At 42.4% G+C, this 1,105,256-nt stretch overlaps 5 protein-coding genes and 2 pseudogenes across 18 annotated transcripts; 4 read left to right on the top strand and 3 right to left on the bottom strand.

Annotated features, from left to right (window-relative positions):
- Positions 1-127,103: 127,103 nt before the first annotated feature.
- Positions 127,104-142,638, top strand: POMP (proteasome maturation protein). Its single transcript, XM_036917339.2, has 6 exons — positions 127,104-127,239; positions 129,843-129,940; positions 131,953-132,013; positions 135,439-135,540; positions 138,629-138,722; positions 142,478-142,638. The coding sequence occupies exons 1-6, from the start codon at positions 127,237-127,239 to the stop codon at positions 142,543-142,545; spliced, it is 426 nt and encodes a 141-aa protein (XP_036773234.1). The 5' UTR covers positions 127,104-127,236; the 3' UTR covers positions 142,546-142,638.
- An 11,559-nt stretch (positions 142,639-154,197) lies between these two features.
- SLC46A3 (solute carrier family 46 member 3) lies at positions 154,198-180,636 on the bottom strand. Of its 3 annotated transcripts, none has more exons than XM_036917335.2 (6): positions 180,215-180,636; positions 179,611-179,823; positions 172,379-173,249; positions 170,836-170,919; positions 165,391-165,547; positions 154,198-154,976 (listed from the first exon to the last, which is right to left on the bottom strand). In XM_036917335.2, the coding sequence occupies exons 2-6, from the start codon at positions 179,797-179,799 to the stop codon at positions 154,892-154,894; spliced, it is 1,386 nt and encodes a 461-aa protein (XP_036773230.2). In that variant the 5' UTR covers positions 179,800-179,823; positions 180,215-180,636; the 3' UTR covers positions 154,198-154,891. The 3 variants fall into 3 exon arrangements, with proteins under 3 accessions (XP_036773230.2, XP_036773232.2, XP_036773233.2); XM_036917337.2 differs by having other exon boundaries at positions 180,479-180,635; XM_036917338.2 differs by lacking the exon at positions 180,215-180,636 and adding an exon at positions 180,018-180,053.
- Positions 180,637-247,783: 67,147 nt separating this feature from the next.
- MTUS2 (microtubule associated scaffold protein 2) lies at positions 247,784-755,043 on the top strand. Of its 9 annotated transcripts, XM_057489950.1 has the most exons (17): positions 247,989-248,259; positions 263,027-263,099; positions 323,163-323,221; positions 411,774-414,224; positions 420,309-420,549; positions 462,648-462,845; positions 597,049-597,210; positions 621,633-621,731; positions 635,169-635,380; positions 706,729-706,795; positions 728,843-729,057; positions 736,380-736,485; positions 738,411-738,484; positions 741,992-742,090; positions 743,030-743,149; positions 744,728-744,825; positions 754,284-755,043. In XM_057489950.1, the coding sequence occupies exons 4-17, from the start codon at positions 412,017-412,019 to the stop codon at positions 754,495-754,497; spliced, it is 4,113 nt and encodes a 1,370-aa protein (XP_057345933.1). In that variant the 5' UTR covers positions 247,989-248,259; positions 263,027-263,099; positions 323,163-323,221; positions 411,774-412,016; the 3' UTR covers positions 754,498-755,043. The 9 variants fall into 9 exon arrangements, with proteins under 9 accessions (XP_057345934.1, XP_057345935.1, XP_057345954.1 ...); XM_057489952.1 differs by lacking the exons at positions 247,989-248,259; positions 323,163-323,221 and adding an exon at positions 247,946-247,962; XM_057489945.1 differs by lacking the exon at positions 323,163-323,221.
- On the top strand, positions 351,953-372,375 carry LOC118928337 (coilin-like; annotated as a pseudogene).
- On the top strand, positions 552,242-553,312 carry LOC118928279 (60S acidic ribosomal protein P0-like; annotated as a pseudogene).
- Positions 755,044-760,626: 5,583 nt separating the features above from the next.
- On the bottom strand, positions 760,627-834,774 carry SLC7A1 (solute carrier family 7 member 1). 4 transcript variants are annotated; one of them, XM_036917325.2, is made up of 13 exons: positions 834,563-834,774; positions 800,211-800,307; positions 785,230-785,616; positions 781,975-782,133; positions 779,994-780,153; positions 774,411-774,532; positions 773,595-773,817; positions 772,696-772,835; positions 770,190-770,292; positions 768,272-768,489; positions 767,872-768,038; positions 767,087-767,195; positions 760,627-765,507 (listed from the first exon to the last, which is right to left on the bottom strand). In XM_036917325.2, the coding sequence occupies exons 3-13, from the start codon at positions 785,597-785,599 to the stop codon at positions 765,404-765,406; spliced, it is 1,875 nt and encodes a 624-aa protein (XP_036773220.1). In that variant the 5' UTR covers positions 785,600-785,616; positions 800,211-800,307; positions 834,563-834,774; the 3' UTR covers positions 760,627-765,403. The 4 variants fall into 4 exon arrangements, with proteins under 4 accessions (XP_036773220.1, XP_036773221.1, XP_036773228.1 ...); XM_036917326.2 differs by having other exon boundaries at positions 785,230-785,613; XM_036917333.2 differs by lacking the exon at positions 800,211-800,307.
- Positions 834,775-939,004: 104,230 nt separating this feature from the next.
- Positions 939,005-995,074, bottom strand: UBL3 (ubiquitin like 3). The gene is made up of 5 exons (XM_036917324.2): positions 994,020-995,074; positions 954,442-954,550; positions 950,310-950,396; positions 942,239-942,316; positions 939,005-941,945 (listed from the first exon to the last, which is right to left on the bottom strand). Exons 1-5 carry the CDS (start codon positions 994,044-994,046, stop codon positions 941,893-941,895), a joined length of 354 nt encoding a protein of 117 aa, XP_036773219.1. The 5' UTR covers positions 994,047-995,074; the 3' UTR covers positions 939,005-941,892.
- Between the last annotated feature and the right edge of the window lie 110,182 nt (positions 995,075-1,105,256).

Below are 1,105,256 nucleotides of genomic sequence, written 5' to 3'. Positions count from 1 at the left end.
TCACATACAAAAGAGCATTTCATCTCCTGCAAAACCAGACACTCTCTCATGTTATCAGCTACAAACATTCTCTTGAGGATTCTTTCTAGTCCCTATTCAGAGACACATTGTTGGTAAAACCAACAGCTTTCATATTGAAGACTGGATAATAGTGGGGGGCATCAGGAGGAGACAGGAGGGTCCAGGGCCTCTACTTCCTTCAGTAGACTAAGCTGGAACCGCTCAGCTGGTTGTCACTGGGGCTCAATCAGGAATTTTGTTCCCAAATGGGTTAGGTAGCTTTAGATCAAAGACAGAATAGACTCCATGGTTGCATACTGTGTAGCATAAATATGTATGATTGGCTATAAGAACCATATAATCTTATGAAACTCTTGTTTTATATTTAAAAAAAAAAACCTCACAATATATATCCACTTGACAGCTAGGGGTCCCTGGTCTAAGAAGCCCCAGCTCACAAACCTTGTATAGCAAGCCCTACTGAGTTCACCAGGCAGACACACTTGTGCTTTGATTTGGTAGATGTCGATAAGTTCTTATGGCGTTCCCCAGGGACCACTGGCCAGGAGCATCCTGACTCCTCCCCTTTCTGCTCCCTGTGCCGCAATCTGTTCCTGACTACCTGCTCCTCACATAGGGGGGCACTGCTGCTACTTATCTAATTTGATTTAATTGGGGTTTCAGCTGCTTTTTGAATCTGTGTGTCCAGCTCTGGATTCCTAGTTAGCCCCCCACCTCTTTCTACTCCCCAGGGGCTCTAACATAGATACTATACTTCTGTTCCTGCAACCTAAGATCAAAGGAGCCTTTTCTGTTGGCTACTTCATATCCTGAACTCTTACGGAACTTGCTCTTGGTTAAAAACCCTGAGACTTTTTCACAAGAGCTGCGATCTGGCTATACTTGCATAGCCATGGCTCTTGACAACTGAAATCACACACCCTTATACACATTCTTATTAAACATTGTGTTTCATTTAGTCCATCTTTCTGGCCTGCTGAAATATTTCTGGTGTCCATTCCTACCATTCAGTGTATTTTCTGTATCTCCTGTTTCAAATTATCCACCAATATAAGTGGATATGCCTCTGGATAATCATCAAAATTATTGAATGACATAAACAAAAGCTGAATGAATGAATGAATGGAGAGACCTGCAGAGGCTGAGTAAATCAAAGTATTACTTTGTGTCTTTTTCTCTAGATGCATGTTTACCAAGGGAGGCTGCATGTTCACTTGCTGGCATTTAACATATTCCATTATTTAGGAATAATTGGTGGCCCTAGCAAGAGGTAATATGACAAGTAAGTTTTATTCAAGGTATTCTAGGAAAATTAAAAAAAAAAAAAGTCCAGATTGAGATCATCAGAGAAGATCAGGGCAGGAGAAAAGACTAAACAAAATAATACCTAAAATAAGAGTAATCTGTATAATGGGCATCTTATCATTATAATTAACAATTTTGCTAAAGGTTAATTTAATCTCAGCATATAACTGTCAGCTACTGCCTTTTTCTCTTCTTTAAAAATACTACTTTTGATGCACTCTTTTAATTATAAAGCATTTTAGACAGATGAAAAGATGGGAAAGGGCATCACTTTTATGTTTGTCTTTTTCATAAAGCACAGAGTGCTTTTGTTTTTCCATGCTTCTAGTCTTCAAATTATATTTAATAGCTACAAAATATTGTCCTACTGCTAGACATGTACATTTCATCATTAAATAATTCCAAAATAAATTTATTTTGACACTGAGATTTTTTTTTTTCAGTCAGGCACACACATATACACACACTGAGTACCCATTCCTCTCCATTCTCCCAGCCCCTTACATACACACACACCCAACACGTCAATATTCTTGCTTCACTGGAAAGCTGCACCAACTTAGGGTGATAATGACCTGGCTAGGCAATTCATGTCATGGCGCATAATCTAGAAAACTTATTCTTTCATTCATCAAGTTTTTTTTGCACACATACCCCATACATGATCCTGTGCCAGTCTTCTTGAACACAGTAGCACAGAAGACGTAATTATTGCCCTAGAACGCCTTACAGTTTATTTGAGAAGGCCAGACTTATATGAAACATTAGGAAAATATTATCCTGCAATTAAAATCAAGAACAAGATACACTTGTGCATACTAAGAGGAATAATTAATTTTTAAATTGGGAAGTTATTAAATAGAAACAGATTTGTATCATCAGAAAGGAGAGGGCATTCGGAGCAGAACTCCGGGCATTCTGAAAGCAGCCAGCTACGGGGAAGGTGTGTGGAGGTCAGGTTCCCGAGGATGGAGGGGCCAAGAAATCGGGAAGTCACTTTCAGGAAGGTTGAGCGGAGGGAACTTGACTGCTTGGGAGATAAATGTAAATGCGTTTAATCCTGCCGGCACTAGGAAGCGATGGGTTCTGATGGTTAGAGGATCATAGAGGGGATTAAAGCTGAATGAGACTTAATGGAAGGGATAAACATCATTTAAGAAATAATCGTGTGGAGAAACAAACCATCAAGAGGCCACAGGATGGGACTGGATCAGTTAGTGGCTCTGATTAGTAATTCAGAGAAGGGACGGAGAGAGAAGTGAACTTTGGGGTCAAGGTGAGAGAGAGGCAGGAGCCCAGGTAACCCCGGGAGGACTCTAAGGTAGCTGAACTTTGCCAGGGCAGGGGCTCTGGGGAGGTTGCTGGAGGGGAGATGAGAGAGGTCCTGGGGTCTCAGCCCGGTTGAGGTGAGTGGGTAACTGAAAGCAACCGCCTTTATTATCCTGCTTGAGACAAGGCAGGTTTGAAGTGATCGTCTGGCTCAGGTCCAGCGTTGTACGGAAGCAGAAATTCATCATCTGATTGCTGTACCCTAATGTTGGACAAAAATCGTATAGATATTGTAAATATATATAATAATAAGGTTTTATTATATTATTACTATATGTAATAATAAGCTATTATTATATATATATATGATTTATCTGTATAAAATGTCTGAGTTTTGTGTCATGGCTGCCCTATGACTAGAAAGTTCATTAAAAGCCACGGGTTTAAATTCCACCTCTGAGTCAGTAGGGGTGACCAGCAGAGTTCTCTGTCTTCGGCCGTCCTTCTTCAAAAGTTCTCCTAACTCCAGACACATCCTCAGGGCAGGTCTGCTGGCGGCCTCAGTGGAAGACCCTCCCTTTCCTTCCGGCCTCTCTTCCAGGCTCCCCCAGGCGTACTTGCCCTGCATATCAGCTGCCCAAGTCACGGCGATGCACAGCCACTTTCTGCCCTCAACCACAGGCCCATCTGAAGTCAGCCAGGGTACATAACACGGCCCTGTAACTTTCAAAACCACCATCAGATGCAAAATCTGGAAAATATGTCATTTGTAAAAAACAGCTAGACTCCCAAGCTCACCTAACCCACTGAGGAGGGAAAACTTGGATATAGTAAATGGCTTTAGTTTTTTTTTCTGTTGAAAAAATAATATTCCACAAAATCAATTTCTAGCTAAACTGAGAATATTGCTTCCAATGATTACCTGAGCGACACAGTGTCGCGAGCTGCTTTCCACTAATTTTTAGACTGTTAAGTAACTTTGTATTATCTCAGAATAAGAATTTCCTCAGAACACCTAAATAAAATATCAGAGTCTCTGTTTCTATATTTTGGAGCACAACTTCTGTTCATCCATACAAGAGAGAAAAAACGAATGTAAAGATTTGACAAACAGATCTTGGTGTTAGACATAAAATGTATCAGTGTCTGGAGCATCAAGTCAACTATTAGTGTGGTTTTTTCTTGCTATAATTAAAATCCAGCCAAGTCATGGTTTATTATTTAAATAAAATTCCCTTTTGTCACATACTGAAGTAATCACAAATGGAGTGATAAAATGTCTAAGATTTGCTTCAAGATTATCCAAGAAAAGTGAAAATGAAACAAGATAAGCCATATGTTTATAATATCAAAGCTGGGTCGTGGTTATATAATTTATATATATTTCTTTCTTTTTTTTGCCTATGTTTAAAATGTTTTCTTAACAAAGCACATTTTTTGTCCTACTCTGAAATTGAAAATGCAAGCTACCAGCTTAGCATAAATTTCAGGGTCTGAGCCTAGGAAAGAAGTAAAGTTTGAGGGAAGACAGTGAATATTACATGGTGACCAGACCTGTGGTTTCACTGATGATCACACAGACCTGTCCTTCCCATGAGTTGTCAGCAAATCCAGTTCATTGATGATGAAGTAAAAACAGGTGTAAAACCATCATATGGCTTTAAAAATCCACTTGATTTGGAAAGTCCTGATCTGCTAAGGAGTAACACAGGTAACTAGCAACAAGATCAAGAATGAAAAAGAAAACTCTTTAAAAGGAGAATCAATGAAAATACTAACCACATGATCGAACAGAGGAGAATGCACAAGCTTTCAGAACTCTTCGTCTCCATCATATTTATGTACAAACTGTAGATGGTGATCACTGAGAAAAGAAAATGAAACTTAGAGGGAAAGAAAGAAGGCTGGGATCAATCACTTCATGCTATTACTAAAAAGGACTTTTAAAAATATGTTTAAAAAAAAAAGATTTGTTGGCAATCATCCTAAGAGGTTTTAAGTACAGGAAGACAATGTTGTAAGACAATTGGCCATTTTTTCTAGAACATGGGAAGAAGAGAAGTTCCAATGGTCAGAAAAAGAGATTCTAGAAGACTGATTGGTGCAGACAAAACATAGGATAATAGAATATTAGCATACAAATGAACCTCATAGATGCTCTAGCCTAGCCACGTGATGTGACTTACTGTAAGGAAACAGGCAGAGGTGATGTGATTCACCCCAGTGAACCTGGGTCTGCATGGCCTCCTTGAGCTCATAGCCTAGAATCGCCCTCTGGTCTCTTACTACCATGCCTGCTAGACAGAAGGAGTGAGCTGGTTCCTAGAGACCCAGTGCTTCCTCCACTGGGTCAGTGTGGTATGATCCGCTAACTCAGGAGAAAGAAGGACTTGCCTACGGGTCAGCTCAGATCTCAGTCAGGTGAAGATCACCACCTTTGGGCAGAATGTCACCCACATTCAGAAAGCAACAAAGTAGAGAGCAGAGAGCTTCTCCCAAGATAGAGGGTGTGTGAACAGCTTCTTAGGGCTGCCTGCGAGGGGTTCTCTGCCTCTTGCTGGATATACGACCTTGAGCAAAACCCTGAACCTCTCTGGGCCCCTGTCTCTTACTCTGCATAGCAAGGATGATGACATAATAATTGTTGGGAAGCTTGAAAGAGGAATTCAGAAATGCATTCATAATATTGCCTGGACAGAAATAAACGCTGAGCAAGTGTTAGCTATTATTACATCAGTAATGTCTGTTTGGCATGTTCCTCTACACCCTCCCTAACTAATCCCCCTGTACCTATCCCCATGGGGGTTGGCTGCCCTTTTGCTCTCAAATTCCAGGTGTCCCATGAGATTGGGCTCAAGATGGCCCAACGCTAAGTTGTCTGTGCTTACTAGCCTTGTCCCTAAGCCACAGACCCTCTTTTCCATGTCCTAAGGCATCATTTGAGACCCTGCCTCCTATGTGACTGCAAGTGTCCACTGATGCTTAGATTCTCCAGTGGCTGGCCCCATGCTCTGGACTGGAAGCCCTCAGATGTCTGTCTGCTGGACCCTGACCCTGAGCAACTGTTGCATTTCATGGCCATCCTGCAGGGACCAGCTCATATTGTCATGTTTCCTGGCTCCCTATCCTCTCCATCCTGCTCCAGCCCAGCCGCCCATGTGTCTCTCCATGGGCTTCTGTGACTGACTTCCAGCTTAACACCCTGAGCTTTATGTAGGAAACCCCACCAGCTCCCTTAAGAAGCAAAACCCTTGATTAGCAGTGGAGGGAGAATCTCATCTGGAGAAGGCCTCCCCAGCCCCCTCTTGTCCTAAGATCTCCTTCCCTTGAGTTTCCTACTGATCGATCACCACTGCCACCACGGGGGGCACAGTGCCGACCTGTGAATTCCACAGGTGTGCATAAAAGCTTCCATTAATGTCCATCAGTGGAGCCCAAACTGGCTGCAACCATTATCAGAACCTATGAAAGCCTCAGACAGAACAGAGTGGTGTGTCCTGCCCCTCCAGAGCCCACGGACCGTATTTCCTCCTGTCCCTGTTCACTCATTCCCTGGGGTCCAGCTGAGCTCTGGGACCAGGAAGAATCCACAGGCAAAGGGCTAGAGGGGGGCAGGAGCTGGCAGGCTGCTGGCCTGCCTGGACCTCCTGTGGCCACGATTCCTCCTCCTTAGCTTGGCGAGCTGCAGCTTGCTTTTGCCTTTGCTTTTGTGGTTCTCTGTACTTATAATGCTCTCCCACTTTAAAAATGGAGACAGAGGAGGAGAAAGTAGGAATCCTGTGATTTCCGTATCCAGAAAGAATAGCGGTTATAATTAACAATTAGTTAAAATAAGATTTCTGTTTAGAAAATCCCCAATGACTCATTCTTTATAAATGAAGACAATGAAACCCCACAGTATTAGGTGATATATTCAACCAAGGCAACATAACTAAGTTACTGGTATGCTAGTACGAGAGACCAGGTTTTCTTCTACAGTCACAGTGTCAGGCTTCGCAAAGGAATAGCTACTTAAGCACATGGTTTTGGTTTTGTCATCTGTGGCATTTGTCATTATTAATAGTGTTAAGTGATCTGGGGAATCTGACCACACCTAGAAATTGGAAAATTTGCAACAGGCCCCCAAGGAGCACCATTGGCTTAAGAGAATCTTCTCAGGCCATGAAGGAAATTTCCAGACTGTTGGTCTGGTCCCATGACACCAAAATTAAGGCTCTGACCACAAAGGAAGGAGAGAAAGATCTCAGCCTCACGAGAAAAGTGTATTAAGACAGGGACACACCCAGCGAAGAGCAAAGGCAACACAGCAGAGCCGAGAGTGGGAGTAAAAGAGGAAGACGGTTAATGTGCTGCTCTGCTGAGGGGCTTCCTGTCTCAGGAGTGGCTGGATTGTTGACCACCCTCAGGGAGTGCTGGGAGACTGAAAGAGCAAGGCTTTCTGTGGGATCCATGGTACTCATAACACTCGGTCAGGAGTTCAAATGCAGGCTGGAATCCAGGCTTCTAAGTCATCCTCTGCCCGTGCGGAACCCTTCCTCCTGCATGTGACGTGCCCTGACAATTTCTGTGTGCCTGTCAGCTCTCACTCACAGCACAAGTCCTGGCCCAAGTGGCATGGGTGCCACCAAAATTCTCCCAAGCACTCTGGCCAACCAGACACCTCTCTCCCCTGCACTGCTCTAGAATAAGCAGTTCTGAATTTGTAACTTGTATTTTCCTGTTTGGAAACCATAGGCAGCTGTAAGGGGATATTTTTAGGCATTTATATGTTGGTTTAAAAAGCAAATACAATGAATATATCAGTTAGGCATGCTTTTGGTTGCAAGTAACAGTATCCCTGAGTAGAAATAACAAGCAATAAAGACACTTGCTTGTCTCGTGCAGTAAGGAATCTGGGGAAGGCAGTTCCGGGTTGCATGTGGCAATTCCACAGTGCTACAGAGTACCCAGGCAGACGGTCTCTATCTTTCTGCTCTGCCATCTCTGCTGGTCACAAGGCAACTTGTGCAACTATATGCAAGGCAGGGAGTGGGGCAAAGAGGTCTTCTCCTTGCTGGGTCCTATCTATTTATTCGTAAGAAAATCTCTCCCTGGAGCTACCCCGCAGAATTCCCTCTGTGCATCATTGGCCAAAACTGGGTTACATGTCAACCCTTAGACTAATCACTGGCAAGGGGAATGATGTCAACACAACTGGCTCGGGCCACTCAGGATTAATTACGTTCCCTCCTGCCCCAACACACACCCACAGACACTGGGCAGGACTCCTAGAACAAAGGTAGTCCTTTCCTGTTCCACCAACCTAAGCAAGATTAGGGGTCTGTTAGCAACAAAGAGGACAAAAATTATCTTCTGTATGAACAAAATCAGTGTCAGCCACAGCGAGTGTATTGATAATCATTGATGAATGACATGAAGAAGCTATAAAAATTGACCTTCCTAAAATGTGACTGCATTAATGTCACTTCCCAAGTAAAAAGTGCAGAGTATCCATTCTTCCAATTAGAGTCGGAAGAGCAGTGACCTTAACTTGGTGCCAGAACTGAATTGCAGTCCTGGATAGCATGGCTTATTAGCTAGGTGGGTAAATTAATTCACTTCCTTGAGCCTCAGTATCCTCATTTGTATAAAGTGAATGAACTGGATTTGCTTCATCCCTTTTTGATCTAACACCCTTTGAGTTCCATTTGGCTTTGAACAGCTACTCAAATCTGACCAGGCATAGATATTTAACCACATTTTCTGCTTAATTATTCCAATCAAGATTCTTATTTCCTTTTTGCTCCTTCCTCGTCCCAGAACACACCATGTCATTCATTCATTGATTCCACAGGCACTCACTGAATGCCTACCAAGTTCTAGGCATCGGATGAGAGCCCTTCTTTAGAAAATGGCAAAGCAACAGCCAAGAGGGACTTGGATCTGTGCATGGCATAGAAGAAGCCCTGTATCGCCGACTTCTTCTCAATTGTTACATGAGAAAAAAAAAATACTTTTTAGCTATTATATTTTTTAATCTCTTAGCCTATATCTTAATTACCATAAATGCGTCTCTTAATTACTTGTTTTGGGCTGAATTGTGTCTCCCACAAAGTCCATGTGGTGAAGTCTAACTTCCAGTGTCACAGAATGTGATTGTATTTCGAGATAGGGTCTTTAAGGAGGTAATTAAAGTTAAAAGAGTTCGTTAGGGTGGGCCCCAATCCAATAGGACTGATGCTGTTATAAGAGGACATCTGGACACAGACAGGTACAGAGGGAAAGCCGTGGGAAGACACATGAGAAGCTGGCCATCGGGAAGCCAATCAGAGAGGAAGAAACCAACTCCTTCCGGGAACTTGATCTTGGACTTCCAGCTTCCAGACCTTCGAGAAAATTAATTTCTGTTCTTTTAGCCCCACCAGTCTGTGGTACTTTGTTAGGGTGACCCTAGCAAGCGAATAAACTACTCCTGCCTGATTGCTTTCTTAATTCTTAAAACTACAATTTTCTCTTCTAATCAATAACATACACTTCACACCTTAATTTTCTAATGTTCAGAACTTTGTTAAAAGTTCACTGAGGGTAGGGACCATGACTTAACCTTTTGTAGGATTTCTGTGTTATTGTGATTTTGAAACCACAATCTAAACAGTCCTTTAGAAGGACTGATAAGGAAAAAAAAGGGAAGGCAAAAAAAAAAAATTAGAAAAAATATTACAAAACTGGGCTGAAGAGATGTCTCGGTTGAAATGATTGATGGGATTTATATCAAAGAATATCTGTCCCTTAATACCCAAAGACAGAAAGCCATGAGAAGCAACCCCAAAACATGCATTAACAGCAAACAGGCAGGGATAGAATTACAACTTAATGAAATGCACTTTAAATATTAGTAGCCAAGGAGAGACTGGACCTTCTGGAGCAGAGGTGAGAAGCCCAGCAAGACTAGACTTCAAATCCCACCTCTCCACCCAAACCATACCAGTGTGTAGAGAAATCCTAAGAATTCTTACTAATGCTCCCCGCAGTCTGCAATGGAGAGGAGTATCTTCATCTTTTCTCCTCTGCCTGATAAATGGCAGCACCAAGAAGCAAGTGGGTGTAAGAGGAAACAGTTCCAAACCTGAGAATGTTCTCTCTGTGGGCAGGGCATTGGGAATCCTGGTGCTGGCATTTAACAAAATCTCAGAAGAGAGGAAAGGATCACATAGCCTACCAAAAACTACTTAGCACCACAGATAAACTCTGCCCTTTCCACCAGCCCCTCATTCCTACTTTAAAAATATAATATGAAATTCTCAACCCTCAAGCTATAACTTGGAGGAGAAAAAGTGTTTTTAAACAGAGCGGATAGAGTAAGAATGTCACCCACAACGTATCAGAGAAAGCAGAAGGTCTGGACAGAGATGCTTACAATGAGAAAAAAAACATGAAACTGTGCAAAGCTACTAAAAGAGAGGAGATGGAAGAAGAAAAGAAAGACGAAGAAATACACAAGTACAAAGATGGGCAAAGAAGCGAACTTGGAAAGATACTTAAAGAAATATAGAAAACACTTCCCAATCTCGTGATACTAGAGAATTATTCTTTTAAACCCATACATTCAATCAAACAAGAGCTCCAGGATGATGTGGCAAATGTGGCAGAGCTAATGCTTTGTGTACACCAAATCCTGTGCCCCTTTCTTCTTCTGGGCACGCAGGCACTGTGCCTTTATTTCTTTCTTGCTGTCCGTACTACCATCTGACTAGTTCTGGGCAAAAAAAAAAAAAAATGTACGTTCTGGCAGGAAATGTAAATGGTGTGTGACAATTCCCAGCCAGGTCCATGTCAGCAGGTATGAGTTCTTTAGGCTGTCACTTCTCCTGCCATGGCAACTTGGAAGCCTGGAGCATAGCTTCAAGATACAAGTATCTTGGGCTCTGAGTCATCTCGTGGAAAGGAACTACCCTGGGAAGCTGTCAGCCTTCAGCTGACTTTGCAGAAAGAAATCAACCTCCTATGATAAGTCACTGAGAAGGTGTGGTTAATTCATTACCGTAGCATAACCTAGCCCATCCTAATATTTTGAAATGATAAAATGAGATTTGAAGAGTTTGCAGGCACCAGTAAATCAATTAAATACCCTAAACAACATCATTACATAATATGTATATAAATTAGGAACAGAAAAAGCAGACAGACACCACTGAGAATCTAATTAACAAAGGAAGGTCTTGAGATATTTGAAACAATACATACAAAAACAACAAAGATTTTAAAGCAACTAATGAGACAGAAAAAGGGAAAAAAAGCTTGTTTTCCCAGCTTAACTGATGTCCCTGAAGTAAAGACTCTTTAAAAAAAAATGCTAGGAATTAAAAAAAACTTTAAAATAAACTAAGGAGAATATTTATTCAAAATAGGTAAGGAAACTTGCATAAAATAAAGAATTGCCCCTGCAGAATAAAAGAGCAAATCGTATTTCAGAAAATGTTAATGCAGTAAAACACCAAAGAGATGTGTTCTAATTAAACTACTGAACTTTAAGGACGAAGAAAGAATTTATCAGGCATTCAGGAAGAGAAGCAACTCTCTTACAAGGGAGAGAGATTAGACTGGCCACACACTCTCCATCACGACTTTCCGGGACAGAGACAACCAGGCACTTCCTTCCAAGCTCTAAGCAACAGGATGTAAGGCAAGGCCAGGATGCCATTCAAGTGGGAAGGCAGGGGTAGATTTTCTCAAAATTGATGGAATCAAGGAGTACAATGCCATGACTTTTCATGGAGAAGCTACATGACTTGACAACAAAATCCAAGCCAATTAAAAAACTTAACTAAGGATGATTACTCAGGAATGAGGAAACCATGCTAAAGCATTTAAGGTGAACACTAAATCTATGTGAAGACATACATACATACGTACATACATACGTACTAACCAACCTACTAACCGAGTGTGGATGTTGTAAATTGGGGCAAATATCAGTAGGGGAGGAATAGTGGGAGGAAGTAAAATACTATTGCCCTCTGCTTTTGGGGCAGGGAGTTAAATAACTGTATAAAATTTAAAAAAAGGTAATTAAAAAAACCCAATGGATCTAATTCTCTAATTTTTCAAAAATTTTCTTCTTCACCTTAGAGAAATCTTGAATTTATCTCATTTATCTGCAATCCAATTTCACTTTCATTTCTTTCTTCTTTGAATGGATTCAATTAAAACTGACAGTATTTATCAACATTCCTGTCTATCTGTCTAAAAATAGCATTTATAGATTTTCAACCATCCATCATCCATCCATCCTATCTGTATCCTATTTGTATGAATGCATTGAAAATTGTCTGGAATAAAGGTTGAGCTAGTTAATGATGGTTATTTCTGTATAGTGAGATTCAGAGTAACTTAAAAAAGAACTTTCATCTTTATACTTTCTGCATGTATCATCTTGACAAAAATTAATATGGTGATTTTTTTCTCAAAAAAATTTGAGCATATACATCAAAATACTAAAAATAGTAGTACAAATATGAATCACTGTCATTTCTTTCCAATTCACTTTTAAATAAGAAATTTAAGCTACTAAAATTTTTAACTCCAGAGAAATTAGGAATCTCAAATAAATCAATAACCATGAGGGAGAATGAGTAATGCTCCCCAAAATCATCTTCCCACTCACTGCCAAAATGTGCATTATTATATAGATTTCCAGGTTTTAATAATTCTTAAAGAACTAGATCATCTCTATCTCATAAAACTATCTAGAGAAACGAAGTAAAAGCTATCAGCTTGTTTTATAAGGTTACCATAACCTTGCTTCCAAAACCAAATAAGGAAAGTGTAAGAATTAAAGCTATAAATTAATTTCACTTATGGATATTTGGTGAAGAAATTATGAATGAAATATTAGCAAATCTAAGAAAAGTCATACATTTTGATATTGCATTTATATTGATTGATTGATGCTCTACTGTTCAAGCTTTGTGGTATATCTGAATATTTTATTTAATTTTGGTATCTGTAATTTTAAAGGATATGGATTATCAGAGATAATTTAGAGAATATTCTACTGCAAAATGATTAAGAGCATAGAAAAATACATACTCTGATTTACAAAAAAAAAGAAATATAGGCCTCAGAAAGGCAAAATACCAGAAGATACATTTGAATTAAAAAAAAAGACAACATAGAAAGTATGGGTTTATCATTGTAAAAACAACAAGAATTTTTTTACACAAAATATGATCATCAATAATTCTGCTGATAAGCCCCCCAAAAGGCACAGGCATCGCAGTAAAGTCCATAGGAGCAGGGCCAGCTTCATGGACATGCAACCATATGCAGCTGCGCTCTCAGAAGGGCCCCATTTGGTTTAATATCTTCTGTCACCATCTCAGAATTCCTAATACTTTTTGAAGAAGGGGCTCCACATTTTCATCTTGCATTGGCCTTGCAAATTACATGGCCAGCCCTGCAAAGAAGGGTAACTAAAAGGGACAAGCAGCTAGCTCCCTCGGCCCGTGAAGGTGTGCTCAGGCAATGGGGATTCCTCAGGCCAGAAAAAAGAGGATATGGATGTGATTCAAATCCACAAAGCCATGATCAGGGCAGTCGGTCTACACATGGACTTTTCCCCATTATGTCTCCATATGGGAAACTTAAATGTGGGAATTTTATGACCAAGGCTAGTCTGGCAGGGTAGAGGTTGGTGAGCTATTTCTCTCTGAATATATGCTGGTGAGCAACTCAAACTGTTCTTCTTATCAACATTTTAATCCCAGATCAAGCTATAAAAACTGTGAAGCATTATCTTGAAGGGGAACATAAGTTATATAAATGGGCCTTGTCATTGGGGAGGTGGGTACAAGGCTCACCCAAACCAGCAGTGTGTGTCCCCATGACCCTAATTCTCCCACCCCAAACTCTTCAGAGCTTAGCCCCCAGTGATGGGGGGAGAAGCAGGTGGACCCAAAGTCAGTCCCGTCCACTCCATGGCTAGCTGTGTCAGTTAAATAAAGCATCAGTACTCTGTATTGATGGTAAATATATGGGACACCTGGCTCTGAAAGGTTGTCTAGGTTTATTTTCAAAGATATTTTGATATCAAAGGACACCAGGGATAACAATGAGGACAACCATTTATGTGCTTGACACCAAACAAGAACTCTGTAGGCACAATTTACAGATAAAGAAAACCAAATCTATCATTTTTCTCCTCTTTCTTTCCTTCCTTTTTTTTTATGTCTTTTATCTTTCCAAGCAAATGAATACTTACATTAACATGGTACTTTTTTTTTTTAATGCATGGCAAGGTTTGGACTTGTCAAATCTGCTACTCAAATGAACTTATAGCTGGACAAACTTCTGAGCCTTGAAGATAGCTAGTCCCTGTCCAGTTTCGAGTCCAAAGCAGGCAGTACTCACTTTCTTTCCCCAGGCCCTCAAGGGCCTTTGCAAATACCTCTTTCATTTTATGCCTGAAACCCCCTGAAATGCATCAGAGTGTTATTATATTAACTTGTACAGAATACCAAGATCTCACCTCCTTTATTAGGTTCCATGTCAAATAAAGCTGAGTTAGGTTGTCCAAACAAAGCAACCAGACAGGTTATACGAAATAGTATGCCACATGAAATTAATATTTGAACAAAATTATGGTTCTCCTCCTTTGGTCTCACACAGAAATTAAAAGTCCCAAAATACAGACAATGCTACACTCAAAAAATTAAAAATGAAACTACCATATGATGTAGAAATTCTGCTTCAGGGTATTTATCTGAAGAAAATGAAAACACTAACTTGAAAAGATATATACACTCCCATGTTCACTACAGCATTATTTACAATAGACAAGATCCGGCAACCACTTAGGTGTCCATTGACAGGTGAATGAATAAAGATGTGGGATATCTACAATAGAATATTATTAAACCACAAAAAAAGAAGGAAATCTTGCCATTTGTGACACTGTGGGTGAACCCTGAGGACATTATGTTACATGAACAAATTTCCAAATAGAAGCTAAATAGTCATGGGCTTCAATGTGCAACATGGTGACTGTAGTTAATAATCCTGTATTGTATATTTGAAAGTTACAAAGAGTAAATCATAAAAATTTTCATCACAAGAAAAAGTGTTGTGGTGATGGATATTAACTAGATTTATTGTGATCATTTCACACACTCTATACAAATATCACATCATTACATTGCACACAGGAAACTAATACTGTTATATGTCACTTACATTTCAATTAAAAACAGAGGGTAAAAATAATAAAATGAGCATCTACATGCACAGTTTTCACTTAAGAAACCTTTCCACTTCTATTTCCTTCTTTTTTTTGTATCATCCCTCCTCCCATGACACTCTTGTTTGAATTTCATGTTCCATTTCAATGTTTTAAAATGTGCAAATTACTGTGTATTTTAGCGTTATATGCTTACATAAAAAATGCAATTTAGGGAATTTAATTTCGATAAATTTTCAGTATATAGTATATATAGTAATATATATAAAATATATAGTAATGTGGATATCAAAACAAAAGTAAGAAGTATTTTCTCTTGAATAGTTTAGGTCAAAAGTTTATTAACTCAATTTTTGTAAAACCCTGGTGCTCAGCAATTGTGCAGAAAATACTAACTTAATGGGATCTTCTCTTCATTTAAAGTTTTACATCAACTTTTTTCATAACTTTGATACTTCTCTCCACCCATTTACACAATAGGCTGGTCTGAGATGGCATCACATTTTAGCATAAAATTATGTGCTCACCTGATCTTTGGTGCCAGGCTGCCTGGACTCAATCTGGCTCTCTCATTTCCTGTTTGAGTGGTCTTGGGCCAGAGGCTAATTACATGGGAAGCTTAAGATTCTGAATCCCTCACCTATGGCTCTGTCCCAGCTTGTCTGTCCAAATTTCTACTCCTTTTCCTAAAGGCAGGCCTTGAAAGTTGCATATGCATCTGGCCCACAAAATAGGATGTGCCTCTGCTCTGTGCAAATGACTTCACCTCTCTGTATGTCAGTTTACTCCTTGGTGAAATGGGGATAGTCATAGCAGAGCAGTATTACCTCACTGTGAGAATGACAGGAGATAACCTGCAAACTGGGTAGCACAGTGAGGGGCACACAGTAGGTGCTCAACAAATGTTTATTGTTATGACCACCATCATTCTTATCGAACTTACTGCTTTAATTCTGACGTGTTATTCAAGGTACTCCCCGCTACTCAGTTAGGAGTGTCACTATCTGTACAAGCCTGAGAAACCCTGTCTGGAGGGTCCAGCTCCTTGGAGAGGGAGGCCTGGACCCCTTGGCAGCTTTATGATACTGAATCATGAAGCTTTAAGATAACTGGGAGTGATGGCCACTAGGTATCATGCTGGAGAATTACTTTGACTCTTTAAGACCAAGACCTCAGAAAATAAAAATTTTATAGTGGTTTTCCTTTGGATATAATAGCATTAATGAAACACTTTCTAACTAAATGGATCTAAAGAGTATAGGCAATATTTCTCAACACAGGCTCTATTTGCATGCTAGGTAGAACTATTTTTACAACATATTTAGCATTCTCAAAAGGCAGTAAGTCTGCTATACCCTGGCCCCCCATACATTGCAAATGCCCCTAGTGGGTCCATGTCACCTTGGTTGGTAAGTGGAGCAAGAGTGTGTTTTGATTATGAGTGTCCCATTGTACTTTATTAAAGATAGCAAACTGCACTATTCAATGCTCTTGAGATAATGACACTAACAGTCAGATGGGTATGTGTGTCTAGCCATCAGAGGGCAGAAGAAAGCAATCAAAACAAGCTTTAGAGGCAAAAAGCAGGAGCTTAATAGGAACAGACTCCTGTGCTGGCTTAAAAAAATCAACTTTTACTATGTGAAAGAAGTCTGACAAGGCCACATGCTATAGGTTTCCATCTGTATGACCCGGAATAGAGAACTTTGGAGACAGTAAAAAGATCAGTGGTTGCAGCTGGAGGGATGGATAAACAGAGTACAGAGGATTCACAGAGGTCAGTGAAACTATTCTGACACTATAATGGTGGATACACGTCACTATCCATTTGTCTAAACCCATGGAAGGTACAACAGCAAGCGTGCAGCCATTGTAAACTACGGACTTTGGGCGATTATGATGTGTCCCTGTAGATTCATCAATTGTCATCATGTGCTGCCTGGTGGGAGATGTTGATAGTAAGAGAGGCTATGTGTAGTGGGGGGAGGGTCCTGTGGGGACTCTATAATTTCCACTCACTTTTGCTGTCAACTTAAAACTGCTCTACAGTGTCTAATCTAAAAAAATTTTAGCATATTTTTAAAAAGTGAAGCTTCATCTTGATTCACTAATGTGTGGGTATTGCAAACTTGACTCTGTTATTTGCAGCATTTGTAGACGTCTGAGGCCTATTTTTGTTCAGTATTTCCCAATGTCTGTCAAGGAGGCACAGCTAGATATACCACCATAATTTAAAAAGTTATAAAATGTTATTAGGTGTTTAAAAAAAATCAGAGAGCATATGTGGGAAGTCACATAGGAGGAAAAGACCCTATAAGTGGTCATTAGCAACTTAAAGAAAACAAATATGCCGTAGGGACAGACAGGCTCACTGTCTTGCACACCGCATGGACTGTAACACAGAAGTAATCCTAACTCCTCATCTTCTTCGTATCAGTTCCACTGTGTTAGCCACAGTTACCCACCTTCTCATTCATCTCACGGATTTTCTCTACTGAGCCTCCTTCATTGCAGAAGCTCCGTTCCTAAATTTGCTGAATGTTTCCATCTATAAAGTTCAGAGAATGTAAAATAATTTTTAGCTCCTGAGACAACTGGAGACTAAAACAGCTTGGTCAGGTGAAAAAAAGAAAAAACAAGTGGCAGAGGAAGTGGGGGTGTTCGGGATTTAGATCTCGTGGGATCCAAGAAAAGCTGAACAGCTGGCTGCAGAAAACGGAGCCTCATCGTCCCTCTCCTGCCCACCAGAAGCAAGGAGGCCTTGGATTCCGCTTCTGATCTGACCAGCTGGGTGATACTGGCATATGACATAACTGCTTGGAGCCTCAGTTTCCTCATTTGTGAAACAAGGATAAAAACAGTGCATGCATCATAGGGCAACGGTTAGGAAAGGCGTGCAGGTGCTGGACACCACACGCAGCCCATTAGAAGGGCTCAGCAGGTCTTCGGCATAAAATGACACACATGTCCATCTTCTCTGCCTCTGTCTGTTAATGATTGGAATTTTCAAGAGACTGAGTCTTGTTGGTTCAGCCAAGGATGTGGATTGGTTTGCCCCGGGCTGTAGCATGATGGGCGAGCATGCATGTGCGCACACTGTGCATGTATGAACGTGAGTGTGAGTGCACATGCGTGGAGTAGTGTGGTGCGCCATCAGGACATGAACGCTATTCAAATGCTAACTAGACTGGTTAGGAAAGGTGGCCAAAATACACATTCTTCTGCTTAGAAAGAAGATAGCCATCGTGCTCCTGTGGCTGGCCTGCATGTCCCATTACATCATCTCACCTTCATCCAGAGCCCTTGAGAGGAGGGCAGGAGAGGGGCACAGGAGGTATTTTTATAAGAAAGGCTCCACCCACGTTGGTGAAGGACAGCCTTTCTGTCCTTACGATGAACCCAGAGTTAATTCAGGAAAGAGGCTGGTGGTGGGCGAGGTGGGTGTAGGGCCAAAAGGTTTGAGCTGAGTTGAAAAGGTGTTTTCAACTTAAAATATATACATAGGACCAGGGACTAAACACAGCTGACAACTGGTGACAAAGTCATGGGGTTTTACTAATTACTCTCTCTTATTCAGATATTTCAATTGGATCATGCTTTAAATAATAAGTTTAAATTTACTTACAGACCCTAAATGACTTAGGACATGCTATAACCACTTAGGAATTAAAGCTTAAAGTATTATAAGCCATTGCCAACAGGAGGTCGACGTGTTGCTCTTCAATACTTACGTTTAAGATTTTTAAGGAACATTTACTAAGAGCTTCTATATCAAAGACTTCTTGTATGTTTAATTCATTAAAGGCATGTGGCTTTTCAAGGCTAAGTCGCTCCTGGATTCAGTGAATCATGATTGCGGGAGAATCTAGCTATTTGAAAATCTAAGGCTCCACTGGTTAGTTCAAGTCTTGTTGTGATTCACGTTTCTATTTTTTCGGGTGCCATAACTATGACCCTCTATTGATTTAAAAAAAAAATTTAAGTCTACCTCCTTTCAGAAAGGTTTTGAGCTGTCATTCGGTCCAGTGGGGAAATGGTCATATATTTGTCATAAGCTGAAGCAAAGAAGAAAAGCAAGGCCCCAGGAAGGAGCGGACAGAGGCTGGGAGAATCGACGCTGCTATGCATGTTCATGTCACAGGGGTGTCCACAGATTATTATAATCTTTAGTTCAAGAAATTGATCGGTGATGGGGAAAGGAAGCTAAGATCAAGTAAAAGGACACCTGAAAAAGGTGGGCAGAAGACCACAGGAGGAAATCTTGGGCGGACAAATTTCACAGGAAGGTCATAGGCAAGGACTGTCTGATAAGGCTCCCGGCCAAGACTCAGCCTCAGCACCAAAGTTCTAGAAAAGGTACCTGGCAACAGTCCCAAAAGGAAAAGATTACTAGGCAGGAAACCAGGGCAGGGACTTGGAGGGGAGGGGGCGGGAACGGGCCAGATCAGAAGCCCAAAATAGAGCAGGAATGGAGGGCAGAGTCCGGGATGCCTCAAGCAGGAAGAGAGGGCTCGCTATTAACTCCCTAAACGAATTCCTTTCAGGTAGATTTCTATTTGATAGATAGCTAAGGAATATGGTTCAGCAATCCGTGAAGAAAATGAAAGATTCACCTACACGAGTGAAGCCACCACGAATAGTCCATTGAAGTCAAGCTGAATCACAACCTTTCTCCTTTCTGCATTTGTCAGCTGCTAAGGAGTGTTGAAAACCTCCTCCCTGAGGGTCATCAATGCAACTACACAACTCAGTAAGCCTTTGCATTGCTTAAAGTCAGGCTAATCCTTCTCTGAGGGGACTGTGGGGGAACAACTTGCTTCTCTGCTGGCAGCACTAAAGTGAGCTGGAAACCCCGACAGGAGATGGGGACAGACAGACAGAGCCTTAGGAATCTGGAGCTGTGGGGATGAATAACTACTATTGAAGAGGACAGAGGATTAAAAACGTCCATCACTTCCGCCTAGCTCTGAGCATTTCTTTTCTGAAAACTTTCCTTTTCCTTCTAGTTCATAGCATATAAAGCACGTTCAGAAAGATTTCTTTTAAGGGTTAACGATGGGGATGGTTCAAACCTAAATATTTCTCTCCGTGGATAGGTATAGGATGGGAGTCTGCCTTGCCTGTTGCTGTCATTCTTCTGAGATAAATGTTTGCAAAATGTCCTGAGTAGCAGAACCTCAAATATAAGGATCCCTCTACAAGAGTGTTCTTCACTGGTCCCTAGAAGCACACGCAGGGAATGCCTTTGGAAAACTGCCGCTGGAGGGCATTAGACATCATTTAATTTGCTACATGATGACTTTTGACCTCTGTATTATTTCACAGGGGTCACTGGCCTATTCCCATGATAATGGAATCAGACATTTATTGATACATTGCCAGGTGCAGGAAAAAGGGATAGGCCTGCAGGCTCAAGGGGATCCTCTGTGGGGCTCACAGTCTAGCTGGAACACATATGTGGAAAGATAAATAACAAATACAACAGGTTCAAATCAGAGTTGCCCGCTCTTCCCAAAAGCTGCAGCAAGATGAGAGCCACAAAGCTCTCAGGGCAGTAAATATTTTGCAAAAGCAACAAGAGCCCTCCTAAGAAGCAAATTCACAGAACCACAGGGCTTTGCACACTCTGTCACCGTAAGTCTCATCTCGTCTTGGCCATCCATAGGAGTGAGCCAGTTATCACTATTAAAAAGTGTTTCTTGGGCAATTAAGATGCACCCAGTGTATACCTCCCTAGGGGTTTCTCCCTAAATTTATTCTTTTAGACCACAAACTATAATCTCTTTTCCAAGCTTATAAATAAAAAACAGGTAAACAAGCAAGCAAAAAGAGTATGATCAATCCTTCATTCATTCAAGAAGCGTTATGCACCCTTGGCTTTCTTGGGCAGAGGATATTAAGGACTGGAACAGCGACCTGCGAGGCAATTAGAGGATGATTTTCACATTACAAAGAGTCCCAAGTGTTCCTTTCAGTGCTTCCCTGAAGGATTTACATATTTAGGTATTGTTTTACAGACTATTAACTTTTGCAACTGAAGGAGGAGGAAGGAATGGACATGGGTGGTCAGAAAAAAAACGGATTTAAATCTAAAAGTGTTAGAAGCCAGTGCCAACAATAGATCAATAATTCCAGTAACTCTTACTCATATCTACCCATACAGAATAGAAAACCCTCAAAGTGCTCTCTCAACATTGTTCCGATCTTAACGTCAATTAGGCGTGACGATAAACTCAAAAACTGAGGGTGTAGAGGGATGAAGAGATGGAACACAGAGATTTTTAGGGCTCTTGAAACACCTCTGTATGGCTCTGCAACGGCGGAAATACGCCTTCATCCATTTATCCAAACCCATAGAACGGACGCCACCACGGGTGAAGCCTAATAGGAACTGCGGGCTTCGGGTGATTACGATGTGTCAGTAATCGGGTCGCGACAAATGTGCCACTCTAAGTGGGGGATGGTGATAGTGGGGGAGGCTCTGCATGTGTTGGGGGAGGCGCAATGGGAAATCTCTGTACCTTCTGCTCAGTTTTGCCATGAACTTAAAACTGCTCTAAAAAAATGAAGTCCATTACAAAATCGAATGTTTAAAATTTGATGGGAAGAAAAAGTAAATTTACATAAAATTCTGAAGAGTTTGTTACAGAAGATTACTGAGAAGGAGAGGTACCCCTGTGATAGATCCGAAACGGAGTTTCTCATTTTCTTCTCTCTAGTTCATCATCAAAGCAGGGTGGAGGAGAGAGGGATGGGAGTGGTTTGCAGTTCCTGAGCACATACCCTAGTATATTTGTTGTATGAGTGTGTGTACACTCAGGTGTATAAAATGCCATGCAAATTATATATATTTAAATGAATCATCTAATATAAAATATTAATACTTTATAATGATATATGAATGACATGGATATTTTAGATTAATAATGCATTAAGAATCCCCATATCAGTATCTTAGTAATAATATTAATATATTATATATAATATGAATTCTATAGGTACTTTCAGCAGCCAGCTGCTAGTATTCCCAGCCTAAAACGTGAACAACAGAAGCTGGTGGTGGGGGTAGCCAGGGCAGGCACAAATGTCTGCATATTTAGTGACCATTTATAATGATCAATCCCTCCTTGCCTCAAGCATTTTGCAGTCTAGTGTTATTCCCAGAGAGGAGGTATACTGTATAATTCAGGGCAAAGTGAGATGAATACCAAAATAGAAGCACTAATGCATGATAATGTTTTCTAGGAGTTTTGTGGGCTTATGAATTGTTCAGATTTGTGCGCTATGGATTTCCTAACCAACTCGTCGTCCCACGGCCCAACCTTGGACAGCTTGGGGCCGACCGCGGCAGGGGCGGGGGTCCCTGGGCAGCCGGGAACGCCCCCTGCCAAGTTCCCCTTCCCAACAGAACCGGCCGCAGGAGGGCTGCGCGGCTTGGCACGGGCGGTCCTGACAGCCCCAGCGGGAGGGTCACTGTTCAGACACCGGCCCCATCTCATTGTTCAGCGCCGGGAGTTTCCTCCTTTGGCAGAGCCCTGGAGCCGCGAGCTGAGCGGGAAGGGGACGGCCGGGGCAGGACTCTGGGATGTCTATTGCTGCCGCTCCTTCCCCTCTCCGGGAGCTCGGGTTTCCCGGGGTGTGTGCGGATCCTCAATAAAAAGGGAAAAGCACGATCCAAGTTAATTTTCCAGCGCCGAGAGGAAATGCTGTTTCCTGCATCGTACAAAACTGGTGCCAACAAGACTGACACAGGAGCCCATTGTCCCGCTAACAATGTGGTGATGGGGGAGGGCGCCTGAGAAAGCAGACCCTCGGCCGCCGTGAGCGTTTGATGTGCCCCGTAAGTGTGTGAGTGTGCGTGCGTGCGCGCGGCGAGGCCCGGCCGGGGCCGGCAGGCACTGCCCCTTCCGTCCTGCCTGCGCTCCCCGGGCGCGCTCCGAGGGGTGGCCGGAGACCCAGCGCCCAAAGAAGGGCAAAAGAGAAGGAGAAGGGATAAGACCGGCCCGGGCTCACCCCAAATCTCTCTGCGGGCCGACTTCAAACCACCCTCCACCTCCTTGGGTCGGAGGCGGGATCGGAAGTCCCCACCCGCGTGCCAAGCCCGCTCCTCCAGGGAGCCCCGGCCGAGGGTGATTCACGCGTGCCAGCGCCCCGGACTCTGCTGAGAGCGAACCCCGCGGCACCGGGGGTGGCGGGCGGAGGGCCAGCCCCGCACGTAGGATTCCCCTCGGGCTGACCGGCTGCTGCCCCACACTACAAGCGCCCAGGGCGCCCTGATCCACCCCATGCGCCCCGGCCGCGGTGGCGCAGGAGGTCCCGGGGGACCGGCTGGGAGGGGTTGTGCCTCTGGGTCGTCCCCCCCACCCCGGCCCCGCCCCCGCGGGGACACTGCCGGAGCTGGTGGCTGTCGGCGGTGAGTTTCGCACGTGCTGTCCGGTGCATTTCACCTGGGCGCACGGGGTCAGAGGCTGGGCCTGAGGACACGTTGCTGCGGGCTCCAGAGGCCGCGGGTTCATCGCAGCGCCCACGTGCAACCTCCCCGCCCTTCGCTCGCTCACGTAGTCTGGGTTTCGGGACGTGAAGTGCTGGCGAGGAGGCTGCTCGGCCACGGCATGAGCTGGGTGATAAACAACCTCACAGGATACACAACACCCTGGGCTGTCACAAGTCCCTCGCAGGAAAAGATAAATAACATCTGAGGAGCCGAGGCGCAGCTTCCCCGGGCTGAACAAAAACTCTGAGAGAAGTAAGTAAACAACAGAACTGGAAAGGGTTCACCGAGCCTTGGTCGCAGAGCAAATCAGATGTAGTCAATGCCTTCCCCTCCGCCCTCGTGCGCGGGGTGGGGTGGGGGCTCTGCCGGTGGAAAGGAGGAAAAACAAAGCAAACCCACCCAAGGTCCGACCTGTGTCCTTGAAACCCACCGGCAGTTGCCACATTCTGGGTAAGTAAGTGTGTTTCCTGGGCACTGTAGGAAATTTTTTTGGAGCAGGGTTTGAGACGAGGCAGAGTTTTCTACAAGGAGAGGCCAAAGAAGAATTTCCTGAGGAAACAGCTTTTTCCAAAGGCTTGCTCCTTGGGATCAGAGCTGTGAGCCACCCTCACATCTGTGGGTCCATCCTGAGTCGTCAATGTAAAGGAAATCACCATCATCTATGGAAACACTTGGCCAGAAAAAGCAGGGAGGGGAGTGGGAACAAAATCAAACCAGAAAGCTCCAAGTGATCTACGTGTACAGTGAAGTGTTGCTAAAACTCACATGTAAAGGGGTTTACCTTTCTCCCACCTGTGCTTTGAGACTTTTGCCTCCTGTGAGGGAGCCAGGCCCAGGCCACTGGGAATTGGTGCTTAAGGTACTTTCTAGGCCTTTTTTCTACTCTCCTTCTGCCAAAACTCAGCTGGTACCTAGAGTTTCCACTGGCCAAGCAGGATCTCTCTGTGCTCCAGCTCCAGGCCCCTATTTCCAACAGCCTTTTAGATGCTGCCCAAATTGCACTACCAGAGATTTATTGCTTTGAAATAAGGCACATTTCCCCAAGTACAATTTCCCCTGTATAAGACATTAATTCAATACATACGCACCTGCTGTTTACCTGTTCACATAAGCTGGGCTCCTCCAAGAGCTCACTGTCTACTTCCTACTATTTTATCTCTTCCATGAGCTTTTCATCCATGGGAATAAGTGCATGCAGTGTTTTACCATTAGGGTGAGTGGGGTGACGACAGTGGGGAGGTGTGCTGGTCACTTACTGAATATACTTTATAACAGAGTGTCGTGGTCATTCCTCTGGCTGACCCCTAGCTCAGCAGTGACATGCAGACTGAGCATATCTAGATTTCTGGATGTTCAAGCTTTCTCATGCCAGCCGTTTGGGCAGACTGGAGACATCTGGGTTAGATGCTGGTGCAAGTAGATGGGGTAGTGGCTGGCCAGAAGACAGAACCCCTGGTGTTCTGGTGGTTACACTGATGGAACCCTCTGGGAAGCTCTGTGGAGTGCACCACCCAGCTGTCTACTGTGGGCTGTGGGCTCCTCTAGCGAGTGGCTCCATTTGATTCATCTGTGTATCTCCAGTGCCTGGCCTAGTACACAGGACATAGTTGGTGCTCAACCAATATTCACTGCTGAGCAAAGATACCATAGATTTGCTTATCACACCTGGAGCTGACACAAAGTTGAGATACTAGACATAACTGATTACAAAGTCAGGGTCACCCAAAGTCTTAACAAATTGGAGCAGTAGATGAATCTATGGGAACATTTAAAATGCTTCTCCTGAGTTTCCCAAAAGTTGACCCTGCAAATACAGATTGGGGAAGATATGCTAAGCAGCCAGCCGCACAGATTATAGCTGGTGCTAAAATCAGTGTGGGGCACTGGAGACCTCTTAAAAAATGTGAATGTGATCTCAGACTGCACTAAAAGTAGGGCTCTGAGTTAGAATCAACTCCATGTGTGCTTGATCTCTAGTTCTAGGCTCAGTACTGAAACCCCCAGTTTGGGAAGAAATTGGATACAGCTGCATCTACGAAGAGGATAGGGACAGGGTGAAGGAACTCAAAATCATGTTGTGTGGGGACGGTCAGTGGAACTAGAGATGTTTAGTCTGGAAGAAGAGAGCTATTTTAAGAGACATGAGAGCTGCTTTCAAATATTGGAAGAAATGTCAGATAACGATAGGGATTGGGATTATGTCAGCTCCCTACAGCAAACAAAGACCGATGAGCTGAAGAAAAGAGAGTTCACAGCTGACATAATTCCTGGTGACCATATCTTTTGGTAACAGACATTTCCTGATTCATCAACTGCCTCAGGAGGAGGTGAGATCCCCCAAAGAGAATTGATTGCAGCAAAATTTGGATGACCCCTTGCCAGGAAGGTAGTAAGATGGCATTCAAGCATCCCTTAGGGGGTGGGACAGAGAGAAGGCTTTTGAGATCCCTTTACCATTAAGCGTGTACCATTCGGTTATCTGTCCATTTCTGTTTTGCTAAGGGATAAAGCTACCTTGCTTCAATTTCTTAAACCTAATAAGATCATTAAGAGTCTACTTCTATATTATTGTTGTATGAAGAAAAATATACATCATGGAAACAACCAAGCAGTGCATATTTCTGAGCCCCAGCTTATATATAGAGTGAGAGGTAGCCATACATTGCTGATATAATGATCACAATTGCTACAGGTCTGAAATAAATAATTGAAATAAAGATATTGGTATCTGTGGAAAGCTTTGTCTGGCTGGCAAGGATGCAGAACACCTGGAAGTCGTATGTATAGCTGGTAGGAATGCAAAAGGGCACAGTCATTTTAGAAAACAGTTGAGCAGTTTCTTATTAATTTAAATATATACTCTCCAAATGACCCAGAAATCCAACTCCTAGGTCATAATCTAAGAGAAAGAGACAAAGACACATATGCAAATGTTTGTTGCAGCTTCATTCATAATGCTGAAAACTGGAAACAATCCAGATGTTCATCAACTAGTAAATCAATAAATAAATTGTCATGTATCCATGTGGTGGAATACTACTCAGGAATGAAAAGGAGTGACTTAATGATACATGCAATAACATAGATAAATGTCAAAAGCATTATGCTAAGTGAAAGAAACCAGACAACAGCTACAGAGTGAATGATTTCATTTGACATTTGAAAAAGACAGAACTTTAGGGACAAAATCAGATTAGTGGTTGGCAGGGGCTGGGGATGAGGGGTGGGCTTGACTGCAAAGAAGCGCAAGGGAACTTTTTGGGATGATGGAGATATTCTATAACTTAGTGGTGGTGGTGGTTATACGATACACGTTTGTCAGCTCGTAGAACTGTGCACTAAAAAGTGTCAGTTATACTGTATGTAAATTATACCTCAATACAATAGTTATTTTCTGGTGACTTGCATAAAGCTGGTGTTCAATGAATATTTGTTGAATAAATAAATCTGTGTGGGACTTTTGCTTTCATTGAAGTCAGATTATACAGAAGTGAAACTAGAAAAGGGTAAGTGTTCTGGTTCTCTGGAAGGTTCTCTGCTCTGCCTGAGGAACCAGCCCCTCCACAATCCCTCATGATGTGGAGGCGGCGTGGGAAGATTGTGCCTGTGCCAGGAAGACTTTCTTAGGAAGTCTTATTCATCTGCAACTGGGAACTTCATACAGGAAACACCCAGGAGTGAACCCGATACTGAAACATGCAGATGTCCGGAGAGTCTGCATGGGCATGAGTTGGCTGGGAACACCACCTGCGGGAGAGATGCCCCCTCTTAGGGCAGCAAAGGATTGTACAAATTAACGTACCACCCCAAAGGCTCCATATTGCCTTCTAAATTGCTTATCTAGTCATCATCTTTTAAAATTGATTATAGAACAAATAGAACATAAAACACCCCCAATTTTAAATAATATGCTACTACTAATTACTATAAGAATATAGCTGGCTTTAGGAAGATATGCCAATTTGTATTCAAAGGCCAGTTACTTTTGTCAAATAGCTTTTTTTCTCTATGAATATCATAGGCTTTTATTTTTTTAATCACTTAAACCATTTTAAGTGTACAGTTCAGTAGTATTAAGTATATTCACATTGTTTTGCAATCAACCTCCAGACATCTGTTCATCTTATAAAACTGAAACTCTATTCCCATTAAGCAATCCTTATTCCTGCTTTGTTCCAGCCCCTGGTAACTACCATTCCACTTCCCATCTCTATGAATTTGACTACTCTAGGGACCTTACGTAAGTGGAAGCATTCAATATTTGTCCTTTTGTGGCTGGTTTATTTCACTAAGCATAAAGTCCCCAAGTTTCATCCATATTATGGCATTGTGTCAGAATTTCCTTCCTTCATAAGGGTCAAGATCCATAAATGGATAAAGAATACCACATTTTCTTTATCCATTTATCCATTGATGGACCCTTGGGTTGCTTCCACCTTTTGGCTGTTGTAAAGACCTTTCTTCTAATTCTTTTGGAGACTATATATATATGTATTCCAGAAGTAGAATTGCTAGATCATATAGTAATTCTATTTCTGGTTGTTTGAAGAACCACCATACTGTTTTCCATAGTGGCTGCACCATGTTACATTCCCACCGATAGTGCACAGGGTTCCGATTTATCCACATCCTTGCCAACACTTGTTATTTTCTATTTTTTTATAATAGCCGTCCTGATGGGTGTGAGGTGGTATCTTCTGGTTGTTTTGATTTGCATTTCCCTAATGATTGGTTATGTTGTGCATCCTTTCACGTGTTTATTGACCATTTGTATATTTTTGGAGAAATGTCTATTCAAGTCCTTCAGGTTGTTTATTTTTTGTTGTTGTTGAGTTGTAGAAGTTCTTTATATATTCTGGATACTAACCATTTATCAGATATATGATTTGAAAATATTTTGTCCCATTCTGTGGACTGTACTGTGGGATTCTTCTAAGCAACAGTATCCTCTGTGTGGGAGCCTATACTTTAACAGGCTTCCTAGGTCATTTTGATATCCTGTATGGTTTATGCATCCCACACAATGACATGGAATTTTCATTAACATATTTATGTAATAAATATTAGTGGATTTGAGTAGAACCTTAGAATGTTAGCATAGAAAAGGGTACTAGGAAGTCATTTCATCTAAGCACTCATTTTTTAAAATGAACAGACCAGATTCTGGAAATTCAAAGGACTCACCAGGAGGGGTGTGTAGCAAGAGCTTAGGCACAAAGGTCCCACTCCCAAATCTCTATTGCTTCCACTGTGTTGAAGACTCTGGAATCTCTTTATGGAGGAGCCTTGTTTTCTATGTAGGCAGTCTGTGTGGTATGTATACCATTTACTTTATAAAATATGTTCATTAAAACTTAGATATTTTGTTATTCTGAAATGGGTCTGCCTAATATGAAACAAACACAGGCAAACATTTTGCCTACATGCTGCCTTTACTTGACTGTGATTAGAGATAATTCACGAAACCTTAGCATCCTTGCTGCAGAGTGGAGCCCAGTGACAGGAGAAGGGACTGTATCTTTTTATTTTAGAACAATAGTTTCTCCGACCTGTCTCCATGATTTATGGCTTCACTCTCCCCTGGCTTTCCTCTTGCCTCCCTGGCTGAACCTCCTTTGTTCCTTTTGGGACCATCTCATATGCCCAATACCCACAAAATGTGAAGGTTCCTGTGGTTCTGACCTCAGTCCTCATCTTTTCTCACCACGTACCTTCTTCCTAGACAACTGCAGTTGTGCCCTTGACTTCGCTGGGTGACTCCTGGATTGAGCAGCCCAGCCCTAAGTGTATCTGTGCCTTCCACAGGTGTCCTTTGAGAAGCCCCAGCAAACTCAGTGTGTCCATATTTTACTGGCCCTTCCCTCCTCCACATTTCCTTTCCTCGCACCCTTTTTTCCTTTGCATTTGCCAAAGCCAGAAACTTGGTCACCAGCCTCTCCCTGAACCCCCACCTTCATTCGGTCATCTATTTGATAAATAGTGATCAGATCCATTGATCCTGCTTTTCATCCTGGCTCGACCCAGCCTGAATTTAACAAGTCATATTCAGGGAAGCTTAGTCTCCCTACTACACACAAGCGCCCACACACACTTACACACAATGGGATGTGTGTATGTAGGACGCTACACTCTCAGTGAATAAGCAGTGCAGCGGTTGTGACTCCCTCCAAGGATGGGCTCAGAACACCACAGAAGAGTGGGATGGGTGGGAGCAGGAAGAGGGCAGTTTTGTATCCCAGGGGACATTTGGCAATGCCTAGAGACTGGGGTGGGCTGGTGGTATGCCACTGGCATCTAGTGGGTAGAGGCCAGAGATGCTGATAAGCATACTAAATGAACAGGACAGTGCCCCCCACAACAGAGAATTATCTAGCCCCAAATGTGAATAGTACTGAGTCTGAGAAATCCTGCCCTAAGCTGATCCTGAGCTTCGGGCTCCCCACCCAGGGCTCTTTTACCTGATGGATGCACCAGACTGCTGAGTGTTGGCTGCTATCAGCCCCCAACTGCCCCCTGCACAGTCAGGAGCCACCTCAACGTCTGTGGGGTTACTTGGTCCCCACACCGATGAGGTGCCCTCTGCCAATGACTGACTGATACAGAGACACAAAGCCCAGGCCCCCACTTCAAAGAGGGACAGCTCTGGGGTGCCATTCATGACCCAGAGCACCTGTGGGATCAGGCTCAGGCTAGGCTTCAGCTGAGGCTGCATCTTTTCTCAGCTGCTCCCCTTCCCTTCCCTGCTTCCCTCACCTCCCTACAGATTCCTCCTGAGGGCACACTCCCAATATACCACCTGTGCTGGCATCCCTGCCTCAGCTTCTAGGGAACCTGACCCGAGACAAGGGGCATGACTGATGTTTGTCGATGGGAGGAAGCAGAGCCTAGGAAGACCAGCCTAACGCTTCCAAGTCCCCGGCAGCTGAAAGAATGTGGGCCGGCTCCCCAGAGCTTCCCTGCCGATGACCAGTGCTCCCTGGGTGCGCGTCCGTCGAGGAATTGACAAATAGACAACAAATGCAAGGAAGTGTTACTTTACCAACCAGATAGCAAATTGAAGCTATTGATTTACTTTAACGAGAAGAGATTTGCTGTTTGCCTAGTCTGCCCGTGTTGCAGGCTACTAGCCTCTGCCTACTGGGCTTTCCTAGGAAGGGGTATTTGAGATAAACCCCGAAAGATGAGATAAAGTGGGAGGGAAAGTGTCTCAGAACAGAGGGAAGAGCTTGTGCAAAGGCCCTGAGGCAAAACCAAAAATCTCCAGCCCCTCTACCACCATCACTAATCAATGGAGCAGAGACTGGGCTAGGATGGCGGTATGCTGTTTTCAGTTTTTACTTCCTGGAGGAAGCCAGTGTACCTGATGCTTGTTGAGTCAGAGGAAAAGGAGCAGAGACAAAGCTGAGAGAAAGGTAAGGGCCAGGCTGTGCAGAGCCTTGTAGGAAATGCACGTGGATCTTGTCTGAGTTGTAATGGGAAGGTTTTAGGCAGCGTGATAGAACAATCTGTTTTCCATTTTTAAAAGATCATCTGACTCTGTGTCTTTTGTGCTAATAGGGAAACTTCCGCAAGTTCAAAAGAAAAATTTCAAGGGTCAGAGAATTGCTTCTCCATGTGTCCTTGACATTGTTCAAAGCCATTTAAATTTCCAAGCTAGTACAGGAAGGGTTAAGGAGAGTAGCTGATTTGTTTTAAAAAGTAAATTGACTGAAGTCCTTAGGTATATGAAACCTTTGTAAGGTTTAAATTTTCTTTTTATACCATAGCAAAGGATGAAAAGTAGTTGAGCAAGTTTTATTTGAATACATAATTTCAGGCAGATCTTATATTCAGGAGCATTATTTTGATAACTTATGTGCAAAAGACTTTGGTGATAATTTGCCAGGATATTGTTAATCTTTGAACTTTAAAATTCTGCTTGTAAGTATTGTTATTTCTAAAATGATAGCTACTATTTCAAAGCCTAAACTAATGTAATGGAAATAATTTCTTTAAACCAAAGGGGATAAAATTTATAGAATCTATAAATTTAAAAGATGAATAATTCCCATCAGGTTCTTCTGTTATACTTTTCCTCTTAAAATCTTAAATAAACATGTTCATTTCTAAGCAATTAAAAATTGTTTTATTGGTAGTTTTTTGGATACACTTTTGCAATTGTCAATTTCAACAGTAGAATAATTACTTTTCCAGTATCCTTTCCATCGTTCAAAAGCCATTTCAACTTCCAGGATTTTCTTTCTTGAGTTTACTCTGGCTGTTCCATGGAGAATGTATGAAGCAGGGGCAGCAGTGAAAATAAGACAGGTAAGGAGGTCAGTGGAGAATAAAGGTGGGACATGAGGGTGGCTCAGAAGATTGTGTGGTTTTGGGTCTGGAGAGTGGCAGGCGGAACTGAGATGTGTGTATATCTGGGAGGCAGAAACAACAGCCTTGCTGATGCCTCGGATGTGGGGATGAGGATGAGTGAGGAGGCCTGACGGTGGCCGCTTGTCCAGCTTGAGCAAATGGCTGGACGGTGTCACCAGCTACTGAGATGTGGAAACAGGGGAGAGGCACTGGTTTGTACAGGGGGTCAAGGAATCAAGGGTTCCACCTGGGACTTGTTACTTTTAAAGCAAAACATGCATCCGAATACAGCTGTCAAATAGGCAGTTAGATGGAGGAGTTGGGAAATTGGAGAGGTCTGAAGTATCTTTCTAGGAATCCTGAGCCCTGCAAGGTCATGAGAGGGTGTGAGGTCACCTGGGCGAAAGGGCAGAGGAGAGCAGAGAGCCTAGAACGCAGCCTGGGGACCCGACGCTTAGAGCTTGTGTATGTGTCTGAGGGAGGCAGAGAAAAGCCCACAACAGATTCTGGAAAAGAACAGCAGGAGAGACAGGAGAAAAAGCAGGAAAAGCATAGCACCAGAGGCGTCAGAAGAAGAATGCGTTGTACAATGAGGAAGTGAGCAAGTTGACTGCAAAGGTCAAGTAAGATAAACAGAGGAAAGTGTTCTTTGGCTTTGTAATATGGAGGTGGTGGTGGCTGTGACAAGGACAGAAGCTGGATGGGGGTAGGTTTGAAGAGGCACTGGGTGAGGGCCGTCCACACAGCTCATGAGCAGTTTGCCTGAAACCGGGCAGATGTGGGGTGGGGTGGGGGGTGGAATAGCAGCAAGAGAAGGGATAAGGCAGGGACGTTCTGGGACACATTTCACAAAAGCCTTCATTTGTAGGGGCATAAGTACCCTCAGCAGGGCCAATTTCTAGCTACTGACATAACATCAAACAAGGTGGAAAATCCCTGAAAATATAACAACCGGCTCTTGGGAGCCAGGGCGCCTGAGCCCCTGCATACTGCCGTCAAAGGAAAGTGCTTTCTCCGAGTGGCACATCCGAACACTCACTGGTGAGCCGCTGGAAACCTGAGGAGGAGGAGAGAATTGTTTCAGGGCAGCAAAAGTGTAAACCAGGAACGTGAGACCTATTTTCCCACTGGACTAGGAGACAAGGCCATCAGCAGAGACTGGGTGGTCTGTGACTATGGCGTTGACAGAGTTGAACGATGGTGTGGTGGAGGGATTTGAGCTGAAGCAGGGGAAGGATAGGAAGGTGCGGTGGGTGCGAGGCGTGTTGGGAGTAGAGGCTGGGGGAACCTGGTGACCTCATCCGGGCTGTGACCTGTGCATAGGTGGCAGCTCTCAGGACTGTGGCGGAGACAGTCTGAGAGGCCTGTGGGGTGGGTGTGTGGTCTCCACGAACAGGTGCTGTCAGAGCTGGGGTGGAAAGGAAGACAGGCAGGGGGCTACAGCCTTCAGTATGAGGAGTGTGCCTATGCCGTGGGGTTCTGGGAGTCTGTCTAGGATGGCTCTCAGGAAGAGGAGGAGAAGGTGGCATGTGAGCGGTGTCAGTCTCAAAAAAAGAGGGTTTGTGCAGCAAGCAGGGAGAGACATGGTGTGCATGTGGGTACGGCGACCCAGGAAAACACAGTGTTTGCTTCTGTTCCTGAGGTCCCAGAGGCGTCGGAGAGACAAACAGCCCTGAGTGCTTGGGCTGCAGTGTGAGCTGGGGGCTGGGGAGGAATCGGGGCACAGCTGGAGGGGTTTGCTCATTGCTGAGTGTAGGGTCCACCTGGAGGGACCATGGAAGGGTGCAGGAGAGGTCAGGCTCTGGCGCTGGTCCAACTGGGGCAAGCAGTGCAATATGAGCTGCGACGAGCAGAAAGCTTGAATTTCTGGCCGTGAATGCAGTAAAGAATGGATCAGTGGCATGTAACCTTGTATAGATATGACACATTCCACACCAATGTGCCTCCAACATTATTAACAAGATGTCAGACTTGAGATCCTATGAGACATTACCTGATTTAACCTCTAAGCAGACAGAAATTCTTTCAAGCATCATTTGGTATCCTTCAATCACCGAACCCTTAAGTCCTACAAATGAGGACCTGCTGGTTTCTTGTTCAGATTTCTGGCCTCCAGTTTGGCCTCTGACATCCCTGTCTTGGGAGTTTCCTCCCTGAAATTTAACTGCAAAAAATATCTTTTGTATGTCCTCTTTGTTTTCTTCTCCTAAAGCTGTCAGTCTGTGATCTAGAAAGCTCTCTTTCATAGGATCCTTTTCCTCTTAGTTGTCAGGTTAGTCAGGTTAACTTGAAACATATGATGGCCAAGGCAGTTTTTGTGACTACTCAGCACTGTGATGCCCGCACAAAAGGGAAGTTCGAAACATTAGCCACAGACCAATCCAATCTCCTCGATTCACATAGTAGTTATTAGCAGGACTATATCTAGTCCTGGTCTCGCTCCTTCTAAAGTTCTTTGAAAGAGTACTGGAGGGAATACGTCTACCACAAATATTTTTCTGCAGAACTTAGAAGAGTCTTAGTAGTCAACCAAATATGGCAAGGCAGTCTGTTTGTTGCAGTAATAGAACTGGTCATTTAACAGCTGCCAACTCCCATTTTGGAGAAAAAAATACTGCATTATGCCAAAGACACAGAATTTCAACTGCTTACTTTTATAACTTGGAATTTTCCATCTTTAGAACCTGGCCTCTGGAAACAAGAGAAATGCTCTCTTGGTTTTCTGTGTTTTGGGCTGGTGGCATTCAGTGGAGTAAGAGTACAAATGAGAAATTCAACAAGGTTGCAGGAACTGCTGATAGGAAATATGAGTCAATTTGGTGTGGGTGTTGTTAGTGTTAACTTTAAGTTCTATTTTTTTTAAACAAAGTGAGTCCTCTGATGAAATTCTCCATGGACCTTGTAACTTAAAAGAAAAAACACCAGGTCCACCAACCATTCTGTAAAAGGTGTCAAATAATTGGAGAATCATCATTTTAAATAACATGTCCATTGGCATGGCTACTGTCTGACCCCACTTACTGTAATTCAGAAATTCTAAGAGCCTAAAAGATAAGGTATTTCTGGCTGTAGTGGATAAAGTCTCCCTTGTTTTGGTATCGTTTGGGGTTCACAATCTAAGCCTGTTCTGATGATCCATTTTTCTATTCATATTTATTGAGTGTCTACAAGGCATGGTGAAGGTTTTTGGGAAAGCATTTATCCATGTAAATAAGTAGTTCTCACGCAAAGCATATGGGATAAAAGCCATAAGGAAGCCCCAAACATGCTCAGAGTTTAAAGAAAGTAGCATTAGTTCTTGCTAGGGAAGGAGAGAAGGAATCTCATAGCAAGTGGAATTTGAGTGGAGCAGTAAGTTTGGAGCAGAAGCAAGAGGCAGTGGGAAGAGCAGCCACGTAAGAGGGATTAGTGAGCAGGGTTGTGTTGCATGTTTGGGAAATGCCAAATGACTTTGTAATGTCATATCTTTGTATGGTGACAGATGGTAACTACACTTGTCACGGCAAGCACTTAGCAGTGTTACCATTGTCAAATCATCATGTTTTACACCTGAAACCAATATAATACTGTGTATCAACTATATTTCAATTAAAAAAAGAGAGAGAGAAAAAAAGAAAACAGTATGATTCCCTCTCCACGAAGAGGACTGGGAAATGGTTTGGGGAGAGCACAGGACACAAAAAGAATAGACAACTAATTTACGTCCAGATCTCATGTGGATCCCAGGCTAAGGAATATGGTCTCTACAGGAAAGGCAATGGGGAGCTATTGACGAGTTGAGAACATGTGCTCCTGGAAGTTGAACCTCCCACACGTGGAGGATGACGGAGAAGACTGGTGACAAGCTGTCAGCCGAGACACTGTATGCATCCCATGTTGAAGATCTTCCGCTGTTAGTATTTCACTATTATTATTTTATCTTTCACATCCATTTATTAGATGTCTATCATGTGCCAGGCACTAGTCAAGCCTTGAGGATTTACAAGTAGCCAAGACAAAATATAATGGTGTTTGACATCTCACTGAAGTTGCCAAATAATAAGCAAGAGTAGGAGAACATTTCAGGATAACAAATTCTGTTATGAAATATAATCAATAATACTGTAATATCTTTGTAACCACAGTTATCCTGGTGAGCATTTAGTAACATCTGTAATTGCCAATTGACTATGTTGTAAGTTGTAAGCCTGAAACCAGTATTATATTGTGTATCAACCATATACTAAAAAAAGAGAAAAAAAGACAACAGAGTATCTTTTCCTTTCCAGAACAAGTTTGAGTAAGTTATATGGAACAGCCCTCCCACTGAAAACAACTAAAAATGTTGGGTAAAATACATTTAAAAATATAAACCTTCTCTCAGATAGGATAGTAAGGAATTTACTAGGTTGAAATCTGTAGGAAACAGGAGCACTGAGAGTTAAGGGAGTCTTTATTCTGCTTTTGCCCCAGGAGTACTTGACTTTGGGATGTGACGGCCTTGAAGAGTAGGAGGGGAAAAAATTCCTAGCTTCTGTCCTCACACTGAGTGCTGACATCTTCATCCCATGAGTCTGTTATGTGTAAGGCTCAACCGGAAGTAAGCCTTCCCACCCCCCTCACCTGGGCTCTCCTCTCTGTCAAAACCCTGGAAGACTTAGTTCCTTTTCAACAGACAGTTACCTTTTTCTAGAAAGTCTTAGTGATCTTCGTGATTCAGAAGAACTATCTGAAGTTATCTACCAAAGTTTTAGTTTTTCAAATGCTCGTATTTATTCAGAGTTGCTTTAAGGATAGGCAGAAGAAAAATCCCTGGGAGACTTGGTTTCTGGTCCAGCATGTAAGGAGCTTAGAAGCCGAGACTCCATCCTAACAAGTAAAGAAACCGAACAACTGAAACCACCAACTCTCCTTAAACCTGTAAGTGAGGACGCAGGGAAAACCTCTGTCCCCAACCGTAGAGATACACAGGCACAGAGAATTACAGCTTCCCAGAGCAAAACGTCCCGGCGGACACTGGCTCAGGAAAGTGCAGGGGAAGGAAAACCTGAGCTGTAATTGACAAGCTGGAGGCTCCCTGTGGACAAGTCTGAGAGACAAATATCCAGGGCACCCAATCATCGGGGGCCCCCACACCTTTGGAAGCTTTAGCACCTGGAGCTCTGCAGTCCTTAGAGTGAATGTCCAGGAAAAACCCCTCCAGGGGGAAAAGAACCATTTTGAAAAGCACCTGTTCTTCTTAACAAGGCCCGCCTCAGGGAGAATGAGCCGGCCAGAGCCTCACCCGCTGAGGTTTCATTCAAGCCTAACTCCAGCCCCCTCCAGCCACCCTCTCCCACCTAAAGGGGGGTGGGAGCAGGACTGAGAAGCATGGGTGAAGATCACCGCCTCAGAGGCACAAGCTCACTAAAAGTCAACTGGGAAATGCATCTTCCTTGGCAGGAAGAAAATGAAGAACACCCCTTAGGTCCCCCGCCTTAAAGTCTGCATCCATCTGGGAATTAGGTCATTGGGAGATGAGCATTTAGATATTTACATGCTACAACATCAAAGCCAGAAAGGGGACTGCAGCCACAGCCCCCTGTATGGAATGGGTGTATGTGGTGTGAGATAAACAAAGGACACTGTCCTGACCCAGTGGGAGCGACTGCCTTCCAGGGGGAGTCCCTGCTAGGTGGTGGGCCAGCGCAGCAACCTGAGCAGTGGCCGGACTGGAGGGGGGGGCCTTCCTCTGGACACTCGGCACGAATGCCTCCCCGCATTCGTTCATGGCAGTATGTTATTCCAGCCTAAGCACAGGGACAAAGATTCAAGGTTTCTGTCAGATACTTTTCCACTACCTGTCTATTAATTACTTAATAAAGCAGGGAAGAAAAGAGTAGACCTATTTCCTGAGGAACTTATTTAGTGCATTAACTTATTGGCAGCCCACAGAACTACATCACAAATATTTACACTATTTTCTTAATTTAGCCTTTCCAATTTGTGAATAGGTAAAAGGATTAAAAAAAAAAACCTACCTGGCTCTTTAATAATAGTACAAATGATTGGCATGTGCTAGCTACCTTACGCTGACTGAGCCCTTCCCTGGGCGCCCTCGACATCCTGTACTGCGATCACTGGTTTAAGGTCCATCTCCCCTCCAGGCTGTGAGCTCTGAGTTCAGGGCACACAGCTGTACATGCAGGACCAAGCAAGGCATATGTCAGGTGCTCAGTGAGCCCTGGTTGAAGGAAAGAAGGAATGGAAAGTTGAATGAAGAAAAGGAAATCGAGTCCAAGGAAACGAGTTTGTCCAGGGTAGAGATAGTTTGGCAAAGCCCTTATTTAGGGGGGTAAATGTCCTGGTACAATCCTTACATTTCTTAAATTAGCATCTTTAGGAGTCGTAATTGGTTGATGATGGAGGCGTAGCTGAAGGGACCTAAGTGCAGCTGGTCACACTAATTCACAAGTTCATGGAACAAAGTTCGCTTTAAGATTGAAGACTTCCGGTGGCCCCCCCTTTCTCTTCCGGTCCCACGCACTTCAGACTTGGACTTCGGCACACACACGGCCAAGTCCAAGAACCATGCCACGCACCACCAGTCCCCCAAAATAGCACAGAAACAGCATCAGGAAGCCCCGATGACAAAGATAGGAATCTCTTAAGGGGGTGGACCCCAAGTTCCTGAGGAACACGCACCCTGCCAAGAAGCCCAAGAAGGGCCTGGAGGAGATGCAGCCCCCCCAAAGGGTGTCGGCCACAAGCCCAATTGCCCTGCTTATACTGTCCAGCCCGAGCTCAGGAAGTGGGCCCGTATCGCCACGAGGCTCGGGCTGTTGGCAGCGCCCAAGAGCAAGGCTCAAACCAGGGCCCGGGGCTTCAGCTGCCGCCCAGCCGCAGCGCAGGTCCCCCAGGGGCGCCCCCAAGCCCCGTGCCTGCTCCAGCGCACAGGCGCCCGTGCGCCGCCGTGAGGACGGAAGGACCGGGGCGAGCTCTGGGCTGCCTGCCGCACGGGGCCGGCGTCCTCAGGTGCGTGTGGACACAAAAACTTGAGGCAGGACCTGCCAAAAAAAGGAGAGAGGTTGCAGACCTCCTCCCGGGAGGTAACAGGGACGTGTTGTGATTGTTTTCATCAGCGTCACGCCCACTCACATCTGGTAAAGTGCCCTGCCGTGCAGTGTTCTATGTTTTAAATAACCCATGTTTACATATTTAGGGTTATTGTTGTTTTTCTGTTGTTTTCCCCCTAGAGAAAGAGAGCTAATGTTTTCTGGTTCGTCCCCGACTCCTACCTCCTGCCAGCTCATCAAATCTAAAAAGGGAAAGAGGCTTTCACTCACTTATAGGGCGATTGGAGTCCCAAATGAGCATATAAGGCCAAACTCATTTACAGTCAGATCCATACTAGAAAACCTTTTACGTGGCCCATAAGTTACCACGGTGTGTCCTCCCTCTGGCATTGGAAGGGATCACCAGCGCTTCAGCTGAGACCAAAAGTAGTTCGCTGCCTTGTGTTTGGGGTCCATGATGAAGGATCACACCAAGAGAAACGCCTACACGGTCCGAGGGTCTCAGCAAAGCAGAATCAGCACTGCCGCCTTTCTCATCTGTCCCCCAGGGGGTGGAGCAGGGAGAGCCAGGATCGGCAGGAGTCCTTTCAACACCGGAGACGCCCATGAAGAAAGGAAAAAGACCATTCCAGGTGATCTTTCCCAGACCCGCCTCCCTGTGAAGCCTCCTCTGGATAGAGTAGCAGGGCCGCTGAAGTCAGCCTCAGTCTCCCATCCCTTCGCCTGGTCGCATCCCCTTGGCAGCAACCTTGGTTGAGGTAAAAAACGTAGCAGTGGGCTTGACCTTCAAAAACACAGGAAGCCTTTATTTCTTTTTTTCCTAACTTAGCTGGATACCCTTTGTGCCCAGACCCCAGCAACTGCGCCCTTGAAAAGGTGCCAACACTGTCTCATGTTCGGTACAGTTCAAGATCCGGGAACTTCATCTAGGCTAATATGTGATCTCCAACCAGTCGTGATTTGGCGAGATCCCAGGAGGAAAAGAAATTTGTATTCTAAGTTAAGGCTAATTGTTCCCGTATTATTTTGCACTTCCCTAGTACATGAGCAGTAAGCATGCTTGAGGCAAGATGCAGCATGAGTTAAAGTGAGTGTTAAAATAAAGCAGGCTTACTCCATTTACAACAAAGGTGGAAGCCACAGTTTGACGAAGAGAAGGGGGTAATCAACTAGCAAGCGATTTTCTAATTCTAAGGATGTTACAGAGAACTCTGCAGAAGTAACCCTTCACTTGTCTAATTTGCACAGTTGAGCCTTATGACAGGCCTATGTATGTAAACAATTTTCTGCTAGAGGCAAATTCATAAACTCCCAGGAAAAATATGTGAGAATGTCAAATCTTTGGGAAATAGAAAGAGCCAAAATGCCACCCCCTCCTAATCTTTCCAAAAGAAGGAAGAGATTTCAAAGTAAAGTGTTCAAAACATCTGGTTCTTATTTGAAATATAATTAGAAATGTATCTTAATATATAAAGAATTTTAAAAGCCAAGAGGAAGTACATTTCTGGGTGACCAAATGTTTTTGGATGATGTCAGAATCATGGCATGAAGAGGAATACCAAAGACTCCTTAGCAATATTTCGAGAGATTTTCTCCTCGTTGTTTTATTTTTTTTATGAAAAGATATTCACAAATGAAATGAGAAGGAGAATGAGACTTTATCACACATAGTTAGGAACCAAGGGATTCTTCAATCTACATGGTATAAACAGAAAAGGTGGTTGATAAGATATGGTTTCAAAATGCTAATCAGTTATAAAACAAATGTCTTGGTCCTTCTTTCCGTTCTCTGCCCTTTTCCCACTCCTATTTGTTTTTATTTCATTCATTTTCCACTCTGGGAATAATAAAGAAAAAGGAGCCTGTATTTGATTAGAGAACTAAAAAAAGGAAGTCAGTGGCCACTGTCTGGCCTCTGTCCTAGCTTACGCATATGTCTCTCCTCAGCCAACTTTTAAAGTCCTGACACACAAACCTGTTTCGTTAGAATTCCTGGGGATCGGATCCAGGCATCAATTTTTTTAAAACTCTCCTGTGATGCTAACGTACAGCCAAGGTTGAGAACCACTGTCTTCAACTCTACAGCATCGTGCGAGGGACTCCACGAGAGATCTCCATGCCAGCAAATAAGTGTTTCCTGGGGTTTTGCATTCAAAGACCAGGAACATTTCAAAAAAGCACTTGGGAAGCAATCTATTTTGTTTTGTCAAGATAGTAAAAGCAACAATTATCATTTACTATCATGGTCATTTCATGAAATAAAGACATTTATTAGCAGAAAGGACAATCTCAGTGTTAAAAATCTGATGACATTTGTGTGTATACATATACATACCTATGTATATACACATATATGTATACATGTATATTTTGACATACTTCTTTTTCTTTCAAAAAGTTCTCCTTAGGCTGCCTGGCTTTGGGAATGACTTTAATCCTATCTGCAGCGAGCATTCCAAGAAGCCAATACTAATTGAGCATTTACTATATGCCAAGTGCTTATCTAATCAGTTTATATTTATTAAATCATTTTATTCTCACAATGCTAAAAATAGTACTTTTATTCATTTTGCAGATGAAGAAATAAATCGTAGGGAGCAGTTCACTCCTGGTCACACAGTAAGTGACAGAACCTGACTTTGAACCTAGGCAATCCGATATCAGAACCCCACGCTCATAACCACATTACTGCCCAAGCAGCTGTGTGCTCATGTATTATATTATTCAACAAACATTTCTTAAGCAGCTACTATGTGCTAGGCACTGGGATGAGCCCCAGGGATACAGAGATTAAGGGGGGTAACTCTAGGCCCTCAGTCCCTAAGCAATGTGGGGAGCACACTCATTTCCTACTCCTCATGGTTTCACAGAAGGGAGGGACTTCACACTCCACTTCCCAGGCAAGAAATGAAGGAGGAGCCCATCTAGCTTCTCTGTTCCCTTACTCACTAGTAGGAGTGGATTATGATGGTTTACCAGATGACTGGTGATTTGGAAGAAGAAAGCTGGTAGGCCAAGCAGTCAGTTTCTGGGACATGTTCTCCTGGGGATGGCGTGGTTTGCAGTGGCCTGAGGCTGCCAGCAATCATGGGTAAGTCTGGCTAATTCACTGCTATTCTGGAAGCTCACTTAGTTACTGAGGGGCCTGGCCAAAAGCCTGGTGTCTGCCACAACTGGGCTTGTCACTGGCAACAGCACAGTAAAGGGTTTGTGTCCTTATGAAAAATGGTCATCAGGTGGAACTTAGTTGGTATAGGGGTTGGAAGGGAGCAGGATCTGCCCTGAAAAACACATGACTTGGGAAAAGCTGGGCAGCTGTGCTAATATTCTAGTATCCACAAAAGCTGCCAAAGGCCCAGGTCTTGTGTATAAGGCGCAAGCACCCACCAAGGGTAAATGAGGAGGCTAGCGTTCCCAGCCCTGACTAGGGGACAGGGTATGTGAACTGAGTCCTGGAAGATCACAGGCATTTTAGGCTTTGCAGAGTGGTGTGGAGGAGGTAAAACACACCAGGCAGGGGTGAGAGCAAACGCAGCCTTGAGCGAGGACATGGCATGCATTTAGCATCTGCAGCAGAGGTCAGAAGTGAGGCTGGTGGGATAGACAGGGGTGACATTGTCCAAAGCCTTGAACGCCATCCCAAAGCCATTTGAATTTCACCCTGTGAGGGTTTCTGAAGAATTTTAAGCAGTAAGGGACATGGTCATTTTTACGTTTTGGCAAGATTTCTCCAGCAATAGTGTGGAGAACTGGGGAGAAGAGGACCTGCTGAGAAGCTGGGACTGAGGCCAGGCAAAAGACAGTGAGGTCTGGAGTAAGGAAGTGGCAGTCGGGATGTAGAGGAGAGAGATCAGCGGATCTTAGCGACTGGTCAGCTTTGCGAATCAGGGGAAAAGTCTGATTTCTGGCGTAGTGACAAAGTATACGTTGGTGCTATTCTCAAGTGTGGGGTACATGCAAGTTCTCAATCAGAATTCCAGCCTGGCCTTGATAGTGATACGCATATAAGGGCCTGTTTGCACGTCAGTGTTATGTTTACCAGGCAGAGCTGCTGGTCCCCCAGGGGATTGCTGATCCTGGGTGAGGGGCCGAGGGCAGCAGCCATTATCTCCGCCCCTCCATTCCTGGTATTTAATTGGTCAGGCACCTGCCAGTCACTAGGGACCCGCCCACAGGGTTTCTCCCGGTGGTGGGTGGGGAAGGTGAAGCGCGGTGGTAGATAGAGGCTGGAGAGCGGAGCTTGGAAGCTTGGCCTTGGGCGAGGGGGTAAGAGCTCCACGGTGGGGAGAGAGGCTGGGCCCTGAGAAATAAACCTTTAATTCCCAACCTACCCTTTCCTTTCAGTCTTAGCGGATTCAGAGAGAATTTGCCCTGGGCGGGTAACTGCCTTCCTCCCAGAGCTGCACCAGGTTAGGGACTATAAGCAGACCAGGAAGAGGGTGACAGCCCAGTTGTGACCAGGGTCATTGGGAGGTGCCCACGGTGGAGCCCTTACCATGCTCTCTGGTTGCTCCGTCCCGCGGTTCGTTGAGCCGGACGCCGATTCTTCCAGCCTGCCGCCCTCCTGCAAGTTGCCAGCCCGTGATAGGGTGTGCGGTCCAGTTTGTGTTCTGTCACTTGCTCCGGGCTGAGGCTCTAAGGCGGGGTGCTGGCTCCCTTCCCCTGGGAATCACCAGGCCCCTCCTGCCCCTCCTTCCTCCCAAATCACTCCTGCCATACTCTGCAGAAACCAGTTCCACCAGTTTTTCTAAGCGTTCTTCTCTCTTCCTCTCCAGCTGGAGATGGAATTGAATCACCTCACCTCTAGGCAATTACATTCTTCACCTTCCTCCTGCAGGGTACCCCCTTCTAGCCGGGAATCCACCATCCCGCTATCTTAAACCGGACTCCCTGAGGCTTTACCTGGGTCCTGTGGACCCATTTGCAGCCAGTTCTGCCTGGGGCTGGCAGATTTAGACTAAACAGCCCAGTGGGTCTGCTAGATTCTGACGTCTGCTCTGAGGAAGGCATGCTCTAGTTTTTTAACAGGAATTTAAGACAATTAGGGTCACCCTAGGGTCAGCAGAAGGGCTTGGGGCCACACCAGCATGGAGCTAGAGGAACTCCAAGAATCTCCCCAGGGCCCTGGCTCAAGCCCAAGTGTGACCAAGAAAGACCACTTGCTGGATTGCCCATCTCCCCTGTCCACCCTCTGAGACTAGGCTGCCCTTGTGAGAGGATGCCTGCCTTCTGGGCCCATCTGCAGATCATAGAAGCAGCTAATTTTAGTAGATAATCATAGAAGTTACGTTTAGGACTAAATTAGATCTCCTATTTCCTCTGGACCCTGCAACTTAGAGGATCTGCCTGCCAGACGTGGTTGATTGGTGTTGGCCAGGGCCAGTGTGGGGGAGGCTGGCAGCTCTAGAACTGTCCTCTGGGAGTCTGACTGCCCAGTTCAATCATCTATAACTTCATACTTTTCCATCCAGGAGGCTTCATTTTGATGTGATTTGAACTTGAAATGTGGCTCAGTTATAGACTGACCTCTGCTAATGAAATGGCATTGTAAAGGGAAAGCTGTTATAAAAAAAACCCAGACAAATGCAAGTGGCCCTATTGCCAAAACACAGAAATATCACTCTCTTAACACTGCTGCTCTGATGAGGCAGGCCAGCCCAGCCAAGCAAATCGCCCCAGTGAAATCACTTTCAACTCCGACCTCTGTTCTTCTGCCCCTCTCCAGTTCTGTGATGTCATGGGAAAAGTTCTTGACTGGGAGCCAGGAAATTTGTGTCCCTGTTTTTATACTGCCCTTTACCAGCAGGGCCACTTGGGCAGGTTGCTTAACTTCTTTAGGCTTTAGTATTCTCATCTAAAAATATCAGATTAAAAGAGATTAAAGGAGATTAAATGAGAAAACATATGTGGAAACTCTTGCATTCAGTACAGAGCAGGAAAACTAGAATTTTCTCTAAAGGTTGCTTCAAAGCACTACTGACCTTTTTTTCCTATTATTATTATTAAGGTATCATTGATACACAATCTTAAGAAGGTTTCACACAAGCAACATTGTGGTTACTGCACTCACCCATATTATCAAGTCCCTCCCACACCCCATCACAGTCACTGTCCATCAGCACTACTGACCTTTTTGCTGCAGGAACCTGGGAACCACGAACAAGGAGTCGGGATACCGAGACCTTTGGCGAGAAGCAGCATTTATTCGTGCCGGCACTGGCTCAGCGGATTCCTATCCAAAGCTGAGCCCCAAGTGCGGCAGGGCCGTGCCTTTATACATTTACTACAGGGTTAGGGGGGAGTCAGCACCCAGGAACTGTTGCACTGGGAGCTATTAGGTCACTATAGGTATATTCAGGATGCTAGTTATATTTTAATCTATCTCTGTAAAGGTTACCCGGATACTGTATTATAAACTAACAGGCTTCCATGACTATCAGCAAGCTGTTCCATTCCCCTGAGTCCTGGTGGGGGGAAATACATTGTTACATTGTTTCAATCTCAAGCACCCAAGCACCTTGTGATTCCTCTGCATTCCTGAAGCCTCAACAGAAACGTTGTCTCCTTGGCTTCCTACCACATTCTATATACTGGTTTAAATGTTCCTTTTTGATGAGCATTCACTGCATATACATCAGCAAGCAGTTATCAACATCATCACAGTGTGGAGGTGTCATCTTGTTCAATAGATTTGTCTGTGTTTTTCTCTCTCTGGTATTTTCTGTGACCCTCCAATCCAGTCAGACAACAGTCGGAATCTTTGTTTTCATTCTCCTCCCCATTGAGAGGCTAGAGTAGAAAGAGAACAAATAAAGCCACACTCAGCTTTTGGATTTCAAAATAGACTTTGAGTCTCATAGCAGAGATAAGATACAAGGAAAATTTTGAGTCTTAAAAAACAAAGGCTTGAAAGACTTAGGGCATTGAGTTTGTGCCATAAACAACATAATTAGGAGAATGAATGATCAGAGGTAAATAGCTTCTTGCACTCCATAGGAGTCATCCAGAGCACATGGGATGGGCAGGGGAGAAGATACCAGGGGGAGGCAGGAAATGAAAGAACCCCTAGGTTGGTCAGGGGATTGTAGAGGACAACTCTCTTCCAGTTTGGGGGAGCCTGATTTGGTGGTAAAGCTTTCTTGTGCTGGGGGTACAGAGCAGCAGTAAGGTAAAAAAAAAAAAAAAGTGCTGATTTTGGCCAGCAGTCTGGCCAGTCTATCTGGGGAAGTTCTGTGACAGTCATACCAAGTTGCCTCCGTCCCCAGTGTGAAGCATCCAAAAAGTTGCCGTCTCTCCTTATTGAAGACAGGCAAGAAGATAACTGAGAGACGGTCAGTAAACCTGCAGAGGAAGGCTGAAGCATGACCTCCAGGGACCCTTTAACAGGAAACGCAAGAAGCACATGATCCCCTCAGCCAAGGCCCATGTTGGGGAACGACAAGACCAGGGGCCTGTTGGAAGACGGAGCATCTTGGCAGATGGCAGAACAGGTAGAGATGATGACAACCGCGGATCTGGCCCCTTAAAGGTGTGGCATGTTAGCACTCTAGAACTCAGACCTGTCCTCAGGTACGTGGGCAGTGGGGGGAAAACTCTGATTCAACCAAGAAAATCCTGACTAGGTTTACTCTGAAGTGATTAAGTTTTTCCCATTAACAGAACGGGGGTTCAAGAAACAAAATTAAATCCACTTTAAAAAACTAAAGTTATGCACTTGTTGCATCTCTTGAGTTTTGTGGATAGAGATTTTGGGACCATTAAAATACATTGTCTTCTCACCTACTGATGGTTCAAAGCACTTTCACACATCATTTAACTCAGGGCCGATATTCGCTGGCATGCAGAGGCACAGCCATACCAACATCTGTTCCGGTTGGCTGATGGAATTACCATACCGGTTACTAAATATCTGCCTGAAACTGAATGCCTACTAATGTGCATAGCTCCTGTGTTTGGGGTCATTGTATCCACTTAGATTATAAATATCTTCATCCATTTATTCATTCAATAAACATTTAAATTCTTTCCGCATGCCAAGAACTATGCTAGCAACTTAAGAGTATGCTCACCTTTCCCCTTGCTTCTCCTAGAAACTTCTTAATGGGTCAGCCACACGATGAGGATTTAGTCAGCGACTACATAAAGTTATTTCTCTTGATAGAAATTTCTGGGCGTCTGCTACATGCAAGTAAGGCTGGTTATGGGTACACACCGGGTCAGTGGACGGCTCTTGCTTCTGCCTACACACCCAAGTTTCCCTTCTGTGAACAGCTCTGTGCTTGTCCCTTAGGGAACTACATTCTGCCACTCTTACTCCATCTGAGAATGAGTGGGGTCAAGTCCCTCTCACCCCCGCTCCCTCCTGCCCCCAGCTCCAGGGCTGAGTATGATTGCTCGGGCTGATGAACCCTTTCCGTCCCATCATGACTGGCTGAGGGGTGGCGCAAGAGTCAGGTTGGTCCACTGAGCCTCATTCCCAGCTCTTCCTTTGAGACAATGTGGAGGGGAGGCCCCTTTTTCCTGGGAGTGCACTGGGAGGCCACTGTGAAGAGAAGGTCTTCCTGAGAGTGAAGCCGGTGCATGGGGGACCAGATATGAGAGTGACAGGGAGAGTGCTGACCATCAAGGTCCAGTGTCATCATTTGGAGCCTGAGCTTTGGTTCTTGGGGGCCAGGTGCTTAGTAGTGATCCAGATAACTTGAGCTGGCCTTCCTACTGGCCACGAGCCCCCATCAGGCCTTGACAGCACACAGTCATCCTTTTTTGATTTCTGTTGTGCGGTCTCCATCCAGCAGCTGAGCCTCACTCATACTCGCTCCAGGCTTCACCTTACTTTTGCAGAGTCCAAACTAGAGCATTGTTTCAGATCCCCAGCACGGAGGAAGCTAAGTCCTTCCTGCTTTGTTCTTGCTCAGTTTGACCTGCGCGACTTTGTGCCTTCAACTAGCTGCCATCTTTTTTGAGCAAAAGTCAAGCCCAAGAGGTATTTCTCGGCTCTCTCCAGCTGGAGTTGTTTTACAGAAACCGAGTTATGGGCCACTTCAGGACCCTTCAGCCCTGGTTTTTATTCTCAAGTTCTCAAGCCGTAATCTTTTCTTTCAAAGCTAATGCCTCATTTATTAAGGGGTTACCTCAAACAAATTGGTGTTTTTATTTCCTCATAACTTAGTAGCTATTTGAAAAAAAAAAGAACATGAGATGAAAGAAAATATACTTTTTTGTTATTCTTGAGCGTTAATTACTCACAGTACACATATACTTGTCAAGCATTAACAACTTCTCAAACTTGGAATCAGATTTCCTATTCCACAATGATTTTTGTGCATTCTCAAGCCATCAGCTTTATTCCACTTGGTTCTCTCCCCTTCCCTGTACAGTTGCTGGCTGGCCCCCATGGGCTGATGTTCTCCCATCCCAGCTCTTCATTTGCCTTCTTCTGCACCTGCTTCTCCTTTCCACCTTTCGTCATCTGAAATTCCTCCACATTCTGGGCTCCGACTTTACTCATATTTTAGGCCCTGGTGCCTGCCTTTAAGATATCTCCCCACTATTGTTATTGTGACTCTCAAACTCATGTTCCAGGTACATGCCCTCCCCTTTTGGTTTACAACAGGGCAAACCGTATGTACCACCGAAAATGGGGATAAACGCTTTTAAAGATGGGAGGCAGGAAGACAGACTGTCTGCCACCCTTCCACATTACAGGTAACAAAATTGGAGACCACAGAGGTTGTCCAAAGCGCACACATCTTTGCTTGACAATTGATTAATTGCCCAGAAGGATGTGGGGAAAGCATCACCTAGTTCTTCTTGTTGTTTGGTGTCACTGAAATATTGAAACCTATGGTGCCAGTTTGTGAAAACAATAACCAAAAGAGAAATGCTTACACCCTGTCTGTTGACTGCTGTCTTGAGTTAGCTGAGGGGAGATGCAGTGACTAATTTAGGCTTGGTAAAGAAGAGAGCTAGAGTGGTGGAAACCTTGAGTATTTGAGATTCAGTTGAAAGAGTAATGCGATCCCATAAAGGAGCAGAAACTCTTATTTGTTGCTGAATATATCTGAGTGAGGCATTTCTGCTGTCTGCACATAACTTCCTTGATCTAGTTGAAACTCCCATTCAATGATTTTTTGATGTCCTGGGACTACTGACAACTTGGAGGAAACAGCATCTTAAATGAGCCCTGAGGCTAATGTCGAAGCACCCACTGGGATGACTGTACTGGGAGGTTCCTTGGCCATGCCACAGCTAATTAGGGTTCAGCTTTCCAAAGTATCCCCCTCCCCCAGATCCCCACTCCCACTCCCACCCTCCATGCACTTTGAAATGATGCTCCCAATCATCCCCTTCTTTGTACATCTCTGCTACGATCCCTTTGATTTTTTGTTGCATTCCTCAGTTGTCCCCTTTTCCAACCTCATATCATTTCTCCTGCTCTCATTCTTCCAACCTGCTTGGAGCAGGTTCCAGTTCTACTTGGGGCCCTTGGACCCACAATGAGATGGGGAACTCTAAGACGAAGATGCAGCAATGGGCCCGGGAGCAAATGGTCAACCGCAGCATCATGCATACCAGGGCCGTGAACTTCCTCTAGCACATGTTGTAAAGGAAGAGGAAATGTTTGACACATCTCTCAGATTGCCTTTGTGGAAACTGCTTTTAGATGGTTCTTGTCTCGCAGCATAACGAGATGACTCATAAAAGAGTCTTCATTCGTTGACCCTTTCTTCAGAGGACTCAATGAAATGACTCACACCTCTATTTACTAGATTTTATTGGGAATGTTAGATGAAACCCTTTCCCCTGGGAACAGGAAGTTTTCAGTGTGTTTCCTATACAGATTAAACACCACTGGGGGCATGATACCATACACACTGTTGATGGGCTGACTTTCTTCCAAGCAGGTCAGCAGGGCAACTATTCCGGGAGAGGTCATATCAGTTTTAAAAAAGCGTATCTGACATTAGTATGGTTTCAATAATCCAAATCCACAGAAAGTAAGCTGAGACAAAATGTTTCCTGTCTTGAATATTTAGAAGAGAGACTGAGAGCAAGAAAGGTTGTGGGGAGCATTAACAAAAGACTTAATAACTGAGTCTTGGGACCTGTAGCTATTGATTTTTCCTATGGAGAACATCGAGGTATCTGCAGTTAATAAAGGGAAGGTGGCATCCCTTGGGGACACCTCTGTGATCACTGCCCAGGGCAAAGGGCAGACCGTGGATTCACTAGCCACAGTCTTCAGATTCAGGGGAAGAGGGCAAGCCACAACTGGACGGAAGAGGGACTTTATTCCAAAGGCTAGAGGAAGCCACAGAAGATACACCCTCGTAGCAGAAGTTCAGGGGAATTTACTTCCCCCACTACCACACACATCTTCTCCCCAAGCATCACAGATCATCTTGGGGAATGTAGCAGGTGGGAGGGAAGGCTATCTGAGACCCTGAGCAGTTATACAAGAGAAACAAAACACTCTCTAAAGAAACAACTTAAATTATGCGATGGACTAAGCTTTAAACAAAATCAGACATTAAAAATTTTTTCAGCAGCCGTTCAATGGGAGCAGAAGAAAATGATACTATTTATAGACAAAGTCCTTACACTTTTTTGTCTACACATCAAAAGCTACTGTGTATGATTTAGCAATTCTGCTACACAGTTGATGGTTTAATACCTACTATATTGCCAGATACTGCTTGATGTGGGGGGACACAATCTAGTTTAAGGAAGAAGCAGGTAGTTAAGCAATCATTATATAGTGCCATTCAGGTAGTTACGCAATCATTGTATAGCACCATTGGTAAGCGCTATGCCAGAGGGATGTCTCAGTGACGTAGGGCCCAGTCAGGAGCATTTAATTCAAAAAAAGGACCCAAAGAAGGCTCCTGGGTTGTTGAGGCTTGAGTTGAATTTGGAAGGAGAAGTAGTGGCTATCTAGAATTTAAGTTATAGATGAAGAAATAAGGGAGACACTTTCCAAGTCAGGAGAATAGTGATATAGGGACACAGGGGTGGGAAAGTGCATGATGAAGTCAGAGGAGGAAGATGCCGTGTTGTTGGAGTGTGGGGAATAGTCAAGAGATGATGCTAAAGAGACAAGGAAGTCCATTCTAGAAGGGGCTTGTATGCTGAGCTAAGGCAGTTGAATTTTGTCTTGAAAGCTATAAAAAAAAAATCACTGAGAGATTCTAACCAAGGGTAGAGGACAGAGTCAGATCCTCATCAGAAAAAAAATAATAATCCAGGTGGCAGGGTGGAGGACAAGCAAAGGAGTTCAGGGAAAGGAGGAACGGAGACCAGTGAAGTGACAGGTGCAGTAACCTGGTGAGAAGCGAGGAGAGACTGGGCCAAGATGATGGCTCCATGAATGAAGAAGAGATTCAGCTGCAGACGTGGGACACCGGGAAGATGGAAGCTATAGGCTTTTATTACATGTGGGAGGTGAATGAGGGAATTGCAGCGTTCTAACTGGATTGTACTGCCCAGGGGGAACGGGAATACAAGACAACAGTGCATTTAAGGAGGCGGGTGGTGAGTTCGGTTTACGACGTGGTGGATGCATTTGCTGTGGCACCAAACACCCAGTGCATCTGTCCAGTGTCGGTCTGAGTGGGCAGCAACAACCAGGGCCTTTGGGAAGTTAAACAAGGACTTGGGCTTGTTGTTGGGCTTGTTGATTTGGCAGTTACGGGGACACGTTCAGTCAGGTGGTTGAATTAAAAGCCAGTTTGCTGTGAATTGAGGTGTGGCCAATAAGAAAGTGAGGTTAGTAGTCTTCCCCAGCTAAACTCATTTCTCCTGCTGTACCTTGACTTAGTGAAGAGCCCCGCCCAAACTGGGTGGTCTTCATCACTAACTGCTGGCTCTTGGTCAATTACTGGGTCCTATGGATTTATTCCCCTAGGATCTCTTGATTCCCCCCATGTTCTCCACACCACCTCCCACCTTAATCCAGTCTTCTAAGATTGCTGCCTTGACTTCCAAACCAAACTGAGGAATCTTTAACAACACAAATCTAATCATGTGACTCAGCTTAACATCACTAGGTGGCTCTGACAACATTCTGGATAGTCTGGACTCCTTGGTGTGACATATAAAATCCTTCATGACTGTGTCTCTGAACTCTCCTGCATCCAGCCCCACCCCCAGATCCCCTGTGCTCCGCCACATTGAAATCATGCAGCCCGTCTTTCATGCCCGCTCACATATAACCCATGCTCATCTCTAGCACAGCACCTATGCCACTGTAATTGCTGTCACCTGCTAGGTACCTTTCTCTCCATTCCACCCCAGCTCCTTGGAAGTAGAGACCACACCTTAATCACCTTCTTTATCCACAGCAGCTGGCAGAGTAGCTGGCATAATGTACAAACTCAATCAATGAAAGTCAAATAAATAAGTGAACAACATATTGATTCTCCAGGAAGTCTTTATGATGATCGAAAGCAGTGTCCTCTTTTTTTTTTAAGATGGGAGAAAATGGAAGCTTAGATGCTGAGAGAAATGAGCCGATTGAGAGAGATGTGGAAATAGGAGTGGAGCAATGTCCCTGAGGATGAAGGGATAGGATGAGTCGGGGCAGGGAGCTGGAAGGCACTGGGGGCACCAGACCCAGGGGTGGGGAGGTGATACTTCCACTGAGAGAGCAGGTGGGCTTGGAAATAGGAGTGTTCCTTGGTGACTGAAAACCAAGTTGAGGGAGTTTGCCCCAGTGGCCTCCATTTTCTCCATGATGCAGGGGGCAAGCTTTGAGAGTGAATGCGGAAGGGCTAGCAAATGGCTGGGGAGTGAGAGGAGAGGGGAAGGTCTGGAAGAACCACTAAGATTAACCACTAGGTTATGCTGCGGCAGTAAACATCCCCACATTTCAGTGGCATGCCACAGCACATGTGGATTTCTTGCTCTGTGCTTAAAAATCCAAAGCAAGTATGCATCCAGGATCCGCTCATCATAGTTATCAGGGACCCAGGCTGCCTGAGGCTCCCTCTCAACACGTGCACCTATGGTTGGAGAGGCAGGGAGAGCAGCATGATGGCTATTTGCATACAGGCTCTTAAAGGCTTCCCTCTGGAAGTGACACATAACTCCCCCTTTACACCTTGCTGCTTGGAGCATGCCACATTGTCACACCTGCCCCTGAAGTGGGCCAGAAAATGCTGTCTCTGTGTGCCCAGAAGAAAGAAAAACCAGGTACTGAAGACTACCTCCCTTCACTGTTGATGAGAAGGAGAGAAGGAGCTGATGGCCGTGGAGAACGTTTGCCGGCCTGAGATCAGCGAAGCTGAAGGTGTGACGCTGAGGTCTGCAGTGAGATTTCCATTTCGCAATGCTCAGCAGCCAAGTGAAGAGAGCACAGTGGGCACTGCACAGCCCCAGCTCTGCAGTGGCCGGTTGGCTTGGAGACCAGAGTAGGTGGAGCAGAGAGTCAATTTGAGTCATTTAATGTCATGAGTGAGAGGGATTGAAATGCCATGAGAGATGCACCATATGGTCTAGGCTGTCGAGAAGAGGAGATTGAAAGGAGCCCATGCTTTGGAGCAAATGGAGTGAAACAGGGCAGAGGTTGTGGTTTGGTCAAGCAGAGGTGAGTGGGAATGAGCGAGTGAGGAGGCCTGGGAGATTAGGCGGCTGGGGAGGGACGCGTGAGCCCAGCGGTAAGGGTTCCTCGGGGCAGGGGGAGCAGGTTACAGGTGTCACAGGCGAAGTACAGCCGTCATGAAGGTGCTTGGAGTTATGAAAAGTCCAGACATTGCAGGGCTGGAGTGTTGACTGGATCGTCCACAAGAACACAGAGGGTGGGGGGCGTGCTGTGATGCTCAGAACCCAAACTCTCCACGAAGGTGAAAGCTAAAGAATAAGAGATGACGGCGGGGAGGGTGACGGTCCACCTGAAGGGAAGGTGGAGGAACTGCCAAATCGGGAAAGGCGCACGCATTTCCCTCTTCTTCCGGTAGAAGGAGGGTTGTGGCATTGAGTTGTCTCCATCTCCTCGGTAAAACAGCAACCTGGAGAGAGCCTCTTGTCAAGGTGTTGTACCTAATTCTCCAGCTTCCGCTGCATGCGGACAGTGCCCAAGTCTAGGCTTCCTCGCAGACCTCGCTTCTGACAGTCACACGCCAAATGGCAGCTGGCCATCTCTGTCTGCATAGACACCTCCAACGCTTGTGTCCAAAATGGAATCCGCGCCTTCCGCAGCCCGTCTCCTCCCCCACACTCACATTCTTTTTACGTTGCCCTCCTTGTGGTGGTGAGTTGCTGCACGACCCCCTGGCTGCCCAGAAGGCTGAGGACATCTGACTCCGTCCTCTCCAAATCTTCCACTGGCTCTGCAGCCCCATCCAGCCCTCCTCCCCACATCTGGCATGGCCCTCTGAGTGCGGTCGCTTGCTCACACCCCTGCAGCAGCGTCTGAGTTCCCTTCCTGCTCTAGTCTCACCCCCACCGCCACTGACACACTCACTGCTGACATAGTAGCTGGTTTCATCTTTACAAAATCAAAAGCTCTTGTCAGGACCAGGGAAATGCAGGGCTCCTGCTTGGGGCTGGAAAGTTAATTCCTGTTCGCACAGGCTGTCCAGACCCGTGGCCAATGGTGACCCCCACGGGGTTGCAGCCTCTGCACTGGGATGTGCTTGGCACCCAGGTCAGGGGTGGGTAAGAGTCCCTGTCGGGGCTGCCTACTGAGTGTGCCACGGGGCTGCCAGCTTGGGGTGGGAATGGCGCCTGCCTTGCTCTGCCCTGAGATGCCGCTAGGCTGTATCCGACCTTCCCCATGTGAGCACCTGTCCTCCGCCAGGGGTTGGGGGTGAGGGCAGACCATGGGCCTCCTGTCTTCATCTCCCTGGGTGGAGGGCAGGAGCCGCACTGGAGAAAGGCTGGGGAGGAGGTTCCAGGCAGGACCAGGGCACCAGGAAACAAGGAGCAGGCGGCCAAGAACACATCCCGGGAGGCAGGGAAGTATCAGAAGGCTGGACCACATGTGAGCAGAGGCTCCAGGCCCTGACATGCCCCGCGGTCCCATTCAACTCCACTTACAGAATGTGAATTCAAAAATAAAAATTCTTAAGAATTTCAAGACAAGTTCGGAGCATTAAAGCCCATCCTTCCCAGTGCACATCCCGAGCAACTGCTCTGGCCACCCGCATCCGTGATGCCAGGCAGCCTCTTCTCTCCCTTTCTTAAAAATCCTTCCACGGCTCACATCCTTTTTGAAAATGTTTTAGGAAAAAAAATCCAAATGTTTTAACCTGGCTTTTGCCATTTGGCCTTGTGACACACTGTGCTTCTGCCTGGAACACAGTTATGCCCTCCCCACGTCCCTTGGCCTAACTAAGTCTTGTTTGAACATTGCTGAAGTCTTGGTTTCAACACCACTTTCTCCAGGAAACTTTCCATGATGCCCTTGTTTGAGTGCCTCATTTATTTGACCCCACAGCCCCACAATCACAGAAGGAACTTCACGTGGAGAGGCCAGTCACACCCATCACAAAACAAGGACTGAAGGAAGCGCACAACTTGGTAACTGGACTTCACTCAAAAAGTGGGGCTGTTCCTCAGACTGGGTAGTGCCCCGGGGGAAGCCTTCAGTGACTCTGAGACCACACCCCACGACAGGTGTAATTGCCTGTGGGCCCCCTGTCTCTGTTACTTTCCTCGTGTCCCCTCTGTGGAGGGTGGAATTTTAATTCTCATCACAATGCTTGCCACATGATAAGTGCTCAGGAAATAATTGCTGGCTAACTCGGTGAACGAAAGAATTGCAGATGTATGCTCAGGTTGTCATAGCATCCAAAGACCATGGAGTTTCTCCAAATAATACAAACAGCCTCCCAAGTAGAGAATCTTAACTGGAGATACCTAGGGACTCCTAGAGAATCCATGAACTGGCTTGGGGTGGAAGGACTATAGATCCTGAAGACTGAATGCAAAATTTTATGGGTACATGGGGTTTAGGGAAAGACATGGTCACTTGTTTTCACTGGAAACTCAGAGGTATCTTGACTCCTCAAAGTTTTAACAAATATTTGCTCTGAAATAGTGGTTCTTAAAGTCTGGTCCCTAGAAGAGCATCGTCAGCATCATTTAGAGACTACTGAAATGCAAATTCTCAGACCCTACTTCAGGCTAATTCAGATAACCTGGGTGAGGAGTCCAGCGATCTTTGTCAGCAAGTCTTCCAGGAGATTCTGGCTCACACTTGGGTCTGGGAATCACTAAAGAGTTAGAAATAGAGGGCTGTATTTCTAGATTTGTAGAGGTAAAACATGGGGATAAAAACTAAAAGGCAGACACCGCCCAGAAACAAACCATCACATGTATGGTCTAGAGATTTTTGACAAAGGTGTCCAGACCATTCAATAGCGAAAGGATAATCTCTTCAACAAGTGGCGCTTTCAGGAAAACTGGATACCCACGTGCCAAGAGTGAAGCTGGATCCTTATCCATACCGTATACAAAAATTAACTCAAAATGGATCTAAGATCTTAAACTCGTAGGAGAAAATACAGGACAGAAGCTTCACTACGTTGCATTTGACACCAAAGGCCCGGGAAACGGAAGTGGTTAAGTGGCCAACCTCCAGCAAAAACCCTGGACACCAAGACTCAAGTAAGCGTTCCTGGTGTTCCTGGCAACTCCCCCTGCCCGTGTCACACACTGTTGCTGGGAGAATGGAGCACGGCCTGCACAGATCTTTTGGGAGGAGAGAGCTGGAAACCTGGGCTCAGTCTCCTGGACTCTTCCTATATATGCGTCTAACCACTGCTCATTTTAATCTGCATCCTCTCTGTAACAACTGTAAGTGAGTAGAGCAGCTTTTCTTAGTAAATAAATAAAAAAACAAATAAATACATACATACCTACCTAAAATAAAAAGCAGAAAGAGAGATAGAGAAAGCATGACAAATAGAAAACAAAATAAGGGGGTAGAAATAAGTCCAAATATATCAGTAATAAGAATATATATGAATATACCAAGGTCACCAATTAAATGATACAGAGGCCCGGTGGATTGGTTAAAAACAACAATGGCTAGATCTAGAAAGGAAAACTTGTTCGCATTTACATGAGTTCTTACTCCATCATGTGTAGGTCCCAGAGGTTTACAGTTCTGTGAGATTCCAGACTGGTCCAAAGACTTAGGGTAACGAGGAGCAGAGAGGGGGAGCCCTGCGCTCTCCTTCCCACCATGCTGCCAGCAGGGTTGGGGTGCCACGACCTCCCCACCTTCCCTCCCCCCTCCTCAGGGCCCTGTCCACCATGCAACATGGTTTGGATGTTTGTGCATGATTCTGATGTTATCCCCTGGCCAGCATGTTAGCACTTACATGGTAAATTTGTTTCCCTTTTTTATGTACGATTACCCATCAAAGGCATTTGGTTACCTCTGGCAGATTTTTAAGTGGCTTTGAATAAGTAAGTCTCTCTCTTTTTTTTTTGATAGTTTCAGTCTCATGAAGCAAGAGAATTGGAGAAAGGTCAGAGGCCACTTGTTAAAGAGCAGAAGATAAGCAGCAGGATATGCAAACTGAGACTCCCAGGGAGCCTGGGAAATACAGGATGTCAGCCCAGGTGCCCCTTCTGTGGTCAGCAAGGACTGGAAGAACAGACTCATGGTAGAGGCTGCTTGACAATAGAAAGAAAGTACTGGACCTAAGGGCAGAGGAGGTAACACGCCCAAAGGACTCTGAGTTCTGCCTCTTCCCTGAGCCACAGTGAGCTGGGATTCCAACAGCATCGCCAGGGATGTGCAGACAGGGCAGATCTGACCCACAGGGAGGGCCTCACCGCGAAAAGTGAAGCTGGCCGCCTCTCTGAAGCCCGAAGTACCAGACACCCCATGCCAGCAGGGCTGGGTCACTGTTTAATTTCTCTGAGATGAAGTTTGCTTGTCTGTAACATGAGGATGACAAAGCCACCTCACTGCGTTGTTAGGACAGTGACAGAAAGTGGGAGAGAAGTCTGTGGCCGAGGAGGAACTCCATAAACAATATTTCCTCTTCTCCCAGTGTGGACTGATATGAATTCAAATGTGTTTGATCTTCCTGGATTTCCAGCAAATGTATTTCGTACAGCACTAACTACTCGGTTTTGCTAGAAAAGAAAACCTCTCCTTGCGCAGTGGCTGTCAGGAGACTCTGCTTCTATGCTCTAAATCTAAACATTCAGAAATGTTTAGATGTACGCTTCCTCCTCTGTCCCATCCTGGGATGTCCTGACTTTTGTTTTCTTACCCACTTTCCCTTTAGTGGTTCAGATGGTCTCTCAATATTTGTGTTTGCAAAGTTCTATCCCAAGGCCTGAATTTTCTCCAAAGTTCTAGTGGCAGCCTGCATGCATGGGCCCTTAGAGGGCTTGCCCTTACCTCACCAAACACCCCATGTTTGTTTTGCTAACAAATATGCATGGAATGCTGCAAAGTGCCAAATCCTATGTGAGGATCCGAGGTTCAAAGCTAAATTGGAAACAGTTCAACCCTCAAGGAGCCCCCATCCAGGGAGAAAGCCGCCTTAGGCAATGATAGTAGTGGCGGCAGTGCAGTGTTCCAGGTGCCTGGGAGATGGCGGCAGGCCAGGCTCTGCTGAGAACAGGAGGAAAAGCAATCCTGGACAGAACGCTCCATCCGAGGGCCCGCCTGGGAGCGAGTCCACCAGAACTCCTGGAGGGCGCTGTCTGCTTTGCAGGCAGAAAGGGAAGCAGTTGCAACCTGACACAGCCTGGAGGGCAGACAGACGAGAACCTTCCACCAGGGCAGAGCTGGGAGGCACATGCAGAATCCAGGGTGCCTTGGGGCCTCACACACTTGCTTGGGAAAAGAATGAAAGGGGGTTAGGGGTGGGTTTTGTGGCCTGACATTCCCCGGGGGTTCTCAGCGGGCACAGGACGGGCTGGTATCCAGCACTCGCAGTTGAGTAAACATGGTCAGGCCTCGGGGCAGGAGAGCTGTCCGGTGTGCCTGCCAGTATTCTGGAGGACCGAGACCCGGCGGCCCAGCAACATCACAGCAACCAAATCACCGAGGGGAATTCACCGACGCCCGGGCAGACGAGACGTGTGAACAAACAGATATTACACCGCGGCGGTGCCCTGAAGCCAATTCCTTTTTTCCACGTTGCCTCAGAAATCACCATTCTCCCCGTCACTGGGCAACACGATGTAGTACAGAAAACATGGCCTTGGGGTCAGAGAGGCTGGTGACATCCCAGTTCTGACTTGCAGCAGCCAGGTGACTTGGGCCTCAGTGTCCTAATCTGTAAACTGGGGTTGGGGGCAGGGAGGAGGATTTCCTTAGAATTAATGTATGAAAGAGAAGTGGCTGATACATAAGACACATATGTTCCACAGATGGTCCTTGTGGTTATTGTCATTAAGAGCTGAGCCGGGTGAGTTTTACCCTCTTCTTGTTCTGCACCTGGTCACTAGGCAAGTCCTTGATGATGTCTCCCCTCCATGTCCCTCTCCCTCCCCTTCACTCTCAGGCCCTTCCCCCAGCGGGCCTCATAGCTGCAGTGGGCAGGGGCCGCTCTGCGCCTCCCCATCTGCATCCCCAAAGCCGGCCCTCCCCACACCAGCTGGAGGGGGCCCCTGCCACCCTGGCTCCTACCACACTTCTGGTGTCTCCTGCCACTCTGCCTGGTGTTGTGGTGACTGAGCACCAGTCATTGACTCTGCACTGAATCAGCCACCCTGGGTGTAGATTCCAGGCCTTTTGGACTGGTTCCCATTCAGCACCTAGCAGACAGCCCTGTGTCTGCAAATGCGCACCACGTAGTGAATATAACTGCAAAAAGCCAGCAGCACTTACTGAAAATGTGAGCAAATGAATGAAAGCCCTTTTACCTTACCCTACCCGGTTCCTTATCCCAACAGGTAGGTGAAGAAAGATCTTCTAAGCCAACTTTCCATGGACCATGTCCTCAAAGGACATGCATTTAGCTCCTAAGTGCCCCTGTCATCCCTTGAAGCAGGCCATCAATATCATATACTGTGGTCTTTAGGTTTCTGGAATTTACAACATAAAATAGAAATGGATGCCACATTCTAGGGCTATTAGAAGTCAAACCCCAATACTACAAATTCTAAGAGATCATAAAACACATCATAACAAAGATTTCTTCCAAGAAGAGAGCCTGTTGGCTAGGGTTTTAAAATCTCTTGGTGTGTCAAATAGACACTCTGTCATAATTTAATTCCACTTGCGGCATTACTGGTAAACTTTATAAATACCAAGGATGTTGTTGGCAGGGGCAATGAATGGAATTGTTGAAAGTGCCCTAGGGTGGAAAACATGCCAGAGATTAAAGGAAAATGTCCAAAGGAAATGAGGAAAGGAGAGGCCACATGGGGAACTGGCCACATGGAGGTTTTGGTGGGACGGGGCTCCATCTGTGCTTGAGGTCCTCCTTCCTGCCGGTGTCTTTCTTTACCCAGGCCTAGACAGACTCTAATGATGGCAAGACAGTGATCTGAGCAGTCAGGGAAGCAGAACAGGCAGGCTGGGGAAATATCTGTGGGCTGCCCTCTTATGAGGTTATTCCTGTTCTAAAAAACTGGAAAAAAGTACGACCTGCTTCTCTAAGGAAAGAGTAACATCAGAAAAGCGTTTTTCTTTCCTGACAGTTTCTACTAATCTCAGTCTGTACTAAATGGGATTCCTCTGAGTCTCAGCGGATGGTTGGCCCAGAGTAATTTCTCGATGAAATAGTTTTGAACTGATGAAAGTCATGTCTAATTGCTTTTGGCTTGGGTTCCAGTTCTTGCCACATTAACGTGGGTTTTGTACAGTTGAGAGTAAGATTAGCTGTACTTTCAAAATTGTGACATGATATGAGGGCTGGCTCTGTGGGATCTGCATGGCTTTATGATGGAGGAGTTCCAGCAGGTAATTGCGTGTGTCTTCCCGAGGTCCTGCCTCGTGTCTGCTGGAAGAGAAATGTGAGCAGACACAACATTGCTCCATTTTATCTTAAAAAATATAAAAGTCCTCCATGCCCCAGGGCACAAGTGACAATAAAATAGCAAATAGTAGTGATCTTTTTGATTGGGTTTTTGCTGGGGCACAGGTGGAAGCACATTTACACCTGATAAATGGTGGCTAATAGGCTGGATTCTACAGGAAATGGCAAGTAAGAGGAGGGAAGGGAACATGGATGGCGAATAACACGTGCTTTTTAAATAACTCTCGGGACTGAGGGATGATAGATTAATGATGAAGTCTAGCTTTCTGAAGGTCTGTCAAAGCTTACCGGAAAAATATTTGCAATGTGTAACAAAGATTAATTGCTTTAATATAAAAAGAGCTCCTGCAAATCAATAAAAAATGGATACTATAATAGAAAATCAACATCAACAACTAAAAAGATTTAGCAAAAAAATGAAGAGACAAATCCTACAAGAAGCCTAACAGAATAAGATTCACCAGGTATGTGAACAGATAGTAAGGGTTGGGGGGTTTATGTAGCAATATTTGGCACATATGATACTTCTTTGAAAATACACATTCTTTTTTATTTATTTATCTATTTATTTATTCATTTAGATATCATTAATCTACAATTACACGAAGGACATTATGTTTACTAGGCTCCCCCCTTCACCAAGTCCCACCCACATACCCCTTCACAGTCACTGTCCATCAGAATACACATTCTTTTTTAAATGTTCATATCAAGTATTTATGTCCCACCATATTTATGAAGCTCTTTGATAGTTCTTTTCACACACTTTATGAAATAATCCATCTTTAGCACAAGATACTGCTCTGGAGATGTTTTCATCTGGCTGGAAAATGCCATGGTCCCTCACCACACTAGATGCCATAGTGCTGAGGCCACCACGTCTTCTTGCCATAGAAAAGCCGTGCCAAGCATCCAGGGAGTCCCCAGACGTCAGGCAGGCCCTCAGGGAGCAGGAGAAAATTGGAATGCGACGCAGTGGAATAACCACTCTTGGGGCCTTAGCTGTTTGTTCTCTCACATTCCTCCTGACCCCCCACCTTATGACGCATCTTCTTCCCCCTTCCCTGACACCTTTGACACAAAGCAGAAGGAGCAGAAATGAATAGAAGGTTCCAATGAAAAACAGTCTGAAGAAAGGCTTGGGAAATAAGCCCTCAGCTAGGCAGAAAGGCGCAAACAGACCCAAGCGACCATCTTCCTGAAGTTACTGACAAAAGATTGGCAACAGGTTGACACTGAGAACAGCCTCACCTGTCTGAGGACATCCACTGACATATTCATTTAAAAAACATTTGGAGATAGAAGGTAATATGACATACTCCCCTCCCCATTTATACACACACAAAGACATTTGCACGCAATGAATATTCCTCACTGGGAACCTCTTTCCACAGGTCTGGCTACTATTGTACATTGCCTTCTGAGAAGACAGAGGAAGACTATTTTATGGAAAAAAAATAAATAAAATTTTTTAAAAAATTTTTTTAAATTTATAATGCCTGTAAAATTATAATTTTACTCTTATAGCTTCATTCCTTTGCATATTTAAAGTTCCTATTTAAAATGTAAACACCCTTGTGTCAGAAATGGAGGGTACCTCTGTAAGCCCATCAGTAAATAAAAAGTAATTTGTTGCTTTATAGGTTGTTATGGGAATCTTTAGCTCTAAATTATTTTGTCATCCCAGATACCCTGACTTGGACTTGTGTGGTCCAGGGTCCCAGGCCTGCTGTGCTGGGACCTAGATTTCAGTGAGGTGGCTCTCCCTTCTGGCTGGCTTATGTTCCAGGACATAAGCCTGGCAAGAGATTTATATGGCCTCAGATCCAAAAACAAAAGTAAAAGCAAAGCAGCAAAGTAGAAAAATATTTGCAATGTGTAACAAAGATTAATTGCTTTAATATAAAAAGAGCTCTTACAAATCAATAAAAAATGGATACTGCAATAGAAAATCAGCATCAACAACTAAAAAGATTCGGCAAAAAAATGAAGAGATGATTTGTAAGGGAAGAACTATAACATTTAAAAAGCAAAGAAAAATAGTTCAAGCTCACAAGTTATTAAAGAAATGCAAAATAAAGTAACAATGAGATATTTTTCACTTATTAAGTTAGCAAAAATTTTGTTTTATTAATGGTAAAATTCAGTATTGACAGGGGCTCAGGAAAATGGATCTCCTTTATACTGTTGGTAAGACTATAAATTGGCACAGCCTTTCTGGAGGGAAATTTTAGATATTTATCAGTGGCCCTTTAACCTCAGTATGTGCACTGCAGGGAACTGGTGAAATAAACTATGGTACATCCACAGGTCACCATAAATTTGATATTGTAGAAGAAACATTCAATGTCATGATAAAAAGTAGATAAAATAGCATTTTCAACACAAATGTAACTTTTGATTTAAAAAAATACATATAGGCCTGAAGAACCAGATTCTTTGTGTAATAAAATTATCAAGTTTGAGAAACTTATTTTGCTTCCAGAATGTGGTTATTTAAAAATCTAACCTAAAGAATTTCCCTAGCAGTAATTAATTTGTTCTACAGATATTAAATAAACTCCTCCTATGAGCCAAGCACTGTTCCAGGTTGGAGATACAGAAGTGATTAAGACGAAATTCCATTTGGTATGTCCCTTTGGGTATAAAACATAGACAATTAAGTAAAACACGCATAACTAAGAGAGTGACCATTTCATAAAGAAAATAAAATAGGTTACTGTGACAGAGACTTAACAGATGGGGAGACAACATTAAATATCATGAACAATCTGGTGAATCACATTTGAGCCGAGGCCAGAGGGGGGAGAAAGATTGAGCCATGTGGAAGCATTAGACGCAGGAGGGTGAGCAAGTGCCTGGCCCTGTGGTGGGAACAATATGGGAATGCTTAAGGGACAGAAATCGGTTCGGTGTGGTGAGGAGCTTTGTATAAAAGAGAGTAAGAGGGTGATAGGAAATGAGGTCAGAGAGTTAGGCAAGGGCCAGATCACACAGAGTCTTGGGCCAGGTAAAGAAGCTGAAGTTTACTCTCAGGGCAAGGGGAAGCCATTGGGGGAGTCTACGATGATTTGAAAAAATAATGTATTTTTTAAGGAGAAAAAATAAAATGTAAACTTCTGGTAATATACAGTTAAGGAATGAACTCGTCATATATCAGTTCATTAATAAAACAATTCTTGAGGAAGGTATTATTTATTCTCATTATAGATCTGCCACAGAGTCTCAGAGAAGTTGAGTGACTTGGCCATGGTCATACAGCTAGTAGGTGGCATGACTGGGGTGAGAGCCCAGGACTTCTGCAACCCAGATAAATCACTGGGAATAAAAATAGAAAATAGCTTGCAACAGTGACTTCTAGTCAACTGGTATGGTGGCTAAAAATTCATACATTACCATTACCATATGAGTAAAATTAAATGAACAAATAACTTCTCCTGCCACCACCGCCCCCTAATACAGTAACGAAGGAACTCAGTCTGTGTCACCCGTGTTACTGCACCAGGATCGGGAAATCTGAGACTTTGGCTGCAGCATTTGGCGCTTTCATTACAGATGATCTTCAGACGTTCTGGAAGATTAGCCCGAGTCACCTGGATGTAGCCTCGCTTCTCTCAGAGCCGCGCGGCCCCACCTCCCCGGGTGCGCAGCTGTAGGAGGACTGAGCGCTTATTCCAGGACGGAGAGGCGGCCTTGGGCTGTGCCAGCAGGCCCCGGCAACGTCCTGCCTCTACAGGATGGGTCCAAACACTTGTTTGGGACTCCAACCTGCTTTTTCCCATTCAGTCCGTTTGAAAGCGTAGACTGATTAAGCTGAGCTGAACCTTTCCCAGCTTCCACCGAGGCCACCCTGCATCTCTCTGCTCCCTCCTGGTGCCATGCAGCTACTCCTCTCTGCGTGGGCCTTTGGGATCTGACTCCTCCCCCAGCCTGTCCTCGACTTTCCCTTGGGTCCCTGCTTGGGCAGCAGCAAGCTGCAAAGCATCCCCTTCACTCAGTGGGCTCTACTTCAGGTCCGGGTCCCCAAAATGCTGCTCTTGGTTAGCTGGGTGTTCTCTAGTCTGGGCCTTGGCAGCCTGGGCTGACTTTTGCCTTGTGCAGAACAGATGAGTCTTCCAGAGGGTCCTTCACGCATGCAGCTCTCTGGGATCTGAGTTCAGGTCACAGCGAGAAGATCTCTGGAGTGGTCAGACTCATAGAAAGAGGCAGTGGGTGGCCGGTTGTCAGGGGCTGAGGGGTGGGGAGGGAGGGCTGTTGTTGAATAGGGACAGAGTTTTAGTTTTGCAAGAAGAAAAAGCTCTGGATACCCATTGCACAACAGTGTGGATATACCTAACACTACTGACCCACAAGCTTAAACATGATTAAGATGGTCAATTTTATACTATGCATTTTTTTTTTTTAACCACAGTTTTTAAGAGGCAAGCAGATATATGGTGAGCGTGGTGTGCCCTCACTTCCTCCTGCAGGCTGTCCACTCACACGTGGAGCTCTGCTTCCTTGTGTGGAGGCCTGGCCTTTGGGAAGGAGACTCCTGGGCCTCTCATTCGGTGGCATAGGTTTACTGAGAACTCCCTACTTTGCAGTCTCTAAGACGACTCCACCCATCTGCTCAACCCCCTCCACTGCTGCCTCAGACCCCACCAAGCCTCAGCAACCCTTCTTGTCAAAGTCACAGTGACTTCCACTTGGCCACATCCAAGGGCCACTTTTTGTCTTTCTCCCTCTCAACCTGTCTCTTGGACACAAATGAACCCCTTCTTTGACATACACTCTTCTCTTGGTTTCAAGACTGCCTTAATACCCTGTTTCCTCCTAATTCACTAAACATTTAGATCCCTTTGCTGGCTCAAACTCTTCTCAATGAGTAATGTTAGTGAACCCTAGGACTCTGTCTTGGCTTAGCATTTTCTCCCTGAATCATCTCACCTGTCCTTTAGATTTACACACAGTCTAAATCTAACTCCCAGATTTGTACCTTCAGTTCAGACCTTCCCACAAAGCTCTCAAATTATGCCTCCACCTGCCTCTTCAATCTCTCCACTTGGATTTTACCAGGTTACTAATTTTCAATTCATTGGAAGTTTGAACATGAAACTATTTCATGTTTTCCCATGGCTGCCCACTTATGCTGTTCTGGATAGTTGAGAATCTTGGGATAGTTCAGTCCAATTGCACAACGCTCAGATTATTAAAACAGTCTCTTCTAGATTTAAAATTTCACTGTTCATATTTAGACATTATCTCCATGGCCAGTTCTCTGTGTGGGGCAGGAGATGTGTAAGAGAGGTCTAAAACATCTTAGAATACCATAAAGCAAGGAATCAGTTAAAGAATTCAGGCCATACCAAAACAATTCAGGAGCTAATTTTAAGAGTCTCCCTGTGTCTAAAGATGGAAACATTTGGACAACAAAAATAACTGCGGTGGATTGGACACATCAAAATGATTAATCTGTTAGTTCATCATGAGAGTGGGAAAAAAAGATCTCAATTTATTTGTCATTTTCTGGGGATGCTGGAGAACCAGTGCTTTATTTTGACAAGTTGTAAATAGAGACAAAGAATAGGTTTTCCATGTTTAAAATGAGCCCTGGGGTAACAATAACTGATAAGGGGAAATTTATATTCAAAGAAATATTCTAGCTAATAAATGAAGAAGGACTGATTGGAATATTGGAACCTCAGGTGAAATAATTGTTCTTGGTAACGATCATCAGTGGTGATTAAAAGAGGGGCAACTGTTGAAGAAAATGTAGGGGGAGTGTCACGATGCTAGATTTGTCAGGGGGTTCTCAGATAAGACAAAATGCACAGGCAAAAAAGGTAAAAATAAACAAACGGGACTACATCAAAATTAAAAGCATCTGTGCATCAAAGGACACAGTAAACAGAGTGAAAAGACAACCTGTGGAATGGAAGAAAATATTTGCCAATCATGTATCTTGAATAGACACCCAAAGGTGATAAACAGATGGCCACCAAGCACATGAAAAGATGCTCAGCATAATTAATCCTGAGATGCAAATCAAAGCCACAATGAGGTATCAGGATGGCTACTCTCAGAAAACAAAACAAAACAAAACAAAACAAAAGGCACCAGAAAACAGCAAATGTTGGCAAGGATGTGGAGAAAATAGAACCCTTGTGCACTGTTGGTGGGAATGTAAAATGGGGCAGCCACTAGGGAAAACAGTATGGCAATGTCTAAAAAATAAAAAATAGAACTCCCATATGACCCAACAATTCCACGTCTGGATATATACCCAGAATAATTGAAAGCAGTCTCAAAGAGGTATTGGCATACCCAGCAGCGTTATTCACAATAGTCAAAAAGTGGAAGCTACTTAAATATCCATTGACAGAAGAACACATAAACAAAAGGTGGTTTGTCCACACAATGGAATATTATTTAGCCTAAAAAAGGAAGTAAATTCTGACACATGCTACAACCCAGATGAACCTTGAAGACATTAGGCTAAGGGAAATAAGCCAGTCACAAGAAGACACATAGTGTATGAATCCAATTATATGGGGTTCATTGAGTAGTCAAATCCACAAAGACAGAAAGTAGAAGGGTGGTTGGTTGCCAAGGACTGAGGGGAGAGGAAATGGGGAACTGTTTAATGGGTATAGAGTTTCAGTTTTGCAAGATGTAAAAGCTTTGGAGATTGGCTACGCAACAACGTGGATGTACTTAACACTACTGACCTGTACACTTGAAACTGGTTAAGATGGTAAATTGTACTTTGCCATAATTAAAAAAAGAGAGTGAATTGGATATTACATTCCTCCTGAGGAAGAATATGCCATCACCTATGAAATAGGTCAAATCAACTTAAATCTTACCAAGCCTGTGGATCTACCAATTTATAGAAAACAGAGACAGAGAAACACAGTTAAAAAGCATCTCCTGGAAGCCATCAGCAAAATCCAGACTGTGGGAAGTGCTACGGGAAAAAATAATTGAGTCTCTTCAATAAATAAATTGGAAAAAAAAAAAGTAATAGTAGTTGGAAAGCAAGATTAAGTCTTAAAGGATATAAAACCAATTGCATGTATGGAATTATTTGAATCCTGATTCAAGGAAATCATTTTTAAAAAGTATGACAGAATCAGGGAGTATTTGATAACATTCAGGAATCTAATGGTTATTTTGAAGTCCTTATCTTCTGGAGATTTACATTAAAATATTTATGGATGAAAGAAGCCTAATATCTGGGACTTTCTTCAAAATAATCTGGGGCGGGACAGTTGGAGGGCACAGACGAAACAAGATTGGCTGCGAGCTCATAACTATTGAAGCTAATTGGTACGAGCTGCTACATTTAATCTTTTTATCCTTATGCCTGACACTTCCCATAAGCGAAAGTTTTCTTTTAAAAATATTAACCTTGTGTTGCACTCAGAGTTTTTCTTCTCTTCCCCAGCACTTTCGTGTAGGGGCCAGGAGCATGGTCTACAAACTCTTCCCCTCTCCCTCTTCCCTGCACCTGGCCTCCTGCGTCAGGACAGGGGTTTGGAGCAAGGGCAGGGCCATCCCCTTGCTGGGTTGCCCCAGGGTGGGAGGCAGTCTCCTCTCTCTGAGGTGCTTAGCCTCTTCTGACCGTATGTGCGGCGGGATCCACGTGCCAAGTCTCTCCTGGAACACCTCTGTGGTTTGTCCAGCTGAGCGTTTCGATGGCCTTCTCTGCTGCACAGTTCCCTGGCATGGAGGTCTGACTCAGGCTTGGATTTGAGCTCTCCTCACCTACTGTCCCCACCGCAGCTCCAAGGGCTTGCCCCTGCCTGGAGGTCAGCATCTTTGGGTGGGGTACCTGAAGATAGCTTAAGTCCAGCCATCTACAAAACCCACAGGAAACCCACATGGCCTCTCTGTGTCAAATGGAGGAAATGTGAGCCACCCCTTTCTCTATATCCAGGTGGCACCAGACAACGTCAGGACAACTTGTGTGCAGAAGACAGAAATGAGGTGAGTATTGGGGTTGGTTTGGGCACATCCACTCTTTACAATTGATTATCTTGGGGTCTCTCTCCTTCATTTATTGAATGAATGAATAAATGGTAATGAGCTTCATATAAAATATGGCCAGACCGAGCCTGCAATCTATAGACCAAATATTCCAAACTGGAAAGGTCTGGATTTCACGTCATATGTAGAATTGACAAATGAAACAAGCTTGCTTATTTTTTCCCAATGTCTCCCAAAGTGTTTTATGCAAGGCTCTCTAATACTTAAATATTCAACTTCTTTTTGTGTTTATTTTATAGATAGAGCTGTAATCATGCCTAGGAGTATAAAGTTAATGCTAGACCATCAGTGCAATACTTGAATAAATTTCTCACTATGAAACATCTTCCCTAGCATAAAACAAATACATGGAAAGATCAAGATGCAGCACAGCCCAATAAAGATAATGGTGGAGACCACTGATCGGCACAATGTGAGCTGTTCAACTAGCACAATTACTATGCCAAGTAATTTATATGTTACCTCATATAATCTGCACAATGATCCCATAGTGTGCTTCACTATGTCCACTGAGAGATAAGGCAACCAAAGCTCAGAGAATTTAATTTAGTAAATGATGGAGCTAGGATTCAACTCCAGCTTCACTTGACTGTAAAAGTTGAGTTCTTAATCTCCATGTACTATAGATAACAAAACACTAAAAATGTTTTACCTGGTTAAGATATATATATATATATATATATATACATGAATGATAAAGATAGTTATGGATTACATATATTGAATATTCAAGTTAAATTTATTTAACTTCTAAGATAAAAGCCTCGTGAAAATCTTAGTCTCTATAATTATTGAATCCTTACATATTTAACATTTTTTTCTAATTTATCATAGGAACCGCTTTCCAAAAAATGTTTATTAACTGGGTTGAAATAGTATATGGCAAATGAGAGAATGTTGTTTGAATTAGTGTACTACATTATCAGCCTACTGGAGATCCCTTGTAGAATTTAAAACAAAAGAACAAACCACAACAGCTATTGAGGTATGTTCAGATCCTAAAAAGCAAAAGACAAAAAAATTCAGCGAACATTATAAATAGTCACAAGCTTTTTGACAACTATTTCATTTTCTTAACAATTCACCAGATGAAGCACCAAGAAAACCTGATACATTGCTGTGGTTACCAAGGGGCAGGGGTTGGGGCGGGTGCAGGGGGAGGGAGAGGGGATAAAAGGGCACAATAATTAGCAATCACAGTTTAAGTAGATCAGGGGGACTGTGGAACCACTGTGATGCACATTTGAAACCAACATAAGATTGTATATCAATGATATTTTAATAAAAAGACCAAAAGAATGAAAACCTGATATATTCTCTAAGACAAAGAACAGAAGCGTATTTCTGCCCTAAGAGTCGCTGCTAAGTTATTTATTGAATATTTAAGTAGATGTACCTGGAATAAAATGAAACTCATGGCAGCACTGTTACACAAGGAAAGGAAGAAGAAAGGCTAGGTGAAGAGGGAAGAATATATATATCAGGGTCAAAAAGTAGAATACAGAAACAAGCAAGGAGAGCGCCCTTAAAAGGAACAGACCCAGGACCACATCTTAGGGCCCCAGAGCGGAAATTGCAGGACTTCAAAAGGCATCTTCAAAGAAAAAAAGTAATGGAAAATGGGAAAGCAGTGGTGAACTATCAGCTTATCCATTCAGAACAGGAAAAGAGGAAGAAAATAACTCTGAAGATACAGAGAGCCTAGCTCCCGGGTAAAGGAAAGGAAGATCGGTCAGAAAAACAACATTTAAAAAGAAGCTTCAGGAGTGCCCAAAGAAAACAAAGGTGTGACAATTTAAGCTTAGGATCGGGTAAACAAACCTACATTTCCACCATTACAGAGCCACCAATGTCTGATCTGGATCTTCAGTTTCTCAAGATTTAGAAGTCTCTGCTTAAGAAGAAAAAGGATACTAGAGATATAAAAGATGGATCCTTTTTAAAAGCAAAAAGGAAGCATAAGAAAAAACAGAAAAAGAGACATAAATGGGAAGAGTGAGGTTATATCATTAAAAGTACTATCAAAATAAATCTAGGGCATAAAATCTATTGCTGGCAATTAACATATGCTCCAAGGTTAGGCTGTGTGTTAATAGCTATGCCTGTATTTGAAAAGAAGAGTTAAAGTGAATTATACCTTGTTGTAGGCAAAGAGGATGAAACAACATGGTTTCGGATATTTGAACGTCTAAATTTTTATTTTGGTATCATTAATCTACAATTACATGAAGAACATTATGTTTACTAGGCTCCCTCCTTCACCAAGTCCCCCCCACAAACCCCATTACAGTCACTGTCCATCAGCGTAGTAAGATGCTGCCGGATCCCCACTGGCCTTCTCTGTGTTGCACATCCCTCCCCGTGCCCCCCACCCCACTACACATGCTAATCATAATGCCCCCTTTCTTTTTTCCCCGTGGAACGTCTAAATTTTTAATGTATGGGCAGATGTAAAAATTCTGAAGACCATTTGCATTTGTATAGGCATTTCCTGACATAGAAGAAGGTGGAGAGAGAGGTAGAAGGGACAACGCAACACGGTATTGCCTAAATCTCGAATGACTCAACGCTATTTACTGGGAGCACATCACGTGCCAAGCAGTAAAGTAGGATTTAGGGGAATTCCCAAGGGAATCTCTACACGCCATTTTTATATCTGGGATTTGTTGGAAGAAAACTTACAAGTCTCCATGGACATACTGTTCGGATAAATTCCTTAGCTCACTAGATTTAAAAATACATCTCTTTTTCGTAAAAACCCAAGTAAAGGGTTTTTGCTTTCATTTGTTAGAGGGTACTATACATTTCATGATGCTGGAGATGTTTGGCCCAAGATGTCAAATTTAGCCTTTCATTCATTTTTAAAAAATTTAAAATATTCTTTATATAAAAGGCAAATTATATTTCATCATCAGGGTAAAATTTTAGGTTTGACATGCTGTCAAGATAATGCCTGAAGTTATTCACACTGTGTGTAAAACTTAATGGTAGCTTAAGAGTTTTACGTCATTTTCAGTTAAAAATAAAAAGCAGATCTTTAAAAATTTGAAAATCCGAAAATGAAATTATCACGAGCCAGTCAAGAGTTGCTACTCCCTGTCCATGACTGTCTACTCCTCACCTCTCCACACCCCCAGCCCCAATCCACCCCCAGCTCCCCACCCCCACCCACAGTGGTTGAGAGGGAAGTGGGTCTGAGAGGAAAAGACATAGACATAGGGGTGCATATGTCTTTTCGAATCAGGGATCTTGTTTTCATTGGGTAAATTCCTAGGAGTGGAATTACTGAGTCAAATGGTATTTCTACTTTTAGTTTTTTGAGGAACTTCCATATTGCATTCCACAACAGTTGAACCAATTTACATTCCCACCAGCAGTGTAGGAGCGGTCCCCTTTCTCTGCAGCCTCACCAGCATTTGTTGTTCCTTGTCTTTTGGATGTTGGCCATCCTAACTGGTGTGAGGTGCAGAGCAATCCCTTCTTATCATCATGTTGGAAAGAATGGGTCCCAAATGTATTATCTATATGGTTTGTCTCTATGAAAATACTTAGAACCATTATGGGGAGATGAGATGTCTATATACATTCCATTGCACTTGTCTTTCTTGTGCTTAAATGAAACTACTTACCCATTCTCTGTAGCGTATATATATTGAATCAGTTTTCTAGTAGAAGATACGGATTTTAACTGCCATCGTTCCTCTCTTGAAATCAACATATGCATTTAGAGAAAGCTCGGAGGCTCTCTATTCTAAACAAGTATGGTGAATAATAATATCTGCCATGCATGTGGAGGGGGTCACAAGGAACAAAGAAATTCAGACAGACATGGATTTGCATATGGTTCCAGAAGTTATGGTTTGAATTTAGGTGCACTGCTTAGCCTTTCTGAGCCTTATACGGAAAATGAGGACAATGATACTTTCCTTATTAAGTTCAGTTAAGAATCCCAAAGGTGCAGCGAACACAGGGCAGAGCATGTGATAAAGGGTCTTCATAGATATCTGTGTCCCTCAGCTTTCCTCTCCCTTCCTTTATTTAAATATGTACCATGGGAGCTAAAGCCATCACTTCAGTTCTGATGTGTTGTGTGGCCGTGGGCCAGAACCCGAATCAAGTATCTTTGATCTGAAAGCAGAACATTATATCAGTAGCTGTAATCAAAGTTGACAAGATCCCTTCTTCTAGAAATTTACAGTGTTAGATGGAACTCACTGATTCCAACTAACAGCTGTGACTGGACAAACCAGCCTGAGACAAATAACAAACGTGTTAATTAGTGAAATGCAATGAATAAAGGAATGGAGCAAGTGCGTTCCTGGTGCGGTGGTGTGAACAGCAAGTTCAGACAAGATGAGTGCTGGTGAGGGCTGGAGGTGGGGCAGGAGATCACCCTCTTGGGTCCAGCTGATTGGGAAAGTCTTTGCAAGAGAAGTCTGATTTCAGACTCATTTGAATGTTGGTAGGAGGGGGGTTTTGAGCTAGGCGTGGCGGGTGTTCCAGGCACAGGGTGTGGCCTGGGAGAGGTCAGAGGACAGGCAGGAGCGGATCTTGCTGTAGAGGAGAGAAGAACCAACTACAACCAACAGTATTCAAAATCAGCCGGGAGGGAGTGAATCACTGACCCATAACGAGAGACAGATGGGGTCCGTGGATGAAAAGTGGGCAGCAAAGTATGTCAGAAATGCACAGAAATGTTTCTGTGGGTATTGGCTCAGTGTAGGGCCCAGACATAAGAGTGAGGGGCAGGAGCCATTTCAGAAGGGACTAGAACCCGCTGAGAAAAACCCAAGGGATTGGGATTAGTTAACCCGGGCAGCAGGTAGTTCAAGAGAAACTTAAATTCTCTTCATTATTTTAAAGACTCATTGAGGAAGCGGGTGGCTGCCTCTTCTCAGCTCCCATTCATGGCAAAGTAGAAGAAAGGTTTTTACTTTCAGCAGAAAAATATAGTAGAGACAAGGAGAAGTTAGTAATTCATGAGATTATGAGACTGAAGACCAGTTTGATCAGAGGGTTATAAATTTAGTTCCCAGGAGTTCTTTCTGAAGAAACGAAAACTCCTTTGTCTTCATGCTGCTTTTGTCATGATCCCTCAGTTTATGACTTGCAATAAGAGAAGACTTGCTGGCTGCAAATTCATAGAGCAGAATGTAACCTTAGCATCCCCAATACCCAAGGATATGCCACATATAGGTTTCAGATCCCCTTCGGCTCCTGTTTCAGGAAATCAGTGACCTCGCTTCTGAATTTGCATTTGCAAATTTGCAAGTTGCAAGTTGCATCTTGAAAGACACTTGGGCATTTCAGCTTCTCTTTCTCTCAGACCTTTGCCTTTCTTCAAACCAGTGACTTCCTTCCACACTGGCTCACAAACAGTGTGAGCCACCAGGGAGAAGAGATGTTCCCCTGTCCCAAAATGTGGGGAAAGGAGGTTGGAAGTGGAGGGGTTTGTGCAGGAGTCAGCAGTAAACACACACACACACACACACACACACAATTCTTAAAACAGAGAGTAAGGCAGAGACTACTGTGTGTTTACCAAATTCTGTCTCCATTTCCTCCCAGTCAACAATAAGTCCAATTTCCCAGTTTTTCTGGCAGCCATTTGGGATGATGTGATGGAGTTTTGGGGAATGGAAAGTGGGCAGCTGTGACGTGTGCCATTTCCAGGCCTGGCCCTTAAAAATTCCTGCAAACTGCTTCAATCTGGGAAAGGATTATGAGGTCCTGGAGGGGACAGAGCCACTAGGTGGAAAGGGCCTGTGTCCTGACTGACCAACTCACATTGGACTGTGATGAGAGAGAGAAGGAAACCTTTACTGTTAGGAGGTTGTCGGTTACAGTGTGTGGTCTATCCTAACTCATACATGTGGAGATTAGGGAGTGGCTTCTCCCTGTGTTATAGATATTCCAGTGTGTATGTTAAGAATGGATCATCTATGGAGGGCTTAGCCAGGGAGTCTGAGCTATGGGGCCAGAAACAAGGAAAGAAAATAAATGCATGTTTGAAGAAATTAGGGTAGCGTCAGGTGAAAATGTAAGATAATATCTAAAAATCTATTCCACCCAAAGATAATTAAATACAGAAAGAATACTCTTCAACAAATGATGTTGAGACAAGTAGATATTCACATGCAAAAGAATGAAGCTGGACCCCTTCCTTATACTGCACACAAAAATTAACTCCAAATGTATCATAGATCTAAATATAAGAGCTAAACTAAAAATCTCTTAGAAGAAAACATGGGAGTAAGTCTTAATAGACTTGGGTTAGGCAAAAACCTTAGATATGACATCAAAAGCACAATCACAAAAGGAAAAACAGATAAATTGGATTTCATCAAAATTAAAAACTTCTGTGATTCAAAGGACAACATTAAGAAAGAGAAAAGATAATCCACACAATGGTAGAAAATATTTTCAAATCATATATCTCATATGGATTTACATCCATAACTCACAGCTCAGTAATAAAAAGACAACTCAATTTAAAATTTGCAAAGAATCTGAATAGAAAATTTTCCAAAGAAGATATACAAATAGCAGACATAATGTAGGGGTGGGGCATGGGGAGGGTTGTACAATACAAAGAAGACAGGTAAACGATTCTATAGCATCTTACTTTGCTGATGGACAGTGACTGTAATGGGGTTTGTGGTGGGGACTTGATGATGGGGGGAATCTAGTAACCATAATGTTGCTCATGTAATTGTAGATTAATGATACCAAAGGAAAAAAGAAAAAGAAAAAAAAATGGCTAATGCGCAATGAGAAGATGCTTAAAATCATTAGTCATTAGGGAAATGCAAATTGAAACCACTGTAAGATGCCATTTTGTACCCCTTAGGATAGCGATAATAAAAAAGACAGATTCTAACATGTCCTCAGGGATGCGGAGAAAGTGGAACTCTCCACATTGCCAGTGGGGTAGTAAAATGGTGCAGCTGCTTTGGAAAACAGTTTGGCAGTTACTCAAATTGTTAAACCTAGAATTACAACATGACTCAGAAAATCCACTCCCATGTTTGCGTGTACCCAAGAGAAATGAAAACTTATGCCCACAAAAACTCTCGTATAGGAATGTTCATAGCAAACATTGCACATAGTAGCCAAAAAGTGGAAACACCCCAAATATCCATCAGTTGATGGAAGGCTAGAAAAACATAGTATATCCACATAATGGAATATTATTCAGTGATGAAAAGGAATGATGTGCTGATACTTTGTACAACATGGATAAACCTTGAAAACATTATGTTATGTGGAAGGAGCCAGTCCCAAAAGCCCACCTGTTGTATGGTGCCGTTTATAGGAAATGTCCAGGTGAACAACTCTATAGGCAGAAAGGAAATTGATGGTTGTTGCTGAGGGCTTGGAGGGGAAAGAGAAGACTGAGGGGATATGGGGACTGATTTCTGATGGTCACAGGGTTTCTTTTGGGGGTGATGAGCATGTTCTCATATTGATGGTGCTGTTGGTTGGCCAACTCTGTGACGATACTAAAAAAAAAAATCATTGAACTGTACACTTGAAATGGGTGAGTTGTATGGTACATGAATTATATTTTAATAATGTGTTAAAATTAATTCTGAATTATATTCTATTTGATTAAATAATTATATCTTTCCAAGAACAATATTATGCCCCAGTACAGAATGTTTGGGCTGCAAGTGATCCACCCAGTATTATGGTCCAGCAAACATTATTCAGGAAACCTGTCTCATCCTCAGAGATCACTAAGCTAGAGACTGCTCACAGCTCCAAGGGCCTGTGGACACCTAAGCAAGTCTATTCCTAGGAAACCTCAAGGGTCCCTTCTAGTGGTGTGCTAGTTATTATTTAACAGCTGACCCTCCGGTGGGAAAAAAGAAAGCCCTGATTTGTAGCACTTGTCAATTTCCCTGGTATAAACACTCTGATCATGAACAATTTCAAGCTACCAATACAATATCCCTGAATGCAGAGCTGGAGAAGAGACAGGTGGAAATAAGCCATCATATAGCATTTCTACCGTACAGACACAACAGATGTAAATAACCTCAAAAGCATAACATATTGGAAAATGTGTAGTAAAATAATTAGGAAGTTATGAGTTCTGAGCATTTAATACCTTCATCTTTAATATAATGAATTCAATTGTAAGTGTGTACAATTAATTTTAATAATGGATGTGCTTATGACTGATTGGCAAGATTCCCGAAAATTTAACAATTGGTCTTGAGAGCTGCCTCTCAGCAATGAGATCCTTGGTTTATTTCAGTCTGTGGCTGGTCAGAGGAAGAGAAGAGACAAATAGACAAAGTTTCTTTCTCCTCTTACCATTCCTATCTCAACAGAATGTCCGCCGTTCCCCCAAATCCAGAATCAGGCAATCCTGGAAGACTGCAGATTGACTGGAAGTTTTCTTTTTCTTCCTATTTAAATAAAATGTCTGGCTTTATGGTTGCGTTCACCACATTCACCTACATCCCTTAATATTCTGCTGCATTCCTGAGTCTGTGCCCAAGGGAAAAGAACAAGGGACCAAGAAGGGGACAGGCAGGAAAAACATCAGCTGGTTTCCTGCCTTCTCCACACCCTTCAGAGAGGTGATGCTTAGGTCCCTTCAGTCCACACTGAGTGACTGGTGAGCTTCTAAGAACTGCAGCTTGAATCTACCCCCACCAACCCAGGGTCAAAGGAAACATGTCAAAGAACGGAATTTACATGGAAAAAGTCTACAGACATTTTCAGGCTGTTAGCCCTGACAGCTTGGGAGAATATGTTGGGAATAGACTCTAGGCTTGTTTTGTTTGCCTCTTTTGTTTATTAGTCAAAATAAATAGAAGCTTTGAAGATGGAGCATAGGCTGCTCATGTGCTCCTAGGAAACGGGGTGAGGGTGCTCTTCTTCTTTCTCCTGGTGAGCTGGGATTCATCCTGGGCCCCCAGGCAGGATTAATCAGCACCTCCTTTGTGCTTCCATGGCATTTTGTTTCTTTTTCAATTACTGCACCCAGTCAGCAAACATGTATCGAGCACCAGTATGTCCTAGGCAGCTGGAGATGAGTTATGAAACGCCCAACTCAGTCTGTCCTTGGGGACCTTAGAAGAACTCATCCCCTGTGCAGTGGCTCCTAATGCACGTGTCTATGTCTGCTGCACAGTGAAACTGCGTAGCACTCCAAAACAGGTTTCCATGACTGTAGATGCTCAATAAAGTTCACTGGATGAATGGAACAGCTCAGGAGAGGCAGCCTGTTCCATGGGTCTTTGAATGCTCCTCATGGAAATCAACCCTAAAGAAACCTGAAACTTCAACTTCTCAGAAGTGGGACACAGATCTCCCAACTGCCATCCTCCCCATGACTTACGCATGTATCTTTCGGACCTGGATTGACGTCATAGCCATAAATGAGTAAATGAATACATGGATCAGTAATTTAAGAGCAGCTTAACTTTCTGGGTCAGATGTACCCCGAAGAGAAAGCAAAATGCTTGTTCAAAAGATGTGTTAAGATTCTTGGAGGTTGCAGTTTATGACTGCTGTGAGGGAGTCTATTTTTAACCAGCCGCTGCATAGGAATTTAAGAAATGTTTCTTAAAAACTGAATGAAGAACAACAGGGGAACGAAGAAACAGATGGGAGTTTTCCAAACCCTTTCAGCCATGCCCATGTGTCACTGGCATTGCTGTAAATATGCAGGATGCAAAAACAAACACCCACGAAGAGATGTGAAAACATCTGGTGTCAGGCACGCTCTCACACGTGTGCACAGCCACCAACGACCAGGACGACTGGTGTCCTTTGAGTTTAACGCATGAGCTCTTGAAAAGAGAAAAGTACTTCATAAGATATACCAAATTGTGATTCCAGAGACATAATAAGTACAAACCCATGGGGCTTTTGTTTTTTTAGGTGCATCTGCCCGCAAGATTGAAAATGATCTCCTTGACATCTGATTTCACCCAGATCGAATGAGGCCTCCCTCTGTTGGAACACAGTGTGTCTAATGCAGTGGATACTTCTACTTCTTGCAGCCATAGAGAAATAATGTGGAGAAGTCAGATGTTGACTTTTGATTGATCCAAATTGCACTAAATCCAAACAGGAAAAACAATTAGGAAACACCCGTACAAATCCATCCACCCAGCTCATTGCACAATTCAATGAATGGCTGCCCGCCAGTGGACAGACATTCTGCAGTAGTAGAGACGGCTTCACCTGTAAGAAGTGAAATCTTCATAGTCACTCAAATATTGTGGGTTTAGATTTTGCAGCCTGGGGTCCGTGGGGTCACAGAATGAGCTGAAGGGATCTCACAGACTTCTATCATCCTGCAGATGGGGAGATTGAGGCCTGCAAAGGCTGTGACACTAATGCGAGGCCCCCCAACACCTCTAGTTAAACCAGATGGGTTGCTTGCTTTCTCCACCTGCCTTCCTCTCCTTGTGTCTGGGCTGCAGCCCGAAATGGCTAGCAGCACTAACGTCCCCTTGGACCGTGGTGTTAAAAATGCCAGTTTGCAACTTCTGCCTTAGGTCCACCGAATCAGAAACTTTGGGGTGGTGCCCAACAGTCTGTTTTCCTAAGCTTTCCAGGCTGGTGCTCATTAAAGTTAGGCAGACGCTGGATAATGTTGGACGGGGTCCTTGACCTCTTACCTTCCACTTGGGCCTTAGCCAGTGGGGAACCCTGGCGGGAGATCCCAGACCGAGGGAGGGTGAGTGGAGGGTCTAGGTTTTCTCCCAGTCTCCCCCCCCTGCGGGATTGTCTAGGAGCGGCTGCATCTGCACACCAAAGGTCATTGCCCCTCTCGGGAGGGGCCTCGGAGCCGTGGGACTCATTCTTTCTTGACCCCATCACTTCCCCCTACAGGCGGAGGGATGCAAATGCCCTCATTACTGCCCGGAATACTGCTCTCTGCTTTGTGACTCCCCCCACCCTTCACAAAGCGTCCCTTTATTCAGCCCTCCTCTGATTTACCTTACCTTACATGCGCCTTGGGATCCTCACTGATACAGGCAGAGAGATGCTCCTGGGTGATGGGGGGAGGATCTAACTGCCTCTCTTCAACTTCAACCGCAGGAGTGACTCCAGGATAGTTCCAGAAACCATCGTGATGGCAAAAGAGCATGACGTCATATCAAACATAGCCGATGATGATGGCATGATTTTAAGACAAAGCTGATTTCTCCCCATAGATTCCCCCTAAGCTTGAATTTCTTCTTTTCCTCCTCTCCCCTCTCCTTATCGCACGCAACACCTAGCAGAAGATTTGGCTTGGCCTGGCTGCAGACCTGGTCTGCCTTTATCTGCTGATTCACCTCCTAAGCACTCAGCTCACAGATTCTGCTTTTCTTTTAAATCCACTCCATCCCTTCTTGTTTTTAGTTTTTTGGGGCTTTTAATTTTCTTGTAGCAAAATGCACGTAGCATAAAACTTACCATCTTTTAACCATTTTTAAGCACACAGTTCAGTGGCAATGAGTACATTCACATCTTGTTCAAGTACAAAACGGAAACTCTGTCCCCATTAAACATTACGTCCACATCCCTGTCCTGCGGCCCCTGGCAACCAGCACTCTCCTTCACGTATCTGTGCATCTGACTGTTCTAAGTACCTCATGTAAAGGGGATCATTCAGAACCTGTGACTGGCTTATTTCACTTGGCAGAATATTCTCACCACATATCCCGGTTGTAGCATGTGTCAGCATCTCCTTCCTTTTCCAGAATGAATAAATTTTCACTGTGTGGCTAGACCACATTTTGTTTATCCATTCACCCGTCAGTGGACACTTGGGTCGCCTCTACCTTTTAGCTGTTATGAATAATGCTGCTCTTAATAAGGAGGTGCAAGTATTTACTGAGTACCTGCTTTCAATTCTTCCAGGCATATACTCAAAAGGGGAATTGCTGGATCACACCGTAAATTGAGTTTTAATTTTTTGAGGAATTACTGCCCTGTTTTTCAAAGCAGCGGTACCATTCTGCCTTCCTACCCAGACTGCACAAGGGTTCCAATGTCTCCACATCCTCACCAACACTTCTTATTTTGGGGCTTCTTTTGATAGTAGCCATCCTAATACATGTGAGGTGGTATTGCATTGTGATTTTTTTTTAAATGCTATTTCCTCCACGTAGAATACCCTCTCTCTATGCCTATTAAGTACTTTGCCTAGTTGAAATTAATCTCCTCCTTCATGTTATCTTAACATTTTGTACTTTATTTGAGGATCTTTGTCCCCTTATGCTCAGATTTTTTCTGCCTGTATCCTCATTTTGGAAGCAAGTTCCTTGAGGGCAGATGCCTCGGATTATTCATCTCTCTGTCTCCCACTGCATTTGGCCCAAGACACTGCACGTTTCAGGCTGTAAATCCTGAATGACTTGAAATGCTAGAGGTCATCCAGTGGGTGGCAAAACCCAAGCCAGCCTCAAGTTTCCTAACTTTCAGGCGAAGACTCTGCTGCTGAGGAATAGCTGAACCACATTAAAAAAAAAAAGTTGTGTTGTGCTTGGAAACGAGATCTGGCTTCCTGATGTTAACTGCTGCCTCTCAATTTCTTAACGTGCTCACACAGCCCCAAAACACCAAACACCAACATTGTGCTCTCAAATATGCAGATTTCACGCTGTGGTTCCTGAGGCCCAGTGAAGGGCTTTTCTAACTTGTGGTGCCACGCGTTGCACCAACCACATTGCGCGGGGACCAGAGAGAGGCAGACGCTGTCACTTTCCCCACTAGAGCTCACCCCCCTGTGCTCTGCTTTACCCCTGGAGTGTTTTAATGGGCTCCCTCTCCTCTGAGGGATTAAAGCTCATGTATCTCTCTTTCCTGGTAAAGATGTCAATGTTCTGTGAGACATTGAAGGGCAGAAGGCATATCTAATCCGGCGTTCTGAAGTCTTTTGCGACGCTGTGAGGGACCAAGTGTTTTCCTCCAGTCTGGATGATGGACTTGTCATTGTTTTGCCTTCATATCGACTGTTCACAGTTCTAGCCACAGGAGACTCCCAGAGATTACGAATTAAGTCCCTGATCAAGCCACCAATGTCCTGCTGACAAGTCGGCCATGAGCCCTGATGACCACCGCGACCTTCAAGAAAGCAGCCCCTTCCTATCACTTCACGGAAGGGCCTCCCTCTGGGCACTGAAGCGTCGTGTGGGATATAATGAGATCACAGGATAAAGGCCACTTCCTGTCTTCAGCCTCTTTGATTTCTTTACAGAATCTCAAGAAGGAAGCAGATAGAGACAGCAAAGCCCACATTGCTCCTTGTAAAGGTCTCAGGGAACTTGTGACTCTTAGCTTGTGTCATCATAACGGGATTCCTACAGCCTTTGGATGGGACTGTGACAGCGTTTACGGTGACTTAGAGCAAAGAACTCCCATTCCACCATTTCCTTCCTGATTCACGTCGTAGGACCTTAGGGAAGCCATGCATTTACAGCCAAAACACCCGCGTGGTGTCCTTTACATTGGAAGCGAATGAATGACGAGCTGCTGTTTTTGGAGGCATACCTTGATCTGCATAGTGGACGCTGCTGTCGTCCCTGCCACCAGAACGCCCGTCAGTCCTCGTTCCAGTGGGAGCACCACACATCCATCTGTGTCTTAGAGAGACAGAGCTGGACAGGGGCTTTCCAGGACTGTGCTGCCATATTTCATGAAAAATTCCAGATGCTCCCTTGTGAGGAGCAACTGTCTTTTATCACCAGGCCTCCTCCTGGTCAGGCATGCTGTCCTCAGTCAATTTCAAGCCTCCTGGGACGTGGATTCCCAGCCGACTTCCCTCTCACTGTAATTGCCTCTTGCACTCATTTCTACAGGCTTAACTCCAATCCAGAAAGCAAAACAAAACAAAATAAAATATGGGGCTGTTGCTGTCTTTGATTTGAAAATACGCTGATTTGGGGTCACATCGAACTCAAACCTGAGGTCCAGTTTCTGTGTCTTGATGCAGCGGAAAGCATAAACCGTAATAATACCGTCCCACTGTGACAGAACGGGAGGAAACGGGAGGCATTAATAGGGCGGGGTTAAGAGGGAAGCCTTCAGAATCCTCCTGCCTGGGTTCATTGCTTGTCTCTGCTTTAATTTTGTGACCCTTGGGCAAGTTACTTGACTTTACTAAATATCAGTTTGTTCGTCTGTTAACATGGAGGTGTCTCTCATCTAATCTCTGTGAAGCGAAGCTAATCAATATAAAATATTTAGTGCAGTAACGAAGAGGGTCGGTAGGAGAGAATGCTGGGTTTTTCTGGTAATGAAGTCAGTAGCGACTTAAAGAGCACAGCTTGAACAGTGTGCCATGGTTGTAAGAAGTCATTTCTAGAGCCCTCTCCCTTAGTCAGTTCTGATCACTGGAGCATCAGTAGGACCACTCAGATTTATTCTCAACCCCTCAACCCTTTGCTGTTCTTGTTTGATTTACCAGTTCCTCTATTGCCCAGACCCACCCTGGTCCAAATGCTGGGTGTCTTCCTCTCTGTGCATCCCATTCAGCACCTGATGGGCGAGACTAGATAAAGGGGAAGCTAGGTGTGAGTTCATTCAGGACCTTTAGAGCATGTGGCAGCCCCAGGACTAGATACTGGCTGTACAACCTTATGCTAGATTAGCGTCTACTTATGCGTCCTAACCTTAGCGTCCACTATGCGTCTAACCTTAGCGTCCACTATGCAGATCAAGGACATGGTCTCTAATCTCATGGAGATTACAGCTGGGAGTAGAGGGTGACATAGTCGCTCTGTTTAGCCACACTGGCTTCTGCTTCCTCAATGTCCTGAATATGTCATGCACAGTCTTGCCTCAGAGCCTTGGCACAGTCTGTTTTTGACACTTGGAATATATGTTCCCAGACATGTTAATGAATTGTTCCCTCAATTCCTTTGAGCTGATGACAAAACTTATTAGGATGGCTTTCCTGACCACTTTGTCTAAAACAGCCTTCCACCCCCTATTCCCCTCTATCTGCCTTCCCTATTTCATTTTTTCTTTATTGTACTTATTTACGCATGACACATTATATAGCTGTGTCTCTATGTGTTGCTTATCTCGTTCCACTAAAATGTAAGCTCCAGAGGGCAAGGATTTTTGCCTTAGAATAGTTCACTAGTGAATCCCCAGAACCTAGAGCAGAGCCTAAGACATCATGGATATTCAATAAATAGTTATTGTTGAGTGAGTAAAGAAAACAAATATTTAAACATGCAATTACAGGGTAATGAGCTAAGTGTGAGGTTGGAGATAAACAGAATTGCTATAGGAGCCCATGTGAAGGGTGCATAACTCAGGTGTTGGGGGATCAAAAACAGGGACAGGAAGGAAGACAGAAAGAAGAGACGTGCAAAGACCCAGGGGCAAAAAAGAGCATAGTGCGCTCAATAGCCTGAGAGGTCTTCAGGTTCGTTGGACCATGTTACAAAGAGGCCAGAGGTGAAGACAGAAGGACCAGGTCGTTTAGGGCTGGAGAGGCAGGCTGTTGAGGCCTGGAGCCCTCCCTGCCTTATCCCACTCTCTCGGCAGTTGAAACAGTAATGACCTGAAGTGCTAAGATTAGAGTAGAAGCCATGGATCTAGGCTGGAACTGAGTGAAAGAACAGAAAACAGGAGAAGTGCTTTATTCTTGTGTCAAACTAAGTTAATAAATTCTAATTATTCATTTATCCTTTATTCTTTTAATTCATCAAATACATATTCAATACTTACTACATGCCAGGTACTGTGTAGTCACAGGGGTGATTAACCCAGACAAAAGTCCTTCTCCTCAACCTCGTCCAGCTTACTGTCTGGGAAGTAAAAGAAGGAAAAACAAGCAAACCAAACAAACAGACAAAGAAACAAGACTGAGGGCACCTACCTGTAGCATGAATCCAGCAGGGAGCCAACTTAATTAGAGATGACGAGGTGTTGTGAGGGGTGCTGCTGGTGGTGGGTTGGGGTTGGGGGTCCATCTGTGCTTCCATCTTCATCCCTGGTGCTGACAATTACCCAAAAACGCTTCAGGGAGGACCTGACCAGAGACTCATCATCGGTGGGTTCTTCTGGGGACATGCATTTTATTCTAAAACCTTTCCTCCTTCCCATCTAATCACTGGCCGTTTCCCCTTCCAAGTGGTGCCGGGATCCTCCCCTTCTCTCTCCAGGCCCCTCCCCTGGCAGCTCTAGGCTGCCTCAAGGGTCCCAGCCTACTTTTCAATGTCAGCTCTCTGTTCCTCTGCCTTCGATTCATGTAGGACAATAGATACATGCCATCTTCACAGACTGTGCGATGCAGGGTTGAGGACCCTCCAGAATGGGGGTCTTCCCTCTCCTGGAGTTGGACGTATGCAGTCAGTGTGTGTCTGGTGAGGGCCTGCCATCTCTGACACTGTTCTGGACTCATCCTACGATGCCCCCAGGGTTCTCTTTACAATGATTGAAGGGCAAGGGGCCCCTTCCTGAGGCTGTCATGGGAGCCCAGCATAAAGAGCCCCTTTGTGCGTGGGTTTGCAGTGGCCAAGTCCCTTCTCAGGCTGCACCTGGGTCTGGAATGTGCTTCCTCCCCCCGATTGTACAAACATCTCTTCTGCCATTGAAACAACCCCTGAAATCTCCCTTCCTTTCCTGGAATCTCTTCTGTAAGGAAGGTTCTTTCCCTCTCGCTCCACCCTGTCTAAGTATGTGCTACCCACGATGTGCTCCCTCAAATACACCTGTCTTGCGGCTGACATGGAGCAAGTGGTCTGCTGGTCATCCTTGGGTTCCTCCACATACCTGGGGGTGGATTCATCAGTAAGCTTCCAGAGGTCAAGAACTATCTGTTATTTGCACAATTATTATTACAAGGCAAATGTGTGTGAAGAAAGCAAATGAGGAAACATAGAAACACACCCAGCCTAGCACCTGTCCCAGAAAAGGGACTAGAAAGTTGTCAGTATCACAGAATAGTGGTTCCAAGCTGTGTATTTATTTTTTTGGAGGGAAGAAATATGTGACCGTGGTATGAAAAGGAGTAGGGTGAATCCTCTTCCTGGCCACACGGGTCCCCTCTGCGGGCGGCCACTGCGCCTGTTGCTTGTGTTTTCCTGCAGAGGTTTTGTGCAGAGTGGCTTTGTAAGCGAGGCTTCCACTATGGAGAGCAAGTCTACTACAACCTGGCTTCACGGGTTGAATGTATGAACTGTCTTTCCTTCCCTCCTGATTCCAGCCAGTCCTTGTCATCACCCGGACATCCCCAGTGAGTCATTCCGATCTGAAAGAGAAAATGTATGAAAGCAACAGAAAGGGTTTGAACAAATGTAGATTCCCCACTGTGGGCAATGTTATTAAGGCGTTATGCGCAGCCCAGAGGCGGCAGCCGCTCTACCAGCTGCCAAACTTTGAGCCTGAAGCCGATTTCCCTATAATGCAATTGTTCACCACAATGGTTACTAATGAAAGGAGTACAGAATTACAACATTTGATATGATAATTATATATGTTCAAGCCTAGTGGTATAAAAATCAATACACAATGCTAGTATGCCACCAGAAATGTATATGTGTATAAAGGTGGGGGGAGTATTAGTGAATTTTCTTTCTTTTTAAAAATTTTCTAAGTATTCTTTAGTGTGCTTTTTTTTTTAACCTCTTCCTTTTCCTCCTCCTCCTGTTACTTTTTTTTTTACTAAGGTATTCTTGATATACACTCTTAAGAAGGTTTCACATGAAAAACAATGTGGTTACTACATTCACCCATATAATCGAGCCCCCCCCATACCCTATGACAGTCACTGTCCATCAGTGTAGTAAGATGCTGCAGAGTCACTATTTGCCTTCTCTGTGGCTACACTGCCTTCCCCATGACCCCGCGACACCATGTGTGCCAATCATAATACCCCTCAATCCCCTTCTCCTTCCCTCTCCACCCACCCTCCCTCACCCCTCCCCTTTGGTAACCTCTAGCCCCTTCTTGGAGTCTGTGAGTCTGCTGCTGTTTTGTTCCTTCAGTTTCGCTTCATTGTTACACTCCACATGTGAGTGAAATCATTTGGTACTTGTCCTTCTCTGCCTGGCTTATTTCACTGAGCATAATACCCTTTAGCTCCATCCATGTTGTTGCAAATGGTAGGATTTGTTTCCTTTTTATGGTGAATAATATTCCATTGTGTATATGTACCACTTCTTCTTTATCCATTCATCTACTGATGGACACTTAGGTTGCTTTCATATCTTGGCTATTATAATTAGTACTGCAATAAACATAGGGGTGCATATGTCTTTTTGAATCTGAGAACTTGTGTTCTTTGGGTAAATTCCTAGGAGTGGAATTCCCAGGTCAAATGGTATTTCTATTTTTAGTTTTTTGAGGAACCTCCTTATTGTTTTCCACAATGGTTGAACTAGCTTACATTCCCACCAGCAGTGTAGGAGGGTTCCCCTTTCTCTGCATCCTCACCAGCATTTGTTGTTCTTAGTCTTTTTGATGCTGGCCATCCTTACTGGTGTGAGGTGATATCTCATTGTGGTTTAATTTGCATTTCCCTGATAATTAGCGATGTGGAGCATCTTTTCATGTGCCTGTTGGCCATATGAATTTCTTCTTTGGAGAATTGTCTGTTCATATCCTCCACCCATTTTTTTAATTGGGTTATTTGCTTTTTGGTTGTTGAGGTATGTGAGTTCTTTATATATTTTGGGTGTTAACCCCTTGTCAGATATGTCATTTACAAATATATTCTCCCATACTGTAGGATGCTTTTTAGCTCTGCTGATGGTGTCCTTTGAGTGTGCATTTATAGTAAAAAAAATGTATATATATATATACTTTAAAATTGATAATACTTTATTGTATTTAATTTTATTTGCCTGTCATTCAGTCCGCATGTATACTTAAATATTAATTATACTACATTAAAAGAGAAAGGTAATAAATTCTTCCATTGGTATAAATACATTGAGAAAATGAAATCCAATTCCGTTTTGTCTATATGTTTATTTCTTCAGAACACACGGCGCATCATATAAGTGATGATTCTCTGCCTTGCCGTGAATGCTGGGATCATCTGGGGTTCTCTAGGGGAAAAAAACTGGTGTTTAGGTCTCAGCTGCAGAGATTCTGATGTAGTTGGGCTGTGGTGTGGCCTGGTTTGGGCATTTTACAAGCTTCCCAAGTAATTCTAATGTATATTGAAGGTTAAAAACCACCAGTTTAAAAAAAGCAGGAATGAACCCTGTTGGGAGTTTATCAAAATAAAGCATCTAAGACAGTTTCTGTATAAATTGCAATCAAGCTTGTTCAAATCCAGAGAAAAATATAGTATTTCTGCGGTTCAAGAATGAAAAATACCCTAGACTTCAGTTTATTAGAAAGAATAGTGATCTGCACTACTTAGCATGTGCCTGGCATTTTAGATACATCACCTCTGATCTTCATAAGAGCTCTGAAAGATAAATAGTATGATGCCCATTTTATAGATGAGACTCAAACAAGTTAGGGAATTTTCCCCCAAATGCACAGCCAGTAATAGGACAGGCTGAGGGCTTAAACCCAGCTCTGAGGCCGAAGGCTGCACTGATGATCTATGACCCTACTTTACTTCCATTTAAAAATAAAGATGTGACTGTTACACAGAGCAGTGTGCGGCGGGCACTCTAACTTTGGTTAAAGCAAACACCAGCCCCGGTGCCTGCCTGGGAAAGGCCCGAGAGGGTGGTCATCCAGCTCCTTGCCCCCTTCTGAGGAGGTGGGCTTCTCACTTTTGGCTTTGAGTACTTTAAATATTTTAAATAAAAACATTTGCTTTTTTTTTTTTTTTTACCATAAACATGAATTGTATTTGTATTTTATAATTTTTATCAAATCCAATACTGAGTAACCATAACCAGCAGGGCGGTGATTAAGTGCAAACCTGTGATGGGGCTGAGGGGGCAGAGTTCCCGTTCACCCTCTGACTTCACCCCCCTTTGTCCCCTTCTCTGTAGGCCCAGTAATAATCATACCTAGCTCGGGGTTTTTTGAGGATTCTCACCAAAGGGATTTTATATATACTGTGCCTATGTGACATTACCTGTAATCGTTATAATAACGATCATCTAAATCGTTCTTTGTCCTGAAATATCTTTAAATTTCTTTGTTATTTAAACCTGGCAGCCAGCATAGGGTAACTAGTCTTTGTGGTTGGGGAACCAGGGGCCAAATCACGCAGTACTTCGACGGCCACTCAGTACGGCTTTGAAGGTTCCACATCCCAGATCTCCGTTCCTTGAACCAGGCCCACTGCGACTCTGGCTGGCTGGAGGCTTGTGATTTCCCAGGAAGTAACACTGGACGAAGATGAGGTCATTTTAAAACTTTTTTTTTCCTTTTAACCATTGGGCATTAAAAAAAAATCAAAATTAGTCAAAACAAAAACAGCAACCATATGTGGCCAGTGATGTTCTCTGGAGCAGCTGAAGATGAACAGGCGGGGTCCTGCATGACCTACCAGCAGTTCGCCTCAGCCCACTCTTTACAAGCTGCAGGGGTGCCTAGCTTCAGGTTTTATCAATTCCCCCTTCCCAAATCCTCCTCATCTACCCCTTGGTTCTAGCAGAGCTCACTGCAGGGGGCCCATAATAGCTCATCTTGTGGTTTCTGAATGTCAGGACAGGCCTCGGTCAAAACAGTTTACATGTTTTTATTTTTAGCATGAGAGAGAGGACAAATATGCTTTTCAGACGGCTCTGTCTTCATTGCTATGGATGAGGGGGAAAATTGCAAACCACAGAGACACGTTTTAAATTAACAGGATCTATGTGAGCCAGACATAGTCACATGGGCAGGACTGAAGGAAAAGTGCCTGCTTCTGAACACTTGTTAAGCCCTTTAACTTCTCAAAGTAAAAACCCAGCATTCAACTAGGACTTCTGACAGGTAATAAAGAGCATGGGCTTCCTGGCGGAAGCTGCCAGTGAGGGAAGAGAAAGGAGATTGATCTTCTCTGGGCAGGAAGCAGGGAGACCCGCGGTGCCTCAGCAGCCCTTTCATTTGAACACGTAGCTGTGGAAGACAGGGCTGAGTCCCAGTTAATTAGCAGTGTCTGTGTAGGAGAAAGTTCCCGAGCAGGATGCCGAGGTGGAAGGAGAGGCCGCCAGAGAGCACGTAGGGGCTGAACCGCCCTGCTGGGCTGCTGCAGACAGACGGCGTGCAGGGGTCTAGATTACAAAGTGGTCCTGGCATTTCAGAGGGAAAAACAGACACGTCCGAGAAATCACACGTACTTTCCCTGTCACACGCACAGAGGATGGGAACAAAAAACAAACAGTCCCTCCATATAGACCCAAGGTATTCACGATGGGAAGTGTAGTGAAAAAGATCTGTGTCCTGGCGAGGGCAAGATCCGGGAAAGCGGAACCTCTAGCAGTCTGGTTACATACAGAGAAGTCTCTCGGGGCAGCCATGGAATTAGGGGCCGCTCGGTCTTCTTTTAAAGAGAGAAAAATGACTGGTTGGGGGACAGTGTGTCCCCAAGCTAAGGACGGTGATATTTTCATGAACATCAGAGGTTGTTTATCAGCATCTGTGAGAGTGTGTGAGGATAGGGGTGTTCGTGAACCAAAGTGCTCATCAAAGAAAGAGGTCAAGGCCTCAGAGCAGGTTCCTGGCATTAAAAAGAGGGAAGTGAGAATTAGAATTGGGGAAGCAGAATGACAGAGGGAGGGTGTGGGACAGCGACTGACATTTAGGGAGCAGCTCGTGTGGACCAGGAGGTGTCCTGGGCCTATCAGCTCTATTACCTCTCTTCTCTCCATACGCTCTGGGGTCCCCCCTACAGATGAGGAAGCCTTAGGCTTGGAAAGGTTAAGTAACATGATCCACTTGCCCAGCCACTCAAGGAGGTAGACATGGGATTTCAGCTCAGTTCTGTGCTCCATCCCTTGCATTACGCTATTACTCAAGCTAGGAGAGGACCATAGAATACCTTATAAAAACAAGCTAAAAATGTTGAGAGCAATATTCAAGTACTGAATCAGTCTGCTCGACCCTCTCAAGGGCCCTGACATCTTAAGAGGGACTGGCTTGTGCCGGGCCATGTGTGTTCTATGTGACATAGAGCCTGAGTAGGATATTTTAATATTTTGGCACATTGTCTTTCTGGGTGTGGTGCACTATTATTACAGGCTGCACACCCAGATGACATTGTATGAGGGTTACTGCTTACCTGAAACTCTGGGCACCAGGATTTTAACTGCAAGAGTCGGAAGGGTCCATCCTGGGCAGGTGTCTTGCTGTGATAATATCTGGCAGCTGTCTGCAACCTAGGACTTTATGGAGATAACAAAAGAAGTATCAAGAGGGCTTGGAGCTACGCTATGAAATAAGGCCAATCCAGTTACTTTCAGTTAGCTTATAATTCAATACAACAAGCTGTACATGATACAGAAAGGCATTTTGGTAAAAGTTCCCAAATTCTTCTCACTAAGAAACAAGAAAAACTCAGCCAGGGGTGGCAAGAGAACGTTCCAGTCTGGTGTGAATTCTTCTGCATACTGGCTTTCCAAGTTGTGGTGATTCTCCTAAGCATACTCCATGTCGATCTTGTCATATACCTCCAGTAAGGCCAGTGTTTCTACACTGGGTCTCATTCAAATTTCACTTTATGCCCTAAGTATTTAGTAATAATATTCCCAAGGAGGTTTTTTCTCTCCCTACTGCTCTTCCAAGTGCTTGCTGCTCATGACCTCTACTTCTCTGTGTTCTCAAGTCCCCACAAGTCTGAAAACCCAAGTGTTCTGCCCAGTTGTATTTGAATTCTGTCCAGTTTGTGTGGTCAGAAGATGATATTCACCTTCCTTCGATGGGAAGAGTGACCTTTTTATTTGGGACCCTCCTCCCACCAAATGCAGATATGCTGGGACACTTCTTGTGCAGTCCGATTTCAGATCCTTTGCGTATAGCAGCTCAGGGGTGTTCTTATCAACTATTTCATCCCCAGGGTTGTGTGGGCTGTAGATGTAATATGCTGCTAAAGGCCCAGTAGTTCTAGGTCCTTAGAAAAAAACCACTCTGGTTTTGATCATGGGGGAACTAAATGTAGTGTATCTAATTCAGTGCAAATACTTGTCATGTGCTAGGTGGTATGTTAGAAGCTTCACGTACATGCTTTCATTACATCTTCAGAATATCTCTATGAGATGGGTATTCTGTGTTCTTACAGATGAGGAAACTGAGGCCCCAAGAAATTAGTTGACTTGTTCAAGGTTAAGGTCACATAGCCACTAGGACCCAAGCCAAGATTTTTTTTTTGATGCTGCTAAAAAACATGTAACATAAAATTTACCTTCTGAACCATTTTTAAGAGTATAGTACTGTAGTGTTAACTATATGCACATATTGTACAGCAGAGCTCTAGACGTTTTTCATCTTGCAAACCCAGAACTCTATAAGCCCTGAGAACCAGCTCCCCATGTCCTCTCCCCCCGGCCCTGCCGGCCGCCCTTCTACCTTTGGTTTTCATGAGTTTGACAACTTTGGATGTCTGACGTGAGGGTCACGGTACAGTACTATCCCTCTGTGACTAGTTTATTTCACTCAGCAGAATGTTCTCGGTGCAACTGTGGGGTCACCTGTGCCTGAATTCCTTTCTATTTTAAGGTTCCATAATATTCCATTGTATGGGGGCAGACCACTTTTTCTTTCAGACCGGATTGGAATCCAAGTCTGGGAGGCTCTAAATCCCATGCTCTTTTCTTGTGAGTAAACCACGCTACCTTGTCAGAGCTTTACATGAAGCAGAATGACCCACGTCACATCCTGCCCGTAAGGAAAGTGAAGAGCAGCTGCCCTGCCCTGGCCGCCCTTAGCACAGGGGTGGGGGGGGAGGGCGCTGAGTCCCCCGCACCCCCCACCCACCACGCCTGCCCATCGCTGCTCTCACTGCCCTCCCACCCCCACCCCCAGTGCGCACCCTGGCCCTTCCTCTTCTCCAAGTCACGTTCCAAGGCTCCTGGACATGTCCAGCTGCACACAGGGCCCCGAGACCTCCAACTCCCCACCCTTCCTCACCCAGCCTGCCCTGCTGCCCAGCTGCCCCACCCCCCTGGGCTGTGCCAGGGTCCTGCTGCTTCAGCCAGTCTGAGGCCTTGTAGGCTGTGCCACCTCTCTCGTTCCATCACTCACCGTCGGCAGCCACGGGCAGCACCTTCCTTCCCTACAGCCGGTCTCCCATCTGCTCGTAAGTTCGCCTTTGCCAGAATCCCACCCAGCTCCCCTGAGCAGGCCCTGATGGCTGGCAACTGCAGCCCTGTTCTTATCCTGCCGGCACACCCCCACTCTCCCCGCCCCTGACTCCTCCCCAGAGTGGTCCTGAACCATCTATACTGTAATTCTCCAGGGCCGGGCTCCTCCAGAGCCATCGAATCAAATCAGACCCGCACTGTCTGTCCAGATCTTTCCCCCCAGGGCTGATCTACTTCCTCTTCCCCCCCTGCACCCTCCTTGGTCAGCTTTGTTCTGACCCGGTATTTGGGGCCCCCACCCCTCCCAGGCACAGCCTGCACCCCTTCACCTAAACCACCTCCGGACCTGGGTGCCTTCTCTTCTTCCCACCCGTTTGCTCTGCGATGTGGGTTCCAGATGAATCCCACCCATTGTCTCCTTTGTCATTTCTGACCTTTCTCGGATTTCAATATAACTAATCTGTTTCTTTATAATTATTTCTGTAAACTACATATGGATTTATCTTCCTTTTCATGCAAGTCCCTTTAAGAATGAACTAGTCCTGTTCCTCATGTTCCCAATGGTTCCCTCACCCTGGTGGCATAACTTTACCAGAAATAAATTGGGGGTGGGGGGATCTTATTATGTTAATAAGAGCCATCTTTCCAGCCAAGGTGAGTTTAATGGGGTCAAGGCTGGGGAAGAGGAGGGTTGGAGGAAACAGGGCCTGAGGAGCTCCTGAGAGGGGCACAGTGTCTGGTAGCCACACACGCCTTTCGGGGGCACCTATCTGTCCTGCCTGCACTCAGGTTTGGCACCCGAGCTGATAGCTCCCTGCACAAGGGTCCTGCACATGCTGGTGGGGCCTGCGCTCCCGCACAAGGCCAGGAGAGCTCTCCAGTCCTGGCCCCCTGCGCCCCCAGTGCAGGGTGGGTAGAAGGGCCGAAGGCAGGGAGGCCTTGGGCGGGATGCCACAACCAGGGAAGCCAGGCCATCAGCAGGGACCAGGGCCGCACTCAGACACACCTGCTCTCGCCCCAGTCCCTGTCAGACGCGTAACAAAACGTAAATAAGCCTTCCTTAGTCCAGATCCTATCCTGACAGAAGGATCGGAAAATAGAGAAAAGGGAGGAGTCTGAACTGGGTAGGGGTGACATCAAAGCAGTGGAGTTTAACCTGGAAGTGGCTAAATTACTCAGATTGGCAGGATCCATGCTCGACCAGCAGGAAGAAATGGGCTGACAGCTGAGCTGGCTTCATGACAGGGCCTGTGGGGTTCCTCCCCACCATACAAATCATGCACCCAGCCAACAGCCACAGAAATGTACGACTTGTGAAGTAGGCCTCTGGGGTTGGCAGGGGCTCTGGAGGTGCCTAGGCGGAGCCTGTCACAGTAGGGACAAGGAGCCAGGCCCCAAGGAAGAGCAGGGGGCCAGCCAGCCGGTAGGGAAGCAGCCCTGGTGCCCCCCATCCTGCCTCTGGGGCCAGCACTTTCCACCACGGCCTGCCTGGCGCTGTTCTCTGAATGCAGGAGATGCCACATGGCTGGTAACAAGACAGGACAAACCAAGTTTAACAGGACAGCAGAGGTTTAAGCGAAGAGACTCAGTAATTCCAAATATCTTATTGCCCGTGTGCATTAGCAGTGTGAAAACAATGCAGGGATATGGACAGCAGTGAGAATCTCCTTCTTTTTTTATATATATTAAAGTATCATTGACATACAATCTTATGTTGGTTTCAAATGTACAGCACAGTGGTTCAACAGTTACCCATACTATTAAATCCTCACCCCCTCTAGTGCGGTCACTGTCTATCCAAGTAGTAAGATGTGACAGAGTCATTAACTGTATGAGAATCTTTTTCTTTTTTAACATCAAAATTGAGGAGGGACAGAGTGGGGTTTGAGGAGCAGGAAGGCAGAGGCAGCTTCCTCCTGTCTTTGTCAGGCCCCGGCCTTGGGGACATGGGGTTGGCAGTGCGCTACCTGGAGCCACCCTCCTGACAGGCATGAATTGGCAGGTCCCTTGCTGGGCATTTCTGCAGCTGCATGTTTAAACTCCAGTCATCCCTCACTCGGCAAACATTTGCTTTGCCTTCTATGGGAAGAGCGCTTTCCAAAAATTTTTGACTTCCACGATTCTCTAACGCTTTTTCAGTTACAGAGAGGAAGCAAACCGACTTGCTGTTCTTAATTTGTTTGAAAGTACAATCCTGTCCCAACGCCCTCTCAGCTCATAAGCCAAGAGATTATCTTAGTTTGAATTAAGGAATCATGGATCATCATTGTGTGCTGATTAAGGATTCATTTGCCAAATACTGATGTTCATTTCCTCCCACAGAATCAACTCCGTGTAGCACAGAAGCAGAGAAATATATTTCAAAGCTTACCATGAGTAATCTCATAAACTTATTATGAGTACATTTATTCCAAGTGATTAGTGAAAGCAAATACCTCTTTATACAGTGTCTCGATAAGCATCCTGATGTTTAAGAAGCACTTGGTGAATGAAAGGTGTCTCTGTGATTTTTGCCAAACGTCTCCATCAATTTCATCGGATGGAATAAGTCGAAGCTTATTATGTTAATCACATGCGTGATTCATATTCAGTGTATTACTGTTCTAACATTATAAAGCAACAGTTTTCAAATTTGTGAACTCAGTTCACCCAAATTATCTCTTGCTGGCCTTTTAGGGGTGGCAGTGGGGTTGGGGAGAGAGGAAAGAAGGGGGATGGAGACCGTTGGGGCCTTTGGCTGTGGGTGATCATGTGCCTGTGCTTATGTCCACAATAAATAGCCAAAAATGAATCCAGGCCTTGGGAGCTAGGAAGGGTTCCGTGCTCAGTGGAGCTGTGGACTCAAGTATGAGGCTGAGGACGAGGGAGCCCAGGTCGAGGCCTATGAATTCCCCCCAAGTGATGTGACATTTATGCAGAGGAGGGTACCTAGCACCATTTCCTTGTACTGAATGTTAAAGAATAGCTAATTATTGTCTAATGTTAAAGAATAGCTACTTATTGTCTAAGATTGTTTTGTTGGAGAGTCAGAGGTAATGGTAATGATTATGACCTTGTGAATGTTGTGCTTAGCACTTCACACACTATTTATTTCGCTGCTCAGAAAAACCATAAGAGGGTGGTGTGAAAGACCCTGCTACAGACTGGTGCTTGTGTCTGCCCACCCCCAAATCCTGCCTTGAAACTTAATCCCCAAGGTGATGTATTAGGAGGTAGAACCTTGGCGAGGTGACTAAGTCATGAGGGTGGGGCCCTCATAAAGGGGATCAGTGTCTTTTAAAGAGAGGCCCCCCTGAGAGCTCCCAACCCCCCTCCCACTAGGTGAGGACATGGTGGAAAGGTGCGGACTGTGAAACAGGAAAAGGGTGCCCACCAGACCTTGCATCTGTTGTGCCTTGATCTTAGACTTCTTAGCTTCCAGGCCTGTGAGAACTAAGTTTTTGTTGTTTATAAGCCATCTCATCTATGGTAATTTGTTATAGCAGCCTGAACAGATACGACAACCCCCTTTTACAGATAAGAGTGTGTGATGTCTAAAAATGGAGGTGGGAAGCTGAACTCTTAAGTATGTCCACTTGCTCTGTTTTATTTATAATACTGACATAATGCTATGTACCCAGCATTCTGCTAAATGCTTGATTTGAGCTAACTTGTTTATTCCTCATAATAAGCTGAAGCTAGCTGGTCACTTGCCCAGAGAGGTGGAGCTGGGACTGTGGACCTTCGGGGGTGAGCTCCCGTGCTGGGTGGTGCTGTTTCTCTGTGGACCAGCAGTGCCAGTCACACCTGGCACCATGCTCCCCTCCTTCCCAGCCTTAACCACCTTGGTACTGCATAATTATGCATTTACTCCATCACCCTGTGCGCTCCACAACGCACAGACTAGATCTGCTGTACCCAGCGGTCTCCAGGACCCGGTACAATACCTGGCACATTGAGGGCCCTCAAAACCCAATGTTTGAACAGTCTGTTCTATTCATCTGTGGTAATCATGTAGAACTGAGCTGACAGCATGAAGTGTTATGATTCGTCTTACTTGATTAATTTTTTATTGAATTTGATACATGCTACATATATGAGATATTTCTAAAGACTGAAATAGTCTAAGAAGTATGATTTTGCAAAATAGCAATTTGAGATATCATCTGTTAAAAACGTGATAGTTTCTAGGCAGTATGTTGAGCACTTTCTTATTTAATTATTACAACAACTCTCTGAAGTAGGTACTATTTTGTTCATTTCCTTTTTTTCCAGCTTCAAAGGCACTAGCATAACTGTGGGTTAATCATAATCCTTGGTTCTGGGCACAGGGTCATTGCTCCAAGCATGGCCCTCTTTTACTCATCTTTTATTCATTTATTCACATTTAAACAATACAACAAAAATACAAATGAACTCAACCACCCAACCCAAGAATTAGAACGTTAACAATAACTTACATCTGTTTTCTTGTTCTCCCACATACAATCACTACCCAGAATTTGGTACTTTTTTGGATTTTTTTCTCACTTGCCTAAATGCTTTATTACTTAGTTTTAACTATTTTCGGACTTTATGAAAAGGGTAGCACACTTTTGTCCACTGAGTGTCATATCCTTAGATTTATCCATGTTTTCATAAGCAGCTGCATTTTATTCATTTTTCTCTGCTCTGCAGGTTTTCCATACATTCTGTTATTGGGCATTTTGGTTGCTTTTCATTTCTGTTACCACAGAGAGCTGTTTCTCTTGGGTATCATGCCGGTGTTGTAGAGGAAGAAACTGAGTCACAGAGAGTTAAAACTCACCCAAGATCTCCCAGCCATTCAATCAATTGGTCAATGCTGGCTGAACCAGGACTTGAACCAAGATATCTCTTGCTCTGAAACATTCGGTCTTTCACAACAATATTATATAGCCTCCATCAGTCTTTCTATAAGACAAAGATAAGAGGCAGTAAAGAGCACATTTTCCTTCCTTATTTTTACTGGGAGAAGAAGTTACCCCACCCTTTCTTTGTCTAGAGAAGGAAAACTTGTAAGTTGAGTTAATTAGCCTTTCAAATAAAATCACTTATTGTCTTGGATGCAGTAACTGTCCACTCCTCCCCATTTCAAAAAGTGGCATCGTTGGGTACAATACTTACCTCAGAGACCATGAGTTCAAGTAGTTTGGCTTTACTTATGTAGCCTGTTTAGCTCTTGGTTTTGAGCCTAGATTCCCTTTGTAATAGAATCGTGTGTGTGTGTGTGTGTGTATTCGATCAAAAGTTCTGAAGAAGAAAATGATAGAAAAATTAAGTAATATGGTAGTTCCTACAACTTGCTATAATGTTCCTAGAAGCAAGGCAACTAAACTCATCTCTTCAAATTAAAAGTAGGTTTCACATGGCAAAGAGCTCCATAAAATAACAGAAGCACTGATCAGATAAACTGTAGGTCACAGTTTTTAAAACAGAAATGTTTTCACTCATCTGTGAAAGAATTTTCAAAGAAAATGCTTAGTTATTTGAAATTTAGAAAAAAAACAGGAACGAATGCAGTATGTGTTTGTGTTTAGTTTGCTCTTTGAAAAGTACTACTTCGGGGTACTGAACATTGTAAACTTGGAATTTATGCAGATGTTAGATGTGGACTCGATTGAGGTCTGGTTTCTACAAGGTTATGTCCTTTCACCCCTTACTGGCTCCAGAAACCTCATTGACCCTATTCTCTTACCTGTTTTCTTCATAACATACTGTTCTGAGGGCAACCCATTTCTTCAACAACTATTTCTCACTTCTCTTTCCAGCCTTCAGTGCATGTAGATTTGGGGCATACAGACGTTTTTATTGTTTAAAAATATAAAACAAAAAAATTTAAAAACACATATAACAGCTTTACGGAAAGCTTAGAAAATAAAGGGAAAAAAAATCTAACATACTCCCAGTATCCTCATTCAACTCTTGCAGTTCTTGTGTACTTCCTTTTCATCCTGACCTCTGTGTATCCACATTATTTATAGTGGCAAAACAGGGGTATGTCTACCATTGTCCCTCTTGCACGTCTTAGCTTGGATTTTCCCAGGAGCAGATGCTGAGAAAAGGTAGTGAATTTGAGAAGTGCAGGCAACACTGTTGGGGTATTGGGAAGCAAAAAAAGGAAGGGAAAACAGCCAATGAAAAGTGAACGTATTATGTGATAGAAGCTTAATCCCCAAGGAAATCTGGGGACATAGTGCAAAACACACACCTCAAAATTCTCTTTATCTGGGTTTGATTGAGCTGGGTGGGCTATTTATACATCAACTCCCCACAGTCATTGTTTGAGGACTGCTGGGGAGTGGAGAAGGGGAGCTAATTCCCTAGTGTGTTGTCCACAGTTGGGGGTTGCTGGGAAAGAGGTTCAGAGATGCTCGGTCTGGCAGCTAGGACTTAGCCGGAACTGAGAATCCTAAGTGACATGGGTGGACCCGGAGTATCTGCTATACTGCTTTGTTTGCTTAACATCAGTTACAGTACCAACGCTTCTTGTTGCTATGCAATCTGTACGTTTACGAGGTTTATTTCTGCACACGATATTTCATAATGGAACCATAATTTAACTATCCCTCTAATAGTGGATATTTACATGGCTTCAAAATGGAAAGAATGAGTTGGCCACAAATAGCTAACTCCTTTCTGCCCAAACTCTAAAATACCCGGGAATGGGAATGCTATGTTCTTAAAGATTCTGGGCAGTTTCTAGTTAAACGAACCAAGCAGAGCAGCTCAGATGAAGGTACCCTGAGCGTCATGACCAAGCCCAGGGAACACCTGCTCTGAACCGCACACACTGATGTTTAGGGTGACAATTTAATTGCTGGTATGCGTTCAAACTAGAGCTGTACTTTGCTCTTCAGAGTGCCTAGGGTCTATAAATTTTGTGTATCAAAACTGTGCGAGGGCCATGGTAGTTAGGAAGGACTTAGCTATTAAATCTTTTTGTACCAAGAAGTAATGATAAAAGAAGAGAAGGGGATTCTGCTATGGTCAGCTGGTCATCTTCGGGAGGCTTCACGCATCTCTGTGCTTCGCCTGAACTTCGACACAGTCTGCAGTTTCTCTGACAGCTCCTGCCGCCCTCCCCTCCCCCTTCTTCCTTGTTGACACAACGCTGATTTTATGTAGATGCCATGTGCGGAGTCCCTGTTCTTAGGGAAATCAGTCCTCTACCATCCCCAGGGAACAGTTATGATTGGTTCGAGTCACTTGCAGCAAAGCAAGTCCTTTTTCCTTGCCACATACTCGCTTTCCCAGCTTCCTTTGCTGTTCTGGAAGGCCAGGTTAAAATAACGGTCATTAGACAGCATGACATTCTCCATGTGTTACTCCTTAAGTACTTTATGCATGCATTAACTCATTTAATTCTCTCAACAACCCTATGAGCTGAGTATAGTATTATCATCCTCTTCTACCAAGGAGCAAACTGCAACAGAGAAGTTAAGTGAATATCCCAAGGCCACACAGCTATGTTAGGGTAGTGGGGTAAGAACTCCTGTGCAGCTTGATTGTCTTGATTGTCTCCAGGATCCATGCTCCTTTATCATACGCAGAGTGTCCAGGCTTGACTTTATGTAACCAGGAGTATATCCGAGCATTATGCCTGAATCAGCGGGCATTGGCCTTGGGAGATATTAGCTTTCTATACAGCCTTACTCATCACCACTGATTTCCGCACTAGTTACCTCCTGGCTTTGGATTATCTAAATTTGTAGTTTCCTCTTAAGGGCCTCATAATTGATTATAACATTAGTCAAAATCACATAACTAAAAGGTAGTAGGTAAAAATGCTTGATTTCCTCTTTTTCATAAGCTTTCAAGGTTAGGATGTTAAGTTACAGTGCTTGCAAAATTGCCTTCCCTCCAGTTCTTCTCTTTGTCACACACACGTGCACACACACACACACACACACACACACACTGTGCACCCACATATATGATGCTTCGGGACAGGCTCTCCTATGAGCTGATTCCTTGACTTGCTATTTGAAGAAATCTTTCCTCAAACCTCGTCCCAACCTGCTCTCAAGTCTTTAGGTCGCTGATTTGTAATTTTTCTCCGATTTTTCTATTGCCTCTCCTAAGGCACACTGTAATCTTTCATGCTGAAAGAAGAACCGGTTCTTTTCACCGAGAGTCCTTATTTTCTGAGTTAACAACTAGCTAACACCTCTCCCAGTGTCACAGAGCTTTTGCGTCCCACCTAGCTTGACCCCAGCCCTCCAAGTAGCAACTTCAATGGGGGCTTCGGACGCCAGGCGACAGCGTCCTAACACTGGGTTGTCAGCAGCACGGTGCCCTCCAGCCAAGTGTGGCTCAGCCTCCACTCTAGGTCCCAGTGTTGTAACTACAGTTCTGGGAAAAAATAACTTGACGTTTTGCCTGAAGAACCACTGTCCATTCTTCTTGAGAAACATATAGAATGATAGTTCCTGGAACGCTGCTTAGAGGAAAACAGTGCCCCAGTTTTCAAATGGGAGAAGGTTGTACTATGCAAGCTGCCACCTTCAGCTTCATCCATCCAGGGCACGGCCAGGAGTGCTCGGGAAAGAAGAACCCCGGGAGGCAACAGGAGTTCAGAGAACAAATCAAGCCAGGCTGACCTTGTCTTCACTTCCGAGAGGGCTGGTGAATCAGAGAAGCAAATGCTAACCTCAGGGGAAGGGGGTGGAGTCATAACTTGCCCTGTAGGAACTACACATACATTCAGTCTATATTCATCGGCTGCAACCTCTTACAGCCTCAAAGAGAAAACTTCAAACTAAGCAATTGTTACATTTCAATTCTTAGAGAGCTGTTGTATAGAAGGATTAGATTTCAGAGGGCAGAACCTGCTAAGTGCATGCAAATCGCAGGGAGGCAGTGCTGTGCTCCATAGAGGGAAACACTATCTAACACTTAGAACAGCCTTAAGCCTGAGTCATGTATGGACCCTGTGATTGGGAAAACACATTCTTAAAAATCCCTGGGATTTCTAAATTTTTTTCTGTAATGTTTCTTATTTATGCATATACAACTGGGTATAAAGTCCTTATGCCTACAGATGTACACATTTACAGATTAAATTTGCAAATGTCTAAATTAAATGCAAACAAAGCTACAGTGTCAACAGTATATAAATATCCTTATTTTATAATGTGAGAGATGCTATTTTGCTGAAACAAAATCACCTTCCAGAACAGGAATATGGCTCCAGTGGAGTTTGTCCTGGGCAGGTGTAGACCACTGCATAAATTGTGATAACTCCAGTCAAACACATTTCTTTCTCTGAACCACAGAGAAACCCTCTTTTACCAGGCATGCTATAATGTCACTTTCCTTCACTAGAATTGACCCCATTTGTTGCCTATCTAGTCTAATGCTGTTCATTTCTTATTCGTCCCAAACAGAGTAGAGTAGGACATAGTGAGTGGACCCTAGTGTAAAATATGGACTTTAGTTAATAGCAATGTATTGGCTCATCATTGGTAACAAATGTACCACACCAATGTAAGGTGTTAATAATAAAGGAATTTGGAGGTGGAGGAGTAAGGGGCTGTATGGGAATCTATACGGTTTCCTCAATTTTTCTGCAAATCTAAAACTGCTCAAAAACAGAAAGTCTACTAATTTTTTAAAAAGTGGTCATTATAACATGCTTCCATATTAGTTCTTTTTAGCTCATTGCCCAAATGAAAAGACAAAAATTTACAGTTCTTGCATAGAACTCTTAGCTCTCCAAGAATATTTCTGTGTATTTCAGGTTCCTCACCATAGGTTTAGACCTGCTGGAATCAGGGGTTCAGGAGTGGAATGTGGTATTCTGAAAAGCTGTTAGAGCTCTTTCATCCAAGTCTTCCAGAAAATGTCTGGAAGGCCATCTTTCAAAGATGTTCTTCTGGGGATGTTTGCTCTTGGAGAGAGGTCAGAACACACCATCTCTAATTTCAAGATTACATAATTCCAGCTTTTATGAAGATTTAACCCTGAAATAATTCGCTTTTAGCTCTACTTTTCACAGACTGGACAGTGGCCCTATGACAGAACAATAATGTGCTTAAACTTGTAGCCTTGTAAGTCTTTTTCCTAATTCCCACAACCCTGTCCAAATAGCAACAATTTCATTTAGGCCAACCAATCATCGATTTTTTGTCCTGGGAAAGAATAACTAATAAACCCCACTTCATTCCAGTGAACCCAGATCACATTCCTTTCCGATGGCCCATCACATTCCACTGTAAGCTAAGGACCACGGCTACAGCTCCATTTCACGTCTTTGGGTAATCCATTCCCTAACTGTTCTCTTAGAGAAGCCCTAGAAAGCCTTTCTGTTTCATTATTCCCTATGGAAAATATTTCCTTCCAGGAATCTGAGGCTAGGACAGAATCTGTAAAAGGACTTTTGTAACTCTAAACTTTTTTTTAAAAACCACTTTTTATACTTCACTGAAATCACAGGTGTACATCTGTGTTTACTTTTAGCAAATGACACCGGCATCTCCGAAGTTGTAACATCATTGGCATTGAGTATGTGAAATCCTTCTGCAATGTGTCATTTGGGACTAAATATTTTATTTCAGTTAGGGTGTAATTCCTAAATTGGGGTAGAAGTGTTGTCCATATGACAGTAAGGAAGGTGGGTCCTAGTCACAGAAATGTGGGTATCTAGGGGAGGAGCAGAAGCCATGTTGTCTGGTTCCAGGGTGTCTGTCTCTCCTAGGCAGCCTTCTCTCCCTTATCTCATTATATCAGAATTCTCACACTTCTCGGGACTTCCAGAGAGAGGGCTGGCTGAGGGATACGGCTTTTCAACTCCACCTACCGTCTGCTCCAAGGATTGCATGAGTATTTCGGACAAACCAATCCCAAATCCACCAGGGGAGACGCTCTCAAAACCACAGGAAGAGGAAGTTCATCCGAATAGAAAGGACAAAATGGAATAGCAAGCTAACGTTCAACGGTTCTGGGGAATAAGGCTGCAATATGTATTAGAGAGAAATCTGTTTCTATCTCTATTTTGATATTTACAAAGGGAAACCCTGTTTATAAAAGATTACAACCAAAGTCCAATAGGCGGAAGTAAAACGATGTTTTCAATGTCATAATAAAATCTACTGATTGTTCTCAAGTTGCATGAAAAAGAAGTCATTAGATAGTATTTCTGTTGAGAAAGGGAAATGTATTTGTTGTTATAATTGCTGTCCCAGTGTGTTTCTTGTTTGAAAGCTATTAGGAGGTCAGCATCCATGTACTTTTGAACGGAGTAACAATCTAAAAAAAGACAAAACGGGTCTCCTGATGCGTTGAAATTTTCTTTTTTCACTTCAGTGTTAAGTTTTTCTTCACACTGTCGCCAGTTTCAGGAAAGGGTGGGTTAGAGTCAGGGGCTTCCTGAAGCTTTTCAGAAGAATTCTAATGAACCAGCGTGTTTAGAGGGGCCCCTTGAGAATCATGTTCTGGAACACGCCGACCCCACGTGGTATTATCTTTGCCACATTTTGCAGTTTTATGTGAAATTTATTTTTAATCTTTAACAAAGCATGCCCATGTTTATCTTACATTATGAAAAAGTGTAATCGTTTAAAACAAGACTTTTAAAAATAATTAAATATACAATGAATGCTGAAACATAAAAGTCCCACAGAATGTTACCTTAACAAGAAAGAGCTTCCTAAAGATCAAAGAATTGTTGTTTGTTTTATTTGCTAAAGACCAATAACAAGTACTTTCACTTTAAGGGATTCTGATGGCTACTGAAAGGAGCTAGTCGTTTGATTCCCCGCCCCCACCAAGATGAAGGCTTCCTACCCCTCATATTCAGAGAGCTGGAAAATTTACTTTTGACACTGAAGATACACTTTGTGTTAGGATGGAATCCTGAGATTTGATTGGAGACAGCATGCATCAAGCCCATGGCATCTCAATCTTAAAATTATGGGGGGAAGAGACAATACCTTGGGCTTTATCTCATTTTGTGCACGGGCAGTAAATGATCAACGCAGCTCCGGGTAGGAACTAGTTACATGGGTTGTTCGATCTGTCACTGAATGCTTCTGAGTCTCAACTACTTTTCATGTGGAGCTGATTTTAATGCTCCCTTTGAGAAAGAAGGGAAGTGATGGGCTTTTAGAGAATGGAAACCTTTTTTCCCTAAGTACCTGTAGATTTGGGTTTTCTTTAAGTCAAGACATAAGTCAAGTCAGTGATGGACTGACATATCAGACTAGGACAAGACGGAAACATATCCTCAGTTCAATTTGTGGTGGCCTGTAAGAGATGGGCTTGTATAACGGTGGTCCTTTTCTTTGTGGAACCATTGTAATCAGCCAAAGCAATTTTGGATGGTGTCATAACTGGTCGTCTCCAACCTGCAGCTGCCATATGGGCTCTGTCAAGTCCAAAAAAATACTACGCAAAGAGAAACATTTCTTTTTATCTATGTTGTGTGTGTCCCATCCAAACAGTTTCAAAATATGTTTGGTATTTCTTATGAAAGCTTTCAACAAATGTTTATTTTGTGTGTGGCTAGATTTTGATTTCTGGTGCTTTTTTTTCTTTGTGGTTTTTGTTTTTTTTGCATTATGGTTATCCAGGGAATAGAGTAAAAGGCTAAGAGCTTGAGCTGTAGAATTTGACAAGCTGATTCTGTCACTGATTTGAGAGACCGAGGCAAGACCATGAAGATGTCAAAGACTTAATTTGCTCATTTGCAAAATGACAAATATTAATAATTTTATCTTGAAAGGTTGTGAGGATTGAACCCATGTAAAGAGCTCAGGACTGGGCCTGATATTAAATGATAGTGGTTATTATGAATAAGGATATGTGTCCAAGACCTTAAATCAGCTACATAGAACCTAAAGAGGTTAAGTAGTAGTTGAGGGAAATATAACCCTCCCTGTCTTTTAACTGGGTTCCTTTCTGTTATAGTCTCATGGAACAACACAGAAGTTCTTAGGAGGATGAGGCAGCCTACAGGTGCACACTGTGGAAGTAGGAAGAAGGTCATGAAGCAAAGAGAGTGACCCTGATAAACACAGACATGATAGAATATTCAGAATATTCTCGCGGAAGAGGGTCTTGGTGAGCCAATGAACTCTACACGGGACTGAGCTTAATTGCAGAGTGTGATGTATGATATCCTATGACTTCAGGAAATCTTCCAGAAAAAAACAACCAAACAAAACCCTCTTGTGGCTGGGAGAGCTATAATGCACATATGCTGAACACCAGATACTCTCTGAATCATGGCTTTGGAATGCACTGAATCAGCAAATTACTTTGTTTTGCTTAATTTACTTTAACAGGAGGCAGTATGGTGGAGCGGTGGATTGTGGTAGCTTACTTGCTAATTATTGTTTTAAAAAGCATTTCATAGTATTGTTATCAATAATTGTGAATTGACTGACATTGTTATACTAACATACCCATTTGCACAGTTCATATGTATTAGATAACAAAAATTTTACGAGTGTAGAAGACAGTGTAGAAGACTACTTTTATAAGGGAGGATTCAGGAAATAGGACTAATTGTTTAGGATAGACTAATTCTGTTATCTCAGGCTTCTAAGACAGTTGTTTTGGTTTACAGAAGACTTGAGCTTGGATCATATCTATTCAATTATGTCATATATATATATATATATAAGTTTTTATTTCGTTTCCAAGTGACTGAATAAGCGATTTTTAAAAACCCTTCATTTCATCCACAGCACGATTAACATTAGCATTTGGACTGAATCGCAATGCTTTTGTCAGTGTTAATTTTGTAATTCCTTCACGGTTCTGGCTGCAGAGAAGCTCTGACTTGAGTGAGGCTGATTCTGAGTGAGGCTCAACTGCATGCTGACGGTCCTACCATATCTCTATTGGGAAATTCTTCACAGTCACATCCTGACCTGCAAAATTGCTAGTGAGTGGACAGCTGTAGCCCCAATCCCATAACTCCACCACAAAAATAGGATTTATGGTTCTTTTAATATGAGCATCATCTAGATAGAACTATATCTAGGTCTTCTCTGACAAGTTATGTGATTCAGTGCTTTGTTACTATAAACTGAAGTTAGAGACTCAGAGTGACTCACTTTTCTGTTTTGTATGCATCTAAGTGTACAAGGAAGTCAGACTGCTCCTGGCGTTGCTTTCTTTAAAAGAAAAAAAAAAAAGACACACTTCTTCAATAGTGTCCTTTTTAGGTCAGCAATTTTGAAGTGCAAGACTTATTGGTATCGGAGCGGAAAGGGCTGAAGCTCTGATTTATCACGATTCCCTGTGAGTGGAGTTCTTCCATGGCTGGAGAAAGGAAAACATTTGTTGTACTAATACTGAATGTGCTTCCTGTGTAAAATAACCTTTAGCTCTGTGGAGATCCCCCATTTTCATGACCTTGGACTTAGTGGAAATAGAAGGAAATGCAGACTCCCCCCCGGCAGCCGTTCTCCTGACCAGCAGGTCAAGTTGCACCCCTCCTCGCGTCAGTGATGGCTGCTAGGGAGAAGTTCAGCCAGCCTCCTCTTTCTCCTCTTTTAAGATACGACTACTTTAATTGTTTAAAAATGTGTGTGGCATTTTGACCCATTAAGAAGGCTGGGCTGCCTCCACCAGGCATCCTGAGGTAGATGGGCCAGGGGCATTCTCTTGACCACATGTCTGTCAAGGGGACTGTGGGGAACCTGGTCCACTGTACAATCAGCTCTCATATCCCAAGCCTCAGTGAAAGTTCCTGCATCTCCATGTCTCCATTATAGAAACACTATGGGGTCTGCAGTCACTGCCCTGGCCGTTGGAACATCTCTTTCTGTTCAGAGTGTGGACTGGGATTCCCTAAGCTGCTGGGGAAAACCCAGGCATGGTTTTTTTTTCAAAAGACAGGTCTAGTTTTTAAAAGACAGCTGAGCTGATTAGGAGAGAGAAGGGAAAGAGTAACAGGGACTAGCTGTTGTAACCTCCTTCCTATTCTGTCCTCTCTTTCTGCACCACTCTCTCCTTCCTTCTCCTCCCCACTTACGTCTGCAACTCCCTCAAGCCAGATTCTCCAATTAATCTTGATTTTCATCTGTTTTATCTCCTCCTCCCTAAGAATCAATGGCTTGTCTCAGTGAGTCCAGACCAAACCTAGTAACACAAGAGTCGTGTGTTTCACCTGCTAAGACTGCATTACTGGGTCCTAAAACTCCTGCAAAGTCTGACATGGGTGTGGTGTAGTGCAAGGAATACTACTTTGTATCTTAGTAGGTATTTGATAAGTATTTATCAACTCTTCTTTGATATTTGACATTTGTTGGTGTGTTGAACACTGGTTAAGACTCATGAGAGCAAGGCTCTGTCAACGCTCTGCTACTAATTTGATATGCTGTATCTTTCACAATTCTCAGCTTCTCTGGGATTTTAAAAGGGAATTGTACTTTCATGATTCTTGAAATGGGGGTTTCCTCTGTTCCCTTAGATAGAAGGGTTCAGGATTGTATAAGAGGATGTACATAGGCAGAAGAGAAATAAAGTGTCATGTTTTGATTAAGATTATTTTTGGACCCAACAGAATGCCTGACTAAAGAATATACATTAAGCAAAACAGTTATTTTTACCCTAGAGAATGAAGTCTAGAGGTAGGCTATCCAATGTTCAGTGAGGTTATCAAGGACATTCTTTCCTGTGTCTTTATTCTTTGTCACTCATCATTTCAAGATGATTCTCACAGCTCCAGATCTTATAATTGCATTTCAAAGGAGGTGGCTGTGGAGAGGAAAAGGACAGGAATGGTGTGACAATAAAGTGTGACATTTTTAGAGTGGTTCTCCTATTTTACCATGGAAGTTTCTGTAGGCCCTTCAAATTTAAGGCAGAATAAATAAAAAGGCATTCACACCAAGAAAAACTGTGGTCAAGCGCAGATGAAGAGAAAATCTTAAAGCAATCAGAGAGAAAAAACAGATTGCCCACAGGGAAAACAGACTTTTTCATGCTTATGAACAGCAACAATGGATGCCAGAAGGCAGTACGATAATATCATCAAATGCAGAGAGAAAATAACTGACAACCTCAATGTCTATACCCAGCAAGACTATACCTTAAGAATGACGGCAAAATAAAACATTTTCCAACAAACACAAAATGAGAGCTTATTATCACTCACTAGAGGAACTTTGACAGGATATAATTCAGGATTTAGAAAATTTATCCCAGAAAGGTCTGAGATCCAAAACAGATAGCAAAGAAAATGATAAACACATTTAGATTAAATCTAAATAATCACTGACTGTGTTAAATAACAATCATAACATCTTAACTATAAGGTGAAAAATAATATAAAACTAAAATTTTGGTAGAAATGGCATATAAGTTGGAAGGAGGTAATCGGGAATAGGTCATTCAAAGGTCTGTACTTTGTTCAGTAGGGTAAAAAACAGTAACTCTAGACATTAAATTATATATTTGATTAGGTATACACTATTAAATTACACATACACATATGTAAAAAATTCTAGGACATCCCATAAAATACTTTTTTAAATGTATAAGCTCTAAATTAATAAAGGGAAAAAATAGGTTAAGAGAAAAATAAAACATGAAACTTAATCCCCCAAAAAGTCAAGAAGATAAAAAAGAATACAGAAAAGCCAGAGCAATAGAATGCATAAAATAAGACAGTAGAAATGGAATCCACATATATTATTAAGATAACAATAAGAGTAAGTGGGTTAAACTTTTAAGCAGACTAGATAAAAAGTAAAATCTTGGTACATGTTTACAATACACAAGTGTAAAATAAGTAAGTTCAAGAGTTGAAAATAAAAAGATAGAAAAATATTTAATAAATATTAACCAAAAGAAAGCTTGTGTGAGTATATTATCATACTATAAATAAAAATACTCTCAAGCAAAAAGCCTTACTACAGATAGAAGTTCATTACCTATAGAGGAAGGCCCAATTCATTAGGAAGATGTAAACAATTCTACTCTCTCATACTTCTAAAAACATAGCTTCAAAAAATATCAAGGAAAAAAAATGACAAAACAAGAAAAAGGAATTCACAAATACACCGTTATCTGAGGTAGACTTACCAAAGCCTTGTCAGAAACTGACAAGATAAAAATATCAGGAAGTATATGAATGATTTGACCATCACAATAAACAAACCAGGCCTGATGTACATATATAGATGCCTGTACCCAATAACTGTAGAATACACTTTCTGTTTACAGGAACAATTATAAAAACTGATACTGTACTAGACCACAGAGCAAGTTTCAACAAACCTCAAGGAATCACTATAATGTAAACTACATTCTATTAATAACAAATGCAATTAAGGACATAATACAATTAACACCAAAAAATATGAAATTTAAAAGTGTAGTTCTAAATTATACATGTATCAAAAAAGAAAGCAAAGGGAAATTTAAAAATACTTAGAACCAACAATAACGATTACATGGAAAGCTTGTGAGATACAGCTCAAGTGGTAGAGGGAGGGAATAAGTAGCCTTATAATACTTAAATTAATAAACAAGGAAAATTCAAATTATAGCAAGAACAAAAAACCTAAAAAGAATAAAGGGAACAATTTTAAAAAGAGCAAAATTTATTGAAGCAGAAAACAATATTCAGTGGAAAAGATCAACAAAGTGAAATGTTGGTTCATTGAAAAAAATTAATAAAACTGACAAACATTTAGCAAACTGATGAAGAGAGCAGATACTATTTTTTTCTTTTTTTTAATTGAAGGGTAGTTGACACACAGTATTACATTACATTAGTTTCAGGTGTACAACACAGTGATTCAACATTTATATACGTGATAATTCTAGATACCAGCCATCACCATACCAAGTTGTTACAATATTTTGACTATATTCCTTATGCTATACATTACATCCCGGTTACTTATTTATTTTACAATTGGAAGTGTGTTTATATATATATATATATATATTTTGTGAGGGCATCTCTCGTATTTATTGATCAAATAGTTGTTAACAACAATAAATTTCTGTATAGGGGGGTCAATACTCAATGCACAATCATTAATCCCCCCCAAGCCTAATTTTCGTCAGTCTCCAATCTTCTGATGCATAATGAACAAGTTCTTAATGGAGTACAAATTCTTACATAGTGAATAAGTTACATGGTGAACAGTGCAAGGGCAGTCATCACAGAAGCTTTCGGTTTTGTTCATGCATTATGAACTATACAGTTCAAATATGAATATTCATTTGATTTTTAAACTTGATTTATATGTGGAAACCACATTTCTCTATTATTATTATTTTTAATAAAATGCTGAAGTGGTAGGTAGATACGAGATAAAGGTAGAAAACAGAGTTTAGTGTTGTAAGAGAGCAAATGTAGATGATCAGGTGTGTGCCTGTAGACTATGTGTTAATCCAAGCTAGACAAGGGCAATAAAACATCCACATATGCAGAAGATTTCTCTCAGAACGGGGGGGTGAGGTTCTAAGCCTCACCTCTGCTGCTCCCCATTTTCTCACCAGATGGCCCCCGAGCAGATACTATTTTAAGAATGAAAAGGAAATTATAACTACAACAGCAATTACATAGGTAAAATATTATAAGTAATTTGTCAATAAATTTAGAACAAGTAAAATGGACAAAATCCTGAAAAGATAAATTGATAAACCAGACATAAGAGAAATTTAAAATCTGAAAGTTAAAATATTAGGGCTGATATTTAACTTGCATGACGGTATTGTTTGCTTAGGCTAGGGTCAGTTCTGGCTGATGAGTGCAACCATTCTGATTGATTGTTAAATAATTTACCACCCAACCTATAATCATTAATAAAATTTTATCAAAATTTTTCCAACAAAGAAAACACAGGCAGTTTTATAGGCAAGCTTACCAAGATTCAAGGATCAGATAATTCCAATCTTAAACTCCTTCAGGGAGTATATTAAGGAGGAATATCCCCTAATTTTATGAGGCTAGTATAACTTTATACAAAAACCAGACAAGACGAGTATCATAACTCCTCCAAGTGGTAAAGATACCTCAAGACAAATGCTGGGCATAGAAGCCACAGGGCATAAATATGCAAAGAAATAAAAAGCTAACCATTTCAAACAATAAGGCTTCTCTCTCACTTACCAACTTAACATTTCCCTGTATGGCCCCGGAAGATGACTGGTTAGCCAGAGACGGGTAAGATTCCTCAAGGGAGGAACAACCTAAGACAGGCACAGTCGCAGGGGGGTCATCAGGTGAGAAATTGGGGATCAACAGAGGTGAGGCTTAGAACCTCACCCTCCCTGTTCTGAGAGAAATCTTCTGCATATGTGGATGTTTTATTGCCCTTGTCTAGCTTGGATTAACACATAGTCTACAGGCACACACCTGATCATCTACATTTGCTCTCTTACAACACTAAACTCTGTTTTCTACCTTTATGTTGTATCTACCTACCACTTCAGCATTTTATTAAAAATAATAAAGAGAGAAATGTGGTATCCACATATAAATCAAGTATAAAAATCAAATGTGTATTCATATTTGAACTGTTTATAGTTCATAATGCATGAGCAAAACCGAAAGTTTCTGTGATGACTGCCCTTGTACTGTTCACCATGTAACTTATTCACTATGTAAGAATTTGTTCTCCATGTAAGAACTTGTTCGTTATGCTTCAGAAGATTGGAGACTGACGAAAATTAGGCTTGGGGTGTATTAATGATTGTGCATTGAGCATTGACTCCCCTATACAGAATTTTATTGTTGTTAACAACCATTTGATCAATAAATATGAGAGATGCCCTAACAACAACAACCAAAAAAAAGTACACACTTCCAATTGTAAAATAAATAAGTAACCGGGATGTAATGTATAGCATAAGGAATATAGTCAAAATATTGTAACAACTTGGTATGGTGATAGCTGGTACCTAGAATTATCATGTATATAAATGTTGAATCACTGTGTTGTACACCTGAAACTAATGTAATGTAATACTGTGTGTCAACTACCCTTCAATAAAAAATAATTATCTAAAAAAAAAAAAAAACCAGACAAGAAAAAAAAATTACAGTCCAGTTTCACTCTCAATTATGGATGCAAAAATCTTACACAAAATATTAGCAACTATATCATAAATATATACACACAATGGTCAATTGGATTTATTCCAGGAATGAAAGGTTGTGACACCATTAGAGAAGTTATTAATGTAATTTACTACATTAACAGATTAAAGGAGAAAAACCATATAGTCATTTCAAAAGAGCTAGAAAAAGTATTCAAAAGAATTTCATAAGCCATTTATAATAAAACAAAAACCTCACAGTCAGAAAGGAATGGAAAAAAACATCCTTAGCCTACCTAATAAAGGGTATCTGCAAAAAACAACTCCAGCAAATATAATACTCCATAATCAGTGGTTAAAGGCATTTCCTCAAAAAATATTGACTGAGACAAGGAGATAAAATATTACCATTGTTAAAAACTTTGTGCTGTAGTTCTAGCCATTGCAGAATATCAAGAAAAATAACAATAACAAAGGAGTAAATGGATTGGAGAGGAAGAAACTAAGTTGTCCTTATTTGCAAATTAAATGATTGTCTACAATAAAACTCAAGGAATTGACCATAAATTATAAGAAATAAGAATATTTATCAAGATTGCTAGCTGGATGACCAATAGGCAAAAGTTAACTGCATTTCTATATACAAGCAAAAAAGAGCAGCAAATTTTAATTTTAAAAGGATACCATTTACAATAGCACAAAAAATCAGGTATCTAGGAATAAACCTAACAAACATATTTAAGAAACTCCACATAGGATACTATGAATATTTACTGAAATACATGTAAAAACACCCAAGTAAATGAAGAAATACACCATGTGAGTGGAGAAGGTCCGTTTTAAACTTGTCAGTTTTTCCTAAATGCTACAGAGTCAATAAAAATCCAAATAACCTCTCTAACTAATCCAAATTTATATGCAAGAGCCAAGTGTGAAAGACAGCCAAGGTACTTCTAAAGAAAGAAGTAGAAAGTCTTGTCCTACCAGATATCAAAAGATATTACAAAGTGACAGTTATTAAGACCATACAGAATTTGCACAGAGATAGACAAGTTGACCAATGGAACAGAAAAGAGCCTAGAAACAGAAATTTGGCAAATCTGGCATTGCAGATGAGTGAAGAAAATGCTGGGTTTTTCAGTATGAAACAGTTGTAATCATTCAGCTGGGGAAAATAAAAGGAATTGGATCCTTACCTCACCCAATATGTGTGTATATATTCATGTATGTATGTGTATAGTTATAGTTACAGCAGGACACAAATGTAAAAGGTAAATCTTTGAAAATTCCTGAAGAAAAATATTGATGTTTGATTAAATTTAAGAACATTTCTTTATCAAAAACCTGTAACTGACCTACAGATCAATAAAGACAAGCTAATAGACAAATGAGCAGAAGACACAAACAAGCATTTTCCAGAAGAGAAATGTGAATTAGCCAATAAAAATAATACTCAATTTCAAGAGTAGATATAAAAATGAATATTAAAACCACAATGAAATATAATTTTGTACAAACAGAGGAAAATGTAAATGTTGATTAAGACCAAGGATTGTCAAGGATATGGTGAAACAGGAAATTTATTAGTTGGAGTCTTAAGTTGCTTCAACCAATTTAGTTAACATTTTGAAATGATCTGGTAGCCGTAATTACACTCTACAGTGCAGCAATTTCACTCCTGGCAGAGAAACTTTTGCATCAGCAGACATGTACAGAAATATTTATATTACCCCTATTTCTATTAGCAAAAACTGGAAACAATCCAATGAATCCTGTAAAATGGATTTTTTAAAATGATAGTGTGTTTATACTCTGGAATATTTGAACAGTAAAAATGAATTGGCCTCCTATCAACATGGATTGCATTGCAAGAACACTGCCGAAGAAAAATCAGAAGTCACAGATGAATATACTTTATGATTTTGTTTAAGAACAGGCAAAACTAAATAATATTTAACTTTCAGAGAAATTGAGTACAACTGTAAATAAAAGCAAGAGGATGATTTAAAATTCCTTTTCATACATCAGGACCAAATAATTCAATGTTTTAGAAATTATCCCATGTTCAACATCACCAATTGTTGTGGAAATGTAAATCAAAATCATAATGAGATATCACCTCACACCCGTTAGAATGGCTAGTATCAACAAGATAAAAAATAAAACATGTTGGTGAGGATGTGGAGAAAAGGGAACCTTCACACATTGTTGGTGGAAATAGAAACTGGTGCAGCTCCTATGGAAAGCATTATGGAGGTTTCTCAAAAAATTAAAAATAGAAATACCATATGATCCAGCAATTCCACTTCTGCGAATTTACCTGAAGAAAACAAATTACTAATTATGAAAAGATACACGAACTCCTATGTTTATCACAGCATTATTTACAACAGCCAACATAATGGAAACAACTTAAATGTCCACTGATAGATGAATGGATAAAGAAGAGGTGGTACATATATACAATGAAATATTACTCAGCCATAAAGAAACAATGAACTCTTGCTATTTGCAAATATATGGATGGCCCTAGAGGGTATTGTGCTAAGCAAGTAAGTCAGACAGAGAAAGGCAAATACCATAAGATTTTATTTATATATGAAATCTAAAGAACAAAACACACAAATAAGCAAAACTGATATAGACTCATAAACCCAGACAGCAGACTGGTGGTTGTCATGGGAGAAGGGGCTGGGAGGATGGGCGAAATAGGTGTAATGTTAAGGAGAATGTTTGATATCTTGATCTGGGCAATGGTTACATGAGTGTATACATAAGTCAAAATTCATCAAGCTGTATAATAGGATTTGTGCATTTTATTGTATATGCTTCAATATAATTATTTTTTAAATATGGAAAGAAAAACCTCCACCCAGTACGATTCTAATTATGTCACAATGAATGTATAAATGCAGGCAGTGTTCACAGCGGTTCCCCTAAATGGTGGGATTATGAGTGAAGCACACATTTGCTTTTTCTTATTTTTTTCACATTTTCTATAATAAACAGTTTTTTTTTAGTATTAAAAAATTATTTCAAACCACAGGGGAAAAAACCCTGAAAACTACACATTTAATTGTGTAAAGACAGCAAGCAAAATCTTAATCTGAATATCTGATTTTAATAAACAGTAGGAAAAAATGAAGGAAAACATAGAATGACCTAATTTAAGATTATCAGTGCAAAAATTCTGAATACAATTTTAGAAAACAGATTACTGTAGAATAATAACAGAAAAATTTACTACAACCAAGTAGATTATTCCAGGAATATAGCAATGACTCAATGTTAAGAAACCTGTTGACATAATTTGTAACAGGAAATAAATGGACAAAAGTAATGATTATGTAAGTAGATGGTAGAAAGGCATCCTTGAAAGGTGAGCAGTCATCCCAAATGAAAACTCAGTATAAAATCTGATTAGAACATATATAAGCGTAGACCAGCTCATATTACAAATAGTCCCAAGCCTCAGTGGCATCGCACAATAAATGATCTCTAATCACATCATAATCCAATGTGGGTCACCAAGGAGCTCCCCTACAAACAGTTATTCAAAGATCCAGGCTCTTTTCGTGAGAAGCTCTGGCATCTTCTAGGACCTCAGAATTCTCCACTCAGTACTTGCATCTGACCGGCAGAGAAGGGAAGACAGCGTGCAGAATCATGCAGGAGGACTGGAAGTGGTAAATCTTTTCCACCGACATTCTTTTGACCAAAAATCAGCTAGATTGGGCTTACTTAACCACAAGTCAAATTCAGTTAGATCAGGTTTACTCAGTCACAAGTGGAACTGGAAAATGCAGTTTAGCCATGTGCCCAGGAGAAGAGAAAAAGGGCAAGTATCTAGCCAGTCTCTGCCACAGAAAGAAACTGCCTAAAATACTGGAGATCTTTACCAAAAGCTAATAGCAGACATTATCCTGAAGAGTGAAACACTATATATATGTTCACTGAAATCAAGAAAAAGACAGGAATACCCACCATCACCATTATTTATTTAACAAAACTTTAGAGGTTGTGGCAAGTGCAGTAAGATAAGAAAGGGAAGTGGTTAATATAAATTTGGGAAAGAAGAGATTAAGTCATCTTTTTGTTGATAATGTTTACATATTTAGAAATCCCGAGATAGGCTCTTAAAAAGAACTTACTAGTGATGTTGAGCAGCTTTTCATGTGTCTGTTGGCCATTTGTATGTCCTCTTCAGAGAAATGTCTATTCAGGTCCTCTGCCCATTTATTAATTGCATTGTTTATTTATTTTTATATTGAGTTCTGTGAGTTCTTTAATATATTTTGGATATGAGCCCCTAACTGGTTATATCACTTGCAGATATCACTAATCATCAGGGTAAAGCAAATCAAAACCATAATGAGATATCATCTCACACCTCACAGCTATCAGAATGGCTAGTATCAAAAAGACAAGAAATAACGAGTGACGGTGAGGAGTGGAGAAAAGGGAACCCTGCTGGTGGGAATGGAAACTGGTGCAGACACAATGGAAAACAGTAGGGAGGTCCCTAAAAAAATTAAAAAATACAACTATCGTACAATCCACAGTTCCACTTTTTGGTATTTATCTGAAGAAAATGCAAATACGAATTCAAAATGATATATGCACCTATATGTTAATAACAGCATTATTTACAGTAGCCAAATATGGGAACAACCTGTGTCCATTGATAGATGAACTGACAACAACGTGGCATATATATATATTACACACATACACACACACACACACTAGAATATTATTCACCCATAAAAAGAATGAAATCTTGCCATTTGTGACAACACAGATGGACCCAGAGTGTATTATGCTTAGTGTGAAATAACTGAGACAGAGAAAGACACATACCGTATGATTTCACTTATATGTAGAATCTAAGAAACAAAACAAGAAAAAAATAGAAAGACTCATGGACACAAAGAACAGTATGGTGGTTGCCAAAGGGGAGGGGAGTAAGGGAATTGGCAAAATAGGCAAAGAGGATGAAAAGATACAAACTTTCCAGTTATAAAATAAAAAAGAAATTGGGACGCAAAGGACAGCACAGGGAATATACCTAACAATATGCAACAACTTTGTGTGGTGACAGATGGCAGCTAGATTTATCATCACTTTGTAATGCATATAATATTTTATATTATACAACATAACATAAAATATTTAAACTAATATTGTATGTCAACTACATTCCAAATAAAAAATATTGAAAACTATGTATTAATGAAATTAGTATAATATATAAGCTAATATAATATTGTATGCCAACTACATTTCAATTAAAAAGAAGAGCCTAATAGAATTATTAAGATAATTAACATGGCTTGACACAAGTTAAATATAACACAGAGAGATACATACATACATATACATGTAACTGTATGTGTGTATGCACGCAAATTGTTCCCTATATGGTAGAAGCTCTCTTAATTTATTTCTATCTAAAGGACTCTTGAGAGTTACACAATCTCTCAATTTCACCTGTAAAACTTACAGACTATTCCCTAAGGCAGCACAAATGCTCTCACCTAGGGAGATAACCATGCATTTCCTCCACTTTTACCAGTTGAGTTGTACTTGCTCCTAAACATTTCTATGACAGTTGTAGTGTTGTTAGAACCCAGCAATTTAAATAAATACTACCAAATCCAATAAGCAATAATGTGAAAGAATGAATTGTTTTTATGAAAACTAAGTTGTCTGCTTTAGAAAGATTCAATAAAGGCATGTTACAATAAATGCTGTTGGTTTGGGTGTGAGAGTCATAGAAGATGAGGGAGGTGTAAGACTCTGTATTTATATTTTTGTCCAAGTGTTTTTTAAGTTCTTGATCCATGATAGAGAAATATCAACTGGAAATTGTATAGGATGCATTACGAACTTGGTTTGTGCCAGAAAGTATCATGGCATGCCAAATCAGTGGACCCATACTTAAAGGACTTTGTTCTGCATAAGAACATGGAAAAATGAATATATACATACACACATCTTTTTGTAAAAATATTTAAAATATGTATGCTGTATTAGCCAAGATAGGCTAGGTTATGCTGTAGAAAAAAAAGCAACCAAACAAAAAACATTAAATCTCAGTGACCTAGGCCCACAGAGCCTCCTCCCCTGGGCAGCACCCAGGGCAGCTGTCTTCAATGTGATGGGCCAGCATTCTAGCTCCTTTGGCTTTTTGGTACGTCCACATCAACACGGACCTTGGTAAACAGTACGGCAGCAAGACAGGGAGAATCATGCTCCATCTCTCAATGCTTCTGTGCAGGAGTGAAAAATATATTTTCTATTCATATTTTCATTGGCCAGGATTAGTCACATGGCTATGTCTAATTTTAAGAAACAAGAAAATATAGTATTCTTGCATACTTGGAAGTAGAAAGGAACTGGATATTGTTGAACAGTAATAAATGTCTACCACACCCATATCATTTTCTAGGATTTTTCAATTTTGCCAACTTAAAGACAAAACACTGTGATAGACTGTATTACTGATTAAAATATTTGCTGTCCTTCACGTTGGAATATTACTTATCTCCATCCCATTGACGCCAGGCATTGTGACTTGAAGGGCCCTTCCCTGTGGCAGGATGACGTATCCCTGACTTTGATGTCAGATATGGGCAACGTCTTGCTTTGGCTTATAAAATGTGAGGGTGGTGGGGGGTGATGTGGGACGCTGCTTTGTAGAGCTTTATGAACTAGAAGATTCTGTACTTGGTTCCTTTCTTTCTACTACAAGGCTGCACTGTGCCTGATAGTTGTTGCTCCAGTAGCCTGGGTTCCAGAGGGAAGATGGAGCAAAGCTGAGGTGCATGCTGGCATGATGGTCATGCAGCATGAGCAGGAAATCATTTGTTGTAAACCACTCAGAACTTCAGGTTGACCTACAATGTTGCTGCCAGGATTAAAACGGCGAAAATAGTCAAAGTGCTTAGGAGAGCATTTGGCATAAAATGCACACAAAAAAATGTTAGCTAGTTTTGTTATTTGGAAGAACAATTAGATCATTAGAATAGGGAGTCTCAAAATACAGCTTAGTATAAATCTTATTTTCATATAGTCTCTTTTTTATATAGGGATTTTAGTATAACCTCTAGAGCAAAATTAATTAGATTCCTATTTTAATCCATTCAAAATAAATTCCACATGAATTAAAAAGAATTTGAGAATAGATTGATACACTAGGGCTTAGGGAAATATTTTCAACTGTAAGTGTGCCAGGAAGTTGTAACAGAAAAGAGACATTCATTAAAAATGTGTAGGACAAAGATACCATAAACAAAAGAAAAAAATTACAACAGATTGTGGGAAATATTTGTAATGTGCAAGACAAAGGTTAACACCTATAGTAACAATGAGTGTCTACAAATTTATAGGAAGATGAAAAACGCCAAAGAAACATGAGCAATGGATGTGTGAATAGGCATTTCCAGAAAAGCAAATTTAAATGATAAATATGAAAAAAATGTTTAATCTTACTAGCAATCAGGAAGACATAACCTGAGCTAACAATAAGCCATTACTTCTCACCCATCAGATCAACAAAATGCGAATTTACTCATTCTGAATCACTTTGTTACATTTGTTTAAGAAAAGGATGTCTCAAAACAATCCTTTAATAAATAGAGTTGTAAAGGAAGAAATTACTTTGTATTGCCATTAATCATATACAAACTACACTATTTGGAAATTTTAGATCCTCATGGGATATATTTTAACAAGACTCTGTAAGTTCCTCTCAGCTCCAAAGAATTTTGCAACTACCTATGGTGACTGGACCCTGGGTTTTTGATTTTATCATCACTTCAACCCAGGACCCCAATAGAGCCCCAGTACACCCCTGGGTACCTATCCTTACAAGTTCTGGCAGCCCTGGTTAAACTCTGGCCAACTATATCTTTTTGGATCTGTGACTTGTATGGCTGTCCACACCAGATTCTTCACCTAGTTTCCCACAACCCCTACTTTTTCTACTGAACTCCTCACCCTTTCCCCACTCCCCACCTTTCTCTGGAATCTCTCAGCAGGGGGTTGGGGTCAAGGTCATCTTGATGTTTACTGTAGAAAATAAATTAGACCCAGTGATAACTGTGCCTGGGAGTTAATTTCACCCTGTCGCTACACCAGACCTTTGAAACAGAGCCAATATTTACTCTAGAGGAGGTAGGTGTGGAGAATGATTCAGAAGCACATGAGTGTGAATAGAGGCCAGTAGGCTAGCTGAAAGGCTGTTAACAATGTTCCTAATGAAAGATGAGAGCTAGAAAAGGACAAAATCAAAACCAAAAAAGATGGTGAATGGTGTGCATTCAAGGAGGGACCCACGTGAAAACAAGAAGTGCAAAGATGCATCATGGATGCTGTGATTCAATTATGCACATGTGGGTAGGCAGCAGGTGCACAGAGGGTCTAGTCTCCCTGTAAGGAGGAGAGACAGGGCAGTGGAGCAAGTCAGGGAGGGCTCACAGAGGAAGTGATGCTTGACCTGAGACAGTGCAGTAGAGCATTCCAGAAAGAGGGGAGAACAGGAATAAGCCAAAGCAGGGGCATGAAACCAATGACATTTTCAGAGAATTCCAAGTAATTTAATATGACCAGAGAAAAGGATTAAGAATGAAGTTGGCAGTCTGATCACAGGAGGCCTGTTGGCCATTCTAAGGAGTCTGGAATTAATCCTGTAGGGCAGGCAAAGAGGAGGGTTTTAAGACGGGAAGTAACAGATTTGAATTTTAGGGGCACTCTTCAACAGCGGTGTGGAAGATGGCCTAAAATAAGGCGAGGAGATCTTCTTGCCCAGGAGTCGGGGGATTAATTCTGTCAACCCCAATACCCCTATTTCTCAGTTAGGTGATTTCTCGGAGGTATTTCAGAAATTATACTTTCCTTTCTTACTGATATAAAGACACCTAACTAGAATGATAAACAAACAAGGTCTTTTTGCCCCTCTATACTCTATTGTGTAAACTTAGCTGTACTCTTGATTTAATAAATAGAGTGAGGCTGAATAGCCTTTGGCATCAATCCCAGGTACTAAAACAGAAAACAACAAAACATGGAACATAATCCCTATCTATAAATCCAATTGTATGGTTAGGGTCATGGAGCATTGTAAGAGTTATGATTTCCCTGGCAAAGTATCAAAAAAACATACCTTCAAAAATTATTCAGAACAACCATTTGGCACCCAACCATACTGACAGAATGAAAAATGTGGAGTAAAGAGCCTACGTGTACTTCACCATTCTTGAAGAAGGATGTTTTCTAAGGCTTCAGAATGACATATTTTTTTCCATGAAAAAAGCTTAGAGGACCCTTCCCAGCTCACTTGGAAAATGCAGTCAATCTGTCTTTTTAAAGATAAATAAATTCCATCACATAGAATGCCTGTGAGCCGACACATTCAGAGTGGTTATCTCTGCCCTCAAATCCCTTCTTTTTGCCTGTTGATATTTACTGATTTTCTATAATGAGCACGCATTGCTTTTAGAAGGAAACACAAAAAATGTCCAGTAGGCCAATATACAACCAGAATGACTTAGGCTGTCTTTGAATCAGCTTTCTGATTCTGAAGCAGATTAATGTGACCTGCTTCAGAGGCAACCTAGTGTGCTTTGAATACAGGCAAATTCTCTCTCCTCCAGTCTTTGTCTTCAGGGCAACATCTTTGAATTTTCACAAATCCAAACCCTTTCCTTTCAATCATTCATGCCCAGTGGAGGGGAATACTGATGCTAGTATTTAAATACAGTACCTCAGTCGAAAACATCAGGCATACGTATACATTGTATTAGGCTCTGCAAGACACTGGACAATGTTTTTGCCAGATACTTCTGAATTAAATTTTTCTTTAGACAATATTAAAATGACTCTATCTACGCTCCTACATGCAAGTTGGCAAATGAAGGGGAAAAGAAACAGGTCTAGAATTTAAAATTTGTTGCGTATACTCTACAAACTGTATGCACCACATGCAGATGAATAAAGACTCTCTATGCTGAAAATAGAAACCACTTTTTAAAAACACACACGCCTGAAATAGGGCTATGAAAGCATGGAAAACGGAATGCTAACTTCTGCTGTGTCTGATGCAATGCAGATGTAAAATAGTAAAACAAAACACCTGGATTCGAAAGATTCCGCTTTAGTACTTACTCCTGAAACCCAGCTTTTCATAATCAGAGGACACCCTTTTAAAAGCAGCTTCATCTGAAATCATAGTCAGCAAAGGATTTCAGAAGAAATATGAAACATTCATCTCAGGGTTAAAGAAAATGGTTTGTCAAATAAACTTGATGTGAAGTATTTTTCCACCCTTTTAACGCTTATGGACTTGCCAAGATGTGTAAATAAGATTTATATTAAATTAAGCACGTTGAACCTTTCCCAACACAAGAATTTAGATCATTTAAAGAAGAGTTGGATGTATGATTTATAATTTATAGATTTTTTGCAGGTCTTCTGAAACAGCGGCCTTATTAGTTGAGATTTGTACAAGCTCTTCACATGGACTCCCTCCTGCAACCTTATAGGGGAGTACAATTTCTGAAGCTTACATTGCCACATAACATTCTAATTATTAGGTACTTTGGAGAGGATGTTTTACAAACATTTTACACTAATTATTTTTCCCTTCCATCTCACTCAGACAATGGAACCCTCATGCTTTTCCTATAGTAAACTCTGAGGGAAAACTATAGCCACCAACCCTTGTCGACAGACCATCTCCAAATTCCCACATTCTGCTTTCAAAGCTCAAAAGAATCCATCTGGCTGAGGACTGTCCTGAGACAGGGCGGAAAAAAAAGACCACACGGGTCTGGCCAGAATTTGTAGCTGGAAGTGGGTGGGGAAGGCTGTGCACATCACACACACACACACACACACACACACATCTGTGGCTCTTGATGTTGGTGGATGTCAAAACTGTAGACTTTTTGGTGGGATGCCAGTTTTTGTTGAGTCTAGCCCTGGAAGAAAGGGGATAATTGGAACCAGACAAGGATTTAGGGCCTTGGCTTGCAGTGCTGAGCTTTAGGGTTGGGTTCCAGGCCCAGGAGAGTACTTCTGGAAACATCACCAAATAAGTTACCCTGGATCGCCCGTATCTACCTATTTCCCAACCATATTAGTCAGTCTTGCCTACTAGGCGCAAGTATCCATTCATCTATTATTTGCCACACTTTTCATTCAGTAAACATTAATTGGGTGCTTTCCACATGCCAGATGGACACAATAATGTGTAAAGTATAGCCCGTGACTGCAGGAACTTGTGGGAAAGAAGAAATAGATATAAGTGGAAATCGGTCAATGCAACCAAGTGTTAAAAGTTATGGTAAAGTGTCTGCAGGTTATTGGGGAATAATGCAGAGGACTTTGACCTCTTTACCACATTATCTCCTCAGCCCCTGAACCTGCTTCTCACTTGTCTTCTGTTCACAACCCCTGCCATTATGTCCCTTGGAACATGAAATTAAATTTTCTTAGTCTATTGTGACTAGACTTCCCAGTATTTTTACCGCCACATATTCTCTTCCCACATTTTAGCCCTAACTGAAATCCAGCTTTCTCATAACTGATGCCACTTTCTCCAAAAGCTTGTCCAGTGAGCTTTCTTCCACTTACCCTGAATCACAGGGCAAGAAAAATGTCAACACCACCTCTTACTCCCCACTATTACTGCTTGATCATTAACATGACTAGTCAACAATATTTTCTTTGAAGTGCATGCATGTGCTTTATACCACCCTTTCTCTACTCTTGGAGGGATGAGGATTCAACTGAAGCTATGGGAATTTTTCAACTCAGCAAGCTTTTGTATTTCCTAATAACCAACCTCAGCTTTTGCCTGGCTGTATTCATTCAACTGCTGATAATTTCATTACCCGCCTGCACTCCAGATGGGGAATTTCTTCTGTGTTCAACAAGGTGCATTCAATAGATATTTGTGCCCGATATGGTTAAGAGTAAGGTCAAGAAAGACAACAAAAAGTAAATAGGGTACTTGTTCTCATTCGGTGCATGTTAACAAGCCTGTTTCTAATGTAGAATGTGGATAAGAGCAGTGACTACCTCAGAGTAATTGAGGATTAACAACATCGTAAAGAACTAAGAACAGGACCTGACACATAGCAGATGTTAACTATTATTACTTTCTACTCTTCAAATTACAAAACATAGAGCTTAAGCAAACATATTAAACTATTTCAGTATCAAATCTAATTTTTAAGCTACTTTAGTGTCGTCAACACTACCTTGTATTTAGTTAATGCTGTATTTTAAAAGGATAAAAATATGAGTGTGTACTACTCAAGGTAAGGCGATTTTTCTCCTTACTGCACCATTGAAATTGCTTTCCCATTGGTCACCAAAGGCCCATGTTCATGATTTGATGATCATTTAAAAGCCACTTGAGAATGACTTCCCAACCTCTCTTCTGAACTACTTTTCAATCTCTCATCCCTTGCTTCCCCTTTGAATTCTCAGATAGCACTTTGATTTGGTTTTCCTTTTGCCTCTCTGACCATTTTTCTTTTTTGTCTCCCTGACAGACTCCATGCTTCCTCTGGCTGTTTCTTCAATATTATTTTTTTCTTAAGTTCATCCGTACTTTTCACTGCTTCTCAAAGTCTTGCCAGTACCCTGTCCTGCCTTAATTCATGCCTTTATCATCTCTGCCTCGGACTGTTGCAGTTCTAAATGGTATCCTGGTTCCTCACCTCTCCCAATTATCCCTCATGCTGCCTCCAGAACTTTTATTTTAAGTGTCAAGTGCTTGTGAGAGGACCTCTATCATCTCGTTTCCTACAGGTCTGAACCCCCAGCACACTGTACAAGGGCCCTTCATTTAATCCCCAGCACATCCCTCCAATCTCTTCTCACATATCTCCGCCTACTCACCCAGCACTCCAACCACAAGAACATATTCTTCATTGTTCAGATTACAACATGCCCTTTTGCAAGTCCGTCTTCCACAAATGCCGTTTTCCCATGCCCACACTTCCTGATCCATCTCCTTTCTCTAGTAAGCACTTACCACATGTTTAAATATCTGTTTACATGTCCATTCTCCCAGAAAAAATAAAAGCATTTCAAGTACCAAGAAATGACTTTTTCTTCTCTTTAGCTCCAGAACCTACTACCATGCAAATGCTCAATGAGTGAACTGTAAGCAATGAACAAACATTAAAATGATTTTTCTAAAAAAGACTTGTACTCTCAAAATTTTTCCTTCGGGGCAACTGAAAGGAAAAAAGATGCGTATGAAACACTCAAGCTCAAATTTCAAGGGAAACGTGGGCAGTCTGAAGAGCCAGAAGAGGAAGCATAAGTGGTAGGATACTCAAAATCTGGATTATCTCAGAACTTCAAGGTTGTGGGATCATGGCAGTGGATATATATAATTTATACAACCTTATCACCTCCCTCCTTAAAAGCCTTCAGTGACTTTTAAATAAAGACACACAAGGGCCTCCATAATGAACTTGCCTCCAGCTACCTACAGCCTCATCTCACACTACTCTCTACCTTACCCTCTGCACTTTAGCCACACAGGCCTTCTTTCCCACCTCGTCTTGCAAATCATTATGCTCTTTCACATCACATACTCATCTTCCTCAAACTAGTTCTGACTTACCCTTGAGCTATGAGCCCAAGGATTCCTTAAGTTATCTCCATTATATGATGACAGAGCATGAGTTCATTACATTACATTTGGAAGGCAATACAGTAGGATCACGGTCCTCCTTGGGCATATTTATTTATCATACTTAATCAGTTGGCACCCTCCCCACCCCTAACAGTTTACAACAGCTTGGTTCATTTCTGTATTCTTAGCCCCAGCACGGGGTCCTGACCATAGCAGGCCTTCCATGTACGATTTTAAAAAATTAAAATCAACTGACAAAAAAGCCTGGTGTTCCACTTTTGCCTTGCAGGCAAATCACTCATCCCACCCATGTCTCAGTTTACCCTTACGAAAAAGATATCTACTTCAAAGAAGTTTTGTATTAAATAAGGCGATGGATTTACCAAAGCCCATTGCACATCTTCCAAGGTAGGACCGATAGATGTTTATTACTAATAAAGCGGCCTCCGCGTCTTCCCTCCCCTTCGGCACATCTCGTCCCGACCCCGCCCTCCTCCCAGCCCACACCCTTACTGCGCCCTTGGCCCCGCGTCCCTCGGGACTTCAGGCGTGGGAGCTTCGGCCCCGCGCTGCTCCCTCCCGGTGCCCCGCGCCCTACTTCCTTCCTCGCCCGGACGGACGCACTTCCGGCGGATGTGGGGGGGGCAACCCCGGAAACGGAAGTGAGCGGCGCGGTCCTCTGACGGTAACGGGTTGAGAGGCTGTTCGCAAAGCGAGTTGAAGATGGTGAGTGAGCCCCCGGGGGCCCCTTGTTCCCGGCGTGCGCGGCACTGGCTTGGCGGAGCAGCCCGCAGCCTCGCAGCCAGGCCGCTGGTGGCGGCGCCGGCGGCGGGAGGATGAGGCCGGCCTCGGGCGCCATAATCTGTCGAGTCACGGGGCCGGGGGGTTTCGTGGCTGTCGCCGGGGCCGGGCTCCGGCGCTGAGCCTGCGAGCAGCGTTTCGGCTGCATCTTCCACCGCCTCCTGTGCCCTCCGCGTCCGCAAGACCCCTGCAAGCGCCGGCCGCTTCGCCGTAGTTGGCGCGGAGCTGGGAGGGACAAATCCCAAACAGCAAGTTCGCTGGTGTGGCGCTGCCCGCTTTCCTTGCCTTGAGGGGAGAATTTTTGGAGCCCAGAGTCCTCAGCCACCCCGACCCTCTGAACTGCCTTGGTTAATGCACAGCTGTAGGTCGCGGTTTTATCACTCAGCTTCATCCTTTCCTTTGGGAGATTGTAGTGTGCCAGAAACGGGAGTGGTGGTGGGGAATCGGGCATTTGTTACCCCCCGTTTGTCGGTATTGTTAGTGCATCTCTTCCGCACCCTCGCTCCTTTTTCTTTCTTTTTAATTTAAAAGTGGTGATATGTGGGAAAGATTCCTGAATTGCCATTGCCCCTGACTCTGATACTGCTGCTAGGCCATCAAAATCCTGAAAGCCTCTGTTGGTAAATACTGCTGATCATTGCAAAAAGGTTTCATAAACAGTCTTAATTAGTGATAATTAACTTACCATAGATTTGTTTTCCTCTGCTATTTTATTAGAAGCATCAAGTACTAATCCTGATATTTTACAAAAGGAAATTGGGAAAATGGTAACAGTAGAATCCAGAGATCAGAATTCTCCTTTTACTTGTGCTCAGAAGAAACTTTTCTTATGTTCCTTTGTAAGAGAACAATCTGGGAGGAAGAGAATATTCAATATAAGAAAGTAAGTAAAGTAGGACATACATTTGGAAAGGTACAGTCATGCAACTCTAGTTCTGGAAAAAGTTCAGGTGCCTGAAAAGAACAATAAAGAGGGCCAGAGGGGTTCTGTGCCTTGATCACAGTCACACAGGGGGTGAGTGACAGTCCACACTAGATTCGAGAATCTTTTCCTCATTAACCATGAGACTTTTGTGTATGGGAGTTGAAACCTGTTGTGCAAGGTCTTGAGTTCCAGGCTAATGACCTTGGACTTGACTTTATTCTTAAGACAAGGCATTATTGAATCAGTGAACAGTTTTTTTTTAGCAGCTTTGGTGGGGGAGAGTATATGTTTTAGGAAAATATATGCAGAATTGGAAAATGGAAGAGTCCAGAGGCAGCAAGACCCAGTAGAGTGTTATTAAAGTTACTCAGGTGTGAGTGTCTGGACTGGGGTGGTAGATGGAAGAAATGCTGCATATGGTAAAGTACCTAGCCAAATAAAACACACAACTGAATGAAGAAATCAATTTAAAAAGTTGATTCTTTATTAAATTAGTTTAAAAATTAACAGTTGCATTTTTTACATAAACATTTAACAATAACAATAAACATTACATAAATAATTGATAATAAATAATTAATCAAAATAGTTTTTGTAGAATAGTGTAAGACTAAATATCAGACTACCTGTAGCTGTTTTACATTTTTCAACAGAATTGCAGGGACATTGTACTTGACAAAAAGTGACTTAAAATCAGCGTCTTGTGTTTGATCTCTTCTAACATTTACTACATTTTATTTGCTTGTTCATTCTATCTTCATTAGACTAAAGCCTGTGTGTAGACATGTATCTTTAGCATCCAACAGAGTACCTGCCACACAGTAGACGCTTAGTACATATTGGTGATTAAATATTCTAGTATAAATGTAAAGGTGTAGGTATACCAGTACCAAATGCACTGAGAGTCTTTGTTTTCTTTTACATTATCCTGATTAGATATATTTATTTTTCATAGGTAGCACCTTATTATGGAAACCAAACACTTCATGAAATTTCCTTTCTTAGCTTCTCTGACCACTCTTTTCTAGCTCCTCTGTTGTTCCTAATCCCATTTCCTTGTTCTTAAGGAATGTTATTCCCGAGGATTCTGCTCTCAACTTTTTTCTTTCTGTGCTAATTATTCCAACCAAAGGAGAAGCGTCTTTCCAATTAAAGTAAATATGATCATGTCATAACTCTTAAGAGGCTCTCTCAATTTCAGAATAAAACACAAATTTCTTTCATGTTTAAGACTTTTCCTGTTTTCATTTTGCCAGCCTTTACTCCCGCCCTACTCAGACATATAGCCGGTCATCTCAGACTACTTGTAGGTTGTTCATTTATACCTTTACCTCTGTTCTTTTTTTGGAGTGTCTCGCAATCTGACAGCATTCAGAGATCAACTCAGGAAACCTTCCTACCTCCAAATTTGGTATTCACTATACCATGTATATCCCTCTACCATAACGCTAAGACTTACTGTAATTGTCTAGACTTAGTGGGCTCTTTGAGGGCAGAGAACTTATCTTTTCTTTCTAGTGCTTATATAGTGTTTTTTGCATAGATACCCAGTGTGAATTTTTTTGAATTTTTTGTATTCAGTAGTTTTTTATTTGTGTTGTAGAATGCCAGAGGACTTGGATCTCAGCTAAAGGACAGTATTCCAGTTACTGAACTTACAGCAAGTGGACCTTTTGAAAGTCGTGATCTTCTTCGAAAAGGGTATGCAGGGGAGTTATGAGTTTGGCTGTCATAATAAAATGTTCCTGTGAATTACTTTTTACAATTTTAAAATATTTTGATAGGCCATAAATATATATTTAATTTGGGACATAGCAGTTAATAATAACTTAGACTGGGGGAGGAGGGGAGCGGAGGCTTAGATGTTTCCTGTAGAAGCATCTAATCAAAGTTGTCGTTCCCCAGGATAGAGTGTCCTCCTAGGAAATGTTACCCAGTAGCATGATTTGGTAGGATTATTATTATTATTATTTTTTTACAGATAACATAGCAGTTAAGAGCATGGACTCTGTGCTCAGGCTGCCTGGGTTTTGATCCTGGCTGTGCTGTTCATTAGATGTATGCCTTTGGGTGGGTTACTTAATTGTTCTGTGTCTCAGTATCCTCATCTCTGGGAGAGGGCTGTTTATATTTAGAGGAATAAATGAGTTTAATACATGAAAAATACTTAGAATGGTACCTGACATTACTGGTAAGCGCTCAGTGTGTTAGCTGCTGCTGTTTTTCTTTTCTAGCTTCAGCACACAATTATATCCCTTACCTCAATTTTCTCTATGGTTCTAAATGTTTAGGTCTCAATTTCTGGCTTACTTCTTTTTCTTGGCAAGTTGCTTTTCTTCTTAAATAAGGATAATCCATGCATCCACACACCTCCACCGTCCCTGGAAATTTTGTGTTTTGAATTTTATATCTAATTTTAAAGTAGTTCTTCCTATAAAAAGGATGCCATTCAAATGCTAGTGTTTAGGGACAGAAGTAATGCTTCATTATTGTCTGCACTTTGTAGTGAAAGATGCAATTCATACAGCCTTTGGAATTGGAGATGTAATTTGATTTATAGTACAGTGGACCCTTGAACAACATGGCTTTGAACTGCAAGGGTTCACTTATAGGTGAATTTTTTTCAGTAAATATACAGTATCTGTAGTTGGATATAAGGGACCAGATTCCACAGTGATGTGGTGGATAGAAATGGAAAAGGAAAAACATACGTAGTGACCTGTACAGAGATGGAACCTGTGAGCTTGGCATCATTAGCACTACACTCTAACCAGCTGAACTAACCCACTGCTGTCTGGACCAGAGAGAAACACTGGGATCTGAGAGGAACAAAGGAGCCCAGCAAGGCCTGGGTAGGCCAGCCCGGAGGATGGAGGCAGGAAACCTTTGTTCCTTCAAAGTATGCCCCTCCCAGCCCAGGTCGGCCCACCCCATGTTGTTCAAGGGTTGACTGTATAATCAAATCTGTAAGTTAGTCAGCAAGTCCTGATGATTTGTTATTTATTTTTTTCACGAAATGCTCCTTTTCTTCCTGGTTCGACTGTTAAGATTGCCATAAACAGAACCATTTTGAAATTCCATTTCTAGGATAATGATCTCTACAAAGACAATATTCAATAAACTATTGTTGTAGGATTTCTAAGGTCAAATCATGTTTTAGACAATAAGGTAGTCAACTTTATATAACTAGAGTGATAAAGACCAGTGGTCTGGTTCTAGCTGTTTATCACCTAACAAAGTACTTTGTACATAGTAGGTATTCAGTGAATGTTAAACGTACTGTTCAACATGTATTTATTAAAGATAAATTAAGTACTGAATATGCATTAGCCCTGAAGAGGCTTAGGTATTTTATATAATACAAGAAGCATGTCATCAGAGTGATAGTCATGAACATACTTCATTAAATTTCCTCTAGGTATGGGATGCCATTTAACAACATTTTTCGGAGATGTTCTCTTGAGTAAATTGAAATCTTGACCACCATGTATCTGTAATAGATGCATTTTAAAACAAATGTCATACAGTAAATTTGACATTCCCTTCTGATGTATAGTTATATGAATTCTAATACACTCCTGTAACCACAGTCGAGATACAGAAGTTTGTCATCATTCCAGAAAAACTCCCTCATGCTATTCCATTATAGTTACATCATTGATATAATTTTGAGCCTTAGTAATGTATAATCTCTTTTAAATGTTTATTTTCAGTGTCTCTTGTGTGAAAAATGAACTTCTGCCCAGTCATCCACTTGAATTATCAGAAAAAAATGTAAGTATGTTACCTGTGTCATTATTTTTATACTCTAGTAGAAAATTACTTTTAGTAATACTGTTATATTTTTATTTATTAGTCAATTCTGATATTGAGCATTTGACCATGAAGAATTATAAGGCCTTACTTTTAATATTCTTATAGAATAGGCTTTGAATTATCATTATACTGCTTCACCAAAATTCCCTTTCTATACATTTTTCTCTTTTTTATGGACATTGCTAAAGGTGGGTCCCCTTCTCTATCTTCTCACAATACTTCCTCATTAGATGATCCTGTTTTCTGTTTTTCCCCTGCTGTTCTTGCTGTTGACCTTTGAGTCCCTATCTCTAGCCTTGACCTCTTTCTCAAGCCCTGCATCTCTTAAGTAACTGAGGGAGATGTCTACTTGCTATGCATAGTAGGTACACAGGTATGACATAATCCCCATGCTTTAGGGGCTACAAATTTAGTGGGAGGACAAGTAGTGGATGGGGGTTCATGAAATGTCGTAAAGGACCAAAGATAGAGCAACCTCGTGTGCTTAGAGCCTGTGTAAGGCTTTGTAGAGAGGGGATGGTCACTCCTGAAGGGGGAAATAGCCTGTGCAGATGTCCTCAAGACAACCTGAAAGGTATTTTTAAATTTTTAAATAGTATTTTATTAGAGTAATGTTTAAAATACATTAGAAAATAAAATATACAGAGTATTACTTAATGGTCATTTTGAGAAAACTGTTATCAACTTCGGATATGTATTTCATTTCCAATAATAAAGTGATAAACAAAACCAAAAACCATGTTGTGGGGTGGGGGGCAGGGTGGGGGAATCCAAAAATGAATATAAACACTAAGAAATGAACTTAACTGTATTACAAATGACTAACATAGAAAGGTTTCTAAATATACATCCAAAACAAGAGTTACCTTACTACTTGGGGAAGATGGTACTGTGTTACCCAGTTAACTGAAAACTGACCTATTCCTTTTTAGCCAAGGGGAAGGGAGCTTTCTGTAAGAAAGAGTAGAATTAATTATGTGATGGTGAAATTGAAGTTCAAATTAGATGAGAAAATAAAAGGGCTTCTAAGTTGCTGAAGTGCATTCTGGTTTCATGCTCAGAAGGTGACTTGGGAAGGTTGTGTTTTTTACAGACTTAATGTTAACCATAGAAAGTGTGTAAATCAGGTTTATGGAAAAAAAGCTGACAAGGATAACTTATTTTGATGAGTAAGTGAATAACATCACAGGTGTTATTCATCAAAAAGTCACATGGAGGTGAATGGGAAGTTCTGCATTCAGGTTCAAAAAATGAATTACATACATTTAGATGGATAAACCTGACTTGTTACATAAAACAATTGACCATTTAGATTGTATGTTCGGTATAAGCCAACAGATTACATTAGACTGAAAACAGTTAATGTAAATCTTGGACTTCATTAGTAATAAGATAGGGCTTAAATCAAGGGAAATAATAGTCTCATTTTCCTGTTAATTAGTCTGACTTAGATTTGAAATACTCTGTTCTGGGCAATGCGTGTTAAGAGAAACTAACAAATTTGAGCGAGACTGGACAAAATGGTGATGAGTCTAAAAATGTCATAGATCTTTTGAGACTCTGCTTACATCTACTGCCTCTATATAGTTTCCTTTAATTGCTTAAACAGTTAATGATAGTCTCTTTCTTGAAATTCTGTGGCTCTTACCTATCATAAGTCTTCTGGCATGGCTTCTGTAATTGAACATAGATTTAAACTCATAGTGTCATACTTATTAGCTAAGTAAACTTGAGCAAGTTGCTTAATCTCTCTGTAAGTCTTAGTTTCCTCATCTGTAAAATGGAGTTAGTAAGAGACCATCCCTTGGCATATGCTGGCTTTATCATAGCTCTCCATGATTGGGAGGTGCAGTGGTGATAGTGATAGAAGATGACCATTAGCATTTTATACCGGTAGTTCTCAGCTCCAGGTGATTCTGCCAATGCGCCCCTCACCCCTCCAGATATTTGGAAATGTCTGTTTGTCATAGGTAGTATTTGGGAGAAGGGTCTTTAGTATTGGCTGCTGTTGGGTAAGAGCCACTCAACGTGCTGTAGTGTGCAGGACAGTCCCCACTCACCACAGTACTGCCAAGGGTTCAGAAGCCCTGTTCTGTGTGTAATGTCTTTCCAACTAGATTTTAAAATCTTCTCCAGGGTAGACTGTTTCTACTGTTCTGTCATATGTCACCACAGAGCGTAATACTAATTTTCATGTGGTTGATAATAATTAAGTATATATATGTTGATTGATAATTGTAGTTGACATCACATTATAAGATATGTGCATTCATCAGTCTATAAAATTGAATTTTTCTATGTAAAATTGTATTTACTTACCATGAGGATAACTCAGTATTTAAGGGGAACCTTTCAATTGGAACTTAAGACCATAGACCTGTAATAAAATATTGCATATTTTCCCTAAGGACCATCTGTCAGAATTTTGATGTCAAGTATATTAAACCACATAAAATTAAATTGCTAGATGTCTTACCTTCAGACTTATATATATATGTAATATATATATGGTCCCCAGGTCCCTAGTGAGCACTAATCTCTGAAAAGATATTGATCAAAATTACCTTTTTTTAAAATAACTTAAAAAAATCTTATCAAGAGATTGTAGTGTAATAAAAAAATAATCACAGAGGTCACTTTACCTTACTATAATTACCTGAGGTCAGACAGATCTTTGGAGTAGACTGCATATAATCCACTGTCCTTAGGAACCGTTTTGGGAAACTATGTTTTAGAATCCATGAGTCAAGTTGATTGATTATGCCTAAAGTACATTAAGTTGCAGTAAGTTTTTAAAAAGTAATTATCAGTGTTTAGTTAAAGTATGACTCCAGAAGAAAGTGGCTTATTAGTACCCAATGTAAATTAGATGGACTTTTCGGAGTTTTGGCTCCCCCTGCCCCAGAATCAGTTACCCTAAAAAGAGGAGCTTAAACATTGTAATTTAATTAACAGGGTGGTATAATGGGTCTGATTATTTCTTTCACGCAGGCCTTTGAAATACACACTTTCGTGCTTAGAAAGTCAGTATTAATTTTTGTTACTATGTACAACTGTGTCTGGATCTGTCCTTTGCACTATTAGTTTTGCAGTAATTCTAATCAGAAGCACTAGAATGTGATTGTGCTTTGTAAATACACTTGTAATGTGGAAGACATTTCTTAGTTTCGTAAATCCACTTTTTAGGTGGTAATTGAACACTGGTGAAGTACATCTGCATGCTGGATAAAATAAAGACACATATATTCTAATATATATTGAAGAAATTGGTAAAATCTTTTTATCTCAGTTATAAATACTGAAATCCCTTAAGTATTATGGTCATATGCATAAATGCTGTTTTGAAAGTGCAGCATTTAAAATTACATTGTTGTCTTTTGTAGTTCCAGCTCAACCAAGACAAAATGAATTTTTCGACACTGAGAAACATCCAGGGTCTGTTTGCTCCACTAAAATTACAAATGGAATTCAAGGCAGTGCAACAGGTGAGTTTATGGATGTCAGTCATGTATGTATCTCACATGTGTATTGATACCGACTAGAAGGACTTCTGATTTAATAATAGCTATACAAACCTTACTTTCTTTTCTCCCCTACAACCTATCTGCTTTACCTCTTTTTATGATATGACCTCAATTCCTACTTCATAGGAAAAAAAGAAGACATTAAGATGGAAAACTTCAAATTATGGACTCTGTGTCTGAAAACTCCCCTGCATCCACTTTCATGTTTTTCTCCTTCTGGGGAGTTACACTGAAGGTTGAGACATACCTCGGAATATCCAAGTGGAGATAATCTAGTAGGTGGCTTGTGTGTGGCTGAGTATACTTGTTCAGGAATAAGATCTTCAGAAATGTGCTTCCAAGTAGTTATGAACTGTCTCCCTATCTGTGCTCTGGATTCTGTTAACACGTCACACTACTGCAGGGAATTCCCTTTTCACGGATCCTTTCTATAGCAAATAAATTCAACCACTCTCTCCACTTGGTCCGACTCAGCAGCAACATTTACATATATTCCAACCTCTTTAGGCCTTTAAAAAATGAAACAAAAATTGTGCTAATCCCAAATAACCTTTATAGCAACTTTTTGCTCATGAAGTGTGCTTTTGCGAGTTGAGCTTCTTAAAAGAGTTGCCTACATTTGCTGTGTACATTCCTTTACATCTTATTCACACCACCTACTATTTTCTGGCTCCCATCACACCAGCAAAACTGCTCCGAAACAGTGTGGACATTCTCATGCCGTCACTTCGCTTGGTCTCCCTGTGGTGTGTGGCACTAATGGCGCCTTCCTTCTCTTGGCTTTTTGGACACCACACTTGCCTGATGTCCCCATCCTTTCTGAAACCTTGTTCTCAGGTGTCTGTATGTAGGTTCCTTTTGTGTTTTTCTGTTCCCTGATAGTACCAGTTTTGCTAGTGTCCACCTCCAGTCCTCTCTTTATTCATTCCTGTGGCTTTTGTTACCACGTATGTGTTGGTGACTCCCAAGTTAGAATTTTTATGAGCTGTAAGCCTGTACATTTCTCCAGTTGGAAGTCCCACAGACACTTCAAAAAGTTACAGGTACAGAGTAACTCCTTATGCCTCTCATGCTCTTTATCACCTATGAACAGGTAAGGAACTGGAGCATTAGCCTTGGTTGTCTTGCCCAGCCCCTCCTTGCCACCTCCCACGCCCACCATCCAGTCCATCACCCGTTCTTCTCATCATACCGCTGCATCGGCTCCGACCGCTCCCGTGCTTCGTCTGCTGCCCCCCAACCCAGTGTTCACACTCTAGCCTAATACTACACACTTCCTACTGCTGCAGATTCCCTTTTCACACCTGGCAGAAGTTGTGTCTTTTTCAATAAATTCTGTCAGTACCATCAGTTGTATTGGTTAAGTCACCTTAGAAGCTGTTTAGAACTTGTTTCCAAGGATAAAGCTCTAAAAGAGCATGCATAGCTTTAAGTCAGACTTTGAATATAAATCTTGGCTTCATCATCTACTAGTTTGAAGAACTTAAATAGACCTTCTGAGCCTCAGATCATTTGTTTTTATTGTGAAATGGAGTTAGCAGTAAGAACAATGTAGCATTATTAGGGATATTCTGAAGGTCAAGTGAAGTAATGTGTATGGCAGAGAATTGTTGCCTTTGTTTTATGTTCCTGCTGCTTAGATTCCAGCTACATACTGCTCCTGTTGTGGGCCTGTTTGATTCCATTTACCCCAAAGATCTTTGTCTGGAATTCTGGCTCCTTTTCTGGTCCGTGTACTGTTGCAGCTCTTACTCATCAGGGGATGTGTAACTGTCCACTCACTCCTGCTTTGGATGTTTTCTCAGTCCAGTATCTGATCAAACTGTAACTCCCAGCCCCCCTTAATGTCTGGCTTAACATAAGGGCTCACTTGTTTATTCTTCTATCCTCTCCATTTCCTTTTTTTGTTTGTTTTTTGTTTTTACTTCCACTTTTGAAGAACCTAGAGAAATTTTTCCATATGGTAAAAGAAATTAAATAATTGCACAGGCCATTAGTAATTAAAAATAATTTTAGGCTGGGTACATTTTCTTGCAGGGGAAAAAAATCCTACTTCCCCCCTTAGATTCTGAAGTTGTGATGATTACTTTAAGCTGCTAGTATCATTTAGTCATTGGCTACATACTCCACTTTTGGTATTCTTCTGAAAATATTCAAAATTTGATGGTTATCTTCATTGATTCTAGTTATAGTCTCTGGACAACGAACAGAGAACAGAAAACCGAATGTTTGGGTTGTCTGTACTGTATCCCTATTTTGCACTACACTGTTCTGTAAGTTTGAGAGGAAAGTGGTGGATCCTATTTCACAGGTGAGGAAACTGAGGGTGAGACGTATCAGGTGACTTATGCAGAGCCATAGGATTTGCATAAGATAAGAAGTAAAAACAGAATTTGGATCTAGATCTCTGCCTTCACAGCCTATGCTTTCTCCACTATATTTTAGGTACCAGTCTTTACTATGTGTATTTAATATTTGGAAAAAGTAGATTATACTAGTTCAAAATGGTACTGCTTTTTAAAGGCCCCACAAATGACTTTGATCTTCATTTCTGGATACCACTACTGTTTTGAAGGGTTATAACTTAACTTGTACTATGAGCAATACCAAACAGCATACAAAATGTAACCAGTTTATTAAGTAGACTAGTGCTTTCACTGACTTGGAATTTCTTCAGGAATTTGATCGTCCCACATTTATTAAGTAGACATGGTGTCAGGTTCAGGGATTTTGCGTTTCATAACAAAGTATCTGCTGGGTTTTCCTAGATAGAAGCAATGCCCCAAAATAAGGGCATACCTGATGGGATTATTAAGTGCTAAGAAAAGCTACAACTTCAGTGTCTTTACATATTTTGAGTAAAGTTTGAGGAATAATTTTTAAACTTGGTTTAAGTCTAAAATATGACCTGGTACTTTTTTTCCCCTAGTAGGTAAATTGATACTTTTGTGAATTCGACAAATAAAAAATGAAGAACATAAAATTGTATTCCATATATATTTCTTTCTCTTTGGCTTTTCTGATTTTGCTCTTTCATGCTTTTCTGAAGGTTCAACGTCTTCCATTTCTTCCAAGCTCAAACCTTTCACTGGATATTTTGAGGGGTAATGATGAGACAATCGGGTTTGAAGATATTCTTAATGGTAAGTGTCACTCAGCACCTCTTTATGGAGCCCCGGTAATGCGCAAGGCAGCAGCAGACAGAGCTGACAGCATGTCGTCATCACGGAGCTTACAGCTGATCGGAGGCCCCTCGTGTTTATGCCCTGCAATAAGAAAATGTAATGGCACGAACAGTTCTTTAACTGGTTCTTAAAGTGAAAATTATTTATGGAGTTCTGAGGTTGTAGTCATTTCAGTCAATTAGTGGTAGCCATTCATGTCCTGAGGATAAAGTGTGACATAATACAGCGTTCCTGGGTGGCTTAAACAACGATTGATTCAGTATTCAAAATGTTTATGGGATATGACTAGTTTTTTAAATGATACGAAGAAAGTAAGAGAAAGTTTTCTTTAAAAATTGCCCACCCCAAGAAAGTAAATCTTGTGCTTCTATAAATGGTGAGGAGGAAAGAAAAATCTGTTATTTTCAACAAAATTCCCTGATTAATTGTATTATGTATGAGATAAATGAGTTTTAAGTAAGAACAATACATGCAGCATCCTGTTTTTTCTGGTTCTGAGGAAGATAAACAAATAGAATTCTGTCCAGTATTGCCCCAGTTCATTATGCCCCAGCAGTTAAGTAGAAGCGGAGAAACCCAACGGGATTAAATTGTATTAGTTTTGCTTGGCTGCTGATGTGTCCCGGTAAGGAAATGCTGTGGACACAACAGAAGTCTGGTGAGCCTCCTCTTTGAGGGAATTTTCTGAATGCCGGAAAACCTGGTATTCTTAGGCTTTTACGTTGAATTTAGACCTCATTTAAAATTCATAAGGCAATAGGTCATGTCTATACATAGTTACTTTTAAATTTGTTATAAAAAAAGGCATTCATCTAAAAATAAACTTCTGTAATTCTGTGTAAAGAAAGGGAGAGGGACTTACTGAGTATTCAGTCAGTCAATTATATGTCAGGCACTGGGCTAGGCTGTAAATATACAACAGGGATAAAACAAACATCTGTGTGTTCTGGTGTGGGACGTAAACATTAAACAGATGAAACACAAACATATAATTACAAATTGTGATAAGTTCTAGGAATAAAAAGGACAGGATATGCTTTGTTGTTGGGTGGGAGATGTAGTCACCTCTGGGAATGTGGCACTTTCGTTGATTCCTGAAGGATATATGAATTAGTTGATCTAAAAGTAGAGAGTACTTCAGGCAGAAGCAGCAGTTTATTCAGGGTCTCTAACCTGAGGATAGCTGAAGAACTCGGGAGGGTGGACAATCCTGTCCTGCTTGTGAGCTAACAGGTTAGCTTGCCATGGTTTTGTGGATGCCGGCAGAAGACAAGGCTGCAAGAGACTAAGGACAGTTTGTTTCTCCCAGCAATTGCAGTAGCCAGAGTATCAGCTTTTCTGTTGGTTCTCTGAGCCCCCATTCCCACAGGCAGCAAAAAGAGTGTCAGGTGACATCTGCACATACTGTGTGTTTTCTTACAGGAAGAGGAACCCAGGGTCAGGGCACCGGAATCTTTTATAATGGGTGGTCAGCCTGCTTGTTCATACTCCAGGGGAGACACGGCAGGATGTCTGTCTTCTGAGGCTGTTCACTGTAGAAACTGCCTCGGCAAGAGTCCAGAACATAGGCAGGCAGTGCATCTGCTTCCAGGACTTGCAGAATCTTGAGAGACCCATAGAGACCTTGTCTCCCAACACACAGTGAGAGTGTGTGAAGAGGGCCCGTATAGCTGGAGTGTTCAGTGAGTGGCGAGTGGAGTAAGGTAGGGTTGAGAAGCTAGGCCGGTGCGGAGGAGCCAGAGCCTTGCTGACCATGAAACAGAGCTTTTGCCGAAGGCCGTGGAGAGCTGTGCGATGGTTTTTAGCAGCGATGTGATGTGATAGCATTTCATATTTAAAAATATTGCTAGCTATTTGTGGAAATCTTTTTATATTCATTCCTTGCATATCTAAGGTAGATATAAGCTGGAAAGATCCCCTGGTGAGGTAGGTCCTGGGTTTTGTCAGGATGAGACCACCGCACTGTGTCTGGGTATTTCTTTTTGTGGGACCTCTGCGTAGTATATGGGCTGTTTATGGCTTTACTGAAGGGCCTTGCCTTAGCTGTTCCTTCTGCTAGAATATTTTTCCCAGTTTAAATGTCACTCCTTTGGAGAGGACTTCTTGACCATTCAGTCTCAAGTAGTCTCTGACCCTGTCACCTCACTTTCTTTCCATCACACTTATCTGGTGTTTTTCTTGTTTCTTACATGTCTTCCTCAAAACATAAGCTTCATGAGAGCTGGGGACTTTGTTTGGTTAATTCTGTGTCCTCAGCTCCTGGAAAGGTGCTTGATCCATAGTAAGTGTTGAAAGCCCTTGCTCAGCACGTTCCCATCACCTTTGACTCAGAAGGAATGTTTGAGGCTATCATGAGGTGTTCACCTGAACTCTGTGGGGACCGAAGAACCATGACGAGAATCTGTGTTTCTTCAATTTACATTTGTTCAAGTGTTGGAGGTGGTGCGGCGTGCTCATCAGGGAAGTGCTTGGCCAAGAAGAATCCGCACATTTTCCAAGGAAGGGAATACGAGGAGGGTAACAGTAAAGTCAAAACTAGTGGCCTTCCATTTCCTCCAGTCCCTCACCTTAAGATGAGCAGACATACCGACTGAGGGGCCCTGTCTGCCCTCATGGTCTCACAGCGGGCTGGCAGCAGAGCAGGCGCTAGAACCCCAGGCCAGGTCCTTGCCTGCGTGGTGTGCTGTGCTCTGGTGTGAGTGGTTTATTTAATAAGTACATTACTGAAGTCAACAGCTTAAAAAAAGCAGAGTTTAAAAGAAAGTTGTCATTATATAAATGAATTTATTCTTTGTTTATAAATTTTAAACATTGCAGCTGAAACCCAGGCCCTGCATGATTACCCCCAAGCCCATTTCTCTCCCTCATTCCCTAGTTACCTGCTGTTTTCAGTGTGTACCGTTCCAGACTTTTCTGTGTCTTCATACACAAGTATTTATAGTCAGAAAATATTGGGCATTGCCTAGTGCTTTTTTTTAAAAAAACACAGTTGGTATCATGCTGTAACTAAGAGTATGTGTGATAAGTGAATACATTTATTGATGGGGGCTTTCTTTTTTCTTATTCATTAACAGGAAACACTGCTGCAGTAAACATTTTTGCCTGTTCTTTGTGCTCACGTGTAGACATTTTTTTTAGGTTTAGATGTTGAATATCTATTACATACATAGCAGTTTATTAATAATTGTAGCACGTTTTCTTGCTCTAGAATTCTAGCTTATGTTTGTGCATATGTGTGTGTAATAGAGCACAAAACAACAGAGATAAAACATTTTTGCAAATTAGATTAAGAGATTGCTTAGTCTCTTAGAGATTGTTCCTATACTCATCAGGGAAGCCACTGAAAAATGTAAACACTTTGAAAAAGGAGAACTTTTGCAATCTGTGTTTTCTTTTAAAATCGTCTGTGTTGAAGTATAATTGACATACAATACAATGCACCCATTTTAATCATATGGTTCTGTGAATTTTAACAAATGTGTACAGCTGTGTAACTGTCCCCCAAAGCAAGTTGTAAATGTTTTATCACTCTAAGTTTCCTAGTTACTGCAGTCAGCACCCTCTATGTGCCACTCCCCCACCCCAAGCAACTGGGGGTCTGTTTTCTGTCTGGGTTAGATCAGTTTTGTGTGTTGTACTTTTTCGTGTGAGTGGACGTTGGCGTTATCTTTTTTTTTTAAGGATCTTTAATGTTTCTTTCTGTTTGTTTTCAGACCCGTCACAAAGTGAACTAATGGGAGAACCACACTTGATGGTGGAATATAAACTCGGTTTACTGTAATGCAGCATGCTGGTCATGAAATTAGGGAGCTGCATCTTGTTTATACTTGTATTTTTACTCTAATTTGATGTGCACAACATTAAAAGTACTGACTTATGAGAATTTTTGCATAAATAGTATCTGTGATCATTTGAAATTATTTGGGTCTTTGGTTTATGGCCATGTGACAGTTGAAAGCACTAAAGCTGATTTTGAAACTCCTAGTTTATAGAAAACAGTAGCCTTCTGTGTCTTTAAAACATTGTTGCTAGTGAATATTATAAAACTATCCACAGATTCCAGTTCAGCCTGTTTTCTTGGTATACCATAAATTAAATTTTGAATAGTCATTGTCAGTATTTGAGTTTGCAACCTTCATAGTAGCATCTTTCTGAGTAAACATTTATAATTGGTTTCAGTGGCAATACTTCAAATTAAGTACAAAATACGGTATTTATATTTTAGGTTTCTGTAGAGTCCATTAATACTCGTAAGAATAATATGTGCTTTATTGATGTTAAGTTAGAAATAATGGCTCTTCTTGGATCCTTTCAGGTTGAAATGTGTAAGTTCAGAGGTTTTGATTTTGGTCTTGACTTTAAAGTGAAAAACAAAACAACCTGCAGATGTTGATTAAACTACTGTACTGCATAGATTTATGTATCACAAGATGCTTAAATTTAAAGTAGAACATTCATGTACACCCACACTATGTATCCATGAACAGTACCCATGAACAAATCTGTAATTATTTAAAAGAAAATCTCCACCATGGTTGTTCTTTGCTATAAGGTGTTCTTTATGAACCTGGCATACCAAAATTACAGATTTTTAGATGTAGTGAATGGGTCACCTTTCACTAATGAAAAAATACATTTTGATTATCATTTTTTCAGGAGCATCTTTATTGGATAAGTCACTGATTTGCAGCTGAAGACAGTATTGCCCCTTCCCTCTAGGGGCAGGAGGACATTGGACAGTGTCTAGAGATGTTTTTGGTTGTCACAGCTTTGTGGGCTGGGGAACCTCCTACTGACATGTAGGGGTGGAGGCCAGGGATGCTGCTAAGCACCCTACAGCAGACAGAACAGTAAGATTTCTGGTTGTGTAATGGATTAAAAGTACTAGAGGATGATATTTCCAAAAACTCATTTATATTGAAACACGAACCTCTATGTCTTAGAAGTTACTGCTGCATATTGTAAAACTGGCTACATCCATGCAACCAAGAATCTTTTGATTCACAGTGTCAGTAGTGTGAAGGTCAACAAACCTTGAGGTAAACCAAATGACACCTTTTTAAAAAATTGTTCCTGACTTTTGAGAATAAAACCATCTTTGCCAACCCAGTTTACACTTAAATTATAAGAAAATACAGAAAGAATGAAAGTTCACTAATAGTTTCTAGGTAGATTCTCTTTCAACTATTAAAGTTGGAGATTTCTTCTGTCCTGTAGTTAGAGGAATAATAGATACCCTTCCTTACCAGTAGAGGGTACTGTGAAATTGATGAGCATGGTTAAAATGGAAAAGGTGATGCTTTAAACACAGAAATTGATGATTATGATTACTTTCTGAAGGTCTTTTTGCTTCCTCTCTTTCTCCTTTCTGTCTTTTTTGTATTTTTCAGTGATTCTCATCCCTGGATGCACATGAAATTAGCTGAGAATCTTGGGAAGAAATTTTGGTGTTAGGATCTGACTCTAAGAAACAGACCCCAGGAAATATCTTTTGTAAAGCTCTCCAGGGTTGAGAACCTTTGGTTCTTTCTTTTTTTTTTTTAATTAAGGTATTATTGATAAACACTCTTACAAAGGTTTCACAAGAAAAACAATGTGGTTACTACATTCACCCATATTATTGAGTTCCCCCTGTACCCCACTGCAGTCATTGTCCATCAGTGTAGTAAGATGCCACAGAGTCACTATTTGCCTTCTCTGCTGTACTGTCTTCCCCATGATCCCCACACACACCATGTGTGCCACTCATAATACCCCTCAATCCCCTTCTCCCTCCCCACCCCTCCCCTTTGGTAACTACTAGTCTCTTCTTGGAGTCTGTGAGTCTGCTGCTATTTTGAGAACCTTTGGTTCTTATGCTTTCTTTCCTTTAATTGCTTTTGCATTTATATTAGCAAGTCAGTTAATTCTGCTCTACCTCAGTGCTGAAAAGTTTGATGTTTATGACTACAATCTTCTACAGTGCTTGCTTGGAGTTGAGTTATTTACACTCCTTCAGAAGAGTCAGCTGCAGATCTCTCTTGAGTTACTTAGGTGCCAAACTCTTGGATTAGGCATTTTTTCTTTCAGATACTATGATTTTATGTAAGAATTTGTATTTTCCTTGTCTGTTTTGCTTGTGAAATAATAATCTTTGGATTCAAAAGGAACTTCATAAGTTGGTGGCTGATGAAAATTCATTTTATTAACCCTAAAATGATAAAACACAATAATTAAGAGATAGAAATGTACCTAATAAGGATGCAACCTAATTCTCTATTAAGGCTTTTAATATACATGTGAGTAAAGAAAGAAATTTGTGGGTGTGTCTGGATGTGTTGGGGGTTTGGCCAAAACTGCAGTATTTGGCACACATGGGATGGCTCACTAAACACACCTCTTCTCTCCTGCCCCCTGTAAAAATTAGAGCTGTTAGCCTTACCATTTTTCACTAATTTTGCCTTTGCAGTGGGTGTTACCGTTGTTGAGGCGTACACATAGGTGTAACCCAGTGCTCTCTTGCACTTCGTTAAGCCTTTGAATGCAGACATCCAAGAATGTAAAAGATGATCTGAGCCAGTAGGTGGCTTTTGAAATACGGAAAGACTATGTAATGTATAATCCACTGGAATCTACAATTGGTTAAATTTGTTTTTTCCCCAAATACATGGGAGCTAAGGTATGTATCAACTAGATTTTGATTTGTTCTTTCAATAAAGCAAACCAAAATGCTGTGACATTTCACTGGACTGACTTAGCTCATGATTTCAAAATTGAAGTTCAAGTTCCTCCATATACACTAAATACTTAATTGTACTTTTGGTTTGTTTTATTATAGAGCCCTCAATCGTACTAGGGGAGGAGGATATACTGTTAGTTTTTTTATAGAATTTCAGCAGGGTTTTTTTTTTTTTAATCCATTTGAAAAACAATAAGAGACTTTAAAATGTTTTTCTCTTTTAAAAAATCAAGTTTTGAAAATTTTGTTTGCTTCCAGATCTTGAATTTATTTCTGGAGCCAGTAGATGTGCTGTGTCAGCTGTACTTTTTTTTCCCCTTCTTTTCAGTGTCTTGACCTATAGGAGCAGGAAAAAGGCTATTTTGTTCATCTCTCTGATGAAATAGAGCTTGCGCAGAGGATACGGCTTTGGGTCGGTGAAGGACCAGGTGAAATTGTGCTTTGACTCTGGCCAGGCTTATTTACTTTTTGGGAGATGGACTGATTTTAACTCAAGACTTAAACTGCCTTTCTTGTTTACTGTGTTACATAGAAATCTCATAAAACATAACCCAAATTATATTTTCACCAACTTTTTATTCTCAAAAATTTCAAACAAGGGAAAACTGACAGTATAATACAAAGAACACCCAATATAACCTTCATGTAGATTGACCAAGTGTCAACAGATTGTCTTATTTCCTTCCGAGTAGACTCAGGTCAAACTTTTTTGGGCAAGAAGTCTACAGAGGTGATTAGTGCTTCTTACTGCACCGCAGCAGGAGCCGCACAATGTAGGGCTGTCTAGTGGTGGTTAAGTGTGGCCACTTGGTTGGTGGGCGGTGCCTCCAGAGCTCTCCATTGCAAAAGTGCAGGTTTCCTTTTGTAATTAGTAAATACTCTATAAGGTAATAATTTGAGACCTTTTGTATGTCCTGTTGCTCAGTCACCATTGACCTGGAGGTTTTAACATTCATGAAGAATCTGCCCCAGTCATTTATAACATGGTCACTTGGGACAGAGGAGGGCTGAAGATTTCTGATACTCTATTTCTTCTACATTTATTGGCTGACACATTTTTGTAGAGTTAGGTGTCCCCCATCTCTCAGTAGCCTATGGACTCAGATTCTTACTGTTTTATAATCCATTTCCATCATAAGTCCTTTCAATGCCCTAAGCCTAATTGCGTTAATGAATACACAGACCTTCAATTTGAAAAGAAAATTACACTGGGGTTAAAGTGTTAAATTAATGTTTCACCTTCCTAATTAATGTCACTTCATGGAATAGTGAGTATACATGTGATATTTTAGTTACTGTGGTTATCATAATCATGGTCATCATATAAGTTATGACCAAAGAAATACTATGTTAGCCAAAGGGAAAACGTGGCTTGCAAGTGGGCACTATATTTTGACAGTTTAAGAGAAGAAAAATGAGGCACAAGAAATGGTACATTGTTCTTATTTTTAAACATTTTAGTATAGAAAATACAATATAATCTCATGTCCCTGTCATCTGGCTTCCATAATATACTCAGCCATCTTATTCCATCTACATTTTTTTCCCCTCAGTAGTTGAAAAAAATTCCAGACCTGGTTTCTCTGTAAATATCATTATGTATAAAGCCAACAGAACCACAATGTTATCATACCCAAGTTAACAATAATTCCTTGTAATTAATATCCAGTCAGTACTCAGATTTCTGTTGGTCCAGTACATGTCACACTTTTTTTTTTTGCAGCTGTTTTATATGAATCAGGATCCAAATAACTTTCATTGTGATTGGTTTCTGTGCCAATTGTCTTTTAATTTATGGGTTCTGCTTCTGTCCCTTTTTTCTTGCTGTTTGTTGAGAAAACCAAGTTGGTTGTTCTGTAGTTTCCAAGAGTCTAGATTTTGCTGTTTGTCTCTGTGATGCAGATGAACATGTTCTTGCCTCTGCATTTCCTCCTCTAAATTGCTAACTGGATCTATAGACTTGATGAGGTTAAGATTCATTGTTTTTTGGCAAGATCACTTTATAGGTGGTATGTCCTTCCATAAAAAGACACCTAATGCCTATTTTGTGATATTGGTGGCCATTGATGGACGATATATAGATTCATTAATTTTTTCGGTGTTGCAAAATGGTGGTTCTAAGTCTCATTCCCTCTTCATTTTTTTGGCCAGAATACTTCCTTAGAAGGAAACTTACTGTGACCTACCATTTGGTTACACAGGGTTAGAGTTGATACAGGAAGACAGGGAAAGCATGTTTTCTTCTTTCGTTTTTAGCCATTTTCAGTATAACAAGTTTTTTAAAAAAATAAGTCCCGTAATGGTGATCAGTTCATCAGTATCATAATGAAGGTGCATATTGTTTCGTCAGTGTTTTTGTTTTGCTTGTTTACTTTTTTTATAGCATAAACTGATCACAGACCAAATTACCATTTTAAGTACTAGGCCTGGCTTTAAGAGGCTCTCCTTTAATAAAATAGACTAAGTGCCTCTCGAGTTTGGCTTTGCGGGAGAGAGAGGCAAGTTCAGCTTTATTCCCGATTCCGTCACCCTTTATTTCAGCTTCCACTTTGTGTCACTCGTTTGTGTGATTTCGTGTGTCTGGTATCCACTCTCACTTCCTGGACACTTGGAATTCTCTAAGGGAGTTGCCCTTCCTCCACTGTGTGTTCTCTTGCGGGGCGATAGTGCTCGCCTCTCCGCTCCTGGTGCCTCCTGGGGGGCAGGCATGTGGCCTGGGTCAGCCAAACTTCTCTCCTGGACTTGGACTCCGGAGCAAGGATGTGAGGAGGAGGGTGAGGTGACTCAGCGCTGGCAGAAGCAGTGCTCTTTGTGCTGCATGATCCTTGCTGTGTCACTGCTGCTTTACTTCTGGAGTGCCCTTGACTCCTGATTGTTTCCTTAGCTTGTTGCTCGCTAGGCTTTTTGCCCAATGTGTGAGCCTTTACTGTCATTCCAGAAAATCCAGTGTGCTTAATATAAAAAAGTACATTTTGTGGCCTACAACCAGGATCTCAAGATGATATAGTAATTGGCATCAGATGGTGTTACAGAGAACATATCTGCAGAGAATTGTGGGTGTTAAGGATTAGTTACCTGACAGATAGGTTAGGCAGTGAATCTAGGTAGGAAATCTAGCTGTCTTTGGCGGGCAGTTGTAAAATAGCTATCATACTTGGTCACATGAAATTGCATGCCTAATTCATAGAAGGGTTCTGGGCAAGCAGAATGTGGAAAAGCCAGGATGATGGGGTGGTTGTTTCTGACAACATTGGAAAGCTTAAAGCATGTAAATAACAAGTTAAATTGCCAGACCAATTTATAGAAGCCCAAAGAATGTAGTATCTTGCAGGTACTGTGCTCAGCAAAAACCAAATCTGAGTCTCCAGAATTAGTACAGCTGTTGAAGTCACTGCCCTACCAGACCTAATGTATGAAATTTGGAGTATTGAAGTTGGATTCTCAGGACCCTGACAAATGAATTAAGTGGAAATAAGATTGAGGAAGGAAACAGTGTCTTCACTTAGAAGGAAGATGTTTCTCCCTTAAGACCCCTTTCACCTGAGGGGTGCAGTTTACCCGAGAAGGCCAGTTCCCCTCTTGCCACTGTACTTTTAATTTCCAAACGCATAGCCAGTGTTCAGAGCCCAGCATGTCCCTGGAGGCCAAATCCAAAGAAATCTAACAGGTAGAGGGAATGTGGGGACTTTGCCAATATACGTATCCAAGAATTTCAGAAACGTGAAGGAATAGATTTTGAATGTGCTTTTAGATTATCAGTATGATGCCCTTGCCCAGGATGATTCTGTATTCACTTGACTCCAGGAGCTGTGTGTGGTTTTAATATTTTGCAAAATTGTGTTACACACAGGCCCACTCTAAATGAAGCTAAGATGCCAGCAGTCCTTTGCATAGTGTAGAGCAGTAGTAGTTCTCATGCGTTTTCGTGCCTCAGAAATATGGAGGGCTCTTAAAAAACACAAATTGCAGAGTCATGCTCCTAGAGTTTGTGATTCGGGATGTTTTTCTGAAGCCTGAGAATTTTCCATCTCTAACAGGTTCCCAGGTGGTCAGTGATGCTGCTGATCCAGGGACCACACTGAGAGCTGCTGGGCTTGAGGAGGAAATCAGGCACTTTGAGAGACAGAAACTTTGGATTTTTTTGGTTTTCCTTTGTAAACCCTTATTTCACTGGCCACGTAACTGTCCTTCCCAAGCTAAGCTAGACAACTGTACCTTTACCAAAGACATCAGACATGTCAGTGCTGGCTTAAAGCACTGATAGCATCTTAGTTAGTGTTATTGTGGTATAATATTCAGGAAATCAATGAACATCCTTACCTTATTCCCAATCTTAGGGGAAAAGCATCCAGTCTTTTTCCACCATTAAGTGTCCTGTTAACTGTACGGTTTTTTTGTTTTTTGGGGTTTTGTTTTTTGATAATGCCTTTTATCAGCTTTATCCTGGTTTCTTGGGAAGTTTGATCATGAATGGATGTTGAATTTTGTTAAATGCTTTTTCTGGTAATAGTTATGTGGGTTTTTATCTTTAGTCTCTCAGTATGGTCTGTTACCTAACGTGGTTTTCAAATGTTGAGACAGCCTTGCATTCTCTGGATAAACCCTACTTGGTCAGATGTATTTTATATATTCTTCTATTTGTTAATATGTTTTTGTGAGTTTCGTATTTATGTTCATGAGGGATATTAGTCTGTCATGTTGAAATAGTTTTCTAGGCCCAAGATGGAGCTGCCCGTGCCTGGGGTGCCACATCAGAGACTGATGTCCCTGTAAATGCTCCCCTTAACCAGAAACAGGGCATATCCAGCCAACCAGTCCCCAAACGCCAAGCCACCCTGGCTCTGTACGTACTTCCTTGTTCCTTATTCTGTATCTTACTGAAGCTTCCTGCCTTCTGCCACATTTTGCAGTTCTTTGAATGGAGACATTCCAGTTCATGACATGTTAAATAAAGTTTATATCACCTAACTTGTCTTCTTTATTTTTTAATAGTAGTTTAAAGAAATAAACTGCTATTTATTTCTTAATTGTTATTACCTAACAGTAATAGGTCCCTGACTTGAGATTGGTTAACTTACGATTTTTTTGACTTCAGGATGGTCAAAAGCAATATGCGCTCAGTGTAGTGTGAACTTTGAATTTTGTATTTGGATCTTTTCCTGGGCTGGTGCTGTGCGGTCTGATCCTCTCTTGTGCTGAGCAGGGCAGTGAGCCCACCTGCCTGTCAGTCAGCCACGTGATCATGAGGGTCAACAACCGAAAAACCAACAACCATTCTGCACCCATAAACCATGCTGCTTTTCACTTTCATTACAGTGTTCAGTAAATTACATGAGATACTCAATACTTCATAATAAATAGGCTTTGTGTTAGATGATTCTGGCCAAGCTATAGGCTAATGTGTTTTGAACACATTTAAGGTAGGCTCAGCTAAGCTCTGATGTTTGGTATGTTAAGTGTACTAAATACATTTTCAGTTTTCCATATTTTCAACTTACAGTGGGTTTATCGGGATGTAACCCCTTTGTAAGTTGAGGACGATCTGTAATTCCTTTGCCTGACTTTGCCTCAGGATAATGCTGACCTCATGAGTGAGGAAGCATTCCTCCTACTTTCTGGAAACACTTGTGTAGAATTGATATGTTTGTTTTGGGCTAGATCCCATCATTATTGTATTCTGTTACTTACCATCCCCGAGAAAGCAGGCCCTAAGTAATGGTTTGAGGCTATTGTAGGTCCAGAAACTTACTTCTGTCATTGCAGCCAGAATTACTGGCTTAAGGGACTGTCTGGAGCTAATCAGATGAGACTGATTTTTCAAGCTCCCACTGTACAGTATTTACAATGAGAGACATACCTCTCCAGTAGCCAGAACATACGTGTCCTCTGGAGCAGGAGTTCAAACTACTGTCCATGTGCCAAATTCAGCCTGTTGCTTGGTTTGCTTATCGGAGCCCCGCCGTGCACACTCATGTACATATGGACTGTGGTTGCTTTGCACTACAATGGCAGGGAAGTAGTTATGTCTGTACAACCCACAAAACCTAAATATTTACTCCCTGGCCATTTACAGAAAAGGTTTGCTGACGCCTCAGAGCAGTGATTCTCAACATTGGACACATACTGGAATCACCTGAGGAACATTTGAGAAAACTCCACTTCCAGAGATTTTGATTTAGTTGGCCTGGCCATCGGCAGTGTTACAGCTCCCCAGGTGGCATTGCCTGGCAGCTGAGACTGAGAATCAGGCTCCGTATTTGCCTTTATGTTACTGCTTCCTGCTGATTATGCTAATGTGCATTTAGGGCTGAGAACTAGTCATCTAGGGCAGTAGTTTCTGATTGGAATGTGTATCAGTCACCAGGGGAGGTTGTTAAAATGGAGTCCAAGACCCTACTTCAAACCCACTGAATCACAATCTTCAGGGATTTTAAAGAATTCCTCAGGTGGTTCTGATGTACTGTCATATCCTTAAAAGAAGGCTGAACCTAGGGCCACCCTATTCTTATTAGCAGGAGTTTTGGATATTGAATGAGCGTCTTGCCTGAGGGTTTTAGCCCTGGAAAAGTTCACTATGGATTCAGTGAGACCAAGAAATGACAATGGAATGATCTTAGGGTAAAAGGGTTTATACCTGGCTTTTTTCTCCTGGCGCTAGGTCAAGTACTAGAATCACATCTGCATCCAACAGCCTGCAGGTCTGTAATCCTCCTCCGTCTCTGCCTCCAACCCAGAGCAGTGGGCAGAGCTCTTTATATGGTGACTCAGTCAATAACAGCTCATTGCCTACAGGTGTGGAAGCAGTAGCCTAGCAGCAGGCCAGTTACATCATCAAGTAGTTCAGGTTCAGGTGAGGATCCTGGCCCTAGAACTTCCATTTTCCCACAGTGTGTAACCTAGGATTATTTAGTGAGCATAGGAGTGGAGAAGCAAAGGGATTTTTTGAGGCTGTGCAGTGCAGGCTATGGATAACCCTATTGAGCAGTCCAACCCACAGAAATACATCCTCTCTAGTGGCAAAAAATACTCATTTCCATTAGAGGTGGTATGTCTAGTCTCTCTTGTAGTGCTTGATAAAAAGGAACATGATTTTCCTCTTTGGTCCCTTTTTTATGGACTCCATAGAGACAAGTCATTTCATTAATATTCTTCAGATAATCAGGTCACTATAGGAGATTAGATAATAGCTTTTTTTTTTTCATTTCAGTATTGACTGTATAGCCCCATAAACTTGTGTGTTTCTCTAGTCTTCAGCATCTTATTTACTGATTATCTCTTAGGATAAACATGAGATAGCTAAACTCATTTGTGCTATGGTTTTGCCCTGGACCATCTCAATCCAGCCCCCCTATATACTTCCTACATCTCCGGTAGTTTTTGCTTGACTAAGAAACCACCTGTTAATCCTGCAGCTGCATTAAGCAATACTGGCTGTGCTCTCTTCAGTCAGATGAAATGTGCAAAATCATGGGAGGTTGAGCTGCAAAGGACTTACTGGACCATCATGTCTAACCTCAAATGCAGTATTGTAGGCAGTTGGGTACAGATAATGTTAACCTGTTTTAGGGGGGCACTTCATACAATTCTTGATATTGGATTTATAATCTATCACATGTACTGCCTAACCATGAAGACCCTCAGTAGTGCCAAGTCCATCCTTATGTAATGCTTTTGCTTAGTGGTATAACCATGGTCAGGTCTGAGACTTATCGTCTTTGTCTATAAAATGAGGAAAATGAAGATCTACTTTGCAGGGTTATTAAGATATTAAAATACATAGAAAGCACTTTGTAAACCCTGTAGTACTTTCTCTTTAGGTTTGGAAAGAGCATTGAACTGGAATGAAAAGAAAAATCAGTCAATCAGAGAATCACACGTGAGCTCCCAGCCTAGAAAATGTTGGCTAAACCTAAAAGGAATGGTCTTGGAAATTAGAATTTCTAGTATTTTAAATGATAACTGCTATTTGTGAGTCAAGCAATCATTGATTAACCTACAGGAAAAAGCAGTAAGCAATGCTATCAAATGAAGACTTCACCTGCCTTCAGGAGCTTACAAAGAAGCTAATCATCCAGTTGAACTTCAAGGCATTTGTGTTATTACATATGGTAATCTATAAAATGGGAGATATTGAAGGACCTGTGAAAATACTATAGACTAATTTAAAAATGGTGTGGGCTGGCATATTTTCAGTTTATTTGCAGGGCTGGCTTACTGACTGTGGCGTGTATCAGTGGTAATGCATTAAATATACAGCTTTACATTATCTTTACAAGTAAAAGCAAAATTTTGTATTTGGTTCAACAGACATTTATTGAGGCTATAACAAAGGATCAAAGATTGTCCCTGCCCTCACGGTTCTCACTGTCAAGCAGGGGCAACAAGTATTACAAGATGAAGGGAAACGCTAGAAGGATACAAAGTGCTAGGGGCGCCCTGCAGGCATGGCAGGGTTGGGGGAGATGTAGGAGTATGGAATAAATGTCAAGAAAGGTACACAAAGGAAGCGATGTTTTGGCTGAGTTTCAGCATCATAAGGGAGGAAGAGCCAGTGGAATAGTGTGTAAAAGGACGGGAGACGAGAGAATGTGGTGCTTTTTCTGGGACCAGGGTGGATCCCAGGATGAGTGAAAGGCAGTAAGAAACGGATATCCTTTGACAGAAGAAATAAGAAATAAATATTGGCTCAATTTCACTTCATGAATGTTTACTCAGTTTTAACATTTCTTTACAGATAGTTTTATTTATAATCTTTTTACAGTTGTCCCTGTGTTACATGTAGAAATATGATAATGCCATCACTGATGAAACATTAGGGAAAGTGAAGATAAGTATTCTTCAAAGTGCTTCTGTTTTAAGGATTTTGCATCTATTGAAAGTTTTCACTATCAATAGCAACCTGATAGGCTCTGAAGGACAAAGGATGACCAAAGTAGAGGTAAAATTACGAATATTTGAAACTTCCATCATTTTCTTAAGTGAATGATTTATAATTTTCAAGTTATACCTTCAAAATCCTTGAGAGATCAGAAACCCATTTTGCAGAAGAAACTGAGGTAAAGAGTTGGTCTCCACATAAGACTGGAGTATGTCAGGGAGATTATTGCTTTTGAGCATATCAAGTTTCTTAATCCTTCTTTATGCTGTTTAGTTTCAGTTTCTTTTGTACATCCTCAAGTGGGAAGTATTTTGAGATTTGTTCTAGGTACTGGAAATACATCACATAATATTCATAAAGTGCTCAAAGTGCATAGTACTGTAAGAAGCCAGAACTAGAAGCTATTTCTCTCACTGTCAGTTGAGAAAGAAGGACATAGACCATTGATTATCTATAAAGTATTGATTATGGAGCTTGTTCACATTCCTTAGAAGTCAGAGTATATGATTTGTTTTTTTTTTTTAACCACAGTCATCTGTTTGAAGTATCTTCCCTGGATTCTTCTTGAATCAGAAGTACATAGCTCCCCTCTTTCCATCCTATGCATCTGACGACACTGCCAAAGCAAATGAGACATTTTAAAATTGTGATTGAGCAGCACACATGCAAATAATCTGTATTCCATCATTTCCCTGGATACATGTCTTCTAATAAATTATTCAAATTATGCATAGAAGGAACATACTGGTGTTTGAATCCAACTCATTATGCATAGCATCCTGAAAATAATAAAAAGTCTCCATGAGTTCTTTCTCAGATCCCCCAAATGTCCATCTGTCCCATTGTCTACTCTGTGTAGCTCACAAAAAAATAGTTAAAACTAAAGCTATTACTGAAGTTCATGTTCTAATAGCTACAGTTGAAGGTAGGACAGGAAGACATCTGAAAATAATTAAAATAGCATGTAATTTTAATTTTAAAAATATTGGACAGTAGAGGTTTAAAAACCTCAAGACCATCTATATTTACATTATTAGAAGCATTATTAAAAGGATAACTACCTTTTATCCAGCTGCACCAAATTTTTCAAATTATGAAAGTATCGTGTTCACAACAATATAAATATATGAAGAATAAAATTAAAATGGGGATGAAAAGTACAGTGCAGGGAATAGAGTCAATAGTATTGTAATATTTTTGTTGACATATGGTAACTACACTTAACATGGTGAGCATTTTGTAATGTATATAATTGTTGAATCACTGTGTTGTACACCTGAAACTTATGTCAACCATAAATGTTAATAAAATTTTTTTCTTTAAAGTTACCCATTATTCTACTCCCCTCATATGCAATTCTTTTTAGAGCTATTTTTCATGATTTGGATAACACCATCATTCATCTAACCATTCTACTATTGGACATTGTGGTCATTTAGAAATATTTTTGCCATAACAGACTTTTTTATACATAAATTTCTGATATTACTAATCATGTCCTTAGACTAGGCTTCTAAAAGGAATCACTGCGTCAAACACTATGAACTTTTAAGAAAAAATTTTCTGTGTTTATGAATTGCTTTCCCAACCAGATAGTGCTAAATAACACTTAATCCCAGCAATGTATAAGATTGTCTCACTATGTGCTCACTAGCACAGCCCCTGTATTTTTAATTTTGCCAATAATGAATAGTCTCTCTTCAGAAAAGATGCCTAGTAAAAATTACTTTTAATCAAAATTATAGAAGAATTATAAATACTATATAGTACTCATACACAGATCGAGGAATCAGAATTCAATTGAGACAGTATGTATTGAAGTCCTACTATGAGTAAGACATGTAGGTCCCAGACTTGGTAAAATGCCGAAAGCCTGTCCACAGTCCTTTTCGTGGCCGTTGGCCACGTGGACTGGGCAGGGGCACACTCAGCTCACTGCTTTGGCCCCGCAGAGTGTCAAACGCATTTGCTTGGGCGTTTTATAGCAAGCACTTACCTAGTTAGTTTATATTTTTGTTAATTGAAAGGCAAAGGGAGAAATAAATATTTCTCATGTGTACACCTCTATCTTTTCATTCTATGTAGTGTTCATAATTAGAATTTTGTACTTGGAATTTGTATATTTACCTTTCCATTAAATAAGCCAACTCTCTGGAAAGAGAATTCCTAATACTCAGTGCATGCTATCTGCTCTTGCCATTTATCCAAGAATCCATATTAAAATACATCTTCTTATAGCAGTCTTTGCCCATCAGGGAATATTATACTCTAGAAAATCAAGTTTGAAAAAAATACATATATGCGACGGGGGCGGAAGATGGCGGCGTGAGTAGAGCAGCGGAAATCTCCTCCCAAAACAACATATATCTATGAAAATATAACAAAGACAACCCTTCCTAGAATAAAGACCAGAGGACACAGGACAATATCCAGACCACATCCACACCTGAGAGAACCCAGCGCCTCGCGAAGGGGGTAAGATACAAGCCCCGGCCCCGCGGGAGCCGAGCGCCCCTCCCCCCAGCTCCCGGCGGGAGAAGAGCAGGCAGAGCGGGAGGGAGACGGAGCCCAGGGCTGCCGAACACCCAGCCCCAGCCATCCGGGCCAGAGTGTAGGGCCCTCGATACTGGGAAAACAGGGCAGTAAGAACAGTGAGCAGGCACTGGAGGCTGGGAGACAGAGGACATAAGAAAAGCGCGCGACCAATTTTTTTTTTTTGGCTTTTTTGTTGCTTTGTTTTGGCGAGCGCTGTTTGGAAGCCTTAAAGGGACAGGGACCCCAATATTAGGGAAACAGGGCAGAAAGACCGGTGAGCAGAGGCCTGAGGCTGGCACCGGAGAATAAAGAAAAACGAACGACCACCTTTTTTTTTTTTTAAATAAAAATTTTTTTTTTTTTTTTTAATTAAAAAAAATTTTTTTTTTTTCTTGTTTTTTTTTCTGTGGTCGTTGTTTTGTTTTGGCGGGTGCTTTTTGGAAGTCTTAAAGGGGCAGGGCAGGCCACTTAATCCAGAGGTAGGGAATCCGGGACCTCTGGGCACCCTAACCCCTGGGCTGCAGGGAGCAGGGAGGCCCCTTACGGAGATAAATAGCCTCCCAGCAGCTCCTGCTCCAACGCGACTCCACCATTTTGGAGTAGCTGCCCGAGCCAGGCCACGCCCACAGCAACAGCGGAGATTAACTCCATAGCAGCCGGGCAGGAAGCAGAAACCCTGTCTGCGCGCAGCTGCGCAGCACAAGCCACTAGAGGCCGCTGTTCTCCCAGGAGAGGAGGGCTACAAACCAACAAGAAAGGAAGTCCTTCCAGCCGTCACTCGTCCCAGTTCTGCAGACTATTCCTATCACCATGAAAAGGCAAAGCTACAGGCAGACAAAGATCACAGAGACAACACCAGAGAAGGAGACAGACCTAACCAGTCTTCCTGACAAAGAATTCAAAATAAGAATCATAAACATGCTGACAGAGATGCAGAGAAATACGCAAGAAAAATGGGATGAAGTCCGGAAAGAGATCACAGATGCCAGAAAGGAGATCGCAGAAATGAAACAAACTCTGGAAGGGTTTATAAGCAGAATGGATAGAATGCAAGAGGCCATTGATGGAATTGAAATCAGAGAACAGGAACGCATGGAAGCTGACATAGAGAGAGACAAAAGGATCTCCAGGAATGAAACAATATTAAGAGAACTGTGTGACCAATCTAAAAGGAGCAATATCCGTATTATAGGGGTCCCAGAAGAAGAAGAGAGAGGCAAAGAGATGGAAAGTATCTTAGAAGAAATAATTGCTGAAAACTTCCCCACACTGGGGGAGGAAGTAATCAAACAGACCACGGAAATACACAGAACCCCCAACAGAAAGGATCCAAGAAGGGCAACACCAAGACACATAATAATTAAAATGGCAAAGATCAAGGACAAGGAAAGAGTGTTAAAGGCAGCTAGAGAGAAAAAGGTCACCTATAAAGGGAAACCCATCAGGCTAACGTCAGATTTCTCAACAGAAACCCTACAGGCCAGAAGAGAATGGCATGATATATTTAATACAATGAAACAGAAGGGCCTTGAACCAAGGATACTGTATCCAGCACGACTATCATTCAAATATGACGGTGGGATTAAACAATTCCCAGACAAACAAAAGCTGAGGGAATTTGCTTTCCACAAACCACCTCTACAGAACATCTTACAGGGACTGCTCTAGATGGGAGCACTCCTAGAAAGAGCATAGCACAAAACACCCAACATATGAAGAATCGAGGAGGAGGAACAAGAAGGGAGAGAAGAAAAGAATCTCCAGACAGTGTATATAACAGCTCAATAAGCGAGCTAAGTTAGGCAGTAAGATACTAAAGAGGCTAACCTTGAACCTTTGGTAACCACGAATTTAAAGCCTGCAATGGCAATAAGTACATATCTTTCAATAGTCACCCTAAATGTTAATGGGTTGAATGCACCAATCAAAAGACACAGAGTAACAGAATGGATAAAAAAGCAAGACCCATCTATATGCTGCTTACAAGAAACTCACCTCAAACCCAAAGACATGTACAGACTAAAAGTCAAGGGATGGAAAAACATACTTCAAGCAAACAACAGTGAGAAGAAAGCAGGGGTTGCAGTACTAATATCAGACAAAATAGACTTCAAAACAAAGAAAGTAACAAGAGATAAAGAAGGACACTACATAATGATAAAGGGCTCAGTCAAACAAGAGGATATAACCATTCTAAATATATATGCACCCAACACAGGAGCACCAGCATATGTGAAACAAATACTAACAGAACTAAAGGGGGATATAGACTGCAATGCATTCATTCTAGGAGACTTCAACACACCACTCACCCCAAAGGATAGATCCACTGGGCAGAAAATAAGTAAGGACACGGAAGCACTGAACAACACAGTAGAGCAGATGGACCTAATAGACATCTATAGAACTCTACATCCAAAAGCAGCGGGATATACATTCTTCTCAAGTGCACATGGAACATTCTCCAGAATAGACCACATACTAGGCCACAAAAAGAGCCTCAGAAAATTCCAAAAGATTGAAATCCTACCAACCAACTTTTCAGACCACAAAGGCATAAAACTAGAAATAAACTGTACAAAGAAAGCAAAGAGGCTCACGAACACATGGAGGCTTAACAACACGCTCCTAAATAATCAATGGATCAATGACCAAATCAAAATGGAGATCCAGCAATATATGGAAACAAATGACAACAACAACACTAAGCCCCAACTTCTGTGGGACACAGCAAAAGCAGTCTTAAGAGGAAAGTATATAGCAATCCAAGCATATTTAAAAAAGGAAGAGCAATCCCAAATGAATGGTCTAATGTCACAATTATCAAAATTGGAAAAAGAAGAACAGATGAGGCCTAAGGTCAGCAGAAGGAGGGACATAATAAAGATCAGAGAAGAAATAAATAAAATTGAGAAGAATAAAACAATTGCAAAAATCAATGAAACCAAGAGCTGGTTCTTCGAGAAAATAAACAAAATAGATAAGCCTCTAGCCAGACTTATTAAGAAGAAAAGAGAGTCAACACAAATCAACAGTATCAGAAACGAGAAAGGAAAAATCACGACGGACCCCACGGAAATGCAAAGAATTATTGGAGAATACTATGAAAACCTATATGCTAACAAGCTGGGAAACCTAGGAGAAATGGACAACTTCCTAGAAAAATATAACCTTCCAAGATTGACCCAGGAAGAAACAGAAAATCTAAACAGACCAATTACCAGCAACGAAATTGAAGAGGTAATCAAAAAACTACCAAAGAACAAAACCCCCGGGCCAGATGGATTTACCTCGGAATTTTATCAGACATACAGGGAAGACATAATACCCATTCTCCTTAAAGTCTTCCAAAAAATAGAGGAGGAGGGGATACTCCCAAACTCATTCTATGAAGCTAACATCACCCTAATACCAAAACCAGGCAAAGACCCCACCAAAAAAGAAAACTACAGACCAATATCCCTGATGAACGTAGATGCAAAAATACTCAACAAAATATTAGCAAACCGAATTCAAAAATACATCAAAAGGATCATACACCATGACCAAGTGGGATTCATCCCAGGGATGCAAGGATGGTACAACATTCGAAAGTCCATCAACATCATCCACCACATCAACAAAAAGAAAGACAAAAACCACATGATCATCTCAATAGATGCTGAAAAAGCATTTGATAAAGTTCAACATCCATTCATGTTAAAAACTCTCAGCAAAATGGGAATAGAGGGCAAGTACCTCAACATAATAAAGGCCATCTATGATAAACCCACAGCCAACATTATATTGAACAGCGAGAAGCTGAAAGCATTTCCTCTGAGATCGGGAACTAGACAGGGATGCCCACTCTCTCCACTGTTATTTAACATAGTACTGGAGGTCCTAGCCACGGCAATCAGACAAAATAAAGAAATACAAGGAATCCAGATTGGTAAAGAAGAAGTTAAACTGTCACTATTTGCAGATGACATGATACTGTACATAAAAAACCCTAAAGACTCCACCCCAAAACTACTAGAACTGATATCGGAATACAGCAAAGTTGCAGGATACAAAATCAACACACAGAAATCTGTGGCTTTCCTATATACTAACAATGAACCAACAGAGAGAGAAATCAGGAAAACAACTCCATTCACAATTGCATCAAAAAAAATAAAATACCTAGGAATAAACCTAACCAAAGAAGTGAAAGACTTATACTCTGAAAACTACAAGTCACTCTTAAGAGAAATTAAAGGGGACACTAACAGATGGAAACTCATCCCATGCTCGTGGCTAGGAAGAATTAATATCGTTAAAATGGCCATCCTGCCCAAAGCAATATACAGATTTGATGCAATCCCTATGAAACTACCAGCAACATTCTTCAATGAACTGGAACAAATAATTCAAAAATTCATATGGAAACACCAAAGACCCCGAATAGCCAAAGCAATCCTGAGAAAGAAGAATAAAGTAGGGGGGATCTCACTCCCCAACTTCAAGCTCTACTATAAAGCCATAGTAATCAAGACAATTTGGTACTGGCACAAGAGCAGAGCCACAGACCAATGGAACAGACTAGAGAATCCAGACATTAACCCAGACATATATGGTCAATTAATATTTGATAAAGGAGCCATGGACATACAATGGCGAAATGACAGTCTCTTCAACAGGTGGTGCTGGCAAAACTGGACAGCTACATGTAGGAGAATGAAACTGGACCATTGTCTAACCCCATATACAAAAGTAAACTCAAAATGGATCAAAGACCTGAATGTAAGCCATGAAACCATTAAACTCTTGGAAGAAAACATAGGCGAAAACCTCTTAGACATAAACATGAGTGACCTCTTCTTGAACATATCTCCCCGGGCAAGGAAAACAACAGCAAAAATGAGTAAGTGGGACTATATTAAGCTGAAAAGCTTCTGTACAGCAAAAGACACCATCAATAGAACAAGAAGGATCCCTACAGTATGGGAGAATATATTTGAAAATGACACATCCGATAAAGGCTTGACGTCCAGAATATATAAGGAGCTCTCACGCCTCAACAAACAAAAAACAAATAACCCAATTAAAAAATGGGCAGAGGAACTGAACAGACAGTTCTCCAAAAAAGAAATACAGATGGCCAACAGACACATGAAAAGATGCTCCACATCGCTAATTATCAGAGAAATGCAAATTAAAACTACAATGAGGTATCACCTCACACCAGTAAGGATGGCTGCCATCCAAAAGACAAACAACAACAAATGTTGGCGAGGCTGTGGAGAAAGGGGAACCCTCCTACACTGCTGGTGGGAATGTAAGTTAGTTCAACCATTGTGGAAAGCAGTATGGAGGTACATCAAAATGCTCAAAACAGACTTACCATTTGACCCAGGAATTCCACTCCTAGGAATTTACCCTAAGAATGCAGCAATCAAGTTTGAGAAAGACAGATGCACCCCTATGTTTATTGCAGCACTATTTACAATAGCCAAGAATTGGAAGCAACCTAAATGTCCATCAATAGATGAATGGATAAAGAAGATGTGGTACATATACACAATGGAATACTACTCAGCTATAAGAAAAGGGCAAATCCAATCATTTGCAGCAACATGGATGGAGCTGGAGGGTATTATGCTCAGTGAAACAAGCCAAGCGGAGAAAGAGAAATACCAAATGATTTCACTTATCTGTGGAATATAAGAACAAAGGAAAAACTGAAGGAACAAAACAGCAGCAGAATCACAGAACTCAAGAATGGACTAACAGGTACCAAAGGGAAAGGGACTGGGGAGGATGGGTGGGTAGGGAGGGATAAGGGTGGGAGAAGTAGGGGGTTATTAAGATTAACATGCATGGGGGGGTAGGAGAAAAGGGAGGGCTGTACAACACAGAGAAGGCAAGTAGTGATTCTACAACTTTTTGCTATGCTGATGGACAGTGACTGTAAAGGGGTTTATAGGGGAGACCTGGTATAGAGGAGAGCCTAGTAAACATAATATTCGTCATGTAAGTGTAGATTAGTGATAGCAAAAAAAAAAAAAAAAAAAAAAAAAAAAAAAAAAAAAGGGCAGTTCCTGTGTGGTAACCTCCAACGAGTTCTACACAAGGGTATAAAGGGCATATAAAAGTGTAGGCAAAGGGTCTGTTTGTGTTTATACAGAGGATCAAAGCCTAATTGGGCTACCCCGAAAATGAACTAAGATACGATATGAAAAAGAACTTCCAACATCTGCACCCTCTGGAAGACTCATGCCAGAAGATGATCATCAAAAAACCCCAACAAAGATCCACGCACTGCTACAGCTGTAGATGCACTCATCCCACCAGTTCCTGGACCTGCCATGGGAATGAGGAAGGAGATATCTAAGCTGGCCTGTGCATACAGTAAAACAACAAAATTGGACTGGATCTATACTGTTGGAACTCAACCAAGAATTTGGAGAAGTGCAAATTGTAGCGCTCCAAAGTCTTACAACTACAAACTATTTATTGTTAAAAGAACATATGGCATGTGAACAGTCCCCAGGAATGGGTTGTTTTAATTTGTCTGATTTCTCTCAGACTGTTCAAGTTCATTTGGACAATATCCACCATATCATAGATAAGTTTTCACAAATGCCTAAGGTGCCTAACTGGTTTTCTTGGTTTCACTGCAGATGGCTGGTAATTACAGATATGCTTTGGTTATGTAACTATACTCCTATTATGTTAATGTGTGTGTGCAATTTAAGTAGTAGCTTAAAACCTATACATGCTGAAGTTACTCTACAAGAAGATATATCAAAGAAATAATCAATCTTCCCATGTTTTCTTCCGCCTGCTACTTCTATAGCTTTTCTTCTTCCTTCCTAATTACAACCCTTAAATAGAATTCGTGCCTCATATCAAATTTACCGAGTATCATAATTCTTCCAAGTGGTAAAGATACCTCAAGACAAATGCTGGGCATAGAAGCCACAGGGCATTAATATGCAAAGAAGTAAAAAGCTAACCTTTTCAAACAATAAGGCTTCTCTCTCACTTACCAACTTCACATTTCCCTGTATGGCCCCGGAAGATGACTGGTTAGCCAGAGACGGGTAAGATTCCTCAAGGGAGGAACAACCTAAGACAGGCACAGTCGCAGGGGGGCCATCAGGTGAGAAATTGGGGATCAACAGAGGTGAGGCTTAGAACCTCACCCCCCCGTTCTGAGAGAAATCTTCTGCATACGTGGATGTTTTATTGCCCTGGTCTAGCTTGGATTAACACATAGTCTACAGGCACACACCTGATCATCTACATGTGCTCTCTTACAACACTAAACTATGTTTTCTACCTTTATCTTGTATCTACCTACCACTTCAGCATTTTATTAAAAATAATAATAATAAAGAGAGAAATGTGGTATCCACATATAAATCAAGTATAAAAACCAAATGAGTATTCATATTTGAACTGACTGTTTATAGTTCATAATGCATGAGCAAAACCGAAAGTTTATGTGATGACTGCCCTTGTACTGTTCACTATGTAACTTATTCATTATGTAAGAATTTGTTCTACATGTAAAAACTTGTTTGTTATGCTTCAGAAGATTGGAGACTGACAAAAATTAGGCTTGGGGTGGAATAATGATTGTGCATTGAGCATTGACTCCCCCATACAGAATTTTATTGTCGTTAACAACCATTTGATCAATAAATATGAGAGATGCCCTCACAAAAAAAAAAAAAAAAAAAAAAAAAAAAAAAAAAAAGGACAGACTTCCAATGGTAAAATAAATTAGTAACCGGGATGTAATGTATAGCATAAGGAATATAGTCAAGATATTGTAACAGCCTGGTAGGGTGATAGCTGGAACCTAGAATTATGTATATAAATGTTCTACCACTGTGTTGTACACTTGAAACTCATGTAATGTAATACTGTGTGTCAACTACCCTTCAATAAAAAATAATTATTAAAAAAAAAAAAAAAAAAAAAAAAAAAAAAAAGATTGCAAGTGTCTGGCAAGGAGGTATGCAACATCATTTTGGTCCTACAGTCGTTACTGCTAAGTTGCCAGCAGTTTTACCCACCATTGCTTTTGCATCATCAGTGTAAATGTCAACACGATTAAAAAGGCAAATAACCTATCAAAAAAAAAAAAAAAAAAAAAAAAAAAATACATATATGCATATAACATATATATAATATGTATATCATGTATTTGTTAATATATATTTTTTGTATATATATATTCTTAGATGCTACTTAAATCAATTATTCCTATTTCAAGAGAGAGGGTGAACCTCTAGGAGTGTCCATCTAACCCAGTCTTTCTCCTACTTCTGGTCAGCCTTGTCATTGTCTCTTTCTTCCTAAGTCTCCAAAATAGTTGACATATGTCTTCATGTCTAAAAGTTTTTGTGAGAAGTACCTCCTGAGGCAAAACTTCAAGGGATCTATGTAATTTTACTGGTGAGGTTAGGGAATTCTTTTAATCCAGCTATCCTTTGATAAAATGATTAAAGGTAATTACATACCATAGACTGATCACTGGAATTAGTAACAGGCCGGCCGACAGCAGGAAGGTGAAGCCTGGGTACCAGGCAACAGTGGCTGCATAAATTCCATTAAATGTAGAAACTGCGGTGACTCCACCAAGTGTTTCTAAGAAAGCAATGCAAGCAAACAGGGTACCTGTATGGGGTTGGGGGTGGAGGGGGAAAGAGAAAAGGCTGAGCGACAAAGCAGTGAGCAAAACCTAACGGAGAAACATGGTACTCATGGAAAAGAGCAAACATAGGGCACAGACTACGTGGCAAATGAAAGCTGTCCCCTCGAATCCCTGAGCAGTAACCCATTTTGCAGGTGAAGAGACTGAGGCGGAGAGTTCTTGATGTGAGAGAAGTTGAAAACACTATCGTTCAAGGTTAACTGGACAAAGCTAAAAGGCAACAGCAGCTGCCCCATCTGAAACCTGCAGTGCCTCCCAGCCCCAGATACCCCTGACGTTCAGTAGGTTGTCTCCCACAATCTGTCTCCAAGCGAGGACACCTGTTAAACACCCTGGCTGGGCAGGATGGATCCCAGCAGCAAAGATCCCCTGCAGGGGCCTTTTGAAAAGTAAAGTTATTCTTTTCATCGCCTTCTCAGATCTAGCTAGAGTGACAGCTGCAGGCAGAGAGAGATCTTATCCCACACTGTGCAATTTGATGCCTCCCTCCAGAGTGACATTCAGTCATCAAAAGAAGCCTCCAATTTGACTCCTCAAGTAACTCTGCTCAGTGAAGGTTACGGCACGTTAAGTAAGTTTTTAAAACATATTTACCAGCTTGGAACTGCCTCCAGCCCTCTTGGCTCACAGGATTAGGAAGGCTAGGAGTTCTGCTGCCCCTGCGCCCTGCTGCACACCCGTTTGGAAAGGGGCCAGCGGTGGGGCATTGTTTCAGGGTTGGGAGGTGGCAGCGTGGCCAGCCCAAGTTCAAAATCAGAATTGTCATTATTCTGCCAATTTTTACTTGTGTCTGGAATCCAAAACTGGAGTTCAATCTCTAAAAGACAGGCTTGTCATCTTGCTGTACTTCTTTTCCTCTTTGCCCAGCTGTGCATGACCACATAACAGATTTTTTGATTGTCTTCGGCTGTGATATCCTGGCCAAGTCCCTATGTAGTTTCTGCAGACCCCATCATTAAGCCATTGTGCTTGTGAAGAAACTACTTCTCCAACTTTACTTTCCCATGGCATTTGTAATGTTTTTCTTAAAAACAGTGCAGATCATGTAATTAATTGTGTTGGATTGGACTGAGAGGAAGGAAAAAAGGCACGCTTGAGGGTCATCTTTCATAACTGGATTATGGCTGACATGCCTGTGTTCTGGTTTTCCCCATGGTCTTTGTCTTTTAGACCATGTACAGATCTTTATCTATTTAAACTTTTCACTCTGATATACATGTTCTCATATGTTGCTTCAAATTCTTTATTGAATGAAAGGACACAAAGTGTAAATATCTCTGCAGAATACTGTATGTTCAGAATATGGTGTTTTCATGTACAATACTGTGTTTCATGTATGTGTCTTTTGACTAAAATAAAAGCTCTGTCAATGCTACGTGCACATCTACTATGTTTACTGCTGTCTCCAGGACCTCGGTGTCCTGGCACATGGTAGACATTTAGTATATAGTTGTCATGTGAATGAGTAAGAGCTCATGTGATGTGTCCTGTTATCAGTCATCAAGCAGCAGACATACTTACTGCCTCCGTGGTTTATGACAGTGCATTAAATCAGTTTAGATAGGAGGAAATGCTCCTACTTGCCTAACTGTGTTACTATTGTCTTATATTTCTGATCCCTTGCTACAGGAATAGTGCTGTAGAGGACAGACTGCATACTCCTAGTCCTCTTATGCATCCATTCTGGATGGAAAATTGGTCAGGTGGTACCATGTCTGTTCTGACACAAACAACCATACTATTCCGAAGTAGGTTTAGCTGGTTGCTGAACTTCCTCAAGCAATTCAACTCGATTAATAGTTGCCAGAGATAAACTGGATTATATAATAAATACAATTTAGTTTTTCTAAATTTTTTTCCCCAAGTCCAGTAGACCTCTAAAGTGAAGTGTGTTTTTACTGTGCTCCAATTTATAATGAGAAGAACACAAGTGATAACAAAGTAAGAGGTAGTTTAGGATGAGTTTTCACAGTGGTGTGGAATGTGAAGGCTTCAGAATAATTACTACAATCCAGTTTTCTCCCCTTTCTCATTTAAGGTAATAGTGATATGAAAAGCATCTGAAAACCTTGGCAACGTTTCCCTTCTCTGATTAAAGTATGTAATACTTTCACAAAAATATCCCATTTTTAATAGATAATGAAAGATGGGAATATATTCAGTTATGGAAACTTTGACACCATCCAAAGGATGTCTTAGTTTGCAGTTAAGAGCAAAGTAACTATGTTATCCTAGGATAGTGGAATCACCATTCATCAGTTATCACAATTCAGAATATGAAATGCCAAAATTTAAACTAAACATTTTTTAATGTTACTATATTTATGTATGAAATGACTTTTTTAAAGCCTTTATAAATAAAAACTAAACAAAAATAAACTATACATTCTGATAAGTCTATTTTTGCTCTGAGTCAAATATGGTGGATTTTTCTTTTTCCTACAAACAGCTTTATTAAGATATAATTCACATACCGTGAAACTCACCCCTTTAAACTGCACAATTCAGTAGTTCTTGGGTATGTTCAAAGAGTTGCGCCACCATTACTCCTAATATTAGAACATTTTCATCACCCTGAAAAGAAATGCTGCACCCATTCGCCATCATTTGCTTCCTTCCCAGCACCTGGAAAGCACTAATTTGTCTCTATGGATTTGCCCTTTCTGGACATTCCATATAAATGGAATCATATTTACATGACAGTATGTGGCCTTTTGTGAATGGCTTCTTTTAGCAAAATGATTTCAAGGTTGATCAGTGTTGTAGCATGTACAGTAGTGTTTTTTTAGACCAAAAAGTATTCTATTGGGCAGATATACCACGTTTTATTTATCCATCAGTTCATGGACATTTGCATTGCTTCTTTTTGGCTGTTATAAAGTATGCTGCTGTGAACATTTGTGCACAAGATTTTGTGTGGACATGTTTTCATTTCTCTTGGGAATCTACCTAGGAATGGAACTGCTGAGTCATGGGTGTCTCTATTTAACGTTCTGAGGAGCTACCAAACTGTTTTGCAAAGTGGCTGCATCATGTTACTTTCCCACCTGCACTGTAGGAGGGCTTCAGTTTCCCCACAGCCTTACGCTCAGCTTTATGGTCGGTCTTCATTTTAGCCATCCGAATAGGTCTCATTTTGGTTTTGGTTTGCTTTTCCCAGTTGGCTAATGATGTTGAGAATTTTTTTCTTGTGCCATTTGTACAGTCTTCTTTGGAGAGGTGTCTATTCAGACCTTTTGCCCATTTTTAACTGGGTTGTCTTTTTTTTGCAGTTGAGTTTTATGAGTTCTTATATATTCTGGGTAAGTTCCTTACCAGACGTGATTTGCAAATACTCTCCTGTTTGAGAGTTGTCTTTTCACTTTCTTGATGGTGTCCTTTGAAGCACAAAAGTTTGCAGTTTGGGTAAAGTCTAATTTATCTATTATTTTCTTTTGTTGTCATGCTTTTGGTGTCCTATCTAAGAAACCACTGTATCCAAGGAAGTAGGTAGATTTTTGCATACTATGGTCATAAATTTTTATATTCCTAAGTGGTTTTCCTGTTACTCTATCATTATATAATCCAGAAATAGCTTTGTGAATACACAGCTACATCTTATGAATGGAAAAGAATCAAGAAATATATTTCTTAATTTATTGCATTATGCAGTCTCCCCCAGTGTTAACTAAATCGCCATAAATACAATAGCATAAGATGAATTATTCATAAGCAATTAATACGAACATTTTTTCCAGGCTAAGACATGAAATGAAGGAAAGCTCCAAAGTGTAATAATATTCATACAATACAGAAGGTGAGGAGGACAACCCCATATGCCTAACATCTAGTTAGTAACTAATTATAAGTAGAAATGTAATTTTTTTCCATCTGTACTGGTTATTCTCTGCCCTCCTCTTCAACTGTTTCATCTCCTGTGCCATGCTCTATGCTCGGGAGGCTGACCCCACAGATTATATGACTTGGACTTCCTTGCTGGCCCTACTTGCTGTGCACTTGATCAGTGGGATGAAGGAGAGAAAGGCTGTGGTGTTTCCTCCCTTCTCCCTCCCAATTTGGGCCATCTTCTTTGGGGGCTGCGGGGATATTGGAAGTTCCTGTGGCCAGGATCCTCACCTGACCCTACACTACTTGATGATGTAATTGGCTTACTGCTAGGCTACTGCTTCCACACCTGTAGGCAGTGAGCTGTTACTGACTGAGTCACTGTATGCAGAGCTTTGCCGGGTGCTCTGGGTGGAGGTAGAGATGGAGGTGGATGACGGACCTGCAGACTGCTGGGTGTAGATGTGATCCTAGTGCTTGACTGACTGCCATTAGAATAAAACTGGGTGTAGACCCTTTTACCCCAAGATCATTCGACGTGGTCTCACCAAGTCCACAGTGAACTTGCCTGGGGCTTGAAGCCTCAAGCAGGACAGGGGCCTCTGCTCTGCACACTGCCCTACATCAGAGTCCCTTTACTGAACCAACTGAGTGGGGTCCAGCATAAGAATACAATTAGAGGCCTACATATTATTTGCTCAGTTTTTAAAAGTTCTGATAAAACTGCTAATTAAGACATGTTCTATCTCCCGACTCTGAGAAATACACCTTTATAATAATTTGGAAGGTCAGCTATAAACTCAGATTTTGTAGCCTTTTTAGAGTTCCATGTAGGAATCTGACCACACTGGAAGAGCGGGCCCCCCACCCTCAGTTCCCACTGCAGGTTACAGCCCACCCACTGTGATCTACCTCTTGTTCCATCCTGCCCAGGAAGGGTCATTTACAGATGGCTGTGGACTGCCTCCTCTGTGGTTCCAAAGTCAGGCCAGATCTCCTATAAAGATCGATGGCCTGGTCCCCCCTTTGGTCTAGAGGTGAGCACACTGGAGTCAAAGTTACTCTCAAGAGAAAGGGTCTAAAGAAGAGGAGCATCCAGGCACTCACTGGACATGACCCCAGAGCTGTTTGTGGGGGAGTTACAGGGTGTCATCTGCAGCTGGGGAGGAGTTGTGGGCTCCCAGTGGGCATATCCCCCTGGCCCTGGAGTCTCCTCTGCTCTTGGGGTGGGGAAGCCTTCGAAAGCCTGAGGCTCTCCTGCCTTAATATAAGCCTCTTCCTAATGTAGAGCTTGCCACTAATTTAAAAAGAGTTCTGTGCAGAGAAAGGGTTGTAGAATATTCTGAAGAATCAAACATGATTGTGCATAGATTTGAGTGGGTACAGACTGTAGAGCCATTATATTCCTTAAGCAAGTCAAACTCACCTTGTTCAGTAGAATCAACCACTTTTGACATCATGGAGCGTAGAACTGAGAGTGGCACGACGGTGAAAAGGAACGGCAGCCTCACTGCGAGAGAGGGTGGAAATCACTGGCTATGCCAGAAAACCAGGGGTTGATTTTAAATGTGAAACACCTTCTCTCTAAATCATTTCTACAAGCATCCTAATTCACTGCTTCTAAAGACTGAATTAATCATTGTAGAATTGTTTCATGAATTAAGATAGGCCAGTGTAAGGTTAGTTTGCTGTCAAATTCTTATTCCAGCACGAAGAACAAGAGTTCATGAAAGTTTTAGGTCCAGATATGTATATATATAATCTGCCAACTGTTGTTGATCTGCTATTTCCCTCATTATTGTAGTAACCTCTTATTTAGCAAGTTGTACCTTAGTTTTGTTTTCTGTTTCTGTTTTTTCAGAGTTGGCATTCTCAGTGTTACCATTGTGTTATTATGTTGATTCACTTTTTGATAAATTGGTTATCTTCTTGTTTGTTCATCTTTGTGGCTGAATAATTTCATGAACATAAATTGCCTCTGCACTTAAAGTATGTCCCTTAATAATAGCATTTTTAATTATATGATAAAGTAGTAATATATTTCATTTTCTGATCATGTTAAAATTTTCACTGTTTTCACCTATGCTAACTTACTGGCCTAGGCAACGCCAAGGGAGACAGGAGGAATTGGCATTTCCTGAATAGTAGGCATTGTGCTAAGGGCTTCACAGTTCTATCTTCTAAGACTCATTACAACTCTCTGAATTAGGTACTGCTATGCTCATTTTCCAGATGAAAAAGCTGAGGGCTCAGAGTAGTTAAATAACTTGCCCAAGATCACCTAGTGCTCTATATGGCAATGAAGCCCATTTCTGTTTGGTCACCCTGCTTGCTGCAAGATAGCAAGAGATTAACTGCCCGCTTAGACAAAGACTAAATAGGGCCTTTCCCAAGGTCCCACTGTATGGATCCCTTAGCCCTCTCAAATGCAGTGTCTCCTCAAGCCCCACAAAACCCACTTCGGAGTTCGGTAGTTAAGGAGGCAGTCCAATTTGCCAAAAAGTGATTCATCAAATGCCAATTCATGAATTGACTGATTTGCTGAAAGATCAATTTGCAGTCTTGTCTTGCATGATTTTCTTCTTGAATATCTTCAGTGAATATGGATTTTCCTTATGTCTTTTGAGTATATTTAATTTGAAATTTTTTATGGAAAGTAGCCTTCTTAGCAGTATTTTAAGAAATACTCAAGTTGGTGAACACTATATTGAAGAACTACTGGTTCACAAGAAGAATGTTCCTCAAAATAATTTTTTTGGGGGGAAATATGCAAATTTGAAAAATTGTGGTTATTCAGTGAATTACTTTTTTAAAAGCAAATTGGCTTTCAGAATTCTGGCAAGCTTGCTTTTAACAAATTACTAATTGAAATAGAAGGCATTAGAGCATTTTATATTAAAGTTTCTCCCCCAGTGGACTTAAAAGAAAAAAAAATCAAATACAGTTTTAAGACTACATTTGTAACTTACCTAAAAACATCATCAGTGTTGTTTTGGCAAAAGCAGTCAAAGCCATCCCTGCCATGGTGGTCAAAATTCCAATGAAGGCCATATGAATATCTTCTATACAGTAAGAAAAAAACCATATTCCTAGGAAACTACTCAAAAAAGAGATACTACCCAAAGCTGATCCATAACCTATAAAAACTTCATTCCAGCAGAGGGGTGAATCCAATTCATAAAGGATAAAAATGGGGGAAATGCCAATTATCACAAAAAAGTAAGTGATCATTGTAAAAAGTAACAAACAGAGCAAAGACCGTCTATTACCAGAAGCATTTTTAAAAAGCATGTAAGTCTGGTAAAATAGGTTTTTAAAACCTTCACTACATGACATGGAAACATTCTGAGATGAAGACTCTTTCACTGAATCATCAAGAAAAAATAAAATATACATCAAATTAACAGTAAGAACCATAGTAATAATTAAAAAAGACCACACAAAACCTAATTCTCTAATAAAATAGCCAGAAGACAGTCCTGTTAATCCGGTCACAAGTCCAAGTAGGAAGTCAATTATGGCTATTCGAATTGTTCTTTGTTTCTGTTCTTTACACTGATCAACAATATAGGCAAAACTGGCTCCCAAAAATGTGGTGGAATTGCCACAAAGTGCAAAAATGAAGGTGGATGCAATTAAAAGCTGGAATGGAAAGTTAAAGTAGGACAGCAAACAGAGCCAAACACTGCTTGCAAGAGCACCAACAGAAGACAAAATCAAAGGGAATTTTCGTCCTTGACGATCACTGTAAGACAGAAGTATGAACGTAGACACTAGACCAGGAATTAAGCCACTTATGTCCATCTGCATACTAAAAAGAGACACTTTTTTCTGAACTTCCTGCAAAGAAATGAAAAGAAGACAGTAACATTTACAGACATTTATACAATGTGCATAAAAATATCATGGTGTATACTTTTCTTGACATTGTCTGTAGGTCACGGGTGGGAAATCTCTGATGCCCGGGTTTGATACAGTTTGAATCTTCATCTGATTCACAAATCAAATATCCAGAGGTGATACAGCCATCAAAACTCAGCCATAATATTCAAGTGCCACGGTGGGAACATTAACCCATAAAGAGAAAATTGTGTGTATTGGTGTGTGTTTGTCTCATATACAAGATCTGTAGACCCAAGGCCTCTGGGACTGGCCATACAATGATTTTCCTTTCTTCTATGAACAGTGAGCCCGAAGAAATCATGATCATTGTTTTAAAGCAAGAACAATACTCTTTCCCACGATGTATCTTTCTATCTAAAGGAGAATGAATTGCAGATAAACGCCATATTTCATAGACCTTTACTTAGGAAGACCTAGGCTGCTTTTTACATGTGTCTGCACAAATAGATTAGTGAGAAACTTATTTCTGTATTTACTAAAAAATAAGATAAAACCCAAAGAAGAGCTTTGCACTGACTAAAGATGGCAATGTGCTGTGAAGTGCGGAGGGAATACACTCGACCCCTGAGGATCAAAACAGCTACACACACACCTGAGTGTGGAAGACTTAACAATCGTTATACTAGTTATCCAACGGGAAGAATTTTGGGTGATTTAAAAGCATTTTCTGCTTGCCACTTCTCTATATTTTCCAAATTTTGTCTAGTGTATGCCATTTTTATAATGGGGATTACTAAATGCATTTTTAAAAAAATGATTTATTCATGTAATATTCAGAAACTACCCTAATAAACTGATGACTCACAAAAATATCAAATAATTGAGTTCATGATTTTTTTTAAGAGTGAGCCCGTTTTTATGTTTATATATTCACGTAATTCAAGCAATTTCCTGTTATCAGGAAATGTCCTAGTCACTCAGACTCCAAAGTTCAGTTGTCTTGGCTTCTGGCCTTTCCCTTCACCCACGCCCATAGACACAGCCTGTCCTGCCCATTGGTGTTTGTCGCGCCCTTGCCCTCTGTTTAGTCCCAGAGTTGCCACTGGACTGAAAGCCCATCACTTCTCACCGGGACCATTCTGGCTCCCGCCTGGTCGCTTTGGTCAATTCAGTGTGTTGCCCCAGAATGCCGCCAGCACACTGCCAATGCACATGGTGTGCCCGCCTTTCCCCTGCTCAGCCTGTGGCCTGCTGGTGGAGGCACGTGCTCTGTGCTCCGTCATTTAAGGCACGACTGTGTGCCACAACCTCACTTTTTGGCATTATCCCCACTCCCCAAATAGCCCATAGGTCCAGCTTGGATTCCCCTGAAATTCCCAAGCAGACACATCCTCTCCTTCTGAACCTCCTCCTCTGACAGTTATCATCCCCAGTTGTACTTTCTTCCATCATGAATAAGAGCTCTGGAGTCAGATGCCTCTGGGTTCAAGTCCAGTCAGCCCTTTACATGGCAAGTAGAATGACCTTTAAAAGCACACGCCAGTTCCTGTTACTCCTCTGCCCAGGATACCCTGTTGGCTCACCCTCCACAGAAATAAATCCAAATGCCTGCCGGCGGGGGCGGGGTGGTGGCAGGTGGCAGATGCCACGACGTCTCCCACTTCATCTCCACGTCTTCACTGCTCTCAGCCCACGTGCCCAGCCCCAAGCCCTCCGTGCTGATTCACCTTCGTACCTGCTCTTCCCTCCACCTGACTGTCCTGCAGCTCACTGCCTCAATGCAGGGGTCCCCTCCTCCGAGGGGCCTTCTGTGGCTCATCGCTCAACCAAAGCAGCCCCACTAACCCCACCCAGAGATCCCCCCTTATCCTGCTCTGTTTTCCTTTAGAGACATGCCATCCCTTAGCAGGATGGGCCGTTTTAATGGCACCCTCCCGTGTGCCTTTCACTACAGCCTAAGCCCCAGGAGGGCTGGCATCTTGTCCTCTTCGCCGGGGCGGCACCAGCTCGGCACCAGCTCGGCAGCCGTGCTCTACAGCGGAGGGACTCAGTGGATATGGATCCAGTGAACGAATGACCAAGTAACGGGGCCTCTGCAGGTTACTGTGTGTGACCCTGACCCAGCTGTTTCCCCCTATACCTTCATCTGCGAGAGGGCACAGCAGTCCCCATCTTTCAGGCTGCTGAGAGAGTTAAACTTAAAATAAATAGAAGGCTCCACCCGGACCCCAGTACAAAGTGCTTAATCAACTTCAGCTGTTTCATCTTCTTCGTCAGACTTACCGAGCCTATCTTTGTATCCCCTACAGTACAGAAGCTGTGAAGTAAATGTTTACTGAATAAATAAATGAAGCAGTCACCTTCTAACCAACTTCTCACAGGCTGTCCCGGTTTAGGGCTCCCCCTCCCATCCCACCCATCCCAGTCCCGGCTTCTCCGTCCCATCTACTGTCATTCCTAACCCAGTCTTTTACACGGAGCCCTTCCCCCGTCTGTAATTTAGGTTTTAAAATACAGATTTTAACAATGATAAGCTCAAAGTATATTTCAATCATAAAGCCAAGTTGAGACATAAACAAATTTTTGTTGTGTATACTCTTAAACTCTGGAGAATTATATATTGTATGTGGGTAGATGGGAGAAATCAGAGTTTAAAAAAATACGATTTCCTATACAAGAAGGAACAGAATGACAGTGTATTGAGACAAGGATGAATTAAGGAAAGTCATATCAGTTTTAAAGAAGTCACAATTTCATAGGCTAACATGTATATATTAATTCCAATTGAGTAGAAAATATTCCCTTTCTGATGGTAACAAGGGATTGTGTTAATTATGAAAAAGTTTATAGATAAATTCCTGAGCAAGAAAAAGTTCAGGATCTGTTGGGAAACCTTTATTATCCCCTCCAATAGCTGAGCCCCTATCTTGAAAGGGCCTGAAGAGAACAGACCACACTGGCCAGTTCAACACTTCAAACAAGTCATTTAACAAGGGAAGGAGGGCGTGATAAGGGTCTTAACATTTCCTTCCCCACGAAAGTCCACAAACATGGCTAGGAACTCCCACCAGTCTGCCTTTGGCCAAGAATTTCCTTCACACAGCCTCACCACTTTGTTAAGAGGTCCTTTAGAGATTAATCTCATTACCCAGGAGAAGTATGTGGATAAAATGAAGGTTCCTGCGGCCAGGATTCTCACCTGGCCCTGGTTGGCTAGCTCACTACACACGTGTGGGCAATACGTTGCTATTGACTCTATATAAAGAGCTCCACCCAGTGCTCTGGGCGACATGGTGGCAGGGCTGCCAGGCTGCAGGAGAGCAGAGCAGAGGCTGGAGTGGTGGCAGTGCTGAGGACAGAGGCCCAGAGGCTGAGACCGGCTTGCTGCATGCAGACTTGCTCTGAGTGGATGGGATTCTAGTGACTGACCTGCCACCATGGGAATAAGTTTACCCCAAGAACATTCTACTGTCGTTTCTTTGGTCGCCTTGAATCCATAGTGAACTTGCCCAGGGCTGAAACTCATTGGCAACACAAGTATGTAGGTGTACCTTATAGTCATAGAGCTCAGAAAACTTGAAGATTTGAAAAACAGGTTAGATCAATATTTATTTATGAATATATATATATATATATCTTAACCCCTAATGGGTTGAAAAATAACTTTCATCCATATAGACTTTCAAAATGTTAAATGTAAGTGAAATAGCTCAGTTTACTATATCTGTACCCTGAAATTCATAATATATCTTGGATTCCAGTATATATGTACTTATGTATTTGTTATATAGGAAGGATAACTAAGTGTAACAGAAATTCAACACATGATCATATTATGCATTCTTATTACACAGTTGACCTTCTGAGGAGTGGCAAGAAGAATCTGAACTGAAAAAAAAAATCATTTTTTATTTTATTAGGGACTGACCCTGTGCTATGACATCTCTAAGTTTTAGATTACAAGAACAGTCCACAAACCCCTAAACTTTCAGTGAGCAAATGGCCAGAACCCACCCAGCAGAGCTTCCAATGAGATGGAAGCTCAGAAACAGGAAACATTTGTTCCTGGATTTAAAGGGAACAGAATATTATCTGAGAAGCTAAGCAGGGACAGGATCCAGAAGGTGGAAGAAGGTGCTGAAGGTGGGGGCGGTGCGTCAGGAAGCAAACCTGTTTCTCTCTCTGAAGGACCAAAAGGTAAGCAGGCCACAGATCCCTGTCCCAGATGTGGTGAAGGGAGGGGGTTCTAGTTACCCAACCTGAGGAGAAGCGCCTGCAGCCCTGGAGCACCAAGCTGCAGGCAAGGGATCTAGGGCAGTGCATTGTCTTGGACATTAACCCAATAAAAAGCAGTAAGTGAAACAATAGTTAATCGATTAAAACATTTGGCAAAAATCAGGCGGAGAAAGACAAGTACCAAATGATTTCACTCATATGTGGAGTATAAGAACAAAAGAAAACTGAAGGAACAAAACAGCAGCAGAAGCACAGAACCCAAGAATGGACTAATAGTTACCAAAGGGAAAGGGACTGGGGAGGACGGGTGGGAAGGGAGGGATAAGGGGGGGAAAAAAAGAAAGGGGGCATTAGGATTAGCATGTATAGTGTGGGGGGCATGGGGAGGGCTGTGCAACACAGAGAAGACAAGTAGTGATTTTACAGCATCTTACTACGCAGATGGACAGTGACTGTGAACGGGGATATGAGGGGGCTTGGTGAAGGGGGGAGACTAGTAAACATAATGTCCTTCATGTAATTGTAGATTAATGATACCAAAATAAAATTAAAAAAAAACATTTGGCAAAAATCTCCAAAATGAGACCATTGCTCTGGGCAGTGGGGGACTTCTCAGCAGCTGGGTCTGGCTGGAAGTGAGGACAGCACTCTCCATCTGCGCAGTCACAGAGGTCACCAAGGTAGCTGGACCAAGGCTACCTACTCCCCTCACTCTGGGAGGGCAAGGGCAGCCGACTTTTCCAGAAATTCAAACCCTCTCCTGCCCTGTGCCTCCTGCACTCCCAGGGGTCTGGTGAAGGAGGCACAGAATCAGATACAGAAACTGATGAGCTGGTGAACCTTCTCATCCCCTGGGAATGATCGACATATAACAGGACCGTTCTCTAAGGGCGATAAACCACAAGGTGAGACCGTTGGCTCTCCTATTTTTATGACAGAACTCTAGGCCAGAATCTTGATGTCTGCATGGCTCCCAGACATAATCAGTTCCAAGAAGACTTCTCCCATGAGAAAATGAGTAACAGCAGGGGTTTGCACTCAACAGCCAAGCCCCACCCCAGCAAGGTGATGCCTGACACCTGGGGTACACGGCTAGAAGTGCTGGAGCCTTCCATCCACCTGGGGCCCTAGGCCTCAGACTCATCTTCCAGCCACACCTGAATCCTCTTCAGAGGAGAGAATCTTGGAGCCAGCCTACAGGTGGCTGGGACCCTCTTACACTCTTCTTGTCCTTTGGTGCGCAGGAATCCCCACTCCTTTGCTCTCACAAAACACCCCCTATGGGAAGAGTTCAAGGGTTATAAGTGTGGTCTGTTTTTGAGGTATTGTGGGGGGAAAAAAATTCCAAATATGGATGCTCTCTTCTTTGCATCTGAATTTTGGTAGATTTAATTAAAAATGCTTAAGGGAAAAGGAGAATCGTGGAGTACCTCCTGTTTTAAACAGATACAAAATTGGGGAAGGTGGCCGGAGAAGGAAAGGATGTATAACATCTGGCTGAACACTTTCCGAGTCCTCTGGGCAGAAGAGAGTGTGCTCCGCCCAGATACCCTCCCTCACCCAGCTGCTCCTCCGCACTTGGCAGGCGAAGCTGCTTTGATAACAGCAAATGATGAAGGGCAAATGCTGGCCCCGCCCCCCACCCCATGGCACACTGGCCCCAGGGCCCACAGTCTTCAGTGGTGGGGCACTTTCTTTGGTCCCTGACAACCAGGTCATGCACAAGCGGTGGCAGGGATGGAAGGAGGGGCAAGAGAAAGGCAAGAAGGCCAAGGTCAAGCCCACCCCTGTCCACCCAGGACCAGTGGCCTCGGTCCAACTTTAAGGCTTGTGCAGGAAGAGGAAGGAGACAACCACAGAGATGAGACTGAGCTGAACATTTCTTAGAGAAAAGAGAAGATCGAGTGTCACAGAAGAAGAGGGGTTTAAGTTGAAGGAGAAGATTGAAGGTGTCAGGAAAATTCAAACAGGCGAGAACTGAATAAAGGGGCTCTTTGGGATTTAGGAGTTTTAAGGTGACCCTTGAAAGGTCAATGTGTCAGGAGGGCAATGTCCTCTTACGCTTAAAACCCCGTTACAGATTCCCTTTTCATTTCATTTTAGGGATATTTAAATTTCTTACCTCTTGGGATAAAAAAATTGGGCTGCTTTTGTTTTTTTCACACTCGGAAGCATTGCTACCAGATGCCATACTGTAGTTGCTTGTCGCTTCCCATATTCTTCTGTACACGTATTGTGTGGTCAGCGGTGAGGTCAGAGTCAGAGCGAATGCACTAAGGCAAATGGCAGGTTCTACAAATAACAGCTTCATAGTGCTGGGGTCTGTAGCCGAATTCTATTAAAAAGAAAGGGGAAGTCAGAGGAATGCTGTGGAGTAAGCAAGCCAACTAGGGAACCGAAAGCACAGAGCCCTTCTTAAGAGGTTAAATCTTATTTTGGAATAGGGTACGCGGTAATCCCGAGGTGGTCATACTTCCCGTTTTGAAGAATAGGACCTTTCAGGGCTCAAATGGCCCTTAAGATGATCACCTTAAGTTGTCACCCATTTTGGTGATCACGCCACAGTGCCTACATTGTATGCTGCCAACTGGTTCTCATACGGTAAACAATGAGCAAGGCAGTTGCGCAACTGTTTGTGCTCCTGGTTTGGCTGCCTGTTAATAGCGGACAGGAAGGGGCCTTTTAAAAGGCAGCTCGCAAGCCTAAAGGGATTGCTTTACACTCACCCCACGGTTAGTCCTGCCGCCACGCGAGGCGCAGGTCTGACCCCTTTCGGCCGGAGCCCGGGGTCTCCTCTGGGGGATGCCCTGCGCTCCGGGGGCGCCTCGCGGGCAGCTAGCGCTCCCGGAGGCTCGGACGGCCTGGGACGCGCAGGGAACAGGGAGCGCCGCCGAGCCGCGGTGGGGAGGCCAATTTCTGTCGAGTTCAACCAAATGCACCTGACGGGGAAACTCAAGCTCTTATTTTAAAGCAAACCGAGGAAAGCGCACTTTCGCGTCCACAGTGACAGCGGCGACGGTTCCCTGCGCGGCCCTAGCTCGGCTCCTCGGTGGCGGGCAGGCTCGGCCTCGGCGGGCTTGGGGACGCGCCGGAGCCCAGGGCAGCTGCCTCCTGCGCGCTCGGCAGCCGTTCTGCGGGTCGGGGCTGCGTTCCGCGATGACTCAGCCCCTGCGCGTGGAGCATCGCCCCCAAGCCGAGGAGGCGGGGCCCCTGGGGTGCGGGTTCGCCGCCGCCCAGTTGTCGCGGTCCCGCTGGCTCCCATGCGATTGGGCCCGGCGGCTGCCCCTCCCTCGGGGATTGGTCTGTTCCGGCGTCACTCCCGTGAGCCCGCCCCCTGAGGCCCCCGGCAGATCCCGCGGCGCTGCAGGCTGGCTCCGGGGTTCCGAAGCTGCAGACCCTGCCTGAGTCCGAATATCGTTTTCCACAGAAGTACGCTGGAGATCTGCTGCAAAAGGGACATGTTTGAGATGCAGATCCCAGGAGCATCCCGGTCGGCAGGGCCTGTTGCCCCAAGAAACGCATTAGAGAGGGTTGGGGGAGGCGACGCTGTGGAGGGTGCGGGAGGGAGCGCCCCTGGCAGAGTTAGCCGTGGTCTGGAATGCGGTCACCGGCTCTCTCCGGAAGTGTGACCTTGGGCAAATTGTTTCATCTCTGTGAACCTCCATTTCTTTACCTGTCAAGGGGTCCTACCAGTCTTCCAGGGTCGTGATGAAGCCTGTGACATATATATGTATATACAGCATAGCCCTAGAGCAAGGGAGGGGACTGAATGCCCTCCAGCAAGCCCGGGGAACATGGCTGGTCATTCTTGTAGTTTAGGCAATGTGCCTGTTCGGTCTGTGTTCAACACAGAATTATGGAGTATCTTGTTTTTGTCTTGATTATGGTCACGGAAGGGCCTTGTCTGATGTTGGTGTTCTGTGAAACTGTGTCTGTTCTGCTTAACACCCTGGTCCAGACCAGCTCATAGCAATACCAAGGCCAGCACCTAGATGTCAGAGCTGTTTCCCTCCCTGCACTTGGTAAATAATAGTTACATCACTGGAATGTTGTGTCAAAAATGTTAGATTTGATTCCTCGTTGCTGTGTGTGACCTTGGCCTCGCCACCTAACTTACCTCTCAGCTCTTTCTATGAGCATTTATGAAGCACTTATTATGAGTCTGAAACAGTGGAAAGAAGGTGTAAATAAATGAACAAGGCAGTTTCCTAAAAAGACATAATCTTTTTAAATCGCAGGGCTTTGTGCTGTGCTAAGACATATTAAAAGTGGGATGGGACAGTGACGGCAGCTGACTGTGTGGCCAGTCGGAGTTGGTTGGGAGAGGGGACAGTTAGAGATCCAACTACCCCCACCAGAATACCAGAAAGAATAAATGAAATCATCTCTGCAAAAACGCTTTTGAGAATTGTAAAGTGCTGTACAGTTCTGTTATTACTAAAACGACATTTATTTTTATGCCAGCTGAATCCACTTTCTAAATGCTGTGGCTGGCTTAGGCCTTCTTGTGAACTGTTTTAACAAGGAGTAAAATGTCAGGGGTAAAATGACCACGTTAGGTTCTTGGCTCCTGTAAAATGAAGGTCAAGGTCACGCTCCAAATCTCAGTATAACAGCAAAGGTTTATGGATCACTTGAGCTCCCTGTCTCTTTCGGGTCATCGGAGAGCTTCACTTCCTCTCACTGTTGCTCACAGACACAGACTGATAGAGCCCTCATCTGAATGTTACTGCTGGCATTAAGGCAGAGAGAAGAGAATACGTGAATCTGAAACCGGTTTTTAAAGGTTCCCTGCTAGAAATGTCACTTCTGCCCACATTTATTTGGCTAAAACAAGTCACAGGACCACGTAGAGAATGGAGAAATACAGTCCTCTTGTGTGCTCAGAAATAGGAGGACATGGCAGTAAATAGCGTTATGACCTTTTTGTCCCCAGGCTATGATTTCTCTTGAAAATCAATAGAAAGGAAAGGGCATTTAGAAGATGTTCTTTCTTATGGGCAGGAGGAATTAGTATTCAATGTACTTCCATGCTTTGCTGTCCCCACTCTTCTATATGAGGAAGAAAGCCAGACCTTCCTAATTATTGCCCTGCGTATCTCTATGATAACAATCATTATGCAAGGGTTTTTCTTTTTTATCCACATAATAGTAAGTGCTTCAGTGGGTATTAAGCCTTAACCAACTGTCAATTGGAATCTGTCACTGTTAGGTATTAGGAATGAAACAAAAGTTGACACACTGTGGTTCATTAAAAAAGAAGTTCCCACTTCTTTGGTAAGAAAAGATGGAAATATATGAAAGGAGTAAAAATGATTCTAAAAAACCCAGTCTGTGGAAATCACAGACCAGTAACTTCCATTCACCTACCACAACTGTAGCTCCTCATAGGCTCCCCCTCAAGCCTTCTTCCCTCAAAGACTCTGAAATCAAAAATAAAGTCTAGGCCAGAAAAGAGGAGTATCCATTCATTGGGTATAATCTCTCTGGCAGTGTTTCTGAAACACAGGTCCACAGGTGTATTCTCCAGCACCAGGGTCTCCAGGGATATTTTGATATTTTATGTTTTCACTTCAATGACCTAGAAATATTATTTCTGAAACATATTCTGAATTGTCTAATAACCAAGGACTGACACTTGGTATCACTTGTCTTTGCATTTTTGCTTAGATCACACTGGCTCCAGCAAAAGTACTTTAATAATGTCAGACTAAGCAGCTAAGAACTGTACTAAATTTATAAATGATATGCCCAAGCTAAATGAAGAACAAATGATGTCATATCATGTTCAAAATATTTTCATAGTATTCCAGGAAAAAGTGTGAGAGAATTGAGTCATCACCTGACTCATGAATAGACATACTGAACCCCAAAAACCCATGCTGTGTGGGGCAGTGTCATAGTCAAGTGGCAAAGCCACAAGAGAGCATAGTAGCTACTGGATTTTATTAAACAGCGGGCCCAAAATGGAGTCACTTTTGCTAAGCTCCGCCAAAATTTGAGACCTAACCTATTTGCAGTTTCAGCCTCTTCCACGAGTGGAATTTTAGACTAATCAGTCTGGAATTTCCTGGTAAGCATTAGTGAGGTATCCTGCCTGAGAAGACCCTTTGCTTCCCCTAAGGAAGGTGACCTTGCCTGAAATAATCCACTTCTTTAACTTCGTTCTCCCAACCTACTTCTGCCTGGAAAATCGTTCCATTTCATGTAGCAACTTTGAGCTTCTTAATTGCTCCATGGAATGCTATCTGGTTTATGAATTGTTGAATAAAACCAATTAGATCTTTAAATTTACTCAGAAATCATCTTCCTTGTAAATCTAGTTCTCTCCAGAAATCCCTGTTTCAGTCAATGGAATCACGTCTCCAGTCACCAAAGCCAAAGGTCTGGGAATCAGAACTGGCTTTTTGCTCACCAAATGCTATAGTCTTTACCATCATGAATATAACTGTATTATCTATGCCATTTTTTTTCTGGGGTGGGTGTTTAAAATTGACATTCTCTTACATAATTCCAAGATAATTATCAAAATCATAAAATTAACATTGATTCAATACCATTGTTTAATCTACAAACCTTGTTCAAATTTTGCCTATTGTCCAACTAATGTCTTTATGGGAATACTTTTAAAATCGAATCCAGATTCCAGGCTCTTATTTATTTATGTTTATTTTTTATATTTATTTACATACAATCTTAGTGTACAGCTTGATGAATTTTGACATGTATATACACTCATGTAACCATTGGCCAGATCAAGACAGGAAACATTCTCACTGGTTTTTTTCCCCTTCACCTATTTCACCTCCCTTATGGGAACCACCAGTCTGTTCTCTGCGTTTATGAGTCAATGTCAGTTTTGTTTGTTTGTTCATTTGTTTTGTTTTTTAGATTCTACATATAAATGAAATCATATGGTATTTGTTTTTCTCTGTCTGACTTACTTCACTTAGCATAATACCCTTTAGGTCCAACCATGTTTTTACAAATGGCAAGATTTCATTATTTTTTATGGCTCAGCAATATTTCATTGTTATATGTACTACATCTTCTTTATCCATTCATCTATTGGTGGACATTTAGGTTGTTTCCATATTTTGGCTATTGTAAATAATTCTGTGATAAACATAGGAATTCATGTATCTTTTCATCAGATTAGTGATTTTGTTTTCTTTGGATAAATTCCCAGAAGTGGAATGCTGGGTCCTGTGGTATTTCTATTTTCAATTTTTTAGAAACCTCCATACTGCTTTCCATAGTGGCTTCACCAATTTCCACTCCCTCCAACAGTGAACCAATGTTCCCTTTTCTCCACATCAATGCCAACACCTATTATTTCTTGTATTTCGGATAGTAGCCATTCTGACTGGTGTGAGGTGATATGTCTCATTGTGGTTTTGATTGGCATTTCCCGGATGACTGGGGATGGTAAGCATCTTTTCATGTGCCTGTTGGCCATCTGTGTCTTCTTTGGAAAACTGTCTATTCAGGTTCCCCAATTTTTGGTGTTAAATTGTGTGAGTTCTCTATATAGTTTTAATATTAGCCCCTTATCAGATACATCATTTGCAAATATCTTCTCCCATTCTATCTATACCTCTCTTTAGGCTATTAGGCAAGTGAGCCCCTGGATTCAGTGCAGCTGAGCTGACAGAAGGGACCAAGGATTTCCTAGGTAAATCAGAAATCCTGACTCTTTCCCTCTGGGGTTTCAAATTATGACATTTCTGAAGTGTTGGGCTGGTCCTAAGTAATCTGAGTGGTCAGAAATGTGCAATAACGGCTCTCAGGAAGAAATCCACCGTGATGGTGGTCTTGATGGTGGTGGAGTAAAAGGACCGCCTCATCAGCCAGGTGCAACACCAGGGACTATCTTGTCTTAGGGGAAGTTTCATCAGGAACAGAGTAATGATGGTGTACCCTGACCCCCGACCTTGGGCCTTGAGGTTCCTTCAGAGAAATAGTTGATTGTCTGTAAATGAAAATATCTGTCGCTGGAGTTGTGCCTGGGGGCCCAGTCTCATCCAGTGTGGTGTGACCATTGCTAAGCGGGGCTCTCCCCCTCCCTCCAGTCTGGGCAGCACATTTACAGGGGGTGGACCTTCACCCCTTAGACCTGAGAGCTAGACTTCCTGTTTCCATGCCAGCCTTACCTGGAACCTCAGACAGTTAGATTAATTTCTTTTCTGCACAACAGAAGTAAATAGGACTGACTCATTTAGATGAAGTAAGCACCTTGAGGGATCGTATTTCTCAAGAAGGATGAATGAATGGACTTCACACAATCTTGATGGAAGCTCAAATTTGGTTAGTCTGTGTAATAGTTACGTAGGGCTTTATTTTCTACCACAGCAGGTAAAATGGGATATATGCGAAAGCTCCTAGAACAGAGTCTGACAGTTGGTGGGTATTTAATAATGTTTGGATTTGAATCTAAATCTTGCTTAATTGGATATATGTACTCCTGGGTTTGACAAGTTATAGAGAAGAACCCAGCCACTGCTGCAAATTGGCATTTCCTCTTTTGACCCCACAGAAGAATTATCACTTTCCTCTTTTAAGAGGAGTCAGTCTCATTTTTAATGGGGTTGGGTATGGGACTGGGGAAGGTTTAAAGTCAGCAGAGTAAGTTGAATTCATGCACACATAGCTCCACAGTCCAGACTATGTTTAGAGGATTAGTCCTCTTCCCCCACCTTCAGCTCCTTGCCCCAGGCCACCATCGGCAACCCTGCAGCAGTTTCTTACCGAGGCACTCCACCTCTCCTCTTTAAACTGTCCTCCACACAGCAGCAACGCGTGATCGTTTTTACATAGATGTAGGATCATATCATTCTCTAGCTTGAAACTCTTCAGTGGCTTCCTCCTGAATTCCAAATAAAACTCATCCTCCTTGCCCTGGCCTGAAAGGCCCTGAAGATCTGGTACCTGTCCTCCTCTGCACCCCTGAACTACATCCCACCACCAGAGTGTTAGTTCAGCTTTCGGTGTTAGTTTCCTCTGGACATTAACTGGAATGTCACCTTGGAGAACTCCTCTCTGAACAGCCTTCTCAAGCTAGGAAAGTAGTTCTCTTCTGTTGTTCTCCAGCTCGACAGCTTCTTGTTTGATTTCTTTTAACACTTCACATTCTATGTTCTTTTGTTTATTTGTCTATTTACCTTTTCTGGCCATCTATTCCCTGCACTAGAACTGTGTGCCCCATGACACAGGACAATGGCTGACCCATTCAAGGCCGTGCTCACATCTACAGCAGTGACTGGAAAGCAGTAAATCTCTGTCAAGTGAGTGAAATGGGGTAGTTCTGTTTAGAGCTCCCAAGTTATGGACTTGTACACTACTAAATCTGCCCTTGGGAACTGCAGAGAATAATTATGTGACATACTTATTTTTCTAGGAGACTGAGTTTGTGACTACGTGCTCTGTCTTGTTGAATTGCTTGAAAGAAATACGTACTAGAATATTCAGCAAACTATGGTTACAAACAATACTCAAATGCAATATATAATAATGACAGAAATTCAAGTTTTTACTCATAAAACCAGTCTGAAGTGTGTAACTCCCAAACTAATGGTAATTCTATCTGAAATGTTTCTTACAAGAAAAAGAGGACAAAATCGGTCAGTCTCACTGGCAATCAAACTCACATTAGGATAGTGATTAAGGTATCATTTTCCACACTCAGAATGGGCAAAGATTTTGTTTTTAAGATAAAATTCATTTGGCCAGCTTGACATAAAACAAACAAACTGTCATACACTACTGGAAAAAAGTCACTTGGTAAAACTTTTTTCACAGGTCGGACTTGGTAAAACTAATTTCACAATATGCATGAAAATCATTAATATTTTGGATACACCTTGTTTACCCAGCAAATCCTACTGATGACATAGTAATGAATTGATACAGAATTCTAGCTAATTGGATTTTTACATGATCATTTATAATTTGAGTACTAAATATATAACATCCTGTTACTATTACTGTAATTATATATATATGTATAAAATAACAGAGGAATAGTGCATATATATAATGTGTTTAAAAAGGCCATTATACTATATTTTCACAGAACATTTAATTACATGGAAATTTTTCATGCTATGAAATTAAGTGAAAAAAGGAAATAAAAAGTATATAGTATATCCTACTTTTGTTTAAAATGTATAAGTATACATATGATGCATAGAAAAGAGCCCATAAACTAATACATCAAAAGTTAATAGCAGTTATCTCTGAGTAGTAGGATTATTGACAATTTTTATTTGTGTAGTAAATACCATAGTATAATTTTCTGTATTCTCCACATTTTCAATAATGAGCATGCATTAATTTATAATAAAATGAGTTCATGTAGTTAAAAAGGAATGAGAGAAAAAAATGATAAAACAATTATGCAGAATCATTCGTATTTGTTACAAAGCTGTAGGGGGAAAGACCTCTCAGAAGTTCTCAAAGGTTAATTCTTTTTAAATGGTTCTCCAAGCTTTCAAGTTGAATCAGCAGCAACCATATGGCAAACGGACATTCTTGGACTGTCACAGGAGGCGCGAGATAAGATAGGAAGAAAGCCAAGTACTGACAGGCAATTGAGAGTCCTTTATCTAGAAAAGTGACTTAAGAATGTTTGGAAACGAAGGGAGGAGCAGAGGGTACTTGGGGGGCTGTCTGGACTAACCAGACGCCGAGAACACAGAACTCCCCCAGTTCAGCCTCCTAACTTTACCCGCGAGAGGCTGGAAGCCAAAGTAAGTATGTTATTCCTCATGGAACAAATTTGCCATTTTATAGTCCTGGCTGGCGGAGACATGGAAAAGGTCCCCCTGGGAATCCAGGCCCTGCTGCCGCCCATCTTTCCTTCTTTATTTTCCTAACAGAAAATGATCAGAGTGTTTAAGGAAGGGAGGTCCGGGCACATGCGCCCAGGAAGGTAAAATGTACTCTTATCTTGCCGCAAGTACAGTCGCTCCCGTCATTACTCAGCGTTTACTGCCGTGTCCTCCCGGAGATGCGCTCCCGGAGGCTGGGAAAACCACGCAGTCATGCGACCTTGGGTGTGACCCTGACTGGGAAGCTGCACCCATGGGTGTCTTTACATGGAAGGAGATATGACTTGTGTTTTCAGTGTTCAAGCCGATCCTGACCAACCGGATCATGGGTTCCTTTATTTCTATCCCCCTGCAACTCTGATAATAAATAGATTCGTAATATGCAGGAAAACTTCACATAAACAGAACACAATCTGCAAGTATTCAAAAAAATATCTAAGAAGAACTCTCTGAGACCCATCTGGGAATGAGGTCACAGGGCACAGCTACACCCCGTGATCGGGAGAGACGGGCAAATGCGGCGAGTCACAGCCAAGATCGCCCGACCTGTGAAGAAGGCTCTAGAGCCACGTGCTGGCAGGAACCTTACACAGCAATTTGTCAAAGGCAAAGTGTGGACTAGCCTGAGAGTAAGAACCTCCTGGGGTCTGCTGTCTAAGGGGGCTGCTCCACACTTTTTTCGGCTTTATCTCCAGGAACCCTGCCAGGTCCTCACGATGAAGACCCCGCAATGATTTCCTTACAGCTCTGGCAGAGAGAGGGGAATATTTACTCTTTAGAAACATACCTAGCCTACTCTCTAAGGGAAAAGACATTCTCACTGAAGGAAGGGCATTTGCCTGACTCCAGCTCTCTATAGCCTTCCTCTTCACCTATGGGAGGAAAAGAAAAAGCTAATAAATAATACTTGTGAAGGTCACAGCCCAGATACACAGGTCCACTAAAAGACTGATATTTAATTATACGATTCTAGCACTAACAGAGCTCCAGAGAAACACAGTGCATTATAGCTAAAACTGCTGCAAGGCACAGAATATTTACTTCGAAGTCTCTGGTATCTGCAACTACATCAAAGATTAAACACAGCCTGAAATTCTAGCTAGATTAACATAAAAGCTCACACTAAAGGCCTCAGTTCCTATTGCCTGACATGTTATGTCTAGTTTGCTATAAAAAATTGCAAAACATGCTAAAAGGCAAGCAAAAATAACAGTCTAAAGAGCATCTGAACCACACACAGATGTGGCAGAGATTGTAGGATTATTGGACAGACAATTAAAAATAGCTATGATTAACATTTTAAGTGCTCTTTTGGGAAAAATAGCCAATTTGCAAGAACAGATAGGTAATGTAAGAGGCAAGAGGGAAACACTAAGAAGGCATCAAAAGGAAATGCTAGAAATCAAAAACAGTAACAGAAATGAAGACTGCCTTTAACGGGCTCAGCTGTAGATCGGACACGGCCAAGAAAAGAACCCAGTGCTCTTGAAGACAGGTCACAATGTACTGAATGCCTCTGTGTGCCAGCCACTGTGTCTGGTCTCCCTTACTGCCAGGCAGAGGGTTCAGTATACAGCCATTCCTCTCGAACTGTCTCTGTCTTGTCCTTACCTACATCGCCGTCTACCACTGTCCTGGCCCTGGCCTTTGCCTTTATTTTTTGTATTAAGGTATCATTGATATACTGTCTTCTGAAGGTTTCACATGAAAAAAATTGTGGTTACTACATTCACCTATATTATCAAGTCTCCCCCATACCCCATTGCAGTCACTGCCCATCAGGGTAGTAAGATGCCACAGAGTCACTACTTGTCTTCTCTGTGCTACACTGTCTTCCCTGTGATCCCCCACACCGTGTGTACTAATCCTAATACCCCTCAATCCCCTTATTCCTCCCTTCCCACCCTTTCTCTCCCACCCCTCCCCGTTGGTAACCTCTAGTCCCTTCTTGGAGCCTCTGAGTCTGCTGCTGTTTTGTTCCTTCAGTTTTGCTTCGTTGTTATACTCCACAGATAAGGGAAATCATTTGGTACTTGTCTTTCTCCACCTGGCTTATTTCACTGAGCATAATACCCTCTAGGTCCATCCATGTTGTTGCAAATGGTAAGATTTGTTTATTTCTTATGGCTGAATAATATTTCATTGTGTATATGTACCACATCTTCTTTATCCATTCATCTACTGATGGACACTTAGGTTGCTTCCTTATCTTGGCTATTGTAAATAGTACCACAATAAACATAGGGGTGCATATGTCTTTTTGAATATGTGATCATCTTTCCATATTTTGGGAAAAATTCCAGAAAGTGGAATTTCTGGATCAAATGGTATTTCTATTTTTAGTTTTTTGAGGAACCTCCATATTGCTTTCCACAATGGTTAAATGAGTTTACATTCCCACCAGCAGTGTGGGAGGGTTCCCCTTTCTCCACATCCTCGCCAGCATTTGTTGTTCCTAGTCTTTTGGATGTTGGCCATCCTAACTGGTGTGAGGGATATCTCATTGTGGTTTTAATTTGCATTTCCATGATAATTAGCAATGTGGAGCATCTTTCCATGTACTTGTTGGCCATCTGAATTTCTTCTTTGGAGAATTGTCTGTTCATATCTTCTGCCCATTTTTTAATAGAGTTATTTGCTTTTTGGGTGTTGAGGCATATAAGTTCTTTATATATTTTCGATGTTAGCCCCTTGTCAGACATGTCATTTACAAATATATTCTCCCATACTGTAGGATGCCTTTTTGTTCTCCTGATGATGTCCTTTGGTGTACAGAAGTTTTTTAGTTTGATGTAGTCCCATTTATTCATTTTTGCTTTTGTTTCCCTTGCCCGAGGATATTCGTTTAGGAAAAAGTTGCTCATGTTTATTATATTCAAGAGATTTTTGCCTATGTTTTCTTCTAAGAGTTTTATGGTTTCATGACTTACATTCAGGCCTTTGATCCATTTTGAATTTACTTTTGTGTATGGGGTTAGACAATAATCCAGTTTCATTCTCTTGCATGTAGCTGTCCAGTTTTGCCAACACCATCTGTTGAAGAGGCTGTCATTTCCCCATTGTATATCCATGGCTCCTTTATTGTATATTAACTGACCACATATGCTTGGGTTTATATCAGGGCTCTCTATTTTATTCCATTGGTCTATGGGTCTGTTCTTGTTCCAGTACCAAATTGTCTTGATTACTGTGACTTTGTAGTAGAGACTGAAGTCGGGGAGCATAATCCCTCCAGCTTTGCCTTTTTGAAGTCTCCTCAATCACTCACACTTTCATATCTGGTCTTACCTTTCCATACCCTGTCATCCCAACTAATTCTTTCACTGCTGTCAGAAAAATCAACCTCAAGTATAAAATCGGCAGCTTTCTCTCTACTGTAGTGGTTACATGCTGCCATTGGGAAAAGTTCAGATCCCTAAGCTAGGCATGCAGCATCGACCTCCACCTGCTTCTATGGCTTCGGCTTTTGCCTCTTCCTGCCTAGAATTTCCCTACATACATGCTGGGTCAGTGACTTGACATTCTGCTAAGTTCCCTCTTCTGAGTGGGGCATCCCTTCTCTTCCCTTGCCTGCCTTACTTAGCCATCCAATTTATACTTTAAGACAATTCAAGGATCAGTGGCCTCAGGAAGATTTCCTTCCTCCCCATCCTACCTGTTAGATGCCTTCTCTGTCTATCATAGTACTTATCACTCTGTATCATAATCATCTGTTTTCTTGACTATTCTGCCTTGGAAAGGCTCTGGGTTCTCTTAAGGGTAGGGATCATGTCTTAATAGACCATGTATCTCAAGCATCTAGTACTTATCTGGTATATAAAGAGAATCAGTAAATGTTTGATGAATGAATGCAGAGGCTTACAGGAGGAAAGAAATAGGTAAATACAAGAAGCCAAACTAAAACAGGCATTTGGGTCAGAAATCAATTTATAGGGTGTATTAGTGTTCTTGATTACAAATAACAGAAATGGATTCTAGTTCACTTAAATAGAGAAGGAATTTTCTGGAAGGTGTTAGGTAGCCTACAGAATCAACAGGAAGACTAGAGAGTTATAGAAAAGACATAGCCAAGGACTTGCCACAAGAGTGGCCCAAGGACAGGCACGCTGGCACATTTGCTGTGGTGATTCCCAACAGCCATGGCCCCTGCCGACAACCTTAAACTGATGACTCAGTTCCTCATTCAAGATTCAAAGTCTCAGAGGGAGACTCTGACTTCCCACACTTGGCTGACGTGTCTGTGCTGTAGTTTCTGGGGATTGGAAAAGGAAATAGCTTGTCTTTAGCTTCCCAAATAGGAACGGTGTTCACATGCTAAGTAGCCAAGATGGTAAACCATGACAATGCAGATTTTCTGGAAGACCTATGCATCAGTTTCCTAGGTCTGCTACACAAAGTGCTACAAACTGAGGGACTTAAAGCAATGGAAATCAGTTTTTTCATAGTTCTAGAAGCTGGAAGTCTGAAATCAAGGTCTTAGCAGGGTTGGCTTCTTCTGGAGAGTGCCTTTTAGCTGCTGGCATTCACTGGCAGTGCTGGGCATCCATTGGCTTGTAGCCACATCTCTGCAATCTCTGCCTCCACCATCAAGTCATGGTCCCCCTGTGCAAAAATCCATGTTTCTGTGTCTCCTCTTCTTATAAGGACATGAGTCATATTGGCTTAAGGGCCACCTACTCCAATAACTAGGAGTTAGGACTTCAACATATCTTTCTGGGGATCCCATTCAGCTCATAACACCACACATCTTCTACGTCAATGTTTTCCTTCTATTCCATGGTATACCAAGGGCAGGGAAGGGAGAAAGTTCAGCCCCAAGTGCAGACAACAAGGGATACGTTGTGAAGGATGTAAAGACATAATAAAAACGACTAAATGATGCTTGCTTTGTATCATCAACTTGGGCCGGCAGTTTTAAATAATGTCAGTGGTAAAATACTTCTCCTCCCCAAATCTGTGTATTGGTTCTAAATAATTGCTGTGTGTGGCAAAAATAGGTCTACAAATTCTTCTTACACCACCCTTCAACCAGTGGAGCCTAATTCCCCTTTCTTGAATGTGGCTGGACTTTATGATTTTGTATGGTTTAAGTGCAAATGTTAATTCATACATGATATATTTATAGATTTGAATTCTATCTTTAAATGGAATTGTATTTTTTATTAGTTGTTTAAACGAATACAGGAATCAAGCAAAAAATATAAAGTATAGAAACAAAACTATTTTTGGTAATCACGGAAAGATAATTTTGTTTACAGTTAAGGAAACATGAAAAAAATGATTTGTCATAGTCATCAAACATGCTACTTGTTACGCCATTGCTTTTATGACATTTAAACTTGAGACGGAGCTATGAGGCAGTATAAGGAAGTGTGTAAGGAATGCATAAAGAAGACTAAATTTTCTTCATTCTGGCTCTGTCTGATGCCAGAGAGTTAGATCATACAAAGAGTGAAGACATATTCCTGCTTAAGCTGATGAAAAATTTGTCAAACAAATTTAACAAAGGTTTCTTGCAAAAACACGGTGTGCTTGGAATATATCTGTCAAAAAACAAAGACTCTCGCCTTGCGAGCACACCTGCTAATGGAGGGAGACAACAGACATGGGAAGTATATTTTAGGTAAGAAGTGCTTTGTGGGGAAAAACAGAGCAGACAGGAGTGGGGCAGGTGGTAGGGTCACACAGGTGCAGCAGGGCAGGCCTTATTGAGAAGAGAGGCTGAGCAAAGACTTGGAGGAAGTGGGGGAGGGGGGCTTGCTATGCAGGCAGCTGGAGAAGAGCATTTCCACAAAGGGATGGGTTAAGGCAAGCCCTGCTCAGATGTGTATGTAGTCTGTTAGAGGAGATGAAGGGGTGACCTGAGCAGTAAAGAGAGAGGAGAGGTGCCTCCAGGGAGGGGTGGACCCTTGGTGAGGCAGCTCTCTTCCCAGGGAGAAAGCTTGAAGGGCAACTCAGCTGAGATCTTCCAATTGTCAACACTGCCAGCAGCTGGGGAATGAGGGCTTCAGCCCTGAAGAAGGTCGAGCAGGACTCCCAGCAGCCCCCACAGAGTGGGACTTACAGGCCTTCCGTCATTACATTTGAACAGAGAATTAAGGGGAGTCCTGGAAGGTTGGCAAAGTGGGCTCTATTCAAGTATTCCCCAAGGCAGTAGGTGACTCACAGACACAGAATGCAAAGACACAAAACTTGTATAAAACAGTTTTGCATCAATTGGACTAAGATAAGGACTAAAGATGATTTTAAAAAAGATGAAAGTCATGCAGCAAGGGAACTACAAAAAGTCAAAAACATTTCCTGGCTACTTTCTTTTCCCTATTTCTGAGATCCATAATTGGATAGTAACATTTTAGTAAGAAAGTAGTTCCTAGCCATAGCAATCAGACAAGAAAAAAAAAAGACATCCAAACTGGCAAGGAAGAAGTAAAACTGTTACTATTTGCAGATGACATGATACTATATATAGAAAACCTTAAAGACTCCACAAAAAACTATTAGAACTAATGAATGGATTCAGCAAAGTCATAGGATACAAAATCAACATGGAGAAATCTGTTGCATTCCTAAATACTAATAACAAACTGGCAGAAAAGGAAGTCAGGGAAACAATTCTATTTACAGTTGCATCAAAAAGAATAAAATACCCAGGAATGAACCTAACAAAGGAGGTGAAAGACCTGTACTCTGAAAACTGTAAGACGCCAATGAAAGAAATTAAAGAAGACACAAATAAATGGAAATTTATCCCATGCTGATGGATAATCCAGGAAGAATTAATGTCAAAATCACCATCCTGCCCAAAGCAATTTATAAATTCAGTGCAATTCCTATCAAAATACTAATGGCATTTCTCAATGAATTAGAGCAAATAATCCTAAAATTCATAGCCAAAGAAATCTTGAGAAAGAAGAACAAAGCTTGGAGTATCATGCTTCCTGACTTCAGGCTATACTATAAAGCTACAGGGATCAAAACAGTATGGTACTGGCTCAAAAACAGACACATAGATCAATGGAACAGAATAGAGAGCCCAGAAATAAACACACACATATGTGGTCAATTAATCTATGTCAAGGAAGACAAGACAAGACTATGCAATGGAGAAAAGATAGTCTCTTCTATAAATGGTGTTGGGAAAATGGACAGCAACATGCAAGAGAATGAACTAGACCACTTTCTTATATCATATAGAAAAGTAAACTCAAAATGAGTTAAAGACCTAAATATAAGACATGAAACCATATCTTAGAAGAAAGCACAGGCAAAAATCTTTTGAACATAGCATGAGTAATGTTTCTCTGGATACATCTCCCTGGGCAAGGGAAACAAAAGCAAAAAAATTAACAAGTGAGACTACCCCAAACTAAAAAGCTTCTATACAACAAAGGAAACTATCAGCAAAATGAAAAGGCAACCTATGGTATGGGAGAATATATTCGTAATGATATATCTGATAAGGGGCTAACATCCAAAATATATAAAGAACTATATGTCTTAACACCAAAAAATAAGTAAATAAATAAATTGGGTAGAGGACCTGAGTAGACATTTTTCCAAAGAAGATGTACAGATGGCTAACAGGCATATGAAAAGTTGCTCCACATCACTAATCAGCAAGGAAATGAACATCAAGACCACAGTGAGATATCACCTCACACCAGTCAGAATGGCTGCTATCAAAATACAAGAAGGAACAGGTTTTGGCATGGATGTGAAGAAAAATGTGCATTGGTGCACTGTTGGTGGGAATGGAAATTGGTGAAACCACTATAGAAAGCAGTATGGAGATTTCTCAAAAAATTGGAAATAGAAGTACCATAGGACTCAGCAATACTGCTTCTGGGAATTTATCCAAGGAAAACAAAATCACTGATTTATTAAAAGATACATGAACTATGTTTATCACAGAATTATTTACAATAGCCAAAATATGGAAACAACCTAAATGTTTGCCAGTAGATGAATGGATAAAGAAGATGTGATATATATATATATACACAACAGAATATTACTCAGCCATAAAAAGAATGAAATCTTGCCATTTGCAAAAACATGGATGGACCTGAAGTGTACTATGCTAAGTGAAATAAGTGAGATAGAGAAAAACAAATACCATATGATTTCACTTACAGATGAAATCTAAAACCAAATACCATATGATTTCACTTACAGATGAAATCTAAAACCAAAACAAAACAAAATGAACAAAAGCAATAGACTTATATGTTTTGTTTTTAGACAAGAGACTGGTGGTTACCACAGGGGAGGGCTTGGGATGGGTGGACGAAATAGGTGGAGGGGATAAAGAGGCACAAAATCTCAATCATAATATAAATTAGTCATGGAAAGTACAGCGTAGAGAATATAGTCAACGGTTCTGTAATATCTTTCTATGTTGACAGATAATAGCTACCCTAGTTGGGATGAGAATCTAATAATGCACATAACAGTCGACTCACTGTGTTGTATACTTGAAACTAATATAATATTGTATATCAGCTAAAATTTCAAAAATTATAAATAAGTAAATAAAGTAAAGGAAATAAAACTTCAGTTTACAAATTGACATTTATTTGTGAGATAAAAGTATTTGTTTTAAAAAGTGTTTTGTAATTTGCTTACTTATGTTCTTCAATTTATAAAATGAACTTTCATAAAGAACTTCAGAATACATGGAAAATAAAGCATTGCTAAGGGATAGTATTAAGAAAAAGAAAGAAGCAGATCTTACACTTCTTTTGTGTTGTTATTCTGCTCAGGTGGCCATAACAAAGTGCCTCGGACTGGGGGGCTTAAACAACAGACACTTATTCTGCACAGTTCTGGAGGCTGGAAGTCCAAGATCAAGGTGTTAGTCGGGCTGGTTTCTGCTGAGGCCTGTCTCCTCGGCTTGCAGACACCATCTTCTCCCTGTGTCCTTGCATGGCCTTTCCTCTGAGTGGCAATCCTGGTGGCTCTTCCACTTCTTATAAGGGCACCAGCATTTGGATTAGGGCCCCACCCTTATGCTCTCCTTAACTTTAACTGGACCTTAAGGCCCTATCCCCAAATTCAGTCATGATGGGGGTCAGGGCTGCAATGTATGAATTTTGGGGGGACACCATTCATCCATAACTGTATCATATTACCTTTTGTCATTGAAGGCCCTTAAATGCCATAAAGCTTTGGATCTGGATGGGTTATTACAAGTATTTAAATTTAGAGCCCCTGGTAAATGGCCGTGAATTCACTGGAGGATTAAACTTTTCTAGTTGGCAAGTCTGATAGACAGGATTAATAATATGTACCAGGTAAAAGGAAAGAGAGGGGTGTGGAGGGGTGGCTGTTTAGGCAAGAATATTGAATTCCAAAGCAAAATTGCTCCATCATAATAAAGAAGTCTAAAGGAGGAAGCAATGATATTAAAGTAGAAATGATAACATTAAATGCAGGTCCCAGAAAGGTAAGTGGTGCCCTGAGTTCAGGGCAAAGCTGCCAGGGGCTGTTCTCAGTCCATACCCAAATCCAGGACTTCCCCAGGGAGGCGCCCACCCCCACCCCCAGGGAGGGTGTGGGATAATTCCACAGCTGAGATGTGGATAAGGAGTACCATGTGCAAGTGGAGTTCTAGGATGTGGAAGATGTATTGATCCTGAAGAGAAGGACCCTACAGTTTCTCTTCCCAACACGAGTACTTCTTACAGCAAAAGGGGCACTATTAGTAATTGTGCCAAGAGAGCAGGCGCACACCAGGAAACCGGGGCATACAGCGCCCTGATGTTACAGGGCTGTTGTCAGGGAAGGCTCAGTGGATAAGCATGGGGGGGGGCATTAGGACTGTGTGACCTCCCTGACCTCTGAGAACTGGCTTTCTACATGGAATGCTACAACCCTCCGTCAAGCTGGGGCCAGGGCAGGGACAGCTAATGCAATACGCCTTTGAAACGTCAGTCTATATTGTTCTGGCGACCCCGGAGAAGCAGCCACTACCGGCACTCCTCCTCTAAGTTCCATCTACTGATGTAATGCTCTTCTTCTCCAGGCTTTCAGATGTACATTTTAACCATTCAATAATCAAAATTCAGTACTTGACAATACATTCTTGTTATTGGCTCATGCAGAATTGAAACGCCCCAGATTTTATGCCTTAGTAGTAGATTATGCCAAGTGGCGTTTCCTCATGAGACATAACATAGAATCTGAAAAACACAACTAGTAGATATCACCTTAAACATGAATAATCAGCCCAGGGATGACAGAAGCCGTGCACTGACCCAACATGTGCCCAAATATCCTTCTCGGCAGGGGAGAACAGAGCAACTATGGGGAGCAATTGTCAGATGACAGGAAGCCAGAAAGGCAGAAGTCATAGTCATATTATCAGCAAACCACATTTTGAAAATCTGGGGGAGGGAGGCTGCTGCAAATGGGTTCCTCTGTCTGCCCCTCCTTCCCACTACATATGCATTTCTTTAACCTTGCTATTAGACTTTGAGTCTTGCTATTTATCCTTCTCCACAAGCCCTAGGGTAGGTCTGCCATCCTTAGTCCCAGAGAAGGAATCATTATTGATCTAGTGCCACCATTTCCCTTCCCTGTGATTACTTTAGCCACGGGTATGTGATGTTATCCTGGCCCTTGAAGGGTCCAAAGGGTGCTGGGATGCTTCACTGTGAAAACGGGCTACACAGAAACACACCCTCCCTTTTTGGCCTCTCGTAGTTCTATGGCTGTGAAACCAGGAGCTGCTGTAGCCACCTTGTGACCATGAGGACAGGTAATAGAAAACAATCTGTTGAGGAAGGAGGCAAGGAGGAAAGGTGGGAAGAATTAAGATCCCTGAATGAACTTTTGAGTTGCTGAACTGTGCTACAGTGTAGCAACCTTTCCTCTGGACTTTCTGTTTATTTCTTGAAACAGCAGTGGGGTTTGGGTTTACAATTTGTATCTAGTAAGTTTTTGAAAGTTTGTTTAGGTCTCTATCTGCTGTTTCTTGTTTCTACAGGCTTTTTCTCATGGAGCCATATTTCCTGATCCACCGTTTATCTTTGTGCAGAGGCCATTGCCCTAGGAAAATGAAATCTGGGGCTTCCCCGAGGCCTGGGATGGAAATGCTTCCTCCATAGAGGCTTTGCATTTGCTTCTTTCTGCCAGGTGCCAGGGACACTACTAGTGAAGGACACCTCAAACCCAATAGCTGGCTTGAGCTTCCAGAAGGGAACCTGGGTTGCAAATCTGCCCAAGGCCATAAGGGTCCAAAGCTGAAATCAAAACCCCTACAGGACAGGATTTTTTCTCTTCTTTTTTCTTCTAGCTGTAGCCAGCAGCCTGCAATCTTCCTTGAGGTATCCCAGGATCATGGGGAAAAAGAAGGTTTATTTCTGATTCACACTTACCCTGTGTGTTCCTTTATCTCTATGGATTCGGACTTGCCCTCAGTTTTGACCTGAGCAGTTGCTACCAATATATCAGTTCTTTGGTTTTTAAGGCAATTCTCTCCATATTTCATCTAGCAAAATGCTTTTCTCATTGAGAGCATTACTCTCCTTCTGGAGTTATTTCAATGTGAGAAGACACATTCATCACTGCTTTAAGTCACTTGGGTCAGGGTTTTCTGCTATCAGCCAACTGGGTCTGCTCTTGACATCCTATCACATTCAGGAAGAATTTTTGTCAGGATGCCTGGAAGTTGGCCTAAGTTTCTAATATTGGGATTTGGGATGCACTGATTCAGTAAGGGTTTCTTAGTTTTTTCTGGGCAAATCTCTATGAAAGAAAAAAAATATTTATAAAAGAGATGTTATGCAAATATTACAACAAAAAAGAACATTTATTGAGGGCTGGCATCTATTTTGGCACTTCAGGTTTATTATCTCTGGAGACTGAAACTCTGGTCCCTTAGACTAAACAAGGAACTTTTGTTACTTAAGACTTCCAGATAACACGTTAGAACAGAGAGGGAGACGAAGGGAATAGGAGAGAGAGACAAGAGAGACAGAGATCTGTTCCATCCTGCTCCCAGCTGGAACAAATTCACAAAAATTAGTTCACTCTGTTTTCTGCTGTTTTGGGTCAGTCAGTGTGTTGTTTAAAGAGCACGGAGGTCTGGTGGATTCTCCTCAGTGGCTCAGAGTCATAGCTTGTAAACAGAACTGCCAAGTTTACAGACAGTTCAATGTGCATGTGGCTTTGTTTACAAATTGGGACCTTTAAAAATTGTACTTAGAGCCACTGTAGTTGTGGTGGCTATAAAATTAGTTTTAGTTAGACAAGATATCTTGGGGAGGGCACCGGGCAGCCAGGGGCCCCGGGTCTGGCTTGGTTTTCAAGTTGCCTCTAGATGTGGGGGAACAGCAACTTCTCTGAGCCTCTTTACATCCAGCTTTTAAATAACGGGTTTGCCGAGATGATCTTTAAGAATCCTTCAGATTCTAAAGTGCTGCTTTATGAATGCAAATTTACTCGAGATTTTAAAGGCTTAATTTGATGGCAAATCATTGAGATACTTCCTGTAGAACTGTCCTCATTCCTGAAGCATTTTCTTCATCATCTCTGCATTCCTTCAGGGGCTCATTGCACTGTGGTGGGCTGTGCTGTGGAGGCTGTTGCAGGGTACGGCCCAGACCCTGCCGGACTCCTCATTGGCTGCTGGGCTGCTGGCTCCGACCCTGCCTGGGAAATCAATGCCTCAGGTGAAGGGAGCTGCCTCACTCTATAGGATGGCCCTTCTGCAGGGACAACTCATATCCAAGCACTGGCCAAGGTGATGTGTATGAGTCTGCTTGGTACGTAACAAAATACCACAGACTGAGTGGCTTAAACATCAGACATTTATTTTCTTATGATTTGAAGACTTGAAGTCCAAGATCAAGGTGCCAGCCGGGTTGTTTTCTTCCGAGACCTATCTGCTGGGCTTGTAGATGGCCGCCCGCCTTCTGCTGTGTCTTCACATGGTCTTTGCTCTAATTGTCCATCTCTGGTGTCTCTTCTTCTTCGTCTTCTTCTTCTCTTTCTCTTTTAAAAGTATTTATTGAATCCTTACTATGTGCTGGGCACTATGCAAGGCCTTAGGGATGCAGTAGTGTGGAAGATGGACCAACAAGGTCAATGCTCTTTTGGAACTTCTGTTCTAGTTTTGTTTTTAAGGATTTAAAATACATATTAAAAAAAAATTTTTTTTTTTCCCCACTCTTCCCCACCCCTCCCCTTTGGTAACCACTAGTCTCTTCTTGGAGTCTGTGAGTCTGCTGCTGTTTTGTTCCTTCAGTTTTGCTTCATTGTTATACTCCACAAATGAGGGAAATCATCTGGTACTTGTCTTTCTCTGCCTGGCTTATTTTACTGAGAATAATACCCTCTAGCTCCATCCATGTTGATGCAAATAGTAGGATTTGTTTGTTTCTTATGGCTGAATAATATTCCATTGTATATATGTACCACATCTTCTTTATCCATTCATCTATTGATGGACACTTACGTTGCTTCCTTATCTTGGCTATTGTAAATAGTGCTGCAATAAACATAGGGGTGCATATGTCTTTTTGAATCTGAGAAATTATATTCTTTGGGTAAATCCATAAGAGTGGAATTCCTGGGTCAAATCGTGTTTCTATTTTTAGTTTTTTGAGGAACCTCCATATTGCTTTCCACAATGGTTGAACTAGCTTACATTTCCACCAGCAGTGTAGGAGGGTTCCCCTTTCTCCACATCCTCGCCAGCATTTGTTGTTCCTAGTCTTTTCAATGTTGGCCATCCTATCTGGTGTGAGGTGATATCTCATTGTGGTTTTAATTTGCATTTCCCTGATAATTAGCGATGAAGAGCATCTTTTCATGTGCCTGTTGGCCATCTGAATTTCTTCTTTGGAGAAGTGTCTGTTCATATACAGGAACAAATTGGGGAAGTTTTCAGCAATTACCTCCTCAAAGACACTTTCTATCCCTTTTTCTCTCTCTTCTTCTTCTGGTACCCCTATAATGTGAATATTGTTCCATTTGGATTGATCACACAGTTCTCTCAATATTCTTTCATTCCTAGAGATCCTTTTTTCTCTCTGTGCCTCAGCTTCTTTGTATTCCTCTTCTCTAATTTCTATTTCATTTACCATCTCCTCTACTTCATCGAATCTGCTTTTAAATCCGTCCATTTTATGTTTCATTTTGGATACTGTATTTTTCAAAGTTTGTATCTCATTCTTGAAGTCATCCATGAGATCTTGAATATTTTTCTGTGGCTCCATGAGCATGTTTATGATTTTTATTTTGAAATCTCTTTCAGGAAGATTGGTGAGTTCAGTTTCATTTGGAAAGAGTTCTGGTGTTTGTGGGGTTTTGGTTTGAACCAGGTTCTTTTGGCATTTCATATTTGTATGTGGCACCCTCTAGTGCCCAGAAGTTCTACTTTTTGGAGCTGCTCATCCCCTGGAGCTATGGCAGGGGTCTCAGGCGAGTGGCGTTGGTGCCTGCAGGGAGGAAAGAGCTCTTTCCTGCTTCCCAGCTGCAGTGGCTGCCTCCACTGCCAGGGCCAGTGGGCTGAGTGCAGGGAGGAGCCTCTGTGCTATGCACTTGTAGCTGCCGTAGGTGGGGCCACCCTCTGGCTGGCCAGGCGCAATGGCAGGGGCAGCCGGTTTGCAAGCAGGTACTGGCAGGGAGGAAGGAGCGGTAGGCTGCATATTGCGGTGGGAGGCTTTGTAGCTGTGTTGACAGCCAGGGGGATGGAACGCCTGAAGCTCCTGAAAGTTCTAAACCTGCACTGGGACAGTTTGGTCCACCGGTCCTTTCTCCTGAGCAGCAAACTCTGTGCAATCCTTGCCCTTTTAGCAGCACTCTCACTGTTAGGAAGTCTCTCAGAATGCCCACCTTTCTTTTGTCCAGAGCAGCTGCTTGTCAGTACCTGTCCTCCGCAAGTGGCTGGAATCTCAGTCTTTCCAAGTATTCTGACTATCTTAGCTTTCCAATCCCCCTAATCTCCAGAGCACCATGTGATGTAGGTTCTTGCTCCCAGAGCAGATCTTCAGGGCTGGGTGTTCAGCAGTCCTAGGCCTCCACCCCTCCCTGCTTTATTTCTCTTCCTCCTGCCAGTGAGCTGGGGTGGGGGAAGGGCTTGGGTCCTGCAGGATTCCCACCTTTGGCACTTTACCCTTTTCTGTGAGGTCTGCTCTGTTCCCCAGGTGTAGGCAGTCTGCTGCAGCCTTCTTTCCTGTTGCTCTTTCAGGATTAGTTGTATTTGCTATATTTTCATATTATATACAGTTTTGGGAGGAGGTTTCTGTCTCACCTCTCATGCCACCATCTTTAAGCCCCTATTTTTAAATATTTAAAAAAAATTTTTGAGTTTTATTTGAAATATAGTTGGCATGAAATATTATATGAGTTTTAGGTGTGCAACAGAGTGATTTGACAATGATATACATTACCAAATGCTCATGGTAAGTGTAATTACCATCTGTTACTATGTCCAGTTATTACAATATTATTGATCATATTCCCTATGCTGTACTATTCATCCATGTGACTTATTTTATGATTGGAATTTTGTGCCTCTTTATCCCTTTCACTTATTTTACATATCCACCTACCCTCTCCCCTTTGTCAACCACCAGTTTCTTTGTATCTATGAGTCTATGTTTTTTTATTTGTTTGTTTGTTAGATTTTTGTTTAATTGATGGTTTCCTTTACAGTCCAAAGGCTTTTCAGTTTGATGCAATCCCATTTGTTTACTTTAGCTTTTGTTGTCCTTTAGTGAGGGAACTGGTACAAAAACTGTTGCTACGACTGATATAAAAGAGTGTACTTCCTATGTTTTCTTCCAAGAATTTTATTACTGTACTGTTTTGATTACTATAGTTTTATAATATAATTTAGAACTAGAGAGCTTTGTTCTTTCTCAAGACTGCTTTAAGTATTCAGAGCCTTCTGTGGTTCCAAAGAAATTTTAGGATTATTTGTTCCAGTTCTGTGAAAAATGTCATTGGTATTTTGACAGGGATTTCATTGAGTCTGTAGATTGTTTGGGGGTAATATGGACATTTTAACAATATTTATTCTTCTAATCCATGAGCACAGTTTATCTTTCCATTTATGTGGTCTTCAATTTCTTTCATCAATGTCTCATGATTTTCAGAGTACATGTCTTTCATCTCTATTGTTAGGCTTATTCCTAGGTATCTTATTCTTTTTTATACAGTTATAAATGGAATTGTTTCCTTGACTACTATTTCTGCTAGTTTGTTGTTAGTATATAGGAATGCAACAGATTTCTATATATTGATTTTGTAGACTAACTTTCTCATCCATTTATTTATTGAAATAGTTTTTTTTGGTGGAGTCTTTAGGGTTTCCTATATATAGTATCATGTCATCTAAAAATAGTGACAGTTTTATTTCTTTCTTACCAATTTGATGCCTTTTATTTATTTACTTTTTTCTTGTCTGATTGCCATAGCTAGAACTTCCAGGACTATGCTGAATAAAAGTGGTAGGAGTGGGCCCCTTGTCTTGTTCCTGATTTTTGAATAAAAGGTTTCAGCTTTTCACCATTGAGTATGATTTTTGCTGTGAGTTTGTGATAAATGGGTTTGTTATGATATGGTCTTTATTATGTTGAGATATGTTTGTTTCCTCTATACCCACATTATTGAGAGTTTTTATCATGAATTGGTATTGAATTTTGTCAAATGTTTTCTCTACATCTATTGAAATGCTCTTATGATTTTCATCCTTTTCTTGTGGTAAATCATGTTGATTGATTTGTAGATATTGAACCATCCTTGCATCCTGGAATAAATCCCACTTGATTGTAGTGTATGATTCTTTTAGTATATTGTTCAATTAGGTTTGCTAATATTTTGTTGAAGATTTTTACATCTATGTTCATCGGGGATATTGGCATATAATATTCTGTTTTTGTGGTGTATTTCTGGTTTTTGTGTCAGGGTAATGCTGGCCTCATCAAATGACTTTGAAAGTGGTCCTTCCTCTTCAATTTTTTTTGTAATAATTTGAGAAAGATATGTACTAACTCTTTAAATGTTCAGTAGAATTCATCTGTGAATTCATCTGGCCCTGGATTTTCATTTTTTGAGAATTTTAAAATTGTCAATTCAATTTCATTATTTGTAATCAGTCTATTCAGTCATGCTTTAGTTTTGGAAGGTTGTGTTTTCTATGAATTTATCGAGTTCTTCTAGATATTCCAGTTTGTTGGCAATAATGTTCACAGTAGTTTCTTATGATATTTTATATTTCTATGGTGTCAGTTGTAACTTCTCTTTCCTTTCTGATCTTATTTATTTGGGCTTTCTTTTTCTCTTGATGAGTCTAGCTAGAGGTTTTTCAATTTTGCTTATCTTTTCAAAGAACCAGCTTTTAGTTTTCTCATCTTTTTTATTATGTTTTTAGTTTCTATTTCATTTGTTTCTGCTCTGATCTTTATTATTCCTTTCCTTCTGCTAACTTTGAGCTTAGTTTGTTCTTCTTTTACTAGTTCCTTTAGGTATAAAGTTAGATTGTTTGGGATTTTTCTTGTTTTTTGAGGAAGGCCTGTATTACTACGAACTTCCCCAGGTTAGGCAAGTTTTCAGCCATTTTTTCTTCAAGTTATTTTTCTGCCCCTTTCTCTCTCTCTTTTACTTCTGGGGCCCCTATCATGTGAATGTTAGTATGTTTGATGTTGTCCTACAGGTGCCTTACCCTATTATTATATTTTTTTAATTTCCTTTTTCTTTTTGTTGTTCTGACTGGGTGATTTCCACTATTCTGTCTCCCAGATCACTGATATTTCTTCTATATTATCTACATCTGGTGTTGATGCTCTCCAGTGTATTCTTCATTTCAGTTATTGTATTTTTTAGCTCTTATTGGTTCTTATATTTTCAAATTGTTTGTTGAAGTTCTCAGTGCATTCCTCCATTCTTCTCCTGAGTTAATTATGACCATTACTTTGGACTTTTTATTAGGTTAATTACTTATCTCAATTTCATTGTTTTTTTTTTTTGAAGGGGGTATTTATCTTGTTCTTTTCTTGGAATAGTTCCTCTCTCTCCTCATTTTGTTTGACTTTCCATATTTATTTTATGAGTTCAGCAGTATGGCTGCCTCCCCCAGTGATAAAGGAGTTCCCTTGTGCAGAGCATCCCTATTGGTTGCTTTGGAAAGTCAGCTGGAGCAGGTGTGGGCTGGGAGAGTCTGGGAGGTGCTATGCCGAGGCTGCCTCAACTGGAGGACTGGAGCTGGAGGGTCATGGGCTCAGGGTCCCCAGCTGCAGCACACCAGCGCTAGCTGGTGGCACAGCTGGAGCTGGCACGGGCCAGGGGTGCAGTGGCCTTGGAGTGGCCCTAACAAGCCAGCTAGAGAGCCTGGATCCTCCTCCCATCTGTGCTATCAAGGTGGAGGGGAAATGTACAAAATGACACTTGCCAGCACCTCAGACCCTGCAGAAAGTTCTAGCAGTTTCCTGCCCATCTGGTGGACACTGTAGGGTTAGTAAATGGATTTTCTTCACTTGTAGTCTAATTGTCCTTCAAACCACTGTGTTTTGCTATATCCCAGGCAGGTGAGTCTGTACCAGGCCCCCTCAGTCATATCCCTCCCTGATGCAGCTTGCTGTGTTGGGGGTGGGGTTCCCAGTGTTACCATGTCTTCGTTTCTCATACCCTTCTCTATGTGGTCCCTCTCTTTTTCATTGTGCAGAAGCTGTTTAATCAGTCCTCAGTTCTTCAGGAGGAATTGCTCCATAGGTAGGTACAGATTCAGTGTCTGTGATGGACATGCATTCAGGGTGTTCCTACCTCTTTAAAGGTCCTATTTCTAAATACAGTTATATTCTAAGGTTCTAGGGCTTCAACACATGAGTTTCAGGGGGACACAATTCAATCCACAACAGGATGTAACATCTTAGACACCATGGCTCAACACAGAACAACCCTAGTTGTTAAAGGGCCATCCAAACCCTAGTTCCCTGGAAACCAGACAAGGCCTTTGTTGCTACTGCCCCACTCGCTATCTGGTGTCCATCCCAGAACATTCCCTAATAAACTTCCTGCACCCAAATCTCTATCACAGAGTGTTTCCTGGGGAGCCCGAACCACCACATGTGGCTTATACCTTTCCTTTATTTCTCTCTTGGGGAAGACCGCTTTGGCAGTGTATCAGGAAGGCTATCCTTATAAGTAAAGGTTCCTCAAAATGCATAGCTTCCTACAATAAGGAGTGAGTACCCCTGGAAGGGGTTCATGGGAGGTAAGAGGTCTGACCAGGTGGTCTCTAAGTTCCCTTTTATGGACTTGTCCTAACTTCTTGTCACCTGATAGCTCTTCCTTAAATAATCAAAGGGTGCAGAGGTGTGAATAAAAGTGAAAGTTAACAAATCTTGTGCCTGACTCTTAGGCCAAACTTAGCTCCCTTACCCAAGCTCCCAGCAACCCACAACAGTTTCACTTTCTCCCTACCTACCCATCTTGAACAAACTAAGAAAGGATTTCAGGTCATCAAAATTGCAGAAATAAAATACAGTGGAGTGAATTTAATGAAGAATTTACTCTTTAGTAAGCATCTATTCTGTGGAGGACACTCTTAAATTTGGGAATAGGAAAGAAGTAGGAGAACTTTGTGCTAAAGTCATTACAAAGCAGATAGAGAGGTGAATTATTCGGACTGGAATTTGTCATTGCCATGGGAGATGTGCCCAGAAAAGAAGACATTGGCCACTTCAGGGAGGACCTGATGATGGAGGCCTTGCTTCTGGAATCAAAGTGAAATATAGGTCCTGTGACCAAGGGTAACCCCAGCCATGGGAACTCTTTGTCTCTCTTTATCTTGGTCATTAAATGCAAACATGGCCTTCAAGAGACACCAAGAAAGATCTATGATAATTTGTCCTAGTTTTTTCAAGACAGTGACCCTGAGGGAAGGTATAGAAGAAGACTGAATCTCCAGCTGTCTTGGACCAAAGTTTCCCACACCAGTCTTGGTGCAGCCAGTGGAATGAAAACCTCCTATAAATTATCTGAAAAGACTTTTTTTTTTTACCTCCTGGGGAACAGATATGGAGTAAACATAAAGATTATGTTTATAAAATATTAATACAAAAAAAGTAACACATTTCTCAGTTTTTCTTTTCATACTGGTAGCTGCTATTGTTCATGGAAAATACAGCCTCAACAAACAGTTAGTATATTTATGTCTGTCCTATTTCCTCTAGGAGTTCTATATATGTCTCTAAGAAAAAAATCCCGGTGCGCCAAATATGTAACCACCTATGTAATGAGTACAGGAAACTCTCAAAGATTTAGAAGAAAACCTTTTTGAAATCAAGGGGAAAGTGGGAGGATCTAGCTATTAAATGCATCTCCTGCCTACTGTCGCCTCACAGTGGAGCCACTGCAGAGCAGTGTGCATGTATCTTGTCATGGGAGAATTGAGCATCTTGCAGAGCTTGGTACTAAGCCCAAAGAAAGACCACAGGGAGACTTGGCATGAATTCGGAGACAGCTCTGAAGCCAAAACTCTGGACCTCTCACTGGGCAAGGCCTGGCTCCCTGCACCCACTACCGTCTTCTCTGGGTCGTGGCAGGGTTCAAGGCTTTGGGGTGTGGGAGTTACTAAGTCCACTGCAGGCTTCTTACGGAGGCCAGGGGAAATACTTGGGCTGCATTGGGCTCTATGCTCTGAAGTTAGTTTAAGCCTTAAAAAGATTCTACAGAAAGTATACATTTCCCTCTCTCCAGGATTCCCTAGGGCAACTCTAGTCCTGGTCTGGGACTCAAAGTCTGAACTGCTTTTGTCCTGTAAATCCGAGACTGGCAGATTGGTCAAGTAGGAGCTGGTTCAGAACTCTCCTTGGTCATGGGGGGACCCTTCTAGATCTTTCTGATCCACATGTACTACTTTAGAACATTCCCTAGGTGGTCATTAGGTAGCATTTAGATCTTTGCTTAGAATGTACTTACCGCAGATCTTGGATAGTTGAATTCTGTTAAATATAATGTCAAAATACATTCAGTTTTTTTTTTTATGGCTTACATTTGTCCCTGTGTCCTCTGTTATAAGGATTTATTTTCTTTATTTCCTTCTTTTATTTGGAAAGTGGGCCCCTTTCAACCTTTAGGGGAAAGTGGACTTTTCCCCTGCTTTTTGCAGTAAGTTCTGTGAGGAGGAGTGAATGCACTCCATTCACCCAATGATGTATAATGAAAATGCTTGTGTTCATATGTCAGAATTTCCTTCCGCAGACCACTCACAACCATTATCTCTTTGATTTTATAGACATAAATAAATATGCATATAGAGACACATAGGAAACCATATTAACATGCATATATACAGGTGTAAATATTAAAGATGTGAGTTTATATATATGAAAAAAGTATTTTAACATTGCGTATGAAGGGATATACATATATATGTAAGTACATTGGTGGGTATATATAAGGGTGTATATGCATATGTTTGTGTATATGTGTGGTATATGTAATTGTAAAACTTAAGCAAAGTATAGCATAGGGACATGAATATTAATTTTGTCCAGGATGAAAACCAATGTGTTTGTGATAGGATATGGAAATTTTTTAATGATGAATTAAAAATGATCAGCTTTCTTAACTGCTATTTTAAGCTGCCTTTGAGGAAATGGACCATTATTTGTGTGAGCTCCTTCAGACAAACTCTCCTCTGAGGTTCCCTTCTCCCCCTGGACCTTGGGATCACTTGTAACCGTCCCAAAATATGGATCTATAGCCTGTTTGAGAGGAGAAGCTATTTCGCACTTCCCAAAGTGTTGTACATTCTGCTCTGAGAGTTACAGGGGAGAGACGACTGAGACAATCCAGACATACCAGGGGCTGATGCCTGGGAACCCTGACAGCCTCCTTGCTGGGAATCTCTTCAAATTGATTGGAGGAGCAGAGGGGGAAGGGGTGGAGCCTGGTGGTGGTCCTCTGCTGGGTGGGGCTGTCGGGAGGCAGGGAGGACGGTGTTCTGGTCTACCTTGGCAGTGCAGCCTTGTGCCTGGAGTATTTGAAACCAAGAATGCTATCCTCCACACGTTAAAATTATTTCCACGACTGATCAGTAATCAGTTGTAATCATCACTCTCTCTAGTATCAAGAATACATTTTAATGTTAAAGAAATTTTTCAAGTTTAATAAAATGTTTCAGGTGCGAACTAAAATTTGCATGTATCAGACAAAAATATTGCCCTTCACTGTTGGCCCTGTTTCACTCTTTTACATTTTAAACACAAACTAAAATTCCACTGGTCTTAAAGTAACACCAGTTCTGTTTCTTCATCTTTATAATCACTGTGTTACCATCGTTTACTTCGAATCTGCTGTTGAAGCACAGTAATATGTCAAACCACAGGGGTGGAGACAGGAAATGGCTCCAAAGTGAACTTGAGCGAGTTCACTCTGCAATTGACTGCATGTAGATGAGCCCCTGCAGGTCAGAATCACTGGGGATTCTCCAAATGAGATCCAGAGAGAATAGATTTTGAAGGATAAGTAATTCAATTGTGGTAATTTGAAGCTTACATGTATGTTAATGAAACCCAACGATAACTGCAGCAATTGTTTGGAACCTAGACCACAAAGATATTTTTCAAGGAGGCATACTTTGTTCAGAATCGCTGGTGCATGTTGCTATAAAAAAGCTGACAGACTTTTAGTTGGTTTTATTTACTAACTTTTTGTACCTACCAGTGGTGCATCTCCTTATTGCCTGCACGGGGCTGTCACTCTCTACCCCACTTCGCATGGAAAGAAAAGGGAATCTAATGTAGAGGATTTGGAGTGAAGTGTTGATGTATGACCTTGAGACCTTGACCAATGATCTGGCCCATTTTATCTATATAATGAAAATAGCAACACTTCTTCACTCACCTCAAATAGTTGTTACGGAGGTTCCATACACGTGGAGCTTGTGATATCTGTACAAATATTAATTTGTATGACTAGCTCCTGAGCTTGGCGGCTTGCTGGGGAGGAGCCTGGCGGGAGGCTGCATCCTGGGCTGCCACCATGCTCCTCCTGGTCCTTTTCTCTCCCTGGAAGCAACCTTGTCAGCTTCCTAAACATAGTTTGGGCATTTCCCCAGGTTCTGACCTCAACGCTTGGCTTCTCACCCTCTCCATTTCTGCCTTTTGCCCCTTCCTTCTCTCTGCTGAGCTCATTTACTTTCTGCTTCCACTTTACTAATTAGCCTGACAACGGTTTCCACATCCACCCTCTCTGCAGAGGCAGGCCGGCATTGCCAACAGCCTGGTGTCTTCTGTCTGCTCAGAACCAACGAATCTACAATTAAACCCTTTGTCTTTCTCCACTCTCTTCCCAGTACCATCCTCCTCTCTATTTCCCACTTTGTCAACCTGCCCCGTCTTTCAGTAACACAAACACGAGGCGTCAGAGGCACCGTGACTACTGATCTCCCCCCACACCCAAGCAGAAATGAGGCAGCTGGGGCAGAGGGGATGAGCACGGAGACTGTGGGGGGCGCTGACTCGGGCTTCTGGTCCCAGCTGTACTAATTGTCTGACCTTGAGCATGTTTCTTGACCTTCTATGAATACTGGATCCCTTACGTGAGTTTTCACTCCTGTTCTTCCATCTCCTACCTGAAATACAAATGCACAGAGCCAGTAATTTATTATTTGTGTAATGTCCCTTCTTTTCCAGGGGTATTGAATATTTTAATATTAATTTTTAATCACGGTAAAATATACAGCATGATGTTTATCATCTTAACCATTTTGAAGTGTACAGTTAGTTCACTGGCATTAAGTACCTTCACACACACACACACACACACACACACACACACTCTCTCTCTCTCTCTCTCTCTCTCTCTCTCTCTCTATATATATATATATATATACATACACCATATTTTGTTTACCCATTTGTCAATGGACACTAGGGCTGTTCCCACCTCTGGCTGTTGTGAATAATGCAGCTATGAGCCTGGGTGTACAGATAACCTTTGAGACCCTGCTTACAATTCTTTGGATGTACACCCGTAACTGGGATTGTTGGCTCATGTAGTAATTTGATCTTTAACTTTATGTTTAACTATGTTAACACCATACTGTTTTCAATAGAAGCTGCACTGTTTCACATTCCCACCAGCGGTGAACAAGGGTTCTAAGTTCTCCACATTATCGCCAACACTTGTTATTTTGTTTTTCCATATAAATTTTTAAAACTAAAGACCGCCTCCTTCAAATCGTCTGGCTCGCTTTTACAAATGCAGACTCCAGCTCCCCCTTCAGACCAAGCGGGGCCTCTGAGTGTGAGCTCTTCAGCAAACGCATGTGGGCACAGCCACCTCCACTCCCAGGAATGCCTTCTACAGGTGGGACTGAAGGCCTGCTGACAAGCCTGTGGGAAGAGAAAGAACCTTCCAGTCCCCTACACACCAGGTAGGAGAATTCAAGCCATACTCACCAAGATAATCTCCTGTGGATTCACATGACAGCACAAATGAAAACATTACAGTCATTCAATCATTTTTCAAGTTTTCAGGCATTTCAAACGTGATCTGCTAAAAAAAATACAATCAAGATCTGGAAGCATGGTATTTTTAGCTAAGGAAATGCTCTTGATCAAAAACGAGATTTTTACTGGTGATCCTCGAATGATATACCCTATTATCAGCTTCCCACAGATCCGCTCAGAGCCATTGTCAGGCATTAGGGAAGCAATCTTCACGAGGGCCACTTCCCTGGCTGTAAAGCCTACTGTGATATGAGTCATGCCTTTTGTTAAGTGCCTGGAATTTGGGGATGTTTATGAAAAGTTGTTGTAAATACGAGTCATAATTCCTCTTTTCACAAGATTCTTTATTTCAGAAAAATGAGTATCTCATCACGTACAAACGTCACATCACTTCCAGCCCCATTGTCACCTGGAAATCTTCTCTCTACTGTTTTACTAGGGATTATTTAAAGGCTTTTGAGAATAGTGTGTCATAGAAATCCTCTGGAGAACATACGTTCTGGTTTGCCACTGATAATGTTAAAATACACGTTCGTATCAACTGTACCAGTTTCATCTTTTGAGGGCAGAAAATGCAGTGTTGTGTTAATAACCAAATGTTAATGTAAAGCAAAAATCTTTTTAAATGCAGGCTCTGTGAGTTTGAGTACATCTATTTACCTGCTTCATTTAAATTCCCAAAGAAGGTGGAGATGTAATTAATATCATTGTCTTGCCAATGGCTTTCAGCCCCGGGCAAGTTCACTATAGATTCAGTGAGATGAGGAATGACAATGGAACGTTCTTGGGGTGAAAGGGTTTATTACTTGGCTTGTTCTCCTGGTGATCGGTCAAGCACTAGAAGGCATTCAACAGCCTGCAGGTCTGTAATACTCCTTCATCTCTGCCTCCACCCAGAGCACTGGGCAGAGCTCTTTATACAGTGATTCAGTCAATAATAGCTTATTGCCTAGCGTGCGGAAGTATTAGCCTAGCAGCAGGCCAGTTACATCATCAAGTAGTTTAGGTTCAGGTGAGGATCCTGGCCACAGGAACCTTCACTGTATCCAAAGTCATGGTGACATTTTCCTTAGCACAATAAGGACCTTGTTTTCAAATTAAGCTGCTCTGACATTGAGTATTCATATTTTACAGGGAAGTGTGGCAGTTCATCACTTTTTAAAAACAGTGAATTGGTCACTTGAGTTTTCTTCCCTAGGGCATCCCTCAGCATTCTGCTGAAGCCCTCAGACACAGACATCAGACGAGACCAGATGAATGTAATAAAGCAGGACCTAGTCCAGATTGCCTGCTAGCCTCAAAAAAGCAAAACAATAAAATATAACATTCCACTGAATCCCTATAAACAGATACATGTTGTGTAAACTGTCACTAACTGTTGGTACTGGGCAAGTGTTGATGGAAGGAGAGAAGAAAGTTAGAAATAAGACAGTCAAATGTGATACTTAATCAACAGTCTGGGAGAAATAAGTACACTGTTTATGGAAGCAAGTATTTAAAACCGATTTTTTAAGAAAAAATTATATTTTTAGTTTCTACAGGGACATATGAAATGAATTGTCCATAGTAGGTGTGGCTTCATTCATGCAAATACGAGCTATTTTTTAAAGGCTCTGAGGCAGGAGAATTATTAACAGGGCATTTGGTGTTAATTTGTCTGTTTGACAAGATGGGGAGAAAGGCAGGCTGGGAAAAGTTGGCCTCTACTCTTTCTCGTGTCCAACAGAGGACAAGAGCAGAGGCTTCTTCCACAGGTGGTTTAAAACTGGAGAACAGAGCTTCCCAAACTTCAAAGAACAGGTATATCACCTGAGGACGTTGTGAAGCTGCAGACGGGTTTAACAGGCCTGGGGTCGGCCTGGGATGCTGCCCGTTGAAGATTCTCCCAGGTGATGCTGATGCTGAAGGTGGGAGGAGCCTCTGAGCAGTCAGCAATCACAGCTCTTTGTTAGGCTCTTGGTTGGCCGTCAGGGGGCACGGTGAATTTGTACCTCTTTAAAACGAGAAGCACACGGGTGCTTTGCACTCTGTCATAGCTGCAGAGCAGAAAGCCCTGGACAGCAGGAAGAGGACGCAAGCTAATAACCTTAGCTCTCTCACCTTCAACCGGTTTGCCTCTAGTGTCAAACTTGAGTCTGTGCTTTGACGTTTGGAAGTGTACTTTACGCTGTCTCGTGGGGTTATAAAGTGTAGGTGAGATTGGCATGGATGGTGGATGATTCAACAGCTTCATTTGAGACAGTATGGTTCCCATTTCACAAAGAATCCAGGCCCTACAGATAACATCCTCCTTTGGGGAGAAGCCCTGGGGTGGGTGGATGGTGCCACGAGCATTTCCCACTCATGATGAGCTCTCGTATTTTCCCCCATATTCCTGGTCCTGCCTGTTGTTCAATTTCACAAAAAGTCTTAGTTAAATTTTATCAGGAATGAAAGGTCATTTTGTCCCAGTGTTCTGGCATAGAGAACGCCAGGGATTTTGGAAATTCAGTGAGTCAAAGATCAAGGCCAAAGTTGTGACGTCCTGTGTGAGAGGCTGCGGTTGAATCCCAAAGTCTGGCAGGGCTGAGTCTCTGTCGTTTACATGGTTGCTTTTATTAAGAATTATATTTCACAAAGAGTCACAGGGTTGTGGGCAAAGTAGTTCCAAATTTCTCCCCTCCCCAAAATCCCTGCATGCCCCTCCCTCTGAGCCCTCAGGGGTCAGCAGTGGTTCCTGGAACTGATCACTGTGTGGGAGGTTTTTGTCGTCCTTGTCTCTGTGGTCACTGGCCACGACCAGCTCCATCCAGCCTGTGCCTTGTGTGGACACCAACCTACGGAAACATTACCTATCATCAGTCTTGAATAACTCTTCACACAGGTCTTTAGTTTGAGATCCACGGTGTTAAAGAGGGTCTTTTTTGATGGTCACAAGTTCCTGATTCTGATGCCAGAGTTCCTTTACTCAAGGTTGTAGTCATTAGAGCTGTACCTAAATTAATAGTCCAATCTTCCTCCTCTCTGGGCACATGCTAAGTTTGTATTTGGTCGTGTCTTCTAAAGTTAAGCATGTTGTGTGACTCGTGTTGGCCGAGGAAATGTGGGTGGGAGTTCTATGTTACCTCTGTGAGGCAGCATAAAGAGCTTGTGCACAATTCTGGTCCCATTCCTCCAGTATCATGGAAGCATTTTCCTAGAGGGGCCCTCCAGCAGCCCAGCAGCCTAGACCCCTGGGTGTTACAATGAGAAGAGCACCCCTCCCCAGATCCTGTAGCCCACAATGCACGTGTAGTATGAGCTACAAACCGTTGTTGTCTTAAGCCACTGAGATGTGTATGTGTGTGTGTGTGTGTGTTGGAAGGCGGTAATAGCTACAGCAGCCTAACCTGTTCTGTCCTGAGAGACCCCCTGGCAATCAGCTGGTGGTGTAACCCGTCGTCCCCAAGCACAGAACTGCCAGGAAACGGCCTTTTGGTATAGTCTTCATCTTCTGTTGTAGGATGGGGCATGGGAAGTAGGGGCAAGTTCTTTCAAGTTGAAGGAAAGAGTCATCATAACTATCATGAGGAATCACTTCCTCATCTTCCCAAACAGCTGGCTGATAGTTCAGCCAAGACCTGAAATTTGTTCTTGTACATTGTAAGGACTTCATTAATATCTGTTTTTCTTTAAAGCAAACTTTTAGCATCTACAATGCATTCCTGTTCTTTCTTCTAACATCTCTCTCAAGGGCACATCTACATTGCATGTAGATATATAGTTTTCATTGAAAGCTGTTAAAAGATGGACATGAGTGGTAAACCACAGACTCAGACAACACTTTTCTCTAGAAGAATTAACTCAAATGCCCTGAGGTACATTCTTGGTGTTTTGGTGGGAGGAATTAGGTACTACAACAACTTATTTTGTTGTTCCTGTTCCATTCAGTCATTCATTTTGGAGACCTGGTCAGTGGGCCTGCTTTGCTTCTTTCCTGTCCTGGCTGCTGCTGCTTTGACTCCACGACCAGCACCCCCATCCGAATCTCCCACTCACATCTCACTTCTGCTGACATTACCCGTATCTGATAATGAAAAACCAAGTCATCTTGTAGGTATCTGCTGCCATATTTTCTTCACTCCTGAAGTTAATGTGAATTAAGAAAATATTCATTCTCTGTGTTGTTTTAAATTGTTGATTTATTTGTGTAGGGTGCAATTCAGAAACCATGTATGTGAGACTGAATTTCTTTTTCTGCACAAGAGGTAGTACTAGGCAGTGATTAGGATTTTGGCTTCTGAGCTCAGAAGGCCTAGGTCTGACTCCCAGTGCAGCACTTTCTGGCTGTGTGGTCTTGGGCAGCTAACTCAGCCTCTCTGTGCCCTAGTGCCCTCATCTGTAAATGGGGCTATAATAGTGTATCTCCCACTGAATAATCACGAACATTAAGTGAACTAACACCTTTAAAGTACCTGCATGAGTGCTTGGGAAACAGAGTGCTTAGGAAGTGTCAGAAGCCTGAATAGGTGAGAAAGGAGGTGAGATGGCCCAGCTGAGACGACAGGCCCGTGGTGTCTGACTGCCTCTGTGGCCTTTGGCAAGTGGATGACATCTCTATGCTCCATTTCCTTGACTGTCAAGTAGGGCTAATAATTGTGTCTACCTCACAGGAGTTTTCTGAGGCTAAAATGAGATAATACATATAAAGGTCTTAGCAAATGGCCCTGGGACATAACAAATGCTCAATGAATACCAGTTATTTTACTATTACTATTATTATTATTTAAAATTTCTTTTTAATGCTCAGTTTTTAAAAACATCTGCCACCTCCTATCCAAACCCCTCTGCTTTCCCCTGCTTTTGGCAGTTTGAAGGATTGAATTCCTGGTGTTGTCTCGTTTCTTTGATGGGGCAGTTTCTTTGATCCATGGGGATGCGGTGTTTATGTTGGCTGTCAATAGGGCAACACCCAGGAATTGTTTTTTAAAACCATCTAATGTAGTTTCTCAGAAATGTTCCAAAAAACAAACATTTTTAGGAGCAAAATAAATCTGAGGCTTCCATTAACACACCTTATAGCCCATCTCTCAGATGCTAACATTTTCCTGCACCTCTTGACCCTATGCCAGATACTGCACAGCTCCAACATCTAAGATGAGAATTGTTTGGGTTAACTCAGTACATTCTTTTTGGTCTGAGGTACATTTTATACTGGAAGTTTAAAAGAATTACCTTGTATCTTATATTTAGACTACAGTCACTTGTTTTTCTATGCAATATATTTATTCAGGTTTGTTTCCTGCCTTATTTTACAATTATCAAAAGAGCATTACAAGGCTTTTGTGTGTGAAATCTCCAAATGTTTCAGAATGAGGCAAACATTAACTGTTACTTCACCCTCTGAGAATCTCCACATTCATCTCAGTCCCTGTTCTGAGGTCTCTGAAAATATCTATAGGTATGGGAATTAATTTGTTATGGGGAAAACAGCTTCTCTTTTTAAAAAATTATTACAGACATATAATCAAATCTCTGGCTTCAAAGCAAGTACTGATTTTACCTCTCTCAAAATGCTAGCACCACATTCATCCAGGAACAATGCTGAATCTCACATATGTTCAGTAACAGACGTCCCTGGATGAGAAAGCGTTCGGTCTGGTGCTCTGGTCCCGGCCTCTCCTCTTTGAGGGAAGCGCAGAGCCACCCGCCGGGCCGCGCTCACCTGCCTGCCCTTTAGACGAGAGCCACGCGCTGGCAGAAGACCAGCGGGCACTGGTGGCCATTCACACCCTGACCTGTGACCGGTCAGGGCTCCTCTGCAGTACCTGCCACATCTCGTTTGCTTGAAAGAGCTTTTCAAAGCTTTTGACAAATGCAAAAATCCCTAAGAAGGCTGGGAGAGTTCCCCACACCACGCTGCCTCTGTCCCCGGCCTGGCAGATTCTTCAGGGGGGTCCTTCCTTTGCTCCCAGCCCCTGGAGAAAGAAGTACCAGGGCAGCTGGGCTCATTCCCATCAGAATAGAAGAGGCATGGGGACCAAGCGGGCAGGTGAGGTAGGGGAGGTGTGTCTCAGGCGCATGAGGGGCAAATGTGAAAGAGGACTGGCACCTGAGTGACCTGCAGCAGGGAAGGGTGGAGCCGCCGAAGGGCAGTGGCAGGTCCGCCTTATTTGGCGGGGAGGGGCGGGAAACAGTCGTCTCCCAAGGAGGAGCTGCAGCCGGCGTATTCTAGCTCAAGCCGTTGGGCATTTAGGAAGATGGAGGCATGTGGGGTGCAAAGGGCGCCGCAGCTCTTTGCCACCGCAGCCCAGGTGTTCGCCCCTCGGCCTCGCGTCACTGCCCGGGGCGCGGCTCCAGCGCACCTCCACCTGGGGACGTGCGGTCCCCGCAGTCCGGCCACGTAGCGTGGGGTTTCCGGGGCAGCATGTGCTACGTGGAATTATCAGAGAATTGGCGGCATTGCCAGGGCTCAGCTCCCCAGAGCGCAGGGTGTTAACGGACGGCCTCCCCAGGGAGCCACCTGCCGTGTCTGCAGCGCCCGTTGGGTTGGGCTCCTCCCGGCGAGGGGGGGCGGCCCCGGGCACACTTGCCAGTGAACGCCCGCAGCTCCCGGCCCGCCGCGCGGGTGGCTTCAGTCTCCACGTGGCTGCCTGCGCTCCAGCCGCCTCCTCGGGTCCCTCTGCCCTCCCCGCGGCCTGCCTGCAAAGGCCCCTGCCTTCCTTGGTGCTGCGAACACCCAGTGGGTCAAGCTCAGTGGCAGCTCTGTGCTGGCCACCCGATCCTCTACGCAGTGACAGGGATAGGTTATTTACTTTTTCTCAGGAAACCTCAACATCTAGGTGGGAAAGGACTGGTTTCCTGGAAGAGGCTTCTAGAAAGGCCGCCCCCTAGGAAATGAAACAAACTTTTTATCTAGATACTTCCTGTTTCCTCAGTTTAAAGTACACCCTCGGCTGGTCGTCCCCTCGTAAAAGAACTTCAAAGGCTCCAGCCTCCCAGGTTTAGGCTCATAGGTTTTTTTTTTTTTTAACTTTTTATGGTTTTCTATAATTGGGCATTGAGTTATCCTATAGAATGGTCTGCGGCTGTTAGAGGAACAGGATTATTAAATTTTACTCAAGTAATTTCTGCTAATACACTCGTGTGTATCCAATCTGAACATACCTATTATATTATTCTTGTGGTTTGGGACTTCAAAAGATGGGTTCCTGCCTTGTCATTCTGATGTAAAAAGCACACAGTGGAGGATACTGTCACTTCTAAATGTAAATATTTAGATTTATTTATTAAAATTTACAAAAGTGTCTACCCATTATACCTTCCCTTGCAAAACCGTGATAATAATTTATATTTCTCCCAGGCCCAGCTTCTGTTTTACATGTAGTTGTTCTCCTGGACAGGCACAGACAGTAATGACGTATAAGAGTCACATGATTAGGGAGTCATATTTTTTAGAAACAAACGTGGCTTTTAAAAATATTCCCTTTTGTGAAGCTGATAGTTCTTGGAAGGAGCATGTGAAGGAGCTATCCATCATTTAAACCTCCTTATAAATTCGTCTGTTAGAGACTGGAAAGATGTTATGGAAAGGACACACAAGAAAGTTGATCTCTGTGAACTTGAGCAAATTATCCTCACTCAATTTCATTTTCCTTGTGCAAAGTAGGAATAAAAATCTATTTGGCAGATTCAAATCCAAAGAAAATGATAAATGACAAAATGCTTCATAAAACTAAAATGTACTGAACAAACGTCAAGGACTCTCATGGTTTTGATGAAGGCAGGTGGAAGGAAGCCGCAGGAGAGAATGAAGATGTGTAGAGAGACAGGGTGGATACCTGGACGGTTGAGCACCCACAGTGTCAAGAAAGGGGGGAGAGGAAGTGAGGAGGTCCTGAGAAACTTGCTTATTTCACAGTGAGCCACCATCTGGTCTTGAGTCAATGTGATTTTTTGGTTATGTAATGAAATGTATCTACATTTAAAAGATCTTTATTGCTAGTGAACCAAAATTTTCCAACTGCCCAATGCATGAAGTTATAAAATCATGACTGAGTAAAAGTGTCATTTAAAGTGCAAGATAGTCCAATTAATTTTAATGTAACAATATGAAAATTTCATTGATATGGTTTGAAATTACATTGCATCTAGTGGTTTGTCCTACTTTAATGTAGTACCAAAGATAACACCAACAATATCTGAAGAGATTATTAAAATATTCATCCTCTTACAACTCTATAATTGTGTAAGGCCAGATGTTCTTCATATACTTCAACCCAAACTACATATAACAACAGATTTTTTTTTTTGTAGGTAATTATTTTTTATTGAAGGGTAGTTGACACACAGTATTACATTAGGTTCAGGTGTACAACACAGTGATTCAACATTTATATACATGATAATTCTAAGTACCAGCTATCACCATACCAAGTTGTTACAATATTTTGACTATATTCCTTATGCTATACATTACATCCCGGTTACTTATTTATTTTACAATTGGAAGTGTGTACTTTTTTTTGGTTGTTGCTGTTAGGGCATCTCTCATATTTATTGATCAAATGGTTGTTAACAACAATAAAATTCTGTATAGGGGAGTCAATGCTCAATGCACAATCATTAATCCACCCCAAGCCTAATTTTCGTCTCGTCAGTCTCCAATCTTCTGAAGCATAACGAACAAGTTCTTACATGGAGAACAAATTCTTACATAGTGAATAAGTTACATGGTGAACAGTACAAGGGCAGCCATCACAGAAGCTTTTGGTTTTGCTCATGCATTATGAAGTATAAACAGTCAGTTCAAATATGAATATTCATTTGATATTTATACTTGATTTATATGTGGATACCACATTTCTCTCTTTATTATTATTATTTTTAATAAAATGCTGAAGTGGTAGGTAGATACAAGATAAAGGTTGAAAACATAGTTTAGTGTTGTAAGCGAGCAAATGTAGATGATCAGGTGTGTGCCTGTAGACTATGTGTTAATCCAAGCTAGACACGGGCAATAAAACATCCACGTATGCAGAAGATTTCTCTCAGAACAGGGGGGTGAGGTTCTAAGCCTCACCTCTGTTGATCCCCAGTTTCTCACCTGATGGCCCCCCTGCGACTGTGCCTGTCTTAGGTTGTTCCTCCCTTGAGGAATCTTACCCGTCTCTGGCTAACCAGTCATCTTCCGGGGCCATACAGGGAAATGTAAAGTTGGTAAGTGAGAGAGAAGCCATATTGTTTGAAAAGGTTAGCTTTTTACTTCTTTGCATCTTTATGCCCTGTGGCTTCTATGCCCAGCATTTGTCTTGAGGTATCTTTACCACTTGGAAGAATTATGATACTCAGTAAATTCGATATGAGGCACGAATTCTATTTAAGGGTTGTAATTAGGAAGGAAGAAGAAAAGCTATAGAAGTAGCAGGCGGAAGAAAACCTGGGAAGATTGATTATTTCTTTGACATATCTTCTTGTAGAGTAACTTCAGCATGTATAGGTTTTAAACTACTAATTAAATTGTGCACACACATTAACATAATAGGAGTACAGTTACATAACCAAAGCATATCTGTAATTACCAGCCATCTCCAGTGAAACCAAGAAAACCAGTTAGGCACCTTAGGCATTTGTGAAAACTTATCTATGATATGGTGGATATTGTCCAACTGAACTTGAACAGTCTGAGAAAAATCAGACAAATTAAAACAACCCATTCCTGGGGACTGTTCACATCCCATATGTTTTTTTAACAGTAAATAGTCTGTAGTTGTAAGATTTTGGAGCGCTACAATTTGCACTTCTCCTAATTCTTGGTTGAGTTCCAGCAGTATAGATCCAGTCAAATTTGTTGTTTTACTGTATGTACAGGCCAGCTTAGATATCTCCTTCCTCATTCCCATGGCAAGTCCAGGAGCTGGTGGGAATAGTGCATCTACAGCTGTAGCAGTGCGTGGATCTTTGTTGGGGTTTTTTGATGATCATCTTCTGGCATGAGTCTTCCAGAGAGTGCTGATGTTGGAAGTTCTTTTTCATATCGTATCTTAGTTCATTTTCGGGGTAGCCCAATTAGGCTTTGATCCTCTGTATAAACACAAACAGACCCTTTGCCTACACTTTTATATGCCCTTTATACCATTCTGTAGAAATCATTGGAGGTCACCACACAGGAACTGCTTTTTTTTTTTGTTGTTATCATTAATCTACACTTACATGATGAATATTATGTTTACTAGGCTCTCCCCTATACCAGGTCCCCCCTATAAACCCCTTTACAGTCACTGTCCATCAGCATAGCAAAATGTTGTAGAATCACTACTTGTCTTCTCTGTGTTGTACAGCCCTCCCCTTTCTCCCACCCCCCCATGCATGCTAATCTTAATATCCCCCTTCTTCTCCCCCCCCTTATCCCTCCCTACCCACCCATCCTCCCAAGTCCCTTTCCCTTTGGTACCTGTTAGTCCATTCTTGAACTCTGTGATTCTGCTGCTGTTTTGTTCCTTCAGTTTTTCCTTTGTTCTTATACTCCACAGATGAGTGAAATCATTTGGTATTTCTCTTTCTCTGCTTGGCTTGTTTCACTGAGCATAATACCCTCCAGCTCCATCCATGTTGCTGCAAATGGTTGGATTTGCCCTTTTCTTATGGCTGAGTAGTATTCCATTGTGTACATGTACCACATCTTCTTTATCCATTCATCTATCGATGGACATTTAGGTTGCTTCCAATTCTTGGCTATTGTAAATAGTGCTGCGATAAACATAGGGGTGCATTGGTCTTTCTCAAACTTGATTGCTGCATTCTTAGGGTAAATTCCTAGGAGTGCAATTCCTGGGTCAAGTGGTAAGTCTGTTTTGAGCATTTTGATGTACCTCCATACTGCTTTCCACAATGGTTGAACTAATTTACATTCCCACCAGCAGTGTAGGAGGGTTCCCCTTTCTCCACAGCCTCGCCAACATTTGTTGTTGTTTGTCTTTTGGATGGCAGCCATCCTTACTGGTGTGAGGTGATACCTCATTGTAGTTTTAATTTGCATTTCTCTGATAATTAGCGATGTGGAGCATCTTTTCATGTGTCTGTTGGCCATCTGTATTTCTTTTTTGGAGAACTGTTCAGTTCCTCTGCCCATTTTTTAATTGGGTTATTTGTTTTTTGTTGTTGAGGCATGTGAGCTCCTTATATATTCTGGACGTCAAGCCTTTATCGGATGTGTCATTTTCAAATATATTCTCCCATACTGTAGGGTTCCTTTTTGTTCTATTGATGGTGTCTTTTGCTGTACAAGAGCTTTTCAGCTTAATATAGTCCCACTTGTTCATTTTTGCTGTTGTTTTCCTTGCCCGGGGAGATATGTTCAAGAAGAGGTCACTCATGTTTATGTCTAAGAGGTTTTCACCTATGTTTTCTTCCAAGAGTTTAATGGTTTCATGACTTACATTCAGGTCTTTGATCCATTTTGAGTTTACTTTTGTATATGGGGTTAGACAGTGGTCCAGTTTCATTCTCCTACATGTAGCTGTCCAGTTTTGCCAGCACCGTCTGTTGAAGAGACTGTCATTTCCCCATTGTATGTCCATGGCTCCTTTATCAAATATTAATTGACCATATATGTCTGGGTTAATGTCTGGATTCTCTAGTCTGTTCCATTGGTCTGTGGCTCTGCTCTTGTGCCAGTACCAAATTGTCTTGATTACTATGGCTTTATAGTAGAGCTTGAAGTTGGGGAGTGAGATCCCCCCTACTTTATTCTTCTTTCTCAGGATTGCTTTGGCTATTCGGGGTTTTTGGTGTTTCCATATGAATTTTTGAATTATTTGTTCCAGTTCATTGAAGAATGTTGCTGGTAGTTTCATGGTAATTGCATCAAATCTGTATATTGCTTTGGGCAGGATGGCCATTTTGATGATATTAATTCTTCCTAGCGACGAGCATGGGATGAGTTTCCATCTGTTAGTGTCCCCTTTAATTTCTCTTAAGAGTGACTTGTAGTTTTCAGAGTATAAGTCTTTCACTTCTTTGGTTAGGTTTATTCCTAGGTATTTTATTTTTTTTGATGCAATTGTGAATGGAGTTGTTTTCTTGATTTCTCTTTCTGTTGGTTCATTGTTAGTGTATAGGAAAGCCACAGATTTCTGTGTGTTGATTTTGTATCCTGCAACTTTGCTATATTCCGATATCAGTTCTGGTAGTTTTGGGGTGGAGTCTTTAGGGTTTTTTATGTACAGTATCATGTCAAACAACAGATTTTGACAATAAAAATTTGTGATGAAGCTCTTTCTGGGGCTGGTCTAAATGACCTCTAAAATGTCTTTCATTCCAATCCTTAGATTCTAAGACCTCAACTTTTTTAAAGTAAAAATTTTAAAGCTCTTGCCTAAAAAAAAGTTACCAAATAGAAATGAACAATTTATTCTACTCTTTCTGTAAAGCAGCATGGCTATATACAGTTTTCTGGCAATCTTATTACTGGGAATATGGTCTACAGACATAGCGGTTAAGGAATTCTAAAAGACAAAAAAGGCAATTTATGCAAATATGCTTATCATAGAAAAATTCATGGTGGTGCAAAATTGTAGGAGTCCAAGTAACCAGTGCATAGCATATATTCAGCAAGCAATAGTATATCAGTATAATAAACTCTACATAACCTCTCATGTGGTGAATATATAGTTCTGTTCAACAAAAAAGAGCATCCTCAGTAGTTTAGAATATAAAACATTGATTATTAACTCTAAAAATTCAAGTTCCAATGTCAACCAGAATTAGAAAACATTTTAGTTGAGTGCATATTTTTTTTCTGGAAGTGGCTATGTGCTCATCAACATTTTATGTGCTCATCAACATTTATTAACATTAATATACTCAATCACTGCAGGGGTATTCAGTTCTGGCTACCAGAAGGCCCGTTCTGGATACAAGGAGGCCAGGATGAGCCATTTTAGTGTTAGTGGAGACCTCTTTGTGTGCTCCCATTCCCTCTCCGGCTGCTCCTCAGATCTGGTCAGAGGAATAGGGAGGGAGGGAGGGCAGGGCAGCTGTGGGGATGGGGCAGAAGTCCATGAGGACCAGCAGAAGTTGGAACACCACCCGGGGATGCTTGATTGACTCTGCAGTGTGTCATACCTCGTTTAGTGTCCCTGGGCATTCCGGGATTGGCAGGGCCTAGAGTTTGGCAATCTAACCCGCCTAGATTTACCTCACTTTTGTTGAGTGCCTATGGTGTGCCAGGACTTCTCTAGGTCTTGTGGGGCTAAAGGGTGAATAAGCCATGGGCCCTGCCCCTAAACAGCTCTTAGTCTGTAAGAACATAACCAGGCTCCAGGCAGTCTCCACTAAGTATGAAAGGGATGGACAGTGATATTTTAAATATTTGAGGATAAAAACATACTGATAACCCTTACTGATTAATAAATAAGCTTCCTGACTTTGGAGCAGTCATTGACTAGAACTTCTCAGCGGTGGCCTGACAGCCACGTTTCAGTGATTCATTCTGCTCCAGAGTACCTTGGGTTGAAGGGTTGGTGAGGCTCAGAAGGGAAGAAAAGAAACCAAAAGAAAACAAAAATAGCAACAACAACACAAACAGGCTAACTTAGTCATAAATTGGATGACTTTTTGGAGGGAGATAAGAATGAAAATAATTCTCCTTCTGAAGGCAAATGTGTTGGATGTCTCAAAATTGTTGTTTCTTCCTATAATGAAAAAATTAAGTCAGGGCCCAGTGAAACTATGCTCAAGGTCATTTTCATGAGCCTAAGAGTAGAAGTAAAGCAGTGGAAGCCCATGGGACAGAAGAGAGGTCTGGATTTGAGGCTCTTTTCCACTTGCTTAGGCTTTTATTTATTTAATGAATTTTATCAAATGTGTGTTGCAGCGGTTCAACAGTCCCCCTCCCTCTCTACCCCTCCCACTGCTACCCACTCCCTTCCCCCTTGGGAACCACTAGTCACTTCTTAGGGTCTATGAGTCTAATGCTATTTTTTGTTACTTCTGTTTTGCTTTGTTTTTATATTCCACAAATAAGGGAAATAAGATGGTATTTGTCTTTCTCCACCTGGCTTATTTCACTGAGCATAATACCCTCTAAATCTATCCATGTTGTTGCAAATGGCAGGATTTCTTTCCTTCTTATGGCTGAATAATATTCCATTGTGTATATGTACCGCATCTTCTTTATTCAGTCATCTATTGATGGACACTTAGGTTGCTTCCAGATCTTGACTATTGCAAACAGTGCTCCATGAAGGCCTCGCTGATCACCCAAGCCTGCACCTGCTCCCCTCCCAGGACCTTCCCCACAGTATCTTGTGTCTCCCTTGCTCTACCATTTATCACACTGTTTTTTGTTTTTGTCTTGGTGTGTCTGATATTCCATTATGTTACGGACTAAATGTGTTCGTCCAGATTCAAATGTGGAAGTCCTAACCCCCAGAACCTTAGAATGTGATTGTATTTGGAGACAGGGCCTTCAAAAGAGTAATTAAGAGTAAGTGAAGTCATGTGGGTAGACCCTAATCCAATATAAGAAGGGAAAATTTGGACACTTACCCTGATTGGGGTCCAGGCATATCCAGGACATGTGCGAGCAGGGCTCAGGCTTCCATCATCTGTGGGGTTCATGGTGCTCAGTTTACAAAGTATTGAGCACTCCAGAGACCTTTTATTTGTGTGGTTTCTATCTATCAATATTTACTGTATCAGAAATTAAAACAAGAGATATTTAAAATCCCTATTAATTCATTTAAAATAATAAGCTCCTTACCCATTAACCTAAGTAACATATTTTTGTGTAAAACGAATATATTTTCTGAAACAAAAAATATTAATGAGAAGAGTGATGTTGTTTTACAATGATTTTTGTCAATCACTTTCATATCTGGCTCAAGAGAGGACAGGGTCTCATGTTCGCCTCTGCAGTCCACCTGCTGTGACTGCACACAGTAGGGAGCCCCTGGAGAGTGCTGGGCACACTGAGAGAAAGGAAGTGAAAAAGGTGAATAACATCATATAATTATGAAATTTGTTTTGACCTCCTGGATCCATGAAAAGATCTTGGGGACCCCAGGAGGACAGCATTTGAGACCCTCTCTTTAGAAGACCCAGCTCTTCCCTCTTGTCCTCAAAACTGACGGCACCTCCAAAGACCTGGTCTCTCTTCTCTAGGTCAAGAGTGAATTCAGGTTTCTAAGACCCAAAGGCATGACTGCTTTCTGCAAGTAGAGTGAGAAAAACACTTGTCATTATTTTTTAGTGAGACACCACAGAAGTCACGACAGCAAGTTTCTCTGTCGGATGAATCTGCTACAACAGGATGGCTGGTGTTTGCTGAGGGTAAACAGGACCCTCTACCCTGTGGTTTGGCAGGAACAGGACAGAGTGGAAATGCATGGGAAATGAGCAGCTGCCCCTGGGAGGGTTCAGGACACACCCAGGTCCCCATTAAAGCTGGCAGTTTGAATGCTGTGCAATTCCACTCTGGTTCTCATCTTGCCTAACCTTTTCCTGAAATTTCTCCTTCACACCCATGTGGGCTGATACACGGATCTCACCAGCCTGTCTCACTTCCCTCTCTCCACACTTGCATTTCTTGCTGTCCAGTTGAAATCTTGCTCACTGTATGGCCTTGAGCGAGTTGCTTAGCCTCTCTAACCCACCCTTTCCTAAGCTGGGAAGTGGAAGGTGGTGGTAGTATCTACCGTAGAAGGCTGTGCAGTCACGTGAGGAAATGTTTGCAAATCACTTAGCCCAGCCAGCATCTGGCCCCCAACTGACAGGCGCTGCACAGTAGCCAGTATCAACGAGCATGTGGTAAGGCCTTTGTGAGGGGTGAGAGCCCTGATGCCTCGGTAATGTAGGGCTTCTACCCTGTATCCTCTCTATAGATGTTTTTTTGGTATCATTAATCTACAATTACATGAGGAACATTATGTTTACTAGACTCCCCCCATCACCAAGTTCCCCCACATACCCCATTGCAGTCACTGTCCATCAGCGTAGTAAGATGCTGTAGAGTCACTACCTGTCCTCTCCATGCTGTACAGCCTTCCCCGTGCCCCCCCCACATTATACATGCTAATTGTAATGCCCCCTTCCCCCCCTTTATCCCTCCCTTCCCACCCATCCTCTCCAGTCCCTTTCCCTTTGGTACCTGTTAGTCCATTCTTGGGTTCTGTGAGTCTGCTGCTGTTTTGCTCCTTCAGTTTTTTCTTTGTTCTTATACTCCACAGATGAGTGAAATCTGATACTTGTCTTTCTCCGCCTGGCTTATTTCACTGAGCATAATACCCTCTAGCTCCATCCATGTTGTTGCAAATGGTGATTTGTTTTCTTCTTATGGCTGAATAATAGTCCATTGTGTATATGTACCACATCTTCCTTATCCATTCATCTACTGATGGACACTTAGGTTGCTTCCATTTCTTGGCTATTGTAAATAGTGCTGCGCTAAATATAGGGGTGCATCTGTCTTCTTCAGACTGGGATGCTGCATTCTTAGGGTGAATTCTTGGCTCTCTATAGATTTTTAAAGGCCTCCAATGCACTGATAATTCAGACTTGGTTTATATCATATTTGGGCTGGGAAGTCTGTGAGCATCTTCTTACTGTGCCCATCATGTCTTCAGTATTTAATTATCTTTGTCCACAAACAACGGCCACAATAATCCTATCGGCACGATTCTTCCCTGCTTACTGTTCCTCCCATTCTTTTAAAACCAAAATTAGTTTCGGGCCCCCATTAAATTCACCATGGATTACATCGCGGGTCTGGAAATGCAGAGCCATTTCTGTAGAGGTCATTGCCACTGACTTTCTCTTCTCCGGATTGTTGGGCTGCGGGGAAAGTGGGGCAGGGATTGCACAACAGCTGCGGTGCCTCCCCAGGGCTCAGCAACTCCCAGGAAGAATGAGTCGGACCATCCACTCTGTCACAGGGTCCACCCTCTGTCCAGGTGCTCAATTCTGAGGCTGATTTGGCAGGAAACAGGACTTGCATTTAGTTAGGAGGATCAGGTCTTAAATACTCTCTTAGAGGCATTCTTTTCCTTTCCTTATGAGGTCATATTTATAAAGGAATAGACTTAAAAAATCCCATTTATTCAGCTGTCAACCCAAGGTATTCGGATTTAATGACCAGGTTATTTTGGGAATTGTCTATCAGTCATTCATCCAACATGTATTTCTTGAGCGCATCCTATGTTAAAGACACAATTCTTGGTTGTGAAGATCTAGCATTGAATAGGCAGATAAGTCCCTTCTCTGCTAAGAAGATGAGGGGCAGAAAACACACAAGGAAACAAATCAACCATAAAATAGCCTGGAGGCCAGGGATGCCAGATGGAGATTTTGTTTACTTCTATGTAAAATGAATTTGAGCCCGATGACCTTTCGAGTCTCCTGTAGTTTTAAAATTCTGTGTTACACGAATACCATCTTTACCAATCTGAGGCAGCTATGTTGTAAATAATATTATTACTAACATGGTACCTTTGCTTGCTGGACTTTGTGCTACAATATTTTTTGTTTTTTCCAGGAGTGTCAAATTGGTCCTTGTGATCTTCCATTAAGAATAGATAAGGCAGGTGTCATTTCTTCCATTTTAAAGGTTAGGAAACAAAACACATAGTGGTACATAGACAAGGTTATAATACATTTCATTTTGTCTAGTTAATATGAAGTGTATTATTCTTGTCCCTTTTGTAATGATTAGATTTGAGACACTATTAGGTAACAATTTAGTGAGGATTATGTCAAGCAGGAAATTTAGTATTGATCCAGGATTATCTATAGGGTGAGGTCTGCTTAGTTATGTAGTCGTGCCAAGGTTTTAAAAATAATTAAGATAAAATGTAAGCATAGAAACTCAATGAAATCTAAGATCTTCCTTTTCAAGATTAAAAAGCAATTGCAATTTGCAATTTAATCAGGAACACACAATTAAAGGAATAAAGAGTGTCTCTTCTCCGGCAAAATATTTAAGTTTACCACAAAGAAAACCCTCCTGTGAAATGTAGTTGTGGTTAATTAGCTATAGTATATGGGGCTGGAACAAGTGCTTTGCTCAGGGCTTGACAGGGAATTCCTCAGGGACAAGGGATCAATGGTCATTTAGGAAGCAAATGCTTAGAATCACATGACTTAGAATATGCCTGTTTTTTGCAGTATTTCACAGCACATGACTCCTCTCCATTTTCTCTTGGCCTTTAATGTGCAATTGCTCAGAAACATCATATGCTTGGGTTTATTAATAAAGCTCTATATTATCTTTATGGGCTCTGTATCAGTAACATATGGACACAGGCCTGAATCCAAGGCCAAGCTGATTGGTTGGCGCAAGCAAGTTGAGTAAATTCCCAACGTGCTGGGCCACTAGGCAGAATTGTTAGGGGCAGTTGGTCTAACCTCTGACCCAAGGGGAGAATCAAACACTCAGGCTGTAGACCACATGTTCAGAACAGCATAATCTGGGAAAAGAGCACAGGATGAAAGAGCTGGGGTTCTCATCTTCTAGATTTGGCTTTGCCACTGCGAATTGTGTGACTTAAAGTAAGATTCTTCTCTGGGCCTTATTTATTTCCCCTCTAACAGTCACTCTCCAGGGGTGGGTGCTGTGCGGGGTACAGATTTGGCAATGGAAATCCATAAAGGGGCCCTGCAAAGTGGGCAAATGCACATGCAGGTAAAGGGTCATCTTCCGCAGGCCATGCGCGGATCTGACAGGTGCGCCCCGCAGGCCCTGCCCTGGCTGGGCTTTGGTCCTTACTTTTGTCTCAGCAGAAGCAGGCCCTGCTGCCATCAGGAGGTTGTCCAGACATTTATTCTCATTTCAACATTTGAGTGTTTACATGTGCTAGGCTCTGTTCTAGAAGCTGGAGATACAGTCGTGCCCCCCAAACGCCACAGAAATGCGGCTCCCATGGAGGTTCTAGACAGTGCAGGTCCACCCAAAACAGGCAAGTCAATACACAATAGATGGGGTGCTGGTGATACCCTCTGAGGAAAAAGAAAGCTGGTTACAGGGTCAGGCCCCAGCTGGGGTTGCTGTTTTAGCTGGAGATGGCCTCCCTCATAGGGGGATATCTGAGCAGAGTTCTGAAGGAAAGAAGGCAGGGGGCCCCACATTCTCTGGGCAGGAGCGGTCCAGGGTGGCAGACAGTTAGGGTGCAGGTCCCCAGGGAAGAGCAGGCCTGGGGTGTTGCAGAAACACCAAGGAGACCCATGTGGCTGGAGTAAGTTGGGAAGGAGGAGACAGGGCAGCGGTGGCGGTTTCTGATCTGACAGCAGAAGGACCATGGGGAATTGGTGCCCTTTCTCTTCCTGAAGCTGGACGCATGCAGGTGACAGCAGTCTGGATTTAGGGGTACCTAGTCTGTTAGCAGTGCTCTGGACAGGTATGCGGCCAGTGCGGCCCCCAGGCCCTGCTGAGAAGTGGACCCCCAGCTTCAGGGTTCTACAGTGGTCATTTTGAAATTCGTCATTTTATCTTGGCCTCTGTGGTCTGTACGTGAATTCCGATGGGCCGGTGGAGCCTGTGCCGGGGCCTGGAACCTGTTCAGGGGCAGTCCTGCCTCCCACTGCCTCCTCCCTGCGCGGGGTTGGGTTCTGGGTCACTAGCTCCCGGCCCCGCGCAGGACTGCTGTGCTCTTGCCCCGATGGACCTGGGCACGGGGACCTGCGGGCTGGTAGGAGCCGTCTGCACCCCCAGTGAACACAGGCCAACACCAGAGGGGCTGCACCCACCCTGCCTGAGGTTGCTGACATTAAATAGCAAGTAACACTTACAGGTCAAGAGAGAGACTACAGAAGAAATAGAAAGCGTTTTTCTCACTTGGACAAAGGACCCATCTTTTCATTTTGCACTGGCCCCTGGTGCTCTTTCTGGGCCGGGGGTAGGGTGGGATCTCCCTGGGCCGCGTTGCGGAGGCCTTACCTGCGGAGCCTGTTGTAAAGCCGTCACACTCTTAGTGTTTTCCCCTGGGTCCTGCTGCCCTCTACCGGGAAGACGAGGCATTAACTCCACCTCCAAATCGGTGAAGACAATGAATGCTCCCAAAGCAAGAATTTTAAAACGCAATTTGAGACAATAGTTTAATCACCGATGTTCTAACCCTCTCGGCTTTTGAAGGCTGTTGCGGGTTTGAATGGCCAGTTTCACAGTGAATTGCCTTGTAGGTAGGGGAGTTTTGTTTCAAAACAAGCAATCACAACACCTTAGTATCGGGATCTAAAATGTAAAGTACAGCAGAACGTAACATTTTGAACAGTTGGAGATATTGTTTTATTGTATAATATTGATTACTGTGTACAAAATATTCTTTACAATTAAAAAAAATTACTGGAATGGACCTACACATTAATGGTACCTTTGTTCAGGATTTAAGGAACAGAGTCATTCCTATTAACAAGTTCTACATATCTGGCAATGTTACATTTCATTGGACAAAGGGAGATTACCTAGGGAATATTTGTTTAATGATTGTAAGACATCAGTAATTTAATATTTAACCATTTAAATCACTGCCTCTAAGATAACTTTTTTTTTGGTAGTGATGGTACCAAAACCATTGGAAAAAATTGGAAAAAAATGCTGTTAAGATCAGTGGACTTCTTTTGTCTTTACCTATTCACTGTGTGTGTGTGTGTGTGTGTGTGTGTGTGTGTGTGTAGCATAAAAGAAAGGTTAGCTCTCTCTGGGTATAAAGACAGGAGTGTGATTAACACAACTAAAGTCACTGTCTAGACTCTGTTCTGTGCTAAGTGCGAGCGTCAGCTACCTTATCTCATTTAAACTTCATAGCAACTTTGCCAGAGAGGTATTGTACATCCCACAAAAACCTGAGCGTCACTGAAGTTCAATAACTTGCCCAGTGCTGTTAATCTAGTAACTGGAGATTTGGATCCAGTGCCAGATCTGCCTGACCACAAACGACGGGTCCTCTGCTACTCAGTGCACTGCTTAATGAAGGACTTAAATCTTGATTCGTTTTGTAGAGAATGAAAATCGTAAAGACTTAACAGATTGTGTAATGCAGTGGCACATTGAAGTTTCTAGATGGAGAAATCACAGCCTTGGGGAATGAAGTGACCTGACCCATGTTGGGTATGAAGGAGAAGATCTGGACTTAGACCCCAGACCCTTATTCCCAGTTTAGGGCTCTTTCCAGTAGATCATGTTGCTGGAAAACCTAGGTTTTAGCAACTGGGGATAATCTTTTTCATTCTCACTTTCTTATCTCCTTTGTCATGTTTGGGTCCTCCAATAACTACCTGGACTAAGAGAGAGAAAAGAGTGACCTCGTCCAAGAGTTTAAATGAATTATATATCGGTCGTGGTCTAACTGAGAAAGGAGAGAGAAAGAAGGCTCACCAAAGTCCACTGTCACTTTAATATTACCCGGGGCAAACTTTCAATCAGGTGACCAATCAATCAACATTTACTGAGCATCTTCTATGAGGTAAGTACCAAGACAGGTGCTGGACAGCTAGAAATGAGTAACTGTCAATGGGGACTCACAGTCAAATGGGATGGACAAACATGTAACCAAAAGTATATTGCAATGCAAGTCCTAGACACACCCTGCTATGGGATTAGAGAAGGGAGAGCTATAATTTCCACCTGGGAGAATCAGGGAAGGCTCCACTGAGGGGCAGACTATCACGCCAGAACACCTTCAGAATGGTGATGCTATCCACGCAACATATTTCTAGTCCCTCTAACAATGAAATAGGCATCCTCTGTTCCAACTTGTACAGACAAGAGGATCATAAGATAATCCAGAATCTGGAAATAGTAAAAATGTTTTGGAAGCAATTAAATTATTTGGGTTAGTAAGGAACAGAGATGTGGATTCGTACAAGATTGTGGTGAATTTAAACTCTGTAGAGGAATGGACAGCACAGGAAAGCTAAATTTCAGCCTGACTAAACACAAAGTAATTGGAATGGTTAAATTGGTATGCTAATTCAATTAAAAATTTAAAGCTAAAACAAACATGTTAGCTAAAAGAGTGACTATTTTATAATCTTTATGAGTTTTCAGTTTAAATATTTTTCCAATTAGAAATAGGATTAGCTTTAAGAATCTCAGATATATTACACTAAACTCAGGAAAAAAATAAGAGGATCTAGGATTATTAATATACCTCTTTTATTCCAGATAGATTATGTATTTTTAAAGTTTTGGAAGTCAGAGAGGAGAATTGATTATTTATTAAATCTCAGGGTTGGGAAAGACCTTTGAATTTAGGTTCAAAAGTAGTGTAAGATTAACAGAGGAAAAATGTACAAATTTAACTAAAAATGAGTTTTGTTTCCCTATGTAAAATTGAGGAACACCAACAAAATACAAGACAAACTCTAGCATGGGGGGAATAGTTACAACAGTAAGCTAATAATTATGTAAAATTAATTACTTATTAGTTATAATGATAAAAGTTAATTACAAACATTGGTAAGAAATTCTCTTACAAACTGATAGATGAATAGATGTTGTTAGTTACTGCTACAATAATAGTGCATAAGAACCCCTTTAAAACTCAAGGCTCATAACAGCCTTTATTTTCACACTCTGATTTGTCTGAACTGGGAGATTCTGCTACAGTTTGCAAGTTTGCTGAACTTGGGTCTAGAGTGCAGGTTGGGTACAGGCCTATTCCAAGTGTCCCTCATCACTCTGAGATCAATGATTACCCAGGGCTGGTTCTCATGAGGATGGCAAAAGAGCAAGAGATAAGCCAAGCTGAGCAAGCACAGTTAGTTTGCTTGTGTCATGTCTGCTAACACCCTGTCGGTCACAGCAAGTCGTGTGGCTAAGGCCAACATCATTCCATCCCCAGTGGGAGAGCAAAATCAATGTAAATGACCACAGTGGGCAAAGGAAATAGACATAGCAGGCCACAAAATAGGAAACTCACAATTAACAGACACATATGGAAAGATGATTGACCCCTTTAGTAAAACAGAAAATGGAGATTAAAAGTGCATTGAGATAGCACTTATTAACAGAGAAGTGTTAAAGGAATCCAATCACTCAAGAGTAAAAAGTTTTCTCGACAAGAATAACATGAGATCCAGATGGTTTCACAAATGAGTTCAACTATGTTTTCTAGAAACACACCATTCCATCTTATGTAAATTCTTCCAGAGGACTGAATGAGTGGAAATATTCTTCATGCATTTTAAAGCATTAAAACAAGAACGGGACATTTGAATGAAAGAAAACCACAGTTCCTTCTCACTGTAAAAATCCTAAATAGAATGTTACTAAGCAGAATCTAACAGTATCTAGAAAAGACAGCACAACCACACAAATACCTGAAAATAACAGGGCTTAAAACTGGAAAAGTTTTCAACATAGGCTGGTGGGACAGCTCTGCTTCAACAGGTCATCGACATCTGGGTTCCTTCCACTTTACTGGTAGGTCATTCCCAGAGCACTGTACTCATCTGAATGATCGAAGCTGTGTTACTCTCACATCAGTGTTGTGGTTAACACCAGCTGAGGTAAAGCTCAGTCCAGACACAGCAGTGTTCCTTTAAGTAGGAGCTATCTAGAAGCCATACCATCACTCCTGGGGTGAACAGAATCTCTCAGTGGGTGTCTGTGTGCCCAGGAAGAGGAGAACACCGTTAACCTGCCAGACTAGACGTAACTCTAACAGAAGATGGACGAGATCTTAACCCATAAGATCTTATTGGAGGACATTAAAGAACACCTTAGAAAATGGAATGATATTCATGGTTTTGGAGAGGAAAATTCAATGATCATGAGGTTGTGTACTCTCTCCAAATTCCAAATAAAAGCTGAATGGGAATTTCATTGAAATGGATGGGTTGGTTCTAAAATTTACATGGAAGAAGGAATAAAAAATAGTCAAGAAAGGGTGAAGGGAAAAGATGGTGGTGAGCGATGTGAGGCAAAAACCTCCTCCCCAAACCACATGGAACACCAAAGTACAGCAAATACAACAAATCCTGAAAGAGTGACTGTAAAGAAGACTGAAAAAGATGACTTACATCTGGGGAAAAGAGAAGACCTCATGGAAGAGGGTAAAGTAGCAAAGCCACAATCCAGCAGGATCCAAGACCTCCCCCAGCCCCAGCTCACTGGTGGGAGGAAGAGAAATGGAGTGAATATCCACCTCTGGAGATCTACTCTGGGAGCATGAACTCACATTACACGGTGCTCTGGAGATTAGAGGGCTTGGAAAGCAAAGACAGGCAGAATACTCAGAGAGACTGAGATTCCAGCTGCTTGTGGAGAACAGGTACCCACAGTTGGTTGCTCTGGGACAAAAGAAAGGTGGGTGTTTTGAAAAACTTCCCAACAGTGAGAGGGCTGCTAAAGGGGCACAGATTTTGCACAGAGCTTGCTGCTCAGGAGAAAGGACAGGTGGACAAAATTGTCCCAGCACACTCAGCCCAGCAGTTTGGGAACTATGAGGAGTTTCAGGTGCTCTATCTCCCAGGCTGGCAATGCATCACTGAGGCTCCCCACTGTGATACGCAGCCTGCCACTCCTTCCTCCCACCCAGCACTAGCTCACAAACCTGCTTCCCCTGCCATTGCATCAGGTCAGCTGGAGGGCAGCCCCGCCTATGGCAGCTAGAGAGGCCTAATGCAGAGTCTCCTTCCTGCTCACTCAGCCCACTGGCCCTGGCATTGGAGGCAGGCACTGCAGCCAGGACACAAGAAAGAGCTCTTTCCTCCCAGCAGGCACTGGTGCTGCTCACCTGTGACCCCTGCCATCACTCCAGGGGCTAGGCAGCTTCAGAGGGTAGAAAGTCTGGGCACTATAGGGTGCTGCCTATACAAAGTTATTATTCTATATTATTCATTAGGAATATGAAGCAGCAAAAGAACCTTGTTCAAACCAAAATCCCTCAAACACTAGAAAGAAGGCTCAGTGAAACTGAAATCACCAATCTTCTCTATAAATATTTCAATAAAAATCATTAACATGCTCACAGAGCTACTGAAAAATATTCAAGACCTCATGGATGACTTCAAGAAAGAGACAGAAACTTGAAAAACACAGTATCTGAAATGAAACATACAGGGGAGGGATGTAAAAGCAGACTAGAAGAGGTAGAGGAGATGGTAAATGAAATAGAAATTAGAGAATAGGAATACAAAGAAGGTGAGGCACAGAGAGAGGAAAGGACCTCTAGGAATGAAAGAATAATAAGAGAACAGTGTGACAAACCCAAAAGTAACAATATTCGCATTTTAAGGGTACCAGAAGGAGAAAGAGAAAAAGGGATAGAAAGTGTCTTTGAGGAAATAATTGTGGAAAACTTCCACAATCTGGGTAAGGAAATAGTTTCTCAGGCCAAGGAGGTGCACAGATCTCCCAACACAAGGGACCCAAGGAAGACAACACCAAGACATATAATAATTAAAATGTCAAAGATCAAGGACAAGGACAGAGTATTAAAAGCAGCCAGAGAGAGAAAAAAGATGACACACAAAGGAAAACCCATCAGACTTCTGAGCAGAAACCTTATAGGCCAGAAGGGAGTGGCAGGATGTATCTACTGCAATGAAACAGAAGGGCCTTGAACCAAGAATACTCTACTCAGCAGGATTATCATTTACATTTTGAAGTAGGGATTAAATACTTTACAGATATGTAAAAACTGAGGGAATTTACCTGCTACAAACCATCTCTACAGTGTATTTTAAAGGGACTGTTCTAGATGGAACTGCCTCTGAGGTTAAATAGCTGGTGCCAGAGAAAATAAAACCACAGTAAAGGAAGTGGACCAATTAATTACTAAGCAAATGCAAAACTAAATCGGCTACCCACAGAGTCAGTCAAGGGATACACAAGGAGTACAGAATATGATACCTAACATATAAAGACTGGAGGAGGAAGAAAAAGAAGGGAGAAAAGAAAAAAGAAGAACCTTTAGATTGTGTTTGTAATAACACAATAAGCAAGTTAAGTTAGACTGTTAGATAATAAATAAGTTGCTCTTGAATCTTTGGTAAGCACAAATCTAAATCCTTCAATGGCAATAAGTACAAATCTATCAATAATCACCCTAAATGTAAATGGTCTGAATGCACCAATCAAAAGACATAGAGTTACAGAATGGATAAAAAAGCAAGACCCATCTATATGTTGCCTGCAAGAGACTCACTTCAAACCCAAAGACATACACAGACTAAAAGTGAAGGGATGGAAAAAGATATTTCATGCAACTAACAGGGAGGAAAAAGCAGAAGTTGCAGTACTTGTATCAGACAAAATAAACTTTGAAACAAAGAAAGTAACAAAAGACAAAGAAGGACACTACATAATGATAAAGGGGCCAGTCCAACAAGAGGATATAACCATTATAAATATCTGTGCACCCAACATAGGAGCACCCAAATATGTGAAACAAATACTAACAGAATTAAAGGGAGAAATAGAATGCAATGCATTCATTTTAGGAGACTTCAACAAACCACTCACTCCAAAGGACAAATCAACCAGAGACAAAATAAGTAAGAGGACAAAGGCACTGAGCAACATGTTAGAACAGATGGACCTAACAGACATCTACAGAACACTCCACTCAAAAGCAACAGGATACATATTTGTCTCAAGTGCATATGGAGTATTTTCCAGAATAGATCACATACTAGGCCACAAAAAGAGCCTCAGTAAATTCAGAAGGATTGAAATTGTACCAACCAACTTCCCAGACCATAAAGGTATGAAACTAGAAATAAACTGTGCAAAGAAAACAAAAAAGCCCACAAACACATGGAGGCTTAATAACATGCTCCTAAATAATCAATGGATCAATGAACAAATAAAAGCAGAGATCAAGCAATATATGGAGAAAAATGAAAACAACAACCTCAACTTCTGTGGGACACAGTGAAGGCAGTTCTAAGAGGGAAATATATAGCAATGTATGCTTATCTCAAGAAAGAAGAACAATCTGAAATGAACAGTCTAAACTCACAATTAATGAAACTAGAAAAAGAAGAACAAATGAGGCCCAGAGTCAGTAGAAGGAGGGAAATGATAAAGATTAGAGCAGGAATAAATAAAATTGAGAAGAATAAAACAGTAGAAAGAATTAATGAAACCAAGAGCTGGTTCTTTGAGAAAATAAACAAAATAGATAAACCCCTAGCCAGACTTATCAAGAAATAAAGAGAATGTACACACATAAACGAATCCGAAATGAGAAAGGAAACATCACTATGGACACCACTGAAATACAAAGAATTATTAGAGAATGCTATGAAAAATTATATGCTAACAAATTGGGTAATCTAGAAGAAATGGGCAACTTTCTACGAAAAATACAACCCTCCAAGTCTGACCCAGGAAGAAACAGAAAATGTGAACAGATCAATTTTCAGCAATGAAATTGAATTGGTAATCAAAAAACTACCCAAGAACAAAATTCCCAGAGCACATGGCTTCACCACTGAATTTTATCAGACATTTAAAGAAGACCTAATACCCATTGTCCTTAAAGTTTTCCAAAGAGTAGAAGAGGAGGGAATTCTTTCAAACTCATTTTATGAAGTCACCATCACTCTAATACCAAAACCAGGCAAAGACACCCCAAAAGAGAAAAATACAGACCAATATCCCTGATGAACATAGATGCAAAAATAATAAAATATTAGCAAACCAAATTCAAAAATATATCAAAAAGATCATACATCATCATCAAGTGGGATTTATTCCAGGGATGCAAGGATGGTACAATATTTGAAAATCTGTCAACACTATCCATTACATCAACAAAAAGGACAAAAACCACATGATCATCTCCAGAGATGCTGAAAAAGCACTTGACAAAATTCAACACCCATTCATGATAAAAACTCTAAACAAAATGTGTATAGAGGGCAAATACCTCAACATAATAAAAGCCATATATGACAAACCCACAGCCAACACCGTACTTAATAGTGGAAAGCTGAAAGATTTTCCTCTAAGACTGGGAACAAGACAAGGATGCCCACTGTCCCCACTTTTATTCAACATAGTACTGGAGGTCCTAGCCATGGCAGTCAGACAATGCAGAGAAATAAAAGGCACCTAGATTGGTAAAGAAGAAGTTAAACTGTCACTGTTTGCAGATCATGACACTGTATATGAAAAACTATACAGGGTCCACTTCGAAACTACTAGAACTAATGGCTGAATTCAGCAAAGTTGCAGGATACAACATTAATGCAGAGAAACCTGTTGAATTCCTGCATACTAATGATGAACTAGCAGAAAGAGAAATCAGGAAAAGAACCCCATTTACAATTGCATCAAAAAGAATAAAATACCTAGGAATTAACAGAACTAAGGAAGTGAAAGACCTATACCCTGAAAACTACAAGACACTCATGAGAGACATTAAAGGAGACAGCAAGAAATGGAAACACATCCCATGCTCATGGAGAGGAAGAATTAATATTGTCAAAATGGCCATCCTGCCTAAAGCAATCTACAAATTCAATGCAATTTCTATCAAAATACCAACAGCATTCTTCAACGGACTAGAAAAAATAGTTCTAAAATTCATATGGAATCACAAAATATCCCTAATAGCCAAAGCAATCCTGAGATGGAAGAATAAAGCTGGGGCTATTATGCTCCCCAATTTCAAGCTTTACTACAAAGCCACAGTAATCAAGACAATTTGGTACTGGCACAAGAACAGACCCATAGACCAATGGAACAGACTAGAGAGCCCAGATAGAAACCCATGTATATATGGTCAATTAATATATGATAAAGGAGCCATGGACATACAATGGGGAAATGACAGCCTCTTCAACAACTGGTGTTGGCAAAATTGGACAGCTACATGCAAGAGAATGAAATTGGATTACTGTCTAACTCCATACACAAAATAAACTCAAAATGGATCAAAGACCTGAATGTAAGTCATGAAACCATAAAACTTTTAGAAGTCAACATGGCAAAAATCTCTTGAATATAAACATGAGCAACTTTTTCCTGAACACATCTACTAGGGAAGGGAAACAAAAGCAAAAATGAACAAATGGGACTATATCAAACTAAAAATCTTCTGTACAGCAAAGGATACTATCAGTAGAACAAAAAGGCATCCTACAGTATGGGAGATTATATTCATAAATGACATATCTGACAAGAGGTTAATATCTAAAATATATAAGGAACTCACATGCCTCAACACCCACAAAACAAATAACCTGATTAAACAATGGGCAGAGGATTTGAACAGACACTTCTCCAAAGAAGAAATTCATATGGCCAATAGGCACTTGAAAAGATTCTCCACATCGCTAATCATCAGGGAAATACAAATTAAAACCACAGTGAGTTATCACCTCACAATATTAGGGTGGCCAACATCCAAAAGACAAACAACAAATGCTGGTGAGGATGTGGAGAAAGGGGAACCCTCCTAGACTGCTGGTGGGAATGTAAATTAGTTCAACCTTTGTGGAAAGCAATATGGAGGTTCATCAAAAAACTAAAAATAGAAATACCATTTGACCCAAGAATTCCACTCCTAGGAATTTACCCAAAGAAAACAAGTTCCCTGATTCGAAAAGACATATCTACCCCTATGTTTATCACAGCACTATTCATATATGTGTATCACAGCCAAGACATGGAAGCAACCTAAGTGTCCATCAATAGGTGAATGGATAAAGAAGATGTGGTACATATACACAATGGAATATTATTCAGCCATAAGAAGAAAACAAATCCTACCATTTGTGATGACATAGATGGAGCTAGAGGGTATTATGCTCTGTGAAATAAGCCAGGTGGAGAAAGACAAATACCAAATGATTTCACTCATTTGTGGAATATAACAGCAAAGCAAAACTGAAGTAACAAAACAGCAGCAGACTCACAGACTCCAAGAAGGAACTACTGTTTACCAAAGGAAAAGGGTTGGGGAGGGAGGGAGAAGGGAATTGAGAGGTATTATGATTAGCATGTATAATGTAGGGGGGGCAAGATGAAAGGAGTATAGCACAGAGAATGCAAGTAGGGACTCATAGCATCTTACTACGCTGATGGACAGTGACTGCAATGGGGTGTGTGGGACAAACTTGATAATATGGGTAAACGTAGTAACCACAAAGTTGCTCATGTGAAATCTTCATAAGATTGTATATCAATGATACCTTAATAAAAAAATAGCCATGAAGCTTAAGGTAGATGGTGTTGCTTTAGCTGATATAAAGACTTATAATGAATCTGTAGCATTTATTATTGGATGTTGACATAGGGGTGTACAAAGTGATCAGTAGAATGAAATAAGGAGTTCAGAAAGAAGCCCATGTACTTACAGAACTTTGATAAGCAACAGAAGCAGTCTTGCAGATAATTGGGGGGGGGGGAAATAAATTGTTTAACAAATGGTTCTGAAACATTTGAGAATCCACATGGACAAAATTGAAATTGGATTCCCATCTCACACAAAATATAAGAGCCAATTCCAGTTGATTCAGTACTTAATATGTGAAAGGCAGAACTTTAATAGTTTTAGGACAAAATGTAGGAAATTATCTTTCTAATCTCAGAATTTATTAAACAAGACACAGAAAGTCATGAAAGAAAGCGTTTATAAATTTGACTGCTTTAAAATGAAGATTTCTTCTTCCAAAAATACCATAAGGCAAATGAAAATCAGGTCATTCACTGGAGAATGTATTTGCAAAGTATATAATCCACAAAGGATCAGTATTCAGAATATGCAAGGATTTCTACAAATCTGTAAGATAGAGGACTAAACACAATTGAAAAATGGCAAACATGTGAACTTGTATTTCACAAAAGAGAAAATGTGTATGTCACATAACCATAAGAAGAGATGCTTTGTTTCATTAGTAATCAGGGGAATACTAAGTATGACCATAGTTAAATTTTATTATTTACTCATTAGCTTATCAACAATGAAGAAGACTGACCATGTTGGACAGAATGAGGATAAATGCGACACCTTATATATTGCTGGTGGAAATGTACATTGGGATAGCCAGTGTTTCTATTAGTACATTAGAAAAATATTTGGCATTATCTTAAATACTTTTTGATATACAAGGTGATTTTTGTGAGATGTTCATATGGATTTATGATAACAAAAGCTGAAAACAATCCAAGAAGAAAATGGTGGAATATTATAGAGCAGTGAGAATGACCTTCAATTACCTGCCATATATGGATGACTCTTAGAAACAATGTTGAGTGACAACAGCAAGTTACAGAGTCCCGTTAACTACAATACCCGTGAAGCATGATAAAGCTCAAAAAACCAGACAGATGAATACACATCATTCTGTTCTATATATGTATGTGATAAAATGAGTTTCAGAGAAAGACAAGAGAATAATGGGCATAAAATTCAGGTACAGGTTACCTTGGGGGTGATGGAGTGAGGTGGAGGGAAGGGGACAGTTGTTGTTCATTTATAGATGCCAGTTACTGGGTGGGGGATGGTTTCACATGTGTTAATTTGTTTTATAACATGTATACATGTTACACATTTTCGTAAGTTCATATAATTTAATCTTTAGTCATGGCTGTGTTTAACAGCCATCTCACAAAATTCCTAAAAACCGAACAACTGGCCCTTGGGAGTTGGTTCAAGCAGGCTCCAGAACACCATTCCGTACGTGCTCCAGAGCTCCTGCGGGTTTGGCTGAGGCCTTGCTGGGCTTGAATCACGGTTTAATTATTCCCTTCCTTGCACACTGACCTCTAATAATATTCTGATGTGTGGGAAAGTGGTTGCTATGGTCTGGATGTTTGTGTCCCTCAGAATTCATGTATTGAGATCTAACCCAACATGGTGGTATTAGGAAGTGGGGCCTGTGGGAGGTGATTAGGTCAGGAGAAGGGAGGCCTCGTGGTTGGGATTAGTGCCCTTATGAATGAGATGCCGGAGGGCTCCCTCCCTGCCTCTGCCTTGGGAGGGCGCAGTGAGAAGGTGGGCGCTGCGAGCCAGGAAGGGGCTCTCAATAGACATTGAATCTATTAGCACCTTGATCCTGGACTTCCTAAGCCCCGGAACTGTGGGCAATAAATATCTGTGGTTTATAAGCTACCCAGTATATGGTAGTTTTAACTGAATGGGGTAGGACACGGGTCTCCTGCCAAGCGTCGCCCATAGATCGCAAACCCTGTCCTACCATTTCTTCCTCCTTTTCCACTTGTGCTTCAGCCCTTGGGGATTGTGCAAGGTGGGTGCCCCTTGCCTATCTACATGCCCGTCGGTCTGTTGAAGCAGTGGGGGAACACTCCCGGGCCCTGATTTAGCAGACACCTTTGGGGCATGTACCACATCTCCTGGCTAGCCTTGAACCACAGCTCCGAAGGATGTACCTTGTGAGCTGGGACTCAAGTTGACAGGGTTCCACCTCAAGGATGCTGCCATGAGTCACTCTGTGTTACTGCCTTGGGATCTTTTCCAAAGCCCTGGGTACCCGGAAGTGGGAGTTAAAGTCCCAAAGGCAATTTCAGTCCACAGAGGATAGGGGCTAGAAGGTAACTGCCCAGCCCCATGTATTTGAAATGACAATTCTGGGAGGACTACTGTAGGCTTCTGGGAGATCTCATCGGTACTGGGGGCTTGTGGCCCTCAACTGGTATAGCAGGGACCTTGATAACGCATCTTGATATTGACCTGTCATACTTCCTTGTCTCAATATTTCAGTTCATCATTCCTGCTTCCTGCAATCACTTGGTGAAATAATCTCTCTGCATCCAAGTCCTTCTATCAGGTTCTGCTTTGCGGGGAGGGAGGCTATACTAAGATACCTGCTGATCATTTTTTTCCCTCGAAAGAACATTTTCCTCTTCTTTTCACAGCTTCTGAATACAAGTACAAGCAATATTAAAGAGGGACTTGTCTTGGGATAACTGCTGGGAATAAGAGGGGACTGTGCCAGTTTGGGTTCCTGAGAGGCAGATGCCAGGACAGAACAAGACATGCAAAAGACATGTTGAGAAAACACCTGTATGGGGAGTGCAGGAGAGAGGAGGAAGTTGGTATGTGAGGAGGGCCTTCAGACCACAGTGCAGGGCTGACACCTGTGAAAGGAGAAGGGCAGGAGGGAGACTGGGTAGGGGGAGCTGCAGCTGCAGCCCAGGCCTGAGACAGGGCAGCAGGATGGTGGGGAGTCCCGGAACCAGGGCTGCCCATGAGATGCGTCCTCCATCACATGGAAATCGTCCAGCTCTAGTGCTCCCACCGTGCTCATCCATGGGCTGGGAACAGCTGTATGTGTGAGCACCGTGGTGGCTCCAAGGTGTGACAGCTGGAGGCTGTCAGGCAGTTATGCTTGACATTTGAGTGACACACCTCCATGGCTGCCACAGAGAGAGGTGTCTTCATGTTTTAAATAGAGGATTTGGCCCATCTCTGTAGGATTTGCTGAGTAAGCATTCTGCTGTCATTAGCCCAGATTTAAAGAAAGAGGGGAGTGATTGAGGGAGAAGGTTGTAGTAAAATGCATAGGGTGATGTGAGTTGGGGGGACTTCCAACCATTTTATACAAAGAAAGGTGTGCTTCTAGAGAACTGCTTAGAGAGCTTGGCATGGAGCCTGGGGACATGCATGAACCCAGAGATGGCTGCTTGACTCCTACATTAGCAGCTTCAAGGAGAGAGGCCGGTCAGAGCTGCCTGTAACCAGGGAAAGAGGCCGGTGTACCGCAGTGGCTTCCAGATCTGGGTGGGCAGGAATGCGAGCATTCTCTGTGGGTCAGCACGGGTCTGATGGAAGGTAGCTGGGTCTGCCTGCCTGGGCGTGGCGACCCCAGAGGGTCCCACCAGATGAGAAGCTGTCCTGGAAGCTAGGACCAGGGCCACCCTGGAGGAAGCAGTTTTTACAGAGCTGGCTGGGAGGAGGTGGCAGAAAGAAGGAATAGAAAGCTTCCTTCCCCACAGGCTTCCGGGTTTGAGTCAGGCTGGGAGCTGGGGGTGGTGGGAGGGGAGTGGGGAAGGCTTAAGTGAAGAGACCCTGAAATTTTTATTTGGATGGGGCTGGACTTTTTAATACCAGAGAATCAGACTGTTTATTAACACCTGAAAGTGACAGGAAAAGCTATGAAATCTGCCCCAGATTTTTCCAGAGAAGGGAGACCTGATAGAATGATTTTAAAAGACAGCAGTGTGGGGGAAAAAAGGTGCTATTTCACGATTTCCTTTCACCAAGTAGTTCAGCTTGTTTAAAAAATTAACTGGTATAAATACAGCTTAGCATGGTAGTTCGAAAAAAGATTCCCCCTTAAAAAAATGACACCTTAACCAGACTAAGGACCAGCATCCACCATGTCATTTCATAACGGTAAATGGTAAATTCCATTGCCGTTTGAACCCGCTGAAGCACAAGTTCTCCTGATCTCTCTTGCTTTTCAAACCTAGGTGCACTGCCTAGGGGAGCCCAGAGCATTTCGGGTAGGTTGGGAGGGTCTCTGAGAAGTCCTAAATGAATTCATAGGAGAGGTCAAGGGTCTCTAGTACCCCTCGAGCAGTTTTAGGCACATTTGGCGTTTATTAAACAGAAATAAATCTAATTCTAGGGAGAAACGCCTGCCTGTTTTGCAAACAGTTCCAGGGATCAACTTTGGGCTCCCTGTGAATCACCCTGCAAGTTCTTCCCAATGCCGATCCCTACTTCCTCCCCCTCATGCAAAGCTGCTCCCTCTTCTGTCCTAAGAGGCAAAGAGCAGATCCCAGTCCTCGAAGCCCCCTGCCCTGGGGTCGCAGAGACGCGAGGGGACCCCGGCGGCGCAGCGAGGCCGCCACCTGCACGCCAAGGCCCGCCTGGGGCCGGAGTCCGCGTCGGCCGGCGAGCGCAGGGAGGGCCCGCGGCCGGCAGAGGGCGCTGCGGCGCGCCGGCGGCGGGGCCGCGGTCCGCGGGGCCGGGAGGAGGCGCCCGGGGCCCGGCGTGTGCGTCTCGGGGCGGCCGGGGGAGACGCCCGCCGCTCGCCCGCCCGCCGCCCGGTGCTGTCGCGGCGGACCGCACCTCGGAGCCAGGCGCGCGGGCTGCGCGGCGCGCCCCGAACTTCGGGCTTCGCCGCCGCCCGCCCCGAGGCTCGTCTTTGTCCGGGCGAGGCGGCGGGGCCGCGGCGGCCGCCCGGCCGGGCCAGGGGGCGCCTCGGCGTGCTGTCGGCGGCGCTCGGCCGCGTGCACCGGCCGCCCCCGCGCGCTCGGAGCGGCGGCGGCGGCGGCGGCCTGGGCGGTGCCTGCGCGAGGTGAGTGCGGGCGGCGTGGGCGGGCGTGGGCGGCGGCGCCTGCGGGCGGGCGCAGGGTGCCCGGGCGGCCCCGGCTCGCCCACCCGCGCCGCCTCGGTCCGCTTCTGCGGGCAAGTTTGCCGGGTCCCCGGCTGGCGGGCATCCTCGGCCGGCCCGCAGAGCCCAGACCCGTCGGTACACAGAAAACTCGAGCTGAAGGAGGAGGAGGGGAAGCGTGCCCGAGCTGGTCCGGGATGACAGTCTCGCTAAGGGCAGCGGTGGCCTCTTGGACACCTTTCTTGGCCCTTTCCCAGCCAGGTGAGCGAACCCTCCAATGCAGAGCCCAGCCGAGCCGGCCTGGGCGCCCCGCCTGCCTTCCGGAGCCCGCCGGGAGGCAGGTGCACGGAGTTAGGGGGAGATTGCAGCGGGGACTCGGGGCAGCGCAGGGCTTGGCTTCCTGTCATCGCCGCGCTTACTTTCCTCCCACATCACCTGCGTGCGCGGAGGTATTGCAGCCCACTTGGCACCTTCAGGGGCTGCCAGGTTAAACATCCTCTCTTTTACAGGGGATGATGGTAGGTTAGTTAAACCGCGTCATCCCCTTCCCCCATCTGCCACCCCCCCCCACCGGCTTTGATTTGTTCTGTGTCTTCGTCTTAATTTAGTGTGAATGTGTGATTTCCTTTGAGCTTTATAATGGTTAAGCAGTGAAGCGGCTTGCTACATCCATTTTTTTTTTCATTCTGAGACTGTGCACAGAAGGAATTTCAGGCACACAAATGATGTTACTACCATTCTATTTTAAATACAAACTCGGAAAGAAGTACTCTTGGCAGGATACCAAAGGCGCCTGTACTCTCTGTTATGTAAGTGGCTTTAAAAAATATTTGCTCATCGGTGAAGTTATAAAAGTGATTACCAGAGCATCTAAGAAGAGAGGTTGAAGATGAGTCAGGACCGTAATTTCCACTTTCATCCAAAACTTTCCTGGGAGATAAGCATGGTCTTAGCTTGAAATGCCCTTAAGATAATACCGGGCCCTGTTTTTTGCACTCATTAGGTAGAATCACAAAACATGGGCAAATAGGTTTTGTAAAGGGGGAACTTGGTAAAAATTCTTCGACTATTGGTAGTAATAAAAAAGGCCCCGCAGATATCCTTTATGGCTTTCAAATTATTGAATGATTTTATTTTTATATCTGATGGAAATTTAATAATTATGAGCTGCCAGTTTATTAAAGATCTGCCCCCCCATCTGCCCCCCCATCCCCCCATAAAACGCCTGTCCATATTTATGTTTTCTTTTTCCTGGTGAGAAGATGACAAAAGTAGAAAGCATTAGAAATATTGATGTCTAGGCACCCCCTTTTGTGCCTCCCACCCCAGTATTCTAATTGGTTTTGGGTGATGCTGTGGCATTTGTAATGTAGAAGCTCCCTAGGTGATTCCAGTGTGCAGCTAGGAGTGAGACTCACTGCATAGCACTGTTTCTTTTAATTTGTTACTTTGTAGCTCAAGGTGTGGCTGCAGTGGTTTAAGGTGAGTAAAAAAAATATGTGGTTAGAAATATGGGGAGAGAAAAATGGTATTGGAAAGGAGATGTGTTGAAGAATTATAGCATGCACACTTATGCATTTTGTCTAAAACATCTCTCTTGATTTTTTTGAATCTGCAAAGAACAGTTGATACTTGTCAGGGACCCGTAATTCCGTGTAGCATCTGTAGAGGCATCCCAAGTGGGACATTTCTTTTAGGTAACAGGGAAGCTAAGTAGTAGCGTCAGGATATTCTTTTATGTTTGCAGGGAAAGGTAATCAAGTCTCGTGAAGGATAATTTGCTCCATCAAATTAAAAACTTATGTTAATATAAACTAGTAAATAAAGTGCAAAGAGCTTTTATTGTTTTTAAGGTCAGAAATAAACCTGGCTGCTGGATCAGTATCTTCTGTCTACTTTACGTAATTTCAAATATCCAAATCTGGGAGCAGATCTTTTGGGTGGTTTATGAAGGCTTATGTAAGAACTACCACTATGCTTTTCGTTCTCCATTTAACTCCCTGTTTTGGCTATTACATAATTGACACAGTACTAGATTGTTAACGCCAAAATAGGGGAAGGATGCATAAGCCCGGCCCACCACATGCACTCTGATAATGAATTGCTGCTGCCAAATTAGAGGGAACAGCAGGGATGGAGGTTTGTGAAAGAGAGATAAGAATAGCATCTAGAGGATTGATGTAATAATGTACGACTGTTATGCTTAGTGGTTTTCTAGAGATTTTAATGCTGCGGTATAAACCTTTCAAGTCTTTTATATTCCCCAGCAGAGGTGCATTGACTGGAAAGCTAATGACTCTTAAGCTGCATGGCCCCTCGCTCAGGCTTCTTCCAAGCCCCTGGGAAGGCCATGAGCTACGTGTTCACATGGTCATACCTAAGTTTGTATTTGTAATTTTGGATTCTTTTTCAATAAGGAGGACACTCTCTCCATCCCTCTTACCTTCCATATATACACATAAAGCTGCACAAACCCTGATTCTGCCCTCTCTCCAAATTATATTCAAACGCCAACTTGTAAAAATGCATTTTCTTATTTTAATGTCTGTAGTCTTATGAAAAGATAAAAAAAAAATCTGGGCAATATAGTAGCTGACCTGCTGAGAAATGCAAATTGCTGTAACCGAGGGCTGTGTGGAGCTAATGAAATCAGGAGGTTACCTGCAGAACCAACTCTCTGCCTTGTGATTTCGCATGAACAGGACTTTTTTGGTTCTGCATGTGAGCTGGAGGCGGAGAAAAACTGAGCCGGGGGCGGAAAGGTAGGAAAGTGGGTTAATGCTTTTCCACATTTCAGAGGCAGGCTGCCAAGGGGAAAGGAAGAAAACATTAACTACCAAAAGGCTCTTCATTAGTAAAAAGTTAACAGGAACGGAGTGTCAGCTCCATAGGGGATCTTTTTGTAAACTTCTTAGGATCTGTGTCCAATACGGATTTTAGACAGCAAATGCAGGCCTGGAAGATAACCTGCAGGAACACATGCAGGTTGGGAAAGACTAGGATGGACCATCGACTTGTTCCTATTAGCCATTTTGAGGAGTTATTGGGAGTCTTATTATGTCCACCGCAGGAATGTTTGGAAGGAGCGGAGGGTTTTCCCTTTTTCTCTGAATTGGCTTTTACATCATATCTGAATGTGGCTGTCTTCAGATTTTATTAACTTCACCTTTTTCCCACGGGGCTCATACCCCCTCCACCCACCCACCCACAGAGACGCTCTCCTTGACTAAAGTAGTCCGGCTCGCCTCTTCTTCCTGACTGGGCTTCAACCTTGGCCTAAAAGAGCTGCAGCTTTCAGCTGCCCCCCGCCTCCTGCACTAAGGGACTTGAGAACTCTCCCCTGGCTTCTGGCCGCCTAAGGCCATGTCCCCTGGATGACCCAGGGCCCCTTGAGTTCCTGTTTGGAAAAGCTTAAGGCTGCTAACAACTGATGATAGGACCCTGACTTCCCTTTTATTAAACATTTATTAGAAAAACTTACAATTAAAATCCTTTTTCTGCCCTTAGAGGTGTGCCCTGTATTTCCTACCACCTAGGAGTGTCTCTGTCAAGGGCCTGAAAGCCATTCGTTTGAGATGCCATCCTTAGGAAGGATAAGGCCTCTGCCTCCCAGTCTCTGCAGGAGGGTAGGAGCGTGACTTTGACAAGTACCAGTTAGCAGACGGATGGCCTGATCACACTGACATTGGCCAACCACCCTGCCCGCTTTCAGTTTTCCACTTCCTTGACTGTGCGTGAGCTCTTCTTGTTCCCTTCTTTATTCCCTCATTCTTCCTTTAAAATGCCATCCCCTCTGCACGGGTTGAAGTTGAGCTCAGTCCTCTGCTGAAGCCTCTTTCCCTTGTAGTATATACTGAATAAAATCTATCTTTACTGTCTTCAAATAGTGTCCAAGTTTTTCTTTAGCAACATCCAGTACATGCTTTTGAGCGTCTGTATGTACCAGGTGCTGTTTGTAGGCACTAGGTATCCACAGGGCAGTCAAAAAATGAGACAAGAATGGTGCCTCGGAGGAACCTACAATGTAGTGGATAAATGTAAGGAAAATGTTTACTAAATCAACTAGGGATGGTGCCGTGGAGAAAAGTAAATCAGAGGAGTGCGCGGCGAATACTTGCTGTGTCAAGTAGGATGGTCAGGGAAGGACTCCCTGAAGGGTGATGTTGAGCAGAGGCCTAAAGGAGATGGAAGCATGAGGCACGTGGACATCCAGGGAAGAGCACTTTGCTCACTGGGGGGCGGCCCGTTCACGGCCCTCAGACCCCAGCTCCACTCGCTCTCAGGCGGGGCTCTAGGAGGGAGGTCTGTTGTGCAGGTAGTTGTGGGGCATTCTCATGCTGCTGGCCAGTGCCCCCCACAACAGCAGCCCCCCTCTATAATTCTTTTGCAGCGGCTTCTTGTGTCCCCCCTTGGGCCTTCCTCTCCAGTGACTTGAGGCTGTGTCCACAGATGGTGGTGGCGCTTTTGCGACCTTAGGTGGTGTGGTGACTTGGGGACAACTGAGCCCTCTCAGGGCATGTGGAATCCAGTTGAGGCCAATACATAGACTAGGAGTCAGGAGGGAGGTCGTGTGTCTTCATTGATGGTTCCCATTGGCTTGTTGGGGGCCTGGGGCCAGCAGGAAAGTTCCATTTCAGCCTGGATTCCCTGTGGTCCTCCAGGAACAAATAGAACTGCAGTGATTAAAGGGTGTTGTCAGTGGGAAGCACGCTGCGCTTTCTTGCAGAATATTGAAATGTCAAGAACCTGGGGCAACTTCTGAGGGGAAACTGAGCCAGAGAGGAACCTATGGCCTAGAGGCATTTGAGTTTAGTTAGGATTTGAGGAGGGAAATTGCTCATTGGCTGACAGGGCTCCTGGATGCCCAGATGGCTGGCTGGTTACATCCAATAACCAGAAGACACATGTGTGGACCTGGCAGCAGGCTGTCCGGGGTCCCTCAGTGGAAAAGGTGGAGAAGTCATTGGGGAGCAGCAGCCAGGAATTGCCTGTTGGTAGAAAGGCCTAGCTTTCCAGGATGCAGGGGGGACAGGGGTGTGGGACAAGGAGGGATAGCTCTTTACTTTTCAAGCTGTAAGCCAATAGCCATTTTTATCCCTCACACTACCAAAGAAGAAATGTTCCATCTAGATGAGGTTCTTTGGATTGTTTGCTGGCTGATAGGAGCACAGTAGGAGCCCCAATGGGCATGTAAGCAGGTGGCATCAGGAAGGTGGCATATGCGGTCTCTCTCTTTGCAGGCTTCTCTCACTTGCCCTCCATGATTGGGAAATGGGGGACCTAAGATTATTCCTATCTAGGAATATGCTTTAATACTCTAGCATTTGCAAATGGGCCCTCTTCTAAGTAGTTATTGCTATGTAGTTAATTGGCTATATATGTTATACATGTTGGTTGTATTATACTATCTTAAGTGCACTTGGGCTGCTATAACAAAATACTACAGGCTGGGTGGCCTATAAGCAACAGAAATCTATTTTGCACTGTTCTGCAGGCTGAAAATCTAGGATCATGGCACCAGCAGATTCAGGGTTTGGTAAGGGCCTGCTTTCTGGTTCCTGGATGGCGCTTTCTTACTGTGTCAGTTGGTGGAAGGTACAAGCAAGCTCTCACAGGCCTCTTTTATAAAGGTGTTGATCCCATTCATGAGGATTTGGCTCTGATGACTTAATCACCTCCCAAAGGCCCCACCTCCTGTTACCATCCCCCTTGGGCATTAGGTTTTCAACATCTGAATTTTGGGGGGACACAAACATTCAAACTATAGCAAGTATACAACTAGTAACTGATATATAGAAAGCTGCTGATTATAAGATAGAATTGTATAACCAGGCACTTTTCAAGTTCTTATCAATTCTAACCTTTTTTTTTGGTTATTTCCCTCGAATTTATTAGGTGGACAATCATACTACCTGCAGATAATAACTTTTTAGGTTTCTTTTCTGTTTCACATCTTATTAGACTAGGTAGGAGAAGAGACTCTTTGCTCAATCTGTTGAGTAATATTTAAAATAAGACTATTGTCTTTAAGACAGAGGTACTTCCTTTGTCCCAGAAAGGATAGGCTGTATGACCCCTGAAGACCTGCCCGTGTGCCTTGCTGCCCTTTCTGCACCTACAGACACATCGATCCAATAGGTTGAGTTCTCTTAAAAAAACAAAACACACACACAGTCATCAATGGTAAGTCAGCGGTATATGTTATTAGGGCTAAGCCCATATTAATGACAGGTTGACATTGATTTTGGGAATTTTGACTCACCTGCAGAAATGAAAAGTCAACAGTAGCTTCTGTAAAGACTAATAAGGCAAAAAACAATTTTGTTCAAAAATAGGCTAATATTGATACAGTGATTTTAAGTGATTTTCAAAAGCATAGTGGAAAAAGCATGAGGTATGGAGCCATGGATTACAAGAAATGGCAATAAAATAACAGAAGCAACTAATGAACACTTAATAGGGAAGTTAAATTTCCACACTTCACCAGACTTTTACTGCAAAGTACTAATCTAAAAATGTAATATGAACACTATCTCTGTTAAATGACAATATAGGAGAAGTAATCTCAAATCATCCAGAATTAATTGTCTTTGTACTAAGTTATTTGAAATTACTCACTCAAAATAGCTTCTCAAGGCAGGCAGTCTTTCTCTGCACACAAATAATTGTCTTCTCAGGTTGAAAATGTTGCTATGTATTAAGCCAAACACATCTTTGTCTCAAATTCTTACATTTCTATCAGTTTATTTTCCAGGGCAGACAATTTGAAATGTGAAATAATGCAACAGAATAAATTTTGGTTAAATTGATATTTCTAAGTCTGATACATTTTCTGTTTATTAGTGTGGCATAATATCTTAGGCAGTTTGTATGGCACATATGCCAAACATTGCATTTAAATCCTATGAACTCTAACAAGCATTTCTTTAAAAAAATATCCACATTGTATTAGTGTAACTGCTGATTAGTAATGAGTTTTATACTGAGTTAATATGCCTCTACTAGTAGATTTAAGAAGTTAGTTTAATATGTTTACTTTATTTTCTACCCCCAAACTTCATACTGAAATTTTTTTCTGCTGGATTTTAGGATTATTATTTTGATACCAGCCTAAGATATTTTAATGGAATATAAATGTGAGTTAGAACTCATATCTAAGTTTAGAGAATTTTTAAAAAGCAGAGATGTGGTCTGAAAGTTACCCTTGTCTAGGATTGGTACTAGAGTGAGGCTAGTCAGGTACTTGCCTCAGATGCAAAATTTAAAGGGTACCAAAAAACTGGGCAATAAAAATAATCGATATTTTAATGTAGTCTAAAAAATAAAAGTGCAAAAAATCCATGATGAACAAAGTATCAACATTTTAAAAAACACAGGATCAGTATTGTTGTTTTTTCCTTTTTGTGTCAGGCTCCAGTATGGCTTGGCACAGCACTGTTACTGATCATGTCTTTAATTTAAAATTTTGATATTTTGTTCATCATGAATTTTTTTTGTATGAATTTAACAAAGTCATTTATCTTAGAACTACATCTGGAATGCTATAGTAAGGATATTCTGTAAATCCTTTCCTCCAAAATAGCAGTGAGACCAAAATTTCACTGAGTGAGGCAAAAATTGTCAAAATAAACTATTTTAGAACTCTGGAATTGAATCAAAGACTTGCAACAATCCAAGGAGCAATTCAAGAAAAAAGACTGAATCTCAGCAAGAGTAGTGAACTTTGTGGGTTTTAAGCTTATTCTTATTACCCCTTCCTAGCAACACGGTAGCCTTGAAAACTAAAAGCTAGTGGAGGGAGCACAGTAGGTTCTGAGCTTTCCAAAAGCCCATTTCTCCAAAAATTGCCACTAAATGACCTGTCTCGCAGCTCCCTGAAGAGCTCCATTCTCTGAGCTTGGTTTTATTTTACCTGACTTAGAACTCATTCTGTATGAACAGCCTTATGGCATTTGTTGAAAATAATCAGTGGCAATTGTTTGATATCACAGCTGCCTGAGGTGCCACACCAGTTGAGGTTAACAAGAGGTTGGCCAAAAAAAGAGAGGAATACTTAGGTAAAAAGATATCTGTGAAGGATTTTTTGAAAAACTTTGAAATGTTCCTTGGAATCTAGAAGTCCCATGTGTATGTGCAAGCCTGAGAAAAACTTGAGAAGGCCTTAATCTGTCACCTCTGGCTGCCATTAAGGATCTATACAAGCAGGAAGAAAAGGCTAGAGTAGAGTTGTGAACTGCCCATCAGTGCATAGAAAGCATTGTGTCAATGCACACACAGAGGCCCTTAGCAAAGGTTGTGAGACATAGGTTCACAGCACTGAAAGAAATTTCTGTTTTATCATTAGCTGATCACTAAAACAAACTGAGCAGAGACTTAGGAAGCTGCAGAACTAGTTTAAGAAGTGGAGAAACAGGTTTAGGATTAACAAAACCAACAGCAAAACAAGAAACTTTTGGGGGCAAGTGGAATCTGATTTCCAGAATTGCCATATTATTTCAAATTGTTTTCAATGTACAATTACACAAACAGAGAGGTATGGCCCATACATAGGGGGAGAAAAACAATAAAAAGTGTCCCTGAGAAAGGTATACAGATATTAGACTTATTAAACAAACATTTTAAATCAGTGATTATAAATGTGTCCAAAGTATGAAAGGAACTTGTGTGTAAAGAATTAGAAAGTATGAGAATGATTTCTCACAAAATAGAGACTATAAATAAAGAGAGAAATTACTAAGAAAAAAAAGGAAAAAGTAGAAATCCTGGAGTTGTGAAGTACAATGACTGAAATGAAAAAAAAAAGAAGTCTCAACAGCAGACTTGAACTGGCAGAAGAACAAAATCAGTGAGCTTGAAAGTAGATTAATTGAAAATACACAATTTGATGAACATAATTCCATAAAAATAAAGAAAAATGAGCAAAACCTCAGACCATTCATCATGAGTACCAACACATACATAATGGAAGTCCAAATGGAGAGGGGAAAGAGAAAGGGGAAGAAGGAATCCTTGAAGAAACAATGGCTATAAACTTGCTAAAATTTCATTTAAAATATTAACATGCACATTCAAGAAAGTCAGTGCATTCCAAGAGAATACTGAGATTTACATGCAGAGACATAACAGTGAAGCTGTTAAAAGCCAAAACAAAACAGCAACAGATAAGGGACTCATCATGCAAAGGGACCCTCAATAAGATTAACCACTAACTTATCAGAAAGCATAGAGACCAGTGTGGGAGGATGATGTATGGTGTAGCCAAAGTGCTGAAAGACTATCCAGTCAAGAATTCTATATCCAGCAAAACTATCCTTCAAATGAAGAAAATTAAGATATCTCATAAAAAACAGATAATTTGTCACTAGCAGACCTGCCCTACAAAAAATATTAAAGGGAATCTTTCAGGTTGTAATAAAAGGACACTGGACATAATTCAAATCCACAGAAGGAATAAAGAGCACTAGTAAAGGTAATTATGTAGGTAAATGTAAGAGTATAAGCTACTAAGAAAATAACTAGAACATACACACACACACACAGATATATACATACATATCTATCATATATGTGATAAATCAGGGAATTAAAATATCTACTTAAATAAATCTTCTGCATCCATGGATGTTTTGTAGCCCTTATTTAGCTTGGATTAATACTTAGTCTACAGGCACACACCTGATCATCTACATTTGCCCTCTTACAGCACTAAACTATGTTTTCTACCTTTATCTTACATCTACCTACCACTTCAGCATTTTATTAAAAAAAAACAATAATAAGGGAGAAATGTGGGATTCACATATAAATCAAGTATAAAAATCAAACGAACAATCACATCTGACCTGATTGTTTATAGTTCATGATGCGTGATCAAAACCGAAAGTTTCTGTGATGACTGCCCTTGCACTGTTCACCATGTAAGAACTTATTCACTATGTAAGAACTTGTTCACCATGTAAGAACTTGTTCGTTATGCTTCAGAAGATTGGAGACTGTTGAGAATTAGGCTTGGGGTTGATTAATGATTGTGCATTGAGTCCCCTATACAGAATTTTATTGTTGTTAACAACCACATATGAGAGATGCCCTCTCAAAAAAAAAAATCTACTTAACACAAAAGTATGGTGGAATAGAGGAACAGACATAAGATATATAGAAAAGAGTAAAATGGCAGATGCAAATTTTATCAGTAATTACATTACTCTAAGTGGACTAAACACTCCAATAAAAAGGCAGAGATTGACAGAATGAATTAACCAACTATAAGCTCACTGCAGCAGATCTATTCAAACACAAATAGTTTGAAAGGAAAAGGATAGAATGATATACCATGCAAATAGTAAATTAAAGACAATTGAGTGGCTATACTAACATTAGATACATAGATTTTAAGTACAAAAGTATTAGGAGAGATAAAGGTCATTATGTATTGATGAAAGGGTCATTACCTCAGAAATACAGTGCATTTACAAAAATGAGCAACAGATCACAAAATATAGGAAGCAAAACCTGACAATTGAAGGGAGAAATAGAAAATTCAACAATAATAGTTGGAGATTTCAGTATCCTATTTTGAGGAATAGATTGAAACTAGGCAGAAGATCAATAGGAATAGAAGACTTGAACAATACTACAAACAGGCTAGAACTAATAGATATCTAAGGAGCACAACCACAGCAGAATGCACATTATTCTCAATTGCATATAAAATATTATTCAGAATAGAATATATTAGACCATAGAATTTATATTAGGTCACAGAACAAATTTCAATGAATTTAAAAGGATGGAAATCATACAAAGTATGTTTTCTGACCACAGTGGAGAAATAGTAGAAATCAATAGCAGAAGGAAATTCAGAGATTGACAAAATGTGGAAATTAACATACTCCTAAATGGATCACAAGGGAAATTAGAAAATACTTTTAGGTGAATGAAAACAAAAACATAACATATTAAAACTTACGGAATTCCAGTAAATCAGTGCTTGCTGAGAAGGAATTTACAGCTGTGAATGCTGCAATAAACAATTTGAAAATGAAGATTCCATTTACAATAGCATCAAAAACAATCAAATACTTAGGAATAAATTTAACAAGACAATCACACTTGTATTCTGAAAACCATAAAACATCATTGAATGAAGTTAAAAATAACCTATGTAATTGGAAAGACATCCCTGTTTATAGATTGGAAGGGATTATTAATAATTAGAATGATTAATATTAATATAACAATGCTCCCCAAATTGAGCTACAGATTCAATGCAATCCTTTGCAAAATTCCAGCTGCCTTTTGGCAGGAATTGACAAGCTGATCCTAAAGTGCATATGGAAATGTAAGGGACTCAGAATAGCCAAAGCAATCCTGAAAAAGCAAAATAAAGTTGATGGACTTGGACTTCATGATTTGAAAACTTACTACAAAGCTACAATGATAAAAAGATGTGGTATTGGCATAAATATAGTCTTACAGAGCAGTGGCATAGAATTTAGTCTAGAAATAAACCCTTACAGTAATGATCATTGATTTTCAACAAAGGTGACAAGACAATTCAGTGGAAAAAGACAGCCTTAACAAACGATGCTATAATAACTGGATATTCATATGCAAAAGAATGAAGTTGGTCCCTACTTCACACTATATACAAAAATTAGTGCAAAATGGATCATTGTCCTAAATGTAAGAGCTAAAACAAAACCCTCTTAGAAGAAAACACAGGAGTAAATCTTCATGATCTTGGATTATTCAACGGTTTCTTAGATATGACACCAAAAGAACAAGTGACAAAAGAAAATACAAACTGAGCTTGATAAAAATAAAAAACGTGTGTTATAGAATATCATCAAGAAAAGACCAATGGAAGAACATTTTTGGAAATCATATATCTAATAAAGGACTTTATTCAAAATACATAAAGAATGGTAACAACTCAGTAATATAAAGACACATAACTTGATTAAAAATTGGGCAAAAAATTCAAGTTGACATTTCTCCAAAGAAGTTATACTAACAGCCAATAAGCATATGAAAAAGTCAACATAGTGAGTTATTAGGAATATACAAATCAAAACCACAGTCAGCTATCACTGCACACCCATAAACAGGGCTCACATAAAAAATACAGACAATAACAAGTATTGGTGAAGATGTGGAGACATTGGTGGTGGACTGTGAAATGGTGCAGCCGTAGCCACCGCAGAACAGTTGCTAATTGGTCAAGTTACAAACAAAAGAGTTATGATATGACCCAGAAATTCAGTCCTAAGTATATCCCAAGGGAATTGAAAACTTATATCCACCACAAACACTTGTATACCAATGTGTCTATAATAGCCAAAAACTGGAAAGAATTCCAGTGTCCATTAACTGATGAATGGTTGCACAAAATATGGCATATTTACACAACATCCATAAAAAGGAATGAAATAATGATTCTTCATACAACACAGGTGAGCTTTGAACAAATTTAAGTGAACAAAGCCAGATACAAAAGGCTGCATCTTGTGTGACTTCATTTATATCAAATATCCATAAAGGGGAAATTCATAGAGATAAAATAGATCGGTTGTTGTCCCCATCTGGGCCTAGAGAGGATGGTGGAATATCTACCTATGGAGATGGGGTTTCCTTGGGGAGTAATGAGAATGTTCTGGAATGTGATAGTCGCAATGATTAAAATATCTCATAAATGTGTTAAAATGACCGTGTATGCCTTAAAATGGTGAATTTTTTGGAATGTGAATTAAATAGCATCAAGCTGTTATTTATAAAATTATTCATCTTGATTATGAGTTTTTGGTTCTCCTTAAATTTTGGGCCAAAGCAAGTGATTTTGCCTCACCCTAATCCTGGCCCTGCTTTTCCCTATCTCAATTCATCAGATAACCGTATTGGAAGATTAGAAATCTTAGGAGTTACATGTGGAGAACCAACAGTTGACAGTAGAAAAGGAGAAATCCAGTGAGTCGATAGAATTATGAAAGCAATATTCAGAGAGCTTTTAATGTAGGAGCAAACTCTCTATGTCCTCCAGGGCAATGCATTCTTTGATAGCCACGACTCCATAATCACTGGGAAAAGTCAGCATCATCTTCACAGATTTATTAAAAGGAAGAGAAAGGTTATGCTTTACAGAGTAATGCTGCCCAATAAAAATATAGTGTGAGCCACATATGTATTTTAAATTTCTAGTAGCCATATTCAAAAGAAAAAAATCCCATTTTATTTAACTGAATATATCCAAAATATTATTAGGTTAAAATATTGAAATATTTTACATTTTTTTAAACTCAATCTTCAAAATCTATTCTTTTGGATTTTAGTTCCAGTAACATTGTGCCTGCCTCACATTCCACCGATAGTGGTGGTGGGGGGTGGTTGTGCCAGTGTTTACAGCAGTGGTGGGATGGTGTGGGAGTGGTGAATGTGGTAGGTCCTAAGGTAGATGGGTTACTAGATACATTAGTAGAAGGAAAGATTTCCTTCATTGCATATGGACTTGCACCTGTTTAATTTCCTCTGTGCGGTGTGAAGCTCCCCTACTATGTACGTACTCAGTGAGTGAGCAGTCTGTGCTTTCTCCCCCTGGCATCTTATTTCTGCATATGTACTGCCTGCATCTTGTGCCTCACTTCCTTTGCCATGATGTCCCTTTAGCCTTCCCATCTTAGAGATGTGCATGCTTACTCTCACTTTTGCCATTCAGCCCTCAGTTTTTCTCTCTGCCACGCTTATGCTCTTGGAAAAGACTTTTAATGTTGCAAAGAGGAAGCTGAGAGGGAGGTGGCAGTAAATAGAGGCTGGGTTAGAGGAAAGAATTGAAGAGATATACTCAAGTCTTTCCAAGTGCTGGAGGCAAAATTCATTTATTACCTTTCAGGTGTCATGAGGTTATGTTGGGTTGGAATGGAAATAGTTAATGCCCAATCCATTGACACTACTCAGAAAAATGACATGTACTTAGCAACAGCTAGTTTTCAAGATATGTTTTATAATCACAAGGTTTTCTAATCCTGTCTATTTTCTTTCTGGGGAAAATGATGAAATGATTATTTTTGTAGGTAAACAATGGTTGGCTATCTGCAGTTTTATATGACTCAACCTAATAATAGCAGGCATTCTGTGATATCTACTGCAGTAGCATTTGGGAGGAAAATTTGTGTTTTTTCTTTACCACCTAAAACTGATCTTCCTGGACAATTTAGAGAGGAAAGTAATGTTTTTTCTTTGATAAAAATTTCTTTTTTTTAAATTTACGTGTAGTTGGTATACAATCTTACATTGGTTTCAAGTATACACCAGTAGTTCAGCAGTTCCCCATAATATTAAATCCTCACCCCCACTAGTGCAGTTACTATCTGTTGACGTAAAAAGATGCTACAGAGTCATCTGCTGTATTCTCCATGCTGTACTGCCATCCCTGTGACCAGCTTATGTTATGATTGAGAATGAGAGGAAAGTAATTTTTGATTTCTTTTTGAACTACAGTTCTATGAAAAGATTTAATTAGTATTGTTATTCTTGTAGGACTCAAATGTTCCTCTGGTTTTTAATTTCTTCTGAATAATTAAAAAAAAGCAAAAATAACAGAGTATACATTTGGCACAATTTAAGAAAATGAAGATCTACAACTTGGGTGTGATTATTCATCTATCAGAGGTGTTCTTTCCCTGACAAAAGCCAAGTCTTAAGTCCTTAAGATACTTGGTTTATATGGTGAATTTAAGAATCCGTTTTCAGATGATTAACTCCTTGAGAGATTAAAATAGAAAATTGAAGTCTTGTAATTCATGGAGGATTCATCTGAAAATAAGTATCTCTAAAATCCTAGTGACAGCCCATGGTCAAATGGCGAGCTGATGAAACAACTTCAGTTATGAAGAGCTTGAGTTGCGATCACTGCATAGATTCCAGAATCCTGAACTCACTTTATATTTCAGGGAGAAGTATTACAATGAAGTTGCTTACTGTTTATACTTTTCTGAGTGTTTCTCCTTTTCTTAAATTTTCCTATGTCCTTTTTAAGGTTTCTACACTTGGACTGGCAACTAGGGCAAATCGTCACCAATGGCAGTAAAACTTGTTTTCTGGGGGTCCAGGTAAGTTTCTATCAATTTCCAGTGGATTCATTATTCCATTTGACTTGCCGCTGTAATTACCTTTTATATGTTGTGGAACACTTGTCAGTACTCAGAGGAAATAGCTGATGGTAATTCTTTGGTAAATATTATTAATGAGACAAGTCACTTAAAATGAATTCTCATAAAGCTTACTTTAAATTTTTTTAATGTGAGGGATATGTTCAGACATTGACTAAAACACGTCTTGCTAATAATACATGTTTTGCTAGTGATAAATTTGTGGAATGTGTCTATAATGGGCATCTCCTTCCTAGTAGTAATTAATCTTCTACTGTGACAAAAGGTTATTGTGTCACTGTTAACATATGTTTAGTAATATCCACTGACAGAAATAGGACAAGAGGATGTAGCAGTGTTTACGGGCTTGCTGTGAGTAGACGATGTGCTTGAGAACTAAAGTTATTGAGGGGAAAAGACCAGATTGGGGTGGGGGAAGTTAATGCTGTGCAAGCAGTTGTTAAACTAAGAGCAGAAGCTTTAGTGAACAGCCAAGACCACAGAAAGTTTAAAATGTTTGAGAGAAGCTCTTCTGAGCGTTGCCACTAGCCCATATGGCATTTTGTGCAAATGAGACAGACACCTCTTCCACAGACATTTTACTTCCATCTGATGGAAAATTGTCCAACTCTACTGATTTTTAGGACCAAACACTTCCTGCCTTTTGCTGGAAAACTGTAAAATAAATAATCGAATTACCCATCTTCAAACCATCAAAGTTGTAATAACATTATAAACAATTTTTGAAACGGTGGAGATGCTAATGACGTGATTGGCGCCCCCTTAAATGTGGTGGCCTTGCATAGGGCACAACAACTGCCCAGCGCTGGCTTTGCTTTGTTGGGATTCAACTCCGGACAGATGCTAAGGAAGGGTGGCTTTTCATTAAGTTCTGGGTAAAGGGTAGAAGCAAAGGACAGAAGCAGGAGTTTGGGGGGTGGCTTTGATTGGACACTGATGTTGCAGGAATGAAACTTATCAGCGGGAGAGTAGCTTCTGTAGGCTGGAAGCTGGAAGGAGGTATCTTGAACTTTCTAGGGGTAAAACTAGGAGGGGAAAACCTAAACCATGTTTTAAACTAAATTTGTGACTGCCTGCCTGCAATTTAGTGATACAGAGTGTGTACTTTCAAATTCCCAGCACCACTAATATAGGTTTTATTCTGTAGATCCCCACCTTTGTGATGTTCCTGTTCTCAAAGACTATTTAAACTTGAGGCTCTTTTTCCCCTAGTAAAAAGGAGTTGCTTTCAAAATGTTGAGTGTGTTTGAAGTGGATGGCTCTTCCCTACTTGGGAATTTTTTAAATCAGTCTACTGATGAAAAAAAAAGCTGTTATGTTGATGTTAATGGATAGATATTGATTGGTAAATAAAGGTAAGGGGGATGAAGCAAGATTGTGTGGCCAGAAACAGGGCTGTAGGTGGAGAATGTGACTGATGACTGATGAACGATGTGTTATTAAGAAGAAAAAGAACAAATATGGGAAAAAACTTAATGCAGTGCAGATAGGTGGTGGTGGTGATGGTACATGGGGTTCTGGGTGGAGGTGGTGGTGGTCTTGTAGCTGGAATCCTAGGTGGAGGTGGTGGTGGTCTTGTAGCTGGGGTCCTGGGTGGAGGTGGTGGTGGTCACGTAGCTGGGGTCCTGGGTGGTGGTGGTGGTCTTGTAGCTGGGGTCCTGGGTGGTGGTGGTGGTGGTCACGTAGCTGGGGTCCTGGGTGGAGGTGGGGGTGGTCACGTAGCTGGGGTCCTAGGTGGAGGTGGTGGTGGTCTTGTAGCTGGGGTCCTGGGTGGTGGTGGTGGTGGTCACGTAGCTGGGGTCCTGGGTGGAGGTGGTGGTGGTCACATAGCTGGGGTCCTGGGTGGTGGTGGTGGTCTTGTAGCTGGGGTCCTGGGTGGTGGTGGTGGTGGTCACGTAGCTGGGGTCCTGGGTGGTGGTGGTGGTGGTCACGTAGCTGGGGTCCCGGGTGGAGGTGGTGGTCATGTAGTTGGGGTCCCAGGTGGAGGTGGTCGTCTTGTAGCTGGGGATCTGGGTGGAGGTGGTGGTGGCAGTAGGGGTGGTCAAGATGGTGGTGGCAGCTGGGTTACTGTCATGGAGGGTGACATATGAAGGGAGGAAACGGGAGATGTAAGGCCATAGACACAGAATATATGCCTTTGCTTCCTTGAGTGCTGACAACGGAATGGATCTGAGGAAAATTCAAGGGACTCCCCTGTGGAACGTAAACTAGCTTTCTTATTGTATCCTTTATCCATCCCTTAATTCCTGAAGGACACCGCCTCATTTTAAGATTAACAATAAATAGGCCTTAGAGAAGAGAGTAGTTTAAATTCCGGGGAATGTTGGTGTTTATTTCCTGTAATCCTGATCACAGCCCGTATTTCTTCCCTGTGTGTGTGTGTTGGGGGTAGGGTAGGGGGTCTGATACTCAGAGTGATTTAGGGGAAAAGACCCTGGTGCTATTTACATCTGAAGCCTCTCTCCCCAGCCACTGCCATACATACGTGATCTATGTTTTGAAGAAAGAAATGATGTGGATTTTCTTTTTAATGGGTGGAGGGGGCAGAAGGAAGGGGGGAGAGACGATGAAGGAGGCTTACATGAATCATTTTCATCCCTGGATAACTGCTTAGCTGCCTGTTTCATTTTGTGGATATTATGTCAGAGTTTTATCTCTTTGCGTTTGGAAAACCAAGGGAAGAGTGAGAATCTGTGACATTTTGGGTCTGTATTTGGCACCTAATATGATACTGATTTTAGTAATTTTGTGGTCCATTTTTCCTTACCTAGAAGTAGGGAGAATGCTATTGGCTGTTAGAAAATGCCCAAGAAATATTTGTAAAAACACTAGCTTAATGAATGGTAAAATGAAACAGAGTGATATATTTAATGACCTAGCATTCTCATTGTCATTAATCTTCATCATTTTTGAATTTAAGTTTTTTATCCCTACAGGATCCAAATAATTGTCTTGAGTATTTTTAATGAGACCCTTTAGGTTAGTTACGTAAAGATGTACGTACCCTGCATCAAGAGAGATTTAGATGTAGAGTAGCCTTGTAAAAAGGGGAGTTAGTGGCTTATCGTATGATGGAGGTTGTGAAGTCACAGTGTCATGTACTTACTGGAAAGGAATGACTCTTATGGTGTTTGAATGCCGACACCATCTACCATATTGTGAGTGCTGGGCTGGGATAAGCTCCTTTGCTCCTGGAGCGCCTTTGAGGTAGGTACTGCCCTCCCCCTCATTTTATGGCTCTCAAATGGGGAGGGTGCAGGGTGGCACAGGGGCTTGTAGCCAGCCATGCCCCTGACCACTAGGCTTCACTGTCTCCTTGGACACTGGACTCAGTCCAAACCTAAAGTCTTTCTCATTTCTCAAATTCTGTGTATTTCCAACTAGCCTGTGTCATCCCGGCGACTATGACACTTGATAGCTTCATAGACAGGACTGCTTTAAAACTGAGTAGGTAATTCTGTCATTAGGGGGCACCAACTGAACAAGGCCAGAGGAATCCCAGAAATAAATTTGCACCGCATAATGAGATGTGAGGCAACTGTCGGTCACAATTTGTTTCCCAGAGACTTGAGAGATTTTTAAAGACCACGTCTTCTTCCACCAAAGAAGGTCCTGTGATTCTGAAATACCTAAATGTCAAATAAGACCGAAATAGCCTCAGATTCTGAATGTGTGAAGATGCTCAGCAGTGTGTGAACCTTATTTTTCTGCTTTAAAATGATCCTCAGGGATTGATTAGAAGCACCAGGGTCTCAGAGTCCATTGTTTCAAGGAAGGTGAGGTTAATCTTTTCCCAAATTCACCTTTTTCTTAGACGGAAAACAGGAGAAGGGGCCAAATACATTTTAATATTTAAATCCATAGATCCAGAACCCAGAAATTTTGGAAATTTTAGTTGTTGGGGGCTGAGGGAGGGAGAGGAAACGAATGTCACAGAGGTGATTCCGTTAAGATGATAGAAGCCACGTAAGCTTCTTTGTTGTCTGTTTTTAAATGGCGCGTAAGATTGTGCAGTTTTCCGTGCACTGTCCTCATACTGTTGGATACATACTGTTATCTAGCCTCTCTAGCTAGGAGTTAAGCCTGTGTTCTGTTGGATGTGAGGTGAGATTTGATTAAACTAGGTTGTTGGGGTGCACACACAGGAGGGAGCCTGCATCACACGGGCACCGTGTCCCCCTTGGTAATTACATGGGTACGCTCGCCAGTAGGCAAACGAAATGGTTTCACTCCTCCTATTAGAAGCAGGTAGCAGGGAACTGCACTATTTGAACAGGCGTCCAGTTAATGATGAATTACAACGGGACTCGTGGAAGTTCCTGTGATACTCATATTATGTCAAATGAGTTCATTGTGTTTAAAATTATCGCAGAAATTACCGAGGAATTAAAAATGAATGGGTTGTTTCAAGTGTTTTATGAGTTATTGCTTTGACTTGCACATTTTTAATACAATGTGGATTGTTTCCCCCGAACTCCCGCCTCCTTTTGGAAACACTGAGGACCTGAGCTGACGTCAGCCATTTGGAAGTGACTTCCTGGGGCAGAAGATTGGGACTTTGTGTAGAGAGATCAGTTGGAGATCCATTTCTAGTTCTTCTCTCAAAGGTTTAGTTTCGTTCTGCCTGATGATAGGAGAATGAATTACATGGCTTTTTAAAAATGGCTTTAAGATTTGCTTTTGCCTGAAAAAGATTTTGTATTTAGTTTTTCATCATAGTTTTATAGTTATGATTCATTGTACTTAGCATCCTGATTTTTAAAAAAATGCTGTGTGTGTGTGTGTTTCTGTGTTCACTGTTCAGCAGCTGAGATGGGGCTACTCCCGTCTGATGCCAGGATGGCTGAATGGCCTTTTCCAGAAGTAGTTGTTGGCCATATGGATTGGGGATCCACCTTGGCATGTGAGGTAGAAGGCAGGGGTCTGCAGCATTTTCTGATCTCTCTGCTCTAAGTCCAGCTTGTCACCAGAACGTAAGTTCCATGAAGGGTGGCATTTGTCTGGAGATTTGCTGCTGTTTTCAGCCACTGAATGCCTGACGCATGTTGGACGCTCAGTGAATGTTTATAGAATGAACGAGACACTTAGAAGCTTGTGGCTCTGGAAAGGAGAATTTTTTTTTCCTTCATCTCAGTTGGAGGAAAACAGGAAGATTCACATAGTCCTTCTCTTATTCTTTCTGCAGCAGAGACATATTGAGAGATCAAGGCAAGACTTAACATTTCATTTAAGAAACTGGAGAGAAAACAATCTTATATTCATGCCCTATAACTTAGTGGAAGTGCTGGCCTTGCAGCAGGGTCCCTGAGAAGTTGGGTTCTTTTTTATGCTCTTTTATAAAGACAGCTTGTTAACTCTGTCACTAAGGACCAGATGGGTCATCCACAAGCCCTGATGAAGGATGGTGTGGAATTCGGTGACACTCAGCTCATATCTGGGCTCTGGTCTATTGCAGTGTGTGACCTGGCTTGCCTTACAGTTTCCTCCCTTAAAATGGGCTAACACCTGCAGTTCTAAGGATCCCATGAGATGAGGAGAGCACCCACTACTGTCAGAGCGCCTGACACAAAGGAAATACTGCTTTTCCCTTCCAAATAAGCCATTTTAAAAAGTCTCCTTTAAGAAGTTGACATTTCTAGAGTTGCTAAACTTTCTTTTTGAAGAACACATATGCATTTTTTTTTTTTTAAGAAAGTTCTATATGGCAGTGGAGTTGCTGGAGTTATGACTTGGCACTGAGGGGCATGTTTAGGCCCTTATGTAACTGTGCTGATCTGAACTAGTTTGTTAATGGACCAACATTCTTAAATGTAGAAGACACGTGAGAGACCATGGGGGCATCTAAACTAAGTGTTTGAGGTCTGCTAATCCAGGGCAGCTTTCTCTTCTGAGTTTAATTTAGAGGAATAATGATTCTCTGTAATAACTAAAATGCATGAAAGAATTAGGTTGGAAACACTTGGCTAACTGTAAATTCTAGGATACATTTCAGTTAATTCAGGTGTTTTAAAATCAACCGGAGTGTACAGATACCCTTGTGAGTCCATCAAGTCAGAAGCTGTATGTGTCCTCTAAATATTTCAGTTGTTTCCTTTTTTACTCTTTAGAAGAAATTAAATTATCTGGGCAGGTTAATCTTCTCAGACTATTATAAATGTGCAAATAATATGCTATTTACAGTGGTTTTTTAATAGAGGGCTGGTCAGAAGAACTTATATGTTTTCTTCTGCTTTGTGCAGAAGCAATTATGCACTCAGAAAACAAAGCAGTCTTTCGTTTATTAAGAAAATGCATGCTTAACAAAACCAATGAATTTTTTTTTTTTACCAAAGATCCTTCGATTCATTTTATTTTTATTTTTATTTTTTTTTGAGAGGGCATCTCTCATATTTATTGATCATATAGTTGTTAACAACAATAAAATTCTGTGTAGGGGACTCAATGCACAATCATTAATCAACCCCAAGCCTAATTCTCAACAGTCTCCAATCTTCTGAAGCATAACAAACAAGTTCTTACATGGTGAACAAGTTCTTACATAGTGAATAAGTTCTTACATGGTGAACAGTGCAAGGGCAGTCATCACAGAAACTTTCGCAAAACCAATGAATTTTAAAAGGAGAAGAGTATTAGGATTCATCGTCTTCTTGAAATGCAGACACAGTAACGGTGGAATCCTGGAAGCTCTGGCTCTGGAGCACTTCATCAGTGCCTTGTGGGCTCTGCTTCCTTCTCCCGTCTACTAGAATTATTTACAAACTCATGCCGATCCCTGACTGCACACTGGGCTTCGTCAGTGGTATGATCCATGTCTCATTCACTCTCAACGTTATTTGAGAAAATGCTGTATGCATAGTGGGGCTCAATAAATGTTTGCTGGAATGAAAACATTGAGCAAAGCATGAAGGGCTGGGTTCCTTTGGGTTCTCTTCGTTTAAGATGGGCATTTGTGGGAGACTTCATTGCCTTGGATCCTGGCCGAATCATTGCATAGGACTTCATTTAGGATGGGAGAGAAGCCTGCCCGAAAATCACCTAAGGCAACTTTCTTTGTAAGGTGGGAATCTGTTGAAATAGGCATGAACAGTTTAGAATTTCTGTAAGTAAAGCCAATGCCACTTGAATCTTTTGGTGGTGTTTTGGTTTTCCTTATTGGCTCTAGTGCCAAGGAGAAATGGGAATGAGGGTGGGGTCTGTGGTGTTGCCTTCCTGAGGGAAGGGACGCGGGGCCATAGGAGAGGGTGGTCCGAGAGGAGAGGCAAGTGATCCGCTGCCGTGAAGGAGTCAAGAGAGGACCTCTGTGGGCGCCAGGCCTAGGCGAGATTCTAGAAGACACTGAAGATGACTTTGAAGACTTCTTCAGATGTTGTCACTCTCCTCCTTGTTTATTATTTGCGCTGTGTTTTCGGCCTCGTCATTGCTATGGCAAATGTTAGGGAATTGAGAAGGGGCGGGTAGGCACGCCTTGTTTCCTTCCCTACCTGGCCTGATTCCTCCATCCGCACTGTCTGGGAAAACCAGGCAGCAGCCCTGAAGACGGATGGCGCATTGGGATTCTGCTTTCTGATACCTGCTGGGTCTCATTCTAGCTCCAGCATCCAGGCGTCCACTGTCTACAGAGCTTGGCCTCGGGAGGAGAGCAGCACAGAGGAGGCTCTGCCTTTACCAGGCTTAGCGCTCGTGTTATCTGACTACCCCTGTATTTCCCTACAGGATAGCCCCCAGATTCCTTACCAGAAATAAAGGGCCCTTCACACCCTCCACGTTTTATCCACATTTCCTGCTACATACTCATTTTGTAGTTCAGGTAGGTAAGTATTTACCGAACGCCTGCGTTGTGATATTTACTATGCTAGATGCTAAGAACATAAAAAGGAAAAAAGATTTGGTTTTTGTCTTCTAAGAATTTACAGTCTAATGGGATAGCCCACTATGTAAACCATGGTTTAAAGGAAGATCCTGGGGAAGCACGGACATGGTGTCCACAGGCCTCCTCTTCTCCATCTTCCCCAAGCCACTCAGTGGGTGTGTTTGGGGACCAGTCAGCACTGGTGTGATATTGGTGTTTTATATCTGTAGTATTGTATGACAGTTGCTCTACTGAAAAATAATTTTAGTTACTTTAAGGACCATAAGAGTCAAAAGAAGTTATACTCAGTTTATGGTATCTAGTCTGGCAGGACAAGAGACTAGTATTTTGGAAATATTTTTAATAACGGGGATGTGATTGTTGAATTTAAAAGAAAACTAGAAGTCTTCCAGCTTTCCTATTACAATTTTACCATATTTTAGCCCTTCCATTCACAGTCTCTCTTTATTGATGGAAGAGTATTTTTGGGCTGGATTATCTAGATCTCTTTGGGGGTGAATTTGCTGTCTTTCCTAGTGGACATTCGGAAGTGTCCAGAGACCTTTTTGGTTGTCATAACTTGGGAGGTGCTATTGGCATCTACTGGGTAGAGTCCAGGGTGCTGGTATTCTATAATGCTCAGGATGGTCCCCCACAAAGACTCTTCTGACCCAGAATGTTGGTTGTGCCACAGTTGAGAAATTCTGATCTGGATGAATAGCATACAATGCTCACCTTCACTAGAAGATTTTACAAGCTCCAAAGTCAAATGTTCCCATGAAGATACTAAAGAAGATAATTTTAGACAAAGGGGGGTTGGAGAACTAGATGGGAGTTCGGATGATTAGTAGTGATTTTTCATGGTTGACCTTTCATGGCTTTCACTGTTTTGTTTTTAAATAACAAACTTGATTTTAGAAATTGAGGTATAATTGACATGCAATATTATATTCATTTCAACTAATATTGTATAACATAGTATAGAACATATGTGATGGTGTACAACATAGTGATTTGGCATTTGTATACATTGTGAAATCGCCACAATAAGCCTACTTACCATCTGTTACCCTGAAAAATTCATACAATATTGTTGATTATATTCCCCATGCTGTACCTTAATCCCCAACACCTTTCATTTTATAACTGGAAGTTTGTACTTCTTGATTCCCTTCACCCATTTTGCTCTCCCCTCAACCCTCCTCTCCTTTGACAACCACCAATCTATTCTTTGTATCTATGAGTCTGGGTTTTGTTTTAAGGATTCCACATATAAGTGAAATCATACAGTATTTGTCTTTGTGTGACTTACTTCACTTAACATAATGCCTTCAAGATCCATTTATGTTTTGCAGATGGCAAGGTAACATTTTTTAAATGGCTAAATAGTATTCCAATTCATATATATGTATATACCACACCATCTTTTTATATTCATCCATTCACACTTAGGTTGTTTCCATATCATGGCTATTATAAATAATGCTGCAGTGAACATGGAAGTGCATATAGCTTTTTGATTAGTATTTTATCTTCTTTGGTTAGGTACCCAGTATCTGTTGCTAGATCATATCATAGTTCTATTTTTAATTATTTGAGGAACCTCCTTACTCTTTTCCATAGTGACTGCACCAATTTACATTCCCAGCAGTAATGCACAAGTGTTCCCTTTTCTGAACATCCTCACCAACACTTGTTATTTCTTGTCTTTTTGGAAATAGCCATTCTGACAGATGTAAGGTGATATCTCATTGTGGTTTTGATTGGTTTGTCTGTGATGATTAGTTATGTTGAGCATCTTTCTGTGTGCCTGTTGGTCATCTGTATGTCTTCTTTAGAAAACTGTCTATTCAGGTCCTCTGCCCACTTTTTAAGTGGATTGTTTGTTTTTGTTATTAGTTGTATGAGTTCTTTATATATTTTCGATATGAATCCCTTATTGGATATAGGATTTGCAAATCTTTTCCCGTTCAGTAGGGTGCCTTTTCCTTTTCTTGATGTTTTTTTTTTCACTGTACAGAAGCTTTTTAGTTTCATGTAGCCCCATTGTTTAGTTTTGCTTTTGTTTACCTTGCCTTAAGAGTCAGATCAAAAAAAAAAATCACTAAAACTGATGTTGAGGATCTTACTGCCTGTATTTTCTTCTAGGAGTTTTATGGTCTCACATTCAAATTTTAATCCATTTTGAATTTATTTTTGTATATGGGGTAAGATAGTGGACCACTTTCATTCTCCCACATGTAACTGTTCAGTTTTCCAATAAACACCATTTATTGAAGAGACTGTCCTTTCTCTATTGTGTATTCTTACTTCCTTTGTTGACTATTAGTTGACCATGCATACATAGGTTTATTTTCTGGGTGATCTATTCCATTCCATTGATCTATGTATCTGTTTTAGGCCAGTGCCATACTGTTTTGATTACTATAGCTGTGTAGTATAATTTGGAACAAAGGAACATGCTGCTTCTGGCTTTGTTCTTCTTTTTCATGATTGCTTTGGTTTTTCAGGGCCTTTTGTGGTTTCATACAAATTTTAGAATTATTCTAGTTCTGTGAAAAATGCCATTGGTATTTTGAAAGGCACTGTATTGAATCTGTGGATTGTTTTTGGTAATGTGGACATTTTACTATATTATTCTAATGCATGAACACAGTATATTTTTATTTGTGACTTCTTCAGTTTCTTTCATCAATGTCTTATACATTCAGTATACAGGTTTTCCACCTCCTTGGTTAAATTTATTCCCTGGTATTTTATTCTATTTGATGGGATTGTAAATGGGATTGTTTTCTTGATTTCTCTTTCTGATATAGTGTATATCAGTGTATGTTATATAGAAATACAATAGATTATTGTGTATTGACTTTGTGTCCTGCAACTTTTCTGAATTCATTTATTTTAATAGTTTTTTGGTGAAGTCTTTAGGATTTTTTTATATAGTATCATGTCATCTGAAAAGAGTGTTTTAGTTCTTCCTTTCCAATTCATATTGCTTTTATCCTTTTATTTATTTTTTGTCTGATTGCTGTAGCTAAGATTTCCAATAATATGTTGAATGAAAGTGGTGAGAATGGGCATCCTTGTACTGTTCCTGATCTTAGAGGAAACATTTGTAACTTTTCACCATTGAATATGATATTAGCTGTAGGTTTGTCATATATGTGACCTTTATTTTGAGGTATATTCCCTCCATACCCACTTTGTTGAGAGTTTTTTCATAAATGGATGTTGAATTCTGTCAGGTGCTTTTCTGCATCTATTGAGATGATCATATCATTTTTATCCTTCAATTTGTCAATGTTGTGTGTCACATTGATTGATTTGTGGATATTGACCATCTTTGCATCCCTGGAGTAAATCCCATTTGATGATGGTGTGTCATCTTTTTAATGTCTTGTTGAAGTTGGTCTGCTAATACTTTGTGGAGTATTTTTGCATTTGTATTCATCAGGGATTTGGCACTGTAATTTTCTTTTTTGTGCTGTCCTTGTCTGGTTTTGATATCAGGATAATGTTGACCTTGTAAAATGCATTTGGAATAATACCCTCCTCTTGAATTTTTTGGAAGCCATATAGTCATGACTTTTGTTTTTTGGGAGGTTTTTGATTAGTGATTCAGTGTCCTTACTAGTAATTGGTTTATTCAGACTTAGTTCTTCATGATTCAGTCTTGGAAGATTGTGTTTCTAGGAATTTATCCATTTCTTCTGTTGCTACATACTTGTTTTTAGTAGTCTCTGGTGGTCCTTTGTATTCTTGTGGTATCAGTTGTAACTTCTCTTGAATATCTGATTTTATTTATCTGAGCCCCTTCTCTCTCTTTTTTTTTTTTTCTTGGTGAGTCTGGCTAAACATTTGTGGACTTCGTTTAGGTTTTTGAAGAACCAGCTCTTAGTTTCATTGATATTTTCTATTGTCTTTTCAGAGCCTCTTTCTTTTATTTCCATGTTGACTTTTAATATTCACTCTCTTCTACTAACCTTGGGCTTTGTTTTTTCTTCTTTTTCTATCTCCTTTAGATGTAAAGTTAAACTGTGTATTTGAGATTTCTTTTGTTTCTTGAAGTAGGTCTGTATCACTATAAACTTCCCTTTTAGAACAGCTTTTGCTGCATCTCGTAAAGTTTGGTATGTCATATTGCTGTTTTCATTTGCCTGGAGGTATTTTTTGATTTCTCCTTTGATTTTTTTCCTAAGACCCAGTCATTCAGGAACATGTTGCTTAATCTCCATGTATTTGTAGTTTTTCCATTTTTCTCCTTGTAATTGATTTCTAGGTTCTTACAATTGTGGTTGGAAAAGATGTGATTTCAGTTTCTTGAATTTATTGGGACTTGTTTTATAGCTTCACATGTGATCTCTCCTGGAGAATGTTCCATGTGCACTTGAGAGGAATACATACTCTGTTGTGTTTGGATGGAATATTCCATATGTATCTAATTAAGTTCATTTGGCCTAATGTGTCATTTGGGCCTTAACAGTATGTTTTCATTAATCAATCTGTAAGACATACTGTTATATTTTATTATTTCTAAGCATGTTTTAGAGAACGTTACCAGTGTGTCTCAGTGTTTAGCACAGACCCTATAACACAGCACACAGTTAATATGCATTTGTTGGATGAATGCTTAAATGCATATATTCCTGGTGATAATGACATTTTTGTTTTCCAAGTACTCCTTTTGTGCTCTCACAGTCAGCTAAATGGAAAATGTATTGCCAAAGTTTATGAAAGTCATTTCAAAGATTCAGAGAGGGTGTTAGGTCAGTAAAAATATCCCCTGGCTCCAAATGGGAGATGCTAGGAAGTTACTGACTCTAATACCAGCTTGTTTGGAAAGCTGAACAGGCATAAGCACAGCAACAGCTTCCAGAAGCCCACCTGGTTTAGAGCCACAGAGGAGGAAGGTGCAAGCAAGCAGCTGTACCAAAAAGCAAACTCAACACGAGCCTGTAGTCAGAAAGCAAGTAGGCATAACAGAGTCCCCAGAGGAAAGAGAAGCTCAGCTGAGCAGGAGCACTGCCGTGGGCCAGGGGCACAGACTGAGAGGGAGAGGGCGGGCTCAGGAAGGCCCCCGCCCTGCCTCTTGGACACCGTCTGTGGTAGTTCTGTTGGAAAGGGCTCTTCTAATTTCTCTCCCTGTTTTCCTGTGTGAATCCTTTCCCCCGCCCAGAGTCCCTCCTGATTCTCTTTACATGCTTTGTGCTGCCTCTCTCTGTTTTTGCTCACCATGTTCTTCTGTCGAAGAATGTCATTTTCTTTCTCTTCTCTACCTTTGAATTTTTTTCTTTTTAAAGACCCAGCTCAAGTTCTGTGCCCGTTGTGAAACCCTTCCTAAGTTTCTTCTACCTCACAAATCTCCAACTATCTGAGTTAAAGTGGGTCTTTCCTCCCCGCGCTCCTCTAAAGTTGGGGAACAACGTGCAGTCGTGGTTTATCTGCAGGGCTTCCAGGGGACATCCAATGGCACGTTGCAGCCGGAATGTGAGTCCCAGGGTGGGGAGAGGGTAGAGATAAGGAGGGCACCGGGACGGCTCTACGATAGAAACCTCAGAGTTTCAAAATGTTAACTGGGGAGAATTCCATCTTTTTATGGTCTTTGAAACAGGTACTAAGAACAGGAGAGTATCCCCATTTTGTCCAGCAGGGGCCCATTGGATGAGTGCCTGCCAGGCAAGGGATTTTTGACTAGAGTGCATGCATAGTACCCTGTTCACTGGCTTAAGACCCGAGTGAAGGTTCTGACAGTCCCTATCTGGACGAGAAGGGGTGTGATGGAACGCTTTAACTTGTCTGCAAACTCCAGACCCTTCTGCTCCCCTGTGGACAGGACTCGATCCCAGTTTAGGATGCAGGTAGAGTACAGCCAGTCTTGTTTCCTCAGGGTCCAAGTGCAACAGGAAAGGTGTGTTTGTGTCTTGCTATGTCCGGGTCTTAGTAGCAAGCTCAAGTAGAGAGGTCACGCTTTGCTAATTGGCCAGAGCCAACCCCTCAGGGCTAGGCATTCTTGTCAGTCTCTCTGGGGACCCTCTCCCCAGATTCAACCTGGAACTTAGCAATATTATGTAGAATTCCAAACAGCACTGGGTTTTGATCAGCTGTTCTTAGAAAAGCATTATTAAAAACATAAATTGCCCAGAGGGCGTGCTTAACATTAAAGTGTTAAACAGTGGAGGGGAGAAGAGAGTTATAAAAACAAAGTTTAATTTTGCTACAGAGAACTTTCATTCTTTCTCAGTGTTTCTTAAGGATGTCTTTAAACCTTCCCGGAGGGTGGTCTTTAGACAGTTGATTGATTTTGCAGCAAAAACTCAGACAGATCCATCAAAATTAAAACCTCATGTTGGGTGTCAAATTTCATTATCAAACCTGTCCTTATTACAAGCACTTGTTTTCTATTCATGTGAGACTATTGGGTAGGGAATATTTACCTTGATTTTTGTATTCAGAATATTCAGTTGCCCCTTGGTTTTGTGTATTTCTGGATGAAAATTTCCCCTTTTTGTGTGCAGCTGTGGGTATCTCTCAGTTGCCAAAAGGAGAGGAATATTGCTATTAAATGCAGATGATCATTTATTTGCAAGTTAAAATATATTCTGAAAAGGATGAGAGCTTATTCTTGCCCGAAGCTTGTGTGTTCTGTGAGAGCTGTGTGGTCCGTCTGGGGGTTGTGTCTCTGCTGTGCTTTTTCCCTGTGTCTCAGCAGTAAGTTCCGTTCCTGTTCCAGCAGTACCTCTGTTGGCATAAGAAGTAAAGAAAAGTGACAAGCTGTATCGGGAGTGGACCTGTGCGAAATAAGAAACCCATTATATTTGCACAATTTGCATGCAGGGCTGGTGAGTCTGAAAGATTCTAAATTGTATTTCTAAATGCCATCAGGGAATCACATTGCATTTGGTTACTGACATTGATGGGATGCATCTTAAATGACCAAGGGTACCTGAAGTCTTGGAGGTGCTGATCTACAAGGAAAGGAAATCAGACATTATTACACACACGTATGTGTGTGTGTATAAGGTAATACAGAAGAGTTTTATTGCATTACATATTGGGTACTTTGTAGATGTCATGCGTGCAAAGGTAAATACAGTATGGTGCTTGTCCTCCAGGAACTAGAGTCTAGGAGGAAATGCTGACAAGTGAAACAGCAGTCAAGGTACAGGGGAGAGGGCTCTGCTCAAGGGCCTGAGGCATATACAATTGTGGGGGCCCTTCTTTAAAATTGTACAATACTACAAAAAAGAATTTGGTAGAAAATGTATGTTTATTTTAGAAATCACTTTTGCAGGCCAGGAGCCCTGAAGTGTCAGCTCTCATGCCAGCCTGTGTGAAGTGCACCGAGGGATAGGAGCCCCTGGGAAGGCCCACCCCTGGGTCTTGGGAAGTGCTTCCTGGAGGAGGCAACACTCTGGGGGGACGTTGCTGCCTCTCTTGCTCCCCCAGATGTGTTCTCCACGCAGCAGCCAGAATGAGCCTTTGAAACTTGATTCTGGTAACACCCATTCTGCTCAAGCTCTCCACGTGTCCCATCACACCCACCAGTAGGTTCCTCCTAGTGTGCAACCCCTGGCCTCTCTGCTGCTCTCTGAGTGCATCTGCTGTCTTCCCGTTCCCTCTGCTTGCAGGATTTGTCCCCATGGAGGGCATAGGGCTTGCTCCTTTCCTGCTTCCCTGTGTATTTCTGGGCAGCCCTCGCCACCTGTAGCACCTCTGCGTTCTCTGCCTTCTTCGTTCCGACTTCCTTTCTTCAGGGTGTTGTCACTCCGTCACACACTCACTTCGCTGTCTGTCTCCCTGACTGCAGTGTGAGCTCCGGCAGGACGTCTTGCTCTCTGGTGTATTACCAGCACCTAGAGTGGGATCTGGCATGCAGGAGACCCTCATTAAATTCATCTGTGGTTTGGGGACAGTAGTGGGGAGGTTTGTCCTCAATGGCTTATGAAAAGGGAAGTTAACAGTCTTCTAAATAATTAAAAAAGCATACACATACTTGTTTCTGAGCAACATAAATTTTCATGAATTTCTAAATTCTTTGGAGAAAATTTCCCGGCTAGGTACCTGTGGACAGTCACCATCAGATGCTCTGAAACAGGCCTGATATTGTGCTGTAATTCGTACCTTTATTAGCTGTTTTGTTGAGTCAACTACTTCATTTGGATTTGGTTGGAAACAATTTTAAGCTTGAAAAGTGGAAAAAGGAGGGAAAAGTTTAAGTGTGTGTGTGTGTGTGTGTGTGTGAAGTGTAATTTTAAAGGAGTGAAAAAAATCCCATATAAAGTATTTTCTTCTACTAATTATGTGTGGTTAAACTATTCAAAAAATGCGCTTGATCATGCAGGCAGCAGCATATTGCCCATGAGGGTGATCTCTTGTTCTTTATTTTCTTATAGGATGCACAGTGACTACTGTTCCCTAAGACCCACTTTCCAAAAGGGGTACCCTAGGGAGGCTCAAAAATTTCCTTTTTGGGTGCGGGAGAAGACAGAACATACGTTCTTTTATATTTTGCTGTAAGGATGGGCACAGACAGCTTCACTTGCTCATTTGTCACCTTCTGAACTGAGGTGTCTCTAGGGAACAGTGGAAGGTCACGTCTGCAGGGTAAAGAGGGACACCTTCACACATCTGGCCCTTTTGCAGTGTATGTTTGCAGGGTTAAGTACATTTACAAATTACATTATCCAGTTTTAACTAAATTGACCTTCACAAAATAGATAAGTGGCTTTAAAAACAAATTGATTATTGTACTAACAAGCGAAAATGCAAATGAACATCAAGAAAATGGCAGAACTAATATTGTTTCTGCTACTCACTGTATGGGTTCTTTAAACAAGTAAAAAACAATGATAACGTAATCCTGTTGGTCAAAAATTGAAAATCACCAAGAAGATTATTTGAAATGTGGGTTTATAGCTGTTATGGTAACAATAGATCTTGTACTAACTGGCTAGTATGTCTTATTATGTTAATTACTGGTCAGAATACATGTATATAAGTGTGTACACATGTTGAGGGATGTTGAGGGATCATATGGTAGTTCATTTTGTGAGGAACCCCCATACTGTTTTCCATAGGGGCTGCACCAATTTCCGTTCCCACCAACAGTGCACAGGGTTCCCTTTCTCCACATCCTTGCAAACACCCTTTGTCTCCTGTCTTTTTGATGACAGCCGTTCTGACAGGTGTAAAGTGATGTCCCCTTGTGGTTTCAATCTACATTGTCCTGATGACCAGTGATGTTGGGCACCACAAATGTGGTTCTGAATCTTTGTTCTGTTGTTTACAAACTGCACATTAGGCCCCTTACTGAGCCTCTGAGACCCTGTGTCCACGTCTGTGTCTGTGACACGGGGGTAACACCACCTGCCTCCTGGATGTGTGTAAGGGTTGTGTGGACGTGAAGCACACAGAGGGCAGCTGGGTGACTGCCGGTCAGGCCCCCCTCTCTCCTCGCTGCCTCCCTAGTCGGTCTGTGCGGCCACTGAGGGGGAAGGCTTGCCTTTACGTGCTCCACCACGGAGGTCTTTCAACTTTTTGCTCAGGTATCTCCTAAAAGAATTTTGAAAAATCATATATACCCTCACATTTTTTAAAGTTAACATACATTAGTTTCATAAATTTGCAACTTTGCAAAATAATCCCTAGGTTATTATACATATTGATATTTTAGAATAAAGCTAGTGACACCTTTTCAATCTAGCCAATGAAATACAATTACCAGGTGATCTGATAGACCCTCAGCGGGGTTGGTGAGTGGGAAAAGCCTAGAGTTCATCTCCCACCTGCCCTCTGCCTCTGCCTCTGCCCCTCTCCCAGTCTTCCCCCCACACCACCCCAGGCCTCGGTGATCCCCCCAGCAGCAGAGTGCCCGGTACCTCCAGTCCCACTGGGTGGGCTCACAGCGGGTCTGGCTTTCTCCGGGCCTCTGGTCCCGGGGCTGTGCTCACACCACCCGTCTCGTTTCTTCAGCTCAGGGCTGGTCGTGACTTCCAGGAATCGCTTCTCTCTGTCTCGTCCCACAGTTCCCTGTTGGTTTATGGGCTCTTCTATTTGTGTGACCAGTTTGTTCCCCTGCATCCATTCTCTCTGTGGCATATACCAAAAGTGGCTTCTCTTTCCCCAGTGAGACTCTGACCGATACTCCAGTCTTTATTTATATGCCAATACTTGGAATGGTCCTATTTTCACTGGAAGATTTGAAAGTGATGGAAAGATTCAGGAAACGTGAGAGATGTGCTTTTGTTTAAAAAACAGAACAAGGGCAGTTGTGAGGAGGAAAGATGTTCTCATGCAGAACAATTTGGGGAATAAGCACAAATAGAAAATAAGGCTATATAACCTAATTCCCTTTAAATGAGTACCTGTGAAATTTCGTTGTGTGCCCCAGCATGGCAATTGCTGCCTGGCAAGGTGAAGCAGATTGCATACAGCAGGCATATGATATGTTGACTAAATGGATGACCACATACATACCAAAGTCCAGAAGGTCTTCTGCAGTATGTGTGGGGTCCAAAGTCAGCCCGCCAAGGGCCGTGTGTGCCATGCCTGGCACATTCTGTGGCTGCAGCTCATAGATGGCTGGACGGGGCGTCTGCAAGGTCCGCTGCCTGGCTGAGCAGATAGAGCCCCCGGAAGGGCAGGCAGCAGGTAGGAAGCCGGAGGAGTGACAGCCATCAGCTGGAATCGGGCTGCTCTTCCCCCTGCCAGTACCAACAGCGGTGGCGCTGATGTCGGCAGCCGTGCGCACCTGCCGCCTGGCTTTGGAATGCTGCCACTCAGCTGGGGAAATCTCTCCCATAAATTTATTTACAGAATACCAAATTGTGCCTGTATCGGCTAGCCAACCAGTCTGAAAATAGCCTGAGGAGGATTCATAAAAGGACTACTATCATTGGTCATAGAACAGAGTCCTTTCCCAAAAAGAGTACTATTTAGTATCTTCCTTTGCTTTTTGCTGATTTTGTTAAGTTGCAAAGGTATCCTGAACTTCAGTCTGTATTCAAGAGGGATGAGAGTGGAGCTTAAAATACCAAAAATCGAAAAACAAGCCCCCCCCACCCGCTGCCCCAGGCAGGTGCTTGTGGAGAAAGAGACGCTTGTCATTTGTCGAGTGCTGGCTTGGCCCTGTGGCCAGGGCTCCTGGTCTCTGATGGACCTGTTCTCACTGTGAGCTTATTGGGTAGATATTGTTATCAAGCCCATTTTGTTGATGGGAAAACTGAGACTTTTGTAAAGGTTGCTCAGAGCCACACAACTCATAGGCATGGCTGAAGGGTCGGTGATCTAGCCATTCTGGCTTCAAAACAATTTTTTAGCCACTAAATCAAACTGTCTGAGAAGCTGAGTACATTAGCCTCTGACACTTTAAGGGGTATTAGTGTTTCCCCAGGAGGCTGGTTTCCTGTTTGCCTGTCTTACCTGGGAGAGAAGGACCTTGGTGTTCAGAATCTTGAGAAAAAATTAAATTAAATTTATAGCGGTTAATACTGTTTCAGAGAGCCACCCTGGGTACCGAATTGGTGGTTTCTTAAAGGGAGGTTGTACCAGCTGAGAAAATTTGGGAAGATGAGAGCTCTGAAAGACAAAGGGAAGCCTTGTAAATTTAGAAATTTGACCTTCTAACTGATGTTTCTTTTAAAAAATATGTAAGACTCAAGTCATATGGTCTGCAGACTTTCAGGAGGGATTGAATATTAGAGAGGAGTGTTTTAGGAAGATGACACATGAAAGATGGAGTAGTGCCCCAGAGAAGAGCAACGTTAGCTCTTTAAAAAAAAGCTAGAGACCTCAAACCTGCAGAGCAGCGTGACCAGGAAGCAAGAGGGCTTTACACGAATACCTGGAGGCATCAGGTGCCAGGGAACAGGCTGCCTTTTGCGGCCCGGGGGAAATAGAAAATACTTTTGAAAGTCAAACTACAGAGATGCCCTTTTCATCTTTTTTAATACATAAGGAATGAAAGTATGTTTTATGGTAATGTGGAAGCAGCAAGCAAAGAGTCTGTTAATGGAGCTTTGATGATCATAATGTAAGAAACTATTTAGGGAATGAGAGAAGATAAACAGTCAGTGTGAGGGGAGATGCCTGCTTAAGTTCACATTTGCTTCTGCACAGAGTCTAAGCTTAGCCTTTCACTTTAGTATTTCCAGCGGTAGAAGTCATCATCCACCCATCTGCCCTTGAGCCCCTGCTGTGCGCCGGGTCCTGGGTTGGGCACCCAGGACACAGTGGAGAACAAAGCCACCCGGGGCCCCTGCTGTGTTAATCCCATTAGCAGGATGCGGTCACAGCTGCTCTCGGAACTGTGTGGGGGGAGCTCTGTGGTGCTCTGGGTGCGTGATAGAGGATCGTCCTAACCAGAGGAAGAGGAGAAAGAAGCCGCTTACGAGGTGTGCCGTATCCTCATTTGTTTGTGAGAGTCAGGGTGTGTATATCTTCCCTAAGGTTGGGATTTTTGTACAGGAAGGATTCTTCAGTGACAGTATTCAGGGATCTTTCTACCTTGCACTATTTTTTACATTTATATCAGGTCAATTAGACTAGGGTTGTGGCTGAAGGCAGGAACACTGAAGTGTAAATTTGTCTTTTTCGCTGATTGCTGTGCAAAGTAACATTGAGCCTAATGTTTACATATTGGCCGAGTACTTTCTTGTAGGTCGTTATTTAAATTTGTATCTCTGTTCTGTCTCCCACCTTCCTTCCTCCCTCCCCTCATCCATCTACCTCCCAGGTAGGTAGGACAGGCAGGGCGTTCTTAGCTTTTCCGCCTGCATCATGAAAGGCTTGCTGCCCTGGAGAGTGTGACCAAGATTGGGTGCTCCCCACCTCCCTCCCCACCCCCCAAACTCAGCATCTAGACAGAGGGGCAGATACTGACCATGTTAATTTCTCTTGAGGCGTGCACAAGAGATATCAGAGCATGAGGCAGGAACCCCTAATTCAGAATGTGTGTGGGGGGTAGAGGTTAGGGGAGAGGAAGCTTTCTGCCAAAGTTTGAAGAATGGGTAAGATTGAGCTAGAAAAGGAAAGGCACGTTCAGACAGGCTGAGCCTGGTCGCCGCTGAGGTGGGAAAGCTAGCGCTGAAGGCAGATCTTCCGACTCCATCTGCAGTGCTCACTCCCTGAACTAAGCTGCCCTCAGGTGGGCGAGGTGGAGGAGGTGAAGCCTGGGGAGACCAGGATGTCAGAGGGCTTTACTGATAGCAGGAGGAGGCAAGTATGAGGGATCAGGCTGCCTTTTGGGGAAGGGGGAAAACAGCTAATTATATGTGATTTTTAGAAATTGAAGTATGGTGGACATATAACATTATATTCATTTCAGGTATAGAACATAGTGATCTAACAATTAGATACATTATGAAATGTTTACCACAATGTGTAGTTACCATACAAAGTGATTTCAATATTACTGACTATATTCCCAATGCTGTTCTTTCATCCCCATGACTTACTCATTTCATAATTAGATGTTTGTGCCTCTTTAACCCCCTCACCTAGTTCACCCGTCCCCCATCCCTTCCCCTATGGCAATTACCAGGCTGTTTCAGTATTTATGAGTCTATTTCTATTTTTTTTTGATTTATTTGTTTTCATTATTTTACATGCCACATATAAGTGAAATCATGTGGTATTTGTCTTTGTCTGCCTGACTTATTTCACCTAGCATAATACCCTCTAGTTCTGCCCATGTTGTTAGGAATGGCAAGATATCATTCTTTTTTATGGTTGAATAATATTCCATTGTGTATGTGTACCACAACTTCTCTATCCATTCATCTATCTATGGGCACTTATGTTGCCTCCATATTTTGGCTATTGTACATAATGTGGCAATTGAATTAATGTGCTTTTCTTTCTTGTTACTGCCTTGTTAGATGTTTTGTAATGTACTATTTTAATTCCTCGTTTCCTTTTCATGCATGTACTTCTCTAAGGTGTCACTTACGGAGCCTTTATCACCCCAGGTACACAGTGAAGCCCTGTGCAATCATCACATTTGCGCTTTACACCAGTGCCCTGAATTAGGTGTCACTGCCTCCATTTACAGAGGGAGAAGCTGTGGCCCAGTGGGGTCAGCACCCGGGGTGGCCTTTGCCCTGCATTGCCCTGACTCAGCTGTCGGTCCCGTAAGGGTTGAGTGTGGCCCGTGAGGACTGTCATCTGCTGGTGGCATTGTTGCAAGTTGCTGGTCCGGCCTGGCTGGCTGCTTCAAAGACATAATGAACAAAAGGACTTTGGGGACTGCTTGGGGACCTCATCCCTCTACCATAGTGTTTTCTATGGAAAAATATGTTTATAGACTCATCTGTAAGCTGGGCCCGTCTGGGTAACGCTTTGCTTTCAAAGACTTGGAGTTCCTTCGGCATATGCTGGCTTCCGTGGGCCCTGTGCCTGTGGACGTCTGCCGGCTGTCTAAACCATAGTAATTAGAGCTTTTATGAGTGAGCAGCATCAATGTGATGGGGAGTACAAGTAGCTACTATTAAACTTAACTACTGAGGTAAAACTTTACTTTCATATTGTGAAAGGCATGGGATAAGTCATCCTGTATGTGATTTAAGAGAGACTGTGTTTATTTAAGCAGTTTCACAGAGAAACATCAGACAGAGAGAAAAGATACAGTATGGGATATGTGTTACGTTGCTTCAAGAAAAATGTTTCCATGGGACTGTCAGGATCCAAGGAGAAGAGCCTGCAGATCAGACGGGGTGAGTGGGGGGCACAAGCCTGCCTTCTAATGGAAACTCCCCCCTGGTAACAGGTTGTGGGTTTTTATTGCAGAATCAGTTTTGCTGATCAATAAGCTTCGTTCTGCCTACTTTTGTTGCAAAACCCTGAGCCTCGGAGGAAGAGGAGTCAGGGAAGGATTTAAACTGCTTTTAGTTGTGACCATTTAGACAGTGTCGTAGATGTGTTTGACCAGATGGATTTGGAATTTGTTTGATTGCTATTTGCTGTGAAGTTCTGCCATCTGTAAGAAAAACTTCTGTTTGGAGGTATAATCAAAAGAGTATTTCATGATTTTATTGAGGGTCCTGTTACCTTAAGCAAATGCTGTTGTTTCGTCTTTCCAGGTATCTGTTTTCTTTTCTGTGAGAACAAGCAGACAACTGGTTTCTTAGAGAAATGAGTTAGCATTCCTTGTTGTCACCTGTCTGCTGGCTTTTTGCAGGAATCAGGAAATTTGATTTTCTTCCTCCTGAAAGGATAGCGCCTGAAGAGCCATAAGCAGGGAGCCCCTGAGGATTCATGTACCATCACTTGAACTGAGGGGGGAGGAGTGATTTGGAACAGGGACTCAGGTCTTGACATTTTCAGATGCTGTATGTGAAGCCCCTGGAGAAACCCATTTGGGAGTGTGGAAATCGGGTCGTGGATGGTATCTTGCCTTCAGTCCATAGGAGAAAGCAAGCTGTGGTCTGCCTCCCAGGAAAACATTACCGTGCACCCCACTTCAGCATAGGATGGGGTGTGTGCCAGGCGTGTCCCTGTAGCTCTGACTGGATGTTTGGAGACTGCTGGCTGCCCCCTCCTCTCTCGGTTCTGTGCTGGATTCTGGGAGAACCAGCACAAGTCATTCTTGCACTGCTTTAAGAGAAACCTACTACCTGTGTATGGGAAACCTCATCCTGCTCACACTTAATCTCTGCAAACATTGTCATTGCGGTGGGGGAGATGTGACAGTGATTCAATGCGTGCATCTCACGTTTTGTGTTGTGCCCATTATAGCTCTCTGCAGGGTGGCGGTAGCTTGGCTTGGTCCTGGGAATCCTCACTGGTGGCAGGCAGACGGTCTCCCTTGCTAGTTCCACGAGTAACAGATGATGTTCTTATTGGGTAATTGATCTTTCAGGGAATCTGGTCAGCCTCAGAGAGCCAGCGGCTCGGGCTGGTTGAACCTCTGCCCTCTGCGCCTTGCTGGAGAGTCCCTGTCAGCCTTACAGGGGAAGTTTTCCCAGAGCCGTGGCAGAGACTGAGAAAGAAGTCCCCTGGAGTTAGGATGGCATATAAAATGGGAAGCGATATGCAGGGTAGTGGAGTGCATTTGGACTTTTAAAATGTGTGTGTGAGATTATGTAGATCAAATGCTCATTGAAGAACTGATTGCCAGAACTGTGTTAGAAAATTAATTGCAGGCAGCCTTCACATCCACAGAAAGCCCTACAAAACTGCTCTACACGTAGCTGGGAGGCTGGGAGGCCAGACGGTTCTGTGCAGGGATGGTTCTGTCGCTTACTAGCTTTGTGTAGGCATTTTGCTTTTCTGATCCTGCTCCATTTACTCTAAAATAGTGACAGCAACCAGCCCAAGGGTTGTTTTGAAGATTAAATGAGATGATAGTGTGTGTGAGTAAATTTTAAAATGCCTGGCACTTAGTGGGCAATCAGTAAGCAATAGCTTGCTATCAAGGCCAAAATATGATCTTTGGGAATACTCTTCATAGATCAGGAGCCTTGAATCTTTTTCTGTGTTGTTTCCTCTGGGCCTAGAGCTTTGCCTTGCACAAAGTAGGCCCTCAGTCAGTACTTCCTGGTGTATGGAACAATCGGGGGAAGGTTAGGAGGCAAATATTCTCCATGTTCAGTGACCTGAGGAAGGCATATGTGAAATGGAATAGCGCTGGTGGTTTGAACAGAAGTGTGTGAGCACTTGGAACACTTGAGCTGGGAAAGTCAGGCTGTGCCTGGTTTTCCCAGACCCTATTCCCGCAGGTGCCAGAGAATTCCCTGTAGGTTCTCCGCCACTGCATATATGCTACAGCCTTTCTTCCCATACTCAGACAGCTCCAAAAATTATGTGGGAAAGAAAACCCTTCTTATTTGTGTCCTCAACAGGAGACAAAGGCTAACATTTACAAAAAACCTTCATCAGAAATACACCCTAATACACACACACACACAGTTCCTCACCCCACATACGATTTTAATGTGCTGTATGACAAGTGATATAACACAAATCATTCAGAATGGGATTATTCAACAATATTGGTGACATACCTGGCTCGAAATTTGGAAAACATTTATTTAGGGTGACACCTGAGAGGCTATCCCAAATTCCATGCAGTTAAATAGTAAAGAACAGTGACACACTCAAACATTAGAAAAACTAGAAGAAAATAGAATATAGTATTTCTGAAACCTCCAGAGGACAGATGACTTTCAAGGACGAGAAGTGATCAAGGAATTTGACTATAAAAGTAAAATAATCTGATAGGAAAACAAAATGTAGCCAGAGTGGGAAACACATTTGCTGCAAATAGGAGCAAGTATTAATATGTTTGTTTTACAAACAGTAGCTTATCCAGGTTGATAAATAGTAGATAAATGCTAAAAAAAAAAAAGAAACCGTGAATAGACAATTTGGACGAAGTGGAGCTGATAAATATATGGAAATAGGTCATTCTTAGTAGAATCAGATAAATGCAAATGGAGCTACCATTTTTATCTGCTTGAGTGGGTATGTTTCCCTACACACACACACACACACACACACACACACACACACACACACACACACACACACACACACACACACACATGTATATATATAAAACAGTATTATACACAGCAGTAACTCCATTCGGGTTCCTGGACCCAATTCCAATGTGTGTAAGTATGTGGGAGGGGGTTTTCCCACACCTACTGACACCAAGAAATTCTCCCAACACCAGCCGGGTGTCCGGGAACTCAACTCCGTTGTGATGCTGTCTGCCTGGAGACGGCACCAGATCCCCAGGTGAAGGGCTCTATCCGACAAGACCACCCTCCACCCTCTACTCCAGACGCTTGTCCCAAGCCCCAGGCAGCTACTGTGCTTCTGACCTACCGGCTACAGATGGGAGGTTCCCACAACCTCCCCTTTAGGTTCCATTAATTTGCTAGAGTGGCTCACAGGACTCAGGAAAACAGTTATGTTTACCAGGTTAATAAAAGATACCACAAAGGATACAAGCTAACAGCCAGATGAAGAGGTACAGAGGGCAAGGGCCCAAGTAAAGGAGCGTCTGTCTTCCCGGAGCTTGGGTTGGGGCTGGTGTCCTGTGCAGGCATCCTGGTGCCTCCAGCTTGGAAGTTCCCTCTGACAGAGAAGCAGGATCCAACGAGAGGAGCAGAGAGCGATAGATAAGCTCTCCTCAGGGGTTCTTTTTGGGGGCTTTATTGCATAGTCATGATTGACTAAAGTACTGGCCATTGCCTGATTCAACCTCCCGCCCCTGCCCTTGGGTGGGGGTCCAAAGTCTCTCACTAACATGGCAAAACACTCATTTCACCTTTAAGACTCTGCAGTGTTTCCAGAACTGTGGCTGAAGACCAAATATACCTGGGAAATATGTATTTGGTCTTATGAATGATCTCAAATCCATAAATGTGTGAATATTAGCGATTCAGTGTCCCACTTCTGGGAATTTATCCTAAGGAGCTAATATAAAAAAAGAAAAGTGTTTATACACAGGATGTTTACTGTGCTTTTTCTGTATTAGTGGGAAATTGGAAACATCTTAAGAGCCAAGGAATGGGATCCATTTTCTGGATGAATTTTGATGTCATTAAAAGTGATTTTGAAGATTATTGTAACATGGAAAAGTTCAATGTAATATTAACTGAAAAACAGGAATAAACTTTTTATATCCAAAATGACTTCAGCCAAACCCTTATGAATAAAGAAGAAATGCATAATAGATATTTCCTATGACACTCATGGGACTACCTTTTGTTATTTGTTTTATGATTTCAAACAGTATATATTAAAGTAATTACCATTACCAAAGGGTGATCAAAAAGAAAAATTATGGAAAATACAAACATGTAAAATTCATTCACATGCTATCTCGTTTTCTGTTCCTAAGCATTCCAGGACTGTGGAGGAGAGAGCTTTGATAATACTACTTTATTTCTACCCAAGATAGTGAAAACAGAGCCCCACACTCATCGAATTCAGCTCCTGTTCTAGTTTCCCCCCTCCTGCCAGCTTCCTGTCAGCTCCAAGCAGTTGTCTTCTGTGACTCTCAGGAACTGCTCTGCAAGCTCCTTTGCCCTGCAGACAATAGATGATTCCTTATTAAAAGTCACTCCCTTTTCTGATTCACAAGTTTCAGGTCATCTATAAGCTCCCGCTGAGTTACAGTTGGATGGTCTGAGGGACACAGCTAGCCCACTGGAGAACCGTGAGACTGACACAAACCGCCCTGTAGCCCCGCTCAGATCGGGGTCTCTCGCTGAGCCGCATGCAGAGCTCCACAGTGTCACCATTCCGCACCCAGCCTGGCAAGCATTCTAACAGAGCCTGAGGCTGAGGGGCTTGGACCGAAGTCAGCCGAGGTTCATATTAGCAGACGGCCATCTCTGCTCCTGGGCTGTGCACCTGTCTCCACATTTGCCTGGAACAGGCTTTCCAGGGAGGAGAAGGGAAACTTTCGCAGAAGAAGGTTTCACAGGCGCCACAAGCATTTTAGGTTCTGCTGAAAGCAGATGAGTTTTCACCTGCAGTTGATTTTCAGCCCCCATACAGTTCCTTCTCTGGAGTTCAGAAGTCATGGGTTAGGATTCACTGTGTCCTTGTGACTCTGATTTTCTTCTTCTGCCACTTTACCCATTTTTGAGAATGTCTGAAGATTCGCTTAGGTGAGTTTCTAGCCATCCTCACTTACCCCATGACATATCCACAAATGCAGCGCGCTCTCCTGTAAACATTCTATGCACTCTCCTATAGTTTACAGTATAGCAATCAGGAACTACATAATAACCATAGCAGGTATACTGTACGGATCCATGTGAACTTAAAGGGAAGAGGGGTTGTTTCCAACACTATTTTATGGGGAAGGCAAGGTTAACGTGATGTGGGGTTATCAGATTAACCCACACAGATCAAAATGTGACCACATTAAAGACCCTGAGCTCTGCTCCCAGCAGGTACCCTTGACCCCAGCTAGCTGTCTCCGTAGTGAAACTGTTAGCCACCAAGAGGCCCAGGTTAGATAGTAGATGGCTTTGTTCAGTGAATCACTGTCTCGGGGAAGCACATTTGAAATTTCTGTTGCCTTTTTTTTGGTCAAGGCAGGGCAGCCACTTGATTTAGTATTCCATTACAGAATAGTGTAGTGGAACGAGGGCTTTATGTTCTGTTAGGTTCAGTTCTATAAGAATTTACCCTCTGGGTGATTAAAAGCCAACCTGCCTGGAGGATTCCATGAAAACACAAAAAAGGAATAAGCACTCCTTTGTTGTGTCTTTGGAGCTAAACAGAACTTAAGTGTCAACCACCAACACAGCAGAGGCCTTCAGTGTGGAAGAGGACAGAGTGAGAGGTGTTCACTTCTCTTTAAAATAGCTTCTAAAAATAATTTCCTACAATGCTGTGTGTGGGAGGACAGGAATTGGAGGGAATAGAATGTTTCTAGGGGTTCAGTAATACATTTTTGAGCCAAAATAAACCTGAGGCCTCTGGGCATTATTTGAGCTCTCAGTATTTGAAGTGACAATATTTTATAATGACCTTACGTAAAATGCTTCAGTCCCTTTTTGGGAAGGAGGTACATAGAGATGAATAAATATTGAAGGCAGTAATTCCAGGGTGTAAATGTGTCAAAATGAGCACACCCTGCCCTGTAGATTCCTGGGAGGAGTTTGGGGTGACAGGAAGAAGGGTGAGAAAGTTTTGTGGGGGCTCAGCCAATGTTTTAGGATGTCCAGCATGGAATCCTGAATCCAGTTCCTTACACTAAAGCTGAGACTCTTCTATAATTTGCAAGCCAGAGTTTTGGTTACCTACAAAGAATCAGGGCACTTTTGTTCTAGTCTTATGTGAAAAGCATAACAGGCCGTGGAGCAAAAAAAATTCCCCAAACATTTAGAAAGACTTTGCTGGTGTTTTTTCTACCATTTAATACAATTCCAACAGGTTGTAATTGTTAAAACATTACATTAGTAGCTACAGACCATGACTTTAAAGACCCTGTGATGGTAGGTACACCGGCCAAACTGAATTTCAAGAAGAATTAGAAGGTGTGGTTCTGAAATTGTGCTTGATCAAGAAGTTGTAGGGTTTTAAACTCACTAAACAAAAATACCTCGTTCATATTATTCACACCTATAATAGCAGCCAGTTTCTTTAGTACTATAGGGAATTTTCACCTCTATCCTCCCCTGGGGAAAAACTGTAATTCTCTAGAGAGGGAGAAGTGTAAGTTGGTGATGAACAGATAGGAACCATGGTTATAAGCCTATGCTCAGCAGTTTGTTTTCATTGTACTGTCCTTACATTTAAAAAATTTGTTTTTGGCCCATAGTTGACAGCTGCTAGTAGTTGAGTTTTTTGGTTAGTATGGACATAGCGACTCTTAACAGAATGTGAAATCATGATCTCTTGACCTAAAGTGCTCTTGACCTGAGGTTTGAAATAAGATATAGAATTCTTTCAAGTGAATACAACTGCAAAAGCGCAGAAGTATGTGTGCGTGTGTGTGTGTGTCTATGTGCTTGTCTGTGTGTGTCTGTTCGCGTCTATTCAGGCGCTTAGCCTGTCTGAAGCAGTTGGTAGCTCATGGAGCACATTTTAATGTGCATAAGTATTACAAGTACAGGTCCAAGATCTGTCCCCTGGGACTGGTTGCGTAGCTCTGGGTTGGGGTTCAGGAATCTGCATTTCTAATAGGTACTGGTAAAGACTGGGCAGAAAAGTGACACAGAGCCCCATGATCTAAAGAACCATTGCTTTGAAGGCGTGAACATGGAGCTCGGAGTCTCTTTCATCTTTATTCTCGTTCTCATTCTTTCCCCAGTCTTCTGGGTCAAACCCTCGCTCATGTGTCAGTGTCAAATTAAAGTGATGAAACTCCCAGAGAATATGAAATCGTCATCGTCAGTTGGCAAACTGCCATGGCGTTCTCAGCTATCTGTGCTTTCATGCATGACTTTATGATTCCTCTTTAAGTGTTTGATAATGAGAGGCTGAGCTTAGTTATGCAAATTGTTTTAGCACCAAGTATCCACCGCGGGCTGCACATTTTAAATGGGGAGAAAAATATAACCTGTGCAGTGTAACATTCAGAGTTTTGGCTGATGGTTGAATCTCCTCTATCCTGAGATGGATTATGGTATTTCTAGGATATTCCACATAAAATTAGCCCATTGATTAGGCTGGTGCAGAAAGAGCCGTGCCACGGGGAACAGACCATCAGGTTTTCCCCACGGTGACATTCTAGGGAGGATGGAGTACACTAGAGGGATGCTGTCTTGGAAGCCCAGCTGCTGCAGCCCTTTGTAATTACTCTCCTCTCCTGATTTCCTTGACGAATGAGCCAAATTGTTTTCTTGAAAACAAAACTGGAAACAAACTATCTGAAGCTTTTAGAGAACTTTGCTTAGAGTTTGTATTCCTACTTTTCTTCATTCCCAAGGCTAATAAAATGTTTTTCAGGGGTACTTAAAACTGTAAAGGCTGGAGCGGGGGCTTCTGCTGATGGTGTGTTTAATTTTTCATGAAGAGTGCATTTCAGTGCTTCCCCAGCTAGGTGGTTCTGATGCTAATTGGCAAGAAGATGTTTGCTATCTGCATGGGAGCACATGTGTGCACAGCATTTTCCGCCTGTATATGAGGCGGTGGCTGATGTTATTGGTGCTGTTTACTGCACTGTCTCATTGTTTCAATACCGTTTCAATTTAATGTTAATTTAACCCTAGATGGACTTAAGCTTAAGCCTTGTGACTTTTTTTTTTCCTTCTGGTGAAATGCAGAGGATGGGAGCATCATTCCTGAACTTCAGATAGTTGGTAAGCACAAATGATTGTAGACATGTGCAGGTAAGTGTGTGATAGGAACAAAGAGTTGTGGGCTGTCCTGCTTCTGGGCACATGGCCTTTTATGGTTTTTATTATTGATCCTTATGGCATCTGAGCTTCTTGACTGCTGAAAACTGTGGGTTAGAAATCGTCTGCAGTAAAATACTGTAATGACTGATGTTTGGTTTTCAGCTAGGTTTAAAATTTAATTTTAAATGGTTTCAAGTAAATACTTAGATTTATTATAAACTCTCTTCATGTAATTCTTATTTTAAAGATAGTTTTGAGTAAGATTTAGAGAAGGGTTGCCAGAGTGGTTTTTAGACATACTATGTAATTTTCACTTTAACTTGTAGTTTTAAGTAAGCTTTTATTTTTGGTTGAGAACTAGACAGGTTTCTAGGTCTTGCATTATTTGATGCAAGGCTAGATAGAAGGATTATTGGATGTCCTTCTGTATATGACTTCCATGCCTGTATTTTAAAATTGCTGAATCCTTCTTTTAAAAATGTATTTAACAACCAGGGGTTGACTGAAATTGTAAAATGAATCTTAAAATGCAGTTAAAGTTTTTTGGGTAGTAATAGAATCATGATGAGTCCAAATGCAACATCTTACGTCTGCTACATGAGCAAATTGTTCAAGTTACGTAAATAATCCTTAAATTCCTGCAAGCTTATAAAAACACAGGGAAAGGCCTTTAGTCATACCTACTGTATTCACTGGAAAATGTAGGAGGGCAGAATGATGGTGCAAGAATCTGTTGGTTTAGTCTTGTACAAGGCAGTTAGTTACCAAGAATGGCAAAATTTTTAGCTTCTAAAAGACCTTTGCTCTTTATATTAAGCAGATTCTCCTATTTTTGTTATTACCAAATTAAACTTGCTGATGGCTCCAAGCCTTTGGGATATGTAACCTAAGCTCTCTTCCTCTTTGTCCTACTTTCCCCTTCATATGCAACTTGATATAGATTTAAATATTTAAGAAAAAATTATATGAAAAAATATGGAGGGTTCCCTGTGTTGACCAACAATGCAAAATGAAAGTTCTCAACTTGCTAAGTGTGCAGGTGCTTCTGGAGAAGGAGGAATATTCAGAACTTCAGTAACTCTCTTTTGCCGAGTTTTGCTAGTGATTTTCCTATCTTTTCCTGTCAAACAAACATCACTTTGGATTGCCTAAAAAATATCCTGTGGGAGGAAAGTTTAAAGCTTATCACATTAGAAAACTCTTGCTGTGTCTAAATTTTATTGTATTTAAGTTTTAGTGTAATGTTCATCAGTGTAGGGGTTTCTGTCAGCAGTAAGATGAAGCATATTGGAAGTTACAATATCAAGCAGAATGTGTGGAATTTTCTGGTAAGCTGACTGAGTGCCCGCAGTGCTATTCTGTTGAGCCGTCATACGCTGCAGGCAGCTTTGCACCTGCATCCCAGGCTCTTTGCTTTGCCACGGTGACCGACTGGTGCAACTTCCTTTTCCTGGAACACTGGTACACGCGCCCAGCGGGGCAATTCCCAGTGCTGAGCCCTTTCTGCACAGCTGCCATTGCCAAGATTTGTATTGTTTGCTTAGATTTCCTGGCTGATGGATTGACGTCCTGGGACCGTATGATCCATTGAAGCAAGTCCCTAAAAGATCAACACAAATAATTAAATGACTGCTCAATTTTTATACCTACTTCTAAGAAATTCACTTTCTTCTCCTTTATCCTGTGTCTTTATCTGCCTGTAACAGAGATGAAGGGGTCACACAGGTCTGCAGGAAGGGAAAAAACAGGCGGCAATGGATGTCAGAACACCAGTCTCTCTCTCCCAGACCAAGAACCTAGTCAGTTTTGGATGTGCGCTTTAGCTCACACAGCAGTATAATAATGTGGAATGTGTTACCTTATCATTGTGTCATCCTGTGTGACAAATATCTGTGTTTCTTGCCTTGGAACCTGTATTTCTGTGGTGGTTTAACCTTCACCAGAGTCATCAGAAGGTACCATCATCAGTGACACACTCATGGCTTTCTGTTCATTTATGCCAGAGTTCTGGTTAGCCTTTCTCTCATCCTTCTGGCCTGGGCTTGTAGGGAAGGAGGAGGGTGACTTACACACAGCGTTACACCGCGGGGCTTGGGCTCGCTCTGCCCAGAGTATCCTTCCATTCAGTTCACTACTGCTTATATTTTTTCTCTTGTTAGGCTTTCAACCATTAGCAGGACTCAAGGCTTATAAAGGGAAGATCTGGAATCGATCAGTGCATCCTTAGTTCTTTTGAATTTAAAGAACTAGATAGTCCCGGGAAAAATATTCCAAATCTTTATTTTGCCAGTCAAATAAGTTAAAAAGCACTCTTGAGCCATCACCTACTCCCATCACTGTCATTCTCTTGCTTTCAGTGCCCATAGAGGGTTCATAGAAGAAAGGACATTTTAACTCCAGAGAAGTAAGAAAGCTGTAATCTCAAACTGTCAGTCCTTTTGAGCTGGAATAAATTCAGTCTTATAAGAGTCCACTATATGTCATTTTTCAAAAAATGTCACTAGAGGCTGATTGATAAAAACTTTATTTCAGACCAGAGTTTGAGGAGCACTGGGCTGGCTGATCTCGAGGACACCTGTCAGTGTCCCTATTCCATGACTAATGTGGGTGCAGGATCTCGTGGTTTCCCAATGGCTCTTGGGTTCAAGCAGAAAGGAGAGGGTTGGTGAACATAACTGCAATACAGGACAATGGCCAGAAACTTCTCTTTCAAAACTACCCAGCTGTAATGTTTAAAACAGGGTTGATTTGATTTTCTACAAACCAGCTGCAAATCCTTCTCAAAGGGAATAATCATTTAGCGCCATTGAAGAGCTCTTTAGAGTCTTGACCTCTGGCTTCAGCGCCTCCTCTAGTTGGAACTGACTCTCTTAACTTGCTCTGGGTTTCTGAGTCCTCAAAGCTAAGTACTTAAGGGCAACTCTCCCAGCATCCAGCGAGTTCAACTGGATAGTTCATCGTTGAGATGACTTCACAGTGGCGTTAATTAATCAAAGAGCTCTTTCAAAGCTATTAAGTTCTAGTTCATTTTAACTGGTCCTTAAAGTAATTTCGCAATGGCTGGACTTTCATTGGTCCATTTATAATTCAGTTATCATTGTGAACAAAGACTTTTTCCTCTCAGTAGTATTCATAGGGTTTTTCAAAAACTAAGGGAGCAGACCCCTGTATTTTTTGTGTGTGTTTTCTGAAATACAGAAACCATTTTGGTTCTCATTAGGTGTTTGAATTACTTTAAAATGTCTAGTGTTGGGCTGATGCAGACTGATCTCTTTATACACATTAGTGAAAAGTTATATGGAATAGTATTAAATAGAAATTTTTACTTTTAAAAAGAACTTAGATCTTAAAGAGAAATCAAAATGAAACACTTCTTATTACTTGAGTAGTAAAAACGGAGACAATCTGAATATTTCCGCTACCCAAATGACTAGACAACTGGCCTCACCTGGAGAAGCACAGAGATGCCAGAATGCGGGAGGAGAAGGCAGACCCGCAGAACTGGGAGTTCCCACCACAGCCTCTCCCACTGCTTCTTCAGTGACGTTCTCTGCTGGGCTGTTCACCATTTCCTTGCGTTAGCTGTCCATGAGAATGGGTGTCCATGCGTCTGTAGTGACTAAGCTTGTTTAGTTGGGTTTTATCAAGTTCTGTTCAATTTGTAATTGGTGAAGGATAGTGGCTAGAAAGACAGGAGTCTGTAAGGAGCAGCACATGGGAGAGAGAGTAGGGTGACAAGACGCTGGAGATTTCCAGGAAGGGAAGGAGGCGTGGCCTGATTCATGCTTTGGAAAGACGACTGGTTAGGTGTGGATGGTAGACTGCAGAACGCTCAGTCGGGAGGCTCCTGCACAGGGATTGTGTTTACCAGATGAGTGGTGTGGATGCTGGTGAATGGTGGGCAGCTGAAGAAGAGGGGGTACGTTTAGAATATGTTCTGAAAGATGTATTGATGGGATTGAGGGGTATCAAGAAAAGAGGAATTGAGGAGCCCTCTTAGGTGTTTGTCCTAAGCAGTTGGGTAATGTGATGCTCGTGATTGGGGGAGGCTTGGAGAACAGTGATTTGGGGGAGAAAACCAAGAGTTTTGTTTTGGATATGTTAAGTTTGAGATCCATGAGAGGCATCCAAGGGGAGATCTGAGGGGCATAAGAAATGTTTAAAGAATTAATGGCTGTGAATTTTCTAAATGTGATGAAAGACATCATAAATTCAGGAAACTCCATGTCAACTATAATACAAACAAACAAACAAACAAATGAATAAATAAATAAACCTCTTATTATTACAAAGGTAAAAAAAAGGAAAGATACTCCACAAACCCTAAATACACAACCCCTCCAGTGGAGTAACAATAAAACTGACAACTGACTTTTTGATAGCATCAATGAAAGCCAGAAGACGATGCAATGATGTGCTAAAAAAGGAAAGGAAAATCACTGCCAACCTGAAATTCTATATGTAGTGAATATATCCTTCAAAACAAAATAAAGGCAGTTTTGGACAAATGAAAACTTAAAAAAAAATATTGCCAGCAAACCAAAATGGAAGTACAGGAATATAAAATAGAGTAATACATACGTATCTCAATGACACATCTTTGAGATTCTTGAACATGCCATGAGGGAACGTTTACTCCCTCCAAAGAGTCTTGAATGCACATCCTGTTTCTTCCGCCTGATGTTTTCTCATGTCTCCGTTAAGCTGACCCACTCTGATCATTTAGATAGGACCGCAGTATATGGTCCTATCTAGTTCAGAACTATGTCAGGTTCTTCTTGTAAAGGGTGTTGTAAGTATCCACATATTCTTAGAGTGTTCTACAGTATTGAATAGGAAAGTTCTTATCATAATAACATAAAAATATTTGCAAACTGATGACCTTTAAATTAGTTCCCACTCAGTCAAATCTGTTGTCTTAACACTAGCATTTATCCCATTCATCCTGTCAGTATCTTGTATTAATCTCTAGTTGATAGTTGGATGTTTACAACAATGTGGTAAAAATTGGTTCCAAAGTAGTATTACACATATCACCAGCTACCTAGAATTTCATGAATTTGATACTGAGGTTGAGCTCCCAGAACCATAGCAATGGTAATCCCTAGTAAAGATCAAGTAGACTTATACGAGTTCATAATTGAAGAAGATATAATAGATAGTACCCTTCAATAGACAGTAATTTGGAAATCAAAGAACTACAGAAGACCCCCAGAAATTTGGTTATTTTTACAAAGATCATTCTATTATCATCCTGTAAAAGTCCAGAGTGAAAATAAACATTTTGTATTAGGCTGTTATATAGTACTGTGGGGGAATTATTCTCTCTCTCTTAATCAATACTTGATTCATAGTTTTGTTTTAAGAATGATCTTGAATATTCTTAAACATCATATGAAATAAACTTTTCATTTTTCCTTATCATTGTCAAGATTAGTCATTCAATTTCCACTGTGTAAGAAATCATGCAGCACTCTGGTTTAAAACAAAGGCACTTGCCATCTCTTCTGATTTCTGTTAGGCATTCAGGAAGGGCGTGGCGAGGGGTTTCCTCTGGTCTTTCAGATGGCCGCAGTCATCTACGGGTATAACTTGCTTTATTGTGCTTCCCTTTATTGCACTTACTCGTTTTTCACAAATTGTAGGTTTGTGGCAACCCTGTGTCCAGCAACTCTATGGGTGCCATTTTCCCAAGAGCCTTGGCTTACTTTGTATCTTTTTGTCACATTTAATAATTCTCACAATACTTACATTTTTTTATTATTGTTATAGTCATTACAGTGATCTGTGATCAGCAATTACGACTCACTGAAAGCTCAGACAATGGTTAGCATTTTCTAGCACTAAAGTATTTTTAAATTAAGGTATGCACATTTCTTAAAAGCATAATGCTGTTGCACACTTAATGGACTACAGTATAGTGTAAGCATAACTTTTATATGTCTCAGAAAACTAGAAAATTCATTTGCCTGCTTTATTGTGATATTTGCTGAATTGTGGTGGTCTGGAACCAAACACACGCACTATCTCAGAGGTCTGCCTGTATTAGCTGGGGCTGCAGGCATCTATAGGCGTGGACTAGGCTGGAATCGCTCATTCATATGCCTGGCTTTTGGCCAGGGGCCAGAGTTGTTCCCCAAGTGGTCTATGGGAGTACTTGTGTGTCCTCATGGTACGGTGCCTAAATCCCTCAAGAGCAGGTGTTTCAAGGCGCTAAGATAGAAGCCATAATGCCTTATATGACCTATGTCAGAAGTCATATACTGTCCCTTCCACCAGCTGTTAGTCACACGGGGCCCAGCCCTGGTACACTGGGATGGAACCACAGGGACAAGCATACCAGTAGTCATGGATCATTGTAGGCAATTTTGAGGGTTGGCTACATAAATTATCCTCTCTTTTAATAATTTCCTATGAAAACTTTGTTTTGATTTAAGTGAATTCACTGTGAGGGGCCTTGCTTTGTTATCAGTTGCCATGAGGTCAGTAGGGTGTCACAGACCGTTCTCACCATAATTGTAATTTCATGTATTTGTGAGGTTATTTTGTTCCCTCCCTCCTCCAGACAATGTTTTGTGAAGGAAAGATCCAATATACACCCACCTACTAGGACAATACTTGGCACAGAAGAGGTGCTCAGTAAAGATGTGTTAAATAAATGAATTCACCAGAAGTTATTTGTTCTTGTTAGAGAAACTCCAAACTTAAATAGATTTGGATTTTGTTCTGTTTTTATTATCCAGGGTATGCCCTTATATTGCTCCTTTATGAAGCCCATGTGTTATGTGTTTTGTAATCATGTTAGCATTTAATTTATGAATGACTAACCTAATTTGTGCTATTGTGGAAGGAAAAAAATACCCTGTGGGTAAATAAATGCTGCTGGATCGATATGGATTTGGCATCTTGTAAGGGAGAAAATCTTTGCGCTGAATTCTGTAATGGATCATTTGGTGTCATGCAAGAATATTGATAACCATTTGAACAACTTGGGGTTAGTAAAACAGATAAAATTGTATCTTTAAATTAAAAAAATCAGTTTCTTTTCATTGTGTTAATGTATCAGTAAGAAATATTGAGAGGGTTATGACCATTTTTAAGTGATTATTTTGTAGGTTTCCTATTTATAATGCCCTAGAATTTGTTTAATTCATCTCTTGTTTTGCCTACTAAGACCTGTTTAAAATGATTTTTCAATTTAAAAATTGAGGAGACTTGGATAGGTGGCAGAATGCCAGGAGGACCAAATTTCTACAGCCGCCTGCACACTATCATTCTGAGATTCTGTTACTGAAATGGTTTAGCTAACAGCTGAAACATGGTGCTCTCTGAAGAGGATTTTAGGGCTTCTAATCTTTGCCCCATCTATGCCTTCCTTCAGAACTAAGGAGCCTGATTTTGTTTATTGGATTAGTGTCTGTATTTCTCCCTCGATTATAAATTCTGAAGTAAAATGGCTATGTCTGTCCTTCAAAAGTTGTCCTGCACCGAACTTCTAGTTAAGATTAGTTAAATGATCAGATTTATTAACACACAGAAATATGGAAGGGGAAGGTAGGGCAGGATTCAGCATGATGTCATGTAGAGGGTCCAGCTGCACTTCCATGTGAGTGTCTTTGCCCTACCCTCCTCCATATTGTCAAGCCATCCTAAAGATGGCCGGTTCCAAGCCTCTCATCTCAGCATACTGCACAGAGGAAGAGAGATGACTTCCTTGAGGTCCTGCTAGATCGAGGAAAGTCTTCTCCAGACGTCCTCAGGGCAGCACTTGCTGTGGGCCTTTGGCCTTGGTTGAGTCACTGCCATTCCTGGACCCATCTTTGGTGATGAGGGTGCGATTACCCTTGGATCCCTGAGGCCCACCCATAGAGCTGGGAGTGGGGCCAGCTTCTCCTCGGGGGAGGCATTGGAGGACAGGTGAATACCTGAAAGGCATCAGGGTTTATTAGGAAGGAGGGAAGAATACATGTTGGGTGGATGATCAAAACAATATCCCTTACACTCCCTATTACATCCCCAGTACCTAGAACAATCTCTGGCACATAATAGGTTGTCAATAAATATTTATTAAATTAATTTACATTTTTATCTTCTTGTTTCATTTTTCAAATTCTTTTATTTGCATATTACTTTTTCCCCCCTGGGAGATAAACATTTGTACATTGTCTTTTTATTGTCTTACTTTTAAATGCTATTAAAAAAAACACTTATTTAAATAGCCTGTTGCTATTTCACAATTAATAGAATTATTAAAAATAATTTATAATTAAAAGAACTTGATAGGTGTGTGTTTAGACAACTTTGCTGGCATATCCCAGTCCCAGGGCTCATTTCTAGTAAAACTAAGAAAGGAAGTCTGATCCATTATTTATAATTTGTAAGCCAGAGGAAGTATAACAGAGAATGTCGTATTATAATGATGGCATATGGTAGGAACCATAAAATCTCACATTACTTGTCGACACTTGTGCAGCTGAAAGAATTTGCTGTGAGATTACTATAAATCCTGTAACTAAAGTAGTGATGATGTTGCTTTAGTAAATAAATCTGTAAGAAGATACTCAGAATCTTCCCCACTGGCTCATATAAAATGGCTATGTGGGTATTTTTTCTTTAAGCTGATTCTTACATTGTTGAGGTCATTGTTGGTTTGCTTAAGCTATATTTAGCATCTGGAAAATGGATTCTTTGGCTGATTCTCTGTCTGGTGCTTGCTGTCCTATAGGTGGCACAGACTTCAGAGTGGCTGGCTTCTCTGTTTCACCACATCCCAAAATACATTCCTTTGCATTCGGAAATGAAGCTACTGACCTGTTGGATATAGACCACGGTCTGTGTGTTTTCTCTAGATATGCTGCATGGTTTACACTTGATCATTTGAATAATGGCTGGTGGAGGAGGGTGCATGCTTTGTGGCTCTGGAAGATTTTAATACATATGAGAATCAAGCCTATGTTTTGGTAGACTTTAGTCTACTGACCCAGAAGACTTGAGCTTTGTGGCTTAAATAATATAACATTTTCTTTAAGTGCCTGGTGGTGGATAAGAAAACTTAGGGGAGAATGCACTTTCCCCAGATCGTTTCTGGAACCCATGAGGAATAAAGTTTGATTACTATTTAAGACCTTCTTTTCTTCCCCCCACCTGCATGTTCCTCTGTATTGTTAATCCCAACAAACAAATTTGAATTCTAGAACATGAATGTCAGGTCTAGTGTTGAGAGTAGAATGTATATTTCATTGGTTGCTGTGAATCTTCTCCTGGCCCATTATTCATGAAACCTTGATGTTGAGAACTTGATTTGGGGGTCTCTCCTTGTTTGAGTACATTCCTGGAACATCGCTGCTGCAAATTTAAGAGAGTGAATATCTCCTGGACAGGGTATATTGTTCTGTGTGCTTCAGGATAGAGTTTTAAATGACCTTCATTGAATAACACAGCCCCTTGATGATGTAGTAGATGTTGAAAGTTGATGGGAGTAGTGAGAACTCTCTGAAGTGAGGTGAGAGAATGTCCTTCAAGTGTTGAGTGCCCAAATGACATTGACAGGAGGGATGTGTCCAAGAACACTGGTATGTTTATGTGGTTTTAAGGGTTGAGGCTTAACAACTCCTGAGAGGGGAACAGAGGAGGTAGAGTTGGATGAATTGATCCAGGTCCAGGAGATGAGAGGGCAAGAAGTTGAAGATGCTTGTGCTCACTGTACCTGAAGTGATAGATCATGGGGTGGAGGCAAAGAAATGAAGCTAGGAAGGATATGACATATTCACAGAAAAGATTCATCTACTGAAAGACACTATTTACTATTAAACATTTAGGCAACTTTTGCTGAAACTTAATTTCACCAGCATTTGGTTGTTAGATTTCTGTTAAACATGTTTTGGTTAATAATATGATTTAAGGAAGAAATTGGTATTCATTGTGCTCAACTTGCACCAACTCTGAAAAATATGGAAAAAGCATTTACTGTTGGTGAAATTGAAATCTCATTTCCCTCCTGTACGCTTGTTATTGTTTCCTATTTGCATATTACTCCAGGCTAGTGAGAAAATAGAAAATATATTTTATCAAGATCAGAATAAATTGAGCAAGGTCGCCACCTGGATATTTATGAAACATAGCAGTAAATGAATAAAGTAAAGTATTAATGAAGTTTATTGTTTTATCTTAAATTTTTTGAAATGGAAAAGTGTAATCCAGAGATTATGATAAACACTCTGACATATCCATGCTAACAACTTAAATGGTAACAGTGTATTTATCCACCAAAAAGCAAAGTTTAAAAGAAAAGGAAAATTAAATAATAAATATCAATGTATTTTATCATAGGAAACAAACTTTAATGAGATAGGTACATATTTTGGAAAATTTGGGGAAATAAAAAAACGAAAGGAAAACTAGTTGCCATTAATCATAACTGCTTAACAATAAGCACAGATTATGTTTTGAGGTTCTACTTCAAATTTGGTTTTTCTGTGCATAGATCTTTTTTCTTTTATTATGGTTGATGTTTTAGTAAGTTTCATGTGTTTATACTTACAAAGCTTGGGAGGACAGCTGAAGGAGAGAAAGATGACAGTTTCACTTATGGTTAACAGCACAGTATAGCCTGTTATTGAGAGACAACTCATACAAGCTAGAGTTCTAGGATAGACAAATAGTTACATATTTGTTTTTGGAATTAAATACTTTTGGTAGAAATAAGTCTACAAAAATGCAACTAGACTAGTCAAGACAATTTTGAAAATGAATATGGTTAGAGAATTCATACTCTCAAATTTAGTATTGGCCCAAAGACGGATATAAAGATCAACAAAACAGAATAAAAAGCCTAGAAATAAATCCACACATTTATGGTCAATTGATACTTGATGGGGGTGCTAATATGTTTCAATGAAGGAAGGAGCACCTTTTTAACAAATGTTGCTGAAACCATTGGATACTCATATACGAAAGAGGGAACTTAAACTCTTATACCAAACACAAATTATCTCAAAGGGAATCATAGGCCTAAATGTAAGAGCTAAAACTGTAAAGCTCCTAGAAGTTTGATTTTTGGTGTTACTTTGCATCAGGAAAGGTTTGTTAGATATGACACCAAAAGTGAGACCCATAAGAGAAAACAGTAAATTAGATTTTGCTAAAATTAAAAACTTCTGCATTTCAAAAGACAACATAAGAAAATGAAAAGCCAAGCCACAGTTAAAAAACTTTTGCTCTGCAGAGGATCTTCTTAAGAGGATGAGAACACAAGCTTCAGACTCAGAGTAAAGATTTCTAAACCACATATCCTCACAGGGACACTATCTGGAATATATAAAGAACTCTCAAAACTCAATAATGAACAAATAGTCCAATTTGAAAATGGGCAAAGGACAAAGACAAGAGTAGACTTCACAGACATTTCATTGAAGAAGATATACAGATGGCAAATCAAAGAAGTTCAAATCATTATAGCCATCAGGGAAATGTATATTAAGACCACAGTATAGATACATAGATAGGTATATACCTATCAATATGAATAAAATAAAAATAGTGACAATACCAAATGCTGCTGAGATTGTAGAAAAACTGGATCACTGATACATTGCTGGTGGGAATGTAAAATAGTGGATCCACTCTAGAATCCAGTTTGACAGTTTCTTATAAAACTAAACGTGATGCAGCAATTGGACTATTGGGTATTTGTCCCAGAGAAATGAAAACTTACGCTTCATTTACCGCATATAAATCTGTACACAGAAGTTCATATCAGGTTTATTCAGAATAGTGAAAGAGTAAAAACTATCCAGGGAGGTATGGAACTATTATGGGATAATGGTTAGACAGCTATGGTATAAGACTTCCATGGAATACTATGCAGCAATGAAAAGGAACAGATCATCAGTCTCTAAAAGAACTTAGATGGATCTCTAAGGAATTATGTCAAGTGAGAAAAACAATTTTAAAAAGTTAATTATTCTATTAAAAACATTCTTTTTTTAAATTATTGAGGTATCACTGACATAATCTTATATTGGTTTCAAATGTATACCACAGTGGTTCAACATAATAAAATATTCTTAAAATAATAAAAGCATGGAGTGGAAAACAGATTTGTGGTTGCCAGGGGTTTGGAATGGGGGAGAATGTGGCTATTAAGGGGTAGCACTGGGGCCCTGTGGCGATGGAACAGTTCTGTATCTTGATTGTGATATTGGTTCCATGAATCTAAACATGTTATTTATAATTGCATTGAAGAGATGGTTACCATTATTAATCATTAGGTAAATGCTAATCAAAAGTGCCCATAGGACTTGATACCCTTTAGGACGGCTATTAAAAAAAAAAACAGTAACAGGACGTAAGTGTTGGCCAGCATATAGAGGGATCAGAACTGTTGTGCATTGCTGGTGGGAATGTGAATTGGGTCAGCTGTATGGAAAAGAGTATGGAGGTTCCTCAAAAACTTAAAATGACCATATGATCATTAAAATATCATATGACCCAGTAATTCCACTTTTGAGTGTATATCTAAAAGAATTGAAGGCAGGGACTGAAATAGATGTTTGTACACCCATGTTCACAGCAGCAATATTCACAGTAGGCAAAAGGTAGAAACTATGCAAATGTCCAGTGATAGATGCATGGAAAAACAAAGTGGTATGTCCACACAATGGAATATTATTCAACCTTAAAAAGGCAAGACATTCTGACACATGCAACAACATGGATGAACCTTGAACACATTAAAGTGAAATAAGCCAGTCACAAAAGGACAAATACTGTATGATTCCAACCTCATATAAATGAGGTTCCTAGAGTAGTCAAATTCGTAGAGACAGAAAGTAGAAGGGTGGCTGCCAAGTACTGGGGGGTAGAAGGAAAGGGGAGTTATTGCCTAATGGGTACAGAGTTTTAGTTTAGGAAGATGAAAAGTTTTGGAGGATGGTGATGTTTGCACACGGTGGGAATCTCATTTATGTCACTTAAAAATGGTTAAGATGGTAAATTTTCTGTTTCATACATTTTACATGCTAAAAAATGCATAGAGCTACACACACACACAGATATGAATACATTTAAAACTGGTTAAATCTGAATAAAGTCTATAGCTTGTACCAATGTAAATTTTTTTGGTTTGATATTTTACTGTAGTTAACAAGAGGATCCCATTTGGGGAAACTAGGTGAAGAATACATGGGCTCTCTCATTTTTTTTTTTTTGCTACTTCCTGTGAATCTTTAACTTTTCAAAATAAAAAATTCTTTTATTTTTTAAAGACAAGCACAGATTTTCCTGATATATGTGACAAATAGACAAAACTAACTGTAATTATTGAGAAAGTTTGCCGCTTTGTTAGATTTTTCATCCACGTATAGAGGAATGAAGATTCTAAGATCTAGTGGAATTTTCGGTTTGCAGTTTTTGCTTTTTTAAGGTAAGAATCCATTCAGAATAACTGTACCGAGGTTTATTATCAAGGATTGATTTTGACTTCAGGTCATTATATTTTCTGAATGAATGAATGAATAAGTAGATGAATTACCATATAGCAGGCTTTATCTTAATAGTTTTGGCTTGGCTGTTTTGTTTTCATATTTTGCTTTTTATCTTTTTCTTTTTTTTGCAGTGATTTTTTTAAAAATACAATATCTGGTAAACATTAGTGAGAAATTTTGGTGAGAACATGGACTTCTGTGTTTCACTAGACTGAAAAATGTTCTTGGCAACTGGAAGATAGATACCAGACCAGCAAGGAGGAGAGAGAGTAGTAATGGTGCTTACCTCTGTGGAGACTGGGGAGGAAGGGGAGCTGGCATTGATTGTCAACATTTATTGAAGTCTGTGCTCCACCTACCATGCTGGATACTTTTATGCATGCCCTGTTTTAGGGGGAAGAAGTGCCATCCAGAAGAGAATACTGAAGCCCAGAACATTCAGTGCCTTTCCCAAGGTTAGGCGGAGGATGAGTACCTGTACTAAGATTCAGACTTGTTTGGGGGAGGCAGCAAAGGGTGAACCATGACCAGGATTTGGGTCAAGTTCAGGAGCATGCCAATCTTAACCATCTTTACTCACCTCTGGCTCTGGAGGGCCCTGGTTTATAAGCAGGAAGTGTTTATAGCACATACTTGCATGGATTGATCTTAAAGATGAATATTAAATACTGTAATTCGGAGAGTAGGTAAATATCTGTAGATTGAGTAGATATTTATTGAGTTCTTTATTGGTTCTAGGCAACATTTTGGGCACTGGGGATATAGCAGTGGACAAACCAGACCAAAATCAAGGAAAATAAGCAAAATATGTGTATGCTGGAGAGTGGTAAGGGTTATGAAAACATAAGGGGAAGGGTGGTGCAGTGTGTTGGGACAGGTTGATTATTTGGAATAAGGTCATTAGGGAGAGCTTCATAGGGTCACCTGCAGGTGGTGCCCAAAGATCTTATGGAACAGCATTCCAGACAGGAATGGCAAGTCTAAGAGCCCGTGGTCTTGGGAGTGGGTCTCCGTGCCCAAGGAATAGCAGGGCAGCCAGTGCATCTGAAGCACAGACTGGGTGGAAGCTCGGGGTGGTCAGCAATGAGCTCAGAGGAATCTAGGGGCCCCACTGCGAAGGGTCTTGTAGACGATCGCTCAGAATTTTTGCTTTACTCTGTGAGATTGGAGGAAGTTGGAGAGCTTTGAGCAGAGGGGAGTTATTATTTGCCTTAATTTTGAAAGGATCACTCTGGTTTTGTAGAGAAGAGGCTGAAGCAGGGAGAGGAGTAGGAAGGCTATTGCAGTGTGCGGGCAGGGGGTCACTGAGGCATGGGTCAGGGTGGTAGGGGTGGAGGGAATCAGGGGTTGGATTCCAGTTTTATTTTTCAGGTTGGGCCCACAGGACTTACTGATGGATCAGATGTGAGGTATGAGAGAAAGGGGGCATCAAAAAGACCCCAAGATCATTGGCTGTGACGGGGCAGAACGTGAGGGGTGCCGATGAGGAGCTCTGTTTTGGATTAAGTCTGAGAGTTCCGAAGGGAAGTCAGTTGTTACCTGGGAGCCAATCATCACTGTAGCATTTCTGAGCAGACAGGGTAAGTGTAAGATGTAGTTCTTGTTTTCAAGGAACTTGCTGATAGATTTGGGGAGATAAAGTGTGCACGAATGTAAAACGTGTGTGAAGGTTCTGAGTGATGGGGACCCAAAGTGCTTTAGGACTTCAGATGGTCACCGTGGGTAGCACACCTTAGGGTTAGGTTGACTTTGGTGAGGAAATAGCATTTCCCCAGGCTTTGAGGTATGCGTAGGGCTTGCCAGGTTAGAGAGCTGGGGAAACCATCTGTCTGGAGTGGCCCGAGGTACAGAAGTCAAGAGAGTCCAGCGATGGGGAGCAAGCCATGTTGGCCAGCGTGAATTGGAGGTCCGCGGGGGTTAAGGCTGAGGAAGGCCTGTGTGCTGGCTATGGAGTTTGACCTTCGTTTTGTAGCTAAGAAGCCATGATGCATGGAGTTGAGCTGATTGAAGCCCTGCCTTAGGGAGGGTGCTATTTCCCATGCGGTTTGTTAGGCATGGGCTTCTTGGGGTTTTAATTGTGCTTGTTCTCCGGGCAGCTTTCTCATTATTGCCTGCCTGCTTCCTGATACGCTGGACCCTGTCGGCGCCCTGCGCCCTCCTAATTTCCGATTCACGTCCAGTCTCTCTGACCACAGCGCCTTCCGTATTTGCTAAGCAAATGCTCATTGCGAGCCTGCTCTGTGGCGCGCTCTGTGCTGGATATGCAGGACCAAGCAGGTGGGTCTGGCGGGGAACAGACATTCCGTAAAGGATTACACATACCGCTGTGTGATTTCGATTTTGCTATATCCTATGAAAGAAAAACACAGGGCTCTAGAGAAGGGGGTTCAGGGACAGGCCCCCCGAGGAAGAGGCTTTGAAGCTGAGGTCGAGGCCTGAGTAATGTTGGACCACAGGAAGGCGGGGGGCGTTCCAGACCAAGGGGGCACGTGCCGAGGGCCTGATGGGAATGAGCATCGGGCACTCAGGAGAGACAGCAAAGGTTGCCACGGCTGCAGCGTCGTGAATGTCCTCCCAGGTCTGCGCCTGGTCCTTTTCTGTCACCAGCCCTGCTCAGGACTGTCATCTCCCCCTCTGGCCCCAGCTATCACCTGCTCAGTTACTTTCATCTCTTACCTCCCTCATGACATCAGGCTTCCTCCAGGTGTCCTAAGGCCTGATGAAGGAGCGGGTCCCAAGCTCTCGGAAATATCATCTCCCATTGTCACATCTCAAATACAATGTATATCCTTGGAGCTCTATTTTTCTTCATGCTTTTCTCCTTGTCCCAAACACCTTCCCTGTCTTTCTATCAAAACACAGCTCAAATTGTTACTATTCTGCAGAACATTTCCTACCCATTTGTCTCTACCCCTGTCTTCTGTGGCAGGATTAATCCTGTGACCCTGTAAAGCACTGTCCATTCCTCTGTTAGCATTACTGGTTTGTCCTACAGAGCACTGTGTATCTGTGTTCTTAATGCACTGAATCCTCTGAGACCTTATTTCCCTGGCATCTTGCATGATATTTGGGACTTAAGAGTTTTGCTAAATTACTTTATGAGCAGAATAAAAATAGATATTGAAGCACGATGACAATGCCTTAAATAGGGCAGTGAGAGTAGAGAGAAAGCACAGAGTCATGCCTAGCACAGAATGAGAGTGTCTCAAGTGAGGAAAACCCATTTGATTTTCCCTTTGGCATCTTAATCAGGGGATGCTGTTGGTTATGATTCTGGTGGGAGGTCCTGCACAGGTCTTGTGAAATCTGAAAAGGAAGAGACACTTCAAGAAAGAACTGGTCCCGTGAGATATTACAGTCAACCATAGGGTCTCATCCTTGACACTGAAACTTGTGAAAAGGGGAAGGATAACCCACCTGACTTGGAGCGACTAATTGAAGGAAAATAAATAAAACTGTATGCAAAGTTGACTCCCCACCCCCCAAAAAATGTAATGATGAAGTCTGATAACAAAGAATCTACTCAGAAGTAATTGGTGTTTACCGAGGGTGGTTTATATAGTCCATTTACTTAAATTTCTTTTTAATTCTCTGTGATGATGGAGGTGACAAGCTCATTGCCCACTTGTTCCCAGGATGGGTAGCTGTTCATGTGCTTCCCATTCCGTGTGATAGGCTTCAGGGAAAAAAAAGAAGAATGGATCTCATGTGGGTGGCATTCTATTCAAGGGCTAAAAGAGTCAGAGGCATTTAGGGGTTCACTTGTTTTGCAAAGATGATTGAATTAAGACATGCATTACCTATGCCAGAATACTTCTCATTTACACAGTTGCATTTTCTCTTCCATGCCAGCAGCAGGCTTGCAGGTACATGCTCATTATTTCTGACTTTCTAATTATAGCAAAATCGTCACAGACTTTGGTGAGCTGCCTAGTTATTAGACAATTACTCTCTCTCTGTTGTGGGGCACCTGAAGTTGTAATGAAGCCGAAGTGCGTGCTGAGCCCAGGGATGCCTTGTTTTCCAGGCTTCCATATTTTCTCTCAGTTTATATATGTATTGCAAACGTGTGTTAAACGCAGAGTGGTATTGCAAAGCTGCATGCTGGGATTTGCATTTCCAAAGAAAGGAGGAGGGTTTTTTTTTTATCTCTTGGAGAGAGGGCTAGCCATGCCTGTGGAGACATGGGAAAAACATTATTCTCTAAGATGCTCTAATTTGTGATTCTTCGTGTTTCCACAAAGAACAGCCAGAGGCAACAAGGATAAGAGCCCCAAAGAGTAGCAAATAGGAACTGGCATGACTTTGTTAAAGATCCCCTTTTAGTGTGTGTGTCTCCTGTTCTTTTAGTGTGTGTGTCTTTCAGTGTGAGAAGGCATATACCACTGTAGTGGGGTGGGGGATGCGGGATGCTCCGTGGATGGTTAACTGAGGTCTTGACTCAAATTACCCACACTTGCACCCCAGTGTTATTTTGGAGGACTTAGCAGGAAATCTTCTGTGCAACATAGCAACTTTTTATTAGACTGTAAAGCTTAGTATTGTGCCTGCAACATCCTTTATTTGGTCCATGCAGCTTTACTTTTAATGATCTGTTCTGTATAACCATAAAATGGCCTCAATTATAGGAGATCTGAGTTGCTCTTTTATAATGCTAGAAAATGGATTAAAAGTGATCTTACTGAAACATTGACAAGTATGTTTCAAACATCAGAGATTCAAGCACGATAATATATGACTTTTGCCATATCTGACGACTATTTATTTGCAGTATTGGTTATTTTTCTCTGAATTATATCCTGTATTTGACTTACCTTCATCCTAAGCATAGTATCTGGATTTGATGATGCTGTGCTTTGGGCTTTGGAGCCACATTGCATGGGTTCAAATCCTGGCTCTACTCTTACTGAACTGGTGACCTAGAGCAAGTCTCTCCATTTCTCTGTGTCTCTGTTTCCCAAGTACACAATGGGGATGATAATAGTATCTGTCTCGTTGGGTTTTTGTGAAGATTAAATGAAAAACCAAAACCAAAAACCAAAATGTAGAACATCTACCGTCGTATCTTGTACATAGTAAGTGCTCACAAAATGCTAGTGCTGTTATTATTATATGTTTCTCTAGCAAACCCCAAAATATTTTACCATTACAAAATTCACTTTAATGCCGGCAAAAATTAGATCACTTTGCATCAGTGGGATCGGTGTATTGCTTAGAGAAGGACTGGTCTGGCCATCCAGTTTCATGCTGTTTTGGTGCTTGATTCTTTCCTACATTCCCCTGGACAAAGGCCGCCAGGATCCCACCACATCTTGGCCAGCTGAGATGGCTGCAGCAGTGCCCCTGCACGGGCCCTGGAGCTTCCTGCCACGGGTTCAGTCCACCCTTTACATCGCAGAAGCCAACTCTGATCTCTCTTCTCCATTAGAGTCCTTGACATAATTGAAGAAGCCGGCATGTCTCCTGCAGTCCTCTTCTTCACCCCTACAAAGTGTCAGGTTTTCCTCTGAACCAGCTCCGCCCGCCTGGCTGTTTAATGTTATTCCTTTACATGGAAAGGAGCTGTCCAGGAGAGACTCGTCCAGGACACCTGGGATATATGCTTTGCTGGTACTGATCAGAGCTCGTGAGCCCTGTGGGCACCTGGAGGCTGGAAGCCTGCAGTGCCTGTTCAGATGTAAAAGCGGCGGGTGGAGAGTGGATATAGCCAGTATTTCCATTCAGAGCCAGACGTGTGAGTTTAAAGGAATCTTGGATAACCGGGACCTGCAGTTGCTTCCATGAAAGGGCCCTGGGAGGCAGGTGAACCTTTTTAGTGTTTACTCTTTTATCTTTCAAATCTTATACCATACAATGTATTGCCTAATAAGAAAACTTCACATGCATGTACGAGGAATGCAGAATCATGGATTACTGGAACTGGAAGGTATCTTTAAAAAATAATATGACAGAGTTTTGTTAAGGGTAAGTTCTTGACTAAGGGAACAGAGATAACAGCTGCAGTGCTTTGAAAGAAGAGGGCAAAGTAACGGATAGTAACACCACCACCTCCCTCCAGCCTCTACTCGCCCCCCTTTACCTGCCCCATTTGGTGACGCTGATTTCTACTTCTCCTGTAACATCCAGTGTTATTTATCCCTGGGAAGCCTTGCTTAACTCCCTGATCTTCCCCACCAGGCTGAGACCGGGGTCTCCCTTCATGTTTCCTGAGCATCCTGTGCAGACCCCCAGATTCTCAGGATTCTGTTTACCACACGACCTCCTCTAATCTCTGCACTCCTCAACCTCCTTGAGGGAGGGGCTGTCTCATTAATGTTTATATTCCCAGTATGTATTAATACTTCTACTCTGCACAGTGCCTGGTGGAGAAAATGCTTGGAAAATATATTTCCTGTGTGAGCAAACTCCTTGGGGTGGAGACTACGGCTCTGGTGTGAGGCGCTGTGAAGGCTTCGTGGGGCAGCCGGTGCTTGAGCCGTCCTGGGGTCTTACTAAACATCGCCGCTGTGAGAGGGCAGGGACAGCCTTCCAGGCGGAGGAAGCCTCACATTCAAGGGCACAGAGGCATGGCTGAGGTTATCTTTAGAACAACAGCCCATTCTAAAAAAATTAATATTTTAATGCAAAACATATGTAATATTTTGTAGCAAAACATATCTAATGTTTACCTAAACTAGTAGAAAGGCTTGTGCTTTTTCATCTTTATTTCGGAATGAAGGTTACTTTGAGTTCATGCTTTAGTTCATTTATTTGAGATTATATTTGGAATCATCTGATGTGGTAGATGAGAGATTCACAGGGCTGGGCATTTTCTGCTTTCTGATCCACCTCTCCTTTCTCTTTTACTTCTCTTTCCATTTCTGTAAGAATCTACTGTGAAAAAGGCATTGTCCAGACATCCCGAGGGATGTTTAGTGAGGAGCTTATGGTCTTGAGATGAACCTTATGTACAGGACTGAAATACAAGGCAGAGAGTGACCTAAGCCGCAGCAGACTACTTGCTGGGTTATAGGAGAATTTGCTAAAAGGGGCGCTCCCACTTAGGAAATAGCAGAGAAGCCCTCCTGGGGATATCACAGTTATCCAGCATGTGGAATTCAGGCGGGTGGACACTTGGCTGAGGATGTGAATTAGGTGGGCGAGAATGGTGGGCACGCCGGGGGAGCAAACAGCATAAGCAAATGTTTGAAGGCGGCAGAGCCTGGAGTGTACTTGGGGAGCAGGGGCATTCCACGTGGCTGGAGAGGAGAACGCGTAGCAAGAAACAGCCCTGGAGGGTTAAGCAGTGGGTTGTAAAAGAGGGTCTTAAATGCCAGCTGAGATGGACTGTCTTCTTTAAGCAGTGGGGAAACACTGAAGACATTTAGCTGGTAAATCAGAGTTGTAGTCAGAGTCAAGTATCCTAAGTAGACAGAATGAGCTAGTTTGTAAAGTGACTTACGAAATCAGCCAGGCAAGAGGTACTTGTGTAGGGAGAAAGGACCAACAGAAGCAGGAAGGAAATCATTGCTGGCCACAAGGTGCTTTGAGGCAATCTTCAGGATTCTTCCAGTGCCCAGTTTAATACAGACAGTATTGAAGATTGGAAATGGCCAAGGAAATCATAAGAATGGTAGCCTCTTTCTGAGAGCCCAAGGCAAAAACATTGGCCAACTAATTTGATCTGTGGTTAGAGTTGTGGGCTGAATTATGAGCTCATTATACCCATTTCCGTTAGCTGTGACACCTGGTATTTTTTTCTGCAGTTTGGTAATGAGTAATTCTGAAACTCTTCCCGAAATATAGGGACTGAAGTGCCCCATGAAGCATGGGGGTTCCCAACTCATGTTTTGCTGGCTCTCTGGAGGAGCTTGGATTTCAGAAACATCAGACTAGATGAGTATTGAGATGCCCTCCAAATGGTTTTTAAAGCCACAGCTGGCTAAATGAGAAGACAGGTTAAACAGACTTTTCCATATGAATAGAACATGATTATAATTATTTATATCCTTGGGTTGCAGGCTTAGTTTTTGCCATGTGCAGATTTGCAAATTTTATGACTCAGATATATCATAAAGCTGGGATACAGAGAGACTATTTTGCCTTTGCTAAAGACTTTTGCACTTAACAGGAAGCAAGTCACACTTTGTTGTTTAGTGATGGACAAAGGGCAAAGTGAATGTTGTTGAGAGCTTTCAGAAATGTATGGTTTGTTTCTTTGGGGCTGCTCTTCACTATTGAACTCCCCTTTCATCACTGTTCCTTCTGTGAACTTAATTGTGTCCCCGACACACAGTTCATATGTTGAAGCCCTGACCTTCAGTGTGCTTGTATTTGGACGTGGGGCTTTGGATTAATCAGGTTTAGGTGAGGTCACAGGGGTGGGGCCCTCACGATGGGATTAGTGCCCTTAGAAGAGGCATCAGAGAGCATGCTCTTGGTCTGTATGCCCTGCGAGGGCACTGTGAGAGGGAGGCCATCAGAATGAGAGTTCTTACCAGACACCAAATCATGGATTTGGCACTGGCACATGGATCTTGGACTTCGCAGCCTCCAGAACTGTGAGTAAATACATTTCTGGTGTTTAAGCATCCTCACTGCCCCCGAGACTGCTAATTTGCTATGGCAGCCTGAGAGGACTAAACGGTCCCACCACAGCAAGACTTGTAGAAGTACAGCTGTGGGTTCAAGATCATGTGTTTACGTCACAGAAATTCTGTGCCCTTTGTTTTGAAGAATGTTATGTAGTGCATTTTTGGTGTATGAATGTCTGACAGACACAGGCTGAGGTGAAAACTGGGGCCTGTTGTGTGACAATTTCTAGGAAAGAGGAGGGCATATTTTTCTTAAGAATCAAACAATCCTTGGAGCCTGGGAAACTGTATGCTTTTACGTATTTAGCTTAATGTTTAAATACAAAATTTTTGAAATATACAAGGTTAACAAAATCAGTTAATTTATGAATAATGTCCATTTTGGAGGCCAGAATCCTATAGCAATAAAAATACCCAAGACAAGGCAGTTTGAAACAGAGAAAAGGTCAAGAAGAGTATGAAAGCATTTCAGAGACCCCAAAATCCATCTGTCAGCTTCAGCTCTCCTAACAATCATCTGCTCACAGTGTCACAGGCCTGCCTCATGTGTGCCAAGTTATGTTTAGACAATCAAAGGGGAAGGAGAAAGAAGCTCACATCCACATGAGGAGGTGGTCCCAGCTATGTTTTTGTATCTCCCAGCCCTGAAATGCAGGAGGCTCCGCTGGTATGTGGGTTCGTGGCTCTCCGAGGCTGGGTCTCTGTCAGCAGAGAAGAGCATACACAGCTTTTTACCATACTAGGCTCATACAGCACTAGGCAATATGTCCCAGGTTTTTTTTGACTTGTTTTTCTCTGATTTGTGCGGTAATGAGCTGTGTTCCTGCTGGAGTTTTAGAGTATAAAGAGAGACTTTGAGGAATTTTGTAATCAGAAAATTATAGGTATCAGCAGTGTGGAAGTGCCTACCTCCCCATTATTAATTCAGGCGGTTAGAGAGTTACATTCATTCTTTTAGATTAAGTAATATTAATAGATAGTGTATATCAATCAGGAATTGTTTAAGCAGTAGGGAGATTTCGTATAAAACCTGTTAAAAACTGATTTCCTTAAAGAAATTGGTTGACCTTCTATAGGTCTAGGAGTGTTAAGTTCTTGAGGAATCAAATCAGAACAGCCTGAGTGGGTCATTGTGTACACACCTCGGCACCAGGTCTTACAGAAATTGCAGGGAAGCATTAAATCTGTGCTGTCCAAGACACTAGCCAAAAATACATGTGTAAATCTAAATTTAAATGAATTAAAGATAAATACAATAACAAATTCAGTTCCTCAGTGGCAAATTTCAAGTGTCATTATCTTCAGTAGCCAGTGGCTACTGTATGAGATGGCATGGGTGTAGAACATCTTTCACCATGGCAGTTAAGTTGTGCCAGGCAGTGTGCTATGAGAACATTTTCTTGGCCTTCACTGAATTTTTAACATATTTGAAATCCAGGACAAAAAGATGTGTATGAGGAGATGATAAAAGAAAACGTGATTAACATTTTATCAGCAGTGTCTCAGTGCAGTGTGTGATTGATTCTCGAGTAATTTCATAGGTGATAAATGATACAAGACGTCAGACTGAGATAGCCGGCGAGGAGCTGTGTTGTGATTGGACGTTAAGGGGACCAGTAGGACCCTGACAGGCAGTGGTGAAGCAGAGGCATTCCACGGAAGTGGACTGAAAGTTTTCTTGGGAAGTGGGGTGAGAAGATAGTATCAGATATATTTGAAGCAGGAATGGCTGTTAGTAAGTGGCAGAGCCCAGGGAAAGGTGACAATGTGGGGGTCTTTTGTTGACAATTAAGAATTTCCAATCTTGACAGTGGAGCATTAAGCTGAGAATGGGGCCTTTGCATAGGCTGCACGCCTGTGAGGCTGGTCCTCGTCTGAGGGAGAGTGAATAAGCCAAAGTGACTAGTTCTAGCAAGCTCCGAAGTAGGAAATAGGACCAGAAGAACTACCAGTACTTAGAACTTTTGTCTCTGCTTCGCCATCCAAGGTGTGGTATATTCATCATGAGTTGCTGTTTGGGGCCATTGCCCGGCTCTACACCTGTGACTTGTCTTCCCGTTCTGAGCAGGACGCTGACTATAGTGTGATTTTACTGGGCACACTGAAAAACATGGTCTGTAGCCAATTCCTTCATTCGTACTGATGCAAACACAATCTCTTCAGGGAAAATGAATGATGAGTGTAGAAAGTACCAGCCAATTGCCTTGTTGGCTGGGGGCATGGCATTCATTAGAAGGTAGTTACAATTACGCTAAAACTTCCCTCTGGTTTAAATGCTTCAAAGGGATTTACCACTCACTCCAAATAAAAAAGCAAAATAGAAATCACTGTGGAGACATTATATTTTTGTTTTAGACATACTTAAAATGGATACCATTTGATAGACAAGCAGTTCTAGGCAGTTGAGCTCAGACTTCGCATGAGCTATGATGTGCTGTGCCATCTTTGGGTAAATGTCTCATCTATCAGTTAAACAGTCTTTGTCTCTCTGAAGTAGTGATTAGTTAGAGTATTTGCCTACTGTGTGGGTGGTTAATGAGAACAGTACAGGATGGATGAAGATGTACGACTTTATCTAGCAAAGAATTCAAATTCTCTTGATTCCTAGTTCTTCAATCCCTGCCACAACTGCTCTGACCCCACAAGGGTGATGGCTCAGTTTTACTTCTCCAGGCAGTGAAAGCATTACCCCTTGGCATTATTTAGCTTTTTATTTTGAGATAATTGTAGATTCATGGGCAGTTATAAGAAGTAACAGAGACCTTGTGTACCCTTTGCCTGGTTTTCCTCAATAATAACATCTTGCAAACCTATAGTATAATGTCATAACCAAGGTAATGTCTTCTTCACATTTCTCCTTGATCTTAGGGGGAAAGCATACATACTTTCACCATTAAGTATTATGTTTGTTGTAGTTTTTCTAAGTACTCATTATCAGGTTGAAGAAGTTCCCTTTTATTCCTAACTTGCTGACAGTTTTTGTCATGCATGAGTGTTGGATTTTGTCAGTTTTTTTTCTTTTACATCAATTAATATAATTTTTCTTCTTTAGCCTGGATGTGTGTGTGTGTGTGTGTGTGTGTGTGTGTATAAGATCACACTGATTTTTTGAAATGTTGAAACAACTTTGTTTACCTGGAATAAGTCCAACTTGGTCATAGTGTATAATTCTTTTTATACGCTGTCAGATTCAATTTGCTAATATTTTGCTGAGGATTTTTGTGACTCAATTCATGGGAGATATTGGTCTGTGGTATTTATTTTTTTCATTTTTGTACTGTCCTTTTCTGTTTTGGTATCAGTGTAATACTGGCCTCTTTAAATGAGTTGGGAAGTGTTCCCTTGCTTCTATTTTCTGGAAGAGATTGTGTAAAATTGGTGTTAGTTTTTTTAAACATTTGGTAGAATTCTCCAGTGAAACCATCTGGACCTGTTGATTCCTTTTCTGGGAAATCTTTACATCATGAGTTAAATTAATTAATAGTTAAAGGGCTCTTCAAATGATCTTTTCATTTTGGGTGAGTCATGGTAGTTGTGGCTTTTGAGGAAATGGTCCATTGCATCTAAGATTCCTTCTTTTATGACTTTATGACTTATATTTGAAGAACTTCCTTTAGCCATTCTTTAAGGGTAGGTCTTTTAGCAACAAATTGTTTTGGTTTTACTTCATGTGAGAATGTCTTTATCCTTCATTCCTGAAGGATAGTTTAGCTGGGTAATGAATTTACAGTTGACAGTTCTTTGCTTTAAGTGCTTAAAAAACATTGTGCCAATTCCTTCTGGCCTCCATAGTTTCATATGAGTAACCCAAACTGGCGTTTCTCTGTAGGTAATCTATTGTTTCTGTCTGGCTGTTTTTAAGATTTTTGTTTTGTTTTGTTTTTAGTTTTGAGAAGTTTATTATGAGTTTTGATATGGATTTTTTTGGGTTTACCCTGTTTATGATTCATTAGCTTCTTAATTCTGTAGATTTATGTCTTTCACCAAATTAGGGATATTTTCTGCCGTATTTTGAAAGATACTCTTTCAGCCTGCTCTCTCCTTTCTTTCTGGAACTCCAAAAGATAATTGTTGGACCTTTTCTCATTGTCCTATAGGTGCTGGAGGCTCTGTTAATTTCTTTTCCAGTCTATTTTCTCTCTGTTGTGAAGATTGGGTAAATGTCATTGTTTTGTTCTCTTCTCTGTTATTCTCCACACTATTACTCAGCCCATTCATTGAGTTTTTTTATTTCTATATTGCATTTTATCAGTTCTGTTTTTTTCATTTGATTTAAGGAAATTCATAATTTGTTCAAATTTTTATCATGGCTGCTTTAAAATCCTTGTCAGATAATTTCAACATCTTATATCTCATTGTTGGTGCCAGTTGGTTGTTTTTCTCATTCAAGCTGTAATTTTCTTGGTTCTCAAAATAATAAGTGATTTTTTGCTTTTATTCAGGACACTTTGCCTATTGTGTTAGGAGTCTATGAATCCCATTTAAATATTCTATTTTGGAAAGCAGTCATACTGTTTAGGTTTAGTACACAAATGCTGGCCTACTTTTGTGGACTGTACTTACAATAGTAATTTAATTTGGAACCTGTGCAGTGTGTCTGGTGCCACTGGGGCTCCCACTGGACCCTGCTGGTGCTGCCTGAGGGGACAGAAGTTGTTTGCACAGGCCAGGCCACTCTGCACCTCTAGATGGGAGATGAGTGTGTCTGCCTCTAGAGAACAATGATGCTCCCTGGGCTGGTTTGGTTGTTGTGTTGAGGTCCTCTTGCTGTTGCTTCCTAGATGCCCAGTGTCTCTTGATGGGGGAGGAAGTCTCTAGCCCATGGGGACAAAGCAGCTTCCAATGCCAGACAGCTTGTTGTGGTGGGATTCACTGCCCTCGGGGATGTAGAGCACATCCGGGGCTTGGTATTGCTGTAGGGGGAGTCCCTCTTGCTGTGCTGGCAGGCCCCCTGGTGCCTCTAGGTAAGTGGGGAATCGTAGGACCTCAGGGACAAAGAAGTTTCCCACATACTTTTTGAGGTGGAATTCCTCTTGCTGGTGCCACCTCTCCCTTGCCCCCATGCTTCTCAGTGGAGGTAGTATTCTTGCCTGACCCTGAGGAGAATGCTTCCACTGGCCACTTTTTGTCAGCTGGGGTCCCCATCAGTCCCTCTTGCTTGGCTCTCATGGTGTGCAGGACTCCCTTCTGATTCAGGGAAGAAATAAACCTACCTGGGCTGCCTTCTGTTATTAGGCTGGGAATCAGGAAATGTCAGGCCTGGGTTGCCTTCTGCTTTGGGGTGGGAGATCCTCAGGCAACCCGCTGTTCTGTTGTTCCTACAGACCTAAGGCCTCTAATCATCTGCCTTCTCCTGCATACCTTTCAGAAATTTTCTTTGATTAACTCTTGCTTTGTTTCCGGAGCTTATAGTTGTATTTAGTGGGGGAAGGACAGGTAGAATTGAGTCTGTGCCATCTCGTCCAGATGGCAAATAATATTTTTTATTCACTTTTCATTGTCTTCTGGTTTTGTTTTTCCCTCCTTTTGCTTGAAAAGCTTTGTGGATGATCCTGCAGTCAAGCAGTATCTTCTTGCTCTTGGAAAAAGATATATGGACCCCTGGGGCATCTGACCAAGGTGGAAACTCCTGCAGATTGAATTTATTTTGCTGGTGTGGAGTCATTTCATTCTAAAAATATAGAAACCGAAGTTTAAGTCCGAGTGCATAGGGAATAAAGGAGAGGGAGCTGCTGCCCCTCTGTGGGGATGGGGCTAGGTTGGCGCTGCCCCGTCCTTTCTGGCATCGTGCTTGAGCTGAATGCATCCTGGCTGAAGGAGAGGGTCGTGGCCATCTGGCCTCCCAGTTTCAATCACTTGAAGTAGTGCCCAGTAGCCCTCAGTCAGGGGACTGTCTCTGGATTATCTCAAGGTAATTCTTGTACTTTGGGCACTGAAAAGAAATGGAAAAGTGTGGAAAACACTTTAAGATTAGGGGGAATTAATAGAGAATCAGATTAGATCTCTACCTGATGGCTATTATTTCCTGTAAAAAAAGGGCATGTACACCGTCTTCTACTAGGAAAGATAACCAGCATCGGATTTGTCTTGTGAGGAAAGATGTGTTTCATTAGTAAGACAGATTCCATTATATACCGTATTGCAAAGGAAATAATTTCATTCCTGCTCCTTATTGTAGATTTTTTTTTCTAATTCTAAGAGGACAATAAGATGAAAGATGCCTTGATTGCCTTCGGGCCTTAGAATGGTTTAGGTCAAGCAAGGCAGTTTGGATGTATTTTGCATTTTACCCATAATTGGAATGTTGTGCTTAATTATTCTGACACAAGAAGCTGTTGACCTTTCCTAAGTTTGCTGAAGTCAATGGAATTGAAGCTTCCTTAAGGACAGAATTTGAAATACAGTAGTTCTGGCTTTATCACTTAATGGTTTAAACCCTCAATGTATTCCTGGTTAAGTTCATGTGCTTTCTGTTTTAGATAATATTTTCATTGAATAAAGGAAAATAAGTTTGATACTAACATGTGTGTGAAGATATAATAAATTAAAATATTTTAGAAACTAACATTTGATTGTCCTTTCTGAGGAAATACTAAATCAGAGGGTACTTTAAAGGTATTTCAACATTGATAAAATATTCCTTACTATGTTTTTAAAATCTTAATGCCTTGTGGGTGACTCCCTGGGGCTCACATTTCTCCACTGGGTGTGTCCTTCCCACACTGAGGACCTTTCATAATGATGAGCGAAGCTGTACCTTCTCATTAAGGACCCTGATCTGTGTCCCTGGTATTTGAACCCTGGTTCCATTGTTTACAAATTTTGGGCCATGAGTAAGGTACCTACCTCTGCTTCCTCCGTTTCCTCATATACACACTGGGGAAATACAGTACTACTATATAGAGGTATATTGTGAATACTAAATAGAAATCTATGCAGAACACTTAGAACAGTATCTTGCTTACAGCAAACACATAATCGGTGAGTGGTTATTATTATGAAACCAAAGAAAGTAGGTGTGATTGTGGGGATTAAAATCAACAGTTAAACCATCTTGGCATTGTTATTCATCACCAGGGTCTTTATTCTCTGGATGAGTAGTTAAAATGCTGCGTATTAATATTGAGCTTGATGCTGGGTTACTGGGTCTGAGGCTGTGGTGCTTTTCTTTGACTGCTGTCTTCCACCACGTCCATGGCTGCTGTCTTCCACCACGTCTAATGCCCCTTCCTATATTCTCCCAAGGGTGGGCACTCTCAGATTCTCATTATTACTTTCTTCATTAGAGTGAAGTTGGAGACCAGCTGTTGAAGACACAAATCCCCATCTAATCTGTTTCTGAAAGGTATGGCTTTAAAAACAGTGGGAATTTATGATGGTTAATTTTGTTGTACTTTGTTATTAAGAGAAGATGGTGTTAATACCAAATGAGTAATAAAAAAAATCAGTTAAATTCATTTAGGGAAATTAAAGTCCTGACAAGTTCATAATGGCTTTTCTGGTTGTTAAATGAGATTGACATGGATTCACAATTGGTGGTAGACAGAAATTTGCTCAATTTACTGAAGTATATTTCCATGGAAATGACAGCTGGGCATAAGAGCCATCACTAGGGCATTTAGTTATGGGGCCCGTGAGTGTGAAGGAGAGAGCTAATCAAATAAGACAACTTGTACTTGATTTTAATTAGGTAAATTCCCCTTCACGTTTTAATCACATAAACTCAGTCATGGAGGGTGTAGAAGCAAATGGCCAGCCATCTTACTGTCTAACTCCGATTTCTTTTTTCTAAGTTATTTTTAAAAATTAACTCAGGTATAGAATCAACTCAGGTACTCGATTATGCATTCTGAATTACCTCTTTAATAAAAAGTTTGTCTCAGCCATCTTTTCAGTATTTGAAATTTTGTAAGTCCCCACAAATCATCTTTACAAAAATGTACTGAAAATCACATAGCCCAATTTGCAATGCAAAATGAAATCTGATGTTAGGGATCAATGAAGTTATATAGTTGCTGAAATAACAACAGTGTATTGTAGCATATGACTTCTGTAGAACATTGAACCTTTTTGGTTTTGTGAGTACTTTTTTCATTTTCATTTTTTTTTTATTGCAGTGTGGATGTAAATGGGATTCTGATCTTTGTTAGTTTGTTATAGTCTTGTTTTACTAGGATATTGGAGGCAGAATGATACCAGATAATCAAGATTTTGTTATACTTGGATATAAGTAGGTGTTATAGTCACAATATAAGTAGGTTTATAGTTACATCATTTTCTTCTCTTTAAATGTACAGCATGTATAGTATACCATTATATTTTGATTGATGTAACTGGAAGCAGAATTTATGAATTTTTGTGGCAGACTCTGCGATTTAATAAACATTTTAAAATGTATTACTGTCTGCAAATGCTGTGCTAAAGCACAGGGAAGATACAAAGGTGTGTTTTTCTTTTTTAAAGGCCCTGCTTTTAAGTTTTCTAGAATGGAAGAGACAAATAAACAGTAGTACAAAGAACTAGGAAGCTAGTTCTAGACAGATAAAACAGTTTCAGTGGAAAAATCTGAGAAGTCCTGAAACTTGACACTTGAGTGTGGCCTGAAATAAGGATTTCAGTGGCTGGGACCTGGGTGGGAATGTCTTTCCAAGCCGAGAGGCCAGGGGGAGCAAATGTGGGGAGAGGAGAGTCCATCCTGCATTTTGGGAGTGGTCGACCTTTGGTACAATACAGGGTGCATGAGGGAGAGCTTTATTCTTGGGAAATAAGTCTGGAGAAATGTGTTGTTTAGTCACTCAACAAACCCAGGTTTATTCACTCAAATAATTCTCAGCCCTGCCCGGGGGCCAGGTATGTGCTGGCTGCTTGGACTGGTGGCAGGAGTGGGATGAAGCCGAGTCTGAGAAACACAGGGTCTGGGTGATGAGGGAGGCAATAGCCCTGCCATGGAGCATATCCCGTGATGGAGCTGTCCTGTGTTTTTGAGGGTGAGTGGCACATGATCTGATAAGGGTTTTATGGAGAAAAGCCAGTGAGGGGAAGGCTGGCTGGAGGAGGCGGGAGCAGAGGCAATGAGGACAGAGCAGAAGCCTGAGGAGATGAGGGGCAGGGCAGGGAGCAGAGGCAGAGAGTGTAACCCCAGACCGCAGGCTTCAGAGGTCTAACTCAGTCTCTTTTTTATATGAAAACCTTTTCAGGGAAAAAAATGTTCGTCGGCTGTTGCCTTTAATTTTATTTTCTTCAGAATAACCTCTTTAGCTTGATGTAATAAAAGTAGGTGTGTTTGTAACAAATAATCTGTTAAACTGGTATTGTGTTATGCTCTCTAAAATGTGGCCATCTAGGCCTACTGACCAGCAGCAGCAAAGAGGCAGTCTTCTTATTTATCCTGAAGGGGACTGAGGACCTTCCCTGGAAGCTGGTGGTGGGATCCAGGGGCAGCTCATCCCTGGGAGCGTGGGGAATACTGTGTGGTGAGGTGGAGCCCCACCCGCCTTGCTCCCTTCCTTTGGGGCTGGGCGGGGGGCCAAGTGTGATCTTCCAGAGCACTTCTGTCTCTTTACTGGGAAGATTTAGAATTTGGGGGTCCCTCTGTTTTGGTACAAAGCAAAGGTAGAGTGGAAGTGTTAGAAGAACTCAGGGCACAGGGAAATGGCTGGTGACTTCACTAAGAAGAATATATCTAAGTTCTCTTTACCTTTTGAGGTTTTGATAAGATCAGTGACTTTTAGTTTAGGTCAATCACTGTTTTGTGAGTGGGTGCCTTGTTGCCCTAGAATTCCACCTGGAACGTCAGACATAGTAGAGTAGAATCTAGAATATTTGTAATTGGTCAGATACAGGCAGTGGTGGTTGGTGTTAGCTCCTGCACATTGAGGGTTGGCACTCCTGTGAGTAACGGTAAGGTGCCTGTGGGACTGGGGGCTGGGAGGTGGCTGATGGGCCACAGTGGCTGGAAAAAGTATACAGGTAAGTGCAGTAACTCCTGTGGTGGGGCTGAGCGTCACTGCCTTTGTTAGCTGTTTGTTTTAGGAGAATTAGAACAATCAAGCCGACCTGGAGTCCGGCAGACCTGGGTCCTGGTTTTAACTGGCTGCTCTGTGACTTTGGACAAGGTACTTGGGGTAGATTGAGTAATCGATCCCCCTTTCTACCTGCTTTGATAGCATGATAGTCCACACCTAGGCCGTGGCCACATGGTGGTGGGAGCGTACTCCTCAAGCTGTGCTCTGAGCAGGGCCATGGGACTTGCCTAGTGAAATATTAGCAGATGGGACGCAGGCAGAGGCTTGGGTTTGTGAGCAGGTGATTTGCGCTGAGAACACGTCCTGAAGTTGCCACCCCTTTGGTCCCTCCCCAGAGTGAGTCACACCTCAACCTGGAGCCCAGTGGGGCCACCACGGGTGTACGCGTAGACCACGTGCAAGAGAACCAGTGTGGTTTTAAGCCGCTGAGACTTGGGGGTTTGTTCTGTGGTATCATCATGGCAGCAGAGAACTAACATTCTGCATATGTCCTCACCTGTGAAACAGGAAAGTTACTGCCTTCTTTCCATGCTGGTGTTCTGCATTGAACATAAAACAGTCCTGTTGGTACAGTGCTCGACCCCTAGTAAGCAGGCAATAAATACACGGTGCTATTTTTAATAATTAAAGTATGAGACATACACACAGAATAAGGGCATGCATTCTGCACAGTGGGGATTTAGCCAAGTGGAAAGGAAGAGAGGGAAGGCTCTAGTATTGGGATGTGTTTTTATTATAAACGACTTGGTGTTGGGTGTTTGATAGGTACTAACTTAGCGTGTGTATTGTCAGGGTTCTCCAGAGGAACTGCCGACAGGACATACATGTATCCTCTTTCTTAGGATTGCTTGATTGAGTCCTTTGTTTTATGGAATTGGCTCAGGATGGTGGGGAGGGCCAGTCTGTTACCTGCAGGGCAGGTGGGAAACAGGCAGGGTTTCTGTGGCAGTCCTGAGACAGAATTCCTTCCTTGTGGGGAAAACTCAGATTTTGCCTTTCAGGCGTTCAAGTGATCAGATGAAGCCCACATGCATCACAGGTAAGCTGCTTTACTTAGAGTCAGTGATTGTGAATGTTAATCACACTAAGGAATTCCTTCACACACTATCGAGACCGAACACACAGGAATTCCTTCACACACTATCGAGACTGAACATCCCAGCATGCATTTATGGGATTTCTGCTGTGTGACTGGGCTGAGCACACAGAGGAGAAACAAAATAGACTTAGTACCTGTTCGCATGGGGCTTAGAGTCCAATGACTGTTACCTTGTTTTATTTTTACAGTAACACTGTAAAGATGTGCCATTTCCCACCAGTCTAGCAAATGGGGAGACCAAAGTTCAGGGTAATAGGTCATTTGAGGCCACATAGTTGTCCGAACCTGAGACCTTACTATTCCCATTCCCTGTGCGGCCCCTCCAGGGAGATATTTCCCAGATGATAATGATGTTCTGTGAGATGCCGCTTATACCAGATTCTCTGGCAGAAATTAGCTCATGATTCCTTGACTTCATGCCTGGCTGTTAGTCAGCTGGACTACTGCCATGGGAATTTATAGATATAAATTTTAAAAGCAACAAGTGCTGAAGGCTTTGATGTGTGTACAACTTTTATTATGAGATAACATTTCCCAGGAGTGCAGTTAACAGAACTAGACCTCATTCTTCTGCCAAATACCATAATTAAGGTTCTGCCAGGAAATAAAATAAATCTATCACACGTGCTTGTAGACAATAGATTGTGCGCTGTAACACAGAAGTCAGCCTAATGTGCATAATGGAGAGATTGACTGTTTATTTCATGGATCCTACCACCACATATCCTACCTCTTGTGTACTTATTAGATGTTTCATATGTCAACAGACATTCTTGTCTGTTTTCCCATTAATGCTCCTAGAGACAGGACCCTTTTGTATTCAGTCACCTTTGTGTTATAAGGATACACGTATTGTTTAATGCTGATGGTAGCAGGCCATCTTCATGGTGGGTGTGTTGTGTGAGTTGCTATTTTTAAAGTTTACTTTTGTATTGAGTTATAGGGTACGTGCTCTTATCAGTTTGGCTTCTTTTTGCTCCACATCCTGTCTGCAGCAAATGGCATTCACAGTTTATTTTCTTCATTGCCGTGAAGTATTCTCTTGTTTGAATAGTCCGCACTTTATCCATTCTGCTGTTGAGGGGCATTTGGTTTGTTTCCAGATTTGGGGCTATTAGGCATGCTACTGTTATAAACGTTTCTGTCTGTATATTTTGGTGCATGTAAGTACTAATTTCTCTTTGTGTATACTCAGGAGTTCAATTGCTGGGTCTCAGGATATACAGATGTTTAGTTTCAGGAGATACTGCCAAACAGGTTTTGAAAAGGGCTGCACCGACTTAGCCCCCATCAGCAGTACGTGGTAGGTCCAGTTGCTCTGCATCCTCCCCAACACTTGGTTTGATTTGGCTTAAAACATACAGTGGACAAGTTCTCTCGAAGACATTTACGGAGTTGTAAAAGTCACTCTACTGACAGCGATAGTGACGACATGCTGTCCCCCTATGAGTAGGTTCTCGAATTGTATGCTGTTACTGGCAAGCCCTTTCCTTAAATTTCCACATATTCTCTGACCTTCTCTTGTAGCGTTCCGAATGTTTGGATGCTGAGGCTGTGTGAATGTGCTTTTAATTACATTTGCTTCCCTTCTGGGCAGTGCCTCACCACCAGACATGAATTTTGAGGCCAGATTTCGTGTTAGGGAAACAGAGTTACTCTGACTTGATAGTACTTCTCGCTGGGTTCCTTCGCAGCCCCCCAGGGAGGCTTTGTCAGATGCTGTGGTGGCCACATGACTCTGATGTTCCTGGAACGCAGGTGAAGGATGCTGCACTCTGGCCCCTCTTTCAGCTCCAGCCCCTCCAACAAGCCTGAAAGTTATCTTGATTTGGAACGTTTTTTTTTTTCTCCTTTTGCAATTTTAACATGGGTTTCCCTTGGCTACGTGTTTTACTTAGAGGATAAAGTGATTTCTCTGACTTTGTCCTGACCTAGATTCTGCCTCCATTTGTACTTGTTCTCTCTGGGGGTCTTTAGGGATGTCTGTGGCCCATAGCAAAGAAAGTGGTGCTGCAACCTTCCCCCATCTTCACATATCTGTGCCTTTGGGTGAGCTCATTTGCTGGAGGCCTAGAGTGTTCAGCCTGTGGGAAGAGTGCAGGGCGCCTTCCTCAGGAACCAGGGTATCTGCTCATTCCTGGCTTCCTCTTTGACTCTCTCTGCCTTGTCTTGGAGTGCTGGTGAAAGGTGGGTGTAGGTGTGATAAGCTAGTCTTTTCCCCATCAGGCATTCTTCTGAAGGCCAAGAATTAGCTGGGTCATCTCTGCTCTCCTGTGAGATGTTGATCCTGCGGAGATTGGTGCAGACTGCCGGCTGCCTGAGTGGGCCCCTGTGTCAGTGGTACTGTGGGTCAAGGAAAGGGGCAGCCCACCTGTTACTATTTCAGAGTGTTCCGTGACTTCACCTTCTTGGCAGTTCCAGTTTGTTCCTTTGTGCTATAAGGATATGACATGACTTTCTATATATGCTGCATTTTTAGGGTAGTGGAGGGGAGGAAGGTATAGTTTGAGTTGAAGGAGAAATGAAAGCAGTAGGTTCTTGTGGTTTTAGGCCAGAAAAACAAAGTCGGAACCCAGGAGGAGGAAGGCAAATCAAGCCAACTGGTGGACCCCCTAGCTCTCCACTGCCGACCTCATCATGGCACCAAGCCCAAGTTCCCGCTGACTGGGGCGGTGAGGATAGACTGTGGAATGCCCTGGAGCACAGTTTGGAGTGAGCCTGCATGTGGGAGGCTGATGCCTGCTCTGTGGCTGCAGGATGTGGTTTCTGATTGGCGGCAGTGGAGGCTCCCATGGTCTGTGAGGCCAGTATTTGGGTCTGCTAATCCCTAGGGCTGAAGGCAGGGACTTGGGATGTGTTTTGGGGAGAAGACACCAAATTGGGATGGACCAGAGGCCTTAGGCACCTTACTCCTTTGAAGGAAGAGCAACTTTTGTAGATTGCTAACCACTAACCCAGACCTTCCTGTTTATCCAATGGTTCTATATTCTTCCATATATATGGATGCTTCCCAAATCCAACCCCCTGTAAAAACAGGGCACTGAGAATATGAAAATTAAAGTTTAATTTATTGTTAAACATGGCTGACTTCATTAAAAATGTATTTGTGTATTCCTAAAGGATTTAGTAAAAGAAGGGCGTCTCTATCCTTCTGGTTATGGTGCTATTAGAATGATAAGAATGTTTTCTTGCCCTCTTTAAAACCAGTAGTTGGTATATCACAAAGAAGGTTAGAGTGTTGAGGGGGTATAGTCTGGAGGAAACAGCATCATTTAAATTTTAATTAAAAGTAATTTTGCCTCAGTTCCCTTTTTTACTACCATATGTAGTACACAACAATGATATTCTCCCAGACATCTTGTATGGGGTCTTTAGCTCCAAAAAAGAAAGGAATTTTTTATTGGAGAAACTGAGGCACAAAAAAGGCCAGGTGTTTTGCTTACACATGCCTGTCATCTTCCTCACTAGACTAAGCCAGCCGTGGGCTCAGTGCTGTGGGCTACTAAAGCTCATCTTAAGATACCGAAAGGCATCTGAGATCATTTTATATCCTTTAAAATGGGACTCCATAAAAGTGAGCATAGTTTAGTGCTGCACCTTCCAATGAACTCTGCACTTATTTTAATAGTACCCATGTGTAGTAAATAGAGATTAACTGTGAAATCAGGTTTCTACACTTGCAAGTTTTTCATTCTACTTCACATTTCTAGACTTTTGAGGAACTGACCCCAGTAGTCTGGTACAGCCCTATGACTGTCTGTCTTGTCTTTGTTGGGCAGATCTATTTTTATATTTATTCATCTTCCTCTCAGACTTTATAATGTTTCATACTGTACATTTAGCTTTCATCATCCTTAAGGTTAAACTTCTCAGTTGAGCTGAGAGTCTGGGTTGCTGATGCCCAGCTGCTATTCTGTGTATTAACACATTTCTTTTCTGTCTAATAGTACTTTTTAAAGTCAGTGTTCTTGGAGTCACTTAGTACTTTTTAGTGTGGGAGCAAGAGCTGAAAACTAGGCATTTTTTACTTGAGAAATAAAAGGAGAAATACTCAATATCTGTTTTTATTTTTTCATGTGTAAAAGAATTTTCATATTTTAATTTGTGTAGCATATGTTTTTGGGGCTGAGCTGCTTTTTATACTACTAATTGTTTCTGTATTTAGACCCAAGGACAGTTGAGATCTTAAAAAATACATCAACAAAGCAGTTTCCAAATGTTTATCAAATGATTTAAAATTGAGTATTTGTCTTATACTCCAAAGAATGTCTTCCTATTAATAACTAGTTGAGGATCAATTTTTTTGATATTATAATTTTTCAAAATAAAATTTAAATTTGAGTTCTACCCTGGCAATGAACCGGTTTGGTACAAACCAGTTTACCTGCTGAGAATTAGAAAATCTAAATAAAAAAACAAAATAAAAGTCCAAACTAAACAAAACAGAAACCTTTGTTCGTACTTGCATGCCCATAGTAGTGCTATTAATAGCCAAAAGGTGAAAACAATCCATATGTCCATCAATGGATGAATGGATAAGCGAATTGCGCTATATGTACATACAATGCAATATTACTCAGCTGTAAAAAGGAATGAAGTACTGATAGATGCTACCATGTAGATGAACCTCAAAAACACTGTGCTAAGTGAAAAAGCCAGGAGTAAAAGGTCACATATTGTATGATGCCATTTATATAAAATATCCAGAATAGGTAAATCCATAGAGGCAGCACATTGGTGTTTTCCAGGGGCTGGGGAAAATGGCAACAGGAATAACTGTCTTAGTGGGTCTGAGATTTCCTTTTGCAATGATGGAAATGTTTTGGAACTAGATAGAGGTAGTGCATTTACAAGATTGTGAATGCCAACTAAGTGCCACTAAAGTGCTTCACTTTATTTTATATGAACCTCACCACAATAATTAGAAAAAAAACCCCAACTTTTTGAAGTGCAAACAAAGCCCAAACAAAACAAAACAGAGAGCTGCCAATACAATAAGAGCTGGGGAGTCAAGATCCCAGAGGAGTAAGCTTGACTTCTGGTACCACATTTCCTCTTGAGACATATGACTGTTCAAACCAAATAAAGCTTCTAGAAGGCTTATGGGTGGCATAGAATAAAATTACAATTCAAAGCCCACCAACAATGAGAGGTTCTAATAAATACATCATGCTTTTATTTGGGGCATCTAAAGATGATAATCTTAGTAATATGGCTGGCCAGCCCTTGCAAAAACAGGCCTAGAACAATCTCTTATTCAATTAAGCAATCTTTCCTACCCTACCTACCTGTCAGGAGCAAAACCAAAATCCCTTATGGAGAAAGATAATATTCTTCAGAGTCTCAAATTATCTTTAATAGTTATTTGCACAATTTCTAGCATTCATTTTAAAAAGCATGGCAAAAGACAAGAATTAACAGAAAACCAAGAGACAAAATAAAAGAAACAGACCCTGTTTTGGGGTTACCCTATTATTGGAATTGTCAAACCCAGGCTTTAAAATGATTATGATTACTATATTCAGACAAAAAAGATGAAGAATTGGACTGGAACTAAAACTATAAGAGAATAAAGCTGGGAATTATAAGAAAGTATAAAAATTGTGATCTAAAAAAACTAACTGAAATTAAGAACTCAACAATGGGTTTAAGCGACAGATTAGATACAGCTGAAGAGAGAAATGGTGATTTGGAAAATAGATTAAAATGATGTCCAGGCAGAAACTTGGAGATGAAAAAGTATTAGGGGTAAAAAAAAAGCACCACACAGAAAGGAGCATGAGAGACATATGCTTTTTGCCACATAGAAAGGTCTCATTTAAGTGTATTTATGATCCTAGAAATGAGAGGGAGAGGAGAGGGAGACCCACAGAGAGAGAGGTGCAGTACTTGAACAATAATGGCTGACACCGTATACTGTGAAAACATTAACCACAAGAACGCTAGTGTTACTATATTACTATTATGTAAGTAGACTTTGAGACAAGGATCATTACTAGAAATGAAGGAAGAATGATTTCTAATTTAAATGTACAGCCAACTACTAGATAACTGTGAAAAAAACTGAAAGAAATCAACAAACCTATAATAACAGCTGAAGAGTTTAACATCTCTCAGTAATTAATAGAACAGCTACCAGCAGTTGTCCAACCTTCTGGCCTTGTGTCCCCTCTACAATCTTAAGTGTTATCAAGGACTCTAAAGAGCTTTTGTTTATGGTTATATTTGTGAATATTTACTGTATTGTATAGTAATGTACACAGACATGTACTACAGAAATTAAAATGGAAATTTAAAGGTATTTATGAATATATAATATATACCTAAGAATAAACCCAACACATGTTCATGTAAATAACACATTTTTAATGGAAAATATATTTTCCAAAGAAAAAATTTAATGAAGAGAATATTATTTTATATATTAGCAAAATTTTAAATGTCCAGCCTCATAAAGACATACAAGGATAGAAGATACAGTAACAGAAGACAGAATTATCTGTTTTGGTATCCTGCTTTGGTTGAAGTATATGAGGAATATCCAACTTCACAAAGCTTTATAGTTGGAAAATGGAGGAATATTTTAGTAGCTTTTTCCTTAATTGTGAATTGACAAGTGGTAAATTCTGAAAGTTTAGCTGAAAAATAAAATCTGAAACCATTTCAATGAACTTTTCATAATATATTACACTCAAATTTATTGGTCTTGTACTTTGACCTTTTATTCATGTATGATTTTATAACATGATACATTGGTCATTTGGAAAATGACCATTGAAGTATGCAGATCTTTCAAATATTGACACTTTTCATTGTATGATATAAAATAATCATCACTGATCTCATCAGAAAATATTGGACTACATTAAAATGAGGAAATTCTGTTTATCAGGAAAAGGTTATTGAGTTTGAAATGGCAAGCCACAGAGTGAGAGGAAGGTACTTGTAATACTTGCAGCTGACAAAGATCTAATATCTAGAATATTTAAATAAGTCCTTAAAACAATGGTAGTAACTCAACAGAAATGTAAGCAAGAGACTCAACATGCACTTCACAAAACAGAATACCCGAATGGCCAATAAAGAAAAGGTACTCAACCTCATTAGTCATAAGGAGAATGTAACAAAACCACATTACATGCTAATAAATACTCCAGAATTACTAGAACTAAAGAGATGACAATGTTAACATTGACAACATTGGAGAATATTAGAAATCTCACCCTGTGTTGGTGGGAGTGTAAGTTGGTACACCAATATATAAAACTGTTAGTCAAAAACTAAACATCTGTGTGCTCTGTAGTCCAGCAATTCCATTCTTATGAATATAATAAACAGAAGCGTGGCATATACAGTAGTCCCCCTTTGGATATACTCTAAGATGCCCTGAGACTATGGATAGAACTGAACCCGATATATACTGTGTTTTTCCTATACATACATACCTGTGATAAAATTTGATCTATAAATTTGGCACTGAAGAGATGAACAACTAATAACAAAATAGAACCATTATAACAATAGACAGTAATAAAAGTTATGTGAATGTGGTTGCTCTCTCAAAATATCTTATTGTACTGTACTCACCCTTCTTCTTGTGATGACGGGAGAGGATAAAGTGCCTGTGTGATGATATTAATGACATAGGCGTTGGGATGTAGCGATAGGTTGCTATCCACCTTCTGACAGCACCTCAGGAGGAGGACCATCTGCTTCTGGACTGTGGTTCACTGTGGGTGACTGAAACTGGGGAAAGCAAAACCGTGGGTGAGGGGGGACAACGGCATACGCATCAGAAGACGTACAAAAATGTTCATGACACCATTCTTCCTAACAGCCCCAAACTGGAAACAACCCAAATGTACCTCAGTAAGAGAGTAAATCTACAATCCATGGTATATTCCTACACTGGAAGATTGTGCAGTTATCTAGAACTATTGCTAGACACAAGGACATGGACAGATCGCTCTCACAGTGCTGAGTGAATGAAGTCAGACACCCGAGAGCACATAGTATACGATTCTTTTTATCAGAGTCAGAAATAGGCAAAACCAGTAGGGTGTGGAAACAGTCAGAAGAGTGGGTGCCTGTGGGAAGGATGGTGGGTGGGGAGGAGAGTGGGGAGGCACCCAGTGAGACTTCTGGAGTGCTGGTAATGTCCTGTTTTCTGGTTTGGGTGGTGGTTTCATTGGGATGTTCACTTTGTGTTGATTCACTTAGCTATATAATCAAGGTGTCCTGGTGGAGGTGAGGCAGGTGAGCTGTCTGAAAGACGGATTTTCTGGTGAAGGATGGGGAGATGACCCCTCCTTAGAGTAAAAGCACAGAGACACAGGGCTTTGAGAGTGCTGACTTGCCCAGAGATCATACATTTTTGTATGTCCAGTCATATACCGGGTGCTCTCGGGTGTCTGACTTCATTCACTCAGCGCTGTGAGATCGTTGTATCCATGTCCTTGTGTCTAGCAATAGTTCTGGAATAGTGTGCAGTCTTCCATTGTAAGGATATACCACAGATTATAGATGTATTCTCTTACTGAAGTATATTTGGGGTGTTTCCAGGTTGGGGGTGTTAGGAAGAATGGCAGGAACACAGAATGCAAGGGCTGGAAGCAGGTCCTGGGTTCTGAAGGGAGGATCGGATCCCTAGTTAAGGAGCTTTTCTACAGGATGTCCAGGAGTGCTTATTATCTATTACTTGCTTACCTCGTGAAGGTTAACACTTCTTTTATCAATTTACCTAATCAAAATAAAATCATCTGTCATACTTAATAAAAATGTTTTTCTGAATCTGTGAATGCTTTTTAAAAACAACGTGGTGGTTGGTAAAATTTTATGTGGACAAGTCTGTGCTTATTTCCCTTTGTAGTTTCTAAGCAGGGGAAGTGTCACCTCTGGAGGCTGAGATATTTTCAATTGTGTTTTATTTTTGTATTTGTAAATATATAATGGTGTCAAATTAATTTTTGTATGTCCAGAATGAGGTGCCTAAATTGTGTGTGTGTGTGTGTGTGTGTGTGTGTGTGTGTGTAAAACACTGCTGGCTAGCACTCCCCAAACCATTTACCAAACAATGTTTCCCTTCCTGGTGATAGGTTTTTTGTTATGTATTATACTTTTATATATAATGAGGTTTGTTTATGTGTTATTAGTTCTGTTCAATTACTTTCTTTTCTTATGGCAATGTAACATTGTTTATTCATGCCTCAGCATTTATTACCTTTTTGTGTTTGTAAATTTAAACTTCTCTTTCTATGTTTGAAAATTGAAACTCATGGGTATATTGGCCTATCGAATGGTTCTGAGCAGGATACAGCTCATCACTCAAGTCCAGGCTGGCATGGTATTTACTGTACATGGCATTCCTTTATGATAAATTATTCCTTTAATAATTGTGTGGGTTGGTCTTTTAGGACTTTGAAAGCCAGCTCACCTCATGGCTGGTGATCATTCAGTAGTTCATTTTGTACCCAGCCCCAGATAGTAGTAAGTATCTTCTGTAGCAGTGTTTTTATCTTTTGAGATTCAAGTTTGTGGAGCTTAATATTGCCATGTTAATCCCTAGGTATCAGGTATATGGAGAAAGGTTTGTTATTGATATGTTGTTAATTAGAAGACTCAGAAAGTTAAAAATAACCAGGTGGAGGATTAACTAGCTTAGTTGGAATTTCCAGTGACACTTTTACTTTTCTGGGTATTTCTCTGTGTGTGTGTGTGTATGTACATGCATGTGCACCAAGCACACACTAAGGAATGGGGTTGAGGGATGCAGGGGAGTAAGTCTCTTGTAAGCTGTGGTAATTCATAAATGTAACTCTTCAGTAGATGGTAAGAATGGGGTCATAGCACATATCCGGAAGGAGGTGGCCTAATGAGCAGGTAAGTGTTCTTCAGATGCCGACAGCACAGGAGGCATGTGTGTCACGTGTCCATGGTTTGCCTTTTGGCAGATCGTTTATATAACCAGAAAAGGTTTCAGTGTTTTGGAGGTTTGCTGCAAAGAACAATTAGTCATTTTCTCAAACAATTTGAAATTCAGATATTATCACTTATCTTAAATGGAATAGTATTTACAGAAGTTAGTGAACGGTTTTAAATTGTTGCCCTTCATTCATTTGGTGTGAACTGTTCCCCTGTGGAAATGCCTCTCATTTTTAGAGAGCTTTTGCATTCCCTGAGTACCTTTCTCAGCTGTTCTCCCATTGGATGCTTACAACATACCTGTGAGGTAGGTATTAATATTAACTACCTTTTTCAAATGAAGAAACCCAGGTTTATAGACAGGAGGAAGCATTCCTAACAAAGGAAATTCCCTTTCCCTACCACATGTTTGAGATTTGTCAGAGTTCTCCTAGACCTATTCCTCAGGGTTTTCTATAAAATGAAAACAAACAGAATCACTGTAATTATAGTGGCCATCCATCTGTCCATGATAATTCATGTTTACCAAGCTTGGAGATACAATTATATTTAAAATTGCTCCACTGATGAACATGTTTATTTTAAGTGTTAGTTATTATGAATGCATTACTAACACACAACTATAGTGAAGACTGCTTGGGTCATTTTATTCATATAGATAATCTTTTGCCTTTAAGTTCCATCCTGAGGCCAGACTACAGGTTTTGTCATCTATATTTTCCTATTGCTGTCTGCCCGTGGGTTAGGTGGTTTATTGCGGGAAGCAATGGAAAATGAATCCCATGCCCATTTGAATCGGCTCCGCTAAAGGAAACACATGCTTCCATAGATCAGGCTGCACGATGTCCCTTTGTTAAAAAATTCCAGGCTATTATCACTTACATTACCACCTCTCACAGAATTTCTCCTCTTCATTGAGGACTGCATTCACCATGTGCCCGGCATGGCTGACTGCTCCCCATTGTTCCTGAATATTCACTTTGATACTCATGTACTGAGTAATTATGGAATTTGCAAAGTGGCTCTTGAGATGAATTAAGGTATCCCAAAGCCCATGAATATAGTCATGTTTCTTTCACATCTTTGGTGAATATTGACCCACATGGCTTAGATAATGCTTAAAGTTAACTAAAAACACACACGCACACATCAGCTATGAAGGAAAACACAATTCAAGGGAAAAGATAATAAAAAACATGGTGAAATCTCACTTAGAAGATCTTCCTTTTCTTACCAGCGCTTTCTGGTCGACATAAGGTAATTTAGTCTAACTGTGGCAAATAATGAACAAAACAGGCCTAACAAATAGGCAGTAAGTGCCCCTGCTGGGTGGCAGCATGGCTGCATGTGTGGCTGTGGGGGACAGGTGTACCCCGGTTAAGTAGACCTCTCTCTCCGTGCAAGTCCTCTAGCTATCCAACCGGTCCTTTTCCCTTAGCCTTCACTGAGCTTTCTTTTTTTCAATTGGAGACCTAGGAAATACTTCTTCCCTTCCAAATAATGGCTCCTTAAGTAGCACCAGCTGGAATAAATAATTCAACTTCTGTGATCCTTACGTCTTTAATTTTTGCTTTCTGTGCCTTATTGATGTTTCATTCCATCACTGTGCTGTGAGATAATGAAAAGCCTTCATGAAATCAATGCTCATGAAAGTGGCTGGAGTTCTCACACCTGATGTTTGTGCCTTTCCACCCACTGTGCCCTCATGGATGATTGGGTTGGGTTGGGGGTGATACATAGCATTAGGGTAAGTCAAATTTTCAGGAAGGATTTGTGGAACAAGATAATCTCTGAAAGAAAATGGATCAAAGATTCACCTATCTGTGTTTTCACTTAAAGGCTGTGGCATGATCTTACTGAGTTTGGTGTCCTCTTTCAAGTAAGAAGAAATTCCTGAGTGGAGTGTGGGCCCTGTGAACTTACATTCCCTTTGGGTTTGCAGCTGATGGTGAGGTGGCTTATCCAGGGAGCACATCTTTGGAACCTCTGAACTGGACAACCTGTGGAGGCTCTTAGACTCCCAATGTCAATAGCGTCAAATGGGCACTTCAAGGAAGTTTTGTAGAAAGTTGGAGATGAACTGTTAGACATGGGTGCCTGATAACTGTGCTAGTGCTGCTATTGCATCTGTAACAGCTTGTGACATTATTTTTACGACATATAAATCATTTCAGAAAAGTTGCAAGTAACTATTATGGCTCTCTGCTGGGGACTACTAGTTCTCAGTGAAATAGAAGGTAAGATATTCCTGCCTTCAAGGAGCTTATAATCTAGTAAACAAATAAATCATACAAATAGAGCCTAGAATATGATAATCTGGATCATAGGAACACAGAGAGTAACGAGGTGTTAATTTTGGCTGGAGGATTGAATGCTTCACGGAAGAACTGTGTTTGTGCCAGACACGAAGGCAAGAGTAGGGTCTGGACCCATGGAGAGACCTGTGCCCATGCTCAGACCGAGGATTGGTTAAAGCGTGCATTTAGTTGGAGCACAGGTGATAGAGATAAGGCGAGAAAGAAAGGCTGCCCTCAGATCCCTTGGATTCTTTCAGTTGCTCGTTCATTCTTTTCGTTTTTGAATTGAGAAAATTCCTTTCATTTTTCTCCCTCAAACATTTTTAAGTTTCGAAATGCTCACAAGTGCTACTGTACTTTCTCACCAGGATCTCACTTTATTTCCTTAGTGTTATTGGTATACCCTCCTCAAAAAGATTGTTCTCACAAATTATAGAATGTCTTAAATACTACTCTTTTGTTGAGAGGCAGATTTGCTTTACTGGTCTGATTTGTATTGATCCTGCAGATGATCTTAAGGACTCAGGTGTGCTCCCCACCCCCCAAAAAAAGAGGTCAGTGGGAAATCCTCTCATGGGCTAAAGGAGGGGTTGGTGAACTAGGTTCCACAGGCCAGTTTGACTCACCACTTGTCTTTGTATGGCCTGTTAGCTAAGAATGGTTTTATATTTTTAAGTGATTGACTCCCAATGTCAATAGCGATAAAAAAAATCAGAAGAAGAGGAATGTTTCATGACCCATGAAAGTTATATGGAATTCAAAGTCCAGTGTCCATAAGTAACATTTTATTGGAACACAGCCAAGCTCATTCGTTCACATAATGTCTGTGGCAGCTTTCAGGGCTACAACTGCGTCATTCAGTCCTTGCGGCAGCGACTGTACACATGGCTCACAGAGCCTCACGGCTTTCTGGTCCTTCACAGCAAAAGTTTGTCAGCCACTCATTGAAAGCAGCGGTTCTCAACCATGTCCTAGTAGGTCACAGTCACCTGGAGGGCTTGATAAAACACGATCGCCGGGCTCCAGCCCCAGAGGGTTTAATTCACAGGGTGAGGCTCAAGAATTTGCCGTTCTAACAGTTCCCAGATGCTGCTGCTCCTGGGCCTGGGACCACCGTTTGTGACCTGCTGGTCTGAAGCAGTGCCGCTCAGACCTTAATAGGCTTGGGCATCACCTGGAGATCTCGTTAAAATGCAGGTTCTCATCCATCAGGTCTGAGATGGAGCCTGAGAGCCTGCATTTCCAACAGGCTTGTGAATGTAGCCCTGTATCGAGCGTCCGACTCCGATACCCTTGGGCAAGTGTGGCTCGCTGGGTCCTTGCTGCCAGGGATGATGATGCAGACAAAGGAGGAGACTTCTTTTGAGGTGGAGCAAAATTTACGTAACTTGTGAGCAAACCATGTGGGGAAATGAAGTTAATTGGAGGCTGCAGGATGGTAAGCAAAGAAATACTCTGGGACTGCTTACAGTTAATTTTCAGTTTATGGGGATATTTAATTGCCTTGAATGCCACTCATAGACATCTCTGAATAAACAATAATTAAAATATTTTTGCTTAACTAAATATGTTTATTGTGATTGCATTCACTCTCATTACTGTGGCTGACATATGGTTATATACTACTTTATATGAACATCCTGATTTGAGCTTTGAATTTGTTAATTAAAATTTCACTGGAATTTAATGTTTTGGGTACAGAGGAGGGTGGTTGAAAGGAGCACCTGTTTATGGAAAGCAGGGGGTGCTTCCAGCGGCCGGTGCCGCGCTGGGAGTTGCTTGGTGATGGTTGTGCCGCCTGGAACTGAGTTAAAGGTCGGGGTGGACAGTTGCTTTGGAATGCGTTTGCTGGTGGTGATTTTATAAAAAGACACTGTTGAGAAAAATAATTTGTAGACATAATTTTAAAATCTGGTTTTGATGAGGTACCAGAAAAGTTAATATCCAACATGTTTGTGAGTGATGTGTTCCTTTAGAAAAGCAGTCTTCAAAGAATCTATCAAAGTCACATGAGCTTTTTTGGTTTTTGGGAAAAAAATGTTTGTGACTATTAGTGGAAACAACTGGTGTTATTGTGGGTCCAAAGCAACCTCTTCACTGAAGACCTTTTTGTTAAGTACACATTTAAGAATCTAGCACCATAGTAGTTGATCACCAACACCGCTCAAGTCTGGCCAGTACTGGTTAACTGACATTTACAGCTTTATATTGAAGGAAAAGATGTGAAGGCAATTCAGAAATTTTAGATTTTTTACTTTTTATCAGAGAAAGGAGAATAATGTGAAGATAATTCAAACATATTATTTTCTTACCTTTTATCAGAGAAAGGAGAATAATAATTGTATGTATGCCACTCTTTGAGAAAGGATTTGAAGGGACTTTTAGAAATAAAACCCATTACATTTTCATTATTTAAAATGGGATATATTGGCTAAATTTTTACCAGGACTTACAGACAGCTTTCTAGTATTAATTTGTTGAGATAATGGAAGAAAGGAATGATTTATTATTCTTGGCAACTATAAATTTCAGTGGGTTGGTTGAGAGTATAATTAGTTTTAAGTATATTGTTTACGCCTTGAGGGAGATTTTTGTAGAAATTCAAACAGAATTTACAGGCCGTCTTTCTCTTGTTCAAACATGACAGTTCATTTTCACAGTTAGCATGTTGATGCAATCAGAATTATTGAGCGTGGTGTTAACTATTTTTCACTAGCAAAATAATTTTAGTGTTACCCTGACCTCCGGAACCAAAGCTGCTGTAGAGGGTGCCCAAGTCCCAAGGAAAAGGCTGTTTACTGACTTGTCTAACTTACTCACAGCTCCAAACAAGTACTATGTCATGTCATGATAGATAGGAGTGTTTTCAAATAATCCTCAATCACCTAAATAATTCTCAGTAATCTTTGTATCTTAGAAAGCTCAGGCTAAGAAGTAGAAGTTACAGGGAGGCAGTTTGGGTTTTGTATAAAAAACTTAGAGCTTTTCAGAAATAGAATGGGCTGTCTTGTTAAGGTAGTGGCATTCTCTACAATTAGAAGCATTCAAGCAGATGGTAGGCACCTACCTACCAGAGATTCTGTGGGTGGGATTCCTCTGATAGGTAGGAAATTAGTTGTGTTGGCTTCTAAGGTGTTTTTTCTATCATTTCAGTTTTCCTTATTTCTATAATCTCATAAAATTGCTGCTTGTAATCTGTTGAAATGTCAGAGGAGGCTTTATAACTTTGTTGGCAATGTATTTTAGAGCACCGTGGTGGACATGTGACCTAACTTTCATTATGATCATGTCAGCCATTGTTCGTTTCCCAGGTGTGGGGGGAAGGAAAGGGACCCATCTTTTCTGGGGCCCCATAGGGCTCTCCATATTATACACCTGTCCACTCCCCTCTGCCCTCGCTGTGGCTCTTATGTCCTGAAGCCCAGGGGAGATCCCAGCAAAGCAGTGGGGCTCCTTCCTGCTACTCTGTTGAGCTGCGAACTTGCAAATCTTGGAAGTTGCGTAACATCTTTGAGCTTCATTTTCCAGTACCTTCTAGAGTATATATTAATTCTATAGGATATAAAAGAGAATAGGATAAGTAGTGGGATATGTATGTTCAAATTAGAGGAAGATTAAGAAAGCATGTTTTTCAATCTTTGCTGCATAGGAAGGGACTCTCTTGCCCATTTTATGGGAAGGCTGACCCTCCCCAGGATGGACCATTAACATCTCATCTCCCATGCATTGAGTGTAGCCAAGCTTTGACTTTGAGTAGCTGGAATCAGTTTTTTCTGTTTCTTATGATTTGGGTACCAGTTTGATGGGCAGCTGGGTTATTCCAAATGAGAACTACTCTCCTGCCTTGGGGCCCTGATTTTTGTGTTTTTGGGTTTTCTCACTTTTCTCAGCCTCTCTCTGTTTCCAGCTTAACTTCTTACTACTACCTTACTCACTTTATTATCTTTTAACTGCAATATCCCATTCTTTTAGTGTTTTTAAATTTTTTAATTATGGTAAAATACAAATAACATGAAATTTACCATCATAACCATTTTTAAATGTGAAGTTCAGTAGTGTTAAATATGTTCACATTGTTGTGCAATCAATCTCGAGAACTCTTCATCTTGCAAAACCAGAACTCTACCCATTTAAAAACTAACTCCCCAGGCCCCTCCCTCCCCCAGCCCCTGACAGCCACCATTCTATTTTGTCTCTATGAATTTGACTACTCTAGGTATCTCATAGGTGGAATCATACAGTATTTGTCTTTCAGTGACAACCTTATTTCACTTAGTATAATGTCCTCGAGGTTCATCCACGTTTTGGTTTTTGTGAATAATACTGCTATGATGGTTGTACAAATATCTCTTTGAGACCTTGTTTCCAGTTCTTTTAGATGCATACCCAGCAGTGGAATTGCTGGATATGGTAATTCTATTTTTAACTTCTTGAGGAAATGCTATACTGTTTTCTATAGCAACTGCACCATTTTACCTTCCCACCAAAATACGTAGGGTTCCATCCTCAGCAACACTTAATTTCTGCTTTTATTAGTAGCCATTCTAATGAGTGTGAGGTGATAACTCATTTTGGTTTGATGTGCTTTTCCTTAATGATTAGTGATGTTGATGTTGAAGATCTTTTCACATGTGCTTTGGCCATTTGCATATCTTCTTTGATGAAATATCTATTGAAGTCCTTTGCCTATTTTTAAAATTGTTTTTTTTTTTCTGTTGAGTTGTAGGAGTTCTTTATATATTCTGGATTTTAAATATTTGCAGGTATATCACCTGCAAATATTTCCTCCCATTCCGTAGGTTGCCTTTTTACTCTTTTGATTATGTCCTTTGATGCACAGAAGTTTTCATTTTAATGTAGTCCAATTTATCTACTTTACTTTTGTTGCTTTGCTTTTGGTGTCATGTCCAAGAAATTCTTGCTGAGTACAATATCATAAAGCTTTCCCCCTTTGTTTTTTCTAAGTTCTATAAATTTAGGTCTTATATTTCTGTCCTTTATCTATTTCAAAGTAATTTTTGTATATGGTTTGAGATAGGGTCCAATTTCATTCTTTTGCATGTGATTATCCAGTTTACCCAACACCATTTGCTGAAGAGATGGTCCTTTCCACTATTGAATGGTGTTGGTACCCTTGCTAAAAATCATTTGACCATATATTTGACCATATATGCAAGAGCTTATTTGTGGGCTCTCTCTTCTGTTTCATTGGTCCATGTGGTGTTTATGCCAGAGCCACACTGTTTTGATCAATGTAGCTTTGTAATACATTTTGAAATCAGAAAGTGTGAGACGTCTAGCTTTGCTCTTCTTTTTGAAGATTGTTTGGGATATTTGGCATCACATGAGATTCCGTAAGAATTTTAGGATGGATTTTTCTTTTTCTGCAAAATGCCATTGGAATTTTGACAGCAATTGTTTAAGTCTGTAGATTGCTTTGGGTAGTATTGGTATCTTAATGTTAACTCTTCCAATCTGTGGGCATGGGATGTCTTCCCATTTATTTGTATCTTTAATTTCTTTCAGCATTTATAGTTTTCAGTGCACAAGTCTTTGGCCTCCTTGGTTAATAAGTTAATTCACAAGTGTTTTATTCTTTTTGATGCTATTGTAAATGCAATTTTAAAAATTCCTTTTCTGATTGTTCATTGTTATGGAAGTACATGTTCATGTGTTTAGAAACACACTGATTTTAAAAAAATCATCATGTTCTGATCATTAATTATTGTAGAAGTACATTGTTTACATATATACAGGAGTACAACTTATTTTTGTGTGTTGATTTTGTATCCTGCAACTTTGCTGAATTTGTTGTTCATTCTAAGAGTGTTTTTTGGGGGGATGGGTATGTGTAATCTTTAGGGTTTTCTGCATGTAAGATAATTTCACCTGAAAACAGATAATTATACTTATTCCTTTTCACTGGATGCCCTTTATTTCTTTTTCTTGCCTAATTATTTTATCCAGGACTTAAAGTACTATGTTGCATAGAATTGGCAAAAAGAGGCATCTTCTTACTATTTCTGATCTTACCCAGAAACTTTCAGTCTTTCCCCACTGAGTAGGATGTGCACTGTGGCCTTGTCATTGGGGGCCTTTATTGCATTGGTTTTCTATTCCTAGTTTGTTGAGTGCTTTCTCTTAATTTTTAAAAATTAAACCTTGCATTTCTCCAAGCACTATGATTAGGGAACCAAGATGAAGGCTCTGATATGGAAATAATAGTTGCAAGCAGTTGAAGATAATTGATAGAGCTTCTGCTATTGGCGAGGGTGGAGTGGTGTTTATCGAAGGGCATGACATAGCAATGTAATGTTTATATGTAGCATGGCCACATAGTGACCCTTCCATGTGGGAGTGTACCAGTGGTTAATGCTAGCATGAATGTTTGACAAAAAATTCCATGAAACATTTCTTTTTCTCCTTCACTATTATGCTTTTTTCTTTTCTAGCAAATGAAATTCCTATATTTGATATGTTTATAGAAATAATATATACTTGCTTTAATAGCTGAAGTAATTCTGTACAAAGGTTATACATAGCAAAGTTATTGATCTGCTCTTTCCCAACCAAGTCATCCTCCCTGAGATAATGAGTGTTAAGGTGGCCTTGCATGTAGCTTTCCATACCTTTCTCCTTGCTCCCACAAATATATAAGCTTATTTATAAATATACTGATGTTTTGTCTTTATATAAACAATTTCTTTAACACATTATGCAATTTGTTTTCTCAATTTAACAGTAGTTCATGTACATTCTGCAAACTGCTAGATACAGGTCTAATCCTATGTCTTTTTTTGTGTGTGTGTGTTCTAGAATATTTTTATTGTGGTAAAAATGCATATAACATAAAACTCATTTTAACAATTTGTAAGTGTACAGTTCAGTAGCATTACATTCACTTTGTTATGCAACCATCACCACCATCCATCTCCAAAACTTTGCCATCTTCCCAAACTTAAACTCTGTATCCACTGGACAATAACTCTTATTCTCCCCCTTTCTCCAGTATTCTTAAGAGTCTCCAAAATTGTATAAGCTTAGGCCCCACATAACCTGGGCCCGGACCTAATTGACAATCAGCTTGTCACTCCTGAGCAAGCTTTGAAATGATACCTGATGTTGCCAATATGACTTTAGCCCCAAATCAAAGAACAGTCAACATAGTTAAGGGATACTGTCACCGAAGTGCTCATCACCAGTTGTGCAAAATAGGAACAACTGTGGTGGCATCAATGTCACTGAATGCACAGGGAAACAAAAGCAAACGTTTCTCATATTATTGGAAGTTGTATTTCCTATGTCTTTTTTTGTAGTTTCCGTACACACACACACACACACACACACACATACACACGCACACACAATCATATACACACAATTATATACATATTGGGTGTTCTTTGGGACCCTTTTCTATTTTTCTCTGTTTTCAGTTTCTTTCCATCACCCTAGGTAACCCATGTTAATTACCTGGTATGCATCCTCCTATGCTTTCCTCTCTTGTCTGCTTTGTTAACTGGTATTCTTCTGTGTATCTTAGTTTTCTTGATAAAACTTCATAGAAGTACCTCCAATTAACTGGGATAGCTTTAATTCATTCTTTTATGGCTATATAATAGTCCATGGTATGGAGCCATCATTACTTACTCAATTGTTACCCTATAACGTTCAATTTTTTCCTTTTTTTTGCCATTAGGAATAGTGGTACAGTAAATGTGTTTGTACATCTATTCTTTTGCACTGTTTCTTTTTAATTTAAGAAAATGTTATAGTAGTTGGAATCTCATCGAAGTATATTTTTAGCAGTAGATGTTGCCAGATTGCTTCCAGAATCTCTGTAACAGTTTACACTGCCACCCACAATTTATGAGAGTGTCCTTTCTTGACATCTCTGTTAGCAATAGGTGTTAATTTTCTTTATAATTTTTACTAGTCTGGATAGAAAGAGTGAGTTTAAGTAGTTTTTTATATATTTGGTCTTTTGATCTTGGCTTTTCTGCAAATTGTCCATTCATAGATTTTTGCACATTCTTCTACTGAATCATTTTTTTGTATAAATTTCTAAGAGGGCTGTATGTATCATTGATATTAACATTTTACTTAAAATTTTATTGCAAATATTTTTCCTGAATTTCCTGTTTGTATCTAAATCTTGGTTATGATAGCTTATGCTCTACGCATTTTACATTTTTCACATAACAAAATATACTTTGTGTTTTCTGGGATAAGAAGGCTCCATGCATTTTTAGGTTATACACATAATCCCCTAGTTTTTCTCTTAAGAGTTTATTAGTCTATTTTTGGCACTACCCTTTGCTTTATCTGTAATTTATTTTTATATGTAATATAAGAAATTAATTTTGTTCCAAACAGACAGTTGAAAGTGCCAACACCATTTATTAAAGACCAAAAAAAAAAATTTGAAGGGAGGGTCTAGACAGACTTCCCTTATCAGACATTAAAACATACTGTAAAAACTATTATAATAAAATCAACATGATAAACAAATGTATCAGTGGGACAGAATGGAGACTCAAGAAACATCCCAGCATGAATAACATTTTACTATATGACAGTGATATTTAAATTCTACTGGCAGGTAGTGGTATATTTAGGTTGTACTTATTTTCTTAAAATTTCAGGGGAAAAACGTTAGAATTTTCAGAGTGCATTTTTGCCAATAATGCCACTATATTTTTATGTCATTTGGTAATAAGTTCCATAGACAAATTCAGAATCTTTACTCAAGAAGTTCTCTGTGGCTTGTCTTGAGTGTATTTCTATGAAAGTGACAGTGGAAGTCACTTCCTGGCTTCACACTGTGAGTGCTGACAAGTCTGAGTTACAATCCCAGAATGTGACTTCTTAGTTTTCCAAGCACTGCAGATGACACAAACTGCTCACGTTTTCTGTCCTAGAAACGAAACAAAACTGTTGGCTTCCACCAGTTTCTCCACCCATTATTGCATGCACCCGGAGCCTTTGGCCGCATGGTCTAAAGGAACACTGGACTGAATTAGGACAGAGGATATATTCATTTATTCATCAGTGCATTCGTAGCAACCAATATGAGGTTGTGGTCAGTTGTGAGGGGTTCTGGGTGGGAAACAATTGTGGTGGGACTCTCCCTGAAGACTGAAGGTCGCAGACTGGGGCTATGAAGCATGGGTATGTTTTGGGCAGGTACATATTTGGGGCATGGGGAAGGGTGGCCTTCCGAGGACATGAGCGGCACAGGCTGCTGTGGTTGTTGGGTGGGTTGGGTATGTGAGTAGTGGGGGAGTGACCGTGTCAGGAAGAAGTAATCAGAGTTGGGGTCTCCGCACGGGGACTCGCTGTTTGTTTCTGAAAGTTCACCCCGAGGGTGATAGGAGTGGGGTATATCCAGAAGTCTCTGACTCATCCTGACTTCGTTTATCATGTGCTCCATTGACTGTCCCTAAAACGGCTACCATTTACTGAGCAATGCTAGGTGTCAAAATTAATTTGCATATTATATACATAAACACTACAAAGCCAGTGTATAGGTCCTGGTTTTACGGGTAAGAAAACTGAGGTTTGAGGGACTGACTTTCCTAATGTGATGTTCATTTGCAGATTCATACTCTGTGTGCCTGGGTCCAAAGGCTGTGCCCTGTGTGGCCCCCGACACTGTCCCCTGCCCACGTGTCATATCCACATGCTGGCCATCTACCTGGCATTGAAGTTTTCCATAATGTAGGTCACCTTATGGATAATGCATCTCATGAATAATAAAATTGACTTTAAAAAATAAAATATAAATACAAACTAAAGGCAGATTTATAAGAATTTAGAAAAGGCTTTTGGGTAGCACAGCATTCAAGGAAAGCCTTCAGCTTATCGTTAGCCTTCCACTACGCCAACCAGAGCCAGCCAGATAGGAATGCGGTGGCCCACTTAGACTATCTTTAATTGCTTGCTATAAATAGTTTAATGATGCTGCCATAAAAAGACTCTGATGATATAAGTGAGGAGCTAAGTGTGACCCACATATATGATGTTTTTTCAGGTGTCTGGGTCTGGGAAATTGATGCTCATGTATGAGAGGGTTGTCACTGCTGGAATGAAGGCTTAATTTCCAAGCCAATCATGTCTTACCCCCGCCTTTGGATCCTGTCACCTTCACCATTCCCTCTGCCCTCGTCTGTGGTGAGGTCGTGGCTGACACTCTGTCACTCTCTGTTCCAGCCACAATTCCACCACCCACTCAATCTGGCAGTGGGAGAGAAGTGCCTGCCAGAGCTCAGCCCGGAGCCACGAGAGGACCATGCTGGCTTCTAGGGCATGCTCCCTTTCTGCTCTGACACCATGGGAACTGTGGCGCCTTGCTGCCCTCTAGACAGTCATGAATTTTCTAGATCCAGTTCCTAGATCATCTCTGTCTCACCTCTCGCCAGCCGTGGCCAGCCCCCACTCTCGCCCCCAGGCAGGCCCTTCCTTTGAGGCTGTCCCCCTCAACAGCTACAGATGACTGAGCATGAGTTCAGCCGTCGCTCCTCTTCATTCTCACTCTACCTCACCCCTGACTGTGTTGGTTTTCCACCTTGTACGGGGTTCCCACCCAGACTTGGAGGTCTTCTCGCCAAAGTCCTTCTTTTCAAAGGCAATGGAATCTGGCAGAATTGGAGACTTTGAAACGTCCAGAGGATTGCACTGCAAGGGGTGGGACTGGTGTGTAGAGAACATACAGAATAAACACTCAAACTCTAGGGGAGTGTGCGTGACTAGGAAAAAGACACCACCAGCAGACCAGACTCCATAATTTGGAAGAGCAAAGGAGAGAGAGGGAATGAGTGAGGGAGTTGGGGAGACAGTCCAGGGGACAATGGACAAGTGAGCTGTCCTAGAATTGTGCTAGAATTGTCCGCTTTGGTTCTGCTCTAATAGAAATAAAGGAAAAGCTTTAAAGTGCTTATTAGGTATCTATATTTAATTTGTTCCTCCTGCTTGATTAGCATAGTAGTTTGGAATCCTCAGTGTCCAGTTAGTCTGTGATCTCAGGCCTCCCCTCTGGGGCAGTGAATTTTAGAAGCACCAGAAGAACATTTTCCCAGCAGTCTGCAGTTGGCGTGAGTCTCCTGTTCTCCCGTGGGTCTACTGCTTGCTTGATCTTGAAGAAGGTAAAATGAATCTATCAACACAGTAGCACTTCATATTATTTAAGATCATCCGTTGTCCAACTTCAACTAACCGTATTATGATGATGGGACTGTACATAAGCCAGAGGACATCAGAGTGGCCCAAATAGATGCTGGAAAATTTCTGTATAAAGTGGAGAGTCTGTTATGCTTAGTCTGTTTACTATTGTTTAAAAATATCTCTGAAGGGTCTGACTGTCTGGCTTCTCAGCCTGCACACTGTCAGAAGGAGCAGATTGAAAGGTGTGGGGATTCTCTGGAGACAGTCACACTGATGAGAGTGAGAAATAGAAAAAGGAACAGGCAATCACGGGAACTTCCAAAATTGGGTCAACAGGTCCCATTTAAGGTGATGGAAGAGTGCTTATCACATAGTAAACTTGAGGCAAATCTGGTGGAGTAAATACATTTATGGCCATGGATGTTCATAGCAAGCTTTGTCAAAAAAGTTTAATGAATTATAGTGGCCTGTGTTTCAGAAAGATAAGGAAATGCATAGTTTACTTTAAAGCTATTTGCATGTTTAAGATTTAACCAAAAAAGTTTTTTTTTATTTTAAAAATTTGTGTTTAAAAAGGCAAGCTGCAAGTTTAAAAAGACTTTTCTGCCTCTGGGAAGATGGGATACCCAATCTTTTCCCAATTCTTCCCAAATACAACTAAAAATAAACCTGAGAAGGGTCTCAGAGGTAGAGAGAGGGCAGCCCAGCGAGGGACCTCTAGGAATGACACTGGTGTGAGTTCCCTGGGTTTTTCTTATTGCCTCATGTGTATCAGACTTGCAGCAGAAGAATCCAGCAACCCAGAACAGCAAACGGGTACGTATTAAAGGGCTCCAGCAAAAGCCTGTTTTCTCTAGCCAAAGTGCCAGGAAAGGAACAGATTAGTAAGACAGAAGACTTTTGAGACAATAACCATTATATTCCAGTCAAATAACCACAGAAAAAATATTGTGGCCTCACTCCCACCCATGCCAACAAAGACCTGGTGGGGAGCCTAGATTTTCACCCTTGGGAAGCTATAGTGAGGTGACCCAACACCTATACCAGGGTGGTGACAGAGAAGACCAAGGACCCTGGACTCTCCCCCCCACCTGGCAGAAACAGCCCTCTTCACCCCCTGCCTCCCTCTGTGGTGATGTCAGAGGCGGCCTAGTGGGGAGTCAGGACTTTCACCACTCCCCCCCAATGGTAATGAGGCTACACACATACCCTCTCCATGGTTCATGGTGGCTAAACGGTGAACCTGGACTTCTAGCCCTACTTGTCAGCATCCTCACACTCCTCTGCCAGAAGAAAGTCAGAAGGTTTAAATAAGAGGTTCTCATAATACTCAAAATGTCCAGTTTTCAATAAAAAAGCATTTATCCTAGCAAAGACCAGGAAGATCTCAAACGGAAAGAAAAAAGACAACCAATAGATGCCAGTACTGAACTGACAGATGTTAGAATTATCTGAAAAAGATTTTAAAGCAGCCATCATAAAAGTAGATCAACAACACACAAGAAGAAGTTCACTGTCATTAGGGAAATGTACATCCAAACAGTGCTAGCTGCCACTTCACACCCCCTGGGATGGCCATCGTAAAAAACCAGACAATAAGAACTATTGGGGAGGAGGTGGAGAAATTGGACCCCTCATACATCGTTGGTAGGAATATAAAATGCTATGGCCACTTTGGAAAGCAGTATGGCTGTTCCCCCCAAAATTTATAATTACAGAGTTACCTACATCCCAGTCATTCTGCTTGTAGGTATGTACCCAAGAGAACTGAGAATACAAGTCCACACAGCAACTTGTACCTGGATGTTTGTAGCAGCATTACTCACAATTGCAAAAAAATGGAAATAATGTGAGTGGATAAATAGAATGTCATATATCCATATAAGGTGATACAATTCAGCCATAGAAAAAAATGAAGTAGTATTCATACTACAACATGGATGAACTTTGGAAACTTTATGTTAAATGAAAGAAACCAATCAAAAAAGCTACATAATATTTGATTCCATTTACATGGAATGTATAGAATAGGCAAATCTATAGAGACAGAAATGTTTTATGGGAACTAGATAGAAAGGGGAATGAGGAATATTTGCTAATGGGTGCAGAGTTTCATTCTGTAGTGACAAATATTCTGGAATTAGGTAGGGGTGTGGTTGCACAACTATGAATATTCTAAAACTACTGATTTTTACACTTTAAAGGAGTAAATGTTATGGTATGCAAATTATATCTCCATAAATATACGCAATGTTTCAAACAGTTACAAACACACTTAAAATTATTGAAAAAAAACACACAGAAAGTCTCCACAAAGAAATAGAAAATATAAAGAACCAAATGGAAATTTTAGTACCGAAAACACACTCATGTAAAAAACTCAGTGGATGGGCTCAACAGAAGAATGGAGGTGAGGAAGATAGAATAATACAAATTGTTCAGCCTAACAGTGGAGAGAAAATAGATAAGTTAGCAGAGTCTTAAGCCTTAAGCCTGTGGGACTCTTAAGAAAAGATCTAACATTTATGTCATCAGAATCCCAGAAAGAGAGAAGAAAAAAGATAGGATGGGCTGAAAAAGTACTCAAGGAAATAATGGCTAAAAACTTCCTAAATTTGACAAAAGACATATATTCACAGATTCAAGAATCTAAGTGAATTCTAAATAGGATAAACCTAAATAAATCCACACCAAGATATAGCCTAGTCAGAACTTCTGAAAACAACAGATAAGGAAAAAATTTTTGAGGTAGCCTTAGAGAAATGACAGAAAAACAATCAGAAATGACCCTGGATTGCTCATCAGAAACTATGGAGGACAGAAGGAAGTAGATATTAGAGACTTTCTATTTTACTCCATTGTATTTCTACTCATTTCCCTCTCCTACCGTTCTGCTAAAGTTAAAAGTTTAAATTATAAAACCTCTGATTATAAAAATGTTCATTGTCAATAAATTGGGAAAAACAGATTAACCCAGAGAAAATGCAGATCGTCCATAATCTCACCACCTGGAAAATCACTTGTTAACTTTTTGATGCGTTTGTTTCCAGTCTTTTTTACTCTGTACCTTACAAAATCGAAATCAACTAAGATAACAGTTTTGTGGCATACCTTTTTATTTAACTTTGTGTTGTGAGAGTTTTCTCACTTTGTTAAGCAGCCTTTAAGAATGGGAGTTTTGAGTGAGCGAGGCGGCAGCCTCCAGGACGGTCAGGCTACGGCTTCAGTCTGGTTACCCACCGCCGGCCACTCCGCCCTGCACGGCCTTCTGGCTTCCAGTCGACTTGAACAGGTGCCGAGTAGTCACGGATCTCATCAGTCTCATCGGTCAGCGTTTCGGCTTCAGTTCTGGGGCCCTCTTGGGCCTCTGTTTGGAGGGAGGGCTCTTGCCCCCCACCGAGAGCACGTACCCGGTACGAGACAGCGACTGCCTCACAGTTAAATCAGAAGAGCAAAGAGATGCTGGGAATCCCATGATAATCAGTAATGGTGACAGTACTCACTTATTACCTAGAAAAGCAAAGAAGTGGGCATTTGAGTTGGAGGAAGATGAAGAGACCGAATCAGGTTATAGAAACTCAAAGAAGCATTGAGAGAGTCAAGAGAAGAACAATGAGACGATGTTGGATCTAGAACCAAAATCTACCACACATCCGAGTGTGAGGAAAAAAAGAGGAAAAAAACAAAGCTGCATGTAATGTAGGAGATGGTGATGAAGAAGCGACCAAAAGGAAATCACCCAAGAAAAAGGAGAAATGTGAAAATAAAAAATGGACCAAGAATCCAAAGTCTTCTAAAGCACAGGCAATGAAACAATGGACTGTCCAGAACTGGAGTCCCTCAAAAGGTTCTCCTGCTAGAAGCAGCCTTGTTAAGGGCAGAGGGAAAGTTGGTATGTGTGGGGGGGTCCATGCAAAAGATAGTCCCAGTTCCTCCTCAGAGGAGGATCTGAGTCCGATCACGAACCCACCAGTGATGGGCTCGGCAGTGTCATTGTGGAGCTTAGAAATTCCTCAGAGAAAGTTTCAACAGAGTTATCGAAGAAGGACTCTACAGGAAACACAACTGCAAACAAAGTGGCTACGAAAATTGGCTTTGACGCTACACCCATCAAGAGCAAGGTAACCAGAGCATCATCTTCTAGTTCAGACTCTAGTTGCAAGTCAGTGACCAACGTGTGATGTTAAAGAGCGCCCCGGAGCCTGCTGCAGGTTTCCAGAAGGCAGTAGGCCTCTTCACAGGCTTCCCAGGCCCAGGCCCAGGCCCATCATCTCAGCCTCCAAACACTGCTGCACCAAAGTAGTCTGAGTCAGAGGGTGGCAGACAGGCTCCTGGCCCTCCTGTGTGATGCTCCCCAGCAGTTTGGGAAGAAGTTGGGGGTAGAGGAGAGGACCTTCTTTCTTGGAACGGAGCTAGGGGTTGGGGCATGCGGGGGAGAGGTCAAGGACAAGCACGTGCTCTTTCCTCGATTTTAAATAGAAATGCTGAATTTCAGAAGCAGCAGCAGTTAAATGAAGTGGTAACATACACATTTGTTACTCAGAATCCAGGTGAGACAAACGGGAAGGATTACAGTCTTTTACCTCTGTTAGTAGCTGTTCCTCAAGTTGGAGAAAAGATTGCATTTAAGCTTTTGGAACTAACATCTGATTATTCTCCTGATGTCTCTGACTACAAGGAAGGAAAAATATTAAGCCACAATCCAGAGACCCAGCAAGTAGCTATAGAAATTCTTTCACCCTTACCTGCTGTGAAAGAACCTGGGACATTTGATTTGGTTTATCACAATGAAAACGGCACTGAGGTAGTGGAGTTTCACATTTTTCCTGCTGTGATGCAGGAAAAAAGGATCACTGATATACACTCTCATGAAGGTTTTACAAGAAAAACAATGTGGTTATTACATTCACCCTTATTATCAAGTCCCCCCCACACCTCATTGCAGTCACTGTCCATCAGTGTAGTACGATGCCACAGAGTCCCTGTTTGTCTTCTCTGAGCTACACTGTCTTCCCTGTGATCCCACATACACCATGTGCACCAATCATGATACCCCACAATGCCCTTGAGGATCACTGATTTTTGGAGATAGTTGATTGATCCAAGACTGACTGTTGACTCTCCGAATAACCCACCAAGTTCAGAGTTGCCTTAGTTTGACCTCTCCACCTCATAGTTTATAAATGTCTTGTTTGTGAAAGTGACTATAACCCAAACTTTTTTAAAGAAAGATTTGAAAGATGCATGCATTCTTTGTTATCTTCACTTTACTGCATAGGAAAAAAATCTACCTCATGATTTAAAATAACATGGGTGTTGTTTTTGTAGACCTTTCTCTTCCCCCTCCCAGGTTTAATTTCAGTAACAAAATTTAAAACATGACATTCCCTGCAAGCATTGCTATAAACCAGTATATATGAATTCTTCCCTTGTTTTATTTTTTTGACTATCAGGGAGCCATCGTCAGTAGGAGTTTATAATACTAAGTGCAAGAAAGTGCTGCATATCTTGTCTCAGTCTTATTAAGTAACATTTTAAACATGAAAGCATGTTTACTTGACCTAATTTTTTAACATTTGAGTTGATCTATTAAATATGGAACACCTTAGAAATTTCAAGTGTTTTATACTTGGAATTATCAGGAATTAACAAGTAGTTGAGTTTGTTGCAGGCAGTGAGTTAAGGAATCCTTTCACATTTTTCCCAACTTTAAAATTAAGGCTTCTCAGGGCCTGTGTAGATCAGTTGAGAGTAAGACCTTGTGTGTGTGCCTAGGGAGGAACGGGTGTCCCACTGGGTGAGAGGATCCACTATGAGTCAGACCAAGGAATGTGTTACCTTGCTTCAAGATGCCAAGCACCTGATTGAGTATGCTGGAGTGAGGATTTCAAGCAGAAACTTCCTTTTCTGTTATTAATAAACACAAAGCTGAAGTGGTTAAATATATACTATGAAAATCACCTTAACAAAAAGATCATGTTCCTCCTTCAGCTTTGCAGATTTTTAAATAAACTCATACTGAACAACAACAACAACAAAAAGAATGTGATTTTCAATGGTTGTATAACCTTCTGTACTATAAAGGTAAAACGATTTATGTTCAGTCATTTTGGTTTATAATTTTTTGTTATTTAAAATAACACTCCCATTCACATCATTGAGTATGTATTTTGGCTGCACCTCTGATTGTTTTCTTAAGGTTAAGGCTTTAGGAGTAGAATTCTTGCCTTAATGAGAATAAATATTTTTAAATCTCTTGACATATTTGGGCAAATTGCTGTCAAGAAAGACTGTACTAGTTTATACAGTGCTAAAATATGTTTGTTCTTATAAAAATATCAAATGCAGCCTTCTACCAATCAAGTCAAGAATCTTGATAAGCTCTCACCTCTCTTCTGTCCCCACATCCCACACTGTTCTGACCCCAACCCCTTGATATTTCCCATATTATAGTTTACTATGATATTAGTTTTAGAGTGTCCTTAACATTTTAAAAATAATAAAGCCACTTAGACTTAAATACACATTTTTCTGGCTCTTTATTTCTTGAATTTGAAGTCTTCCTCTTGCGACCATTTCTTATTTTATATATCCTCCAGTTATACCTTTAACATAGATGTGTGGATGTCAGGACACCAGAGAGTTAGGGAAATGCTACTATTTCTTTGAAAGGAAAGAAAGAAAAAAGACCCCAGGTACTTTTCCGTTTCTAGCCAGTGTTTCTGTGCCATTGTTCACCGTAGCTCTTGAATCTCTCATTTGTTTGCTGATATTTCTTGGTCTCCTTTGGCCTCAGTCTTACATTTATTACGATTTTGTAGAATATACCCCAAATGGCTGATTTTAGTGAACCAACATTTTGGGATCAGGGTTCAAGGAAAGTTCAAGCTGACCCAAACTCATCCTGTCCTCCACAGGTATGCTGAGAGCCATGTGAGAACTCCTGGTCTCATGGACACAGGGTCTCTGCACACTGCCTCTTGACCCCTGTGGTCAGTGTCTCAGGGAAGGGGGCTCTGGCTTATAGGTGAACGTCCTGAGAAACTGCTGGGGTCTTTGTGAGTTCTCCCTTTCTACGTTATCATTCCTGAGAACACACAGACATGCTGTAATATGTCCTTTAAAAAACCAAAACAAACCTGCTTTCTTGGTCCCCTTTTCCTTCCATCCATTTTGCAGTTCCCCTTTGCAGGGGGACTTTCTGAGAGCATCTGCAGACATTGTCCTTACCTTCTCAGCCCCCTTCTCTCCGGGCCCCGGTGGGGCCAGCCCCCAGGCTCATCCCTCCATGGTTACTGTTCTTGCCCAGTTCACCAGCACCTTCCATTTGGCACCTGCAAGGGCCACTTCTGTTGTCATCTTGTTCTTTCAGGAGCATGTACACCACAGCCCACTCCCTCCCCGTTAACGAACTGTACCTTGCCTTTTTGGTCACCTTTGGTTTTACTGCTTCATGGCTACATCCGAGTCTCCACAGCTCGGCTTCTGAATGTTGGGGTGTGCGCAGGCTCAACTGTGGCCTCTTTGGCCTTCATTTCCACTGTCCCATGTGACCTGGCCCTGGTCGTCATCATAAAAGTCACGCCATCTCTGCGGTCTTAATCTCTAGCCTCCAGCCAGTCCACTGAGCTCCACACTTACCTGGCTAGTGGTTTACTTGATGCCTATACTTGGCTGTCTGATATCTCAAAATTAGTATTTGCAAAGTAGTGTTCTCAGTTCTTCTCTCCCAAACAATGGTTCCTCCTCATTCATCCCATTCTAGTACATGTCTACAGTGTCCACTTCACTGCCTAAACCAACAGTCCACGTCTTATTACCTTTACTTTAAAAATACAACTCCTCTTTCCTTCCTACTGTCACTCTAATCCAAGGTAGTCTCCAAACCTGTTCCTATAAGTGGGGCTTTGCAGCAATTAAGAGAGCTTTTGAACATGTATAGAATTTTATCATTCCTCATACTACTTAAGATAAAATCCGGCCCATCAGCACAGCCAACATTGTAGCTTTATGTTTCTTTTCCTTTTTCTTACAGAGCTAAGGACATTTAACACAAGCTCAACCTTCTTACCAAATGTTTGAGCGTATGATCCAGCATTGTGAACTACCAGCACTATGGTGTCCAGTAGAGCTCCAGTACTTACTCATCCTGCATCCCCGAAGCTTGGTTCATATTGCTTTCAGCTTTTGAAATTACTGATTTAAATGTTAAATTCAGAGATTCTTTCCTTAGCTGTATCCAGGCTACTAATGAGCCCATCAAAGCCACTCTTCATTTCTGTTACAGTGTTTTTGATCTCAGGCGTTTCTTTTCAGTTCTTTCTTAGGATTGCATCTCTCTGCTAACGCTGTGCATCTGTTCTCATATGCTGTGCACTTTAATCTTAGTTGTTCCAAATTCCTGGTTCGATAATTCCAGCGTCGTTGCCCTGTCTGGTTCTGCTTGCTCTTGTGTCTTTGCACTGTGTTTTTGCCTTTTTGTAGGCCTTGTAATTTTTTCTTGGTAGTCAGACATGATGTACCTGGTAAAATTGGGCTTTAGTGATGCGGTGTAGTGAAGGGAGGAGAAGCGTGCTATCGCTTATGATTAGGTCGCAGTGGTTTTGCGAGCCTGTGTCTCTGGATTGTGAGCTTCACGAGGATGTTCCCCCTCCCTCAGGTTGGACAGGAGGCTAGAGTGAGATAGGGTTCTGTATTTCCATTCTCCCATGTGGAAGGCTAGAGGGGGCTGGAGTTGGTTGTTTCCTTCCCAGGTCAGGCTCCGATACCCCAGTTGGGTTTAGTAGTTTCCCCTGAAGGAAGACCTTGTTAAGAATAGAGGGGCTCTGGCTTATTTCAAAATGTTCTTTTTCCCCTCCCTTGCAGGGAAACACAAGAGAATTTTTCTCTAATATTTTCTGTGGGGACCTGGCTGAGTTCCTGAAGGTAAATCTCACAGCATTTTTTTTTGCAGGCCCCCAAGACTTGGTCTCCCGTGGCCTTTAACTCTCAGAGTTGTCTGCACCGAGCCTGTGGCAATTCATGAATCATGGTTCATGTGTCCCTACCTGGCGTCGGCTCCTGTTGTGGTCTCTGCTCAGGAGTCTCTGCTGGCAGGAGCGGTGTTGGCCTGGCTGTCTTTCCAGTCTTTGGGGGGGCGGCCAAGATTGGCCCTGTATCCTCCCCTCTTTATGGATCCAAGAAGAGCTGTTGATTTTTCAGCCTGCCAGGCTTTTACTTGTTAGGACAGAGCAGCAACTTCCAAGCTCCTTGAATGTGGAACTAGAACCGGAAAGTCCCTAACCGAGGCAATACCTGCTGATGAGTAGCTCCCCGTTCCCCATGCCCACAGCCCCTGGCCACCACCGTTCTACTCTCTGCTCTGGAGTTTGACTCTTCAGGGAACTGATGTACACAGAACCACACTGTATTTGTCTTCTCTGACGGGCTTATTTCACTTGGCATAACATCCTTACGGTTCATCCATATCGTCCATATTGCAGGACTTTGCTCCATTTAAAGGCAGAATAACATTCCATTATATGTATATACTGCATTTTCTGTGTCCATTCACCAGCTGAGGGGACGTCATGGCTTTTGTGAACAGTGCTGCAGTGAACATGTGGGTGCACATTCTGTGGGTATCTGCTCTCAGTTCTTTTGAATAAATATCCAGAAGTGTGATTGCTGGATCATATGGCGGGTCTGTTTTTAATCTTTTGAGGACTCTTTCTACTGTCTTCCATAGAGGCTGTACCATTTTACAATCCTACCGATTGTGTACAGGGTTCCAGTTTCTCTCCATCCTTGCCAGTAGATTTTCTTTGATGATCGCCATCCTAACAAGTGTGGAATGGTATCTCATTGCGGTTTTGACTTGCCTCTCATGATGATTCGTAATGCTGAGCATCTCTTCATGTGCCGGTTGGCCTTTGTATGCCTTTGGAGAAATGTTTCTCAAACCTGCCAGTCTTGGCTTTGTCACTACGGAGGTCATAATGCCTAAGCAGTTCCCAGCATCTAGGAGGTAGGTGCTTTTTGAATGAGTGACAAAGGACAGTGACTGTAGGTATGTCTACAGAGTTACAACTGATCCTTAAGGTAAACAGTCCTGTTGCCACTTTCTGTGCATTGCTTGTGTCTCAGATGAAGGGAGGCAGGTTCCAGTCTGGGCTTTAGTTGCATACAGGAGTTTTCCGTGTTTTTAACACCTGGTTTTGGGTTAGAAGGACACAAATATCCCCAGTCCCAAATCTCGTCGTTGTGGCTGGCCTCTCTTGCGTGTACATTTCTGAATAGACTCTCTCTGTCCCTGAGCTCAGACTGCCTTCATCTTGGCAGGGTCTTGTGCTGTGCATGTCTATCCGAGAGCCCCATATGTTCTCCCAGCTTTGATGTGGCGCCCATTTTAGAAACACGCAGTCAGTGTGTGATTGCTCCCTTGAGCTGAGGAGCAGCATAGTAATCGCAGTCACCCCGTGGCATATGTGTGTCACTTTCCGTTTTAGTAACAAAGTGGCAAGTCTCTTGTTATAAAGCGCATCATTGTAATGAGGTTCAAGCAGGTGGTTGTGATTTATTACCTGAGCCCTTCCAGCCCTTCCTGTCAATGTTCCACTTCCTTAGAGCTTACAGAGTTCTCTCAGTCCGCCTGACCGTGCTTAGAGCCTGCACAGGTAGGCAGGAGTGGTAGCAGGTGCCTCCTCACTGTTCAGGGAAGCTGCAGTGTGGCTGTTGCATCATTTGCTCAGGTGCCTACGTTTGTAATCAGTGGGCTGAGGTCATGAGTCTCTGTGTTTGGATTTTAAAGTGGCCTTTCTGGCATGTTTTCCCTTCATGACCACCTGTCTTAGGTGTGCAGTGATGCCTGTCTGAGGTGCATAATGGGTCATAATGTTGGTTGCAAGGAAGCACGCTCGGAAGCCTCTGCATTGAATTCCTACAGTTCTGAACTGCGTGCCCGTGTGCTTGGCCGTGTTAGGGGAAACAGAACCAATGGGATGTGTGTGCATACAAATGTATATGTGTGCATATGTGTATGTATATTTATGTGTCCGTATATGTATATGTATGCATACACACACACACACAAACACAGAGGGAGAGAGATTTTTCCGGAATTGGCTGATGGGACTATGGAGGCTGACAAGTCTGAAATCTGCAGGGCAGGCTGACAGTTGGAGATCCAGACAAGCTGACGTTGTAGCTTGAATCTGGAGGCAGATTGGAGGCACAGTTCTGTCTTCCTCAGCCTTAGTCTGTTCTCTTAAGGCCTCAAGTGACCAGATAAGAGTACACTGTACAGAGGGTAATCTGCTTTACTCCAAGTCTGCTGATCTAAATGTTAATCTCATCTAAAAAATATCTTTATAGCAATAGCTAGTCTGTGACCAAAACTTGGACATCATAGCCCAGCCAAGTTGATATGCAAAATTAACCATCTCATTGGCTAACTAGTGCTTTAAAACTGGTGTATTTACAAAGGAAATCCTAGTATGTTTGGTAAAAGCCAAATGTTTATACTTCCCCTACCATTGCTAACCAAATAATAATGTGAAAAAAAGTAACAAGTAAATGCGGGAGCCTTCAATCACATAGTTATTTTTATGATGCCCTGTAAATAGTGCTTAGTAAATTAAAGGAATGACCTTACCCTTTTTTGTATCGACACCAAAATAGCAAAAAGTTATTAATTCCTAGAAAGTGCTATAGCTGCTTAGAGGAGTGGAGTCCAGTAGTCACAGTTTTTTTATTTTAGAGATTTACTTGAAGATGTTTAGTTTACTTGCACATCTTTTGATTCAGAAATTATTACATTTTTTAAAAAACGTTAAATAATTTGCTTTTGGTGTTTGAATTAACTTTTAGTTCAGGAATTGGTTATCCTCTTTTGAACATTTCTTGAATTCAAAAGTTGTTTAAGGCTTGGCATCACAAACCATTATGTCCTGTGGAAATAATATTCATTCTGAAATATTTAGGAAGTTTACAAATTATGCAGTGTTTCTTGATTTGGGGGATAATCTTTCTCAGAAGAAATCTATTCAAGGTGGATTTAGTGAGAATAGTAGCAAAATTCCCCTTGATGAGGTTTGGTAAATGTGAGTAAATCCTGAACACTAGTACCATGGTCTGGCAGCATAGTATTACAGTTGTAATTCTGTATTCTAGACATCACTGTCACGAAATTCCCTCCAAATACACCAGGCACTGTACAGGCATACCTCATTATATTGCACTTGACTTTGTTGTGTTGCACAGATACTATGCTTTTCATAGATGGAAGGTTTGTGGGCAACCCTGCATCAGGCATGTTTACGGGCACCATTGTTCAAACACCATTTGCTCACTTCGTGCCTCTGTGTCAACATATTGGTAATTCTCACACTATTTCAAACTTTTTCATTATTATTTTTGCTGTCATGATCTGTGATCAGTGATCTTTGATGTTACTATGGTATTGTTTTGAGGCTCCACCAAGCATGCCCATAGAAGACGGGGAACTTAATCCATAAATGTTGTGTGTACTCTGATCGCTCCACCAACCAACCACTCCCCCCATCCTCTCCCAGTCCTTGGGCCTCCCTTTTCCCTGCGACACAACAATACTGTAATCAGGCCAACTTGTAACCCTCCAGTGACTTCTAATTGTCCAAAGGAAAGGACGGGTTGCATATCTCTCACTTTAAATAAAAAACTAGAAATGATTAAGCTTAGTAAGGAAGGACTACTGAAAGCTGAGTTAGGCCAAAAGTTAACCAAATTGTGAATGAAAAGGAAACATTCTTGAAGGAAATTGAAAGTGCTACTCTAGTGAGCAAATGAATGATAAGAGAGCGAAAGTCTTACTGCTGATATGGAGAAAGTTTGAGTGGTCTGGATAGAAGATCAAACCAGCCACAACCTTCCTTTAAACCAAGACTTAAAGCAGAGCAAGGCCCTAACTCTCTTCAGTTCTATGAAGGCAGAGAGAGAGATGAGGAAGCTTCAGAAGAGATATTTGAAGAAACAGCAGAGGTTGGTTCCTGAGGTTTAAGGAAAGAAGACATCTCCGTAACATCTAAGTGCAAGGTGAAGCAGCAAATGCTGATGGAGAAGCTGCAGCAATTTATACAGAAGATGTAGCTAAGATCATTCATGAAGGTGACTGAACTGAACAACAGGCTTTCAATGTAGATGAAACAACCTTCTATTGGAAGAAGTTGCCATGTAGGACTTTCATAGCTGCAGAGTAGAAGTCGATGCCTGCCTTCAAAGCTTCAAAGGACAGGCTGATTCTCTTATTATTAATGTAGCTGGTGACCAAGTTGAAAACAGTGTTCACTGACCATTCCACTAATCCAGGGGCCCTTCAGAATTATGATGAGTCTACTCTGCCTGTGCTCTGTCCATGCAACAAGGAAACTTATCAACGGAACAACAAACAGATGACAACACATCTGTTTACAACATGGTTTAGTGACTATTTGAAGCCCACTGTTGAGGTGTACTGCTCAGAAAGAAAGATTCCTTTCAAAATATTACTGCTCATGATAATGCACCTGGTCACCCAAGAGCTCTGAGGGAGGGGTACAACAAGATGAGTGTTGTTTTCAGGCCTCCTAATACAACATCCATTCTGCAGCACATGGATCAAGGAGTTATTTGCATTTTCAAGTCTTGCTATCTAAGAAATGCATTTTGTAAGGCTATAGCTGCCATATATGGTGATTGATCTGGGCAAAGTACATTGAAAACCTTCTGGAAAGAATTCACCATTCTAGGTGCCATTAAGAACATTTATGATACATGGGAAGAGGTCAAAATGTCAACATTAACAGGAATTTGGCAGATGTTGATTCCAACCCTCCTGGATGACTTTGAGGGGTTCAACACTTAAGGAAGTTTCTGCAGATGTGGCTGAAATAGCACAAGAACTAGAATTAGAAGTGGAGCTTGAGGATGGGACTGAATTGCTGCATCTCATGATCAAACTTGAATGGATGATGAGTCGCTTCTTATGGATGAGCAGAGACTCTTGACTCTGTTGGTGAAGATGCTGTGAAGATTTTTGAAATGAAAACAAAGGATTTAGAATATGACATAAACTAAGCCGATAATGCAACAGCAGGATTTGAGAGGATTGCCTCCAATTTTGAAAGAAGTTCTGTGGGTTAAATGTTACCAAACAGCATAAAATACTACAGAGAAATTGTTCATGAAAGGAACAATCAGTGCAGCAAACTTCACTGTTGTCCTATCTTAAGAAAAGGCTGCAGCCACCCCGACCTTCACAACCACCGACCTGATATTTCAGCAGCCATCTACACAGAGGCAGGACCCTCTGTGTAGCAAAAAGATTACAAGTTGCTGAAAGCTGAGATGATAGCTAGCATTTTTTAGTAAAGTGTGTTTTAATTAAGGTATGTCTGTTTGTTATTTTTTTAGACATAATGGTATTGTACACTTAATAGACTATAGTATAGCATAAACATAACTTTTATAGGCACTGGGAAACCAAAATGTTCATATTTGACTGGCTTTATTGTGACATTCACTTGATTGCAATGGTCTGGAACTGAACCCAGGGTATCTCTGAAGAAGTATGCCAGTAGTTACAGTGTGTGAATAATGTAATTCAAGTAAGTTGTTATCACCTTAATCCCATTATGGACAGGAGTCAGTAGCCTCATAGGTCATGAAGGTGAGGATTATTACAAACAAAATTTAACTTCTTTTGCTTTCAACATGTAGCACACACCGAGCCTGGCTGCCATATTCATATCATGTGTCCAACATGCTCCTGTTTGTAACTGGGGAGGGAGGCATTTGCTGAAATTGTCTGCTCATCCATCAGGAGCTTTTCAGGAAGGCTTAAAGTATGAAAGTGTTAAGTATGATTCATTAAATAAACCATAGTATGTATTCTACCCCCACTTGTATTCTTGTAGTTTTGCTAGTTAGAAGAATAGAAGAACAAGGGAAGAAAGCTGTGATCTTTTAGGAACTCTTGATTTACCCAATCAAAGACAGACTGAAGGAATTAAAGCATCACTTTCTATGTCATCCTTGCCATCAGCACCGTCATTATCATGAAGAGCCTCTCATATTGTTGGGTGACACTCTAGATATTCTTCGCCCAAAGCATTGCCATGTCTGGTGTGCTCCTGGCGTTAGAAACTGATATGAATGGAGTTGGGGTCTTGAGTAGAGCCCCATGGCCATTCTCATTTCCCTTTTCCCGAGCCACCTCCTTCACACACATTGGCTCGTGCCACCCAAATGACACAATCTGTGCAAAACTTTTGTCATCGCGAGAAAAGTAGCCCAGCGTGGGCTCCGGGATTTAGGAGTCGGTGTATATGGAGAGAGCAATTTGTTTCAAAGGAATTATATGGTCATGGTTCCTATATGTTATAAACATCATATAAAAAACATACATGAACATGAAAATGCTGGAGACATGGAAAGAACTATACTTCACTTTGTTATTTATTTAAATAACATTTATTGCTTTTTTGGTTATCTAAATAATGGCTCATTATTTATACCACTGGAAAATGCAGTAAATAAAAATTAGCCATGAGGCCACCACTGAACAGTGTCATGCCTTCAGATCTCTTCAAGTCTCTCTTTGTTGCATAGTTAAATATAAAGTATCTATGGTAGTGATTTTTTTTTAGCTAACATTGTATTTCAAATATCATTTTCTACAAAAAAATGGTATGCACAAGTTAATTTTTAATGTTTGTATGTTTTTCGTTATTTGGGTGAACAAAAGTATGTTTTTTTACCATAAGGCTGGGACAAAGTACAAATGGAGGCCTCATGCCATACGCTTATGCAGTTAAAAGTTATAAATTGAGGTAACAGCCGGTTAAATATGTTCTCTTCCTTTAGTTTGACAAATATTGTTGTAGTGGCAAAATGAAAACGTAACATTTTTATTTGAGTGAATGTCAGAAAAACATCAAGTTTGACTGAATTTATGGGTCAGTGGTATAATTAAATCTTTATTTAATAAAGAATATAAGGTTCCTGACAGAGTTCGTCTTACTACTTCAGAACTTGGGCTTGAAGTGGACACTTCTCTTGATCAGTTTTAGTGCTTTGATCAGGAATTGAATCTTTATTGAATAAAGAATTTGTAATGTTCTGTTCATGGATTTTATGTGGGTCGTGTTATCTAGGAGCCTGATTACTTGTTTTAACATTCAATAAATTTAAGCACATTGCTTCTTTGAAGATTGTAAATTTTTTAACCTTCTTCTTCTCTGAGTTCTACTTTTGTAACCTCTATTTCTAAAACAATCTCCACTTGTGCTCATTTCCCATCATCTAAAGGATTAAAAAAACTCAATGTAACTGATTTCAAAGTATGTAAAATGTAAATATATTTCTATCAAAAGGTAAATTAAAGTAAATGTAAAAAGTTTTAAAATTAAATTATTTTCCCATCTAAAATACTCAAATTATGTGGTAAAATGAAAAATCACAAGCAACAAAATCCAATGAAGAGGAAAAAGGCCTGGAGAGTACCAAGCAAAAGAAAATAAAAAAGGCCAAATATATCTCCCTGCTCCCCAGGCCTCCCCAAACTACAGTTCACGATAGCAAACTTTTAAATAAAGTTATTTTTCAACGAAGTTGCAGAGTAGCCATGACAAAGACCATGTGACTGCAAAGCCTAAAATATTTAAGACCCTTCGCCTGCCTCTGCTCTAGAACCATGAAGTAGAACAGGAAAAGAAACAGGAAAATGGAGACTTGACCCTACAGGGAAACCTTTCATTCGAGAAATGATTATGTTTGTGTTATCGGAGAGGAAGGATTTGGAAACTTCATCGTGTCGCTCACCTTAGTGTCCCTGCTTTGGATGGGCCCCAAGTCCCTGGATGCAACATCCACCTCCTGCATTGGCTGCACACCTGCTGGCATGTGGGTGCCTTTATTTCACAGTCCTGGGCAGACACCCTGCTCTGGGGCCTGAGAGGTGTTAGTGGCCACAGGAGATGCTCAAAGCTACCGGTCCCACTGTGCCCCAGCTGAGGGCAGGCTCCAGCGAGACAGGTACCTGCGTGGCACTGGATCGTGTGGATTTGTGATTGGCAAGGGGTGGCTAATGCAAGTGGGTACAAGAGCAGCACCTAACATTTAGTTTGTCACATCACTCACTCATCTTTTAATATGGATTTTGCTCACAAATTAATATGACACATTCCCTTACCCTGACTCACACACACACACACACACACACACGTCAGAAAGTAGAGATTAGTGTTGGATTTGGAATTTTAAAAATGTGATGGGAAATCTTCACCATTTCAAGAATTTGAAAACATTTTAAAGATATTTGGATTTAGAGATTTCTAAAATAACACTATACTGATCATTGGTAGTAGTATTTTTTCTTTAATATTGATGAGTTGAGGTCAGACCATAATCCAGGGCTTCTGACACACACACCAAAATGAGCTGTTTCTTGAGGAAGACTAATCCTATGCTTTTGGCATAGAACTCCATGCACCACCTCTAGTGAGCCAGGGCCTCAGAAACATCCAAAGGAATCCTCACGTTCTTCTTCTAAGAAATAAACTAAGTGCCTATTCTCTCAGGCTGAAAAACAAATTATAATAAAACATTCAAATTAATAGTTGAGGGCCTTGTTAAACCTATTAGAATTTTAGCAATAAGTGCTATACCCAAATTGAATGGGCTCCAATATACAAATAAGGAAATATGGAAATAGCAATCTCAGATGTTTATTTGCATTATATAATTGCACTATGTTGCATTCTATAATGGGGTACAGACATTATGTTTATTGCTAATGGCACTAATAACTACCTTATGTTTTCATAATGCTTTCTTTTTTACACAGAACTTCCCATATACATGGGCTCATCTACTTCTCATTTAAAGATGTGAGAAAGTATAAAGAAACGGGTCCTAAACGGTGAAGGGACTGCTAAAGTTCAGAAAGCCTCCATGTGGCCAAAATGGGACATGCACTTAGGTGTTCTTAGCCCATTTGTCATGTTGTTTCAGTGATTCCAAAACTTCCTTTGTAAATAAAGGATGAAATTCATGTGCTGCATGCAAACAGTGATGCTAGACAATTCCTGCTAACACTGATGTCAAGAATAAATAGCCAAGGTGAAGTCCAACATTAGAGTTGTGATGTTAATATTAATGAGAACTTCCAAATTTCACAAGAGAGAGGCAGGATTGAGTTTGGGGGTGTTACAACTATATATATATAGACTGACTATAGAAGAGAAAGAAATATTTGCGTAGACCAAACCGATGTTGAATAATGCTCAGAATTTTAGATCTGCATGAAGCTTCTTTGGTGGTGTGAGAATATTGTCCGCAGATGGAGATGTGTGGGGAAGGGGCCAGCCTGGGGGTCACAGCAGTCACGGATACAGTAATGATCCACCTCTCTGAGGAAGTGACCCTGCAATCCTCCAGGACCCCCCACCATGGAGAACAGCATCATTAATCTATGAATTAATTGGTCCCTGCGAAGTTCTCTACATTTTAGCAGGTGGCCTTGCAAGGAGTCAGCTAAAATCATGCCTATTCAGCGTCAAGCAGCATTGCAGCCACCAAAGCTTCAGAATAAGCAAGATGCATTTGGAAGGAGGACATTTCAATGTTCAAAAATCCAAGTGATCTTAGTTTTCCAAAGGGTCCAATTGTAAATAATTCTAAAAGCACAAACAGTTTCTATGTTTTGTGTTTAAAGTCTACATACATTCTGAATATGTAACTTACTTTTTTTTTTAAGAAGAAAACTTAACATTAATTTAAAGCTTTAGCAAAATATGGATGCCTGGATTTAGTTTATTCATTTTCATTGCTCTATGATGTGAACATATGAATATGAAATTTCATGTTGCCTGTCTGCTGAGCAAACGACCTAACAAGATGTCTGACTTGACACAAGATTTCTGTGGACTCATGTGAGAGGGGTCCTCTAGATCTGTGTGTTTCAAACTGTCACACGTTAATGGATCATGAAATCAATAAAACCCACATTAATAATAACAATACAGATTAGTCATAAATTATACATGCTATAAATAATATCAAAATGCATTGAACATTGTAAGGATAAGTTGTGTCATTAAACTTTTAGTTAGATGTATATGTATGCAGGTTCCCTGGGTAATGGAGACAAATATATTTCTTATGGAGGGTCATAGTATAAAAAAGGTTGAAAGCTGCCATTCTAGGGCATGTGTTACAAGTCGTTCCACTGGGTCAAGGGGGTATGTGCATCTTCAACTTTACTGACTGTTGCCAAATTGCTCTTGAAAGTGACTTATCTTACCGGCAGCATTTCTTCCTGTTTTACCTCATTCTAGCCCTGTGTTTTTGTGACAGGGGTCGCTAATTGTAATTTCAGTGTGCTTTTCCTGATTACTAGTGAGACTGAGAACAAGTCATTTCTAAGTGTTGGAAATGAAAGGGGAGAAAGCTTATTTTTTTATTTTATAACAGTATTGGATAGGCATGAGAAAAAAAACTAGGGCAACTGCAAAGTAGAGGCTGAGGGCCTTACTTGCTTGATAAGGAAGAAGGAAGGTGAAAAATATCTCCTATTTTTGATATCTGATGCTAAGGACTTCAATCTTAGGCAGAGACTGTAATTACGGAGCTCTGTGCTGTTCAGTATGTGATGGGAATGGTATTGCTAAGTGTACCCATTGGCTGCACTTGGGCAGAGGATGAGCATAGATGCCCTCTGCAGCCTGCAGTTTTATGGAACCCAGTGAAGTGTGCTGGGCTGCCTTCTTAGTCTGTCCTGTGTTTTCCACCCTTGACGTCTGTGTGATTGCAGAGAATTAACGGGGAGGGGAAGTGGTGGCCGACCGCAGGGTCTCGGATTGAGAGGTGATGGGCAGGGGTCATCCCAGAGAGGGCATGGCTGATCCGGAATGGCAGCTGTGGTTCTGCCGGAGGGCGGTTTGGTTTTGTGGGAATATGACTCCAGTGTTGCTAGACACTTTCCAAGAGAAAGTGTAAGTTTAATTTTGTGGAATCTCTTGGGTTTGTTTTAAAAATACTGACCCACATTGTAAAAAACCCAGTTAAGACCAAGAAAACCCTATCTGAATGTAGACTGTGGGCCTCTGATGTGCGATTTCTGTATTAAGAGAACAGAATTGTGATATGGCTGAAATTTTAAAAATCATAAATACTAAGGTTGATTCCTTCTGACCTAATTTGGTATTGTACTTGTTTCCCCCGACGAGGTGTACCAGTAGGGGTTGAAGGAGCTGTGAAATGCCGAATCACATTCATTCATCTTTGTCCCTTAGCACCTAACACAGTCTTGTTATATAGTAATTTCATAATAAATGTTTGTTGAATGATGGAAATGTATAGCTTGTATGTTCCTTTAGAATTGACAGTCTTATAGTCAAAAGACGTAGTTACTGTTTGTCAGTTTGTGTTATTTTCTTAGGAATCATAGTGAAAGGAAATTTCTGCAGCATAGGACTGTACACATGTCACAGCCTGACAGTTTTACTGTGCACCAAAATGCCACATAGATAATTTATGATTTATAAAGAAAGCTCAGCACATTAATAGATTAGATAGTCGGTAGAATGAGTAACAAATGGCAAAGCTGTGTATACAAAGAAAATATGCATAGCTCTTGGAAAATCCTATAATGGGGGCTGGCCCATCTGGGCCTCTGCTTCCCTAGGGGAAATGAGAGGACAGAGTGATAATCCTTCAGTCATAAAGGAAGAAAATGAAGTTCCATATGGGGCATTTGATCAAGCCCAGGAAATTGCAGTGCTGAGGAAATTCTAGAACAATTAACACCCTTCCGCACTTAACTCAGTAGGTAGCCTGACTGGATTGGCAGCGGCAGCATGTTACTGAGATTGTTACTGTGGGTTGAGGGGGTTGGGGTTTTAGCCACAGCCCTTTCCAGCCCTAGTAGCCGGAGCCACGGAGGTCTGACGTGTAAGGGTCTTGATTCTAAAACTCAGAGCTGCCTTTCCTCCTGGATCCGCAGGCCCCAGCTGAGGACCTGGCCCTTCTCCCGAGCCGCCTCTCACGCTCCTCCCATCATCTTGCTTCTCTCCTGGCCTGGCCACAGAGGCACATGCAAGGTCAGCGGGACCCTGGTCAGGGTCAGTGCTTTCAGTCCTCTCCTGGCTCCTCTTGTGACACTCCACAGCGGTGTCTTCTGGCTCTTGTCCCAGTGGGAGGTTCTAGTCCCGTGCCCAGAATTGCAGCCATGCCCCTCAGCTTTGCCTTCACACTGGGGGACAGTTCTTGAAAAGACCACGGTGACAGCTTGGCCAACCAGCATGAAGGTCTTTTCTGCAATCTTCCTTCTCAACACATTTTTAATAGCATCTATTGAGTGCTTTCCGTATGCCAGGCACTGTTTTTCCCTGGATGCATGTTTTCTCATTGAATCTTTACCACAACCCTATGGTGAAAATATCATTATCCCTAATTTTTGCAATGAGAAAACAGAGGCACAGTACCATCTTGATCACCTTCGCCTTTCTGAAACAGCCTTTCTTTTGTTCCTCTACGAGTTGGTTGCAGTAAGTACCTGCTGTATTTCACTTACAAAGGGGCAGAATTCCTTCCCTCCTGCAGCTCACAGGGCAGGGAAGGGGAGCTGGGAAATGAGGACTGTGACATCACACAAGGGAAGTCTGAAGTAGGCACAGGAAGCCGTGGCAGCTCATGGTCCATTCTGAGCGCTCAGAGACGTCTTCCGGGCAGGTGTGGCAGAGCTGTCCCGAAGGCTGAGATGAGCTGGGAAGATGATCCAGGCTGCGGGCACAGCATGGGAAAGGGCAGTGAGGCACGGAGCAGCTGTTGCAGGATGGCTACGAACAGTTTGGCAGTACTAAACCGATCTGGCTACGATGCCTGGGCCATTGCAGGAGCCTTGTATAATGTGCCGGTGAGCTTGGCCATCACAGAGTGCGTGGTGGTGGCTGTTGAAGAATTTTACGGATGCAGTTGTCATTTAGTGGATGACGACTAGTGGGGGGACAGTAAGAGTCCAGGGGGAGCAGTTACGTGGCTGTTGTGACCAGGGGCAGGGGGACTGAGGTGCAGAATAAAGTCAGTGGAAGTATGCATAGAATGGAGGCAATCTGGATGACTATTGGTGAAGAAATGATTAAATTAGGTTATATGTATACAGTGGCATGAGATCGGATGTTACAAAGACGATGGCAGCTTTATGCGGTCTGGGAGGGACTTTCTTTTAAGATAGGGGAAGAGGATGGGAGGAGAAACTTTGCCTGCTGTATTAATCCTGTCTGTAAAAGCACAATATGCCCAGACTAACTCTGGAAGGAAGTATGTCCGTCTGTGAGGACAATAATGTGGTTGGGGCAACGTTGGGACAAGGGACAGAAGAAGGGGTCTTGGATTTTGTCAACACTAGGCGGACCCTTCCATCTTCGGAGCTTTGCCCCATGGGTGTAGATTTCCTGTTCTTAACAAGTCTCTGGTTATAATACTGGGTTGACGAGTGACGGAGGGAAGACGTCGAATGTGACTTTATCAGGTGGGGCTCTGGGTGGAAGAGGAGAGAGGGGTGGTTGGGGAATAGTTGCACGTGTTTTTCTCACAGCTGGTTTAAGAAATTTATGGTCTCATTACTCTGTCTCTTTTTCATTTAAAATCACCCAAAGTGTTAAGATACTTCAATCCAATACATTGGCCTTTATTAGACCAATTGTAAGAGAGTGGGAATTTTAGCTTGGTGGGTGCCTTTTTCTGCAGGACCCAAGACCCCTGCTAGAGCTGCTCTACTGGCTACAGCACCCTGCTCCTCCCCTGCCCTCTGTAAACCCCGGAATTAAATGTACGTGGCTGCCCCGCCCTCACCTTCCTCTCTGACCTGTGCTCCCAGAAGTCCCATGCTGCCCCGGAGGCTGTTGTGAATTCCTGAAAGCTCTCCGTGGCTCTGCAAGCTCACAGGCGGAGGTCGAGGCTGGGAGAAGCAGTGCTGGCTTCGCAGGATCAGTGGTGGGGACAGGCCTACGATGGCGTCCGCCTGCTATTATGGGCGTCCCAGTTTTAAAATACCTTCTTGTAGATGGGCTAGATGGTTTCATTTTTATTGCTCACACTTCTTCGAAGTCTATGAATCACATAATCCTTTGGGTTAATATTCAACTTTAAAAAAGTGCAAATGTCTTTGGAAGATTGTGATAGGTTCTTGTACACTGGTGTAGATTACTTCTGGGGGAGTGAGGCCAAGGGGAGAATTGGGTCAGAAATTCTGCACATCCCTTCAGCTCCAGGGTTCTGTGAATCAGGTTCCTGGTTTTAGGACAAGAATTTGAAGAAATGGGCCATTTAGAACGTGGACCACTGTGGGGAAAATGGGCAGACAGTGACTCTAGAAGTAGACGGTTGGGACACAGACTTAAAAGTGAGCTCAGAGGAAAGTGAAGCGATTTTATACATTTCTAAAAATGTTGTTCAAGGCTAACATTAGGAGAAGGAAAGGAAGATATTCCTAATGACCAGAACTCAAGCACTTATTATAATCAGCTATAACTAAGTTAAATTCACTCGGGAATTAACCTGGAAGTCAAACACCATCTGATAATGTTTTTCATGGCAGAGTGCTTTCTTAGTTCCTAACAACTTTACTTATACCTTAACTTTTAGAATATCATCTATTTGGTAAGATGGGAACTATCTTTACTTGCTTTCTATTAAGCAGTTACGTGACAGGCCAGAATTTTGTGAGTAATAGACGTGTATAGAGTGCCTCACATATATCCATCAGTCATTATAATGTAATTTGCTGTATTCTCAGGTGGAGATGAAAACCTTTATTATAATCAAAATGATAATGCTCATTTCCCTTTACTGGGATGCAGGCAGAGAAAAAAGATAATTAAAACAGCTCTGTGCTGATTCAGTTCTTGAACTGGTGGAATTCAGGATTTACTTATTTTCTTTTTATTAGTGGAAAGTACAAACGTTATACATCCAGAGAATTATCATCTTTGCCTGTTTACTGTTGTAGTTTAAAAATACGAATTTACAAACCTAAAGCAGCACACTTTAATGACGGTTATAATACATTTCCAGTCTCTTTCCCAGACTATCACAGCAGGAGATTTCTGGCTGAGCAATGAAGATAGAAAACTGACCTGAATCTCAACATTGCCCAAAGTGTGGTGTGACCATTGCTCCATGAAATAAAATTTCTGTGCCAAATTCAAACTATGTTTTCTCTACTACATTTCTCTTGCCAGGTGTGCTATTTCTTTCTTTAAGCCTTCTTACTGCACTTGACATTCATTAGTGTGTATTAAGAACAGAGAAAATTTAGTGAAATAGGCAGATATCTTAGCTACCTCCTGGTGAAACTTTCCTCATCATTTCAAGATCTTACATCAGAAGGGCTTGCCTGGTTCCACAGAACAGTTCAGACAAGGCTGAACTAGACTGAGCTGCCCTGACCCATTGCTTTGTAGTCAGTAGTTTTGATTAATAACAGAATAGAAGATCCAGGGAAGCAGGTAAGGAATACAAATTTTGACTTGGCTTAAGCAACACAAAACAAAAGAGTTTAAGTAACATCATTTGCAAGAAGAAGATTGAAAGGAGTGGGGGGCATTGTTTACACCTCTCTTTCCTCCTTGAAATGTAGAAATAATATTATACCTGGGCTAGTGTGAATTCTTTTGGCATCCTTGTCTGCTTGGCAGGCGTGCCAGTCTCATATTGGACTCTGCTGAGAGTTATTGCTCTTATCTGTTGGGAATTACTGTGATATGAAGGTTGTGATGACGGTCTTTTAAAATAGAGACTCAGAGGTATTATAGGAATGTGTGTCCTGTGGTGTGTGGTTACTCTGATAATACTGTTTTGTTGTAAGTCAGCTGCATGTCGTCTGGCCCCAGTGACCGAATGGCCTCCATTCCTGCCTCTCCATCCTTGGTACCCTCCCTCTCAGGACTGGCCACATGGACTCGGCACCATCTGCCCAGGTCTTTGCCAGGGACACTAGCAAAGGCCATTGCATGCTGACAGCTGAGATCTCCGGAGGGCAGCCAGCCAGGGTGGCACCGTTCCTGGAATCTACCGCCTCATTTCACTCGACTTAATGGGACCTTCCCAAAGTGAACGCTTTTCCTCTGGGCTGTGGAAAGCAACCCCTCATCAGTCCGTGCATCATTCAGAAGGGTGGCAGGCCCTTCCTTCCATACTCCCAAAGCTTCTGGAGACTTGGACATTGCCAGGAGCTCGAGTGTGAATTTAGGATGATTCCAGATCCCAGGAACTGAAGGTAGAAGAAAGCTTAGTTGGGAGAAATTGTTTTGAGCTTCGGTAGCATGACTAAGTATGGTGAGGATGCAAGTAAAACTTTTGTGAAATACTGGGAATTGAGGGGTATGACTTCCATGGCCAAGATGTTATATTGGCTTATGTTTATGAACTCAAGTAGGATACTGCCTAACCCTTTTTCAAAAAAATCATTATTGTAAACAAGAATTATAACTGAAATTAACAGTGCCTTTTCCTTCTGAAAACCATTATCTGGCCCTTTTCATTTTAGAGAATAAGTTATGAAAATTAAAGAGTACTCTGGATTTAAGGCATATGTACTGGTTTTTCACTGCTGAAAACAATCCTATTTTTCAAAAAGGGATTTAATTCTATCAAGGACAAGATTTAGAAATGAAAAGTTGGAAATTAATAGAAGAGTTTAGTGGAAAAACACATGATCACCATCAACTTATTTTTTGGTGGTTACCTTGGGGGTCAGTCTTTTTAGGTCCAAAGTTCCTGGATTCAAAATGTAAAAGAAGTCTGGAAGGGTAGGAGGCTCAGATAAGGCTCTGAGTTAAGTGCCTTAGAAAACACTCCGTTTCCGAAGATCCCCTGTAGCATGATTGCCTGCAGGACCTGAGGCCCCCCACACAATGATCACTTCCACCTGCCTTGTCAGGCAGGTTTTGAACTGGGGGCCTGGATTTTGGCTTCAGCTCTGCAATTCCTGCCCCAATTCCCTCAGTCTTACTACAGGTAGTTGCTGTGATTTGCCTCTTGGGATTCATTGCCATCTCATAACTGCTGTCTTGACCAGTTTACTTGGTGTAATTTGGTTTGTCAGGTTTCTTTCCCTCTTTGAACTCTGTGTCTGCTAAGCTGGGGTTCCCTGGAGAGTTGCCACGTGGTTATAACACAATACTAGATAACTTGATGAAACAAGTATCAACTATATATGAATTTGCAGGTGTATGTCTACACCCATTTATATATGGTTGACACATTTATATATATCATGGACACATTTAAGTTTATTGCTGACAGCCTATGTCCCACCTTGTATTATTCGTTAAATTTATAAGTTTTCATCACACTTGCATTAAAAAAATTCATTGTGGGAGTGAAATGGCCCCTCAAAGAGTTATCTGTGAATATGTTGTGTTACATGGCACAGGGATTTTGCAGATGTGAATAAGTTTATGGACCTTAAATTAGGGAGATTATGCAGATGGGCCCAGTCTAATCATACACACCCTTAAAAGCAGAGAACTTTCCTGAGTTGAGTCAGAGATGCAGAAGAAGGAAAAGTTGAAGATTTAATGCGTGAGAAGAACTATTGGCCGCATGGGGAGAATGAGCTTGAATATGTACAGGCTGTGGGAGCTCGTAGCAGGGCCTTGCTGGCAGCCAGCAAGGAAACAGGGCCTTAGGCCTGCAACTGCAAGCAATTGAATTTGGCCAGCAGTCGAACCAAAGAGCTTGGAAGCTGATTCTTTTCCAGGGTTTTCAGTAAGGAACTTGATTTAGGCCCTGTGAGGTTCTAAGCAGAGGACCTGGTTGAACCTGCTATACCTGTACTTCAGCCAGCCACAGTCCTACAGAACCATGAGCTAGTAATGTGTGTGTTCTTAAAAAAGTTTGTGGGGTTTCTTTTTATGGTCGTTACTGTAGCCATAGAAAATTAATAGACTCATCTTTTGAATGCAAACATGCTTAAAAATTAGTTTAGGTCTTATCTGAGATCAAGAAATCTGTTGCGTTCATTTCATAGACCATTCATGATGCTAGAAATTGTTTTCCTGCTAACGTAATGCAGAAATTGAAAAAAATTAAGGAATGTTCTGTAATGGTTTTAAATCTGGAGCAACTTTTAAATGATTCCACTTATCACGAAACATTTTTCTCTCAAAAGAATGGAATGTGGCACCTGGGAGAGAATTGGGCACATTTTGTCATTTGTGGTGACATGTTTATATTTAAAACACATCATCGGAAGGAACTTTCTCATACTTACTTAGCTAAACTACATGATGCATTTGAAAAGGAAGCCACTTTCTGGATTATGTGAGGGCTTTAGGTATATTCATTGTTCAAAGGTAAATGTATTGGTTTTGTGAATATTAGAAATAAATTGACTATAATAAAAAGTCCATGCCATCAAACTTGGCAGTTCTTTTCCAAAGGAACATTTTGCCCTCTGTTTTTTTTTCTTTTTCTTTCTTTTTGAACTGATAATACAGTTACACTGCTGAAAAAATTTAAAAAGACATTAGAAGCTTGACTGCCATCCCCCCCACCCCTTATCCTCTCCCTCTACCCAACAGACAGACAGCTTGGTTTCTAAGTATTCTAAGTATCCTTCTGGTCTGTTTGCAAGCGTCTCTTATGCATGGACAAGCTAATGCAAATATATATTTCCCACTCTCCCTTTTCTTAGACAAAACATAGCACACGTTGCACACTGTTCTTGTTATCCTCACTTAAGGGCATATCCTAGAGCTCTTTCCAATCAGAACATGGAGGCCTTCTCCATCTCTTTTACAGCTGCATGGCAGTTATTTTGGGGTGGGGGGTAGGTATACATTGACCATGTAACCAGCTTTCTATGAATGGCTCCTTGGATTGTTTCTGATGTTTTTCCTTTACAGTCAGTACTGTGATGTTGTATGTACATGTGCAGCTGTACCTGTCTGTGAGGTTAAGTCTCAGAAATGTGATTGTTGGGTCGAAGATAAATGTATAATTTTGACAGTTGTAATTTGATAGCCCATAAGGTTTTAATTTAAGGTTTGTTTTTTTTTTTGATCTCTCACCAGGAATGTCTGGGAAACTGTTTCCCCGTGGCAGTATAGCCATGTACCTTATCATCCAAACCAGGACACTTTTAAGAGTGAAAGTAGTTCTATTAATAATCACACTGATGCAACAGGCACGAGCCAGGACTTTGCGGCAATCTAGGACATAGCTTGACTCATAGTTTTACCAACAGAAATGTGCTGTCAAGCTTTCACACGTTTCTCAAGGGACCTTGAGTGGAATTAGAGTTCAAAAATAATCATTTAATGAGGGCAGCCATTAAAAGTAAATTTACCGAGGATGGTTGCACAATAATGTGAATGTATGTAATGCCACTGAACTGTGCTTTTAAACATGGTTAAAATGGTAAGTTTTATGTATTAATTTCCAGTTAGAAAAATTTTCAAAAGGAATAAACTATCGATATAGAAAACTACATGGATCACTCTCAAATAAATCATGCAAAATGACAGAAGACAGTTTCAAAAGACTACTTGTTGTATGGTTCTACTCATAAGATATTCTGGAAAAGGTGGAAGTATAGAAACAGAAAATAGGTCAGTGGTTTCCAGAAGCTGGGGCTGTAGGGGAGGATGACTGTCAGGAAGCAGGGGGAATTGGTTGTATACCGTGATTGCGTTGGTAGTTACATGTACACTGCATGTGTTGGTCAAAGCTTCCTGAACTGTACACTCAAAGGGTGCATTGTGCTATATGAAAATCGTACCTTAAAAAAAAGGAAAAAAGAATTGAAATTAAAGAAGTAAAGCTACTCAGTATTATTTCCATTTCCCTTTAGGAAAGCTTTAGGGAAGATGGCATGTCTGATCTGGCTTTCTCTTCTGGGCACATGTAGCATGACCTGAGTGGCACTTGCCAACGGACCCCCTGCCCGGTGACATCTTGTGTCACTTGTGCTTTTCTAGCTGTTGTTTTTGGCCCTGCTGCCTCAGGAAACTCTGGCCCTGTGAGGATATGTCTGGCTTGCCTCAGGGATCTTGCAGATGCCAACATCGCAGGCCCAGGGCTAGTCTGGCCCTCTAGTGTGTCAGCACAAGACCAGGTGGGCGTGAATAGGTCTGTTTCTCTGTTCTACCTGGAAGGAAGGAGGAAGCCAGAGGATTACATAGCCGGGTGTGGCGGGCCTTGGTGTGCCCCGAGGGGTCGCCATCATTTCTTCTTATGGTAGGGAAGGGATTCTTGTGTGGTGAGTCAATCTTGGCTGTGACAGGGAGTGCCAGGTGATGGCCAAAGTGAATATGTGCCACGTCTGGACCAGGTAATTAGAATGTTTATATGGGTAAGAACCAAAGGCCGCACAGGTGAGTAGAGTCCAGAGTCACAGAGACAGTGAAGGCAGATGGGAAAAGGCAGCTTCTTCAGGCCCAGGCTAGGGAACCGATGCCGAAGTCAGGAAGCAGTCAGGAGTACAGATCAGAGGAATGCTCGGCATTGCTGATCATTACAGAGATGCAGATCAAACCACAGTGAGGTACCACTTCACATCCATTAGCATAGCTATTTTTTTTTTTAAAAGCAAGTAGAAAATAACAAGTGTTGGTGAGGATGTGGAGAAACTGGAACCCTCGTGCACTGCTGGTAGGAAGGTAAAATGGTGCAGCTGCTTTGGAAAACAGTATGGCGGTTCCTCAAAAAATTAAACAGAACTACCATATGATCCAGCGATTCCATATCTGGGTTTATACCTAAAAGCATTGAAAGTAAGGACTCAGACAGGTGTTTGTACACCCATGTTTACAGCAGCATTATTCACAGAGGCCAAAAGGTAGAAGCAACCCAAGTGCCCATTGATGGATGAATGGATAAACCAACTGTGGTATATGCATGCAATGGAATATCATTCAGCCTTGAAAAGGAAGGGAATCCTGTTAGATGCTACAACGTGGATAAACCTTGAGGATTTTACTCTATCCTCACAAATAAGCCAGTCTCAAAAAGACAAACACTGTATGGTTCCACTTATATGAGGTTCCTAGAGTAGATAGTAGAATGGTGGTAGCCAGGGAATGTGCATGTGTGTGTGTGTGTGTGTGTGTGTGTGTGTATGTGTGTGTGAGGCAAGAAATGTAGAAGGAGAAATATGAAGTTATTAATGGGCATAGAGTTCCAGTTTGGGAAGATGAGAAAGTTCTGGGGATGGGTGGTGGTTGCACAACATGAGTGCTCTCAGTGCCGCTGAGCTGTGCACTTAAAAATAATGGTTAAAATGGTAAGTTTTGTTTTTTTTTTATAATTGGTTGCAAAATATATATATATTTATTTTATTTCAGTATCATTAATCTACAATTACATGAAGGACATTATGTTCACTAGGCTCCCCCCTCACCAAGTCCCCCCCCACATACCCGTTCACAGTCACTGTTAAAATGGTAAGTTTTATGTATTTTTTTACCATAAAAAAAACTAGTCTTACAACCAAATCTGAGGGGAGTGTGCTGAAGCAGGTGGACCTCACCAGTGTGCTGGGCAGGGCGACCTGTGGTCTCGCTCCAGTGGTCACGGAGAGGCCACTAATGCAGGGGTGAAGGTGGGTCCTCCGTGTGTGCAGACTGCCCTCCCTATCTTGCTCACGGCGGCCATGGTGACCAAGGACCGGTGTGCTGTGGCTCCGGAGAGCTGGGTGCCCTTAGTTTCTTGCACACTTTCCTGCGAGTCACAATAATGTCAGCGCACTGAGAGACCTGGGGGCTGAGAATGACTGGCTGCCCCACCGCCCTGCCAGGGAGGGTCCCGTGAATTGCAGATAGGGGGACGTCCTGCTCCTGCTCAGGTCCCGGGCCTGGCTGCTGCAGCCACGGGTCGCTCCTTCTGGGCACTGACTCTCTTCTGAGGTCAGAACTGCAGGCGAGCAGCCCTGTGCCCACCCTGCAGATGTCCAATGCAGGACATCCCCCGGACCTTCTCTGCACTGGTGCCTAGAGGATGAGGCAGCCACAGTGGGTTGGGCCTCTCTTGGCTACGTGCCTTCACTAGCGGGGCTTCCTTGGGCTTTTGACGCTGTATTTCACAAAGCCCCTCTTCTAGGGTTTACTGCTCCTGTGGCATAATAACCTTTTTACTCAGCACTTGACCACTGAGTTGTACACTTCATGAAGCCCCAGGGTCTCCTCTCCTGTCTCACTGAATAGAGCGTGAGGACCTCCACTGCCGTGACATTTAGGATGTATTTTCCCAGGAGATCCTTTGAACTCCCACACAGGGATCCTTGGCAGGGCCACCTCTCCAGCCTAACTTCTCTCAGGTGACTGTCACTTGGGCTCAAGCTGATCCCCTGCTACAGACATTATTATTCACATACAGTGGGCATCTTTCTAGAACTGTGCTGTCCAGAGCAGTTGCCAGAAGCCACATGTGGCTATTGAGTACTTAAAAGACGGCTCATTCAAATTCAGATTTGCTGTAAATATAAAAAGCACGGCAGATTTTGAAGACTCAGTATGAAAAAAAGCATCTAAAATGTCTCATTCTTTTATATTGATATGCTCAAATGGAAACATTTTGCATATAGTGGGTGAAATAAAATGCACTATTAAAATTCATTTCTCTTGTTGGGTTTTACTTTTTAAAATGTGGCTCCTAGAAAAATCTAAAATTCCCTGTACAGCTCACAATGTGATGCTGTTGGTCAGCACTTTTAGAGCTGCGGCGCCACCTGGAAGCCCCAGGCCAGGGAATCAGAAACTCCGGGGGTGAGGCCCACCAAGCTGTGTTTAACAAGCTTCCAGGTGGTTCTAGGGCTGCTCACGTTTGAGATCTATGGTCCCAGAGCCACCCTCTCTCAGTCAGTACCCAAGTTGCTAGTTATTTTACAGAAAGCATTTACCGTGAACGGACATAGTAAGGGAAGAGGCAACTGGAATCCCTGCAGGAATGCTGGGGCGTACGTGGAACAGCCACCATCCCGAAAGACTGCTTCATCGGTGCTGCTAAGCAGTGTCCCAGAACTGCAGCTCCTCATGGGATGGGTGGTGTGAGAACTCAGCAGCACCTGAAATGTACGGACTCTCTCGCTGGGCTCTGGGCTCTCTATCTCCGCTCTTTTGCTTGTCTGGCCTCTGACCCACTTTGTTTCTTTACCCGTGTTCAGGGAACCTGACGACAGAGTGGCTTTTTCCCTTCTCATTGTTCCCTGGGACAATGGCTTGCACTCCTCCTGGGCTGTTTCTGCTACTCAATGCACTTCAGTTAGTGATAATCGCTGAGTAAAGGCGTGAATTTAGCTGGGTTCTGCTGACGTCTTCATTCTGCTTAGAGGGGAGGGGGAGGTATGGTCAGAAGAAGTCAGGGGAAGGTGCTGAATGGGCAGAGTTTTTTGAAATCTCATGTAGCTGAGAATTTCTTGGGGAAAACCAGACTCAAGTCTGTTCCCCTCTTTATTTCTTTCGGGGGAAACTAGTTTCTTCCTAATGTCAAGAAAAGGGGTCTTATGAGAGTTCTTTGTTGCTTTTAATGAGACTCCAAGTGTTTGAGCCAATCATTTGCCTTCTCAGTGTTTCTAATTCCTAGTGCATAAAACAGATTTAACGGATTCCAGTGCTGCATAAAAGTTTGTGGCACACTTTCTCTGATTGCACATGGAAGTAAGTGCCTCATAGATGCGGTACAGTGGTTAGGAATCGTCATACTGGCTTTGAGTCCTAAAGCTTTATTTTGGGTTCTTTCTCAACCTTGGTAACCTCATTTGTAAAATGGGGATAAGGTAGGTCCTTAGTACTTTTTATAGGACCTTTGGGTCCAAATATATGCAGGAATTTGTACTTTTTCAGATTTCTGGATTGTTTCTATACTGTATAGAATGTGACATTCCTCGTAGGGTCTGGGGGCAACAACCTGCCATCAAATACATTATTATTTCTGGACTAAAACATATGAACATTCTTACAAAGTGGGATTTTAGGAAAAGACTATATATAGCTTCATATCAGTTTAGGTAATGTTTTGCTGAGAATGAATTATAAAAACAACCTTTCAGTTTTCAGATTTTTGGTATTCAAGACTGTGGATAAGCTAGTTGTAGACTTTGGTAGGGACTGTGTTGTCTGAAATAACGGAATAAACTCAGATTAGCAAATGTGCTTTGGTTTATTTTGGAGTGGCTAAGGAATGCCTTGGACTGGGAGAAGATTCCAAAGGGCTGATGGCGTATGTCAACCTTTTACAGTTGATATTGATGCCAGCGCCCTGAGAGTACTTGCACTTCAGTGTTCAGAAGGATATATGAACATGTCCAGGTATTGGTCCCTCATGTAGTTTTTGATTTTAGACGGGAAAAAAAGAGACCCACCCCAATTTAAATGCATCCTTGAATCTGGCTACACATGCCCGCTACACAAAGTTTTATTTCTTTGACAATATAACCCCAAATCATTGGAAAAATAACACAACAATGTCATAGGTTTGCTGTGGTGATTGAATGTGATACTGTATGGAAAGCAGTTAGCATAGAACATGGTCTTTACTGGTTCAGTCAGTGTTAACTGTATTTTATTATTTTCATTTTAGATTTAATAATAAATAGCACTGCCTATTATGTTAAATAAAATGATTTTTATCAAGATTTGCTTATGTTTTGAAATACTTTTAGCAATGGAGGAAATTATGTTCTTATATTTTTTAAAGCTTATCTTAGATTTCCCCTGGATTTTAACTTAGTGACCTTAGTAAAGTCATTTACCCTCTATGATGGTTAATTTTATGTGTCACCTTGGCTGGGCCATGGTGGCCAGATACTTGGGTGAAACATTTTAAACGTTTTTGTGAAGGGTTTTTGGATGAGATTAACATTTAAATTAGTGGACTTTGGTTGAAGCAGATTGCCTTTCCTAATGTGAATGGGCCTCATCCAATCAATTGAAGTGCTAGATAAAACAAAAGATTGCTCCCTCCCCCATCTGTCCCCAGAATGAGACAACCAGCAGAGGAATTCTGCCAGAAGGTGGCTTTTGGACAGGCCCCTCCCTGGGTCTCCAGCCTGCTGGCCTGTCCAACAGATTTTGGATTTAGCAGCCTCATTTAATTGCATGAGTCAGTTCATTAAAATAAATCTCTGTACACACACACACAGACACACACAGACACACACACACACACACACACACACACACACACACACACACATATTCATCCTATCATACTGGTTGTGTTTCTAGGGAACCCTGACAAATACAGCCTCTTTTGACCTTATTTTTTCTTAATTTATAAAATAAGATGATGGGTGAAGATGATCTCCAAGGTTTCTCACATAACAATGTGAGAAGTTATTTGGGTCTAAAGCAGTTGGATTTGGTTCTTGGAAGGTGTCCAGGTTGGGAGGCCATCAGTTGGGAGGATGGGGCAGGAAGGGGAGCAGGCCTTGGGAGGGGGTAACAGTGGGCTCAGTCCAGAGCTGGTGATGGCTTGAGGTGTCCAGTGGATAATGGTTGTCATAGAATGATGGTGTCACAGAGAGATGTTACCTGGTGCGGGATGCAGGAACTTACTGCATAGAGCAGAGTCCCTGGTGCATCTCCGGATGGCAGGACTAGCTTCCTGGCCTCAGGTCCTGGAGGGCAGCCCAGCAGCTGGGGCGTCCACCTGATGACAGTGAAGATGCCGCCCCGAGTACCCTGGAGAATGTGGCCATGGGCCTGCCACCTTGCCCAGTGCGAAGGGCTGGGACAGAACAATTCCCGAACGATGCCTGTGTGCCCTGATGCATCTCAGTCACATTCCCCAGCCTAGTCTCGCCTCACAGGCAGGTCTCAACGTGCCAGAGGTTTGTTTCTGCAGAGCCTGAGGCTCGGGTGGGAGGTCTGAGCTGGAGGAGTTTTTCATTATTGTCCCCTAGTTTGTAGTGATGATAATAGTGACTAAATTCACTGCTGCTTGTTTAGTGTTTGTCACTCCACAGCTGCTGTGTCCAATAGGGAGCCTCTGGCCCTGTGTAATGATCACACTTAAAATTAATTAGCACTAAGTAAAATTAAAAATTCAGTTCTTTAGTCACACTAGCCACATTTCAGTGCTCAGGAGGCACCTGTAGCTAGGGGCCTCTGATCAGGGCGCCCCCACACAGGGCACTTCCATCCTCACAGACGATGGAGCTCCACTCCTGAGCTTTGTACACACTCTCATGTGCTCCTAGAGGGGTTTGCACTGGGAATATTATCCCCACTTTTAGATGAAGACGTTGGCACTTAGGCTGAATAATTGGCCCCAAATCACACACTCATACGTGGCAGAGCTGGGAGTTCACACCCAGGCCCTCAGATGCTCCCGGAGCCCGAGTGACCCGCTGTGCCTGGACCTGCCAGCCTGTGGTTGCAGGCGCCGTGCACATGCAGGGAGTACCCCCTCACTGGGGGCCCAGCATGGAAACCTGGTTGGAACGGTAGAGAAGAGGGTGAGCAGGGCTCAGTGCAGTGGGATGGAAAAATGCTGGATTTCAGGGCTTTGAGAAGTGAGTGCAGAGAGGGGAGGAGGGCAGGAGACAGAGAGAGTAGGTTGCAAGAGATGCGAGATCAAAAGACATAGGACCTTTTAGGGTTGAGGGGGCCTGGCCCTGTTGATAGATGTGGCAAAGCCTGTCTGTGGGAACCAGGCTGGGAGCTGTGGGGACGCTGGCAGCCCTGAGGTTCGCCGTGCCTGCAGGGCCAGTGCCATGCTGTCCCAGGTGGCTGTTGCTGGGAGGCCATTATTAACTCTACCAACAGATTCCAGACAGCTAGACTTCTCTGTGAATGTCCCTAACTATAAACACTAAAAAGAGCATGATTGCTCCTTTCATAAAAAGCGTATATACTATTGTAGGAAAATGTGAATGTACTTAATGCCACAGAGTACACATTAAAGATAGTTAAAATGATAAATTCTATGCTCTTTCTATGCTAATGCACACACACACAAACACAAACTGTCCCGAGACCATCTTGGCACATAGGCTGTGAGTTTGTGACTTCTGGCCGCCAATGGCTCTGTATCTTGGCTGTACCGTGGAATCCTACAGCCCAGACAATGCCCCGGCATGGTTAAGTCAGAGTATCTGGCGGTGAGACTCAGGCATCACAACTTTGCTTCGAATGAACCAGTGAATCCCATGTGCAATCAACGCTGAGAACGTCTGGTATAGAAGTTGGAATAATTGGAGGATAAAGACCCTGAAGGGACAGGAAGGAATAACATAAGAAGTCAGGTGTAGGGAACTCCTCTGCTTCTGGGTCTGTGGACAGAAGTAAGGATGTGTGTGTATGCAGGTTATGTTTAAAGTTGGGGACATGAGGCTGCTGATGCAAGAGAAGTGGAGACTTTCATTATGTCCCATACGTGAGTCCAGCTCTTCTTCCGCCTCTCCAGTTGTGCGGTGGGATGCTGTACGCACCTGCTGGGCCTCATCATCCCATGGCTTTGTGTTTCTGCAAATTTGCTCCTCAGGAAGTGGTTTTGGACAAGTGTGTTGGAAAGGAAGTCACCTTACCTTTCAATGTCTATCCCCACTCCACCACAAATTACAGATTCATTTTGGAGAAAACAAAACAAGAGAAATGGATTTGTATACAGAGAGATTCATCAGTAAAAAGATCAAAGTCTTCATATACAGAGCCACTGACAAAGCTTTTAGTGGACTGAGCAAATCCAAAGTATTTCCTGAATATGGACAGTTATTTCAAAAATATAATTATCAGTTTGGTACAAAAGTCCATTAATTGTCAGATACTCAAAGATGTTCATTAGGAGTAGGAAAAGATCTGAGGTGTTTCTCAGAGGGAGCATTTTTATTAAAGGGGAGTATATTTATATATACTAAAAATTAAAGAAGGTTTTGAATAATTCAAGGGGGGAAATGAAGTTGCATTTCCCCCTGAATCGAATATAGTTTGCAGTGATATAAGCTTGTGCCTAAAATATTAGTTTAATATGAGAACAAGCCCCTCCAGCATGAAGATGTTGCTCATTCAGCCTGCCTTGTAATCAAAAGCAATTGTTTATAAAAAAGCTTTGCAGTACTTTGATTCAATCGGTTTTGGACCAGATTCTAATCAAGAGATGCAAATGTTTTCTTGTCAACAGTTTCATCAGCTTAGATGTGTCTGTGGAGAGAGATTTATATTGATTCCCTGTAATCTAAGATGCTCTGTTGGGCATGTATTATAACTTTCTCGAAGCTAGGAGAGACCAGGCAGCTGTGATTCTGCAAGCTGGGTTAGCTGTTGGTTTGAGAAGAAGCCAGAGAATCTTGGCAGCCACAGGAAAGTCGTTGCTTGGTAATCGGGGCCTTTGGGGATGAATTCTCATCTTGCCTTAGACATAACCAGCAAAAGAAGCCTGTGAAAATGAGGCTGAGATAGTAACACCTTTTCAGAAAAGGGATAAATGTATGAGGACATTTTAGGGAAGCACATGTGGTTCAGACACACGGCCAAGAAAATTTTTAGAAATTAACCTCATTAATGGGGTCCATCACCAGCTTCCCACACCCAGGAAATAGCCCCCAGTGAACTCTTAAGCAGTGGCAAGGGCAGGGGGCCATGGACATGGAAGGTGCTTAGGCTCGGCTGTTGGTGATGGCAGTGGAGGAGTCATGGGGTGAGGGTTGGGTCTTCTGCTTTATCTGTGTGCCTGCAGGGCCCAGGCAGGGCATCCCCGTGTGGGCGTCTGGCTGGGACCACGAGAAGGAGGCAGCCCCTTGTGCTTGCTGTCGGGGTGACAGTGTGGGCTGAGTGCTTCTCCCAGGAAGGGCTGCTGTGTGGGAGCCGCCCATGCCATGCTGCCCCTCTTCCAACCGGAGTCAGGAATCTGGATGACTTATGGAGAGTTCCCTGATTTATGCTTGCCGATGAGCTTGAATCATCACATTGCGAGATAAAGGAAACACCTCTGTAGGACAGAATCGGCCCATGTGTCGGCACCCTCTGTCCCCTGCCCTTCTGTCTTAACCAGCAGCTTTTGTAGAAGGAAGACTCCAGAACCTTCTCCTGCCTGTGAGGCATGGCAAACTCGCTGGGAGGGGTCCGGTGGTTCGAGGCTTCAGAGTGACTCAGTCAGGCACCCTTTGTTGACAGACTGCTGTGTGCCAGGCACCAGGTGTGCTGGGGGCCTGGAGGGTCTCTGGGCTGGGAATGGTGGAGGTGGAGTCCAGGTACAGGTCTGGGACTTTGAAAGGATCTGTTGTGTTCATAGAAAATGTACTTCTATGTGATAAGAGAATGTTCATGTGGGGGAATGGGGGTCAGAGAGCAGGGGCTTAATATTGGAAAGTTAAACCATGTTTGTTGAGTGAAGGGATGTATGGTTGCACAGAGCACAACCCAAGTTCTGGAGCAGCCATCCGGGAATTCTCCAGACGTCATCCAGGTGCCTGACTTCATTTGGAAGAGGAAACAACCGGGCTACTCCTAGGCAGAGGAGCAAGAAGAGACAGGAGGGCCTGGCTACCAAGTCAGTGGGTGGGCTGGTGCATGTTTAAGGGCAAGACTTGTAAAAATCAGATTTTGGTTCACTTAAAACTGCAACTACGTGAATATGCGCAGTTGGGTTCTGCGCTGCTGTGGGTCACATAGGACAGGATGAAGGGGACGTTGCAGGGCCCCGTGTGTGACGTAGACTTGCCTGCGCTGTCTGCCCCAAGCCGGACAAATGTCTTACTTGACTTAACGAATATATTTTCTCTTATTTTTTGTCGTGATGGTATACCGGTTGTGAAACTCAGGTGTGCCCCTTCATTTAACTTAATAACTTAATACCTTCATTTTCTTAATTACTTTATTTTGACCCTGAACCTTTTTCCTGCTCTTGGCTGGCAGGACGTTCACTTTTAGCTTGTTTTTTAAAAAAAACAGCTTCTTCCCTTCTTCCTCTGTGGGAAGGTCCTAGGGCTGTAGGCAGCGGCGGGGCAGGGGAGCCCTTCCTCTGGGCCAACATGGGCCCCGGGCCCACAGCCGCTACCCCGAGCTGCCACAGACCTCTTTAGGTCAGCCACGCTGCTGCTCTCCCCTGCACCCAGAGCCTGTACACCCTGGGCGCCCAGCCTCGGCCCAGTGGACGCCCTTCCTTCCCAGGCTCTGCTAGCCCTGGAGCAAGGCCGGCACAGAGCCCAGCCGCCTGCAGGGAGCAGGCCCCTCTCCTTCGCAGGCCTGAGACGTTTCCTTTGCAGGAATCCTTCAGTCACCTACCTCCCTTCTCTGTTCTCACAGAGGCTCCTCCCCTCACCTGAAACCCTTCTCCTCTGAGGGTTTAAGCATTTGGAAACAAAAGCCCAGAAGGGAAGTGCCAGGCAGCCTGACATCCTCCCAGGTCACACACCTCCCCTGAGGCCTGGAAGCGCAGAGCCAGCTACCTGGGGGAGGCAGGCAGAGAGGGAAAACCGAGGAAAGAAGCAAATGGATACTTCAGCAGATGCGTGTCCACGGTGCACGTTGCTGTGACTGGTTTCAGAGCCTACAGGGAGCCCATACGGGGACAGTGGGAAAGGAGGGGCGGGGGAATGAGGACCTGCCTGGCCCAGCGGGAAGGGAGGGGAGAGGGCAGGGGGAGGAGGCGGTTTCTGCCAGGAGAGGGGAGACGTGGCCTTGGGCACAGTCACCTGTCGGGACCAGTGGTGTCCCGGGCTTCCTGGCTGCAGTGAGAAGGCTTCCTCACCCCGGGACTGGGGCCTGTGGGCAGGGGGCGCCCAGCCCTGAAGGACAGTGTTCATAGCTTTCAGCTGAGAAAGGGAGAGACTCTTTGTCACCTGCAGGCGGGCTGCTCTGCTCTGTCCCCAGGCGTGAGGAGAGCGCTGTGGTCCCGGGCGTGTGCTCTGCGTGGAGGAGCTCACGCGGGAGAGGAGGCAGGACCCCCAGCGCGGCCTCCCCTGTGCACAGTGGGGATGGAAGCTGGGTTTAGCAGCATTGCAAACTGTAAACAGGTTCCACACCTGTTCATGTTTCCAGAAGGGGCTGATGGGTATTTCTTTTATCCTTGTATTTTCAGTGGATCACAGCTGCCCCATGGCTTGGCGTATGCCTGCACGTGTCTGGGACTCCCTCTGGGCTGTGGAAGCTTCTAGTCCTGGCTGTTCCTAGCAGCGCCCTGGCTACCCTGCTGAGGCCTTCCCACAGCGTGTGCCAGCTGTCGGCCTCGCTCCCTTAGTGGCTGGAAGCTCCTTGAGGGCAGGCGTGCCACTGAGTTTTCCATTTTGTGCCCAGTGCCTCACACGGAGACCGAGGAGCTGTTTCCTGACGTCAGCGGACGGCTTTCTGACAAGGGGCACTTGAGTGAGCAGAGGCCAGAAGGTGACTTTGCGCTGCTGTGCGCTGAATCCTGTCTGCTCTCCCTCCTCAGAGACCTCCCGCACCGATACACCGATAGCCTGTTTTCCTCCTTGATAGCTTCTTCCCATCGGACTGTAGCCCCCTAGAGCTTCGGCACATTTGGAGCAAAGAAGGGAGGCGGGAAGGGGAAGTGAAAGCCTCCCGGGCCCCTGGCCCCTCGGCCCCCCAACACCTTCCCGGCAGCCCGTCTCCCCTCCCAGCCGCTCACTGCGCGAGGCCTGCTCTGCCGCTTTCTCCCTGCCTCGCGCTGATCGCTTCTGCGCACTGTCTCCAACACCGGGTTCTGCCGCTCTTCCCGAGCCCTCTGCTTCCTCCCCTGGCTTCTTTCCCCCAGCTGGTCTTCTCAGGCTCATTTGTAGACTTCTCCTCCGCTTAAAGGGTTGATTCTGAGCCCGTTTCTCTTTCCCTTCTATATGCTCATTGTGGGCGGTTTTTAAACATGTATTTAGTGCATGGCTTAAATAACCATCTGTAAACTGCAGACTTCACATACCCATTTCCAGCCGCCCTCTCTTATCACCAGACTCCATGTGGCTGAGTCACCTTCCGGCCCCTTGATTTGAATGTCTCCCACCCGCGGTATCAGCCCCTCCCATCCAGCAGTCTCCCTGCTGAGCCTCCCATGCGGCTGAGGAGCACCACCGACTTAGATACCTGCTCATGCGTCAGGACTCAAGGGGTGTCCTTGACCTCAACCTGAGCCGTCACCAACTTCAGCCATTTGACCTTCTGTCAGAGGCAAGGAAATAGATTCTCTCCTGGCGTCTCCAGAAGGAACACAGCTTTGCCTATTCAAGTCTGGGGCTCAGGGACACTCAACTTCCTTCCCTTCCTTTCCGTTGTCACCCATCACTGGTCAAAGTGACAGTGCACCTTTGGCACTTATTCTTAACAATAAAAATCTGGGAACAGTTTTTCAGCTGTTAGGCTAAATAGACTTCACAAAATGTACAATGTCAGTTTGACTGACTATGTACCCATTTATTACTTTTTGCTTTATGCATCATTTTAATACCTGTTGCACTATGTTTTCAGATTATAATAAAACAGGAGATGTTATATTCTGAAGCAGAAATAGTAATAGCTGCAAGATGTAATATTTAGTAGCAGGGAGAGATGCAGGAAAAATTAAAGTAAAAGAAAACGTGAAAGGGAGGGAGTCTACCACATCTGTATTTGAGCTAATAATTTAGGGACAAACAGATCTTTAACCATAGTTGTTAACCCTTAATGCTACTGCTTTATTACAGCATTAGTCTGATGACTGATGTGCATTCCCAATCATAAACCTAAGTCAACATGGAAATGTTAAATTATTTTTGATGCACCCTGTTTAAGAAGGTAGGGAATTAATACAATGTATTTTGCAAGTTGTTAACATAATTCAAACTTAGATGTGCCTTGGCTCTTGGATGTGCTGCAGTTGCTAGAAAATGCACGATGTGGAACACTTAGTTCCCCAGTGATGCAGGACTCTCCTGCCAGCTCTGATCCTGGCCCAAGCACAGCCTCTGCTGCTGGCTCCGCTGCTTGCGAGGGCTGGTTCGCACATCCTCCCGGCATCACCTCTGTCTTGTGTCATGTGCCCTAGATTCATAGTTCCAAGTGCGAGCAGCCAGGTGACCAACCTTGGCTTACTTCCCTAGAGAATGGGGGAGGAGGAGACCCCCTTGTTGTGTCTTTAATGGGATGGAGACTGTTTGCCTCTGCCAGGACTGACAGCATTGAGAATTACCCCAAAATAGGAAGTTGGCTTGGTTCCCGGCAGCCAAAAACAATGACAGGTATCCCTACCGTAGTGTGGCTCAGTCATTTTTACTGCAACCCAGAAAGGATATACATGCATGTGCACACACACGTAACTGAAAAAGGTTGCAGGAAATACTTGCCCATGGAAATGTGCCAAACCAATCCCTTCAATTCTTGTTTTTTTAAAATGTGGGTCGTGACTCACAAAATTGATTCCAGTTTGAAAATCTTGCCCTACAGCGTTTTCTGTGTAGTATATTCAAAATATTCCCAATGAGTAGTTTTATGCATGGAATACTTATTTACGAACTAGACAAAGCTTTTTACAATTTTGGTCTTTCAATGATGGTAAAGTAGATCCTTGAAGAATGGCATTTATTACTTTGACAACAAAGTATGCAAAAAAGAAAATAAAAATTTGTTGCATAATGAAAAGCAACATTTCTACTTTCCAAATGGAATATCCAATTGCATCATCTGGAAGTATCTAATATAATAATTCAATACACATGTTTATATAGCTTAACAGGAAAATGTAAATCAATGATAGTTGCTAGAAAGTAGTGGTGTTTTAACTTTTGATCCCTATTAAATAGGCATGTTTCTTTCAGCAATTATAACTGAGAACCTGCCCTGGGTGAGGTCGTTTGCTGGGTCTTAGGAAGAATACAGAGGTGAAATGGGCCAGGATCCTGGTCCTAAAGAGATGAGCATCTAGCACAGAAGGGAGATGGGATGTAGAAAATAGTTGTACCGGTAGAAAGTTTTAAGGATCATGAGAAAGGAATAAAGAAAGAGCATAGGAATTCAGAGACGTGTGGGTGCCTAGTTTCTCATGGACTGTCTGTGGAACCCAGGAAGACATCACAGGGTAAGAGGGATTTCCTGTCCCCCAGTGTCCACCCTGGTGCAGGTGATAAGGCCATGGGCACAGGCATAGGCTTACAGACCAAAAGGCCTTTCTGCAGTGAGGACTGGAGGCTTAGTGCTTCTTTGTTCCTGCCACCCAGGTCACCTCTGGCCCAAAGTAGATTCTCAAAACATAGGTAATGAGTAAGAATATGGTCAACAGTGAGAGTCAGCCACAAGCATGGGGGCCGAGGGAGGTGGGAGCTCTGGCAGGGAGCAGAGTACCCAGTCCCGCAGCCGGAGAGGGGCTAAAATTCACAGACCTGGCTTCGGCGGCAGTGCCGACCCATTCCCCAATCAGTAGTCACGTTTCATCTGTGATTCAGCAAAGGTTTTTTCGAGTGCCTGTTAATGTAAAAGGTCTGGTAAGGAATCTACAGATGCTAAAGGGCAAGGAGCTGCCCTGAGGATCAAAGATGGGGTGTGGGGGGGGTGGCTGGAAGGTGCGGGAGATGAGACATAGGCAGGAGTCACTGTGAGCAGTAAGGGCGGGGGGTAAGTGCTCTGAGCCGCGGACAGGCATGGAGGGTGCAGGCCCGCGGCCTCTGCCCACACCTGAGTAGAGAGGCTGGCTTTGGCAGCTGTGCGCAGGGCATATGGTCCACGTGCTATGATGCTCCAGCAGTGAGACCGAGGTCTTGCCCCCCTTGCTTCTTCCTAACCAAAGCTAACCTAGTATGTGGACTTAGTGGTACGTGGCGTTCATCAGAGTACTTCTGTGCACTGTTGAGACTGCTAAGCACAGAAACTGCTTTCTAGGATGATGTACTGTGGAGAGAATGTTGAAAAGGAAGAGTATTGTATCATCTGTTCTTTCAAAATGAAACAATTGCCCTGTCCTGGCACTTAGCCCATAGTAACAGTTCTTTTCTTATCTGAGTATAGTCAATCCTTTTAAAGATGTGATTCTGCCTGAGGGACACTTTTGCCAGTCCCTTACTGTATAGGGAGTTAGTCTCTGGGACAAGGACTAAATATTTATTCTGCATTGATGAACTGTTCTAGAATGGAAGATTCTAGAATAGAGAGAAGTCCAAGTTCTTAGAGAAGGGTGATGACATACCAGGGGTTAGGTGGCAATCGGAGCAACTCCAGGTCTCGGGTTGAGGATGGGCAGAGCAAAGAGAAGGTCAGTGTGGAGGATGCACCAGGCTGCTGCAAAAGCTAGACATGGCACGAGCATCTGCCCTGGGTGCTGATTGGTACAGGAAAAGCAAACAGAATGCATCCTTACCTGTGGGCACTACCCCTTCTACAGCCCAGTCAACCATGCAGCAATGAGACTGCAGCTAGTTTTTTAATGCAGTGCAGTAATGCTACCATTTAATTACTCCCCACACCTGTGATAGATGCGTTACGTACATTACCTCTAGCCCTCCCAACACCCCTACTCCTGTTTTAGGCTGCTTTAAATGCCAGTGAGGAAATAGGATGAGATGAGGGAGGGACTGAGGAGGATGGAGTCGGGGTTCAAAGCAGAGGTGCCACATTCCCTGTCCCTTACTCTAGGGGTCTGCCACAGGTGATGGTGGTCCTAGGCATTTTGAGAGGCCTAACAACAGGCAGGTATTTGTTATCTTTCCAAGTAGTGATGTGGGAGAAGGTGGGAGAGGGGTGCTCTGTCTTCTGGGTGTCATGATGTCTGATAGAACATGTTGTCTCCTTCAGAAACATCCTGAGTTAGCACTCTAGGCAGTGGGGAAACTCTTACAATGTGATTCGTTTGTATCAAAATCTGTGAGTCCATTCTGAAATTGTGACTTTGTGTTCATTAAATCAGCTGAGCATTCCTTCAAAGTCCTCCTTCTGTTGAGCTCGGGGACAGAAGGAAAGGCGCCTGGATTCACCTGCTCAGGTCACTGGTGAATCTAGGGTAAGTTCTTCTCTAACACAAACAGAAATAGGAGTATTTTTCCTCCTGCCATTTCAGCTTCAGATGTCTGGTCATTTCAGTGAGAACAGCCAATCCGCTGGGTTTCTGGGTGCTGCATACCATCTGATACAGGGGTTGCTTCTGATTCCTTAATTTTAAATTTAAACTGGAAAGTTGCTCTGCAGCTGTTTTTCACGAGTGTGTAGCTTTAGTTCTTCTAGTAGCTTTTAGTTCTGTCTGTCTAAAAAGACATTTTTTAGTCTTCAGACATTGCTTCAGTTTTCTTTAAATATTCCATAAGAAAACAATGGTTTAAAATTGTTTTACCTTTTATTATAGTGATAGAAGGCTTATCACAAGAAATGACAGCCCTCTGCCCACCTTCCTCACCCCAAATCCTACTTCACACACTGCAAATCCTTTGGCTGTTTTTTTCTGATATCTAGCTCCACCCTTCAGCAAACATGCTCTGTTTCTACTCTTTTCTGGATACCATCAGTCACTTTGTCATCACAGCAGCAGAGAGTCCAGCTCTCATGATGCACACACTCTGTTTCCCTTTCCCCAGCCTTCCAAAATGTGGGTAAATCAGCAGACCGACTTACATGATGGCATTACAGGAAATTTTCTGATGATCCTGCTAGTGTACCATGGGGATGCATTTATTTTCTCACATGACTTTCTTCCCCACCAACATGGACACATGCTACATGGAGCATTGCTAGTTGCTGCCTCACAGCCATTTCCTCTTTTTTCTTGCTTGGCTAAAGCCTGATTTTGTTCTGATGTCCACCTCCTTTGCCACTTGACTCAGTAACTCCTAATGATGCCAAGCCAGTCACCATGGCCCCATTGCCCTGCCCTGTGAGGGATGGGCTGCAGGGGTTGTGTCTAGGGAAGGTTTCTTAGTTCTTAGGGAGACAAACAAGGAAGAAACAGCCTCCCCTATCACTTGGGAAAAAAAGGAGTTCCAAGAGCCTACAGAACATTTACTAAACAAATACCCTAAAGTGGCAGGGCCACCAACTGCATGTTCTCACTGGATCTGTCTCCTGCACCCTTCTGTTCTGCTGCAGTCTGAATGGTGCATCCTGGGGCCTAAACAGCCCTATTTTCTTAGTGGTTTTCTCTTGGTCCTGCCATCTTAGATTCCCTGTCTTCACCTACATATTCATTTAGAGGAAGCACATTCTTTAGAGGTTTGAATTATTGTATTATGAAAATGAATTTATACTATATTCACACTTGATTTGATAGTTTAGCAAGATATAGAATTCTAGGTAAAATGATTATTTATTGGGAGTGTTACCGTGCTTCTTGACTTCAATATTTGTTATTACTGTTCAGAAATCTGTTTCCAGGGTGATTCCTTTTTTCTGTGATCTATTTTATCTTTTTGTAACTTCTCTTTATTCTTAGAGCACTGAAATTACATGATGTTCTGTCTTGCGATATGCCAATTTTTATTTTCTAGGCCATTGGTAGCCTTTCTAATCTGGAAATTTGTGTTCTTCAGTGTTAAGAATTTTCTTGCTCTGTTTATTGAGTAATTTCCTCCTTGTGTTTTCTCTGTTCTTTTTTTCCTGCATTTCTCTTAGAATTTAGAGTTCCTACATTGATACACTATTTATTCTCTTTGTTGGCTTCTCCTTTTTGGGGGAAGGGTTTAGTTTCTGAGAGATTTCCTAGATTTTATCTTTAGAGTCTTCTATTGTTTTTTTACATTTTAATTGTCATATTTTTAATTTTATGGGCACTCATATCTCTGAGGGAAATAATTAGAATTTTTAAATGTTTTCTTCAGTCCTTTAACTGGTGAATAGATAAACCATGGTACAGCGGTGCAATGGAATACCACTCAGCAATAAAGGGAACAGACTATTGGTACATGTAATAATGTAGATGAATCTAGAATGCAACATGATTTCTATATTAACAGCGTTAATATAAACATAGCAAATTAATTTTATTAATAAAATATTAATATAATGATGTTATTATCTAAATTCTTCCATATTAAGTTAAAGAAGCCAAACTTAAAAGGCTACATGCTTTATGATCATATAACATTTCGGAAATTGCAAAGCTGTAGGGATGATGGAGAATAGGTCAGGATTTGGTAGTGTTTAGTGACCACAAAGAGGTGACATTAGACAAGTTTTGGAGTGACGCAGCTGCTCTGTGTCTTGATTGTGTGGATGGTTACTCTCTGCATTTGTCAAAACGCAGAACTATCACCACGAAGAGTGGGTTTTATTAGGTGTAAATTAAAACATAAATTTAAAAAAGGTTTTCTGTATTTTTGATGTCTTTTTTTTAATTTGAAGTCTTACATTTTGGAAATTCTTAGCTATTCACTCATATTTAGGAGTGATATTAGAATCCTAGGCATGTGTTACATGTTTCATGCCTGTGGGTAAAATTGCAATATTTCCAGAATCGCTCACCTGGCTTCAGTGCATCTCCATATCAACAGGTGTTTCCAAGGGGTGGAGAGAGGTAGCCATCTCCATATCAGTGGGTAATTACACGGGCGAGCAAGGGCTTATCTGAACCAGAGAGGCTGGGGGGAGGATTCACTCTCTTCTGCCGCAGCAGGGGAGAGAGAGATGTGGGGTGACTACTTGTAAGCAATAAACGGGTTTTAAACTTTATTTCACCCTTTGGCTGATTTTGGTTTCAAAGGTATTTTTTCCCAGGATTTTCCCCCGGAGTTACAACACCTTTTCTCTAATTGATGGATGTTGAGAATATGGGAGATGAAAACTATCAAATGTTTATACTTGCATGTACTCACACACATGTGCCTACATGGACTTCCAAGCAAAGAAGCAGCTTATTTTCCTGTTTCCTAAATTTCCTTTGAGTTTTCTTCTCCTTTTCCCTTGTCTTTTCTCCTCTAACCTCCTTGGACTCAAAATCTGACCTTCGGTGGGGAGTGGAGAATTTGCCATAGTTTCTCAGCATTGCTTTATTTTTTCTCATTAATCGGAGGACCTGGAGAGCAGAGGAACCACCTGCTTCTGTCTTTCGGGACAGCTTCCCAGGCTTCAGAGCTTTGCCTTCTCAGACCTGACCACTCCCACTAGCAGTCTTCCCTGGGGTCTGGCAGGACATTACCACCAGCTCTCGGGACCTCCCTCCGCTAGCCTGTCTGCCAGGTTGGGAGACTCTGGCCCCCTCCTGGGGAGAGGCTTGCTTCTGACCGACGACTGCGTCATAGCTCCTACTGACACCAGAGAATGCTCCGGAGATTCTTCAAATGTCAAAGGATTCCTTGTTCCTCCTCCCCTGCAGAGCTGTCCATGTTCTTTAGTTAGGAAGAGCCCCTGACAGTAAGCCTGGCACAAGTTTCTCTGGTCAGGAGGTGGGGAGTCAGTACATAAATGGCTAGTCCCAGAAGTCAGCCTTAGGGTGCTGCCTGGATCAGGGAAGTAGTCCTGGGACACAGGTCAGAAGCCTTTCTAGAATTTCATGGTAGGCAGGGCAAATGGGCATCATTGCTGCCTTTTCCACACCTAAACACATGCACACATACACATATAAGAGAATTTGTGTATCATTAACTGAAAGTGACTAATTTGCTTTTTTAGTGGTTTTGTTTAAAATACAAGCACGAAACTCATGAATTTCCTTGAGAGTCTTTGATTAAAATGGATGTCTGGGTACCCTATTTAACAGTCACTTTCTAAGCTGTGATTTTAGGTATTTAAAACATGCCCATTCAATTCATACTTATTCATAGGTTTGTGCTTTCCGGGAATGTTTGATTTTTGTTGCTTATGGGAGCTCTCCATTTCAATAATCAGGATGCATGAAGCCTGTGTCCCATCCCAGGAATGCTGGCAAGCCAGTTTTTCACCCCAGGATTATAGATTGGGTGCTATTTAAATACATGTCAACATGTTACTCTTTAAGAAAGCAGCATTCTTGAATTTTGGGGGAATGCATTTTTCACTATTTTTCTTCAAGTTTTGATGAAAAGCAGTATTACTCATTTATCTCAATGGTATAGAAAAAAACTAACCATTCTCCCCAGCATATATCATTTATTTTTTCTTCCATGTTTCTAGGCCAAGTTGATTCCTAACTAAGTAATCTGCTTTTTACCTGTTCTGCTATCTCTATTTCTTTCTTTCTTCCTTAGAGATAAACACATTGCAAGTATGGTCATCCAAAATGACTCATTCATTACACAGTATAACTGATGAATATACAGCAACTTAAAAAAATATGTACCTTTCCTTTTAGCTGGAAGTTCTTGCAGTTATCCTGCAGTTTATTCATTTGTTTCCTAGTGGTTATAAACTTTTTTGCTTGGGTTGCATTTATGGTGTCAGATATTAGTTTCATCCTTCTCAGTATCTAAATCATTTGACAGAAGAAAAGTTACATGCTTCTGATGGAAGATAAAAGAAATTCACCTTCAGGGAAAAAAGTGATTTGAAAGAGCCCTGTTTAGAGGGATTCAGTGCAGGCTTTTGAGCTGGAGGTGATGCTCACTTTATCCCTGGTGATGTTAGAAAGATTTCTTTCTTCTTCAGATAGCAGATAATCCCTGAGGTTAACAGCCTGCAGTCATTCAGATAAACAGGGGTCATGTGCCTCCTCCATCATGGATGCTGAAATGCATTCCCAGGGTCTAATGCAAACAGAAGATAGTCAAGGATGTACTGCTCACATGTGTCTAGTGCTTTGAAATACACCCACTTGAGGAAGCCAGGCTGAGGGGACCTAGCAGAGGAATTTGAGCAAGAGCCCTTGATGCCCTCTCAGCTGGCATCACCCCCACGTCTCCAGGAACCAGCCTCCCTCCCCACCCGCTCAGATGGATTTAAGGATTCTCCCATTGCTGCTTGTCCCGCCCACCCGCATTGCAGCAGTGGGTCGGGTAGTAGGGCTAGAGGTGGGAGGGAAGGAGGAGCAGGTTTGTTGAACGTACTCACATCAGGCATTTGTACTCAGAAATGAAGAAAGGAATACATCAATGAACATTACAGTGTTAAATTAATACTTGGACAGGTAAATAAATAAGAGGAGCTGTTCTAAATCTAAAAAGGTAGATCCTCAGGAGCCAGGCAGGAGGCATAGGCTATAAAACAACCAGGTATGAGTTCATAGGTCAGAGTCCCAGAGAAGATGAATGGCTTGCAAACACTGAACTCAATTTTTAAAAAACTGCTGCACACTCCTACAACAAGACTGTGACAAAACCATGTCTGACCCAGCCCTTGGGATGCCAGTTAAAATGCCTATATGTAAATACAGTTCCTTTTCCATTAAGTCAAAAAGTGTGGGCTTTTATATAGATTCGAAATCCCTGTCTTTTTAGTCTCCTGCTAATAAAGACAAGCACATGAGAATGTCACCGGAAGGGCTTTGAATCCTATCTAGTATTGCACAGATGCAATGTTAGTCTAAAGTTTTCTCACCTGTCTCATGAAGCAATGGCAGAGAATTTATCAACAACTCTCAATGGTCCAATTCAGTTTGAATTTCGCTAATTTTTGAAACGACCAATCTTTTAACCTAGACAACCACATTTTTTACTTTGCCAAACAATAACTCTGTTTTTCTGGTAAGCAGATAGGGATTGCAAAGATAAGTGAAATCCATAGGTAATCCCTGGGCCTCATTTCTCTTATTATTTTGCCCCTTTCCTCATGAAATCCATTTTAGAGTAAACAGTGTTTGACAGATTTGAGTTGCATGGTGACTTCTTTTCCATAGCACAGCACCACTGGGGGAATAACAGGTGAAGGGATCATAGGAAGTGGGTAGCTGGGCAAGAAAGGCAGACATATGAGTCCAGCATCACCTCCATGACCCAGGCCTTGAAGGATATGATACTTCTGGTATATAGGAGTGTCTGGCGGCTGGCTGGAGTCTTTGTAAAACTGTCTACATACAGATCCACACACACACAGATCCACGTATACACACAAACCCACTAATTGCAAGAAAGGGCAAAGATCTCATTTTTTCCCAGCCCCTCAGTTGGAATTTCTGCCTCCTTCTTGTCATATGGGTGCTTAGTATTTCTCCTTAACAGCATATTAGAGTACACCCTGCCTTGATCTTATTACCCCAGTTATTTGCTGTGTGTATATTGTATCTATTTTCTCCCAGGAGATTCCAATTTCCCTGAGGGCTAGGACCTTTCTTTTGTTTATCTTTTCCTTCCTATTGTTCCTTGTACTGTGCTTTTTATCAGTCAATGCTCAAGAAATGGCATCCATCTCAGAGCCCTTTTGAGTCCTGTCTCCAGGTCTCCTTGTTTCTCTAACCTTCCTGACACAGGGGCTGTTCCCGGGAGGCTGGGGTCTGGAAGTGGTCTGTGAACTGGGCGTTAGGAGCCCAGCCCCCACCCTGCTTGACAGGTCTTAGCTGTGGGATTTGGTGCAGATCAAGGAGTCTCTCTAGGCTGCACTTTCCTCATATAAAATAAAAAGGTTGAACTAATTAGTGTCTCAGTTCCTTTCCACCTCTAATACTCAGTGATTCTGATTAATAAATGCTCAGCAAGGCATTGCCCAGAGTGCTCGGTAAATGAGGAAAGATTCAATTGTGCTGCCATGTTAATTAATTCAACAAATATTATTATTGAGTGCCTACAAGGCGTTGGATGCTGTTCTGGTCACTGGGGATCGGTGGTGAGCAAGGCTTATACGATCCTTATCCTCACGGCACTTCTGTTCCACTGGGAGAGGAAGGCAGTGAACAGGTGAACAAGCACATAGACTGCCTAGGGAAGAATCACAGGGCCTGTAATTGCGGACGAGGATGGACAGCAGGAGGGCCTGCCTGGGGCAGGCACCTCTAAGCTAACCCTGAAATGTAAGAAGGTCCAGCCAGCCGCCCAGTGTGCAAAGCAGCTGTAACAGCAATGCAGCGACAGTAGCTGCTCGGAGAGACGCAGGTGACGAGAGCAGAGGACAAGGGAGGAGGGAGGGGAGAGGGGAGAGGGGTTTCACGGGGCCAGGCGGGGGAAAAGGCTCTTCAGAGATGCAGGAGTGGAAGCCAGATGCGATAGGAGATTTGTCAGTGCTTACGTGGGAGAGGATCGGCATGGAGAAAAGTGGACGGGCCGGCGGTGGGCTTGGGAAATCCATCTGGGAGCCCTCGCGGATGGATGGGACGGAGTTAAAGGAAAGCAAAGGGCCAAGGAAGCCTCCTAGATGTGCAGCTTCGGGATGGGGTAGATGGTGGCACTGATAATCCAAGTAGGGGAGGGCTGGGGACTGACGGTGTGAGAGGGGCAGTAGACAAAGAGATCTTTTATCTGGCCCGAATTCCCTGGAACAGGTCCAGAAAATTCTAATATCTCATTTTCTCCTGATAAAAAGTCTGAATTCTGGAAATAGCTTGTCTCCCACGTTCGCCATTAAAAATAATAGTTAAGAATAGTTTCACTTCTGAGATACGCAGTATGGAAGAAGAAATACAAATAGCCAAACATCACATGCAACGATGTATCACCTCAGTAAAGTAATAATATAATTAAATAATATGATTTTTTTAACGTGACAAGTTTAAAAATTGATGGTTCCTTAGAAGCTTATCATGGACGCTTAAGAGCATTGGCTGTGGATTCCAATTCCAACTCTTCCACTTCCTTTCAGTGGTTAACTTCTCTGCCTTAGTTTCTTTTTCTGTAAAATGAGGGTAATATTTAGCTATAGGATTGTTGTATGGATTCAATTCCATAAAGCACTGAAAACAGCCCCTGGTAATGGTGAATGCTAGTCAAGTGTTGGAAATAAATTCCTAGTGTTGAGTAAACTTTGTCCAATTAAGAAATGCTATTGAATTCCTACTGTGTGCCAGCTAGTAATCTAGGCTTGGGAGCAGAGTGGGGAACAGAGGAGGGGGTGCCTGCTCTCTTGAAGCTTATACGGGATGATGGGAGGCAGAGAATAAACAAGCAGACAAGCGCAGAATCAGATGGTCTTGGGTGGTGGGAAATGTGCTCTAAACAGGATGACTATAGGTCCAGTGTATGTTTGACGTCTTGGCATTCTGTCTGGCTTAGGGTTTTTGAACTCTGAAAAGTGTTCCAGTTTTATACAAAAACTTACACATGAATGTTTGCAGTAGCTTTATTTATAATTGACAGAAACCTGGAAATAACTCGAATGTGCCTCCACTGGGTAATAGATAAATTGTGCTATGCAGTATGGAGCCTTAATTAGCCATAGCAGGAGTGAAGTACTGATAGACACATCACCAGTGAGTCTCAGATGTACTGTGCCAGGTGAAGAAGCTAGACACAGAGTCTGCACATTGTATATTTACATTTAAGTGACATTCTGGAAAAGGCAAAATTATAGGAAAATTGGTTGCCCGGGGCTGAGGTCAGGGAAGGGTTCACTTACAAAAGGGCTTGGGGTCCTCAATGTTGGGACTCATGGAACTGTTCTGTATCTTGATTATGGTGGTGATAATCACAAGACCACATATGTTCGCCAAACTGCAGAACTGTACAGTAAAAAGGGTGATTTACTGTAATGTAAATTATTTACATTTACTGTATATAAATAATACTTTAATAAAAAATTGTTCCTAAGCAAGAAAAAACTGCCCCATTTGAATGATCTGGCATTCTAGTTATGAAGAATTTTGAAAGAGAGGAGATGGAGCAGGAATTAGAGAAAGAGAGTTGTTTAGAATTGAAGATTGACACTTTTTTTTGAGGGCAACAGGTATTTATTCAGCAAATATTTATAGGGCTTCCATTATGTGTATTAACATGCCAATGTGCATACCTGTTCACACAGTGATTCTACCTTTTGGACTATCTAAGGAAATAAGAGGTGCAACAAAGATATGGCAGTTTTCTGTGAAGAATTATTTTAAAAGGCAAAAACTGAAAACCTGAAGTTTGAGAATAGGGGGCTTGGCAGGAAAATTATAATAAAAGTGGCCATTAAAATTGTATTTATTACATGTATTTACATGAGAGGTGCCCCTTACATGTAAGTAAAAAACTGGAGTTACAGAACTGATCCTCTGAGTTAAAAAAAAAAATCTGGGCTACTGTGCATCAAACTGTTTTTGGAGTGAAAGCAGAGAACTTTGGTATATTTTTACTTTTATTTATACAATGAAGATCCTTTTTTTTTTTTTTACGTGGCAATGTAAGTATTTCCATTTTGGGAAAAAAATCATTCAAGACAAAAACAAAACAAAATAAATATTAAGTATAAGAGGCAAGCAGTGAATGCCTTGTGTTTTCCAGGGAAAAGTCTGTCCTGGGAGGAAAGAGTTATTTTTTTATCGAATGCATTTTGTTGGAAGATGCAGTGAGACTTCTTTGGGGGAAGCATGCAATATTTTATTGGAGAGAGTTTAAATATCGATTAATATAATATTTGGCTTCAATATCAGATTGGTCTAACCTACAAAAAGTCAAACTACCTCTTCCTGGTCTTCTACAAAGAGGGAAATTACAGCATTTCATTACGTGTATATTCTTCTTCACTCCTTTTACTTGAGGTAAAGTAAAAATAAAATAGCCTCTGCTACTAAAAAAAATATACTCTTTATGAACATTGTCCTGTTTATGTATTAGAATGAAAGGTGACATACCGCTCATGTGATGTACATAGACAAGAAGAGGAAAGTGGGTTCTAGAGAGCTGCTATGTTATTTTATTTGGCCTACTTTCTCAGAATTCAGCACCACAGATAGCTACAGCATCCTTCAACATACCCTCACCATTCCCGCAATCAGTAATTCAGTTTTTAGCCACAGCATTATGAAACCTAACTTACAAAGTTCATTTAGTCTGCAGTGCATCAAGATTTAGACTACCTATAACTGTGCCAGTTGAGGACAAACATATACAACATTATGAAATAGGACCAAGAATATGGCTTTTCCTAGGTAATTAAGATTGCAGAGAACACAGAAGAATGTTTCCCATGAAACTTACTAAAGCAGATGATTACGTTGGCCTGTATGCAAATGTTTGCAAATAACTTCATATAAAATTATCCTATTAAACGCGGTAGAACATTAAACACCCCAAATATATGCTCAATAAAATTGTCAACTAAAATTTGGAAGCTGGAATTTTGATTTTTTTGCATTATTGTAGTTCCCATGAAGTTATGGGTTCATATCCCATACATTTTTCTATATCCTAAAATACCTCTGAAGGGTAATTTACTGCATGGCAGGAGTTGCAGCTGGAGCTTCTTTGGCAAATATGTTTTATTAAGTCAGATGGAATTGCATTTACAGTCAAAGCACAGTGCTTGAATATTTATGTGAAAATTCACAACTGATAAATCATTCCACAGCAGACCCAGCAGCTAAGGAAGGCTGTACGACAATATTTTTCAATCTCTTAAAACACATGTCCCCTTTTAATAGCATAAGAATCCTCCAAACTTCCTTTAGTTTATTTATTTTCCAATTAAATTAAGTATTACGACAAATATAAATCAAACAGTGATGATCAGAATGCATTTTTCTGTATGCCCTCCCCTGGGTATTCTAGTACATCTCTCCTGAGGTAAGGGGAGAGGATACCTAGCAAGGTACCCAAGTTGGAAAGGGTGGCCTTATAATCTCCACCTTAAAAGACTGGGAGAAAAAGAAAAGAAGAGCCTGTGCTGTATTGAAAGTGGTAAAAACATTCGCCATGTCAGCTCAAGTTGGAAGGAAATCGCTGTATCCCAAGAGGCCACGACGTGCAAAGTGCATCCCAGACGCTGTGTGGGAAAGGAGGTATCTGAGCTGTTAACCTACAACCCGGTGAACACATAGTAATAAAGGAAATAAGACACACACAACTGTAATAAAAGACACACTTAACTGTAATAAAGTAAGATTATATAACTGTGATTTTTAAAAAACCAAGACAGTGCCAAAAGGAAAGATCTGGGGGTTTAGGACATGGAGAGACAATATCTACCCCCAACACCTTCTCTACTTTTTTTTTTTTTGGATAGGTCAGGGTGGGGAGCCATTTTACCGGGTGGGTGTGTTCTAAGTAAAAGGTAGAAGGGGATTAAGTCTGGAAACATGTATGATTCCAGTGCTCATCAGACCTTGAATGTCAAGCTGGGTCTGGATGTCACCTGTCATTCAGCCAGGTTAATTCACGGTTATGTTGGTGGATGGCGCAGAGATGGTGGATCTACTGAGTTACCATCATCTGAGAATGCCCTTCACGCTGCCCTGGACAGAACAAACAAGGCAACAGAAAATTGAAGCACAAGATAGATGAAGGGATTATATGAGAGCATCTAGATGCTATCAGCCCACTTAACGATTCAGAATTGTATATGCAGTCAGCTGAGAAAGTTCGAGATGAGATGGTCAAACCATTATCAGTGATGGGAACTGGGGAGCGGTGAGGACGTGTCTGATTAAAGATGGGCAAAGACAGTTTTGTTTGTTGGCAAGGAGAGGATGCAGTGCTCACACTACATGCCAGTGAGCCTGATGCTGAACCCAGACAGGATTTTAAAAAGCATTGGTAGGTGGTGAGTTACAAGCACTGAGAAAAATAAACAGCGGTCCTTAGGGGAATGCTGGGTAAGTGTGTAGAACAAGTTGTGGCTGAACAACTTCATTTGTTTTCTTCACTTTCATTTTCTTTTTATTTTGGGTGAAAGATGCTGTTATAATTATTTCAAGCAACACATTTGATCAAGTTTCTCCTCTTCTAACATTCCTGTGGCCAAGGTGGGGATGTGCCCAGTGGCTGCAGGGCCCAATGGGGGGAGGCATGCCCATGTGAGTGTGCCCGCGGGGTGCAGTAAGCAGAGGACCACCATTGGTGACTTCCCCTGGCACCAGATGCCTCTGCTGTGCCCCCTGCCCTGTTCTGTTGGCATTGGCTTCAGTGAAGTGAATGATAATGTGGAAGACACGCTTACCTCTTAGAAGATGGTATGGAAACAGAATGGCTCGCAAATACTTTGGATGAAAAACTAAGGGTGGGCCCAAAACGTTTTAAATAGGGTCACAATGGACCTAGACCAGCACAATGAAGTTCAAGGGGTGTATTTTGATGGTCCTACCCTGGGTGCTAAAAGGCAGTGACAGGCTTCTAGCATTGAGTCAGTTCACAAGTAGCTCATTAGTAATTTGGCATTTTAATTGATGAGATGGAATTAGCAGGATGATTATATGCCCACAAAGGGGTTTCTCTTAGACTGTGGGGTTGGAGGTAGAACTAAGGGAATGGAAGCCCAGTTTCCAAGTGTGGGTGCTGCCCCCAGGACGGCCGTGCACGCTGTTGGAGAGGGCCTTCTGCTCCCTGGTGTGTGTGCTCAGACGGCGAGAGATTCCAAAGGCCGCCCCGACACTTGGGAGAATCTGAGTTCTTTAACGAGGAGGATGGGTTTGGAGGAGGAAGGGAGTGTAACAGTTCTTTACAAATACCTGAGTGCTTGTCTAGACGAGGGATTGCATTGTTCTGCCCTGGAGAGGCGGATCCCGGCTCTGGGCTGCCGACGGCGGCCCTGGGGCACAGTGGGCTGTCTAGAGAGCTGGTGGGTGTCCCGATGCTGGTCTGCCCCCTCGCATAAGGGGAGCTACTTTGAAGACTATTAAGCATCACATAGGCCATGAACCTAGATCTTTAAATTCTTTAAAAGATCTAGGACTTAATGGATATTTTCCCAAGATGAGATGCCCTTTGCATCTAAGGTTATTATCCATACCTTCTTATATTCATGGATGTGAAACCCAGGAAGGTACGTGCCTCGCCTGGGAAAACACACTTTATGCAGCGGGTGAGTGCGGTTGCATTTTTGCGTTTTTTTGTTTAATCGCACCCTGCTGTTCTATGAGTCTGAATTTTTATGATCCTGTTTTATATTTGAGAAAAAATGTTTATCAAAGTAGGGTACCCTGGATTGAAATTCAGATCCAGAAAAACTCTTTCTTGTGTTGACACTGTGACCGACTTGTGGCAGAAGGATGAGCCCTCGTCGGGGGTGGTGTGCAGACCAGGCAAGAAGGGGAGGAGGCAGGAGACCTCGCCTCCTGAACTGAATTTTGCCGTCTGTATTTGAGCAAGGTTTTTAAATTTGCTTTTCCTGTCTCGTGGGAGCTTTCTCTCCTTGTTTGGCTTCTGGTTTTGCTTTTTTATGCTTCTTCTTGTGATGGTGGCTTTTCCTTTTATTCTGTGCAGTTTCACCGGTAGGCAGCTTGCCTTCTTACAGCTTCTACTTTCCATGTGGACCTTACGTTCCCATCTCCATCTCTGCCCTGCCTCTTCCAAGCTGTGTGAACTTGGGGGGACTGCTACCCTCTCTGTGCTTTCATTTCTTTACCTGGAGAGAAAAAAAAAAAAAAAGCAAGGGGTTGTTAAGATTTATCTCTGGAGGCCATTATGCATATTAAATAGCTTAAAATGAAAAGTTAAATAAAATCAAGTTATAATTTAAGAATGCAAATGTACAGATACGTATCTTGTCCTTGGCCCCTAGGAGGTTGTGCCTTTCCATCTCCTTACCAGTTAATAACATTTTATGAAAATCCTGACAGAGACAAAAAACATCTGTTACAATGAAAATGCAACCCTTCCTAGCACGACACCGATCTGACGCCTGTTGGTCCTCCTGTAGTCCTGCCGTGGACTGTGCTGTCTGATGCTCTGGATTTGTTCATTGCTGTTGAGAACTCATTTATTTCTTTCTCCTGCTTTGACAGTTCAAAGATGGCTCTCGGTTTCTCACTTACAATTCTGTTCACAGAGAATTAGAAATGCTCATTGTCCTTGGATGGCCCATATTCGCGGAATTTCTTTCTCTCCCTGGCTTTCTGGGGCACCTGTTCCCCAACTAGAGAGCACAATGTCCTTTTAAAGGGCTGTCTTACCGATTTGCCTACATGCTTCATGTGTGTGTGCCCAGAGGACATGTGCATCTTCAAGGAAAACATGTTTAAAATTTAATAAAGAAGGAAATGTGGGCTCCCTGGGAATCCCCTCCTCATCAGGGACCTGAGGTGAGATGAGAGCGCGGGCCCCCTGCTTAGGCTTGAGGGCCGTATTGGGGTAAGGCTGGCCCCGGGGTACCGCTAGCTGGCTTACTGAAGCCGGGCCTGGAAAAAGCTAGAGAAGGAGGAAAAGAATGTGGGAGGCAGAGACAAGATAGTGGGGTGCATGAACACTGAGTGGGACACGGGAAGGACAGAAGAGCAGCATGGCAGGGAAGGGGCGGCACCTGAGGCACAGGGTGTGCGCGGGGCTGGGGCTGGGTGCCTGGGGCAGGGAGGGAGGAAGGGAAGACCCAGATCAGGGTGTTCATGTGTCTGGGGGTGATGGGGAGAAGGACCAAGGAAAAGGAGACAAGCTAAGAAAAAGCGGATAAGAGGTGATCTCATTCATGTAACACATACATATGTAATAGACACAAAATAAAAGAGCTCTATTCACTGAGTTTTTAGGGATGCCCATGGTAGGTTTTCCAGTGAAAAATTAATTTAGGAAGGTGGGGAGTTGGAGTGGAGAGGAGTGTGGAGGGAGCTTCAAGTCATCAGTGATTTTCAGCCCTTGGTTCTCAGGCATTCACTATGTTACTTTGCTTTATAACATACACATATGTGTGTCTATGTGTACATATACATGGATGTGTATGTGTGTTTGTATACACTCGTATTCTCTTGAATACATGAAATAACATATTAATGATGAAGGGAAGACAAGTGGGTTGCCGTGGAACCTACTTCAGTAGAAATGTAACGCCAGCCTCCCAGGAGGTGTGTACATGTGTACGCGTGTAGGTTTGTAGGGGTGAGGAGAAAGGTGCGGAAGCCTGGTAACTTTGAATCCCCACTGGGGGAACTGGGGGTGGAGCAGGACCTTGTTCCCTTTCAATGCTCCCATCCCAGTGCCTAATAAAATGCATCCACAGTAATGCATAAAACAGTGTTAGCCTGGAATTGAGTGGTTTAGTGATGATCTACGAGTCCATTTTGATAGAAATTTAAATTCTGTATTAGATTTCAACTCTGTGAGGTCATAAATCACACTGATGTTCATCATTCATTCATTCATGCTACAAACACATATTAAGTGCCTGGAGCGTAGGCTAGGCGTTGAATGACATTTTCTTCAGTGTCTAGCTCTGAAGAAAGTTTTTTTTTTCAAGTAAAAATATAGGATATTACGAAAGTTCATCACAGAAGGACCTAATCAGTCTAGTGGGTCAGAAAGCCTTCCTGGAAGAAGTGGTATTTATGCTTCAAACTGAGGAATACAAAGGAGTTAGTTGGGGATGTTGGGGGACGATGCCACATTCTATGCAGCTGGAAGAGTATGTGCAAAGGCCATGAGGCAGGGAAGAAGGCACAGGCAATGGGAGGAGGGAGGGCACTGTGACTGCTGCCCAGAGGGCACGAGGATGCATGGTGGGGATGAGGCGAGAAAGGTGTGTTGAGTCTGGATCATGCAGCCCTGGAGGATGTGGTAGAATTTCCTCCAAATTTTTGTTTTGAAAATTTTCGAGCCTACCGAACAGTTGGCATGCACACATATTTTTTTCTTTGCTGAACCACTGGAGAGTAAGTCATAGACAACACGTCCTGTTTAAAAGAAAATTGTCTTCCAGGAACAAAGAGTATCTCTGATACAATCATGCTACTGTTATACACCCATGAAAGTTAACATTGATAAAATGCCTTTGCCTAATAAACAATCCATATGCAAATCTCCATCCCAAATAGGGTCTAATGCCTTTGCTAACTTTTAAAGAAACTAAGGTCCCGTCAAGATTCACACATTGTATGTAGATATCCCTTGGCATTTTGGGGGCAAATTCAGGCCAATGATTCAGAAAATACACCTCAGTATAAATTTGTCTGATTATTTCCTCATGATTAAGTTCAGGTGGAACATTTGTGGGGCAAATACCACATAGGTGATGTGAGGCCCTGAGAATTACCCAACATTGGGAGCATCTGATGTCAGTTTCCAGATGCTGAGCTCCGTCACTCAGTTAATGTGGTATCCACCAGATATCTCCATTGTAAAGATAAAATTTTCCTTGTGTAAGAAATCTAGGGGATAGTACCTTAAGATTCTGTGAGTATCCTGTTCCCCAACAGTCTTTCACCAGTGTTTTTAGCAAATGTTGATGTCTCTCACCCAAGATAACCATTACTCTGACGATTACAAACTGGTGATTTTTCTAACTGTATAATTTTTCCTGTTAGTTGGTGTTCTTTTCTGAAGAAGAGCCTTCCTTTCTCCTACACCCTTGTTAATCAGCATCAGTATGGACCTGTTGATTTTTAAATTTTGAATTTAAGGTTTAATATGTGTTTATAATCCATTTCTAACAATCATTTAGCTGTTTCAGTTTTCCCGTATTTGGCACGCAGGAGCCCCTATATGAAAGGTTTAGGAGAAACATGCAGATTGAGTGAATGAAATAATATTATGAAAGGGATGAATAAATCTATGATTGCTGTGCTTTTTTCCTCCTGAGAATCTCGATTTGTCAATGTCCAATAACATGACTTCATTTTTCTCTCTAGGTCTCATGGACTAATTGGCTCTCATTCAGCAGGAACCTAACATATAAGCCATCTCTGTGACTATCAAGACAATGCTTAGTTTTAGAACTGCTCTGAAAATGCTTAAAGCAGTATTTCGATGTGACATTGTCAGGGGGCAACAAACAGCTTGAGAATTTTCTATCAATCAAATAGCAGCTTGAAGGACACCTGTTTCCATTAAATGCTACTGCATGGCAGGCAGCCCCCACTAAAGGGTTGAAAATGAGTGTCCCAGTGGCTCCGAAGAAATCATGTTACACTCAGTTGCGGGACAACAGAAATGGAGCGAAAAATAATAATGAGAGTCTCCTAAGTCTGGGAGATACAAATGCCAATCAGATCTTGTTGGAGGTCAGTTCCTCGCATGATGAGTCTGGGCCATGTGACCTGACAGATGAAATTGGAAATGCAAATTCCAGTGAGCCAGAAAACAGTGCCCATTTCCATGCAGAATTCCACCAACTTCAGGGCTTTGGGAAAGGACCTCAGGCTGGCCCTACCAGCTTGAAAGATTTTAAATTTTCTTTGACTGTTCGTAAAGAAATAAATGAAGAGCACACGGTGGAGAGAGGCACGGATATCCAGACCCCTCGGAGTATTCAGGGACCAAGTCTGTCAAGCTGGAGGAATGTCACGGGTGAGGCCGGTCCAGATGTTTTGGTTAAAAAGGATGCTGAAATTCCCCGGCCTGTTCCCAAAGATAAATTGGCAAAGACCCTTGACAATGAGGAATTAAGAAGGCATTCCTTGGAAAGAGTAAGCAAGTGTGCTGTTATAGGGGACATGCTCGTGAAGGAGGGTGCCAGGAACCCGACTGGGCAGCTTCCACAGCCTGTGCTGCTGGGCGCCTCCAGCACCCCCTACCATGTGCCCAGAGGCCGGGAGGGGCCACAGAAGACAGGGACGGCCCCCTCTCTAGGGGCAGCTTTTCCTCCAGTTGACGGTACCTCAGAGGAAAAGAGTGTGTGTCATCCTAAACCATCTACCTCAGAAACCAAGGAGAACACCCCCTTAGGGACCCAGATGGAGGCGGCATGTGCACCGAGAGTTAGCGACGAGAGCGTATTGCATTCTGCCCATCCAGAGCCTGGTCTGAATTCAACTTCAGCATCAAAGGAAGCCCTGCGTAAGCCCGAAGCACAGTTAGGTCAGGGGAAGGGAGAGCCCAGGCTGGAGAGGGAATTAGAGTCAATCCAACTCAAGCCCATGCAGGAATTAGAGTCAACCCAGGCAGCGTGTCTGGGAAATCCTAAGGAAGAGAGTACGGTACCCCTAGAGAGAAAGGAGCCGTGTGGGGAAGTGCAGCAGGAGGCCACCGCCGGTGCCCTCGGCCGTCTGTCCCACGGCAGTCTCCTCCACGCTGGTGTGGGGAGGGGCAGGGCAGAGCAGGAAAAGAGAGCGGCCAGCCTGGGGGAGGAGGGTGCCCTCCAAACGGCCCCTGGGCAGGGTCCTGCTTCCTCGGGAGCTGCAGATAATCAGCCTACTGGCCCAGTGTCACCAAGTGCAGCTAGGAAATTGGGTGCAGTGGCATCCAGCAGCAGCTTACCAGGTGGTAGTCATGCAGCCTTCATGCCCAATGGTGGACCGGACAGCAGGCACTCGGGCCTCAGTGAGGAGAGAGTGGTGCCGAGCGGCGGGAGCACGGACAGTGCTGCAGGTTTCACTTCTGATCCTTCTGCAGCCGGCAACCCTGGGGCCTCTGAGCTCCCCGAACCTCAGAGCAGCAGCTCCGGGGAAAGCAAAGAGATCGCTACGCCTGTCGCTGAAAATGGGAACCTTCTAGAAAATGCAGCCAGGACTGAAAGCACCCCAGGGAGAGCAGGTTGTCTTCCCCTCCAACCAGAGACAACTGTGAATGTGACCCACCAGCCGACACCACCCAGCTGCAGTTTTCAGGACTTCGGTGTGTTGGGTGTAGACTCGGGGTCACCTGCTGTGGCCCCACCTCCCACCGACAGCGTGAGGTTGTTGAACACGCCCCCGAAAGTGCCTGACAAGAACACTTGCCCCAGCAGGGTCGCCAACCCTGTCTTCACATATCCTGAGGCCACACCTTCCTCACAAGGGGGGCTGGAGGACCACCAGGCTGATAAGGCAGAAGAAAGGACAGAACCCAGGCCCGTCATTATGCCCAAGCCAAAGCACGTGAGGCCGAAGATCATCACCTACATCAGGAGGAGCCCTCAGGCCCTCGGCCAGGTGGATGCTTCGCTGGTGCCAGTGGGGCTTCCCTATGCCCCACCCGCGTGCAACATGCCTCTTCCCAAAGAGGAGAAAGCACGTGGTGACCTAAAGCCATCTGCCAGCCTCTATGAGAAATTCAAGCCAGACTTGCAGAAGCCAAGGGTCTTCAGCTCTGGGTTGATGGTGTCTGGAATCAAGCCCCCAGGACACCATTTCAGTCAAATGAGTGAAAAGTTTTTGCAGGAGGTAAGTGAATATCATTATCATATGATCTCTAAGTGCACATCCTAAAGTTTCTTCTGTATTTTCAGTATGAATTGTGAAAACAGATCTGTCTTCTCTTAGCAAATTGCAGGTGTTGTTGGATTCACTTGTACAGAAATGGGATGTTTTTAACCAGAGACTGTAGGCAAGTGGATATTTTTGACTAGAAGAATTTGACCATATGAGATAGATCTAACATGTAAGGAGATGCATTTACCTTCTCTTTGATGTATATGAAGTTAGATAAGTATGCATATAAATTGGCTTCCATGTTTAAATAAGTGAGCATAATTCTTCTGTAAGTCAGGTCAATGGGTGAAATCATCCAAAACAACTATATTATGCAAATTGGTCAGGCTGCATCCTCTGAGAGAGGGAGTATTTCCCTTATGGGAATGTAGGAAAAATGGAAGTTCCTATGGGCAGGGTCCTCACCTGACCCTACACTACTGGACGATGCAGTTGGCCTACCGCCAGGCTACTGCTTCCACACCCATTGGCAATGAGCTGTTATTGTTGCGGCTACCATATAAAGAGCTCTGCCCAGAGGCAGAGTCAGAGACAGGCATGCTGCATGCAGACTGCCCCAGAGGCAGCCGTGATTCCAGCACTAGACCTACCACCATGAGAACAAAGCTTGGTATAAAGCCTTTTACCCCTCACATTCCATTGTTGTTATTTAGTCTCACCAAATCCAGAGGGAACTTCCCCGGGGGCAATTCCCCACAGACGAGACAGGGAGAATCTCACATTCGTGCAGGTGAAGATTATAGTGCATAGAAAATAATGTGTCAGGCATGAATTAATTGGTTTTAAGTAAAATTAGTAATTACAACTAACATTTGGCTGAGGGTCTACTATGTATTGGGCCCCTGGAACACATTATTTATCCTTTTCTAGCCCTCACTAATCCTACAGTAACCCTCTGGAGGTTGGAGCTGCAGTTGCATCATTGTGTAGGCAAAGAAACATGTGGAGAGGCTGCCTCAGGGCCTTTGCACTTCCCTCTGTTTGGAATGTTCTTCTCCCAGATATCTGAATGGCTTTCCCCTTCCCTTTCTATAGGTCTCTGTTCAGTTGTTACTTCACTGGAGAGGCCACCTTGCCTTCCCTCTGAGGCCCCTTTCCTAGTTTATTTCTTCTTGGAACTTACCTCCTCCAGACGTGTATATTTCTTTGCTTTTGCTGCATCAACTAGAATGTAAAGTCCATGAGAACAAACACTTTTTCTGGCTTTGTTCCCTGCTGTGTCCCAGAATTTAGAACAGTGCTTGGCAAAATTCATGCTCAAAAAATGTTGAACGATAGCTGAATTATGAACTCATGTATACTGGATCCAAAAAAGAGTTAACTATAGCTCCCAGAGATAGAATAACTGAGTCCAAATTTGGGCTATAGCTACAGTGAGTGTATGGACATATTTACAGAATGTATTGATCACAGAGGAAGCTGCCAGCTCTGGCTCAGGGAAAGAGGTGGATCTATTCTCAGCAGTAGATCTTGGCCAAGGCTGACACTAACCAGGTGTCTCAGCAAGCTGACCATCTGTCCTGCCCTGGGGCAGGCCTTCAACAAGCTTGTTTCCTGACTTCTGACTGTAAGCCTGCCCAGAGGCTTCCCACCTCACATCTCTAGAGAGAGGATACTGACTGGAGAATTCAGGGGACCAGTCTCTGGCAGGAGCTCCTCTCTCTGTGCAGGGCTGCATTATGCCCACTTTTAAGTGGCCTTCTCATGTGGCTTCCCTGTAGTCGGACTGTATTCTGGTGAGAGGATACTAGAATCTGGCCCCAGGCAGTAGCACCTTACTAACAATGGACAAATTGCTACTCTGGTATGAGCTTGATTAATGTGAGTCTCAAATTCCCCAAAATTTATCCACCTAGGCCACTTAGGCTTGACCCTGGCCCTGCACTCTTTGGTGTCCAGGGATGCTTCTTATGAGCCTTCTGGGAGGTGGCCACCTGGCCCCACAGCGAGCTGTGGGTACCAAAGCTGGTTAAATAAATGAATGAACTTTTTTTTTTCTCAAAGCTTCATTGAAGAAGTAACCAACTTGTGCAAGGTCGAGTCCCTCAGGTCTGGCATAGCCGAGCATGTCTTTATCAAGCACGCCCTGGGAGGCAGTGATGCTGAGAACTAGGTGTTGGGCTGGCTTCCCTGCAGCCACCAAGGTGACTTCCTTAGTCACCATGGCACTGCATGCCTGCGGGGTCTACCTGTGCCTTTCTTACAAGGTGTACCAAAAGACCCACATCAGTCCTTTTATTTGCACCGTTTCTTCAAACAGAGTAATTTGGCCCCCTCCCCAGCAGACCAAGATCCCCTAGCTTTTTGTCTACAAAAACACATTCACAAGATAAACTTTATTTGGAGATACAGGCAAAAATCGTGCTACTGTCTGCAGTTCTTTCTTTGTGACCCTTTTTAATTTTTCCATTGTATATTTCTTTTCTTTATTGCTTTTCTCCCTCTGTAAAATACAGAATAATTTCTGTCTTATATGCACACTTTACCCCCAAATATTTTCTATTCTTAATCCTCTAGAAGTCTCTCCAAGTCTCAAGAAAATGCAATAGTGGAGGTGTTTGTGTCGTGTCAGTACTTCTGAGTCACCCTGTCGATGTGGGGACAGCAGTGCCACCATGTGCCAGCTGCTCTGTCTGGAGACTGTTTTTTGCCATCACCAGAGCATCTGAGGCCCAGGCCCTTTGCTCAGGCTACAAGATAGAGCAGAGAAGCCCCAGCAGACAGTGTTGTGCGGGGCTAATTTCTGTGGTGATATTTAATCATAAGTGGGGAGTAAGGCTGACCTTTGGCCTCTGCTCCTGTGGCTGTGGTTTGATGTAACCCACAGGCCCCCCTTCTGTGTTTAGACCGGGTGCCGGGAGATCCAGAAGCTTCCCCCCCTTACCTGTGTGCCTCAAACTCACCACAGGATGGCTTCAGCCGGTCTCCAGGAAAGAACACATTCCTGACCACTTGGAACAGAAATAATTTTCAGTCATGGAAGTCATGCATCTTTTAATAAAATAGCAAAGTCAACAGTAAAAATACCATGCTGACATTAGACTCTTCTGTCATTATTGGCAGACCCCGCTGGGCAGACAGCACTGGGTAATGATGACCAACATTTAGCTGGGTGTCCACTGTGCAGTGGGCCCTCAAACGGAGAAGTCAGTGCTCTTCTGAGAGAGGGAGTCTCTTCGTAGTTGGTGGGAGCAGCACGCGGAAGATAATCTTGGATCTAGTCATGCCAGGAGGTTAAAATATGCATACTTGTTTATACTGCTTTCTGCTTTCAGCGTTCCAGCAGTCCCAGGGGCATTCCCTCCTGCTGACGCCTTGGAAAAACCCTTTTAATTTTTGGCATGGGAAGGAAGGGAGCAGGGCTGCGAGAACAGGGATGAGGTATGGTGCTTGCAGTATAGAGAAGTGTGATCAGGGCTGGTCTCCCTTCCCACTCCCTGGGACCACCTTATCTCTGAAGGGTGTTGTGCTCGTCTAGGTTCTCCAGAGAAAGAGAACATACATACAAGTATGTATGTATAGGCATCTGTCTATCTATCTGTCCATCCATCCATCCACCCACCCACCCGCCTACCTACCTACCCACCAATCATCTGTCAAGACTTTAAGGAATTGAATCGTGCAATTGTGGTGACTGGCAAGTCCAAAATCTGCAGGGTGGGCTGGTGGGCTAGAGACCTATGGAAGAGCTGATGCTGCAGTTTGAGTCCAAAAGCCATCTGCTGGCAGATTTACCTCATGTTTAAGCGAGATCAGTCTTTTTCTATTAAGGCCTTCAACTGATTAGATGGGGCCCACCCACTATTTGAAGGGTAATCTGCTTTTTTTCAAGGTCTGTTGATTTAGATGTTGATCTCATCTAAAGAACACCTTTGCAGAAACATACAGAATAACCTTTGGCCAAAGATCTGAGTATCGTGGCCTTGCCAAGATGGCAAAATTAGCCATCACAAGCTCTCTCCCTGTAACAATCCCAGTGGCTTCTCAGTGAAGCCTGTACACTGACCCTTTGTCCCCCAAGCTCACAATACCACTGAAAGGAAGACAGGGCAGATATGAAGAGGGACAATCCAGTAAGAACTTACTGTGTGTGGTGACTGATTTTTAGGAGTCTGTTGGGAATCACAAGGATTCTTTACTTTGATTTCAAAACTATTTCTTTAAAAACAGTCCATTTGAGAAGGAAGAAAAACCCATTTGGGGTTAGTCTCTATGTGGTTATGACTGTGTGGTGATACCTGTTGTGTTCTGTCAATAAAGATGAAAGAAAAGAATATGAAGCTTTTTGTAGATGCCCTTGTTTTATTACAAATGCACTGATTAGGTATCCAAGACATACCTTCTCACTTTTTTAAGGGATTTGTTATTTTACCAGAGACTTAATTACCCAACAAACTGACAGACATTGAAGTTACTGAAATCATTTAGTTTTGAGTGACATCATGATGGATTTATGAGCCCTGAAAACTATCCAGTTTCAAAGAACCAAGTAATTACTGAAATCAGCAAAGTGCAATCCTAAAAACCTGACAGAGTTAGATTAGAAATGACAATCTCTTCATGAGAGCACCTGCTGAAAGCAATGAGCAGTGACACCAAAAATTTAGAAACTAAAATTAAAGGAAAAAATAGAGACCGTATGAGTATAATAGATAAGCCAAAGATTGATAGTAAGACAGTAAGTAGAGAATGGTAAAAATTTTTTCACAGAGCAGATGTAGAGTGTTCTTTGACAGGAATATAATTTGCTGCAGTCTGAATTCAGTCTATCTACTATAGCAATCATGCATATTTTACAATGCAATTATGATAAAACTTTAAAGGGCCTCATCTTTTACTTCAGTAATGTCAATTTGAAGAGAACTTTGTATCTATTTCAACATTAGAAGAATATCAAATTAAGGGTTTATCTTTTCAACAGTTTGGGTCAAAGCTTTATAGCCCTATTAAAGAATATTATTAAATGCTTGTGATTCCTCAATAGGTATGTTTGACACATAAAAATATATTGAGATTTAGAGCAGAATTAATTAACAGATATATCTTTTCATATATAGCCTCTGGCCTGCTTTTTTTTCCCCTTAAATTAAGGGAAACAGGATTTAGTTGTCTTATTTTGTCATTTTTTAATATGAAGGAATACTGATAATATGAACAGGCTTTGTGAGTATAGACTTGTGTATATAAAAGGTAGCTAGCCATAAGATGTATGCTAGTCCAAACTATTAACTGCAGGAAAAAATAACAGGAATGTTATGTTATTAGATTTAGGAATGAAAGGAAACATGCTTCCTGTATTTAATAAATATTTATTGACTTCTGCTGTGTACTAGACACTGTTGTAGGAGCTATGAATTCCGCAGTCAGCAAGCCCTTTCCCTAGAACTTTCCTTTAGTGAAACTGGCTCAAATTTTCCTGGACGCCAGGGAAGACAAGCAGACGGGGCAACTTGCAGTCTCCTATTTTTAATAATGTAAACAGAGGTAGGCGCCTCTGTTTTATCCATTAAATTCTCAATTCTTCCAATTAGGCTTTTCTCTCTCATTAACAATGCATATTTTATTTCCTAAGTCATCTATTAAAGACAATATAAATCGATCAAGTTTGCCTACTTGTTCTAAGACTAGGTTACCATAAAAATCATGCCCTCTCTTCTTAGGAATAATGAAACTTTCTTAATTCTATGAATGTTTGCCAAATTCTTTCCTTGCTTCATGACATTGTTTACAGAATTACTATTTGCACAAAGTCAGTGATTTTGTAGCAATCAAATTAAACAGTCATATAGAGTGAGTTCTTTTTTTCTCCGAGTGAAATGTCAGTTGGTAGAATAGTACAAGAAGAGACCTGCACATTCACCCAGTAACGCGGTCAATTTGGACGAAGACACTGGGGCAGAGATGGTAAGTGATCAGTGATGGAGCGACTCCGTGGGGGCAGATGGTTGGTGGGTGGTGCTTGCATTCCTGACCATGTGCCATACTCACCCTGTGATGTGAGGTTCTCTGATGGCAGCTTTTGCTCATTTGTCATAGGTTGCAGAACACCCTGGAAAAGAAGAATTTTGTTCTCCTCCCTATACTCACTATGAAGTTCCTCCAACTTTCTATCGATCGGCCATGCTCCTCAAGCCCCAGTTGGGATTGGGTGCCATGTCTCGTTTACCATCTGCAAAGAGCAGGATTCTGATCGCGAGTCAGAGGTCTTCAGCCAGTGCCATCCACCCACCAGGACCCATAGCGACAGCGGCCAATCTCTACAGCTCCGACCCTGCAGGTAACGCACTCAACAATCGCTGCTTTTTCCTGCTGCACTTTTAAATAGTAATCATCTAAGGTGGTAATAACTGCCTATCTCATGAATGCCTGACCCCATTTCAGAGGAGCCGTTTTATGTTTTTCCATTTGATTGTAGATGCAGACATTTGCCAAGACCCATCTATTTGCAGTGTCATCCTCCATCTCACCTTCGGATCAATGGTTCCTATCATCCCATCCTCACTTCTTATAATTTTTCCCTTCTTTCCTATAGCCTAGAGACCAGGATACACAACAGTTTTTCTGAAAAGGGACAGATAGTAAATAATTTAGGCTTTCTGGGCCATAACCGGCTGTGATGGAAGTACTTAGCATGAAAGCAGCCACAGACGATACGTGAATGAATGGGTGCGGCTGTGTTCCTGTGCACCTTAATTTTCAGAAACAGTGGGCTGGATTTGGCCTGCAGGCTGTGGTATGTCGGGTCTTCCTGTAGTTCAGGACTGGCCATATTACTCTGCTCACCTGTTCACCCATTTCCAACACCCATAGTTGCCTGCAGAACAGCCCCGCCCTCTTGCCCAGCCCCGCCCTCTTGCTCTGCAGTGGCTGCCCACCTTCGTCTCCTAAGTTCTCTGCACTTTTCTGTCTTCCTCCCTCCATTCTGCTCTTGTGACTTCCTCTAGGTTTTATGGGTCATTTTATTGTAGAAATAATACATATGCATTGTCAAATATTTTGAGTATAGAAAAACATGAAGAACTAACAATACTTATATTTTTAGCACCCACCCAGAGTTAATATTGTGGGGTTTTTTCCTTCCAGTGTGTTTTTTCTATGCATTTTTCAATAGTTGAAATAATACTGAATGTGAATGTTGTTTTTTCCTACCAATATCATATTATAGGCTTTTCCTATGCCATCAGTGTTTCAGAAATATTTCAATGGCAGCATAATATTCCATTCATTCATTTATTCATTTATTCAACACATTTGGGGTACTTAGGTGTAGGAGTTGTAAAGTGAAGACTGCAGCAGTAAACAACACAGAGGGCTCCTGCTTTATGCAGCTTACAGTCTAATACTTGAAAGAGAATAAAAAAATAAGCACAATAATAAATATATAACTTTAAACTGTGGTAGTTGTTACAGAAGCAAGGAACAGTGTTTTGAGAAAATGCAAGCAGAAAAGTTATATAGATGGTTCAGAGGTGCACAGGGCACCTCTTTGAGGAAGTGGAAGGAATGGGTGACAGAGGGAAATAACATCAGGAGTTAACCACTGTCCAACTGCTGGCTGTTGGGCCCCACATACTCTACAGTGTTCCCAGTAATGTAGCACTGGAATCTTTGTGTACACTTACTTGTCTTCTTTCATATTGTTTTCTAAGGATACATTATTTGGAACATATGTGTTAATTATTGGATAAAAGCATATCCAAACATTTTTTACAGAGAACTAAATTTCTAGAAAACACAGAACTATTTTCATATTAATGTTTCTTGAGAGCCCTTCTTCTTGCCACACCCTTGCCAGTATTGAGTATTAGCATTAGTATTACTACTGTTTTTTTACTATTACTGTGTTTCTTTTCTTATGAGTGGAAGGTACTATTTTCATTTCTTCGCCATTTTATTACTTTGTGAAATGTCGTTTACTCAGGCAATTAATTACTGATGGTCTTAATGGGTAGTTTTTATTTTTTGACAAACACTTCCATAAACAAATCAAATCATGTTTTGATGGTTCCCGTAATGTGTATGTATGTTGTAATGAACATACCTGTTACCACAGCTGCTACAAGTTACTTATGTGATTCAGACACTCAACAGTTGTTACTGAGGGACTGTGATGTATCAGGGCTGGTCTCCATTTGGGGCATAAAGCAGTGACAACAGACAAACAACCTTGGTCTGAGGAACTAAATTTCAGAATGGGGGGTGGGGAGAGATTTTTTTAGTAAATAAATTATATGTTGTATCAGAAGAAATAGGGAAAATTTATAGAAGAAAACGAAACGTTAGAGAAGGGGGATAGTTGGTTTGGAACAGGGAGGAGGGAGATGACAGTTTTAAATAGTGTCGTCAGACCAGGCCTCCTTAAGGAGATGATCTTTAAGCCAATTCTCAGAGGAGGGGAGGGAGGGAACCATGTGGATCTCGGGGTGGGGCTTTCCAGGCAAAGGAAGGAGCGAGTGCAAAGGCCCTGAGGTGGCAGGAAGGCCCGGGGTGCCAGAGCAGAGTGAGTAGTGGGCAGAATGAGTAATAGGGGATGAGGATAGAGAGGTGGTTGGCGCTGGGGGGAGCTGCAGAAGGCCTAAGAGTCATTGTAAGGATTTGACTCACATTCTGAGTGAGAAAACCATTGGAGGGTTTGGAGCTGGGGCAGGGTGATCTGCTTTTTATAGAAACAGGAATCTGTCTGAGGGGAGAAAGGCTGAGGCAGGGAGAATGGGCGGGAGGAGACACAGTGATCCAGCAGGGACAGAGACAGTGAGGAGGTGAGCACATGGGGCTCCTGAGTGACAGGACCTGAGTCGAGAGGGAAAGAGCAATGGCAGGCGGTTGCCTCCAGAGCTTTGGGCCTGAGCAGTGAGGAGAGCAGAGTTGCCCTTTAGAGAGGCGGGGAGAAATGGGTTTACGAGGAAAGGTGGGAGCTGACTTAGGACATGTTAAGGCTGAAATGCCTCTAGTTATCCTATGGGATAAAGCACTGGATCTAGGAATCTAGGGTTGAGAGGACAGGACCTGGCTGGGGATACGAAAGTGTCAGTCATCAGCGGGTGGATGGTATTGAAAGCTGTGGCACACCCCTTCACTGAGCAGCCGTCACTATCCAGCACCATTTCCCCTTCCCCTTCATCAGTAAGTTATAAATTTGATGTGGACTACAATTATGCACTTTTGAAATAGCATGATGTAACAAATGTTAATAGTTTTACTTGATGTACAAAGTTTGGGAAAACTTAAAATTAGCAAAAATTTACTTAGTTGAGATTCATCTTGCAATAGTCAAGTTGTGAGTAATTCAAGGTCTCTAAAAATACACTGCTTGCATAAAAACACTTCTGCCTACCGCACAGAGAATGCAGTTGGTGATTCTGTAACATCTTACTACGTGGATGGACATGACTCACTGGAGGGGGTGAGGGTTTGACAATATGGGTAAACGTCGAACCTCTGTGTTGTGTATTGGAAAGCAACATAAGATTGTGTATCAATGATACTTTAATGAAAGATATTAAAAACAAACAAACACATTACTACCCAGTAGCAGTGGGCCACTTGAGCACCTTTTGAGGCTGACTTATTTGTGTTCACACATTCGTGGGGAAGGTGACATTTCCTCAGAATTCAGTTCAGCCTTCAGATGTACACATGGGAGGGGCTCCCCATCCCTACTCCTTCAGGACCCCAACCCTCTTTCTTGGGCTTCTGGGTGTCTTAATTTAGAGAGAGAGAGATGTGTCCACATGGGTAATCAGTGGGTGATTATAAAGCCTTGTGGTGGGGACAGGTGTCACTCCCACGGGACATTGGAGATGTGACACCCTTTCTCAGTGCTGTTGGGAGAATCACTGGCAGAGGCTCTGTGACAATGGGAAGTTATTAACTCTAGTGAATGAGGAGCTTTGGAGGGCAAGGACTCAGCTCCCACTGGCTCCCGGGCCCCAGAGTCATGCCAGTGGCCCTGTGCTTGGCCTGCTTACTTGGTCTACCCCAGGCAGCAATCTTCTCCCCACTTGGGGAATGGTGTAGAGGCTCCCCAACTCTGAGGACCTACCCTGGTAACACACCTCACCCATTCACTTTTCTTTCTGTAGAAATACTTCCAGTTCCCTGCATGTTTTCCTCAGAGATATCCCCTTTCTCCTCAAGCACTATTATCTTCTTATTTCACAGCATCTTTTAAATGCAGAGTCAAAGTCCCTATCCACCAAAAAACTATTAATAGTTTCTCTTGAGACTGAGAAGGGCTTAACTTTCAAACTCTCCCAGGAGATGAAGGGAAACATTTGTATACCAGCCTTCTAGAGTCTAAAGGGAAAAGAGAATCCGAACAGCTAGGATTCCACATTAAAGCATCCTGAATGCTCACCTCCTGCCCTTGCCTTCCCGTCGAACACCTCTGGGGGGAGTCTCTCATTTTGCGTCTTCACTAAAAGAAATCTTCCATCAGTGGGAAGCGAGGTTTCCCCAGAGACTGGAATTCACAAAGCCGTGGAGAAAAAGCAAGACTCATTTATTTGTTCAACGATCACTTATTGGACACTTACTGTGTGTTAGTCCAAATCACAAGAGTAAATGTTAGCACATTTGGCTGCATTAAAATGAGCACTGTGGGTTTTAAGCACTCAGTTACGTCAGTAAGGAAAACATCAAGATGCCATAGATTGATGAGGAACAGGCATAAACAGTTTAAAAATAAGAAAATATAACAGCTGCATAAATGTCTAAAAATCCCACATATGCAATTCTGAAATTCAAAAAGCTAATATCCAAAATATATAAAGGACTCATGCAGTTCAACACCAAAACTCCCCCCAAATAACCTGATTAAATAATGGGTGGAGGACCTTAACAGGTATTTTTCCAAAGAAGACATATAGATGGCCAACAAGCCCGTGAAAAGATGCTCCACATTGCTAATCATCAGAGAAAATGCAAATCCAAACCACAATGAGATACCACCTCACCAGTCAGAATACCCACTATCCAAAAGGCAAGAAATAATGGGCATTGGTGAGGATTTGGAGAAAAGGGAACCCTCCTACTGTTAGTGGGAATGTAAATTGGCACAGCCACTGTGGAAGGCAGTGTGGAGGTTCCTCAAAAAATTAAAAATAGAAATACCATTTGACCCAGGAATTCCACTTCTGGGAATTTACCCAAAGAAAACAAAATCTGGTTCAAGAAGATACGTGCGCACCTCTGTTTATTGCCACATTATTTACAATAGCTAAGATTTGGAAGGAACCCAAGTGTCCATCAGTAGATGAATGGATAAAGAAGAGGTAGGTGGTACGTACACACAGTGGAATAAAAAAGAAATAAATCTTGCCATTTGCAACAACATGGACCTAGAGGGTATTATGCTAAGTGAAATAAGCCAGCAGAGAGACAAATACCATATGATTTCACTTAAATGTAGAAATTAAAAAAAAATGAACAAAACAGATATAAACTCACAGACACTGAGAAGTGCCTGGTGGTTTCCAGTGAAGGGTTTGGAGTGGGTGGGGGATGTAAGTAAAGGGGATAAAGAGGCACAAATTCTCAATTATAATATAAATTAGTCACATGGATGAAAGTACGGCACAGAGAATATAGTCAATAATTCTGTAATAACTTTCTATATTGACAGATAGTAACTACACTAGTTGGGGTGACCATCTAATAATGTAGGTAACTGTTGAATCCCTATGTTGAATACTTGAAACCAATTTAATACTGTATATCAACTATACTTCAATAAAAATAGCTATGAAACTGAAAGGTTTTTATAACTGATTTGGTGGCACTATCAGACCATAGTCATCATTTGTATTTGTATTTCAATTCATTTTGCTTCGTGTGAATAATCGTGCATTTTGCTGCAAAGTGTGAATTTTATCAGATATACAACACATGTTGTACCTACCATGAGTTAGGTATGATCGTTATTTTTGTATTATAAGTGAAGGGATGAAACTTAGAGTTGAGCTCAAGACTATCTTTCTGTGTTCGTGTTCTTAACCCCATGCTAGACTGTGTACTTTAACTGCCTGTGTTAAATCTTACTGTACTGCAGTAAATTATTTTACAAAGTAAGGATAAGCCCAATGTTTGTGGGCTTTCTATTTACCTTTTGTATGTAGCTGTTTTCAGAGTTGAGCCATCACAACAAGAGACAAGATACTGCTCAGAAGTCTAAAACATTTACTCTGGCCCTTTAAGGAAAAGTTGACTTCTGCCTTAGTGTAATGCCAGTTACCATTTAGGCTGAAAACATATGTAAAAAAAAGTACATGAGATTTTGAAGCTTATTGGCTAATGAAAGTATAGGTGAATTTAAATTCTATTAATGGGAGACAAGGTGAATTTATATTTTGTGAATATATTTTTATCAAAATCAATCTATTTTCCGAGGACATCCATTCTTTTTTTGATTTTTTACCCCTTGGAGAATTGAGCTGAGCCCACACAAGGCAGCAGGGCCTGTGGTGGCATACTGGTGCCAGGGGGAGGGGGCCCAGAAAGTGCCATGGGTGTTGGGGGACTGTACACTTTAGAGATTCTGAAGTTTGTCATTGCCGGAGAGCCGCAGGATCAAAGCTGCGCAGACGTCAGTCTTACACCAAACATCGGCTAGACAAACTGCATCTTTTGGGGGAGATGCTCAGCAAAGAATCTAATGAGGAATCAGTAAAGGAGTCTCTACAACTATTTTTCTAACTCTTTTCAAGACCCGTAGTTTTCTTAAGGTGATTTTTCAGATGGTGGAATTGAGAAGTCTTGGCCACTTAGTTTTCTCAGAGGTCTCCCCCCAAAATAAGAAGAGAATGTAGACAGTGACTTTAACAAATCAAGACACATCTTGTATCCAAACCACAGTAATTGAGGAGGAGCCATCAAATGCAGAAAACCTCTGGGAGGATGCCTTCAGCTGCAGGGGGGCACTGCAGGCCAAGGAGCACACAGAGCGGGAGGCTCGGCCTGGCGGGTATGCGCTTGGCGCAGTGGAATGGAGTACATGGGCAGGAGTCATGTGGGTCTGTGGCCCTGTTTTTCACCAAAGAACAGCAGGGAGAACAGAAAACATATGTCTATTTTAATCAGTCTGTATGGTTGGGTATAAAGAGACTCCAAAATATAAGTAACCGTACAGCTGCCAGGCTCATTTGTCTTGAGGGAAACAGGTTCAAACAAAAGCCTGCATGTCCACACACCTGGGTGCAGAGGAGAGGATTCCGGCCACCTTTGAACCCAGCTCCAGCCCCTTCTCATGGACCTCCTACCGACAGCTAGATAGGAAGGACTCTCCTTAGGAGATGAGTGAGTGTCCAAATCCCCACCTCCCCATGCCCCCCATGCCCCCCATGCCCCCCACGCCCCCTTGGCCCCGGTTGCAGGTGCCTGGGTCCCTGGAAGGGGAGGCCAGGTGTGATGGGGAGCCCCTGAGGTTTTAAATGTGATCTGACTTACGTTTTACGCAGACCATCTTGGGTAGTCTGTGCCAACAGGAATAGAAGAGAGTAGGAGTGGAGACCTGTTAAGGGCTGGTGCGCTTGTGCAGATGAGCGATCCCGGGAGCCGGGAGGAGAGAGGGAGAAAGGGACACCTTACTGGGGTATATTTGCCAAGAGGATTGGACATTGAAGGCAGGTGATGGGGGAAGAGAGGAGCCAATGCAAACTTCTAGAATTTGGTTTGAGCAACTAGATGGATGGTGATGCTATTTATTAAGATAGGTTGGCTAGCCAGGGAGTCAGGGAGAGACTAGGCCTGGGAGGAAGTACAAAGGCTTCTTTTTGGAAATTTCAGTGCTGCTGTCACAGAGGCAATTACATATATAAATCAGAGGTCCCAGGGGAGGTCAGGCTAGAGATTGCAATTTGGGGTTTACCAGATGCTAGCTACCAAAGTCAAGGGAGTCAAGGGCATATTTGAAAGGGCCTAGGAAAGTGGGTCTTGAAGTTCTCATCACAAGAAAAAAAAGGTTTTGTAACTGTGTGTGGTGACAGATGTTCACTGGACTTACTGTGGTGATGATTTTACAGTATGTACTACTTTTTTTTTTTTGAGAGGGCATCTCTCATATTTATTGATCAAATGGTTGTTAACAACAATAAAATTCTGTATAGGGGACTCAATGCGCAATCATTAATCAACCCCAAGCCTAATTCTCAACAGTCTCCAATCTTCTGAAGCATAATGAACAAGTTCTTACATGGTGAACAAGTTCTTACCTAGTGAATAAGTTCTTACATGGTGAACAGTGCAAGGGCAGTCATCACAGAAACTTTCGGTTTTGATCACGCGTCATGAACTATAAACAATCAAGTCAGATATGATTATTCGTTTGATTTTTATGTATATACTACTTTTGAATCATTACTTTGTACACCTGGAACTAATATAATGTTATGTCAGTTATACCCCAATAAAAAAAAAAAGAGAAAAGAAGTCAAGTGAATGCAGTTAGGCAACAGAAGGCCTCCCAAGGTGGGCCCTTCCCCTCCAACATTTAAAGCTCTAGCAGAGAAGGGAAGGCCAGGATAAAGGGTAGAAATCTAAGAGAAGGAAGTCCTTCAAGGAAGCAAGCAGTGCGCAGTAATTCTGAATGCCACTGAGGAGCAGGGTAGTAACACAGAGGAAGGACCAGAGAATTCGACAGCCTGGAAGTCATTGATTATCTTTACAAGAGCAATTGAAATGGACTACTGGGGACCAAAGTCTGACTAGTCGGGGAGACAAAGGAAGTTGATAATCAAGCGTAGCCAACTCGTGCTTTTGGAAAATAAGAAGCAAGTAGCAGAAATGTTAGATGACATTTGCAGTTATTTCATGATTTGGGGAATGAGAGTGATTTTGTTATGTTTAGAGTTTTGAAAAATACTTGTGATGATTTGAAATGTCTACCTTACTGTGCAGATAACTGCCTCCCTATAATATAAGACCCAAACAGATAGAGCACGCCACCGCTCTCCTCAAATTTGTTATGGGTCACAACAAAATCTGTTAACTTTTCATGTAATTGATACTCTTATCTGATTTCTGTCAATATGTAAAATGTTATCTGTGGTCATTTCCTCAGGGCTATTTGCTCAGCTTTTAGAAAATCAGAACAGCTGGAAAAGGAAGGCCCAGATAAGGAAGGAAAATGAAAACGGTCCTGACAAGTAAATAAAGCTTCTGAATGGCTTACTGCCACACAATTTCAGAAGGTAAATCAAAGTTAAGAAAGCCGTTGTCCTGAGCAATGAAAGATGCTTAATGCAAGGCTGTGGGGAGGAAAGTTACTGTGTCATGCCTTCCTGAAAGTAATGACTTGTTTTAAGGCTGAGCTTGCATACTGAATTATTTTGACAACCCGAGTATAATGATGACAAAGATGGTAATTAATTGTAACTGCAGAGTGATTATTATTTAACACAATAATTTGATCTGACAACACACGTAGGAAGTGGGTTGTTTCTTTTCCTTTTCTGTTTCACAGATAAGGACATTGTTTTACAGATAAGGGTCAGGGCGATTAAGTAATATTGACAAGGTCACAAATCTAGTGATTCATAGTTATGGACCCAAATTGAGATCAGTGTGGTTAACCATTTGCATTATCAATCAGCAAGATGACAGAGCATTACCATTCAGCTGCAACTGGAGGCCCCAAGTCAGTCTTTTCCAGGGCAAATGGGCACAATTCAGTTTTGGGAGATTGGCACGTCAAGGTTAATATACTTTATATACCTCTTCTCTACCTCTGTAACCACGGAGATGACAAAGTACCTTTTCATTATGCCCCAGACCTCCCTTTTGCATCTTATCAGACAATCTCTCCTCATACTGCCTTACCCCATGCAAATATTGACCTGCTTTTTGTCATTGTTTTCTAGACTTTCACATAAATGGAATCACACAATACGAACTCTTTGTATGTCTGACTTCTATCACTCGGCGTAATGTTTTTGAGAGCCCCTTAATGTGATGTGACCTGCACCTGTAATTCATTCCTTTTATTGCTGCGTATTACATAGATGGATATACCAGAATTTGATTATCTATTCACCTGTCAATGGACATTTGGGTTGCTTTCAGTTTGGGGCTATAACAAATGAAAATATGCATGTTCATATATAGGCTTTTTGTGGATATGTGGTTTCATTTCTCTTGGGTAAATACCTAGAAGTGGAATTTCTGGGTTTTTAGTAAGTATATGCTTAATTTTAAATCAAACTGCCAAACAATTTTCCAAAGTGGTTTTCCTATATTACATGGCCACAAGCAATCTGAGAGTTCCAGTTGCTTCATATCCTCACCAATATCTGGTATTGGTAGTCTTTTTAATTTTAGCCATTCTAATGGTCATGCAGTTATATAAAACTATAATTAGCTTTAATTTGCTTTTCACTGATCACTAATGATGTTGAACATCTTTTTATTTGTTTACGTGCATTTATGTATCTTTTTGGTTAACTGTTGAAATCCTTTGACCATTTAAAAATTCTGATTGTTTTTCTTTTAGTTTGGTTGTAAAAGGTCTTTATATATTCTGAATATGTTTTCTTTTAGATATATCTTTTGAAAATGTTTTCTTCTGATATTTGTCTTGACTTTCATTTTAACACTTTCTTTCAAAGTGTAGATTTTAAATTTCAATATGTTTCAGTTTATAAGATTTTTCTTTTATGGTTTATAATTTTGTTTCCTGTCTAAGAAACTTTGCCTAACCCAAGGTCTCAAAGAGTTTTTTCTATATTTTATAGAAGTTCCATAGTTTTATTTCTTCGGCTTAAACCTATGATCTAGTTTGACTTAATTTTGTTGTAGTCTGAGGTAGAGGTTAAGGTTCATTTTTTTTTTTTTTGCATATAGATGTCCAGTTGTTCCAACACCATTTCTTGAAAATGTTATCCTTATTCTAATGAAAATCTGTATACTTGTAAGTTTGTGATGGACTTTACATTTTGTTCTATTGATCTACATGTCTCTCCTTATGACAATACTATACTCTATTGAGTACTATAGATTTTTAGTTAAGTCTTGAAATCAGGTAGTGTAAGTCTCACAACTTGTTATTCTTTTTAAAACTTTTTGTACTATTCTAGATCAACTGAATTTCCCTACATATTTTTGAATCATCTTGCCAACTTCTAAAAAGTATTCTTGCCATGATTTTGATCGAGATTTTATTGGATCTACAGATTAATTTGGGAGGAATTGAGATTTTTAGCATTAATATTTCCAATCCATGAACATAGTATCTCTCTCAATTTATTCTGACCTTCTTTAATATCTCAGCAGGATTTTCTAGTTTAATGTAGAGATGTTATATAATTTAAAAAAATCCCTATGTATTCATAGCAACATTACTCATAATAATTAAGATGTGAAAGCAACCCAAATGCCCATTGCTATATGAATGGATAGACAAAATATGATGTATACACACAATTGGATATTATTCAGCCTTAAAAAGGAAGGTACTTTTGATACATGTTAGAATATGGATGAGCCTTGAAAACATTATGCTAGGTAAAATAAACCAATCACAAAAAGAAAAATACATGATTCCACTTATGTGAGGTATCTAGAGTAGTCAAATTTATAGAAACAGAAAGTAGAATGACAGTTGCCAGGGAAGGGGGAGAAGGGAGAAATGGGGAGTTGTCATTTAATGGGTACAGTTTGTTTTGCAAAATGAAAATTTTCTGGAGATTTTTTTGCCAACAGTGTTAATATACTTAACACTGAAAAACTCTACACTTAGAAATGGTTAAGATGATAAATTTTATGTCATGTGTATTTTACCACAATTTAAAATTCCCAATGTGTTATGTTGTTTTATGCTATTGCCAATGTTTTTTTTCTCTAGCATTATCTTGTGAATTTGGGGTATCTTGTTATTATTAAGTTAAAAAGATTTTCTAATTTCTCTTGTGACTTCTTTGACTGATGTTATTTAGTTTGTATTGATAATTCCCCCAGATTTGGGGATTTTCAAATACCCTTCTGTTGAATTTTTAGTTCAATTCCATTGTGGTGAGGGAACATCCTTTGTTTGATGAGAGTCCTTAAAAACTCATTGAGTCTCATTTGATGGCCAAAAACGTGCTGATGTTTGGTGTATTGTTCTATAAATGCTAACCAGGTCTAGTCGGTTGCTGGTGTTGTTCAAGTTTTCTATATTCCCACTGTTTTGTATTCTGTCAATTAGGGAGGAATGGTGAAATCAATAAATGTGATTGTGCATTTTAAAAATTCTCTTTACAGTTCTAGCAATTTTTGCTTCATCTTTAAAGCTATTAGTTAAGTTTATAAACTCACTGAGGATTTTGATGTCTCTTTATTGAATTCATCCCTTTTCATTGTGAAATATACATCTTTATCCTGATAATATTCCTTGTTCTGAAGTTTGTTTTGTCTGATATTAGTGTAGCCACTTTAGCTTTCTTTTGATTAGTATTTACATGGTAAATATTTTCCCTTTATTTTACTTTTAATATATTTATATATTTATATTTAAAGTGGGCTTTTAAAAAGTCCAATCTCTTTTAATTGGAGTCTTTAGACCATTCACTTTAATGAGCTTATCAGTATGGTTGGATTTATACATACCTACATCTTGTTATGTGTTTTCTATTTGACCCATCTCTTCTTCCTTCATTTTTTCTTCTCTTAGTGCCTTCATTTTGACTGATTATTCTTTAGATTCCATTTTATCTCCACTGTTAACTTATAAGATATACTTCTTTTATTTTCTTTCAGTGATTGTCCTAGGACATTGTTTGACGTACTATCTTTGATGGGCTAAACCAGGCCTGTTACCTGTTTCCATAAATAAAGTATTATTGGAACAGGGCCATGCTTTTTTATTTATGTATTATATATGGCTGCTTTTACACTACTGCCACAGATTTTAGTAGTTGCACATACATGTTGTGGCTCAAAAAGTGTAAAACATTTCCTTTCATGCCGTTTACAAAAAAAGTATATCAGTCATGCTCTAGGAGTATGATACCCATCTTTAACTTATTATTGTGCACCCTTAAATAATATTATGCTATTTCATGTATATTGTAAAAACCTCAGTACACTGTACTTTCATTCCTCCTCTTGTTCTTTGTGGCACCGTTTCTGTACATTTTATTTTTATGTGCATCTTAATCCCCAAAATATATTGTTATTAATTTTGCTTTAAACCATTGATTATCTTTTAAAAAGATTACAAAATGTGAAAAAGTATTATTTTTACCTGAATATTTTACTGTTTCTGTGGCTCTTCATTCCTTTGTTTGATCTATATTTTTAATCTGTGTTATTTTTGATCTGCCTTAGGTGCTTCCTTTAACATTTCTTGTTGTACAGGCTCTGGTGATGAATTTTCTCATTACTTAAGTCTATAGAATTCCTTCATCTTCAGTCTTGAAACATTTTCACTGGTTATAGACATCTAGATAGACAATGTTTTCCTTCAGTGTTTTGAAGATTTCATTCCATTGTCTTCTGATTTGTATAGTTTCAGGCAAGAAGTATGCTATATTTCTTTGCCTCTAGGTTTGCTGTTTATCACTAGTTTTCAGCAGTTTTTTTTTTTTTTTACCATGTGCATGGGTTGGTTTTCTTAATTTTTATTGTTTGGTGTTTATCAAGTGTCTTTGACATATGGATTTATAGTTATCTTCAAATGTGGAAATTTTTGCCATTATTTCTTCAAATGCTTTTTCTGTCTTTATTTTACATTATATCTGTAGCTATAGCCATCTACATATCTATCTAGATAGTTTGTATTGCTCTTTGTCTTAACTGATCTTTTGTTCTGCAGCATCTAATCTGCCTCTGATTTCATCCAGGCTCTTTTTTTCATTTCAGATAGTCTGTGTTTTCTCTCTGGACACTTCCTTTAGGTCTTTTAAATATATTTTACTTCTCCCCTCCTCGTGTTCAGGTTTATATCTATCTTTGATCATATGCAGACTATTTATGATAACCTTTAATATCTTGTTCTGTAATCCCATCATCTCTGTCACTTTTTAGTCTATTGACAAGTTTTCTTTTTAGAGTTATTGGTAACATTTTCTGTTTCTCCTTATTTCTAGTAATTTTGATTGGCTGCCAGATACTGTGGATTTCATCTCATTTGATGATGCATTTTGTTCTATTTCCTTAAAGAGTATTGAACTTTTTCTGGCAGGCAGTTTAGTTACTTATTGATTAATTTGATCCTTTTCAGGTTTATTTTAAGTTCTTTTTGGTGGCTATAAAATAATCTTTATTCTAAAGCTAACTTCTGGACTCTAATTGAGTACTCATGTATTAAACAAGGTCTCTCCACTCCAACTATAGGGAAGTGGGACAATTTCCAGCCTGTGTAAGTTCTGAGAATTGTTTTCCTTACAGCTGCCTAGTAATTGTTCTTTCCTCAAAAGTTGTCACTATTGTAAAGTTTTTGCATTATTCATGCACAGACTGATGTTCATCCGAAAGCTTAAGGATGAGCTTAATATTCTCACTGCCATGGACCCTCCAAACTTTGATCTCTGTGTCTTCAATTCACTGTGATTGATGGACTCCCTTTGAGTCTCTCCTTCGTGGGCTGTGGCATAAAAAGTGAGATCAGGCAATGTCAGGGCTCACCTTATTTGTTTTCCTTCTCTAAGGGATCACATTCCTGTGCTGGCTATTGTACAATTTCTGGAAACATTAGTTTCATATATTTTGTTTTGATTTCTAAATGTTTATGGCAATATCCGTATCAATTAAATCTCCATGGGTGGAATTTGTTTTATGTATTCATCAAAGATCTGCTAACATCAGATGGTGTTTGTTGTATCTGATGAAATCTTTCTTTTTGTGTTTACTCTTTTGTTCCACGCTATTTATGTAGTGGTTGTTTTGCGGGATTTTTGTTGTTGTTATTTTAAGAATATTTTAAAAGTGTGTCTGTGGTTTTATTTTGCATCTAACTGATGTACCATACTCAGCAGGCCAGGATTCTCTGTTGCTTCCTCCACTTATTCTCATATCTGTACAGGGTCACTGAGCACCATCACACTGGCCAGTGAGAACCGGAGATAGGAACAGCCCTCAATTCTGCACCCTTTAATTTAGCATGTACACATTTCCAACCTCAAGTGATTTTCCTTTCTCTGAATTCTAAGCCCTGGTTTGATTTCTGAATTGTACGTACTGTCTTTTTTTCAGTTATCAGGTAGGAAAATGCTAGGTCTCCAACAAGGCAAGTAAACTGTAACACACTTCTGGGAAGAATTCCTGATGTTTCCATTGCCTGCGTTGGTTATATAGGTATCGTTAGATGCATCATGGCTTTAAAGTGGCCTTAATTTTTTTTTTTTAAAGGCAAGGGTGAGTCCTACCATATCCAAATCAAAGAAGTGGATATGCAGTAAGTATATGCTCCCTGGCAATGCAGATTCTCCCAGTTTCAGCATCATAAGTTAATGCAATTTCCTGAGACTCTCAGGTCTCACAGATCTTCATGTGACTGTGTCTGCGTAAGAATAAATGAACCTAAACACTTCCTTACTACTTCCTTCATTTCTGTGCTTTAGTATAGTGTGCTCTCTGACTCCACAGCCATGCATGAAACTGTGAAGTTTTACTGTCAGTAAGCCTAGATATGAAACTAAAGATGCTGTTTATGTGCTCAAAGTGTAGAGGACTATTACTTCCCTATAGATGGATGTAAAATCTGTATTACTGAAACCTAAGAACATGTATAAAAGCAATTTGTTGTGAGATTCCTCACCTCTAAGGAGTAAACCGGCAGTACTTTTATGCACTGCCCTTTTTAGTAGATCTATATATGCTTTGTGTTCTTTCTTCAGAAAAACACCTCTCATGGACTAAAACATTACATATAAAAAATGTTAACCTTTGCAGTGTACAACATGTCAGAATGTCATCTGTGCTCATGGAAAGAAATATACCCACTGCTGCTGAAAGCATGATGTTTTTGTGTCAGCCAGTGCAACCTGAAAAACCTGTAGTAATTTTGATAGGTGTAGTAAAGTATCAGAATAGACGTTTTTTAAAGACTAGCTGAGAATACTCCAGTCTATAAACCAGAGACATCCAATCAGGTAAGAGAAGTTGGGACGATATTTCTTAACTTACATCTAGTTTTGTTATGATTTCTGCTTACTAAGGTAAATTTTAGAGTTCAACATAGTGTGTAAATGTTCCTCTTTAATTTTTTTTTTTAAAGGCAAGGGTGAGTCCTACCAGATTTTAAAATGCAGGTAATGCAGCTAATGTAACATGTCTTGAAGAACAAGTAAAGTTGATTAGAACTATTTAAAACACAAGTACAGTTAATATTTGTTGAAAAGTCTGAATGGTCATGATAATATCAGAAATTTAGCAAAATATAAGCACAGACTCAGCATTTCTAAGGCAAGAATTCTAAGGTGGTGGTGTTTGCTCTCACGAATTTTGCTTTTTTAGTGTCAAAACATAATTCTGGATCTTCTGATTTGTATTAGAAGAATAGTTTCAATTTTTAATGAATTAAGTGTCTGTATAGGATTATTAGCATGAAATCCTTGGGTACCCCAGATAGCAGCAAGTCCTTCTCCACCCCTTCCCATTCTAGCAGAGCTCGGTGATGCCAAATGAAGCCTGGCGAAGCACTAAATCCTTCAGTAAATGTGCTCCGGCACTGTAAGTAGAAGATAGATAGTAAATATTTTAAGCCTTGCAGGCCAAACAGTTTCTGTTAGTCTACTTAACTCTGATGTTGTAATGCAAAAGCAGCCTCAGACAATGTGCAAATGAATAAGCATGACTGTGTTGCAATGAAACTCTTTTCCCAAACAGCTAGCCAACGGGCTGACGTATGGACTGCTGTTTTGGAGAATCACCGATCTTTGAGATAATCAAATCAATTCCTTTCCTTGTTTCTTCACTATATTATTCATTTAGCTATTCAACAGAGGTTTTCTAGGGACCTATTGTGGTCCAGGTGCTATGTGAGTTCAGGATGCATACATTAAACATATAACTAAACATGACTTTGTGGGGATACAGACAGATAAATTACTAATCACAATAGGAAGAGAGAGGTGCTTAATTGGGACACATGCAGAATGCACAGAAAGAGGAGCACCCTGCTCAGCTTGGGCAGATGGGGCTCTGGAGAGATTTTCTAAATGAGGTGAGTTGAGCTGAATTTTGAAGGATAAATAGAAGTTTGCCAGGCTGAGAAGGGGTAAAGGTAGAATGTATACCTGTCGGAGAGAGAGGTCATCATTTTGGGTGACTCCGATCCCTTCTAGGGGCCGGTTACTCAGTAGGAGGCATGGGAGATGTTTTATAGGGTCGAGGATGGTGGTGGACAATTAGTTCTTTGTTCCCTGCAGAGTTTGAGGTGCCTACTGGACATAGGTTAAAATTTCCAAAAGGCAAAAACTGGGGTTGGCAAGACGTCTGCATCAAAGATAAATATGGGAGTCATTACCCTAAGATGTGAGATGAAGCCATGAGAATGGACGAGCAGGTTCATGAGAGAGAGAGAGAGGAAGGGCATAGTAAGGTAAAGGCCAAGACAAACTCCAGGACAAACGTAAGAAAGAAGCCTGCAGGAGACAGAACACTGCAGGGTGGGTGGGTGGGGAGCACCAGGAAATGTAGTGTTTGAGTCTAAGGAAGGATTTCCAAAATAGAAAATGGTCAAAACTGTCGCACAGAAGACAGGGCTAGTAAAAATGCACAGAGGCTGTTGGGTGGAAATTAGGAAGCAGTTGGTGACCTAGTTTCGAATGAGCAATTTTAGTTAAGCGTGGGGGTGGAAGTCCCATATTAGTAGGTTGAGAAGTGAATGCAAAGTGAGGAAGTGGAAGCCATGAGAATAGACTGCTGTTTGTAAAAGTGTGCTGACGGAGGGAAGAGCCGTGGGTGCCGGCTGGAGGGACAGCGGAGTTCGGTTCGGTTCGGTTTGGTTTTTGAGTGTCGTGGGAGAGAGCGGGCCCAGTGTGAGGTGTGAGAGCGTGGCCTGCGGAGAGAGGTTGACGGGGGCGGTGACGCGAACTGTTAGAGCAGGGTCCCCGGGAGGGAGGTCAATAAGGGGAGTACGAAGCTTGGAACAGAACACTGACCCCTCTGAGACACAGGAGGAGAGGAATAGGTGAAAACCAGAGTGGGCAAGGTGCTGATTCCTGTGTTAGGAATGAGAACAGTTTATTGACATCACCTAAGTGCCACTTCACTGGTTTTAGCACCATTTTACTTAATTTCATGAGAACGATGGTATCTGCCAACGAAGATCCAAGTCAGGTGGGAAAACACCCCCAAGACAAACTGGTGAATTACTGAGATGGTGAAAGGGAACTGGCTTAATTACAGACCCTTGGGCATCTTAATGACACCAGATGATGTTGGGACTTATCTTTGAGGCTGCAGAGGAAACATGCAGTTTGTTCTGGTGTTTGTCTTAGTATCTCTCTCAACATTACCCATTTCTGGATACTTTTGAAGTAGACATTGACAGTGACTGTGATTTGCACTGTGTATTCAGCAAACAAAGCTGTCACATCTTTGGGTTTCTTTCAGTGTGATCAAATGTCACCAAGTATGCTTAATAATGCTCTGGGGAAATTTATTAACAATGCAAGTTTCCTTAGCCCAGTCCTAGAAAGTCAACTTCAGTGGCCCTGGGGTGGAGCCCAGGCATAGCAGCTATTTTTGGGCAAATACTGTACATTTAATGAACATTTATGGAATGCCTACTATTGTCAAGTTGTTTTAGCATTGAAAATATAGGTATGAACAAGATAGAAGAGCTCTCACAGGCATGTATGATACAGTGTGGTCCAGTAGTGTGATGTAGGAAGAGAATCTAACCCGGCGTTGGGGTCCAGGGAAGTTTCTCAGATGTTGTATGGTTTGAAGGGGCAAACAGTGGTGTGGGGTCAGGGGAAAGGAAACGGTGGGAGTGGGAGAAAAGGTATTCCATACAGAGGGAATGGTACATGTGAAGATGGGTGGGATGGGAATGTGGAGTGTCAGGGAAGAAAGAGAAAAATCGCAGCAGATTGGGATGACGTACATACAGCTGTGATAAGGAATTTGCCTTTTATCCTAGGACCAAGGTGGTGCTGTTTGGAGGGTACCAAGCAAGGAACTGATGTGATGAGAAACGGAATTTTCTAGGTTGAAAATGATTTTCTTTCCAAACAAAGACTATCAGTGTTGCTCAAAAGAAACCTGATGCCAGTCTGAGAATTATTCTTTCATAGAGAGACCTATTTTTTCTCTCTGAAAGTTTTAGAATCTTCTTTTGTCCTTGGTGTTTTAACATTTTCTAGGTGTGCATGTGTGTGTATGCATGCCAGAGGAGAGAAGAAGAAGAGAGTGTGTGGGAGACAGAGACGGAGAGAGGCTTGGGAAGAAGGGGAAGGGGGGAGGGATTGATTGATTAATCTTGCTCATTAAATTCTCGTTTTGAAGATTCATGTCTCCCTTCAACACTGAGCAATCATCCTGTGTTCTTACTTGCTAATTTCTCCTTCTCTGTTTTCTCTTTCTTCCTGAAATTTCTGTTAGTTGGTTTTGAACCTCTCAAAGTGATTACTTGTGTCTACTTTTTCTTATATATTTTTTCTTACCTCATGCCTGTCTTCATTTTAGAAGATCTTACTGGACTTGTTTTCTCACCCTTCTGTTGAATTGTTGTCTTGGTATTTTTAATTTCCAAGAATGCTTGCATAGTTTCTGATTGCTCATTTCGTAGCACATTGTTTTTATTTTATTGTGCAACATCTTCTGAAATTTCTCTGAGGACACTAATTAGATTTTTTAAATTAAAAATATGTATTATGTTCTTAAATTCTCTCTATATGTTTAGGGCCAGGTTTTCTTCTTGTTTTTCTTTTTTGTTGTTTTATGCTATAACATTTTCTCAAATTCTTTGTGATTCACCCTTATTACTGAGTCTGATGAACCTGAAGTTCATTTGCTTGAACTCTGTAGACATGTATTTCCTCATACTCTGGGGCTTGGCAAGGGGTAGGGATGTGGGAAGTAGGTATCTGGGTACCGGCCACTGCATGCCTGGATGAGGGAGCTGGTGGTCGGGGGTTACTACTTCCCCTCTTTTCTCAGCCCAGTCTTACTCCTCCTTCTCTGGGATGTGCACATCTGTACCCTGAGCTGGGAGGCCAGCACATTGCTTCCTCCACTGCAGCAATGCTGGCGTGTCTGCCGTGGGCTGTGCTTCTCCTGCTCTACCACCGGTCAGGGCCTGCATCTGTGTCGCATGTTCCAGAAGTTGTTGAAATGTCTGACCCACTAAGTACCCTGTCTTTTCTCTCTGTTGCTCTAGGTTTAAATATATAAAGTGCTTAATAGAAAGAACTCATGAAATGTTAGTTGTTATTATCCATTGTTTCTCTTAAAATGGAATTATTCTCATTCTCAGGCATTTTGATTAGAGAGGGTAAACATATCTGTGTTCCGTTCACCACCTTGAGCTGGCCTTGTCCTTAAATCTGATCAGTGTTGCTTCCCAGCTGTGCTGAGGGTACTGTACAGTCCTGCAAAAGGAATCTGTTTCATCAGTATTGTAAAAGCACGATGAGAACTGTGTCTTTAAATGCACTCCATGGAAAGACATGTTATGTCATTCTATTCTAATTTTCTCTGTTTTTTTCCTTAGCAAACAGAGCAAGTGCTTTAAAACATCTTCTGTTTTGAAATGCTAAAGCCATTTCTCAGAAAACAGATGATTCAAACTGCATATGCCCATAAAGATGTTGCTCCTTTTGATTAGCTTTGAGGATCTCATGATTTCCCTGAGAATCACTGATAATAAATAGGATCCAAAGACATTATCAATCCATACTTTTAACACAGCAGTTTAGTAATATTAGTAGATTTAGAAAACCATCGACTCAGTCTTGTAATTCTCATGTGCTAAATGTGCTAGTACAAGGTCGCCTGTATTTGACATATCTTTTTAAACAGCTTCTATTTATAAGCAGCTCTGTCCGGCAACACAAGTACGGCATTTGCAATATTTTTATTTCTTGTCCGTTCTCCTAAGTTCCTTCTGTATATAGCACTCTTTCATGCCTCCCTTTCCAATTCCCTTCTCTTACCCAGTCTTTGATTCATTTATACACTGACCAAATATGTATAGCCAGGTTAACTCTCCCCAATGGTTGTTTTATTCTAATACAGGGGGAAATACATCGGTGGATGTATTTGTGAATCTCTGGATTAAATGCAGTTACTTTAGGTCACATAACAAGATCTAAACAGATATGCAAATGAAGACACTCAGATCATGGTTATTTTCGTATTCCCAAAACCCTTAATCTCAGTTTTTTAGATTACTGTAGCAGAGTAAAACTCAAGATCTGGGCCTCAGTTAAAGACATACTGTGTGAACAAGTTTATTTGGCTTTGAGGGTTAATTATTTACCACAGTGTTCTGCTTTACCTTGGACCAGTCTCTTCACAACTCCAAAAACATTAACAAAACAAAACAGCTCTCGGTAGCTGCCCTTTCTGTCCCGGTTGCTGAATAATGCCAGTGAGTCACCACTGTTGGTTAAGGGTTTCTTCTCTCATCATTCCTAGATTACGAACACATTGGTAATGAGGTTGGCCAAAGCTTTTTTTAAAAAAAAGTGCTTTTGCCCTTTACCTCTGGCAAGATAGAGTTTTTAACTAAAGCCTAAGATCTAAGATCCATCTGTTTCTAGCCGTGCCCGTGTGTCTTCTTCATCATGGGCCTCTCTGGGGCTTGCCTCGCTGATCACAGGCAGTCACCCCACAGGCTGCCTGGCCACTCTGCTAGGAGAGCCTTCCATGGGGCTCCTCTGACCAAAGCTTGCCTATGTTCTTTTTGAAGTGAGAAGAATTTTCCTAAAGTCTCTAAAAAATTGTATTTTCAGGTGTGCATGACCTCAGTGGGGCATGACTTACCTGCAGGGTTCCCTTGGAGGCTTTGCAGGTAGGTGGGCCTTTTCTTGTTCCTGAAACAGAGAATTACTCTTGACTCACGCTCTCCTCTGCCCCCAACCATTCAGTCTGCAAGACCTGCTGGTTTTGTAACTTGAGTCCATCTGCTCTCAGAGGGTCATGACCTCTCTCCTCACCTGCTGCCTGCCCACTGATTTCCCTCCATCCGGAATCGCCCCCACCAACCCTTCCTGCACACAGCAAAGCAAGTCCTGTTTTCCTCCCTTTAACATTCTTTCCTGGCTCTACAGTGCTGTCGGGGGACAGGCCAAACGCCTTAATGCCAGTCTGGCCCTCCCAGCCTGCCTCTCCCCATCAGACCTGGCCCCGGCAGCGTCCTCCCTGAGATGTCCCTTCCCTTCCCTGCCCCTCTCTCAGCTCGCCCCGTGTGTCCTTTATGCTCAAGCTTACCCCTTCTAAGAGCTCATCCTTGGTCAGCCACTGCTGGGCTCAGGGTCCCCACTTTGTGCACCTACAGCTCTGGGCTTCTGCCTATGTCACACCACCAAGTAGGCTTTTTGCAGGTTTTCTGTGAGTGTGTCTCGTGCCGGTGTTGGCAGAGGCTGGGATGCATTGGATTTTATTTTGCAGAGAGCTGGCATGGCACCCCGTGTGTGTGTGCTGTGGGTGTTTCTTGAGCTGAGCTCAGCTGAGTGAAGCTACAGGACCTGCAGTCCTGCTTCCTTCCTCTTCCTTCTCCTTCTTCTTCTGTTCTGCTCTCGAGGCAGTTTTCATCCTCTGACCCTCATGCTAGTCTCAGGTGGCCAACACTGAAGAGACCTTTGTGTCGGCCACCTGTCTTTTGGATTGCGAAGGGCCGATCTAGTCATCCATCTTGTGCCTGACTTTCTGTGTCTTCTATTTTCCCTCTTTATTTTCCTTTTTAGGAGCTTAGTTAATGAGCTAGCTCACGCTAGTACTGTCTGTCTCTGCCTTTCTCTTTCTTAGAGAATAGCTTTGTTGCAATATAATTCACATACCATACAATCCACCCATTTAAAATGTAAATTCAGTGGGTTTAAGTCTGTTCACAGAGTTGTGTAGCCATCACTATAATCAATTTTGAAACATTTTCATGACTAAGAAAAAAGAAACCCTCTTTCCAGTACCAGGCACTCTTCATTTTCCCCAAACTCCAACCCCTGGCAACTGCCAATCTCCTTTCTGTCTGAATGATATACCTATTCAGGACATTTCATATAACGGAGTCATACAATCTGTGGCCCTTTGTGGCTGGCTTCTTTCACTCGCCTTAGTATTTTCAAGGTTTATCTGTGTTTAGCATGTATTAGTACTTCAATCCCGTCTCACTTTGCTTGGGTTGTCACAGAGAGCACCATGGACTGGATGTCATAGAGAATATTGTTTGGACTGGATGGCTCAAACAACAGAAATTTATTTTCTCACAGTTTGGGAGGCCTGGGGTCCAAGACCATAATGCCAGCAGGATTAACAACTCCTGGTGAGGCCTCTCTCCGTGGTTGCAGACAGCTACTCTCTTCCTGTCCTCACATGGCCTTTCTCTCTGTAGACGTAGAGAGAGAGATATGTTTGGAGTCTCTTTCCTTTTCTTATAGGACACTAGTCCCATTGGATTAGAGCCCCACCCTTATAACCTCCTTTAACCTTAACTGTCTCCTTAAAGATCTGCCACCAAACGCAGTCATATTGGAAGTCGGGGCTTCACCAGATACATTTCAGGGGGACACAGTTCAATCCATAACTGTTTCTTTTTATTGATACATAATCCATTATATAGCTACATCACAGTTTATTTGTGAATTCATCAGCTGATGGATATTTGGGTTGTTTTAGTCGCTTTCTTGCTATGATTAATAATGCCACTAGGAGCATCTGTGCACAAGTTTTTATGGAGATACTTGTCTTTATTTGTTAGGTATGTACCTAAATGTGGGATCACTTAGTCATAGGGTAGTAACTCTATATTTAGCCTTGTGTGGGACTGCCAGACTGTTTTCCAAAGTGGTTTTACCATTTCATGTTCCCACCGTCAGTGCTCGAATGTTCTAATTTCTCCACAGCGTCTCCTATACTTTTTATTATCTGCCTTTTTATTATAACCATCCTCTTGGTGTGAAGTGGTATCTCACTGTGGTTTTGGTTTGCAATTTGCAGTGACTCTTGATGTGACGCATATGATCGTGTGCTTATTAGAAAATTTATGTGCTTATTGGCTACTTGCGTATCTTCTTTGGATAATTGTGAAACTTCTTGGCTATATTGTTAAAGACATTGCAACTTCCTCCTTGGTCTCGTGAGTGGAGCTGTACCCACACAAGGAGCCACCCCCATGTCATGACACTCACGTATCCCTGCGTGGAGACTCACATGAAGGGAATTGAGGTCTCCTGTCAATAGCTGTCACCACGCTGTTAGCTATGTGGGTGAGCCAACTTAGAAATGGGTCTTCTAGCCTCTGACTCTTTGCCCATTTTAAAATTGGGTTGAACTGTAGGAGTTCCTTGTATATTTCCAATACAAGTCCCTTGTCACATAAATGATTTGCAATGCTTTTTCCCATTCTGTAGGTGTCTTTTCACTTTCCTGATTGATCCTTTGAAATAAAGTTTTTAATTTTGATAATACCCAATTTATTTCTTCTTTTGTTGCTTATGCCTTTGCTGTTGTATATAAGAAGGCTTTGAAGAACTCAAGTTTGTGAAGATTTATACCTGTGTTTTCTTCTAGGAGTTTTATAGTTTATTTCTCAAATTTAGATCTGTCATCCATTTTGAGTTAAGCTTGCATATGGCGTGAAGGGTTCAACTACATTCCTTTGTATGTGGCTACTAAGTTTTCCCAGTACTAGAGCTTCTCTTTTAAACGTTAATGATTTAGTTTCGTTGGAAGGATGAAATCATCCTCAGTTGCTAAGAGAATTTACGCTACCCTCTGGTTGGTGGCTCATTCCATATCAATACACTAGACACATTTCTTTTATTTTCATCATCTTTCATATTCAGAAACTTTTACACCTGTATCTAGATTCACAGGTGTTCTGTAAGGTTGCAGTTGCTAGTTAAGCTTGGGGGCCATAAATCTAGGGTGATCAGTCATCCTGGTTTATGAGTTTCCAATGAATATTGTTGGATACACTACGTTAGACAAAATCCACACCTGAAAATCACTTGAAAATAAGCCTATCTCTACCTTGGGTTGCCTCTGGCTTCTGAGGGATGACAACTTTAAGCTCCTTTGAAGCTTTATTTTATTATTTAATAATTATTTAAGGCATTGCCATAGATCTTTCTGAAGTCTTACCAAACAATTTTAAAGTCACACCTTTGACTTTATCATTAGTCTGTGCTTTCCTGACAGTAGCCTAGAAATGATTTTTGCCCAGAAGCCATTTCTTAATTTTGGTATTGTTTACCCTCCAGAGAGGCTGGGAATTTTCAAGTTCTGTCTGCTTTATGTTTAATGGATCCTTTATGTTAACATCTTTAGATTATCCTTCTGCTCTTTCATTTTACCAGAAGAGTCAAGAAGAAGCTGGGTACCATCTTCACACTCTTCCTGGAAATCTCCTTAGCTAGATTGCTAAATTCATTAGCTACAATCCCTACATCCCATGTTAACAGCAGGTAACATTGTTGATGAACTTTCTGAACTTTCTCCACTGATTAACAAGGATTCACTTCCTGTCAGGTGCCTCATTTTCCTTTAAGCTTCCTCAAGGGCCATTGGTTTATGCTGAAAGTCTCTGAAACTGTTCAGACTTTCACTAATGCTCTCTTTAGCTTCCTTATAGCTTCTACCTTCTGCCTGGTTCCAAAGCCACTCCTGCCTAATTAGATTCTGTTATGGGAGCACCCCTCTTCCAAGTACCAATCTCTGTTTTAGTTACATGTCACTGAATAATAAATTACCCCAAAGTTTAGCAGCTTAAAACTACAGTAACTATTTGTCATCTAATGGTTTCTGTGGGTCAGGAATCGGCTTGGCTGGGTGATTCTGGCTCAGAGCTTCTTACGCGTTTGCAGTCAGATTCAGTTCAGTCTGCAGTCATCTAAAGGCTTGACGGAGGATAGAGGACAAGGACCCACTTCCGAGATAAGTCTCCACTCCCATCGCTGACAAGTCTGTGCTGGCTCTTGGCAGGAGGCCTTGGTTCCTCTCCTCTGCACAGTGCTGCTTAAAGAGCCCGATGGCATGGCTGGCTGTTCCCTGAGTAAGCAATTCAAGAGCCCAGGAAAGAATCTGCAGTATTTTTTTTGGCCTCCGTTCGGAAGTCACAGTCTGTCACTTCCATAGGATTGCTGGTCACACAGGTCACCTCTGATTCACTGGTGAGGATCACTGGAGTTAGCTTTTGGATAGCACATACCTTAACCTATGTCCTTTTTTTTCTTTTGGTGGGGAGATGCTTTTTGTAATTGCAACAGGGTCATTACCATAGCAATAATAGCAATGCTCTATTTATTGGGTGTTTACTACATGTTAGGTAATATGATACACACTTTAGATGTACTTTCTCTTTTGTCAGTATAATGGGTAGATGGTTTTTATCCTCATTTTCCATGGGAGGGAGCTGAAGCTCAGAGGGTTTGAGTCTGGTCTGAGTTTACACTCTTGATGGTATTTGTATCACACCCAGACCTTTAGCACAAACCCAAAATGTGCTGCTTCCCTTGCATTGTTTACTTTTATACTTCTTTTCCCCTTTTCCCAAGGGAAGTTGCAACTTTAATGCTGAAGAATTTTGTTTACAGGTTCTCAGTGTGAAGGAAAGTTGATAGAAACAGATGCTGCTTAATCATATCCCCTAACAAGGTGAGAGAGGAATAATTTCTCAGCCGTTTGAACAAGGCAAACCATCTCTCCACAAAATGTCTGTGAAAGAAGAAACTCTTTATAAAAATGATTAGGAAGAACTATAATAAGATTTTTTTCAAAGGTTGGTTCACATAATGCATTGCCCTGTACATACACATATACCATAAAAAAACCTTCAAATATAAAATTATAAGGAAAAAATGGTCCTTGAATAAAAACTCTGGATCCTTCTATTTGATGATTTTGCTTCCATTTAGTTCTTTTCTTCCCACAGCATGAAGTCCCATCTCTGTTCTTGCCTTGTCCTGCCCTCTCTTAGGGTCTGGTTATTTATGAACAAATGCCTCTACTCTTTGGGTTGTAAAACCCACATGGGGACCTACTCCTTTGTTTCTGAATCTCCCACAGCACCTATGAAGTGTCTTGCCAATGGTAGATGTCTGTGAATGCATATTGAATTGGACTAATATACACTTACTTTCTTAAAGTCTTTATTTTACTGCCTGGGATGTCAAGAATACTGGGCAGTGATGGATGGACTCGCACCAATGTAATATTTAACCTTAAGAGCACTATAATCTGATTTTGGTTGATTGAGATATTTCTAGCATTACAGAGTCGAATTTAAAGGAGAATCAGTTCAACAAGGAAAAAGGTAAGAAAAAATACAATTCTTCAAGTTTCATTGAGATGTCAAGGTTTGCATTCTTCAAAGGATTTATCTTTCAAAAGAAAAGCAGTATTACTTTGAAAGAGCAACACATCTATTAAACGTTCAATAGCAGCAAAGTCTCTTTTGTTGTTCACACATGAATTTTCATTTATTTATTTTTTGGCAAAATCTTCCTAGAATATAAAGCCTTGATAGAAATAAAGAAGTGAGTCTACTTCAGCTACTTTGTGTGGAATTTAATATTTGATCCTAGGGTTTTTTTTGTTGTTGTTAATATTTACTAATATTTGAAGTTATTTTAATTAATTTCCCCATTATGGTTATATTCATTTGGAAGGGTCTTTGATCTGCTTTATTTTGATCCACATTTCTGTCACCTGCCTGTTAGGGGGGTTTTTGTGGACTCACAATGACAGACCAACTTCCCTATCTGTCAAGGCCCTTTCATAGAACATCCTGGTGGAGACTGGGAAAACAGCCATCGTTCTATGTTAGAGTAACTAAAGACAAGCTTTTAAAATTTTTAAAAAACTTTTGTTTTAACATAACAGCTTTATTGCGATATGATTCATATACTCCAGATTTCACCCTTTTAAAGAATACAGTTTAGTGGTTTTTGGTATACTGACAGAATTTTGCAACCATCATCACAATCAATTTTAGAACATTTCAATGACCTCCAGAAGAAAGGACTCTGTACCCATCATCAGGTACTCCTCATTTTCCCAAACCACAGTCCCTGGAAACCACTAACCAACTTTTTGTCTCTATGATTTACCTATTTTAGATATTTTCATAAAAACGAAATCATATGATATGTGGCCTCTCCTCGTATGCTCGCTTCTTTCACTTGCCTTCATGTTTTCCAGGTTCAACCATATTGTAGCATGTGTCAATATGGCATTCCTTTTTATGGCTGAAAAATATTCCACTGTATTGGCATTCCACACTTCGTTTATATATTCACCAGCTGAATCCAGTTAAGATCGAGCCTGCAAAGATTATACGTGATGGCAGGACTGTTGAGGTACCCGTGGGCAGCTGTCACATAAAGACCTGCTGTGTCCTTTGGAAGCAAAGGAACATAGTGACTGAGAGTTGAAATAAGAACTGAACAGAACATGTTCTGCACAACAAATATATAATATTTTTTTCTGTTTTCTAGTTTTTGACTGGATGGAGTCAGTAATTCTAATAATACTGTGTCTGGAGGCCTTATTAGGCAGCACCAGAGCATTAGGATTATATAATCCACTGTGATGTGTCTTTTACTCCAAGTTTAGGAACAGACCAAATTGGGTCGTTAAATGGAAAAGCAATATTCTTGTATTATGGGTATTGCAGGCCCTGTTGTAATTTACACTGAGTCATACTAACTGTGTTAACTGGCGGTGTGGTCCATAGGATCCCATTTTGTCAAGCCAATTTGCGTTAAAAACTTAACTGTATTTAGATGTATTAATCACCAAGTGTCCATGCCCGCTGTGGGAATCTTGGGGCAGTGGATGCTTTGACCTTGGGAATTTAGGCAAGGTGATTAATTCTTGTGGTTAAGGTGAAACTGCCTGTGAGTCCTCTGTGTTGTGCTCAGTCACTCCCTTAAGATTACAGAATATTATAGGGGATATACCTGCTTCTCATTTAATGAGATCCCAGGTATAAGTGTAGTCTGAGCCCCAGTATTAAGGTCATGAAGGTTTGCCAACTGGTGCATTTCACCAGATGTTAATGTTAATTCAGGAGCTGTGCTCTAGAGGCACAAAGCCAGCCAGTGCCCTTTTATCTTCTGGGATATAAATTATTTTAGTAACTTTGGGATTTCCATTTGGGTCTGACTGTGGACTTCTGGGTCAGTTTCCAGGTTTCTTTTCTGTCTTTTTCCCTTTGCCTCCCTCCACTCCCTGTTCTTGTGTTGTTTTTATGGGAAATTCTCTCTCTTCTGCTTATATGTATAAATGTCCTCCAGAGAGCTTCGAATCAGTATCATTGGGGTTAGAGGCCTCCCCAAAGGCAGTGGTTGCCTTATAGGATTTAAAGACTGTAGGCTTAAGTAGGATTTGAGTTAACCCCTTTGCTATGCCACGGAAGTGCCATGGGTGTTTTTCTCTGTAACCTTGAAAATCAGGATTTTTGCCATGACAGAGGCATAGGCAGCAGTAAAGGGTGCTGCTGAGCTGGCTGCTCTTAGGCCCGCAGAGCTCAGCACTTCACATAATGGATTTTTTTTCCCTTTTTTGTCTTTTCTCCCCCAATGACTGTTTTTTCATGGGTGACCACCCAGCAGGCTTGTATATAGTGCGTGGTAGTCTTTTCCTTGAGACGAGTGTTAGTCACAACTCTGTTCAAAGACATGCAGACGTTGCTACAGGGTAGGGCATGGGGGAGGGTGCCCACGGACAGGGTCAGGGGCTTGCGTCAGTCTGCATCTCCCTCCAGCACCAAAGTCGGGAGCACTGGGCTTTCTTACCAGCTTTTCCAGATGTGGGGCTTGAGACTTGATAGCTCTTAGCAGTCAAATATTAAAAAAAGGGGGAATCTGACCCTTGCCTACCGTTCCTAAGTATTTTATTCTTACTGATGCTATTGTAAAAATGAAATTTTGTTAATTTATTTTGGATTTTTCCAATATTTTTGGCTTTTATGGATAATGTTATTATTTTGTATGTTGAATTGATTTTTGTATGTTGAACTTCATTCTGTAAACTTGCTGAACTAATTTATTGGTTCCAACAGTTTTTTAGTAGCTTTCACAGGATTTTCTATATACAAGATGATAGATAGTATCTACAAATAGAGAAAGTTTCGCTTCTTGTTTCCAATATGCATGTCTTTTATTTTCTTGCCTAACTGCTCTGGCTAGAAGTTTCCATAAAATGTTGAATAGAAGGATGAGAGCAGACATCCTTGTCTTGTTCCTGATCAGTGGAGGAAGCATCCAGTCTCTTTCCAGTGAGTATGATATTAGCTGTGGGATTTTCCTAGATGCCCTTATCAGGCCGAGGATGTTTCCTGTTATTACTGAAGTGTTCGTCATGAAGTGCTGTTGGAATTTGTCAGGTGATATTTCTGCATCTATTGAGATGACCATATGTTTTTTCTTTATTCTTTTAATATGGTATACTGTACTGACTTATTTCTATGCTAGACCAATCTGTCATTCCTGAGATAAATCTCATTTGGTCATGATATATAATCTCTTTTGTATTTGATTGGTTTCAGTTTGCTATATATTTTGGTAAGAATTTTGCATCTATGAGAGATACTGATTGGTCTGTTGTTTTATCATGATATTTTGTCTGGTTTTGGTATCAAGGTAATACTGGCCTCATAGAATGCTTGGGAATATTTTTTCTCTCTTTTTTTATTTTTGAATAATTTGTGAAAAATTCATATGAATTCATCTTTAAATGATTGTGGAGTTAAGTAGTGAGGACATTTGGGACTGGACTTTCCTTTTTGGGAAGATTTTGGATTACAAATTTGATCTTTTTGTTTAGATTTTCTATTTCTTCTTGAGTCAATTTTCATAGTTTTTGCCTTTTTGGAATTTGTCCATTTATTAGATTATCTAATTTGCTGAGATATAGTTGCTTGTAATATTCCTTTATAATTGTTTTTATTTTTGCCAGATTGCTAGTCCCGTTTCTCATTCCTAATTTAACAATTTGAGACTTCTCTTTTTTTTTCTTGGTCATTCTAACTGAATGTCTGTCAGCTTTGTTCTTTCTAAGAACCAACTTTTGATTTCATTGACTTTCTCTGTTATTTTTCTATTCTGCTTCACTTGTTTCCACTCTAATCTTTATTATTTCCTTTCTTTGCTGGCTTAGGTTTAATTTGATCTTCTTCCTTCATTTACAAATGTAACTTTTCTTCAAAGTATTGCTTTAGTTGCTTCCCATAAGGTTTGGTAGGGTATGCATTCATTCATTCATCTTAAAGTATTTTCTAATTGCTCTTATGATTCCTTCTTTGACTTACAGGCAAATGTGTTGCTGAATTTACACACATTTGTGAACTTCCCAAATTTCTTTCTGTTACTGATTTTTAGCTTCATTCCATTACCATCACAGAATGTACTTATACATATGTACCCCCCCCCCCCCCCATGTTCACTGCAGCATTATTTACAACAACCAGGATATGGAAACAACCTAAGTGTCCAACAGCAGATGAATGGGTAAAGAAATTGTGATATCTCACTATCTATACATTATATATATGTGTGTGTGTGTGTGTGTGTGTGTGTGTGTGTGTACACACACACACATACACATACACAAATGTGACAACATGGATGGACCTTGAGGGCATAATGCTAAGTGAAATAAGTCAGAAAAGACAAATACTGTATGACCCTTTAGGTCAATCCATGTTGTTACTAATGGCAGAATTCCTTTATTTTTTATGGCTAAGTAATATTCCATTGCATATACATACCACCTCTTCTTTACCCATTCATCTATTGACAGACACTTTGGTTGCTTCCATATCTTGGCTGTTGTAAATAATGCAGCCATAAATACAGGGAATGTATATATCTTTTTGAATCAGAGATTTTGTTTTCTTTGAGTAAATTTGTCCAAGTGAAATTACTGGGTTATATGGTATTTCTATTTTTAGTTTTTTGAGGATCCTCCATACTACTATTCACAGTGGCTGTATCAGTTTACATTCCCACCAACAGTGTGGAGGGTTCCCTTTTCTCCACATTCTCGCCAACACTTATTTCTTGTCTTTTGGACAGTGACCATTCTAACTGGTAGGCAGTGATATTCATTGTGATTTTGATTTGCATTTCCTTGATGATTAGCCATATGGAACATTTTTTCATTTGCCTGTTGGCCACCTGTATTTCTTCTTTGGAGATAAGTCTGTTCAGGTCCACTGCCCATTTTTTAATTTGGTTATTTGTTTTTCTGGTGTTGAGTCATATAAGTTCTTTATGTATTTTGGATGTCAGCCCTTATCTGATGAGTCATCAACAAATGTATTCTCCAATACCGTAGGCTGCCTTTTTGTTCTGTTGGTGGTGTCCTTTGCTGTGTAGAAACCTTTTAGTTTGATGTAGTCCCACTTGTTCATTCTTGATTTTGTTTCCCTTGTGCAGGAAGATGTGCCCAGAAAAATATTCCTCATGTTTATATTCAAGATATTTTTGCCTATGTTTGCTTCTAAAAGTGCTCTGGTTTCATGTCTTAGGTCTTTAATCCATTTTGAGTTTACTCAAATGGAGTGTATGGAGTTAGACAGTAATCTGGTTTTGTTCTCTTGCATGTAGCTGTTCAGTTTCTCCAACGTCAGTTATTGAAGAGACTGTCTTTTTCCTATTATATATTCATGGCTCCTTTATTGTATATTAGTTGGCCATATATGTATGGGTTTATATCTGGGCTCTCTGTTCTGTTCCATCAATCTGTGGGTCTTTGTTTGTGCCAGTATCATACTATTTTGATTACTGTAGCTTTGTAGTATAGTTTGAAGTCAGAGAACATCATACCTCTAGCATTGTTCTTTTTTCTCAGGATTGCTTTGCCTATTTGGGGTTTTTTGTTGTTGTTGTTCCATATGAATTTTAGAATTATTTGCCCTAGTTTATTGAAAAATGCCATTGGTATTTTAAGAGATTGCACTGAATCTGTATATTGCTTTAGGCGAGATGACCATTTTGGCAATATTAATTCTTCCTATCCATGAGCATTGGGTACATTTCCATTTATTTATGTCTTCTTTAATTTCTCTCATGAGTTTCTTGCAGTTTTCAGAGTACAGGTATTTCACCTCCTTGGTTAGGATTATACCTAGGTATTTTATTCTTTTTGATGCAATTGTAAATGGAATTGTTTTCCTGATTTATTTTTCTGCTAGTTCATTGTTAGTATATAGGGATGCAACAGATTTCTGTGTATTAATTTTGTATCCTGCAACTTTGCTCAATCCAGTTATTAGTCTTAATAGTTGTTTGGTGGAGTCTTTAAGGTTTTCTATATATGGCATCAGGTCATCTGCAAATAGTGACAGTTTGACTTCTTCCTTACCAAATTGGATGCCTTCTATGTCTTTGTGTTGTCTGATTGCTATGGCTAGGATCTCCAGTACTGTGTTGAATAAAAGTGTTGAGAGTGGGCATCCTTGTCTTGTTCCTGATCTTAGAGGAAAAGCTTTCAGCTTTTTGCTGCTGAGTATGATATTAGTATGATATATGGCCTTTATTAAGTTGAGGTACATTCTGTGCCCATTTTGTTGAGAATTTTTGTCATAAATGGATGTTGAATTTTGTCAAATGCTTTTTTGAGCACCTATTGAGATGATCATATGGTTTTTATTCCTCTTTTTGTTTATGCGGTGTATCACATTGATTTATGAATATTGTACCATCCTTGCATCCCTGGAATAAATCTCAGTTGGTCATGGTGTATGATCCTTTTGGTGCATTTTAAAATTTGGTTTGCTAATATTTTGTTGAGGATTTTTGTATCTATGTTCATCAGGGACATTGGCCTATAATTTTCTTTTTCTGTGGTGTCTTTGTCTGGTTTTGGTATTAGAGTGATGTTGGCCTCATAGGATGAGTCCATAGATATTTATACTTTATTTATTTATAAAGTACTCATACTTTAAGAAGGATAGGGATTATCTGTTCTTTAAATGTTTGATAAAATTCAGCCATGAAGCCATCTGGTCCAGGTGTTTTCTTGGGTAGGTTTTTGATTACCGATTCAATTTCATCACTGGTAATTGGTCTGTTCAGATTTTCTTTTTCTTCCTGGGTCAGTCTTGGAAAGTTGTATTTTCCTAGAAAATTGTCCATTTCTTCTAGGTTGTCCAATTTATTGGCATATAATCCTTCATACTATACTCTAATAATTCTTTGTATTTCTGTAGGGTCAACTGTAAACTGTTCCTTTATTTTCTGATTTTGTTTGTGTTCTCTCTCTTTTTTCTTGACAAGTTTGACTAGGGGTTTACCTATTTTGTTTATCTTCTCAAAGAACCACCTCTTGGTTTCATTGATTTTTTTCTATTGTTTTGTTCTTCTCTATTATATTTATGTCTCCTCTGATTTTTGTGATATCCCTCCTCTACTAACTTTGGGCGTTGCTCTTTTTCTATTGTCTTTAGTTCTGAGTTTAATAGACTATTTATTTGGGATTGTTCTTATTTTTTAAGGTAGGCCTGTATTGCTATGTACTTCCTTCTTAGAACCACTTTTGCAATGTCCCACAAATTTTTTGAACTGTCATATTTTTGTTTTCATTTGTCTCCATGTATTGCCTGATTTCTTCTTTGATTTGTTCATTGATCCATTGATTATGTAGAAGCATGTTGTTTATGCTCAGTGTGTTTGTGGGCCTTCTTGTTTTCTTCACATAATTTATTTCTAGTTTCATACCATTGTGATCTAAAAAGATGCTTGAGACAATTTCAATCCTTTTTAATTTATTGAGGCTCTTCTTATGTCCTAATATGTGATCTGTCCTTGAGAGCATGCCATGTGCACTTGATAAAAATGTGTATTCTACTGTTCTTGGGTGGAATTTTCTGTATATATTAGTTAAGTCCACCCAACCTAGTGTGTTGTTCAGTGCCTCTGTTCCCCTGTTTATTTTCTGTCTAGTTGATGTATCCATTGATGTAAGTAGTGTGTTAAAGTTCCCTAATATGATTGAGTTGCTGTCTATTTCTCCCTTTAGTTCTGCTAATATTTGTTTTATATATTTAGGTGCTCCTATGTTGGGTGCATAGATATTTATAATTGTTATATCCTATTGTTGGACCCTTTATCATTATGTAATATCCTTGTCTCTTGTTACTTTCTTTGTTTTGAAATATATTTTGTCTGATACAAGTCCTGCTACTCCTGCTTTTTTCTTCTTTTTATTGTATGTTATATCTTTTTCATCCCTTCACACTAAGTCTATATATGTCTCTAGGTCTCAAATGAGTCTCTTGTAAGCAGCATATAGATGGGTTTTGTTTCTTTTTCCATTCTGCCCACCCTATGTCTTTTGATTGGTACATTCAGTCCACTTAACACCTAAGGTAATTTTTGATAGGTTGGAACCTATTGCCATTTTATTAACTGTTTTCTGGTGGTTTATGTAGTTCCTCTCTGGTCTTTTCTTCCTCTTATAGTCTTCTTTTGTTACTTGATGTTTTATTTTGTGTTGTGATCATATTTCTTTAAAGTGGCCTCTTTCTCTTATGGCGATGCTACTGATTTACAGGTGGGTGCTACACAGGGGCAGTAGCTTCTGGTCTTCTCCCTTTAACTCTCCTGGCATTGAGCCTCTGGTCTGCAAGGGAGCCACCATAATGGTGATCAGGACCTTAGTATTTTTGGCCTGTTGTGCCTGGGGTATTGCTCCTGCCCACTGACCTGGGGCTGGGAGGAGAAAGGGTCCCTTGACTACCTGGTTACACTTGCAAATAGTTTAGTCTCTGAAATACGGACATGGGGAGAGAAGGAGGGCATGGGGATGGGAAATCGTGGTGGGCTGCCTCTCCCAGTGAGATACTGAAGGTCTTGTCTAGGGAAGAGAGGAAACTATCATCTTGGCCACACCCACCCGGAGTGGAGCTTTTATCATGCTGAGATGGATGGGGTGCTGGCAAGGGAGGGAATGGGTCACAGCTCAAGGGCCATCCATACTCACTGTTTTTCCTGAGATTTAGTGGATTTTCTTATTTAAATGTTTCTTTATTTGGAACAATTTCCAGAAACTTTAAATGATTGTTGTTTTTTAAAAATAATTTCTCCCAATCCATCATATCATTGATAAGTTTTCACAAATGCCTAAGGTGCCTAACTGGTTTTCTAGGTTTCACTGGAGATGGCTGGTAATTGTAGGTCTGCTTTGGTTATGTAGCTGTATTCCTATTATGTTAATGTGTGTGCGCAATTTAATTAGTAGTTTAAAACCTATACATGCTGAAGTTACTCTACAAGAAGATATGTCAAAGAAATAATCAATCTTCCCATGTTTTCTTCCATCTGCTACTTCTATAGCTTTTCTTCTTCCTTCCTAATTATAACCCTTAAGTAGAATTCGTGCCTCATATCAGAAATGCCGAGTATCATAATTCTTCCAAGTGGTAAAGACACCTCAAGACAAATGCTGGGCATAGAAGCCACAGGGCATAAATCTGCAAAGAAGTAAAAAGCTAACCTTTTCAAACAATATGGCTTCTCTCTCACTTACCAACTTCACATTTCCCTGTATGGCCCCGGAAGATGACTGGTTAGCCAGAGACGGGTAAGATTCCTCAAGGGAGGAACAACCTAAGACAGGCACAGTCGCAGGGGGGCCATCAGGAGAGAAATTGGGGGTCAACAGAGGTGAGGCTTAGAACCTCACCCCCCCTGTTTTGAGAGAAATCTTCTGCATCCGTGGATGTTTTGTTGCCCTTGTCTAGCTTGGATTAATACTTAGTCTATAGGCACACACCTGATCATCTACATTTGCCCTCTTACAGCACTAAACTGTTTTCTACCTTTATCTTGCATCTACCTACCACTTCAGCATTTTATTAAAAATAATAATAATAATAATAATAAGGGAGAAATGTGGGATTCACATATAAATCAAGTATAAAAATCAAACGAATATTCATATTTGACCTGATTGTTTATAGTTCATAATGCGTGATCAAAACCAAAAGTTTCTGTGATGACTGCCCTTGTACTGTTCACCATGTAAGAACTTATTCACTATGTAAGAACTTGTTCACCATGTAAGAACTTGTTCGTTATGCTTCAGAAGATTGGTGACTGATGAGAATTAGGCTTGGGGTGGATTAATGATTGTGCACTGAGTCCCCTATACAGAATTTTATTGTTGTTAACAACCATTTGATCAATAAATATGAGAGATGCCCTCTCAAAAAAAAAAAAACACAGAATGTTCTCCAGAATCAACACCACCTACATGGATAAAATGAAGTTCAGACAGGGAAGTGGCTAAGTCACTAGGTAGGATTGAAACAAGGTCTGCGGAAAACTCTGTGTGCATGTTTATAAAACCTAGGCCTTCTGATTGTTAATACAGAACTTCTCTAAGACATAGGAGGTCCTGGGATCCTAATCAGTTTCTTCATCCTGAAAACTAGCCTATTAAATAAAAAAATGTCCTGGCAGTGTGCTAATGAGCTTTAATGAGTGAAGGAAAGTCCAGTCTTTTTCTCTTAAGGTGTACCAGGGGTGTTTAGAATCAAATTTTTTTCTATTAAAGAAATACAACAGAACCCAAGAATGGACTAATAGTTACCAAAGGGAAAGGGACTGGGGAGGACGGGTGGGAAGGGAGGGATAAAGGCGGGGAAAAAGAAAGAGGGCACTCCAATTAGCATGTATAGTGTGTGGGGGGCACGGGGAGGGCTGTGCAACACAGAGAAGACAAGTAGTGATTTTACAGCATCTTACTATGTTGATGGACAGTGACTGTGAATGGGGATGTGGGGGGGACTTGGTGAAGGGGGAGCCTAGTAAACATAATGTCCTTCATGTAATTGTAGATTAATGATACCAAAATAAAAAAAAAAAAAAAAGAACTAGATTTCAGCAGAACAGGTATTGGTTAAGTAGGATTAAGTATACTAAGGAAGATGAAAAAAAAAAAAAGAAATACAGGCTCAATGTGGAAATTTTTTTAAAAACATAAGAATTAAAAGTTAATTTTTATACCTCTATCACTCTCACAGTCAATGTGAACAACTGAATGCATTTCCTTTGGCCATACAGTTTTTTCTTATGTATTTTATATTGTGAGATCACAGTTCTTACATGATTTTGTGTATTTTATTCATTAAATTATAGCATAAACTCTGCTCCTATTACTCTCACTACTTAAAAAATTCCCCTTAGCATCATTTGCATGGCAGCATAAACTTCACTGCTTTTAGCGAGATATAACTGACTTACGGCATACTGCTACATGTTTACATTATGTCTAATATTTTGCAAGGACAACATTATGATGAATGTCTTTATGCTTTAAAAAAAGATTCTTTTTTAAATTTTAGATTATGTCAGTTATGGGTTGAATTGCATCTCCCCAAAAGATATTGAAATCCTAATCCTGTGTCCCTGGGAATGTAACCTTTTCTAGAAAGGGGTTGTTTGAAGATGATCAAATTAGAATGAGGTCATTAGGGTGGGCCCTAATCCAATATGACAGGTATCCTTATAAAGGGGGACATTCGGACCCACAGACAGACATGCATACCTTCACCACGTGAAAATGAAGGTGAAATTCGGGGTGAGGCATTCACAAGCCAAGGAATGCCAGAGACCCCACAGACCACCAGAAGCAAGAAGAGAGGCACGGAACAGGTTTTTCCCTCACAAACAGCAAAGGCACCAACCCTCCCATCCCTTGATCTCAGACTCAAAGCCTCTAGAAGTAGGAGACCATTCATTTCTGTTGTTAGAGCCACCCAGGGTGTGTTAGCTCATTGCAGCAGCTCTAGGAAATTAATACAGTGTCCTTAGAAAAATTCCCCAAAGTACAAATATTTGGTCAAAGGGTGCGCATACTTTTAACATTCTTGATGCATTTTGCCAGACTGCAAAATTTTCCTAATTTTATGCTGATTTCTAACTGCATTATCCACGAGTGAAAATTTTTGTTTCATCATAATCTCACCAGAATATTATTGTTCTTATAGTTTACTAATTTATTTGACAAACTGTATCACACTGATTTTTTATTCAAATGTATCTGATTGCTGTTGAGATAAAATGTTGTCTGCATTTGTTAGCCATTTTTGTTTTCTACATTGTGAGCTCTATGTCCTGTCCATGTCTTTGGAAATTACATCCATATTTAACTTTTGGAAAAAAATAATAATAATTTCTCCCAGTTATGGTTGCTTCACTGGAGAAAGTGTCCATGGAGCTCCTGGTGCCACCATTGTGGAAGTTGCCACTGTCGTGTATCTCCTTAGGTTTATTATAATATTAATGGCTATCATTTATTTATTGAGAGCTTACTGTGCACCTTGATACATTATTTCTGTCAAAGTCTATGTTCTTGAATAGCCCAAAGACACTAGAAAAACTGCATTCCTCTAACATGCTGTACTTGTTTAAGAAATAGGATTGCATGCTTTTATAATTAAGTCCCTTTTATCAGACACTAAGATTAAATTAAAGCATATTCCATCATAGTGCCCAAGTATAATCATTTCATAGGGTGAGTTGGCATCTTCTGTTCCAGTTTTCAGAGTGTGGTTCAGGGACTACCTGAATAAGAATCACTGAGGTGCTTGTTTAAAAAGTAGACCTTTGAGCTCTACTTCAGACTAATTCTCATTCAAACAGACTATTTCTATTTCTATTTATTTAAGAATGAAAATTAAGTTTATTAAATTATTACATAAGGCAATCAAGACATTGGAAATACTCAAAGGGAAATTTATCCTATTCTCCCCTTACTCATACTCAGTTATTGTTCATTTCATCAGCAGAAAGGTAGAGGGCTTTCATGCAGTGGGCTACATTGATGTAGTGCAAACTTGTCCAAATGCAGACTTCAGCTAAGCTTGACTGAATAATAACTTCTCAAAACCCCTGTGCTAGGCACTGGTGGTTTACAAAGAAGAAGACCTGCTCTTCCAAATTCTGAAGGTATGTATGCTATTTGTGAGATTTATCTGGTAGAAGGAGAGTATAGTAACTTTAAGTATAGGTTGCATTAGATTTAGAAAACTTATATACACAGAGAGTTGGGGCACGGCATACTTTCACAGGTAGTCTACACACACACACACACACAGACACACACACACACACTATATGCAATGTGCCTTTAATAAAAGGAAAGTTGGACTAAGGAAAAGTGAAAGCTAGAAAGTCATTTGGAGACCTACTTCCTGTGTACTTGGAATCCTGTGCTGCTGAGTTCTCCTTCTCTATATTCCACTGCTAACCTTCTACTGATGAAATGAACAATAATGTGGGTAACAGTAGAAGAGGATAGATTTGTCTGAATATTTCCAATGCTTTGATTGTCTTAAGTAATGACTGAATAAACAATTTTCATTCTTAAATAAATATTAAATGAATGTTTACATCATGCCAAGTTACTCTGGTAGGAATTCTGATTTTCCTTCACTGTCCAGTACGGGTTTGTTTTCTAGAAAAAATATGTTGTTCATATTCTTCTTGCTTGATCTTGTGTAATCTTACGCCAATTACTGACCAGGTTAAGAAGGAAATCATAACTGAAAATAGTAACAAAATGTGACATTTAGTGTGCATGTATTGTCAAAATTACATTTGATTTTTAGTGACTGGCTTGCTGTTTCATGGCATCTCCCAAAATTGACTTGGTATAAACTTACTGTGAAAATGGTATCTGATATACGGAGACACTTTCATTGTTCTGGGGATATTATCTAAAAGCATTCAAAATGGAATGAAAACAATTTGAAGGCATTGACATAACATTTAATTGCTGACCCAAAAGGGCCATTACTATTTGTTAAACAGTGATTATTTTTTGTCATATTTGAGCATTTTTGCCAAGCATTGAGGCAGACCTGAGCTGGGAATATTTGCAGCCCCAGCTCCCTGTTCCTTCTTCCTTTGTGCTCCCCTGAATCCTCCCTGCCCTAGTCCTGACCCAGAAGTCGGGAACCCACAGTTGTGCAGATTCTGCCTTCACCTGGATATGCAGCTGGCCATTGGCCTTGGTCTTAGTGGGGTCTCACTTAGGGGCAGCTGGTAGAAGAGACATCATAGGCACAGCATGGCATCTACTGTTTCTGTATCTATTTCTGCGCATACATGCTTTTTATTATGTATACTCTCCATTGATTTTTTTTTTTAGATGTTGGTTTTGTTTGTTTTTACAAATGACCCATTTTTTACTGTCAATCTACAACCTGGACAACAAAGAGCAGAGGAACTCTAGCACAAGAACACCACTGAAAGATCTGTATAGAAGCGCCCATGGTAAATATGGCTTCAGGTGGAAGTTGTTAAATGGCTTGACTGGGACAATTATATAGAATATTAGGAAGCTTGACCATTTCCTTTTCAGCGTCATATTACAGAGCATTTGTGTGCTGATAACACGCCTGGTTCTGTCTGGTATTGAGAGGCTTCTTGCAGTGTTGGGATGCTCACTGCAGTGGCTCAGCCAGAGTGGTGCTGAGAGGATGAATTTATGACATGATGTTTTATTACTTTAAAATTATCTGGCTTTCATGTATCTGCAAAGTAATTCTAAACTTTAGAATAACATAAAAACAGATAATGGAAAAGGAAGAAAAGAAATCTCGTATTAATTTGATCACCTATCAGGTTCTGGTGTTGCAGGAAGTGATGTTTATCCTAACTCTTCGAAGCCATTTTTATCATCCCATTCCTTCCACAGAAGGAAGCTGTGGTTCCAAATATTGGGTCAAGTGCCCAATGTTACACAGCTGGTAATTAGTAGAGACTAGATTCTGACCTGGCCAGCTCTTTAGTCTGTGCTCTTTCTACCTTATTCCTACAATTAACAAAAGGCTAGCAAATGATTCTTTGAATGTGTTTCTTGAATGTGTTTCTTATTTTATACTGTTTATATTCTCTGATGAATATTTGCTACAAGTTCTTTGCTGGTTGGTCAGATTTTAAAATATCTTAAATGTCTATTTCACAATTTTATGGTAACTTTCATTCATAAGTGCCCTCATTGCATTCAGCTTTTAAACCTTTCTTTACAGCCATTGAGTAAAGTTAGTTGTCTGTTCTCGTCTCATCTGCCCCCAGCCACTCCTTCTCTTAGAGCTCAGTTTCCTGATAAACCTGGTCCACAGTAGGGAGCCTTTCTTATAAAGATGCCCTTGTGAATGTTCTGAATCAGCCCCTGCAAGATTAATTGTGGCCTGTTTATGATGGCATTCACAATCCATGTGTTCTCTAACTTGCTGTGAACTGAGAATGTTTTTGTTTTGTTTTGGGTTCATTTTAGCAGATTTAAAGAAAGCATCCAGTTCAAATGCTGCCAAATCCAACCTACCCAAGTCAGGACTTCGTCCTCCCGGATACTCGCGTCTCCCAGCAGCCAAGCTGGCGGCGTTTGGCTTTGTCCGCAGCTCCAGCGTGTCGTCGGTCTCCAGCACCCAGTCCGCGGACAGCGCACAGCCGGAGCAGAGCCGGCTGGCCAACCGTGAGTGGGCGGGGCATACGGTGGGGGCAGGGCTGCTGGGCAGGGTTGGGGGGCGTGGTCGGGGCCAGCCTGCGAGGCGCTCTGGGAAGACGGGTGCAAGTGAACCAGAAAGTGGGTGTGTTAGTTTCATTTTTTGTGTGTGCTAAGAATTTGGGTTGACTTCTTAATCTGCCATTATTAGGATTTATTTTCTTTTTGGCACTATCATTTTCTCAGTTATGGGGAGTTAATATTCCAGGAAAAGACTTTTGAATTACTCTTAAATCTAGAGAATGACATATCCAGTGACTGAGTCCAGGAGCCCTTTCTCAGGTGGGGGTGCAGTAGTGACATAGCTGCCTCCCAGGAGCCCTTTGCTTGATGGTTTCTCAGTAAGAAGTCAAAGAAAAATCCAAAAAAAGGTGTTACATGTTGTGCTTTCATGAAATATATCAGATATTAAATATTAGTGGTAAGAATCATTTTAGTCACCTGTGATTATCTGTAATGCCTTCATATTCTTGGAGCCTATGACTGGATTTCTAAAAGTCAAATGATGTTAAAAAGAGAAAAGTTAAAAATTCTGTGCGCAGGAAGCTCCCCTGGGATGATGCCGCTCTTGGCCAGGTTCCTAAGACTGATGTTGTATTTTGCAGACATACTGTTTTTAAAGTATGAATTAATAGCTTCAGAATGAGTCGCAGCAACCACTTCCCGGAGGAGTAATCTGGAGGCTGCACCGTTTGGCTGAGCCTTTGATGACCAAAGCCCCATCTCAGCCTCGTCAGCTTCAAAGGCATCGGTACTAGATCTGAGGCCGTGTCATCTCACATGCGGTTAGCAAGAACTTGCCAAGGGCCAGCAAAGTCTTAGAGGTTTTCATGCGGAGAGCCGTTTTGAAGGGATTATAGTAGTTGAATCAAGCTGAAGTAATGAGAGAGAGACAGACAGAGAGACAGTGAGCAAGAGAGAGAGAGTGAGGTGGAGAGAGAAAATAAAAGGAGGGAGGCAAGAGGGAAAGAGATTGAAAATGAGGTAGGTTTTATAGTATTTTTTAAATTTCCTTTCTCCAAGCTTATTCTTCTCCTGTCCTTTCTTGGGTTTACAGAGATGATGTGTGGAACCTATACAGTCCTAAATTTTGGTCTACCTAATTATTCCTCACAGTAAGGCATTCTAGTTTCCTTTATTTTGATATGTTTGTAAGAAGTTTCTAGGAGGTTCCATGTTCACTCGGTTTCCTGAAGGTGTTGTGTCTCAGACCAATTTTCAGATAGGATTCATTTGGGAATACCACTGATTAGGGATTATATCAGGGCACAGTAGATGTCTCAATATCTGAAACATGAATATAATAAAAGAACTATTTGAAAATGTGTCACACGCTTTTAGATATGCATGTTCATATTAACAGTCTGAAGATTTTAAAATATAGGAGCAATTGTTCATCATTTTAGTAGCAAAATTCCCCGTGGTGTGCTTAATTTTTAGAGGGAGCACAAATGATAAATTTTGTACAGTATGTATCTTTCTAAGGGTTAAGGTTTTGATGTCTTTAAAAAAAAAAAACGAACTTCAGCATGAATTAAGCTACGTCCCAGTGGCAGCAGCTTTCGCTAAAGGCGAGCTGACAGGTGTGGACAGAATAATTCCTGGTGTGCTTAGGACATATCTTCTCACGTCTGCTTCAAAGGAGACTAGAGAGGGGCCCGAGCACCAGGGGGCACGAGCTGTTATGTGTCAGAGAAAATAACTCCTAGTGTAAGGACGTCATGTTAAATGCAACAGTTACCCTACCCAGAATTATTTTCTATTTTTAAAAAACAGCATTTAAAATTGACTTGTAATTATTTGCTTCCTAACTATATGTAAAATTTGTACTTCACCAATACATGACAGAAAAAACTTCACACTTATTTGAATTGATGTCTTAGTACCATGAACTATTATACTCATACTTGTTAGTAGATTTAATGCAAGATCAATTTTGTTTCTGTTCTTCAGTGGAGAGATGAAGCTTTGATGATGAGGATGAAGTAAAATTTGAAGCTGTGGAAAGAGCTGAAAGTCCTCATATCCCATCCTAGGGGCAAAGCTTTGCTGGTTTGGCTCGTAGGAACGGCTAAGACGATATTATCAGAGTTGCTTCCTTTTTTCTTCTTGGAATATTGGTCTTCTGATACTGTTTTCACACAGGAATCATTTTAGGAGTACTGTAATAATTAGGGATTCCTTTGTGGCACAGTAGATGTCTCAAAATCTCCATAACTATGATAAGAAATAGTTGCAAATGTATAACTCATACTTTTAGATATTTGTGTGCCTGTAAACAGTCTGAAACGTGTCCACAGTGACTATAGCTGCTCTATTTGGGATACTTTTCAGTGATTCATTATTTACTTGTATTTCCTGGGTGATGTTGGCATGGCTGCAGCTCTTCCTGTGCTGTTTTCCTGGGACCTGAGGGACAGGTGAGGATGAGCGTGGCGAGGGGAGGCCTGCGGGCCCCTGGACACGGGTCTCGGCTGTTCTGTGTCCTCCATCCTGGGGGCGGGTTCTGGACCACTAGTCCAGCCCCACTGGGCAGCGGCTTCCTAAGGCCAGTGCTCTGCTGTGTTCGTACCCTTTCTGCAAGGTTCTGACAAGGAGCAGACCCAGAAATGAGTTATGTCTGTCGGACCTTAGAACCCAGACCACCCCCTCATTTTAAAGCTGAGCAAATGGAGACCAGAATGGCCTGCTCTGGCTCCTGGGCCATGTTCTTCCTCTGGTTATTCTTAAATCTGCCATATATAGTGAGGATACACCCAGCACCCACCACCCATCATTTAGTCTTTCCTTCCTATGCGTAAAGCAAATCTTAAAGCCAGGGTGGCATTCAGGGACCCCACAGGCCACCCCTACCTCTGCCCACCCCTTCCCAGGTTCTCGCCAGCTGCTGGGTGGACCCTTGGAGTGACGGGGTGCACTGTGTTTTACGGAGGCTGGCTCTTGGGGGGGGCGGCTCTCGCTGTGAGGCAGCGCTCTGTGGGTTCAGGCTGCCTCCCTGTAATTTCCAACTAGCAGTACGGTTCCTCTAGATTAATTCAGAACCCATGTCTTCGTTGTGCCACGGGAGACAGCCTTCGGCAGCTCCCTTCATTTCTTTACAGTTTCATCATGAGAAGATTATGAGGTTTGCCTGCTCAGAGCCTCAAATAAAAATTCAAATTATATTAGTTAGTGACACACAGCTTTCTTAATTGAAATATAGTTAGTATGCAATATTATATTAATTTCAAGTGTATAAATAGTAATTCATCAATCCTGTACATTAGTAAATGCTCACTCCTGTAAGTACAGTTACTACCTGTCATCACCATAGAAACATATTACAATATTATTGACTATATTTCCTTGTGACGTACTCTCATCCTTGTTACCTATTTATTTTAAAATTGGAAGTTTTTACCTCTTTATCCCCTTCCCTTATTTTGCCCACCCCCCAGCTCCTCCCCTAAAGGAACTGCTGGTCTACTGTGTTTGTGAGTCTATTGACCCACAGCTTTTTAAAAAGATTTAAACTGAAGGAGGAAAAAGTAATTCTCTAACTTAAAAATTACACTTAATGTTAAATTTAAAGTCGTAATGTTAGAACAGGTCTGACCTAATGTGTAGCTCATAATTTTTTAATATTTTTCAGAGAAGGGAAAAAAATCTCCCGTGTGCTTTAGGCAATAAAAACTTAGAAAAAAACAATTGCTGTGAAATTTAGTGTTGGTAACATTATATCCTAAAGTTTACCTAGTTATTAAGCTTATCAGTAATTAAGTGTAGACTTGATTATTTTCAGTGTGTAAGTAGGTGTAATTTAATGTTAAAACCTTTGCAGATGTGTGTGTGTGTGTGTGTGTGTTTGTGAAATAGTAAGACTTAGGGTTTCATGAATAAAACATGAATGAAAATGGATCATATCACCCAAGGATAGAATAATTTATGTAGAGGATCATATCTCATTGTGTATTCTGAATACCACATAACTGATGGAGTGCTCAAGAAACAGAAAATACCTATCAGAAAAGAATATGAAGGAGATGGCATTTGCAGTGTCCTTTACAATTTCTCCTTCACTTCTTCTTCTTTCAAATACTGTCATGTTCTCTCTATGGGGTGAGCTAAGACCAGGAATCCTGAGACAAAGAATTTGAAAAGAGAAGGAAAAAGGAAAAATGAATGTTTTTCTCCTTTCTCCTCTTGGTGCTGAGATGTAGTGGAATGTTTGGGGAGGTGGGGATATAGCTGGGGAGGTGTGCAGAGAGTCTGGTACTTGTATAAACAATCGTGACACAAGGATGTATGTGCCTACAAGCTTAAAAAATGACCCAGTTGGATAGAAGCTCATGAACTGGGTTGGAGGGTTACTTTCTGAATAGGGTGATTGGAGGTTTCTCAGAGGGGGTTATGTTTTGGGAGGTAGAGACAAGCTTTAGGAGATCTCTTGAGGGGAGCTGGTGGTGCATTCAGAAAACCTCCTGAATTTAAGGGGTTGCCATTTCTGGTGCCCCTGGCCAATTCACCACGGCGCTGTATGCAGAGGCCATGTGATTGCATTCCCCAGCCTTTGTTCCCAGCATGTGTCTGTCCCAGTTCTATAATCTTCCCTTTGCTCGTCTTATCCATGGTTTCAGCTGCTAGAACTTTGGACACAATACCAAATCCATTTCAGTCCTGACCTCTCTCTAGAACTTCTCACCTACATTTCAAATGATGCCAGATACCTCCAACAGGTGACCCAAGTCACCTCAAACTGAACAGCTCCCAAATGTGAAACTTGCATTCTTCTTTCCAAACCATCACCTCCTCTCAAAAATGCTCTGTCTTTAATGATATCTATGATCTTGTGGCTATGGAGGCTGGACGCTTTAGGGTCAGCACTACCTCTCACCTGCTTCTTGCCTTCCTTTCTGTTCAGTGATTAGATCTGGTCAATTCTCTCTCACATTTTACCCCACCATCCTCTTTACTCCTCATCAGTTTAGTTTATATGTGCAGTGACTCTCTGCTAAACTACTCCCAGTGCACCTTCACTCCCTAATCCACAAGGCACCTGCTCCCAGATAATTTGCCCCCTGACCCTGTTTTGATTGCTCTGTGGAGCCCCTGTGCTTGCTTCAAATCCTTGACGGATGTTTCAGGCCCTCCAGACCTGCCAGGCCCCCTTCTCCCCTCTTCTACCTGCCATGTCCTGGCATGCACCCTCAACTCATCCATCAGAATCATTCTCATTTCCTCTGAGCGCTTTTTACTTTCACGCCTGTGGGTCTTGCTGTGAGCCATTCATCTCTGCCGTGCCCTCTCCTCTCTGCCAACCTCTCTGTAGATCCTGTCATTTTCAAGCAGTTCGGATACCACTTCCTGTGAAAAGCTTCCCTTCGCCTGTGAACTTGAGTGCTCTTTTCCCCTGTGAACTCCTTATAAGCCCTCGCTTGTATTCCTTTTGTAGAATCTCACAAACCATCTCATGGTGCTTGTGTGTCCCCAAGTCCTGTTCTCCTGGGGACTGTGAGCTCCTAGGGGTAGGGGCTACATCTCTTAATAATTGTAGTATCTCTCATACTACCTAGCATGGCCTTTACAGTACTACAATTTCAAGAGAAATTCTCTCCCAATAGAAACATTTTCTCTTACGCAAGAGTAGGGAACAAAAGAGACCTTTGAACTTGGACAACTTTCAGAAGTATTTCACACTGAGAGCATGTTTTCCTGTCATCAGAACTTTCACAGGTCTTGATAGTTGTTGAAGTTCATTATTGTGATGTTTATAATTTTCTAGAATCTCTAAAATGTTGCTTCCATTGACTGTGGTGTACCTTGAGATCATCTATACAACTCAAAGAGTAGAAAACATAATAGGTGTTTTAAAGAATGATTATATTCAGAGATTAATCATCATGTAGATGGACCTAATAGTCTCATAATGCCTAATGACCTATATATCCCCTTGAATATAATTAGCCACTTTAAAAGAATTAGGCTAAAACCTTACTGTTGAGGCTTTTCATGAGAGAATTTCAGTTTCCAAAATTAGTTCAGTTTGGGGAGATTAGGTATTCTCATTAAATTCCAGAGTTTTATTTTTTATTTTAACACTTAAAAATGCAGATGTTCTTTTAATTATTAATTAGGATTTGGGATCTAGGGGTAATAATCTGAACTGGAAAATCACTAGCCTTTTTGGAAGGTTAATCAATGAAAATGAGATTTAGTATGAAAGCTTTTTATAATGTATTTATGCTCATGAATACTATAGAATATATTTACATAAATAACGTTTGATTTTCTGTATCTGACATGCATTCTAAATAAGGCCAGAGTTGACAAGAAGTATTATTAATAACTTCTACTGAAATGGCCATTAACCTATCTCACATTCTATTGGCAAAGAGGGAGTCATTTTTTATTCATGGAAAGAGAAGCTAGAAGGGGACCTGTGAGGTCAGATTGCAGAGAGGCTGTTACCTGTTTGACATTAAGCCTTATTGACGTCTTTGTACATTCCTTTTCAAAACACTCAGACAATGATCACGTTCACCCAAAGATGAGATGAGAGTACAGATGTGTTTTGTTTTTAAGAAAGTCGACCATCTATGCTCATAAGTAAAATAAACTGAATTTTGGGGTAACTATTATTATTGATAGTAAAGATAACGTCGAGTTGAGCTGCCTCATTTTTCCTGGCTGTCTTGTTTTGTGAAGATCGGTTTGTCAGTTTTCCCTTCCCCAACCCCTGTGTCCAGCATCCATTATGGGGTAAGCACAGGCTCAGTGCCGCAGCTCCTGGGACCAGGGCTTCGTGACCCTTGCCCTTGTGAAGTCATAATCGGTGGGGAGGTAGGGGAATGCAGATAAATGCATGCAGGGATCTTTAGTGTGGGTGTGGTTGAAGACTGCACAACATTTGGTGGGCAGCTGGGGGAGGAGGTCCCCAAAGGACAGAGCATCTAATCTTCCGGCGTCATGTTCAGCACCTTCAGGTCCTCTCCCGGCTGCCTCAGCGCTGCTGCGTTACATCTTTGGATCTAGTTATTCCGCACTGGTTTTAGGTAATGATGACATTCTGGATTTGATGTGCAATAATCCAGCAAAGAAAAAAAAAACAGGTAAATTTTTGATAATCCTTGAAACTGGAATTTGGCACTGTGAGGGCCCATTATACTACTTACTTCATTTGTTTTTTGTATGTTTGAAAATTCCTATGAAAGAAGGTTAAAATCCCGTCGTCCCTCTGAATTGGCTTTCATTTCTAAAGAGACAATACCACACAGCGGTGAAGGATGTGGTCTCTGGAGGTAGACTGCCTGGGTTTACAGGTCTGTGGCTTGGGGCAAGTTAGTATAGCTGGGCCTCTGCTACCTTGTTGAATAATAATAAATAAAATAAGTGTTAAAAAACCTCCATAGGATTGATGGAAACATTAAGTGGAATTGATCAATGCAAAGTGCTTATTAGAACAGGATGTTACATCATCATCATCATCATCATCATCATCATCATCATCATCATAATATTTCTGTGACCACTCCATCCATGGGTGATGTACATAAACAACTTTTTTGAAAACTCAGTAGGAAAAATGGCCATGATTGATTAGCTGTGTCTGGCGTGGACTAAGGAGAGTGGGAGTGATAACATTCAGTCAGAGACGACATCGATTCCATTTCTAAATCTTTATAATCACCTCTCTCATGTGTGGTGAATACATCTCTGAGTGTTAAACTAAAACCCTGTGTCATCTGTGGAACATTAAAGTGGCCAATTTAGAAGCTGATCAGTTGCTTCTCATGGGAGTCTCTTACTTTTGGGCTATAAGCTTCTGGTTGGGATATTTATAAAATATAGGCAAAGAAAGCCATGTTTGGATTTCTCTATTTAAAATGGCCCTTCCATGCCTTCAGCATGTTATCACTTAAGAAAACACATTCAGTTGGGTTCCCTTTAAATGAATCATATTTATGCAAGGTGACTAATACATAGCACATTAATCTAAGCTGATGGCATTTAAAACCTCTGCTCAAAATAGAACCTGAGAGTTGGATCTGATCTTATTTCTGTGCCTTGCTAATGTCCGTAGGAAAAAATGGGAACATTTGATTTTGCGGCTTCACACAGCTTTTCATTTTGCTGGAGTCTAATTTCCATTGTACTAGGGTTTTACTTTGTCAAATATCTCAATCCAGCTTGGTGGGAGGGGAAAAAAAAGTGAGAAAAGAAACCAAAATAAGCTTCTGATTTTCTCTGGAAATGAGGAAGTTGAACACATGTCACTGATGGATTTAAATATCTATGTCCCTGGAATGTGTAATTATGTAATTGAAAGTATTCTTTATAAGGAAAAAAATAGAATCATTTTCTGTGAATCTTGCTGCTAATTTTCCCAGTTATTCCCACACATCCAGCTCTCTTTTTCTCTTTCTTGCTTCCTTCACACATATTTGCAAAGAATAACATGCTTCTTCAGAGTACTACTTAGCATTGCCTGTCAGAGAAATATTTTCTTCATTGGTTAAGTAACACCCAGTTTACCCGCCTTGACTCAGATGTGGACACAACTGTTAGAAATCACATTATCCCTCAGAAGGCTTGTAAGTGCCATTTTTAAGCATCCTGTAGCCCATTCAAGATATTTAATGAAGAAAGGATACTTTGAACTATAGAAAGGTGGTTAAGAAAGATGCTACACTTGCATGCATAATATGCATTAAAAATCAGTATTTATGGCAACAGAATAATTTTTAGGATAGTTGTCCTCACTGGGCTCAGGTTCTTATTGTAAAGTCAGCAGAGATTGAATTAAATAAATGGACTGGTTTTGGCTTTCAAAAGCTGGGATCTTGTGACTTAATTCTATAAAAAAAAAAGGAACCATTGATGTTTTTTAAGTGGTTAATAATCAGAAATGTATTTGAGAAAAAATAATATGATAACATGATAATGTGAGCATAGTCATCTGGAGAAGAGAGACTGAGGGCGAGAGATCTTAGTTCTGTCCAAATAGGAGATGCTTCCCTCCTGGCCAGTCTACTTGTATCTTTGTGCTGTCATATGTGATGGAAATTTCAGAACACTAACAGAGCAGCTCACAGGCTTACTGTCCTGTTTTTTCTATAAAATGAAGGGCCGTGGGATCCTTGGAGATCACCTGCTTGCTCCCGTTCTCGGCCTCCTGCCGGCGTCTTGGATGATTGGTCCAGGACCGGACAGAGATGGAGGTGTGCTGAGAGGAATGGAGGAGGGGGGTGTTTTCATGCCTTTTATTGCTATAGCTTAGCAGAAAGGATGGGTCAGAAGTAATGTTCTGCCATGACTGTCACGTCACTTGGGACAATGACAGAGAAGAAGCAGTAAAAAGCAATCAAGCATGACTTCTAGCCTCCTGTAGACTTCTTACAGGAACTTTGCCAGCAGTGCCTGCTTTCTCATATCCCTGTAACACATACAGGCTGTCTTCTGGAACATTCCTAAAGATCTTTGCAGTACCTTCCTTACGACAAGAGATGGGGTCACAGTTTGATGATTCCTTTTGCTGTCAGTGAGGAAAGGAATACGCTGTGGGTTCTTGGCTCCCGTAACAGGCAGCAGTTGGGCAAAGAGGGTTAAGGGGAGCCTGAAATAGGGGTCAGTGGTAGGGAAGGATAGTAAGGGCAAACAGGAAAGAGTCAGACCTGAGAGGTCACACATCCAGCAGATTTACTGGACTGAAATTAAGGAGGGCGGCCACAGAAAGTAAGTGATGTGGGGAAGCATGACTGACATGAGTGGGGGAGAGCAAGTAGGATAAGATGGGGAGAGGGGTCGTGTGTCTCGGCTGGGAGCAGGGAGACCTGGTCCAGGAGGAGGGAGGAGCAGCAGCGAAGCCCCGGGAGGAAAGAGGCTGTGGAAAGGAGGCGGTCAGCCAGGGCTGCGTGTGGCGTAGCGGCTGGCGTTTCAATATTGAGAAAAACAGGTGTGCAGACTTGGTGATTGGCAGGTCAGTGGTAGGTAGCTTGGAGTTAGCTTGGACAAGATGTACGAGGATGGAGGTGAGGATGGAGAATACAGACAAATAGTGTAAGCTGTTCATTGGAGGAAAGGGAGGGCACCACAGCTCCGTGGAGGAGCACGGGTGGTTGCTTTTGCGTGTGGTTGTGCCTTTTGTTTTTAAAGCACACCTATGGATGTTTATGACCTGAGAGGAAGGATCTGGGTGAAGGAGAGATTGAGGAGGAGGTGAAAGCAGGTGAGGATACCAGGTGGAGCAATTCCTGGATCAAACGGGAGGGGGGACATCAAGTACAAGCCACGAAGACAGCAAGGAAGGAGCGAAGGGGTGAGTGTGGAGGGACGTCAGACAGGAGGAGTGGAGCCTCAAGGAGCTCACATTAGGCGGCTTCATGTGTCCCGGCTCATGACAAAGTTGGCTTTTTGTGAAGGGGACACTTAATGGAATTTCATAACGTAATGGGTTTCATAGCATAAAAAGGTGTATAATGGTCACCTGGGGCAGTAGAAAGGGAGCCCATCGGAGGTGAAGGGAGAATTGCAAAGTTGCCTGAAGGCCATCTTGAGGCTGGAGAACATGATTTTATACTGCAAACAATCTACCAGATTTCAGGACTATCTCAGTGATGGAGTCTTTTTCTCTATTTGTTGTCTGTCTGTAAGTCAGAGCAATTCAGTTTCTCGAGTGAGTATATAACATTTCGCAGGAGGTCTAGGTGACTAACATTTGAATACAACAGAGGTGCTGGCTGGAGAGGTGTGAAGGAGCCCCAAGTCCTCTCTGCCTTCCCACTCCCTGCCCATGTTGCTGTACCAATCCCCGAGATTCCATGGAGCACAACTGGAAGCCACTGGTTTCATGAAAAATATGTCCAACTGGCTAAAGAATCAGAGACAGAATTCACTACTATGGTTAAAAGGATAAAACTCTCTTCTACAATTTAAATTCTCATTATCATTGCCAGAAAAGGCATTTTCTTACTTACTGAGTTGTAATGGGACCCTCGTGCGTCTCTGGAGCACCTCTGTCCAGTATAACTTTCTATGATGATGAATACTCAATATCTCTGCTCCTGGTACAGTAGCCACTAGTCATGTGGGCCTCTTGAGCTATTGAAAGGTGACCAGCATAGCCTAGGCAATGACTTCTACATTTTATTTAGCTTTAATGACTTTATATTGACACAGGTGGTGGATGGCTAATGTGTTGGACAGTTTGGATTTTCAAATAGATATAATAATACTTCTGATCATAACGTCTTTAAGATTCATAATAAAGGTACTTCTTCCTCCGTGTGGGGGCATCCCGCATGGATCCCTGAACGCATGAGCTTTGGGCTCCTGGGCTGGTGACGCAGAGCTAATGAAGTTCTCGCACTTGATCCCTTTAAAGTCTTGTCTAGGAGTTAGGCAGGGAAGACTTACAAATCAGAGATGCTGCCTTTAGCCCTGACTGGCTGGTTTTTAAGTGCCTACTACCATTGATCATAAGAGTAGGTTATAGAAGTTGGAGTAAATCGTCCACAGTGATGGGGATCAGAGTCATTATCCTCCTATGTCAGAACAGCAGAGCACACATAATTTAAACTTTTGTTGAAGATCCCTTTGTAGAATATGAATATCTTAATCCCACTAACTTAATCCCACTGTATCTAGACAGAGGTGGGCAATATTCAAGCAAGAAGGAAGAAGTGGAGGGAAAGAGAGAAACATAGGAAGTCATAGGAAAGACAGAGAGGGAGAGAAGGGATGAGGTGCAGATGGTAACGTATCTGGGAGGGGGGAATAACCAGGAGGGGGACCAGGGGCCACCAGCCCCCCACCAGCCTCTTCCTGTTTTCCTTGAAAACCTCCTGTCCAGCGCTCTCCTGTCCTCCTTCCCAAGGTGGAGATACAGTCTCCCAAGGACAAGGGAATTCTTTGAAATCTCTTGAGATGCAGATACTTTTTTATAAGTAAGAGAGAGGCCAGCCTGCTAATGAAACACTGTGCAGCCACTCAGACAAAAAATCTGAAAAGGGTGCTTATAGATAAAAAGAAAAGTGTGTATCTATGAATTGCAAATCTTACCCCATGAATTAGCTATGCAGACAATAGAACTATTAAATCACTTTTGGCACCTTGCATTGTACATTCTTGAGCAAGAGTAGGCCTGAATTGAAAATAAGACAAGATGCAAGAGAAATATACAGTATAAATGTAGATTTTTATCTGCTAGCAGTTACCACCAGCTGAAATGAATTATCACAGACCTGTGATTAAGAATGTTGAGATCTCATTAATGCTATGACTGCTGTTAATATGTATCTATTCAACCAATAGATATCAAAATCCTATCTGGTGCATGTGATTTTTGAATGCTAAACTGACATATTTTTTTGAATATTTTTACATAGTTGAATGTGTACAGGTTGTATATGAGACACTTTTGATTTCTTTGGTGATTTCAGTTAAGTAGAATCACCAACTGGGATTTTAATAGCAATAAGCAAGGTATGCACTTGTGAATTTGCTTTGACGTCTAAAAGTTCCTTTCCTGCCAGGATATACAAGGATGGATCTTACCAGGTCATGTGTCAACCAGCCACATGCTTCAGGGTAACCAATAACCAGAGTCACTAAAAACTAGGTTGTTCTTTATTTCTCTTTAAATTTAGTTGGTCTTGTAAAGGATCATGCAAAGAAAGGAGACTGATTGAAATGTTGGAAGAATTGTTTGTATTCACTGAAGATAATGTATCTTTTACCTTTGTATCTAATGTATCTTTCGCAGTTACATGTGGTATGTATTGTTTTTTTTCCCTTTTAAGTAGCAAGGCAGTGAAATGCAAAGCTCACCAAACTGGTAGCCAGGAATACTGGGCCCTGACTTCAGCTCTGCTGCTGACTAGCCAGGGGGCCTTAGGCCTTTAGTTGCTTGGGCCTCAGGTTCTTCATCCAGAAAATGAGGCATTTTGACTTGGTGATATTGAACACTCCTTCCAAATGATTCTTTAAAAAAAAAGTGTCATATGCTGAGCAGAATGTGTATATTTGCCTATGTAATGGCTGTGGGGATATAACAGAGTATGATACCCACCAGATCAACCTGGCATTCTAGGGCTATTACTGAGTCTTTACTGTTTTTAGTCTGTAGGTCTGTAAGCAAGGTGCAGTTTTAACCTGGTGTACACTGAGACCTAAATAAGTGGTGAGCCAGCCTTGCGTCAAGTCTGTGTCCACACCTGGCTGGCCAACCTGAGGCGTCTCTGCTGTGTTAGGACCATGTGGGGTGCAAGTCAGATACCTCCTTGGCAAGCGATGCAGAAGTTTGTAAAGACAACAGATGTAGGTTGCAAATAATTAAACCGATAATGATTAAATTAGAATAATTACAATAATTACATTAGATGCATTTACTATGTATTATTTTTACCCTAAATGTATACAATAAATTTAGACTGTATGTGGTAGGTTTTGATATAAATATCTACTTCTTCCTCTCTAAGGAATGCTAAGAACCTTCTCCCAGTATAGCTAAGACATTGTGATTTTGGTTTCTTTTATCAGGGCCCTGAGTCTATGATTTATCTATGTACTCATTCAAAGTTGACTAGAAGCAAAGTGTTTTGTGGCAATATCACTAAGGAAGGTTACTTCCTTAGCAAAACTCCCTCACTTCCTTTTATTTTCCACACGAGAGCATTTCTTTACCATGTCCATGATATTGTCTCTCATTTGAGTGCTTTGTTCTCTTTCTGTGTATTGGGGTTCTGTGGACAAAGAATGAAATATTCGACAAACCTTTTCTCATGTAACTTCTTAATATGGGTCTGCAATGAAGATGAATGGGTTTCTCAGGCAGGAAGATGGGTGCTGTGGCCACATCTTGCATCTCCCTGCCTGCTGACACTGGGGGTGGGGTGGGGGTGGGGGCTTCTGGTCAAACATACTCTGCCCTGGCCTGGGCAGGCGTAGGACTGGGTCCTGCTTACCAGCCATGTGTGACAATGCAGGGCCAGCAGCAGCTCCAAGGGCCGTGCAGAGGGCTGCCCTGCTCTCCTCCACGTCTCTTGGTAACTGTGCTGGTGGTGTGCTGAGGAGGTAGGTGTCTAAGTGGATGCTGGCGCCCCGCCCACACTCACTTTCCTTGGTTTCTAAGGTCGGCTACTGAAAGTGTGACAGCAGTGATGCAGGGATCCGCACTCACATACCTCTACGTGTGTGTGTGTTTAGGAGAGCCAGGGAGACTTTTATTGAGAGATACAGTGAGAGGACAGACAGAGCTCCAGGCTTACACCAGGAGGGGACAAGAGAGCCCCGTATGTGTGTTTATAGATGGACAAACGTGCATGCGCACACCCTTCCTGCAGGTTTGCCAGAAGCCCTAGTGAAGTCTCACTAACTCCACCTCTTGCCCTTCCTGCAAGTAAGTGTGACAGGAAAGCGGCCATCCCAGAATCTCCCACCACCCAGAGGCTCTGTGACAGAAATCTGAGGCTTGGCTCTTTTTCCTAAGCACTTTTTATTAGACACTGTGTGTGGCAGAGAAATGACACAACAAGCAACCTCAGCTGCCAACTGCCAGCGCCCATTTGCTCTGAGCCCTTTGATTCGAAAATGGAAAATGCCAACACGTCTCGGGGGCTGTCAGCCCTGAGGTGTGCCTTTCAAGTCGGTGCTGACATAGGACACTTTGGTTGCCGCCAGGAAGGCTTGTTAATGAGAGGAAATGAGCGTGGATGGATCCTGTCAAAGCGGTTTCTCTGGATAAATGTGCCCATTTAAGCTGAGGTCAAGGAGCTGGTGTTGTTTCAAGCAGGTGCTCTTAGTTAGTGCCCACCAGTGGCTCTGAATGTGCACGAGAAACAGTCTGTGTCTTTCTAGTTTTTATTACAGTGAGGAAGGGATGTGCTCACTGGCTCATGACTGGTGCCTTGTCCAGGACCTGTACGTTCCCTGTGGATGGTCCTTACATCCCTTGAGCACCTTTGTACATGGCACTAGCTTCCTTCTTCCCATGTCCTCAGCTGTCTGTCTGTTGTTTACCATCACATGGTCCCAGAACATCCACATGGGCACCGTGGCTTCAGTCTGAGGGATCACAATCATTCTACAGAGGAGGTGAGAGATGGCAGGAGAGGTGAGATGACTTTAATGCCCCCAGGGTGAGTTAGTGCTGGGCCCAGGGCTGGAACGTAGGTCTGATGCCTCTATCACATGACGCACACCAGGCTCCGAGTGCAGCTCCAGGGTTTACTGCAGAAATGGATACTTGTTCCATGTGGAGCCTGAGCCTCAGGATGGCAGAAGGTGGCAGATCATTTCTATGAAGCTTAGAAACGAGGTAAGGAAACTTCTATTCTCTATAAATGCTGGCCAAAGCCAATTAGTCAAGGAAAAGGCACATCCTGTAAATATTGCAAAGGAGGAGACAAAGCAGTCATTTCATTTTGAGGATAAGATGCTGTTCATGGAAAATCAAAGAAACTGGAACATTTTCAAATGAATTAGTAAAGAGATCATTTGCAACATGCAAGATAAAAGAGTAATAGTGCTCCCTTCTAAATGCCCAAGGGTAAGGCAGGAAAAAGCCATGAATTATAGCAGCAGAGATAAGAATCCGTAACTTAGACTGAACACTGTGTATTATATGTGGTGGGAACTGCAAAATGTTCAGCCAATCTGTTCATTTATATAGAATACATATGTTATATGTAAATCCATATTATATATATGTAATATGTATTTAGTATGGAAAAGGCAGATTTTAAGTAGAATTAGGAAAAAAGAATTTAGATCTCTACATCCTATCACATCATAACTTGAAGATGAATTATAAGTGTTAAATAAAAAACAAAAATGAAACATGGAAGAGAAAAAAGGTGAATGTTTATATGACCTTAAAATGAAGAAAGGTCTCTCCAATCGCAACACCAAAAGCAGAAGACATAAAGAAAAAGATTAAAAGAACATTTCAGTTACTTTAATTTATATAAAAAGATGGAGATTTCTTTTCAATCTTTCAGTCCAAGTAAAATTTAAGACTTCTGTAGATGATAAAAAAATTAAAAAGCCATCAGTAAAGTGCCAAACACTGTAACCACTATGAACAATTATTATTGTCCCTAATATTGAATGAATTCTTATAAGTTAGTAATAAAATAATGCTCAATAGCAAAAATAGGCAGAGAACATAACTGGACATTTATAAGGAAAGTGAAGCAAACATCCAGCAAACTTAGGGTATTTTTTTACCCTCACTGTCGATATAATAAAAACAAATTAAACACAGAATCATTTTCTCTGTTATCAGCCTGAAGAGGATTGAAAACAATGGTAGTATATAGAGTGATGGTGAATGCGTGGGAAACTGGATGTCTTTTACACTGATGTGGAATTTATAGGTTGGCACAATATTTAAGGAGGGTGCTTTGGTAATATTTTAAATATTTCAAATATTTCTCAAATAATTCCATGTAAGGCAGTACCTTAAGGAAATAAGTCCAATGGATGAATCTGAAGCAATACTCATTCATTCTTGTTATAGCAAAATATTGTAATAAGTAAGCGGAGACTATTTGTTTAAACAAAACATTATATATCTATATAGTTGAATATTACGAAAGCCTTAAAGTGGTGCCATAAATGCATATTTATTCACAAACATCCATGATTACTTAAATGGGGAAATTGAAACCAGTATGTATGCATGAGGCTATTCTGTTATAAAACAAAGATAACTTGCAACCTGGTGACTATAGTTAACAATATTGTATATTTGAAAGTTGCTAAAAGAGTAGGTCTTTAAAGTTCTTAACGCAAGAAAAAAATTTGTAATTATGTGTGTGATGGATGTTGACAACTTATCGTGGTAGTCACTTTGCAATATAAACATATATTAAATCACTATGCTGTACACCTAAAATGAATACAGTGTTATATGTCAATTATATCCCACTAAAAAGGTAAATGAATAGATTCCTATCTACTTGAATGTAATTAGTTGAATTTTTAGAGACCTTTGTAAATACTTGGATTTTCTAAACATGGGGAGTGAAGTGAGAAGAAAAAAAGAAGGAACGCACAAGGAAGATGGAAATATATCACATTTTTAAAAGAAGAGAAGACTAAAAAGGGCAAAAATTGGTTAACTGACCCATCATTTATTACCAGGGAACCTGAGGAGTGTGCATTTCAGTACTGAAGTGACGATATGCTCACAACCTGAAGATGGCTCGGTGCCCTGGGTTGGGTGTGCATCACAATTCCCTCCCCTGCTGAGTTCTGTTACTTCTGGCAGTGGAGATCAAAGTGGGGCAGAAAAAAATCTCTGCAACATTCTGATAAAAATTAAAAGATGAAAGAAGGCTGTCTAAAATAATGAACATAGCAAGAAAAAGCAGAACCTGCTAGTATTCAGACAAAAAAAAACTTTGATAAAAACCTTCTTTTTTGGTGAAATCTTTAAAAAATTTTTTTAATTTTTAAAAATTTTGGTATCATTAATATACAATTACATGAGCAACATTGTGGTTACTAGATTCCCCCCATTATCAAGTCCCCACCACATACCCCATTACAGTCACTGTCCATCAGCGTAGTAAGATGCTATAGAGTCACTTCTTGTCTTCTCTGTGCTATACTGCCTTCCCCGTGCCCCCACCTACATTATGTGTGCTAATCATAATGCCCCTTATTCCCCTTCTCCCTCCCTCCCCACTCACCCTCCGATAAAAGCCTTTTTTGTAGGTTCTGTCAGGTTATGGAATAGGCAACGCATAGAACAAAATGCCAGATCACCGCCCTAATAAAAAGGAATAGCATTCTGAATGTTCCCCCCGTCTCTCTGTTTCTCAAGGGAGTGTTATTTCAGTGATCCTAAAATTTCCCATAATTCGTTATTACTTTCCAGGAGGTAATGATACAGATGTTGTAAGAGACATCTATAAGAAGTAACTCTAATTTATCCTTAAGAAAACTCTCTCAGTGACAAGTTTGATAGATGTTGTCAGGCATGAATCCCTGAAAATGTCTTTGATCACTCTCAAAGTCAAAAAACTCCAGAAATCCTGATTAAAAGGGCATTGCTTTTATCCTATGCTGGGTGCTTGAGTAACAAGGCAGAAATACATGTGGAAGCTGAGGTCTAGGCATTAAAGAGCTTAAAAAAGACGTCTGTATATAAAATTAATTTTATATAAGGAATTACATGTTTTGATTTTGTACAGGCAATGTCTTAATGATAAATATGAGGAATTTTATACAGAACTATAGTAATAAACTTAAGCTCTGTGCAAGGTGTATTTCAGGCTAACCCAGCGGCATGCAAAGAGCACAGAACTTCCTTAGAGACACAGAGCAAATCCCTACAGTGCAACTCACTCTTCTTCAGACCTCATTCCCATTGTGTTGTGAGAAGCAGAGCATGTAATCAAGGCTCCTCACAGGCTAAAAGATAGAAAAGATAGTACACATTACAGAACTAAACTCAGCAGAAATTTGCAGTCTGTTGATATGAAACACAGCCTCTGGATTGAGATCCTGCCTCTGAGTATGGGATATGTATGCAGTTGAAGATTTTTTTGAAGGGAAAGAAATGCTGAGCTTCTCTAACTCGTAAAGGACTGTGGGCTTTGGGTTGGACGGCACGGTGAGAACATTCCCACTGGAAATGAGTAATTAATGCGGAGCGCTGTCTACACTGGTCCTCACTCCGGCAGGTTATGTCACTACCTGTGGCTTCCTTCCCTCCTCACTAGCAGCCGCATTGACTTCTTGCTGATGGCTAAACTGAGAATGTTTTCCCACTATTCAATGCAAGACAGTCTTTTCCCACCCATATTTGCAGCTGCCTTGGGAAGGTCTAGGTTGCTTTTATTTCCCTCCTCAGTGGCAACTGTTGATAGAAAGGAGACATGTTTTACAATGTTGTCTAGATTTGATTTCATGTATTTCCCCTTGTGTTAATCTCTTTGTCTAGCTAAAGAAGGGAGATAGGCAGGTTACTAAAGAACTATTTGATGACCTCTTAGGAGCTTAAATAGGAGTTGAAATTTCCACCTGTGCAACCATCAGAATCAGAGAAAAGAAACTAAAGGATGCGACTTTTATCGAAGCAGATTCAAATCCCACTTATATTGCCATTTCTTCCCTTCAGTCGCTTTAAACTCTGTTAGGGATTTATCATATGGAGAAGGGATTTTTAAAATGTTGCTTTGGGGCCAATACTTAATTGTCCTCCAGCTAAACTGTCAGTTTCTTAATCACTGGGTCTGCAATGTTCCCAGTGGTTGTGTCTGTGCCTGCTCTAGTCTAGGTGCTAAGTAAATGTTTGAAAATCAGAAATAATTTTAAAACGATGGTAGATAAAAATGATTGTATTTCCTTTTCTTTATCCTTGATCTTTGTATGGTTCCATTTTTTAAAACCTCTTGTTTTATATTAATATTCTTCCTATCAATACTTGAAATATTTATTAAAGTTTACAATCAGTATTCATTGATTTAGTTTCCATAGTAGTAATCACTTAAGCTTCCTTTCACTGTACTTAACATTTAATGATTATTGTTCCTTGCTTATATCATATACCAGTTTTCATGTTTTTATTTTTCATGGATACATTGTGCTCTTCATTTCCATTTTTTTCTCATGTCTTTGAGGTTGTATCATCATTTATCAACTCAACACGTTGATATTTCTACTTTTAATAATCAAAACATAAAAATTCAAAAAATACATTTCCTTGAACCATGAATTGAGACCACCCCCCATGTTAAACCTGGACATTTTGCCAGAGAATAAAACCATAGTGTTCTAAGAACAGGCAGCCCTTCCCGGGCCCTTCTGCACATTCCCTAGGCCACTGTCCTCTTGCGGACACACACCACGCCCGCCCCAGGTGTGACTGCAGAGCCAGGTTATTGGACTCTGACTCCAGGTGCTGCTCTGGTCACTGCGTTGTCACCAAATGGTTGCGCATAGTAACCTCTCTCAGGAACAACAGGTAAATGCTCTCCCATGTCAGTAAGATAAACATCTTAGCCTGGAATTCAAGATCTTCCTCAGTCTCCTGTTACTACTCAAAACCATGCTTTTCCATTTGCAATGCAGAATGGGGTGGGTATTCAGGACCCACATGGTGTCGGCTTTCTGGTTTGAGTGAGGGGCGTTCGGGATGAAGAAGTCTTCATTCCTGCCATTGAGGAGGCCATAGATTAGTTGGAGAGGAGACAGATATATTGTATAATGTAAATTATCACAATATAGTACAATACCTGCAGAAGTAGGGGTACGAAAAATAAAACACTTATAAAACCCAGGGGCTACCTTATACCCATTAGGATGGCTACTATTAAAAAAGCAAAACATAAAACAAGGATTGGTGGGGAGGTGGAGAAACTGGAACCCTCATGCATTGCTGGTGGGACTATAAAATGGTGTACTCTTATGGGAAACAGTATGGTGGGTCCCCCAAATATTGAAAGTAGAAATACCATGTGATCTAGCAGTTCCACTTACGGGATGTTCCACTTACGGAAGAATTGAAATCATGGTCTTAAAGAGATATTTGTATATCCATGTTCATAGTATGATTGTTCACAATAGCCCCAAAGTGGAAGCACCCAAATGTCTATTGATGGATGAATGGATAAGCAAAATGTAGTACATACATACAGTGGAATATTATTCAGCCTTTAAAAAGAAGGAAATTCAGTGATATGCTACAACATGGATGAATCTTGAGATATTACACTAAATGAAATAAACCAGACACAAACAGGGACAAATATTGTGTAGTTTATACCACATATGTGAGATCCCTAGGAGTGGTCAAAATCATAGAGGTGGAGAACAGAATGGTGATTGCCGGGGGCTGGGGGGCTGGGAATGTTATTTAATGGAGACAGAGTTTCAGTTTTGCAAGATAAGAGTTCTGTGGATGGGTGGTGGTGATGATAGCCTAGCAGAGTGAATGTATTTAATACCCCTGAACTGTACCCTTATAAATGGCTAAGATGTAAATGTTATGTTATGCAAAATTAAAAATCCAGTTAAAAAATAAATTGAAAAGAATCTGCAGAGAGCCAGGTAGGTAGTAGTTACTAATGATATAGACAGCTAGGTCATTTAGTCATTTTGATGCCTTAAGGGTCATGGGGCATCTTATGTGTGAATATTCTGTATAAATGTGAGATCTGGCTGTGTGATGGGCATCACACTTGGCTTCTTGAGCAACTTCATTGGTTTAAAAATAAGTAGCTGCTCCAGTAGTTTGCAATCAACACAAGGAACACTTGGGGTTGCCAAGCAACATATCATTGCTGTCAAGAGGAGCCAATCTAACATTAATTCTATATCTCCTAAAGTGCAAGAAGAAATGTTGAATCTAAATGTTTTCATTTCTACCTACTCTGTTGAAAAATATAAACACTTGGATTGTCAGGAACAGTGCTGTGCTGTTTCTACATGAACAGCGTCTAATGAGGCTGCCTCTGTGCTTTGTTTTGTTGGCCAAAGCTCTCCATCTTTCAGGAGCCCGGGGGCAACATGTGGATTTATTCTGGGAGAACTAATAGCTTTATATGAGAAGTTCTAAAGTCACTTAGCAAATAAAGCCAAGAAATGGCAAACTTATTCTTTAATGATGATGTTTTTGTAAATCCAGAGGACTTTTTGGTTAAACTTAACAATAACAAAAAAAGACAATAGATGACTCATTGTACTTCTGCACAGAGCAACAGAACAGACTTAACATGGATCTGAGACATTCCCTTACTAATACCTATGGTCCAAAAAAGGTAGCGCCTGTGAGAAATGTACAAAATCGAAGTAATTCCCCTGGACTGGCCAAAGGATACCTACAGAAGAAAGAGGATTCTTCTTCTTTCTAAACAAGAACTGTATGTATGTACTCCAACTAAAGCCTTCACTGTATTTAACTGCCTTTATCTGGAGCAGACCAGTGAGGAATATAGTTAAGCAAGTGAATTATCTTGACACTTTTTTCTCCAAATGTCGAAAATCAGGTTGGTGGGATGTCCTAGACCTCTAGATGTCCTGGACTTCTTTTTCACCACATCTCTGCTCTTTCCTGGGAGCCCACGTAGCTGCCCCACCAGCACCCCAGTCTTCTCCATTCCTTGCCTCTGTGATACCAGTAAACTTCAATTCCACACCATGAAGGTACCAGCCTCTGAAACCTGCTCCCTGTGCTAATCTGTGGCCATTCGTGCCCTCCAGTCTTCACTCACCTTATTTTCCACAGTGGCTCCTCCAAACCTCCATCACTCTCTGGAATCCCTGGTTACCTGTTATCAGTCCCTCCCTCTGTTCTCATCTTTAGCACTTTCTTTCCAAAGCTAAGGTGATTTCTCTGTCTGTGCCCTTCACTCTAGCACCTCCCACAATCGCAGACCCTTTCTCTAGTTAAAGGCCTCAGGTAGGGTCCTGCCTGGACACTCAGGAGCTGTGTGACCTTGGGAAGTCAGCTGGCCTCCTTGTGCGCCAGCTTCTCATCAGCAAAACGTGGTTCGTGGTACTTAGGTCACCGGGTAATTCTGAGGAGTTGATGGGGGGATGCCCGCAGAGCACGTGGAACAGCACCTGTGTGCGCCAGTCCTCAGGCAGCGTTCAGTGCTGTGGTGCCCAGCATCAGTCTCCTCACTTCTCTGCCTCTGTTGCTGGCCCTGGGGCCCCTCTGCCTGGGCTCCTGGGCTCCCCTTCATGTGCCCACTTGCTTCCTGCCCAGCCCGCTATGACCCCAGATGTCGGGCTGCTTCCATGCCACTTCTTTACATGCTCTCGAGCCTTTCAGTCTTCAGTGGCACTTCCTCCAGGGAGCCTTACCTGATTTTATGCCTCCTCCCCCTGCCCAAGTGTGAGAGAGACGTCTTCCCTGGCCTCCCACAGCTCCTGACTTCCTCTCTGTGATGGTCAATTCTGTGTCAATGTGGCTAAACTATAGCACCTGGTTATTCCCTCAAACATGCATCCAGGTGCTGCCGTGGAGTTATTTTATACACGTGGCTGACATCTGCAATCAGTTGACTTTAGGTAAAGGAGTTTACCCCCTACAGTCTGGAAGGGCCTCATCCAGTCCTTTCAAAGCCAGAGAGCAAAATTGAGGCTTCCCTGAGGAAGAAATTCTGCCCCAAGACTGTAACGTCGGCTCCCACCTGAGAGTTTCCACCATGTAGCCTTGTGCCATGGATTTTGGACTTGCCAGCCCCCATAACTGTGTGTCAGTTCCTTGAAATTAATGTGTGTGTATGTGTACGTATACATTTACACATTTATATACACATTTATATATACGTATGCACATTTATATATGAATACATATATATGTATACATACATGTGTATGTATGTGTTCCTAGTCTACTGGTTCTGTTTCCCTAGAGACCCTGACTGACACAGCCCCTCTTAGCATGCACATCCCGCATTGCACACTCTGCTTGCTTTCTGAATCTTTTCTGGTCCGTCAGCTACATGCAGGTAGGAGCCACATTTCTCCATATGCCTGTCCCACAGCTCAATTCATACAGAATGAATGAATACTGGGGAAAGTCAGCCAGAATGGATGATACGTATCCTTGAGCATAATAGAATGATCATATAAGGAATAACTCTCCTAACTGGCAGATGACTTCTCATCTCCCCTATAGATGGAGTCCACACAAGACAGTCTCTCTTACTCCTTGCCTCATCCATTAAGAATGCAGCTGTTACTAACCTCACCTTTCACTTTGCCCACTGGCCTCAGAGAGAGACTAGGTCATTTATTTGGGGTCATGATGTATCCTTTTCACTTCTGTGCAGCCCATTCTGGGACTTGGCCCTTTAATTTTCCTATCTATACACCATTTTGATGAGAACAGTTTATAAACAGCTGTTCAGAGCCCTGTGACTCTTTTTCCTGATTCATCCTTCATTAGAATTTGTCTCTTTCTATAAAAAGATTCTTTGAAAGTTCTGGCAAGAGGTTTGTTTGGGAACCCAGGCTGAAGTCAGATATGCTCATAAAGATGCCAGTATAAATTTGTGATGTGTATTTACTCGAAAGTCCAGATTTCTCTTTAGTGGTGTTGTATAATGGTTGTATTTTCAGTTTGGAAGATGCATTGCACTGATAAATATTTCCTCTATTTCTTAGTTGACTGATCTGTCTAGCATAAAGCCAAACCCTGCTTTTCTTCCTGATACTGCCAAGTTGACTGCTGGTACTCAGAAATCATCTCGAGACACTGCCAGCACTGATAAAGATCCTATTTCTGAGCTGGTGTTGTGGGTCCACGAGACAATTAGGACTGCTTGGATCTCTTTCCATGTGATGTTATGTATTTTGTCAAAGTTGTAACACATTGAAACCATGAACTCAGGCAGTTCCTTGAATTGTTTAGATACAAAAGACACTTGAAGGAACTAAAAATAGCTTCACAGGGAGAGAAATATGCCAGGTATTTCTCCTTTTGGAAGGAGTTTTATATTTATTCTGTCTCTGAGTCTTGGGAAATCGCATCTCCGGTTCTGGTCCCCAGGCAACTGCATGTGATCAGACAATGGAGGCCAATGTCCCACGTCCTGCAAAGATCCTGTCCAGTCTTTGTGTATTTCTGGCCCCAAGAGAGAAGCACTCAGCACTAAAAAGGGGTGTAGAGAGCTGAAGCAGAGGGGATCATTAGAACTTTAGAGGAATATCCTCAATCCAGGACTAAGAGAACAGAGGGAGGGATTGTAGCTATAGGGATGAAGTCCAGGAGAAGCTTAGAATGGGGAGGTGGTCTGGGCTTTGAACTTAAGTTGTTGAATGGGATTTTAGCAATGTCATCCCCACTAGGATATGAGCTTTGTGCACTAATCACTTTGCAAGATGACAAGGGATAGACATGATTGCTACACACAGTCTGGAAGAAAGCCGGGATACTCAGCTGAGTTCCCCATTCTGGTAGCAGCTCAGGCTGGCTCTGGTCTTGTAGAAAGAATGTGAACTTAGAGCTAGACAGTGTGGGTGTGAATCCCAACTATGTCACCCAAGAGTTGTGAAGTAACCTTGTCCTTTAGTTTCCCAACGTGCAAAATGGAAACAGTAATTTCATCCTTCCTACTATACAGTGTGGTTTTAAAGATGGACATTACAAGAAAAGAAAATTACAGACCAATATCTCTGATGAACACAGAGGCAAAATCCTCAACAAAATACTGGCAAATGGAATTCAAGAGCACATTAAAAGGATCTTGTGCCGTGATCACATGAGAGTCACCTTTGGGATGCAAGGGTGGTCCAACATACCCACATCAATAAATGTGATATGCCACATTGACAGAATGAAGGATAAAAATCATATGATCAAGTCAATAGATGCAGTAAAAGCATTTGACAAAATTCAACATCCACTTATGATAAAAACTTTCAATGAACTAGGTATAGCAGGAAGGTACCTACACATAATGAAGGCATATATGACAAGCCCACAGCTGATATCATACTCTAGGATGAAAAGTTAAAAGCCTTCCTTCTAAGATCAAGAACAAGTAGAGATGCCGATTCTTGCCGTTTCTGTTCAGCATAGTACCGGAGGTCCTAGCCATAGTAATGAGAAAAGCATTATAAAGGATATCAGAATTGAAAGGAAGAAGTAAAATGAGTTATTTGTGGATGGCATGATCTTATATATAAAAAACCCTAAAGACTCCACCAAAAAAAACACCCCTTAAAAGTAATGAATGAATTCATTATAATTGCAGGATACAAAATCAACATACTAAAATCAGTTGTGTTTCTGTAAACTAACAACAAAATATCTGGAAGAGAAATTCAGAGGGCAATCACAGTTATAATACCATCAAAAATAATAAAGTACTTTTATTAAATTTCACCAACTTATTTAATAAGGTGAAAGACCTGTACAGTGAAAACTGTGAGATCATGATGAGAGAAAATGAAAAGGATACAAATGGAAAGCTAGTCCATGTTCATGGATTGGAACAAATTGTGAAAATGTCCATACTGCCAAAAGTGATCCACAGGTTCAATGCAATCCCTATCAAAATCTGATGACATATTTGTGAGAAAGGGAAAAAAACTAAAATTCGTGAGGAACCACAGAAGACCCCTAACAGCCAAAGCAATATTAAGAAAGAACAACAAAACGGGAGGAGTCACACTTCCTGGTTCAAGCTATATTAAAAAGCTATAGTAATCAAAACAGTATGGTACTGGCATAAAAACAGACATATGTATATGGTCATTTAATTTGTGATGAAGGAGCCAAGAATATATAATGGGAAATGGATGGTCTCTTCAGTAAATGTATTGGGAAATGAGGGCAGCCACATGCAAAAGAATGAAATTGGACCCCTATCTTACATGATAAACAAAAATCAACTCAAAGTGGATTAAAGAGTTAAATTTAAGACCTGAAGCTGTAAAACTTCTAGAAGAAAACATAGCAGATAAGTTCCTTGACATTAGTCTTGTTGATGATTTTTTGGTACCAAAAGTAAAGGCAGCAAAAGAAAAAATAAACAAGTCAGACCACATCAAGCTAAAAACCTTATGCCCAGCAAAGCAGACCAAAAAATGAAAAGGCAACCGACTGAAGAGAAGAAAATATTTACAAACTACAAATCTAATGAGGGGTTAATATCAGAAATATATACAGAAAATTCATACAACTCAATAGCAACAAACAGATAACCCAACTAAAAAATGAGCAGAGTGTCTGAAAAGACATTTTACTAAAGAAGATATGCAAATGACCAACGGGTACATGAAAAGGTGCTCAGCATCACTAATTAGGGAAGAGCAAGTCAAACCACAGTGCGATGTCACCTCACACCTGTCAGGGTGTTTATTATCAAAAAGGCAAGAGATAACTGCTGCTGGTGAGCATTTGGAGAAAAAGGAAATTTTGCACACTTTTAGTGGAAATATAAACTGGTACAATCACCTAAGAAAAAAGTGTGGAGGTTCTTCAAGAAATTAAAGATAGAACTATCAGATGATCTAGCAAGTCCACTTCTGGGTATGTAGCCGAAGAAAATAAAAGCAGAATATCAAAGAGATATCTGCATTCCTATGTTCTCTACAGCATTATTTACAATAACCAAGATTTGGAAACAACCTAAACATCCATCAACAGATCAATGAATAAGGAAAATCTTATATATATTTGCAAAATACGTATCTGATACATACACAGAGGAATATTATTCATCCATCAGAAAGAAGGTAATTCTGTCATTTTTGACCACCTGGATGAACTTGGAGGGCATTGTGCTAAGTAAATAAGCCAGACAGAGAAAGACAAATACTGTAGAGTATCACTTACATGTGAAATCTAAGGAGAATAAAAAGACAATTTCACAGAGAAAAGAATGTTAGTTGCTGTGGGCTGATGAGAGGGGGAAATGTAGGTCAAAGGGTACAAACTTTTAGTTATAAGAAGAATAAACTCTGAGGACCTAATGGTGATTATAGTTATTAATATAGTGTTATATACTTGTAAGTTGCTTGGAGTAGATCTTAAGCATTCTTACCCCCCCAAAAAAGAAAAAGATTTAACTGTGTGAGGTGATGGACACATTAATTATCTTGAAGTCGGTAATCATCCCACAATGTATGTATATCAAACCATCACATTTTACACTTAAAAAAAAACTTTTTTAAGGCATATACACTGAAACGCACAAATCTTAGTGTGAGCTTGGTGAATTTTGGCATGCACATACGCTGATGTAATCATGATGTCCACTTTCCATACATAATATCACACTTGTCAGTTATTTCTCAATAAAGTTTGGGAAGAAAAATGTAATATATTCAACAAATGCTTTTAGTGACTATTTGCCGTATGCCACACACCCTCTAAAGGGCTACAGATACCAACCTGAAAGACCCGATTCCTAGTTTCCAAGACGTGCAGTGTGGTGGGGAGGTCACCACTGAAGCAGACACTTCTGAGATGCTTAATGGAGGTGTGTATAGAGGAAGCGGGCCAATCGGAAAAGTGTGTCCTTTGCTTGGGACATCAGGTGGTAGGAGAAGAGGAGACAGACATTCAGGGAACAGCAGAATTGATCACGTGGAACAGACAGAAGCGCAGTGTGAATTCACAGAGGCCTGACATGAGGGCAGGGGGAGGGGCAATGGGTGGAGGCAGATGAGGCAAAAAATGGGGAGAGGAGATGAGGCAAAAAATGGTAGAGACTGTGGATTAAGGAAGACCACAGGAGGGCACAACCAAAGGAAATGTCAATATTGGTGTGAATAAAGATGAAGAAAAAATATCACTTGTCGGAGTCAGCGGTGAGTTTCTCTGAATGGTGGCATTTGAGGCAATTTTAGTTTTTTCTTACCATTATTAAAAAATTTTTTATGACAGCCATGGAATACTTGTACAGCTACTACATAGGAGAAAGAATGCCAGGTTGCCTTCATTTGTGTTTATCAAAATGGGCCGTCTTCCTTTGATTCCTTCTGTGCCTGAATGTTTTACCCATATGGAAAAATGGACAAGTATTAAGTGTATTCAGTGATTAAAGGGGAAATGAGAGAAAGAGGAAGTCCTTCATCTTTGATGTCTTTATATTCTAAGTCAAAAGGGAAATTCAACTTGAAAGGGAATTATAAATGATAGAATGAAGGCTTTGTTCAAACCACTACCCGAAACATGCATGGGGCTTTGTAGAGCATTTCTTTGGACTATTCTAAATGTTGTAGCAAGCACAGTTTCATAGAATGACGGACACTCTGTGTACTTTCCCTGGTTTATAAATATTTAGTACCACGATTACTCATAAATCCAGGGATTGCCGTGGAACTGTTTTTCCCAGGCAGTCTGTTTTTTCATGTGGAATGACATTAAGATTTGGAAAGGACTGGCTGTCATTTAGGTCTGTTCTTTGGGAGAACTGTAGTTTTTCTGTCCTTGGGCCAGGGCCAGATTCTGTGGAATAATATTCTGATATTCCTTTCACGATTGGAGTTATAAAACAGAACATTTTGGATTGTGATGGCAGCTTTCTCTGAAGGCCGACCCTATACAACAGACTGCTGGTGGTCAATCTATTACAAATACATTTATCTTGTCTTCGCATATCATCATTGTTTAAACAAAGAGACAGCCTATTTGGGAAAAGGTGCTCTTTCAGTAGCTGATGGGAGGTGATTGTGAGTGGGAGGAGGGTGAAGTGAGCTGTGGCTGGCAAAGGAGGCTGGTCCTGGCCGCCCCAAGGTCATATATGGTCAATTTATGACACAGGAGCCAAGAATATACAACAGAAAGAGGATAGTCTCTTCCATAAGTGGTGCTGGGAAGACTAGACAGACACATACAAAAGAGTGAAACTGGACCCCTATCTTACAGCATACACAAACATCAACTCCATTGAATGTAAAGACTTGAATTTAAAACCTGAAACTGTAAAACTGCTAGAAGAAAACATAGCAGGTAAGCTTCTTGACATTGGTCTTGGCAATGACTTTTTTTGGATTCGACACCAAAAGCAAAAGCAGTGAAAGAAAAATCAATGAGACTGCATCAGACTAAAAGCTTCTGCACAGCAAAGGAAACCATCAGCAAAATGAAAAGTTTACTTATGGAATGGGAGAAAATATTTGCAAATCATGTATCTGATAAGGAGTTAATATCAAAAATAAAAACTCATACAACTGAATGGAAAAAACCAGTCTGAGTAAAAAAAAGTGGGCAGTGGACCTGAATAGACATTTTTCCTAAGATCATCTAATCATCAAAGAAAAGCACATCAAAACCACAATGAGATATCAACTCGTACCTCGTACCATTAGAATGGCTATTATCAAAAGACAAGGAATAATAAGTCTTGGCAAGAATATACAGAAAAGGGAATCCTTGCATGGTGTTGGTGGGGATGTAAATTGGTGCAGCCACAGTAGAAAACAGATGGAGGTTCCTCAAAAAATTAAAAATAGAATAGCATGTTTGCCAGCAATTCCACTTCTGGGTATGTATCTGAAGGAAATGAAATCACTGTCCCAAAGAGGTATCTGTACTCCCCTGGTCATGTCAGCATTATTTATAGTAGCTAAGATAAGGAAACAGCCTAAGTGTCCATTGATGGATGAATGAGGAAAGAAAATGTTGTAATGAATTAAGTCAGACGAAGACAGATACTGTATGATCTTACTTACATGTGGAATCTAAAAACATTGCTCATAGAAACAGAGAAGAGTTTGGTAGTGGTCAGCGGCAGGGGGTGGACGTGGGAGAAATGGGAGAAAATGATGAAAAGGTAGAAACTTCCAGTTCTAAGATAAGTAATTATTGGATGTAATTTTTTTTTTTTTTAGAAGAGCAAGGTACAGGCTTTTATTTAGAGGTAAAGTGAAAGGACAGAGCTCCTGGCTCATGCCAGGAAGGGCCAAGAGAGTCCTGGATGTAATTTTTTAAAAAGAAGATGGGGGATGGAGGTAGGGGAAGTCATGGTACATTATGGTAAGAACCAGGAGGGTTGGTCTTATTTTTACACTTAGGTGGGGCCCCAGGACCTTTGTCAGTACTGGACTGGCCCTGTCTGCTGGTTGGTTAATCATTGCTCTCAGGGAACCTTTCCCTTTCGTATTTTCAGAGTGCTTGTGGTCATGAGCTCTGCTTAGCCACGGGTTGGAGGAGCTGGTTAGGGTCTTGTCAAAATCTCCAAAATCCCCAAAGTTTCTTTCACTCAGAGAAAAGCCAAAGACATTAAAATGGCCACTTGGCCTGGTGTTATTTGGTTCCCATTTTTCTCTGACTCTTTCTGCTCTCTCTCCTGTTGTCTGCCCTTCGCGCCCTCTGCTGCAGACCCTGCGGCATCCGTGCTGTCTGTTCTGTGCTCACCTCGGGCCTGCTTCCTCTTGAAGCCTGCAGTGCTCTTCCTCAGACCCTCAATTCCTCCTTCCAGCCTTTGCTAGAATTCCCCCTTCCCAACGAGGCTGGTTCTGATCACCCCACATAAATGACAGCTTTCACCCCTGCACCCCAACACACCCACACCTCACTTCTTTTGTTAGCTTTAGCATTTTTCACCATCTAGCACTTTTGTTCACTGTATGTATTTATTAATATAATTTACCTATTCTTATATATATTGACTATTATCCATCTTCCTCTATCTCTTTTACTCACTGATGTATCATAAGTGCCAATAAACAGCATGTGGCATGCAGTAGGCCCTCAAATGGGTGTGATTGGAATTGACTGAAGACTCAGTGCTTCATCCTCCCAGCTGCTTAAGGTGGTATTTCTTGTGTGTGCCATAGGGATGCCATGAACAGCAAACGTGTGATGATGTTTCAAGGTCCTTGAGGCCCAGGTTATAATTCGGTAGGTTAAGTAATAGTAACAATAACAGCAAAATTCGTAGTAATAGTGGCTTCTTACAATCTGCCTGGCATTCAGCCCATTACTTTGTAGTCATAGAGCTAGTTGCTGTTATCCTTATTTTATAGTGAAAGGAAGCTTGGACCCAGAGGGTTGGGTAAGTAACAGAGTCTGGTTTGACCCCAAGTTTTATGGGCTCAAAAGCCCACAGTCTTGGCTCCCGGCCTGGGGTGTTCTTACACCCGGGGCAGTGGGCAGTGCTGATGGGAGGTTCAAACAGCAGGCTGGGACATGGGTGCACAGGTGAGGATGACCTGATGTAGTCAGGCCACCTGCCCCCATCACCATGGCAACAACAAAGCAAAGAGGTATCTTCCACTTTCAAAGGGAGACGTCTGTAGCACAGCATCAAGGGCTGGGGCTGGGCTTGCTGGGAGCTCTCAGGGTCATGGCTCTGCAGGATGCTGGCCTGTACTCTTCACTGAGCTGGAGGATCTGGCCTCCCCGCTCACTTCCAAGTTGCTTAACCATCCTCCTAGCTTGCTTTAAACAAGGTTGGTATTTCTTATTCCATCACAAAAGCAATACACGTTCACTGTAGAGAATTTAGAAAACATTGGTATACCAAAATATAGCCAGTGTAAAATGAAAGTCATCCATAATTCCACCATCCAGAGATGCTGATGATGACAAAATAATTACAGTTATTTTCTGGGTGCTTATTCCTGTGTTCTAGGTGCAGGACTAGGCACTTAATGCCCTTTGAGGTAGATGAAATTTTTCTCCATTTTACTGATGAGAAAAGGAGGCACAGAGCAGTTAAATGACCTTCCCAGGCTATACTCCTGGAAGATGTGCACCCAGGTTTCAACCCAAGTATTGAAGTGACTCTGGAACATGTATTTTATATGTTTGTGAGTGTGTTTATTCTCATACACAGATGCCAAAACCCTAATGAGAGAGATTCTTTTATACCCCATCTTACCCATGTGAAAACCAAAGCACAAAGAAGCTAACTGAAGCTCACACATATATTTTTCTTCCTTGGGTTGTGTGTTGGGGTCATGCTCAGAGAACTCTTCTCTATATCATGCACGTCTGTTTTCTTCTAGCACTTTACATTCTTTATATCTAAATCTTTGAACTCCCTAGAATTAATTTGGGGCTACAGTTCGACAAGACTAATTTTAATTTATAATCAGTGATTGGCCATTGTTCCTCAAGCAGTAAGTAAAATGATCCACATCTACTCCCCCTACGGATTTGAGATGTTTATTATCATACTAGATTGTTAGTCAGTTAATATGTATTTACTGACAGTGTTCTTCTTACTGAGTTAGTTCTGTTTGAGATAGGAGTTTGGTACCCTATTTATTTTTCAGATGTAGATAAGCATTATATTTTCTTACACCATATAAGAAAAGCAGCCCCTCTTTTTGCAAATATATACAATGATTATTTAGATGCACATCTGTTTTTGTTGGTTTCTCCCCAGAGCTCTAGTCCTTTGTGTTGTGACCTCCTCATTCCTGAGCTCTTACGTTTCTGGCTGGTGCAGGCCTGGCATCCCCGAGATGGGTGGACAGAGGCAGAGGAATAACAATCTCCCCCTTTCTCAGGCCCCCCTCCATCAGCCAGCATTTCCTAGGCTGGATTTTCCCTCTCAAGCATCTCCTGCCGTGTAATTAGCAACTGCTTTTCCAAACACTGGTGTGAAATGTTAGGTTCTGCAGTCATGATTGTCAGGGTACATGGTTCTCTTTTTCCTCTAAGTTTCATGAGTGAGAAACCACTGGGGGGCCGCTAGCCAGATACATGCTGAATACTTATTTTTAAACTCTTCTCTATCAAAACAGAGTTTGAGTTTATTCATGAATGTATGTACAAAATCTTTCCCGATTTAAGAATCAACAAGGAGAATTGGTAAATTTAGAATGTCTAGGCCTTTAGGAATCAGGTAGGTAGAGATGGATGCCCACAAATCGTGAGGGTGAACTCCTCACAGGAGTGACAGTTCCCAAAGAATCTCTGGGCCGTTCTAAGCACTGCTGTGTTTTCTGGCACTGTTCACAAACTGCTGTGGCCAGTGCAGACATGACTTTGCCTTGAGGCTGGCCTCTGTGTCCCGTGTCCTGTCAGACTGCGTGCCAGCGATAGTGAAGGAGAACAGGAATTAGTCCTAAATGCTGCAGCTAAGTTTGGAATGGCTTCTTTTTGTAGGAAACTGAATTGCAAGTGCTTGGTGGTCTGAATAAAGTATTCTCTGTTCTAACCAGTGGAGTGAGCTGGAAGATGGTCACCCAAAGGTATTTCTTTGCTTTTACCTCTGCCTACACCAATCTGCTGTTAGGTGATAAGAAAGCACCAATCACTAGAAAATAACGTTTTCCTCTGCTGAGCATGGGATCCCTCATCTGGCACAATTTTAAATGGAGCCCATGTAGTTTGCCACTCATGGAGGCTTTCCTCATGGGAAGCTGCCCTATGCAGACTTTCCCATGAGAGCTGCAGGTTGTCCTTGAAAAATACATCGAAGTCTGGTTCATGCCTATCCCATCTGACATTATGCTTTAGGATTACTGGTGTACCTGTAGAAGAAAGTCAGTGTCGGGTGTCCATTAAAAAGGGGTAGAGGGACATAACAGCCTCAGGGGTCTCCTGAACCCTTCACGGACCAGCAGAAATGAATTCAAATTCTGAACTAACTTTGTTGCTATTGTAAAATATATTCATGTCAGGTTGTTGAGGAAATTAAAGCAACAGAAAACTTAATTACAACTAGTGTCAAATCTCACCCCAGTATTTCTTTTCCTGGCAGTGAATGTTGAGCAACAATTATATGATAAGTACCCATGGAGATGGTGAAGGTTCCTATAGCCAGGATTCTCACCTGGCCCTGGTTGGCTAGCTCACTACACACGTGTGGGCAATACGTTGTTATTGACTCTATATAAAGAGCTCCGCCCAGTGCTCTGGGCTGCACAGCTGCAGTGAGGCTGGAGTGGTGGCAGCGCTGAGGACAGAGACTGAGCCAGCTGTGTGGGCAGAGAGGCCCAGAGGCAGAGACTGGCTTGCTGCATGCAGACTCACTCTGAGTGAATGGAATTTTTGTGCTTGACCTGCCACTGTGGGATTAAAGTTGGGTATAAACCCTTTCACCGCAAGAATGTTCCACCGTCATTTTTTCATCTCACTGAATCCATAGTGAACTTGTCCAGGGTTGAAACGCACTGGCAAGACAGCACCTGAATACAACGACAGGAGCCCGGACTCCCAGACGCTTACAGTGCGGTGCAGTGGGGCAGGCAGACCGGCAGAGATGCTGTCATAACACATTGTGTAAGCGCCAGGATAGGGATAAATAGAGGGTACCCTGGGGACAAGGGAGGGGCGTTTCACTATGATGGAGTAGGGGGCAGAGAAGATTCCTGAAGATGGGCCTTGAAGGGTACAGAAAGGTTACCCAGGCTGGCTGGGGACAGAGAAGGACATTCCAGGCAGAAGTTGTAGCCTAGAGATGTGTTGGGGAGGTAGAAATAACTCAGTATGACTAGAGCCTGGGGGAGAGGGTGCAGTAGAGGAGAGGGTGGGAGCCTCAGTGCAGAGAGCTCATTTTGGTCTTCCCAGCCTTACCCCAGTCAGAGCTGCAAACACATACTTACCAGGAGTGATGTGATTCATTCATTTTCTTTCCTCTGCACCCCTTTGGCCAAAGGCACTGAATTGTTTATGAACCAAGATGGGCTAAAGACACAAGTGCAAAATACCATTCTAGGTGCTCTGGGTGTTAGAAAAACAATAATAGCAGTTAAAATTTTTCATATGCTTCCTGCTATCTGAAACAACTTACAATCTAAATGGATATCTAATTTTTTAAGGTGGCAGACCATTTATGAAATTGTGTGTGTATGTGTGTGTGTGTGTGAATGTGTATTTTTACTTATGTGTTTACACATATGCATATCAACCAGCAGTTCTCAAACTTGGAGTGTATCAGAATGTCTTGCCTGAGGGTTTCAGCTCTGGGCAAGTTCACTATGGATTCAGGGAGACTGAGAAATGACAATGGAATGTTCTTGGGGTGAAAGGGTTTCTACCCGGCTTTATTCCCATGGTGGCAGGTCAAGCACTAGGATCACATCTGCATCCAGCAGTCTGCAGGTCCGTAACTCACCTCCATCTCTCTCCGCCCACAGCACTGGGCAGAGCTCTTTCTATAGTGACTCAGCCAATAACAGCTCATTGCCTACGGTGGTGTGGAAGCAGTAGCCTAGCAGCAGGCCAGTTACATCACGGAGTAGTTTAGGGTCAGGGGAGGATCCGGGCTGTAGGAACTTCCGTTTTCCCCACACAGAATCATGTGGAGGGCTTGTTAATACCATTTGCTGGGACCCACCTCAGAGTTTCTGACTCAGTGCATTAGGGTGGGGCCCCCACGTTTGTGTTTCTAGTAAGTTCTTCAGTGATGTTGATCTTGCTGGTCCAGGAAGTGCAGCTATAAATGCAAGTAAACTAAGTTCGGGTGTAGGAGAGGCAAAGAACTAAGGCCTCATCAGAGAAGGATGAGGAGAATCACAGGTGAATAATACACCTTTTTGCAGAAGGAAAAAGTCAGCAGGGCATGTGAACTTGAAGGGATGGTGTATAAAACAAGAACAAAAGACGTTTTGCTGAAAGGGGAAATAAACGAGTTGTCTTGGCTGATGTAGAGAATTCCTGGTTTATGAAATAAGGAAAAAATGAAGAGAGAACGTTAGACTGGGAAGGATGGGTGAACGAAGTGTCTAAAAGTGTCCAACACCTGTTTATATCTTAAATAAGAGGCACATGAAAGTAGGGTTCTCAGAAGCATTAAGACTGAGCTTTGAGAGAAAGTCTCTAGGTCCTGAGTTAGATGAACAAGGGTTGGGATAAACCAGCAGCCCTAAGACAACCTGAAAGCTGGTGGATTTTTCTAGGTGTAATGGGATGAGGGCTTATGTCCAGCTTTTGTTTGTGGAAATACCAGTAGAAAAAATAATGTTGAAAAAAATGCAGATAAAACTATGGAGAACTTACAATTTAATAAGGCAGACGTCTCTGCCTGCTATTCTTCCTTCCTTTCATAATACAGTGCTCCATATGTTCTGGGTGCTTAATAAATTGTTTGCTAAATAAATAACTTACAGGTTAACTCAAAAAACATTTTTTGCCTCTTTTTCCTTATCCAAAAAGTGGGAATCATATAACAAGTCTACCTCTGGGTATAACACAGATAAACAAAATAATTAGCATAAAGTATTCATCATCCCAAAGCCTGAATATGATTATTATTGCTAATGATTGAGAAATCAAGTTCTTGTGTGGATTTAAATTGGTTCAGAGAAAGGAAACATGTGCAAATTCCCTTCATAGAAAGGAGTTAATGGGGTGCCTCAGGAATTGGTGCCTCACATTTGAAATAATTAGTTGGAGAAAAGTAGCTATCTTGTTGAAGTATCTGATCACACAAAATTGTGCAGGCTAGTAAAAGCCACAGAGAATTCTACAGAATATTCCAGAAGGATCTAATCAAACAGGATGACCAGAAAATAGGACAGCAACTCCATTTTAATGATGATTAATGACTTGCTTAGAAAAGAAAATAGTTTCAGTTTTCGTTAATTAAGGGGTATTAGAGGGAAAAGCAGTGTGTCGTGGTCGTAAATGCATGCCCTGGAGTGCCTGAGGGCTGTGTCCATTTATTCATTTGGTCCCTTCACTGGCCTCGACGTTCAGCACACACTTACCTTCTGCGTGTCAAACAAGTGTCTGTAAATAGCTCCCTCTCTGTAAATAGCTCACAGTCCAGAAAGAGGGATAGAAAAGTAACAGATGTGGCTAGAAAACCACCAACTAAATAACTGTATTCATTTTCTATTGCTGGGTAACAAATTACACAGCCATGGTGGCTTTAAACACCACACCTTTTCTCTCCATTTCCAAGGCTCAGGAGTCTCAGAACCACTTAGCTGGATCCCCTGCTCAGAGTCTCAGAAGGCTGCAGTCCAGGTATGGGTGGGAGGCCTCCTTGTCTGAAGTTCAACTGGGGAAGAAACCGTTTCCATGCTCACCTTAGGTTTGCAGAATTTATTTCCTAGGGGTTGTATCACTGAGCGTCCCGGCTTTTTGCTTACTGTTGTCTGGACGTATCTTCAGCTCCTAGAGGCCACCTGCAGTTCTTAGAGGTCCCCTGCAGTTCCTGGTCACATGGGCTTGTTCAATATGACCACTTACTTCCTCAGATTAGCAAGGAGAATCTCTACTCCAGTGGGAGGTGGACACTTATGCAAAATCCTATTCTATCCTCTTTGCCATGTATATGCTGTTGGTTATAAGCAACTCACAGGTCCCACCTGCACTCAAGGTGAGGAGATTACACAGGGCAAAGACAATAGGAGGTGGAATTATGGGGTGGGGTCACACCTTAGGGTCTGCTTGCCACAGTTATATACTAGAGGCTTCCTAGCAAAGAACACATCTAGGCAAATTCAGAAGGTTTTCAGAAACATTTTTCATCCACTTCCCTTGGCACCTCTGGTTATATCCTCGGATCACTTGATCTTACTGGATGACTTTATTATTGGACCTGGTGGGACTGTCTTCATTCAGTCGCACTTTATTGTTACGTTATTAGCTTTTATCAGAGTTCATATATAATAGCAATAAGAATAATTACTATTGCAATTATTGGTCAGAAAATAAAAGGACAAAATTTACATCTATTTTAAATATTTTATTTTTCACCTAAAATTCTTAAATATAAGTATATCATTTATAAGCCCAAGGCCATTTAAAATTCCCAGTTTTATTTTCTTTTCAGCTGAGCACATTCTTAAAAACATGTTTGAGGTAAATTGAGTAAAGACTCCTTCTAGAATGTCACACCTCCCACTGGTCCCCCATAGGGACACCTCAAAGTTTTCTAAAAGTCTCAGTAAGTTTCTTCTGCAGCTTGTCGCGATCATTTTTATGAAAGCATTCAATCTCTTCATAGAAATAGCTCTTTGTATAACTTGTATTTCAGCTATGGCATATTTAAGTTGAATTACATAATTACAATAGCAGATATGGTTAGCATAAATAGTTTTAGAAGCAAGAATGACCAATTCATGGTAGCACAAAAAACATGTTTTCATAGGGTTCACACACCTGGGCAAATTTCTGTCCCTAAGTAGCAACCTGTGTCCTCCTGACGCCAGTGGGTAATGCCCCTTGCCCACTGTGCCTCCCAGTGTCATGAGATGTTCCTTCTGCATTTGTTGTAAGACTTTGTTGTTGCTGGTGGTTCTTTATATTGCTGTTTGTTACGTAAACCTCTGTAGAAAACTTTACATTAAAGTAAAGTGTCAAAGTTTTATCCTTTCCAAAGAACACCACACATTTGCAACAAAGGGAACTTGATTTGCTATCGTAACTTCTGAGACTCTCTTTTGCCCTGGCTGAAGAGTACAGCCACACCATGAGATGCAAATAAATATTCTGGGTATATCAGTGTTCTAGAAATAAGGGTATCAGGTATTTGATTTATTTTAATACTTGGGTCAATGTGTGGCCTGCTTGTTAAGTTGGAACAATATAATTTTAAGAACAAATTTTGAGAATTAAATTTTGAGAAGCAGTTACTATAATTTAAAACAGATTTACACTCCCATTTCTTGAGTCCAAAGATTTCATCTCTTTACACAGATGTTTTAAAACAAAATTGACCAAACAATTCATATTATAGATCATGATGCATCCAACATTAGCAGCTGCCATCATTACTTTAGAATTGCACAGAGTTTGTATTCTGGACTCCAAACCAGACCTCCTTCCTAATAATGTTGGTGGAAATACCAGGAGAAGAATGTTTACTGGGTAACCGAGATAAATTACCCAACAAGAAAGACTACCTATACAAGGATGACTAAAGCTGGTATGAAGACTAAGGGTACTTGGCTTGTAACATTCATATTCCTTAGGGAAGCAGGGTAGCATGCACGATACAACACAGGTCTGAGCTCCCTGGCCTCCTGTGTGAAACATGGGAAGTACAAGGATATCAGTATTGCAGGATTGTTTTAAGTGTGAAAGACAATTAGCTCATTATAGAATATATTGAGTATGTAATAATTGTTGAATGAATGCACGAACAAGCAAATTGATGAAGAATAGTTATTGTGCGCAAATTGTCGATCAGGATATAAAAACCAGTCAGATAGCACACCAAGGACTAGCAGGTGACAACAGTCACTGCAAATACTCTTGTGAAGGTTAGCAAGGTGGCATTAGTCATACCCACTGTATGTAAGAGAAATTCAAATAAAGCCTGTATGTTAGGAGGTCAAAGCTGAATCTGTTTCTCAGCTGATTCTAAGCCAGGCTCATGAACAATCAATGAAGCACATTCAGGAGGAAGTAGCCAAGGAGCTTTTTTTAAAGAATAGTACATAGTAATCAGCGTAATAAATATCTTCTGAGCCATTAGGATAGAGGGGAGTTTCCTAAAAGTAGGATCAAGATGCTTTCATCTTTCTTTTTTTCTTAAAGTATAGTTAATATACAATATTATATTTCATTTCAGGTATACAGCATAGTGATTCAGCAGTTCTATACATTATTAAATCCTCACCCCAACTAGTGTCGTCATTTTTCTTGTGTGGGAGGCTTAATGTGTGAAGGGACAGCACTTGATGGACTCAGGAGACTGTTCATTCGTGTGACCTTGGAAGAATCCTGTAATCCTCTGAATTTCAAGTTTACATACAGAGCGTGTGAGTCGTGCCAGATGAACTCCATAATGTCTTCCACTCAAACAGTCCAAAATTCCTTGTAAGTTGGCCAGTTTGTACAAATCAGCAGTTCTGGTGGGAGTTGACACTGAGAGGACTGCGGAAACGTAGTCCGGATTCCACACTGAAGCTAAGGTGTCTGATTGGACAGGACAGGATAAATGCCATGTCATCACCACTAAACCAGTAACAGCCTGAAGACATCTCAGTAGTTAAAAAAACCTCACATTTCCAATTCCGCATGATAGAATTTAATTGATAAATTTTAACTAAATGCCCTCCAATACACCCTAATTTATTTCCCTTGGAAACAAACCAGCCACTTCCAGTACAAGCCCATCCTGGCTGCCGGGCACAGCCCTCCGTCTGCCACCGTCTCTCAACCTCCCTGCTTGAGCCTCTCCCAGGTACAGTGTTACAACCGCAAATGCTTTAAAAGGGCCCCAGGAGACTCCGAGTTCATGATGCTTTCCGCCTGTATGTGCTTCCATCTCTCATGGGGGAAGGATGGCTGGCACTTGGCCCCCTTCTTCACCGTGTTGCCTTCTGGCCTGGGACAGCCCCCCTCGGCTGCTGGCCCCACGTGCCGCGGGCTTGATCGCACCCTGCCCATTCTCATTTTCCCTTGGCTCTTGCTGAGCGAGCATGTTACCCCCTTCCACCCTCCTGCCTGGCCTCCACTTCCTCCTCCTCCTCCTGTTCTTCTTCCTTTTTGGTTTATTTAGCAGCGTTTCACTTGGGTTGAAAAAGGATCCTGTGATACTGCGTCTTTTAACGTTTTAATGTCTCTGAGTTTTATCTGGTTGGAAGGTAAATAGAAGGACACACCTGCAAAAGCAACCTGCACTGTACTGCTCAGTTAGGAAGTTTTAAGAGTCAAAAGGGTATTGAGGTGGCTGGAAGAAAAACCAGCCATGGGCACTTAAAGGATCTAATCCTCCCCGTTCGAAAGGCATTGAAGGGTGGCAAATAGAGGCACATTCAGACGTTGGAGATCAGATGATTATTACCGTGTTTTTCCAGTCCTGGCTTTGCGATCACAGTTGTTCACTGGCTCTGGCTACCAAAATTAGAGGGAAAAAATGTTACTGTGTTTCACACACCAACTTAATAGAAAATAGTTGAGAACATTTAAGATTTATGGGAAATTGTTTTAAACTATGGATTTCTATTATGAACCATATCTCTGCTAAATATCTGAACTCATTTGTTTGGTTACTCGGCAATTTGCAAATGCTTTTCAGGTGTTTAAAAGCAACATGAACTAATCCATTTTATATATAAAATCCAATCATTTTATATATATTTTTGTAATATTGCAGAAGTTTATGGCCTTACTAGAAATATAAACAAATTAAAAGGCTATCATCTCATGCATAATTAAACATAGCAAATCTTACCACTGGCTAAATCAATTAACTGTTAACCTTCTCATAACACAATGTGTCAGGAAATCAATTTCATAAATAATAGACTTTTGCAGTGATAGTACAAAATGGGATTTCTGCACAGCTAATACGAGAATAGCAGATAAAAAAACAAGTGTTGGGACGTTACTAGATACTTCTGCAGGAAAAGCCATGCATGAAAAGAATTCAAATTACCTATCATCATGCCATATGCTACAACGTTTGCTCACATAATACCTCAAATTGACAGATTTATCCGACTTGAAGCTATTTAATGTAGTTGAGCTGGATTAGATTTTTGTGTTAACTATTACATATAGTGAAATATTCAGTTGTTTTGGTGTTTCTGCTGCTTGGTTCATACCCTCACTGCTTTCCCTTACATTTTGAGTCTACAATTTTTTATGAAATTGGTGATTTCAAAAAGAGAAGAAGAGTAGCTATTTATACAAAGATGTGAGTCACATTAATATAGCTCCTTTCAATAAGGTAAGTGGAAAAGAAGGCAAATTTAACTGATGTCAGTTCCTGTTGATGGAATAAAATGCCACAAGAAGTATCCTGAATACCTAATTAATTTTTGTTGTTGTTGTTGTTTATGTGACAATAACATATTTTGTGTGTGTGTGATTTATTTTTTGGTATCATTAATCTACAATTACATGAAGAACACTATGTTTACCAGGCTCCCCCCATCCCCAAGTCCCCCCCACACACACCCCACTACAGTCGCTGTCCATCAGCATAGCAAGATGCTGTAGAATCACCACCTGTCTTCTCTGTGTTGTGCACCCCTCCCCATGCCCCCCACAACACTATACATGCTAATCGTAAGGCCCCCTTTCTTTTTCCCCACCCTTCTCCCTCCCTTCCCACCCATCCTCCCCAGTCCCTTTCCCTTTGGTAACTGTTAGTCCATTCTTGGGTTCTGTGATTCTGCTGCTGTTTTGTTCCTTCAGTTTTCCTTTGTTCTTATACTACACATATGAGTGAAATCATTTGGTACTTGTCTTTCTCTGCCTGGCTTATTTCACTGAGCATAATACCCTCTAGCTCCATCCATGTTGTTGCGAATGGTAGGATTTGTTTTCTTCATATGGCTGAATAATATTCCATTGTGTATATGTACCACCTCTTCTTTATCCATTCATCTACTGATGGACACTTAGGTTACTTCCATATCTTGGCTATTGTAAATAGTGCAGCGATAAACATAGGGGTGCATCTGTCTTTTTCAAATTGGGCTGCTGCATTCTTAGGGTAAATTCCTAGAAGTGGAATTCCTGGATCAAATGGTATTTCTATTTTGAGCATTTTGAGGAACCTCCATACTGCTTTCCACAATGGTCGAACTAATTTACATTCCCACCAGCTGTGTAGGAGGGTTCCCCTTTCTCCGCAACCTCACCAACATTTGTTGTTTGTCTTTTCGATGATGGCGATCCTTACTGGTGTGAGGTGATATCTCACTGTGGTTTTCATTTGCATTTCTCTGATGACAAGTGATGTGGAGCATCTTTTCATGTGTCTGTTGGCCATCTGAATTTCTTCTTTAGAGAGCTGTCTATTCAGCTCCTCTGCCCATTTTTTACTTGGATTATTTGCTTTTTGTTTGTTGAGGTGTGTGAGCTCTTTATATATTTTGGATGTCAACCCTTTATCGGATCTGTCATTTATGAATATATTCTCCCATACTGTAGGATACCTTTTTGTTCTATTGATGGTGTCCTTTGCTGTACAGAAGCTTTTCAGCTTGATATAGTCCCATTTGTTCATTTTTGCTTTTGTTTCCCTTGCCTGGGGAGATATGTTCATGAAGAAGTCACTCATGTTTATGTCCATGAGATTTTTGCCTATGTTTTTTTCTAAGAGTTTTATGGTTTCATGACTTACATTCAGGTCTTTGATCCATTTCAAATTTACTTTTGTGTATGGGGTTATACAGTGATTCAGTTTCATTCTCTTACATGTAGCTGTCCAGTTTTGCCAGCACCATCTGTTGAAGAGACTGTCATTTCCCCATTGTATGTCCATGGCTCCTTTATCATATATTAATTGGCCATATATGTTTGAGTTAATGTTTGGAGTCTCTATTCTTTTCCACTGGTCTGTGGCTCTGTTCTTGTGCTAGTACCAAATTGTCTTGATTACTGTGGTTTTGTAGTAGAGCTTGAAGTTGGGGAGTGAGATCCCCCCCACTTTATTCTTCCTTCTCAGGATTGCTTTGGCTATTCGGGGTCTTTGGCAGTTCCATATGAATTTTTGAACTATTTGTTCCAGTTCATTGAAGAATGCTGTTGGTAATTTGATTGGGATTGCATCGAATCTGTATATTGCTTTGGGCATGATGGCCATTTTGACGATATTAATTCTTCCTAGCCAGGAGCATGGGATGAGTTTCCATTTGTTAGTGTCCTCTTTAATTTCTCTTAAGAGTGTCTTGTAGTTTTCAGGGTATAGGTCTTTCACTTCTTTGGTTAGGTTTATTCCTAGGTATTTTATTCTTTTTGATGCTATTGTGAATGGAATTGTTTTCTTGATTTCTCTTTCTATTAGTTCATTGTTAGTGTACAGGAAAGCCACAGATTTCTGTGTGTTAATTATGTATCCTGCAACTTTGCTGAATTCTGGTATCAGTTCTAGTAGTTTTGGAGTGGAGTCTTTAGGATTTTTTATGTACAATATCATGTCATCTTCAAATAGTGACAGTTTGACTTCTTTTTTATCAATCTGGATTCCTTGTATTTCTTTGTTTTGTCTAATTGCCATGGCTAGGACCTCCAGTACTATGTTGAATAACAGTGGGGAGAGTGGGCATCCCTGTCTTGTTCCCAATCTCAGAGGAAAAGCTTACAGCTTCTCACTGTTCAGTATCACCTAATTAATTTTTTTAAAGTTCCAGTCTCATTCCTCTGAATTGTAAGGGTGAATTCTCCTGGTTAAGAAGGTTGATAAACTATAATACCATCACAAGGGCTTATAAGATTTGAAAGGTTTATCTATATTCGATGAACTGTACTTTGTCTGATAGCACTAAGCATGCATTCTCGGTCTTGAAGAGATCTGTTGGTTTCTGTATCATCTCAATAGGGAAAATAAGACTTGCATGAACTAGGTGGTTTAGGAGGATCAGAATTTCATTAAAAGGGGCTGATAGCCTTTGGTCTTTCCCTATCTCTATGTAATTTGTGGTACCCTTAGTAAAATGGAAACACATAAAGTAAGTCCAGTGCATTTGATCTTATCACTGAAAACAAAGTAGAGCTATTGTCTCCCCTCTTTCAGCAGTGCGTCCCACCTCACCGCCTCAGCATGTAACCTGTGTCCTCATGGGAAGAGCAGAATGGAGTGAAAAGAGTAGAACAGAATCCTAAAGTGCAGACTCGGGATAGATGTGCTCTTAGAGAAGGGTTGCAATGTTTAATCCTCAAATTATAAAACTGGTATAAAGTTGTGGAACACTTGTGATGAGGAAATAATTCTAGCACCCTAACTCAATTGTGTGTATATATATATATATATATTTATATATATCACATAGCTCTATGCTTATAATTGTGGTATAGTTTGACTTCTGCTTCTCCCCACCTATTGTGGTATCATAAGAAGAATTATATTAAAGATATTTAACAACCAGTACAGCACAGATATTGGCACAGGAGGCATGAGCAGTAGCTAATCAGAATGGACACTGGCCATAAGTGGCCATTCTCCCAGACCCGTGCACACTGGCTTTATACAGAGTCTTTATAACTGCAAAGAGAATGACTGAATTAACCACAATTATCTAGCCCTTGCCTTACCGTTAATAGTTTAGGGTGCTGCCATTTTTTTAGTGTGGTAAATCATTCAATGAACAAATTAAAGTATTTTTAAGAATTGTGTTATAAAATGGTTATAAACTTGATTTTTAGTTCTAAACACCGGAAGGTTAACTGTAGTTAAAAAGAGCAAATCACAAATGAATCAAGAGTTCATAGGCAGCAGTATAGTTTCCTACACTGCTTTGCTTTCTATCCTAAAGTGACTGACTTCCCCACGTCGGGAGGAATACTTGAAATACTGTTTGCGTCTGATGGACTCCACAAAGCTAGACCCAGGAATCTGCATTTCCAACACTCCCAGGATGAATGCTGGGTTAGCGTACGTAAATCATGGCTCTTCAAATGAGGTAGAAAAGATAAGTGTTGACATAACATCAGTCAACGTTAATTCCAGAAGTTTGTTAAAGGGGTTTAGGAGTCAAAATACAGACAGAAAGAAATTCCAAGGAAGCGTGAACAGCCAGGTTAAATGTCTGTGACTCTGAGGAACTTAGCATTGGCTCGTGGCCGAGCACCTCCTCGCAGTGGGCTTTAGCATCACAGCCTTCCTGAGACAGCAAAAGCCAGGACCCAGGCATGCCCAAAGGCCTCACTCTGAGGGCCCTGGCTCTCCCGAACTCCCTCAAGGATCTCTGCTTAGGGGAAGTTGAACGTCTTGGTCCCTGGGAGGAATCCCCTGCAGAATAGATCAAAAGATTACCAATTCTAGGGGACCTACTAAATGCACGTCCTAGGTGCATTCCACGTATCTTATTTAATCTTCAGGATGATTCTGTGTAGTAAGCTGTGACTTAATTTCTGCCTGTTAGAAAGCAAGAAATGGCTGAGCCCAGAGGGCAGTCCGGGAAGTTTGAGATCACTGCTGCCTCTCCAGAGCCTGGCAGCCTCAGGACCACAGCGGGGACAGGACTAGGAAAGAAGAGCCTGTAGCAGTTCAGGAGAGCTGTTTTTTGTCAAGCAAGGAGGGCACCTATGAAAAAATCATGCCCTTGGCTTCTGCAATGCCCAGGGAATCTAAAATAAGGGGGTGCACATGCTTCTATCTCCTCCATCTCTGTCCAGTGATTCGAACCCCTCCACCCCAAACACACTGTGTACACCCAGAAAGTACCATGTGTGGGAGAAGAGAAAAATAAGTCATTCCAGCTGGCTGGCTCTCAGGTTGGCCCCGGTGCCTCGCCTCCAGCCCTCCTCATTTTTCCCCTGACTCTTTATCAGAGGAGTTTGGGAATCTTTTAAATTTCAAGATGCTTGGGGAACCCACTGTCCAGTGGTGGCAGTGATGAGAAAGAAGGATGGGGCCAGGGTCTGTTTGTGCATCCAGCCCGTCCTCCAAGTCACGGACCCTATAGAAGGTGCACCAGCTGGACCACCCTGGCAGACATCAGCAGAGCCCAGAAAATGTGGAAGCCTTAATATGATAGAGAAGGAACTTGGAGGCAACCTGCATGACTGATAATAGGGGAGCTATTAAACAGATTGGAATAGTTGTAGAATAGAGTACTATGTGGCTTTAAAAATGATGTAACCATAGGGAGTGTTCATGACTGTTATTGGAAAATTCTGGTGATATAATCCTAATTTTGTGTTTTAAAAATTTACATATACATTGTTATATATCTATGTACGAGTATGTGTATGTGTGAGCTTTTAAAATACACATCTATAAATGTAAACTTTATAACTGGAAGGACATACCCAAAACTTAATAGGCAATTTTATAGTAAGTTTTGGAGTCATTTTAATACACACATACATACATAGTCCAGATTTCAATGTAAAACTGTAAAACTTTTAGGAAAATATAGGGAAAAGTCTTTAGGACCTAGGACTAAGCAAAGAATTCTTAGCTTGAATATCAAAAGCATGGCCCATAAAAGGAAAATTGATAAATTTGATCCCAGCAAAATGGAAAACTGCTACTTTTCAAAAGAGCTTGTTGAAAGGATGGAAAGACAAGGTACAGACTGGAAATATAAATGCACCGCACATCCGACAGAGGACTAGTATATGTAAAGTACTCTAAAAACTCAATGTAAAAAAGCAAAAACAACTAGAACATAGGCAAAAGAGCAGTCATCTCACTGAAGACACACAGATGGCAGAGAAGCACATGAAAAACATTCAACATCACTAGCCCTTAGGGAAATGCAAATTAAAACCACAATATGATGTCACTTCACACACCTATCAGAATAACTAAAATAAAAAATAGTGACACACCAAATGCTGGTACTTGCAGAAAAACTGGGCCACTCATCTGTTGCCGGAGGGAACATAAAATGGTACAGCTGTTCTGCGAAACCGTTTGGCAGTTTTGTATAAAACTAAACATTGGATTAGCATACAACCCAGCAGTTGTACTCCTGGGTATTTATCCCACTGGGAAGATCTATGTTCACAGAAAACACCTATATGTGAATGTTCATGGTAGCTTTATTTGAAATAGCCAAAAACAGGAACCAACCCAGAAGTCCTTCAGTAAGTAAATGATTAAACAACTGTGCTACGTCCGTACCGTGGAACACTACTCAGCAGTTAAAAATGAACATACTGTTGATATGTGCATCAACCTGGATGAGTTTCCCGAGATTATGTTGAATGTGAAAAGCCAATCCCAATAATGTGATTCTACGTATTTAATTTTCTTGAAAAGGCAAAATCATACATATGGAAATTAGATTCATTGGCAGTTCAAGGGATTATGGGTGGGAGGTTCAGTGGTGAGTGATGGGAGGTGTGGTTATAAAAGGCCAACATGAGGAATCCTTGTGGTAATGGAATTGTTCTGTATCTTGATTGTGGCAGTGTTAAAACTGCATACAGCCACTCGTACACACATGCATGCATGCACACACACACACAAGTGAGTATGGGTAAAACTAGGGAAATCTGAACAAGATTGGTGGATTGTATCAATGTCTACATCCTGGCTGTGATGTTGTATTAAGGTTTTGCAAGACATTACCATTGGGGGAAATTGGGTATATGGTATACAGGATCACTCTGTATCACTTCTTTTGACTGCATCTAAGTATAAATCATCTCAAAATAAAGTTTTATTTGGATTCGTGGTGAAAAGGTGGCCGTGTAGGATGGCAAAGTGAAAATCTCCTCCCACTTACATACCGGGGTAGCAACTATAGTAAATAAAACTAACCCTGAAAACAACCTGAAGACTGCAGAACAAACCTGCAGAACTACACCTGGTGGGGAAGAGAGACCCACATTGAGAAGGGTAAAGGGGCAGAGCCATGATTGATTGAAGGGGACTCAAACCCTTCCTCGGAAGGAAGAGGAATGGAGTGGGGAGAGGATAAACAGGAATGGGCATACCTGACCCTGGAGATCTGCTCTGGGAACAGGAGTCCACATTGCACTGGGCATTGGCAATTAATGGGGCTGGAAACCAGGGAGAGTTAGCATACTCTGGGGGGCCAAGACACCTGTTGCTTGTGGAGGACAGGCACACTCTGGTGGTCCTGCTGAGACCCAGCACAGAGACAGCAATTTGAAAGATTTACCATAGCAGAAGTATGCCAGCAGTGTGGGAGTTTGAGGGAGTTCTCCCCAGAGGAGAAAGGGCAGGGGAATGACGCTTCCCCAGCCCTCCCTCAGCCTAACTGGTCAGGTGCTTGCAGGATCCAGCTCCAAATACTCCACACACTTCTCTTGGCTTTTCCATGCATCCTCCCTGCTGGCCTTCCTGGCCCAGCAGCTATCTGACTTTGCTGACTGGAGAGCAGAGGGTAGATAACACTTTACTGGCTATCCAGGCCCTCCCTCAGCACAAGTGACCAGGGGCTTTCAGAAGCTAGCTCTTAAACTCTCCATACTCCTCACTGGTAGCTCAGCCCTGTGGCAGTGCTCGCCTGTACACCCACTCAGCCCGGCACCCTCAGCCTAGCAGAAGTCCAATTTTGTTGACTGGCAGGCAGAGGGCAGACTACATGGTCTTGCCTCTCCCAGACCTCCCTCAGCTCAACTGGCCAGACACTCGCAGCAGCCAGCTCTACACTGGCCACCTGCTCCATTGCCTCAACCCCAGTGCCCCATGGTATGCCTGCCCCTCCCAGCACATTTGGCCCAGCAGCAGGTTACCGTTGCTGGCCAGCAGGCACAGGACAGTACCACCCACAATGGATCCCTGCAGAAGTACCTCATGTCACACAAAGGGCAGACAGAGGTAAGCTGTGGGTATCAGCCACTGCTGGATGACAGGCAGAAAGGGAGGCCCCTGCCCACAGCCCACCAACAGCAACTGTGGCTCAGCCACAAAAGAGAACCAGGCACTGGTGAGCAGAGAGTATTGAGCTTCTGGGTACCACAGGATGCCCATTTCATAAACCCATTACTTCTAAGACCAGGAGGCATAGCTGATCTATCTAATAACAAAGGAAGAAACACAGACAAAATGAAAAGGCAGAAGAATTATATTCCATACAAAAAAACAAGATAAAACACCAGAAAATGGACTAAGTGAAACAGAGATTAGCAATTTTCCTGATAAAGAATTCAAAGAAACACTCCAAAAGATGCTCATTGAACTGGGAAAAAGAATTGATGATCTCAGTGAGATCTCTTCAACAAAGAGAGAGGAAATATGAAAAAGAGCCACTCAGAGCTGAGGAATATAGTAACTTAAATGAAAAATACAATAGAGGGGATGAAGAGCAGACTGCAGGAAGCAGAGGAAAGAATCAGTGTGATGGAAGACAGAGAACAGCAGAGTAACCAAGCTGAGGAACAGAGAAAAAAGAATTTGTAAAAATGAGAAGATGCTGAGAGCTGTGTGACAACTCCAAATGAAACAATTTCTCATAATAGACATCCCAGAAGAAGAGAGAGACAAAGGAGTAGAAAGTCTATTTGAAGAAACAATAGCTGAAAGTTTCCCCAGTCTAGGGAAAAAAATAGAGATGCAGGTCCTGAAAGCACAGAGAGCCCCTAACAAAATGAACCCAAAGAAGACAACACCAAGACATATAGTAATTAAAATGGTAAAGATTAAAGTTAATGAGAGAATCTTAAAAGCAACAAGAGAGAGGCATTTACCAATACCAGAACTCCAAAAGGCTATCAGCAGAGTTCTTAGCACAAACTTTACAGGTCAGAAGGGACTGGCATGAAATATTGAAAATATTGAAAGGGTAGCATCTACAACCAAGAATTATGTACCCAGTAAGGTTATCATTCAGGATTGAAGGAGAGATTAACAAAGGTTAATCTCAGATAAACAAAGGTTAAAATAATTCACCACCAAAAACCCAGCCTTACAGGGTATGCTAAAGGGACATTTTTAGATGGAAATGTTAAGTATAAATAATTTTCAACAGTGAAAATAAACCTACAGTAAAAGTAGTAGACTAAGTACTTACAATGCAAGCATGAAGGTCAAATAACAAAAGTAGTAAAATCAGCTATAGACAAAATTAGTCAAGGGGTTTACAAAAGATATAATTATGGCATGTATAAAGAAGGAAGGAGAAAGAAGAATAAAAAATTAGTACTTTCAGGATGTGTTTGAAATTGAGTGACCATCAACATAACATAGACTATTATGTGTTTAAGAAACTAGGAGCCTTATGGTAACCACAAATGTAAAGCCTATAATAGATACACAAAAAAATAAAAAGAAAGGAATCCAAACATGACAGTAAGGAATAACATTGAATCATAAGAGAAGGGTATAAGAGAGGAAGAAGGTAACAAAGAGGAACAACAAAACGACTAGAAAAATAATAACAAAATTGCAGTAATTACCTACTTACCAATAATTACTTTGAATGTAAATGGACTAAATGCACCAGTCAGAAGACATAAGGTGGTGGAATGGATAAAGAGATGTCCATCTATATGCTGCCTATGAGATACTCATGTCATACTGAAAGACATATATGAACTGAAAGTGAGGGGGTGGAAAAAGATAGTTCAGTGTGAATAAAAGGGGGAAAAAGGCAGTAGCAGTACTTAGACAAAATAGACTTCAAAACAAAGAAAGTAAAATGAGACAAAGATGTTACATAGAAGGGATCTGTCCAACAAGACAATATAGCAAGTGTAAATATGCATCCAACATAGAAGCACTTAAATATATAAAACAAATACTAACAGACCTAAAAGGAGATGTAAACAGCAATACAATCATATTATGTGATTTTAACACCTCACTTACATTAATGGATAGATCATTCAGACAGAAAATGAATAAGGGAACAGAGGCATTGACTGATACATTACTACCAGATGGACTTAATATACATACAGAACATCCCACCCAAAAGCATCATGATATACTGCACTGGACTCAAGTGCACATGGAACATTGTCCAGAATAGATCACATATTAGGGCACAAAAAGAGCGTCAATAAATTAAAAAAGATTGAAATTTTATCAGGCATCTTTTCAGACCACAGTGGAATGAGACTAAAATCATTTAAATGAGTATCTCATAGGCAGCATATAGATGGACATCTCTTTATCAATTCCACCACCCTATGTAGGACACAAATAAAGTCAGAAATAAAAATGAAGTTACAACTGAGAGGACAGAATTACAAAGAATTATAAGAAAATTCTGTGAAAAAATTATATGTCAATAGGACAACCTAGAAGAAATGGACAAATTCCTAGAAATGTATAATCTTCTAAGACTGACCCAGGGAGAAACAGATAATCTGAATAGACCAAATTACCAGTAACAAAATTAAACTGGTTGTAAAAACTCCCAGGAATACCAATACTAGATGGCTTCACAGTTGAATTCTACCAAACATTTAAAGAAGCACCAATACTCATACTTCTTAAAGTATTCCAAAATATAGAAGAGACTGAAATATTCCAAACTCATTTCATGAGGCCAGCATCACTCTAATACCAAAACCAGACAAAAACAATGCAAAAAAAGAAAATGACAGACCAATGTCCCTGATGAACATAAATGCAAAAGCCCTCAACAAAATAATAGCAAAATGGATTAAAAAATACATCAAAAGGATCATCCACCATGACCAAGTGGGACTTATTCCAGGGAGCAAGAATGGTACAATATTCATAAGTTAATGTGATACACTGCATTAATGAAAGGAAGGATAAAAACCATATGGTCACCTCAATAGATGCTGAAAAAGCATTTGACAAACTTCAACATCTGTTCATGACAAAAACTCACCAAAATGGATAAAGAAAGAACATACCTCAACATAATAAAGTCCGTATATGACAAACCCACAGCTAATACCATATTCAATGGCAAAAAGGTGAAAAGAAAGCTTTTCCTCTAAGATCAGGAACAAGACCAGATGCCCACTCTCAACACTTTTATTCAGCGTAGTACTGGAAGACCTAGTCATGGCAGTCAGACAAGAAAAAGAGATAAAGGCATCCAAATTGATAAGGAAGAAGTAAAATTGTCACTACTTGCAGATGACATGATACTATATATAGAGAAACATAAAACTCCACCAAAAACTATTAGAACTAATAACTGGATTCAGCAAAGTTTCAGGATACAAAATTAATACACAGAAATCTGTTGCATTCCTATATGTTAACAACAAGCCAGCAGAAAGAGAAATCAGGAAAACAACTCCATTTACAATTGCATCAAAAAGAATGAAATACCTAGGAATAAACTTAATCAAGGAGGTAAAAGATTTGTATTCTGAAAACTATAAGACACTGATGAAAGAAATTGAAGATGTAAATAAATGAAAATCTACCCTATGGATAGGAAGAATTAATATTGTTAAAATGGCCATCCTGCCCAAAGTAATTTACAGACTCAGTGCAATCCCTATCAAAACAACAATGGTATTTTTCACTCAACTAGAGCAAATATCCCAAAATTTATATGGAGCCACATAAGACCCTAAATAGCCAAAGCAATCTTGAGAAAGAAGAACAAAGCTGGGGGATTACACTCTCTAACTTCAAACCATGCTACAAAACTACAGTAATCAAAAAAGTATGGTATTGGTACAAGAACAGACCCATTGATTGATGAAACGGAGTAGAGAGCCCAGAAATAAACTCATGTGTATGTGGTCAATTAATTAATATGACAAAATAGGCAAGAATATACAATGGGGAAAAAACAGTCTCTTCAATAAATGGTGTTGGGAAAACTGGGCAACTACATGCAAGAGAATGAAACTGGATTACTCCCTAACACCATATACTAAAGTAAACTTGAAGTGGATTAAAGACCTAAATATAAGACATGAAATGATAAAACTCTTGGAAGATAGCACAGCCACAAATTTCTTGAACATAAGCATGAGTAATTTTTTTCTGGAAACATCTCCCCAGGCAAGGGAAACAAAATAAAAAATGAACAAGTGGGATTACATCAAATTGAAAGCAAGGAACTCACCAACAAGACAAAAAGGCAGCCTACAGTATGGGAGACTGTGTTTGTAAATGTTATATCTGATAAAGTGTTAACATCCAAAATATAAAAAGAACTCATACAGCTCAACACTAAAAACATAATCCAATTAAAAAACTGACAGAGAATCAGAATAGACATTTTTCCAAAGAAGACATACAGAAAGCCAACAGGCACATGGAAAGATGTTCCACATTGCTAATCATCAGGGAAATGCAAATCAAAACCACAATGACATATCAGCTCACACCATTCAGAAAGGCCACTATCCAAAAGACAAGAAATGTTTGCAAAAATATGGAGAAAAGTAAACCCTCCTACACTGTTGGTGGGAATGCAAACTGGTGTGGCCACTGTGGAAAGCAGTATGGAGGTTCCTCAAAAAACTGTGTTTGGAAATACTATGCCACGCTATACAACCTAGTAATTCCACTTCTAAGAATTTACTCACAGAAAATAAAATCTCTCATTCAAAAATATGTTTGCATCCCTATGTTTATTGCTGCATTATATACAACAGCCTAGATATAGAAGCAACCAAAGTGTCTGTCAATAGATGAATGGGTAAAGAAGATATGGTGTATACACACACACACACACTCACACAGAAATATTAGCCATAAAATGTAAGAAATCCTGTCATTTGCAACAACATGGATGGTCCTAGAAAGTGTCATACTGAGTGAAAAAAGCCAGGCAAAGAAAGACAAATGCCATCTGATTTCTCTTATATATGGAATTGTAAAAGAAAATGAACAAAAGAGCAGTAGACTCATAGACACTGAGAAGTGACTGATGGTTACGATGGGGAGGGTTTAGGGCGTGTGGGTAGGTTGGGTAAGGGGGATAAAAAGGCACACAAATCTCGATCATTATTTAAGTTGGGCATGGGCATGGAAGTGCAGCATGGAGAATATATAGTCAGTGGTTCGGTAACATCTTTCTATGTTGGCAGGTAGTAACTGCACTAGTTGGGGTGAGGATTTAATGTGTGTAACTGTTGAGTCGCTATGTTGTATATTTGAAATGAATATAATATTGTTAATCAACTATAGTTCAATAAAACAAATGCTTAAAAGGGCACAAAACAGCAGTAGACTTACAGACCCTGAGAAGTGACTGGTGGTTACTATGGAGGAGGTGTTGGGTGGGTGGGTGAAATAGGTGAAGGGGATAAAGAGGCACAAAATCTCAATCATAATATAAATTAGCTATGGGGATGAAAGTACAGCATAGAGAATACAGTCAGTAGTACTGTAACATCTAGTTACTATACTAGTTGGGGTGAGCATTTAATAATGTAGATAACTGTCAAATCACTATGTTGTATACTTGAAACCAATGTAATATTGCAGTTCAAATATACGTCAATTAAAAAAATCAAATTAACTTTTGGTTTGAAAAGTTACATAATTTTTAGTTTTATATAAACTATATAGTATATATTTATATTATATAACATCATTTATCTATACCAAATTATGATAGTATATATTACATTATACCTTGGTATTTATAAGAAATACATTACTACTACAATCACTGAAGAACTTGACCAATTGGAAATATTCAAGAATTCGTTGCAAGATAACTTTAGTGATTTGCTCTTCTTTTCAGCAAAATTCTGTGAAAGACTGTCTGTACGAATAGTACCCTTTCACCTACACAATTTTAACCACAGATACTGAGACTACCAATGAGCTACACAGTGTTAACTGCAGGATCCTCCTCAGGCCCTACCTTTCCTGACCTAGCAACACATTTGTGGTGCCGAATGACATCTTCCTGCTGGCACGCTCTCTGTTGTAACTTCCTGCTTCCCTCTGCAACCTCACCTTTTATTGCTGAATGCCCCAGACCCGTGGCTGGTCCTCTTCTCTTCTCTGTCTACGTGCTGTTGGTGATCTCATTCAGTTCATGGCTTTAAATTCCATTTATGTGCATATGACTCAATTTTAAATCTCTAGCTCACTCCTTCCTCTTGATCTGCAGATTCATATCTCCAGCTGCACACCTGATGCCTCCACTTGGATATCTACCAGATGTCTTAAAACTTAGCAGTTCCACAGCCTAATTGCTAACTTCCAACACTCCCCCAAAAGGCCGTCTCTGCTCATAGCCTCCCCTCTCACTTGAGGGCATTTTCATTCTTCCAGTTGCTCAGGCCAAAATCCCTGACCTTTGAGGTTGTGTGCAGCTCCTCTCTTTCTCCCATACCCCAACATCTAGTCTGTTGGCAAATCCTGTCGATTCTACCTTTGAAATATACTCAGGAATGAATGACTTCTTTCCAATCAGATCACTACCTCCCTGGTCCAAGCCACCCTAGTCCCTGAATGGGTCGCCACAGTAGCGTCTACTTCTGCCCCTAAAGTCAACACAGCTCCCAGAGATCCTTTTAGCACCCAGATCAGATGATGTCAGTCCTCTGCTCAAAACCATATGGTCACCCACTGCAAGGTGCAGTCTGCCAATCTCTGCAACAGTGTGATGACCCCGGGTGAAGCTTCTCCTATCCTCCCCCATGCTGGATCCTGCAGCCCCACCAGCCTCCTCACTACTCATTGGCTATACCAGGCTCACTCCAGTTCTGCCTGGGAGGCTTCTCATCCTGATGTCCACATAACTGGTTTTCCCAACTCCTTCAGACCTTTGCTCAGTGCTCATCTTGCCAATGACCCCCTACCTTGACTACCTTCTTTCATAGTGAAAACTATTAGCACTCCTGATCCCATGCCTCAGTACTTTCCGTAGGACTTACCACTTTTTAACATATGGCATTGGCGTCCCAGGACTGCTGTGGCAAGGTGCCACAAATTGAGGTGGCTTAAACTACAGCAATCTATTGTCTCACAGTTTGGGAGACTGGAAGGGCAAAACCAAGGTGTCAGCAGGCCGTGCTTCCTCCAAGGGATCTAGTGAAGAATTCTTCCCGACTCCTCTAGCATCCGGCTGTTGCCAGCAATCCTCGGCATTCTTCGGCTTGTGTCAGCGTGCTGCCAATCTCTGCCTCTGTCTTCACATGGCCATCTTCCCTCTGTGTGTCTGTGTGTACAAATACCGCTCTTATAAGGACACCAGTCATGTTGGATTTAGGGTGCATACTGATCCAGTATAATCTCAACTTGGTTACATCTGCCAAGACACCCAAGGTCACATCCACAGGTTTTCAGTGGACCTGAATTTTGGGAGGATGCTATTCAACCAGTACACATACCATATAACAATATAACTGATTTATTTTGCTATTGCGTGGCCTGCTGTTCTAGACCGTAATCTCCCTAGAGACAAGATTTTTTTGTCTGTTTGGTCCTGAATATGTCCCAAGTTCCTAATGTGTTGCCTAGAAAAAAGTAGAATCTCAATCAATTGAACAGTACACTTCATATCATATAATGAACATAAGGGGTTTATTGACACCCTTCAGGGGTGTCCTACATGTGGACAAAGTCAACTCCTTTGACAATGATTATTGAACAAATAGACAAATACAGACTATCAGGTGATCAAGTTAAAAGAGAGACTTTATTTGGCCACCCAAAACAAATATGTTTTCTAAATCACATTCTGGCTCTTTTTAAGTGAAAATTTCACTTGAGATCCCTGGTGATAATTCAGAGTGTATAATACTTGTCAACCATATGCATTAGGTGGTAGTTGTTTCATTTCTTGCTTTCTGGTGGACTGTTGAGTCACTGGAGCCAGATAAACCCCTGAGGATCTAAAACTCAGTGTGCCTGAAGCTTGCTTGCTGTTGATTAGCTGAGGTGTTTGATCCTCAACCGCCCCCCCCATAGCTGGGGGGCTATGAATGAGCATAGAGCCAAATGGATTCCGAAGGCCATGAAGAAACTACTTTCTATCTTGTTTCTGCCACTCCCTGTAAGTTAGACCGCGTCCATTCCAACCTCTGTGTGTATGGGGGGTGTGTGTGTGCATGTGCATGCAGATATGTGTGTGGTGTGTAGGTCACAGGGCCGGAATTAGGGTGGTGTGAGTGAAGCCCTCACCTTGGGTACCAAAAAGCTCAGTAATCAATTAAATAATATTTTAATGCATATTTTTAAAAATAAAAAATAATGTAGAAAAAGTCCTCCACAAACTAAAAAGCAAATTATTAAACTGAAACAAGAGATTGCTAGTTTGTTTTGTGACCCTGTATTTTTGTGCATGGGGCACAGGCATGTGAACAGACATTCCATCCCACCGGGCAGGTTCATGAGGGCTGACAACTGCGTGGGAGCAGATTAAGCAATGTGGGAATTATATGTCGTCATTTTATATTGTAGAATTTTTATTAACTTTTTCCACTTGATTCAAAATATTTCGGTAAATGTTTAAAAGGGCACACATCTTTCTTTTTGCTTCACACTCCCGTATGGGTCAGCACACTAGTGTACATGTTTGTTCATGTGTGTGCGTGTGTGTATGTGTTTGCGTGTTCATGACACATTCTGGGTTTGGCTCTAGAACATCTGTGGATGGTTATGTGGTGGCTGGTCAGATTAAGTCAAGAGGATCTCCCAGTATCTGCCTTTATTTCAGCACCACCAGAGGGGCAGGTCCATCACAGCTGACCCCAAGACGGTCTGGGGTGGTCCTGAGCAGGCCCATGTAGGCATGTGCCGCCCAGTCCCTGTAGTCTGTTATACCTGGCACTGCAATCCATACATGCAATGCTTTTGGGCTTCACAGTGCCTGCAGTCATATTAGGGAAAGTGTTTCAAAATAATCTCCTTGAGCTTTTCCTCCACATCAGGAATCAAGAGTCCTGAATCCTTATGCGGATGAGGACACCTTTTTCTTGACCTGTGTGTCCAGAGCTCAAGCATCCTTTAGTCAAATGTTGCTGAGATGTGCAGTTTGCACCCTTTCTTAAAAGCCCTGGAAGAGGCTCAGAGAAGCCAGAGCAAGTCCCCAGCGTTCCCGCTGAGAGAATAGAGGAGCTAGGGAAGAGGAAAATATCGTTATGCAGCATTTCTTCTTCCCGAGGCCGTAAAACCGACCCAGAACTGCTTGCAGGTGGCTAGGCTAGATGCCTGGGGGATAGAGTGGAGAGCAGGATCTCACAGCACACAGACGCACTGCTCTGAATCCAGACCAGAAGCAGCCCCGTGCCTGTGATGAAATGCACGCTCCCTTCCTCCTTTGCTTCCCAGGCTCTGGTCCGTGCTCTTTTACCCGGTGGCATTTTTTTCTGTCAGCTCATTTTGTTTGCACTATTATTTTCTGCCCTAAATTTAGAAGCACTGTGCATTCAGCTTACATTTTTGACAGCAGTTTTGGCTAATGTGCACTGTGGTGGGAAGACAGGTGCCTTACATAAATCTTGATGATCTCAATGATTTTTTATAAACTACCTTGGCACTGAAAGATGATCTCTTTCAAATTGGTGATTGACAGGGTTCTGGGAGAAAAGCCTGTCTAGTGTCAGCCTATCATGTCAGATGGTTTGAGATTACCATCCTTTATCTAGGGATAACATATATGTGAATTTAATTCATAGCATTTTTGCACTGGAGTAGGAACCCATGAAGAGAAAATGGCTAAAGATAAGATCCTTTTATGGAATATTTAAAATCAAGAGTACTGTCATGAATAAAATGATTTCTGGTGAAATCCTGGCACCACAAATAACTATGTGTTGGTCTTACAAGTTAATTTCAAGTCGGGTATAATTTTTGCCCACATGAAGTAAAAATAACTTAAAACCAGGTGCTCTTCTATTCATAATAAATGAAAAAAATTAAAATGATTGTATAGTTTTTTTCTACTTAAGCAAAAATTGTGAGAAGAAAATTTCGGTTAAAGTAGAAATGTATCATTATGAAATATTTAAAAATGTTCTTAAAGGTTTAACTTTAAGAACAGGAATGAATATTTCTCTGTAATCAGGAAAGTACTGAAAATTTATGGCTTGCCGTGGCTCTTAGAATAAAAACCACATGACTTGGCAGAAGCTGTGAGGTCATGTCAGCTCTGCCTGCTCTCTGCTGTCTGATGTCATTACCCACCAGGCTGCTGTCACTCTCCACGGACTCAGCCCTGGCCACCCTTCAGGTGCCTGCATACTCCCTGGTGCCCCGGGGTCTTTGCATATTCTGGGCCCCTCTAACCTTCCACCCTTGCCCTGCCAGGCTTATCCTTCCCTTCTTTCTTCACACTCGTTAGGAGATCTCAGCTAAAGCATCTCATCTTCAGGGAAGCCTCTCTTGACCTTCTGGATTAGATTAACCCTCACTCCCTCAACCCCAACCACACACACAAGACCCCCTGCACATTTCTCTCCTTTATAGCTCTTATCAGAGTTGCAGTTTTATAGTTACACTTAAGATTGTTTAATAATCTCTCTCACCCTTTATGCAGCCCATGAGTTGCTTAAGAGCTCAGTCTCAGGCTTGGATTTTGCTTATCATGATGTTCCTTTTGTCTATTCTTATACCTTACTAAAAATTTTGGAAGGAAGTAAAGACAATGTGAGACCAGTCCTTCTTTAATGGCTAACTTGGTATAAGCAAATTTCTTTTAAAATCTTTGTTATATCTCAGACAGGGGTTCTGTATTTTGATGAGACCATGTTGCAGAGAAATTGTTTTTGAGGTGTAATTGACATATAACCTTCATCATGTCACGTAATTATCACTTCTTTTTTTTGTGATAAGAACATGTAAGATCTAGTCTCCTAGCAATTTGAAGTCTGTAGTATAGTTGACTGTAATCACTGTCCTCTGCATTAGATCTTCAGAGCTTATTCATCTTCTGCTTGTAAATTCTTTTCTATATTTGGCTGTCAGTACATTTTTGCTATCAGGGCAACATTAACAAGATGTCCATTATGTGCAGGGTGGAAGCAAAATGTATGAGATACAGTTCCTGCTGTTCTGAAGCATTTTTTTTTCCTACTAAGGACAGTGGGGAATAATTAAATACCATGAAAAACTGAATCTACACAGTTGATGCACTGAGAAAGCATGTCTTTTACCCAAACACTCAGATCAGGGTCCAGCTACTGAGGAAAACAGAGTCAGCTCTTACTGTCAAAAGAATGGCCTGGCCACTCATCCTAATTATGAAAAGGACACAGGATTGTAAGTTTCATACAATGTCTATTTCTGTAGGACCAGACATTTTATTGATCCATAGAACTGACAGGAAAAATAGGCTGATACGGAAAATCGAGAGAAGGTTGGAGTAGAATTCTATATAGGAATCCTACCCGCGGTCTCCCAAAAGGGCAGGGCATTTGCGCTGAGGTCCTGCTGTGCGTGAGTGAGAATCGCACCTTGCTGTAGGGCTGACAGGAAGCCTGCAGAAGTGTTACATTTCGGCAGGGTTCCCCCAGCCCCAGACTGTGATGGATCTTCTCCTTCCCATTAAGTGTGTGTCTCTGTTGTTGTTTGTTGTTCAGTAATGTGGTTCCTTGAAACAACTTTCTATATTTAGAGACCATTGATGAAAAACGTCTTTCTAAAATGTGGCAGGCATCCCAGACTTGAGTGGAGAGAGAGCAAGGCTGTTTCACCAGTCTTTGCTTCAGGAAATAAGATGCTCACTGACTGGTGGTTTGACTTTTAGAAATGTACTGTACCTGTTCCAATTTCCTCTTCTCTGACTGTAAACTGTGGATCATTGTATGTAGACTTACAAGGATAATTTGAAAACACAGGATTTTATTTAGAGGAAGGGCTTGGTGAGTTGGGAGTGGAGAGATTCTAGTGATTTAAATTTTCTAGTTAATGTAAAGCTCACAATCTTCTTTTTCAAGTTTGAGTCAAAAACCTTCCTCCAGTTTCATTGTACTCCTTTGCCCTATAAATATCGAGCACTGAGTATACAATTAAATCCTGATTTAGCAAATAAGTATCTTGCAAAACCTAAGGGCGCTCATTCTGAGCACCAGTGGACTTTGTGTGCTGTTGACATAGAAAGCCCAAGTGATTGGGCTGACATATGATCTGTTTTAGAACTTCCTCTTCTGAGTGAGCATGATAAGACTTGTGGGGTAGAATGGGGTAGACATGGAGTTGTTCTGCATCATGAAGAAGATAAAGTGGACCTCACAGTAGTAGTGCTGGAGGTGAGATCTACAAGTAGAGGAAGTCCAACATCATATGGGTTATATCAGTGAGTATTAACATTTGTCTGCGTGTAACGAAAAAAATCCATAATGATTATGGCTTAAGTAAGAAAGAATCCATTTTTCTCTTTTATAAAAGAATACAGAAAAATCTGGAAGGCTTGACAGGCTTAGTGTTAGGGACCCAAGCTCCTTCTATCATATTTCTCTGCAACTTTAGTTCAGTGCTTCTACCTCGTGGCCCACGATGGCTGCTTTAAATATAGTTATGTTAGCATTCCGTCAGTAGAAAGGAAGAGGAGTCCCTTTTTTTTCACAGCAGTTTCCCAAAGATGCACACCACAGTGCTGCTTACATTTCGCGGCTCAGAACTTAGCCACTTGGCCCTACCTAGCTGCAAGGGAGGCTGAGAAATGCCTTCTTTCTTCCCGGTGGCTACATGCTACAATAAAACCGAGGGATTGTATCACTCAGATGGAAAGAGAAAATGCCCATGAGGTTTGGAAACTGCATGAGGCAGTCTCTGCTCTGAGGCTTGGAAACGGAGGGGGAGGGTGGTGTCATGGAAACAATACCTGTGAGTAGGAATCTGTGTCCGGAGTGTCACGACTGCTTTGCTGCTCACTCTCCATGTGACCTTGGCAGGTCACTTCACTTGGCTGAGCCTCAGGCCTGTCATTTTTAAAGGACAGGTATACAGAACCTGATAATGTCTTAGATCACTTTCCCCCTCAAACATGCTATGTCTCTGATCCTCCTGAAAGTGGCTTGTCAAAACAAGACAAAAACAATTCATGATTTTAGTTACTTTGAATTCAATACATCAAGGACTTACTATTGTCCATGCGAATGCACTTTGGTCTGTGAAGAGAAAGTCACCCAGTAAATTGAAGCATGTAATAAACTGAATGAAATGGTGTAATGAATTAAAGGATTAGTCAGACCTGATATTTCACAGGGAATTAAATGTTGGCAATGTCCAGCTCAGTGTCTTCTGCAATTTAGGATTCTTGGCTCTGACTGAAATTAGCATTATAATTTATTATAATAAGATTCAATTGCACAGTCAAGCTTGAAGTCATTCAAGGAGATAGAATTACAAAAAGAGCCCTAGGCGGGGGGATTGTTGATCTCAACACAAATTTGAATATCTACCCAGTGCCAGGCACTGTATTAGGGACGAGGAGACATTTCCGAGCTGGTGTGGGATCACAAGCACAGAAAATCACATTAAGGTGTGATCCAGGCAGTGATGGAAGTGTGTACAGAGTAGAGAGGGAAAATGGAGAAGACAGCGAAGTAATGAGTTCGGGTTGGGACTGGCTGTGTTTTGGATGCACGTGGGCCATCTGAGTGAAAATATGCAGCAGGCAGGTGGCCATGTAGGCAGAGAACTATGGGATCAAGTACAGGCTAAACATGTAGACTTAGAAATCATCGCTGTATACATGGAATGTCAGAGTCCACCAAGGGCCCAGACTGAGAACTCAGGATGACAAGAATTTTTAGGGTAGAGAAAAATCAGTGCAGGGAGTCGGGAGGAGCTGACAGCTGGGGGGAAATTCAGGAGATAAATACTTGAGAGAAGTTAAGATGAAGTCGGTCCATGAGGAGCAGCCTCTGTGTGTGTGTGTGCGTGTGTGTGTGTGTGTGCGCGCGCGCGTGTGTGCATTGTTTTTAACCACTGTCAAGTGCCTAGCATCATATCTGAGTCATAGCAGCCCTTACATTGAGTAAAGGAATGAAATGAATGTATGGCGAGGAAATTAATGTACATAAATATAAGTAAGGAATAAAATGTATCCATTGGGTTTAGAAGTTGAAGGATACGGAAGTTGTGTAGGTGTGGGTAGGAGCTGTGTCGCGGTAGATAAGAAGTGAATGGGATATAAAAGTGGCAATACCATGATTACATTATTCTGGGACAAGAAAGGAAGCCAGATATTTGAGGACCAAACACACATGATCGTGTTAAGACATGAAGCCCTTGTGTATGTTTAGAACCTGAGGGGAAAGAAGAGGAAAGAGCCGGGTTTGAACTTAGGACCATGATTCAGTAGCGCCACGAGGCAGCTTAGAATGACGTGGGTTAGAGCTGGCCCAGCTTAATGGGTGTCCAATCCATGCAGCTACACAGAGCTCAGCATTCAGAGGGGCCCAGGCTAGGTTTTATGTTCTGTTGTCACCGTCTTGAAATTTTTAATAGTTTTTATACAAGAGGCCTCGTGTTTTCATTTTGTAATGAGCCTGCAAATTATGTCACAGTTTTGGGTAAGGGTGTGTAAATCACTGGGTCCCACTTTCTGTAGGTTTTCATCCTCTTTCTTCACTCATTCCTCCATCCAACATTTATATAATGTATGCCTACTGTGTGCCAGGTATCCTTCCAGGAAGTTAATTCTTATCTGGGACTTGTTTATGTTGGTTGCTGAATAATTGCACTTATTCACTTCTTATTATAAAGAGCTTTATTTAAGTAACTTATTTTTCTTTTCTTCACTGATATTTGGTATAATGTGTTGAAGTCAATATCTATGTGCCCTCAACCTTTACTTAGAGCCAGCCATTCTACTCTAAAGATTTGTCTGTTAACAAATAGAAAATGAGAAAGGATGGTGTTCCTTGGCCATTTTAAGCCCCCGGATTTGTAAGTAAGCCAAAAGCGTCTGTAGGCTTGAATTTTCCAGTTACTTGCTTTAATTTTAAAGTTTATTTTGTTTTCTCTGTAGACCTAATGATCTTAAAGAAATTAATGAAAATCCAGAAGTCTGTGTGACAATAAATAATTAATTATTAGTTTTACCCTCACATTTTAATGTATATTTTTGCTTATAAAGCTCCAGTTTTTGGTCTGTTACCTGGCTCTCTATAATTTTCATATGTGAGTGCAAATGCTTAGTAATCTGAGATATCAGGGCCTTTAGTACTGTGTTAAACATATTTCATTTCCTTAGGGAAAAAAATTATAGTTGGGAGTGAATGATTAGGTTGGAAATAGCATATTGATTCTCTCCCAGGGAAGGTCAAGATGATGAATTATTTGAATCCTTCTGAGAAGATTATGAGTGGGTCAGTACCACTTTCAAAGAAATTATATTGCTTTTCTCACTTTAATTCTGTGACTCAAAAAAACTTATACCTTAACAATATGCCCTTTGTTTATTTCCTAAAATTAAAATTACAAAAACATATCTTTTATATATGTTACCTTCTGATAATCTTTTAGACCTGAACTCAGATTTTAATTGAGATGTTTTTATCTCTCCTCCCTATATGAATATTTAGATGATGTTTTCCTGCTCTATTCAGTGAGTACAGACTTCTACACTCCTTTCCCTCTAAGTCATATTGTAAACTGTGACTTTGTTCTTGCAAAGGCTGTCTGATCGCATCTGAGTTCATATTAATTTGAAACAACACGCCTGCAAGTTAACAGTTGTTTGACTCTCATTTTCCCCTTAAATCAGCTTTTTGTTACTTTATCGGAAACTGTGCTTCATTGAGCCCAGATGTTTCCATGCTACCTGGACATACAATGATATGCTTACATCTTTCATTTTGCATAATGTGACAGATTGCATGTCTGGGTGCACTTTTAATGTATTCTGTTTACCCCCTGAAATGATCAAGAAACCAATTTCTTGACAACAAAGGAGGAGGGGCCTATGGTAGCTTGCACATTTCTATTTACGGTTTTACCCTTGGGAAATCCTTCACACTGTTTAAGCCTTGACATTTAAAAAAACCAGTGAGCCATCAGAAATGGAACAGTGGCTTGCGTGCCCTGTTCATTAGTATTTGTCATGGTGTTCTCTATTGAATTATGGAATTTGAACGTATTTTATTCCATGGAAGTGGGGTCATATTTGAACTGTAAAAATGAATGACATGTGACTAAAAGATTAGGCAAACTTCATTCTGTTTTGCATTCTAAAATTACCTTCAATTTGCCTAATAAACGTATTGCCCTCCATTGACTGCAGACTTATGGTTTGCAACAAATTACGGTTTTCTCCTAATACCTGCATGGTCATGTGGACAAGAATTTCTCTTCTTCATAATACTACAGACCTCGGGTGGAATAAATTGAAGGCCTATTCCATCATCCCAGTGGGGCAAATGGTGATTATTTATGGTCAGTATTTCATGAAAATTAAATTCTCTGAGATTTATGTCTTCTAAGGATTAACTATTCGCAGAGTAATGTAAAATGCCGAACCATTCCTGGCCAGGTCTGTCCAGCCCCTGAAGTGAAGCAGGCCCACTGTTCCTTTTACTGACAATCATTCAGCCTCTTCCTGTCTCAATTATATTTTCAGCCAATTTTCAGTGATTCATCCATAAATCAAATGGATAGCTTGAGTGGAATATTTAAGTCTTACATATATTCAGGACTTAAGAATCGCATTTTGGAGGTTCTTAACGTATCAATGTTTAATTCTGTCTTTAGAACATTTATATTCTTTTCTTACAAGCTAAAAATAATTTAAAACAGAAAAATTGACAATAAGGTCCAATACTGTACATTGCCAACATAAAATCTAAATTCTTTCTTTGAATAATGAAAGGCATATTATAAGAAAATGTCTCTTTTTGAAATGCAAGGACTAATGGACAGTAAACATAAATATTTATAGATGATTATAAAGGAAAGGGGCTTGATTCTGTGAACCCCCAGGGAGGTGGATTTGCTGTCCTTCTCTTCATGATTACAGTCATTTCCATTTGAAACTTTCATAGGCAATAACAGAGGAGAAAATGACAATATTCCATTGCAATAGCCATTAGACAATGTGTGTTCTCCAACTTGACATGTATGCCAGATAAAAAATTGCTTTAGGACGGTAACAAAGAAAGCAGCCTGTATAGATATGTGTCATTTCTGCTTCCTGTAGACTGTCAGTGACTTTGTCGTATTAGAGGGCTACAATATTTCTAGTGTTTTATTAGATTGCTGGACATTTTGAACTCACTAATGATTGCCTTTGAGCAAGACAATAAGATGTTGCTAACAGAAACAGACCTTTGGCTTTATGTGCATGTGGCCAATATGCTTCATTGTTTTTCTCCTTGAAACTTAAAACAGAGGCTTGCTTGCATCTTGTTGTGGCTGATGAGTATTTATTAAATATCACATGTAGTTTAAATTTATAGTTCATGTAAACATGAAAGCCCTGCTGTAACAGAGACAGGGTGGCCTTTTTACCCAACAGCCACATGTATTTATATATCCTCTTTATATATTTAGTGGGTTTGAAATTTACAGTCCCAACTTGGTCATAAAGAGACTCATATTTTTCTTCTTTTTTCTATAGCTGAACTCAACTTGGTCATGAGCCACCATTGCTGCTGATAATAGAGAATATAATTTTGTCGCATCAAGATAGCTTAGTTTTTCTTCCAGGTTCAACACATTGTCTTTTGGGTAAGACTCAGTTAGTTCAATTTTTTTTTTCCATTTTATTACGGTGCACATTTAAAGCCGTTTCACTGACTGCTTTGTCCTCTCCAAGGTTTTCCTCCAGCTGGCCGCCCCCCCATTGGCATTTGGTTACAAAGGGGGGATTGTGCAGCATCGTGGTGAAAGGCAGGAGTGTCTGATTCGCGCACTGTTCTCGGGCCTCACGTTGTCTGTGCTCTCGGGGCAGGCGGTACAGGACTGCTCCCAGGGCTTGACCAGCTCTATGCGTCAGCTGGGCCAGCTCCCTACTGCGGCTTTCCCTGGCACTGGCTGCTTCCCCGAGACCCTCCTGTCTTTTCTTGAGCTTCTGCTGAAGGGTCCCCAGGCCCTGCCTCACGGCTGTCAGCAGGCATGGTGGTCTCTCAGCTGTCTTCAGTGGGCCTCAGAGAGATTGTGGAAAGATTTTCAGACCTCTTCCCTGCCTAAATCCCGGGGCAGGAAGCAGTGGGTCATCTCCGCCTGTGATTTCCCCAGTTATCGTCCTTATTCTCTTTGTAGCCACCACATCGGGAGGGAACGGGCTTGAGGGGAAAATCAGAAGTTCACTTTTAAACATCTTACATTTGGGATGCCTCAGAGGCGAACAAGTGGCCTGGACAGCCGAATAAGCAAGTTTGAAGTTTAGGGAAGAGGTCTGGACTGGAAATAAGAATTAGGGAGTCATTAGCCTTTCGGTCAGACTTACAGCCATGCTTACAGGATAAGATCACAAGGGAGGAAGTATGGATAGTAAAGGGGAGAGAGAAAATGGATTAATTTAATGGAGGAGAAAAACTGAAAAGAAGCTACGCAAATAATAATCATAATTTAAAGAAAATCATTACAGGCTCTGAAGCTGGGTGGGATGTTAAGTTCCTTTTCATGAAATTGTGGAGAGTAGATGTAAAAGGGCAGCCATTTCTCTTTATCCAGCCTTCACTAGTGATCTCAGAACCCTTTCCTATAGGGCCTGGAGTCCTACACTGCACTACCCAATGCCTTCTCGATAGATTGAAATTGGCACTTTTAAAGGAACTTGTTTGCCACTCTGAAATAGGTGTTAGAGTAGGAAGAGCAGCAATTGGTTTAAATAAAAAAGCGATCCTATTTATTTCCTGGAAAGTTCAGGTCCTAAAACACTTAAAAACACCCAACCATGACTGACAGACGGGACTGGGTCCCCCTTAGCCTGAGACTGCGTCATTATGACGGGACTGCCTGCAGCATCGTGGGGTGCCCCCAGCATGTGTTCCGAGGAAGACCCTTCGCAGTTTCTGTGGAGGAATCAAAGGATAAGGAAACCTTCAACCGTTACCCCCTAGATCTCTCAAACCCTCTTATACACTGCTTTTTGTCCTTTCCTTCTGCGAACCAAAAAGGTCCAAAGCCTTGAATATGATGAAAGTGAATCCTCTTCAGGTCCAGGAGTCTTGGCAACACATAGAAGGTCAGAGTCCTAGAGCCCATTCTTTTCTGGGGAGTCCACATGCTGGGCTGTGCGGCCCTTCGTGAGAGCTCACTCCGGTCACTTCCGTATTACAGACATTGGACATTTGGCTTACTGGTCAAATCATGCTGAATGCTGAGAACATAAATATATAAAATTTTAGATTGTTTAATTAGTCTAAAGCATTTATATTCAGTGAAACATAAACTTGTTTAATTGTGTTGCCTTGCCAGCTTTTGTTTGGTGACCCTTCTTCCCCCATATTGCTTGTATGTTTTTTTCCAAATTAAAATAAATTACGATCAGTTCTTGAAAGAATTGAGAAATGCTTGAACTCCCAAGAGATACTCTAAGAATCGCAGAACTGGAGGTAGGAATTATTGTGTAAAAGCAAGCTTCCTAAAGCTTGGCACTGTTGCTGTGTGGGAGCTGCCCTGTGCATTATAGAGCTGTCAGCATCCCTAGCCTGGCCCCTCCAGATGCCAGTAGCATCTTTACCCCAGATGTGACAATAGAAAATTTCCCCAGACATTGCCCTGTACAGCAAGATCATTCCTAGCCAAGAACCACTGGTTTAATGGAATAAAAGGGCTTCTTATTTCTATAGGAGATATATTTAAGATATTCTGAATTATCGGTATAGATTTTAAGTGTCCCAGATACCTTATCTCTTCCTTGTTATAGGGAAAGCACCGAACTGGTCCCATTAAACTGGAGGGTTTAGTTGATCAAATCACTTTTGACATGATAATATAGGAAAATCTGGTGGCCTCTTAGGGTTACGTGGTAGAGGGTGGCCCTCCGGTACTAAGATTTAATCAGGTTAGGTAAATTAGAAAGGGGCACCAGAATGTAAACAAATTCGGTCTCAGCCACAGAAGTGGATTCTGAAATAGATGTAATGCATCCAACAGATACATGAACTTCCAAGTGGAGTTCTACCTTGGCTGACTCGTCACTGTTTAATTATAGAAAACTGCGCTGTGATTGAGATTGAGATATGACGTTTCGGTAGCACGCTTTATTTGAGCTCATTGGTTTACTGTAATGTTGGCCAAAGCTCAAATATAAAATAACAAATGGGTATTGATGACACCAATAAAAAAGGAAAAGACCTAAGAAATTAGGAAGAAAGAATAAACCTCTGATTACTGTCCAAAACTATTTCTGCATTAACCACATGTGAAAGATGGATTAACATGAGTTAGTGTAGTAAGACACAACGCAGTTGTATGGAATTGAAATTGAGCAAACTTAAATGTAAAGGGGTTAAAATCTTAATAGATCAATTACTGGCCCACATTTTGTCAAAAGATGGCATTTGGGACAATGGGGTTTTTCAGTTGAGTCTTCTAAAATTCCTATACTTACTCTCACCAAAGTAAATATTTTTCAAAGAGGTAATGTGTCCTCAACCCTTGGAATTTTCTAAGGGAAAAAAAAAACACTAAAAGTAAATAATTTTTCTTAAACATTAAGAAGAAACTGAAAATTTGCTGATATTTTTATTCTTTAGAAAATCTGAAAATATGTTTGATTTGCACTGTGATTCTAGTAGGTACACTGTTGCCTCAAATTTTACCTATGATTTTTGACCAGGTCATGTAGGTTTCCAGATTTTCTGTTTTATGTCACTTGGTATATAAGAACAGGTAGGCCCTCTCCTGTAAAAATGTCTGTAGGAAAATTTTCCTCAGACTGAGGAGAAATTTTACAGATGGGCTATAAATAAATTCTTTAAAAACTAATAACCATTGCTGTGTTCTCAGGCATTAGCACCATGTGGGTATTTGAGGTAAATGAATTTTATCCCAAAGTCAGAACATAAAATGTTAAGTGACAAGAAAGCTTTTTCAGCCCTAAATTTGTTTGTTTAACTGTTTTGTCTTTGGTTGGTTTCCGAATGAAAATGTTCTTTAAAAAGAAAAGTGATTTGTAATGAGACTACTTGTCTGTAAAACCCTCTTGTAAGGGGATTGAATAATTTATGCATCTTGAATATTGGAGAGGGAAGTTATTCCTTGAAGGCTAGTTTTTCATAACCATTTTGCCATGACTGAATGATTTCTGCCCTCACACAGCTATGCCTCCATGAAGCCTCAGACCCAGTGGGCCACTTAACTTCGTACCTCCAAGCGTGTAAGTGGGTCACGTGAACACTGACATATACACAGTGTTGATTTTAATTGCCAAACACAAGTATTATAAAGAAACAACAAACATGTTTAATTTACAGAAAGAAAAGTGGGATGTAGGGCAAAGACAGAAGCTGTGTTTTGCTAAAAGCAAATGAAGTTACAGCCCTTTATTGGCAGATCTTAAATACTAAGGGCACTCATTTTGGAAATGACGTGCCTGAACTATTTCCTGAGAGGCTGGACTTCTGTTGGGGGCATCCATGGATGATGTGTCTATCTTAAATAAATCTGCAGCATTTGACACAGTGGTTCATCACCTATTTCTGTTTTCTTCAAGCTTCCGATTATCCCAACTCATCATTTTGCTCCAGGTCACAGGTCACCAGCCAGCCAGTGGTGTAGCCTCCCTTGAGTCCAGTAGCCACCTCTGGTCCAGTCCACTGAGAACAGGGAGGCAGGTTTGGTTACCTGGTGTCATATTTGGCCATTAATGATGGAACCGTGCCCTGTAGGAAGGAATGTCTCAGGCTAGGCCTGACCTCATGTCTCAGTCTTCTGACGAAAATATACTTTTGCATAAATCATGTTCTCCTTAATTGCACAGACAGTTATAACAGGACTTAAGAGCCTAATTGAAAAGGGACTTTTTATCCACTTGATTTTAAATCTGCCCATTTTATTATCTCCTCAAAAAGTCCTTACCTCTTCTAGGATTGAACTCACGCCTCTCTTTTCTAGGCGGGATCTGGAAGGTGTCAAAATCTTCCAGAAAAGGCAGTTCTGCCCCTGTGGACCATTCCAGAAGCCTTGGAGCCCTAGTGTCAGGGAGCAAGCCATGGCTAATGCTGTGACAACCACAGACTTACTCTCCCGCACGCTCAGCAGTCCCAGTGCTGCGTGGGAACTGGCTTCCTCTGTACTGTGTGACCCTGTGAGCCGCAGGGGACAGAGGGTGCCTTCCTGACGTGCAGCAGGAATGAATGATCTTCCTCAGGAACCCCGCTAACCTGGCAACGTGGTCAGAATGGCTTGAGGGGCAGGAAGGCCAGCTGTTGCATGTGCCTTCCTGGGGACCCCTGAACCTATTTGTTACCCCACAGGACCCCAGCCTGGGTGCAAGCAGATTGTAGGTGCAGAAAGCTGGGGTCTTAATGCCAGTGCTTCAGAGCTTTTCTAGCAAAGTGTTTCTGTTTTCGATCCCCAGACAGATGACTCTGGGGCAAGAGGTTGCCTTAAACTTTGGAATTTAGTGGTTTTTGAGGATGTTTAATATGTACAATTAAGAGATCAAAAAGAGTATTATTTAGTTGCCAGGGATATTTACTGTAACAATAAAACACATATGAATATATTTCATAGACTTTCTAATAAAGGACTTTAAAAGGCATTTTGAAATTTTGACAATATATGGAAGTTTTTCAGAAATGTAAAGCTTGTGCACTACTATATATGTGTGTGTGCACTTATATATATTTTGTGTGTGTGTGGGTGTGTGTTTATTGAGTTCTTTGATCAGGGAATTTTCAATAAACACATTTTTTTCCTTGCTGATAGTAGTAGAAAATAATTGTAATGGGTATGCATTCTTGCTTTATGATTAAATACTCCTGAAAAAGTGCCCTCACCTTGGATGCATTTTTATTGTAGTGCAGTCTGTCAAGAAGTACAGGATTTACTCCATATTTTTCAAGCTCTCTTTGCCCCTTCTTAAGTTACTTAAATAATGTGTCTACCTATTTCTCCTCTGGGCTCCCCTCCCTGGTGGCTGATGTTAGGGGTATGTTTCCTCATTCTAATATCTCTGAAGAAGGGTCTGATGTCTGCAATTTGGAGAAGACCAGGCCTGGGGTTGTCTCCTGCCAACGTAAAAACCTTGCAGCCCTCTTTGACCCCCTTTCTCCCACGCTCCTCACCCAGTGCATGAGGACGTGTGGGTGCCGACTTCAGAACAGACCCAGAGTACGGCTGTTTGGCCCTAGTTCTGCACAGGCTTCAATGTCTTCATCTGCACAGTCGCCTTCTGTTGACTGGCTTTGGTCTTTGAGAGGACGGCAGGCACCACTCTCTCTAGCAGGAGGAGACAGGTAGTAATAAATGTATAAGTACATGATAAGTATAAAGAGGTAGTAAGTGATAAGTATAAAGAAATAAACTGAATGAGGGTAAGGGACCGGGAACGCTAGAGTAAGTTAGAATCTTAAATTAGATGAGAAGGTTGAATTGAGCAAAGACTTGGAAAGGGTGAAGAAGATAATCAGGCCGGTGTTTGGGACAACCACTGCAAAGATCCTGAGGCAGGAGCGACATGGCAGCTCCCAGGAGAAGCAAGAAGGCCGGCGTGGCTTCAGGACGGTGAGCAAGGCAGAGAGTGGCAGGAGCTGAGCTGGGAGCTGAAGGGGAGGGATGCTGCCGGAGCTGGGTGCCTCGGAGAGAACCCGGCCTTCCTCTGAGTGAGAAGGGAAGCCAGAGGAATGTCTTGAGAAGAGAAATCCCATAAACAGAATTATGTGTTAATGGGATCTGGCTGCTCTGCCATGAACATATTCAGCAGGGCTACTGGAATAACCCAGGCCAGACGTGATGGTGGACTGGACCACAGAGGGGGCCATGGAGGTGCTGTTTGACAGCCAAGTTCTGGCTATATCATGAGGTCAGCACCAACACGATGTCCCGGTGGGCTGGAGTTGACAAGTGAGAGAGATTCAAGAACGGTTGCCAGGGGTTTGACGTGAATGACTGGAAAAATGGAGTTGGCATCAACTAGACGAGGAAAACTGAAGGTAGAGTAGGTTAGGAGATGTTTTTGGGGGCGATCAGGAGCTCCATTTGGGGCTTGGTTATTGGGAATATTTGTTAGACTGCCAGAGGGAAGTATCAAGTAGGGAACCTGGAGTTCAGAGGAGAAAGTCGAGGCAGGGGATAGAAAGTTGGAGGTTGTGAGCAAATAGATGATATTTAACACCATGAAAATAGGAGAGATGAGCAAGAGAGTGAGTCTGGGAAATGAGGAATGGAACCTGTGGGTGTGCTCATGTTGAGAGGTTGGGGGGAAGAGAAAGAACCAGAAAGCACAGAAAAGGACCAAACAGTGAATTTGGAGAGAAACCAGGAGAATCTGGTCTCCTGAAAGCGAAAGAGACCCTTGAGAAAGTGCTCATTTGGGTCAAACGATGTTGACAGATTGACCTTAAAAATAATGTTATTTAGGCCTTTTACATCCTTTTTTTCTCACATTATTTAATTGCTAATTTTACCACAAATGGAATATCCAAGGTCTGTTCCCTTTGTATAGTTTCAAGGAGGAGAAGGGGAAATAGGCCCCTTTACACAAGTATATTTATAGAGGAGATGATGTCATTTACTGTTCTCCTTTTCCTCTAGTTGTTCATTACAGAAAAGTCCAAGCATTTAAAAGATGAAGCAGTTGTACATTTGTATTTATCCACTGTCTAGATTCAACAATTAACATTGTGCTCTATTTTGCTTCATAATCTGTCTTCCTGTATCCATCAATCTGTGTTATTTTTTGGGTACTTCAAAGTAAGTTACAGTTATCAGCATACTTCAACTCTAAACATTCCAGCATGCACATCAATATCTAGAACTCAGTATTTGTTCACAGGTTTTTTTTGCTAGGTTAAAATTTGCCTGTGATAAAATGTATGCCTCAAGTGTGCTACTCAGTTTGTTTTGACAAAGCATGCATGATGGCAATCCAAATCCCATTAAGATATAGAACAATAATATCACCCTAGATAGCTCCCGGAAGCCTCTCCCAGTAAGTCTCCTCCAGCTCCATTCTCCAGAGGCAGTCACTGTTCTGAAATTTTCCAGCAGAGATCAGTATAGCTTGTTCTTGAGCTTCATGTAAATGGAATCATACAGTATTTCTTTTGGGTTCGACCTCTTTTACTCAGCATAATGTTTTTGAGATTCATCTGTATTGTTGTTTGAATCAGTAATTTGTTCCTTTATTTGTTGCATACTATTTCCTTGCATCATCAAACCACAGTATATTTTTCCATTCTCCTGTGGATGAACACCTGTACTGTTTCCAGTTTTTGGCTACTAAGAATAAAGCTGGTATGGACTTCCTTGTACCTGCCTTTTGGTGCACACTTGTTCTCATTTCTTTTGAGAAATCCACAGTTGTGGAATTTCCAGGTCTCAAGATAATTGCATATTTAGTTTTAGAAGAAACTTTGACTTTTTGCAAAGTGGTTGTACCATTTTACACTCATCAATAACAATGTATGAGAGTTCTGATAATGCCAAACCCTCGCCAACATTTGTTGTTGTCGGTCTTTTTTAGTGTTGGTCATTTTTGTGAGTTTATAGTGTTAGCTATATACTTGGTTTTAATTTGCATTTCCCTGGTGGTTAATGTTGTTGAGCACTTTTTTCTGTGTGTATTGGCCTTTCATCTGTCTTCCTTTGTGACCTATCTATTCACATTTTTCTGTTATTGTTTGGTTGCCTTTATTACTGAGTTGTCAAGAGTTCTTGCTATATTCTGGATACAGATTCTTTGCCAGACAAATGTCTTACAAATATTTTCTCCTAATCTGTGGTTTGCCTACTTACTTCCTCACCTGTATCTTTTGATAACAGAATTAAAAATTTTTTATTAAATATAATTTTTTACTTTTATGGTTTTCTGTACTCAGAAATCTTCATTATCACCAGTTACAAAGATATTCTCTAATGATTTCTTTTATAAATTTTATATTTTAAACTCCAGTTAATTAATTTCATTTATAGTAGAAATTAGGAGTTAAGGTTCATTTTTTCCCATAGGAATATCGATTTGATTTAGCATTAGTTTTTGAAGCGCTTTCCTCTTCCCATTGAATTGTTTTGGTACTTTTATGAAATTCGACTGCGTAATGTCTGTAAAAATGGTAAAGGAGAGATCACTGAAAAAATTCCCCTCCATAAAAGCAAGGAGAAAACTTGTAAAAATGATCAGACTCAACATTTTCAGAATTCTGGGAATTGACCAAAGGCTTACAACAATCTAGGAGTGTTTATTCAAGAAAAAATGGCTGAATCTCAGTAAGAACAGTGAGGTTTGTGGCATTTGCTTGTGATATTTCCATCTCCTCTTCCCTAGGAAGTCTAAGTTATGTGTGATAACTTAAAAATTAACACTATGCTGTCTTGGTAAAATCCAGCAGCCTGGCAGCCAAAGGAGGAAACAAAACAAGGTTTAAATCCTTAAAAGCCACATTCTTATAGGATTGTCATTTATTTAACCTACTTGGTGTTTCTCTGGAAGACCCTAGTCACAAAGCTGTCTTTATTGAACTGATCCAGACCTTGCCCAGTACAAACAGCCACTTTTTTTTCTGGGAACACTAATTGAAAACAGAGAGAACTGTTGAACACTGTGACTATTTGAGGCAAAGGATAACAGGACAAACAATGGGCCAGCCAAAATGCTTAAAAAGGAAAAGTTGGGGAATGAGGGATCCAGAGGGGGCTTTGAAAAGCTCTCCTATGTTCCTGGGAATCTAGAAGGCCATGCTCATCCTTAGGAATGTGCATCTTCCCAGGGCTATGTGCATGCGCAGAGAAGACCTGAGAGAGCCCTACGCTGTAACCTCTGGCTAAACCTGAGGCATTGGGAAAGCAGGAAGTAAAGGCTAAGATGCAGTTGTAAACTGCCTGGCTGATTAAAGGCATGCACTAACAACACATAGAGCCACTCAGGAAAGACTGGGAGACTTATCAGTTGCAAGCATTTAAGCAAAAATCTGTTCAATCATTAGCTGTCCACTAAGCTAATAGACCAGAGATTTCAGGGACTACATATAGCAATGAATATAGACTTCATAGAATTTGTTCAGAAAAGTCACCAAACAAACAACAACAAAAATAAGCTGTGGGGAAAGAAGAATGTTGGATTTCCCAAATTGTCAAATTATGTCATTTAAAATGTTCTGCTTTCAACAAAAAAATATAATGAGATACACAAAGGATAAAGTTTACGGCCAGACACAGTATGTGTGCTGGGGGTGGGGTAGGGTGGGTGGTTTGCAGAGTAGGAGTCCATCATTAGAAACCATCCCTGAGGAAGCCCATATATTAGATATACTTTAAAATACTTTTAAAATTAGATAGATAAAACTTTAAAGCAGGTGTTTAAATGTGTTCAAAGAATGGAAAGACACCATGTCTAAATAAATCAAGTATGATAAAAATCCTTGACCAAATACAAAATATCTAAAAAGAGATTCCAATTGTTTTAAAAAAAAGTAGAAATTCTGCAACAGAAAATTATAGTAAATGTGATAAAAAAAATTCATTAGAGGAGCCCAACGTCAGATTTAAGCAAGGAGAAGAATCACCTAATTTGAAGATAGGTCAATTGAAATTATCCAGTGAAGGAACACAAAGAAAAATGAAGAAGAATGAAATCTCAGAGACCTGTGGGACATCACAAAGTATATAAATATATGCATAATGCAAGTCCCAAAAGACAAGAGGAAAAGGGGCAGAATGAGTACCTGGTTAAACAGTGGCTGAAAACTTCCCAAATTTGATTAAAAGCATTAATATACACATCAAAGAAACTCAACAAACTGCAAGTAGGATAAATTGAGAGTACTGTCCTGGACACATAATTAAACTGTCAAAATCTAAAGACAAAGAGAGATTCTTGAAGAGAGAAGCTATTCATCACAAATTCAAGGGATCCTCAGGAATATCAAGAGCTCATTTCTCATAAAAAACCATGGAGGTGAGAAAGCAGTGATGACATAGTCAAAGTGCTCAAGAAAAAAATTATAAACTAGAAATTCTATATCCAGCAAAACTATCCTTCAATAATAAAGGAGAAATTAAGTATTTCCACATTAGCAAGAATAGAAAACTTGTCACTATTAGACTTTCTCTACAATACTAAGAAGAGTCCTTTAGTAAAAGAAATAAGGCAATTGATATGGTAAACTAGAGTATATGTATTTAAAACAAAAGAAGCAGTTAATCATGGAGAACAGTAGTAAAAAGAACACAGATATATAGAAAACAAATAGCAAAATGGCAAACATAAATTCTGTCTTATCAGTAGTCATATTGAATGTAAATGAATTAATCATTCCAATTAAAAGATAGAGAATACAACACCATTTTAAAAAGAAAACATGATCCAACTATATGCCATCTACAAGAGACACACTTCAGATTTAATTTAGATTCAAATACTTGAAAATAAAAGGATGGTAAAAGATATACTATGTTAACAGTATGCAAAAAAGACCTGGAGTATCTATTTTCATATCAGACAAAATAGACTTTAAGATAAAAACTGTTATTAGAGATGAAGAAAAATAAAATGATAAAAGGTCAATTTTTTTGAGAATAGATAATAATTATAAACATATATGCAACAAATAACTAAGCCCGAAAATTCATGAAGCAAAAACTGATAGAATTAAGGAAAGAAAGAGAATTCAACAATAATAGTTGAAAACAGTATTTTACTGTAATAGATAGAGTACCTAGAGGGAAGATCAGCAAGGAAATGGAAAACTTTAACAGCACTATAAATCAACTAGATCTAATAGACTCTGAAGAACCCTGTAGACTCCTATAGGATACTCTGCTAAACAATAGCAGAACACACATTTTTCTTAAGTGCACATGGAACATTCTCCTATATAGACCATATATGAAGCCATAAAACAGTCCTCAATGAATTTAAAAGAGTTGAAATTATACCAAATACATTATTCAATTACAGTGAGATAAAATTAGGAATAACTAACTACAAGAATTTGGGGAAGTTAAAAAACACACTCCAAACCAGAGTCAAAGAAGAATCACAAGGGAAAAATTAGAAAATACTTTGAAATGAATGAAAATGAAAACAAATATGCCAAAATGTATGGGATACAAACTAAAGCAATGCTTAGAGGGAATTTATACATATGGATGCCTATATTAAAATATGAGAGATTTCAAATTAATCACCTTCCATGCTTAGGAGTTAGAAAAAGAAAGAAGACAAACCCAAAGAAAGCATAAGGAGGGAAACAAGATTGGAGAAGCAAATGAAATAGAGAACAGAAAATCAATAGAGGAAATCAATGAAACCTAAAGTTGATTCTTAGGAAAGATCAACAAAATTGACAAACTAGAAAAAAATAAAAAATTACTAAAAATCAGATATGAAAGAGAGGAAGGACATTATTACTAACCTTACAGAAATGAAAAGGATTACAAGAGAATAGTTGACCAATTGTATACCAAAAAATTAAATCAGGCAGATGTAGTAGACAAATTCCTAGAAAGAAAACTGCTTTGATCATTAAATGAGATGTTTGTAAAACTACTGTTATAGGTATTGGCCCAGTTATTGCTAAATAAATAAATGTTAGCTACTATTATACTTAGGTTTATTTGCGCCTACCCTTTGTCATTTTACAAGTTCAGAAGCATATTTCCATAAAGATATCTCAGTTTCCACTATAGTTTGCCTGTTACGAAAAGTAATTTAATTTAGTTTAATTTCTGGACCTGATTATATAAGGGTTAAAAATCTTACGCTGAAACTCCTTTGCCTAAAATCTTCTATGATAGGCTTACCAATAACAGGAAGAAACTAGACTATCTCTCTCCGAGGTTGCTTTTGAGATCCGAACCTTGTTGGTATAATTCTGCTTTTGGGTTATAACAAACTTGAACAGAAATGGTCCCCATTTCTATATGCTCACTTCTGAATGCATTGAAACCCTTCCAAGGTTTTATTAAGCAGTTTCTCTTCTTTTTACTTTTCTGCCACATCTGTTTCTCTATTTTTCCCCTTTCTTTGAATGGGGAAATCATAGAATCATAGAACCATTGAATCATAGAATGAATAATCTCACTGCTGTCCCTCAAATAAAGTCTTTAAAAACCCTGAAATGCATACATAGATTCACTTCCAAATTGGTTCCTTTCTGTCTCCTAATTTTGATTGCTTTCCTTTTCATAGTGATTTCATTGTGCTTTAAAGAGTTAATACAATTCTTTCATCGCAGTGGAAATAGCACTGGACTTGGAGCCAAAGAACTGAGTTGATATTTATAATTTCTTACTTCCTCACTATTATGTGGCTGTTGACAAGTTACTTAGCCTTCTGAGACTCTCTATCATCAACTAGAAATTAACAATTTCACCTGTCTCAAAGCTGTTGCAATTAGATATGATTAAATAAAATGATTTTATGAAAGTGCTTAATCCATATTCTCATACAGAGTTTCAGCAAATGTTCATTTCCTTCTTTTCTTTAGGCCAGTCAATTAATGCTTCCTCAGTAAAATTGGGTTATAAATCTCACAGTCTGAAAAGACAAAATAGCAAAATAATTGTTGTACTCTGCCAATGTTAGATATTATTATTATTACCTTATTTGTTGATATCTTGACTGTGTATTATAGTTCATTCAGAGATTTTAGGTATGTATTTTATGTAGGTATCTGTAGTAATACAATTCTTTATTCTACTGAATGAGGGTCAGGTGGCAAAAAAATATATAAAGAAAAAGAATTTCAGGACACCTACCCTATTATGTTGTGTTATGATGCTTCTGTTTAACCTTCCATCTTAACATTTGATCAGAAGTCTTGAGTACAGTGCACTAAGTTGAAATTAAGTACTTTTCTCTAATAGTAGCATCTTCAACTAAAGAAAGCAGTACAAGCTGACAAAGCTGATAATGCTCCCCTGAGAAAGTGAGAGAATAACTTACTTTTAAAAAAAAAAATCTTTTGCAGCAAGGAAGGAAAAGCAAAATAATGAAAGAGTCAAATGAATGATGATGGTTCAAATATAAACCGATAATGAATTTTGCAAAACTTGGGTGAGGAAGAGTATTTTAAAGGAAAAACAACTTCCAGTTGGCTGCTGGGTAGTTGTTAAAAGATAAACATTCTTGCATTTACAAAACAGCAGTAACAGACATTATAAAATTATGTACAATATGTTTTGAATACTGTCCATGTAGGAAAAGCATAATTGTAATATTTAGTGGGCAGATAGGAAGCTTATTCACCATGGGTTTCTTATGACATTTCCTGAATTATTTCAAATACATTGCTCAGTTAATACTGATGTGAATGTGACAAATGAAGCATGAGTGCCTCAAGTTTCTTATTCACAACAATAACTACAGCAGCCTAAGTTGCTACTGCAACCTCTTCTGATGGTTTTATATCCTTACCATGTATAAGAGTTTCAGCAGAAAATTTTCTGTGTATTGCCAGGAATGGCACAGAATTAAAAGGGAGAAATTCTACAACAGCACTTCCCAGGAAGAAATATGTGTGCCACATATATAATTTTTAATTTTCTGATCGTCACATTAAAAAGACAAAAGGGAACTGGTGAATTTAACAGTACATTTTATTTAACTCAGTAGATCTAGAATGTCATGCCAAGATACAATCGATATAAAATTAATTAATGTGACATTTTACATTACGTTTTTCATACTATGTGTTTTCTCCTTTTAGCACATCTTGATTCAGAGTAACCACATTTCAAGCAGTGAACAATGTGCCCACTGGCTGCTTCTTGCACAGTGTTCTTCTGATGACTCAGATACAGTCTACATTCCAATCATGTACTTAAAACATTGGTTATATTGGTGCTTTCTTTATTTTTCCTTAAAATATACAATATCTTGAAACTATATTTCACCATAAAAAGATAAAATTACTCTCATAATAGCCAAGTTACTCATCCTTTATGTCCTTTCTGTTATGCCAAGAGACTTTACGTCCAGAATGATGTTACTCTCCCACCTTTTGATGTTTCCTTGTACTGGTCACACTCAGTATTCCCTTTTCTGACTGATGAAGACTCCCCATGACATGACTCTAGCCTAGCCTGCTTATCCAACCTGTATTTTTCCATTGCTTCACCATGCACCCCTTTGATAGAGGTCACAAAACTTTCCTCATTGCCCCACAGCCATTCTGTGCTACTTCTCCTCTGGCTTCGCTCCTCGTTTCCCTTGCCTGAACCTTACTCTTCTATTCCCAAAGTACATTTGTCTTATTTCAATGAAACAACAAGGAAATTTCTTGAGAGTAAAGATCACATCTTGCAGTTCTCTATGGAAGCTTCCAGCATCTTGACTCAGGGCTTCTAGTTGCTCATCACATGGAGAACTTTAAAATTTTTTGAACATTGCTGATTTTCACTCCCAAGAAATACAGATTTGGTGGGGAAATTGGGGTCCAGGAATCTATATTTTCATCAAGCATCTCAGATGTTTCTCATGTGTCTTCTTTAGGACTCAATTTGATCATAAGGTATCAAGAGAAGTGGAATAAACACCAGAAGGTGGCCAACTTTTCAGACATGGGAACTATGTTCAGAGAAATGAAATGATTAAGTAGCAAAAGAATCAGAAATTACCAGTAGATCCCTAAGTTAAATGATTTAGCCAGTTAGCATAAATTCTACTAGTCAGGAAGATGTGTGTTTTGGAGTTCATTTGACCTTTTAGGTGTGTTATATGAATGAACCAAAAATGTCTTTTGTTTATTGGCCCCTACATTTATTTCTTCAGAGCAGGCTGAGACCTATAGCTAAAAGCCCAACAGCATCAAACTCACATTTTTACACATCCATTTGCTTTAAACATAGCCCAAATATGTAACCATTTAGAACCTGCCTGTTTTTCATACCCTGCAAAACTGTACCCAACATTTGCAAGCTCGAGATAAGGAGTTTCTGACCCAGAAACTCCTGCTGTTCTGCTGAGCTCCATCACACAAAGCATCCTCTCCCACACCCTGGGAGCTCCCTTGCCTTCCTTACCTTGCAAGTAGCAACTCTGTGCGGCAGCCTCTGGAGAATGTTAGGTTGGGAGGGACTCCGCTGCATGCTAGACTGCTAGAGCATCACCCAGTAATGCTTGTGCATGCTACTGCCCCCTTGTAGTCATATCAGTTTCCATGCTCAGCCCTGGAATCATGGGAACCCCCTGCATAGCCACCAGACCGGTAGACAGACAACATGTAGATTCTGGAAGTCAGAAAGCATCAGGATGAGAGACTCCAGTGGCCAGATAAGATGTAGGTCCACTCTTATCCCGGAGGAGCCCCTCTGCAGGCAGCAGGCCAGAGCTCAGAGTCCTGCTCTGAACTGGGGTAGGCAGAGGTCCTGTCGTCCCCAGGAAGCCTCACACAAGCCTGGGTATTTTTAAATTATACGTCAATCTCATTTTAGAAGGTGTGATGCACAGGATGATGGAAAGAATGTTTAGGACTTTCACAAACATTAGTTTCAAGGGTTCTTTGTTGGGAAGTACTTAGAAATATCTTCAGGTGATAGCAAACTAAAAGTGATTTGTTCTGTTATGGAGATCTTTTTTTGTTCCCAAGGAAGAGACAGTTATGGTTTTTAATATTTATCTCATACCGTGAAGAGAGACATGCTCCCATGTGTTAAACTTCATAATAGTCCTTCATGTTATCCTCACAATATTAAGGCTATAAAGCTATCTTTGCTTTAGTTAAGCCATTAAAACTGGTAATATCCATTCAGTATGAAGAGAATTTCTCTAGCCCAGGCAAGGGAAACATTAAAAAAAAAAATTCACTGGAGAAAAAAAGAAGAGATTTTTCACCTCTAATTACTCAACTTGCCAATTTCCCTGACTAATCTTTTGCTTTTTTATATAACTCAACCACATGTTGTTTTGTTTTACTTCATTTCACTTAAAAAATAATGTCTTGCTGGCTGAATTCAGCTAGGAAGCCCCATCTCACAGCTGAGGTGGACCCTAAGCAGTTACTCTTATGTAGGGGAGGAGAAAATTTCTTCAATGATTAAACCCTTAAGGGGTGCACCTATTTTTTCTTCTCTCATGTGCCATAGTAATAAGAAAAATAACATAGTGGTACCAGACACTTGTATGGCACGTATAATACCAACTGCTTTTCACATATTAACTCAGTACTCACACCACCCAAGAGTTAAATACTGTTTCAGCCCCATTATTCAGATGGGAAAACAGGCAAAGAAAGCTTAAGAAATCTGCCCATATTTATAAAGCTAGCAGGTGGTGGACCCGGTGGACCCGATCATCTCACATCGGAATCTACATGCTCTGCCGCCTCAGCTAAGCCCCATGTCATGGAGGTTGCTGGGAAACTTGCCTGTCTTAGAGTTGGTTCGGTCTTACTGTGGCCTCGGCACTGACTCCCAGGACACTCGGGCCTGTGGGTGGTGGGTGAGCACAGGAGCCAGGCTGTGTTAGCTTGTGGTGTATGGACTGCACGCAGCAGTTCATTGCTGATTTGGTGGGGAAGATGCCCTTGCTTGCATTCTTTATTAATTACCATGCTGTCATTCTCAGGCTAGAGAATTTCATGCATATAACTAGTCTGGAGTCATTCTAACACTTCGGAGGTTATAGTGACAGTGTTGTGGCATTCTGTCAGCAAAGGGCTGCTTTCCAGGCATTTCTGGACTGTGAGACCTTCACCACCAGTTGGCCTGGGGTCATTTACTATGACCTACGTTATCACCATAGTGGATGTTGGTAACTCCACGTTTTTCCCTTTTTACCCAAACAGCCAGATTCAAGTGATTTAGCCTAGGAAGATACCATACTCTGGGCCTGCCAACATAGGCATGCTCATTAAAGAACAGCTCTTTTGGGGATCCTGGGCAGAGAAGCGGGCAGCACCATCTCAGAGCCACCACGCGGCTGGATGTGCAGAAACCTAGGAGGTGTCAGTTGCAGCCATGCTCAGTTATACCTTCCAGATGTATCACCCCAGGATCTCATTGTTCTTCAGCTTGCCCAGGCTGTATGCACTAGTCATGCTCTTCTTGGGGATTCAGAAATTCAGTTTTGAATTTGCGGGTATCTCTTTAGACAACTGTAAGCAGTAGAAAATGGGAAAATGTCAGGAAGAATCTCAGTCTCTCGGTGGCTCAACATTCCATAGCTGGTACCAGGATCTCCAAGATATAAATGTGGGTTTTTTTTTTCCTTTTGTCTTTTTTAATGTAATTGGCTCACAGGGAATCTGATTTAAGAGGAAAATTACAGGTATAAAAACTGTGTTGAGAAGCAGTTGTTAGGGCAGAAAGGTGATAATTAAAGCTTGTCTCTCTGGGTACCGGCATAACTGAGATTTTGACATCCTGACAGCTAGGATACATGTCTACGTCCTCTCTGTTTCTGGAAGCTCTTTTGCAGTGTTTGTGGAGGAGGGCTACCCAAAGGGCAAATAATGGGGTGGGTATTTGGGGTGCCTGGGCAGCTGTGCCCAGGAGACCACAGCTGGACTGAGCCTGTGCTGAACACCCAGATTCTCACTAGGTGATGATGCTGGGAAATCCTGGGGATGGAGCTAATTTTTAACCTACCATTCCCTTCATATTCAGACTAAGCCAAGAAAGATAACGGCTCAGGGTACCTTTTCCTTGAGCATCTCTCTGGTTTTTTTTTTATATAGGGGCAGTTGCATTGAAGCTGGTAATGACTATGAAATTACATAATGCTCAGTGTCTATACTTTACCCTTTACCAAGCCTCCTATATTATGTGGAATAGGACTTTGCATGGCATCTGCAAAGAAACCTTTCTCAGTGATGTGGTGAGTATAATGCAGTGAGTTATTTCCCAAGTGGTAAATAAAGCTGGGAAGAGATGTGAACAGCATAGAAGTCCATAAGGATGTCATAAATCTCAGAATTTGCTTTGTGCTGAAATATTTTATTACCGCATCGACGGTACTTGGGAAAAATTTATTGAGTAGTAAATCAGTCAAATTAAGTAATTACAGTTTGTGTGTATGCTCATAAACTTCATCTAGGTCTTAAATATTTTGTTCAAATTTTCTGAGACATTTGAGATTTAGTAAGGCTGTGCTTTGGAAAAGGTCTAGGTTAGCAAGTATACAGAATAATAGGTGTGTGATTCTGTTCAGGGCATGAAGCCTACTTGTTAAAAATGCTAACTACATCACATTTGCCATACTCCACTTAAAATTTCAATCATCGATTTTTAAAGCCAAACTGGTGCATTGTAACTGAAGCAAGAGTCAAGCTGCCTTACAGTATAGCTACAAACAGCACTCTACAGTTTAAACGTATTGATTTGGACCCACAGTGGATGGAAAGCAGAGATGGTAAATTAATATATAACAGAATGACAGTGGGGCACACTGGGTGTGAGGGGAAGTGTGTGGGGGAAGACGCCATGGGCAAGTACTGGAGAGACGTATAAACAAACAGTGCAGCCCATGTGATCATCCAGTATTAACTCTTTGGGGAGAATGAATCAATAGCGTGAGTTCTCATTTTGGGCCAGTGAGCAGAACATTGAAAAGGGATTGTTTTCAGCCTTTTAACTGTAGAAATCTTGTTAATATGTAGATCTTAAAGATCTCTCTGTAGTTGCTAAACAATGCAGAAAGAGATGGGAGAGTGACCACCACAACCCCTGAGCATATTTCTTGTTTTCTTACACAGTGAGGTGGAATACCTAATCAGGGGAACTAGAAAGAGGGGGAGTAGTGGTAAATAGAGATCACCCCATTCAATTCAGTGAAGTACTTCTAGGCTAGGCATTGTGTTGAGTCCTAAGAGCTACAATTGTCAGTTAGTCACAGTCCTTCAGATGGGTGTTGAAAGATACACGGTGTCAGTTTCCAAAGGTCAGGGAAGTTGGTGGCCCTCTGGAGGCTGGAGGAGGGTCCCTGGGCCGGGCCACTCAAGGGGGTCATCCGGTGATGGCAAAGCCTAAGCAGTGTTTCACAAAGGGAAGGAACCTAAGCAAAAAGACAGAAGCCAAAAATAGTATCTTGCGTTCAAAAGAACAAAAAGAAATCGGTATTTCACAATCATCAAATGATGGGAGATAAGGCTGGAAATGGATTTCTGGGCAGTCTCCAAGGCCTGGGGAAGCCTGAAGGTTGGGCCTCCAAAGGGTGATCAGATTTATGTTTAAGTTGGTCCAAAAATTCATATGTAAACTGATCAATTTATGTCTAGTTTCATTTCATGTCAATGAAATGAGAAATCTATGTCTCATTTCACTTTTTTTCTTTAGAGATAACCTGTGACCCAGGAACTATTTGTTGAATAGTCTGTCTTTACATTAAATAGGTGTCCCTGGTTCACCACCACCTCTTTGCTCCCTACATGTGTGTAGGGTTGTTTCTGAGCTCTCTGCTGCATTCTGTCTGTCTATACCTGTGCCGGTACCACACTGTCTTAATTACTATAGATTTATCCTAAGTTTTGAGATCTGGCAGGGGAATTTTTCTCACCCTTTTTTTTGTTGTTATTGTTGTTATCATCTTGCTTATCTTGGACCTTTGTTCTTACATATGAATTTTAGGATCAACTTGTTCAGCTAAAAAATAAAACTTTTAGGGTTTTTATTAGAATTATTCTAGAGTTAATAGAATGACTTGGGGAGAATTAATATTTATAATATTAAGGGTTCTTCTCCATGAATATGCTACACCTTTGTATATATTCAATTATTCTTTTATGTCTCTTGGTAACATTTTATAATTTACTATGAGTAGGTCCTTCACATCTTTTGTTTGATTTAGTCCTAGATGCCTTATAATTTTCCACCTGTTATCTCTTCAAATGTTCCTCCTACTCTTCATCTATTTTCTAGGTTGGTTAGCTGTCCTTTTTACCTTTTTTTCTTTCTATGCTGCATTGTGGTGAATTCCTTGGAATTATTCTAATTCACTAAATTTTCCTTCCACTCTCCAGTCTAGAGTTAATCACATCTGGACTGTTTTTGTTTACTTAAATGGCCAAATTTTCCATTTCCAAAATTCTGATTCTCTTCTCTATCCATATATTGTTTCATTTCTCTCTGTTTTCCTTCCAAAGTTTCTTGGTATTTTTTTTTAAATGGATATGCTTGAATTAATTTCTGTCAGTATCTTAAGCATACTTATTTTAAAATCTGTCAGACTAGTCCATAAAATAAATTCATCCACAGTAAATTCATCTAGATTTAGTTGGCTGTCTTTCTCAGCATCAGATGTGTTCATGCGTTTGCTTGCAGCTCATTTCATTGCTGTTTTTCTTTTTCCCACCGTATCTGCCTTTCCTGTTTAGTGGTCATGTTAGGCATGCTCTGGGTCTTCCGGTCCAGAATGAGGTCTTTGCGGGTGATGGCAGTTCTGGTGCCGAGATGGTATTATGTCTGATGCAGTCACCGCACGGGGACATCGTGGGAGGCGCACGGGGACGGCCGTGGTTCCTCCAGCCTCTCTCTGCACATCGTCTCGGAGCTCTGCACCGGGCCCACTCCTTCCCTGTGGCAGCTGTGGATAGTGGGGCGCAGCATGCCCCTCTCCTTGCAGGAGCCTGCCTCCACGCTGGGAGCCTTGTGGGCCCTGGCTACGGCTTCGTGTTATGTTCCAATCCTGATTCACGACTTTGTCTTCATTTGGAAGATGGCCTGGTTACTTCCATTTGTATTTTACATCTGTCATTGGCATGTTTGGAGCAGAGGATAGACATCAAAGTGCGATTATATTTTGCCACGTCGACTGGTCCCCAAACCTGATTTAAACAAAACAAAACAAAACTCTCACAGAAGTGTGATATTGTCCTAATATTCACCTATCACAGCAGTGCAATTCCGTATCCTTTCAGTCCCTGCCCCCATCTGTGTTTATGGTCGTAGAATTGAGGGTGGCATTCTTTCAGTGAATCATATCATGATCCACCATCTGAAAGATTAATTCAGGAAACATGATTAGGAAGAGACATCTAAATACCGTAGCAGTGCCATTAGGCATGGACATCGATGACGGGATTTAAATAATAACTGAAATGAATTTCCTTGTCTTACCAAATTAATATCAAGGTGTTTTACCAGTTTAGGTAAGGTGATGTCAGAATGCTTTGCTGGTCATAAATTATCACTGTGTTCACGCGCTGACCGAAAAAATACTTGCTGTTACCAAAATACCTAGTTTGCCTTTTGAAACAAGAATGATAATATGGCATTCATTAAGAATAATTAATATCTGGGATGTACCAAATTCTCTAATTTTTTTTTCATCTACTGTGCCTATTCTCTAGTAAACTCTGCATAGTCATTACTTCATGCTTGTAATGTAACAGCGGAATCAACCTGGAATTGCTGTGTCCTTTAGAATTAGGCTGTGTCTCCCCAAATGCCATATTAAATCAAGGTGAGGGATGACTGTTATTTTTCTAGTGTTCTGCTGAGTGAATATTAGCCCGTGTCTCATTATCATGCCATCCGATCTTAGAACATGCTAATGAAACAACTTCTCACAGATTGAAAAGGTAATGTTACAGATTCTTCATGAGCCTTTCAGATTTATGTTCATTGTTAGCTTAAGTAAAAAGATGGGCATTTAAAAGATGAAAATGGTATGAAGTACTTGGGTGAAGAATTCATTGTGGATTCCAGCAAATAGTATTTGACATGGCCAAATTTAATCGCTAAATTTCTAAGTTGCTTTTCATGTTCTTATTTATACTATTGAGAGAGAAAAATGACATTTGATTTTAAATATTAAAATATCAAAGCTTGCTCGCCAGGTGTCCTCGTGCAAGTGACATCGTCTTTAAACCCTGCGTGGCAATCCCTGTCGCACCGCCGTGATGCCCAGGGAAGACAGGGCGACCCAGAAGTCCAACTACTTCCTTAAGATCATCCAACTTCTGGATGATTATCCAAAATGCTTCACTGTGGGAGCAGACAATGCGGACTCCAAGCAGATGCTGCAGATCCGCCATGTCTCTTCATGGAAAAGCTGTGGTGCTGATGGGCAAGAACACAATGATGCACAAGGCTATCTGAGGGCATCTGGAAAAGAACCCAGCTCTGGAGAAACTGTTGCCTCATATCTGGGGGAATGTGGGCTTTGCGTTCACCAAGGAGGACCTCACTGAGATCAGGGACATGCTGCTGGCCACCAAGGTGCCAGCTACTGCCTGTGCTGGTGCAATAGCCCCATGTGAAGTCACTGTGCCAGCCCAGAACAATGGTCTGGGGTCAGAGAAGACCTCCTTCTTTCAAGCTTTAGGTATCACCACTAAAATCTCCAGGGGTGCCATTGGAATCCTGAATGATGTGCAGCCGATTAAGACTGGAGACAAAGTGGGAGCTAGCAAAGCCACACTGCTGAACATGCTGAACATCTCCCCCTTCTCCTTTGGGCCGATCGTCCAGCAGGTGTTTGACAATGGCAGCATCTATAACCCTGAAGTGCTTGACATCACAGAGGAAACTCTGCATTCTCGCTTCCTGGAGGGTGTCCGCAATGTTGCCAGCGTGCGTCTGCAAATTGGCTACCCAACTGTTCGTAAGTACCCCACCCTATCATCAACGGGTGCAAGCGGGTGCTGGCTCTGTCTCTGGAGACTGATTACACCTTCCTACTTGCTGAAAAGGTTAAGGCCTTCTTGGCGGATCCGTCTGCGTTTGTGGCTGCTGCTCCCAAGGCTGCCGCCCCTACCGCTGCTCCCAAGGTTGAAGCCGAGGAGTCGGCCGAGGATATGGAATTTGGTCTCTTTGACTAATCACCAAAAAGTAACTAACTCAGCCAGCTTTTTTTGTGAAACAAGGAAATAAAGGCTTATTTCTCTTAAAAAAAAAATCAAATCTTTCCATCTGAAGAATTCAGAGAGGTAGACACATTCAAGTCAGAGGCCACCATCGCTTGAATCTTCACATAAACCACATTTCAATTCTCAAAACAGAACCCAGATTCACTTTTTTTTTGATGTTTTAAAATTTTAAACAGAGGACTTTTTTCCTTCAAAGATCTCAAGCCTATGGAATTCAGTAGGGGTCATCAGAATTTATAGAGTATGGAAATAAATTCTTAAAAACTTGAGTTGCTTTTATTTACCCTTGAAACCTATTTAATATTAAAATCTTTGCTGAGGAACAAGGATATCATTATTTCTTGAATAGCCAAAGAAAGTAATCTGAATACATAGAGATAATCAGCCACCACACAGATTAACTGTGACTTTCAAAGCCTGGCTTAAATGCCGACATTAAACCATTGTGAAGATGATGTTTAATCTTAGAATTCTTTCAAGGAAAGCAATTACAGGTTTTAGAATGATGGCAGGATTCCTTAGTCTTCTCTTTTCTCTTTGCTTTTGCCTGGGACCCTAATCTGGAGGTGGTACAATTCTGTCTCAAACAGAAAAGTCCCTGTTACATCATGAAACATTGAGAGGGATCTGCCTCTGTTCGGGGTAACAGCCATCGGTTGCTGTCTCTCATGTCTGTAATGCTTGGACATGGCACCTGAAGCCCCTGTTGCGTGGAGCTGCAGCAAAGACCTGAGCTTTTTGGCTTCTCCTCCAGCGTGGAGGAGTCAAGAATTCAACCCAGTCAAATTCTTTAAGTTGTCCCTAGACAGCTGCTTCTCCATCATGCTGAGGAGAATCTCAGGACTCTAGTGCTACTTTGGGATTCTTTCCTTCTGTGAGAAACAGGAGGATAAAATTATAGGCAGGGCTGACATTGCTCTAACATCTGGGAGAGAAGTTACTTAAACTTTGGAACAGACGGGTGTCAGGCTTTGCTGTTGTACATGCATGAAACAGAGTTATGTTTTATTCCTCCCAGTTATGTGCTGTTTCTATCATGTAATCGAGGATTTATCAAACTCGGCAGAGAAGAGAAACCCAGCTCCCTAGAGAATATTAGGGTGTGGATGTTTGTATGTCCTATGTTTCATTAAGGATGTATATGTTTTCCAAAAATATCATGTAAATTTTGCATTTTATTCCAAAATATATTAATAGAATTGTTACGTCTGTAAACTAAAACAGCCTTTTTTGGAAAGCAACTTGGCAATATCTGTTAACATCAAAAATATATGCATGCTCTAACCCAGCAATATTACGCCTGGGAATTTATGTCATAGAAATAAAAGCATCAGTACATAACGATGTATGTATAATCATATTTATGACCACATGTCATGGCGAAAATTGGAATAAAATGAATGCCATTCAACAGGGAAGTGGGTGAATACGTCGTAAAGCGTGGCGCTGTTACATCACGGAATTGTGCAGCCGCTAGAGAGAATGAATTGGAACTCTCCCAATACATTGAAGGGCTATGTCTGAGTAAAGAAAGATGCAAGAAGATGCATAGGAGGGTCCATTTTTATGAACAAACAATGACAGAACAACCCTATATGTTTCTATGTGTTTTGTAAATAGTGACATTACCATAGGAACGGGATGGCTCACCAGGTTACCTGCAGTAGGAGTGATGAGAGGACAGTAAGAGGAGCCAGGAATTCATCCCAGTCAAATTCTTTAAGTTATCCCTAGGCAGCTTCTTCTCCATCACACTGAGGAGAAAGCAAAAAAGGAGGGAAGCAAGGGAAGCAAAAAAAAAGAGTAAAAGAGACAGAAATAAAGAAAATATTGCATTTATATACTTATGTGGAATTAGGTATGTATATGTGGTATATGGAATACAAATCTTAAGCAAACAAATCACCTCCCTTCTTGTAAATTTGAAAAATGCACAGGCTTATGCTCAGTGGCTTTGCATTCTCACCATCCTGTAATAACATAGCCCTGGGAGCTGTTGTACATTGGCTTGAGAAGCGTGGACATGCCACCATCCGTAGCAGAAAGATCCCAGGGCTGTAAGCCACTCCCCTGCCTCCAGCTGCTAGAGTGCCTGCACTCTGGGGAGGTTCTGTTGTTTCGGCTGTGATGTGAACATGTATGAACGTAGGGGCTTCTTGACTGAGGCAGGCTGTGGCCATTGGTAAGTGTGCCTAGACTCCCGTACCTTGGTTCTGATGTTTGCTGGCTCTTCTACCTTTGATGCATTACTCGATTTGGCCTGTAGCTTTTGGTAGTGATTTCTGGTTCTTTCTGCAGTTCCACCTTTGACTATTGGCTTTAATCTTGTCTTAACCTCTATCTTTCATATAATTTCTGTATCCGAACCAGCCTATTTGTTGTAAAGTACTTTATTCCCAACTTGTATTCTTTTCTTGACCTTTATTTAGAATAGCCTTTCTTTCTTTATTTTTTTTATTAAGGTATCATTGATACACACTCTTATGAAGGTTTCACATGAAAAACATTGTGGTTACTACATTCACCCATATTATCAAGTCCCCCCCATACCCTATTGCAGTCACTGTCCATCAGTGCAGTAAGATGCCACAGAGTCACTACTTGTCTTCTCTGTGCTACACTGTCTTTCCATGACCGCTGCACACACCATGTGTACTAATCATAATACCCCTCAATCCCCTTCTCCCTCCCTCCCCACCCGCCCTCCACCTCCCCTCCCCTTTGGTAACCGCTAGTCCCTTCTTGGAGTCTGTGAGTCTGCTGCTTAGAACAGCCTTTCTTGATCCACCTTACCATGGTCCGGGATCAAGGATACTTTTAACATATATTATATTCATTACAGTTTCCTTTCCCATAGAACATTTTGAAAAGCTCTATTATTGCTAAAGAAAAGAGAGCCTGAGGAATCTGTAATCTGTTTCATGTTGCTTTAGAAGCATGAATCCCTTAGTTGAATTTGGATATTTGGGTTGGATTCTTTCTCATTTTATCATATTAGTTTCTTTGCCTTAAAAATAAACTCATGGAATCTTTTTTGGAGGAAGGAAATTTCCCATTGATTTCCTTTTTTCTCAAAGGAAATCTAATCCAACCATACTTCACATACAGTGATCCTTTCTGAAGCTTTTCCATCAACTGGCCAAATTTCTAAACATTTCCCTGTCCCTGTAGGAAAATCACTATCTCCAGAGGTGGCTCATTTTCATATGTGTACATTTCTTCTGTATTTATATTAAATTTAAATCTGGCCAGTGATCTGCTTATACTGTTTCTGGCAGCCAGGGAAAAATTAGATTCTTTCTTTGTAAAGATAACGTTATCCAGGGCCTTTAACATGTTTCATCCACAACGAGTAGCATTATATTCAGAAATTACTAGGCATTCCAGAAGAGAGAACCAAATAACTGAAAACCAAGAGGGAAAAAAATGGATAGTATCACCTTCTAACACTGCTGGAAGCTTAGATTGCTGCTTTCTACTGTGCCTCAGTGTCCTGTGCTGCAAATCAGCAAAGACTCCCTGGGGAGAAAGCAGCAGGGAAGGACTGGCCCACATCTTCCTATGTTTGTCTTCATGCTGGTATTTTAGTTGTGCAAATCCTGGCTGCTTTGATTGCCCTTAATGCTTTCAAACAACTGACTTTTGTATTTGTGTGTGTGTGTGTGTGTGTGTGTGTGTGTGTGTGTTTTAATATTCAGTGGGGAGGTTGGTCTGATACAAGCTTCTCCTTCATAATCAGAAGCTGGCTGAACACACATGATAATGAGAAATGTCCCAACATTGGTAATTTATTCTCATAAACTTTGAAATCAAATAACCATTTAGGGGAATTTAATTTTCAGCTTTGGGGACTAAGTAGTTCAGGGTCTCATTTTCATTTTTGGAGTCTGATTTCAGAGGAAGATAAGGTGAATTATTCATGCCAATCACTTCCTGTATTTGTGTATGGCTATGAGTGTCTAAACAGCAGAGCGTTTGAAGTATTTAGATGGGTTCTGCATTATCCAAGAATGCCAACTCTTTGATCCATTTTCCACCATCATGATTTTGCCTGCATGATGAGATCAAATCTATTCCTTTCAACAATGAAAAAAAATATCTTCAGCACCACCTCCTGACTTAATATTAGTATAGTTAAATACCATATTGTATATCCAGTTCACCCAGTCAAGCACTGAATTGCATGTGTAGGCATGTTAGTTCATAATTTTATTATATTCTGTTTTTAACTTTTTAATGCAAAACCTTTTTTGGTGAATGATTCAATGAACTGACTGAAGTTATCCTTATAAATATTATTGTTGAATGTTATATAACATAACACAAACATGTATGTTTATTACATGTGTGAAATTACCACCCACAGGAGGACTGTCTTTAGACAGGCTTACTACACTAAACTTCTAAAAAAAAAACCCAACTCAAAAACTTTTCCCAGCCCATCAAAATAAATAATTTCCTGCTGCTATTTCATGGGTATTATGTTGAATAGTTATTCAATCACATCAAAGCTCTCTTCACCCCACAAATAAATGTAGCTTACAATGCTCTCATCAACTGCATTAGAAAATGTCACAAATAATTTATCTGTTTTGTGCAACTTGTCCTGTAAGATTTCCATTATCTTCAATAACCTGAACAACAGTGTTTGAGGTTACATTTATATTTACAAAAAGCTATCTCTTGTCTGTTCAGGATACTTAATTATAGCTACATTCAAAAACCATTTTTGTAATCTCACCATCCCTAAAAAGTTGCATGCTCAGCAGTTTTTTCACTTAAGCCATTATTTTATAGTTGCAGCAGCTATTTCATTCACATTCAAAACCAAATCTGATAGTTTCTAATTAAAATACATAAAATAGTTCTTTTTCTCATTTTATTAAGTTTTCATCAAAGATCTTTCCCTGGGCCAGCATTAATTATGGTTTATTTCAAAATGGCATCTTATGTTGTCTTCTTGCAGTGCAGGCATGCTTCTTTGAATATTAAACATCTAGCATATTTTTATGTGGAAGTGAAGCATATTACTTTCTCACCCTTTTTTATGAAACATTCAGCTTTTTGGATCTTTCATTTTCCTGCTTCTAACATGAATACAAGAAATATTTCATTTCCCTTTCACTCAAGTATAAGTGAAGAGCACAGCTTGATGACTAAGGGTAATGACCATTTCACCTTAGTGGTGTGCAGGCATTAGAGAATAGTGGAGACTTGGGCAAATGGAAGAATCCAGGCTCTATCAAGATGGAAGCCACTACCCAACTCCAGCCAGGTGGCATTTAATATTTCCCACTCTTTTGAGTCTTTGATAAAGTAAAAGCCGGAAATCCAGATTTTTGGTGAAATCCTTACATTTTGAATATTGTTAACTAATTTGAATATTGTTAACTAATTCCACTGAAAACAGTGCGTGGGCCAAATATTTGAGCAGGAAGGAAACTTAGGGCTCATCAAAAATAAACAAATAAGCTGTTGAGGGGAAGAATTTAAACCCGAACCCAGACTGTTCAGGATACTACAGGTGCCGAATGTGCTCAGTAGACTGCGAAGCCCTGATAGTAACGAAAGAGTCAAAGCAGATAGAGTTCAAGGGTTGGTGGTTGGCTGGTTGGAAGTGGCCTGTTTTTTAACTGAATTAACTGAACAGTTCTATTCAGGTTTTGCTCATTTTTACTTCAATAGATACGTCTGTGGGAGGCAAGAGGGAGTTACTACTGTTTGGGTTTCCCACATTAACCATGATTCAGAATGAACGAATTTGCTTTCTTCCTTCATTCAAGTAGGTAGGAAAGCCTATTTTTACAGCGTGGGGCATTAACTATTCCAGGAGAAGTACCCGCATTAAATCTTATGGGCCTGGAAGCATCCTCCAGATGAGTTAAAGTGTTTGGATTTAGAATTGCCTTTTTTTTTTTTTTTCAACTGAATTAGGAGGGATTTGACAGTGAACACCTCTAAAAGCTCAGTCTCCTGTCTGAAGGGACATGAACTCATTGGGCCTTGCCGTGAAGAAAAAGAACATCGTGACTCTGAAGTCATTTCACAGCAGAGCTAACAGATACCCTGTGACGTGTGTGCTCAGTCACGGAGGCCTTGCTGTTGCCTTTTTAGAATTTAGCTTAATAAGGTTTAACCTTTCCTTCCACCTTATTGATGGTTTAGCTATTGCCTAGTGTTATTTATTGGCGTTTTTGGTTTTTGCATGTTTTAAAAAGGTTTTTGGTGATGTTGGGGGCACTCTGAGCCTGGCATGGTGGGGCATAGGGGTCTACGAGGTGGACTCTGCCCAGGCATCTGAGAGGAGGACAGATGTTGATGCCCCCAGGGGGGACAGTGACCCTGAGCCCACCAGTTTCTTGGGACTGAATCAGTGAGTATGCCCAACATAAATTTCCCCAGCAGTAAATAGGTAAAATTGGCGTCAACATTGATGTCCTTTTAGATTTCTTTTTGTGTAAATTTGGTAATCTGAAGCACAAAGCTAAACAATTTTACCACCTCCAAACGGTTAAGTGCCATCTGCTGGAGGTGCCCTGGCAAGCTGATTCAGAGTGGGTGCTGGAGAAATGTGACTGTATTTTCACTCGCCCACGGACATTTGGTATTTGTGGTGATCCCATCTCAGCTTTTTAATTCTGTCTAAGGAGTTGCTATTTCCAGAGAAATATTTCTGCCATCATTTGGAAAGAGAGAGGTGAGTCTACCGTATCGCTGGGAGGTTGACAGGAAAAAAAGAACAACTCCTTTGAATGCTTTTAGAAGGCAAAAAAAAAAAGAGCCATTTAGTCTTCCCATTTCCGAAGGTTATTCTCATCTGAAAAAGACATTTGAAAGGTTGAAATGGAATATTACCACCACTGTTCCTCACATGGGGAAGCGAGGTAATAGGCAATTATTTTTGTAGCTGTGTCTCAAAAGAAAAGCTATGGAGGACTGGGCCTACGTTCGTATGATAAAATGGGGAATTGAGCAGTTATTCAATGAATTTCAAACATGTCAAGAGCCAATAATGGTTTTTGCCCTGAAGTATGTAGATTGACTTTTCTAGAAGGAAAATAGCTTTCATTCCCTGTTCCATTATAATGGTAATATGGTTTTCCTGTTTTTTTCTTTAAAAAAAACTATAGAAAATGACACAAAAGAATTGATTTCAGTTTTTCATTTCAGAAGCATCTTTTGAGTACCTACTATGTGCAGGTTGCTTGTTGGATTCAGTAGTATTCATACAGGTAGAGCTCTTGCTCTTTCTTTTTACTACTTGAGTATTTCACTGTAGGTTCTCCCAGCTATTGCTCTATGTTAATATATACACACAGATGATGGATAATTTTGTAAAAAGACCATCTCATATAAGCAGTCTTGCAACATAATATGATCTATCCAATAGGAGATTCTTTAGTGATGAATAAAACCATGTATCATACTTTTTAGTGACTACGTAGGGTTCAGTTATATGAACTCACTGTTATTTAGGTAAAATAATCTGTTGAAAAACATTTAGATCATTTCCAGAGGTATTTAATTTGTATTTTTTAAATTAATTAATAGATTTTATTTTTTAGCAGATTTAGATTTATAGAAAAATGATCAGAAAGTTTAGAGAGCTCCCATATACTCCTTTACCCTAAGTATTTCATTTATGGGGGGTACCACTGTAAATGGTATTGTGTTTTTCATTTCAAATTCTTATTGTTCATTGGTTGCATAAAGAAGATCAATTACCTTTTGTATATTAACATTGTGTCCTGCAACTTTGCTAGATCACTAATTAGTTTCAGGAGTTTTTATTGATTCTTTGGGATTTTCTACATGTCATCTGTGAACAAAAACACTTTTATTTCTTCCTTCCCAATTTGTATATCTTTTATCCATTTTCCTTTTTTCTCACATTGCTAGGACTTCCTGTGTAATACTGGATAGGAGTGATGGGAATGGACATCCTTTCCATGCTCCTGATCTTGCCAAGAAAGCATCTACCTTTTTTTTTTTTTTTACCATTAAGTATGATGTTAGTTGTAGGTTTTGTATAGATGTTCTTTATCAAATTGAGGAAGCTTCCCTTTATTTTGCTGATAGTTTGTATCATGAACGTCTGTTGAATTTTGTCAAATGCTTTTCTGTGTGTATTGATATGATCATATGATTTTTCTTCTCTAGCATGTTGATGTGATAGTTTACATTAATTGATTTTCTAATGTTGGGCTTGGCTTGTATACCTTGAATAGATCCTGCTGGACCATTACATTAGTTTTCTAGGGCCACTATAATAAAGTACCACAGACTAAGTGGCCTAGACAACAGAAATTTATTGCCTCATAGTTCTGGAAGCTGGAAGTCTGAGATCCTGGAAGTCTGGCCCTTCTGAGGGGTCCGAAGGAGAATCTCTTCCATGCCTCTCTCCTAGCTGCTGGGTTTGCTGATGAACTTTGGTGTTTTCTGTTTTGTAAAGGCAGCCCCCCTAGCTATACCTTCATCTTCACATGATGTTCTTGCTATGTATGTCTTTGTCCAAATCTCCCCTTTTTATAAGGATACTAGTCAAATTGTATTAAGGGTCCCCCCTACTCCAGCATGACCTCGTCTTAATTACATCTACAATGACCCCATTTCCAATAAGGTCACATTCTGAGGCACTGCAGGGGTTAGGACTTCAACACTTGGATGGAAGATAATAATTCAACTCATAACAGTCCATCCTTTAGCCACCCCCTCCAAATTCATGTCCTTCTCACATGCAAAATACATTTCACCTCACCCCAGTAGCCCCAAAAAGTCAACCCATTCCATCATCAACTTTAAGTCCAAACTCTTACGTAAATATCATGTAAGTCAAGCACGAATGAAACTCAAGGTATAATTCATTCTGGGGCAAAATTCACCTCCATCTGTGAACCTGCGAAACCAGTTATAGGCTTCCAGAATATTCCCACTCCAAAAGGGAGAAGTCAGAAGGATAAAAGAGGTTATAGGTCCCCAGCAAGTCGGAAACCTAGCAGTATACATTCCACTATATTTAAGGCTTGAGAATAATCCTCTTTGGCTCCGCACTTTGTCCTCTGGGCCCCCTGGGCTAGCACCTCACCCTCCATGACCACCTGGGGTGGCAGCCCCACTCTGAAACCAAGGAAGAGACTTTAACTGCCTTTGGGGTCTTGTTCCCTTTCCTTAAATGGTAGCACGTGTTCACACCTGCATCACTCTGTCTGCCCATTTCCTGCCTGTATAAAAACTCAGAATCCATCTACCCTCCTTTGTGTCATCCCTTCCCTGTCTCCTTTAGTCCAAGCTAGCTGCATTTCTGTGAAAATGGCTGCCTGCATCCACAAGTCGCATGCCTAATATCTTTAGCCAATGATTTTTTAGCCGCCACCCCTCCCCCTCCCCTTGATGTTTTCTGCAGTTCATGCTTTCTTTTCTTTTCTTTCCTTTTTTTTTTTTTGCTATATGCATAGGCTGAGAATTTTCCAAATCTTCAAATTCTGGTTCCTTTTTACTTAATCCTTCTTTCTTCAATTTATCTCTCTCTTCTTGCATTTTACTATAAGCAGCAAAGAGAAACCAAGGCTCACCTTCAACTTTTGCCTAGAATTTGCCTTAGCTAAATATCCAGATTCATCACTTACAAGTTCTACTTTAAGTGAAACCAAGTTCTCTGCCACTTTGTAAGAAGATTGCCCTTCCTCCAGTTTCCAATAACATGCTCTTCATTTCTATCTGCGACCTACCAGAAGCATCTTTAATATTCATATTTCTGGCAACAGGTGGAGAGCACGCCTTTTAAGAAAAAGAACATGCTCTGGGCTTATTGCAAAAATGCCTACTTTTCCCCTCCCTCTGCCAGAGGACTGTGGCATTTTTCTCTCATCTTCACTGTGAAAACCTGGTAGGGCTCCTGAAGGTAAAACTCACAAGTATCTTAGAGAGACTGGGCCCCACTGGAGTTTTTAACTCTCAAAAATGTCCACACTGAGCCTTTAGCAACCCCTCAATTACTATGTAGGTTTTCATAACCTTGTACTAGTTTCTATGGAGATTTCTGCTTGTGGGTTTATGCTCTAGGACATTGTGAGTCTCTGTATCTGCCTGTCATCTCTCTGATTTTGGGGGCAGCTATTTGCCCTGTGACCTCAATTTTCTGATGTATCTAAGAGTAACTAACTTTAACTTTGTTAAGTGTTTTTCTTGTTGTATGGGTGGGAGTGATGACTTCCAAGTTGCTTGAATTCTGGACTGGAACCTGAAGTCTCTGTTAAATTTTTGTTGTTTTGATTTTGTGTGCTTTTGGTGGGTGGGTGGGGACATGTTTGTTTTGCACTGTTATTAGCATACTACAGCCTTGCATATCTGACCGATTGCCTTCTGCAGATTGACTCTTCAAAGTGGATCAAAAGTTATACAAAATGCTAATTGGCATATTTGTCCAAATTTCTTTATGGTAAGGTCATTATACTCTCACAAGTGTGAATGAGTTGGCGTTTCCACACACCTGCACTGATACTATGGTCAGACTTACGTATATTTACCAATTGGATAAGCAGAAAGTGTCTCATAGTTTTACCTGCATTTTTTTTTTATTAACCTTGAGTGTATCTTTTCACCTTTATTGGTCCCTTCTATTTCTTTTTGTATTAATTACCTATGTATATTTCACCTATTCCTCTATTTGGATGTTCACCTTTGTCCTATTAATTTGTAAGAAGTTTATCTTAGGGTTGGTAAGCCTTTGTATGTATTTTTCCCAGATGTATGTTATTTATATTTCTAACTTCATTTAGTGTAGGATTTTTGTTAGATTTTCGACCTTTTGTGGTAAAATGTATAACATTTGTCACTAATTTTGTTTTTGTTGCTGTGTTTTTAATATTGCTGACAGATTTTCCCCATTCTGGCACGTTCAGTTGTTTATTCTGACTACTTGATTTTGGTCTTTGCTCAGCCATATTCTCCTCTGGTTTTTGAAATATAAATCTTTGGGTTCCCCTGTAATTTACTGGGGTGGAAAGCCTGAGGAAAGGGTCAAGGTTGATTTGTGGCCAAACAACTGGCCAATTGTAGAAACACTTAGGAAAGAGCTCCTTATTTCATCAATTTTTCAGCACATCTTTATTGCCTGCTGGGATCTCCTTCTGAACTCTCCATTTTATGGATTTATCTATTTCATGCTGTATAGTACTGTAGCATTTACTTCTGGCATTTATGTAGCATTTATCTCTGGTGGTGGTAACTCCGTAGAAGTTTTCTTTCTCTAGTCTTCATACCTTCAGCTATTCTCACAAATTTATTCTTCAAGGTCGCCTTTCGAAATCATTTTTCCAAGGTCACCGCCCCACAAAATAGGACTTAGTGCTTCTTTTTGTTACAAGTCTCACACATTTTCAGTTCAATTTATGTGTCTTTTGTTTATTTGTGAATAATTTGAATGCATCTTTTAAGTTCTTTCTTAAACTAAGAAAGCTATCATTATTTATATGTTTGGTCATTGAATGAAATGCTTATTGATTATAATATGTGCAGTTGGTTGTGTTGGGACTTATTAGGTATGTTAGTATATCATCTGGAAATCATAATTAATTTTCATTTCTCAGATTTAAAGCTTTGCTTTTACTGTCCTGTTTTAACTGCAGTTTCAAAATAATATTAAACAGCAATAGTGTTATTGAATCCTTTTATCTCATTTTGGGCTTTGCTGGGAGCACTTTTAGTGTTTGTTAATTTTAATGGTTTGGCTGATGGTATGAAATACATACTTTTATCATTTTAAGGAACTACCCCTATTCCATGTTTAGTCACTTTATTTTTATCAGGAATAAGTGTTGAATTTTGTCTAGTATTTGTTTAAACCAATAATTGACAGACTCCTATGATTTTCTCCTAGATTTATTGGTATAATTATTAAAATAGGTTTTCTAATATCGAGCTGTCTTTCTCTGTACTCCAGAACTAGTTAGTTGCATAGCAGTTCTTCCTAATTCACTCATGAGACCATATTGGCCGAGAGCTTAATAAAAATCAGTAATTGGCAACTTTCTTGATGATCCTTTTGCATTTTGGCCTAATTAGGTGTCCTAGTTAATTTCTATATTTTCCTACAAGATTACCCATTTTACTCAAATTTTCTAATCATTAGCATATATTTCTTTCAGTTTACCTGTGTCTCTGTCTTCCCCTCTTATATCCAATATTATATGTTTACATTTTTTTCTTGACTGGCTAGAGATTTGTATGGCATATGGAGGTTGTTTTCTATAAAAAAAAAAACTATTAATCCACCATTTTTTCTTTTCCCTAATTTATTATTTTTAAAAAATTTTATCTGTCTTTTAGCTTCTAATGGGCATATTTCTTTGTAATTTTTATAACCTCTTATGTTGATTGTTTACTTCATTTATTTTATTCTTTTAGCACAGGTTTATTTACTTTGAATATATCTTTGAATATTTCCTGTAGGTTTTATTAAATAATCAGAGTATAATTGGTGCATTTGGTGCTGTCTGCTCATACTATTGTCTGGAACTACAAAGTGACAGAATCCTGACCTCAGTCAATCACCTTTCTCCACAAAGTCCCTGAGGACTCAAGCCACAGCATAAAGAACCTAGAAAGCCAGGATGGACAGTGTGGGACGCTAATTTTTGTAACATACTTAAGTCTATAATTTTGGAATAGATTTAAGTTGCTTCTGATGAATGGAATAGTGAAGCAGGTCTGTTTTCTCCTATCAAAATGCAACTGCAAACCCAATATGACATTAGAAAAGTATAGTACATGACCACCATCACTATGAGAAGTGGAAAGAGGGAAAGTTATTATTGATTAAGAAAAACTACATTAGCTCAAAATGTCTCAGTGTTGGTCTAGTCTCACCACAGAAGGGTCTACAGTGGAGGAAGAAAGAAGAGAGAAGAAACTAGCTGATCCCAGCTTTCTAAAGGGGAGCTATATGGCAGTTAGACCTTAATATTTTTAATATTGGTCACTAGCAGATGTGTCCCAAAGTTTTGGAATGTGACCAATTGCCAATTCTTACACTCTGTTGGGAAGAGCCGGAGAAAGGTAAAAAGATAAAAATACAAAAATATGAATTTATTCTTAGTGGCCATTTGCTTTCATTGGTATCCTTTACATTTTTGTTATTTTCTGTGGCTGTGGTTTTGATATTTGATCTAAGAGTTGTTCAGAAAACCACTTAAAATTTTTCCAGTGGATCTGGTTTGCTTCCTTTTTTGGTATTTATGTCCAGTAATATAGAACTGTGGTCACTGGAGGTTGATTTAAAAGGTTTTGTCATTTTGGAATTTATTGACCATGAGCTCATGTTCTGTGCAGTGCCTTTGCATGACAGCCCTGTGTACTTGGGGTCAGAGAAGCATCTTAAAGCATCTTTGTCTCTAGCAGAGCCCCAGGGGCTTTCCCTAGTTCTGGTTCCATTTTTATGATTATTCCTCAGTCCAGGTTTCCTGTGCCCCAATACCCACCCCATCTCAGGCCAAGGGGGCTCCCTTTCTTCAGGTGACCCTGGTGTCCAGGCTCACGCAAATGACAAGCTTCTTTGCTGCTCTTCCAGGCCAGGAGCGGAATCCTGTGGTCCCCTCATGTCCTAATTTTGGGCAACTCCCTTAGCCCAGGCCTCTGGGGGCTGGGGGCTGGACATAGCACCACAGGGCTGTCAGGACCCCAGACACCGAGGACACATCTTGTGAGCCGTTTGTCTTCAACCCCCTCTCACCTCTCTAGCTTTGATTCCTTCTTGACATTTTAGAGCTGCATGTTTCCATTTCTTGGTTTCAGCTCAGCTATGTGATGAAAAATTACTTTGTTCGATTTCATCCAGAATTTTTCTCACGTGTGAGAAACAAAAAGGTGAAACATGGTCTGCATGCCAGGCCTGTTCACACCAGTGCCTGGAAATCTGAAGCAGCATCTGCACTCATTCCATGGTTCATGGTTCCATTTGGAGCCTCGATTTATATATAGGTAGGTGTATGGCCTGTACACGGCATATCTTCTTCTTCCATTAATTCTCTTCAATTAAATTGAGCCAATACTTAACCGAGAATCAGTCACAGGGCAGCTACTGTTTTGGGTGCTACATGAGGAATGGTTTGATCGCCAATGATTCATGACCGAGTGGGAGGGACAGACAGAGCATAGAAGAGACAGAGTATGCATTTCCTTCTGTGACACGTAGGGAAACTCAAGGATCAGGCCACTTGTTGGCCTGGGGGTAGAACTCCCCAGAGGAGAGGGATGTAGATGTAATCCAAGAGGCTCTTAAATTTGGGGGAGCTTCCAAACTCCTTTTAAAGTCTGAAAAACAAAAAACAAGACCTACGGACCTTGTGCTCAGAAAAAATGCTCATTCATTTTGCAACTGCTTTCTGCATTTCTGAAGCCCCTTTATAGGCCTCCTAGGGTTAGGAACTGCTGAAGTTAAGGTAAGATAAACCTGTTCAGTTTTCACTTTCAAGTCCTTGTGAAAAGAGAAGTATTGTTTCAACTACATAATCAGTAAACAGACACCACGGGTGCCGTGAGGATGGCTGTTAACACGGCCCGTATCTCATCAGGGCATATTTTATTATTCCTGAAACTGTCTGAATACAGTCAGCAACATTATTTCTAACAAACTGCAGAGGTGTTTGTAAACTCAGTCCCCACATGGATAGAGAATGCTGACAACTCTGGCCTAATTAGCAATCTTTCTCAACTGTAAGACTTCTAGCACATAAAATCCCAGCTACCTGATGTGACGCTGTGGAAGCCATCTGCAAATTTCATGCTGTTGTAGTGATGATGGAATGACTCTTAGCATGGTATTGAGTATCTGATCTTTGTTTGCAGCGCTGAATATGCCCATTCCTGCTTTTGTTATTTTTCAGTTTCCTTTGCCTGATCACAGTTGTAATGCTAAAAAAAGCTTTTGTCAGTGTAAAGTAAAAATAAGTAAAATATCAAATTTTCTTTTGATTGGATTCTCAGTGCACTATAAGAATTTCAATATGTCGTCATCAGTAGGTGATTGGGTCTGAGGATCTTGTATGATTAAAACTCCCAAGTGGGTGAGGTTCTGATTGTGGGGTGAACATTCTCAGCAAACAAAAGCAATTTTTACTTTTCTTAGGATTTTATTTTTATGAAGAGTATTTTCCATGAACTGCACTTGTTTTTATTTCAGATCTATCCTTTTACTTTTGATATGCTTTCTTTTTTTGTTATGAGTCAGTAGTTATGATGGTTTTATGAAAACTTCATGCATAAAAATCCAACTTCATAGAAAATAAAATGTATGTTTCTTGTAAATGTCGAAAGGTGCCTCACTCCTCCATTTTCACCCCTTACCAGCTTCTTTAAAGATGTTACATATTTGTTTTTATATTGTAATTATTAACAAGGGAGAGAAGAAAAAGTTAAAATAATTGTAGACTTAATATACATCAAATACAGGCTCCCTAATCTGAGATTATGAAAAGGAGACCTTTCAAAGTAGTTGAGAGAGCCTCGAACTGGGTTAGAATATCTAGAGGCTGGTTCTGGGGCCCAGCCTTCCCACCTCCTATGTGACCTTGAGCAAATCACTGCTCCCCATTGGTTTCTCTCTTCTTGTCTATATAATTGACATATCTCTGTAACAACTGTAAATGAAAATACAATGCCCAACACAGTATAGAAGCCCCAGCACCTTAACCTTTTCTTTTCTTAGCAATTATGTCATTTGAAAAGATGTGTTAATTTGTTACTTGCTTGTGTGTCGCCTTTTAACTGCATGGGGACAGGGGTTTACGTGCCTAGTGCCTGGCACGGTGTCTGGCACATGCTAGCTGACCCGCTTGTCCTTCCAGGGTCACATCACATTGGACACCATTTCTGATCTTCCTCCCTCCTGCGAGGGAGAATTAACACTTCAGTGTGTCTTCGTCATACCCCTACCTTCCCAGTACGTACTTCTAAGAAAGCACATCTTACATTTGTTTTGTAAAAGTATCTTTCTTCCTGACAGTCAGGAAGCCTCCTTAAGGCAAAGACCTTTCCTTATTCATGTATATATCCCTCGCCTCTAGGATGGTGCCCATGTACAACAGATGCTTAATTTAGCTGAAGGAGAACATGAAAACTGTGGATGTCGGTTCACATGGTAGGTGAATTGGCTTATTCTCTGGCGCTCTGTCCTGTTAACCCCGGAGACTCGCCCGCTTCTGGGCTGACAGGGGCGTTGGTCTGAGCGTCCCTCCCTGCCCATGCTGCTAGGCCTGAACAGTGCCATGTTGTGTCTGCTCACTCCGGGGTCCCACTCGGTTTAGGCAGTCACCCCACATGTGTAATTTTGATATTTAAGAAATACTTTTATTTTTGAAAGTCGTTCTTAATAAAAAAATTAAAACTGATTAACTTTATCATTAGAACATGTTTTATATTTGTATAATTTTTAACAGCTTTATTAGAATTTCATCATAAAATTCACCCATTTCAAATGTATAATTCAGTGAGTTTTTAGTGAACGTGATATCACTCTATCCAGTTTTAGGACATTTTCAAAACTGATAAAATCCCTCATGCCCATTTATACCTCCAGCTAGGAATCTATTCTCTGTCTCTAAAAAATTTCCTTTTCTGGAAATTCATATGAATAAAACCACGTATCACTCATGTGTCTGTCTTCTTTCCCTAAGGATAATGTTTTTGAGGTTCACTATGTCATAGCATATATTAGTAGTTCCTTTTTTCGCTGAGTAGTATTCAAGTTTATAGATACATGACATTTTATCTATCTGGTTAATAAATGAAATTATGTTATAATTTAAAACCAATTATTTTGTAATACATATTTCAAAAACATTTTATAATTTAATTACTTTAGTGCCCCCTCCCCTTTCTCTCTCTCCGAATCTGTTTGAATAATATCATTACCTTGGCTACAGTCCAATCAGCTTATGGGTGGTTTCCAGGGTAGAGACCCCTTAGGTGGCCATGCTGGGTCTAGTTCTGTTCATATCAACATTTATTGAGCACCTTTGTGCTAAGCCCTGAAGATGCCAAAACGAATAAGACATCATCCCTACCTTTGAAGAACTTGCAGTCTAGTAATAATAGCTAACACTTAAGTACTTCCTTGCCAGGGATGGTTCTAAGCACATTACATATATTGTTTCGTTAAATCCTTACCATAACTTATGAGGAAGACAGTATCACCGTCATCCCACTTTTATAGATGAAACTGGCCCATAGAGGTTAGATGCCTGGCCCAAGTAACTTGCTCTGGCTTGGAACACTGGCTGGATGCTAGTGCCTGTAACTGAAATAGGAAATGCAGAAAAAAGAACAATTAGTAGGGGACAGGAACAGAAGAGTTATCAAAAGAGTTTGAGACAGTCTGCATTTGTAATGTCACAGGACTCTCAAGGAGAGAGGTTTAGCAGGTAGGTACACAGCTGATCCTTGAATAGCACAGGTTTGAATGCATGGATCCCCTGCATGGATTTTTTTTTCAATTAATGTACTGGAAAATTTTTGAAGATTTGTAGTAATTTGAAGAAAACTCACAGGTAAACCACCTAGCCTAGAAATACTGAAACATTGAGGAGAAGGTAGCTATGTCCAATACTCTATTATGAATGTGACTTTAGTACTGTATGCCATAACAATTTAATAATGATTCATTCATTAGCATTTATGCGAGGCTTCCGCAAAGCCATCATGTCGCTTAAACCAGGCTACCAAATAGCATCATTATGCTGCCTTTACGTTATCAATGCATGAATCTTTACCTTGTAAATAATTTCTTTTTTACATTATCTTTTCATTTTTGATGTCTAGGATTAGTAATACCTATAACATCCACAGTGTTTGATATCAGATAAGACATTATTGATGTCGGTACTGACAGGCACACCATTCATTTGTAAATAGATGACGTAAACTTCTGGTATTGGTAAATACAGTGCAGTGCTGTCCATGTATTTGCTCTTCTTCATGGTTTTCTTAATAACATTTTCTTTTCTCTAGCTCACTTTATTGTAAGAGTGCGGTATATAACACATACACATGTTAACTGACTGTTTATGTTACCAGTAAGGCTTCTTTCTGGTCAACAGTAGGCTGTTAGTAGTTAAGGGTTTGGGAGTCAAAAGTTACACATGGATTTTTGCCTGTGCAGAGGGGTTCAGTGCCCCTAACCCCCACATTGTTCAAGGTCAGCTGTACTTATTTAAAAGCTGGGGCATGAAGTAAGGCTAGAGAGACTAATTGGGTGTCATCAGCACATAGGAGGAGGTGGAATTGCAGAAAGGATGGGTCATCTGGGGAGAGGGTGCAGAGTGAGAAAATCTGAAGCTGAATGCACAGCTTTTGGGGAGCATCTGTGTGTAAGGGAGGGCTGGCAGAGGCCACTGCACACCAAGAGGAAACATCCTCAGATGTGGGCGGAGAAACAGAGGAGCCGGAGGGCGGCAGAATGGGCCACGCCAAAATACGCCACTTTAGCGTGAGTTGCCGAAGGCAATCAAGACCCAGCGGACTCCGGAAAAGCTTTTTACCTCCCTCTTAACTGCCTAAAAGAATCCAGAAAGGCGGCCTGTACCAGCAAGAGAGCTATTGCCACTGGTAACTTTTTCATCTGAGAGACTGAACTACATCGCAGGGCAAACATTTCTTTACGGAACGTTCGCCCTTCTCCTCCTGTGAACCGCCTTTCCCCCTTGGAGGCCCCAGATCTCTAACCCTTCTCTTAGGTCAGGATGATGTATGAGCCTCAGTTGTCTGCCTGCCTGCCTTTGAGTCTCACATCTTTGCGGGGCTCCCGTTCAGACAAAATTAGTTTTTCTTCTGTTAATCTGTCTTTTTTTTAAAGTGGGGTCTCAATCGAGCCTGAAAAGGCGGAGGGGAAATTATTTTCGACCCCGCGGAGTGAAGCCACAGAAGCCACAGGCAGACCGTCGAGGTGGGCAACGGCAGCAAATGCAGCCCCAAGCCCTGGGAAGGTGAAACCAGATGTGTGTGTCTCTGTGGGGGTGTGGGGGCTGTTGATTGCAGATGCTGTCAGAGCGTTGAAGAAGTTGAAAGCCAGTTTGTAGCGGCTTTAGAAATTAATGGGCAGTGATTGGTAGGGGTCACCACAAGGGCTACTCTTTCAAGAGATTTAAGAACCAAAGCACATCAAGAGAAGATTTTCTTTTTGATATGACAGATGTGAGAATATTTATAATCTCGGGGCAGGGAGTCAGGAAAGGAAGCATGTTGGAGATATAAAGGGCACTGATTCGGTGGTTCCCACTCCTGGCTGCATGTTAGAACCACCTGGGCCAGGGGGAGTAGGCATAATGCCGCTTGAGCAAAACGGAAACTCATTGGTTGGCCTGGTAGTGGGGCTTGCACAACCATAAACATTTTACAGCTCCCTCTGTGATCCTAATTTACAGGCTGGGTTGAAAAGCATTGGAATAATTATGATATTCCCAAGAAGATGGGAGCAGATGGAATTAATAACCGTGTGGAGGGGTTGACCTTGACCTAGAGAAAGTGTGTCTGACTCTGAGCCCAGAAGCAAAGGTGGGTGGGTACATTTCTATTGGTTTACAGATAGAAGTGGGCAGTTGAGATAGTGCCTTTCTCAACTGAAGGGTGAGGCTGATAGTATGGTGAGGGTTGTGGAGGCCAGATGGCTTGAGAAAAGAGGTCAAGCTCTGGGATGTGCTGAAGGGAATGGGATGGGGAGATGCGCAGTGGTCTGCTAGTGCATGCAGCCCTGAGGCGGTTCTAATGCAGGTGCAGACATGGCAGGGCCATCCCTCTGGCAGCCTAGGGGCAGAGAGAATCGCATTCAGGATCTGGGGCTGGGGTCTTGCCCAGGAGGGGCTCAGTAAGGATGGCGGCGGTTGTGGAAGATCCTAGAGATGGAATAGCTCTGGTTTCACCCGTGGGTTCTAAGAGAAGTGGAGAAGCAAGTCAAGCAGGAGAAGGCTGATGAGAAACTGAAGGAGGTAGAGAGGAAAGATCCCCTGAGATGCATGGGAAGTGCTGGCGAGGTTAGAGGCAGGAGAAAGAAGGATGGTTCCGTGGGTGTGTGATTTACAATGCCTGTTGTGGATCAGCCCAAGGTGCAGGGCTTGGCTGTAGTGAAAACCAAATGAATGGATTAAAGTAAATGTCAGTTGAATTGAAGATATAAAGGAAGTATAAGCTGGAGTATTGGACGTATCATTCATTTGGATAGTGAAAGCACCCTGCTAAGGGTTTAATTTGAGATGTTAAAAGATGAGCCAGGTGCTAATGTTTGTGATGAATAAGAGGCAATGATGATGGTCATGAGAAAGGATCCCTAGGACAAGGGGAAGCAGAGCCTTAGCCAGGAACTTCAAGTGAGGGAGGATCACACAGGAAGACAGAGGCAAATCAATGGTTTGGGTTGGAATGAGGAGAACAAGAGATGGCAAGACTTTCTTCCAACAAACTTCCATAACATTTGTACCTCGCAAGAATGAGCAAGTAGGCTAGAAAAGGTTACAGGGAAGAGGGAATCCTTGGAAGCATCAGTTTTGTGCAGGCAGGGAAGTCCAGGGAGCGTTGTAAGAGGCCGGTGGGGGACGCAAGTGTTTTGCAAAACTTGGCATTGAGAAAATGCAGCTGAATCAGGTCACAAGCACTCTCAGCGTGAGAACATGATTCCTGCTTCAATTCTCCTTCTATTCTTACCATTAATCAGTGAGAAAGTCATTTCTGCTACCATTCTTTAAAGACCCCCTCTAACAGTTGCTAATCTTTCTTTTCAGCAGAGAGTGTGGGCCTCAGGCTTAGAGCTAGATTTTAAGATGGACTGGGTGGCATTTCAGTTCATAGTTACCTTGTATTCATGGACAATGATGCTGGTGTGTTTATACTGTGATATAAAAATCCATTATAAAACTATCTTTAGGTTTGTGGAAAGTAGTTTACTTCCAAAAAAAAATATCCTCAGTAAGTAATAGCAAGAGTGGCAAGCAGATACAGTAAAAACAGCACCAGTGGTAGAGGAATGACTGAGGTTTTGGAAGTATTGACCCAGCGGATGGTTTATGGAGGACAAGATGCAGGGGAAGGATTTGGAAGGAAGGGACATAGTGGCAGAGCCTGAGCCTGAGAATGGACTGAGAAGACAAGGACCTGACGTGGGAGTGCCCTGAGACCAACGTCCCGTAACCCTGGGTCAGCCAGTGCCTCTAGAGCTCCCCGACAGAAGGGTCCGGAACCGCAGAGGCCCACAGAAGTCCCCAGCTCAGACCTCACGCTGCAAGACTCGGGACTGAAGGCAGAGAGCCCGCTAATCCGGGGCATCCTTTCCAGGCTGTGCTCCCAAGCAGCGAGTGGGTGGGCACCTCTTGTCTCATTAATGAAGGTTCTTAGTGAAGACATAGGGAGAGCCCCAGACATACGCACACCACGCCCACACAGCCCCTGGTCCCTACTTCCTTCCCTCCCAACACTCACTGCGTTACGAACAGGTTTCTGAGTAAGCGTTGGCAGAAGGGTCCTTGGGATTTTAAGCAATGAAATCAAGCAAAGGCAGTATCAAGAGCTTTTTATAGAAATGGGTAGAGGAAGGTGGGTGGCAGAATAGTACTCCAAACAGTGAGAAGAGAAGAAAAAGATTTATGTTGACGTGTTTGGATTATGTTGTAGTACCATTGTCTCTTCTACCTCTGCTCTGACCAGGGAATATTTCGTTCTGTCACTAAAACCCCAAGGAATTTGGTTGTATGATTTGTGAACAGGAAAATTAATGTGCTTCAAGATCAGGGTACCTTCTGAATGGCCTCAGAACAGTGCTATTGATTACAGCTATTGAAAACAATATGCTTCTCATTTACTTGAAAAATGAACAGGTGCCCCATTGTGTTCATCCGTCTTTGGAAATAGCACAGTCACTTTCTCTCTGTTGCATAGCAGAACTTTCCATCCCAGATCGTCTCTGAGCATCTCACTGGAGTTCCACTCTCCAGGGAAGCATTGGACATAAAGAGAACTGAAGACATTAGTGTCACTGTTAACAAGAGGGCTCTCGCTCTTCTCTCCTTTCCCTCATGTTCACAGAGGGGAGGGAACATTTTTGATTATGGGCTTTCAGAAATTTTAGCTTGAATTTAGTTTAAACACATCTTCTCAATTTGAAAAAAAATACTGATCAGTGTTGTCATCTTTACTTTCTACAAGTTTCATATATGGTAGAAAATTTCTTAGTTAAGCACCAAGAATGTCTCATTTTTTTTTTCATTGCCCATAAATTCCAGCCTAACATGTGCCTGTGAAAAAAAAAAAAGTCTTCATTGTGCAGAAGATGCAAGATTCCCACAGACCTGGGCATCTGTCCATATTGACCAAGCTTTACACACAGGGCTGCAAATAGTGCCATCCTATCATTCTGGGAATGTCATCAGCAGGCCTTCTGTCAGTGTTATTATATGTTTAATGTCTTCCTGGCTAAATGTTTAGTTTACAGGGGCTTATGCACTGATCATCCCCAGACACAGAGGAGGGTCTACTGAATGAGATGAATGAATGAGTAAATGAACAAACAGGCAGACACGAAGACAGAGATCGAATGGCCTGGCCCCAGACCCAGGCTGTGGGATGGAATGCAAGACTAGATTTAAGGAGTATTTTTATGCAGGAACAGGCAGCGGTATTTGGCAATCAGGTTGACTTGATGTGCAACAGCGAGTCTCAACAGCACCGAGGTTTCTTTCTGGGAAGACTGGTGCCGTGGGACCATCCACTGGCTGCTGCTTTCTGGAGGGTAAGCATGTCAAGAGAGCTTAGCCTTTGCTGTGGTCATTTACATAGACAGTGGGATTTCCATTCTGAGCAGCATACCACCAGGTCACTCAAGGAAGAATTCTCCAGTCCCACCTCAATTTAAAAGTTAAGTGCTCTGTCCATCTCCTAAATCTCCAACCCATTCAGCTTTCTCTTTTTGCACCAGCAAGTCCTTCCTGGTGACAGGAAAATAGAGTAGCCCTTCACAGAAATATGAAAACACTGCCAGCTCTGATTACCTCCACGTCACCTCCTTCTGCATGTTTTCAACTCTTTGTATGGTTGATACAGAAATACGTACCTGCCAGCCGAGCTGGTAATCAAACCATATAATCATGGACCACTCGCTCTGTCTCCCCAACCCCCGTTCAATTGTTTTAAAGTTACAGTACCTATGCCACTACTTCAAAAAACTTTTTTTTTTTTTCACAAAATTGCATCCTTGAATTAAATGTGCCCTGTGATTTTTTTTTTCCTGAGAGGTGCCAAGCTCTGAGTATGCCCTAGCTTAGAAGCAAAATGCTCTTTGCCCCAGTGCACACTAGCATCAGCACTAAGTAGTTCCCAGGTGATTTTGTCTGAGCCCAGCCACTGTAATTGCGCCCCACATAGCTCGGGGCAGGTGTAAGCAGAACGGGCTTAAGGGAGCCGCAGCTCCAGTGCTCCGGGAAGCGTAGAGATGGAAGAGACCAGATGCGGGGATGACAAGCAAGAGGGATAAGTCTTGGCCTTTGGTTTTGAGATGAATCCTGGGACTTTTCCATTTCAGACAAGATTATATGAGGATTTCCGCCTCTGTTAGAGGAGTTTCTAACCAGGATGGCACGCAGCCCCCTCGGGCCCATCTGTCAAACTGTCATCCCAGAATTGAAATTCTGACTGTTTACACACAAAGGTAAAGGACCTCATCCACATGCGAGATTGAATCTAAATCTATTTTGGCTCATTTGGTGGCAGAGTTGTATGATGGCTCTGCATTTGTCTAGGAAAGAAAAAGCAGAGATTAAGTCACAGTGTAAGATATGTACCAGATTGAAGATATCTCAAGGACCAGACTTTTAAAATCCTAGGATTTCCCCCTTGGGATTTGAAGAAGACAGGAGAGCACAGGTGTGTGGTTTGTGGACTCATATCTCCTGCGTGCAAGGCAGAGCTGTCTGTTTGCTGTCAGCTAGAGCCTGGGGGGAGGGTTAGAAGGTAATGGAACTCCAGGTGGGGGGGAGTGACGTCTAGAAGGTGCATCCCTAGGTGTACAGGTCCAGCCACTGGACGGTGAGGTTCAGGGGCAGCCTTCAGTTTCTGGGCAGGCTGTGTGAACTGCTGAAAGAACTTGGCCTCTGGAGTCAGACTTGAATTTGCATGCAGCCCCCACATTTATCACCTTTGTAATCGGACCTGCTACAAATGACTCAACCTTAGTTTTTGCTTTTGCAAAATGAGCAGATGATTGCAGTTTGAAAGAATCCATCTATGTAGGTGCTTAATATAAGTATTTGATAGGTATTAGCCCTTCAGCCAGTGTGAGTTCTTGTTTCTTCCAGGCCTGGGCAGCAGGGCAGTGACAGGGGCCTGCTCCTGGAAGGGGCCTGGAGTATTAGCATAATATCCAGCTGTATGTCAGAAGCAAAAGGTACCACTGGGATGCCAGCTGGAAAGCTGTGGTACCGTGTTTATGAAAATGGCAATGGAGGCAGTGAGCCCCGGGGGAGTGCCGTGACTGGCAGGGGAGTGGCTCTGTGTCTGCCTGACAGCCACATGGGGAACAGGAATCCGGTGGCCAACGCTGGGACATCCTGTCCTGGGCCGGCTCCTCGGGGAAGCACAAGGGTCAGTACTGAGCAGTGAGGTGGGCCTCAGTGCAGGCCATGAGCCTGAGCCCCTGTGCCAACCGCTCAGGGCAGGAAGGGCCACAGCGGGGCACAGGCTGAGCCCAGACAGGGGCGAGGGAGGGCCGGGCACCGACTAAGGGAAGAGGGCCATGCCTACTATTGCCGTCATTCTGTGGTCAGGCCGTAGGTCTCTTCCAGATCTGCCCATGCATATGGCTCTGAGAATAATCATAAATAGAACAGGCTCTTATTTCATTTGCTAAAATCAGAGAAGGAAAGAAATAGACTTAACCCCAGTGTTTCAAAATGTTTGACATTTGGTGAAAAGCAAATGGCATGTCTAGGACGATTAGGTAGCTTGTAATGCCTAGATGCGCTCCACTTTAAATTGGTCCTAAACCAGCTCTATCTGCGTTGAAGTAAACTCTTCTCACGCCTCATTCAGCATTCTGCCTTGATGTGGCGTTGAACCAGGGCTTGCCAGCACATCTGAGCCCAGGGAAGGCTTACCGAGCAGGTGTTCTCGAGCCCAAGGTGGCCTACCCCCACTCTGCACGAGGCCAGACCAGCTCCCCCTGGCTGACGCACTAGTGGTCTGTGGGAGATGGCTCTTGCCACCTAACAAATTACCGCCCCCCACCCCAGCCACTGAAAACAGCACCTGTTTGTCACCACACCTAGCAGAGCTGAGTTCAGGGTCTCAGAGGCTGAAGTCAAGCTCTTGGTTGGGCCGAGCTCTCACCTTCAGGCTGCGGGGGAAGAATCCATCTCCCAGCTCCTTCAGGTTGTTTGCAGAACTCACTCCCTTACAGTTGTAGGACTAAGGTCCCCCTTTTCTCACCAGCTGGCAGTAACCAGTGAGTGCTGGCATTCCCGGCTACTGCTGTCCTTCACCTCCAAGCCGGTGACAGTGAGTGGAATCCTCCCAGTGTTCTGAATATCTGACTTTTCCTCTGCCTCCAGCTGGAGAGAACACTGTGCTCTTAAAGGGCTCATGTAACTCAGCCAGTCCCACCCAGGTCATCTCCCTTTCCTAATGTCAAGGGTGCCAGTCAACATACCCTAACTCACGAGTCAAACCCATCCCATTCCCCTTCCTGGGGACTATGTAGGGGGTGCACACCAGCGAACAGGGCTCTTGGGAGATGTGACTCAGAGTCCTGCTTACACACCCACCTTGATTACATGTAGAATTGGCCATTATTTACAACAAAAATTTTCCTCCTTATAGCAGCCAGGGTTTTGTTCCTGCCTGTTGCCTTAGGGAAGGAGACCTTAGCAGATGTTGCATTTCATAAATATTCTAAGAGACCGTTTTTTCCACGTGTGCTTAAGCCCCTAGGCTGCAAAGTGGCCCATTCTTTCCCTTCTGTGCACACAGGCTTTGGTGTGAAAACAAAGGAGGTTCCAGTTATGATTTTCTGTACCTACCTGGCCCAAAGTTACTGGTGCTTAGTTAATGCGAAGCTTTCTCAGGATTCTGTGCCCTAAAGCCACATGTTCTGACTAATGAAGAATCCAGATTTTGCTCTTGATCAAAAATTGATTAATATGCTTCCTCCTGTAAACCTTTATTTATGAATTTTAAGCTCTATGAATAATAGATATTTATACTTATTTTCTATTTACAAACAATTTTATGGATTTTTTTTTAAACAACAAAAGCAAAATGTTTAAGAGAATTCATTAGCTGGCCCTTGCTAGCTTAGGGGCTGAAAGTGGAGAGAAGGCGTGAATGTGTGTGAAATCATGGCGGCAGTGTAGGTGGTGGGCTGCCCTGCCCTGCAGACATGCAGGTGGACCCCGGGTGTCTGCCTGTCCCTGGTTACAGCCTCGCCATCACCCAGCACAGCACTGCCTTTGATGGAGAATCTGAAGAGGAAAGCAGCTGAAGAGGGAGAGGAGCCTGCAGAAGAACTGAGTTCACGAGGGCTCGAGCATGGTATCAGGGATTCACAAAACCCAGAAGGCAAGAGAAATGCCTGGCTTCCGCGCCTTAGGCTTAGCGTGGAGGCTTCCAGCACCTTCCCTGAGGAGTTTCGCTACAGGAAGTGATCAGCTTATGCCTTTGCTTGTATCTCACAAAATTTGAAGGCTTTGGAAGGGTTGTAAAATTCCCTTATCTGTCTGTTTATGATCATTTCCAAAAACAGCCTGAATAATGTTTGCTTGAGTGATGCTATGATAGGTTCTTAAACAGCTGAGATTTCATTTTGTGTGGATAATGGTTGGGACAGTAGGTACCAGTTGTAGCTCTCCCCATAAAAACGAATGGAAATAGGACTTTCCCACTTTTGAAATTTTGTATTAGAAAGGACTTTGAGATAAGAATTGTGTCCCTAATCTAAGAAATGAGCATAATGGTTTTCAGAGACCAGGAAAGGGAGCCTACCACTTATTCCGTGCTTCCCATGTATTGGATACTATATACGTGATTTTGGGTTCTCCTGTTGCTTGCTCCTCTGAGGCTCAAATGAGGATTCAGGTGAAGGAGAGTGATCGTCCCCCAGCTGTCATGCTCTCAGGGCTGTAGCAGCCCCTGCCACGGGGTTCAGGGACCACAGGTTCAGTGGCCATGGTGCTCGTTCCTCTGAGCCAGCAGCCAGAAAGGCACAGCCAGCCAAAGGTAAGGAAAGGAGAACTCACTTTCTTTGGTTTTGATTTATAAGTCCAGTAATTTCAGTGATTTAAAAGTAATTTATTTCCTTGTATAACCCTAGGATTCTTCCAAGGAATGACATGCTCTCCAGTAAACCATGATGAGTTAAACTGCTTAAAGAACATCGCTGTTTGTTTTCTACTGGGGTTTCTCCCATACGATTTCAGTTTAAATCAGTTGTTATTTATGTTTGATCAAGATATTTTATGTTTGACTTTAGTACACGTGCTGGGGCTTTACGGGTTTGGATCTAAGCCGTCAGAGTCAGGAATATTTCAGTCCAGCTTCCCAGTTTCTGATTGAGACTGATCAGGGTAGTAAATATGGAAAGCCAAGGAAGTTTGATCACTGAACAGTTGTTCGAACATTGTTGAATATTGAAGACAGCGTATTTATGCAGTCCTTGGTTAGCTAACGAATTAACCAAAAATTAGCTATCAAGAAATCACCAAAGAATTATCTATCAAGCTGACCCAGCAGGATTTTAGGTGTTGCTAGTCTAATTTTCCACTAAGACAAGTAGGTTCTCTGTTTTGACTAATCTTTTACATTCAGCTAGAGCATGGTTCTCAACTGGGGTGGGCTTTGCCCCTAAAAGATATTTGGCGATGTGTGGTTGGACTTTTTGGTTGTCACATTTTGGGGGTTGGGCAGGAAGAGAGAAAACCACTAGCATCCAGTGGGTAGAGGCCCAGGATGTGGCTAGTAGCCGGTTCACAGTGCACAGGACATCAGAGCAATGTCACAGGATGTCACAGTGCATCAGGACACGGGCCAGGGTGTGCACACGGCCCTGCGGAAAGACTCTAGGCTAAGAGGAAAGAATCCTGACCTTGTTGTTGAGAAACAAAACAAGTTATGTTAAAACAGTGAAAGAGGAAGATGACCATCCTCATGGACCCTGAAGGAAGAGAGGGAGCTTTTCTAGCTCTCAGAAGGGAAGAGAAAATTCTTTATTTTCAAGTGAGGCATATTATTTTGATTCCCAAGTTGACACACCTTCTTAAAGCCCATATGCTGGTATTTCCTAAGAGACTGTTCAATTTCTTCTCCCTTAAAGATTTCCTATTCCTCAGAAGCTACTAAGTAAAAAGGATTCTTTTAAGAGTGTAAGAAATCCCAGCTACATGGGACCATCTGATTCCTCCTAGCAGCCCCTGCAGTATTTATAAAGATATGGGAAAGGAGCTCAGGGCTCATTAGCAGTGATCCATTTTTCAACATTGGACTTTGTTTCTCAGGATTTGAATTTAGCTTCCTGCCAAAATGTGCCTCACTAGAGCACTGTTTGACATGGAATTATACATGAGTCCCTTGGATGCATTGAAACACCTAATTAAGCAGGTTTGTGATGCAAAACGGAGACCATATTAGAGCCCAAAATCCAGGCTATAGGAATGGAACAAATAAACCTTCTTATTGCTTTATTAATCAGAGCTGATATAGAAACCCTTGATCATTCCTAAAATGTCTTATACCAAATTAATAACTTCAGCAGAATTTAAATTGAGTTCCAGTCAGATGCTCTTATCTTAAAACAACTCCCATATTCAGCACAGAATTGAAATGCTTCAGTTTCAAATAGTTTCCCCTAGGTAGTAAGTCCTGAAAGAGTCACACAATAATGAACGAGTGTACTCATGGATGATGGCTTAAGCCATTAAGTACTTCAGATGGGGAAAGGTATTTACTACAACTGGTCTAATTGATATAAAAAGAGGAATGGTGAAAAGGTGTTTTTAATTACTCGGAAGTGTTTTGATTTATCGTATTAGCCCTTGGTCTTTGAAGTAACTAACCACCATCCCATCAATATTTGACTATGTTCTCTCCTTTGAGAATGTGACTTGGTAAATATTAAAGAATATTTCTCAACTCAAAAGGAAGCTTTAAGTCATTTATGTGCTGGGGGTTCAAAAGTCCTGGCTGGGTGATGCTGGCTTTCGTCCCTGTGATCACTTCCGTGACTCTCAGAGATGGTGTGACCACCCCTGGCCTTTGCTTTCTTTACTAACCAGCTTGGTCTTTCTTAGAGTAGTTCGTTACTTAGAGTGGAATTGAGAGAAAATATTATGGGGAAAGTGGCCCATGACTGGGCTTGAAGGACTGGTAGACTTTCCCCCTGTCATAGAATGTCACAGATCTCTCAGAGGGAGAAGTGTGCCATTCGTACAGACCAACTTTTCCTTTTATGTCTGTGACCCTGGACTGTGAATCTGATTTTCCCGGTTCATCTGAGCCCGCATGGCCCCTGTTTCCTGGCAGAAATAAGCAAGAGGACCCTCCAATGTCAGCACTGGATACTCACAGAAATCATCTGTTTCCGGGATTGATATGATGGAGTTCGGGGTGTCTGGAGGGTATTTCCATAGCGCTCGCATAGAACAAGATTTCGTAAAATGCGGTGCCATATGGTGTCATGTGGGATAGAGGGGAGCTTGAAGAAATGCCAGCTGGTGGAAGAGAGCTGCTGATGCTGGCGCTCAAACTGATGGTGAAAGCTACCATTTACCGAGTACTGGCACTTTGCAAAGAGCTGTATATGCGTTTTCTCATTTCTCAGATTTACTTGATGACATGGGATAAATTAAGCCATTTCTTAACAGAGGCTTAATTAATTAACTTTTTAAAGAGAATATGACTAGTATGTTTCAAATCTGGTATTGAAGTTGGGCAGAGGGTTCATAGTATTTGGCAGTAGTGTCTGTGACTATACCATATGATACTCTTATTATTATTACTGTTATCTTGCTGTTCAAGACCAGACAGAAGAGCTCAGGAGGTGAGGCCCTGCAGCAGGGGGTTCCAGGAAGGTCCTGTGGACTGAGAAGAATTATCCTCCACCTAGTCCAGACCTGTAGAAGTGCGTCCTGGCACCTGATCAGGATGCTGAGTGTAGGGGAGGATATGTCCTCTGGTCTCGGGCTGCAGTCATTTGCTGGACTCCTGGAGTACATGGAGAGAAAGACTCTGAGGCCACCTCCTGGCTAACTGAGAAGCAAACATTCGCTCTAGGTAAAGTGGGAACAGTTAAATGCATGCTGTGTGTTTCTCCTCTTTCATTAGGACTTAGGCTGCTGAGGAAAGATAGATCTAGAAAGAACACAGTTCTCTAGAGTTGCCTCTTCAGAGCCAGACCCTCAAGAGTGATCTCAGTTATTGCCTTGGGAAGATATGAAATACAACGGACTGTTGGCTGGGTGAAAAGGGAAGGGGGGCTGATTAGGCTGACGGGCTGTGAATGAAGCCAGAGGGGTTAGTGGGCAAGTATCACTGTTCCCATTCACTGAGTGCTTCTATGTGCCACACGCCTTATTCTACGCACATCATAACTCTCTGAACACAACACTCTTCTTAGTAGGTACCCCTGTTATCTCCATTGTAAAGATGAAGAAACGAGGCACAGAGTAAACAACCTGTCCGAAGTCCGATAACTAGGAAGAGGCGGCTCCAGGATTTGAACCCAGGCAGTCTTAACCACCTAACTATTAGCCCCTCAAACTTTATCAAACCCAGAGATTAATGCCTAAAATGAGTCTTAAGCAAAAGTTGAATTACATAGAGGAAAAGTGTTAAGTGAATGGTACCCTCCCTTGGGGAGAAGGGAAGTGATGTTTGGGTAGAAAGACCCAAAAAACATTACATTTTGATAACCTCTGATTTTCATTTTTCTGTGTATTGTTTTAAAAAACGTTTGCCAGCCACCGCCCTACACTACAGGCAATCCCCGCCTTAAACAGGAAATGCACCACTTGGCTGTACTCTGTGACGACACTGACAGGGGCTGTTGTGGAACGTAAGCTTTTAGAGAGTGTGCAGACTTAGAAATTGAGAAAAAGAAGTGTCAGTGAAAGGAAGCCCTGCCCCCCCCAGGACACATCTGTACTCAGCGCTGTCTTTGTGCCACAGCAAATACCCTCCGGCCGCAGTCTTGCTTGTGGCAGGGCGGGAGGTCACGGGGTGGGATCCTGCCTGCCTGGAGTTTCTCCTCAGCTTAACATGGTAGCAGAAAATAAGGAGCGAAAGATAGCTGGGTCCTGGGAATGGAAGAATTCGAACGCCAGAAAGAAGAGTTTGGACTTTATTTGGAAAACTGTGTTGAGCCATTTGTGCTTCTGGAAAAATAGCAGGATTCTTTTTTTTTTTTTATGTGCAAAACTTATTTTTTTCACAGAGTAATATGTGATATCTACTTCAAATGTCCATTGTGCCTGGTGTTAGGAAATATAATCTTGATCAGTTCCAGGTACATCCAGTAATGTAAGATTTTGGTAAATGAACATTTTCCCCCGTGACTCCTCCTGCCCAGGAGGGCACCCAGGTTCCATGGGGTGTTCCAGGTTGTATGGATGGGATTTGGGTGGGGCCAAGAGCGTATCCATCATCTGCTGATGTGCACGTGACTCAGTCTCGTTCTTCAGCGTTCCTTTTCCTGCAGTTCTGCACCCACTGAGATATTTGAATTCCCATCTGCTGAGGGTATTCCCTTCTCCTGAACCATGAGGTCTTCTACATTTTCCACTTCTCAGTATCTGACCATTTACCATGGTGAAATATTTGGGGGTGTCTCAGAGACTCTAAGAGGATGCCTAGCATCTGTCTCCTTTAGACGCATCATGCAGCTCTTTGACTTCTCTCTAGCGCCTCAGTGGAGCCGGGAACTTGGAGCTTGCCCACCCTGCACAAGTGGACATTACTTTGGGGAGAAGGGAGGGCCTAATAGGATGGACATCTGGCTCGGCATCTGCATAGAAACCCTTTTTCCTGTCCAGCTCTTCTCCTGTTACCGAAACACAAAGACCTTGATCTAATCTGGGGGATGCACAAAAAGAGATGAGAACTAGACTAGCTCTGCCCAACACATATTTTCTGATGTTTTAATTAATACCTCCGAACACTGCCCTACAACAGTGACATAGGTGTAAGGCCATGAAATAAACAAGTACTTACTTTTCCCCCTCCCCCCACAGAACTAATGTCATAAAACTACAGAGAAGTCAGGAGGCAAGATGGGAACACTGGACTGGAAATGATGAATTTAAGAATTTTTTTATTTTTTATTGAAGGGTAGTTGACACACAGTATTACATTACATTAGTTTCAGGTGTACAGCACAGTGATTCAACATTTATATACATGATAATTCTAGGTACCAGCTATCACCATACCAAGTTGTTACAATATTTTGACTATATTCCTTATGCTATACATTACATCCCAGTTACTTATTTATTTTACAATTGGAAGTGTGTTTTTATATATATTTTGTGAGGGCATCTCTCATATTTATTGATCAAATAGTTGTTAACAACAATAAATTTCTGTATAGGGGGGTCAATACTCAATGCACAATCATTAATCCACCCCAAGCCTAATTTTCGTCAGTCTCCAATCTTCTGATGCATAACGAACAAATTCTTACATGTAGTACAAATTCTTACATAGTGATTAAGTTACATGGTGAACAGTGCAAGGGCAGTCATCACAGAAGCTTTCGGTTTTGCTCATGCATTATGAACTATAAACAGTTCAAATATGAATATTCATTTGATTTTTAAACTTGATTTATATGTGGATACCACATTTCTCTATTATTATTATTTTTAATAAAATGCTGAAGTGGTAGGTAGATACGAGATAAAGGTAGAAAACAGAGTTTAGTGTTGTAAGAGAGCAAATGTAGATGATCAGGTGTGTGCCTGTAGACTATGTGTTAATCCAAGCTAGACGAGGGCAATAAACATCCATGTATGCAGAAGATTTCTCTCAGAACATGAGGGGGGAGGTTCTAAGCCTCACCTCTGCTGCTCCCCATTTTCTCACCAGATGGCCCCCCTGCGACTGTGCCTGTCTTAGGTTGTTCCTCCCTTGAGGAATCTTACCCGTCTCTGGCTAACCAGTCATCTTCCGGGGCCATACAGGGAAATGTTAAGTTGGTAAGTGAGAGAGAAGCCTTATTGTTTGAAAAGGTTAGCTTTTTACTTCTTTGCATATTTATGCCCTGTGGGTTCTATGCCCAGCATTTGTCTTGAGGTGTCTTTACCACTTGGAAGAATTATGATACTCGGTAAATTCGACATGTGGCACGAGTTCTATTTAAAGGTTGTGATTAGGTAGGAAGAAGAAAAGCTATAGAAGTAGGAGGCAGAAGAAAACCTGGGAAGATTGATTATTTCTTTGACATATCTTCTTGTAGAGTAACTTCAGCATGGATAGGTTTTAAACTACTAATTAAATTGTGCACACACATTAACATAATAGGAATATAGTTACATAACCAAAGCATACCTGTAATTACCAGCCATCTCCAGTGAAACCAAGAAAACCAGTTAGGCACCTTAGGCATTTGTGAAAACTTATCTATGATATGGTGGATATTGTCCAACTGAACTTGAACAGTCTGAGAGAATTCAGATAAATTAGAACAACCCATTCCTGGGGACTGTTCACATCCCATATGTTCTTTTAACAGTAAATAGTCTGTGGTTGTAAGATTTTGGAGTGCTACAATTTGCACTTCTCCTAATTCTTGGTTGAGTTCCAACAGTATAGATCCAGTCCAATTTGTTGTTTTACTGTATGCACAGGCCAGCTTAGATACCTCCTTCATCATTCCCATGGCAAGTCCAGGAGCTGGTGGGATGAGTGCATCTACAGCTGTGGCAGTGCGTGGATCTTTGCTGGGGTTTTTTTTTTTGCTGATCATCTTCTGTCATGAGTCTTCCCGAGAGTGCTGATGTTGGAAGTTCTTTTTCATATCGTATCTTAGTTCATTTTCGGGGTAGCCAAATTAGGCTTTGATCCTCTGTATAAACACAAACAGACCCTTTGCCTACACTTTTATATGCCCTTTATATCATTGTGTGGAACTCATTGGAGGTCACCACACAGGAACTGCTTTTTTTTTTTTTTATCATTAATCTACACTTACATGACGAATACTTTGTTTACTAGGCTCTCCCCTATACCAGGTCCCCCCTATATACTCCTTTACAGTCACTGTCCATCAGCGTAGCAAACTGTTGTAGAATCACTACTTGTCTTCTCTGTGTTGTACAGCCCTCCCCTTTCTCCCACCCCACTATGGATGCTAATCTTAATACCCCTCTTTTTCTCCCCCCCCTTATCCCTCCCTACCCACCCATCCTCCCCAGTCCCTTTCCCTTTGGTACCTGTTAGTCCATTCTTGAGTTCTGTGATTCTGTTGCTGTTTTGTTCCTTCAGTTTTTCCTTTGTTCTTATATTCCACAGATGAGTGAAATCATTTGGTATTTCTCTTTCTCTGCTTGGCTTGTTTCACTGAGCATAATACCCTCCAGCTCCATCCATGTTGCTGCAAATGGTTGGATTTGCCCTTTTCTTATGTCTGAGTAGTTGAATTTAAGAATTTAGATTATTGTTTTTATTTGAGAGACATCCTCTGTACTCTCCTTTATTTTCTTCTTTCCCTCTTCTCTTCTATTTTTGAACAAATGTTGTTGCAAAGAGGCACATCTTTGCATCTAGAGGTACATGATCGGCCCAGATGCTGTTCCACAGTCTTCCAACCCATCGCTTATCTGAACTTTCTCAGGATTGCCCATCACAGGCTGCCCCTCTCTCCCCTCTATTCTGGCCATAGTGTGAGATTCTTAAGGTTGCTGGGGTAAGAAGAGCAAAGGCCAGCATCTCTCCGAGGGCTGACCTGGGTGCCAGCCATGGGAGCAGACAGGGGACTTCAGTTTGAAGTCCATTACGAAAATGGTAACACCCTGACTTGCATTGGTTGATACAAGGCAAAGAGAGACCCAAGAATAATTGTAAAGCTTTAATTCTAAGTTTCTAGAACAATGGCATCATTAGTAATGAAGAAAAAAGGAGATCAGGGCCCAGTGTGCAGCTGAGAGCAATGTTTACTTTACCACCTCCAAGAAGCCTTCCCCAGTATTCCACCTAAAGTAGGCTTCCCCTCCTTCACCCTTGAGTTTTCCCTCCGCCTTTGGGTTTTTTTCATAACGAATCAGTTTGTGATGATTGTATTTGTCTATGTGTCACCCCTGCCAGAATGTAAGTTGTGTGAGGACAAAACTACGTCTGCCCTCTGCCTAGTGTACAGCCTGGCATATAGAAGGCTTAGTCTATTTCAGTTTGACAAAGAAATAGATTTGCTGAAATGGTAAGATAGCAGGTTCACTTTACCTCTTTTATGTGGGAAATAAAATATATGCCTGGGTTAAAATATGCAGAAGGTGGGAGATAAAACATTCAGTTGATGCTTTAATAATTTAACTGAATTTTGCCACCAAGTGATAAATGCTGCTAAATCAATGAAATATGCATCAATTAGGCAATCATGCAGCCAGAACATTATTATAACTTGATTGCCTGGATTGTTAAAAAAAAAAAAAACAGTGAAGAGAGTAGTTTAATCATTATAATATGTATAAATATTCAAGATCAGTGAAACATGTTTCTTCAGGTTTGGCTATAATGCCCTCCTATTATTAATAACCATTTTCCTTTTCGTCAACAGCCTTCCCCTGTGAACTTCGTTCTGGTCTGGTTAGGGCTTTCTGATCATTTTCTCATCTCTCATCTTTATAAAGAATTCTTTCTTCTTTATAAAACTCAGGCTCAGTTATCGGCATTCCCAATAAATGAAGTAGTGAAAGAGTGTTGGGATATGGATCGGAAACCCTAACTTCTCACCCTGACTTCAGTCATCAAATTATCCTTTTGAGAAGGTTGTGCAGTACTTTGCAGGGGGATACCGGGTATCTTATACATCCACACTGTCTCCTCCTGGTGTGCCTGCCTTTTCTGGCCTGAGTTTGCATGTGCCTTCCTCTCTGTGGTGTAGGACCAGAGAAGCTCAGAATCACCCTAATTTGCTGGGAGTAGACGGGCAGAGTGAAGGTGCCCAGGGATGAACTGGACGTTACCCTCTTTGCATCAGAGCTTGGTCATTCTGCTGTGTTGAATGGGATGCAATAGTAGGTTTGAGGAATATTCTTTTTTGCATTATGCAAGAATAAGCCATCAGGAGCAGAAGGACCCTGGAACAGACTGGTTGCAATGTGCTGTACACAGGGCAGAAAATAGAAACAACAACTACCTTAGGAAAAATCAGCAGGAGTCCCTCAGTGGAGAGGTGAGAGCTGAGTCACAGTCTGAGGAACTTGGATCCAGGGAATCCAGGAAGGAAAACATACGGGTGAGATTTTTAAAAATGAGATATCATTCAAATGCCATGAAGTTCACCTTTTTAAAGGGTACAGTCCAGGAGTTTCTGGTATAGTCACAAGGTTATGCGCCATCACTCCTATCTAATTCCAGGATGTTTTCATCACCCTCGGAAGCCACCCTTGCCTGTTAGCAGTCACTCCCCATGCCCTCTCCCCCTGGCATTAATCTACTTTATACCTCTACGAATTTGTTCTAGGCAGTTCTTATAAATGGAATAGTATAATATGTGGTCTTTTGTACCCGGCTCCTTTCATTTAGCATAATGTTTTCAAGGTTTGTCCATGTTGTGGCTTATGTCAGCACTTTAGTTCTTCTTAAGGCTGTAATATTCCATTTTACGGGTACACCACATTTTGTTTATCTATTCACCAGTTGGTGGACACTTGGGTTGCTCCCATTTTTTTACTATTATGAATAATACTGCTATGAACATTTATGTCCAAGTTTTTGTGTGTTTTCAATTATCTTGGGTATACACTTACAGTGGAACTGCTGGGTCATATAATAACTCTATGTTTAACATTTTGAGAAACTGCCAGACTGTTTTCCAAAGCACCTACACCATTATACAATCCCACCAGCAATGTATGAAGGGTCCAGTTTCTCCACATCTCTACTAATACTTGTTGTAATTGTCTGTCATTTTTATTATAGCCATCCTACTGGGTAGTGGGTGTAAAGTGGGTTCTCATGGTTTTGATTTGCATTTTCATAATGAGTAATGACCTTGAGCATCTTTTCATGTGCTTTTTGGCTAGATGTATGTCTGCTTGGGGGTTTCAGCAATGGGCAAGTTCATTATGGATTCAGTGAGACCAAGAAATGATAACATTCTTGGGGTAAAAGGATTTATACCCGGCTTTGTTCTCCTGGTGATAGGTCGAGTGCTAGAATCACGTCTGCATTCAGCAGCCTGCAGGTCTGTAATCCACCTCTGTCTCTGCCTCCACCCAGAGCACAGGGCAGAGCTCTTTATACAGTGACTCCGTCAATAATAGCTCATTGCCTACAGGTGTGGAAGCATTAGTCTAGCAGTAGGCCAATTACATCATCAAGTAGTTCAGGGTTAGGTGAGGATCCTGGCCAGAGGATCTTCCATTTTCTCCACACTGTATATGTTCTCTGGGGAAATGTCTATTCAAATCCTATGCTCATTTTAAATTGAATTATTTGAGTTATAAAAGTTCTAATATATATTCTGGATACTAAACTCTTAATCATGTATGAGTTTGCAAATATTTTCATCAATTCTATGGGTTATCTTTTCACTTCATTAATGTGTCTTCTGAAGTGCAAAATGCTTTTATTTTGATGAATTCTAGTTTATTTTTTTAGTTACTTGTGCTTTAGGTGTCATATCTAAGAAACCATTATCTAATCCCAAGGCCATTCAGATTTATACCTGTGTTTTCTTCTAAGAGTTATATAATTTTAGCTCTTACACTTAGGTCTTTGATTCATTTTAAATTATTTTTTGTATATGGTGTGAGGTAGGAGTCCCAACTCCATGAGATTTTGGTAGAACTTGTCAATCAGCTCAGGATGTTTAAGTGCTGTGGAGGATGAAATCTAAGACCTGTCCTAGATGGAAAATAAAGTTGTTTCCCCTAGAATTTGGGGCTGAGTGTGCCTTGTTGTCCTGATCCTTTAAGGAGGAAAAAAGTACAGTGATTAGGCTTCTATGTTGAACTGGACAGCTGGATTCTGTGACCATGCAGAACGTACACCTTGCAAATTCTCACACTCTAAAGACGGAGATCTTCCCTTCTAAATAGTAAGTTGATGATATGATTTGGATATCTACAAAAGATGCCCACTGTCCAGCAGAGAATCAGTAGGCTATAGTCCTTTAGTTACTATCAGCAGAGGAATATCTTCCGTTTTGGTGTTGGTAATATGATAAACCCAAGGAGCACAACTGCATGGAAAAAGAAGGGAATTATGAAGAATAAGCTGGCAGCTCACAGTGATAAGAACAGTATAGGGAAATTCCCCTTATAGTATGTGATTGTTCTACTGAAAATGTCTTTTCTCCCTGCCTCATACCCCTCAGCTAACATTTATTCACCTGTTCTCCAAGGTGGCTTACATTTCTGCATGTCTTCTCGACAGAAGTATTGTAAGTCCCCCAGCTCCCCTGCCACTAAATGCCAGCATCACTTCAACCCAAAATGTCCTGTCTTGCCAATGGGTTTTAGCCCCAGACAAGTTCACTATGGATTCAATGAGACCAAAGAAATGACAGTGGAACATTATTGGGGTGAAAGGGTTATACCCAACTTTATTCCCACAATGGCAGGTCAGTCACTAGAAGAATCCCATCCCCTCAGAGCGAGCCTGCATGCAGCAAGCTGGTCTCTGCCTCTGGGCCCCTCTGCCCCCGGCAGCTGTCTCAGGCTCTGTCCTCGGCACTGCCACCACTCCAGCCTCTGCTCTGCTCTCCTGCAGCCTTGCAGCTGTGCCACCGTGTTGCACCCAGGGCACCGGGCAGAACTCTTTGTATAGAGTCAAAACAAAGATTTTCATCCTTTATGGAGTAGTGCTGCCTCTTTCAAGAACCACTTATTTGATTCTTATTTTTTCATGGGACTCATCCCTTCTTTGTATCTCCATCATCTAACATGGAGCCTAAAGAATAATTGGTGCTCAGCATCTGTTTGCTGATCTTACTCTTTTTTCAATTGTGTTGCATTTCAGAAAAAAGGCTTAATTGTATCCATTGAAAATTCTGACCACTTTTCCTGGAACTTGACAAGCAGATTCTAGAATCTGTGTGTAATATAAAGGACCAGGAAAAGCTAAGACAATTTGTAAAGTAAAAGAACAAAGTTGGAGGTACTTGTCTTGTGCATATGCTGCTACTGGTCTTACACTCTAGCAAATAAATACAGTGTGGTATTGGTGTAGTGATAGAGAAAGAGATCAATGAAACAGCATATGGAGTTCAGAAGTGAAGCCTCCTGGGGCAGAGGGGAGAGCTGTTCATCAGACCATTTCCCTGTTCTCCTGGGCATAACCTGAACCTCATTTCCCAGCCTCCTAGGTAGCTGAGTTCCAGCTGAGGGACTCAAGGCAGAAGTGGTTCACAGCACTTGCAGTCCTGACCCGTAACGTCGTCCTATGAACAACTCATGTTCCCCCATATACTAGCTGCAGGCTAAGGTCTCCTGAGAAACCCAGAGTAGGGCAGAAGCACAGATAGACGGAATCTGGGTCCCTGAGTCCCTGCCTGGATTGGACTCTCCAGGAGAGCTGAGCATCCACACTGCCTCTGTTAGATGATTCAAGATCAGGAAACAAACTTTCATTAAGTCACTGAAGCTGTTAGCTCACCCTGATAGTCATGCTGTGCGGAACTTGACATGCAACAGCTGGCAGTGCACATACTGCAGAAAAGACAGACTGTCAAACATGCAGGCTGGGGCCATTGCCTATTCACCCAGAAACCAACAACAGACACGATCCCTGCCCCATGCCCCATTCCAGGGGAATTAATGATCTAAATGTGAAAAACAAAACTTTAAAACTTCCAGAAGAATATATAGGAGAACATCTTTATGACAACAGGTAGGGAATGAAAGTAAAAATGACAGTACAAATCCAGTGGGGAAAGACTGAGAAGAATCAACTGCTTTAAATCGAAAGACTTCGCAGTAAAGGCTTGTGAAATCTGTACCAATAAGGGATCAGTATCCAGAATATTCAAAGAACTCCTGAATGTCAATTAGAAGGCAAAATACTTCAATGGAAAAGAGGCCAACGTTATATGAATGGATATTTTATGGAAGAAACAACTTTAGTAGCCAGTAACTGTATGAGAAAAAGTATTCAAACCTGTCAGAAACTTATAAATGAAAACCAAATTTCATTAATTAATTGAAGTCTGACGGTCACTACCTGTGCTTAGTGTGAATTGCAAGAATGAATCTGGAAAGCAGTTTTGATAATGTAGGAAAGTTGAACCACTCATGCCTTCTGCCCCCACAATTTCACTCAGAATGGAACTGGCAGTATTTTCTTCTTCTTAAGCTTAGTGGTCCTCTTGTTATTATTCTCATCTTCTTATCCTATCTTTTATGATATGTTCATTATATGAAAGACAATCACGCTGTCACTCTCTCATCCTGTGGCTACTATCAGATTGACTTCACCCCTTTCCTTTCTTCTTCCTTAAAGCTGCCCAGCTAATTTAATCCTGGAATACTTTCCAAGTTCCTGTGAAAAACTGACTTGCTGTAATGCTAGCCCCTGACCTCAAAACTAACCCGTGTTAACAAGTAACATAAGAGCATACCATGCATGACGCACTAAGTGTTTTCTTGTACTAATGCTTGCATCAACTTAAATTCACTTGCCTTTGGTCTTTTAATTCTCCCAACAGCTTTGAGAGGGCGATGAGCATCTTATAAACGAAGCAGCAGAGGTGGGAGGTGGAGGAGGCACTGTGCCCACCCCGGTGGTCTCGCTCCAAGCCCGAACCATGTATCTCCTAGATGATTCAGGCCAGAGAAAATTCATTTTGACTGGGAATGAGAGGCCTGCTTCCACTGGCCGAATCCTCCAGATCATGTTTCTGGCTCACACAAGCAGTGTGTTTATTTCCAGCTGTTTTCTTCCTCTTATCAAGCAGTGGTTTAATGTTGTCTGCATTGTTGCGAAGTACCCAGAGTATTTACAGAATTGAGCAGCCATTTCCAAATTCTGGGTGCTTTTTATTTACTGAAGAATGTGTCTTTAATTACTGGCTGACATAAGCTGGTTTTCAAAGACTGGTACTGTTTAATGCCAGCTGTATCCCACAAGAATGGTCAAGAATAGAGTTCTCTGTTATCTTATTTTACTTTATTTCATTTTTTGGTAATGAACACCCCTCGAGGGGTGTACATAACTTCCTTGACACTTTGTACTTCAAACAGATGACTTACTTCCCAGGTTGGAAAGCAGCCAAATCTCTGAATTAACATGTTCTCTGAATAACATTATAATAACATTAATAATCATTCCATGTAAGAGAATGATGTCAGGGGCCAGAGGATTTGATAAAAGGTCATTTGAACTCGACAGATGTCCCACAAAATTTCCCTCCTTAAGAAACTTTAATAAATCGTTAAAGACTAGGTAAAAGGTTTTGTGTTCAGTTTAGCTACCACTATATATTTCAACGACTATATTTTTTCTGGCAGTGTGTCAGCAGTGGGCTGAACATTAGATAATTCCATGTGAAACATTTTTAGTGTCTGAGCCTTCTCTGCCCATCTGAAATGTCCTACAAACCCTCAGAGATTCTCTGAGTTCTAGGATTGGACTGGTGAACCCGCTCTACGATTCAGAAGCTAAAACTCATTGTTTTTCAGATGCGTGATGTCCCTTTTCCTGACAAGATTTGGATCAAACATGTGCTTGCTCTTTTATCTGACATTCAGGATGTAGTGCAGACACCTTCTGTGGAGTGGCAGTGCAGCTGTTTGCATAGATCAAATGCATTCTTCTAGAACTGTTTAGAACTATTTAAAACCTTGCACAGCACCTCGAAAGAACTATAGGGCATAGGTTCTGTGTTAGGACAGAGCACATTCTTTATTTTCCCTTCCTCAATACACTTTTCTTTAGAAAAAAAACACATCTCATCAATTTTAAATAGACTTTCAGGTCTTCAGAGAAAGTAACCATCTCTTACTCTGTTTTGGACAGAAAAGCCATTTTAATAATGTTACCATTTGTATGCAGGCCCTATCTAAATAGAATGTTATGGCTATCCTTTTAAAATGATGAAAACAAAAATTTCATCTTTTGCTAGAATTCTGTGTACTTCTTCCAGCTGTCATTGCTTATTTTCCACGGTGGATGGTCATGTTTCTAACTGGATAGTTTTATTCCAAATCAGTAATCGCATTACTTCCAGGCTCTCTATTTAATTTAGCAGATTAGGCTCCACAGCTATACTCGGAGGTGTATTTAGAAGACTTATCCTTTAACAGGGACTAGACGTTGGTGTCTTTATCTTTAAGTGATTACAAACATATAAATCACAGTAGGTTTGGAAGGATCTAGAAGAACAATTTGGACCATGACCACTTCACACATCTAAATCTGACACATATCCCAGTACGGAGTATCTTTCTAGTGTCAGAATGGTCCCTTACAAAGAAGCCGTCCTATAGACAAAGCGTGAACTGGAATAATTAATAAATGTCTTCTGCCTTTGCAATAAGCTGGGCTCTCACTCAGGGTCCTCTTAGTCTGGTGACGTCTCAGCTTTTCAGATAAAACATCTTCATGGGATTTGCTAGCCTTAAAAATAAAACTGTCAGTCATTTTACCAGCAAAAGTAGGCTTATTTGGGAATGGCATAGGGTTGCAACTTGGGACATGTAAGCTGTGGCAAAACCATAGGCAAGTCTAACAAACAAACAAGAGGAATGTTATTTTATGGAGAAGGGGGAGGAAGTTGGCTGGTGCGCAGTGGTGGGATGTTGGTGGTGGTGGTGGTGGGGCATTATTTTGAACAAAGTCTGTTGGAGAAAAGCAAGAGCTCAGGGTGATGACTGTTTCCATTGGCTGAGTTGCAGCGATGGCCGATTTCTTACAGGAGATACAGTGTAGCTTCCTCCCAACCCCCCCCAGTTGGGGCCTATACTTCATGATTCTTCCTATAAATGACATGAAGTGGTATGGTTCCCCTTCTAGCCTCTGGACTCCACTTTAATGAGGTTTCCCATTATTAATTTTCACCATTTCAAAGGGGTTCTTTGTCTCCATGCCCCTCACCCCTCTGCCTTCATCCCCAGCCTCTTACTCTGCAGGTGACATTAGCTGGGTTTCAGGGAGCTGTGCATCCCCGTCCTGGACCTGTGGGCCTTCTCACCTCTCCGGGGTCACTCCCTCTGGTTTTCCAAAAAAGGGTTGCTCGTCTGCTGTGTTATCAAATAAATGCTTATCATATACATACGCGGTTACACATCCACATAAGCAAACTGTGTGTGTGTATGTGTGTGTGTTCATGTGTGTGAAGTCTTTAGAGGTGAGCTTGCTCTTGGCTTTTGCAGAGCCCCCTGACACAGAGGATGTAAATGACAGATTTTTAGGCAGCGATGAAAGGAAACTGCTTGCCACATCGGATCCCAGAGAAATGCCTTTCAAGGCCACCCACTAAAAGTCAGCTCAAGTTCTAAAGCAGATGACGGCGTGAGGATTGGTTGGCAATTGCAAGTGGCAAGGCGGTCCATCCATTTTTCATGAAGTTATAATTAACACACTGTCTGCCTCCCGCAGGTTCCGCCTTTGGGACTGAAGACCAGCCGGCTCTGAAGGCGGCTGTGCCCTCCAAGGACACGCCCAAGGGGGCCAGCCGGGCGGCCCCTCCTGCAGCCTCCAATGTGACAACGGCCCGCAGGAGTCTGCTTCCAGCCCCTAAGTCCACGTGCACGCCTGCGGGTAAGGCTCTGCTTGGAGACGCTGCACAGGGGAGGGCCCCCTTCTGCAGTCACAAGCCTTTGCAAGGTCTCTGTGTATATCAGTTATGTAGCTGGGATGACAGATGAGTTTCAAATGGCATTTAAGATTAATAATAATAATAAACACCACTATTGTCAAGGAACTTTCATATATACATACGTTTAAATTCTCACAACTGCCTCTCACTCCTCCAACTGGTAACCCATCAACTCACACAGTTCCCACTGCAAAGAAAAAAAAAAAACCAAGGATCAAGTTATTTTAGGTAAATGGGCATTTGGCCCAGGGAAGTGGGTGCTGAAAAAATCCTTGGAAGGGCTGTGGGACCAGGTTTCAGACTGCGCCTCCCGAATGAGTCCCAGACCCCACAGGCACTGCTGCCTCTGCAAGATTCCCCTGTGGCTCCAGGTTCGCACCACCAGGGCTGCACCCAGGAATCAGCAGCTGCCACAACAGGTCTGGCTCAGCACTGCCCCCTGCCTGCTCGGCCCAGGCAGGGGAAACGGAGCCCTGCCCCTCCACGCCCTTGAAGCTAGTGACTCAGCTGCCGAGGCAGCCCCGCGTGTGGCCCCTGCTCTGCCTTCTCCCCCTCCCGTATCTCACACAGGAGTGTCTGTTTGCCTGCAGGGATGGCCATGTAGTTGTCAGCGTTCCATCGTTTGCACGTGTAGGAAGGTCTTCTAACAGGAAGGGAGAATGCATGCTGAGCCCAAATCCACCATAGAAGGCTCCCCCGTATCGGCATTTCCTCTTCCACAGTGTTGTTCTATGCTCATATGGTCATATACCAACACATCTAAATATACACACACATGGGCTTGTATGAGTTTCTGAAAATGAGAGTACATGATACGCATTTTCCTACATGTTGCTTTCCTTATCCAAAGTATGTCATAGAAAGACGTTTAAGTCATGGTGTGGCTCCTTCTTCCCAGTGACTGCCTGGTGTGCATATACCATGCTTTATTCGACCACTCCCCTACCACAGGCATTCGCTTTGTAACCGGTGGTTGCCTCTACACACAGTGGCCTTCTTTCTATGGCCTTGATTCCCAGGAGTGGGGTTGCTGTGTTTGATGCATTAAAAAATTTCACTGAGATTCCTTCTGGAAGAGGCTGCAGTGCTTCACATTTCCACCCATACCCCCGCTAGATACAGGTAGTATCCCTTTAAAAAATTTTTGTCCATTTGATGGGAGTAAAATAGTATCTCAGCATTATTTTACTTTGCATTTCCCCAACCTGTAGCCTAGCTGGGGCCTCTTGCTGTACGATTCAGTGGCACCTTGTAATCCCCTGTGGTGAGACTCAGATTACTTGTTTAGTTTTGTTCTTCCTCGGTGGAAGGCTAGCTCCTGGGAGCAGTGACCAGTGTCTGTTTCTTTAGATCTGTATCTGTATTGCTGGCCTCAGGGACTAACTCACAGTGGATACTGTCGGCTGAAGTCAACCCAGCTGTTGTACTAAGAAAGATAGAGTCTATTCAGAGTCACAGTGAGGGCCATAGTTGGCCTAAAACCCAGGCAGGCAGCCAATCAGAGAGTTCTGAGTGGACTGCTCCAAAGCCCTTAGTCTGAAAACAGCTTATGTACCTTTTTACAATAGGGGATACATGCAGGAAAGAGGTTACATTAATCAAAACATCAAGCAGTTTGGCAAGGATGCATCTGGTTAGTATCTTAAAAGAACATGCTGTGCACATTCCAAAGTTATCTGTGTGTGAGAGGAGGCAAGGATTTGGATTGTTAACTATTCTGAAGAATTCTGCCAAGGACAGGAGGACCAGACTCCCATTTAGTCTTGTCCTCTTTGAGGACATTGGGCTGTTTCTCTTCTCGGCCCTGGGCAGGGGTCTGTGGCAGTCTTGCTAACACAGACGAGAATGGCCGTTTGGCATCTTTTCAGCACAGCCTGAGTTGACCTGGCTGACGTACGGCCTCTGTAGCATGCACAGCTCTCCTTGTCTGGGAGGCCACTGTGGCAAACTGTAAAATTTTATTTTATTTCACAATATTTAACATCTGTTTGTTAATGGTTGGATGAATGAGTGAATGAATAAATGTCACATGGCATCTGAATCATCCAGTTCCTGATTAATAACACCAGTGGCCTTGGTTTAAATAGAAAATAATTGGACAAGCCTATGGCAAGTTAAAATAACGTTATTGCATCAACCCTATAGACCAGTGTTTCTCAAATTTTAGTACATCAGAGTCACCCATGGGGCTTGTTGAAGCACAGATCGTGGACCTTGTTCCCAGTGTATCTCATTCAGTAGGTCTGAGGAAAGGCCTGAGAATTTGCACTTCTAACAAATTCCCAGGTGCTGCTGCTGATCTAGGGATCATATTTTGTGCATTACTGTTAAAGAAAACTGGGCTAGGGATTTGAACAGGCAGTTCTTAGAAAAAGAAATACAGATGGCTATTAGCCCGATGAAAAGACAATCAACTTCATTTACAATAAGAAAAATGTAAAATGAAACTACAGTGGACTACAGTATCTCATCTACTAGGTAGGGAAAAATTCAAAAGTTTGAAAACATATGCTATTGTAAAGCTGCAGGGAAGAGGTATTCTCATACATTGCAGGAGGGAATATAAAATCGTACAACTCCAGTGAAGGGGAATTTGGTAATATCTAATAAAATCACACATGCATGTGTTCTTTGACTTAGCAGTCCCACTTCTTAGGAACCTTTCCTAAAGGTAGGCTGGCAAAATTACAAACAAAGTGATACCTTGCAGCACTGTTTGAAATAGCAAAATACTGAAAACAATGCAGACATCCATTAATAAGACACTAGCTGAATGGATTGTTATGCAGCCACAGGATATGGTGCTTGCTATGCAGCTGTTAAATGAAGAGGGAAATAGCTACTAGAAGGTGATTATCAGGGGGTAATATTAAGTGATAAAAGCAAGACAGAGGAAAGTGTGTGTAGTACACTACCTTTTATCTAACAATAGGGAAATTATATATATATATATATATATGATTAAATATATATTTGCTTATATGAAGAAAACACAATAAAAGAATAAGCTTTGAAATTAAAAAGAAATCATTACTTACAAGAAAGAAGAAGGAATAGGAAGGAAGGAATAGTGATAGAAGCTGGGCTTTGAATACACCTTGTTAGGTAGTTTTGTCTTTGAAGTCATATAAATGTCTTACACAGTTGCAAATTAACATTGAATTTTAAAAGGTGATACCTAAAAGTCAAATGTACAATTACACAAATGAAAGTAATTATATGGCCTTTGGGTGGCATATACACACATAGAACAACAACTCCAAGTGATTTTAAAATACAGCAATGTGATTGAATATCCCTAATAGTATATACCCATGTTCAAAAAGAACTGCAAAAAAATATTTTAAGCTGTTTTTGGTAATTATGCTATTGCTGTTAGTGTTAGTATTGATTCTGAATCAGTTGTGATTCTGAAGTTGTTATGCTGGGATTACATGGGTTACAGCTGTTAAAGGACATTAAAGAATTATTGGATGTAATGGGATAAAGTATGAACTCATCTGAAATTTACCTTAAAAAATTTCCCAGTCCTGTCCACTGAAAAGCTATAAACAGAACTAAATAAATAAATAAATAAAAATGACACCCCTAATGCCCAGACTGTGGTCTCTAAATGCATTTTCTATTACAGAAAGATAGGATTCCTTGAAGAAATGGCAGGTTCCAGGTCCAGGGCAGGCACTGCAGATCTCAGAACATCTTGGCATACCAGAAAGCCAAGAAGAATTCATAGCCTGCTCAGGTTGTATCAAAAAGACTCAAGAGTCAAACTCAATAAGCTCCTAGTGGTATAAAAAACAAAGAGATTGACTATCAATAAGATTCATAACAGCTACAGTAGAGTAATACCCATCAAAATATGTGTATATCCATGAGGGCCTAATGAAAGAAAAGGAAAACAAAAATAAAAAACTAGTTACTTTGGAACACATGAAATTACCTATTACTTTGAGACCTGGTAAATAAAGGAATTAAAACATTTTAGCTACTTCTCCTATTCAGTCTGTACCTCAAAATAACCAAATAGTTGATGAAGAGAAGTTTCCCTTTATAAAAGTATTCTAGCTAATAAATAAGATGTCGTAGAATATCACCTTTTCACAGCTTCTAATGAATCAGGGGATGAAGGCAATGATCGATCATCAGTTTAAAGAGACAACCAGACATTATGCATTGTACTGATGGGAATGTATACATTATCTGTGAATTATTAGTCTTGGGGGGAAACATGAAGCTGATCTAGCCTCTAGATGTAACTACTAATTACTGGAAATACCGAGGACAGAGAACATATTAAATAACATTATGGGAATAGAATTAGCACACCTAGACTCTGGGAAATTCTACAGGACAAAGCAGCTGATGTACTCAACAATAACAACAGCAACAAAATATACAAAACACACAAAGTAAACAAATACTTTTGGAGGGAAAAAGAGAGATGGAAGGGGAACATGTAGATTATAAAAGATTTAGGCATATCCCCCAATTGCAAAGTACGGATCTTATTTTGGACCCCAATTCAAACAAACACACCAACAATTTTTTGTTTTAGAAGATAACTGAAGAAATATGAATGTTGTTAGTTGATATTCAGGCATTACTGTTAACATATTAAGGGAGTTTTGCTAGCCTTGTAGAGAAAATAAGTTTTCCTATTTTTGTATAACAAATTGAAGTATCCTGTTTTCCCTACCACATAGTTGTAGAAGGTTTTGGTATGGGGCCTGTGATGATTGTTTGAGCTCCAGGTCTAGAGCACACGATGCAAACCTTTTAGTTTTACAGATTTGAATCTAAACAACCTTTCCCAGCAAAGGTCAAGTGTGGACTAAAGGGCAAGGGAAGAAAACGTGCTCCACTCCCCGTGAGGAGGCTGGGCACCAAGCCCAGCCAACCTATTCTAGCCGTTGGGCCTGGGGCAAATCAGCATTTAGCGAATCTTTATATTCCTCTATCAGTTAAAAAAAAAAAGTGGGGGATAATACTACATACTCCATGGAATTGTTTTCAGCATTGAAATAAGTAAAAGGACATAGAACATATTAGGTATTTAATAAATACTGTTGGAATCTAAATCCTTAAATTAAAAGACACCTGTTCATTTCCAAAGCTGGGAGAGAAGCAATACTCCCTGAAAAGCCCCCCTAAACACCATTCTGTGCTTTTCCCTAAGTGATATTTTGTTGCCTTTGTCCATAAATCAATCCTTAATATCTGCTTAGTTGATATTCAGTTGAAAGAGAGTTAAGTTTTCTATGCCACATTCCCTTCAGGTTGGGAGTTCCCTGAAAACAGATAATATCACGATGACCCTTGCCTGCAAGTGGGCTGGGGCACATCCCTTACCCCACCTGACAGGCCCCATCCCCTCCCTCCACAGCCCCATTCCTTCCTTTTCTCCTCCGCTAGTTAACATTTGTTTTGCCTTCAGGTTTTGACCTAAATGTCACTTCTTCAGGGACCCTTCCCTTCATTAACTCTTAACAGAGGTGTAGTTATCTCATGATTTCTGTGCATGTCTAATGCCCTTCTGCCCCTTCATCCAGGCAGTCAGGCCTATTTTACTCACCCCCAAATCCTTAGCAGCAGTCGTGCCCAGCACAGAACCAGCTCTCAATCAATACCTGTTGAGTGAGTCCCCTAATCATATGGGGACATGTACTAGAAAGGCACTCAGAAAGGACTCGTCACTTGAAACAGGTGGTTCTGTCACGTGGCACAAGACAGATCAGTTCCTCAAGGTAAGTGGGAGCCATACGCACCGCCCACCCACCCCCGTAACAGGCTCTGGCCGTCACTGCAAGAACCCCACCCGTTCTGCTTCTCCCGTGGAAGTGCCATGAGGTCCGCCCGCTCCTTGGGCACTGACGGCAGGTTGCAGAGGCCTCACTCTGGAAACCGCTGCCAGCTGCCCCAGGCACACCTCTTTCTCCTCCCTCTGGCTCCCTTTCCCCATCACTGCCAGCTGTGCCAGCCTTGCTCTCTTAGTTACAGCCTCCTCCTCCGGGGTCTGCGGTGAGGGCAGCCGCCGCCAGTGTGAACTGGTGAGACATGCAGCGGAGCGCCTGAATCTTAGCCTGAGTTTACTCTGGAACTCATGTGCTCTGTATTTGCTTTTCGAAAGATCTAGAACTTCTTACATTTTTTCCCATCATTGCCTCAAAGGAGGGGGGTGTTAGAGTGTTTTAATACAAGGATTAACAGCCCCCGGTTGATTCGGCAGAGGACCCCATACTAGCCACTGTGTAGCCCCTTGGCTGTGGCCCCCTGGGAGCCTGCCTTTGTCTTTCTTGCCCCATCATCAGGAGAACAAGGTCAGTGAGGGAGAAGGCATTTTGTTTTGTTCCCCAGTGAAGGTAAGGGGACCACCCACATTGCTTAAAAACCCAGAGAAAGCAGAACTGAGTTATGAGGGGAGGGTGTAGATGGGGCAAACAAAGCAGAAAACTTATTTTAGAGATTTCAGGGCTTTCGCTTCTAAGTTTTATCTAATTCCAACACTTTAAGTCTTCCTTGTATTTTAAAATCATTGTTAAAAGGTAAATATTACTACTGGATTTTAGGTTCACATTTACTCCATGGGTTTGAATTTTTAATTTAAATAAAATCTTGTTTCTAAAACAGAATCAGCTTTCATATCACTCTGTTGTGTCATCAAGATAGTTAAAAAGTAGAAGGGAGGCATGTAGAATGCATTTAAATCCCGAATAATTAGATTTCTTGGGTGGGACTGAGAATTTGTTTGGGTTATTTTAATTACTTAGTTAGTAACAACCCTTGTTTTAATCCACATTGTTGGAATCACTTCTAAACTGTGATACTTTGCTTCTTTCCCTGGGTGACTCCAGGCTAATGATGGCCAGGTTCTTGTATCTTTGGCTCATCTGCTCAACTACTGTCGTCCACAATTGTAGATGCAAATGTACCCACCATAGAACAAATCCTGGAAGCGCTTGGGCTGTTTCCTTTAACCTAGATTTCTCATGCAAGCTTTTCTGTGAGTAACATTTTTTTGTGGTTCATTCATTCAGCAAATATCGAAGTTACTTAAAGCCATAGGTGACTTGGAGTCAAGGATAATTAGAAAAAGTCTTACCCTTGAGTTGCTCACAATAAGGTAAACGTATTTGCAAACAAATAAATAGTGTGAGAGTGAGAGATCTATAATCTTATCAGGTGGATTCTAGTTAGTTCTAGCAGACCAATAATTCACAGTAAAATGGATTAAGAAACAATGACCTGAAAAAATTTAAATATAGGTTTTTATTTATTATTTACGTAATCACTTCCTATTATTCGCTTAATCATTACTTACTAATTTGTTACTTAATCACTTTCTAATTTCAAAAAGATCCAAAGTATTAGGCAGAAAGACAGATATGAGTGGGATGAAAGGAGGGTGGGGCCCCCCTAGAACTCAGGGGGTTAATCAGATAAAGTCAGATAATCAGTTCTCTGCCAGAAGGGACTCAGAGAGTTAACTCCCCTTGCAGTGTGAGTTCTTTCCACATGCTCTGAATCAGAGCTGACCTTGAGACATGCTCCAGCTAATGCAGGCGAGACAGGGCAAGGACATGGGATAAGCATCACGATCAATTTTCCTAAAAATGCTGAGAGAGATGAGTAGCATTAGAAGAACAGGAGGGACTTACCTTAAAGGAAAGATTCATTTTTAAAAGCAGAGTTGGGAAGTTAGATTACTGGCCTATTCTTTGGTAATCAGCCAACAACCTATCTTAAGGCAGGGCAAGCAGTCTTAACTGACATACTGTCTCTCATTGGAGATAGACATCTTGAAACCTCATGACAGGCCTATGCCCCCTCCAACCCTTTACCTCTATTCCATTTGTAACTCTGGGGTGGAAAATATGTTCCCAGCTCAGGCAAATAACCTTTGAAGCCAAAATCAGTCAAAGGGAGAAATAAAGTGGGAGAAACCCATTTATTGATTATAAGCAGTCATCCACTTCTGCTCACCTGTGTCTCTCATGACCTGGCTGCCAAAAAAGGGACCCCACCAAACCTCTCGGGTCCAGGTATGCCCTCGCTCCTGCACCCTTGTAATCACCTATTTGTATGGAGATGGACAACTTCTCTCCACCCTTTAAAAGCACCTATTGATATGGAGATGTACTAAAGCCAAGTGAGGCATACTGGAAATATTGCAATTTTACCCACACCATTCTTGAAAGATAAATAATGACATAGTGTCTGTCATCGGAGATAGACATCATGAGACCACAAGTCAAGCCCATGCCCAACAACCCCCACCCCTGCCCTTTGCCCCATTCTTGAAAGCCTTAAAAGACAGAACCCTAAGCTCTTTGAGTGTGCCTCCTCTCTGAGGTTACCTGCACTCCCCTTTCTTGGAGTGTGTATTTTTAAGACTTCTTACTGCTCAACTTAATTGATTTTGTCCCTGGGCTCTTCCAGTGGTATCTTTGTCACTTTGCTATTTCTAGACTTTAAGCACCAGTCTTCACTCCCTCTGTCCTACTTGGGTAAGTTAGAAAGGGCTACTGAGAGCTCTAATGTGAGCTTGCAAATTCCCATCAGTGAGCTTCCCCTTCCTCTCTGCTTTATTCAAGTAAACCTCCCTTAGTCTACCTTGACTCTGGCCTGTTCTTCCCTTAGAGTGTATTCAAATAAAACTTTTGCTGTGCTTCACTACTGTGTCTCTGCCCTTCAGTTCTCTGTGGCAGCAGGGACAAGAACCGAAGAGAACAAACTAACCCCCCCTAGCAAAGGCAGCATCCCGTAAAGGGCACAGAATAACAGACACAGGGATGAAAATCCAAGTACAACAAAGGGAAAAGCCTGACAAAACTGGGCTCCGAGCTTCCTGGCTAAAAGGGCAAAAGGAGAAACACAGTCAGAGAAAATAAAGAGCATATCGCTTCATCAGAAGAGAGAAAATTACTTTCCAGCACAAAGTTTTAAGATTTAAAAATTTTTGTGAACTCTTAAAAAATCTGTTGAACAATGTAACGGACAACAGTTTTGTATGTTCTTCAATAATAAAATAATTAAAAATAGTTTAAAATTTGGGAATAATCATGACATGAAACCTGGAAACCTCTAAAACATCATATATTTAACTGCATAAAGATTTTAAATTTCTTCAGTGAAAGGCATCATAGAGTTAAGGGTGACAAAACTGAATGAATGAAAATGCTGCAACAGAGTGCTAATATGAAAATCGATAGGGAAAACCCAACTTAATCTGAAAAATAGGTAAAAGATATGAATGGGTAATTCACACAGAAGTACAAAGTGGTCAATGACCATAAACACATGAAAAGATATCCAAATTCCCGAATAACTAAATACATTCAGTTTTTAAAATAAGATGCCATTTTTTTTCATATTAGATTAGAAAAACGTAAAAAGATTTATTATAGCCAGTGTTGGTAAGTATCTGGCAAGGAAACACTCTTGTAGTGTTAGTGGAATGTGAAACTGCTAGAATCTTCTGGAGGCAAGTTGGTGAATATCCATGAAACTTTAAATGTTTATAACATGCAATCTAGTATTTCTACTTCTAGGAATCTCTTAGAAAATCTTTGCTCAGGCAGCAATGATATATGTATAGGAAACTCTGTTGCAACATTGATTATAATACTAAAAAAGTGGAACCAATCTAAATATCCATCAATATGGAAATATTTAAACTATTTCTTACATCCATGATCAATTAAATCAATGGTACAAGATTAAATAAGAGTTGTTGGAAAAGATTTTTTCTTGGAGCTTAAGAAATATAGTCTAGAAGAGTGCCCGTATCAAATCTAACTATAAGCAAGAGTTTGGAGATCCCATAGGAGTAAATGACTAGCATGTGCATTGACCTGTCCCTCTAAAGCGAGAGTTGTCTTCATTCAATTTATGATGGCAAATAGGTTGATGCTAATTTGTTTTAAATGTAATATTCTGTTGATAATTGGAAGGATGATTAGGTTTTAGACACCATGCTTTTATTACAGGCTTTTCTTCTTTTTAAAGATTCATTTATTGAGCATTCTCTGTGCACTATGCAATATGCTTAGGGATTTAAATACTTTGACTTCTTTAATTCTGGAGGAAACGAGGGTTTACAGAAATTAAGTAAACCCTCCACACAGGATCATAGCAGCTTCTGTGTAGCAGAACAGGAATCATTCTAAGTCTGTCTGAAAAACCTGTATACCTAATCTCTGCGTTGTGCTGCTTAAATATGCTCACTCGGATAGAGGCCAATTAATTGCATTTATTGAAATAATTACCATTGAAAACTACATCTTAGAGATTGAGTTCTTCTTTCTAGGACAATGCTAGTGACTTCACATATAGTTTCTCAGATCCCCTACAGTAATTCTGTAGTGTGTCCATGCCACAGGCTGCAAGCTAGTGCACCGTACACACTAAATGTGTTTGGAGGTATAAAATATGGTCCATTCCTAAAATATACTCTTCCTGCAAGTTAATAATGATAATTACCTTATTGACATCAGCGTGATGACATCCTATCCATGGCTGCATAACAGGAAGGTTCCCAAGAGTTTTAAAAACTTAGTCTTGGTCCTCAATGGTTATTTTTCTCAAAATTTTCATGAAAAGCTTTTCTGTTGTTCATGTGTCAAGCACAAAATGTCAGCAGGGCATTGACCCATATAATTTTGCATAAATAGTCGGGCTTTACCGGTTGACTCTTCAAACTGGTTTGCAATTATTGTAGCAAGTAAGAAACTATTTTCGGTTGAAAATATTGATCTGAAGATAGATTATTTCTTGGTCAATATGTCCTCTGAGTCTGTCATGTTGTCATGATGTATTGTAGAAAATAAAATTCTCTTTTTCAGCCCAAGGTATAGAAGGACTTCCTATGGTTATAGAGAATGAACAGTTAGTGTCTTTTTGTTTGGGCTGCTGTTCTTCTGGGAGAAGAAGGCTGGGAAGAGGGAAGCTGTTACTCTGTAAGCTACAGAATCTCCACTTGCATCAAGAAAATTGATTTTACTTCTTTAAAATCAAATTGTTATCTCTCCATGAAATCCCACAGATTTGGGTGTTTCTGGGCATAGTATAATTTTAAAAATACAGTTATCTTGTCAACACCATCAGAACATGTTTCCTGTGCACTTTGATGTACTTGTGTGCTGGAGAGCCACCCTGACAGGTTCGCCCATCTTCCATCTGGGCTGGCCAAGCATTGTCTCTCCTTTCTGGGTGCATCTTAAATAAAGAAACTAACAAAGAGCTTGCAGAAACAAAAATGTCCTGTTTTAGGAAAAGAGGGCAGGTAAAAGGGTCATTTTAGCTGCTACTGTGACCCTGGCTCCGGATGATTTGGAGATAGTAATTACCATATCATGTGATCTATGCTCTTCTAACATGAAGAGCTCTGAGAACATGTTACTGTTTCTGATAATGAAAGAGTCGTGGCACATCCCGGTGCTGAAGCTTGCACTGATTCAGGAGTATTCAGAGACCTCCCAGGCCTTGAAGGGGGCGAGGTCAGGCATTTCGGCTGCACGGGGCTCTTCGGTGCAGACGGCGCATTATTGCTTAGCCCTGAGTGTGTTCTCCCTGAGGCCGAGTCTCAATCGCAAGCACAGCTTCAACTCATTTGTCATTGTGAAGCCAACCGGGGAACCAATGATAGGTTGGGGATAGAGGAGGTTACAGCAGGTAGAAGTGTTTAGAAAGTATCTTCGTGGGAGAAAAATAAAGGCAATGAATTTGAGTCCCATTCCTTTGCCCGAGGTCACAGCAACAGAAACAGACGGTGAATCTGATGTATGAACTGTCTGGCGGAGGAGCCGTCCCACCTCGCCATTCAGAGGCGCATTCCTGCGTGTCCTAGAAAGACACGCAGCCCCCTGTTCCATCTGGTGGGGAGGTTCCCAGCCCCTTAGGGCGGGGCAGGAAGCACTGTGAATCACAGTCCATGGGGTCAACTCCCACTTGTCCCACGGAGGGACGGCAGGTGAAATTTGGATGGGTGGGTGTCCATTTACCAAGAAAGATTTACTAAGCACCTTCTTTGAGTTAAACACTTTGCTGGATACTTTGGGAAATCGTGATAAAATGAGACAGGCTTTGTCCCTATGGAGATGGTGATATAACAGGAGAGAGAAACATAAAGCCTGTACTTACATACTTAATTATTTAATTACAGTTCTGTGAAGTGTTGTGGGAGGGAAATGAGTATACAGTGAAGGCATGTGTACAGACCTAATGAAGTTTGCAGAAAACACGCAGGCAGAGACCTGAAGGATCAATAGAAGTTGCCAGAAAACAATGGTGGGGAATAGCATTCCATGCCACTGAACAGTGTGAATTTCCTCTTTGTAAATATTAGAGGTTCCTAAGGCTCCCCCACCTTAAAATCTTGGACTAGGGCTGCTAACAATGAGACACCCTGTTAACTGAAAATATGCTACCTTCTTTCCGCTTTGAACCCTTTTATGGAATAATTTGCCAGCTGCAAAATGGTCAAAAGACAGCATGAAAAGCAATTGCTCAGAAAGTTCACAACTGCCTCCTCCATCCCTAGCTTTAGTCATCACACAAAAAGGTTCACTGGGACAGTTGGATATTTTTTTTTAAAGGCACTCGAGTTTAAAACTCTAATCACCTGATCCTCTACTGCCAGTTTAGGGACCTAGGATGCTATTTAACAATTATAATTGAAATGCCACAGAATGATTCCAGTAAGGGAAGAGATACATTAAACTTTCTCTACTGTGCTTTCCAGATTCTTTCAGAAACAGTAGGAAGAATAATATTTTAGATAATTTGGAAGCATTTTAGGACAACCCTGTGGTACCAAAGGAGAGTTATACAATGCTGTGACTCGCCTTGCTATTAAGCCACCTGCAGGCTGGTGTGAAACCTTTTATCTTGTGGCAGCAGTTCAAAAGTAGGGCATGAAAACCCAACTCTCACTTAAGAATATGTACATGTACTGTATCTAAGAGGTGCCATGGGAGCTAGACCAGCGGTAATAAATGCAAATGGTCTTTTAGGGCTCTGTTTTCCATTGTGATTTCTGACATTTATGTGTTTCAGAACTCTGCCCGGTGTACTATAAATGCATTGTTATGCAAATCACATGATGTAGGCCAATCTTTAGCATCATGAGCATACAACTTTGAATTACGTGTCAGTATTTAAGACTTTTCATTTCTTTACCCAATTATTAATCCTTTACCAGCTATCTCATGTTGATGGCAATATCATCCAGTTTCTAAGATACCTAAGAAAAGAATAGTACATTTCTCAGACTTTGCCAAGTCTTCATGTCTTTCATCTTCAATCTGTCAGTCAACACATTTGTACTAAGAACTACTTTGCTAATCAGTAACCACCCAACCACCCCTAGCTGACAGGAGGCTACACCCCTCCATCCTGCCCTCCTGCTGCTGGCCGTGGCCTTTCACCTTTCTAAATACACATCTGGTCCTGCTACTTCCCTGCTTAGGGCATTTTAGTGGCTTTCCATTGCCTACAGGCAAAGATTCAGACTCACTGGGCCGGCACACAGGTCCTTTCTGAGAGGGCCTGTCTACCACGCCAGCCTTCTCTTTCGCCAAGCCGCCACCTCGCACCCCTGGGTCCTTGAAGGGCCTGGGCACTTAATGCCTCTTCTTCACTCACACTATCCCTCTGTCCCTTATGCCTTTCTCCCTGCCCTACCCAACCACTTGCCAAATATCTGATTCTCATTCAAGATGGCTATTTGTTGATTGCATAGCTGTGATGAGTCCTTCACTAGCTTAGGCCTTGATGATCACCATCATCATGAGCAAGACCATAATGGACTTGGCCACTTTGGGAAATAGTGTGTCATTATTTATAAAGTTCACTTGGGCCTTAAGAATTCTGCTTGTGGGTATATGAGAAATGCATACACACATGTATCAGGAGACTGACTATACAAGTATGTTCAAAACAGCGTTGCTTATAATTGCTAAAAACTCTAAGTAGAATCAATTCAAACTTCCATCAGTGGTAGAATAAACAAATACATTGTGATATGTGCATATAGTGCATCATAATATTCGGAGTGAATTAGGGCTACATGCTACAATACTGATGAATATACGAATGTAGTGTTAGTAAAAATTGCAAGACAACAGAATGCACACAGTAGAATTTCACTGATATAAAGTTCAGAAGCAGATGTAAAGATATACATGGAGTGGCAAAACTATAAGGAGGAACAAGAAATGATGATCAAAAATATCATGACAGGGGTTTCTTCAATGGGAAAGAGGCTGGAAATGTGCCAAGCTTCCAGGGTGCCAGTAATGTTCTCATGTTCTAGTTCTTGACCTGGGTAGCAATTTCATGGGTGTTCGCTTTATAATTACTTGTTCAACTGTAAAAATAAGTTTTAAGTATTACATTTCACAATAAAAAATGTTCAAAGCTGTATAATAGTATTTTGTTAAGAAAAAAATATATAAATATGCACAATACAGTCTGAAATAATGCATTTCAGTGGGTTCACCGGGGCTCTTGCTGGGTGAGAAAATGGTGAAAATGAAGAAGAAGTGTATTTTCTCATTTTTCTACCATAAATATGTGCCACTTATAAAAAGGAAATAACTTATTTAAATATTTATGTATATGTGATGACGGAGTCTTAATCTGTCATCTTAGCCAGATAACTTAGTTTAAACTCTAAGCAGTGGCAGCCAAAGCTAGTTTAACTTCCTGTTTATTTTCTGTATTTTCATTAGTCATTATTTCATTGACAACCTCAGTTTCCCATTTATTTAAAAAAAGCAAATAGATAGATAGATATCACAATAAGTAATTGAACTGTAGTCTAATTTAGCTTTCAATTGGATTTGCAGGGGAATTCAGATATGTTGGAGAGAAACTCAGTCAGAATATTCGTCTTGGTCTAGGGAAGGTGGAGGTCACAGAGGGCCAGAGGTGAGGGGGGGGCTGGCCTCAAGAAGTGAACCCTCCAAGCTCATTTCCCACGTTCTGTCCCTGCACGAGCTGTCCCTTTACGCCTTGCACCTTTGCATACAATGCCCCACCCTGCTGTTACCTCTCCTTCTTGGTGAGTCTCCTGCATACTTCACGTCTCAGCTCCAACATGACCTTCTCTGGTGAAGCCCTACCTCCTCTTCCTCCAAGCTTCGAGAGAAAAGTCTTTATCCAGACCTCTGGACTGGCACTTGCCACATTATCTTGTCATTACTTATTCATATGTCCCACTGATTGCTGACTTTCTGGAGATGAGGATTCTGTATTTTTACTTTGGAATCTCCCATCAGCTAATATCATCAAGTACAATGGAGCCACCCAATAAGTATATGATGAATGAGGGGATAAGGGAATGCGACGGAGCTTTCAAGGGATGAATAGTTCAGAAAATAAGAGAGGGCTGATGCGGACTTTAGTGAAACTAGAGGATGCTAACAAGAGAGCACTTATTTAATACTAAACAGACCTGGCTAGAGACTTTTTGTTTAAGTGGGGAAAATGTTAGCTCTGAAGAGCACAGTTTTATTGTGCTCTTGAATGAATGTGAAAGTGAATTATTGGGTGGAATGAGACAAATAATCCAGACCATTTCTCTCATTTTGGCTTACCTGCCTAAAAGTGCCACAATGAGTAAAGTCCTGCTTGTCTATTTTAAAAAATACAAAGTATTTTTCCTACCACAACTTACTTATTCACATTTTCTTAGTTCCTAATAGATCACATAATGTCTTGATTCCCCAGGAGAACTGGATTCTTTTCTTCCCACAAATCCATCATATTCAGAGCTTTACTCATTTTGTGTCTGGAAGTGTGTAAAGTGATTGCTCATTGCTCACTTAGGATATGCTGTTTATTGTTGGGGGAGAGAGAGGTCCTGGAGAAGAAATAAGGAGAAAATAAGAATAGGTTTCGAAATGTCAGTAATTCACCCAATCTCAGGGTTTATTTCATTGTCCACAGAGGGAGTGCATGATTAGTTACTATTAGTGCTCGACTCATTTATTTACAAATATTTACCGATTGAGCAATTCTCATATAATGTATTGTCTAACGGCGAATATGGGCAGGTAAAAGGATGATAGTGTAATAACGTTGTAGCCACAGAGCATAACAGAAACACCCAGGGACTTCTAGGATGAAGTCTCTGAAAGATAAGTTGGAACATAGTTAACTGGAGACAAGAGGAAGTAGGAGGGTGCTTCAGGGTTTTATAAGATAAGTAACACCGGTCTGAATTAAGAAGTTGCAGTGACTATGGAAGAAAAGTGAAATTAAGTGAGACGCAAGATGTATATTTCACAGGATTTGGCATTTTATTGCATGTAAAGAAGCAAGAAAGAGGGAGGAGATGACAAAATCAACATTTCTGGCTTGGGCCAAAGACACATTTGCTGAGAGAAGAGAGGACTGAGGAAAGTTTTGGTAGATGACACCGAGTCCAATTTGGGGCATATTGAGTGTCATGTGAATGGGAGATATCCAAAAAGACACATTTATATATAGGTTGGCTATTAGATGTATCTGGAGCACAAATAATAGGAGTTCTATGGTGAGAAAACAGAGACATCAGAGGAGATGAAATCATCAAAGCAACATTTCAAGAAAATTTCCCAGAACTGTAGGATTAGAGTTTGCAGACTAAAAGGGATAACCAAGTGCCCAGTGTAATTAATGAAGAAAACCCACACCAGGCATATACACATGAAACTTCACACCAGTCAGGAAAAGAAGAGGTACCAAGAGCTTCCCGAGAGAGGAAAGATCACACACAAAATGCTGAAACTTAGAATGACGTCAGACTCCTCAACCACAAGCCCAGAAGCTACAGGAGAAATGGCTTCACAATTCTGAGTAAGATGATTGCTACATTAGAATTCTGGATTAAGCCAATCAACCATGGAAACATTTTTCAGCTGCGGAAGATGTCAGATAACTTACTTCCCATGTACATTTCTCTGGAATCTCAAGAAAAATGTGCCCTACCAAAATAGGGAAGAAGACCAAGAAAGAGGAAGATATGAGGAGTCCAGTAAAAAGAGACCCAACATAGGAAAGATAGAAAGAAATTGCCCACAATACTGATTAAGGAAGATTCCAGCCATCGACAGTCCTGGGAATTAAAGTGGAGAATAAAGTGGAGAATGAAGGGCTCAGGAAAATGAGAAGAAACCATTTACATAATTTTGATGGGGGAGTTGTGCTCTGATAGAGAGCTTTGGGGGAGAATTAGCAAAAAATATATATATATAAATAGAAAGAGAGAGAGAGTGAGAGAGAAATCTAAGCCAAAACAAAAAACAAGGCAGCTATTAAATCCAGGAAAAACAAAAAGCCATGCAAGTAAGCACATTGCTCAGTTGGGAATAATATTTATGTAGCTGTTAACAAGATCAACAATGAATTTTGTCTTAACCAAAAATTGCAACACAACTGTATCGATGAGGAAGGTAGTGTGGAAGGGAGCCTACAGAGAGCAAAACTGTCATTTCCTATTGTAGGAGACTATTAAAATATGACTAAAATACAAGTTTCAAGAAATAGCAGTATAAGCATTTTACTTAGATATATGGAGGTAGATACTAGGAAAAACAGATTGAAAGGTTGATGGTCATGAGTATGAATTGCGTGTATGGAGGGTGGGACAAAATACTGCTGTTCTTTTTGTTTAAAGCCTCGAGGAATGATCTTTTAGAAAGGAACAGGTATAGAACTTTGGTTTAAAAAAAGGAATGCAAAAGATGAGAAGAAAAAATAGGAGAATTGCTGGACTGTGTTGTGGCTGCAGTTATAGCTGGTGTCTATAAATTTGGGGGCCCCATCTGTGTCATTGGGTACTCAGCTGGGCTACAGAAAGTTGACAGCTGGGTTAGGATAGGATTGGGTTCTGCAGTCAGTTGTGACCATGCTGGCTTCTGCTGCCTCTGTGATAAGAGAACAGAAGTGTGGTCAAGAGGATAGTAGAAGCGAATGACATTGGGATCCACTTTAGATTGGATAAGAAAGGAGGTGAAGACACGAGGAGCCTGGTAGTTAGGGAGTAAGGGGATCCATCGCCTAGATTAGGGGAGTGAATTTATGGGGTGGAAGTAATAGTGGGACAGCTGGAGGACAGAGGTTGTGCCCAGAAAGTGGGGCATGTGAATTTCAGAGGTGAAGTTCAGGTGATGACAAGGTCCAGGGTGATGCCCAGGGGTCTTGATTGAAGGTGCCTGGCAGGAGTAGAAGACGTCAAAAGACTGAAAGGCTTGGACGTCAGATGATTTATGCATGAGATCACTGACATTTAGCAGATGGCAGGACCCAGGAATGAGGAGGAAGACCGTGCCTGGGGGTGAGTGTTGTGCAGTGGCCATGCTGTAGGTGATCGCAGGGGGACAGTGTTAGAGTCGACCAGCCAGAACTGTGGGGCCTCAAAGGAAAATGGGTTTTATCTGAGCATGGGGGCTTCACGTTCTGGTGAGGTCTCAAACAGGAGGCCTCCTGACTCAAAGATTAATTGGGTGAAGAGGATCTCACCCAAGGGGCTGCTCTGAGAGACTGGGGAGGCAAGTGAGAGAGGGAAGTCATTTACAGAAGGACTAAGGGGTTCTGCCTGGTGTGGACTAAGTGTCAGAGAGAGGAAGGCTGGGGTCAGGGAAGGAAAGGTCATAGGTATAAAGCTTTTGCAAATGTAATATTTGTCCTAAAAAACCCCACTTCTTCATTCTTCTGTTCTTTTCATAACAATCTTCAGAATTAAATTACTCCTTAGTTTTATCCCAGGGAATAAGTAGGTCTGCATTTTAAGTCTCATTTTAGTGGGCCCCTATTTGAAGACAGACACCCCTTTTATTCTCTGTACGTTGCCAACTACAGCATCAACCCTCATGCATGCAGTAAGTGGTTGTTGAAATGAATAAGCCTTAAATAAGTTAAAATTCAGCCTTCTCTCAAATAGAGTCTGATATTCCAATCGTTCCCCTCATTCACTCTGTTCTCCACCAACGTCAGATATTCCTTCTGATTTAAAAAAAAATTACTATTGGCAACTAAAACTGTTTCCTTCTCTTCTTGTCCCTTCAGTTCCTCTGGATTGTTCTCTCTCTCTCTCTCCCTCTTTCCCTCCCATAACTCATCCAAGTTCCTCTTTTCTTTGATATATTCCTGTCTAACTAACATTCCCTTTCTTTATTCTATTCAATCCCTGTAAATCTTCCCTTGAAATGTCCCACCTTTCTGTTTGTCTCTAACTGAAATCACTGTCCCTGCTTCCTGACAGCATCATGCATTTGTTCTCTCCGTCTCCTTTTGGTTTGCACCGGCACAATAATAATTGCTTGCACTGTCGCTGTGTTTGCGTTTTATTTTTCTTCTTGCTCCTCTCCGTCTTCCTTCCACGGTTTTCCATATTCCTTGCCTGGGAGTGGGTCTGTAGGGCCAGGGGAAGAATCAGCCCGTTACCTATACTCTCCCAGGTATATGTAGTAGGAGCATTAGACTGGGTGCGGAATGAAGCCTATTGCCCTGTGTATTTCTTTATCCTTTTTTGTTTCTTATCTTTCTTTACTTACACTGAGGTTTACTTACAGGAATTTGTGGCTGATTGTGTTTGAAGTTAAGAGCCTGTAAAAATCCCCTTTGATTTTTTTTTTGATGTGCTTACTTCTTTTTTTGAAGCAAGTATAAAGCATTCTTCTAACTATTATCTTAAATCTAACTTTTATCCCACTTGGATGGGCTCAGTCAGGATCCTGAATTAGCCCTTGTCATTTGTCATTTCATTTTGTTTTTAAGATGACAGCCTCATCCTCGAGCAAGCCCATCACACTTGACTGGCAGTCGTAGCCACGTCCTCACAGCTCCCATGCAAGAGGTCTTCGCCTTTAGCATCCAAGATAAACGGGGGGTTGATCACTTTTATGATGTCCGGTTCAGAAATAAAACACAATGTGGGTCTTCTCCCAGCAGGTGTCAAAGTCACTCCTATTACTGTGAAAGGCCCTTGTCCACGTGAGAAACTGTGCATGGAGTGCCAAGCAGCAGTCTTCAACTTGGCCTTTGGCATACTTTTTGCTGCTTTGTTTAGGGTGAAACGCTTTAGGACCATTTGGATTTGAAGAAATCATCTGAACTTGGGTGATTATTATTAGTGAGAGTATTTCAAATTAAGCCCTATAAATTCTCCTCTGGGACCAGAAAGCGGTTGGCATTTCCTCCTCTGTTGTCCCTTCCTCCCACCCCAAGGGCTCCCGGGGTAGGGCTCTGGATTTTGTAAACATATGTCCTTTTACAGAGCTCTGAAGCTCCACATCCACATACATGAGGTACACCGACGTACACAAGCCATGGTTTTTACCAACAACGACCCCCTACGACATGAGCATGTGTGTATTTATATTAAGGTGCTATTTTCTCTGGCCGGCATCATACCGTTCAGGTTTCATTTGGTTGCCAGTCACAGAACCCTAAGTCAGACTGCCTTAGGCACAAAAGAAAGCCAAAGGTCGGAGGCATTTTGGCTCACATTACTGGGAAGTTCAGGTCATGGTGCTAACGTGAGATATGGCTGCACCTCGTTGCTCAAACAGTGTCGCCGCAGATGTCCCCCTGTCTCCCGGCCCCTCTCCTCCTCTCCTGGCTGCTGCGTCACAGAGGCTGTCCAAGTGGAGACAAAGATGGTCAGTGGCAGTTCACGCTTATATCCAGCCAGCTTAGGCATTTTCCAGAAATGGAATTATTTTCTAGTAAACCCAGCAAAACTCTCAAGATAGGGCTGTCATTGCCCCATCCAGGATCTTACGTTCATTCGCCAGCCAGCGTGCTCCGTCACACTGGGCAGGCCTGGGTCACATTCCCGCCTCCAGATCCGCGTGGGTCAGCCTCACGCAACCACGTGGAACAGCACAGGGAAGGGTCGGTTCCCCAAAGGTCAGCATGGGTGCTGCTCAGAGGAGCTGGTCAGGCCAAATGAGACACATCCAGTCGAGGAGTAGAGTCCGTATGGGGGAAGGAAAACACGGAAAGCGGAGTGGGTCTAAGGAAAGGGTGCTATTCAGGAGGAGGTGAGGAAATGAGGGAAATCTTCATAAATAAGGGACAGGACTCAGGTAGCTAATACAGGCCAAACATTCAGTGCCTTTTTGGTGAGTAGAAAGAGGTTATTTATTCATTCAGTTAGAGAATGTGTGAAAGACTGAATAATGGCCCCCAAACACAGCCATGTCCTCATCACCAGAACCTATGAACGTCACCTCCCATGGCCAAAGGGACTTTGCAGGTATGACTAAGTTAAGGGATTTTGTCCTGAGATGGGCAGGTTATCCTGAGTCATCCACGTAGACCCAGTGTAATCACAAGGGTCCTTATAAGGGGAAGGCAGGAGGTGTTAGCGGAGAAAGCAGAGGTTGGCATGATGTTTGAAGGTACAAGAGGGGCCACGGAATACTGGGAACCAGAAAACTCAGGGTAACAGGTACTGCCCTGGAACCTCCTGAGGAGCCAGCGCTGCAGACCGGAGAGACAGGTGCATGCTCCTGACCCCCAAAGCCATAGGAGAATACATTTTTATTGCTTAAACACTGAATTTGTGGTGACTTGTTCTAGCAGCATCAGGACACTAATACAGAAGGCTTCCGTGATGAGACACACCCAGAATAATGTTTCCCCAAATGTTTGGGAATCCTGTGGTGGACACCCAAAATTCACCACCACATTGTTTCTGTGAAGTAGCCAGGGGACCATCTCATCCTGGGCTGTGCTGTCCAGTGCGGTGGCCACTGGCCCACCAGCAGTGACTGAGCACTTGAAAGGTGGCCAGTGCCGAAGGCTGAAGTGATCCTGACTAGGTGGGTTTCATAAAATATGACAATGAATTTCATTGTACTTTTACTTTTTAAATGATATTGCTAAGAAATTTTACATTTTGTAAATGGCTCATGTTTCTATTGCATAGTGCTGGTCTATAGGGCCTTGTAGGCGCTGTAAGGGGTTTGCGTTTCACTCCGAGCATCCGAGGAGGTGTTGGGAGGGTTTTGAGATTAGGAGTGACGTGTTCTAGCTTAGATTTGAAGTAATGCATCTGCTGCTGTTGGGAGAGTAAGTGGAAGGGGGACAGGAGTGGGGGTGGCGGGACAGGAAGGAGTCTGTGGAGGGAAGAAGAGGGTTTCTTGGTGACATGGGCTCTGCAGAGGCCATCAAGGGGTGAGAAGGGGTCAGACCTGGAATACAGTCTCAGAGGAGAGCCGGCAAGCTGTGCTGATGGGCTCGACAGGGGCAAAGAGCAAAGAAACAAATCAAGAAGGCTCCTGATGTTTGGGGCCTGAGCACAGTGAGTGAGTGGGGTGTCACTGCCTGGAAGGTGAAAGACGGGGAGTAGGTGAGCTAAACATTGAGAAGCATATTGAGAGTAGGAAGAAAAAATGTGGGGTGGGGGGTGAGAAATACAAAAGAGAATTCATGCCTTAGAAGGTTTAAATCAACAAGACTAACACAGTTTGTCCAAAGCCGAACAGAGATTATGACAGGAGTGTGGGTGGAAGGGCAGAAGGCAGGTGGTCAGGGATGGATGGGGGTGAGGCAGGGGTGACGGGAGGGGAAGTGGTACCAGTCAGACCAGAGGGAAGAACAGGAGGCAGGGAGGTTGGACCCACATACCTTCCTCTCTCCCCTTTTACACATTTATAAAAACCCCTGAACTGATCCCTCCCCCTATCAGGTATACACACGCAGATGCAGGCACTTGTGTGCACACACATGTAAATAATCCATACCAGTGCTTTTAAAGCTGTCAAGGAAATTTTGAAATATTTCAACCTATTAAAATTTAAAACTAGAGCTCAATTAAAGATACCATAAATAAGTTTTACAAAGTAAAAACCTGGAAAATATAATTTCTATATTAGGCAAAGATTAATATCCAGAATAAACAAACAGTTCTTATACATCCGTAAGAAAAATGGACAAAGGGTTTAATTAGGCAATTCTTAAACAAAGAAGTACATGTTACCAGTATGAGAGAACCCTAAGTATCTAGCAAAAACTAAAATGATTGAGACCTCCGTGTCAGGAGGGCATAGGATACCATAGAAAGAGCTGCCCTCGTACACTGTGGTTGGGAGTATAAATGAGTAGCTCCTTTCTGAGAACAGTTGGACTGTGTCTAGCAGTATTCCAAATGGGAAAACTCTTAATTTAGCAAAAACACTTCTATGCACTTTTTCTGTAAAGATAACTGGTACATGTGTACAAAGAAACAAGTAGAAGAATGTTTATTGTGGCTCATTTAGCCATTTTAGCAGCTAAAACTTGAAATCTGAATGTTCACCAGTAGGAGAATGGGTAAATGACTTTTGATATATCTTTGCCATTAATATGATGTGGCATTTTAAAAAGATCTACAAATACACTGATACGAAAAAAGATGTTTCAAAATGTGGGTAGGTAAGAAGAATTTATAGTATGTGATTCATTTAACCAATTCATAGCTGTATCTATATATGTGTACATACATTGATAAATACCTAGAAAAAGTTCTGTAAGAATAAATGCCAAATTGCTATCAGTGGTTACTTCTGGAAGAGGAGTGAGGTTGCAGGGTTTGGGAAAAAGTGGTACATTCATGTTCTGCATCTAAGGAACTGTCACCAGGGCTTATTTTTGAAATAACATAAGAAACTATGCTGAAGTGGAGGTGGGTGTAGGTACGTCCAGGTCTCTTTTATATCTTTAATCTTCTATTCATTGTTCTGTGACTTCTGATGAAGATGATGTGAAGGGAAATGACCGTGCCCAGCTCACAAGGGAGAAAAGCTCTGAGCCCCGTGTGTCCCTGTCCCTGGACATTATCTGAGGGGCACTGCATGCTGTCCTTAGCTCCTGCCCACGCACAGGTTTCCCATGCTGCTGCAGCCAAGAGCTGAAGGCACTCTAGGTCACCTCTGTGGCCCGGCTGCGTGGAAATTAATTAGAGGCCGAGCACGTCCCCTGTGGCTGGGTTCTCCATGACGCTGGAGTCATTCGCAGTTATATTCAGCTATAGCTTCCTTCTCTGTCTTCTGAAAATCTGCTTCAGCAGAAAGCAGGCAGACTGAGTTGGTGGCTAAGGACTGTTTAATTCCCAGTTTGCTAGGGTCATCGGGGTACAGTGACCTCCAGAGACAGGGGCATTTTTCACCAGAATCAGAGACAGTCATGTGCTTACTCCCTGACCAATACAACCGGATTCCCCTTGCTGTGGATGACGGTGCCATTCCTGAAGCACAGGGGGTGGTGACCATGGCAACAAATCATCCAAATATTGTTTTCTTCTGTTTGCCTTTTGTTAAGCCTCCCTTTCCACAAACCACTTGTGCTACTGTTTCAGCTTTCTTTCCTTTTTTTCTCTTTAAAATACATATAGGGACAAAGAAAGAAGTACAAAAAGATCAAGATGCTAATAAGCCGGCTGTTTCATCTCCTAAGAGAATAGCAGCTTCAGCCGCCAAGCTTCATTCACCAGGTATTTAAGCAACGTGATCTGTATTATCCGGGGAGAGGACTTAAACTTGAAATTCATTTTGTTCAAACGTCATTAGTAAAACAACGCCAGCCCACGTGGTGTAGGTGATTGTTCCAGGGCTTGATGTACATAGGCCGCTATGTTCTGACTCTGAATGACATGAGCCAGCATCATTGTATCTTAAAAAACAAAATGTTACCATGCTGTGTCTAAGTGGTAAAATCTTCTCTGTGTAGGAGGATCTGCTATTCTGACAGCATGTAAAGATTATCTATCATTGAAAAGCAGACTTAAATCTAACTTCAAGAGATAATATTTTCTAAGAAGAAGAAAAACAGAGAAACAGTGAATATCAGATACTTGTTATTTTGTCAGTGAGGAAACATTCAGATATGAATAAGCTATGCTGAAAATTATTTATAGTGAAAATTCATATTGTAAGGCATTAAGGCCTTGTAGAACAGAAGACAGTAAAACCTCAGAACGTTTTCTTTAAGCCCAAACATAGTAGCAACAATAGCAGGTAATGTTTGAGTTCTTACTGTATGGCGGGTACTGTCCTAAGCTCTCTAAATGTATTCATTTATTTAATGCCCCCAATAATGCCTGTGAGACAAGTAACCATTATTGCCTCTCGTTTTACGTGTGAGGAAAGTGAGGTACAGACATTTTCATTAATTTGCTCAGACTCACAGGAAATAAGTAGTAGAGTCTTGGTTTGAATCCAAGCACTCTAAATCCCAAAACTAAATGCTTAGGTGCTACACTGTTAACCAGAAACCTTGGAGAACAGAGAACTTGTTAATACTCTAGATGATTAAAGATGTATAGGAAATAAGCCAAAGCCGTGCATGAGAGGGTCAGGAGACAAAGCCCGGTGCCTAAGCAGGGTGGGAGAATCCATTCAGAGGATCTCACAGAAATCTGGAATTTCTGAACGCAGTGGATGTCCTCACTGGGTGAACCCAGAAGAGAAAGAAAACTCACCCTGCAGGAGGAGCCCGGCCACTTGCTTTGGCTCTGAGAGGAGGAGGAGAAGGCGGGCGAGCCCTCCCTTGGGCCTTCTCACCCCCAACCTCCCTTGCCCCCGTCTGAGAGCCAGAATCCATGCAGCCACTGTGGTCTGAAAATTCAATTTAAAATGCTGTAGTTCTTGTGGCCACTCAGGAGAGTAAAATGTGAAATTCCCGCACACAAGGAAATAAGCCACCTTGAGTTAAGGTCCTTATATGTTCGGCGAAGAGTGTAAAAGATATTAGAGCATAAAGATATTGTGTAATTTTAGACTTTGTTGAGTTAAAATATATATATTAAGATCTCTCAGATAACTAATACATTAGAGCATGTAGTTCAGAACCAGGAGAAGGAAAAAACTTGAAATGTGGGGGAAAGTTTTCAAGGCAAACAAAGGCAAAAAGGGGAGAGAATGAAAAAACAGAGAAGAGGAAGGATGGGGAGGTGAGAGGAAGATGGGAGAAACTGAAAGAATAAGACATTAAATACTATATTTATTGTATAAATATAATAAATGTTTATAATATAAGATATTTTATAATATAAATATATTTATTATATAAATAATAAGATGTTTTATAATATAAATATATTTATTATATAAATAATAAGTATTTGTAATATAAGATAATAAGAAATGAATTCAGATATGTCATAATGAATATATATGAACTGAACTTTTTAGACTAAATCAGATTTAGATTACTAGATGGATTCATTTATGGAATAGTCAAAAAATATTAAGGGCACATCATATGCTGTTAAATCTGACTTTAGACTGTTTACAGAATGCACACCTAAAATTTGAGAATATTACAAGGTTGAAAATAAGAGAACTAAAATATTTGCACCTAGTAAACACTAAACAAAGCGAAATTTGTGGTGCTATAGGTTTGAAACATCTTTATTGTGGTATAATTAACAAATATTGCATTATGCATGCTTGAAGTGTACAATGTAGTAACTTTTGGCCTATGTATACACATGGGAAACCATCGCCACAATCAAGATAGCAAACACAGCCATCGTCCCCAGAATGTCCTGGTGCACTTTGGTAATCCTACCCGCCTATCCCCCTGTAACCCCATCCCAATCCCTATTCTGTACCTACATATTAGTAGGAATTTTCTAAGGATTCTCTAAACAGAATCATATAATATGTACTCTACTTTTATCTGGCTTCTTTCACTTAGCATGAGTATTTTGAGATCTATCCATGGGGCAATAGTCCATTTCTTTTAAGGGTGGATAGAATTCCACTAGATTTTTTAAAGGTAGAATTGTGTGTAGATACCACAAACCTATTAATTCAGTTTATGGGGTATTTTCCCCAAGGATTTGGCTGTGACAAGAAAAAGCTGCTATGCACATTTGTACAAGTCTGGAGTATGGACATCTGCTTTCATTTCTCCCGTGAAATTACCTAAGCGTGGAATGCCTAAATCATTTGGTAGCTATGTGTTTAACTTTTTTTTTAATGTTAAGAAGTTTTCCAAAGTGGCTTTACCTGTTTATATTCTCAACAGCAATGGGAATGCTGATGAGAGATACAGTTCCTCCACATCCTTGTCAATTCTTGGTATGGTTAGTCTTTTTAGTTACAGATATTATAATAGGTATATATTGATATCTCCTATGGTTTTAATTTCCCTAGTAACTAATGATGTTGTAATGTCAAGCATCTTTTTAGGTTTATTTGACATCTGTATATATTCTGTGATAAAATATGCATTCAAATCTTTTGACATCTTTATTAGGTTTTTTTTGTCATCTTCTTACTGAATTTTGAGAATTTTTATATATTCTGATACATTTTTTTTTAGTTCTGTGATTCACGATTCTTTCCCTATGATCTGTGACTTGTTTTGCATTCTCCTAACAATGTCTTTTGAGAAATAGATGTTCTAAATTTTCATGAAGTCCAATTCATAATTTTTTTCTTATATGGACCATGTTTCTGGTGTTATCTAAAAAATGTTTGCATGACCCAAGGACACAAAGATTTTCTCCTAAAAGATTTAGAGTAATAGTTTTTATATTTAAGCCTGCCATTCAATTTGAGTTAATTTTTGCATATAACGTGAAATATGGCTTGAATTTTTCTTTTTTGCAGAAGGACTAAACTAATTTTGCAGAAGGACATGCAACAATTTCTACTCTAATCATTATTATTTCTTTTCTTTTGCACACACTGGGTTTAATTAGCTGATGTCATTAGTATGAAGTCTTTCTTTTCTAATGTGAGTGTTTGGTATAATAAATTTCCCTGTACATACTGCTTTAGCTGTAATCCACAAATTTTGATATATTGGGTTTTATCTTCATTCAGTTCAAAATAATTTACAAATTTCCCTTTTCTGATTTCTTCTTTAATCCAATATAATTTAGAGCTACATTATTTAATCTACAAATATTTGGGTCTTTCCACAGATCTTTCTGATCTTAATTTAATTCTGTTGTGGTTGGAGAACATACTTTGGGTGAGTTGAATCTTTTGAAATTTATTGAGACTTGTTTTCTGATCCACAGCAAGTCTGTCTTGATGAATGTTTCATACATACTTAAAAAGAATGTCTATTCTGCTGTTCCTAAGTGGAACATTCTACACATGTTATGGGACAAGTCAGCAGAGAGCATTGTTCAAGTATTTTATGCCCTTGCTTATTTGCTGTTGGCATGGTTTATCAGTAATTGAGAGAAGGCTGTTGAAATCTCAGAATATAATCAGGGATGAATATGTTCCTCCTTTCAGTTTTATCATTATTTGCTTCATGTATTTTGAAGCTCTGCTATTAGGCACATAAATGTTCAGGGTTGTTTATCATTTTGATGAATTGCCCTCTTTGTCATTATGAAACTACCCTCCTTATCTCTGGTAATACTCTTTTCCCTGAAATCTACTTTATGCAATATTAATAGTGTCACTCCAGCTATTAGTTTCAGCTCTTTCCATACTTCTCCTTTCCATCTATTTGTATATTCAAATTGGTTTCTTACAAGCAGCATATAATTGGCTCTTGCATCTTTACCCAACCTTAAAGCTCCGTCTTTGATATATGTTTAATGTTATTGAATTGATTGGGATTAAATCTACCAGTTTACTATTACTTTCTATTCATCTCATGTGTTCTTTTTTCCCTAGTTTACTGCCTTCTTTTGCATTAATTGCATGTTTTTATGATTCCTTCTGTCTCCTTTGTTGATATATTAGCTATCTATGTCTTGCATTACTTCAGTGGTTGCTTTAGAGTTCATAATCTACATGTTTAACTTTTCATATTCTAATTTTAAGTGATATTATATCACTTCATGTAAAGTTCTAGAATCTTACAACATTAGGCTTCCACCTCTCTCCTCCTGGCATTTGTGCTATTGTTATCAAACATTTCCTTTTACATAAATTATAAACTCACACTCCATTACTATTGTTGATTATTTTAAAGAGATTTAAATAAGGAAAAAGTGTTTTAGATTTACTCATTTAGTTCTTATTTCTAATGCTCTTCATTATTTTACGTATATCCAGATTTTCATCTGGTAATCATTTTTCTTCAGCCTGAAGAATGTCCTTTAACGTTTCTTGTGGTAGAGGTTTCCTGGTGATAAAACCTTCAGTTTTGTTTCCTTTTATTTTTGATAGATACTTTTACTTTGTTCAGAATCCAAGTTGGCATTTTTTTTTTCTTTAAGCATTTAAAGATGTTCCACTGTCTTCTGGTTTATATGATTCCCAATGAAAATCAGCTGTTATCTTTGTCTCTTTGTACATAATGTCTTTTTCTTCTCTGGCAACTTCAAAGACGTTCTCTTTGTGACTGTTTTTGAGCAATATGACAACACTATATTTCAGTGTAATTTTCTTCATTTTCTTGTGTGCTTGAGATTTGTCAAGATTCTTGGATCTGTGGGTATACAGTTTCCATAAAATTTGAAAAAATTGTGCCCATTATCTCTTCAAAGATTTTTCAGTTCTATCCCCTCCTTTTCAGAGACTCCAATTATACATATATTAGGCTTCTTGAAGTTGTCCTACAGCTCCTGTCCAAACCGATACTCTGTTATTTCTTTGGGCCCTTTTTTGGATAGTTTCTCTTGCTATATATTCTCTAATCTTTTCCTTTCCTTTTCTTTTTTAAAAGTAACATCCATTTATTAGTTCTATAGATCACAGTTGTTTAGGTCAAACATCTAGGTGTGGCTTAATTGCATTCTCGGCTCAGAGTACCACAAGGCTGAAATCATGGTGTGAGCTGGGCTGAGTTCTTGATTGGCAGTTCTGGAGAAAAAAAATCCACTTTCAAGCACATTCGTGTTGTTGGTAGAACCAGGTTGTTGGAGTTGTAGGACTGAGGCTTCTGTTTCCTTGCTGGCTGCCAGGGATTACTTTCAGCTCTGCTTGCCATGTGGCCCATTCTATCTTGAAAGCAGTAATGGTGTGTTGATTCCTTCTCTGACTTCCAATCTCTGACTCCCTACTCTGCAACCAGCTGGAGAAAATTGTTTTTAACAGGCTCACCAAGGATAATCCTCTTGGTATATAATATAATCTCATGATGACAATAGTATCTTATCACAGTCACAGATTCCACTCCCTCTCAGAGGAACCATGCAAGTGTGCTCATCTGCTCAGGCTGCTATAACAAGTACCTCCTGGGTGGCTTAAACAACAGAAATTTACCTCTCAGAGCTCTGGAAACTGGAAGTCCATCAAAGGTTTGGCTGATTTGGTTCCTGGTGAGGGCTCTCTTCCTGGGGTTTGCAGATGGATTCCTTCTTACTTTGTCTTTACATGAGGAAAAGAGAGATGACCTCTCCCACATCTCCTTAAAGGGGCACTAATCCTATTCACGAAGGCTCCATCCTCATGACTTAATTAGTTCCCAAGGCCCCACCTCAGAACACTATCACCCTGGGGATTAGGGCTTTAACATATGAATTTTGGGGGGAACACAAACATTCAGTGCACAGTGGCAGGGTCTGTACACAAAGGGGCAGAAATATTGGAGTCCAGCTCCACACACGTGGATTTTGAGCTAGCCCTGATGAATAGAAACCTGGAAATGCTACATAATAATAGTGGAGAGCCTTGAGTGGGTGGGAGGCATAGTGTTTGTGTTCCCAGAATCCCCTCCTTGCTTCCTTCATTTTTGAGGATGATTCTCCTGTCTTCAGAGTGCTGAGAATCAAAGATCAACTGGCACACCAGTGCCTGTATGGAACCCTCGAATGTCATTGGCCTAGGAGTGGCTTTCTGAGTGGTGAATTCGAGGTGTACTTCCCTCCCCTAATGATGTGTAAATTCATTGAGGACAGGGACCATATTTTCTGCAATCATTCTCATTTACCAAACAAAACAAGCCAGAACAACAAAATTCCCCTGACTCACATATTTATGACACATTTCTCTCCCTGTCTTTCAAGTCAGGCTTGGGAAAGAGCAGTCCGTCTCTGTCCCTTTGCTTACAAATGACTCCTCTCCTCGCTGCCATCCAGCTGCCGTTCCCACCGTTCCCCTGATGCTGCTGCTGCCAGGGCCGCAAGTGGCTGCATGTTTGTTAAGTCTGGATGGATGAGTCCTATTCCTTGTCTTATCTCTGTGGTGTTTGGCATTATTGATCATTCCTTCTTCCTGAAATTTTCCTCCCTGCACCTCTGTAATACCACTCTCTGCTGGTTCTCAGCTTGTATCTGCAAAGGCACGTACTTAGTTGCCTTCACTAGAAACTCTTCGGCGTGTTCTGAATGTTGCCTGGTTGCATAACCCAAAGTAGAGCTACTACACTCCACCTGGGTTCCTGACTCCCTGGCAAGTCACTCCAAGCAGGAGGCTCAGGCGATTGTAGGAATCCCTTGAATCAGGTTCAAACCCCGGCTCAGTGGCTCATGTGATGTATGACCTTAGGCAAATAACATGACTTCTCTAAGTCTCAGTTTCCTCTTCTGTAAAGTGAGAATTATAGGTATGCTGCAAGCTTGTGGTAAAGATTAGTGGTAATAGTTCAAAAACACCAACGTATCAGAGCTGTTTCTCTTCCACATATCTAAGCTTCTTGATAGCAAAAACCATGTTATAAGGGAAACAAGACATTCTAATATAGCTGTTTTGACAATGGCATTTTCATAAAATGGCAGCAAAATGTTCCAAATAGACCTTTCTGAGACTTTGCATTAGTTGAGCTATAGTTCACATACCATAAATTTCACCTTTTTGAAGTATACAGTTCAGTGGTTTTCAGTATATTCATAAGGTTGTGCAGCCTCCCCACTAATTCCAGGACATTTTTGCCCCTAAAGAAATCAGTACCCATTAGCAGTCACTCCCCAAGCCCCACTTGCCCCAGCCCCTGACAACCACTAGCCTGCTTCCTATTCTCTGGATTTGCCTTTTGTGGACATTTCATACAAATAGAATTATGTAATATATGGCCTTTTGCACTGGTGTCTTTCACTTAGCATAATGTGTTTTAGGTCCATTCATGTCAAAGCGTGAATCAGCGCTTCATTCCTGTTTTGGGCTGAATATTATTCCATTGGATGGTCACATTTTGTTTACCCATTCATCAGTTGATGGACAGTTGGGTTGTTTCCAATGTTTGGCTCCTGTAAGTTATGCTACTATGAAACTTTGTGTCATTAATCTTTCTTTTCCTATGTAGTGTCTAATCTACTCTTAATCCCATCCATCATATTTTTTTGTCTCAGACATTGGAGTTTTTAATCTCTCAGATTTTTATGTAGGTCTTTTAAAAATCTTCTTTGCTTCTACTCAGCATTTTCAATGGTTCCTCTAGCTTCTTGAACATATGGTATATAGTTATAATAACTGTTAATCACCTGTGCCATTTATTGGTGGGCTTCAGTTGGTCGCGTTTTCTCATTACGGGTTTTATGTGAATATACTAAATTTTATGGGTTTCTCATTATGGGTTTTTATTATGGGTTTTGTGCTTATTTGCATGCCTGAGAATTATTTTAGATGCCAGATACTGTGAATTTTCCCTTGTTGAGTACTGAAATTATTTTTTAATTCTATAAATATTCATAAGCTATGTTCTTTGGCTAAAACTATGTTACTTAGGGAGAGTTTGATCATTTTGGGCCTTGCTTGTCAGCTTTATTAGGCAAGTTCCAATTGGCAACAGACTAGGGCTAATTTTCTCATACTATTGAGGCAAAACCCTTCTGAGTACTGATGCCCCATGAATTACGAGGTTTCCCATCTGGCTTACAAAAAAAAAAAAAGTACAGGAACCAGAACAAATTTTGGCCTTCTGTCAGCTCTCGGATTTGTTCCCTCTAAGCCTTTGTGGAGTTTTTTTTCCTGCCCTTGGACAACCTCCCTTACAGGCATGTACCAACCAGAACTTGGCTGGAAACTACAGGGGCCCCTCTGTGTGTCTCCCGGACTGTCTCTCTGTGGAGCTCTGTCCTCTCCGCTACTGTGCCTGGTAACCCCTGAGTCCCCTGAGCCCCCAGCTCCATTTTCTCAACTCGAGGAATCTACCAAGACTCCACTGGGTTCCTGGACTCGCCGGGAAGTCACTCGAAGCAGTAGGCTCAGGCGATTGTAGGAATCCCCTCAATTATTTTCAGACTCTCAGGTAGCACTGCATTTCATTGCCTAATGTTAATGTCTTGAAAACCATTGTTTTATGTATTTGGCCAGTTTGGAGGGGATGGTTTCAGATGAGACGTAAGTCTGACACTTCTTTCTCCATCTTGGCCAGAAGTAGCTAGTTTTTTATATAAAAATTTAGCAATTGCTAGAACATTGTTAAACCACAATTTTTTCATCCTTAGATGAAGAAGGTTAGATTTACCTTGATAAATAGCATGTGTACTTCTTGCAAATAATAAGATATTTCCTGAAGGTGAAATCTTTTATGTCCACTTAACATTTTGTCTAGCAAGTGGATTATAGTCACCAATTTTTCATAGGTGGCTTTGGAAACGCTGATGATAACTTCGTGTGTTTTCTGTTCTTCTGTACATCAAAATGGAAAAGAATCTGCTCCTTCCATGAAGCGGGAAATGTAAACCCTCCTTTCTAGGGTACAGCAGGTCCCTTATGTGGCTGGGGCTGCCCAACTTAGTAATTCCTGCCTTTACCCATGTCCAGGACCGGCTGGAAAAAATGCTCTATCCCCAATGCCATTTGCTCTTCACTTTTCCCCACCACTAGCCAACCCCAGGCAAACAAATGCAAGCACTAAGTGTAAATATAATGTGCTCCTGGGCAAAATTTTCTGAAATAAATTTAGATTAGTTTAGGAAAAATATTGCCCAAGACTGCAAAGAACTCAGTACTTGTGCTCCCAGTGGTCAAAGCACAGATTTCCTTTCTGTTAGGATGTTAACCAAACTCATGAAGGACATTTCCTTAAGCAGCAAGGCTATCAAAGTTGTGCCCTATAATTCTTTTCTTCCTTGTTTACAAGTGTTAAGGTCATGGGCTTTCTCTGATGCTGTAAACACAGTTTTCAATGATGCACTGCTTGTTACCATGTCAATTAATCTTCCAGCCTAAAAATTTTTAAGCCAACCTCTCCAAACCATTAGAAATCTCTTGATAGTGACCAGATGGCTGCCGATGAATTTTTAATATTTGCTTTCTATTTTCAAAAGCTGTGTTCTCTCCAGGGCTTAGCCTTTGCACGCAAACTGCCTGTACTCACCTTTGTGAGAACTTAAGGTTACTGGCTTTCCGCTCTGAGTTGCCAATTGTTACTGGGATCATCATAGATTCTATCTCATCAGAGTCCTGTAGCCAGTAGGATGGCTAAAAAGAAATGGAGATACTAGGAGGATATTCTAGAATTGAACGCATGCCCCAAGCCTGTGAGATCTGCTAGAGATGTAACAGGAATCAGCAGCATGCTTCAGGGGCAAGAGTCCCAGGCAAAGAGTCAGAAAACCAGAAATCTAGGCCTGGCTGGGCCCCTCCTGACAATGGATTGTGTAAGGACAGGAATAGGGCCTTCCTGCTTTTGCGCTCCACACTGGGCCTTGCACGTATCATTCACGGAGCAGGTGCTCAGTAAATGTTGTCAAATATTTTGGTCCCCACAAATCACTTGGCATGAAGGGTATGTATGAAATCAGTTCGTCAGTAAACAAGACACTGGTCTAGGTTATTTTTGTTCATATATTTCATATCAAATTGTTGCTTTGGGGATAAGCCTCATTTAGTTGGAAAGTTCCCAAAGGGGGCTAAGTAAAAAAAACAGCATTTCTGCCCTCCTTTTCACCTCTTTTGAAAACTTCAAAACCATTTTGAAGGTCTTTATTCACTAATATCAGTGTCTTGATTCAACTGGGTGGAACTCAGAAGGATATTGGAGGAGAGCAGAGCTTTGATTTTTTGGAAAGAGGCCAAACCACATAAGTAAGTGCTGCCTGGCTGCAGGGAGAGGTCGGGGGCATGCTGGCCTGCTTTGAACCTTCAACCACCCCAAAAACAACATACATTCTGCAAGGAACCAGGAAGGAGGTGACGACGAATCCTTCTAGCACCTGGAAATGTCCTCAGGGGGCATGGCATGCCCCTCATTAAAGCTTGCATGGTGGCTCTACCAGAGAAACATGGGTGTAAGAGGTCAGAAGTGAATCGCCATCACTGCATCTCATCCCACTGTGGACTGTGTGCTCTGACTCCACGTATCATTGCCTCCAGAAATTTCCATTGCAGGGCCCTACGAACCCCTTACTTCCTAAGCAGGTTAGTATTTTAGCTCTCTTATGTGCTGGCTTTTAAGAGAAGACAACAGAAGCTAACAAAATCCTCCTTGATTTTTAATGAAATGGGCGAAGCTGGCTGTATGTCAGTTACCTTCATTCAACATGAACCCTCCATCCCCAAGACGGTAGTTGAGTCTGTGCGGCCGCCCTTAGGTGCCATCCTGGGATGGTCTGGCATGTGGGTGGATAAGCAGGTGACAGAACAATACTGCAGGGAGTCAGCTGTGTGGAAGTACTTAGCAAAAACTGACAGCACAAGAGAGAACACTGTTATCAGTGAGAATCAAAAACATGCTGCTGGCAGTAAAATGATGATAAGTCCCAGGCAAAGTTATATTTGATATATTTTAGAAAATGGCAGGACCTCTCCAATGAAAAGCAATGGAGAACACAACCAGCCTTTCTCCAGCCTAGCACTGGGGCCTGAGCCTTAGTCTACCCTGTGACAGTGGCCCAGGGCCACAGGTGCAGCCAACCAGCAGTCCCAAACAAGAAGTGGTTTCATAAGGTGGTTCGGAGCCACAAGGCAGCTCAGCCTACACTTGGTGTGTTGGTACCAAGCTGATATTCCCAGGGGAGCCTCTGTCTTGGCCCAGAATGTCAATTTAGTATCCCTGGGAATAGAAATGTGAACTGGGTGTACTGGCATTTGACAGAACGCTGGAATTTTGAGTGTGTGGATAAAAGCAATAGAACAGTAACACCAACATCAAAGCAAGCACCAAGAATAGCATTTCACCAAATCCTCTTATTGTCCATTTACCATTGAATGTCATTGCTAACCTGATAATGATGACAGTGATAATAGTAATAATAATAATAGTATTAATAATAGGGGCAAAGCTGATAGTCCCAAACACACAACAATGTGAGTGCTCACTAATGTTCCCAAGTTCAGAGGTGATTCGACATGCCATGGATTGCAATTAGCTCTAATTCCCTGAGCTGGAAATGTGTTTCATTATTTCCTTTAGTTTCTAAAAGAAGTGTCTTCTCTTGTAACAGGTGTCAAGCACCTGGTCCCTCAACACACTAATTAAAATCCTGGAGTTTTTCATAAAATTACCAGTGACAACAATAAAATGGTAAACAGTAATCATGAAAAAACTACCTTATGTCTGAGGCTGTTTCTTAGAGTTTAATGAAGGCGATAAAATCTCTCACATTTCTTTTGTTTTCAATACTGAGAATGTTGGGATTAAGAATGTACTAAGAGTGATTCACCTACAATATGCAAGCAAATTTTCTGTATTCTATCATAAAGACAGTTGTAAAGAAGCAACAAAAAAATTTCACATTGTACTATTCTATTAAGCGGTAATACCTTAAGATGTATTGTGTGTGAGGTTGCATTGAGATTCTGTTGATTTCTTAAGAGGAGGACAATTTAACTAAAATCAGCATGGTTATCATTAAATTAACAATCAAAAGTATTTAGATCAATTAACCATCTTTTCCCCTTAAATGATAAGGCCACTTTTGTGTTCACTGCAGAGGCTGCCATTTTCTGATTTATGTTCCTCCCTGATATTTTGGGGTGGTGGGAGGGGAGCTGTGGTGGCCAGGAGACAAAAGGACTTCTGGAATATTGAAGTTTATTTGTGATCGTGCTGTCAGTGTTCATGCCATGTCCTCTAGGATGTGATCTGCCTGAGCAAAGGAAAGAATGTGTCTTTGGAATTGTCCACAGAGGCATTCTGTGGGTGTCAGGCCTGTCGAGCCTCCCACGGGAAGGACAGCAGTTCTGGGTAAGGGCCTCGCTTACCCACAGGCCCTTCAGCACGATGTGACGCTTATCTCCGTGCCCTTTCCCGGGGCCTTGTCTTTACGCCTCAAGCTTCAGCCTACTGGTCAACTCTCCATAAAGCCCCTCCTACTCTGACCCCAACCGAGGTGAAGTTTCTGGCTCCTTCCTCTGTGTCCATCCGACACCTAACGAACGTCTTGTCTGCCTGGCAGGAGCCAGGTCGCAGAAGCTCTCGGGGCCATGGTCAGGAATGGGCACTCTCTTCTTTCTGCAGAGGAGCATAACTGGAAAGAGGGGTCCACACAGGTCATGAGCTGTCTTAGAATCAGAGGATTATTCTGGTTGCTCTGCAGTGAACGATGAGAAGAAGCAGGGCTTCCCGTTGGAAAGTGAAAGGCTTTGGTGCCTGGACCCTGAGCCTGGAGGTAGTCTGAGTGGTCACATGGGAATATTTGGAGGACATTGATGCGGGGAATGTGAAGCCAGAAACCCCCGGAGCAGAGGTCATCGGATGTGTGACTAGACCTGACATCAGAGCGTCCCTAGTGGAGGGAGGGGTGTGTAGGCACGACTCCGCGAAGCCCAATTAAGAGGCTGCTAAGTTATAATTGCCTTCGACCTGGATTGATGGATTGATTTCCCATTAGACATTTCAAAGAGTAATCTCCTTAAAAAAAAAAAAGCAAAAACAAACCAACTGCTTAGAATTGTAGGAAGTTAGGAGGAATTTGGCAACGTTATTACTCTTTTTCCAAACACAAAACTAAGTAGGATATTAACAGAGCAAATATTTGAAGTCTCTGCCTGTTTTTTATGTTTAATACCTAAAACGACAAACCATGGGTAATCTCTCCTCAGCCACTTGCCCTTGATGAAATCAGGAGCAGTCGTCACTTCTGGGCTGAGTGTTCATTCTCAAGCAACTTTTCTCTTCCTAGGACACCCCAAGCAGAGGGCTGCAGCCCCCCGAAATGGGTTTTCCCCCAAGCCAGACCTGCAGGCCCGCGAAGCCGAGAGGCAGCTGGTTCAGCGGCTGAAGGAGAAGTGTGAGCAGCAGGCCCGGCAGCTGGGCCTGGTCCAGACGGAGCTGAGCAGGGCCGTCCGCGGCTTCCAGGCCCTTGCGGTGTCCACTCAGCATTTCTCTGGACAGGTGAGGCCACGCAGGGTGAATGTCAAAGGGCTTTCTGTTTGGAGAATGGCAATTGACTTAATTGTGTGTGTGTGTGTGTGTGTGTGTGTGTGTGTGTGTGTGTGTTTTAGTCTGGGGCTGGGTTAGAGATGGAGCGTGACTCTCCGAAAATCACACAAAATCTCTGGCAGCATCGTTGTATGTTTGAGGGAGCCCAGTTTATACTTACGTGTGAAAGAAATTAGTCTGGGGAGAATGATTTAGTAATCTTGATTCCAAAAGGGAAAATCATGTACAAAAGAAAGAAAAAGGTATGAAGAACATTTTGAAGGTGAGATCCTTGAGGGGAATGGAGCGTGTGATTGTTCCACACTTCTAGAGACAAGACATCGGGATTCTGAAATTCCTGTGCATTGCAAATCAAAGGCAGACGGGGCCACAGCACTGTTGTACTTAGGCTGGTGCTGGGAAGTGGAATGTGCCAGGCCTGGGGCATCTCCGCAGGGCCACGCTCAGGATGTTCTTGGAGCAGCGTGGGATGGGGATGGGTGTGTCTTCCCTGGTCACTCAGTTTTTCTGAAAATGCAGAGAGAGGGCTGGTTTATTTTCAGCAGTACGTGTTCAGAGGCTCCTGGGTGGCCCTCCAGACCCTGAGCCTCTTATCAGAAAATTCAGAAGGGTGGTAAGTAGCACCACGTCACTGGTTTTATTTATCACCTGAACTTTGAAGTGTGGAGGACTCTTTGGCCTTTTACAATTTCCTGCACCCCTTGTCCCCAGTATAGAAGCCTGAGCCGCCGTTTTATTATGGTCGTTTTCTTTTTTGCTTAAATCTTTTAGCAGATAGAGCCAATTACCAATGTGGTGTTGTAATGAAAAAGGTGATGAAAAGATTTCAGTTTTACCGAGAGATTCAGCCTCTTCCCTGACTAAAATGTTAACACCAGCAATAAATGACCAGTTTGAATTTTGTATCTTCCTTTTTGGCCAGTACTGTTGGTGTCAACCTTGACCAACTCAAGTGGTGGCTGCATACGGATCTCTATAAGAATTAAAATCACAAACACATTTTTGAGGTGCCAAAGAGGTAAGACTTACCATTGGCAAACACTGAGCATTTTTTTCTTAGAGAAAGAGTCACATGCTTTTTGTTCTCAGCTGAATGTATGTTTTCTACTGACTGTCGAGTGTAATAGGAGGCCAGGGTTGTTGGCTGAAATTCAGCGATAACATCTACATTGTTAGTCTGCCCACTCTGCAATTACTTTTTCCATGTATCATAAACAGAGTCATACAAATCTTTGATAAAGGTGTCATGTGGATAGATATATTAGCAGACATTGACACAACAAATTGGTAATGTGCACTGGGCCCTCACATTGGAACTTGGAACGTTTGGGCTTCCTGGATGGCCTCACAGCAGAGAAAAGCATTTCTGAGCCGTAATTAACGGTTGGTTCCCATCGTCAGACATGTCTTACCCCAGGAAAATTCCTTGTTAGTTCATGAACCAAGACTTTTATTTCTCTGCAGCCCACACATGGCTCTTAAATCAGAAACCAAACAGATCTAGCAGGTGATTTGTCGGCATCTCCGCCAGACCTCCCTACTGCTAGCGAGCTGCACTTACTATGACATTTCAGCAAGATGGATGGGGGACGTGAATTTCATTTTCTTCTCAGTAAATCACAACCAGCAGCTCCAGACAGGCCTCCCAAGCGACCATGGCATGTCACCTCCCACACAGTGTTTTCTCTTCTCTGTCTTTTTGATCTCAATTCTCTCTCCAGATAAAGCCCAGAAGAAAAGATGGACATGCTTAAAAAATAAAAACGTATCATTGAACATAAGTGACTTTCACGCAGGCTGTCCTATGTTCCCTGTGGTTTCAGGTGATTGATCTGGGAGTTTGGCAGTGATACCAAATCAGACCAGGAGGTGTGGCCTAGGCTGGAACACCTGAGAAGACGGAGGCAAAGCAACCTGGAAACCTCCAGGGACAGAGCCCTCTGTCGCCAGGTCTAGAGATCCTGAGAGGTTCAGGGTCACTGTTGGGGGAAGCCCTTCCATTATTATTATGTGTGAGAAATGGGCATAGTTGAGCATGCTGGCTGTGAAGGACAGTTCAATAGCGAGCCTGAGAAGACAGTATCTTTTCGTTCCGCTGCTTAGAACAGCCTGCTGAAACTCTACACATGTATCTCTTCTACACTGTAGCATGTTCATCTGTATAGCATTGGGTAGAAGAGAGAGGGCACAGTGCCAGCAGGAGTCAACCCCTCTCTATCTAGCTATGAAATCCTGAGCACGAATTACTGCCCCTCTTTGAGATTCACCCTCATCCCCAAAAGGAATAATATTCTTGCCTTTGCTTAGCCTTCCACCAACTGAGTCTCCTCTGACGAGTCATCTTTAAGTCGCAGTTTCTTCTATTTCAAATAAGATTAGTAACTCTTCACAAGGTTATTGGGAGAATATAGAGAATTCATTGAGCAAAGGTACTTCAAACAAATATACAACAAAACATTCTTTTCAACTACAAGGAAATCTGACATGCCTTACCCTAAAATATTTTATTTTTAAATGGGATGAATGACAAATAGAGATACATAAAGTTAAAATACAGTATAAACCACTCTTATCTAATTGTCTGTGTACATAAAAGGTTTGGCCTGGGGTGTACTTTTAGAATAGAAATAATTTTCTAGTCTAGCTGTTCAGTTGCTGCTATATAAATTTTCCAGAATGTACTGATGCCATTTAAGCATGTATTGGAAGGAAGTCTCAGGGTATGGGAAGTCACTAGAAAAAAGGAATTAGAAGCCTAGATAAGAATCGTCCATTTCTGCCCCATGCTTTATAGCTCCTGGCAGAGCAGCTGTTGAAGTTGTCAGCTGTGACACAGCCTGAGCCCAGCGTCCGGGGTTTCTAAGGTGCCAACACCAGCTTCACACTTGAGCTGGTTCCAGACAGCTCTGTCCCTGGGGCAACGCGTGGTCCGCACCACAGGCCAAACAGATCTGCTGAAATCCGTGCTCCCAGACCCCCTGAATAATGAGCCTGACTCTTGGATTCCCACTTCTCAGGGGCAAGTTGAATGATTTTTATCTTTCGCTGCCGGGTTCCTGGGAACGCTGCTCTTTAGCAGCCCCTGGTGGCTAATCCAGGAAAACACCCAGACGATGCTCCTGTATTAAGTGGTGTGCTTTGCCCTGTGGCATCAAATTTTATACAGGGCACACCTGAAGATGTATTTGTTTCATTTTATTTTTTAAATAAGATTCTTTTATGTTTATTCAATATTTTTCATATGTATTTGTGTCATTGTTATTAACTTATGAATGTGATAGATGATGGTTTTTAATCGCTTTTTTAATTACTAAATAGTTTAAACATAAAAGGCATAAAAATGAATATCAAGCTTTTGTGTATTTTCTAAGCTTAATAAAAGCTAATAATGCATCAGCCTCCTTCTCCCCAAAGTGTGTGTGTGTGTGTGTGTGTATATGTATATATACACACATACATACACATATATTTGTTGGTTTTACTATTTGACCTTTTATCACAAAAAAATATTTTTCAGAAACAGAGGAGTAGAAAGAATAACACCCAAATACCCATTATCTGTATTTATTTATTGGTGACATTTTTCTATATTCATTCTGCCTATGTTTTTGTTGTTAGTTGGGGGTACATATTTTTTAAATATAGTGTACATATTTCAACTTCAACTTCTGAACTCCAGTTCACTTATGTTAGTAGAAGGGTTTTGTCAGCCCTGCCTCTACCGCACGAAAGGTTCTATGGAGGCTCCGAACAGTAAAAGCTGACCTTCTTGATAGCAGCACCGCTCCTGTTTATTGACCATCTCCTGGCACTTTACATAAATTATTTTAACCTTCACAGCAGCCTACCTGGTGTAGATACTATTCTCACATGACAATGAGGAAACTGAGGCTCAGAGAGGTAGCATAGCCCCCCAAAGATGGCATAACTGGAAAGGGACGGAGCCATGATACACATGCAGGTCCATCCGCACCCAACACCCATGTTTTTCCACAATAGTATGATGCTACATTTCCCTCTTCTTCCCCAGCCTTCAAGGTGCTTTGGATGTAATTAAGAGGGAAAAAACATATTTGGAAAAGATGAATAATCTAAAGAATAATATAAAACAATGAAACAATAACCTGAAAGCTAACACTGGTGCTGGATGCTAACATAAAATGATGAAAGGTAATCTTTAGCCTGTCTCCAAAGGAAGTGGTATGGCTCAAAGGAAAGCCTGATTCCTGTGCATCAATCAGAGGGGCTGGTCTGAGAAGGAGACTTGGAAGAGTCAGGTTGGGGGGATCGGCAGGAGTTTGAACAAGTAAAGAAGAAGGAAGAGCATGTGTGGGAAGGGGACTCCCAAAGCCTGTTGTCTGCTAAGTGGTGTCCCCCTCCCTGTCTTTAACCTCTTGGTAGGTTATTTAATGACTTACAAATAGAGATCTGGGGACTCGAGAACTGTTTCTAAAAGTGCCGTGACTCCCCGATACTAGATCGCAAGCTACTCACAGTGAGGGTGGCTCAGATGTATCTTCCCACTCCTGAGCTCTCGGCTCAGCTCCTTGGTCAGAGCAGGTGTGTGTTAAAGGGAGAGAGAGGAGGCAGAGGACGAATGCTCTTGTGAAATAAATGCTTGCTTGCATTAGCCACTTAATACATTCAGATTTTAAACTCCGGGGTTCATCACAATGCACGTCTGCCCTAGAGCTCCGGAAGCAGTAGAGAAGCCATGATGTTCAACAGCCAAAGAACTTCACATTTCAGAGACATTCCCACTGAGGGGCCTTCTCAGAGCAGTAATTACACCTGATCAAAAGTAAAAACAATAAAGTCCTTGTTGCTCCCTAAATCCTAAAAAAGGACCATTTAGATACAGGGTTTGTGCCTCTACCCCTTATAAACATGCTCTGTGATTATCTTCTCTTCCCTTAATTTTACCTTTACTAACCAAGTGCTTAGAGAAAATGTGAGCACTTAGGTTGGCATTTCTGACAGTTCTTCAGCAAGTAAACTGGTGGGAAACTTAGTGAAGTAGTAAACTGACTGCTGGAATGATTGTTGTTCTGAAAGAAGGTTACAAGTCACAAAAGTAAATGTAGCCATAGCCTCTCCCATAGAACCAGGAATGTTTGTTTTGACTTTTAGGACTTTAGCTTAAGGAAATTCTTAGCATAAACCTCAAGTATCAAAATATTCCCAATGTCAAGGGATGGAAATCCCGCAGCTATCCCAAGCAGCTCTTTGAAGTAATAAAAAAAATGGGAAACATCATGGCAGGTAAAAAATAAAGCTTGACATTGCAATATCTTTTCAATTTTTATTGAAGTTTCCTAATACCAGGACTGGATAAGAACCAGGTTCACTGGTGATAATACAAGTTTCATAATAAGGTGATAAGATAAAAATAGATACTAGACTAAGGTAGAAACTAATTGCACCCATTCATTCATCTCCCTTACTCTTTGATATAAATGGCTTCACCTTTAAAATTAAGTGATCTCCCTTTTGAAAACAGATGGGAGTTTTGAGTACAGAAAGATGGGTTTCATCTGCTCCTTTGGGAAGGAGTCTTGCAGGCTTTCCCCAGACCCGGGTTGGCAGTTGGTTAAAAGTGGTCTGTAGTAAAAAGGCAAATGCCTTTAAAATATTCTTAAATTACAGGATTTAGTAGCTCTCCTACAGGCCAGGGAGGCAGCGACGTGTAGCGGGAATGCTGCGTCACGAGGCCACACCACTCAGCCTATCTAGACCCACGGCCTCTCCCAGATACCAAAGTCTCTACTTAAATGTCACTGGAAATTTATTTTTCATTCAATTAAATGTTGTAAACTCCCTCCTCCAAGTAAAAACAGGTTGAAGGGATGGTAACTCAAAAAACGATCGCTGCCGGAGGAGACAGGCTGCCTCAGCAACAAAACCTCTTTCTTGTGTGTGAGAGGTGACTTTGCTAACTCTCCTACACCTCAGTTTTTCTGTAAAATTGGGCAACTAAAGGTGCCAGTTCAGGATCTAGAGCGAAGGGACTCTGATGCTCTGGGGCCTCTGTGTCATTCTGGCCCCTCCTTCTGCAGGGCCGTGCCGTGATCTGATACCAGCACACACTGGCTCTCCATCTGGTGATGGGGTTGTGTGCTGAATGGTGCAGCCCATTTGAAGGGCATCTGCTACGTGATGATCACAGTTAAGAAAAAATATAAGTTAGATTTTTTTCCCTTTGGGAAAAGCATGTTTTAAGTAACAGACTTCTGTGGAACACTTCGGACATGAGTGAATTTCTAAGGGTATCATTATCTCCTGCGGCTTGTCAGGGACACAGCCAGTGTGCAGAGAGGGAACGCGCTGCAGAGTAGCTGCCTCTGAGGCTTAGCCCTCTACTTGCCCCTCGTGGCATCGTTTTTCTGAAGGGTGCAGGCGACCTGGGGGGACTGCACTGTGCCTTTCCATCTGGGCTATGAGGGGAGCATGGGTCCATCGGTGTACGGCACCTCACTGCCGCACTGAGTCCTGCTGGGGGCCTCCTCAATCACATACACCCTGAGTTAGCTCTTATTCCAAAGGCACATCGTAGTCTCCCCATAGCGTTCTTTTTAATTCAATACTCGTTTGTTACATGGAAGATTTAAAAATGACGTCTCAAACCCTGGCGTCCAATTGCAGAGGAGAGACACATGTTCCGATCACTGGTGTGCAGAGGGGTGCTTGAGGAACGTCATGTGGTGCCCAGGGAACCTCCAAGAAGGAGTGGCTCCTCTAGCAGGGCCCCCGGGAGGCCATCAGAGAGGATAGATGCTTCCTCTCAGAAACAAATAAGGTTTCAGTGAGCAAAGTAGGGGTGCAGCACTGCTGGCAGCGCCGCCCTCGGAAGGGGCAGGGCAGCTCTGGGGAGGCTGAAGAGTCTCTTTTGCCTAAAGCTTGGCATGTAGGGCTGACAATAACCAGGAACAAGGCGGAAGGGCTTGGGGACTTGAATAGCAACGTAAAGAGAGGGAACTCTATTCGAGGCAGTCAGGAACCATTGGGAGTTTGGGATAGAATATTACAGTGTTTGAAGCTGCATTTTAGGAAAATTAATATGGTAGCAGGTATGGGGTGGGTGGTAGAAATAAAACTCCAGGCAGAGAAAACAATTAGGAGGCTTCATAGTACTAATAATCCAGGCAAGAGGTGAGCAATCGCAGAAGGAGGATCAGGGGTCTTGGTAGAAAGGAGAGGTCAGATTTAGGACCCAAGGACCCAGGTTGTGAGCCAGACACGGAGGGACCTCCTTGGAACTTGAACAGGTGCAAGATGCTCCTGGTGAGAAGTGACAAACCCTCCCAGCCCAGCCTCAACAAACCCCAAGCAGAAAATCATAAAACAGTGGAACGTTAAGTGTTAAGAACTTAAGACTGTGTGTGTTTCTAACTCAGAAATATTTCAAGGGCTCATGGTTCACTTTTTTAATATCTTCTCTGAAACTGCACACTTTGTGCATTAGTGAACTCTCCAGATCCAGGTCCAGTGGACTTTAGGCATGGCATTCTTTCCCCCCAAATATACTTTTAACTCAAATATTACCTCTCCCTTTGAAATTCATAAGAATTGTCTAGCGTATCATCCCACATTCTGGGAGTACACTATGTCTCTCCCATTGAATCAGGAATTTCAGGTGGGAGGAGCTTCTATTTTTTTTATAGTTACCCATGTGGCTCTGAATTTCTGCTTCTCTCAAATGAGCACAGTTTGTGGGTGCCCACCGTTCTGCTTGTGCTGAGGGGCGTGCCGTCAGCAGCACTGCTTCCCCACTCTGCCCACTGAAACCTTATTTGTTCCTGAGGGGAGGTCACAAGCATCTGTCCTCTCTGATGGCCCCCCGGGGGCCCTGCTGGAGGAGCCGCTCCTTCTCAGAGGTTCCCTGGGCACCACATGACATTGTGCAGCATCTGGTATCGCCCACCTTTGTTGACTTCCAAGGTTCTCCCTGCTTTAGCATGTTGGGATCTCCGTTAGTTAACCATGGGTGTAGATATCAGGAGACAAAAAGGAAGCTCTAGAAAAGTAAACTTGGGGAGTCATGTACACAGAAGTGACATGAAAAAGGATGAGATTGGTGAGAGTGTATAGAGAGAAATGGAGAAGGCACAAGACAGTGCCCCTGGCGGGCCAGAGGTGGAGAGAAAGAGAAAGCAGATGGTGAGAAAAGTTGTTGAAACAGGAGAATCCCCCTCACAGAAGCCCAATGAGGCAGGCGTTTCTGAAAGACGAGAGTGATTATAATACCAGGTACCAGACAGTGGATGCAAGTGATACCGAATGAGGAAATACCCTAGAGTTTGACATTTTCAGAGAGTATCTGTAAATATGGAAAGGACAACCAGATTTTCCTGGTTCCTTGGCAATCAAATGGTTCAGCAAAGTTTGGTCTCCCTTCAGCCCACTGGGTGGCTGGCACTTTACCCTGTGAGAAGTGGCAATGGTGACATCTACAGGGCATTGTCTGGAAATGGAAATTTGTGCCTGTGCCCAGAGAGAAGAGGGAATGCCAAATATTACCTTAAATTTCAGGGAATTTTCCACAAGCAGGCACCACCGTCCTCCCCTTTGTTCACGAAAGTGTGAACTAGAGACCTGCGTATTCTACAAACTTAATTGAAACTAGGTTTGAAATTAAAAACACAATGACTTTCATTTTTCATTTTATTCCTGACAATCACATTACTGAGACAGCAAGAATAAGATTTATGTTGTATACTGCAAACAGTTTGCCTGTGAGATAATTCATAAAAGCAATTATATATTGCACAAACCTAAGAGTCAAACGATCTATAACTGAAATTTAGTCCCTGGAGAGAGTCAAAGCTCATCACTTCTGCTCTACCAGGAATAGAAGGAGAAACATTTAAAATTCAAAAGTATTGACACTCTGTTACATGACAGTGTTCTCTTGAAAGCAAAACCTTTTCCCAAATGCTGTGCAGGCAAAATAAACAAGAGGTGATCTCATTTCTCAAATTTTCCTTCAGTAGCATTTTCTCAATTTTTGTTTCCATTTGAGAGAAATGAAGAGCCAGAATCCTGTATTTATTTTACAAGCATAAAGGACGCAGGAGAAGAGGGACAGAAAGGAAGAAAGGACAAATACAATGAATAGAAAAGTTATCAATGTGGTAGATATGAATCCAACTGTAACAGTAGTCACAGTAAATATGAGTGGTTTAACACACCAATTTAAAGACAGATAATCAGAAATGATTTTTTAAAAACCCAACTATTAATATAAAGACTCAGGTTTAATAGAAGAGGAAATCCAATTTACGTATAAAGACTCAAATTAAAAGTAGTGGGATGGTTAAAGATACCACTAATCAAAAGAAAGAATAGCTATGCTACCTTCAGACAAAGCAGCCTTCACAACAAGGATGATTATCAAAGATGAAGAGGACCCGACATAATAACCAAGGAGTCAGTTCTCCGAAAGACAAACAGCATGAAGGCAGCTGATATTTTAGACTGACCGTTTTTGTTTCAGTGGCTTTCACATTCAGGTTGCAGTCCTTAGAACACCATTGCTTTCATCTCAAAAATCTAGAAAGCCTCCAGGATTTAGGGGAAAAATAACTGAAACAACTATGTGTCCTGAGCACTGCTCTGCCCTTTATGTTTTTTTAATGTATATTATCTCATTTAGTCCTCACATTGACCTTTTTTGATATAGGCATTTTGATGCCCATTTTATAGATAACTCAGGTTGCTTTGATCACATAATATTTTGTTTTCATTCATCAAGTATTTAACAAGCACCTGCTCAGTCTCATAATCATAAAATGAAAATTATGCAGGATCTTCTTTCAAGAAAATCCTAGGCAAATATCCCACCTAATGTTGCAAAGGACCTGATTTGATCCTCTTAGCATTGCTGGAAAAAAGTGGGCAGAAAAAGCTCTTAGAATTCCCATTTTCCTGATAACAAGGCAGGAAGAGAAGTTGCTCCTGGCCTGAGGTCTGATGGTGGGTAAGCAGTGGAATCAACCTGATGCACATCTCCTGCCTCCAACTCCAGGGGTCCTGCCACTATTCTCACCATTGTATTTTATTGGCAAAGACGTGAATTTGATTTGCCATGGTCAGAATGATGCAGAGGGGGGTTTTGCCTATGAGCATTGTAACAGGACATTTATGGTAGCCTGTGCTTCTGACCAGGGCTGCATGGAAAATGACAGTTCTCCAAAATACCACTGGGGTATTAACACATGACCTTTTCTCATGCAGTGGTGAGAACATTCCTGCTTTGACTTTCCTTGTCCCTGTATCAGGCTGGCAGTGCCAACAGAACAAAATCTCAGGGCAGGATAGCATCCTGACCTCATGCCAAGATATCATACTTCTGGCCATCAGTGGAGAACAATGTTCAGTGGCTGTTCCACTCGACAATTTGGTTCTATGAAAGGTGGAACACTAGTACGCTGTTTGTTTCTTTATTGCCCTCAATTACCAAATTCTAACTAACAACTGTAGCTAAGTTGAGATTAACTGCAGGGTTGGCCAGAAGGTCAGTAGTTTGCCTCACTCCTGGGGACAAGCACCCATCCATGGAAGACCATCTGCCATGCCCATGAAACACATTCACGTTGCTATTAAGTGAGAGCCACAAGATGCTGTATTCACCCCAAAAAGTAAAGGCCTCAGCAATTTTTCAGACCTGAGCTATTCTGAGATTTTTTTCTTCTTTATAGCACCAGATGTTTTTCTTCTTCAGATCTTTATGTATAATGTTGACAATCCTCAGAATGACCATTTCTTATGTGAAGACCCAGTAGGTAAACTATGCAGGTAACCCAAAAGATCCCAGTTGCATCCTGTTTCAGGTGAGATGGGGGAGGCCCACTCAACCCTCCCTCTCCCACTGAAGGCAGCTATACAATCTGGGCAGAATAGATGCAGTAGCTGTTTGAGATCTCAGAAAAGTAATATGTAGCAGACAGATTGGAAAGAAGACCAGGATTTGAAGTATCACAGAACTGGTTGTGAACTTATAAGTTTTTCTCTCTAGTATCCCTGACCCACATGCAGTGGATATCTGGACATGGACAGAGGAGCTCCATGGGAAGCTCTCTATTTCTGGCTATAAAAGTGAAAGGTGGCAATCCTAGCACTCAGAGAGAACTAAGTAAATCTTGTTTCTTTTCTCCATTTTATCATACCTCCAACTTACAAGTGGCACTGTGCTCATGGCACAGCTGTGGTGGTGGCAGGAGCCTGCCAGAGCCAACTCTGAGGGATGGGAACTTTCCTCTCTGTTTGGAGAAGCCCTTGGGGTGTCCCAAGGAGGTGGTGCAAACTCCCTTTGCTTTCATTATCTTTCAGTTCTTCTGACATTTAGCCATAGATAGCATCTGTGAGAAGTGTGCAACAGAGTGGAGTAACTAGAGTTCCAGCTTTCTGGCTGGAGAATTAAAAAGGGGAGCCTCCAGGGGACTGGAAAGGCCTGCAGAGATCAGAAATAGGGAGAAACTCAGGAAAGTGACACCTTAACACTGTTTATGAGCCCCTGGTCTTGCCCCTGAGCGACACATGTATGAATCTAGGCCTAACAGCACAGACTCAGAACTGATCACAGGATAGGCCACCACCCAAGTGGCACATGTGGAGCAGATTTCATAAGTTTTGAAAACTAATCTGACAATAGAAGCACAACCACAGAAAACTGGATGGAACTAATAGCCTTAACTCTACTTAATTAGTTGCCTGCCATTGTGTCTCCATAGGTTTTAAGCAAGACCTAGAGTTATGTAATGTAATATTCAAAATGCCCAGGACACAATCTAAAATTACTCAACATACCAAGAAGCAGGAAAATCTCAGCTTGTATGGGAAAAGCTAGCCAACAGACAGTAAAGCAGTATGACACAGATGTTGGATTTGACAAAGACATTAGATGCAGATGTTTTTTAAATGCCCCAAGAAGTAAGGCCAAACACTCTTAAAATGAGTGGAAAGATAGAAAGTCTTATCAAAGGGTAGAAGATATAATGAATCAAATGGAAATTTACAACTGAAAATACAATAACCAAAATAAGAAACTCACTGGATAAAGATGGCAGAGGAAAAAGTCAGTGAAATTGAAGATAAATCAATAGAAATTGTCCAATCTGAATAGCAGAAAGAAAGGGACCTGAGAGATGACATAAAAAGGTATTTCTGTCATAGGAGTTCCAGGAAAAAGGGAGAAAGTGTATACAGAAAAAAAAAGTTGAAGAAATAATAGCCCCAAAATCCCCAAAGTTGGTGAAAGACATAAACCTACAGATTCAAGAAGCTCAGTGAACCTCAGATAAGCCCAAAGAAATCCATGTCTAGACATGCCATCAGAAAACTCTGAAAACTAAAAACAAAGACAAAAATATTGAAAGAAGTCATAAAAATTACACATTAACTATAAGGGAACAATTCAGATGACTGCAGATTTCTCTTCATTAACCATGGAGGCCTGAAAACACTGGAACGTTTTCAAAGTGCTAGAAGAAAGAACCGTCACCTAAAATTCTCTATCTGGTGAAAATACCCTTTAGAAATAAAGGAAATAAAGACCTCCTCAGATGAAGGAAGACTAATAGATTCTTTATCTGCAGGCCTAGTCTAAAAGAAGTGTTAAAGGAAGTTCTTCAGACAGATGGGAAATGATACCAGAAGGAAACTTGGAACAAAAGGAATAAAGAGCAACAGAAATAGTAAATAGCTGGGTATATAATGAACTATTATTTTCCAATTGAGCTCCTTAAAATACAGTAAAAACTGGAAGCCAAAATTATAACATTGCTAATAAGGGTTTCAGTGTATATAGATGTGATCCATAAAATGATTACTCAGAGGAGAGAGCATGAAGGAATCCATATGGCAATAAGGTATCTTCATTCCACTTGTTAGTAAAATACTGATTTTAATCAGACTGTGAAAAGTTAAATTTGTATACTGCAGTTTCCAAACCAACAACTAAAATATTATGCAAACAGATGTAAATATATAATAGACAAATTCAAATGGAATACTAAATAACCTAAAACAAGGCAGGAAGGCAGAAACAGAAGAACAAATTGGAGGGAACAAACAAACAATAAAATGGTAGCTCTATCATTAGATAGATAGATAGATAGATAGATAGATAGATAGATAGATAGATAGATAGATAAAAACCATATCAATAATTACATTAAATATAATGATTTCAGCAAACAATGGCCCATGGGCCAAATCTATTTTCATAAATAAAGTTTTATTGGAACATAGCCACACTCATTCCTTTATGTACCATCTATGGCTGCTTTGTTACAGCAACAGCATATTTGTATAGTGCAACAGACTATGTAGGCCACAAAGTCCAAAATATTTTTTATCTGGCCTTTTTTACAGAAAATGTTTGCCTATCTTTAGTCAAAACATACCAAATAAAAGATCAAGATTATCAGAGCATGTGTGGAAACATGGATTAAGAAAACAAGACCCAGTTATATGCTGTCAATAGGAAACTGCTATATATATATTTTTTTATTATATATATGTATTTATACATTTCTATTTATATCTTTATACATATATTTTACACATATGTGTATGTATTTACACATATGTTAATATGTAAAAGTTTAAAGTAAAGGATATAACATGGAACTACCTAGCAGAATTAACCCAGAGTAGATATACTGATATCCAAGTAGCCTTCAGAGCAGAGAAAATTACCAGGGATAAAAGAGATATAACAATGAAAAAGGATCAACTCACCAGGAAGACCTAATAACCCTAAATGTGTTTGCATCTAACAATAGACCTTTAAAGTACATCAAGCAAAAACTGAGAGAACTGAAAGGAAAAAAAGAACAATTCAGAATTATGCTTGGAGATTTCAACATCCCTCTCTCAGTAATAAACAGAAACAGTAAATTATAAACAGACAGAAAATTAACTGGAACATAGAATAACTGAATAACACCATCAGCCAACAGGATCTTTTGATGTTCATAAAACAGTCCACCCCAAAATAGTAGAATACACATTCCTTTTAAGTGCATATGGAGCATTCACCAAGGTAGGCCATATTCTGGGTCATAACCAACAAGTTTAAGATGATTGGAAGCATACAGAGTATGTTGTCTGACCTTGATGAAATTAGACAAAATTGATAAGAGGAAGATAATAGGACCATCAACCTAGAATTTTATACCCAGTGAAAATACCTGTCCGTGTTTTTTGACCTGATGATATTTTCCAACCTCCAGATGGGTCCCTGGGCTACAACAACTCTGTACATGAGACACTCTTTTCACAGATGGAAAACTGGAGCTCAGGGAAGCTAAGTAGCTGTGGCTGCACAGCAGAGCCAGGGTGTGCACGTATCTGACTCCCAACCTGTGCTCTTCCCCCTCTGTCTGCACTGCCTTCTCAACAGCAAGAAGAAACACAGGGCTAGCCAATCTAAGGCTAAGCAGTCAAAGGAATCCCAGTCCTTATCTAAGAGCAAAAGGAAGACTTGTGTGGAAGGTGATCTTGGCAGACTCACATTTTGAGAACAAATGGCCAGAAAAACCAAAGGGGGTGCCATGTCAAGTCCAAATGGGAGCAGATGGTGGTGGCTTGAACCAGCGTGGCGGACGTCGGGATGAGAGTTCACCTAGTACCCCTGACACAAGGCGGAGAGGTAGAGAACCTTAGAGGGACACAGTAATGCTGGTATGAGAGTGGCCAGCACCGGCCCTGATGCTGGGCTGCTGTGACTCTCATTTGACACGAGAATAGTCTCGGGTCACAAACTCCAGTGAGTTTGTACTGTTATTTGAAGTGATATGTTAACACTTGCTTACCTTTAAAAACAGAGTTTAAAGCGGGGAGTGCTCAAGAGGAAGGCGGATTCCCCCACCCACACTCCTTTCTCTGTGGGTTATATCTAGCATAGCCTGTGTTGGCATCTTGTTAACTTCTATTTGTAGTTTAAGTTCTACTAGTAGAAAGAATGCATCTGAGGTGGGCTCAGGGAAGGTGCTCTGCCTGTATCAGCAAAGAATAAACAGCGGTCAGCTTAGGCTGCTACAGAGCCAATCCCATGCTGGGTATTAGCTGTGACTGTTTTTGCAGCTCCCTTCTAGGAAAATTTACATTGATTTTAGGAGGATTGTGCATAGCCAAGGGAAAAAGAGATAGGAAAAATCCAAATTAGAATCTGTGGCTGGCTAGAATCCTTTCTTGCTGCTGGTAATATATAGCTAGGGTCCTAAAGGGGAGGATTTCTAGGCTTCTGCCCAAATATGGGTAGAGCTGGAATTGAGGAAGAGAGAGGAAGTTCTGTGCTAGGAAAAAAAAACTGGAGCATATAAAGTAAATTAGATAGAGTAAGGAGAAAGTTTGCAACTGTGGGGAAAAAAGAAGAAGAATGGCTAAAATTCCTAACTACAATGATGCAAAGGGGTTTGGTACTATGTCATCAGAAGTCACAGTGCCTATAGTGTATAGCATAGTTACAGTGTAGAAAATAACCCTCCATTGAATTACTTCTAGGTATTAGAACTAAGAGGGACTCAAACACATTTTCTTTATCATCATTATTAGCTAACAGGTACCTAGGTTACATGTGACAGGTACCTCACTATACCTTGCCTTCTTTAATGCTCTCCACAGTCCTGTGGGTGGGCACTGTCATTGCTTAGGGAAAGGAATTACTTTGCCTAAAGTTGTCTTGTTTTTGCAAGACAAATCAGAGTAGGTTGGAGTCTGAAGCAAGATTGCTCTAATGTTAAAGTCCCCTGTTCATCACTACATTCTGCAGCCTCCTCAGTATTTCTATTTGGAATAATACTTGGTACAATAAAGTGAAAAAAATACACACTGTAGAGAAAGCACAGAACTGAGGACCAGAAAACCTGACTCAACTCTGCTCCTTATCAGCACTGTGTGACCTGGGCATTCATAGAACCTCTCCATTTTATCTGCCCATCTGTAAAAATGAGACTGTTATGAGGATGACCTGAGGCAATACATATGAAAGCTGTTTGAATACTCTACCACTTTGTGGTGGTGACTGTTTATTCAAAAAAAAATCATCAAGGGTCCTCTGTGGTCTGGAATCTATGCTCAGTGCTGTGGGACCACAGTAGACACAATCTGCTCCACATGGAGCTTGGGCTCTGGTGGGAGGACTGATCAAGTCAGAACAAAAATAAACATAAAAAGCAGCATTGTAGGCTGTGATCTAACCTGAGAGGCCAGGAATGGTGTGCTCTGAGATTGAAGAAAGAGGTCAGGGAGCAATATTGTCAGCAGATGAAGGTGAGGGTAGGGGGATATGATGAGTGCAGCCACTTGTGAAAGTCACTGTGGAGGGGAGGGCACAGGTCATGTCCATAGAGTTGAAGGAGGCATGGAAGGCCAACAGAGCCCTAGGCTGAAGAGGTGCTGGCAGCCAGAATTTGAAGAGCTTTATAAGCAGTTAAAGGGATCCCAGTCTCTATCTAAGAGCAAAAGGAAGACTTGTGTGGAAGATGATCTTAGCAGACTCTCATTTTGAGAACAAATGGCCAGAGAAACCAAAGAGGGAGCCATGTCAAGAGTCCAAATGGGAGCAGATGGTGGTGGCTTGAACTAGCATGGTGGAGATGGGGGTGAGAGAAGTCTGTGGGTGGTTGGAGAGATGTTTGGGAGGCAAGCTGAGTGGGGAGTGGTGAAGTTCTGGAATAAAGGGTAAAGAAAAAGCAGCTGTTAGGGATGAGGTTTAGGTCTCTAGCTGGGGAACCAGATAAATGGGGGTGCCACTTGCTGACATAGGAACAATGGGACAGGTGGGCTGTGCAGAGAGGTTCATTAATTTGACTCTCCAATATACAGGTGTTGTGGTGCTTTGAGACATTGGGTGAAAATGTCTAAATAAAACTGGTACTCTTAAAACCATTAGCTAGTATGCTTTATCTGGCATTTACTTTATGAGAAAGTGACGAGCACCTGCTGTGAGCTTTTAGAGTCTGGGTCCAAAGGGATTCTTCTTTCCTATAAGCCACAGTGCCTTTCATAGGGAGTGGCCTCACTTGTGCACATAACACAATAAGAAAATCTAAATCAGTGTGTGACTATCAAAAATTGAGGTGTGCTGGAAGTGAGCAGAGGCTTCTTGGAAAAAAGTGAGGCTCACAAGGGAGACACCTGGCAGGCTGAAGGACAGATGGAGAGAAGACAGTGACACAGCAACCTGAGCAAGAGAGAGTCAGAATACAAACAGCAGTGAGGGGGTAGACCAGCCCTACATTGCAGCATACATATTAGGTGATACTGAGCCACAGAGTCCAGCCACTTAACACAGAGATGTATTTGCAGATGAGACATGTATTCCCTGAACCGTTGGCTTTCTATCTCATTGGCTTCTGGTTTTGTTGAAAAAACAGATCATTTACAGCACATGGAAAACAAAAGTTGCAATGACATGAAAACTAAGTACATATATACATTTTTCCCTTTCATGCAGGGATTTAACAGTGTGGTGCCAGCCATCTTAGTAAAAATATTTTAAAATAGACGTGAAGGCCTAAAGGATAATAATGTCTATTTCTACCTTCATATCTCAGCTGTTGGGGTAGCTGGGGTAACCTGGTAATCTAGGCTGGAGGCCCTGTAGTGGGAGGGAAGGGCAGCTTTGCAGAGCCACGGCAGAAACATATTTCTGAGGGAAGATGGAATGATGACTCCTCAAATTTGGTTCTCATGTGTTGGGTAAATGGAAGTTTTCAACCAGGATTCTCCCTTGGCCTTGATAGCGGTAGGCATATAAGGGCCTGTTTGCACATCAGTGTGACGTTTGCCGTGGCAGAGCCCGTGGGATTGCAGAGTCTGGGGTGAGGGGTCGAGAGCAGCAGCCATTCTCTTCTGCTTCAGTTGGTCAGGCGCCTGCCAGTCACCAGGGACCCGCCCGTGGAGTTCCTCCTGGAAGGGGAAGCAGGGGAAGGTGGAGCCTGCAGCTGCCGGAGAGGGAGTACTCGAGGGCAGCTGGGAGAGGGAGAGCTGAGCAGCCGGGGCTAGGAGAGAAGGCGCCGAGGGAGAGAGGGACTGAGCCGTGAGCTTTCCTTTGTCTTGCTTCAGTCTTGCTACTTTGATAGGGGCCTTGCTCCAGGCGGAGAACCCCCTTCCTCCTGGAGCCACACCATGGAAAAATGTCTTCTTTTTTTGAAGAACAAGTGTGTCCGTGTATCCTTATCCTTGGGCTTCCAGCTTGGCATTCCTGCCACATCAAGCCTGCCAAACTGCCTCACCTCTTTCAGGAGTCAGAAGCAGCTCCTGTGATTTTGGAGCCCATCAGATGTGCACGTGGAAGCAGGGCAGGTAGAGCTCCACAGGTGTGCACGTGGGAGCACAGAGGGGGCAGCTGTGGGCATGGGTGTGTATGCAGAGACTCACCTCCCCAGTCTACTGGAAAAGCCTGGAAAATTAGCATCTTCTAGTTCTATCTGCTTACTGCCATCCTGGAAAATCACCCACAGGCTTCTTAAAGAGAAGCCTTTGTCTTTAACATCTAGTTGTCCACTTTTTGTCAGCAACAGGGAAATACACTTGTGTGAAACACACAAAGTAGTTCAGAGGCATCTACTCTGGGGCCCATATAAAAAAAACATTGACCTATATTGTATATAATTAAACCTGGAGTGGGGTTGCATTTTGAAAAATGCTTTTAAGCTAATGAATACTTTTTTAGTGCACCACAGCAAAATCCCCAAAGAAAAGGGGGAAAGAATCTGAGTTTATTTATAAAACCTTCTCTTTGCATGAATATATTTGCCAGAGGTAGACAGCAAGGAGAAATATCACAGCCAAAAGTTAATCCTCTCTTCCTCTGGAAGAGACTTTTTCATAATGAAGCAAAGTAAGATGATTTCCACTTATCCAAGCCCAGTGGAAATCCTGTGTTCATCGGACGCCTGATACCATCTGAACTTTCTGACAGAAACATGATTTATGCCCTCAGTCAATAAAATTATGAGCTCTGTTAGTCCAGGGTCCACTCTGAATGTAGAACTTGTGCATGTGTGTTGACCCTGGATACTGTTTCACCATGTACAGAGAGGACCCAGTCAATGAAAGAGCTCAGTACAAACTATTCTGAGAAATTCCCATGTCCATTAATAGTCTGGGTCACTGAAGAGCTACAGGATTAAAATAAAGGTGTCTGCTGCTGTGATTGTCAAGGATCATGTTCTGTGTGGCTTTTATCTTCAGTTCTGCTAACAGCTTGGGTACATGAGACCTGTTGAGCCATGGCTGCAAGGATACATACATGGCTGAGCAGACGGCAGGGGCCTCCACAACACACAGCCTCTGCTCAGCCTGAAATCATTCAAACATGGCAGCAATGGTCCCAGCCCCACTCCAGCGTCCAGCCTGTCTTATGTTAAGCCAGTTAACCATAGACAGTTATTTCCAGCTGCAAACAGACCACAACCCTGCTCAAGTAGTGCTGGTGGCCTAAAGACATCTAGCTGTAGTTTTAAAAATACAGTGGGGTTGGGGTCAGTGGTGGGGTGGTGGTGGTGGTGGGAACAACCATATCAGTTTGTAACACTAGTGTGGGAACTGAATTTCAGTCCCAATCCCAGTTAGATTCATCCATTCATTACATGTTTCTTCTGGGTCCGCAGTGTGGCAGCCACACGGCTGGGCCTCCAGGGTCCAGCAGGGAACCAGACCAGCGCTGGCTCCTAGGCTGCAGTTCACCAGTATGAGGTAAAGTCTCGGGAGCATCATAAGGCAGGCGGAAAATGTGTCAACATGGTACAAGATACAGGCTAATTCTACCAAAATACTATTGCAGCCCATGTTCAGAGGTGGCAGGGACAGCCAAGAGGGTTCCAGTTGCTTCGTTCTATAGGTTTGTCTTGTCTTCCTCTACCCCCCAGAGAAGGGGGGAGAGAATTCCTTCAGCCCACAGCCCGTCACACTGCACTTGGCCTTGGTTCCCAGTACTCCCCGGCACTGAGGTCTGTAACGCAGTGTGCCTGCTGCCGGGAGCGCTGGAGCCCGCCCTTCACTGCTGGCTGCTTGTCCTTTGACCCCAGCTTAGGCACCAATGAGCTGCAGGATAGAGATGCCAGGTGCCAAATCAATCAGAGAGAGAATCGCCAACACCCAGAATACCATCTTATCCAGGCATGAACCAAAGCGACCCTTCTTTTTTTTTTTCCAGAATAGAAGAGGTAGACAGCGACTCCCAACTGGAAGAAAGATGATTAGTTTAGACCCTTTCCTAGCACTCTTCCACACATGGAGGTAAATTGTCTGTCTCTGTCTTAAATAGGGACCCCACTTCAGTACGCACAGCACATTCTATAAGGGAACCTAACATTGCCCAGAGGTCCTCCCCCGGGATGGGAAGGACAAAAGAATTACCACCTTAGAATGCTTTGAATAAAGGAGGGGATAGAATGAGCAAATGAAAGGGCATGTCAAGGTGCAGGACCCTTGCCAGGTAAAATCTCTCCTTTCCTTAAAGAAAAACATGTTCTGATGCTTGTTAAAATGGTAGGGCAGACTTTATTCAGGACTGTCAAGATAGGCATCGTGAATGTCACAGTCGGGAAAACAGCAACTAAGACCAAGACAGCTGGGGATTTACAGCCAATAAACAGAAGGAGGGCTCAGTGAATGGACAGTTACTGAGAGGATACAGCAAGGGCAGGTGCATTCTTGCTGAATCAACCTGGCAGGATTCTTGCTGAAGGCAGGCGAAAGAGAACAGGTATCAAGTGTGGGAGATGAGGCATTTGATCAGATATGAAGGGTAAATAAGATATAAGGTGTGTGTAAAGAGGTGGAATTCTAATTAAACTGACTTAGGAGGATTTTTGCCAGCCAAAGGATGCGAGGCAGGCTGAAGACGGGTCCCAAGGTTGAGACCTGGTCATCAGAAGGGCTCCAAGCTTTCCAGGCTTGGTCAAGGAGAGAGGCTTTGTCACTTTATATTTGTCAGTAAATTTTAATGACGAGTTAATTTTTTCCTATATTTATTAATGTTTTAGTATTCATCTCCTTGAGCAGCTGGGTCTGATTGCCCAGTTACTCTCCTGAAAGAAAGCCCAAGATTTTAGAATAGAAAGGCGTGGCAGCCCCTTCCTGCTTGGTTAGCAAAGCTCACAATATATTGAGAGCAGACTCCCTGGCCCTGAGAGGGCTTTTCCCTCCACACCAAGGGACGGGGCCCAGGGGCGACTCCTTTGGCCAATAAGTCTCACCACTCGTATCTTGGTGGAGTTTCCACTCCAAGGATTTAAAGATGTAAACCCCTAGAATCTTGCTGTTTTCACTTATTCCACAAATATTTATTGGGTGCCTGCTTTGTGCTAGGCTGGATGGTAGGCGCTGGTGGAGGAGGTGGCAGGGAGGTGTGACGGTTTATATGTAAGCTCATGAGTTCATAGGTAGATATACACTCAGAGCTGTAATGCACAGGCGAGCGGGAAGGCACCGTGGTCAGTCAGGGTACATAAAAGCTGAACTGGCCTCTCAGGGGAGTGAAAGAAGTAATTACTCCTAAGCAAGTAATAACAGCTAAGAGCTGAAGGGTCCTTTAGTAGATGAGGAGGGAAAAGGCCCCGGGGTGGGGGTAACCTGGTAGGACCAGAAGCAGAAGGGATAGAGAGGTGGCCACAGGCTCCAGAGGGCCATGTGGGGACTTGACAGGTGGAGCAGGTTATTCTAAGAACAATCGAAGGCAGGGTAAGCTTTGGGGGGAATGTGTAATAATCAGTTTTGGGTGCCCATGAAGATTACTCTGGTGCAGAATGGCCAAAGGATGAAGAGAGGCTGCCCTGAATTCAGGAAGACCAGTCAGGGGCTTTGAGAGAAATGAGGCAAAGCTGATGGCACCCTGGGCAATGGTAGAGTGGGGAGAGAAGCAGGGAAAGTTAGGAGGTACATGAGTGGTAAAAATGAGTGAACTGGGTCAAGCATTGGCTATGGGGTGCTTATGGAAGGTGTTTAAGGAGAGCTTGGCTTCAGATTGCTTAGCTGAGTGGATGGTGTCACCATTTACTGAGACTGATCCGGTACATTCCACAGTCTAAGGAACTGAGGTCCTATCCATGACTGCCAGCATGTTAAAATCCTGTTAATCAGACTTAACAGCTATTAATGTAAAAATGGGGGACTCCATTAGCCTGTCACAGTACATATATATGATGTCACAGTACATATATATAATAACGCTTCACTCTGAAGGTGTTAGTGGGCACAGAACATGCCGTCCTATGGAATTGCAGCCATTTGGACCCAGCACAGCCTCTGCTCCCAAAGCCCAAGATGGCTTGTCCCCCAGTTCCATGAGCCTATGTAAAATTCACCCCATGCTTGGGCAGACAAACAGGACAGGGAAGGCATAATGCATCCCAGGTCTGTTCTCAACCCCAGTGGTTTTCTCTTAGTCACATTCAGTTTAGCCGTTGTAACAGGCTACGTGAAGTTGCTAATATCACCAGGAGAAAAACTAAGATGGGACCAAGAAAGTTAGCTTTGTTATCTTCTCATTATTTTTTATGACTCTCATTTATTTTGTGGGTTAAATGAAGTGCCATTTGATAAAATGCAGATGTCAAGCTTTCTAAACATAGGACCAGCACCATCGCATCTACTTGCCTTCCTTTGTAATCTACCCAGTCAGAAAGATTACTGGGACTAAACATTGTTCTCTAGGATCCAAAGTCTGGCCTCTGTCTACACACGCAGAACTTGAACGTAACTCTTATTTTACTTTGACTTTCCCACTGCAGATCATTTTTTTTTAAAAGCTGAAAAATGATGAAGCCACCTTTGCAGGCATTGCACATTGGCCTAAAAATTAGGGAACTGTCTGAGCACACATGGACTGTGAATGACTTATATGGGATTATCACCTCTGAGTAGAATCTGAGTTTGACTTCAGTGGAATATGATTTTTGATGGGCACATTCTCAACTTTCGTACTCATATGAATTGAAAGGCAGGTTCGCATTTCATGTCTCACTCAGTAAAGGTTGCCCGAGGCTGTCGTCTTGGCCCTAGCAGATTCCCTAGGGGAACTACCATCGCAAAGGCAACCTTCATCTACCCAGCCTTTCTTATTCTCACAGCAGTGGTAATCGGTAAATTCAGTTTACTGACGTCTCACAGACAGTGCTACATACTTAATGACGCTGTTCTCATTGAATCAGAACTGGATTTTGATCCTAGTTTCCTTTAATGACAGAAAAGAGTAACCAAAGGTTGTTTAGACAATAATATATATATTTTTTTGTAATAAAGAGAAACTACTGGAAGGAAGGAAAAGTAAGGATTCATGAAGGCCAACTTATTTGTAGGTCAGGAGCATATAAGAGGATCAAGAGTAGCTTATGAGTCCAATCAGCTGATGTGTTAGACTAACAGTGGATTTGTAAGATGCATTTACATGGAGCCTGAAGAGATGGTTTGGGTCCCTGTTGGGCTGTAAGAGGTGTTGGCTAGGACCAGAGCCTCTGCAAATGGCTCCATCATATTACTTTTGAGAGCTTCCTGAAGAGCTGTTCAGATTCGCAGGTGGTTTCAGGCTCTGTGGGACCCCGAAGACGCTGGTTACAACTGGAGCAGGTGTTCACAGCAAGGTACTGCCACGTTCCTCAGCCCTCGCTGTGGTGATGGTGTGACAGGAGCTCTACTGTAGTGAGGTACAGGGTGCAGTGCACGGAGAATGTTCATTTGTATAAGCCTGTTCCTTACTCCACATGGCTTCAGGGAAACGTCTCAGAATGGGGGTGCCCTCAGCAGTTTTAGGAAATCCACTTTCTTGCTCATTGTTTTTCTTGCTGTTTTTAAATTTAACTTTTTCAATTTTTTAGTGTAGTAAAATATAATAGATAAAATATAAAACAAACTACCGTTGTGCCCTTTTTTAGGTCTACAGCTCAGTGGCATTAAGGACACTCACACGGCTATACGACCATCACCACCATCCATCTCCAGAACTTTTCATCTTCCCAAGCTGCAACTCTGTCCCCATTAACTTCCTAGTTTGCCCTCCTACCAGCTCCTGGGAACCACCATTCTACTTTCTGTCCCTATAAATTTGACTACCCTGGGAACCTCTTCTAAGTGAAATCACACAGTATTGTCTTTTTGGGGTTTTTAAAAATACGTAATTTGTGTACAATATTATATTGGTTTTAGGCATACAACACAATGATTCAATAAGTATATACAACACTAAATGCTCACTATGATGACTGTAGATACCATCTGTTACCATGCAAAGATATTAATATTATTGACTATATTCCCCATACTTTTCATCCCCATGATGTATTCACTTTATAATTGGAAGTTTGTACCTCTTTACCCCCTTCACCTTTTCACCCATCCTTCTACCCTCCCTCCCCTATGCAGCCACCAGTCCGTTCTCTGTATTTAAATCACAAATTCAAAAAGATATATGCACCCCTATGTTCATTGCAGCACTATTTCCAATAGCCAAGATATAGAAGCATCCTAAATGTCCATCAATAGATGAATGGATAAAGAGGATGTGGTACATACACACAATGGAGTATTACTCAGCCATAAAAGAGAATGAAATCTTGCCATTTGCAACAGCATGGATGGACCTTGAGGGCATTATGCTCAGTGAAATAAGTCAGATAGAGAAAGACAAATACCATATGATTTCACCTACATGTGGAATCCAAGCAGTATTTGTCCGTGCAGAGTGCTGGAAAAGCCAAGCAGAATCCAGCCCTGCAGGGGCGCACAGCTGGGCGAGAGTGCACAAGTCCTGTCTCATCCTCTCTGAACTACACTGGCCCTAAGGAAAGTAAGCAGTAACTTCTGTTAAGTCAGGTAGATTGAGGAATTCTTTACATACAGTAAAAGTCATCTTTTTTGATATATATTTATTTGACTTTAGAGACAGGGATATTTTTTAAATGTTCCTAGCTTGGCAACTGATAAAAGCGATAAGTGGATATGTGAAGTTCCTAGATAGTCACAGTCATAGAGCTAGAGAGTAGAAGGGTGGCTCCCAGGTGGGGGGTGGGGGTGGGGAAGGAGGATGGGCACTTGGAGTTTAATGAGGACGGAATGTCAGTTTGGGGAGATGAAAGGTTTTGCAGATGGATGATGGTTATACAGCAGTGTGAGTGTGCTTATTGCCACAGAAATGTGCACTTTAAAGTAGTTTTAAGTGCATCAGCTGTGCAATGATATCTGGTACTTAGGAGTCCAGAATGGTTTTAATCAAAAGAAGCAAGAAATGTATTCCTTTCCATGGGCTGACCTAGAGAGATGCATACATACACAGAATCCCGGGGCCAGCCATAAGCAAAGCTGGGAAGAAGGCAGGGTAAAAAGCTTGTGGTCAATGGAAACCTCCAAATATCTTGATTATTATTTCGATAGGTTGCAGTTTCTACTGATTACTAGCATTGTGCAGAAAACTGCTTAGCAAACTTCAGTCTGGAAAATAGCACAGTCCAAAGGCCATAGCCTTCGTCTTTCCTCTTCTGACAGTAATCCCTGGAGCAACCTTGAGCAAATCTTATTGCTCCGTTCCTCAGTACCAAATGGAGCTATCAGCTTTGAAAACCTTCACATCAGCTTCTTTGCCACCAAATGGACCCTCACTCAACCTGTAACTCCCTAATCGGTACCAATGGGCTGGCTGGTCTCCCTGGCAGCTGGGCTCAGAATCTTGTGACATGTTCGGTTCTTCCCTCCCTTGTCCTCCAGCCAGTCAGTCATCAAGACCCAGGAGCTGCCTGGGTAAAGGTCACAGCTCCTGGATGACACTGAAATGGGACTCAGGGTGTGTTCCCGCTGGCTTTTGTCCACAAGGTCAATACCATGGGGATTTCATGTAGCTGCATAATAAATCCTTCCTGAATTTAATTTCATTTGAAAAGTAGATCTGTATCAAGCATTGTGGTAGTCACAATCTTAATACCTAATACTACATTTTGAAAGGTAGGTTATGGTTTGTATGACACTGTAATAATAATCCTTTTCATGTCATCAATTCATCCAACAGATTTTGAGCACCTGCCTTATGCCAGGTACTATTCTAGGCTCTGGAGATCCCAGGTGGAGGTCCTGTCCTCACAGCTTTATATTCCAGTGGAGAATACGTAAACATGTGCATAAACATAATTTCATGTAATCATAAATGCTGTGAAGACAATAAAGCCAGGGTCATGGCATAAAGGGTATATGGGGATGGGCTACTTGGAGGAAATCAGGGAAGGCTCACCTGAAGGGGTGACTTGAATGATATAAAGAAATCAGCCTTGTGACAATGTGCAGGGAAGAATTTTCCAGCAAAGGAAACATGAAATACACATGTCCTGAGACAGTAATGGGCTCGATGTGTTTGTAAAACAGCAAGAAGGTGCGGCTGGAATCACAGGATTAAGTAGGAAAATAGAAAGAAGTGAAGCTCCTGAGTTAGGCAGGACTCCGGAGGTCCATGCGGTGGCTTCTTTGTTATGGGGAGCACCATGAGAAGCCTTCAAGGTGGACAGTGCCTGACCTGACATGTTGAAAGACCATCCTGGCTTCTGTGTGGAGAGAATGGATTGTGGAAAACCTGCAGCAGATGCAGGGAGATCCGTTTGGTGACCATGGACGTTACCCAGGTGAGAGGCCTGGTGGTTTGGACCAGGATGCTGGTGGAGGAGGTGGTGACGGGGGAGTTGGGTATACATGGAAGGTGGAACCAGGAGCCTTGCTGGCTTAGATTGTGCAGAGGCAGTGAAGGGAGACAGGAGCCAGAGGTGCCTCCTTCATTCTTGGTCTGGACGGTGAGTGAATTGTGATGCTATTAACTGAGTTGAGGAAAACTGAGGGAGGCGCCGATGGAGAGGGGAGGGTCTCCTCACTCTCAGGGCGCATGTACGGTCACAGCTGAGTTGTGCTTTATTAAGAAAACCAGTAGTATTGTGCGTGGCAGGGCCAGAATTACTCATCGGGGTCCCTGAAATCCATATTAATCATTAGTCCACTAGGCTATGCTGTACTGCAGCTTAACAGGCCCTTCTGGGGAAGCTACTTGTTTTGCTTAAATAGCTCTTTTACAAAGACAAGGACATAACTCTTTTTCTCAGAATTCATTGGGTTCATTCTGCAGGGGAACAGTGTCATGTTATGCTTTCAAAATATGATGTCTTTTGGATCTTTTTAAAAACGATGCCCTGCAAAATTCATTAGCAGGTCCTTGAGAAAGGAGAAAACACCCCTTGTCTATCTCTCATGCTGTCAGATTTTAAATGAAATCAGTAACACCCAGCGAGGACTCTTACCCTGAGACAGTTTTGGGGTCTTGTTTAATATGCTTCAGGAAACTGATCACAGTTGATTGTGGCCTCGGCAACTTGTGTTTTCATGTTTGTGCTCAGCTGTGGTTGGGTTATCACTCAAGTCACCCACCCAGGTCAGAACGCTGCCAGACATGATGAAAGACTTTTAAAAAGAATCATCACATTGTTTCTATCATCTAGAAGCATATGAGCCAAAGAGAGAAAGAGTACCACCTCCTAAAGCACTTAAAAACACAAGCACAGGGAACAGATGATCAATATATAATAACCCCGGGCATGTAGGTTCCAGTTCTCTGGCATTCAAATCTGTACAGGTAAATGCTGTGTCAAAGGAAGTCCTAGAGTCTCTATTAGCTTAGCCTAGAACAGTGCCTGATATGTAGAAGGCATTCAGTAATATTTGTCGAATGAATTATTGGCATGAAAAGAATTCTTACAAATATCATACAATTTAAACATGTAACATTAGGAGTTAAGTTTGTGACTATCACAGTGCGTGGTACAGATCTACCTTGTAAATAACTTAAATTCAGGGAGGATTCATTGTGTAGCTACTGCCATCATGCCTGCAGGGAACCCAAGGAAGGGGTCCAAGTCAGCCACGTCCTCAGTATGCAGTGTTGTTGTTCGGAGGACTTGCAGCATCTCTGATTGGAAATATTTTCTCCCACTGTGTATACCCCATGTTTGCAGTTCCCTGAATCAAACACTTCTAGAAGATGAGAAGCCAGTGACTAGGGGTTGGAACAAGGCTTTTGTCCTTGTTTTCTCTCTGTGAGGCGGCCCTCATCCCGACCTGGGGGCAGCTCTGCCTAGGAACCACATCCAGTTAGGAGACTTGAGGCCAGTCACATTTAATCCTGGCTTGTTTTCATCCCTGCCATCTGGCCATCCAATCAAAGCCGGCCCTCCTTCCTCAGCGTGACTACCTCCTCCCTTGAATGAACTTGCCTTAGCCTGAGTTCTCTAGAAGCAGTCTGAGACAGGGATCTGAGGGCACATGAATGATTGGAAAATTGTGCTCCAAGGAAATCCAAAAGGGAGTTAGGGAAGGCAGGTAGAGAAACAGCAGTCCTCCTGGGACCTTAGCCAAGACCAGCGACGGGACTCTTTCCACAGCCCCTGATAAATGAGCCACAGCAGGGTTCCCCAGTGAGAAATATGCTGCCTCCAAAATGCAAAACAGCCTACCAAGGGTTATGTTTCTTCCCTGGTGTGAGGATGCACAAGGTGCAACAATCTGTCCTTTACTTTGGAGGCCATGTCCTGCCTCGCCATGGCCCACTAGGCCCTGAAAACCTCATCAGTGGGTTGGCCCCGTGTCTTTGAACAGTTTATCACTTTCCTTCTGGAGCGTACATGTCTTACATGACCTTCAGTGTAATTGTCAGTTTTTGCTCATCTAGTCGGATTAACATGACTGCCTCAATGTGGTGTGGACCGGTGTGATGTTCTCCCGGTGTTTGCATGGCCTGAGTCCTTTGAGACATCACGATGAAGGAGAGCAGAAGAATTAGCAGAGTCCTAGGGCAAGGCTCCAGGGGGTGTTAATGCTGAACCTGGCGTTGACGGCTTCAGAGCTTCTGTTTTGATTGGTATGAAGAATGTATTTGCCAACTTAATAGCCGCATACCTCACACCAGAGTCGGTGTTCATCCGCTATAGTAAATATGGCCACATCAGACCTGTTGAGTCTACTGTTAGGCTTGTTGGGGAGCAATGTTAGGCTGTGGCCCATGTGGTTCTTTTCAGGGCCCAGGAATTAAATGGGGAGATGAGAATGACCACCAGCCTTGCACTAACTTCTGCCACTCCTTCTAGGATACAGTAGGGTTTGTAACTTACTATTTACCTGGGCTGGAGGGGGGAGGCAGGGACAACTTCGTGGAATGCTGCTTTGACTTTCCTATGAAAATAGTTCTTACTCCGCAGGCAAAGAAACTTTTCTTTGTAATGTTAGGCTTCTGCCAAATGAAGTTGGTTTATGATACTCTTTTTTCACTTCTCTGCAATCTTTCCAATAAATACTTGTAAATGTAACCTAAACTTTGGGAGGGAGGGAAGGGCATTCAGTGCATGTCCTCAGCTTGACATCTTACATGAAGAACCGGCCTCTCCCTCTTCGCACTTCTGCTCCTAGTAGTCACTTCCTGCTCCACTTCCACTGACAGCGACCTCACCAGCGTGCTACTGGCCAACCCTGAAGGCTCTCTCTCAGTCCTTATCTTGAATCTCTGCTGATAATTTAGGTCAGGCCTTAATTCTGAAAACTCTACTTCCTTAGCTGCTGATAACACCCTCTTCTGATTTCCCTTGTTTTCTAGCATTTCTTACCACTTCTTTTCTCTCTCTCTCTTTTTCAAACTGAGCTCCTCTTCCTGAACCCCTCCCTGGGTAATCCTGGCCTGGTAACCACGGGTACTGTAAAGGCTCCTGAACTCTAGCCTTAGCGTCCCAATCTATACCCCCAGCTTCCTGCTGTTCAGCTCCATCCAGTCACCAGGAACCTCAGTTCAGTAGATGCCAAACAGTGCTCATCAGTTTCCTGCTGTACCTTCGCCTCACTTCATTTATTCTGTTTAATTTGGGCACCCCAGTTACCTAAACTAGGAAACCGGTCACCCTCTGTGATGGTTAATCTTGTGTCAACTTGACTAAGGCCATGGAGTGCCCAGATATTTGCTCACACATTACCCTGGGGTATGTGTGAGGGTGTTTCTGGATGAGATTCACATTTGACAGGGTAGGGGTGGGCCTCATCCAATCGGTGGATCCAGAACAGGCTTTAACTCAAAAAAGGCCAAGCAAGAGAGAATTCCTTCTGCCTGCCTGCCTTCCAGCTGGGACATTGGGGGTTTTTTTCCTGCCTTGAGGCTAAATCTGAAGGATCAGCTCTCCTGGGTCCCCAGCTGGCAGACAGCTGATCCTGGGACTTCTCAGTCTCCATAACTACACTAACCAATTCCTCATAATAAATCTCTTTATATGTATGACAGTGTATATGTACACATATGCATGTATATACATTATACATATATACTATACATTATATAACCGTGTATATGCATATATGTAGGATACATAACATATGTATAGGATTTATGTAATTGTGTATATATACTATTGGTTCTTTTTCTTTGACTAATATGCCCCCCTTGCCTTATTCCTCTCTATTTTTTTTTCTCATAAATATAGACACTTGCATCTATATTTATCTTCCCAGGACACTTCATCCATACTCTGTCTAGTACATCTACTGTCTCAAGTCTTGATTGCTTCACAGAGGGAGCTACCTAAAATACCAATCACTATGTCCTTTCCTATTAAAAATATTCTGCAACTCTCAGAGTCACAGGGTGAGCAAAATAAAGGGCAAACTCCTTGATTTGAGATTCAAAACCATTATTTGTTCTCTGCCTGCCTTCTTAGGCTCATTTCTCTGCATAGAGGTGGCATTTTAGCATTGCCAATAGAGTCATGGGAGTCTTCTGGCTTCTTTTCCCTAAACTGAGGCCACGTAAGTGGTAGATTGAATTCTGTGTGGACTCCTGAATCAGCCCCATACCTTGTCAGTGTTCCTGATCCACTTCTAGTGTTCAAACCTAGATTATGAACAGAATGAGGAAGGATAAAGATTGGGTGCAGAGAAGATGTGTTTACCTTTTTCCCCATGGGCTTGTCCTCAAGAGAAAACAGAACAGACAAGGCAAAATATCTAGTGAGTCACCCAAAAGAAGGCCTGTTAAAATTGTGTTATAAGATAAATGTCAAATAAACAGAAAAGCTGTCAAATTTCCTTCTGCCTTCCTGAAAGCCCATTCTCCTGGAATCCTTACTTAACTCCAAATGAAGTCACTGGAGATGTGCTCAGTAATAACAAGCTCTTTTTTTAAAAAAAGTTTGCATATAGTTATTAAGACTCTAGAAGCTTTTCTTATGGTTCACCATTCATATATTGATTATAGATGTAAGGGCTTCTGATCTTTCTTTAGACACTGACCAATACATCTTTAGTAGCTTTCCATATTTCCAGGAAAAGAAAATAATCTGCATATATTCAATGAAAGAGTAAAATTGCCTGTTTTCCTGCCACTGGGGAGTAATTTAATATTCTTAGGGAATTTCTGACTAATTAATTTCATTTGAATAATCACTTATAATCATGTTAAGTAGCTATGGCTTAAGCATTCTGACTTGCTTCTTAATTAAATGATTTTACCAGAACGTATATAGAATTTTTCAGCTTTAAATCATACTGACACCCCTTTCTTGACTTCTTTATTATCCTAATAGGAGAGCTTTTCAAAAGTTTATAAGCATCACAATTTTTAGAACAAAAATGTCCAGTTCAGTCCGGTTTCTCATTTGTCATAACAGAAACCCAAATTATAACAGCACAGCCCACCCAAAAAAGCTAGTTTCTGAAGTTCTGCATTGTAATCCTACAGAGTGCAAATGACTTATAAAACCTTTCAGAAAAGACTTGGCCTATTTAGTAATGAGAGAGCAGAGCCATCACCCAGCAGAGGTTCGCCATGGCAGTGGAGAATGTCGCCACCAGTGACGTACGTCTCTGGAAAACACTGTTCTTCTGCATGTGAAATACTCCAAACTAACAGAAAAGTGTAAAGAATTGTATAATGCCAACTATATGCTAATTCCCTATGCTTAATAAACCTTACCATCTTGCCATATTTGCTTTAGATATTCTATTTTAAAATAAATGTTTCGGATAAAGGTGAAGCCCCCTAACTTCTCCATGATCCTAAGACCATCCCTCCCAAGAAGAGACCACTCTGCATAGTTATCTATTGTCGCATCATAAATTGCCACAAAGCACAGCAGTTTAAATCAAGAGACTTTTATCACCTCATGTAAGTTCTGTGGGTCAGGTTTCTGGAAAATACTTAGCTGGCAGAAGCTGGTGGTTCTGGCTCAGCCTCTCTCATGAGACCGCAGCCAAGCCGTGGTCTGGAACTGCAGTCATCCCAAGGTTCCACTGGAGCCAGGAGCCCTCTAAGCTCACCTACCTGTTGGCAGACCTCAGCTCCTCACTGGCTGGAGGCTTCAGTCCTCACTGCGTGGCTCTTAAAGCCCCCTGGGGCTGCTCACTACATGGCAGCTTGCCTCTGCATCACAGCAGTAGCTTAGAGAGAGATCCAAAATGGGATGCTAAAGGTAGAAGCCACAGTCTTCTATGATGTAATTTGGAAGTGACTTTATCTTCACTTCGGCCATAGACTATTGATGACGCAGAGCAGTCCTAGTATAGTGTGGGACAGAACTATCCAGTGGTGTGCGACCAGAGGGGGGGAAATCACTGGGTACCATCTTGAAGGCTGGCTACTGCAACTCCAACAATGTCTTTGTATTTTTAGGACACCAATATTTATAACATGAGCAATTAATAACATTGCTTTTGGAATGTTCTTTGATCCATATAAATAGCATACCTTTTATATATATCCTGCATGCTTTTATTTTGAGGTGGTTCCATGTTGGTCTCATTTATCTATTTTCTCTGCTGTATGGAATTCTACTGTATGATTATACTATAATGTAGATATTCAGTATTTAATAAAAAGATACCTCGTTCTCATTTTCTCACTTTGAAAAATGGGCGGAACATTCTTTTTTTTTTTTTATTAAGGTATCATTGATGTACAATCTTATGAAGGTTTCACGTGAACAACATTGTGGTTACTACATTCACCCATATTATCAAGCCCCCCAATACCCCATTACAGACACTGTCCATCAGTGTAGTAAAATGCTATAGAGTCACTACTTGTCTTCTCAGTGCTGTATTGTCTTCCCTGTGCTCCCCCCCATATTTGTGTGCTAATCATAATACCCCTTAATCCCCTTCTTCCTCCCTTCCTGCTCATCTGCCCCACCCACTTTCTCTTTGGTAATTGCTAGTCCCTTTTTGGAGTCTGTGATTCTGCTGCTGTTTTGTTCCTTCAGTTTTTCCTTTGTTCTTATACTCCACAAATGAGTGAAATCACTTAGTACTTGTCTTTCTCTGCCTGGCTTATTGCACTGAGCACAATACCCTCTAGCTCCATCCATGTTGTTGCAAATGGTAGGATTTGTTTTCTTCTAAGGCTGAATAATATTCCATTGTGTATATGTACCATGTCTTCTCTAGCCATTTATCTTTTAATGGACACTTAGGTTGCTTCGATGTCTTGACTATTGTAAATAGTGCTGCTCTAAACATAGGGATACATATGTCTTTTTGAATCTGTGATCTTGTTTTCTTTGGGTAAATTCCTAGGAGTGGAACTCCTGGGTCAAATGGTATTTCTACTTTTAGTTTTTTGAGGAATCTCTATATTGCTTTCCACAATGGTTGAACTAATTTACATTCCCACCAACAGTATAAGAGGGTTCCCCTTTCTCATCCTCGCCAGTATTTGTTGTTCCTTGTCTTTTGGATGTTGACCATCCTAACTGGTGTGAGGTGATATCTCATTGTGGTTTTAATTTGCGTTTCCCTGATGATTAGTGATGTGGAGCATCTTTTCATGTGCCTGTTGGTCGTCTGAATTTCTTCTTTGGAGAAGTGTCTGTTCATATCCTCTGCTCATTTTTAATTGGGTTGTTTGCTTTTTGGGCAAAACTTGAGGTATGTGAGTTCTTTATATATTTGGGGTGTTAACCCTTTATCAGATGTGTCTTTTATGAATATATTATCCCATACTGTAGGATCCCTTTTTGTTCTGCTGATGGTTTCCTTTTCTGTACAAAAGCTCTGTAGTTTGATGTAGTCTCATTTGTTCATTTTTGCTTTTGTTTCCCTTGCCTGAGGAGATGTGTTCAGGGAAAAATAGCTCATGCTTATGTTCAAGAGATTTTTGCCTATGTTGTCTTCTAAGAGTTTTATGATTTCATGACTTACATTCAGGTCTTTGATCCATTTTGAGTTTACTTTTGTGTATGGAGTTAGACAATAGTCCAGTTTCATTCTCTCACATGTAGCTGTCCAATCTTGCCAACACCAGTTGTTGAAGAGGCTGTCATTTTCCCATTGTATATCCATGGTTCTTTTATCATATATTAACTGGCCATATATGTGTAGGTTTATATCTGGGCTCTCTATTATTTTCCATTGGTCTATGAGTCTGTTCTTGTGCCAGTACCAAATTGTCTTGATTACTGTGGCTTTGTAGTAGAGCTTGAAGCCGGGAGTGTAATTCCATGCCACCTGTCCCCTCCCCCCTGCCCCTGCTTTATTCTTCCTTCTCAGAATTGCTTTGGCTATTTGGGGTCTTTTGTGGTTCCATATGAATTTTAGAATTTGTTGTAATTCATTGAATAATGCCATTGGTATTTTGATAGGGATTGCATTGAATCTGTAGATTGCTTTTGGCAGGATGGCCATTTTGACAATATTCATTCTTCCTATCCATGAGCATGGGATATATTTCCATTTACCGGTGTCTTCTTGAATTTCTTTCATGAGGGTCTTGTAGTTTTCAGGGTATAGGTCTTTCACCTCCTTGGTTGGGTTTATTCCTAGGTATTTTATTCTTTTAGATGCAATTGTAAATGGAGTTGTTTTCCTATTTTTCTTTATGCTAAGTTCATCATTAGTGTATAGAAATGCAACAGATTTCTGTGTATTAATTTTGTATCCTACAACTTTGCTGAATTCAGTTATTAGTTCTAGTAGTTTTGGAGAGGATTCTTTAGGGTGTTTTATGTACAATATCATGTCATCTGCAAACAGTGACAGTTTAACTTCTTCCTTACCAATCTGGATTCCTTGTATTTCTTTGTGTTGTCTGATTGCCGTGGCTAGGACCTCCAGTACTATGTTGAATAAGAGTGGGGAGAGTGGGCATCCTTGTCTTGTTCCCGATCTTAGAGGAAAAGCTTTCAGCTTTTTGATGTTAAGTATGATGTTGGCTGTGGGTTTGTCATATATAGCCTTAATTATATTGAGGTATTTGCCCTCTATGCCCATTTTGTTGAGAGTGTTTATCATGAATGGATGTTGGATTTTTTTTTTTTAAGTATTTTATTTTTATTTTTATTTATTTATTTATTTTTTTAGATAATTATTTTTTATTGAAGGGTAGTTGACACACAGTATTACATTACATTAGTTTCAGGTGTACAACACAGTGATTCAACATTTATGTACATGATAATTCTAAGTACCAGCTATCACCATACCAAGTTGTTACAATATTTTGACTATATTCCTTATGCTATACATTACATCCCGGTTGCTTATTTATTTTACAATTGGAAGTGTGTACTTTTTCTTGGTTGTTGTTGTTAGGGCATCTCTCATATTTATTGATCAAATGGTTGTTAACAACAATAAAATTCTGTATAGGGGAGTCAATGCTCAATGCACAATCATTAATCCACCCCAAGCCTAATTTTCGTCAGTCTCCAATCTTCTGAAGCATAACGAACAAGTTCTTACATGGAGAACAAATTCTTACATAGTGAATAAGTTACATGGTGAACAGTACAAGGGCAGTCATCACAGAAACTTTTGGTTTTGCTCATGCATTATGAACTATAAACAGTCAGTTCAAATATGAATACACATTTGATTTTTATACTTGATTTATATGTGGATACCACATTTCTCTCTTTATTATTTTTAATAAGATGCTGAAGTGGTAGGTAGATACAACATAAAGGTAGAAAACATAGTTTAGTGTTGTAAGAGAGCAAATGTAGATGATCAGGTGTGTGCCTGTAGACTATGTGTTAATCCAAGCTAGACAAGGGCAATAAAACATCCACATATGCAGAAGATTTCTCTCAGAACAGGGGGGGTGAGGTTCTAAGCCTCACCTCTGTTGATCCCCAATTTCTCACCTGATGACCCCCCTGCGACTGTGCCTGTCTTAGGTTGTTCCTCCCTTGAGGAATCTTACCCGTCTCTGGCTAACCAGTCATCTTCCGGGGCCATACAGGGAAATGTTAAGTTGGTAAGTGAGAGAGAAGCCTTATTGTTTGAAATGGTTAGCTTTTTATTTCTTTGCATATTTATGCCCTGTGGCTTCTATGCCCAGCATTTGTCTTGAGGTATCTTTACCACTTGGAGGAGTTATGATACTCGGTAAATTTGATATGAGGCACGAATTCTATTTAAGAATTCGTTGTAATTAGGAAGAAAGAAGAAAAGCTATAGAAGTAGCAGGCGGGAGAAAACATGGGAAGATTGATTATTTCTTTGACATATCTTCTTGTAGAGTAACTTCAGCATGTATAGATTTTAAGCTACTACTTAAATTGCGCACACACATTAACATAATAGGAGTATAGTTACATAACCAAAGCATACCTGTAATTACCAGCCATCTCCAGTGAAACCAAGAAAACCAGTTAGGCACCCTAAGCATTTGTGAAAACTTATCAATGATATGATGGTTATTATCTAACTGAATTTGAGTAGTTTGAGAAAAATCAGACAAATTAAAACAACCCATTCCTGGGCACTGTTCACATCCCATATGTTCTTTTAACAGTAAATAGTCTGTAGTTGTAAGATTTTGGAGCGCTACAATTTGCACTTCTCCTAATTCTTGGTTGAGTTCCAACAGTATAGATCCAGTCAAATTTGTTGTTTTACTGTATGCACAGGCCAGCTTAGATATCTCCTTCATTCCCATGGCAAGTCCAGGAGCTGGTGGGATGAGGGCATCTACAGCTGTAGCAGTGCGTGGATCTTTGTTGGGGTTTTTTGATGATCATCTTCTGGCATGAGTCTTCCCGAGAGTGCTGATGTTGGAAGTTCTTTTTCATATCGTTTCTTAGTTCATTTTCGGGGTAGCCAAATTAGGCTTTGATCCTCTGTATAAACACAAACAGACCCTTTGCCTACACTTTTATATGTCCTTTATATTATTGTGTAGAACTCATTAGAGGTCACCACATAGGAACTGCATTTTTTTTTTTAAATCATTAATCTACACTTACATGACGAATACTTTGTTTACTAGGCTCTCCCCTATACCAGGTCCCCCCTATATACTCCTTTACAGTCACTGTCCATCAGCGTAGCAACCTGTTGTAGAATCACTACTTGTCTTCTCTGTGTTGTACAGCCCTCCCCTTTCTCCCACCCCGCTATGGATGCTAATCTTAATACCCCCCTACTTCTCCCCCCCTTATCCCTCCCTACCCACCCATCCTCCCCAGTCCCTTTCCCTTTGGTACCTGTTAGTCCATTCTTGAGTTCTGTGATTCTGCTGCTGTTTTGTTCCTTCAGTTTTTCCTTTGTTCTTATATTCCACAGATGAGTGAAATCATTTGGTATTTCTCTTTCTCTGCTTGGCTTGTTTCACTGAGCAAAATACCCTCCAGCTCCATCCATGTTGCTGCAAATGGTTGGATTTGCCCTTTTCTTATGGCTGAGTAGTATTCCATTGTGTATATGTACCACATCTTCTTTATCCATTCATCTATCGATGGACATTTAGGTTGCTTCCAATTCTTGGCTATTGTAAATAGTGCTGCGATAAACATAGGGGTGCACTGATCTTTCTCATACTTGATTGCTGCATTCTTAGGGTAAATTCCTAGGAGTGCAATTCCTGGGTCAAGTGGTAAGTCTGTTTTGAGCATTTTGATGTACCTCCATACTGCTTTCCACAATGGTTGAACAAGTTTACATTCCCACCAGCAGTGTAGGAGGGTTCCCCTTTCTCCACAGCCTCGCCAACATTTGTTGTTGTTTGTCTTTTGGATGGCAGCCATCCTTACTGGTGTGAGGTGATACCTCATTGTAGTTTTAATTTGCATTTCTCTGATAATTAGCGATGTGGAGCATCTTTTCATGTGTCTGTTGGCCATCTGTATTTCTTTTTTGGAGAACCGTCTGTTCAGTTCCTTTGCCCATTTTTTAATTGGGTTATTTGTTTTTTGTTTGTTGAGGCGTGTGAGCTCTTTATATATTCTGGACGTCAAGCCTTTATCGGATGTGTCATTTTCAAAGATATTCTCCCATACTGTAGGGTTTCTTTTTGTTCTATTGATGGTGTCTTTTGCTGTACAGAAGCTTTTCAGCTTAATATAGTCCCACTTGTTCATTTTTGCTGTTGTTTTCCTTGCCCGGGGAGATATGTTCAAGAAGAGGTCACTCATGTTTATGTCTAAGAGGTTTGTGCCTATGTTTTCTTCCAAGAGTTTAATGGTTTCATGACTTACATTCAGGTCTTTGATCCATTTTGAGTTTACTTTTGTATATGGGGTTAGACGATGGTCCAGTTTCATTCTCCTACATGTAGCTGTCCAGTTTTGCCAGCACCATCTGTTGAAGAGACTGTCATTTCGCCATTGTATGTCCATGGCTCCTTTATCAAATATTAATTGACCATATATGTCTGAGTTAATGTCTGGATTCTCTAGTCTGTTCCATTGGTCTGTGGCTCTGCTCTTGTGCCAGTACCAAATTGTCTTGATTACTATGGCTTTATAATAGAGCTTGAAGTTGGGGAGTGAGATCCCCCCTACTTTATTCTTCTTTCTCAGGATTGCTTTGGCTATTCGGGGTCTTTGGTGGTTCCATATGAATTTTTGAATTATTTGATCCAGTTCATTGAAGAATGTTGCTGGTAGTTTCATAGGGATTGCATCAAATCTGTATATTGCTTTGGGCAGGATGGCCATTTTGACGATATTAATTCTTCCTAGCCATGAGCATGGGATGCGTTTCCATCTGTTAGTGTCCCCTTTAATTTCTTTTAAGAGTGACTTGTAGTTTTCAGAATATAAGTCTTTCACTTCTTTGGTTAGGTTTATTCCTAGGTATTTTATTTTTTTTGATGCAATTGTGAATGGAGTTGTTTTCCTGATTTCTCTTTCTGTTGGTTCATTGTTGGTATATAGGAAAGCCACAGATTTCTGTGTGTTGATTTTGTATCCTGCAACTTTGCTGTATTCCGATATCAGTTCTAGTAGTTCTGGGGTGGAGTCTTTAGGGTTTTTTATGTACAGTATCATGTCATCTGCAAATAGTGACAGTTTGACTTCTTCTTTGCCAATCTGGATTCCTTGTATTTTTTTGTTTTGTCTGATTGCCGTGGCTAGGAACTCCAGTACAATGTTAAATAACAGTGGGGAGAGTGGGCATCCCTGTCTAGTTCCCGATCTCAGCGGAAATGCTTTCAGCTTCTCGCTATTCAATATAATGTTGGCTGTGGGTTTTTCATAGATGGCCTTTATTATGTTGAGGTACTTGCCCTCTATTCCCATTTTGCTGAGAGTTTTTATCATGAATGGATGTTGAACTTTGTCAAATGCTTTTTCAGCATCTATGGAGATGATCATGTGGTTTTTGTCTTTCTTTTTGTTGATGTGGTGGATAATATTGATGGACTTTCGAATGTTGTGCCATCCTTGCATCCCTGGGATGAATCCCACTTGGTCATGGTGTACGATGGTTTTGATGTATTTTTGAATTCGGTTTGCTAAAATTTTGTTGAGTATTTTTGCGTCTACGTTCATCAGGGATATTGGTCTATAGTTTTCTTTTTTGGTGGTGTCTTTGCCTGGTTTTGGTATTAGGGTGATGTTAGCTTCATAGAATGAGTTTGGGAGTATCCCCTCCTCTTCTATTTCTTGGAAAACTTTAAGGAGAATGGGTATTATGTCTTCCCTGTATGTCTGATAAAATTCCGAGGTAAATCCATCTGGCCCGGGGGTTTTGTTCTTTGGTAGTTTTTTGATTACCACTTCAATTTCGTTGCTGGTAATTGGTCTGTTTAGATTTTCTGTTTCTTTTTGGGTCAGTCTTGGAAGGTTGTATTTTTCTAGGAAGTTGTCCATTTCTCCTAGGTTTCCCAGCTTGTTAGCATATAGGTTTTCATAGTAGTCTCTAATAATTCTTTGTATTTCTGCGGGATCTGTTGTGATTTTTCCTTTCTCATTTCTGATACTGTTGATTTGTGTTGACTCTCTTTTCCTCTTAATAAGTCTGGCTAGAGGCTTATCTATTTTGTTTATTTTCTCGAAGAACCAGCTCTTGGTTTCATTGATTTTTGCTATTGTTTTATTCTTCTCAATTTTATTTATTTCTTCTCTGATCTTTATTATGTCCCTCCTTCTGCTGACCTTAGGCCTCATTTGTTCTTCTTTTTCCAATTTTGATAGTTGTGACATTAGACCGTTCATTTGGGATTGCTCTTCCTTTTTTAAATATGCTTGGAGTGCTATATACTTTCCTCTTAAGACTGCTTTTGCTGCGTCCCACAGAAGTTGGGGCTTAGTGTTGTTGTTGTCATTTGTTTCCATATATTGCTGGATCTCCATTTTGATTTGGTCATTGATCCATTGATTATTTAGGAGCGTGTTGTTTAGCCTCCATGTGTTTGTGAGCCTTTTTGCTTTCTTTGAACAGTTTATTTCTAGTTTTATGCCTTTGTGGTCTGAAAAGTTGGTTGGTAGGATTTCAATCTTCTGGAATTTACTGAGGCTCTTTTTGTGTCCTAGTATGTGGTCTATTCTGGAGAATGTTCCATGTGCACTTGAGAAGAACGTGTATCCTGTTGCTTTTGGATGTAGAGTTCTGTAGATGTCTATTAGGTCCATCTGTTCTAGTGTGTTGTTCAGTGCCTCTGTGTCCTTACTTATTTTCTGTCTGGTGGATCTGTCCTTTGGAGTGAGTGGTGTGTTGAAGTCTCCTAGAATGAATGCATTGCATTCTATTTCCTCCTTTAGTTCTGTTAATATTTGTTTCAGGTATGTTGGTGCTCCTGTATTGGGTGCATATATATTTATAATGGTTATATCCTCTTGATGGACTGAGCCCTTTATCATTATGTAATGTCCTTCTTTGTCTTTTGTTACTTTCTTTATTTTGAAGTCTGTTTTGTCTGATACCAGAATTGCAACACCTGCTTTCTTCTCTCTGTTGTTTGCTTGAAATATCTTTTTCCATCCCTTGACTTTAAGTCTGTGCGCGTCTTTGGGTTTGAGGTGAGTCTCTTGTAATGGATGTTGGATTTTGTCAAATGTTTTTTCAGCATCTGTTGAGATGATCATGTGATTTTGTCCTTTTTGTTGATGTGGTTGGTATATGATGTTGATGGACTTTTGAATATTGTACCAGCCTTGCATCCCTGGAATAAATCCCACTTGATCATGATGGATGATCTTTTTGATGTATTTTTAAATTCGGTTTGCTAATATTCTATGGAGTATTTTTGCATCTACGTTCATCAGGGATATTGGTCTGTAATTTTCTTTTTTCGTTGTGTCTTTGCCTGGTTTCAGTATTAGAGTGATGCTGGCCTTGTAGAATGAGTTTGGAAGTGTTCCCTCCTCTTCTACTCTTTGGAAAACTTTAAGGAAGATGGGTATTAGGTCTTTCCTAAATGTCTGATAAAATTCATCAGTGAAGCCATCTGTTCAGGGGGTTTTGTTCTCAGGTAGATTTTTGATTACCAATTCCATTTCATTGTTGGTAATTGTTCTATTCAGATTTTCTGTTTCTTTCTGGGTCAGTCTTGGAAGGTTGTATTTTTCTAGAAAGTGGTCCATTTCTTCTAGATTATCCAATTTGTTAGCATACAATTTTTCATAGTATTCTCTAATAATTCGTTTTATTTCTGTGATGTCTGTAGTGATGTTTCCTTTCTCATTTCGGATTCTTTTATATGTGTACACTCTATTTCTTGATAAGCCTGGCTAGAGTTTTATCTATTTTGTTTATTTTCCCAAAGAACCAGCTCTTGGATTTATTAATTCTTTCTATTGTTTCATTCTTCTCAATTTTATTTATTTATGCTCTGATCTTTATTATGTCCCTCCTACTGACTCTGGGCCTCATTTGTTCTTCTTTTTCTAGTTTCATTAATTGTGAGTTTAGACTGCTCATTTGAGATTGTTCTTCTTTCTTGAGAGAGGCATGTGTTGCTATATACTTCCCTCTTAGAACTGCCTTTGCTGAGTTCCACAGAAGTTGGGGTATTGAGCTGTGTTTCATTTGTCTCCATACATTGCTTGATCTCATTTTTATTTGGTCATTGATCCATTGATTATTAAGGAGCATGTTGTTAAGCCTCCATGTGTTTGTGTGCTTTTTTGTTTTCTTTACACAATTTATTTCTAGTTTCATACCTTTGTGGTCTGAGAAGCTAGTTGGTACAATTCCAGTCTTTCTGAGTTTCCTGATGCTCTTTTTGTGGCCTAGTATATAATCTATTCTGGAAAATGTTCCATGTGCACTTGAGAAGAATGTGCTTTTGAGTGGAGTATTTTGCAGATGTCTGTTAGGTCAATCTGTTCTAATATGTTGTTCAGTGCCTCTGTCTCCTTACTTATTTTCTGTCTGGTAGATCTGTTTTTTGGAATGAGTTGTCTGTGAAAGTCTCCTAAAATGAATGTATTCCATTCTATTTCCCCTTTTAATTCTGTTAGTATTTGTTGCACATATTTGGTTGCTCCTATTTTGGGTGCATAGATATTTATAATGGTTATATCATCTTGTTGGACTGGCTCCTTTATCATTATATAATGTCCTTCTTTGTCTCTTGTTATTTTCTTTGTTTTGTAGTCTATTTTGTCTAATAAAAGTACAGCAACTCCTGCTTTTTTCTCCCTATTGTTTGCATGAAATATCTTTCCATCCCTTTACTTCTAGTCTGTGTATGTCTTTGGGTTTGAAATGAGTCTCTTGTAGGCATCATATAGATGGGTCTTGCTTTTTTATCCATTCTGTAACTCTGTCTTTTGATTGGTACATTCAGTCTATTTACATTTAGGGTGATTATTGATAGATATGTACTTACTACCATTGCGGGCTTTGGATTCATGGTTACCAAAGGTTCAAGGGCAGCTTCTTTACCATATAGCAGTCTACCTTAACCCACTTATTACACTATTATAAACACAGTCTATGATTCTTTTTTCTCCCTTCTTTTTATTCCTCCTTCACTCTTTATATGTTAGGTGTCATATTCTGTACTCTTTCTGTATCCCTTGACTGACTGAATTAATTTTGCATTTGTTTAGTAATTAATTGGTCTACTTCCTTTATTGTGGTTTTATTTTCTCTGGTGACAGCTATTTAGCCTTAGGAGCACTTCCATCTATAGCAGTCCCTCCAAAATACACTATAGAGATGGTTTATGGGAGGTTAAGTCCCTCAATGTTTACTTATCTGGAAATTGTTTAATCCCTGCTTCAAATTTAAATGATAATCTTGCTTGGTATAAGTATTATTGGTTTGAGGCATTTCTGTTTCATTGCATTAAATATATCATGCCACTCCCTTCTGGCCTGTAAGGTTTCTGCTGAGAAGTCTGATGATAGCCTGATTGGGTTTTTGCTTTGTATGTGATCTTTTTTCTCTGTCTGGCTGCTTTTAATACTCTGTCCTTGTCCTTTATCTTTGCCATTTTAATTATTATGTCTTTGTGTTGTCTTCTTTGAGTCCCTTGTGTTGGGAGATCTGTGTACTTCCATGGCCTGAGAGACTATTTCCTTACCCTGATTGAGGAAGTTTTCAGCTATTATTTTTTCAAAGACACTTTATATCCCCTTTTCTCTCTTCTTCTTCTTCTGCTACCCCTATAAATGTGAATATTGTTCCATTTGAGTTGGTCCCAGAGTTGTGTCATTATTCTTTCATTCCTAGAGGTCCTTTTTTCTCTCTGTGACTCAGTTTTGTATTCCTGTTCTCTAATTTCTATTCCATTTAACATCTCCTCAACCTCTTCTCATCTGCTTTTAAATCCCTCTATTGTATGTTTCATTTCAGATACTCTATTTTTCAAAGTTGCCATCTCTTTCTTGAATTCGTCCCTGAGATCTTGAATATTTTTCAGTAGCTCCATTAGCATGTTTATTATTTTTCTTTTGAAATCTTTCTCAGGGAGAATGGTAATTTCAGTTTCACTTAGCCCTCTTTCTGGTGTTTGAGGGATTTGGGGTTAAATAAGGTTCTTCTGCCTTTTCATAATCTTACTGATTAGTTGTGGAATAATAGCTTTGTGTAGGTGGCCTCCTCTAGTGCCCAGAAGCTCTACTCTCTGGAGCTGCCAGCACCTGGAGTGATGTTGGGGGTCACAGGCACATGGTACCAGTGCCTGCCAGGAGGAAAGAGCTCTTTCCTGCATCCCAGCCACAGTGGCTGCCTCCACTGCCAGGGCCAGTGAGCTGAACATGCAGGGAGCAGCCTTTTGGATATGCCCCTGTAGCTGCCATAGGTGGGGCTGCCCTCCAGCTGTCCTGGTGTGATGGCGGAGATCGCAGGTGAGTCGTGCTGGTGCCTGCCAGAAGACAGAGCTCTTTTCTGCTTCCCAGCTGCAGTGCCTGCCTCTGCTGTCAGGGCCAGTGAACCCAGCAAGCAGGGAGCAGCCTCTGGGTTAAGCCCCTCTAGCTGCTATAGTCAGGGCTCCCCTCTGGCTGGCCTGGCTCAATGACAGGGGCAGTGGGTTTGTGAGCCAATGGTGTCTGGGCAGAAAGAGCAGCAGGCTGTGTGTTGTGGTGGGGGGCCTTGGGGTTTAGTTGCCAGCCAGGGGGATGGAGCACCTGAAACCCCTGAAAGTCCCTAGCCTGTTGGGCTGAGTGCAACAGGACAATTTTATCCACCTGTCCTTTCTCCTGAGCAGCAAGCTCTGTGCAATCCTTGCCTCTTTAGCAGCCCTCTTACTGTTGGGAAGTCTTTCAAAGCTCCCACCTTTCTTTTGTCCCAGAGCAGCTGATTGTGGCTACCTGTTCTCCACAAGCAGCTGGAATCTCAGTCTCTCTGAGCATTCTACCTGTCTTTGCTTTCCAACCCCTCTAATCTCCAGATCATTGTGCTGTTACGGAAAATACTGGAAAACCTGGACTGGATCACTGATGGAAGAACCAAGTGGTACTCAGAGGTCTTGGAGTGTTGAGGTTTATTTCCCACTGACGGGCTCAGAGGGGAATAATCTCCCAAGGTCTTGGCCCTGAGCACAAGCAAGGGGAGCAATATATATTATTTTGATATGTGGCATTTCGGCATGTGCAGGGCAAAAACGGAGTCTGGAGTAGGGAAGGAGGGAGCTGGGAGGGCTTTGCCAACTGGAGGAAAAAAGCAGTTTGCTGACCTTGTTGAATATTTTTCTTATCAATGCAATGTGGGTTCATGCTCCTGGAGTAGATCTCCAGGGCTGCGTATTTAGCAGTCCTGGGCTTCTAGTCCCTCCCCACTCTGTTTCTCTTCCTCCTGCTGGTGAGCTGGGGTCGGGGGAGGGCTTGGGTCCCACCGGACCATGGCTTTGTTACTTTACCATTTTCCATAAGATCTTCTCTTTGCCCAGATGTAGGCTGTCTGATGCAGTCTTCCTTCTGTTCACTCTTCTAGGATTAGTTGTATTTGCTGTATTTTCCCATTATATGTGGTTTTTGGAGGAGATTTCTGCCTCACTTCTCACACTGACATCTTTTTTCCTTGAGTTGAACATTCTTAAACATTCTCAAACATGAAAGTTGAGGTCTGCCAACATATGAAAAAATACATCTTTTCTCTAAGGTATATATTTAGAAGTGGAATTATTTAGTCAAAGTGTGTATATATCTTCAACTTTCCTTACATTGCCACATTTTGGTCCAAACTGGTTGTAATATATAAAAATAACTCATACAGCTCAACAACAAAAAACAAATAACCCAATTAAAAAATGCACAGAGAACCTGAATAAACATTTTGCCAAATACATACAGATGGTCAACACAGGAAAAGATGTTCGGTGTCACTAATCATCAGGGAAATGTGCATCAAAACCACAATGAAGTATCACCTCACACCAGTCAGAATAGCCACTGTCCAAAAGACAAGAAATAAATAACAAGTGCTGGTGAGGATGTGGATAAAGGGAACCCTCACACACTGTGGGTGAGAATTTAAGAAATTCATTCTTAAATGAATTCTTGAAAGCTGGATGGAGATCCCTCAGAAAACTAAAAATGGAAATACTGCATGACCAGTAATTCCACTTCTGGGAATTTACTCAAAGGAAACAAAAATCCCTGATTAGAAAAGATATATGCATTCCTATGTTTACTGCCACATTACTTACTATAGCCAAGTTATGGAAGCAACCTAAGTGTCCATTAATATATGAATGAAGAAGATAGGGCCACTGATATTCCTTGGTTCATGGCTTCCTTCCATTTTCAAAGCCAGTAGGCATCCAGTTTTTCTCTTATCACATCTTTCTGACACTGACTCTCCTGCCTCCCTTTTCCACATTTAAGGACTAGTAATTTTACTGGCCTTTCTGGGTAATCAAGATAATCTCTCTATTTTAGGGTCAGCTAATTAATAACCTTAATTCTAACTGCAACTTTAATTCCTCTTTGCTGTACAATATAACATAGTCATAGATTCTAGGGATTTAAATATAGCCATCTTTCAGGGGAAGGAAAGCATTATTTTGCCTGCCACAGTCTTCAATGCTCTAGAGCAATTTATAGAATGCTAGAACTATCTGATCATTGAAGGTTTGGTAGAAGGCCATGGTGAAAGTAGGTGGGTCTGATGCCTTTTTTGTGTGGTATTTGTTTAATAATTCATTTGAGTATCCTCTGTGGAAATTTGGTCTATTTAAAACTTCTTTCTGATGGGCTAAATTTTGGTAATGTACATTTCTTTAGAAAATTATCCATTAGTATACAATTTCAAACGTATTTGTATAGAGATATGCAACTAAGCCTCTTGTGATTCTCAATTCTCTTTTTTCCTGTTTCCTCTTTGTCATTTCATATTTTGTTTTTGGATTTTTTTCCTGCTTTATCTCTTCTTGTTCAAGTTAACTGGCAGTTTACTATTTAATTAACTTTTTTCAGTTAAGTCTACTGATTTTCTATTCTCTACTTCATTAATTTCTGGTTTTGTCTTCATTATTTCCTTCTTATGCTTTCTTTGGGTTTACTTTGTTGTTGTTTTCCAGGGTTTTTTTTTCCATCTAGGTATTTAAGTCATTTATTTACATCCTTTCTGTTTTTCAGGGTAGCTATTTATATCTGTATAGTTGACATACAGCATTATATTAGTTTCAGGTGTACAACGTAGTGGTTTGACAATTATCACAAAATGCTCACCATGATAAGTGAAATTTTAATTTTTTTATGAAAGCATTTCCTGCTATGAGTTTTCTGCTGACAAATGATTTAAATGTATCCCATACATTAGTGGTTTTGTTTTTTGGTTTTACTGGATTTTTTCAATTCTTTAATTGCTATTTGTATTTTTACTTTCACCAAGGAATTGTTTAGTAGGAGGCCTTTAAAATTTTTCAAATGGGTGAACTTTTTGTTTTTAAATTTGGTTAGCAATTTATATTTTTATTTCTTTGGTTAATAATTTCTATTTTTTTTTGCATTATGATCAGAGAATGTTGTTTGTAGTATTTCTAATTCATGGAACTTGCTGTTGTTTTCTTTGTGATCCATTTTTATGAATGGTTCAAAGGCCCTTGAGAAAAAGGTGCATTTATTTATATTAACAAAATATAAAACTTAATATATATCCATAATATCTACCTAATTGTTTATGTTTTGTTTGTTCATCCACTTAATCTGTCTGGAACCAAGAGTGGTAAAACTCTTGCATAAAGTTTGTTGCTGTGTTATTTGGAGCATAGATATTTTGAGTGTTACATCTTCATTGTAAATTTGGTGTTTAGCATTAAAAGATGCCCTTCTTTGTTGTGTTTAACACTTTTTTGGCTAGAATTCTTATGTTTTGTGTATCAGAATTGCTACTCCTACTTTTTTATTGTTTCCATTTTCCTGGAATACCCTTATCAATTCATTATATTTTGCCTTCTGAATCATTTTGTTTTATATATCTTGAGGATATAGCATATAGTTGGTTCTTCCATTGTGAGACAAATTGAGATTCCTTTTCTATTAATTGGGTAATTTAGCCCATCAGCTTACTGTATAGGTGCTATGTTTCATCTCAATTCTATCATAATGTTTTATAATTACATGTGATATGTTACATTTGCTGTTTCTCTTTCTAAATGTATGTTCTTTGTTCTTTAATTTTAAGGAATGGAATTTAGGAACATTTTATTTTTCTCTTAGTGGTCATCTTTGTACTTACACCTTTTCGAATGTCTAGAGCCCCTTATTAGTTAACCTTTGACCATCTAGTTTGCCAGTTTATAATTGAATCTACTGCCTACACAACAACCAATGAGCTTATTTTCTTCATTCTTTCTTCTCTCACTTATCAGTGTTTCTATTTGGCACAATATATAACATTTGTATATTTTTCTTCCAGTCTCATTCTCACGTTTGTTTTAGTCTTAGATCTCTTTATAAATGCCCACATCAGTTTTTCTGCTGAAATTTTTCTTGTCATTTCTTAGTTGAGTGAAGCTTATAGTCTCACTCATTTCCTCAAAAAAAGACTTCTAGGTACAAAATTCTCTATGTCCTTGTGTGTCTCAAACTTTCTCTTATAGCCTTGATATTTGGGCAGCTTGACTTTGTAGAAAATCCTTGCTTCACATTTTCTTTCATTAAGTTGTTCTTTGTATATTTTTAAATGTCACTTCCTTGTTGTCTTGCTCTGTCTACTACTTCTTCCTTTGTTATTAGGTTATGTTATGCCACAGATATTATTTTTTGTTTGTTTTTTACATTTCTGAATTCTAACAGATTTAATAGGCTACATCCTGGAGGTACTAAATCTGGGCTAATTTTACAAAGTGGGCCCTTTCAGTATGGAAATTCAATTCTCTGGAAAGTTTCCTTACATTATAGTTCTTAAGTATTAGGCCTGTTTCCATTGTTTTGTTTTTCTTTTTCAGGGAGTCTAATAACATGAGTAATAATATTTTATTTGTTTTCATTTTAATATTTTCTCTGTAACACTTCTTTCTTTTTCAAATTCTATTTTCTTGGTTGTTTTTCTACCTTTTAAAATACTTATTAAATTTCATTTCAATTTATCTTTCCTTGGGTACCTTGTAATTTCATCTTCATTCCTGGGATAACTGCCTTTTTCTTCCATTTTGAAATTCAATCAGCTCTCTTTTTATTTCCTGCTCTTTTCCATTTCTTTTCTTAGTGTTTGCATTTCTCATTGAAGATCTAATTTGTCATATCTCCAAATGCTAGTTTTAGTATATTTATTTATTTATTATTTATTTTATTTTGGTATCATTAATCTACAATTACATGAAGGACATTATGTTTACTAGACTCCCCCTATCACCAAGTCCCCCCCACATCCCTGTTCACAGTCACTGTCCATCAACATAGTAAGATGCTGTAAAATCACTACTTGTCTTCTCTGTGTTGCACAGCCCTCCCCGTGCCCCCACACACACTATACATGCTAATTGTAAGGCCCCCTTTCTTTTTTTCCCGCCCTTATCCCTCCCTTCCCACCCATCCTCCCCAGTCCCTTTCCCTTTGGTAACTGTTAGTCCATTCTTGGGTTCTGTGCTTCTGCTGCTGTTTTGTTCCTTCAGTTTTCTTTTGTTCTTATACTCCACATATGAGTGAAATCATTTGGTACTTGTCTTTCTCCACCTGGCTTATTTCACTGAGCATAATACCCTCTAGCTCCATCCATGTTGTTGCAAATGGTAGGATCTGTTTTTTTCTTATAGCTGAGTAGTATTCCATTGTGTATATGTACCACATCTTCTTTATCCATTCATCTACTGATGGACACTTAGGTTGCTTCCATATCTTGGCTATTGTAAATAGTGCAGCGATAAACATAGGGGTGCATCTGTCTTTTTCAAACTGGAGTGCTGCATTCTTAGGGTAAATTCCTAGAAGTAGAATTCCGGGGTCAAATGGTATTTCTATTTTGAGCATTTTGAGGAACCTCCATACTGCTTTCCACAATGGTTGAACTAATTTACATTCCCACCATCAGTGTAGGAGGGTTCCCCTTTCTCCACAACCTCGCCAACATTTATTGTTGTTTGTCTTTTGGATGGTAGCCATCTTTACTGGTGTGAGATGATATCTCATTGTGGTTTTCATTTGCATTTCTCTGATGACAAGTGATGTGGAGCATCTTTTCATGTGTCTGTTGGCCATCTGAATTTCTTCTTTAGAGAACTGTCTATTCAGCTCCTCTGCCCATTTTTTAATTGGATTATTTGCTTTTTGTTTGTTGAGGTGTGTGAGCTCTTTATATATTTTGGATGTCAACCCTTTATCGGATCTGTCATTTATGAATATATTCTCCCATACTGTAGGATACCTTTTGTTCTATTGATGGTGTCCTTTGCTGTACAGAAGCTTTTCAGCTTGATATAGTCCCATTTGTTCATTTTTGCTTTTGTTTCCCTTGCCCGGGGAGATATGTTCAAGAAGAGGTCACTCATGTTTATGTCTAAGAGATTTTTGTCTATGTTTTTTTCTAAGAGTTTTATGGTTTCATGACTTACATTCAGGTCTTTGATCCATTTGGAGTTTACTTTTGTATATGGGGTTAGACAGTGATCCAGTTTCATTCTCTTACATGTAGCTGTCCAGTTTTGCCAGCACCATCTGTTGAAGAGACTGTCATTTCCCCATTGTATGTCCATGGCCCCTTTATCGAATATTAGTTGACCATATATGTTTGGGTTAATGTTTGGAGTCTCTATTCTGTTCCATTGGTCTGTGGCTCTGTTCTTGTGCCAGTACCAAATTGTCTTGATTACTGTGGCTTTGTAGTAGAACTTGAAGTTGGGGAGTGAGATCCCCCCCACTTTATTCTTCCTTCTCAGGATTGCTTTAGCTATTGGGGGTCTTTGGTGTTTCCATATGAATTCTTGAACTATTTGTTCCATTCATTGAAGAAAGCTGTTGGTAATTTGATAGGGATTGCATCGAATCTGTATATTGCTTTGGGCAGGATGGCCATTTTGACGATATTAATTCTTCCTAGCCAGAAGCATGGGATGAGTTTCCATTTGTTAGTGTCCTCTTTAATTTCTCTTAGGAGTGTCTTATAGTTTTCAGGGTATAGGTGTTTCACTTCCTTGGTTAGGTTTATTCCTAGGTATTTTATTCTTTTTTAGTTTTAGTATATATTTAATTCATAGTTTTTGTAGTTTTCTTTTGATTCATTGTTTTTTTCTTGGATGTAATTTTCATCACTGGAGGTGTGGTGGACCTTATTTTATGATTCTTTGTTAAACTCTGTTTTGTTTATTCATTTATTTCTGTTCATTTTCATAAGTTGGGCTGCTTTTCAAGATGCCTGGTTTGGTGACTTCTTCTGTCAGTGTAGCAAAGTCCAGATTCTTTAGTGGATTTGGAGGTGAGCGGAGCTAGAGAGTTCTGCCTTCTGATTTTCGGTACTCTTTTTTCCTGCAGGACCCTAAGTTTCTTTTCTCCTTCACCACCTAATTGCCATAGGGCATTTCTCCTTTCCTCTTTGCTGTTCTTCTTCCCCAGAACCTCTTTATTTTAAAGGCTGCCACTTTAAACCATACATACCATTGAATTCCTTCTTGAGAGACCACACTTGAATCTAGTAGGAGACTTCCATCATACTTTCATAATAAAAGTGAACTTACTAGCCCTGTTCTTTTTCTTTTCCTGTAGTTTTTCTTACCCAGTTCTTCCTCAGAGAAATATCTTCTTGAAAGGCCAGAGGATGAGAAATTGCTTTGGGCTTTGGTGGGTTTCATTTTTTTTACTTCTGATGAATTTAGGCATTCTATATCCTTAAGCTGTTGTGAGGAGGTGGTTTTAATGTATTTTAATTTTTCTTGTTTTTCTTTATTTATTTTGAAGAAATGTTTGGAGATAATGTTGAAGACATAGGTAGACTCTGTTGTCGTCCTTCTTTCTCTTTTTAAAATCTCAACTGTATCTGCGGAATGTCCCTTCTTCTTTTTTTAAGACATTTGTTTGTCCCTTTTAACTTTTCTCTTCGATCTGAGCCACTCTTTGGCCTTTGTTCATTTATTTATTAACCCAATAAATATTTATTCAGTACTCCTGTATGCTAGGCACTGCTCAAAGTGGAGAATGCAACAATGACCAAACAGTCAAAGTCCCAGTCGAGCTGGGACTACATCCTAGTAGAAGGAGACGAACAACAAACAAATAAGCAGATTATGACAAGTGCTTTGGAGAAGAACAAGTCAGGAAAAATATGCAGGGAGTACTGGGGAGGTGACAGTATGTTACAAATTTTCATAGATAGTTAAGGAAGAGCTTACTGATAAGGTGACAGTGGTTAGGGAACAAGGTATGGATATCTGGGAAAAGATACACCAGGCAGAGGTTCACCAGGAAGAAAATGGCCAAGGTGGAAAAATACTTGACACGTTGGAGGTACAGCAGGAGGCCAGCGTGGCTGGAGTGCTGCAAGTGAGGGGAGAATACTAGATACTGGGCTAGGACAGGTAACGGAAAGCCAGTTCAGGAAGGGCCATTGACAGGACTTTGGCTTTAGTTCTGCATAAGAAGGGAAGCCACTGGAGGATAGAGGATGGAGAAAGACATACTCTGGCTTTTATTTCTAAAATTTCTCCTAGTCTAATGTGGTGAGAATGGACTGGAGTCGGGGGGGCAAGGGTTGGAGGCCGTTGCCTCACTCCAGGGGAAATACGTTGGCAGCTTGGACTGGGATGCTTAGAGCAGAGGAGTGAGAGGTGGTCAGATTATGGATCTCTGTGTTGAAGGTAGAATTTACAGGATTTGCTTCTGGATTATATGTGAGATTATAGTTCATTTGTTATTTTCAAAGAACTATGGTCACCTACACACTAAGTGTAGCCCTTTTGCAAACATAGATGTAATCATCAGTTGTGGGACACCTACCATTTCCTTCTCTGAAGTGGTAGCTTGTTTGGGAATGTGGGCATGTGCTGCAGAATAAAAGCTCCATAGAATCACTGGTTTGAGACTGTGCAGCCATTTGGGATGAGCGTTGCTACCAATGTTATTTAATCGTAGACCCACACAGATAAATGGCCCAAGTCTTACTGTTACCAAAGCAGACAGCCCTGGGTCTGCTCACCTGATGTGCAACAAAGCCAAATGCTGGCATGAGGATATCGAGAAAGAATGAGGGCATTTCTTGCAGGATGCCATGCAAGGAGAATAGGTAGCTGATACTCCAGGTCCCAAACTTCCTGCTGTCTTACAAGCAAAGGTTTTTAAAGGCAAAACTATGGGAAAGGGTTGCAGGGTGTGTGATCAGCTCGCGCCCACTCTTCTGGATGGTCAGTAGTGAGGTGATGGGTTCTCTTCAGGAGTCGTAGTCATTAGTCTTCTGGCTTCACCCAGTCTGGGGTGTCTACGGGCTTGGTGTCATGAGAAGGCCATTCTGGTGGGGGTCTGGGTTCCTGTAAAACATCTCAAGGATATGTGAGTCAAGAGTTTATCTGTGGCCTTGAGAGGGAACTAAGAGTCCTGTATACTGTAGCTGTTTAGTTTGTTTTACTTTGGTGTGCAAACTCTCATTTTCTTTAATCTCTGAATACTCAGTCTAATTCCCACACTCTGGGTCATGATTGAGGGACTCGGGCTTCTCTTCGTTAATAAGAAGTCTGAGGGGCTTCATCAAAAGGGGGTCGCCTGTGAGGTTACATGATCATCTATGGAAAAAAGAGAAGGAGAGAGAGGGAAAATGTAAAGTGGTTCTGAGTCAGCCTTCTTCCACTCTTACATCATGAGGATAATGATGGGAAGTGGCGCCCTGAAAATCTTGTACTTGGAGCTCCAAGTCACAAGAAAAGCTTGGGCATAGGTCCGAGCAGTTTCTGGGTTTGCTTCATGTCTTTGCAGCTGGGCCCGAGGATTACTGTTCTTCAGGGAATTTTTAACCCCCCGCCAAATGTCAGAGCAACATCTATGTGGTTGCTTGTTAGCAGGGTCTCTGTGTCCTGGTGACTTTAACCAGGGTTAGTGCACTCAAGCTTTAATGTAGTTACTCAGTATTTACTGGTACTATGCGTGCCTGGCGCCCTGCTGAATGTTAAGGACATAGTCATATCGCTACAGGCAGATGCGGGGACCGCTCACCAGATGGAGCTGGTGACTTAAGAGGAAGATAGGCATTAAACAGATCAAATAACTATTCAATTGCTGTGGTGAGAAAAGGAGGAGTAGAGGTTTCTAGGAGAACCTTAACCTTGTTGAGGGGTTGGGGACCAGTCTTAGCAAAGGTAAGAAGCCATATGCTGAGATCAGTGACATAGTCCTTCCATATCTACAGTGATCTCAGTCTGTTCTTGGGTGGACAACTGCTTCATCACAGTATAGGAAATAAGGAGGATAGAAACACCAGAAATTAGTCATAGACACCATTCCAGTGTCCAGAGCCTTTCGTCCTCTCTTAATGGCAGTCACGTTGTTGATTGATATTCAGCTTACGGTCCACCGTGATCATCCTTCTCACCTAATAGGCATCAAATGGGCAGATGCACTTTGGCGCTTTGCCGACTGCTTCCTGTTTCTGTATCTGATTCTACCCATCAGTTATCCAGTCTTGTCCAGGATATTTTTCCAACTAATAAAGATCATTTTTAATTGCATATCTCTTTCTTGAAAGTAGTCAGCTCTTCTGAAAATAATGCAGAAACTTGTTATCTCCTGTAATCATCCTAGTCACTGATTTAAAAGGAATAATAAAATAAAGGTACTGTCAAAGACTACTAGCCTAGAAAAAAAGATTGTCCTATATAAGTAGCAACCTTCCTTCTCAGGTAGTACAGAAAACTGGTACTTTCATGGTGTTCTTTTGACAAGTATTTATGAACACAATTGTACATGTCATTTTTTTAAAAAATTCTAATAGTCTAAATCCTGGTTATTACATCAAAGGTGCTGCAGAGCATCTAATATCTGCATATATATTGTCTATAACCACCAATCTCTTCCAGTTTAGAGATTTGAGGTTTGTATTTTCCCTTTCCAGCCCATTCCCACCTCATTAAAATTCCTAGATGGATCGTGCTTGGTAAAAGCTACGCATATTTTCCTGGCGATCCCCTTTGCTAAAATCCAGGGCAGGAGCTCTAACTCATATTTCAGATGCATGGAAAAAGGAGGGGCATGCACAGTGGAATCCAAATAAACAGATGGTTGCCTTGACGATCTGTAAGAGGCTTTTTCATGATCATTTTTCATGGTTTTCTTTTGTGGCAAAGATGCAGTTTTTATGTATTGGCCTCCTACAAAGGGATCCATGGCTCACAAACTGCCTGAAACACCAAAATGCCTCTGCCAAGCAGCCCCACCTTTACTCAGTTCGACCCTTCCAAGATCCCATCCTGAACCACTTCAGGACATGGTCCCCGGGACCTGTTCTCAAGGCAGATTGCCAGTGTCGTGGGTGTGAACACTACAAAGGCACAACAAGAGGGCCATGATATTTGCGGGGAGACAGATAAAAACAATTATTACATGGAGCAAAATGTCATTCACACAGACAAGTGTATATACAGAATGTTATGAAATCACTGAGAAGACAATCCAACCTAAATGGGAAGAAGATCAGGCAGAGGAGGTGAGGTGGCGCTGATCGCGACTGGGCAGTGGGAACAGGAAGAGACTTGAGTCTGACAGGGGTGAATGCGTTTGGGGGCTGGGCAAGGGATCCTAAGGAAGACAAAGAAATGGAAATAGTAAAATTAAACATTGTCACAGTGACTTATGCACATAGTTTCTACTGTGTCAGTTTAGTTACTTGTGTATTGGTTTGTAAATATACATTTAAAAAAATACTACTGGTGGAGGCTTTGTTCCAAGTTCTGAAAATGTGGGGCAATTTCATAAATACAGTTGAATTTCCTTTTCTATTTGCGCATGCTCAGATCCCATATCCAGATTATAACACCAAGTTACAATTATGTAGGTCTTACGGATAAAAAGGTTCAACAATTGTAATGCAATTAGCAAAGTGCAGTGGCTAAGCACATAAGCTTTACAGTCAGATCTCAGTTCAAGACCTCACTCTGTCATTTCCTTGCTTTAAGTACAGATAACAGGTTGTACAGTCTCTGCGCCTCATTTTTCTCATCTGCAAAGTGGAAATGATAACAGACCTTACTTCACGTTGTTTTGTGAGAGTTAAATGCGATGCCACGTGCAAGCCCCAAGCACAGTGCCTGGCATCTGTTAATGATCAGCTGATGTTCATTGTTAGTTATTATTGCTCCAAAGCATGGTGTTTGAAAGGTTTTTTCTGAAGAGATACACCAGTAGACCTTCATATAACTTTTCTAAATGCTCATTCCTATTCCAGTGCAAGAAAATGCACCAGGGTTAAAAACCATCTCAAATGGTTTTAAATATTAGGAACCAAAATGGCTCAGATTGCATCAGCCGCTGAGGTCATCCTTCTTTTTATGCCAAATGACAATAGTCTAAACCCCATTCTTTGTGCCTTCAAGAGGTTTGTTCTCTTTTCAGATGTTCAAGCACTGCAGGGATTCCTTAGAAAATCTTTATGTCAGGAGGAACCTCTCTACCCGGCCCTTGTCTTGCCATCATGTTACAGAGCCCAGTTTATCTCCCTCAAAGTGAGTTTCACTTAGCATTTTTCAGCCCCCAAAGGCCCAAGAGAAGGAGCCTCACCTCTCTCATGCCCAGCCCAAGGCCCTGTCTTCAGGAGCCCCTGCTGAGGGCATTTTATCTGTGGAAAGGATCACTTCCTTCCAGGAAAAACTCACTGCTAAAGACAACAAACAGGTCCCGGATTGTGGTATCCGATTTCCATTCCCTCCTAGAAAGAGCCAGAGCTCCTGGGGAGAATGGCTGGTCCCAGGTCCATAGTAGGAACTATCCAGTAGGAGCTGAGGATACCAACTGTGTCAGACGGTGAGGAAGGCGGACCAATCAGAAGGACTCAGGGGCCCATCAGAAGGCACTCCCACTGGCCAGCCGTGACATCACTGACCCTCTAAAAAGGATAATAAATGCAATGGATTAAACCATGTTGTGTACATCAACATGAAAACATGAGTTTATAATGATGTTTCGGCGAAGTGAGAGAAAGCCAGCAAGCACCTCACTGCGTGCCATTGCAACACCAGTCTTTATTCAGAAAATTGACACTTAAAAAGAAAGGCTTAAGCATTTATCTTGTCTTTCCTGTATAATGTGTATGGCAAGGAATTGAAATCATGGTAGTTGATGACGAAAATTTTTTTCTCATATAAAAATTCTAGCTCATGAACGCAAAAGGATAATAGAATCAGAAGGTCATGTTGTGAGTCCCAGTGAAATCATTGATTCGGGTAATAATCATTAACAGACGACATCATCAGATGAAAGGTTGATGGGGAACTTTATAATGGAGGAGAGCTGCCAAACCTGAGCTGGTAAAGCTCCACTAAAAATGAAACACCCGGACCTGTGCTTCCTGAGGGGTGTAATATGATGCTCACATCACAGCTGAGATATTGTTGCCCAAGTAAACTGACCCTGAGTTGCATCCAGGCTCTAGAACTAAATTCCATTTCCAGGGATGTAGAAGTAACTGATATAAAACTGCAGGGAAGCAAAGAGGCAAATCTAGAATGTGGGACATGCTACAAGCCAGCTGACCCAGTTTCTGAACAAGTTACTGGCATGGGGAAAAGGGAAGTCGGGGGGACTGCTGTTGATGAGAGAGGCAAAGGAGATTTATCATCTGATGTACTAGGTGGTATGGGTCCTGATTCACAAAAACCAACTGGTAAATAATTTTCTTGTGAGAAAATTATGAGAAATGTTGAGAAACCAGGGAAATTTTGTTATGGGCTAGGTACAAAATGCCAAGGATATGTTACCAGTTTTCTTTAGTGTTCGAATGGCACATAGTTATATAAAAACTTTTGGCGATGCATATTAGTGTATGTAGGACTTTGCTTTCAAACATGTTAACAAAGAAAAAAGAAAAGGGGCAGGTGAAAATAAAGGGACAAAATCTTGATAATTGCTGAATCTGGGTGATGGCAGTATTTTTTTTTAAGTTAAAAAAAAGGATAGATGAAACAGATGTGGAACATCTTGTAACTGTTGAAACTGGAAATGGATAGTTGAAGGTGCTTTTGTATTTATCTCTTTATTTTTGAGTATGTTTAAAGGTTTTTGAACTTGGAAAGAGCACGGATACAGCACAGTTCTAGGACATTCGTACATTTCTCAAAGCCCGGGTTCTTTACACTGAGATCTTACCGTGCATGTGATTTCAGCAGCTCCCTAAAGGATGGACTGAACCAGCCCCAGTTGAGCACTTCAGTGCGCTGTGTGCACCGGAGGAGAAGCCAGATCTCATCTTTCTTTGTTGAGCCCCCTCCAGGCTCACCTAATTTCCTGTAGGCAATGGTGTGACCAAGCACTCTCATTCATCACCCGAGAACAAGCAGGAATTTTCTGGTACATGCAATCTAAAGCCTAATTTGAAAGAAGCATTTCCTGAGGTGCAGAAAGACCATTCTGTCCAGGAGAGAGAGCATGCTTTACAACACTGTGCGGAGAAGTTGAGCTCGGAGCCTCCTCACCCCCACTGGCTCCTTCCACAATAACTTTACTCTATCTTGACTTCGTAAGATGCCTATTGTGCAAGGACTGTCTGCCTCCAGCTGAATGTGAGCCACACTTTTTTTATTTTTAACTGTAGCAAAATACAAATGACATAACATTCACTGTTTTAACCATTGAAGTATACAGTTCAGTGCATTCAGCACGTTCACATTATGTGTAACCAGTCTTGGGAATTCTTTTTATCATTCACAACTGAAATTTGACTACTCTTGGTACTGCATAAAAATGGATTCACACAGCATTTATCTTGTTGTGACTAGCTTATTTCACTTAGCCTAATGTCCTCAAGGTTCATCCATGTAATAAGGTGTCAGAATTTATCTTCCTTTTTAAGGCTGAATAATATTCCATTGCATGGATAGACCACATTTTGTTTACTCATTATCAGTCAATAAATACTGTATGAATCCATTTTTATACAGTACCTAGAGTAGTGAAATTCAGTTTCTAATGATAAAGAGAATTCTCAAGATTGGTTACACATAATGCGAATGTGCTGAATGCACTGAACCGTATACTTCAATGGCTAAAATGGTGAATTTTATGTCATTTGTATTTTGCCACAATTAAAAATAATTGCTCCTGCCTCTTGGCTACTGTGAATAGTGCTGCTGTGAAAACGGGTTTACCAAGGCACTGCTTCTCCAATACAAAGTTTTATTCCCAAGGTTTCAACAATCTCAGGAACAGCTCTCAGACCAGGTTTAAGCTCAAAGCACTGTGAGCTTTTCTTCCTCCAAATGGTCTGCCATGCTCACTGCCTGGAAGGCAAGCCTGTGTAAGAAGAAGGCAGTTCTGCACCTCCTGACATCGCAGAGCCCAGGCAGTGGTTGCTGCCTTCCCCCACTACACTTAATTTTAAAACAATAAAATTAATACATGCTGGCAAGAGGGTAAAAAGTGGAAATTTGCTCTCTCACCCCTATTTCCCATCGCTGCTCTTATATGAACAGTGTGTATTTTTTCCAAAGGCTTTATTCTAGACACATGCAAATGTATATACTTATATAGTTTTATAAAAGCTTTGTGTTTTATAAAAGTTTATTTTCCCACTCAACAGTGTATCATCTTTCCATATAGTGGAAAGGTGTTGGGTACTTAGGATATTTTCTATTTCTATGTTGTTACAAAAAATGCTAAATTGAATATCCTTGTGCATGCATACACTCTTGCATGTTTATGTGAGTATTACTGTAGGATAGAAGTGGAAATGTTGGGTGTGTAAATTTAAAATTTTGATAGGAATTGAATATAAATAAATAAATAAATAAAATTTTGTATAAGTACAGCCATATTGCCTTCCTAAAGAATTAAGCTAATTTACTCATTAGCTTTAAAGAAAGACTTGAGCTTATTCTTTCAAGTTTAGGGCAAACATTCCAGTCTGTTCTAACTTGACCACCAAGTATCCTTGTCCTCTTACAAGCAAGTTTAAAATTAAAATCTGCTTGGAAAATCTCAGGTTAGTAAAATTACCTCATTTTAATGACTATTGTCTGCTTACAGTCTTAAGGCAATCTAGTGGGCAAAGATGTAATTGTATATTTCTGCAGATGATAAATTTCAGGATTTCTCCTTTGAGTTATCAGGAAATGTAAAGTTAACCTCATAAACCTTTGCATCTTTTACTCTCAGAATTGCATACATATATTTTTAAATACCACATCTCTTTTGGAAAAAAAAAAAAAACTTTTGCCCCCATCCCCTTCCCTGTTTCCCTGTTTGATTTTTAACTGTTTGAAAAAATACAAATTGCCTGGAAAGATAAGTCCTCTAAGGCTTTTATGCTCATATGCCCAATAGCAGTCTCTGCCCCAAACCCAAATTTAATTATCTAAGCCGCTTGAACGGTTTAAGTCAGCCTAGGAGAGTGATTTCACAATTATATTTCAAATATAAAGACTTCATCAAATAAGGCAAATTTGTTCATGGCACAAAAAATCGAAAGAGCCATTGGTGGTCCCCATAGGCAGCCAGTGCCCTGAGACGGGCGGTGGCGGGGTGGGGGGGGCGTTACGTGGGAGAAAGGCCGTGCACAGCACGTCTGTATGATTTTACTTCTCAGGAAAATAGGCCAGCGTTTAAGCAGAGCCAAGACCCTGTCGGGGCGCTCGGCGCAGAGCAGCCCCCGAAGACCCGGCCCTTCTGTGTCTGCTGCGTCCTCTGCAGGCGTGTCTGCGCCGCGCAGGGGCGCATCCCTCCGGGGGAGGGCTGGGAGCGGCCGGCTCCCGAGGAGGTGGCGGCGGGGAAGCCTCGCTCGATTGTTCTGCGGCTATTGATCCGCCTCCCTCCGAGGATCCCAGTGGCTCGGTGACCCTCCCTCCCGCCGGTCCCCTCCCTCCCTGGCGCCCGCCTCCCCGCCGCGCTGCACGATCCCGACGCGGCCGCGCGGCGCTCTTCCTCCCTGGCCTCGGGCTCCTGGAATCCTCAAGTTATTAGGAGAAATAAGGTAGCCGAGGGGACCACATGGAAGTTGTGACGGCTCCCGGCAGCGCACCCCTTTCGGCCGAGCACTCCCTCGCCCTGGGAATCACCCGCTGACACGTTGAATGAAGGAGGGCCCCTTGCCAGTCATCCTGCCGGGATGGGCCACTGCTGGTGCAAGCCTTATTACTGCCTCCCGTGCCTGCACAAGACGGTACTTTGCCTCCCCTCCCCTCCCCCTCCTCCTCGGACAGGGCAGGAAGCCTGAGCAGCCCGCTCTGCCCCTCTCCCTCGCGTGTGCGCGCCGTGCGGGTGAGCAGGAGCCTGCCTGACCGGTTCCAGTGTGCTGATTCGTGCGTGGTGCTCGCAGAAGCACCGGCTCTCACGCACTCTGCGGTGCCTTACATAATTCCGTGTTCCTGCAGTCCCCGGTGTAACTGTTGCATTTTCCTGGAACAGCCGGGCTCTGCTGAAACATCTTGGAACCCCAAATGCCAGGGAATCACTGGACGATCCTTACTGCCTTTGAATGTACCTGTGAAAGCTAAGAGTTTTCGGTGGGGGAGTGCAGATCAGCTAGACATGTTTCTCGTTGCCAAAGGCTGACTTTGAAAGTTTACCACTCTTTTTCACAAACGGCGTCCGTCAGTGTAATCTGTATGCTTACAGTCAGAGAAGATAAGTACCGGTGCAGTGCATTTTCTCCCTGCACTTCCGGGCTTCACCAAAGGGTAAATAACGTAGAGGTGAGAACTTCAGGAGCCACAGTCTGAGGGTGTGTGTTCGAGTCTTCCCTGGAAGGAAAACTTGCAGCCGGGGAACTGAGAGCAGAATAGCAGCGAGAATTGTATGACGGTTCACACCAGGGCTGTCTTTGCTTTTGACAGCTGCCTGTGAGTTTCCAGGGGGACCAGGGTATGCCTTTCATTTCACTCCTAGAAGTATGTAGGCAAAAAGTCTTGTCTGTGAAATGCTTCCCTATCACGCACATTTGGATTTCTCAAAGATCCATGAAATGGGATTTATCAGGGGGTGGAAACTGCCTCTCCTCTGCCCCTGTGGGCATCAGGGAGATAGATAGATAGTGTGAAGTATAATATGCGACCAGGTGAAGGAAAATACATGGCTTAATATAAAACTCATTTCAAGGAGGTCACTTGGGAGCATCGTAGTTTTCAGTTGTTTACAGACTTTGAGCTAAAGCAGGGTTATGCACCACCTGGGACAATTAAACTATCTTACAAGTCCCCTAGTATTTTTGTTTCAGTGAAATAACTGTTTCAGTGGGTTTGGCTTTTCCTACCATGACTATGAACTCAAATATTTACATACACATTTATGTGCTCATAACACATAGAAAAATAAAAACATTTTCACTCAGTTGTCTGCAAATTCAGCACTGAAGTGATTAAGCCCATTTTCAAGAGAAATGGTCACAAAAAGGTGTTGAAAGAAGCTTTGTAACAATAGCTACATGTTAAAATGGAAGGATTTGCTACATGTACGATGATAATTATAATGTTCCTATTCCTAAACCCTGGTGCAAAATTGTAGAAATAGAAGCTGTAATACGAAGGCCTTTTTTGAGAAAATATGTTTTAAAGTGAATTTATCCTCCTTTTTTGTTTCATATCAAGTTCTTAGAAACAATCCTGTCATTCTCTAATTTGGAGATTTGGTGAGATAACTAACTGTTATTTCATCTCTTTAGCAGTGTGATGTTTAGTTAACTTTCAGCTTTGTAACTTGAAACTGAATACAAATTATGCTTTACTGATGAAAACTTAAAAGCTTACACCACATCTGTCAACTTTCACATTACGTTGACACCCACATTTCTTGAGTATTCTTTGCCACATTTTTGAGTAGTGTTCTGGTTGCAGGTTTTGTAAATATGTATTCATAGGTGCTCATTTTAGGAATTGAGCACTCTCTTTTTTTTTTTGTTTCATTTAGTTGCCCATTTTTCAGGATAACTTCACAGGCAGCATGCCCGGATCTTTTGTTTATCCAGTAGTTACCTATTGAGCCAGGCATGATCCTGGGAGTAGATGGGGTTCCACTCCAGTCTGCTTCTCCTGTAAGTCCCAAAATAAAATCCTTCAGTCTGTCAATCGGCTCTATTAATTCCAGCATCAACACTAAAAGAGGCCTGATACAATTGTTGGTAAAGTTGTTTCTGGTTACGTTAGCCCAGCTTAATACACCTTTTAAATAAAAGGAAAAGAGGAAAGAAAGATTCCCTCAGAGCTTTATGTAGATAGGAAAGAATTAACTTTATATAGATATGAAATAATTTTGAGAAACAAAAAAACATTTTAGCAGTTTGATTATAGTGCAGCTAAAGATGTTCTGAAAAGAATGGCAGAACAAGTAAAGATACTTTTCAAGTGTGGAAGGGGTTTCAGAGATGGGGATAAGAAATAGAAACCAGAAGACACTTCTTTAACATTTATTTATTAGGAAAACTGTAGACTCTTGCCTGGAGGATAAAGTGAATAAAAGTGTCTTATATGAACAAAGTGGTTTTTAAAAGCTGGTTGTGCTTATGTATTTTCCATTTTTTAAAAAGCCTGTTCATTGACAATATTTATTGCTAGTTTACTCTGCGCCCAGTTGTTACGAGGACTATCAAAGAATTCTTGATATGTAATACCGGGAACAAAGCAAAGGGAACTGTTGAGTGGGGTTTGTCAGTAATTTCATTAGTTGTACCTCCACCTTGTCCAGAGAAATTCCAAGTGGGGTGGGCCTCAATATAGAGCAATTAAAATACTAGTACAAGCCTGGAGAATAATTAAGTGAGAGTCAAGTGGTATTAAGCATACCTGTGTCTGGAACCTAGTGAAAAGGGGAAATCAGGGCTGGATTCATGGGCAAGGTTTCTTGGAAAAAATGGAATATGTGAATTGCACTTTGAGAAATGGGATGGAGTTTAATGAATTGGCTAGGAGAAAGGGATGTAATTCTAAGCAAGGAGTGCATGGGTGAAGGTGTTTTAGCCCAGTTCGATGAAAGATAAGGATAAACAGCAGGAAATCCAAGCACATAGGGAGTGTGGACAAATGTTTTCCAGGCTGAAAGCCAGACCCAAGTTTTTTAACTTGAGTTGTAAGTGGCAGGGATCCATCTTGGGATTTTGAAAGACTCATTCTACAGGTATTTTGGAAAGAAGGGTATGACCCAGGAGAGCCACTGGGACATCTGGATGGATCTCAAAGAGTGTGTTTACCAGGGGACTCAGCATGGTCCACGATGAAGCCAGCCATTCTGCATGAACAGAAGCTCCTTACCCTTCACCTTCCAGAGGTGATCATTCTTAGGAACACTCAGTTATTAAGAGAGACAAACTAGACATGTAAACGAGAAAGTCAACTTGCTTTTTAACCGTAAGAAATATCACTGGCAGGCAAACAAATGATAACAAGCCTGAGAAACACGTTAATTCTTTCTAGAATCAAAAGTCTAGCTTTATCTGAAGCTTTGGCAAGGAGCAAGTCATTCACATGACTTTGGCATTCACTGGCCTCAGAGCCCAGCCCTTCCGTGTCCTCTCGCCTGACGAGCCTGAGAGGGGTGCACTGGAGAGGGCTGCAGGGGGTCACTTGTCCTGGTGACTGCCTCTTCTCAGTTTCCCTTTGCTTTGTTCCCTGTCCTACACATCACCTTGTCTTGCTGGTTTAGGGTCTGTCCTGTCTCTGTAGGGGTTACTTTGTTTATCTCCACCCTAAATTTTCTGTGGTGATTATAATCTCAGAGCTAATCTTAATGACCTTTTCTCTAAATTCTTGGTAGGGGTGGGAGTTGGGAGAAGACACTCACTGTCCCATCCAAGTCTGCATGAGTGGTGTGACAGTAATAGAGTTCGGAAGGTGATTAGGAGAAGATAAAGTCCTGGGAGGTGAAGAAACTGATACATAAGTGGATTAGAAGTCACGGTACTGGCTAATTTTCCTTTGTTTTGTTTACTCTGAGATCCAGAATTACCCAGCATGACTTGCTTGGATTCAGTCATTCCCCTTGGGTCCCCATATGTCTCTGTCCTTTCTAGTCATTTATTGGTAATCCAGGTAGGGTGTGCTATTCCCTTATTAACTAAAGGTTACTCTTAGGAAGCTAGATGCCTTGTAATCACTGACTTTTCCCAGCATGCACAGAGCAAAGGCTGGAACAATGCACTTCAAGTTTAGCCTTTCTGTCTCCTTTTTTAAAACATGATACAGCTTTGCTCATTTTTCACGCGCAAGTAGACATTGACATGTATTTAAGAATATTAAATGTGAATAATACTTTGCCTTTGGCCAGACTTTATTAAATTTTATTTCAGAGTAGAAAAGCAGATACGAAAATACAGTGGCCTGTGTTAATTATATGTGAAGAAATAATACTTATTGATTAAGTCAAAGCATGGCATCAGTGCTGCCTTAAAGCCATAATAACAGAAATGAAAACCAAAGGCCAGTCCACCTCCCAAAGGAATTTTCCACAGAGCTCTATTATAAATCTGGCCAATCTTCACTATATTAATATTGAAAATGAATGCAGTATTCACAAAAGATGGTAGGAAAACAGTGCGGAAGACTTATGTGTTTTGATGTCACCTTGTGGCTGGCTTGTTTTGAAATATAACTGAAAATGTCCCCCTATTAAGACAAAGACCTGCTGTGTAGAATTAAAACCCAGTCTGAACTCATGGAGTCCTGGGCAAAAGCATCATATATGAGGAGAATGAAAAATTCCTTATTCCTTTTTAAATTTTGTGTGTATGTATATTACTCTGAATTTCAAAGATTCGCAATAAAAAGGATCTAGATGTTTCTTCAAGTACCAGAGTTCTGTAGATTTCTGAACTCCCTATTGTGGTTCTTTTCATTTAGCTTGGGAAAAGTGGCCCAGCTCACATGGCTGAATTTTCTGATCTGCCCTGATTTCAGGATAGGCTATAAAAAGATAGGAAAGACCAGTTGGGAGTCTTTGGGCTTGCCTATAAATATATATATTTACCATTTACATATATATGCTCCTCTTTTCGAGAAAAATATCAGGCGGGGAAAAGGGAGCTTACTATGAAAACACTCAGAACTACAGTGAATTTGATGAAATTATCACCAGTACTACCTTGTCCCTGATCTAGAATTATTTCAAGGAGAATCACAGACAAGCCACAGAAGCGTGGTGGGAAAAAGAGGGGGGTCCATCTGATGGGGAGCAGTGACAGAGGTCCCAGGAATGGCTTGTGCCTGGGTCTCCCGGCCTTTGCCTGGGGGCCCCCTTCATCTTCCTGTTATCCATCCTCTAGTCTCAGGAAATCTCCAAGCTGGCCGTGCCTGTGAGTTGCATCACATTGTTTCCTAATTGCTTATTCATTCACTGACTGCCTGGGAGACTCTTAAACTCTTGAAGGCAGAAAATTCCATCCTGGCACGATTTGCTGGCACATAGTGGGCACTCGGGAAGTGTGTTGTTTTATATAAATTTCCTATACCTGGATTAGCTGGGGTGAAAACACCCCTGATTCACCCACTATTCAGTTAGAATAATTAGCAGACTTTGTGTCGGTCTCTAAATCGAGGGAGGGCTGAAGGGGCTGAAACCTTCACCAAGCACTTTACATATGGCAGCCAAGTGCAGAATCACGTGGGTGGTGCCCACAAGGGGAGGCATTTTCACTTCCCATTACCACCAAGTTCACAGGGGTAGCATCAGCCACCTAAACAGATAACCCTCAGGGGCCAAGAACGTTAAAATAACAGAGTGTGACAGGCTTGCTCGGGGGCTTGGCCACACATCAAGTTGCGGGAAGTTAAAAGCATGATTACCAAGTCGTTTGCATTGCCAGGGGTCTGCAGCAAGGAAAGATTACAGGCAGCATCCCCCAAGAGTCTGTGAGCGCCTCAGCATGGACAGCCATGGCTAGGAGGGCACGCAGGCTCCACTGTAGCAGACTCGCCAGGGTATGGTTAAGGCCCGAGGTGGAGGGGAGAGTCAGATGTGCCGTGGGGGCAGCTCATCTTGGAGTCTTACCTGCAAAGGCAGTAACACACTGAAAGGACAGAGAAGTCAGAGTGCAGAGGCACGTGGCCAAATAAAAGAGGCGGCTAAGAAGCCGCAGCTGCTGATGCGGGGCTTAGAGGAATGTCCTCCAACGGACCATTTCCAGTTAAGCCTGTCATGGGGTAAATAGTAATTTTAGAGGAATGGCCTTCTTAGACTTTGTGATTTCTGGACTGTATCACTAGGATAGTTTGGATGGTTAATACTGAGATCTATTTTTAGCCCTTTGGAGTGAAAGCAGGAGTTCACGTGCTTGGCACCAGTTAGGAATTTTCCACTCATTCCCCATGTAGGGAAGCACTGCTCTAACCCTGGGCTGCCAGAGGAGGCCCTGCTCATGTTTCGGTCACCGCACCGTGTCAGCCCCCTGGCCCTGGCTTAGGCTAGGGAGCCGAGGGCAATGGCGTGAGGTCCTTCCAGAGGGAGTCTTTGGGGCAGTCTGCCTCCTGGGTGCCCAACAGAACCGGAGGGTCTTGCAGGACTGCTTCTGGAATCTGCTGAGCCACGATTGGTGACTTTTGAGGCAAGGAGGAGAGTGGAAGGTCCTTTTAAGTTCACTTTGTGCCTAAGGGACAGTGTCCCTGCAGTCACTGCTGTGGACTCATTCCATTCTGCAGGGCAGCCCTACATCATTGTGGGTTGGCTTGCAGAAAACCAGAAGTACTTAACCGATGCGGAGAATTCATAGATTAGAAGAGCTTATGTCATTTCAAAAACAAGCACTTAAGGAAGAGGGGCTGGTGCCGGTGCCAGAGGCCGGCCTTAGCGAGCAGAGCTGTGCTGTGCCAGCGTCAGCAGCAGGGGTGTTTTCGGGGGAGGGGTAGCTGGTAGGGAGTGCCAAGTAGCCACCCTATCCGAAGGTACACCACTTGGGCTATGCTGGAAGTGAACTGACACGCAGCTGACAAATAATGCCAAGGACAAATACAGGGAGTTCAGGCTGCGGGGTGGGGGGTGAATGCAGCCAGGGAAGTTTTCACTGAAACAGGGTGGTCAGGTGCAGATGTCGCCTGCCTTCAGTTAGACATGAGTAGCTTCTTGGTGATAAGGGTTCTGCTCCATCCTGAGGGTCAGTGCCCTTTGGATCTTGATATCGTGCCTATGCAAGGATGGGCAGTGGGGGAGAATCACAGTGCGCTGGTGTTGGATGAAGAATGTGGGCCCTGACCAGCTGAGCAGGGGCTGGCTCCTCTGCTGCTGAGTCCCGGGTCCATCCCCCTTGCAGGAAAGTAAAATCCAGGACCCTCTTGCCAGCATTTGGAGGACTGTATGGGGTCAAGGGCTTACTTAGCACTGTATCAGCCATATGTAAAGTGCTTGGTGAAGGTTTCTGCTAATTTAGTGTAGTAATTAGCCGGACCTCATCCAGCATGAGTCATTTACCCTGATATTTTGGCCATTGGGTTTGTTGCTTAGCTTTGATGGCACAGCCTTCTTTGGTAAGCCACTTGATGACTGTACTTGAAACTTGAAACTGGTTAGCTTTCTAGCCTGCATTTGCCAAAGGCTGGGGGCGAAGGTGGCATGGGCTGCCTTCCCACAGCCTCTCCATGTCTGCTCCCCACCGTGGAGAGAGTTCAGGGTCTCTTATCTCACCTATGTCCCTCCTACTTGCCTTCTGTCTCTTCTCTCTTCCCATGCCCTCTTTGTCTTTTCTTGCTTCTTTTCTTTGATTCTGCAATGATGGGAGAGGCAGGCCTGGCTGCCAGTCTCAGCCTTACTCTGCACCAAGTGATGCAAGTCAGAAGGTCCCCATCAGCAGTCAAAGTGACACTAGTGGGCAGGTCTCCCTCCATCAGCAATCGCTACCAGAATCTGCACTGTCTGGGCAGAGGCCTGTCCCCATGGACCTGCAAGCTGCTGTCTCCCCATTGTCTTATTCCTCTGGGGTTGGAGGGTGTAGACTGATTTGTCATGATAAAGAGATACTCCCCCCAACACTGTTAACATCTGCCCAGGTCTTCTTTCACTGGGTCTGCTAGTAGGAGCAGAGGGAAACATTGGCTTTGGGTTAGAAATTAGAGTTAATTCATTGTTTATAGTTAAGTTCTTGTTCACTGCCTGGCCTCTTCTAGGTCTTTGTAACTCTGAGCTCTCTGAGAGTGAACACTTGAGTCATGCTATTTGTGGACTGCTGAGTACAGCATTTCAAGTCTCTGGCTGTGCTTGGGAGTTGAGATTATGAGTGTTAAAATTGTTCTTGATAATAGGAACAAGATGTTTTTTTGCACTAGTTTAAGATTATTTCAGGGTAAATACGGAAATTCACTCTCTCCTGAATACCAGATTTTCTTAATTTATAGGAACAAATTGGCTGTCAGCCGGCCATGTTATGCTGTCCTTGGGACAAGTGATAAGTCTGATTAGAACATTTTTCCCGTCTTAGGTTCTCTAGTCTTTGAACTTAGAATAGAATCAGGGCAGAGCCAGGAAGGTGCTTTTATTTAAAAATAAATTTAAAAAAAAACACAGCATAAGACTAGCATGCCATGTCTAAACACATTCAGATACTTAATATGGAAAAGCACCTACTATCTGTAGGGTGGTATCCAATTGCAAATAAAAGGAAACAACAAAGTAATAATAACAGCTAACACTTGTATGGAGCTTGTTCCAGGCACCATTCTAATGACTTCACATATATTAGTTTACTGAACCCTCACGACAGCTCTACACAGTGGGCACGGCATAGAGCCAGCATCAGTCTGTGATCAGGAAAGACATGCGCCCTCAGGAACGATTGCTACCCCCAAATTTAGGGAACCCAAGGATGCTGTGGGCTGGGATGGAAGGAGAGGGCTTCCTGAATGAGATGAGGATCCACTGTCCCTCCAAAGTTGTATTATTGCTGTATTATTAAGAGAACCATGAACTGGGAATGTCTTATGCCTGTGGCTAAAATAGCTCTCAGTTTCTATGAAAATAGGGTTTCATTTTGGTATTATGAAATTATGACATTGCTTAGCAAAAGCCCTTTGATAACCAGAGAGCCTCCTATCAACCCAAAGCAGTACATGTGTTATGTGGGTCTAAATGCAGCAGAGACAAAGAATTGTGACAACTGTCTGCTCACATTTGATACGGGTGCTTCAGAGGTGTTGAAATCAAAGTCAGAGGATGTTAAGAAAGAAAGATCATTCATGAGTCACTGATGATCTTCATGCTACATGTCTGATACACATCTCAACCAAAATGCCCTCTTTGGAAATTTTTGCTTTGTGAGTACAATCTACAGAATAAAACAGATTTTCTTTGAAGGCCTACATTTTTGAGATCTCTAACTCGAAGAGCATTTATATGGCACATCTATCCTAGCTGTTATTAGTAGTAATAAAACCATAACAAATGTAAATGTTTACAGTGACCCAATAATCCAGATTACAAGTTCAGCATATCTTTAGCTATTTCTCTATGTTATGACATAGAATGTATTTGACTTGAAAATAACTTGGCAGTCATTTAGTTACAAATGGCCATCTTTGCACTGCTAGTACTTCAAGTGTGCATTTTCTTCTCGTTCCTTCTAGTGGAACAGAAAACTGTCAATTTTGGTGTTGGTCTTATTACAAAGAGAAATGTTTCATGGTAAGTTTTATGCTCATTATTCATCAAGTAGCTGACCATGCTACTTACAAAAGGGTAAGTTTAAGGGGACAATTGGTAAAATAAATGTTTGCCCCTCAATGAAATGTGGCCTGCCTGTTTTCGTGGTCAAAAATCTCGTTGTGGTGATAATGATGAACAATACATAATAGCAGAGAACAGATTAATGTGCAGAACTGACACACACACAAGTATTGTAGGATGATATATGCCAGAGTGCAAGATAGAGAAAAGGACAACCAAGGTATTATTATTAATACCGCATTGCAAGCTTTGCGATTGGAATGTGATACAAGTGAATGAGTAAGACATGGCTTTGTAAGTTTTTTATATGCTTATAATGAGAAGATTATCTCCTTAAGAGTTGGACCTACAAACATTTGCTTAATATGATTCATTAATTAAACATGTGCAATCTAGCCTAAAACTAGGGGACTCTCGGTATCCATTTTGTTTTTGCAGAATGAAAGTGCCCTTGTGAAAGAGAAAGAGCTGTCAATCGAACTTGCAAACATCAGGGATGAAGTTGGTAAGTAGGGCATTGGAAATGAAGAGCATGAAGACTGTCTGTTCATAATACCTATGAATGTGTAACAAAAGTAGCTGTGTCTCACATAATAAGCCAGAGCATACCTGCCAGTGTCTTACCCAGCACAGCGGTGGGGTGCTATAGCCTTGCAGGGAGCCATAACTTTTATGTTTCTGTTGTTATAAAGACAGTTTCATAAGCGTTCGAAGTGGAACGAATCAGGCCCTGATTCTGCCCTTCGCAGATGGCAGCGCGCACATCCGTGTGGTGTGTGCTGTGACAAGCAGCCCTCCATGTAGGCCCCCTGGGCAGGCAGCGCTCCAGGAAAAGCTGTGCAGCTTTGGTGGGTCCCATGAGACACAAGACAAGATAGTCCATGGCCTCCTGCCATGAAATGCTCTGTGAGACCAAACAAGGTCAAACACACAAATCTGGATGTGGGTTCATGTTGAAACTCCTAATCTTTGACTGATAACGTGGTATATAATTCAGTCTGAACCATAAGAGACCTTGCAAATGATAGATGGTCCCCAGACTCTGGGGGTGTCATCAGTGAAGGGCTCTCACTCTAGGTCAAAGCTCAGACCAAATGTTTGCCGTGTTCCAGTCTCTTGAGCTCATTTCTCTCTAGACAATCTGTTATTTTGTTTTCCCAGGAGTCAGTCAGCAAAGATGAAATAAACCTCAGCCTGCTATTTTCTTTATAGTGGGCATTTCTCCTCCGTCCAGCGTGGTCCCGGGGACAGCCCCCCAAGTGCAGGCATGGCTTCTTCCGCAAGCCAAGGGACTTGAACAGCCCCAGCCTTCCTTGGCAGGGGACCCAGTACCTTTTCCTCCTGCAAATAGGCACCAGACCTGAAGGCCAGACGAACCCAGGGAACAATGTAGAATGATAAGTAGTAATAGACTAACATGTAGGGATACATACGTGCAGTACGCAGAGCACTGATTTCCAAATGTGGCTTTCCCTTCTTTATTTTATTTTTGCATCCCCTGGTGAGGAGCCCTAGGGGTTCAACCCCACTGTAGGTTTCCTGAGAGAAGCCTGAGAGGCAGCAATGGCAGAACTCATGGGGGGACAAGGGCCAAGTGTATGTATTTATCCATGAAAGGGATGCTTCCTTAGGTGAGATTAATGGTTCACCCAGCCTTAATGACTCCGAGCATGAGCTCTGGAGGCAGCAGCAACCATTCAGGTAGGACATGTTAGCTAACCTCTCGTAAAAAGGAGAGTTGATTAGAGAAGGTCATGGTGATAGGCTGTCTGAAAAGGTGACTCTTGTAACTATCAGGTGTAGCACTTTGAACCTGAAAAGAGAGGATGAAACCTTCCACTCCAGGTGAATTCCTTCCCAGAGAGACATCTGCAGCCCTGATGGACAAGCTTTGGGTCTGGGGTATGCACCCCAGTCCAGCTGGGTAGAATATGCTAAATCCTGTACTGATTCCCTGTGCCCTTTCCCAAAGCTTCCGGGTGAAGCAGATGTCACACAAGGATCTTCTTGGATTTTTGTATTTAAGTCTTATTTGATTTCCAAATTAGTGCTGAGAATAGAACCAGAAATCACCTGCCAAATGAGAAAGCTGGTTGGGGGTTGGGGAGGCCTGGGCAGCACCAGGGTGCGGCCATTCGGCCCAGCATTCAGCCCCAGTAGACACTTTAGCTGCATGTGCCTGAACCACCACAGAGTCTGCATAGTGAGGGGAGACAGGACAGGGGGTGTGGGGATCCTCTGAGTTCTGGGATCTTGTTCTGCACGAGGATGAAGCTTACAGACCACACTTATGAGTGATCATATAGAAAGAGAGATGGCCAGTCCTGTCTCCTTATCACCAGCCCTACCTGATTTAGACTTCCTGTCAGCCAACACTGATGGGGGGCACTGGAGGGGGGCGCCCTGGAGGGCTGTGGAGGGAGCTGGTGTTTCTGAATTTGTGAATTCAAACATGAAAGAAGGGAGGAGGCTGAAGAGTTAGAATAGTTTAGGGGCGTTTATTGCAAATCCTAGAACAGGACTGGCCTGTCAAATTGCTGTTCAGACTTTTCATAGCCACTGAAATGCTCCCCTAAATTCTACGAATATCTGCTCATAAGTACCCATCAATTGTCTACACCCGTGGTGTGAACAATTCAATTCAAGGCTTTGAGCTTCCAGCCAGAATTAGTTCTACCGGTGGTTTTCAGCCCTGGTGCTGAATCATCTGGAATGCTGTTTTAAAATACCGATTCCCAGGACCTACCCTGGGGCAACAGAATCAAAATACGTGAGGGTGAAGCCTAGGCATCATTTTAATTCCCAGGTCTTTATTAAGTACAGTTTGAGAATCAGCGCACCACGCTGAAGGAAGGGGGTATTTGACGTTGAATCGGGGTTGAGGGGGCTGTAGGTAATTTGGGGCAGGCCTGGTGGGTGCGGTGCCATAGTCAGTAGCTCTGGGCAGCAGGAAGGCTGAGGGAGAGACGCCTAGGTGGGTAGGGAATGGCTGCAGAAAGGGGGATGCAAAAGACAAACTGCACCTGCCTGGAAGCTGCAAGGAGGGCTGGCCTGGCTCCCAGGTGGGTTAGGGAGGCAACCTCCTCCTCCTTCCTTCATCCTGGTCTGTCAGGCCTCTAAGTTAGGTTCTGTTTGGGTTCAATGGGCTTTTGGAATCCAGCCACTGAAAGTAATCCCTGGTGTGTTTGCTGACACAATTCCCATTCATAATACATTCCCATACATACTCCATCTCTGGTGGAGCTGCAACAGAATCTTCTAGAAGGTGTGCAGTTTTAATAGCCCCCTGCTAGAGATTTTGATATGTGTTATCCCACACTGATACAAATTCCCTGATTATAATAGTTTTCAAACAGGGAGTTGAACTTCGAGACCATCTCCTGCTGAATGTTTTCTGACACCTCTTCTGACATCAGATGTGCTGGAGATTTTCCCACACTAGCAACTGATGTTCCTATACCAGCTGGGTACCTCCTGTGGATGGGAAGACCATTTTTTGTAATGTTTAATTTAGTAAATTGAAAACTCAGATAAACAAAATACAATAACTGTTTCTCCCAATCCTATATGACTTCTACACAAAACCGTAAAAGATGATAGTCTGAATCTGTCCAAACATGATTAGAGTATAATTATATAACATGGTGTGATATGGTTTCTAGACTTATATACATTAGGATTCTGTTCAGGGACAAATAAACTCCCCCAAAATGGCAGCTTAATCAAGGTAGATTTTTATTTCATTCATATAAAAGTGAGGAGATAAGCACCCAGGGACAGGTATGGTTCTGCTCTACAAAGTCCACAGGGGACCCAGGCTTCTTACAGCTCACTGGTCTACCATCCCAACACTGTGGCCCTTCTCCTCATGGTCTAATATGGCAGTTGATGCTGTGGTCATCACATCTGTATTCCAGGTAGTAGGATGGAGGAAGGAATGAACAAAGAAGTTGAAAGTGCAGGTCAGCTCTCTTTGGGGAAAAGTTTCCAGGAACTACACTTCATCTTATATCTCACTAGCCAGGACTAAATCACAAGCACCCTTACCCCAGGAGAGATGGGGAATGTGCCCTTTTTTCCTTGGTGACCTTGCGCAGATATTATTTTATTACTATGGAGGAAGAGGAGAATATATTTTTTGGTAGTACTAGCAGCCTGCGCTATGAAGCCCCATCAATAAGATGGAGAGAGAAATCCTGTCGTACTAGGCAAGTGAGAACAAAGGGCTTAGCAGAGCATTTGTCAGAATACTGGGGACTCAGTATGTGCTAATTAGCTTAAATTTCAGTTTAGATTCCATTGTATTTCTTCCTCTCACAGTTTAAAAAAACCTGAGTGAAAATGCAGAAACCAAGAGGGCACCTCAGAAAAAAAATACAAACCTTGGGATCACAGAAGTATATTGCACATTTTCTGATTTATAAAAATATCTCTTCTAAGCATGCCAATTGAAAGGTAGTTTGTCAGATTGGATTTAAAAAGCAAGACACACACACACACACACACAAAAAGCAAGACACAGTTGCCTAGAAGTAACCACTTTAAATATAAAGACATAGATGACTTAAAATTAAAAGTATGGAAAAAGATACATGCTAAAACCAATCAAAAGGAAATCGGCATGTCTATATTAATATCACACAAAGTAAATTTTAGACAAATAATATTACCAAGGATGAAAATGGCCATTAGATAATGATGAAGGGGTCAGTTTACCAAAAACATAAAAATACCAAATATCTGTGTACCTAACAATAAAGCTTTCAAATTTATATGAAGCAAAAAGTGATAGAACTCAAAGGAAAAATAGACAAATCCATGATTTTTGGAATGGAAACTCCCACCTTCTCTCTCAGTATCAATAGGACAAGCAGGCAGAAAATTATAGAAGTGGCTATAGAAAATCTGAACAGCACTATCAACCAACTTGACCTAATTGAAATTAATAGAACATTCCATCCAACAAACAGGATAACATCCTTTGCAAATGCCCATAGAACATAAGCAAATAGAACATATTCTGGACTCATAAAACCTCAGCAAATAGAAAAGAATTGAAATCATGCTAAATGTTTTTAGACTTAACAAAATTAGATGATAAGAAAATATGTGAGAAAACTCCAAATATTTGGAAATTAAACAGCATACTTTTAAGTATACAGAAGGAAACCACAAGGTAAATTTAAAAATAAGTTGAATGAAAATTAAAATACAAGATATCAAAACCTTTGGGATGCAAAATATTCTCCGAATAGCAGAGTTGAATCTTCTCATTCAATTTGCTCAGCAACTTGAGGGGGAACTAATATGTACTGTAACTGTCTTAAGCTCTCTGGCAGGGAGGCAAATAGCGTTAGTTGAAAACAGGTTTGATCTAGTAGGTTTATCTGCTGTCAGACATAAATATACTGCCACGCTGTGACAATATAGCTTCAAATATACTGCTTTCTTTGCAAAATGGACCACTCAGCATGACTAGGTCTGCGAATTATCTGCCCCTCCTCTAAAGAAATGATCAGTTCTGAGCTAGGAAAAATTCAAACCAGTGATGTCAACTGCCGTGATTAGATTTAATTCCAGTAAATGTAATTGTCATTTTTTTCTTCCATCCATAACAGGTGCTTACCAATGCACAATAATATCAAAACTGCAAACTCCCTTAAATGTACTGGAGACCGGGTTTGGTTGCCATGGAAAATACATTATCAGCTTCAATCCCACAAAACTGCCGCTTTCTTTTGAGACAATGATTTATTCCAAATGGTAGCAACATATTTTTTGATATTTATAAAACCACTCTAAGTCTATGCACATGGCACATTCTCTTTTTATGTGGAGATATGTTTTGTGATCCTCTAAAATATTTACCCTTGTATGAATGAAGATAATTCTACTTTCTGATATGTGGTAATGCTAACATTTTTAAATCTGTAGGTTTAATCCTCCACTAACCTGAAAGGACTGACCAGTATAGAATAGCTCAGGATACCAAGGGCTGCCCCTCAACTATCCTGAGAACAAACAGCTTCTTGAAACTCAGAGCCAGCTGCCTCCATAAAGTGTGACTTCGTAAATCTAATATTTAAAGTGGTGTATGATTTACAAAGCCTTTTCGCATATTATTTCCCTTGATCCCGACAGTAACCTCAGGAGACAGGTAAGGAAGATAACACCAGCACTGTTTTAATGGTGAATAAATGGTGTGGCTCTAGAGAGGAGAATCAAACCCCAAATCACATAATTATTAAGAAGAACAGCTGAGTCCGTGGCGCATTCCACCACAACCACTGCATGTTGCCTTTGTGTTGTAAGGTGTCAACTGGCATCTGGAAAAAATAATAACAGGAAAGAAAGACAGGACATGCTACAAATTTAACCTGAAAATTGCTAACGAGCATTTTGCAAAGTACGTTTTGAATAACAAACAATCACATAGAATTTATGCAAATATAGTCACCTCCCACTTGTGAATGTCTCACACTCAAGGACCCCCTCTTGTGCTAAGCCCAGGGTTAGCACAATGATTGTGGACCGTCCGTTGCTTCACTTTATAACTTGACTGAACCCAGGAGATGTGCCCCTTAATGGGCCAGCAGTGAAAAAGAATGTGACATGGCCTCTGGCCTCAGGGAGTGCCTGTAACTTGGAGAGACAGCTATATAAGCAGATAATTAAAACCCAGTACACTGAGTAAGGCGCTAGAGGTCTGGGATTTCACTGGAAAGTTTGTAACCCAGTCAGGGATCCAGGAAAAGCTTTTCTTAAAGGAAATGGAGGAGTCAGTGAAGAAATGTTTCTTCCATATGCTTGATCAATTATAGAAAGAGCATTAATGACATCATTGACGTAATCTGTCCACTGGGAAATAGGAAAAATAGTGAAGACTGTTTTTCCATGTGGCTAACCCTAAGAAGAAGAGGAGAGCAAATGAGTTTGTGGTTGTGAAACTCTTTAAATTACTTGCACAGAAAGCAAGGGCAGTGTCGGGATATAAGACTCACATGATTCTCTTTGCAGAGTTTTTAACATTTGACTTTTCTTTTCTAATGCCATCATGAATTATTCTCATTCATCTAAATAACCACATTTAACCCCAGGGCCATATTCAGGTAATCAAGAGTACTGTCAATCTATTTGCTTAATTTGGTAGTTCATTTGAACAGAGTTAATACATAAATTGCAATATATGTTTATGTGATATTGAGGTCACTTTTTAAATCAAAATTACAGTTTCTCAGCCAGATGTCAGATCTTTGGGAAGTTAATCTGGTGAAAAAGATGATAACACGGCCAAGTCAACATTGCAAGCAACATATAAAGACTTACTTGGTTTTAGTAACAATGAGCCTGATCGTGATCTCAGGGCTCCTTAATACAGATGTTTTCTTAAAAATAAAAAGAATGTGGTCAGAGTTTGGCTGATCAGAATGATGGTTCCAGCAGAGACCAGGCTAACAGTGAAACGTGGGCTTTTACCTTCGTGGAATTCACTGTGGCCCAACTTTGTTCGTTTTATTTGTTAGTACACAAAGAATGGCTATGACTTTCAAGGAAATACCTTTTAACTAAGCTTACTAGAGTCCAGTGTGGAAAACAAAAACACCAATTTCTTAATTTACAATGAAAATTACATCTCCTTATAGGCACATCTACCTAGAAAGCCGATACTGTCATCAGAAGACTACTTAGTGGACCCAAATCAATCCTGTGCTATAAATAATAATGGCATCTTGCTGAGATAGCTTTGGGCAGCCATCTGCATGACCTGTTCTCTTTTAGGACCTCAGTTTTTAGGCAGGGATCCCCTGGGAGGAGCTGGCAGTCTATTAGAATCACCTGGGAGCTTTCACCAAACTCCCCTGCCCTGACTTCTGCTTCCAGCCACAGTGGAGCAACTAGTCCTGGACTTATCATCCCACTGTATGCAGCTATAAACCAGACAAAACATAGGAGGCAGCTGTTTCCAAGCACTGGGCAATAGCCACCACAGGCCTGTGATCCTTGAGTAAAGGCAAAAACTCAGAGTCCCATGTTAGCCCCTGCTTTCTGCCCGGGGTCACAGACCGCAGCACAGAGGCGAGCTCCGGGTGGGAAGTGATCTCACCGAGCTGAAGAAGCAGATAGCAGCATTTGAAGCAAGTAAAGTGGCTGCAAACTGTGGGGCTGAGAATAGAGAGGGGCAAACTGAACAGAGCAGGGCCCCGGATATTTGCACAGGGATTTCCCCTGCGTTCTTCAGCAAAGCGTAGGCTGTGCGTCCAGGGCGAGGCCTGGCAGAGGGCAGCCGCTGCAGGTCTGAGAGCGGAATGAGGTACCAGAGGTTGCACAGTGCTGGGAGATACTGGAATTCCATCCCAGCCAGGCAGCAAGGTCTCACTGAGCACCTTGAGCCATCGGTTGAGATCTGACAAAGGCCAGGCTGTAGGAGTCAGGACCCCGTGATAGAGTAGACAGAGTCAGGGTCTCTCTAGGCCCAAAGACCAACTGAAATCGATCCACTCTAACAAAGAATAAAACCAAGCCTGACAGAATCAAAGGAGTCCAGTAATTTACCTGCCTCCCCACAAAACTCAACACTTGTTAAAGAAAGACAATGTAATACAATATATCATCCACAATGTTGAACATATATGTATTTTTAAAATTAGACATACCAAGAATCAAGACCCAAAATCAAGGAAAAAATATTATATATTTATAATAGCTTCTGTAAAAAAAAAACCTTCTAGAAAAAGGAAGAACATGGTGAGTATACAGGTAGTGAAGCACAACAAAGAAATGGAAAGTATAAAAAAAAGAAACAAATGAAATATTGGAACCCAAAAGTACAATCTCTGAAATGAAAAATTTACTTAGCATTTGGAGCCTACAGAAAAAAGAATCAGTGAATTGAAGAGAATCAACAGATATTGTCCAATCAGAAGAACAGAGAGAAAAATAAATATTTTTAATAAGTGAGTAGCGTGTCAGTGACTGTGGGGCCACACCAAGCAGTCTAACAGATGGGTAACTGGACTGTCAGAGGGAGAAGAGAGGGACTGGGGAGAAAAAATATTTGAGGAAATGATGGACCAAGATCATCACCGGGTTTTAAAAGAGAAACCTAGAGACCCAAGAAGCTCAGTGAACCCCAAGCAGGACAAATACAAACACACACATCACGCTGAGCATATTTCAGTGAGACTCCTGAAAACCGCAGATCAAGAGGAAATATTAAAAGCAACTAGATAAAGATACATCATATACAGGGAACAAGGACATGAACGACAATTAGCCTCATCAGAACCAAACGGGGGCCAGAGGCAGTGGAATGACGTTTTTAAAGTGCTGTAAAAAAAAAAAACACCTGATCTTTAAAAATAGTAGACATTTGGGTCTGCAGGAAAAATTTAAGATTTTTCAAAGTGGAAAAGTATAAAAGACTTTATTTTGTTTTAAATTTTTTATTTTCAAATTTCGGTTTGATGATCTTCAACTATGAATGCATTCATGGAATCACCACCCCAAGCAAGATACAGGATGTTTACGTTGATCCAGAAAGTTCCTTCATGCCCCTTTCCAGCCAATTTCACTCCCTCCCTACATCTAAAGCAACCGTTTTCTTATTTCGGTCACCACAGACTAGTTTTGCCTCTTCTTGGATTTGATGTAAATAAGATCGGGTGGTATATACTCATTTGTGTCTAGATGCGTTTGCTCCACATACAAGATTCATCCACATTGCTGGGTACATCAGTAGTGTGTCCCTTTTTATTTTTGAGTAGTGTTCCGTTTGGAGGAATGTACCAAAGTTAATTCATCCATTCACTGCTGATGGCCATTCAGGTGGCTTCCACTTTTTGGCTGTTATAAATAAGACTTATGAATATCTTTGCACAAGTCTTTTTATGGACAGAGATGTTTCCATTTCTCTCAGGTAAATTTCTACAGGCGAAATTACTAGATCATGGATATACGTGAGTTTAACTTTAGGAGAAATTACCAAACAGTTCTCAAACTGGTTATACCATCTTGCATTATTCCTAACCATGTTTGAGAACTCCAGTTCCTCCACATCTTTGCCAACATTTGGTATTGTCAGGAATTTTGTTGTTGATTCTAGTAGGTATGAAGAGTATCTCATAATGGCCCTAATTTGCATTTTCCTTACCACTAATGACATTGAGCACTTATTATGTGCTAACTGGTTATTTGGATATCTTCTTTTGTGAAGTGTCAGTTGCCCACATTTTTTTGAGTTCTTTGTCATTTTACTGAAGGGCAGCTGCCACATTTCCCTGGGCACAGGCTCTCTCAAGGTTGCCGCAAGCCCCACCTGGCCCACCATTCATTTGTGTTTGTGATCTGTTTTCTAAATCCCAGCTGTTAAAGACCAACTCAAGATGGCCTAAGTCTACAGTCATGAATAGAAAAAAGTGGAAAGCAAATCTAGTGCTAAGATCTAAAGCATTCTAAGAGTGCTGTTCCTAAGGTAATTTTGAATGCCTATTCTGCCTGAAGTTATTGGTATGAATGAGCTATGATCCATAACCCAGAAATGTTTATGATCAGCTGGGTAAACAGGCATGGCAGCAAATGATCATACCATGAAATGAAGGAAGTGGCTCTCTCCTTAAAATATCTGTCTGTCCCAGATGCTATTCTAGACCCTCTTTCCTGCTCACTCTTCAGATCCTGCTGGCGGATCTCATCTACCCCTGCGGCTTCAACGACTGCCTAAACTGCTCCCTGCCAAGCCCCTGTCTTTGGCCCTGGTTTCCCTTGAGGTCACCTCTTGGTGAACCACAGCAGTACACCTCGTCATGATCAAGTGGTTTTTATCTCCACCAACCCCATACCCCCTACCTCAAAGCAACATAAACCAAGATCTCTGCTTTTCCTGTGTTCCTAGTTTAGATCGAGTCCAGCTGAGCTGCAGTAACAGAGACACCCAAATACAATGGAGTAAATAAGAGGGATATTTTTCTCTCATGTAATAGTCCAAAGACAAGAAGCCCACAAAGCTGTTGTCCCTGTCTGTGTGCCCCTTGAAGCTGAGGCGCACAGCAGATTTCAGCCTGAGGGAAGGGGAGGGAGAGAAAGTAGACGGCAAGCAGATCTATGACCTAGAAATTGCCGTATCACTTCTTCACATCCCTGGACCCAAGCAGAGTCACATGGCTACATGGAGCAGCAAGGAAGGCTGCAAGATGGGGTCTCTGAGGCAGCCCTTTCAGTTAAAGCTTGGAGAGAACTATAAATAAAAAGATAAAAGGAGGTGGTGACACTTAATCTCAACCACAGTCGTTTAGCACAGAGATTGACACCATAATCCACAGGGTAAACTAAGACAGAAATCTGGGGGTTACCACTGACTCTGCCTCTCCCTCTCCTCATACTTGGTACCCAGTAAGTCCCCAGGTCCCGTAATTCTGTTCTCTCCTCCTCATTTCTGTAATGACTTAGTCTCCCCTTTACAAAACCTCCTCACTTGTCCCCTTACCTCCCTTCTTGCCCCTGGAGGCGGCCATCCTCCGTCGCTTCCCTGATTAAAATCAGTAACAAGAAACACATCTACTTGGGGCAGGAGCAGTGGTCGCCCCTACCTAGAGGGTCTAGGCAGGGAGGGAAAATCACTGTTCACCACATGCCTGTCCATGTTGTTTGAATTCCTTTTTCATATGCAAAAAGTAAAAATCAAAGCACTATTGTAAAGAAAGACCCTTCAGTGGTTTTATGTCATCCATAGGATAAACAGAATTCAAGCTCTTCGCATGGCATACGGAGACTGCTATTTACCCGACCAATGCAATGCCTGCCTCTCCCCTATCCGCATGTCCCAGAAGTCCTACAACTTCCATTGCCTCTTCCTAAACTGGCCTTGCCTTCTCTTCACCCCACCAACCTCCCCACACTTCCTGGAAAACTCATCAGCCATCACCGCCATGCTACCCTACCTAGCCCACTCATTCCTCCTCAGAGGAATCCTGCTCCTTATTACTTCTCAGCTTCTTGGATTCCAGACACAGTATTTAGCACACATCACATTGCATCACTGATCATTTCTGCATCGGATTCTCCCTCCGTGCCACTGGACCAGGGCCCCTTGAGGGGTGGGGTTATGTTTAATAGCCAAGGTCAGTGTCCTGAATACCTTGTGCAAGAGATTTTGTACTCAGGAACTTAGGACCACACACAGAAAATGATTTGGGGAGACATAACTTGCAAGAAAAACTCTTAAAAATATTTTTGTGTCTGCTAAATAAAATGATACAGTAGACCAAATAAAAATTATGCTTATGCTATTTTGCACATTTACCTTGATTCCCATCTCCATCCCCTCTCTCCTCACTAGAGGCACTCTAGCTCTCCTTCCCCGTGCTTTGCATCAGATGCTTACAGATGAGGCATACATCATTGTAATCAAAGCTGCCATTTGTGGAATCCCTGTGAAATGTCTAGGAGTGTAAATACGTGGTTTTCAGTTCTCAAAATAACCCTGTGGGTTGGTCACATTTTGCTTGTTTTGCAGAGGAGAATGGTGAGGCTCAGAGAGACACACGCTGACTTGCCCGGGTTCTGGGTTGTACAGCAGGGATTTGCACTGGGGTCCATCAGGCTCCAGAACCAGGCCTGTGCTTCCCACAGGCACTCCGCCTCCCGTGCCTGCCCAGAGACAGTGCTGTTGTGTTGTTTTCCTGTAGTGTCTGCCTCTCCGTTCACAGGGCAGGGAGGAGGGCAGAAGTGGCCAAATTCCACATTGAGAAAATGGAGCTGACATTGCCTGACTGCAGTGGTGTGAAAAGTGATGGGGAGATAAGGGATTGGAGGCAGGGACAGGCGATCTTTATCTCTTGTGAGAATCTGGGCTTTGCAGAGTAAGGCAAATACAGAGTCGGGGGCTGGGGGGCAGCATGGAGGGAAGACTGCGCTCCGGGTGGTTTTGCTTGTTAAAGGTGAAAAACACTCAAACGCTGAGAGGCTGCACATGTGGAGCCAGTGAGTGGGGCCCCCATGGGGAGACGCAGTGATGCGAAACAAGCTCTGGAGAAGCTGAGAGGGTGCAGCGGCCTGAATGAACTCCCAAAGACGTCCCTGTATGAGTCCCCAGAACCTGGGACGATGCCACCTCCTGTGGGAAAGAGACTTTGCAGATGTGATTAAGTTCAAGTTCTTGAGATGGGGGGTTGTCCTGGGTGAACACTGGATTCAGGAGGATCCTCAGAAGAGGGGGAGTAGGCTCAGAGCTGCAGCAGACGTGACACAGAAGCAGGGGGCAGACAGGGAGATGGAGATGCCGTGCCGTCAGCCTTGAAGTTGGAGGAGGGGGCGTGAGCTGAGGGCTCTGGGCAGCCTCTTGGGGCAGAAAAGGCAGGCATGGATCCCCCCCTGGCATCTCCAGGAAGGAACACTGCAGCGGAGACACAAACCCATCAGCCAGGACAACGCAGAGTCTGAAGATGAGAACGCTGCCGCGTTCTGAAAGGGGTGTGGCATCCCCTAGTGCCATCTCCTCTGCGGCCCGAGGATTCTGACTGCAGGAAGTGGTTTCCTAGCTATACCCAAGTCAGCACATATTTACGGAAATCTGCTTTGTATTGTGCTAAGTGGTGGCATTCTATAGATAAAGGCAGCAGGCTTACCCAGGGCATTGGTCAGACATTTCCATTAATCATAAACACACTTTTGGGCTGTAGAAGATTGTCTAAAAACTTTGCTTTTCTTTTGTGTCTATGCCTAAAAATTAATGGGTAGGCATAATCTGAGGTGGTCCATTTTGTTCCTTGGACTCTATTTGATGTATTTGTAAGTAATGGAGAGAGGCTGGGGTGCCTTCATGGGGAATGTACACCTTTTAAACAGTTAGATTCTACAGATTGAAAGCATTAATCCTTCATTCCTGTCAAAGTTTATAAGCAGTAAACCCTGGGATAAAAAATAAACTTAATCAGAGATCTAGGAACACCTCAGAGAGGTATCTCACAAATCCTGCGGAGCACACAGATTGATTACCCAGGCCAGGTCACGCGTGCATTTGACAGTCTGAACGAAGGAATGAGTATATTGAAGCCTACTCCTGTCAAGTGCATGGAAGTTGATAATCCAGCAGCCACTGGATCTCCATCCCCACCTAGGAGCAAATAAGAGGAATGGGGCCACCCAAACTATGGACAGAGGACCAAGGTTGGCAGCATCCTGTGGAATGGGGCCACTCCATGCTGTGCAGCTACTTAAGTGATGGGGTCATAGAAGTTCATGGCTTAGAACTCTGTAGGGTAGATTTTACACGGGGAAGAGCAGAACTTGAGCTCATGCACCTGTTTAAACATTTTTCAGGAAGTTATTAAAATCTTCTAAAAGGGATCTTCAACATGCAAAAGATGTCACCTGCACAATTTTTGTGACAAATATTAATGTAAGATCAAGGGTCTTCTCAATACCACTTTGCACAAGCAGCACATACCGTGAGCACACAAAGCCATTTGCTGCCCTTTCCAAAGCCTGGGACCTTCAGGACGGCCCCCCGGGTGGTGTATCAGACGAGCCATTGCCTTTGAGATGCTCTTAAAACTCTGCAAATCCAGTTTAACCTGGAGGAAAGGAATTAACATTCTCTATGCATAACCATTTTCCCAGGAAGTCACTTCCCATTTATGGGCACTAGCGTTATTAGTTCTCATGGAGAAGCATTTTTATTTTTCTTTTCAAATCTTGAAATGATAACCAGCCTTAATCCATTTCCTCTTCCTCCTTTGCCCCCATAAATCATCCTGTATTTTTCTCCTTTAACAAGCATGGCAATGATGTTCACACCCAGGAGCCGTCATAATTCATTTGTTGAAATGCCCATCCTTCATCTTGAAGAACAGATAAAAATGGCACAAAGTATTTATTACAAAAAAGAAACTTAAACTAATTGAGATTTTTGTATGTGTTATTCCTTAATCCTTTTTTTTGCTCCCCTTTTTCCAAAGCCTAAGGCAGAATAGCGGTCCTATTGTTATTCAAAAGTGTAGCAACTTCCCTGAGTCAGAACCCTGGGACTGAATCCGGCTCTTGCCTTCTGGCTGTGTCAGCCTGGACAAGTGGCTTCAACCCTCCCGGCCTCTTGTCCTCTTCTGTAAAAGCAGAGAAATAATGCCTGCTTCACGCAGCTTTGATATTTGCTGTGAAGATTAAGTAAGGTAATCTAGTTTATATGTTTTAACTTTATTTTAGAACTTCACAAACTAAGTATTTCACATTTTAATTTCTATATTTTATATTTCGATCTAAAATGTTTATGTTTTAGAACCTTACAAACTAAAACACATACGAATGCCAAGCATGGACATTAATGTCAACCTGTCACTAGGGAATGAGTGATTCGCAAAAGCACATTTTTTTGCTACAGAGGCAGCTTATCTCCTAGGGGTTCATATTGAAGGGAAATCATAATAAAAAATGGTGTACCCTGTAAGATAAATTCTAGCCAAAATAAGCAGGCGAAGAGAGGCAACAAAGGGCCAGGTAGTTTATTTGAGTGCAACTCCCGGGTGATGTTCCGCGGTCTGGGTGTCACAGGCTGGGGACGTCACACCCGGTCAGGGAGGTGGGGGCTTATAAGGGGTTAGGAGGGGGAGGAGTGGGCGAGCTATCCTGGGGGGCGTGGACAGGTATGATTGGCTAAAGGTGACATAATAGACAGCTAGAAACTTTTTTTCCTTCCAAGAGGGAGGAGGCTGACATCCGGGTCTTAGTTGGCACATCAGAAGGATGGAATTCAGGGAGCGCTGTCCCCTTTCCATATACGGCACGGACCTTGGGGTCTGGTCTGTTCTCCCCCTATGGCATCTCTCTGTTCTGTTTGCATGTCCTTGTTTTTCCTTCCTCCAGCCTAACATACCCTTCCCTGTCTTCTTCAGGTGCAGACAGTGGACTCAGTGTAAGCTCTTCTTGATGACCCGGGTCATCTTACAATATCCATAGACTTCTAGAATGCTAAGGCAGAGAGGGGGCGTAGCACACAGTGCCTACGTCAGTCGGCTCCAGCTGCCATACAAAACACCATAGACTGGCGGATTACATAACAGACTTTCATTTTCTCATAGTTCTGGAGACCAGAAGTCCAGATCGGGCTGCCAGCAGGGTTGGTTTCTGCAGAGACCTCTCTCCTTGGCCTGCAGGTGGCCACCTTCTTGCAGTGTCCTCTGTACCCTCTCTCTGTGGGCTTGCTCCCCACCCCCCCACCTCCCCTCCCCTTCCTGGGTTCTGCCTTGTCTCCTCTCCTTCCCAGGAGTCACAGGACCACTTCGCTTCCTGGACTGTTGCTTCTCCCCTATCCCACCTTCTAATCTGCTGTCTGGAAACCCTGATGTTCAGGGTTCAGTGTACAACAAGAGTTAACTTAATGTCACTCTTGCGTGAAAGCTCAAGTATAAGGAGTGGGATTTAGTGCAGCACTTGATGACATCTATGTGGGAATCTTGAGGCCTCTTATATAAAATAGTCATCCAGTTTGGGGGCTGTGTTCCCAGAGTGTGGCCCACAGGTAGGTAAATGGTTAGTGCACGTCAAACACTACCTTGATAAGAAACCTTTCCGTGTTTGTTACGTAGCATGTGAAATTCCTAGCAACTAGAAAATGCTCTTTATCTTACTACAGCCAAATCCTGCATATTTTCCCACAAACCATTTACAACCCACAGGGGAAAAAAAACCACATCCATCAATTGGCCCCCACTTCACTGGGGGAGATATCATACCAAGTCTATCCTGAGGTCTCATGCTTTTAAGATCTCAACACATATAAAATAAGCTATGGCATATGAACTGTTGTGAATTAGAATATCATCATTAATTATTACAGTGTCACAGGGCTTGTCAAGATACCAGAAGTCCTGAATTTCATATTTTCCTACTAATTGACAGCATCCAGAAGGGTCCGCGTGAGTGCCAGGAACCCAATATCTGCCATAACGTATGCGAACTACAGACCCTTCTACGTGCTGGAGTTCATCTAGTGATTCAGTAAAGGTTTATTCGGTGCCTGATGCCTGAGGTGTCTGCCCAGATGGCCTCTGCCTCAAGTGTCCCCATGGCCTTAAACGGCACCATTGTTGCTCTCTGTCTCCCCAGACCCTCATCCAGCCCATGAGCCAGGGTGGTTCTGCTTCCCAAATACAGCACACATCAATCCACAAATTCCCATGTTCCAACCTCAGTTCTGGTTCCCATCAAGACTGCCCAGACTCCAAAAGCCTCCTTTCCCACTCTCCTGCCTCCTGGAGTCTGTTCTCCATGCCACCACCAGAGGGATCTTGTAACAGCTTAATTAGCTCTGTTCTCTCCTGTTTTAGACCATCACGGGCTTCCCAGTGTTACCCAGGTATCTTCCTACCTCCTTTTCAGAACCCATGGGCCCTGTATGATCTGACCCTGCCTGTCTTGAGCTTTGCCTCCTTCCACTGTCTCTGGAACACTGGAGCCCTGTGGAGGCCTTCCATTCCTCATCTATGACGAAGTGTTCCCGCCTCAGGACCTTTGCACTTGCAGCCTCCCACCTGTGGCTCTCTCCCTCTCTGTCGTACACATCCATCCGGGATGCTGTCCCCTCAAAGAGGCCTGCTTTGTTCACCTAGCTAAATCTCACCTGTCCCTTTCTGCAGTCCCTCCCTAGCATTGCCCTATTTTGCTTTCTTCACTGAAGTTATCTCACATGTTTGTGTTCTAAAATTGTGCTATTTAAAAATTTTGCTCATCTGTTTATTTGCCCCTTATGACTGCTGCGCCTAGGTCTGGGTGCAGCACCAGCAGGCGCCTGATAAATTCACTTACTGTCTACTGACTGTTGGCCCATGTATCTGACCACAAATGCAGAAATGGACATGACCCTCTTCCTTGCCACTGGGGAGGGAGACAGACAGGTAGGGAGATGTACTGCAGTTCGAAACAGCGAGTGCCTGAGGGTGACGTGCTAAACCTGGCCTTACCTCTGAGCTGTTCCAGCCCTGGTGTGCTGTGACAGCTCCCCCAGGGAGGCAGAGCAAAGGGGAGAGGCCGTGGCCTGGCTGCCAGCTGCTGCTCCATAGGGCCTGGCCCACTCACACAATGGCCTGGGACCCATTATCCCTCTCAGCCCTGCCTGCTCCTTGGAAATGGAGATAAGGCTGCCTGCTGGACACTTCCCAGTGGGTCTACCGTGTGCCAGGCTCTTGGCACCCAGAGGCTCTCTATACCTGGAAACTGTTATTTTTGCAGCAAAAACTGCCATTTAGTCACTGGGCCCTGGAGATGCGGCGCCGACACTTGACAGCAGACCCAGGACTGTCTCCTGGGCTCCTTCACTCCCATTTCTGCTCTTAGTACCTGGACCTTTCATACTCCATTTTCAGCCCCTCCTTTTCTCTCTTCTTGACATTTTCATTAAAAAAGTCTTAAAGAAAGAGGAAGAGAATCAGGCTCTAGAGAGCAGGTGGCCAGGATCCCAGGCAGCGAGCTCGGTGAGGCTTGACTCTGTTTGCCCCCTGGATGTCGCTGTGATCTGACAGTTTGGACAAAGGCATTTACCACCAGAGGGCAGTTTTCAGGCGTTACAGCTCCCCCTGGTGGGCACTGATTTGTTACATGATCCCTGCCATCCAAAACAAAAAGAAACAATTTCACAGCATAAAGATGTTCATAATTTTTAACCTGGTATAACTCCACTTCTAGGAATGTATCTTAGTGAAAAAGCAAAACAGTATATGGATGGCACTCACCTAATGTCTGACCATAAGAGCATAAACACTACGGGACATCAACATGAGAATATAAGGCAGCCATAAAAATGTTAAGGAGGAAGACATGGAGAATTCCTAAGATAATGTTAAGAATTCACACCACTGCGGCAGCTATGAAAGGATTATGCAATTGAAAATTTCATTTTCTCTGTGTAGGGAGATTATGGGTAATTTTAAATACATTTTTTTCCTTGAAGGTTTTGTCTTTTCAACTTTTCCCACTTCCCAAAGAAACAACATAAATCTTTCATCTAACTATGGACTCTCTTTTCATCAATATGTAACAATAGGGGCTATAGTAGTTCACTAGGACTGTCATAGCAGAGAAGCAGGCTGGGTGCTTAAACAACAGACATTTATTAGTGGGTTTCTTCTGCGGCCTCTCCCTTTGGCTTCTAGATGCTGTCTGCTCCCTGTGTCCTTACATGGCCTTCCTTTTATGGGTGTCTGTGTCCTATAAAAACACCAGTTGTCTCAGATTAAGACAGACCCTAATGACCTCATTTTACTTTAATTACCTCTGTAAGAAAAAAAAAATATGTCTAAACAGTCACATTCTGAGATACTGGGGATTTGTATTTAAATGTGCATTTAAAAGACACGATTCAGCCTGTAGCAGGAACCACTATCACAGAACCACTTATTTATATTCAATATCATTTCATCATATTTAGATGATCTATTTTGCAATGATAATATCTACACTCCCTATGGCATAGGAGGCCATATAATATTATCCCATATGCTTTTATCATGAGCTGTAAAGCCAGATACACTTCTCTTTGGAGTATGTCTAGTGCTGTGACTACTTGGCTACCTCTTTGGGAAACACAATATAAGTTGTAATTATTCCAGAGATATTTGGGGCTGTTGTTTAAAGAAAATCGAGTTTTTTCCCTCTCTGTTGATTTATAAACTGTGGTGGACATTAAGGTTGTTTTATAAATGGTTGCACAGCAATATTACGTGTGTCTGAGGATGTTCTACATGCAGCTTGAATAAGATTTTAGGTTTTTTTGATGTCACATATATATAGACACACAATATAGACCTATATTCACGCATACATGTATCTGTCCATTTATTTAAAACTGCAACAGATTCTAATCCCAATTTGCTTTTCAAGCTCTTTATGAACTAGAAGTGTTATATTCTCTTGGCCAATCACAGTCCTATTAAATAGAAATTATTTTCTCAGCTTCTTAGATACTAGGGATTTATTACTGTGGTGTTTGCCTCTCACTATAAAGTACCAAATGCTTTCACATGAACAGAAATAAGGGCAGAAGTAATAAAGGGAAGACTGCACAATGCTATTTAATTAGACTACATTCATCTTTGTCTGTTTAGCTCTTTAGTCCCATTATTGGGACTGTACCCCTTGGTGCCAGAACAGTTTTTATTCAATCTCCCTGCAGGCCTGGGGCTTACAGCATGGGGTCATCTGAAGAATATAAGTATCTCTTCTCTTGTATGTAATAGCAGTTGGGAATTTGGAGGTTGGGGCCATATGTGAAAAACGTGACTACTTTATAGACCACAAAACTGAGGCCTGCATAGCTCATGACTTATTTAGGCAGCAGTGCAGTTCAGGGACAGACCTAGAATGAATATCACGGCCTGATATCTATAATACATTGTTAAACAAAAAAGAAGGCACGACACAGAAATAATAAGACTGTGCAATTCTATGTGCTATAAAAACCTATCTATTTTCTATCCCTCTTGCCCCGGAGGTTGTGTGCTTGTTACGGGACCTCACTGTCCAAGGCACACCGACATCAATACATATTTAAGAAAATCCTACCGTTTGTTTGCATGTTTTGTAAGTCAAAACATTTTAAATGCACCACCATAATTGATGAGAAAACTGGGTTTGAGAAGTTAAGGTACCCGGTAGGCAGAAACGACACAACCCTTGTTCCTCGCTATTTAATTTATGTCTGTGGCAGGATGCTTCATGGGCCTGGCAGTCGTCAGGGGCTCAGGTTTTGACGATTATCTTGTGGTTATGTAGGAGAATATCCTTGCTGATAGGGAACACTAAGGGATTCAGGGCAGACAGCACAACAGGTCAGAACCTTATTCTCAAATGGTTCAGGGGGGGAAAAGGTCATTTGGACAATAACATTCTTGCCCTGTACATCCGACTTTTTTTCCTGCAGTTTTTTTAAAATACAAAAATTAGTTTTAAACATCTCACCAGTAATTGTAGCAATCGTTTAGAACTTTTCTTGAGGAGTTGTTTTTTTTTTTTTACCAACCTTCTTTCAAACTGCTAGCCCAAAGTGGCAATGAAAAGCAGAGGGCTTTCAAAGTCAGTTTGGATATTGCTTTGAAATTCTCTAGCGACTGCGCCTCCTCTTACTGCCTACACCTGGGGAGGACGCCACCCACCTCTGTCCCCTGACCAGGACACCTCGGTTACATTTGCAGATCACCTTTGCCAGATGGTACATCAGAATGCTGCATCGAATGGGGAGGCGTGGACCACTGGGCCAATGGAAGCCCTAGAGCAGGAAGGCCACTGGGGATGGCATAGGGCTGCTGGGCTGGCCAGGTGCCTGTATGCTACCAGCCAAGCCACCACGGGTTTCACCAGGGAAAAAATGTTTTCTAACAATCCCTCATATTAATTAACAAACTCTTTTAGAGCTGAATATTGTAAAGCCCTTGAATTAGCTGCCTCTTTGGGTGGGATTCCTGATTAGGATGTTTCAAATGGTATCTAACTACGTTGGATATGTAATTCTGAACATAATATCCAACTACTCCTAGGGCACAGAATACAGTTAACCAGCACGTATACCTGCTTCATTTTAAAGTAAATGACGATGGCTCCAGCTTGTCACGCGGAGTGGAGAGCATGGAAGCCCCTAGGCTTTGTGGAATGTAAATGGCGTGTATGTGCACCTTGACCTTGGTGTGCACGTACTGTGTATAATCAGCTGCATCTGACCTAAACAGAATAGATTGTCAAGGGGTTTTCCTTGCACGCAGTTTGCTGTTGAGGAAGCAGTCTTTAAAATGAAAGCCATCACTCTTGCCTGCAGCCCATGGGAGACAGAGACACTAAGGTGGGGTAGCTGCCAGAGCAATAGATGGCTGTCATTGCCGCATCCGCTTCTAGCAGCATGCTTAGCAAACCAGGACTGTGACAGGGCAGCAGGCCTGGGCAAAGGGGTACTGAGTGGTTAACCGTCCTTCTGGTGGGGAATAGTGTTGGTGAAGCCTTGGTCACCTCAAAGGAAACCCCTGCATTTTCTCTGAGATTGTCCTGTTTGGCATTTCGGCCTTCAGGACCAGTGCCCTGCCCGCTGCCGTCCTGTCAACGTCGAGGCGTGCCCAGGTCTCAGTCCTCAGTGTCAGAGCGGAAGAGTCACTGTGGACCTTGTGAAAATTTCACATTCTGGGCTCCTGCCCCAGGGGCTCTGATCCACCCAGGGTGCACCTAGGAATGTGCATTTTTAACAAACGCCCAATACTTTTGGTGCCTGTGGTCCATGGACCCTCAGAGCAACCCTGCTGCAGCAGCCCACGGTCAGAAAGCCCACATCTGCCTTTGCAGTTTTCTGCACTTTACCAGTGACCTTGGACAGGTCCCTGGAGCCTAGACCTCAGCATCAGGGTCTATTGTGAGGATCCAATGCCAGTAGAAAGGAAAGCACGTTACGAACTGGGAAGCTGTCCGAAAGTAAGAGAATCTTAATCCATTAACCTTGGTGATCTGCCTGGGGGTGCGGAAGACTCTCACCATCGATCCTTTGGGAACTTCCTTTTTAAAAGATGCTGTTCTCTGGCCCCCTCCCCAGCCTTCAATACAGCCAAGTGTGAGAAACTACAAAAGGAGAAGGAGGAGCTGGAGAGGCGCTTTGAGGACGAGGTGAGGAAGCTGGCCTGGCAGCAGCAGGCGGAGCTGCAGGACCTGGAGGGGCGGCTGCAGCTGCAGTTCGAGGCGGAGATGGCGCGCCTCCAGGGCGAGCACGGCGCCCAGCTGCTGCGGCTCAGGTGTCAGCACCAGGAGCAGGTCAGTCCGCGGCTCTGGGCTCTGTCTCTGCTGCTGGGAGGTGCAGGTGGAGGGTGGCGGGGAGCCAGCGCCACTTTGACTGGAAGCCCTGTGTGGTAGGTGAGCTCCTGCACAGTCTGCCCTCTGCCCTTGTTTCTCCCTGCTGTCCCCTCCTTTCCCCAACTCCAGCCCTCTGGGTTCCGTCTCTGAGTCCCCACCTGGTGGTGTTTGCATCTGCTGCATCCTCTGCCTGTAATGCTCTCCCTCTAAACACTCCATGGCTCCCTCTGTCCCTTCCTTCCAGACTGCTCTCCAAAGTCACTTTCTTGGAGAGGCCTTTCCTTATCTGAAGTTGGAGCTCCTCCCCACCACATCCACACTCTTCCTGGCACCCTCTCTGCTTCAGTTTCTCCTCAGCGCTTGTCAATAATATAGCCTAAGCCTTACCCATGCCCCTGTTCGTCACCTGCTTCCTCCATGAGGGCAGTGATGATAATAAGCACACACTTATCTAGCACATGGCATGCATCAGGCGCCGCTCCTAGCTCTTCACGAACTAGACTGAGTCATTGAATCCCCACAATAACCCTACAAGGTAGGTGCCATTGTTATCACCATTTTACAGGTGGGAACACCGAGACCCGGAGGTTAAATAGCCTGCCGGATTCACAGAGCTGGTCATGGAAAAGCCACGGTTGAACCCAGTCTGGCCCCAAGGTCCGTGCTCTCGAGCCCTAAGTGAGAGCCGCCAGCCAGGTTTCCTGTGGCTGTTTGGTGCCTGATGGTACCTGCACAGACGAGGCTCTCAGTCTGTTTGCTAAATGAAAGAATGGATTCCACGCATTAACTGGAGTCCAGCAGACCTGCAGGAGAGGGTGGTTCATCCTGGAATGACTAGAGTGATCCTCAGGCAGCCCGTGGGAGCGGGTAGGGGCTGGACGTGCCCATGCGCTCGGCCCGCTGCCTTGTCCGCTACCAGCATCAGCAGGGGCGTGAGACAGGCGGGCAAGGCTGGAGCCGAGAGTGCTTCCCCGGGACGTCCAGCAGTGAGGTTAGGCTGGTTCCGCTTTCTTCTCTCTTCCAAGTCCCCAAGGTGCTGATGCGTTAATACCCACCTTCTCACTGGTGTATCACTTCACGTAGTCTGCTTCTGCGATCCCCAGGGTCCACTGGCATCTGTGAAGAGAGCTCCTTAAACCCTGGGCTAGTGCCAAGTGGCTTTTCATTAGCATGCGCCTTTGGGCTGCCCTCGGCCGACTGCTTCCAAACAGGTTCCTGGATGGGGACAGTGCCCAGAGGCTCCTGAATTGCCGGGAGCACAGGAGAAACTTCAGAGTAATAAGAAGGACTGTTGTTGTAATTGAAAATCTCCTATCGGACAGCCCTTTATCCAGCAGCTTAGGCTAGTCAGTCTCCTTTTCTAGAAGTCCCCGGAAACCGGACACAATGGCCTGCCTGGGGCTATTTAAACATAGAGGCCAGGAAACAGACTAGGTTACAGCTGAAGTTACCTGCTTCTGCTCAGATTAGACACCGCCTCCAGCATGGCCTCCTAAGCCCGCTGAGGTGACTCTGGTAAGTAGACACTGACACCTGCTGCTGTCCGTGGCCTTGCCTAGTTCATGACCCCCCGATCCATCTCAAACCCAGTGCAGTTGGCAGCTTGTCTGTGCCTCTGTGTCCGCTGGCTCTTCATTCCTGATTTGACACAGAAAACAGATTTATCCCGACGTTCACTAAAAAGCTTCTGGTCTGAAGCTCTGAGTTGGCTGGTGGAGACGATGCCGAGAGGTGCAGAGGGAGGACCGGAGGTGGTTGTCAGGCAGCAAAAATGTGCTTTTGGGGGAGGCCTCTGAGCAAAGACTGACGTCGGGGTGCTGTGTATGGAAACCACGGCTGCACAGAGCCCTGTCTCGGGGGGAGTGTGGCCCAGGGCAGGACGTGTCACTGGGCTTTGCTGGTGCAGGAGCACATACGGGGGGACGTGCCCCCACTTCACCCTGAAGCTGGGACATAGCAGCCTTTTAGAGATTTCATACTGGGAGGGACTGGACGCAAAGAAAGCCCTCCCTTCTCCACCTGAGAATGAGTTACACAGCTGCCTGTGGATATTTCAAAAGTGCTCTGTCTGCTGAGGGCTCTGAGTCCTGTTTTTCTTGGTCCTTTATAGTAGCCAAAGCGATTCACTCATTTGCTGTGCAAAGAAGTTTGCGTGGATGCCCACTGTGTGCAGGGCATCATGACGGGGCCACTGCCAGAGATACCAAGATGTGTGAAGTGCAGGCTTGCCTGCTCAGAGCCTCAGGTTGGACCAGGGAAAGTTCTGGGGCCAGTACCCAAGAAACTATGACAGTGGGTGAGAAATAGAGGTGACGCGCGTTTAGGAGCTCGGAGATGACTTCCAGCTGTGAGGTTAAGGGAAAGCTTTATGGCGGAAATAGCTTCTGAAGGCTTTATATTTGAGTAAACCTTGCCTATAGAAACCCATTGGTTTGGGGGGAGATGAATGATTTAAATCTATAAATTATTCAGGCTCCCGATTCTCCTCCCGGTGCTGACTGTTGGCTCTCATCCTAACCTTCAGTTTCTGCAGCAGAGAGGATGCAGGCAGTGAGGTACAAGAGGAAACACACATAAGTCCAGTATTCTGATTTCCAGATAGAATAAATGCTCACTCGCCTCGCGCAGGTGAGATTTAAGTGTGTGGCTGCAGTGGCGATGTGGATGGTCCCTGGTTTCAGTTACCTGTGCTGGACTCGCCATGCTCGGCTCTTCCTCATCAGAGACGGTTGCATTTGGCAGTGCTGGCTCCAAGGACGGGGACATCTCTGTCCTTCTGGGGTCTTAAAGATCGGATGGACTGATCTGGCCTCTCCTCATGCTCCAGTGCCCCACGGCTGGCAGTGGGGAGGCTGCCCCCGTTTTGACCCAGGGTCTTCTGAGGCCTTACTAATTGGGAACCCACGTGCTCAGGCGGCCCGCCCCTGCCCCCCCTGCAGGATCCCCCATGATAACTCCCGCCACCCATGGAGCTGGAGGGGCGGACTGTCTCTCTCTGGCTACACGCCGGAATCCCCTGAGGGAGCTTCTGACAAAATGGCCCTCCCTGTCCTCACCGCACACTGATTGAATCAGAACTGCCAGGTGGAGCCCGGCATCAGGGCGCTTGTAGAAGTGCCCCAGGCCCAGGACTGCCGCTGTCGTGGGAGACGATGCCAAGCCTCGTTCTTTAGTTCTGCAGACCCCAGTGAGTGGCACGAGCAGGGGGGCATGGCCTTGTCGCTGCACTTTCTTAAGTGACTTTAAAGATATGGTATGACTTTGAAAAGTGTGACAAAGAGGCATTTCATCAAAATCAGCACTCATTCCATAGCTAGCTACATATTAATAGGAGCCAGATTGCCAGAGTGCCCCTCCCTTTAGGCGTGCAAAATGAGATTTTCATGATAAACTCACATGCTTTTCCCTTTTTGCCCCCTACATAGTTCCTTGTCGGCCCAGTTTCCAGTCCGATGTTCTGGGTTCCTTTGGGTGTTCTCCAGAGATGCTCAGCCCTAGAGCTTGGTGGTCAAAGGCCGGACTTGTGACCTTGGACCCCATTCCCCCAAGACCAGCCGGCAGTCTCTTCACTTCAGGGGCCACTAGCCCCTAAATGTACTGTGGATTCTGCTCCATGAAGTCTGTGCAAAGTTTCCTTCTCCTTAGGGAGCAGTAGAGATCCTCCTTGGGAGTTTACATTTGCTTCGTCTCTTATCTCACCTTTTGTAAAAAAAAGTTGTCCTTTTAGACTGACTGGCAGGCTCTGCACCCCCATGCTTAATCAGAACATACACTTTGCCCATTATCCGGCATTATGTCGAGCCCCCTACACAGCAGGCACATGCCCGCCTTCAGAAGAAACCGCACTCTCTCTAATCCAACAGCATGAAGTCCTGAGGGGCCTCTGTCTTCCAGTCCACAGCCCCACCCCAGCACAGCCCGGAGCCTCCAAATGCTGGCTGGGGGCAGTGCAGGGAAGTTCGGGGCCTCCGTGAACAAGTGCCACATGGTGGGCTGCAGAGGGGGCATCCCGGGAATGGGATGAATCCAGACTGGGAACTGTGGCATGGCCAGCTGCCTGCCTGGGTCACCACCCAGGGCATCGTGCAGGGGCGGAAGGAAAGCAGAGGCTCCTTGTTATTGGAAAGGACAGTCAGTAAGGGAGCCCTGGAGAGAGTAAGCGTGGGCAGTTTACCTCTGTCTCACCAGATATGAACACGAGTCTGGGATGGAGGTGAATGAGAGTTTAGTCTGGTTTGGGTTTAATGAGTAAAGAGACAATATAAAGCACATGCTTCTTCATTCTAAATGTAAGTCTTCTCTGAGTGAATTGTCAGAGCCTCGGGTAATTGCATTTTGCAAATGGCTAAATGAACCCAGCCCCACAGCTCTCTTCTTGCCCCTGTGAGAGGGGCTTCCCCGCCCTCTGCCACGCTGTGACTCAGCCCAGCTGAGGACAGACAGCTGTGGGCGGCAGCCTGTGGCAGGCAGCGGCTGCCTCTCCATGCAACGAGGACTCTTCGATGGGCACACTGACAGTCTCCCCCCTAGCCCAGCCCAGAACTCAGTTCCCTGGAGGAGGGCGGCGGGTGGTCCAGCAGTGGCTCGAAAAGCAAAGGAAGAATGGCTCATCCGGCACAAGCTTGCCACGGCCTAGTGATGGGTTAGAGCCTTTTGCCTCTGATCTGGGGATCTGCTGTGCGTAAAATGATCTTGGGTTTCCCTAGGTTCAACTTGTCTGAATCTCCTCAGATGCCCTCGGAAGGTCTCAAGGTCTTCTGAGGCTGAGGGTTCTTTCAAAGTGTGAGCCCAGCGCCATGGAAGACGTCACAGGGATTAACAAAGGCTATAATGAGAAAGAGGATGGCCAAAGGTGGACCGTCCCTTCCTCGTATTCTTTAAAAACCATAAAGACGTATAGAAACCGAAGTCACTGATGAGTAAGGATTACTGTCCCCAAATTTTGACTCCTCGGCTCTTCCTGGTTTCCCTCAAAATGTCATGAGCAGTCCCCTCATTGCACAAAGACCTGTAGATTCAGGGCATCTGTATTTCATGCATAAAAGCACCTCTGAGAGGCCGTAACAGACAGGCGCATGCCCTTACATCATCCCCAACGCACTGGGTGTGGTACTTCATCACCACTGATTCAAAGACCTGCCTTCCAACAGACCAGAGGGGACATATATTTAGCCACAGACATAGTGTAGTATTTGTCCAACAGGGCATATCTATCTCCAGGACATATGAGATTCTTCTGGAACCCAGTCTGCCCATTTGTCTTTCTGAAACCACTCATGGCAATTTGTGTAAGAGCCCAATAAATTAGAATCATACCCAGGACTGATGAAAAGGTTTTTCTTCATGCTGAACTGGGTAACACATTCAAGTAATGTGTGGGTGCTTGCTCCCACAGACCGTGTGCTGCAGGCTTAACTGACACCAATAATGAAGCAGAAAGAAATTTCCTTTAGTTTTTTTTTTTTTAGCCAGTGATTTGTTTTTCCTAAAGACTGAAAGACTTGGGATAAAGATTCCATAAAAATCTCATATAAATAGGAATTGGACGATTAAGTACTGTGGCAATCAGCCTTGCTAAGTGAATTCATAGCTCTGAGCCATCCAGAGAAATATTGTTCCATCAAAATTAGCCAGCAAATAAAAGTGAATCATTATATACCATGTTCATTTTTACATTGTAATGGAGCTTTCCAGCACTGTGGAGCTCACTGTTGGCTTGGCCATTGATATTTCTGTTTTAGTGCACAGGAGAGAAGTCAGGCACGTTTTTCCATGTGATTACAGCACCCAGAATGGGAACCTATCCCCATTTAAATCAAAATACTCCCATGTGTCCACTTCCTTTTATGTGGAGAGCCTTCCTCCTTTCAGATCAAAGGTCTGCCTCTATGAATTATCCCCACAGAAATGAGGGACTTTGGAGGTGGCTGAATATTGAAAATATTGGCTGGAAGCAAGATGTTCTTAGCTGGTCCACCAAAGAGCTTCAGGACTTGGCCCCATTTGCTGGTTCAGTGCTTTTCAAATGCCAGGTTTTGTGGCAGGTTTTGACACATCAGTAGGTCATGAAATAGACTTAGTGGCTTGTGACTAGCATTTTGAAAAAAAGCAAAGTAAAATAGAGCAGAAAATGTAAAGCCAGAATAATGCAAGTAGGAAGAGGAAGTGTTGTTTTGTAAAACTTTGGTTTTATGTGTGTGTGTGCTGGATTATAGCACAATGGTATTTTTTACAAATGGGTCACTGACAAAGAGTTTGGAAAAACACTGTTGTCCTTTGCTACTATTGGGAGCAGATTATTTTATGCATTTACTCCTTTTCATCATGCATTTGAAGTTAAAGCACAACACCACCACCACTACAATAACAAAAACAGGAGACATGGTAGGTGTGGGGCCAGGGACAGAGGTTAGGAAAAGTGACAATAACAATCCTGGACCAGTGTCACTTCTTGTGATTAAACTCCAGGAAATATACCTACAGCCAGGGAAACAACAGCCTTGCACTTGAGCAGCTCCCGCCTTACCCGGGCAGGAGGTCCCAGAAGTAATCTGGAGGGTGAGCTATGGTCTGGAAGCAGAGGGCAGCGAGCACACACAGATCTGCCTGCTGGTAACACGTGATGTGCCTGAGAGATTTGCCTTTGGAGTCAGACAGGTCTGAGCGAGTGCTGGCTCTGCCGTTTACTAGCCCTTGGGCAACATATTTCACTTCTCTCTAAGCCTCGGTCTCCTCGTCTATACAATGGGCATAAAAATATCTACTTCATAATGTTGCTGTGAGGGTTCAGTGGAATGACCAAGAGCAGGCAGCTCAGTGAACGTTCCCTGAGTTCTCCTTGGGCTCTGTAGCTGCCCCTTGCCACTGGCAAACAGGGCGGACCATCTAGTAGGGAGGATCCTCTTCCCCTCCTTCCCCGTCCTTACGTCACAGAGTGATTGGTGCAGGGGAGAGCATGGGGGTCGGGAGGGATGGTCCAGCCGCCAGGCCCAGGGTGGCAAGGAGTGGCGTAGGCAGCCAACCCCGCTGGGAGCCGCCAGTCCCATGCGGGCAGCCAGGCCGTGGCAGTGAGTTCCCTGTAACTGCCCCCTGAGTCCAGGGGCTGCCACATCACCCCAAAGGCTGCCTCTCCTGCCTTGGCACAAGGCTGGGAACAGCTGTCATCCCTGCAGAACGACTGGTCCTTGACGTTTGAGGCCCCTGAGCTCTCTTCTCCAAGCAGCAAAGACATTGCTGCCATCGTCCCCAGCTCTCTGTGTAACCATAGCTGTGGTCTCCTTCAGGTAGAGGACATCACCGCCAGCCATGAGGCTGCTCTCCTAGAGATGGAAAGTAACCATACAGTTGCCCTTGCGATCCTGCAGGATGACCACGACCACAAAGTCCAAGGTAACTACCAGCCGTGGCGTCTGCAGCCAGCAGGGGGCGCCCTGTGAGCCAACCCATCCGGTGGCAGAGGCAAGGGGCCTGCTCTCCTGCTCCTCTGACCTTTTCTCCTTCCTTTCTCCCTTTTCTCATGTCCTTTGTGTTTCTTCCTGTGGAAAGAAGGGAGAGAAATGCAGGATCTAAGTAATATTCCTTTCCTGTGAAGCAGTTACTCTCAGCCTTCCCTGGGTATGAGAATCCCTGGGGAGCTGTACCAGGAGACCCATGCCAGTCCTGGTCCCACCACAGGGTGGTGTAGCTGGTCTCGGGGCTGTCTGGGCATCGGGATTTTTTTTAAAGCTCCCCAGATAATTCTAATACGCAGCGAAATTTGAGAACCATTCTCACAGAGCACAGTACTAAGCATGACAGAGTGTCATGACCTTAAGATAGTGGAATACGCTATGAGTACATGTGAGTTTATACCATCTCTAGAATAGACACTGGATTTTCTCTTTTCTTGGGGTATTGGGATCATCTGAACATGCACGGAAGCCCATCATGGACTGTAGCCTCTGCAAGTGGCCTCTGGAAAGAGAATATGAATGCAACTGGTGCAGTGAGCCAGTGTTGCCTTTTATTTCTGCATTTTCATATAAAGAGACTGGTAGATTTTCCTGACCAATGAAATCCCACTTAGATACCATGGCCAAGGCCTTTGCATTTTATGTATAACATCAAGATGATGTAAGTGTATGTAATGATAGCTTAAAAATATATTATGGTCAGGATGATTCTCCCAATGACTATTAAAACTAGTCATTTAGACAAAGGCAGGTAGCCCAGAAGGCCACATGGCTTTTTCTTTTTCTCCAGATACAAATTTCAGCTATAACAACTAGATTTCTTAGAGACCTTCACCATCATTACTTAAAAGATTTGGGTCAGTGGAAACCACAGAGTTTTTCCTAATTGCAGCTCATGCCAGTCAGGATAACGGCCGGTTTCCAGTACACTCCTGTCCTAAGCGTATGATCCAGGCTGACCAATGAGACCTTTCCTCCCTCTAGTTCTAGCATGAAAACAAATTGCTTGTACAGCCAGAATGAGATGGGCTTCACCCAGCTAATAAGACTGTTCCCATCTGGAGGAAAATAGAATCCATTTGCCTAATAAATCTTACATGACATCTCTCTCTGCCTTACTTGCAAATTATCCTGCAATGACACTTTTCACAGAAAAGAATTGTTCCAAACTCCCCAAGAGGCACCAGTCCAATCAGTCCTTCCTCCTGTCTGAGTGTCTTAACATTGAATCTTCGCTGAAGCAAATCCTGGGGAGGGATCTCCTGTTCCCAGAGTGTGGCCCGGAGGCCAGCGAGGGGTCCTTGCCGGCGCAGCGTGGGCGCCCCTCACCCATCTATTCCCAGCGAGCCAGGCTGGCCCCAGGGCTGCTCGTAGGTCTGCCGTCCTGGAAAACTGCCCTTTTAGCCCCAGGTGGCAGCTCTGTGGTCAAAAGGGGTGATACTGGGAGGGGAAGAAAGTGGAGATTTAACATTCATCCCTCAGTTGTTTTACCATGAGGACAATTTGGAGAAGCAATGAGCACCGTGAACGGTTTGACCAGGATGGCTGTAGAGCGGGTCATAGAAATGAGCGTGAGTGTGTGTGTGTGTGTGTGTGTGTGCGCACGCACACGCACATGCCCTTGTGCTCTGTTTGCGTCCCTTATTTTTTTCTTTCCCTCTTTTCTTTCTCTTTCTCCTGTTTCCTTCCTTTTTCTGTCTCTCTTCTAAATAACATCACAATTTCAAAGTCACGCAGAGCCCTCTATGCTTAGGTCTGCCGTATCCCTTCTTTACCTCAGTTCCTCGTCTCAGTCTGGCAAGAGTCTTGTTTGATCCTTTCCGAAAGAAAGACTGATTTGGCAATTTGATGCTTTGTCTCCAGAATTGATGTCTACCCATGAGCTTGAAAAGAAGGAATTGGAAGAAAATTTTGAAAAGCTGCGGCTGTCCTTACAGGTTAGTGGCTCTTTAACGCTGACGGTGAGCTAATGGCAGCACCATTATTCCTGTCCACAGACATTTATCTGGCACCTGCTGTATACTGGGTCCTGTACTAACCGTTGGAATGTAGAGGTAAATAAGACATACTCCCCGCCCTTGAGGAGCTGGCGTGCACTCAGAGCTGTGACACACACAGTGACAGACCACCGCAGAAGTACCATGTGCTTACACCAAACGATGACAGGCAGCGCCGCGGGAGTTCCAAGGGTCTGATCCCTTCTTGCTGTGGCCAGAGGAGTAACAGCTGTGTTTGAAGAAGGGGAGGACATAGGGAAGAAAGCATTCCAGGCAGAGGGGATGGTATTGGTTAATCACTGGGAGGCGGGGTAAGACGAAAAGCATTTTCTTTGCCTTCTGCCACCAATCTGCAGAGAATGTGGGTCTCCAATGGCAGTGGTGCTGCCTGGATGCCTTCTGACCTCTAAGGGGGGACTGAAGGGTCTCTCAGATCACGGGCATCTATCTCCCTCCTGCTTCTAGAGACCAGCCTAGCCACTTCTATGAAAACACATTGCCCACCTCCATCCCTAGGGGAGCTGGCTGGGGAACCACGGTGAGGCGGGTAGCCCTGCTCCCATTCCCAGCTATAGACGTCCCACATATAACAAGATTCTTTTTTAAGCATTAGGCACGTGCACATCTAGAAATTTTGGAAGGCGATTGCCGTAACTATAATACAAAGGCAGGACTGTTCCTTCTTTGATGGCTCACTTTCCCCTGGACAAAGGTCATTGCGCAGAGCATGACCAGATGACCAAAGAATCCAGGATTACAGAGACAGCCGGTGTTACCACCACAGAGTGTGTTATTCAAAAAGTTTGCAGGGGAAACTGCCTCCGGCAAGCCCCTCGCCGACCCATCCATCTGTTGACGGGCCTGCGGTATGCCATGCTGTCCTTATGTGGCTTACCCATGTACCCCCGACCCCAACCATCAGATGCACTGTCCTTAAGGAACACAAACTGGGACAGTGACAGCCACCCTGTGATGTAACAAAAACCCCACCCAGTCCAAAGCCAAAAGAAGTCAGAGTTTTGTTTAGTCAGCGGGTCTTCACTCTGCCACTCCCCTTAAACAGTCAGGAATCGTACATATTTTAGTTGTAACTCTGCCTGGCCAGGATGCCTTTGGATTGGAGATTATTTGGTATAAGAAGGATGAAATTGCTCACGCCAACCTCCTTGGGCTCCTGGCAGCTAGAGAAATAGGTTTGGGGTCAGAGATTTGAGCTTTGGATTTGCAAGTTCCTCCTTGCACTAGCTTTGGAATCGGGCAGTTACGTAAACTATGTAAATGCTCATTTAGTCATCTGTAAAATGGAGATGATGGCAGTACCTTCCTCAAGGTGTGAGATTAATGGAAATTATGTACGTAAAGTGTCTAGCACTTGATTGGCTCATGTGAGTGCTAGTAAGTAGCATCTATTAGTATTAAAATAGCTTCAAGCGTTGTTCCGTTTGCGTCATCATTATCATTGCCATCATTATCGTGCCATTGGTTAACTCCAGCGTGGCCCATGCTGGGCGGGTCATCAGCTGGGTTTTTGTGCCTCTTACCTTGTCATGGAAGAGTCAGCCCAGGTGGAAAAGTAGTCTATCCTATCTGATTGCTGCACCCCATTGTGTGCCTGTGTGTGGATCCATTTTGAGAAATGGTGAATAAGGCAGAAAAAACACAGTTTGATATTTTAGATCCATTCGAGGTGGTATTTGCCTGATGCATTTTTCCTGTTTGTTCTTTTTAACGGAAGAGACAAGGTTTGAGAGAAATGCTTCCTCTGACAGTGCTGACATGGTTTGGCATAGGAGCCACGTGATAGTCATTTTTATAGTCACATCTGGAAGGTAACAGCAGCCGCGCAGTGGCTGTGTGCCGGGCCCAGCTGCGGCTGCCCTGGGCTGGGCTTACACCTGCCGGCTCACGTGTGCACAGACTCCCACTGACGCCCATATTACCCTCCCTGCACCAGCATTTGCATTTAATGGCACTGCAGGGGCTTCTGTTTCTGAAAAGTGAAATGAAAGTAACTGGTAACAAAGAAAGAAAGGAGCCTGCCAGGGGCGGTTTGCAAAGCAAGGCCCTCTGTCGTGATGCAGAAAGCCATCAAGCTAGCGCTTCCTGCAGTACAGTGTTATCATGCAGACTGGCATGATTCACAACACCTAGCTCCTGCTATTTGGAGGGATGAGGCCGTTTCCCAGAAGAGTTCACGGAAAGAACTATGTTTTGGTGTTACAGAAATGGTGTCCCTGGCAGAAGAACTCTGGAGTGCTCACTGTGGGTATTTGCTGTGCTTGAGCCGCAAGAGAAAGCCCCCTGCCCGGCATCCTTTGCTTACCGGCTGTGATCAGTCATTGCTGGGCTGTGAAGGGAGGGGTTCAGTATAGTCGCACCTGTCCTGGCAGCCAGGGAAGGGGCAGGGTGCCTCCGCAGACAGGCCTTCGTCCTTTCAGCCCACACACAGAGGAATGCCCCACAGCAGGTGCGCCGGGCAGAGGGTCTACACAGGAGAACAGATTCAGCTCACGTGGCAGCTCACACCAGAGAACAGGCAGCCCAGCCCTGAGGCCTGGAACAGCCGAGTGGAGGCCAGAAGTGAGCCAGGAATGAGAGGGAGCTGGAATATATACTATGGGTCAGGGGAGCAAAAACCGAGCTAGGAGACAAGAGAGGCTGATCTGGAGGCACGTCTGCATCAAAGTGTGCATTCATCTTGATGCCAGTGGGGCTTACCTGGGGGTGATGGCTGCAGTTCGCACTTTACAAAGCTCCCCAACTCCAGTGTGAGCACAGAAGAGAGAACGCAGGTGCCGCGGCCAGGAAAGAGCCTGCAGCGTGGCCTGCCCGCAGGTAGGGCAGTGCAACCGGGAGAGGTGGTGGGTCCAGGGCCATTCGGCAGGTGGAGTCAAGCAGGACTTGACCACTGACCCAGTGATTAGTGTGTTTGGTGGCAGAAGAGGGGTCTCAGGCAGAGAGAGAAGTCGAGGATGGTTTGAGCACAGTTCTTTAAGATAGATTTTACTTGTCCCTCTGAACTCAAGGACTAGACAGCCCCAGGACGAGCTGATTTTCTACCTCTATGAGGTCAGATAATAAATTATTAGATGCCCCCTACAAGCTTCTTCTTTTCGGGGTGCGGGGAACACCATTCTCATCTCAGGACGCACTCGGACTGGGCCCCTGCCTTGAGTCCCCCCACAGCCCGGCATCGCTGCCGTCTGTGTGTGGCAAGAAGGTCCATCTGTGTCGGGGTTTCTGTGGTCTGTTCTGGACAAGGCCCTGCAGGGGGCGGGGGGACATTTGGATGAATCTCCCTCTGTCATCTGATGCGGAAGCTCCAGAAGGGGAACCCCGAGTTGCCCCTGGGCCGAGCTCCTGGGGTGGGGCTGCTGCCCCCCAGTGCCTCCTGGGCTGCCATGTCTGCAGTGCACCAAGCTGGGCTTCCCGTCTTGTTACTCGCAGGACCAGGTGGACACGCTGACCTTCCAGAGCCAGTCTCTGCGGGACCGAGCCAGACGCTTCGAGGAGGCTTTGAGGAAAAACACTGAAGAGCAGCTGGAGGTGGGCATGCCTTCCAGGCTTCCAGAACCCTCAGGGCTCCCCTGGGCGTCTCTGCTGAGCCCCACCCCAGGGAGCTGCGTGGCTCCCGGGATCAGCATGGCGGGGGGCTCTCCATCCTGGCCAGGACCAGCCCCTCTGTCGTGTCCTCTCCCAGCGTGGGTTGAAGCTGGCAAAATTCCTTCCCTCTGGGGTAGGGCTGCCAGGTAAACATGACACCCAGTTCAATTTGAATTACAGTTAAATGAATTTTTTAGTATAAAGTATGTCCCAAGCAATACTTGTACTAAGAAAAGAAAAAAAAAAAGAGTTATCTAAAATTCAAACCTAACTGAACATCCTGTATTTTTTGTTGTTGCTGCATCTAGAAACCTTCTTCCAACATTCCTTTTCCTAAAATGTCTCTTCTGCTTTTTAAACCACCTTGCTCATTTCCTGTGCACGGACCACCTGCCCTCCCCCACTCTCTGGGCTCAGGGGGGAACCTCTGAATCCCCCCTTGTCTGTTGAATCAAATAGTCTGGGTGAATGTTAAAAGCCAGCACTGAATTTACACTTTTTATCCCATGAGCTCCCTTTTTGGGACGGGCTGGGAATGTCCAGCCGTTCCAGCTTCCAGACTTCGCAGTGGATGACAGCTGTAACTCTCCCACCGCCCAGGGAGCTGGACTTCTGGTAGCATTTCCAGTAGAAAATTAGTGGGCATCTTATCAGGGCAGAAAGTTGTGAGCATTGTCTCTCTGTCTCTCCGTGTGTGTGTGTGTGTGTGTGTGTGTGTGTGTGTCTGTCTGTCTGTCTGTCTGTCTGTCTGTCCATCTGTCTGTCTTTCATGCCCCTCTGCCCATTGGGAAGCTTACCAAGGAAGGCCTGATGTAGCTGACTTGCGACACTGGTGAATAGCTGGCTTTTTGTCAAGCACCTCACTGCTCTCTGCCCCTACAGATTGCTCTGGCTCCTTATCAGCACTTGGAAGAAGACATGAAGAGTCTGAAGCAGGTATTAGAGATGAAGAATCAGCAAATACACCAGCAGGAAAAAAAGATTCTTGAGCTGGAAAAGCTGGTGAGTCAGCCTGTTGCTTTGGGAGAGCCCCTGCACCCGAAGTGGAATCCCTTACTATCATGATGCATGGCATGGTTAACAGTATGCAGGGGCTGGGTCCCTTGCCTGCCCATTGCTTACCCCCGACTGGAAAATTCCAACTCTTGAGTCTCAAGGCCTTTCTCGGGAAGCCAAGAGTTTTGATGCAGAATCTCAGGGGTGGCGTCATTTTGTACAGTTCTGCAGACCTCCTGCTTGCCTGCCCCCACCGCTGTGCATTGCTCTGACATGCCCTGTGGGCATCTTTTGCTGCATGGGTGCTAAGCAGTTAGGATAGGAACAGATAGGGGTATGAGTGGCTATTACCAACATCCTGGGTGATGCTGGCCACCTGGCCCCACCCAGCAGCCCAGAGCTTCCCTGCAAAGCCAGAGCGAAGGCCCTGGGGTCTCACTGACAGAGCCCTGCTCCTCCTCGCCCTGTCATGCTGCCCGGCCACCCCAGGGCCTGGTAACCCTCCTCCTCCAGGCTGGCCCATCCACAGTCAGTTGTCCACTCACCCATAGCCTTGGGGCTTATTTGGCTGTTGCTATCATGTTGCAGGCATTCTGTAGGCATGTATGACTTCTCATTCCAGAAAGCTTTCCAGGCAAAAAAAAAAAAAAAAGAACTGATTGATTCAATCACTTCCCATTTCCTGGGAGCAAAGTTGAAGGCTGGTTGAAGAGCCTTGGTGAAGAGCAGGGACCGAGACCAGTCCTTGGGCTTTGATTCCAGAGCCTTCTTCATGCAGAGGGGACAGTTTTCTTTAAAGATTGACAGCCCACACAGTGAATTTGTCACATTCCTTTCAAAAAAATAATTTATTTCTAAAGTCAGTCATCTTAGAGCAGAACTGTACATCAGCTAGGGGGCTTAATGCTTTTCTCTCTGTCAGGCCCTGGGGGCAGGCTGACAGAGAGAAAAGCATTAAAAGTGCAGGAGAGTAACAACCAGAGGTGATACTATTTCCCGATAATGTACCAAGCTGATTTAGGCTTTGGGTTCTGGGCTGCCTATAGCCTCAGAAAGAAAAAATGTCCACATAACTTACATTTTCATCCCTCTATTGATACAGCATGTCATAGGGTGCAGCATGCCTTATGACACTCAGCTAGGGACGGCAGTGCAGCACAGTTGACCTGTTGGGAAGAACCAGGTGACCCATTAGCCAAACTAGGTCCTGATGGGGTTCACAGCTTATCTCTGATAATTGCAAAGGGACACTCACTGTAAGAGATAATATTCTCTGCAGGAACTGGATATATACGTACCCACAGATGCATGATATGTGTAAAGGAAAAATACATATCTAAAATGCACGTAACAGTACTTACTTTGACTGCATACGTACACTCTGGTCATTTCGGTTGTTTTATTTTGTTCACAAAAGAAATGCTGCTCATGTCCCTCTCACGGAGTTCACACCTCACTAATGCATTGCAAGCTGCCGTTTGCAAACACTGTTCATAATCCGCCAAAGGCCAGAAGCCAAGGGCACTGGCCTCCTATCTATCTGAAGGCCTTGCCGAGAGCCTCCTAACACCGCCTCCTTTATAGGCAGAAAAGAACATTATCCTGGAAGAAAAAATCCAAGTTCTCCAGCAGCAGAATGAAGACCTCAGAGCCAGGATCGACCAGAACACCGTGGTCACGAGGTAGGCCGGCTGGAGCTCACAAAGCACGCGTCCCCCACAAAATGGCTTTGCTCTTGAGCTTCTTTGAGGGCTCTGTTTTGGGCCCAGCATCCAACTGACCTTGCTCCTCTGAGCTGTGAGGCTTCCGCACACCGGTTCGTGGCACTTCCCACATGAAGAGAACAAAAAGCACCACTCTGACCGATGCTCTGCCTCAAAGGATCAATAGGCCTCACCTCGGGGGAATCAATGAGGTGATCAAAAGCCTGTGGCAGGGTCTCCAGCACAGCTGGGGCATGAAGGAGTTTACTTCCAGGGGTTCTGGAGCAGGGCACCTGCTGGGCATTCCCAGGCAGAGAGGCCCACCATGTGAGCTGACCCCGAGCTCCACTAGCTGAGCAGTGCAGACCTGGGTAGGGCCCCTGGCTGCTGAGCTCTTGTCCCGGGCCAGCCTGGCCCTGGCCCGAGCATGTCGGCAAGGGAACAGACCCGAGCAAAGCATGTGGCCGACTGCAGCTCCCCTGAGTGACGCCTTTCATCTCGGTCTCCTGCTCTGAGAGGTGCCCCAGCTTCCGAGGAAGGATGTGGAGGCACCTCCCTTCTGTCCGAGTGGAGTAAAGCAGGGCTTGGAGGGGTGTCAGTTCCAGAGCACTGCCATAAAGCAAATGCCTCAACAAAGTGAGTCAAAGAACTTTCTGGGCTTCCCAGTGCATATAAAAGTTACGTTTACACCACAGTGTAGTCTATGAAGTCTGCAATAACATTATGTCTGAAAAAACAATGTACATGCCTTCATTAAAAAGTACTTTATTGCTAAAAAATGCTAACCATCATCTGAGCTCTCCACGAGCTGTGATCTCTTGGCTGGTGGGGTCTTGCCTCTGTGTGGATGGCTGCTGACCGAACAGGGTGTTGGGTGCTGAAGGCTGGAGTGGCTGTGGCCATTTCTTAAAATAAGACAACAAAGTTTGCCACATTGATTGACCTGTCCTTTCACAAATGGTTTCTCTGTAGTGTGTAATGCTGTGTGATAACATTTCTTTCAAATTTGGAGTTAGGATTTCTTACAAAATTGGAGTCCATCCTCTCAAACCTGCCATTGCTTTATCAATAAGTTGAAATAATATTCTAAGTCCTTTGCTGTCATTTGAACAGTCTTCACAGCATCGTCACCAGGAGTAGATTCTATCTCAAGAAACTACTTTCTTTGCTTATCCCTAAGAAGGAACTCTAATCTGTTCAAGTTTGATCATGAGATGCAGCAATTCAGTCCCATCTTCAGGCTCCACTCCCAATTCTAGCTCTCTTGCTGTTTCTACCACACCTGCAGTTCTTTCCTCTCCTAAAGCCTTGACCTCTTCAAAGTCATCAACAAGGGTTGGAATCAACTTCTTCCAAAATCCTGCTAATGTTGATATTTTGACCTCTTCCCATCAATCACAAGTATTCTTGATGGCATCTAGAATGGTGAATCCTTTCGAAGAGGTTTTCAACATATTTTGCCCAGATCCATTAGAAGAATCACTATCTATGGCAGCTATAGTCTTACGAAATGTTTTTCTTAAATAATATGATTTGAAAGTCAGAATGACTCTTTGATCCATGGCCTATAGAATTGATGGTGTGTTAGCAGGTGTGAAGACAACATTTGTCTCATTATCCATCCCATCAGAGCTCTTGGGAGACCAGGTGCATTGGCAAGGAACAGGACTATTTTGAAAGGCATCTTTTTTTGTGAGTCTTAGTTCTCAACAGTGGACTTAAATAGTAAACCATATTATAAACAGAGATGCTGTCATGTAGGAGTTGTTGTCTCACAGAGCACAGATAGTAGATTTAGCATAATTCTCAAGGGCCCTGGTGAAAGGAAAGGAGCGACACACAGCAGCAATTCACCGGAGAATTCCGCTTTATTGGGGAAAGGTGCTGGGTTATATAGGAAGGGGCATGGGGTGATTGTGGTGTCACTTCTACGGGGCTGGTGGCTATTGGCTGGGTGCTGGGAGTGGGAGTGGGGAGAGAGGTGATTGGTCTTTAGGTGGCGCCGTCGGGAACTGAGGACCCAGAAGAGAAGCCAGAAGTTCGCCATCTTACTGGTGGGGGCCCTTCATTCCCCCCTTTCTCCTCTATGGGGTTGTGGACGTTGCTTTCTCTCTGACTTCCTGATGAACGGGGGCAGAGAAGGGAGTGAGGGCTTGAGGATTGGGGGGAAAGGGTTGATAGGAGTCCCCACAGTAAGGACGAGTAGATGTGGACTTCTTCAGGTTGGAAATCAATGAAGGTTCCCTGTAACCATAGGTCGAGGACCTGTTGATTCCAATGGTGCAAGGAGGATACGGGTGCCAGAAGCCAGGCGTCTGCGGCCATTGTTTCCAGGAACAGTTTCCAGCGGAGAGAGGGGTCCACCTCAGCGTGTGGTGAGGAGGTCACGTGAGGGTGAGGGATCTTCTGTGGCCAGAAGCTGATAGTTCCTGAGTAAAAGCTGGTTGAAAGTTTGATTAGAGATTTTTCTGACTTGGGATTTGATGAACTTCATTATACAGGGTAAGAAGAGACAGGCGAGAAGAATGATTATTATGGGGCCTGCAATGGGCCAGAGCCAGGTAAGGAGGGGGTTTGTTAGTATTGAAGAGAATGGGTTGGAATTGGAAGCAGAGTGGAGGCTGGAGGCAAGGTCGGTGAGTTTGGTAATGTCAGTTTCTACAATGCCGGATTCGTTGATGTAATAGCAGCACTCTTCTCGAAGGAAGACGCAGGTGCCGCCCTTTTCGGCTGTAAGCAGATCTAAGGCCCGCCGGTTTTGAAGGGTGACTTTAGCTAGCAAAGTGACCTGTCCTTGGAGAGAGGCCAGGGAATCGGCAGTGGATGTCAGGGCTCCTTCAGGTTTGGCATTGAGATCTTTAATTGCCCACAGAGAGTGACCCAAGGCCCCTCCTGAAAACCCTGCCCCAATGGCTGAGGTGGTCAAAGAGATACCGAACGTGATGGGAAGGAAAGCAGCCCTTTTTGTGCGCGAGGGCAAGGGAGGTTGGAGCTCAAGAAATTCTGCCATGCTGTAAAGTGTAAGCTGTGGGATTAGGGTGACGAGAATGCAGGGTATATCGGAGTTGGGAGGCAGTGAGTTGAAAAGACTGCCATTACACTAAAAGAAGTGTCCCGGTTGAGTGAAAGTCTTAGAGCCGGAGGTAGGGGTGTAGATAGAGAGGCAGTGAAGTGTGCTGGAGGGGGGTGGAGCTGGGCCTACACAGTGGTGGATGGTGAGATTATCTGCGTATTCTGGTTCCCATAGGGGTATGTCTGCCAGCGGGCGGAGGGGTTGTCCTTCTGCATGGAAGGAGTAGTTGGAAATATTAAGGGGCACAGCGGCCAGCAATGGGCGCTGTAGTGATGCACAGAAGAAACAATTGGCGGTGTTGAGGGTGTGGTTGAGAAAGATGGTGGTGTCTTGAATAAGCTGTAACTAAGAGTAGGAGGAATAAGAAGATGAAGAAGTGCCATCAAGAGTTTGGATAATGACTTTTTCGGAATGTCTGATATCTGATGCAACTTGAGAGATCTGGGAGTGAGAGGGAACATACTCTCGAGAGATATGAAGGGTACCATGGGGGGTCGAGGACTCCTCATAGTAAACTGAGGCTGTGACCCCAGTGGCCCATCAAGAGTCACAGGGATCTGGGATTGATAAGGAGAATGAGCCGTTGGGGTATTTCATGAAATGGTTGGAGGAGTAATACTGTGGGTACCGGGAGTTACCCATGTAGTGAATGGCTCAAGACCAGTAGGGACATCCCCCGTAGGTGTCTTGCCATCACCTGCAATAGGCTTGTCTTTGGTCATAGAGGAAGCAGAGGTAGGGAGAATAAAGGTAGCTGCTAGTGAACACTTCGGTGGAGGGAGGAAAGTGGAGGTATAAAGGCTCGGAGCAGCCTTTCAGAGGGCAGTCTGATGTGGCAATGAGGGCAGTAACTTTTGTTTGATGCTGTGTGTAAGTCTGTCTTACTTTGAATCGAATGAGGAGAAAAAGCAAGAGAGCGGTAAAGGAGGAAAAAGTCATGATTCGGGAATGGATGGCAATGGGGGTGAATGGGATTTTGGAGGAAAGAGGACAGTAAGGTCAGGAGTCTGGAGGGAGGGAAAGTCTGTAAACTTTTGAAGGTTAAGAGATCTTTTAGATGATGTGGGGACAGAATGGTAAGGGGCGCCCCGAATGTCAGTTTATGAGCTTCCTTCTGCAAGAGCTGTCCAGTGGCTAATGCCCATAGGCAGGGGGCTCATCCCCGAACTGTGGGGTCTAATTGCTTGGAAAGATAAGCTACTGGGGCAAAGGATGGGCCATAATGTTGGCCTAGGACTCTTAGAGCTTGACTGGACTTCTCATGAATGGATAATGAGAAGGGCTTCGACAAATCAGGAAGATGGAGAGCTGGGGCTTCCACAAGGGCTTGTCGGAGCTTAATCAAGGAGTGTTGGGGTGAGAAGGATAATGGTTCTTCAGGGGGGCCCTTGCTGAGGTCATATAGGGGTCTTGCCAATAGGGAGAAGTTAGGGATCTATGCTCTAAAATACCCAGCCAGGCCTAGAAAGGAAAGGATTTCTGTCTTGGTTTTGGGAACAGGCAGGTCAGAGAGGAGCTGTTTTCTGTCTAAGGTAATGGACTTTCTTTGTTGAGATAGAAGAAATCGGAGGTAAGTGACAGAAGGGGAAGAGATTTGAGCTTTGACAGGGGATACTCGGTAACTTCTGGAAGCTAGAAGGTTAAGTAGGGAGGCAGTGTCAAGTTGAGACTGTTCCCACGAGGGACTGCAGAGTAGAAGATCGTCCACATATTGTAATAAGGTGGACTTGGAAGACTTGTGGCAAAACTGTCCAAGTGAGTTGTTCAGAATGTCTTGTGTATGGGTCCATCCAGGTGAAGGCGAAAAAATCTTGGGAGGAGGGGTCTCGGGAGGCTAAGGCAGGGCAGTGATAAAAGGGTGTATGGATTTGGGACTAAGGGATGGATAGGGACGATGGCCATGTTGATGAGGCAAAGGTCTTGGACGAGGCGGAAAGATCCGTTGGTTTTTTTAACAGCTAATATGGGGGTATTAAACAGGGAGTGAGTGGGTCTAAGGTAATTTTTGTTTAAAAGATCTTGGATGATGTGTTGGAGGCCTATGAGGGCTGAAGTGGTTAGGGGGTATTGGGCCTGACAGATATACTGAGAGGGGTCGCGTAATTTGATGGAGGCAGGAGGACATAGAGCTACGGAGGGGCTTGCAATGTCCCGAACTCTGGGATTTACAGGGTGTATGAGGGCAGAACTGGAGCTTTCATTGGGTAGAGGGGGGTCGTCAGCTATGAGGGCCATTAGAAAGGGAGTACTGGGGGCTGTGGGAGTGGATATAGTTATGGAAACATGGAGGAGAGAAAGGATGTCCCATCCTAGTAAGGGGATGGGACACTGGGGCATAACCAGGAAGGAGTGGGAGAAAGGTATGGGATTGTCTTAGACTGTGTATAAAAGGCGGGGGGGGGGGTTAATGGGAAAATCTGTTTACTTCTTACCCCGACTATAGGAGTAATGGCAGGCGTGGTAGGGCCCCAGTATTCTTGCAAGACTGAGAAGGTGGCTTGTGTATCTAGGAGGAAGGAGATGGGGCGACCGTCTACTATTAAAGTAACCCTGGGCTCCTGTTTGGTGATGGAAATGGTCGGGCGAGAAGCCCCTGGGCCCCGTCAATCTCCTTCTGCCAGCCCCACCACGGCGGGCTTAGGATGGGGGTTGTTCGTCCAGCCTCCCCTTCGGGTGGCTGGGCAATCAGACCTCCAGTGGCCCTTTTTGTGGCATCTGGGGCATGGGGTGGTAGGAGATCTGGGGTAGGGGCATGCCCTTGACCAATGTCGTTCTTGTCTACACTTGAAACAAGCTCCTGTGGGGGGCTTGTTTGTAGAAGAGTGCCCAGGTTGTGGTTTTATCAGCTGGGCTAACATTTGGAAATTGGCCTGATCAGCCTTTTGTTTACGGCGTTCCTTCTCCTCCTCCTGGTTATGGAAGACTTTAAAGGCCACTGTTAGGATCTCAGTCTGTGGGGTAGCGAGGCCCTGTTCTAACTTTTTGAGTTTAGCTTTAATGTCGGGGTAGCTTTGAGCTAGGAAGTATGTCATAAGGACATGTCTCCCGTCAGGCGTTTCTGGGTCCAGGCTGGTACACTGTAATAGGGCTTGAGTGAGTCTGTCTAAGAACTCGGAGGGAGCTTTTGAAAATTGATTATTTATGAGCTGTTTTTTTTCAGACTTGCTATTAAGCAGCAGGCGAAGATATCTCGAGAGCGGAGACCCACGGCGGTGTTATAATCTCAGTGTGGGTCTTGTTCGGGGACAGCGGTGGGACCAGAGGGATAGGTGGGGTCAGTCCTGTGGGTTTAGGTGGCGTGCGTTTGGGCGAACTCTCAAACTCATCTATGCTCTTCAGGAAGGAGGGTATTGGCCAGGAGCATGAAAATGTCATGATGTGTGAGGCTGTATGACTGGAGGGTCCATTGAAACTCCCTGATATATGTTGTGGGATCAGTGGAAAAGGAACTTAGGTGTTTCTCCAGTTGGGCTAAATCTCCTAAGGAGAAAGGGACGTGAACGCACACGATGCCTTCGGATCCTGCTACTTCTCGGAGAGGGGGGCGATAATTTTGGGAGGCCCTCGGGACTGAGTGTGAGGAGGACTGAAGGGTTCTGGCTCAGTCTGTGGGGGAGAAACAGGTGATGGGGGCAAAGACAGAGGAGGCTGTTGGAACTTAGAGGGGGGCTGAAAGGCTCAGGCTTGATCTGCAGGGGGGTGAGGTGGGGGAGGAGATGGTGGTGGAGGAAGGGGGAGGGGCTGTTGTAGGAGAGGAGGGGGAGGGGAGTGAATGGGAGGCTTCTGTGGGGGAGACGGCTTGCAGGCTGGGAGAACTTCGGGGGAGGCAGGGGAGGAGGGGAAAGCTTCGGTGTAGGGAATCTCCTTCCAGTTTTTCAGGCGCTGGCAGTAGTTAAAGAGATGGCGAGTGATGTCAGGATCAAGAGATCCCCCTGCGGGCCATTGGTTGTTATTGTCTAGGGGGCATGTCGGCCAATCTTGGGAGCAGTATTTACGGGGAAGTTTTGGTTTTATATCAGGCGTCAGGGAGAGGGTGGCTAGATGCTTGAGCAGGCATTCAAGAGGTGAACTTTCAGGGAGGGATGAGGAGGCTCCCATGGCTAAAGGACAGAGAAGGAGACAAACAGGGGAAGACGAACGGAGATCCTCGGACTGGGAGCAGACCGCAAGGAGACAAAGGGCGTCCCCGATGATCCTTGGGGGTCTGCGGAAACTCGTATACGAGTCGGTTTCTTAGGAAGTGTGGGTCGTCACCCAGACTTCTCTAAGGAGGCAGATGCCAGAGTCCAAGGAACCTAGTACTAGGAGTTTTCGGTGGACAGAACGGATTTCGGCAGGTAGAACGGAAGGAGGAAGTGGAAAAGGGAGCGTTCTCATCCGCAAAGGAGTCACCTCGTTTATGGCTGTTGGAGGAGGGGCCTGAGGCTCTGCCACAGCCGTGAAGGCCTGAGGCGGGGAGAGTTCTCTCCTCGTCCCCGAGCGTCAGGGCCTTGCCGGACGATCACGGTCAATGGCGCTGCGATAGCTCGGGGAAGAGCGGCCCGCTCCGGGGGAAAACTTACCCGAAGGCCAGAGAGGAGTGGTGAGTGTGAGGAGCCAGCGCCGGAAAAAGAGGACGAGGGCAAGCTGCTGCTGGTGTCGGGGGGAAGACGGGGCCCAGTTGGGGTGTCCCGTCTCCCGGGTTTCGGCACCAATGAAAGGAAAGGAGCGACACACAGCAGCAATTCACCGGAGAATTCCGCTTTATTAGGGAAAGGTGCTGGGTTATATAGGAAGGGGCATAGGGTGATTGAGGTGTCACTTCTACGGGGCTGGTGGCTATTGGCCAGGTGCTGGGATTGGGAGTGGGGCGAGGGGTGATTGGGCTTCAGGTGGCGCCGTCGGGAACTGAGGACCCAGAAGAGAAGCCGGAAGTTCGCCATCTTACTGGTGGGGGCCCTTCACCTGGTATTTTCAGAATGGTCATTGAGCACTGGCTTCACCTTAAAGTCCCCAGGTGTATTAGCCTCTAACAAGAGAGTCAGCCTGTCTTTGGTGCTTTGAAGCCAGGCATTGACGTCTCTCTAGTTGTGAAGGTCCTACATGCCATCTTCTTCCAAAAGAAGGCTGTTTCATCTACACTGGAAATCTGTTGTTCAGTGCAGCCCCCTTCCTGAATGACCTTCGCTGGATCTTCTGGGTGACTTGCTGCAGCTTCTCCATCAGCACCTGCTGCTTCCCATCATGCTTTGATGTTATGGAGACGGCTTCTTTCCTTAAGCCTCATGAACCAACCTCTGCTGTCTTCAGATTTCCCTCCTGCAGCTTCTTCACCTCTCTCAGCCTTCACAGAATTGAAGCTATAGGGACTTTGTTCTAGGTCAGGCGTTGGCTTAAGGGAATGTTGTGGATTGTTGGATCTTCTATCTCGACAACTTTCTCTGTATCAGCAGTAAGACTGTTTCACTATTCGTTGTGTGTTCATCTGGGTAGCACTTTCAATTTCCTTCCCGAACTTTCCCTGTGCATTTACAGCTTGGTTAACTGTTTGGCACAACAGGCCCAGCTTGGGCCTGACTCAGCTTTCAACAGGCCTTCCTCACTGAGCGGAATCATTTCTAGCTTTTGATTAAAAGTGAGAGACGTGCACCTCTTGCTTTCCTTTGGTCAGAGGTCACTGGAGGGTTCTGAATGGGCCTCATTTCAATATTATTGTGTCTCAGGGAACAGGGGGGCCCTGAGAGAGGGAGGGAGACGGGGGAATGGCTGGCTGGTGGGGTGGTCAGAATGCACACAGTCATCAGTTAAGTTCACTGTCTTCTATGGGCATGGCTCGTGGTGCCCCAAAATAATTCTAATAATAGCATTGAAGATCACAGATCACCACAACAGATAAAATAATGAAAATATCTGAAATATTGCAACAATCAGCAAATGTGACACAGAGATGCGAAGTGAGTAAACGCTGTTGGAAAAATGGTGCCGACAGACTTGTTCTCACTGTAGGGTCGCAACAAATCTTCAGGTTGTAAAAAAACACACATTATCTGTGAAACAAAGCGAGCTCAGTAAAACGAGATGTGCAGGTATTTCACCCCCGCGGACTGAGCCTCCCCAAGACCCGCGCCTGAGCCCACATTCCCCCCCGCCCCCGCTCCCTGGCTGGCCTGTGCTCCCATCGCATCCTCTGTGGGTCCTAGACGACAGGACAGCAGAAACCATCCTTTGGCCCCAGATTCGGGGTCCCTTCGTTCCGACCTGCCCCTGTTCCAGCAGGCGTCCGCCGCCTCCTCCCTTTGCCCTGCACACACTGACCCGGCCAATCCCAAGTTCTGTGCCTTCCAGGGTGATTGCTACCCGGTGCTTTCTTATTCTCCCCATGCAGACAACTGTCGGAGGAAAATGCGAACCTCCAGGAGTACGTTGAGAAAGAAACTCAGGAGAAAAAGAGATTGAGCCGAACCAACGAAGAGCTGCTTTGGAAGCTCCAAACTGGGGACCCAACCAGCCCGGTCAAACTCTCGCCTACGTCCCCCGTTTACCGCGGCTCCTCCTCCGGGCCCTCCTCACCCGCCAGACTCAGCACCACGCCCAGATGACGTCACCACGCAGCCTGGTCCACCGCGTGCTTCCACCTGGAGGGAGGAGGGACCAGGGGCTGGCCCGGCCCTGCGCGCATGCTCAGTAGCTGCATAGCTGCATCCTAGACGGTCTAATGATGCTCTTGTGAGACTGTCCTCGTGTTGGCACCTAGGAAAGTGTAAATGGTAGTGTCTGATGTGCAAACGTTTGACCGTAGTTAGAGCCAAAAGAAAGAAAAAAAAGAAACTCCAGTTCTTGGGCAATGAACTTTCACTGCAGAATTTCAGGTTAGTTACAAATAGCTCAGTTTTAAATATACATTGAATAATCATTGTGTACTACACCAACATGTGTGTATATTTAGATATACATATATACACACGCAGCGGTTCTGAATTGCATTTTTTATAACATGAAGTGCTGACATATTTTGGTGAAGGTCAGCAGTTTTCTAACTTGTGCCTAAGAATTATTGGGAAATGAAAATGCATTTCTATCTAGCTTCCCGGGGAATATTTCTACCCAAAATAGAAAAAGGAAAAAAAAAAAAAAGATACAGAGAAGAAGCGCCTTTCAGCCTACCACCAAGTGGTCCTCCTGAACACAAACACCAGCGATTGGTGAACGGTAACTGCATTTGCGACAATCAGCTTCGCAGTCAACATGAGGTGAGGTCACTATTATTGCATTCACAAGTTTTAATTATTAGTACTCCTATCTGGAGCGGATAAGGGATAGTAGTGGGAAACCCTGAGGGGTTTAGCAGTTTTGCCGATGTTCCTTATGACACTGAATCATCTATAGTCTTGTAAACACAAGTTTTGCTTTTTTCCTAAATGGCATCTTGGAATGTATCATCAAGCTACTGCACCCAGGAAAACATGGAAGAGCGTGACCTTCTAGAGTGAGAGTGAGGATGACCTTGGAGATAGCCAAGGCCATTCGTGCTCCATCCTTAAGAAGGAAGACTGCTGATAGGGTCTGGGTTTTGACTACGTAGCATAGGAAAGTGTATGCGGGCATCCCCTTTGGTTTGCTCTGATGCGATCCTGTAAATGGTCATCCCACCAAAATATGACCCTCAGGCCCCCATTTCATAGGCAACCCCCCCTTCAGTTTGGTTCTATAACTCAGCCGGATCACGGTACATGGAGATGGCTCAGGAGTTCTAGCAGGGGCTTCCAGAAGAGCAGTTCTTCCATCTGGGGGAGTCACTTCCCAGCTGTGCTAGATCACATGTTACCTCCTGGAAGCCCGGGTACATTTTCTTCTGGGTGATTAAGCAATGCCGCAGCTGACAGTTGTCCCATCTGAGGGTCAGCAGGTTCTTCCAAACAGAGGGGCCTAATGAAACAGCCAGCCAGGGCCCCTGGCTTCTGGACTGGCATTTGTCTCTGACATAGTAGAATTAGAATGCGAAAGGATTCCTGTAGCGCTGTGGAAGATTAGAAGCATGACCACAAAAGAAAGTAGTTTTAACAGTAGACATGTTGATGATAATGATGCCTTTGTTTGCTGTTTGTGACAAAGGCCCTACAGTTTTGTCCTTAAGGCCCCTGGAAATTGTCCTGAGCACAGGGCTGTCTTTGACCATGCCTGAGGCAGGCAGGCTCATGCAGCGATGCTCCGTGGTCCAAAGGAAGAAACAGCCCACAGAATGGATGGGCTCACCCAGGGCCATGCCTGCCCCCCCCCACATCACCGGATTGAGTTCCTTGAGTGGGTCTAGTTTGGGCTTCCTGGCCTCAGGTGCATCTCACTACTAGCAAATCTCCAAGGGTCTTTACCCATCCAGGGGATATACACCGTAGATTCCCAGCGAAGAAACATTTCTTTTTTCCTTTAGAGGCTCTGCATGATGCTGTGATATTGAGTCAGGCATTCTGGTAGAGTAGGTCATGTCATGTTCACTCATACATAACTTTCGTCCCGTTAGCAGGCACCACCTGCAGATGCAAGTTCATGGGTAGCTCAGCTCTCTGAATTAGCAACTGCTTCCATAAGGGCACCTGCCAAATGCAGTTACACAGCAATACAGATTCCAGTGTTACGCTAGAACGTGGTATGGTGTTAGCCTGTTCAAGTCGAAGTGGTAGTGATGTTAGAACTAAGTAATCCTTCACTAGGTGGACTAGAGCTTTGCCCTAACCAGCCCTGACCTTCGATGCTTGAGCCAGTTCCCACATTGCCCTGGATTCGTTTCTTCATCACGGACACCCTTCCTGTATTGCTCCTATCCTGAAACATGGGGCAGTGGCCACTGTGTGCCCGTTACTCCACCCCCCATTAGGACGTGGACCTAACACACTGTTAGGACTTGGACCTCTGTCAACATGGAAGTCTTCCTGTCATCCACCTCCCGGCCTGGAGCAGTTTCCACACTCAGATGCTGCAGCCTCCCTGCTGGCCTCAGACCCACCAAACCTCACCAACCTCTTCCTGGCATTCGAGAGACAGGTTGGTGCCCTGCCCCCACGGCAGGCTGGGATGAGGTTGTGGCTGGTGTCAGGTCTGGGAAGGGGCTGGCGGGTGGCACTCTTGGTGATTATTTGAATGGGGTCACACCATCTTTATCCGGCCCCTACATTTTCTGTGTTGCTTATTTGTGTTTGAAGCATATTAAAATTAACTTGAGGGATCTTTGTGATATGCACGTGATGTAATTGTTGGCCAGGCCCTCTCAGCCTTCAGGAAATGCAGGCTGGGGATCTGAGGCAGATGGGCCAGGGAGGCGTTTTATGGGTTGGGTCCCTTTGCTGTGCATGTCAGGTTCAGCCGATTGTCACTGAGTCTCAGGACCCCTTCTTTCCGAGGCAGCGCATCCCCCCCCTCACGTTTCCAGCCTGGATGTTCAGCAGGCCCCACCCTGGACTTCGGGGAGCTGGGTGGCTCTGCTCTTCAAGGCCATCGCAAGTAGGCTGGTGTGGGCTGGAGTCAATTGGAGAAAGGACACAAAAGATCGAATACAATCCCCGCACCATGGATTTCAAATTCAGACCTTGACAGGTGTCCATTTCTTCCCCAAAGAGGACTTGGCCTGCCCTAAGTCCTGTCAAACAGCTCAAGTGTGGCTTGTCGCAGAGCTTTCTCAGGGGCTTCCTGGGACTGGATCTCTGGGGTGGCGTCCGTGGTCACAGCCTTCTCACTCCCACAAGAGGAAGCAGGACCATGGATAGCTCTGTAACACCCCAAGTGCAGCCAGGACTCGGGTGCCGTCCACCCCCAGCTTCAGGTTGGGGTGTCACTGGTTTGGCCAGCCTGACGCTGGCATGTCCCACAGGCACCTGCCCCTGCTTGGAGTTGCAAGGGAGACTCCTGGGTGGGCTGGTTCCCTGGGGTGGTTTTGCAGGGTGTACAGAAGTGGCCGCTGCTTTAGGGAGACTTCAGCAGTCTGCCCACCTGAGCAACTGCTGAGTAAGAGACTTTTCACAGGTGGTAAGTCACCTCCAGTCACTTCCAGGAACATTAGTGTCCCCTCTGAATCACCCATGCTTCCAGATTATTGATGGCAGCTACCTGTTTATTAATGTCTTACTTGTCAGCCCATCCCAACCTGTTAGCTTCTTTTGGGGTGTCTTGTGCCCTCCTGTTTTATAATAACCACCCTCTGTGTCCTTCCCCCTACGTGTGAGGGACAGAGGAGCAGACCAGTGACTCACTCAAGGTTAAAGAAGGTTTCCCGCCTCTTAGGAGCCTTGCGTTCTCTCCCCCAGCAAATTGGCAGCAAGCCCTAGATACTTTTGAAGGCAGCTCACCCTGTCACCTCCTCTGTGCCAGGAACCCTTGTTCAGGCCCGCTTTCCCTGCGTGGGAGACTCGGATCATCTCAGCAGGGAGGGAGTGATGGAGGCGTTAGGCTCAGGGAGTTGAAGGTTGTTCTCAAGGCCACTGCTGCATCGTGCTGCATCAGTGCACAGGCATCAAGCAATGACCTGTCATTGTAATCATGACCATCAAAAGCCAGCCTCCTACCACTTGAGAGTTTGGGTCGAATGCTTCAAACAAAACAAAATAAAACCCTACCAAAGGCTAGTAAGCTGTCCTGGTTAAGGGGAGTTAATCCACTTAAGTTTCCTAAATATGTTTGCAAAAACCAGTCTGTCTGCTCCTCTCAAACCTATTAATACAAAAACACGACCTGGGGTTTCCAAGTGCCAAGCTCTGTTCTCTGGCCCCTCTGCCTGGTAGGAGGATGTGCTCAGGAGCCTGGAAGGCTGATTTGCCTGGCTCACCAAGGCTGCAGGTTTCCTCCAGCGCCAGCGCCAAGCCCAGGTGGGATGCCCGCAGTGCTGAACTGGGACCACCCTTCTGCACTGGCTGAGGGCAGGCCTGGGTGTTGGGGCTCCTGCCCCACAGCCAGGAAGCGGCTGCTATCTGCCTAGTGGTGTCTTGTTTTAGCCTCATCCAAGTCAATGTAGGGAGGTGTGTGCGTCCCTCCCTCTCCCACTGCACTGGTATCTAAGTAGGTACTTTTAGGTCACTTGTTTTATGGAGTAAAAATGTAAAGTATTGTTGGTAAAGTCCAGCCTACACTGCTTCTCCCTTCCCAGGCTCAGCCCAGAATCTGCTGGGATTAGGTACTGGCCTTGAATAGTAGGCCCAAGGGCTGACTTCATTAGCAATGAATGGTACCACCAGGTCTACGCCTAAGCTTTTTCTCACATTGCATTTATTTTGTAATGGCTGTATTTACAGCTTACTCGGGTATGAGTAAACTATTCCCTTTTAAAGAGGGGTAGACAGGGTTACCCACAGTTGGTGTCCTAACCCTCCCCAGCTCTGCTGGGTGGCTGAGCAAGGCTGGGCAGCAGTGATGGATTGGAAGGCGGGGTAGGGGGGCGAGAGGCCGGCGATCCCCGACGCCTGGTGAGGAGTTCAGGAGGATTCCTTCCTCCTGCCAATGCCAAGCTGTTTGGGGGCCGCCCCTGATTCCCAGAAGCGGTTCATAACCAAACTGTGCGCAGGAAAACTTGCCCCAGGCGACTCTCCCTCGGGCCTCCGGAGTGGAATCGCTTCTTGGGGGCTCACGGTGTTCTAGAATATCACTGAAACCCGGTTGCGGGGGATCATCAGGCCTGCGCGGCCCCGCACCGGCCGCGAGGTGGCGCTGCTGGAGCCGCGCGCCCGGACCGGGAGCGAGAGCTGTCGGCTGTCACTCCGGCTCGGGGCCGGGGGCGCGCTCTGCGGGGCTTTTAAGTCGGGGCCGGGCTCCCTGGCGCCTGCAAGTGTCAGCAGATCTAAGAAATGGCACTGGGGGCGGCAGAGAGGAGCCCTGCCCACCCGCGTCCCTGGCGCCAAGGTGCGAGCGGGGATGCTTCGGCGTGGTCCGCGCTGGGCGGTTTGTCTGCTTGGCTACGAGGGCCCAGGGCCCATTCTCCTGTCACTGATGCTCTCCTGAGAAGGGGCACGCGGTGCCAGGCCGCGCAGCTCCCGGCCCTCCCCTGTGGCTCTGGGGTCAGCCGCCAGCGCCCTCCATCAGATACAAACGCCAAGGGGTCTTCCTGGCCACAGATCCTGCAGGCGATCGCCGCATCGCTGCGTCTTGGTGTCTGAGAATTAAGGTTCACTTTGACCGTATTTGCCTCCTGTGCAAGAACATGCTTCCTTTCCCAAGGCGGGATGAGGTGGGTGGGCGGCCAGGAACGATGAGAACAGCCCCCCCCCGCCGCACCCCCAGGCCTCCTGGCACTGCAGCACCTGGCATCCCCCACACACCCTCCCCCGCCTTGGGAAGGCACACAACCGTTGTGGGTGGAGAGAACTAAGGCCGAGGCGCTCCTGGTATGAGGGGGTTGCTGCGCTGACACCCAAGTCCCTCAGTAAATGCGCGGCTTGGTGCCGGGCAGCCCCACTTGGCGGGAAGACCACTGGGGCCCAAACTGAGCCGAGCCTGGGAGAGTGCCAGGCAGGCAAACAGCGTCAGAGGATCCGGAATGAAGGTCCCAGGGATTCCCTGGTTGAGGCCCTAACCCTTGAAATGAGTATGTCCACCAAACGGCTGAATGAAAATGAGGCCATATGACAGGCTGCGGGGAAGCAGACGATCCTGAGGATGGAGGCACAGGATCTGGAACTCTCCATGGAGCACTGCCAAGCTAAGGGACCCAGCCTAGAGCCGCTAGGATTTTCAAGATCACACTGTGCACACAGAAGCCATAGAATTTATTAGCATTTGCTGAAGTGGGAGATAATGTACCACAAAATAGTTGATTTTACAACATAAAGTATGGTAGGAAGTCGTCAATGTACAGTGTTGTCAGCAAAATGGGACACAGGGTTTCACATTTTTTAAAGGTGACGAACATCTACACTTGTCCTTAAAATAAAAACTGGAGGGACCAGCAGAGAACAACCTGATTTGCAGTTAGCTTCAGAATCTAAACCTAGTATCACAATCATAAGAAAACTATTAGAAAAATAGAACATCAAACAAGCAAAAAATATTATACAATTTACATAATAAAAAACACAACTCTTTTAATAATGGCTCCACGTTCAGTAGAAGACAAGGTTTACTGGAGAAACCACGGCTCTTCAGGTTTTATAATAAACCAGCCATCATCTGCGTCACACTGCGCTCTTTTAAACACGATGCTGAAAGGCACAACTTACCCAGGTAACTTTTTTTAAATATATAACTTCTCGATGGGAAAATAAGTCCCAAACTTAAAAAGGTCGTCGTCAAGAAACAAAATCATATACCTTGTTAATGAATTAACAAAGTCTGAATGCATCTTCCTGCCCTGCTTCTTGGCCCTGCTAGACATGCTCCTACCCTGAGAAAATCAATTGGACTTGACAGCCAAGGTCTTTCATCTCTTATGACTTTTTCAGTTGGCAGCTCAACACATTTAGAGGATGATCTAGGAGGGGGGGCTGGACAGCAGTGCCCAGAGAGCCTCTCTTGGCTGGTCCATGTCTCCCTTGAAAGACACCACTGGGGCTCAGTGAAGCAAAGGGCACAGAGAGGCTCTGGATTAGAGCAATGAATATGAAAGTCGGTTGACCTTTTTTTTTTTTTTTTTGGTCGTAAAAACCCATTAGGCGTCATAATGACGATGACAAAATATGGAGTGTAGTTTCTTGCAGCACTGGATCAATAAAGCATTTCCTCATCAAAAAGAGTCCGGAAGAGTCTGACAAAATGGACATCTCGCTCTCCCTAAGAAGCCTTACATACAATACTCTCGTTGCAACGGCAAACAGACATATTTTTAATCATACATAATTTATACATAATTACACCTAACGTATTGAGCTCCATCTGAAGTTAACTCTCGAACACTTACACACAAGCATCACACACCTGTGCCCAGCTGAGCATGGATGTGCAAACACACCTCTTCATCCATCCCAAACACACCCGTGATGGGGCCCGCCACGAGGATCCCTCACCCTTGTATTCATGGTTATGTTTTGGGTGGGCGAACAGAAAAATCAGCTCTTATTAGATGTGTAAAAGTAGGACAGTTAAGTCAGAAAGCACAGGCCCGGGAATGGAGCCGCCCGGGTGCTCACCTGCAGTCTGGGGAGGCCTTTGTGAGGCTCCTCCACACTCCCCCAGGGAACCCAGCCTCCACCCGGTACTCAGAGCTCTTGTCTCCTGTGTCAGGCCACAGACCAGGGGACACATCATCTTGAGCAGGATGGCAAATTCCAGTCAATTCCCAGTTTCGTGCCGGGGCAGCAGGGAGAAGGCCTGGTATACTGCTCATTCCTGCCGTCGCCCCAGCCCTGAGGAGGAAGCACAGCACGTGCAGTGGCCGAGGTCCCGGCTGGGCCAGCGGCCCCATCCAGGTGTGGACACAGGCCCACAGAGCATCACTTCTGGGCCTCGGAGCCTGGGGTGGACGCTCAGCATCCACACGTGTGATCAGCCGCCTGACAGCTGAGACTGTCAGTGGGACAAAAAGTGGGGGACATGCCAGGGAGTCTGACAACGGTACCAACCTAGCAGTCTTTCCCAAACAGCCTGAGGAAGATGACGCTATCGCTCCCAATTGCTTGGTTAGGAAAAACAAATCTGGCCCAAAGCCAGGCCAAGTGGGGTGAGCAGATGGGTCAGGGGAGGGTCCAGAGGCCGAGTCCCGCTGAAGACTCCGCCCACTCCTGCAAGTGGGCTCACATCTCACCAGACCATGGGGGCTGGGATGCCGCCCTGGGGACCCCCCCACCCTCAGTCTTTGCTGCAGAGGGCCTGGAGGCTCCACTGTTTGCTTCCTCGTGAGCTGGAACTGAACGCAGTCATGAAAATATGCAGGGTGGGGGGTTATGAGAGGTGGGCAGGGGCACTCACTCATCACAGTGGATCTTTCCGATTTGAGTATTTGGGTCTGCGGCTCAGATCAAAGCAGACACAATATTCCCAAAGGGTGTGTCTCTAGAAATGTGGAATTTCTGACTACGTGGGAAAATACTGGCCAACCCCTGAAACTGAGAATCATACATACTCTTGTTTTGGGGGGTGCGGAGCTAAGGGCTGTGAAACTGCTGAGCACTGGTGGTGGTGGTGCTTCGCCTCTGCACACAGGCATGTGTGTGAGGCGTACCCCAAGCACCACCCCTAACGTCACTCTCCTCAAACACAGAAAACCCCTAGCAACTGACAAAAATTCCTCAATAAAAGCACAGTGAAGGATTTACCCCGTCACCCCCAAGGGCCCTTTCCCAGGTGCAGGGGCTTCGTGTCCCCACCAAGCGGGCCGCCTCCTGGGCAGCACTTCCTGGCTTTGGGGACCGAAGGGCTCACATCTGTCAGGATGTCCTCCGTGAGACACCACAGGGGGTGTGGTGACCCAGTGGGACAAACTACATCCCTGATGTCTGTCGACTGATGTACGTTGCCAGCCAAAAGGTCAATGGTAAACAGTCTGTTCTGCTTTGTACAGAAATTTCAGCTAGAAAGAGAAATTACAGTAAATTTTCTCCTCTCCACCTTTCTTGGACCCCCTGTTCTCCTCAAGTTCTCTTTGCCTCTGTGAAAAAATAACAAAGCAAGACAAATAGCTAACAAACCCCATGAAGACAGCAGATAACTGAAAACCCCTACAAAATAAGTTAATAGTATTTATCAAAATATTGTACAGCACCAATCTACATAAATTTAAATACCTTTCTTTGGAAACCCAAGCTTGGGCCTCTTATGAACCTCCCTCTGGAACATTCACAAATAACATCCAGAATAAAGCTTCTTGCAAGGTGCTCAGGGCCTGGAATGAGGGCCCCCCTCCTGGCCGCCCAGCTCCGCTGGCTGGCCCAGCTGTTTGGCCATCTCACCAATTCTTGCACTTCTCCCCAAGAACCTTTTGGGGAAGCATAAGAAAAACAAGTGCTATCAATTTATTAGACTTCTGTCTATAAGATTTGTGTCGAAGGCCAGAGGGAAAAGAAATGGCAATCTAAGCTTCGAAAGCAGCATTTCCATTCTCTGTGGCATCCAAATGCCTGTCTCTCCCCCCATCAACACTGGACCCTTCCGTCTCCTGAGTTACGTTCCGACTGGAAGGAGGACACAACCAGTGTTGTTTCCTCTGGCTTCTATCTACAAGGAGTGAGTGAACTGCCGTCTAAGTCCCTGATGCTGTGGGTGGGGGCACCAGGCTGGCCCCGCAGCTCTCCAACCTAGGGAGGCAGGAGGTCCAGACAGGGTTACAGACCTATATACAAACCCACAACATCTGGAGACGGATACAGGAGAGGGACAGCAACATGATCCCAAACTGTCTCATGTGCTGACTCCACGCCCTGAACAGCATGCTGACAGTACGGCCTAACTGTCTGGCCATTTTCTAAGTTAACGTTAAGCGCCAACTTCATTTGGTGAAGCGATTCACAGCAGCTAACAGGAGGGCTCAATCTGCTTACACATAAAAGACGGGCCAAACACAGCATGCCAGGGGCCAGAAGCGGCTGCGAAGACCCGCTGCTGACGCCTTGGACCGAGTGGACATCTGCCTTGAGAACCTTATAAGACCCGAGAAACTGACTGGCAAGCATCAGAGGGCAGCACTTGGTGAATGGCAAAGACCCACAGAAAACACTGTTCAAAGCTCTGCTAATTTGAGGCTGGCACTACATAACTACAGTGTCATGTTCCAGTTACTTAGGACACATAGCCAGCGGCGAGGGAGGCCAGCAGAAGCCAGAGCTGGCTTGGGAAGGAGCGAATGCAGCTGAAGGCGGTGCCTGTGCCCCCCGGGCAGAGTGGGGCCAACCCTCCCCTACCCGGCCTCCCCACAAAAGGGCTCCCTTTTCCCTGGACAGAACCAGCTGCCCCAAGGCTGCTGCCAAGTGCTGGGGTCTGTCTCAGCCTTCAAAGCAAAGCCCTTGCCTGGAAGGGGAGGTGGAAGAGGGGCCAAAGACCTAACAACCCTGCTGGAAGCAACTCAGAAGGCAGGAGCGGGAAACCAGCCCTGTTTTCCTTTGTAAGTAAACCGCTGTCCTTCGGCTCTCGGGAGGGATGGCTGAGAACACACTGTTTTGTAGGACTCGTCCTGCACCTGTGGCCGGCTGCTTGGTGCTGAGCAGTGTGCTGGCTACTAAAAGTTTGGGCCAAGCATGTTTTCAAAACCAGAACAGCCCCTGCACAGGGAGGCCTGGCTTCCCAAGGTGACAAGAAGGTGGCCTCCATCCTGCCAAGGACGAAGCTGAGCTGGTGAGGACAGGTGCTGCTTGCTTCGTTTGGAAGGAGGGCAGGAGACACAGTGGCTGGCCGCAGACAAATGGCCCCAGCCAGGAAGGCGACTGGAGCTTGCCGCAGAGCCAGTCTGGGCAGGTCACAGGAGCCGTGGGCGCACCTCTGCCGCACTGGGCCTCTGTGGGAGAGGGTGGGAGCTGACACATCAGTGGGGAGAGTGAGGTGCTTCTGCGCCCTCCAGGGGCGTCCCTCAGGGCTGCCACCACCTCTGGGGGGCAGGGCTGCGGGTCACTTGCACTGGTCCAGATTGCCGTCAGGAGTCCTTGCTTGGTCAGCAGCCAGGGATGCCTCCTCACTGTGCCACAGGCCGTAACCAAAGTAGATGACAAAGCCTGCGGGCCAAGGGCAGAGACCAGGCGTAAGAGAGGGGGTGGGGTCCATGGAAGCAGACAGAGCCGTCCGCGGGCTCGCGACCCCATGGAAGAGCCTCTCCACGCTGCCTGCCCCAGGCCTGAGCCCACAGCACGCGGCCCTCGGGGGTCGCATTTCCACATCTGGAGAAATGACAGGACTCCACTAGCAGGCTGGGCCCAGGTCATTGCCTTGCCTCCACGTGTGGCGAAAGGCCTTCCACCAGGGCAGCTCCTAAGCAGCTAGGCTGGGCCCGGGAGGGGTGCTGATCTCTCAGCTTCGGCCCTGACCACCTAGCTGGGGCCCCGTGGCCCTGGGGGGGACAGGACACTCTGCAGCTGCACTGTCCCCTGCCAGCAGGCCTCCCAGCGAGTGCTCCTGGCACTGCCTCTCCAGTCCTGACGGCCCTGTTTCCCTACATAAGCTACTGTCAGCCTGCGGGAGGCATCCAGTGGCCTGAGAATGTGTGGAACCCAGGAATTCAGTCCATTCCGTGGTCAGAGACTCTAAAGGTCTGCATGGGGCCCAGAGATCTGTGCTTCCAACTACCCGCACAGAGACTGGCCCATGTGGCCCTGGGGCCACCCTTGTACCAGTGACACAGGAGAGCTCACCTTAAAGAAGGACTTACCTCCAAGGGCCCTCAGAGTCCCCGGAGGCTTACATAGGGATGCCCAGCTGTGGGTGCCCCCTGCCTCTGGCAGGAAGGGAATGGCCACCGTGGGCCAAGCACATGCTGCCCAGAGGCTGAGCCAGCTCTCTCAGGACAGGCTCTGCAGGAGGATCTAATGGACACGGGCTGCACTGCCGAGCACAGGCAGCCAAGTGCCTCCTGGGGGCCGCCAGGCAGCCGCCGTTGGCTCCAAAGGGCAGCAATCTGGGGCCAAGAAGTTTGGCAGAAACAGAGTCCTGAGCCGTTTTTGCTCTTGTCAGTGACAATGAAGGGCAAAAGCCAAGGCCAGCCACCAGCACTCGCCCTCGGACCCTGAGGACGGACCTGGAGTCCACCTCATGCCACCCCTGGTGTCAGAGGCCAAGACAGGGGTGGGCCACGGTGAGCCCCAAACACAGCCAGCACCCAAACCCTGGCCCCCAAGCCTCCCTCAGGCCCTGCCAGGACCCACAGCCCCCGTGGGCAGCGTGTGGATGCTGGCCAGGCTTCCCCATCGGGGTGAAATGAACTGGTGCTTTATCGAAGGCTGGCTCATAGTCTTGTTTGGATGAACTATAAGCTTTTGCCCAACAAGATAACTAGCTCAGGCAAGAGGCTATTAAAATGAAAAGCACCTGAAAGGGAAGGGAGGACCCCCAGCCTACCAGGAGTTCCTTATTGCTTGAGAGAAAATCACTGACTACGTGTTTCTACTGTTTTGAAATGTGAACTAGAAGCTTGATGACATTTGCCATCCGGCCAGGCATCAGGGAAGAGGACTGAGCAGCGCAGCAGAGGCCCTGGGGGGGTGGGGGTGGGGGCAGGGGAGGCCGCCGAAGATGCTGGGAAGGTACAGACAGAAATAGAAGCCAAGGTGCTGCTCCAGCGAAACCCACCACCTAACGTACCTATCAGCATCCACACCGCAAACCGCACCCATGTGCCTTGGTCCAGCTGCATCATGAGATAGATGTTCACGAAGATGCTCAGGATGGGAAGGACAGGCAGGAAGGGCACCTGCAAAGACATGAGGCAGCAGTGTCACACTGAATGGAGCAGGGGACTCCGGAGATGGCGCCCACTCGAACCATTCAGAAAGCTACCTAGGAAAAGAGAGTGCCCCCGAGACTTACGAGGTCTGCCACGTTCATGTGGGGAGGAGGAAGGGAGTGCTGCCTGCCTGCACCCCACAACCCCTGCATGCTCCAGCACCCCCCCGCACCTTCACACCCTCACACCGGCAAATCCTAAGGTAGAATTTGCTTCTAAGCTGCTGATGGCCAAAGTCAGCTCTATTCTAATTGTTCCTGCTTGTTACTCTCTTGCGAAAGAAGGGGCTAGAAGTGGGACTTCCACTTAATCTCTGCATTGAATTCTTTTATCACTTATGTAACCAAAAATGCAGAAGACCTTGTCATGTTCAAGGCTTGGCAATGACATGCAATCCACCTGGATGGACATTTATGAGACGCCCCCGAGGATGAGATGTGCTTCACCACCCGAGAGCCCGGGGGTGGGGAAGGAATACACCTTTGGGTCGGTCCTCCTCAGCAGGTACTGTCTGTGCCCCAGGCTCCCCTGAGGCCGGCCAGCAAGTGCCACCCTCCAGACCCCCAGGCTGGCAGAGCCTGTGCATGGTCCACCCCCCGGCAGGAGGGCCAGAGGTCATGGCCCGGGAGGCAGGGCTGCTCACCTTAAAAGACAGCTTGGTCTTGCTCTCAGGCTGCCTCCAGATGACGATCGTGACCACAGAGCAGAGGAGGGCTGACCCTGTGAGCACAAAGACTGCCCACAACCCCCCTTCTGTCAGAGCCTCCTTTCCAAGGACAGCCACGGTGCAGAAGATGACAATAAGAATTGCTAAGAGGGAGAGACAGGTGCGATCCAATCATTTATCAAGTTCCCACAGACATCCTCAGCTCTCCCCAAAACCTATGGAGAGGGAGGCTCCATTTCTACAGGCATCAACCACAGTTAGGACAGTCCAACAGCTTATCCCTTCTGGCACTTGCCCTCCACCCCCAATGGCAAGAAAGCATGTAATGCCAACGAGAAAGACCCTAGACACCTTCCAGGGAGGGGCGGGCTCTTACCTATGAGGCTGGTTGAAATGTTCACAATTAACCCAGACAATTTGGAAGGCTCCACATTTTTGGGTGAGAATATGGTTTTCAAAGAAAACGTTTCTGCTTCTGGTAAAAAGCCTGTCTGGGAATCGCTGGTGCTCACCAGTTCATTCTGGTCTACCTGATCCAGCTCGTCCATCGTTCTGGCCATCTGGTATACCATGTTAGGTTGCTCTGGCTGGTATCTGAAATGTATTGTACAACCATGTATAAAATGCTTCAGTTAAGCAAAAGGATACACACTAACTTAGGTTCTTAGTAATAAGCCTTCAAAGGTTCAGGTGCCCGGAACATGAAACGTAAAATGGGAGGATGAGGGACAGAATGATGCATTTCCGGGAAGAATGGAAACAGAGGAGACCTGGGTCCCTGCGTTCTGCTCCTGCTTCTGGGCGACACCTTCCTTGGTGTCTCTGTTTGGCGGCACCTTGACCTCCACTAGGAACCGGCCCAGAAGAATGTCCTGAGATGGTTTCTCTAGCTCCTGGCCCCTGAATGCGTAAGATATTAGCCACTTCTAAGAAAACTATGACCAGTATGGAGCTCAAGGTACAGACAGAAATAGAAGCGGTAACACCAGGAGATCCTACTTGGTGCAGAGCTGGAGAAATGTGTCTGCAGGATGACAGATTTGAGAAATCCAGTTTTTGAGATTTAATTGGTTCAATTTATTTTAAAAGTCCAAGTGCCTTAGAATAAATAACTCTACAGGGCAGGGTGAAGGAGCCAGGCTCTGGCTTGATTTTCAAGACACAAGCTACCTGCAAGTAAAGCATTCATTTTAAATGAGGCTCCTTATCTTCCCACCTAAAATGAACAGAGCAGCAATCCTTCCCACCAGCTTTGTAAAACACAGTACTTTATGAATCATTTTACATATAATTGAACAGTGAGCATAAAGACACTTGGCCATTTTTTCACTGATTCACTTATGCACCACCATTCAGTCAACTAAGAACATAGGGGAACCTCAGAGAAGGTTGTAGCATTGAGCCTTTGGGAAGAAACATGTCAGAAAAACGAGCAAACTAGTTTTAGCTGATTCTACACAGTCACTACTGAAGCTCAACCCAGGGTTTACATAAATTAGGCTGCCGAGCACATTAGAAATGGAATCAATGGCCTTGCAAGTATAGATATCTGGAAACTAAATAAGAAGGCTCCTGCTCGGTGACCAAGAGAGTCTCCCTGAGACGCCAGGTCCTTGTGAAGAGTGCTACCATGGCCATTCCTAGGAGTGAGGGAGCACAGCCCTGTCCTCGAGCAAAGGGAAGCTGGAGCCCAGGGGGTGCTTTGGGAGGAGCCCTGGGATAGCTGAGGAAACCAGGACACCATGCGGAAGCCCAGGGCTGCCTTAGTGTGGCCACCCACGGCTGAAACAGCCAGAACCTGCAAAGTTGTCCTGAACATCAACCTCGGACACTGCACACTGTGCAGTGGGACCCATGCCCCCAGCAGCCGTGCAATGCTGCTCCAGAGGTACCACACTGATGGACATTTCACAGGTCTTGGATTCTCCTAATTCCCACCAGGCCAGCTGGCAGTCCCCTCGGCCTTAAGAACCTGGACCAGGGTGAAATCATTACCCTGAGCCTTCAAAAACTGTTATCCAGGATCCACACCCAATAGCTGGACTGAGAACCTATCTCTAGCCAGAAAAATAAAGGTACGAGATAGAGGGGGTGAGGGTAACCCCAACTCTTTTCAAGGATGTTCTCGGTAACTAGGACCTCCACCAACAGACCCCATCCTCTCCTGGGCAGTTCCCAAAGGAGCTATCAACAACCTAAAATGTATACCGGTATAAACCATCAATTTGAACTTTTAAAAGGCGAGCAAGACACATCTGCACTTCTGTCATGGAATCCAGAAAAGCCATACATACCGTAAGACCAACACACAGGTGGCCACCAAGGAGTATGCCAGGAGAGTGCCGATGGACATGAGGTCCACCAAGTCCTTCAGATCAAAGAGGAAGGCCATCACAGCTGGGGAGGAGACAAACATCAGCACCCATGGGTGGCCCTCTACATGCTGGCCACCAGACCCCACCCACCTGTGATCCGGGGCACACAGGGAGCTGCTTTTACTTGTCCCCCCCACCAGCCCTTTCCATGACGAGACACTGTGACATTGCTCAAAGGGAAGAAAAGCTCAGGAATAAATCACAGAGTCCTCAACAGAGGATAATTAATATTAATTAACATTTATAGAGAGCACTTTCACCAACAGGACCGTGTCAGATCCTCAAAGCAACTCTGTAAGCTATGCCTACATTGCAGATGGAGACACTGAAGTTCAGGCATGTTGGGAGACTCACCTAAGGTCATACAGTTACTAAGTGGAAAAGTCGGGATCTGAAATAGGTTCCTGTGGCCCTGAGTCTGGTGTTTCTTGCTGCACACAAAGGTGACTCACAGACACTGTCATTTATCCGTCCACTCAAACACCACCCAACCATCATCTATCCACCCATTCATCCATCCTCCACCCGGCACTCATCAAGAGCATGCCAGTCAACTGGGGGCTGAGATACACACCACTGAACAGGGTAGACCAGATAGCCCCTGGCCTCCCTGAGCAGATCACCCTACATATGCATCAGCGGGCAACAGCAATGAGGAGGTGGATGAGGACAACTAAGTGCTCCGGGAGGACTCAGAGGTGCTCCTAACACAAACAGTTGAGCATGGAAAGCAGTGTTGTTCCCAAACAGTATCTATCAGTCCCTTTACCATGACCCCACTTAAATAAAACATGCATGCTTATTTGAAAATCCTTTGTAGTTTTTGTTATGTATATCTCTTCATGTGGGTTTATGTCAAGATCCCCATTTAAAAAACAACTTGGCTGGATCTACTTTGGGATATGTTCAGATCACATGTAATCAGCACAAGTTAAAAACATAAACGCAAAAGCCATTATTTTTCCATAAATATGTCTCAAGCTCCTATAGATCACTGCAACCAAAACAAATTTAAATTGAGGATAAAGAATAGGATTAAAGAGAGATGAGGGACTGCCGGGTAATGAGAACAGTATCTAACTGTGCATGCCACCGAGAAACTCGAGCCAAATGCCTTGCATGTGAGGTGATTGTAGAAAACCAAATACTTATTTACCACTCCCATCAAATGGAAAAAGCAAATCCTCCATTTGGAGAATGCATGTACTTTACAGTCACTTTAAAGTTTTCAGTTTGATCTCCCTTTATCAGCACAGGAAGAAAATTAAGGCCAGCCTTTAACATGATCAAATTAAATGTAAGTACTAAAGAAACATTCACTATTTCCAATTCCTGATTCCCTTAGATGTACTGGCCATATTCTGACATACAGTGTCCCTTAATGTGACCACTGAGATCACTCTCAAGAATGTAGAATTACACAACAAATTTGTCAAGTAATGAAAAACTAGCTATTAATCCACAAAACCAAGCACACAGCTCAGCTAAGGGCATAAATACGAACACCAATTCATTCACTGAAGATGGTCATGTCCTACCAATGGCTACTGGCCAAGCCTCTGTGGTACGAACTGTGACTGGTATCACATGTCTTAATTTAATTTGGCATAGAAACAAACCAGGGACCAAGAGCCAGATCTACACTTCCTGGGTGCATCCTTCCTTTACCTCACTGAACCTCTACTTCTGCATCTGCATGATGGGATTACGCCCGCCTCTCCTGGCTATGAAATGCAATCATTAAAGGAGGAAACATATGAAACGAGGTAGCACATAGTGCATATTCACCTAAGTTCCTTTTCAGGCCCCCGCCCCAACTTCAGCAGGACCCTGGAACATCACATAGCGTCAAAACTGTCCTCTTGGTGAGGAACCTGATCTTCGATCAGATAAACCTCCTCTGGGCCTGCCCTTGTAAGTGGCCTCACCAGCAACACCCTCACTATCCCCTGGGAGAAGGCAGCACATCTCATAATACACTGACCAGAGGGAACATCATTTTCCAGAGAGTTCACAAGCTAAGATATAAGGACACTGAATTCCCAGTGGTAATAAAATGTCACTTGGCTTGTACCATGCAAGATGTCTTCTCACCAAAGTCTATTCAGAGACATTCAGAAAAGCGCAAAGACACAGGGCTTTGAAGGAACAACGTGTGTTCTAGGCTTGGTCCACTGACAGGATAAGAAGAAGAAGGTACGCATTCAAACTTTTTGAGAATTCCAGCACATTCCCCATGAAACTGGCCTCTGCCTTTGTCAGAAGAGCAGCTGCCTTACAATAAACCAAGTTCTAAGGGTAAAAACCAAATGTTAAAAAAGACCAGTCACAACTTCTCACAGACCAGCACATTCAAGATATTTCCCCAGGGAATGATACCTCAGTTGTGAAAAGAGCAGCACATGAAATGACTTCCAGTTCTTACCAGCAATGGCGCCTGAGGTCAGTGTGGCGATGATTGGTGTTTTGGTCCTATCATTGATTTTAGCCAAAAACTTAAACAGCAGCCCATCCTCAGCCATGGCATAGATCACTCGGGGCATTGGAAACATGGAACCTAAAAGACTAGATGGGAGGAAGACAAAATGCAGCTGTCAGACTACCTTGTCAGGAATAAAGGCACCGTAATGTGCCCACTGAGGAGAGGGGCCCTGCCCTCCTTACCAAGAACTGCCATCCTCCAAACCACATGGAGCCTTCAGCCAGAGGACTTGGCATTCAATACCTCAGCCCCAGAGAAAGCACCTACTGTAACTATGCGTAAAGTGAAAGAGTGGGAAATGTCGAACATAAACCAGCACGGGGTCCAGTCATAATTTTTACGGAAGGGAAATTTTGTATTTACTCCTATAACTGTTTCTAGCTGAATCACACAGAGAATAAGAGCGGCACTGCCTTCACAGGACTTCTCTGCAGTAAATCCACACGGAGGAAATGGTTCCTGGATAATCAGGGCGAGTAGGAAATAGCAGAGGCAGAATGTTCTTCCTCCCCTTTCCAAGGCAGCCTCTGCTCTACCATCCAACTAAGGGCCAAACTGCAGTGCGGTGGCCTGGTCCAGGGGCCAAAATCGGGGATGGAGAGAGCGAGACCCTTGCTGAGCCGTTGATGTTAAAAAGTGGGTCTCAGGCTCTTCAGGAGGAAACATCAAAACACAGACAGCCTTGGGATGACTGACGGCATCAAAGGGAGAAACCGTGTGATCAGGCGTGGGGTGCTGGTTCTATTTCAAGGGAAAAGAGGGACATTAACAGCAAATCTGTGTGTCTGGCTTTAGGTGGCCTTCTACACCTTCCGCCTCCCCCGGAGGCTCGGAACCCTCACCTGGTAGACAGAGCACAGAGGGAGCCGACGGCCACTGCGTACTTGGCCCCTTCCCAGCCCACGTGCTTGAAGGCGTCCGGCAGGGGGCTGTCCTTGTCCAGGCAGAAGTACGGCATCATGAGCGTGAGGGCAGCAGACACCCCAAAATAGGCAATGAAACAAATCAGCAGTGACGCGACAATTCCCACGGGGATCGCCTTTTGGGGGTTCTTGACTTCTTCTCCTGTAAGCAGCAAGGGGTCAGCCACCCCCACAGACCCACGAGATGCCCCAGGCCTCTCACTGTCTGGGGAGCCTCCCCACCCACCGGCGCTTGGTACTGTGGGAAGCAGGGTCTTCGGAGCCCAGGGTTGGCCCCCAGTGACCCAGACCAGAGGACCCATCGGCCCAGGGACAGTGTTGTCAGACGCTCCAGCAGGGTTCGGCCAAGGAGAAGGCTTGTTTCCTTTGGCAGAGAAAACCTGGGAGGCGCGACTGAGCCCAGCCTGTTCAGTTGGCCAGGATGACCATGTTTTTAATGGCCTCTTTCTCCCGGATGATGGCCAGATAAGAAATCAGGCTGCACTATGGCTGTCATTATCCGGTTCCAGTGGCCGAATGGGTGGTCACGTTCATGATGCAGTTTCCTGTCAGGCACTGCCACTTGGGGAAGTGATAAAAGTGGGGAAAGACTAGCAGGAAGCTACAGATCCACACGTTATGCATGTGTGAAAGGGCAGCAGCCGGCACATGGCCACCGGAAGGACAGCAGCATCCCGTGGGTGAAATTAGCCCAGCCACGTGAGGAGAGCGGGAGGTCCCGGGGCCCGGGCACACCTGTGGTGGCGATGCAGTCAAAGCCCACGAAGGCATAGAAGCAGGTCGCTGCCCCCGACAGGACCCCAGAGAACCCAAAGGGCATGAATCCACCAGGTTCGAGTTTCCCTTCTTTTGTGTCACTAGAAAAAAAGAGCCAGTCACAGATCACAATGCCTGCTTCATGGTCCTGAAGGGAAGCCACTCTGAACAGCCCCCTACCCAGCATATGGCCACTGCCCCATGCTCAGACCCTTGGCAAAGGATTCTTGAGACGGCCCGTCCCCAGCCTCGGTGGGCGACAGACCGCTCTGCTCCCGTGGCCCCGAGCCACAGGGGTACAGACTGAGCCCCTTCCAGAAGCACCCTGACTTTGGGGCAGTAGGGACTGTGGCACAGGGTGTCCAACAGGAAAGAGGGGTGAAACCAGTGACCGAGGCCTGTTGCCCAGGCCCCTCAAGGAAAGAACACGTACTTCAGAGCAACACACAGTTGCCAGCCGATGGGGCAACCCCGCCCCAGAAACAAAACACGAAATGTCTCCCTTATTTACCAGTATTTCAAGTCTCAAAACAAGCATTTCCAGAGACATAAAAAGACCTCAAAAAGGTGAACTGTTTTAGCCAAACAAAAACCTTTCGTAAGCACCCACATGCACAAGGCAGACAGTGGGGTTCTTACATGGGTGAGACCCAGGGCCCGGCAGGCTTGGCACACAGGCGCCACTCAGTATGTATTTGCTGGGGTAACATAGGCAAAGTCAGACAAACACATTCTGTAAACCCCACATGTCCTTGCAGATTCAGAAGACAGTCCCAGTGAAGTAACCTGTGACTCTAAACACCATGTCCAGGCCCAAAGTGGCGCTTCAGGCCCTCCCAGGCTGCATAGAGCCAGGGGCAGCCATGCCTCACGCCAGTCCCGGGGGCTGCTGCCTGTCTTGTCTTAGGCCTCATAGCCCTGGGCCCTCTGCCACCATCTGAAAAACAGCCAAACTCCTTCCAGTCCCAGGAGAGTGGCCTCGGTCTTCCCTCACCAGTCATATGTTTTGTCGCCAACAGGCTGCAGGCTTTCTGCTGCAGTTACTTAAGAGGGCCCCAGAGGTGGATGGCCACCTGCCTTTTGCCCCTCCCAGCTCGACTGGCTCACAACTGCCCGGCTCTGCAGGACCACCTTCCCCAGATCACTGTACTTCCCAGCGTAAGGCAAGGAGCCAGATGGGAATATTCCAGTCCTGCAGTACCTGTTCTTAAGGTTGGATTAACAACTCATTTCATCAGATTTGCCTTTCGTGGGATTTACTGACTGGCTAATAAAACAGACAGACACTGGACCCAATTATTTGCTAATGGGGATGAAGCCTTCGATTGATGCCTTGTGGATAATCTTATTTCTCAGTTTCGGAAGCTGCCACTGAGCCACTGAGGTCAGTGTGTGAGGTTCCTAAACATGGCACCTACTGCAGTTCAGTCAGTAGCACCTTGAGAGAAACCCCAGGAGATGCGCAAGTGAGAGATATCAGAAAAACTGTTGCCAGACTCAAAGGGAAGATGTCGATTTAAAGTATGACTAAAGTAATCCCACAACCCAAGAACGAAGGTGGCAGACAGGACGAGGAAGTCAGCAAGGCCCAGGCCACTCGGGAGCAGAGCTGGGACCTCCTCCTCAAACACCTGCACCTCGTCGGGCCTCACCTGGGGGCCCGGGACGTGCAGACAGGTGACGCGCAGACAACACAAACGCATGGGGCGAAGAGCAGCAGGGAGCGGTGGGCACAAGCAAAGCAGAACAAAAGGCACTGCCCCCTTCCTCAGCTCCTCAGGACGGTGACGGGGGGCCAGTAACCCTCAGGGAAAATGCAGGCGAGCGACACTCAGGGGTGCCCCCCATGAACCCCCGCGGCCGTCAGCAGCAGGGAGTAAGTCCCACCAACTGTGGCACCAGCTTCTGCTCCTCCCGCCAGGACCCCTTCCAACCACCACTGCCACTCAGGTGCTGGGACACCACACGGCCATGCAGGAGCACAAGGTCCTGACAGGAAAGGACCCGCAGGGGATGCTAGTAAGTAAACACGCAGAAAAGGGGAGGTAGAAATGTTCCTTTTTATGTAAGAAACGGGGGAATATATGTATGTGTGTGTGTATGTGTGTGTGTATATATTTATTTATATATATAAATATGTGTGTATGTGTATATATATAAATAAAACTTACAAATAAATATGAATGTATATTTGCAATTGCTTATAATTATACGAGTAAAAGCTGGGCGTTTATACACAAAAAAATTAAAAATGGATTTTATGGGGGATGGGAGAACGAGGTACTGGAGAGAGGAATAGGAACAAAATTTCTCAGTGTAAACCTTTTTATAACATTACCACATATGAACCATGTAAATATATTACCTACTCCAAGAGAATTCAACTTTTAAGAACAGTTGGGGGATCCCCGATACCAGTAGCAGAGTTATTGACAGAAAGCAAGCACGGGACCTGTTCTATACAGTCAAGCCGAAACACTGAGAAGTACTTTTTTAAAAGGCTCTTGACATAAATCAATGATTAACCTGGTATCCGCACATGGTGGTTGTGCCCACTCATCATCTGGCACATGAAGAGACAGGGAGGCAGGCTCGGGGGGGGCGGCCGCAGCCACCTCCTGGCAAGAGGCCCGTGATGACAGGGCAGACGGAGCACCCCCCTCAGCTCGGCGCTCCTGCCCCTGCAGCCTGCGGAGCTGGCCCGCCTGCAGGATGCTCCACTGGCTTCCTAGAGGACAGCAGGGAGAGCAGCCGGCACAGGGACGGGGGAAGGTGTCTCAGTCGTCCCTGAGCCTGGGGAGGGGACTGACGGAGCTACTGTGGTGCTAGGATTGTCCTCTCCCAGGCACGGCTCTGCCCTCGGCCTCAGCCAGTCGTCCTCGGTCAGGACTCAGATCTGTCACTTCCACCTGCCCCTGATGTAAAGCACCTTCGCCTACACAGTAATGGAACTAAATTATTGTAGTTAGACATAGGACTACTAAGAATATAAACTATGTTTCTCAGGTTCTCTAGCTAGGAGGTGTAGCCATTTGATTTACACAGATGTGGTGTACGCATCTCCTGAGAAGCGCCCAAGGAGTGGAGTGGGGAGGAAGGTGCCCCTCTACTTTGGGGTTCCTTCCTGTAGGTGGGGGCTGGGGTGGGAGCAGGCGTCTTGGACCCCTGGGATGACCTTGGGAAGGTGGGCCATGGACAAGCCACCAGAAGAGAGAGCTGGATTCCTGGCCCTCCGAAGCAAAATGCTGGTCTGACTACCTGCAGGTGTTGACATAAGAGAACTGAGCCTGTATCATGGGGAAGTCAGTGTTATTTTTGGGTTTCCACTCTAACTGACACACACCATCCAACAGACCTTTCTCAATAGGTTTCCATGTAGGCTGATGCTTTATTCTTACCACATCTGTTATCCCTCCACAGGACACTAGATAAGAAAACCAGAGATAGCACCAGTTGAAGGCAGTAAGCGACCAGCCAGACTGTAGGATAACCCTCCTACTCCAGACCAAGAGACAGACTGACTCACAGTCTGAGACGCACCTTCACAGCCCGCCATGTAAAGAGCATGATAGAATCACAGACTGACATAGTCAGAACGGCCTTCAAACCCGGGCCCGCTGAAGCTCCTCCATGCTATGTGCTTCGGTTGGGAAATGCTCTATTATTTCAGAGAGACAAGCAATTTCATGCAAGGCTACATGGCCATTGTCAGAAATTGAATCTGACTGGAGCAAAAAAGAGAAGAAAGCAGCTGACAGGTTTTAATAAAATGAAAGAGCAAGGCTCGCACAGTCCCAGAGCACCCCACCTCTTCAGGGGGCTGACCGCCACCCTCCGTGGCAGTATGCTCCCAGGGTGTGGGCAGACACAACCAGAGGGGCCCAACCCGTGACCAGAGGCCAGGTAACAAACGCCACTTTGTCTGGAAGCCTGTACAGTTCATTATTGCAAGGCCATGAGCAATGCAAGTAAATGCCATCAGCTGGTACACATCATCTCTTCATGGAAATAATAAAATTAAATCCCAATTGACAACCAGGAACCATGAAGAGTCATCTGTATTTAAGTCCTGACCTGTAATAAACAGCAACCAGTAAAACAAGCTCCCAAAGTTTTCAGTCTGCTATGTTACTTCAAAGCCTATTTCCAACTGGTTTTACCCCACTTTTGAAGTAATGAGCACCAATGAATTTGGCATAAACGTGACTCAGGAATGTCTGGGAATAATTATTATAAGTCCTTACTTTTCTGTAATAAAGCTTAGTCCCCAAAAGATTCTTTTTCATTGAACTGTTAACTACATTAACAGTTAACTACATTAGCAAAGCTTCATGCATTTAATTCAACAGTTTTCTGTTTGCGTTGTCATAGCAAACTAGTCACGCACCAATGCCTGCCCACCCATCATAGCACTGGAGGATGCAGCTGGGTACCAGCTCTGAACCACAGACCAAGCTGGCCCGTGACCACGCAGATCCTTACTGTGGATCTTGTTTCTCAGCTTCCCTTGCAGCTAGATGTGCCTGCCTTGTGGATTCTTGCTAATGGAATGTGGGCAGAAGGGATGCATGTCTTCCAGATCTGTCCTTAAAAGCACTGGGCACTCTCTCTCCCTTTCATGCCAGTGCCCACAGCCCAAATCTGACCAGGCAAAGGAGGACATGCCCTCAGGGATGACGGAACAACTGGTAGGTCATCTGGGTCCCTGGAAGTCCGCGTGTAGCTATGCGGGCCAATCGACCGGGACTGCTCATTTTGATTACAACAGAACTGTATGCAAAATCTAATGCCCCAGTCTCCTGGAGCCCTAAGATTCAACTGAAAATCTGACAAAAAAAGATCAAAAAGATACATTATAATAGTTGGGCTTTTGATCCCTGGATAATTTCAGCTCATCAATGAGTATTGCCTGAAAGAATTAAAAAAGCACAGGGCACAGGGTTAGCCTGTCACCTGACTCCAACCCCGGGTGTGCTAAGTCAGAGAAACGTACATGTGATGGAGCCACTGTTTCTCAGGCCTCACGTGGCCCAGCTCAAGTATGAAAGAAAGAGAATATTATAATCACCTTTTGATACTTGAGTAATTCTTCAAACCTTCAGTGAAAGTTCCACATGCACTTTCTTCCCTCTATGTTATTAATAGGAAGGCATTTGAAAATAAAGTGGTATCACCATGATACTCCAGAGAAATCTTTTCTGAATACAAAATTCAGAGGTTGGTCATGAAAGGGATGTGAGGAAAAAGGGATTACTTAGTAAGTCTGACAGGGATCGTCAACTGTGTACAATTCTTTAATTAGAATGGAGACTTTGTTATCTGGAATATCTTTACTTATTATATAACATCTAGCTAGTTCAGGGAAATAAGACAACACAAATTTCAAACAAATAAAACACCCTTGGCTACTTCACTGCAAAAAAAAAAAATTCAAATTCAAATTACATTTCTCAGAAAGGCATGTATTGTTATGGCCAATCACATGCCCCATACATGTACCTGTTGTTAAGTACCAAATATGAATGAACTGTCACATGCAGAGAGAAAGGAGAAAAAACTCACTTATTCAAGCAGAGATGACTGGATGTGTTCTGGAGCTGCCAGTTTTCGATATTTCCCTTCACAAATCCAGACAACATTATGAACCCCAGGACCAGCACGTTGACACAAGTGAATACTTTGTTCACCATGGCTGACTCTTTCACACCAAGGTTTAAAAGTCCTGAAAAAGTGTGCAAACAGAAAATTTCACCTGGGGGTGTTAACTTCATGCCAGGCCAAGGCCTTCCTAGATCGGGGATGGGGACAGGGACAGAGATGGAGATGGGACAAGAGGGTGACTTATGAAGAATCCGGGTGACACCAAACCTCCCAAAATTTCTGTGAATCTCTGGGAATGGAGCTGAGCTATCTTTCTAGAAGCGGGGTTCAAAATAACCGAAGTCCATGGGGTATTTAAGAAAGCTATCAAAGTCGGCCTGGCAGGTCCCCTGTGGAATGGAGGCTGCCACCCGGGGCACCAAGGGACCGCAGAGATAGGGAACATCTCATCCAGCTGCCCTGGAAAGCACGTCTGTCCAAGGGATGACAAGAAGGCCTCACCCGGCACCCTCTCCTCTCCCTCCAGCACAGTCCTGGGGACGCCCCCTGGCAGCAAAATGGTATTTTCTCTGAGGAGGACACGCTTGCCTCTGTTTCTCATGCAGAATGAGAGATTTTCCTGTGAGGAAGTCACCCAGAACTACTTTGGGGTATTAGTAATCCTAGCAGCGACAGCTCTGTGGTGGTGGAACCTCGGACACGTTAAGGTTCCCCCTTGGACCTGGTACAGGTCTAAGCTAGACTGGGTCCAGCTGGGAAATGCACATTAACAAAACCAAACAAAAACCAGTGATAAAAAATGCACAGGAACCACATGACAGCACTGTCTCTGAGGCTTGTGCCACAGGACCTGCCTGGGGTTAGCATGCCATCTGGGGACATCTGGGGCTAAACCCCCAGCTGGGCACCAAGGTGCTTGGGAAGGAGCCCAGCGACACACAACTGCCACTTATGATTCAGGGTATAGTGCCCTGCTACATGCCTTTTGTACTCTTACAGAAAAAGCTCTGTGTAGTAAGACTGATTTCCGAAATACAGACATTGGAAGAGAACTGAGCGATCAGCCACAGGAACACCACTTCATCATGCTTGGCTGTTTGCTTTAGAAACATCCCTCCCTCTCATGTTTATGAAAATCTCACTACTGCAAACTTTATTTCTGATACATGTACCTGCCAGGTGGACCAGAAATACTGCTGAGACTGGCCTGTGTGAGATGATTTCAATTATGTGGCATGCAAAATAAGGCATATTGTTTTTAAACCCATCCAAGATTTTCTAACCTCAAAGGGGAATTCATCTGCATCTCAGCTTAAAGCTGGTCAAGTAAAGGCCCCATGGAACAAAACTACCCTCCTAGTGGCTGAGTCACGGACAAACGTCCCTAAGAAGTAGCTGCCATCAGGCTGTGTTCAGGCAATAGCTACAATTTTAAAATTCTGTACCCACAACTTTGTCATGAAACTTATTTACTTAAAGGGTATTTTGACGGCTGTTAGGTGTAAACCATCTGAGACTTCTCTAAAACCCGAGAAACACATTAGTGTTCCAGACGGACCGCATTCCTCCACACCTTCCTGGCTGGTGAACTCCAGCTTTTTTTTCTAAATGGTTGGTCATCCACTGAATTGAAAGAATTTGCATTCCTGGGTCATTTGTACAAAAAGCCTGTGGTACTACCAAAATCTTATTCCACAGTTACACAAACACTCTTTCGATGAAATGAAATGCAACTCGCCAGCTAGTAAATAGGCAATCCTATGTGAGTCTATAAGGAGTCATTAAGACGAAAAAAGAGAAGAGGTCTGGTTTAATTACAAAAAGAAAAAAAGAAAATAAGAAGAGAGAAAGAGAACAGGGAGAAACACTCTTAATGGGAGTCTGTCCTATACCTTGGACCCTTCAATGTCAACCCGATGTCTCTCTCAACGTGTGGCTTTACCTGTTAGGATAAGAATTATAATCACAGCAAAGATGTCGGGGTTTTCGGCCAGCACCCCGGGGGCATTCAGGGCCATGTGCTTCCGCGAGAACTCCCCAATGGGCTTGCCAATCAGTTCATCAAACGTGGCGCTCCAGGCTCTTGCTACACTCGAAGTACCTGTCACAAAACACACACGCCAGGGAAAATGGCAGGAAAACAATTAGGGTGGTTCATCCTCAAGCCTGACTTTTTTAGCATCCATTCGGGGATCAGATGGCGTGCTGGAGTTCTGCAGCAGCAGCAGCCGCACCCCTTAGGTGCTAACTTGGGCCCACGAGTGTCTGCCGTGAAGTGAAGAGGAAGGGAAACTGCCTAGGGCCTGAAAACAAATGCATTTTTCATCATAACCCAACATGCAAATGTAAACATGTTCCAAATATATCCTTGAATAATTTTCAACAAACGATGTTACCCTCACCACCTGAGAGGCACTGTGATAGTGTCTATTCAATTCTACCTATTTCATTTCATTACACAAATACTGGTGGCAAACCACGAAAACTGACGTCACCATTCTGCTCTGGTGATGGTTGGCAGGTTGAGACCCCTGCTCAGGAAGCTCCCTTTCCAAGACCCTCCCGGCGGCAGAACTGACAGCATGTGCCCCTCGGCCAATGCCCCTCTCCCAGCAAGAGTGGACCAAGGAGACCCACGTAGGCTGACCCTCACCCCGGAGCAGGCACTGGCCACCTCTGCTACTTGGTGCCCAAACCTAGGCTCGTATCACTTGACTTGGGGGCCATGGGTCCCCAGGTGTCTGACCACAGGCAAAGCCCAGCTCTCCTCCTCCTCCCCACACCTGCCGCCCTGAGGAACACGGATGGACGCAGCTCCCCAAATGCTCACAGCAGTTGTCTGTCTCTCTCTTTCAGTCGGAATAAAGTCGCTGTTTTTCCAGTGGTGTTTCTCAAGAAATATCACCCAAGTTCCAGTATTTACATAGAGAGCTCCCTTTCTTTTCAAAGGGGTCCCTGCCAATGGCCGTAGTCTAGCTCACCCACAGAATCTGGCCAGTGATAGGCAGAAAATAAGCTTTGCTATTTGGTCTCATGCTGAATGTTTCTCCAACAACTCAAAAATCTAACCATATTTCTTTATTCTGAGCAGCCAGCCTATTATGAATTCTGGCCATCAGGGCCACACCCCAGTGAGAAGAAGTGGTCCTCACAGAGCCAGCTGACGGCTGACTGGGCTCCCAACACCACCCTGCCGGGGGAGAGGGGCTGCCTACCCCACTCCCCAACTCTGAAACATTCAAAGAATCTATGTTTGCTGGAAAAACTGTGCTTCCCCTGCAGTGAAGGCTGAGCATCCTCTGCAGTGACACACAAGCCAAGAGCACTCTGGGAAAGAATCTTGTCTTTATGGGTCTAGAAGCAGCAGGTGCACATCATGCCCACTACTTTGTTTTATGTCCAGGTAAATATAAAAACATAACAACCCATTTAAAATAGTTACATTTCCACTGAGAGACTTCAGCTCGTGCAGGGTTTGTGGCTATACATTTTGGTGCTGTACTGAGAAAAAGCATCACTATGTATATTTTAGTTTTGAGCTTAGAAGAGGATGTAGGCTGTGCTGGCTCTCAGCAGATGCCACAGGTGCCGAGAAGCAAGGGAAGGTGCCGCTCAGGGGGCTCGGCCAGCTGGCCGGGGCAAGCAGCAGGAGGTACCCCACACAGGGGCCAGGGCCTGGCCCAGCAGGCGGCACCCAGCACCACGTACGACAATCCCAGTGGGGCAGACACAGCAGTAAGCCAGGACCCACCTGGCTCAACTTACCCCATCTTATGTTTTTTAAAAATATCACAAAAAACTTGATAAAATATAAATGGAAAGTTCAGTGGCTGTCTGTGTTTCTACTTTTGTGAAGTGGCCATTCATACCCTTTTGTTATTCTTATGTTCGGGTGTTTGTTTAAGCTGATGTGTTCAACTTCAGCTGTAATCAAAATAACGTAAATAAAGAAATGCCTTCTCACCTACCAAAGTGAAAAGACTGTACTTTTGGTGTTTTTGTTTGTTGGCTGGTTGTGATTAATGCCGATGCCCAGGGTCAGCAAGGATGCAAGGTAAGGGGCTCCCAGGCATCTGGAACATCACACGCAACACGGACCTTAAAAATATTCAGGCTCGCTGACCCAGAAGTTCTGATTCTTAGACCATCCTAAAGGAAGAAGTCATGGCTGTGCCCAAAGATTAATGTCTGTTAGTAATAAAAGACTAATTAACCGTTTGTAATAACAGCCAAACAACTGGAAACAATCTAAATACCCCTCAAGGGTATCCAGTTAACTACATTATATATATATATGGTATGCAATCATTAGGAATATTACCATAGAAAAACAGTTAACATTTGCATCTTACTACAGTGATGGACAGGGACTTCAATGGGGTGTGGGGGAGACTTGATAATATGGGTGAATATAGTAACCACAGTGTTTTTCATGTGAAACCTTCATAAGAGTATATTTTAATGATACTTTAATAAAAAAAGAAAAAAAAAGAAAAACAGGTAACACTATGAGAAATGTTCACTGTTGTTTCAGAAACACTGGACAAAAAAAATACACAGTTAAGTTCATAAAAATATTAACAATAGCTATACCCCTAAACTCCTATGGACAGAGATTATCTTATTCCTCTATTAAGTCCCTAATATGTAGTATGATGTCTGGCACTGAGGAGGCAGGCACTCAATAAATATTTGTTGAAAGAATGAATGAATAAATAACACAATTCATTCTCCAGGTTGTCAAACTGGGTAATCTCTATTTTCTTCTTTGTGGTTCTCTCTAGTTTCCAAATTTTTCTGTATCAGTGATGTATTTACTCTAGTATAATCAGGAAAAAAAAAAAAAAAAAAACCTCAGAGAGACTAAACCATTTTAAACTAATTAGAAACATCCTATTTACTCTGTCTCTTGTGCTAACAGGAATGACCTGCTGTTGGCCTGGCCTGTTCCCGCTGAAAGTCTGATGACTCAATCGTGAAAAACAAGGGCACAGAGCAGAGGGAGCCTGGCACCCACAGAAAGCCTCTACCTCTCATAGAGGGAAAATGTCCAACAGCCAAGCAAGGAGGTGGATCCTAGGGAGGAGCTAGATTCGGCGTATTTGGGAGCAAAGTGGGGCATCGCCCACAGTTTGGAGGTGAGAACATTAGGGGAGTGTGTGTGGGGGGGGGGTGCTCCAGGCCTCCTGGGACTTACCGATGATGTAGGAAAGGATTAAGTTCCAACCAGTGATGAAGGCCCAGAGCTCCCCCACGGTGACGTAGCTGTAGAGATAGGCCGAGCCCGTCTTGGGGACGCGAGCGCCAAACTCGCCGTAGCAAAGGCCAGCCAGCACCGAGGCCAGCGCGGCAATCAGGAAGGAGATGACAATGGCAGGGCCCGCGTCCTCACGGGCCACGGCTCCAGCCAGGACGTAGACGCCCGCGCCCAGCGTGCTGCCCACTCCCAGCGCCACCAGGTCGAAGGTGTTCAAGCAGCGCGACAGCCGGCTCTCCTCGCGGCTGCAGTCCACGACCTTCCGCCGCAGCATCTGGTGACCGATGCTGAGCAGCACTTTGCACCCCATGTCGCTGCCCAAACCTGCTGAAAGAGAACAAAGGCGCTTCGTTACTGCCGCTCATTTTCAATTTCATCCTCTAACCTCCTCTTACCGCAATTTGCTGCTAAAATGTTTACGCCTCAGAAGCCATGACTGGCTGTCAGAAATGCCACCTCCAGCTCCAGGATCGGGCTGGACCAGGACATACAGAGACACTCAGGAGGCCGGCAGGCCCCGCGGACTCGACTGTGAGGTCCCTGAGCTCCCACACTCACTTGCGTTCTTGACCGAGGGACTTCTTTCGGCAGAAATTATACAGCAGGAGAAGGGCAGACTGGGGATATGTTTCTGCCCTCAATAATCAGATGATTTACCAGGAAACACAAAACATTATTCCAAGTATACTGATATGAAAGGCAAACCAAACCGTACTTTGATTTAATTCTTAAACCCCAGGGGCTCTGAATAGCAATGACAACGCTTTTGAGACCTTTCTGGGATCTTCTAAGAAGGGCAAGGGCTAAGAACCAAACTGTTTCCACTTTTAAGTTAACACAAAGTTAGACCCAGAGCAGGAAAGTTGAGACTTTCTGTGACTGTTACTACTCTGGGAAGCACTTTTCTTCTGGACCAAAATAGGAGCCAGGGTGCTGCATGACAGCAGCCTGAGGTTATCAAGAGAGGGGCGTTATCGTACATAGTTTACAGCATGCACCCCTCACCCGGTTCGCACCCAGGGAGGGCCCCAGGACACCACGCCCGTGATGAGTGGCATCCCAGCTCGGTGTTTCAGTCATTCTGCTGTAACACACAGGCCAGTCTTACCAACGGGGTTCACTCCAGGGTGACTGCCGGCGAGCCCTTGGCTGGGGTGGGCCACCACCCACCTTCAAAGAGGTGGGACTGAACTCGCCACCTTTAAGTGTGGGCTTCCCACGTGACTTCCTTCCAAAGAGGACGGTGTAAAAAGGGGAGAAAAACGAACAACTTCATGGTGGAGAGGCCTAACACAGCACCTCTGCCAGGGGTCAAGGTCAGCATCTGTGGTGATAAGCCGTGTTGATGGCAGGAAGTGATGAGAAGGGCACCTCGCCTCTGCAGTCATCCCCCCCAAACCCATCACCCCAGGCCAATCCTGGGAAAATCATCAGACAAACCACAGCGGAGTAACATCCTACAGAACCCCTGAGCACTGCTCCCCAAATTTTCGAGGTCATCAAAAGGAAGGGAAGTCTGAGAAGCTGTCCCAAGCAAGAGGAGCCTATGGGGACGTGACTGCAAAACATAATGGGGGACCCTGGGTGGAGCCCTGGAGGAGAAAAAGGACGTTAGGGGAAAACTAAGGAAATGTGAATGGTGCATGAACTTCAGTTGTATCAATACCAGCTCATGAATTACAGTAATATACCACACTAATATAAGATGTCAGTAATAGAGGAAACCGGGTATGGGGTATACTGGAATTCTCTACTGTCTCCATGGTTTTTCCATGAATCTAAAACTGTTATAAAATAGAGTTTATTAAAAAAAAAAAAAGAAAAGAAAAAAAGCATGTGCTGAGATAAGCTAATCTTAGGTAGTGAGGTACAAAAATAACGGTTTTTCATCTTTATCATCAACTGATATTTATTGGCTTAACTTTGCTGCATTTAAGTTGCCAGCAAAGTCTAAATGGAGGTCGCAGCTCTAGCGAAGTCCATACCCTGCCTAGAACACCTCACTGCCTGCCCAGGGACTCCCCGTGGCCTCAGCCCCAGGCTAGGCCCCTCTGCGTGGCTCCTGTCGCTGGCCAGCTCAAGGTCACACATGAACAGGCTGGTCCTCTCTACATGTTATCTGACGGGCCGAGAGGAGAGAAGACAGTTTCTTATGACTCAAAGTTTTTCACTACAATGAGGAATAAAAATCCTCTGATCTGATCCCCTTGTGACAAAGATGAGGAAAAATAACTCAGAGAGCCAGGTGTCAAATAAGGTCACAGGCCTCCGAGGGTGAGGTGGGCCAGCTCCTTATCTAGGGCTCTGGCCTTCCAAGTGGGAAGGAAATGATATCACTGTGTAGCATGGTGGAGAGGAACTGGGAGGAAATGAGGGGAGAAGTAATGGGGCAGGAAAATCCCAGACTAGGGTTTCGTATGAGCAGGAACAACAGGCAGCCCCTGGGCCTGTTCCCGAAAGCCCCCAGGTCAGCAGCAGGCAGTGATGTTGGGCAAGGCAGGCTGCCTGGACAGGACAGGCAAGGGATCTGTGGGGCTGAGGGGGAGGCCTGGGGGGACCCGCCTGGGCAGCAGGGCCTGGAAAGGCCCCAGCACTGCTCAGTGAGGCCCAGGGAGCCTTCTTCCCAGAGCTGCCTTCTCCGTTCTTCCTCACAGGCCCTAACGGGTTTACGCAAGTCAAATTGTACATCACAACAAAGGGTGAACAACTGCTTGAAGAGCAAGTTAAGAAAGAAGATGCATTATTTCAGCACAACTCTTAGAAGAAAAGGCCAGGCTGGTGGAATGCAAACATTGCTGTAAAATAACTTCTCAACATCCTTCTTTGGCGGGGAGTATTTTGACAGACAGGACTCTTAAAGCGAAGCAGGGTCTGATAGCCTCCGATTTACTGCCTCGTTTGCAGCTTGGCTAGTAAATGCGACTGACACTTAGAGAGTGCTCCCTGCTTGCATCCTCTCCTAGCTGCAGTCTTGGTTAATACTAAGCAGATTCTCTCCCTAAAACAGTAAAAGCAAGTGCTGGGCAGACAAGGCAACTCAATGGCATTTTCCCTGCAGGCTTCAGAGTAAAGGAACCCGAGAGCACAGGAGGCTAGAACGAGTGAGTCATCAGCCTCCCTTTGGAAGACAAGGCCCATTCTGTCCTGGGCTCTAAGGGCTGGTCCAGAGCTTATACTCCTTTTCAAAAGTTTGCTGTTGTCCAGAGCAGAAGCAAAAGATGTGAGAGTGACCACACTGAGATTCTTGGCAAGAGGCACAGACATGCCCTGGGAACAGATTTCTGAGTCTCCTGAGAACAGAAGGTGAATGGAAGTGCAGCGACCTCGCGTTAGGCCGGAACGGCCCACCTGGACACGCACAGCTGCAAAGTTTATGTGCTACATGCACCTGAATGTGGCCCGTGCCAGGGAGCTCCCACAGGAAACCCTGCTCAAAGAGCCTTTGTCAGCACCGGGGCCTCGGCACCATCTTCAAGATATGGGGCAGGTGACTGAATTCCGTAAATTGAGATACAGATACTGGTTCTCAAATGTAACACGAAGAGGGGATTCTTTGCTAAGACAATGGACTGCAACTATACGGACCTAGTTTATTACTTCTGAACAGGTCCAGTAGCCCAGCTGCTGTAGACACTGGTTCCTGGTGCACCTCCCGCCCCCGTCCCCACAGGGGCCCTGGAGGGCGAGCTCCGTTCGCCAAGCCAACCAGGGGGAAGCACAGTAGGAGCCCTGACAGGACCGACTTCCCATATTTTTACCTTGGTTGCTTCTTAAGTATTGCTCGCTATGGGACAAAGGGCAGCTCAATTCCTCTGGATGACACTGGAACAAAAATGCACCCAACTGCTGCTGAGAGGCCCAGAGCTGGTGAGCTGAAGAATGGAAATGTCTCAAGGAGGGTGCTCATTCACCCTTTGCAGGGGAGGAGAAAATTAGACACTAACTGCATCCTGGGTTTATTTTTAAGACATCTTTTCTGACTCCTTGGAAGTAATGAAGACTATGTTCTCCAAGTGGCACCATCTGTCCGTATTTTGTGCACGTTGTACCACCACTGGCATTCATGCTATGACTCCAAGCTGCTCATTCAGCCAACAGTGAGCCTAAGTAACATGTCTCTATGCAAAACTCATCTAACCATCCCAGTCCCAGCAGTGTCAGGTTTAGATAAGACTTCCTGCTTTGACATTCATGCAGAAAGTTGCCAGAGTGTTTTGAAAGCATTATCTGGAAATTAAGCTAGCCTTTCTTATGGGGAGGAATTTGTACAATGGTTGATGCTGAAACTTTCATCTGAAGTTTTGACAGAAATCTTCCAATAGCAAGAGTCTTAGATGTGTCTTTCTCTTCACTCATTTATTATTAAAGAACACTTGACTTAGTTGGGATCCTCTTAGAAAAGCACAGAAAATCTGTCCTTTCCCCACAAAAAGTCTAACTCTAAGTTTTATTCTAGTAATCACTATAGAACAATAGGAATTTTACAGAGATAAAGACTTTTCAGTGCTGTTTTGAACATGCCAATAAAGGTGGGCAGTTGCTGTGAATGATACAGTTCTTTTTCAGCTTCAAATTTAATGGGCATTCCAATCACTGAGAAGGGCCAGCTAAATGGCTTGAGGAGGGAGGGGAAGGGGTCAGTAGGCTGTTATACTAGATTTACAAATGCCCCCCTCTGAAGAAAATCTTATTATGAGATCTTGTCTAAGCTAATCCTTTAAGTGGACTTTAGAGCAGCCCAGGACCCAAATGACCTGCTTTTGCCAGGTACCCAGTGGGAACTACCCAGAGTAAAACCGATCTAACAGGAGGCACTGTGGTCTACGTTTGTACCAGGCTAAAGAAAGTAGGTGTTTGTGAGGGTGCTGGCCGTAAGGGACACCTCTAATGTGTGGGAACACACAGCCAATGAAGTCACCGTGCCTTCCCTAGACTGTGGGCAGCAGGCATGGGGGCGGCTGCCCCGAGGCACCTGGGGTCTCTCAGCACCTGCATTCTGACCCGGAAGGGAGCACGATGCTGTGAACTCAGTGATCTGCATCCAGCTAGCAGAAGGGGGCCAGGAAAAGGGCATGTGAGGACAGGACGGGGCCACTGTGGGGAGGAGACTGGTGGCAAAGAAAACACACGCTCAGAAGGAAGTGTTTTCAAAGCCAGATCCACTTCCCCCAGATGGAAGGAGGTCCAGGTGCAAAAACTCAAATTAAACAACAAATCAGAGTGTGGAAGGGACTGGTGGACACTAAAGACGGAGGCCCCAGAAGTAGGTGTGGCAGCATGCAAGGGGGTCCGGAAATGACAGAACTGAACCAAATGGGACTACGAACAGCAGAGCCCACACGACGGTCATGGGCTGCAGCTGGTGGAAGGGGAGGGAGTGGCCCGGGCTGCTCACACACGTGTCCTCACTGGGCAGAAGCCTGCTGGCCTGCGGTGACATGGGACTCTGTAACATGCACTCTGTTAAAGCCCTACATTTGTCTGCTGAACGGTCTGTTAAAGACCCTCTGTTCAAGGTCTCCACTTGCCTGAGCCCAGACAGTGAACAGTATAGAACCAAATTCCACCCAAATTCACTGATCTCACACCCATTATGTGTTGGATTGACACAGCCAGTGTGTACAAAATGTATAACCCCGTGGCCCTACCCCAGGAAGCAGGATGCCAGGATGGGGAGCTGGGCCGAGAGGGTGTGGGACCAGGACACGGTTGACTGTCCATCTCCAAGGCCACTACTTTCGTGAGGAAAAAAGGTGGAATTTCATGAAGTGAGGATAAGGCAGAAAGCCTCTAAGTCTGCCTGAACACGTCCTTGCTTCTAGTCAGAAACCTCAGTTATAAAGACACTGTATTTTTCTAAAATCCACAACTTACAGGTAAGTGGCTTCTCACTGGATGCACCAGTGTCACTGGGCCACGGTGACTCTGACACCTTCAGCATGTCAGAAAGCCCCCGAGCCCTGCCTCCCAGTGGCCCACCTCATTCTACCGAGTCCACAAGGTCTGAATGCAGAGAGTCACCAGAGGCCTCTGAGGTCCCACCAACACCCACGTGTGCAGCCTGACACTCAGCCGTGAGCTCTACGTCTGCAGCCAAACAGAAGCGGGTGCGGGAGGCGGCAGGAGAAAAGCAGACGTTCCACATCTCAGTCTTGACTTCCAACAGAAAGAGGAAGAGGCCCCGGAGGGCAGCCACGGGGTCCACCTCGTGCACGCCCAGCAGGGCAGGGCAGCCTCCAGCCCGGACTGGGAAGTCGGGTAGTGGGGAGGCTCCAGTGCAGGGATGGCCAAGGGAAAGGGGAATGGGAATGGGGATGTGATCAGCACAGTGTCGGCCTCTCAGCCGGGGCGCAGAGCCATAGGGGAGCAGGGAACCCTGAGCGACTCCACGGCAGCCCTAAGTGGTACCACCACCCCATAAGCTCACACCTTGCAGAGACCCAAGCAGATAACCCACAATGCTGGGGGCTGATGACGCTGTACCAGTTAAAGAACTGCGGCAGGACAGGTGCCAGTCCGCTGCCGAGACGGTAGGCAGACAGTACAGTGCTCTCAACAGCTTCAGCGTCATGCAAAAACGTCAAGTGAAAAAGAACATAATATAATCCCAATGAGTACAAATGGGGGGAGTGAGTAAAGTACCAAAATATTAACTGAGATCATCTTTCAGATCATGGGCTGTTTCCTTTTTTTCCATATTTGCCATGTTATCTGTAATGAGGTGTGTTGCTTTTCAAAGGAGAAAACAATAGTCCTAACTAATGGCTTACATTCTGGGGCACCAGCCAAATGAAAGGTCCTCTACATAAACTATTTTATTTAACCTTCACACCACCTTATCTAGTGGTCAAAACTCTGCATTCTAGAAATAAGGAGACCTTGGCTGATGAGACCTCAGTAAACCTCAGCCCTGGCTGAACATTAAAATCATGTGGGGAGACTTTAAAAAATGAATGATGCCTAGCCCACCACAGATCTAGTAGCTTTTCTGAGGCTCTCCCAGGAAACTGGCCCAGGGACATGTAGGCTGTGAAGATGGAGTTGGGGCTCAGACCCAAGTCTTACTGCCTCCAAAGCCTCGCAGTGGCCTCTGAATTAGGACCTCCAGGTTTGGGGAAGGTGCGGTGGGGGGTGGGGAGAGGCTGAATAAGAAAGAAAGGGGGCAGACTGCACAGTTACCTGGCAGAGAGGCGTGAGGCCTCCCCAGGCGCCGAGTGCCTATACGTGTCCCACCTGAGGGCCGTGTCCTCATCACCCCCCAACCCCCCAGCACACAGGAGGCACCAAGTAGTAAATGCAGGGCCCCCCATGTACGGGACACGCCACGGGCATTCAGAAATCATCAGCTGACTTATGTTTAGGGAGGCAAAGGGACACAGATGGCTGTGTCATCTGAGGTGCTCCCCACCATTGCCATCCACAGTTTATGAGGGTTCCATCAAAGGAGGTTTTATGAGGCTAATACTTAATCATTTCACTCACCAAGGAGTCCATTTCTACTTCTCTAAATGAATACAGATGTAAAAAGATGCTAGCTGGGTTAAAAATCTAACCTCAGCAACAGTCTTGTCTGAAGCCTTGCAACAGCTCCCAGCACTCCTCCTCACAGGTGGCCTCCGCCACGGGGTGTGCTCAGCCCCACCGCCCCTCCTGCCTGCCCCTGAGGGTCTGCCTGCTCCACTGCAGGACAGCTTCGGTACCTGTCACACCCCTAGCGGGGGTTTCAGCAAGGCCCGCATTCCTTATCTTAAACAAGTCCGTGTCTGGGGTCTCAGTCTGCGCATCTGGAAGATGGGATGGCGTTACTGTCCCACCGCGGCAGGTACTTGTGAGGAGACAATGGGACCAGGCATGAGGGAAAGCACCAAAAAGCCCCCTTCATTATTCCCCAAACGCAAAGAACCGTTATTATTGCCACACTCTGGGCACTAATTCCTCATTCTCCTGTCTTTCTTCAAAGTCTCAAGTACCAATCTGTCCGTTAGTTATCTGCCTCTCAGAAGCAGAAGGCCATCCTAATCAGCTAAGGGGTCCCATCCCCGTGGCTGTCCTTAGTGGAGGCTCTGCCCCAGATCCCTTAACGCTGTTGACTCAACTGCACACAAACCTTTTCAATGTCGTTCACCCAAATTGGAGAATGACATGAAAATGGAGAATTCAGTAGAAGAACTATTCAGTACCTCTCACAAGAGCCAGATACAATCTAGAAACAAACATTTCCTCCTCAAGGAGCAGGATGTGATTAGAGAGTATTTTTGTCTCTGGACATGACTGCCATCGCTAGGGAGGGCTGCGCTTTATCAGGAGGGACCCTGGCCCTGTGTGTTGACACGCATTACAACAAAGATGTGGATTCCATCGGAGCTCAGAGCGCCTGTGACACGTGCCTCCAATCATACTTCTGCAGTGAGTAAGGAAAACGTTCTGCATCTGGTCACAGTAACGTGCAGCCAAGCGATCTGCACACTCTGCGGGCAGGTCCAGGGAAGACTTGCCGCTGCCTCCCTGGAGCAGTGGTGATTAATCCAAGCTAAACAGGGACCTGGCACTAAGGAGTGGGAGCTTCCATGACATCAGCTTATAGGACCTGTGGGCGCTTCATCTGGGCCTGTTACAAAACTGGCTCTCAAATCTCAAATGGAAAAGAAATGTCTTAAATAAAGTCCCCCTAAGATTAGAATTCAGACTTAATACCAGAACACTGCCTCTTTAATTCTCTAGGCCTCTTAAGATGTCCTGAAAGGTAAATCAGAGTTTTCTGTGGCTCCTTCTAGAAACGTCATCTTTCAAAAAAAGCACAATAACTGGCAGCTGGAACTAGAGCAAGGCAGAGGATTCCATGCAAAATTGATCTAACTTTTAATGCACATTCACAGGCCAATGTTTTTCCATTCACTCAGTCACTCAACAAACTCAGGCAGTTCACCGAGTTGCAGGTAATCCTGGGAACACCTTAGACCTCAAGTGCCTGTAAATTTTCACCCTCCCCCAATCACAAGCAACTCTTGAGAAACTTGGAATTTCTAGAAAATGCACTGGTTCAAAAGTAGACAAAGAAAAAAAGCTGTGAAAAATCAGGAACAGCTCCAGAATTGAAGATGGTCAGCTGGGGTCTGCCAGAAATGACCAACACAACGTCAGCCCAGCTCCATGAGAGATACATACACCAGTTCATTTAATCCGCATCAGAGATCAGTAAAGGAGCAATCGTTACTCCTGTCCTAAGAGTAAGATTCGACCTTGGATGGCTGGTTCTACTGCCCACAGTCACCTAACTGGGAAGTGGTGGGGCCAGGATTTGAACCTAGGTCATCTCATTCCAGAAGTCCTATTCCATGCCCGGTGCCAAAATGACTCAACTCTGACCGAGCTTATTCTCCCTGCTGCCTGACAGTTCTTGCTCTGTTTGTCAGTCAGCTTAAAATCCTGCAAATAACTGATTCACAGGGGTTAAGGGACAGTCTCTTCCTGAATGCCAATACCTCTGTAAAAATTAAGTCAATCGGTTATTCGCACAATGAATCAATGTTATCCTCCCACTTCCCTCCAGCCTCTGGACAAGATCCACCAGCTTTGAGGCAACAGAAGCACTATTTAGAACCGAGGAAGAGCAGGTACTTTGTGTTGCAGGGTCCAGCCAGGGCTTCAGCAGAGTTCTGAAAAGCATAAAGACAGAAAAGTCTTGGGAAAGGAATGTGGAGCAGAGAGGTGGCCAAAGCAGATGGACTAAACAGGAAGTTGGAGGTATTATGTCCCTAGTAAAAGTGGGGGTAAGTATCAAAATATATTAGACCTTAAAGATAATAACAACATACATGATATAAGTGTAAATAAAGAATGGTCTAGAAGGGGAATTGAGGTAGTAGTTTCTGGACAGCAGATTATGGGTAGATTTTAATTTTCTGCATTTTGACAACTTTTTCTATGAGTGTGTATTGCTTCTGAATTAAGGACAAGGAAATCCTTTAATGAAACCAACAAACAAATGGAAAAAAAGAAATGCATGAGGATCCAGACAAATTATACCCATGTGAACAGTTTGTCTGAGAGACGTGGATGATTGGGAGCAGGGGTTTCATTATACTTTCTCTCTACATTTGTGCCTGTTTGGAAATTTCCAAAAGTAAATGTGAAAAGAAACGAATTCATCTAGGGCTAACCCAGAAAACAATGAGGAAATTCTCCATGACCTATATCAAGTGCCCCAGCCCTGCCCAGGGTCAGGAGAGCCCTGCACGTTATAAGTCACTGCCACATGCCAAGTAGTCATTTACGTAGGATTAGGCTGGACCGTAAGAAAGCATCACTATTCAACCATACTCTACCTGGAAAAATAGCCATGAGTAAAGAATTTGTAATAGGCACACCTGTAATATGTCCCAACAGCTGTGTCCCTAGACATTTCTCTGAGTCAAAATCTGAATTATTTGGAGAATTTAACTAAAGTCAGAAAAGACAATGTGAGTTCCAAAAAGTACACTTAGGAAAAAAGGAGTGGTTCCTAGGTGAAAAACTGGTAGCTGCCTGTAGACACTCTTGGTTTTGTGCTCTACACTGGGGAGGACAGGAGTGCATTTTGTGGCTCACCTCTCACCTCTGAGCAGGCTACACTGCAACCAGGGAGACAGAGCACAGACCCGCTGAGCCACAGGTGATGACGGACATCAGACGGTCAACAGGGGAGGCTGGAGTGCAGCGTGTGGACGGCGCAGGAGGGCAGGCAGGTCAGTCCACTTACAAGACTCCTGACCAGCCAACTGAGGGATTTTACTTAGACGTAAAATTTTTAAGGCAAGGAAGAACATCAAGAAAATAGTATCTTGGGAGAATTAATCTGGTCTTGTTGGGAAAGACAGACTGGAAGGGAAAATGGCACCTGGACTGCCAACTGCTCATGGCTCAGCCTTCTTTTTCTGGGTAGCTGATTGATTATGTTTACTTTGAGCCTGATATTTTAATCTGCCCAATAGAGCACTGCTGTATGATCAAATACTATATACAACCTGTCATGTTTACCTGCCATTTGTTCCCCTTCTGTTTCTTTCCCAAAGAGCCTTGAGATATACACACTACTGACGCCCACGGTTACCATGGGGATTATCTATGTGGTGCATGTCACGTGCAAATAATCCTCAGCAGGAAATGCCACATTTTATGGTAGGTCTTCCTGTCCTATATGCAGTCATACTTCATCGGTGGTCAAAATTTCAGACACTCTTCCCCAAAGAAAAGCATTCAACATTTGAAAGAAACATCACAGCCTTCTGCTGTGGTTCACCACCTCCCCTGTCTTCAGTCCAACTACTATCTTACCCACCGTGAGGTTTCCTTTCTACAGGACAGGCTTAGAGGAAACAGCCTATAATGTGCAGAGTGGTCTCTAATTAGAGAGGAGAATGTGATTCCATTTGCCTGAAATAACTTTGAGGAGTCAGAAGCAAATGGCCAGTGATATGAGGACCCGTGAATACCAGCATGCTGACTCGACCATCAGAGACCAGGAGAGGGCTGCACCGAGGCTGGCACGAGTGGTGCACACAAGCAGCCCAGTGCAGGACGAGTGTATTTACTTCCACCAGACAAGGAGCTGGTTGGTAGCACTGAGCGTGAAGGTGCTCTTCTGTGGTGCCAGGTGGACGTGTGTGTACCATACCCGCAGTCAGTGCCACCTGCTTCGCTTTAATGGAAGGCTCTAGTGCAATGCCATAACAACAGACTGTCACTACAAAATGCTCCCCAAATTTGACCCTAGAGCCTCCCAGTACGCCTGCGTTCAGTTTTCCAGACTTCAGTTAACTGAACTTCTCCCCTCATTGGTTACTGCTTCATGACAATCAGGACATTCAGAGAAGGCGGAGACACAGCGTCTTCCACTGTTTCTAAGGAATTCTGAAAGGCTAAAAATAGACACGGCAACTTAAACCTGAAATTATGCTGTCTACATGCCCCACTACCCCAGAAAAACCTACTGTGAGGGCATCTTGCCTTCTAGACGTTCGCAGACAAGCCCCGTGAAACTCAGGGCCAGATTTTCCTATATGAACAAGGGGAAAAGACCACCCCTGGGTTCTAAAGCAGTCACAAAAAGGAATTTAACCCCAAATGTTCCTCGAGTAGAACTGGGCACCCTGGAGTCACCACCGCCCAGCAGTGTCAGCTGGGGCATGAGGACATGATGGATGGTGGCTGGAGGGATAAATGGATTCTGTGGAGTTTAATAGATTTAAAATCATGGAATCCTTGTGGAAGAAAGAAAGGAGCAAAATTACTTTTTGCAAAAGAGGACAGCAGACGAGAATGACTTTCTAAGGAGCAAAGGAAGGTGGTCTGCAGTGGACAGGCGTACGGGCCCAGCTGTTGCCGTGAGTGTGGGTGGAAAACGGGACCTGCTTCTAATGAACAGAATATGATAAAGGTGATGGATGTCACTCTGTGATTGTCGCCGTACATGAGGCTCCACCTTGCCAGCTTGGTGAAGTGAGTGGCTACGTGGGAAAGACCTGCACAGCGATGACTGTGGCCTCCGGGTCAGCAAGAAGGAAGAAGTGGATTTGGCCAACAACCTGAGGGTGCTTAGAAGCAGATCCTACCACAATCAAGCCTCCAGATGAGAATCAAGCCCTGGTCAATGCCTGCCTACAGCCTCGTGGGACCCTAAGTGCGGCCCCCAGCTAAGCTGCGCTGACTCCGGACTGCAGACACTGTGAGGAAATAGATGTGTGTTATTTCAGGCTCCCAAGTTTATGATTTGCTATGTAGTGATACATGACTAATCCATGTCCAGTCACGAGATAACACATCCATTTGCATTCATTCTCTCTTTAGACCTTCAGGAAGCTAAAAACCACAGCCCCGACATTTCTTCACTTTCTCTGTTTGGAGTTAAACTTCACCTGAAACATTTTTTTCTTGGTTAAGGCTGAATGACTTGAAAGTAATTTCAGTGTAATTCCTCTGGAAGAATGACATACATTAAATGGCTATTTCATTTCCTAAAAATTGTATGTACTCTGTGCCACTTTTCCAGAAGTTACAGGAGTACTAAGATGGGCAATACATGGCCCCCGCTCCCAGAGTGCTCACAGTTTGGACACGAAGATTAATGCAGCCCTCCATCCACTCAACAAATATTTATCTTATCCCTACTATCTGCGTCCCGGCCCTCTTGGCAGGAGAAGACAATTCGACAAATCAAAGAGCACTGGCAAGGGGGACAGGGAGCCAAAGGTCTGCAGGAGACGCACCACCTCTGGCACCCTTTGACAGCTGCTCTGTTTACCTTCACCGAGAAGGGGTAACATCATGGCCATGTCCAGTCAGTTGTGATTTCCCAGTTTACACATGGGTCACGTCCTGTGCCCGAGGACCCGGGAATGCTCAAGCCTTCCCCATGCATTTGGTCACAATACTGTTGATGCCAAGAGATCAAACTGTCTGATGTAGATCAGACTTTTCACTCAGCCGTGAGCACTCACTCCCACAAGCCCCGGCACTGGGTAACAGAGGAGGACGTTCTAGAAGCATCTGTCAGGACAGCAGAGACACACTGAGGATTGCAGCAAGAGGAGGAAGAATGCAGAATGAACTCCCTCTGACGTAAGCACTTTCACTAAGGAAGTGCCCAAAAGGGGAGGGAAAGGAAAGGACAATCGAGGCTCATGGCAGCTGACACTGCCACGCTATTTTTCACTTCCCTCCCGGCGAGGGTCGCATTTTACTGTCCTTGGGAAACTCTGCACCTTTCTTTCTGACACTTATAAGGACGCAACAGCCTCGTCTACAAGGGGCTTACTTATAACCATAAACCCCCAGAAAGTAGGAGCAACGAGAAGCCCCTCCCCATTCTTGTTTCGAGGCCATGTGTTCAAAGACACAAGCGCAAAGGTCTCTGGCTACATGCCCCCCAAAGTCCTTCTGACGAAGGGCTCAGTGCGGGCTGCTAATCCTGGTTGATTGCATGTGCATTCTCAGTATAGCTACACACTTGGAAGTAAGAAATATGAGAGCCCCAAAGGGCTGTGAGAATGAGAGGGAAGGAGAAAAGTCAGCTGAGGCTCTGTTATAAACACATATATGCACCCCTGGAAGATTACCACCAAGTTTTGCGATGAATAAAATAGCAGCACTAACGATAAACTCTCCATACTCAGGCAACCTGTTAATTAAAAAGTAACTGGATTTCAAGTGTATTAACAGTAGAACCCTTTTTTTTCCCAAACCACATCCTATGCCAAACCCAAATACAAGAATCAGATAAAACTGGAGCCACTCTTATTCAAAGAGAGATGGGGGCCTTGGCCTTCTGGCCCACCCCATCTGGCTCCTCGGCCCCCTCAGGACTCGGGCTCCAAGGACCCGCCGGAACTGCACTGACCGATGGCTGCTCGTCAGAGCACCTACACCCAGGAACAAGCTTAAGCAAGAGAAAAAAGTAGGAGCACGGGAAGAACAGGAAAAGATGAAGCGCGGCCGCAGAAGGGGCTGGAGCCAGTCCGCAGTCTGCAGAAATGCAAAGGCATCACGCCTCACTGCCAGGGCCGTGGTGCAGAGCATGGGCTGCTCCAGGGGCTGTAGACCATGAGGCACTGGGCGTCTACACCAGGAGTCCGGGGGAGGCAGAGCCTTCCTCCATGGTGAGTCTGGCTGACCAGGCCTTCATCTGGAAGGCCTGGCCACCTGTAGGGCGGGAAAAGCTGTTTGAAGGAGATACAGGAATTTAATGAACCACCAGTGGAAAAGGCACACCTGTATTCTGATGAGTCATTGGGGCCTGAAGAGCTATTATCAGTTTTAAAAGAGGAGGACTTAGGGTTTAGGTGTTAGTTGATGTAAAGAGGCGACAGCATGCTGAAGGTCTAAATAAATAACATGTTCTAGCACAAAGAGGCCACCAGACTGTGGTGCCGATGGGCAGACTGTGCCTGGAATATGACGTGAGGACTCGCCACTCTGTCACCCACGGATCACCTGGGTCTTGCAGCAGATGTCTCAGGGGGATGAGATGGGGGCGCCAGGCTCCTGAGAGGCAAGGATGAGACGGTCCGACCCCAGAACCTCCGAGCCTGTGGCTGCTACAGGGTGAAGGATCCCGTTCAGTTTATCTTCAGGCAGGACATCCCGACTCAGCCATGACACCAACGGAGGCCGGATGGGATGAACAGCTGGGCGCAGCAAGGTCCCATCACAGGGACTGGGCAGGGGAGGAGACAGGACACGGGATTACAAGCACCCACACCAGAGATCCTACCATGTTACTTCTACAAATGGATGACAGTATTTCAAATCAGGATGATATCAAAGCATCACCCAGACAGGCTTTTTCCACAAATCTAGGGCACAGAGGTGGATATTTGAAAGCTCGGGACCCTTGCTTGGGGCTGCAAAGGGGAGTGAATCCTCTCCTGACACTCGCCTTGAGCACAGAGGTCAGTAGGGACAGCACCTTAGCTGGGTCCTTCAGCAGCAGTCGGACACCAATCTGCGCCACAGGCCATCCTGCAATGGCACTCTCATGCACCAGCTGATACATGGCCCTGGGCACACACCTGCCCTGATGACTTCAGGGTGGACACAGATCGCTCTAAATGCAGGATGTGCACTGTCAGGACGTGCCTGGTGGAGTGGCCTGCAATCCCAGAAGGGATAGGACTGAGGGCCTGTAGTTGTCACTGTCTGAATGCAGCGACAGTCACTCTGCTGAGACCATGCTTGGAAGAACCCCCGAGATGAGTCCTTTGTTTTCTCAACCTTACCATTTCTACTTTGCACATACTCATGCACTCACCCAGGGGCTGGAGTGGTTTAATTAAGCTCCCTGAATATGAATTGCACCTAATGTGAACCCAGACAGGATTATATCATTATGCCAGAATATGCACATGAAGATGCTAATCAACAGCTAGAGTTTTATCACTTCAACGGCACACACCAGATTTCCCACAACTGCAATCCTGTCCATCCCAAACAACACCTTTCCTACATTTATTCTAAATATTTCATTCTTTTCCACTATTTTGAAAATGTCCAGCCCTACAGAAAAGTTTAGTGAAATGAACACCATACTCCTAATCTACATTTGCTGATCTTTCACATTTTGCCATATTTGCTTTATCTTTATATAAATACGTACTTTTCTCATGAAGCATTTGATAGTGAGCTATAGTAACTATCATGACGCTTGGCCTCTAAGTATCTTGGTAAGCCCTAAAAATGGCACTCTTCTATGTAACTGCAATGTCATTATCACACCAAGGAATCTAACATTCAATCAGTAGCATCTAAAACACAGCCCATGATGACAACATGTCCAAATTTGACAACATATGGCTAATTCTCCATCAAGTGCCACATACAAGGGCATTGAGAGAAATGAAGATAAGATAGATATCTGGACACTTTCCTGGGAGGTGGGTGCTAAGGTGGTGACTCATACACAAGTCCCTGTCTTGGTAGAAGAGAAAGCAGTTGGCTCTACCTGGAGGTTTCGGGAAAGGCTTTTGCAGTGAGGGGATGTTAACAGGACGAGTTTATTCAACATACGTAAAGTGTGGGAACTGAATGTAAAAATGGACAGGTGTGAACATGACAGCCAGAATAACGCTGTACCCCCAAAATGTCCAAATCCTAATTCCAGGAACTTGCAAACATGTTAGATCACATGCGAAGGAGGAGTTAAGGGTGCAGAGGGGATGAAGGTGCTCATCTGCTGACCCTGAGGGTCGATCCCCCAGAGTGGGCCTCGTGTCACCACTGGGGTCCTGAAAAGGCGAAGAGGTAGCAGGAGAGCTGGTGTCAGAGGGATGCCATCGGCCATTGCTGGCTCTCAATGGGGACTGGAAGTCAAGGGAGGCAGGCGACCTCTAAAACTAGGAAAGACAAGGAAGCGGATCTCTCTCAAGAACCTTAAGAAAGGAACACATCCCAGCCAACATCTGGATTTGAGCCCAGTAAGACCTATTCTGACCTCCGAAACTGTAAGATAATAAAATTTGTATTGTTTTAAGCCACTAAAACAAACAAAATGCAGAGGCTTGAAACGAGGCTAGAAACTGTCAAAGTGCTGGGGGCTGGGGATGACGTTATCCAAGTCCTTGTGGCCAAGCCAAGAAAACTGGCTTTATTTTTGGGGGAAAGGGAGGGAGAGCCATGATCAAATCTGTATCTTAGGATCCAAAGCTCTGGAATAAAAGCAGAATCTAGAAGGAAAACAGCCAACATTTGTTGCCAATGGTAAAATTTGAGGTTTCCAGCAAAAAAAACCCAGAATTTCGGAAAACTTTTGTCTGTCACCAGGATCTCAACAGTTTTCCAAAACTTCAAGGATTTTCTGATGACACTGGTGAGGATATTAATAAATGTGGTTTTTAGAAAATTATGATATGATGAAATCTATCACCATGTGAAAGATCTACATAATTCAGTTAGACAGTAATTCACTGTAACAGAATCACACACGGGTAAACAACTGATTCAAAGAACAAAACAGACCCATTTTCGAATACAAGCTCGCTGACATAGTTTCAGATTCCACAGTGGAACCAATTCCACCTGTCTTGTTTTTGCACCAGACTTTTGTTTTTGTATCCAAAAAGCATACCCACAATTATCTGAAAAGGTTAGTAAAAAACTCTACCTTTTCTAAGAATGTATCTGAGGCAGCTTTTCTTCATATTCTTTAACTAAAGCAGCATATCAAAACTGGTTGATGTACCAGTTGATGAAACTGGGGATTCATAATTTGAATTTGTAATGATAAATATTGATACATACAAACCACATAAGCAAAAGCTCCTTGGTGTCCTCAGTGGTGTTTAAGAGTGTGAGGGCTTCTGGGAACAGCGTGAGAACTGCTGCCTAAGGAAGTGAATGCAGCCAAGCTTAATATATGCTCACCAGAAAGTGGCTGCCTGCTCCTTTCGGCATCCTGACAGTGATCCTTGCTCTGTGAAGGCATGGTATGGCATGGTGTAAAAGCAGTTAATGCTCAGCTTAAAAGTCTGACAGAAAGGCATGCAATACATTAATCCAGGTTTAACTCATCAGGATTAATGGGATTGGAATGCATAGCAAATGAATTCATTAGTAGTGCTTTTCTTTAATCCAAGAATGTTCCAACTCATTTACTCTTATTTCTTCAGATTTAAAAACTCACTTGTTAGAAACAAGGTAATGAGAATGCTACAAGGCCCCTCACACCTAAAGAAATCAATTTCATTCATTCCGTGAATACAATAAGCAGCATTCCAACACCAACCCTTGACGGGCTTCCGGGAGCACACAGGGACTATGACATCAAGTGGCCCTAATAAGGGACACCTGGCACAAAGACAAGAAATAGGTATGTAAAATAACCTGAAACCTCAGCCAGCATATTGCCACGGAACAACCCATAAATCAAAAGGAATCAGACCTTTCCATTAAGTACATTGATAGGAACCACTAAAATGTTTTTTGATTTGTTTTATTAAATATAATGCCCAACTTTCCGGCAACTTAAATAGTTAAGTTTGCCTGCGATTGTGCTTTTATAACTGTTCTTCATTCCATCGATGTCTTGAGTGCCAGACGCAGTTCTAGAAACCAGGCCTCCCCAGAGTTTACCCTACGACCTCTTTGAAAACTAAGAGTGGATAAAGCACTGATGGGAGGTGGCATGCTCTGATTGCCTAAAGCTATTCCATGAAATTATCAGAAATAAGATGAGCCCCAACTACATATGCACGTGCTCCATCTCACAGGAAGGTCAGACATAATGGTTATTAGGAACGAAGCCACAGGGAGCACAGTTCAAAGCGCTCAGGGGATTCCTGTTGAGTCTACTGGCTCCGGCCAAGACCTCTGGCAAGAGCAGAGCTCCTCTGGGATGCCCAAGCTCCCGTGGAATGGCTCAGGACCCCCCCCCCAAGGGGATATGGAAGGATGTCACAATTCCGGAAGGAAGGCATTTATAGTTTGGAAGAGCAAGCCAAAATTTCTGGAGCAAGCATTTTTTCCTTGGCATGAATAGTGTTCAAATTTCAGCATGAGATTTTTGTTTGTGAAAAGGGGCTGTGGGCTACGGGGCTGGAAAGCAGCGAAGGAGGAAACTGAAATAATTTTCCTGCCCAAGGAAAGAGATGAAGGATGGAATCAAAACCTGTGTGCGGAACAGTCCTCAATGTCCCCAGTGCCAGGAGGGGCCTCCAGGCATCAGCAAAGGATCCAAAACTATTCTCAGAGACTTGCACACGTCCTTCCCCGCTCTTTAGGAGCCTGTAGTACGGGCGATGCAGGCAACCATCAAAGCAGCTGCACCCCCAACTTGTCAGGAGCTGCAGATTCTAAAATGGTCTTCGGAGCAGCAGGTCCTGGGAGTGATCCCCTCTGTCCTTCAGTCTTCCAGTCTTGAAACTCTGAATTTGGGATTTACCCACAAATGGCCAGACTCTTGTTAACCGAAAAAAAATTTTACTCACAAGGGGCAGATCTGGAGGGTACGAGGAACCAACCCAAATACTTTTACGTGTCATGTTGCCCTCCACTTCCCTGTGACCCACACTTTCTGACCATCACTCTGTGACAGCTCAACACATTCTCGCTTACCAGTTCCTCAATGACAACACACTTTACTTGATGGCAGGAGGTTTACAAGCTATTACTCAAAGGTCCCAGGAAAACTCACAAAACGGATTCCAGTGTTCACTTGAGAGTGTGATTATCTCAGCTCCTCTTCCAACTTCCAGTGTCCACACTAATTCCACCTGGTTTGGGAACTACACCAGTTTCTGTCCATTCCCTAAGGCAGCAGTACTATTTAAGCATGAAAGCTGCTGTTTCAAAGACCACACAATCTATAGAGACATTAGGGGTTCTACAATACTTATCTGGAGGAAAAATTTCAAATTCTAAAGGAAATGTGGTCAAGGAAATAACAGCAAGATATATATCCTGCCCCTATCCTCCAATAATTAAAATTATTCCAGCCCATTCTGCACTGAGGAAAGGAAAAGACACCTGGACTCACAACTGGATGATTCAACCTTCCTCTGAGATGCAACATTCACAAGGAAAAAGCCACAAAATCCTCCTTTGCTGTGCACTGCAACAGGCCAGTGAAGTCCATTTCCCCCTCGGCATACATCTCCTGGCAATGGCTCAGAGGAGAGGACAGAGGCTGGGAGGGGCCATGTCAGAGGCCGTAGGCAGTTCTCAGGATGGGTGATTTTACCCCCAACGGACATTTGGCAATGTCTACAGACATTTTTGGTTGTCACAACTGAGGAATGGCAGTGTTGGCACCTAGTGGGGAGAAGTCAAGGATGCCATGGGACATCTTACAATGCCCAGGCAGCCCCCACACCAGAGAATTACTCAGCACACCCACGTGGAGAAAACTTACCTTATGCTGTGAAACTATGGGCTACACAGCGTTCTGCAGACTTCTTTTTAAGTGATCTGGTTTAAAAATTATTCTTAAATAATGTCTTGCTATTTCAGAGCACAAAACTACAAATAGTGGCCGCAAATGACCATGTCTCACGAGAAGGCGAAACCTTGTTTCCTCATCCCTGGAGAACCTCAGTCCCTGGAGAACTAAGAGGCAAGTGGGTGCAGGAAAAAGGACCTGAAAATGTAGTGTGGACTGAGACAAGCCTCACTTAGAAATCTTACCTGTGAGAAATCTCACTCTTTCTCAGTTCTGAGAGTGAAGCGGATGTCTTGCAGAACTGGATGAGGCTCATTCGCTCTGTAGGAGCACAGAGATCGGCCATGTGAGAAGGAGGGAGGCCAGGGGCCTCCTGGAGCCTCCTATGCACACATGCCTCCCAAAAATGCCTCATCCCATCCCATAGATGAGACGCAGAAGCTCAGAGTGCCTGAGCAACGCGACTCGGATAGAAATTCAGTTGCCACTTTATAGTGGCAATGAAATATACCCCACTTCCAAGTTTAAGTGGGAAGGATGCCTCTGCTTTGTGGTTCTGAGAAGGCACAAAGCTGAGGCCCTGTTCAGCTTTTGAGGATGGCAGCCTCTTTCTCAGAAACGCTCTGCCTGCCCCTGAGCAGTGAACCCCTTGTTTTACAATGCCTGGGAATGAGAAATGAAATCATAAGTTTTGAGAGTTGGAAGGGACTAACACGCCACCTGATACAGAAACTTCTCAGACAGTAAAAGAAAAAAATGATTAGGGCAGGAAAATAGTGGGTTGAAAGAGGAAGGGTGGGCTCGTGCTGCGGGAAGGCACGGGATGGGAGAATATAGTGATTTTCCATTCAGTCATTTTCCTCCCAACACTTTAAATACCAACTATTCTCAGGATTCTACCCCTGGTCCAGCAACAGTAAATACACATATGAAGTCAGGTACATCCCTAGTGACAATATTAATAAGCATTTATATTAAACACCCACTATGCACCCGTGCCCTCTTTAAGGCACTGTATGTGTGTAATCTCATTTAATAGTCAAACCGAGCCTTTGAAGTCTATACAGCTATTACACCCACTTCCCATATGGAAAGCCAGCTATATAAAGTAGTTACAAAGCAGAGCCTTAGTTCAAACCGTAGTGTATCTAACTCTAAATCCACTCTGATGCCCCATTATTTTTACTACTACTAAAACTCTACATGAGATTTATAATAGGTCCCTCACGGCAATGAGCCATAATTTCATTACAGTCAAACTTTAATTAGACACAAAGATAATCCTCTGACTTAGCAAATACAGTAAAATGCAGTAAAATGCAATGGGACCAGGGGCAAAGGCTTTGAAGACGACTTTGGTTTCGATACCCACTCAACCACTGACCAGCTAAATAATCTCCATGTCCTTACTTCTCTAGTGAGGGAACTACTGAGGAACTCACAGAATGGTTTAAAAAATGATGACAGATTAAAAGTATGCATAAAAACATACTAAACACTTTTAAAAATAATTAAGTTCTTGGAAACTTTCTCTGAATAAGTGACATAATTTCAGAAATACTTTCTCTTCACTTCATACTGTTCTTCAACTGCACTGGCTCCTAGCTGGCATTTTAAAATTTCTCTGCCAAATAGCTAATGAGTTACACATATAGATAACTGCAGCCAGAGAAGCTGCTATTTAAAGAAATTCTACAGTTTAAGTGAAGAATTATTTGACGTGTGAATGATCGGCTCTTAATTACATGGTTTGTCAATGTTTTAAAAGAATTAACTCATTAATGAGCTGCGGACGCCTGCCCTGAATTTGGGCATTTGATGTTTCTGTCTGCCAGTGACTTAGCCCCAAAGGGCTTAATAAAAAATAGTCTTTGCCAGTGAGGCAGTGACGTATTATACAGACACAGGGAAGCCAGGAAACTGCTGTCTGCAGTCTAGGCCAACCTGCTACAAGATTTCTTCCAGCTCTGCAATGGTTTCCCATAAAATTACACACACACTCATTCTGGTCCCACACTGGTACACTCTCCTGAGACTCAGTAAATAGAATCCATTCTTCTTTACACCCAGGATTCCTTTACAGCTGCCGCCCAGGCCCAGGTAGATCTGTCGTTCCACTAGGAAAATAAGTCTCTTGTGCTCGCACTGTATGCCCTGTAGTGGTGCCTGGGAAGGAAAGTGCCACTCCAACACACCCAGTGGGCTCTCCCCAGAATGCAGGCAATAGCCCACCTCACCATTTCCCACACTCCCTGTTCCCCTCTTAACCAATGATTTTTAAAAAGCAGCGGCATTTATGCAGAAACAGACCCCGTGGTTTGGAGCCAAAGGCCCTTCACCTACCCTAGCTCTCAAAGGGCAGCGACTTAGATAATCAGCCCGCCTCTGTGACAAGTCAAAGTCAAGGTTACTTCCCCTTTCTGGGGCCCAGGAGACAGTGATAATTGTGTCATCAAAACCCACGAAGAATGTGGTGAGAATTGCACAATAATGTGAATGTACTTAAAGCCACTGGAATATACATTTAATTTTTAAAAACTTGCAATTAAAAAAACAGACTCCTCAAAAAATTAAACAGACCAATTAAAGCCACCAATTCCACTCCTAGATACATAACCAAGATAAATAAAAGCACGTGTCCACATGACAACTTGTATACAAATGTTGATAACAGCATTATTCATAATGGCCAAAATATGGTCAAACAACCCAAATGCCCATCAACAGATGAATGGGTAGCAAAAGGTGCTCTATCCATACAATGCAGTGTTGTTCAGCCTTAAACAGGAAGGAAATTTTGACACACACTGCAACATGGATGAACCTTGAAGACAATATGTACCCTAAGTGAAAGAAGCCAGTCACAAAAGGTCACATACTGTGTTCTTCCATTTACACGAAATGTCCTAAATAGAGACAGAAAGTAAATTAACGGTTGCCTACGTATGGCTGGGGTAGGGATGGAGAAGAGAGAATGTGGCTGCTAATGCGTTCGGATTTCCTTTTAGGAGTGATGAAATGTTCTAAAATTGCAGTAATGGTTGCCTAATTCTGTGGATAAATGAAAACCCTTGAATTTATACTTCAAATGGATGAACTTTATGGTATTATATTATGTTCAATAAAGCTGTTTAAAAAGAAAAAAGAAGCTAAGAGGTGCCCAATTCACAAGCATGTTTTCTCTATTAACAGTGCTTGGGCAGCTTCTAGAACTTCCGTTCAAGTTCCACTGCTAGAGCAGCATTCTCCTACATACTTTAATTCTTCTTCAAGTCAAAATTCTATGATCTCTCCTCCAAAATCAGTAATTACAGCTCTGGCTGCAGTTGTTAAGAAGATCTCCACTCTATTTGCAGAGCCATTTACTATATGTAACAGTCATTTTGCTTTGAGAGTTTTGTGAATGTGAAATTAACTTCTATTTAATAAACCTACCCTACAAGTACTGCTTCATCTGACATTGTTACACTGCAAACATAAGCTCCAGTTTTAATGCATAGTTTAAATATTTCATGTGACAGGGCACTGAATAATAAAACTGAGGAACAGTGCAGCATCTGTTGGCTTAAATAATATACTTACTTAAGCTTTTAGCTCAAGCAGGGCACAGGGGAGAGGGAACGCACCATATGTGTGAATATGGTCCGGGACCTGCCAGAAAATGGAAAGGTTTTAAAAGGTAATCAGAAGTAAAGATCATCAGGTAGTAAAAAATTTAATAAGGTCTCGGGGCTAGCATACTATTTCCTAATACTACTAAGGTTCACTACCAGGACAAATAAATAACCAGTGAGTCAGGAAAAAGACATGCCCAACTCAGGGAATTGGAAGGAAAAATGTATGGGAGGCAAATTTTGGGATCTTTCCTGAACTGAATGTTCGGAATGTTCACGAGGCTTGGTCCACAGCCTTTTGTCTGCCAAGGCACACCTGGCAGGTGAGTTCATGCTGCTCTCCGGGGCATTTACGAGCTCTAGGTACATCTACCTGCACGTTGGTGTCAGCCCACTCCATGCTGCCCGAAAGTGTGACCGCTCTGAAGAAGCCTATGAAGACACATGAGGCTTGGATGTGGTCAGCCCAGTTGTTACCAAAGGGAATTAAATCAGGCTAGCACTTGCAAGCCTTGGCCTCTGAATGTCTGCACTTTTAACAGACTTAATTTGTTCTCCTGGGGCTAAATTGTTGGCTGTGTCCCTACAGTTCTACAAAGGAACACAGCTAGGGAAATGTAATGCGAAGGGAGCAGTTATGGCTCCAAAGGGCTCCCAATTAGGGGATGCTTCCCCGCCAGGAGGGGGTCAAAGCAGGCGGGGCACTGCACACACCTGCCATTTATCAGTTAGCTCTCACTTTATGGCTCTGTCCTCTTTTCTCCTCTAAACCATTTCTCCTCTACATTTACACACAGGATCCTCTTAAGGCGCTTCTTGAGAACATTTTCATCTATGCAAAACAGTCCCAACAGGCTACATCTGAAGTAGGAAATAACCAAGGAATGTCCATCCTGGGAAGGAATTATGAGACAACCTAATACATTCCAAGCCAGGTACTTGCATACCCTCTTCGTGAGCTTTTGCTATCTGTGTCACAGGCTTGCTATTGTTTACAATGCTGTTCATTAAAAAGAATCTGCCTGTTCATGATTTTTTTTAGAAAACTGTATTACTCTCATAAATGGAACACTACCAAAAGTATCTGGATTCGGATATTAAACTCAGCCCCCTTACCCAATGAGAATGCCATCTGTTTCCTTCAGGGGCCTAATGGCCATCCCCAAAGGGTAGTGAGCTCTGGATGCCTCAGACATCTATTTTTTTCTAGTTAGAATTTAACATTTTAAGATAAAAATGTTTGTGCACTCCCTAAAATCATCATGCACCCAGAGCTCAACACGGTGAGCTCAGGGAAACAAACATCTAGTCCATGAGTTGGCAAACTATGGCACTTGGCCCATTTTGCATTGACCACAAGCTACAAGTGGATTTTACTGTTAAGTTTGTGTTAAATCATTTTTAAAAAGAGGAAGAGGAGAAAAAGGGAAATTATGCGGCCCCCAAAGACTAAAATATTTGCTATTGGCCCTTTACAGATCAGCTGTGCTAAGTCCTAATGTAATCTGTACCTTTATTTTACCAATGAGGCAACTGAAGTCCAAATACACTGAATGACTCAGAAGTACTTGATACAAGTCTTCAGGCCTCTAAGTAATTAAAGGAATTTTACCAAAGAAGCCACCAGCTTAAACGCTTTCAAAGTGGGCCTCCGTCCAATCATTTTGATTACATTTGCTTTAATTTATCTAAAGCAACCCAAAATGTTGAGGCTGCACAACTTTCTAACCTGTCTGTTCTCTGATGCCCCAAATCACCTCCTCCGTTTGCCCCCAGAACCAGCCTCCACCCTCCACTATGCTGAGGCTCACCTATGCCTGTGCATCCCGGGCTCTCTGGGCACCAGGAGGAGGGGAAGGAGGCCCCTCTGATGGAAGACCACCCTCCACACAGCCAGCTGTGGTCAATCCTCTCCAACCCCCCAGGCCCAGGGTGCTTGGGCTGCTCAGGGGACCCACCGCCACCACACCAGGCTAGTTACACTATCAGACCACTCCTCCACCCTGCACCTGCCTTTGCTAGAAAGCGTCACTTTATTAAGTGCACCCCACATCACCCAGCACGAGAGTGCCATCTGTTCCTTGCGACAGCCTCAGAGGCAGGGAGCTCTGGATGTCTGCAGCCGCTGATGCCCCAGGAAGCGGGCCCAGGCCCCCTCCAAGTGCAATGCCTCTATTACATAACCGCTAAGCAGGATGGGGCCTTAGACCACCTCGTGATTTGCTCTCCTCCATTAAAGCAATCAGCTCCCAAGCTGCCCATGCCTACCTTAATCTCAAAAATGCCCAGAGATTAACAAAACTAGTTATAGCAACACACTGCATTATAAAAATGTATTCTTTAAAACTCTTCCACTGATTTTAATAAAATCTGAGCAACTGGTATGCCACAGACACGTGCTCGGTCTTTCACATGCATAGAAAAGCAGCAACACTAATTTTATAAATGAGAAAATGGCCTCAGAGAGTCTCAGTGGTGCTGATGAGAGCTCTCAATGGCTGACACGGGAGTGGGCCTGAACCTCTTTTACTCAGCCAGTTCCCTGCTAGGATCCACCTCTGCGGGTGACCAAGCCCTGCCGGTGAGCACAGCAAGGCCGCCATCCGCTCTGTCCGCAGCCACTCACATTACACAAATCAGGTTAAAAGAAAAGGCTGGGCCCAGGGGCAGAAATTTTCCTGACCTAACACAGAAACTCCCTTGTGGCCTTGTCCACACAGTCACATTGCCTGGGTTGGCCTATAATGTGAACATATCCAGCAGTTCCTACCTCAGTGTGAATCCCTGGGCAGGTGTGTTCAAGATGCTTCTATGTCACAGAAAGTTCACCTGGCAGGGAAGGCCTGCAACTCCCATCAAGCTACGTTATTGATTTTGTTGAAGAAAGAGCACGTGGAATGGAAAATTTTTTTCTCATGTCCCATTTTCTATTTGCTCGGTGATCTGATGGGAATCAGAAGACCTTGTCTGTCCCTGGCTGTGGGATCTCAGGAAGTCACTCAACTCCTCTGTTTCAGTCTTACCATCTGAAAACTAGGATGATGACCCTTACTTCACCTATTACTTCCCCACCCCCTCCCAGCCTCTTCCCTACTATAAAAACCAAGAAACAAGAGACGCAAGATAGAGGTTAAAATGTTAGATGAAACTGGACTCAAAATACGGCAGGCAAGTTACTTAACTTCTCTGAACTTCCTTTCTTCCCTCTACAAGATGAGGAATATAGTAATAGCCACCTCAGAGTTTGGGGGAGATTCAAATGAATTAATATATGCAATGCACCGGACAGCACCTGGTACACAGCAGGTGACGTCTGCTATTACCAGGAGTTTCTTAACCTGTAAGAGATATTAATAGCCAACTCCCAAAGGGCTCTGAAGATTAAGGAGGTGCTAAAAATAACTGTGTTTTTATTCTATGAAGGTATTCTGTAAATGACAAAGCACTATATATACAAATGTACAGCTTAGAAAAACAAGTTTATTGTTTATTTCAGTTTTCACCAATTCAGATAGTAGAAGACTTGAGGGCTGTCGCCTAGAAATATTTAAATTGACTTAAAACTCTTAAAAATTTAACCTACATAAAATCTATGAATATATATACACCCACAATTAATAATGGCTGTTTTAACCGCTGATTTTTATTTTTAAATATTCAAATACCCCAGTTTCTGTAGAGCTAATGACCTCTGTCCTCTGCTGTGTGTGTTGGAGGGGGAGGTGGGGGGACCAGCAGTGACCAAAGCCCTCGCAGAACAGCAGGTTGTTTAGGGCCCAGAACTGCTCAGTGCCTCCTCTCAGAGTGAGGTCATGTGGTGCAGACCATGGGTCACTCCCCTGGGAACCCAGCGCATCCACAGGCTTTTTCACCTGTTTGGCTCTTGGGTCAAATTTGGAAGTTTTCGCTTTCACTTAGAAAATGAAATGCTTTGCTTCACCTGTGCTACCATGGGGGCAGCTTCTCTGATTTCTTCGGCTCTCAGCTCAGGCAGAAAAAGAATGCCCAGTTAAGAGGCAGCTTTCGTCCTTCCAGGAGGTCTGGGTGTTCACAAAGCCCAGTTATTTGTTTTGCCAAACTGTGTATACACTGGATGGAAATGTTTGTTTTCCATGTCTCACTTTGCGTCTCTGAAGACAAATGATTAAAGAATAATTTTAGGGCATTTGTTTTCCGCTCATCCCCTCCAACCTGGATCTATCAGGCAGCCTCATATCCTGCCTTTTAACTCACATTTCTGTCGGCGGATCATCCACTCTTCCTTGTTGACCTTTATGTGTGCAGTGTTGCTTCGAAACGTATCTTCAAAGGAAAGGTCAACGTGAAATGTCATGGGGAAGGATGCCGGCTGGCTGGCCAGCAGCCAGAGCTGAGGCTGGCTACCTGCGGGGTGTGTGACACAGGCGGGGAGGGCACCGCCGCTGAGCCGCCTGAGCCCCTGCCAGCCACACCTGAGTCCAGGGCAGCCGGACCACCAGCCCTTCAGGACAGGGCTGGAGTCCTTCCTCAGAGAGCTCCTCACTTTGTGTCCGCATCGCATGCACACACAGGAACCGCAGGGGGCAGGGAAGGCTGTGTGGTCCCTGCCCTCAAGGGGCTTGTAATGTAACAGGGAAGAGAGGACACAGAGAAAGAGGGTACAGAGGGAACACAGGGAGGATTTCAGAAAGAAACAGGGTTGGGGAGCTGAAGGCAGCCACCACGCAGTTACTGCGACAGGACAGAGGGGCTGGAAAGGAAAGTGAGAAGACAGATGTGGCAGCAAGGGAGGAAGGATCCGACAGGCCACTGACCATCAGAGGCAAGAGATGGCAGTGAGACGAAGACAACTCCAAAATCTCAAGCCTGGGTGACTGGGAGACTGAGGATTTATAAAGAAGTAAGGTCAAGGAAAGCCAAGTTGGGCGGCAAATCCCACCTGCAGGGCTGAAGTACTGAGTTGGAGGTGGGTGAGACTGGAGGCCGCCCCTGGGACCCTGCCAGCGGGTCTCCACCATTCCCCCACTGCTCCGGTTCCTAATACACCACGTGATTGGCAGCATATAAAAGCAGCTCATTAGCAACACAACACACCAGTGGTGGGTCCCTCTGGTGAACCAGCTCACCGACCATACCAACTAGAAACAGCTCCTACACACAACCGACAAAGGCCAACCGAATATGGCAAAAATTCAAATGAGCAAAATTTGATCTAGGAAAACTGGACTTGCAAGGAGTAACTGCCACGAGAAACAGCTGCAGAAGGTGAAGTCAGCAAAACCTGCTGTGGATAAATGGCTGATAAATGCAGAACACCATTCCTGAAAATTGGAATGGAAAATAATTTACCCTAATGAGAATAGTTTCAGAAAAATGCAAAATTTAGATGGTGTTTTCTATGCTCTATGACTTCAGCTGAAGTCCACTCAGAGAAATGTTTTCCTCAAAAATTCTATTGCAATGATACTGCTGATAACACAGTTTTATTCACAAACGGAGTCAAAATATCCTCAGATCAAAAAACTATGTCAAAACGTCCTGTGTCCAGAATGCATGGAAATGTCCGGCAAGCGGGAGGGTATGTGAGAATCTGAAATGAAGACTCCCCGGTGCCTGGGGCTCATGCAGAGGTCAGTGCTGACAGGGAGAGAGCCCTCTGGGAGAGTATAGAGAACTGCAGGAACAACCACATTGTGGATCCAAAGAAGGAAGTGTCACACTGGTGACGGGGAAAAAGAGCAACTTTAAAACAGATGGATTTCTCTGAAGTGAAGGAAGGAGCGTAGCATGGTGTGTCTCCTTGAAGACACACCCTCACCATTCAAAGTGTGCCAGGAGCCAAAACACAGAGGGCCTAGACAGGACCCTGGCACGGAGCTGCCAGATCAAATATAGGACACCCAGTTAAACTGGAATTCCATGTGAACAATGAATAATGGTTTGGTGTACATATACCCCAAATGTATCATAATTATATCCCACATATTGCCAACAAACAATCTTGTTGGTATAAAAAAGTTATGCTAAAAAACTATCTGTTGTTCATCTGTAATTCGAATTTAACTGGGCATCCAGTATTCTTAGGGCAAAATCTGGCAACTCTAGCTTGGCATTGATGGCTCAGGCCTGAACACCTCACCCCCACCCTACCTCCTCCTTGCCGCTGACCCTCAGCCCTGATGACTTCCAGGCTGCCACTCTACAAAGGCATTTCTGCAGAAGACCTGCGGTGAGAGCTACGCACGCCCTTCACATACTGTACACGGAGGAAGCAACAGACAAGAAAAGAAGAGAAGCCGTAGGAAAAGGGAATGGCCAACCATATCAAATACTTCATATTTCAGAGACACAACGGGGTGATGACTAATGACAGATTGTTAGATTACCTAAAGAAAAAGATGCAATTGTGAGCAATTTTAGTGTAAGAGCAGGGGCTTAGTTTTTAGATGAAAATAGCTGGTAAGAGGCTCACTTTCTCTCTAGGTAGCCTAATCATGAAGAAATGGTGCAGAGAACCCCAAGGAGGTATGCCCCATAAAAGCAAGTACTTTGGCACCTTGGCGCTAGTGCCTGCAGGCACCCAGCCAGTATTTGTTGAATGAATGAATACTACACTTCTCAAAGAATTTGAAGTCTTAGATCACTATTAAAAATGAAAGTCTAGGGTAAATCTTAACATTTCATGGCACTCACCACAGGAGCTAATAGCCTTTGCTCTCTGACCATCTGTCAGTTGAGATTGTCAGTAGTAGAAATCTCAAGGGTCTCCGCTGGGCCTAAACCAAGCCACGAAACAAAAACACCTGCCATTCTGCCTGTCGAAGCACATGTTAAGATTCACATAAAGAACGCAGAGAAGAAGGGCTACCACTTCCCAAACTAAAGCAGATCTAGTTCAGAACACATTTTTTTCTGTGCTCTTTTGTTTAACTGTTGTAACTGTTCTTAAGTTATGGGAGAGCTTAACCAAACAAACATCTAAGAATACAATTTTCTTATTTATACATAAAAGTGTTATTCAACCCTGCACCAATTTCCCTTGATCTATGCTGGAAGAAATCCCAGACGCCTTACCAAAACAACAAACTTCAAAAAAAGAGGGCAACATATATTTTTAAAAGGAGCATTGCATACTGTATCTAACTCAGGATAAACCCCCAGTATATTTTGAATTTTTAAATAAGAACCCTTTATGTGCTTTGCTACTGTGAAATTTTCTTTCTGCTAAAAGACCCTAAAGTTAGAATTTACAAATTGCACCTGGACAGAGTGAAAACTATTTATTTTAGCTTTTGGATATGCTATTAGTTGGCATTTTTAAAAAATGCTATGCTCTGATGCTAGACTTTTAGGTACTTTATGATGGAGCTAAAAGACTAAAAGCGAGTTCATGTACAAATTAAACCAAAGGGTTTTCATGCCAAAAGTTTACATTTCAAATGGACTCTATGTTCTTAGAACTAATGTTTCTAACTTGGCCCAAAGGAATCTCTCTCTGTCCTCACACGGGTGACCCTAGTGCCAGCGCTGGTCACTTGCCAACTGCCTTGCAACTTCCTAGAAGGGACCTATCAGCCTGTAGCTCCCCATTCCGAGCTGAAATAAACTTTTCATTTTTAATTTTCACCAAATGTTGTTAATGTTCAACGTCGCCTAGTGATCTTGTGAGCAAGAGCATAAACACACGGGACTGGCAGAGTCAAGAAATGAAATGCTTTCTGCAGGTAGAAAGAACCAGACAGGTAAAACTGGCCAATTTTCTAATAGCACATAATTAGGTCATGCAAATGACATGGTCTTAAAATTGGGGTCAGTCACTTGCATTGTATCATTGCTTCCTGGGGTCCAAAATTCTCCCTATGTTCTACAGGCTGACACCAACAATACCAATTTCAAATCAAACTTACACATCGTAGAACTGCAGAACATCGGAGCTGGCAGGGAGCTGGGAAGTCCCGGGCCGTCGGCTGCACCTGTGCTGACCTTACCTGTTCATCTGCTGACCAAGCTTGTTAGATGAGTGCACTGTGTGTGGTCTTTCTGGACAACAGATGCACCATCTCTACCAACATTAAAAAGTTAACAGAAAACTGAGGCATGAACTACAAAGGAGCTGACATGCACTGCCCAACTGAACTGTCCAGTGTGCAGTGCGAAGGCCAGGCTGCCTGCTCGGTTCTCAGACCCTGGCAGGTGGGGTCCATCTGAAGGAGGAGGAGAGCAAGGCTCAGAGTGGAACCCTGTGCCCGGTCAGTGCTGGAGCCAGAGCCGGAAGCCAGGTCTGCCCGCACCGGAGCCCAGGCTCCTCCCACTTCGACCCAGGCAGCTCTGGGTCAGAGCGGCCTTGGCGGCGCCTTGTTCTCTCCATTGCTCATTTTTACATTATCTAAATGTAAATGCCAATATGAAACTGCACAAATTCTTGACAGTGAAATTCAAGGCCAATTAAAATTCTATACATAATGCAGTCTTTATTTTGCCTGGGCCTGCTTTGGCTAAACAGGCAATGAAACTGACAGTCAACGGGGCTGAAGGCTCCCTTCCCCTGGGTCTTCTCCGCAGCCACCCTCTCCCCAGGGCTGACCACCCTCTCTTTGCCCCTGATGGTGTCCCGGGCTTTCCTCCTCGGCCCCAGCCGGGCTGCACTCCGGCTCTGACTCTGTACACACAGCTGGGTCAGGGCCGGTCAGAGCAGGGCGCCGCATGCCAGCACCCCACCAGGGGTCAGAGAGGCTGCAGAAGGCATAGAGCAGCTCGAGAAACACCAGGGCACTAGCTGCAGGCAGCAGTGCGCAGGGGCCGTGGCTCTCTGAAGTGCCCAGCAAGGGAAGACAGGGCAGAAGAGGGTGCCTGGAGAGAGCAGGGGCATCTCCTGGAATCTGGCCCCAAGAGGGGACTCCTACTTCAGGCCAGAGGGCTGTGTCCACCTTGGGGCAACTCGCTTCACAATGACCAACAGATACTGTAAACAAGACCACGTGGATGGGTGTCTTAGGCACCAAGTCTGTCTGTCCTGCTCCTTTCGGAAATACCACACAGTCCAGATTTAGATAGCCAAGAACAAAAGAAATCACATCTTGATCAAACCTGGTCTCCCCTGACCACGAATCCTGTCTTCGGAGAAGTCTTTTCTCGTGACAACATTTTCAAGAGATTCCTGATAAACCCTGAGCATCCCTGGCTCCCATGTGCCACGCAGCTATTAATCATGTTGAATTCACTTCCCTTTTCTGCCTCCACGCCCTCCGGTTCTGTCTGTTGTTACCAGCTGTGGTAAGCACTATGTGCTTTTTATTTATTCTAAGACATTCGAAGGTTCTAACAAGGGACCAGCTCTGACTTTCAGACTGGTGGATCGATCTGTGGCTCACCCTGTCAGGGCCTGCAGGGCTTTAAATTCCGATCACACCTCTTTCTCATGGTATTGCCAGACTGGGCAGTCCCAAGGCTTGCGGTTCCCCCTCTCTCACCCCCAAACAAGCAAGGGCTTCTTCGGGACCTGCAGACTAGAAATTTCCCCTCTTCTGTAACACAACCTTTATCGGATTTCTGTCCAGAGAGCAGATATTTAAGACATCTGAACTTGAGCCGTACAATCGAAGTCTTTTTTGCACATCTGACTATTTGCCATCCTTTGTCCTCCTCTGAACCTCACATGAACTTGATGGCACAGCTGCGTGTGCGCTGCACCCTGCTCAATGCCAGGGCGCGTTACTTTTATATAGGCACATCTGCATACCTAAGTCAGAGAGCTCTGTCATCAGCCAGGTCCTGCCTGCTTAGGCAAATCTACAGGACCTTGGGCAGATGCCCTGAAGGAGCTCCTTGAAGTTGAGGCCCTTGCAAGGTGCCAGGGGCCCCACTGTCTGCCTCCAGGGTAGTCTACCCCAAATGCAGTGAAGGCTGAGGAGTAGCCGCAGAAGGGAGGCTGTTCCTGAGCAGAGAGCAACACGCAGCTGGGACCATCCGCTTGGCACTGCTATTTCTTCCTGGACGTCAGGTGCTCTGTGCACCCTGAGGCCCCACCAACAAAGATCTGATCCTTCAACACCCCTGTACTGGGTCCCTGTCACAGCCCATCAAAAGCGGCAAACTTACAAAGAGTCACATTTGTCCTTTTCTCCACAGGTGGTACCTGGTAGCAGGAAGAACCTTCCTTGTCTTTCACACCTTTAATAACACCTTTTTCTTTATTCGGCTACAGAGAAGTGTGTCTCTGAGAGGAGGCGGGGGAGAAGTAGAAGCAACAACGCTGTGAAGGATATCCTGGCAGAAGATGGCTCTTTCTGGGTGTCACCGTCTGGAGCTGCCTTCGCTGGGCTCTGACACTGCCCCAGGGGCCTCCCCCTAAGCTCACGGTGGGTGGGTGAGCACAGACAAGCTGCCTGCTTTCTCCTCTGATGGGGCCTGCATATACTCTGCTGTCTATGGCTGGCTGATCCTTTTGAAAACATCCTCCCTCCAGCTTCCTTCCTGCTGAGTTCAGGGCTGAAACCTCTCATGGCCCAGCCCAACACTGCACAACCTCCACAGGGGCCACGCCACGTCACAGGAGGCTGCTGCCCAGGTGCCCCGGCTGCCCCACTCGGAGTTCTTGCCCTCGTTTGCGGGGGACCATCCACCCACACACAGGGCGTCAATCTCCAAGTGCTCACTCTTCCCAGGGTGCACTGAGAAGACACCCTCCTCAGACCAGCACAGGCCCTTCTGGAGTAATGCTGGGATGTGGTGCAAGTCCGTGCACTGTGTGGACGCTGGTCACCAGATGCTTCTTTTTTTTTTACAAGAGCCCGTCTGCTCCTTCTGGTGGCACTAGTTGCCCCACTCCACATTCCTTAGCTGATACAGGCAAAGTGACACTTCTCGATCAAAACCTTTGTCATCATCCTAACACCAACACATTCTGTCTTCTACCACGTCAGATTACTACGGTTCCCACTCATAATACACTTTAATAATGTGGACACCAAACCATTGTTGTTTGTGTTGTTCTTCAGTGGCTCCATAATCATGGAATGTCACCAGTTTCCTGCTCAGGGCCAGAAAACCCCCCAGAGGGTATCTTAACCAACCACTTCTGAATCCAAAAGCAAAAAGCACGGCCTGCGTGCTCTGTCCTGTCCGGATCACATCAGTATGTGGCTAGGCCAGTGGAAGGCAGGCCTCCGGACTTTCGGACCACGTCTAGGCCGCTGAGGAGGAGGCAGGCCTGGGGACACAGTGGGAGGAGGCTATGATGATTCCCCAGGAGGACCGAGGTGGCTGGGAGCAGGGGACAAAGGACTCTAACCCCCTTTCATCAAGCCTCATTAGAGGTCATGCTCCTCCCACTTCACATCTGACCTGCTGGCACATTCATAATAAACATTCCCAAATTTGCAAGTCAGCCCATCATGTTCAGACAATCCACAAACACACATGGGGAGGGTAGCTTGCGCTGGGTGCCATAACCTTCGCCTTTATAGGCCTTTTCCACGCCTTAAGCATGTCTTCACTTCCTTACCTGGCTGCTCTGCTGGGCGGTAAGGACAAGGCCCCTCAGCTGATGGATTTTCCCTCTCTGCCAAGGTGATGGCTGCTGAAAAACAGGGTGGTTATTCCCCTGCCCAACTGCAGTTTCACCAAGTGAGGCACTGCTCATCTTAATGCCTGGTGAGATGAATAAACAACGTACAAGTTTCTAGAGACTGAACAAAGTAAAAAAGGTGACTGCAAGGTATCCACTACATTGGTACATGAGGTGCCATAAATAAAACCTTTCCCATAGAAAAAATGCCACTGTGGGATTTCAGAAAGGCAGTACATGCAGAGTGCCAGCTGCAGAAGCTTGCAAAGGGCACAGGTACCGGGCCCAGCCTGTCCCCACCGTGCCCTGACCCTGCCATCACCACCACCACCTAAAGGCCTACTGGGAAGGTCAGTCTTGGTTCAGTTTTTTACAGATGTAATCCCAAGACCCAATCTCTAAAGAAAAAAGTAAATGATGCTTCTATATTACTACTTAACAGAAAGCCTATGAATGACCACGTGAATTAATGAATCAGACAACGTGGCAAAACTGAAAATAACATCCCACTGAATAACACTCCATTCCCTTAGCTACCCCCTCCTGGACATCCCTCCTGGCCCTGTGGGAAGGTACAAGGATACCATTTAGCGAGGCATTTGGAGGACTTTGGATGTTTTCCCAGCACTTGCAGTGAAACATGGGGAAATAGGACCAACCACTTCCAAGCTTTTTGAGAGACTGATCTATGTTGCCTTCTTTCTTACTCTAAATTTCCCTATGCAAATATGTACTAGGCACAGAGCTTTTAATTGGCTAATTGTCAAATGCAGCCAAGTTTTTCCCTGACTATTCAAAGACAAGCCCCCCTCAGCTGTGTCCAGCACCTCTGGGATCCTGCAGCTGGGTGGGACCCACCCTGAGCACCTGTTACCTTTTGCTATCCATTCCTAAAACTTCTTCATAACCGAACAGAATTAAACTGCAAAGGGACCTAAACCCCTGTGGGCCCACCACCTCAAGAAGTGGTATCCCAGCTTAAGACCTTCCGAGCAGGGGACACTGGGACACCACCTTCTGCCCAGCCCTGGCACCTCCATGCCCGTGCTGCGCACATCTCCCCCACCCTGACCCTCAGTTACAAGGCTCCTGACATTCCCCTCTTCCGTTAAGAATTTCCTGACTAGTAAGAGAGAACAAGTAGCAACTTCTCCTGAGCCCATTGTGTCACTCCTCAGCCTTCCAGAGGCGTCACCGCATTTACACCTACTCCTTTACTGGCAAAGTAATAACACGTGTATGTGCGACCTCTGGAAGGGGATGTTTCACTGGCAGGAAGCTCCCTGAGGGCTGAAGCTTAACTTTTTTTACACCAATCCTAATTATAGCTGACATGTATTGAACACTGGGCAATGCTCTAAACTCATTTTATATATTTAATCCTCAACACAGCCTACAAAGTAGAGACTTTTACTTTCCCCACTTTTCAAGTGGGGACACTGAGGCACAGAGCTGCAGATGGTCCCACACAGAAACCTCCTGAAATGGGGAGGGCTGCTGGCCACTCGGCTTAAGCATCCCAAATCGCAGTGGTTAGTTAGTTCTTGCCTCTCTTTTTGTGCAGTTCTGCCCCCTTCCTCACTGCCACAGCCTCAGCTATCAGTTCTCCCCACAGTTGGGGCCCCACCTACACAGTCTAGCCTGTCGCTTCCTATCTGCTCGTGGCTGCAAACAGATAACCAGGCTGGTCAGGAATTCATACACGAAAGGGTCCCACGCCCTGCCCATCCCAAAGGCACTAAAGTAAATGGGAGCTGGGACAGCAATTGCATTCATTCCTGAAAGGTATCTTTTGAGCACCAACTCAACACCAGGCACTGCTCCAGACAAAGAAGCCAGCAGGACGAATGGGCCCAGGCCCTGTCCTCAGGGAGCACGTGGGCCAGTCAGTGGGTGGCGTGGCCTCTCCTCACTAGTTCCAGGCCCCAGCAGTCTTAGAGATGCCAGTTATTCTAAGAGATACTGGGGGGCTGCTTAAAAATGCCCTGCCCCAGACCTATGGAATCACATCTGTGCTTCAGGGAGAGCCCAGGGGAGGATTTGTATGCAGCACTTGTCTAGATGGTTTAAAGACACCCGAAGTCTGACTTTAGGATATGAAAGGCACTATTACATTATGCATATTATGCAAATTACTTAACGTATATATACTTAAATATATTCATTTTCCCCATCCTTAATACTTGTTGCTCTTGCCATGTCTATCCGATCCATATGTGTGTATCTACCAATATGCTTTTTAGATAGTGGTGGAGGAGCAGGAACAATGAAGCCTGTCACAGAATTCATCCAGTGTGCACAGCACATCTCAATGTCTCCTGTTTTGTGTGCTGCATTTCCAGGAGCAAAACACTACATGGTTAGTCTTGTCCTAGGTTTTCGATCTTTATTAGTGTATCGTTTGCATCTGCAGGTGCAGGCCTTTAATGAGGTCTAGAACTTGCAGGGAGGGCCCTCAGGCCTTGGTACTTCTAAGAAGCCTTACCCTTGCCCACACAAGGGAAGGGAGCCTTAGCACCCTGTTGGCTCCGGGAAGCCTAGCAGCAGGGCGGTTCTAGGAGAGGGGGGGGACCTGCCATTTCTGAGTCATCACTCTTGAACTTGGGGCAGGTCTTGCTCGCTCCCACAGTGCCTGGGGGTGGGGGTGCAACACCCCTGTCCCTCTGTCATTGCTCCCAGCACCTCTCCACGGCAAAGTGCTATTTCCTTTCCACACACAGCCACACACCTCGCTGGAAAGAAACCCCTGACTTGGTGGTGGAGAGTCTGAGCTAGCACCCCTGAGAGACTCTAAATTTCCCCCTCAACACAAAGGCTCTCCAGCCAGTTCTGGATTCAGCAAGGACTGCATTGCTTCAGGCAAGCTAGTTAACAGGCAGCCAGGAGCCACCGGAAGGCGCTTTCAATTTGTCCTGGGGAGTGAGTTCTCCTCCCCAGCCTCTGCCCCCACTCAAAATCGCCCAAGACACCTAAGGTGGCAGTGTTCTCACCGTGACTTATCACACCACAAACCTGGGAGAGTCTTTTAGTAATGAGGCCTGAATCCTAGGGCAAATTACGTCTGATAGTTTTCCAAAATGTTGATTGCGCCAAACTCTGAGACTAGTGAGATATTCTTCCCAGTTCAATACAATTACTCAAAGACTTAATGAATGTTCTTGCCTAATATCTTCCAAGATTGCCCTCTAGGGAGAAAGAAATGTCTTTCAACAAATGTTTAAAAAAAAAACAAAAAAGCTAGTTGCTAAAAATTTGAGGTTGTAGATTTCTGGGGAACATGCTCTGCAATTATTACAGATTATCCCATTTCACTTAATATCAACATCTAACAGCATAAAATCAAGTCCAATGCTAAGAACTATGGTGGTAATATTTTAACTTATAGATGCATCTTTAAAAGACTGTAAGGACTCTGAGTTCTTATAATAAAGGCACTTGTATTAAGCACAGTAAATAAAAGAATTTTACAAGAAATAAGGACAGATATTTATATACTATTTCAATAAACTAGGCAATTTATCTTGTTTTAGTTCTGTTATGTCACTAAGTTCTTGTTCCCTAGAATCAATTCTCTTGATTTACAATTATTTTAAGAATTATATACACAGACTTGTTACTTAAAGAATATTTATTTTTTAAGCCAAAAAATAAAATACTCAAAACAATTCTCAAGATTTACATTTAGGTAAAATCCATTCAACCTTTTCAAGGAGAACTATTTAATATACAATTGCTATTGCTAATATTAAATTTTCAATACTCTCTGTTCCATTATAATCCAGACTTAGGAGTCCAAAAAGTAGTTATTTCTATAAGGTATCTTTTCTCCCTCTTCTTCCCACAAACCCTTAACTCTGAAAGAGAAGGCTCACCCTTCAGATAGTTCTTCCTCCAATCACACTGCATAAAGTAAATTTAAAAAGTCAAAGTGCTGAAATTAACAAACATTTGGGGCATCTCTGATAAAATCACACACAGAGTGGCCAGGCCACCTTCAGAATGCCAGCACATGAGGTCAGCTGAGGACAGAGCTACCCCGGCCTACATTAGCAGCAAAGCACAGCGGGAATCCACACAGGTCTTGCCCTGTGCCCCCATCTGCCTTCTTGGGAATCATCCCAAGGAATCGTGTCCTCTTCAGCCAGAAACCCTCCAATCACTACGAAAAGATCCCTCTACCCCTTGGCTGCCTTTGTCCAAACCAGTTTGGATAGAGAGTTACTCCCCTGCCCTAGTCCAGCGAACCTGAAATTCAGGACACTGCAGCAGGGTGTCAGGAGGGTATGAAGACTGGCATTGCCCAAGCCTGCAGTGCTTGCAAAGTCCGCACTGGGACTTCCTTTTAAAACAATAGAAAAGAATAAAAACTATGAGAGGGCACTGCAGATATGAGAATGGGGACTGCTTCATGAAAACTAATTTTAATCTAATTATGTAAGTCCCTGTGTGTATGCTTCATCACTGTGTAAATTTCTTTCTCAGTGTAGACTGCAGCCAATGAAGTCTGAGAACCAGCGTGTGGGTACCAGTAGTCCTACCCCAAACTGAGCCCAGAGAGAGCCTTTCCAACACCACGTTTCCAGAATCCTGTGCAGACGGCACAGTGGAGAGGCTGCTAACCGAACTCTGAAACCTGAGTGCCTGTGTCCTTCCAAAGGAGGAACACAGTGACCTCCCCTGGGAGAAGGATGGGCAGCTGTCACTCCTCACTACACACAATCACTGAGACCAGGACCGTTTTCAAACCTACCCTCCACTGCAGTTCAGAATGAGATGCCGCCTATTCTTAAAGAATTCTATCAATCAGAAATCAGGATGACGTACAGCCAGTGTATCTTTCTAGTACTGATGCCCCAAGATAAGAAAGCCTGGGCAAATCAGGCAAAAATTCTCAACGAGACAGGACAAGCTGGTCTGACGTAAATTAGCTACAGAGTTATGTGGGAAGATGCTACAATTTTACCCCAATGGTGAAAACACCTAATAACCAATCCTGGGAAAAATTTAACATTCAATACCAAAATTTCAACAGGATCAGATTATTCCAAAAATAGGAAAATCAGAGCCACTCATTCACAGTATGATCTATGATTTGTACCAAAATACAAAATGTATACATATCTGTACCAAAACAGAACATAAACCTGAATAATTTATTGTTCTTTCCACCTGCCAAAATATTATTTAGCTCAAAGACATTCCTCCTTTAAAATACACTGTTTTACTAATTATGAAAATATTCACTCAACAAATATTGGTTGAGTACTATTTTAAGTGCTGCATACACAGCAGTGAACAAAACATGTCCAATTTTAACAAAAAAATGCATATTTTTTCTTCCTGTGCAAATACATATATCTCATGAAGGTAACACTGAATATGGAAAATTGCATCCAGATTTTTTTCACCTTTAAAAGTAAATTTTTTTCCCATAAGATCAAATGTTCTTTGAAAAACACCATTTTTATTGGTCACATAATATTCCATCCTGGATGGTGTCATAATTTACCAAAAGACATTTCTAAATGCTTACCGCAAGATAAAAGCACAAACAAGAGACATTACATACAGCAATGCTAAACCGAGACTTAGGACCTTAAGGAAAAAAGAAAAAGGAAAATCCAATCTTACCAACTCACAGACCCAGGCGGTGGACCTAACCCAGTCACACCTTCACTGTGCACCACATTAAGGTCTAATTTGTGAATTGCCCTTTATAAGCCCTGCTCCTCCTTTGATCCAAGAAAACATTGTCTGCACAGAACAATACGTTTTCATTTCAATTTCCCTTCTTTTTAGGAAAGGAAATGTTTGCACTTCAAAGGGCTTCTTTGAAGAGCAGCCCTCCGGTGCTGGCCCGTACAGGTTAGGAGTTACGTGGCCTCAGCGGGTGTGCACCGGCCAGGCGGCTACCCGCCGCTGTCACTCTCAAGGACAGCACCTTCAAGGAGAGAGCCTGGTGCAGGAGAAGAAAAAACAAACACATGGAAAAATACTTGAAGCTTTTGATCACAACCTGCAAAGGCCCTTTTTCACACACAGTGTAGACTGACAGGCAGGGAAACTGAGGTATGATGGGAGGTGTGGACAAAGTGATAGAAGCTTCTAAGATAAACCGGCCCAGAAGCTACACTCGGTCAGAGCCCCTTCGAGGCCAGGAAAAGTGGGGCCCCCTCAGTTATTGCTGGTGATGATAAAGGGGACAGCCTCAGTAAGGGGAACATAGAAGCAGGACCAGCACCTCCTACCACAGTGTTGAAATCCTCTCCTAGGAAATTCTGAGCAGCACAGTTGCTAAGAAAAAGCAAAATGCACTGTTTATAGTTTCACCCCTCATTTCTCCACTGGCCCGCGGGGAGAGTTGTTCAACCGTATTGAACAACCACGAGACACTTGCCATTTCTCTGATCGAGAGCCATGCCCATCGTTAGTCTATGCTAAGGTTAGGCAGCCAGGACTGTATATCAGACAAGAGAGGACCTACAACATTTCTGAATTAAGCTCAGGGTATTTGTCAATGATCTCCACCCTCCCCAACTCTCAGGGGGTTAAGTTCACCTGTGCAGGTGGGCAACTGTCCAAGTGGTAGGCAGGGGCAGGAAAGACACTCTGCTGCTACAAGACAAGGAGCCTGGCCCTCCCCGCAGCCCGAGGACTCACTATGGGCTCCTGCCCTAGTGTCTGGGGTGCAAGTCTAGGAGACCGGGTCACCCTGAGCTGTTGTCTTCCCACCTCCTTTGTGCAAGCCCTTCACCCGGCCGAGTTCTAAGCTCCTGTGCTGAAATTATGGATGGTTTTTATTTTCCCTTTTGCTTTTCTGTAGTTTCCAAATTTTTCACAATAAGCATCCTAACTTTTAGATGCTTTTTCTTTCTTTAACAGGCTTATGAGATAGACCATAGATCCTTTGAAAGAACCCTTCCCACAAAAAAGAAAAAAATCATAGTTATAAAGGACCTTATTTGGATAACTCAAAGTTGCATTATAGACTGTGGACTAGATAACAATGCTATATCACTGTTAAATATACTGATTTTAATATCATACTGTGACTAGACAAGAAAACATCCTTACTCTTTAGAAATACACACTGAAATATGTAGGAGTAAGTGAAAGGGCTTGATGTCGCCAACTTACTCTCAAATGGTTCAGGGAAAAAAACGCATGTGTGCATGTGTGTGTTTGTGTGTGTGTGTTGTGGGTATAGGTAGATGGGAGGATAAATAAAACAAGGAACAAAATGTAAACTGGTGAATCTGAGAAAAGGGTCCACAGGGGTTTCTTGTGCTACTCTTGCAACTTTAAGTTTGAAATACTATCCCAAAAAAAAAGTTGAAAGAGGAAAGGAGAAAAGACAAAAGGTAGGAAGGGGTGAGAAAGTTCTCCTCCCTGTACCCCAGCAGCGCCTGTGGTCCGCACAGCAACATTTCTAAGCTGCAGAGTTACTGTAGGGTAGACGGGCCCTTGCTGCTACCTCTGACTTACACAGCTCCTGCCCAGCTTTACAAGGGTGTCCAAGGAGTGCTCCCAAGGAAGGAGACACGTCCCCCACCTCTCCGCCCTATAGACGTCAGCAAGTGAGATCCTGGGACAGGGCTCCTACTGTCACTGGTCTTCATCAGGACAGCACGCTGTGCCGAGAAGGAAGCTGACTCTTCCCTATAACAGTCTCTGGTTCCCACAACACGCCTGCAAACAGAGGGAGGTAGGGCGCAGAGATGCCTGGACGCAGATCCAGGATGGGGCTCCCTGTGACCTGGACAGGAAGTTCCGCTTGCAGCCCAGCTCTGGTGATGTGAATGCCAAACTACTGACCCAGTAAGAATGCAGCCCAGCCTCCGTCACACACACCAGCTCCCGGCTCTGGCCACATCCCAGCACAGCTGTCCCAGGGACAGCAGAACTCCAGCTGTGCCAGAAGCCCGGGGACTCAGAGACAAAAGAGCTGTCTTCAAAGCCCACAGACGGGAATCAGGGCCAACAGAGGAGAGAAGCAGGGTGCTGGCCAGCGGCGGGCAGCAGCTCCTGCTCCCGCAGGACTTACTCAGAAGCAGGAGGGCTGAGGGTCTTCAGGTCTGTATGCTGGAACCTCCGGGCTGGCGCTGCCATGCACATGGCATGCCGGTACACGATCCCCAAAGGGCCAGAGCCCAGGCCAGGCCGACGCCCACAGCCATACAGCACTCTCAATGCCAGAGGCACTGGGTTGATTCAAATGCTCGCTCTGCCACTTACTGCCTACCTGTGTGCCCGTGGGCAACCTGCATCACCATTTCCCCAAAAGTCAAAACTGCAGAACCAACAGCCCTAAGGACTGTGAGTACATAAAAACGTATAAAGTGCCAGGTACATGGTGAGCACTACATACATGCCTGTGAGTCCCGACCTTACGCAGCCCCAGGGCCTCTCCCTTCCTTCCTATTTGCTGTAACAGACTTTGGTAAATGGTACTTGGTAGGCAGGTAAGAAGATGCACAGAAGGGACATTTCCAAGCCAGGATCAACTAAAAGATCAGCCCAAGCCCTTTCACAGGCAGGAAGGTAACCATCACAACTCTGAGAGGGTGCTCTGCCCCCTTCTCACTGCCGCCTGCAGGGGATGTGCCCACCAGCCCCAGGGGCAGATCAAGGACCCTACACCGCCTCTAGGAAGGGATGAAAGAAGGTAGAAAATGGAGACAGCCCTGTTTGAGGTTTTGGTTTTTAAACCCAAAGCCAGGCTAACTGGGACAAAATGTCTGGGGGCCAAGAAGACTGTAACACAGGCAGACATCTCCCCACATGTGTGCATGCAGGCACACACAAGCACTTTCTCACTCACATGTGCATACTTGCACGCGCAGGCAAGCCCTAAGAATTGGACTGTGAGCTCTGCTCCCCAGAGGTGTGAGGAGTGGCCAAAATCAAGCTGTGTGGATCTGAGACCTAAGGGAACCTGCCCCCACACCCAAGGAGGCGGCTGGTGCCCAAAGACGGAACGGCTTCGAGAACACTCAGGCAGTCGGGACCAGCACAGCCCCAGAGACTGATTCCTCCTCCCACGGCCCCTTCCCCACTGTAGCAAAAGGCCACAGACTGCCCTCCGTGACATTAGCCAGGAAAGGACCATGGTACAGAGAGCCCTCCAGGTGTAAAGGGAACAATGGTACAGGAACTAGGGTCACGTCCACACACCCTGGACGGGGCTGGCAGATGCCCCGGGGCTCAGCGTCTGCCTGGTACCTTGGCACAACTCCGAGGAAAGGGGGCTACCTTTGAACACCCTGGAAAAATGAGACAGCAAAATGAAGCTGTCATAAAAATTACTGTTCTCCACATCTAAAGCAAAGAACGGAGCTTTCGCCCCACTCCCACCATAAGAGTTAACATTTACATTAAGCGCTTGGTATGCACCGGAAGTCCTGTTAAGTGACTAACAAGGATTACCTCACTTAAATCCTCTCAATCCTCTAAGGTAGGCACTAGAAGCCAATTACGCAAGCAATATGGAAAAGAATGTCAGTGAGACTCTGAGAAATACCTTAGACAAGGTACCGATGCTAAAAGAAGACGGCACTCTGAGACCCAGAGCTTTCTTCAGGAGGCACCATGCACCACCTCTGGCCCACGGTGCACGGCCCCGTGCGGAGCTCAGGTCAGCCATATGGAGCAGAGGCTGCTCCCCTGCAAACCGGAGTCGGCACTGCCGGATGGCACCCACTATGCAGACTCACTGGGCAGGGAGCACGCGGGAGGCGTGCAGGAGCCACTCCCAAACAAATGGGGCAAAGATGTGCTTGTTCCCACAGTCAGGAACCTCCTCTGAACAAATACTCTGCACAAAGCACTACAGCAGAAGCACCCAATGTTAGGGAAATAAAACCATCCTCCGACCCTCCAGAAAAGGGAGGGAAAAGGTGACAATCCACTCAGGAGAAAGGAGAGGCGAGGCAGGAATAGACTCGTCCCACAAAGGGAAGGGCCATGCTCTCTCCCACCTCCTCATAAATCCACCTCGCAGTGGCCTTTAAAGGTTCCCCCATGCTGGATTTCCAGTTGCCATAATCAGAACAGTAGACTAGAAACAGAAAGAACTTATTTCATGAAAGAAACCTAAATGGATCAATTTGGTACCCTTATTCTTCCCAAGAATACTATGAACTTCATGTTTATTAGCTTCGTTACGGTGGGGCTGAGAGGGAGGGCTTCCCCAATCTATAGATGGAGCAGGTCTACAAGGTTCAGAAAGCAGAAAAACGACTTTCTGGAGGCTGAACCCAGATCAGCAAGGCCCGGACTGGCAGCCCAGGGCGGCTCTCAGGGAGATCATTACAGGCTGCACTGATGCTCTTAAGGTCTGTAGCCCCACACAGACAGCTCTAGCTCGGTTGTGCAGTTTGTTCAGCAAAAGTACCATCCCCACCATTCAACACAACAACCACAAGGAAAAAGCCAAATGAAGAACACTGGCTGGGGCAGGATGTGTGAACCTCATGCCAGACCTAGTCCAATATCCAGAACCTTGTCTTTTCTCCAGTCTGTGTTCCTGGGAAGAATGAACCTCAAGCAGCCAAAGGTTCACAGCTTCATCTGCAAGCTCCACCTATGCCGTGTGTCTGAAGGGAACGCCTTCAGAGTGAAGCACGTCTAAGCAGTCCACAAAGTCGTGCCGATGTGTTGCCTGTCCTCCTGGCAGACTCAGGTGGCAAATGCACACTAAGCCCGTGTTAATTATGATGCACTCTGAACAACTGCAGGGGAAGCTATTTTCAATCTGCTTCGGAGTTTAGGCAGGGAGATTAAGAAGAGAAAGAAGTTGCCAAAGTTCACTACGAGGCTGACAATCTGCCATGAAAAGATGCTCCTTCTCTACTGACTGGAAGAGACCTTAGATCCTTGGGATGGATAGAACCTGGGCCTGGCATACAACAGCAGTGGCCTAAGGCCCAAGAAACCCCTGGAAGGCAGGTGTCCTCAAGGCCAAAGAATGAAAAAGCAGACACATCAAGTGGCAGAGAGTCCCCATCCTGGCCATGGGACACACCCCAAGGTCAAGCTGGCCCCTGGAGGGTGGCAGTGGAGCACAGGAAGGCTGCAAGCACCAAGAGATCCCCAGGTTAGGTGTGAGAAGGCAAGAGAGAGCTAGATGGAAGGGAAGGAGGCCACCACCCTGCACCTGGGAAGGGCCCCAAGAGGGTAGATCTAGATCAGCCCTGTCCCTTGAGGATGGAAGTGTCTAAAACCAATCAGTGTGACTTTTTAAAAAGTCCTCCCAACATGCTCTTCCCCACCTCTCTAATTCCATAGCCCCTCTCTACCTGGAATCCTATTTGACCTCTTTCACACCTCAGGTGGAACCCACTGGCCAATCCTGTTGAGTCTACCTTTAAAATCTACAGAAGGAGCAGAATTCAACCACCTTACATTTCTACCACTGCCATCCCAGTCCAAGCCGCCATCATCTTTCACAGAAATGACATATGGTTTCACTCACTTGTGTACAAATAACCTGGAGTTGGGTTTTATTCCAGACTTAAGTTACAAGTCCGAACTTGTCTCCCTGCTTCCACGCCTGTCTTCCCACCTCCTCCTCCCCCCGGCCCCAGCTCTTCTCTACACAGCATTTGATAATAGACCTCTCGGCCCTCCACCTCACTCAAAGTAAAAGCCAAGCCCTCATGGCCTATAGCAGCCACCCTCAGCCTGAATGGAATAGTGGTAGAGAGAGCCCCCAGGCTTGAAGAGGCCAATCAAGGAAAAACACCAGGGTCCCATCTGCAGGTCCTGCCCTGAATGAGGGTCAAGAGACAGGAAGAATGATGGACAGCTATAAGATGCCTCTGGCCCATCTCATTCCAGGGCTAGAGAAAAATGTTTCTCTCCACAGCAAGGATATACTTATTCCTGTTTCAAATTTCTCCCTACGATTAATAAACCAGTACCTCCAAATGCATAGTTAACAATGAAAAGGGATTAATTCAATTAGACATAACGCTGGGCCCTCTAACATAATTACGTATTTTTTACTGGTCTTAGTAGAAAAGAAACTACAGACTAGAACAATCAATAAACATGTATTTAATTCCATCAAAGAATGGAAGTTTCAGCCAAATATAATTAACACGTGTCTTAGAATTTAAGCTCCCCGAGGTCAGCACTCTTTTCTTTCAAGCGTTTTTGCTTCTCAAGCAAATAATTATATGGGAAAAAGCACCCACATGACTCAAATCCAGACACAAACAACTGAGTACATTTCTGATCTGTTAAGTTTTGTCCTGTTTATTAGTCAAAACTTCTTTGGCACTCTTAAGTTTTATCTGCAATGATTAATCATGATCTTAGTATGATAAACCTTTAAAAGCTATTTTAATCCATTGTTTATTGTCCCCTAAATTTCTATTCTTATTGTGTGACTTACATACGTCCTTTTGTTTTAATGACAGAAGGGTGTGTTCATGAAAATTTAATGACAATTTCCACTGAGACCAACTAAAAATATCACGGGGATAAATGTATCATGGCTTCCTATTATCTCAACCAAGCATATACGGCAATGTTAAGATAAATCTCAAATGAAGTATAATTTAGATGAAACACAATTAGGAAATTCACCCAGAGGCCAACATACACAGTTTCACTGGTCCAATTTTAAAGAACACAGTTTTTAGGGGAAAAAAAACCTGGCCCTCTCCTCTCATAACTAAATCTGGAATAAAATCCAACTTCGGGTTACTGCTACACGTGAGAGTCTGACGGTGGGTACTGGGAGTACAGTTCTCTTCCAGAAGGCACATGTCTGGCTATCCCAATCATACAAGGCTACCACTGCTCCTATCTGGTTCCCACACCCACTGAAAAGGGGAAGGAGCTAAAATAAGCACGCTGTAGTAGTAACGAGAGCACAACGGCTGCTCTGTGTACACACAGGTTTAGAATGACTGCCTGACTTGCCACTGCTGGCAAGTTTTCTAAGCAGAAAGAACACGCAGAGAATAGGTTGTCTTTATCAAGGCGGAAGTTCTCCCCACTCCAAACCATCTGGAAGGTTTGAAGAACCCAGCCTCTGCAAGCCAGTAGGGTCACAAGGAAGCCCACCCAGGGAGGTCTTCCCCAAAATAACCCTGGGGACCCAGTCAAGAGGTGTAGGCGGCCCAGGGTCTAGGGTAAAAGAGAGGTGGGCGCCACGGCAAGGGTGCGGGGGTGCCAGTGCTGTCCCCGGCGGGCCACCTGCCGCGGGACCCCCCTCCCGGCCGCAGGGCGGGCTCCGGACCGTGGCTGATGACACATCGCGGACCTCGTGGCGGGGCGGGGTGCTCCGCACCGCGCCATGTAAGGGAAGGTCTCCGGATGTCTGCTGGTCCGACCCGCGCGCCCACCACCCGCCCACCCCCTGCGACCCGGCGCCCGGGTCCCGGCAAGGCGCGCCGGCTGGCATCACCGCGCGGCCAGGTCGTCCACGCTTACTGCCTCGGTGTTGCATCATGCACCACGCCGCGCCTTCTGGGAGCCAGAATGGACTCCGTGGAGGGGCCGGCCGCGTGGGCACCGGGCTGCGCGCACACCCCCGGGCCCGCCCTGCCCTCGCCCAGCCCGGGGATGCCAGCGCCCCGGCGTGGGACCCTCGCCACTCCCTGGGCCGCCCTCCCACGGCCCCAAGGAGCGCTGAGGTCCCCTCCAAGGTGACCCAGACCCGAAGAGCTGCCCTGGCGCCGGCGGGGGCCGGGCACTCACCGAGCGGGCAGGCGGCGGGTGACAGGAGACGCGCAAGACCGAGATGGACGGACTAACGGATGCAGGAAAGGCTGAGCTGACGGGCGCTCGGACCGAGGGGCGGAGAGCAGGCGTGAGAGTGCGGGGAGCGGGTGTCTGCCGGCCGCGTGCCCCGCCCAGGAGTCGCCTGGCCGCTCACACCTGCCCGCGCGCACTGAATGGAGCTCCAGGCGCAGGCGGGATCCGGAGCTGGGTTTCATCAGCCGCGCGCGCCGGCCCCCGCCCCGCGCCCGCCCCCGAGCCCGGCAGCGCCGACCCGCTCCCTGGCGTCACCAATGGGAGCGCCGCGCGGCTGTCGTCGGCCCCAGGCGGCGGGCGAGGGCGGGCGCGGCGGGCGGGGCGGCGGCGTCAGCGCGCGCCCGGCGTCCCAGCCTGGGATTTCCCAGGCGGGTGGGCGGGGCTTCCCGCCGCCGCCGCGGCTGCCACGCCTCTTGTTTCCGTTTCTCCGCCAATCCCGCGCGTTTGTGTCCTCCGTCCCGCGCAGCCTCCACTGCGGGCGGGACTCGCGCTGCTGGCTGGAGCGTGTCGGCAGCCGACCCGCGGGCGCCAGCGAGCTGGCCCCGCGCTCGCGGCCCGGTTCCCTTCTCGAAGAAGTAAAAGATGTAGGAGGCACGTCAAGGGCTTGTAAAATATAAATCTTCATTTCTGTGGCATTGGATTATTTTATGGCTGTCTCCTTAATATTAATAAATAACCTTGTCCCTTGTCAGGAAGGACCCTGAACCCTTAATCGGCTTGTGCTTCTTGGCAATGGGCGGAGCCCACCTGCCGGCGGGCTTGTCAAAGCGGCTTACTTCCGGAGTCAACTCTCCTAGAGAGGCAGAAACTTTAGTACCAAAACCCACAGTGTTCACCTCACAAAGCCCCTTCTTTGCTATCTCTCCAAAAAGCCAAGCATGAGCCACATCCGATAGAGATCCAGTACTCTGTGATGTAGGAGAGATGAGCAGGTCACAGATTAATCCTACCAGCCTTCTAAATTTGCAGGAAATCAAAAATTGATAGCACGGTGTCCATGGCCTTTGAATACTTTCCACACCTCTACCCACCCCCACAAATGTCCTTGGTCAATAATGGGGGCCCATTGTGAGCCATTGGAAATGATACTCTTGACTAGCAATTTATACAGTGTATAACTGCATTAGTGCTAGCTTAGGAATAGGTTTTAACACGCAGAAATGAGCTAAAGCATTTTGAACAGTGCTTGGCATCATAATAAGCAGCTCCATATGCATTGTTTTAGAACAATAAATTTCTATTTCAATTGTATAATGGTGAAATGATGCTCTAAATTTTGCATTAAGGAGATCTCCTATGCGGGGGGCTTTTACCAAATCCCTCACAGCCTCTTTAAACTGCAGACACTGCCGTTTAAGGATGTCCCCCTTCTCACAGATGGAAACCGGATGTGATTCAAGGACCACCCATTTTGCCTTTGTACCATATTTGGATTTGAATCTGAATCCCACCCCTTCATTCACTTTGGGGTCTTCTGCAAACTTTCACCTCAGTTTGTAGCTTTATAAACTATATATTCTTATCAGAACATCACTTAGTGTTTGAAATACAATCATGGGAATTTTTTTTAAAACACTCTTGGCAGCTCCAGAGACTGGAGCTTCTGGGCACTAGTGGGCACCACACAGAAAAAAAAAAAAAAAAAAAACACTCTTGGCAGTAAAATAGAATTTAGTAGACTGTAAAGATGCTTTGCTTGGGCAACCCAGAGAGGCAACACAGAGTTAATATCTGCAACTCTGAGAGCAAGTGTTCCAGGCCCTGATGGGTGTATGGGTGGAACTTAACCAAGGGGAATTTTAGCCCTGAGATCAGTTTAGCAATCTCACACAGTGGACTTCATCTTCAGACAGAAAACAAGAGACCCTTGAGAAGTGACAAGGCCCAAGAGAAAGCAACTTCCTGAAAAAAAGAATTCAGCATGAACCAAGCAAGAAATAATTATGCTCAAGGTTTTATTAAAAAGTTAGGGGAAAAAAGCTGAAAAGAGTAGCTGAATGTTTTAATAAAGTTAAATTTCAGGCAGGTTAGGATTCACATTCCAGGTCCACAGGGACTGTGAGTGACAGGCAACCTTGATTAGAATCAAAGAGCTATTGGACCAAGATCGCAAAGGCCACTAAGGAAAGGAAACGCTAGACTTTAGGCCATAGAAAACATAGTCTAAGGTTAAGATTGGCAGACCAAGTCCCAGCCTAGCACCACGAGGCAGCCTTGGGGGACAGAAAACATAGAGACTCAGACTCAGGCAGATGGGGTTTTGAACTCTCACTCTACTTCCTGCCAGCTGCCAGTCTGGGGAAATTGTACTTACCCTCTCTTAGCCTCAGTTTCTTCATCTTCAAATAAGGATTTTCCTACCTGCTGGATATGTATAAATTCATGGTGAAAATGAAAAATATACATTCAGTAAGGCCTGGAAAGAAGAAAAAGAAAAATATGCATGAAGATAGAACAGAATAGAGCCCAGAAATAGACCCATGCAATACAGTCAAAAGATCTTTGACAAAGGAACAAAGGCGATTCAATGGAGAAAGGACAGTCTCTCAAACAAATGGTGCTGAAACAAATGGACATCCACATGCAAAAAAAATGAATCCAGATACAGACTTCACACCTTTCACAAAAATTAACTTAAAAATGAATCACAGACTTAAGTGTAAAATGCAAAATGGTAAAACTACTAAAAAAATAGCATAGGAGAAAATATAGGTGATTTCAGGTTTGGCAGTGATTTTTTAGATGTAATGCCAAAAGCACAATCTTGGCAAAATATATACCTGATAAAGTTCTGGTACCCAAAATATACAAAGAACTCTTAAAACTCTACAGTAAGAAAATAAGTAACCCAATTTAAAAATGAGCAAAAGACCTGAACAGACACCTCATCAAAGAATATATACAGATGGCAAAAAAGCATATGAAAGATATTTGACATCAGATGTCATTAGGGAGTCTCAAATCAAAACAATGAGATACCACTGCATACCCTTTAACTAGTTAAAATCCAAAACACCAACAATGCCAAATGCTGATGTGCATGTGGAGAAACAGGAACTCTCATTCATTCCCTATTAGAATACAAAATGGTATGCCCACCTTAGAAGACACTTTGGCAATTTTTTATAAAACTAAACATAGTCTTACCATACAATCCAGCAACTGAACTCCTTGATATTTACAGGAATGAGTTGTGTCCACACAAAAACCTTTACATGAGTGTTTATAGCAGCCTTATTCATAATTGTCAGAACTTGAAAGCAACCAAGGTATCTTCAATAGGTGAATGGATAAACTGTGGTACATCCAGACAATGGAATATTATTCAGCATTGTAAAGAAATGAACTATTAAACCATGAAAAACTATGGAAGAATGTTAAATGCATGTTGCTAAGCTTTTGAAAGAAGCTGATTTTAAAAAGCAACATACTGAATTATTCCAACTTCTGGAAAAAGCAAACTTATGAAGACAGGAAAAAGATCAATGGTTTTCAGGACCATAGGGAAAAGAGGAGAGATGGGTAAATAAGTGGAGCACAGGGGAATTTTAGGGCAGTGAAACTACTTTGAATGATATTGTAATGGTAGACACCTGTCATTACACATGTGTCCCACAGAATGTACAACACAAAGAGTAAACATTAATATAAACTATTGAATTTGGCTAATAATAACTTATCAATATTGGCTTATCAACTGTAGTAAATGTACCATGTTAATTCAAGATGATAGTAATAGGGAGGCCTGGGAGAGGGAAAGGACATATGGCATATGGGAACTCTGTACTTTCTTTTGATATTTTTGTAACCTAAACCTGTATTATATATAGTATTTATGCACTATGTGTACTATACAATATATGTGTATATATATGCATGTACTTTATGTACTGTATATATATATATATATATATATATATATATATATATATATATATATGAAGCACCTGGTATAGGTCTACATAGAGAAAGTACTCATTTAATAATAGTTATTATTGAGCAGATTAAGGAAATGGAGTTGCTCCATTTCTAAAAGGTTAAGCACACTGGGTAGGTTAAGCACGGGGGCTCTGGAGTCAGAGAACATGGCCCCAAATGCTGGCTTTGCAACTTCTAAGCCACATACATTAAGGCAAATTACTTCACTTTTCTCCAAAGCTCACTTTCCTCACTTCTAAGTTAGGGATTAAGTCCCTGTGACAAATAAATGACGATGTTCATGTAAAGCATTTAGCACCATACCCGGCACATAGCAAATATCCAGAAAATATTGTTATTAAGTTCAACACTCGACTGATTTGTGTGGTTACACAAAAATACTAAGATTACTCTTCCATAATAAAGGGGTATTCTTAGAACTAGACAGTTTTGCATGAAAAGGCTGTCAGTAATTGGCCCTGCAAGGACTTAGTGGTCAAACCCACCATCCTGGTTCCCTCGGGGTCCAGTTAGGGGGGTAAGGAACACACTGTCACTGCATTCTTCAGAGGACCTCTACTGCCTGGCTAGTCCCTCCTGTTCTCTGGGAACAGTAGAGTCTTCTTTTCTGGGAGATTTGGCTCCCGTCCCTCTAAACCTCCCCTACTGTTGTATCCTCAACAGGAACTACCTTCTCCCCAAATCCCATCTCCATCAGCAGACAGGTTTGCTGGGGGTGGGAGCCCCTCATCTAAGCCAGCCAATCCCCCTCTGGCTGCAGTAAAGGCCCACGGTGTGTGGGCAGATGACGTAAACTGAGGCCACCTCAGGAGCCTTCCCCCATACTTTGGGAATGGATAGAAAGAGAAATCTCTCTCCACCCTGTCAGCAAACCTGGGCAGATGTCAGCCAGGCACTGCCAGCAGCCACAGTCTCAGCCGTGCGGAATTAGCCAAGCTGAGAGAAGGTCCCGGCTACAGTCCCCGCTCCAGCGCTCACTGAGGCCACCCATCTGGGTAAGAGCTGGTGCGATGATCTTTTTGGCCAAAGCCATTTGTCTTGGGGTTCTGTCATTTACATCCAAAAGAGCCCTGATTTGTCCATCTTTTCTACCCTAGGATAAATGGGAAGAACTACAAACACCTTGACAAATATTGTTCCTTTAGAAGAGACAGCAAGTGACATATCTGATGCCCATTAGGACTGAAAAATGCAACCCTTGAGATGAGAGGATTTGACTTTGGGTTAGTTGACAGAGAATGAAATCATATTTCTGCTATATTTTCAGGAGACCTTTGAAGCTAGAGGTAAGCATGGGTGTGTCTTGGTAGAATGTGCTTTCTCTCCACTACAAAACAGCGTACCTGCCATTAAGAGGAAGGGTCTTTCTTACAATATACAGCTGTGTACGAAAACGTGGCTCAAGAAGATAGCAAGAAGTGTCTACAATGGTTTATGTCCACTGTATTTATCCCAGGGTTATTTATAATTGCAACAGAAGAAACTTCATGTATGTGCAACTATAAATAATTGGTTAAATACATCCAGATCTATTCATAAATGAAATAGAATATTAAGCAACCTTTAAATATCATGTTTTCAAGTAACAGTTAATGTTGTAGGAAGTACTCAGATTATATTATGAGTATAGAGTATAATATTTTTGCCTGCAATATATTTCCAATTTTTATACATATACATATAAACAATGTATATCCACATATATCAATATATATCCTATATATAATCAGAATGGAAACATAAAAATGTCCCTAGAAAGTTTTAATTCTTTTGTATACTTACTTCAGTATTCTACATTGAAAATTTATAATACACTCAATAGATGTTATTAAAAATCAGAATTACAGGCAAAAGATAAAATTCCATCTCCAAACCCATTCTCTCCCCAAAATCCATACAGTCAAAGAATATCCATGCCTTCATCCTTAATTTCCACTTAAATACCATAAGGACTGGCATGTAACTGACAAGAGTTTCAGGCCTTTAGCCCGAGGTAACCCAGTAACCAGGGCATGAGCTCTGAAAAGAGGGTGATACCCTATCTTCCCCACAGGTATTCAAAAATAAAAATAATGAAGTAAGTGAGAGGAAGTCCAACCATTCCTATTTTCTCCCATGCTGCCCTGATTCCCTTCAATGCTTTTTTCTTTAATATCACCAACATCTTTGAGGGCTCGTGTTTAGCGGAAGCTGGGTTTGAGGCCCTAATTCAATGTGACCCCAGCACTTGTGAGAAGCTCCAGCCTGACCCCTGGCTGGAGCCACCATGGAGAGGACTCTTCTTCATTCACCTTCTCAGTTTAAATTTGCTTCAAATTTGAAAGCAAATAATACATTATTCTTATATTGTACCTACTGGGTTTCTATAGAGTTTGGAAGATTTTTGTGCTCCATGAAAAAAATATTTAATTTTCCGTACCTTTGCTGTATCCTTTAACGTATGAATGGTCTATCCACTGGCATTTGAATTTAGGAAACACACGAGAATATTTTTGTAATAGGTAGGGTGTGATCGGCTGACTTGTGTTCCCCTGTAATTCATATGCTGAAGCCACGGCCCCAGTACCTTGGAACGTGACGTTATTTGGAGACAGGGCTTAAAGAGGTGATTCAGTTAAATGAGGCCCTAATTCAATGTGACTGGTGTCGTTACAAGAAAGGGAGATCAGGGCCTACAGAGAGAGATACAGGGACGTGCGAGCACACAGGAGGGGTTGTGTGAGAACACGGAGAGAAGATGGCCATCTACAAGCAAGAGAAGAGACCCCAAAAGACAGAGAACCTGCCAACACACTGGGCTTGGACTCCCAGGCTCCAGGGCAGTGAGGAAATAAATCTCTGCTATTCAAGCTGCCCTGTTGGTGGTATTTTGTTACGGCAGCTCTAGCCAATTCACATGTGGTGGAAATCATATTTAAAACAGGAGATCGGCCATCGGAGATGAAAAAGACAGGAGCTAAGCACTACCAGACAGACCTCTGCTCTGATAGAAGCAGGGAGGTGTGAGGCCGTCCTCAAGGTCACAGGACCAGTTAGAGGCAGAGCCAGGTCCTCAGACTAACAGTGCAGGAGTCTCCACCTCATAAGACTGACGCCTGCTTTGCTCATGTATCAGTTCGTTGCTATTAAGGTGTTCCCCTCAAATGTTCTCCTTTCTTGGCCTATGTGCCCTAAGTGGAAGATGGGAAAGTCTTTGAAATGCTCCATGTCATCCTTGTCTATATCACTTGCATTTTAGTAGCTGTGTTGTCAACACAAGCAGTCCACTTGCTCTAAAGTGATGTATCACCTTCAGAAGGCAGTTACTTCTGACTGTGAGCAGAGTGGTAGAGAAGAAAAAACAGGACTTCGGGCATTGGATGGGCCTGGGTGTGCATCTGGACCCCATTGCTAATCAAGTCCGTGACTTTGGTCAAGTCATTTTACCTGCTCACGTCTTCTTAAACAAAGGCAGCAGCATCTCCCCTCAACTGACTGTTGTGAGGACTGAGATAATGTGCCAAAGGAGGGAGTCAACAGCCCTCCTGCCTTCCTGGCCTGCCTTCTATCCTCAACCCTCCTACTATTCCCTCTTTTCTCCTTTTGGCCTGAAGAAAGGATTGTGGGTCCTGGTACTCAATTTTCTGACTACATTCCATTGCCCTTTCCACTAAAACATACCTGTCTCCCTCAACCAGGGAGCAAGTGGATCTCAGGGTTCTGTGTGGCACCTGGAGGCAACTCTCCAGACCATCAGCCTTTGTGGGGCTTGCTAATATCTGCAGGGACTTTATCTGGCAGAAGCCACCCCCTTCTTTGGATTTCTGAAATGGTGTGCTAGTTGAGTAATATGCCATCTTCGGCCGAGCCTAGACACAGTGGTTCTTGAGCTCTGGAAATGTTCATTACAGATAACTATTTTCTTGCTGCATTGAGATTTAAAAAAAAAGTATAAGATCTCAGCTCACCCAGATCCCCAGAAGATTCTAGTTGGTTAAGCAAAAGTACCGCCTTTATGCAAAGATATTCTGAGGTTCTAAACAGCTTGCCCATGTCCCTAGCCATTCCATTCCTGCCCTGAGCTGCTCTACCCTCACAGTCTTGGCATTAGGTCTTTGTGTTTGCATTTTACGCTGAACAGCCTCCTTCTGTGAGAGCGGGCTGTCAAGGCAATAAGCCCAGTACAGAGGCTAAGAACACCGATGGTAGAGAGTCATTTATGGGACTTTCAGCAGATGATTAACCCCTCTAGGCCTCAATTTCCTCATCTAAAAAACGGAGATCTAATAAGATGCTGTAAGAATTGAGATCAAGTCTGAAAGGCCCCTATGCAGTGCCTGGCACTTAATAATGACAACACCATAAAGCCCACCATCATTATTACTATCATCAATGATTTCACCTTATGCATGCTCTGCTGATAAACTGAAATATCAGTTGAATGCCTTCATTGGGGCCTAGTTATTTCAATCAAAGAGGTGTAGTTGGGAAAAAGGCTACAAGGATAGCAGTATTTATAAATGGCTTATCGGTGTGAAATAAGAACACACCCCCAAGCTTGACAAGCTGATAGGAACTTGCCAATAAAACCATCTGCAAAAGATTTGTTGTAATTCAGAGCATGACAGCTATTGCTCAGGTGAGCATATTACCTTGAGCAAGGTTTCTCACTCTCCACCACTGATCATTCTTTGTTGTAAGGGTTTGTCTTGTACATTGCAGGAAGGTCAGCAGGATCCCTGGCCTCTACCCATCAAATGCCAGTTGCCCCCTCCCACAGCCAGAAATGCTTCCAGACATTGCCAAATAGCCCCTGGAAGGCAAAACTGCTCCCCTTGGACAGCCACTGGCCTAGAGGAATATCTGATTGTCTTGTATTGGGTGTTAAATACTGTCTGTTGTATTGGGGGTTGAATACTGTCTCTTGTGTGAAAAGAAAATACATGGTTCCAACAGGTAGGGTTGGGATTCAGCTGGTTAGCACCAATTCAATGGAACCATCATTCATAGTCTAGCACCTATGCTGACTGATTGGTGCCTGTGCATATTGGTTGCTAAGTACGCCTAATATAATCCCTGCAGTGGTGAGCCTTCGGTTGAGGTTTCTTTAAAGGAAGGAAAGGTTAAAACAGATCTTAGCTGTTCATGTAGAGAACACAATGTTCATTCGAAGAGTATCACAGTGGCTGAAGGTGGTCAGATGGTTGTCATTCTTCCTCAGAGGCTTCCAACAGTGCCTCATGCAGTCTTTTCACTGCTATCATCTTCTCCCCATCTTTCCCTATCATAGTACTCAATGGTGTCTCAGACTGCTTCACCTTAGTGATGGCCACAAGCCATGTGCCTTGTTCTGGAATTTCACAGAGCAGGTTTTAAGAGATCATTTTCCTCCAAATATCTCTGTAAATAGGAACACAGCACTTCTGATGATGCTCTTGGGCAGGGGGGTACCTAAGGCGCTGCAGAGGGCTGCATGCACACCACGTTTCTCTGCAGGGAGGTTTTCACCTTTGCATCCCAGAGTGTATGCAGCAGAGATGGCAACCTGCTTTTAAAATGAATGACACAGAGAAGTGTCGCCACTGGCATTCAATCTGTGTCCAGAAGGGTACTCCAGTATGGGGAAGGGGGAAGAAGGAACAACCAGGAAAGTGGGCTACCAATGAATTCAGGACCAAGGGAAAGAGCTGCTTCTGGGTCTGCCCACATGCTCTTCCCTACCTGGAGCATTCTCCCCTCCCACTTCACTTACCTACCAGCCTATTCATTTACTACCTGCGGGGCTTTGAGGATGTTACTTAACTTCTCTGTATCTCAATTTCATTTTCTATGAAATAGACAAAATAATCATTTCTACTTCAGAAGCTGTGGTAAAGATTAAATGTGATAACACGTAAAATGCTTAGGGCAGCGCCTGGCACATGGCATGCATGCAATCAATGTTAGCTGTTGTTCTAAGAATTGTTACTCATGCTTCATTTTATTGGCAGTTTCCTTCAATAAAGCTCTCCTGATACTCTTAACCATGTCATTCAACCTGTTACGGGCTCCGAGCAATCACACATGGATGAGGTATGTGTGTTGTCTTCAGGGACTACCCAAAAAGTCTTCAAACATACACCCCCAGATTCTTAGTGCAGCCTCAAGACACACCTGCAAACAAGACCAGTCATGAATAAAATCCCAACTCTCTGGGCACAGTTACTGACACAGTGGTAGGCATGGGCCGAAAGGAGCTACGTGAATAATTGAAGGGACTGCTATGGAGACTGGGAGAAAGAAGGGCTCTCTTTTTATGAGATCTCATGTACTAATGATGTTTTTCTGGAGTTGACTGGGGCGACCTTTGCCAGTAAGAAAGTCTGCCTGAGAGAAAAGATGATTCTGAAGAAAGCAAAATTCAGATAGAGGTAGAGGTAGGGGAGTGAGGATGATGGGGACAGAGACTGATTGCATTATTGGAGTCCTGCATCCAGCCACACCTGAAGACAGACACCCTCAGGGGGCTATTATGCAGTCAGTAAAAAGCCTCTTTTTACTTAAAGAAGTTTGAATTTGGTTTCTCTCACTTGTTATTAAAAATTTTGATTAACACATCATACTTCCCCATCCATAACACATATCTCATCTCATCTTAACTAGTTGTTTAATGGTCTCTCTTTCCCCAGCTAGACCAAAATTCCATAAAGGCAAGACCCTGTTCTATCTGTCCACCCTTGTATGCTAAGCAGAGTGTCTACCCAGAGGATGCATCCAAACATTTGTTAAATGATGCATTAACCCCAGAGGATTCCAGATGAGAATCAAAGGAACTACATGGTGCAAAGATAAGAAGAATAAAGTCCCACTATCTTTCTTCATCTCTTCCCCAAGTTTGGAAATCTTACTACCCCCAAAAGACAGCTCCCCATTTCATTGTCTTCCACTCCCTCCTTTTCTCAGAGAAACAGATATTATGAGATCATTGCATAATATCCATAATACACAGCCCCATAATATAAGGCTCTACTCAGGAGAGGGGAGATGTGAATACTTCAGAGGAAGTACTCTTGAGCACATCATATTTATCAATGATCATCTCATCAAACCATTAACTTTTGGAAAATTTCCAAAGATCAATGTTGGTGTTCTTTTAAACAATTTCCCTAAAATAGTAGGAGACACTGGATACAAGATTGAGGAAGGATAACCTGTCCTGACTTTTTTCTCTGAGATTCAGATTTCTACAGGTCACAACTGCCCATAGTTTAAATGGTCAAAAACAGAAACAAATAAACACTTGCTGTGTTAGTCAAGATCACTCAATTGCAAATAATCTGCACCTGATTTAAGCAATGTAGGAAAATTTTGGAATTTCATTGTTATGTAACTGAGAAGTTCAGGATTTGCCAGATGTTCATATGGCTACAGCCATGTCCTCAAAATCTGTCCAGTTTTTTCCATCTTGCAGTTTTCCTGACAGCTGTATTCTATGCCAAAGTGTGGCATAGACGGAAACCCCTCTAAAGGGCTCCACTGTGTCATGTGCCCAAGCGCATGCACCCTTTGTTCATTCCAGCAGAATGGTATTGTCTTGTGGGTAGCTTGGGTCACTTGCCTGTCTCTATGGGGCATGGGGGTAATGCCAGGAGAGTTGATTGGCAGTTCCAACAGTATCCTGGGAATAGAGGAAGAGGCAGACTCCAAAGGGAAGGAATGTGAGCAAAAAAGAAACTGGTGTCTACTATCCTTTCCCACTCCCGTACTCACTCAACGGCCTCCCAGCCCATTCCCAGAGTGCCAGAGGGATTTGTGCCATGTGTTCTCAGTGACCACATCTCCACCTGCCTCTGTTGATCTCTCCAGCCACGTCTGTCCTGGGCTCCAAGAATGCCCCAGGTAGGGAAATAAACTTAACATCCATTTGTGCTAGTTCTATCACACAGTCTCACACACCACCACCACACCACTGCCCTTACAGTCTGGAGAGACTTCTCACTTCTCACCCCGTCTTTAGTAAGTTTCCTCTCCCATGAAATTCTGGGAATTGGGATGCAATATGAGCAGTCCTGCCCTAATGCGAAATGCCCTTCCCTTTGACACTGACCATGAACCAACTTTGTGGACGTGAACTTCCTCCCCTTAGGTTGAGTTACTTCCCAGATGCCTCCTCAATCTTTCATGCCAACAGGCTTCAAACAGGCCAACCCCACACTCTCCCACTAGAGGAAGCTAGATAACTCAGCATGGTATAAAGCCAGGATCACTGCTGTGCTTGTTTGAAGAAGATATTTTGTTCTTACTAGATTTCCTGTTTAAGTGTCACCAGACATACTTTCTTGTTAGTTGTTCTGAACAGCTTACCAACCCCCATGGTCATCTATTAGGCTGGCTGGGTGGCAGTCTAATTGGTTGACACAAGGACCAAAAGGGCCAATTTCTCCTCTTTGGGGATATTCTTTCTTTGGGAGGCAGAGGTGCTTCAATTTGCCTACCTCTGTTTCCATGTAGAAAGCTTAAGTTTTTAAAGCTCTATGCTTTAAAATTGACGTAACAGTCAATATAACTATTGACTGAGTAGTTGACCACAGGTAGAATGTTTTAAAGTGAAGGAGAAATGCATTGATTGATTTTACAGTGACCTAAATACATTTGTAGTAGCGTCTGACTTTCTCTCTGAACCAAAAATTTCTTCCCATTCATGGGACATATTGCAGTAAAAAGGAACAATTACATGTAAATAGATGTTGGCAGATAGCATGGGCAGCATTTCAACACAGTCTTGAACTCATTCACCCACAATGAATAGAGGAGCATGCAGACTCATGATGTGGTCAGGGTCTCATTGTCTCACCTGTCATGCAACCTCTTTTCCTGCCTTCTAACAGGTGGCATCACTATCCCTTAATCTGTACATCTTTCCCCCCACTAGACCTCATGGAATCCCACTCATTTCCAGCATTGATTCCCATCTGCCCGTCACCAACAATCACTGAGGGAACAGCAACTCTGGAGCATTCTCCTCCAACACATGCACGCTGAGCAAACCTTTCCAGAACGACACTAGCATTCTAAGCAACATAAAGAAATAAACAGGCAATTTAGAAACCCTGTTGAACTCTTGCAGTTATGACACAGTTGGTTTCCTGGTGCTGAAAATTGCACTTAGACAAAGCACCAAGCTCTTAAACAAACACTTGTCGGATTAAACCAATGACAACTGAGAGAACTGGACAACATTAATCTGACAGTACATCCGTTCTACTGTTTTGTTTTGCATCAGAGTATACAACAACATGGAATATCATTAATTTTGCTCATTCTTCTGTGTGCAGCACACATTTGATAGTAAAGATGGGTGAACAGGTCAGTGGCTGGTGAAAGGCAGGTGGCTGATCAGTATAAACTGGAATATGTGCATCCACTTTCCTTTGCCAACTCTCCCGGAGCCCTGGCGTCTGTGCAGGGAACTTTTCCTGTGCCTCCCGGCTCTAAGCACAGGGAAGGAATACATACATTCCTTGCTCTTTGCCAAGTAATTCAACAAATGAGCCTTTTAGGGTGTTAATAGGGGATAATTGATTATATGTGCATTTTAACTGAGGCCTCCTGGAGAAGTGCTTTAAACCAAATAAGGCCCACCATTTATTTAAACCTTCTAAGTCTTTTTAAGCACCCAAGGAAATCCCACATACTGAGGATGACAGTATACTGTCCTGTAGAAGAAGAAACTACACTTTCTATGTTTAAATGATTTTTCCAAAAGGGCTCACAGCCTAAATGCAGGCCCTCCACCCCACTATGCGGCCCTAAGATAAACTCATTTCTGTCCCAAATCACACACTTAGCAGAAAAAGATATTTGATGAGACAATGGCAAAAAAATTCTAAATTTGGTGGAAAATATCTACTTAGAGATTCAAGAAGCCTAGCAAACCAGAAGTAGGACAAACACAAAGAAAAACATGATAATTGAACAGCAGAAACCAAAGAGAAAGTGTTTAAAGCAGCCAGAGGAAATATAAGACCCACCACTAATGGGAAAAATCATGGATTCTTATCAGAAACAATGGAAGCAAGAACACAATGGATGACATTTTAAAACACAACCAAATAAACAAAAATCAAAAACAAACTGTCAAATCCAGAATTCTGCATTTGGCAAAAATATCCTAAGAGTGAAATAAAAGCATTTTCAAATTAATGAGAACTAAGAGAATTTGTTGCCAACAGGCTTGGACTAGCATTCTTAATGCTAAAGATGTTCTTCATGCTGAAGGGAAATTATAATGGATTAAAATTTGGTTCTAAAGGAAGTAAAGTAGAAGCAAAAATATTTTAAAGTAATGAGGCAGTTCCATAAGTTATAAAGACAGAATAATTTTATTTCTCTTTTACATATTGCTTAAGATTTTTCCCTAGGAGATTGTTAATTTTTAAATTTTTGCTGTACAAATTTTCTATTTTTATCTAGTTATCTTCCTTTGTTATTTCTCCAGTTGATTTTGCTCTTAGAAATATTTTCCTGAACAGAGATTAGTGAGTCAGTCATACAGCATATGATTTACAACTTCTTTTATATTCAATTGTTTAATTTATCCCTAGTTCTCTTCTAATGTATACAATGAAGTGAAAATATAATCCCCCCAACCACATAGCCAGTTTACCAGCACTGTTTGTTGAATAACCCACCCCTTTCCTGTCGACTTATGATAAGTCCTTTATTATATATTAAACTTAGGTTATAAGTTTTACTTTTGAGCTGTTTGGGCTCTCCTGTTGATTTTTTATTTATTATGTATTATACCATTTTCCTTTGGACAGCTTCATGATTGGCTCAATATGAAGCAGGTAAATTCTTCTTCATTCCCATTTCTCTTTCTTAAATGCTTACTCTTCACACTGATTTATTCTTAGAATCATTTTACTGCATTTCTTTCCTGCCATACACATAACTGGAATGTTGAATGGAATGTTTCTTAACCTACAAACTAATAAAAGAAGAATTTATACCTTTGCTGTGGTCCATTTTACCACTAGGAATGTAAAATATCTTTCAACTTAATTAAGGTTCAGGCAAGGAAATATAGCAGAGAGCCTCTAGAATTAGTAAATCTAATAGGAGATACTCTCCCCTGCACTTAACTGGAACTCCAAGAGCAAGATTCTGTATTAGGGTGAAAAAGAAATAAAAAACACATGCAGAAGGAAACATTGGAGAAAACGGTCCATCTTGAACGTGGTGCTTGTTGGAAGGGTAAAGCCTCTCTTGAGAATTCATAATCTGTCTGGCCCCACGTAAATTTTGGCACAAATTCATACTACTTGTGGCTTTGAAAAACCTCAAGCCAGAATTAAATTGAATGTAGTCCCAAATTATCAGTTCCCTTTAGGTACTAGCAAAAGCAAACAAATCCTTCTGGAGAAACTCACCTTCAGTTGAAATCTTGAAGCATTCCCAAGAATTTCCTTGTAGAAGGAAAATGAGCAACTCACAATAATACCAATATAACTAAACCCAGAAGAAAATAAATAGTGAAAAAATTTAGTGAAATAAGTAGTAAAAAAGACAATTGAAACAAATCTCTGCAAAGTCTTCAGATAGGGAACTACCATCTCCAGGACAATAAATATTATATTTTCCAGTATTAGATGAAGTGAAATTGAGGCTTGAAAAAAAATGGAATAGGTTTTTTTCAAGCCTCAATGAAATGTAATCACTAAAAATAAAAACTTGATTGTACCCTTTGGAATGACTATTAATTTAAAAAAGAGCAAATAATAAGTGTCGGTGAGGATGCAGAAAAATTGGAACTGTTGTGTGTTGTTTGTGGGAACGTAAAATTGTGTAGCTGCTATAGAAAATAATAAGAAAATTCCTCAAAATATGAAACAGAATTGCCATGTGATCTAGCAATTCCACTTCTTTGTATATATTCAAAAGAATGGAAAATAGGGACTGAAACAGTTATGTGTAGAGTCATTATTTACAATAGCCAAAAGGTGGGAGCAACCCAAGTGTCCATTGATGGGTGAATGGATAAATAAAATATGGCATATACATAAAAGGGAATATTATTCATCCTTAAAAAGGAAAGAAGGTCTGCTGTTAAGCAACCAATAGGTCAAAAAAAGAACTCAAATAGGACATCAAAAAATACCTTGTGAAAATGAAAACGGAAACACAGTGCTGCAAAATGTGTGGGTAGCAAAGGCAGTTCTAAGAGGGAAATTTGTGGAGATACAGGGCTACTTCAGAAAGAAGAAAAAATCTCAAATAAAAAACCTGACCTTACACCTAAAGGAACTAGAAAAAGAAGAACAAAGTCCAAAGTCAGTAGAAGGAAGGAAATAATAAAATCAGAGTGAACATAACACAAAATAGAAAGGTAAAACAAAAGTAGAAAAGATCAATGAAACTAAGAGCTGGTTCTTCAAAAAACAAACAAAACTGATAAACCTTAGCCAGACTAATCAAGAAAAAAAAGTGAGGGACCAAATTAATAAAATCAGAAATCAAGGGAAGAAATTACAATTGATACCACAGAAATCCAAATAACCACAAAAGACTACTGTGGACAATTATATGCCAACATACAGGATAACCTAGAAGAAATGGATAATTCTTGGAAACATACAATCTTCCCAGACTGAATCAGGAAACAATAGGAAATCTGAACAGACTGATAAGTAGTATTGAAATTGAATCAGTCATCAAAAACTCCCAACTAACAAAAGTCCAGGACCAGCGTTACATGTGAATTCTAGCAGACATTTAAAGAGTTGATTTTTATCCTTCTCAAACTGTTTCCAAAACAAAAAAGGAAAGAATGCTTCAACACTCATCCTACAAGGCCAGGCTTACCCTGATAACAAAACCTGACACCAAAGCATTACCCTACTACCAACCCTGCCCTTCCCCAAAATTACAGGGCAATATCTCTGATTAGCATAGATACAGAAATCCTCAGCAAAATATTAGCAAACCAAATTCAACAATACATTAAAAGACTCATACCATGATCAAATAGGATTTATCCCAGGGATGCAAGGATGGTCCATTATCCACAATCAATCGATATACCACATTAACAAAATGAAGATAAAAATCATACGATCATCTCAACAGATGAAGAAAAAGCAAATGACAAAATTTGACATTCATTTATGATAAAAACTCTCAACAAAGTGGATATACACAGAACATGCCTCAACATCATAAAGGCCACACATATAACAAGTCCACAGCTAACATTATACTCAACAGTGAAAAGACAAAAGCTTTTCCTCCACTCACACTCACCACTTTAATTTGACATAGTATTAGAAGTCCTACCCAGTGATTAGGCAAGAAAAAGAAATAAGAGGCATCCAAATTGGAAAAGAAGAAGGACAACTGTCACTATTTGCAGATTACAACATTTTATATATAGAAAACCCTGTATCTCCACCCAAAAATTGTTAGGATTAATAAATGAATTCAGTAAAGTCACAGGATACAAAATCAATGTACAGAAATCCGTTGTGTTTTCATGCCCTCATAATGAACTCTCAAAAAGAGAAATTAAAAAAACAATTCTATTTACAACTGCATCAAAAAGAGTAAAACACTCAGGAATAAGTTTAGCAAAGGAAGTGAAAGAGCTGTAGTCTGAAAACTATGCGGATTTGATGAAATTAACTGAAAATTACATGAGTAAATGGAAAGTTATTCCATGCTCCCATTGGAAGAACTAATATTGTTAAAATGTTTATACTACCCAAAGAGATCTAAAGATTAAATGCAATTCTTATCAAAATCTCAATGGCATCTTTCACAGAAATAGAACAAATAATCCTAAAATTTGTATGGAAATACAAAAGACCCTGAATAGCCAAAGCAGTCTTGAGATCTTGAAAAAGAAGAACAAAATTGGAGGTATTACACTCCCAGATTCCAAACTATACCACAAAGCTATAGTAATCAAAACAGTATGGTACTGGCACACGTAGATCAATGGAACAGAATAAAGAAAGCACCCAGAAATAAAACACTTACACAGTCAATGTATGACAAAAGACAAAATTGGGAATTTTTAAATTGGGAAATACACAATTGGGAAAAGATAATCTGTTCAATAAATGGTGTTGGGGAAACTGGACAGCTAGATTAAAAGAATAAAACTGGACCACTACATTACACCATACACAAAACTCAACTCCAAATGGATTAAAGACTTAAATGTAAGGCCCCAAAGCATAAAACTTCTAGAAGAAAACATAGGGAGTAAGCTCAGTGACATCAGTCTCAGAGGTTTTTCTTGGATTCTTTAGCCAGGCAAAGACAACAAAAGCAAAAATAAATAAATGGGACTCCATCAACTAAAAAGCTTCTGCACAGCAAAGGAAACCATCAACAAAACAAAAAGGCAACCTCGTGAATGGGAGAAGATATTCACAAATACTAGATATGATAAGTGGTTAACATCCAAAATATATAAAGCACTCATAAAACTCAATGGAAGAAACACTAACCTGATTAAAAAATGGGCAGCGGACCTGAATAGACTTGCCAAAGAAGACATACACATGGCCAACAGCCTATGAAAAGATGCTCAGCATCACTAAACATCAGGGAAATGCAAATCTAAACCACAATGAGGTATCACTTCACACCTGTCATAAAGGCAATTACCAAAAAGACAAGAAATAACAAGTATTGGTAAAGATGTGGCCAAAAGGGAACCCTCATGCACTTTTGGTGGGAATGTGAATTGGTGCAACCATTATGGGAAACAGTATGGGGGTCCTTAGAAATTAAAACCAGAACTACCATATGACCCAGTAATTCACTTCACTAGGTACTTATCTGAAGAAAATGAAAACACGAATTCAAAAAGACATATGTGCCCCTATGTTCACTGCAACATTATTTATAATAGCCAAGATATGGAAGCAACCTATTTCCATCAATAAATGGATAAAGATGTGGGATGTACATATATATATATATATATATACTTATAATTAATTATTATTCAGCCATAAAAACAATTAAACCTTGTCATGTGCAACAACATGGATGGTATTATACCATGAAGGTATTATACCAAGTGAAGTAAGTCAGACAGAGAAAGATAAATACCATATGATTTCACTTACATGTAGATTCTAAAAACAGAACAAATGGGCAAACAAAAGAAAACAGACATAGACTCATAGATACAGGAAGAGACTGATGGTTGCCAGAGGAGAGCGGTGTAGAGAGATGGATGAAATAGGTGAAGAGGATTAAGAGAGAGAATCTTCCAGTCATAAAATAAATAAGACATTGGGATATAAGGTACAACATAAGGAGTATAGCTGATAGTATTATAACAACTACATGGTAACAGATGGAAACTAGACTTGTGATGGCCATTTCATAATGTATATAAATATTGAATCACATGTTGTACATCTGAAACTAATACATTAAATGTCAATTACTCTTCAAATTAGTAAATGGAAAGTCTGACATATGTTACAACATAAATAACCATTGAAGACATTATGCTAATGAAGTAAGTCAGTCACAAAAAAACAAACTATGACTCCACTTATATGATGTATCCAGAGTAGTTAAATTCAAGTAAAATGTGGCTTGCCAGGAGCTAGGGAGAGATGGGAATGGGGACTTATTATTCAATAGGTACAGAGTTTCAGCTTGGAAAGATGAAAAAGTTCTGGACATGGATGGTGGTGATAATTGCATAATGCAAATAACGCCACTGAACTGCGCTTAAAACTGTTCTTAAAAATGGTTAAAATAGTAAATCTCATCTTACATATATTTTCCCACAATTTAAAAATAAACAAAAATTTTAAAGCCTTAATTGAGCCTTCTAATAATAGTAGACTAGATTATCAAAATCTTTCATTCTACTGATGATAAAGTGAAATAAACAGCATCTGTTCAAATACAAGCAAGACATAGTGATGAGTTACTAGGTCATGATTTAAGGGGAAAAGGGAAACCCAGGGAAATGAGCCCCTTTTGAACTTGAGGCTACTTTTTCCTGGGAGGCATTTCCAGATTATAGAGGGAGGTCGCTGAGAGGCCGAGAGGATCCTTTCACAGCATCAGGGGGCTGATGAAACAAGGGCTGGGGGCCAGGTGCTGCCAAGGTTGAAAGGGGCTTCAGGGACCCTCTCCTGCTTTGAGCTGCAAACTCTAAGGGCTAAATCCTGTAAGAATAAATTACAACTGCAGAATCCCTTTCATGGACTACAGCTTACCTTTGAGTTACATCAGTTCCTGAAACTACATTAAAATGTTTCCACATTGTTATTGCTCCCAGGCATCTGGCAGAAGCAAACTTCAAATTATTCTACAAAATTGTTTACAAACATAATTCTCAGCACTCAGTAAAACGTTTTTAGATTATAAAGAAGCAAGACAGCATGATAGACAATCACCAGGAATAACAGATCAGTGGAAATAACAGCCCATGAATATGAAAGATTAAATTTAATAATATAACTTTAAAATATCCAAATTAATATATACAATGGATCAAGAACAAAGTGGAGATTTTTGATGGAGGATGAGGAACTTTTAAAAAGAACCAAATGGAAGTTCTAGAACTGGAAAACACAATGACTTTCTTTCAGAAATTAGTGGGCAGATCTGACAGGAATTTAGACAGAAAGTTAGAGAATTAGTGAATTGGAAGGTAGGTCAGAAGAAAATATCTAACATGATGGAAATAGAGCAGAAATGACGGAAAATCCAGAAGACGGAATCAGAGAAAAAGAGAATACAGTGAAGATATTTAATGATATATACATATTGGGAAAGTCACTGACTTACCTTCCCAGAATGTTTGTATTAGACAGGTTTACTTACTTCCCATAATAGAAGACCTGTGTTCCCTAAACTCAGAGTTCCTCTCCTCTAACACAACCCACTAGGTGCTTGGGTGTTACCTGGCCATATTTGCATTCCTCTGTGGGAACTGGGACTCAGAGAAATGGCAGAAAATATACTAGTGCTCATGTTCTTATGCTGTCCTGTGAGTAGTAAAGTCATTTTTCTTTGACCCAGGGGTTTTGTGCTTCCTGACAGCATCCCAAAAAACTGTCAGGCTAACTTGTTAGCTTTCAAGCAAGATAAAATCTCAGGTTCTTCATAATTTTTGACATTGTAAAGAACATCAGGTCTCCCCAAAATGATCTGTGGTGTTTTGTGGTTCCAATCAAAAATAGCTGCAGGACTTTGTACAGCTTGACAGGCTACTTTTATAATAAATATGGAAATGCCAAAGATCAAGAATAACCAAGATAATCTCTAAGAAGAGAAATGCAAAGGTACTTGATCTCCAAGATAACAAAACTAGTTAAAAAGAAATAATTAAGACAGTGTGGTATTGCCACCAGCATAGACAAAACAAAACAATGGACAAGAACAGAATGTCCAGCCACGGTCCTAGCTGTACATGAACACTTGTTTGTTTAGCGACATTTATGGACTAATGCTTTAAGCTGTTTTCTTTATCATGTACATGTACATATATTGTTTATCATGTATCATATATGGCCACTTAAGTCTCTACTAGTTAGCTAAGTGGTCAGCTAATGATTGCAAGGAGATTTCCTGATATGACTTGAATCAGTACGCTCTCTCAGCAAGTCCTTCCCTAGAGTTTCTGTGTGTGTATGTTGGGGCATACATACTTGCAAAGGTCCCATAGATAGTTTATAACTCTGCCCTTAGCCTTCACTTTCTGCTTGCACAGACTCAAGGTCAAATGGAGTTGGGATCTTAGGACCTTCTAAGTTCTTTTTTGGGTGTACATAAAGGACTGGGTATGCACACAGCCCTGTGCATGTTTGTGGCCTTCCAGATTCCCAGATATATGTAGGAACTCTTGAAAGCCCTGTATAGATATCACATGTCCAGTTTTCCCTTTTAAGTTTTTTCACAGCCTTTTATTAGCCCCAACTGGTACTGCTTCCTCAAGAGCTGTAATGTTAAACAATTACTACTGAGAGTTTTGACAAATAACCTGTTGATTGGGCTGTTCTCCTAGAGGGAGCTCTAAGTCAGATCAAAGAAAGAGAAGCCCTGAAAATAGAACTTTTCAGGAGGCTATCAGACATGTCAAATAGTGACAGTTCTCTGGGGATAACCTTTTTGGGAGCTATGCACTCACTCTGCCTCCTGTAGGGGCTGCTAGGCTGCTGGCTTTCAGGGATACTGTATTTGGCTTTCAAGGCTACTAAAGAGCTAAGGAAATATGTGTAAAATGAGGACAAGTTGAAATGTCACAAGGTTAACTCCATTTACTAAGATTGAGCTGTTCTTCTTAAATAAGCACTCATAAGATTGTTGAAGATTTTAATTACCAGAGTTCTGGAAAAAGTTCATTTTGACAGTTTTTGCCCTTTGCCTCATTGTTTTTCTGGAGAAGTATATTTTCAGAAGTCCTTACTCCACCATTCTGGAAGTTGCCCTTATGGTAAAGGAGATCATTATCTCTGCAAAGTTTTGACAGCACCTCCGATTGATAAATATTACTAAACTAAAATTAAGGATTTCAGTCTATCAAAACTCCACCAAGAGAATGAAAATGGAAACCAAAGATTGTAAGATGGTATTTACAAGACATACAACTGACAAAACCTTTTCACAAAACAGTAAGATTAAAGAACAGGTTAGACACAGCTGAATAAAGAATTAGTGAACTGAAGGAATTGTTTGGAACACCATCCAAAAAAAAGACGTGAAAAATATAAAACTATACCAAACAATGAGGAAGTGACAGCCATAAGTTCTCGCATATAAAAAGACAATTTTCAAAGACATATGACTAGATGTTTTTTTTCAGAAATACTGCTAGATTTAAATTTTCAAATACAGGCAGCTAAATGAATCCCAAATAGTAAAAAATGCCCACAACTAGACACAACATAGAGAAACTATAGGACATGAAAGACAAAAAGAAGATCTGAAAAACAACCATGAAAAAAAAAAAGCCATATTACCCACAAAAAAATGGCAGTAAGAGTAAAATCTTATTTTTTAGTTACCATGGTAACAGTCAGTGAATTATTTTCCATGTGTGAAGAGACAATGAAGAAGTACCCACAGTTCTCTATGCATAGAAACTAAGAACGAAGGTTAAGTCAAACATTTTCTGACTTAAAAACTAGGAGTCTTTTGGTGTACAAGAACCTCATGAAAGGGGATTTTTAAAGAAATGGGGGAAAAAATACCCCAGATGAAATGTCTGAATGACAAGACATAGTGAGCAAAGAAATTGGTAACTATAATTATAGATAGTATAAAATAATAAAAATAATGTCTAATTTGGGATTAGGGTTATAGACTAGAAAAGCCTGAACGACAGCTGGATGGGTAGTCAGATTTGAGTGGTGCTGAATGATTAGGAGAAGGGATATTAGAGACAGTTTGAATCTGGCTCTGGTACTCATTAACTTGCTTTAGGTAAGTTAATTAATATCTCCATATGTCTATTTATGTCTCTTAATATGAGGATAGTAATCTAGCTGATAGGGCTTTGTGATGCTTAGTTAATATATGTAAACAGAACAAGTTGCAAAGCAAGTGCTTTATAAGCATTAGTTATGATTGTCAATAAAGTATCCTAGCGAAATACACAAGCATGATGACAGACTTTAAACACACTTCTTTTGACAGCAATGATTGAAAAAATAAAAATACTATTAGCAGACTTATTGTAGTCGATTCATAAAAACCTTTGTACCCAACTAACTGAAATTACATAGACTTTTAAAATATCTATTTTTATTTATTATTTACAATAAATTGTCTAAATATTTACTAGTCTACAAGGTAATTCCAAGAACTAGAAATCCTACAGTTTATGATAGACACTTTAGTTGCCTTCCCAGCGTTCAGCCTGTCCTTCCTGATGCACTGAACACTGGTTTCCTCTCTAGTTGCAATGTGTTGAGCTAAGACTCTCTTCCAAATGTTTTCACAGTTATTTGTGGGCATATTACCTAGTTCAGATCATTGAGATTTCAGTGGAAGTCATTAGGTTGAATTTCTGGGAAAGCTATCTAAAGCTCTATGGCCTTAAAGTTAACATGCCTTGAAGCAATATATTTTCCATCCTTTGACTCTGTGTGTGTGACACACATCTTCCAAGCTCCTGCAGGCAGGTAACAACTCTGCCTTATTTCTCACTTCTTGCTTACACAGAGCCTGAAGGTCAGCCAGAGGTGGGCGCTTATAGCCTTCTCAGGTCTTTCCTAGGCAGCTATACAGCCCTAGACATGCATGTAGCCTTTTGGATTTGCAGAATATGTAGAAGATTTCCATGCCCCCATAGGCTTTATTCCAAATAATCCTTCTTCAAGAAGAGCTCTCTGAAAACTTCTGGGACTTTCAAAATGGACTTTGAAAAGTTGGTTCCTGAAACTGGTCGAGAAGGACAATAAAGTAGAGTTTTCTATGTCAGGCATCAAAACAAACTCAAGGTAACATTATTGCAGAAATACACAACATGGTGGGGAAAAAAAATCCAGAAATAAACACACACATTATTTGCACATGATATATGCTACATTTTAAATTAGTAGAGAAAGGATGAATTATTGCATAAATATACTGGAATGATTGGCAGTCCATTTAGAAGAAAAACAGATCCTTATGCTCTTCCGTGATTTCTTATACAAGAATAAATTCCAAATGGATTAAAATCTTTATATATATATATATATATATATATATATATATATATATACCTATCAGTGTATTTAATAATCTTAGGCCAGAAAAGGAATTTCTTTTCAGGACAAAAGGAAAACAAGACAATATAAAAGCAAATCTTGACAAATTTGACTCTAAAAGTTAATAGTCAAATTATAGTGACTCCCTTCTCACAGTGAAGGGTGCCACAAATAAAATTCAAGGCAAATACTCTCATAAAATATACAACTGGAAATGGAAATTCAAATTAAGTAGTAGGATCCTATTTTTAAGCTATTAGAATAATGAAAGAAAAAAAGACTTTTAAGAGGTTGATAAGGTACCCTGTTTATGTGGCTGTGAAGACACGGTCATACTCTCGTTCACCGTTAGTGGGCATCCAGGTTAGTAGAGCTATTTCTGGAGGCCATTTGGCAGGATCTGTGTGTGAGCAAGAGTAACGCCATCTCATCAAACCACCATGTCAACTAATGGATCACCTTTATACTCCCATGTCTTCGACACACAAGTATTCCTTAGATAATATCCAGCTTGAAATGATTGTCACTGTTCCCTGGGGCAGGACTCCTTGCTCTGAATTCCAGCAATAATCGTCGGATGTCAGCTCCTGCTCTGTTCCGCACACAAATGATCATCCTGCACATAGACCCTTTCTCCTTGCCTCTATAAATTAGCATCCCTAAGTCCCTAAACCCAAAGTGGTGCGGAAGATCTTTAGGTCCTGTGTCTGCCCAGGACAAGTTTCTATAGGTCAGATCCCCTTGATAAACCTCTATGAATTCTGGCTGAATCTGCCAGCTTCTTTCTTTTGTCTCATAACCCCCTTCAGCCTTCTGGGGTTAGTTTGATTATATTTCCCAAAGTGGAACACGATCCAACAAAATTTTAAATGTATGTCATTCTAATACAGCATTTTCACTTCTAGAAACCTGTGCTACAGAATAGTCACACATACACCGAGGTGCATAGGCATGAAGTTGTTCATTGCAGTACTTTTTATGATGGTCAAGAACTAGGAAACTGAATGTCCGTCAGTACTTGGTGTGTGTGTGTGTGTGTGCGCGCGCAAAACGAGGAAAGGAGTTACAGAGAGAAAAAGAGACTGTAATAAAGACACAAATTGCTTTAAAATTATTTTAGATAATAAACTTTTCTTTTTTTTGTCTGGGGGGTGACCCAGAGGGATAGAGGACAATTTGACTTCATGGATAAATCGACCACAAGAGGGACTTTCATGTTTTATAACATATACTTCTATGTTGTATACATTTTTTAAGTGATTTATAAAACAACAAAAAAGAAAAAAAGCAGGCTACGGAACTGTGCAATATGTTCCCGTTAGGGTAAAAGAACTCTACGGAAATAGATACACATTGGTTTATATATTTTAAATGTTTGATAAAAAATAAATTCTCAACTGTCAGCAGCAGCTGTCTCCTGGGAGTGATGATGGAGATGGGAGGGAAGGCTTTGTGGTGTCTGCTTCGGTTCTGTTGATGTTTTTACAAGCTTGTGTCATCTTTTTGGAATTTAATAAAGAATAAATAATAAACATATACCAGTAAAGGGAAGGGGAGAGAAAGGCAGTCATTTTCAAAGCCAGAGGAAGAAGAGGAGGCATTTTCAGGATTGGGGAGGCCTGAGTGGGCAGCAGTGGAAGCAAAGGTGACAGACGCGTGGGTGAGGGTGGCGGTGGCCACGATGTCCGGGAGAGCTGGGGGGTGCTGTGCGCAAAGGTGCAGCGTGTGCCCTCCTACAGTGAGGAGAGAAGCTGGGCAAGAGTGAGCGAGGAGAGAGAGATTTTGAGATCGTCTGTGAGAAGGGAGAGAGAAGTGGGGTCCAGCTAGAAGAACAGAGAATGTAAGAATAAACACCATAGGGAAGGGAGGGTGCTCCCGAATGACAGCATGACTGCATTTCTGTGAAACCCACAGCAGTTTTCTTCAGGTAGAACCATGTTCTTTAAACCCCTATGCCTCAGTAATGCGATTCATAATGATGACCCTTCAAAGCTATTGTGTCTTTTTCTCTCTCTTATTTTATGTTTCTGTAGCAGGACTTGAGATTTAACTTTCCCACGGAAGGGAGTGAGTAATATTAGAGAAGAGAAAATGTATGTGACCGATTCAAGTGTGATAATAATACGATTTTAACTTGAGAAAACTGCACAGTAAACATGTTATTTGTGTACAGTATCCCAGGGACCCGTGCCAGATCTATGCAGACTTCCTGGATGTGATCCATCAGGAAATCCTAAGAGTGTGTGGTGAGTTAAAACCAGCTAAATTGGAATGAATTTGTGTTTTGGGGAGAGCAACCTAATATACAACAGATTTAAGAACAGCTGGGACGCTGTGGAAGGAGACACATACGGAGTCTATTATGGTGCTTCGCTTCTTAGTCCCTGTGAATAAGAATGGAGTGATTATACTTTTTGTTCTTCAGAAATCCTCTCTTGTTTTTTGTTTTTCTGGTGTGATTGGCCAGCTTATTCTCATCCAAGGAAAGGGGAAGGCACTACGGCCAAGTCTTCCCTCCCACTGCCTTCCAGGCATGGGTGAAGGGCTTTTGAAATCTCAACATTCACACAAGGCTGTGAAACCCACTAAGCCAGAAACATTTTTTGGAAAATATGTATTTTATGGCAGCTTCTTATGTAGCTGGCTTCTATCCAAAGCTGTGCACTTTGGGGGGCATTTTATTCCCATATTTCTCATCTGTTCAACCACAGACAGGCCTAACTGGATTCTCACAGTGGACAATTTGAGGTTTTAAAATAGGGAGAGCTAAACACTAAAACTGCAATGAGAAGCAATCAGCAAGTTTCCATGAAATGTATCTGGATGTTAAATATATTTAGATATACATCAAAGCACCCAATACTTGAGATGCATCCTGTGGGAACCAGTAAATAAAACCAATGATCCTGATAAGCATGAGATCATATTGCCAGAGATTTTACAGACCTAGCAGATTATCCTTCCTTTTAAAAGCTGAATTTTTGGGAAAAACCTTGCATCTAATGAACAGGACGGATCTGAGGACTATTCTACCGCATGGTAGTAACGATTCACTTTAAGGCTTTGACATGCCCTCGGTTTCTGTAGGTTTCAGTGATTTTTAACACCCAGTTCAGCTTCCAAATGCTGTCCTTCTGTGATGAAGTTGATCTTGTCTGTGAACTGAGAGAAGCAAATCAACCCAGAAGAATTTTATTCAGCAAAGTGGTAATGATTAAAGTAAGCAGTACTGGCCAGGATTCAGAGAAAGAAGCATTCTCTTATGTTGCTGAGAGACGGGTGAACTGCTTTAACTTGTTTTGGAAAGCAGTGTGGCAATACCCATGACATCGAGTAGCTCATATGTCCCCGTAGTGAAGAGGCAGGACCCCACAGGGGCCAACAGAAGGCAGCTTTCTTCTCTCCCCTCAGTAGCCCTTCACATCTCTTTGTGGCTTCTTTCTTGTCTCCAGCTGAAATCTCGGGAAGGTTGCATAAACTTTTCTGTTGCTTTTAAATGTAAAAGGAATCTCTGCTCACTTTTATTCACAACACTTAAAATGGCCAGTCCTGTGTAAAAGCCAAATGTCCGGATTTTATGAAAAGCTTCTCCAGGCAGGGGCCCCAGAGGGAAAGGTGGGTGGCTCGCTTCTCCCTGGCTTCCCTACAACCTGGCCCAGGTAGGAGGTGGAGGAGGAGGAGGGGAAGGAGTTATTGCTTGCCTGCTGCTGTTAATTAGTGCTGGTGGCTATGCTTTGGACTTGGTAGACCCTTGGAGCTGACTTTTTTTTCCCCCATGGAGCGCTAGTGATTTGGCCACTAGGAACGCCCCAGTTGTACTTCCATGGTGTGCGAAGTGCCTCTTACATGGCCAGTTCAAATATCTTCCTCTGCCTGGGAGTGTCTTCCTCATCCGCTCTCTCTTTGTAGCGCCCAGCACCGCACCAGGCTCTCATAAATAGGATGCACAATAGCTCCAGGCCCTGTCTGCCCTGCAGGGACCACATCCGGTCCATAGGAAACCTTTCTAGTGGCGGCGGGAGCGAGGTGCAGGGTGGAAGCAGGTTTTTAGATGACTGACTGCGTTAGGTGGCTGCAAGTCAGCCCCTCACCTGCAGACTTATTTTTGAGGGGCAAGAGGCAGAAATCAGTTCGTTGTGACCTCAAAGTCCTGGGCACACATATGGGGTCCTTTGGGTGGTCTCCTGAAGCCCTTCTTACTAGCTTGAGGTGAGGGGGACACACCCTCTACCACAACCCGTGGGGTGAGAAGGATGATACCACAGCCCCTTAACAACTCTCTCCAGAGAAACTGTCACTGAGCCCTCCTTTGCTCCCCCACTCCTGAATCCTAAGGGGCTGTTGGCATAGGGACTTGAAACCAGCCTCTACTGAAATAAAAGTACTGGTGTACAAAGATAATTATAGGAGCAATGTTTGTAAGGGAATGGAAGGAAGGAAGGCGAATCTCGGCAAGAAGTTCAAAGGAAGGAGGAGAGTGATGTCAAGGTATCTGCGCCTCTGGCTCCCTCTGTGCAAGGTCACTTGCATGGCTGCTGGTCCTCTCAGGGCAGCTGACTGCCCGGGGCTCCCAAGTCTGGATCATGGCAATCGCTCCCTCCTTTGTCCCTTTGACTTAGAGCTGATGAAAGGGCAGCTGTTCCTATGCCCGGGCTTGCTGCACTACCCCGTGTGACACCTGCACCCAAATCTTTGTAAAAACAGGTTCTTGTTTTTCTCGATAGTTCTGTTCTGTAAGGCTGCTGAGAACACCTTGTTAGCAAATACCAAACCATTGCTCCTAGAAGAAACACAAAGTTAGGTTTCCTGCAAATCTTTGGTCACAACATTTTTGTCAGCTGATCAGTACAGAACAGTGTTTTACAAGTGTTTCTGTTTTTAATGGCACCTTGTTCAGTATATGTTGTTGATTCATGAACGCTGAACTCAGGGCCAACATCACTGTAACTCATACCTCAATGGAGCTCATTTAACACATGTATTTTCTCCATAAGGTACATTGCAGCCATCCTGTGCTTAGGAACATCAGACAGCACTTCAGCACTATGCTTGGGGGCCATTTTAAACAGAAAAATCATCAAAAGCACAAAAATATGAAAAATGAAACACGTATCACCAGTCATCCAAAAAGGACTTGGGGGTTGAAAATGCCTAGATTTCTTTTTGATGCTACGGAACAATGTGGTCTCTCTGTGTCGTGTAAGATGTTTATTGAAACTGCCTCATGTACACAAGAACTGTGGACTCCAAGTGGGAACAGGAATCTGTAAGTTGAGGCCAGTTCTCAGCCCCCCATTGAAGGTATGTGGGCATCACTGCAGTGCCAGGAAAAGATGCCAGCACCGTACATCCACATTGTATTTCAGGGACACGATTCATGTAACGCAAGATGTGGCCCCTCAGAAATCTAGAGCACTATATGCCTGCAAGGATGGAAGACTTCGTCCTGATCACTTCCTGGAGTCTGGATACTATTAGGACCAGCTTTTGAGGCAGTAGGGATAAACCAGAAGATGGTACATCCACTGTCTCCTATTAACAAACTTCCCAGGTGAAAGCAGGGGAGTAAAGTAATGTCTCTATCACATGACTTCCCAAGTGCAGCTTTGAGAGAATTTACCAACGTGTGCCCTGTGAATCTACTGGCCATGGGAATCCATCAGCCCACCGTCTGGGGAGCAATAGCCAAGCACAGCCTAGCAGACCTGCTTCCAGCCTCTCTCAACCGGAAAAGGACGGTCGGCTTCATTCTGATACAAGACTATTTCTCTGCTTTGCTTGAAGAGTTGGTCTTCACTGGCAAAAGTCCTATTCAAGGTGCAGCTTTGAAACCAAGTCCTGGTTTTAACCTCATTCTGTAGAAATGGCTAAAAAATTTCCTTTGTATGTGTTAGTTGTCTTAATATGTTTTTAACCAGAAGAGTCTTGACAGAAGATTATGAAAGAGGAGTATTTTAGACAAGCTGTGGCAAAAGAAAACTGAATCATCACAAGCATTAATCATTACTGGCCCCCAAACAGCCTGATGTTAACTCTATGAAAGCAGCTATTAAATCAAGGGCATTGGAAATGTCTAGCTAATTTTCTCATTTTCTGGCTTATCTCCAGCTGGCTCGAAATGATAACACAATTGCTGAGAAATTGACGGCAGATCCAAACACAGTTTGAATCCACAGGACTCAGAGTTTCTGGGATTCTTTGAAACAGTCATTTTAAGCAAGTGTCAGTCCTCAGGTCTCAGCAAAAACATGTTAAGAAGATGGTTTTACTGTCTCTAAGAAGGTACAGTAGGTCAAAGATGAGGTCTATTCTTGTGCATATTTTCTGCTGACATTCCTATATGTCATGTTGGGAGCTCCCCACAGTGTCCTGGTTAATTAGCATTTTCTTCATTAGTGTCTTTCCATCTTCCTAATAAGAGTGTTCTGGGGTGAAGAATGGTGTACTGAAGGCTAGGAGTTTGGAATTCTAACTCTGATTTCACCACTGACTCACAGGATCTTGGGCAAGTCATAGCATCTCTGGCCTCATTTCTTCTGTCTATAAAACGAGGGCAAATGATGATGGCTCATCTGTAGTATGTGATTTGTTAGGACAAATGGCATGACCACATCAGCATGAAATGTGGATGCAATTGAGACTGAGAACTAGATCAGACACATTCAGTCAGGGTGGTGAAAGAAGAGGATGATGGCAGCCTGGCTGAGGGTCCCACCAGTGTGCAGGGGTCAGGGAGCAGAACTGGAGGCAGAGCTGTTTGGAAAACATAACTTTTATTTGAAGTCATGGTATATTTGGTTATAGTTAAGTTAACTTTTAGTGAATTACATAACATATTATGGGGCATGTGATTAGTATCATGTATTAGTAGTTTAGGTAGTTAATAATAACAGGTCACATGATGTTTCAGTTGTTCACAATTGACTTTTTTCTTTTTAATTTTCCATGTTAGAGGGACCTCTCTGTGTGGTGTTAGGGAGAGAACTCTGAACCAAATAGATTCAACTCTGATATTTTGATTAACTAACCATTTCCATTTCCCATCCTGGCTTGGGGATGATTGAGGCAGACCTACTAAGTGCCTTTCTCTAACTGTGGGAACATAAGTGTGTTATTATTCTGGTATGCCATCCCTTCACATCTAATCCTTTTCGAACTGACATGTAAAACTTAGGCTACCAATTGATGGAACAATAGGTACATTTTTAGGCAATGTGAAATTCTATTCAGGTGAAATAATATTCTTAGCATTTTTAAATATGGAATTTCTTTCAGGAAAACGGACAATAACAACAACTCAAAACAATAATTGACCACAAAAAAAAAAAAAGGGTTTTAGAATGATTAAAACAGCATCTTCACCACGGGGAAAGAGTTCAGTTTGATTTTCTTCTTCATATCCAATCCTTGTGAGCCTTCTTTAGTTTATTTACATAAAATCACCTTGGGCTTTATCAACTCTGCAGAAAAAACAGAAATGAAAAACACCTGGAACCACCAGGCAGTGATGTAGAAAAGACAGATTCCTTAATCCTATCATTAATTTCCAAAGACATATCCATCACGCTGGAGCTCACAGAACATAAAAATATATTGGAGAAAACCCAATTTCAAGTGCTAATAGATAAGAACACGAACGATTTTGCTCACCAGCAATCTCTATTTTCTTTGATTTACAATTTTCAGCAAGCAACACTGTCATTCAACTGCAGGGTCACAGAGCCGCCTCCTGGTAGAATGCCGACTAGATGGCCTGCCCTGATGGACACACAAAATGTGTGGCTGACAGCCAAGTCTTCATGACCACAGGCTCAGTGGACAGTCCAGTGGTGGGGAACATGCTCACAGGAAGTTGGGCCAATCACTGCACAGCCACGGAAGGGCTGCCACACACAGAGCCCATTGCTGATTGCTGATTGTGCCAAGACATCCTCTCAGTTAATACGTTCTTGCCAAAGGAAGAAAGCATTAACCCCGATATTGTGTTAGAATGGTAAATAACCATCCCAAGGCCTTCTGTAAATCCCCTCTCTCTGCTTCCTGTGAGGCATTTTCTGGAATTCCCATTTGGAAAATGTAGGACAACTCCTCCAACAGTTACTGTGCTTGTCACAGAAGGGTGAGGACTAGTTCTGCTTTTCTTGGAATTGCCGAGTAGAAGTGCCCAGGTGAGGGGTGTGGGGGGCACATTCACTGTATTGACGGTCTTTGATTTCTTAAGTTAGGTGATGAGAACATGGGTATCATTATGTTATTCTTTATTCCTTTTTTCGTTGTTGCGTATCTCAACTCTTGCATCGTATATTATTTTTCAGAAATGTAGACTCAAATATAAGGGCTTTGGAAATAAATTCAACGTTCTTCAGTTATGTATGTCTGTGTACTTTTATACTCTGGCAAGAACTACTTCATGCAATTACAACTTTCTTCTGTCATCAAACATTTCTTGGTATTTTTCTAAATGACAAGGATATACATAAAAACAAACAGCAAAGACAAAGGACTGGTCCCTCTTGGACCCCTTTTCTTGCTTCCCTCCCTCCCCCAAAGATAGCTACTCTCTGATTCACTGTATATCCTTCCAGACCATTTTCTGTAACTATATATACTTAATTTACATATATATAAATATAGTATAATACATACATGTAATGTCGGTTTTTACCTAAGCATCTTTCTTGGGCATCAATCCTCCAATGTCAGCAGGAAGAAAGAACTTAGAAGGCAGTGAAAAGTTTGCTGGGAAAACTTGAATGATTAGAGGAACAGCTATGATGATAGTGGAAAAATATTTGAACGGAACCCTGGCTTGCTAGACTTGCCCTAGACAGTGTACCCAGACACTCGTCCAAGCCGTTCAAAGTGAGTGAAGGGGGGGCCACATCCTAAGCTGGGCTCCTTAGGACCTTTACAGTGACTTGGCTCACGGGCTGGCAGTTGGAAGGTGGAAAACAAATGACCCAGGCACGAACAGCAAAGAGAGCTGAGCAAAGCAGCTGGTTGTAGGACTGAAGCTGACTCTGAAGACAACGTGCATGTGGCTCATTTATAACTGAGATGCAGTGGCTTTTTGTAAGGGTCACGAGTTGGGTGACTCACGCTGAGGGGAAGCCCGGATCACAGGACAGCAAGTTTCTACGGTCCAACCTAAAGAAGGGTCTCCTTTTATCCCATGATTAGTCATTTGACATATAAGTCAGATAAGTAATAAGCCAAATAAATAGCTAAGTAATATAAGTCAAATCTTGGGGAACCTGCCATTTTGTGGCTGCTCGCAGCTCCTTGGGAATGGGACCCCCTAGTGAGGCCCACCACCTTCCGAGCACGCATATGGGGTGCAAACAGCAGGCTCAGTGCCTCGTGCCCTGTCTTCAGACTGCGACCCCCTTCTCCCCTGGGGCTTCCAGCTTCTTGGGCACTGGGTGTCCACGCCCTCCCCTTATCCCTTTCTCTTCCTTCTTTGTGTGCCTAAAAGGAAGTTTCCGGGTGTAGATGTTTTTCTTGCATAACCTATTTTAACTGAGTGAAATAATCTACATGATGCAATGTTCATCCTTTTGAAGAACTGAAGTCAGTGACTCATTCCTTCCTCAGGGCCTGCTTTTCCCTCTGGTAGCTGCAGGTTGTTACCTGGAGAGGGTTTTTGAGGAGCAATGTTCTTCCTGTACCTGTTTCCCACCGACAAGATGAGCTGTAAGAAGGCAGGAGGCCTCCTCTTCCCTGTGCCGGCCCTGCCGGAGCGGGCAGCCAGCTCCTGCCTGCGGGGTTGTGGCTGATGGGCGCTCAGCGTGCCCACTGGCTTCCCGAGGCTGTCAGCGCACTTCTCTCCCGCTGACGATACCTGATGGAGGAGGAGGTTCATTCACGCTGACCCTATTGATTTTTGCTGTCTTCTGGGTTCCTCTTTCTCCCTCTTTTTCCCTAGAGGAACAGTTAGGAAACAGCTAACAATCCTTGAGGCCAAACTGAGCTTCGGAATTGATTGCATTCCAAAAATAAGGGAAAAGATACCCAGAATTGGGTCTCAAAAATATCACATAGAGGCAAGTCCCTACCTTTGGGGTTGACATGCCGAGAAAAGGTATCCCTTGATGTTAAGAAAATAATGGGCTGGCTCGTACAAGTGAGTATCTTTCTCCTGGAGACCTTATCAGGGAAGGAATATCTGATATTTGTCTGGTTCCCTGCACAAGAAGATAACGCAATGGCCAGAAATAACTATGGGTGCACATAATTTTAGGAAAATACAATAAACAGATTGCCAAACTCACAAAACATTAAGAATTCAGGAGTAGTTATCAGCTTTCCAAAATAATTCGCCATTTTTATCCTGCAGAAATCTTGCTGTATTCGATGTAGCTGACAGCAAAGGGGTCAGAGACTATGGAGGTTTCCATGCCCCAAATTCTTCAATTCTTAATGTGAACACTTTAGAATGTAGAGTCAGACAACCCCAGCAACCAAGGACCAACCAGATTCTATGATTACCCAAGACGGTGTGCCAAATCAGAGTGCATATTTTTATTTTAAGTTGAAATTATGGAAACTTCCCCCATAAAAGCTAATGAAAATTATAGTTCCTGGAGTTCCAGGGAAGTTGCGAGGTTAATAAAGATGCTAAATTAACTTTACTGGGCTTAGACAGCTGCTTATCCACCCATGGAACATCGGAAAAGCATCAGACAGGAAACCTTTCCTCACACAGCCCCACAAGCTTGGGCCGTGGTTTGAATTGGCGACCCATCCCCTGGGAGCTTATTAAAAATACAGAAGCTTGGGTCCCCTTCCTCGAGCTCATTCAGGAGATCTTGAGTGGAATAGAAGCCTCTGAACCTCTATTATATTTGAGAACCTCTAGTATAGTGAAAACAGGGTGAGTTTTGAAATCCAATAGACATAGGTTCAGATTTAGAGTCCAGCCTTCTGTGACCTTGAGCAAGCAACCACCCTTGAGCCTCAATTTTCTCTGCCTTCACCCAGCTGGCAGGACCGTTGTGGGGATGCCTGTGGCATGTGTTAAGTGTTTATCTCAGTGCTGGTCACCCAGTGGGTGATTAACAAATGCTTCTTCCTGTATTACTCTGCTCGGGCTGCCTTAGAAAATATCACAGACTGGGTGGCTTAAACAGCAGAGATTTATTCTCTCTCAGCCCTGGAGGCTGGAGATTCAAGGTCAAGGTGCTGTTGGGTCTGGTTCTCCTGAGGCCCCTCTCCTGGGCTTGCAGATGGCGCCCTCCTGCTCTGTCCTACGGCCTCTTCTCTGCCCCAGTGTCCTGGCATCTCCTCCTCTTCTTATAAGGGCCTCAGTCTTACGGGGTTAGGGTCCCACCCTGACAGCCCTCATTTAACCCTAATTACTGCTTTACAAGGCTTCATCTCCAAGTATAGTCATATCAGGGGTCAAGGCTTCATCATGTAAGTTGCGGGGGGACACAATTCCCTTCCTCCCATCATTTCACCCATGCTCCTTCCCTTTCCCATCATCAGCAGCAGTAGTTTATATTTGCACTCTCTTTAACTCAGAAGAATAATTTTACAATAGTTCCATGATAAAGCACTGGGTGAAGGAGAGAGTGAGGGTGAGGTGGGGCATTTTGCTGAAGGCAACGACTTCTTGGGAATCCAATACCCAGAACCCTGATCCAAGGATGTAACAGAGACTCTACTCCTAGTTAAAGATCTGAAAACTCTCACTAGTTCAATTTCATTTTTTTTTTTTTAAAGTTGACCTACATGGAGAAGGCACCCCATCTTCCTATGTCTTAATTCTGAGTTCTCTCATTTCCAGATTCTAGAGGGCTTATTTTCCTCTTTATGCTACGTTACATTTAGAAAAAGAAAAGTCCTTCCCAATGTCCTAAGTGGACAGCTTAACTTTGTGACATATTATTTCCTGACTGAGTGGTTACTTAGCACCTATTTTTAGAGTCCATAATATTCAGCTTCAGACATGGGAGGCTTCATTTTTAGGCATACTGTCCCCTCCCTTCCCCATTGCCCAAATGCGTCTTTCACGGATGCATACAAAGCTCCATAGAGGCCAGAAGCCTCCTAATAAAATCTGTAATGTGAATTTTGTTCACTCTGATCTTACAACAGCAGGCAGCACCTCAGTGTCTCAAAATCCATCTCTGATGTAACTGGCAGTGCACTGAAATGAGTCAGTCTTTGAATCACTCAAGAGGCAGCTAGAAATCTTCAGCCACTGCATTGTCCTCTCACTAAGAATGAACTGAATTCTCTGGCCTAGACTATGAATTTTATCTCTTTTCCAATTCCATTCTTGGCTGTTTTTTCTTCCATGAACCTGGAAGCCTTCTAAAATTATATGCACTTATTATGTATCTTCCTGTGCCTGATTTAAAATGTGCCAGTATGATTATTCTGAACTGTAAATGACAGATTGAATGGAGAAGTCTGGGAAATAATTGTCTATTTATAATAATGTAATGAATATTTTTCTTTGATAACTTAGGTGGAGATTAAGGCTCTCGGTTACGAGCACTTCTGATGTGTGGCTGACGGGACTGGTCTGGCCCTTCCAGTGATCTGAAGTGGTCAAGATACCTAAACCCATTGTCTTTCTCCTTTCTTGTTTGCCCCACACTTGGGAAAGGAGCTGGATAGTTCGGTTCTAACATGTCAGAACCCAAAGAGATCTCAGCACCTCTGAATTCAATCCTCTCTCTTTTCTCAACTTTTAATTAAGCCAAAGTCAAACCACATAATGTCCAGTGGTCTCCCACTGTGAGGCGAGGTGGGTGCTTGGCTTTCCTGCCCCTGGGCTCAGCCATGTGCCTTCCATTGGCCAATGGGATGTTCATGGATATGATACAAGAACCTTGAACAGTGCTTGTGCACCTGGGCCTGCTGTCTTGTACGTCTGCAATGGCCATGAGAAGAACATGCCTAGGCCAGCCTGCTGGGTCCAGGAGGAGGTAAAGACACATGGGACCAGCACTGCTTCAACTAAGCTTCCTCAGGCAAACCTAGAGCAGAGCTCCCTGCAGTTCTGCAGATAATTGGCTGAGCCCAGCCAAGATCGGCAGAGCTGCCTAGCCAAGCCCAGTCTAGGTCAGGCAAAATCCAGACAACTCACTGATAACTGAGTTATAAAAATAGACTGTCACTTGTAAGTCATTAAGTTTTGGGATGGTGCATTTTGCAGTATTGTGTGGGCAATAGCTGACATGTTAAGTTGGGTCACTAGTTCTGTGTTGTTACCTGCCAGATCTCTCCATTGTTAAAGTTCTTTTTACTCTTGTAGTTTCTAAGTCATCCGTGGGATGGTACTTCAAGACCCTGTGAATATCCAGCACTCAATATCCTTTTACTCAGTTATTTCAGCAGCCACTGAGATCTTGGACTAAACGGAAGGAGCCATCAGGATTTTTTTACAGGAAGGATGGGAGTGTTGTGGGGGGAGTGGGTAGGGATGAGGATTTGAGCTTTAAGAAGACAGTTGATGATGGGCTGGAGGCCAAGGTGGCCATCGGAGCTCTGGGGGTATTGGAAACTGCTACAGCTGGAGTAGAGTCTTTCAGGGCTATTTTGAGGGATTGGCGTGAGGCTATAGAAGGGTTTTTTGTGTCCCAAACGATAGGGTCAACCTGTGATTTAATAAGCTGTACCACCTCAGAGGGGAGGGCCTCTTTAGGGGGTATGACTGGGAGGATGAGGAAGGCTTCCGAGGGAAGTGAGGGCATGTGTAAGGGTGCCCCCATGCGGTGGAGGATATATCTTCCCAGAAGTGGGGTGCGGCAGTGGGGGGCTTTCCAGAAAGGAGTGAGTGACAGTAACATGACCCAAGGAACAATATAAAGGAGGAGTTTGGGCTGTTAGGAGTTTCTACTAAGCCTCTCATTCCAACAACCGAGACAGAGGAGGGGAGCAAGGGTCCTGAGTATTCAGTAAGCACAGAGAGGCTGGGCCGGTGCCGACCAGGAAGGAAACCTGACTTCCTGCCACCACCATTGTTACCCGTGGACCCGCTGGTGCCCTTGTGGAGGAGGCCTTGGGATGGGGCCACGTCAACTGATGGCTGAAGAGAAGGCCATGAGGGCCGCCGGGTCCTCTCTAGATGTGTCCTGTCACCTGCAGGGGAGAGGACTCGAGGGAGGGGCTGACTTCCCTGGAGGGCATCCACTGCCCAGTGACCCCACTGTCTGCGGTTCGGACGGCTTGCAGGAGGCCCGGGAGCAGGGCAAGCTCTTGCCCCGGGGCCCTGACTGCCCAGCCGAAACAGCTGCTGGGCGGGGTGGGGTGGGGCCTTCTGCGGGCCTGTCACCAGGAGGTCGGACTAGGGAGGCCAGAATCTGATGTTTGGCTTTAGCCTCTTTTTCTTTCTGAGTTTTTGTTCCTCATCCCGGTTGTTGAAAGCTTTAAAGGCAAGGTCTACAAGCTCTTTCTGGGGTGTTTGAGGTCCGTTTTCTAATGTTTGGAGATTTTTATGAATATTTGGGTAAGACTGCGATGTGGAGGTGTAGGAGAATAAGGCCCTCAGGGGAGTTCGGGCCGGTGTTTGTGTAGTCAGTCCTGGCCTCTGAAAGGCGGTTCATAAAGAGGGTTTTCATCTGGGTAATTTCCCTGAGGCGCTCATAGCTGACCTGTTTATTTTTATTTTTTTCCATCCCTGCCAGGAAGCACGTGATCATATGATCACAGTTTGCCCTACCCGGGTCCCTGAGTCAGTATGCCCATTCCGACTTTTATTTTGGGGTTTTGGGGTCCAGCCCTGGGGACCACTGGAACTGCTGGAGTGTGATTAGCAGGGTGCTGGCTGCACGCCAAATGCATTCCCTCTCGTCCTCCACGCGGGTGGGTTGAAAGGATGCGGTAAATGCACCCCCAGGTGAGGTTGTACATTTGAGTAACGCAGAGGAACTCTTTCCTGAATGTATCGGGGTTTTCTGAGAAAACCATCTTTTATTCAATACACTTCTGATCATTGAAAAGGAGACTTGAACACAGACGGGCCTTTTTCAATGCCTGCTGCCTCCCGGAGGGGTGGGATGGGGCGGGAAGCCGTCTGGGGAGGTGCTGGGTGGGAAGCAAGGGGGCGAGAGCGCGTCTGAGGTGGGGAGAAGGGCGGGTTGGAGAGGGCATTGGGTTAGAAGGGGCACACGGGCTGGCGGATGAGGGGGACGGGTGCTGGGGAGGGGGGAGAGGACGGTGGGGAGGGGTCTGGATTTTGCTGAGGCCGTCGGGGAGGAGGAGGACCACAGGGCGGAGGGCCGTCAGCCGGGGCGAGCTCGCCAGCAGAGGAGGGAAGAGGGGGTGCAGGTGCTATGTTGTCGGGGTAGGGTCGGGGGATTGTTGTTCTATGAGGGGAGCTTTAGAGGGTTTATGTTCGGTGGGAGGAGATTTAGGGGGCTTTGTTCAGGGACAGGGATTTGAAGAGAGGAGAGAGAGGTACAAAGGGGGTGCTGCTCGCCGAGGGCGAGGGAGGCTTGGGTGTAGGGGACCTCTGACCACGTGCCAGGCCTCTGGAGAAAGTCATCAAGGTCTCGGAGGATCTGGAAATCTAAGGTGCCTTCAACTGGCCAGCGTGACCCATTGAGTTTACATTGAGGCCACATGGAAGTAGAGTGAAAGACCAATTTTTTGGTTTAATATCTCCTTTTAGTACCGACTTGGAAAAATCATGTAGGAGACAGCTGAGGGGGTGTCTCCCTATGTCTTTGAGGGAGAACTGCCCGTTGTGGGAGGGTGAGAAGGGGTGGCCGGGGTGTGGGAAGCAGGCCGCCGGGACGTCTCCCTGCCGTCGGCGTCCCCACCGGAGCCCGTGGGCTCCCAGAGCCGGGCGAGGTTTTCCTGGTGTTCTCAGCTGGAGAACAGAGAGGCAGGGAAAGGATGACAGGAAAAGGGGACCGACCAACTGCCCCTTGGTGCCAAGAGAGCCTACAAGATGCCAGAATCTTCCCCTCCTGGGAACCGCAGCCTGCGGTGGGTGTGCACATTGGCGTCTGGCAAGATGGTCCCTGGACTAGAATTCACGAGGGGTGTTGGGTGAGGGAGGGAAGGGAAACGGGGCGAGACACAGGGGGCTCTCAGGATCTAGGCTGTGTCCCAGGATGAGTGCTTCCTAGGCTGCAAAAGAGCCCCTGTTCTCGGCTCCTGCCCCCAGGTTCCGGCACCAGGTAAAAGGGAAGGTAGGAAGCAAACTCCATAGTGCAAACAGGTTTATTGCCTCAGTTGGATCTGGTGAGCAGAACAAAGGAAAGGGTCCTTAATAGGCCAGGAGGCTTTTTATGGCCACGGTTTTGGCGGGCTCTTTGAGGGGTGGGCTCAGGGGAAAGGTGGGCTGGTGGCTTGCTGACGTGTCCTCTGGAGGATGCTTGTAGAAAAGTAAGATGAAACCTAGGTCTCTCTGAGATGGTGGGTGGGCTTATTCAAAAGGCCGTACTCCCCTCTGGATTCTGTCAGAGGGAGATAAAGGTCTGTTTTAGAAAACTCTTTGTTCTCGGGACATGACTGCACAAATTCAGGGAAGGGAAACAGAATGTGCTGTGAACCTGATGGCTGCTCTGGAAAATGCAAGGAGCCTCTTAGATGGTTTCTTTGCTTAGTTCTAGCTGCTGAATCGACGTCGCTCTCACACGTGACTCTTGGAAGTATCTTGAACTCACAAAGCGAAGCAGACAATATTGATTTTTCTAGACCCGAAAGAAGAAATTGCTCCAGTATAGAGAGGTCATCAGCCGCACAGTGCAACTAGTAGGAAAGTGATTTGTAAAATGGGCAAATGAGCAAATGAATTAGTACAAGATGGTTACATCAGTTGTGGAACACTGGATGGAAAATCAGCAATGAAATCTGGTAATGATTAACTCATACCTTTAAGTACAATGATCAGCTCAAGTTACTTGTTCTGGAAGCACAGTCTGAAAAACCAATCTAACAAAACCTGGAAGGCATAATTTAGAATAAATTATTTACAATAGCAAAAGAAAATATGAGGTTAAGACGTTTATGAAAAAATCCATAGATGCACAAAACATTTACACAGAAAATTATGAAACTTTAGAGAAAGACATAACAAGTCCTAATAAATGAAAACTTATTCCATCCACATTGGTGGATGAGATGGTACCTTAAAGATGCCAAGTATCTCCCAGATTATTTTATAAGTTCAGTGCAATGGAAAGCATTACTTTGATGACTACATGTAGATGTGCACATGCCTGCATTCATGTACACATGTGTGTCTGTAAGTTAATAAGATATTGCTAAAGTACATGTGCAGGGACATAGGGTCAAGGGTCACCAGGGCCACTGGAAGTTTTGCCCTCCCAGATTATCATCCCCTGTTATTAGGTTCTGTCAATAGGACTGTGTGGTATAGAAACAAGAAAAGACATACATACTAGCAGGACAGAACAACATAAGCAGGACAGAACCCATGTAACCTTGGTCTATGACAGAGGTGACACTATAACTCAGAGGGAAAGGCGAACTATTCAATAAATGGCCATGGGGCAACTGATTGTCATTATGAGAAAACATAAAATTGGAGTCAAATGTGGAAAGCAAAACTTTCAAACTTGTAGAAGAAAAATATAGTTGGATATCTTCATAACATCAGGGAAGGGAATAAAGTTTAAGATACACACAAAACAAAAAAGGAAAACAGATTCACTAAATTATACAAAAATTTTAAAGCTTGAGTACCACGAAAGATACCATAAACAACAAGGAAAAGCCAACCAAAGCTTGGGAGAAAAGCTGTAAACACAGAAAACTAACAAAAGAGTAGTCTCCAAAATATGTTACTGATTCTACAGTTCACCGTGAATCAACCGATCCAATCGGTAAGCTGCAATGGATATTAATTGAAAGAAAACCTGAATAGCCAATAAATATACAATGACATGTTCAACTTCACTAGTCATTGAAATGGAAAAGAAAATGAGTATATCTCACTCTCATCAAATTAGCTAATACTTAAAAACATGATAATATCAAGTGAAAGGATGTGGGGAAACAGGAACTTTCAGACTTTCCCGGTAGGAGTGTATATTGGTACAAGAGAACAATTTGAAGGTACTTAGTTAAGTTGAAGAGGTGCATATGCTATGACTCAGTAACCCCATTCCTAGAAAAACTAGAGAAATTACATTCTTAAAGAAACTCTAGCATGTGTACAAGGTGACCAATAATACCCTCCTTTAAGCATTGTTTACACTGGAAACTAAATACCCATCAATAGGAGACTTGAAAGATGAATAGTGATATTTCCACCCAAGGAGGTACCATATGATAATTAAAAATGAATTAACCTGAACCCTGTATATTTACCACAGATTAATTTCAACAACATAATGTTGAACCAGAAAATCAAGTTGTAGTAGAAGACATATTTTAGCAATGTAGCATGCAAAACAATATTGTTTATGTGCAAGAACGTATGTATAAAAATTATAAAACATATATAAGAATGGTACAAACTCAGAATAGAAGTTGTTGTCGGGCAATCCATTCTGGGGAGATTCCCCCTGTGCAATTGGTAAAGCTTCAACCCGGGACAGGGGTCTTGACCCTGATAGAGAAGGAATTCACAAGCAGGTTGGACCAGTGGAGGTCAGGAAGGTATTCATTAAAGCGAGAGTAGCAGTGAATGGCAGCAGCAGGGCAGGCAATAGAGAGCAAGGAAGAGCAGAGGGAAGAAAGGGAAGCTCACTGAGCTCCTGCTTAGCACAGGGTGAATCCCTTGGCAACTCCTGCAGCCAGGGTCACCTGGCATCCCATGTCAACTTGAATCTGCACAGCATGAGAACTAAGCCTCTGCCATTCCAGAATCTGGGGGAGCCATAAAGCACAGGATGAAGTGAGATTATGTTCTGATAACTTCCTAAAGTAAAGACAGGCTACTAAAGAGCATGAACGTAAAGCTTCAGTCCTTTCTGGGTCACCCAGGTGATGGGAACTTGCAAACCCAAATCAGAGCTCTCAGGAGCCCCTTCCTACTTGCCTGGAGTAGAACAGAGAGAGAAGACTTGTGTGTAAGTCTAGAAAATGGAATGAAATAGCAGAGTAACAAAGACACTTACAACTGGGAAATGGGTCTCTTTATAACCTCCTGACAGGCTTGGAAGAGCATGCAGACAAAACGCAATAAGCTGAGCAACAAGGTTTTCTTTAAGGCAAAGTACACACTCGAAGAAAGGGGACTGCGGGAAACCTCAGGGAAGAGGTGCACTTAAAGGCTTACGATCTGGGTTTTTAGGGATTTCAAGAATGGGGTAAAGGGCTCAGGGAGTGTAGGTTGGTGTCTTGTGATGTCGCATGACATCTGTCTCCAGTGGTAGAGACGTTAACACAATCAGTCCTCTAGATATTCTGTAAGACAAACGTAACACAAGGAATTTATTGATCCTGTTTTTCTCCAAGATAATGGTTTCCCTCAGGCAGTGAAAACATGTCATTTAGAACTGTTTGCCCTGCCTTAAGGTAGGGTCTCGGTTGTTGGCTAATCACCAGAGAATATGTTAGGAATTTTATCTCCTAACTCCCTGGGTTTTAAAATGGAATCTTAGCCTTAAGATGGAGTCCCTCCTGTTCTAACTGCCCCTTTATATCAGCATTTTTCATCACCATCAGGAAAAGGTGATCACAATGCTTGTCGCATGTCCCCACTTTATCTCAGTTGGATCCAGGAAAGAGGGAGGTGATTAGAATGAGGGAAATATACAGGAAGCTGTATGGTAATGTTTTCTTTATGCTTTACACTCATTATTTTATTTTATCCTTTTTTTAATCCTTATTTGTATTCTTGAAAATGATATTTAAAAAAAATCAGACCCATTAGTATAACCATAAAGCCACCCATGATCTTGCCCCCTCTGAGCCGTCTTCACTGACTTTTCCAGGTCTCTCTTCCATTATTCCCTGGTAGTAATGAGGTCTGGATATACCAAAGTTCAGTGTTGTTTCCCGAATATATTTCCACTCACAGCTCCAGCCTTTGCTTATGCTGTTCCCTCCCCCAGTGCCTTTCCTCTGGACCCCACCTGGAAAACGATTCAGCATTCCAGATTCATTTCATTGATCATCTGTAGCGTTCTCCAAGGTAATGCCTCTCAAAACTTTGATACGCAATAGGAGTCATCCTTAGCTCTTATTAAAATGCAGGTTCCGATTCTGTAGGCCACAGAATCCTCTACATCTCCTTGTTTATAATACTGTTTTTACAATACTCATTGCATTGTTCTGGATCTTCTTTTCTTATACCCATCTTTTTCATGAAACTCTCAAAAGTAGTAACCTCTTAAGGGTAGTGATTCTGCCCTGGGCCTTATTGTATTGCCAGCACCTCGCATTCATTTATTCATTTGCTGAGTATCTGAAACATGCTAGTGCTGAGAGTACAACTGTCTTTTGCACCTGGGGTGAAGCCTTATTAAATCTGTTCAAACATTTCTGTCCAAATTGTGTTTTATATCCCAGGCCAGTAGCAACAGGTAGTTGGAGCCGTAAATGCATATTGTGTGCAGATCAGGTCTGAGTAAGCTCCTAATTACAGTGCTCAGTTAGAGAGGCCAACTGGCAACCCTTAAAAATGTTCAGAACCCTTAGGGCAGAGAAAGCTTCAGAGTTCTGGGGATTTAGTAACTTAGTCACAGGGCATGGATTTTTGCTCTAAGCATTAAGATGGCTTATGGGAGGTTTGCAGACCTGTTCTAAGAAACTAGCCCTTCTGAGAGCAAGAAGATTGAAGAGGCAAATGGAGGTCTGCCCCGTGATTAATGGGCTGGCCTCTCTGTGGGCCGAGCCCCCGCCCGGCTCTCCTCCGGCAAGCTGCACGGGGCGTCAATCAGCCGGGAGGGCAGAGCCCAGGCGGGTTCCAGTTCGGGGGCTGCCACATGGCTGCTCTGACCCCTTGAGCAACTCACTTCACCTTTGTGGACCTAGGGGTGCCAGATGTAACATATAAAATATTGCATGGATATATTTATACTAAAAACTTATTTCTTGTTTACCTGAAACTCAGTCGCTCAAATACAATTGGGCATCCCATATATTACCTCGCAAACGTTACCTGGGCGTCACTTTCTTTATTTCTAAAATGATCTGATAGTATTATCAACCTCATAAGTTTGTGAGATAAAATGGTTTAATATATAGGAAGTGGCTGGACTAGAACCTGGCTCAGAGTAAGTGCTCTATTAGGTGGCTTTACTATTATTCCCTCACCATCAGCATTGTCCAAATCTCTTGCCAGAATCATATTGTTAAGTGTTAACTGATCGCTCTAATTCCACGAGGCAACCGGAGACATCACTTGAAAATAGAAATCTGATCATGTACTTTAACTCCTACTTCAAATCTTCCAGTTGCTCCCTATTACCCTCAGGATCAAATCCACGTTCCTCAGTCAAGACTTACAGCCCCTGACCTTTGCAGCCTCCATGACCACCACTCCTCTCCGGCGATCCCCTGCCAGGCCCCTACCAGCTGTGCCCCTTGCCTCCGTGTCCCTAGCTTTATTGCTTCCTCTACCTGGAATCCCTTTCTCTCTGACTTTGCTCCAGAGCCTCGCTACTCACAGTGCAATCCTCAGACCGACCCCACCTGAATTACAGGAGAGCTCATTTACAAACGCAGGATGGAGGGCCCCACGGAGACCCCCAGAATCAGAACCTGCATTTTAACAAGATCTAAGGATGACCCCAATCCATATTAAAGTTTGAGTGGCATTACCTGATGAATATCCAGGCATCCTTCAGAGCTCTGCTTAAGACTGACTCCTCTGGAAACTTCTCCTACACCACTACCGTGAACCTCACCCCATGCCCCATCCAGCTCCTTGTTTGTTTCTCAAAGTGCTTTATACCTCACGTTGTCAGCTTGTTGTACTGTACTGTAATTATTTCAGTGTTTGTGTTATATTGTCTCTAAAAATATGTGTGTGTACACTAATTTTAACCCATAAACTGGAGCTTTCCGTCGGTATGTGAAGTATCTTAATCAGGAATTCATACATCAAGAGTGGTAGGTGAACATTAAAAAACCCTAGCAGAAGTCGACAGCCCAGAGGGGGCTGCACAACATCAACTATCCTTATTTGAATCTGCACCAGAGGACTTGCTCTTTGAGTGAAGGATGTGGAAATAATTTTCCCTTTATAGAATTATGTAGATTTCCAGTTGTAGAATATTTTCCAAATATATGATGACAGGAGAGACTTGTGCAGGCATCTGTTGTCCTCTCCTGGGCAGAACAGAGAAAAGCCAAGGTCTAAAACTCACTCAGCCTCAGCTTGGGGTCTTCCACTCCCTGGAGGCTTTGCCATCTTATCTGATTGAGTTGATCTATTGTCAGGACACAGTTGTATTCGCCTCTAATGAACCTTTCATGCAAAGCATTTGTTGGAGAGCCTGGGAGAACAGAGAGCAAGGACTTCACCAAACCACACCACAGGAGGACAGGTAGGCTTTTACCTGCTTGCTAACAGAAGTTGCTTCGCACTGCGGAATGTGGCCCAAGACTTGCTCTCATTGTTAACACAGCACCTGGTAGGTAGGTGATCAGGCAGGAGGTATCTGTATACTTCACACACCCCTAATCATTGGAAGTCACTGTCATCAGCCATAAAGGACCTGACGATCATAAGACCAAATTTTGGTTTAGATCAATTTGCAGCACTGTCTCTCCAGCTAAAGGTGAGCTTGAGAGTAGGGACCTATAGTGACCTCCGGCTGCAGCCAGCCCAGCAGGATGAGCTCAGCATTGAAGGAGCTTTAGCTACAAGATTCTTAAAAGAAGAGGCCGAGACCCTTATTGTTGAGCAAGATTTGAAATGCTGAAGACAAACTCAGACACCCAATCAGCAGAGGTGATCAGGGTGAAAACATATTGGAAAACAAAGGATGCATGAGAAAGGTGCCCTTTGATACCTTTCCTTGAAATGTTCTGTAAGAAATCACTTCCTTTCTTGTGAATCCATAATACATAACATCTCATGAACATTAAAGGCTAATGAGGAATCTTTCACAAAATAATTTCCTTCTCAGGCACTTTACCTCTGGATATTCTTCCTCAAATCCATAATCTTAATCTCATCAAGAGAAAACATTTCACAAACCCAACTTAAAGGACATTCTCCAAAATATCTGGCCCAGCACTTTTCAAAACTGTCGAGTTCATGATTAATAAGGAAAGACTGAGAAATTGTCAAAGACTGGAAGAAATTAAAGAGACATGATGACTAAGTGTAGTGTGGGATCCTGGATGAGACCCTGGAACAGAAACAAACAGTGGAACAATCTATGAAATCCAAGTGCGTCTGGACTTCATTTGGCGGTGCTGTACCCATGCTAGTTTCTTAGTTTAACACATGTGAAGTGGAAATGCAAGATGTTCTTATTAGTGCAAAGTGCAGAGAGGATATATGGGAGCTTTATATTATATTTATACTTTTTCTACAAAATTATCATTATTCTAAAATAAAATAAAAAGTTTATTTTTAAAAGAACTGCAATTGAAAATGAAATTAATATTTGACCAGCTGGATTTATTTCAGATATGAGGATTCTTGTTCTTGATAACAATGAAGTCAAACATTAAAAGGTCAGTCATGCATGCCAAGGAGAACCACCCCTTCTGGAAGCCCACATCAGGGCTGGGCCTAATCCTGACCATTTGGGCCACATGGTTCCTGCCAGGTATTCAGCTGGGATCATGCTTTAACTTGGTTAACCTACATGGCTTTGCTAAATGGCTGGCTGGCTACAGTGTAAAATCAGCTTTGGGGCAAGTAGAATAACCCTTTCAGGGTTGCGTCTGCAAATCTAAAGGCATCTAGAATCACAAACATCACAGCATCAAATTCTTCTAGTGATATTAAAATAAGCCTCAAGTCTTCTTCCTTTCAAGCACCTACCACAATACTTGTTACACTCGGTGTATCATATTTGCTGAACTTCAGGCTGCCATAACCCAGCTCAGGGTTGTTCACACTTACTTCAATGGGAAAAAAAATACATCCAAAGTACATGTGAAACTCAGCTTTCTTTGCTGATGTTGACTTTGGGGTCTTTATTTTAAATCTAAGATGTAGGAAACCAATATTTGCTTTTTAACTACATCACAGCTGCCTTTTTTTAACTAAAGGTAGCTATTCCACATGTTTGTTGATGCAAACAAATGAAACAGTTCAATGAATATTTAATGTTCCACAATGAATGTTTACGAAATAATGTATTATTTTTCTCATTATAGAACTAATATTGCCCTCTGTAGAAAACATAATACTATAAAAATGGAAAGAAAAAAAATAAGTCACACCTCATAATCCCACAACCCAGAGACAAATGACATCAATGTAATGGTGAACTTCCTTTTTATGCATATATAACTTTATACTATTGGAATCATACTATATAACCAATGTTTTAAGTAGAGGTCCATTAATCAGTTTTCCTATTTTAAAAGTAATAAAGAAAAATAGCTAATACTTATGTAGCACTTATTATAGACCAGGTAGTATTCTAGGACTTTACATATATTAACTTATTGAATCTTCACAATGATCCTGTAAGCTAGTTACTATATCCATGCTCATTTTATAGATGAAAAGAGTGAGACACATATTGGTTAAGAATCTTGCTCAGGATTATATATTTTTTCACATTGATAAAACCATTATATGTGAGTGAATTAGAATTTGAACTAGGCGGTCTGGCTGCAGACTACACGTCTCTAACCATGATACTAAATCGTTCCGCATCACATGTACAAAGCTCGAGACTGTGGTAGCCAGGCTCCTAGATGATGCTCACCTCCTGGAATTCATTCCCTTGTGTAGTCCCCTCCCACGAATCAGGATTAGTCTGTGTGACTAATAGAATGTTGTGGAAGTGATTGTGTGTGACATCTGAGGCTAGGTCATTAGAGGCATTTAAGCTCCCCCCCTGGTCTCATGGCTAGAATTTACTCTGGGGAAAGTCAACTGCTGTGCCGTGAAGTCACTCAAGGATAACCGTGGAGAGGCCATGCAGAGAAGAATTCACTTTGGCCGGGCATGGAATGAGACACATTAGAGGCAAAGCCTCCAGACCCAGTTAAGCCTGAAGTGACCTCCATTTCTGCTGACATCTGACTGATCCTGAGAAATTGCAGGCCCAAACCACCCAGTCAAGCTGCTCCCAAATTCCTGACCCACAAAAACTGAGAGAAAATAAATAGTCCTTGTGCATTTAAGTTACTAAGTTTTGAGATAAATTGTTATGTTGCATCTAAATACCTAATATGGAAACTCTAGGAAAAGTGTGGAAAAAAGTCACTTCAAATCTTACAATTCCAAAATAACTTCATTGTAACTTGGACATAATCCCTTCTTTTTGCACCTAAACTTGTATATAGTTTTTAAAAATACAACTTGGATCATAATGGAAATTCATTTTTGTATACTGCCGTTTTCCCACTTAATGTGTAAATAAATTCTAAATAATTTAACCATGTTATAAATTCTTCAGAAACATAAAGTTAATGGCTTTATAATATCATACTAAATGGATGATCCACAATTGAGCCATATTTTTGGACATTTAAGTAGTTTCCATATTTCTGGAAATATGGAAGTATCTTAGAAATATCTTTGAAAGAGACAGGAAATATCTTAGAAAGAGACAATGTAGTGAATTAAGACCATAAGGTCTGAACTGACTCTGTGTAGGCAAATTCTAGTTTTGCCCCTCCCTAGTGAGGAACCGCAACACTGTCTTCTATGTTGCTGGATCATTTCATATTCCCTTCAGCAATGCACAAGGGTTCCAACTTCCCCACATCCTTGCAAGTATTTATTTTCTTTTTTTCTGTGTGTGTGTGTTTTTTTTGTTTTATTGGTTGGAGGGGTGAGTAAAGTTTGCCAATCGCTATTCTAACTAGCGTGAGGTGGTATTTCATTGTGATTTTGATTTGCATTTCCTTAATGATTAGTGTTGGAGAGTATCTTTTCACGTACTTATTGGCCATTTGCATATTTTCTTTGGAGGACTGTCGCCTCTTGTCACCACTTGACCACCACTTCTTTCTTGAAACTCTTGTCTACCGTTACCTGCAACACCCTGCTTTGCCTTGGCTCCCCCTTTGGTCCCCCTGGTCATTCCTTCTAAACTCTTTGCCTCCTCCAAGCTTCCCACCCCCCTGTGGTGAGGTTCCCTAGAGGTCTCTCCCTCTCCCTGTACTAATGTCACTCATGCCACCACATCAGGGAATCTCATGGCTGGGATGAGATTTGAGGAACTGATCCCCAATGAAGAAATAAGCATTCGATTAATATATTGTAAATAGATGAATAAAATAAAACAAAGAGGTATAGTTAAAAAGCCAATAAAAGAAGAAAAAGTGGATACTAAGAAATACTCAGGTAATAAAAAGAAATCAGGAAAGTCAGAAGAAATGAAGTGGCATCAGATGGGATCAATAAAAAGAAATAGGAAGATAATTAGGCTTAGCCATAAAGATATCAATAGTTACATTAAATTTAAATGGACTAAACAGTTAAAAGGGACTTTCAGACTGGATAAAAAAGCAAGACCAAATTTATGCTACTTACAAGAGACATATTTTAAATAAAAGACATAAATAGGTTAAAAGTAAACTTATGGAAAAAGATATACCATACAAACACCAATCATAATAGAGCTGGACTGTCTATATTAATATCAGATGAAGTAGACATCAAAAGAAAGAACTTTATATGAAATAAAGAAAGTCAAGTCTTAATGAGAAATGGGAAAATTCATCAAGAAGACATAACAGCCCTTAATGTGTATGAACCCAGAATTGCAAAATTTATGAAGCAAACTCTGACAGAAGAAAACTATAATCAGAGATTATACCTCTTCTCTGAGCAATTGATTTAATAATTATAGAGAAAATCAGTAATAAAGAAAAGGTCTGAATAACACTATTGACCAACTTAATTGAAATTTATTTAGCATTCCATCCCACTTCAGAGTATGCATTCTTTTAAAGTGTACATGAAACACTCACAAAGATGGACTATCTGTTAACCAGAAATAGACAAGTTGTCCTAAAATCATATGGAAATTCAAGAGACCCAGGTTAGACAAAACAATCTTGAAAAGGAATATTACTCAGTATAGGAACACCTAAATATATAAAGCAAATGTTAACAGACCTAAAGGGAGAAAGAGACAGCAATACAGTAGTTGAGGACTTTAAGATTGCACTTACATCAATGGATAAATCATCCAGAGAAGAAAATCAATAAGAAAACATTGGCCTTAAATGACATGTTACATGTAATGCATTTAACAGATATTTATAGAACATTCCATCTAAAAGCACCAGAAGACACATTCCCCTCAAATGAACATGGATCACAATGGTATGAAACTAGAAATTAATTACATGAAGAAAACTGGAGACTTCATGAACATGTAGAGATTAAACATGCTGCTGAAAAACCAGTGGGTCAAAGAATAATCAGGAGAGAAATAAAAAATGTCTTGAGGAAAATTAAAATGGAAATGGAACATACCAAAATTTGTGGTATGCAAAAGCAGTTTTAAGAGGAAACTTCATAGTAAAAAATATCTATCTCAGGAAACAAGAAAAATCTCCAATAAACAACCTAACTTTATACCTCCAGGAATTAGAAAAATAAGAACAAAGCCCACAGGTAGTAAAGTAAGGAGATAACAAAGACGACAGCAGGAATAAATGAAATAGGGACTGAAAAGACAATAGAAAAGATTGATGAAACTAAGTACTAAGTACTGGTTCTCTGTAAAGATAAACAAAATTAACAAACCTTTATCTAAACTCACCAAGAAAAAAGGAATCTTGCCATTTTTGACAACATGAGTAGACCATGAGGGCATTATGTAAGTGAAATGAAACAGAAAAAGACAAATACTATATGATCTCTCTAATATATGGAATCAAATAAATAAACACATACATACCAGGCTCAGAGATACAGAGAAGAGATTTGTGGTTGCCAGAGGCAGGGGTTAGGGGATGGGAGAAATGTGTGACCTATTTTTTTTTTGGTTAATTTAAATAAATTGAATTTTTTAAAAAGATCAAATTCAGAGAACTCACATTTACCATTTTCAAAATTCATTACAAAGTTACAGTAATCAAGATGATTTGATGCTATTATAAGCATAAACATAGACTGATGGACCAGAATGGAGTGTCCAGAAATAACCGTATAGCCAATAGGTTATTGATAAGAGTACCAAGGCCATTCAATGGGGGAAATAATTTTTTTTCAATAAATGTCATTGAATATCATTTGAACTGGATATCTACATTCAGAAGGATACGTTAGACTCCTACTCACAGCATATACAGAAATGAATTCAAAATAGATCAAAGACCTAAATGAAAAAGCTAAACCCATACAATTCTTAGATGTAAATCTTCATAAACTTGGATAGGGAATGACTTCTTTGGTATGCTACCAAAATACAATCAACAAAACGAGAAAAACATATATTTGATTTCAACAAAATGTAATTTAATTTAAAATTTTGTGCTTCAAAGTATACTATCAAGAAAGCGAGAATGAGAAGGAGCGATGCCGGAGTGGGGAGATGGCAGCGTGGGATGGCAAAGAAAACCTCCTCCCACATACACACTGAGAAGGCAACTACAGCAAATAAAACAACCGTGAAAATGACCGGAAGTCTCTAGAACAGACCACCTACACTTGGGGAAGGAGAGGGGACCCCACTGGGAAGGGTAAAGCAGCAGAGCTGTGATCAGGCAGGACCCAAGCCATGCCTCCAGCCCAGCCCAGCCCACAAGTGGGAGGCGGAGGAATGGAAGTGGGAGGGGATGAGAGCTGAGGAGTCCTGCACACCTGGCCCTGGAAATCTGCTGTGGGAAGGAGAGTCCACATTGCACTGGGCTCCAGTGCTTACTGGGGCTGCACACCAGGGACAGTTGGAGCACTCTGGGGGTCTAAGACTCCTGTCACTTGTGGAGGAAAGGCATGCTCTGTCAGCCCCACTGAGACCCAACACAAAGACAGCAGTTAAACAGATTTGCCAGCAGTGGGAAGTGTGCCAGAGGGGAGGGGATCAGGGAGCTCTCTCTAGAGAAGAAAACTCAACTGTCAGGCGATTGCAGAAGCCAGCTACCAAATGCTCCATTGTCCGCACTGGCAGCTCAACACTGTGGAGACACTCCCCTGTGCACCCACTCCACCTGGGCCACTGGGCCCAGCAGCGTCTGGCTTTGTTGACTGGCAGGCAGAGGGTGGACAACTCTTCCCTGGCTTTCCCAGCCCTCCCTCAGCACAACTGGCCAGACGCTTCAGGGAGCCATCTCAAAAGCTCTCCACTTGTCCCACTGGTTCAACCCCAGTACCCCACAGCATGCCCACCCAGCCCTGCACACAACTCAGCAGTGGTCTGCCATTGTTGATCGGCCCACAGAGAACAGCCCTGCCTGAAAGGAAGGGAGCGACACACAGCAGCAATTCACCGGAGAATTCTGCTTTATTAGGGAAAGGTGCTGGGTTATATAGGAAGGGGCATGGGGTGATTGTGGTGTCACTTCTACGGGGCTGGTGGCTATTGGCTAGGTGCTGGGATTGGGAGGGGGGCGAGGGGTGATTGGGCTTCAGGTGGCGCCAGCGGGAACCGAGGACTCGGAAGAGAAGCAGGAGGTTCGCCATCTTATGGGTGGGGGCCCTTCACTGCCCACAACAAATACCAGCAGAAGCACTACACATCACACAAAGGCCACACACAGGCGAGCTGCGGAGATCAGCCACTGCCAACATATAGGCATAGGGTCAGGCCCCACCCAGAGCCCATCAACAGTCACGGCAGCTGAGCTGCAAAAGAATACCAGGCATTGGCGAGCAAAGAGTCTTGAGCTTTTGGGTGCCACAGGATGCCCACTTCATAGAGACATTACTTTCAAGACCAGGAGGCATAGCTGATCTAACTAATACAAAGGAAGAAACACAGGAACTCAGACGAAATGAAGAGGCAGAGGAGTATGTTCCAAACAAAGTAACAAGACAAAACACCAGAAAAAGGGCTAAATGAAACAGAGATTAGCAATCTTCCTGATAAAGAATTCGAAGTAATAGTCACAAAGATACTCACTGAACTGGAAAAAAAGAGTTGATGATTTCAGCAAGAACTTCAACAAGCAGAAAGAAAATATGAAAAACAGCCATAAAGAACTGAAGAATACAATAGCTGAAATGAAAAATACAATAGAGGGACTGAATAGCAGACTGCTAGAAGCAGAGGAAAGAATCAGTGTGATAAAAGAGAGAGAATGACAGAGTAACCTAGCTGAGGAACAGAGAGAAAAAAGAATTTCTAAAAATGAGAAGATGCTCAGAGAGCTGTGTGATAACTCCAAATGAAACAATATTTGCATAATAGGGGTCCAAAAAGGAGAAGAGAGAGACAAAGGAGTAGAAAGTCTCTTTGAAGAAATAATAGCTGAAAACTTCACCAATCTGGGGAAGGAAATAGACATGCAGGTCCTGGAAGCACAGAGAGCCCCTAACATGATGAACCCCAAAAAGACAAAACCAAGTCATATGTAATATGTAATTAAAGTGGCAAAGATTAAAGATAATGAGGTCATCTTAAAAGCAGATGGGGAGAGGCACAGTTACCTGTAAGGGAAATTCCATAAGACTATCAGCAGATTTCTCAGCAGAAACTTTACAGGCCAGAAGGGAGTAGCATGAAATATTCAAAGTATTGAAAGGAAAGAATCTACAACCAAGAATTCTCTACCCACCAAGGTTATCATTCAGAACTGAAGGAGAGATTAAAAGTTTCCCAGATAGAACCCTCCTACACTGTTGGTGGGAATGTAAACTGGTGCAACCATTGTGGAAAGCAATATGGAGGTTCCTTAAAAAAGTAAAACTAGAAATACCATTTGACCCAATAATTAGGTAATGGTAATGGATATATAATTTCATGTAAATCTGTAGTGAACCACAGAATTGTACACTTTAAATGGTGAATTTATGGTATGTGAATCACATATACATATGAAGAGGCAGAGAAAAAAAAATATATATATATACACACACACACACATATATAAAAAATATATAAAAATATATATATATAAATGAAAGAAACAGAAAATGGATTCCAACTCATTTAATGAAGCCAGTATAACACGTTGATGGTCTTTTTGATATGTTAACTTGGCTAGTCTACAGTCTCCAGTTATTCAAACACTCAATTTTCTGTGAAGTATTTTGTAGATGTGCTTAAAGTCCATAATCAGTTGACTTTAAGTAAGGGGATTCATCCTACATACTCTGGACCAGCGTGATTGAATCAGTTGAAAGGCCTTACAAACGGCTTTTGCTTCCCTGAAGAAGAAATTCCACCCCTGGGTGGTGGCTTCACCTGATGCCCAGGATTTCCAGTTTGCCCTTCCTGGTGGCCTCATGGGTTTCAAACTTGCCTCACCTGCCAATCACATCTTTCTTTCAATAAATCTCTTAATGAATCTCCTACTGGTCCTGTTTCTCTGATTCAACCTTGAATCATCTTTTCAACATCGTCCAGAAGGGCCCAGGCAGTGCAAGAAGGGAAAGCATTAAGAAGTAAATATGTCTTTCTTCTAGTCTACATGATTGCTTACATAGAAAATCCCAAGGAATCTGCTAAAAAAAATAAACGTTGCTAGGAAAAAATAAGAAAATTTAAAAAAGTTGCAAGACACAAGGTTAATTTACAAAAATTAAAAATATTTTTATATAGTAACAAGAATGTTGGAAAATGGAATTGAATAAAGCAACACCATAATTGTATCCCAAAACATAAAATATTTAGAGATAAATTTAACAAATATTCTCAAGACCTCTACACTGAAAAATACATAGATGTCTGAGTGAAACTGAAGGTCCAAATAACTAGGAAGATATAGCATGTCTGTAGACTGGAAGGCAATATTGTTATGATGTCATTTCTCTGCATAGTGATCTATAAATTCAGTGCAATTCTGTACAAATTCAAGGTGACTTTCATTGTAGAAATTTGCAAGCTGACTTGAAAACTTGTAAAGAACTGCAAAGGGCTTAAAATGCCAAACAATTCTGAACAAGATTCAAAAGTTACTAACAAAATTTCAAGGTTTACAGTAACGGTACATTAATCTTTCTTGAGAAAGTATGGTATTGGCATAAGGATATACCTAAACATCAACGGAATGGAATGGAGAGTCCGGAAACAGACCCACAATTATGTCAGTTTGCATTCAATGTAACTAACAAAGCAATACAATGGGGGAAAGGTCATTCTTTACAGCAACTGTTGCTGAAACAGCTGGATGTCCAAGTAGAAAAACAATTAATCTTGACCGTACCTCATGCCAGACTCCTAGATTAATTCTGTATGGATTATAAACTGAAGTATAAAGCCAAAACTATAAAACTCCCAGAAGTATGCATAGGAGGTCATCCTTGCAAGCTTGAGGGAGGCACACATTACTTAGATGAGACCCAGAGAACATTAACCATAAAAGAAAACATTGATGAGTTGGATTTCATAATATTAAAATGTTCTGCCCACCAAAAATCACTATTGAGAAACTTAACAGATAAGCCATAGATTGGGGAAAAAATTTATATATGGATCTGACAAAGGGTTCGTATTAGAACATGTAAGAACTCTTTATCACTCAATAATAAAAAGATTAACAACCCAATAAGTAAGTGATCCTGATTAAGAACCTGGGTCACCTTCTATGTCTCTGGAGGCAGAAGTGAAAGTTGAACTACTGTTAGAAAATCCATCATCAATGAGGCTGTTCAAGGTATTCAAAAGAAAACAGCCATATAAATTTCAAGTACAGTATCGCTATTCCAGTAATCTTTGGTACAATCTGTACAGAGGGGCTACAAAGAGTTTTGGAAAGATTAACCAGATAATCCTCACAGTTTCCTTAAAAGACAGGTGAGGCGGGGAACAGTTCAGCTTAAACCCTTAAAGGGCAAAAACCATGGCGAGGCCTGGGGCTGAGCCGCAGAGATGGAGGCTCCTGGCAGACCCACAGATGCGCCCTGTGAGTCGAGCCGGGTATCAGCCCAGCAAGAGCTCATCCCCCCTCCCCTCTGATGGCCTCACCCATCTGCTCCCTCAGCAGTTATGAAATAACGCCTGCTTCCCGGTTAGCACCCGGGCTTGCAGCTTGACTGAGGGCTCGCTTCACAGGTCCGTTCTGCCCACCGTGCCAGGCGCCTCTGCTGACTCATTTCCGCTCCCGGGCCTGCTCCAGCCCGCAGCGGGGACCCCAGGGGCTCCACGCCCTGTCCTCCACGCCTCAGCCTGCACTGTGCTCTGGCCTCTCACAGGCCTCCAGAGCCCCACCGAAACCCTCCGGCGTGCATTCCTCGCGATCTTTCCCACCCAGGCCCTTGGCGGCACCTGACGTTGCCAGAGTAGGAGTCGTAGTAAAGTCTCATTTGCTAATGGCCTCGGAGCCTTCGTTTCTTCTGGGCCTTCACTTGGCCATTCTCCTTCTTCAGCTCTCCAAACACCAGCACATCCGTGAAATCCGCCCTGCAACATCCCTCCCAATACTCTTTATGTTCTGCACTCAGTGAACTTTTCAGGATGTATTCCATTCTCCATGATGCACCACACCTTTGCCCTTCTCGGAGGAGAAGCCAAACAATACACTTGGAAACATATAAAAATGACAACTTGCATGCAGATAAGTACTGTGAAGAAAACAGAACAGGCTCCTTGACTTGTGAATGAAGCGCGTGTGTGCTGGGGGGAGGAGAGGTAGGTTTCATCCTACATGATTCTCACTTTCGGAGCAAGGACAGGAGTGAATGCTGTGTGTTGGGCCCCGCTGTGCTCGGGACGCCACGTGTCATGGGCATTTGGTCTTTTCGTTCACAGACCCTAGAGACGAGCTCTATTTGCCAGGCCTTCTGTCAAACGTTCTGTGTGCCACACTCTTGGGTGGAGAGAAACTGGTTCCTGTTCAGAGGACACAATGAAAGAGTTGCAGATTGAGAAGGCAAAAAATTGAATTCTTCCAGATATTCAGGACTCTTATTGGGAGACAAGGCAGGGCGTTTTCTAATAGCTTCCTTTCTCCTGGCTCCTTGTACCTGAAACACCAATCTTACTTCTTACACAAATTAGACCAAGACAAAGTCTTGGCGTCTCTGAGTGACTAGAAAAACATTTGTAAAGACAAATAGGCTAGAAAGTAGAAGAGTGGAGTGGAGATGACAGGTTCACAATTCTGTTTCCAATTTGTTAGTCCCAAGCTTTGAAGGGGTCAGATAAACGGGTGTGATTAGATACTTTCCTTTCCCTTAATATTACAAACCATAACAACACACACTTATTGAACACATTCTGCGAGCCAGGCACATACTAAGCAGTTTACCTGGAAAATTTCCAGTCCTCAAAACCACCCTATTTTCCAGATGAAGTTTGGAGACATTGAGGAATTTGCTCACGATCACAGTCTTGGTCTGTGGTAGATTTGGGACTCAAACCAGATTTAGTCTGATGCTGAAATCCAAGGTTTTAACCGCGGCCTCTACCTGGCTGTGCCCTCTCAATATCTGTTGTGGCTTCTCAGGCATGCACATGTCCTCCCGGCACTGCTTGCTGGGCCTGGCAGCTGCTCCGAGGCTGGGGCCTGTCCAAGCAGGAGCGGCCATGCCTTGAGGTGTCCACAGTCAGGGCTGAAGGCCAAAGTAGAAGGCAAACCTGGGATTGGCAGGGCCAGGCCAAACCCTCTTTATATTCCCCTTAGGGAGGAAGATGAGGAAATTGGCTTTTATGAACGAGCTTAACCTGGCTTATTATTGACTCCATACCCAAGTGTGCCCGGCCTTTTCTAGAAGATTTTTTCTAGGTAGTTGCTGAGATACTAACTGCAATGGGAACAGCTGCCTGCACATTTTGTGAAAGTAGGTCTTGCCTCCTAGGTGACACGATCCTTGAGGCTGAGAATGTATGGGAGGCCCTGGGCCAACTAGACCCTCAGAGATGCTTTTACAGATCCAATGAGAGAACTGAACTGGTCAGCAATATTGATTTAAATTTAAGAGCGAGAAGCCACAGTGAGGGGCATCCTTGGTGAAGGCAGTTTGCCCCTGGATGGTCCTGTGGGTTGGCTCTCCCTGAGAAAGTTTGCACCCTCCAGACATTGGCACCACATGGCAGGCCTGGGGCCCTGATGTGCGTCAGTGTGATGGGTTGTACTTTGTCTCCTAAAAGTTATGGCCGAGTCCTAACTCCCAGAACCCGTGAATGTGACCTTATTTGGAAAATGTGTCTTTGCAGATGTAACAGGTTCGGGATCTGCAATGAAATCACCTTGAACTTAGGGTGGGTCCTAAGTCCAAGGACAGGTAAAAGCAACGATAGGGTGAGGGCAGTAAGACAAAAGCAGAGGAAGGTCTGAGACACGACGCACAGGGGAGGTGGCCACCTGGGGATGAAAGCAGAGACAGAGAGATGCAGCCACAAGCCAAGAGCACCTGCAGGCCCAGAGCTGGAAGGGAACACAAGGATTCTCCCCTGGAGCTTCAGAGGGCACGTGGCCCTGCCAACACTCTGACTGTGGACTTCAGGCCTCCAGAACTAGGAGAGGATAAATTAAGCCACCGAGTTAGTGGTGACTTGTTAAGGCACCCCTAGGAACCCAATGGAGGGCCCCCACCCCCCCCACCCCCACCTGTCTGGCCTGCTTCACTGCACTCCACCCCCTCCACCCTCTGAGCAAGGGGTGACCACTGACATGAGGAAGGCGACCGGGGAAGGAAGGCCCCCGTGTGCCCAGTGCATTCGCCCTCTGTAGGCAGGGCCCCAGGGCAGGAGATCAGACGCTGGCTGTGGTCCATCTCCAGAAAGCACTCCTGGCTCAGGCACAGGTGGAGACCCTGAGGGGACCCCCCCAACCCAGAAACCCTTCCCCGACTATGGGGATAGCTTTGCAGGGCAGCTTCCCTTCTCCCTGCACAGGGCTCAGGGCCATGTTAGCCTCGCAGACGCCCTCTCTTCTTGCAAAGCTTTGGGCCGACAGGCCGGCAGGATCCTGGCTGCCCCCGGCACAGGGCACGATCTGGACCTGCCTACTGCTTGACCACCGCAGGCCGGTTTTCCTCCGGAGTCAGTCACCTTGAGTCTGGCATGACTCCATTTTCTTCGGTTACATGTGTACCAACAATTCCCACAGATGGCTCATCCCATCCTTCATGTGTGGATTTTTCTAGAAAGAACAATTTCTGAATGCTGGGACCAATTTCCGCCACCTGTGCTGGGACTCCGTCCTCCCCAGCGAGACGGCTGACTGGGCTGCCCTGGGCCCGCTGGGCCGGGGCTGGGTTTCCTGAGCAGGGCTGGGCAGCCACAAGCCCTGTGCCCAAGTCATGGCCTTTAGCTGGTGTTTAACAGAGGGCAGATTCGTCCTGACTATGCTTTCCTCCTTCTGAGAGAGAGAGTGTGTGTGTGTGTGTGAGAGAGGGTGGGAGAGGGGGAGAGGATGCAGTGTGTGCCTGTGCTCAGGGGGTCAGTCACCGGCCACCACGGCTTTTGGTTTCCTCTCGCTCTAAATAAAGGAGACAGTTTGACGGTCTTCCCCTTTTTCCCTCTGCCCTAACATCCTATCATTTAGTGGGGCTTGTCCCAGGAGAATTCAAAACAAGAAATAATGAGTTCACGAGTGTTTTCAGCAGCCGAGCATACAGAGAACTCTCCTCCCATTCTCTTCCTCATCAATTCGCGGTCTGCAGTAGCCACCCCTTTGGGCAGAGTCGCTAGGAGGGTCTCACTTTGTGTTTAAGACATTTGTCCTTGAGTGACCTCCCAGGAGGGGGAGACTGCTGGCCACAGAGGGGCCGCAGGAGGCCGGCTGGTGCTCCGCACACTGCAGCGGGAGCCGCCCGGCAGCGCCCTCCAAGCTCAGTGCGGCCTCACCTTGTCGCCCTCCTGTCCATTCCTGACTGCCCTCTGCACATGCCCTTGACCACGATCAAGACAGACAATAAAGCCAGGGACTTGGCAATGAAGGAACAGACGTATGGATGTGGAAGCGCAGGAAACAGTATGAGGTGCCCAGTAGCAGGTGTGTTTGGCTCTCCTCCATTCATTTCTGGATTCAACTCTGAGCCCACCAGCCACCAATCAGACGCACGGAACGCCTGATGGACAGTGTCACCTGAACACATGGCGGCCTGACGTGGTGGCCCTCGGCAGGAGGGCCTCGCTCGGGTTTCCCATTGCTCCTTCTTTGCTTTGTCTGCCCTGTGTCTGTGCATGTGGTTTGGGGAGGGGAGGGAGGGTGAGTGGGGGGTGGTCTCCCAGAAATTTTCCTCCCTGTGAAGCTAAGCTGCTCACCATCAGTCTTATCAGGGTTCAGCTCTACCCAGTGGAAAGATCAGTCCAGGTACAGACCCCCCTGGGTGTTTTATGGGAACTTATGTACAATTCTGGCTTCTGAGACCAAGTAGGTAGATGCCAGGGATAGAGCCTAAGAATGTATATATTTAGATACAGTCTAAGAATAATAGGGTTCAGCTGTGTTCTAGTTTTCCTAGACTATCCACGCATTCATTCCACTTGAGAAATATTTACTGTGAGCCTTCCCTGGGCTGGACACTGGGAATAGACTGGTTTACAAATGGACCCGGGTCCTGTCCTTGACCCCCTTCCCTAATGCTGAGGGAATGCCCAGGCAGAACATGCCTGTCTCCCCCCTGCTCTGAGTGGGTGGACACTGGGGTTCCTCTCTTTCCCTCTAGCCCTAACATCCTAACATTCAGTGGGGCTTGTCCAAGATAATTTAAACCAAGAAATAATGAGTTCACGAGTGTTTTCAACAGCCGGGTGCCCCAGCCCGTATGTCTGAATGCTCCAGCCCCACCTCTGGTCTGCCCGGAGCCAAGAGCCCCGTCACCCCCACGTCGGCAGACAGGCTTCCGGCCCTGGCTCTTCCAGGCGTGTAGCACCCTCTGCTGGTGACCCAGACCCAGTGCCCTGGCCCTGGGCTGGGACGTCCTGCTGCCCGGGGAGCCTTTTCTGCCCATCCGAACCCTGTGTGGGCTCTCCACCCACCCACCCACCTATCCACCTCCCCAAACAGCCGCTGCCGAGTGCCAGGCCTTGCTCTAGGGGTTAAGGATATTAAAGTGTACAAGGTAAATCTTCAGTCTTCTCTCGGTATTCAAGTTCAAGTCCCTTCCCTTGAGTAAGGACCCCAGTGCCAGTACATGGATTGGGAATGGGGTGCATTCTAATCTCTTTCAAAGGACCTGGGATGAGTGTACCCCATCACGTGGGCCCTCTGTGGCTGCCCTTCGCTTCCTAGCGTTCCCCACCTAAGTGGGCAGAGATGCCCCCACGCTGACCCTGTGCTGCACGTGGATAAAGGGCTTCATTTATCTGGGGAGACGAACTCCTACCCCCATACCTACTTCTGCCTTCCCTCGGTAACCCAGGGGAGCCGTCGGCCAACGGGCGTGGCTAGGAAGGGCGAGTCCCGGTCAGGATCTTCTGCCATCGTCCCTGCAGCCGACTGCTGTTGCTGGGCTCTTAGTGTGCCTGCCTGTCTTCACCTTCGGGATGCGGGTCCCCCACTGACACCTCCACCATGTAAGGCTGCCCCCCAAGTCTTGATGCTCGGCCATGACCATGGGGAAAGTCCCATTCCTCTTCCTGTTCAGCCTCATAAAAATGCAGGAGTTGTGTGCAAGTGGCCCTCCAGAGGCCGAGAGGGGTACTGCATCTCCTCAAAACGAATCACGGCCTCCCTTCTGTGCCGACAGGCCCTTAGTATAAAGGGCTTCTGGGCAGAAAGAGTGTAAGTTTTTCTCCTCTAGCATTTCCATGGTTTAACTCTTAGTTAAGTTTTCTTTTCATACAACAGCTTTATTGGGTTATAATTCATATATCATACAACTTACTCATTTAAAGTGTGCAATCAATGGTTTTTGACATATTCACCGAGTTGTAACCATCGCCACAGTCAACTTTAGAACATTTTCCTCACCCCAAAAAGAAGTCCCTTACCCATCAGTGGTCGTTCCCCGCCCCCACCCCCGACCCCCCACAGCTCCCTGCACCTATAATCTATTTTCTAGGTCTACGGATTTGCCTATTGTGGCAATTCATATAAATGGAATCATGTAATATGTGGCCTTTTTTGTTCAGCTTCTTTCACAAAACAAGCTTTTGCCCATTATTTCACATGCACATGAATCAGAGTGATCATATAACTTATCAACCAGACTGGGACACCTTTAGGGTGAGGGGGTGCTCTTAATTACCCCGGGACAACAGCTACAAACTAGGGCTACCCCTGGCAAACCTAGCCAAGGTGTGGACATCCTCCCTTCCATCGAAAATGGTTCAGTGACTTGCTCTCGGACCCACTCGGAAGCTATGCACCTCCCCTTCCCTAAATCTGAATTGCCAACTCACCCTCAGTAACCTCGGATCTCACTAGGAAACTAAAGTTAATTTACTTCTAGAGCGGCTAACGCTCTGTTTACAGCTGAAGCACGCTTATGATTTATGGGAGAAAAAAGACTAATTTCCCCAAAAGAGATGAGAACTGGCAGTTTTATTTTTCATTTTGGAAGCCTGAAATTTGACTGCATTGAGTGCAAAACTGCAAAACTGCAAAACTGCAAAACTGCAAAAAAAAAAAAAATGTAGACGCAGCAAACAAACCTGTTATGAAAGATGTGAAAGGGATGTTATGAACTATGGGCCATCAGAATGAGACGCATGGAGGCTTAATTGGGTGGGTCATGCGTCGTGGCTCTGAAAAGGGCAGCATGATTATTTACTACTATGCTGTTAAATGCACCTGGCTCAGGGTCACCTCTCACTGTGGCCGTCTTTCCCAGGCACTTTCTGATACTCCTGGAAAATGATTTCAGTGTTCATAAGCAAATGAAAAATTTGTTGTTTTTTAATGATAAGTATCTGTTGGGTAGAGATAAAAGTTATCCCCATTTGACAGCACCCTCTCCCTGTGGCCCCTCAAAAGTGAACATAGGATACCATTCAGCAAGAATTGGAACTAATATATAGTAACCAAGAAGTCATCCTCCCGTAATCTTTGGCTCTGACCCTATTCCTGCCTCAACCTGGAACCTAAATTCTAAGGAACCGAGTGATTTTTCTATGATTTGTTTGTGTTTTGAATTCAACTAACAAGGTCATTTGGGGATCACTTGTCACAATGAAGAAGTTGACTTTGATTCCTGCTGTTCAGGTGCAGGCTCTGTCCTGGGAGCCAGACATTGGGTCTACATGTTTCCAAACCAAGGCGGCCTCTCACCCCAATCCAGTTCTGGGCCCCAGATGCAAATGTGCTCCTCTGGTGTCCCAAGCAGCTTTTGTTTGTGTGTGTTTTATGCCTGAGCTCACCCATATGGCTCTCCCTTTGCCACCTTTTCTTCTATTTACACCCACCAGTCTCAATTTGTCTTCCACCTCTTTCAGAGCCAATTAGACTATGGACGGATTTACTTGATTTCTAGGCTACGTGCTCAAATACATCCTTTTCTGCATAAAAATAACCCAAATTGGCTCCCAGCCAGCTGCGGGATTTACAGAACGTTGAAATTCTTTGATTCTGGCCTAGTCCCCAAATTCATTCATCAGTGGGGAGAAAAAAGCATTGATTTCATTATGAGTGTGGCAAACATCTGAAATGCTGGTCAGAGAGTCCAAACTCTCACAGAGCCAGAGGATCTGGCCTAGACCAACTGATGGAGTTCATTTCATACACTGTCCCTCACAAGCCAGGGCGCACATGGCATCTAGGAAAGGCAAGCTGCCTTAGGGAGGTCTCCTAACATCTGTCTACCCATCCCTCCAGCCTGGGGAGCTGGGGTTTCTGGTCAGCACTAAGTTCCCCACTTCGTCACTTATTCAGTAGCTGTTTGTACAGCTAACTCCATATTCTCAAGGTATGTCGCATATTTAAGGTAGGAACATCATCTCTTGCTTCATCCTAAGGCTCCAGGGAAGGGGTAGCTCATGAAATGGGTATGGCATTCCAAGGAGAAAAAGTTTCTGTCTTCATCTCACCAGGGTAGGAAACCAGGTCCTAAGCTGGGCTCTGTGGGGTGCCTGCAGAGCCGGTGTTCATGCTTTGCAGGAAGAAAAAATACAAATGCTTCAGGATGCAGGCAGATCCCTCTTTGCCATTCATTCTCACACAAAGGCCTCTAATGGCTTCCAGCCAAGAAGCAAATCTCAAAATTCAGCATGCAAAAGGACCCCAGTCTACTCCCAGAGATCTCAATTAGGTGGGTCTGAGGTGAGGCCCAGAAATCTGCATCTTAAATGAGCATCTAGATGAATTTGATGCAAGGAGTCATTAACTGCAAAATGTATGGCTTCCCTTTATCTCCCAGGATTCTAAACTCTGAATACAGGTGCTCATAGGTTGCATGTATAATGCTCCTCCACCAGGCTCCCAGATATAAGGAGTCCAGTGATAGCCCAGGGGGTTAGAGCAGAGGGAAGATTCATAGAGCCTGGGAGCCAGGTGAAGCATTCTGCATGCAACCTACAGGTGGCTTGAAGAGTCCCCCGGTCAAATCTGAAGGCAGAGAAAAGCAGCTCCAGGGGAACCACTGGTCCAATGGTCTAAAGAAAAGACAGGGATCAAATGTCACCAGCCATTATCCCATATCGGTGGGTTAACCCTGGAGGTCAAACCTTCTAAACAAAACCAGCTCTCATTTATTGAATATCAACACTGCCATGAACTACATTATATACTATATCTATGATCCATCTGATATTACTTGATGAATGTTTACTCTGTGCCACAAGGTGGGGATCCTTGCTGCGGAAGGGAAGAGCATTCTCGAAGACCTCGAGACAGTGTTCTGATTGTTCTCTCCTCAAAGTGTGGTTTGCAGACTGGCAGCAAGGGATCTCGGGGAGCACATTAGAAATGCAGAATCTCAGGCCCCCACCAGACCTCCCAAATCAGAATCTGCATTTTAAACGGATCCCCAGGTGATCTGTAGGTGCACTAAAGATTGAGAGGCAGTGCACCGCCCCTCTCAGAGCCCTGCGCACCAAGACTCACAGAGGTTCCAGAGTGAAGTAACTTGTCCCTTTGTCTTGTATGTCGGCTTCTGCTCCAGATGGGTCTCAGCTCCGTAGCAAGAGCTACTTGAGAGCGGCCTTCACATTTTCAGGCTTTTGCCACAGTGGAGAAGGCGAGCTAGGAAAGATGGTTCTGCCCCCACTGCCTGAACTTGGCTGAGGTGGTAACAATAGCACAGGGAGCCCAAGGGATCCACCGGGCTTTACTCAGAAGCTGGAGTTCCTGTACTGACCCCTGGGCCTCTTGCCACCTCTCGCATCCACCCAGTTAGAAGCAGCCTCTCCCATTCAGTGTCCCCGATCTCTTTGGTCTCAGTTCCTTGCACCCCTGGAGTTACCCTGGGAGAATGCAGGATCGCTCCCGCCTTCTGTCTGTCCTCTGCCAGGCAGTAAAGCTTGCTGAGAGTGGGGACTAGATTTGTTCATTTTTGCTCCGCCATGCAGGAGTCCAGTGACATACAGCCTTAGAAAAGTGTTTTATAAAGCGGCCAAGTCTCTCCACTTATCAAACAGCTGCCCTGAAAACCCCAGCTGTAGAACCATAAGGCCTGCATTTCCTGGCACCATGGATGGGGCCTCCTCTGTGGAGAAAGCCAGAGACAACGTGTATAATCAGGGGCCCGGCTTCGTGCACTGCTCTGATGTCTGTGCCCTTCTGCGGGAGTGTTCGAGCTTGGCAGGGGTGAGCTCCCAGAAGGGAGCCACCGGCTGAGCTGTGTCAGGACTCCAGCCTTCTGGACTTCTGGTCCAACATTTTATCCAGGATAAAGCATGCTTGAGTTTTTGCCATACCCTGAATAACAATCAAATTAAGTGTGACTAATCGGCTGAAGCGCTAGTCGCAAGCTGGCGCGGAGAAGGCTTCCATGTTGGCCTCAGATGGGAGCTATTGTGCCTTCGCCATCTGTCCACACCAGTGGCATACTCCTGACCTCCCAGTTGTTCCATCAAAGAATAAAGAACCTCCTGGATGGGATTCCAGGCACTTTCCTGTGGCTTGGGCCAAATGCATAAGTTTTAAAGAATGCCACGCAGTCTTGCTTCATATGCGTTTCCTCTGGTCACTAGACAAATATTATAAGTCATTGCTGAGAGTGACAGGGAGGGAGGCTTGTGGACAAACCCATGAGTGTCAGATGCAGAAACTGCTGCAAGGAAAAATTCTTTGTTCAGTTGTCAATTTCTTCAGCTGCAAAATGGTGACCATATTAACTCTCTCAAAAGGCTATTTAGAGAAACAAATGAAACACAAATGAAATCACCTCATGCTTATTAGGCATTTGGTAAATGTAGGATCTGGAACCTTGCTATTTACCCCTGAGTAGCATATAGAACAAGGAAAATCCATGTTGGAGTCAATCCCCAATGGCTGGACTCCTGGACCACTGCATGGGTAACATTTGAAGGCCATTTGACCCCAAGAGATTCTTGTTCATGGTGTAGAGTTATTATATTTATAGGGTACCCCAATGCAAGGCAAACTATCAGCTCCCTCAGAGTGATTCACTAGGAGGCTTATGGAAACTCAAAAGGAACAATATGAATTCTTTGTTTCCAAGCTTTCTTTGAACACAGAACCCCCTTAACTGGTCTTGCTCTCCCACCTGTAGGCTCACATAAACTGATAGAGGGCAATCTGTTGGTCACGCACAGCTCTTTGGGTCTTTTCAGTAAAAGTTGATGAGAGAGGGTTAGCAATCCCCACAGCCTTGCTATCAGCTTTTAATTAAAAGTCTCAGATACATTTGGGAAAAAGATGACGGCATGAGAAGTGAAGCAGAAACCTCCTCCCAAAACCACATACAACATGAAAAAACAATAAATACAACCAATCCTGAAAGAGCGATCCAAAGACTGCAGAACAGACTGCCTACATCTGGGAAAAAGAGAAGACCTCACAGAGAAGGGTAAAGTAGCAAAACCAGGATCTTGTGGGACTCAAGCCTTCCCCACACCCCAACCCACAGGCAGGAGGTAGAGAAACAGAGAATGGAGGGAGTACAAGCCCAGGACTGCTAAGCATCCAGCCTGGAGACCTTCTCCAGGAGCACGTACACACATAAACAGAATCAGAAATGAGAAAGGAAAAATCATTACGGACACCACAGAAATACAAAGAATTATTAGAGAATACTATGAAAAATTATATGCTAACAAATTGGATAACCTAGAAGAAATGAACAACTTTCTAGAAAAATACAACCTTCCAAGACTGACCCAGGAAGAAACATAAAATCTGAAAAGACAAATTACCAGTGATGAAATTGAATGGGTAATCAAAAAACTACCCAAGAACAAAAACCCCTGACCAGATGGCTTCACTGCTGAATTTAGCAAACATTTAGGGAAGACCTAATACTCATCCTCCTTAAAGTTTTCCAAAAAATAGAAGAGGAAGGAATACTTCCAAACTCATTCTATGATGCCAGCATCACTCTAATACCAAAAACAGACAAAGGCACCACAAAAAAGGAAAAATACAGACCAATATCCCTGATGAACATAGATGCAAAAATACTCAGCAAAACTTTAGCAAACCAAATTCAAAAATACATCAAAAAGTTCATCCATCATGATCAAGTGGGATTTATTCCAGGGATGCAAAAAATCCATCAACATCATTTACCACACCAACAAAAAGAAGAACAAAAATCACATGATCATCTCAATAGATGCTGAAAAAGCATTTGACAAAAATCAACATCCATTCATAGTAAAAAATCAACAAAATGGGTATAGAGGGCAAGTACCTCAACATAATAAAGGCCATATATGACAAACCCATAGAAAAACATCATGCTTAACAGTGAAAAGCTGAAAGCTTTTCCTCTAAGATTGGGAACAAGAGAAAGATACCCACTCTCACCACTTTTATTAATAGTCCTTGCCACAGCAATCAGACAACACAAAGAAATAAAAGGCAACCAGTTGGGTAAGGAAGAAGTTAAACTGTCACTGTTTGCAGATGACACAATATTGTATATAAAGAACCCTAAAGAATCCACACAAAAACTACTAGCACTTATAAGTGAATTCAGCAAAGTTGCAGGATACAAAATTAATACACAGAAATCTGTTACATTCCTATATACGAATGATGAACTAGCAGAAAGAGAAATAAAGAAAACAATGCCACTTACAATTGCATCAAAAAGAATAAAATAAACCTAACCAAGGAGGTGAAAGATTTATACCCTGAAAACTACAAGGCACTCATGAGAGAAATTAAAGAAGATACCAATAAATGGAAACACATACCATGCTCATGGATAGGAAGAATTAGTATTGTCAAAATGGCCATCCTGCCCAAAGCAATCTACAGATTCAATGCAATCCCTTTCAAAATACCAACAGCATTCTTCAACAAACTAGAACAAATACTTCTAAAAATCATATGGAACAACAAAAGACCATGAATAGCCAAAGCAATCCTGAGAAGGAAGAACAAAGCTGGGAAGATTACACTCCCTAACTTCAAGCTCTACTACAAAACCACAGTAATCAAAACAATTTGGTACTGAAACAAAAACAGACCCACAGACCCATGGTACAGAATAGAGAGTTCAGATATAAACCCAAACATATATGGCCAATTCATATACAATAAAGGAGCCATGGATATACAATGGGGAAATGACAGCCTCTTCAACAACTGGTGTTGGCAAAACTGGACAGCCACATGTAAGAGAATGAAACTGGATTATTGTCTAACTCCATACACAAAAGTAAACTCAAAGACACGAATGTAAGTCATGAAACTATAAAACTCATTGGAGAAAACATAGGCAAAAATCTCTTAAATATAAACATGAGCAACTTTTTCCTGAACACATCTCCTCGGGCAAGGGAAACAAAAGAAAAAATGAATAGATGGGATTACATCTAACAGAAGTACAGCAAAGGACACCATTTGCAAAACAAAAAGGCATCCTACAGTAAGGGAGAAAATATTAATGAACGACCTATCAAACAAGGGGTTAAAATCCAAAATATGTAAAGAACTCATATACCTCAACACCCAAAAAGCAAATAAGCCAACTGAAAAATGGGCAAAGGATATGAACAGACATTTCTACAAAGAAGAAATTCAGATGGCCAGCAGGCACATGAGAAGACACTCCACATCACTAACTATCAGGGAAATGCAGATTATAGACACAATGACATATCACCTCACACCAATTAGGATGGCTGACAACCAAAAGACAATAAACAAGAAATGCTGGTGAGGATGCAGAGAAAGGGGAGCCCTTCTACACTGTTGATGGGAGTGTAAATTTGTTCAACCATTGTGGAAAGCAATATGGAGGTTCCTCAGAAAATTAAAAATAAAAATACCATTTGACCCTAATTCCACTCGTAGGAATTTACCCAAGGAAAACAAGATCCCTGATTCAAAAAGACATATGCACCCTCATGTTTATCGCAGCACTATTTACAATAGCCAAGACATGGAAGCAACCTAAGTGTCCATTAGTAGATGAATGAATAAAAAGAGGTGGTACATATACACAATGGAATATTATTCAGCCATAAGAAGAAAACAAACCCTACCATTTGCAACAACCGGGATGGAGCTAGAGGGTATTATGCTCAGTGAAATAAACCAGGCAGAGAAAGACAAGTGCCAAGTAATTTCACTCATTTGTGGAGTATAACAATAAAGCAAAACTGAAGGAGCAGACTCACAGACTCCAAGAAGGGACTAGTGGTTACTAAAGCGAAGGAGTTGGGGAGGGTGGGTAGGGAGGAAGGGAGAAGGGGATTGAGGGGCATTATAATTAGCATTGACAATATTGTTAGGTTTTGGTGGAGGCAGTATATATAGCACGGAGAAGACAAATAATGACTGTATAGCATCTTACTACTCAGACAATGACTACTACAGTGGGGTGTGTGGTGGGGACTTGATAATATAGGTCAATGCTGTAACCACAATGTTGCTCATGTGAAACCCTCATAAGATTGTATATCAATGATACCTTAATTAAAAAAATAATGCACACACACAAAAAATTAACTTAAAATACATTAGAATATTGGATAGTACCTTAGTATTGAAGGAAATGTGTATAAGAAAAACAATGAAAAATAATAAATAAAAAATTTAAAGAATCCCAGATAAAATTCTGCCACATATTTATTTTAAAAAGCAAGCACTTCTTAATAAAGAGGCACAAAATAGTTTATCCAATCTGTTTTGTAGGTTAGCAGATGTTCCAGATCCCTGTATTTTAGGTGCTCTGACCCCTATCTCATGTGAAAGGATCCCAGGGCACACACAGCAGCCTTCTGATGCAGGTTCTGTTTTTCTCATGATCAGCACCAAGCACAGAGATGCTCTCAAAGCCATGGCTGGACACAGGGCTATTTGTGGATCAAGCCTTGAGAGTCTTCCTGAAGAGTACAGGCCACTGATAACACTCGATGTGTAGTCTGTTCCGGATGGGGGCATGTCTTTAAAATATTTTATCCATTTCACACTTCTTGAGCACCTTTATTTTTATCAACGAGGCCTACACTAATATTTGTTAGATTAATTTATTAGCAACCAATTTTACTTATCAACCGCCTTTGCAGACATTCTCTATATTTGTTGGTAAAACATTAGGTGTTGCTCAAGAGTTGGTTATCAGAAGCTTTGGGTGTCAGTCTAGTGTTTCTGGAATGTGGATTTTCAGAAATGGCACCTGACTTCTCTAGAACTGAAGCTTGAACTAACCAGCAACTGCAGAGTATCCTATCACTTATGTTGAATGGTTTTGATGTGGATTACAGTTACTTACCAAAGGGTTGCCATGGGCTCCGTCAGTGAATGCGTGTGTACTGAGTGCTGTTTCTACCATGTGGCTGGCTCTGTGATAAGCACTGGGGGGCTTATAAAAAATGGTAAGAATTACTTGCCTTTAAGAAATGTGTGAATTAGTTGAAAAGATAACTACATCCTAAACATTTAGAGAAGACTGCAAGAAGTATACAAACCAAAGTTCAGAGATGGGCCATTTCTAGGTAATGGGTAATCAAGGACAGAAGTCTTGAATTTGTCATGGGTGGTGGGCAGCACCTGAGCCAACAGAGGAGGAGAGACGGATGACAATCCCAGGTGGGTAAGTCAAAGAAAGGAAAGCCATTCTGCTTGAGGCAGGTGACAGTGAGCCGCAGGCAGATAAAGTTCAGGACCCTTGTAAGTTACAAAAGCCCCAATCCAACTCGGCCACTTAGTTAGATAGACTTCAGCTGCTCTGATTGGTTGTGCCATATGTAAATGAAGCACTGCACTTTTAGCCAATCAGGGGTGAGTTGTGATGTCATCAGCTCAGTTCTCTATTAGGTCCGGGTGGGGTGGGACTTCCTCCTCCCAGGAGACAATATAAACCCCCAGACACTACAGTCAGGGCATCCTTCCTTGTAGCCCCTCCTGATTTACATAAACAATCTTTTCACTCATTAAAAATAAGGGTTTTGCTGGTTGCTTGGTACTCTTGTCTGCTAGTTTCATTCTTTGTCATCTCCAGGACACGATCCTGGGGAAAAAACAGCATTAGTTTTCTCCCTGAAGGTGTGACCTAAGGTAGGGCCAACTGTACGGGTGCTGGCATTTCCCCGTGAGCAGGTTTGTGCCTCATCCTTGGTCATCAAGTCCAGTTCTCCTGCATCTTGCAGGGGAATAGCTGCCTTTCTGTGCCCACCCTCTCCTAAAAGTATGTCATGATAGACCCCTCCTAGGCCGCTCAGCTCTGTGGGATTGTCAGATGCAACCAGTGGGTCCTGTTGAAAATAATTTAATTCTCACTGTCTGAATAAGGGCTGACTTAATTCATTTTGCAAGCATGTTTAAGTATTTGGGGAAGTTTTATTTATTAGATAACTAAAGGGCTCAAAAAGAAAAATATCTTTTAATTATAAACATACTATGAAATGTTCAAGGAAATTTAACTATGTTCTAAAGTCCTCTTGTAAACATGAATTTAAATAGATTTATAAGTAAAATAATAAGCTTTGTTAAGTTTAATTTAAGAGCTTGAGAAAATGGGTTGTAGCACGTGTTATGTTAAGAAAATTGAATATTAATTTTCAGCAACAAAGTCATGCAGTCTGTGCTCAGTCTCCTCTCAGGACAAAAACCATAGGATAATAAAGGTAGGTAGATGGGGGAACAGTGCTGTGCTTCCCCAGGGAACATGATTTTACTTCCCTGGCTATTCTGAGTCATTTTTCTCTCACCAGATTTGGTCTCTCCTTTTGAAGGAGAAAAGATAAATTGTGAATTCAGTGTGTTGTTAGAGATGAAAGATTTCACATGCTGAGCTCTATTTTTCTGGTAGAGATGAATGCCTTCCACCCTCTCCCTTCCTAATAAATCATCTTCTGTCATGGTCCTGTCTCCCTGAGATATCTCATCTACTCCTGGACCCCAAATCTCTGTGCCTTCTCTGTGCCCAGTCATTAGCTAGAGGTCCCCAGGAGAGCCTGCTGTCCTCTCAGGTCAGTACATCTGTATAATCTCCTGTGCCTCCTTCCCTTTCTTCTTGTCACCAAACTAAAAACTCAGGCATCCTCAAGGTCTTTGCATGGCCCCTACTTTTATTTAATAAGTTAATTTTTCCTTAGAGATTTCCTTACCACTGGCACTATGATCAATGGTGGATTTCTCACTTCTAGACCACACAAAAAATTTTTTTGGTTGGTGGGGGGGAAATGTGGAGTTTTAAATTTGACATGAAATTCACTGTTTTCAAGTGTACAATCCTGTGTTTGGTTTTTAATGTGTCCTCAGATCTCTACAACCATAACCACTACCTAATTCTGGAGCATTTTCATCATCCCCTAAAGAAATCCTGAACAGTGACCTTTTAATTAGTCCTCTCATTGCTGGTGACCTTTGCACTTAATTATGTATACCTAGAGGTGTTTTGAGGATTAAGCCTTGCATGGTTCAAATCTTACATGTGCCATATTGTCCTTACCTGAGGTGACCGGGGTGCAGTGCTTCAGGGCTCCAAATCCCAGCGTGCCCAGTTTTATCACCTGTAACATAGGACAACAATAGAACAATACAAGAGTGAGTGAGCTAAACAGACAAACTTAGTATGATGTGACCAATCAATGAACATAAGTGGTTATTTTATAAACTTCTGATCCAACTAAATAATTGTCATGCATATACTAAGTTGATTTTAATTCTGAGATGATTGTAGATTCACATGCAATTGCAAGAAACAATATAAAAGAGATTACTCAGTTTCCTCCAGCAATATGATCTTGAAAGACTGTAGTCCAAAACACAACCAGACTGTTAACATTGGTGCATCTGCCACCACACGATCCTTCATGCTCCCGTTTTAACAGCCCCTACTCTCTCCCTTACCCCTGGAAAACAGTCAGCTGCTTTCTGTTTTGTTATTCAATAATGTTAGGTCAGTGCAATCATAAGGTGGGTACCTTTTGGGTTGACTGTTTTTCCTTCACATAATTCCCTTGACATTCACCCAAATGGTTGGGTGCGTCCGTAGTTCATTTACTTCTATTGCCAAAAGGGACATCTGAGCTGTTTCCAGATTTTTACTATTACTATAATGCATATTTATTTAGACTTCATGGTTTAGAAAGAACTCTTCGTAGATCTCATCTGTTCCACACAATAGCTTTGGGAGATAGGGCATTATTAGCCCATTTTACACTTGAGAAAACACACTTGACCAGTGGCAGACAGGTTGTGCGTGGCGGAGCCGGTACGCATATCTTCTGGATAAATATCCTGTGCTCATTCACCATGCCACTCTGCTTTCTCTTATGAACTCATTCATTCAGCAAACATTTCCAGAGCACCTAATCTCTGGGGACATGGAGATGCTAAAAGGCTGTCCTTACAGAGCTTGGGGGAGAGTGGGAGTCAGAAATTCAAAGGACAAACGCCGTAACACAGAAAGCTAATGACTACAATACACAAGGAGGGAAACAGCGAAGATGTGTTTGAATATGTATTTTGGGCGTCCTTATGTGGTCTTTGCATATCTTGTACATGGGGAGGCGGGACATATTAACACAGTTACAGGCAGTGGTGTGCGTGTATACTGCTGTACAGAAGGGCTCTGCTGAAATTCCCACTTGAGTGTGGCCATCCCCTGAAGGTCATTGCGGAGGACAGAGGCAGGCTGAGGCCGAATATTTTAATTTCTGTGACTATTCAAGAAGAGCCCTTTATGCAGAGATCCGGGGAGATACCACTTTCCTAAGACAGCCTGTGCAGAAGGAGAGGGCACACTCACATTTGCCACAAGCCCTGGGCTTCAGACACCAGAGGCAAAGGTCCTCGATCAAGTATTGGGCCAGCCTCAGAAAATGGGCACCACTTTCTCCGATGCACTGGCTGGAGCTGCTAGAGCCGTAGGAGTTGCCTGTCATGAGAAGCGGCCCCACCCCGAGCCTGCTTTGATGGCCAGAATGATGCCAGCCTCTGACACTTACTTACGGGCATCTATAATGTGCCAGGCAGTGTGCAAAGTGCTTTCCATGTATTTTGTCATTTGGTCCTTGACACAGTCCGAGGAAGAGATACCGTGTTCTTACCCCCATTTTTCAAATGAGGAAATGGAGGAAAACATGGTTAGGGACCTTGTCCGGGGCCACTTAGGCTAAGGAGTAGAGCCCCCCAGTGTTGGGAACTTGCAGTCTGTCTTTTATTTCCCAGACACTTGGAGAGCAATGAGGGGGCGTCATTGTGGAGAGCGCTTGGCGGGTCCAGGCGAGCACGGTGACCCTGGGGCCATAAAGGGCGGGGTGCTGAGTCACCACAGGGTGGGCCACGGAGATAAGAGGGTCTCCACCATAAAGGCCCTGCAGAAGCAGAGGAACATCAGCAGAACCTCCACACGGGCGTGGGATCCTCAGACCTGGGTGGGTGAGGGATGCAGAAGAGCAGGTGGGTGCAGGAGCAGAGGCTGATCTGGATGTACTGCCAGCCAAATTCGCTTCCAAAAGAGGCCCCCAGGGGGACACAAGATGTTAGCAGTGGCCTGTCCATGGTCGTGGGAGCCTGCTTTCCCATGGCTTGGGACACGGCAAGGATCAGGCCCCTGAAGCCTGCCACGCCTGTGCTGACCTTTGTGTCCTTCCCAATATCACAGACATTGTCCTTCCAGGAAGACAAGAAAGTGGCCAACCAGTGCCTTGCACGGCTACCTCAATAGGCCAGTGACTCTGGCCTGGACCCTTTTCCAGAGGAAGTTGCTCTGCAGCTCCTCTTATCAAGGATGAAGTGAGGGGACATGGTGGGGATGAAATAACATTGCCAAGGACCGGCCGCCAGGGAGCCCGGCTGCTCTCAGCACCAGGAAGGATGCAGCCCGAAGGGTGATGAGCAAGGCTTTCTGGGGCTGCAGAGGGTGGAGCCCTTGGTGCCCATCCCAGGGGCCAGGCCTGTGCCCACCACGCTGGCTCCCCTGCCTGTGTGATGCCCCAGCTCCGTATCGGATGCGTTTCCATCTCCCTTCTGAGAGAGGCGTTGCCTCAAGCACACTGTGTCCATGGAGAAAAGTGTTCAGTAACTGTTCATTGATTGATTCTTTGCAATCAGTACAAGAAAATGGACTTTGGGGCAAGCTGGCCTGGCTCTGATCTTGACCCTCTTGCTTCTTATCTGTATGACCTTTGACAAGTTACCTAACCTCTCCAAGACTCAATTTCCCCTTCTGTGAAATGGAACTACCACCCAGCTGAAATGCATGCATCGCAGGTGTTGTATCACAGGCCGTGGTGCAGGCTGTGTGCTCGGCAGTGCCCGCTGCAGGGTAAGGGCTGAGCAAGTGGCTAGTATGAGGAACTAGTCATCATCTTTTCCCGCTCAGGAAAAGCTCCCTCTGGCTCCTCTTCTCACCTTCACTCGGTCCACTGCAGGGTTTCTGGGGACTGTAGGCAGGTGGCACTCACGGCCCTGCCTGTGCTGTTGATGGAAGGCCTGGGACGGGGCCGCAGCAGAGTGCGAGAAAGGTGGCTCTGTGCTGGTGCCTAGCTTGAGCCATGCCCGGACGTACCCCTTGAGTGTGGTCCTGGCTGGATGGGTGTTGGCTGGGGCTGCAGCAGGACAGAGAGTCACCGAGGGGGACCCCAGGTACACCCTGGCAAGAGCTCTAAGCCCAGAGCCTCCTGGGACAGGTGGCAGCTCCATGGCTCTGCACCGAGGGGCCAGGCCAGCGAGGCTTACAAATGAAGGCACCGCATTCTCCAGTGCACCTGGTCCCGGGGCACTAACAGGTAGGGGTCTGCATGTGTGTGCATGTACGTGTGCGCGTGTGTTTAACAGTCACATCACTGACGTTCGTCTGTTCACCAAACATCTGTTATGTGCCTACCAGGCCCTGGATTCAGAAACAATTCAGAGAGCATGCATATTTATCGTCACAAAGCTGGGCATTGTGTGGGGGAGACAGACCAACCAAACACACGACACCTACACTGGGTGGCAGGTGCCTCCCCAGGGACCACAGAGTAAGTGCTGAGGACAAGTGACACGGCACAAAACCACACTGCAGGTCAGAGGGCCCTGCAGAAGGAACGCAGGAAAGCTAAGACTTAAGACAGCGGCATCACTCACCAAAGGTTAGTCCCCACCCCTGTGCACATGGTCTCTCTCTGGCCAGTACCAAAGAGAAAGCAGAGCATCCCGGATTTCTCAGCTTGGCATGATCCCAGCTCAAGGGCACATGTTTGCAAACTCCAGGCCACAGCTCAGGAAGGCAGAGCGCAGCAGAAGGCATGTTCCCTTTGTGAACAACCTGGCGGCTGGGAAGGCCGACTTCCTCCTGCCAGCCCCCCTCCTCTCATCCATCACACGTGGACACAGGGACTGGACAAAGCCTTCCGTGGGCCAGGAATCGCAGCAGCTACTGGTGATGTCGAAATAAGGAAGTCACAGGTTAGGGGGAGATAGACAAGCAGGGGCTAAAGGTGCGAGGTGTAGGGACCCAGGGGTGCGGAGGCCTGGACGAAAGGGGGCAGTGAGTGGGCAGTGCCCCCTGAGGGAGGGCCCAGGAAAATCTCCAGGGGGAAGGTGACCTCAAGTGGCCCACAGTGCACCATCCGTCACCACTCGGGGCTGCCGGAAGCCGGCGGTTCCCAGAGAACTCACGTGCGCACAGCCTTCCTGCCCCCGGGATCTGCTGAGACTGCCACCTGGCGGCATTTGCATAAAACAGCCCCACGCCCCCGCCTGCCTTTCAATGAATCAGGAATCTCTTTTCTCCAGACATGGCAGAGGTTGTCCCTCCTCAAACACCTAGTGCCTGTGGCTCTGGCCCTTGTGTTAGTTCTGGGGTGGAGAAAAATTCTCAGAATGGGCCAAGGCTGCTGGGCTGTGGGGCCCCGGGATGCTGTCTGGTCTGTTCAGGGTCACAAGGTGGCATTCCTTATGCATGTTGTATTGATCCACAAGAAACGTCTCCTGTTTGCTGCCGCATAGCTTCCTTAGTCTGCTTCCAGTGCGTGTAACTTTGAAGGTCTAGAAGCTTCTTTTCACTTTTCAGCCACCTTTGCCCCTTTTCCTTCAAGCTGATGGTGGCCCCATCAGTTCAAACTCAATAAAAAAACATTAGGGGGTTCCTAGGAATTGTGTGGAGTTACAAAAGCCACACTCAACGTATTTTCTAGTTAGTCCGGCTTGGGATGAGAGTTAGGATGCTATGGGATAATACCCCAAAGATTCTTCAAAGTCTTTGGACAAGCTTGGAGGTCCAGGAGGCATCATACCCTTAAATATTTCTGAAATCTTACAATAGAGCTGCGTCCTGAGAGGATCTTTGCTTTATAGCCATTTTACTTTGAGGATAATTTGCTCTCTGAGGAAGCTGAGAATGTCAAGCAGTTGAATTTTGAACCCAGAAAGCCCTCACTTCTTTTGGTTTCTTTAAATTATATTGGAAAATGGGAAATTTCTGCTTTTAGCTCATTCTCGCTGGCTGGCCCAAGTCAGACACAGCTAAAAGAATTGAGTTGATGCTTTCAACATTCTGCCTCAAATCATCTTAGCTGAACCCTGTGTCCATAAATTATACACATATTTTCCATTACTTATGTTCTTTATTTTCCACATTACTGCAAATGACAGCTTTGCTAAACTTTGCTAAACTTACATCACTTAGATCTTTTCTCCAGCCTCCAGTTAGAATTTTCTTGCTGTTCTCACAGGCCCCAATAGGAGTCTTCCTGAGACTGTTAAGGGCATGTCTGTTCCAAGCCAATGCCGTACAGTGTAAGCCTTTTGATGCTCACGCCCTGCCCCTGGTACCCATTCTGTCCTGGTCACCTATTGCTGTGTAGCATACCACTTAAGAACTTGGTCTCCAAACACTGTATTTGCTCTCATTGTTCTGTGGGCTGCCTGGTCCCAGATGATTGGCACCCACTGGAGTGGCTTGTGTGGCTGCAGGTGGATGTTGACTGGGCTTGTAACCGGCTGTGGCGGAGGCACAGTGCATGGTTTTGAGATGAGAGAAGGCCAGGGATATCTCTTGAAAGATTGGTGTGCCTGATTGAGGAATCTCAACTTGGAAACATAGTCAATAAGGGTTCCCGGAAGAACTGGAGCAAGAAAGTGAAGTTATCCAGTCTTCCCTAGGAAAACAATGAGAAGCAGTGTGCGGACAGGACAAGGGAAGGGCCAGAGAGGAGGAGGCCTGCCGGACGGCCTGGAGCAGGGAGCGCCAGGGGCCGTGGAGATTGCGTGGAGCTTGAGGACAAAATCGATGAGCAGGCGTATCTGCTTTCTCCACCGGTTCTGGTATCTCCCATTGGAAGACTAGAACGAAGTCCTTCTCTTCTTAAAGCATTCTGGACAGTGCTCGGGGAAGGTGGTGGTTTAAGAATATTTGTAACATTGTTAGGAATTACGTTTTAATAGCCGTAACAGAGTTTAATTTTCTTCCTGTCTTCCAGAGGACACCTGTGGGTCGAAGCCCGTGCTGGCCTCATGTCCTTGTCCTACCCTGGACTCAGCTCATAGCGCCGGCTTACTTGGCCTGTCCACTTGATTTCCACTGTTGACCACTCCCTCCTCCTTGAAATACTCTCTTCCTTTCATGTCCACGGCACCGATTCTCTCTAGTGTCTGCGCCTCTCCCTTCCTTCCTGTCTGCGGCTGTGTCCTCCTCGCCTCGGCTGCTACCTGCTGCAGTTCCTCCGAGCCCAGGCTAGGCTCTCCGCACTTCTCACTCCGTGCTCTCCTCTGGCAAACTTGATTTCCAAACTCAGTGGCTTCTGGTACTTCTTTGCTCCCATGGCTCTTACAGCAGTTAGGATTGGGTTTGACTACAGGTGACGGTAACTTAAATATTATAAAGCTGTACTTCTTTCCAGGGAACTAGTCTCCTGTCTTATTGCTCTGCCATTCTCAACATCAGACTTTTACCTTATGGTCCAAGATGACTCCCTGGGCTCCAGCCATCACAACCACATTTCTGCCAGCAGGAAGGAATAAATCAGGAGGAAGGGCACACTTTTCTTTTAAGGATACTTTATGGACACTTCTTATATCTCGTTGCCTTCCTCTCCAGCTACTTGTCCACCTGGGTCTTTGTTCTCCAGCCAACCCAGCCTCTGTGCCCCGAGGAGCCATGCACCCTCCCGCACTGAGTCTTCCCTCTCTCCACTTTGACTCAACCCTGCTTCCTCTAGAAGCACCTCTAGACCCACTCAGCCTCTGAGATGAACTCTCATAGCCTGACTCCTTTTCTCTGAGATGTTTCTTTCACTTGCTGCCTTATTTGATTACTGTTTTCCTCTCTCCAAGTCTGTAAGCTGCTAAAGAGTTGGTAGGTAGTTGTCTTCCTCGTCTCTGGTCTTCAGTGAATGAATGAATGAATGAATGAGATGGATGAATGGATAGATGCAAGAATGATAGCTACTCATTAAAGACCTGGATCCTCATCCAGTTTCGTCCCAGAGAGATCAATGAGACCCAGACTTATGAATGGCCAGAATATATAGCTGCCTATTTGGAATAATTCGAGGTGGGAAAATTAAGCCCTCCTAAATCATCTGCTCCCAACCCAGTGTTAAAGTGAAAATTTCACCACTCAGTGTTATTTCTTTGAGTCAGTCCTCAAGAATCATCTATTAAAATGCAAATAACTCTAGAAGAGTTCAGTCTTTGTGTGCTATATGCAGCTGGATTCACAGCTGAGCCCTGGAGATCAGGGGTATAACATGGGGAGGCAGAGAAATGGAGAGGTGGGCAGGGAGGCAGAGCCAGTGAGTGAGACACTCAAAAGGAAGTCAAGACATCAAAGGTGCCATCAGCTTCTCTGATTTGCCAAGTTCAGGTCCTTTTATTTTCAAGCTTCATGAACCAGCAAAGAGTCATTTCACTGTTTTGATTATTTTGCTCCCAAGAAACAAGGACACAAAAACAAATAGGAGACACTTCTTATGAGAGGTAAATGGAAGCACACAGAGAAAACAAGTGTCTGGCATTTGCATATATTCTCTTGGAAAGTGTCACTCATTCACCCATTCATTCATTAGAGAAATGCCATTGGTAGGCATGTGCCAGGCACTGAAAATACAGGCTAAGCAAACCAGACACGATTTTTATCCCCATAGGATAGTGGGAACTCCCTACAAGGGCTTTTAGAGAAAAATACATGCATTCTTCTGGATCTGCCCCGGCTTCCCTGGCTTCTATCTGCCTGGACATAGTGGGATGTGTATATCGGGGGTAGATTGGGGAATGTATTTTATTCTTAGGAGGTGTGGAGAGTATTGAAGGAGCAAGGAAACAATAGTAATCTCCTTTCCCATCATTTCCCCTTTTTGGTGACAGGACCTAGGAACATGAGGGGAGAGGGATGTGGGTTAGACGCTGGACTCCAGGAAACGTCATCACGGCAGTTTCAATTATTCTAATGGCCTGATGCCAACCTGTAGCTTTGAAGCTTTAATGCAAATAGAGAAAAGAGGTCTGATCTGCAAAGGGGAGTTTATCTAGCTGTTGATAGGAGAATCGGTTACATTTGTTGCATTGTATTTCATTGATTTCCTATTGTTCCTGATAGCAATTTCCACTCTTCCTCAATTGTATAAGAACTGGAATCATCATGTCCTAGCATCCTACCCTAAATGAAATTCCTTCTGTTCCTTTTCTTACATTTATTAGACATCCTCTCCCCCAGGCCATTACAGAAGGCACGTATCAAATAAAGCTGCTCCGCAATTTCAATAAAAGCGGTGTAATCTCTTCCTAAAGCACTGCTCTGCTTTGAAAAATCAATATTCCTCCATCGGCAATTTCCCATAATGGGGTTAGTTTAACAAAATAAAATTTGAAAAGTCACAATGCTGTGAGGACAATTGCAATTTTACAAGTTCTCCTTAATTTTCTATCATCCAACATTTCTTAGACTTTCTCACGTCCCACCCCACTGCGGGCAGAGCGAGGAAGCCCGGAGGGGCTGGCCTTGGGCCACGGGGGGAGAATGGTACATTTTATTAGTCCAGGTTGTCAACAGGAGCTAGCCAAAGTGACAACGGGTTTGGTGTGGGGGGGAGCTTGGCAGAAGAGGGAGAGAAGGGTCCCGGGTGACAAAACAAGCAGAAGTCACCATAGAGGCCAAAAGCCAGTGGCCTCTCTCTCTCTCCCACCCACACCCGTACACTGATGAGGTTGGTGGGATGAAGATGGACCAAGAGGCTTTTGCTGTTCAGGAAAGGGGTTGGGCTGAGGGGTTGAGAGCGGTTGACTGGGAAAAATGATGGTCTTCCTGCCCTGCGGTGGGGCTCTGTCCTGGATGCCCCCGCTCGGCAAACAGGAGAAGCTTCCAAAGAGCTGTCTGCAAAGGTTGCACCGGGTCCTCGCCAGCCCACACCGGGAGGGCTTCTGGCCACTCCCTGCACCCACTGCTGCTCCGGCCCCGCGTGGCTGGGTCACCAACAGCCTCTAATGGACTTTCGGGTCCTTGGCTTGCTCCAGGTGACATATTTGGCCACTTCTTCCTCCTTGCAACACCAGTCCCTTCTTATCTATGGTGCCCCCACTGGTCTTGTTTGCTCCTACCACACCGACCTCTCCTTCCGTCTCTTCCACTAGCTTCTCCTCCTCGGACCGCCTAGACACTGGACTTCCCAAGGGCTGGTCCTGGGTAATAATAGTTTCATTTCCTCACACTTCCACTCAGATATCTTGTAGGCATCTCACACTTAACGTATACAAACAGACCCCTTGAAGCCCCACTCTCGTCCAAACCTGATCCTCTACCTCCTCAGGGAGATGCCCCATCTTCCACCTGATCACCAACACCGTCTAGTCTCTGTGCGTTTCCCCTCCCCTCTTTGTGACCTCATATAAGTTCATTTTGCTATGCTTCAAATACATCTGGTACGAGCCTATCTCTCTACCTCCACAACAATCATCTGGTCACAGTACCCATCACTTCTCATGTGGGTGATGAAGCAGCTTCTTAGCTATCTCCTTATTTTCTCTCCTGCCTCCTCCACGTGGTTTTCCACAGAGAAGTCCCTGAAAGGCAGATATGTCACTTCCCTATTTAAAATTCTTCAACGATGTTCCACGGCCCTAAAGATAAAAGCCAGTATCGTCTCCAAGTCTTACGGGGTTCTGCCTGCCCCAGGGCTTTTGCACTCACTCTTCCCTCTGTCTGGACCACTTTCTTCTATTCTCGTTTTGTTTTCATTTATGGCTTAGCCTAAAAGTCCCCTCCTCAAAAAAGACCTTTGCTGAACTCCCTATTCTCTGCTCTAGCTCTTAGTTATTTCCCTCCAAGCACAAATCACCACTTGCAATTATTAGTTGGTTTAACTGTTTACTGCACCACACATTAGAGCATAAGCACTCCAGGGACAGGGAGAATAACATCTGACTTGTTTTCCTTTTATCCTAAGGTCTCCCAGAAGATCTGGCAGATAACATGTGCCTTAAGGAATGGCTTTTGAATAAATGCATAAAAATAACAAGATGGTAACAGTTTGCCACTAAGTGTTCTAATTTTGACTAGTGAACTATGGATATTTTTGTTGGTGAAACTTTTTTGGGAAATATTTAAGTAATCTGGAATTGGGGTCATGTTATGTCTTAAGATGGCCTCAGAAAATTCCACACTACATTGATTTTCAAATAGAACAGAGCTTCATTCCTTTAGAAGACATGAGAAGAGGAGATCTCTTATGGCAAGACTATTGCTTACTCCAATTCAAACCTTTTCCTAGTAAGTGGAATATAAGTAGAATTTCTTTGAAGTTAATATGGAAGCTCAGCATTGGAACCTTTACATGGGATAAAGTAAAAAGGGGGAAGATAAAAACCAAGATGCTTTTTTTGGGAACAAAACTACAACTTGCTCTCAGTAAAATTTTTCAGTCCCTGACCCACCCCCCAAAAAATTTATTTTAAAAGAATTCTTTAGAGTTATCAAGATTATTTGACAATGGGGGTCTAAGATATTTAGCATTAGCTTTAGCTGCTGTAAGGTGAAAAAGACGTTCCCAGTAGCTGCAAAATTTTCAACAGAAATATGTCCTCCATCCAAAAACAGTATCATTGGATCATTTTGTTTTTCAAGACTGAGCTCTGAAAAAAAGATCAAATAATCTTATTTTATTTTGAATTATTTATGATTAAATATTCATTTTATGCAGTTCTTGCTTATTTTTCAAACACTTCATTTTAATAAGCTGTCTAGTAATTTAATGTTTGAATGATAAATTAAAGCAATTATAAATCCTTTTTTTGCTAGTTGTAATATTTATAATTTCCCTGATGTATGTTATTAAATAATTGTTTTCACTGATTATTTTGTTTGATAAATTTCACGCTCATAAAAATATCAACGTTACAGCCAACACTTACTTGTAAATCCACAGAGATGTTCACAACATGCCCGCCTGTAGGTCTGTTGCAGCCCTGTGACTGCCACCCGTGCCGGCCAAGTAGCCAACAGGGGTCAGAGGGCGAGCCAGGTCGGCCTCGGGCGCTCTGCTACATGATGGATGTCTCGTGAAGGTGGGGAGTTTGGCCTTCATCAGGTTTGGTGATGGAGGTTTCCCTCACCCACCTGCTCCCATTTTGCCTGGGCTGCTGTGTCTGATCCAGACTGAGGTCATGTGCTTTCACACCCAGGGGAAGAAGATAAACCTTCGAGAGACACATGGTAATGTGTCTCTTTTAATGTCTACAGTAACCCTATCATGTGGGACCATTTTTCAGGTGAGGACACTAGGGCTTTGAGGTTAATTTCCCGACGATCCCACAGCTATTGGGGTGGGAGCCAAGAGCTGAACCCATGCCAGTCTGATGCCAAAGCCCTTTCCACTCTGCTCCCCGACCTCAGGGCAGGAACCACAAGAAACTGTGCTTTTTGCAAGGACCTAGCTCCAACCTCTCTAAGAGAAAAAGAAGTGTCAAAGTGGTTTTGTGCTGTGCTGGGAACCGTGATGGGACTTCAGAACCGAACCCAGGGCTGCAGAGAGAGAGAGAGGTGGTCCCAGCGACGGAACCGGCTGCCATTTAGGGGCACCCTACCCTCTATAGCTTGCTCCTAGCTCACCATAAAATGGCAAAGGCTACGCTCTTTCTCTCTTTTGCCTCCAGGGTTGGTTAGCTTGCTAGGGGGAGAGAGGAGAACTCCCCCGTCTATGAGAGCATCTATGGAGGTGTTCCTCCAGTTCAAGTTCCTGTCCATACCAAAACTCCTGTAAAATTGTAATTGTAGATGTTTCATTTAGTAAGTTGGATAATAAGTACTCCTGCTATTGCTGTTAATACTACCGCTACTATGATTACAACTGGTTAAGGTTTTCAGAGACCTGAGCAATTGTCCTCAGTTACAGCCTCATGGCAGAAATGGCCTCCTCATCCCCGGAGGACAGGATGGAGCTTTGGAGGGAAGTATGGGAGTGCTTTTGGAGGGTGGGGGGGGACAACAATTTAAAATGGAAGCTTTTATTGCTTTTTTGTGTTCAGAACCAAAGTTCACATTTTAATTGGTTCAGGGACTATCCAAAGGAGTTAGCTCCAAATGATCATTGTATTTAGTTAAAGTGGTACATTCTAACTACAAGCTAAGAGGTCCTTCACAGCAGCTTGCATTAACACATTCTGTACACTGTCTCAAATGAATTTTTAAATAAAATCCATAGATTTTTAAAAATCAGCACCCATCTTTTCAGATTATTGTGTTTGCTTTTGTTTTAGACCTTAACTCAAAGCAATTTGCCGCTAAACCGAATGGGTAAAATGTACAAATAATAATTGACAAAGCATTCCTGACCATAGTTAAAGTAAAAAATCCTTTGGAAATTGAACAAATCGATTGTATGTACCGAAAGTATTGTAAAGCACTTAACAGTTAAATCTCTCAAAGGTAATGGCCCATGAGAGGGGCTGTCAAATTGGTATGTCACTCAACGCCTAAAATAAATTATAACAGCCTTTCTTAGACTAAGGGTTGAGTTTTAACTCGTAACAATTCGGATTCATCTGAAGTTACAGTAAAATACAAATGGTCTCCAGGCCTTGTACATTCCCAGGATTGTAGCTAAAGACTGAAGACCACAGTCCAGGCCTTATCGGCAACATTCGATGAACATTTTAGGCAATAGGCACTAATCAGAAAACTATTTAGGTTCAACCATAAGTTCTATGTGTTGGAAAAAGTAATGTTTTACTGTTTTATTGAGTTATTGATTTTGTGTGTGTTTCCCCTGAAACCATGATATTAAGAAATACGGCTCTGCTGAATTCTTAAGCAACAGAGGGCTTCAGTTATTTTTGCATTTTTTCAAAGCATTTGCTCGCAAACACTGGAACCGATTGAAAAGCATATCAATAAAGAAAATTTTAAACTATGGAAAGATCTCAGAGCCATATAATTAAGTAAAAAAAAAAGTTTCAGAACAATCTGTACAATAGCATAATATTTGTAAAAAAGAATCTTCTAGATGCCTATGTTCCAGACTATAATGAATGTTCTGTGGGGAGAGGAAATGAGGACAGGGTAGAAAGGGTATATGTTCATATATTATTTTGTAGTTAAACATTAAGAAGCAAAACAAAACTAAATATAACAGTCAAACAAACAAATTTTAATTTGTAAGACCCAAGGAGTCTGAACTAATAGTAGTAAGTATTACTCTTCTCTGGCTGCTGCAACAAAATATCCCAGGCTGGTGGCTTAAAGGGCAGAGATTTATGTTCTCACAGTTTTTGAGGCTGGAAGTTGGAAATCAAGGGGTTGGTAAGGTTGACTCTGAGGCCTCTTTCCTTGGCTTGTAAATGGCACCTTCTGCCTGTATCTTCAGATGGCCTTGCCTCTCTGTGGATCTCCCTGCACATTCTAATCTCCTCTTATAAGGACACCAGGCATATGGGATTAGGGTCCACCCTACAGACTGCCCTTTAGCTTTACTCATCTTTTTGAAGACCTTACCTGTATATAGTCACCTAAGGTATTGGGGGCTAGGACTTCCACATATGAATTTGGAGGCGGGGGTGGTACAATTCAGCCCATATCAGTGTTTTCATTTAATTAACTTACTTTTATGGGAACAACTTATTGGAATTTATTAAACCCAACACAATTTTAATAAACCTAATTTTAATAAAATTAGAGAACAATTTTTCATGAACATCTGAATACAAATTACAGACTTCAGTACATTTCCTAAACAATTTAAAGATTTTAGTCTTATCATGACTGATTATTGGAAACTTCAAGTATTTTCATTTTAGATCTAAACCAGACTGATTATGTTCCATGGTATATCAGTTTTAGCAACAACTATATAAATTTTCACTATAAAATGCTAGATATATACTAAAGATGACTTTGAAAACATTCTGGTAAACCAAGTCTCAGATACTGAAATCTTCACCAGGATACAATTTAAAGGTTGCGCCTTTCAATCCAGGACTCAAATGTTGTCTCTCCAAGCTGCCTTCCTTCATGCTCGCATGGAACTTGAATCATATTTTCATCATCCTGCTTATCAACTATATCCCAGACTGCAGATTACACCACTGGACAGTTCCACTCTGCATTATGGGTAAATTAAGATAGACTGTGTACCAGCACATCTTTCTATGTCTCAGCATCTAGCAAAGGCGTGCCACACTGTAGGTGTCATGTGTGGGACTGTATCCCCCTCACCCCAAATTCGTATGTTGAAGTCTTAGCTCCCAGGACAGAATGTGATGGTATTTGGAAACAGGGTCATCACAGATGTAATTAGTTAAGATGAGGTTAGATGGAACATGGTGGGACCTGATCCCATATGACTGGTGTCCTTACACAAAGGGAAGATCTGGACACAGACATGCAGACAGGAAGGACACCATGGAACATGAAGGTAGAGATTGGGCAGTGCGGGTCCAAGCCACCTAATGTGAAAGGATTCCAGCCACCACCCAAAGCAGGGTGAAAGGCACGGACCTGAGCCTCCCTCACGGCCTCTGGAGGAACCAATCCTACCAATGCCTTGATTTTGGACTTTCCCCTTCCAGAAGCATGAGACCATCCATTTCTGTGTTTAAGGCGCCCAGTTTGTGGTATCTTGTGATGGCAGCCCCAGCAAACTAATACAGGGGTGGCCACAAAAAGTGGAAAAGAGTGCTGTAAAACTGCACCCAGATAACCTGCATCCTGGGACATGTGGGTCCCTTTCCTGTAAATATCTGTTGCATTTGACTCTTGTTTTTTCTGCCCTTTTTGCTGTCCCTCCTGACAAGATTGCATAGCTTCCTAAGTGACAGGAATAAGGCCTGTTTCTTGCACTGCACAAAGGGCGCTTCATTCTACCTCTGATGGATCAAATACTTGTTTTGAGTGCTGCCAAGATTGTCATTTGCTTAAAGTAATGCATACCCAAACTAAGAACTCAAGTTAGAAGAGGTGAGCTTCACAACTCAACTTACTGGTGTAAGCTTATTTGCAGGCACATATTTTTAAATGCAGCTCAGCATCTGTCCTTGGGCCAGGCACGAGTTGTGCTGTGACATTTGTTTCTGGCTCTCTATCTTGTTTACAGTCTCAGAAATCATTCTCAACTATTTACAGCCAGAGCTCCATTTCTTATTTGGGAGATAGTCGTGGGGATCCCCGCAGCCGTTTTGGGGAACTGAGACAGAGAACCAATTTGCATTTGTGGCTCATGCTCCTACCCCATCCTGTGCTAGGTTCTCATTGTCCTTTTGTGTAAAATCCAGGTGTCCTAGCACACACCACACAAAATCATGGTTTTAATGCTTATTTGTTCAGTATGGATATCTTGCCAACTTCCAAATGGATCCCTAAGCAAAGAACAGTTAGGATTGGGTCCATTAAAAAATAGAAAAAAAGTGAAAGAAATCCACATCCTTTGTGCACTTTCCAGTGTACAGTTCTGGGCAGACGCTAGCTCACTGAATTCTGCACAATGACGAAACCCATTTGGAGACTAGTATTATATCTCTATTTTCACATGGAGAAACTGGTGTTTAGAGAAGTTAAATTGCACGCCACATTCACTTGCCTAGTTTACGGTCAGCCTGGGATTCAAAAACACATCTGCCTGCCTGTGCAGCTGGTGATTTTTTCCCATTACCAACCAGGGCCATAGAAGGGTTGAGCTGCTGTGTAGACAATAAACAGCAAAGCAGGCTAAGGATCATTGGTGCAAATGGGTATCAGCCCTAGCCGAGAGTTTCCAGGCAACCAAGGAATAGACTGCCGGGTGCTGATCTGATAAATAGGTCAAAGCAATTCATCAAGAAAGAGAAACTTTCTGAGAGATCTGCTACAAAGATCTTTTGTAATGATGGAATCAATAGAATTATGTCCAATATCTCCACCCTTCAGGAAGTGTGTGAGTTCCCTCCCTTGGAAAGTGGGCGCCAAGACGGTGTGGGAGGAAGTACCTACAGCCTCCCGGGCCTTTGGGGTGCGTGTGCAAGGACACACACACACAATAGCCAGAAGCATGTTCCAGCTGGCCATGTTCTGCATCATCCCTTGATTAAAGCAGGACCACACTCGTTCTGGGGAGGTATTCCCGTGGTGGGTCAGGGAATGGGATGCAGCTCCAGGAGGAAGAGCGGGCTAAGGAGAGCTGGGAGAAATGGGCATACAAGCCGCAGAACGTTCCCCCGGGTTCCCATGCCCTTGCACAACCTAGCCTGCTGGGCCTGCCGGAGAAAGGTTCTAAGTTTACTCCTCCACAGAATCCGTCCGCCGGATGAAGACACAGCCTCTGTGGGGGGGTGGGGGAGCAGCCTGTTCTCTGGGGCAGGAGGGAGTGTGTGCCCGCACGCTGGCCTAAAGGTGCTGCCAAGTCAGCCGCGCCCAGTCTCCGTAAGCAGGCGCCCCGCCTCACCTCCCCACCGAGCCTGGGTGAGGCCAGTGTGGCCGGCGCTCTGCCCTCTGCCCTCTGGGCCTGGTCTTCGGCTTTCTCTGGAACCTGCTCTGAGACCTAGTCCTGGACGCTCACCAATCAGGCCTGAGCTGTGGCTGAGAGGTCGTGGTAACTGAACATATGCAAGCTGTTTACTTGGTCCGTAAAACAGTGACCGCACTCCGAGAAATCGCCTAAAGACAGAATTCTGCTCCTCATCACCCAGCGCCTGGCTCTGCCGGCTGCAGAGATTTCTTTCCAGCAATTAAACAATCCACATGTGCACAACGTTGGGGAATAGGTGTCAGTAAATAAAGACGCCACAGAATTTGAAATACAATGTGTTTTAAGAGCAACTTGACTCTCCTGAATTGGCCAGTGGCTTTTCTTAGAGGTTTAGAGTCTTAGCATTAGAATTGGAAGAGAGGACAGTTCTCATGCGGTCTAACCTCTGCATTTTAAGGCAAAGGGACCTGAGGACTAGTTTCCCCAGGATCACAGTTGGCGTAGGCGAGCTGAGACCATAAACCTTGCTGCCTCTCTGTGCCGGGCTTCCCTGGCCAGTGAAGAGGACCTGGGGGGCCACAGGGGTCAGAGAAGCCCCAGGGGAGACGTGGCCAGCTCTAGACCTGGAATTAGAGGGCCCCGGAGATAGTCGCACATCAGGGGGACCCAGGAGTGGGAGGAAAGACAAGGGCAGGGAGGAATGGGGGGGCTCCTGGGGCCAGGGAGGAGGCTGGCCTGGCGGGCTGTGTGGCAAGTGAGAATCAAAGCTGGGTAATAAGTGGTCAGAGGTCATGATTACAGAAGCCAAGGCTCCACACCAGCTAGTTAAAGCAGAAAGGGCTTCGCAGGGCCTATTGCTCAGAGGATGGAAGGATAAACAAACAGTCTCTAAACCAAGCCTCCTAGAATGACTTCCTTACCACGCTGCAAAACCGGGCTGCCTGGACAGCAGGCCTCTGTCCTGGCCAGGAAGCTGCTAGACCGAGACGCTGCCGAGCAGCCAGGAGTCCCTGCTTCCCAGCCAGAGCCCGAGCCCCCGCCCCCGCCGCGACCACAGCCGCAAAACCATTCTTCGTGCACGGGTCGTTCCCGTGTGCCTCAGCTGTGCCTCAAAATCTCACCTGGGCGCAGACAACAGGTGGAACTTATATCAGAGCCAGAGGTCCAGCTGCACGAGGGTCAGGAAAACGTGGTTTTAGTTTTCATTTGTGCAACTTCTGAAAGAATGCTAGAAAGGGTGTGGCATGGATGGAACACCCGGTCCTCCGTGTTCACGCCCGAGGGAGAGCTGGGGGCTGCAGGATGGAGACCCGTGCTTGGAAGCTAGGAGTTATGTGTCCGAAGCCAGGCATCCCTGGGGGGTTCTTGGCCAGAGGAGACTCATGACGAAAGCGATTTTGGAAAGGTTTCTCTAAAAACGTGACTCAGACAAGATTTGTCACCAGGAAGTCTTAGGTGAAAAAAGAATATGTAAGTGACTGTGGCTGCGATGGTGTCTCGCCAATGGGTTTCAGCCCCGGGCAAGTTCGCTATGGATTCAATGTGACCAAAGAACTTGACAGCAAAACGTTCTTGGGGTGAAAGGGTCATACCCAACTTTAGTTCCAGGTGGCAGGTCAGTCACTAGAATTCCATTCACTCAGAGAGAGTCTGCACGCAGCAAGCCGGTCTCTGCCCCTGGGCCCCTCTGTCTGCACGGCTGTCCTCTGGGCCTTTGTCCTCAGCGCTGCCACCACTCCAGCCTCCACTCTGCTCTCCTGCAGCCTTGCAGCCCTGCCACCATGTCGTGCAGAGCACTGGGTGGAGCTCTTTTTATAGAGTCAACAGCCATGTATTGCCCACAGGTGTGCAGTCAGCTAGTCAACCAGGGCCAGGTGAGAATCCTGGCCACAGGAACTCTCATTTTATCCACAGATGGACTTGTTATTTCAGTACATTACAGACAGAGATGATGAAGGTGTGGAGCAGGGGAGACAGGAGCAGAGGGAGGGAAATAGTAACTAACAGGAAATTGAGAATATTGGATGACTGATAAGCTGAGTAATGAAATGAGCCATAAACTCTATGAGCACAGACTTCAGCACTTGGCCCTGAGGTCATAGTACCTCCCCAGTGTGTGGCTTGAAGTAGGTGCCCGATAAACGATTACCAATTGAATTAGAAGGACAGGTCAGAGATGATAATGATGGGTAATCACCAAGAGACAGGCAATTACATGACTGTTTAAAACAATAAGAGTCAACAGATTTTACTATGTTGTCCTCTTTGAGACCAGCACCATGAGAAGTAAACAGAAAGAGCACTTTACAAAGAGTCAAGAGGGAGCCTGAGGGGGTGGAGGAGGGGGTGTGGAGAAAGGGGAGAAAGTAAACAGAGCTGATTCTCTACAGAAAGGAGTGTTCTCTGATTATACCTAAGTTGGGAGAACAACCTGAACCCTGAGGGCAACCCCCTGTGGGAATGTAAATCACCCCAAAACCAGGGGGCAGAACCTGGTTCCAGACACTCAACAACACACTGACAGAGAGGGCGGGATGAAGCTTCTCCCAGACACTGCCCGGCACTGCAGCTGAGTTTTCTTCCTTTTTTTTCCACTGCTCCCTCGTCCTATCCATTTCCACAAACTCCAGAACATCATGATCAGAGAAGTAAAGTATGAATTAAAAAACTAAAAGTACTAAACATGGCTGAAAATCAAAATGCAGAGGTTGTTTCAGTGAATGCATATGGGAAAGACCCAAATGTTAAAGCAAACAGAGACGATAATAGATACAGTGGGTAGATGAAGATAATCCAATATAAGAAGGATGGGTGTCCCTGAAGTACAAAATTGACGAGTGGAGCAGATGTACTCAGAGATAGATATAAAAAAATTTCCCAGACAGAATTGAATCCGCAGATTAAAAGCACATGTTCTTGGAGCTTTCCATACAAGGCTCTATCCAAGGCATATCCTGGAGAAGCCACTGAACTTTAGACAAACAAAGAAATCTCCAAGCATCCAGAAAAACACGCATCAAGTACAAAGACACAAATTAGACTGATCTCAGAGTTCTTTGTAACAACAATCAAAGCCTTAAAACAATGGAGTAATCGCTACAAAGTTCTGGAACAAAGTGTAACCTTAGATTATTATACCCTGTCAAGATGTCACTTAGATGGAAAGGCAACAGATAGACATCTTCAGAAAATATCATGAGTCTTCTTAAAAATATATCTCACAGTAAAACCTCACCAACTGCCTGATGAAACATGACTTAAAAATAAGCAAAAGCCATCAGCTTTCATAAAACACTGACAGGTGAATATGGAATCCACTTAAATACAAAGTGAAAACTAAATAATTATGAAAACATAATTAGAGAGCACAGCATGCATGTTAGAAATCTGGAAAAGATCAAAATAACCACATAACCTACAAAATTCAGAGGGGGTCAGGTGGGACAAGCACTGACATTTCATCTCTCAGAGAAAGGCATTGATCGATATTGTCTGAAATGAATATATGAAGTTCTCAAAATAAACAATAGCTGCAGACTATTCTTTCTTTAATCCTACAGGGATCTTTAGAAAACAACCCTCTCCCAGCGAAGGAATTTTTATGTGACAGTTGGTGACCCTTTCAGTTTCACTTCAGTTTCTTTTGTTAAACTGAACTAAAATTAAGTGCCTACAAAGTCAAACACAGCTTCTATGATAGGAGTCCAAGTTTATAACAGCAATTTTGCTTACTAAGTGTCTCTACGATATAAGTGAATTGAAAATACTCAGATCACATTCTTATGTATGAGTGATGGGCTTGGGTAATAGGAAAGACCTCCATCTCTCATGTTTAGGACAGTTTGAATTCTTTGCCATAAGCATTTTTCTTTTACAAAAACAATAAAGTGATTTGTAATTTATTACAGTAGAAAAGCTGGAGGGCTACAGGCCAAGCTGATGACTGGAGCGCCTTTGGGCTGACGTGCGTGTGGATACCTCCTTGGACAGCTGTCCTGGGAGGAGCCCAGACTTCAGAGTCACTGGCAGGGTTTCCAAGGTTCTGAGCATCATGCTCCCTGCTTGCTTTTCCAGCCTCAACTGTCTTGGTTGCTCTCTACCAAAGTCACCTACTGCATGCTCTGCCCACATGGAGCTGCTTGTAACTACCTGGCCGGTGTGCCCGCTCACATTTCTGGGCTTTTGTGTTTCTGTTTGCTCTGCTTACACCACCCTTTGCCCTCTCTTTGACCCTCCACCCTGCTCCTTTTCCTGGGTGATGCCTCCTCATGTTTCTTTTTTTATGGTGGTAAAATACATACAACACATAAAATTTACCATTTTAACCATTTTTAAGTGTATAATTTGGGGGCATCAAGTACATACACGATGTCGTGTCATCACCACCACAGTCCATCTCTAGAATGCCTTTCATCATCCCGAACTGAAATTCTGTCCCTTTCAATGCTAACTCCTCATTCTCCATTTCCCTGGCTCCGGCTCGCTGCTATTCTACTTTCTGAGTCTATGAATTTGCCTATTCAAAGCACTTCTTATAAGTAGAATCATCTAGTATTTGTCCTTTTTGTGTTTAGCTGATTTCACTTAGCATAATGCCTTCAAGGTTCATCCATGTGGTAGCATGTGTCAGAACATCCTTCCTTTTCAAGGCTAAATAATATTCCATTGTATGGAGAGATCACATTTTACTTTTCTATTCACCTGTTCATGGGCATTTGGGTAGTTGACGCCTTTTGAGTATCGTGAATGCTGCTGCTATGAACGCTGACGTACAAAGCCCACTCATTTCTATGTACTCTACATGGACATTATCATCTCCCAAGAGCCATCCCTGATTCCCCTACTCGGGGCTGGGTACTTGCCCATTGTGTTCCCATGATATCTCGCACATACACCATCATATCTGTCGGGATATATCACAGTTGCTGGCTTATAAATCCTGCTTGTCATCTTCCTCCACTAGACTATGGGCTTCTTGAGACCAGAGGTCATTTCATTTGACTCAGAATCCCTAAGGGCTTCTCTAATGCTCAGAACACGGACAACACTCATTATTTTGGAAAAGGATTTCCTGGCCAGAGTTGCAGCATATTCTAGTAGCATAGCCGGATCACTGATGTCAGAGAACTTAAAGAGTCTCACCGACATTCCAATATGGAGACCTGTCAGAATTCAAAGCTGGTAGGAAAGGGGAAAACAAAAATAAAAAACTAAGCAGGAGATAATGAGATAGGCTCTCTGAAAATGTCCTATCTCTGGGAGCTATTATGGTTGTAGACCCACACCTGTATGTCGAGTCTAACGTTTCTTGAGCATTATTGGTTGCATGGCATATTGGGATTCCCTTGAGGAACAGAACCAACAGGATGGATGTATAAAGAGTTTTATTAGAAGGAACTGACTTTTGCAATTACAAAGGCTGGCAAGTCCCAAGATCTTCAGTTGGCACTGACGGCTCAGAAAAGTTGATGGTGTAGTTCTAGTCCAAAAGTCATGAGGTTCAAAAACCCAGAAGAGTTGATGTTCCAGGTCCAGTCCAAAGGCAGAAAAGAGGCCGGTGACCCAGCTTAAAGGCCCTCAGGCAGGAAGAAGTCTCTCTTACCCCAGGGAGGGTCAGCCCTTTTGTTCTACTCAGGCCATCCACTGGTTAGATATGGCCCACCCACGTTAAGGAGTACAATATGCTTGACTCAGTTTGCCAATTTGAATGTCAATCTCATCCAAAACCACCCTCACAGAAATACTCAGAATAATGTCTTGTTATGCCATGGCCCAGTCAAGGTGACACATTGTCATTCACACACAGCTTCCCATCATAAACATGCCCAATTTTCTGATCTAACATGAGGATGAGATGGGGAATAACATTAAAGGAAAACCAGCCCAACCTCGGGAGGTGGAGAGCTGCTCTCAGAAGCACAGATCCGCAGTGTGCACGTGAGGCTGTGCGCACAGGCCACCATCAGCCTTAGGTGCTGGCATTAAGGAGCACAGTGGACTAGGGCAGCCCATCCAGCATTAGAAAACAAGGTGCCCCAAACACTAGTATTGCCTTGAAATATGCTTTTGAGAAAACTGTCTTCTAAAATTGAGTTAAGCAAAACTGGAGAAAAATGAGAATCAAAGTAAAGCCATGGAATATAAAGAGCCCAGCCTTCTGCACGGAGCCTGGTTCATACACATTTTCTTTCCAGATCGTTTCCCTGTAGCTGGCCCCTGGCAGGACACAGAGCATTTACGTGGAGTGGAACAATTCATTTATCCGTCCCTTGTGAAAACTGGAAAGATAAAACCAGTGCAATGCACTGGAGAGAGGTGACTGTATTTCTGATCTATAATGAAGGAAAAGGAGAGGGTGGGCAGAAATTTAAAGTTTCAACTGTTCTTCTAGGGGTTTAGAGGGTCAATAACATTTTCTTTGAAAAAGGCCAAAGATAAAATCTGGTAGAGAATAAGGTAAACTAGGATTCAAATAAACCAGTGAGTCGGCAGATAAAAAAAGAGAGTTGCACATAGGCATAAGGACTACCTGTGGGCTCTGCGGAAGGAAGGTATGTGAATAAAATAGAGGTTGGAGATTGTGGGGAAAATCAAGTTGAAAAATCCTGCTCTCCTAGGAGTCAGTTCTTTATAAAAAATCTTTTATAAAAAAAAGAATCCCTAAACGTTGGGAAGCAGCCGGCAAGGACTGGGTTCACTGAGCACCTGGGAAGGGCTAAGCATTCTGGGTGTGTCGTACCACTTCATCTCCAGCAACTTGGTAAAATAGATGCCATCATCCTCATTTTATAAGTGAGGGGAGTCTACTTACTTGCCTGAGTTCACTAGGGCAGGTCGGTTGTGGGGCCAGGATTCATAGTTATGTATCTAATTCAAGTTCTTTCTATGGTATCCTGCTATCTTTTGAGAAGCAGTAAGAAGGTTTGGCACCTATTTTATTTTTCTAAGTGTCACACAAGGTTTGGTTTATGGCAGGCATAATAATGTACTCCCCTCCAAAGGTATCTGTAACCTGATCCCTGAAATCTGTGAGGATATTCCATTACATGATACAGAGAAATTAAGGTTTCAGATGGAATTAAGATTGCTAAACAGCTGGCCTTAAAATAGACTATCCTGGATTAAAATAGATTATCCCGAATTTTCTCAGTGGGCACAGTGTAATCCTGGGGGTCTTTAAAAGTGGGAGAGATGAGTAGATTGCTGTGATACAACGTAGGAAGGCCTCAACTGGCCATTGCTGGCTTTGAAGATGGAGTAGGGGATACAAGTCAGAAAATGAAAGCAACCTTTAGAAGAAGAAAAGGCAGGAAAATAGATGCTCCCTCAGAGCCTTGAGAAAGAAACTCAGCCTTACTGAAACCTGGACTTTTGTGCAGTGAAACCCACTGCAGAGAACCGAAGATCAAAACGTTGCATTGTTTGAGCCACCAAACTGGTGGTTGATTGCTACAGTGGCAGTAAGAACTCATGCAGGCCCACACAGCCTTAGATGTCGAGCCATCTGCCCGGGCAAGCCATTGCTTTCTGGTCCATGCAGGGAATTTAGAGTCATTATACATATAAAACATAAATGTAAGGCATTTTCACATACAGTTTCTCAGTTTCCCTAAAACACTCTTAAGAGAGAAGTGGGATTGTATTCTCCTTCTTTTGAATAGATAAGGGGTCTGAGGAACAGAGCTACACAACTCGCTCTACATCACACAGCTATTTCTTGGGAAATGTGTGCTATGGGATTTAGGGTGTAAAGTGGCACAGGATCTGTCCTTTCAGAGGAGTCAGCTCCCACCCCCCAATACCTGTCTCTATTATATGCATCTATTTCTCTCACCATAGATACAGAGAGAACATGTGGGGCAAACTGTTAACACATGATTAATATATAGATGAAGGATGTGTTAATTTTCATTGGACTATTTTGCAACTTTTCTATAGGCTTGAAAATTTTCAACTACAAAGTTAGGAAAATTTTTAAAATGTACATTCTTCAGAGTCAAGCATTTGACAGTTTCTTAATAACTGCTTCTATTCATTTATGTGTAGAAATATCTGATATAGGCTCAATGTCCAAAATTGGGTGACTGGTTGAAACACGGTAAGCTCAGAGGTGGCCTGAATACTGCCATCCCTGGGGCCTTGAACATTTCCTGGCACATGGTAGGTGCTCAGTAAATATTTCTTTCTTTTCCCTTTGTTTTTATTGAGGTCTGGCTTATATCTAGAAATTATCTATGATAAAGTGCACAAATAGTAAGTATACAGTTTGATTCACTTTTACATGTGTGTGCGTGTGTGTACTCCAGAGTAATCACCACCCATTTCAGGACATAGAACATTTTGGAACCCGGAAGACCCCCCACCCCAGCCCCCCGCCCGCCACCACTCTCTCTCCTGCCTAATGGCACCCTCCCCACCACCGGTGACCACTGTCCAGACTGTAACAATAGACTGGCTCTGCCTGTTGGTGAACTTTATTTAAATGAGCTCACGCAGTATGTGTTTGTTTGTTTGTTTATGTCTGGCTCCTTCCCTTAATACTGTTGTTGTGTACAGCAGTAAAACTACTTGTTTTAATGTTCCTTTGTAATATTTCATTGTATAAATATGCCATTGAATAAATACCCATTCTACTGTTGATGGTCATTGGATTGCTTCGTTTGGGAACAGAATGGCTATGAATCCTATATATATATCCTTGTACATGTCTTTTATAGACAATCACATTTTTTTTTGGTTAGATATTTATCCGGTAGAATTTCTATCCAGAGTAATATTTCTGGATCACAGGTTATACACAGTTTGAGCTTTGGTAGATTCTACAAAATAGCTTTGCAAAACAGTTGTTCTAAATTACATTTTCTCTAAGAGATGAGCCTTTTGCTTGCTTCACATCTTTGTCAAAGGTTGATATTGTACATCTTTTTACTTTCAGCCACTCTGGTGAGGATGTGGTGCTATTCCATAGTAGTTTTAATATTAAACATCTATTGACTGCAGAAATAAAAGTGATGTGTTTCTAAAATGGAGTATTAATATAGCATAAACAAATGAGTTTCCAGAGAAGATCCAGTATTCTGGGGATATACTTACGATATGTTAAAGACGAAAAATAAAACTCTGTATATGGAATACTTTTGTTTTTATTTTATTGTATACATGATAAGAAGGCCTAAAGGAATTTGCCAGGACATTACTTGTTGATCTGGATGATGTGATTAGTTTCTTTTTCCTCATACTTTTCTATCATCATGAGATGTTCTGCAACGAGCAATTATCAATTTTTGCAGCAGAAAAAAACCCCAAAGATTATCAAGGAGTAGTCTCTCCTGTGAAAACGAACCTCTCATGTTCAAAAAATAAACTCCCTTCCCTGGGCCTGTTTCATTGCCTGTCGGATGGGCCTGTCATGCACGACCATAGAGCAGTGCTTGGCATCAAGCAAGCACTTGATAAATCAGAGCTTTTGAAAACATAATACTTGCAGATTGCAGGGGAGGTAGTACCCTCCTGCGAAACGAGGGATCAGAGCGAGAAAAGGAAAGGACCCCCCAGAGAAGAGGCTCAGGTAATGTGGCAGCTTTCTCCCGGATTCTCAAGTCCAAGAGCCAGTGAATGGGTTTCTGGAACAGGGGGAGGGCGTGTGGTGGAAGGTGGGAACGGAAGGGGATGTGCTGGGCCCCGTGGGGATCCCGGGGAGGAGTCGGAGGGGGGCCTGGTTGTCGGGTCCTTCCGGAGATCTCAGAGCAGATGGCGGTGGTGAGACACGGGAGGGCCTGTGGGAAGGGGAGGATCTGGGGCCCTCTTCACTGCTGAGGGACGTGGGGGGAGAGGGCACGTCCTACTCAGAGAATGCCTGGGTCCACTCAGAATCCTGAAATGTAAGTTAGTAGGTCCAGCGACCTGAACCCAGAGCATTCTCATTCCCATCATCTCTCTTCGTTTCCAATTCCATTGTAACGATACTTATTCCCATCTTTCTACTGTATTCCCTTGTGTTCTTGGCATTTAAGTGGTTCTGTGTTTGGTGTTCTGCAAAAATTAAGGCAACTTCCCCAAAACACAAGTGTTTAGATTTAATTCGGCTGATGTGAGGGGCCAAGGCATATTAAAAAGTAAAAAAAAATAAAATAAAAATGGAAACTCAGGGACTCTATTGCACAGCTGGAGTTGACACCCCACACCGTAACCCTGCCGTGTTCTTTTTGTTTTTAAACACAGCAAACATGTACCTTTTATTAATCTCTCTCAACTCCAGCTCTGCCAGGCCTTTCGACCATCATTCTCAGAGGTTTTTGACACTTAACTATACTCATCCTTGATTTACACATCCGAACTCTCATTTTCCCTCCTGCCTTTTAAAATTATGAGGTTGGATGGCTGACTCATGGCCACAACGATATCTGTAGTTGTCTTTCTTTCTTCATCATCAGGATAATTTGTGACTATATGAGATTTATATTAGATCTGAACACAATCATTTTTTTTCTTTTCGTAAGCCAATTTCAAACATTTGGAGTACTTACTGATGTCTAGCACTCCCTTCTATGTATCACTAAGGATGCTTTCGAGTGAAGTAGGGAAGGACTCCAATAAATATATTAGATTGCCTGTCAAGAAGTCTAGGCGAGGCTGGGCACAAGCGGCCGCTCTCTGCGCCGTCCTGGGGGCCGGGTTTTCTCTTTCTCCTCTGCGAGGCCCAGGGGCGGGCTGTGCCCTCAGGCGAGCTCCTCTCAGGGCCGCTGGGGGCTGTAGCCTGTCATCGCATGCACACAGGCTGACCGCTGACCGGAGGCAAACGGGTGGTCCCCTCTAAGGTCTCCTGGGCACTGAGTATCCCAGGAACACGGCCGAGTCCCCCTCCTAAACCAATCACACCAAAGGGAATTTGCCCTTGGAGCTGGGCACCCTTCCCTGAGCCACATCGGGAGCAGGGCGAACAGTCTCCTCCCCTCCAAAAACATCAGAGCTCAGCCAGCAAGGAAGAAAGGAGTTTGCTGGAGAATCAGTCACAGGTTTCTGCCTCAATTAGTTACGCCATCATAGAAATCTAAGAGGGCACCACTATTTTCCCTGCAGTCTCCTAACATTTCCACTAGAATCATTCTCTCTGGCTAAAGCTAATGCGAGAACAGCAGTTTTGTTACTTCTGTTAACCTACGAGATGGTGGTATAAGCAAGAGTCGATATATTCTCTGAGCAAACACGACCCCCAGCAAGTCCTGCTTCATCACTACTACACCTCACCTCGGTTTTCCTGATGCAGATTCAGAAACTGACAGCCTAAACCTGAGGAAACAGACAGTATTACCCTCTAGTATTTTTGTCTCTTTGTTCATTGTTCAGATACACCTCACCCACTCCACTCCCGGGTCTGTGAAGCTCCATGTATGTGTTTTCTTGCCACAGTGCTATTTCCCTCTCATCAGCCCTCTCTCTTTCGGACAATGTATATGGGTATTTTTCTATCTTAGTCAACAAATCCCGTCTCAAATCTCGACGGAGTTCGGTCCTTGTGTTAGTATGTCCAGGTCTTTGCTTATAGTTCAAGCTTTATAACCTGGTATCTATTTCTGAAGCCATGTCTCATTGGTAAATTACTAGGTCCTCTATCTTCCTTTCAATCCAAGCCTTATTTTTAAGATCTCCTCACTTGTCTTCCCTTTAAAAGTCTTTGAACATAGAGTCATTCACATTATCTTCTGATATTTTTGTAAATTATTTTCATAAACTTTAGAGTATGCATTGCTGCCTAACAATTTCTGACAACAAGCCTTTTAACAGATTTGCCAGTTGTCAACTAAATTCTTAGGCTAATCAGTGCTCTAAAAAAAAAAAAAATCCCTACAACCCTACAAAATAGGTATTCTTACTCTACATATGAAACACCTGAAGCCCCCAAATTAAGTACCTTGTTCAAAGTTACCCAGCTTGAAGTCAGGCCTGACTCCAAAGCGCAGCTATTTTCTCACGGTGTCCTGAGATCTGAGCACTGAATGGTTATCAGCCAAAATGGACTGTTACAATTACCAGATTTAAAAAAACCCTTCTGAGAAACACTGGAGGAGAGGAGCCCATATTAGTGGAACTCGCTTAAGTGATGCCCCAGAGGACAAAAACATTGAGATTAGGGAAGGGGGAGGCCTGGGGGGAACCAGGCTCCGGAGTGCTGGAAAACTAGCTTATCTGGCAGACAACGAGGAATGAACAAATCCCCAAATTTTATTACATGGAATGACTGGACAACCTAAAACAGCACCGACTGCAACCCTGAGGCTCCAGCTCTGCAGATACTGTCCCCTCCAGCTTGTTACCTCCTTGTATTGTTTAAATATTGCAAAGTTTCTCTCAATACATTCAGACTTCTTACAGCTATAAAATAGGGCTCAAGAATGCAGAAAATAAAAATCAGATACTGAACAATCTTTGAATGTGTAAAAACTATATTGCCAGTTGGATAATCTGCTTAAGACTCTTAAATCACTTCCACAGCCGATTTTTGAAATACGTGTTTACCCACCTCCTTTTTTATTGGTTGAATCACAGCAGAGATTGATACTCATAAGCTCAAGCGCTGAAGTATTATGTCTGCTCTATGGTTCTTTAAAGTTGTCATTTTGAAAGAGGCAGAATAGAAATAGTATTAAAGGACACACATTTGACATCGTTAAAGACCACAAAATGAATGACAACTGTTCATATTCCAGTACTGGTTTAAACTTTACTGTCTTGGAGCGTTTCTCACTTGATCTTGCTCAGGACCTCTTTAAGAAGCCATCTTCCTGCACCCCCTAGTCTGTACAGGCTTCAGGAGAGAGCCTGCCCGGTGTCTGGCCGGGAGAAGCTGAGGGGGCCCTCGGCCATCAGCCGCCTACTGCCCACGCGCGGGCAGCGCATCCCACCCGGGTCAGGGAATTCACGCCTAGATAAAAGCCAGCAGCCTGCAGTTTTGTTTTGTCCATAATTTTACATTTACTCTTTTCTCAAGCTGTTCTTCTACGCCTAGTCAGTCGCCTTGTTTGGCTGACAAGCGGCTCTATTGCAAAACAGCAATGGAAAAAAATTGAAGACAGGCCAGTGATGGTCACCAGTAAGGATGATATGAAGGAACACGAAAGTTTGGTCATTCGCCTTTGATTCAGGTTAAATACCGAATAAAGGCTGGCACAGTGCTGATTTTACTAGGGAATGTAATAAAATTAGCTGAAGAAAAAAGAGAAAACTAGTAGACAGAGAACAAGAAAATACACCAAAATTATGAGAAGTCATTTAAAAGAAGGGAAATATTCTACAACAGGTGAAGAAAGTTTTAATTTCTTTTCACATTAAACATTGTTTACCACAATCAGCTAACAGAAATTACTGTAACATTGGTCAAGATGACAAAACTAAGGATAGATGTTTGTTACGAGAAAACCTCATTTAAGGTGAATAACAGTGTTAGATACTCTATTTTTCATGGTAGGATAAGATACAACTTATCTTGAAGAGAAAGCAAATAATTCAGATCAAGGAGACATGCAGAGGTTTTAATAAAAAAAGAAAAGCTTTGCCTTGTCCAGAACACTAAATAAAGTCTAGGATAATTTCGGTAAGATAGGTGAGTCAGGTACCAAGCGCCGGGCAGGGTCACAGGCCCATAACTCAGGCTTTATTTACATTACTCAGTCTGTGCAGTGCTCACCTTTCGGTATGTGAGCCGTTATTTTTGGCAGAGGGACCTTCAGTGGTAGCCTTGGATATGATCAATCATACTTTAACCATCAGACAGTCCAAGGAACTATTTTAAAAAGGAGAGTTAAGTGTTGTCATGTATACACTATTAAGGCATCTAAATTTTTGGTGTTTTCAGTATATAATTTTACTGCTACTTTCTATTCTTTTTTTTAATTTTGCACAACGATATTAGGGATTAAGTGATATAATTCTTTCTCTACTAATGAATCAGGTTATCCATTTTGCAAACTTTGAGGTCTTGTGAAAGGGGAATTTATAATGTGGGAACACACAGAAAATTATATTGAACACCAACAGAGAGTATTTTTAACCATCATAACAATTCAGTCATAATTAACTGATAGTCTTTAACTTTGGAAAAACGGAAGCATAATTAGAATTAAAATAGTCATTAAAAATAATTACCAGTAATATTACAAAAGAAGAATAGAGCCATAAATGGCTTAATTGCCCAACTAAGTAACCACCAGATTCTTCTTTACTCAACACTAACAGAATTCACATTTGAACTAGTCAACAAAGCATATAAATATTTAACATCTCTTGAATGTAACCCTTTGAAGAGTGGTAACAGAGACTACAGAATTCCATCCATCGTTGTGACTGTGCGCACACTAACCAGGTTAAATATCAGACACATGAGGAACACTCCCAAAACTAACAACGGAAAATGAATTCAACATGTTTTTAAAAGATTCAAAAATGAAACTAGAAAACAGTTTTAACATGGATGAGACAATGCTTAAACAATTACCAACCTAATCAAGACCTTTAAAATTACCACAGAAATGCACTACAATTTTTTAAAATTTAGTTTACAGAAAGAATCTATAAGTACAGGTTGCAGAAAGAAAATGTTTAGTGCTATTTACATTTATTTTAAAACTCTGCTCTATACAAATTTAATTCTGATCAGTATGAACAATATTTTCATAGATCTACTGCATATAAAGCCTTTCATCAAAGCATTAACAATGAATAAAATAACCTGATTACCTTTAAACAAGGCTGACCATCTGAAACCATTTACACCTAATGTTTGTAAGGGTTGTGGACACTTATTTAAGTACAGAACATAGTGTCAGCCTGCAACTTTATTTTTATAAAGGCTAAAGTTATTCATATGGAATATTGTTCTATATACTACACGCCAATCTATATTTAAGTTCTATAGTTAGGTATTTTATAAGTTTCTTTATTAAATATATTCTACACATATTTGTAATTTCATCCAGGAAGAATTTCTTCCCAGTGAAAAAATATAAAATCTGTTGTATTTTTACAGGTTTAGATGAAACTAGCTCATGCTTTAGTGCTGTGCAAATTGTTTTCTAGCATATCAATTTTAAAATGATTGATACAAAACAAAAGAATGGCATTCTTAATATGTATGCCTTTAAAAAATCAGCTTTTGATTTTAATACAATTGCAAGCACTAATACCAAATGCAAACTACATAAAGAAACAAAATTATTTTCTAAAGAGAGTTTAATTTTAAGAATTCATCGGAACTCTCTAGTGAGCAAGTGTGACGCTGGACACTGTTATAGATGAGCAACAATTACAGAAAAATTCAATCTGCTGATATCCAAACACATAAAGGTGACCAGTAAATGAGGTTTTCTAATATTTCTGCACAGTAATGGACCTCTACGAGCGACTGGACTCACCCCGTGTTAAGGCTAGGAAGCGCACTGCCCCTTCCCTGTGCTGTGCCAACAAGCGCTCAGCGCCCGTAGGACTGGAGAGTGCACGTGTCAAAGGAAAAACAACTAGTTTCATCAGCCCTCTACTGAGTGCTTTAAGCAGCAGGCACGTTTTGTTTTTCTCATTTTGTTGCAGGGAAGAGTCCCACTCAGTTTAGCATTCTGTGCAGTACAGCGCCATGGCTGACTTTGGTAGAATTCACCCAACATCTTGGTTTCTTTTCCATTTTTTCCTCTCCAGTTGGCCTAGTAATTAACTTCATTAATTGCTGAGTGTTTTCCAGGTTGGAATTGTACAATAGATTATTTTTAGGTACCATAAACAATGTTATGAACTTTGCTGATGAAAAAAATAATGTCAATCCTTTTTAGTGCAAACTCTATTTGGAACACTTGTTAGTTCTGGAGATGAAGATTTTTTTGTGGGCAAAATCGTTTCCGCTATGAAAGATAACCTCTTAACATTTCCCCTGGAGACTGGCTGCATTCAAAAACCAATATATTTTAAAACTGCTCAACATAAACAAAAACACTAGAAATAAATCATAGTGAAAAATGTTCTTGGTTCTTTCTACTCTCATGAGAAAAGATGACAGTGTTTATGGGATAATTCAGTTCCATGGAGTTACAGGCAGACTCTCCCTAAAGGTTTCTGAAGCAATGTCGGGTCTCTTCTGTCCCAGCAGCACGAAAGACAAAGACGACATCACACCGCACTCAGCAGACAGCGTTTACAGGATCACACAACAATTACTCTCTCCAGTCTTTTCACGATTCCGCTGACCTACAGAAGAAGGAAGAAAAGTCGTCTTTGTAAAAATGATTGAATTGGGATGGGGAGAGGAACCACCCAAACATAGTAAGATTTTTTTTTTTAATGTTTGCATTTTTTAAAAATTAAAAAGCTGTAATATTCTTTTAATTTTAGCTAGTTTCCAAAATACCTGGTTATTTGCTTAACAGGCTCTATTCATAAACTATGAAAACTTCTTTTTCCTCAGAATTCCAAGAAAAACAGCCGCTGTGAATGCCAGTCTCTGTGGTTCAAGTGAGAACTGGCTCCAGCACATGGCTTACCTTGAGAGTTAGGTTCTGGCAAGGTCTCTCTGGCCACCAAATGCATCACTGTCGTTTTGCCGAAAGGAAGTTTTAATGCTGTGTGAGGAGAAGACAATTTGTTTTATATATATATATATATATATATATATATATATATATATAGTTCTGATTACTATTGAAATGAGTAATCAGATCTGAAACCACTTAAAAAATTGATTGCTTTTTGTACGGCTTACCAGATAGAACATCCCTTACAAAATAAAAATAGGTTAATATTAGCAGAAATAATTTTTACAATTTGGAAGAAATTATTCTTCCCAGCTATGGCTTATTAGCTTGACATATGTGTCCATACTGTTTAAAGAAGGAGACAATGGAGAATTCATAATTGGTTAATACTGGAGATAATCTTTAGAGGAGAAAAGGAATTAAAAACTTTTTTAAAGAATACTTTTTCTAGATTAGGGAAAAGAAAAGTTTAGATTAAGAGATACTTGTTTTTCTATCAAATGAGAATGGTAGAATGGTTTACCACACCAAAGAGGCCACTATAATGTAGATATAGAAGAAATGACCAATTTAATTTTAAACATTCTCAACCTTCTATTCTCCTGTAAAAAAATAATTTTTTTTAAAAACTTACTTTAAAAGAATCACTCTTTTGGCATTTTTATAATCACTGTTTCCTAACCAAGTCTTTAAAAGGTTTTTCTCATTCATAAATAATAAAAAATTTTACTATGAAATATTCCAGACACAGAATACTGTACTACACACCCATGCATCCATGACCCACTTAAGCAAACACAAACAACAACTTCCCTGGTAATCCCTTTGTCATTATGTACATAAAACAGGAGCAGCTAGTAGAGGTGAGCTCTAGAGTTGGGCCCAGAGCAGTGATGCTTTAGTTCTGACATTCCGAACTACTTCCTCTTCACTTCACTAACCGTAAGCCTGAGGCAGGCTTAGTGAGATCATGACTCGGAGGTGGGATCCTCCTGCTGTCTGCTTTCTAAACCTTCATCCACAGGATGATGGTTAACATGTAGATTAAAAAAGAGTCCTAATTACCTTCAATACTTCAAAAAAGTGAGTTTCCACCTTATTTAAAGTTGGCCAGCTATTATTTGGTCTATTCTCTTAACTTCTGAGGTTCAAATGAAGCACGATGGCCCATAACTGTTCACTCCGATGACAAAAGAAGAGGCTCTTTGGGATAGTCTCCTAGGCCTGATTTAACATTAAAATTCAAATAAGACCTTATGTTATTAAATATTTGACTAAACATATTGGGAAAGCCTAACTGAATTTAAAATGTACACATACCAAGCTGTGGATCATTGTTACCCATCTTCTTGACTCCAGTAAGCCAGGCTTTGGTTAAAAATTGCATCTCTGCTACTTGCCGACGTGAAGCGAGTGTGAGTAAGTCATTATCTGCTCCCTAAGTTTCAGTTTCCTCCCCCTAAACTGGAGATGGCAATTCTATCACCTGCCCCTTACACTTGCGTTGATTAAATCAAACAATCTAGGGAAGGTGCTCAGTTGAGAGCCTGGCACAAAGAAAGCATTCTGTAAATGTTACTATGACCATTATCATCATCGTCAGGAGACAGTAAGGAAAATGGACCTCAGGAAATAGATATGTGAACTGAGACGTAAATTTAGAGAAATTTTGGACAGGCCTGGAAAGCTGCTGAATTGTCTACAATTTGAAGGTACAAATTGGACTGACGGGGACTGCAGGTTTTCTTCTCCATTTGAGTTTATATAGAAATAGTAGATACTGATACTGATAGTACCAAGGAAGGTGAAGGAAGAGACAAGAATCTAAAATGCTTTCTCCTTCCTTCACTGTGGAAGCTCCTTCGTTCTGCTTTCTATGACACTGTACAAGATCCAGACCAGAGGTTTTCGAACTTTACATAAAAATTACCCAGGATTTCAATTTAGTAGTAGATTGGGTGATGAGGAGAAGGGAGGGCATGGAGGAATCGCATTTCACAAAGAGCATCCTAGGTGATTCTCATACCCACTGTCTCAACCACATTTTAGGAAACACTGACCTGGAATATTCTGAATGTCAAACTTGTAACTGATCTTCACTGTCCATTTAGTAAGGCTTTACTAAAAAGATCAAATATTTTCTTTAGTAGATTGAAATTCTACGTAACTAAAAGGTTGTATCTCAAACATGGATTCAGGGCTATGTTTCAATAAACTTGATAATAAAGAATTTAAACCTGAAACTTACTGAACCCACAAAATTTCCAAAGTGGCAGAGAGTGCCCAGGCCTTGTGGTTAAGGACCATGGCTAACCCCACCTGTGGCTGTATTCCCACTCGACTTGGTATTTGTATTCATGCTGGTGCTTGAATGTCACCAGTGATACAGATCTCACCCTTGCCCACTGCTGCTTGACATTCAAATACTTCTTGTATTGAGTAAAAATCTGTCTGCCTTTGACTTCTGGCTGCTGGTCCTAAGTCTAATTCACAGGGTGAAACAGAGCAAGTCTCAAGCCAACCAAAGCCAAGACTGAGCCTTCTCCATACTAACCATTCAAATATTTGAATACAGCTGCTTATTCACATCCAGAACACAGAGAGACTAAAAATAAAAATTTCGACAATAGTTGAATGTTATTATTCAACCTTTAGCAAAAACCCAGATATACTGATCAACTTGAAGATCTCATTTGTGCTACTATGCTATTTGTCTATTTTGTTTTTGAAAATATTGATAGCAACACAGAATTAGAGTAACAACAATTAAGTCAAGCTGGTAATTATTCAGATACAAATTCCAAAAAAATACTCGTAAAAATGTACACCATTTAATGAGGGTGAATCAATAATTTGATTTTAATCAAATTCTATGATCTTTAATATGAAGTTGGAAACTTTGGGGCCACAACAGAAAGAGAGTTAACGAATTTAGTTGGTGGGAAATTGCCCACACAGATCAATATTCAAAACGAAATGGAGTCTCAAGATTCATTCATGTGGCCAATAGATTAAATACAATGAACAACTCCAATCAACATCACAAAAGCTTATGGAAGCATAATCAAAGAAAGACTAAAACAGGGCCCCATCCGTAATGAATGTACAATACAGCCAGAGAATAGCAACAGTAAATTCTTACATTAAAAGTCGGTCCATGTAACTATACAAAGAAGTATAAGACAAGTACAAACCAAAAAAGGTAAATCTTTTTACATATAATTTTTTTTTCAAATGCGTAATATGTACTTGTAAGACAACCATCTACTGAAAATGAAAAAGATTTTGGTGTCAGCTATGTGGAGGTGAAAGCACATGCTGAGAGATCAATATTCTGTAAAATCTTATTTACATCCCCCAATCTGAACAAATGCAAAGGAAGGCAGCCCAGTGGAAAAAGCAGATTGTCCCTCTAGACTAGAATCCTTGGTCCACCACATACAGTAAGTCACACATTTTCAGTGTGCTACTCAGTTGTGCAAAGGAATTGCAGCTTGCTTATTTATTTTGCTTCATTTATAGCTTTAATTTATTTTTAAATTCAACTTATTTAAGCTAAAAAAATCCACAAAACAGTTCACTCATTTCAGCCACTCCCCACCCCTGCCTCTGGCAACCACCTATCTGTTCTCTATACCTATGAACTTGGTTTATTTATTTGCTTATTTTTAGGCTCCACTTTTAGAAGAGAGCATATGGTACTTGTCTCTAAGTTATTTCACTTAGCAAATGCCCTCAAGGTCTATCCATATTGTCATAAATGGCAAGATTATGTTCTTTTTATGGCTAAATAATATTCCTCTGTGTGTGTGTGTGTGTGTGTGTGTGTTTCTTCATCCGTTCATCCATCACTGTATGCTTGGGTTGCTTCTGGATCTTGGCTGTTATAAAGCAATGCTGCAATGAACACAGGGGTGCATGTATTTTCTCTAGTGTTCTCATTTAATTTGGATAAATACCCAGAGGTGGAATTGCTGGATCAAATGGTAGTTCTGTTTTTAAATTTTGAAAAAAATTTTAAAAACCTGTATTTCAAATAGCAGATATCTCTTAGTAGATAGCAGCACTTTTTAGACCAGTTACAACACTGCCACTGAAACTTGGTTATGTGTGAGATTATGTCCTGAAATGTTCTACCTACATGTTATTGCCATAATAGTCATCTGCGTTCTTCTCCAGCCCTCATCACCCAGTACTTTTTAAATGGTGGATTTTATCTGCTTCTACTATGTAATACTACATTGCCCTGAAGGAAGAGATCCTGTATTTCCAATTGTTAAGTACAGTATTGGTACATAAGAAATAAATATATGCTCAATGAGTGAATGAAAACATTTTGCCTTTAAAGAGAAATAGGTTAAACATTTCATTGTGAGGTTTAGAGAAAGAATATTATATTTAAGCAAAGATAGATGAAACTAGATCACATCATTTGCCTATAAATTTCTAGTATCAGAATATATTTGAAATACATGCTCTAAAAACAAAACAAACATTGCTGATGGTAGAAAATGGACCCCATAAGGGGGTACCATTGAGTCAAATTTCTCCAGATACAAAAATTAATAACTAACTGACAAACCCCTGGACCAGATGGCTTCACTGCCGAATTTTATCAAACATCTAGAGAAGACCTAATACCCATACTCTTTAAAATTTTCCAAAGAGTAGAAGAGGAAGGAATACTTCCAAACTCATTCTATGAGGCCAGTATCACTCTAATACCAAAACCAGGCAAAGACACCACAGAAAAGGAAAATTATAGACCAATATCCCTGATGAACATAGATGCAAAATACTCAACAAAATATTATCAAACAGAATTAAAAAATCATCCATCATGGCCAAGTGGGATTTATTTCAAGGATGCAAGGATAGTATAATATTCAAAAATCCATCAACATCATCCACCACATAAAAAAAAAGGACAAAAATCACATGATCATCTCAACAGATGCTGAAAAGCATTTGACAAAATTCAACATCCATTTATGATGAAAACTCTCAACAAAATGGGTATAGAGGGCAAGTACCTCAACATATTAAAGGCCATATATGACAAACCCACAGACAATTTCATACTTAACATAAAGAAGCTAAAAGCTTTTCCTTTAAGATTGGGAACAAGACAAGGATGCCCACTTTCCCCACTTCTATTCAACATAGTACTGGAGGTCCTAGCCACAGCAATTAGACAAAAAAAAGAAATAAAAGGCATCCAGATTGGCAAGAAGAAGTTAAACTGTCACTGTTTGCAGATGATATGATATTGTACATTAAAAAAACCTAAAGAATCAACCCCCAAAATATTAGAACTAGTAACTCAATTCAGCAAAGTTGCAGGATACAAAATTAATATGCAGAAATCTGTTGCATTCCTATATACTAATGATGAACTAGCAGAAGGAGAAATCAAGAGAACAATTCCATTTACAATTGCATCAAAAATAATAAAATATCTAGGAATAAACCTAACCAAAGGAGGTGAAAGACCTATGCCCTGAAAACTACAAGACCCTCATGAGAGAACTTAAAGAAGACACCAATAAATGGAAATACATCCCATGCTCATGAAAAGGAAGAATTGTCAAAATGGCCATCCTGCCTAAAGCAACCTACAGATTCAGTGCAATCCCTATCAAAATACCAACAGCATTCTTCAACAAACTAGAAAAAATAGTTCTAAAATTCATATGGAACCACAAAAGACCCTGAATAGCCAAAGCAATCCTGAGAAGGAAGAACAAAGCTGGGGAAATTATGCTCCCTGACTTCAATCTCTACTACAAAACCACAGTAATCAAAACAATTTGGTACTGGCACAAGAACAGACCCATAGACCAATGGAACAGAATAGACAGTTCAGATATAAAGCCACGCAGATGTGGCCAACTAATATACAATAAAGGAGCCACAGACATACAATGGGGAAACGACAGCCTCTTCAACTGGTGTTGGCAAAACTGGACAGCTACATGTAAGAGAATAAAACTGGATTATTTTCTAACTCCATACACAAAAGTAAACTCAAAGACTTGAATGTAAGTCATGAAACCATAAAACTCATAGAAGAAAATATAGGCAAAAATGTCTTATGTGCAACTTTTTCCTGAACACATCTCCTTGGGCAAGGGAAACAAAAGCAAAAATGAATGGGACTCCGTCAAACTAAAAAGCTCTGTACAGAAAAAGATGCTATCAGCAGAACAAAAAGGCATCCTATGGTATGGGAGAATATATTCATGAATGACATATTTAAGAAGGGGTTAACATCCAAAAATATAAAGAACTCACATGCCTCAACACCCAAAAAGAAAATAACCCGATTTAAAAATGGGCAGAGGGTATGAACAGACACTAGAAATACAGATGGTCAACAGGCACATGAAAAGATGCTGCACACTGCCAATTATCAGGGAAATGCATATTAAAACCACAATGAGAGATCACCTCACACCAGTTAGGATGGCCAACAAAAACAAATGCTGGCAAGGATGTGGAGAGAAGGGAACCCTCCTACACTGTTGGTGGGAATATAAATTTGTTCAACCATTGAGGAAAGCAATATGGAGGTTCCTCAAAAAACTAAAAATAGAAATACCGTTTGACCCAGTAATTCCACTCCTAGGAATTTACCCAAAGTAAACAAGATCCCTGATTCAAAAAGACAGATGCACCCCTATGTTTCTCGCAGCACTATTTACAATAGCCAAGACATGGAAGCAACCTAAGTGTCCACCAGGAGATGAATGGATAAAGAGATGATATATATACACAAAGAAATATTATTCAGCCATAAGAAGAAAACAGATCCTACCATTTGCAACAACATGGATGGAGCTAGAGGGTATTATGCTCAGTGAAATAAGCGGGCAGAGAAAGATAAGTACCAAATGACTTCATTCATTTGTGTAGTATAACAACAAAGCAAAACTTAAAGAAGAAAACAGCAGCAGACTCACAAACTAGTGATTACCAAAGGGAAAGTGTTGGGGAGGGTGGGTGGGGAGGGAGGGAGAAGGGGATTAAGGGGCATTATAATTAGCACACATAATTAGGCAGGTCACAGGAAGGCAGCATAGCACTGAGAAGACAAGTAATGACTCTATAGCATCTTACTATGCATCACAGTGACTGTGATGGGGTGTGGTGATGGGACGATAATATGAGTGAATGCTGTAACCACAATGTTGCCCATGTGAAACCTCCATAAGACTGTATATCAATGATACCTTAATAAAAATAAAATAAACTACTTTGTCCAAGAAGTAAAAAAAAAAAAAAGATTAATAGCTAACCAAGTGTTTATTATACACCAAATATTGTTCTAAGTGCTTTGGAATAAACAAACAAATTTAACTCTCCCAACCTAGGAGGTAGGCACTGCTGTTATCCCATTTTACTGCAGAAGAAACTGGGACATAAATCAGTTAGGTAACTTGCCCAGGGTGACACAGCCAGTAAGGAGTGGAAAGGATACAACCTGGACAGTTGGGTTCTAAAATCTGCTCTTTGGATTACTACATTATACTTTCTCTCTAATGTTACTCATTTACCTTTATTCTTGCATGATTTGTTAAATATATCAGTAACAGTCAAACTAAGTAATTTCATTACATTGAAAACCAATTATCATAAACTTATCCTAGTTTGTGTGTCTGGCTTTCACTTACCAATATTACATGTAAATTATATTATTCAAAAGTACAGTCAAACTGAATAATTTCATTATATTGAAAACCAATTATCATAAACTAATCCTAGTTTGTGTGTCTGGTTTTCACTTACCAATATTACATGTAAATTATATTATTCAAAATTTATAAACATTTATAATAGGTATGGACTCCTACCTATAATGGGGTTTTATTTCACAAGGTAGAGTTTATTTCACAAGGTAGTAAATACTTATCATAGTGCTAAAATTAAATTTAACAGAATACAAAATGTTGGCATATCAAAAAAACAGAATTCATATTGAGTTTGAAATCATTTAGTAAAAGCAAACATTAGCATTTAAATGGATGAATAATGCTGCCATGAGACAGACAGTAAACCCCATTGCAAAGGTGACTATTACCTCCTAATGTGACATTTCCATGTAGAAATCGTCCTTGATAAATAAGTCGTAAAATATTTGGACTGCTGACTTGCTCTTCTTCCCAATCTGAAATGAACCAGTAACTTGTTAGGTGTATCTTAACACAAAGTAAAAGTGCTACTGCATTGTTCTAAAAATTCAGATCAAAATCAGACAGAATACATCAAAGCCACTTGCAGCTTCCTAATAATTGGAAAGGTCACTGCTCATAAAACCACCTGCTCGTTCTTTTCATTAAATAGTCAGAGCTGCAGAAAGACTAGTTTTTTCTTTACAACACTAATGGGCCTGAAGTTTAAAAATTAAAACAAAGGAGTTGGGAAAAATCTGATCACAAATGTCATCTGAAAATTAATTTCAATTACTGGTAATTAACAGAGAAAATTATAATGTTCCAATATTTGTGCCTTCTAAAATATGTGTCTGCGGCTAGAAACAATAGGTTTAACAAAGACTTTTAAAATAATATATTAATAAAGAGAATTAAAAAATAGTACATCAATAAAACTCGAGAACAAAAATTTTAAAAAGAGAATTAAAAAATTTAACAGTGTTTACTTTTGGATAATGTAGATTTCTTTCTTACTGTCTTTCTGAAATCAATTGGTAAACATTAGAGAATACACAACTTTAGTTCACTTTACCCAAAATACTCAGAAGAAACTAAAAAAATTTGTACTATGCAAATATGAAAGGTATGGAAGTGCACAAAGCCCATCAAAAGAGAAAGTGGTAGGTAGGCTAGGTAACAGAATTATTTCATTTTATCATGTAACTTAAGTTATAGTAAAATATGGAGCACTGATTAAATAATGGTTAGGGCTAATAATTTTCATTAGCATGTAGGTATAATAATCTAAGCTGTGATTCTGGTAAAGATTTGAGAATTCCATTATCATCTTTCTCAAGAATTCTACTATGATGCATCTGTGTCCTACAGAGGATCCTGTTTTCGGGAGGTGATAACCGTCAACACAAAAACTAGTTTACAAAATCCTGAAGAGCAGGTGGCAGAAGACAAAGGTGGCAAGGAGAACATTTTCCTTTCAACTTGTTTTGAATATTCGAAATGATGAATATGAATTCGACAAAATCGGTGTCCCTTGGTGACTCAGCACAACAGAAAGGTGCCGAGGAGAAGGGAATCTCCATCATCTCTCCACTCCCCCCCAGGCCTCTGGGGCCTCCTCTCCCCTCCCCGTTCCCACCTCCTGGCTCACCCCTGTTGCCTTCTGACTTTAGTCCTCAGAGGCGCCTCTTCTACTAGAAAGACCAAATAAGCCTCTGACACTGTAGTATGCATTACTTTGAATTCACTGCACTCAAAATTAACGCTGAATAGCATATTTCTGTTCAACATGGAAGTGTTCCATAGATATAAAGACAAATACAGTAATTGTCTAATTCATGGGGAAAAAAAATTCTAAAAATAATAATTTTTTTGTGATGCATAAACTTGAAACTACATACATCGTCTAATACAGAGTGTCATGATTTCCATATATTTCAATGATTTAAATAATATGCTATCTTCCTTTCCCTCTCAGAGGAGCTGAAATTGAGAGATCTGTAAAAGAGTCATGCTTAAAGGAGGAATTTCATCTACTAGTAATATATATTTAGTGTATTATTTTTTTTGATCTGTAACCCAGTAAGAGCTATGTGTCTATTCCACCTATTAACAAGGTGGAATATGGTTTATTCCACTAAACTGAGTAAGACTATGCCAAAGAAAATGAATTCCTTCCAAAAACATATTGCACAAAGTGTTTTCTTCTACTGATTTAATATGTACTATACTTTTATTACTAGCACCAATATATACATTTGCTAGCCTTCAGTGCACTATGTGACACACTGTAGAAATAGATTTTTAATTTAAATATTTTATATAAAATAAAAATTATTTTTATTCCTTGCATTGGCTAAAATTGCTACGTAGAACTGGTAAAATGAGGGAAAACTAGGTTCAAGAAATTTGTATGTGAAAATAAGTGATATAGAATTGACACAACCAATTTCCAATACCAGTAGGTGGTTTATTCATTTGGGAAACTATTCGTGGCAAGATCTGTACTTGAGTCTTACCTTTGTTTATCATTAACCAGGAAATCTTAAGGAATTAAAACTAATTTTAATATCTAAGTCAAACATTTATGAAGGTAAGAATTTCTTTTACCCCAAGTTATAAAGCTGTTCAAATAAAATAAATTTTTGAGAGAGTCACTTTTTTTGTCATGTCATCTTTTCTACAATATCCATAGATATCAAAAGTTATCTTTACCACCACCACCCCCAATCATAAAAGTAATCTTTTATATCATACCTAGCACAACATCACTATTAGACAGGTATTTAAAAATGCTTTTCATCCTGATAGTTACCTATCCTGCCTGGTTTTGCAGAAAATCCAATATTCTAAGGGCTCCAGGTTTGGTCTGCTTTAGCTTTTCTGGAATTCCTTCTTACCTGTCAGCTTTACCTTTGGTCCCTCCCTGATTTAGGAACTAGCATTGACTTGCCCTCGGTCACCAATGGGAAGAAAATCTCAATCATTTGAAAGTAAATCATTTGTCTAAATTACTGTTTCTTAAATTAAGATCTCTGAATTCTATGTTCTTAGGGTGTGAATGTCCTCTCCAAGAATTTTTAAACTGTGTTTTCACTTGAGTGATAATCTGGAAGATATTACTTAAGATAATTCAAATAATCACTTTATAACCAAGTACAGCCTTGGGATTTCAGTGCCCAAGTATGCATTTAAGTTCATAATTATACTGGCACCAAGCAGTAACTCACTGTCACGAGGCTAACAAGAACAGAGGTTGACTTAATACATAAATGGTGCATTTTTGCAAAGTGGAAGCTAAATGACAATTTGGGACACTGTGTAAATGAAGGCTTTGTGGTGAATCTGCAGATAACCGGGTCTTCATAAGCAAGCAGGAGCACTGACACGGCCGACTCAACAGCGCCACACTCACAGTGCAGGCTGTGAGTTTTTGCAAAAATATATCGTCTGGAACATCAATGTTGTTAATTTGAGCATTATTGGGTTTTACAGTTATAGCTGCATTTTCTTGGTAGATCTGTTTTAGTTTTATGGTTATATATGAGTTAATAAGGATAAAGAGCTTTCACTGTGTTTTATGATTCTATCTTTAGAAATAAACATTATAATAAAAATAATGTAAGTCAGCACTAGGGAATCTACAAGAATTTTCTTCCTATAAAAAAGTCCCAAATATTACTTAAGGTTGAGAAACACTGATGTAACTGGTTCATTTTATATACACTGTGTTCCTTATTGAAACAGTCTTGTTCTTTAAAAGTCCAAATTGCCTTGGGTAGTAAAATTAAGTTAAATCAGCTGAAACAGTCATATCATTATAGTATATGCCATAAAAAGGGTCGGGATAACTTGGGGAAAGTTCAAAGAAAGAACCCAACCTAAAGACTCGATCTAGAGTAGTCAGACATTGTCTTACTACATAGAAGAGAACCAGAGCAAGGAAGGAGTATCACATACACCCCCTCAACATTTCGTTTGTCATAGATACCAGTCTGAGAGTGGAATGCATAAACTGACTTACACCTTCTTGACTTTGTGGTAGTTCAGAGAATGCACAAAGAGACATGAATTAGAAATTAACTTTGGGTCAAATTCAACCTTAAATAGGCTATGTACAAAACAGACTAAAGAAAATGTATTATAATTTATTAAATATAGTTTTTCTTTCCTTTTACTTTGTTTTGATATAAATAATTTTACTGCTATGAAAGTGCATATGTGTGTGTGTGTTAGTTACTTTGTGTTTTCTTTTAAAAAGTAATTTCATTTACATTAAATAATTTCATTTACAGTTCTAAGGCAAAAACAGGACTTTGTACACTGGCTTCTTCGCCACTTTGCAATGAAGAAGCTGGAGAGCAAAATCTAGGGAAGGACACAGTGATTGACCCTTTTAAACTTGAAAACTTAGACCCTCAATTATTTGTTTGGTCTTCTATATTTTTGTATATTTACAGCTCTTATATTTATAACTTTGTAAAACGAGGTTGGGCATAAAGAATTAACATTATTCATTCTCAAGAGAAAAACACCACTCACCCATTGGCCAGTTGTCATACACATGTTTTGCAATGTCAGAGGCAGAATCATTGGGAGAAAACAGGAATTCTTTTGTTTTCCCACTTACCAAGATGAGGCGCAGATTTATCTGAAAGAAAACAATGATTCTTTTAATATAAATCTTGAAATTTTTAAAGTAAAAGAAAATGACTCATAATCTTTTCATTCCAATCACATTCTAAACTATTACTAATGCCATTTTCTGGTTTTTTTTGCTTAAATTCTGTAAAGTTTTTTTTAAGAATGGGAATTTAGTATATGATTTTATTTTCATTATTTAATATATACAGGGGGATAGATAGATTTGCCATAATAAATTAACACAGGAAACCAAAATTCACTATGCTTTTAAGTGTTCCAACAATGTTCAGAATTGAACTTTTACAGGTTATCACTATTACTACAATAGAATACATATTTTCCATTGAAAATTAATGAAAGTGGCAATCCTGTAGATTACATCACTAAGCAGAAAAAAGATTTAGTTGACAATCGACTTCTTAGAAAAAAATAAAGGAAACAATAAATTATATGACTTTTTTAATCTATAAGAATCATTCAAACCTAAGCAAATTAACCAGAAACTCTAATTTTAAAGAACTTTATTACGGTTAATGGAGGAATCAATAACACTAGTTACTTTAATCCCAACTGCACGATCAGTATTTCCTTGGGAAGGAGAGGACGAGCAGCGTGTGACAAAAACACAGATTCACGCTCAGTGGAAAATCTAAGGTTTGATAACAGGATTAGCATTTTTGAGATCCACTTGATTTACAGTTCCAAGTTAATATATATTTGTTTATACTACTCTTAACACACTTTCCAAGATGTTCACTTTTTAATTTTTATCTTTATCCATAATTAACTTGTTATCTTTGAAAACCACAATATTCATTCATTTCCCTATAAGTTACAGAAATACAAGTGTGATTTTCTATGCTTCTGGGACTTCATTAAGACAGCAAATAAGACCTTCCCAAAAGTTGGGTCTGGTATGGAACCAAGCCCCGTGACTAGCCTACTTTCTTTATGTATTAAGAACAGAGAATGTCATTGTACCAGATTGAATGGTGCCAGGTCCCAGGTTACTCAGGCTCGCCTCTTCAGTTACCAATATATTTTTCTCTTATTAAAAAATGACAGAAAATCTTTAAGATGGCAGAGTCTAGGATGACTAAATTGATGTCTGCTGCAGCACAATCAGGGTATCAGGTTACTCATTTACCACCACTGCCACCATGGCTAATGCCACTCCTAGTGTCACATCGCTTCAAAAATGTGTTGAAAGTTATAAAATACGTCCTCTAGAACAATGCTATATACAAACAATTCTGAATTCAATGGGATGAGACTGGATTCCATAGTAGGTGGGCAAGAACTTGATTCCATGTTAGAAACTATAGTCTAACTAAATGCACATTACATCTCAATTAAATTTTTTTCTAAAAGATAAAAGAAAAAAAGAAGATATAAGAAAAAGAATTCTATATTCCAGATGAAAAACCCTTTCAATGTGTCCAGTTAGATTCTCACTGCCTTTTCTAACTAGAATGAAATTAGACCAAAGAGCTTAATACAGGAAGAGATCTGATGAAATCACACTGGCATAGAGAAGTATATGATCCAGAAATATTCTAAGTTCCATTTGAACAAAATGTTGCAATGTTACAATTAAACTGTAAGACAGTACACCTCATTTATTTCCTATAACGAGTAAGTGACAAGCGATTCTTAAAGCAAGGAATCCAACATCTATACAATACAATGTGAATTTTAGGTCTCACAGATACATCACTATTCACAGTTGTCTCTGTATGAAATTTGGTATTATGCTCTGAACATACATGGACTCTTTTAATGGCTTCAAACTACCTTATAAGGACTCTTTAGTCATTAATGCCCAAGAAATTATACCCCTCATAATGGTTCAGCCACATGGATTTGTTTAACCAGAAAGAAACGGAATTAAATTCAAGCTTCCTAAGGAGCTATGTAAATGATATAGATGGAGCTACTATTTCTTGGAATAATCTTTTAAGTTTAAAATTAATTTCTATTAGGCTTTTATTCAAATTATAATATTTAAAAATAACAAAGAAAATAGAAGAAAAGCATGTAATCCTTAGAATCTGTAAAAGTGGCACCAAAGCATATTTTATATTTTCCCTACTATCCATCAATATGGAAATGGAGAAATAAAGGTAGTACCTCCTTACTATGGAAATACAGTCTTTACGCAACATGAGATATAAATCTATATGATCTGACATGGAAAGATGTCTACAGCAAATTAAACAAAACAAATTAATACACCCACCCCAAACCATAAATATGTAACATTCATGCAGCAAAGTTCTGAGTGTTTCCTATTTTAGAACTGATACACATGAGTGTTACCACTAAACTGGTATTTCACTTTCATATTTTAAAATCAATGGTCTAAGAGATTTATGTTTACCTAGATGATCAGAGTGTTAGAAAATTTTCACCTCTAGATGTGTTTGACACAAGTTAAAAAAAATATTTTAAAAATGTTTACGGGTGGACATGAACTTTTCAGTTTGACACAGACCCTGCTAATTCCTACTTGCTCACAGTGACCTGCTTCATACACTTATGGAACCTGCCTGGCCCCAGAAAAAGCACTGAGTTTCTAACTCATGTTAGAGTTTAGAAGTGGCTTTGGGCTACAAAATGAGAATAAAACGTAGGGTAAGATTTAAACCTATTTTGAGGGATCCTAATCACCCATTGGGTGGGGAAGGAGAGAATATGACAACTGTAAAAGAAAGCCTATAAAACATAAATCTCAGAATTCATCAAATCTTATAGTTAAAACTATCTCAAACTGACAGTAACAGTTAAAGACTGCTTCAAAAAAGAAGCTTATGTCCAAAATTTAAAACAACAGCAATAAACCCACAAAATTAAGTTGCTAAGTAAAGGAACACATTACCTGAAACACTTCCAGGGCCTGGAACAGTGTCCGGCACATACTAGGTGTTCAACCAGTATCTGACTAATACTTCAGTTTCCTGAGTTTCAAGATATATATGGAAATGTAGACCTGAAAGGTTAGCTCTGAGATTCAAAGCCAGGCTTCAGCATTCTGGGCATTTTATCAGATATAAACTGGAATGGCAGTGATATGGACATGTGGATAGTTCCACCATGTAAACACCTCAAATCTTCATTTGTCTCTGGATCTTTACTGTCTAGCAGCATACCACCATTTACATAAATGCTATCATTTAGTAAGGCACTTTGAAAAGTAAAATTAAATCCCAGCTAACATATTATATGAATATTGTGCCTAGTTTTCAAATGAAGAAAAAGATGGGGTTATTGATATTGAAGATTAACAGATGAATCTGGACTTGTTCCTATGCTAATATCCACATAACAATCTTGCTTCTAGACTAGAAGTATGAATCTGCCTCAGTAGGCAGTCAAGTGCATCTCAGGACTGTAACACCAATAGAGGAAAACACTGAATCCCCATAATTTCCTTTAGAAGAAATCTTGAAAGTAATCACCCAGATAAACATCTGGATACACAACATTGGTCAGTAGTTAATTACTCCTATGTCATAGTAAGATCTTCTCCAGTTTACTCAGGTAAAAAGATGTCAATTATAGCTCTTCTCAATAAATGTACGGCAATTCCTATAAATGTGGTTCCTTTTAAAAGATTATGTACCAATTAAAAAAGATTTATTAATGAAAGATTTTTTTACTTCTTTGAAGCCAAGCTAAGTCAATCCATAAAATACCTTAAAAAGAGCCCTTGCCTGTGCGGTAATGGTATTCTGATACATCAGCAATGGGGTACAAACAACTCTTATTTACAGCTTAAAATGTGATATAGTACATGCACATACTTGTCTAAAAATAAAACTGTTAATCAGGACCCTGAATGACTTGGTAAGAGATGGAGCTCCTACATGATGTAGTAAAATTCCCAAGGGATGGCATTTAGATCATGCAAATGAATTATATATTTTATAATTACTTTCAAGGCAAAACAAATCCAAATGAGACTATTAGTGAGATAGAACTACCATGATCTCTTCCTGTAAGGCCAATGGAAACAACATGCAGAGTTAATTTCAAGTTGAAAAAAAAATTTCAGCCAAATTGCCATTTCTATTAGATTTTTAGATCAATTTGGAGAAATCTCATCCAGAACCTAATTCATACAACTTGTTTTCAATTGGACAGGATGGAAAAAAATTAGAGGAAGGAAAGAGGGACAATGGAAGATAGAATTAACTGGATTGGTCTTTGGAATTAAAACTGGTGATTATGGAGATGGGCCATGCCCTTTAAAAGAAATATGACTGTTTTCTACGAGAGAATAACATGCTGATTAGGAAAGGAATTCCCACTTTCTTCATCGAGAGTCTTTTACAGATGAAATGAGTATCAGGGTTCATTCCAGGGAAGCACTTGCGCATTTGTAGTGCTCATTCCTGCCTTTTCTGCTACAGGGCAAGCAAGTGGCCAGTAGGACAGATGTTAGCCTTTCTTTGTAAATCACTTCTGAAAACCTCTCAATTTATCTCAAGGGGATTATACTTAGTAAAAAAGCCAATTCCAGAAGGTTACACAGTATATGATTCCATTTACATAACATTCTTGAAATGACAAAATTATGAGATGAACAAGAACAACAGATTAACGGTGGCCAGGTTTGAAGGGGAGGGGAAGGGACAGGAGTAGATGGGTCTCCACAAGGGAAGGACAGGGCTGCTTGGGATGGAACTGTTCTGCACCTTACGGTGGTCAGTGGTCACGTTAACCTGCATGTGATAAAACTGCACAGAACTAAATATACACATGTGCACAAATATGTGCATGTAAAACTAGAGAAATCTGAATAAAGTCTGTGGATTTTTATCTGTGCCAATGTCCTATTATGATGATGTATTATAGGTAAGATGTTATCATTAGGGAAGAAAACTAGGTCAAGGTTATATGGGATCTTTCTGTACTATTTGTTACAACTGCATGTGAATCTATAATTACCTCAAAAAAAATTTTTTTTTAAAGCACTCAACTTGTTAACAATTTATATGGCTTACATATCTGTCTTATTTTTCTTATTTGCATCTGAAGATGAATAGGGCTTTAAAAAATACTATTGCATTAAAATAGCTACCTGATCTAGGAAAAGAAAGACTTAATTCCATCCATGACTTATTTTAAGATAGTGTGTGAATTTGAAAGAAGATAAGCACATTTGTAAATGGCATACTTTGAATTTCTGTTAAATGCTAAAGAAAAAATGCAATGATGGAGCAAAGAAATGTGTTCATTTTTCTACACAGGACTGATTTAAAATAATTACTCAGACAATTGTAGTGCTTAAATATGGTAATTATATATTTCATAAACTTTCTTTTAGTCATTCATTTATTTAAATATTTTCTGAAAGAGACACTATTCTTGGTGCCTAGGTTTGAAAAGATTTAATATAAAATCCCTTGAGGATTTGATAATCTTGAAGCTATGAAAGAGACATAGAAACAATTATAGAGGAGAGGGATAGCTAGAATTTAAAACTTTAAGTGCATAGCAAATATTTGCTAAATGAATTATAAACCGAATAGGAGGGAGATCTGTGCATCTCAAATTCCAGAGTAGGGTACGTATGGCACAGTGAATAAAGGAGTAAAAATGCTAACAGCAGCTTGCCATTTATTGCACGGCTTTATGCATTTTAGTATCACACTTAGTTACTACTCTGCTTGCTCATCTCTGAAGCAGGTATTACTACCCCCAGTTTAGAGTTGTGGGAAGGAGTTTAGAGACTTTAGTTGGTGGTTAAGCTGCGATGTGAACCCAGATCACTAACAACACAACATCTACCGCTCACCATTCTCCTAAGTGAGCCAGGTGGTCCAGCCAATTCCTTCCTCTGGTCTCCGTTATTCATCTCCGCTATCATCTCCACCACTTTTGCCCTCACTATGCTCCGACCCAGGCATCTTATTTCAGTCCCTCAAAACCACTGAGTCCTTACTTGCCTCAAGGCCTTTTTCCACTGGTTGTTCACTTGCTTGGGAATGCTGGCTGCTCCAGGCTCCCCACCCCAACCCCCACACACCCTAGTTTATGTACATTTGGGAGGGGAAGGCATAAATAAATCCTCCCAGCCTAGTCATCCTGGATGAAACAATGGAACTAAATTTTTTAAGAAAGAATAGGAAAGTAATTTTAAAATAGCATTAGTAAAGCCAGGAAAGCATTCCTCTTCCCCACTGGGATGGAGCAGCAGTTCTACTTGTGAAGGAGAGAAGGCACTGGTGAAAACAGATTTTAACATCTAAGAAAATACAACTGAATTCTTGTCTTTGAATTTATTGGTATTATGGAGTCATAAACTGAGGTATATTAATATTTGCTAAATGGACTGAAACAGTGAGATCTTTTTCTACATTCTTTTTAGCACCTAGCATGATGGTGATTATAATGTATGTGAAATATTAAATATTTATAGGTAAAAACCTCGGTAGGATTCCTTATATTTAATTGCAGAAACACTTAATCTACCTTGAAAAATAGGTAAAAGGGAAGCCAGATAGTTCTCTAGCTTAAGTTCCCAAGTAAACTTCTACATCATCTCATTTTACTTGCAATGTGAATTTCCAGAACATTTAACTCATTTTAAAATGTAGGTGGAGAACTATATTCCAAAGCAAAAGTGAATGCTTTCTGAATTATATGAACCCATGAACTATTTATTCATTGAATTATTTTTTTGAGCACTAACATGAACAAGAAGCTACTGGGCTATAAAAGTGAATTAACAAGAGTTAACTGGCCTACTTAATTTCAGTGTAGATTGAACTTTTTTCCTCATCAGTAAAGAAACAAAGAAAACATTTCTGAATCAAATGTAGCTCAAAATTTATACAGCATTTAAGTGCTCAGCACATACTAAGTGCCTAATAGGCAATTATCAAAAATTATCTATCATTATCAAAACCATCACTGATTTAGTAAATCATGTAATACTAACTATATAATGCTCTTTCTTTAAATACTTTATAATGTACATTTACTTTAAGTTGGGAAACTGATAAAATTCCATAAGACTGAACAATATACTTTTTGAGAATCCTTGCAAATTACTCATAAAATTATAATTTTTTTCAATTTCCAAATCCTGTAAATTTAGAAAACATTTAGATTCTGAATTTAAATTACGGTTCTACAGGACTTTAATCCCTGACTACAGGATAACCTTTTAAAACTTGAACACAGGATGCAAGCTAGCTGCTTTAGCCATATTTCAACATGGAATAGTAGCAGTCTAACGTCCAATACATAGTATCAACCAAACAGCAAATTTGAATGAAAGCAAAGAACTCTCAGGGGGACACTTACCTAGAGAAACCTTTGTTTCCAGGAGGGTTTTTAACTCTCACAACTCAATTAAGAACGGTTCAGTACAACTTCTGTCAACCAAGCATGGAAGATACTGCATTACAGACAGGAGAAAAGGAGCTGGTACAGACACGGCAGTAAGAGAGGGTGCTGAGGAAGGACCTATATTCATCATGGGTTTTCATGTATTTCAGGAAGGTAACAATTCTCTTTTCTCTGCCCATCTCCCATTAGTGGAGATATGATGGTATAAGTTCTTTGGCTAAGAGCCTTAAATTAGGGAGAAGGAAACTTTTATGTATTGAATACCAACCATGTACATACTAGAAGTTTTCCTTCTTATTTGAGTTCTAGCACACAACCTATTTTGGCACCTACTATATGCTTTCTCTTCTAATCACCTACTTAGTCCAATAAATCCAGGATGAATCTTTTAAATCTATTGTTAGAGAATGTCAAAGTGACTTTCCTCTTTACACAAACTGAATTATTTGTATCACAGTTTTATGAAAGGACGGGATATATCCAGAGATGGTCTTTAATATCAGACTAAAATCTACAAGACAGACATCTTAGAAACACAAAATTGATAGTTTATCTTTCCATATACTTCTTAAAAAATGAGGAAAATGGTTTAGACTTGATACTATGGCTGTAACTAAAAAATATGTATTTTTAATGTGTACCTTTGTCCTATGAAGGGGAAATGAATGGTTCTCTGAGGGACTGTTCTAGACGACTGTGAAGGTCCCTTCCAGCTCTAATATCATACGGTCAGCAGTAAACAAAAAGGGCACATTACTTAGAAATATACAATTTTATAATCACAAAAAATAGATAGGAAACAAATATTCAGTAATGACCAAGTTATTTCTATCAGTCACACTTTGTATCTGACTTAATAGAGGTGGAATGATGTAAACACACTGTACCTTCATTCCTCATCACTAACTCTTATCTTTAATTCCCTATAAACCAGTGACTACTGGAGCCACACTAATGAACAGCATTCCTAAAGGTCACTTATGACCATCTAATAAACACCAATAGCTTCCTCTCATTTCTCATCTTCCTTAGTCTTTCTGAAACTCTTGACATGGTTTAATTCCTTCCTTCTTGAAAACCTTTCCTTGTTAGGATTTTATAATTCCCAAAATGTGTTTTCTGGGACATTAGTCTCCATGAAGTATTCTGGAGATAAAAGGATTCAGCAATCACATAAATGGGCAAAACACTGCTTCATATATTCCCAACTCGAAGATTTGCCACTAATGCTAACATACTAGAGATCTCAAAAATTCTTGCAGTGAACAAATTTAACTTTAACACAGTTTTAGTATTTACCACAGAGCCAATTTTCTTTCCTCTCCCACCTGTTATTGTCAAACAGATCTAGTGTTTGGCAAAACTACTTTGGGGAATGCTATTGCTGCTTCTTTGCTCCTCTCTTTGAGTTGTTATTTTTCCTTTTGTACTACAAATGTGGGCTTTCCAAATTTGGCTATTCCAAATTGAGGTTTTTCTTCAATCTCCAGGCTGTAGACAGTAAACTGGGACACTGGGGAAGGAGCTTCTTAAGATCACATAATTCCCAATCCAAACCAACTACGACGATTCCCCTACCCAAATTTCTATTCCAGTCAAATTGATATATTCATTATAAATCTTACCTGGAAAGAATTACAAGAATGACTTCCTGATTCCTCTCGTTCAGTAATAAAGCCTCCTCTGAAGATGACGTGACCACTCTAACTACACTGCTCATTCATCCAGGTCTGCCTGGGACAAGGCTGATTTACAGCTGTTGTCTCACTCTTATGATGGACAGTGCCCCCTTTTACCCTCAGAAGTATCTCAATCTAGACAATAAATTATAAGGTCATCCTACATATATCATATCACTTACTGTAGCAAGATAGTTTATTTACGTGTCTTAACTCTCCAATTAAATCATGGCTTCTGAGGGTAGAAAAATCAATCTTAAAACTTAAGAGTTCTCTTCTTTCAGAAGTTGCCATTTCTCTGAGCAAGCACAGCTTCTTAGTGTGTGGCTACAGAACAATTTGGGTTTTAGGTGCCTTTGGTTGCATTTGTTTCCCAATTAAATCTTGCTTTTAGATCAAAATAGGAAAAAATGCATTTTAATTCATATAGTTATCATCATCTAGTTAACGGTGCCTGAAAAACAGTAGGTATTCAATATATTGGAAGATAAATGGATACTGTACCAGAATATGCCAGACTACAGCCAAACTTCCTAAAATATTTTGATAATGTACATCTAACAGGATGCTTTATAACCAGGAAGTAGATCTACCAACAATTACCAAAGAAAAAAGTATTCTAATATTTTCCCGTATTTCCCATACATAACTATCATGGAATACAAACTCTGAAAAAAGCCACAGTAATATGAAAAACAGTTGCCCTAAAGAGGAATAAAGGAAAGACATTTATAAAAAATAATCCTGTTCTTCACAATATGTCTGCCCATCAACTCATTATTCACAAGTGATAGCAAGCTCTCCTACTTAAGAAGAATACATTCTGTCTGTCAATGAAGTAAACGATTGTTTCAGGCTGCCTGTGCCTTGCAGCCCTATTCAGCTCACACAGACAATTTGCATCAACCTGTGACTAGTGATACTGTCACTTAGTGGTGCCCCAGATAGCCATGACCTCATGTGCTCTTAAGACTGAGGTTCCCATTTATAAATTAGTCATCTCTGGAACACAGAGATTATTACTTGAATTACTGAATTCTTACTTGAATACAACTGTGTTACACTAATTATTATTAATTAAAAAAATCCTAATAAATAATTTATCAGTTTACTTAGGATTAGTAAAACAAATTATTCAGCAGCAGAGCTCTGCATATGGGGATAAGCAGGGAATGAATAGGTAAATGTGATAAATGCATCAACATCAGAATATACTATTAAAACAGTTATCAGTAAAATGTGGCTTAAAATTCTGCATCTATGCAGGCTATACAATCTAAGCTAAGAATGTTAACATATTCATTGAGTGCTAGTGATTGGAGGTGAATGCATCATATTATTCATTTTTTTAAAAATTGTTCATAAAAAGTTGTTACAGAATACACATCCAACAGAATCAAAACAGTTACTACTACAATACAGCAAAACAAATGGCAGCGGACAGCTTCAAAGAGGGGTAAATAAAGGAGAGAGTAATAAACATAGAGGGATAAAGTACAATTTAAACTAAAAGGAAAAGTTTTATAAAGAAATAGCTAAGGAAAAGAACAGATGAACTCCAGGGAAAAAGTAAAGACTGACAGCAAAAGAAGGAATATTTATAAGCAGGAAAGGTTGTCACGAGCAGATTAGACAATTATCTGATGACACGGACACGAAAAAAAAGCAGAATGCATCACTGCCAGAGAAACAATTCAAGAACTAAAGGAATCCTGGCATTGAGCTACACAATATCAATCACACTGTAATTTTTTGCAAATTTAGAAACAGGTTAAGAATTACAGAAAAACTGTCTAAAGTTATAAAGAAACCAGAAGATACTTAGAAATCTCAAGAAATTAGTGTTGGCCAATTAAGTAACACATCCCTTGACTTGGACTATATGCTGAACAATGTTCTTTATCTTTTCTTTTTTAATCAACGAAGTAGCCTAAACTCATGTATATTAAACACAGTCCACAGGAATATGTGCAGAATTTCACAAGTTGATAACTTGTATTGACAATAGCAGAGTAACTAACACTATAAATCAGATAGAAAAGTCTGGAAAAGATACTTAATGAGTCTTGAGTCTTTGGATCTCTGGTTAGAAGAACTATAATGATAGTGTTTCAATACCTTTCATTTCTTGTATTTCATTCCCTTTTATTTTCAGAATATTCACAACATTCATGTTTGAACAATTTACCAATCCCTAAGGCACTGTCCTTATTCTATCTTCAAAGTTTTAGGAAGTTTGACTGTGGCATAAAAGCTGCTTTCTTAGGGAATATAATTATTTTTTCCTAGTTTTCTTCAAAAGCAATTCAAAAATGCTAACAGAGAATCTGTAATAACACTGCACACATGCACATGCCCATGTTAATTGACCTTTTCTGGCCTAGTTTAATTATGTTTGTTAGGTGAAAACTAATTTCCCAGGTAAAGGTTAATTTAATTTAGAGAACACAATAATGATTCTAGAAGTCTTCTAATATGAATAACACGTATTCTTCAACATGAGAGGCTGCAGATGGTTATGATTTTAAATGGTATTTTGATCACAACAATTTTTCTATAGCTACTCAGTTATTAGGTTTTATTAATTTTTCTTCTGCAGTGTTTATTGTATCTATTTCCCCCACCCACCCAGTTCATCTGTCAACATCCTAGTTTAGACCCTTATCACTACTTCAGTAATCTACTAATCGGTCTTCCTGCGCACTCTGTGTCCCCTTCTCCCATGTACCTTTGCTCTGGTTAATCCTATGTACCATTACTCATCCATGTAATAAATACTTACCAGGCACTTATCATGGGCCTGGTATGTGAATGTTTAAATATTTAGGACCTACAAAAGCAACAGACTTAGCTGATACACTTAAATATGTGCTTCTGAGATCTTGAAATTGGCCATGCACTTGATTGTTTTCTTGCAGTACTTGTGGAGAAGAACCAAATGCATAAAGACTACAGAGTAACAAAGGCAGAATTCTACTCGAAGTTACTGTTATGACTGTTATCTATTGAAACCAAAACAATCTTTTCTTGGCACTCAAAGCTGCAAGCATACATTTCACATTCAAGTTTTCAGATTATTCACTTATGAATCAACTTAGTGATCTTAATCACATATACTTAGGCTTTTAGGTGCATATAACCTAATGTCTTCAAACAGCTCTACTATTAATGGCTTTAACTTGCCAAGTACTAAATAATCTGGATCCTAGCCGATTCAAATTTACAAATTTTTATGTTCCAAGACTTCATTTGTAAATAACTGTTTGTAACGTGGATCACATTTCTATAGAAAAAAACTATTTATGGCAGTTTCCAAGAAATTCCTAAGAGTCTACTTTATGTAATTATATGAGCAAAACACACAATCTACACTGAAAAGTAGTAACATTATTAATAATTGCAAGCACCCACAACTCTTACAAGTGCTAGATCCTCTTTCAGGTGTTTTACATATATTGATTCATTTAATCCTCATACCAACCCCATGAGAAAGTCACTACTATCCTGTTCCTATTTACAGAGGAGGAAACTAAAGCAGAGCCTAAAAAACCTGCTCAAGTCCAATAGCTAAGAAGTGCCAAAGCTGGGTGTCAATTCAACCCTGGTTCCAGGGTCTGTGCTTTTAGCCACTGTATTAAATTGCTAGTAAAAAGTTTTTTAAATGACCATTAAAAAGTTTTAGCTAGTTTAGCCTGCATAGCATCCAAATTTTTAAAAGTACCTCACAGTTTTACTTCAAATGACCCATCTGATACTTGAACGTTCTTCTGAAGTCAAATGGTTTCATTATTTCCTTTAATCATTGTTAATGAACTGCTCACATATGTGTACACAGGATTTACTTCAGGATCAGTCTACATGGTCAGAATCCCTGGGTAGGCTGAAGCACTTGGATTACTGCATTTATCTCCAAAATACATGCTTCCTAAATACATAAATTTGAGTTGCTCTGGCTTTTAAAAACACAAAAACACAAAACACAAAACTAAATCTATGTCAGGAAGGTAAATGCAAGGGCAAATATTGCCATGACTTCCACTAATCATCCCAGAAACACGTTAACTTTTAATTCTAGTTCTTAGTGTTGTCTTGTATGTTATATTTACTAGTGGCAGGGTTATAGCTTGATATTTTCATCTGTTCATTTTCTGTAAATTTCCCTCCACCATTGCTCTTGGCAATACCAATCTTGATAGTACCATCTCTTCACCCCAAGAACAAAGGTTCAAAGACACTAACATAGGTTCAAATCAGAAACATTCACTGGTATATGTATGGGACTAGTTGTTCTGTGAAGCTAAGAAGATGGGAAGGGGTAATGGGCTGGAGGATGGAGAGAAAGCTCAGTGATGATCTAAACAAGAAAGAAAGAAATGAAGAGCTAGCTAGTCTCCAAGAGAAAAGGGAAAAAAGAGAAATCTTTTGATTCAAAGGTTTGGGGTGAAGTGTGTACTATTTGTCAACTTCATAACTTCCAGACAATTGAGATCAACAACTCTGGATGCTTGGGCCACTCTGCACGAGGACAGGAGTATGAAAGAAAGTTCTTGCCCTCAACAAAGTGTAAGTGAACAGACCAGTTGGAAATTTCCCTCCAGGTGAACAGCAGAGGACACATATCTGTGATCACATCATACAAACCTTCAAATGAGGGACAATGCCTCCTCCTCCCTTGACTTGCAACTTGACTTCAGAGTAATCAAGTCTATCTAAAAACATAAGTAATCCCTTGAGAATCATACCGATATCCTTGAAATTGCATTTCTTAGAAGTAAACAACTTGCCCAATACTGCTCCAAGACAAATGACCCAAGCACAAGCTGAACTAAAACTCCAAGGTACATTCTACGAGACATTATGTCCAGTTCTTCCAACAAATTAATGGCATAAGAAGAGAGATAAAGGGGGATAAAGAGGCAGGTAACTATGAGAATAAAAGACATTTGATTGTAAGGAAATGTTGCCAGTTAGATATAAAATCAAACCCAAGCACCATTTTGAAAAAGTATGTGAGTGATGATAGTGGTGAGATGAGTTCTGTTTTCTAAAAGAAACAATTAAAAAATTTTTACTTTCAAGTGGCATCAAAAATGATTTAAGTCTGCTGTTCATTTCTGATGTTAAAAAGACAGAAAAGGGAGGAAACAACACAGAGGTAGTTGACAAGATACACTGCAAAGGATAAGGCATGTTAGAGGGGGCCTAACAGAAATAATTAGATGATCAAAATTAAGCCATGTGGGATTAAACAAGATGGCGACATGAGAAGTGAGGCAGAAATCTCCTCCCAAAACCATATATAACACAAAAATACAGCCAACACGACTAATCGTGAGAGAGCGACTAGAAAGAAAACTGCAACAGACTGCTTACATCTGGGGAAAAGAGGATATTTTCACTAAGATACGGTTATCTGGTGCAGATCCCTGATCTTCTTTAAGGTCTCCTAACACATTTATGTCCACTGGCTAGGACAGTGCTGGAGGCAACTCTTCTAACTCCAGACAGACATTCCAATATATTCCACGTTGACATTCCCAATGTATTTTGAAATCTGTAATTTAATTTGTATTGCATACATTACCTACATGCATTTGGGGGGGCAGGTTAATAAGTTTACCTTTTATGGCTGCTTCAAACTTCAAATACATATGACCATTTACTGTAAATTCTAAGACCTTAAAGTTCTGTTAGTTTCATATTTATATATAAGAAATAATTAGCTTCAAATAAAATAAAATGGCTGACCCTGATCTGTCCTTCTCCTAACCTTGCTCTATTATTCCTACCTTATATATGAGGTCTGCCATACACATAGGCTCATAAATCCTTTGAGTATTAATTAAATTTGTAAGTCACTTATATCTCTTCAATTAGACTGCAAACTCCTCAAGGGCAGGAATCACAATGCCTTCTATTCCTTCTGTGTCTGTACTTCCTTCTACTTCCCCTCCTCACCTTTAGTCAGTTTTTCAGAGTGGGTATTTGTGGTAGCATTATTAAACACCCTTAATGAAGGCATGGTACAAGTATTGAACCAGCTGACTACTCTCCCTAAAGTGCGTCAATAAAATCATCAGGGGGCCATTAGAGAGGAAGAGAAAAACACCATCATTACCATGGTCACCAATGCTGCCTCTCCCAAGCAACGGCAACCACCGCAGAGGTGACCTCCAAGAGAAGCTACAGTCCATATGCTTACTAACAATCCTTCTTCCAAACACTCATGGTCCTCTGAATGTCTGGAATTATTCTAAAATGTGTCCAGCCTTTGAACCGTTATTATTTTGACAATTTAAATCAGAATAAGATAGCATGAAGCATGTATAATTAGAAACTGTGGAAAACTAAAACTTTGACGTGGTCTTACTATGCTGCAGCACAGCCATTATACAAATTATATGTGGATTGCTTCTCAAATGAGGGAAATTAGCAAAGAAAAAACTTTAAGACGCTTATATGTACTCATCAAATTTTAATATTCAAATGATTTTTAATATGCTTTATATTATCATTAGCGGTGAGAATAATAGTATTATTGACTGCTTACCATGTGGCAGAAACTGTGCTAACCATAGTTATGTAAAGCAGATGCTACTGTCTTTTTTCTCCAGGTGAGGAAACCGAGGCTTAACTGACATTAAACATCCTTAAAGTTAAGTGGAAAACTAAACACAGTTCTAACTATCTCAAGAGGCCAAGATTTTATGCTAAAATAGGGGTTTTTCAACCTGAGCATGACTGGTGTTTTAGACTGGGTATTCTCTGCTGTGGAGGGCTGTTTGGTACACTGCAGCATGTGTGAGTCATCCCCAGCCTACCCACCAGATGCCAGTGGACCCTGCCCTCCCAAACAGTCATGGCAATAAAAAGGTATCCCCAGACATTGTCAAATGTCTGCTGGGGGCAAAATCGCCTTGGTTGAGAATCACTGGGCTAATGAGTGTTTGAATTTGTTCAGTCATCAAGACCATATTCTTGGAGAAATCCAGGGTAACAGAATAATTTCATATTTTAAACTACTCAGTAAAAGGTTATGTCAAATGTTTTGATACAAGACTGATGATATTATATGGTTAAGTAAAAATGTCTTAATGTAATCTAAACTTAAAGTAGACTAATAATACATTTTTTTACTTTATATACAAAGACTATGAAATTAGGAGTCTATAACAACAACAAAAACAGAACTTTTTACATGCAGATGAGTGTAAAGCAGTTTCTTTGACCAGATATACATGCTGAAAATTAAGGGAAAAGGAATCAGAATTTACTTTTGGAAGTATTTTCAGACCCAGTTTGGGGCTATTTCCCTCTTCTGTTCTTCATCACCTCCTTTCCATATCATGTATATATAAAGTTTGCCTTCTTATTTTACAAATCACACTGGCTTTTTCTTTTAAGCCTAGAACAATATTATGCATCTTATTTTATTTCAGACTTTGTTTTGAATGACTTCTACTTTCAAAGTAAGCCCAAACCAACTTAAAGGACAAAGTTTGTCACAATTTTGGATGCTGAGAAAAAATAGTCCAAAGAATCAAGGTATTTTACACAAGACAGAATCAACGGATTGAGAATAAAATTTCCTCAAGGTTACTACTTATAGGTAGTACTACTAGTATACTACTACTACACTAACAAAGTAATATCCAAAGGTTTCAAGAGTTTATTTTAAAATCCAATTGCTGAGCAGTCACTCCCTGTCAGGTTTCTGTTTATGATTTAAGGATTTTACATCTCTAAACACCTTACAGTCAATTCAAATCAATACATCATTGTATGCCACAAACAATTTAAAAGTATCTTTTGAAAAACTAGTTTTGACATCCTCCTTCAGATAGGACAAGAGATACTAACAAAGTAACAACACTGACGATTTAAATTTCTTCTTATTTCCCCTTCTGACACTAATTGAGTGAGTTGAATGAGCTCTTCTGGCCAATGAGCAGACAGATTTCAGAAGAGAGAGGAGCTTGGATAATGTAAACCCTTCCAGAAAATCATTTGGTGATTATCATCACGAGCTGGAGAAAATGTTCCCTCTTTTACTGAAAGATTCCAATCCCAGAAATTTATTTGATGTAATTTTTTAAAGAAGCAGAAGAAACAAAGCTATGACATATAAAAATGTTTACTTCTAAAAACCTTAACAGTGAATAAAAAGTGTGGGTTTAATCCATCAAGAAAAAAAAAAAGAGCGAAAAATATGGCAGACCAACTTAGTGGAATATTATGCAGTCATAAAAATTCACAAAATACGGGAAAATTGTGGATGGAAGAAGTCAAGCCAATTTTTGGTGTGATGATACACACCAGTCTGTCCATTTGTTGAAGCAACACTGCCCTACAGACATACATTCATTCTGCATAATGAGTAAGTGATGAAAGCAGTCAGCAATCAAATGCAGCCTGAACTCCAACTGAATGGCTGCGTTGTGGATGTTTAGCTGGCAAGACTTTAAAATTTGGAACATAAAAATTCAGTGACTAGTTTATTGTTCATTTATTTATAGTTACTCCAATTATCAAATTATCATAATTTTTTTTAACCTTCCATGAATGAAAAGTCTACAAATAGATTCATCTGATACTGAAGGGGAAAATGCTAAAACTGAAAATTTTTTATTAAGAACTGAATTTTGGTATGCTTTAGTTAATTCTTTAAAAGTAAAATAAACAGGTATAGATATTAAACAGATCTTTTAAAAGTAGAAGTTAATTATGATTTGTAAAAAGATGTATTCCGCAAAGGAACAATGGAAGAAGGACCTTGCAATTTTTCAGAATTGGGATCAAACAGAGTACTGAATTTTAAGCTATGATTAAAATTATTTAGGAAGAATTAAAATCTATACAAAAGGAAATTTGTTGTACAAAGGGGAGACTATGGGTTAGTTGATCTCATTTTTATTTTTTAAAAATTATGTTTATACAATAAATGAAAGTTAGAAGATGGGGGAAAACAGAGAGGTAAAAACACAGAGGGAAGCAGATGTGAGAGCTGCCTTCGTACTGAGTAGAAAAGCTGTCACACTGAGGAACAGATAGACAATTCTTGGTAGTTCTCAGGGCAATTCCTGGCACCAATGTGAGGCGATTATGAAAACAAACCACTAGAACTGGAAATAAAAGAAAGGTTAGCTTATTAACAAATTAATTCACATCCTGGTAAGTATGTTTGCAGAAGGTCAGACAGCTTACTTATTTGATGTACTGGGTAAAAAAACTGGACCAGATCAAGATACCCAGTAAGACCTTTCCAAGTGTTAACTAATGTGTCAGGCAGTGTGCTAGACATTTTGTACAGTTTCTGTGGTAACAATAAGGCTCAAGAGTTGTGTTTTTAAAGAGTATTTAATATCCTGAGAAAATGATCATTCCGCAATGCTAGTTTTAAAAAGCAAAACATAAAAATGCATTTATAGCATGACAGGAAAAAAATAAGGGAACATGTAAAATATTAATAGCTATTATTTTGGGGATACTATGAATATCTGTGATACTAAGGATTATCTGTAACAGATAATGAGTGATTTAAAATTTCTACTTTATCCTTTTCTGCATTTTTCAAATTTTTACAATGAGCATGATTTACTTTACAACAAAGATTATGAAACGAGTTTATGAATACAATCATTCCACATTGCATTCCATACAAAACATACGTGTATGTGGCCTCACATATTATATACACAGACAACAACTTGATTACCTATAATACTATATTTCAGGAATCAGAACTAACTCGAACAAGAAAATTAAATATTAAAACTGTCATCTGATTCAGAAGCAGAAGACAATTTTGCTAAACTAACAAAAAAACAAAACCTCTGTAAAGAGACTACACAATTATTAAAAGGTATTTAAAATCTTTGAACTATTAATATTTACTTAAAACATACCCTTATATATCAAACTAGGCATATCTGCCATTTTATGACAACAGAGCAATTAAATGGACCAGCAACTTTCCATAGTATTTCTCACCTTAGAATTCTGTCCATAAAAAAAAACCCTCAAGTTTTAATTTTCCATGTAAATTTTGAAAGTTCCCAAGCAGGTGTCCCCAGAAAAGAAGAGTTTTAGAATCATCTGGGAAGCTTTTTCAAATTACATTTCTAGTCCTGAACCCCCTTTTGAGAAACACTCTTGGATGAAATCATGGGGATCTCTACTTTGAAAAAGGCCCTTAAATACTGCCATCTCTTTCAGACACCTGGCTACATTTGCTATTCATATTTTCATAAAAATTAATCTCCTTTATAATGTTGAGAAAAAAATCACTCCTTTAGCACAATTGGAAGGAACAGCATGAATTCATTGCTCTTATGTTTTCAGATAATTTGCCCTCCTATATTTTTTATTGTATGAATGGTTGAAAGTTCACAACATCCAAGAAGTTGAAACAATAGAGCAGAATTTTAAATACTCATATATATCATTTTCATGCAACTAACCCACATTAAATTATACTCACAGGCTAGATTCAAAAATAAATTCTTCACAAGCAATTTCTACCTCTTTTGAAAACTACTAAGGTTTTTTTTAAAAACTAGGGGTGTTAGAAATGCTATTCTAAAATAAACTGGTATGTATCCTAAGTAACATCTTATATCCTATATTGGTAAACTCCATGTAACTTATTCAATTATATAAAATTGTGCCGTGGAATTAAAAAAGGTTTTACTCAGACAGCAGGCAGTTATTTCTTCTTTCATGGTTATTGACTGAGTTACTAACCTTTACACGAGTCTACTTTAGAAGAGAAAATAACCAGAAAATATCTATGGGGTTTATCACCCTTTCCAATTCCTATTGACTGCAGCGGCTGCCCAAAATGCTCCATTAGGAAGGATTCTGAAGCCACCCCTTGGCTCAGTGTAACACAAGCTGTGATGCGTCGTCCACACCTGTCCTGAGGGTAGGGCTGGGAGATCAAGGCGGGGGCAGAGCCAAGGCACAAGGGTGCCACACACCCACGGACCCCAGGCTAATGCCTTTTTTAATTGTAACAAGAGCTTTGCTTCATTATGAATACTAAGTGAGGAGTTCCTCGTTTTAAATACAGACTGTATTAAACTTTTTCTGTTCTAAGATTTGCCACTGTGTCTCCCATGGCCACACCTGAAAAGAGATACTGGCCTTGGCTTTGTCACCTCTCCTGCCCCAGTGATACATCTGCATACTCACAGTTCATATTTTGTTTTATATTAGATCAGTTCAATTGAAATTATCAATGTAAATTTTATGCAATCTAAATACAGACTGAATATTTCTGATGAAAATTTAACATCTGAATTGAGATGTGCTGTAAGTAGATTTCAAAGACCTGTTTTGAAAAAATATGAGAAATATCATAATTTTATATTAATTACATGTTGAGATGATAATATTTTGGCTATACTGGGCTAAAATATATTACTAAAATTAGTTTCACCCATTTCTTTTACTTTTTAATGTGTCTACTAGAAAACTTAATATTATTGTTGCACTGTATTTCTATTGGTCAGTGCTGTTCTTTAAAGAACCATTTTTACCCAATTGTGACTAGGAGTTATGCCATTCAAAATTCCTATTAAACATACTTGGAAAGAGCTATTTATTATACTATTCAATGTCTTCTTTATAAAGACCTATGTATGAAATTTCAGAATTCAGTGTGAAGAAAAAATGTCTTTTTTCTAAGCAACTGATATTGTTTTATTTTACAATGTTAATCTTATAAATGAAGTATCCCTTTTTGCTTTTTACCTACAGGAAGCTCAGAGCCAAATAATAGACAAACTTTAGTAACTGTACAGAATCTTCAGGAACACTTCTCTACCTAACTCTACTTAGTATTATTCTAATTTTCTCTTTGCTCAGATTTTATTTTTCTTTTTGAAAGTCATAGATCTTTTTTATTTTTGGGAAGAGGTTGGAAGTCATCTTCAACAAGATCAAAGCCTGGATAAATACTAAAAACAACTTAAGGCAAAGGCAAACTTAGGTAAGTAAAATATAAAAAACTGCTCAATTCCTCAAAATGTTATTACTCATTTTTTAATTCACTCTGCATAACTAATTCTTTTCAATGAAAATAAAGCAACCTTTAAACAGCAAGCCACCAATACTCTCATATACTTTGGAGAAGGAAAATCAGAGGCAATTTTGAAGTAAGATCAAAGTCCTTAGAGGAAAAAGTTGCCATTACTGAGTATTAGCAACACTGTTCTACTTACCTAATGGTAAAAATGTTTAGTCACAAAAGGACTCCAAATCAGGCCCCCTTATTCACAGGAGTTAACTGCTATCCTGAGTGATTAAGTCTAACCTAGGAGGAAATAGCAGTTTCAGGTCTAACTTAGAAGCTTTAAAAAAAAAAAAGTATGTAGCATTATTTGGCTACAGATTTTGGGAAATCTCTTCATTTATTTTACAGTCAATACGAATAAATACAGATTGTTTTAATTACTCAAATGTCATAAAACAGCAGATATGTCAAGTAGTTACATATTTTACCCACCAGTCCTTAACTAAAACTGAGCCTACCTGCTAGCTTCAGATGTTATCAAAGAAAGCAAATTTATATGTTATCAAACAGAAAACAATCTGGAAAAGAAACTCCTGTTAACAACCTGCAAGTTACAACAAGCTTTTATTCTCCACAGGTAAAGACTACTTTATAGAGATACGCACCAACTATGTAATCAGGAACAATAATAAGAATTTTATATCTGAGATTCTAAGCCAAATATTGCAAATAGGTCAACTCAATTTATGAACAGTTGCATAATCTATAAATTTCTAACAGAGATAAGTTTAGCATCCTTCAGAATCTATCAAAATATGCTTTCAACCATTCATCAAACCTTCACTGAGTACCCATTCTTCCTCAAGCACTGTATCGCGCCCTAGATAACACACATTCCATGCTCTCATTGGAGAGACCAGTATCTGATTAGCGCGTGGCCAAGTGGACTATTGTGCAGAAATTCAGATCTACAAGGAATATTAAAGCAGCTCTGTAATACACATGGCTGCAGTCAGCTCTAGTTCCAAAAAGGACCAGTATAGAGACTTTTACCAAGATTAATAAATGTTACTATCTAAATTGAAATGCCCTTTGGGAAGTTGTGTTTCAGAAAAATCATAAATTAAAACTAAAACTTAAGAAATGTTCTAATTATTTTTATAAACCTAACCCTGCTTTAGTCTGAAGAAATGAATTAATAAGGTATTTATTTCTACACAGAAATGTTATTTTAAGAAAATCAGTTTATCCTTCTTAAGTACATATTGAACAAATATTTAAAGATTATTATTATTAGTTTCCAACTCACATGAACTGACCTAACCCAGGGCAAAACAAAGCAGCAATTGAAATGTCAATCCAGTGTGACTCAGTACGACAACAGAAATCCTGTTACAAGACACACAGAGTAGCAACAACAGAGTTTATGGGGTCTGAAACAGCATCCTGGAGAAAGGCATTCCTAAACTGAAATCTCAAATAGGAGTTCATCAAGTAGGAAGTGGAAAACACTCTTAAATCTTCTTCAAACTTCTGAGGTCCTCTAGCGTAGATGCTATAAAATTATAAATATACACACTTTGCAAAATTGCCATGAATTACCAATCTGCCATTGTTCAAAGAGCTAAAAGATACTAACATTAAAATTACCAAGTTAGAAATGTCCGGGATAAATAAATTTGGGAGAGCCAGAAGCCAAGGAATATATATCATTCATAGCAAGACTAAAAACATCCTCATTTAATTCTCAGTCTTCTGAATGCCATTTAATCCCCAAATATGTACTATCTTCTCAACTCAGAACCACGAAACAAAAACTCAGGCAACGTTACTAGTATCTTGTGGAAATTCTCAGTTGTCCTTCCTGAACCGCATAGAGATCTCATACCAGATGGGTTCCATACCCAAGCAAACAACTAGCTCTACCATTCATAGGCTGAGTGGAAGGATTCCAATCCAAACAAAAATAGGACTCAATGGGAAAATGTCTGGTGAACTCCCTAATGCAATGAAGGAAATCCATATAGTCCTACCTTAGATTTATCTTCTGGGGCCAACTCAATTTATGAACAGTTGCATAATCTATAAATTTCTAACAGAGATAAGTTTAGCATCCTTCAGAATCTATCAAAATAATCAGCTTGTGAACAAAGCCATCATAAATATTATTTATGACACAATGATGTCTTTAGGATCTATTAGGTAGGTGCTCAGGAATATTTTCCCCTATATTTTCAAGATGCTATGTTAGCATTCCTGCCACTTTTTTAGGATTTCTTTTGTAATCTATTTTAAAATAAGAAAATACGAATGAAAGCATTTTGTTAACTGTGAAGTACTCTACGCCACAACTCTGTTGGTATAATTTAATAATACCAATGTCATGTTACTTTGCATAGAGTCCCTTTATCCCCTCGGCTAACGCAATGAGGTATTGAAATACTCGACTAGATAATGGATATTCTATAATGTATATACACTTTAATCATAGAATTTAGGGAAGTTACTTCTGGCACCAACTAATGCTAAGGAGTTTTTATCATAGAGCCTGCCTGTTGTGGCCACCTAGACAGTTTATCTCTTGGTATATGATATACAATCAGTTTCAAACTGTGTCTAAAATAGAGCAATTCTGCCATCAATGTTGAACTCTGGAAATCTTCTAGGAATAAAGTTTACCAATTTAGTTACAAGAATTGGTGTGTTATTTTTGCTGTTTGGAGACCTTCATTGTTATTTTCTTGGTCTTGGGCCAAGCTCTAGGGAGCAGAGATTACTGTATAGATAACCACTAGGTAAAATTAGGGGTTATACATTCTATGTTGTATCATATCTTAGCTGCATGCAATAATCCTCAAGAGAAAGACAAAACTGTGGCATGCATGCTTTAAACATTTTGTCCCTGGACATTTTGTGCTGAGGACAATTCAATTTCAAGCTACAGTGCTAAATGCTAAACGACTCCCATCTTTAAAATCAAGGGTAGAAGGTGAATACATGGATTTAATTTCTTGCCTACTATATTTTATTTATTTTGGAATAAATGAACAAAAGCATTTTCTTGTTTAGATTTGGGGAAACATCAGTATGTGGAAAGACTACTAGTTACCACAGTTCAGGATACTGTCATGTTTAAAATTAAAATATAAATTGTAATAACTAAATTTCAGTTTGTTTCCTTTGCCTCCTGTTTGATAGATCTTTGGAGGCAGCAGTAACCTTGAATCTGAAAAAATATGATTTAAGGTATCCAGGCTTGCTCTTGTATGTTAATCATTGCCTTATCCCCTCCCCACCTTTGGGGGAGGGAATATGATGATAAAACTATGTGCACTGATGGGAATAAGAGAATAGGTCAGGAAAGGAACAGAAAAACAGCCATAGCTAATTAGTTTAAAGTACTAGAAAGGAAAGGATTTCTAGAGTTTTTGGTTATTTAAGTGTCCACCTGTGATCAAACCCTAAAAGCAGAAAGTAATCATACAAAAGACTCCAGTCAACAGATCATCAACTTTCTTAGAATGGATACTCAAGTGCAAATTCATAGGTGCATGTGGCAAAGCCCTACTCTGATCCATAACTATGCCAGGGTTTTGAAGAGATGGAAGAGCAGGGAGCTGGATAAATGGCAGCCAGACATGGAGAAATGCTTCTTCTGTAAACCAAAGATTCCAACTTAAATTTGACTCAGGTAATTTTTTTAAACTTGCTTTTATTCAGTTCAAGAGTTATAGAAAAATAGCTTCTAGCTTGAACTGTTTGAAAAAAATTATTTTTAGCTCTCCATTCACCCTTAACTGTGTCAAGGAGTGAAAAAGGAAGTTAATCAAAAAAGCTTAAAAAATGAGAAAACAGCAACACTTTCATTTTAGTTCACAAACACAAGCGTTCTAATTCAGATCCAGAAGTCTAAATTTAGACTGACTAAGGAAAAAATGATACTATCATGCACATCCTCTTCAGTCAGGAAGAGAAAGTTAACCATATCTGTAAAGCCTTCAAACCACAGGAATTCAAAGACACTTAACATCAATTATTTAAATAACAACTAATGTATTACAGAGCAAAGGAAAAAGAACTATTTAGGTCACTTGACCAGAGGGACAAATATTATTTTATTTTCTTCCTTTTCCTTTCAATAAAAAAGGAAGACAGCAACCTAATGGTTTCCCAAATTAAAGCCAATCAATCACCTGAAGGATATTCTCTGTTCAGGAAGTATTTCTACATCTTGAGAGAACTTCTTTAACCTTTCAAAAAGTTACTTTTGTAAAAAGTTCTTACTTCACATAATACATATAACACAAGTGTGTTTGCGCTCAACATTTAGTAGCCAATGTATAATAGTTTGTATATTCTGACAGCAAAGTCAGAATGCTTTTTACTTAATTTAGAGGTAAGAGAGAAAAACCGAGAATCTATGAATATTGTCCAAAGTAGGATTAAAAAAGAACTTTCCTATACCTTTTCCACTTTTCAGTGTTCATACCACAAAAAACCACTTTAATGGTAAACACTTTTTGAAATGTAAATTTTTAGGTGCTTTCAGTTCAAATTGCTAAAAGGTGGCATAAAAATTTGTCTTTATATGCTTTATATCTGTATGATTGGTAATATTAGATAATTGACGCTCATTTTGAACCTGTGATGAGTGCTGTGGTTGCTTTTAAAAAGTCATTATATCTCATTCATATGAAATATCTTATGTGAAGTGATTTTGGGATTTATTTAAAAATAATCCAGGAGGAGCATGTAGAGCACGTCACAGATAAAACACTGACCATGAGCAAGTCACTGTTGACACTGGGATATGGGATACATGGGTGTTTCATTATACTAGCTTCTTCACTTGTGTATTTATCTGAAACTTTTCATAAACTTAAAATAAGTGTTTACAAAAATCCCACCTAAGTGACTCTCAATGTTATAAACTAAAAGAGCTGAGTCAAACTGTAAAGATAGCCATTTAGCTTTGGGGCAGAAAATGAGAAATACACCTAGTCAGTGTAAAAGTTGGAAGTAAGACAAATAAGGTTTTTTGTTACAGTGTGCATCCACGCCAGTGACCTGGAATAAAGAAACATGGTTACAGAGTTCAAGAGAAATACAGCCACCTGTGAACACGAGTCTGCCAAGTCCATAAACCAAAGGAGGTTGTTATAATGCTATTTGTACAAATCTGGAAAAATTTAACCTACCTATTCATGAAATTAGAAGATGTGATATAATAAAGCAATTACATTTTCTGTTACTAATCCTAGATAATTACTGTTTGCTTATAGTAATGAATTAAAATACTAGGGCACTGCAAATTATGTCAGTTTTTATGAGCAGTTTTCTAAAATAAAATGTGCTCCTTTCCACTAAAAAGGACATCATTTTTTTTTAAAAGGTAAAGTTAGAAAAAAATCATATTAGTAATTTGGAGAGAATCAGTTTAGAAAGAATCCAAGGACCTTCGACGTATCCCCTTCAAAAGAATAAGCAACACTCATTAAGGTCAAAGGCTGATTAAAAGACCTGAGATCTCCAATCACAGGGGATTTAAGGACAGTAATCCCTTTCCCATTCCTTAACCCCAAATTTTTCCACAGACAACTGCAAGGATAAAATGTCAACCAATTCAGAAATGTAAAAGAGTCTACAAAGTATAAGCATAATAGAATGATTTAGGGTGTTTGGATAGGCCTAACAATGTCTCTTAACTTACAGGTACTTCCAACACATGGTATTTTTTTCTGTCTTTTCTGGTAAAAAGTCTCTCTAATGAAGACCCTAATGATAGTGGTATGTTAGTGACCTGGCAAAGATGATGTACCAGAGATTAGCAGAATCTCACTGAGAGGTCATCAGACTTTTTATAGTAACATAGAATGAATTGTAGATACAGACTACTCCCAGATTCCTTGCAGTCCTGGATTTATTTTACATTTGTGGTTCCTGTATTTGACATTTAAAAACATTATAGTCAAGGAGTGGCTTTTTTTGAGTTATCGTCCACTCTACTTTTGTTCTTTCAATCTAAAGAATCACTTACGGAAATGGCGCAAATCAATACATTAGGCTACAACCATCACATAAACAGCAAATTTAACTGCATACTAAAGATGTTAAGGTCAACCCTTGAGCTCATTTGCTATTATTTGTTAAATGAATGCTTAAGTGAATGTACTTTTGGGCTGTCCTCCCTCTCTTGGCGAATTCACGTAATCTCATATTGATGTAATCTTTTCTTTAATCAAATGCCTAAAGGCCCTCTTCTTTCCTGAGGGCTAACTTCACATTCTTATTGGGGTTAAAGACAGGTCAAAGATGACTCTCATGTTTGCACATTATTTGATCTTTTTAAAGATAATTCTATAAGCTTGATTATATGTCTATGCTATGTAGTCTCCAAATTTATGTAAGATCCAAAAAGTTAAAGACCAGTGACAGTATACATGATGAAAGTAGCAAAATATGGATGCCAACACTGACAGAGCAGAAAAATCACAAAAAAATAAAACTAAAAGCATTGCGATCTGCGGCTATTTCGAATGTAAGCCAAGAAAACAAAAAAAAAGCAGAGATCTCATTAGTGCACTGAGAGAATTATGCAAACTGGGTAACTGCACTGTCCAATATAGCAGCCATCAGCCACATGTAGCTATCTATATTTAGATTAATTTAAATAAAAATTTAAAATTTCAGTTCCTCAGTCACACTAGCCACTTTCAAGTGTTTAATAGCTACATGGACAACACAAAGAACATTTCGATCCTTACAGAAAGTTCTACTGGATGAAGCTGCAGTGCTAATTCAACACTGAGTATGCTCTATATAATAAGCACGGTGCTAGGTAAATGGGGAAGATGAGTAAGAAAGGCCTTTCTCTTTGCCCTCAAAGAGCAGTCAGTCCATCAGGTAGAGGAAACAGATAACAATATTTACAAGTGCTATACATACAAGAGGCAATAACATTAGGAGAAAGTAACTGATTAAGAGGTCTGAGTCTGAATTCCGAGCAGTTAGCTAGGATTGCAGCTCTTTTACCCAGCTTTTCTGCAGATGTGGTCTTGTTCATCTCACATTATGAGGTATTATAAGTGATGCTGAGACTCACCACAACCTAGTAATCTCTGGGCTGTCAGAACCAGAGATGCTGAGACCTAAACACGATTTATGTTAGCTCTGTCTCTCTGGTCTCGGTTGGCATCCTTGAAGCAAAAAGCCATCCTGCCATTCTGGCTATTTTTCCCTTGGTACTTCCTAGAAGATAGTTTTGCCTCAACTGTAACTTTTGGTTTGGAGCTCCCAGCATTTGCTATACTTGTAGTGACAAATGCTTGACAAATATAAGGCATTGCCAAAGAATTAACACTACAGCTGAGAACAAGTCTCAGATGAAAATGGAACAAGAAGGGAGAGAGGATAGATGGGATTCTAAACAGAAAGGGAAGGCCTAAGCAAGGATGAAAGAGAGAAGCATAACGTTAACAAAGATTTGTGGGCAAGCAGCGGGTTCAATACAACTCAAACATAGGACACATACAAGGGGCAAACAGCAGGAGATGAAACTGGATAGCAGCCCAACTGCTAGAAGCTTTAATGCCACCACCTAAAAAGCTTGGCCTGGGTTAGCCTGTGAGTGATTGCCAGCCATTATACTAAGTAGACTAGTCAAATGATGACATCTACGTTTACAAAAGACAAACCTGAAAAGCAGATAGTAGTGAAAAAAGGGGAATGACATCTGGATATAGACCTGGTTGAAGGTAGTGGAGATAAAGAAGAAGAAATCGATTGAGAGACATTAGAGAAAACTGATTGGCTTTGACTACTGACAGGACCTATGAGGCACAATGGCATCCAATAAATGTCTGTTGCATAAATTAGTAAGGAAGATAATGATCACTTGATCACAGAAGGGCCAAAAATAAAAACCACAAGCAACACAAAAATTTAAGGGAAGGATGGTGGAAGAAATAGAGAAACTGAAAAGGAACAAAGAAATCAAATGAGGCAATATTCCCTCTGCCAGGAATGTGATTCCCCAAGGTATCTGGGTGGCTTGCTTCTGGTACCCTTAGACCCTTGCACAGATGTCAACATTGTTGCTCTTCCCTGGTCACACTATTTAAAATTGAACAACACAGGAATACTCTCTTAGCACTCTCCAGCTCCATTTTCTGGTTTATTTTTTCTGTAGTATTTATTAGTATCTACCATGCTCTATTTTTTTATGTATTTATTTTGTTTAATGTCTGTCTCTCTACTACTTAAATGTAAGCTCCATTAGGGGAAGAATTCTGTCCATTTCATGCACCACTGCTCACCAGAGCCTCAAAAGGGCCTGGCATATAGCATGTGCTCAACAAATACTTATTGACTGACTGAATAATGCCAAGAAACAAAAAGATCAGGATTATTATATGTAGTTTAAGAAGTACGGACATAAAACAATATCTAACATGGAAATTCTACTGATTATTCTGAGTGCTAAAATTAAAAATCTGTGTAAGAGTTCTTTAAATATAAAAGGCTAAAAAATGTTTTCTTCAAATATGTATTTACTATATGTATTCAAATGTATGTAATTAATTATAACATTTCCTCCATTTGTAGCCAAAAAAGTAATCAGAGGCATTTTACAGCTTGAACAATCACTCAAAATACTTGATAGCCAAACAGCAAATCCACTTCCTCAATTATTTAAGTTCTATTAACACTTTCTCAACTTCCATCACAAACTTCTAATTTCTTTTCTGACATTTTGGCTATTACTGTTAAGCAAAGGGAAGAAGCTAAATTTGAAATACCTTATTATTAGTACAATCACAGCCGTTAGCTTTAAGATATGTGAAGAGGGTATGACAGAAAGGCAGTAAAGAATGATCAAAAAGTTCAAAAAGTAAAAAAAAATCCAAGAACACAAAAAAGCCCACCTAGCTGGCTCACTTAAAGAAAATCACCTAACATCATTAAACCTTGCTTTCCTCAGCAATAGAATGCAGCTAATACTAGCACCTACCTACTTGATAGGCTTGTTCTGAGAGATTTTTTGGAGGACTAAATCTGTTTCAAGTAATAAGCTTGGCACAGTGCCTATAACAGTCATTTATTCCTTTAATCCACAAATGTTTATAAAGAACCTACTATACAAAAGGTACCATACTAGGTACTTGCTATAGGAGCAAATGAAAGATATAACCTACCCTCCCAGAATCTATGGCTTACTGGGAAAGACAAACTAGAAAATTACAAGGCATGAATAAGTTTTACAGAAGCAAGAGTCCTGAGGCAGAAACCAAGCAAGTGAGGGGATTCAACTGGATTTGTGGGCAGGTAAAGTATCCCTGAGGACAGAAAAGCTCAGAAGGCATTATCCATAAAATAGAGGACATAGAAGTATATTGGTAAGTGTTTTAGGAAAAGGGACTGATATGTGCAAAGCCTCAGTCAGCTGTGGGAAGGAGCTGGTGGTTTGGTTGAGGAAATGAGAGGAACCCAGTATGACTGAAGTAAACCAAATGAGATAAGATCAGAGAGATAGGCAGGAGCCAGATGACGACTCTGAAGGACCACAGTAAGGATTTGTGCCTTTTTTCTACAGGGACTGACTCTTTAATGGAAAGCTGCTGAAGTTTTCTGTTTCTCAAAGGGAAAGATAATCCAATTTATGCCTCATAAAGATGACTCAAGCTATTTTTGGAAAATGTATTACAGGGGAATGTGAATGGAAGTAGAAGAATTAGTTCCAAAATTAATGCAGTAGTCCAGAACAGAGATGGTGCTTGCAATAGGATGGTAGTATGAAGATGAAGTGAAGTTGATGGATTACAGATATATTTTGAAATGGGCTGGATTGGGGAGATGAAGGAAAGGAGGAATCAAAGATGACTCCTAGATGTCTGACTTAGGCAAGTGCTTGGCTGATGGTGCCATGGTAAGTAATATAGTTAAACATTTAATTAATTTTAACTATTCGAACTACTATTAGGATAGAAGAGAGAGGGAGGGAGATGGAGAGAGGGAGGGGGAAGGGGGAAGAGAGAGAGAGAGAGAGAGAGAGAACTGGTGATCCTATAGCCAGAACAGCAACAAAGAAATAAAAAGTAACTAAAGCATAAAAAGAAATGGCAGTCAAGCTATGAGAGAACAGCAATGCCAGACCAAATTTCCCATTGAAAACAACTGTAAAAGTGAGATAAAATAGAAAAGAAAGAAACAAGCCCCCTGTTTGAGGGCAGAGAGAGAGCAACTAAGTGAGCCAGGACATTGAGAGCCAAGAGCCCACAGAGAAGGGAAGGACAGTGAGAAGATCCCATTTTTACCCTTGAAGTATTTCCCCATTTAGCAGTACAGGGCAAAGGCCTAGCAGAAAGCAGCATTCCAGAGTTTGTATTAGGCCCACTGGGTTGGGAAGACAAAAATTGGAATCCTGTACTCCCAAGATATCCAGGAACTGAGAATGCTGGATAAAAAGGAACCTCAAAGAATGAGCCCAGCAAAATTCTGCTCAGGTTTGCCCTCCAGGAATGAGCTCTATCAAAACCAACACAGAATATAAAAGACTTAGAAACAGGAATATGCCTAAAGTAGAAACACTGATTTTATATGAAAGTAGAGAAAATTAAACATATATTATGAAAGAACATTTTGTCTAGACACAATGAATTGCCACCTTAAATTCATAAGCAAAAGATATAATGCCTTAGTTTTCCTCAGTAGAAAGAACATTTTCTTCTCAAAAATCTAGTCACAGAAAATTGCCTATCAAATAGTGACTCTGTGCCATCTTACTACACTAATGGACAGTGACTGCAATGGGGTGTGGGGAAGGACTCGATAATATGGGCCAATGTAGTAACCACATTGTTTTTCATGTGAAACCTGCAGAAGAGTATATATCAATAATACCTTAATAAAAAAAAAAAGAAAATTGCCCATGTATATACCTTACTTAGACCATAAAAAAAATGCTACTAGGTTTGAATCAGTCAAGAGAATCTACATTATAATAGCAGTTGTAGTATAAAAACAAAACAAAATACCCTGAATTCTGTAACATCTTACTATAACTGACAGTGACCACAATAAAGGAGGTGAGGATTTAATAATATGGGTAACTGCTGACCCACTGTTATATATTTGAAACCAACGTAAGATTGTGTATCAATGATACTTAAAAAAAAACAACCTGAAAACACTAAACCCATTTACAAATCAATCTGTTACAAAAATATAAAGCAAGAATAGTTTCTGTATTGAAAGTGGTAAGTTTACAGGAAAAAATTATATTGTATAATATATATAGAAGAGGACTCAAGGTTTCAACAAGTTTAAAGAAAACTTGCTTTTCTTTTAGCAATAACACATTTCACATTCACTAAATTGCTCCAACCCACAAGTTACATAGTATTTTGCAAAGATATATAAAATAGGCATCATCTCTGCTCAACCTTGCTAACTCACACCAATAAGCAGGGACTGCCTGGAGCAAGGTGTTGGGAAAGAATCTGAGGTATTCTGTTTAGGAAAGTGTACCTAAGGGATTTAGCAATGTTCACTCAGGTATGGTAAGGGGAGAGGGCTTAGTATTTTCATCCCTACTGCCATCATACCCAAATTCCTATACTAACTCTACTTTTTGCTAGCTCTATGACCTCAAACAAGTTCCTCACCCTCTCTGAACCTAAGCTGTGAGAAAGTAAAAAGCAGCTGATAATCACATTGTGATGTCCCTGAAAAACACAGACAAGGCCAACGGAAGACCAGCAAGTATCAAAATTTCTCTCACTGCCACATTATGGCTCTAAAATGACTAACATTGAACCCCAGCCCCATGCATTTCTCTTGCCTTGTAACACAGACAGCTTAGAGATCTGATTGCTAATCCTCCTCTACCGCAGAAATTACAGATGCATTCCTGGTGGTCTTCACCTGGTGGGCAAAAGCAGTTTCTTTATCTATGTATCAATTGTATTTACCCAGGGACACGGTCATATTAAATTAATTGTTTTCACATAAAATGCCAAGCATATGCTTAATAATTAGCAAGTACCCAAAAACTATTAACTTTTCTCCCCTATGAGCTCAAAATAAAGCTGTAAATATAAAAACTGTTTTTTAAATCATCTACTTAGTTCTTCACTATCAAAAATCTACACCTCTGCAAAACATGGCTAAAAGCCAGAAAATAGGCCCTTCAAGTAAACAGAACTCTGAGTAACCAAAACAGAGACATGATCAAGTCTGTGAAATGAAGATCGTGCACTTTATAGGGTAACTCCTGAAAATACAACTCGGATACCATTTGCTTACTTTTAACATACTTTATTCTAATAAACTCTGAAAAATCTGGTTTCCACATGCACACATGCACGTAAATTAGAAATCAGCGAATGTAAATAGGACAGATAGGTAGGCACACTGACAATAGAAAAATGTAATTGCTCAACAAAGCATGAGACAGAAAAACTATAAATATCAAACACCAGAAGCTAAAATGCTTAGAATCTTAAGTCATCTTGTGCAACAACTTCTACTTCTTTAATGAACATCTCAACTATAAAATACCTGAGCACACACCTCCAATATATTTATATTTGTTCATAAATTATATATTCTAGGTATATTATATAACACATACTAAAACAGAAATTAAAAGATTAAACCAGAGCTTTAAACTATTATTTTAACTATTATTACTTTAAATATTAATTTATTTTAATCTTGTAATCACTAAAAATAATATTAATATATTAAGTGAGAGCACTGATATTGAATACATCTCTTTTTTTAAAACCTTGCTTTCCCAGTTTGTGAAGGTCATTGTATTATGAGACTTAGTTTAAAGTTTTACGTCACAACTGAAAAACCTAGCTCACAAATATGCATAGATTCAGACAGAAAAATATGTCATTTATTGGTTTACTAAATCATAACACTTTTCTATTCTATCACTAAATATGCACAAGTTTTTGTTAAAAGTTAGTTACCTGATGTCAGTGTGTCAAAAATTTTATTCTTCCTGATTATTTTGCAAACTAAGTAAAATGTGTTACTTTTTATGTTTCCAATAAGTGGGTCCAAAGACCACTGAAATTCTCTGTAAGAAAGATTTTTCAACAGACTGGAAATACTTAACCATGTTTTCAAAACATTCTCTCCATAACATTAATTTCCCCTGAGAAGCAGGTATTCTCACTTAGTGGTTAAAATGTCCATTTTGTCTTGAAGAGACAAACTTAGTGCTTGTTTTCTCAAAAACACCTGCTACATAGTATACTAATGATAGCTTCTTGTCATAATGGAAAAGATAAGCATCTAGAATAGTCATCCTTTGTAAAATAAAAATGTGTAATTCGGCTTTGAGTTCAGTAACTCCTTGAAATACTTTGACAGTGAACCTCTCCTCCCCATCTCAATATAAAGTATTATAGATTCTTTGTAAAAGTATTTTTTAAGGTAATTATGTAATATAGTATAATAGAAAAACAACAGAAACTTTTGAGAAACCAGGTAATGATGTTGGCTTCTGCAATACAGAGTTTCCACATCTTCTCTCAGCAAACCACCTTCATTGTAACCATCTGAATGTGGACCCAGGAAAGCCTCTGAGGCCAACCCATATATTAATTCAAAAGCTCAATTCTTGCCCCTTTTTAGAGCACAAAATAAACAATTAAAAGTTCTAATATTTTTATTCTCAACATCTCAACCGACTTTCCTCAACTCACTCTGTAAACCACTGATCTAGTGCAGGAGCAGGAGCTGAAGGTATGATAACAGTTGTAACTTATAGAATAATGATGCTACATTACACAGAGAAGAACTCAATGAATGCTCACTGAACTGAATCAGTATTATTCAAATGATAGCTCTAAGTCACCAAAAATATTAAATTATGTGTAACATATTACACTTAAGTAACAGGACAGTAATCCAAATTGTTAGACTGGGATATTTCTAAAAATAACCTGCATGTATTCAGAAAATTTACTGATTCAGAATGACTTACTGCCCAGGGATTCCAGTTACCACAAATTCTACAGTCACTTACAGTTTCCTCCCCCAGAATGACAGGAATTCTTAAAGAGTATATGTAAAAAGTATAAACTTCATCTCCTAAAATACATTTATTGTTCCATGTTATAAAAACTAGTAGAGCCATCAATACTTAACCACTAATTTAAAACAACTCCAAAGCTTAAATGTATTTTTCATACTCAAAGTGGTAATAGAAGCAGAAATCATACACTTTGTATTTAACACCATTTAGTAGTAGTAGTAGTAGTAGTAGTAGAGGGAACAGTATTTACTTTTTCCATAAGTAACAAAGAGAGTAATATTTCATGAGTCAAGAAAATCACTAAACAGTTTTTAAATGTTTATTCTGTTTTAGAAATTATGGAAGATACAATAAATATAAAACAGATATCCCATATAAATTTGACATTGTTTAAGAAGAATCTCAAATACATTGACAGAAAATGGTTCACAGGATGGAAAGATCACTGTGGGGCAGAATGAATTAAAAACCATTTTCACAGGAGAGAAACATGAGCTGGAGTAGGATTTAGCTCTAGAAAGGAAAAGTCATTCAAAGCTGAAGGAAATAATTTGTCATTTGTTTTCTTAATAAAAATTTCTAAATCAAGAACACCAAGATATACTCAAGTAAAACAGTTTGAGGAACATTCCAAAAGAGATATATTATTTCTTAAGCTATTCATCAAGTCACACATTTATGTAAATGGTACTTATCTACCTTTTAGCTCCATAAAACCTTCCAACTTAACATTTGAAACAAGAGCTCTAGCAAGAAAAGAAAAATAGAAAGGACCTATAAGTTAAGAGAAAATTTGGGCATTAAATCTCAATGTACTTTTTTCAAAGTTGAAAATTTTCTATTCTCTGGACCTTTTTTTAGCATGGCATTTTCCCCCGGTATACTCTACATCTGTCAAAGTTCCCTTTGAAAGGAAATTCATCTTAGTTATTTCTTGTCCACCAGAGGGCTCCAATATTTCTTCCACAAATGGAAGAGATAATATTACAATAAAAATATTCATTAAGCACTGAAAAAACTCAAATTATCATTATCTCATTTAACCCCATATTAAAAATTGTTGTATCTGTTACAATTTCTACATTAGTAAAAAGATACAGGGCTTTTCTTTAACTGTTTTATCATCAAAAGTGTTTCAAATGCCAAAATTGCTTTGCCATTATTCTCACACTAATTGCCAATTTCTCTCTTACGTAGGTTTTCATTTTGTAGATATCAAAAGTATAATTTTAGCCCAAAGCTCTAAATAGTATATCAGATGTTTTGTGTAATACTTTTATAAATACAGTAATTTATTTCTTAATAACTTTCCCATTCCAGAAAACAAAATTACTACCTTATTTATTAACCAGCCTTAGGCCTCATTACTTACAGAAAGAGTAAACATTTTCTTTCTAAAAACCTATAGCTTTAACATAATTCATGCTCCAGTTATAAACAATGAATATTGTCCCAAGATGAACTATGATTTGGGCCAAGAAAGAAAATAAAGGAAATGTATTATTTAAATACAATATATTATAATGATATTCTGTTCAGATATTTTGAGGTTTTTTTTCACAAATAAGGGATTACACTAGAATGTTAGTAAATCCTATTTCAAACTCAATCACTCTTAGCAAAAGAAAAGCCGATATTTAATGTAAATACATTTATATTATTTACAGGACATATTCAAATTATTTTTAAGAGTACAGCAAATCCATTCAGTAGGCTGCCACTCCCCCTCCAAAAAGACTGATTTGCTAAATTTGGACTACTGAAATAAAGAGTCTTTATGGTAAACACAAAAATGTATTGAATGTTTAAAAATAAATTTTAAATGAGTTATATTTACAAAACAAAGTAAGATTCTAAGAAATCAGTTTCACAGTGAGTCACAATCATTGCCATAAGATTCTACCAAAAACATCAATTGATTTAGCAATTACACAGCTCAAGAATGAATTATCTCTAATGAAAACATGACAGGAGTAGTAACTTCATTGCCCCACCTCAACTCCAAATAGGATTTTCCTATACAACTGACATGCACCATTAAAACATAAAAAAAGCATAACATTTGTTTCTAAACAGCACATACTAGCAGTCACCACTAGAGACTAGAAATTTTTACTGCAACTAGCAAAAATGTATGTATTCATACTTGCAAGAGTATGTATCCTGATCAATTCAGAGTTATGTTGCAAGGGAGATGGCAGATTGTGGAAAGAGGTGGAGGTGGGGAGGCTGAGACTGTTCAAGATTCAGAATGATAAAATAGTTCTCACTTGAATGTAAATGCAAACAAATATGATACATTAAATCAACAACTTCTAACCCATATTTACCATGCTCTATTTCAGAAAGTTGAAAATTCTAGACACATATCAAATGAAGGCACTTTTTAAGCAAAAATGCAATGTAAGTAACAGCAAATGAAGGTTTAAAAATCTTCAACATTGGGGGAAAAACCTCATGACCTCCAACAAGTTGAACAGCAAGAAAACGAGACATAAAAAATACTCAGAACAATCTAACCTGAGCTGTACTTCAGACACACTCTGAAATAGCATCATCAGGGCATTATATGTTTATTACATAATACTGCTTTGCCCTTGCATATCACCTTTAATCAAATGATCTCAAAGCACCACATCATAGAGGCCTTAAAATACAGTCTAAAACAGAAATAGTTGTATTTTGTAATTGCAGCTATTAATAAAACTTTGCCCTTACTTCCTGGTCCCCTGATCCCAACATTCCAACATTTGCTTCCAAACCTTCTGACTTGCCAGTATTCCCCAAATAATTTCAGTTTGTAACTGATGCTACACACATATCAGCTTTTCTTCATCACAGGGCCTAAAGAAAGTAGTCACACTGTTTTAACGACACAAATCCATTCCATTCCAACTTCTGTGCCAGAATAAATAGTACTCAGAGTGAACATATCTTGCAGTGTGCATGATGATATAAAATGGAGGCTTTATGGAGAGCAAATCTTTGCTGGAGGTGATGAACCACAGATCACTCATCAAGCAGGGAAAATAGCATTTTCCAGCTCAATCCAGAAACGTCTCCAGGCAACCTCCAGAGGAAACCAAGTCCAGCTATCCTTAAGAGAGCTGGAGACGATTCTCAACTGTGCACACCAGGATGGAAGGGAAAAACTAAAAGAACAATGCACGAGTTTTAAGAGTCAGGAAGGAGAGTCTAAGTAAGGTTGCTGAGTGTGGTTCCTTTGCGTTTAAATAGTACAATAATTGGGAAATCAAACACAAGTAAAATGTTTTTAAACCAAGGTCAAAAAAATGCCGCAGTCATTTTTTTAAAATCTGTAAATGAGGTTCACTCGTACAGACACATCTGACATTTTAAAATTTAATTATCATCAAAGCTTAATTTTATTTTTTTGCTGTAATTCACGAATACTCAGGTGTTAATGTAAGCATAACTATGTTAACTTCAGTTCTTTCATAAGCACGATTATCAGTCTCCTCGTTAATCACATTTTGTTTGTTCCTAAGATTGCAAAGTGTAATTTCAACTCACACAAACCCACCTCCCATTTCTGTTAGCCTACAGGGTTACTGTTAGTCAACAGATTCCACAACGCCGACCTTTTATAAACAAAAAGAAAAGCGTCAATAAAAAGAGTACTTTTTGTTTCAAGTTCTCAACATTCAAGGGTCAAGCCTCAGTAATGTGTTTTATTAGCTTTTAAAAGTCCAATGATGTAATACTACTAAATATTTGGTACTGAAAGTCCTGGAATAGTCAGAAAAAAGTACCAATCTATGGCCAGCCTAGATCTGTGAAAATTCCAAAACATCTTAGTATTTCTGGTGCCATACTTGCTCACCCAGACATTTCAAAAAGCTCACCGCAAATTCTAGCAGTCTTTTTCTTGAAAGAAAAATCTACGACGCTGTTCTTGAAAATATCATTTGTACTTACCGCATTACGGATCTCCTCAGTGTCTCAGAGCAAAATTCCCGATTTCCTGCCTACCTCTTGTTATCTAGTAGGGACACCCGTCCTCAGCTCTGCCCACTGTCACTGACGTTTTCAGAAGCCTGAAGATCCAAGTGTTCAGAGACTTCTAGCAAAGAGAGATTTTCTCCACTTCAAGCTACCTTGGTACGTGTCCCCTTACTTCTCCACTGTCTTTAATGATTTAGAAAACACAACCAAATGCGCAAACCCATATTAAAAGCAGTACTTCCTAAAGGGGGAAACCAGAACCTCCAACTTCTCCAAATCTCCCAGCCCAGTGGCTTTTCAACAGTCCCCCGCAAACCTTCACCCCACGCCTGCATCCTTTCTGATTAAATACGATTGGAAACCACAATTAAATCAAAGGGTGTCGTAACTTATCTTCACTTACCATATCCGCCGGGACACTACTGGACATCTTGCCGTTTGATATACACCCAGATGTTTACGTGGAAAAAAAAAATACAACCACCAACCAAAAAAAAAAAAAAAAGAGCAGAAGTCTTCAAGCAACAGAAATCAACCTTAACGATCTGGATTGGTTTGCGATCTGCTTTCCAAGAAAAAAAATAATAATAAGTTATTTCGGAGTCCAAGTGCCAGCCTGGCCGAGGTTCTGTGCAAAGAGGAACAATCCCCAGGAGCCGCGCGGGGAACTCGCGGGCTGGCAGCGGCCGTCGCCGTCGTCGTCAGCAGCAGCCCCAGGACCGGCCGCGCCAGGTGGACCGAGCCGAGTGACACACGGACATGGAGGGGTGGGAGGGGGTTAAATCCGCCGGCCTCCTTTCCCGGCCCCGCGCTGATTCACACTTGCTCCCGAGTCAGGTCCGCATTAAGCAGGAGGAAAATGCCCGGGTGGGGATGTACACAGATAACTATGCAGCTACACATGGACGCGTGAGCGGTGAGTGGCGGCCGCGCGACGGCCGGCGCAGGGAAACGGCTCACCTCGCGCCGCCGGGGCTGAGCGCCGGGCCGCGGAAACCCGCGCCCCCAAGGGCATCGAACTACTCGGGACCCACAGCGAGAGCCCGGCGAGGCGAGCGGACGGCGCGGCGAGCTCGGGCCGCGCCGGAGACCCCCACGGCCCCTCGGGGCTCAGGCCGCCAGCGCCGCCGGGCAGCAGCGGGTCTCGGGGCGCATCGTCTCCGGCTTCGCGGCGCTCCTCCGGTGCCTCCGCCTTCCACTCCCCTCCGACGCGGACTTGGCTGCTCCCCGGAAGAGGCCGGGTCCTCCCTCTCCTCAGCCCGGGAAGGGTTTCCTCTCAGAGCTTTGTCTCTCCTCCTCCGCCGCCACTTTTCAGTCCCCAAAGCTGCAGCCGCCTCCTGTCATCACCCCTCAAGCCAACATGGCGGCGGCGGAGGCGGCGGCGCAGGCAGTTGCTGCCTGAGCGCGAGTCCGGGACACGGAGAGAGCACTGCCCGCCTCCCCACCGCCACCTCCGCCCCCGTCCTCCCCGATCCCCTCCGCGGACGCCAATGCGTCACTACGGAGACCACCCTCGAGCATCACGGGAAGTGTAGTCTTACATGGTAGGGGGAGCAGGCCATCTAACGCGCCCTCCCCGGACTCCAAGGCCACGCCCCTCTTAGCAACAGTTGCTAGGAAAGGAAAGCTCGCTTTAGCCCAGCTGCCGCCCAGGAGTTAGGTGGTACCTGCCCGCTACCAGGAGTGCTGTGATCTTGCGAATTATTTGGGGAAAATAATTCTGCACAGAGAAATTCCTTCATGCACAATATGTACACAGAGTTAAAATATGGTTTACCTCTAAGCAAAATCACTCATGCTAATGACAGCCAGCTCTCCGCATCCTGCAATCTCAAAGCATTTTGTATAGTGATTTCATTTAGGTCTCCTCAACATTACATTTGGAAGATCAGAAGCAGTCATTGATTTCCAATAAGGTCACGGAAGTTCAACAGGAACAAGGAGCTCATTAGGAAGGGAGAATGTTTGAACATGTGTTTCTTGAAGACCCAGGGCCATAAAGCTATAATCAAGCTAATTGAAATTACCAAAAACTGTATTAGATACAAATAGTGTGTCATGCCAAATCTATATCAGGAAATAGGTACTGAAAATTACAGGCTAGCCCTCAAATTCTATTTAACTCAAAATATCATTAAAAGCCTATACACTAGCAGTGATTAGCAAATAGCACAAAATAATGCCATTAGTGAAAAACTTAGATGAAGAGTACGTCTATCCCAGATTTAGGAATAAAATGCAGAAACCACAAAATGGCTATCTGAATCCCTATTTAACTCTGTCTTAGTGCCTTGAAGCAGTCTCTCAGGAGGGGCAGTCTCAGTTAAGGCACATGTATAAAAATGTCAATGGATTTAGAGTCTGAAAGTTACCTCTCCAACCTACTGCTACGTGATCTCATCTGTAAAACAGGCTTGCCTGCCTTCCAGGGGTGAAGCAGGTTCAGTTGTGAGGATGAGATTCATGCATGTGAAATAAGTCACTTTGTACATAATAATGCATCATTTGATGTGAAATGTTACTACTCATTTATTCAGAAAACAAATGTGCCAGGCATTCTATGGGACACCAAGAGTTTAAAAATGAATGATCCAGGCACTGTCTTCAGATAACTCATTGTCTGGAAGCCTATGTCAACCCCCACAGCCACCTCTCCAGGTAGGTTTGTCTCATCACAATGGAACTCACAAGACGATTGGAGTATCTGCCTCTTGATTAAGCCTGGCTGGAGAAATTCCAAGCACTTCCAGGGGCCCACATCATCCTGTGGTGAGTTAGGGTGATAACCAGGGAAGAGGGCGATAGATCAAATTCCCTGTGAAACCAAAGGACAGGAGAGAAAAAGAGTCCCAAATCTCCCCATGATTGGGTTTCAGAACTTTGTCTAGATATTTCTGAATCTGTAGCTGCATGATTTTCCCATAAACTCTGTGACTTAGTTACTCATCCCTCACATTTAGCAACCATAGGGCCCTCCCACCAGCGCACCACTCGGAAATAAGAGCGGCTGGACATGCTTCCATTGACCACTGGGTTCAGAAGGAATATTGGAACACATTTTGGAGGCCTCATTCACAAAGTTAGTCACTCACTCTACCCTTAACCCCAACTTTTATCCAATGACTGCCCTGAAAAAGACTTTGCTAGGCCTCAATGCTACTGTAAGTAGAAAGGCAAGAAGCATAAGATAGCAGGAATTCTAGAAGCATCAACTCACACTTCCTCTGATGCTTTCCAACAGTCACATGGCAAGGAATATGATGACCACCAAGACCAGCCCCAAACCTAGGCGTTTCTGACACATGATGTTGCTATTTGCTGCCAGTTATTCCTGCCACCACTACGAAAGGCCACATCCTTCAAAAGTGAAGTCACTTCACCTGGCTGTGTTTCCAATCACTCTTCTAAAAGGGTCTGAGATGTTATTCTCAGTAAAACTCCTTGTAACTCTTTCCTAACAGAGTTAAGGCATGAGAGAGCATTACTGAATACAGTGGCAGCCTTTTCCACTTTCCTGTCTTTTCCTCTTTTCTTCCCCACTCAGGTGAGATGGGAGGCTAGAGAAAGATACCAGGTGTCCACAGGAGAGTAGGGGAATGTCTTCTCAGTACTGTTCATCTTTGGTCAGTTTGAAGGAAGTGAGTAACACAGCATTTTGTATGAGGAGAAATAACTTCACAGGAAATCAAAAGACCTGGCTCTGTCCCAGATTAGCTGTGTGCCCTTTGCCACTCTGATTCTCAATTTCTTTGTCTGAGGGCATTGGACTAAATCTCTAACATTCCTTCTAAGAGTCAATGAGTGTCAAGTCCCAGGTAGCGCATGACACGCATGGCCAGTTAAAAATATCTCCCCCAAGTGACTGTTCCTGGGTATGAGTGGTTTTACAGAAGAGGGACAGTGATGAATGCGTTGTAAAATTAGATTATGGTGATGGTTGCCCAACTCTAGATATAGTAAAGAACCACTGAATTGTACACTTAAAATGAGCACACTTAAAATTTTTTATTTTTTAAATTATGGTAAAATGCACATGATGTAAAATATACCATCTTCATGTTTTTAGGAGCACAATTCAGTGGCATTAATTACATTCACTCTGCCGTCCTACCATCACCATCACCCATCCACAGAACTTTTTCATCTTGCAAAACTGAAACTCCATGCCATTAAACAGCTCTCCATTCCCCACTCTCTCTAGCTCCTGGCACCCATCCTGCCTCCTGTCTCTATGAATTTGACTACTCCAGGTGCCTTGTATAAGCAGAATTGTACAGCATTTGTCCTTTTGTGACCAGATTATTTCAATTAAACATAATGTCTTTAAGGTTCATCCATGTTATAGGAGGTGTCAGAATGTCTTTACTTTTTAAGATTGAATTATATTCCACTGGGTAAATGTACTACATTGTGTTTATCAGTTGATACACTGATGGTCACTTGGGTTGCTTCCACTTTCTGGCTACTTCGATTGGGTGAATTTTATGATACATAAATTATATCTGGATGAAAAGTGAAAATTATATTTCCCCCCTCTGCCATGTAATTCATGAGTTTTCTTCAGAAGAGGAAGAGTAAAGACTGAGGGAAGGAAGTCCATTACTAAACCAGTAAGCAAATTATCTCTAGTTTGAGAGAGACGGCCTTGGCCAGCTGTGATAGAGAATTAACATTTCTTGAGACCCTTTCTAAGTTAGGGGTCTTCACAAAGGTGTTAGGGGGCTTCGCACGGATTTTCTCAGGAGAAAGAACTACGGTATCATTTTACAAAATGAGCCTTTGAAGTGACTCTTACACTGGAACCAAAGAGGACCAGGCTAGTCCTGGGCAGAACCGGATGGAGGTGGCAAAGGTCATCTTTGATGCTCTTGCTTCTACTGGGGGCTGAAATGATTCCCATCCTAGGATCGTTCCTTAAGGGTCTTCACAATGAAACTCATGAATTTAAACCAGACAGAAGCATTACTTTCTATGAGACCAGTGCCCTTTAATCAGGTATTATTTTGTTTGATTATCTCATTATGCCATCCATTGTCATTTATTACAGATCTGGGAGTGGGAAATGCCACAGGAGGCAAAGAAAGGGGTGAGGGTGGGGTCAGGGGCCATGGCTGCACCAGGCACTGTCAGGAAAGTGAAAGTAAGAGCATTAAAGATGACCTTTGCCACCTCCATCCGGTTCTGCCAAGATTAGCCTGGTCCTCTTTGGTTCCAGTGTAAGAGTCACTTCAAAGGCTCACTTTGATACCATATTTCTTTCTCATGAGACAATCCGTGCGAAGCCCCCTAACACCTATGTGAAGACCCCTAACTTAAAAGGATCTCAAGAAATGTTAATTCTCTATCACAACTGGCTAAGGTCTTCTTTCTGAAACTAGAGATAATTTATTTACCGGTTTAGTGATGGACTTCCTTCTTTCAGTTCTTACTCTTACCAGAGTAGAATGAGTGCATGTGTGTTTGTCGGTTTGAGAACTGTGCTCTGAAGGAGTTTGGGATATGAGGAATAGATTAAATTGTGTAAGGCAGAGGAATAGGTGCGACACCCTGGCTGACCTGCCTGTACTCCCAAGGAGCCCCTGTACACACACACACACAAAGACACACATACAGAAACACTGCACAGGAGTTCTGCCCCTTTCACCCTACACTTCTCTAACCAGAGATTCTCACTGTGGTTCTCAAAAGAATTATAGGAACCATTTAAAAATATAGATGCCTAAGCCCTAACCCAGAAGAACTAAATCAAGCTCTCCAAGTCTGGACCTGACCCTGGAGTTTTTCAAAGCTCCCCAGGTATTTCTCTCGTATAGCTGTGGTTGAAAAACACTGTGTGAGTCAAATTCCTTCAAGTCCACCTTCGCTCCTTTTCCACAGTTGAGTTTCCTTTATGATAAGGTGACAACTTGAGGGAACTGTGATTTATAAAGGTGACCTGTGGCCACAGTCACTGTGGGTTAAGGAAGTAATATCTCTAACCCTCTGTGTTCATTTCTTAACAAAGACATTGACCTCTACCCTACAACCCAAGTCTCAATCTCAAGACATTTCTCTCTTTGCTCAGAGTCCAGTAAGAGATAGACACAAGTAAGGTGAATATTAAAATACCATGTGATAAGTTGATAAGTACCACCATAGGACTAAATCCTGGATGCTTTGAAAGCACATAGGAAATAAGGCCAGTTCAGTATTGAGGTGGCTGGTGGGGTGAGTCAGGAAGAAAATGCAGAGGCCAAGACTGAGGCTTAGAGGCCAAAGGGTGCAGAATGGGGAGGTGGCTGAAGCTCAGACTGCTGCTTGGGAGAAGGGCAGGAATGTGATAAGAAAAGGCAGGAGAGAGAAACTGGAGGCCAGTCACCAGGTCCTTTGTAATCTAGGCTAAGCAGTTTGGATTTACTCTGATAGCAAAAATGAGCCACTGAAAGGTGTTAAACTGAGGAGTATTGTGGTAAGATTTGTTTTTATCGAAGGGTGGAAAAAGACATCTGAACTCCCAGAGTGTGTTTGGGGTTAGTTGTTATGTTGTGTGACCTCTTGAGCCCACATAATTTAAAACTCTTAAGAGGTTGTGGAGATGATCAGACTCCAACTCTTCATTTACAGATCAGGAGGCCACCAGTTTAATGAGAGGCCAGGACAGACTCCTGGTGTAGTGCTTGTCCCACTCCTCTTCCGTGAACCCAGTTCTGAAGAAACAAGGAAGGCCTTAAGTCATTTTACTACATAATATATATTCAGCCCAGTATGTATTTTCACTTTTTTTTTTCTTTTTTTGATTCCACATATAAGCAAGATCATACAATATTTGTCTTTCTCTTCTTTGGCCACTTTTTTTGTTCCATTGTAGTTGTTCAAGACTTTCCTTTGCAATATATTCCCCAGTCAGTAGCTTGCCTTTCAATTCTAAAGGTCTTTTGATGAGCATCATAGTTTTAGTGTGATAAGGTCTGGTCACCAATATTTATCTTTAATGGTTCCTGCTTCCTGTGTCCTGTCTACCTGCTTACCTCTAGGTCATAGAGATATTATCTGATTTTTTCTGCTAAAAATATCATTGTTTTAGCCCTTATATTCAGGTTTATAACATATGTGTAATCTACCTCAAATTGATTTTTGTATATGTTATGAGGTATAGTTAAAAGGTTTCCTCTTTTTTTTTTCTTTATGGGTATTTAGTTGTTCCAGCACCATTTACTGACCAAACTTTCCTTTTTCCACTGAGTTTATTTGGCATCGTTTAAAATCAACTGACACTATAAGAATAAGTAATGCCTGAACTCTGCTCCATTGGTCTGTTACATTGATCTCTTTTTCTGTCCCTGAGTGTGATTTCTGCAGCTTTACAAGTCTTGAAGTCAGGTAGTATATGTCCTCTAGATCTCTTCTTCTTTTCTAAGATTGTTTTGGCATCTAGATCCCTTGAATTTCCATATAAAGTCCAGGGAGAACTTGTCAACTTATATGTTTAAAGACAGCCTCCTAGTATTATCATTGAATTTACATTGTCTCTATAAATCAATAAATCAGTCTCTATAAATCAATCAATCTTAACACCACTGAGTTTCTGCTCCTTGAACATGATATATTTCTCCATTTGCTTAGGTCCTCTTTAGTTTCTTTCAGTCATGTTTTATAGTTTTGCATGTTTTTTATTAAATTTAGTCCTGAGTATTTTGTTCATTTTTGACACTATTGTAAGTGAATTAAAAAATTCCCAATTATTTGTTGCTAGTGTATAGGAATACAATTGATTTTTATATGTTGACCTTATATCCTGAGACCTTACTAAACTTATATTTTAGGTGTAGTAGTTTTTTAGTTTTGATTCCTTAGCATTTTCTGCATAGACAATCATGTTGTCCATCTTTTCTAAAATAAAGAGTAATAATAATATTATAGAAATTTTGGAAATTAAAAAACTATTTTCATTTTTTGTGTTATTCCTTCCAGGACTTTTTGATGTATAATTTCATATATTTATGCCATACATTAATTTTTATTTTAAATAGTAAATGAAAATTCATTTTTTAAACACTAAAAACGTGCTTGTTTACAAATGACTACCTAATCTTCCTGTTCCTCATTTTTAAAGGCTGCATACTATTCCATCGCATCCATGTATTACGATTGATGCAATCATAATTCATTAGAGGACCCAATGATTGCTTCCAATTGTTCAGTCTTTGTGCATATAAATCTTTCAGCATTTTGAATTACTTGTTCAGTCAAGAGTCCAGAAACTGTTCTCATTGAGTCAGTCTATTAGCATTCCTATGGTTCTTGAATGACACACCTGAGCTATTTTCCAAATGGATTTACCTGCTTAGAATGCTACATATGAATAAGAATACCAACTTTACCACCACCATCCCAGCCCTTATATGTACCTATACTGTATCTCCATGTTCATAACATGTGTATATACATATACCCTTAACGTAGCACCCACGCACAGTGGTGACTGGGGGAGGTCTGAGCCTGTCTTGAATAATCTCCTCAACCCTTCTCCCTTCCAAGTGAAGATACAATACATGTAAAAACAAGTATTTGCTATGCCAGTAGAGCTGCAGCAAAACCCCCATGCCACATCCATATATATGAATATGCACAAGCACTAACACATCCACACGTGTGTGTGCATGCACACACACACACACACACACACACACACTCCAACCAGATAGGAATCCTCATATTCAGATATTTTGGAACTGTCCCTGCTTATGTATCTTATCTATTAAGTTAAAAAAAAAAAAGTTCTTTGCAGTTGTTTATTTTGCATTTCAATTATTTCTATCCTTTTTCCATGCATAAGAAGTAAACATTTTGGGGCTCACCCTGAGAAAGAAGAAACAGTGGAGCAAGCCGAGTCAGGTCAGGGGTAGGTGTGGGACTAAGCCCAGGTGGCCTGCCTCACAGCCAGAGCGTTTCCCCCCATGCAGGGTGGGTGCATCCTCCTCCCACTGGGCCCAGCAAGAACAGCAGCAGCCTCTCCAGATCCACCTGCTGGTTGCTTGGGAAGACCACTCATTAGGGAACTTGTTCTCAGACTGTAGACTCACTACCCTGGCCCTTGGCGTTTAAAGGGTGATTTTTAGTGCAAATATCAATCTGCTAAAATTCAGAAATCGTTTTCTTATTTACACATAATTTAATGACATATTATAGCCCCTGAGCCAACACATCAGGAATGGGAGAGGCAATACCCAGTTTTGCTGCAGATTGGCAGCTTTGTTACATATGTCTTAGGTTGCACTCTCCTTTCCATCTGTTTGTGACCTGGGTCCCCAACTACCTGCAGACTCCTTAAGGAAGGAAGTTGGGTTTTAGTCATCTGTATTTCCAGAGCTTAACACAGTGAATGAATAGCACCCAAAAACCTTGTTGATGAGTGCAATGAAGAAATGAACTTTTTAAATTTCCTTCCCAGTTCTGTGATCCTGTAAAGTCAGAGATTACTTTTTAATGTTATCTTCAGACAAAGAGGTGTCTCATTAATAGAGAAATTATATTCAAGTATTCAAGGCTTAGCCAATTGCTCTCCCATGTCTAAGAGAACATGCCAACAGAAAGAAAGACAATTTTTGTGTGAAGCCTGGAGTTCACTTTCGAAAATACAGTTATATTTTTTAATGGTAAGTTGTTTTTAACTATTTTTTGCAAACATACGAAGACGTTATTTGGGCCATCTAAGAATTACAGGCCACCAGAAAAGTAATACTTGTGTTTTGTTTCTTGTTGTCCCACAGTGCCTTTCTTCCTGACCTGACCCCACTTCTGCCCACACTATTGAATCATCCAATGCTAAAGACGGAAGGAAATTTAGAGATGATATCATCTCTATCTTTTTCAGCAAATGGGGAAATAGAAACTTCTTGAGAAGCTGCCACATTTTCTCCGTAATTTTCAAATGTACATGAAAATGAGTTTCCTCTAAGATGTTCCAAGAAACAAAACAACAGAATGGTTCCTAATGGCCTTATGTAATTGTTGAATCATTGTATAATTTTATGTTGTCATGACAAATATACCAAATAAGAATAAAATGTATTATCAAATTGGTATCATAAAACAATTATTGGGAAACAAAAATAAAAATAAACAAGTGGGACTATATAAAACTAAAAAAGCTCCACGCAGCAAAGGAAACCATCAACAAAACAAAAAGGCAACTGGCTGTACAGGAGAAAATATTTGCAAATGATAAATTCAATAAGGGATTAATAGCTATAGTATATAAAGAACTCATACAACTCAACACCAAAAACACAAATAATCCAATTAAAAAGTGGTCAGAGGACCTGTGAAGACATTTTTCCAAAGAAGGCATACAGATGGCTGACAGACACATGAAAAGATGCTCAGTATCACAAATCACCAGGGAAATGCAAACCAAAACCACACCAGTCAGAATGGCTAGTATCAAAAAACCAAGAAATAGCAAGTGTTGGCAGTCATGTAGAGAAAAGGGCACCCTGCTACACTGTTGGTGGAAATGTAAATTGGTACAGGCACTATGGAAAGCAGTATGGAAGCTTCTGAAAAAACCAAAAATAGGAAAAGCATATAACCCACTAATTCCACTTCTGGGAATATACCCAAGAAAACAAAATCACTAATTTGAAAAGATATATGCACTGACATGTTTATTGCAGTATTATTTATAATAGCAATGATATGGAAGCAACCTAAGTATCCATCAACAGATGAATGAACAAAGAGGAGGTGGTACATATATACAATGGAATATTCTTCAGCCCTAAAGAAGAATGAAAATTTTCCATTTGCAGCAACATGGATGGACCTAGAGGATATTATGTTAGCTAAGTGAGATAAGTCAGACTGAGGACAAATACCATATGATTTCACTTATATCTGGAATGTAAAAGACAAAACAAATGAACAAACAAACAAAACAGAAATAGATTCATAAACACAGAGAATAAACTGCAGCTACAAGGGAGGAGGTTGAGGAGGGTGAGCAAAATAGGTGCAGGAGATAAAGAGGTACAATTTCCCAATTATAAAATAAATTAGTCATGGGGATAAAAGCATATGTAGGGTATATAGTCAATAATATTATAATACCTTTACATGTTGACAGATGGTAGCTATGCTTCTCATGATGAACATTTAGTCATGTATATAATTGTCAAGTCGCTATGTTGAGTATCTACTATATTTCCATAAAAATAAACTAAAAAGACACATTATTCTTGGCTTTCATTGTCATAGAAACCCTCATAATATTAATTCAATGAAAAAAAATTTAATTTTGATTTAATAAAACTCTATCCAATTTCTTAAAAATCCTACATAAGCATTATATTCGCATCAGTGTAGGTAAGAGAACTCTCCTTAACACTAATCTAATCTTATGTCATGAACTGTGAATTCTGTTTCTTTTGTACTCCAGTAACCTCTACATTGTCATTTTTTGATACTAGATTTTTGATTGATTGAGCTATAATTATTCCACACTGTTCAAATTGTGTTTTTCTATTCACCAAAGGAGATAGTTTCTGTCAATAAATGCATTGCATATTATATTATATTAATATTTTAGAGAGAAGAATCAAGAATGAAGGAGAGATTTCTCCAAAGCCATGTGTTTGCTCTTGAATCCTTCCAATATACAACATTATAAGGAGGTTGCCACAGATGGAGAATGGCTGGAGCCAAAGGGTGGCCTCTCTGATCACGGAATCAGTTCTCGCATCAGGCCTTATTGGGCAACTGCTCTTACAGCTGAATTTTACAACTGTGTTTCCTAAACTGAATAATCCAGTTAGCATATGCTTCCACCAGCATGCTGATTGGTGACCTCTCAGAGGAGCTAGAGTCTGTTTCACGGGGCAGCAAATAAAAACTGTTCATCGTTGAGCTCTAGGCATCTAGTCCAGACTGCTAGGAGCCTTCCTATCAGATTACCATCTTATCCTTTTGTGGGGAATTCAGACATGGTCAGTTTATCATAATGACAACTTTTGACTTAAGGCTAGATAAAACAGAAAGCCTGAAAGGAACTTAAATCAACAGATTAGAGTGAGAGAGCAAGACAAGGGGGGAAATAACATATTGGAGGCAAGTGTGGGCCCTGGATTTAAATCCTCGCTCTGACATTTAGTAAGTGTGTAAACTTGGGTGAGTTACTCAATTTTCTCATCTATTCAAAAAAATGAATCATAAAAGTAGAAAAATATATACATTTAGAATATTACATTACAATATATAAATTTGGAACAGAACTCTGTAGCCCATTATAAGCTCTCAAGAATAAGCTACTATTTTAATTACAATGAAATGGGATACAGTGATACATACTTCAAGAGAGAGTTGGTGGTATAGATTTGACTCTACTATTCAGCTATGCTAGCATTTTCATATGTGATAGAAACATGACTAAGTCAACTTCTCTTAGGGTATCCATTTTTTGCTATTTGTTCATGCTTAGCTCAGATCTAACCACACTGTATGCCTTTTGTTACAGAGACCAATGGACCCACATTTATGAAAAGGTTGGCCTACGGCTAACAGAGTAAAACAAACTGAATGTGGAATTTGAGGCTTAAACTGTGACCTCATGACCCTTGCCTCCCGAAGAAAAGGGCCAAGAAAGAAATCTCCCAAATTTGTATCCAGCCCCTAACCCATTAGCATTCACACTTTACTCTTACCCCATCACCCACCTGCTTCAGGGGAAGCCCTAAAGCCCACTTCTAACACTCAGCCCTCTGCCTGCCCAGGAGCCACTCCCTGTTTCCAGAAGTTTCTCTCTCATATATTTTCTGCCTCTCCCTTTCCCAAGGTTCTTCCACTTAGGGCGACCATATAATATGTTGTCCCAACAAGGAAAAATTAGGGGAAAGGGCCACCATTGAAAATTCTGCAGGGATGCTGGGACTGCCCTGGCAACTTCCTCTTAGCATAAAAATCTTAAATCTCTCCCATTTTGAAAAACAACCAAAACAGGCTCTTCCACCTGCCAGTGCCCTTCTTTAGCACCTACCGTATCTTGTTCCTCCCTCAGTGACACCAGCTTCTTTAAAATAGATGGGAGTGTGTCCCAAATGCCACTTAGCCTTCATTCTGGGCTGCTGGGTGGGACTGCGCAGGCTGTACACCTCACAGCTCCCAGGGGAGGGACTCCCATTGTGATGCAGGCAGATGGTCCCTGCTGTTGCTCAGCCATCTCACTTCTGAGACCGCACATGGTGGCCACATCCACTTCAGGGTAGCACCTGTCCTCCTCAGTTTCCCTCTTTTCACCCAATCCCCCAAGCTAAGATTTTCAACTGCCAAATACCACAGACCCATTTCAGGCCTGGTCATCCTGAACCAGTTCCCTGAGCCCTTGGCACAACTGGGCACTCCCTTGCCTTTGATAGGCCTGGCATCAGACCTCATGGGACTGGATTCTGCCTCTACCATTCATAGCACTGTGGCAAGTTTACTTAATCTGTGTAAACTGCAAGCACCTCAACTGTAAAATATGGTTAATAATAGTATCTTCTTCATGGGCTTATTGTGGGGCTCAAGTGAAATAGAGTTCATTGTGCAATGCCGCTAGAAATGTTTATTATGACTGTCTCTTCAAAAATGACAGTTTTCTATGATAGCACTGTTTCCAGGTTTTTTAGCTACCTCTGCTCCCTTTCTATTTTCTTCTCTAATTTCTACAGCACATTTTGATCCCTAAATGTAGCTTTTGGCCTTTGTTGCCTTGCCAGGGTATACTTTCTACTTCAGAGTATGATTGGGAAAATTCTGTAAGATAATATAAGCAAAAGATAATATATGCAAAAATAAACTCAAAATCCCTCTACAAACATGAGGTGCTCCTATCAGAGTTTAATATCTCACCTGCTTCCTTCCACAGTGCTTCTCTAACCTGGTTATCATATCATTCCTTGGGGGAGGCTTAAAAAATGCCAATGGCTCTTTTTCCCCTCTATGCACACCGTCTACTCCAGTGGCTTCAAATTCCCCACAAAGCCGATGTGCAATTTTGTATCCTAAGTACAGACTGACCTCCTAGGCTGCAGATCCAGACATCCCAACTGCCTATTAGACCTCTCTACTGGGATGTCCCTCGGGAACTCCAAAGGGAACACGCGACAAAACAGAGAATCAGGCGCTCTTCTACCAAGCCTCCCCCTCTTCCTGAGTCCTGCCTCCTTCCCATGGTCCATCCTCAACTTTTTCCCATCACTCACTCCCAACGTCCCACCCACTGATTCTACCTTCTTAATATTTCTTGAATCTGTCACCCCATCTCCGTACACATTCCCACCAAGCTCTTCCTATGGTTGACCCCTGCATTTGGGATCATTCTCTCTAATAAAGACTGAATGTCAGAGGTTCCGAAACACCAATGCAGAATAGAGTTTTCATTGATCTGTAGGAAAATGTTGAAAATAGTGAGGTGAGTTTTTTCATAAAGCGTATTTTCCAATGTAAATATTTGTCCTTTGGAGAGAATGTTCTTCCTACTTTTTAGGTCTTAAAATACTTTCTTTTGAAATGGTTAATAGTAGGTCATCATTATTGTATATTTTTTTACAAATGAGCATTCCTATGTTGGTCTCCAAATATGCTTGAAAATGTTTTATCAAATCGTGTACTTAAAAATGTGCAGTTTATTACGCATGAGTGATATTTCCATAAAGTTTAAAACAAAAAAATTATTTTTCAGGTCATGAGAGCTGAAAGCTAATCTCATCTGTTCTGCACTGATCCCACAGGCTCTTTTGAAAATGCATAAATAATCATGGTGTCCCCAGTCATCATCATCATCATGAAAGCCAAAAGTGATTGCACAGTTTTATGTGCCTAGCACAGGGCAAAATAACTCTGCAGGCATTAATCTACTCAACAAATGTGTGAGTGGGTTCTATTATTATCCCACTGGAGAGAAGGCACAGACAGTAGGTCGCATAGCTTGTGAGTAGTGGAACTGGGACTTGGACCTTGGTTAAACTTACTCAAAAGCCACTGAAGGGCCACAATGTTTTTGGGCTCCTTGCTTAAAAATCTTTCAGTCACATCCCAAATACCTTAGCTTATTTTCCTCAGTAGTTGGCTTCTGCTTTCTGCTTCTCTCTCGCCCACTTAATCTGCTACCTGTCTTCATCTTTCAGTGCCTGCTACAGTTACACCAAAAAACTTGCAAATTTGAGAATTCCGTGAGTTCTTCCACGGGTCCGGGGTCTTGCATGAGCTGTTCCTTCTGCCTGGTGTGTTTCTCTCCTGTGTCATCACCTTGCTGACTCCTACTCATCCTCTGAAACGCGGTGCCCTCCTGGAAGAGGTCCATGACCCTCCCCCAAACCTCAGTCACAGTTTCAGTCTCAGAAGGACCAAAGGAAGACACCGGGGACAGCCTTGGCCATGTGGCATCCCTTGAGTGACACTGCCGTGGTGCCCTGCTCGTGCGACCCTTTGTCTACTGTGTGTCAGCCACGTGCTGAGTACTTGGACAGGACAGGAAAGGCCCAGCTCTCCTGAAGCTTGGATTTTTAGTGGGGATACAGCATATAAACTCCAAAAGTGAACAAATGAATATGCATGATCATTTTAGGTACTCATACATCCTCAAAGAAAGTAAAAAATAAAACAAGGTAATGAAATGAAAAGTGGAAAATGCAGGGGCTGGGGCAGCTCTAGGATGGATGGTCAGAAAAGGTGGTGCAACAGATGACACTTAAGCTGAGACTTGAATGAAAAGAAGGAGCCAGCCAAACAAAGAGCTGGGGGACAGAAGGTTCCAAATATTCCTCACTTAAAAGGAAGTATCATGCGTAAACATCTAAACTCCTAACCTTACCTGGTATGCGGTCACAGCCCAGCACATAGTAATTGCTCAATAAATGCTGTGAGTTGGGTTGTTAAGCTGAAGAAAGTAGAAAGGCTTAGCAGCTGGGCTCTGTATCTCTTAGGACTCTCCTAGCATCCCTCTGGTGAGAAAATATTACTTTACAAGATTTGTCGGCTATTCTTGGATGAGCAAGGAAAATAGAGTCAATGGAGAATTATCATGTTTCTGACCTGTAAACAAAGCTGCCTTTGGCTCCTCATACGTTCCTCTCTGACAGTTTCAAAGTTCTTTGGGGATTTGGGGAGGAATTTTCTATTTTTCTTTGTGGGTAGGATTTTTGTGGCATGTTCCTCTGTACATTACCTACTGTTCTTTTCTCCTTTGTCACTTTTCCATCCCTGATCTTACACCCAAGTGGCATTAAAGCAGGCATATAAGTACTTGGGTGAGATCAGGATCCCATGGAAGAGAGAGAACACAGTAATTTTGCTCATTTGTTAAAGCCGCAGAAGTACATTTGACAACTCTTCTTGGTGGAATGTGTGCTTTGTCATCTTTAAATTGAACTAAAATCACAAACACTCAGATTTGGCTTGAAAATCAAAACACACATGGATTCCAAGCCAGCTTCAAAGTGGAGAAAAAAGGTTATTTCCTACTCCCAGAAAAATCTAGCCTGAGGGATTTACCTAACATTCTTTATTTTGTAAGTGTTTCAATTTGTGCAGCAATTTGAACAAAGATGTGTTTGGTGATGTTCATGATGTACACGATGGTAACCTGAAGATTTGAACAGTGAACCCCAGCAATTTCCACTATCACTGAGAACCTCCATTATTGATATCTGTTAGCAAAGTCACCTCTTCCCTAAATCCTATGGGGCTTGCGGCACACTTCATCCAAATACTTCCACATGCAAGGGAGAATACAAGTCAAACACAAACACAAAAGAAATAGAAGAGACAGAAGCAGTACACCCAGACATAAAGTCTGCAAAAGAGTAAATTAACAGAAAAATAGGAGCAACAAGTGCAGGGTGCCAGGCCCTGAGCAAGAGGCAGAAGGTGACAGTGACCCCTTTTTGGAGGCCCTCTTTCTCCCCAGAGGAACCCAGGCCAAGCGTCACTGACCCTCTCCATCAAGTGTAAGCTTTCAACATTTGCATTTGTAATTATGTGTGGGCTGTTTATTAACTTGCCCAAGGGGAATTAACACCAATTACGAAGTCATGGGTATGAATGAACCTGTGAAGCTCCATTACTTGGAATTTTTCCTACTGCAGGGGCCTTTCATCAGGTAGCAGAATGGGCAAAGCACAGGGGCTATCCTCCTACAAACCTTCCTGGAATTCACCCACAGCTGCCTGTTTTAAGGGTGCAGGTAGCAAGGACAAACAGAGGAAAATGTAGAGCAGAAAGAAAAGGGGTGTGGCAGAAGGGCAGCTGGATGGCACTAGCCCCAGGTGGCCCCCATGTGTCAGGCATCATTTGGGGTTTTACATATTTTATTTCATGTGATCTTTACAACAATCCCATGAGGTCACATCATAATGCCCACTTATACCGATGAAGAAGAGAGCTCAGAAGTCAGACAACTTTCTCAAGGTTGCTGGGATTCATCCTCAGGCCTGTTCAGTTCTGAGAGGCATGAAGGAGAGAGGTAGGGAACAATTAGATGGATACCATGTGACAGTCTACACCAACTCCCTAATGCAGAGTTAAGTTAAAACCTTAGAAGAACTCAAGCTTCCTTCTCTGTACACACACTCTTCTTCCTTAAGCAGCGAAAACAACAAGTAGCTTTAAAGACCCAGGAATAAACTATCGGCTTAATAAAGTGCTAGACTTACAGTTTACTTTCTTTTCAGGATATAATTTATCCATCAAATCCTCTTTGGGGTTTGTCTTATTCCTGGAGGGGTATTCTTACTTTCTGAAAGCTCTGCATCAAGACATAGTAAAAGGAATCAAAATCAAATTCTACCCCTTACTTAAAAATGAACCATACCACTAACACTTACAAGTATAAAATGTGGCAAACTTAAACACACCTCCTGACACTCAGGAATACTTGGTGGTATGACACCTAGGGACTTTTTACCCTCTTGCAAGCTTCACCCTATGGAGATTTAACAAGTGGCCCAAAGCTCATTTTTAAAAGTGTTCTAAAGAAGTGCTTGTCGGATTTCAAGTTCAACTTTCCTTTCAGGTCACACGTTGAATAAAGTGAAGGATGACTTTGTTGGAAGCTTTGGTGTGCTTCTCCTCTGACCTGGTGCTTCTCCAGGGCTTGTATGTATGGTGAGTAAATTAACAGACCAGTTCACTCTGAATAATATCGTTCCTCTGGAATATGCCGAATCACAACTACAAAAATACTTTTGGGAGTGTGTGTGTCCCTGGAAGTGGGTTTCTTTATTCCCCCCAAATTTAAGCTAATTATATTTGAGGATGTGTATGTTTTTACGTGAGTAGGTGCCATGTTGTGGTAAATAAGTGTGTGAAGTCTCAAGCTGACAAAAGAAACAGATTAGCAATGATTCTTATGAGGCTAAGTATGGAACTAAAATTCTTGATTATAACCGATCAGGTCCTCCATCATCCGGGTGTGCCCCCTTCCTGAAACAGCTGCCTGTTGGACCACCCAAGCTTCAGTGGTTGGTGCCCCTTTAAGCTGGTTCCCTGTGCACTCTTTATATACGGCATCGTGGGTGGGCTTATTTTCACTCTTATAAAAACTTTTCGCTTATTGCACAACAATGCTTTCTTATCAAGGATAGAACCTACCAATGTGGGGGAATGGATCACTTCTTACCGGAAGCTTCACCACGCATTCTTTAGGTAAGGCCATGGTCTCCTTGCAGCCTCTGATGTAAATTCAATGATTCTGACTGGCTATGGGTCTAGAATTCACTGTGCCCACATAGCCAAGCAAAGGAAATCATGGTGCTGGGTGGAGGGTAACATTTTTAGGTGTGGATCAGCCGATGTATTCCAGCACCCTGTAGAATCAGAGAAGCTCCGAGAGGCAGACCCATACAAGTTCATCCACTAGGTTCCCGGCTTGACTCTCTTCATGCTGGGGATATGAAAAGATGGTGGTGGGAAAGAGAGGTGGGAGGAATAGTTGAGATACTTTCAACGCTTTAAAAAGGTTAATAGAACCTGGATATTTATGACTGATCAGGTTGCTCAAGGGACTCACATGTCAGATTCATTGGATTTGAGCTGGAATGTGATGCCATTGATAATCTCATGGGAAAATCTATTAATAAAAACTTAATGAGTCTTTCAGAAAAATGAAGCACATTGGGGGAAGGTAATATAAATCATGCAAAGCCACTCACCATTCACTGCTGGAGGACAAACCCTTAGCGCTTCCGATGAAATGCCGTGGTGTTAGCACCAGGACTACAGCTGTGAACAGAAGACAGATCTCTGCTCCGGTAATGCTGACTCTCAAGCATGGTGGGACAAAAATAAACAGGCCAGTCAAAAAGCAAATAGGTAATTGCTGTGGACTGAATTGCATTCCTCTCAACATTTGTATGTTGATGTTGTAAGATAGAGTTGCAGTTTCTCAGAATGTGGCTGTATTGGGGGATAGGGTCTTGAAAGAGGTAATTCAGGTAAAATTGAAGCTGTGAGAGAGGCACCCTAGTGCAGGATGATGGTGACCTTATAGGAAGAAGACAATGGACACTTAGAGAGATAAGAGGGATGCACACATAGTGGGGTGAACATGTGAAGAGGCAGCAAGAGAGCAGCTGTGCCTGCAAGCTGAGGAGAGAAGCCTCAGAAGGAACCAGACCTGCTCAGTCCTTGATCTTGGACTTCTAGCCTCCAGAACGGTGAGAAGATAAATTTCTGTTGATAATATAGGTAAGTCAAATCATTCTGCTGTACACCTGCAACAGGGCTGTGTTAATTATATCTCAATAAAACTGGACAATTAATTTCTGTTTCTTAATCCCCCAGTCTTTGACACTTTCCTATGTCATCGTTTGAAAGCTAATGCAAAGCTAAAATAAGTATGGCCACTTCAGATCGTGTTAAGTGCTATGAATAAAACGACACAGAGAGAGGGGACAAAGTGATGGGAAAGGGGGTATCTTAGATTGGGGGGTTGAGAAGGCCCACGTGAGGAGGGACATCTGGGCTAAGTCCTGATGGTGAGAAGACAAGCCACTGAAGACTAGAGGGAAACAGAATCCAGAACCCATTGCCAACAAGTTGTCCACACAGAGGCCTCCTGGGAGCCTGGTCAGTTGTGTGCCTTCCCAGGCCCCACCAGACCCCTCCCCTTTGTGCCCTTTGACATGGTTGCAAAGGACTGTGGTCACTCCGCTTAGTAAAACGTTATGATTTAACACAGGATTCATGTGTCTCAATGGTATTTGAAAACTTGCAGTTTTTTAACATTAATAATACCTTATGCTCAAATCAAATGAAAGCAAAAGAGAGAGAGAGTAGGAGTGAAGAGTTTTCTAAGCAAAGGCACCAGCAAGAGCCGAGAGCCTGAGACAGGCACACGTGTGGTGAGCTTCAAGATACAGGGAGACGGTGGAGTCTGAGCTTGATACTGTGGGAGAGATGGCAGAGGATGGAGTCAGAGAGGTCAGACATGAGTTCATGCAGGCTTTTGGAGGCCCAGCAAAGCCGCCAAGAGGCTCGATGTGAATGCACAGGGAACCATGGAGGATCTAAGCAGGGTGGTGTCAACATTGACATGTTTTATATAAACCGCTTTGGCTGCTACATGGAAATTACAGAGGGCTGTGAGAAGGAGCAGGGGGATCCGTCTGGAGATCTTACTGCAATCCAGGGAAGAAAAGTTGATGACAGTATCTGGGTGGGAGGGAGCAGAGGAAGGCGTGTGGTTGGATTCTGGCTATGTTTTAAGGTGGAGCCCACAATTCCTGCCCGATTGCCCCACTTCAGTGGCCATGGCAGGTGGTCATATAAGGGAAAGGATTACCAAAAACATGGCGATATTATTAGAGTGATAAACTTATATGTCAAAATATGAATGTTCTGAAGGAACTAAGGCAGTGACAATAAGGAATGTCACTCCAATTGGTGTCACTGCCAGTGACGGGGACATCCAGAAGCACGATGCCATAGCACAGACCCCCGGGCCACAGCTTTTATCTCCTGAGAAGCTTGTAATTCTTTCTGTCCTTGGCCAAAAGTCCATCATCCGTCCCAGACTTTTCTGCCAGGAGGCCATCATCATGCTGGACACACCTATGCAGGCTAGTCTTTGCAAGCCTGGTGGTGAAAACACCTTTCCTCCACACAGTTGGCAAGAGTGCCACCCATCTGCGGGCAGGTGGCTGCAGGTGATAAAGCAGGGCCTGGTTGGGCTCAGATGAGGTGGATGGCTCTGCACAGCCTCACAAGTCTGGTCTGTTTTTCTCTTCTGTCGGGCTGATTTCTGTCCGGTTCCAGCCAAGTCCTGCTCTTGGCCCGCTCCTGTGCAAGGCCACGCTGCCCGTCCTCTGCACAGGGACAGTGTGTCTGCTATGCCCATGATTCTAGCCCCAGCTTCGGCAGAGCTCCAAGTTAAACTTCTCTGACCCAAAAAAGAGGTCTCTTCTGATTCTCAGCTTCCACTGAAATGAACACAAGCTGTCTCTTTTGGACTGTCCTGTTCTCTGCCTGTATCCCCATTTAAGCTATTGTTCACTAGACTCTAAGCCATCTGGTTATTCCTGGAGGAATAAGAGTATCTTTTGTTTACCCATTGAAAAGGGAACCCTTAAGAATCATGACAGCCATATAAGAGATATATACTCTGCACCATATACTATGTCTAGACAACCCCTGCCTAAGTTAGGCTTCTGAACCACACTCTGTGAAACTGGGTCATTACTACAATGGTCCTTCGGAATCTCCATTTGTATCAATAGCTAACAGGCTTCTTTAACTTTGGCAAAAATAGCAAAAGGATTCCTTAAGAATGACTGAGCCCAGAAAAGGCATAGAAATGAATTGGTCTTTTAAAACTTTGTTAAAAATCACAAATACAAAAGTAATACATCCTCACCAGAAAAATGTGAAAAGACATAAAGCTGGAAAAACAAATTCTACTCGTAATTTTAATCTCTATGCCCCGCCCCACCCCCCGCCATCAGTATTGATTTCTGCATTTCTTTTAAATATTTGGACTCATATATGTACAATTCAGACTCCTGCCTTTGTTTTTTACTAGCATAAACACTTTGCCAGTATCCCAACTGTAAATATCATAGTGGATGGCTGTGTATTGTTCCATCATAAGGCCTTGTCACATGGAATCTATTTCCACCTGAGCAGGAACAGTTACCTGAATATGACTTTCATGTCCTCTGTCTCTCTTGTCAAACCCAGCATGTTGGGAAGGCCTTAAGGTACCACTGTCCAAGCTCCATGTATAATCAGGAAGAAAAATAAAAGGTCCATATAGTGTATAATTATGTCTTAAATAGTCAAAGTTGAGTGTATTTTAAATGTTCTTTTATTTTCTCACTTTTTGATATTTAAAGTTCATTCTAGCATCCTTTTGACCTCTGCCCTTTGGGTTCTTGGTAATTGGCTAAGACATTTATTGACTATATATATATACATTAGAACAAATATATTTATATAATTAGTAATTGATGCTTCTACCTACAAAAATCCTTCACGCTGCCTGCCTGTGTTTTCAGTTGAAGTGTATTAAACTTTATTTAGGTTTTTCTTTTTCTAGGAATTTCACAATATCCTTAAAGTAGTCGGAGCTGCCCTGGAATACTACATAACTAGGGCCTTGGAACTATGATGAAAATTATGTTAATATCATGTCTTACATGACAAGAAAAACATTCTTCTTGTGTTTTGATGGAGCAATAGTTTTGAGGAGCTGACAGGAGGAAAAAAATGCCATTGTTGGCCTGGCTGATTTAAAAGTCTCATTTCACGGAATGACGTTCATTTAAATTTCATTATAAGGCAGTTTTTAGTTATTACATTCTAGTGACAGAAGGGTCTGTAACATATTCATAGAAATAATTAAATGCTCATAATAGTGCTCTTGTTCACGATTTCTGAGAACAGCCTTCTTTTAAACTATGAAAGTTCAGAACCCTCCTATTATCTTTGATTGATCCCCTGAAATGCCCTCTCCTTCAGTTTCAAGCAGTAAAGCACACGGAGGATTTAAAGAACCCAAAAGGGAGGTTCAAAGAGGTTGACTGAGCTGAGCAGTCAGAGCTCGAAGCTTCCTGTTGAAAATGCATCCCCGTGAAGAACACTCAGTTAAAAATCTTGAGAAAAATGTAGACAGCCAGCGGGGCAGAGCATTTAGGAACCATAGATTTTTTTTACCCCGAATGCCTGCAATGCTTGTTACCCAGAAAAGAACGCTTAAAACATGTAGGACCTAGAGCACCAACGCATCCGTCTTCATCCCCAGGGAGATGACTTTAAATGTACCCTGTCTTGGTTGCAGCAAGGAAAAAATTTTTCTGCAAAACCTGCCCCCACTTTTACCACCAGATTGCCTCTGGATTGTAGAAACTGTATCAGCATTTGGTGGAGGTGAAAGACCTCTAAAACAAGGGGCTATGTTTGCTTTGAAGGTCTGGGTGGGACAAAGCACGATTCTTTTTATCCCTGGAGGATTGGACACTCAGCAACACAGACCGAAGCAGAGGAGTGAGGGACGCAAAGGATAAATGAAAAGGACACAGTCCAGCCTTTCTTGATAGGAAGGAGGTCTTATTTTTAGGCTTCTATTCTCCAGGTCAGAAAATCATATTTGAACTAATTTTGTCCCTTTCCATCTTGGTGGTTTTGTTTTACGACGTCAACTTGGATGTTTCCTTCCTCGGCCTCCCCATCTCTTTGTGCTCAAGTCTTCCACTGTCCTTGCTGCTCCGTGAACAGTTGAAGATTTATTCGGAGTTTCTCAGCTATGTGGCATATTGGGTTTTGTTCATTTGTTTGTTTTTGTAGGATGGAATCTCCCAAACAGCCTGGTAAGTTTAGAAAGAAAATCAAAGGTATTTAACTTTTGACCGTGCTGGGATCTTGACCTCAACTGCTCTGCAGCACAGACCACCCCCAGTCCACCTCCACACCCTGCATTCCCTCCCATTTATACCAAAGCACTCTTTACACACTAGTCATCAGCCCCGCCCAAACACAAGGGTAGTCGGAGCAATCTGGGCTTTTATTCTTTAAAATTAAGCCAAGGGCCAACTCTCAGTGCAGCAAATAAAGAAGGGTCTGCCTGTTTTAAGTAAATCGGGTGGATTAAATTCCAAATTTGCAAAACCCGTGCATTAGGAAGTGATTATTGGCTTTGTAAAAGAATCCTTCACTTTGCAAAAGAGCAACTAAAGGATTTGTTTGAAAGGTCTATTGCATTTAAAATAATTTGGTGTACCTGCATTTAATTTATACCAAGAACCTGCTAGTGAGTAAAGCCAGCAACATCCTGCAAATGACCAAAGATGCTAACCACTCACTGAAGAAAACTGAAAGATAACAGTTACTAAAACCACTACAGAAATCAGCTGGGTCAACAGCAGATCCTTTAAAAATAAATGATTCACCGACATCTACTACATAGGCACTAAAATGTCCCCACTTTGGAGAAGCAGAATGGTTTTGTCAGTTAATGAAGATCTGTTTGACACGGTGAGATAATTGTAAGTTGCAAATCTGAGATCTTGACTGAGATAATAGGGTACAAAGTGCACAGGGAAGAATTAGGTCTAATATGAAAACTTGAGATAATAGTTTTAGGGAGGGTCCACTGTAATTTAAGAACTGAATATTTTCAAATAGTTTCCATTGTGCATTTTAAGCTCATCTAAATAGAAAAACACAAGGTGAGTTAATGAAAAATTTGGAATGCTCAATAAGTCTGTATTAACTGTAGATTATAGCTTAATTATACAGTTTTGTTAAAAATAATAAATTAACATTCACTGAGCACCACACAACATGGCCAGTGGTGTGCTGGGCATTTTCTCTCGGTGTCATTGAACACAGTCTAACTGATGAACCCAACAATTTAAACCATGTTTAAAGGGAGCCTTTCTTTAAATCTAGAAGCAAAATCTTGCTCACTTCAGACTGAATTTTTCTTCCTAATGGCACGAATTTTACATTTGTAAAGGGACAAATGATGTTGAACTCATGGGTAATTAAATATTGACTTAAGTGCATCTAAATTATTGCTCATTTTACAAAAAGATTAGAATTAGACATTATATATGCATAATATGGCTTAGAAGTAAGATTAAAACCTCATTTCATTTTCAGTTATTTTCCCCTAATAGCTTCTTGATGGAACTGTTTCTCTTTCCGTCCTCCCTTGCATCCCCAAGGGTTTTGCTGAAGAAGAAAATGCCAAGCTCTCGCAGGTGGGGACAGAAGAGCAGTAAGGGTTATTCCTGTGCAGTAACTTGAGTGGCCTTCTCATTCAACAGAAAGAAGGGTCACAAGTAAGAGTCGTTTTCCTTTTAACCAGTACTGAATGCCTCCAAACAGAATTCACCAAGACCTTACTGGGATCCAGTTCGGGCCAAAACAATTGCCTTGAGCAGTTCCTGAAGTTGGCATGACTCACAGGGCTCTCACCTGACCTTTCCAGTTCTTACCGCCCCCCTCACCTAGCTCCTTAGTCACCTGAGCGCTATTTTTAGGCATGTGCATTGTTATTTCAAGGACTGATTTATAGCATGACATTGTTGTGAATTATCTTCAATTGCCATTGTTTTCTAATCGTTCCATCCATTCTATCTTATCTCTCACAACAAGACTATCAGTTAATTGTGACAGTCACATAACAGGATGACTCAGACCCCCCACAATGCCTAGGGGACTGTGTGTGTCAGTCAAAAAGTGTGCTTCCGGCTCTGAACTTTGTGATGGGGGGGTGGGGGAGGCGGGGGTCTTTGGTCTCTAACTTAGTGAGCTTAAGAGGTAAAGGCCTAAAAAAATAACAATTCTAGAATAAGGGACATTTCTTAAAGTGAAATAAGAGAAGGGGGAAAGTAACTTAAGATTTTTTTTTATTGTGGGTAACTTAAGACATTTTGACATTTGGGGAAAAAACCCTCATTTCTTGCTAGGGGTCCGTTGGTATAAACAGCAGTGGGATGAGAGAGCGAGAAGGAAGAGGCTGGTAAGATAAAAGGAGCTCTGAGAGGAAAGATAAGACGTTACCACGAGGTTACTTGCTTCCCTACTTTCCAAGGCCAGCCTTGCATTCAAGACCCTGTCCTTTTCAAGGAAGTTGGTTTACAATTACCTGTCCGTCATAAGCTGTCACTTTGGGGTCCAGGGCACAGGCTCAAATTACTGTATTTCTAGTGGAAGTGCTGCCAGGCTGAGAAAAGGTGGCTGTTTATTCTGGCAGTATTTGATGGCGCAGGTGGCCTCTGGTATTTCCTCATTGTATATTTCCCTGACTGTTAGCTAGCTCTGAGTTATAAGGATTTGCGGACAAGCCCATTAATATAAGCTACTGAAATAACAACAAATTATTACTGTTTCACAAATAATTAGTAGATTAGGTTTCGATGGTTTGAAGAAGACACCTGTATCCAAAACAACGATGTGTGCTGCAAAGTCTCAGGCTCCACCCACAATCTCCATTAGCCAGCCCTCAACCCAATGTGTGTGGTAACTGGTAGTCTGTCAATCAGTGGTAGCCCTGTCATTTCCAAATGGAAGAGGGAGAGAGCCACAATGTCATTGGAAGGATGTGAGCCGAGGGACTTGTCTAGAAGCAGTGTTCCCACACAGAGTGCACTGTTCTTAGCTAGACTGTATGCTTGTGTAGATGGTTGAGGGCTGGTTGATGGAGATTGTGGGTGGAGCCTGACACTTTGCAGCACACATCGTTGTTTTGGACACAGGCGTCTTTTTCAAATACTGTTTCCAATTTCCATGGGAGGAAAACCAAAAGAATTATCATTTTTGAAAACTTGAAACTGTCCTCCAACTGTTAACTTCTACACTTTCCCTCACTTAGGTTCCGTATTTTAAACACCGTTGGGATGGTTTTACATGAGTAAGCAATACAAGGAAAAAAATGGAGATAAGTGTCTGGGAATCCTAGCTGAATCTGACATGTTAGGTATGTAAACTTGGAGCTGCCTGACAGCTGCAGAACAGTATTTCCTATATCACATGTCACAAAACCTGCCTACCTGAAAAAACCTGCCATAATTACCTACCAGGGTGCCCATGTTAGTCATTCCTTGGGTCTAGTCATCCAAGCCCCTGTTAGAATGCCATATTAGAATTAAAAATACTCATTAGTTCCCACGAATGACTTAGTATAAATTTAATTATCACATTACCTAGTCAGTCACCTGCCAGATCCTGAGGAAACGGGATACAGGATTGGTAAATCTGGATAGAAAAAGAGAGATTAGAAAAATTTCAGAGCATGGGCAGTTCAGTGGAGGGCTTTAGTGCAGGCGTAGACCAAGGGCATCTGAAGACAGTGGGCTGTGGGAGAAGAATCATCAAAGAAGGTTCCGGAAGATGAAAAGCCAATTCACCTAATCGCTATTTTGACTATGGATAGCTCTATATTTGTAGCATATAATTAGGGTGAATAATATGTAACAGTGACTTAAGCAAAAACATTATTTTTCTCTTATGTTCTGTAAGTCCAGAGACAGTTACCTCTGAGTTAGAGTTTATTTCATAGTGTCAAAAGAACCCAAACTCCCTCTTTTGTTTGTTTGTTTGTTTGTTTGTTTTGTTTTTGTGTTCATTATATTTCCACTCTCTGGGTCATCTCATGGCTCAGCATTGCTGCTGGAGCTCCAGCCATTGCATCTACATTCTTATTAATGGTAAGGCAGAAAAAGAAAGAAGGGTATGATACCACTCTTCCATTTACACTTATATCTCTTTAGCCAGAACTTAGACATGTGCTTTTATAAACAACTTCAAGGGAACCTAGAAAGTGTGGTCTTTATTTTGGACTGTGAAGATTATGGATTCTATTACTATACAGAAAGAGGAGAGATGATACTGGGAGACAAGAGTCTCTGTCACAGGATTGCAGCTCTCAGTATGCAGGTTCCACTGTTGGGGCTCAGTCACTGCTTAGCATCTCTGCCAACTTCGTAGGCGGTGCTGATCAGAGATCTGTGATTTGTGTCAGTGAGGTGGAAGGCTGCAAAGCCCTTGAGTGTCCAGCATAGCTGGTAAGCTTCCAGGCGAGCCACAGAGCTCATGGACACAGCCATTAGTCACTGGCCTGTGGATGTGGCACTCTGTGGGGGAGAGAGGGCCAGGACACTAGGGAGCCTGAAAAAAGAGACCACCACCACAGCTGCCTTTTGTAATTCAACAAGGCTTTTTCATGAGCCCAGGAAGCGCATGGGAACTCTCAGAAACACCTAGACAGGGAGGGGGACTTCGCTTTGGACTGGGATCTGACCTTAATCACTGGGGCAAAAGCGCTTGAAATGCTGGCTACAAACAGTTGGAACTTTCATAAATCACAATGTAAGGAGAAGTTCTTTCAGTGTGCTCAAGGTGTGATTTCAGCAGAACTTAAGAGAAGCCCTTTTCTTCAGAGGGGAAAATTGTGTCTCTTTCCTGCTTGGGAAACCTGATGGTGGCTTAATTATCCCCAGATGAATATCAGCAGCAGGGGAGGTCTGATCTGCCCCATTTTGACGCTGTCAGATACTGACATCAAAGCGTCCATGGACTTTGTCATTGCAAGTATTATGCAGGCTAGCATTTTTCTCTCTGCTCTGTTCTTCCTTCTATGCATAATAACTAAAGGCATGGAGTTATTTCAAAGATATGGTCTAAAAAATTAGGGTTCTCATGGTAACATTAATTGATTTCCCCATTTTCCATGTCCTAGTCTAAGAGTTTGCAATAAGCAAGATAATTGGAAATTTAAAATACCGTGGTCAATATGACCAATTTAATGTTTTGCTTTTTTTTTTAATAAAAACTTAGATGTTCTCATTTCACAGTTCTTAGTGCTTTATGGTTTTGTTATTGCCTCTGCAAGGGTTTTGTCTTAATATACATGAAAGTTTTTAATAGTCATGTGCGCTGACATCTATTTTACAGTGATGAGGAGGCAAAAAATGAGATTAGAGCCTTACAATATACACAATCGAGAGAACATTGGTGACGTGAATAATGTCATTCAAGCCTAATGGCTTTTGTTTCCCTTCCCGGAAGGCACGGGTTATTACCTTTGCATTTGAGGGTAGGGGACTTAGAGTAGGACCTTGCCCGAGGCACCCTGTGTGGCCGGTGGCAGAGACTGTCAGCTACCCTACCATTCACTCTAGACTTTCTCTCTTGGATCAGGAGCCTGATGGGGAAAGGTGAGATTTCCCATTCTCTTTTGCAGCAAGGTGCAGCCATGGGACTAACTTCTGCCCAGTGAAGTTAGTGGAAACCTCCTTAAAGGGCCAAGGGACATTCTTTTGTTCTCATCTTCCTGTCACCTGGAATGCAGATCCTAGATCAGGAAGTGATGGAGTAAGGTTGGTGAAGTCAGAGTACAGAGGAGTCTGGATTTTAACAGCGCATGTTAGTCCTGGAGGCTAACCCTCATGTTTTGCCTGAAAAAGAACTCAAGTTCTTCTATCTGGCAGAAGTCACAGCTGCTTAGGGTGTCTGCAATTAGACACCCCAGATGAATTCTGCTTGATAGACTGGGATTCAGGAACTTGGATGGAGGATACAAATCAGAGAGAGCAATTCAGGAATCGTTGATTCTAGAAGTGACATGCCCACATTGGGATTACATAGTCACCTGTCAACCTTCGAGACCAGGGGCTATGATTCAATGCTGCGCCCTCTGCAGAACCTCCACAATGGTTGAGTACGAACACCAAAAATAGCTGTTGAATGAATAAACAAGCAAATGAATGAATAAAATGGATTTTTGTTTGGGATGGGGAATGTGGAAGGGATGATTTTTGTTCACTAAGCCAAACGTGCATGACAAACTTGCTTTGAGTACTTTAAAAATTAATTTTAAGTTTATAATGTATGAACCTGATTCAGAGTGCTTCTAATGCTAACATATTCTTAAAACTCTTCTTAAAACTGAGTATCTATAATTAACCCATCCCATATGCAGTGCACACCTATGGGCCCAGCACTATGCTGGGTATATAATAGGTAACACTAAAAAATAGTTTGTGATTTACAATACATGATACATGACACACTCTGGCGCCTCCTGCTTACTCTCTCTCACCTATTTTGAGTTGGCAGGAAGTCAAGTGAGTGCACCGACAATTGCCGTACAGACCTGTCTCTTTCTCTCCTGCCCAGTGGTGGAGTCCAGGTGCTTGTCTCAGTCTGGAGAATGAAGAAGATACTTGTTACATCCAAAGCAATTAAGCTCTAACAGTGGAATGTCAGCATCTTGCAAAATAAAGAGGCAAACAGTCAGAAAACTCATATAGTCTGGCGATAAGAAAAGAATGATGAGATGTCCTAAAATTAAATGACATAAGGGTCAGAGACAGGAGGACAGAGACAAGGCAAGGTCACCACTCAATAGTCATGAGCCAGAGCTAACCAGGCTCCATGTTCCTCAAGGGAATCATTTCAACAATTATCTAGAAGCTTCCCAGAACCACTGTGTTCCACTTAGAGCATGAAGAGTGCCTGCCCATCATCGGTGATCAATCCATGACCTTCTGTGTGGACTAACCCCCTGTCCCTGGACTTCCCACACCTCTCATTAGCCCACCTTACTTATCTGTAGCTAATGTAGATTTAAACAGCTTTCTTTTCTTGAGACCCCTTATAAATGTCCTCTATTTCTTGAGTCTGACAGGCAAGTTGTTTCTGTTAAAGGGTCTTGCTGCAGATGAAGCAGAAAATTCCTGTCCCAGAACTCCATCCTGTTTCTGGCTTACATTTGTAATGGCTCAGTAAACCCTTCTATTTTCAAAATCTCTGGGTTTCTAGAGTTTTTGATTTGTCACTGGCTTTGCCCAAATGTGCTGTAATGAAGGTGGTATTCTAGAATCATCTTTCTCATGCTGCTCAGAGATCAACTTGTATCTTCCTCGCTGATGGTCCAACTGTTTGGTGTTTGTGACTTTTTGGAAATCTAACTAGTTAAAGTGGCATCCTGGAGCCATCTGAAGGAATTCTGAACCACTTCCGGAACTCTCTCAAGAGAATGCCAACATGACTGCTCCAGACTTGAGTGATTTCAGCTGCATATTACTTAGATTGGGGAATTGGGGGAAAATACTAATGTCATTGGTCAGGCCCTTGGGGTTGGGACAGGAGTAGGAATGTCTCTTCATCAACACTATCCGATAGAACTTTCTGGAGTCTAGGGCATGAGGCTAGTGAGCACTTGCAATGTGGCTAAGTATAACCAAAGAACTGGATTTTTGCATTTGATTGAATTTTAAAGTGTTTAAATAGCCATAAGAGGCTAGTGGCTACCATATTGGATAGCACAGGTATACAACAGAAGTTTCTATTCCTAGGGATCATAAATGTGTCTGGAGACCAAGGATTTAAAATCATATCCATAGGAGAATTCAAGAGGTCAGCCAGGAAAAATGCTGCCCAAATGGGTGGTCATGCATGAGAGGTGATGGCCAGGATTCAAAGCTGACCGCAGAGGACCAAGTGGGGCCGTAGAGAGACCAGACCAGACCGAGACTGAGGGCGGGAGCTCAGATGAGGTGAGTGGGATTCTCATGGACAGTATTCCCTAGCAGCCCATCGTCTACAGCAGTATTTTTAAGAGTTTCTAACTTGCATCTGATTATAACTCTTTCATCTTAGAAGGTCCGGGTCTGATGTCCAGAACAAAGTGAACCAATTTGGCTGTAGAGAAAAAGTTTTAAGACCACATGTCAGAATGCTAGCAGAATACCCTATAGGGCCATATTTAAATACTAAAATAGGTTTTTACATTTTTAAAAGTTGTTTTTTTTTTTTTTTTGCTAATATGTTGCATTTGGACTTTCACAGGGTCTTCTTTCTCCTGGTAGGAGAAATCTTATTTTGCCACAAATCAACAAAATGCCAAAAAAGCAAATGGAATTAAAGAAAAGATACATATTTGATTCAAAGTATTTGTAATTTTAAACTAAACACTTATGAGTTAACTTTCCCATCTTCGAATAACAAAGTATGTGAAATTCTATTTTAAAAAATTCATTCGAGAGTCCACCTGACTGTGGCTGGCATTTTCAGTTGCCCTGGAGACCGGCTCCATTGTTTCAGCTTAATGGGACGATACAATAGTCCAGTGTCTTTGGGACCCCGCTGTTTCATGTGTCTTTAAATTTATCACTATAGATACTGGGTACAATTAACAAAGACTTTGGAAGGAGGAATCCCGAGAGCATCTGACATCACTGAATCATGCCTTTCTGTTTTCCTGAATGTGAGGCTTTCTTTGGAAATGTAGAAAAAAGTCAGGAGAAAATGTAATCACATGGGGAGCTGGTCTTTGAAAATCCTTAAAGTAAAAGGACTCTTCTAGAAGAGTTTGTATTTCTTAGCCAAGGCTCAGAAAAGCTAGATGACTGGGCTCAGGACTTGAGAGGAGAGAGAAAAATATATTTGCTCCTTCAGCCTTTCACTTGTTAGATCAGAAATGATTTTGATCCTTTCCTGAAAGGCTCAGACTGATGCCTATTGGCCAAGCCAACATGTGGTGGGAAAATGAAGCCTGTGGTTAGGAGGTGGGGCGGAGGCAGGAGAGCCAGTCCTGTGCATGCACACTGTGTGATTGGCAGGGAAGTCAACGTATCCAGGTGTGGTGGGGAAGAACAAGCATTCAGGATAAGTACTGACCACCCAAAAAACTCTGTTAGCCCACTTCCTGGGTTATTTGGATTATTTGGATAATGGATGAACTGAAAAGATGGATTATTTATACTGAGAAGGGCAGAGAATAGTTCTGTGCTAGGCCCCAGCTCTACTCCTGATATATTGAATCAGAGAGTCTGCAACTGAGATGAGAGTGTTTTTGTGCTGAAAGAGCTCCCCGAATGATTATTATATTCATTCTTGGTAAAGGGCCACTGTCCTAATGATACAACCACTGGATAGGTCAGATTTGAAAAGGAAGGTACATTTAGCAGTAGGGATGGCAACAGTGTGTATGGGAAGGGACAATGGATTGGGGCAGTCAGAGATAAATAAACGGATGTTGGCAATCAGATAGCAATAAAACGTGGCTGTAATACAGCACGTCATTACTCACAGTGAGGTGTGTGGGCCATCAGCATCAATACTGTCTGAGAGCTTGTTAAAAAATGCAGAACCCTGGGCCATATCTTAGACCAGTGAAGTCAGAATCTGCATTACAACAAGATCCCCAGTGTAGTGGGAAAGGTGGTCTAGGACCTCCACTCAAATTCTGCCTCCACCAGCCTCTAGCTGTGGCAGAGGCACACGTGGGGTGAAGAGCCAGGACTCTGGAGCAGGACTGCCTGGCTCGCCGACATCCCACCAGTGCTGAGCCCATGGGCAAGATGCACGCACTTTCCGTGCCTCAGCTTACCCATCTGTAAACTGGCGATGATGATATCTCTATGACTTTGGGGTGTTATGTGGATGAAATCATAAATCCAAGTGAAGAACTTACCTGGAGGGTGGTAAGTACGATGTTGGTGGGATGGTGTGATGTTGGCCAAGTCTCTTTACTTCTCTGGACCTCAGGTTCCACGCTGAGAGCATGAGACAAAAATAACTAGTCATGGGGTGGTGGGGACCGTGGGTTAACAGACACACATATGCTCTGTGGTCTGTAAACACCTCTACTGATGTTAGGATGCTATTGTCTACTGCTTGTCAGAGAAAGAAGGACGGGTATGAAGGTGAGGCTTCCGGCCAGTCCCTGTGAGATGTCAAGGACTCCGGAGGGCAAGGGGACCACCGAGGTTTTCTCCAGCCCTGGGAGAACCAGACCACCCACAAGCATGTGATAAGGTGAGAGATCAGGGGCCTCAAATCATCCTGTTCTTTGTCTTATTCTCCCCACCTCCACCTCTGGACTGGGTCAGACCACCCATGAAGGGACATTCGTGGGTAAGTGACATCTTTGTGCAGTGCTGGCTGGTGTGAAGCAAGGAACAATAGGGGTTACCATCCTGGAGCTCTGCCGTAGAGCCCCCCAGGCATTCCATGTTTGTTTTTGTCCTGGAGCGTCCTTGAGCAAGCTGACAACTGTCTTCTCCCTCCTCTCTTCTTCTGACACCTTTGGTCCCCTTTGTGGTCTTGACTTTTCTCTGAGGGTGCAGCCAAGCGTATCTGGGATGTAGCCATTATTTGCAGGACCAGGAGACAACTGAAATGTTTTGCACTCACTCCTGCCTAAGGGGCAGAAAAGCTGACCCTGGATTTACTGCCGCTGCCGGCAGACTTTGAAAGTTTCTTCAGCAAACGTTACATTTTTTCCCCCACTGTGGCTCTGCTGGGTGGAAGCACTGTGAGTCTCACTCCCAAGTGCCTGAGACACTGTCCAGGCCAACGTGTTAATGAACCACTTTCTGGGGCACGTCGATGCCTACAGAAAGATCTGTCTGAAAATATGCCCTGGTTAGGAAGGAACAGCATCCTTGCCAATTGACTTCTTGCTGAGTTATTCCTGGTGCCCTGGCCAGTACTACCGCTTGCCTTTGTCTCTGAGAGTTGTGACCGCAGCACCTCTTTCTCAGCCTTCCCACTCCTCCACGACAGCCTCTGTGAAAGTCCCATGTCCCCTACAATGGCAGTTGCAAAACCAAAAACCCAGATCGACACTTGAGAAGCGTAAGCTCTACCAAGCACGTCTTTTCTTTTCCCTTTAATAATCTGTTGCCACATCTAGAACCATCTGTACGACCTCTGTCAGCAGAATAACCCCCTTGCAGAGACAGTGTAACATTTGAGTTTAAACAGAGCAGAGATGCCAGTCCTGACCCTTGTTCAGTCACTTGATCTCCCAAAGGAAATTCCCAACCCTGCCCTGCTCAGTTGTCCTGTTGTGTCTTTCAAGTTGGGCCAAGGGCTCTTTCTGTCTCAGAAACAATGTTAGTTACTGTCCAGAATAATGCATGTTTGTGATGCTCCCCGATATTAAATAATAACGCCCTGCTTCTCCCGACGCTCTCCGGGAAGACGGATGTGAAGACTGACTCAGCTCTTCACTGCCTAACATGGAGAGGACTGGACGGCGTGCCAGCCAGAGGGGCGGCACCAGGCTTCTCCCAGGGACTGGGCTGCAGGTCGTGTCACTTTTCAGAAACAAATGGCACATTCGGAGAGCTGGCTCTAGGGGGGATCCCTGTGTGTGCCGGTCATCTCTCTCTGGCGCCTTCTGAGAGTTTTCCGTGTCAGGAGGTAAGTTCTCAGAGGGACAGAGGACGCCTGTGATCCCATGTGGTGACAAAAGGCGCTGGCCCTGTTTTCCAGAGCAGTGCAGCTTCAGGATCTTTCCAGGGTGTCGGGGGCCCTGAGCCTGGCCAGTGCCAGGGGCCCTTCGGTCCTGGGCGGAGTGGAGCAGGTGGCCGAGGCTCCTTCCCCATGGAGCAGCTAGGGCTGTTCTGAGACCGTTTTGTCCTCCAAACAAAAGTGTCCCTTGATTTAAAAGAAAACGCTGGTCCCAACATCTTAGTTACTCTTTGTGGGTAACAAGTCTCCCATTCATGTTCCAGAGCGTCTCTTTCTCCAAGGCTTTAGAGAAGCCTTTGTTAGGCGACTGGAAAATGGACATGCAGGGCGGTAAGGCCCTCGCTGTGAGCTCTTAGGATGTTTAAATACTTGGAAACAAGTCCCTCCCTCTCCTTCCAGTAGAGACTTGTTCAGGGTGGAGATTCAGAAACTTTCTCTTGTGCGATGTAGACTCTTTCCATCTGCCAACTGGATCATTATTTTTTCTCTCAGGTGAAAAATGACTGCAGTAAAAACAAGGCTTGGTTTTCCTTGTTTATGATCACCCCATCACCTGGACACAAACAATTAAGTCTTCAAACCCCTAAGCCATAGTTACAGAAAGAATAAGGGAATCGTTTAAAGACAGGCGATCAGGTCCTCAAAACAGAAAAGAATGTATCATTTGGGTAAGAGTGAAACTTCAACACATCCTTTTTATTTTTCTGCTGGGGGAGAAGAAAGCTGTGGGTCAAGGTCTCCTTAAATCACTTAAATCACAGACAACCAGGGACACTGGCACAAAAAAAGAAACCAGTTCTCCAAAGGAATGAAGACACCAGCTTTGAACTACACCCTCCATGTAGTCCTCTCCTTCCGACTGTCACACATGTGTAGGAGTGCATCTTGCTGTGTCCCCAATTGAATGTGTCCCAGACTGGACTCAACCCTCCCCTCAGAATGGCACCTCCTCTTGACTTCCCCGTTTCTGCTGATGGCATCAATTATCATTGCTCAATGGTGTCAATGCTCTCTCTCTTTAGTGATTCCAGAATCTTCCCCTTCCCTTGTGTTCCCACCACTAACACTGCAGTGAAGCACCTTAGTCCCTCTTCCTTTGACAATTGCAGTAGGCTCCTAACTTGTCTTCTTCACATCCAGGCTTTCCCGACAATCCTTCGACACAGATCATGCTGAATTAATTTTCCTAAAGCACAGCTACAGTCATCTCATTCCTGTAGCTACCCACTATCCCTGAACCTCCTTCCCATATTTTGGGTCCACGCCTTCCTGAAGGAAAAACCTTACACAGCTCAGCTTCAGATGAATGATTTCAGCTCTGGGAATCACAGGACCACAGGGACATCAGGCCTCTGCTAGAGAAGCAGAACCGCAAGTGAGTAACATGAGGCGGTGGCTGCGTACAGGAACACATTCTGCCCAATGCAGTGTGGGAGGTTTCTGGATCTTCAGGTGTGTTGGTGGTGTGTTTTCTCCACAGTACCTCCTGTTATCTAGTCATATAAAGCTGTTTCACTCAACTGAAGATTCTATAAGCCACCTAATATTGTTGGATAAATTCCCTTTCAGCTTGGACTAGACAACGGAGTCTGTTGTTGGCAACTAATAAACACAGAAAGTAAGAATAAATATTGCATTGTGCCCAGTGAAATAAGCACACGGTCTGCAGCCTGGCACCCAAATTTCTCTACAATAAGGCCTCAAACCCACAGAGACCTTATTCCAAGGTCATCCTAGTTGTGGTCTTTACTTTCCTACCTCTGCTGCCATTGTTACATGCATTTCTTCTGGCTTCCTCCAGGCTTTCCGCCTTATCTTACTTTTCTTGCATTAGCTTCTACTTTGGTTTAACAACTTATTTTCTAAAGTAACCACCAAGGACAACTTTTTATGAACAGGACAGTCTAAAATTCAGTGTGTGGCTCTCCCCTCTTTGATTTTTGGACACTGACATGGGCATCCTCTAAAGGCCAAAACATGTTAATATATCTCCTATATATGAATACAAAACCTATTAAATCTTCCTTGGAAGAAACCTCTTAAAATATTAAAGGGGAACTTTATTTTCATCAAAAAGCATTTTTAATGATGTATTTCTGCACACCTTTCATTTTCTTCTCATATTCTCCTATTTGTAGCTTTGTCTGTACTACATCAAACACATGAATGAAAGTGAAAAATTCAATCAAAGACGTTTTTCATGTTATGCAGATATAACATCTGGAAGACTTAATTTCTTCTTTTCCACCATATGGTTGGGCTTGTATAGATGTAGTCTGAGCCATTTACCAAGAGCCATTTACCAAGATGGTAAGTTCTTCCTTGTCTCAGTCTACCCTTTACCTTCACATGAATTTTTAGAAATCTTTAACTTTTGAGAAGCCGTTTTCCCCCCTTGAAAGACAAAGGCTTTGCCCCATCTTTGAGAATGCCAATAGAAAAGGATACAATATTAATTGTTAACCTTCTTCTTTCCAATGTTCTTTTAATATGGTTGGAAATCACAAATTGAAGAAAAGAGTGTTTGGATCAAAACAGGTTGCTCCTGAAAGTGCTAAGCCCTGTGAATATGGAAACAATTGTTCAAAATCAGTCTTGGACCCTCTGCTGAATAAGGTTTATGTGAAGCCTCCATAGGTGTCGTTGTTCCTTGTCTGTTTGCAGGGCCTCATGCTGCCGGTGGCCATGGCCTCAGACCTGGCTGACGGCGTGCTGCTCACATTGACTCTGAACCATACTGTCCTCGTTAGAAGCAGCCACCCAGGCTTCCCAGCTGATTGCAGCCGTCCAACTTCAGGTTGATTTTCAACATTCTATATGACATTTAGTCACGGTTTAATAGCTTCTCTTTTCTTGGCAAAGAAAACATTTTTCTAAGATATACAGTTTCCACCGATGCCGACTTCGTTTACACTCATTACCCTTATTCTTCTCTTGTCCTCATTTACCACGTTTGCCCAAATACCTCTGTGAACTGGCTGCACCAACACAGCTGAAAACCTTAGAGTACCACGGCAAGTATGGTGGAGACCCAGAACTTTTACACTATCAGGTGACAGCTTTTTGGATTCCATTTTAAAAGATTTTAACAATATCACCCTTGCTATATAAACGGCAATCATTTACTGCCAACAATTTGTATGTTAAGTCTTTATTGATTGAACTGTAAAGAGAAAATAAAAACCTTCCTTGCTTGTTTTCCTCAAATTAATTCAAGTTTTCTTTGTTCTGCATAGATTAACTGCCATTTCCATGAACAGATGATTTCATGGTTTTGCCTTCATGAAACTATTGGAAGTTTCCATGATCACTCACTGTGCACATTAAGGGGCTGGTATTTTATATAATTATATAATTATTATATATAATATATAAATTATACAATCATAATATACAACATATAACATTACATATATGTAAGAGCATTTATATATGTAAATGTTTATAAATATATATTATGAATTTCATTATATTAAATTACTTATTTGAGTATAAATTAAATATATATAAACATTTATATTTTTTATATATTTATGTATTAAATAATATATATGAAATATATATATTTAAAAATAAAAAAATCACTTAAAGCTTCCTTTCTAGTATGGTGAATTATATGTTTTTTTACCAAGCCTTATGGAACACTTACTTATTGTCTAGGGTGGAGTAATGTTTACATTCACTCCAAACTTTATTAATAGTTTGTCTTATGATCACCAATGAGCTGCATGTGGTAATTTAGGGGCTGCTGGAGGCAGTGAGATTTTTACAAAAGAGGCATTCACTGTCTTTCAACACGTTCAGGAACGGTCAGGCTTGACCACACAACCTGAAGAACCATTTTGCTGGGGCAGGTTTAGTGTGTTACCTAGTTAATAATCTATCTCATACATACTTGAACAAAACTATAAAATCTTGTCATCTGGTTGCCAGATGCTCTAGAAAACACTGAGATGAAAACACTGAAGTTCAGTTAATACTTTAATGACTTGATTTTTATTATTTCACAAAGCTTTGCCAGATAAGGATCAAGCATATATATATATATTTTTCTTACTCCCTCTTCCAAAATGTATTGAAATACAACTTCTTTCAATTTAAGGGACTTGAATACTACTCAGGATGCCGTCTCTTGAAGCCCGGTGACAATTAGTTGGAATGAAGTTATTCTAAAACATAACACTTTAATATTAGAGATTCTGTTGGACTCAAAGGAATCATAAGTATCAACAGATTGAGGAGTGACCCAGGTGAACTTTAGGTACGTAAACCATTTATATCCTTATCCTGAAGCTGAACTATATCAGAGATTGACTGTTTGGACCGAGGGCCATGTGTAGGATGGGTGCTCATTGGTCAAAATCTGGTGGTGATTTTAATCCATCTTGAAGCATACCCCATGTGCAGCTGGGCAACATGATAGAATGGGGTCAGAGCACATACTCAGAGGTTCTGGGCTTGAATGCCCGTTTGCCATGTGTGTTTTGATATTGGACAGACCTCTTGATTATTCTAATTTCTCATCTGCAAAAGGATGGTAGTCACACATTCTTTCCAGGCTTATTGGAATTAGGATAATTTATGTGAGCACCTCATAGATCTTATTAAACATTAATTGAATCTGAATCTGGACTCAAAATCACCAAACACTGGACCAATGTAACTGTTGCCAACATTGGACCAGAGAGATATACCTACACCCTGGGAAATGCAGGGACTCGTTGGATTCCTGGTTTACTTTGGGAATTCCAGTAGAATGCCTTGAGACATGATGCTTTAGTGAGACATGGTCTGGTTTAAAAGTTTCTTGGAAAAAAATGGAAGAGGAACTTGCTTGCCTTCCGGTATACCTGTAAGAGTGAACTGGGAATTCCTCATGCCACCCTTCCAGACACCCTTCCAGATTTTAAAGGACTCTCAGGCCTCTTTGCAGTGAACTAGAATCTCTTGGGTTGTCTTGGGGCTAGAATGAACTTCTAGGAGCCAAGAAATCTTCTTGGCTTAAAATTTCTGGAGTAACATGCATCCGATCCTCCTGAGCAACACAGGATCATCTCTCGCTTGCCAAATATCAGGGACCTTGCTTCCTGCTCTTTGGTACGTCACCACTTCGCCAGTCCAAAGGCCCCATTGTGATCTGTGGAGGCAGACTTTGAAATAGAGGGTCCAGGGTGGAGATTGTTACTACTTTGGCAGAAGTCAGTCACCTCATAGAATGGAAGGAGCCTGGACCTCACAAGCACACAGACACAGGTTCTTATACTAGCTGTGCAACTTGGCCAAGGCCTTCAACATGAATGTTGAAGAGAAGCAGAACAGAGAGAACCATATAAACTACAGAGAAAGAGGCCTGGGGTGATGGATGAATGGATTTGATTTCATATACGGTTGGCCCTTGAAAGACATGGGTTTGTACTGCTGCTGGGACCTGGATTTTTTTCAATGAATATATTGGACAAATTTTTTGATATATGCAACAGTTTGAAAAAACATTTTCTTTTCTCTAGCTTACTTTATTCTAAGAATACAGTATGTGATAAATACAACATACGAAATACATTTTAATCGACTATGTTATCTGTGGGTAAGGCTTCTGGCCAACAGTAGGCGATTAGTAGTTCAGTTTTTGGAGAGTGAAATTTATTATCAGCTCTTCTTCCAAAGCAGAAAGTCATCAGAAGGCTGTACAATGACAGCCAGGCAGCAACTTTAAAGAAATCCAGCTGGAATCAGGAGACACCTTTTAATACTTTCTGCCCTTCCTTCCCCTGAGGGAATCATGTTCCCGGGAGAGATGCCGTGCGTATCTGGGTCAGCGCTGTTCTTCAAACTGCGTTAGAGGACCACCCCATCAATCCAAGGGCCACAACCTAGCATTTTTTACAACTTTTCTTATTGAAGTATAATGAATACAATAAAATGTGTGAACCTTAAATGTAGAGCTCACTAGTTTTTTTTTTACACATGTAGATACCCATACACCAACACCCCAATCACCACACAGAATATTCCAGCACCCCTGAAGTTTCTCCCATGTGACTTCCCAGTCAGGACTCCCCTCCTCCAGAGCCAGACACTGTTTAATTATAACCATAGGTCAGTCCTGACTATCCTTAGTCACAATTTAAGTAGCATCGTACAGTTATACCCTTCGGTGAGGCTTCTTTCAGCCAAACGTTATGTCCGTATATGGCAGCAGTTCATTTTTTTTAGTGCTGTGTAGTATTTAATTGTATGAATATCCTATACCTTAAAAAAATTAATTCTACCATTGGTGAACATGTGGCTTCTTTCCAGTTGTGTCCTGTTAGTTGACAGGTCCTTCGGTGCACACATTCACTCATTTCCTTTGAACCTATTCCTAGTACGGGAATTGCTGGCTTCTAGGGTTGGAGTATGTTTAACTTTAGTAAATAACCACCATATAGTTTTCCAGAGCTGAACTAGCCAGTATGAGAACCACTGGACGTAGCCTATCCTCATGGCTATTTAAATGTAACATAATATAAAATTTAAATTGAGTTCTTCAGTCATACCAGCACCCGTCAACTGCTCAATAGCCACGTTTGGCTAGTGGCCACCGTAGGGACAATGTAGACATAGGACATTTCCAACACGTTCTTTTTTCTGATGTTCCAAAGGACTCCCAGAAATTTTCCAAAAAAAAAAAAATCAAATAGAAAGCGTCAGAGTGCATTCAACAGAGTAAGGATAATTGTTTCATGAGTCTTTTGTTTCAGTAATACATGTGTGGATGTGTGTCTTTGGATGTAGGGTAAAATGTATTTCTCACCATGTGACATAGTTAAACCTCTGAAAAGGGACAGGTTCTTGGTATCTTTGGCTAAATATGTGGAGAGCAGAAGAGGAAAGGAGAGACTCTTAGGGAGGAGAAGTGACTTTTGTCGACCAAATGGGATTTTCGTGAACCTAATTCTTCTTAACATTTTGTACAAGACTGCATAAAGCCTGACTTAATTTCTATAGGTATGTGGTCATCCTGGGAGTGTCTTCTTTCAAATGAGTAGGAGAGACTGGCATTGCGTAACTATGGATGTTCTCAGCTCTCCATGCCCATCCAAGCCCACTGCCATCTACTCTCTCTGTGAGAGGTTTCTGGGCCTGCATGGGGCTGGTTCAAATGATTACTCTGACCCACTGGGTACATGCAAGATGCAATGAACCACCACAGTTACCCAGAAGAGAATTGCCTCGGTAAAGCCAATATCCACTATGAGTGAAATGTCAAATTTGTTTTGCATGCCTTCAAACTCTGATCGTGTGCCACTTGGTCCCCTCTTCTTCTGGGAGTAAAGTACATTGCAGATGCATTTTGAAAGCTCATTAAGTATAAAACAGGACACCAAAATATTTTGAATGTACGAGCTATTCTCAATATGAAATTACTGTCTTCATCAGTGAACAGTGACTCTTGTGTAGTTTTAACTGTTGAAAGTATTTAATAAGCAGAAACAGAAAGTCAAGCACTTTTTCACAGTATCCTGAGCAAAGTTACATAAAAATCTTACTAATTTCAGCATGCTTGCAGAGATAGCGTCAGATTCAGTCTGGTCCAGTGATGACCCTATGTGGGTGGAGGAAGTCCCAGTGTTCTTAGGAAAGCCCTCTGTCCTGGACACCCTTGACCCAAAGGCCCCTGGGGAGCTGATTTGATTCCAGAGCAGGTTTGCTCCATCTGGGTCAAAGCTTCCGGAGATGCCAGCTTACACTGGAGATGCAGCTATATCCTATCCGAGTGCGTGTTGTGAAAATCAGCCTCACTGAAGGGACTGCAAAAGATTTGGTACCAAGAACTTTCCTGATCCACTGACATTTTCTTTCTCCTCAAGAATATCAATAGCCAAGCCTTTCTTTGACAGACATGTTCTTGAAAAGTCATGTACATTAAATTTGGATCTGTTGAATCAGTTCTCCTTGTCTCATACTCCAGCACCAGTTTTATAAATGCTCATTCCTGACAGCTCTTCAGTGAGGAATGTCCCCTGATAGTAAAACTTCTTATCCTGCCTCTTTCTCTGGTCACAGTGGGGTGGGGACTATAAATGACCCCCAGGAGAACTGGACACGTATGAGGTGGTAGCGGGGGGCTGCTATTTAAAAGTGCCCCCGCAATCCTTTTGTAAAATTAAGAACCTTAGCATTTATCATTTTAAAAGTGCAGGTTGTCAAAATTGGGTTTCCTTAAAATGAGCCATGCCTGTGCGATTAATTCCAATCTTGGCCTACCGTGGTGTTCCATTGTCCAACATCACACAGAACAGGTGAACACCACCACCTTTTGTTGAGCCCATCTTTGTAATACTTAACTTTCCACAGTAATTATTGACTCAATATGTGATTTAAATTAAAGGTCTGAGCCTACATGGTAAGACTCCTGGCACCCAACAGGATGCTTCAAAGATAGGAAATGTGCTGCAGCAGATTCATTGTCTCTGCCTCTGTGAGGCCGGGTCCCTTGTACTTCACAGCCCACCTTGTCCAGGGCTCACATAGCACCTCAGACTCTTTCTCAACACAGCAGTCCAGGTACCCAGTCACAATCAGAATTAGTTAGTAGGATGAAACTTATTTGCCAGCTCTGGAATCTATCATGTATTGGCAAATTCTCCTTCAATAGTTTTAGGCTGATAAGATATCTCAGTGCTGCAACCATTGGTTTAATCTGCTTTGTGTGAGACCTGGCCAGTGCACATTTATAGGAAATGTATTCTGTAGCCAAACGGATGGTTTGATCCCTTCACTAAAGGCATATCAGAGAAGCACCGTAGCAGGAGGGAGTCAGGCAGCCCAGAATTCAAATGCCAGTCCTACAGCTTGCTTGCTGTATAACCCTGTGCAGATTACTTAACCTCTCTGATCAGCTGCAAAATGGGATGCTAAATCTACGTCAGAGAGTTTTCGAAAGGCTGTATCAGGACATATTAGCATAATGCCCGGCACATTGCAAACACTCAGTTAAGTGGGAGTAGATGTATTACTTTCAATTGCTGTGACTAGTTGTAGGCATTAGATTCTCCTCGGAAGGAATTCAAATAAAGATGTGTACTACGAATTGGAAACGTAACTCAAACCTCCAGGTGAAATCTACAAGGAGGATGACCACCCTATAGGAACTAAAGCAACCCCAGTCAGATTGTTTTTGCACTTTTTATCCAAAACACGGCTCTTTGGACAGGATCCAAAAATAAGCCCTAGGAGGCCAAGAAGGAAGCAGCCAGCTGTTAACCTCGCAGGACGCCGCTTGGGACATTCCTCCCCAGAGAAGCAGAAAACATGTGAGACACAACAGACTCTGCAGCAGAACAAGTCCTTCTGTCGTGGGAGACGCGGGAGGTTGCTCATGTCACAGGCAGCCTCGCTTCCCGCACAGCTGTGTCCAGGCCTCGGAAATGTGATAGGAGGGCGACGTTGTAGGATTACTACTTTCCCAGCTAAGGATGGTGCAGTGAGGAAGGCACAAGGGAAGACAGAAAGACGAAATAAGTGGATGTCTCAGAAGCAGACCGTTTCTGTTCTCAGTGAGTCATGCGCTATCTATTGATAACATCTTTGATAGCCATTTACGGTTTCCAGAACACCTTGGCAGGCTTACCCTGGGCTCTGAGGACTGGACTTCAGCCATTTCATAAGAGCACAAACAAAGACACTCTGATCAGAGCACATCCGCCAGAAAGAGCAGATATTTTTAATTTCGGTCCTTTGACTAAATAGACGTCGACTGAAAGAAATACTATAAAACCATACTGGATGGAGAAGATGATATTTTGTCTGACATCCTAAGAGAGTAGTATTACTGAATATACCAGAAATAAACATAGCAGCTGCCACAGAATCCGGCATTCAGTGCAAGGAAATGACTTCTGGAAAAGCCTGTTCACAGGGTAAGGGACTAAAGCAACCCCAGTCAGATTGCTCAGTCGGTGAGCTCCTGCCACACACTATCCTTGTCTCTTTTACTTGAAATATTTGTCAGTAATCCCTCCTCACACTCTTGTAACACGCCTGATATATGAGATCAGTGGTCCTCAAACTTCAGTGGGCATGGGAATCATGTGGAGATTCTGTTAAAACACAGACTGCTAGTCCTCACACCCTGGAGACTGCAATTCATTAGCACTGGGGCTGAGTTTGAGAATTTGCATTTCTAACAAGCTCTCAGGGGATGCTCATGTTGCTGGTTCTGGGCACACAGTTTGACAATCCCTGTTATAAGGACTAGTGCACACAGCTGGTGTTAGTGATTGGCTGCATGAATGAAGGCATGAGTGATGAATGAATGAGTGAAAGAAAGCCCTCCTTAGCAGCCTCTTGAACATCCTGAGGATTAACATTTTTGTCCTGTAAGTATACCCTCTGCAAAACACACTTCCTACAGTAAAGGAAGGCTATTGTGTTTCTGTCTGAAGACAGTTTTTTTTTCATTCTGCCAGGCCAAATATCCTATGATAAGTAGTTTATAGTCTCTCTTGCTAATACCAGGGCACATGAAGTTCTCAACTGTGAAGGTGCCAGAAGTTCTCTGAATTCAAAGTATGTCTATCCAGATGGACAGATTGAGGAGCCAGACTCTTCATTGCTTTCTCTGCTCTAAAAATTCTCAGCTTTCCATTTGAACACATCAAAGCAGGCTGGAATTAAAGGCAAAATGAACTTGGATGCTACAAAAATGGTGCCAGCTTGGACACCATGACTTCAGCCTTGAGAAGGCTGGTCTCAGGCCATTGGCCAGCTAGGACTTCACCTGGAGAGCCTGCTGCCACTGGCCTGTCTCTGGCCTCGGTGTGAGCATTTGTCACCCACATGGAGCCACTCCTCATCCTTGATAACGGCGTAACAGCAGGTTCTGTCAACTGTGGTTGTTTCCGGCTATCTGTAGACACATTTCATAGCATCAGATTTGCTCTTAGATCATTTTAACAATTAATTCTATTCTATTTTACCGTTCTAATAGAATGACATTTTTCTATTGAAAATACAGGAGAGTAGGGAAAAAGGGAAAAAAATCACACTCATATTCCTATCACTCCCAAAATAATCCTGTTGACATTTTGCATCAGTGCAAGGAAATGACTTCTGCATTTTTTTCCCAATTCATTGCATATTTCTTTTCAGTTCAGTTTCTATGCTCAGGATTATTTATTCTTAATATACATATGATGGCTATGTATCTATATCTTCTGCAAAACACTTTCTACAGAAAAGGAAGACTATCCTTTTCATTCTGCCTGGCCAACTGACGCACAATGGGTAGTCCAGTCTCTCTTGTTAATTCCAGGTTCCATAAAGTTCTTAACTGTGAAGACATCAGAAGTTCTCTTTCTAGTTTAAAAAATGATATTATAAAACAGACTTGATATTTTCCGATTTTAAAAAAGCTGATTTTTAAAAAATATGACTACTTAGAATCATAGGCTGATTTTGCATTTTTCTCACTTAAAGGAATATTGTATATATTTCCCAATGATAAACATACTTTTGTAGAATTACTTTAAAAATATCCCTTTGAGTCTTCTTGTCAGTATAGCCAGAAGAAACAAAAACAAGAAATTAAAACAACGGTAGAACACAAAGTGTGAAAGGCAGCATTACATTTTATTTATTGCACGACTGACTCCAAGTCTGTTCTAGGAGCCGGTGAGGAAGGACATCACGACTGGGAAAATCAGGCCATTCAGTTACAAATTAATCCTTATGCCTGATAAGTAAGTCTAAAAGAAAATCAACTTTGAGAGCCCAGTTATCAAGTTTGGTGAGTCTTCATGTATGCAAATCACCAAACAGTCATCCCGATGTCTGCTTATTGGGTAGCATAAACCAAGATGGGCTGGTGTGTCCTCTGGTTCCGACAGAGATGTGTGATTTCCAGTGGATGTGAGTGTGAGTAACTCTCCCACACAGGGAAGAGCACACTTCCTCAAACTGCCTTTAAACAGAACGCTGCCTCACGGGCTCCGGCAGAAGGCAATTTCCTTCTCCACCGAGAGCCGATAGACAGACATTTCTGATCGCACAGGATGCTCTGGCTGGGGCTCGGCCTGCAGGTTTAGAAGACACAATAACAATGCACCAAAGCTCTTAAATGCGATGTTAAGTATACACATGGGTCACCTCTGTGTGAAAAAATATGAGTTATTTAATTCATTTCTGTCATCTAATGAGTTATAAGAAATACATATCTGATCATTCATATGACCAAATACATATTTCCCAGGTATATCTGATCTTTGTCCACAGTTCCTGAAAACACTGCAGAGTCTTTAAGGTGAATGGGTGTTTCATCATGCTGATGAGAGACTTTTGGACCCCACCCAAGGGCAGGGCTGGAGGCTGAATCAGTCAATGGCCAATAACTTAGTCAACCATGACTATGCAATGAAGCCCTCACCGAATGCCTAAGAAGAGCTGGCGTGCTCTCTCTGCTCTGTTTCCCCGGCTCTGCTCACTGGGATCCTGCTCCTTGCTTGGAGAGAGCTTCTATGCTCAGGAAACCAGAGTACCTCCCAAGGGGCCACCGAGCCAGCCCCCAAGCTCCACGAGGATAGAAAGCCATTTATTTGGGAGCTTGCCCTACGTCTCTCTTCATCTGGCTGTTAACTTGGACCCTTTAAGGTATCTTTTGTTTAACTGGGAAACCTAAGTCTTTTCCTGAGGTCTCTGAGCCACTCCAGCAAATTAATCAGACCTAAGAGGGAAGTCGTGGGAACCTCCAGTCTGTAGCCAGGAGGTCAGAAGCACAGGGAGCTGCCGGGGGCTTGCAACCTGCACCTGGAGTGGGGGGTGGACGGCAGTCTTGTAGGACAGAGCCCTTAACCTGGGGAATCGGTGCTGTCTCCTGGCAGATAGCGTAAACATTGAGTTGAGTTCCCCAGCACCCTGCTGGTGTTCGAGAACTGCTTGCTGTAAGTATGTGTGGGAAGACCCCCTCCCACGTATTTACACACATTGGAATCGGGTCCAGGTACCCGAATGAAGTACACTACTGGTACTGCTATATATAATATCGTTACTGTTATACACATATGTAGGGAAAAAATACACCATCTCTTTTGGTGGCAGAGATGTGACAATTTCTTTTTACAAAAAGCCCCACAGATAGATATATTTTTTAATGAAATACAAACTTAGAGCAGGAACATATGTGTGTGCATATGCACACTTCATCTTTTTAAGAGCGTGGAATGAACATGCATCCCAGAAACACCCAGGAAAGAATTTGGAGGACAATAAGCCAAAAAAATGTTCCCTTGACATGTAGAGCTTGTTCCAGTCATGCTGGCCTGTTTTGGAGGTGACCTGCGTATCAGCTGCCACAACATGGTGCCACAGCCTGGGTGGCTTGCACAATGGAAATCTATTCTCTCAGGGTTCTGGAGGCTGAAGTCTGAAATCGAGCTGTTGCTTATGGGACAGCACAGGGTTCCCTCCAGCAGGGCCGGTAGGTTTGGTTTCTCCTGGAGGCTCTGAGAAACAGTCCATTCTCTGCCTCTCTCCTGGCTTCTGGTAGTGGCTGGCAATCTCTGGTGTTCCTAGACTTGCAGATAATCACGCTGATGTCTGACTGCATTGTCCCGGGGACGACTCTCTCTGTGTGTCTATGTCTGGATTCCCCTCTTACAGTAAGGACGCCAGTCAGTCACGGGGTTAGCCCCCCTCCCTCCCCCAAACCAGTATCACCTCATCTTAACTTGATTATACCTGCAAAGATCCTAGTTCCAAATAAGGTCACACTGACTGGTAGCCAGGGCTGGGGCTTGAGCATATCTTTTTGGGGGACACAATTCAACCCCAAATAACTACTTACTAAACTCTGCCCACAAACAGTATAGCAAATGGATTGGAGGGAAGTCACGCGCGCAACTGATATTTAAACATGTGATTAGAATCGTCAGTTCACACACCCAGCCTGGGGTCAGCAGACCGGGGCAAGCACTCACACTGCCCACTCTTCACCCACAGCCGACCCCACTGCTTTTGTTGCCTGTGCTGTTCCATAAGCTGATATTAAAGCAGTGCAATTAACACTATCAGAATGAGGAAGGAAACAAAAAATGCCTCTATCAAAAACCATAAGCAACCGCACTTGACCAGACTCACCCATCTGTCCTCATTTGGACCTCTCTTTAACTAGGACTGCTTGTCCTTCCCAACCTAGACCTTAACCCCCCACTGGACTGATCACTGCTCCCAAACACATGCACACATATTTCAGCTTTCCTGCAGCAACCCAGATTAAATCGTGGGACAAATATGTGGGGAAATCCCCACAGCCGTCCAAGCGGAACAGATATGCATTAATCCTACAGTTTGACTTTGCTCTAGACCAATAGCTAAAGGACTCAAGGGGCTCCTATTGACTGAATCTACTTTACATCTGGACTTCAGAAATTTTTTAAATATTTTATGGTACTTCACTGATTTATTCTTGGTGCACAGAATGAAGAGTATGCCCGCCTCTGTCTGCCTCCCATCTGTCTAACTAGCTGCATGTTACACGTCTAACATCAGTATGCCATGAAGGTGTGATGCATGCTTAGTAATTAGCTTCTGATTGAGATTTATCTGGAGAATAATAATCGTTATCCTTTAAAACTGTCCCCGGACTTTCTGTAAGATGTACCAGATGAGAATGAATCACCTGCATTTTGTACTAACTCACAAAGGTATCTTCTGAGATATCTCACATCTGGACTGTGAGCAAGAAGAGCCCTTGGGGCTGGTATCTCTTGCTTCGAGAGGTGTGGTCAGAGGCAGTGGTAACATCACAACCGGTCTTATGACAAAATGACTAAGGACATAGGTATAGAAAATGGAGGGAAATTTCCTCAAGCTAACCCAATAAACACTCCAAACTGTCAAGAGTAAAACAAAACCAAAGAAGGCTTCGGGGTACAAAAAATAAATCCGCAGGATCTGCATAAGCCTCAGGGCTGCAAGCTCAATATGCATCATCAGAAAAAAATGTCCCCAGGGAAATCAGTTATCTTATTGGTACCACCTCTGAGCCAGGCAGAATTGTTAAATGGGAAAAAACCGGGAACCTCATCCAAATGCTTTCTTACCACCAGATGTGTGTGATTGAATTACAGAAAGACACTATCAGTCATCTGTTTATTTGGTGTGTCCTGATGAAGTCTGAGTTCGGGGCAAATCAAGTGACATGATGACTCCCAGGGTTTCCACACTGAGATGACCCGGTCACCTCCATCCGTGGGGGCTGTCCGAGTCCGGACAGATGAGAAGGAGTCTCTTTTTTTACATTCAGCGTGACGAATGCTCCCGTGGAGCTAAGCCGGAACAGGCAGACATCTAAATGGTTGGCCTGGTGTGCAGAAGTTTAGCAGCCGACGGCACAAAGCAAACAATTAGGAGGGAGCAGGGTGAAAATGTCCACTTAGCCCAGCGTTGAGAAATGAGGCCCTGCTGAGGCGAGTGGGAGCTGCAGGCTGTGGACACGAAGTCATGCCCCTCGCCGCCTCCCGCCATGTCACCATACGGCCGGCTCCTCTCATCCAGTGCGGACGTGTGCCTGTAAAGGCCACTCTCTGCTCCCACACGGCAGCCGGAGGGCAGACAGAGGCAGATGGCTTTTCAAATGAGATTCAGGCCTGATGAATGAGCACTTCCATACACTTCCATTCGTGGATTCTTACAGCTTCTCCTGTCCACTTGCCACAGGTTTACCGTGGGTGAGCCTGGGAGCATCTGGCCAGGAGCATTTCAGGCTAGCAGCCTCACAGAGGGATCAAGGGAGCAGGCGAGCCACGGGCCCTGTAACGCAGGACCGCCCCGGGGACGGGAGCTCTGTGGCTAGTGGAGTTCTAGCTTCAGGGGCCCCTGCTGGATGTAGCACTAGCTACAGGCCAAGGTGTGAGACCTGATTTGCTCGGAATGCTCTCGTTTCCTTTGGGCCCCCCTCCCCTATCTTAGTAAGTCCCAGGAAGGTTGACCATCGCCCTTGAGCTACCCCCTGGTTATCTCCAAACTGCAGCAGAAAACCCTGCAGTGTTGCACATTCCAGACTTTTCCTGATTTCCTGCCCCTATTACAATGTGCTTCCTCTGCTGTCTGACAGTGGTGTTCTGCGTTCCCCGCCCTGTAACATGGGTGAGCTTTGGCAGGCCTCTTCTTTCTTTAGAGGTGGGCAGGGGGAGAGAAAGGAATTACGCCTTCTGTGTATTTTATAAGATCTTTATGATATCTCATTAGTATTCTTGAGCATTCTGGGGAGCTCTCCATATTCCAGAAAAAACTCAGAGAGGTCACGAAACTTGTTGAAAATCTCACAGCCAACTAGTTTCAAGTTGAACCAGGATTCTAGCTCGGCTGGCTCAAGGAGAGCCAGCGATCTCAGCCTGCCTCTGGTGGTGAGAACCCCAGGCTGGTGGGCTCGTGGCTGGCCTGCAGGGCCCCCTGCTTCTCCCTGCGTCACACAGTGGGATGCCTGCTGATGGTACCACCGTTCCAGGCCTCTGCAAAGGCAGCAAAACCCCCAGTCCTGAGTCCTCACCTGTGTCCTTGAGCTCCAGTTATCACTGGTAGCCAACTTTTCTCCTTCAAATATCGTGACTGTGGGACTTATGTCTCAGGTACCTGGCCCGTGATTGGAAAATTAAAATTAGTTAAACCCGATGGGTATAATACATTGCTGTGAAATGCACCTGCAAGTGGTGTGATTCTGAGCAGAGGACCTGAATCAGTGACCTTGCTCCCAGAAGGCCACCAGATCGGGTTCCACTCCTCCACTCTAACGCATGTGTGAACAGGGCCCCTCTGAATGGCAGAGCCCATCACAAGCACCAGGACCATTTCAGCGGCTGTTTATTTCCTCATTTCTGTAGACCAAATAGCCTTAAGAGTTAAAGAGAAAGCAAAAACACATTGGTGAGGCAAGGGATACAAATTTTAAAGGAAATGTCACTTCAAATGTGAAAATTTTTTCACTTCCAGAGAGAAACAAATGAATAAAGTTATTTTAAAAGTCAATTCTCAACTGTTGCAATAAGAAATGGACTTAGCAGCCATGCCGTATTCTCCAAATGTCATTTTAATCATAAGTTCCTACCCTTTGCCCATGAAATATTCAACCAAAGTCACTAATACCGTAAGGAGTGAATTGTTTCTTACTGTCTCTGCCCTAGAATATGACCTGAAGGCCGTGACCATTGCAAACAGGGCTGAGATAGATGCAGCTTGCTTTGATAGTTTGTTGATCATGAATTATTGAATCCGCTTATTTAACAGATATTTATTTAATATTTACCTCTCTTATAATTTCTCTTTAATAATGGATGCACTTGCAAAACGACCCGAGGACCTGATTATGCCCCTGGCCTTCAAGGGGCTGATGAAAGATTTAATGAAACATGGGAGGGAAGAAAAAAAGTGAGAATGCAGGACCTTTGGTCTCCTGGAGGTGATGGTTACAAAACTGCAGTGTGGAAATGAGGATTTCCCCAGGGTCTTCTGGGAAGGGCAAAACTGGAAACCACTGTGAAAACTGGCAACTCGAATGGCTTCTTGTCATGCCTTATTTTCTCGAATTCAGGCTGGTATTAGAGCCCATGAAGGATTCTCTGACTGTGTGCCTGTGTGGCGGGGGGCGGGGAGGGCGGGTAGTAAGAATCGGGCAAAGGTTAGCTGGTTCCAAGGACCCCACTCCCCCAACATCCTGGTTTTCTCTGGCCCTCAGGCAATTGTCATTACTGCCTGGATGGGTGTGGTTTGGAATCCTCTGGGCTGCTCCTAGGCTGGCTGACATGGAGTCCCAGATGTGTCCTGCAATAGAAAGTGTCCCTGGCAGGGACCGGACTGCCCAGTTAGAGGACTGCTGACGGGCATGGGCTCCTAAGGCTGGCTCGGCTGACCAGTGCTGACCAGGCAGCAGGTGTCAATTGCCTCACCCCAATCCTGGTTTTCTCTGGCCCTCAGGCAATTGTCATTACTGCCTGGATGGGTGTGGTTTGGAACCCTCTGGGCTGCTCCTAGGCTGGCTGACATGGAGTCCCAGATGTGCCCTGCAATAGAAAGTGTCCCTGGCAGGGACTGGACTGCCCAGTTAGAGGACTGCTGATGGGCATGGGCTCCTAAGGCTGGCTTGGCTGACCAGTGCTGACCAGGCAGCAGGTGTCAATTGCCTCACCCCACACTCTGTCCCCTGTCAGTCGGGTGGAAGAAAGGGCTGGACAAACTTTACCTCCCTCTGATGTTTCTGGTCCTGACTGTCTTACTACCAGCTCCTTCAGCTCCTGCCTGGAATCTCCCGCTTACCCCTAAGCCAAGGACTCCATACTGGGACTGTTCTTACTAGAAACAGGTTACAACATCGTGCTTTTAGTCATTCATTGCACCAACAGGCACAGGGTGTTACCACAGACTGCACACCGTGCATGGTACTGGCAAAGAGAAAGTGAGACAAGGTCTCTGATATCAGGATCTCAAGTCTAGAACAAGGAACAGATATATAAATTAAAAATAATCATATTAGACATGATACATCCTACATGATTTCATTTATATGACCTTCTGGAAACAGCCAAACCACAGAAGGGTGGTTGTCAGGGGCTGGGGTAAGGTGTAGGGGAGGGGTAGTGGGGGTAATGTAACTGTCTTGGGCGGTGGTTACACTGTGAACTGTATTTGTTACAGCTTGCAGAAATGTGTCCTCAAAAGGATGACTTTTACTGTGTATATTATACCTTGATACTTAGAAAAAGAAAATAAATCACCAGTGAATATGCTAAGTGCTGCAAGAGCATGATGTATTCAAAGACACGAAGGAGGGAGTAGCCAGCTCTTCCCACAAGGGTAGCACACGGGGGTCAAGGGAGCCTGAGCAGAGGAGGGAGTGAGTGACTTGTACTTTCCAAAGATGATGCGAGTTTGCAGGGAGACGGGAGGGCGAGGGCATTTCGGGCAGAGGGAACAACACGCACAAAGGTGTGGAGGCTGGGCAGCAAGCGACCTGTGTCCTGCGGGCACCTTGTCATTTGCTGCTACTGGAGCATCAGCGGGAATCCGCGCACAGTTCTACACGTGGTGCTGACGCACAGGGACAGTCACTTGAAAACGCCTTTTTTTTTGGCCTTTCAACATTTTTTTTATTGTGCTAAAATATATACAACATCACTTGGCCATCTTAACCATTTTTAAGTGTGCGAATCAGTGGCACTAATTACATTCACAATGTTGTGCCACCATCAGCACTATCTTCAAAACCCTTTCACCCCATCCCCCCAAACAGAAACTGTACCCAGTAAGTGATAACTCCCCACTTCTCCTTCCCCCAGCCCCTGGTAACCTCTGATCCACTTTCTGTCTCTAAGAACTTGCCTATTTTAGACATTTCATATAAATGGAATCACATAATGTTTTTCCTTTTGTGTCTGGGTTATTCGCTTAGCATATTTTTGTTTTGCTTTAAATGAGGCCTTGGGATAAAAGGCGGGCCCTGAGCAAACGCTCAGGGACAGGGGAGAGGGGAGAAGCAAGTGTGCTCTGAAGCCAGAGAACTCAGGCTGGGCCAGGACAACTTTCTGCAGGCATCCCACACACAGCTCCCCTCTACGTACGGTTCAAGGTCAGACTTGGACAGGATCACCCACACACCTACAACTCACCTGCACCTCCCGAAGGCCTCAGAGACCGAGTGAGGCCCTCCCACCCCTCCTGATATGTTGCACACAGCATTCTCACCTTCTACAAAACTGCCAAAGGAATTTGTAAGAAGACTTAAGAAAATAAATGACCAAGAATTGCAAATGAAAAAAGCCAAGAAACAGGGGTTGGAGTTAATTAGTCCTTGAACTGTCAAGGCCAATTGCTTCCAGTGAGTTCTGACATTTCTAAGAATAATTAAGGACTTGGCTGTCACATTTCATAAAGGCCCAACCACAATGCAAACGAGTTCTACCTGCTTTCCCCACACAATTTGGGGAAATGCACAGGGGAGAATTATACCCTGTGCTAATGGCAGGTCCTTGGCTAGAAGTGTCATGTTTTTGAAGAACTTTTCATATTTGTGCACTGTGATATAAGGACCCCCATTTAAGGGGTAGATGTGAGTAGTAGAAGGGGAGGCATTTTAAAAACATGAAGTCACTGGTGATAATAATAGCTAACATTTACCAAAGGCTCACTATGTGCCAGGTACCATTCCACTATGTATAGATCCTATATATGTATGACCCCAAGTAATTGGAGAGGACTCAGAGGCACAGGTTTTTAGGTTTGTCAGGGTCGCAGGGTCAAGATCAAACATAGGCAGTCTAGCTCCGGAATTGATGTTCTCAACGATGGTACTCCTCACTTCTCTTGTTTCTAAGCCATACTGAGTTGCACTGCCATGGGGCTGTCAGCTTTTCTGGTATGCAGAAAAGCATTTATTAATCATAAACTTGCACATGATTCTGGTTCCTGGCCTGGTAAGAACTATTTTTCAAGCAAGAAATAAATTCATCCATAATATATTTAACTCATCTTATACTCAAGGACTACATCATAGTTATCTTTGACCATCTTTATTCATGCACCAGGTGTTTTTTTGAGCATCTACTATGTTCAAAGCACTGAATGTGTTTGGGGAAAAAACCAAAACAATCCAAAGTAAATAAATATTAGGGTATCTATGGTGACAAGTCTTTCCTCAGAGTGGTGGGCAGAATAATGGTCCCCCAAAGTCGTCCGTGTCCTAAGCCTTAGAACCTGTGAATGTACTACTTTACACAGATGTGATTAAGTTTGAGGTTGCCTTGAGATGGTGGGATTGACCTCAGTAATCACTATGGGCTTAATCTAATCATATGGGTTCTTAAAAAGAGAGAGGCTTTCTCAGCCATAGTCAGAGGAGACCTGAATGGAAGAATGTTCAGAGAAACGCAATGTTGCCGGCTCTGAAGGTGGAGGAAGGGGGCCATGAGCCAAGGAATGTGGGCAGCCTCTGAACGCTGGATTGGGCAAGGAAATGGGTCTCTCTCAGAGCCTCCAAAAAAGGAACATAGTCCTGCCAACACTGTTATTTTTGCCCATTGAGATAAACATTGGAATTTTAACCTACAGAGTTGTAAGATAATAAATTTGTATTATTTTAGGCCTTTAACATTGTGGTAATTTGTTGTAGCAGCAATAGGAAACTAATACATGCTGTTAGTTATGAATCAGGCCAGGCCTGTCTTAATTGTGTGGAACACTAGTTGGTCTTATTTTTCCCACCAGATTCTAAGCACCCTAAGCGCAGGGACTGAGTTATTCATGCCAGTATCTCTAGTGCCAGCACAGTATCTGCCACATAGCAGAATGAACAATTATGAATTAAATGATTGATGAAAGCCCAAAGCAGCCTAGGGATTCATTATACCCTAATGGGACCTCCAAAGGGAGGCATCAGTGCTTCTTTTCATACATAAAGGGGTCACATCTGATGTCACCATCGATGTATATATATGCCATTATGTTGAAATGAATTACCGTTAACTATAACCAAGACAACAAGAAATCCCATTCACTTGTAGAGAATGGTGGGTCATTCAGACAAGTATCAGTGAAGGCCTGGTTTCCCAAGACCATCTCTGTACAATGTCACTCCAGGCCCCTTTTCATGAAGAGTGTTTATCAACGGGGCCTGTTCTAAATGGCTCTCCCTATGTGATTCATTTCACTGGCCCAGCAAAGGCATGGAACTCAGAAACAAAGCTTTGTTAGTTTGGAAACATGCCTCATGGAATTACATTTATTTTTGGAAAGAAGGAACCATTCACAATTTTTCATTGCTGGGTAGAAAGCTTTGAGGTTGCTTTCTAGAAAAGCTGACTGTGGGCAGTTACAGTACGAATGACACAGCCTCCTCCCCATCATCTCTGGTAATTTTTTCAACTGTCATTAGCAGAAACTCAGGGAACTGGTGGGGAATGGCGTCTGGAGGAAGCCCTGCTGGCCAGGCTCTGCCCTGTTGCTCCTGCCTCCATGGTGAGCCTGCCCAGCTGTCTTTCCTGATATTGCCATGGGTGCTCTGCAGACTTCTGCTGCTGTTTGAGCTCACAGCCTAAGCCAGGATTGAGATGCTACCACCAGAAAGGCTTCCAACCCTCCCACAAAGAATTGAAGGGCTTGGCCAAGGTCAGACTCCAACCCACCCAAGACTTGGGACTTGGAGTTGACCTGGAGAGTTTATTTCTCCTTCCCTTCTCCCCATACCCTGAGCTCCTCTCCTGGGAGACCAGAGTTCTCCCTCTTGCTTCTGACCCCTCTGCTCCACTACTCTCCTATACCCAACCCTGAAGTCAGGTAAGAGATCCAACTGTAGCTTCAACTGTCCCCAAAGTGTACCCTAAGCGTGCCCCCTTTCAGGACAGTTTATTAAGTTTAGGGAATTCTGGAAGATGACCACTCTCTTCGGCGACCCTTCCTCTGCTGTAAACTTCTGTGTGAGGAGACTGCTTGGGCTCAGGTTTGCAATCCGGACGTACTTTCTCTCTCACCTTCCTTTCAGCTCCTTGCCAGCTCCCTGCGACAGGACATAACCCTGCCAGGGGATGGTCCCCAGTTCACCGCGAGGTCTTCCCCAATCCTCTAGCAGGGTTTTGGGCGACTCCAGCGCACCCTCGGCAGCAGCACACACAGGGTCATCGAGTCAGAGGCACTAAACTGGAAGTGGATGGTGGGATATTAGAGCTGGGCATTTGCCACGCATTGTTCTTCTTGGCTCACGTGTTTGAGTATTTCTGTGACTGCAAGTCTCTGTTAGAGGCACATCAAAATCCAGAAATATTTAACGAGTGACTAATGTGTTTTATCTGCCTTAACTTAGCTTGACCAAAAAAGAAAATGGACAGGCTGACTGGCCATTGACCACAAAGAGGGGGATTCTGAATGAACCACCCCCATCCCGTTACCATTACATAAACCATCCTACATCCTAAACTTCTACCAACCATGGTGGTCTCATGCTCTTTGGTCATTGGGACAGCTGTACTGGGGTCACAGCAGGCTCCCCAGAGCAGGTTCTGGGACAGCAAGCACCTGGGGAGGCTCCCGGGAGGGAAGGCTCTCGTGGTAAGAAGCATCTCTGTTCCCCAGGTAAGGCGAGCCCCACATCACAGCCGTGCCACAGCGGCAAGCCAGCGCGTAAGGACTTGTGAGGACAAAGGCCCTCATTCAGTCCAAGTGAACAAAAGCGTCCGGACAGAGGGGAAAATCCGACATTCACACTCTATTTAAAGAGGGCACAGTTCCAGAGAAAACCAGAAAGTGACAGATGGGAAGGGAAGATGGGACCCCTTAACCCCTTTATCAAGATGGGCTAAAGGTGACTGAGTGTAGAAATCCCAAAAAGAAGAAAATAATAGAAACGCTGAGCTGAAGTGAGCTTGTTTGAGATGAGAAGCTGAAGATTTGAGAGATTACACTTAGAGGATACCTGTGAGGTCATAAGCCTTGGGAGCATGAGAATTCACTGTATGTGAGGAAGTAGATCCAAAGACTATCCATTTTTCACAAAGATAATCATGGACAGTTTCCTGCTGGCAACCTCTGTCAGTCAAATGATCAAGGCCCCCTCCCTTCTCCCAGACTCCTCTTCCAGCCTCAGACTTCTCCTGGGTTGTTTTCACAATAAGGAGACTTTAATACCCATCTGTCTTTATGGACCTTGCTGTAAACAAAAGGATCTTTAATTGAAAAGCATTTTCCCACCAAGTGGTTACTATGACATTATGTGACATACGTTAAAACCTGCCAACTGCTAACCTGTGCAGTGGGGGGGGGGGGGGGGGAATGCAAAGAAGATTTACAAGCTGTTGTCTTTGATCTTAGTGAAGTAGAGAGCTGAAATCTGTCTTTCAGGGGACTCGTGTCCAAATCAATAATTGAGTCCTAGATGGAGCAATCATGGTAACCTCTTATTAAAGGGAGGTCCTTGGTGGTGAGCCGGAGGTCCAAAGAGTCACAGGAGAATTTGTGGCATCCTAACAGGAAGGAATGGATATATAATGGGAAGGCAGAATTCACATGAAATTTACATAAAACACAAAACTACGAAGAAATGTGGGCTTTGATTTGGCCATAACTGGCCACACACCAGAGTCCTACATCACTGTAGAAATACTCTAGTGGAAAGTTTGAAAAGCTCTTTTGGAAATATTAGGAAGTCACACCTAGGCTGCTGACATGCTATGTTCTCATTTTCTTCACTTCTCCCTTGATGGGAAAATCAAATATCACGTCATCATAGACATTGAAAAAACATGCAATATCTAAATAAATACATGGGCAACAACCCAAAATATGTAAAGAAGATACCACATTCCTTCTCTTTCACATTAAGCACCGATAACAACCACCACAGCAAACAAACAATAAATGACACTTCAGTGCCCTGATGTGGTCCGATCTGGTCAGGGGTGTGGTTTCTGACAGTAAGGCAGGTTTTTGTGGAATAGTACAGAGTAGCTCAGTGCCAGCAAGATAAGACACAACGGCACCGAGGAACTTCAAGAGGACACAATGGACTTCTATAACTTCATGTCCCCTAGTCCTGAATCTAAAAATGAAAGCAGGCTGAATGCTAAATCTCTTCCCAAGTGCCTTTAGCATTTTCTTCTCTTGCATCCACTGAGAGCCCAATAGCTTGGACCGCCTGCACTCGCCTGGAGAGACCTCTCCATGGCTCCTGAGATCCTCCAGGCTGGCATGGCTCCAGCCGTCACACACCCTGTTCAGATACCTGTGGAGGTGCTCTGTTGCTTCCTAGATCCAACTTAAGATCCCCCAATTTAGGGCAACTCACCTCCTTAGCCTTACACAGCTTCTTTTTTTCAAATCTTACTCAGCCCGGGCCACTGGCCAGCTCTCAACTGCTTTCTTGGATGTCTGTGCACTGTACTTTCTCCCCGGGATCTCTGGGTCCTGCCGCAGTCCCCAGCCTGCAGCCAGCACTGTCTCTCAGCACCCAGAGCTCGGTTTCCCTCCTCTGTGAAGCCTTCTCTAGTCCTCTCCCTCCCGTGGTTCCAGCACATTCTGTCACTCTAGGACAGCTGTCACTTTCTTCTTTGGATATTTAGTCATTTGTGTCTATGTCCTCGCTCCTCTACTGGAAGGCAGCAACTTGGGTGTCAAGCCTATCTTACCCATCTCTGCACTTTCCACCATTTTCTATGCTACCTTTTACCGACACGAGCCTTCACATATTGGAGCCCAGAATGCTGGCCTTGAGAAAGTTGCCACATCTCCCCAAGTCTTGGTGCCTCGTCTATAAAATGGGGCTAATAATAACATGTCCTTCATGGGGATTAGTGTCAGAATGAAGTGAGCTTATGCAGTTGGAGTGCCTTGTGCATAACTTGGCATCCAGTAAGTGTTAGTTGCTACTATTATCAAATATTATGTCAACTGTACCTTATGCATTGAATACTAAATGGTCTCTTTTCAGTGTTTGTTCAAGTTCTCCTCTTTATTTAATGGAGAAAACAGTGCTTACTATACTCTGGTGTTCTTAGTTGTCCCTGTGTATCAAAATCATCTGGAGCACCTTTAAAAAGTAGTGATGCCTGGGCTCTAACCTTCCAGAACTTTTGTTTCTGTTGGCGGGGCCCAGCCATCACTGATTTGTATTCCTCAGGTGTTTCTCTTGCAGAGCTGTATTTCTCGTGTACTGAACCCCTAAGATTCATTACAAAGTTGACAATTTCTGTCATATGTCCTTTCTGTCCTTATTTCTAGAACAAAGAGCTGTCATTTTGGGGGAACTGGTCTCTAGAATATCCCACTGTCAACACCCAGCGTTGTACGTTTCCCCTTCTCCCCTAAGTCACCATCATTCATTCCCTCCAAGCTGCTGTGATGGCTCAGTATTTTAGTACCTCGTGGGTCCACTTCATTCCCGTAGAAGTCAATGCTTGTTCAAGATAACTTGCCGCATAAAATGCTAAGTGACAAAAACACAAGGTAGTAACAAGTAACAGGGGATGATGAGCACATAAAATCCTTCCGACCCTCCTTTTCTCATTTCTCTTCCTTAGCGCATTACGATGGGTGGGCTTGGTCCCATCAGCAGCCAGTGAACGCGGCCCAGGAGAGGGCATGGGAGGGCATGCGCCGCCTGCCTGTGCCAACGTGAGCAGAGGCTGTGTGGACAATTGGGCTATTATAGTAATAAGCAGAGGGTAATTGCTGGTACACAGATGCAGATTCCTATTTCTCACCCTCTAGCCTTTGAAAAACCTTTGTTCATAATTATATGTCTAAAGCCTGTAGTTCTTACTGGGCACTGAATTTCAATGGGACTTGGGCCAAAATAAGGACTGGAGGCTTGGCCCCACTGTGACCGGCCTGGACTGCTTAGTCAGTCCTGTGCTGACTCAGTTCTCTCATTGAACTGCAGGGCTTATGTAACTTTAGTGTAAGAGTAGTCGAGGCCAGTGGTTCTATTGCCAAGACGGAGGGGAAAAGAGGCTGATTAAATTCGAGACAGGGCAGATAATGCCAAAAGGCAGAGGAAATGTGATCTCGGGAGCAAAGGGAGAACGTGTGTTTGGAGATAGGGTTACGGGAAAAGGGGAGAGGGTGACCACTGTGAAGCTGTTGCTCTAAGGGATTCCCATCCCCTTCCGCTCTAGATCCGAGTGGTCCCTGATGGTGGCTGTTATTTGTCTAACTGTCCTGGGAATGTGACTCAAAAACCTGCATGAAAGGACCGTGAAACATCGTGTTGGTTCTCAGGACAGGCTCTGTTCACCCCCCAGGCCCGAGTTCTGGCTTAGCCTGAGGTTATAGCACACCCACCCCCAAGAGGATTCACACCCCAGATTAAACTTAAGCTGCTCCCACAACCCAGAATTGTCCCGGTCCTAGTTCAGACACATTGGAGCTTAAAAGGTTTGTGGATAGGACCTTGGACATAGTTCTTACAGGCCGGGAACCTAATGCCCAGAGAGGGTAAGTTACCCGGATCACATGTCACCCCTGTGGCAGAGACAGGACTAGCCCCCGGAACCTTCCAGCGGCTTTGCATTTGCTGTCTCCTCTCTGAGCAGGAGAACACCTGGCTGGCCTCAGGCTGCAGAGGGAGATTGTTTCTGGGCATAAAGCCCCTGGCCCTTCAATTTTTGGGGGGGATACTTCTGAACATTTTGTCTAGGCATTAATTGCACAAACGAAACAAGGAGCAAGTGGAGAGGAGCGAGCCAGCCAGGAGGACATTCTTAATGTATGAAGTCACTGGCTCTCAGCACAAACTACCTATGGAAACAAGGTTCTTGGGTTGACTGCCACAAATGAGGCTTTCCAAGGCTTCTAGTTGCAGCAGAGAAAATGTGAAGGATCTACAAAACATTCTGCAGCTTTGCTCAGCTCTCCAAACTCATATTTGTTTTATATCAGGAAATGGCCCCGGGCACAGGCACAATCTTACTAACTGCAAGATTAGGGCACCAAGTTGCCAGCTAAGTGCCCCAGCATGAGTCAGGGTCTTTCTGGTCTTAGCCACTCCCTTAATCAACACCTTGCAACAACAACAGCTCCTGAGTCAGAACTAGTTTGCAGTCCTTCCTGGGCAGGGAGCCCAACCCTCGGAGGGACGCGCTTTGTTTCGAAGGCGGAGAGTGGTCCAGCGCCCCCTACTGGTGACCAAGTCTCGCTCCTCTGCAGGGTTTCTGAGACTGAACTGCCTTATCCAATCAGTGATTCAAGAACTTCCTTATTTCACAGCGGACCTCTTTCTGCTTAAACTGCCCAGTGCCTGGTGATGCTATGGCTTTTCCACTCCCCTTTACCTTCCTCCTAAAGGGAGAGGAAATTCATTTGGGAGTGGTTGGGGATGATGGATTATGAAATCCTCCTCTCACATCCTGGGTGCCCTGCACAGATGAATTCCTGACTAGGCAGGTGATGCTCGCGTGAGCTCCCGGTCATCACCTCTGAGCACATCAGGGCCGTCGCCAGTACGCTCATCGTGCAGCTAAGATGTTGGAGAGGTCCGCCAGCTGTCTCATCAGAGGGAATGCAAACAGGGAGAGGAGGGCCCAGTCCGCTCAGAAAGCTCTCTGCTTCTCCAGCACCGCCCCAGGGCTCCCAGGGAGAGCTGGGGGAGGGAGGGCGCACTCCACCCAGCAGGGCTCCCTGATGCTAGTCTTCAGGGAGGAAGTGCCTTCCTTAGAAGGTTCCTTCTGACTTGGGGCATCCGGGTTACCAGTTCCACTCAGTAAGATGTAGCCCCAGAAAGTGTGTATGTGCTTGTCGAGGAAAAGCATAAGCCATCAGCATAGGACATAGACAACCTATAAGCAATTAAACATAAAGAGAGAGGGAGGGACAGCAGGGTAGGGGTGGGGACCTGCAGGCCCTGGCCCCAAATATAAGGAAATCGGGTTTGAGAACCTAGAAGCTGCCGCTGTCTACATATACCCCGCCCCCTCCTCCCCTACCACCCCCACTTTCTCATGCCTGCAGCTCTTACTACAGGGGAGAAAAACCTTTTACTCCACAATTGAGAATAAGACTTCAATGCCCATATGCCTTTGATTAAAAAAAAATAGTGACTCGCAAACCCATCTAAATTGGAAGTCACTGATTGTAAATCCTTTACGTAGATGGATAAGTTGAAAAGGTCATGCAAGAGCTGGACATAAAGTCTGGCTACTTCATAATTTGCCTAAGGCATACCCTTCTTGCCTTAAAAAAACTATTTGCTCCACTGACTTGGTTAGATTTTTCCCTTTCCTCTCGGATTCTCGATTTTCTTCCCTAGTCATGCCACAAGGCTTTCTCGCTAGTAAGCTTCCGAGTTGTCCATTAATTCAGCTTTCCAGCGAGGACTTCCTAACACTGACCAAATGCTGACGGACTTCAGGGTCACATCATCTGGGAGCCGGGAGAGATCTGGAGCTCAAGTCCAACGGCCCCTTCTTACAGATGAGGGAGTTATTGCTGCTGGTGAGGGGGACTAGCAGAGCACAGACCACGGGCGTCTCTGCTCAGGGATTTAATCCCAAATTTCACCTGTTCTCTGGTGCCCTCAATGACCCACAACAAAGCGACACCTCCACATTCTGCTGTACCTCCAGCTCCTGGCTTCTGGTACAGGCATAGCCAAAATGCTTCTTTTTGAGCTTTCTGTGTAATGGAAACCCTACTTGACTAATTAGGGCCCATCTCTCTGGGATGCCTGAATCTCTGACATTAATTAAACATAGAGGAGCATTTTCTCTCCATTAAGCAGGACAACTGGAATTATAGATGAGTCACACAGAAGGCTGTAGCACGATAATGCAGAAGGGTGATCTTCCCTCATTCTCGGAGAATGACGACCTGCGTGCGAGGGCAGGTCTAAATCTAGAGCTAATTCCTTTCCTTGGGTTCCATCTGTGGAGAGAGATGTTGGCATGACGGTTTGTTTATGCTCCAGTTCCTTTTCCTGGTGTGGACATGTGGGCTCTGTTTTAGGAAGTGTGCATTGCATTGGCTCATGGTGCTGGAGGAGAGATCAGAGGGAAAGCACGTGCATACACGTACACATGCACACACACACACACGCGGCCCTGGTTGCCATGGACCCTTCGTGTTTGTTCCCTCGGGCTGGCTCAGCAGAAAGCATGAGATGCAAGACTGTGTTTTGAGGCTGGGCATTGTAAAGAGCAAATACATTTTTCAGGTTCAGGGAAACACCAGCCAAGGGGGAGTCAAGGGAGAGGGAGAGAAGAGATTTCTTTTTTTCTAAGAATGACTTTCATCTATTAACCTTGATGATGTTGCTTCACCTGGTTCTTTCTCAATGCCCAGTGTCTGCAGTGAACCCCGTGCCAGTCCTGGGAGGTACACCCTCAGCCCGCAGGTGGGAGGAAGCTTTTGCTTATAGCCTGTGTTCTGAATACGCTAAGACTGACCGAGAGCGATGGGTAGACAGCAAAATCTCCAACCTGAAAGGCTTTGTGATCTCAGGAACATTCCGAAAAGCCGTAACTTAAGTGTACTTCCTAACATCTCGACAGAATTGCGCTTGCTTCAGGTGAGACGTAATCAGTAGATGGCAGCTGTGCATGGTGAGAATAATTCAAGAATTATCCAGGGTTCCTTAGATCTGGAAGAAGGAAGAACCCTTGGCTTTCTTCAAGGGTTCCAAAATTCCCGCAGATTTTACTGAAGCTAAAATCCAAGAAGTGTAACTAAGGACACTGCCATAGTAAATGGCTTGTTAAATGAATGCTGTGTTGGCCAATTTAAGTGGAATGACAGAATGAATCCACATGCTGCAGAACTACACATGGAAAATTCGAATATTCTGACTTAAGAAAACAAATAAAAAGTTTTATTATGAAATGAGAGCTGTATAAACCAGATAGGTAATGAAAGATTAGGGAAAGATGGTACTTTTAAAGACCAGAGTTCTATGATCCCCAATCCATAGTTTCCAAGCCCCCAAGGTTGTTTCAGTTTTGTTAATGTGTTTAAAGAACTTATTTTTAAAATTCTTAAAAGAACATGAAATCTTTTAAACTCTTTGGAAAGGTGTCCTGGTGACTTTGTAAAAAAGAAAGAAGGACTGACGACAACATCAAATCCACGGTGGACTGTTGCAGGCCCCACAGGTATGGTCATTGCTGAATCAGATTTTGAACTTCGACTTAGAACAGACCTGGATTTGCTCTATCCCTTCAACTGCTTCAAACAGTGTGGTCTCCTCTGCAGGGATGAGAGACACGAGAGATATTTTGTCCCTCATGTCCCATCAGGTTGGGCTACTCTTTAGATAATGAAAGGCCTCGTTTAGTTTAATTCCTTAAAGAACACCACTTGGTTACTAAACTCATATTCTTCTGGCCAACTGCCCCCCAAATGCCTTAAAATTACAAGTAGTTTGATGAATGAATATGTGGGGAAGCTAACCAGAGCCTGATACTTCTAAACTTCTATGGATTTTTCTCTTTCGAGAAGCAAGGATGTTGTCTACCTTTCTGGGAATTGGAGTTGTGCTGAGAATTAGCTCCAATGCAAAGGGTTCTAAGTGTTACGGCCAAGCCCTGTTTCATAGGCAAGGAAGCCCAGACGTGACCAGCGGGCCTAAATGAGGGGGCCGGCAAAGGACAGACCCCAAATGCATGGGAGTGGGGAAACTGGAATCAAGTTTTTGTGGAAACTGGATTTTGTCCCCTATTTCTTCATGTATTCAATTCAGTCTATTATAAGGAGCTCTACAAATGATTTTTCTTCATAAAGAAGCTGATTAGAAATAGCCATCTTTAAAATTTTCAAAGGTATTTTTAAAAATTTCCTTGATAGAACCAGAAACCTTGTTCAATGTGAGTTTGTCTGGGATGAAAAGACTGGGAAGCATTAGGCAAAGCAGGGCTTCACCTGAACTTGAACTTGAACTTGCCACAAGACTGATTCCTGTTCTGTAGTAGTTTTTTACATATTCCTCAGACAGATGCAACCAGCCCACCGGGGCAATGAAGAAATGGGAAGAGAAGGGGAGGGAACTGGGGAGAAAGGCAGGGAAGTGGGAAAGCTGGTAAGAGAGTGCCCGCCTGAGCTGGCCCCTGCTTGTTCCAAGTGCAACTGGTTATTCCAACGTGCAGGGCCATCTTTTGATATGCCCTGTGGACCGCATCTCAGGACAGCACTTCTATGGGGAGGACTGAGGGAGAGTTTATCCATCTGTTCCCATATTCCACTGGGCAAAGGTCTGCACCACAGGCAGTAAGTCCCCCTGACTTCTGCTTGCACATACCCAGGAGACATCACTGGTCCCTTGGGGACTCAGGGCAGAGCCCAGCAGCTAAGCCTGGCTGGGGATGAGGCTCTAGGAAGTTGCTCCTGCACATCTAGGATGGGAGGCATGCTCAAGCTCTGGAGAAGCTGGTTGCAGCCCATGCAGAACTGGTCGGCACAGCAGTGGCTAGTGTGGAAAAGGTGGCCAAAGATTCCAGAGATGTGAGAAGGACTCTTATGAGTGGTTTCTGATACAAATCACCACCTAGATTTCTGTTGACACATGGCATTTTCAGTCAGTGACTATGCTGTATACGGGGGACTTGGCATCTGTGACTGACTGCTTATTGTTTCCCACTATCCATTTTCCTGTTGTTTGAACTGTGCGCCTCCAGGTTTGAACTGTGCACATGGCTGCACAGGATAAAGGCTTTGCACATTTCCTGGCCTCCCTTGCAGATAGTGACTCTATGACTTAGTTCTGATCAATGGGATGCAAGTGGAACTTGTGTGTACAACTTCTAGTGTGTGCAACTTAAGTGGAGGGGGTATGTTCTTCTTTGGCCTTTCCTTCTTCCTAGGGGCTGGAATTCAGATGTAATGGATGGTGCTTCAGTAGCCATTTTGGACCATGAGATGCCCTTGGAATGGATGTTGCATATGTCAAAGCAAAAATCTTCAGGACCCTGGGTTTCTGCCACCATAGGGTCACCATACAATGTCTGAGCTGTTTACCTCTAGACTTTTTATAATTGAGAGATCAAAACATTTACTTCACTTTCACCACTATTATATTGCGGTTTCTGTTCCTAGGGCCAAACTTAATTCTAAATAATATAACATCCAAAGCAAGGGGCATATAAATGTGAGAAGCATATGAATACACTTTAAAAAATCACCCTCCCTTGCCTGAGTCTCCCATCCCTGTCTTCTCATTGCACCTTTGACTAGCCTGCCTGCAATAATACTAATATTGCTACTTACCAAGTCTCTATTCTGAGTAAGGCACTATTAGGCACTCTGCATCTGGTATCTCATAGATAATTTACAATACCTCATAAAGTAGGTATAATGATTGCCATTGTGGCCATTTTCCATAACTGGTCATCATGCTCCCAGTCTTGCTGTGCTCCAATCCATTCTCTAAGTAGTGGCCTGATTGGCGCTTCCCCTATAAATCTTCTCATAGCATTCGTGCTTAGAATCATCCCATGGTGTTGCAGTTATCTAATGCTATAAAATAAATCACCCCAAAACATGGTGGCTCAAAAGACAGTAGTGATTTCTGCTTTTGTTGGTTAGGAATTTGGGAAGGACTCAGACTGGCAGCTCCCACTTTAGGTGTCTCATGTGCTTGTAGCCGTAAGTCGGCTGGGGCTGCAGTCATCTGAGGACTTGATAGGGCCACCCCGGCGGCTCCTAAGATGGGCCACTCACATGCCACAGGAGATGGTGGTAGCTGGGTGGTGGGGCCATGGTTCCTCCCTTCACGGGCTTCTCTGCAGGCCTGCTGAGTGTCCTCAGGGCATGGAGATTGGCTTCCCCCAAGGAAGCCACCAAAGGCGTGGAGATGGGAACCACATGGCCATTAATGCCCTAGTCCTGGAAGTCACATCCCATCACTTCTAGCATACTCTAGCAGTTGGGGAAGTTGAAAGTATCTGCCTGGGTTTGAGGGGAAAGAATATGGATCCCACACCTCCATAGAGGAGTGTCAGTTATCCACTGTGGAACAGCATATGATTGGTACAGTCATCTTTGGGAAACACAAAGCCTGCGTCTTTATCCGGCCATCCTATGCCACGTGGAGCATTCTGGCTGGATTCCGGCTAGATAGCTCTCTGCGGCCTTGTCTAAGCTGTGAGACCTGTTGCCACACCCACTGCCTCTTCTGCAATGGCGCGTTGGTTATTGGTGATAAGAGAATGAAAAGAAAGCTCCTGGGGTTGTTTCTGGCGTGTGATATGGTTTTACTCTTTCTGAGAAGACAGCTCCTGCTTGTGCCCAAGGAATCCCTGTGCATCCCACCCAGAGGACCCCTCGCCCCACAGCCTTCTCTTGCTCACCTCAACACTGGCTGTGTCCAGATACTTCCCTTAATGGGAGCATCTGATGGCCGGGCAGTTGTACAGAAAACAGGGAAGCCTAAACCCTTTCACGCAAAGTTCATCGGGGCTTTTCCACCCCTGCAGCCCAGCTCCGCCAAGGTGTGGATTCAGGTGGAAACCTCTCATCGGAGCATTGAGGTACCAGGTGACGCAAATGCTGGCCTCGGCGTGATTGCCTTCCTGTGCTTCTATTGAGAGGGATGTGTGGGTTTTAAAGCCAAGTGTCCCCCGTGTCTAGGTACAGGGACATCTGTTGAGTGGAGGAATGTTTCTGTACCAGGGAGAGAGGACTGGCTCTGGGAGGCTGCAGGCTCTGACCACTCAGGAAGGGGCAAGTCTGATGGGAACCTTAGGGGAGCGGCCCATGGTCCTTTTCCGGCACCTGAGTCACTAGTCCTTGGCCGCACCCCACCTCCCTGGGTCTCAGTGTCTCCAGCTGTAAGCCTGAGAGTAGAATGCTTGCCAAGTTCTCCCACCCCAGAGGTGTTGTGCTAGGGAATGTTTGCAGAGCGTACGGCATTCCTCTGATAAAAGGTGTACCCTGAGTACAAAGTATTATTGTCACATATTACACAATGTGGCTAAATATAGGAGTGTGCCATTCTGCTGGAGAGCAGAACGTCTCTTCAGTGTTTGCTGGGGAGGAACAAGTGGCCCAGGGGCAAGAGAGGACACAGCAGGAAAGCGCCGGTGTGCAGCAGCTGTCTGCCTGAGAACAGTGCGGGCAAAGGGAGGCAGAGAAAGGCCACTGGACCCGTGCCTGCGTGACGTGTGGGCACCAGCCAGCCAGGCTGGGGCCTTGCTGTGATGCTAACGTGCCCACAGTTGCAACCAGCACGGCCGGAAATGAAGCAAGGAGATCACACACTGCAGAGCACATTGCCTTTGCCGGGTTCAGTGGCATGGCCAAGTGTGGGGTGGCAGAGCAGGATTCCAGGGGTGCCCCAGGATTTGGAGGAGCTGCTGCTGAAGGGAACAGAGCAGGAATGTCCCTTGGGCCTTTTCACAAAACCCTAAAAGGGTTGTGGTGTTCTGACACACTTGTGCCCAACTGTCACCATTTGGGAGACAGAGAAGTGAGAAGGGCACATCTCCCCATCCAGTGAACCGATGGCCCCCAAACCACTTTCGGGATGCGCCCCGTCCTTCCTCTCAGTGTGAGCGCCTGTAACCCGCAGTCAGCTGCGTGGCCTCCCTTTGACAGGCAGCTGAGTGCGTAGGTGTTTGGCGGTGTCAGCTCTGAAGCGTTGAAATAAAGCCAGAGCTTTCCATCCTGGGCTTTCTCATTACCTTGCTTACAAATGAGTCCCGCGGCAGGTTTTCAACAATTGCCCAACAAGCTCTCACTTGAGCATTTCTGCTGGACCTTTGTGCAGCGGGGCCAGACTTGGAGCAGAGGACCCCTCAGAGCTGCCTGTCTGGGGAATTGACCACGTTCGCACCCTAGCACATCACCCTGAATAGGGAAGCCCCAGGTAGGGATGACAAAGCCAGCAAAGGTGGGAGCCTCCTGGGAGATGGCCGCCACCCCGGAAAGAGCCTGCGGTCGCCCTGGCAGGTGCAAGGCAGCCTCCCCGCCCAGGCTGAGAGTATGTGCCAGGTAAAGGTCCAGGGGTGGAGGGGAGGACTCTGGAAACTTCTTCAGCAGCTCTTAAGCCCCTGTGAAATGTTCCCACCAGAAAGTGTGAAGCTCAGATTGGTGCCAAACTCAACATGCATTGCATAGTGGCTCAGCATTGCCCAATACCCTGCATACGATGTCAGAAGTTGCTCTGGGCCATGAAACCAGACTTCAGGGCTCGGTCAGTTCCTGCAGGCCAGGTTGGGCCCAAGGGCTTGGGTGAACCTCTGAAGTGAAGGGAGCACAAGAGCTCAGAGCCTCAGTAGAAGTGGGGGAGGACACTGGGGCTGGTGCCCAGCTCCTCACCCCGTCTGCTGTGCTAGGAGCCCAGCCCACTCATGGCCTGCAGGACAGAGGGATCCAGGAGTGACCGGAAGCAGCAGGAAGGGCGAATCAGGGAGCCGGACGAGCAAAGAGGCTCAGCGGAGTGTTCACGGGGGCTGCCCCTCCCTAGCCGCTCACGGGGGCACAGATGCCATCTGTTTCACTCACGCTGTACCCCAGGGCCCAGCACGAGGCAGAAACACGGAAGTGCTCAGTAAATATTTGCGGAAAGAATGCATAAATCTGGGATTCTCCTAGAGGTTTCCTTCACTCCTGTTCCTGGGCCCTCAAGGCGCCCCAGTTTTCTACCCCAGAATCTCCCCTGTTCACTGAGATTATCTCCTCTTCTGTCACATTTCTAATTCATTATTGATCCAAACAATAGAGTTAGTGCTTCCCAAACATGCTCAAGATAACCCACTAACAAGGTCAGAATTTACTCAAATAAAATACGTATGTGTAGTTTTTCTCCTCTTTCCTCTGCCTTCCATACCATTTAAACAATTTCTTGAAGGAAACTTCCAAACATACAATAAACCAGGAGGATTAGGATAAAGATCCTCTCCCCACGATATCCTCATCACCCAGTTTCAACCATTCTCGACATTTCACCAATCTCGTTTCATTTCCCTCTGACCTTTTTTCTTTGGGGGAGCATTTTAATCCCCTAACTTTCCAAGTTCCATTAAAAAGCCTTCCTTACCTTCATTACCACTACTGTCCGGTCAGGCCTGTAAGGACAGGGGTACCTGCTAGCCCCACTTTTTCCTGCTTCCCGTGCTGTACTCTTCCGCTCCTGTGAGGAGAGCTGTTTGAATGACACAGTTTTTACTGCAGTAAGTGCTGTTCTTTAGAACCCAATTTGGCTCATTTTAGATGGGCTATAGACTTCCCTATTTTTCTCCTTTCCTTTCTTCCTTCTTGGGCTGAAAATCAGAATCGCCCGACTCCCACCCCCATCCCATGGTGTGTTTCTTTTTCTTCCATTCCTGTGCTCTCACCATACCCTGAAGCATTTCACCAGCAGCTCTTTATTATCTAACCCCATGTCACCAGCCCAGGAGACGTCCTGAAAATGGACAGCGCTAACGACATAGCCCAGGCCCAGGCTACTTCTCTGTAAGATTCTCCTGTACCAAGACAGACCTGCTAGGCTCTGTCAGGAAAGTTTTCTGCCTCCATCACGTCTAGAGGGAAGGGGACACATGAAGGAAGTATCTGGGAATGGAGAACTTCCCCGGGGGGAGTCTGGAAGGTCTGCCTACGAGGCCTTCCTTATATATATGAAATGGGCCATCATTCCTTGTGTCAGAAATTTGAAATCTGTTACATGTATATCAACTTCTGATATTGCATCCAAGCTCAGTCCTGGGGTGCTTTGTTTTAACCGTTATTTTCTTAGGCAGAGAACAAAGACTGATTGCTCCCTTACCAGCACACGGAGAGTGCATGTAGCTTTATTTGGGGGCTCCACGTGCACCCTTTGCTAGAGCTAACCAGATATGGAGCAGATCAGTGTGGCCTGGGGAGTCTGATACTTCACCCTCCTAAGTGAGAGCGGCATCATGCAGGCAGGGCTCAGGCCGGATGGCGCCGGAAGTTCTGTGCATTTCTCTCGGCACAGCAAACACATCTGCCAGCTGGGCTCCAGAGTTCATTTCCCTTTAATGACCCAGCCCAGCTCAGCCAGGGGGTGGTTCCCAGTCTCATTCTGGCTGTTCCCACACCTTCCCCACTCTCCCCAATCCCCCTTAATGTGAACAATAATAGGAATGGGAGCCAGGGACACAAAGGTGCCAAGCGGCTGAGCAACCTTGCCTCCCCTCGGTCCTCTCTTTAAGGACCCCATTTCCTTTCTGTTTCTCTTCCCTCACAGTCCCCCTCCTACCTGTTGGAGGCTTTTCTTGAAGACATGCAGCCAGGCCCAGACCTCAGCCCCTGCTGTGCCCTCCCTTCCCCTGGGTTTCCTCATCTGCTTTGTGTTCAGTGCCCCAGGCCCTTAGGGCAATGCTCAGCCGGAGGGCTGCTTGGATAAAGATAAATGAAAGAAATCGATGTGTGGAGCTGCCCCATTTATTTGTCAACCTGCCCCAGTATCCTGCCTTTCGTGGTCATAATACCATTTATTGAGAGCTCACTATATGCCAAGAATTTTGTGCATATCCACTCATTTAAACCCCACCATCACCCTTTGAAGTAGATACTGCATTTATGCCCTTATCCTCATTTTACAATTGAGGAAACTAAGGCACAGAGAGGTTCAGTCCCTGGCGAAAGTCACACAGCTAATAGTTAGCAGAGTGGGTATTTGACTCTTGAGATTCAAATCTGAGCCGAGAACCCAAAGGTCCTTCAAGGAAACCTGAAACTGTGTAAAATTTACATATAACATGGAATTAAATGAATTAAGTTCTTGGCTGAGGTGGTGGTGTTCTGTTTCCCTTTTGCTTTTTTATTTTCCCATGTCCTTTTTTTTTAAATTACAGGATCGCTCACCTAGTGTCTGTGTCGATAGTGGATGTGATTGTGGAGACTCAGATGATGTGGAGCACAGGGGAGGAGGTACATTCCTCCTTCAGGCCGCCTGGCTGTGTCCTGTAACCTCCTGGAGGCAGGCGCCTGAAGTCTGGTTTATGACCTTGCTTAAAGCCAAACTCCTGCAACCATCCAGTGTTCTTACCAGCCATTCTCGAAATACTATATGCATAGCCTCCAAAGAGAAAAGATCCATCGTTAGGGATTTGAGGATGTACCAAGATCATTAAGGGAATGTAATTAACAGGGAGCTCGATCTGTGACTGAGTTGGCTTGGGACAAAAATGAAAATACCTGCAAACTCCCCATAGTGCAGGAAGCAGTGTGGGTGGAGAAAGGCACTCCCAGTCGTACAGTATCTCAGAGGCTCTCCTGTCATAGGAAAAATGCATTAAAAGCTGAATTGCAGAGGAGCACGTGCTACAGGAGCAGAGAGCTGTGGGGATTTTGAGGGGGTATCAAACATATCAGCGAGGGATGAGGGCAGGATGCTGAAGGGGGTGGCTTTGAGATCAGGATGGGCGCAGAGAATGTCTCTAAGTGAGACCTGGTCCAAACCCACATGGTCGTTACCCCCACTCTCTTACCAGGATGCTCCAGGCATGAACTGAGGACCCTGTCCATCCTCCTTGGTACCCTCGCCTCTAGCTACAGTACCTGCACATAACTGTGCTCAATACACTTTTATTGCAAAAATAAATAAAGAATCCACAAATAAGTGAAAGAACGTGGCAACACAGTTTTCCCATTAAGCCAGTCTGGTTAATGAAACTCGAAAAGCCTCTCACCTACCACCCATCTGATTCCTCTATCTGTCTTGCCAATTTCTTCATCTTCCTTTATTGCATTGCTCAAATCTACCAGCATGAGCTTCCTGCGTGGTGTCACTGCCAGGGCCATGCTTCAGGCTTCCCCCGCTGCGTTATTCAGGGTGTCCTCAGCTGTCCTGACTCCAGGGGAGAAAGACGCCCAAAAGCATGGTTGCCTCACTTTACTCGTAAGCATCATACGAGGTCTTTGTCGCTCTTTGGGTTCTTTCTCTCTCCACCTTGGATGGATCCTGCCCATACAGCCTCAGGTGGGGATGTGGGGAAGTCGGGACAAAGTGGGTAATGGCGGTGAGTGGTACTGGCAATGAGATGGTTGCAGAGTCATTAAAATGATCTAGAAACTTCTGCTGCTACCTCACTCTGGTTAGATGAGCTCCCTCAGGCCTCTCTGCCTCAGCCTCTCCTCTCTGGAGCAGGATGGCTCTATCTTCCATGCCTCCCGCGGGGGGTTCTCATGAGAGAAGGGTGGACAAGTTCATTGAGAAGGTGAATATGCTACTGAGATGCGTCCTCCAATGAATGACATTTCCTAGGGGCCTGTCTTAGCTTTTCCTATAACTCTCTCACTCCTGGTCAAGCCTTTTTTATTTTTTAATGGGAAAAACAAAAAAGCCTGGGTGCCATTTCCTTCCCCACCTTTCTCTTGTTAGGATTTTTTTTTAAAAAAGGAAATGTTTTCTGAGTTCCACAGCAACTGAACTTCACAGTGTAGGAAATTCTCGCTTCGGAGTGATAATTCATATGTAAACAGATTTCCTTAATCTAATGTCCTCTCACACATTCAGAAAAGCTCCCGTTTCTGTCTTCATGTGCATCAACTCTCCATTTCTCCTGAGCTTGCTCATCAGTCTCTGAGAAAATCTCTTGGCACCTCCTCCCACAGAAAGCTTCTCCAAGCCATTGTGAAACCCTTAATTTAATAACACCGTTACAGTTTCCCAACAAGGTAAATGAAATAAACTCCAATTTACACTGGGAAGGAAGGAAATGAATTTTTTTTTCCATTGACAAAAGGAGAAGGTTTTGCAAACACAGCCACTTAACAGCTGTCAGAGTAGGTATCATGGAGATGTTGAATCAACAGGTTGGAAGATCACAGGTCCTTGATAATTTTCAACATAACTCCAGAAATCCCGACGGCAACAATTCAGAAAAGACCCAAGAGGCACGACATCCTTTTAGAAATGGGAAGTATGGGAGTCTCAAAAGAGGAAATTACAGCATAATCAGAAATTAGGTTTGACACCGGTAATGCACATGTAAATAGAGAATCCCCAGAGCTTGTCTTTGGGCTACTTCGAAGACTTTTAATGAATGTGTTATTCCAACCACGGTCAGAAGCTACCCAGCACCTTATTTTCTAGAACTAGATTTTTTTTTGAGGGTGGAAGGGAAGGGATCCAAGACTTATTAGAGATTTATAGTCAAGTATGAACCAAGATGATTAAAATAAAACAGATCATGTCTAGTAATGATAGAGGGTTAAATGCAAATTGGTATGCTATGCCCAAAACGTGCCAATTCATGTGAAGGGTGGTTGGAGATTAGCAGGTAAAAATATGGGAAAAAGAGGCCTGGAATTCATCACTGATCTCAAGCTGGGAACTATGCCAACTGAACTGTGTTATTGTGCGGGCCTACCCCACCGAGACTCTAGAACATGTTCAAGAGAAACTTGTATGTGGAGGAAGGGGAAATACAGACTCTTCGAAAACCACATGCCATCTTGATTACTGCATTTCTTTGAAAGATGTGGGAAAACTTGAGATAGTCCAGAAAGACTGACACAAAAGAAAAGACAGACGGTACGATGGATACGAGGTCCCGTGAGGAAAGGTTAAAGATGCTGGACTGTTTAACCAAAAGAGGAAAGATCAAGTGGTGAAGCAGCACTGTTTTCAAACATATGACAAGCCTTTGGCAGGAGGCTGCCGATTACATGTTTCCTGAGTACATGGAGGCCAGGATGAAAAATCTAGATGGAAATAAGAGCAATAAATAAGTTGCCTGGTAGCTTTCTCTTCCCTGCAGACCGAGACAAAGCTTCTTGGCAGCGCATGCAAGCTCCCATCTCCTGTGGCTCCCTCCACTCGGCAGCCCACCCACCCCAGGGGCAGCCACTGGCCCTGCTCCCACGTGCCTTCCACACAGCTGCTTGCCTGTGCCAGCCCAGCCAGCAGCTGTGAATCTCCTATGGGTTGTGCCCTCTCACGCGTGGCTCTGGCTTCCCCACAACACCAGGAGCTCCCGGCGCGGTGCTGCACCGGAGTTTGGACCCAATTAAAGGTTTCTAAATCAATGAGCAATTTAAGGAGGAAGCACTTAACACCCAGAAAAAAATCCAGGAAAGAGGCTTCTGATAAGGAATTTTGGAGTGTAGTGCTGTGTGTTATGTTCTGTAAATTTCTCTTCATCCCCCTAACCTAATCTCTTAAATTCCTAATCTCTTTAGCCCCCTAACCTCCTAATTTTAGTGAAATCTACAATGCTCGCTAATACTTCGTGAAGTAGGTTTTTCCCTTTGGGAATATAATTCAGTGCATAATCTTGCTTCAAAGCCGACCGGGGTGAACCTATAAACATCTAACCCCTGGATAACACAGGAAACTCCATTTTGCCTCCTCTGAAGAAATCCTACTGATTCTGCTGTTTATATCTAGATTCTAATCCTTCAATAGGAATGTTCTTGGTCTCATTTTCCCACTGATCCTGAAAAGAGTTCATGTCATCAGCTGTACCTAATGTAGCTCTTTTCATATAGCAGGTCTGCAATAAATTCTTGGGATTTTATGAAACGGAAAAGCATGCCTATTCTGGGATAGTAGCAATTCAATTATTCTGTTACATTGACCTTCCATGTCTCAGCCCATCTGTATAGAACTTGTATTCAAAACATGTTGTCCTGGGAGCTGCACCACTTTCTGGGAGGATGGGGATGGAGAGTTTCCCTGAAGTTAATCAGGGTCTCCACTTGACCCAGGAGAGCTGCCTGGGTGAACCTCACAAAGACTTACAGGCAAGACAGCGCTGGCAACTGGCTCTCTGCCACTGGAGAACTTTTTCAGTAAACTCAGCTATTTTTCTGACACCCAATTACATTGTACAAGGCTGGAAGGGATCGTGAGAAATCGTCTAGTTCACGCTTCTCTGTCTGGGCGGAACAGAACGCAACCACTGCTGAAATCTGGATGGTTCTCTTCCTTTATATCCACGTGCTCCTATTACATCTTATCTTTTTATTTGTTTCCAAACCACGTTCCTCTCCAAAGCTAACCTTTGCTGTGTGTCCTTTAAGGTACTTTAGAAACACCATGGTTTCCAGGGGGCCTCTTTGCCAAAATTATGCAAATTAAGAATAGCCCCAATCCGGTTGGGGTTGCTAGTGATGGAGAAGCAACTGGGTTGTAATATGCAAATCCATCTGCTAACGTTGGTCCCTGAAGATAAAGAGATTTGAAAATGCTAATGTGAGAGCCCTTCCAGAAAGAGGATTACGAGCTGGGCAGTTTGGGAGCAGCAGGGAGAAAGGCTGGGGGCAGAGAGGGCTAAGAATTCAGAAACACAGCCCTTTTGGTAACAGGGAGGGTCTTGTTTGTTTCTTTATATTTTCTTTTACTTTCTAAACTACGACTGTGTTACTATTGTGAGCAGAAAAAAAATAAGACGAAACATGGAAAGAAAAAAAAGGAGGAACCCAAAATAGAAGCAGATGAGAGGATGTTAGAGACCAGCCTTGAGCCTGGAGGGAGCGGAGATGGGGATGGGGGGAGCTTCCTGAGGAACTGGGGCAGGGAAATCCCGCGGCCAGGACCCGGTCACCAGGGAGGTAGACTCAGCTCCTCTGTGGCTGAGAAAACAGTGGCTCTAACCTGAGCCTCAAGGCCTCTGATCTGAGAGAAAACAGAAATAACACCTTCAAACCTGGTATAAAGGGTAAAGGTAAATGGAGAAAAATCATACCTGGTCCATGGCTCTTCATTCATTTCCATCAAGAAATATATTCTACAAACGTACTTTAACTGCATTCTTTGCACAGTACAGTCTGCTCGGCGCTCTGGCAAGAGGAAGATGAATAAAGGTGAATGGAACCCCCTCCCTGTCTGAAGAGTGGGCTTTCCCGGTGAGCCTCTGGTCATGAACTTGCTGAGGGTCTGTGTCCGAGGCAGTCACGCACCTTCTGCAGCAGGAGCTCGGGCCCTCTGGGCCGGGTGAGAGCTCAGGAAGGGAGACGGGGCTGTGGGAACACTTGGATGACTCGTTGCTTTGGGGAGGCGCTGAGAAGAGCTGTGACCTTGCTTGGGAAAAATTAAGAAAGAAATAATGGAAATAACGCAAAGTGCCTTGAAGTGTGGCGCTCTGCTTGGGAGCTGCCTGGGGCTGTTCCACACATTCCATCTCATGCCTGCATTGAGTCCTTCCCACACGTGATTCCGCCAGTGGGAGGCTCTGAACTTCCACTAAGAGGGGTTAGTTGTCCTTTCCCGAAGACCCTTGTCTTTTCCTAGGGCACTCTTTAAACCTTTGATATATTCTCAGAGATGTGAAGTGTTCTTTAGTTCATCTTCTTCCCCCACCTTCAGCAGGAAGTATACATCATTATTGTCAGCAGATGGATCCCATACATATTATAGACGTCAAAGATTCAGCCCCTGAGTTACGAATGCCATCAATGAAAAGACAACCCATGGAGAATAATGTAATACTCCAGACCGAAGGAAGCCCTCTTCGAGGTGTGCTCTGCTGATGTCTCAGCTTCTGGTTCCTGAGTTCCTGGTCTCATGTGGTCTCAGGCCAAGTGCCTCAAGACCGGTGCAATTTTGTACCAATGTGCAGAAAAGGTGGTGGAAACGTTGGAAGACCTTTGGATTGACACTAGGACCCTACTTTCTCCTCTGGAAATCGGCTCTAAACCCAGTAAAGCCTCTGAACAAACACAGATAGTGTGCCCTGTGTCTGTTGTGGGTGCCGACGATCTCTGCTCAGTGTCTGCCCCAGGGGAAGAGGTTTCCAGGATGCTTTTTTAACAAAAGTAATGAGCTGTTCCCTGGCTGAAGGAAAAAAGAGGGTGTTTGTGAATCACACATCTTTTTAGTTAGTTATAGACACAGATCTTTTCCAATTTTTTTTCTAACATAAACTTACTTCTCTGATCAAAGGTGCCTAGCATAAAAATTCAGGAAACAGACTTCCTTAGTCACTAGAAATATTTTCTCTTCAATTTCGGTATTGTTGTTTTGCTGTGGATTACACTGAAAAAGATCATCTTCAAAGCCTTGAAAGTTGTCAAACCATTTTGTCCTAATAGGGTCTCTTATTTTCATACGATACAATACCAGGTGAGGTGCCTTAGGTAGGCAAAACACCACAGGTATCGAGCAAGACTTGTGTTGGCTTGTGTTCCATCCCATTCATATTAGGGTTTTGTATAACTTCAGGCTGCTTTTCAAGCTTGTCCCGGGTGGCTGCAGGGACACACAGACGTTCCTCACTGCTTTGGGTTTAGGGAAACTAATTTACAGAGGCAGGCGGAATGGATCTACGTGCAGGTGGCCACTGTGTGCACAATGGAGCAGACTGATGTCTGGGTATTATCACTGGAATTCAGAGCAGGGAGTCCTGCCCCAGGGAACAGGCCTCCAATATGGATATTATCTAAGGAATACTTGTCTGTCAAAGGAAAGGGAGTGTAAAGGTGATGCACCAGTCAACATGGTGGCTTTGACAAGATGTTGTTACTCTTGCTCACAAAGGCCCAGCTCTAATACCTTTGCCGCCTCTGTTCTTCTGCACACATGCACGTTTGGGCAGACAGACACACATACATCTCAGGACCAGCTGAATTCAAATGGTGCATGCAGAGCACTTTACACATGCTCAGTTACAAAGGAGCTGTTTCTGCCATGATGGCTAGTTTTTCAAGTCAGTGAGGGAGTGAGGCCAGAGGCACACAGGGTAATTACCTTTAAAAGCCCTTACACCACACCATGCTTTATGATAAGGACCATGTTTTATGCAAACTACTCAAATCTTTTTTTCTAGTTTTATTGAGATGTAATTGGCATGTAACACTGTAAGGTCAAGGTGTGCAACATAACGATTTGATATGTGTATTTGCTGTGAAATGATCATCACAAGTCTAGCTAACATCCATCACCACATGAAGACTTCATTTTTTTCTTGTAAGGAAAGCTTTTCAGATCTATTGTCTTAGCAACTTTCAAATATACAATATTGTGTATATTACATTCCCAGAACTTATTTATCTTTATAACTGGAAGTTTGTACCTTTTATTGCCTTCACCCATTTCCCCGACCCCCAACCATTGCCTCTGGCAATCACCAATCTGTTCTCCCCTTCTATGAGTTCATTTTTTTTTTCAGATACCACATATAACTGAAATTATATAGCGTTTGTCTTTCTTTGTCTGCCTTTCTTCACTTAACATAATGTGCTCAAGATCCATCCATGTTGTAGCCAATGTCAGAATTTCCTTTTTTACGGCCGACTAATATTCTGTTGTACATATGTATCACCTTTTCTTTATTCACTCATCCACCGATGGACGGTTAGGTGGTCTCCATGTCTTGGCTATTGTGAATGATGCTGCAATGCACAAGGGGGTGCAGGTATCTCTTCGAGATACTGATTTCCTTTCTTTTGGATCTCTACCCAGAAGTGGGATAGCTGGGTCATATCATAGTTCTATTTTTAATTTTTAATAAATGTCCATACTGTCTCCGGTAGTGGCTGCATCAATTTCCATTCCCACCAACAGTACACAACAGTTCCCTTGTCTCCACATCCTCATCAACACTTTTTATCTCTTTTTATGATGGCCATGCTAGCAGGCATGAGGGGATATCTCACTGTGGGAAAGCAACTGGTATCTTTAGACACAGGAAGCGCATCAGCTCCAAGAGGTGAGGCGGTGGCACAGCAGTCATGAGACCTGACCTGGTCAAAGCCTTGAGTTCTTGAGAGTGCCTCTCCCTTCCCCCAGCTGTCCATCCTCAGGAGTGGAGCGCCCCTGTACCCCTCTCCTCTGGCATCCAGGTTAATGTTTGCCCACAGCCATCCTCTGGACAATCCCTGGGCATCGTGAAGTCTAGGGCCATGCCCTCCTCATTTTGACACCCGGCAGAGCGTAGGCTTTCTCTGGAAGCACATGGTGAATGACCGACCAACAGACAGACCATTTGCCTTGTGTTGAAACCCTGTTTCTGCAAAGAGAGGCAGTGAGCTCATTTTAAAGAGAGCTTTGTAACGAGCCTTCTCCTCCAAGTGAGGGTGGGCCCAGGGTCCAGAGAAGAAGCGCTGGTGGCTCCTGCCATGTTTGGCTGAGCCTGGGCTGGGGGCTGAGGCTTGGAGCTCCCACACCCCCAGGAGCCAGAGCCGGTCAGCCCAATGCTGGGGACTCACGGGTGTGCCCTGGCTAGGTCACTGTGGTGCCAAGAGGACCAAGGACATTAGTAGGAGCAACCACGCCCTGCATGGCTGAGAGCGGCGCTGGGAGCCCACCCGGGAGGCCCTCGCAGGACCAAGGAGAGAGGAGGGCTCTCATCGGACCTGTCAGGCCGTGTCTGTGTCCCGTGGGTTGGCTCAGCTCTAGCCTCTCCTGGCTGTGGCCCAGGACCCCTGAGTGTGCGCGTGTAGTCATCCTACGCCCGGCCTGTTCCCTACAGCACTCAGTCTCAATGTGGGGGACAGGGGCACTTGAGGAGGGTTTTGTCTCCGCCTGTATATTCAGGAGCACTGTGCTCTCTGGAGACTTCCCGATCCAACCTGGAGCTAATCTACTCCACGCAGCGCTGTCCGTGCAGAAAGCGAAGTGAACAGGCTCAGAGCCCCTCTCATCTCCACCCTCCCAGCCCAAATCACGCACGGTCAGCTCCCCGCTGGAGAGAGGACAGGCAAGCCACCTTCTCCCACCGAGGCATGGCCTCTGCTACCCTCTCCCACCTCCCCAGCAGTGCAGGGGGAGACTGACACCCTTCAGTCTAGATTTGGGGGAGGCTGGGGAAAGGGACTCTCTTGGTTTCAGTCATAATGAAACTTGCCTTGAAGGTGAACAAGCCTTGCCATCAGAAAGGGCCCCTCCTTTACACTTCCATGGGGTGGCCTCTCCCTGCCAACCCCGAGCTGCGGCTGCTGTGGGCAGGTTCCCCGGAGGAAGCTGTTGAGGGAAAGCCGGCCTTTCACATCCTGTCATTACCTGTCATTGCCCCATCAGAGGAGTGCTCAGAGGGGAGGCTCACAGGCAGGAAGGGGTAAACACCCAGACTGTGGCATATAGAAATTTCCAAGAGCTCTAGAGACTGTTTTGAGACCTAAAAGAAGTCTGGAAGCTGGGAGAAAATTATGGGTGTTATTTTCAGTTGCTGGCTTTAATTATGAGTGTTTCTCACTTGGTGTCGTGCTGACATGTGTCCCTGCCCAGCTGGCCAGGACCAGGTGAGGCAGGGCCTGGTGCTCTTCACCGGCCCAGGACTTGGTGGACCACAGACATTCCTTTGGAGCCGTGAGTGGCTGAGTGTCCACCATGCCGGCAGACTGGCAAAGGGGCAGGTGTGCACCCCACCCGGCTCGGCGGTCCTTCTGGTTGGTGGTTTATGACCACAGAAAACAGGGATGCTTGCATCCCAACATGCACCTATTTCAGTGTATCCAAGGTCTAGAGGAAGAGGCTCTCACTGTTAAAGTGAATCCTAGATCTCTTCCCCCTGCCTTTTGGTCCCTACTGTAACCACTTTGGCCTTAGGTCCTGGAAGGACCCGCTGGGGTCCTGGGAGGGGTCTCTGCATCTCTGTCTCTGCCTTTCTTTGTCAGTCTTTACATCTTGAATGGATGCACCGCCACCCCCCCTCTAGCCTCATGCTTAACTGCATTTTCAGTTCCTCTTAGTAATTTACTCAGCAACCAAAACAAACACCCACAGGTTGCATCCAGCTTCCAGACATCTTCAGCTCTCAGACAGACACAAGAGCCCTCAGCAACTTCTGCCCTGCGGTCGTGTTGATTCTTCCAGCCTCATGTCCCCCATCCTCCCAGAGGGGAACATTTTTTGGGGTGTGGAATAGTTAGGTCTTTCCTCCTCCTCTGTTCACTGCAGCCGACAGCACGTCCTGTCCCCGGGCAGCTTAGTGTCTCTCCAGAAAGTGGGCGAGATCGGGGAACGAAGGGAACCCTCACCGCCAGAGCTTCTTGCCACTGCATTTATGAAAAGAATTTTTGGTGCTGGAGGATTTTGAGAAGAATAACACAGATATGATGCTGTGGGTTCACTGATAGATTTCAGTTACTCATGGTAAGAGTGTTTCGTCAGAGTCCAGAAAAGGAGTGTCTGTTTACACCTTCAGTTTCCCAATGACTGGAATGCTGTGAGCAAAGAAAATCCAGGGGAAAGCTGTTGAAGCCGACGTGGTGTTTCCCTCCAGGGACTGCACGGTGCACAGGATGGGGGCGAGCTTACGGTACTGTCTCCGCAAATACAGTCAGGTCTCTTGGGACTAGCAGCACGTTGTCAAAAGTACCTTTTTTCTCTCAGCGCCTACCGTGAAAATAATAGCTAACGTTTTTTTAAAGCATTTTACAGCTTTACTGTGTGCCAGGCTCTGTAAGAAGCACTTAACAGCCATTAATTGATTTATTCCTCACAGCAGACTTGGGAAATATCGTTATTATCACCATTTTACAGTAAGAAAAACCAAGGCTCAGAAGCCTTAAGTGTCTTACTCCTTACTCACAGTTTCAGTGCTAGTAAGGAGCACAGCTGGGGTGTGACCCCACCGCTAGCCGACTCTAAGTGTGTACTTTCAACCTCTGTGAACGTTGTCTTGCCAGAACCTCGGACAGCCGGAGTCAGCAGAGCGGGGACACCGTGCACAGAGGCGTGCTTAGCTGTTTCAGATACGCAGGGGTCCCAACACCCTCCCTCAGCTTCCTATCCTGGCAACTTGGCACATTTCCCCGGGATCTAAGGGACCTTCAAGGGCAGGAGGCTGAGTGACATTTTTATCAAACACATTTCTTTCTTCTTTATAAGGGATATTGCGCCCCACCCAACATAAGTCTTATTCCCAGTGAGTGATTCAGTATCTCCTGACATTACGAAAGTCTTCTGGACTCTAAGTTTTAGGAAAATTTCATGAAAGAGGAAATTAAGCTGACTTTGTCCATCTTAAGTGGCCAAGAGGTTGAGAATCCCCACTCCAGGGTGTGGAATAGCCAGGACAGTTAAAGGAAAAGAATATGAAAGCTCATTTCCTGTTGACCATTTTGATTTCTTCTGAGAACTAAACGTATCCATTTCCTTGCTCACGGAAGGTCTCCTCTCCTGTGCTTATTTGAGAGAATACCCTGTCACCTCTTCACTCCTAGATCATGCACAGCCCTTGCAGATTTGAAAGACAACTGGCCTCACTGTACAAGCCATCATGTTGATTTTAGGCATCTAAGTGGGATAACTGGGGCAGCCCAGTTCTAACCTGGGTGAGGGGGTGTATTAACACAGCATGACCCGCCCAGTCATGACCAGCCTACCAGCCTCTTTTTGATAACATTTTGGGTTCAGAGTCACCAATGACAGGAGGAGGCTCCAGAAATCACTAAAATATTAGTAGTAACAACTCACTCTGTGGTGCTGGCATGGAGTGGGAATGTTAGAAGCCATGTGACCTTCAGCTTTGACAGTTATGGATATAGAAATGAATCCTAGATCTCTTCCCCCTGCCTTTTGGTCACTGTAACCAAAATCTGCCCTCCTTTTTCTCTTTTGGCATAAATACGTGCCGGGTTAGATAATTTGCAAGTATTTTCCCAAGGTCTGGTTACTCTCAAGCAGGACGAAAACATTCAAAGAAATGGCTCTCTCTGTACTGATATAAATTGCTGGGGCCGTGGGCTAGCACTATGCTCAATGGGCTTCTCTCTACATCCTTTTTATGCCAATCTATTGGAATGATAATATTCCTACCCTTGTGCTTAGAGAATAAATTATCATTTATAATTATAAATTATAATGATAACCATTGTCATCTAGCCCCTTTCTTTAAAGAGAGAAAATTCCCCGAACTCCTCTGGAAAGTATGGGAGTCCTTCATGACTGAATTCGTGGTGGCCTAAAGGAGTAGACCATGAAACATGGAGGAGTTTATGCACTAAATGGCAAGCTTGACTTGTTCTGGGAAGAAACTGTGGATAGTGAAGCTTCATAGGATACATTCATTCAGCCAGCCAACAAACAGCAATTGGAACTGACTTCTCCCACAGTCTGTGTTTGGCACTTGGTAGGATTAAAAAAGAAGCAGGGTTACTGTCTCAGCCCACGTGGGACCACTGAGACTGGAGACCTTATATTCCAGTTGGCAGGCAAGGGTGGAGAAGAGGGGTGGGTTAGAGGAACAAGCCAGAAACTAGCTTGGGAGACATTGGAAGAAAACAATATCCTCATGTCCATATAGCTGGTCCTGTGTCAACACATTCAGGTCCAGAAACTGATTGCATAATAGCATGATTAGGGTGTCCTTGCAATTCTTCTTTTTGAAATACCTTCGGATCTTCTTTGGCCAAAAGTTTAATGTGATACAATAGAGTGATCTGGGTGCTTTAAACAGCTATTAGAACTGTAGGCTCTGTTATGTAGAAATAGAGTATCCAGATAATAAGTAACAGTAACAATATATTTTGACCAGATTACAAAGGAAAGATAAGTTCATTCAAAGCACTGCGATTTAAGATGTATCAGTGCATCTGGGGAAGAAGGGTGCGGTTGCTGAGGGCTCTAGAAACCACACAGGACTTCGAATGGTGGGAGGCCCTGTGTGTTTAGCTTGGAAGGGAGAAAACTCAGAAACAATAACTATCTTCAAATATTGGAGCAGTTGTGGTGAGGAAGAAGGAATGAATGGTTTTTATTTTAGTAAAAGACAGAATAGGAGCGAAGAGTGAGTAAATGTCCAGGGAAGGGCTGAGACAAGTAAACAAGGAAGGAAGTGGCAAGGAGGTGATTTTTAGCTCAGTATGAGAAATCAGCTTTCTAAAAAGAGCTCTCACAAACCAAAGTACTCGGTATTGGGATTGGCACTCTGCAGAGACAGAGAGCTCTTTGTCTGCACCAGCACGTAAACTACGTGGCCACTGGGGGAGAGGTCCAGCTTCGGACAGGATGTTAGCTGTCTAAGGTCTTATCGCCAAGATTCTGGGCCTGACTTGACGTGGTCCTGCTAAGACCCACTGGTAGCCAAGGATGAAATGGAGCTCAAGTATATGAGAGCATTGCTCAGAGTGCTTTTCAACAGATGGGCCACTCTAGATGCATTAGTTAAAACCCCAGCATCTTTCTCAGGGATACTTCTAGAAAGGGTCCCTTTCCCTAAAGTAACAGTGGGGTCAGGGAAGAAGCCTTCCAGGTCCTCATGAGCTGCATGCTCCTTCTGTGACAAATACAAGTGACAGTCACTAGGTTACTGGAGACAGTTCCCATCAAAGATTCTGAGGGCAGCTGGGGAGAAAGAATGCTGAGATGTGCAAAGGGAAAGAACAATCAAAAAGGAGGAGGAAATATGCACTCAATCCAGATAAAATGTTTCCTCCAGACTGGCTGTGAGAATGATCTGCTGCTCTTGTGTTATTCCAGTGCAGAGATTTCGGAAATGCAGACACACACGGACAGTAATTCCAAAGGATTGTTTCAGAAACATAAAAAAAAAAATTAAACATTGGTTCAGAAGAGTACAAAATTTAATATATGAGCGTAGAACAGTTCAAAAAAATTACTCTTTTCCTTACTACACCAAGAGCTCTTTGAGGGTAGGGACGATATCCTATTTATTTTGGTATCCCTGGAGTTTAGCACACTGTCTGGCACATAGTAAAAGTTGCAATAAATATCTATAATACTAAACAGAAATGTGTTGTTTGGATGGTAAACAAGTGGGCAAGACTACAGTGATTCCTACTTTCTCTGCCCTTCTCCTGTTGTCCCAGCAAAATCTGCCTCTCCTCCAAGTATCAGACTACACTCTGAAATACTTGATGCTAGCATACAGACCTCTAGCCCCTTCCCTGGCAACCGCAATTGACTTGCTCACCTAGTCACTCAACAAATGTTTGCTGAACCCCCAGTTTCTGTTAGGCACCATGCTGCAGCTGGGTTGCAGATAAATAAGACCAGTAAGATGCCTGCTTCCCAAAAATTCTTCTCCTGTATCTGTGGTCAGGGGAGTAACAACTCCCTGGAGTTGTTATACCTACTGGAGTTTTATACCTACTATCAGTTAGGCAGAAGCAGTTTCTTTTTTAAATGACTAATAGAGATATACTGATATAGTAAGTAGAAACAACTTTAAAAAGAACTCTCATTGAGAACCACTGTGATTTGGTATTTCTTGGACCCCAACTTATGTCCAGATAGCAAGGATAAAGACAAGCAAACACCCTGCCCAAGAAAGCTGAGTAATCCTAAGAGGATCTGATCTAAGCTTTAAACATTTTTTTATGTCAAAAAAGTAAAATGATGACACCACTGTTCACAGTCAACTTGACCAAAGCCGTGGTTATGAATAGAAATGGTTCTATCAACTGTCTGGAGAATCACTCTCTGTACCTGCCATCTGCTTGCTCATCAGTGGTTCTGAACAGGTCGGCACAAAAGGGAAGATTTGAGGGGGTCGTTGTAACCGCACTGTTGAAAATATGAATGTAAACTGAGTAAGCTTGATGGTTCTCCTCTAGTATCCTCACATCCTCAGAAAAGAATGGCAAAAAGATAAGTAGAGAAATGTAAAGAAAAAGGTTGAAAAGAAAGAGAGTGGAAATGGGCAGATCCCGCAGAGCTTGAAGACCAATTAAAATAAGAGAAGGTGGGGAGAAAGGGTACCCACCACATAAGAAAGGAAAGGAGGAAGTGAGAAATGAAGAAAAAGAAGATCTAAAATTATTCAGTCATTAAGCTCTGGCTGGAATCTGATGGAAAATAGGCATGTCCTTCAAATGATTTCCCTCCTTTGTGGAGTATAACAATGAAGCAAAACTGAAGGAACAAAATGTCAGCAGATTCACAGACTCCAAGAATGAACTAGTGGTTACCAAAGAGGAGGGGTGTGGGAGGGCGGGTGGGGAGGGAGCAGGAAGGGGATTGAGGGGTATTATGTTTAGTACACATGGTGTGGGGGGGTCACTGGAAGAACAGTGTATCACAGAGAAGGCACATAGTGGATCTGTGGCATCTTACTACACTGATGGACAGGGACTGCATTGGGGTATAGGTGGGGACTTGATAACATGGGTAAATGTAGTAACCACATTGTTTTTCACGTGAAGCCTTCATAAGAGTGTATAACAATCATACCTTAATAAAAAATTTAAAAAAAAAAAAAAAAAAGAAAATAGGCCTGTCTTTGTTGCTGATCTGCAGAGGACCACCACTGTGGGCTGTGGGCTGCCTGCATGCCCAGGGAAACGTCCCCTGCTGTTGGAGGCCAGTGACGGACTGAAGGTCATCAGCTAGATACTGCCCAGCACCAGGCAGACATTGAGGCTGGGCAGCCTGAGTGCAAAGGAGACCTAATTGCAGGAGCAGATGGCTGAGGTGCACAGAGCATCTGTAACATATTCAATCCCACTGAGGTGCAGCCCCGGGAAACGTTTTGTTTCTTCTTTCTCAGTTGGTAAAGCAAAACATTTTAATATTACCTTAGTGTCCCTACTTGCATAGTGTGTTTGAGGAGCATTGGCAATGAGAGGGGCAAAGGTATGTTCAGCCAAGCGCTGCCGAGACAGGAGAGCTGAAGAGCGATGCCCCCCACACCCGCTCCGTGGGGTTGGGGTGTCCAGACCCAGCTGGGGGGGTCTTGTGCCTGCCTCAGGTGAGTATCGTGAGGACTGATATGATCATGCTGGCAGAGAGAAGGAGAGTTACAAGGAGATGATGTGATTATTCACAACACGGCATATGCTCACTGCTGGAGAATTCGGGCAGATGCCTGTGGGGTATAATTTCCCCGAGTGCCTCCCTGCTTCTCTGTGCTGGGGACCAGCAGCTTAGGTTGCTGTATTTGAAAAATAAGTTCCTTCACCACCAACTACTCCAACTCCAATACATCAGAGGAGAGTGATGGGGCAGAGAACGTTCAATAAGAGCAGGTCTGTGACCCCGGTGAGATTTGTCCGAATGGCCCAGTGCAGCCAGTGAGGAGGAAACCAGACTGACAATCGCCTGGTCTCTGTTGAGTCAAGATTCTCCCTAAGCAAGACACCACTAAAGCAAAAAAATCAATAGCTGGAGAAACAAAATCAAACTGTGCCTGGGCTTCAACGCCTTGGGGAAATAACAGGGAAAAGGAAACTTTATTAAGACTGTACTGTCAACCCTCCCATTCCTTTGAGGCATTTCTGCTTTAAATATCCCAGTCCATTTTGGAGAGCAGAGGCAGGTAGATCTTGCATTAAATAGACATTTAGACATAAGAAGTGTAGCAAGAGATGGATTTGGAGGAAGTGGTGGGGTGGGGAGATAGCCCCTTCTGACTCCCACCCTACAGACAGGTCCAAGACTCACTGGGCTGTTTCTATGATTGAGAATAAACTAGAATATTGTCCACAATGAAACCCAACGCTCCAGAAGAAAGGAAGCAGTCACAAATGACTCGGAGAAATGTTGCAAGGTGGGGGTTTTCCTATATATGGTCCTGAAATCGATCAAAAACAAATGACATTGTAACAACTTAGTACTGATCCCAGAGCAAGATAAAAAAAATGTTTGCAAGTCTTTCCTCTCTCCGTCTGACCCTTAACACGCTCTGGACAGGTGTGAGCCCCTCCCGACTGGCTGTGATGCTTTACTGCAATGCTCTGAGCATTGTCAGAGGCACAACATATTCGAGGTGATGCAATTCATCATGTACTAACTTGTATTTATTTTACTGAGTGCCTGCTACAGGCTCAATACTTTCCTAAGCCCTGTGGGGTTCAGAAAAGGAAAACACTCTTTGCCCCTGGCCTGAAGGTCACAGACTTGCCCACATGTACAAAGTTATCAGAGACTCCATCACAAGGGAATAGTAATCCAGTGCCCAATGCATGGAACATAGAATAATGTTTTTTAAGTCTTAAAAAAAAAAACCCTGATGCTGACAAGGTTCCTTTGAGACCCTGCCTGCTCCCTCAGCAGAATCCCAGAATCCTACTGGGGCCAGTGTTCACCCTGTTGTAGGGATGGCTCCGCCTCTGTTCTTAACAGTTGGACTTGAGAGATAGGAAGTGTGCACACAGCCTGCAAATCTTTGCTTGCCCGTCCCCAGATGCAGTCCCCGGGCCTCGTCCACCTGCCACCTTCTACTGGGGTCGTGTACTGACTTGCTCTCTCTCCCTCAGAGGGCTGGCCTTCCATAGCGTCTCTGGTCCTAGGGCGAGAATTGGGCTCATGATTTCCTGCTACAGTGACGAAAAGGGCATGAGAAGTAAGGTCAGATTGCAACCCTCCAAGAAATGCAAACAATGGAAAGCACAGCTACTATCCCAAGAGGAATGAAGAGGCTAACATATTTTGAGTTAGAAGGGCTTTTGAGTGCATTTCTAATGCAAAAGAAGGTGATAGGCAAAGCAGTGAGGCTTTCAAAGGTTTGCTTTGGGAGAATGCAGTCCTCCTGGGCTTTCGGATGGTTTTCTTCATCCTCAGGTTGTCTAGGGCCACCTATCCCAGCAGCTGCCTTGCCCATGAAAGCCGGATCCGGGACTCGGTCCCATAAGCCAGGCCGCAAAGCTGCCTCCTTTTAAAAGCCCACCGGCCCCTTGGCCTGAAGTGTGTTGTTGCAACAGTGTTAGGGACCTGGCCCAGCGCCAGCCTTGCCCCCGAAGCCCTGGAGCCTGCATTTGAGTGGAGCCTGAGGGAGAGTAAAAAGAAGATAGTTTGATAGCAGAGAGAGCCCCCAATCTGTTAAAACTGTCACCCTTGAAAGCCTCTTTACAGGCAGAGACAGAGCCTCTTGTGCCAGTTCTCCCCGCTAGGCCTGGAGATTCAGTCCATGTCTCCTTTGTCAAGTCTAGAGGTTTTCTCCTGCAACAGTCAAAATCCTGCTCCCATCCTGCAGCCCAACCCAAAGACCACCTCCTCCGAATGCCGCCTAAGCCCCAGCACCACCCCCAGGCCTGGCCCCTCCCCTGTCTATCCAGCGAGCGGCTCCGTGGCTCTTGGTCCTCATTCCGTTCCGTCCAGTGTGAGCAGTTTAATGTTCAGCTCCTCCTGGCATCCCTCACGGTGCCTACCACCCTGCTTTGCAGGGGGTGGGTGCTGAGCACCAGGCAGTTTCTGGCCTGGTGAGGATGCAACACCTGGTGTCACTCTGTTCAGAGCGGTTCCCTCCTCCGGCCTCTCTGCCCCCCCACCCCCACAGGCTCTGTTCTCTCCTGATACCTCGTTGACATGCTATCACTGCTCTGCTCCCAAGTATGCCCTGGCCCCAGTATAATTTATGACTGGGCACCTGCTCTGTGGAGGGGAGGCATAGACAATGATAAACAGAGTTCCCCACCTTTTGGGAGTCTGACCTGCCAGCCGCCAGGTATGGGAACCTGCACCAGGTTACAGGGCAGGAAGAGTCGGTCCTGTAAAGATAATGCCTCTGACTCCACTTTTGCACAAAAATTGAATCATGCAAGCATGGCACTCAGAAGATGAGGAAGACACAGCCAACAACGATCTGGCGGCTCTTAGTGGACCACACACAGGATGTGAGTTAGCTACACCATTGCTTTAAGAGGCGTTAATGAGTTTCAGGTGAGCTGCCTCTAAGGGCTTCTAACGGCTCCCAGAGGAAGGCTCCATTATGCAGCTCAGACTGCCCTTCTCACCTCACAAATGCATGTCACTGCAGCTCAGACTGCCCTTCTCACCTCACAAATGCATGTCACAAATGCTCAAGGGACGGGTGAAGGCCAGTGAGGACAGAGTAGACAAAGCTGCATTTCTGATCATTGAAAGCAGCAGGAAGGACAAGTCAGCTCTCCACTGAAGCATGCCGTTGAAGCATGGGTCCCCTGGGGCTTCCCCTTAAGTCACCACCTGAGCTCAGTCCCCTGTCCCCCAGTTCATTCTCTGCTGTCCAGGAGGAGAAAGGCAGGTCCCTTCACACCCCTTCCGGGTCCCATCCCCCAGCCTTGCAGGCCCCACCCAGCCAGCCATCACAAGTATTAAGTAATCACGGAGCCCAGGTGACCTCTGGTAAGCTCTCTAGCAAACAGGCCCCCTCTGATGAAAGCAGCCCAAACAGCTGAGCAGTTAAAAGTGGCAGCAGTCACATGACTATGTGGGCCCTGTGGGAAAAGGGAGGGTGATAAACATTCGGCAGCTGCACTGCACACCCTCGATGCAGTAACGACCTCTAAAGAGGATGCTTCCTTCTAAATGGGTCCTTTCCCAGTGGGCACCAGGCTACCTTGAGCTAAGACGCTCATCGGCTCTGCTAACGGTGGGTTCATGGCAGAGCTGAGCCAGAAGTCTGGAGAGGGAGAGACGGGTATCTCTCAGCCCTGGAGCCTTGGGGCACTGCAGAATCACCCCAGAACTCTGAGTCACCTTAGACCAATGAAACCAGAACCTCTGGAAAGGAAGGTCTGGGGAATTAGGATTTTGAAAAGTTTCTTAACTTTTATTTGGGAATAATTTCAAACTGACTGGAAAGTTGCAAGACGAATATAATACCCACATGACCTTTATGCCTTTTGTGAACATTTTAACCTATTTGCTGTATCATTTCTCTTCTACACACACACAGTATTTAAATATTTTTTTCTAGACCATTTTTAGGTTAGTAACATCATGACCTTTTGACTTTAAATATCTCTCAGGAAAAATGTACTCACTGTGAATGGGGACATTTTCCTACAGAACCACAGTACAGTTATCGGCTTCCATAAACTTCACATTTGTATGTGCAGCCAAGGGTGAGAACCACTAAAACTCACCCCAGGATCTTGGTTCCTGGTAAAGGAAGCAGCAAAGAGGTTGATGGCCTGAATTACATTTTCCAGCTCCCTTAGACTTACTAGCAGAGCAAAGTGGCCCAGGCACACCTGAGATGCAGAGAAACTCTTGCTCTGGGCTGTCACCCCAGAAATCTGTTTCTGATACCCTTTTTCCTTCCATCTCAGTTCTCTGAGGGACCTCTCTTGTGACCCAAGTTTATTTCATAAGTAGCAAGTGATTTTTTATTTTCAGGGTCTAGGATTCTACTGCTGTTTCATTCATTTTGTTTTGTTTTGCTTTTAGATTCCACAAGTAAGTGAAATCATATTGCATTTGTCTTTCTCCACCTGGCTTATTTCACTTAGCTTAATACCCTTTAGGTCCATCCATTGTAGTTGCAGGCAAGTGATTTATTAACCATCTAATGTGGCCCAAGGACCTACAGAGAAATTACCCTGAGCTGTTCAGAATGCTTTGGAATTTTATAGCTAAAATGAATATTTCTCCTTTCTAGTAATTTACTCCACTGGCCTTTGAGGGAGTGTGATAGGTAATTTTATGTGTCCACTTGACTGGGCCAAACAGGAATCTGGGTGGATCTGTGAGGGTGTTTCTGGATGAGATTAACATTTCAATCAGTAGAATGAGTAAAGCACATGGCTGGCCCTCCTCAATCATCCAATCTGTGGAAGGCCTGCGTGGAAGGGAGAATTGACTGCCTCTGCCTGACTGTCCTGGGCTGGGATATTGGTCTTCTCCCGACCTCAGACTGGAAAGAACTACACATCAGCTCTTCTGGGTCTGCAGCTTGCAGACTGCACACCTTGGGAGTTGTCAGCTTCCATAAGCACATGAGGCAATTCCTTATGATAAATCATATATATATCTGGCTCTGTTTCTCTTAAGAATCCAGAATAATACAAGGAAGGAGCTACATTTTTCCAGAAAGGGGTGGAACGGGTTAGAGAAAGTTGAAGAAGGAATTTCCAATCTGGAAGGTAGTGGGATATTCGGAGATGGGAAAAGGGGATGGTGGGTGGTTCCTCAAGGACCTGACCCACTCAAAGGTGTTCTCTCTCTGAGGCAGCACATCCTCAGGTGGGGTTGGCTTTGGTGAGCTGGGCACAAAGGGCCAGGGCCTGTGGGTCCAGCTGAGGATCCTCTGGGGCTGAGCCCAGCCCAGAGTGGATAGAGCTGCCAGACCAACAGACACACAGCCTTTGAAAGACCACTCTGACCTGGCTGGAAGCTGGGCAGGGGAGCATCTCCAGCTTGAGCCGCAGTGCAAGGCAGGAAATGCAGGACCAGTGTTATGGGCAGCCTCGGTGACATCCAAGAGAGATGGCAGGATGAAACACCCTTAATACCTCTGCCCTTGGGAAGGGCAAGAGGCCAGAAAATGGCTGGTACTGCATTTCCAGCCATGTTAGCTGTTGGAAACCCTGCTTACCTTAAATGTCACAGAGCAACTGATACCTGGAACATGCATATGAGGCCAAAACCCATCTCCTCGTCTCAGTGTTCCACTAGGGGGAATTATATAAAAAAGTCTTTCTTCCTCATGACATCCATTTAGATATATGAAGATGATCAGGAGGGTTTCCTGGACTATTCCCTGGGGAAGAAGAGGAACTCTGAATCCTCTGAAATTTATTATGTTTACAAACGTGCATTTTTCTGGGGAGGGAAAGCCATAAACTCAATCAGATCTTCAAAAGGGGTTGGATCAACATGGATGGAGCTAGAGGGTATTATGCTCAGTGAAATAAGCCAAGCGGAGAAGGACAAGTACCAAATGATTTCACTCATATGTGGAGTATAAGAACAAAGGAAAACTGAAGGAACAAAACAGCAGCAGAATCACAGAACCCAAGAATGGACTAATAGTTACCAAAGGGAAAGGAACTGGGGAGGATGGGTGGGAAGGGAGGGATAAGGGCGGGGAAAAAGAAAGGGGGCATTACAATTAGCATGTATAGTGCGTGGGGGGCACGGGGAGGGCTGCGCAACACAGAGAAGACAAGTAGTGATTTTACAGCATCTTACTACGCAGATGGACAGTGACTGTGAAGGGGTATGTGGGGGGGACATGGTGAAGGGGGGAACCTAGTAAACATAATGTTCTTTCTGTAATTGTAGATTAATGATACCAAAATTAAAAAAAGGGGGTTGGATCAAAAAAAACTTACATGCCATTGCAGTAGAGTGAAAAGGTCTTTTAGGGTAAATGGCATGCTTTGTAGTCAACCTGCCTTGAATCAGTCACTCATTCATTCATTCAATAAGTATGTATCAAAGCTCTTTCATATATCAGGCTCTGTAATTTAAAGAAGAGTACTCTACAGAGTGGTTCTTACCTCTAGTCTTTGTTCCTCCAATTGATACTCAGACTATGCTTTTCAATCACACCCCACCCCATTGCTCTCTCTCCAACTAACAGTCTCAAGTGGTTCTTAACTGCCAACCCTTTGTCATAGCAGTCCAGCAGTGCTGGCTCTGGGGAAATTGAAATTTTCCACTTTCTCTCCTCCTGGCTCCGCATCCACCCTAAGAACACCTGGAGGCTTCTTCTTAGAAAATATCCCTGGTAAGATATTAGTAGAGTGTTCCTCCTACAAGGACTATTACAGCTTTAACTGGATCTTGGAAAGAATAGAAAATCTTCAGTAGGTGAGGAAAACATCTCTACTGGTGACATTGAGGCCCAGTGAGTTGCAAGTGGAGGGCTTGATTTGGGGAAGGATTGGGCTACCCTGGAGCCCCATGTCAGATTACCTGGGTTGGCTCTACCTCCAGCAGTTCCTGTGTCTATATACCCTTTGCTCCAGAGCCCTTACTGTCCATCCAACACTCTTATTCCCACACCTCCCACACCTTTGCCCATGCTGTTAAGCGTTGCTAGGATGCTTTCTCTCCATTTTCAGCCCGCACAAAGCCTTCCCATCCTCTAATCAAGGCTACTCTGGGTCCTTGCGTAACTGTAAGCTGTCTGGCCACAGGATATATACCTCTTACCTCCACAGTGTCCTGTATGCTTAAGACCTACCAAATAGAAGATCAAGATGCCAAATTACCATTCAGTTATGCTTCACATTGTAGGTTGCAAAAACTATCCCCACCCCTCCAGTTTATGGAATGATAGGATGACATATGATACTGTCAAAGCCTTCCACAATTCAATGGCCTGCAGTTTTAGTTGAACAGAAAATAACCAACCGGGGTGTGGTTTCACCTCTCAAAAAGCTTTCACACTTAGATAAATAGAAAAAAATGGGATGAAGTATGTGACTGCTAGCTTTATGTGTCAACTTGGCTAGGCTATAGTGCAAAACTGTTTATCAAACACTAATCTGGGTGTTAATGTGAACTATTTTGTAGATATTATTGATATCTACAGTTAGTTATCTTTAAGTTGATTACTTTTGATAATGTGGGTGATGCTTCATCCACTTAGTTGAAGGCCTTGAGCAAAAACTGAGGTTTTCTGGAGAAAAAGAAATTCTGTTTCAAGACTGCAGCATTAACTCCTACCTGAGTTTCTAGCTTGCTCACGGATAGACTTCAGACTTGCCAGTCCCCATAATCATGTGAACCAATCCTTTAAACTAAACTTCTTAGCCATAAGAAATCCTCCTCAAACCGTGACTGATACAAAGTAGAATTTATTCCTTCTTAGACCTACACAAATATTTGCATTTATAAGGGAGTTAATAAAAATATTCCCCTAGATCATACAAGAAGAGATTGTACAAATAGCAGATTTAAGCCATTATATACCAATGATTACATTAAATGTAAATGGTCTAAATACACTAACTAAAAGGCAGAAATTGGCAGAGGAAATTAAAACACAGGACCCAACCATCTGCTATCTATAATAAATTTACTTAAATCTAATAATATAGGCAGGTTAAGAGTAAAAGGATAGAATAAAAATATGCAAACAATCAAAAGAAAGGAGTGGCTATACTAATATCAAAGTACAATTCAAACCAAAGATAATTAGCAGAAACAGAGAAGAATGTTATATAATGATTTTAAAAAGTTAAATCCACCAGGAAAACACAGAAATTGTCAATGTGTATAGCAAAGAACAGAGCTGCAATAGACAAATCACAATTACAGTTGGAGGCATTAACACCTGTCTTGTAAAAATTGATAGAACAACTAGGCAGAAAAAACAGCAGGGATGTATAAGAACTAATAACATCATCAACTAATAGGTTGATGACATTTACAGAACACTCCACCCAACATCAGCAGAATACACATTTGTTGCAGGTGTTTACAAAACATATACCAAGGTAGACAACATCCTAGGCCATAAAATAGACCTCCACAAATTTAAAAGAATTGAAATCATATGGAGTGTGTTTCCTGACTACAGTGGATTCAAGGAAGAAACCAACAACAGAAAGATAACAGGAAAACCACCAAACACTTGGAAACAAAGCATCACATTTCTAAACAATCCATGAATCAAGGAGGAAGTCTCCAGGGAAGTAAAAAATACATATTGAATGAATGAAATGAAAATAAAACTACACAGATCTGTGGGACAAAGAAAGCAGTGCTGAAAGGGAAATACAGCACTAAATGCACTCCTTAGGAAAGAAAAATGTGTCAAATCAATACTCTAAACTTCCATTTCAAGAACCTAGATAAAAAAAGAGTAAAATAAACTTAAAACTTGCAGAAGGAAAGAAATAATAGGGGGTAGAAATCAATGAAATTGAAAAAAGAAATAATAGAAAAAAATCAATGAAACAAAGAGCTAGTTCTTTGAAAAAATCAGTAAGATTGGCAAACCTTTAGCAAGACTGACAAAAGAAAAAAAAAGAAAGTACACAAAGCACCAATAGCAGGTATAAAGCCAAGGATACCAATACAAAGTCTGCAGACATAAAAAAGATAAAAAGGTAAACTACAGACAACTCAAAACACACAGAGATTTGACACCTTTGATGAATGGGCCAATTCCTTGAAAAACACAAACTACCACAACTCACCAAATATAAAATAGATAATTTGAATAGCCTTGTAACTATTAAGGAAATGGAACTCATAAGTTAAAAATTCCCTCCAAAATAAATATACACAGGCTTATATGGTTTCAGTGGAGAATTCTGAACATTTAAAGAATTAGGACAAATTCTATACAATATCTTTAAGAAATAGAACAAGAGGGAGGACTTCTCAATGAATTTTTGTCTGATACCCAAACCAGACAAAAACAGTACAAAAAGAAAATTACAGATCACTATCCCCTGTGACTATAGATGCAAAAACGTAATAAAATACTGGCAAAAAGAATTTAGTAATATATAAAAGGGTTTTACCCCATGACCAAGGGAGAGCTTATGTCTGGGTGGCTCAGTACTAAAAAAATCAATCAGTGTAATTCACCATGATAACAGGCTAAAGAAGGAAAAATCACATGATCAATATAAAAAAGGCAGCTGATAAAATTCAATACCCATTCATGATTAAAAAAATAAAACTCAGAAAGAATAGGAATAGAGAGGTACATCCTCAACTTGACAAAGAGCATCTAAAAAAACATACAATTAACATTATACTTAATAATGAAAGATATAATGGAGAAACACTGAAAGCTTTCCCCTTAAGATTGGTAACAGGGCAAGATGTCTGTCTCTCCCTTATTGTTCAATGTAGTGCTAGAAAGTTCTAGTCAGTACAGTAAGGCAAAAGAAGGAAATAAAGGACACGGATCAGAAAGGAAGAAGCAAAACTGTCCCTATTTGCAAATGAAGTAATTGCCTACATAGAAAATCCCAAGAAATCTATAAAAAATTCTCCTAGAATAATTGAGTTCAGTAAAATTACAAGATACAAGATACACAAAACTCAATCATATTTCTTTGTGCTAGCAAAGACTATAAAATGTAATACCATTTACAACAACGTAAAAATATGAAATCCTTAAGAATAAATCTAACAAAATCTGTAGTACTTGTATGCTGAAACCTACACAGCACTGATCAGAGAAATCAGAGGCCTAAATAAACAGAGAGGTATACTATATTCATAGATGGGAAAACTCAGAATAGTAAAGATATCAATTATCTCCAAACTGATATACAGGTTTACTGAAGTTCCTTTCAAAATCCCAGCAAAAGTTTTTATAGGTATAGATAACATTTTTCTAAAATTTGCATAGACATGCAATTAGAATAACAGATAATTTTGGAAAAGAAGAATACAGTAGGAAGACTCAGTCTACCCAAATTAAGGACTTATTATGAAGTTACAGTGATCAACACTGTGTATAGTTAGCAGAAAAATAATCACATATGTCAATTAAACAGAATAGATAACCCATAAATAGACCCACCCAAACATGTCCAACTGATTTTCAAAGGTGTGCAAGCAATTCAATGTAAGAAAGAGTATTTTCAACCAGTGGTGCTGGAGCAATTACACTCATAGGTAAATTAATAAGAAATACAGTGACCTATATCTCATACCTTTTACAGAAATTAACTCATAATTAATCATGGACTTAAATGTAAAATATACAACTTTTAGGGAAAAAAATGTAGGGAAAATCTCTGGGGTCCATGGCTAGCCAGGCAAATATTTTTTTCAGACTTTACACCAAAAGTAGAATTCATAAAAGGGAAAACTTATAAATGAGGCTTTATCAAAATTAAAACTTTTGCTATGCAAAAGACCCTGTAAGATGAAAAGAAGGTACACAATGTGAAACAATATTTGCAAGTCACATATCTGACAAAGGACTAATATCTAAAACATATAAAAAACACTCAAAACTCAACAATAAACAAATAATCCAATTAGAAATGGACAAAAGATGTGAAGAAACATTTTACCAAAGAAGAAGCCATCTGTATGATGGCAAATAAACACATGAAAAGGTGTTCAACACCATCAATCATTAGAGAAATGCAAATTAAAACCACAACGAAGTATTACAACATACCTCTCAGAATGGCGAAAAATAAAAAAGAGTGACAACATCAATTTCTGGCAAGCATGCAGAAAAACGGGATCACTTACACATTGCTAGTGAGAATGTAAAATAGTATTCTGGAAAATAGTTTGGTGGGTTGTTACAAAACTAAACCTGTGGCTACCATATAACCCAGCAATGCTCTGTGGGGCATATCCCAGAGTAATGAAGACTATGGTCACACAAAAGCCTGTCCACAGATATTTATAGCAGCTTTATTATACTAGCCCAAAACTAGAATTAATCCAGATGTCCTTCAATTAGTGAATGGTTAGAGAAACTGTAGTACATCCACTCCCTGGAATACTACTCAGTTACAAACACACCCAACAACAATAATAACAATTTACACACACAACTATGCATCCAGATGAATCTCCAGAGAATCATGTCAAAAGAGCCAACTCTAAAAGTTTGTGGATTGTATGATTCCATTTATACAGCATTCTTGAAATGGCAAAATTATAGAAACGGAGCATGGGTTAGTGGTTTCCAAGGGCTAAGGACGGGGAGGGATGGAGCAGAGAGGAAGCAGGTATGGCTGTAAAAGAGCAACATGAGGGATGCTTATGGTGACAGAAGGGCTCTATATTTTGACTGTATCAATGTCAATATCCTGGTTGTAATACTGCACCATAATTTTGCAAGATGTTACCATTGGGGGAAACTGGGTAAAGAATAAATGGGATCTCTGAATATCGAATAATCTCTGTATTATTTCTTATAACCTTATGTGAGTCTACAATTATCTCAAAATAAAAATTAATTTGAAAAACTGAGAAGACTGTCCAAACATTTTTTGTTTCGCTAGAATTTTACTTTGAAATATTGTTGAAATAAGAATAGCATTTTTCGGGGATTTAGATACTATTTTTGTTAAATTATAATTTTATTTTTACGGAGTTGGTTGTCTTCCTAAAATTTCCATATTTTAGTTTCATTCACAGCATCCTTAAAGGGGGCCTAATTGGTAGAAAATTAATGTTGGAAAATATTAAACAGATTAAGGATTATGTAAGCCAGGTTTACCATTTCCCCCTGTTGGTAAAAGGGACTTACAAATAACGAGAGAAGGAACGTTAGAAAAAACCTTGAGGTATTGAATGGAAATTGGAGGTATGGGTGTGAGTGCAAGGTTTTAAAATAAATATCCAAGGATATGTGGCATGCCTGGGCACTTGTGTATGTGTGTGTGGGGGTATAGAGGTATGTATTATGTGCATGTGTAGTTTCTAACTCTGAATAGTAAGTGAGCCCAGAAGCAATGACACTTTAGTAGAAATGAGCACCCGGACTTTGGTTTCTAAATACTTTTCTCCAACAAAAAGAACCCATGATCTTTGAAGATCACAAAGGGAAAATGGTGCCTCTATAATAGAGGCTACAGAGCCCACCTCAACCAGGTGATCAACGTCAATATTACCAGTGGTGGGATAGGCTGACACCGTGTGACCTCTGATGTGTGAGAGAAGCACAGAGTCACTTCTGTGATGTTCCCATCAGGAATGTCTGGCATGAGTCTGGTCATGAGGAAGCATTCACGGGCCCCGGTTGGGGGGCTGGATGGTAATTTCGAACCAGTGTTGATTCCCTGTGTAGGAGAGCCTCAGCGCTTTGGGAAAGCACTACATGGAAACATGCACAGATGGCAAGGGTCTCAAAAGGATCAGTTAAGGAGTGACAATGGGTACAGACACGTCCATGCACACACAAGAGCAAATATGGTGACTGTGACTCACTGGGGAAATCTGGGTGAAGAGGGTGAAGCAGTTGTTTGTACTGTTCTGGCATCTTTTCTATGTACTTGAAATTATTCCATAATAAATTACAAAGAACACATTTAAAAAATTACCAAAGCCTAGGCCGTGACTCAAACCAGTTCAGTCAGGATCTGCCAGCCCTTGGCATTCTTTTTAAACTGGGGATTCCAACATGCACGTGACGCAGAGCTTGACCATCGTGACCACCTTGACCACCATCTGCACTGATGTAATGGTTGCTCTCCACCTGCAGAGCAGGCCAGGGCCAGGTTCCAGGACCAATTCAACCTCTGGAAGAAGTGGTTTTGGGAGCCCTAGGCCAGCAGCTCAGTTTAGCATTAAGTCAGCCCCATAACATCAGCCTTGCTGTGTCCTTGTTCTTTGAAACTGGCTCTGCTTTGGTCTCATGAAGACCTCCTGCCGTGTATCTCAGTGACCAGAGTTTTACCGTGGTCCTCTTGAGCCACATTTCCTGGTTCTCCTGGAGATTGGAGTCCCAATCCTATTCTCTCTGGAAGGGGAGGGACTGTATCACCCACTGTAAGGCCCTGGGATGCCAGTTGTCTTCCTGCCTGTCCACTCTCATACCCAGCGGCCTGACTCCCCATGGCTATTGCCTATCCTGTTCTGGGGCACCCTTTTCTTCCCCCGACTGGTCCTCTGTATGCCACCTTTCTTTCTAGGCTTCCTCACACCCCCTCCTCCAGCTCCCCTGGGCGTATTCTCTGCCTGCCCCTGGCATGGATACTGTTACCACCTGCCACTGAGATTCCCTCCAGAACATCTGGCTTACAGAAGTACTTAATGCTCTGGCACACACTCCCATGGCACTCTGCACGGTCATTGCCAGGATACACCTCACAATTTAGTGTTTAATTGTCTCCTTTATGCACTAGATTAAATTTCATGAGGGTGAGAGCTATGTCCTGTTTGCTGCCATATGCCCAGTACTTATTTAGCATATAGTCCCAAGGCCATAGTAGCTACTTGGTAAATATTAGTAGAATGAATGAATGAATGGTTGGTGTCCAGATCCTGCCTGACCCTCCTTAGTATGATAAATTCCATCACCAAATAACTATCATTTTCATAGGCCTGGACACAAAGCATGATAGGACCATTATAAGGCCAGGAGTTGGGGAAGCCCAGCTGTTTAGTTCCCCGAAGACAAAGATCATGCATACTTTTCAGCAGGCATGGCAAGCCATCTTGCAGGAGAAGCATGGTAAGGGGCTTTCAAAAAACTCTCTTCTTGAAGCCAGGAAAAGGATTAGGTCACTGCAGTCAGAGGGCTTCCCATGACAACAGAGCATTATCAGCAGCTGTACTGATCTTTGAAGGGTACCCCAGGGATCCGAATTAAATGCAGATTATAAAGTCCATCCAAGACACGTTGAATTAGGATGTCTGGACCAGGAGTCCAGGGCTCTACATTTTAAACAAACTTGTGCAGATTACATTTGGAGAACCTCTGGCCTATAGAATGGAAACAGGGCCCCACCTTCTTCCAGACAGGATTTTGGCATGAGCTTAGATTGGAAAGCCAGACCCCAGCCAAGAGGCGGAGATTTGAGGTTGTTTGTGGGGAGAATGATTAATTTGAAAGCAAGAGATTTTTTTTGGTACATGTAGTTGATCTCCTTGAATGCTTTTATTTTCACCTTGATTTTTTTCTTTAAAAAAATTAATAGACCTCATTCTTTAGAGCATTCTTTAAATTTTACAGAATTTTAGATTTACAGAACACTTGAATGGATAGAATTCCCATATGCCCTTCTCCCCTGCATAGTTTTCCCTATTATCAACATCTTGCATTAATATGGGTACACTAATTCTAATAGTTGTAATTAATGAACCAATATTAATACCTTGTAATTAATTAAACTCTGTATTCATTTTAAGGTCCATTATTGGTGTATATTTTATAGGTTTTGACAAATGCATAATCTCATGTGTCTACCATTATAATATCATACAGAGTCGTTTCACTGCCTTAAAAATCCCCTATTCATATGTGCTCCACCTACTCACCCTTTACCCCTCTCCTCCAATCCCTGGCAACCACTCATCTTTTTTCCATCTCTGTAGTTTTGTCTTTTCCAAAATGTCATAGAGTTGGAATCATATAAAATAAAGCCTTTTTAGATTGGCTTCTTTCACTTACCATATGCATATAAATTTCCTCCATGTCTGCTGATGACCTGATAACTCATTTCTTTCATTGCTGAATAATATCCATTGTTAGTATGTACCTGTTTGTTCCACTCACTGAAAGGCATCTTAGTTGCTTCCAGTTTCTGGTGATTATGAATGAAGCTTCCATAAACATTTGTGTGCAGGTTTTTTTACTTACGTGTTTTCAACTGCATTTGGTAAATGTCAAGGGGAGTGATTGGTGGAGTGTATGGTAAGACAATGCTCAGCTTTGTAAGAAATTGCCAGACTGTCTTCCAAAGCAATGGAGTCATTCTGCATTCTCACCAATTATGTATGAGTCCCTGTTGTTCTATATTCTTGTCAGCATTTGGTATTGCCAAGTTTTTGGATTTTAGCCTTTCTAACAGTGGACCAATAGTAATGACCCCTATTTCATTTCTGATATTTAGAAATTTTACTGGTTTTTCAAAGAACCAGCTTTTATTTCATTGATTTCCTGTTTTCAGTTTCATTGATTCTGCTCTGATCTTTTTTCTTTCCTACTGCTTGCTTTAAGTTTACATTGCTCTTCTTTCTCTAGTTGTCTAAGTTAGAACTTGCATCGATTTAAATCTTTCTTCCTTTCTAACATAGGCATTCAATGCTATGAATTTCCCTATAAGCACTGCTCTTGCTGCATCTGACAAATTTTGATAGATTGTATTTTCATTTAGGTTCAAACTATTTTTAAATTTCTCTTTAGATTTCTTCTTTGATACATGTGATATTTAGATGTGTGTTGTTCAATCTCCAGTTATTTGGGGATTTTCCATATCTCTCTATGTTATTGGTTCCTAATCTAATTCCATGTGGTCAGAGAGCACAGTTTATATTACTTATATTCTTTTAAACTTTTTGAAATAGGTTTATGGACCAGAATATGGTCTATCTTGGTGAATGTTCTACCTGAGCTTAAGAAGAATGTATATTCCAAGTATTCTATAGATATCACTAGATCCAGTTAATTGATGGTGCTGTTCAGTTCAACTATGTCTTTACTGATTCTCTGCTTGCTGGATGTGCTAATGAAAAAGAGATGCTGATATCTCCAGCTATAGTAATGGATACGCCTATTTCCCCTGTAGTCTTGCTATTCCCTCACATATTTTGATGCTTTGTTGTTAGATGCATACATATTAGAACTGTTATACCTTCTTGAAGAATCGATCCTTTTCATTATTATATAATGGTCCTTTTTTTATCCCTGTCAGTTTTCCTTGTTCTGAAGTCCACTTTGTCTGAAATTAATATAGCTATTCCAGCACTTTAGGGTGTAATGTCGACATAGTATACTTTTCTCCATCCTTTACTTTGAATCTATGTCTTTATATTTAAAGTAGTTTTCTTGTAGACAAGCTATAGTTGGGTCTTTCTTAAATCCATTTTGACAGTCTCTATCTTTTAATTGGTATATTTAGAGCATTCATATTTAAAATGATTATTGGTATATTTGAATTGATATATCAATATTTTTGTAACTTTTTGCTATTGATTGGACTTGTTCTTTCTTTTCTTTCCTTTCTCCTTTTTTTTGTATTCCCTTCTTTTTTTGCCTTATATGGTTTTAATTGAGTATTTTATATGATTCCATTTTCTCTTCTCTCTTAGCATATGTTACACTTCTTTGAAATACTTTTTATTTGCCCTAGAGTTTTCAGTATCAACTAATCTAAGTCTATCTTTAAATAACGCTATACTGCTTCATGGGTAGTGCTGGTACCTTATAAGAGAATATTTCAATTATTCCCTCCATTCCTTATAACTTTACTGTCATTCAATTAATTTATCAATGTGCTATAATCATCCAATAAATTGTCACTATTATTACTTTGAATACACTGTGATCTACTAAATCAATTAAGAATAAGAAAAACAGCATATTTTATTTTACCTTCATTTATTCTTCCTCTCACCCTCTTGCTTTCTTTATATACATTTGAGTGTCTGACCTGTATCATTTTCCTTCTCTCTGGAGAACTTTTTAGTATTTCTTGCAAGGCAGGTCTTCCAGTGATAAATCCCCTCAGTTTTTGTTTATCTGAGAAATTTTTATTTTTCCTTGACTTCTGAAGATAATTTCACTGGAAACAGAATTCCAGGTTGGTGATTCTTCCTTTCAACACTTTAAATATTTCACTTCACGGTCTTCTTGCTTGCTTGGTTTTCGATGAGAAGGCCAAGGTAATTCTTGCGCTTATTCCGCTATAGGTAAAATTATTTTCTTCCCTCTGGCTTTTCAAAATATTCTTTCTCTCTTTGGCTTTCTGCCATTTGAATTCGACATCTATTTAGGTGTAGTATTTTCGGTATTTATTCTGCCTGGTGCTCTCTGAGCTTGCTGGATCTTTGGTTCAGTGCCTATCATTCATTTTAGAAAATTCTTAGGCATTATTACTTCAGACTGAGTTTTAAATCCTGCTTCTGCCATTTACTAGAGAAATTATGTTGGACAAGTTTGTTGAGCCTTCATCTCCTTAACTATATATATAATAGGAATAGTAGTTATTTGTTACAGGATGCAATGAGACTGAAACGAGGTTGTGCTTTGTACCATGTCAGGCATACAGTGATGGTGGAGGCCAGTAGTTAGTGTTGACATGGAATAAAGGGAAGGCTGTCACTGAGCAGGCAGGGTGATGGACCTTGACATCAGTCCACATGACAAAGTCCCTGGTTGGTATTTGGAAGCCACTCGTGTCTTTCCTAGACTGATTAGGAATTTTGAAAGGGAGGGGTATCCTATAGTTCAACTTAGTTCTGACACTGTTTACCTGTAGATCCCAGAAGTTAAGATCCCATAAGATTGTCCCCTCCCTAGCTCACAGTCCCTGTCTCAGATCCAGGTTGTCACCTGGGCTTTTGGCCAATTGACTATAAACTGGAGGTCCTCATGATCACCTCCTTGGGTTTTTCAGACTGGCTCACAGACTTCATGAAGCATTTACTAGATTACCAGTTTTTTATGAAAGAATATGATAAATGTATTCCAATGTCAGAACCCTAAAAATGGAGGCCATCGGACCCCATCACAAATGCAGACCTAAGTCTGCCTGCACTAATGGAAAATACCTGCTAAGGAATCCTCACATACACCAGCCACCATTCCCTACTGCGGCTTTAGGTAGTTTATCTCACCTAGAAGATACCACTTGCTAGCCTTGTAAGGAGGCTAGCCTCCTAGCCAATCACACCCCATGTCTGGGTTTCTCCTGCCCCAAACCCCTTGGGCAGAGGCTCCACTCCTTGTGAGGCTCTGTGCCCCGCCAGTCCATGGATTGTTTTCCCTTGAATAAAGGACATAAAACTCATTACTAAATTTCATGACTTTTGTCATGTGACTGATAAATCTCAGGGAACAGTCAGGTGGAACAGACGCATTGGGTAAGGTATGGGAAGAGGTGTGGGGCCTCCATGCCTTAGGTGGGTGTGCCACCTCCCAGCTCCTCAGCATGTTACCAACCTGGAAGCTCTCCAAACCTGATGTTCAGGGATGCTTCGTTACTTAGGCATGATTGATTACTTCACTGGCCAGTTGGTGAATGATTCAACCTCCAGCTCTCCCCTCCCACAAGGTCAAGGGGTGGGGCTGAAAATGTCAACTCTCTCATCACGTGGTTGGTTCCCCTGACAGCCAGCCCCACCCTTTGGCCTTTCCAAAAGCCACCTCATTAACATAAACTCAGGTGTGGTTGACATTTGTTACGAATAACAAAAGACACCCATTTCACCTTAATCTCTCTAGAGCTTTTTTAGGAACTGAGAACAAAATTAAATATTATAACAAAAGTTGCTGCTATAGCTCTTACATAGGTAATTACAGAGGTTTTAGGTGTTCTGTGCCAGGAACTATGGATGAAGACCAACATATATATTTGTTATTATGTCACTATATCACAACCCTTATACACTTTTGGTAGGACTAGTAACTGGCTCAACATTTCTGAAGACAATTTGACAATAAGTATTTAAAGCCTCAAGATATGCCTAACAGTTAAAAATATGTCCACACAAGGGATAAGCTCTGAGGATTCTTCCTATCTTAGGATGTGAGAAAGACATAGTTTCAAGGATATTAAGCTCTTCATATTTGTAAAAACTTACAAATATTCTACATGTCAAATACTTTGAGATTGGCTAACTAATGTAGTCAAAAGGTTCTCCAGCAACAGACATGGAAAGAGTTGGGGGTTCAAGATGTGGTTAACTAGGGGTCAGCACGTGTGAGAGGGAGCGGAAGGAAGCACATTGGTCAAAGGAAGTGGAACAGGCCCCGCAAAGATTAGGCTGACCCAAGGGGGCTCAGGAGGAAACAGGCAGGCCTGTTAGGACCTCCCCGCACTCAGTCCCTGGATGTGAGCAAGATCAAGGACCAGGTGGTCCTCTGGAGCTGAGGCCACCTGAAGGAGCTGAGGGCTGCAGGGGGTCTGCTGACCGCACCCCACTGGGCAGCTCATCCTTCTTCCAGGGGCACCAGGACAGCAAGGATCCCCTTGTCCACCACCATCCTAAAAGATTTCTCTCCCCTGCCCCTTGTCTTCTCTGAGCTCTTTCTTCTACTTCTTTCGTCTCTACTGACTTTCAGAATCGGTCTCTTTAAGAAGTATTTATTTATTGTAGAAGTTATTTGTAGAGCCCTCTGGAGAAAAACGGTACTGAAATTTAATTAAACACAGGAAAGACAGGAAAGATTGGAAAGACAGTAAGTAAATAGAAGGAGGTTCTGGAGAGAACTCAGTGCATAGAATTATAGCTACAGTCATTGTAACTTGAATTTCATAGACTGGACAAAGGAGATAAATGAACAATGGTGGAAAGGCACACCTGAGCATTCCCTCCTTTCTCAGAATTCACAGGATGAGCCTTTAAACATGAAGAGAGGGGTTTCCTCTCGGGGCTAGGAGTCGAGTGGGCTTCCTGCCCTGTCATCCTCCTGTCTGGATGTGGCCAGATGCCCAGGATATGAATGCATTTGTGTGTATGTGAGGGTGTGTTTATTACCAGGACTGAGGACGCAGGACCAGCCTCTTTCTGCTTTCTGAATGGGGAGAGGTAGAGTGGGACCCAGAGACCAGCTGGTAGACAGAGCAGAGAGCCCATCTGGGAAGGAAGAACATGAGTATCAACAGTAGCATTCAGAATTCCGGGTCAGGAAGTAAAAGCTAGAACTATCACAGAGGAGAACTGATAATTATGGAAGAAACACGGGCAGGTGGCTGTTTCTGTCTGAATCTCCATTAGAATCTTATTATCAGGCAGTGAGTCAAATGCAGAGCAGAGGCTTGACTGCTAAAAATAAAATAAAATGAAATAAACAGCCTTTTCGAAAACTGGAAATTCTGACCATACCGAATATTAGCAAAGATGCCGTGGTCATTGGTATCTTTTGTTTTGCTGATGGGAGTGTAAACTGTTAAAACACTTGGGAAGCAACTTGGCATTACCCTGTAGTGTTGAACATTTGTCTTCCCTATATTTCAACAAGAATATACCCTAGAGAAACTCTTGCACACGTGCCCAGGAAATAATACGGTATGATGTCCATAATAACACAGTCAATAAGAGCAAAAAACTATAAACAAATAACCCAAATGCCCATAAACTAATAAATAGATAAATAAAACATCTATTATTTATATACTGGAATATTATTTGGCAATAAAGCGAAGTACTAGCACCATAATATGGATGAACCTTGAAAAATTTTGCTAAATGAAAGAAGCCAGTCTCAAAAGGCCATCTATTATTTGACTCCATTTATATGAAATATTCAGAATAGGCAATTCTATAGAGATGGAAAGTAGATCAGTGGTTGCCAGGGGCTGCTGGGATTGGAGAGACTAGTGAATAACTGTTAATGGATATATAAGTGTTTTTTTCTCAGGGTGATATGAATGTTCTGAAATTGACTACCACGATGGGTACACAACTCTGGGAATAAACTAAAAACCATTCAATTGTACATTTGAAATAGGTAACCTGTGTGGTATGTGAATTATATCTCAATAAAGCTTTTGACCAAAAAAATCCAAATGCCCAAGAATAAAAGACTGAATATATATAGGGCTATCTTTACATAATAGAACATTATACAACAGTGAAAAATAAATGAACCCCAGTTCCAGTGTCAACATGGGTGAATGTTGGTAACACTGGTGTAACATTGATTGGTAACCCTGAGCAAAAAAAGCAAGTCCCAGAAACTCCATAGAGCATGCTGTTCTTACAGAGTTCAAAAACAAAGTCAGACTAAGCAATCTATTGTGCAGGTGCATATACAAATAATAAAAAAATAATAGAAAACAAACCAAGGTAATGAATAAGTATGGTAGATGAGGATGGGGACTCTGGCGGCAGAGCCCGGGGAGAGGGATGGCGGGGGCTCATGGTGACCCCTATACCATGAATCACCAATTCTCATTAATCACCTTCTGTGCCCTTGAAAATCAAGGTAGTAACACTACTACTAATTATTTTATATATACTAAAGCTGGAACTGCGTTAATTACTCTCTGTGTGGTTGGTATCTTATTTAATCTTTATAAGACCCACTGTGAGATAGGAACTATTTGCTATTCCCACTTTACAGAGAGGAAATTGAGATTTTGAGAGGCCACACAGCTAGCAGGTGGTGCAGCCTAGGTCTGATTTCATGCCTGTCGGACCCCAGAGCTCCACCCTATACTGATTGCCCCAAACACCCTCTAATCCTCCCCCTGAGACCATCGCCCCGACTGTGATAGACCCACTAACGGGGTACCCCCATGGCGGGGTATTGCATAGAGCCACAAAGAGTGGCTGCATTCTGGAGATGAAAATAACCACAAAGAACTGGCTAATTTGGAGACGTTATTAGAAAATGCTTCTGGGACAGAGCGGCCTTCTGGGAGACAGGAAATGAGGAGTAGTGGTGGTAAAGACGCTGCACCCAGTAGGCACACACGGGGCCAAGCACGGCCCACTGTGGGCCACCATTCAAAGGAGCTTCCAAGTGGCCTTTGTCTGATTCTGTTAGAAGTGCCTCATACTATCTTGAGCTAAGTGAGGAATGAAGTGAGAGCTGTTGACCCGCCCCCCACAGGGAAGCTCACCCCGGCATCCTCTCCTCTCTGGTCTTCATTAACAGAAGGTGCTCGGCCTTGCACTGTTTCTCATCCACAAGCGGAGGTACCTGCAAAGACGCTTCAGTGAGCTTTAGCATCCTCTTCAGCAACAGTTTGGGGCTTTGTCAAACAAAACACTCGGACCAGATTAGAAATCCAATTAGGGAAGAGAGGGGGAGCCGGTTAGAGTGAAGGAGGCTTACCAGGCACTTGTCCTTTATCAATTTCTTTAGATAAGTTCAGGATTTCAGGTTAGTTCAGAACCCACACACTG

This window comes from Manis pentadactyla, chromosome 2 (genome assembly GCF_030020395.1).
Source record: "Manis pentadactyla isolate mManPen7 chromosome 2, mManPen7.hap1, whole genome shotgun sequence".
Classification (NCBI taxonomy): Eukaryota; Metazoa; Chordata; class Mammalia; order Pholidota; family Manidae; genus Manis; species Manis pentadactyla.
This window is presented reverse-complemented; position numbering and strand designations above follow the sequence as displayed.

Coding starts and splice junctions, on each gene's coding strand:
- MTUS2 (XM_057489951.1), top strand. CDS start 412,017: ATGAGTGTCCCAGTGGCTCCGAAGAAATCATGTTACACTCAGTTGCGG. Junction 706,796..728,842: donor AAACATCAGGGATGAAGTTG/GTAAGTAGGGCA, acceptor CCCCCTCCCCAG/CCTTCAATACAGCCAAGTGT. Junction 743,150..744,727: donor TTCTTGAGCTGGAAAAGCTG/GTGAGTCAGCCT, acceptor CCTCCTTTATAG/GCAGAAAAGAACATTATCCT.
- UBL3 (XM_036917324.2), bottom strand. CDS start 994,046: ATGTCCAGTAGTGTCCCGGCGGATATG. Junction 954,551..994,019: donor GTAGTGTCCCGGCGGATATG/GTAAGTGAAGAT, acceptor GTTTTCTTTCAG/ATAAATCTGCGCCTCATCTT. Junction 950,397..954,441: donor GTATGACAACTGGCCAATGG/GTGAGTGGTGTT, acceptor GGTTCATTTCAG/ATTGGGAAGAAGAGCAAGTC.
- SLC46A3 (XM_036917335.2), bottom strand. CDS start 179,799: ATGAAGCTGTTATTTGTAGAACCTGCCATTTGCCTTAGTGCATTCGCT. Junction 173,250..179,610: donor CAATTTTTTTATCCCAAGAG/GTAAGAAATTTA, acceptor ATTTCTTTGCAG/GAAGTTCAGAAAAAAGTGTC. Junction 165,548..170,835: donor GGTTGATTCTACTGAACAAG/GTGAGTTTGACT, acceptor AACCCCATACAG/GTACCCTGTTTGCTTGCATT.
- POMP (XM_036917339.2), top strand. Junction 135,541..138,628: donor AATTCAAGGCAGTGCAACAG/GTGAGTTTATGG, acceptor GCTTTTCTGAAG/GTTCAACGTCTTCCATTTCT. Junction 138,723..142,477: donor GTTTGAAGATATTCTTAATG/GTAAGTGTCACT, acceptor GTTTGTTTTCAG/ACCCGTCACAAAGTGAACTA.
- SLC7A1 (XM_036917325.2), bottom strand. CDS start 785,599: ATGGGGTGCAAAGTGCTGCTCAGCATCGGTCACCAGATGCTGCGGCGG. Junction 773,818..774,410: donor TGACTGCATCGCCACCACAG/GTGTGCCCGGGC, acceptor TGCTGCTTACAG/GAGAAGAAGTCAAGAACCCC. Junction 768,490..770,189: donor ACCTGTGTGTTGGTCTTACG/GTATGTATGGCT, acceptor AATACATTTCAG/ATACCAGCCAGAGCAACCTA.